At 42.5% G+C, this 1,153,433-nt stretch overlaps 3 protein-coding genes and 1 pseudogene across 3 annotated transcripts; 2 read left to right on the top strand and 2 right to left on the bottom strand.

The window, feature by feature from the left end:
* Positions 1–93,299: 93,299 nt before the first annotated feature.
* On the bottom strand, positions 93,300–580,748 carry LOC126094673 (ubiquitin-like protein 3). Its single transcript, XM_049909183.1, has 4 exons — positions 580,405–580,748; positions 182,068–182,176; positions 133,305–133,469; positions 93,300–95,367 (listed from the first exon to the last, which is right to left on the bottom strand). Exons 1-4 carry the CDS (start codon positions 580,432–580,434, stop codon positions 95,303–95,305), a joined length of 369 nt encoding a protein of 122 aa, XP_049765140.1. The 5' UTR covers positions 580,435–580,748; the 3' UTR covers positions 93,300–95,302.
* On the top strand, positions 157,653–157,822 carry LOC126096058 (U2 spliceosomal RNA; annotated as a pseudogene).
* Positions 580,749–581,003: 255 nt separating the features above from the next.
* Positions 581,004–715,884, top strand: LOC126094922 (tetratricopeptide repeat protein 5-like). The gene is made up of 9 exons (XM_049909569.1): positions 581,004–581,251; positions 608,229–608,361; positions 635,163–635,380; positions 650,801–651,043; positions 675,866–675,919; positions 707,981–708,166; positions 714,721–714,896; positions 714,978–715,122; positions 715,233–715,884. Exons 1-9 carry the CDS (start codon positions 581,186–581,188, stop codon positions 715,350–715,352), a joined length of 1,341 nt encoding a protein of 446 aa, XP_049765526.1. The 5' UTR covers positions 581,004–581,185; the 3' UTR covers positions 715,353–715,884.
* A 68,177-nt stretch (positions 715,885–784,061) lies between these two features.
* On the bottom strand, positions 784,062–1,059,685 carry LOC126094617 (E3 ubiquitin-protein ligase SHPRH). The gene is made up of 23 exons (XM_049909097.1): positions 1,059,467–1,059,685; positions 1,019,710–1,020,430; positions 991,296–991,457; positions 980,522–980,716; positions 978,137–979,074; positions 953,483–953,598; positions 944,687–944,806; positions 934,686–934,873; positions 900,341–900,504; positions 898,169–898,342; positions 894,702–894,873; positions 884,834–884,949; positions 871,109–871,246; positions 870,105–870,310; positions 868,045–868,218; positions 851,253–851,416; positions 841,516–841,628; positions 814,759–814,953; positions 814,493–814,639; positions 814,111–814,395; positions 804,814–804,921; positions 786,690–786,850; positions 784,062–786,557 (listed from the first exon to the last, which is right to left on the bottom strand). Exons 2-23 carry the CDS (start codon positions 1,020,422–1,020,424, stop codon positions 785,927–785,929), a joined length of 5,382 nt encoding a protein of 1,793 aa, XP_049765054.1. The 5' UTR covers positions 1,020,425–1,020,430; positions 1,059,467–1,059,685; the 3' UTR covers positions 784,062–785,926.
* Between the last annotated feature and the right edge of the window lie 93,748 nt (positions 1,059,686–1,153,433).

Below are 1,153,433 nucleotides of genomic sequence, written 5' to 3' on the forward strand. Positions count from 1 at the left end.
TTATCGGACTAGTCTCCTTTTTCCGACGTTTTGTGCCAAATCAACTGCTCAACAATGAAGCCTTGTTCACCTTATTGCGAAAGAATGTCACATGGAACTGGTCCGCAGAATGTCAGCAAGCTTATGAAGAGATCAAAGGAGCCTTAGTGAATGCACAAATGCTCTACCATCCGGATTTTTGTATAGCCACCGACTCTTCATCCTATGGTTTAGGAGCATGTCTGTTTCAAGTAGAAGAAACCAATGGGAACAGGGAAACAAGAGTTATAGCTTTTGCCAGCCGAGTGCTTACTCGATATGAAAGAGCATATTCGGTGACCGAAATGGAAGCACTCAGTGTTGTATGGGCTCTGCAAAAATTTCATTATTATGTTTATGGCAAATCAATTAAATTGTTCTGTGATCACCAAGCCTTAAGCTTCCTATTAACCTGCAAACTATTATATGCCAGACTAGCCTGTTGGGCATTAGTACTAAGAGAATACAATTTAAAAATGATGTACATAAAAGGGAAAGATAATGTCATTGCAGACGCTTTATCACGTCTACCAGTAGGCATGTCACAGCTAGGTGAAATGATCGAGCGCACGTCAGAATATAAAGTTTTATTAATGACGTCGCAACCATACCGTCGCGAATATTTGCACCTGTGCAAGAATGTAGAACAGCTGCAAGACGAAGATCATACCTGGACGAAAGTGAAACGATCACTAATATTAGAGCAAGCTAACAGCGAAAATTCGTGGTACAAAGTGGAGAACAACATATTGTACCACAGAAATGACACCGCCTCAGATAACTGGTGCATGTGTATCCCGTACAAATACATACAAAATTTTATCTGGTACACGCATTATGCATGGGGACATGTAGGAATACAGAAGTGTGTAGCAATAATACAAAGATATTGTTACATCCCGAATAGTAAATGTGTGGTCCAAAAGATATTACGAACGTGTGACATTTGTCAGAAAGCTAAAGCCAACAATAGAAGCAACAAAACAGATCTGCATCCAATTATTTCGATACAGCCACTTCAAATTGTGTCAATGGACATCGCAGAACCATTACCTATGGCTCGCGGTGGAATGAAATATATATTAGCTGTTTACGATACCTTTACTAAGTATGTGAAACTGTTTCCAATGAAAACCACTACTGCCAAACAGATGATACAACGCATATCAAAAGAATTCATACTGAAAACAGGAAAACCACTAAACGTCCTAACAGACAATGCTAGATATTTCACTGGTCAACTGTGGAAGGAGTTTCTACGTGACCAAAATTTAAAGCATGTATTAGTTGCACATTTCCACCCGGAAGCAAGTCCCGTAGAGAGAATTTTTCGGAAACTCAACAGAATTATCCGAACATATACTCATCAGCAACATACAAAGTGGCCGGAATTGTTACCTGTCTTTGAAAATATACACAACAATCTACCTCATCCAGCCACCGGATACACGCCCAATGAGTTATTATTTAGTACTGCAGAACTAAATGAATGGATCACGCTGCTACCAAAATTGCCGCGCACAGATAAAAGGCAAGAGGATAAAATACAGGACGCCATCAGCAACATGACGAGCTGCGCTAGTCAACGAAAGAGTTGATATGACAAGTCAATAAAACGGACAGTCCCATATCAGATAAACGACTTAGTTTTGATAAGAAACCATCCGAAGTCGTCACTCATAACAAAGAAGAACAAGAAATGGCAAATGCTGTATAATGGACCTTTTAAAATTATACAAATACCGCACGGTTGTAGCTACCTTATAGCTGATGTGATGAGCGGGAAGATCAAAGGATTGTATCCCTATAAGGACTTAAAGAAATTTGTGGTACCTGACAACAGGACATGAATGGTTTACTGTATTTTTGTGTAATATGTAGGTTTTTCACAGACTTCAATAGATATTTTTGTGTAGTTGTAAGAATTTGATGTTTTGTTTGTGCTTAATATGTAAGATGTTTGGTCTTTATGTCAAGGAATGATTTACATATCAGCCTTCAAAAATGAGTAAAAAGAAGCTAAAGGACCATCAGTCCAATGATAGAATTTGTTTAGAAACATAATTAGTAAGTGTAGATGTTTTTCAGTGGTTATTAGAGTTAGCAACTATAAATTTTATTATGCTGTGTGATAAAAGTTTATTTAAAGAATGCACTAAATATTCTAATCTGTCACATGAAAAATGAACAGAAAGGTGTGTGCAAAAGACTGTACACATACCATGTGACATCTGTGATGCTGTGCTTTGACCTTAAAAGAGAAAGTATAAGCATCTAGCCACAATATTTGAGATTAAATGAGAGCTCCACTTTAGAGCCTGTTTTTGACAGTTGCAAACCTTTTATAGGATACACGATTACGCTAACAGCTTATGGAGCAAGCTCATGTGCAGCGGTCCTAATCCCCAAATAAATATACCCTATGACAAATTTATTAAAGCTCAAATGTAAAAGTATTGCAAGTCAGGCAATAACAGAACAAAAGTACTTTTGATTTGTGAAATTTCATTGTAACATATTGTGTAAATGAACAGACATCTGTGTCACTATGTGATATTAAAAAAAACAGTAATCATGTAATACAATTGTATCAAAGTCATGCTGTAAGCAATATTAACAGGAACTATAATAGTGTGTTGGTATTCGTGGAGGAAGTGTAAACTTTGAGAACTGTATTAATGATCAACTTGGACAGTGAACACTTATGTGCTGTACAACTGAAAAAACGCGAGGTACAAACATTAACAAAACATATCTGTGTGCAGTGACCGAAAACACAAAACTGTGATCAGTATGTGTTCGAAACTGTACAGACAACATTTTTAGTTTGGACGCTACCTCCTGCGCGCCAACAATTAATATAACGCCACGAACCACGTAGTAGGACGTTCTGCAACGGCAACTACAGTGGAACGCTCTCAAACAAAGACTGTGAAACATAAATATTCCATACGAAGTGATGAAAACAGGGATGTGCAGTGCTTACTTCAGCATCATATCTCCTGCATCATTCAGCACCAGTACGTGCAAACGAACACGAAAATACCAAGTAACTGAGTCTGTGCCTCGATGATGCAATAATGTTCACTAATCAATTCTTACCCACAGACATAACATCTTATAATATCCGTTCTATAACATATGTGCATTTGTTTCATAATTTGCACGAGTCAACATCCTCTCCCGTGCTGAAAACTTCAACGAGCGGTGCGCAACAATGCAGACGCACCACGCAGACAAAATAACGTCGATCTGTACTCCACATCCTGTCCGCCGGCTACGGACAAGAAATAGGACAACAGTTTCCAGCCGACACTCCATGGCAACAGGCAGGAGGCATTGCGGTAGCGACATACAGCGTCATCCACACCACACGACGTGAAATGCGCCGACAAAAATAAAAAATAAAAACTCAAAATATTACCAACACAATATAAAAAATCTGATATACGTTTGTTTCTTTTTCAGAAAATTTTATATTTGATGTAAATACTTGTAATACCAAAATATGTAGAACCAACTTATGTAAGTAACACAAAGGGTTAAATCTATCAGATCTGCCGAGGTTTTTCTGGGGTTTCCCTGCGGCCCTCGTCCAAATGGAAGAGCTTGTTATATTGTAACAGTCCCCAGCCATGTTATGTAAAAAGACTCAAAATGAATGTGTACCCATGACCTAATACACGGTAAAGTGAACTGAAAGTGACCAACGAACAAAAGAAAAGTGACACTCGTGGTTACAAGGACCAAACATTAAGTAGTGTGTTCCTTGTAGCCCAGGGGGCTACCATTATCGAGATGAAACATAAATAAAAATGACTGTATGTGACTCAAAATGAATTGCAAACATCGATTTATCTGCGAAAGGTAAAACTGTAAAAATATACAATATAGATCGATAGATGCAGAAAAGACATTATTTTTATTGTATGAGATTATAATGTGTAAGTAATTAAAAGAAATATTATCTTTGTAAGAGTATAAAATATAATGCAATGCTCATTCTTCTGTCTAGTCTGTTTTGTTCTGTTCGTTCTGGTGTTAGCTGGAATAAGATACACAAGCTATTGTGCTACACTAGCATTTGTTTCTGTCGTAACGTAATTGCAAATATTTAATGGTGTAAACTGTATCCTAGTAAGAATATATTAGTATAAAGTGATCTCCGTGTGTTATTATTTACACATTTATCTTATGAAAAGAATATTTAATGAAAATTATTTAGCATGTTTCCTGCTGCTGCGGAGCGAGTAACAGTGATCTCTGTTAACAATGAGCCGCCATTACGCAGTACATTTAAAAATATTTTTTCACAGCACTATGTCTGATAGCCGGAGTGGAAGATATTATGTAAAAATATTCAGTGAGATTAATTGAAGGAATCCAGTGAAATGTTGTTGTTGTTGTGGTCTTCAGTCCTGAGACTGGTTTGATGCAGCTCTCCATCCTACTCTATCCTGTGCAAGCCTCTTCATGTCCCAGTACCTACCGCAACCTACATCCTTCTGAATCTGCTTAGTGTATTCATCTCTTGGTCTCCCTCTACGATTTTTAACCCTCCACACTCCCCTCCAATACTAAATTGGTGATCCCTCAATGTCTCAGAACATGTCCTACCAACCGATCCCTTCTTCTAGTCAAGTTGTGCCACAAACTTCTCTTCTCCCCAATCCTATTCAATACTTCCTTATTAGTTATGTGATCTACCCATCTAATCTTCAGCATTCTTCTGTAGCACCACATTTCAAAAGCTTCTATTCTCTTCTTGTCCAAACTATTTATTGTCCATGTTTCACTTCCATACATGGCTACACTCCATACAAATACTTTCAGAAACGACTTCCTGACACTTAAATCTATACTCGATGTTACCAAATTTCTCTTCTTCAGAAACGTTTTCCTTGCCGTTGCCAGTCTACATTTTATATCCTCTCTACTTCGACCATCATCAGTTATTTTGCTCCTGAAATAGCAAAACTCCTTTACTACTTTAAGTGTCTCAATTTCCTAATCTAATTTCCTCAGCATCTCTCGACTTAATTCGACTACATTCCGTTACTCTCGTTTTACTTTTGTTGATGTTCATCTTATATTCTCCTTTCAAGACACTGTCCATTCCGTTCAACTGCTCTTCCAAGTCCTTTGCCGTCTCTGACAGAATTACAATGTCATCGGCGAACTTCAAAGTTTTTATTTCTTCTCCATGGATTTTAATACCTACTCCGAATTTTTCTTTTGTTTCCTTCACTGCTTGCTCAATATACAGATTGAATAACATTGGGGATAGGCTACAGCCCTGTCTCACTCCCTTCCCAACCACTGCTTCCCTTTCATGCCCCTCGATTCTTATAACTGCCATCTGGTTTCTGTACAAATTGTAAATAGCCTTTCGCTCCCTGTATTTTACCCCTGCCACCTTCAGAATCTGAAAGAGAGTATTCCAATCAACATTGTCAAAAGCTTTCTCTAAGTCTACAAATGCTAGAAACGTAGGTTTGCCCTGCCTTAATCTAGCTTCTAAGATGAGTCGTAGGGTCAGTATTGCCTCACATGTTCCAATATTTCTACGGAATCCAAACTGATCTTCCCCGAGGTCGGCTTCTACTAGTTTCTCCATTCTTCTGTAAAGAATTCGCGTTAGTTTATTAAAACTTGTCTATTTTCTGTGATAGTGAACTGGAGCTGAGTAATACTACGCTATTGTATTTACAGTAATTTGTAGGGAGCCTGGCGCTCGATAAAACCAGATATAATACGTAATTGGCAACCTACGAAATACATTATTTTGCTTATTATATCTCTTTTGTATTTTTTTTGAAAGCTAAACGTAAAAACTAACTTCACTAAAATTCAGTAACATATCACGATAAATCAAAGGACAAAGAAATTTACTAGAAGAATGTTTCCTCTAAATAAATAGTATACATTATTTTTTAAGAGATATAATAACACCACTCAACATCCATGTATTATTGCCCCAATAGACAAACTGCAGAACACTATTAAACACAAGCCAGCAAGTATTCTGTAAGCTGTCAACTAGTTTACACCACATGGAAGCGAATAGTACAGCATACAGTGAGAACATTGCAAATTATGTTTATTCGTGTTTGCTACAGACAGAAAGTCTTTCATAGTGTTAAACACATCATCGATTTTGTAGTTATAAATTGTAGCTTCCAATCTGGTAATACCATGTTCTCTAGTCAAGAAGGACGTGAACTTTTCTCGTGAATGCATATCAGGCCTATTTATTAAACGATACTGATATCTTGTTCCCTCTGGAGCCTGTGCTGTGGCATACAAATACGTTTTATATCTTCACAAATGTAATTCATCCATGTTAAATATTCTATTCCAGCTGTCTTATCTTTGTTCACAATCACATTGCCGTTTCCTCAGTATCTTCCATGCACACACAAGTCGTCGTTTGATGTTAGCTAATCACACATTTCCATTTTGTTAATAACCCCAGCAAAATCTTGCATTACTTCCTGATCCACAAGGTAACAGTTATCTATACAGAGCTGCTGCAATCTTCAAGGCGCTTGGTCGATCTGAATAGCTATTTTGATGTCAGCCAATTCTACTTTATATATAATACAGTATCACGATTTTTATATCTCCTCAAAATGCTTTCCTGCACTTCCTTGCCCATTTTTTTCATTTTTACTCTTGCTGTCATATTGTCGTTCTCGTGTGGGAGATACGGTACTGTTGGATTGACACTGTCGTTTGCAGTGACGAACTTGAGAATTTACCATGTAGGTAACTGTTGAATGCACCACATACTTCCTTCTTTAACTTTACAGACCATCCAACCTCTAATTTTTTCCAGCAGACTACTTGATCACAGATTTTAAACACCAGAATACTGTCGCAAAAAGGCTCTGTAATCGGCGTAACCACATTTAAGTTCAGTTTGCTTACAAGGAAACCTCTCCATCGCACCCCCCTCAGATTTAGTTATAAGTTGGCACAGTGGATAGGCCTTGAAAAACTGAACACAGATCAATCGAGAAAACAGGAAGACGTTGCGTGGAACTATGAAAAAAATAAGTAAAATAAACAAACTGAGTAGTCCATGCGAAGATATGCAACATCAAGGACAATGAAAGTTAAGGAACGCCGTGGTTCCGCGGTTAGCGAGAGCAGCAACGGAGCGTGAGGTCCTAGGTTCAAGTCTTCCATCGCATGAAAAGTTTAATTTTTTATTTTCAGTTTATGTGACAAACTCTTATGTTTTCATCACTTTTTCGGATTGATTATCACATTCACAAGAAAACCTAAATCGGGCAAGGTAGAAGAATCTTTTTACCCATTCGTTAAGTGTACAAGTTAGGTGGGTCGACAACATATTCCTGTCATGTGACGCACATGCCGTCACCAGTGTCGTATAGAATATATCAGACGTGTTTTCCTGTGGAGGAATCGGTTGACCTATGACCTTGCGATCAAATGTTTTCGGTTCCCATTGGAGAGGCACGTCCTTTCGTCTACTAATCGTACAGTTTTGCGGTACGGTCGCAAAACACAGACACTAAACTTATTGCAGTGAACAGAGACATCAATGAAGGAATGGACAGATCATTACTTTGCGAAAATAAAGAAAGTAAACTTTTCAGTCGAGGGAAGACTTGAACCAAGTGTTTTTTTTTTTGTATCTCTAACAAAGTTGACGTATGTCCTCACCTCGGTGATGGTTAAAACGATTTCGCCCCCAGGTGGGCTCAAACCACCAACCTTACGGTTAACAGCCGAACGCGCTTTTTTTTCTATCCACTTTTTTTTCTTTTTTTGCCTTAACCACATTTTTTATTTTTTGTTATTTTTGTTTTTTATTTTTTTATTCTTTTTTTATTTTCCATAACCACTTTTTTTAACAAAAATTTTAACTTAATTTGTAGTCTTTTTTTCTTTTGGAACTACAAAAAAAATCCTAAGTGCCACCGCCACTTTTCATCCTAAAAAAAAAATCTGGTCCACTTCAGGCGTTGGCTCCTGACTAAACCTACTCCAGAGAGCTACCTATATACCAGGGGAAATATGGGAAATCAAGGTTAGGGCTATCCTTACAAACAAAACAAAATCTTCATTTTTCAGAATTTTATTTTTATTTTTATTGTTTTTATTTTTTTTCTCTCTTCCTTCCTTGGGTTTTGTGTGTGTGTGTGTGTGTGTGTGTGTGTGTGTGTGTGTGTGTGTGTAATCGATCAGAGGCCTTCTGCGCCCCGCTGGTAATATGTTGAGTCACGTCTTCTCAAAATTGATGTGTTTCGTTAAATTGTTCAGAAATGTTCATTGGTTCAAACAGGAAACCTTCTTCTCTCTTGGCTTAACACATTCCATCTGCGAGGCGGGTCGTGGAAAGCACTCCCAAGGAAGTTTGAGAAAAATTGTCTGTATTTTGGGTGACGGACAACGACATAATGACGGTCACTGAGGTATGTCCAAAAATCGAGTACAGAGTCTACAGTTTGTCCAAGTAGGTATTCACAGCATTGGTCTTTGTCCGAGGAAAATAAGTCACTTTCCGGAAATAATAATGAAAGGGGAGTAATCCGATCCGGAACGTCCCGTGTAAGAAAAGCCACAATACGACGAACCAAGTGCCAAACCTCCGCCGCCGGTCCGCAAACAAACCGATGTTCATTATTGTCTGGCACTCCACACGTGGAACATAGAGGTGATTGGGCGAGGTGGATACGACGAAGGCGAAGTTGGTTGATTTGCTTACCATTGACAGTTAGGTACCAGACAGATTGAACATTCGTGTCAAGGTAACAGGCGAACACCGCGCGCCATACATGACGCCAGTCAACCTGGGGAAACTTTGGTTCAATCGGGTTAGGTGGACGACCTAATCGGAGGACATTGTATACTGCCTTTGTCTTGAGTAAAAGTTGTCTTAGTAAGATGAGGCGTAGATAACTGAGTTCAAGAAAGAAGTATCGTGTATAATGGAACTGGGCCGGAACATCAGAGGTCATCACTGGGGCTGACAGTGAGACCGGCGAATATGCCGACAGAAGGAGACCAGTGAGGCTCGTTGGGCAACGTGTCCATACCGTCATCTGGGAGCTGACAAATAGAGCGCGAGCTCTATCCAGCACGTGAAACAGACCTATCCCACCTCGTTCACGGGGAAGAATAAGGGTTGCATAGTTAACCTTGAACAACAGCCCAGAGCTGACGAAAGATGCCATCGCTGCCAACATGCGACGTGCCACAGTAAGCGGAAAAGGTAGAATTTGCGCTACATGGGGAACTCGGGATGCGATATATATATTTACATATCGAGCTCGTTGGAGATATCTAGGGATCGAAGGCGATGGTCCATAAAACCTGCTCTGATCATTAAAAGGAGGCGTCGGCAGTTGGTGGTGGCTGAACGCCGGAGATTAGATGAAAAATCTATTCCCTAACAGCGAATGGTATCAACGGTGGTGAGAGGTGTAACGCACTCCACGGGAAGTCCCGTGCCAACGAACATAACTTGTGACTTACGCACGTTTAAAGAGCTACCCGACGCCTCACCATAAGTCGCTACCCACGTCAAAACTGCTCGAACCTCGTCGGCATTTCGTAAACAGATGACTACATCGTCAGCATAGGCCGTGCAACAGAATCGGTAGCGATCTATGGACAACCCTACCAAACGTTGTCTTAGTCCACATAGCAAGGATTCCAAGGAAAATGCGTACAAAATCGCTGAGAGAGGGCAACCTTGAGGTACGGATCGACCTATTTTTATCGAAGGAGTGAGTCTGCCATTGTACATAATCCTGGATGAGGCACCCCGCAGAAGGCGCATCACTACCGTGATAACGGCGACTGGGAAAGCCATATGGTGGAGAACGGCCGTAAGGAACGAATGATCAACCCTATCAAAAGCTTGACTAAAGTCCAAAGACGCAAGTGCCCCAGACAGGCGTTGTGCCTGGGTAACGGCGATCATATCCCTGTAGCGGCATAAAGCCGTGCGGATATTATTATCCCCTCCCAGAGATGCTTGGTCTGGTGACAACATATCGGGCAACGTTTTTAAGTCGTGCCGCCAAAAGGCGAGTGAAGATTTTCATATCACTGTTAAGGAGGGTGATGAGTCGATAATCACTGATATTGTTGCCACCATGCGGTTTATGTACAGGAATAATAATTCCTTCCATGAAAGCGTCCGGCACAGGTACTTCAGGAGACATCAGTTCCCGACAGATGGAGGTGAAGGTGGATTCTAACAAATCACGGAAGGTGCGATAAAATTCGAGGGGAAGACCGTCGGGTCCTGGGGAGCGATTGATGGTTCCTGCCCGGATCGTATCGCAGACTTCATCACCAGTCACATCAAGTCAATCGCCGCATCTCCTGGGATACCACCGAAGTTGAGCTGTAAGACTTCCTCGATCAACTCTGGGGAATGTGGAATTGCGGCGTAGAGCTGCTGGTAGTGGGCGTGAAGCATATTCCCTATTGCAGATTGGGTTACGTATCGACGCCCTTCTTGGTCTGTTAGGACGTGAATCAATTTTCGGCGTCGATTTTGGCGTTCTTGGATGATATGGTACATCTACGGATGTTCATGAGGCATGCGATCAGCAGTATGAGATCGTACTATCGCTCCTTCCAAATACCTCCGCATGAGATTGGAGATTTGTGCCTTAGCATGGTTCATCCTTGTATGGCGCTCAGGGGAGGCTGGCAGCGTGGAGCATTCTCGTAGGATCCTGTAGTAAAAATCCATAGTGCTCTTCCTCCAGGCTACAACATCTTTGCCATACCGGATCAAAGTTTTTCGAAGAGCATGTTTTGCACACTGGATCCACCAGGATATGGTAGACGGATACGTGGGACGGCGTCTATTACATGTGATCCAAGTGTCTTCTATTAGAAGTCGACAGTCAGGTGAATTAAGGAGTGCCGTGTTCAGTTTCCATAAACCACGTCCGTGCCATACTGCCTGTCTTGTGAGAACAACATCACAGAAGTAAGCCTCATGATCTGAGAAAGAAACAGGCCAGATTTCAGCCTGTCGAGTGTGTTGTATTAGGGATCGCGAGATGTAGATGCGATCCAGTCGGCTAGAGGAGTGCGCAGTGTAGTACGTAAAGCCCATAAGATCACCGTGAACATGTCTGCACGTGTCGACAAATTGTAGCCGCGTGACGACTGTTTCCAGAGCTGCGCATGGTGAGTGACGCGGCAATTGATCCTGAGGTCGCTGGCTGCAGTTGAAGTCTCCGCCCATGACCCAGTCATCGTGTGGTTCCATAAAAAGGGGTGTAACTTCATTCGCGAAGAAGGCATTACGTTCACGACGGTAGCTGGAGCCCGACGGCGCATAAATGTTGACGATGCGTACGCCAAAGAGAGTAAGGGCCATACCTCTGCCGTTGGGGAGGTATAGGACATCTTCGGCAGGAAGACCTTCTCGTTAGATGATGGCAACACCACTACCGGTGTCCGAAGCGGGAGAAAGATGCGCCGTGAAGCCATGTGGTGGTGAAAAATCGGCGACATGCACTTCCTGAAAAAGCGCAATATCTATGTCTGCATCATAAATCATATCGCGGAGCAGCGCTAGTTTGTGGGGCGCACGAATGGTCGCGAGGTTAATCGTTGCGACACGATAATGCTGGTGTTGTAGTCCCACAGGCACAGGTGGCGCTCCTTCTTCAGGAGCGAGAGGTCGTCGATCGTGCCGGTCCGCTGAAGAGATTGCTATTGTGGAGAGTTTGCGGGCGCGGGCGCAACCGATGGGGGCGCCCCGCCATCAGCACCGTCCACCCCAGTCCCTTCGATCTCCACGTCGTCTGCCCAGGAGACTGATACTGTGGTAGGGCATCGGTTGTGCACATCATCCACGCGGAGAGGAGATGTAGTTTTCGGCTCAGCGGATAGGCTCTCTTCAACGTCGACCTGTGGGGGCGACGGCGCCAGTAACGAGGGGTGTTCGTTGCCAGTGGTCGCCTGTGGTGGGTCGTTCGCATCAAACTTTTGGTCATCAAAGAGCGGTTTGTCGTCCATCTTCGGGTCAGCATCCCTGCTATCCATCCGTAGAATGGATTCATCAGGGGGTGTACGGCTACGTTTCTTTCTCTTTCGTGTCGAACCTTGTTTTCGAACATGTCGTTCAGAGTCTGATTGCGGGTGGCTTTCGTCTGACTCCGGACCAGTCTGAAGGAAAGCAGAAGTAGGTACCACTCCCGAATCAACGTCCATCTCAGTAGCAGTTTCAGTCACAGTGCCGCGAAGATTCGGCAGGTCAGGATCTGGCGTCTGTGGCACCTCAGAAGGAATCTCAGTAGCGGTTGCATCTAACTGATCAGACGACGTCAACGGAGCCGGAAGACCCTGTGTAGAGGTGCTACCTTCCTTGGCAACCTTGGCATATGTGACAGGGATCTGAGTGATCACCGCTGGACGCGCTTTCTCGCCAACCGGCGTCTGGATCAGGCGGCGTCGCATGCAGGCGGATCTGACGTGGCCTTCTTGTCCACAACCGGCACATGTTCGGGGTTGGCCGTCGTACATGACAATGGCTCGCACCCCGCCAATTGTCAGGTATGATGGTATATGTTTTTTCAGTTCAATTTTGACCTGACGCACACCATTAAGGACATGGTAGGTCGTGAAGGTTTGCCATTTTTGCTCTACGTAACCGATGACGTTACCGTATGGTTGTAAAGCAGAGACAACTTCGTCCTTCGGCACTTCAAACGGTAGTTCAAACACCCTAATCGTGCGTTGTCCGTACTCTGCGAGTTCAAGTGTTACAGCTCCGACGTGACCATCAGAGTATTTGAACTTAAGTCCATTGGCATGGCGGCGGACAACATTTTCACACACCTCGGTGTTTGTCATTTTAATATAAACGACACTACTCATGATCGAAAAATGGATTCCGATAACGTGGTTGGGATCTAAACGAACTTCTTCACGTATGAACGAGGTCTCGCATGTTCAGCTGGGAAGGAAACTTTAAGGGTCGCACGGCGGTAAGCGCTCGACATGTTGTTCACGGTGGACGGACACAAGCCTTAAAGCTACGGCGCGGAAGTAAACAACGCCTGCAGCGGAGCACTGGCCGGCGGCCGGGGCCGTCCGCACGCTGCCACGGCTGAGAGCCGACTGTTATGTTTCACTCCCTTAGGGGTGGAATTTCGGAAAGCCCCTTCTTAAACGATACCTGGAGTATAAGATCAACACCCACTCCAAATTTCAAGTTTCTGTCCTTTGCTATTTGGCCTGAATGATGGTAAATGTGGCAGTCAGTCAGTGAGTCTCAACATTTCCTTTATACAGGGTGAGCACATATCTTGCCCTGATTATAAAAAATTATAACAGAAAAACCGTTTGACATAATAATTTACAATTGATGCTGTTACATAGGTTAGCATTACTAGTTTTTCTGACCAATAGCTGGTGCTAGTGCTCCACAACACCGACGCGGTCTGTTTGGTCACGTTGGTTGTTGGCGAAATGGCGTCGAAGCAGGAGAAAGCGCAATGTGTGCTTTGGTTTCACGAAACGAAAGCGCCCATCAGTGTTCAGCGTAAACTTCGGGCTTCTCATGGACGCAGCCCTCCTGAGGTTAAATCAATAAAGCGATGGTGTGCAAAGTTTAACGAAACAGGCAGCGTTGAAGATCGTCCTCGAAGTGGCAGGCCTCGTGTGAATGATGCAACTGTTGATCGTGTTCGGCAATCGTTTCAACGGACTCCGTCTAAAACAACTCGTCAGGCATCACGTGAAGTTCAAATACGGCAAGCAAGTGTGGTGAAGATTCTTCAGGAAACGCTTAGGTTGCATGCTTGCAAAGTGCAAATCGTGCAGGCCTTGCAGCCCAATGATTTGCTGGCACGTGCTGAACTTGCAACTGAGATTCTCAACAGGATTGATGGCGCTAAGGATTACTTAAGTCACATATGCTTTACCGATGTATCCACCTTTCATGTCAGTGGAAAGGTAAATAGCCTTAATGTCTGTATATGGGGTTCAGAGTCTCAACATGCTACTGTACAGCTACAGCGAGACAGCGAGAAAGTGAATGTTTGGTGCGGCCTCATGCATAAAAAGGTTTTTGGACCGTTTTTCTTCACGGAAAAATCCATTACCGCTAACATTTACTTAGAAGTTGTGCAACAGTTCATTGCCCCACAGTTAGAAGAATATAACCATGAATAATTTTCCAGCAAGATGGAGTACCCCCCGACTGGGCTCTGATAGCGTGTGATTTCCTGGATGAAACATTTCCGAATCAGTGGATTGGAAGTAACCTGACCACCCCGCTCTGCAGACATTACGCTCTTTGACTTCTTTTTCTGGCGCTATATCAAGGACAGAGTCTTCGTCACACTAATTGCTGACGTCGACAAACTGAAGGCCAGGATACAAGCTGATGTGGGTACTGTGACAGAACACGTGTTACGAAACATCTGGCGCGAACTGGAATACCGCCTTGACATTCTCCGAGCTACCAAGGGAGCACACATTGAGGTTTACTAACGTAAGTGGTCTTAAAAAAACTAGTAACACTAACCTATGTAACAGCATCAAATGTAAATTATTATGTCAAATGGTTATTCTGTAATAAATTGTTATGATCAGGGCAAGACTTTGTGCTCACCCTTTATATATAAGAGACATCTCTATGCCCAATCACAAATCCCGAAGTGAAGAAAGATACCAGGGACCATCTTATCGATTTTATAAAGTGACCTCACAAGCATCTATGAGAAACGTTTACGTCTTCCTTCGCTAGAGCACATAATATTACCAGAGTGGAAGTTACAGTTTATAACTATAGAATCGGTAGTGTTTTTAACCCTATGGAAGACTGTGCGTATGTGTGTATGTGTGTGTGTGTGTGTGTGTGTGTGTGTGTGTGTGTGTGCGTGTGTGTGTGTTAAATAGGGTTTGCCGAGATGACATAGTTAGATTGCAAATCAGGTTCGAGAAAGCAGCCAGCGCTATGCATATATGTACTAACACTTGCATTTTCTATTTTAGCTATTGCAATTTCATTGTCATTTTTGTGTGAAAATTTTTTTCTTTCTCCTTTTGCAAAAAATATTCAATGTGAAGGTCTTTGTTACATAAGTAGATAACAGTACAGATCTTCTGAAACATTTCAGCATTACCTAGATTTTTTACAGATATTTCTGTCATGTAAAATAATTTATTACTTTCGGTTATTTAATTACGAATAGAAATTTTGTTTGTAATTCAGTTTTTACATATCAACATTATGGCCAGCAACACAGTATTTCGTCATGCTTCTAGATCACAAACTACATCACAAAGTAATTATTTAATTATTAATGAAAGAGAACAAGCACAACTGTTGGTATACATAAGTAATTCACTTGAGATTTCAGAGAACACAAGTAACTTTCCAGTACAGGACTGCAACAGAACAGATTTCTAACAGTGAACAAGAAATTTCAGGAAACGAATCGGCCGGCGATAAGTCGCCTGAGCCATTCTATGCAACCTTGATATTGAACAAAATAAATTAAAAACGACACAAGAGAACGACATGGAGAAATAATCGCAAAAACATATTGCTGTACTGAACGCAGTGGTCTTGCAACTCACAGAGCGCCACGACCAACTTAATATCACTGTTGTAAGAATTAGTGAACTGGTAAAAGCATTAAGACTGAACTCCGACAAACAAAAAGAACAACTTTGTATGTTAACAAAAAAAATTAGCCAACATGAGTTTAAATATGAAAGAAATCCGCCCAGTGACAAAATAGAACAAATATCTAAAGGAAACAGTGAAATATCCTGTACCATTACAATTCAACAACTCGAATATCTAGACATTCCGACTCGTGAAGAACACAAACAAACAACTATCATTTCGAGTAACACAAGCAGAAACTCAGATGACATTTTACCAGTTCGTTCAAAGAAACATAAAGGTTTCTAAACAGCATACTGACGATATCGTAAGAATAATGCAACAACAGCCTACATGTAGTGAAAAAACTGCAAGTGCGATGATTTTGGTTATTCTCGTTTATATTTTGGCACTTTCCGCGTTCGTATGTATTCAAGGCATTTAAGTGACTTTTTGTGAGAACAGAGTTTCACTTGCAGTCAAAACAATGAACAACAGCTTCGGAAGCATATTAATGAGGCTTTGTGGATACAGAAGCCTTACAGTGACGATTACAAACTATTCATAGAGTCAACTTCGGCGATTATTTTCTTGTACAAAAATGCACTTACACATAAGACAGTGGACTGTTGGCACACTGTTACACTGAGTATTTTTTGCAAAAGAAATACAAAAAGAAGGGGTAATCCGAATTTCACGCATTTTACAAAGTTCTAATGTTGGCAGGGAATCCATTATATCATTTTGGATACATCGATTGGCGAACGATTCTTCCATGAGCTGGGTGTTAACTATTTCTAGGCTCTTGGTACACTCGTCTTCTCCTCCTACCCCTTTAAGCGATAAGTACACGAAGTTTTCTTCTACTACCCTAATGTAAATCTGTTGAAAGTAATTTTAGTGACTTGTGAGCTGTGATTAATAATGTATCGTATTGGTAACAACGTACATTCCGATTCTAACAAAAATGAAACCTTCGATTACATGCATTTAATCACAGTAACAAAATCTGACTGTGTTAAAAACATCTTACTGATCGTCCCACCATAAAAAATAGAAAAAGGAATCGTACTCTCAGTAAAATTTTCCAACACGAAATTTTTGAAAGTGAAACAGATTGGTGATGCAGGTACATTGCTTTGAATACCACCATTTTTTGTATACAGTAGTAACAGTCATGAGTTATAAAATGCAAGATTTAGTACCAGTTCTGATGAGATATGCAGTTTATTGAGATCATAGTCGTGTTATGCAAATAGAAAATCAGTTTTGCTAATAGTAGTGGTAGTGATGAATTACAAGAATATGAAAAATTTTCTATGAGTTCAATGAATAATTACAGGTTGTTAAAGGTAAAATTGTGTCGTCTGAAGGAAATTATCAGTGCCCAAGGTAATATGTATTTTTATGGAGAGTTTATTTTTGTGTTCAGTTGTGCAGTAATGAAGGTTTGTTTGCTCAGTGATATCAATTATGAAGAGTGACTGTGGAATGTTTCTCTTGTATAGATTGATTAACAAAACAGAGATATGACGATATTATGAGATATGGGGGTATTATGATGACGATACATTAGAGATACATATGTTGTAGATATTTATGATTATTGATGATGATGATGATTATAATGATGACAGTATCACAGAATGATTCAATGGTTAGGAATTGATGTATTATGAGCAATGAGTAGGTAATGGTTAGGGCATATGTTAGGGTCCCTGTTTTTGTTGAAGTTGATTTTTTGTTTCCATGGATATATTTCACTGACTTGCATGTAGTAAAAGGAAAGTGATGAATCGTTATGTGGTTAGTAGCAAAACAGAGATCTCAAATGGTAAGTAACACCAGTGTGGTAAAAGGCAACACAATTATTTTTTTATGTGAAGTTTTTGGGATCCTCAGGTACAACCGGTGTGGCATACATTTTGACATAGTATGTTCTTTATGTTGTGATCATTATTTTGATTTTGATACATACAACTTACGAATGCATTCTCCTGTTGAAGTATGTATCTTTTTCTTTTGTATTAACTACACCCTTTCTTGTCTTCAGGCCAGATTACATATTAAAACGAATTTGCCTATGACACACATATTCTAGATTTATGAGATACAATTAAACAGGCGATGCACTGTTGAATGTCAAGTTTTTATGATGACACTTGGCAGAGATGGAAAATCTGTATGGCAAGACCATTAGTGAAAATATAAATGTATTTTGTGGCAAACTGTGTATTTTAGTGAACAATATGATACTAATCCATAATGCTTTTTTCCTATTTGCATTTTAGCACTTATTCATTAATTTGGCATGGTTTCGATTATTAATGTAAAATTATACAATCTTGTTGTATAATATGGCTACTGATTAACATAGCTATTGCCTTATGTCTCCTCACCTATTACACAATTATTGGAGCACCAGCATAGCTTTTGACACTGACTTCATGGGTGCATTTTGTGGTGACACTGATATCTTGCATTTTTGTTATACCATACTTGGCTGTAGTTACTGTATTGCTTCTATGACGAAAATTTGGATATGATGTGCCTTAACCTAAGAACATAAGGTTCATTTTGTTTATTAGTTTACCATATTGATTTTTTTGCTGCACATGTGTAGGATAAGATATTTTGCTGCATTGGCATTCTGGTCAGATATTTATCATGCTTATATCTGTATGATAATGAATTTGGCTGCATTGCTTTTCTGAAGAAATACTTCTGTGAATATATCTATATTGCAGCACTTATAGTTTTATGAGAGCTTTAGGATAAGCATTTACTGTCAGAGGCTATAAATGCGCTAGATGTAATGACATAACGGAATTATAAAAACGGGTATAGAAACAGAATAATTTGAGAATGTATCAGGAGCATCTATGAATGAGAATGATATGATTCAAAAAAATAAAAGTACTAAAACGTGTGATGAGGCAGGTCAAATACGATTGTGTATATACTATGGTTGAAGAAAGATGATGTTGAAAGTTACATGGAAATATAATTGAGTATAGGCAGGTTGAATGATGAGTATAATATATGATTATAATAATGAGATAACGAAATATTTGAAGGAAATTTGAATATGATGTTTTTTACAGGTTTGAATTGTTAAGGCCATACAAGAGGTAGTTTATAGGAATAAAATTACATATATATTAGAATTCTAAAATCTCTGTTTTTATTGCATTACTGGGTAAAGAATTATGAAACGATTGGGATGTAGATTTACTTGTAAGATAAAAATAAAGCTAGAAAAAAAAGTAAAGAAAGAGTTGTTGTCTCTATGTATTGCACATGCAAAAATTAATAAAGATTTTTTACAGTTTTCCTGTTTTCTTATTCATCACTCTACCAGAAATCCTAAAATAGTATCACATTTACAATTTGGTAGCCATCTTATCATTTTATTAAGTTCTGTGATAATTTTCTTCTCTATTAAAGAACATAGTGTTGCCAGACTGGGAGCTACAATTTATAATTTCAGTGATTGACCCTGCACATACAGCCAGTAGTTCCAATACACTGCACATTTCTATATGATATAAACAACAGAAGGCTTTAGAAATGTTTCTGTGTCCTAATGGGAAGTTGGGCTTAAATCTAAACTTAATGCACCAGAATTACTGCGGCTTTCTAATAGTTAAGTCTTAGCCACGCTTCCCACCTGATGTGCAGTGGCCAGGTGCCTGCTGTGGTGGAGCAGCCTCTCCTAATGGTAGCCTAGGCGACCACAGTTGATAGATAAATATGTAAAGTACCCTGGCTAAGGAATATAGTATTAAGCTCCTATTGGCTACTCTTTGATGCTATCAGGTATTTTTTTCACATTATGAAACAGTATTTATAATAAATCCTATGCTGTAGGCTTCTGTGTGATATAGACTGTGTAACAGTCTTATGAATGTGAGCACTGGTTTAAGGAAGACCTCATTACAAATCTAGAAGGTGTAAAGCATTTTGCTGAATTTTACCTGGAGGAATAACTCCATTTAATGACAGTTTGTTTTCTTTGGTAACTAACTTACATGTAGATTTCATGGAACTCGATTACACAGCCAGCTTACCGAATTTATGAAGTACCTGACTAAAGATGGAGGTGGTATTAAGAGTGTCATAAGAAACGACCAATTACAGATACAAAACCTACTATTGACTGACGAGGGATCAGGCACCAAGATTTTCTGATCCACGGAGTTGCACTTTCTTGCAGAGTTGTTGTCTGATGGTGCTACCTGCTCTGTTGTGGTAGGGGCTGTTAATAGCCCTGTATCATTGTGAGCGGTATGTTAGCGACATGGGCCTACTGTGATGCAGCCGTGCTCTGCCAGCTCTTGTTATAGTGTATACCCTTTAGTGTTTAACTTTTTCGCGTTGTAAAAATCACTACAGTTCCTTTTTCTTAAAAACTCATTTTGTTCTTGAACGTTTATTTTTAAGTCCCATAGGCATAAAATTTCTGTCTGATTGATCTTGCATGATCACATGACCTATAATTTTCAGTATCGTTTCCTGAGTGAAATTTCTGTATAATGTTCACATTGTTTTCTTCACAAGATGATGGTTGTATTACAACATGAGGCTCACTAGGCGTTTTTCTCTTAATTTTCAAGCATCATGTCTTTACATAGCTTTTTTTTCGTGATGTCAGTGTCGTAACTGTATATAATGTGCTTTGTCACATTTCGCAATTATTGCAGCTATAATTATTCTCTTGTTCTGCCTCCACCTTCATTTTAGACTGTGTGATATCAGGAGTAATTTCCAGCTGAAATTTTTGTGTGCTTTTATTGCTCTGTCATCGTTTATCTATAATGTTCACATTATAATTGTAATTATGCTTTACTCTTATTTCCAATATTGAACTAACACTCTTTCAATAGAGTAATGCACGAACTTTTTTAATATTCATATGTGGCACAATTGTCTGATTAAAATCGTCATCTTCTTTCTGCCCCATCTTGTGTGTCAACAGACTACAAGTGGGAGATTAGGGGAGATGTTGACCTCGACTTGTGGGGGAGGGAGGGGAGGTGTGGATGGGGGTGTCCTTGGATGGTGGGGAGGGAGGCAGTGACCTGACAATTAAAGTGTGGCAGTCATACTTTGATCCAATGCTAGAGTTTCCCCCTTTTACCTTCCTGTAAATAATTGTACAGCTTAATCATATGGTTAAAACAACAGTTTAAAAACAATAAAGTGCAGCTAACCTTTGTTGGGAATGTTGTATCTGAGTGTTACTATTAATTCAGCCCAGACATCCACAGTAGCAGAAAACTGCTTTGCAACTATAGTTCTTTATAAGTGATACTATAGCTATTAATATATACACTTGCTTGACAGGGCAGCACTAGAATAGAAAGGTAGCAACACAATAAGAAATAACCAGCAACGTTTATTAAGAGTAGGTACGATTTTATTTATGGCTCATGACGACCTACACCTAATACAATGATATCTAAATAACGGTGGTGTCCAGGCATTCTTGGTTAATTGTCCCGTTATTCGATGAATAGCGATTGCTAAATCGAAATGTAGTCTTTTCAGTGGAATCTGTGGAACTGTACTCACAATCAGTACCGTAATTGCTGCAGCTGTACTGAGCTGGTAGCAGGCACTGACTGAAAGATCGGAATTCTGAAAGTCTCGGCAGCGCGTCGTGTTTTGTGCCTGTCGGTGGAAGGATTTCCATCAAGTCGGAAGCAGTGTAGTGCATGGCTGAGAGTGCTCTCTTTGGGGGCTGGCAACACTACCAGCAGACGTATACGTTTTGCAGATGGACACGGCATGGAAGCATAAAGAAGTCCGAATTTATGATCGCCATCTGGAGGCTGCTACACAGAACTGATAGGCGCCTGGCGAGTGGCTGTGCCTGTGTGGTGCTGGCCTCTCGTGGTATTTGTTGTGTCCAGATAACTCTGGCACAATTATCTTAATTTGTAGTCACATAGGATTAACCATTGCACTAAAGAAAATAGTTATAGCTGAGCTTTTTCTAGCAGGAAGGTATCAAATAACCTTTTGTTATGGTTCTGTACACTACACTACGATGGAATAAAACAAAATTAGTACCGAGAGAAAACATCAAGTAATTTTAATACCGTACTTTCCAATCATTGTACGAGCCCGAAATACCATAGAACTTATTTAGATGTGGGAGAGCAGCAGATAAATAACGGCTCTGGCAGGAATTGTTATGTGAAGCTCAACTCTGATCCCAGAACAATTTATGTTCAGCAGAAACGGATCAGATATTTAGTTATGGCTATACTTTTTAATCCTACAGCATTTTTGTTAGTTATTCAAGGGCCAAGAACGCCTGCCGCAATCGGTATTTATTCATTTGTATAATTACATCTTGTTTCCACAGGATTAATGCTACTGTATAAGTATGTTCGATAATAATATGCTTACAGTGTATATGACTGAACCCACATTAACGTCGCGTTGTAGTGTTTGCTATAAAAATTAAATAAACAGGCAGAGTCACATCGCACTTGGGTTTTATGCTGCAGTTCTGCTGCAGGGAGTGCATGGGAACCACATTACATAGACATTGTCCTAATCGAGGTGATATGTCATTCCCTCCCTCCAAAACTCAACTGAATTACCCAGCCACTTGTAGAGGACGTATAGTTTAAAATGGACTTCGAGCTAAGGTGCAGCTTGGATTTTTCGAATGAATAAACATTGACTGAAGTGATTCTTTTTTTTTAAGTTAAAATGCTGCGAGTTATTGGAGACTGGGCCTGAGATCTTCGGATCCACAGTCTGCAGTTTACCACTGAGCCAACTCTTACAAAATTTCAAGGAACAGTATTACGCGAGGAATCTAGGAATATAGTACACCCCCTACGAATCGCTCCCATAGGTACCAGGTTAAAATATGGCTCAAATAAAATAAGTTCATGATTAACGAATTACAGTGGCATGTGGAATTCTTGTCGATGTGCAACCAGCAATATGTGTCCCTAAATATGTCAGCAAAACAGCCAACAAGCAGAGCGCATGGCGCTTGAGAAAAAAACTATGATTGCTGGAGTATGTGCTCTATGATTTGACTTGCTGAAACGTCAGTCACAAAGTTATATTCATCGCAGAATAATCGCTGCATTCACATACGCATTTAAGCAGTCATTCTTCCCTTACGGAAGAGGAGGGAGGTCGTAACTTGTGGTATAATGGGAAGTACCTGGTACCATAAATGTCAGAGTGATTTGCAGAGTTAGGGAGGTTATTTATTGGTTTAGTACAAAATCTAATTACACCACATACCGTTTTAGATTCCAGCACTTTTCATTTCACGATTCGCCTCTCAATTTTTCTTACAATCTATTCTCTTGAAAAGCCGAAGATATATGTCGTAACAAGCAGAGACCTTCATAAACATTTCCAAAGATGTATTAATAAACCCACCCACCCAATGAACCATGGGGAGGTTACACGCCTCAACATTACTGATAGCCATACCATAATTGCACCTACACCTGAAGTGTATGTGCAGATGTCTGTGAAGCTCTAGGCGTTCGGAATGGACAGAAATAAAACAGAGGTTTGATTGGTAAAAGACCGATATTCTCTCATTCGATCTTCTGAAATTGTATCGCCGCAGAAGATCGTAGCACGATTCCTCTTTTCGATCATTGTATGAACGTAGAAATGGCAGATATTGAGATAATCGATCACGGAATAGACAAGCAACTACAGAGTGGCGCAGATAAAAGAAGTGTGGGTAAGAAAAAAGGAGACGCAGTGAAACTACAGAAACGAAAAGCGGACTTATCGTTTATTTACACTGAAAAATAGATTTATATCCAACATCAATGCAAAGCTGTGCACGTCTAAGCGTAGTGAGAAACTCACGGCGTAGAGTTTGTACATCGATGGCGGCAACATCACCGCTGAAGTCGTCTTCCAGCATCTGTATAACGTGTGGATTTGTTTCATGGATCTTGCTCCTCAAGTGTCCCTATAGGAAAAAACACATCTTGTTAGATCTGGCGAACGTGGTGGTCATAAATGTTTGCTGATAGTTCGTTCCTCGGTGAAGACACCATGGACTCGTCCCAGGGATATCTTAGACGTGTGGCAAGTTGCCCCATCTTGCTGGAAGAAGCAGTACTGTCTTTCATATTTAGTGAGTTGAGCACAAAAGTATCAAACATTTCCATAGATGCAACCGTTTTGAGAATAATGTCAAAACATGCTAAGATCGTAACAGCAGTGAACAGACGAACAGTATGAGTCGCACGGAGGACAGGTGGCATGAGGTGCGGGTTTCTATGTGATTTGATATAAAGTCACTAGCACAGGGACACTTTTGCCCTGCAGTGAAAATACTGCCATTTTATTTGCAGTTCTGCCTGTTTAATTTTCTAATTGTTTGTTATTTACCATTACAATTGTACTTGGTTATGAGAGTGAATGAATGAGTGAATGTGAAATAATGTTTAGGTTAAGTTTTCATACTGTACATTGAAGTAACTGGTGTCTTGAAGAACGTTCGAGAGTGACTTGTATGTTAGTCATTCGTACCGGGCAATTTGTTATAAACAATTTCGCCAGTTTATGGTACGGGTAAAATTAGGTTATGATTTCGGTAAAGTAGTGTTGTTAAGAGGGAATTAATTATATATTTTTTGATTTTCATGATTTATTTATGTTAATTTACTCCTGTGATTCAGTAACAAATTTTGATTGGTTATGTATCTATGCGCGGGATTGAAGGGGTTTGATGTTTCTCTGCCAATCAGAAATTACTTCTTTTGTGCAGAGACATGAGGAGGGTCGGGGTGTGGATCTCATAGTGATCAGACCTTTTGATAGGTGCCCGATGAAATTTATTAACATTTGATATTTCGGTACAAAAATGTTTGTGAAGTGCCGTAAAGTGTGGAAGAGCGTTCGGTGTAATGCACGGTGTGAAATTCTGAAATTTTGGTGACATTTTAAATAACTACATTTCGTGTGGCGAGTTGCTTACTCGTGAATGTGAACGTTTTGTCACATGAGACTGTTTATAGCAACATTTGAGTGATTTATTCTAAAAGAAACAATCCGTTTGTAAACTTTCGGTGAATGAAATTAATAACTACCGTAAACTGGTTATGGCAATTAATGATCTGTGCGTGTGGACTTTTCAGACTTTGTACAATTTAGAGTAAGACTTGGAGGTAACCGGTACATGCAAACTTACCGCAATAGAGTGAAATTTTACTCACATAAATACTTTCATTCAACTATTATTAACCTTCCACAGACAAACCAAATGTAGTGTGGCTTGTGGTTACGAGGTTTACAGTTGTTTTTTCTATAGTTTTTTCTGGCTGAGACCTGAATTACAATAACCTCAAGGAGATATCATGTGAGAAGAGATTCACCACAAGGTGAGTGGAGTGTTATACGCAGCAGCAATGCGCCGCACCACCAGGAATGGTGCATCGGCCGAGAAGTATAAAAACTGAAGAGAAGAGGACCGCGGTCGGGAATAAATGTGAAAATGAACGGTGTCCAACAAAGATCAAAAGTTGGGATAGAATAGTATGTGACAAACTGGAAAAGCAGGGCACTGCAGCGAAAACTGTAATCCTAGGATGGGAAGAAAAAGAAGGACGTTGTAAGAAGCAGCATTGCATTAGCCGATAGAACAAAAGATGCAGCGGAAGCCACTATCTCAACATCCGCATTGACGGTGTTGGCAGTAGCTTAGGATCATGAACTGGGATAGCTCAAGGTGGAGGACGGACCCGCAGCTTCAGTCGACAAATAGAAATAACTTAAGTTTAGTTCATTTACTGTTTGCTTGTATCAAAACACTTTTTAAAGTGGGAGGCAATGATAATTCTCTAATTGTGAAGGAGGAGGATATGATTCAGTTTGATGGCAGTGGCAGTCAGACAAGCACTATAGGGCAGAGAAATGTGAATTATAAATTAATAAAGTTTCAGTTCGCAATTTGCAACAGTTATCTACAACTGTAGAGGAGAAACAGCAGAAAATGAAAAACAGCAGATTTATTCGACATAAGCCAGGGTGACCTAAATAACTAGGAGACAAGAGAGGCAGATACCAAACTTGATATGCTGCAGGTAAAGCAGACTGAACAGATAAGCGTAAAGGAGATATTAGGAGCATTAAGCTTAGCATCAATGAAGCAAATAAAAGTATTAAAAAGAAAATTGATCATCAGTCCAGTACTTTAAATGGTTTAGCTAGTGAGCTTAAGCAGCAGTCTGGTACTACTAGTGATTTAGCTGGTGAGCTTAAACAGTTCAAAGTTGAAACTGACGCTAAGTTAGAAAACCAGGCTTCCGATCTAAAGGAAATGTGGCGAAAAGAACTGAAGGCTTTCGATGAAAAGGTTGGAGTTAAAGTCTCTCAAGCTGAGGATAATTGTAAGAAATCCTCAAATACTATAAGAAAGAAATTAACATAGACTATAAAAAGGTAAACTAAACAAAGCAAGCAAAAAATGTGTCAGATCGAAGAAAATGTTAAGAAATTAGAGCATACAATAGGTAGGGTTCTAAGTGTATGTAAAAGTGAGCATACAATTTTGAATAACAAAATAAATGAAGAAAGTGAAAATTGTTTAAAAGCTGTGAAAGTTGTATCTGTCCAGGTGGAACAAGTAGAAACTAACATAGATCATTTGGCTAATCAGGTTGGGGTGGTAGCAAGTGAATTGCATGACATAACAACAGATTAATTGAAGTAGAACATAATATAAAAGTTGGTAGTAACAGTGGGGCTGGTAGTCTTATAACAGAATTGGCTGAAGCAGGTTATGTTAATAACAGATAGTTCTTACACTTTGATCCTGCTGGACACATGCATCCAAATTAATTTTGAAATGATTTTGAAAATGTGTTACCAATATTGTGGAATGATAGGCAAAAGATTGGTTTTATTTCACCATATTTATCGGGGAAACTAGGACCTGGAGTGTGAATGCTACTGAACGATATAACACTTTGGAAAAATTTAAAAATGTACTTTTCGCAGAATGTTGGGGTAAGCAAAAGCAGATGGAATACAAAACAATTTCTGGGATGTGAAAATAATCGCAGAAAGGAGAGTGTGAAATGATTTGCTTCAAACTAATTTATCATATCTCACTAACGAATTAAGAGCCAGAGTAGATTATAATGGGTTTAGATGGGAAGCAGCCTATTAACTGTCAAAAAAATTTAATTGCTGCTCGAAGGGACGATATTAATAAATTTATTAATTATTTCAACGGAGTAGAGCGACAAATGCAGGAGGAGAAGCAGGCTAAGAGAAACTTTACACCACGGAATAATGTGGAAGCTCGACAGAATGTGAATGTAAACAGAGTGGGTGTGTCACAAGCTAATAGTAGGGCCTGGGGGCAAGAGGCTGACGCCATGCTACGGCAGACAGGCACACTAACGCCAATCAAGGACGTGCTAAAAGATCGTGATCTGCAGTATCTGATGATAGTGATGTCCAAAACAGACAACAGAAGGGAGTGCAGAATTATTGAGTATGGGGAACTAGATCCCCTTCGTGAATATGCTGGCATTTGCACGACGGGAAATGGTAGTTTAAAATCACTAGCAACTGCTTGTGTGACATTTGATGAAGGAGTGATTGGACTAGGAAGTAATAATGTGGGTGATACGATTGAGGCAAATAACATCAAAATACGTGTATTTAAAGGTGGCTTAGGTGACTTTTCCCACAGGAATGGGCAGAGGGAACACTGCAATAATGAGCATTTGATAAATGTGTGTACAGATTATGGCACAGGTTCAAATCAACAGGGAAACGTGTGCAGTGTAACAGACAAGGAATCTTTCCATAAAGATGGGGAGAGCACAGATAGTAAATAACTGCAGGAGTTAGATGAGTGAAAGATTGTGGACGTGATTAATGAGAGTTTTTAGTAAGGGCAGAGGTGCATCCTAAGGATGACCCTAGTGGGGGTCTGTTAAGTAATGGATTAGAGGAGGTTCAGGAAGAAAAAGATAATGTGTCAAGGTGTTTCGATTTGTCATTAGCGGATAGATTGACTGCTACTAAGAGGGTAAATATTGAAAATAATCCTACAAATATCTGTACAATCTCTAGGAATTGGGAAGGTTTCGAGAGAAGGGAAGTTGTGCACGATTTGACAGATGAATCTGAAGTAGGTAGTAATAAGGAGAAAACAGGACAAACTGTAGTTAATGACACAAATAGAAGGAGTGCAGTGTTTAGCTGACAATGGCAGTGATCTTTGTGCTGTTAGTCATAAGATGTTATATTCTTTGCCAAACAAGGAGAATTAGTAATAATACCTTTTCTGAGGATTCAAATAATTGTAGCGACAGAAAAGGTTAAGAACCTTGTATATATGAAGTGTTGCTGTGTGTTAAACTAAATGGTATACAGTTGTGTCATAACTTCCTGCTAATTCAAAGAAGAAGTGTGGACATGTTGATAGGCGTGTACTTCGTCAATAAATACAAGGGGAGGCCATATTTCAATGAGGTTCTTATGGTGTTGGAAATATAGGAAAGAAATGTAATTATACCATTTTCTAGGAAAAAGAATCTATCTACTGAGGAGAGTGACAGTTTTCCCATTAGAAAATTGCAGAAAAAGGGAATATACAGAATGATATAATTAATACGGCACCGAGGATACGGTGTTTGATCCAGAAGAGTTGCTGTTTGTACAGGACAAGGTAGACTGAAAAATAGAAGAAATTAAATGAAAGTCGAAAGGAATATTTGAATGAGGTTTTGCTTAAGCATAAAAATGTTACCTCAGATCAGCCAGGATTAATAAGTAACTATAAATGTTATTTGTCTGTGAAAGAAGATGAATCATTTTTAAAAAATCGATACTAATTATGGGAAAGCATAGGGAAGCATTAAATGACTTAATCCAAAAAACGCTTAAGTGGGGAACTATTGAGAAAACGGTAAGGGAGTACAACAATCCATTAATTGTGGTTATTAATCAAGATGGATCTGTGACACTTGTGTTGGATGCTAGAGTTTTGAATAAAACAGCTATAACAGAAAGTGATAAGCCTGAAAACGTTACAAAAATTAAAAAGGCGCTAAATTCTTGGGTTCAATGAACGTGACATGATGCATTGGAATTCGCCACTAGCAAAGGAATGTTTAGAAATTAAAAACATTGAACATATTTAAGTATATTTCATCATATTTTCCTCAAGGTAATATGTTTGAGCATATTATGAAAGAGCTTAATAGGTCGTTAGAACATATTTCTATAGAAAGCATACTTCACAGGGGCAATATTTAGAGCATTTTGAGGATCTAATCAATCATCTAAAGCATGAAGCAATAGGTTTTGCCCCATGTCAGTTGATGCGTGGAATAAGACCCAATAATTTATTGTTTAGAATTGGTGGGATTTCCGGAGAATGCCGATCGATGTGGCACGAGGGAAAAAGGAAAAAATGGCTCGAGAAAATATTAAGAAAAAAGGCACTTAAGAAAAAGAGGTGACATGATGCTGGAGCACCTTCCTATAGTTTTTGCATAGGTGATTTGGTTTTAGCTAAAACTAGGGAAAAGTCGAAGAAGACGTCAGAAACAAAAAAGTTTACAAATGAGTACATGGATTCTTTTAGAGCAGTAGAAAAGTCGCTTCCAAGCTTACAGACTGGAATACTGCAAGTCTGGGAAACCTTTGGGATTAAGAAGCGTTCTGAACAGACATTTGTGATGACTGGGTGTTGTGTTATGTCCTTAGGTCAGTTAGGTTTAAGTAGTTCTACGTTCTAGGGGACTGATGACCATAGATGTTAAGTCCCATAGTGCTCAGAGCCATTTGAACCATTTGAACAGACATTTGCAGTAATAGTAGGAATGAAACGAGGTAGGGGGTCTGCTGACTTCTGTACGCGCACCACTGGGCAAGTGGTGTCTTCCCTAGCTGTGTGTGTCCTTTCTTATTTTTTGGCACACTCTCTCCTAAGTCTTTTCTATCTGGGTTTTATTCCCACCATGCTCTTCAATTTTTGTTTTACTCTTATCTATCTGGGGTCTATCCTGTTTGACGAGACCACAACTTCTGCGGATTAGGTGATTTGGAAAAGGAATATTTCGTATAGTTATACACTTGCAACACCTGCCAACGCTTGCACAAAAATTCTTGCAAAGTATGGCAAGAAATAATTTTTGTTGTAGCATAATGTTATATGCTGAGGGTTCAATATTCTGTATGGAAGTTAAATTTGGAAGTAATAAGGTTCTGGTGTCCATTCTGGATGATAAATTAGAGTCAGTTGTGGAGTTTGGTAAAATGAGTGTGTGCTGTAGTGATACAAGGTTAATGGTGGACAACAGTAACAGTATTGAAGGTAGTAAAGTGGAGTCTGCTTCACCCTGAAAGTCGTTATTGAGTACAGGCAGTAGACCATTAAGCTGGTGCTTTTGTAGATGGTAATGCAGAAAATGGGGTGCTTACTCCAATGAAGAAATGGAAGTTTAGAATGAATAGCCAATGATTCCTACCTGATATGATGTAGTTGAAATGATAATGCAAAAAGGGTGCTTCCTTTAAAGAAGTAAGAGCGGTTTATGTGGAGGAAAAAGGTGTTAATGTTGTGATAACTGAAGCTGGAAGCGATGAAATGTAGGTTAATGAGCGAAGTTTTGTTGCATGTGGTATGAATGTAGGTGTTGACCATACGCATTTGTTTTGTTAAACAATGTGAAAGTAAGATGGAGAGAGAACTGGATTCTAGTAATTGGATAGCCAGGCAAAAATAGATTCAGAAATGGGCCCTTGAAAGTTGTGAGTTCAGTAATGCTGAAGGTATCAGGCAGATTAAAAAACACAAGGAGTTGGGGTAAATACCTCAGAGGGCATTGCGCTCTTTGCAATGCTAGGTAACTGCCGATTGCCAGGTACTCAGGTTATTGACACTACTACTTCAATTTCTTTTCATGTTTTCAATCTTCCTCTTCTGTCATTCTGAACTCACGTCTATCATTTTTATCTTTTTTCATGTCTGTAGTAAAGTAGAAGCAGCAGCGGGCACTGTCGTGTTGAAGGTCATAAACAGATAGAACTGTTAGTTGTGGGACGAAGAGTTAATATAATCTCAAGTGATTAGTGGGTGTGGTTGCGAAAATGAAGTGATTAATGGTGATTTGAGGCAACTTGAGATAGTGAGAAGCTTAGTACTAACGAAAACTAGGCATTGGATTTTGAATTGGTTAGATAAAGTTTACTGAAGATGGCATGTGAAGTAAAATATTAGTAAATGGAGACTAATGAGGAATAAGGCGTTTTATTGCAACCAGAGGTGTGTTGTCATCATGAAAAACAGATAAAGAAGGAGTAAGATGACATGTTGCAAGGATGTGGCGTGTTGTTTTGATGGAAAATGTTTAACAGAGTTTTTTAACATGGAAAAATAACGGATGTAACCTGAGATTAACTGATTAGTATGGTGATGTAAAGAATCTAATGAAGTTTGGAAAGGAGAATACTAATATTGACATTATCTGAACTAATATGTAAGAGGCTGTACATCAGTTACAATGAAGGAACTAGTACAAGCAGCGGTAAATAAGTTATGTTATGTTGTGAATATTGTCAATGAATGATTTACTCTAGATGTAAGTCAGTTTTGAATGAACTTGAATCTGCTTTATGTAAATAGGCTATTTCAGTTAGCTAGTAAATAAGCAAAGTTCTTGCAATGGTTGCCACAGTTTGCTGAAGTTTTGAAATTATTTCGGTTTAATTACTTATGGTCTCAAGTAAATTTAATTGCATGCCACTTTAATGCACTAAATAGTGTAATAATAATGATTCGTTTCAGGAAGATATAATTGTTATTTGTAGGCTTAGGCGAAGCTGTTTTCAGAAACAACGGATTTCTAGCTAAAAATCTTGACTGTAGTTAAAGGTTATATGTTATGAACGCCACGTACCTGGGTGCTCTACATAATTAAGAAATGAATGTAAGAAAAATAGTAACACTAATCGAGTGCTAAAATTAAGGTAGGAGAGAATTTAATTGGAATAAAATTAAGAGACGCCGTCCATAGAAAAAAAGGAATTTTTTTTAAATATTGTAAAAATGCACAGTAAAAGTTTCATTGTTGTGTGAAAAAACTAATTTTGTATGAAAAACTATTTTGATGAGTTTGGAAGCAATATGATTCTGTCAAATCATATGCTAGGTTAGTTTTAGAACTACCAAGGCTGAAGTAAGGGAACTATAATATACTATACTTTGGTTTTGGAACTGTCCCGATGTTTGAGTGTAATTATTCAAAATTTTTACTTGAAAGAAAAAATTTTTCGTAATTAAAGGGCTGTGTGAGGCATAGCACCTTACATTGTGCCTATTGAGATCGTAACAGCAGTGAACAGACGTGCAATATGAGTCACGTGCAGGACAGATGGCGTGAGATACCTGAGAATATGTAGTTCCCATACAATTTGGTAGAAGTCACTAACTGACAGACACTGTTTGACCTGCAGTGAAAATACTGCCATTTTATTTGCAGTTCGGCCTGTTTAATTTTCTAATTGTTTATTAATTACTATTATAATTGTGCTTACTTATGAGAGTGAATGAAGGTGTGAATGTGAAATAACATTTTAGGTTAAGTTTTTATATTATAAATTGAAGTAACTGGTCTCGTGAGGAATGTTCGAGAATGATGTGTGTGTTAGTCATTCGTACCGGGGAATTTGTGATAAACTAGTCTATTGTTCTGATTCAGTGACGAATTTTGATTGGTTCCATGCAAATGCGCAGGACTGAACGGATATGATGCTGCTTTCGACTGGCTGTGATGTTCCTCCGCCAGGAAGAAATTAGCATATTCGCGCGTATTTCCTGTATAGGGATGAGAGTCGAGGTTTGTATCTCATAGTGATCAGAGCTATTGGTAGATTCTCCGAAGAAAATTATTAATATTGTGATATTTCGGTACAAAAATGTTTGTGAAATGCTGTAAAGTGTGGAAGAGTGTTCGATGTAATGCATGGTGTGAAATTCAGAACTTTTGGTGACATTTTTAATAACTAAATTTCCCGTGGCTTGTTGGCTACTCGCAAACGTGAACTCCTTGTTATGAGAGACTGATTATAGCAACATTTGAGTGAGCTATTCTAAAAGAAGCAATCCGGTTGTAAACTTATGGTGAAGGATAATATATAACTACGCTATGGTTATGAATGATGTGTGCTTGCGGACTTTTCAGACTTTGTACATCCATGAGTAAGGCTTGGTAGTAACTGGTGTGTGCAAGCTTACTGTAATGGAGTGAAATTTTACACGCATAGATGCTTTCATTTAACTGTTATTAAACTTTCACAGGCAAAATAAATTTCAGGGCGACTTGTGGTGGCGAAGTTTACAGTTTTTTTTATTCTTTTCTATAGCTTTTTCCGCCAGAGAACTGCATTTCAGTAACTTGAGACGTGCGTATGAGAAGAGATTCACCACAAGAGGAATGGACATTCATACGCAGCAGAAATGCTCCGCACCGCTGCACAATTATACGCGTTCCTGTAACAAGGCACCAAACGCCGATTTTTTCATCACGGAGTTGTTGCTGACACACAATGTTAGGGTTCTCGGCTGCCCAGTACCTTGTATTCTGTGAAATCACGTGACTAGAAAGATGAAACCACGCTTCATCACTAATTATGTAATAGAATGGGTTTAACAAACCAGCGATAATGTTATTCAAAAGCCACGTCTCTTACTGTCATACTTCCATTATTGCTGCAAACCGTCACACGATATGGTTTCAAATTAAGACTTTTTTAAATATCCGCTGGCAACTCCTCCTACCTACAGGCGCCTGTTGGGCAAGTTTACATGTAGGGCTCTGAGTAATTCTTCGGCAAATGTCTGCAATAACTTCTGGTATGTGTACTGAAGAAATTCTTTGTCGTTTCACATCTTGCACAGGTCCGTACGTGCGCCAGTATTTACACACATTCTGGTCCAAATGGCTCTGAGCACTATGCGGCTTAACTTCTGAGGTCATCAGTCGCCTAGAACTTATAACTAATTAAACCTAACTAACCTAAGGACATCACACACATCCATGCCCGAGGCAGGATTCGAACCTGCGACCGTAGCGGTCGCTCGGTTCCAGACTGTAGCGCCTAGAACCGCACGGCCACTCCGGCCGGCTACATACATTCTGTGTTACCCTCTTGCTAGTAGTCCTCTGTTCAGATACTTGACCCCAAAAATTTCACGAGTTTTCTTAATCGGATCTATTTTCACATATGCTTCCACAATTTCAATCATTTCTTTTATCGAGAAAGCCATTTTGCAGACCGGAAACAGAAACGTCTAACGGCACCGATGAAACAAATTGAAATGCCACACAAGAATGCCCAGCAATCGATTACTGCATAAAACTGTCCATTGTTGTAGCTGTTGACTATTCCAGAAGTCGAAATATTGCCATCACATTCAACGGGCTACTCTTAATGCGGCATCCTTTAAAATCGCTTAGTGGTGGAAAGGCATCAGTACCACATCAGATACCTGTAAGATTATACAAAGATTACGCGAAAGAACCCCACTCCCCTTCTAGCAGCAATTTATCGTAGACTGCTTTAGCAACGAATGGTACGGAGCATGATTTCAAGAAGGGCTGCAGGACAGATGCACGTAATGATAGGTCTATATCGTTAAAGTCAGTCTGTTGTAGAATTATGGCACATGTTTAAGTCAACAAGGATTCCACAAACAGATATCTTGTGAAACTCAGCTCGCTCTGTTCCTCCGTGACATCAGTAGCGCTGTGGACTATGGCGCTCAGATTGAAGCCGTGTTCTTTTACTTCAGGAAGGTATTTGACACGTCCTGCGCTGCTGGTTAGTTAAGAAAATATGAGCTTATCGAGTATAGGACCCGATTTGCGACTAGATCCAAGGCTTCCTTGCAGGCAGAACTCAAGTCGCCACGTTTAACGGAACCCAAGGAAGATTTTTTTAACTACTGCGACCAGCGTCATAAAATTTGTTGACTAATTTATTATTTATTTATTCTGCGACATGTTTCGAGGGTACACCTCATCCGCAGGCTATATGGCATTACAAAAACAATTTCACAATAGGCTCATGCAGATCTTACACAGTCATTTCATAAATGCTGAGTTTATTCTGTGGAAGAAGAGAAAGCTTAGTAAAAGGCGAAGTCACTTTGTAAGCTGGACTGATGATTGCATTAAAATGTTTTGTAACAGTCACTCACTTTGTTCTTATGGCGTGGCGGTCTCGTTGTGATGAACTGAAGTATTTCCATTTCTGTGGTTCTCTTGGCTTTCTTGATCACTGTTCACAAATTTTCACAAACGTACCAGTAACTTGGAAACACGATCACAAAAACAAACCTGTAGTCCAGTGGATAAGATGGTGGTCAAAATACATCTGGTTTCGATTTGACTATCGATCTGTGTGGTGTCAGAGGTTTGCATTGTCTTCTGAACTTGTTGTTATAGTATTAAAGATGTAAGTTGACGAAATACATTACACATTGAGCATCTGTTGCAATATTATTGTCCAAATGATGATATAAAAACTATTTATTTTACACATTTCTAAGCTATTGCTGGGGCTATAGTCACATGATTATGTAGTAAAACTGGAAAAGAAATGTGAATTTTTGAAGTCTGTCATTTCATTCAGGATCTCATTATTCCCCATGTGGCCATGGATGAATATTTCCATTTCTTCCAAGATGTCCATTTTCCAGCTATTTTCTAAATTATGTAGTACTTTGCGATCGTTGTCTATTGTAACACTGTGTCTTGTTTCATTTATATCGTTCGCTATAGCTAATTTATTCGGTTTGCCAATTCTGAAACAGCCAATATGTTCTTTAAAGCAGGTTTTAAAACATGATATTATATGTACACCAATGGCATGATATCAGAATCTGAAACAATGCAAATGATTTTTGCCTGGCAGAGTGCGAACTCAGCATAAAAAAAAAATAAAAATAAAAAAAAAAAAATTGGCCGGCCGCGGTGGTCTAGCGGTTCAGACGCTCAGTCCGGAACCGCGAGACTGCTACGGTCGCAGGTTCGAATCCTGCCTCGGGCATGGATGTGTATGATGTCCTTAGGTTAGTTAGGTTGAAGTAGTTCTAAGTTCTAGGGGACTGATGACCACAGACGTTAAGTCCCATAGTGCTCAGAGCCATTTGAACCATAAAAAACTTGTCCCGAAATTTGTCCAGCCCAGCACAGTTTCTTTAGGGATGGATTTCACGTAATTTATTTATTACACTGATACAAAATACTCGCTCTAACGTGCTTGGGGTCACGATACGCAGTATACAGACCAGCAAACTACTCGTAAATAACCGAAATAATGCAGTACACTGATGTACAGACACGCAAAGTATTCGTAAATTGTCAAAATAATGCATGTAAAAGGCTCTGCAAACACACTCACTAATTGTAAACTGTCGAAATAATGCATTGCACAGCTTATACACCAGTTCACATAACAATGCAATGGACCCGTCCGCTACCCGTGAAATCGTCAAAAAATAATGCGTATTTAACGCTCTGCCAGCACGCTCACAACGCTTCAACAGCAATCACTCATTGCACGTAAAATCGCTTTCAGACTATCGTCAACCTCGATGTATCAGCGAAGCGTCCCCTAGGGAGGTCCCCGGGCGCTCACGTCGGGACGGCGCGAGCACCACGAGCACGTCGGTTCAACCAGCGAGACAGCTGTGGGCCACATGCACGTGTTGTTGTTGTTGTTGTTGTTGTTGTCTTCAGTCCGGAGACTGGTTTGATGCAGCTCTCCATGCTACTCTATCCTGTGCAAGCTTCTTCATCTCCCAGTACCTACTGCAGTCTACATCCTTCTGAATCTGCTTAATGTATTCACCTCCTGGTCTCCCTCTACGATTTTTACCCTCCACGCTGCCCTCCAATACTAAATTGGTGATCCCTTGATGCCTCAGAACATGTCCTATCAACCGATCCCTTCTTCTGGTCAAGTTGTGCCACAAACTTCTCTTCTCCCCAATTCTATTCAATACCTCCTCATTAGTTATGTGACCTACCCATCTAATCTTCAGCGTTCTTCTGTAGCACCACATTTCGAAAGCTTCTATTCTCTTCTTGTCTAAACTATTTATCGTCCATGTTTCACTTCCATACATTGCTACACTCCATACAAATACTTTCAGAAACGACTTCCTGACACTTAAATCTATACTCGATGTTAACAAATTTCTCTTCTTCAGAAACGATTTCCTTGCCATTGCCAGTCTACATTTTATATCCTCTCTACATCGACCATAAACAGGTATTTTGCTCCCCAAATAGCAAAACCCCTTTACTACTTTACGTGTCTCATTTCCTAATCTAATTCCCTCAGCATCACCCGACTTAATTCGACTACATTCCATTATCCTCGTTTTGCTTTTGTTGATCTTCATCTTATATCCTCCTTTCAAGACACCTCAAAGTTTTTATTTCTTCTCCATGGACTTTAATACCTACTCCGAATTTTTATTTTGTTTCCTTTACTGCTTGCTCAATATAAAGATTGAATAACATCGGGGACAGGCTACAACCCTGTCTCCTCCCTTCCCAACCGCTGCTTCCCTTTCATGCCCTTTCGACTCTTACAACTGCCACCTGGTTTCTGTACAAATTGCAAATATCCTTTCGTTCCCTGTATTTTACTCCTGCCACGTTCAGAATTTGAAAGAGAGTATTCCAGTCAACATTGTCAAAAGCTTTCTCTAAGTTTACAAATGCTAGAAATGTAGGTTTGCCTTTCCTTAATATATTTTCTAAGATTAGTCGTAGTGTCAATATTGCCTCACGTGTTCCAACATTTCTGCGGAATCCAAACTGATCTTCGCCGAGGTCGGCTTCTACCAGTTTTTCCAATCGTCTGTAAAGAATACGCGTTAGTACTTTACAGCCGTGGCTTATTAAACTGATAGTTCGGTAATTTTCACATCTGTCAACACCTGCTTTCTTTGGGATTGGAATTATTATATTCTTCTTGAAGTCTGAGGGTATTTCGCCTGTCTCATACATCTTGCTCACCATATGGTAGAGTTTTGTCAGGACTGGCTCTCCCAAGGCCGTCAGTAGTTCTAATGGAATGTGGTCTACTCCCGGGGCCTTATTTCGACTCAGGTCTTTCAGTGCTCTGTCAAACTCTTCACGCAGTTTCATATCTCCCATTTCATCTTCATCTACATCCTCTTCCATAATATTGTCCTCAAGTACATTGCCCTTGTATAGACCCTCTATATACTCGCTCCACCTTTCTGCTTTCCCTTCTTTGCTTAGAACTGGGTTTCCATCTGAGTTCTTGATATTCATATAAGTGGCTCTCTTTTCTCCAAAGGTCTCTTTAATTTTCCTGTTGGCAGTATCTATCTTACCCCTAGTGAGATAAGCCTCTACATCCTTACATTTGTCCTCTAGCCATCCCTGCTTAGCCATTTTGCACTTCCTGTCGATCTCATTTTTGAGACGTTTGTATTCCCTTTTGCCTGCTTCATTTACTGCATTTTTATATTTTCTCCTTTCATCAATTAAATTCAATATTTCTTCTGTTACCCAAGGATTTCTACTAGCCCTCGTCTTTTTACCTACTTGATCCTCTGCTGCCTTCACTACTTCATCCCTCAGAGCTACCCATTCTTCTTCTACTGTATTTCTTTCCCCCATTCCTGTCAATTGTTCCCTTATGCTCTCCGTGAAACTCTGTACAACCTCTGGTTTAGTCAGTCCATCCAGGTCCCATCTCCTTAAATTCCCACCTTTTTGCAGTTTCTTCAGTTTTAATCTACAGTTCATAACCAATAGAGTGTGGTCAGAGTCCACATCTGCCCCTGGAAATGTCTTACAATTTAAAACCTGGTTCCTAAATCTCTCTCTTACCATTATATAATCTATCTGATACCTTCTAGTATCTCCAGGATTCTTCAACGTATACAACCTTCTTTTATGATTCTTGAACCAAGTGTTAGCTATAATTAAGTTATGTTCTGTGCAAAATTCTACCAGACGGCTTTCTCTTTCATTTCTCTCCCCCAATCCATATTCACCCACTATGTTTCCTTCTCTCCCTTTTCCTACTCTCGAATTCCAGTCACCCATGACTATTAAATTTTCGTCTCCCTTGACTACCTGAATAATTTCTTTTATCTCATCATACATTTCATCAATTTCTTCATCATCTGCAGAGCTAGTTGGCATATAAACTTGTACTACTGTAGTAGGAATGGGCTTCGTGTCTATCTTGGCCACAATAATGCGTTTACTATGCTGTTTGTAGTAGCTTACCCGTACTCCTATTTTCTTATTCATTATTAAACCTACTCCTGCATTACCCCTATTTGATTTTGTATTTATAACCCTGTTTTCACCTGACCAAAAGTCTTGTTCCTCCTGCCACCGAACTTCACTAATTCCCACTATATCTAACTTCAACCTATCCATTTCCCTTTTTAAATTTTCTAATCTATCTGCCAGATTAAGGGATCTGACATTCCACGCTCCGATCCGTAGAACACCAGTTTTCTTTCTCCTAATAACGACGTCCTCCTGAGTAGTCCCCGCCCGGAGATCCGAATGGGGGACTATTTTACCTCCGGAATATTTTACCCAAGAGGACGCCAGTATTTATAACGCATTCTGTCTCGATGCCACTTCAAAGGTCCTGCAATATATCCACTAGGTTAGAGGCGATGGTTGATTGAGAATGAACACAAACAGCAGATGGTATGCTGATTGAGGTCGTAAGAAATGTACACGGGCTTTACGGTAGAAATGTCATCTGTGATTTGGAATCAAGTCATCCCAATCGAGCACATACCTGCGTTGGATCCTATGGAGAAGTCTTTTTAATGAATACAGCCACTAGTGAGTCATATTTCTGGCACCCTCATATCTCGAAATGAATCACCTTTTTCGAATCTATCTGTTACAGTAAAATTCCAACGTAGTTTTAGGTAGTCCTTATGCATCTTGCAACTGCACCTCAGATTCTGCACTACCATCAAAAATGGTTCAAATGGCAATGCGCACTATGGGACTTAACTTCTCAGGTCATCATTCCCCTAGAACTTAGAACTACTTAAACGTAACTAACCTAAGGACATCACACACATCCATGCCCGAGGCAGGATTCGAACCTGCGATCGTAGCGGTCCCGCGGTTCCCCACTGTAGCGCCTAGAATGCACTACCATCCCTACAGCTTTGCACACGAGACCGCTCCAATTTAAGTCGGAACTGAGTAGACGTCGGAGAAAGCTATATCTACCACATTCTACGGTCCGTGTAGAAACAGGCTAAGCAGAGTTAGTTCGACAGGACTGTGTTTTGACCATTCGATGGAAATTGGAACGTTGTCATAGCTCCGCCAACTATGCATGATGTGTAAAGTCAGCACCAAATGAAGCTCACTCCTGCAACACGAGGTAGTATAAAAGACAGTACCAGAACTGGGAGAAGGACAATAATTGAAGGGCTTATTTCAATAGTGGTACAAGTCCATTTTTGTTAATTGTTATTGAAATAAGCCCTTCAATTTTGCTACTGCACTGTGTTGCGTCTCCAAACAGGTACTGCAGTCCAAAGCAATTCCGCATCCCTCGGCCCGTTCACGTCTATCACCCCAACATTCTATCATCTTTATTCAGAGCAAAATTACGAACTGTGAAAGCGCCACTGACTTCACCCGATAGAGAACTCGATAAGATTTTTACCGCATCTCTCTCCTCCCATACATGGAATTGCGCTTAAAATATGCAGCTTCTGACCTGTTAGTCATGTGGAATACAACACTGTTATTATTCCACAGTAAAAAATATATTCCCAACGCATGTCATACATTCTCCCTGCATGTTTCTCTACGAAAAACTATGGCGACAAACTGTAAAGTGAAAGAACTGCTACCTCGCACTTCAAAGAAAACATCGATTCTTTGTAACATAAATACTACATTGGTTTCCAGATGTGTATGACGCCTGCTGTTTACAAAGTGCAAGCCCGATTACGGTTCGGAAACTATGATATGTGCACAACAGTCCTATAAAATGATCGCCGGAAGCCGAAAATGCATACGAAAAAACTTTGATATCTACAGAGGAAATAGACACAGTAGCCAGAAGCGATGTAACAGTCTTACCACAGTTTACCACTGTACCTCGTAACCTTCCTCTTGCATACAGAAGTCACGGTCCAATGCTAGGCTGCATTACTCATGTGCAGAATTATATTGCCATTTCGCCTTGACGCCACGTCTCCAGAATGCCTCCTCCCCACACTATTAAGGTGTGTATATGTAGCGTCTACTCTCCTCCTCCAGAACACACAATTTTATTAATTTAGATCTGTACTCTATTCATGGTATTTGTCTCTAATTTTATGTATTCTTAGTCAGTTTCCATAATTTTACTAAGTTTTCGCGATTTTACGTATTTAATGGTACTTCCCTCAATTTTTACTTCTCTCAGTTCAATTTTTCGTGATCATACCAGATTTTCCTCAAATTTTGCCGATTTTATGCCATCTTCCATATTTTTTTCCACAATTTTCCATATGAGTATGATTATATTGCTGATATACCCATGTGCTGTTTGATTTTCTACGAGAATATTTGTGCACTTTACACACCAGCCAAATAAAAAGTCCTAAAACTTCCCCTCTCTCTGAAGATCGACTTGGGTGCATTTAGTGAGTGGACATGTGGCCGCTCCTTCAGCAAGGTCCGAGCAGGCACAAGGGGGGAGGGTTTTATTAATGATTGGGAGATCCAACGTTAGGCAGGTGATGGAGCTCCTTAGGGAAATTACGGAAAGGTCGGGGAAGTAGGCCAGTGTTCACTCTGTCTGCTTGCCGGAGGGTCTCATCCGCGATGTGAAGGAGGCCCTGTCGGCGGCGATAGAGAGCACTGGGTGCACCCGACTACAAATTATTGCTCATGTTGGCACCAATGACTTCTGCCGTCTGGGTTCAGAGGTTATCCTCATTTCATGCAGGCGGAGTTGGTGAAGGCGGAAAGCCTCGCTCGCGGGGTGGAATCTGAGCTAACGATTTGTAGTATCGTCCCCAGAACCGATCGCGGTCCTCTGGTTTGGAGCCGAGTGGAAGTCTTAAACCAGAAGCTCAGACGATTCTGCCGAGATCTGGGGTGCAAATTTCTCGACCTTCGCTTTCGGGTGGAGAAATGTAGGTTCCCCCTCAATAGGTCAGGCGTGCTCTACACACAGGAACCGGCTACAGGGGTATCGGAGTACGTGTGGAGTGTACATGCGGTTTTTTTAGGTTAGAGAATTCTCTCCCTAGGCACGACAAGACGCCTTCTGAGACGCGACAAGGTAGTAGTAGGCTAAACGCAACAGGGGATAACAATATTAATGTGGTAATAGTAAACTGCAGGAGCCTCTATAGAAAGGTCCCAGAACTGCTCTCATTAATAGACGGTCGCAATGCCCACATAGTACTAGGGACAGAAAGTTGGCTGAAACCAGATGTAAACAGTAATGAAATTCTAAACTCAGATTGGAATGTATACCGCAGAGACAGGCTGGACAGTGAAGGGGGAGGCGTGTTTATAGCGATAAAAAAATGCAATAGTATCGAAGGAAATTGACGGAGATCCGAAATGTGAAATAATTTGGGTGAAGGTCACGATTAAAGCAGGCTCAAACATGGTAATTGGATGTCTCTATAGGCCCCCTGGCTCAGCAGCTGTTGTGGCAGAGCACCTGAAGGAAAATTTGGAAAATATTTCGAGTAGATTTCCCGACCATTTTATAATTCTGGGTGGAGATTTTAATTTGCCGGATATAGACTGGGAGACTCAAACGTTTATAACGGGTAGCAGGGACATAACGGGTGGCAGGGACGAAGTATCCAGTGAAATTTTTTTAAGTGCATTATCTGAAAACTACCTTGAGCAGTTAAACAGAGAACCGACTAGTGACGATAAAATATTTGACCTTCTGGTGACAAACAGACCCGAACTATTTGAAACAGTTAACGCAGAACAGGGAATCAGCGATCATAAAGCGGTTACTGCATCGATGATTTCAGCCGTAAATAGAAATATTAAAAAAAGGTAGGAAGATTTTTCTGTTTAGCAAAGGTGACAAAAAGCAGATTTCAGAGTACTTGACGGCTTAACACAAAGGTTTTGTCTCACGTACAGATAGTGTTGAGGATCAGTGGACAAAGTTCAAAACCATCGTACAATATGCATTAGATGAGTATGTGCCAAGCAATATCGTAAGAGATGGAAAAGAGCCACCGTGGTACAACAACCGAGTTAGAAAACTGCTGCAGAAGCAAAGGGGGCTTCACAGCAAACATAAACATAGCCAAAGCCTTGCAGACAAACAAAAATTACGCGAAGCGAAATGTAGTGTGAGGAGGGCTATGCGAGAGGCGTTCAGTGAATTCGAAAGTAAAGTTCTGTGTACTGACTTGGCAGAAAATCCTAAGAAATTTTGGTCTTATGTCAAAGCGGTAGGTGGATCAAAACATTTTGGTACCGAAACAGAGGATGACAGACTAAAGGCCGAAATACTAAATGTCTTTTTCCACAGCTGTTTCACAGAGGAAGACTGCACTGTAGTTCCTTCTCTAGATTGTCGCACAGATGACAAAATGGTAGATATCGAAATAGATGACAGAGGGGCAGAAAAACAATTAAAATCGCTCAAAAGACGAAAGGCCGCTGGACCTGATGGGATACCAGTTCGATTTTACACAGAGTACGCGAAGGAACTTGCCCCCCTTCTTGCAGCGGTGTACAGTAGGTCTCTAGAATAGCGTAGCATTCCAGAGGATTGGAAAAGGGCACAGGTCATCCCCGTTTTTAAGAAGGGACGTCGAACATATGAGCAGAACTATAGACCTACATCTCCAGCGTCGATGAGTTGTAGAATTTTGGAACACGTATTATGTTCGAGTATAATGACTTTTCTGGAGACTAGAAATCTACTCTGTAGGAATCAGCATTGGTTTCGAAAAAGATGATCGTGTGAAACCCAGCTCGCGCTATTCGTCCACGAGACTCAGAGGGCTATAGAACATGTTCCCAGGTAGATGCCGTGTTTCTTGACTTCCGCAAGGCGTTCGATACAGTTCCCCACAGCCGTTTAATGAACAAAGTAAGAGCATATGGACTATCCGACCAATTGTGTGATTGGATTGAAGAGTTCCTAGATAACAGAACGCAGCATGTCATTCTCAATGGAGAGAAGTCTTCCGAAGTAAGAGTGAGTTCAGGTGTGCGGCAGGGGAGTGTCGTAGGACCGTTGCTATTCTCAATATACATAATTGAGCTTGTGGATAACATCGGAAGCTCACTGAGGCTCTTTGCGGATGATGCTGTAGTATATCGAGAGGTTGCAACAATTGAAAATTGTACTGAAATGCAGGAGGATTTGCAGCGAATTGACGCATGGTGCAGGGAATGGCAATTGAATCTCAATGTAGACAAGTGTAATGTGCTGCGAATACACAGAAAGAAAGATCCTTTATCATTTAGCTACAATATAGCAGGTCAGCAACTGGGAGCAGTTAATTCCATAAATTATCTTGGAGTAGGCATTAGGAGTGATTTAAAATGAAATGATCATATAAAGTTGATCGTCGGTAAAGTAGATGCCAGATAGAGATTCATTGGAAGAATCCTAAGGAAATGCAAAAAAAATGGTTCAAATGGTTCTGAGCACTATGGGACTTAACATCTATGGTCATCAGTCCCTAGAACTTAGAACTACTTAAACCTAACTAACCTAAGGACAGCACACAACACCCAGTCATCACGAGGCAGAGAAAATCACTGACCCCGCCGGGAATCGAACCCGGGAACCCGGGCGCGGGAAGCGAGAACGCTACCGCACGAGCTGCGGACTAAGGAAATGCAATCCGAAAACAAAGGAAGTATGCCTACGCAATTATATGTTACAGTACACTTTTCGCCCACTGCTTGAATATTGCTCACCAGTGTGGGATCCGTACCAGATAGGGTAGACAGAAGAGATAGAGAAGATCCAACGGAGAGCAGCGCGCTTCGTCACAGGATCATTTAGAAATCGCGAAAGCGTTACGGAGATAATAGATAAACTCCGGTGGAAGACTCTGCAGGAGAGACGCTCAGTAACTCGGTATGGGCTTTTGTTGAAGTTTCGAAAACATACCTTCACCGAGGAGTCAAGCAGTATATTGCTCCCTCCTGCGTATATCTCGCGAAGAGACCGTGAGGATAAAATCAGAGAGATTAGAGCCCACACAGAGGCATACCGACAATCTTTCTTTCCACGAACAATACGAGACTGGAATAGAAGGGAGAACCGATAGAGGTACTCAAAGTACCCTCCGCCACACACTGTCTGGTGGCTTGTGGAGTATGGATGTAGATGTTGATGTAGATGTAGGATATGACAAACATGTAAAGTATAGTAACAGTTGCTTCGTATATGTATGCAACTGAAGACTCGATTTACGTCCAAGATTTAGCAGAGAAATGGGCTACTTGGCATACATGTTAGCTCGTCTAGGTGCGAGTTCCGAAACAGGTTTCTCACGACACGTGAGTTGGAAGTCCTCTGAAGACTGGGGTTTGGAGAGGTTTGCTGTTAACGACCGCAGGTAGATAGTACTCTAAGTCACACACAGAACACCCAGTTTTATACCAGTCGATCACAGGTTGTACCACACAACTGATACACCCCGAGAGTACAACAGAGAAAAATGATTAAATGCGTGATAAATGACCTGCAATAACATCTCCCTCTCTCCATCTCAGCCGATTTCTGCATCTGCCTTTGTCGTCCTTTAACGCAGATCCATGTCAGCTTAGAGGCAGATGGCACTCTTTTTCTCCAGGAAAGCATCAAATACAGCAGTCAACTTGCATGTATCACTATTACCTCAATAGACACGTAGTACAGTGTTGTTAATAAAACCATACAGCAACTGTCTGTTAGCTGACACCTCAAGCGTGTGATTGGTGGAGAGTACAGAGAAGCACATTGTAAAAACTGTTTATTACGGTTTAAAACGCGTAAAGAGTCCTGCACAGGGTCAAACAAGCGATCCATTCTCTAGTTGTATATTGCAGTCACCCCAGCTGGTAATACAACGCTCTTTAGCTAAATGTATAACGCAATTACCGATAACTTTGGAGTCACACCTAGGCTTGTGATGCGACATACATAAATTTATTACTCTACATTTAGTGGTCATCCATGTTAAACATTCTGTTCCAACCGTCATATGGCTGTCGACTTAAAATGATTGTGTCTCTGGTTCCCAGTGCTTCGATGTCAACTTTTTCTCGTATTCCTCTTCCTGCCGCGTATTCGTCCCCACGTACAAGAATTTTCCTACATCACACAGAAAACATGCAAGAGCTCCCTCAGTTTCCCCGCTCTTTGGCGCACTTTTTCCCTCAATTTATACGTATTTTTCGTCATACTCCGTACTTTTATCGATTGTATGTCAGTTCTGCCCATGCGATCATTACATGACTTCTCGCTCGGTGTTCTAAAATTGCTTTTAAATGTAGTACAGTTCCCAAACCTAGCGCAAATGCACTATTTTTCTGGTTGGCCGGCATAGTATACCACTGTACTCAAATGCGTCCAGTCACCTCCAACCACAAATTCTATAGTTGCAGCGTGTTTTACATAAAATTAGAGACAAATACCATGAAAAGAGTACTGATCAAAATCAATCATGTGCTGGTGTTCAAAAATGGTTCAAATGGCACTGAGCACTATGAGACTTAACTGCTGAGGTCATCAGTCCCCTAGAACTTAGAACTACTTAAACCTAACTAACCTAAGGACATCACACACATCCATGCCCGAGGCAGAATTCGAACCTGCGACCGCAGCGGTCGCGCGGTTCCAGACTGAAGCGCCTAGAACCGCTTGGCCACCACTGTGCTGGTGTAAGATGTCACCTGCAAACCGGTCAGCGAAGAGGATGCAAGAAGATCGATAATAGGTGTTGAATGAAGCGCGCCTATTAGGAGAGCGTCCAAAGACAGACTTGCAATCAACGCTCCACCAACGCCCTCTCGACTGCCAGTAATTAGATCGCCGCCGTGGACCAGAGGGCCGAGTCAGTCACAGACAGTCAGCCCAGTTGCAGACAGTCAGTCGCAGTTTCAGTCTCAGTCACTATTCTGGTTGACATCTGTCAGTTCATGTCACCGGCTACGAGAGTGTAGTGTTTATAGCAGGACTTATACTTCTCCAGCAGTGTGGCAAACGTGGACTATTACGGAAGAACTTGTACCACAACAACTTGCTTAAAGGTAAGTAGCTTTTTGTTCTCATGAATATAGAATCCTGTTAAGAATACAATTCAGTTGTGTTGTAGAAAGAGGATACAGGCCTACAAATACACTCCTGGATATGGAAAAAAGAACACATTGACACCGGTGTGTCAGACCCACCATACTTGCTCCGGACACTGCGAGAGGGCTGTACAAGCAATGATCACACGCACGGCACAGCGGACACACCAGGAACCGCGGTGTTGGCCGTCGAATGGCGCTAGCTGCGCAGCATTTGTGCACCGCCGCCGTCAGTGTCAGCCAGTTTGCCGTGGCATGCGGAGCTCCATCGCAGTCTTTAACACTGGTAGCATGCCGCGACAGCGTGGACGTGAACCGTATGTGCAGTTGACGGACTTTGAGCGAGGGCGTATAGTGGGCATGCGGGAGGCCGGGTGGACGTACCGCCGAATTGCTCAACACGTGGGGCGTGAGGTCTCCACAGTACATCGATGTTGTCGCCAGTGGTCGGCGGAAGGTGCACGTGCCCGTCGACCTGGGACCGGACCGCAGCGACGCACGGATGCACGCCAAGACCGTAGGATCCTACGCAGTGCCGTAGGGGACCGCACCGCCACTTCCCAGCAAATTAGGGACACTGTTGCTCCTGGGGTATCGGCGAGGACCATTCGCAACCGTCTCCATGAAGCTGGGCTACGGTCCCGCACACCGTTAGGCCGTCTTCCGCTCACGCCCCAACATCGTGCAGCCCGCCTCCAGTGGTGTCGCGACAGGCGTGAATGGAGGGACGAATGGAGACGTGTCGTCTTCAGCGATGAGAGTCGCTTCTGCCTTGGTGCCAATGATGGTCGTATGTGTGTTTGGCGCCGTGCAGGTGAGCGCCACAATCAGGACTGCATACGACCGAGGCACACAGGGCCAACACCCGGCGTCATGGTGTGGGGAACGATCTCCTACACTGGCCGTACACCACTGGTGATCGTCGAGGGGACACTGAATAGTGCACGGTACATCCAAACCGTCATCGAACCCATCATTCTACCATTCCTAGACCGGCAAGGGAACTTGCTGTTCCAACAGGACAATGCACGTCCGCATGTATCCCGTGCCGCCCAACGTGCTCTAGAAGGTGTAAGTCAACTACCCTGGCCAGCAAGATCTCCGGATCTGTCCCCCATTGAGCATGTTTGGGACTGGATGAAGCGTCGTCTCACGCGGTCTGCACGTCCAGCACGAACGCTGGTCCAACTGAGGCGCCAGGTGGAAATGGCATGGCAAGCCGTTCCACAGGACTACATCCAGCATCTCTACGATCGTCTCCATGGGAGAATAGCAGCCTGCATTGCTGCGAAAGGTGGATATACACTGTACTAGTGCCGACATTGTGCATGCTCTGTTGCCTGTGTCTACGTGCCTGTGGTTCTGTCAGTGTGATCATGTGATGTATCTGACCCCAGGAATGTGTCAATAAAGTTTCCCCTTCCTGGGACAATGAATTCACGGTGTTCTTATTTCAATTTCCAGGAGTGTATTTGTCTCATTACAAATTGCTGGCCGTCGTGTGAACTTTCAGTTAGACACAGGTGCCTCAGTAACTTTGCTTAATTGTACGAACAGTTAGGCTCACCACGCCTTTCTGAATGTATCAAGCATCTCACTGCTTAAAACGGGCAGGAAATTCCAGTGCTTGGACAGTGCAGTTTGCCTGCCACTTACAAATCTCACACTAGGACTGTGAATTACACTGTGTTGAAATCCAGAGACAGTGAGAACATTCTCAGTTTAGATGCCTTTCATTTGTTTGGATTTGGCGTCCACGAGAACGTACTTTCCATATCAGCTTTTGCACCAAAAGAGAGTGTCGCTTGCTTGCTTTTAAGAGTTTCCTGAACTATTTTCAGAAGGAATGGGAAAACCTAATTAACTTCGTAGCGCATGTTACATCGAAACACAATGCATAGCCTCAGTTTTTCCGGGCCCGTTCCGTTCCAATTGCTTTAAGAGACAAAGTAGCCAGTGAACTGAAACAATTGCAAGATAATGGTATAATTGCTCCCGTTCAAGCTAGTCAATGGGCAAGTCCTTTAGTTTTATTGCCTAAGCTTTCTGGTCACATTCGCATTAGTATTCACTTCGAGTCTATAGTCAACCCACAGACAGTAGTTGACACTTATCCGTTTTCTCGCCCTGAGGAACTCATGGACAGACTTGGTGCGGGCGTTACTTTTCTAAGGCAGATTTATGTGATGCCTACTTGCAAATTCCACTGGATGAAGAATCACAGAAAGCGTTTGTTGTAAAGACACATTGCCAATTTTCGAACTCTTTTTAGAGTGTTGTCAGAAGCAGCACTCAAGTGTCGTCCAGAAAAGGGTGACTTCTTTCGAACAGAAGTACACTAGTTATGTCATGTGATAAACAGTCAGGGTGTGCACCCCCTCACATCTCATTTGCTTGCAATCCGTGACCTGCCTGTTCTTCGCAATGTATCTGAATTGTAGTCAACACTAGGCAAGATGACATACTACACTCGGTTCATACCGAACGCAGCTCCGATCGCTGCTCCCTTGCATCGACTGCGTCGCAAAAATGTACCTTTTGTGTGGGCTGAAGACTCTCAAGACGCGTTTCAGAAACTCAAAAATGCCGTGCTCGGTAACAGATGTTTATTGCATTCTGACCCTGCCAAGCCAGTAGTTTTGCAAGTCGACGTTTCTTCCTATGGAACCGGCGCTATGCTTTCGCACAGAATTGGTGCACAAGTCAAACCTCTTGCTTTTGCCTCAAAGTTGTTCACTCAAACTCATTGCAATTATTCTCAAATGGAAAAAGAAGTTCATTGAATAGTATCCAGAACTCATTCGTGCACCGATATTTTGCTCGTCGGCATAACGTTTCAGTTGAACAGGGTGTGGTTCTAATTCAGAATGCCAGTGGACAATAACGCGTGCTTATTCCCGAAGTGTTGCAAAAGGTGTCTTGCGATTGCTTCACCACGGACATCGGGGAACTGTTCGCACTAAAGAGTTAGCGCGACGCCGCTGTACTTGGCAGGGCACGGACATTCGCAGCTTGGACTAACACTTAGTTGCCACGGCAACGAGTGCACATTGACTTCGCAGGACCATTTTGGAACACTCGTTGGCTCATAGTGGTAGACTTTTTTTAACAAGTTCCCATCTGCTGTGCCTGTAGCTTCTACAACACGTAGCAACGTTTAAGCGTTGTCCTCCATATTTTGCATAGGTTTGCCGGAAGTACTTGTGTCAGACAATGGACCACAGTTAACTTTACGGGAATTTGAACAGTTTTATGAACAAAATGGCATTCGTCATCATCTAACAGGTGCTCCGTTCCACCTGCAGTCCAGCAGAGGAGCAAAACACTTCGTATGCACTTTCAAACAACAGATGGCCAAGCTTTCCCCCACCCTCTGCCGGGAACAGGCGCCAAGTCTCGCCTCCTATCGCTCCCACCAACGAGACAGACCGGAACGTATGCATGGCCGCCGTCATCGAACACTGCTACACTTGCTACGTCGACCGTAGCACCCAGCTCCGGAAGTATCGCACTGCGCCGCACGATCTTGCTCTTTTCAGGGTTTATGGCAATCGTGGGCGCTGGCAAAGAGGTGTAATCCAGGAACACATTGGCTAGTCTATGTATTTGATTGCTGGTCCCGATGGTTCTTAGCGCCGCCACCAGAACCAAATTCGCGCATATCTTACCCTCGTGATTCTGCTGCCTTTCTTCCCCCAGATTCACGGCTTGATTGGATCACGGGATCTTCACAGCCGCCAGCTGGTGCCACCAGGAGTAGTAGGGCAACCTATGCGTCAGGCCACTCTCCATTGTTGCCAAATTTATTCAAGATGGCGGCGATGACGTCATCCAACATGGCGGCATGTAGACTTGGCAACATCGCATGACGTCATCCAAGATGGCGGATTTTGGCTGGAAAATAGGCCAATTGTGCTATGTCCACTAACCTAACCTCCAGAAAAAATGGCAGCAATTTTGAATTTTGACGGGAAAATAGCCCAATTGGGCTATGTCCACTAACCCAAGCCTCCAGTAGAAAAAGTACTTAATTCCATTTCGATTTTAATCATATTAAATAATTCAATTTACAATTTCATATACATATGCAAAGGTGTTCAACTACCTAATTTCAACTACTTTTCGAGGACCAGACAGCCACCTCTTCCTAGGAACCAACGCCGAGTTTGAATTCTGGCAGTAAAGAAAGGGCACTTGTACCAACCTCAGCCGCCCAACCGCCACTTCGTCCTAGGAACCAACACCAAGTTTGATATTTGCCAGTAAACAAAGCTCACTTGCACTCCCGCCACCAACCTAAGAAAATTGTTGCAAACGAAGCTCATCACCACTAAACTAAGCCACCAGCACTCAACCTCTTCCTACACATTTTGGCTAAAAGGACTCACCCTGCACTAGGCCCATGGATGGAGGAACCAATTTACTTTTTTTAGGAATGGAGTGTATGTATCACACTGACATGTTCCACACCATACAGACCTGCAAAACACTCCTACATAATTCATTTATAATGATCTAGACACACGCCATTAATTGTAAACAGTTAAAAATAACTCACAGCACAGCCTACAGACATGCGAACAACTCGTAAATAATGCAAAACATTTACGTCCAAATAGCCAAACAACTGCTAATTTTCCGCAATAATTTCAGTGCATAGGCTGATGGAAGGAGGAACGAGTGTACTTTATTTATTTGTGACATATCTTTTTGAAATTTTTGCTTCTCATAGGTTTCGATATGTAAGGCTGACTTAAGACATGTTCTGAACTCTCGAAGTCCACTACACTTGGCAACACAACCACACCCATCAAGATATTCACGTGTTGAATGGACAAGGGGCCGCTGTGACGTCAAACTCAGGAAGTTCCAGCGTGTCCAGCGAAAATATGTTTATTAAGTGGGAGCGATCGCTGGGCTCGCCCCAGCGCAAGTGGCCTCCGCCTCACGTGACAGGCGTCGGCAGTGTCTCTGCGCGCTGGCCAGGGGGTGGTGAGGATTTGAACTAATTCAGTTGGAGCGCGGACGTCGTGGCGACTGCATTGCGATATCAAAGATGTGTGTGCTGAGTGTGTTGGAGAACACGTGGTGACCGTACTGCTTAAAATAAAGTCTACAGTCTCTTCCCTCCTGCAAAATCGAAGGACGTGACTTACATTACTATAAGTGCAGTTTATTATTTTACGCGATTATGACAGGCTACCAGTGAAAAAGGATAAGTGACGGAGAAAGTTCGTACGTGTGATCACTTATGGTGTTGGGATTTTAACTTGCATTAGATTTTTGTTATGGATGTAAGGGAAATGGCTTTCTCGCCAAGAAAATCGGACATCTTGAATAAATAACAAATGATAATAATAAATAGAAGTACAGTTTTCGAGACATTATCATGTTGCAATTTGAATTTGGCGCAATTTTCTAGTGGAGGTAGGCCTATAATAATAAATGATAATGAATGATAATAAATGATAATGAATGATAATAAATGACAATGAATGATAATGAATGTTAATAAATTATAATGAATAATAATGAATAATAATTAAAAAAAGTAAGGTTTTGCAGCAATTATCGTGTAGGAATTTGAATTTGGAGGGAATTTTCTGGTGGAGGCAGGTCAATAATAATAAATAATAATAAATGATAATAAATAATAATAAACGATAATGAATGTTAATCAATAATAATAAAGATAAGTACGATTTTTGCATGCATTATCGTGTTGGAATTCAAACTTTCCGCCATTTTTTCTTGTGGAGGCTTGGGTTAGTGGACATAATCCAATTGGGCTATTTTCCCACCAAAATTCAAAATTGCCGCCATTTTTTCTGGAGGTTAGGTTAGTGGACGTAGCACAATTGGCATATTTTCCCGCCAAAATCCGCCATCTTGGATGACGTCATGCGATGTTTCCAAGTCTGCATGCCACCATCTTGAATGACGTCATCGCCGCCATCTTGAATAAATTTGGCAAAAATGCAGAGTGGCCTGACGCATAGGTTGCCCTACTACTACCAGGGTACCCCTGGAGGAGCGGATGGACGATGTGCCCTGCCCCCCCCCCCCCAACCCTGCTTGCTGACCCGATGGACCTGGACCCGCTATCGCCGTCGCCGTCGCCATAAACGCCCCAGGACACGCCCTCACTCCTGGGCTTGTGGCATGGCAGCAGTTTGCTTTGTAAGCCACACAATTTCGAAGACGGTAAGAGCTGACAAGTGCGAGAATTATCGCACAATCAGCTTAACAGCTCATGCATCAAAGCTGCTTACAAGAATAATATACAGAAGAATGGAAAAGAAAATTGAGAATGCGCTAGGTGACGATCAGTTTAGCTTTAGGAAAAGTAAAGGGACGAGAGAGGCAATTGTGACGTTATGGCTAATAATGGAAGCAAGGCTAAAGAACAATCAAGACACTTTCATAGGATTTGTCGACCTGGAAAAAGCGTTCAACAATATAAAATGGTGCAACCTGTTTGAGATTCTGAAAAAAGTAGGGGTAAGCTATAGGGAGAGACGGGTCATATACAATATGTACAACAACCAAGAGGGAATAATAAGAGTGGACGATCAAGAACGAAGTGCTCGTATTAATCAGGGTGTAAGACAAGGCTGTAGCCTTTCGCCCCTACTCTTCAATCTGTACATCGAGGAAGCAATGATGGAAACAAAAGAAAAGTTCAGGAGTGGAATTAAAATACAAGGTAAAAGGATATCAATGATACGATTCGCTAATGACATTGCTATCCTGAGTGAAAGTGAAGAAGAATTAAATGATCTGCTGAACGGAATGAACAGTCTAATGAGTACACAGTATGGTTTGAGAGTAAATCGGAGAAAGACGAAGGTAATGAGAAGTAGTAGAAATGAGAACAGCGAGAAACTTAACATCAGGATTGATGGTCACGAAGTCAATGAAGTTAAGGAATTCTGCTACCTAGGCAGTAAAATAACCAATGACGGACGGAGCAAGGAGGACGTCAAAAGCAGACTCGCTATGGCAAAAAAGGCATTTCTGGCCAAGAGAAGTCTACTAATATCAAATACCGGCCTTAATCTGAGGAACAAATTTCTGAGGATGTACGTCTGGAGTACAGCATGAAACATGGACTGTGGGAAAATCGGAACAGAAGAGAATCGAAGCATTTGAGATGTGCTATAGACGAATGTTGAAAATTAGGTGGACTGATAAGGTAAGGAATGAGGAGGTTCTACGCAGAATCAGAGAGGAAAGGAATATGTGGAAAACACTGATAATGAGAAGGGACAGGATGATAGGACATCTGCTAAGACATGAGGGGATGACTTCCATGGTACTAGAGGGAGCTGTAGAGGGCAAAAACTGTAGAGGAAGACAGAGATTGGAATACGTCAAGCAAATAATTGAGGACGTAGGTTGCAAGTGCTACTCTGAGATGAAGAGGTTAGCACAGGAAAGGAATTCGTGGCGAGCCGCATCAAACCAGTCAGTAGACTGATGACCAAAAAAAAAAATGGTGGGGTACGGTCGGCGGTACGCTGTCGCCACATTCACGACTCCTGGTTCATCTCTATGTCCAGCATCCTGCCTGCTTGCCTGTTGTCGTTCACAGCCTCCCTATATGTCAACGGTGTGGCATTTCATGTGGAAGAATGTGCTTGCGTAAGCTGTCATCAGCAAACCAGTTGGCAAAGTGGTTGCAAGAAGATCGATAATAGGCTCTGAATAGAGCGGGCCTATCAGGATAGAGGCCAAAGCCAGACTCGCAAGCAACGTGCCGCCAACGCCCTCCTGGCCACCAGTATTCAGATTGCCACCGTAGACTGGAGGGCCAAGTCAGTCACAGACAGTGAGCCTAGCTGCAGGCAGTCAGTCGCAGTCTCAGTCACTATTCTGTTTGGCGTCTGTCAGTTCACGTCACTGCCTACTAGATGTAGTGTTGATTGATTGATTGATTTTATCAGGGAAACAGCTCAGGTCTGACCCGCCACTGCTAGCACCGAAAATATATTTATTGTGCGTTATCGCTCCCTGTATATCTAGTAAAGCAGACCAGTGCCCTTAAATAATGCAAGGAGTCCCTCTACCATTTTTTTGTTAGACACAATTCTTTTTCAGGTCTAGTTCTTCCGAAGATTCTGTATCTTTTACTCTCCAATGCCATGCATTCGAAGATTAGGTATGATGCAGTTTCTTCACCTTCATCACAGATCCTTCATTTAGGGTCGTCTTCCATTATACCCATTGTGTGTAGGTGTTTTTTGAAATTCCCATGGCCGGTCATCAGTCCAGTCATGAGTTTGATCTCTTTCTTGTTCCATCCCAGGATTACACAGCTTCTTTTAAAACATGGCTTGGGCATCATTACCTTATCATGTTTTTGTTTATGGACCTTGGTCCAATATCCTACATGCTGTATCCTAAGCCAGTTCTGTAGTTCTGATCTTAGCCTTGATGACTGTCAGCAGGTTCCAGTCCAATAAATGGAGTTGTTGCCCCCATCCTAGCCGATCTATCGGCTTGTTCATTGCCACAGATCCCTGACTGGCTATGGACCCACACTAGGTTCACCCTATTGCTTCCGCCTAGCTCCACCAGAGCCCTGTGGCAATCTGCAACAATCTTAGATCTTGTTGCAGGAGCTGCCAATGATTTTAGGGCCGCGTGGCTGTCTGAATAGATGTAGATGCTATGGTTATTCTAGCACCTACGCAAATTCTCCTCCACACATGCCCTGATTGCAGTAATGTCAGCTTGGAATACAGAGGCCAGTTTTCCTAGAGAGATGATGCTCTCCAGTCTTTGCTGAACCCCATACACCCCTGTCCCAATGCCATCGGTGATCCAAACGATGTCCCCCGTATGGTGTCGAACTGTTTTTCCCACTGCTCCTCACTTCCAAGTGTTATGTTGTAAGGCTTGTCGAAGCAGTTGGGAGTTATTATATAGCTGGCAGGCATTTCCCCAGCCATTCCTATATTTACCTCACTCACTATGTTAGTGTGTGATTCTGGATATCCGAATGAGACCCAGTTTTTGCCACTTTTAAGTCTGTGTGCCCCAGCTGCTGCCTCCATCTTCACCCAAAGGTGAAGTGGAGGCATATCCAGCATGGCTTCCATTCCAGCGGTTGGTGTGATGCTAACTCCGCCTGTTATGGCTAAGCAGGCCAATCTCTGCACCTTAGCAAGCTCCTTAGCAGCAACCCGCTGTTCTACTTCTTCCACCACACTATGGCCCCATAGGAAATCCTAGGTCTAACCACTGTGGTGTATATCCAGTGCATACCCCTGGGGCTTAGGCCCCAGTTTTTGCAACAAGCCCTCCTAGTACTTTTTGCCTTGGAGCAGATGCTCTTAATGTGAGGGGTCCAAGTTAGCTTCTCAATGTACTGTTTATAGTGGGACTTGTATTTCTCCAGCTGTGGGCTAACTTGGACTACTACAGAAGAGCCTGTACCACAATAACTTGCTTAAAGAAAAGTAGCTCCTTGTTCTTATGAATAAAGAACCCTGTTAATAATACAGTGCAGTTGTCTCTGCTGCCCCAGGTACAAGACTGTAGTAGAGATCGTCATCTCGTTTTTGTATGTCCATCATTTGGAGGTCTTGGAGACCACGACCATACACTATTGTAAGAAAATGAAACGCCTATAGCAGCCCTTATGATCTTATTTATTGCGTAGCTACTAGTTTCGGCGCTCCAGTGCATCATCTTTGGCCTTAGTTGATGTTGAAGAGGTTATCACAATCCGTATACATGCTGTATCAGAGGCCAACATAACTGGCTCATGCAGAATATCTGTAACTCTTATGTCACCACTCCAACCACCAACTGACAAAGTTGGTGGTTGTGGTGCTGACATCACAGTTTCAGATACTCTGCATGAGCCAGTTATGTTGGCCTCTGATACAGAATGTATACGGATTTTGATAACCTCTTCAACATCAACTAAGGCCTGAAGATGGCGCAATGAAGCGCTGAAACTGGTAGCTACACAATAAATGAGATAGTAAGGCGTTTTGTTTTCTTACAATAAAATTGCGTGTTCTGCAGGAGGAGAGTAGACTGATGCTACATATAGTGCAATGAGGAGTAATTCTAGAGATGTGACATCAAGGTGAAATGGCAATATTATTCAGCACATGGGCAATACAGCCTAACATTGGACAATGATTTCTGTATCAAGAGAGAGGTTACCAGCGGCATTGGTAAACTGTGGTAAGATTGTTGCATCTCCTCTGACTATTGATCATGGTGTTTAATTCCTAGCATAACGTCACTGTTTTTTCGTATGCATTTTTGGTTGCCATTGCTCACTTTATAGGACTGTTGTCAACATATCATAATTTCTGGACTGTAATGCGGCTTGAAATTCGTAAACAGCAGACGTCATACACATCTGGAAACCAATCTAGTGCTTGAGTTACAAAGAATCGATGTTTTCTTTGGTGTGCAATATAGTAGTTTTATCACTTTACAGTTTATCAACATAGTTTATCGTAGAGAAACATGCAGAGAGAATGTTGACTTGCTCCGGGAATACACTTTTTACAGTGAAATAATAACAGTGTTGCATTCTGCACGACTAATAGGTCAGAAGCCACACCACTCTAGCATTATAGCATATTTTAAGTGCAGTACCATGTAGATGTAGAAATTCATCTGTTGATGTTACATGATCATTTCTCTCTTAGCAACATTTTCTTGATTCTGACCTCAGACACTAGAGCAATACTTCTGAATTGATGGTGCAGTTGATTTACGTAAAATGCTTGAAACTACATTCATCTGGAGTTCCATCATGCATAAACTGCACATTTCTTCTTCAAAACTATTTGCTATATCATCACAACACTCTCATATCTACCATACACCGATAAGGGATGCTAACCTCCTCGACATGCACGCATCTGGATAGATCTTGTGCACTTGGACGGGCGCTGTGAGTAAGATTCGTGCAGAACAATCTTCCGGAAAGGCAGTTATGGTCTCGACTCGCTCTGTTTCTTCAAGAATCAAGGTATGTAGCAGTCTATTTCTGGTCAGCTGCAAATTAAATCGAGGACAGTGTTGCAGGAAGGGTCAGTCAAGGACAATGTGGTGAGATCTTTCAATCTCCAACCTTATCCTAAGAATGCAAGAGAGCTCTGTGACTCCCATATGCATAGGGGGATATAGGAAATCGCAACTGTAAATTATGCACTACGATCGAAGTGCTAGAAATGTGTAGATCAGTATAGGACGCTTTCTGGTATACTTTGGTATATATGTATGTTCGAGAATTAACAATGAATGGACGTACTGCACAGTCATCTATCTAAGTTCTGAATATAGTACATGGTAGTCGCAAAGTAGTGGAGGAGTGATTGAGTGATGATACAGAAACTGGGACACATGCTGTCATGTCACTTGTCATTGATATTTTGGAAAAACTGGTAAAATTGGTAAAAATTGATCGCACTGTCAACTGTGATGCTTGGTTGGTTTGGGGAAGGAGACCAGACAGCGTGGTCATCGGTCTATGGAAGGATTGGGAAGGAAGTCGGCCGTGCCCTTTCAGAGGAACCATCCCGGCATGTGCCTGGAGTGATTTAGGGAAATCACGTAAAACCTAAATCAGGATGGCCGGACGCGGGATTGAACCGTCGTCCTCCCGAATGCGAGTCCAGTGTCTAACCACTGCGCCACCCCGCTCGGTAACTGTGATGCTTATTACAGTACATCGATGGTGTCTTTTCCATCGCATCTATTCACTGGTATTCTGTTGATTACCACATAATGATTTACTGACATCACTTGTTTGAGATGGAGAAGGAGTCTTAGTGGGAGCCTGCACCAAACCAGTGATGGCGTACATGACTACAATGTGAGGAATCAGTTGAATCAGAACACCGTGACATTGGCTACCACGTCACTGTGAAGTATGACTTTAAAAGTACAGGTCATCAATCATCTTTGGACAGCTGTTTGAAAACGCCCCACAATACCGTAAAACCCTTCCGGTTTCCGTTTATAGCAATGTATTCCGCTTTTTTTTTTGGCAATAAGAAACACCACTTCTGTCTTTTATTTCAGTCATCCTGTAATTTTTTATGGAACCAGCAGCAGCAGTATAATTTACATCATGCAATGTCCAGTTTTCTGTGAGAGCTAATGGATCGAAATGTGTTAATGTTGGTTTAGAACCTGACACAGACCTCGAAGTCACGGTGTGCAAAGCTGTAGTCATACACTGCTTGGATTTGTCACAGCAGAATACAACAATGTATCAAACAACAACACAGGGACCCTCTCTTGCAACTGATAATCTGCATGACACGGCCCAGCTACAGCACAGGTGACGAAACTCTGCACTGATCTGCGGAGGTAACTTCTATCTCAAACGACATGCTCCAATGAACCAATAACTGTATATTTAATAGGATCACCACATATGATTGATACCATCATACAGACAGTATTTGTTTCCTGATGCATCAGAAGATTGAGATACAGTAAAAATCTTATCGAGTTCTGTATTGGATAATGTTAGAAGAGTTTTTGTAGTTTATAGTTTCTCTCTGTTAGATGGTACGAAGTTATGAAGATAGAGAGAATGTTTGGATGACGTTTGTGAATGCATCCTAAGGGACATCGATCTCCTTTGGACTGGAGTACCTGCACATAGTTTGGAAATGCATCACAATGCAATAACATAATCGTTGCACTTCTTCCATTTCCTGTATGATGGGAGTCTTCCTAATTTTCCCACTAAGAAACACCCCCATAGTTGATGCTATCTTTCCTACTACCTCATGTTGCAGGAGAGAGAAGGCTCCATTTGGTGCTGGCCTTACACACTGCACACAGTTGGCAGAGTTATGACAAAAAGCAAAGTGACTCTCATGATCAATTTAATTAATTAGCTTATCAAATTGATATCAGTGATGTCCCAACTAATGGACAGAAGTGATGGCTAGGATACAACAGATATCATTCTTGACTTGGAGTGGTAAACATGCAATCTTTTTCGTTGCAGCAATATCTTTTAGAGATATTTCAATCTCTCACCTACGCAGGGAGACACGACCAGTGTAATAAAATCAGATGTATTACCGAATTTATAAAGAGATACATAGTATAAACCTGAAATTTGCAACTTCTATATGCTGTTACCTTAAGTGTGTTCATATGTGGCGTGGTGTATGGCTATTTTAAGACACAGTTCGAAAGTAAGGAGGCGTCGTGTGACAGAAATGAGTTTAATATTCTAGTCCAGTGATGCATGACGTAAGTGATGAGAAAAGATTTTTTTCCTACTTGACAAGAGGTTACTTAGAGGAAATGTACCCAAGCCATACTGTTACAGGACGTTCACAACAAGTAACGATACTTCAGCGATGCAAAGAAGTGTGTATCCTCTCATTTCTTCTGTCTTCGAAAATGATTTATATAAGAGGAAGAAATTTACATTTCACGCGAGAAATTCGAGATGTATGGTCAACAACACTGCTGTCTCGGATTGGGTAATGCGGGTTTTTTAAACTGGTGAATCTATGTCAGGGTGTAATTGTTTGGAAAATGTATACATCCAAGCTGCAGCTGCTTGTTTTGCAGTGCACCACGGCTCGCTGCCAGGACGGTCAACAGGCTTTAGCGACCGGAAGTTGCGGATTAGCTCAGCCTGTGATGGGTACAAAGAATGTGCCGATCTGTCTGATGTCGGCCACGGTAGCGAGGTCTGGGAACGTGAGCTGAGCAGTGTGTTGGGTGAGCGCGATAGAAGCCGACGTGTTAGTGATGGGCTCGTTGATAACATCTGCATTCCTATGACCACAATCCCTTATCTGGGATACACGCATGTACAGTGGCTGTGGTAGCGGTGGTAGTTCTTACCGACCTTTGAGTGGCATTATACCAGAATTTTGGTGCACTGCGTGTGACATCAGGACATGAGCACGTGGGATTTGTGAGTGTTTCAGCGATCTCTGACATCTAGCTGCTACGGACTGTATAGTGGTTTAAGTGTGTTATGTTTAGTGTTTATCAATAAATCGCAGTAGACTATGTCTTGCTGTGGTATTTGCCATTGTCTCTACCCTACTATTCAGTAGGCCTTCCTCGATCCGAATGTACTGGAGAGGAACGACTTAGGAAGTCTATGGTGCTTTAAAAACCCAATAGCAACGTCAGATTCCCGATTGATAGCGATCTCTGACATCTAGCCATGACAATTATTACTACAGATAAGATCGCAGCTTCAGTATATGTGTTTAGTGCTTCTCAATACGTCGCAGCAGTATTTGTTGTTGTTGTTGTTGTTATCGTTACTACCCTATCACATGATAGATTCTTTCCTCCCTCCTTCTTCATCCTGGTGAATCTGAGAAAACCAGTTAATTTAGGAATTCTGTAGTACTTTAGAAAACCCAGTCACAACGCCAAAGGGTGTTCGAACTCTCAAACGTTGATGAATACAAGACTTTAGATATATTTAGTGCTATGATCTATTTGTGGCGGAAATTTGTTTTCCATAACTTTTGTGTGTGATACTCAAACGTTGCAAACATGTTTTATTACGGAGAAGGATCATCGTAAGGTTGAGGTGAGTGTTTTAAGCGATCTATTTGACTCCTGTAAATTGTTAAACAATTAATTTGATAGAGCTGTGCAAATGGATTGTTTCACTCTGTTTTTGATATTGAAATTGTGTCAGCTTCCCTTTGTCTCCAGCGTTAGCCAAGAGCACCATTGTATTCTGAGAAGAAATGAAAACCTCCATCTGCATGTTTCGAGACGTTGGTACACACAGACAAACAGGGAGTGGCCTCTTGAGAAAGACAGAAACAAGAAGCGAGTCTGAAATTTCCTGATCAAAAGAATGTTACCACTTGATGCTTTGCTTGGGGGCCGCAAGACTAAAGAAGGTTTATATGTGGTCTGTGCTCAGTGATATTTAGCAACATGATCTGTAATTAGGACACTGGTCGGATTTGATGTTCGTTGCGGTGCCCTGACGATAGACACACACGCGGGATACCCCAAACGGTGGCTACTATACCGCATTTCATGATTTGTGGACCCCTTTTGCATGGTTTAACTGTCAGTGCAATACGACTGTTGTGCCTCAATACGTACAGTATAGATAGACACTGAGATTATAGTAATTTGTCCGTCTGCAGAAAGTGGCGGTGTGTTGCGAAATATGACATGAACTTTTAGCTATGTAATTGTTGTGACGTTCCCGTCTATGCTCAGACACCAGTGTGCTTCGAAAAGTGAGGAAAATAAAAAATAAGAGCCTTAACATCCATGACTCGGCAGCATATATAAACTAAGCCCATTCAGCGTTTTCATATGTGATCAGAATAATAAAGTGACCTATTGTTTAAAGATTCCGTACTGCAATCGATTTCCTGATAAATTCCTTAAATAACGTATATTCCATAAACGACCTTGTATCTTATAAATTGTTTAAATAAACAGTATTCAATACACTCCAATCAATTTCCTGACAAATTCTTTAAATAAAAGAATAAACCAGATTCCAAACACCGCCTTTTACATGCTAAATTGTTTGACTAAACAATATTCCACACACTGTCTAAATTGTTTAAACATTATTCAGTACATTGCAATCGATTCCCACTAAATTATTTGAGTAAATAAATAAACTATGTTCTATACTCTCCCTTGTATCCTATAAATTGTTTAAATAAACATAATTCCACACAATGTCTAAGTTGTTTAAACAACATTCCATACACTGTAACCCATTTCCCGCCAAATGACTGATCAACTGAGTTTTTCCCACCAGTTTCCAAGTGAGGAGGAGAGGGAAGGGCTAGGGGGTTTCCCAGAGGGGGATGGGTTAATTAATTAATCGATTTAATTAATTAGTCAATCAAATTGATGTCAAAAGAGTGCTTGTATTGGCAAGAGGCATTCCTAGAGGGATGGGGAGGAGGAGGGGGAGGGGGAGGAGGAAGATGAGGGGAGGGGGATGAGTAGGGGTTTCTTGAAAAAAATCACTTAAATGAACAATGGGTTAAGGACCTGTCAATGAGAAGGGTGGATTATCCCCAAGGAATCATAACCCTCTTAGCAGAACACTAGGTTAATGATCTGTCAATCAAAAGAAAACAATAGGTTTGCCCCTGCATATATGCTTACCCCTTAATGTAGGCAACCTGCGCTAACAAAGTGTGTTGATACTCCTTTATTGCCCCACTACTAATATGATCCCATTTCCAAACGAAGTATAGAATCGTGTATGTTGTGCCAATTAACAGATACCTCCAGTTTTGGTTGGATGGAGTTCCTCTGTTTGTTTACTATTAGTTCACCAAACAGTGTGTATTCTCTGTTGGGTGATGCAAGTGATTTCATACAGCTTATTGCTTCCCAGATAACAGAAACATTATGTTTCTTAAACGTTGCTTTGAGAGGCTTCATGTTTAAAATAGGATGTGTCGATCGCAACTACTTGTGACTCCTCGTACTCAAGATTTACATACTCTGTGTTACAACTGTTCTGAAAACAGAAATTATTATCACTATCTGATGTGATCGTTCACTAATCGAAAGTGATCATCAGATACATGAACAGTGAACAGACAATACGCACTACCTTCATAATATAACCTATATGTACCAATACTAACTAGAATACTTGTTTTGTCACAACCGCGAAAAACAAATTGACTGGAGAGCTATTGCTAACCTATTTAATAAAATATGGAATTTCTCTCACTGCTTAGGTAGTGCCGACGGCGAACGTATACAAATTTTGGCTCCAGGACATAAGGGGAGGTTGTTTAATTACAAAAGGACATTCAGCACTGCTTGGAGTTGCAGACAGTAACTACAATTACATTCATGCTGACGTTGGATGTCAAGGGCGGATTTCGGATGGTGGAGTATTTAAGCACACCTAACTCCACAAAAAGACAGAACAACAATCCCTGAATGTGCCAGCTCGTGAAGCGTTACAGCAGGTCGAGTACCATTCCTTTTTCGTATCACATGGCGCATTTCCATTACTTACATGATGAAGTTATATGTAGGTCACAAGCCAGGATCATCGACATCGGAAAGGATTTACAACTACAAACAGTTTAGAGCACAAAGGGTAATTGAACATGTTTTTGGCATCAAATTATCAAAATTTAGAGTACTACTAAAACTGATTCCTCTAGCTCAGAAAATCAGAGGTCCAGGTTTTATGTTGCGTTTATCTGCTCATCTTTTTGTGCAGAAACAGTGTCTCCAGAAATAACTACACTGCAGCTAGATTCATATGACATATGGAAACTTGAGCCGGCCGAAGTGGCCGCGCGGTTCTGGCGCTGCAGTCTGGAACCACGAGACCGCTACGGTCGTAGGTTCGAATCCTGCCTCGGGCATGGATGTGTGTGATGTCCTTAGGTTAGTTAGGTTTAATTAGTTCTAAGTTCTAGGGGACTAATAACCTCAGCAGTTGAGTCCCATAGTGCTCAGAGCCATTTGAACCATTTGGAAACTTGATTGTGAGATATTAGAGAAAGAAAATGGATGATAATAGTTTCTTTTACGTATCTGCAAAACCTACGCTAAAGGTCAACAAAAAACTTGCACAAAATTCAGAATGAATTTAGAGATTATTTCCTTACTCTCGAGAAAGAGGTTCTACAGATTAAAACGACAAATCAGTTTGAAAAATTTTCACAAACACCGCTAATTTTTTCTAGTTATAAGAAATTAATATTAATAAAATTGTTTTCTACTCGATACTCACGTACAAAAATGAAATAAAAATGCGTTTGTAAAGTCAGTGGAGGATCGTGAGCACACATTCCGGGTGTTCACAAATTTTTAGCATTAGATAAATTTGAGAGTGTGAAGTTAATAGCATCTACTGTATAACAATTACGATTACAGAAGAAATAATCGTTTTGTGGAATTTTGTTGTTTTGTACATAATTAAGTACAGTTTAGGGCAATAACGAAATATAGTGTAAGCTTCCGCAATTCTCCATCTCGCTTTTTTTTATAAGTGGGAATTTTCGTGCTTTTCCAATTTTTCGGACAAATCTCCAAGATCACTGAGAGATGTATTAGTTCACAAATTTACTTCTGGGCTGAAAATCATATATTCTTACACTGCACCCATACAACAATTCGTGCTAACTGTACGCTTCTTAGCTAAAGTCACTCTTATTTAATTTCGTTACTCTCTCAGTCAAAGGACCTGTTCTCTGAGGCCGTAGTTCCTTTGCGGCTAACTTTTCCTCGTAATTTACTTTGAATGTTCCCAGAATGAGATTTTCACTCTGTAGCGGGGTGTGCGCTGCTATGAAACTTCCTGGCAGATTAATGTTGTGTGCCGGATCGAGACTCGAACTCGGGACCCTTGCCTATCGCGGGCAAGTGTTCTACCGACTGATGTACCCAAGCACAACTCACGACCCGTCCTCAAAGCTTTACTTTTCTGTTAGCATTTAAAATATTTTCAACATAGTTCATGTTTACATTGCACATGAAAGCCAATTCCCGCTCAGTAAACAACCAGCTCCAAATACAAAGTGCTGTTTGTGGAAATGATTAAACTCAAGTAGTAATGTCTACCAACATGGTCACTTGATTAGAATACAAATGAGGCGCTGAGATCCGTAAGGGCTAAAAGCACACCGCCGTCGATCCCTCGAGAAACCAGTGACACAGCTTTTCGTGATTTTCATACACTCCTGGAAATGGAAAAAAGAACACATTGACACCGGTGTGTCAGACCCACCATACTTGCTCCGGACACTGCGAGAGGGCTGTACAAGCAATGATCACACGCACGGCACAGCGGACACACCAGGAACCGCGGTGTTGGCCGTCGAATGGCGCTAGCTGCGCAGCATTTGTGCACCGCCGCCGTCAGTGTCAGCCAGTTTGCCGTGGCATACGGAGCTCCATCGCAGTCTTTAACACTGGTAGCATGCCGCGACAGCGTGGAAGTGAACCGCATGTGCAGTTGACGGACTTTGAGCGAGGGCGTATAGTGGGCATGCGGGAGGCCGGGTGGACGTACCGCCGAATTGCTCAACACGTGGGGCGTGAGGTCTCCACAGTACATCGATGTTATCGCCAGTGGTCGGCGGAAGGTGCACGTGCCCGTCGACCTGGGACCGGACCGCAGCGACGCACGGATGCACGCCAAGACCGTAGGATCCTACGCAGTGCCGTAGGGGACCGCACCGCCACTTCCCAGCAAATTAGGGTCACTGTTGCTCCTGGGGTATCGGCGAGGACCATTCGCAACCGTCTCCATGAAGCTGGGCTACGGTCCCGCACACCGTTAGGCCGTCTTCCGCTCACGCCCCAACATCGTGCAGCCCGCCTCCAGTGGTGTCGCGACAGGCGTGAATGGAGGGACGAATGGAGACGTGTCGTCTTCAGCGATGAGAGTCGCTTCTGCCTTGGTGCCAATGATGGTCGTATGTGTGTTTGGCGCCACAATCAGGACTGCATACGACCGAGGCACACAGGGCCAACACCCGGCATCATGGTGTGGGAAGCGATCTCCTACACTGGCCGTACACCACTGGTGATCGTCGAGGGGACACTGAATAGTGCACGGTACATCCAAACCGTCATCGAACCCATCGTTCTACCATTCCTAGACCGGCAAGGGAACTTGCTGTTCCAACAGGACAATGCACGTTCGCATGTATCCCGTGCCACCCAACGTGCTCTAGAAGGTGTGTCAACTACCCTGGCCAGCAAGATCTCCGGATCTGTCCCCCATTGAGCATGTTTGGGACTGGATGAAGCGTCGTCTCACGCGGTCTGCACGTCCAGCACGAACGCTGGTCCAACTGAGGCGCCAGGTGGAAATGGCATGGCAAGCCGTTCCACAGGACTACATCCAGCATCTCTACGATCATCTCCATGGGAGAATAGCAGCCTGCATTGCTGCGAAAGGTGGATATACACTGTACTAGTGCCGACATTGTGCATGCTCTGTTGCCTGTGTCTATGTGCCTGTGGTTCTGTCAGTGTGATCATGTGATGTATCTGACCCCAGGAATGTGTCAATAAAGTTTCCCCTTCCTGGGACAATGAATTCACGGTGTTCTTATTTCAATTTCCAGGAGTGTATATGCAATGTGGGCCTAACAGCACAGATAAGCCTGACTCACCATAAAATCACCAGATTTCAGAAGCATTAATAAGTTCTATAGGCTCACATTCGATGGTGATGTGTTTTAGGCCCTTATGATTCTCACAAGGGTAATTCCCCATCGTTCCCCTGTCAGATTTAGAGGTAAAACGGCCCATTGGATAGCCCGTCAAAAACTGAACACAGAGCAAGCTTGGAAACAGGAAGACGGTGTAATGAACTGTAGAAAAGAAAGCAAAATAGAAACAGTGAAAGGTCCAAGCTTAACAAGCGAATATTAAGCACACGTTCAGAGGCGCGGCGTCGTGATTAAGTGATCACGATATTGTAGTGTGAGGCAGACGAGCCGTGTTCAAAACTCTCTAATGCCATTTGTTTTTATTTTATTTTATTTTACTCACAACATTAAACTGTCCGTCCGGTCACTGAAATGTTTGTTCTCTTTATGTAGTCTTGGCAGTTGTCATACCATACATTGGTTATCGAATATGAGTCTTGTAGTAAGAATACATTACCGTCGCAAGTAAACCTGATGGGCAGGCGAGCAGGCGAGATATCACATAGACGTCTCACCGAAATGAAAACAAAAAAATAAACGGCTGTGAACTATAAGTATGTTACAACAAAGGAATTCAAGATTTGAAACTTCCAAAACGCAACGCAACTTCAAAAACGTTAAAACATATGTTTTGACAGAGCACAGAGAGACTGCGTGATTTTGAAACTGTTGCGTTCATTTTTTGCAGATTATGGGACAAACTATTGTTTTCATCGTTTCCTTGGGAGTGATTACCTTCACATCCATACGAACATCTACATCGGGCAAGGAGGCATATCTCACTCACTTACCAGGCGTACAAATTCAGTGCGTCGGTAAGAGATTCTCATCATACTGTGTGACACACGTATTACTGTCTTTCAGATACTAATATGATAGTTGTGTAGAATGAACTGTCATTAACCGTTTCGGTCATGAATTATTTTTTTCGTAAAAAAAATCATGGCTCTGCTATCTAGTTCTTCGAATTAAGTTATGGTTTTTCGGATGTATAAAATATCCCGAGGTGCCCCGTAAAGGGGGATACAACGCGTCCCCAAATGAGGACATTGTGTTCAAATGGGTGCAGTATAAGTCGAAAAGTCAAAGTATTTTATTTGATTTTATTTCCCCCAAATACATAAATTACACAAAGCTTACTTAATGATTAGATAAATAAACTATGATTTTACGCTTGTGAAGAAAGATAATCAAAGAAACAATTTTTTTCTATCCAGACATAAGTGAATGTTACATTTTACACAATAAAATGTTGTTTTCCCCCTGCAACCCGGTGTCTTGCAGCTGTCAAATGATTTTTTTTGTCACTGACCGCTGGATGATGCCCAACGTTGTCCAAACGAGAATCAGCTTCTGGACGAACTTCCGCATTGACTCGATTTGAAGTTCTTTGAGATGGTATTGGACTCTCACAAGTGGGACGCTCCCTTTTCCTGGCAGCTGGCTTATCTATTTTTGTCAGTACTTTGGCCACACTTGCCCTAAAGACAAGCAAATCACGGGTCTTATTTTTAGGAACTTTTTTTGTACTCAATCCATGCATTTACACGTGCGGTATCAATTCCATAAGCAAACGTGGGAAGCATCCACTTTCGCGATCTGATGAACGTGCGATAAACCGTGATCAGAAAATCCATCTTGTCGACCCCTCCCATATGTTGTTTGTAAACTTGAATAGCTTCTGGCCGGTTGATATTAACATACTTATCCAAATCCTATAATAAAAAATGCTATTACGAAAAGAAAAACTTATAAAAAAATGTAAATCTGAGTAACCCAGATGAAAAAGCCGCTAAATTCATTTTATGCCGATTTTGAGGTGGGCACACGGCCGTGTAGATTTTTTTCAGCGCCTAAATGATGGACTATGTTTCAGGTTGCAAAGCCGGCTATAAACAGTCGAAAATGGCCGTCGAAAATCGTGTTCGGTTTCAAAAGCAGCTAACTGCTGTCTTCGGGTTCATTGACACGTTCCTTCATCCTCCTCACGCTGCGCTATTCACAAAGTTAAACCGTGTAACATGGCTTTTTTTTGATAATGTTATTGGATCTGTTAATATTTGTAGTGGAAAATGACATATTTGAAAAAGCTTGGTCAGAGGAACAGTTGTCAGGCAACAGTAGCCGTGCCTACGATGATGAACTGTGGAGTTGTCGAATCTTTGACAGTCAGAAATGAAAAGCTGTGTGCAGCCAACGCCACCTAGGTGCAGCAGACGGATAAATGCCCAATAGGCGTGGCTGTCGCCCTGCCATGTCCGGATGCAAAGCACGAGAACAGACGTCAGACTCACCAATCTAGACATTCAAAGCTACCTTTCAGTCTGGTACTATTAGAATGGATATTTTTCTTATACATCTTTAGGTTGGCTGCGCTGTAACAAATTCGTACGCAACAATAACATTCCCGCTGCCAATGCATAGTCGTTTGGATGGGACGAGTGTTTCGTGATTATCGCAGTGTCACATATCATGCAGTTAGCGGGATTTGCGTCTATGCTACTCAGCTTACAATATACCGTATGATATAAAACGTCTAACATTACCTCCATCATTGTCCTCTTGTTCAAAATTATGGCCAGGATCATCGGATAGATCGTCAGTTTCAGATGAATTAAGGAGCTCTATAACTTCTTCTTCTCTAAGTGGCCTTCGTCTATCTTGGACTCCGGGCATTGTGAAATCACCGTAAGATAACTAAAAAGGCAGCCAAATAATGTCCTAAATTTCTATGCTATTACAACTTTTCAATCATAACGTCCTCATTTGGAGACATGTATAAGTTATAAATATGTCACTTACCTTTCGTTCTGAAAGACACCTTTAGTTTTCACCTTCTAGAGTGCACCGTTCTACGCACAAATAATTTTTTTTACCTAAACTCAGAAGATATTAACCGGGTGATGGGAGGTACAAAAATTACCAGGAAGCGCCCATGTGACTGTGTACATTCAGTTTTGTTTTGTTGTACCACAAATTGACAGGAGATGTCGACACTGTTCTCAAATAAACTCTCTGCTTGTGACAATATGAGGAGAACAATCACAAATGGTACAATTTTACGAATTTTAATAAACATTTATTTGGTATGTCCTTATATGAGGACGCCATGAACGAAAGGGTTAAAGGTCCCTTCTTTGCTTTTTCAAACGAACGTTACACCGCGACACAGACACAAATTTGACTACAGCGAGCAGCGGAAAAAAAATCGGCCCACTGGAGGTTTGAACACTGCTAGCCTGCATGGTAGACCAACATCGTGACCACTTTTTAATGGGGTCAGTTCATGGGCTGACGGAGGCACCGCGACGGCTAACCACGATGTCTCCTCCCTCCCGTTTCTGGCGATGTGGTCCAAGGTATGAAATGCATTTTTATTCTTTTATTTATTTATTTATTTAATTTTTATTTGCGGTCCTTTTTGTGGTTATTGATTTGTTACAAAACACAGCATGCAGATACTAAAGGTGCCATTCAACACACCCGAACGTAAAACGGCACTCAACGCCATCTAGATTTAAAGATTTCACTAAAAAAAATAAAACAAAATAAAATAAAACTTTAGGCATGTATCCAGGTCGGCTTCTCGCTAACTTAAATACGATATGTAGTCTCTTGAATACATCAGTCGTGAACGAAGTTCCTGAACGGTGAGCCGTCTTCTGATTTCACTTCTCATACCCGCCAGTTAGCCGGATGGTCCGTGAAGAACGAATCCAAGTAATTGGAAAAACATGTTCTATAATTCACGTGTCACCGCAAGATCACATGTTGCTCTTGCAGTATGAACCAGGAGTGGTGGTGGTTAGTGTTTAACGTCCCGTCGACAACGAGGTCATTAGAGACGGAGCGCAAGCTCCGGTGAGGGAAGGATTGGGAAGGAAAGCGGCCGTGCCCTTTCAAAGGAACCATCCCGGCATTTGCCTGAAACGATTTAAGGAAATCACGGAAAACCTAAATCAGGATGGCCGGAGACGGGATTGAACCGTCGTCCTCCCGAATGCGAGTCCAGTGTGCTAACCACTGCGGCACCTCGCTCGGTGAACCAGGAGTCTGTGACGTTCTTGTCATCAGTACGATACAGATAATACATTGCCATCGATTTATCCAGTTTGCGGCGTTTGTTCAAATGGTTCAAATGGCTCTGAGCACTACGGGACTTAACATCTGAGGTCATCAGTCCCCTAGAACTTAGAACTACTTAAACCTAACTAACCTAAGGACATTACACACATCCATGCCCGAGGCAGGATTCGAACCTGTGACAGTAGCGGTCTTGCGGTTCCAGACTGAAGCGCCTATAACCGCTCGGCCACACCGGCTGGGTACGGCGTTTATCCCGGCGGTGGAAAAGGATACTTTGTCCAGGAACAGTAGATTGTAAGCTTTGATCGCTGTGTGCGCCGTACACAGTAAGGCTAGGCGCAAATTGAGACGCATATAGCACGTGTTACGTGACACGACACTACAGCGCGACACGCACGAGTCGCGCGGATGCAGCACATATTGCGACGCGCACACCATACTTCGCACGCGCCGACTGGCGACGCTCTACGCCGACAGAACCCAAGCGCGCGCAACCTGTATCTTTCTCAAACGATTTTACAGAAACTGTTCACTGAAAATATTTGATTTTTGCCTTACTTGCAGCGTTGTATGTCAGCTTCGTAGCGAAGTACCCTTCATCTCGCTAATGGCCATTCTTCTTGTGATGTACACATTTTAGTAAGAGACTACGCAAAACTCAAAAAGATTGCAACGAAAATTAGGGGTCGCTATGATTTTGCGTTCGGTGCGTATTACACCATCTGTTGCTGCGTATGAAATTTAGCTAACATACTGAATTTGTACCTCTAAATCACTCTTGTTATGAAGGACAAAAAAATGGTTCAAATGGCTCTGAGCACTATGGGACTTAACATCTGAGGTCACCAGTCCCCTAGAACTTAGAACTACTTAAACCTAACTAACACACACATCCATGCCCGAGGCAGAATTCGAACCTGCGACCGTAGCGGTTGCGCGGTCCCAGACTGAAGCGCCTAGAAACGCTCGGCCACATCGGCCGGTTATGAAGAACATGTTAGGTAATTATCCTTATGTTCCTGAAAGCACTGTTTCAAGATCTTTCATTATAAGCTTGACACAGTATTCTGGGTCTACTCTTCTTCAGAACAAATAGGCCCACTTTAATTTTTGCTACACTGTCACGTAAGATATGGCATAGGACAACGCCAAATCACTTAGCTTTTTCCAAATCCCGTAGCTTCCGTTAGTTTCATTGACTCTTTGCAGTAAGCAGCCCACAACGAAAAATTTTATTTTATTACCGTCTCCCTGTCCGACGTGGTGTCAACTGCTTGTAATTTCTCTACTAAACCGTTATAAGTAGCTGCTTTCTTATCTCTATCGCTGCTGTATTCTCTGCTCTTAATTTTCCACGAATATGTATAACATCTATACATTTAGATAATTTTGACAATTAACTCTGTAGAGCACTGACGTGTATATGTCATTTTGAAATTCACGTTGCGCAAACAGATGAAAACACCTGACTGATCAAGCAGCTGATTCATGCACGGATCACGCTTCATATTTGTGGCGATCTCCTGTTCACACGCTTCAACTTTCTGTGCAGATGTGATTCGAACCTGCAGATTTTAGCAATGGCACTCAAACCTCCAGCTCCGACTTCCAGATTTGCCCATATCTCATATGTGCGCAAATCTGCTGATCACAGGCAACAAGATGCCTGATGGAAAGTGCACAGATATTTGCACAGGCACATTATTGCATGTGTATGGGCCATAAAAGTTCATACCACCTTTCTCAAAATATTGCTGATTCGCTCGGCAGAATGGCCAAGCAAACATTCAGAAGCTATAGATTCATTGACACAAGTGACAGATTATCCCATTATAAAACCAAAGGCTATCGTTCTTAATATTACGAGTATGTCAGTCAGTCGCCGTCGAGCTGTCATTCGATCCCGTAAATCTGTTCAATACATAGCGCTACAAGTCAGTAATCTTCGAGACCATGACGAGGAGTTGGCAGAGGGTTACTTTCGAGGGCCAGAAAACAGGCATTATTGCACATGCGCAGCTACGATGACGTAGGAACTCCGTGCTCGGTGTTGCTCTGCTCAAACGGATTTTGTCGCACTTCTGTTCAGGAGGACTGAGGCATCATGTTTCCATGTGCGCCACTGTGGCATGTTGTTCAGAGGAGACATAGTCCACGGGCGTAGTCGGAGGGGGTTGGGGGGTTCAATCCCCTACCGGAATGTTCATAAAGCTAAAAAAGAACAGCTAAGTGATCTTAAAATCGATTGCAAAGTGAGCTTTACTTCAAAATTACTGCGTTTTCAAACTGCGGCTATCGCCAGTGTAGCATAGTGTGCTTGGGTAATACGGGAGCGATGAGCCAGTATTGGCGACAATATTACATCAATGTGTGGACTGAGCCTCAATGGGATGCAGTTTCTCTGGAGTCCTGGAACGTACAGGTAGCGCTGTCCCCGTGTGTGGACTACCCTAACTGCCACACTTGCTGAGGCTGGAGGCCTGGGAAGACATTTGTTCAGGGGACAGCACAAAGAACTACCGTCGTCGTCAGCTTCCTGGAAATTCCAGAAATTGTCGTTATTATCGTGATATTTTTTAAAAGTTTATTTTAAGTAATGTTATATGAGAGAAAGGAATGGCTGGGTTGTGTGATATGGTAATATCAGTTTTTTTTACGTTTACCTTCTTACATTTATATGATAGTGAAATATCTGACAGTTCACCATTCTGGCGCAAAACTGTATCAGAGAAAATGTGTAGAGCATCAATGTGGGTTTTCAGAAAGTTTAAGAAAGTGGCGGAAACCATAGTTGGTAATTAAATATCACCATTTACCAATTTAATAGAAATCTCCTTCAGAATGTCTAAGAAAGTGGCGGAAAACATAGATGGTAATTAAATATCGCCATTTACCAATTTAATAGAACTCTCATGCATCAGCCGGCCGCAGTGGCCGAGCGGTTCTAGGCGCTGCAGTCCGGAACCGCGCGACTGCTACAGTCGCAGGTTCGAATCCTGCCTCGGGCATGGATGTGTGTGATGTCCTTAGATTAGGTAGGTTGAAGTAGTTCTAAGTTCTAGGGGACTGATGACCTCAGATGTTAAGTCCCATAGTGCTCAGAGCCATTTGAACCATCTCATGCATCAATCTAATACACAGATGTCCAAAACTAAGGATGAAATCAACTTTTTCGTGATATGTCACTGAGAAATAACATAGCTCGATGAAACTTTGACGTTACATAGAAAGAACAGCTACAGTAGAGTACATAGCGTAACAAAGTAATAAGCAATGAGATTAACAGAAATGACACCTCCATTGAAAGACTTGGTAACAATGAGGTCACCGCAATTCATTATAAAAGGCGAGGCTCGGTTCTTACTAGAGTGTGGCCCTCTCCGCAATGTGCTGGCACGATGGCTACGACGTCGGTACAGAGTTTTTGTAGTAGAGCGGTCCATTCCTCGACCAGTGTGATAGACAAAAGCTGGATGGTCGTTGATGCATGTGGATGCATTGCAGTATGCCTTCCCAACACATTCCACACATGCTCAGTGGGATTTAAGACGGGGCAATGAGCAGACCAGTCCATTCGCCGAATATCCCCCCACTCCACGAGCGGCTGCAGTTCGCTCACCAATTGTCATCAATAAAACTGAAATAAGGGACGAATGCACCATAGAAAAACTGCACATGAGGAAGGAGTACAATAGCCGGCCAGTGTGGCCGAGTGGTTCTAGGCGCTACAGTCTGAAACCGCGCGACCGCTACGGTCGCAGGTTCGAATCCTGCCTCGGGCATGGATGTGTGTGATGTCCTTAGGTTAGTTAGGTTTAATTAGTTCTAAGTTCTAGGGGACTGATGACCTTAGAAGTTAAGTCCCATAGTGCTCAGAGCCATTTGAACCAATTTTTGAAGGAGTACAATGTTACAATAACACTGACTAGTGAGTGTACAACGTTCATAAATTTGGAGAACAGTAAGCCTGTACAGCGTTCTGACTCCCCACACCATAACACAGAGACCAACAGAATGATCATTTCTACCATGCTGGCTGTACCTTCGTATGGCGAGAAGTGTGAACACGTAATGCGCCCAGAAACATCGTCTGATATGATTGTTTTGGTGGTCCAAGTGTTATGTTGTGGGGAGGCATAATGTTTCACAGGTGTACAGCCCACCAAAACATTCGACACCGTATACTAACCAGTCAACAATTTTTGCGACAATGCACTTCTTCCCCATGTGCAGCTTTTCAGGGGTGCATTCGGCTCTTACTTCATTTTTATGGATGACAATGCATGACCGCATTGAGCAGCACAGATGGAGCGGCTCTCGACACGAGAGAACATTCAGCCCGCCCGTTTCCCCGTCTAAACCGCATTGAGTACAGGTGGGATGCATTGGAGAGAAGTATTGAAACACGTTCAATCTGCAGCGACGACCATGAAGCCGTTGTCAACAGCGCTGATCGAGGAATGGAACGCCTCGAACTGCGTACTAAAGTCGCGGCCAGCACGGAGGCACGTTGTGGAGCATGCATTGTCGTCCCTGGTGATCACACACCCTATTGCATCTTATGAAGAAGCAAGTCTCGCCTTTTGTAATGTCCAGTGACTTCATTGTAATTACCGTCTTTGAATGACAAGTGTCACTTCTGTTACTCCTTGCGCATTTCTTTCAGTTACCTTATGTGCTACACTGTAGCAGTTCTTTCTATGTATTGTCCAAGTTTGATCGACCTATGTTACTTGGCAGTAACATATCATGCAAGAGCAACTTTCGACCTTAAGTTTCGTACACCAGTGTCGTTTTTGAAACAATAAAGTTGACAGAAAAACATTAAATATGGGACAAAAAGTTTGTTTATATGGATACTTATTATGTTTATTACTACTTTTATCAATATGAACGTCCACATTGTACTCTTTGAGTACTGGATACCTCAAACTCTCTGATGTCAATATAGGGTTAATTCAAAATCCGATAGCGCATCTATAAGATCTGTGTTATTGAGCTGCAGAATATGCCTGCCCTGTCCGGTGCAAATCTAGTCATCCTAAACAGGTGGATATTACCTTGAATAAAACCTGCAGACTCATTACGGGATGTTTGAGATCTACACCACTTGATAAAGTTTATTGTCTAGCGGGCATCCCACCTCCAGATATCCGTCGTGAATGTGCATCCAGACTGGAAAAGTCTAAGGCATTGAAGACCCACGCACCACACGGGTGTCAGCCAGGAGTACCAAGGCGCAAGTCAAGGAAAAGCTTTCTCCATTCAACTGAAAGCCTCACTGAACCACCTTCGAACTTCAGAGTCGACTCATGGCGTTCCAGATCCAGCCACCTTGCAGGGTGGATGATCCCGACCGAAAGCCCCCCATCAGGTCACGAAGAAAGCTGGTCAATATGGAAAAACCTCAACAGGCTGCGTTCTGGAGTTGGCAGAACGAAGACCAACTTGAAAAAGTGGGGATTTGCATGCGACTCCACAGCAAGTGAATGTGGCGAAGAACAGACAATGAGTCATCTTCTTGTCTGCAGCCTATGCCCAACGTCATGCAAGCCACAAAATGTCACCAGTGCCACCAAGGAAGTATGCGAAGTTGCTGCATACTGGTTATGCCGCAGTTAATTGTAATTGTAATGCTTATAGAGCCATGTTTTGGAACATTTTGTATAACTTGTAAGCTACAGTGTGTGTTTCTGACAAGATTAAATAAATAAATAAATAAAATACGTAGTTGTGCATTAGAAGCGAAGGAGCTCGGTTTTGCAGCTGAAATAGCATAAAGACAGTTGATTATCGTCTTTATGGAGTTCAGCGGTCTCATTTCTTTTTCGGACAAATGATCATTCTAAAAAGTAATTTTTGTGATTCTGGATGTCACTTTGAGCTTTATCCACGAACATTCCAGGAGGGTCGACTGCACTTCATAACATCGCGACCTAAAGTCCTCGAGGATTACAGTGCCATTTTCAACAATTAGATGCATTCCTGCTGGAATTAGCTTCTTGTCTCATAACACATGTCAGATACGATAGAATAGCTTGATCTTCATAGAACTTTCAGAACAGTCGTTTTTGAGTCGTCTCGATCTTTGGAAAGTATCCATCATGATTCTTTAGAATACCTCTAGAGTGCGAACTGCATTCATCTTCATTTGCTTCCAAACGCTCGCGAATGAAATTCACCCAGACAAGTACCTCATTATCTATTGGTCGTTCAACGCTACTCTGAACTGCATCAGATTTGAAAAACCTTTTCTCTCAATTACCATGGTATCTATTTTCAACAATAAGATCTTGGACGTGCCCTACACGAAATTTTACTTGTGTGCCCCTGTCATTATTCTGTTTTGTCGCAGTTTCCATTATTGATTTTGAAAATGTGTGTGAAACGTCACTACCAAATTGTTTAAAAAATAATTTTCGTCACTTCGTTTATCATGTAATCCTGTAATCCCCACAAAATATACAGCTTTTTTTAAGGTAAAATTTTTGAATGACGGTCGATAAATGTAATTTTCCACTGTAGCTGTTCTAGCATTACAATCCTTAGAATAAGATTTCCTGCACTTTTCATAAACATCAGCAGCGATACATGTTTCCAAAAAAGCATGTTTACCATCCTTACTCATCTTAATCCTCTTAATAAACGATTGCATGCCTTTTTCTTCAGTGTGTCAGATCTATCCCGTCTATAACATTTTCAACACAAATAAAACATTCTGACTTCGTGTTGTTTTCCTCTGACGAAAAAACTGATAACTGACCAGTAGTCAGTCGACGAATGATGCTTCCCCCGGTGCCAGATTTAGCAGCGCTCAATGAAAGACCCGGCATGAAGCACACGTTGACGACAGCGGAGCAACAAAATACTGAGAATGATTGTACTGATAAATAAATGAAAAATAACAATGAATACTGAAAAAGCCACTGAATGGAAAGTAAAAAATTGACGATCATTAATCTCGCGATTTCTAATAAACTCAAAAAAAAAAAAAAAAAAAAAAAAAAACGAGCCGCCGCTGACCTCGTCGGGACATATTGAAAAGGGGGAGTAGAAATGAAGTAAAAAATTAATTTAATACAATTCCTTTTTATTTAGAACACAATTACATGGATGTTGTTGCGGCAGAAGTAGTTAGTACACCAGATTTTTGGAAGATTTCACATTTTTTTGCAAGTCTTTTTTCCCTTTTACGTATTTATAAAACTCCATGAAAGCTTGTAGTAAAACTGGCACTGTAAGATTGATTCCACAATGTCTGGCAGCAGTAGATTTTTTTCGTAAGTCCACTGGATCGACATTAGTGAGAGTACTCTTCCCACACTGGGGTTGCGTGCGGGAATAAAACCAAATATTCGCGTAATTTTAACAGTTGGCTTTTGTCAGGATTTTTGGTTTCCGTAAGAAAGTAAACCCATCTTTCTTCCACGGGGTGTTTAGACTTACATTCTTCCAAGTCACAGTTAGTTTCTAAGAAACTCTTCAGATATTCCTGAGAACAATTGTCGCCTGAAATCTTCACACCATTTTTAGTCAGATATATAATCATCGCCGAATCTGGAGCTTCAGATAGCGTCATCCAATCAAATACTTGATACGGTACAGAAAGCTAATCACTCCTCCTCAGATTTCAAAATCAAATTAATTATTTGTTGGTTAGGATTCTCATTCTTTAATTTATTCAGATTCATCTGGTTTGCATGCCAATAATATCGCCTGTCTTCCTTTCATTCAGACATATTTGAGTGTCCATTAATATATTACTTATTTCAGTTATCGAGACTTTATTGTTCTCCACGCTTTTTATGTTATTTTCGAACAGAGTCAAGTTTGACTGCTGAAACATGAAGTAAATTTCACTGATCGGACTATGTTTTAATGGAATCCAAAGCTTAAGAATTCTCTCAACTGCATGCATTAACGACAGGCATCTTGTTTTTGAGTGAGATAGAAAAGTGTCTGATGATTGACATCGCCGTATAAGCAGAACTCTTACAACTTCTCTATTCTTACCGTGTGTATTAAAACAATATATATATATATATATATATATATATATATATATATATATATATATATTCGTGACGATTATTGCAATGTCGACAGTTTAGACTCCAGCAGCACTTGATATAGCTTGTGGGGAATACGGGCAGGGCATTCAATTCCTTCTACATTTTTTCCTAGTTATTCCTTAATTTAGTGAAACACATTCCGCTGCCCTTGTCGATAAAGCCCTCCCAAGCTGGTATTGGTAATGTCTTCACAAAAAGCGATTAATTTATCTAATGGAATTTGCAGTTGTAAAAGTGTCTAGACAAAACTTTGCTCTTGTCTCCGAATTTTCGTTATTCAGCGAATCAAACTTCAACAGCTTCTGTTGGATTCCGTCAGTTTCAGTAAATTATTGATCAACTAAAGGAAACTTTTCTTCAGCCTTGTGGTTCGATGCGTCAGTGCCTGTGGCGTAAAATGAAACTTCTTGCAATTGTTTTATGCACTCACATACGGAGGGTGGTGCGAGAATACTTTTAACAATCGATGTAGCTTTGGTTCTGGCTGTAGATTGCTTTGCGGCGACTTTGAAGTCAGGATACGAGCACATTGCAGCTTTCAGTGTTACGGCAGGGTCAAGAGGACTGAAGGGTTGATGATGCCTGACAATTTTATGAGCTGGCGTTGGTACAGCTGCAGCAACGAGCAATCCTTCCTGAGTATCTTCTTTAGTCACGAATATAGAAATAGGCTTTGATGTCGATGCTAACGTGACTATTTGCATGATTCTTCGTAGAAACGCGAAGCCTCGCATCTGCCTTATCTCCGAGAGTTACTGAGATGAAACAGCTACAAATCTCACACGACGCTTTCTGATCCGAACGTTCTTTCTTGACAAAAGACCCTCTCTCTCTCGGAACGAATGACCTCGCTGTTGGTCCCCTCCCTCAAATGATCTATACGGTCTTTCTTGACAAAAGATCACTCTTTTGGAACTGACGACCTCACTATTTTGTCGCCTCTCCCCAAATCAGTCAACCACTCTTTTGTGTAATCATCCGAAAAGTGAAACTTTCTCTTTCCATCCTTAGGAATTTTCGTATGCTATGGTAAGAGAAGTTTATTAGACTGCAAACAGTCGACAATACCACTTCAGTCGTCGAGTACACGTCCGCCCCGGGTAGCTGAGTGGTCAGCGTGACAGAACGTCAGTCCTAAGGGCCTGGGTTCAATTCCTAGATGGGTCGGAGATTTTCTCCGCTTAGGGACTGCGTGTTGTGTTGTCCTAATTATCATCATTTTCATCCCCAACGACGCGCAAGTCGTCGAAGTGGCGTCAAATCGAAAGACTTGCACCCGGCGAAGTCTATCCGACGGGAGGCCCTAGCCACGCGACATTTTATAAAATCAAGTACACGTCACTATACACTTCACGCTCTATATACCCGCAGTAAACACTTCAAAAATTACTAATTTGCACTCGTTGTTCGTATTACGCTTATTTAAGATCCGTCGTATCAGACCGCTATTCAAATGGGAACTTCCCATTTCTTCCGTGCGGCGCTGCTTCAGTATTACCAGCCGCGTTTTACTGGAGAAGGGTATTTCTCGAATGATGGCGCTAGACATAGGAAGGTGTTTGCATCGTCGATACAGGATACGCAACAAACAACGCCATCTGTAAAACGACCTTGTCGACATGAACTTGTTGGTATAAATAAAACTAAGTGAGGCTGCATTTACATGTTGCATTAACAGGTGGCGTTACTTCAGTACTTGAGCCAAGCTCTTAACAATATTTTACAAAATCGGAACGAAACTGGGTCTTGTCGGGACCAGTGGCGGATACAGAAAAACCTCAAGGAGGGGGAGGGGGGCCCTAAAGATATCTTGATTTTACGTTTACCGTAATAAAAATTATCAGGTCAAAATCAAAGTTTAAGAAAGTCTTACCTAAACTGATTACACATATACACAAGACAATGCCATCTTACGAAATAAACAAGTTACAACTGTGGCTCTCTTCCTTACATGATGAATTCTACACGCCTATTCCTCCTGGCAAATTGGTTAATTACATCGTCAATAGGCCAATCAATGTCGGGGTGAGTGTTCAACAGAGCTAAGCCATTAAGTCGATCCTCCTTCATTGTCGACCTCAGCCATGTCTTTGTATGCCGCTATGTTGAAAAAATTCTTTCTACTGTAACAATAGATGCAGGCAGATAAGTAAATATTTTGTCCAGCGTGCGCAAAGTAGGATAGTCAGATCCAGGACAAACAGCCAGCGCTTGCTTAACAGAATCACGATCATTAAGGACGTTTATGCTCCTTTGTTTGTATTGAAGAATCTCTCCCATTAGTCTCTTTTTAATCACAAAGAGTGATTCTTCTTCAAAGAACGGTAGTTCAGTTAAGCACTGATTCAGTTTATGTGCCAGATCATTATCGTCATGTTTCAGTTGTTGTGAGGGCAAAAGTACGTTGAATTTTAAATGATATATATTTTCTTCAGCGAAACGTTCTCTCATATCAGTCGTAACATGGTCCAGTGTTGCAATAAAAACAGTTCCTTTCCAGTATGCCATAGCGTCATCATTGTGATCGTAGTTTTCCCTGTGTCTTTGTCTGCCTGTAAGACGAGGAACACTCATCTCCACGTCTAAGCCTTCCGTAATTGCTTCGCCTCTTCAACAATACGAGCAAAGTGGCTGTCAGCATTAGCTCTCACACTGTCGTACAAGTTGAGCGTCTAATCTAATTTTGATTTTGCCATCGCGACGTCCAAGCTAGGATATTGTGAGATTTTGCTGACTGGATATGTTACGCTCATAATTTCATTCAGTGTAAACAGAGTGGTTATAAACTCGCAATCAGAGAGAGCTCGAAGAAGAATATTGGCTTTGGTAGCCGTTGTTCTATCCCTCCAACACTGTTAATTTCTTTAAAAACTTTGCAAAACTGTTCAGAGATCAGCTGAGAATTGAATAACAGCATCATGTCGCTCACCCCATCTCGTTTGACAAAGTGACTGCTGCGAGTGTTTTAGGTGACTCTTCAACGTTGTGAACCGCGTGCTAGACTCTGTAAAGAACGATACTACTTCAATAATACCAAGAGAGTTTCTCACACTTGAAACTTTCTGCGAGAGACAGCGAGGTTGAGTTGATGACTTCGACACGGTGCTACTTGCTTGTTGATAGCTTTCTTTTTTATTGTAGCCATAGTTCCTTTCAGTTCTGACGTATTAACTGAGCAACCATCACAGCTTATACTCACACAATTCTCCAGTGACAAGGAAAGGCTTTCCATTCTCCTTAGAATCGTAGTACCTAATACTTCACCAGTAACGCTACGCTCTTCATCTCCACTCTCTTGAGGTTCATCGTCAATGTTTCCACCACAATCATTGTCTTTACGGATGTCAACGAAGCCCATTCGAGTAATTTGCCGTCACCATCAACATATTTTGCAGCTAAACTCGGTCGGGCGATGTGCACTATCTCCATAGCCTCATCGAAGATTATGCTGTAATAACGAGAATCTTTGATTTCCTGCAGTATTCTCGATAACATCACTGTTTCACGGCATGAAATTAGTTCGTTACACGTTGTATTACTTATGAAAGTGGCGTTAGCTTTAGTAGTGGCAAGGTGGTTGCAAGTCTCCAGCGTCAGTTCTAAATCTTAGAAGAGCTCTAAGTTTCCCTCGTTACGCACTATACTTTCACGAACATTTTCGTTTTCTAATAGACTCCCATTATCTCTATGCCCCCGCAGAGGAATATTTTGCTTCCCATGAAATATGATTGTTTTTATCATAGGTTCAAGAAGGTCTCTGTTTTCCCTAATGCTTTCCATTCTCTGTCTTGACAATTGATTTATGACCTCAAGTTCGCGGTTGTCTCGTGCCGTCAAAAATAATTTTGCATCTGCTGACGCTTCAACGTGGTAGTTGAGCTGAGAGTGGTCTCAAGGTTTTGTTAGTGGTTCAGTCACAAGTTTCTTGGCGATAATGGATTTCCTATTCTCCAACCATTCTATTATTCACGATAATTGAATAGTTAATTCAAAGAAGTCTCTTTTTAACTTGTGAGAACACCAGCTATGGATACCGCTCAAAGTGATTATTGTGCACTTGTCTGCTTTCAATCCGTCTCCTCTTGTGCTCGGAAATAGGAAAGATATAACCTTTCTCAGGTTTCCTTGGAGCTGAGAAGTTTCTGTTATATCATCACTAATATTTACTGGCCATTAAAATTGCTACACCGAGAAGAAATGCAGATGATAAACGGGTATTCATTGGACAAATATATCATACTAGAACTGGCATGTGATTACATTTTCACGCAATTTGGGTGCATAGATCCTGAAAAATCAGTACCCAGAACAACCAACTCTGGTCGTTGCCTGGGCATTGAGTCAAACAGAGCTTGGATGGCGAGGACAGGTACAGCCGCCCATGCAGCTTCAGCACGATACCACAGTTCAGCTTCAACACGATACCACAGTTCATCAAGAGTAGTGACTGGCGTATTGTGACGAGCCAGTTGCTCGGCCGCCATTGACCAGACGTTTTCAATTGGTGAGAGATCTGGAGAATGTGCTGGCCAGGGTAGCAGTCGAACATTTTCTGTATCCAGAAAGGCCCGTACAGGACCTGCAACATGCGGTCGTGCATTATCCTGCTGAAATGTAGGGTTTCGCAGGGCTCAAATGAAGGGTAGAGCCACGGGTCGTAACACATCTGAAATGTAACATCCACTGTTCAAAGTGCCATCAATGCGAACAAGAGGTGACCGAGACGTCTAACAAATGGCACTCCCATACCATCACGCCATGTGATACGCTAGTATGACGATGACGAATACACGCTTTCAATGTGCTTTCACCGCGATGTCGCCAAACACGGATGCGACCATCATGATGCTGTAAACAGAACCTGGATTCATCCGAAAACATTACGTTTTGCCATTCGTGCACCCAGGTTCGTTGTTGAGTACACCATCGCAGCGCTCCTGTTTGTGATGCAGCGTCAAGGGTAACCGCAGCCATGGTCTCCGAGCTGATAGTCCATGCTGCAGCAAACGTCGTCGAGTTATTCGTGCAGATGGTTGTTGTCTTGCAAACGTCAGGAATCGAGACGTGGCTGCACGATCCGTTACAGCCATGTGGATAAGATGCCTGTCATCTCGACTGCTAGTGATACGAGGCCGTTGGGATCCAGCACGGCGTTCCGTATTACCTTCCTGAACCCACCTATTCCATATTCTGCTAACAGTCATTGGATCTCGACCAACGCGAGCAGCAATGTCGCGATACGATAAACCACAATCGCGATAGGCTACAATCCGACCGTTATCAACGTCGGAAACGTGATGGTACGCATTTCTCCTCCTCGCACGAGGCAGCACAACAACGTTTCACCAGGCAACGCCGGTCAACTGTTGTTTATGTATGAGAAAAGGGTTGGAAACTTTCCTCATGTCAGTACGTTATAGGTGTCGCCACTGGCGCCAACCTTGTGTGGAAGCTCTGAAAAGCTAATCATTTGCATATCACAGCCTCTTCTTCCTGTCTGTTAAATTTCGCGTCTGTAGCTCGTAATCTTCGTGGTGTAGCAATTTTAATGGCCAGTAGTGTATATCCAAATAATTGCCAATATCCGTGGGATTAAAAGAATCAGTCAATGAACTTTGTTGTGGAAGTTTAGACAAAGTGCTGGGCTCTACTTGTACATCTGGTGATGTTTTTGCTGCTGAATGGTGACCGGAATCTTCAGATGTTTCTACTTTTCTTTTTCTTATTACATAACGACCCATTTTTTATATTGTTCCGACGTAGGTAAATTAGATGCCAATTATTCTCGAATAAACACTTTATTCGCACTGAAAAATGCAACACTAATACACTTAGCACTAAATTCACACGGTCACACTCCGCGTATTTCTAGTATCACTAAGCACAACGCTGACTGAAGTCTGTGGTAATAGCCAATAATCGCAGTTGTCCACTTTTTATCACTTCCAATTTATCGCGACGACTGTAGCTTTCAAACCGACTACCCGGCAGCGACGCTGCTTCCCTTATATACGTGTCTCGATTGTTTATAGAGCATTCGCTGCCGGAATGTTCGCTTCCAGACTTTAATGCAGTGCGAACAAATACCTACAGTGGAAATTACTTTTCTCGTAGGTATGTGTTAGCTATCTACGTGCCAGACAGAAACGTTTAAAATACGACGACGCGGACGCGCGTACTACATAGGAAAGTACAACTACTCTAGAGGGGCGGCGCGCCCCCCGTATGTATCCGCCACTGGTCGGGACAAGAAGGTCCATAACGATAATGTTCCCGATACACACTATGTGATCAGAAGTATCCGGACACCTGGCTGAAAATGACTTACAAGTTCCTGGCGCCCTCCATCGGCAATGCTGGAGTTCAATATGGTGTTGGCCCACCCTTGTGCTTGACGGCAGCTTCCACTCTCGCAGGCATACGTTCAATCAGGTGCTGGAAGGTTTCTTGGGGAATGGCAGCCCATTCTTCACGGAGTGCTGCACTGAGGAGAGGTATCAATGTCGGTCGCTGAGGCCTGGCACGAAGTGGGCTTTCCAGAACATCCCAAAGGTGTTCTATGGGTACAGTTAAGGACTCTGTGTTGGCCAGTCCATTACAGGGATGTTGTTGTTGTTGCGTAACCACTCCGCCACAGGCCGTACATTAAGAACAGGTGCTCAATTGTGTTGAAAGTTGTAAACGCCATCCCCGAATTGATCTTCTACATTGGGAAGCAAGAACATGCTTAAAAGATCAATGTAGGCCTGCGCTGTGATAGTGCCACGCAAAATAACAAGGGGTGCAAGCCCTCTCCATAAAAAACACGACCACTTCATAACACCACCACCTCCGAATTTTACTGTTGGCACTACTCACGCTGGCGGATGACATCACCAGGCATTCGCCATACCCACACCCTGCCGTCGGATCGCCACATTGTGTACAGTGATTTGTCATTCCACACAACGTTTTTCCACTGTTCGATCATCCACTGTTTATACTCTTTACACCAAGTGAGGCGTCATTTGGCATTTACCGGTGTGATGCGTGGCTTACGAGCAGCCGCTCAATCATGAAATCCAAGTTTTCTCGCCTCCCACCTAACTGCCATAGTACTTGCAGTGGATCCTGATGCGGTATGGAATTCCTGTGTGATGGCCTGGATAGATGTGTGCCTATTACACATTACGACACTCTTCAACTGTCGGCAGTCTCTGTCAGTCAACAGATGAGATCGGCCTGTACGCTTTTGTGCTGTACATGTCCCTTTAGGTTTCCACTTCATCACATCAGAAACAGTGGGCCTAGCGATGTTTAGGAGTGTGGAAATCTTTCATACAGACATATGACACTAGTAACACCCAATCACCTGACCTCGTTTGAAGTACGTGAGTTCCGCGGAGCGCCCCATTCTGCTCTTGGGTTGTTTGGGGGAGGAGACCAAATAGTGAGGTCATCGGACTTATTGGATTAGGGAAGGGCGCGGAAGGAAGTCGGCCGTGTCCTTTCAAAGGAACCATCCCGGCATTTGCCTGGAGCGATTTATGGAAATCACAGAAAACCTAAATCAGGATGGCCGGACGCAGGATTGAACCATCGTCCTCCCAACATTCTGCTCTCTCACGATGTCTAATGACTACTGAGGTCGCGGATATGGAGTACCTGGCAGTAGGTGGCAGCACAATGCACCTAATACAAAAACGAATGTTTTTGGGGGTGTCCAGATACTTTTGCTCACATAGTGTATCAGGATGGATGGCAACCCTACGTGGAAGTAGCGTTGCTTCCTGAAACCATATAACAGATACGTCTGCATTCAAATGTGGTGCTTATTTCTAGTAATGGGATGAAATTAAATCAATCCTATTCTAACAAAATTACTCACTTGATTGGTAATTTTTGCAGGGATCTCAAACAGCATGACCATTGCTGATTTCTTTTGAGAAGTACCTATCAGGAAAAGGGTGCGAAACTGTCAATTAAACTTTTACATGCTATAGTTAAAATCAGAAGGCCTATGTGTCGGCAAATGTCGGTAATCTTCGTGCAGTCTGGAGACCCAGGTTGAACCCCAGAGCCAGTGAGCCATCCAGATTTGGGGTTTCCGTGTTTTCTAGTTCATTCTAGGCAAACATTAGGACAGTTCCTTAAAAAGTCTTTGCTGCTTCCTTCTCCTCCAATGTTAAAATCCGAGCAATGCTCCCTCTCTGATAACCTTTGCTGTCAACAAGACATAAAACACTTCACTTGCATCTTTACTTCTACCACAACGACTGGACGATGGGCCTACGAAGGGCATGTGTTATGTGCACTGAGCAACATGAAAATCCTTTTTCATGTAATTCTCTCTTTATGATGGTCATTGTGCTGATCCCATCATTCAGTATGTCACTATTGTTTGAAACTATACCACTTGAGAGATGTGGATTACTGACACGCATGTGCAAATGTTCCATTCCATCTCTAAACAGTGTTCACTATCACACAAGGAAAAATCTCCATAGAGTTACCGTCAACAAAAAGAATTCTAATGACCAATTTCTGCTTGATGATGAAGGCTATAATTTATTACCTAAATCATAAGTATTGATGTTTTGTGTCCGATTACAAATCCACTTTATTACAACATCCATTTGTTGAAAACTTACCCAGAAATCAAATCCATGGGAACACTTATGGGACAAACGGAGTTATTGTACGTAGAGCAATTGTTTCATTATATTCTATCTAGATAAGCAGGGCAAAATACAAAAGCAGGTCTTGGCATAATATTCATTTCAAAACTAGACTCCAGAGCTCAGAGTACTCTAATATTTTGCTATGTGGTAAAGAACACAGATTTTTTTTGTTCATACCCTGAAATACTGTAATGTAGCATTTCCAATCAGTTTTACAGGCTTTACATTATTTCTTAATTTGTGTCATTTATACCTTAAATTTACAGAATGTCTTTCTTTGATACTTTAAAGACTGACAGTATAATGTGTTTTATCATCATAACTCCCAATGTTTCTTTACACTAATTCCTAGTGTAGAACATTTATAGCCAATTGTACAGTTTCTTGGGTTCACTGAAAATCTTATTAATTCGTTATACTATCTGAAATAGTCATGAATTAACTTGTCCTTATTTCTGGTCTATACAAGCAACTGTTTTTTATTTTTGCAAGAAATTTGTATTCGTCCTTACTTCCAGTTTGCAGTGCTGTTTAGGCGTAAAACTGATAAAACTGATAGGAAATTGTACATAACAGTACTGCAGAGTAAAAATAAAAAAAATCTGTGTTAAAGTCACCACACAGCAAAATATTAGTGTACTTTGAATTTACAGTCTAGTTCTGAAATGAATATTATGCCAAGAACTGCTTCCTTTTTTTTTGCATTTTGTACCTGCATAGAATAAAATAAATAATTGCCCTAAGTACAATAATCCATATGCCCCCCTGAAAAATATTCTGAGTGCTGTACATCATCATGTGATGCCCCAGCACATACAAAATTCCAAACAAAAATGCACTGAAAAATGTTTGAGCAGAGCAAATGCCACACACAGGGTTCCTGCGGCACGGTAGCTGCGCATGTGCAGTAATGCCTGTTTTGTGGCACTTGAAAGTTGCTCTCTGCAACTGCTCAAACAAACCTTTGGACACAACAAGGTTTGCTGGAGACCCAGAATTGATAATCAATTCTAGTACGGGATATGGATGGATGTTCATACCACCACCACCACCACCACCACCACCACCACTCTCAGCAATTCTTGTAACTATAGAAAAAACCTACCAATTTAGTGTTTCAGTGAAATATGTTGCCCCCCCTGCCCCATGAACAATGATGTTCACAAACCAAATTCGCATCCTGACCATGAAACAGACAGGTATATCAAATCAGGATCAGTTTGAGGAAAGGAGCTGCAAAACTGATTTGAGCTATTTTAAAAAAAATTATAACAAGCTTTTTAACATAGAGCCTTAAGGGTGTAGCTTCTGTTCTGGTGACTCCAACAATGTAGCAAGTTAGCTAGCTACAAATAATGGTACAATGCACATGTCAGGTATGAAAACTGAGGTGGTATTGTGAATTTACTTGTATTTATTCTCAAGAGGGATGTTGTTGTTAGTCACTATGCACTGCTGGCCATTAAAACTGCCACAGAAGGAAGGATAAGAAATAATGACATTTTCCTTATTGCTGTTAAATGATACAGTAGGACGAGTACACAATTGAATTTGTGGTGCTATTTGACTAAATGAAGGGACTGATTGATAGGACACTCCCAAAGGTATCAAGGTCTTATCAGTTTGGTAAAGGAGTGAAGTGTCAGGGTAAAAATTATAGAATAACTATTTATTTACTGTATTCTTAAATTCATACCAAATACTTACACTTGAAAAAAGTTCTTTTATTAGAGGATTTTGAAGCTCTGGCAGCTTTCTCACCAGGAACATGCCATGACAATCAGATTGCTGTGCACCCACAAAGTATATATCTGCACAATTGAGGAACGCAATCATTTGTATAATTACCTTAACTGGCAACATAGACCAAAATGCCAAGTCGATTATCGTGGATAGTAATACCCAAAATATCAAAGTATACATTATTTGGAACGCAATCATTTGTATAATTACCTTAACTGACAACATAGACCAAAACGCCAAGTCGATTATCGTGGATAGTAATACCCAAAATATCAAAGTATACATTATTTGGAAATATGCTGGGTGCTCTATTTAGTACATGGACCTGCCACCTCTGGCTCTATCCCAGCTAAGCACAGTGTCAAAATGAGTTCAGATGACAGGTACAGATGTGTCCTCTGTACTGCTTCCGGTCTGTGTCAGCATCCAACAATCATATGGCTAAGGAGTGGTCATGTAAGACTCATGACCAGATGTTTTCAATGGAGAGACTGCTGCCTGAAGTGATATCCGAGGTAGGCCAGGACTGCCGGGACGACATGCAGTCTTGTGTTGTCCCTTTGGAAAGATAATATCAAGGAGACCGAAAAGGTAGACCACTAGTGCCAGTCTCAACACATCAGATATATAGTGGCTGCTGTCCAAATTACCTATTAGGTGAAGCAGAGTCATAGTGTCATATACTCCCTTTCAGCTGCAGTGCCTTTCTGCCAATGGCAAATCCAATCTTTGTCATCCTTGAAGCCTATGCACACTTGTATGTCTGTCTCAATGTTGTGCGTGGAACCATGCTTCACCTGAAATGACAATGTGGTGTCGCTTCTGTTGTCAGACTCACCACTTTTGGCATGCCTCTCTCTGGCTGCTGTGTCTAGGAAAGCTTCTGCATCGGTCAACACGTCGTAGTGTTCCTGACTCAAGGTACAACTGTTTGGTCCTGCACAGATAGCGAACGATAGGTCAGTAGTACTGAGCACAATTTCTAAATGAGGAATCCACCCTGTACCCTGTCCTCATATACAGAATGCAGACAGCGTCACTCCTGCCTGCTTTGTGCAACTGTGCCGAAATGCTGATCGTCTGTGTGTCAAAGCACATAGTACCCTTTGTGACAATTTCACAATCGTCAGATACCTCGTAATGTTGCAACTTTAATGGTCAGCAGCATACACATGGATTACAGTCTGGCACACCAACTGACTAAGTACATTTGATCTGTAGGACAAACAGTCACATCCTATTCTCATACTTTTTTAAAACTAACAAAGAAGTTATAAAATTTTAACCATTTGACTCCTCCAGCTGTTTGATCTGTGTTTTATTATGTAACTTCACACAGGCTGCATCACTGTACACTTTGTGCCTGTCAGTACAAATAATATGTGCATCAAAAATTACTTTTCACAAAAGACTTATTTGTCTAGCATTATTAGGACATTTTGACCAGAGTGAATATCTGTACATATTTGTTATAGTTAATAATATGACAGGTCTTTACACTATCACTTTATTTATTTATTAGAAAGCAATCACAGAAAGACTGTCAACCTCCAGTTTAATACTAAAATATTGTCTAATTATGAACAATGATATAATTAAGAGCCTTCATCTCTTGTGCTAAGTTTGAAATTACATCATAAGATTTGAAATGTGAGCTTAAATACATTTTTTGACACTAAAGAACATATTGTTCCAATTCCGCTACACAAGTCACAGGCACCGGTTAATATTTCCTTTGCTTGTATCAGCAGATGCATTTTATTCATAAGCTGCCCACCAGCCAACAGGGCCACACACTAGATGATGATCATGCAATTGTGAATGTTGTATGGGACCACAGTGTCAATCAATCTATTTGGTCAGATGTTTGAGCGGAGTGAAAACAAGATTTCCTATAACTTACCTAATCATATCTCTATGACTTTGCACAGCCAAATGAAGAATTGGAAAAGGACAAATGAGGTATCAAATTGATCAGTGTGATGTCCAGTTTTGTAAAAAAAATGGTTTATTTCTGGAAAGCTAACAGAGAAATTATGAAAAAATAATTTGTTTTTTGAGAGAAAACTGAATATTTCAGAGTAACTGCTGCTAACTATACAGTTATGTCTCAAGAAGTTCATGTCTTCACAGCTCAACTATTTTGCACATATAAATTTGCACGGTGTGATATTTAACTGTCAAAATGGCTTCCTTCAAATCAGGACTTTTGAGAACAGAAGACACTAGAAAAGCAAATGTGTCAAAAAGGTAATGTTTTGTGGAATAACACTTAAAATTTTTAAAAAAGTGAGGAAAAACAAGACAGTTAAATGTTTTGTGAAATCGATCTAAAAATAACAAATAAAATAGATCAGAGAAATACGATGCTTGAAGTCATGTACAGCAAATGAGGTGGTGATTGAGAATTTGAAGTTAAGTGTTTAACTCAGAATTTTAAAGAACACTAGAGAGTATATTTGTCTGATGGATTACACAGACCACGCAATTTGCGGTTGTGCGGTCTCAACAGTTTTCAATCCTCTATGCCTGAAAGTGTAAAAAAATTACAACAATTTTTCAGTCTCACAAATATTTCAATAGAGAATCCTTCAAATACCAAGAAAGGGAATGTGCATTCTGAATCAGCACCTCATCTGCTGTGCATGATTTTGAACACTATTCAAAGGGACATAAATTGTTTCTCTAATCTATTTTCTTTCTTAGCTTTTTTTTTTTGTATTACATGATGTAGAGGCAACATATAGTCTGACGCCTTACAATAAAGCAGTTCTGGTGGCTATCCAAAGCAAGGTTCTTCACATGTTCTTTGCGATTTGGCAGGAAATCTGAATGTTTACAGGAACAACAGAGAGGCACAGCCTCACTAAAGTAGTGACATTTAAATATATTGTTATAAAGGAAATATCTACTAATCTTTAATATCTGTAGTAAGACTAGCACAGCCATGAATAAATTTCATTTATCTGAAAGACACTTTCATAGAGGAAATCCACACTTGTGTGTTCATCAATATGCAACTTACTTAGATTTCAAACAATATTTCAGGACCTGTGTAGGATATAAAATGAAATTATTTGGCACTCCATTTTTAGTTACAAAATGCAAGTAGAGAGACTGTCTAAAAAAATTTTACTCCACAGGTATTAAAAAGAAGACACAAAAGTCAAAATATCCCAGTTTCCTGATCCTGTGCTGAAAGGAATTCTGCATCTTCTAACAGCTTTGGAGTTGAATAAAATAGTTTATCACTTGTAAATAAAAGCAAGAACCATGTTTTCAACATTAGTCTGAACTTTTTCTATTGAGCATGCACAGTGACAAGTACACTCCCTTAACAGCCAGTATGTAGTTCTTGCAGTGCTGTGTACACAGTTCAACTGCCGTATAATCTTCATTTGCCCGCAGGCATTTGATCCCAACCAGTGTGCTGCAGAATATACTTCTGGTTACAGGTAGAACCACAATGATGCCCACATTTGCAACTGTTCCATTCCTGCCTGGGGAAAATGCAATTTCTTAATATGTCATTAAGCAGGGTAAAATAACATTGAGCCAAGGAATGTGTTTGTGATCTCAACTTTATTCTATAATACTACTCCATCTCTGCAGAATAAAATCCCCTCACTGAGGAGTTATATGTCGTAATGTAACAAAAAATACATTAGTTACTATATTTACAATAGAAACTAGAGTACAACATACATCATATGAAACAAAGATGTTTGTAGTAATGTGCTGCTTCGTTGCTATATAGCATAAACATACAAAAAGCATGAGGAAATTGTACACACAGCCTCAACTATTAATGCAGAAGCTTTTAAATTACTCATGCTTTATATCTCCCAAATATCTTTTCTTGGTGTCTGTATTATGGCTTTTTCACTTAATGACAAGAGCGAAGAGTACTGGGCAATTACAAATCCAAAATGCAATTAAATTTCCAATACACAAATAGCAAGAAAGAAAGTGTGGTATCTTGGGTACCCGTACATAAGCTGAAGCCGCTACAGCCCAACAAAATAAACTCTGTATTATGAATTCTATAGAAAAATTACAATTTAATATAGTAAGAGGAAATATCATGCAGATAAAGATACAACTTTAACTGATAATATATCTGTGTTTCTTTATATATATATATATATGATATATCCACTCTCTTATATTTACGAACTGGTTTCTTTTTTTTTTTAAATATACTCATGGACCAATTCTCCATGTAACAGAATATCTATGTGAATTATGACGGATAATGTTAACAATGATTTAAACAAACTTTTTGTAACATAGGCCACTAGTTGCATTACCTTCAAAAGGTACTGAAATTTATATTCATTTTAAAAGTATTTTCATTCAACAAAAGTATAAACTACATAAAATTACTGTCACACTTAATTAACCATGTTTTATAATATACAGGTTAATGCATAAATATTTCCAATAAGTTCGATATATTTATTTGAAGTGCATTTCAAATGGAAATCGTGGGACACATTTTTTTCTTCCTTTCTCCCCTCATTACACAGTATGCTTCTTTTTCTTTAGCTTATCAGAGTAACATTCTTGCTTCTCACTTCTGTGCCCAAGTAACCACAAGAAGGATTTGGGATGTTAACATGCATTATGGGTAATGATAGTTCCTACACAATTTCCTAAATACAAATAAATCTTAGTATAACAAATGGTACTTATGTCATTTCTCTGGAAGCAAAACAAAAATATCAGCAGAAAATATATCTTCTGCATTTAGGAATGATGAGAAAAGTTTTCTTCCAATACCATTAAAATACTGATCCTTTCATACAAATTTAAATCAGTAGTTAAACAAAGCAGGAATCAACATAAGGAATTTGTGTGCCATTATTCTTCTGACAGCTACAGATTCTTATTAGAAGCTACGCTACACCGGTCATATTCATGAAGAAATTCAGCAGTATCGTATCCATATTCACATCAACAGCACATGATAAAATGTAAATGTCTGACACTCAAAGTCACTTGCTGGTAATAAGATGCTCTCTGTACAATTACCAGCAGTTTCTGTTGAGTTATTCTAACAATGAGTAGGAAACTATGTAGTGCAAAGAATTTTCTTCTTAGAATGAAAGAAAATCACATTCCTTCTATATATAAGTCCTGTAACATAGGTAATCTGTATAACATACATCTGATGAGTAAAATTATACCATAATATTTATGGTACATAAAAGAATAGGAATTGAGAAGATTAATATTAGAATTTTAATACAAAAATAAAGTAACACAGAAACTTAATTTCTTTCACTGTACATTTCACTGCGATGGGCAATCAGTCTCCACTATCACATATCCTCCCACTAAAAAAACTCTCGTCTTCATTTTTAAAATTTTTTGTTACGCTACTTGAATATCACAACAATATGAAATCTCACAAGATCTTTATCTTCTGTCAGGGGGAGCTGCTTTGCTTGTTTAAGTCAATAGTAATACTTGAGGTGCCTGACTATGTACGTAGGCATTTCTGTCCTAAACTGTCAATGCACCAATCCTTGGTAAAGTCATCACAATGTTATCTTGCAATACATTAGAGTATGCAACACGATGCCGAACAGCAACTGCTTCCACCACCCTTACTCTTCTGGCGTTGATCTGTCAATAATTAAAACAATTATATAAGAATACAAACTCGTGTAAATGCAGAGGCTGCAAATAAATACAAGTCGAAACATAAATAATAGTGACTGTACTGTAACACTTTAATCAGTTGTTTATCATATGAAAAAGGTCATAATTAATATTGTGACATTCCAGACACCTGGATTCTTGAAAGGTGTGTACAATAGACTCTCAGAAGGATGTGAAAAGTGTTTCTTTCGACTTCTTGCATTAGCACATAGTTAACTTGTTCAAAATTTTCTAGATGTTCTTTGTAAGCTTCTCACATTGCTCTACAGAAATACTAAACTTAATGTCACAATCTACATCACATATTTCGTTAGCAAAAAAGTGTGTGGCAAGACCGAACTTATGCACACAATTCAGCACATGCTGTCAGTTTAATATAATAATGGTGAGAGAGTTTGCTTAAATATGTGCACCAACAAGAGCTGATCCGTGACGAAAGATAAAATGATGGCACACCAAAAAATGGATAAACAGTTAACAGTGACAGGTGTATTACAAATAACAAACAACTTAGCAGGTTACACAAGATACTACTAGTACTGTGAGAGTAGCTGGTTGGATATTGGGATTGAGCAAGGTATAACAGTACTAGTGGCAGTCAGAAAGAAATGTCTCCCATTTTTTAATTTCTTTATTTTACTGGGAAACAACTGATTTACACTAAAGAGAGACAGATGGTTTAAAATGTCTTGTACCTCAGCCTAATCACCATCAATTTCACGAGTTTTTGTCCACTACTGGAACTAAACCATGTACCCTCACAGCATTAGTAATCTTGTCCTACTTTCACAACCAATAATTTGCTATCTTTCTCTGACCAAAATCCCAAGAGCATTATGCTGAGTGAAGATGGGCCAAACAATGGAAGTGAGAAAACCACAACCTGATTTCTTATTCTTTTTTCTGTTCAGCAAGAAATATTGCAGTGTCATACAAAAGAAGAATTCCACACATCGAGTCAGCCTGACAAAAATAACCCAAACAAATCTATGATACTCTCTCTCACCAACACCACAGCTTCTTATTTCTTGATGAATTTTCAGCAATGCCATCCCATACATTATGCTCAGTCCACATTCAAAGCAGTAAATTCAAATTACCTCACTTATCATTATGTCCCACAGAAGATTATCTCTTCCTTCTCAAAATGTTGCCTCAAATTTTCCTGTACTATCTACATCTACATATACAAGCCTACATACATACATACATACATACATACATACATACATACACATGTACATACAAATATACTCTGCAAATCACTGTGAAGTGCATGATGGGGTTATTAGTATCACACCACACATTAGGCTTCCTTCTCAGTCAAAAACATGTATCCAAATTGCATATTGCTGCCATCAGGAGCTCCTACTCTGTGTTAGCTGATGCTCTAGATTGCAAAAGGAAATAGCACCCTCCATGTCCAGCTTCTCCACAGTGCCATGGGTCTTGACCTACATCTCTCAAGTCTACTGTTGTCCCAATTAACATTCTGCAAACTTTTCTGAATGACAATGGACATTATGCCTTCCACATAGATAAATTCAGCCAAGGTAATTAGCAAGCCACACAGAAGAGACGGTTGTCCTGAGTAAACAAGATGCCTGTGGTTCCCCTATTATCTCAGACGTATCTCAATAGCAATATGGCATAGTTGTGCTGACAACTGTTACAAGGTTACATCATGCAATCCTTCAGACAGTTGCCTTTGCAAGTGCTGAAAAGACTTCTACCCCTTTTCAGGATCCTTATATTAGTCTATACTCTTCACAGATACCACTCAGAAATAGTTGCACATACAGTTTGTATATCAGTATTACTGAGACGCACAAGACACTTCACTGCTTTAATGTCTGTCATGTGTGCGAGGAGGAAGGGGATATGTTTCATACGATACCGAAAATTTTGTGTTGTTGACAGCATAGGAAGGAGGAGAGGAAAATCATAGGGGGTGAAGTTAGACATAATGAGAATAGTAAAACAAGGTGCACTGAAGAACGAGATTTATGTTCTGGTGATAACAGGGTTATCGACACAAAATTAAATACAGGTAATGCTGGAATAAGTCTGAAAGTGAATAGGACAATAGGAATTCAGGTGAATGACTAAGGTCTGCAAACCAAACGGATCACCACTGCTGAAATAGAGCCAAGTCCACCACAGTAATACAAGAATACATGCCTAGTAGCTTAGATCACAATTAGTTAAAAAAAAATGTGCATTCAAATAAAAGAAATTATTCATTATGTGAGAGAGACTACAATGTAACTGTAATGTGTGGCTGGACTTTGACAACGGAACAAGACTGAGAATATGGACTGATTAGAGGATGTAACTAATGTGGAAGCCTCTGAAGAATTTTGCACAGACCACAGCTCTGCCATCACAAACATTTGATCTGAGAATCGTGAAAGAGGAATGTACATGTGGAAACATGTGGAGGCACAGGAATTTCTCAGATGTATTATAAAGAGTGTAACAAAACACTATAGCCAAATGTTCAGGAAACATTACTCACACAAAGAAAAATTAAAAGCCCTACATAGACAGAGGTCTAGAAATGCTTTATTTCCTTGTTAAAGCTTATTTTCTACTTTTCTTTGTAATTCTATTATTTATAGAAAACACACAGAAACAGAACATACCAACACTATGTGAAATGCTTTCTTAGATGAAATGTTCAAAATACCATCATGGTTATGTACAGTAAGTTTTAACTCTCAGGTTCACTGTCAGTGTTTGTTGCTCCAATGCAACAGTGGTAATGTTGACATGTAACTCACTTCACTGCTCAGTAAAATCAACCAATGGAAACTCCATGTAGGAATATCAACAATGTAAGAAAGGACAGAGAGCTATTTACTGTAAAGAAGACATGTTCAGTTGCAGACAGGCACAATAAACAGACACTTACATAAAGCTTTTGGCCTTCATCAGTAAAACACACACACACACACACACACACACACACACACACACACACACACACACACACTGGCGCGCGCGCGTGCGCGCATGCGCACTTGCGTCCATTTTATTGATGAAGGCTATGACCAAAAGCTTTATGAAAGTGTATTTTACCTGTGCTTGTATGCAACTTAATGTGTCTTCTTTACAGTAAGTAGCAGTCTGTCTTTCCCTACATTGATCGCTTCACTGCTTATGCTGGCATGTTATTAACTTCACTGCTTTACTAACATCAAGGACATAGCATTAACTGTTTGGTGTCCATCAAAGACTTAGTTTCCGGTACAATGCAGTGGAAGTGTACTCAAATGCAGAAGAGTTGCCTGATGACCATTTGCTGCAAGGATTAGATGGTAATGACCATGGTGCTAAATATTTGCATCAGGAGGTGTTTCCAGAATGACAGTGCACCAACAGGATGAATCTTCAAGCAATTATTGATTGTTGCCTTAGCAAGCCTGGGATGTTTAGACCTGCTACTCACCCTGGGAGAGGCCTAGAAGGTGGAGGGTAGCTCAGTGGAGGAGGAACTTCTTTGTGCAGTTCATGACAACCCTAGTGTCAACATAAAACAATTAGCTGCAACAAGCAATGCTAACCACATGACTTTCTGGGAAGCGCTACACAAGAACTTGCTGTATCCGTACAAAGTACAGTGTGTGCAGGCACTGTCAACAGCTGCTTTTCCTACACAGGTATAATTTGGTGAATGGTTCATTCAACAATGTATCAATCCTGTCTTTAGTTTAAACATGGTGTTCATGAAGGATGAGGCTACATTTCAATGTGATTTTAAAATTTCACAATAAACATGTGTGGGCTGTCTAAAATCCTTACAAAATTGTGCAATCATGTTATGAACAAATATTTTATATTTTCAGTCAACATTTGGGCCAGCATTCTTGGTAATTGTCTGTCAGGGCCTCATACTCTCCCACCCAGGTTACATGCAGAAACTCACTGTGCCTTCTGACAGAATATATTACCCATTCTGTTAGAACACAGGTCTTTACAAATGCGACAAAATGTGTGCTTCATGCATGGTGGACCACCTCCTCATTTCATAGTTAGTGTTCATAGGCTTCTAAATGACAGATTCCATGGCATTTGGAGAGGTAGAGGTAGACCAATTCCTTGGTCTCTATGCTCTGTTGAACTAAACTCACTAAACCTTTATTTGTGGAGACATTTGAAAGTTCTTGGGCACAGATCTTCAGTACAAAATATGCAGAGTCTATATTCAGTACTATGGAAGGCCGTGAACAATACACAGTTCTCCAGGGATACTTCAGGGTATCGGGGATTCTATGGGGTGAAGGGTTGATGCACGTATCCTCGTTAATGGAAGGGCTTTTGAACATTTCATATAGGAAAGTGTTTCGTATTGTGCTGATATGTTCTTTTCTTATGTCTTTCCGATGATTAACGTGTTGAAGAGTTGTAGAGACTGAGGTCTAACATGGAAATAAAGTATTTCCAGATGCATGTCCATCTAACATATTTTCTTCCTCTATAAGTGAGGAATGTTCCCTATAAGTTCTGCCATAACTTCTTGTTAAACCCCCTGTATAATTGTAAAATAGAGATTTACAAAACAGATTCTAAATGGCAAAACATTCCCAGCAGCAGATGCAAACTATGACTACAATTTATTGGTTCTGAGTTGCAGACAAAAACGAAAGTGCAAAAGAGTGTAGGAAATCAAGAAGAAGGTACCTGGATATATTGATACATCACATCATTGAGAATGTCAAAGAGAGCATGATATGACAAAGAAAAGAGGAAAGAAACAGATCAGAAGTCGAACAAGTAGCTTTGAGAGAAAAAATAATGAAGGCAGCAGAGGAGAAACAAGGCAAAGAGGCAATATCCAGCAGAAATAGTTGTATCAAAAGAAACCTTACTTATGAAACCCAATGGCTGGGTTCTACCTGCCATCAAGAGTACTCCCAACAAAACACACAAAAAACTACAAAAACTATCCTAGTTTTTCCATGTAATAGTTCCCTACTCAGATAGATAGAAGGATCAGTTGGACAATATTAGAGATGAGAGACAGATCCCTTAGGTAGGGGGAAGGGGCCACATACGAAGCACACGAGACTACACAAATGGTTCTGATGCTTATAGGAAAATTAAACAAACCTTTGAAGCAAACATACACAGCCGTAAGAATGTAGAGAGCTCTGATGGCACTGAGCAGAGAAGAGCAAACCGAATGAGTGTATCTGAAGCCCACCCTTAAAATTTCAGAGATTGTAGAGTACTTTAATATAAGACACCTGCGGTCTCCAAAGGGTCACTGCACAGTAATAATGCAATTATGATTTATACGTTTGTTTAACACGTTACCTCTGTTTCTGAGAAAACACACTCACAACAGTGAAAAAGCCTGTAACATTCAGTTACCAAAACACATAGCACAAAAAACAGAACAATGCATCAACTGTCATATGGGAAGCTACTGCAACACAGTCACCATCATGCTACCTTTCAGTAGCACTCCACATACACTTATGCAAGATGCATATCACCTGGCTTCTTATCAGTAAACATATCTGTACTACCATTTACAACTGTTGACATATGACCAATACTCCCGGAAAAAAACATCCAAGATGTAACCAAGCAGTACTGGGTGCGAGCTTAAGGGCAAAGAGTAAATTCAGCATTACCCTTGTCAATTGGGAGTACCGTGAGTCATTAACTGTTGCTCATAACTGAACTGTCGCCTTTTAACCTGACTAATACCTTGGGCTATGCTACAGATTAGTCTGTCAGCAGAACTTACATTCCAAAAAGTAATACAGGCTAAAAAATTGTAATAATGGTAATGGTAATAATAATAATAATAATAATAATAATAATAATAATAATAATAATAATAACAATGTTGCTGTTCTATTCTCTTTCTGTTTGCACATGTAATGACATCACACACCATATCATCTTTAGATCATGAGATTACGCTGAATCTGGTATCAGTAGGTTCAGTTGACCCCAACAAGTTTGTTTTCAAACGTTATATACAGCAGAATTGCAGTGTAGACTTCTGCACTGTTGTTCAAATATTTTCAGTGCAATACACATACAAAGATACATAAGGGGGGGGGGGCTGTTGGTACGAAATTAAACAAAAAACAACTACTTTGTAAAAAGCCATTTGAGACCACAACAAATACCCACCAGTAGAATACTCAGAAAATATGCCTGACAAACTCTGAAATACTGTCAGCGGAGATTGGGTTCACCACGTATAAAAGCGAAAAAATTTGATGACAATGTTATGGAAAGAGGAGAAGAAATGGATGAAAATGTGATAAGATATTGTTAGAAGAGTTGGATAATCCACTAAAGTCTGAACATGGCACCTGGTGTAGACAACACTCCTTAAGAATCATTAATATCCTTGAGAGAACCAACATTAGTTTCATTAATCACAGTTGTAAATACTAACTTACATTAACTGAAGACAGGTGGAGCAACTGGTAGAAGTTGACTTCTTGGAAGACAGATCTATACTTACACCATTTGTAGATTTATAGTAAGTGTCTGACAATTTTGACTGCAACATGTTCTTTGAAATTACGAAGTTAGCAGCAATAAAAATACAAGGAATGAAAGGTTCTCTACAATTTTGTACAGAAGCCAGAGCAGCTAAAAGATCTGAAGGCAGCAGCAGCTGAGAAGACAGCGGGACAGAGTTACAGCGTATCTCCCTTGTTATTCAATCTATACACTGAACAAGCAGTGAAGGAAACGACAAATCTGAAAGGGAATGAACTTCAGCTAGGCCCCATATAAACTGTGATGTTTATTGATTATACAGTAATTCTCCCAGGGGTGGCATAGGACTTGGAATATCTGGTGAATAATATTTTTAGAAGGGATGATAAGTAACAGAAATCTTCTATGGCCTCACAAAGGCTTTCAACTCGGTAATCCATACCTTCTTAATCTACATCTACGTACAGATTCTGTAAGCCACTGTGATATGCATGGGAAGCTACATCCCTTACATTACACATTAGGATTTCTTCCCATTTCAGTCATGTATGAAAGATGACTACTAAAATGCCACTGCGTTCACATAATTACTTTAACCCTGTCCTCACAGTGCCTAAGGGAACAAAATGCAGAAACCTGATATTTTTTCCTAGATTAATTAGGTAATAACGATCTTCAAAATTTTGTAAGTAGGCTTTCAAGGGACTAATAGCACATGTCTTCAAGCATCTGCCAATTCAGAGGTCAAAGAAACTTGTGACCATTCATGCTTCCTGTCTTTGAATATGTACCCCATTAGTCCCACTTGGTGTGGATCTCATATTTGATTAATATTACACATCCGCATTCGTTTAGTGAGCAGTCTCATTTGTAAAATGACTGCATCTTTATCCTGCCAATGAATCGAAGACTTCCACCCGAAACTGAGCATATGTTGTCATCCCATTTCATATTCCTAGAAATTGTTACACTCAAGTATTTGTTGACCAAATCAAATTGTGATCAAGATCAGTGCCCAAATATTAGTTCAACTCTTCCCAAAATATGGACTGCAAATTTCAGATGTATAACAGGCCTGAAAGGGGGTATTGTTGTGGAAATACAGGTAACAACAATGGAAATTCCTAGGTGGAATAATATGTAAAGGAAAGGAAAGGCAACCACTCACCTATAGCTGATTGATGCATCGTGCATGGAAACACTCAGCAGAATATGGTATTTACACTAGTTAATGAGCTCATGATCTTCCTCTAGCAAATGCACACACACAGATTCACACACACAATGCAGACACCCAAACACTCACAACTGCAGTCGCGGTGAGACTTACTGTTAATTATCAATTACTGAGGGCAGTTGCCTGATAGATGGAGGTGGGTAGGAGTTAGGGAAGGATGCACGAGGCAAGGAGGGGGTAACAGAATGGTGTGGGGACATGTGTTTCAAAAGATGAATCAGTGGCTGTACAACAAACTGTAATGCATTCAGATGCTAGAGTACATAAGAGGAAGAGAGAGGGAGGGAAGAAGGGGAACAAAGACAATGAGGGTGGGCATGAAGGGAGAGATGGACAGAAAAGAGAAAGGGAGAAGGATGCGAGGGCGAGGGCGAGGGCGAGGGCGAGGGCGAGGGCGAGGGCGAGGGCGAGGGCGAGGGCGAGGGCGAGGGCGAGGGCGAGGGCGAGGGCGAGGGCGAGGGCGAGGGCGAGGGCGAGGGCGAGGGCGAGGGCGAGGGCGAGGGCGAGGGCGAGGGCGAGGGCGAGGGCGAGGGCGAGGGCGAGGGCGAGGGCGAGGGCGAGGGCGAGGGCGAGGGCGAGGGCGAGGGCGAGGGCGAGGGCGAGGGCGAGGGCGAGGGCGAGGGCGAGGGCGAGGGCGAGGGCGAGGGCGAGGGCGAGGGCGAGGGCGAGGGCGAGGGCGAGGGCGAGGGCGAGGGCGAGGGCGAGGGCGAGGGCGAGGGCGAGGGCGAGGGCGAGGGCGAGGGCGAGGGCGAGGGCGAGGGCGAGGGCGAGGGCGAGGGCGAGGGCGAGGGCGAGGGCGAGGGCGAGGGCGAGGGCGAGGGCGAGGGCGAGGGCGAGGGCGAGGGCGAGGGCGAGGGCGAGGGCGAGGGCGAGGGCGAGGGCGAGGGCGAGGGCGAGGGCGAGGGCGAGGGCGAGGGCGAGGGCGAGGGCGAGGGCGAGGGCGAGGGCGAGGGCGAGGGCGAGGGCGAGGGCGAGGGCGAGGGCGAGGGCGAGGGCGAGGGCGAGGGCGAGGGCGAGGGCGAGGGCGAGGGCGAGGGCGAGGGCGAGGGCGAGGGCGAGGGCGAGGGCGAGGGCGAGGGCGAGGGCGAGGGCGAGGGCGAGGGCGAGGGCGAGGGCGAGGGCGAGGGCGAGGGCGAGGGCGAGGGCGAGGGCGAGGGCGAGGGCGAGGGCGAGGGCGAGGGCGAGGGCGAGGGCGAGGGCGAGGGCGAGGGCGAGGGCGAGGGCGAGGGCGAGGGCGAGGGCGAGGGCGAGGGCGAGGGCGAGGGAGAGGGAGAGGGAGAGGGAGAGGGAGAGGGAGAGGGAGAGGGAGAGGGAGAGGGAGCACTCACATGGGGCAGGAAGGGGAGGGGGGCAGGAAGGAGGGGAGTTGTAAGGGAAGGCAGTACATGATCTTGATGGGAAACGAGTAGTGGTAAAGTGAGGCAATGGGAAACTGTTTGTGGAGGTTTAAGGCAGGAAAATTGTGAGAATGCAGGATATGCTGGAGAGAGAATTCCCACCTACATAGTTTAGAAAAACTAGTGCTGCAAGGCAGTATCCAAGTGGTTTGTGTAATGAAGCAGCTGCTGAAGTAATTTGTTTTGTGATGCGCAGCATATTTGGCAAGTGGATGATCAACTATCTGGTTCCCCACTGTTTAGTGTTGGGCTTTCACGTGAGTAGACAGCTGATTACTTGTCATACCCACATAGAATGCTGGACAGTAATTGCAGCACAACTATATATTTCGTGGCTACATTCACGTATGGCCATGCCTGTTATAGCGTAATGCTTGTGACTGGACTGTGGTAGGAGGTGATGGGAGGGTGTACAGGACAAGTATTGTGCCTGAGTTGGCTACAAGGCATGCAAGGTTGAGAGCAGGATTGGAGTAGGGATGGACAACGACATTCTGTAGGTCAGGTAGACAGTGGAACACAGCTTTGGGTTATGTGGGCTCTCATCTCAGGGCATGATGAGAACTAGTCAAAGCCCTGGTGAAGGATGTGATAGGATGGTGGGAGTGCTGGTCGGTGGCCAGTTAATACATTTACTGGTGTCAGAGGAGGAGCTGTCATAGCAGATCCATTAGTGGATGAATTGGATAGGATACTATTTGTCAATAAAGTCTCTGTTAAGGTTCTACTACAGATATGACATTCACGGGTGGTGAGGCTATGAGGCAAATACTTGTGGAGGTACTGTTGGTTGCTGATGCATTTGATATAAACAAATGTATTTATGGAGCCATCTGACTGGTGGAGATCAAAATTTAGTAAGGTGACCCATTGAGCTGAGAAGAACCAGGTGAAGTGGGTTTTGATAGTAGGTGTTGAGATTATGTAGGAAAGAACAAAGGTTGTCCCTGCCAGATCTTGAACTTGTAATAAATGAATATGAACCAGACAAGAGGTTTTAGGTGTTGACAGAATAGCAAGCATTCCTCCACATGGTCCATAAATAAATTGGCATAGAATGGTGCCATGTGAGTACCCTTGGCAGTACCACAGATTTGTTTACAGATTTAGCCTTTAAAAGTGAAATAATTGTGAGTCACGATGTGGTTGGTAACAAGGGTTAGGTGGTATGTTTAGTACTGGGAAGAAACTGGGAGAGGTAGTGTTCCATGGCCGTAAGGCCAAGGCATGGGGGAGGTTGGTGTACAAGAACGTCACATCCACAGTGACCAACAAGGAGTCTGGCAGTAAATGAGTCTGGCAGTAAATGAGTCTGGCAGTAAATGAGTCAGGCAGTAAATGAGTCAGGCAGTAAATGAGTCAGGCAGTAAATGAGTCAGGCAGTAAATGAGTCAGGCAGTAAATGAGTCAGGCAGTAAATGAGTCAGGCAGTAAATGAGTCAGGCAGTAAATGAGTCAGGCAGTAAATGAGTCAGGCAGTAAATGAGTCAGGCAGTAAATGAGTCAGGCAGTAAATGAGTCAGGCAGTAAATGAGTCAGGCAGTAAATGAGTCAGGCAGTAAATGAGTCAGGCAGTAAATGAGTCAGGCAGTAAATGAGTCAGGCAGTAAATGAGTCAGGCAGTAAATGAGTCAGGCAGTAAATGAGTCAGGCAGTAAATGAGTCAGGCAGTAAATGAGTCAGGCAGTAAATGAGTCAGGCAGTAAATGAGTCAGGCAGTAAATGAGTCAGGCAGTAAATGAGTCAGGCAGTAAATGAGTCAGGCAGTAAATGAGTCAGGCAGTAAATGAGTCAGGCAGTAAATGAGTCAGGCAGTAAATGAGTCAGGCAGTAAATGAGTCAGGCAGTAAATGAGTCAGGCAGTAAATGAGTCAGGCAGTAAATGAGTCAGGCAGTAAATGAGTCAGGCAGTAAATGAGTCAGGCAGTAAATGAGTCAGGCAGTAAATGAGTCAGGCAGTAAATGAGTCAGGCAGTAAATGAGTCAGGCAGTAAATGAGTCAGGCAGTAAATGAGTCAGGCAGTAAATGAGTCAGGCAGTAAATGAGTCAGGCAGTAAATGAGTCAGGCAGTAAATGAGTCAGGCAGTAAATGAGTCAGGCAGTAAATGAGTCAGGCAGTAAATGAGTCAGGCAGTAAATGAGTCAGGCAGTAAATGAGTCAGGCAGTAAATGAGTCAGGCAGTAAATGAGTCAGGCAGTAAATGAGTCAGGCAGTAAATGAGTCAGGCAGTAAATGAGTCAGGCAGTAAATGAGTCAGGCAGTAAATGAGTCAGGCAGTAAATGAGTCAGGCAGTAAATGAGTCAGGCAGTAAATGAGTCAGGCAGTAAATGAGTCAGGCAGTAAATGAGTCTGGCAGTAAATGAGTCTGGCAGTAAATGAGTCTGGCAGTAAATGAGTCTGGCAGTAAATGAGTCTGGCAGTAAATGAGTCTGGCAGTAAATGAGTCTGGCAGTAAATGAGTCTGGCAGTAAATGAGTCTGGCAGTAAATGAGTCTGGCAGTAAATGAGTCTGGCAGTAAATGAGTCTGGCAGTAAATGAGTCTGGCAGTAAATGAGTCTGGCAGTAAATGAGTCTGGCAGTAAATGAGTCTGGCAGTAAATGAGTCTGGCAGTAAATGAGTCTGGCAGTAAATGAGTCTGGCAGTAAATGAGTCTGGCAGTAAATGAGTCTGGCAGTAAATGAGTCTGGCAGTAAATGAGTCAGGCAGTAAATGAGTCAGGCAGTAAATGAGTCAGGCAGTAAATGAGTCAGGCAGTAAATGAGTCAGGCAGTAAATGAGTCAGGCAGTAAATGAGTCTGGCAGTAAATGAGTCTGGCAGTAAATGAGTCTGGCAGTAAATGAGTCTGGCAGTAAATGAGTCTGGCAGTAAATGAGTCTGGCAGTAAATGAGTCTGGCAGTAAATGAGTCTGGCAGTAAACGAGTCTGGCAGTAAACGAGTCTGGCAGTAAACGAGTCTGGCAGTAAACGAGTCTGGCAGTAAACGAGTCTGGCAGTAAACGAGTCTGGCAGTAAACGAGTCTGGCAGTAAACGAGTCTGGCAGTAAACGAGTCTGGCAGTAAACGAGTCTGGCAGTAAACGAGTCTGGCAGTAAACGAGTCTGGCAGTAAACGAGTCTGGCAGTAAACGAGTCTGGCAGTAAACGAGTCTGGCAGTAAACGAGTCTGGCAGTAAACGAGTCTGGCAGTAAACGAGTCTGGCAGTAAACGAGTCTGGCAGTAAACGAGTCTGGCAGTAAACGAGTCTGGCAGTAAACGAGTCTGGCAGTAAACGAGTCTGGCAGTAAACGAGTCTGGCAGTAAACGAGTCTGGCAGTAAACGAGTCTGGCAGTAAACGAGTCTGGCAGTAAACGAGTCTGGCAGTAAACGAGTCTGGCAGTAAACGAGTCTGGCAGTAAACGAGTCTGGCAGTAAACGAGTCTGGCAGTAAACGAGTCTGGCAGTAAACGAGTCTGGCAGTAAACGAGTCTGGCAGTAAACGAGTCTGGCAGTAAACGAGTCTGGCAGTAAACGAGTCTGGCAGTAAACGAGTCTGGCAGTAAACGAGTCTGGCAGTAAACGAGTCTGGCAGTAAACGAGTCTGGCAGTAAACGAGTCTGGCAGTAAACGAGTCTGGCAGTAAACGAGTCTGGCAGTAAACGAGTCTGGCAGTAAACGAGTCTGGCAGTAAACGAGTCTGGCAGTAAACGAGTCTGGCAGTAAACGAGTCTGGCAGTAAACGAGTCTGGCAGTAAACGAGTCTGGCAGTAAACGAGTCTGGCAGTAAACGAGTCTGGCAGTAAACGAGTCTGGCAGTAAACGAGTCTGGCAGTAAACGAGTCTGGCAGTAAACGAGTCTGGCAGTAAACGAGTCTGGCAGTAAACGAGTCTGGCAGTAAACGAGTCTGGCAGTAAACGAGTCTGGCAGTAAACGAGTCTGGCAGTAAACGAGTCTGGCAGTAAACGAGTCTGGCAGTAAACGAGTCTGGCAGTAAACGAGTCTGGCAGTAAACGAGTCTGGCAGTAAACGAGTCTGGCAGTAAACGAGTCTGGCAGTAAACGAGTCTGGCAGTAAACGAGTCTGGCAGTAAACGAGTCTGGCAGTAAACGAGTCTGGCAGTAAACGAGTCTGGCAGTAAACGAGTCTGGCAGTAAACGAGTCTGGCAGTAAACGAGTCTGGCAGTAAACGAGTCTGGCAGTAAACGAGTCTGGCAGTAAACGAGTCTGGCAGTAAACGAGTCTGGCAGTAAACGAGTCTGGCAGTAAACGAGTCTGGCAGTAAACGAGTCTGGCAGTAAACGAGTCTGGCAGTAAACGAGTCTGGCAGTAAACGAGTCTGGCAGTAAACGAGTCTGGCAGTAAACGAGTCTGGCAGTAAACGAGTCTGGCAGTAAACGAGTCTGGCAGTAAACGAGTCTGGCAGTAAACGAGTCTGGCAGTAAACGAGTCTGGCAGTAAACGAGTCTGGCAGTAAACGAGTCTGGCAGTAAACGAGTCTGGCAGTAAACGAGTCTGGCAGTAAACGAGTCTGGCAGTAAACGAGTCTGGCAGTAAACGAGTCTGGCAGTAAACGAGTCTGGCAGTAAACGAGTCTGGCAGTAAACGAGTCTGGCAGTAAACGAGTCTGGCAGTAAACGAGTCTGGCAGTAAACGAGTCTGGCAGTAAATGAGTCTGGCAGTAAATGAGTCTGGCAGTAAATGAGTCTGGCAGTAAATGAGTCTGGCAGTAAATGAGTCTGGCAGTAAATGAGTCTGGCAGTAAATGAGTCTGGCAGTAAATGAGTCTGGCAGTAAATGAGTCTGGCAGTAAATGAGTCTGGCAGTAAATGAGTCTGGCAGTAAATGAGTCTGGCAGTAAATGAGTCTGGCAGTAAATGAGTCTGGCAGTAAATGAGTCTGGCAGTAAATGAGTCTGGCAGTAAATGAGTCTGGCAGTAAATGAGTCTGGCAGTAAATGAGTCTGGCAGTAAATGAGTCTGGCAGTAAATGAGTCTGGCAGTAACAGACCAGAATTGCCGAAAGATGGTGAAGGGACTGAGCAGTGTCTTGAATGTAGGATAGGAGGTGATGGACAATAGTTTGGAGGTGTTGCTCAATAAAGGCACAGGTTCGTGCTGTGGGAGTATTGTACCCAGCCACAATAGGACAAGCAGTAGAGAGATGTGGTGTTGGGTTTGTAGAGTTTGGGGATTAGGTAAATGGTAGAAATGCAGGGGGGGCTGCTGGTGAGAGGAGGGAGAGGGATTCAGGTGTCCTGTTTTGGAGTGGACCTAAAGCATTGAGGAGCTCGGAATGGACCTAAAGCATTGAGGAGCTCTTGGAGGTCCTGTTGAACTTCTGGGTTGGGATGTGTAGGAAATTTGGTGGAGACCACATAGTCACTATGATCCATTACTGCTTTGGTGGAACCTTTGCCTGCAGAAAGAATGATAAGATCTGGACCAATTTATCAGTTACAAATTAGATGTGTGTTCCATAGAAGCAATGTTGGCCTCATTATAGAGAGGATGTTGCCAAGTTAGAAGTGAGGAATTTTTTAAATACTGCCCTCAGGTAATGATTGGGTTGAAGGGGAGGAAAGCTGGAACTGTTTACACAAAGTTCTAAGTGAGAGTGAATGGCAAAGAAATGATTCCTCTACAGAGAATGAGTAAATGAAAGGAGGTCCTTTGGAAGTCTAGCAGGGATGAACTTGTGTTTTGAGGTAAACATGGGGCCTTTAGAAAGCACTGAGACTTCTGCTGGGGTCAGACTTTTAGCAGAAATGTTGACAACAGTGTTACGGGATTGGTATTCTGGAGCAGTGTGTTTCATGGAGGATGGAGGTGGTTTATGGGGATGAGGAGGAGGAATAAGTCAGCAAGGCATTGTGGGGGACCTATAAGGGATTGACTGAAAGGGGGTGGGGGACACATCAACGTGGCAGCTCTTCTTAGCTATAGGTAATGCCACGAAGGCATAGGAGAGAGGAGCTGGGATAGCTTCCTCAGATGGTACTGGGAATGCTGTTCCAACTGTTTAAGGGCAAGGGTTTCTACCACAAAGATAACAATAAGTAAGTTATGCTCATAAGATAAAATGATTTTGGAAAATGAGTATAGAAGCTGGCAATTAAGGTTTCAGTTTAGAAAGACCAGACTGGTGAAGGTGAGAGAGTGATGGAATTGGAAAAGGTGAAGTTTCTTGAGGTAGGATGAGCAACAGCCCACTAGGTGACAAACCATGTGCCTGGCAAGATTTCAGAAAGAAGATGTGTGATTGGAGTCTTGCTAGGGCAAAAAGAGTTTTCAGAATTGGCAGGGATAGAATGGTTGAATGCTTGAGAGACAATAGGAGTGACAGGAAAATAGGTAACAAATGGTTAAAAATTTTGAAAATAAGAAGGCAAAAATTTGTGGTCAAAATGTTAAGATGGCTGCCAGTAAAGTTGAGCATCACTGGAATTAAATCAAATAGATATCCTGAGACATCTCCACTGACACCAGAAACCCTGTTAACTAGCCACCGAACAGCACTCTGCTAATCACCCAGCATTACTCTGGTCTTGGAAAGCTCAACCACTTCCTTCAACAGGACTTCGACTACCTCTTGTCTTGTCCTGAGGTAAGGTGTATTTTACCTACTCACATCATCCAAAGTAATGTTCCGCCACACACGTGACCTACAGAATGAGCTGCTATGTGTCATTCTCTTGTGATCAACTCTGAGGCAATACTTGTCCCTAACACCCATCCACTACATCCTACTGCATTCTACCCTCAGGAATTTCCTACATTATGGACGACAGGGTGATGTGTGTAGGCAGTCGTGTTACTACTGTGCAGCATTCTACATGGGCATGATGAGTAACCAGTTGTCTATCTACTCACACAAATGATCACTCCCAAACTGTCAGCATATCCTACACTCTCGCAAGTTCCTGCACTAATACTGCGCTAACATGTTTCCCACTGACCTACCGTATCTTTTTCCTTCTCTCTTCTGTCCCCACCACTCCCTCATTGTCCAGATCATGTAGTGTCTTTTCTTATCCATCCCCCCCCCCCCCCCCCGGCCATTCAAGCACATTCTGTTTCTCTCTCCCTTCCCCTTTCATCTCTGCCCTTATATCTCCTTTCCCCCTCTTCTTCCATCCCCCTCCTTCCCTCTACCTCTTATACTTGTATGCTCTACCCTTTTACAACTTGTTACACAGCTGCTGATTCATCTTTTGAAAGACATGACTCACACTATCCCACAACCCACTCCTTGTCTCGTGCATCCTGCCTACCTCCTTCCTGCCTCCATCTACCCAGGTAACTGCCCTCAGCAATTGATAATCAACATTCACTCTCACCACGGCCACAGGTGACAGCTTTTGGTTAGGTGTGTGTGTATGTTTGCTAAATATCACGAGCTCAAAAGCTAGTGTCAGTAACATAGTCTGCTGAGTGTTTCCTATGTGCAACACATCCATCAGTTGTACATGAGCGGTTGCCTTTCCTTTGTTTTACATAAAGGTCCAAAATAAATTAATGTACAACAATATTATAACAAACTCTGTTTCAGTACACAACACTATAACACTATCTTTCTCAGGAATATACAGGAAAAAATATATAAGGGAGTAGAGCTGGTTTGTGGATCCTGTTGGCCAGCAAGGAAGTACTGAATTCGCTTTGGTTATTTCCAGTATTACAATAAGAGGTGATGAGCTAGTCTGAGGCCCATTGGTGTATAAGGTGCGGAGGGTCATTTGACTGTAGCAAAGTTGAACTACAGATGCAGAGTTACCAAGTAACTTATGCTGAATAGGTAGTGGCAAATAAGTGAAAAAATTGTCAAGCTCACTGAATGAGGAAGAGTGAATGGACTTTCACAATGGGTGGCATGGCACACTTAACATTCCACATAGATAAACTCTTCCTCTGAGAATACTACTGTGTTTGTAATCAGGAAATACATTATGTTTAAAAAGACTGCAAATCCAAAAGTCTAGGGTTCAAGCAAACTGAACAAGGTGTCAATGTGCAAAATGCTGAGTTGGGCAACAATACAAGATCCACGTTAAATCGGAAAAGTCAGTCTTAAGATCAGAATAAGGTGAGGGTGTGCCTGAAGCAGCAACAGGAGCACACCTGATAGTAAATGGAAATGAGCGTTTGGCATCATTGGCCGGGAGGGCCCTTACAGGGCAGGTCCAGCCGCCTTGGTGCAAGTTTGATGATAGTAAAATGTTTTCTTTTAAAATTATTAGCCAGAGCTAATGACTAATTTCTGGTTACATATAGGGATGTGTTTCATTGTTCTTGATTTATTTTTCCTGCTCTCCAAAATAAAACTAACATTTTTCGGTTACTTTAGATTCAATTAAGATCTTCAGATTTTTCCATACCCTTCCAACAACTACATACTCTTCCAAAAACAAAATCTAAAATTATGACCTATGAAACACCCAAAATTCATTATTATGAATCTGGATGTTTTATTCCATTGCATTCAAAATATAGCAGTCACTTCTACCAATATTTTTCTTTTCTGCATTACTAATATTTCTGAAGCATAACAGAAGCTACTGATGAAAATGCAAGACAAATCAGTTCAATCCACCTGTCGTGTGATTATAATTAAACTGGCGGTGTTTAGAGTGCTGCAGTGAGGGCTGTATACATCACAGGATGCTGAAATATCATCAGTGTGTTCATTAATTGGTGCACTTGTGGAGTGCAATAATAGTTCCACTTTCTGCCACCAGGTGAAAATATGACACTGTAAACAGTCAGAATGTGGTGTGATTGCAGGAAAAGGGAAGGAATGATGAAACACAGGACAACAGTGGCTCTGGCATGTTTATTAGAATATGGTCACAAGTTACAACATGTATTCAATACAGTCTCCCAACTAAGCACCACGGCGTCCATAACACAGCACGGTCAAAAGTTGCTCATGGCTTATCCAGTGTAATCAGAGCAGTATGTTGTCGTATGCTATCCTTCAGACCAGGAAGAGTTCAAATACATTCCTGATAGACATGATCTTTCAGATACCCCCACAACCAGAAGCCACATGGATTTAGGTTGTAGATCTAGAAAGCCACACATGCTGAAACTGTCCAGAGATGTGTGCACATTACCTAAGGTTCCTCGAAGAACATCTTTCACCTGCAAGTAATATGTAGTGTCAACCCATCTTGCACGAAAATAGCAGTTGGGACACAGTTGCATTCTTAAAAAGCTGCAATCCCATACACATGTCACTATACACCTAACAGTCCCACGAAGTGTCTTCTGCTCGAGAAAAATGGAGCTTGTGAAACCACACCACATAACCACATAAGCTGAGTGGCTGAGTGCAGTGGACATTCCTGTATGACATATGGCACAGAAGAAACCCTATGCAACAGTTCTGTGCATTCACGGCACCGTGAAGAGTAAAATGTGCTTCATCCACCCAAAGAATATTCCACTGCCACATATCAAATATTTCCACACTAGCCAAAAAATGAAGGAAAAGCCACAGCATTGTAGCCTACCTTGGAGCTTTATTTGGTGCACATTCTGAAGCTTGTAGTGTAAAATCTGCCGCAAAATCTTTTTAACTGTTGACTAGAGGAGAGAGAATTCCCATGAAGACACAGCTCAAGCACTGCCTGCAGGGTTTGAGGCATGATCAGCTATAGCTATAGCAACTTCTTTAACAGCTGACATTGGAGTTGACAACCTCCCTCCCCCTGCTGCACCACCTAATTCACTTGTTTTTACAAGTTTATTGATCATATTATTTGGCCCACTTAGTGACATGGAAGCCTCTTCCTAGTTTTTCTGTCAGTGATATTCCTGCAATAAAGTGTTGCTATTCTGATAAAACAACTTTACCATCAGTGAACAGTGTTTCCCCACAACAGCAATTGCGTTTTGTATGGAAAATTTCAACCTTCTTAACACTTCACACCAACAATCACTTCACAAGAGAAATTAAAACGCTTCACCAACCAACAAACAGCATACTGATGTCAAAACAGGAAATATTTCACATTATGACTGTTTATAGCGCCACATTTTTATCCAGTGGCAGGAACTGAAACTCCCCCCCCCCCCCTTCCCAGTATACTCTGCCAGTGCACCAATTCATCAATGTACCTAAGATGTTTTAGCATCCTACAATGTATACAGCCCACACTGCAGCACTTGGAGCACCAGCAGTTTAATTATAACCACCTGGTATTTGAACTTCCAATGCTTCCTGCCTAACTGGAGTGAGAGTCTGCTAGTGGAATGGCACAAAACCTCCACCTCAAGAAAATGGCTTTATTAGTTACAGTATTTGTAGCAAATAAAGTAACATGTAACTGTATCCTGTTATTGCAGTGGAACACGACGCCAACCATCTGTGGGGGAAGAGACATTGAGTGTGTAATAGGGCATGCTATTCTTATCAAATATGTGTCCTCCAGAAATTCCACTACATACATTCACACAGACTTAATAAGTTTGACTGTGTGATTGTGCCTATGCAGATCAAATCCAGTGCATGGATGGCAAAACTGCATACGTGTTTGTACCTGTGCAGGTGACCAGAGCAAACATGTGAAATTATTCAATACAACTGTGCAGGTATTGATTGCAGTGACAGACTGGTACACTTACACAATGAGGGTCATTCAGGTAAATGTACGTAAATGAAGAAAATAGTGTAATGAAATGAGCTCTGTCTAAGCTGTTATTAGCACAGTTTTATCTTTACAGTCCCAACAAGAATGGTATACAAGGGACTGAAGCATCTATGTAGATAATGTCCTAGGATTTTGCTAAGTTTTCTCAAAATTGTACATGTCTTTCTTGAAGTTTCTGTAAGTTGAAATACCATTCAGGCTGCCCTTCTTTATCCAGGCTGCCTTTTTTTATCTACACTATGTGCATCACGGTGCATGTGAATCCCACCCTACACGGATTCCATATAACTGAGAGGTACAAGCATGCAATGTTTCCCAAATATCATCTCCACAAATCAAACCTTGCAGTCTGTGATACCCGTGACTAAACCTATGTGACTGTTTCATTTCATACCACTAATATTCAGTGATGATGATGGAAAATGATAACTTCAGTTGTGACTAATTTATTGCACATTCAAGGGTCACTAGATTTTCAGTTTTTTACTCATCGCACCAGATGGATCGAACATTAATAAAATATTCAACACATTTTCTTCTATACGAAAAACCAGACTGCAATTAACACACTAGCTTAATATGAACCATGAACATTAGTGGTCCTATTACATTTGTTTGTGGCCATAATTTAGCTCTTTCTCAGTAGATGACTGCTTAATCTCGCTTCCCGGGCTCAATTCCCGGCGGGGTCAGGGATTTTCTCTGCCTCGTGATGACTGGGTGTTGTGTGATATCCTTAGGTTAGTTAGGTTTAAGTAGTTCTAAGTTCTAGGGGAATGATGACCATAGATGTTAAGTCTCATAGTGCTCAGAGCCATTTGAAGCCATTTTTTGACTGCTTAATATAGGAAGCTTAATTCTGCTTGTAAAAAAGACAATAAATCAGCCACACAACTATCTAGATGCCCCCACACACAATATGTACATGGTCTAGTCACATTACTGAGACCACTGCCTACTGTCAACAGCAACATGTAGTAACCACTAACAGAAGCAGGTGGCAGCACTAATAGTGGAAGGTATGTAAAGTGTGTCAGGACAATGGAAAACATTTCAGTCTTTGTAGTAATGTGGAAATGGGACAATTTATGTGATGTCCAAAACGGCATGATCACTGGCTTTCAGGCCAAGGGTGGAAGCATTTCTGAAACAGCTATGTTTGTAAACTGTTCTCACTGCTGTGGCTAAAGCATAGCATGTACGACAACATGGCACTATCGAAAACCAGCACTGAGGCAGGAACTGTGGTGCACCCACGGGCCACAAATGACAAAGTGAACAACAGCTCTGCAGACGTGTATGGGTGAATAGATGTCAAGCAGCTGACTGTTGAGCAACTGATAGCTCAGCTGTACTAAGGCACTACCAACAGTGTCTCCTCAACAACTGTTCAGTGAACACTGCTGCTCAGGAGCCTCCGCAGCAGGTGCCTGCTTTACGTGCGCATGGTGACTACTGTTCATTAGCAACAAAGACTGGAATTTTCATGCTAATACCACAACTGGACGTCCGTAGAGCGGTGACAAGTAGTCTTTTCGTCTGAATCACCTATTACGCTCCACAAGACAAATGGTCATTGGCACGTATGGCGTGAAATGTCTGAAAGCAAAAGCCTTGCAACAAATGCCACAAGGGTCCAGGCCAGAAGAGGGAGCATTATGCTCTGGGGAATGTTTTCATGGTGTTCCCGGGGTGATACCATTACTCTGGAAAGCACAAGGGATCAACAGAGGTAGGCATCTATCCTTTGGGACCTGTTCACCCCTACATGCAGTTTGCGTTTCCTTGCCAGAATGGCATCTACCAGCAGACAAATGCAACGTGTCACACAGCTCACAGCCTATGTGCACGGTTTGATGAGCAGAACTGGCAGAATGAATAATGATTTACTAATAGATCAAGTTTTAAAACTGTAGTAATACAAAAAAATTACTTATGGCAAAAAAAACAAAAGCCTTTGTGCCAATAGCTAATTTTCTATACAGTTTTGTGTTCAGTTTCTCTGTAACTTTGACAATTACACAAAATATAGTGTGAAATTTTGATAGAACAGATATTAGCCTACTTAATGTTTTCAAAGGCAGGATAAAGCTACAAGCAGGATTCCAGGATGGGAACTATAAACAAAAAAATGAAAGACAATATTTCACTGGTCAGTAACTGATTTGTGACACATACAAACACATACAACAGCAGGAAAATCTGAGCAAACATTCGTAAACAGTCAGTGTCACCACAGCTGTGGGTGGGTGCATCTGAGCATTTCTACCTAAATCAGAAAAAATGCGACAGTTCACAAGCTAGTAGTTTGTCCACAGTGTTGCAAGTGTTTATGTGCCACACAGTACTGGGCCACACTGATTGGCTGTCTTTCGTCATATGTATTTAATATACCACCTCAGTTTGGCAAGGAATACAGACTGTTTAAATGTCTAACAAATGGAATAATTGTATCCAAGAAATCCAATTTCAACCTGAGTTACAAAGATCCATTGAGTTTTCACTGATAGGATAGGTTCTCGTGAAATCGCAGATGCATCTGTTTGCAGAAATAATGGCAGAATGATCTTCAGGAGAGTGTTGAGAAACTGTGCGACATCACAGGATGTATCACAGACAGAAGCCCAATTTGCTACTGAAATCCTGGTTTGCACTCTCTGCCACTTACACCCCGTCAATGCCACTGCAACATTCCTTGTTACATTTTCCTGTTGGTGCAGTGTTTCATTTGCTCCGTTTAACTGCATATACCCTTCTGTAATTGCAGCTAACTCCATGTTCAACAAATTACATCCATTCATTCATTCTATGACATTTTCCTCCCTCCGATCCATTTTCACCTTGTTTTATATTCCTTATGGTCTTGAAGTCCTTCCATATGTAATACATTTGTTGTAAAACTGTCCTTATCTGTTTTTTCATCCCCTTTTTTATCTCTCTAACCCAGCTTGCAGCTGACTCATTTTGCTAAAAGTATTTGAGGATCTGTTTTGTTAGTCTGTTGTTACCCATCCTATTTCTTTATGTGGCACGAATGGGTCTCAAATCCACATCTGGCCACAACAGTCTCAATCTTCTACAATTTCCTTAAATCACACTGTATTATAATATTTTACAACAACTGAGACCAATAAATATTATTTTTACACATAACTGTGTAGTTACTGAATATACAATTCACTGTATATGAGGGGTAATCAAAGTTTTAATCATCATCTCGACGAAATAAATTTACACGTTTCATGTTTAGTTTGTTTGCAGTATCACAGCAGACTGACAGAGGAGTAGGAACAAAACAACACAACCGGTCTCAGTTTCACCAATGGACTGTGCCATTTGGTTCTGGCTCCTCTAACTGCATGCTATGGTGTGGTGGTGAGGGGTGTTTAAATATGTACCAGGACCGCAGATATTTACCTGTAAATTACAAAAAAATAATTACACAACTTTATATTTTTGAGTGAGAGTTAAATCTTTATGACTAATCCCGATACATGAATAACTGGGGTGAAAGGAATTGAAAGGAAATGGGATGCGAAAGAGATAGGAAGGAAATAATGCCACAGGGTATGTGGCAATGAAATGGCAAGAGTTGAAAATTTGTGTTGGACCGGGATTTGAATCTGGATGCTCCACTTCTCTCCAGACATGCTTTCTGTCAGATCCAAACATCCAACTTCCTGCTCACCACACTGCGACAACTCCCACCCAGTAACTCCCTACTCGCAGAGTCCCAATTTGTGTAGGAGTCTGGACATTTGTTGTAAATCTACACTGAAACTTTTTCATCAAACAGCCATTGCACACATAGAATTATAGACATGGGTGATGTCTGTTCTGTTGGACATGTCCGACAGAACAGACTCCACTCCTGTATATAATCCTGATATGTTCTCATGTTTTTAAGGCACATGTACAAATTTTTGGGTTAATAAAATATTCAGTGTAAGAGCAACAGTAAAATGAGCATGTGTTAAGACACACACTTCTAACATGGCATAGGGGTTAAAATACTGTTCCTTATCCGGGACAAGTATGCTCCAAATCCCCATATGGCCAGAATAATTTCAGTTTTCCACAATTTCCCTACATCACAGAATGTTGTGATCACCTGAATTAAGTCATACCCAAATCCTTTCATCATGCTTCTGATCCTTCATTATCCTTCATATGTCAGTATTCTGTACAATCCCCTTCATACACTCCCATCCCCTTTCTTTAATGTTGCAAAAAGCAGTGTCGAATAATCAGATTTCGAAGTCTATTCTAGTTTTCTAAGCTATTGCGACACATGCTGCAACAAAAATTTTGAAATTTTCCAATGCTGAGATCAGAAAATGGGTAATATTAACAAGCTCATACATGTGACACATCTATGCAAGGCTAACTTGTTGAGCTTAACTTTCAAACCAAAAATGTTCTTACAATGCTTCATGTTTAATGCAACACAATTTATATGTTGAGAGTATGATTAATAGGTCCTGTGAGAGATGCTCAGACAAAACTTACAGAAACTGTTTTTTCTGTAAGATATATGAAATATAATTTAAGTGTTAAGAAATCTTTTCTGAGGGTGTAACATTACACAGCAGTGGAAAGTGGACAAAACAGTTCAGGCAAGAAGAGATAGAAGCTTAACTGTAGAGGGAGATCAGTAAGCATATTCAAATGGAAGTAAATTGCAGTACATGTGCATAGATGAAGAGGCTTGCACAGATCATAATGCAGGGCTACTTCAAGCCAGTCTTCAGACTAACGGCCACAACATACAGTTATATTCTTAAAAGTAAAGATAAACAGAATAAAAACACAAGAAGTGTGGATCATAGTTCTGCTAACTTAGTAAGAGTGTTAATATCATCCGATGACAATGAAGTCTTAGTGTGTTCTGAGTACGTAGGGCTGCCCCTTTGCTTATTTCAGCCATTATGTTTCGCAGGCCAGGTATGGCCCCTGCCTCACCTAGGAGGTTATTTGCAAACAGAAAAGTTGAAGTACTCTGTACGGCATCCAGTGGTACGTGTCTCACCACTACATGTCATGCAAACTGCAGCACACAGCACTGCTAATTTATGTCTTCACAGCCGTATGCTCACTCGATACCATGCACGTATCCTTTCACAAGTGTGTACTTAAGTCAGTGCTCTGCCCAAAGAGAGCCAGTTACGTCCCTAGCTATGAGCAACTGACAGCTGCCTCAAGTCTCCGCTACGGACACTGCACGCTGCTGCCACTTAGCTGCCTGCCGAGGTGCCGTGCAGCCCTCATCCTGTACCATGTCCGAAGCTGTACTTCCAACAACTGCTCCGAGAGCACCACTTCACACTATTTGTTGTGATTGCCCATGTGCTCATCACCTCTTAGGACTGCGCAGTAACCAGCAGACTGCTTATGAGTCTCATAGGGCCATGTCATCACAGCACCTGCTGCTAATCAGAAGACTGCCTATGAGTTACCAGCATCTTGGGACTGTGTCATCATTAATTTTCTCTGCTCTCAATACATTACTGTTCTCAAGTTTCATAGCCATTATTCTCAGGGGTTATATTTAGCTTAGTTCTTGTAATAAAAAGTTGTTACAGCAAAGTGTACATCTCACTTCAGTCAACCTCGCTACTGAAGAAGAGGACAGAACATTTGGTGACTAGGTAACAGGTTTGGCATTTGGTTCTTCAAGTCTTTTCTCGTGGTCGATGCATCTTAGTTTGCTTGCTGAAGCAAGATTTGTTTTCAAGTTTGTTTGTGTGGTTTTTCAACCTAGTGGATTTTTGACTGTGTGATAGTTTGTTTGTTAGGCCAGCACATGCTTCTTGTGTTGCTGTAGTCTACAGACAGTGGCATCCATCACATTTCAACTTCCTATAACAGAAAAGTTTCTCAGTCTATGCACATTTGTGCACCAAGTTTCACAGTAATTGATGTCTCTTCAGCAGAGTTCTGTGTTGTTCATGTGTTGTCTGAGTGTGAATTCTCTCAGCTGAAGCTGCTGGTCTGTGTTGTCTTCAGTACTTGACAGTTCAAGTTTCATTTGATGGCAGGCATATTTTTGCATGAAGTTTGTGTGTCCCTTTCAAGTATCATGTTTGTACTATAGTCAGAGCTGTGTTTGTCTCAAGCTGTTCGTTTACAGGAGCAGCAAGTTCAGAAACTGGTGCAAGACTTAACTCAGCTTGCTCACATTTTTGCTTTTACAACTGCCTCTTGGCACACAGCTCCCACATTTGCACGAACTTTTCATGTGTTTGACAGTCAGAAAGACGACTGGAACATGTACGATCAACAGCTCCACTTTATGGCTTACCGTACACAAGGTATGCAACACAACACTCACTTTCTTGCACATGGGGGTGTAGAAATGATTCGTTTGTCTTGCCTTTCCAGGCTCATGTCCTGTGACATGGATCGTGACTTGTTAGTGAAACATTTGGTTTACGTTTTTGTTGTGACAATCGCCTCCAGCTAAGCAGTGTGCATGCCATGGTCTCGATTAATGTTGGTCAGTTGTCACCACAGCGCTCTAGTGAGCTTCTTCAAGGAAAGTATCTGGACTCTGTGTCCACAAGTATTGTTATTGTGTGCAGCAAGCTGGTCCACCTTCGGCCAGGTTCTTCGCAGAGTTTTCGTTTGAAGCAGCCCTCGTGTTTCGGTTCACAGCGGCAGCCCCGCCGCCCTTCGCCCAACCCTTGCCTGTGACTAACACCACAGAATGCTGATTCTCTCGTCATTGGTGTCAGTCCTGTCAGCACTGACCTTGTTTCACCCTGCCACTCTTGGTCCAACCCTGGCCTGTGACGCCATCAGACACTGCTTCTCTCATGGTCGGTGTCAGTCCTGTCGGTGCCAGTGCTGTTACAGTTGGCCACCCTCTTGCTGTCAATCCTGTCAGCACCGATGTTAACTGTCTTATCAGTGAGTTCCTCTCCAGCACTGCCACGATTGGTTCTCTTACCACCACAACTGACTGCTTCCGTTGTTGCTGCTGGCTTTCCTGCCAGTCTCACTGTTCCTGCTAACACTGTAGATCCTGTCATGTGTTCTTCCGGGCCATGGGTTATGCCTTCGTGGAAGTTTTGCCACAAGCACTGCCGATGCCTGACTGGTGCAGCCATTGCATGCTGAAGCCATTTGCCATTCCCCTACAAGGACACAGTATGTTTGTTGTTTTGGGGATAACTTCCTTGTTTAGCAGTTTTATTCAGTATATTGAACTGCCTTGCACTGAGCTTTTGGAAGCTATTCTGCGATGTTTCTGTGGTTTTGATGTTGTTGTCTGTCTGTGGTCAAGGGTCCTACACCCCATTCTCAGACGTCTTGTTCATTGTTATGTTACATTCTACTGCAAATGTTCATGATCTGTCAGAGGTTAATTTTTTATTTAATGTTTTAGTTCTATTCAACACTTGTGGAATGCAAGGCTGTGTTAAATTTCCCATCCATAAGTTGATCATTTCTCCAGCACATGTTTACACATTGGCTGACTGGGCTATTATTTTGTTCCAGTTGTTTGTGAAGTCAGCACCGGTGGCTGTGGTGTGCCCCCTCCCTTGTGAGTGGTGCTCCCTTTGAATGGCTGCACCACCTCCTTTTAAGGAGGGAGGGATGCTGAATATGTAGGGCTGCCCCCTGCATATTTTGGCCACCACATTTATGCATATGTTTTGCAGGCCTGGAATCACATAGGAGGTTATTTGCACACAAAAGAGGCACGTACTGTGTACAGTCAAGCCATTATCAGTAGCCACAATGTCAGAGGGGTGCCAGTCTCACCACTATTTTGTGGCATGCAAGTTGCAGTGCACAGCACTGCAATTACAGGCACTAATTTTGTCATATGTTCACATGACACCACGCATGTATTCTTCTGCAGATGTGTACTTAAGTCGGCACTCTGCCCTGGAGAACTAGTTATGCTTGCAGCTCCAAGTAACCAACAGCCGCTTCACATTTCCACTATGTACACAGCCTGCTGCTGCCACTTTGCTGCACACCAAGGTGCCGTGCTGCCCTCATCCTGAGCCACGTCCAACACTTCACTTCCACCAGCTGCTCCTAGGACACCGCTTTGAAGTATTTGTTGTGACTGCCCACACACACACATCACCTTACAGGACTGCTTCATTACCAGTAGACTGCTTACGAGCTCACAGCCTCATAGGACCATGTCGTCATAGCACCTACCGCACATCAAGAGATTACCTCCGAATTGACAGCCTTTTAAGACTGTGTCATTATTAATCGTCCCTGCTTTTCAACACATTGCTGTTCTCAAATTTCATTATCATTATTCTCAGAGTCTATATTTAGCTTAATTCTTGTAATAAACAGTTATTGCAAAACATATGTCTCACTTCAGCAAGTCTTATTCCTACAGAAGAGTATATGTGACTATTCAAACCCATGCACACGTCAGCATATTACAGCACACTACAACAGTATTTGCTCCATTAAAACTTGGTTCAACACTTTTTCCCTTGAAAACTTCATGGCTATCAACGTCTACAGAATGTTATCTGTAAGAAGCTGAAACAAAAAGCAACTAAATGTGATGATACCAATTTCTGGGGCAAAGTGATAACAAAAATTTGTTGGTTATTTGTTCCTATAAATCAAATTTCCAGCTTGTCAGTTTTGTTTTCACATGTTATTCACCCCCCCCCCTCTCTCTTTCTCCACCCCCCCGCAACACACACACACACACACACACACACACACACACACACACACACACACACACACACACACACACACACACACACACACACAACTAACTAACACACGAGAAATTAAAATATCATTAAAACAAACATCATGTATGTGGTTTTGCACGTTTTATTTCAGTTGGTCTGCATACCAGCTGTACTGTGTGACAACTTTGAAATTAGAAACTTTAGAAACTGTTTCACTGTTATTTTCAAATCTGTCATCTTGACATGCTCTTTCTTGAGAGTCAGTTAATTCTGTACACTGAAAGCAAAAAGAGAAAGATATTCTTTAGACAGTCAGCAGCTACCATCATAATAAAAGCTATGCAGTCTTTATCATAAAGCCTGCTACAATGCAAAGAAAAGAAAAAGAAAAGTGTACCAGTTGATAGATAGAATCAAACAATGTAAATGATAGATTTAAATGAGATATCAAGTTACACACAAAAGGAGAGACAACGAAAGAGTTTATGATATAGATAATTACTAAGTTCACAACCTAAATTTGAACATACTTCTGCGAAATTATTAGTTAAAAGAAGTAGGGGGGTTAAATAGCAGTACGAGCACAGCACAGTACAGTGCTATGACCCAGCATCAGTATCATTATCTTGCCTTAAGTGGCCAAAGATGGCTGACCAGCACACCTGGTTCACATTCACTGATGACATAATTCTCTGGACTGAGGGTGAGGTCATCCCATCCACATTCCCCAGAACGTCAGCACCTTCTCCCCCATTCCCTTCACCTGGCCCCTCAACCCAACAAGCTGCCTTCCTCAATGTTGACATCCACCTCATCAGTACATCTGTCCATGTCAAACCTACCAACCACCAGCAATACCTGCAGCTTGACAGCTACCATCCATTCCATAGAGTCTATTTGTTTTGCTTTCTTTTGTTTTAGAGTGCAAAAGCAATGAGAATCGTATGTACCCATGTCAAAAGTGCAGAAAACACAGAAAAAAGTTAAAAATGACTACCAGTACACGTTAAGCCCAATTGACGGAAGGAAAGACTGCTAAAAACAGGCACTTGGAGAAACGTCCATAAAATGTGCCATAGAGAAACGGAAGTCTTGCACTAAAGATTAAATTACCTGTGCCATATTGCTACGATGGATAAAAAGTAAAACAAGGTCAACAGCCTGCGTGCCATTCACTAAAACGGTCCATAACTCAAGACGGCAAACACAAATGAGAACATAAATGGTTAAAAAATGGCATTCTGTCAGAAAATGGTGAAACCCAAAGGTTGAGAGCAATAAGCACAGAGTGGTGGGGGAGCACCACTTAACAAACAGTGATGGCTAAACGGACAGTGCCCAATACGCAGCTTAGCTAAAATGATCTTCCCACAGTAGAGGAGGTGGTCATCCGAGCCACTATGAGAGGCTTAATTCCTCAGAGCTTGTTCCCATGAAGGGAGGCCAGTGATGATGTCAAAGTGACACCACCTGTCGACAGATGACAACAGAGAGAACATCGGATGGAATAGAAGAACTAGTGGGCCGAGGTACAAGGACCGCAGTTGGCAGCAGCATCAGCAGCCTCATTTCCCGTCAGACCGACATGACTAGGAACCCACATAAACATCACAGTGGCTCCGTCAAGAGTGTGCAAGTGACAGCTTTCCTGGACCCATTGCACCAAGGGATGGACAGTGTACAGCCCAAACAGGCACTGAGAGAGCTGGAGCAGATGATGCAATTGAAAAGCCTGTGTCTCCGGATGTACTGCGTGGCCTGATACAGGGTAAAGAGCTCTGGTGTAAACACTGAGCAGTGTTCCAGAAGCCGAAAACAAAAATTGTCAGTGCCAATGTCGAAAAACTTACAGCAATAGATCAACGTTGGAGTAGTATCCTTAGGAAGTGAATGAAAGCCAATATGAACATGGGCCACCACACGAAGCCAAGATGGTGAAGGTGGCAGGTAACGTGAAGTTAAACTGACAGAGCAAGAGCCAAAAGTGAACTCCAGGAGATAAAACAGAAGAGGGATGCGCCCCATACACGTGATCAAAGGAGTCATCGGAGAAGGAGGCATAGGGTGGGTGGCTACGAATGGCAGACAAATGGCATGCATATCTGCTGAGGAGAAAATCACTGTGGTATGACAGTGGTAACTGGTAGAATGGCAGCTTCTGCATACAGACTCTCGACCGGGTTTTTGTAAAAGGCACCAGTGGCCAAACAGATCCCACAATGGTGGATTTTATTGAGATTGAATAAGACAGATGGCTATGCAAATGCATAAACGAAAGGCCCATAGTCTAGATTCGAACGAACAAGGGACCCGTACAAATTGAGGAGGGTGGTCCAATCCACTCCCCAGGAACTACCACTGAGGAAACGTAGGACACTGAGGGACCACGTACAGTGTGCGACCAGGTAAGACATACGGGAGGACCAAGAAAGTTTCCATGTGACCCAGGAATTATGTAGCTTCAACAAACGGAAGAGCAACAGGCCCAAGAAGGAAAGACAGTGGAAGAAACAAATTGTGCTCCTAGAAATTCATACAAACAGTTTTGTCAGTGGAAAAGCAAAAGCCATTGTCGATGCTTCATGAGTAAAGATTAACAAGACATCGCTGAAGATGCCGCTCAAGGAGACAAGTCTGTGGAGAAGTGCAATAGGTCGCAAAATGTTAATGAAAAGGGAGGCAGAGAGGCCCGATGGGAGACAGGCCATAATAGGGTTAATGGTGAGAGCAAACAAGGTGAGGCTCAGGATGGAACCCCGAGGCACAACGATTTTCTGGATAAAGGTGTCCTACAAGGTAGAACCCACATCACCAAAGGTCACCAGGGAGGAATAAAGCTTCCAGTCGGGCTTAGAAAGCAACCATTTCGGTGTGCATGTGGGTGCAGTAGGAGTCAGCAAATGAATAGCACATGGGAAATGGTAACCCTAGTATGTGTCAGAGAGAATGGACCACTTGAGATGATGGGCAAGCTGGGCAGTGCAGAAGGAGAGGTCCAAATGGGAATAGTCTAAGTCTGAAAGGAATGTGGGTGTTCCCGTGTTAAGACAAATGAGGTTAAGTTGATTGAGAAAAACAGCCAAGAGGGCACTTCTCGGACACACTCTGGATGAGTGTGCACATTAAAGCAGCAGAAAGGGTTGAGGGAGCTGCCCAATAAGCTGGAGGTTCTCTGCCCTGGTGACACCGAATGATGGAGGGATGTAAATGGTACAAAGGGAAAAGGTCAAGTGAGGAAGGAAAATGCAGACTGCAACAACTTGAAGCCAGATAGCCAGGCACCGACTCCATGGGGCCTGAGGGGGGCCAAGGCCCCTCAAAAATTCATTGTGGGGGGGGGGGGGGGGCAGCACCCACAATCATTTAAGAAAATTATTAGATTTATTATGCTTTGAAAACTCCCAAAATTATGTTGGAATTTTTTATTTTCCTTGTTTGATGATAGTTACCTTTTAAAAGACATTCAGTAATGAGTTAAAACAAATAATTATTATGGTAGTAAGCAGGTTAACTGAAAATGAGTGGTGTGAATCATGATAGTGTTACAGTGCTGTGGGAACTCTTAGAATTTGTCCCAGTGCACGAACCTTCGGGTAAAGTCTGGCACTGGTGGGCCAGTGCAGCGGCTGCTGCGACATCAAAAGGACTGCAGCAGAAGCGCCTGGAACTCTCTGCCTTGCGTCACCTCGACGATTCAAGACATTACAATGCCGCGGCTATATAAAGCCCACCCTGCTGTCGCAGTCATTCAGTGAGGATAGTTTCGTTCAGCGCATGCTGCAGACATGTTTAGTATTCCGACTTTAGTGTCTAGTGGACTATTTTATACGGCTACATTTTATTCATTTACTTTAGTCTCTTAGTGCATTGTGAATTAAGTTTGCAAAGGATAAATTTGTTACCAAAAAGGCACGCTTGGAAGTTGATGATACTGTAAGTTAACCTCCAACAATTATTGTGTCGTCAATTGCTTCGTCGTCTTCACGCGAGAACCACTCACGGCCAAAACCTGGACAATACAGTAAGGGAAGATCATTTCAGAAGTCTTGGTTGATCAAATACACATGGCTAGAATATGAAGCATCTACCAAAAAAGATTTTTGCAAAACCTGCAAAGAGGCAGATGCTAAAAATCTATTACAATTTTCTTAAAAAAAAAAAAGAATAAAAAAAAGTGATGCACTTACTTCCGTAGGGTTTTCTAACTGGAAAAAGGCTTTGGAAAGGTTCCATCTTCCTGAAAATATGTTTATGCATGAAGAAGGTGTTCTGAAACTAAATTCTATCACTAACCGAAGTTTGGCCTCCCAACTGAACGAACAGTTAGATAATGATATGAAGAAAGGCTGTGTAGCTCTCGAAACAATTTTTACTAACATGCAATTTTTATGCCGACAAGAACTAGCAATTAGAGAGTATGAAGATGTAAACTCAATTTTTTTTTTAATTGTTTGAACTCTGAAAGAATGACATACCTGAGTTTAAAGACTGGTTAGGCCGTTCGGGGTATAAGTGGATGTCCCACGATACTCAAAACGAGATCATTGATCTACTAGGAAAGTCTGTGTTGAGAAAGGTATTGGCCTCAGTCAATAAGACTGAACATTTTTCTATTATGGTTGATGAAACAAGTGATTCTTCGATTCACGAACAAGTGTCATTTTGTATTCGTACTGTTGATGATTCCTTAGTCATCAATGAAGACTTTATTGGCTTATACAAGACTCCTAACACGGAATCACATATTCTGTTTAATATTTTGTCAATGGATAACTTAAGAGGACAGTGTTATGATGGTGCATCGAATATGAGAGTTAAGTTCAAAGGACTAAAAAAGTTAGTTTTGGATATACAACCAAAAGCACGTTATGTGCACTGCACTGCTCACAGTTTAGACTTGGAAGTTGCAGACAGTCTCCACCATCTCATGTCTATTAGGGATATTATGGCTTTAGCGAAGACTTCATAAACACCGTAAGGGAATCCAACAAAAGGATGGGACTTTTCAGAAGCATACACCGTGAGAGTGTCAAAGACCAAGCTGGTCTACAATCCCTTTGCCCGACTCAATGGACTATGCGAGCTTCTGGTATCTTGAGAATACTGAAAAACTTTGAAGAACTTCTAGAGTTTCTTGAAACATTTTCTGCAGAGGACAAAACATAGGCAGGTTACAAATGTGCAGACTACCTTGAGACAATGTTACAATTCAAGACTTATTTCTTTTTACATCTTTATTGCCATGCAATGAACTCAGTAAAGGATGTCAAAGAAAAAATTAAATGCCCTCATCCAAGTGTTGCTGACCTGGAAAAAGTATATGAGGGCTCGATTTGTGTATTGAACGGAAGGCGTGATAGTTTTGAACACTTCTGTGAATTATGTTTAAAGAAAAACCTTCACACGCTGATCACACTTTCAAAACCCAAAAGGAATACTACAAAGCTGTTTACATTGAAGTTTGTGAAACAGCGCAATCTTGCATTACTGAACAGTTTGCTTCAACTGGACTCACACAGGTCATTGCAGTTGAACAAGAGTGCTTGCTTCTAGTAAACAGAGGTGAAACAATTTTGGAAAAATCAACTGAGTTTTTCAAAAATGACCTAGACATTGAGAGACCGCGCTTACACTTGAATATGCTAGCCGAAATTGCTAATAAAAAAAAACAACTGGTCTTAAAAAACATGTGTGATATAAGAAAGTACATTACACAAGAGCCTGCAGTTGGAGAAATGTTATGTGAAGTAGTGAAGTGCATTAAGCTTCTCCAAGTAGTTCCAATCACAACAGCAACAGCAGAACAGTCATTTAGCGCCCTTAGATGCCTGAAGTCATATCTCTGATCAAAAATGGGACAGAAGCGATTGAACAACTTGACTGTCCTTCATGCCCACCGAGATGATTTGGATGAAATGGATATCCGACCAGACGTCAACGACTTCATATTCAGTAATCCAGTCAGATTGTCGACATTTGCACCTTTCTAAAGACACTCTAGCCCTAATAATGGCACTTAGAGCAATATTAAAAATCTTTATAAAATAAAAATAGATAATTAAATACATAGCACTCCATCTTCAGGCCACAAGTGGCTTATCGGGACAATCCAACCGCCATGTCATCCTTAGCTGAGGATGCAGATAGGAGGGGCATGTGGTCAGCACACTGATCTTCCAGTTGTTATGACGGTTTTCTTTGACAGGAGCTGCTACTATTCGGTCGAGTAGCTCCTCAATTGGCATCACAAGGCTGAGTGCACCCCGTAAAATTGCAACAGCACATGATGGCCTGGATGGTCACCCATCCAAGTGCCGGCCACTCCCAACAGCGCTTAACTTTGGTGATCTGATGGGAACCAGTGTATCCACTGTGACAAGGCCATTGCCCAAATTAAATACATACATAATGTTAAATTTTCAGTTTTGAAATTTAGTACTAGTTCATTACTGCATTACTATAATACTGTATTAGTAATTTTCAAATACTTAAATATTTTTAATGTGTGAGACCCAATTAAAACCCACTATTTACATACTTTTTGACTGAAAGTATTAGGCATATTATACTAACTTTATTAACTGTATTAAAGCATTAACTTTGAGATATTGTTTTTATTTAATGAACCCTGAGCCTTATTCAAAGTAAGCTTAAATTAGCTACTTCATTTATTAATCAAAGTGCTATTATTGTGCGACAGCAATATTTTATGTTTTATTCTTTTAATGATAGTTTAGGATTTATTTAAATATAATTTCAGTCTTTTCAGAGCTAAATATTCACTACCCTGTAATAGTCTATAAACATGATTATTATTGTAAATTAAATTAGTTCTTTTACGAAAATACCATGCGTGTTTATGTTTCGTTTCTTTTTTCAAAGCCAAAAAATGTGTCAGACTTGTCGAGTTTCCCGGAGTGTCGAGTTATCGAGAGTTCAGTTTTCGGGGTTCTAATGTTGATCATATGACTCTATAATGCTTAAAAATACTTTAAAACTCACTATTTTTCCATCTAAAATTTATAACATTTCCCAGGCAAGTCCTCCAGTAGGCCCCCCCACCCCCCCAATATTTTTTATAAGTCGGCACCCCCGGCGGGAGATGGATTGACTATGAACGTCATTCTAGATGAGCAGCATTAGCCCCAACGAGATGGAATGCTGTCTTCTGAGGGAAGGTCAAAGCAGACTGGGAAGAAATGTGAGAGGTCAAGGCACGTGAGAGGTCAAAGCACGTGTGAGGATGCAATTTTGTTTCCTGGAGGCACAGAACAAGCAGATGCTGTGATTCCAAGAGCAGTCGCAAATCCTCTTTCTCGATCAAAGGCCATGAACATTCCATTAAAGGAGAGTTATACTGAGGAAAGGGGAGGAGCGAAAAAACAAAGGTGGGGTACCTTGGCGGCTGCCGAGTGCCAGCCTTCGAAGACTCACAAGACAGGGTGCAGAGGCTGGAGGATCCTGCTCCTTGAGATCCACAGAGGTGTCAACATTCTCTTCCTGTTAGTTTGCAGAGCCCAGGGCAGAAAAACAGTTCACGGTGCACACCGGTGACACGGAGGGTGGCCGGGTGAGGGTATCACATGGCGACACCATCGAAGAGGAACTCATATGGCCTAGCCACCTGCGGCCATCACTTCAGTAGTTCAAGCAGTCCCTTTCCAAATATCCTGTGGGTCTCACTGAGGACTTCACAGATCAAAATTAGCCTCCCAAACCTTGTACAGAAGCAGACCTTCTGTGCCTTGTCTATCTGGTCACATACCACCTTCCTCATACACACCATCCAACCACAAAGGAGGATTCACCTCATGACTCAGCACCACCCGGGATTGGAGCAAGTGAATCTCATTTTCCACAAAGGTTTTGAGTACTTCTCGTTGTGCCCTGAAATGAGGAATATCCTATCCATTTTCCTTCCCATGGCTCCCACAGTGATAATCCGCCACCCACCGAACCTAAGCAATATTCTTGTTAGTCCCTCCTCTACACTTGCTCACAGCATCTTGCCTCATAGCTCACATCCCTGCAATATACCTAGATGCAAGAGCTGTCCCATATAATCCTACCACCACCACCACCACCAACAACAACAACAACAACTCTACTCCCATCACAGGCATCTTATATCCCATCAAAGGCAGGGCTAACTGTGAAAGCAACTGTGTGATCTACTAATTAAGCTGCAACCAGTGAGCCGCCTCCTATGTGTGTATGACAACCAACAAACTGTCTGCATAAATGGCCACCATAACACTGTGGCTAAAAGACAGCTGGACCACTCAGTTGGTGAACATGCTGCCCAAAACAATGTGCTTCACTTCAATGACTGCTTCAGAGCCTGCACCATCTGGGCCCTTCCTACCAACACCAGTTTTTCTGAATCATTCAGATGGGAACTCTCCCTACTTTCCCATAATCCCCATGGCTTCAACCTTTACTAGTCCCTGTCCTCCACTTAAGTATCCCCTTCCCTGCTCCCACTGTAGCATCACACAGCCTTCTATTCTGCCAACATATCCACAGTCTTTTTCCCTTCTCTACTTCTCTCTTTTTCTGCATCCCTTTCCACCTCCCCCCCCCCCTCTCCCCCAATCCAAACATCATGACTTCACCTAGCAGCCTTACCTTGTCCCTCACCATGTCGCTGCATGCTCCCACAAGCAGCAAAACACTTTACCCCACACATCGCTACACACCTTCCCTCCCTGCCCACTCCTTACTCCCACCACCCATGCAAGACTGCTGCTCCCGCCAGGCACAGTTGCTGTCCACAGTCCGATGTGTGTGTGAGTTCTGCTTGTGTGAATGTGTGTTTTCTACTTCAGAAGAAGATGTTTTTAGTCTAAAGCTCTTATGTAAAGCAGTCTTTTCAACGTGCCTGTCTGTGTCTCAACATCTCATTTATAGAGTGAGCAGCAATCTGTAGCACTGTGGTCACAATTGTCCATTAAGTCAGATTGCTGAAAATTTAGTTTTTAGATTTGTAAGCCTTCAAGGATCAATTGTACTCAAATGTGAAGGTGTACAGATAAATTACCTTGATGGATGGCAGAATGATACATCTGCTTTTAAGAAAGGTGGTGTTGGTGTTGGTGGGGAGAGAGATGGAGATGGAGATGGAGATGGAGATGGAGAGAGAGAGAGAGAGAGAGAGAGAGAGAGAGAGAGAGAGAGAGAGAGAGAGAGAGAGAGAGAGAGAGAGAGAGCTGCGAAATACCTGATATTCAGTATACACATGTATACACATTATAAGACACTGCTTGGATGCTAGAGACAATGTAAGACACTGTTAACTTCTAACATTAACAATAGCAGAACTGTTTGTATTTGCTACGTATGTTTTTGGATTTTGATTTATTCGTGACTATAGATGGCATTAGTATCCAGGCAGTCACATACACTGTGTCTGGCAGTTGGCACCTGTCATGGTGAGAACATTGTTACTGTAAATAGCAAACTCAAATTTACCTTGTGAATTAGGTTCTGGTAGATTCTCCCTGGGAACGAGATGCATTACTGTCGTCTTGCCAAACGGCAGACCTAGAGCTCCAAGTGTCACGTTACTGTGCAGGAACCGTCCCTGGTATATTAGTCTAAGAATTTCTGCCTTGGCCACTGCTTCTTCTGCCCAATCTGTAAAATAAACCATAAATAAACACAGTGTTCTCATAATTTAAATACACCAATACTTTCTGTGCAATAATGAACAATGACAGCTATGTGACATTCCACAGCCCTTTTCCAGAATTAATTATAATATTAAAGTGAAATATTCAATATCATCAATCTTATAACTTCATAATAACACTTGTACAGAATGGAAAAGATATGGGCACATTCCATTCATTTTACTAAAAAAGTTTTAGTAAGAGTTTATATCATCACCGTCACCAACTTTTCCTTCCACTTGGACAAATGTCATAGAGTAGTTCTCTGTCAGTCATGTAATGTAAAGAAACGGTGAAGACACAAGTAAAGTTTTCTATTTTACCAAATACCTGATTTTTGTAATCAGCGTAAAATTAGGTTTTATAATGGGTCAACAGTTGTTATTTTTACAATTGTAGCTTTAAACACAACTTAGATTTTTTGTAAACAGATTCAGAAAGAAGTCTGATTCAGTCCAGCAGTTTTTCCTTGTTTCCTGCCAATATCTTTGCACCTATAGTGACATATTAGGACTGATATCTTGCTATATATTGTTGCTCCTTACACTGTTAACAACCCTGGCACAAAGTGTACGTGAACGCTTCATTAATACTAGGAAACTCTTATTTGTTTTCACAGCATAACAGCTTTGTAAATACTTTAGATACACCACTATTTCAACTCATTGTTATTTCACATATGTATGTGTTACAAACAATTACCTGTCAGTAAATTCTGATTTAGTTTCAGCCACCAGTTCCAGTATCAAAATGCTGCGGAAAGTGAAATGCTGCTCAGAAAGACGTCAAATTTAGACAGCATAAAATAAGGAGGAGAACCAATAGTTAAAGTGTCAGAACATGCACACCAACAAATTCATGGCACAAAATCGTTCAACAGTTTGCGTCAACGAAACTTAACATGACTGTCTCCACAAAGGATAGCAAGCTGCTGGTAAAGCTCTTTTACAAAATCAATGGCTGTGCACCAGTGGCCCTGCACAAATTCCGGACACTCAAGAATACGAAAAAAGGAATTGGTGTGATGTCTGCTAAGGGTTTGGAGTAAATTACTACAATATTCGAAAAGAAAGGTTCTTTTGAACTGCAACGTGGCAAAGGGAAGAAAGCAGTCGATCCGACATCTGTCGAAGGTGTAGCCACAGTATTGCAGGAAGGTTAAAGCAGTGGTGTGCAAACATGGAGCGCACAGGAATTTGTCCAAATGTTGGACACGTCTGTGAGCACAGCGCATAAAATCCTACAAAACATCACCCATGTTCAGCAGTGGTTTCCCGCTGACATGCCAGCAGGACAAAAAGTTCACTCTGGAATTTCTTGCTTGCATAGAAGTGGACAATGAATGGCCATGGAACATTTTGTTGGCAGAGTTAACCCATTTCCAGCTAAAAGGCCATATCAATATGCAGAACTGCAGAATATAGGCAACGGAAAATCCACATGCACATCAACCAGTACCAGTTCTGGCTTAGACTCTGTTTATCGTAGGGCCGTATTTTCTCAAGGAGACGAGTCCTATGGGTCGTATTACCTGTAGCATCTCTAGTAAACCCTATGATAGTCTTTTGGACACCAACGTCACTCCAACCCTTCAATGGTGTCGGTGTGCGGATAAGATCACTTTCATGTAAGATGCTTCGCGCATTGTACAGTCAGGGAAGTAACTGCTGCAAGGGGCATTGCCGAAATATTAGAATTATTAGCCATCGTTTCCCTACAGCCTGGCCATACATATCACCTGATCTTAATCCGTTTGACTTCTGGCTGTGGGGTTATTTGAAAGATGTTCTGTTCAGTGCCCAGTGCCCAGTGCCCAGTGCCACAACTATTGACTGCCGAACTTGTGCAGTCGTGCATATTGAACAGAACGAATGGTGTACTGTGTAACTCTACCCACAGCCGTCATATTGCGATTCACAGTAACTCTACCCACAGCCGTCATATTGCGATTCATCTATCATTTATAGCCCTTACGGTTAAGACGGTTAAAACTCCATCTACTGATAAAAATTTCCGTTACTTTTGTTCCCTGACGTTTCCACTGCGCCAATAATATGTTGTTCAAGTCTGGCATAATTCTAAGCAGTGGTTCTCTTTCTACAGTGTTTTAAAACTCGAACTTTAATTATGAACACCCTCTATGTGAGACAGAGAGAAATCGGGCCCTTTATCGAACAGTTTGGATTTTGAGCTATTGTAATTTTTACCTTCAGCGTTAAATTCTGAACAACTTGTAGAAAAAAATAGATATCTGTCTCCAAATTTGAATGACTTACGACACGTTGAAATGTCGGTGATGGAAAGCAGGTGTTTACCTTCAGCGTTAAATTCTGAGCAACTTGTAGAAAAAAATAGATATCTATCTCCAAATTTGAATGACTTACGACATGTTGAAATGTCGGTGATGGAAAGCAGGTGTTTGAGATAATGTATTTTAAAGTTTCACTTTATTACCAATGTTTAATTTTACATGTTTAAGAAACACATTCTGTATATTACACTCAAAAAGTCCTTTGTCAACTGGTATAGACTTTTTTTTTTTTTAAGTTAACATTATACATTGAATGGTTAAACCCTTCAGACCCACAGCACACTGCAAAAAATTCAAAACCAAATAAATTCGCCCTATCTGAAGAAAAATTGGCGTACTCTACACAGCTTTTCTGGGCAAAATGCTGGTATTTTTACTGTGTTACGGCACCTTTGGACCAAATTTTGATTTTGAAACCAAAATCGTCTAAAATTTTGAATTCACAAAACCCCAAAAAATAGATTACCGAAATCCCACAGTTTATTAGATTAGACCAGATTATACTATCGGATTTTCCACTTCTAAAATACCTGTGTCTCAATGTGTTCAAGATCGCTCACAAACAATGTTTCCGCCTCTTCTTCTTTGTTTTGGAATATCTGGTAGATCAGGTGCTTCCTAAGGACCCTCAGTGTCACTGAGTTGAGGTTCTGGTTTTACCTCAGGACAAATAATGTCTTTTATTCCTCTTTGCAATAGGACCTGATGTTTTAAAAATATAATTTTTTTTTCCATTGTCTTGCCAGTCCTGCTGGAATTACTGCACCAGACAGCCCAACGGTTCCATTTTATTCAGAAAAAAAAAAAATTCTGTACGCAAATTCATTTCCAGCAAAATCATTGTGCAATGTACACTACCTTTGTAGCTAACGATGAACTGAAACGGACTGTATTTGGTTATGTGAAGCACGTTATTAGCATTACCATTGTTCGAGACATTTAGCCAGTCATATGTATTCACAACAACTTCACCTTTTCCACTTCAGCAGCAACAGCAGAGTTAATGTGAAATGGAGGAGTAGGTTTTTGTTGCTGCAGTAACGTCATCAGGTGGCATTTCTGGGGTGCCAACTACATAATGGAAAACCTGTGGGCATTTATAACTCTCATGTAAAAAGGAATCGCGTGTGTTGTTTGGCATTATTGTTGTTTTTTACAGAGAGCTACTCTGAGCTCCTTAATTTGCCTAGAAATTTTGCAAATACTTTTCTGTGAAGCGCTGCATGGATAGCTGCAAGATTTATAAAGTGGGTCTCTTGTAATTTCCCCAAAACGAGAAGACATCCTTTCTCAGAAAACTGACATCGATTGCTTTTAGTGATATTGTTTACTCCTACTGGATTCAAACAACTTTCAAATCCATTTGTGTACAGAATGAAGTAAAATACAATATACAAAAAAACCGACTATCATATGTTTTTGCTAATATTGAAAATTTTACTTCTCCAACACAAGGTCCCTTTTCGCTTTCCATCTCACATATGTATGTTAATAACATCTCTACAATCAAGAGAGCCATGTTCACATGTAAGTTTAAAGATAGTGCAGTGACACACAACAATCTAGCTCCTCCTCAAATTGTAAAGTTTCACCTAGTTATTTCCCCTCTATTTTCACACTCTGAACTGCAAATGAATAAAATGGGGTACACAGAAAGAATAATACCAATTGTATTAAGGACAGCAAACTGCAAATGACTGATGTGCGTGCATATTGAACCTCCAATCTAAACAACATAAATGATACATCAAATATTTGATGCACTTTTCGTCCTGAAATAGCCACTAAATAAGACAATCAGTGTATTCACTCTCTTCCATTATCATTTCAACCCTTCAAAGTACACTGAAGCGCCAAAGAAACTGATACAGATATACAGGGTGTTTCAAAAAGACCGGTATATTTGAAACGGCAATAAAAACTAAACGAGCAGCGATAGAAATACACCGTTTGTTGCAATATGCTTGGGACAACAGTACACTTTCAGGTGGACAAACTTTCGAAATTACAGTAGTTACAATTTTCAACAACAGATGGCGCTGCAAGTGATGTGAAAGATATAGAAGACAACGCAATCTGTGGGTGCGTCATTCTGTACGTCATCTTTCTGCTGTAAGTGTGTGCTGTTCACAACATGCAAGTGTGCTGTAGACAACATGGTTTATTCCTTAGAACAGAGCATTTTTCTGGTGTTGGAATTCCACCGCCTAGAACACAGTGTTGTTGCAACAAGACGAAGTTTTCAACGGAGGTTTAATGTAACCAAAGGACCGAAAAGCGATACATTAAAGGATCTATTTGAAAAATTTCAACGGACTGGGAACGTGACGGATGAACGTGCTGGAAAGGTAGGGCGACCGCGTACGGCAACCACAGAGGGCAACGCGCAGCTAGTGCAGCAGGTGATCCGACAGCGGCCTCAGATTTCCGTTCGCCGTGTTGCAGCTGCGGTCCAAATGACGCCAACGTCCACGTATCGTCTCTTGCGCCAGAGTTTACACCTCCATCCATACAAAATTCGAACGCGGCAACCCCTCAGCGCCGCTACCATTGCTGCATGAGAGACATTCGCTAACGATATAGTGCACAGGATTGATGACGGCGATATGCATGTGGGCAGCATTTGGTTTACTGACGAAGCCTATTTTTACCTGGACGGCTTCGTCAATAAACAGAACTGGCGCATATGGGGAACCGAAAAGCCTCATGTTGCAGTCCCATCGTCCCTGCATCCTCAAAAAGTACTGGTCTGGGCCGCCATTTCTTCCAAAGGAATCATTGGCCCATTTTTCAGATCCGAAACGATTACTGCATCACGCTGTCTGGACATTCTTCGTGAATTTGTGGCGGTACAAACTGCCTTAGACGACACTGCGAACACCTCGTGGTTTATGCAAGATGGTGCCCGGCCACATCGCACGGCCGACGTCTTTAATTTCCTGAACGAATATTTCGATGATCGTGTGATTGCTTTGGGCTATCAGAAACATACAGGAGGCGGCGTGGATTGGCCTCCCTATTCGCCAGACATGAACCCCTGTGACTTCTTTTTGTGGGGACACTTGAAAGACCAGGTGTACCGCCAAAATCTAGAAACAATTGAACAGCTGAAGCAGTACATCTCATCTGCATGTGAAGCCATTCCGCCAGACACGTTGTCAAAGGTTTTGGGTAATTTCATTCAGAGACTACGCCATATTATTGCTACGCATGGTGGATATGTGGAAAATATCGTACTATAGTTTCCCAGACCGCAGCGCCATCTGTTGTTGAAAATTGTAACTACTGTAATTTCGAAAGTTTGTCTGCCTGAAAATGTACTGTTGTCCCAAGCATATTGCAACAAACGGTGTATTTCTATCGCTCCTCGTTTAGTTTTTATTGCCGTTTCAAATATACCGGTCATTTTTTAAACACCCTGTATGTAGGCAGGCAGAATACGGCGCTGCGGTCGACAACGCCTATATAAGAGAAGTGTTTTTTTTGTTTATTTTTTTTTTGTTTTGTTATGGTTTTAGGGCGCAAAACTGCTACGGTCATTAGCGCCCGACCTGTATAAGACAAGTGTGTGGCGTATTTGTTAGATCTGTTATTGCTGCTACAAAGGCAGGTTATCAAGATTAAGTGAGTTTGAACGTGGTATTATGGTAGGCGCAAGAGCGATTGCACACAGCATCTCTGAGGTAGCGATAAAGTGGGGATTTTCCCGTACGACCATTTCACAAATGTACCATGAACATCAGGAAACAGGTAAAACATCAAATCTCCGACATGGGTGCGGGCGGAAAAAGATCCTGCAAGAACGGGAGCAACGACGACTGAAAATCGTTCAACGTGACAGAAGTACAACCCTTCCGCAAATTGCTGCGGATTTCAATGCTGGGCCATCAACAAGTGTCATCGTGCGAACCATTCATTCAAGGAAACATCATCGATATGGGCTTTCGGAGTCAAAGATCCACTCGTGTACCCTTGATGACTGCACGACAACGACACAAAGTTTTACGCCTCGCCTGGGCCCATCAACACCAACACACTACTGTTGACGACTGGAAACATGTTGCCTGGTCGCATGAGTCTCGTTTCAAATTGTTTCGCGTGGATGGATGTGTACGGGTATAGAGAACCTCATGAATCCATGGACCCTGCATGTCAGCAGGGGACTGTTCAAGCCGGTGGAGACTGTAATGGTGCGGGGCGTGTGTAGTTGGGGTGATATGCGATCCCTGATATGTCTATATACGACTCTGACAGATGACACGTACCTAAGCACCCAGTCTGAACACCTGCATTCATTCACTTCCATTGGACATTCCGACGGATTTGGGCAATTCCAGCAGGACAATGCGATACCCCACACGTTCAGAATCGCTACAGAGAGGCTCCAGGGACACTCTTCTGAGTTAAAACACTTCCGCTGGCCCATCAAACTCCTCAGACATGAGCATTATTGAGTATCTGGGATGCCTTGCAATATGCTGTTCAGAAGATATCTCTACCCCCCTCGTACTCTTACGGATTTATGGACAGCCCTGCAGGATTCATGGTGTCAATTCCCTCCATCACTACTTCAGACATTAGTCAAGTCCATGCCACGTCGTTTTGCGGCACTTCTGCCTGCTCGCGGGGCCCCTACACGATATTAGACAGGTGTACCAGTTTCTTTGCCTCTTCAGAGAATAACAGTGGGCTCCTAGGAAGGTTCCGTATTGCTTCACTGCATAATCATTTTGTAGCAAAATGCACCAGCAGTCCAATACTTACCACCACACACATGCAAGTCTTGTCAAATTTATTCTCTTGCTGAATTATTGTTGTAGCAGCTCTCGAAACCAGTCAATCATGTGCAATTCTGTTCGTCATTACAAAATTACTTCAATGAATCTTCATTTTTATATGTTTACTTAATTCGAGGTTTGGGTTCTTCTCTGCTATTTTTAACTCCCACACTTCACATCTCAACCAAATTAATTAGCAAAGGCAATTCTGTTACTATAGATGTTAACGGCTTTAATCACTTCAAATATTTGGGGTAATTCAATAGTGCTCAAGTTCGCATTACGCCCGAGCACAGTCAGTTAACTAGCTTACTTGAAGTTACAGAACATGTTTTCACTTCATTCAGTAAACAGCACTCCATTACTTATAGTCAAGTGCTAGTGATACACACTGCCACTCAAGAAGCATCCCTGCCATGACAGCAATTCAACATGGTTAGCTGGATCTTTGCGAAAGGTAGATAATCTGGACTACATTTCCTGCTCTTGTGAACCCACTACAGTACTATACAACAGTCATTGACAGGAGCTCCTCAAGGCACACCAGCGGAAGTAGTATACAATATTTAACCACATAGGAAACACAATCACACAATGCGATCTGACAACTCCAGGAATTTGCCAAGTGACACAATGCAAAATCAAGAAACTCAGGTAAAAAAGGGCTCAGATATTTTCATCAGCCGTACTTTTCCTAATAGCACAACAGAATGGTGACGAGTGCATCTACACTATTGGCCATTAAAATTGCTACACCACGAAGATGACGTGCTACAGAAGCGAAATTTAACAAACAGGAAGAAGAGGCTGTGATGTGCAAATGATTAGCTTTTCAGAGCATTCACACAAGGTTGGCGCCGGTGGCGACACCTACAACGTGCTGACATGGGGAAGTTTCCAACCGATTTCTCATACACAAACAGCAGTTGACCAACGTTGCCTGGTGAAACGTTGTTGTGATGCCTCGTGTAAGGAGGAGAAATGCGTACCATCACGTTTCCGACATTGATAAAGGTCGGATTGCAGCCTATCGCGATTGCGGTTTATCGTATTGCGACAAAATATGGAATCGGTGGGTTCAGGAGGGTAATACGGAACGCCGTGCTCGATCCCAACGGCCTCGTATCACTAGCAGTCGAAATAACAGGCATCTTATCCGCATGGCTGTAACGAATAGTGCAGCCACGTCTCTATCCCTGAGACAACAGATGCGGACGTTTGCAAGACAACAACCATCTGCACGAACAGTTCGATGATGTTTGCAGCAGCATGAACTATCAGCATGGCTGCGGTTACCTTTGACGCTGCATCACAGACAGGAGCGCCTGCGATGGTGTTCTCAACGACGAACCTGGGTGCAGGAATGTCAAAACGTCATTTTGTCGGATGACTCCAGGTTCTGTTTACAGCACCATGATGGTCACATCCTTGTTTGGCGGCATCGCGGTGAACGCACATTGGAAGCGTGTATTCGTCATCGCCATACTGGCGTATCACCCGGCGCGATGGTATGAGGTGCCATTGGTTACACGTCTGTCACCTCTTGTTCGCATTGACGGCACTTTGAACAGTGGATGTTACATTTCAGATGTGTTACGACCCGTGGCTCTACCCTTCATTCGATCCCCGCGAAATCCTACATTTGAGCAGGATAATGCACGACCGCATGTTTCAGGTCCTGTACGGGCCTTTCTGGATACAGAAAATGTTCCGACTGCTGCCCTGACCAGCACATTTCCCAGATCTCTCACCAATTGAAAACGTCTGGTCAATGGTGGCCGAGCAACTGGCTCGTAACAATACGCCAGTCACTACTGTCAATTAACTGTGGTATCGTGTTGAAGCTGCATGGGCAGCTGTACCTGTACACGCCATACAAGCTGTTTGACACAATGCCCAGGCATATCAAGGCCGTTATTACGGCCAGAGGTGGTTGTTCTGGGTACTGATTTCTCAGGATCTATGCGCCCAAACTGCGTGAAAATGTAATCACATGTCAGTTCTAGTATAATATATTTGTTCAATGAATACCCGTTTATAATATGCATTTCTTCTTGGTGTAGCAATTTTAATGGCCAATAGTGTAGTCCTGGAGTACAAGCTGTTCCTGCAGAAGTGTTTCAGAGACAGCAGCACAGTCGCACCCATGGAGCTATTTAAGGTTTTGTCGAGAGTAAATGGGATCTTTATCCTATAATTGCTGGTAAAGAAATTTACTCCCCAAAATCCCATTTTCAGGAAATGATGTTAATATCTGCAATGCTGGCAACATGACTGAAATGCAACTGAAATCAGTTAAAACAGCCTACGTATTAATTAACGCATAGAAGGTAGTAAAAGCATTTGAATGTGTTATATTCCATGTACCAGCTCACAGCTGTAGAGTCATACGATACATTGTTAAAGCATAGCTGTTGACAACATTCAATTTGTTGTGTTGTTGGTTTTTCTGTTGACAGTGTCAAATGATCTAAATCAAAAATGTTCAAATGTGTGTGAAATCTTATGGGACTTAGCTGCTACGGTCATCAGTCCCTAAGCTTACACACTACTTAACCTAACTTATCCTAAGTATAAAGACACACACCCATGCCCGAGGGAGGACTCGACCCTCCGCCGGGATCAGCCGCACTGTCAAATGATCTATCAGAAAGGTGGTGCAAGATAACCAAATGTGTATTACTGGGCTTGAGAAGTACTAGCTAACACTCGGTTCTCCAGATTTAGCAACTTGTGTTATGTACAGGATTTTGATACCAGGGATAGCACCATTATACCGAACTTACAACTGGCTCTGCATTGGACATTTCAGCAAACAATGCAAGAGCCAAACCAGGAGCTCCATATGTGGCAGTTCAGCCTTGTAGTGATCGTTATATTGAAAGTGATGGAAATGTCGTGTTTTACATCCAGCTGTCATTGAGATGGAGCACAATCATGATACGGGGAACGATGAGAAAGCAAATTAGCTGTCCCCTTCTCAAAGGGACCATCCCAGCATTCACCCTAATCAGTTCACGGAAAATATACTGACAACCTAAATTACGATGGTTGGACAAGCTTCGAAACTTGTGGTAAGGTCTTATGGGACCAAACTGCTGAGGTCATCGGTCCCTAAGCTTACAGACTACTTAACCTAACTTAAACTAACTTACAACAAGGACAACACACACACACACACACACACACACACACACACACACACACACACACACATGCTCGAGGGAGGACTCGAGCCTCCGACGGGGGGAACCGCGAACCGTGACAAGGCGCATAGACAGCTCGGCTACCCCGCGCGGCGGCTTGACAAGTGTTTGAACCGCTGTTTCTCCATCGAATGCGCGTTCTGTATCTTCACCACTCTGCCACCTCACTTCATTCGGCGTTCCTTACAGCGGAGTGACAAGTCAAGGGCTAACTCCTAATATAATGTCTGACCACCTCCTTCCTGCCGTAGTGCAGCAACTTGACGTGGAAGGGACTAAAATGTCGCTGGAAGTCCCCACCAGAAATACAGAGCGATGCTGCCCCTATGACGATGAGGTCCCATACTCCGAGAAGCGTACGGGACGATGCGGGAGACCCGCACTGCGTACTAGGCAAGGTTCTAGCCACCCATAATTGCGAAAATGTTGCCAGTGCAGGATGTTGTGCAAGAATTGACCTCTCGATCATGTCGCATGTCGGGCAGTTTGGATGGCCAAATCATTCACTAGACTTTTTTTTAGAATCTTCTTCAAACCAATCGCAAACAACTGTGGGCTGGTGACATGCTGCATTGTCATCCATAAAAATCCCATTGTCGTTTGGGAACATAAACCATTTTCAGTCAATAATCCATGTGAATGCAGCCCATGCCATTAGCACCAGCGTGCAAGGTACTTGTTGAAAACTTGAGTCCAAGGTTTCGTTGGGTCTGCACCACATTCGAACCCTACAATCAGCTCTTACCAACTGAAGTCTGGGCTCATCCGACCGGTTCATAGTTTGCCAGTCGTCGAGAGTCCGACCGATATGGTCAGACCCAGGACAGGTGCTGTTGGTGATATCGTGCTGTTAGTACAGACAGTCGTGTTGGTCGTCTGCTGCCATAGCCCATTAATGCCAAATTTCGCCGCACTCTCCTAACGGATATGTTTGCCGTACGTCCGACACTGGTTTCTGCTGTTATTTCACACAGTCTTACTTCTCTGTTAGCACTTACAACTCTACGCAAACGCCGCCGCTCTCACTCGTTAAGCGAAGGCCGTCGGCCACTGCGTTGCCCTTGGTGAGAGGTAATGCACGAAATTTGGCATTCTCGGCACTCTCTTGACACTGTGGATCTCTAAATACTGAATTCCCTAACGACTTCCGAAATGGAATGTCCTATGCGTCTAGCTCCAACTGCTATTCCGCCTTCAAAGTCTGTTAATTCCCTTGTGTGGCCAAATCACGTCGAAAACCTTTTCACACGAATCACCTGAGCATGAACAACAGCTCCGCCAATCCACTGCCCTTTCATACCCTGTGTCTGAGATACGATCGCCATCTGTGTATGCGCATATTGCTATCCCACGACTTTGGTCAAGTATAGTGTACATTAAACGTCCCAACTGCAATGGTGAAGCAGATTAAGAATGCAGTATCGCAGAAGGAGAATGGCATAGGAATTTAGTATTATTAATAATGTCTCAGGGCAAGGAGATCTGTCTTTGATGGATTCTTAGTCGCATGCTAATGCAGTAATAAGTACAGGGCTATTACAAATGATTGAAGCGATTTCATAAATTCACTGTAGCTCCATTCATTGACATATGGTCAGATATGTAGAAAAACTCATAAAGTTTTGTTCGGCTGAAGCCGCACTTCAGGTTTCTGCCGTCAGAGCGCTCGAGAGCGCCGTGAGACAAAATGGCGACAGGAGCCGAGAAAGCGTATGTCGTGCTTCAAATGCACTCACATCAGTCAGTCATAACAGTGCAACGACACTTCAGGACGAAGTTCAACAAAGATCCACCAACTGCTAACTCCATTCGGCGATGGTATGCGCAGTTTAAAGCTTCTGGATGCCTCTGTAAGGCGAAATCAACGGATCGGCCTGCAGTGAGCGAAGAAACGGTTGAACACGTGTGGGCAAGTTTCACGCGTGGCTCATGCCACAACTGGAGACAGACAGCGCCGACTTCATCTTTCAACAGGATGGTGCCCCACCGCACTTCCATCATGATGTTCGGCATTTCTTAAACAGGAGATTGGAAAACCGATGGATCGGTCGTGGTGGAGATCATGATCAGCAATTCATGTCATGGTCTCCACGCTCTCGCGACTTAACCCCATGCGATTTCTTTCTGTGGGGTTATGTGAAAGATTCAGTGTTTAAACCTCCTCTACCAAGAAACGTAACAGAACTGCGAGCTCGCATCAACGATGCTTTCGAACTCATTGATGGGGACATGCTGCGCCGAGTGTGGGAGGAACTTGATTATCGGCTTGATGTCTGCCGAATCACTAAAGGGGCACAAATCGAACATGTGTGAATGCCTAAAAAACTTTTTGAGTTTTTGTATGTGTGTGCAAAGCATTGTGAAAATATCTCAAATAATAAAGTTATTGTAGAGCTGTGAAATTGCTTCAATCATTTGTAATAACCCTGTGCTCAACAATACTGAGCTCACGCCATTCCTCACGATCAGCAGCTAAATCTAACCTGTTGCACTCGGCATATTATGTCCACAACATTTACTGGCAATGCAGCACCACAGATTATTGTCAATATCGCCGCAGGTAATGGCGGGGATACGTCTTTCGGAGTGCCAAGAGCCAATGTCACGAAACAACTGTGGGAGAGGGAAGCAGGGCCGTGACAAGAATCCCTACAATAAAACAATAACTGAGGCTTTTTTCAAGCTCTTACATCGCTTGACACAATTTTTGATGCCACCAATTTTCAAAACCCATATGTGCCAGTCCCACAAGTTATGGTATAACATACTACAACTAACTCGCCAAGTTTGGAGTGTCAGGGACATTAATCTGGCTCAGAACACGAGGGTGGACCCAACTGTCAACATCTGCAAGCTTGTTATAGCTTTAAAACGTCAACTTTCCCTAGGCCACCTGGATCCAAATGCCGCTTATTACAGGCAGAATTGTGTGTATCTTGAAGTCTCCAAATGGGACTTAAAATCCTCTGATGGAATGCATGACCAGTGGTGTTTAACAGAACAAGCCTACTACACCTGATACATACCATTTACCCGTCAGACTTGGATATTGCAGACATGGTTGAAGCCCAACTCCCGGATTATTTTATCCAGAAATAATTTTTATTTCTGTTATTTATTTACTCACTCGTAGATCACTGTTTACACCAATACTGTTTATGCTAATTATATTTACAGATACAGGGTGAATTTCAATTCGAGCACTTAAAATATTTCTGCAGTTCCGCGCACTTAAGTAACGCACGTTATTTTTTACAGGCTTTTAAAACAGAAGTATATAATACAAACGGATATAAAATGAAATTTCGAAATTAGTTACCTTATAGACAAAGATAAACATCTATGTATAAATAAATGAAATACAGGCAAACAAAACTGTATTTTCAATTCAATTCAGTATATACAGGCACCCAGTATCACTTTCTGCTGCAACACTCAAGTCTTGATCAAACATGAAAATTGCCTGTGCGCAGCTGGCCAACATGGCATATATGAGATCAAAAGTATCTGGACACCCCCCCCCCCCAAAAAAAAATACGTTTTTCATATTAGGTGTATTGTGCCGCCACCTGCTGCTACGTACTTCATATCAGCGATCTTTGTAGTAATTAGACACCGTGATAGATCAGAATGGGGCGCTCCGCGGAACTCACGAACTTCGAACATGGTCGGATGATTGGGTGTCACTTGGGTCATACGTCTGTACGCGAGATTTCCACACTCATAAACATCCTTAAATCCACTGTTTCCGATGTGATAGTTTAGTGGAAACGTGAAGGGACACGTACAACACAAAAGCGTACAGGTCGACCTCGTCGGTTAATTGACGGAGACCGCCAACAAGTGAAGAGGGCCGTAATGTGTAATAGGCAGACGTCTATCCAGACCATCATACAAGAATTCCAAACTGCATCAGGATACACTGCAAGTACAATGACAGTTAGGCTGGAGGCGATAAAACTTGGATTTCATGGTCGAGCGGCTGCTCCTAAGCCAAACATCACGCTGGTAAATGTCAAACGACGCCTCGCTTGGTGTAAGGAGTGTAAACATTGGACGATTTAACAGTGGAAAAACGTTGTGTGGAATGACGAATCACGATACACAATGTGGCGATCCCATGGCAGGGTGAGGGTATGGCGAATGCTCAGTGAACGTCATCTACCAGTGTGTGTAGTGCAAACAGTACAATTCCGAGACCGTGATGTTATTGTGTGGTCGTGTTTTTCATGGAGGGGAGCTTCTACCCCTTGTCGTTTTGCGCGGCACTATCACAGTACAGGCTTACACTGATGTTTTAAGCACCTTCTTGCTTCGCACTGTTGACGAGCAATTCGGAGATGGCGATTGCATTTTTCAACACGATCGAACACCTGTTCATAATGCACGGTCTAATGGTATAATTGTGCAGTTCTCTGTTTACTGTAAGTGTACAATTTACTTTGAGAAACGCTGCTGTTTCATATTCATACACAGAGGGGACTGTCAATTTTTTAAATTCTTTAAATTAGAGTTGGCAGGACTGTCTTGCTGATAACCTTCCAATACGACTGATTGCTCTTTATTTTTGCAGCCTGGTAATACGTACATTTGTTGTCCTACCCCATATTATTATACGTGTACAATAAATGTTGATTTGTAAGTCCAAATTACATATTCAGTACCGTATTTGCATCAACCCTGTGAGACATTTTCTTCATCAAGAATGCATTGCTGCTTAGTTTTGAACAAGTGTTTTCTATATGCTTTTTCCAAGTCATAAATTTGTCTATTGTCAAACCAAAGAACTTATTAATCTCAACTTCTACTATTAATATATCCAGAAGTCATATGTTCTCTCTCTTCATTTGTGGTTCTCTTTGTAAGTATCTTCATGTACATTGTTTTGACTTATAAATAGTTTCTTTCCACTTAAATATTAATTTGCCCCTTCTCTGTCCACAATTCTTATTTCTAAATCATTTATTGACCAACTATGTACAATAAGTGATGCATCATCTGAATTAATGGTTAAATTTTGTTTTAGTGATGCCAACATATTTTTCACATGCAGTATTAGACTGAGTATAAAACTTTGCACTACCCCATACCTTGCCACTTGAAAATCAAAGTAAAAAGGTTGTACCAAACTGTTTATATTGTATCTTAATTCTACATTTTATTCTCTGTTTCCTACAAATAATTTTATTGGACTGACAGCACTCCCAATACTATATCTACGCAGTTGATCCAAGAGTGTAGTGCGGCATGAACAATCAAAAGCTTATGAGGGGGGGGGGGGGGGGGGGCGAACAATACACTACAGACCTCTCACATTCTTCTAATCCTTTTGATTGTGCGTGCCAAGAAGCTTGTTACTACTGTGTTGATAGACCTCCCTTGACTAAATCCATGTTGTGTCTCATCCAGGATATTTTGTTTTCCTATGAATTTTATAACACTGTGTCTTTATGGTCATTTCTACAGTTTTTAATTAGGTAGATGTAGTAATCATTACAGGTCTATAGTGTCCAGGAGCTCTCCCTGTCACCACCTTTACTCACTTTCACAAATGTTCGGAACAGAGCCTTCTACTAGGAATATCAGAGGCTTCACTCCGTGCTGTTGTAACAGAGGTAACTTGTTTTCATAACACTCCTGACCATTAAGATGATTTTTTCTCTTTATCTGATCTCGTTCTGCTAAGAGCATATATACCATAATTACACAAAATAGCTAATTTCCTATTTTTACTTAATTTAATTAAAACTACCCTTGGTAATTTTCACACCACTGATGAGAATACTACATTCACTCATTATGGAAATATTTTAGTTAAAGGAATATTCACAATTTACAATTCATATGAAACATGTGGAGGTGAAATTTTCAGTGAGAAGATAGCAGTTTATTTCTAAAAGTAATATGACTCATTTAAAGGCCATTATTCTCCTCTTTCCAACAAACGTTTTACTTTTTCCAAAAACTTGATATTTCAAAACTTATTTGTAATGATAATTTCACCAATCTAGGAAGTTCCGATCTTAAATGGCGATTATTTCCAAAACTCAGCACCATAGATTTGTAGGCTGAATTTTTCTGATTCCAAAAATGCCCACTTTCACTAAAATGGCTTGTCAGTTTGTTAATTATTCAATTCGGAAAATTTTATTTTCTCAAAGCTTTTTGCAAGGTCTTGGAAATTCTTGCATTTAAGAAATCAGCTTCATAAAACAGTGGTTATACATCTCATAGTTAACAGCCTTGCTCTTTTGTCTATTGTAATTTTGTGTCCTCTAATTTCGCTATCTTTTATATTGATATCAAAAAACGTAATAACATATTTTCTTCAACAGTATGCACATCTTTCAACAGGCATGACGTACAAAGATTCAGTCAACACATATCGATTGTCTCGCTCAGTTAGCCACTCAATATCAGTCATTTGCTTCGTGTTCTGATTGTGATTTAGCAATCTACAATGTATCGGGAGGTTACAATTAAAGTGCAGTTACTCACGAAGGTCCAGTGTGGGCTGTAATTATCGTGTTGTAGCGAAACTTGGTAGGCATGCTCTTACGTTAATGCGGAACCGATTTACAGTGAGAAAAATTTGTTCAAATTTTGGCCACCAGGTGCAAATCTGACGCTGTACAGCATTTCATTCACGTTTCTGATACATCGCGTAAGGTTAATAAAAAATCAATTTATGCCTTTCTCATTTGTTTAACCTTTTCTGTACACCACCTGTTCCTAATCCATCACATATGGAAACATTTCTATACATCTTTCTTGCATTCACAAAGCCAGATTTGCACCTGGTGCCAAAAACTGGAACCAGCATAAATCGATTCCGCATTAACGCATTAGAACATCTACCAAGTTTAGCTGCCATACAATAATTACAACCCGCACTGGATGTCTACGAGTAGCTGCACTTTAATGATAACCACTGGGTACACTTTGTGTCCAAATAGTGTGAGACTACATATTAGTAACTGTTCGCCAGGTTCATATGCTTAAAACACTTTTTTTTTTTACTTGTGACAAAGCTGATCATCAGACAAGAATCGCTGATTATAAATAAATGAAGAGACTGACAGTGTAAAGTACATTATGTGACACATATTCGCCATATCCTTCAACATTTTGAAGACAACTATCATCGGCAAACTTCGAAGCTACCGAAGGCAAAGTATCATGTGAAAAAAATTACGCTGTGAGCATTGTTAGATAAGTTTTGCAGGTATTCCATCTATGCACTCTGTATTTTTATTTTTCACTGATCTGATTACATGGATAACTCCTGTGCAACCTGTTGGAAAAAGTAACAGGCATTTTATCATTTCTGGTGACGTTTTACTCTTTTTAGCCAATGCGTCCATTTGTTTCATTCGTTATGAACTATATTTACATAATACCGATTTCAACTGTGAAACATAGTACACGGGTCAATCAGTTTTTTTCCTTTGACAGTAAGCATTATATTCCCACTCTGTCCTATTAGATACATTCCTCTTTGTATTTGAGTGTGACCCGCCGAACTGTCATACAAATATATGAATAGGTTCGAATTTAATATTTATAATATTTAGATTTTGCTAGCTGTGTCATCCTGCTATATATTCTTTCTCCATATGTCTGCTTCATTATTATACTTCGATATCTTTCAGATAAATGTTTTAAATCTTCCCAAACATACCTGATCTCTTTCGTGATCTATTTATTACAATATCTTAACAATCACCTTCCCGTGAACCTCTGGACAAGCCGAAGTTTAAGCTACGACAAAGCTGAAAGGAAACTTCCCCAGCTTTCCACATTATTGTTATATACAGCGTTCCAGTCTTCCCATCTGAGTCACATTTCCAATATGCTGAGACTCCCAGTATTTGGTAGCCTTATCTCTACAGTTGCATATCCAGTTTCCAGTTTCTTTTCCTGTAGTTCTATCATGTGTGAAAGATCCGCCGTTCTGGCCCCAGATGGACTAATTGGGACCGATCAACTGCCCCGTTATCTTCACCCATTGGCATGTAAAAACATGATTAACTGCTTACATGGAGCTTCATATTACACATTCTAAGGGGGGAAAACCAAACGAAACGGCGCACCAGGAAGTATTTATCTAAATGGAACAGAAATTGGTAGATGGGATGCACATGTACAGACAAACGAATGATTAGAATTTCAGGAAAACTGGACGATTTATTCAAGAGAAAGACCTTAACAAATTGAGCATGTCAATAACACGTTGGTCCACCTCTGACCCTTATACAAGCAGTTACTCGGCTTGGCATTGATTGCTAGATTTGTTATATGTCCTGAACAAGGTCAACTTCTGTCCAGTTCTCACATTAGATCGTCAAAATCCCGTGCTGGTTCGAGGGGCAGCTCCATAACGCTCTCTCAATTTGGAAGACATCCTTGTTGGCCAAGATAGGGTTTGCCAAGTACGAAGACACAGTGCAGGAACTCTTATCAAGTGCAGGCAGGCACTATCTTGTTGAAATGCAAGCCCAAGGTAGTTTGCCATAAAGGGCCAAAACTGTAGCATAGAAAATCGTTTACGTACCGCGGATGACAACCAAAGAAGTCCTCTTATGAAAACAAATGGCACCCTAGCCATCACTGTCCGTGGCATCTCCACACACGTCTTCGGCCTGGAAATTCATTGACTGGAGTAGAATTCCTTCAGTGATAAGTCTCGCTTTGAACTGATCGTCAATGAGCAGTGAAGACGTCTAGGGACACCCCAGACAGTGGCGGGATACCAACCTGACTGTCACCCACAATACGGCCCGACAACCAGGAGTGATGGTCTGTGGTGCTATTTTTTTCATAGCAAGACCCTCAGTTGTCATCTACAGCACCCTTATAGCACAGCGGGATGTTGACAATGTTCTATGCCCCATTTTGCTGCTCCTCACTGTAAACCACCATGGACCTACATTCCAGCAAGATAATGTCCACCTGCTTATGGCAAGTGATTGTACTGCTTGTCTTCGTGCTTGCCAAACCCTACCTTGACTAGCAAAGTCGCCCAGTTTCTCCCAAATAAAGAATGCATTATGGGCAGGGCAGTAGTGGGATAAATTATGTTCTGACGCGTTTTGTTAGTGCAGGTTGCACACATTCAGGGGAAAACTTGGTTGATTTATCACCCCTCCCCCACCCTTAACCAACTGTTTAGCTAAGTCATTTATGACCACCCTGGGGGTTGATTTACGACACCCTGGGAATAATCTGTCCTTCTGCAAAACCCTTCACCTCTTCACCTTCCCCTCTTCCTTGCCTGCCCGACTGGAAACCTCCAACCCTCCCCCACCCCTCTCACCAATACAAGCACACTTTTGAAATAAAATTAATTAACTAATTATTTAAACTAATCAATTAATTAACTCCTCCCTCCTCTACCAAAGCCCCCCCCCCTGCCGCCCTCTCCTCCCTCATCTGGAAATTGGCATCAAAAAGACTCACTCTTCTGGAGAGGAAGGATCTTGTGATATGAAATTCAAATCAATGTCAGTAATATATTGATGCATATTCTTTATTTAATCAGTTTGCTCGAGACAGGGCTCCTCCATCTAGGTATAGTTCACATCCCCCATCGCCACTTCCCCTGATATAATAACTGTAAGCACCGAGGAATGGAAAGTGCAATATAGTAGCAACTGCTTTGGGTCTCCTGCGAGTGTCTCTGTTGTCAGAACGCTGCAATGTAGGTCAAAAGCCGCCTGAGGTCCTAATTACATATCACAGTACTAAATACAACTGACCACGGACAGGATGGCGGCCCCTTTGATCTGGTGGCCCTAAACAAAGCATCAAGTAGCAGCATGATGTTGATTGGGAAATTCCAGACTTGCTCTCTTCTCTATCTCTTCCTGCTTGTGTGTGTGTGTGTGTGTGTGTGTGTGTGTGTGTGTGTGTGTGTGTGTGTTTGTGTGAACCAAAATCTCCAAACATGCAGACAAATGTTTTCATCTCTTCTCAGAATATTGTGCTCCTATTGGCTAATGCTGGTAGTGAAGGGAGAGCTGGCGCAATTTCGACATAAAAATTAGAGTGATGTAGTCCATTTCTACTACCCTATCAAATTAATTGATTAACAATTTACAGGAGTCAAATAGATCGCTTAAAACACTCACCCCCACCTTGTTAGGATCCTTCATAATAAAAACAGATTTTCAACATTTGAGTCTCATACGCGATCATTTTGCAAATCAAGCAATGAAATTTCCGCCACAAATAGATCATAGTGCTAAATATAGCCGAGAACTTGTGTACAATGACGTTTGACAATACGAACACCCTCCTCTACAACATTTCCACCAAACATATTAGGTGAAAAAATCCTACCAATCACACAAACTCGCGATCGCAAAGTATGTGGCATCCGACGATTGCTTGGTAGCCCTATCCACGCCGGCCAGAAGAAACACTCAGAGGTCAGAGAGACACTGTCACCAAGCAGTCAATCAATGAATTTAGATGGAAGGAATAGCGGTCCATCACAAACACCCATCATATTGAATCTTTTCACGGAACATACATGTCTGCTTCTGCCGCCACTTGCCCAGCACACCGTTCACTTCACCAGCCTGCCTGCCACACACAAGAGCAGGCAGATGCGCGTCCTTTGTACCTAACTGCACTTCACTTCACAGCCCAAGCTAATCCGAGACTTCCCGTTTCCGAAGCCTCTTGACCACTCATGCTGACGGCTGCCACGTATTGAAAGACAAACAGCTGCAGCTTGGATATATACAATAGTTTTAACCAATTCCACTCTGACATAGACCCCCTCCCCCTAGTTTAAAAATTCACTTTAACCATCCTAGACAGCGATGTTGATAATACACCTTGAATTTCCCACGCGAAATACACATATCAAAAAAAGTTTTTCATCATCCCGTTTCCCAGAACTCCTGAAGATAAACGTTGACTTTGGATATTGTATCATAGACACAGTCCCTCTGACTGTTCAGAGATGTCACTAAACCTGCCCAAAGATGGATAAACTTGCCCAAAGATGTAAACAACCATGCATGAGCAGCGCCTATTAGAGTTAGACGGATGGGGTCCGACAGCCGATCAGTTCCAGTCATTCCACCAGGAAGTAGCTGCACGACTAGTGTTGTCTGTAGTTAAACCATGCCCACACGGTCAATACCGCGGTTCTACCGCTATCATATTGTTACTTTGTGGTAGGAAGGGCTCTCAACAAGGGACATGTCCAGACATCTAGGAGTGAACCAAAGTGATTATGTTCGGACATGGAGGAGATACAGAGAGATAGGAACTGTCGATGACATACCTCGCTCAGGCCGCCCAAGGGCTACTACACTCCTGGAAATGGAAAAAAGAACACATTGACACCGGTGTGTCAGACCCACCATACTTGCTCCGGACACTGCGAGAGGGCTGTACAAGCAATGATCACACGCACGGCACAGCGGACACACCAGGAACCGCGGTGTTGGCCGTCGAATGGCGCTAGCTGCGCAGCATTTGTGCACCGCCGCCGTCAGTGTCAGCCAGTTTGCCGTGGCATACGGAGCTCCATCGCAGTCTTTAACACTGGTAGCATGCCGCGACAGCGTGGACGTGAACCGTATGTGAAGTTGACGGACTTTGAGCGAGGGCGTATAGTGGGCATGCGGGAGGCCGGGTGGACGTACCGCCGAATTGCTCAACACGTGGGGCGTGAGGTCTCCACAGTACATCGATGTTGTCGCCAGTGGTCGGCGGAAGGTGCACGTGCCCGTCGACCAGGGACCGGACCGCAGCGACGCACGGATGCACGCCAAGACCGTAGGATCCTACGCAGTGCCGTAGGGGACCACACCGCCACTTCCCAGCAAATTAGGGACACTGTTGCTCCTGGGGTATCGGCGAGGACCATTCGCAACCGTCTCCATGAAGCTGGGCTACGGTCCCGCACACCGTTAGGCCGTCTTCCGCTCACGCCCCAACATCGTGCAGCCCGCCTCCAGTGGTGTCGCGACAGGCGTGAATGGAGGGACGAATGGAGACGTGTCGTCTTCAGCGATGAGAGTCGCTTCTGCCTTGGTGCCAATGATGGTCGTATGCGTGTTTGGCGCCGTGCAGGTGAGCGCCACAATCAGGACTGCATACGACCGAGGCACACAGGGCCAACACCCGGCATCATGGTGTGGGGAGCGATCTCCTACACTGGCCGTACACCACTGGTGATCGTCGAGGGGACACTGAATAGTGCACGGTACATCCAAACCGTCATCGAACCCATCGTTCTACCATTCCTAGACCGGCAAGGGAACTTGCTGTTCCAACAGGACAATGCACGTCCGCATGTATCCCGTGCCACCCAACGTGCTCTAGAAGGTGTAAGTCAACTACCCTGGCCAACAAGATCTCCGGATCTGTCCCCCATTGAGCATGTTTGGGACTGGATGAAGCGTCGTCTCACGCGGTCTGCACGTCCAGCACGAACGCTGGTCCAACTGAGGCGCCAGGTGGAAATGGCATGGCAAGCCGTTCCACAGGACTACATCCAGCATCTCTACGATCGTCTCCATGGGAGAATAGCAGCCTGCATTGCTGCGAAAGGTGGATATACACTGTAATAGTGCCGACATTGTGCATGCTCTGTTGCCTGTGTCTATGTGCCTGTGGTTCTGTCAGTGTGATCATGTGATGTATCTGACCCCAGGAATGTGTCAATGAAGTTTCCCCTTCCTGGGACAATGAATTCACGGTGTTCTTATTTCAATTTCCAGGAGTGTACTACAGTGGATGACCGCTACCTACGGATTATGGCTCAGAGGAACCCTGACAGCAACGCCACCATGTCCAATAATACTTTTCGGGTTTCGTGCAGCCGCAGGACGTTGTGTTACGACTCAAACTGTGCGCAGTATGCTGCATGATGCGCAACTTCACTCCCGATGTCCAAGGTCCATCTTTGCAATCACGACACCATGCAGCGCAATACATATGGGCCCAACAACATGCCGAATGGGCCGCTCAGGAATGGCATCATGTTCTCTTCACCGATGAGTGTCACAAATGCCTTCAATCAGACAATCGTCGGAGACGTGTCTGGAGGCAACCTGGTCAGGCTGAACGCCTTAGACACTTTGTGCAGCGAGTGAAGCAAGGTGGAGGTCTCCTGCTGTTTTGGGGTGGCATCATATGGGGCCAACGTACACCGCTGGAGGTCATGGAAGGCGCCGAAACGGATGTACGATATGTGAATGCCATCCTCCGACCGATAGTGCCCACAGCATATTGGCGAGGCATTCGACTTAATGGACAACAATTCGCGCCCCCATCGTGCATATCTTGCAAATGACTTCCTTCAGGATAACGACATCGCTCGACTAGAGTGGCCAGCATGTTCTCCAGGCATGAACCCTATTGAACATGCCTGGGGACAGATTGAAAAGGGCTGTTTATGAACGACGTGACCCACTAACCACTCAGGGATCTACGCTGAATCGCCGATGAGGTGTGGGACAATCTGGACCAACAGTACCTTGATGAACTTGTCGATAGTATGCCACGACGAATACAGGCATGCATCAATGCAAGAGGACGTGCTATGGGGTGTCAGAGGTACCAGTGTGTACAGCAATCTGGACCACCACCTCTGAAGGTCTCACTGTATGGTAGTACAACATGCAATATGTGGTTTTCACGAGCAATAAAAAGGGGGGAACTCTAGGAATCAAGGTGATGGAGAACCTTTTTTATTTGTGTATATACTTCTCCCTTTTATTCAAGTTATTTTCGAAGACAGACGAAATCGGGGCATACATGCATTTTCATATCACTGACGTATCGTTACATGTTGTGAAAATGCTGTAATAGTATGGCATAGCTATATTTCCTCTTCTAAGTATTCTATCATCAGGTTAAAAAATCTGTTCTAATCAGCTTAATATCTGCTACGTCCTGCATCACAGGACCAGAATATTAAATTCATTTTTTACTCATGACGGAATGCTAAGATCTATCTCTGTCACAGGATTCCTCTTCACTTTTGAAGCTTCCTTAAAGTAACCAAATCGTTCGACACGTACCAAGTCTCTTAAGGTTGTAAATATCAGGTATATACCTGTAGCACTTTATAAATTCGGAAATACATCTGATTTTATTATGATGGTCCTCTCTCCCTGTGTAGGTGGGAGATTGAAATTTTGTTAAAAGATATCGCCACAACAAAAAAATGGCTCATTACCACTCCAACTCCTAAATCATATCCGTGACATCATGTCATAGATATCAAACTGATAGGTTAATTAATTAAACTGATCAAGAGAGTCACTTTGCATGGTGAGTAATTTGTTTTCTGCGGTCGGATAACACTCGACAGGTATTTCAAATGGGAATCCCTGAAGGAAATAAAATGTTCTTTTCGAGTAACACTATTGAGAACAGACATTTGAAACTGACCGCTGAAGGAATCTACTGCTGGCAACATACGATCGCGCTATTAAAAACACGACCACAGTGACTATGTTCTATCGCCCTTCATAAGAAGCAGTCTTGGTTGTACAGGCATAAATAAGAGTTGCTGACGATATCCATGTTAAAAACTATACATGCCTTATAAATCGAGATATGGTGTTACTTCCTAATGAAGTGGTTGTTCTACACAAATACCGCGACATTCAATATAGACGGTGTTCGCTGGGGTGTGTATTAACAGGTCAAAGTGTGGGTATACATCGCCAGTCGTGTAAGCTCGTAATAAAATCGTCCTTATCACCGAATTTAGAAAGTTATTCAAGTATGGAACGTGGTTTTAAGCGATATTTCCAACTCTGTCATGCCACTGCTAGATATTTACCGCACTAACAAACAGTATTTGTAGCGCCATCTATCTCGATGCCATGTAAACAGCAACAGAAGTCAACTCTGTACACATGTCAACTCCCCATTGCAGATCCCTACACAATGGACTGTAAGTCAAATGAATGTGTAGAACTACCTGTTTCCAGACTTTGCGTTTCCATCAAGTGCAGCACTACATGAATCTGTAGACAGGGTCTCTGATGGGTCAGGCCAATACATGTAATTGTTCCCCGATTTCGAGTTTCCATTACATTCATTATCTGCACCACTCGCTAAGCCTCATATAGGTACAAAGCGACTGTTACTATGCTTTTCATGATCATCGTATCCAAAAAGCATGCATGTGGATCATCAGGAGGAGGGGAGGTCTTGGTAGATTGGTATATAAGACGCGCAAATATTCTCATAGAAAATCAAACAACACATGGGTATTGTCAGTAATATGACCATATAAATATGGAAAACTGTCAAAAAATATGAAACATGATATAAAATGGGTAAAATTCGAAGTATAATGATGAAAAATTCTTTGGAAATACAATAAATTGGGAGGAATATGAAGAAATATGTAAAATCGTGCAAACCTAGCAGAATTACGGAAATTGACTGAGAATAGAGAAAATTGGAGAAAAAATACCATGAAATGAGAGCGACCTGTGTGATCTGGACTGATGCTATATATACACACCTTAATAGTGGAAGGAGGAGGCATTCCATAGACGATGTGAAGGCGAAACGGCCATATTATCCTGCACATGAACAATACAACCTAAAACTGGACCATAACTTCATTGTGCAAGAAGAATGTTACCAAGGGCAGTAGTAACCTGCGATAAGACTGTTACATCTCCTCTGGCTACTGATCGCGGTGTTCATTTCCTTGTAAGATGTTGTCATTTCCTTGCATGCATTTTAAGCTGCCGACGATCATTTTATAGGACTGTTGTTAACATATCATATTTTCTGAACCATAATAAAGTTTGAACCTTATAAACAGTAGGTGTTGTACATTTGATATCAAAAGTGTGCTTGTATTGATTGGCAAGGGGGTTCATAAATCAATCCCAAGGGGGTCATAAACCACTTGACAGAACAATACGTTAACGGAAAAGGGAGAAATCATAAATCAATCAAGTTTTCCCCTGAACGTATGCAGCCCACACTAACAACAAGCGCCAGAACATAGTCTATCCCCCTACTCACAGTCCTCCAACCACCTCAAGATTTTGACGATCTGACATGTCAACTGGACATGATTTGGCATGATATAACTCAGGAGGTCAACCAATTACTACCGAGCTGAACAACTGCTTGCATAAGAGCCAGAGATGGACCACCGCATTACTGACATTCTCAATTTGTGAAACTCTCTCTCTTGAATGAATCATCCAATTTTCCTAAAATTGTAATCATCAGTTTGTCTGTAGACATACTTAATATCTATTGATTACCAGCCCATTCAGATAATTTCTTCTTTGTGTTGCATCGTCGTTTCGTCGTTCTTGTCTTCGAGTGTGTGTAATTAAATCATCATGAAAACATTTTAAATCATAATGAAAACATTTCATACTGCTACTCTCTTGACAATTATGACCCTTTAGTGCCCACCAAGATAAATCATACTGAATGACCTATGGCAGTAAATTTTCTCACTGACCAATATGTGTCACTTGTGGTTACTCTTAATCATACAGCATGCAGCTGTAAACAGTCGAGTGAAACAGCGTGGCTATTCATTAATAAAAGGCCGAAACTTTGTACTGTTAAACAAAGTTGTTGAGTTTGATGAAAGCAGTCAAATCAATGTCTGTGGACTCTTTGAGCCATAAACTTTTGTCTGTTCAAATGGCTCTGAGCACTATGGGACTTAACATCTGAGGTCATCAGTCCCCTAGAACTTAGAACTACTTAAACCTAACTAACCTAAGGACATCACACACACCCATGCCCGAGGCAGGATTCGAACCTGCGACCGTAGCAGCAGTGCAGTTCCGGACTGAAGCACCTACAACCGCTTGGCCACTGCGGCCGGCCCTTTTGTCAGTCTTTTTTATACTGTTTCTTTGTCTTGCCTTATTGTGTCCTATGCGCCATGTGTATCTGGTGTCTGTCGTCATGTCCGTTCGTTGTGTATCGAGTAGTGTAATGTGTGAGCTGCTCTTAACATGAAGTCGTCAAATAAAGTGTTCAGTAGTATGCAAGGTTGTCAGCACAAGTAGGTATTCGGCGGAATTCACATGTGATAGAACTCTGAACAGATTATGGGCTCAAGTTCCAAGGTATCTAGATAACATTTCACCAAAACGGTTAAGAGATCTGGAATAAGGTGTCCTCACTTGAAGTCCAGGATATTGTTGTTGAAAAGAATCGTTTTACTCAACAAATATGGCAATGAATAATTTGCCGACAGAGGTAGTTGAAAAAGAGGATTCCAAGGCCAAAGTTTAAATAATTCTTATTACTGCTCCATCTTCATGCGGAGATGCAGAAGAAGAAAAAACGACAACGGACTTGTGGAAGAAACAGAAATTGTAGTTTGACAACTCTGGCAATAAAGAAGTTATTAACGAGCGAGGCGGCGCTGTGACTAGCACACTTGACTCGCATTCGGGAGGACGACGGTCCGGCTATCCTGATTTAGGTTTCCCGTGATTTCCCTAAATCACTTCAGGAAAATGCCAGGATGGCTCCTTTGAACGAGCGTGGCCGACTTCCTTCTCTATCCTTCCCTAACCAGATGGGACCGATGACCTCGCTGTTTGGTTCTCTCCCCCAAATCAACCCAACAACCAACCAAAGAAGTTATTTGCTGTTACTGTAAAAGCAAGGACTTTTAAAAAGTACGTGTCCTACAGTGAGGTTAATGATATCGAACAAAACAGAGCCTAAAATGTCTTGAGTGCAGTATTTTTAAGCGGATCTTTTAACCCCTTGACGTACCATTTAGTTCGACGAAGTCCGTGCGCAGGCGGTTTGAGACGACACGTGCGAAATGGGCCAGCGTGACGCGCGAAACAGTCGAAATACAAGCAGACATGCCGATACCTGTTATTCGGCTACACCTTTGTTTGTTTCGTGTGATGCTGCTCTGGGAGACATTTTAATTCCTGTTCCTTACCGTACTTCAAAATTTAAATTTTTACATATAAACAATACTTTAACAGGAATGTATTTTCGAGGGCCTCTTCAGGTGTGAGTTCTTCAGAAGGAATGTGATAACACATCTAAACGTAAATATTGTCAACAAAAAATGTAATTACAACAATAAATGCTCCACTTGAACGAATTCTAATAGGAAAATACCTGCAACTCTAAAAATTAATAGTCCTGCATTGCATAGTAGTTTCGGAATCACTGTGGTACATGTAACGCCATTTCATACTCAGTGCGTTTCCACGTCGTTCCGCTTCATGCAAACTTTTTTTTTTTCTTCTTTGCGTCGGACCGATATGTTTTGGATATGGGCCGAACACTGCGCTTAGAGTCGAGGTGGTTTTATGTTAATTACCGCGATTAAATATGTTTTCTTTCTCTCACGGTGTATTGTTTCTTGGATAATGTATGTATTGAATGGAGCCATACCAAACACACAAGAAATAAGTTTGCTCCTACTTTCGTTTTCCACTAATGTGAGCCGTGGAGTTTAAGCCTACGTTTGGAACGCATTTGTTTCCACAAGTTGGACCCATCAACATTTGGCAAGCGCTTAATAGACGGTATTGGTACTTTGATTCGGTTGCTAGTGTGCATTTCACGGCAAAATAAAAATTGGATGAAGAGTACAGTGAACGATGTTACAATGCTTAAAACTGAGGCAGCGAATCAGGCTGATATTCCACTGTTGTGATCTGGAGAAGTTGATTTAACATCCAGTAGTCGGAAAGACTTTCTATGACCAGCGTAAAAATGATTCTATCGGAGCACAAAATAGGCGAATATGCTCCTGTTTACAGGACTGACTGAAAAGTGGGGTATCTGCTGCCTCATTCTACCTTCCTCAGCGCCTTCAAAAATATTTCCAAAAATTTTGGCACGCGAACGTATTCGTGCCCTTTTATAAGATGCATCTCACCTCACTCCTACAAGCTCCCCTAACTGTACCTCGCTCAAGCTACTAGTCCAGTGGCCGCCAAACTTTTTTGCTGCAGACCAATACTGTCATTGTGGAATGGCACCTCAGGCCGCATTTGTTCCGATCTTGTTTATTAACCGCTACCCTACATAAATAAGATTCGATGGGGAAACAGCTGTGCCCAGTGACAGTATTTTAAGTAGTAAGGGGGACAGTAATCAGTCGCACAAATGTTCATTGCGTATCCAGATTTCGGCGACAGTGTGGCCATCTCCAGCGCAGTAAACATAAGTTAAAACATTAAAACCACATCTATACTATAAACGCACATTATCACAACTGGACTATTCGTGTCAAGGTTAGAGTACATACTCCCACTTAACCTTTGACAAGAGCAGTCCAGTTGGAACTATGTGCATATGTAAATGGTTTCAATGTTGTAACGCAAATTCAGTGCACTGAACACGGCCCACAGTGACCGAAATCTCGATGTGAAATTCACATTATTTACAAGTGATTGGAGTACCCCTTATTATTTGACATAAATTAATATGCTGTGATCTCCCCATACACTAACTATAGTAAAGAGACGATAAGTTTGCCGCCGGCCCCCATGTTTAAAGTCGGCTCCATTCGGAACACTTGGTGCAGACTGTTCTCTGTTCCAGATTGCTGCCAGCCTCAGCGACCCCAAAGCTATACCACTGTAATTGCCTGACCAAGTGTTATTGTGTGTCTTTGTGAGCGGATGACTTATTAATAACAGCAATTGTGTTTATATTTAAATGCTTTATGAAATATGACTCACGATCCCAAATGTGTACCAAATGTTTTGAATGCAATTTTCCTTCTACTCACGCACGTCCGTGACTTGCCAGGCAAACAATAAAACATTCTCCCTCTCACATCCTCTATCCCTGGAGCGGTTGCGCTGCTTACCCCTCTGCCCCTTGAGGTACCATCCAACGTGGCTAACCGCCGAATTCACAAACGTCAATTATAATTAAGCACGTTTTAAAATACTATTTTTGTTTGTTACTCAACAGGAAAACTACGCACTTAAGAAGCTCTCAGCGTTTTTTTTTAATTTTTTTAAAATCAGCTCTTAGCTGCACCCATCCACTCCCACTGCCCATTCTCACTCACTCATTCACATCAGTTCATTTCAATTCTCTCTTTGTGTCTGACTGTCATTGCCTCCTGCCTGACACCCCCAGCCTCCTTCGTTCTGTCCTCCTACTATTCCTCCCCTCTTCTCTCATTGTCACTGTCTAATGAGGCAGTTGGTACTACTCTTTCCAGACACTGTTTTTTTAAACAGGAGCACATTTGCCTTTCTTGTGCTTTGATGGGAGCATTTTCCGCTGGTTCCATTCTTTTCCCTGGTACAGCAGGGCACGTCACTCATCCCCGTTTTCAAGAAGGGACGTCGAACAGATGTGCAGAACTATAGACCTATATCTCTAACGTCGATCAGTTGTAGAATTTTGGAACACGTATTGTGTTCGAGTATAACGACTTTTCTGGAGACTAGAAATCTACTCTGTAGGAATCTGCATGGGTTTCGGAAAAGACGGTCATGTGAAACCCAGCTCGCGCTATTCGTCCACGAGACTCAGAGGGCCATAGACATGAGTTCACAGGTAGATGCCGTGTTTCTTGACTTCCGCAAGGCGTTCGATACAGTTCCCCACAGTCGTTTAATGAACAAAGTAACAGCATATGGACTATCAGACCAATTGTGTGATTGGATTGAGGAGTTCCTAGATAACAGGACGCAGCATGTCATTCTCAATGGAGAGAAGTCTTCCGAAGTAAGAGTGATTTCAGGTGTGCCGCAGGGGAGTGTCATAGAACCGTTGCTATTCACAATATACATAAATGACCTGGTGGATGACATCGGAAGTTCACTGAGGTTTTTTGCAGATGATGCTGTGGTGTATCGAGAGGTTGTAACAATGGAAAATTGTACTGAAATGCAGGAGGATCTGCAGCGAATTGACGCATGGTGCAGGGAATGACAATTGAATCTCAATGTTGACAAGTGTAATGTGCTGAGAATACACAGAAAGATAGATCCTTTATCATTTAGCTACAAAATAGCAGGTCAGCAACTGGAAGCAGTTAATACCATAAATTATCTGGGAGTACGCATTAGGAGTGATTTAAAATGGAATGATCATATAATGTTGATCTTCGGTAAAGCAGATGCCAGACTGAGATTCATTGGAAGAATGCTAAGGAAATGCAATCCGAAAACAAAGGAAGTAGGTTACAGTACGCTTGTTCGCCCACTGCTTGAATACTGCTCATCAGTGTGGGATCCGTACCAGATAGGGTTGATAGAAGATATAGAGAAGATTCAACGGAGAGCAGCGCGCTTCGTTACAGGATCATTCAGTAATCGCGAAAGCGTTACGGAGGTGATAGATAAACTCCAGTGGTAGACTCTGCAGGAGATACGCTCAGTAGCTCGGTACGGGCTTTTGTCAAAGTTTCGAGAACATACCTTCACCGAAGAGTCAAGCAGTATATTGCTCCCTCCATGAGGATAAAATCAGAGAGATTAGAGCCCACACAGAGGCATACCGACAATCCTTCTTTCCACGAACAATACGAGACTGGAATAGAAGGGAGAACCGATAGGGGTACTCAAGGTACCCTCCGCCACACACCGTCAGGTGGCTTGCGGAGTATGGATGTAGATGTAGATGAAAAGAACTTGATAAGTCAGTACAATTTTACTGATATGAAATTGAAATAAAGCGAAACTAAATTTACAACTCAGACAGGATTTTACGATCACAAAAAGTTTGCACGTTCTTCAGCACAATATGTGGTTCCCAGAGCCCTTCTGATGATAATGAAAACACTTTATAGACTATTTCTTCGCTTCAAGTCACTTTATAAACGTTTCCGCCTCTCACTGGATTTCACGTACGCATTTTACGTGTACAAGTAGGGTAACCTCGAACCTCTTTATCTCGGAAAGGGATAAAGATATGACGAAAATTTTCATCGTCCGTTAAGATCAGGATCTCATGAAGATATTACAAAAATTTCAGCCATTTGCTGCAAATATCCGTCTTGGAATCCGCGCCTCCGTTTTGATATCAAAAAATCATGTTTTTGGGATGTTTGTCGATAACGGATAAAATTTTTGAAAACGGGAAGATGACACTGCTAGGTATACCGCGAGAAATTTGATGTGGTTAGTTATTTGTAAATCCGCTGCTGACAGCGAAAAAATGGTGAAAAAAATTTTTTTCGTGTATTCTCAGCAACCCCCGATGAAAAAGGAGGCGAATATGAGTGACTCCTTGGTCGCATTTGTCCGTAACTGCTCCTTCACCGCAGATTACAAGTCGGTATACGAAGACATAAGCTTTGTGCTCTTGGAATACTCGACAGGTACCTACCATACTCGTTCGGTAGTCATGTTTTAACAAGGAATATCAAAATTTTGCTTATGTGTAAGATTAGTGGAAATGACCTTTAATAGCCGGCCGGAGTGGCCGAGCGGTTCTAGGCGCTACAGTCTGGAACCGCGCGACCGCTACGATCGCAGGTTCTAATCCTGCCTCGGGCATGGATGTGTGTGATGTCCTTAGGTTAGTTAGGTTTAAGTAGTTCTAAGTTCTAGGGGACTGATGACCTCAGAAGTTAAGTCCCATAGTGCTCAGAGCCATTTTTTTGACCTTTAAGACCCAGTGTGAGGGGCCTTCTTCCTTGCTTCCGTACGTATGTTCCTGTGCCCGACATCACTGGGAGCTTTCCTGTAAGCAGCAATTCATTGAAGATGTATGGCAGATCTAATGCTTCTGATGGTACACGTATAATCATGAGGTAAGAAATGTTTCAGTCTCGGGAGATTGCAGTGTTACGTGTAGGGAAATGTGTATGTGTCTGTTCAGACTTAGAATACTGTTATCTTCAACCCTGAGCGCTCGCACCTGTATGTCTGCGTGGCTGGCATTGTCAAAGCTTCACCCTCCATTGCTGGACCTAATCTTGGACGGAAGGCTCACACAGAATTCTTCAAGGTGCAGTCCTCATCCCAACGTAATATACTACATATAGTGAACTTTCTGAACTAACAGTTGCTAAACAATTACACTACGCAGATGTTATGTTTCTCGTAGTCAATGTCCACATCCCCCCAGGATATCTGACAGACTACTGGAACACTGCTTAACAGCTGTCTAGTAAAAGAGGGGCTAGCAATATAATCTCGGAAATCGGAAGTAGTGGTTGGCTGGTTTGTGGGATTAAAGGGACCAGACTGCTACGGTCATCGGTCCCGGAAGTAGTGGTATTTACTTGCTCTACAGATGATGTCGCATAGTTCCTGGAAACAACCCACAATTCACAACTGACGTGGTATTCTCATATCACACAGTTGGAAGTTCCTTTACTCAGTTTGTGCAACATTCATTGACCACAAATGTGAAATGTCAAATATTAACAACATAAGCATAAAAACTGTATACATTGCCGCAATTTGTGCTGCGCGCAATATGGTCTCGGGGTTATACCCACCGGCTGGCGTGATCCGGATTGCCAGCTCAAATCCGATCACCAACAATAATTTGCTATTTAGTATTTATCATTTTTTGCCGATGACATTGTAATTCTGTCGGAGACCGCAAAGGACTTGGAAGAGCAGTTGAACGGAATGAACAGTGTCATGAAAGGAGGGTATAAGATGAACATCAACAAAAGCAAAACGAGGATAATGGAATGTAGTCGAATTAAATCTGGTGATGCTGAGGGAATTAGATTAGGAAATGAGACACTTAAAGTAGTAAAGGAGTTATGCTATTTGGGGAGCAAAATAACTGATGATGGTCGAAGTAGAGAGGATATAAAATGTGGACTGGCAATGGCAAGGAAAGTGTTTCTGAAGAAGAGAAATTTGTTAACGTCGAGTATTGATTTAAATATCAGGAAGTCGTTTCTGAAAGTATTTGTATGGAGTGTAGCCATGTATGGAAGTGAAACATGGACGATAAATAGTTTAGACAAGAAGAGAAGAGAAGCTTTCGAAATGTGGTGCTACAGAAGAATGCTGACGATTAGATGGGTAGATCACATTAACTAATGAGGAGGTATTGAATAGAATTGGAGAGAAGAGAAATTTGTGGCACAACTTGACTAGAAGAAGGGATCCGGTTGGTAGGGCATATTCTGAGGCATCAAGGGATCACCAATTTAGTATTGGAGGGCAGCGTGGAGGGTGAAAATCGTAGAGGGAGACCAAGAGATGAATACACTAAAACAGATTCAGAAGGATGTAGGTTGCAGAAGGTACTGGGAGATGAAGAAGCTTGCACGGGATAGATTAGCATGGAGAGCTGCATCAAAGCAGTCTCAGAACTTTTTCTTTTTTTTGTGGTTTTAGGGCGCACAACTTCAATGGTCATTAGCGCCCTGACTACGTTAAGAATGCACCGCGAGGCACAAGTTTAAAACGACTAAAAGGGAAAACACGATAAAAGACAGACTGACAGGCATAGGATTAAAAAACAGCATCATCAAATGTCCTTTGAGAGGTTTGTCAAATTGATAAAACGAAAAACACGAGCAGCTGCTCGTGGGTCATCCGCTAAAATGGCATCGAAAGTACTTGGAAGGTTAAGATCTAGACGCAGTGTGTTAAAATCTGGACAGGACATTAAAATGTGTCGAACCGTCAGCGAGTGCCCACATGGGCAGAACGGCGCCGGCGCAGCCGTCAGCAGATGGCGATGGCTGAACCGGCAGTGTCCAATTCTTAACCGGGCCAAAACTACCTCCTCCCGCCGAGAAGGGCGTGAGGAGGACGTCCAAGCCACGGGAAGAGGTTTTAAGGCCCGAAGCTTGTTGTCTGTAAGTGCAGCCCAATCGGCATGCCACAGCGATAGAATGCGCTGACAAATGACCCTGCTAAAATCGGACGAAGGGACACAACAAGAAGCTGTCCGAGGCTGGAGGACCGCAGCCTTTGCCGCGGCATCTGCAGCTTCGTTCCCAGGGATACCGACATGGCCAGGAACCCACATAAAGCTAACCGGAGAACCGACGTCCACCAGCTGCTGAAGAGAGCGTTGGATCCGGTGTACGAAAGGGTGAACCGGGTACGGATCACTGAGGCTCTGGATGGCGCTCAGGGAGTCGGAGCAGATGACATAAGCAGAATGTCGGTGGCGGCAGATGTAAAGAACAGCCTGGTAGAGGGCAAAGAGCTCAGCTGTGAAGACCGAACAATGGCCATGGAGCCGGTATTTGAAACTTTGTGCCCCGACAATAAAGGAACACCCGACCCCGTCATTGGTCTTAGAGCCATCTGTATAAATGAAAGTCATATTAATGAACTTCGAACGAAGTTCCAAAAAACGGGAGTGGTAGACCGAACCGGGGGTAACCTCTTTTGGGAGCGAGCTGAGAAGATGAACGTGGACCTGAGCCTCGAGCCAAGGTGGCGTGTGGCTCTCGCCCACTCGAAAGGTTGCAGGGAGTGAAAAATTAAGGTGTTGAAGGAGGCGACGAAAGCGAACTCCAGGGGGTAGCAGGGCAGAGACATACAACCCGTATTGAAGGTCAAGAGAGTCGTCAAAAAAGGAACGATAAGACGGATGGTCGGGCATTGACAGTAGCCGACAGGCATACCGACAAAGCAGTATATCGCGCCGGTAGGTGAATGGCAATTCGCCAGTGTCAGCATGAAGACTCTCTACGGGACTAGTATAAAATGCTCCGATCGCAAGTCGTAAACCCCGATGTTGTATGGAGTTGAGGCGGCGTAAGATGGATGGCCGTGCAGAGGAGTATACGAAGCTCCCATAATCCAGCTTGGAGCGGACGATCGACCGATATAGACGAAGTAGGACGGTTCGATCCGCTCCCCACGACATACCACTAAGAACACGGAGGACATTTAAAGAACGGGTACAACGGGCGGCCAAATATGACACATGTGGAGACCAGCTAAGTTTCCTGTCAAAGGTAAGGCCTAAAAATTTGGTTGTCTCCACGATTGGGAGAGCAACGGGACCGAGTCGTAAGGACGGTGGGAGAAACTCGTTGTAGCGCCAGAAGTTAATACAGACCGTCTTCTCGGCAGAAAAACGGAAGCCATTGGCGACTCTCCAGGAGTAAAGACGGTCAAGAGAACGCTGAAGACAGCGCTCCAGGACACGTGTACACTGCGCGCTGCAATAGATGGTAAAATCGTCCACGAAAAGGGAGCCTGATACATCAGCTGGGAGGCAATCCATTATTGGATTGATCGCGATGGCGAAGAGAGCGACGCTCAAAACTGAGCCCTGTGGCACCCCATTCTCCTGGCGAAATGTGTCGGACAGGACAGAACCCACACGTACCCTGAACTGTCGATCCATTAAAAAGGAACGAATAAAAAGAGGGAGGCGACCGCGAAGGCCCCATGTATGCATGGTGCGGAGAATGCCCGCCCTCCAACAGGTGTCGTAAGCCTTCTCCAAATCAAAGAACACAGCCGCGGTCGGGCGCTTCCGCAAGAAGTTATTCATAATGAAGGTCGACAAGGTAACCAGATGGTCAACAGCAGAGCGGCGCCTACGAAATCCACATTGTACATTGGTAAGTAGGCGTCGAGACTCGAGCAGCCAAACCAATCGAGAGTTAACCATTCGCTCCATCACTTTACAGACACAGCTGGTAAGCGAGATAGGTCGATAACTGGAAGGCAAGTGCTTGTCCTTCCCTGGCTTAGGAATCGGGACAACAATAGACTCGCGCCAGCATGCGGGAACATGTCCCTCAATCCAGATGCGATTGTATGTACGAAGAAGAAAACCTTTACCCGCAGGAGAAAGGTTCTTCAGCATCTGAATATGAATAGAATCAGGCCCTGGAGCGGAGGACCGTGATCGGCCAAGTGCGTTTTCGAGTTCCCACATGGTGAATGGGGCATTATAACTTTCACAATTCGAGGAGCGGAAGGTAGGTGGCCTAGCCTCCTCTGCCTGTTTGCGGGGGAGGAAGGCAGGGTGGTAATGAGCGGAGCTCGAAACCTCTGCGAAAAAGCGGCCGAAGGCATTGGAGACAGCCTCAGGGGCCACAAGGACGTCATTCGCGACCTTCAAGCCAGAAACTGGTGAGTGGGCCTTAGTGCCAGATAGCCGGCGCAGGCTACCCCAGACAACAGAAGATGGAGTAAAACTGTTGAAGGTGCTTGTGAAAGCAGCCCAGCTGGCTTTCTTGCTTTCTTTAATAATACGACGACACTGAGCACGTAATCGTTTATAATTGATACAATTCGCCACTGTAGGGTGGCGTTTAAAGGTGCGTAAAGCACGTCGACGAGCACGTAAAGCGTCTCTACATGCTGCGGACCACCAGGGGACCGGTACGCGACGTGGAGAAGAAGTAGGGTGAGGGATGGAATATTCAGCAGCAGCGAGAATGACTTCCGTGAGGTGGGCGACCTGACGATCGCAGCTTGGGAAGGTTTGATCCTGAAAGGTCGCCCTGGAAGAGAAGAGCCCCCAGTCTGCCTTGGAGATGGTCCAACTAGAGGAGCACGGAGAGGGGGTATGCTGCAGGAGATGGATAACACACGGGAAGTGGTCGCTCGAATATGTATCAGAAAGTGCATACCACTCAAACCGGCGTGCAAGTTGGGGAGTACATATAGAGAAGTCTAAATGGGAATAGGTGTGAGATGTGTCCGAAAGAAAAGTAGGCAGACAAGATTGAGCTGGTTGAAAAGGTCTGCTAACAAGGAGCCCCTCGGGCAGGATGCTGGAGAGCCCCAAAGGGGATGGTGGGCATTGAAGTCTCCAGTTAACAAAAATGGTGTAGGTAGCTGAGAAATAAGTTGCATCATGTCTGCCCTGGTAACGGCAGATGACGATGGAGTGTAAATGGTACAAAAAGAAAACGTAAAAGTGGGGAGAGTAATGCGGATGGCAACTGCCTGCAGGCCGGTGTGCAACGTGATGGGATCGTAGTAAATATCATCCCGGACCAGCAACATAACCCCTCCATGAACTGGGATACCTACCACAGGGGGTAGGTCAAAACGCACAGAGGTGTAGTGTGCCAAGGCAATTTGATCGCATGGGCGTAGCTTCGTTTCCTGGAGGGCTACGACGAGCGGACGGTGCAAGCGGAGCAGCAACTTCAAGTCCTCTCGGTTGGAGCGAACGCTGCGAATATTCCAGTGAATAAGTGCCATCGTAAGAAAAGGAAGATGAAAGAAGGGGTCACTTCGAAGGCCGCTGAGGGCCTGGCTTCGAGCGAGCACTGCCGCCGCTATCAGTAGGCGGACAGTCATCGTCCATTGGGTCGATAGGTTCATCGGCCATCTCGGGAGGATGGCCGGGAGGGGGAGCTTCCTCCGCCGGTGAACGGCCAGATGTTCGGCTACCAGCGGTGCGGCCAGGCGAAACGGATGACGGCCTGGGGCGGCAACCGCTGGGTGGCGCAGGAGAAGAAATGCGCCGTGGCGGAGAAGGAGAACTGTGCTTCCTATGAGCCTTTTTGGAAGGACGTTTGGTGGAAGTACCGGTCGAAGGCTGGGAGGTCGAGGTACGTAGGAAGTCTGCACGGGATGGTTCCTTCTTGAAGGCCCGTGCATCTGACTTCGGGGTCTTCGTCTTAGCAGAAGCTGATGAAGGGGCTGGTGTCTGTGGGGTGATGGGAGGAAGAGGAGACGTCGACCGCGCGATCTTAGCACTGGCCGAACGGACGACCGTGGTGCTGAAGGTCAGATCGCATGTCTGGGTTGCTACCTCCCTGGTAGTCCGAGGAGAGGCGAGGACAGTACTGTATTTCCCCGCTGGGAGCAGCGCGGGCTTCCTACTAGCCAATAGCTTGCGAGCAGCCGAGGTGGACACTTTCTCTTTGACCCGAATTTCTTGGATACAGCGTTCTTCCTTATAGACAGGACAGTCGCGGGAGGATGCGGCATGGTCACCCTGACAGTTCACACAACGAGGAGACGGAGGTGGACAGTCACCCTCATTGGCATCCCTGCCACAAGTGACACATTTAGCCGCATTGGAACAAGACTGTCGAGTGTGATTGAAACGCTGACACTGGTAGCAGCGCGTAGGTGTCGGGACATAGGGGCGAACAGAAATAACCTCGTAGCCCGCCTTGATGCGCGGATGGCAGCTTAACACTATCGAAGGTCAAGAAACGTGTCCGGGTCGGTACAAGGTCATTGTTGACCTTTTTCATGACCCTATGGACAGCCGTCACGCCCTGCTCAGCGAGGAAAGATTGAATCTCCTCGTCAGTCAATCCGTCGAGGGAGCTAGTATAGACTACACCACGAGACGAATTCAAAGTTCGGTGGGCCTCCACCCGGACAGGGAACGTGTACAGGAGTGTGGCCCGAAGCAGTTTTTGTGCCTGAAAGGCACTCTCAGTTTCTAGTAATAAGGTACCGTTACGCAACCTGGTGCAAGATTTGACAGATCCGGCTATGGCATCTACGCCCTTCTGGATAACGAAAGGGTTGACAGAGGAAAAATCCTTTCCGTCCTCAGATCGAGAAACGACGAGGAACTGTGGGGCAGGCGGTAGTACTTTTGTCACTGGTGGCTGGTCACGTTTCCGTTTTTGGGCAGAAGTCGAAAGCGATGGAGTAGAATCCATTGCGGAGGAATCCCCCATGATTGCCAGCGTCTCCGATGGCGCGCTCCTTCCTTGTGGGGACCCTCTCAGAGGGCACTCCCGCCTTAGGTGAATGTTTACACCTCAGGTCACACCTCCCGAGAAACAGACGGAGGGACCAATCGGCATGGTCAGAGGGTATCAGCTCAGGCAATCACCCCTCCCCGGGCCTGGCCTTTACCAGGGGGTACGCGCGTGCCTTACATGTCTACCCAGGGCGGGGACTTACGCGTTACCCCGTCACCGGCTACGCGTGCGAACGCGTGGGTCGGCCTTCAGGCACGCACAGGGAGGAAGGAAGAAGAGGAAAAAGAAGAGAGAGAGGGAGAAAGAGGACAGACTGTCTCAAACGCCGAGGCGGAGACCAGAGAAGGCAAGGAGAAGAAGGCAAGGAGAAGAAGGCAAGGAGAAGGCAAGGAGAAGAAGGCAATGAGGAGGCAAGGAGAAGAAGGCAAGGAGGAGGCAAGGAGAAGAAGTCAAGGGAAAGAGTAAGGAAGACAGTGAGGTGGAGAAGACCAAAGAAAGGAACCAACCAAAGGAAGGAAGAAACGAGAAGTGAAAAACCAAAAAGACCACAATTATAGGTCGTGGAACCGTCCGTCTCCGGACGCAGGCGCTAACTACCCCCGTGAGGGGGATGGACTCCTTTTAGTCGCCTCTTACGACAGGCAGGAATACCTCGGGCCTATTCTAATCCCCGACCCGTAGGGGGGAGTCTCAGAACTGAAGACCACAACAACAACATTTATCATTTCTAGGAGGTTCTGGAAATGTTTTATGTTCGCGTTAATAGCAGGAGACGCTACTGTTCCACCTGTACATTATTGTAGAAAATGAACGTGCTTTTCAGTGCCAAGTGAGTACTTTATTGACAATGCTGCTTTCGGATTTGGACTCGGTGTTTACGACGCGCAAATACGTAGCGGCCTGAAGTGATTAACATACTCAGCGATGGATCAAAAATAAGTAATCGATCGTTAGTGGATAGTGTCTTCTTTTCCATATCTTTGTCACATTGTTGCTTCCACAGCGAAAAGCGAAGTCCCGGGAACAATGTTGAAAATTAGCCAAAGTGAAGACAGAGACTGGTGCAGCAGAAGCAGCCTGAGAGGCCATAAGGTCAGCTGACGGACGCAGCGAGTTAGGCGACAGAACTGAAGACAGAAGGTCTTCAGAAGATAAAGACGTATGCGATGTGACCGAATTAATGCAGCACTATCCTTTTACGTTGAAGTGTGAGTAAAGTGTCAGAATCAATACGGCAGGGTCCTTACAATGAGACAGAATTAATTAAGCAAATGCCTTTGGACTATACAGGTGTAAGAATTGGCACACGAAACAGGAGCTAAGGGAGAGAAAGTAGTCTGGCGATTGGGGGATAGCTACGTCACGATAAGCCAATGAAGGGCTTAGGACGTAGTTAGAGACCGTGCAGGGAAAGACTTCGTATTCCCTCCACTCGGACTCAAAGATATCTGAAGAGAAGGACAAGGGTAGTCAATTAGGGGTGAGAAGCCCTCGACATTGAGTAATGTCAGAGACAAGCGGGCTCGAAGGGGAAAAGGAGATAGCACTTTAGGACCGAGTGTCCACAGGCAGTCGGTGGTCGCGAAGACGGCGGCGGGCAGCAACGGTGTTAGCCGTGAGAAGCAGTCGCGGACGGTCGCAACCAGCGTTACGGGCTGGAAGCTCTGCTGCTCCTAAGATGTTATGCGAGGGTTCGAGTTAGCAGACAGAACGATGATGAACAGTCCAAGGCTCTGCGTAACGACTTCCCCTTCGAGGCAACTCAGCTAGGGAAGTCGTTTCTGTAACTAAGATTCGATATAAAAGGTTGAAGTAAAATTGTATCCGATCTTACATATCCACCTCAGTAATTCAAGTCACACAATCGAGTCTTCCTATCACTTCGGCCAACCGACTGAAATCCCTTTAGTACGGACGCGGTCACTCAGTACCTCGCAAAACCTACAGTCAGGACATGACAACATCTGACCCGTCTCGAGTACATTTTTGCAGTACGGAGAGACAACAATACTCATCTTTCGAAAATAATGTACAGCGTGACTGAGAAACTTATGGAACTTTTCTCAACTCTCCCTGCATTCCGACATAACAAAAGAAATACACATATCTTCCGGCAAAAGACACAAATGGCAAAAGGCACTTCCTTGTCCATAATTTCACTGCACCTTACCATCACACAAACTTCCCCAGTCGTCTCCACAAGATACAAGCTATGGGCTTCCCAATTTTTTTTTTATTTATGTGACTGGCTTGGTGGTTAAATTGTAACTTTGTGCAAGAGACAAAAACAACAGTTTGCTTTGCTTTGTTTTGTTTTGTTTGTTCCCAATTGACATAAGACAGATAAACCAGGATCGTGGAGAAAGGGCTACAATAGACACCATACAGAAACGGAGGCCCAAACTAAAAATTAAATGGCCTTTGCCATAGTGCTTTGACGGATAAAAAGTAAAACGCGGCCGAGCCCATATGTCATTTGCTAAAATGACCAATAACTTAGACGGCAAACCCAAGCGGGAACGTAAAAGGCTAAAAATGCTCATTCCGTCATGAATTGGCGGACAGTTAAAACTTGGGCGCAGTGTGTACAAAGTGGTGGGGGAGCGCCACTTATCACATGACGATGGCTAAAACAAAACGGCACTGTCCAATACGCAACCTAGTTAAAATCTCCTCGCGGCGGGAGGGCCAAGAGGAGGTCCTCCAAGCCGCTTGGAGAGGCTTAATAAGCCGGAGCTTATTCCCGTGAAGGGAGGACCATTGGCGATGCCAAAAGGACACCAACCCCTAACAGACGGCAACACAGAGATCAATGGAGGAAATTAGGAATTAGTGGGCTGAGGTACGAGGACTGCAGCCTTGGCAGCAGCCTCATTTCCTGACAAACCGACATGATCAGGAACCCACATAAACATCACAGTGGCTCCACCAAGAACGAGCAAGCGACAGTTTTCCTGGACCCGTTTCACTAAGGGATGGGCGGTGTACAGCGCACATAGACTTTGAAGGGTGCTGAGAGTGTCTGAGCAGAGGACACAATTGAAAAGGCTGTGTCGCCAAATGTACTCCGTGGCCTGATACAGGGCGAAGAGCTCGGTTGTAAATACTGAGGAGTGTGCCGCAAGCCGATATAGAAAGACACGGGTGCCACACTCAACCCCACGGTCAGTCCGAGAGCCATCAGTGTATACAAAGGTACTATCGCGAAATTCCATGCGAAGGTCTTGAAACTGAAGGCGATAGAGCGAGACTGGAGTAGTGTCCTTAGTAAGCGCATGAACGCCAGGATTAACACGGGCCGCTTCACGAAGCAAAGGTGGTGAGGGTTCACACCCACCGGGAAAGTTAAAGGTAGTGTGAAGTTAAGCCGCCATAGCAAGTGCCGAAAGTAGACTCGAGGTGGTAACAGAGAAGAGGGATGCGCCCCATACTGGCCATCAAAGGAATCATTGAAGAAGGAAGCATAGGATGAGTGGGCACGCATGGCAGTCAAACGATATGCAACCTGCTGAGGAGAAAGTCATGGCGGTAGGACAGTGGTAGTTCAGCAGTTTCCGCATACAGACTCTCAACCGGGCCAGTGTAAAAGGTGCCAGTGGCCGAATGGATACCACGATGGTGGATAGTGTTGAGACGGCGTAAGAGAGATGGACGTGCAGACGCATAAACAAAGCACTCATAGTCGAGTTTCGAACGGACAAGGGACCGCTAAAAACTAAGGAGGGTGGTTCGAACTGCACCCCAGAAAGTACCATTAAGGACGCGTAGGACATTGAGGGACCGTGTACAGCTGGCTGCCAAGTAAGACACATGCGAGGACAAAGAGTGTTTCCTATCGCGCAAGAGCCCCAGGAACTTCGTAGTTTCAACGAACGGAAGAGTAACAGGCCTAAGATGTAAAAATTGTGGGAGAAACCAATTGTGCCGCCCGAAATTCATACATAGGTTTTGTCAGTGGAAAAATGAAAGCCATTGTCGATGCTTCAGGAGTAAAGACGATCAAGACATCGCTGAAGACGCCACTCAGTGAGACAGGTCCGTCGAGAACTGCAATAGATGGCAAATTCGTCAATAAAAAGAAGCCGCAGATACCCAGCATGAGACAGGCCATTATACGGTTAATGGCGATAGCAAAGAGGATGACGCTCAGGACGGGACCCTGAGGCACACCGGTTTCCTGGATAAAGGTGTCCGACAAGACAGATCCCACATGTTTCCTGAAAACTCGATCTTTTAAAAATTCCTGAAGGAAACGGCATGCAGCCACGGAAGCCCGACGTGCACAGAGTAAGGAGGATTCCGGTTCTCCAACAGGTGTCGTAGACCTTCTCCAAATCGAAAAACACGGCCACAGGCTGGGATTTCCGGTGAAAACAATTCATGACGTCGGAGGACAAAATGACGAGATGGTCAACTGCAGAACGCCGCGCTCGAAATGCAGACTGTGCAGTCGTTAGTAAATTGCGAGACTCGAGCCACCATGCCAGCTGGGCATGGATCATACGTTGCATCACCTTGCAAACACAGCTGGTGAGAGAGATGGGGCGGTAGCTAGAAGGAAGGTTTTTGTCCTTACCGGGCTTAGGTATGGGTATGACAGTGGCGTCACGCCAACGTCCGGGAAATGTGCGCTCTGCCGAGATGTGGTTGTACGTATTAATCAGAAACTGCCTGCCTGCAAGAGAAAGGTCCTGCAACATCTAAATGTGGACTGCGTCTATCCCTGGGGTGAAGGATCGGGATAAACTGAGAGCATGATCAAGCTCCTTCATAATAAAGGCGGCATTGTAGCATCACGAGTATGAGAAGAGAAGGGTATCGTCCGAGCCGCCTCCGCTCGTTTCCGATGAAGGAAAGCAGGGTAATGGTGGGAACAGATCAAAATTTCCGCAAAATGGCGGCCCAAGGTGTTGGAGATAGCAACAGGGTCCACGATAACATCGGCTGCTACTGTCAGGCCGGAAATTGGCGAATGGATCTTGGTCCCAGAGAGCCGTCGGAGGTTGGCCCACACGACAGAGTAAGGGGTGGAACTGCTAAAAGAACTAGTGAATGAAATCCAGCTTTCTTTTTTGCTATCCCGAAGAAATCGACGACACTTTGCACGCATCTGTTTATAATGAATACAGTTGGATGACTGTTAAAAAAGCGGAGAGCGCGTATCCGTGCGCGAATTGCGTCGGCGCATGCCTCTGTCCACCAAGAGACTGGGACACAGCGTGGTAAAGATGAAGTGCGAGGAATGGAAGGTTCTGCAGCAGTAAGGATAACGTTTGCGAGACATTCCCGCTGGTCAATACAACTGGGGAAATCTTGTTCTTCGAAGATAGCCAGGGAGGAGTAAAGCCTCCAGTCAGCCTTAGTAAGCTGCCATATTTGTGTAAACGCAGGTGGGGTAGAAGTCAGCAAAAGGGTATTACATGGGAAATGGTCGCTCAAGTAGGTGTCAGAAAGAACGGACCACTCAAGGCAGTGGGCAAGCTAGGCAGTGCGGAAGAATAGGTCCAAATGGGAATAGGCGCGTGAGGAGTCAGAAATGAATGTAGGTGCTCCAGTATTAAGGAAGAAGTGGTGGAGTTGATTAAGATCAGCCAAGAGGGGCACTTCTCTGACAGGTTCTGGGAGAACCCCAAATGGGATAATGCGTAATAAAGTCACCGAGTAGCAGAAATGGGGGAGGTAACAGACCCATAAGCTGAAGGAAATCTCCCCTGGTGTCATCGAATGACAGAGGGACATAAATGGATAAATGGTACAAAGGGAAACCGTGCGTGGGGAAAGAAAAGGAGAACTGCAACAGCTTAAAGATGGGTAGTCAGGAAGATGGGTTGACTATGAACGTCATCCCGTATGAGCAGCATGACGCCTCCATGGATTGCCGACCTCAGGGAGAAGGTCAAAACGAACCCGGAAAAATGTGGAAGCTCAAAGTGGCCATAAGGACGCAATTTTGTTTCCTGAAGGCACAGTACAAGGGGACTCTGCGATGCTAAAAGCAGCCGTAAATCCTCTTTGTAGGACTGAAGGCCGCGAACGCTCCATTGGAGGAGAGTAATGACGAGGACGAAATGAAGGGGTGTCCCCTTGGCGGCTGCCGAATGACAGCCTGCGAAGACTCGCTGCTACAGGGCACAGAAGCAGGATGATTCTGCTCCATGAGGTCCACAGAAGCATCGGCTTGCTTGTGCTGTCAGTCTGTTGAGTCCAACTCAGCAAATCGGTTGGTGGTGCGCACCAGTGACATGGAGGCTGAGCGGGCTGAGGTATCATGTCGCAATAGCATCGATCTGCGAGTTGGTGAAGGACAAGACTGTTTGCCTTTGGTGACTTCTTCGAGCCTGTCCGGTTAGTAGAGGAAAACGTAGATGATGTTTGGCTGGAGGGACGTAGGAAGTCTTCATGGGACGACTACTACTACTGTCCTTTACGGTCTACCGGTTGCGTGAATGGTGGCTTCGCTTCTTGAGGCGAGAGTTCAACGGCTTGTTGTACACCTCGACGGCGGGATGGCGATGCTACCTTGACACTGGGCGATTTCACAAGCTCAGAGCTGAATTTGAGGTCGAATCTCTGTGTGACCATGTCCTTCATCGAGCGAGAGGTAACAAGACCAGAACTACAAGTGTCAGACGGGAGAACGCAGGATTTGCGCCTAGCCAATAACTTGTGAGCGAGTGGGTAAAGCACTTTTTCCTTTATCCGGATCTCCTGGACAGCCCGCTCATCAAGATACACGGGACAATCCAGAGAGGAGGCGGCATGGCCGCCATTGCATTTGATACAGCAGGGAGGAGGCGGCGGACAATCGCCCTCGTGTGCATCCCTACTACAGGTTACACATTTGGCTGGGTGTCGACTATACGTTCTAGTGTGGTTGAAACGATGACACTGGTAGCAGCACATCGGGTTCGGAATGTACGGCCGGACTGTGATAATTTCATAGCCTGATTTGAGCTTGGACGGCACCACCACCCTATCAAAGGTGAGGAAAAGAGTGCGGGTGGGCATTAAGGATGAATCTACGTTTTTCATTACACAATGGACGGCAATGACACCCTGATCAGAGTGGTAAGACTGGATTTCGGCTTTGGTTACACCGTCGAGCAGCCTGGTGTAAATTACACCACGGGAAGAATTCAAAGTTCTATGGGCCTTGACACGAACGGAGTAGCCGTGGAGAAGCGAGGCAGCAAGCAGTTGTTGAGAATCAGAAGTTGTCTCCAAATGCAAAGTGCCATTCTGTAAACGAGAGCAGGATTTCACGCGGCCACCTATGGCATCAACATATTTCTGAATAAGAAACGGATTTACCGTTGCAAAGAACTAACCGTCTTAAGTATGTGAAACCACGATGAACGGTGGTGCAACTGGAAGGGTCTTTGAATCGTTCGCCTCGTTCCATTCACGTTGATTGTGAAGGTGATTGGCTCATTGCGAGAAAATCCCCTATGATTATCAGTTATCTCCGATGGAGCGCTCCTTCCAACTGCGGGGCCCCCTTCACAAGGAGACGCACCTGCCTTCGATGATTGTTCACACCAAAGGTCACACCTCCCGAACACCTGACAGAGGGACTAATCGGCAACTTTGGAAGGTAGCAGCTCAGGCAATCAAGCGTCTGTGGGCCTGGCCTGGACCAAGAGGACAGACATGGAGCACGGAAGGGAAAAGATGCTGCAAAGGCTGGCGCCCCGTGGTAGCCAAGCTCGAACCCGCCATAGTATGGCGACCACCCTGGGGGATGAAGAAACAGTGATTCCAGTATCTTCGTACAATCAGTACCATCCTTACCCCCCCCCCTCCCAAAAAAAGAAACCTCACTAAATAATGACTGACTTCTTACAAGGCTGTGGCCTACACATACAGCTATCAGCCTCTTAAATTTCTCTGTATCCGCCGACACAAATTTGCTGTAATTACCCGATGCACTAGTAATATAGTATGGCGTCGGCAGGATAGAATATCAAATGACAATAAACTGAAAATAATACAAATTAACTATTTGTTGATGACTAAGGATGCAATATCACTTCCTTTAGCCACACTGTACTGTAAGTCACAATTGGTTTCAGTTCCCGCTTGTTAGTTATATGGCCGGCCGGGGTGGCCGAGCGGTTCTAGGCGCTACAGTCTGGAACCGCGCGACCGCTACGATCGCAGGTTCGAATATTGCCTCGGGCATGGATGTGTGTGATGTCCTTAGGTTAGTTACTTTTAAGTAGTTCTAGGCGACTGATGACCTCAGAAGTTAAGTCCCATAGTGCTCAGAGCCATTTGAACCATTTGATTTGTTAGTTATCTGCTTCATCCATCTAATCTCCATTATTCTTCAGTAACACTGCATTGTTACTTTTCTTCGGGCAGGTATCACAGTCTTTCAAACGTTAATATTTTCCATCTTCATATTTATTTGCAATATTGGCCAGTGCGCAAGCACGAGGCACCGAGCCATGCAGCCACGTTTGCACGGCATATGCCGAAGGCCACACAGCTTGGCCATTAGTGTAAAATGAATAATACTTACAGAGCGAGGTGGGAACGTTATCATTTAATTATGGGACGTTTTCACAACTTTTAATCCAAGTCACGCGATGAACTTACAATTGCAACACAATTAGTAAATTAATGCACGCAAAAGGCTTCCTCCATCAGTATGAATTCTGTACGCTTGCCGCTCGCTGTGTGCCGTATGTGTTGCCCACCTTCCGGCCAGTTGTCGAAGACGGTCTGCGCGATGTCGCCGGCCGAGTCGCTCGGGCTGAACAGGAACTCCTTCGTCTTGCCGCTGACCAGTATGAGCCGCAAGTTGATCTGCAACACGAGCGAGAAAACGAATGTGGAGCGCAAGTACGCAAGAGTGAATCGGCGAATCCAAAGAGTACACACATTTAAGGCTTCCATCAACTTTCAAACCGAGGACCCTTTTTCTCCTGAACTTGCCCACCTGCTCTTTTGACACTACAACTTAACTCTGTAGTTTAGTGGCAGTCACTGTTAAAATAACTGTTTGATATTTAAGAAAGCTCCAATACTTGCTACACGTAGTGCATTCTTTTTTGATTAAAAAACTACAGCAGGTTTTGGCCTATTATTAATGTTTGGATATCTTTAGACCAAATTTTGGCAATCCTGACAACGTCTTCAGTACGTACTAAGAATAACATTTTCAGATTAAAAGATATAAAATGTTGATATCAATATTTTACTCATCACATGAACGGATTCCCAAAAAATTGTCCAAGATGTGGTAAAAGTATTTTCCAATCTTTATCATTACATCCTTCCAATATGATGCACATATATAAATCACCTTGCATCACGTAAATGGACCTCATAGTACATTTGCAAAAAATCACTCATGTCGCTCCATAGGCTAAGTGTAAGTACAGACTACTCTGACATGACGTGGAAACACGTCACGTCAAGCACCGTGGGACCACGTCAGACATGAAGTGGTGTTTACAATGGCCTGACGTATAGCAACATGAAACAACTGCTTCGAGAGCATTTGTGCTGGTTGTTTTGAACCTGCAACCATGAATGTATTCCCTGTTTTTGACATGCTGGAAGAAGAAGAAGAAGAAATGGCCGCTCTATATATTGCATCCTATCAATATGGGGCAAGACGAATTCGGGGAGTTCCGAAATTAACTGCCTCAACTACACTCCTGGAAATGGAAAAAAGAACACATTGACACCGGTGTGTCAGACCCACCATACTTGCTCCGGACACTGCGAGAGGGCTGTACAAGCAATGACCACACGCACGGCACAGCGGACACACCAGGAACCGCGGTGTTGGCCGTCGAATGGCGCTAGCTGCGCAGCATTTGTGCACCGCCGCCGTCAGTGTCAGCCAGTTTGCCGTGGCATACGGAGCTCCATCGCAGTCTTTAACACTGGTAGCATGCCGCGACATCGTGGACGTGAACCGTATGTGCAGTTGACGGACTTTGAGCGAGGGCGTATAGTGGGCATGCGGGAGGCCGGGTGGACGTACCGCCGAATTGCTCAACACGTGGGGCGTGAGGTCTCCACAGTACATCGATGTTGTCGCCAGTGGTCGGCGGAAGGTGCACGTGCCCGTCGACCTGGGACCGGACCGCAGCGACGCACGGATGCACGCCAAGACCGTAGGATCCTACGCAGTGCCGTAGGGGACCGCACCGCCACTTCCCAGCAAATTAGGGACACTGTTGCTCCTGGGGTATCGGCGAGGACCATTCGCAACCGTCTCCATGAAGCTGGGCTACGGTCCCGCACACCGTTAGGCCGTCTTCCGCTCACGCCCCAACATCGTGCAGCCCGCCTTCAGTGGTGTCGCGACAGGCGTGAATGGAGGGACGAATGGAGACGTGTCGTCTTCAGCGATGAGAGTCGCTTCTGCCTTGGTGCCAATGATGGTCGTATGCGTGTTTGGCGCCGTGCAGGTGAGCGCCACAATCAGGACTGCATACGACCGAGGCACACAGGGCCAACACCCGGCATCATGGTGTGGGGAGCGATCTCCTACACTGGCCGTACACCACTGGTGATCGTCGAGGGGACACTGAATAGTGCACGGTACATCCAAACCGTCATCGAACCCATCGTTCTACCATTCCTAGACCGGCAAGGGAACTTGCTGTTCCAACAGGACAATGCACGTCCGCATGTATCCCGTGCCACCCAACGTGCTCTAGAAGGTGTAAGTCAACTACCCTGGCCAGCAAGATCTCCGGATCTGTCCCCCATTGAGCATGTTTGGGACTGGATGAAGCGTCGTCTCACGCGGTCTGCACGTCCAGCACGAACGCTGGTCCAACTGAGGCGCCAGGTGGAAATGGCATGGCAAGCCGTTCCACAGGACTACATCCAGCATCTCTACGATCGTCTTCATGGGAGAATAGCAGCCTGCATTGCTGCGAAAGGTGGATATACACTGTACTAGTGCCGACATTGTGCATGCTCTGTTGCCTGTGTCTATGTGCCTGTGGGTCTGTCAGTGTGATCATGTGATGTATCTGACCCCAGGAATGTGTCAATAAAGTTTCCCCTTCCTGGGACAATGAATTCACGGTGTTCTTATTTCAATTTCCAGGAGTGTAACAGAACACTAAGAGCGGTTTAAGTGGTATTCCAGAATGGCAAAAACTGACTTCTACCATCTCTTGAGCTTGGTTAGCCCGATAATAGAGAAACGCTCCACTCAACTCAGGGAAAGCATTCCGGCTGGGATGCGAAAGTTTGCTTGAGGAAAGAGCTAATACATTACTTTATTATATAGCACAGTGACATTTTGGAATTTTATTTGATTTTCTTTTCACAAAGTGTGTTTTGTTATACGTCAGAAAAGTAATAACAGATTAGTAATATTTTCTTGCTGCTTCTATTGCCAATTGTAGGAGAACCTTGAGTCCGTTGTGCAGTCCAAGATGTGTTCAGATTGCTGAGGAGATGGTCGGTCTTGAGGAGGACTGGTGGAATGATGATGGATTTGTATTAAGAGTGTTGTGGTAACCAGAGTTCACCTGAAATGAGCTCCCATGTGTAGCTTGCAACGCTGCCCCCAAAACAATGTTCCTCACTTCCATCTTCACTCCGATTTGCACATCAGGACGCCGTTTTTTCACATTTTTCGCCATGCCGAGGAATAGAAGTTCGCATTCATCGTCCACGTCGTTACTTGATGCAACGGGTGCACTTTGCAGAAGTACTTGGGAGCTCAAACGTTGGTTGTCTTTCATAAATGTAACCATTTCTTGTACGGATGACACTAAACGTTTTATTCCACGATACTACCTTACGGGCTTCGCTGAAGGTTGGGTAAAAGTTGTTGGACAATCTGACACATTGGTCGTGGGATTTTCGGTGGCCTCCGCCATTATAGGGACTGCACTTTGCAATAGGTATTTTCTTGGTGGGTTAGATTGGGAACTTTCTGACGAGACCACCTGTGAATCTGTTTCATCAATCGGACATAAGCCAATCTCTTCCCGTGTTCCATCATAATCTTCATTATTGGGGCTGTCTTCCGCATTTCCTCGAGTTTTTCTTGTTACGAGAGCTGGATCCGAAAAGGCCAAATCATCTTCAAATTTCCATTTGCTCAAACTCTTCGCTGCCCGACCTGATTTTATGGCTCCACGGTGTTTAGCCTGGATATACGCATTCCGTAGTTTATTCCAATTGTCTTTACATTCATTACCTAGAACAGAGAAATTAGTTTAGAATTCTAGGTTTATCTTTAGTCATCTATTAGTTATTCATTTATTCTCCTTTGGCGCCCAAAGACAATAAAAGGTCGCCTAGTTGCCAAAGGACAACGTTAAGAGCAATACTTCGATAATTGGGCTTTTTTCACTATTCACAGGTACTTAGCAACTGGGAATTCTTATAGAATTTTTGCTTTTTCTTTTCGGATTGGATTTTTATCTATTGGAGAAATAGTTAAAGAGTGTTGCGAGGTAATTTGGAAAACTCTACAACCGATATACATGCCAGAACCAAAGAAAGAGGAATGGAAAGAGATCGTCAAGGATTGTGATGAGAAGTGGAATTATCCACAATGCACAGGAAGGAACTTTGGACGGCAAGTACGTTCAAATCCGATGTCCAGCTGGTGCTCGTTCATTGTACTATAACTACAAAGTCACATATTCCATTGTTTTACTGGTTTTGGTAGATGCAAATTACAAATGCACGCTTGTTGACGGTGGAGCTTACGGCAAAAGTAGCGGGAGGAACTTCTGAGCGATCTGTGATGGGGATAAGATTTGAAAGCAACAAATACGGCGTTTCACAAGACAAAGAGCTACTGCCAGCAATGGAGAAGCAGCCATTAAAAGTGACGACGAGAAGGTATACAACTACCGCCTTTCAAGAGCTCGACGGACTGTAGAAAACGCGTTCGGAATTCTAGCAGGGCGCTGGAGCGTATTTCTAAAGCCTTTTGAAACTAAACCAGAAACTGCTGATATAATAGTTTTAGCTTCCACCTGTCTACACAACATGCTTCGGAATACATCAACCAATATTTCCCCTTTCAAGGAACAAATCCGAATGGAAAGTGAACACATTCATGGTGTAGCCAACCTCGAATCCATTCGTAGAAATTTCGTGAGAGAAGCGGCCTTCACCAAAGTTCAAAATGTACTTCGTTTCTGATTATGGTCCAGCAAGTTATTCTTGGCAATGGCACTCCATTCGAAAGGGTAGAGTTGCTCCGTGAAACGTCCAGCATTATTTATTTAATAGGTGCATTCATTATAACCAACCATTTTACGTTCAATATAACCAAGTTTCAATTTCAATTTTGGGTGTTATTTTTAGTTATAAAGTCAAATAACCTAATTTTTATTATAAATATCTGTTATATTCACATATGGTTTTATTTGATATCGACTGATACTTTTTCCCTAACAATATCAAATATAACGCATATTGAACCATTATAAATTGTAAAAAAAGAATTAATAAATATGTATGGAAAAAATAACTGTTTTCACTAACCTGGAATACCGAGTTTTTCTCCTATTTCGTCCCAAGCCCCTTTCTTTGAATGCTGGTTACGATATTCCCGGTTTTTAGGGTCATACAGCACCAGATTTGACCGAACGTACTCAATCAACATCTCCTCCATCTTCAAATAATAAATGGAAACGACAGAGGAAAAACCAATTGACTCTCCTGACGCCTTCCCACTACTGACGAAACACCTAGATCTTTTGATATTCTTCCCACGCATCGTAAGGCGTGTTGCGTCAGATGCCATCATCCAACGCATTCCCACGACACGTCAGCTCAATACAAACATATGCGCACAAAAACCTGTATTGCATTTTTATATCACGCGCATTATGACGTGTTCCCACGTCCATCAGAGTAGTCCTTAACATGGATGCTTCTAGGCACTGTCAGTTTTACGAAGAGGAAGAAATCAAATGTGGTCGTGTCTGGCCTCTAACCTGGTGTGTAAATGTGTCTGTTCGTGTCTTTTCAAAAATAATTTTTTGTACGCTATGTTAAAAGTTATATGGTACTGCATTCTTGCAGAATCTTCTGATCAGTGGCGGCCTGTGAGCACGTGCTAATGTGCTACAACACACAATAAATATTACACTAAAGTTATAGCAATCCCCTTCGAATGCGAGAAGGAAATCTCACCAAAATTACGCCAATTCTCTTCACATGTGTGCTGAAATGCTGTCTCCGCAAAAACTGGAAACCAGTGTCGAGTGCTGAAATGACAGTCAGCCGCACTATGATCAAATCAGAGAAGCGACGCAACTGTCAGTTTTCGATGCCACATGCCCTGATGTGACGTCATCCCTGCTAGTACTGAGGGTGCCACATTGCTTGTATCACCAGGTCAGCAGTTTTCGTTGAGCACTGCAGGCACAAAGTACGAGGCACTTTAGAGGTGCAACTGTTGTAACGGCACCGCGGCTGAGTCGTTTAGGGCACAGACTGGCAATTCGTCGGCTTGGGTTCGAGTCCCGCTGCTACCAACAACTTTTTTTCCTTTTTATTTATCTCAATGTTAAACTATTAATTATAAATTTAGATCCTTTGGCTGCTACAGACGTTCTCTCTGGATTCCGTGCTGAGAGTGGCTTTCTTGTCGCTGTACTGCTCGCCTTATGCTGCCTGTGATGGGAGACGATGGTCTGACCGTTATGAAATACTTATCATTCGATATTAAGAAAACTATTACGCAAAAAAATTGATTTTTGCACAGTTTACAGTTCGATATCTTTGCTCAATGTTGTTGTTGATGTGGTCTTCAGTCCGAACGTTGGTTTGATACAGCTCTGCATGCTACTCTATCCTGTGCAAGCCTCATCATCTCTGAATAATACTGCAACTTACATCCTTCTGAACCTCTTTACTGTATTCATCTCTTGGTCTCCCTCTATAATTTTTACCCTCCACACTTCCCTTCAATACTACACTTGTGATCCCTGTGTGTCTCAGAATGAGTCCTATCAACAGATCCCTTCCCCTAGTTAGGCTGTGTCGCAAATTTCTTGTCTCCCCAGTTAGCTTCAGTCCTTTCTTATTAGTTAGGTGATCTACCCATCTAAGCTTCAGAATTCTTCTGTATCACCACATTTCAAAATCTCCTATTCTCTTCTTATCCAAACTGTTTATTGTCCACGTTTCACTTCCATGCATGGATATACTCCATACAAATACTTCCTAAATCTATATTCGCTGTTAACAAATTTCTGTTGTTCAGACTATTTCAGCCATCATCAGCTATTTTGCTGCCCAAATAGCAAACCTCATCTGCTACTTTAAGCGTTTCCTAATCTAATTCCCTCAGCATCAGATGATTTAATTCAACTACATTCACCTGTCCTTGATTTGCTTTTGTTGATGTTCATGTTATATCGTCCTTTCATGACACCATCCATTCCGTTTAACTGCTCTTCCTAGTTATTTGCTGTGTCTGACAGAATGACAATGTCATCGACAAACAAAATAGCTTTTATTTCTTCTCCTTGAACTTTAAACCCTACTCCAAATTTTTCTTTTGTTTCCTTTACTGGTAGCTCAATGCACAGATTGAACAACATGGCAAATGTCTAACTCCTTTCTCAACCACTGCTCCCCTTTCATTTCCCTTAATTCTTGTACATGCCGTCTAGTTACTGTACAAGTTGTAAATAGCCTTTCGCTCATGTATTTTGCACCTGCTACCTTCAGAATTTCAAAGAGACTATTCTATTCAACATGGTCAAAAGCTTTGTCTAAGGATACAAATCCTACTTACGTAGGTTTGTCTTTCCTTAACCTATCTTCTAAGATAAATCATAGGGTCAGTACCGCCTCCCGTGTTCCTATATTTCGCCACAATCCAAACTGATCTTCCCCCGAGATCGGCTTCTACCAATTTTCCCATTATTCTATAGAGCCTGTTAGTATTTTGCAAACATGACTTATTAAACTGATAGTTCGGTAATATTCAAACCTGCCAGCACCTGCTTTCTTTGGAGTTTGGATTATTACATTCTTCTTGAAGTCTGAAGGTATTTCGCCTGTCTCATACATTTTGTACACAAGATGGAAGAGTTCTGTCATGGCTAGTTCTCCCAGGGTTGTCAGTAGTTCTAACGGAATTCTTTTCGCAGAATCATACCTCCTATCTCATGTTCATCTATGTCGTCTTGCATTTGTATAATACTGCCTTCAAGTCCATCTCCCTTGCATAGACCCTCTATATACGCATTCCACCTTTCAACTTTCCCTTCTTTGCCTAGGACTTGTTTTCCATTTGAGCTCTTAATATTCGTAGATCAGATTCTCTTTTCTCCATAGGTCTCTAATTTTCCTGTGTGCGCTATCAATCTTATCCCTAGCGAAGTATGCTTCTAAATCCTTACATACGTCCTCTAGCCATTCCTGCTTAGCTATTTTGCACTTATCATCACACTGATTTTTTAGACATTTGTATTCCCTATCATCTGCTTCATTTGCTGAGTTTTTATATTTTCTCCTTTCATTAATGAAACTTAGTATCTTCTGTGTTATCCAATACTTCTTACGTATTTGATCCTCTGCTACCTTCACTATTTCATCTCTCGAGGCTACCTATTCGTCTTCTACTGTATTGCTTTCCCATGTTCTAGTGAACTGCTGTAATGCTCCCTCTGAAACTCTCAACTTCTGGTTCGTTCAACTTATCCAGGTCCCATCTCCTTAATTTCCAACCTGTTTGCAATTTCTTCAGCTTCAATGTACAGTTCATAACCAATAAATTGTGGTCAGGGTGCACATCTGCCCTGGAAAACTCTCACAAATCTGGTTCTGAAATCTCTATCTTACCATTGTATAACAGGGTATGTCTAGGTCTCTCCCACGTACACAACTTTCTTTTATGATTCTCAAACCAAGTGTTAGCGATAATTTAATTATTCTCTATGCAAAATTCTACGAGGCAGCTTCCTCTTTCATTCTTTTCCTTCTCTTCCTACTACTGGATTCCAGTCCATCATCACAATCAAATTTTCGTCTCCCTTAACTATCTAAATAATTTCTTTCATCTCATCATACATTTCTTAAATATCTTCATCGTCTGTGAAGCCAGATGGCGTATGAACTTGTACTACTGTGGTGAGTGTTTGCCTTGTGTTAGTCTTGGCTACAACAATTCGTTCACTATGCTGTCCTTAGTAGTTAACCCGCATTCCTATTTTCTTATTCATTATTAAACCTACTCCTGCATTACCTCTATCTGATGTTGTGTTCATAGCCTTGTTTCACCTGATCGGAAGTCCTGTTGCTTCTGCCACAAAACGTCTTTAATTTCCACTGTATCTAACTTCAACCCACCCACTTCCCTTTTTAAATTTTCTAACCTATCTGTGCGATTAAGGATCTAGCATTGCACGCTGCGATCCATAGAATGCCAGTTTTGTTACTCCTGATGATATCCTCCTAAGTAATCCCCACCTGGAGATCCGAATGGGGGACTAATTTAGCTTCAGAATGTTTTGCCTAAGAGGATGCCATCATCGTTTAACAAAACAATAGAGCTGCATTCTCTCAGGGGAAATTACGGCCGTAGTTTCCCCTCGCTTTCAGCCGTTAAAGGACTGAATTTCTTTTCGTTATTCATCATAGTTACTGTTTTGCATCAAATGAGGTAAAGCATAGCACGAAATATGTACGGATAAAAGCCGGGCTGTGTGGCCGAACGGTTCTAGGCGCTACAGTCTTGAACCGCGCGACTGCTACGGTCGCAGGCTCGAATCCTGCCTCGGGCATGGATGTGTGTGATGTCCTTAGGTTAGTTAGGTTTAAGTAGTTCTAAGTTCTAGGGGACTGATGACCTCAGAAGTTAAGTCCCATCGTGCTCAGAGCCATTTGAACCAATTTTTTTACGGATAAAAACGAACTGCGTGAACTTTTGCGTGTGGACGAAATGTAGATAAGATATAGCAGTTTCATTAAAAACTGAGAGTAGAACGATGTCTTATTCCCTTCCGAGATACTTGTTTTCCATCCGTCTGATGGTCGTGTCCGACGCGCCCATTTCTGTCACTGCATACTGGTAATCATATGGTCTTAACAATTGTCGTATTACATAAATGGATCAAGTATCGAAACGTGAGTGTGAGTAAAGAGCTAGTTGTGTTTCACAAGAACAATGTTTTCTAAACCTGCGTCCACTGTGTGTCAACAGGCCGTTCTCTCCGAGGTAATTCATTATGTTCGAACACAAATAAAGGGTGATTCAAAAAGAATACCACAACTTTAAAAATGTGTATTTAATGAAAGAAACATAATATAACCTTCTGTTATACATCATTACAAAGAGTATTTAAAAAGGTTTTTTTTTTCACTCAAAAACAAGTTCAGAGATGTTCAATATGGCCCCCTCCAGACACTCGAGCAATATCAACCCGATACTCCAACTCGCTCCACACTCTCTGTAGCATATCAGGTGTAACAGTTTGGATAGCTGCTGTTATTTCTCGTTTCAAATCATCAATGGTGGCTGGGAGAGGTGGCCGAAACACCATATCCTTAACATACCCCCATAAGAAAAAATCGCAGGGGGTAAGATCAGGGCTTCTTGGAGGATGCGTGCTACATTTTCATCACTCGTTCTCGGCAGTCCAGAACTTTTCCCTTTGCACAAACACCCATTCTCTGTAAACTGTTTATACCAACGTTTAATACACCACCTATCAGGAGGTTTAACACCATACTTCGTTCGAAATGCACGCTGAACAACTGTCTTCGATTCACTTCTGCCGTACTCAATAACACAAAAAGCTTTCTGTTGAGCGGTCGCCATCTTAGCATCAACTGACGCTGATGCCTAGTCAACAGCGCCTCAAGCGAGCAAATGTACAACTAAATGAAACTTTATAGCTCCCTTAATTCGCCGACAGATAGTGCTTAGTTCTGCCTTTTGTCGTTGTAGAGTTTTAAATTCGTAAAGTTGTGGTATTCTTTTGAATCACCCTATATGTTCCAAAATCCTGCTGCATATCGATGTTAATAATATGGGCCTGTAATTTAGTGGATTACTCCTATTGCCTTTCTTGAACATGTGTAACTTTCCAGTCTTTGGACGAAAAGCGAGCGGTTGTAAATGATTATTAAGTATGGTGCTAATGCATCATCATACTCTGAAAGAAACCTAATTGGGATACAATTTGGACTGGAACATTTTCTTTTATTTTAGTGATTTAAGTTGCTTCACTATTCCGAGGTTGTCTACATTTAAATTACTGATGTTGGCAACTATTCTTGATTAGACTGCTGAAATATTTACTTAGTCTTCTCTGGTGATGGAAATTCGGAAGCCTTTGGTTTAGTAATTGAGCTTTAACAACACGGTCATAGATAACTTTCGCATAGAGAAGGCACTGATTGTGTCTTGCCGCTAACATACTTCACATACAACGAGAATAGCTTTGGATTTTCTGCCACGTTTCGACTTAAAGTAGTTGTAGAAAGTATGCCCCATCATGCCAATGTTGACTGGTGTTCTAGTGGCAGGCACCTCGTTTATGCATGACTGTCAGCTCTTGCTGGGCATAGTGAAAAATGTGGTCAGAATACAAACTTTGATCCTATTGGTGTTTTAGCAATAGCGCCATACCAACGAAAACTAAGGGTCAGAGAGGCAGTCTAGACTGCTAAATGCTCGAATAATTTTAATGATGTCGACAGCTTTTGGCTTCGGGTGGCACTGCTGCCTACACTCAGTGCTACGAGACCGCTACCGGTGTATCTAAAAGCCAACGCAAGGTACCATCCACGGCCCGTCCTCCATTCCATAGATGAATGGTGAACGTCTCCACCAACACAGCAACGTCATTCAACAGTCAATCATAATCATTATCTATGCTTATAAATGCAGAAATTATCGTTGTTAAATTAACGGGAGTCTGACATTTCATCACAGCATGTAGCCTGTTCCCAGAAGAAGGCCTCAGCAACACTTCCGATCGGACTATTCTGGAAGAATGATTTTATACTGAGTCACAAGATCATCATCATCATCATCGACAACAGCTGCGGAATGCTTTTGTAACTGGTGTCACGACAGCACACATGCTGCCACGATGGAACAAGTTCCGAACAGGTCCACGTTTGCCCACCTCGACCTTCAAAAGCCTCGTCCATTATTACTATCTTTCTTACGTCATTACCTCTGTTGAAGCAATCTATCCTCTTGCAATAAATAAGTGCGTATCATTCTTTCATCCACTCTCCTCGCGATCTTTAGTTTGTTCTACTTGCATTTTGTGTCTACATCTAGGTGTATGATCGATTCTCCATATGCGAGTCAAATTGGTCCAGTAGCATTTTGTCCCAATAGACAATGTTAAATATATAGGGTGTCCCAAGAGGTATGGTCAATATTCAGGGATGGGACAGAAATAATTATTCGTAACAAAAAAAGTCTAGTAAGCATGGGCTCCAAAAGGCATACTTGCAGAGTTACGAGTACTCGCACTTTTTCGGTACTGTGAAACACATCTATTCTACTGAACAAGCGCTTATAGCTTTTAAGGTGTGCATTTTAGAACTCGGTTTACTAGACTTTTTTTGCTTGCAACATACCTGAATACCGACCATTGCTCCTGGGACACGCTCCAGATTGTAATCTGCCGAATTTACGCTATCGACACATTTGCGACACGTTAAAATCCAATTCAAGAGCTCAATGGGCGTGCTAGTAAGTCGTAAAGACATCTTATTCCATCGTCCTTCATAAATGAAAACCAAAGCCAATTTACAGCTTCCTGAATCTGACCACGTGAATAGCAGAAAAAATTACCTTAGACATCCATGAGGGTATCAGTTTAAGAATAAAGCCACTCTATGACTAAGAGTCAACACTGTTGGTAGTACCAGAATCACTTCCGCCACTTCCAAACACTTCCGCCACGTATGATAGCTCCAAATCGTTGAAACGCTCAATAACATATTGTTGCTATCACATATATTTCAACAAAGCTTGGAAATTGAGCTGACACCAGTAATTATCAAACCTGTGAAGGCAGTCGTAGTCATAGAACACAAGCACAACCCACAAGAGTACAGTGGAACAGAAATGTACGGGACCTAGTCCCGAAAAGGCTGTTGCACTGATACTACAATACATTACTATGCTAGCTTGTACAGAGAGGCCATAGAAACTCAAAAGTGCGACCCCAAGAGCGAGATTACAGACCGGACAAGTTTTGAAACGCCAAATTACAATCTTGTTCACATTGTAGCGTAAACCACACAATATATGTTGTAATTGCTTTAAAAAGGCCGAACATGGGGCTAAGGTGAGCAAAACGAAGCCTAACCAACACAAGTCAAGACACTCAAGCATACTGCAATAGTTAAAAATAAAGTCAACTAATGTTCATAAGGAACATGTGCAAATTCAAAAACTTCCATGGACGAAACGTAACGTGATTGCTATCTTTTCTGTCAGCAACAAACCGTCATCTACGGCTCTTTTAACGAAATGCCAATCAATATTCAAATTGACAGGGTCTTCTCTTCCAAACAGCCTGCTAGAGTACCGAAATTTAGGGATTGCAAAGTTAACAGCAATTAGGAGATTCCAATGAAAGGGCAATGCTGCAAAAGATGTTATGTACAAACACGTTACGTAACAGGCTACATTCGTTGTTGTGAATCCCAATAATACAACGAATTCTACTGAATGCTTTGAGCTTTACGATTCATCACGAGAGGCAAATCAAATTAAAAGTGATATTCTGAATGGACAGTTGGTTCAGGTGTGGCAGAAATATAGTGATATTTTTTTCTAAAGCAAGAATCATGATCAACGGCGTTTTATATATAAAGGCATGTATCACAGTGAAGCAGAATGCGGTGTCAAAATTTTGCTGAATCCGAATGCAGTGAGAAACTTTGGAAAAGACGCAACATTTCGCTTATGTTTAAAGGATAAAGTAAATCAAGTAATCGACCGTCTTGAACAGAATGGCACCAATCAAAGTTGTACAGAAATCGAACAGCACATTACGCATATGCAGAGATTTCGAAGCGACAGTTAATGCAGAATATTACTGACTCAATCCTAGCCACAAGCCGGAAGTTAGCCGATGTGAGAATTTTGCCAAGTTGAAGCTTACATACACATATCTGCAAACCGTTTTTGACGACGCGCAGAGATTTATGATGATAAATACTCTATTTGGTCTCCACCGTTACCAAAGGTTACCTTTTGGGATTGCCAACACACTGTATTTGTTCCAGAGATATTTGAACACTTAGTCTGGAAAGATCCAAACGCTGTAAACTACCTTGAGCGAATCCGTTTTCTACAACCGATAAATTTGAAATACAACAAAGATAAGTGCAATACTTGCGACACATACCGTGCCCACAAGGCATCAAGCCAACATTGCAACCAAATGACGCCTTTAAAAATCTTCCCACTCCCAAGGGCGTCAAGCAGTTACGTTCCGTATTAACAAATAAATTGTTAGCGGAAGTTTTTCCCTCATCAGTGAATCATTGCAGAAGCTGTTACGTAAAGGCAGTAAATGGAACTGGAACAGTGAATACCAACACGCATTTAGCAAACGGTGTTTGCTTGACGCCAAATGTCTTACGAATTAAGATACGAACAAAATGCTCACAGTTGCTGCAGATAGTTCAGACTATAGCTGCCGCTGTGTCGTATCAGTATCATGGAAACTACTAATTACGTTCACTTGTAAGACTATGACAGTGGCACAAAGAAATTACAGTCTGATCGAGAAGGAGGGTCTTGAGTTTATATTTGCCCTCAAGAATTTTCATGATTACATCTACAGACGTTATTTTCTCCTCCTCACAGACGACAAGCCCTTCGTGGCTATCTTTGCAGCTGATGATACTGTTCCTACACGGAAAACTAAACGTCTGCAGCGCTGGGCGCTACTTCTGTCGAATGACGAAGAAGAAATTATCTTCTGCTCCACAGCACAACACGTGAACGCAGTTCTCACGTCTGTCAATAGGGCAAGACAAAAAGTTTGGCTCTCTAGCTGATGTTTGTTTTGCAGATATCAGTACTCAGGACAGAGTGGAAAATTTCCCAGTAAATTCAAATTTAATTGCAAATTCTTACCTGAGGACCCAGTTTTCTCTAAGACTAAACAGTATACTCAAACGAAATGACCCAATGGTAAGAAGTTACTCATTCAACCGGAGATTAAATCTTAGTGGAATATGAGGGATGCACTTACAGTGCATAAAGATGTCATTCTGATACAGTCAGAATCAAGCAAGAAACGAGGGGTTATTCCTACAGTGCCTAAATCTAAGGTAGTGCACATGCTACATCAATGCCATTCGGGGCACAGATCGTACCAAACGCATTGCCAGATAGCATTGCTACCGGAATAAGACACTGAAATGATGCCAGCTAAATGTCACTTATGTCAAAAATACCAGTCAGCTTGCATCGGCAATATTGTGCGTGGCCACAGGCATCAGAACCCTGGTGACGCCTGCATACTGATTTTGCAGGACCGTTTCTCGGAAGAAGCTACTGGCTCCTTTCTCCAAATTTCCATCTGAGAGACAGACGTCATCGATATCTTCAACAATATTCAGGCTTTGTCGAAGATATTCTCTATTTAAGGACTGCCGAAACCTATTGTCACTAACAACAGCACATAATTTTCTTCTAAAGAAATTGAACTGTTTTGTGAAACTAACGACATTTCACATTTTAGGGCTGCAAAGTTTTATCCCGAGGCCAACGGATTCACTAAAAGAGTCGTAAGAACTTTCGAGTCGCACATGACGAAGCTGGTTCAGCCATTCAATGAAGACAGTGCTTCACTGATCTTCCTCTCTCTCTACAGAGCCACACCACACGATGCACAATCTCTAGCTGAGGAACTCCACGGAAGATCCCAACGAACACCAATGTCAGTTTTAAAGCCACTCTTGCGTCCACAAGCCGAGCTTCCACAACAGACGTAACAAACATTTTTTGAACTGAATGATGCGGTATCATTTGAATGTACAAATTAGGCAAGAAGACATTAGCGCCAGGCAGAGTCATAGAGCAGTTCGGCAATGTCGCGAATAAAATTAAACATTCAAATGAAGTTTCAACGCGCCATAAAAATCAAATAGGACCACACCGCATTCATTGCATGGAGGAAGAAATCCAAGGCCGTTTTGTTCTACAGAACCAGAAGACACGTATGCAGCCAGCTTCCCCTCATCAGCCCACCAAGCCAGCGCTGGACGTCGAGCCTCCCACCTCAGACCAGCCAATGGGCGCTGGAATGGCATTTCCCACAGTTCCGCAGGCGAATGGCAGGGGGGAGCAACATATATGTAGCAGGAAGCAAGGAAGGTGGAGGCTAATGAAGACAGCCTGCTTCATCAACTGCACTTCCTCAAATTCCCCCCTCCCCCCCCCCACCCCCCCAACAGAAAGGATGTTGTGTACCAAGCTTAAGGGTTGTGAGACTGTTTGCTGTGCAGTTGTCATCTGAATGGCGAAAGTCAGGTTATCAAGTACCGTCCTTATTACTAAAAACTCTAAAGGCAGTAAAAACAGAATGAACAAGCAGTAACAACTGTGTTGGCATAAGCTGTCGCCAGCACACCGGTCGGCAAAGATGTAGCGCAAAGATCGATAGTAGGCGCTGGATGAAGCGCGCCCATCACGAGACAGTCCAGAGACACAGTGACAAGCAACACGCCGCCAATGCCCTCCCAACAGCATGTATTTAGGCCGCTGCCGCCGACCGCAGGGCCTCACTGACTCACTTCTAGTTTGGTGTCTGTCAGTTCGATCGCAGAGCGACCTTGCTTGGTAACAGGCTAAGATTGCACGTAGCGACCAGAATAGTATAATTGCAAGATTACTGATACTGTCTGCAAGAAGACTACTACTGACAAGTTTGCACCACAGCGCGTGGACTCTATTGAAGTTAAGTAGCAGCTATCTGTTCATGTAAATAAAGAACCGTGTTAATCCGTATGTGCATTTGTGTTGTCGAAAGAGGATACCGGCCACCCACAATAACATCCTCTCCCTTCCTTCCTACGGTACAAGACTCTACAATAACAAAATTTATTAACCACCGAAGCAGAATTCATAGTGGACAGTCTTATGAATGGTGGTGTGATGAATTCTTTATATACTTGAGAACTGAAAGAAAACGAAAAGTGTCCTCTGAAATTTTCAGAACATAACGCCTTTTTGCCTTATTCTTTGTACATCGTTTTCTGGCCAAGTGTCAAATAACACAGACTATTTTTATATACGAAGATGGTATCTGTTCTTTCAGACATGTCCGAAAGAACAGATACCATCTTCATATATACGTAGTTAAGACTCACCGGCCATTTGACCATCTTCTTCTTCTGTGCGAATGCACGAACAGTGCCCGAACTCTTAGGGGAATCGGCAACGCGACGCGAGTAATGAGTATAATGGGCGACGGCACAAGAATGTAGTGCGGGACAATACGTTGAGAATGAGGGTCTCGCGGGAGGCGTGCCAGAGATAAATCCCTGCAGTCGCACTATCGTCTGTGTCCTCGGTGGCTCAGATGGACAGCCGGCACGGTAGCTAAGCGTGTTCGGTCAGAGCGTTAGTTGCCCTCTGTAATAAAAAAAACTGAGTTAATCGATCAACAACGAACTTAAACGGATGTCACGACGTCCGCCTCGAGCAGACGCAACGAACAAAAGAACAAAATGAGATTTAAAAAAAATGGATAGAGCGTCTGTGATGTCAGCAAGAGATCCCGGGTTCGAGTCCCGGTCGGGGCACACATTTTCATCTGTCCCCGTTGACGTATGTCAACGCCTGTAAGCAGCTAAGGGTTTTCATTTCATTGTCATAATTTTCTCGTTTTTCACTGTTGAAACATTTTTCATTAGAACACGTTTATCTATAAACGTCCTTATTTAAGCACAACGTAAACGTCTTTTTGCTATAAGAGTTTTTTCCTCTTGTAGGAGGACAGAAGTAGGTAAAAAATACTAGGACCCTGTCTAACGTTTCAGTGAGTCACCAAAACAAAGCAAAGCATACAACACAATAAAGATTAAGACGAGACTAAAGCACAAAATACATTTCTATAACCAGAGTGAGCTCGGGGAAAATGGTTTACTTCCGACGCCAACAGACTCCGTCATAGTCACCTCTTTTTGCGCATGCGCGCTGTGCAGTACACTCGGCACAACCTATAGACGATTGACGGCATAGACACACTCGCATTGCGGTTCTTGCTGATTTACACGCAGGCACGAAAGGCGCACGCAGTTCGAGCAGTCAGTTTTGACCAGGAAGCTTCTCATGTAAAACGAGCTTTACGGAAGGAAAAGGTAGTAAGTACTTCATTACGTCTGGCAACACGCGATGGTACTCAGACCAAGCACAAGTTTGTCACTGAAGCGGCCCTGCCTGGAATTAATCTTGTGCACATCCAGAGACAAACGTACGCAAATCAACGTGTCAGTTACAGGTGTAGTAGCTTCAGCGTAGTAATGTTCCCTTGTGAAACAACTCACGAATTTTTTTGAGAGCAGCAACACAGACAGATAACAGAAATAAAATAATATTGTCGCATCACTGCGTAGCGGATCCTGTAAAACATACCAGCACTGCACTGCGACAACGCATTTTGCAACAGCGCGGTCATTCAGAAACGTGCTTACGTCCGGGTTAGGGAATGGCAAATGAAACATATCGACGATAGTTGCGAGTTAAGAAAACTGAAGGTTCACTATCGTGACAGCGCTAGTATTTAGGTAGCTTTAATTTACAATCCTTTCCACGAGGCACGTCGCAGTTCGCTGCATGTGAGCATAATTCCAGGATTTTATCATTCTGGTTCTCAGTGCTTCGCGAAAGTACCCTTGGTAGCGTCTTTTGAAACGTCCGCGCGTGACGCCTACCTGGTTTCCAGCAGCGTCCTGTCCTGTCCTGTCACCGTCTGTGGGTCGGCGGTGCGAGCGTCCGGCGGGCGTTGCGGCTTCCGGGCTGGCAACAGCGCGGCGCGGCAGACACCCGGCTGACCGGACACCGGCTGCCAGCCGACAACTGTTGCAGCCGTCTTCCAAAGGCCTACTCTCAACTCACAACGGCGAGTGACGTCACGTGATGTGACACTAATGGCGTGCCGCGGCGATTAAAAAGGAGCCGCGTATACTGAGAACTGCAGCTGCCGAAGTTTCCCGTAAACGGATATAACAGACCAACGATGTTCCGCCAGAAAGCAACGCGACGTCGGTTAGCGCGTTGCTTCATTCCTTACCCGCATTCTGTTCCTAACACGCTACGCGTCTTACACTAGGACCACTCCCGTCGTTCAGTGCAATATGAGAAAAACTAGCCGGTGGATAGGAAGATAAAAACTAAAACGCGAGAAAGATGAGCACCGAATGCGAGACGAAAAAGTAGGATTATGCAGGAGACGGGATAATATAGAGAAACTACTATTAATTAATGTTCTTTGGGAATTCGGAACACTGTCATAGCTATCTTATTTTACGAGGGTCCTTAAAACTTATAACGTAGCTGAACAGCAACTTTTCAGAAATGGAGTCATATGTTTTCCAAGTCGTACGAGCGATTCAGTCTCTCAAACTACTCAAATGAAGGCTCCACTACATGACTGGCTTCACGAATTCGTTCAGAAATGCTTCCTAGGCATCTGAGTTTAGATGCGATGCTCAAGAACGCATTTCGCTTTCGAGAAGGTAAACCTAACAGTGCTACGCTTTGATATTCTTCTCTACGTTAGGTCCAAAGACAGTACCAGCCAGGCCTACCCTCGATGCTTTCTAAATATTTAGTGGCTATGATCCCACACGCAACAGAAAAGTGCGTATTACTGTTTAGCTCGCCCTCATCAGCAAGACTGGAAGGAGGGACAAAAGACCACGGTTCGGCGGCCCGTCAGAGACGTGCCCATTAAGGCGCGTCCGCCTCCACACGCCAACGAACGAGATTTGCTTAGCGTACAGGCGGCAGATCGGAGCCAATGAAGTGGTTGGCATTCGTTGCGGTTCGGTCTCTGGCGGTAACATCAAAGCGTTGGCGGTTGGTTGGCCTTGGGACCCTGCCTCTAGTGTGGACGCAGTGTCGAATGTTTGTTGGTTCAGTAGACATCTGTTGTGTCCCAAGAACGGACGGGTATTTAAGTTTTCAGGACAGCCACAACTCGCACTTAATATGTTTTATTGACTGGTTTCGCTCGTTAATTTAACAAGAGCGTCATCAGAAATTCTGGAATTTTCAGTTTAACCCTTTGAACGGAACATCGGTCTGAGATACCGCCATAGTTGACATTAACAATGCTAACGGCGCTGCATTGTTCGTGAGGGTGGGGAGAAGCCCAGTAATCTTCAGTCGGGTCCCGAACCGCAGCTGGCCAACAACGTATTGTCGGCGCATGCATTGTTTTCAAGTAAGTAGAATTTTTGTTACGTATTGTCGGTCTGTGAGACCGTGTTCCGAAAAAATGCATTCCCCTCCCGGTCTGACAGACCGGGTGTTCCTAAAAGTGTCAAATTTTTGCCGGTCTCCCAGACCGGTGTTCCTAAAGTATCACGCATTTGTCGGTCTGTATGACCGATGTTCCACTCTTTGAACTCTTCTGTTTTCTGTGTAGCAACATTTCATCTATTTGATTGAAATTTTTGCCACCACACGATGCTTAATACTTTTGTGTTCATAGAAGAACGAGAAAAAAGTGTAACAACTCGTATTTAACGTTTTAATTTTTCCTCTTTCCGTTTTTCACACACATTCTCCAATTTACCGCGCAAACTTATTACAGCGATAGAATTATCCCCATTAAATTTCGTTAAAACTCATTTTTCCCTTTTTCCTTGCAGGTTTACAATGGAAGGTCCGAAATATGTTTCAAATCGGTCGAAAAGAATTGTAGCCCTTGCACGCTCTCAAAATTACCTTGAAGAATCAGACTCGGAAGTGGATTCAGATGAATCATGCATTCCAGATGAGGACCTTACTATCCAAGATCTTCGCAATGAAACAGATAATGACGATGACTCTCCCAATGATGATGATCGCGATGATGAAACTATTCGAGAAATATTTGAAGTCGAAAATACCGCAGTTCGCGAAGAAACTGGAGAGCAACCACAGTCTGACATAACTTCTGGTGGAAGCAGACTAATCACTCCACAGAAGCCTGCTGATGTTGCTAGCTCATCTACGCGTTCTGATGACACTCTAGATGAGAGTCGTCTTCCAGTTTCTTACTACGGAAGAAACAAGTGTTTCACATGGTCATCAACTCCTGTTCGCTCTAAGACGCGAACAGCAGCATCCAATATAATAAAGGTACGGCTATCAAAGATACAAGGGCCTGCTCTTACCGTGGGGAAAAACCCACTCCCAGGTGAAGTGTGGCGCCTTTTGTTTACTGACGACATGATTGAGACGATTGTAAAGCATACTAATGAAAAGTTGGCCAAAATTCGTTCTGTTATTGAACTAAAAGAAAGTGTAGCTTACAGAGACACTACTGTGCAGGAAGTGAACGCTGTGATTGGAGTCACAGTTCTTTGCAGCATATTCAAATCTGCGAGGGAGCCTATGACCTCGCTGTTTTCCACTTCGGCCTTGGGGAGGCCAATTTTTCGATCAATAATAACAGAAAAGCGATTAGGAATATTGCTTAGGGCATTTAGATTCGATGACTCGAGCACGAGGGAACAGAGGGAAAAATATGACCCAGCTGCTGCCATTACAGACATATTTAATAAGTTTATTTGGAACTGCCAACAAATTTATAGCCCTGGAGCGCATTTGACAGTTGATGAAACTTTGGTGCCTTTCAGAGGGAGGGTTAAATTTCGTATATATATGCCGAATAAACCGGCTAAATATGGCATTAAGGTCATGGGTCTGGCAGATGCACACAATGCATATATTTACAATGCCTACATCTACTCCGGCAAAGGCTGTGATGGAGCCACACTTTCTACAGCAGAAAAGAAAAAGAGCATTCCCACGCAGTCTGTAATCCGCCTATCTAAAGGGCTGTATGGCACAAACAGAAATATTAGTTGCGACAATTGGTTTTGTTCTGTGGAACTTGCCCAGGAGCTACTAGCTCACAATTTGACATTAGTTGGGACACTAAAAAGAAACAGACCCCAGATACCAGCAGAATTTCAAGCAAGAAGCGATCGTGAAATTGGGTCCAGCCTTTATGGCTTTACGAAAGAAATGACTCTGCTTTCTTATGTCCCAAAAAGGAATAAGGCAGTCCTACTTCTTTCGTCAATGCATCATTCCAATTACACTGACGTTTCAAATGATAAACCTGAAATCATATCTTTTTATAACGCCACAAAAAGTGGAATAGACACGCTAGATATGAAGTGCAGTGTTTATTCTACTAATCGCAAAACAAGAAGGTGGCCGTTGGCTATTTTTTACCACATGGTGGCCATGGCTGGATCAAACGCAAGTATACTTTATGGACTTTTTGGAGAGAAGAAAACCGTATCACGTTTTGATTTCCTGAAAAGAGTTTCTCTATATTTGGTCTACGATTTCGTAAAATCCCGACTGGCAATCTCCAATCTGCCTCAAGAGCTACAAAGTATTATTTCATCTTTAGAAGAAGAGGCAGCAAAAGAAAAGCAAATCGTTAGCCAACGGAATAAATTTGTTGTTCGAGTTGATGAGTGTCCGACGGACACACTTGGTAAAAGAAAAACCTGTCGATTTTGTCCATATCAAAAAAAGAGGAAAACTGCCTACAAGTGTATTTCTTGCGAAGAACCAACGTGCTTGGAGTGTTCACGAAAAGTGTGCAAGACTTGTGCAATTAAAAATAAAAGTTAAATTTTTTCTTTGCATTACATTTTAGTATTCATTTTCTTTGTGTTGTAACTATAATAATGTAAAAAAAAGTATTTCTAAAGGAGTAATGTGTAAACAACAAAACACTGCAAATTAAAGTTTTTCCTAGTAATAAACTTGAATTTACTGGTATTTTAACAAATATTATGGTTCAAAAACCTATTATTATGTTTAATTACACCTTAAAGAGAGAGAGAAGCAACGTAGAAGTGCGGAAAAGTCATAAAAATAGAGAAAAATACACTTTAAATGTCCTAGCGGTCTAGCAGACCGATGTTCCATCTTACCGCCGAGTAAACGATGTTCCGGTTAGAGGGTTAAATTATAGTGGTTGGCTGTTAAATTATAGAGCGAAACCGACCAATAAAACATACTGAGTGCGACTTGACGCTGTCCTCAACAACTTTCAACAGTCGATGTTCCCCCTGCACACAAAGCATGCTGTCGAAAAGGGTGTGTAATGGTTGTGTTTAAAAATACTGGAGTATGGAGTGTAATATGGAGAGAGCATTAAAGCTGATACATCGCGAACGGGAATATTTATGGGTCCCTTCGAACTGCGATTATAAAAACAAGCTGAAAAGACTAGACGTATGTAAGGTAATAATTTAGCTATTAGAAAGTGATATGCACGATGTGAAAAAGAAATTGTTGTATTTACTGACATCTTTTCGCCGTGAACGACAAAGAGGAACAAACAAAACTGGGAGTAACTTAATTTTCCGCTACAGGTACAGCTCACCTAAAAGAGGCGTTATCTTTGGAAATTTTAGAGCCTACACAATGCAAGAACAATTCGAAATCCGTAGCTTTCATTACGGAAAAAATTATGAAATAGCCCATATTACAATTCACCTTCAAGGTAGACATTAATCTTGTCTATCCACACGGCTCCCTAATTTTTGAATGACAGATCGTACAACGGCGTCGTTTCGTCTTTTTCTTTTTCTTTTGATCAGCCTCTTGACTAAAAATAAATACTGCCCTTCTTTCCTCATAATATCGGCCTAAGAAATTTTAGTTAAAATTCTACTTTATAACAATAACAAAACGGGAGCAACGTTGTCAAGTTGTCTCTTGGTCCCAAGCCCTTCGTTTGGTGTGGATGAGAAGCCGAGCGCCACTGCATCGGGGACCAACGTTCTACCGAATACAGTCTCTGGCCTAACTTGTATGCGGCTCAGCGCACCCGTCATCCCCCGTCCTTAGCAACTGCTGCAGCCGGGCCAGATGTCTGTACAGGCTACATTTTCCAGAGAATTTATTCCTTCTTTGAATTCACTGAACCACGCTGGCCATCGGGTATGTGCCCTAAAATACTAAATGTAACTATCCAGGACTCTTTTGGAATAGAAAAAGCGCATGGCAACACTAACATTCAGTTCAGCAGCTGACAGGCACTTAACACGATTTGCAACACGACTGGTGCTATTCTATTCCTTGTAACACTCATACGTTGTTGACGATTGCTGAAAGAGATTACACTGGTTTTCGCTAGCAAGCGCCTCGGACCCTGGATGTAGTCTTTCTAAAAAAATTTACTGCTATGTTTGTCTAGTTATGGCAAATACATCAATTTTTTTCTTTCGACACGCACTGTCGCGCAAAACATCGAGTACTGTAACACGATTGCGAAAAAAAACGCACTTTAAAATCGGCCCCATCGAAGATGACAAATAGTACAAAACCAACAGATTACATTTGCTCCCTATTAAATTTTGTGCAATTTGTGGAAATTCGCAGTAAATTTCAATTTGGCGACTTTGGGGCTCGATAATTACAGAGAAAACTCACCAGACCCATAGGTTTGCATGGGTGCTTTTTGTAACTTAACAAAGACTTTTCGCTATAGACACTACGCTTCACTGCTAAATAATTCACAATATTGCGAAATTAGGCGTAACGTAGTCAGTTAGATCGTTACTGTGAAGCAGGAGGCAAAAGATTGCTTTATATTTTCACATGGTAGGTCACGAGTAAGCAGTCGCCTGGATGCTGTGACTTGGCGTATGATGCAAGTATTACGGTTACAGATACTGATGTCACATAGGTAATATAGGTACTCGGAAGAGAAGAACTCCTGACGCACAACTAGCATCGGGTGCATTCAACACCTCTGATTTTTTTTGTCAGGACTGGAAAAGGGCAGAAAATGCGTTTAGTTTTGAAATGCAGGACTATCCATTGTTGAAGCCGGACACAGATGACAGCCGTACGACACACGCAACTATAGCGGCGAGACGGAGGACTTGTTTCATTCTAAAAATGGCGACGCTACACCACAAGAACAGCAGGTAATCGTTCTTTTCATTTGCGTGGTGTGACACCGACTGAAACTCATCATCAACCGAGTGAGACACGGGGCAACTGTGTCATGGCTGTGTTTAACGTGCAAGCAAGGCAGAACGTCGTGTGACGACAAACGGAGACAGTCACGGCCGCGCACCATCATGTCTGAGGACGATCGAGCGTGTGGAAAAAGTTGTGTTAGTGGATCGTCGAACAATTGTGGAACACGTCGCCTCCAAAGCTGGCGTTTCCGTGAGATGTGTGCACACGGTCCTACATTACCACCTGCCCTCCAGGTGGGTGCCAAGAATGTTGACGGTCGGCCACAAGGCTGCACGCGCGGCAAGTCGCCAGCCAATGCTGAGCCCCGACTACGGCACGAAGAGGGCTTTCTTGACATCCATTGTGGCGACGGGTGAGACAATGATGCCGTTTTCAAACCCTGACACTGCCACCAAAAAATTCCGGTAAGCGCCAGCGATGAAAAAATTATGTTGCCACGTTCTAGAACAGCGATGGTGTAATCCTTACTGCGTTTCGAAGAGCACTGCGGTGACAGGCGCGTCCTACCGAGATGTTTCGAATAACAAGCTCCTTCCAGCACTGCGTGAAAAACGAACCGGAAAGTCTGCAAGTGCGCTCTTTCACCATGACAACGCCTCAGCGCATCGGGGAACGTGACACTGCAGTTTCTTCGTGATAACTTTGAAGTGATTTCTCACCTGACCTGGTTCCTAGAGACATTTGGTTGTTCCCGACGACGAAAGACACTCTCCGTGGTCGCACACTCACTAGCCGTGACGCTATTGCATCAGCGATTCTCCAACGGTCACACCAAACTCTAATACACCTCATACGCAGTAGTGTGCGGTGACCGTTCTGATAGCCAAAGCACTGAATATTATAATTATATTAGTAATTATATTGTTATTGTACATTCATTATATTTCTTAAAATAACTAATTAATAACTTGCGTTAATATTATAATTTTTAGTAAACAATAGTATACCACGGGACAAGCTGATCTTGATGTCACTACTGGTAATATTTTAAATTAAAAGAATTAATATTAAAGACTGAAATCACAACTGGTACGGTTTAAACTGAAAGAACAGGCGTTGAAGTAATTTGTATTACTATAAGCACACTTTTCTAAAAATAACTAGTTTCTGGCTGTAATCTCTACCTTGATACTTTGGTAGACCATCATTGCATGATTAAGGGAACAGAAATTTCATTCTTCTGTCCTGGGAAGCAAATTTGGTAACCACTTCCTCAAATAAATGTTCCTTCTTTCTGAGTTCTCGTAGTGGGCGAGTTTCAATAGCAAGGTGAGAGTGTTTCTCTTCTCCAATAGAATTTCGAGATTAGCTTCTGATTATCTTCCAGATGAAAACAACTTTTTTGCTGATGAGGTACTCACAGAAATTTATACAGTAACAACACTAACAGATTAAACTGCGGAAAACTTTTGTTTGGTACTCAAATAGCGCTCTCGTGGTTTTAATTTTGAGCTCTTCAGTAGTGTACACTATAGTCCATAGTTTTTATGTGGCAATAAAGTAAAAAAATTCAATTTAATCTTGAAATCTTAAATCCAAGTGGGTATCAATCTCATCAAACACTTTGTAACAGATGCGTTTATAGTTCATATTTTTTGTGTTCCCCTATTTGAGACACGGTTACTAGGAAACGACGTTGATAGTCGTTACGTTGTGCGACTATGGAGCGGCGAGTTTCTTGCATTTCTTTTTTTTTTTTTTGTTTGTTTGTTTCTTGTTACTAGAAAATATCACTTGCTTGGTTCTGCAGGACGTTTTACAGCGCATCACTGAAGATAATGTAGTCAAATGTGTTCAAGAAAAAAACAAATTTGACATCTTCTAACATTGCCATAAAGCCCTTATGTGGTGCTAAAATATCTGAATAATTTTCCTGAGGATGTTCTAGCATGGCACTAAACACATTACAAAGTTTAGTTCTGTTCCTGCATACAGTTTTCACCTGCGACAGTGAGTAATTTCCCTCGCACTCGACAGGCGTGTGAAAGACAACGTCGCAAAAATGTATCCAAAAATTTAATATGTTTAGAAGATCTTGGAGAAAAAAAACTGCATATCCATCATGCGAGTTAAAAAATATTTTAGACTTCGGTATTTGGCTGGTGTTTTGAGACAAAATGAGGTTTAGTACATGAGCATAACAGCGAAAAATAAGACCTCACGATGTGTGAGTTTGAATATTTTTTTTTTTTTGTTAGCTCCATTCAGGTTTCCTACCATAGCTGCCGCACCGTCAAACATTTGTCATTTGTGCAATCAATTCTTCATTAGATTTGAATTTTGATGAGAAGTGCAGTGTAAGATCAGCAGTAGTCTGGGAACGTGTATTACTACTTACATCACAGAACGCCAAGAGTTTTTCCTTTATCTCTCCTTCATATACATAACGCTGGGAAATAGAAAACTGTTCTTTATTGGACACATCTGAGGTTTCGTCAGCCATGATGGCTACAAAAAGAACATCCACAATACCCCGCTCCGTAGCTGATAAAACGGTTGAACCTACGACTTGTATTAATCACTATGAATTTGGTTAGAAATTCCTTTAAACACAGCAGAGATTTTTATGTCTACGCTGAAAGAGGATCACACTCTTTAGTTTACTTCAACAATTTCATATAACTTCTCTGATTAACAGAATTACTTGTTCCATCGCGTCATCGAAAGGCAAACTTCTCTCTCTCTCTCTCTCTCTCTCTCTCTCTCTCTCTCTCTCTCTCTCCAGAAAACACAATAATCTAGCAAGTCTTTTATTGGTCTCCCTGTTCCACCTTAGAATTGGCTACGTAGAGATATTTCATTTTTCAGCTGGTCATCAAACGTAGTTTCTATTCTATTTCTTCGAGTTTCCAGTACCTGCACCATCGCAGCAGCATCACAAGTAGTCCACCTGGTATCTAAGATAAGGAGGTGCAGCCATTCGAGTTTCCACCGACTCCTCAACCTACCAGTGGATCCGAATGTGCAAATGGAGGTATACAACCAGACAGTGACTGCCATTAACTGGTAGAAATCCTAAGTGTTACAGTGCAGTTTGCAGGTGTGGAGTCACGTGATGTCGTACATCAATGCTCAAATGACAATGGAGAATTATCTGGCTCGTCCTCCCCAGCACATCTGCTACTTCCGTTTGCAGTAGCCATGGTTCAAATGGCTCTGAGCACTATGGGACTTAACATCTTAGGTCATCAGTCCCCTAGAACGTAGACCTACTTAAACCTAACTAACCTAAGGACATCACACACATCCATGCCCGAGGCAGGATTCGAACCTGCGACCGTTGCAGTCGCGCGGTTCCGGACTGAGCGCCTAGAACCGCTAGACCACCGCGGCCGGCTACTATAGCCCCCTTAAGCATTAAATCCCTAAACGCCGAGTTTAGCATACAAAAAATTCGTTGCAAAATACTGCACAACTGTTGATGTAGTTCGAAAAGCATCTGTGAATTCCTTTTAAAGATGGCTCTTTGGGTTCTATGATGCAGGTAGTGACACACGACCCAAGGGCTATTGCTGATCTTATCCCGCACTTGTTATCAAAATTCGAATGAAATATTGATCGCACAAATGTTTGACGGTGTGGTGACTATGGTGGGAAACCTGAATGGATCTCAAATGAAAGGAATCACTATTAAAATATGTAATAATCAATCATCTTTCCAGTCTCCCACCACCTCCCAAAGCTCCACCGTCTGGTCATAGAGGAGCATTCCCCTCGTACCTCAGTACCACCTAGGACTGGAGCAACTCAATTACATTCTCCACCAGGGTTTTGATTACCTCTCGTCATGCCCTGAAATAAGAAATGTCCCACCCACTACACTTCCCACCCCTCCCACATTGGTATTCCGCCGTCCACCAAACGTACACAATATACTCGTCCATCCTTACAAAACCCCTGCTCCCAATCCTTTACCTCATGGCTCATACCCCTATAATAGACCTACATGCAAGACCTGTCCTATACATCATCCTACCACCACCTACGCCAGTCTGGTCACTAACATCACCTATGCCATCAAAGGCAGGGTTATCTGAGAAACCAGTCATGCAGTGTACAAGCTAAGCTGCAACCACTGTGCTGCATTCTGTGTGGGCATGACAACCAACAAGCTGTCTGTCAGCATGAATGGCCACTGACAAACTGTGGCCAAGAAACAAGTGGACCACCCTGTTGCTGAACATGCTGCCAAACATGATACCCCTCATCTCAATGACTGCTTCACAGCCTGTGTCATATGGATCCTACCCACCAACTGCACAGGTGCGAACTTTCCCTGCAATACATCCTACGTTCTCATAACCCTCCTGGTCTCAACCTTCGTTAGTCGCTGTCCTCACCCATCCAGCTCCTTCCCTGCTCCCATTCCAGCACTACACAGCCAGTCTTTTTTATTTTATTCTTTATTTTTTTCTCTTTTTCTCTATTTTTCTCTATGTCTCTCCTTTTCCGCCATTCCCCCCCCCCCCTCCCCATCTCTCCCCTGCCCGACTCCCAACCTGCAGCAGTTCACTGTCCGCCACCCCCACCATACCATCCTTCCCCTTCCCTGCCCCAGCCTCCTCCATTCCCCCACCCAGTCGCCACTCCCATCATGCCCTGGTGCTGCTGCTCGCAGTGTGGTTTCAGTTGCCTGAGACTGCAGTTTGTGTGTGTGTGTGTGTGTGTGTGTGTGTGTGTTGTTGACAAAGCCCACTGGCCGAAAGCTTAAGTGTGAATTGTGCCTATCTGTGACTCAGTATCTCCGCTATATGGTGAGCAGTAACTTTCCTTCTCATAATATTGTTACATTCCATCCTGGATTTTCCATTGTTTGATTTAATAATAAATAATCCAGAAAACACTAACCAACACAACCTCAAAAGTGAAATTTAGAAGAGAAACATCAAAAGCTTTTGAAATAAAGACTGGAGTGAGGCAAGGAAATAGGCTCTCACCTCTCCTATTCAACTGTACCCTCGAGCAGGCAATTCGTGAGTGGCGCAAAAAACTGGAAAACCAAAGTATTAAAAATGGTGACAGGCAGGGCTGCAATAAACAAAATCCTGAAATCGAATGTCTCGCTTCTGCACATGATCTTGCAATTTTTTTATGATTACATGGGGACACCTGAGAGGCAGATTAATGAGCTTAACGTACAAGCACAGAAGACTGGCCTCTAAATTTCATTTGAGAAGACCGAGTTTATAACGGACATAAATTCACCATCAAGGGAGCCTGTAGTGGGTCAAGGCAAAATAAAGCGAGTTGAAAAGCTTAAATATCTAGGAGAATGGATAACAGCCACCTTTCGGAGAAAGAAGCCTTCATATCACACATGAACAAAATGGAAATGGCATTCCATTTAACCAGAAACATCTACAACAAAAGATCAGTATCGCTCAATGCAAAGTTAAGGCATTACTACAGTGTTATCTGTCTGGAGGTCTTGTACGCTTCTGAATGCCTAGTAATGAACAAAAAAGGCCTAATCGAAAACCTGCAGGCCAAGGAAAGGAAGATTTTGAGAAAGATGTTAGGTCCCACCAAAGAGAATGGGGAATATAGAAGACGTCAATCATGAACTGTATTCCCACTTATAGAAGATAACCGATACCATCAGGAAAAGAAGAATTATGTTTTATGGACATACGACCTGAATGAGTCCTGGAAGACTCACCAGTCATATGATCACCTACTTTCAGGAGAAGAAAACAAAATGGGCCTGGTTCACAGAGGCGGAGGAAGATCTTAAAGAGGTGGGGATCACCCATGATGACATCTTGGAATGTGTCCCACTCAAGGAGAAACTTATGGTGTGGCAGAGTTTCCAAGGAAAGCCAAAACTAAAAATACGAAAGGTTTGGACCCAGGAGAGGAAGGAGCAACTGGTCAAACGTAAGAACACGTAAAGCAAGACAGTTGAAATAACTTGGTCCAAAGATGGCCTATACGAAATGACTGAATGAATGCATATTTTCTTACAAAACTGATTTTGTTTCCAATTCTATCGTATCACTCAAATGTGAGTCAAGACTATATAAAGATAAGCAGTTACTGTAGCTCACTGTGTATGGAACAGAGGTTTATAGAGAAATAGTCATTACCATCCTCTCACCAGCTTCCTAAGCCAACGTGCCTGCACATTATTTAAGGGAAAAAAACAAAACCATGAAAAAATTATTCATTTTCTTGTTCTCTTTCCTAACCCTCAGAGTGTAATTTAATTGGAGGCGTTCCATGGATTTGACATCTTGAGTTCAGAATATATCGGGTATAGCAACATTAATACTTCAAAACAGACAAATCACTCAAACATATTTAAGCACAAACCTACGTCTCTGTTTATAAGGTTAATTGCTGATAAATCTCAAGGACAAAGCTTTTGACGATGCACTTTTATCCTTGCTAGCGAAAGGTTTAAACTTTGCACCAAAGCCCAACCGTCTGCCAGTGGTTAATTTTTTTAGTTCTGTTAAACAGGCTTTTTGAAAATAGCTCTTGACACTGGAGAGGGGGTTAGAAGAGAGAAATGTGTTGACTGGGCACGTCCACCCAAGAGTAAGAAAATAGCTGAGAAAGCTGCTTTATGTTCACTTAAAGAGTTGGTCTGGATATTGTTATTTTAGCCGCGGACAAGGGCAATAATACATTTGTTTTGGACAAGTAGGACTACATTCAAAAGATGCATTGTTTACTGTCTCATACAACGTATCACAAGATCGGTGCTGACCCTACAAAAAGTGCTGACAGAAAGACTTACGGCCTCCTGAAGAAAAGTTCCTTGCTACAGGAGATTATCAAGGAATGCGTTTTTGTGTGATTGATATTCTATTAAGTTTCCATGAGGTGTCTCTCGTTACTCACATCCCTCTGTCTGACTCTTTACAGTTAGTTAAGGTTACGTTTGGTGCACAATTAACGAACCTATTTCGACGTGTGTTGATTTCCATTTACTTTTTATTCAATGACCAGTATGACTATGGGCACATAGATGGAGTTGCGATGGGACTGCTGTTGTCATCTATTACTGACAATTTATTTCGGAAGACTTCGAGGAACGTGCATTGGACTCTATGGCTTGTTACCTACGCGTGTTTTCCAGATATGTAGACGATATTTTTGTTGTTTGGCCTCGTGGCAATGAGAATTTGAAAGACTTTTAGAAAACCTGAATTCAATCCCACGATGGACGTGGAAAAGGACGGCTGTCTTCCGTTCCTTGATGTGTTGATCAGAGGAAGGCTGATGGTTCGTTGGGGCATGCCTTTTGTAGGAAGCCTATTCACACTGACTTATCTACATGCTAACAGTTGTTACCATTCTGCTCAATTTGAAGGAGTACTTCGTGTCTTTGTTTATTGGGGCCACATTATGTGGGAGCCTGAGAGTTTGTCAGCTGGGTTCGCTCATCTCGAGGTCACCATTCGTCAGAATGATTATAGTGAAGGGCAGCTCAGATATGTAATGCACTATCGACCAACCGTGGACCGCGTGACCGACGATAAAACCGAGGTGGCACCAAAGCATACGGCCTTTTTTCCTTACGCAAGGAGCATTCCCAAGCAGGACTCGTCGCATTTTGCGGAAATATTATGTGAAACGTGTTTTTCGACTGACATCTAAGATCAGGGTACTTTTAGGTTTCGTAAAGAGTTTTTAGGTTTGCGTAAAGCAGGTAACTACCATATCCATATACCTTGCAGCTGTGGCATGTCATGTGTTGGTCAGACTATCAGGGCTGTGGAGGACCGCAGTACTGAGCTTCAGCACCACACATTTACAACCAAGTAAATTGCTGTTGCACAACACTGCTGTGGCACCATCCTTTGGAATATAACAACACAGAAGTCTGGAATGTGCTTCCAGCTACTAGGATAGTGTTATTAAAGAAACAGCTGAAATTAAATGTGGGAGGTAATCACATGAATAGAGACGGAAATTCCTACTTAAATTCTGCATAGATTCCTGCTCTCCCTATTCTCAAAAAATAGAGGGACAGAGTTATTGCTATCCCACCCATTGGTTATTAATTTCCACTATCGACCATCTTTCGTTGTGTACCGGCACTAGTGTTTACACTGTGTGTGTGTGGGGGGGGGGGGGGGGGGGGTGCATGTGTGTAGTATCAGGGCTTGCAGCAATCTAAATACTGGCGAGTGTCAACATTACCCAGCAGCGTTCCCATAAGTTGTTTGAATAGTCAGTTCTATTGAAACTACGACGCCTTTCTTAGAAATGTCTAGGAGCGGAGTAGCTCACACAAATTTGTAGATTTAAACCACTCAAACAGGTAATAAGCATCAACACTTTTTCTTCTTGCTGAATCCATAGCCCCTTCGTTGCAGCAGCATCATCATCACATATTGGGAAATAATTAATTCCAGAATATTTTGGACATCCGGACTTAGTAGGTTTCTTGAATACGTCAACGTCTCCTATAATAGTGAACTCATGGGCGTGTTCTAAATAGAAGCAGATGTTTCTGTGTTCAGAAATGTTACACGGTGAGGAGTAAACTTACAAAGCGACACTTACTAATTCACTCACACCCATCTCACTTGCACTGACCCAACAATTACTCTATCTTGCACACCGCACGATACCGTATAAAAGGTAAAGGTGCAATATCTGGGATTTAAAAATAAGTAAAATAACAGCTCAGAGGAATGTCACCGGCTGATCACTTACAAAAAGACAGTGTGAGCCAGTCACACTGTTAACACTTCAAGGATATCTCCCAAAAATTTTAGGAAAGAAGTTGGACTTATAACAACCTTCAAACTCTAACAATATTCGTTTGAATATTACTTGAAACAGAGGGTGGACCTGTCGGTAAATCTGCCACTGCCCTCTGGTCTGAAAATAAAACGCAATGTAGAGTGTAAGGGGACCAAACTCCAGGGTCATCAGTCCCTTTTTCCTCATGCTAACAAGTCTCAAGTTAAAACAATTCCCAAAAGGAGTCGGGGAAAGTAAAAGGGCATAAAGCTAACGGGGAACCACACGGAAAGAGAAAACGAAACAAGCTAACGAAAGGGGAAAACGTATACTAACATGAAAATTAGTGGAAGGTATTAAAATAATATAGCAGATCGCCTAGACTGGCTGATCACAAAAATAAAAAAGGGTGAACCATCCACTCTGCAACACACTAAAATCTCCAGCCTAAAAGAGAAGGCGAGACGAAGACCCATAGAGAAAAGACGAACACCAAGGCAAACAAACAGCAAAGAAAGAGTGGCTGTCAGATTGGTAGGTTTGGGGTATAAAGGGACCAAACCACACAGTCATCTTCCCTTTTTCCTGACGCAAACAAGGCTCAAGGTAAAACAACATCAAAATTTAGTGTTGGAAAGAAAAAGCAGTTATAAGGCGTGGGAAACCACAACGAAAGAGAAAACACAAGAAACGAACAAGAAAGGGGGAAAACTTACACCGCAAAAAAGTAGAGGATGACCCAGTCACTCCGCAACACACTAAACCGTCCAGCCCAAAAAGACAAGGCAAGATGAACACACATAGGGAAAAGACGAACAACAAGGCAAACAAAATCCAATGAAAGGGTGAAAGAGAGAGTGAAATCGGAAGGAGGGTGGAGGCCTCGGTGATAAGGCTAAACGCCCACCTTTAGGTGGTACGGTAACCCCCCTCCCCCCAAACGAACAAAACGTAAAACTAAATCTGCTGTTGAGGCATTGTCGCCCAACACCGTAGGTAGGGTGCTGGGAAGGTTAAAAGTCCGCCGCAGAGCGGCGGAAAGTGGGCAGTCCAACAAGATGTGGACGACAGTCAGAAGGGAGCCACAGCGACACCGAGGTGAGTCCTCGCGACGGAGGAGGTGACCATGTGTTAGCCACGTATGGCCGATGCGGAGCCGGCAAAGGACAACAGATTCCCCTGCGAGTGGCTCGCATAGATGACCGCCACTCATTTGTTGTCTCCTTGATAACATTGAGTTTATTTGGTGTACTGAGGGTGCGCCATTCAGTATCTCAGTTCGTGAAAACTTTGCGACGGAAGACCGATCGCAAATCGGTCTCCGGCAGGCCATTCACTGGTAGCCTGTTTGGCCAGGAGGTCAGCAAGTTCATTGCCCGGTATCCCGACATGTCCTGGGATCCAAATGAAGGTCATTGAACGTCCATTAGTACAGAGGGCATAAAGAGACTCCTGGATAGTCATTACCAAAGAGAAGCATTGGTCGAGAGCTTGTAGGCTGCTTAAGCAGTCACTACAGGTGACAAAGGACTCACCGGTGCAGGAGCGGATATGCTCAAGAGCGCGATACATGGCAACCAACTCTGCAGTGAAAACGCTGTGGCCATTTGGCAAGGAGCGCTGTCCAGTATGGCCAACGTGAGCGTAAAAGAAAGATTGAGGAAGAGTTAAAATGGAGGGAGGTCGGAGGGTTGGGAGGGACGGCCAAATATGGCGCACAGTGCTCTGTACGCCAGAAGCACACGGAGGATTCTCTCGCCCGAGTAAGAAGCATGCGTGTAAGATTTGTGTCCTAAACGAAGACTAGTGAGAAGAACCTCATCCCACCTGCATGGCTGGATGAAGGCACGTGGCCTTTACCAGACGCAGCTTATTGTCTGTCACTCCCACCCACTCTTCTTCCCGCCTAAACGTGACTGTACCTCAACAGCGAGGCAAGAAAGCATGTACACTGAAGATCGCGACAAGCCTCCTTGGCAGCAGCATCCATCCTTTCGTTCCCTACAAAACCCGTGTGCCCTGGCACCCAGCACAAAGAAACCTCCTCCCCAACCCCTGTAGCTGGAGGGGGGCGTCCTGGATATTCTGGACTATTTTATCTGCTGGAGAGTAAAGGGCATTCCGGAAATCTGAGCAAGGGAGAAATGTAGCGCTCTAAACAGGTCTCATCTGCTCCATTGCCGACAAGATCGCGTATAATTCCGCGCTGATGACAGTAATTTCTGAAGGCAGTCTGATTTTGAGGGCACAATCAGGGAAAACAACAGAGCAACCAACGGAGTCCCCCTCTTTATACCAATTCGTAACTACAGCTACAGAATTGTGGCGCACAGTTAAAATATTACAAAAGAATGCATTAAAACATATGCAGGAATGCAACCTCTCCTGTATTGCACCAAATCTAAAATTACTGTGAGCCTCTGCAGTAACCAGGGTTCCAGGGTTCCAGGCAGTTAAAATCCTGGACTGAGTGCCACGTGGTCCACACCAAGAGACTCCAGCACACACTTTTTCGTGGAACCCCAACTGCCTCGTTGCCCGTGGACAACTGTTACAGAGGTGATCCGTGGCTATAATTTTCTGCAGAAAATCCACTCCAACCGTAAGTTGCAACTGACAACTCGGTGCTGGGCGAAGTGCCGATGACCGCAAAATCGTCCACAAACAAGGAGCATTGGAAAGGACACCTTGTTGTGGATGTTATACTGTTAATAGATATCGTAAATACGTCGACACTTAAAACAGTGCCCCACGGAATACCATTCTCCTGCACAAAACTACCTGACAGCGCGTCATCAACTCTCTACCTAAAATGGCGTCTTGAGAGGAAGAACCGAATTAAGACGGAAGGAGGTGGCTATAAAAGTCCCATTGCTGTAGCTGTCAGAGAAAATTTTCCCTGCAAGTGGTGTCTAAAACTTACTGATGGCGAAAAATACCCCTACACAATGCTGTTTATGTAGGAAAGGTTGCTGGATATCCGCATCTAACACGGCCAGAATGTCGACATTGAACCAGGAGATGGTTTACAATGTGCTCTAGGTTCTTTCCGACACATCTCGTTAAGACAGCGCTTCAGTAACTATTGGGTCACGTTCAGACTCTTTCTCGTTTGAGGAGGGCTATCAAATTTGCCTCTTGCCATAAATTGGCCTTTCATACTGAAATAGCAACATGAAGTAAGATAACTCACGAAAAAGTCATGGGATTCCTCTCGAAGAAGTGTCAGACCACCTTTTGTTTAGAATAGTGTAGCAACTCAAAATATCATGAACTCAACAAGTCGTTGGAAGTCCCCTGAAGAAATACTGAGCCATGCTGCCTCTGTAGGCAGTGAAGGATTTAGTGGATAAAAAGAATTCCATCGTTGTTTGGGAACATGAAGTACATAATGGCTGCCAATGGTCTCGAAGTAGTTGAACATAACCATTTCCAGTCAATGATTGGTTCAGTTGGACCAAAGGACCCAGTCCATTTCATGTAAACACACCCCACACCATTGTGGAGCCACTACCTGCTTGCAACGTGCCTTGTTGACAACTTGGGTCCTCGGCTTCATGGGGTCTGTGCCACACTCACCTTACCATCAGCTCTTACCAAGTGAAATCAGGACTCATCTGATCCAGCCACAGTTTTTTCAGTCGCCTAGGGTCCAATTGATACGCTCATGAGTCCAAGAGAGGAGCTACAGGCAACGTCATGCATTTACGAAATACTCACATTGGTTGTCTGCTGCTATAGCCCATTAAAGTCAAATTTCACTGCACTGTCCTAACAGATATGTAAGTTGTATTTCACACAGCGTTGCTTGTCTGTTACCACTGACACCTCTGCGCAAATGCCGCTGCTCTCTGTCGTTAAGTGAAGCCGGTTAATCTCTGTGTTGTCCATGTTGAGAGGCAAATCCAATGACTTTTGTCATCTCAAGGTGGTGGTGGTGATGGTAGCAGTATTAAATAATAATAATAATAATAATAATGTTTATGCTTATACTAATCAAATGGATTGAGACTGCAGCAAACTAACTGGAACATGATAACGTTGTTTCATGGATAAAGACGACATGCTGATCGCCGTAGTAAGCACAATACCGACACTCAAAGCACTCGAATATGAGATGACATTGGTAACACTGGTACAGATGATGATGACAGAAGTACCAAAAAAATTATTTACGTTTGCTCTTTTTGGGATCGTTACACAAAATACTTATCTCTGTCGTTATTTTTTTTTTCTGCAGGAGCGCTTGAGCCATCCTGATGGGGACGCAGGCTACAGCAACACCTCCGCCATCGCATTCGGCATACCATGAACCGATGCGATCACCACGGCATCAGCCCCCTCCTCGTCCCCGGCCATCTTGCATACATTCTCCTGGACATAGTAATAGTAATCCTACAGCCAGCAGGAGCTCTGTTGCCCATCCTGTTAACGAGCACCAGGTTAGTCACATGCTAGCTTCAAATTACTCTGTGGCTGCAGACGCATTTAATGACAGGATCGCGTACACATGTATTGACAATAGCCCTTACCATTTTCCTACATGCATGTCTATCCATTTTGGCAACCAACTTCCTCAGAACAATCAACGATGCACTGTATCCTGCCACAAAGAGTAGTGCAGTTTTATGCTGTGAAATAACACCTCCAAAAGGAGGCGGTCATGGTGCCGAGGAGAAATCCATTACCTATATTAGGGGGAAAACTGTGTGATATTGTGGAGTACCTCAATTGCAGCATAATGGGCCAATTTCTCGAAATGTAAGAGAGAGAGAGAGAGAGAGAGAGAGAGAGAGAGAGAGAGAGAGTGGTAAGGCACTCTAACGTGTACTCCACATCGACATATACTTGTGTATCAGCACCACCATTTACGATAGGAAAGTTAAGTTTCGTGTGATATTCCGAGCACTAGTTACAGCCAGGTGCGGGCCGGATTGCAGTAAAGTTACGCATACCAGCGGTTGAGAAGGCAAATAGAGGCCACAGGGGCGTAGAACTGAAGGAGAGGGCACACACAGCAGTTTCCATGGCGCAAGTCACAGGCAGAAGAGTCACTGCCCAACCTAAGTTTTACACGTACGTGACGCGAATCGGCGTGCTTGGCAAAAACAGAGGCGCACAGCCGAGTATAAACAGGTGCCTTTTTCTAACGAGATCGATTCAGGTGTGGCAAGCTCTCCTGGACGGCGGCGCGTGTCACACCACCGGGCTACACGCAGCAACGGATGGGGCGCCAGCGTCCCAGTCGCGGGTCGTTGGTTCGGCCCTCTGGGGCCGACGCGGGGTCCGCAGCCAGCCAGCGGTGAGCCACTCTTCGGCTCGCTACCGCGGGCAGTCGTCTCGGCTCCCGACACACGCATGAGACTTCCGAGGTGAGGGTCGCAGATACGGACGCCGGATAGCGGGATTTGTTGGTCTCCGCGATCTCAGCCACGCCGGCTAGAAGAAGGTCGCAGCGACCGCCTGCAGCTCACACCGAGCGGCGCTGAGTCGGCAGGGACGCATACCGCCTAGTCAACCGCAGCATCCTGACGACGATGCACTCTGCTGGCGTACTAGGCCGGCTCGACACAGCGGGTTGCACTGGTTCAAATGGCTCTGAGCACTATGGGACTTAACTTCTGAGGTCATCAGTCCCCTAGAACTTAGGACTACTTAAACCTAACTAACCTAAGGACATCACACACATCCATGCCCGAGGCAGGATTCGAACCTGCGACCGTAGCGGTCGCGCGGTTCCAGATTACAGCGCCTAGAACCGCTCGGCCACTCCGGCCGGCGCACTGCACTGGGTCGCTGGTGCAGTGGCCTCAGCATTGCGGGACCCTGTGACGCGGACTGAGGTGAACGAAGCACTGTAGTGGAAACGAATAAATCATTTGGAAAGTTACCTCTGAGTTTTAATACGGCACCTCCTGGCACCCATCCAATACATTTGGTGTAAATACGCCACATTTGCCGTCTGATACAACAACACCTACATGTTTCTGACCCAGTAAATGGCGGTCCAGCTACATTCTACTTCCAGAGGATATTGATACTAAAAATGCACGTATTAATCTTTAAATAAAGCAGACGAATTTTAGTCTAAATGGTAAATTTTGGCTTTCGAATGAAATTACACGAAATATGTAGAATGTCTGGCTACATACTGAAATGTAATGCCGACGAAGAGAGGACTTCTTATGTGCCCACAAGACTTCTTACGTTTCAGAAGAAGTGTTACGTTTCAATGATCAGTCATCATGATGCTGCTTGTGAATTTCTTCCTTGATAGTTTGCTTCTGGTTGCCTTCTTGTAGTTTCTTGATACTGTGGACCTGCTATGCAGTGCAAGCAACTCTCGCTATGAGCCATCTACATCTATACTCCGCAAGCCACCCAGCGGTGTGTGGCGAAGGGTACTTTACGTGTCACTGTCATTACCTCCCTTTCTCCCTTTCCTGTTCCAGTCACGTATAGTTCGCGGGAAGAACGACTGCCGGAAAGCCTCCGTGCGCGCACGGATCTCTCTAATTTTACATTCGTGATCTCCTCGGGAGGCATAAGTAGGGGGAAGCAATATATTCGATACCGCATCCAGAAACGCACCCTCTCGAAACCTGGGCAGCAAGCTACACCGCGATGCAGAGCGCCTATCTTGCAGAGTCTGCCACTTGAGTTTGCTAAACATCTCCGTAACGCTATCACGCTTACTAAATAACCCTTCGTTCCACTTTGCAGAGGGTCAAAGGCTGTAAGACAGCTCTATAGTTTTCAAGCTACGAAATGACATAAGAAAGAACTCTTTTTGTGTTTTGTTGCTCTTATGTGGCATCCATATACACTGGATGAACAGATCTTATACTAACCAGAGCAAAATTTTCGAAGTGAATCTTACGTCACCCAATAGGGTGACATTTCTCTTTAGCTTCGTTCAACTGTTTCCGGGTGCCTACACTGTAGGCAGCTTGTCTTTCTATCTGCCTTCCAAAACACCACCAAGCCGCGACGCCAAAGCGTAATCGATCACTTCATAGCTTATGGAGACGCACGATTGCCTTCATGACGATTTGCCAGTGCCCTGTGCTGTCATCATCTCTGTACCTAAGTCAACACAAAGTACGCACAGTGAAGATTCTCTAGGTGACAGCTATCTAAACAATGTTTTTACACAAACATCTTTCAGCTGATTGCAAGGCAGAGCTGGAACAACTTCTTGCACCACAACAACAAATGTTTAATGTTTCCAGGCATTACTACTTTGACGGTATGGCTTTCCTCGTTAAACGTCAAGACATATCTACATTTGAGAGGCAGATTATGGGTCTATCAATTCACATTTATGGTCTAAAGGAAGAAGAAAGAAAGCCAGAAGATGAGCACAATCTGCAGGCTAACAAAATTAACCATAAAGTCATCAAGCCTCTCTCCTTTTCTAGAACGTCAGTACCACAAACATGAAAATCTGTTGTTCTCTGAGGAGGAGAAACAGCACTAAGTATGGATCAAAAGTTTTTACCAGTCTTCATAAGTCCAAATAACACAAATACTTTTCAGGAAAGCAGTCGCTCTGTACGAAACGATACGCTTCCAGCAGTCCAACCTTTCTGCTTCAGGACTGTTGAAAGCGCGGATGGCGGGATACCGAAAGTTCTGTCACACCCTTCTTTTTCGGCTCACATTCCATGGCCTCAACAATCTTCTTTTCTGCAAGACTCTAACACCTGTACAACTGATATGTGTACTGTACTAAGTCACGCACCGTTAAGCAAACAAAGGTGCGTCGCAAAGAGTTGAATGACGGAACCAATATAGAGACGACTAACGTAACAATTCGAATTAGTGAGTGTTAGACAGCCACTAAGTTGTAATTACACAAAACAGTGTCTGCGGGCGATCTGCCGCGACGATAATTTCCATTTATGGAGTGCACAGCGTCAAAACACATAATTTCATCGAATTTCGAGATTTTTCACGGGACTGGACAACCATTTCGATTTAAGGAGGAATTCGATTTATCGAGGTTCGGATTAGCAGGAGTGGACTTACACACAATTCCACATGGTTCTGGCTCTAGAATGCCCAACAACTACAGAGGTATAACCTGAAAGAACAGATGACACATCTCTTGCAATTGCGTCTGAGAAATATCGAAAGCTTCATAAAAATCACGGTGCCACGCCCCAATTTCCCAAAGAAGGAAAAAAAAAGGGAAACGAAGAAGCATGCGGTTTGCCTGGGGAGGCTGCAGCGAAAGCAGCCAGCAGAGAGAGAGAAAGCAGCCTGGCGCAGTTTTCTCTCGCCGACTCCTTGTGCGGGCGCATCCGACAGGGTCAAACACTGTACGGCCGCTGCAGTCGCTTCAAACTACGCGTCTCACTGGGTATCAATTACTGAACTGGAAGGCTGTGCTGTCACTGGACACAACGCACAAGCTTTCGCGGCAATCGAGACCACTCGTCGAGATGGCATGTGACCAAAACGGAGGAAACTATCATGTAATGCGCAACTGAATGAAGAAAACTTCAATAGCTCGTTCCTTAATAAACACAGTTTGACCAAATACAAATTCAGCCGTAGAAATAAATATCACGATTTAAAAAAGCAGACAACTGCGCGTAGGACTCTCTCTCTGAGAATTCCACACAAACTTAATACGTATACAGGGGTTGATGATGACAATGATAATTTCATCTGTCTCAGTGGCCTGGTGCAAGTCTTTCTATTGGACGCCACTTCGGCGATTTGAGTGTCCGTAGTCTACCGCAGCCATTCAACCAGGGAAATTGGACATTAACGTGGAATTCAGACCACATGTTGTTTCTGATAACTTCTCACTTCGTTGATAGGCTAGGTTAAAACGGAGTCTGTAGAAGAAGTAGTCTGATCGAGATTGGATCCTGCGACCTTTCTGAATCCAGGCACGCGCTTTACCGCTAGATCAACAGCTGCGATACGTACAGAGGCGGACAAAAGTATTCAAACACAGGTCACAAGCGTATCTCACGATCAATTACTACTGATGCATACACGGAATGTGTATCTGCGTATGTGCCATAATGCAGGTGATATTTCGAAAGACATCGACTATGCGAATGCACCGTATGCACTACCTGGAACGATTAGTTCTGTGTTACCATCTCAGGCGTGTGTTTCAGACAGTGTGTAATCAGACACCGCCCGCTTGATAAGGTAACCGCAGTTTGAAGGCACAGCTCGGCGGCAGCAAGCAGTCAGTGTACGCAAGGCAGCTGTCTCGTACTACAGGAAGGCACAGGTCACGTCAAAAAAGACCAACGTAGCGCCATACCCCGTAAAGGTAGGGAAACGACAGTTGGACGAGCGAAGGCTTATTGTGCGGATGCAAAGTGAGGGAAAACCATACGCAGAAGTAGGCAGGAGCGTCAACCGAAGCCGAAAAACTATATTTAGTACCGTCCAGAAATGGAAATAAAAAACTAGTCAACAGTCAGCGACAGGGGCGTCCTCAGAAACTCACGAACAGAGACAATAGGAACATATTTCGAATGGTGAAAAACGACCCGCGGACAACGTCCCCTGTTATAGCGACAGAACTGGCAGAAGGCGTTGGTACCGAAGTTAATGTTACAACAGTGCGCGGATCCCTGAACAGTGCTGGGTACAATGCCAGCATGCCAAGGCGCATACCTCCTCAGTAATTGTAACGCAAAAAAGCGGATGGTTTTCGCAGAAGAATTTGTCGGCAAGGATGTGACCTTTTGGAACAAGATCCTATGGAGTGATGAATGCAAATTTACTTTGAGCTACGTGGATGGCCACAGTTTAGTCTAGCGTCAAGCAAACAAGAGTTGGAGCCCAAAAACATGCAAGCAACCATCAAACATGGAGGCGGCAGTGTGATGGCGTGGGATGCATGTCTTCCAGAGGTGTTGGGGAGCTTGTCTTTATTGAAGGGCCCGTGGACAAATTTGTCTATCTCGATACACTGAAACAAAATCTGGCGAAAAGTGCTGCGAAGTTGGCTCTTGGAGGTGACTATTTCCGACAAGACAATTATCATATGCATAGAGCAGAAACTGTTAAACAGTGGATCCTATAATCCTATACAACACGCCTCATCGCCTCATTACCCCGGCGCTGTCTCCGGGCATGAGTCCCATTGAAAACATATGGAATGACTTGAAAATGAGACTACACAAACGACATGTGAGCAGTCTGACACATATGCGTGCACTGATAGAAGAATGGGTGAATATCGGTTCGGATATAACGAAGAAGATTGTTTACTCCATGCCACAAAGACTGAGGGTTGTAATACAGAGAAAGGGACGCATTACCAAATACCGACTGCTGACTCTCTGAATAATTTTGCCCATTGTAGAATTCGATTTTCTTTTCTTTTTTTTTACATAAGGCGTGTTTTGTTACTTGTTGTTCCGCATATGTTCAGATTGAAATATGTATAATACATCTGCAAAGAATGAAATATGTTTTGAAATAAAAACACATTTAAGGTTTACTTCTCTGATTACTCCCAGTGTCTGAGTAGTTTTGTCCGCCCCTGTATATAGATAGTTCCTCCACAGGTTTCGATGGCTGACTCTGCGAATATCAAAACGCGGCCGTATCTCTTGATTGCATTGACTTAGGAGTAATTTTTTTCACACCGCCAAGGGACTACAAAAATTTCAATCTGATAGCTCCACCTGCTCCTGAGAAAAATGGTACTTAACAGTCAGACAGACAGACAGGAAGACAATCGACAGTAGACAGTAAGTGATCCTATAAGCGACCAGTTTTTACCGAATGAGGTTAACTTACGAGTTCGTGATGCCTCGACACTGCCAAATCCACCGTCCTGGTCAGCAACAACAGCGTCACAACTAAGACAATTATTCTTACCAGGTCTTATCGAGCTTACGAGTATACAGTAGTAATATACCAAAAACAAGACAACTAACAACAAAAAATTGAGCACAACACGAATTTACGTTCGGCAGACATCACGTTTCAACAGTCAGGACCGCAGACTGTACAGTAACTAACAACAGAGGAAACTGCGGAAGTACTGAAGATTTCTTTAACTACTACTACTACTACTACTACTATACTACTACTACTACTACTACTACTAATCCCTAGAGGAGGCAGCATGGCCGCCAATGCAGTTTATACAGCGGGGAGAAGGAGGCGGATAATCGCCCTTTCGCGCGTTCCTACCACGGTTACACATTTGTCTGAGTGTCGTCAAGACGGTCTAGTGTGGTTGAAACGATGACACTGGTAGCAACACATCGGGTTCGGAATGTACAGCCGGACTTTAATAATTTCACAGCCTGCTTTGAGCTTTAACAGAAACACCACTCTATCAAAGGTGAGAAAGAAAATTTTGGAAATTTGTGGTAAGGACTATGGAAGCAAACTGCTGAGGTCATCGGTCCCTAGGCTTACGCACTACTTAAACTAACTTACGCTAAGGACAACACACATACCCATGCCCGAGGGAGGACTCGAACCTCCGACGGGAAGGGGGGGGGGCCTCGCGAACCGTGACAAGGCGCCCCAGACCGCACGGCTACCCCGCGCGGAGGGTGATCACTAAGGAGGAATCTACCTTTTTCATCACCCTATGGATGGCAATGACACCCTGATCAGAGAGATAAGATTGGATTTCGGCCTCGGTTGGACTGTCGAGCAGCCTAGAATTCAAAGTTCTATAAGCCTCGACACGAACAGGGTAGCCGTGGGGTAACGAGGAGACAAGCAGTTGCTGTGCTTGAAAATCGGAAGTAGTCTCCAAAATCAAAGTGCCATTCCGTAAACGAGAGCAGAATTTCACAGGGCCGGCAACTGCATCAACACCTTTCTGAATAATAAACGGATTCACTGTGGTGAAGCGGGAAGCGTCTTTGAATCGTTCGCCTCATTACGTTTACGTTTCGTAGACGTTGATTTTGATGACGATTGCCTCATTACGGGAAAATCCCCCATGGCTGCCAGCGTCTCCGATGGCACGCTGCTTCTACTTGGGGCCCCCCTTCACAAGGGGGCGGACCCGCCTTACGTGATTGTTCACACCTCAGGTCACACCAAGTTGCAGCTCAGGCAATCAGCCCTCCCTGGACCGGGCTTGTATCAGTACGTGCAAACCCTACCTATCGACATGGGACTGGGAATTATGCGTTACCAATCACCTGTTACGCGTCAGACGCGTAGGCCGGCCTTCAGGAGCGTACAGGGAGGAAGAAGAAAAGGAGAAACCTCAAACGCCGAAGCGGAGGAATGAGAGTAGAGGGGAAAGGAATGAGAAGGGAGGGAAAACAGTTGTGAGCCTGTTCTTACATCAGCGACAGACAATGCAGAACATTCCTAATAACACCCCAGCCATGTTCCCCAAGGGAGGGGAAAAAGAATAGCAAGAGGATAGACATGCAGCACGGAAAAGATGCTGTAATGGAGAGGGATGACCGACGCCGTTCGTTAAGACTGCTGGCGAGAAAGCCACACCGAAAAATGTGCAGCTCCTCCAGTCGGAAGAACGTGAAGCCACTTCTGGTGATCACCGCCAGTTTGAAATCAGGATAAGAACCGTATACGCGTATACACTTAGAAGGATTTCCATTGACACAAGTCAGTCTGATTGGTTACGTAAGGAGCTTGTTTAAATGAAAGGTGACCACCCCTTTAATGTCCTTGACAGCACTGAACGTAAATTCGTATGAATTGGTGTTTGAATTCTTGAAGGAGGTTGGTATTAAATTATACGCTATTAAAGTTTCTCTTTCAAACGCAGAGGTGTCGCCACTTGGGTCGTAGAGCCACCGATCTGCATGCGAGGATCTCCGTTTTCGAAATACCCAACTTGTTTAGTGCCAACTCCGAAGTATTTTTTTTACGTTATTCATACCTTTGTGATCTTTCAGTCATTTTACGGACACCAGTGAGTTACAATCATAGTAATTAAATTGAGTGAGCTGCTCTTCACACAGGGCTGCTGTGGTAGACCTTCTATTCCTATTTTCAAACTGGGTGTTATGTGATGTCCTTAGGTTAGTTAGGTTTAAGTAGTTCTAAGTTCTAGGGGACTGATGACCATAGAAGTCCCATAGTGCTCAGAGCCATTTGAACTTATTTTCAACAAGAACACGATGTCGCACTTGCTTGCCCCGGCGCGTTGGATTTGGTAGTGCGAGCCAGCCGCGCGATTAGAAACCGCAGGCAGCAGCCGGGGAGAAAGTGTGGCCGCCGTGAGAAAACAGCCGCAGAAAGCAGAGAAAGCAGCACTGCAGTAGCACCACTCCACTCTTTCCTTCGCACTTCTCCCAGCCTCTTGCTTGTTCAGCTACCTGCGATCTGTACTACGTAGAATTATACATACAAAAAGCATTTACGAGATGCTAAATCCTATGCCTGGTACGTTCGGTTGCAAGAAAAAATAAAACACGGGGCTCCAAGAACGTTACTTTTTCTTGATTACCTATGCAAATTGATTCAGTACGAGTGTTTTAATTAAACAGAGTAGCTAACGCTTGGTTTAAGAATCACGAAAGCAGATTGTATACGTGGAAGAGTCCTGGAGACACCAGAAGGTATCGAATTGATTATAAAATGGTAAGAAAGAAATGTTGGAACCAGATTTTAAATTGTAAGACAACTGCAAGGGCAGATTTGGGATCTGAAGGTAATTCACTGGTTATGAATTGTAATTTAAAACTAAAGAAATTTCAAAAAGATAGGAAATTAAGAAGATGGACCTGGACAGGTTGAAACAACCAGAGGCTGTTAAGAGTTTCAGAGAGAGAATTAGCGAATGATACACTAGAGTGGGGGAAACGAATACAGTAGAAGACAAGTGGGTACCCTTGAAAGCGAAAATAGTGAAAGAAGCAGAAGATCAAATACGTAAGGAGACAAGGCCCAATAAAAATCCTTGGATATTACAGGTGATACTGAATTTAATTGATGAAAGGAGAAAATATAAAAATACAGAAAATGATGCACGCGAAAGGTTTACAAACGTCTAAAAAATGGTACTGTCAGGAAGTGCAAAATGACTAAGCAGGATTGGCTTTTGGACAAAAGATACAGAAGCCTGAACAACTAGGGGAAAGATATTTACCGCCTACAGGAAAGTTAAGGTGGCTTTTGTATAAAAGAGAAGCATCTGCATGGATATCAAGGGCTCAGGTGTCAAGCCAATAACAAGCAAGGAAGGGAAAACTGCAAGCAATGTAAGTAGTAAAGGAGACGTATCAGTAAGGGATCAACGGGTCCATTATACAGGGTGTTACAAAAAGGTACGGCCAAACTTTCAGGAAACCTTCCTCACACACAAATAAAGAAAAGATGTTATGTGGACATGTGTCCCGAAACGCTTAATTTCCATGTTAGAGCTCATTTTAATACTTCTCTTCAAATCACATTAATCATGAAATGGAAACACACAGCAACGGAACGTACCAGCGTGACTTCAAACACTTTGTTACAGGGAATGTTCAAAATGTCCTCCGTTAGCGAGGATACACGCATCAATCCTCCATCGCATGGAATCCCTGATGCGCTGATGCAGCCCTGGAGAATGGCGTATTGTATCACAGCCGTCCACAATACGAGCACGAAGAGTCTCTACATTCGGTACCGGGGTTGCGTAGACAAGTGCTTTCAAATGCCCCCATAAATGAAAGTCAAGAGGGTTGAGGTCAGGAGAGTGTGGAGGCCATGTCATTGGTCAGCCTCTACCAATCCATCGGTCACCGAATCTGTTGTTGAGAAGCATACGAATACTTCGACTGAAATGTGCAGGAGCTCCATCGTGCATGAATCACATGTTGTGTCGTACTTGTAAAGGCACATGTTCTAGCAGCACAGGTAGAATATCCCGTATGAAATCATGATAACGTGCTCCATTGAGCGTAGGTGGAAGAACATGGGGCCCGATCAAGACATCACCAACAATGCCTGCCCAAACGATCACAGAAAACGTGTGTTGTTGACGTGATTGCACAATTGCGTGTGGATTCTCGTCAGCCCACACATGTTGATTGTGAAAATTTATAATTTGATCACGTTGGAATGAAGCCTCATCCGTAAAGAGAACATTTGCACTGAAATGAGGATTGACACATTGTTGGATGAACCATTCACAGAAGTGGAGGCCAATCAGCTGCTGACAGTGCCTGCACACGCTGTACATGGTGTGGAAACAACTGGTTCTCCCGTACCACTCTCCATACAGTGACGTGGTCAACGTTACCTTGTACAGCAGCAACTTCTCTGACGTTGACATTAGGGTTATCGTCGACTGCCTCGTCCATTGCAGGTGTCCTCGTCGTTCTAGATCTTCCCCAGTCGCGAGTCATAGGCTGGAATGTTCCGTGCTCCCTAAGACGCCGATCAATTGCTTCGAACGTCTTCCTGTCGCGACACCTTCGTTCTGTAAATCTGTCTCGATACAAACGTAACGCGCCACGGCTATTGCCCCGTGCTAATCCATACATCAAATGGGCATCTGCCAACTCCGTATTTGTAAACATTGCACTAACTGCAAAACCACGTTCGTGATGAACACTAACCTGTTGATGCTACGTACTGTAGAGTAATGAGTCGCATGTCAACACAAGCACCGAAGTCAACATTACCTTTCTTCAATTGGGCCAACTGGCGGTGAATCGAGGAAGTACAGTACATACTGACGAAACTAAAATGAGCTCTAACATGGAAATTAAGCGTTTACGGACACATGTCCACATAATATCTTTTCTTTATTTGTGTGTGAGGAATGTTTCCTGAAAGTTTGGCCGTACCTTTTTGTAACACCCTGTATAAGCAAACCGGCGATTTGACCTAGCCTAAATTAATGACTGTAATGTAAACAAACCATTCACTTGTACTCCGAGTTGCGTTTGTTTAGGATGTGATTAACGTGCATTTGCTTTTAACCTAACCTAATTTATGAGATGTAGCTGTCAATTAAATTACCATAATTTATAATCCAAAATGGACAGCTCCCCTTCTCCACAGCTCTAGGATGTACCTACTGGTGCGATATGATCCCTCCCTCCTTCCACCTCATCGGCGTACCCCACCATCACGAGATGGCCTTACCATTCGTGCTCTGTACAACGGTCAAATAAACATCATGAAGCAGCAACAAATTGAAGTGATATTTACAATTGCATTTTTGCAGCAGTGTCTTCCAACCCCCATCGTATTTTCTGCAAGCACACAAAACATGGCGCTATTCACAATCTTGCGGCAAGTCGTTTCAATTTCAGCAATTTTCTCCCAGTATTCCACAATTACCCATTTTTCAAGAAGATACAAATAAATATGGGTCTTTAAATGTTGAACAAATACCACCGCACTGTATTATTTAAACAAACACTCTGTTATAACAGTAGTTTAAAGTTTAACAGTTAGCGAAGTTCAACAAACACACTGTTGCAAGGTACCGAGCCTACATTTCCTGTAAGGAACTCGCCCGTTCATTATCAGTTTGTTAAAAACGATGACGCTACTATGAGGCTGCCTTAGAGTAGACTTGTAAATAACGGCGAGAAATCCAACTAGTAATGTTTCTACAGGCGTGTATGTACACACACAAAACATCGCTTAAGAGCACTGTAAACCATTTAGCACACTTGTGCCGCTACCACTGGGATAGCAAGGAGGGAAAGAATTAGAACCGGAGCAGAGCCACTCCTGCAACGTACGCCTAAACGCAGCCCGTACAGACCACACAACTCGTCACTGCTCACTGCCACCGCCAGCTCGACTGGAGCCTGCCACTGGCACCGCACGACGCGGATGAGCACAGACCTCGCACTGCCCTGTACCTCAGGGCAGGTAAGCGAGACGCCGTCCACGCCTCCAGCCGAGTCTACGAGATGCTTCCAAACATATTACCACGATTCAACGAGTAGTGGCGGCTTCGATGACTCTACTGCAATTCTCGTAAAAAAATTCATGTTTTCTCAACACATCTGATTTGCAATACATATTACACAAATATCTATTACAGAGCATTTACAGCACGCAATTTTGAGCTGCAGAGCAATTTTACCATTTTATCTCAGCGGAGCACACTCGATAGCAATTGGCTAAAATGTATATGCTACCCAACAGGTTAATACAGGCGTCATCCATTCCAGTACTTTTAACACTATATTGGTACACCATTTACACTGAACATAACATCAATTTCACATGACAAAAACCATTTACAAGTTTCCAGTGGTATATGGCTTCCAATTTTCACGATATTGTGGTCAGATTAAGGTTTGGAAGGTGTACTACTTTTCCTTCAGTCCGACACAACGATCGTCGACGAATGTATCGACTACGAACTGATGTTCCAATAACGGCAGATGCCTGCCCCTTCATTTAAGTTTCACTATCGTAGCAATCAGAGAAACACGAGTGTCACTCTTAAAAGCCGACAGCGGCGTTGTTCTCTATTTTACTTACGAAAGCAGCCTAGATCGCACAAATCCCTTATATTGGTGACCCGTTTCAGTCCAGAAGCGGGCCCTCTTCAAACCGTACTCTGAAATATATAGTCTTAATTACAAAGGGTCATACAGATAAAACATGAACAATTTAATAAAACTGAAACGAAGTTATACCCAAATTTTATGTATAGAGACATATCTGCGTAGCAGGAACTGCAGAAGTCTCCAGATGGTGGCAAATGCTGGAGAAACAACGATGTGGTACGGTCAAATAGCGAAAGCTCCGCCCCCTAGTCGTCTCCACGTGTCATTCGTAACCAATAGAATGAATGGTTATTGGATATACGATGAAAAACTTTAGTTACTAACTTAAAAAGGTATCTATTTTTGGTGTTGGCTGTAGGATTAACCACTGTTATATTTGCGCTTCAAACAATTAAAAAATAAAATGGCATACAATTAAAAAATGATACCTTACAAATAGTTCCACAGAAGGCAGTGTGTATATATATAATGTGCCACTGGTTACTTAGCAACGTGCAGCAGTAATAGCTAGCGAAGAAGTTACGATGTTATGACTTATATTTAGCTGGTTGCTCTGAAGTGTTGCTTGTAAGATAGCTGACACACACAAGTAATTGTAAAAGTCTATTTATTTGTTATGTAATGCTATTGACTTCATTACTCTGTGATGCGGTGCCCACTGCAATCCTGACAATATCGTTGGGTCAACGCAGCAGGAACACGTAGGGGTCATGTGAAGTGAAGCTCCATGTCCACCAGTGGCATCTGAACGGTGTGCTCCGAAACACTTGTGCCTGCACCAGCAGTGTACTCTGTCGCCGGAGCCGCCACAGATCGCTGCCTATCCTGGATTACACAATGGGGAATCCTCCGACCTCTGCGTTTCGTGGTGAGACGTCGTCGCCCATACGGCCTACTCGTTATTTCACCATCCTTCAGCCACATCACATAGGTGCTCACGACGGTAGTATGCCAACAGGCGAACAGCTTCGCCATTTCAGAGATTCTAGGTTCCAGCCGCAGCGCCACAACAATGTACCCTTTTTCAAAACGGCTTATATCAGTGGATTCCCTCATCTGTGGCCGGAAACTTCGCTATAATGACTGCCCACGCGTCTCTCTTCCGCTTCCATTTTTTTTCCTTACTGCGTCACGTGCCCGCACGTTGGGGTACCCAACCTCGCTGTGGGCAGTGGTCATAATGTTTTGACTCTTCAGTGCACATTTTAGCAACTTGCTATACACGATCTCTCTCCTAGGGAACGTCAGACACATTTTCTCTGGTGGGCCGACAGATATTTGCAACTTCTCTTTTGCATTGTGTAGCTGGAGTCAACGCAAACAAATAGTGCACATCACGTCTTTCATGCGATGCCCAATGTCGACGGCAAGGGTCGGTTTGTTTGCTACTACGGACAATTATTTTTAAAGCAGAATTTTACGTGCCTATGTGATAGAACCGGCGCAGATTAGTCAAGTTTTATGTTTGTTTTATCGAAATATATTAACAGGCCCAGTAAAACTCTTAAGAATAACCAGTACTCCAGCAGCAAAAGCACTGCCCTGTCCAGCGATGACTGCTACTGCCAAATGTGCAACGTTACTGAGTCGCTGATGGACTGCTGTTTATTCTTCCAGTTTCATCGTCGTTGACAATACATACAAATAAAACGTATATCGGACTAGACTAATTTCGGAGCGCTCTATCAAATGTACACGTAAAATTGTGATTTAAAATTATTTTCTTTGTAATGAGAAACAAAATGGCGCTTTACGTTGACACTGGGCATCGCATGAAAGAAGTGACGAATAGTAACTGTTAGGGTTGACTCCAGCTACACAATACAAAAACGAAATTGCCAATATCTACCGAAACACCAGACAAATTCACCTGACGACTCTTCGGAGAGACGCCCAGTACAGTGTGCTCCGCCGAGATAATCCGATAGAATTGTTCTGCAGCTGAAAATTGCGTGTCTGGTAAGTGCTCTGTAATATCTGTTTGTTACATATTGCACATTACGTGTGTTGAGAAAAGGTGAATCACGATGGCAGTGTTCGAAGCCACAGCGTCCCTGAGTATGTTCAGTGAATACCGCAATGACATTGCCATAGCCAGCACTAGATACTTAAATATAGTACAACGGAAGCATGGGTACTACTCGGGACGTGCTACGAAGATAGTAAGTCAGAGTGATGATAGGTTAATAACACTTCAGCTCAGGAGGAAGAGCCTGTATCTCAATCGCTACAGCAGTACCAGTATTTATTAGTAGGTGTCCAAATACTCTGGATCAAATAATTTATGATGATTGCACATCGTTAGGAGTGTAGAAAATTCCCACATGTACTCAAATATTTGTATCACTAAATATACACTGAAGAGCCAAAGAAACTGGTACAACTGCCTAATATCGTGTAGGGCCCCCGCGAGCACGCACAAGTGCCGCTAAACAACGTGGCATGGACTCGACTAATGTCTGAAGTAGTGCTGGAGGGTATGTGATAGAAAAACTTCGTTCTCACATTAGTGCTGTAACGAACTGCCATCACGAATCCTGCAGGACTGTCCATAAATCCGTGAAAGCACGAGGGAGTGGAGATCTCGTCTGACCAGCACGTTACAAGGCAATCCCAGATATGCTCAATAATGTTTATGTCTGGGGCATTTAGTGTCCAGCGGAAGTGTTTAAACCCAGAAAAGCGTTCCTGGAGCCACTCTGTAACAGTTCTAGACGTGTGAGGTGTCACGTTGTCCTGCTGCAATTTCCCAAGCCCGTCGGAAATCACAATAGACATGAATGGATGCAGGTGATCAGACAGGGTGCTGACGTTCTTGTCACCTGTCAGAGTCATATCTAGACGTATTAAGGGTCTCATATCACTCCAAGTGCACATGCCCCACACCATTACAGAGCCTCCACCAGCTTCAACAGTCCCCTGCTGACATGGAGGGTCCATGGATTCATGAGGTTCCATACCCGTACACATCCACCCACTCGATACAATTTGAAACGAACCTCGTCAGACCAGCCAACATGTTGGGCCCAGGCGAGGCGTAAAGCTTTGTGTCGTGCAGTCAGCAAAGGTACACGAGTGGGCCTTCGGCTCCGAAAGCCCATACTGATGATATTTCGTTGAATGGTCCGGACGCTGACACATGTTGATGGCTCAGCGATGAAATCTGCAGCAATGTGCCGAAGGGCTGCACTTCTGTCAAGTTAAACGATTCTTTTCAGTCGTCGTTGCTCCTGTTCTTGCAGGCTCTTTTGCCGGCCGCAGCGATGTCGGAGATTTGATGTTTTACCGGATTCCTGATACTCACTGTAAACTCGTGAGTTGGTCAAACGGGAAAAATCCCCACTTCATCGCTACCCCGGAGATGCTGTGTGCCATCGCTCGTGCGCCGACTATAACATCATATTCAGACTCACTTAAATCTTGATAACCTTCCACTGCAGCAGTAACCGATCCAACAACTGCGTCAGACACGTGTTGTCCTACACAGGCATTGCCGCTCGCAGCGCCGTATTCTACCTGTTTACATATCTCTGTATTCGAATACGCATGCGTATACCAGTTTCTTTGGCGCTTAGGTGTATAATTCTCTTATAAGATAATTACTGATAAATGAAACGTGCGTATGGCATTCGGGGTCGGGAGCCCCACTTACAGGGAGCCCGGCCGCCTGGTACAAATCTTTTTAGTTGACACCATTTCGGAGACTGACTGTTTAAGCCTGCTGGTCGCTCCGGCTGCCGGGGCAGCTTCTGGAACAAAGGGGTATCTGTTTGTGTCACCTCTTGTTTGTGCACGTGTGTGCAGTGCTCGCCTTCAACCAGTACCTTCCTCCCACCCTTGCCTCGCTGTTAAAATCATTCCACGCTTAATCTCCCAAGCGGCGGCTACGTCCGATGAACGCGCGGCCGGACACGCGCGTCGCATCAGCAGTAGTAGCAGCGGATGCGGCTGGGGCCTCGTGGTGGTGTGAGTGAGGCTAAGGGCAAAGTGAGACGCGTATAGCACGCGCGACGTGACGTGACACGACACTACAGCGCGACGCGCACGTTCCGCACGTATCGCGCGGGTCCAACGCATATTGAGACGCGTACACGTACTTCGCCGGTTGGCGACGCTCTGGCTGACAGCAACGAAGCGCGCGCACACTGTAATCTTTCTCAAAAAAATTTTACAGAAACTATTCATTGAACATATTTCATTTTTACCTTGCTTGTAGCATTGTATCTCAGTTTCGTGGCGAAATGCCCATAATCTCGCTAATGGATATACTTATTGTGGTATACACATTTTAGTAAGACGCTACGCAGAATTCGAAAAGTTTGCAATGAAAAATAGGGGTCGCTACGATTTTGCGTTTGGTGCGTATTACACCATACGTTGCTGCGTATGAAATTTAGGCAACATGTTGAATTTTTCTTTAGACTTGGGAGGAAGTCTCCATCTGCCTCCGATCTCGAGAAAATTGATCCCATGTAGCGTGCTCACTTGCGATCCGACGCCCGCGAGAATGAAATATTCACATCTCTCATATCTCCTAAACCGCTCGAGACATCGAAACGAGAGTTTCGCGTATGACAGTACAAAAGGAGAAGAGTATTTTGCCAATTCATAAACACACGGAACTTTCTTATCTATGGCGATATACTAGTAGTTATACTTCCCTTTTTATTTTTTTCACTCCAGTCACTGTAATTTTTTAAGAGTTATTGACAGCCAGTGAAACAAGAGTTTCCTAGTATGAAAACAAACATGAAATTTCTTCTCCTATGTTACTGCAAACTGACAGTATGAGGTTTTCCGTAAGCTATTGAGCTCTTTGATTGCCATTCACTTGTTTAATGAGGCACTCTGTTTCAGAATTCTGTCGCAACAGCTGCTATGAGATGAGTTTGTGCAATTTGCACTGTGTTTTGGTAGATGAAGTACAATTAAAACTGTCAACAAGATAAATGTGGCCGTTACTCATAAATGGTGATGCTTCTTCGAGTGAGAAACGGTTAGCAATTCACACAAAAATAAATTGCAAAATCTGTTGGAATTTTGGTTGAATCCCCGTAACCCATCGTCGTACTTTTAACACTGAATGACTGGAATGGAAACTTACCAGAAGATTTTATTCCCTCTCCTGACTTGAGCAGTATTAAAATAATGGCTACCAGAGTCCCTTCAGGTGGAATGATGTGCCAGATGCCGGTTACTCACCTACGGCTTGCCAAACTGACAGTGTATGATTCGCGAATGAAATAGTTATTACTGAGAAAAATAAACAATTGATCTGTCGCACAACACAATGGTGAGTGCATTGTCAGCAGCTGAGCAAAATGCGCCCGAAAGGAATGCGAAAGCAGGCCGTTTGCCTTGTGAGCGGGAGTTCTAAAAGCATTTACATAAAAGTAGAGCTGCCTTTGTCAGCAATACATTTCAACAAATTAAATATATCTAATCACCACACTATTTCAGGATACTCCTACTTTCGTAATAATACCGACCTTCTTTTTCATTTGAGTAGCCTACTGTATAATTAGTTTATTAATGCTGATAATGTGCATGCAACAATTGAAATGTTTTTCTCAACACACCGAGCCAAATAACACAATGTTATTTGTGACTGCTTTACGATTGTTTCTAGCTTGCAGTGGAAATGTGATGTCCATATGTCTCTTATCACATCCATATCCAAGTAACGGTAGTGAAACTTATGCACTTACTTCCTTGAACGATTTTTTCCAGATGCACAAAGGAGTCACATCTGTGGAAATTACTCTCTTTAGACTTTTTACATCAGATACGTCAACATAACAGGCAACAAGTAGATAACCTTGTTTTACTTTCCTGCCTTGCTTCTAAGCACGTGATTTTATAATATTCCTTACTTCCTTATTCACTACCTTCACTATGAATCGTCTGTCCCTTCTTACGATCTTAAAACATTGTGGAGGTAGAAGATATAATCCCGGTGGCTAATGGTTCAAAATAGTTCAAATGGCTCTGAGCACTATGCGACTTCTGAGGTCATCAGTCGCCTAGAACTTAGAACTACTTAAACCTAACTAACCTAAGGACATCCCACACATCCATGCCGAGGCAGAATTCGAACCTGCGACCGTAGCGGTCGCTCGGTTCCAGACTGTAGCGCCTAGAACCGCACGGCCACTCCGGCCGGCGGTGGCTAATGGCTCACCAGTTATTGAACTGTGCATTGTTCTGACAAAAGAATAAACAAAACAAAACGAACTGTACAGAGATATGTAACTGAAAACTATTATGTAATAACGAAAAGAGATAGAGCGCTTATACGGCGAAAAACGAAACATTACTCAGTGATAATAAAATTCAGTATACAGTAAGGCGTTATTTTTCGGATGGGCAATAATTTCCCTGCCCAATGTAGTCGAATTAAGTCGGGTGACGCATAGGTAATCAGATTAGGAAATGAGACACTTAAAGCAGTAAAGGAGTTTTGCTATTTGGGGAGCAAAATAACTGATGATGGTCGAAGTAGAGAGGATATAAAATGTAGACTGGTAATGGCAAGGAAAGCGTTTCTGAAGAAGAGAAATTTGTTAACATCGAGTTTAGATTTAAATGTCAGGAAGTCATTTCTGAAAGTATTTGTATGGAGTATAGCCATGTATGGAAGTGAAACGTGGACGATAAATAGTTTAGACAAGAAGAGAAGAGAAGCTTTCGAAATGTGGTGCTACAGAAGAATGCTGACGATTAGATGGGTAGATCACATTAACTAATGAGGAGGTATTGAATAGAATTGGAGAAAAGAGAAATTTGTGGCACAACTTCACTAGAAGAAGGGATCCGGTTGGTAGGGCATATTCTGAGGCATCAAGGGATCACCAATGTAGTATTGGAGCGTAAAAATCATAGAGGGAGACCAAGGTATGAGTACGCTACACAGATTCAGAAGGATGTAGGTTGCAGTAGGTAATGGGAGATAAAGAAGCTTCCACAGGATAGAGTAGCATGGACAGTTGCATCAAACCAGTCTCTGGACTGAAGACAACAACAACAACAACAACAACAACAACAACAACAAATGGTCATTGAGCTACAAATTTATGCCCGTTAATTAGTCTCAACATAAGAGCATATGTGTGCCGTTTGTTTACATTTGGGTCGCAATTTACAGCAGCTTACTTACATATGGAGTCTAGGCAAAGTGGCCGGTTAGTTTATGTAAGAAGAACGATGGGCACACTTTCCAGGAACGGCACAGCTCCACTAGGTACCAGAAGGGTACGGTAGCGCGATCCCTAGGTCACAGCCTTGCTGAGTTGCAGACAGTGTGGGTTGCTGTGCATAATGGGTGTAAGGCAGGTTAAGGACACTGTATGAGCCTAGGGCTACACTTTCGGTTCAAGCATCTTGCCAAAACTGCTTCAGCGATGCAAGGTGAAACCTCAGGGTACAGTGTTCCAGTGCAGGGAACTGTCCCCTAACGTATTTCACTGAGACAAACTAGTTAATCGGCGGGCAAACCAATTAATGTCTTAATTGGTATGATATAGTGACACAAGGCACGAGAAAGTTACTTTGGGTAAGCGAGGGAATAAGACTGGTTGGTTGGTTTAAATGGGGGGGGGAGGAGCAATTAAACCGCGATGTCATCGGTCCCTTGTTCCCAGAAGAAAAATTACCCAAGGGAAAGAAGTAAACAAAGAAGACGTGCGGCACAATAACAGGGGAAAGGAAGAACCAGAAGAACGACAGAAACACACAAACACTACAATGGACAAAAAAGGACAAGAAAACCACAGAGACACGCAAGAAACAGGGAGAAAAGATTAAAAACAACAATAAAGCAGATTACCATAGCTGGCTGACCATCAAAATAAAAAAGGAGAAGCCAGCCATTCTGCAACACATTAAAACCCCCAAACTAAAGGTCCTAGGGTGGAGGACACAGACGGACAAGGGCATACGCCAGAACACAGATCAAATGATAACACCCCCCCCCCCACCCACGAATAAAACGTAAAAGTAAAGCTGCTGTTGAGGCACTGTCGCCCAACACCGAAGGTAGGGTGCTGGGAAAGTTAAAAGCCCGCCGCAGAGCGGTTAAAAGTGGGCAGTCCTGCAAGAGGTGAACGACAGTCACTTGGGAGCCACAGGCCACAGCGACAACGAGGTGGGACCTCGCGACGGAGGAGGTAACCATTTGTCAGCCACGAATGGCCAATGCGGAGCCGACAAAGGACAACTGATTCCCCGCGAGAAGCCCGCAGGGAAGACTTCCACACATTCGCAGTCTCCTTAAAGACACGCAGTTAGTTGTGCATACTGATATGCCACTCCGTCTCCCAAAGCCGAAAAACCTTGCGGCGTAAGACAGAACGCAGATCAGTTTCAGAGATGCCCATCTCCAGGAGCGGTCTATGCGTAGCCTGTCAGTAAATTCGTTGCCAGGGATTCCGATGTGTTCTGGGGTCCACACAAACACCACTGAACGACTGGATCGTCCTGAATGGACGCTACCAATGGATGGCGAGGGTAGCGCTGATCGATAGCTTGTAAGCTGCTCAGGGAGTCAGAACAGAGACGAAACGACTCACCAGAACAGGAACGGATGTACTGAAGTGCACGATATATGGCCACAAGCTCTACAGTGAATATACTGCAGCCAGCGGCCAAGGAATGCTGTTCAATATGGACTCTGTGGGCATAGGCGAAGCCAACATTACCATCAGCCATCAGGCCGTCGGTATAAACAACTTCAGAGCCCCGGAACACAAGAATCGAGAGAAAGTGACAGCAGCGAGTGGCCGGATTAACGGAGTACTTAGGGCCACGCAAAAGGTCCAGACGAAGCTTCGGCTGAGGTGTACACCATGGAGGAGTACGTGAATGAACTTCAAGTAGAGGTGGTAAAGAGAAGGACTCCAGTTTGGATAGAAGGGATCGCACTCTAACTGCAATCGTGAGGCCTGACCTGGACCGCCGATGCGGGAGATAACTGCCGCGGGTGGATAAAGGAGACAGTAATTCGGATGCTCAGAAGAACTAGGAATATGTGCAAAATAACTGGCGAGCGGTTGCGCACGTCGGATCCGCACAAAGGCTCTGTAGAGCTGCAGCAGCGTAGAGCGACCTGCACCCCAGCTGGTGTTACTCAGGCAGCGGAGTGCAATGAGGTGCTGCCAGCACTTCCGCTTAAGCTGACGAAGATGAGGTAGCCAAGTCAATCGGGCGGCGAAAACCAGTCCAAAGAATCTATATGTCTCCACTACAGTGAGTGCATCGTCATTAAGGTAAAGTTCTGGTTCCGGATGAACGGTACGACGCCGACAGAAATGCATGAAACACGACTTCGAGGCTGCAAACTGTAAGTCGTAGGCTAGAGCCCATGACTGCGCCTTGTGAATGACTCCCTATAGGCGCCGCTCAGCAACACAAGTACTGGAGAAGCAATACGAAATGTAGAAGTCATCCGCATACAGAGAGGGTGAGACCGACGGCCCTACAACTGCTGCTAGGCCGTTAATGGCCACTAAAAATAGAGATATACAGGGTTATTACAAATGATTGAAGCGATTTCACAGCTCTACAATAACTTTATTATTTGAGATATTTTCACAATGCTTTGGACACACATACAAAAACTCAAAAAGTTTTTTTAGGCATTCACAAATGTTTGCTATGTGCCCCTTTAGTGATTCGGCAGACATCAAGCCGATAATCAAGTTCCCCCCACACTCGGCGCAGCATGTCCCCATCAATGAGTTCGAAAGCATCGTTGATGCGAGCTCGCAGTTCTGGCACGTTTCTTGGTAGAGAAGGTTTAAACACTCAATCTTTCACATAACCCCACAGAAAGAAATCGCATGGGGTTAAGTCGGGAGAGTGTGGAGGCCATGACATGAATTGCTGATCATGATCTCCACCACGACCGATCCATCGGTTTTCCAATCTTCTGTTTAAGAAATGCCGAACATCATGATGGAAGTGCGGTGGAGCACCGTCCTGTTGAAAGATGAAGTCGGCGCTGTCGGTCTCCAGTTGTGGCATAAGCCAATTTTCCGCGGGCTACGCGTGAAACTTGCCCGCACGCGTTCAACCGTTTCTTCGCTCACTGCAGGCCGACCCGTTGATTTCCCCTTACAGAGGCATCCAGAAGCTTTAAACTGCGCATACCATCGCCGAATGAAGTTAGCAGTTGGTGGATCTTTGTTGAACTTCGTCCTGAAGTGTCGTTGCACTGTTATGACTGACTGATGTGAGTGCATTTCAAGCACGACATGCGCTTTCTCGGCTCCTGTCGCCATTTTGCCTCACTGCGCTCTCGAGCGCTCTGGCGGCAGAAACCTGAAGTGCGGCTTCAGCCGAACAAAACTTTATGAGTTTTTCTACGTATATGTAGTGTGTCGTGATCATATGTCAATGAATGGAGCTACAGTGAATTTATGAAATCGCTTTAATCATTTGTAATAGCCCTGTACTTAATATGGAGCCCTGCGGAACGCCATTCTGCTGAATACGGAGGGAACTATGTAAGGCACCAACTTGGACACGGAAAGTACGGAACGACAGGAAGTTTTGGATAAAAACCGGGAGCGGGCCCTGGAGATCCCACTCATCCAATGTGGCAAGGATATGATCTCGCCAGGTCGTGTCGCATGCTTTACGTAAGTCAAAATACACGGAAACCAGGTGTTTGCGTCTGGAAAGGGCTGTTCGGATGGCAGACTCGAGGGACACAAGATTATCAGTGGTAGAACGACCTTGGCGGGAGCCGCCCTGACATGGAGCCAGTAGGCCACGTGACTCCAGGAACCAACCCAACCGCCGACACACCATACGTTCCAGCAGCTTACAGAGAACGCTGGTAAGGATGATGGGCCGATAGCTATCCACATCAAACGGATTTTTACCGGGTTTTAGCACCGGAATGATGGTGCTCTCCCGCCATTGCTATGGTCAGATGCCATCGCACCATATCCGGTTGAAGATGACGAGGAGATATCGCTTGCAGTCATATGAGATATCTGACTGTGGATCCGATCTGGCCCAGGAGCTGTGTCGGGGCAATGTGCAAGGTCACTGAGGAGCTCCCACTCTGTAATGGGGGCGTTGTAGGGTTCACTGCGGCGTGTAGTTAACGTGAGGACATTCCTCTCCATACGCCGTTTGAGGGTGCGAAAGGCTGGGGATAGTTCTCTGACGCAGAGGCTCGAGCATAGTTCTCGGCAATCACTTCTGCGTCGGTAAGAGAGCACGCCATTGACGTTAACGCCAGGGACACCTGTTGGGGGTCTGATACCCAAAAAGACGTCTGATCTTCGTCCAGGCTTGGGAAGGTGACGTATGGCACCCAATGGTCGACACATCCCTCTCCCAGCACTCTTGTTTCCGTTGTTTTAAAAGCAGGTGAACACGAGCACGGAGCCGCTTAAGGGCTATTAGTAGCTCAAGGGTGCCACTTATGTCGCTGTAGAGCTCGCCGACGCTCTGTCATTTCCTCAGCGACTTCCGGCGACCACCAAGGGGCTGTCTTTCGCCGGGGCACCCTAAAAAACGAGGGATCGCGTTTTCCGCCGCAGAAACGATCGTTGTAGTGACCTGCTCAAGCACAACATCGATGGCACCATGTGGGGGAGATTCAACGGTTACAACAGAGGTGAAGGCTACCCAGTCTGCGTTGTTTAAAGCCCATCTGGGTAGGCATCCCTGGGCATGACGCCGGGGGAGTGACAGGAAGATGGGGAAGTGGTCACTACCACACAGGTCGTCATGTGTTCTCCAGTGGATAGATGGGAGAAGTCCTGGGCTGCAAATCGATAAATCAATGACCGACTAACTACCATGAGCCACACCGAAATGCGTGGCGGCCCCAGTACTTAAGAGGCAAAGGTCGAGTTGGGTCAGTAAATGTTAGAAATTTCCGCCACGACCAGTAAGCACGGTGCTACAAGGGGTTGTTGTGGTCTTCAGTCCTGAGACTGGTTTGATGCAGCTCTCCATGCTAATCCATCCTGTGCAAGCTTCTTCATCTCCCAGTGCCTACCGCAACCTACATCCTTCTGAATCTGCTTAGTGTATTCATCTCTTGGTTTCCCTCTACGATTTTTACCCTCCACGCTGCCCTCCAATACTACATTGGTGATCCCTTGATGCCTCAGGACACGTCCTACCAACCGATCCCTTCTTCTAGTCAAGTCGTGCCACATACTCCTCTTCTCCCCAATCCTATTCAATACCTCCTCATTAGTTACGTGATCTACCCACCTAATCTTCAACATTCTTCTGTAGCACCACATTTCGAAAGCTTCTATTCTCTTCTTGTCCAAACTATTTATTGCCCATGTTTCACTTCCATACATGGCTACACTCCATACAAATACTTTCAGAAACGACTTCCTGACACTTAAATCTATACTCGATGTTAACAAATTTCTCTTCTTCAGAAATGCTTTCCTTGTCATTACCAGTCTACATTTTATATCCTCTCTACTTCGAACATCATCAGTTATTTTGCTCCCCAAATAGCAAAACTCCTTTACTACTTTAAGTGTCTCATTTCCTAATCTAATTCCCTCAGCATCACCCGACTTAATTCGACTACATTCCATTATCCTCGTTTTGCTTTTGTTGATGTTCATCTTATATCCTCCTTTCAAGACACTGTCCATTCCGTTCAACTGCTCTTCCAAGTCCTTTGCTGTTTCTGACAGAATTACAATGTCATCAGCGAACCTCAAAGTTTTTATTTCTTCTCCCTGGATTTTAATACCTACTCCAAATTTTTCTGTTTCCTTTACTGCTTGCTCAATATACAGATTGAATAACATCGGGCACAGGCTACAACCCTGTCTCACTCCATTTCCAACCACTGCTTCCCTTTCATGTCCCTCGACTCTTACAACTGCCATCTGGTTTCTGTACAAATTGTAAATAGCCTTTCGCTCCCTGTATTTTACCCCTGCCACCTTTAAATTTGAAGGAGTATTCCAGTCAACATTGTCAAAAGCTTTCTCTAAGTCTACAAATGCTAGAAACGTAGGTTTGCCTTTCCTTAATCTTTCTTCTAAGATAAGTCGTAAGGTCAGTATTGCTTCACGTGTTCCAACATTTCTACGGAATCCAAACTGATCTTCCCCGAGGTCGGCTTCTACCAGTTTTTCCATTCGTCTGTAAAGAATTCGCGTTAGTATTTTGCAGCCGTGACTTATTAAACTGATAGTTCGGTAATTTTCACATCTGTCAACACCTGCTTTCTTTGGGATTGGAATTATTATATTCTTCTTGAAGTCTGAGAGTATTTGACCTGTCTCATACATCTTGCTCACCAGATGGTAGAGTTTTGTCAGGACTGGCTCTCCCAAGGCTGTCAGTAGTTCTAATGGAATGTTGTCTACTCCGGGGGCCTTGTTTCGACTCAGGTCTTTCAGTGCCCTGTCAAACTCTTCACGCAGTATCATATCTCTCATTTCATCTACATCCTCTTCCATTTCCATAATACTGTCCTCAAGAACATCGCCCTTGTATAGACCCTCGATATACTCCTTCCACCTTTCTGCTTTCCCGTCTTTGCTTAGCACTGGGTTTCCATCTGAGCTCTTGATATTCATACAAGTGGCTCTCCTTTCTCCAAAGGTCTCTTTAATTTTCCTGTAGGCTGTATCTATCTTACCCCTAGTGAGATAAGCCTCTACATCCTTACATTTGTCCTCTAGCCATCCCTGCTTAGCCATTTTGCACTTTCTGTCGATCTCATTTTTGAGACGTTTGTATTCCTTCTTGCCTGCTTCATTTACTGCATTTTTCTATTTTCTCCTTTCATCAATCAAATTCAATATTTCTTCTGTTACCCAAGGATTTCTAATAGCCCTCGTCTTTTTACTTTCTTGATCCTCTGCTGCCTTCACTACTACATCCCTCAGAGCTTCGTCATCTGCAGAGCAAGTTGGCATATAAACTTGTACTACTGTAGTAGGCATGGGCTTCGTGTCTATCTTGGCCACTCCTATTTTTTTATTCATTATTAAACCGACTCCTGCATTACCCCTATTTGATTTTGTATTTATAACCCTGTATTCGCCTGACCAAAAGTCTTGTTCCTCCTGCCACCGAACTTCACTAATTCCTGCTATATCTAACTTTAACCTATCCATTTCCCTTTTAAAATTTTCTAACCTACCTGCTAGACTAAGGGATCTGATATTCCACGTTCCAATCCGTAGAATGCCAGTTTTCTTTCTCCTGATAAGGACGTCCTCCTGAGTAGTCCCCGCCCGGAGATCCGAATGGGGGACTATTTTACCTCCGGAATATTTTACCCAAGAGGACGCCATCATCATTTAACCATACAGTAAAGCTGCATGCCATCGGGAAAAATTACCGCTGTAGTTTCCCCTTGCTTTCAGCCGTTCGCAGTACCACAACAGCAAGAGCGTTTTGATTAATGTTACAAGGCCAGATCAGTCAATCATCCAGACTGTTGCCCCTGCAACTACTGAAAATACTGCTGCACCTCTCCAGGAACCACACGTTTGTCTGGCCTCTCAACAGATAATCCTCCGTTGTGGTTGCACCTACGGTACGGCTATCTGTATCGTTGAGGCACGCAAGCCTCCCCACCAACGGCAAGGTCCATGGCTCATGGGGGGAGGGGGGGGGGGTTTATAAGCGTTAAAACATCCCAAAAGTAGGAAAGGTTTAGGGAGTTGATAAATCTGTGCAGCCAATATGTCCACGGGTACCACACAATCTGAAGGGAGATACACGTTTCGGACAGTTATTTCCTGCAACGTCCGCATCCCGACAGCCACAGCTTCAAGAGGAGTTTGAAGGGGCACAGGTTCACTACATACTTAGTTTAGGACATAGACGCAAACTGCACCTGTCACTATTATAATCGCTACGGTTCCTGAATATCCCTTATAGCCGCAGAAGGCTGGGGTACGCATTGCCGGGAACCAGGTTAACTGGAGGGCAATGCTGAAAGAAGGTGTAAACCTTAACAACTGCCGTAGCTCAGCCAGGTGGTGGAAAAAACCGTGAGACTGAGAAGGCATGAAACACTCAATGAGGCAGTCTACGCCTCAAGGTTACCTGCTGCCACTGCGTATTTCCTGAACCGGCTATATCCATTGTGTGTCACGCTCTGGCGAGAACTAGGTCCTCAGCGGGTGCCAGAATCTTCACATTATCCTGAGACCCAGATCTTGTAGGCAGCGGTGGTGTGGGTGCCCCACAATTCCCTTGGTTTTGCCTAGTACCAGCTGCTTTTGGGCACTTCAGCCACTGGCGGATGTCACCTTTCCCACTAGCCGAAACCTGGGAAGGGAGTGACCCAAGGGACCCCTTCTTAGCGAGAGGAGCGAAGGAAGACTTACGCTTCTCCGGCGCAGAAGTGAGGACTGATATCCCTGATGGTTGGCGGGAGGGGGGATTGTTGCTCCCGAAGGAGGTGGTGCAGGAGCAACAGGGAGGGAAGTGCCCCGCACCATAAAGGGGGCAGGTGTAGTCTTCCGGCTCTAAGAGGTCACTGGGTTTGGTGGAGCTGATGGGACTAGAACTGTTGTAGCGGCGGCATAAGACGATGTCATACGTACAGGATGTAGGCGTTTAAATTTCCTCTCAGCCTCAGTGTAGGTCAGTGAGTCCAGGGTCTTGTACTCCACGATTTTCCTCTCTTTCTGGAGAATACTGCTGTCAGGCGAGCAAGGCGAATGGTGTTCTGCGCAGTTGACACAGATGGGAGGCGTGGCACATGAGTATTGGGATGTGATGGGTGTCCGCGATCTCGACATGTGATGCTGGAAGTACAGCGGGAAGACGTATGGCCAAACTTCCAGCACTTTAAGCACCGCAATGGGGGAGGGATATATGGCTCCCATCACAGGTGTAGACCATCACCTTGACATTCTTGGATAATGTGTCACCCTCGAAAGACAAGATGAAGGCAATTACCCCTCGGACCCCAATGGACGTGCCGGACGAAATGAACTCCTCTTCGCTCTAAGGTGGCTCGCAGCTCGTTGTCAGACTGCAAAAGAAGGTCCCTGTGGAATATAATACCCTGAGGCTCTTATAAGGCGTCATGGTAACGGTAACATCTCCCAGCTTGTCACAAGCGAGTAATGCCCGTCAGTGGGCAGAGGTTGCCGTTTTTATAAAGACTGATCCTGACCACATTTTGGACAAGCCCTCAACCACCCCAAACTTATCCTGTAAATGTACCACAAAAAAGTGAGGCTTCATCGTCATGAAAGATTCCCCCTCAGCTCTCGTACATACAAGTTACCAGGGCGAATACGGCTCACTGTCATCCTTAGCCTGGCGTTCCTCCCTTGGTGTGGCCACGGAGGCGAACGATTTGGCGTCATACTTCTGTGCGATGAATTGTGCCTGTGAACGCTTAAGAGACTGCTGGTGTCTGACCACCAGCAAGAGATGATGTACTACGCTTCATCGCATGTCATCCACCCTGATGCCACACACTCCGACCAGGGGTCCTTCGTCCTTTCCATGGGCGCCACCCAGCCGCACATGCCATCTGGCAGGATGGCCATTGCTGCGAGTCTCGATGCCCCAGGATGATGGGCATCTACTCCTCGGCGTATGTGGGGAGTTAACTGCGCAGGCATCAGCAGAGTGATCCCTGTGTTGTCAGGGGGCTACAACCATCAGGGTAAATGGCGGCCCCACCACAACTGACTGGCTACCGTGCTGGATATCCATTATCGTAGACAGCGCAGAAAGCGATACTGCACAGAGGATGGAGGAAAACGCACACAGGAGGGTGGCCTCGCTCGCTCAACAGCTGGAGAATGAGCGGAAGTGCAGATCCACGTCGACGAAGGATGCGAGACGTCTCAGCACATGATGGACACTATGCACCTTGTAAAGCGCCCTTCCCCAATTGGCTCGCTCTTCGGGAAAATTTTGAAAAATGGAGGTCAAACCCTACAGGGGATCATCACATAAAGGCCGAAAGGTGTGAGGCTACTAAAAGCCTCTTACGACTGGCAGGAACACCTCGGGCCTATTCTAACCCCCGGGCCCGCAGGGAATAAGAAATCCTGGCACTGCGAGAAGAGTTCACTCTATGATTAGCAGTACAGTGGGGGAATAAGTGGAACCACCTGTCAACACATCGTACGTGGTAGTACCGTAGTACCGAGTCTTCGCAGAGTTAGACGGAGCTAAGATACAGAGACTGGATCTATCTGGGGAAGAACTTACTGAAGTGCTGCCACTACTTTTTCTATTTTTTGGTGCTACCAACATGGTGAACACAAACCACTAGTACTTTTATAAGTTTCATGTATTTATAGTACGTGAAGTTCAGAGCTCAAATATGCCCATGACAAAGCAGTTCGGGACAACTCAAAAATCCTCGAGAAATTCGGCTTTGAAGTTTTACTCACTAAAATTGCAACACTTTTACGATGGACCGTGTGGTTCTATGGTATAATGAATGCCGGTCATGCGGGCAGCCTGGGTTCGATTCCTGGCTAGTGCACCCTTTTAAACAAAGGTACATGTCCAACGAGCATTATTGTGAAGCGTAAAGTACATAGAGAATATAACCCGGTAGCGTTCGTCACGTATTCGGTGTTCTTTCATTTTATTTTCCTGTCAACAGAATACTTATATAATTTTAATATAAAAATCTTCAATATATGCTAATAACACGCAGCTAAAAAAATGTTCAAATGTGTGTGAAATCTGCTAAGGTTATCAGTCCCTAAGCTTACACACTACTTAACCTAAATTATTCTAAGGACAAACACACACACCCATGCCCGAGGGAGGACTCGAACCTCCGCCGAGACCAGCCCCACAGTCCATGACTGCAGCGCCTCAGACCGCTCGTCTAATCACGCGCGGCAACACGTATCTAATTACCGTTTTATAAACATTGAATAAGAGTCGAGGGGAAACACAATAACAATGCAACATTTTTGCAGTGTGCTCGATGCTACGAACATTATTTTTTCCATGCTCTTATGACGCTTACCACTCTAACTGATCGAAAAAATGACCCGAAACGAGAATCTTACTAGAGGTTACCAGTCTCGAAAGCTGCCAGTCTTTTTCATTTATATATATTCTGCGCTACACAGAAATGCTTGCAGAACGTGAACCTTTGTTAAAAATTTGTGTTGACCAGGAATCGAACCCAGGCAGATTGCATGAGAGGCAAGCTCTCTACCATAGAACCACGCGCTCCATCGAACATGGTTGAAATTGTAATGAATGAAACTTGGTCGGAAAACTTCAAAATCAATTTTCTCGATAATTTTTGAGAGTTGCATCGAACTGCTTTGGAGAATGATACTTGAGTTCAGAACTTCACGTGACACAAATACAAAAAAATTACAAAGTTCGGTTGGTTCGTGGTACCCTTGTACGTAAAATAGTATCACTGCCACAGCTGTCGCAACCTGACCGGGAGCGGATCAATACTGTTCAATATGGAAATGTAATGGACATCAAAGAGCTGAGCATGGGAGCCAGTACTAATGGACAGAACCAATGACAGGAAGATACAACAGAAACTACTTCGACTGTGGTTTATGATAGACTTGAACAATGTAGCTACGTGATTAACAAGGTTGCAGGGAACTACCTAGGATAAAAGAAGCAGGGATAGGGCACGAAGAACAGCGGCGGAGTCTTTTTTTTTTTGGGGGGGGGGGGGAGTTGTTGGAGGTGGAGAACGGCAGTAACCGAAGAAAATGGAAGCAATGCTGACGACAGACCGGAAAGCACGGGATTGAGAGGAGTAGTGAGTGGAAGAGAACAGAGTTAACACTTGAAGGCAAAATACTTCATAAAAATGAAATTATAAAAACCACTGTACTCTTACTTCTGTGTTAATATTAAGCAATTGCACTTGTTTCGTCAAAGCACCAGTATTGTATAACGATTAGGAAACCACACAGCGTATCATACAATCTAAAATTAGAAAATAAAAAAAATAATTGAATTAGACCCGGACTCGAACTCAAATACTATAAAACAAAACTCAATCCAGTTCACAACCCGAGCAGCACAGCTAGGAGTAACTGAATGACAACACTTCTCGTGAATGTGATTACAGTATTATCAAAATACCTCGGACATCCATTTCCTACCGAAAATATGCAAGGGACGAAATTTTGTTACACACATATGTTTGTACTGTTAACAAGCAAGGGACTGCACTGTGGCGTCCAAGCGCCGAATTTACACTCACTCTGTTATATTTTCCAAGGGCCCGCTGAAACGTAATGCCTTCGAATCGTTTACGCGAAAATATTTAAACCATTTTAAATAAAGCAAACTTTATTAATATTCTACATATCTATTTCTCGCCAAGCGACGAACAAACATCTCCCCACAAGAGATCAGTTTGTTGATACCGTCTCTGTAGAATGTTTAAACCGGATGGGACCAAGTCGCAACTGTGTGGAGGGCGATCGATGACAGTGCACCCAAGGCGTCTTATTGTTGTAGATGTCGCAGCGCTTGTGTGTGTCTGGCATTGTCTTGTTGAAGGAAAGGCTGCTCCATGTGTGGACGAACTGTGCAGTGGTTATAAACTTGATCACGCCATGCTGTTTCTCACGCGCCGACGAAGTTACACACTACAATTCGGAGCTCTGTAGCAGCAGAGCGTTGCAACTTGCGTCAGCGAAGCGGCAAAGTCGATCGACTAACATGCAGGGCTTGTTATACCTCAACCGTTATTAAGAACAGAAAAAAATTAAGCATTACTTTTCAGCACGCCCACGTATGTTTTCTGCAACTAAATGATAATTTTGCTTTTAATCACCATGTTTCACTTGTCCATATTAGGCATCGTCTGTTGTCTATAAAACATAAGATAGTGCACTGATCAGCCAGAACATTAAGACTACCGACCTGGTATCGACGTGAATCCGTTCAGGCGATAGTAGCGTCATCTCGAGAGGAATGATTGCTAGTCAGACACACGCAAGGTGCATGTAGTATCAGTGACCGTGCTGTCCGTGAACAGAATGGGGAAGGCGCCCGATCTATATGAGTTTGACCGAGGGCAGACTGTGATGACCCAGAGGCTCGGCACGAGGATTTCGGAAACTGCACGACTTTTCCGGTGTTCGAGGAGTGCCGAGTTGAGAGGTGAATGGTGAATGTCTTCAACATGTGGTGAAACCACATCCAGACGTCGTGGGGTTGGGCCGTCACTTATCATTACAGATGTCGGACGTCGTAGGATCGCCGAATGGTAAAACAGGACCGGCGGCGAACTGTTGCGGAAATAACATCAGTCTTTAGTGCTAGGCAGAATATAAGTGTGTCTGAATAGCCGCTGCGCCCAAAACTCCTGATGATGGGCTTCCGCAGCCGACGACCCTGCATGCGCTAATGTTAACACCGCGATATCGGAAACTACGGATGAAATGGACACGTGAACATCGGCACTAGACGTCGGCGCAGTGGCAGAACATTGTATGGGCTGATGAATTCCGATACCTTCTTCATCATGCCAATGGGAGGGAGCGAATCCGTCTTTTTCCTGGGGAACAGCTCCTTGAAACCTGTACCGCGCGTCGGAGACAAGCTGGCGACGGCTCCATTATGCTCCAGGCAACGTACGCGTCGGCATTCATTGGTCCAGTGGAGATCCTGCAAGGCACCATGACGGCCAAGGAGTATCGTACACTGGTTGCAGACCACGCATAACCCCTTCATGACGATCGTGTTTCCCGACGGCAGTAGCGTTTTTCACCAAAATAAAGCGCTGTATCACAAGGCCAAGAATGTGATGCAGTGGTTCGAGGAACACAGCTGCGAGTTCCAACTAATGTGCTAGCCCTCCAACTACTCAGATCTGAACCCAACAGAACACATCTGGGGTGTGATTGAACGGAGCGTCATCGCCTCCCTCCCCGAAATATACGAGAATTAGGTGACTTGTGTGTGCAGATGTGGCGCCAGCTCCATCCGGCGGCCTACCGAGGCATCACTGCTTCCATGCCACGACGCGTCACCACTATTATTCGTGCCAAAGGTTGGCATACCGGCTATTAATAGGTGGTCATAACGTTCTGGTTGCTGAGTTATACATACACATATTAGCAGACAGAAAATGTCTTTTAGTAGTACATTTAGGTTACCCTACTATTAAGAACTAAACGGCTGTGGTTTATCACTTTTATGTTTCCTATTCTTTTCGTCGGTATATTGGTTCTTGTTTAGTATCCGAGAGTGAAACGGATTCCCCTATCAGTCTGAGTACTGGCCTGGTAGTACGGTCGCAGGTCAGATGCAGCTCGAGGCAACCAGGGTAACGTTCATGATATCATAAAAAATGCAACTTAAGTTTTGTACGAAACGATGGATGTCTCTGCTGTAATTATCATGAACCAACAGCAGCTCGCTATCTTCAGGTGGCACTTTCATTGCAGTTTTCGAAGCCTCTGCTGCCTTTTCTTACCTAGTGAATGAGAAACTGTCAACTACTACTCGTTTGGAGTTTTACAGGTCGTCCTAAGCTCTCCAATATATGCTCTTCAATGAAAGAGATTGTATCATTACGTATGTGTATCATTCTTCAGTAAGTTCGGTAGCTCAGGAATAAAATACTCTACTATTGTTCGGTTGCTATAATTTTAATTCTTTAATTTATCGCTGCTTTCGCCTCTGGCAGAGATTTACTAAAGTGAAATATGTGAAGTTGCCCTGGGGCACTAAGTCACCTGTATAAGTCAGTTATATGGTTAGGTCTGTGTATCCTCTTGGCCCGTTTCATATGAATACCACAGGCTTAAAAAATATTAAAAAACGAGACACAAGAATGTATTTGTATGCAGTTCCTTTTCATATGCTTTCTTTAATTATTGCCGAAGCATGTCGCTTTACCAAGCTGGAATACTTTCCGCGCACGCTTGCATTTACCGGGGCTTCCACGGGAGCTATGGTAGTTATCTACGGCACAATGACATCTATGGGCAACGTGAACTTTATTGCGTTACCTGTGAGCATGATGTCTTCCCCAAAGGCGAAGTCATCTTGATCAGGGCAACAGTCCGTCTCACAAGGTCAGAATGGTGCTGCAGCAATTTTAGGAGCATGATACCGAACTCAAGTTGATCTCTTTGCGATCAAATTTGCCCTATCTGAGCCCGACGGAACACATCTGGGCGCCAGGTCGGCTCCCACAAATCGCCTGTCAGAGGTTTACGGGAACTGCACGATTTGTTTGTAGGCTGCACGATTTGTTTGTAGGCATCTCCAGAAACTACCACGGACTTGTCCAATCCGTGACACGCACAATCACTACCGTACTGCGTTCCGTACATGGACTAAGATGCTTAACATGTCGCCATCATTGTCAGTCGTTCTCCAGCAACAGTTGCTGCAGCGCCACTATTCTTGGAACGGTTCCCATCGACTGTCGTTGTCGTAAGTTACTGACCGCGTACTCACAATTGATAACAGAAGAGCGGAAAGCTGCACAAGGGATATTGTTATTTGCTAATTGGAGGCATGCTGCTGCGGGATGGCAGGTCAGCAACATCGTATTGAGGAAACTTGATAATTTATTTTGTCCGCCTCAGTTGCATGGATGTACAACTTTTTGCTGCAATGGTTACCGGTTTTCGGCTGATGAGCCCTTCCTCAAACCACATACCTCGTTGTTAACCCAACTAGTCATACAACATGGTCCCAAAAGGCACGAATAGCTTTACTACAAAGAGTCGAAGTGTGAGGAACACGTAGTCTCATTGATAATGTAGCATATGCGTTTACTGTTACACCTGAACGACAAAGCCAATCTGAGAAACGTTTTTGTTAGGCCCTTTCATTTATGTATATTTTGTTTTTGATTGTTGACGCGAATTATTTCAATCTTGGCACTTTCTGAGTGAAAAACAAGTTCCCCAGCCGTATATGCGACGCTCTATTCCCCTCATGTGGTTTAGTAACTCCAGACGAGGGGTTATTCATTCAGAGATATCTACATCTGCATCTACATCGTTACTCTGCAATTCACACTTAAGTGCCTGGCAGAGGGTTCATCGAACCATTTTCATCCTACTTCTCTACCATTAAACTCTCGAATGCGCGTGGGAAAAAGAAACACCTAAATCTTTCCGTTTGAGCTCTAATTTCTCTTATTTTATTATTACGATCATTTCTCCCTACGTAGCTGGGTGTCAACAAAATATTTCCGCATTCGGAAGAGAAAGTTGGTGATTGAAAATCGCAAACAGATATCGCCGCAAAGAAAACCGCCTTTGTTACAGTCACTGCCACCCCAACTCGCGATCATATCAGTGACACACTCACCACTATTGAGCGATAACACGAAATGAGCTGCCCTTCTCTGGACTTTTTCGATGTCCTCCCTCAATCCTACCTGGTAAGGATCCCATACCGCGCATCAATATTCCAGCAGAGGACGGAGAAGTGTAATGTAGGCTGTCTCTTTAGACAGTTTGTCGCATCTTCTACATGTTCCTGCCAACAAAGTGCAGTCTTCGTTTCGCCTTCCCCACAATATTATCTGTGTGGTCTTCCCAATTTAAGTTGCTCGTAATTGTAATTCCTAGGTATTTAGTCGAATTGACAGTCCTTAGATTTGTGCGATTTGTGGTATACCCAAAATTTATCGGATTTCTTTTAGTACCTATGTGGATGACCTCGCACTTTTCTTTGGGGAAGGACATGGGGTTTGGGGAAAGAGGGGGAGACACATTTTACCCGCTATTTCTCCACTGTATGCCGAAGGTTACTGTATTGCAATGTGCTATTTCCTAGAGGAGAGAAGTATATGGGAAACAGCCTTTTGATAGCTGGTCCGCCGGATGCCCGCGGGGGTGTACTCGCTCTCTCCCACCGCCTCGTTACAAGAATTTTTCGATTATCGCTTCGCTCCGGTCGAAGGCGGGTCCGTGCGCCAACTAAGCCGCTGGAAGGAAGTGAAGGCTGGTTCGTTAGCGTCAACCGCCATGAGGTCTGCCGGGCGACACCTAAGTATTTGTCAGTGCAAACTTGCCTACTGGAATGACAGCGTCCCCTATGAACACAAGGAAAAGGCGTGAATTGCTTAGACGTTAAGGCATCATGCCTAAATTTCTGTCATTTTCCCGTGTACCTGAGAAATCTATACGGGAAGGCAATGTCTTCGCTCAGTTCTACTTTTTCAGAATTGCACGCATACTTGCGGTTTAATGAACTTACCGTCCTGCTTGTAAAGCATACACGTTCTGAAACGTGAAGTCGAGAGGATGGAGTGGTGGTAAGACGCCGCCAGCCCTGGAACGTGGACCACTGACTAGTGTCGCCATCTGAAGGAAATTAAGATGCACTTCTGAGGGAACAATTGGTTGTATAAGGAGTAATTCCTCCACATGTAGTTACCAGCATTGACATTACACGTCCGTAGTTTGTTGCAAGATGACCGACAGGCTTGGTGTTTCATAGTTATAACGCGGCCCTCACAATAATATGGTGTGAGGACAATGCGAGGCCAAACAAGGCGTAATATTTTCGATCGCGACGCCTTCATAGCGAAACTGTCGGCGCTCGACGATGTGGAACTCGCACGTACTGCGACTATATTGTTTGCCTTGCAAAACACGAGCAGACATTGTGCAGAAACGGCGAAACAAGTCGCAGAAGCTTTCTGTGAATATTTCAACAGGTCGTTGGCACAGATTCGTAAACCGCAACAACTAAATACAAATTAAACAAGTAAAGCGTGCAGTTTATCACGTACATATGATTTATTTTTTTATGTATTCCTCTACTGCAACTAGCACAATGTTATGCTGATGAAAGATTACATTGTCTTGCTTGTGTACAGTGACAACTTTGCAAGAAAAACAAACAGCTGCTCTGATGCTATTTGTTAACCTGCGGGCTTTTCCTCTGGTACCGCAGACTGCGAGTCCAGCCAGGCAGCTACACGGCAGGGACAGTCTCCAGAGACGCGCCACACAGCTGCGGTCAGAAGCGCACAACACGGGCTGCGTTACGCTTCCGCCTTACCCCACCTAAACAGATCCCAGGTGGACATCCATCCGCCAAACGCGCATACAAGCAGACGCACGGCTCCACTCAGCTTTTATCCGAAAATACCAACATCGTGCCTCGAGGCAGTACAGTCGCCACCAAAAGAGCCCAACTGGAAATTCTTGTATTCAGGACTACACCAAGTGTTCAAATGAAATTCATAATCAGCGCAAGTGGATACTGCGCTACACTGCCACGCTTTCAAAGTGTGTAATCTGTAATTGCTCATAATAAATTATTGGAAACTGTTGCTAGTTGCTGTTGTTCAGTTTTCCAGTGATTTATCTAAACCATTCTTTGACCTTGCGACGAACGTATGTAGCTGCTGCGTGCGTGTAGGCCATATCGACAGAAGTAGGTACGTTCGGTGGTAGGGGGTTCTCTTCCTGCCACATTTATGTTGGGCGGCACGTACATTTGGTAAATACAAGACTGACACTTCTTCATCAAACAGAAAATTCATTTCTTTAAAGTACCACATAATGCTTTCATATACACCTTCGAGCCCATCTGCTGATCTTTCGCCATTCACTTTTTCGACGTCTTTACGGGGCTTCATTCGGACAGAACTGAATTTTTCTCGATCTTCACAGGAACTGGCGTGCATTGCACAATATCACCCTTACACGTTACACCATATTGGATAATATACTTAACGATCGTCAACATTTTTAAATCTTTGCAATCTCTAGTTGCGCAAACCGTCAATATCGATCTCTGTCGTTCGATATGACTGCACAATACTCATCACTGTGTAATAAATATTCAGCGGTTGAGGCGCCCATAACAAGAAAGTCACCTTTATCCGTTCCAGTACACAGATTTGTTCAAATGGCTCTGAGCACTATGGGACTTAACATCTGAGGTCATCAGTCCCCTAGAACTTAGAACTACTTAAACCTAACTAACCGAAGGACATCACACACATCCATGCCTGAGGCAGGATTCGAACCTGCGACCGTAGCGGTCGCGCGGTTCCAGACTGAAGCGCCTACAACCGCTCGGCCACACCGGCCGGCACGCAGATTTGTCGCAAACACTTCTAGCACGTGGTAGCAAGGCGAAGTACATTTACGGTAGTGTCGTCGTCAACACCGTGGAGAGCATGAAGAATTGAATGACTTTTTGTATATTTACTTGATGGAAACCACCTTTTCTTCGGTCACCAACGTTTCATTTTGTCACACATTGATTTCAGTTTCGGTGTCTCCTTACATTCATGCCATACTCAGCAGCTGTTCCTACTTTTTTGTTGTTCTTTCATTCACGTTATTAATCTTCACTTCTCGTCTGATACTCAGTTTTATTGCTGGTTAACAGTGAACATCCAGACGCTAAGAAAACGCCAGGCCAGAAGAATGGAACGCAGAGGGATAAATTAAAGTTACACTTTGATTACTTCAGGGAATTTAAACATTGTTGGTTTGTTTGGGGGGGGGGGGGGGGACCAAACTGCGACGTGATCGGTCCCTTCTTCCAGGTAAAAGAATTATACTAGGGAAAGAAGAAAAAGAGACGTACAGCACATTGTGCGCTGTTTCCACAGGTTATGTCACACACGTAAAGGATTTTTTCGGACTTCGTAATGACGTCAAGAATCTAAAAAGAAATTGGACTTCAGACACATCGTGCTGAGCAACCTGCTGCAATGTCGAGAAACGCAATTCCACTTGCAAACATAAAACGCTTTGGAGCTAGGGGAAAAGTGCTGTCTGCACGTCTTTGTACGAGAGCCTTGACTGCTTCCATCTTATTCTCACGTTTATTGTACGAGATGTAGCGGCCTAAAGTTCCCAAAAGGACTAGTTGCCAACCGTGCAGCCTACCGTACTAGACTCTTGCCCGGACTGCACTTTCCAAGAATTCTGCCAAAAAATGTCAGTTCCCCGTTCACTCTCATTTCCTGACTCGACGTGTTCCTTACATTTCATGTCGCTTCGTGTTGCTCCCTCCACGTATTTAAACGATGAAAAAGCTCTAGAAATTTACCTCTAATATTGTAATATGTTTCTATTCGGCCTTCTCTCTGGTTTACGAGACGCCATTTGGCACGGCAAGCTGTTTGAAGTTGGGTGAAGTCGCCCAGTGAATGATAATTTTTAGACGACAGGCAGGGTCGCCGGCGCGGATGTGACCCGAATGATCAGTGCCAGAGACAGTAGCCACGAAGCGAACGACATTTGCGTGCCAAGAAAACACGCACGGCTGCTACTCCTCTGACAGTGAATAAGAGCTCATACTTCTGACAAATATGTAAGCCGTTTGCAACACTGGCATCAACAGGTAGAAGTACAGCGATCGAATAATCCGTTGGGCAAGTTTATGAACAATTTTAGCTGAATTCAATAGTAACTGTAAATCTTTGTTAGCACGAATATGTATTTGCTTGCCTGCATTACCACGTTTAAATAAAATATCGTATTTTCCGGAAAATCTTTCGCCGCACTAACTTAATGTGTTGCTATCAATTACGACTATCATCGATTTAAAGGGAACATTGGTCTCGAATGCGTAGCAGGCAGCGGCAGGGGATTACCGCAGTTGAGAGCAAGCTTTTGTGATCTGACACCGCGCAGTTAAGATAAGAAGCTTGAGGTCAGGCGCCTATGTTCCACTGCGGTCTGCACATGGCTCGAGTTAGGGAACAGCAGTCGCCAAAACTTCTCAACTAACTACGCAGACAAGTTTGGAAGGCACATTTTAGCGAGGACAACAAATTTATTTTACGGTAAACATTAAGCAGTGTCATATCAATTAGGCCCCCATATATCGGCATTAAGAAAGGCGAGTCCGTCGTCACCGACCTCAGACTGGCACCCGATTCTCCCTCGTACGCAGATGAAGTGCAAATGAAACTTCGAAACACTTTACAAAACGAATTACCCCGAAGACTATCTAAGGCCTTGCAACGAGCAGCAGATGCTCCAAATTGGAAACAAGCGGATCTCTCTGCAGGAGCATACACTAGAACAAATCTCTCATTAAATACTGCTGTATTGTAGTAAGAACTTTCCACACTGCATGCCTCAGAAACCCTAAAATGGGACTTGAGGAAAATGTACCTGTGACGTTGAGGAAAACGACGGGTGCAATTACGGAAGAGAAAGGAGCATACGGTAAGATGGCTCAAAATGGTTCAAATGGCTCTGAGCACTATGGGACTCAACATCTTAGGTCATAAGTCCCCTAGAACTTAGAACTACTTAAACCTAATTAACCTAAGGACATCACACACACCCATGCCCGAGGCAGGATTCGAACCTGCGACCGTAGTAGTCCCGCGGTTCCCGACTGCAGCGCCAGAACCGCTAGACCACCGCGGCCGGCCTTACGGTAAGAGCGAGCAACGAGAAAGAGGAGATCACGTTCTATGGTTACTGAGCGGACAGCCCCAGACTCATATAGAGAACGATCAGCCTGTTTCGATAGGGAAAGCAATCTACGGTAGCTCTAAACTAGGGAAAATACTGAACATCGACTCCCCCACCGATAACAACAACAGAAATAACCACAGAACTGTGATCAGAACTTCTCACTCTGTTTTTCCTGACAACTAGAACGCTGTGCCTTAGATCGGCAGTGGGGTGTATCCGGGAAGGAAGAGACACTGAACTGCCCAGAAGTAAGAACCAAATCATGACCAAGTGTCGTCGTGTAGAAATGCCGCCAGTACGAGCGCTTCAGACAGAGACTCGCGACGCAGTTGTGAGATGACACGACGCAGTACACACGTGTATAGAGCAGACACACGGCCACGGCTGCTCCAGTGGCGGGCGCTTCCGGCACTGGTAGACGGTCTTACAAGCCGATCTCACGGAGTGGCGCTCTCCCATTTTCTCCGTGCTTAAACGCGAGCATTTGGAATAAATTACAATTTCGTAGAAAAAAATCGTAACATCGAACAGAGAATTAAATAAGTTATTTTACCCATGCTGGATCTTGTGTATTCCGCGGTCGTTATGATAGCTCGTGAAGGACGCCAAGTACTTTTTAAATATTTTATTTTAGTGCCATACCTGGTTTCGGGCTACCATGACTATCTTTAGATGTCTAATATTTTTTAAGTACACACATTTTTCTGACCAACAGCATGCCGTCTGCTCCCACACAGCACTAGAATCTTTAAGTATTTGGTGGTACTTCATAAGTTGTTTCATTAAGGAAATATGCTATAGTGGTTGCATTTATTTATATATGATGCAAAATAGTTGTGTTCACTTACATACGTTCCAATAGATGGCAGTTTGTTTTCTTGTGGTCCAAGTTGTTTTCCCGCTGGACATGGACCACAACAAAACAAATCGCCATCTACTGAAATTTATACAAGTGAACACAACTATTTTGCACCATATATAAATGCAATCACTGTAGCATATTTTTGCTAACGAAACAACTTACAAAGTGGCACTAAATACTCAAATATTCTTGTGCAATGTGGGGGAAAACAACATACTGTTGCTCAAACCTTTAACAAGTATTTGTGGCTCGTTGCATCCTTCACCGCAAATAAAATACTTCTTCATTCCCACAGATTGAATAGTAGAAATGAGGTATATAATTTTTTCATGCAACAAAAATGCACCTCGCAGGTCTGTATCAAATTATAATTTACTTTTATACAGACACTGCGCTCCTGTGTGTCTCGTACTACTTTTTGATACTGATATCGGGGCACTGACCTTGAAATCAGCCGCCGAGCCGTGCGGTCCCTCGTCAGCCGAGTGTAACAACACACACACACACACACACACACACACACACACACACACTAACTGGGGAATGAGATCGGCCGAGCCCTTTGTAAGGGATTAACGCGGTACCCGCCTTCAGTACCGCAACCCAGAAGCTTAATTTGGGTGCTCGGACGGGGATTGGAATAACCGTCCTCTCGGATAAGAGAGTCCATCCACGCAGCCGGCTGGCTCGGTGCTCTACTGGACCGAGGCGCACCTCACACTCGATGTGGCGACGCAGCGGCGCCACGTGAAGCAGGCAGCTGTCGGCAGTCGCGAGACGCTCAGCGCGCTTGCGCTGTGCCGGCAGACGGCAGGCAGCTTGGGGGCGCTCACCTTCTCGTCGAAGAGGTGGCCGATCGAGTAACGCGGCCAGAGCTCCAGCCGAGGCCCGAACAGCATCTTGGCGAAGCAGCACTGCTGCGCCATGTCGGCTCCCTACTGGCTACTGGCGCCGGCCCTCCTCACGCACATTTATACATACACCGGCGCGTCCTCCGCCCGCTTCCGGATGCCCTCGCACAAGCTGGAATACCAACGCCGACCGGCCGCCGCCTCTGGCCGTGGCTACGGCAGTAATACGAGGGCAGACGACGCTCGCTAGAATACGCAATGGCAGATGCCATGAGAGGACGACTGAAACATCGTGCGAGGACTACCCGGCTCTAATTCCGACCACTGACAGCTGGTAACAAACCCCTTAGGAGAAGTTAAAATTTCCAACCTCCACGTTTCAGAACACATACAAAGCTCGTTGACTAACCTCGCAACCTAGCTCGGCTATATACGCTCGGAGCCGCGCACTGGTAACGTCTGTTAATACAGCTAGTCAGTACAGCTCCAGTACTGTAGCACCAGCAGTTGTCGAGTGCATTCTTTCTCGAGCAGTTTATTGAAAATATTACGTGAAAATTTTTTTATTCTTTTCGTTAACGATCGTAGCTATTCTGACACTTTCAATTTAAGTAAACCACAGCACCAGCTAACCTGGCCACCAAGGTCAGACATCCACCACATCTGATATTCGCTATGTGGGTACATAAAGGACATCGTTTCACAAAAGCGTTACGATACCGTTCACTACCCGAAACATGCTGTGACATACGCTTTTACCCAAGCTACACCAGCAATACACAAAAACATGTCGCACAGAACCTGGCGGGGTATTATTCTTTCTCATGAGACTAATGGTGCACAGAATGATCCTTTGGACAAGGAATGGTTCGTATCTCAAGAAAACTCCACTTAAGAGGTCTTCTTTATCTTACTGATGTAAGTGTAGGGGCCTACCATACTTTGCGGGTACCCAGTAGAAGTAACTTCATATCTGTGTACTGCGACAGTGCAATTTTCCATGGGCTATTTATAGCTATCGAAAGTAGAATTTATGTGCGCTTGCAACATCGGAAGTACAGACGTTCGATTTCTTTACACTGACAACGAGCTTTTTACAAGCTACTGACTTTTCTTGGCTTTTGTTGTTGTCAATAATAGACAATGATCAAGATTCTGTTGCAGTTGTAGCTGCATCAGCATATTAATGAAGTTGAATTGTGTGAGCCCTTCTATACTGTCGTAAAATAACCCAAATTTTACGAAGTATTATTCGCAACTCGTCATTTACGACAGTTCTGTGAAAAATCAATCTTGTTATCGATAGACAAAAAAGAGTTGTTCTTTCTTTAAAAAAATTGAACTACGCCGAGTTTTTAACTACAGAAAAGTAATTCTCATTCAGACAACGTAACTGTTTCATGGATCTTAAGTTATGAACACATCGATTACTAGTAGAACCCAGGTAACTGAGGTAACTGCTTGTTCAGTTGAAAAAAGTTACTGAATATCTTTGCCGAATTATTATATATTGATATTTGCAATGAAAAAGGTCAGTCCTTCACCATGCACTGGTTAAAATGGCTCTGAGCACTATGGGACTTAACTTCTAAGGTCATCAGTCCCCTAGAACTTAGAACTAATGAAACCTAACTAACCTAAGGACATCACACACATCCATGCCCGAGGCAGGATTCGAACCTGCGACTGTAGCGGTCGCGCGGTTCCAGACTGTAGCGCGTAGAACCGCTCGGCCACCCCGGCCGGCCCATGCACAGGGGCAGCAACAAAAAAAAAAAGCTGGTACACTATTTGCTACAAATTCTTTTATTCGTATTTCACAGATCGTTGAGACGTAAAAAAAAAAATCCTTTCTTAAGTTTCATTTCCAGATGTTCATTACTAAGAAATGAGACTTGCAAGGAACAGTATATTCGGCAACACGTCGAGTATCGAATAATTTGCCCACTTCCCAGCCGATCAACCGAATATTAGGCAAACGTATTCGGCCTGCACGTGGCTGGAAAACTGGTATCGACGTGTTTGTTTCTCGCTCGTTTGTTTGGATGTAATTACCTCCCTTCTCCGCAGAGCCGTCTCGTGCGCTCAACTGTTACCTTGCTGCGTGATCTGTTCATAACTTTAGTACGATTCACATCGTCAACACGTAAACACAGTTTATCGTACTCTACGTTTTGATTTGTTTAAAAGTGAAACTGTGCAAGATCTAACCAACAATAATCGATAAAGGTTTCTAAAAAACTAATCCAAAAAGTGTTGTGTGTAAATTTTGCAAAACAAACATTTCTCGTGGTGGCGTTGAAAAGAAGGCGACTACATCAGAAATGATAAATCATTTGAAAAATAAATACAGCGACGAATATCGTTCAGTTACAGCCTAAGCTTCCCAAGGGGCAAGAAATAACGGATCAGGATACACATGTAAGTAAGCCTTCGACATCAACTGAGTATTGAAGAATGTGCTGAAATACGTAAACCATGCGATATTAATGACCCCAAGGCCAAAAAACACCATCTCTTACTGCTGAAATTATAGCACTTGACAATGAGGCAGTAAATATAGTAGAAAAGGGCTCGTTTTAGAAGACTGACTAATAGCTCTTTGCCGCGCTATAAAGTACCACGCCGCCCTTTCTTTTCAGAAAAAGTAATTCCAGAAATATATCATCAGGTAATTGAGACAACTGAAAGATTACTTTCAGAGACTGATTATATTTCCGTGGCATGCGACTTGTGGACGTGCCTGCATAATAAAAACAGAAAAACTGCGCATTTTATTGATCGTGAATTCCACGTCAAACATGTAGTATTGAGCATCAAGCATTTTGAGTGACATCATACAGCAGTAAATATAGCGAATAGTACACAGGAAATTTCAAGTTTATGGAACATCCAGCTCGCAAAAATTCACGTCCTTATTCACAATAACAGACGAAACATAGTAAAAGCTGTTAGTAATGCAGAAGTGGGCTCAGTCCGTTGTTTAATTTTACTCTTCAAGTATTGGTTAACGACTGTCTGAAGGTTCAGTCAAATGTCACTCAAATGATAACAGCACGGAGGAGGATCGTAGCTCATTTTAATCATTCTGGCACTACACAGAAAAAACTGCATTCCATCCGAAACGATTTGGATCTCCTTCAGACAGCCCCGGATCTACGCTATTTAAGAACCAGGGAGAAAACTTAATGGTGGCGCTCTCCCACCCCCCCACCCCCACCCCACCCCCTCCCTTCCTCTCGAGAGTTTGAGATAAGACGTCAAAAATCATAAAAAATCGATTTTTCAAAAATGTGTTTATTTTGTAGCACACAAAACATGAGTGGTTGATACATAAAACATTATGTTCGAGGAAATGTAAGAAGTGTTATTTGGTATTAAATGTGCCAAAAGTACAATGTCAGGCCTCTTCACACAGCATTATTCCATCGCACATCCCTGTAATTCACTCTGTGGAATTCAAACTTGTGTATTTTGTAATGGAAGCCATCAAACCTACATTCAAGACAGTGGAAATTAAAATGTCCTGTGGTGCCTTTCCTGCCTCCAGTCGGCCATTTGGACACCCTATCCCTCTTTAGAAAAACTCACAATACAAATAATATTTGTGACCGGGAGAATACGATCACTTCAGAAAATTTGCTATCTTTGTTGCCTATTAGCTAATAACTTTCTTTTTTGTGTGACATAAAATTAATTATAGAAAACATAAACCCAGTAAAGAAGAGAGACAAGCACGATAGTACACATTTCTTCAATCCTTAGGTCCGAGCATTCTTTTCTCTCTAATCTTGCTACAGCTTTACAAGGCGTACTTTCCTTTCTTCGAAAGAACCTGTTACCTCATCAAAGTTCCTCAAACGTTTTGCTATATGAAAAATCAGAATGTCGTTGTCTAATAGTTACTGAGAAAGGTGTTAATAAGGATAGTACACAAGCCTGATGTGGTATCTCGATTTCATTACGTCTATTTTGTCACTGCTAGATAAAGCCGGCCGCTGTGGCCGAGCGATTCTAGGTGCTTCAGTCCAGAACCGCGTTGATGCTACGGTCTCAGGTTCGAATCCTGCCTCGGGCTTGGATGTGTGTGATGTCCTTAGGTTAGTTAGGTTTAAGTAGTTCTAATTCTAGGGGATTGATGACCTCAGATGTTAAGTCCGACAGTGGTTAGAGCCATTTGAAAAATTTTTTGTTAGATAAAACGAAATAGGGCTTCCCAATATTGCAGCAGTAGTAACAGCCGCCAAATGGGCGAGACTGTTTTGGCACAAATGGTCATTGTTATGTTCCTCATGTACATAAATAACATGACAGAATATAATTCACGAAGTACCAATATCAAATGCCTATTAGGCCTACTAAAATGAAGAAGTAGTATGTTAGGAAATCGTTTCACATTTCATTCATATGCTCAAGTTTCTCAAGCATGAGATCGAAAATTAATAGCAGTAGTAGTACGAAATGTTTGTACAAATTTGGAGTCGTCATATTCTTCCATATAATGTATGTGATGTGTCTGTTTCTTCTCTTTCTAACGAACAACCTTATCATCATTAATTCTGTAACTATTCCTGCCATTGTCAAAACTTATTCTCCAGTTACCTTCACTAGCCTTGCCAGAATCACCGTTTTAGTTATCCAGGGTTTATTCTCCCATTAGGCGTTATTACGTGTTCGTACAGTATGTTTTCCGCGTTATTAAGAGAACAGAACTTAAGCGGCCGTTAACCGGGGACTGCACAACTGGCCGTTAATAAAGTAGCGACCTGGCAAAAATTTTCTGTCAAAATTTCATTTTCTTGGATACACCGAGAAGATAATATCTTAATCTTTCTTACCTGTTATTCCTGTCAGTCGTTTAACTCTGAATTCATAGATTTCGCTAATAATTACAACAACGCAGATCATTCGCACACCCAGTCATGCACATAAACCGTGCGATTGGCATTCACCCGTTCGGGTTTATTCGGCTCAGCTTCCCTTTTGTCTACGAGAAAGTTTATTATACCTAGATGAGACGGGGATTCCGCTGGCATAGGTATCACGTACACTAAGCACACATTCAAAAATCAACTTATGATTCGCTCAGAAATTAACTTAGAACGTGTTCAAAAACCCGTGACGCGTTTCAAAATCATGTGAATAATCGACAGACCAACGTGTATTTATTCTAGGCGCTTAGACTGCCCTCAGCACGAGTTGGTGCAAGATGTCAGTACGTCGTGGAATTCCACCTATTTTATGCATGCAAGGCAAACGGAACTCACTCGTCTCTCAGACTGTGATATTGCGTCTGTCTGCTGCACAATGGGAGCTTATAGGGGACCTTTTGAAATTATTATAACCGTTTTAGGAAATAAAGAAAAAACTTACAAGTTCCGGAAACGCATTTCTGAAATTATTCCGCACGCTGCAACATTAATGCAATAAAACAAGCACACCAGAGCTACCACTCACATTAAGCCAGGTGAGGCTTGTCACGCAAGTGTTACACGAACGATGTTAAGATATCACAAAAAGTAAAACTTCTTTTGTGGCTACCGCTTTAGACTCACGATTTAAAATGAATACTTCACAAGTCAACTGCAAAGAGGAAAAGTAAGGCAGTATATTTTTGTGGATAGCCTAAAGATGAAGTGAGAAAGATGCAGCGACGATAGCACGAATTCGTCGCATATTCGGGCCAAGAGGATGGGAACCAAAGAGCAGAGTCTAAGGCAGACTGTTCACTTTTATGGATTGCTTCGAAGAAGTGGCTGCAGAAAAAAAAGAGCTAATACCGGGACATCAAAAGGAAAAAATGCAGTTATAACTGGAACAGACCTTTATATAAGTATTAAGAATATGTCACGTCGTGACAATCCATGCACATAGTGGCAACAAGGAAAAATTAATTTCAGTGTTTGGTAAATCTTGCAGCAAAATATTTGACGGCGCCAGAAATACTGTTCATTCAGAGCGTCTTTTCTCTAAAGCTGGGAATGTCTACGAGAAGTAGAGGAGTTAACTAATGCCTAAAAATGCAGAAAAAAATAGTCCTTCTGCACCATAATCTTTCACTTCTAAATTTTAATTACGAGAATTCAAGTGCAAAGACATTTACTAACTTAATAAATGTGCTCGTAAAATACGTAATTTTGACACCTAGTTTTTTGTTAATTTTTATAGTGCGTAGGTTTGTGTATCTATGCCTAATGATTACAAGAAAAATACATTATTATTATAAAATAAATCTACATTTTCATCAATTATCTGACTACAATAAAACATCTTACTTAGGTGTTCGGTATTCGGCCGAATAGTACACAGATATTCAATATTCGGAAGAACAGGATGAAAGTAGCCGAACAAGCCGAATACCGAATAATAACCGAATATGCATTGCAAGTTTAGTAAAAATACGCTAGGTTGCACGATTCCCCGGTAATTGCACCTAAAATGGAGACTTATTTTTGTCTGACCAGTTAATCTTTTTATTTCCTGCAGAGAAGTGTCATCAGTAGGGAGTTCACAGTAACGCATTTCTCTTCTTATCTTAATAGATTCTGCTTCTTTTCCCGAAACACAGCGAAGATCCCACATTTAACTTCACTAACATGCCAATTTAATTACGACAGAACGCTAAATCAGAGTCTCTTATTAAACAAGCGGGGGCAAGAAAGATCAATAGCTTATGAAATAGGTCGTTGTCGTTTAAAAATAAAGGTGTAATCTCTTCACGTAAGTTGTTACATACCCACACAATTTCTCCTTTCTTAAATATCGATAGTTGTTAAATTACTCGCTTAAAAACCCAAAGTTCGGTCTATTCGATATATACGAATATTTTTCGTACTAATCATACGCCAAAATACCTTTTTTTGTGTACTACCATTTGCCACGAACTGTCTTCGATATACTCATCTGTTTATCAAATACGACGGACGTTACGAACAATTCAGTACAGACAACTATATTGTTTGCACGGGCACGCGGAAGTTAGGGCACTACATAAAGTATATTTTTTCGAGATTGGAGATGGACTTTCTCTGAAGTCTGAAAAAAGTTCAATATATCGGCCATATTTGATATACAGCAATGCACGACATAGCATGCGCCAAATGCACGTTCATAGTAACCGCCATTTCTCATTGTTGGGAACCGAACTGAAAGTATCACAATTACCGTGGCCATTAACGAAAAGATGGGCAGCGCGCCATGAAACTGACAAAGTGCTGTACGTAACGAAAGAATGGAAATTTGTCACGGAATATTTTTTGTTATAAAGTCGTTTGAGAGAGACTGTAGGGCAGCTGGTGGGCGCGTGCTGCGCTTCCCGCAGTGTAGCCGTATCGCACCGGCCGGCCGCGGCGGCGGTGTACTGCGGGCGGCCCCCACTGGATGATACGGGGACACACCTCGAGCCGGCCTCTGCTACACGGGCAACCTGCGTTCTTTGCTTGCGCACACTTACAACAGTCCTAAGAGCTTCACTATCCGGTCTCCATTCTGTGGCAGTTTTTATTTTCCTCCTAATATCTCCTCCTTATAATTCCAAACATGTAAAACGCTGACGTCTCCTGTCGATTACATCTGTAACTCCTATAAAGCATTTCATTAGCGGTCACAGTTAACCTTCACTGTAAGCGGAGGGACGGAGGGGGAGGGGGGGGGGGGAGTCGGAAAATCAGCATAATAATCTGTCGCAGATTATTCACTTCAAAAAAAAATCATCTACCTTATGTTATTTTAACGTGCCCCTTCTTTTGGAATCAGTTCTGTATTCAGGTTGTCGATGAGTGCGAAAATTCTAAGTAACGCAAATTTATGCTCGATTACTCGGTTAGGACACCACTGGGGGCATTCCATGCGACACGTGCAGTACTTACATGTATTCCGAAGCAAACCTTAACACCGACGTTGCTTGCAACTGCGACTCACCTGAAAAGTAAAATGAATGTTGTAATGAAGCCAAAAGTTAACAGACAGTAGAACAGATTGCGTCTTAATGAACAAATAAAATAAGCAAACGAGAGTATATACTACAGAATTAAAGGTTAGCATTACACTCAGTTCCCACGAATTCAACAAAATCTACAGTCAAAGGCAAAGAAAATTAAACTCATTGTTTGGAGTATAACTCTTCCGTGTCTAAGAAGCAAGCTTGCTGCTACGCCCACAAAATCCAACACCAATAGCAGAACAATTTTGGACGTATGCCTAAATATTTCTATCGCCATATTACTTGCCCCCTCAATTTCTAACTCATCGCGTAGAAAGCAAATACATTACGTTGAGTTTACTTGTTAAGAGCAGCAACGGACTGCACGGTTCGTTATCAAACAACTGCAATGAGTGGTCTGCGGTCTACTTAATGACGTGGTCAGCTTATCACTTGTTCTGTCAATAGCACCTGCAGCAAAGCTTGTTTGTACACAGCTCGCGCGACTGCAACAAAACAAATACGCAGACTAAAAATTTTCGTACTGTCACGCTAATAACTCTGACACTCTTTTTGCAAATAAGCAGCACGTAATCCAATATCGCAAAAAAGATATCCGCGACGCTTCGCAGCTGTTGTCGAATGCATCGTCTCACATAAAGGATCATTACACTATGTATATAATACACAGTCCGTGTATCTACACTCCTGGAAATGGAAAAAAGAACACATTGACACCGGTGTGTCAGACCCACCATACTTGCTCCGGACACTGCGAGAGGGCTGTACAAGCAATGATCACACGCACGGCACAGCAGACACACCAGGAACCGCGGTGTTGGCCGTCGAATGGCGCTAGCTGCGCAGCATTTGTGCACCGCCGCCGTCAGTGTCAGCCAGTTTGCCGTGGCATACGGAGCTCCATCGCAGTCTTTAACACTGGTAGCATGCCGCGACAGCGTGGACGTGAACCGTATGTGCAGTTGACGGACTTTGAGCGAGGGCGTATAGTGGGCATGCGGGAGGCCGGGTGGACGTACCGCCGAATTGCTCAACACGTGGGGCGTGAGGTCTCCACAGTACATCGATGTTGTCGCCAGTGGTCGGCGGAAGGTGCACGTGCCCGTCGACCTGGGACCGGACCGCAGCGACGCACGGATACACGCCAAGACCGTAGGATCCTACGCAGTGCCGTAGGGGACCGCACCGCCACTTCCCAGCAAATTAGGGACACTGTTGCTCCTGGGGTATCGGCGAGGACCATTCGCAACCGTCTCCATGAAGCTGGGCTACGGTCCCGCACACCGTTAGGCCGTCTTCCGCTCACGCCCCAACATCGTGCAGCCCGCCTCCAGTGGTGTCGCGACAGGCGTGAATGGAGGGACGAATGGAGACGTGTCGTCTTCAGCGATGAGAGTCGCTTCTGCCTTGGTGCCAATGATGGTCGTATGCGTGTTTGGCGCCGTGCAGGTGAGCGCCACAATCAGGACTGCATACGACCTACGACCGAGGCACACAGGGCCAACATCCGGCATCATGGTGTGGGGAGCGATCTCCTACACTGGCCGTACACCACTGGTGATCGTCGAGGGGACACTGAATAGGGCACGGTACATCCAAACCGTCATCGAACCCATCGTTCTACCATTCCTAGACCGGCAAGGGAACTTGCTGTTCCAACAGGACAATGCACGTCCGCATGTATCCCGTGCCACCCAACGTGCTCTAGAAGGTGTACGTCAACTACCCTGGCCAGCAAGATCTCCGGATCTGTCCCCCATTGAGCATGTTTGGGACAGGATGAAGCGTCGTCTCACGCGGTCTGCACGTCCAGCACGAACGCTGGTCCAACTGAGGCGCCAAGTGGAAATGGCATGGCAAGCCGTTCCACAGGACTACATCCAGCATCTCTACGATCGTCTCCATGGGAGAATAGCAGCCTGCATTGCTGCGAAAGGTGGATATACACTGTACTAGTGCCGACATTGTGCATGCTCTGTTGCCTGTGTCTATGTGCCTGTGGTTCTGTCAGTGTGATCATGTGATGTATCTGACCCCAGGAATGTGTCAATAAAGTTTCCCCTTCCTGGGACAATGAATTCACGGTGTTCTTATTTCAATTTCCAGGAGTGTAGTTTAGTCTAGTCGTATGCCATTTCTATTCGCCTTCTCACCGTTTAAAAAGAGCTAAAACTCCACCTTCAACCATTTTCGTACAACTACGTATTATCTGTTAAGGCTCAATATAGATTCTGCAACTGCAATAGCATCATCTGTGTTCGTAATCTGCGATACGAAACCACAAGCGAGTTTATTGTTACGTGCAAATGATTAGTCAAAACTACGGAGAAAACAGGGAGAAACATATTTCGCACTGATTTACGTACCACCATTCGTTGTTGGGTGCTATGAGATTCATTTTTACAGCAATTCAAATGCATTAAACAATAATAAATAATAGAGACAAGTTAATAAGAACAGCGTACAGAACGCCACATATCGAACTTGTCCGTTATGGTATCAGTTTTTTTTTTTTTTTTTTTTTTTGTGAAGCTTAATCAGAATGGCCGAAAGGACACTAAGAGACTTCATCCTCCAGAATACAAGGTCAGTCTGTTTAAAACAATCCAACCTCATTTAGCGTATGCCTAGTGTACAATAGTGTACGTTATTAAACAATGTAGAAAACTAGTGCTACATTGTTTACTTCTCACTACCGATCAGAGCACGCATTACACACACATTATTTCATAACATAACACTATACACAGTCAATAGCTTGTGGAGTATGTGTATGTGGACGCACATTACGTTAGCTCTGCTTTTAAAGTTCTTGCAGTTGCTGTTCAAGTTGACCTGCGACAGAAGTTGAAAGAACCCTGAGAGCAGCAGATTCCACGTCACCAAAAATACTCGCAGCAGTTCAACAAGTCTTGGGAAGACGAAGGAGAAACAGGTGCTAGTGGTACATGTGAGGATCACCGTCGTGTGCTAATGGTGTAGTGAACACCATCAGCACAGGACGCTGATCCTCACATGTACCACTAGTACCTGTTTCTCCTTCGTCTTCCCAAGACTTGTTGAACTGCTGCGAGTATTTTTGGTGACGTGGAATCTGCTGCTCTCAGGGTTCTTTCAATTTCCCGCTGTCCTGATGAGGTCTAAGGAAAGCCGTAGAAAAGACACGCTTCTTCTCCAATCAACTAACATTTGTTGATCTAATACCGTTTCCCAACGGCTGGGCTGGTGAGAATCCACACTCACCGGCCACCACACAGCACGAGAATTCCTCTGTATGATGAACATGTCACATTATGGTGTGGCTTCACAGCTACGTTCATCATTGGCCCATTCTTTTTTGAACAGGTTGGTAATCAAGGACCAAAGATGCGCAGTGTGACGCCATCGTTACTGCGATATGCTTCGGCAGCATGTCATACAAGCCCTGCAGGAGAGAGACGCATTGAACTCAACAGTTTTCATGCAAGATGGGGCCCCACCGCACATCGCTCGTGAAGTTCACCTGTTTCTCCGGAACAAGTTTGAAAACGATAGAACTATCAGCCGATCGTTTCCAAATGCTTAGCCAGCACGATCACCTGACCTCATTCCCTGTGATATCCGCCTGTGGGCTACCTGAAGGACAGGGTTTACTAGGGGAACATTCACACATCTGTTCATCTGAACCGCAGCATATCAAGAGAGGCAGCCAGCATATGTACGGACATTCTTCGTTATGCTGTGCAGAATTCAATCCTTCGCTTTCAGACTCTTCTGGACACTGATGGTTGCAATACTGAGCCCCTTTTGTAGCAGTAATGGTACCGGTATGTAATGATACGATGCACCGTAGCAGCACATTAAAAGCATTTCAAATGAATTGATTCTGCATTATTTCTCTTCCCCATATCATTGACATTAATACCAACAAGCTTGGAACTCATATGGTAATTGGTTTTCGATTAATAACGTGCTCAATAGATAAAGTTTAATTATAACCACCCAGTATAATATGGGGAGATGCCGTGACGTCACAAACCTGAAGCCAGTGTTTATCATGTTAGTGGCGTTCTTCCGAAGCTCCATCCATGAATGGAAAAGGAACATACAGGGAGTAGTCAAAATAATGTGAACACCTGTACTTACTTGGGAAAGGTTTATTAATAAGGGGGTTGGACCCCCATTTGCCCATAATACAGCTGCGATTTTTCTCGGAATACTGGCGTATAATGACTATAGACTCCAGTGGAATGTTACGCCACTCTTCGATCAGAACCTCTTCTGACTCCTGTAGTGACGAAGGAGGCGGAAATTTGCTCCGGAGTCTGCGCTCACAAGAATTCCATAATGTTCAACACCAGAGTCTCTGCTGGTCAGGGAAGACGCTGCAGTTCAGTTGCATGCTCCTCATACCACGATTGTGATGTCCTGGCTGTATGTATGGGTGCATTATCGTCCTGAAATATGGCATCGTTGTTGGAGAACAACATTTGAATCATGGGGTGCACCTGATCACCTAAATTGTTCACATAATTGTTGGCTATAACATGGTGCTTGAGAGTAATGGTGGGACCAGCAGAATACTATGATATGGCTGCCCAAGCCATCACACTTCCAACTCCATGCTCAACTGTTGGAATCAAGAAATCAGGACTGTAGGCTTCTTTTGGCATTCTCCAAACGTTGACCCGACCCGATGTCGGAAATAACAAAAGCGTCGGACCATATGACGTGTTTCCACTGATCAGCCGTCCAGGATTTGTAGTACTGACACCATGTTTTACGTTTCCTTGCGTTGGTCACTAATGTTTTATATACAGCAGCTCGGCGATGAATATTCGCTTTATGGAGTTCTCGGCGGACAGTGTCGACAGATACGGGGTCTCGAAGATAAGTATTGAATTCTGCAGTCACTTTAGCCGCCGTAGTTTTGTGTTGTTTTGAACAATTCGTGTTAGCATACGACGATCTCTGTCATATAGTTTTGATTTGCACCCACTATTATATTTACACGATGATGTCTTTCCATGTTTTGTGTAGGCTGTCGTGACTGTTGAAACAGTAGCTCTTGAAACATTCAATAAGTTGTCTGTCTTGGTTGCCGATGCTCCCGATAATCGGGCCTCCCCAATCTGCCGTATTTGTAACTCTGTTAAGTCTTTCATTGCACATCGACCTCGGCCTCTCAATGCAAAAACGAAGTGTGCACTACTCGTGAACAACCTGCACTGATTCCTCGTCCATACTGAACACGCACAGTCCAGCGCGACACGTGCTTAACTGCGTTGTTGAGCGTCAAACTCAACCATCCCATTGCTTACAGTGTCTATTCCCTGTACATAGCGCGCCTATGGAGTATCATCCGAGTTGTGCGACTCGACTGGATTCGTGACTTTCCTGTGACAAAAAACACAGTTCGTAGTAATTGACGGGATTCATCGAGTGAAACAAAAAGCATTTCAGCCCTCTTGTTTCTCGTTTATATAAACGATTTGGGAAGCAATGTGCACAGCCCTCTTTCATTGTTTGCAGATGTTGCTGTCGTTTACTGTCACATAAAGTCATCACAATATCAATACGATTGCAGAAGGATTCATACAAGATATCTGTACGGTGTCAAAAGTGGCAATTACCCCGAGGAATGAAAAGTTGTCATACGCATGATTGCTAAAAGGATCTACGGTCTTAAATTTCCTTTACACCCTGAATCACACAAAATTAAAGGGTGACATTCAACTAAATACCTAGGGATTACAGCTACGAACAACTTAAACTGGAATCAACGCATAGGAAACGCTGTGAGGAAGGGGAACCAAAGACTGTGTCTTATTGACAGAACACTTAGAATAATGAGACTGCCTAGACTATGCTCGTCGTCTTCTCGAGAATTGCTGCGCGGCATGGGATCCTCACTTGAGATAGGGCTGACGGAGAATATCGAGAAAGATCAAAGAACGGCAGCACTTTTTGTGTTATCGCGAATTAAGGGAGAGTATAAAGTGTCCGCCCGATACGAACGTGTGATTCTCGAACAAAGCCACGGTTGTCGTGAGCGGTGCACTGTACATACACCGAAAACGCTAGCCAGAAAGTGAACTTCCAAAGCAGGGTCGAAAAACGAACAGCAGCTAGGCGAGCTTTAATTGAGCTAATTCGGCGTACTACCCGCGGGACATTTACACTGCCTTGCTGGGAAACAGGTCGACCTTCCAGCTGATCCGTATTTAGGTCGATTCAGACTGTGACGGTACGTTAACGTCAAAACATTCCACGATGGGTTTCAAATGGTGGCATTCATTCAGACGGGACAGAGTAAACGATTCTCCCTGAAGGCAGTACTGATGTTGACTTTGTGAGGAGGAGTCGGCGCCATCATCTGCCAACTTCGGAAGTCAACCCGCGTTGACTCATCTTACAGCAGTCGAGCTGGTGCTTTTGCATCTTATTAGTCTTTAGTTTATTATTTTGCTTCGTTTTTGTGACATATTGCAAATATTATACGACGGATTTGACTGTTGTTCCTAGAGATATGCAAACTTTGTGAATGCGAATAATGATTTATGTCTCACTATAGCTGGACAGAGAAGCAGCCTGCGTTGTGCACAAATGAGATAGGTTGATAGGCCACACTGTGAGATCAAGGAATCGTCAATTTAGTATTGGAGGGAATCGGGGCAGTTAGAAGTGTAGCTGCAAACCAACTGACGAATATTGTTAGCAGGTTCAAATGGATGTAGCTTGTAGCAATTATTCGGAGATGAAGAGGGTTGGACACAATATAGTAGAGTGGAGAGTTGCAACAAACAAGTCATCCGAACTGTTTATTTGTCAATGTTTTCAAACTTCTGGACGACATTTTTGTTATTGTTTAGCTGCTCAACAGTGCACCATGCAAACTTACGAACAACCATTGTGAAATTTGATTTGATCGTTAATGAAATCATTGGGTATAAGAATAATAACCACTAACAGTCGGAATAGAAGATTTTATTAAACACATGACGGCTTTGGGTTTGTAGCCATCTTCACGTGATTTACATTCTTTTACACTTTTTTGCATTTCATGTTGGAGTTCACTGTTAAATTAAAAACCAAATAATGTGGCGATGACTACAAAGTTACAACTGAAACAAATGGAAGTGGGGTAAGTGACAACGTATTTCCAACACATGTCGCTTAGCTACTTCCAATTGTTTCAGTTGTGATAAAGATTCAATATATACATTATTTTTACTTAAACAATGAATTCCAACACTGAGTGTGGGAAAATGTAAATGAATGTAAACCATCTGAAGACGGGCATAAGCCCGAAACCAGACGTCTGCTAAATAACGTGACCTCCAATCGTGACTCATAGCGGTTATTATACTATACGTAACACGGAGTTCAGCTGCATCCATTAGGGATAAAATTCAATTAAAGAAATTAGCTCGTTGATTGTGACAGTAAATTCCGACTTTGTGTACGAGGGACATAACTTTCGCCGTTAAGTACTTGAATGGCCGGAGTGCGGAAGTGTCGCCTAGTGCGAACAGGCCTTTACCACTGAGACATAGGAGACAGCGAGTTCGTACAGGCAGGCAGGAGCTTCCGCCGGCGCGGCGCGGGCAGCAGGCGAGAGGAAAGCAGGTCAGCGCGCCAGTGTTGCCAACGTGGCGGCCGCATCTTCCGGCCCGCGCGCCCAGAAACCGCGCCCACTACCAATTAGCAGCGCGACAACGCCGCCACTGCTAATGGGCCCTACTACACGTGGCGCCACGCACCCAGGCAGCACAAATACCTCATCGTAGGTCTAAATGCATAAAAAAAGGCCACACATTTTATCACACGATAACTACCAAACCAAAGATAAGTGATCGGTTTACGTAGGTGCAATATGTGAGCAAGGGCATGTATTATGGATATCTATTATTACAAATAAAACTTGTTGCTTGCACACTAATGGCGCTTTGAAGATTTATTTTTTTTAACTTTTTGCCAGACGGAACCAATCAGTTTCCTATTATGGCGATTTCGTCTTTTACGAATAATTTATTTTCGTATTCTAATCTCTCTTTCTCTGCGCTTTGTAGGAGCAAGCAGCCTGCAAAAGCGGCGTGTGACGGGCAGGAAGATGACAGTCTTTAAGCCGAACTGCATTTCTCACCAAGTGACCGGCGAACCTATTTTGTTGGTTTCGGTTCGTACCGAACACCGATACAATTGATTGCTGCTAGTGGGCATTGATTTGCACCAATGGGGAAAGTTGAAAATTTGTGTCGGACCACGATTAGATGACGGGTCTCTTGCTTACTAGGCAGATGCTCTAACCATTGAGCCATTCGGAGACAGTGGTCATAGCAACTGCATGGGCTACCCTAACACGCCTATTGTGCTGCCCATTATTCTCATTACTTGCGGCGTTTCGCCGATTCCCAATTCGGCCATGGTGTGCAACTACACTGAAGGGATCACTGGCCACTCTCGCCTTGATTATACACTGAAGAAACTCGTACATGCATGCGTATACAAATACAGAGATATGTAAACAGGCAGACTACGGCGCTGCGGTCGACAACGCCTGTATGAGACATCTGTGTGGCGCAGTTGATAGATCGGTTACTGTTGCTACAATGGCAGGTTATCAACATTTAAGTGAGTTTGAACGTGGTGTTTTAGTCGGCGCACGAGCGATGGGACACAGCCTCTCCGGCGTAGCGATATAGCTGGGCTTTTCCCGTACGACCATTTCATTTCACGAATGTACCGTACGCATCAGAAATCCAGTAAAACATCAAATCTCCGACATCACTGCGGCCGGAAAAAAATCCTGCAAGAATGGGACCAACGACAACTGAAGATAATCGTTCAACCCTTCCGCAAGTTGCCGCAGATTTCAATGTTGGGCCATCAACAATTGTCAGGGTGCGAACCATTCAACGGAACATCATCTATATGGCCTTCCGGAGCTGAAGTACCACTCGTGTACCCTTGATGACTGCACAACACGAAGCCCGTCAACACGGACATTGGACTGCTGATGACTGGAAACATGTTGCCGGTCGGATGAGTCTCGTTTCAAAATGCGTCGAGCGGATGGACGTATACCGGTATGGAGACAACCTCATGAATCCATCGCCCCTGCACGTCAGCAGGGGACTGTTCAGGTGAAGGCTGTTTAATGGTGCGGGTCGTAAGCAGTTGGAGTGATATGGGACCTCTGAAACTTCTAAGCTACTGGCCATTAAAATTGCTTCACCAAGAAGAAATGCAGATGATAAACGGGTATTCATTGGACAAATATATTATACTAAAATTGACATTTGATTACATTTTCACGCAATTTGGGTGCATTGAGCCTGAGAAATCAGTACCCACAACAACCACCTCTGGTCGTTGCCTGGGCACTGAGTCAAACAGGGCATGGATGGCGAGGACAGGTACAGCCGCCCATGCAGCTTCAACACGATACCACATTCAGCTTCAACACGATACCACAGTTCATCAAGAGTAGTGACTGGCGTATTGTGACGTGCCAGTTGCTCGGCCTCCATTGACCAGACGTTTTCAATTGGTGAGAGATCTGGATAATGTGCTGGCCAGGGCAGCAGTCGAACAGTTTTGTATCCAGAAAGGCCAGTACAGAACCTGCAACATGCGGTCGTGCATTATCCTGCTGAAATGTATGGTTTCGCAGGGATCGAATGAAGCCAAGGGTCGTAACACATCTGACATGTAACGTCCACTGTTCGAAGTGCCGTCAATGCGAACAAGAGGTGACCGAGACGTGTAACCAATGGCAATCCAAACAATCACGCCGACTGATACGCCAGTATGGCGATTACGAATACACGCTTTCAATGTGCTTTCACCGCGATGTCGCCAAACACGGATGGGACCATCATGATGCCGTAAACAGAACCTGGATTCATCCGAAAAATATGACGTTTTGCCATTCGTGCATCCAGGTTCGTCGTTGAGTACACCATCGCAGGCGCTCCTGTCTGTGGTGCAGCGTCAAGGGTAACCGCTGCCATGGTCTCCGAGCTGATAGTCCATGCTGCTGCAAACGTCGTCGAACTGTTCGTGCAGATGGTTGTTGTCTTGCAAACGTCCCCATCTGTTGACTCAGGGATCGAGACGTGGCTGCACGATCCGTTACAGCCTTGCCGATAAGATGCCTGTCACCTCGACTGCTAGTGATACGAGGCCGTTGGGATCCAGCACGGCGTTCCTCATGAACCCACCGATTCCATATTCTGCCAACAGTAAACCGCAATCCCGATAGGCTACAATCCGACCTTTATCAAAGTCGGAAACGTGATGGTACGCACTTCTCCTCCTTACACGAGGCATTACAACAACGTTTCACCAGGCAACGCCGATCAACTGTTTGTGTATGAGAAATCGGTTGGAAACTTTCCTCATGTCAGCACGATGTAGGTGTCGCCACAGGCGCCAACCTTGGTTGAATGCTCCGAAAAGCTAATCATTTGCATATTACAGCATCTTCTTCCTGTCGGTTAAATTTCGCGTAGCACGTCGTCATCGTGGTGTAGCAATTTTAATGGCCAGTAATGTATAAGATGTCCCAAGCCGCATGCACATGCAGCGTCACTCGACTTACCAAACAGCTCCATACGGTAGTTTGCACTCACTGTCAGCAGTCAGCAGCGTAGCTTCTCTGTTTACGACATTACAGTCTCTTGTTTTCCCGTTCGAGTCGATAGAGTGTGAGAAGGGGCACATCTATTCTTTTATAGACTCTTCATGCGTGGTCATCGTACAAAAAGGGCAACCCATCTTTCTTTTGTATCCCGTCCTGAACTATAGTGTCTTGTACAATGCATTTAGCAACACGATAAACTTTTCAGGCGACCGCTGTGTTTTTCTGAATTGTGTGAGGGACGTACACTTAGGTAGCACAGCAAGGTGAAATCAACCACAGACCAACTACAACAAGCGATGTATTTGATATGATAACTTACACCAAAAAGAGTTTGTAGCTTATTATTTGGTACCAGGCCACAGCAAATGCCAATGCTGCCGCCGCCGTCATTGTTGTTGTTGCCTTCAGTCCGAAGACTGATTTGCTGCAACTCTCCAAGTCAGTTACTCGCGTGTAAGTCTCTCCATCAGTGTGTATCTACAGCACCCTACAGCTATTTCAATCTGCTTACTATCCTTACTGTCTTAAAGCCGCTGTCTTCCTCTACAATCCTTTCTTTTCTCTACATCTCCTCTCTTCTCTAGATATATAAATTGAAGTCCCCTGATCGCTTCCCTCAGCACCTTTGGGCTAACCTCAGGAACTACTATAGGGATTTTGATATGGTTTTCACTAATAGGTTGACTGACTGACCAAGAAGATTCGTGTGTATATTTAATAAATATTTTGCGAAAATCGGTTGAATTATGACAGATTAAAATCAACCTCCGCTGTGAAAACAGAGTCGGTGCCACCTTATCGGTACCTGGCACAACTCGCAATCTGTACTGTTGCTGCGCGATCGAGAGCGTGTTTTCCGTTCTACGGTTTGTACATTCTTGCTCTCCGCGCATCTTAATTGTGTAAGTCAATGTTGTCAAGTACCGACACGAAGAGCTATCTAGGTGAAAGAGCAACTCCAAACTATTATTAGAATCTATGTATCTACACATGTCTACTTCTTCAAGACATTTTATAAATCACAGTTTCCCCCTCCCTCTACCACGTTTTTCTATCTATATATAACGCCAAATCTCAGAAACTACTGTAGGGCTTTTGATGCAGTTTTCACTAATAGATATACTAATTCAGAGCTGACCGGGAGGCGCGGTAGCCAGCGGCTTTTGTCATTGCCAGAAGGTGTCCCCGGAACGTCCATTAAACGTGCAACACACAACATTCACGCCTTCTGAGAACTTTCCTGTCGCGCGCTGCTTAAATTGTTTAAGTTATATGAAAGTGATGTTACGCAGTTGGCTAACGTTGTTCTCAGAACTTTAATCATAAAACTACGCTGTGGTCCGTAAATAAAACGACATCTACGCCAGACAAGTCGTCCTACCGTAGGTACTTATAACTACCAGCACGAAACCGGAGTGGGTCGCTACCTTTTTACGTTCCATAGTTCCCTTCAGTATCAATTTCACAACTTCTTGATGCCTTAGCATCTCATTCCTACAATATCATTTGATTTAATTCGACAAGATTCCCTTGCCAATGGTTCATTTTTGTTCATGGTCAGCTTATGTTTTCTTCTCAAGACACAATCCATTCCCTTCAGCTCCTATTGTAGGTCCTGTACTGCCTCTGACAGAATTACAATGTCATCGACTAACCTCAAAGTATCTCTCTTCTCCTTAAAATGGCTCAAATGGCTCTGAGCACAATGGGACTTAACTTCTGAGGTCAATAGTCCCCTAGAACTTAGAACTACTTAAAACCTAACTAACCTAAGGACATCAGACACATCCATACCCGAGGCAGGATTCTAACTTGCGACCGTAGCGGTCGCGCGGTTCCAGACTGAAGCGCCTAGAACCGCTCGGCCATTCCGGCCGGCTCACCAACAACAATTTTTGGTGTTGAGCAAGATGGCGGTCACCGTTGGATAAGTTCCTTGGTTTGTAGAAAGACGCTTGGAGCATAGGACACATTCCTCGGAGATACTTGGCGGCTACGACTAGCCAGGTCTCCATCTACGTGTATGTGATTACCCCGCAATTCACAATTAAGTGCTGGCAGAGAGTTCACCGAACCACCTTCAAGCTGTTTCTCCACCGTTCCACTCTCTAACAGCACGCAGAAAAAAAAGAACACTTAAATCTTTCTGTGTGAGCTCTGATTTCCCTTATTTTATTATGATGATCATTCCTCCCTTTGTAGGTGGGTGACCCACAACGTTACCTATGCGATCGTTCCAACTTGAGTTATTCGTAATTGTATTCCGTAAGTATTTAGTTGAATTTACAGCCTTTGGATTTGTAAGATTTATCGTGTAACCGAAATTTAGTGGATTTCTTTTAGTACTCATGTGGATTACTTTATTCAGGGTCAATTGCCACTTTTCACACCATACAGATATCTTGTCTAAATCGTTTTGCAATTTGTTTTGATCATCTGATGACTTCATAATGCGGTAAATGACAACATCATCTGCAAACACTAAGAGTTCTACTCAGATCCCTTGGGGAACTTGACATATTACTTCCGTTTTACGCGACGCAGTGCTTTCCGTCTACGAACAGGACCTCCTGACAGGAAATCACGAGCCCACTCGCAGAAGTGAGACGACAGTACATAGGCACACAACTTAATTAGAAGACGCTTGTGAGACGGTGTCGAAAGCTCATGGAAATCCATGAATATGGAATCTATGACAACCTAAGAAATCTGGAGAGTTCCTCTCAAGTGGGTGGAAAGATTTTTTCTAGGAAATGCCTTTTAAGTGGTGGTCATACAACACAGTGTCTACGCTGACAGTTTCGGCGGTGTCCTGGAGCAGTCAACGCTTAGCGTCCGGGTCCATCATAGAGCACTCAGTGGGCGACAGCCAGCGGCCGTCGGCCAACACGGAGAGGCGACATGCTACGTACGGCCTACAGGTTAAGCTTTAGCTCCTCCTCATCAGCATTTCTCTTCATACCGTTCGTCTAAATCCTCCGCGGGCTTCACTGATTGTATTTTTTAAAACTTTTTTAAACTCATCCTTAGTGACGTGTGAGCTCAACTCTAAACACTACTGAGTCTTTTCTTCAGATTTCAGTGCTTCGTTTTCTGTTACTTTGCAAACCTTGAATGCTGAAAGTATCACAATTAAGGAGACGAATTTGTGCTCTTCCCATTGTCTCGACTGCGTCACTGCTCTTCCCGCTGATCTGCATTGCCATGACTATCTTCAATTAATCAATGTTCAAACTTTTGTTTTAAAAAGCCTGGCTGTACCGTAACGGAACGCCTGTCGCACTCAAGGCCCCATTATATGTCAGCACGTTGTAGGAGTCGGCACCGGCGCCAACCTTGTGTGAATGCTCTGAAAAGCTAATCATTTGCATATCACAGCATCTTCTTCCTGTCGGTTAAAATTCGCGTCTGTAGCACGTCATCTTCGTGGTGCAGCAATTTTAATGGCCAGTAGTGTAGTTCCCGAAAGACGTTCAACTGCATTTAGTCTAGATTACGGAATTCCACAAGAAAGATCGCTTCAAACCTCACGGCAGATGATTAGAGCCGTGCCTGTTAGCAGAACTTCTTAGTCTAGCATTAAGAAGAATGCATAAACCAGACGCAGTGCCTACTGTAAACGGAACAGGAAGTGTTGCCAGTGTACGCGATAATACGAGTGGAGACGACGTAGCTCTTAGTTTACCTACTGTGTCTCAGAATAGAGCAGGCAGGTTGCCGGCAAGGAAAACAAAGCAAAGCGCACTTGAGCAGCTGGCTAACGCGCCTAGAAAGAAGAACCACACAAGAACTACAGACGAATGTGACACTGATAGTAAACAAATTCGCGAACTTAGTAAAGACAAAGACAAAATATCTGTGCTGCATCAAGGAAGTAGTATAGTTTTTAAGAAACAACTTTTGTTTCCCACTTCCACATAACTAACCTAACGACATCACACACATCCATGCCCGATGCAGGATTCGAACCTGCGACCGTAGCGGTCGCGCGGTTCCAGACTGAAGCGCCTAGAACCGCTCGGCCACCCCTGCCGGCCTGGCTATATTGTTACTGCGCTGGTGTGAGACTACAAAACGGAAAATATATTTGTTTAGAATGGTCTTAATATGACAGGAACGAATTTCTGCTTTCCTGACAAGTCTTCCTGGTGTGAAAAAGTTTACAAAATCTATTACGGAAATGCTGCTCTCCGTAGATAGCAGTGAACTGAAATTGTATCCTAAGCTGTTACACATTTACCTCAATGCCAAGAGTGGAAAACGTGAAAGTGTTCATTTAGTCATGCAAGCTCTTTCGAGCACGGTGGCTGAACTTGCGAATGACGAAATTGACATCCTGAATTCCGGAAGATGATATGTTAAGAATAGGTTAACATGTAATTATGTGATGCTAGAGTGAAGTTCAGAAAAGAATTTTAAGGGAACTGCGCCTCGGCAGGCACAACAAATCGCCTGCCCCCATCTCGCAGAGGCTCTGCTACAACAATTCGCTCATTGATCGAACCGTTTCTAGATATTCGGCCACTATCTTAAGCCACAGCTTGCACAGGATAGGGTAGCATGGAGAGCTGCATCAAACCAGTCTCAGGACTGAAGACCACAACAACAACAAAGGCCCCTACTCTTGGGGCACAACGCTGCTGACATTCCTGTACCGAATTAAGCATCGGTGGAGGCAGAAGACAGTGGGAAATTTTTGACATATGAAGTATTCTGTCTGACATGGGCGAAGCACCGGAAATGATAGCGAAAGAGAACTGCAAGATATCAACTTTCCTATCAGAGGAATCTGTAGTCAAAGATGGAGCCCACTGTTCCGCAGAAAGATTCCGCTGCATCGCGGACTACAAAGAACTATGACAACCCACTGAGAACACCGCGCACTGATAACTTACGTTGCCCTGCTACACGTTTGGAACATTTAAGCTAGATCACAGTCCTACCTCGCAGTGGGCTTACGGCTCCGAGAGATGACTGCTTGCGTGAGGTATCTCAGTTATAAGTATTTCTAACGCATTTAACCAGTTGGAGACTGTTTCCACAAAAAATATTTACATTAACAAGTAAAATGCAAACAATCTGCACTGCTATCGAAACAAAATGTTAATTTTCCACCAGAAATTAGAAAACTATAGAATTAGATTATTTCATTCGCATATGGTTCCTGAATCAGAAACTGAAAATACGAACAGCAACGCTAGCAGCAGCACAAGAGAGAAAATCCTATCAGTGGCTATCTTCTCTCAACACCTGAACAGGTGAATAACTGCCTTACGTAATATTCTGAAAACGTATTGCAGTTATAGGTAGTTATGTTGTGCTAACGAACTGCTTGAACTGCTCACTGCGTGAGAGACTGACTCGCTCTGTCCCTACAATGACGTCATCTCAATGCCGCAGCCAGTCGCAATACGCTTCGCTTTGGGCCCAACCTTCCTTTTAATGACCTTGCGCAGTTATAAACGCTGCTCTGTACCCAGTTACGTAAATAAAACCGTGTGCCACTACATATCGTCGAAGTTTATTTGCCCCTCGCAACTGGATTCCGCGAAGCGAGGAAGCCAACTTGGCGAACACACGGCGCCGCACCGCCAGAGGCGAATTTGGAGCGGCTGAGGACACAGCTACGACAGTCACAAGACTAGTAGCAACTACTGTCCAAGCAGCAAGGATTCCTCCAGCAAGATGCCGCCATAGCACTACCAACAAAGAAATCACCTATCTGTTACAAATCGCAAGTGACTGCGAAATGAAATTTATCACAGTAACAAGGTGTAAGTATCTGGCTGCGATTTCAGTCACAACTAGATTGCGCAACATCCGTTTTAGAGCTGTCACACTACCACGGAAGCCCACGTTATTTGAGATATATATGACAAGCAACAACTGAAACTACCATTATAATTTTCAACGGTATGTGCGATGTGTCACCCGACATTCGTACTTCGTTTTAAGAACATTGTTCTGACACTATCAATGTCTAACCTATCTATGGTCCAAAAAATTATCCACGTATTTTAAACACCAACTCGTACTGTACTGTGTGGTAATTTATGTTATGATGCACTACATCACACTATTAATATTTTTGCACGTGTTTCATTACTACAAAAATTTCTGGGCAAAGGAAGAACAAATGTAAACCACACTTACTACAGACGGTTTTGTTGTGATGAAATTTTCTGTGCACAACCGAATACACTAGTCCTTTAACTTTTGTTTGCCATGTGGTAAAAGCTAAGTAGCGAAGGCCCCCTCGAGTTTTTTGTATGTTACGAGGGTTGCCCCGAAGGTAATTAAGCGCATTTTGTTCTTCAACAATTCTTTATTGGACATAATGAGAATTACACACACCAAAGAATGGTGCTTTAGCGACGCGGGGTAAGGGCGCGGTCTCGGGTGTCCTGTCACGGTTCACGCGGCTCCCTCCCCTCGGAGGTTCGAGTCCTCCCTCGGGCATGAGTGTGTGTGTGTTGTCGTTAGTTTAAGTTCGTTTAAGTTAGATTAAGTAGTGTGTAAGCTTAGGGACCGATTACCTCAGCAGTTTGGTCCCATAAGATCTTACCACAAATTGCCAAAAAATGGTGCTTTATCTACACACCCTACTGTTCCACGTAATCTCCATCCCGTTCTATGACCTTCCTCCAGCGCGAAACAATGGCGTGTATGCCCTGTCTGTATCAGTCCTTGTTCTAGTGGCGGAGCCAGAGCTTCACTGTGTGAGTCACATCCTCATCGTCCTCAAAATGTCTCGCACGGATGGCATCTTTAATGGCCCAAACAAATGGAAGTCCGAAAGGACTAGGTCACGGCTGCAGGGTGGATGGGGTTGTCCAACCCAGTTTTCCAGTTTTGCGATATGTTCAGCAGTCCTCAGACTTGTGGCCGGGGGGGGGGGGGGGGGGGGGGGCACAGCGTTATCGTGTTGCACGAAAACATCTGGGTTGATGTGAGACCGAAGTCGCCGGAAGCGCGTCTTGAGTTTTGGTAATGTATTGACTTATTCTTCTGAATTAATGGTACCGCCTCTTGGCATCACATCAATGAGAATCATACCTTCACAGTCCCTGAACACGGTGATCATGACCTTACCAGCGGAAGCAGTTGCTTTGAATTTTTTCTTCTATGGAGAGTGGGAATGGCGCAATTCCATCAACTGTCGTTTTGTTTCGGGCTCAAAATTTTGAACCCTGGTTTCATCACCTGTCACATTCCAGGACAAGAAGGCCTCCCCCTCAGCTTCAAAGCGCTGCAACAAATCAAGACAAATGTTTTTTTCTGTGCGATTTGTGATCCACCGTTAGACACCGCGGGACCCATGTTGCACAGCTCGCTGCAACATGTCAGGTGTGACCCCCGACCACTGCAAATCATGGAGCTCCGCCTAACCGCCTTCTGATGACCTCACCCTCCGTGCCTTGCGAGTAACCGCACTTTTGTCGACAGCAGATGCTCCATAGACACTTTGCACAAGCGTTTGTGAATATTCCCCACAGTTTCTTTCTCTGGAGTGAGAAATTCAATCTCGGAACGTTGCTTGTATCATATATCACCTACAGACGCCATTTTGAAACTGTCCTGCAGCCAAGCTATCTATCGGAAGCGACGGAAACTTGGCGCGCTCACTCAGGAGACTTCAAATAATACATACGTAACGCCTCGCATTCGTATCATTGTTTTCGGCTGAGAAAAAAAACATGCAGTACATTACTTTCTGGGCAATCCTCGTATGTACGATGTATATACATAGTATTCCTCAGAGACTTGCCCACTATCCAAGTTACGTTTTCTGAATTTACCTCGACGTTTTAGGTTTTGTAGTGAAATGAGCATTTAAATATGGCAGGAACGTAAACACTAGGCTACGTTGCGGGGCGCCCTTTACTCGGCATTCAGATTCGTTGGCTTCGCCACCTCACAACCGAATTGTCACCTTCCAGTCTAGCCTCGATCTCAGGTTACGCTACACATCAGTCTCCCACCACAACTAAGATCTCATTGGGAGTATAATACCACGTTCTAGGCTACCAAGTAACAACTGAGAAGAATAGTTGCAAATATTAATTACGGCTGGCATTAAGTTTTTGTCAGTTGGTACAGTGATAAAGCTAGCCTTAGGTGTTGACGAATATCGCCTTTACTGGCGAAAACATGTCAGGTGTGTTTCACTGACACAGTTCACGTACCGAGATATAGCCGTTAGCAAATACGTGTACATGCCAGTGCTTATTACTTATTTCTCATGACCAATTACAGTGTAACAGCTACAGTGATGAATGGCAGCAGGAACATATTGACGTTCGCGGAGTGCGAAGGGATACAGGTTGTGAATTCCTACAGCCTGATTTAAAGCTTGGACGAAACACATGTAAAAACACCAGTTATGGAAAAGTAACGTTAAAAAGAGACCAGCGTTCTAGGAAAGTCACGGTTTAGCCCATCCCTGTGGTCACCAAAATGGCATTTGTTTACGGCACAGGCATGCAGGTTTGTGCTCGATGCAAGACCTGTCGCCATGACGACGTGGTTGAGTGTGCCGCTACCCGCGTGCAGCGGTAAGGCTGCGCTGTGCGTGAGCAGGCAGATTTCGGTGGTGTTTTCAAAGCATGTAGTCGACACAGCGTGCTCCGAGCGAGGTGGCGCAGTGGTTAGAATACTGGACTCGCATTCGGGAGGACGACGGTTCAATCCCCCGTCCGGCCATCCTGATTTAGGTTTTCCGTGGTCTCCCTAAATCGCTACCGGTAAATGCCGGGGTGGTTCCTTTGAAAGGGCACGGCCGACTTCCTTCCATAATGCGATGAGACCGATGACCTCGCTGTTTGGTCTCTTCCCCCAAAACAACCCAACTTGACACAGTGCACTGTGCGCCCGAATGTAATTACACCGTACCATTTACACACACACACACACACACACACACACACACACACAAACTAAATACTGAGGGACCAGCTGCTGTTCTAGGAGGAGCAACAGAAAACTATCTTGGTGCACCAGCTCTGCTTGCTGGCGACTTCAGGAACGTCCCAGGAACGCTAGAGGAATTTCTGCGCTCCATACGGACACCATGCTCGTCAGAAATAGACCGCACATTAAGTGGAGTTGAACAAGCTTGCAGAAACATTGGACAGAAACAGCATAGCACGTGCGTCGTGGCGCGGCTTTGAGTTCGTAAAGGGTATAAGAGTCTAACGACAGGAATGAGGAAGACGCCGTCTCTCGTGGGACTGGCAGCGCATCGTTCTGGCCGACGCCGGACTGCGGGGGAAGCTTCTGTCATAGACGTTTCATGCTGCTTCTGCTGCTCCTAGGGAAAAAAGAGAGTGGCAGCCGCCTGTAGGCTGCGCCCGAAGCACGAGCCTGCCTGTCAGACACACAAAGTAGGCGCCAGCAAGCTGCAGTTGGAGCTCACGCTGGCCAATACGCGTGTGCATTCCCAGCGGCACTCCCATTGGCAGCGGAAGCCACGCAATAAAACCGATCTTTCAGATGATGTGTAAGTATTCTGCGCCATTCTTATGACGCAATCAATGCCTTCACTGCACGATAACAATGTTTATGTTACTGATGACAGTGCCACTAAGGCAGAATTACTAAACACCGTTTTCTGAATCTCGTTCACCAAAGCGGACGAAGTAAATAGTCCAGAATTCTAATCTACAACAACTCCCAACACGAGTAATTTAGAAGTAGATATCCTTGGTGCAGTGAAGCAATTTAAACCACTTAACAAAGGCCAAGCTTCCGGTCCAGAGTACGTACAAGTCAGGTTCCTTTCAGAGTATGCTGATGCAGTAACTCCATATCTAACAATGATATACAATCGCTCACTCATCGAAAGATCTGTACCTAAAGACTGGAAAGTTGCACAAGGCACACCAATACCCAATAAAGGAAATATACCCATAAAGCTAGCGTCGATTTGCAGGTGGCTTTTGGAACATATACTGGACAACGTTATGAATTATCTCGAAGAAAACGGTTTATTGACTGACAGCACGGATTCAGAAAAATCGTTCTTGTGAAACACAGTTCTTTATTCTCATGAAGTAGTGAGTGCTGTCGACAGGGGTTCTCAAACTGATTCCGTATTTTTATATTTCCAGAAGGCTTTCGAGACCGTTCGGCACAAGAGTCTTCTAATCAAATGGCCTGCCTATGCAGTATCGCCTCGATTTGTGATTTCCTGTCAGAAAAGTCAAGGTTCGTATTAACCGAAGGCAAGTCATCCAGTAGAACAATAGTAATATCTGGCGTTCCCGAAGGAAGTGATACAGGCCATCTGCTGTTCCTGATCCACATAAACGACGCAAGAGACAATCTGAACAGCCCTCTTAGATTGTTTGCAGATGATGCTGTCCTTTGTCGTCTTGTCAAGTCGTCAGATGATCAAAACCAACTGCAAAATGATGTGGACGAGATATCTGTATGGTGAAAAAAGTGGCAGTTGATACTAAATACCAAAGTGTAACGTAATCCACATGACTACTAAAAGAAATCCAGTAAATTTCAGTTACACGATATCGCACAAGTCTAAAGGCTGTAAATTCAATTAAATACTTAGGGATTACAATTTCGAATAACTTCAACTGGAACGATAACGTAGAAAATGTTGTGGGTAAAGAAAATCGAAGACTGCTATTTATTGGTAGAACACTTAGAAAACGCAACACATCGACTAAAGAGACTGCGTACACCACGCTTGTCTGCCCTATTCTGGAGTGTTGTTTGTGTGGCGAGGGATCGGCATTAGATGGGACTGACGGAGACCATGGAGAAAGTTCAAAGAAGAGCAGCTCGTTTTGTACTACCGCGAAATAGAGGAGAGAATGCAACGGACATGATCCGTAAATTAGGATGGCAATCATTAAAAGAAAAGCGTTTTTCGTGGTGGCAGAAACTTCTCGTGAAATTTCAGTAATCAATTTTCACCTCCGAAAACGAAAATATTCTTTTGGCTCCCACCTACATAGAGAGAAAGGTTCATCATGATAAAATGAGATAAATCAGAGCTCGCACGAAAAGATCTAAGTGCTTGTTTTTCCCGGGCGCTGTTACGAGTGTGGAACCGTGGAGAAACCGTTTGAAGGTGGTTCGATGAACCCTCTGCCAAGCACTTAATCGTGGATTGCAGAGTAATGATACACAGGGTGGTCCATTGATCGTGACCGGGGCAAATATCTCACGAAATAAGCATCAAACGAAAAAACTACAAAGAACGAAACTCGTCTAGCTTGAAGGAGGAAACCAGATGGTGCTATGGTAGGCCCGCTAGATGGCGCTGCCATAGGTCAAACGGATATCAACTGCGTTTCTTTTTTTTTTTAATAAGGACCCCCATTTTTTATTACATATTCGTGTAGTACGTAAAGAAATATGAAGGTTTTAGTTGGACCACTTTTTTCGCTTTGTGATAGATGGCGCTGTAATAGTCACAAACGTGTAAGTACGTCGTATCACGTAACATTCCGCCAGTGCGGACGGTATTTGCTTCGTGATTCATTACCCGTGTTAAAATGGACCGTTTACCAATTGCGGAAAAGGTCGATATCGTGTTGATGTATGGCTATTGTGATCAAAATGCCCAACGGGCGTGTGCCATGTATGCTCTTCGGTATCTTGGACGACATCATCCAAGGGTCCGGACCGTTTGCCGGATAGTTGCGTTATTTAAGGAAACAGGAAGTGTCCAGCCACATGCGAAACGTCAACCACGACCTGCAACACATGATGATGCCCAAGCAGGTGTTTCAGCTGCTGTTGCGGCTAATCCGCACATCAGTAGCAGACAAACTGCACAAGACTCGGGAATCTCAAAAACGTCGGTGTTGAGAATACTGCATCAACATCTACTGCACCCGTACCATATTTCTATGCACCAGGAATTGCATAGCGACGACTTTGAACGTCGTGTACAGTTCTGCCACTGGCCACAAGAGAAATTACGGGACGATGACAGATTTTTTTTGCACGCGTTCTATTTAGCGACGAAGCGTAATTCACCAACAGCGGTAACGTCAACCGGCATAATATGCACTATTGGGCAACGGAAAATCCACGACGGCTGCGACAAGTGGAACATCAGCGACCTTGGCGGGTTAATGTATGGTGCGGCATTATGGGAGGAAGGATAATTGGCCCCCCTTTTTTCGATGGCAATCTAAATGGTGCAATGTATGCTGATTTCCTACGTAATGTTCTGCCGATGTTACTACAAGATGTTTCAATGCATGACAGAAAGGCGATGTACTTCCAACATGATGGATGTTCGGCGCAAAGCTCGCGTGCGGTTGAAGCGGTATTGAATAGCATATTTCATGACAGGTGGATTGGTCGCACGTTCACCGGATCTGACGTCCCCGGATTTCTTTCTGTGGGGAAAGTTGAAGGGTATTTGCTATCGTGATCCACCGACAACGCCTGGCAACATGCGTCAGCGCATTGTCAATGCATGTGCGAACATTACGGAAGGCGAACTACTCGCTGTTGAGAGGAATGTCGTTACACCCATTGACAAATGCATTGAGGTTGACGGACACCATTTTGAGCATTTATTGCATTAATGTGGTATTTACAGGTAATCACGCTGTAACAGCATGCGTTCTCAGAAATGGTAAGTTCACAAAGGTACATGTATCACAGAGGAACAACTGAAATAAAATGTTCAACGGTACCTACGTTCTGTTTTTTAATTTAAAAAACCTATCTGTTACCAACTATTCGTGTATAATTGTGAGCCATATGTTTGTGACTATTACAGCGCCAACTATCACAAAGCGAAAAAAGTGGCCCAACTAAAACATTCATATTTCTTTACGTACTACACGAATATGTAATAAAAAATGAAGTTCCTCTTTAAAAAAACGCAGTTGATATCCGTTTGACCTATGGCAGCGCCATCTAGCGGGTCAACCATAGCGCCATCTGGTTTCCCCTTTCAAACTAGACAAGTTTCGTTCTTCGTAGTTTTTTTCGTTTCACGCTTATTTCGAGAGGTATTTGGCCCGGTCACGATCAATGGACCACCCTGTTGATGTAGACCTTATACCGTATGCTCGTAATGGGTGCGCAGCAATAACGACTGGCTAACTCGGGGCAGCGATCCGACTGTGCATTTCGTTACAGGGCTGCAGGCAGTGTCGCACCTCTTGACGACATTTCCGTGGATTGCACACCACGCGGAGCGTGCCGGACCCCCTCCCACGCGATCCAGCAGTGGTCGCACGTATCTACTGCAGCCGGTCCGGGTCTCCTACCTTCTCTCGACGGCGCCGTCTTCCTGCCGACAAACTTGGGATCGCCATAGCGAGATCCGGTGGAGCGGCCGTAGGAAAGCACGTGGCGTCGGCGCTGCACTGCCTCGAGGAGACGCCAGCTGTTTGGCGGCCTTGTGTGTCTTTGTAACACTGCACGCCGGGCCACAATCCAGATTAATCATGTCGTCGTCCCAGTTATACGGAGCCGCGCGGGATTAGCCGAACGGTCTAAGGCGCTGCAGTCATGGACTTTGCGACTGGTCCCGGCGGAGGTTCGAGTCCTCCCTCGGGCATGGTTGTGTGTGTTTGTCCTTAGGATAATTTAGGTTAAGTAGTGTGTAAGTTTAGGGACTGATGACCTTAGCAGTTAAGTCCCATAAGATTTCACACATCTGAACAGTTATACGGTTTTCTTCGCCATATTGGGTGCTCGTCTACGCCTAAGATCAGATACCAGTGCCCCAGAGGATTCGGAAAAACTATGTTTAACACCACCGTGGGAATCTACGTGTCGTACGGTCTGTGCAGCACTTCACAGACTTTCCAACGGTTTACTTGTGCGATGGTAATGGCCTAGACTCGCGTTCTGCCTACATTGACGATGTGCTGGTGACATCTTCACCAGCAGAAGAGGAACGTCCTCTTGGAAAAATTTTCGTCCACTTCGCCGACTATGGAATACTACTGAATTCCACCAAAGGCGTCATCTGCGCTAAGGATTGAGCTTCGTCGGGTTCGGGGTACCTGCTGCTGTCACATACCACCTGCCGAGAGTGAGAATTGTGTCAATATAAACTCGATAAACTTGTATGGCCACTCCACGAGGTTCTAGCCGGACAGTCTAAAGTGCGTGGTCGGATACCACTGACGTGAAGTAACCGTGTAACTATCTACTGACTGGGGGACAGGGGTGGCAGGGAGCAGGAGAGGGAGAGGGAGAGGGAGGCTTCCAACCATGCCGAACCTCACGCGGGTTGCATTGCTCACAAATTCAGTTACTGGAACTATGTTTTCAGATGCTTCCGGCTGTTCTGTGGGTGTGCTTCTGAGACTGAGTACCTTTGCGTTTCTCCTATAAAATGAACCATACAGAGATCGTGGCTGCCTACGAGGTCGTAATACATTTGATGTTTAAGGCGGAAGGCGATGGCTTCACTCTATGCAGGCGACATTGGTATTTTCGCAATCTCGGGACAAGTACCGCCCAGTCCAAGTGAAATCGTCTGAATTTCGTTACCGAGTTCCCGGAACACGACTGGCAACTACAATGTGTCTGTTGACACTGCGTCCGGAGTGGACTTCATGTTTCAGCCAACAGGTCTAAACGAGCTGTCAGCGGCTGCGCAGCGAGTGGCGCTGGGCGCGCGCCACCGCCAGGCTTCGAAGCCAAAGCCACGGGTCGGCCCCGCAGCTCTGCGCCGTCGCACACATTAGTGCGCATCATTTACGACGGCGGCCGAGTTTAGGTTCGTTCTGCGGATCTGACATCACAAAACACCGTCAGCCAATGAACAGAGAACGACGTTGCCAGAGCTCGACTGCAGTGCAGAGCACGGGCGAGTGTCTTCAGTTTTAGGAACGTTCAGTCATAAATAAAGTAATTGAACAAAAGCAATGTCTTGATAGCAGACTTTTATAGAAAGTTTGGAAGACGCATTCCTTATACCAATTGCCTCATATTTTATTAATTAATTAAACCAAACAAGCAATAAGCCTCCTAATTCAGGCAATAGCAATTAAAGGTGTTTGTATCATTCTCACGAACCGCTTTTTCGCAATAAAGAACAGCGGTAATTGTTTATTTCCTATTGTACTTCGACGAAACGTGAGTAATTCATAATCATACCAACAGTGTTTGTCGGTATTTTGCGTCATGTGTTAGAGACCTCCAGTTCTCTTAAATTACGAGCTGCGTTGCGTGATGGTTAAGGTGTTTGGCTGATAAGTGAAAGGTTCAGAGTTCAAACCGGTGCTCAATATTTTCTTTATTTAAAAAGAATATCGAAGTGTCTTACTTCATGAATTTTATTCGTTTCAATGTAAGTTTTTGAAATTTCTAGTGTTTTGTCTCTTCATTATAATCATAAGTTTTCGGTTTTTCTAATTTTGTCCTCCAATATTTCTTTTCACAGCAATTAAAAACAATGAAAAGGCAGACATACAATACTCATGTTATCTGTTTTGTTTGTATATCTTCTCTTCCGCAGTCGCTGTTTTACTATTCATATTGAGATATATTCTTTTGCGACAGTATTAAAAGTATTATTTAGAGCAGAATTTCGGCTCGTACGTTGCCGAGCTACTTGATTGTCTGGCCCAATTCTTCGCTTCGCTGCTTTGGAAACATCATATTCAATGTTTTCGTCAACTGATGTATGTTTTGGCAAGTATTTGCTTCACGTTGTGACAAATACAAATTGTTTACGCACTGCGCCTCACTGACAATATATTTTAGTTTCTATGTTTTATTACGTCCACTATTCAGTTTTGTGTACTTCGCCAACTTTGTTTTAATCAGAACGGTTTAGGAAATAGCGAAATGACTCTGGTATAAATAAAAGTTTTATTACAGTCGCGAAAAATGGAACATTTGTCAATGTTACATACGACACCTATCTGGTACTTAAATTAAATGAGATATTGTTATACATTAAATTTTATATGAAATTTAGGTATCTTGTCCACATTTCATTCTCAACATCGTGGTAACTAAAATCGACCATACGGAAAGTATACGCTATGGACTTTTACCTCTGCAAACTCTTCAAAATTTCGTGCAACGGTTTATTCCATTTAATGCTGCACAATAACTGCGTTAAACATCGAAACAAAATTAAGTCATTTATGGGGCGGGAGGTATCAGTCAAGAAGATGCGTAAAAAATCAAATTTTTGGGCCAAATAGTTTTTGTGAAATCGAATGATGAATGTGTCAAAATAGTCGTAACACCATGTGTCTGCACAGGAGAGCACTGCAGTGATGACAAAATCTCGCACAGCGGGGAGCACATTCTCTGTAGCAGCGAAAGGATTAATGCGGCCGCGGTGGATTGACTTCATAAACTGCGCGCTCCCCCCTAAACGTAAGTTTGCGAACTGTACTATACCACAGCGCTGCTTCTCTTGGCGCGTGCGTCGTTTGGAACTGGCAACGCAGCAACTCCCGCGTCTGGGCGGGCATGCGCGAGCCGCCAAGATAAAAGAATTGAACTATATAAGTTAGTGACTATCTCGTCCGGGCATAGGCGCTGCGAAGGCACTGTCTGCAGACCGATTTGTGGGTCTTGCTGTGCAGAGTGACTGCCGCTCGTGGAGCCAGCAGTGGCCAGTGTCACGCCGTGGTGCCGACGCACGTTTCGCACACCTGCCTCGCTGAGTGCCTGCCTGCTCGCCTGGAAGCCGCCTCTCGCGCTCCTGCCCGACAGCGGCAGGCAGGCTCAGCAGGTGGCCACAACTGCCGCCTTTACCTCCGACCGGACAGAGGCAGACACCGGCCGCCTGGCGCTACTGCTGCTGCACGGCTGGGGCTGCGGCAGAGCAGTGCCCTCCTCCCCGGTCAGTCGCGCACGCCTAATATTGCAGCTGAAGTCGTTAAACGGAGCACGCCTGCCTCGCGCCACTACAAGGGTTTACCAGCTACTGCCGTAAGGACACCAGTCTACATCTAGCCGACGACACGTGTAGCAGCTTTCCTGACGTAAACAAAACACCGTCTAACAAGGCCACCTCACCAGTGGTTCTCTCTTATTTCCTTCACAATTATAAAATTTATGAATCAGTGACGAGACATCAATTTCCCGAAACTATGACGAACTTCTGGAAATGGCTCTAAGCACTATGGGACTTAACATCTGAGGTCATCCAGTCCCCTAGACATAGAACTACTTAAACCTAACTAACCTAAGGACATCACACACATCCATGCCCGAAGCAGGATTCGAACCTGTGACCGTAGCAGCAGCGCGGCTCCGGACTGAAGCGGCCGGCGAACTTCTGGAAAAATCGACTTTCAAGAACTGAACGCACTGAAGTATAAACGATTTCCAGCACTCTTTAAAAGAGAGCCTCCGGTAGCTGCGTAAGCGGTTCTCTAGTCTCCTAGTGCTGAAATTCTCTCCAGACGCAATATTTTTCCTTATACTTGAATTTTACATCGTGTTCTAGAGTAATGCCCCAGAATTTCTATGTGAAAACTTTAAGTTTTTAAATAAAACAAACGTTACTTTTTTCTTCGTAACTACATATTTATTTATCAACATAGTAACCTGACGACGAACACGTCTTTCCCAATGAGAGAGCGGTTTGTTGGTACCGTCCCTGCACAATATTTGACTTTGTTGACAGTGCCATAACCCTACCTCAGCTTGCACTGCACTTGCACTATCAGCAAAGTCCTTGAAGCTGTTCTTTAACTTTTGGAAACACACGAAAATCGGATGGAGCCAAGTCGTATATGGAGAACGACCGATGACACTGAACCCAACGCGTCGGATTCTCGCAGATGTCGCGGCGCTCACGAGTGGTCTGTCATTGTCATGCTGGAAGTGAGTCTCATCCATGTGTGGACGAACTCGTCGAATTCGAATCTCGATTAAAACGCGCGCTGACGCAGTTACGTTTACACATCGCCAACACTACATTCGGTGTCCTCTAACGGCAGTGTGTTGCAACTTGCGTCGGCGAAGCGGGAAAGTCGACCGAGTAATATGCATCATATGCAAAAGCTCCACACATATTGAAAACAGAATTAAAAAATTCAGGCATTACGTATATTTACCATCAGTCTGAAAAGTTAAGTCAACACAAATCGAACCAGATTTTAATAAAAATAATAGACTTTTAGTTTTAATTACTAATCGCACGAGGGTGAGTATTAATAATGCACTAAAACTGGCTACAAAAAGGATATGAAATATTTTCTTCTTAAATTTAAAAAATTATAGGCTCGAAATGTCAAACGTTACAATCGACATTACTTCACAGAAAGAGTTTTCATTAGTACTGGGTTCTCGGTACTATGAGTTCTAAAACATTCCATTCTTGCGGTAAGTTAGGCGGAGTATCAAGTTACACATCGGGTGTCAGTTTATCCACTTGGCCGACTTATAATCATCCCCCCCCCGCCCCCGCCCTCCGCCCCCACCCCGGGAAACAATCCGCAATTGATCAAGGTCAACCACGTGAACCCCTTCCACAAGCGTAATACAAAATTGGCGGGAAACCCCCCCCCCCACCACCACCACCACCACCACCACCGCCGCCGCCGCCGCCGCCGCCGCCGGACCACTGAGGATCGAACACCCCTCCTCAACACTTGGGCCAGTGAGGATCAAGCATCCCTCCCAACACAATCTTTTATAACGGGGGCACATGAGTGGGTGGAATTCACAGTGGAGCTGGGTCGCATGGGGAGAAGATACAGACTTTGCCTATTTGTTAATAAAAATTACATTAAGTCACATCTCTGAAGCCTAGGCTATAACTATTTATTAATAACAATTTAAGATTATGTATATAAGCACTTCACTGTCAGTAAAATGGAAGTAGTTCTCATGATAGTTATAGCCCATAAGCATTAATCCAAACTGCAAGTGTCCCAAACTGTCGATCAAATCCCGTATTTTGTCGTAACACACCACGGAAAACCTAAAGAAGTTACTAATGTGATAGATAATTATAGATTCGAGGGCTAATAGCACTGACAGATGGAAGAGTGACACATGTGGAAACACTATGTTTCTGCCAGTCATAGCTATGAGTGTATAATGAAGCGTACTTCCCAGTCTTGGTTCCACAGCAAGTAACGGGGCAGACGATAATTCCAACATTGGATCAGCTACAAAACAGATATCAGTATGCTGTATTGTCTAATCGATTTTCACGTTAAAACTGCTAAAACATATATATTTATATATTTGAGTTTTAGGAACCAGGACTGATAACATCTAAGCTAGTATTATACCTCAATAAAGAAAAATGCAGACAGATCTTGGGATTAGATACATACCAAAACTTTAAAAGGTAATGGTCTAAGTCTGTTCCACACACGATACCTCCTTTACATGTCATGAGGGTATAATTTTAATTTGTTCTATATTTGTGTCAGTGAACCAGTCAGACCCTCTAGAGATCCACCAACATATGACTGAGGGGCTAGTCCCCCCCGCCCCCAACGTAAACTTGGATCATCCTACATGTCGGTGGAGGGCGTGAGTGGTGACTCCCCGCGAGAAGCAAGTAATTTATCTTCGAACACGGGTGGATAAAGACAGTGGGACCTTAATTGATAATGTTTTCTTTGCTGAAGCTCAAAGTAAGAAATTTGGAAATTTGTGGTAAGGACTATGTGACCAAACTGCTGAGGTCATCGGTCCCTAGGCTTACCCATTAATTAAAGTAACTTTAAATTACGCTAAGGACAACACACAAACCCATGCCCGAGGGAGGACTCGAACCTCCGACGGCGGGGGGGGGGGGGGGGGGGGGGGGGGGACCAGCGCGAACCGTGACAAGACGCCCTATACCGTACGGCTACCCCGCGCGCCTTCAAAGTAAGAAAATAACAGTTTACCTGCTACGGTCGCAGGTTCGATTCCTGCCTCGGGCATGGATGTGTGTGATGTTCTTAGGTTGGTTATGTTCAAATGGCTCTGAGCACTATGGGACTTAACATCTGAGGTCATTAGTCCCCTTGACTTAGAACTACTTAAACCTAACTAACCAGCCGACCGGTGTGACCGAGCGGTTCTAGGCGCTTCAGTCTGGAACCGTGCGACTGCTACGGTCGCCGGTTCGAAGCCTGCCTCGGGCATGGATGTGTGTGATGTCCTTAGGTTAGTTAGGTTTAACGAGTTCTAAGTTCTAGGGGACTGATGACCTCTGATGTCAAGTCCCACAGTGCTCAGAGCCATTTGAACCTAACCAACCTAAAAACATCACACACATCCATGACCGAGGCAGGATTCGAACCTGCGACCGTAGCAGCAGCGCGATTCCGGACTGAAGCGCCTAGGACCGCTCGGCCACAGCGGCCGGCTTTACCCAGTAACAAATTCCCTCTTTGATTGTGACGTACATTTACTTAGGATAAATAACATAGCGCCTCACAGCATGGAAATCAGAATTAGTAATGACTTTAGGACAACTGTTTTTGAGAATTGTTAGTAGATGACATGGAATGTAATTTATAATGAACCAAACGCTAACATGAAATTTAATCTATTTCATGATAAATTAATACTATAATTTGAAAATAGTTTTCCGCGTAAGCTAATAGAGAGGACACTATAAACAGCCAAGCAAAAAACCATGGATCACTAGAGGGATTAAAGTATCTTGTGAAAGGAAAAGCGAGACGTATCTCTTGGCAAGAACAAATAGACCCTGCACACCACAAAAACTACTGAAAATTTAAAAAATTTAAGAAGTCGAAGAACATGCACATAATGTCAGAAATCAGTACTTCCGACAACATACTTACGGCCACAGGGAATATTGTGGAACGAGAGAGAGGACAGCCCGCCACAGAACAACACATCACTACTGAACTTGAATGGGAGGGCTACAAACGATAAGTCACAGGCAGCACATCCCTTTTATAATCATTTCTTAAACGTAGTAGAAAGCAAAGAGACAAACATTTCAGGAGCAAAATCACAGCAGTACGTTGGAACGGCAACTTTCATAAAATTCAATCACATGATTGTATCATCAGCTTCTCCGCCTGAAATAAAGTTACACATTTTCTCAAAAATAAAAGCTCATCTGTTGTTGATGGTGTTTCCAATAAGTTTCTAATAGAGTAATAAAGATTTGTTCCCACGTAATAAGCCCAGTCTTATCACAAATATATAATGCATCACTAATTCAAGGCATTTTTCCATACAGACTGAAATACCTACTGTTAAGTCCCTGTTTAGAAAGGTGAGAAGAGAGCTGTCAATTTTAACTACCGGCCTGTTTCAGTGCTGACATTATTCCCCAAAATTTTTGAGATGACGATGTATTCTACAATACTATCTCACCTTAACAACAATAGTATCCTTAGCAAATCACAGTATGAACTTCAGAGCGGCTGCTCTACTGAGAATACAATTTACACGTTCACTAACCCGATTTTACATGCATTACATAATAAAACAGCGTCAGTTGGTATTTTCTGCGACCTCTGTACGGCATTTGACACTGTGAATCACAGTATTTTCCTAGATAAACTGACTTTTTACGGGGTTGATGGTAAAGCCAAGCAATGTATATCGTAGCTAGCCAAAAGAATGCTGAAAGTTGTACTTGGTAAATCAAACAATACAGTCCAGGACATAATGTTGAGTGGAGAGAAATCACGTATAGTTTCCAAAGGTTCAATCTTAGATCCACAACTGTTCCTCATATACAGCGTGTTCATTTTAACTGAAGACATTGAAATATTTCGAAAACTACACATCGGATCAAAATAGTTCTAATTCCAATCTGTTTGTCTCGGAGGGGTACATCCAATGATACCACACTCGACCGCCCACCCCACCCTGTGCGTGGGTGGCAACTTTGAAATCTTCAAATGGAGCCCCCACTTTCTATTGCAGATTACGATTCTACGGCAAATCGATGTACATTTTGTTTGAAGCACTTTCTAAAGCATTTTCTTCGTTTCGCCACAGATGGCACTGTAATGAGAGGAATATAAATGGATACTCTATCGTAATTTACGACATACTACTTAATGGCCCTTGAATAGCCAATAGCAAGTGGGACCACACCTCGATGCTACGAGAGTAGAACAGGCCAGTGTTTTGTAACTACTAACTGGAAACCCCGTTCGCAACGTTGTATTCCGCCGCGTATCGAACAGGATAAGAACTCGGTTTTTAAGCCGCGTCAACTCCAATAAAATCCTCGAGCTTTCGATGGCTAGCTCCACCATTGTCGTCACGAGTAAAACTATGAACGCTGGGACTGGCATTTATTTCCCGCTTATATACCTACGATTACACCCGCTGGCACCACTAAGAGAGGTCCGAAACGACGGTTGCGCATTAAGCGAGTTGGGCAGCTCATAGCAGCTCAGGTCCGCCGCGGGACCGAATGACGTCAGGTGCCGTAAGGTGGCCGGCGCTACGTTTGAAACTGTCGCTCCCGTACCCCTACAAGCGCTAAGCATCCGCCGTTGCTTCCTTTCGACGTCCAAAGCCGGCCCCACGCCCTACTCGTGTGTAGCCCTGGTCTCTGTTGAAATTGTTGCTGTTCATTCTAATCTCGGCTGCCTCTTTTATAACTGAGTCTCACAAGGGGAAGGCCTCAGACACGGCCAACGGATTCGGCCCAAATTTGGCAGGTCGCTTGTGTACAACCTAAAACGAAGAAATCTAAGTTATTTTGGGTCAACACCCCCTCGTTTTTGAGAAAATCACCCCTAAAGGTTGTAAAGAGCAATCCTCAAAATTGGGGGGGATCGATAGATAATTGTAAATAGAGCATTTTTCATCATCGGGTATGGTGTCCGCAAACGCAAACTTTTCCAGAAATCGAGGAAAGAAACGTATACAACTGCTGCTTCTCTACCCCTATGGTAAACGCTATTCGGCGACAGCGCTGATAGCGCACCGGTTCTAATGGCTCTCAGCATTATGGGACTTAACATCTAAGGTCATCAGTCCCCTAGGACTTAGAACTACTTAAACCTAACTAACCTAAGGCCATCACACACATCCACGCCCGAGGCAGGATTCGAACCTGCGACCGTTGCAGCAGCGCGTTCCGGACTGAAGCGCCTAGAACCGCACGGCCACATCGGCCGGCATAGCGCACCGGCCCAGATAACTGGCTGGGTCTCGAAGAACCCGGGTTCGAATCTCGAAAGATATGACACAACAAACAATAACTAGTTACTACAGCATAAAAAGACGAGCTAATTACTACAAACTACATACAGTACTCGTCATATGTTACTTACGAAAGGACACTGTCTTCATTCACAAAACGTATTTCATTCGGCGTATTAACGATGGAAAAATCACTACATGTATCCGCGTGGTTCGCGGCAGCCTAATGACGGAAAACAACTCTTTCCGATTGACTTCTATAAGGCTCGTGCTGGACACCTTCACTCTGCCAGGTTCACAACTATGATATGACGAAGAGGCAACCGGGACAACTTAACTCTCCGCGCGTGCATTCTGTCTCGTGCCTCGCTATAAACAAGCGTCGCGCGGTTGGCTATCTGTGATCCCTTGTGAGGAATTCGCAGCACCCTTACTCGGAGTTGTTTTCATGTGACAAGGCTTAAAAGTTTAATACTTTACTAACCCACGGCGTTTGGGAAATTAGTTTGCCTACCTTATTATTATCATTCCTTATTGATTTACTTACCTTATTAACCCCCCCTATACCTATCAATTGAGATACGGAAAAATACAGACGAAAGGAATAACATCCGCTAGGTTTCTTCGAGATTCGTACCCGGGTTCTCCCATGCCGAGCCAATTACCTTGGCCATTGCGCTATCGGCGCTGCCGGCGAAAAGCGTTTTGCATGTCGGTACAGAAGCGGCAGTTGTATAAAAAAGTTTCTTATCCCAATTTCTGGAAAAGTATGCATTTTCGGACCCCATGCCTGATGATGAAAAATGCTCTACTTACAATTATCTATCGATGCCGCTAATTTTGATTTTATTGCTCGTCATAACTTTTAGGGGTGATTTTCTCAAAAACGAGGTGGTGTTGACCCAAAATACCTTAGATTCCTTTTGTAGGTTGTACACAAGCGACCTGACAAATTTGAGCCGAATCTGTTGGCCGTGTCTGATGCCTTCCCCTTGTCAGTATGTTGATGCATGAGCCCAGACTCTTGTGTTCTCAGACCGTATTGTGTGTCCGTTTTCGAGGCAATCCCCAGCTATGGCCGACTTGTCTAACTCCCTTTGCTTAACATGTCTCTTGTGCTCGGTACAAAGCTTCGCAACTGTGTGAATTGTCTGGCCTATATAGATGCTGCCGCACTCGCAAGGGACACCATACACACCGGGCATACGAACAGCTATATCGTCTTTAACAGGGCGCAACATATCTCGTATCTTGTAGCTGCTATGAACTGCCCAACTCGCCTTACCGCGCACGCGTCGTTTCGGCCTTCTCTGATTGGTGCCATAGGGCGTAATCGTACGTATATAAGCGAGAAATAATGCCAGTCCCGGTAGTCAGTACGATAGTGGAGCTAGCCATCGAAAGCTCGAGTATTTTATTGGAATTGGCGCGGCTTGAAAACCGAGATTTTATCCAGTCATGCCGCCGCGAAAGACTACACACATCGAACAGGAGACTACGCGACGCGCCACTGTGGACATGATGCCACATTATACGTTAACAGACCAATGGTGTTGATGGTCAATTTGCCGGAACCAGTGGGGATTACCTACACTCCAGTAATGCATGTTATGCCGGTTAATGCTATGATGGTTTGAGAGTGTAGACTCACCGGAAAATAGTACCTCGGCAAAGAATGTGGGTGTGGTTTGCATTTGTTGACGTGCCCATTCACAAAACAATACCCGGTAATGGAAATCGGCGCCATGAAGTTCTTGATGCAGTGACACGTGGTGTGGATATGATGATGATGTTTTGGTTTGTGAGGCGCTCAACTGCGTGGTTATCAGCGCCCGTACAATTACCCAATCTTTGCTCAGTCCAATTTCGCTACTTTCCTGGATGATGATGAAATGATGAGGACAACACAAATACCCAGTCATCTCGAGGCAGGTGAAAATCCCTGACCCCGCCGGGAATCGAACCCGGGACCCCGTGCTCGGGAAGCGAGAACGCTACCGCGAGACCACGAGCGGCTTGTGGTGTGGATATGGTTGCCCTGTCTACCTGGTCGGGACACTCTGAGATGGTGGTGTAAAAATGATGTAAAAAATTTATTTAATATAATTACTTTTTATTTGTTCACCTTACTTAGTACTTTATTTTCTCGAATGATGGCGTTTCATATAAAAGGTGATTGCACCGTTGATACAGGACGCGCAAAATGCAACGCCATCGGTGAGACGACATTGTCAACATAAACTTGTTGACATAAATAAAACGAACTGACGCTGTATTTACATGTTGCGCTAACAGATGGCGTCACTTCAGTACTTGAGCCAAGCTTGTAACAGCATTTTGTAAAATCGAGACAAAATTGGGTCTTTTGGGGATGTTGCGACAAGATGATCCGTAACGGTGACGGTCACGAAGGGACGGGTGGCAACTCTAGGTATGGACGATACTTACGACGATGCAGTGTTTTAACAATACTACCTACGGGCATACTAGAATCGCGGTGTAATTGCTGGGCGCTCATCCGTGGGTTGTGGTGCACTGCCGCTATTGCAGCTATTTGATTAGTTTTTTCTGTAACACGTTTTATTCGTTTCTTTCTGCCGATATGTACGTTACCATCAGACATAAAAGCCTTCACCATCTAGTAAAAAAACGAAGGAGAGCGAGCTTTCTCTGGAAAACGCTCGCCATACAAGGCAACGGCAGCCTCAACATTTCACCTACATTCTCCGTAAATCACGATCATTTCAGTTTTTTCTTCTGTGGTTGCACCATTCGTCGTCCACGTGCATCTCTGTTCTCCAAATGATAGGTGGGTATGCAGGCAATAAACACTGTGCAAGTACTGTAGTGTTTATAGCCGTTATCTGTTCTACGCCTGGTCGTGAATTACGATTGTGTACAGATTTCTATTCCTCCGATTACAGCGTCACCTGTGGCGAAATGAAGAAAATGCTTCAGACAAAACGTATATAGATTCTGCCATAGAATAGTAAAGGGGGTTCCTGGGGAGTGATCTCACTGAATGTCCCCCCTTTGAGCCAAACAAATTGGAATTATAACTTTATTTGATCCGATGTGTAGTTTCCGATATACACTCATGGAAATTGAAATAAGAACACCGTGAATTCATTGTCCCAGGAAGGGGAAACTTTATTGACACATTCCTGGGGTCAGATACATCACATGATCACACTGACAGAACCACAGGCACATAGACACAGGCAACAGAGCATGCACAATGTCGGCACTAGTACAGTGTATATCCACCTTTCGCAGCAATGCAGGCTGCTATTCTCCCATGGAGACGATCGTAGAGATGCTGGATGTAGTCCTGTGGAACGGCTTGCCATGCCATTTCCACCTGGCGCCTCAGTTGGACCAGCGTTCGTGCTGGACGTGCAGACCGCGTGAGACGACGCTTCATCCAGTCCCAAACATGCTCAATGGGGGACAGATCCGGAGATCTTGCTGGCCAGGGTAGTTGACTTACACCTTCTAGAGCACGTTGGGTGGCACGGGATACATGCGGACGTGCATTGTCCCGTTGGAACAGCAAGTTCCCTTGCCGGTCTAGGAATGGTAGAACGATGGGTTCGATGACGGTTTGGATGTACCGTGCACTATTCAGTGTCCCCTCGACGATCACCAGTGGTGTACGGCCAGTGTAGGAGATCGCTCCCCACACCATGATGCCGGGTGTTGGCCCTGTGTGCCTCGGTCGTATGCAGTCCTGATTGTGGCGCTCACCTGCACGGCGCCAAACACGCACACGACCATCATTGGCACCAAGGCAGAAGCGACTCTCATCGCTGAAGACGACACGTCTCCATTCGTCCCTCCATTCACGCCTGTCGCGACACCACTGGAGGCGGGCTGCACGATGTTGGGGCGTGAGCGGAAGACGGCCTAACGGAGTGCGGGACCGTAGCCCAGCTTCATGGAGACGGTTGCGAATGGTCCTCGCCGATACCCCAGGAGCAACAGTGTCCCTAATTTGCTGGGAAGTGGCGGTGCGGTCCCCTACGGCACTGCGTAGGATCCTACGGTCTTGGCGTGCATCCGTGCGTCGCTGCGGTCCGGTCCCAGGTCGACGGGGACGTGCACCTTCCGCCGACCACTGGCGACAACATCGATGTACTGTGGAGACCTCACGCCCCACGTGTTGAGCAATTCGGCGGTACGTCCACCCGGCCTCCCGCATGCCCACTATACGCCCTCGCTCAAAGTCCGTCAACTGCACATACGGTTCACGTCCACGCTGTCGCGGCATGCTACCAGTGTTAAAGACTGCGATGGAGCTCCGTATGCCATGGCAAACTGACTGACACTGACGGCGGCGGTGCACAAATGCTGCGCAGCTAGCGCCATTCGACGGCCAACACCGCGGTTCCTGGTGTGTCCGCTGTGCCGTGCGTGTGATCATTGCTTGTACAGCCCTCTCGCAGTGTCCGGAGCAAGTATGGTGGGTCTGACACACCGGTGTCAATGTGTTCTTTTTTCCATTTCCAGGAGTGTATTTCAATGTCTTCAGTTAAAATGAACATGCTGTACGTAAAGGATCTTCCGTCTAGCATAAAACAAGTAAAATTGGTTATTGTTGCAGATGACAAGTATTATAATCGATCAGAGCATACGCACAGAAACATAAGAAATGGTAAAGTTCTTAAAAGAATCATTGACTGGTTTCCTTCGAATGGTCTCACTCTCAATTTTAAAAAGACACAACATATTCAGTTCCGAACTTCTAGAGGTACTACAACAGTTGTAAGTGTAGCACATGGTGAGGAAATAATAAATAGGAGGGGAACTTCAAAATTCTTAGGGTCCATACAGATGAGAATTTAAACTGAAAAAGAAAGCACATTTTGGAACTTCTAAAACAACTTAGTTCAAGCACATTTGCGCTTAGAATCACTGCAAATCTTTGGGAGTGTCAAATCAGTAAGTTGACATATTTTCATTCCTCAAAAACCTGCTGTAAGAATAATATGTGATTCCCAGCCACGATCATGTGGTTAAGGAGTTGGGCATTCTGACTACTACTTCACGGTATATTTATTCCCTCAGGAAGTCCGTTGTAAATAATCCACTACAGCTCAAAAGGAAGAATGAGGTACGTAATTACAATAGCAGGAGGAAAAATGACATTTATTACTCCACATAAAGATTGTCTTTAGCACAAAAAGGAGTGTACAACGCTGCAACAAAAATTTTTGATCAGTTATGCAGTGGTATAAAATGTCTGACAGACAGGAAAGTAACATTTGGTAACAAACTGAGAAAGTTTCTCCTTGACAATTCTTATTTCGTAGAATAATTTCCATTACTGTAATGTGCAGACGTGGTGGGTAGGAATTCCTAACTCTCATCTGCATCTGTTTTTTTTGTAAATAATCTGAGAAGTGTTCAGAATGTAACTGTATGTACAAATTAATTTGCGATGTGACTTTAAAATGACTCGTTCCACATCATTACGATCCATCGTGAAAAATGATCCATGGGACATGCAACTAAGTAACTAGCCTACATGCGAAACAGCGCAACTTTGCTGTGTATGCTCACAACGGAATAACGTCAACGGCAATCCTTACATGTGCGTGTGAATTTTAGCGATGGCTTGTGGGTAATCTGGTTGCGTTGGGACTCTAGATGAAAGTTAGATGGTATTAAAAAACACCAAGCCACACCTGGTGATGCAAGTAATAAGAGCATATATATATACACTTTTACATTAACATGTGGAATATAGAAGAAATATTGAGAAATTCCTTAAAATCAGGATATGATATGGTCGTACAGGATATCTGTATTTATACTTAAGAGTTTAGCCAAAATTTATGACATAAGCAGACGATCAAAGTGCCGGCAGATCACTCTGACAGTTTTCTAGAAAACCTCTCGGCTGCCTGGGGTCTAGTGAGCAGTGTGTGTGTGTGTGTGTGTGTGTGTGTGTGTGTGTGTGTGTGTCGCTCGCAGTTCGAATCACGTTGATGGTAGTTTAACTGAAATAACTAGTCTTTGGAGAATATACTTACCGACAGACGATGCGTGAACTCTGCAACTCTTTAAGATTGCATATTAACGTATAGCGACAGAGGTGTTGTGGCGTCTGTGAATCTATGTTTGTATAAGTAGAATTAGCTTAATTCAGCTGCACAGTGTCCATTGCTCAGTCTTTCATGTGTGTGACGAGGACGTGTGTGACGAGATACTTCACGTTTTTCGCCTCTATTTACGAGTCGTATAATGACGTCGCATACTAATACTGTAACAATTACGTCTCTCTTCATTCTTCCTGGGAGCCCTGGCAGATCTCGTCCGGGATCAGTGTTCTTGTAGGATTGCATTTACGACTCTTACAACATCGCCCAAACTAATAATATTGCATGCTTTATTTGCATAAATATCGTATTGTGGAAGGTTAGTGGTAATGCCTTGGCTTTCCACTATTAAGATCGTTCATACACACTGGGGCGACCAAAATCACGGGATATCGCCTATTATCGTGTCGGACCTCCTTATAACCAGTGTGGTTCAGTTGCTCTACGTGACATGGACTCAACATTTCGTAGGGAGTCGTCTGCTGAAATACTGAGCCATGCTGTCTCTATAGTCGTCTATACCTGCGAAAGTGTTGCTCGTTCAGGATATTGTTCACGAACTGAACTCTCTTCAGCCCAGAGACTGGTTTGATGCAGCTCTCCATGCTACTCTATCCTGTGCAAGCTTCTTCATCCCCCAGTACCCACTGCAGCCTACATCCTTCTGAATCTGCTTAGTGTATTGATCTCTTGGTCTCCCTCTACGATTTTTACCCTCCACGCTGCCCTCCAATACTAAATTGGTGATTCCTTGATGCCTTAGAACATGTCCTACCAACCGATCCCTTCTTCTAGTCAAGTTGTGCCACAAACTGCTCTTCTCCCCAATCCTATTAGACACCCCCTCATTAGTTATGTGATCTATCCATCTAATCTTCAGAATTCTTCTGTAGCACAACATTTCAAAAGCTTCTACTCTCTTCTTGTCCAAACTATTTATCATCCACGTTTCACTTCCATAAATGGCTGGCTATACTCCATACAAATACTTTCAGAAACGACTTCCTGACATTTAAATCTATACTCGATGTTACAAATTTCTCTTCCTCAGAAACGCTTTCCTTGTCATTGCCAGTCTACATTTTATATCCTCTCTAGTTCGACCATCATCAGTTATTTTGCTCCCCAAATAGCAAAACTCCTCTACTACTTTAAGTGTCTCATTTCCTAATCTAGTTCCCTCAGCATCACCCGATTTAATTCGACTACATTCCATTATCCTCGCTTTGCTTCTGTTGATGTTCATCTTATATTCTCCTTTAAAGTCACTGTCCATTCTGTTCAGCTGCTCTTCCAGATCCTTTGCTGTCTCTGACAGAATTACAATGTCGTCGGCGAACCTCAAAGTTTTTATTTTTTCTCCATGGAATTTAATTCCAGCTCCGAATTTTTCTTTTGTTTCCTTTACTGCTTGCTCAATATACAGATTGAATAAAATCGGGGTAGACTACAACCCTGTCTCACTCCCTTCCCAACCACTGCTTCCCTTTCATGTCCCTCGACTCTTATAACTGCCATCTGGTTTCTCTACAAATTGTAAATGGCCTTTCGCTCCCTGTATTTTACCCCTGCCACCTTTAGAATTGGAAAGAGATTATTCTAGTCAACATTGTCAAAAGCTTTCTCGGAGTCTAAATGCTAGAAACGTAGGTTTGCCTTTCCGCAATCTATTTTCCAAGATAAGTCGTAGGGTCAGTATTGCCTCACGTGTTCCAACATTTCTACGGAATCCAAACTGATCTTCCCCGATGTCGGATTCTACCAGTTTTTCCATTCGTCTGTAAAGAATTCTTGTCAGTATTTTGCAGCCGTGGCTGATAGTTCGGTAATTTTCACATCTGTCAACACCTGCTTTCTTTGGGTTTGAAATTATTATATTCTTCTTGAAGTCTGAGGGTACTTCGCCTGTCTCATACATCTTGCTCACCAGATGGTACAGTTCTGTTAGGGCTGGCTCTCCCAAAGCTATCAGTAGTTCTAATGGAATGTTGTCTACTCCAGGGGCCTTGTTTCGACTTAGGTCTTTCAGTGCTCTGTCAAACTCTTCACACAGTATCGTATCTCCCATTTCATCTTCATTCTCTTCCGTTTCCATAATATTGTCCTCAAGAACGCCGCCCTTGTATCGACCCTCTATATAATCCTTCCACCTTTCTGCTTTCTCTTCTTTGCTTGGAACTGGTTTTCCATCTGAGCTATAGATATTCGTAAAAGTGGTTCTCTTTTCTCCAAAAGTCTCTTTAATTTTCCTGTAGGCAGTATCTATCTTACCCCTAGTGAGATATGCCTCTACATCCTTACATTTCTTCTGTAGCCATCCCTGCTTAGCCATTTTGCACTGAATGTCGATCTCTTTGATTACGTCCCAGAAATGTTCGATGGTGATGTCTTGCGATCTGAGTGCCCAGATAATTCGCTGGAACTGTCCTGAATGTTCTTCAAACAAATCGCGAACAATTGTGGCCCGTGACATGGAGCATCGCCATTCATAAAAATTCCATTGTTGTTTAGGAGCATGTAGTCCATGAATGGCTGGCCATTGTCGCCCCCATTTCACTACACTGTCGTAACGGATACATTCGTCGCAGGTCCCACACTGATTTCTGCGGTTATTTCACGCAATGTTGCTTTTCTGTTAGGCACTGACAGCTCTACACAAACGCCGCTCCTCTCGGCCCTGTGTTGTCCGTGGGGAGATGTAATGTCTGAAATCTGGAATTCTCGGCACTCTCTTGACACTGTGAATTTCAGAATAATGAGTTCCTTAACAATTTCCGAAATGGAGTGTCCCACGCGTCTAGCTCCAATTACCTTTCCGCGTTCAAAGTCTTAAATGCCTTAGTCTGCCATAATCACGTCGGAAACCTTTTCAGACGGATCACTTGCACTTTTATACCTGCTGTACGCGATACTACCGCCATCTGTATATTTGCATATCGCTATCCCATGACTTTTCTCACCTCAGTGTATATGTGATACAAATCATTATGAACGCACAGGTAAGTTTTCATAGTGATATTTTTTTTAAAAATACTATAGTGCACTAGTTGTGCAGCGTATGTCTTTGGACTTCTATGCATCAGTCGGAATTACGTTAATAACTATGGCTACACTGCGATTTTGCTGTATTTAAAATACGAGACATATAGTAATGTTGCACCTACTAACAACACTGCAGGATTTATTTTGCTTGGACACTGTAATTATAATTGTGTTTCTTCTTTCCACTTAGGAATTTTACCTGGCTGAAAAGCTGTGAGGACGGGGCGTGAGTCGTGCTTGGGTATCTCAGTTGGTAGAGCACTTGCCCGCGAAAGGCAAAGGTCCCGACTTCGAGTCTCGGCCCGACACACAGTTTTAAGCTGCCAGTAAGTTTCATATCAGCCCACACTCCGCTGCAGAGTGAAAATCTCAATCTGGAAACATCCCCCTGGCAGTGGCTAAGCCATGTCTCCGCAATATCCTTTCTTTCAGGAGTGCTAGTTCTGCAAGGTTCGCAGGAGAGCTTCTGTAAAGTTTAGAAGGTAGGAGACGAGGTACTGGTAGAAGTAAAGCTGTGAGGACGGGGCGTGCGTGAGTCGTGCTTGGGTAGCTAAGTTGGTAGAGCACTTGCCCGCGAAAGGCAAAGGTCCCGAGTCCGAGTCTCGGCCCGACACACAGTTTTAATCTGCCAGGAAGTTTCAGAATAGAAGTACTTAAAAGACGGATAGTTAGAAAAATAATGGGTGCAATACAAACGACAGATGGCTGGAACATGAGAAGTATTGAAGAGAAAATATCAGAAGTAATGGTCACAAGAAGATTAATCTTTTCCGGGCACCTCTATCGAACGAATGAAGACAGGCTCAGGAAACAAATATTCCTGTACTTCTGAAAGAAGAAGTGGACAATAGCATGGATTACAAAAACAACAAAAGATCTAAAAAGAACCATCGTCAAAGAATCAGAAGTAGCAGATGGAAATCTTTTCGAGAACAAGGTATTAAATTTAGAAGGCTTTCAATGTAGAAGAAATAAATCGGTAACATGAAGAACAGAAAAAAAGAAAAGACAACAGAAGATGAAGGATTAATGGAAAAATAGAAAACAACAAGGAAAGAGAAGGAATTGAAGTCGTTACGTGATCCCAGTTGGTGAATCTGAAGATAAAAAAATAGCCATAGCCCAGCCCTCAGTGAAGTGACTTAACGTAATTTGGTATTAACAAATGGACACAGCCTATAACCTCTCCCTATGGCCTATGCTACCCAGCTCCAGAGTACCGTAATTACCAGGTGGTGATAATTAACGTGCAGCTATTTAAAGAGGCCTACTGTGGGCTGCAATTACCGAATGGCAACGAAATTTGGTAGATTTTCTAAAGGGGAACCGATTTATGGTGGGAAAGAACATTACTTACAGTTTTGACCTCCATGTGAAAATACGACGCTGTGAATGCAAGAGAAATAAATGTATGTACGGAAATGTTTCCATATGTTATGGATTAGGTACGGGATGTGAGCACACAAGGTCAAACAAGCGAGAAGGATATAATGATGATTTTATTATTTACCACCGCCTACACAATTTGTTCAATATGAGCATCGGAGACATCGACGAGATGCTGTATCTGTGAAACGGCGTAATAAAGAGCTGCTATCAGCAGTTCCGGAGGATCCTGGGAATGTGTTCCTGTATACTGATCTTCAGATCGAGCAGAGACTGCAAGTGCTCCTGGTAAATGCGTACTTTTAAATATAGCCAGAGCGAGAAATTACATGGATTCAGATCAGGTGATCTTGCAGGCCGTGCATCTGGAAAACCTCTACAGATAACACGTATGTGGAATGTTGTAGTAAGGAGATATTTCACTGGGCGAGTGACATGTGGTGTTGCCCATCTTGCGCGGAAACAGCGTTTTCCACACGGTTGCGCCCTTGCAAAGTAGGAATCACATTCTGTACAAGGATGTCTCTAAAATGTGCATACGTCACGGTACACCTGACAGGCAATCTGGGTGTATTCTCTTCAGAGAAGAACAGAGGGAATATGAAGGTGCCTGTGAATACACATACGTCATATACGTGAAGGGCAATGGCTCTTTGTGCACACCACAGGATTTAACAGTACGCCTAATTCGGCAATTCTGCGTGTATTCACTGCATCCTATAGCGTAAAATGTATTTTTCCACTCTATAAAATATTACCGCGTCACATGTAACCAATTACGATTTCTGCCAGAAACTGAAGCGCAAATACAGAACATTGCTGCGGATGATGAGGTTTCAGCCGCTGATCCGTCTGAATCTTGGACGGCTATCAGAGTAAAACAGATGGCAAAAACTTTCTGTACTGTTAACAATGGGATGAACCATTGTCCTAAGACTGCATGTGTACTAGGACTAGCAGTAACTTCCACTGGGATAGGACTCTTCCTCTTTCATATACCACGTCGAGCTCACCGGTGTTTTCGAGTTTCATTATCAGGTTCTTTAAACCATTTAATGACATCAGTCGGCAATTATCTCTCAATGCAGCACTGCAATTGCTGCCATTCGCATAAAACAGTTTCACAAGCAGTGCACTGTCTGTCTTCTCGGTAGCCATACTGCTCACTCACGTTATGACTCGTCGAATGACAATGTGTATCTCTCACAAACAGTGAACAGTGGTAGGATCTCCCCTGGCGGCCACAACTGGAACTAATTTTTCCTGCGTAAATCGATTCCGAGTTGTGGAATTAGCATATCTGCCAAGTTTCGGAGCCACACGATGATTACAACCCATGCTGGACCTCCGTGAGAAGCTGCAGTATAAAAAGAGGAAAAATGTGGGAAAATGCTGAAAAATTTACGAAAATGTTTGGCAAATACGTAAAACTGGGGAAAACACGAAATAATGTGGAAGAATGAAAGTACTTACATATTTGCCAGGATGTGGTCTCTGCTAGTGCTTCGAATGACATAATATTAACTTGTTATTAACAAATAGAACTCGAGTTATGTTGCTTCTTAGCATAATTTGTTATTAACAAATAGATACAGCCTATATATTCTTCCTGCTGCCCAGCTCCATAGTGGACCCCAGTCACTCAAATGTCTCACTTATAAAAGACGGAGATGGGGAGGTGTGCTTGATCCTTACTGGTCCAGGTTGGGAGGGGAGGGGAAGGATTTCGCACCAGTTTTGTATCACGTGACCAATATCAAATTATTTCATGCCCTTCAATATAACTCGCACAACTGCTACAGCTTCTTCGGGAGAGGGGGGGGGGGGGGGGTTGTGATCCTGCAGGAACCTTGATCTATTCTCGGTGGTTCCCACGAGGCGAGGGGGTTGACCTTGACTATAAATCGGCCAAGAGAGTAACTGGCACCTATGTATAACCTGATTTCCCCCCCCCCCCCCAATCTCATCATGGGTACGAATGGAATCCATCCCACCCAGCTATACTACTAAATCCTACTGCAACATCTTCACAGAACGTTACCCACCCATCCTTTAGCGACCGGCGTCTTGCAGTGCCACGGTCTCCTAGACTGGTGACTTTCGCTGCGATTTTTGAATCGTATTCTTTGTCACAAAGTAAAGATTGCACCGTAATCCAATGGTTAACGCGTCTTACATTACAACAAAGTGACGCTCAAAAAAATATAACACCGTACAGTAATACATAATCCTAGAGTTTAACAATTTTAATACACGAGATAGTTAAACTATGGAAATGGAAACGACCGTTTGGCGTCATTGGCCGGGAGGCCCCTTGCGGGGCAAATCCGGCCGCCTTGGTGCAGGTCTTATTACATTCGACGCCACATCGGGCGACCTGGGCGCCGGATGGGGATGAAATGATGAAGACAGCACAACAACACCCAGTCCTGGAGAGGGAAAATCCCCGACCCAGCCGGGAATCGAACCCGGGCCCGTAGGACGGCAATCCGTCACGCTCACCACTCAGCTATCGTGGCGGACAGTTACACTATTAAAACGACACACTAAACTGCATTATTAGTACAAAGCGATTACTTACAGACGACAGCCCGAACTCTTACCGTAAGAATCCCTATTTGCTACCTCACAACTTGCTTCGGTCTTCGTCCACACTTCACTCCAGTCATAGAACTGGAGATTGGGGGTGTCCTGTTTCTCAGTAGCTTCTTTCCCATATGTTCAGTCTGCGATATCATAGACCAACAGTCATGCGGTGGAGTTGTAAGTGAAGCATGGTTCTATAAAAATAGTTTTGTAGCTCAGGCAATATGTGATAAACCACGGAACACAAAAGCGGCGGCCAGGTTGACGTAGTGTTCCCTGACTTCTGGAAGGCGTTCAGTACAGTTCCCAATTGACGCCTAATGCACAAAAAATGACAGTACAGAATATGGGCGGAGCTGTGTGACAGGGCTGAAGAGAAAAAGCAATCACGCCGTGTTATTCTCAACGGATGGAAAACTTGTGGCGTAAAAGGAACTTCGGCGTAGCGCAAGCGAATGTTATTGTGCCTTCGCTTCCCACAATATACATAGGGGTACAAAAAAATGTATCCGCTGTTTAAAAGTCCATAACTTGCAAACTAATTGGCGGACGTGTCTCATTTTTGGTTAAAGTGTAGCTTAAAGTTCAACTTAAAGATATCACTGTAGGTGTTCGAAATGGTCACCATTGACAACCACGCACAAACGATGCCGCCGAACTGCAGCACGAACTATTGACTGCAACGTGTTCAGTTGCATATTTGCACATGAATGTACGATAAATTCTCGAAGTTCATCCAATGTGCGTGGCTTTTGTCGATAAACGACTTCGTTTACTGTTCCCCACAGGTAAAAGTCCAGAGGAGTTAGGTCTGGGAAACGTGGTGGATACTCCACAGCACATTTACGGCCTATCCATCTTTCTGGTAGATTTTCGTCGAGATACGCCCTGACACGATTTTAGTAGTGGGTTGTGGCACCATCTTGTTGAAAGTAAGCTCTTCCGTCTCCATACAAGTCTCGGATGGCAGGTACAATGGATGTCTGAAGCTTCTGAAGGTACACCTCACCGGTAACTGTGCCGTCAAAGAAGAATGGCCCAATCAAGTCCCGGTAAGACAACGCACACCACACATTTACTCCTGGCAAATTCACGGCTTTGTCTACATGGACTTTCGGATTATCGGCGGCCCAGGAGATGCAACTGTGGCGATTTACTGTACCATTGAGTTTGAACTGTGTCTCATCACACCACACAATCATTTCTGCAAACTCTTCATCGTTGCGCACCATGTTAGTAAACCACTCGCAGTACTCCATTCTACGATCTGGGTCGTCCTCGTTCATTGCGTGTAGCAATCGTGAGATGTAGCACTTCCACTTTGCTGTCTTCAAAATTTGCCAAACACTTGAGCGACTCACTTCAGTTTCATGGGCACACTATCTCACAGACATCTGTGGTGAGCGAGTGAATTGTTGTAACACACGACGGGAGTTAGCTCGATTTGTTACTGTTACAGGTCGTCCAGATCGTTGTTCGTGTACATCTTTAACAAAGCCTTCAGCTTCAAATTTGTCTCGAATACGACGAATCGTTAAACGTGTCGGTGGCTCTGTTTGATACTCATTTCACCATTGCCGTTGAACCTCATTAATGTTTTCGTACTTAAAATACCACTTCAAAACAGACTTCCTTTCATCGAATGTAAGCCTTGCGCCAGCCATGTTTACTCGAGTAACTACGTGCAACTAAGAACAAAACACTTAACTATCTGGTGTCATCTGACAAAACAAAACAACGCAATACAACGCTTGTGTGGCGATTGCCGGAACTACAAACTATTACACTACCAAAGATGAGACAACTCCGTCAATTAGTTTGCCAGTTATGGACTTTTAAACAGTGGATAGCTTTTTTTGGACCCCTCTGTATATAAATGCACAAGTGGACAACGTAGTGTAGCAGAATGCAGAAAGACCTCCAGAGGATCGACACTTGGTGCAGGGGCAGACAGTTGACCACCAGCATAAACAAATGTTACACATTGCGCAAATTACGCAGAAAGACCCATTATTGTACGGTCACGCGACTGCAGAACAGTCACTGCAAGCAGTCACATCCGTAAAATATCTAGGAATATGCGTTTGGAGCGATTTAATGTGGAATTAATAAATATAACCAATTGCAGATAAGGCAGAAGCCAGATAGGTTCATAGGAAGAATCATCACTAAGTGTATTCCACCCACAAAGGCAGTAGCTCACAAAACCCTCGTTCATCCAATACTTTCACATAGCTCGTTAGTCAGATATCTGTATCAGACAGGATTCACAAAGGAAATACAGAAGATGCGAAGAAGAGCAGTGCGTTGCGTTACAGGTTCACTCAGTAAGCACGAAATAGTGTCGAAGATGCTCGGCCAATTTTAGTGGCACGCGCTGGAAGAGAGGCGTTCTCTATCGCGATGTAGTTTATTGTTAAAATTACGAGAGCGTTCGTCCCTTGATGAGTCAACAGACATATTCTTTCCTGCTACCTATATCTCGACAGATTCGAGCTCACACGGATTCTAACAATCGTTTTTCACGCGAACCATTCGCGACTGCAACAGGAAAGGAGGGTAATGATAGTCTTACATGAAGTACGCTCCGTTGCGGCGTATAGATGTAAATTACTCGAGGATTGAGCTGGAACACTGGTGTACGACTTTCCACAGTTTTCAGGATGCAGTGGACATCCGCCACTTGTAAAATTCGAGGAACGCACTCTCCCCCTTATCCCAATTCTTTAAGGGATTCAACAGTAGTAGGGTACTGGCGGCACGAGCCCACTTTTGATATCAAATGAATTAAATTGATCAATCAATCCCCCCCGACCACGCCCACCCCCAAATGACGTCATATGTTTTTGTCAGCCTGAACGTGGGTCCCAGCCCGTGTCCTACACTGCTGAGGGAATTTCGAATTTTCGCGGGAATTTCTTTGTCCCAAGGCTGTTGATGACGTCCCTCAGCCTCTTCAAATTGAAAGCTCTTCTTCCCAGGCGTTAAGCCATAAAACTGTTTTGACATGGTGTGTGGCCTTCAGCCGAGTTTTAATCTCTCTTAAACTAAAAATTTAAAATCTTGGTCTTGGTTTAAGTCATAACATTGTTATTCTTTAGTATGAGGCCTTCAGCCGAGTTTGCATGAAATGTTTAAGCTAAGGCCCTCAGCCTGTTAAATTGGAAGCCCTTTTCCTAGGTTTTAAGCCGTTAAATCGTTTGGTTGATATACGGCCTAGAGCCAGGTTTCAGCCTATTTAGAATTAACACTGAAAAATCTTTGTTTTGGCCTTAAGCCGTAACACTGTTCCTGCTTAAAGTGCCTTCAATTCTACTACAGGTCCCACAAAAGCGCAAGAGAATGTCTTCCACAGCGTAATACTGTTCCTACCAGGCTACGTGCGTGGGACGCTGCATGTTTCCAGCCACCGTTCACCTCGATGACGGCGTTTTTGGGGACCACCATCGACCTAGTGTAGCAAAAATGTGATTAACCCGCAGAGCCGACACGTTTACACTGATCAACGGTCGAATCCCGACGGTCCCGTGCCCATTGCAATCGTAAATGACGATGTAGTCGTGTCAACACGTGAACACGTACGCGTGGTCTACCGTGGAGCTCCATGTTCAACATCGTACGATTAACGGTGTGCTCCGGAACACTTTGGGTGCATCAGCAGTGTGCTCTTTCGGCAGAGATGCCACCGGTCACTCAGTATCTATCCTACTTTACAGAGCAGGCAAACCTCCAAACCGCACGTTCTGTAAAGAGTTGTGGAAGTCCATTTATCGCCTAGTGGTAGTTCACTGTCCTACCTATTTCCGTAGTTGCTCACGACAGCAGCACGCGAACATTCGACCAGCTTCGCCATTTTCGAGATACTCGTTGACAGGCTCCGCGCATTAACAATCTGCCCTTCTTCAGAGTCTCTTATCTCAATGGATTTCCCCATTTGCAGCCCATATAGTCCGTGTCTGCTCCACTTGAATATTTTTGTTACCGCGTCACGTGCCCGCAACGCCACCAGGTACATCCAACGCCGCGGTGGGCCGTGGTCAATGTTTTGGCTGACCAGTGTATACCTTTAAGTTTCGTTGCAGTTATCATATATACCAAGCAAAATAGTGAATTTCTGTCCAGTGCTTCTTTACGTCAGGATGGCAAGGCCAATAATGAGGCTGTCCTTTCTACCGCAGTCACCCTCGTCGAACAGCTTCACTAGTACAAAGTGGAGGGATGTAAAAACGGGGAAGTAAATTATGACGAAGCCTGCTGTGAGGATGCAGTATCGTTGGATACAACTTGTCCCATCCCGTAACAAAGGACTGTATGAAATCAGCTGTTCCTTCTGGAAAAGAGGAAAGAAAGAAAATCTTTCTTTCAGGACTGTCGAGAGGAAGTGAGCAGAAGCCACTGCAGTTTCTGTATTGCTAATACCACTGCCAACCGCTGGATGTTTTGGCTTCCGCGTATTCAGATATTCAGAACAGATACCTTCGGCTCATCGACCATTTGACCATCTTCTTCTGTGCAAATACACAGACAGTACCCGAACTCTTACGGGAATCGGCAGTAGAGCCGCGGGTAATGAGTATAATGGGTAGTGGCATTACGAACATAGTGCGGGACAATACGTTGCGAATGTGGGTCTCACGGGGGGCGTGCCAGAGATAAGTCCCTGCAGTCGCAATATCCTCTGTGTCCTCGGTGGCTCAGATGGATAGAGCATCTGCCATGTAAGAAGGATACCCGCGTTCGAGTCCTGGTCGGGGCCACATTTTCAACAGTCCCTGTTCAGCTAGGGGTGTTCATTTCATTATAATTTCATTTAACGAGCTCCTTGGTCACCGATGCCCGAAAGAACAGATAACTACTTCATATATATATATATAAAATCGACAGTACCACACACACACAATACTGGCGAATACTGCTGCTAGTGAAATAACGGCTTATTAATGTGTCTAAAAAATCTACGTGTTCCATCCGCTTTTGCTGGTACAGTAGCCCTCTGAAAAAATCCACGTACCTCACGTTTAAAACGATGGGAATTCTGCTGGTTGTCAAAAGGACAGAGCGCTCGTCCTAAGTTTAAAACTGAATAGCCCAGTGATGCAGCCTGTACGGTTGTGAAATACTGATCACTGTCGTGTGTAGTTGGGGGGAAAGTAATACACGAAGTGTTTACATGCACCTTTATTTAAACACCGCTGACCCAGACCGCTCCGCACCTAACGGAGGTCTAGTCGCGGACGCCATCTAGCGTCAACTGCCGCCGCACCACCGCGCCGTGCTGAAGGCACACACCCAGGCTACAGGCCGCATGTAGCTGAGCAACAGAACTACTCCGGGCGCAGCGCATGACGTCACAAGGCCGTACGCGGGGCCAACGTGTCAACGAGACATACGGGCCCTGCAACGGACTTGCGTCGTCACACTTGCAGGCTTGTCCGCCACACTTCGGGAACGTTCTGCTCTGTGCAGAGCACACGGGAAATCAATATTTAACAGAAAAGGTATATGCTACAGGTCTTAATCTTTGTCGTCTGCTATCGAGAACTTGCATGCATTAAACTCCTCTGACACAGCTACTCGCTCCCCGCCCGACACGGCTGCTAGCACTAGGAAGACCTGCAGTGTCGCGTACGCGCCACGGCCCTTCTCTCTCGTGGGTCTCGGCGTACGTCAGCGATAGCTTTCACCTGCAGTAGGTACGTATCTGAACTGGACGGCGCTACGTCATACAATTGGAAATGGAGGCCGATACCCGCCAACAGTTCTGTCCTTTCATAAATGGTAAACTCCACAGCTTCACTAGTGTTACGAGCCGCAGGCTACCACCGCTAGCTTCAGACCTCCGCCCTCCCATCTCTGCTCGCTTTCATCAACAACAATGTCCTCACACTGTATCCATCTCCTCCTCTCGAGCATTTGGGGACATGCAGTACACTGCAACTGAGGACGTCACTTAGCAAGTGCTTACACAGAGCTCTTAATCGGGTCTCAATTTGGAAATTGCGCAGCGGCTTATTATGTAGGTGAAATCTAGACTGAGCACTGAGACACGAGCCGACATCATGTACACTGCACCAGACACCACCGATGTCAGAAGCTGTAATGATACTCCGTAAAGGAAGGCATGTAACTACTTTTTAAGCAGGAGCTTTCCTCCGTGTGAAGAACAACGCGCTATTTGTTAGTAACTCTCCAACCCAACCGCCAATCTAGTTTGATATTCCGTATTTTCTTCATATGACGACAGAATTGTATCGAAAAAATAGACACATGTATCTAACGCCATCGTGGGTCGTGCACGAACAGTGTTTCCCCACCGTTAAGACAACACGCTGTTTGTTAGGAACTGTTGAATTTAATTATAAATCCCGCGTGATATCCGTATTTATGGAAAATACAGCTGTGTCAGGTACCAGAACGATTCACATCTCAAATAAGAACCTCGAAAATGGGAGAACTCACTACTCCTACAGAAGAAGACTTCCGTTTTCCCATCGACAAAGTATTCTTACTTGATGGTTTGATATGTTTTTACGCCAAGTGCAAATACACAACTATGTTAGATACCGACTGTACTAGCAGCAGGCACGAAACCTAAGACAATGGGTGAATATGTTGTAGGACAGAACAGAGCACGAACGTTTATTTATCTAAACAAACACCCCAAGCCGAGTCGCGGTTGAAGATGGCTAACACCAGCCACGGTGAGCGCCGCAGAATCCAACAATGTAGTCGAGACTGTTTTGTCATGTGTGTAGTAGGGTAGGAACGCTTTTCTTTGTATATTTAAACAAATGCAAGGGGCGTCAGCAGATCGCAACACACATCGATATCCAGACGCGAGACCGCTACGACCGCCGAACGCTTGTCGCAATGGCAGAGGTGACTTGGAATGACGGACGTTGCCGGCTAGCAAACTCCGTTAGTGCACGAGACAGAGGCAGACGTCATTTGTGGAATTGCATACGTCAGCAGCAATCCAATTAAGGAGAATTCTTGACGGAAACAGACGCGTGTAGGACAGCAGCGTTTCAGCGTTTGACGGCCGAAATTAAAACAGTATTAAAATTAAAAGGAAGGTCAAGGTTGGCCGTAATATTGATGTTTTATTGATAGCAGATCTTCAGTGCATACAAATTAAACTCAGACACTGGTATCAAGTTATCAATAATCAAAATGAGAAGCGATCACAACGACATTGTGATCGCTTCTCATTTTGGTTATTGATAACTTGATACCAGTGTCTGAGTTTAATTTGTATGCACTGAAGATGATCAGTATGTAATCAACAATCGATTCTGCTATCAATAAAACATAATATTAGGGCCAACGCTGACCTTCCTTTTAATTTAACATATATGGTCGTTGTGCATACAGCACTCCATGGAGTCGCCAATCAATTAAAACAGAATGTTTTACTAATGTCGACAATAAAAACAGAATAGAAAACTAGATCACCATAGTCTCTCTCTCTCTCTCTCTCTCTCTCTCTCTCTCTCTCTCTCTCTCTCTCTCTCTCTCTCTCTCGCGAGGTGGCGCAGTGGTTAGCACACTGGACTCGCATTCGGGAGGACGACGGTTCAATCCCGCGTCCAGCCATCCTGATTTAGGTTTTCCGTGATTTCCCTAGATCACTCCAGGCAAATGCCGGGATGGTTCATTTGGAAGGGTACGGCCGACTTTCTTCCCCATCCTTCCCTAATCCGAGCTTGTGCTCCGTCTCTAATGACCTTGTTGTAGACGGGACGTTAAACACCAATACCCTTCTCTCTCTCTCTCTCTCTCTCTCTCTCTCACACACACACACACACACACACACACACACACACACACAATAATTATCAAGCAAATGGCTAGAGAAACATGTGCACATAGCCGACAGAACTTCATCAAAGCTGTAAGTGTTTTACATTGTACATAGAAGTTCCAACATACGCAGCGGATTTCTTGTAGTACTTTGTTCTCAGTGCAAACGTGCTGTTGCTGATTTAATGCCATCCAACAGACGTTTGGTCCATATGTTAAAGTTAAATCAATAGAGCAGTACTGCCTTGGTGTGCAGAACACACAAAACTGCAGTTGTGCCTCCTACGCAGAAGTTTGATACAGCTTTTCACATAGAGCAGCTCCTGCAAGCAGACCGCGATCGCATCACGCTGTATCTCGCCCGGAGATCCGAATGGAGGACTATTTTATCTCTGGAATATGCCATCACCATTTAGCCGTATAGTAGAGCTGCATGCCCTCGGGAAAAATTACGGCTGCAGCCTCCCCTCGCTTTCAGCCGTTCGCAATACCAGATCAGTGAGTCCATACCGGCTGACGCCACAAAGACAGATCAATCGATCGTGCAGACTGTTGGCCCCACAACTACTGAAAAGGCGGGAACCACATGTTTATCTCGCCTCTCCACAGATTACCTGCTGTCGGACCTACGGTACGGCTAAGTGTATCGCTGAAGCACGCAAACCACCCCACCTCGACTAGGGCCACGGCTCCTGGTGGGTTAAGAGACGTACCAGCAGAAAAGTAAGTAGGGAAGGTAAGAGAAGATAGTGGTGGTAGTGAGGGTCACGCTGGAATGTGGTTAGGAGACACCGGTAAAGTTTGGGAATTGAAGGAGTTGGAAGTGAAGGGAAGGGGACGAACGGCCAGAGCCCAGGCCTGCCGCAGAGTGGGCGGCAATCGATAGCGGCAGAGGCGGCAGCGGCGGCACAGCACAGGAGAATGCAGCTCAGCTCAGCGCCGCTGCTGCTTCTCCGTGCCCCGCCACTATAGCACAACGGCGAACTGCAGAGAAACACGTGAAGCTCACACCTGAGACGGAGCAACACCTCAAACTGCCGAAAGATGACTTAACACACGCCATTTCCGGGTCGTGACACCTGTGTGGCTACTGTTTAGGTCAGAGACAATATCTCAGGGCAACGAGGTGATGGGCCGAGCTTTCCCTAATCCTCCTAAATGGGTTGTGGCCGGAGCCTCCCCAGGTCCCCAATTTCCTAAGATGGTCGGTGTATTCCGACGTCAGCTACAGAGAAAAATCTGTAAATGGCCTGCCACAAAGAAGCTCTTCACGGAAGCTTTACTAGCGGGAGCAGGAAAATGGTTACATTCTGTTCCTGATTCTATTTGTTGGCTCGATGGACTCAATGTTAAATAATTTCCTGGAGTGGTTTAAAGAGCTCGTGAGATCGATTGGCTGTTTGCGTTGCTCATTTTGGAACACTGCAGTCGGATGTAGGAGGATTTTGAAGGCTGCCGGATCGCTAATGATGGTAAAGCAGCAGTGACGATTTTAACCCTTTGCATTCCGTCATGCAGTCACAGGGCGTCTCCGCGCCCTTATTTAAATCGTCGCCACTTGCACGGCGAACACGCCGCAGAGAATTTCTCCAGTCTATTTGTGGAACCAAAAGCACACTGACCAACTACTAGGGAGTACATTAAAACAGAAACTGCGCGTTCATTGAAATATATCTACATAACCATTACAATCCAACACTTCCCATTGTGTAAAATTTTCAACTTCACTCGAATTGGTAGAGCACTTGCCCGCGAAAGGCAAAGGTCCCGAGTTCGAGTCTCGGTCGGGCACACAGTTTTAATCTGCCAGGAAGTTTCATATCAGCGCACACTCCGCTGCAGAGTGAAAATCTCATTCTGGAAACATCCCCCAGGCTGTGGCTAAGCCATGTCTCCGCAATATCCTTTCTTTCAGGAGTGCTAGTTCTGCAAGGTTCGCAGGAGAGCTTCTGTAAAGTTTGGAAGGTAGGAGACGAGATACTGGCAGAAGTAAAGCTGTGAGACAGGGCGTGAGTCGTGCTTCGGTAGCCCAGATGGTAGAGCACTTGCCCGCGAAAGGGAAAGGTCTCGAGTTCGAGTCTCGGTCGGGCACACAGTTTTAATCTGCCAGGAAGTTTCATATCAACGCACACTCCGCTGCAGAGTGAAAATCTCATTCTGTTCACTCGAATTGTTTGCAAATGAACCACCGTCGTCATCAAAATCGTTGTCACTATCGTTTTCAGTAAGACATTCCTCTGAATCTCTTCGTCACAAAGGACTGGGCGTGAAGAACTAGCCATTTCGCGCCTACTAACTCGAACGTAGTAATTACAATCTTTCTCCCAACGCAACTACTGCAATCAGAGTTAATACAACCTTCCCTAGATGGCACCAGCATACAGCATTGATGCCTAATACACTCAGATTCAACAGTGGAGCATGTGAGAGCTACAAAAGTCGGACTGGAAGGGGCTCGACAGCGGGGTGGGAAACAAAATTCGCATGAGTAGAGCGCCACACGCCGTTGAAGTGGAACGTGTTAAATCTGTCTCTGGACTCAAAGTGGGGCTGGAGATCCCTGTTAAAACGATAGTACATGAGTAACACGGCTGAGAATTAATCCGGCTTCGTCACGAGACGTTACCAACGAAGTGGACGCAGCAATTCGCCTCGTTAGCGGCGGCGAGCTGCGCGGTGCTGAGAATGCTCAGTGCACGGACGAGACACGATAGTGAAGTCTCAGCGGTAAAGGAGCAGACTGCTCGAGTATCCTGTAGCGACGGTCGGCAGCAAGCAGTTCACAGCTGGCCGACGCTCGTGTGTAGGAGTCGACGCCGGAAGCGGCTGGCAGTGTGTCTAGGGCAGCGAAGTGCTCGGCTAGGATGGCATCGGGTTCGCTCCTCGTAGCACTTTCTGGTGGCACACTGCGAAAGCTTACGATAGTCTTACGTGATGTGGCTATTGTGCGTTCCTATACGTTAATACATCTCTCATTTGAAATGGAAAAAATACAGTTGCAACTTGTGCACTGCAACATATGGCAGTAATATAGGTTATATCGCCCAATTGACCAAGATAAAGGCATGATAACCAAAAATTTCCTAAAACTTAACACTTCTCAGAAATTGCTGCAACTTTTTTGTTCGCTTCAGCAGAGATGAAATCAGTTTACTAGCTAAGGAATGCGTGTTTCTATTTAAACTGCATACCTATACCACAGATTACATTTCAAGGTTATTACTCAGTTCTGTAACTCTCCTTGTCACTCACAGAGCCATCTTGCAACATGGACAGGTCAGCTTGTCCAGTACAAGCTGTTCCCTGTCGAGAACTTTGCAACTGTTTTTTTTTGTGGTTTTAGGGCGCACAACTTCAATGGTCATTAGCGCCCTGACGACGTTAAGAATGCACCGCGAGGCACAAGTTGACAACAACAACTAAAAGGGAAAACACGATAAAAGACAGACTGACAGGCATAGGATTAAAAAACAGCATCATCAAATGTCCTTAGAGAGGTTTGTCAAATTGATAAAACGAAGAACACGAGCAGCTGCTCGTGGGTCATCCGCTAAAATGGCATCGAAAGTACTTGGCAGGTTAAGATCTAGACGCAGTGTGTTAAAATCTGGACAGGACATTAAAATGTGCCGAACGGTCAGCAAGTGCCCACATGGGCAGAACGGCGCCGGCGCAGCCGTCAGCAGATGGCGATGGCTGAACCGGCAGTGCCCAATTCTTAACCGGGCCAAAACTACCTCCTCCCGCCGAGAAGGGCGTGAGGAGGACGTCCAAGCCACGGGAAGAGGTTTTAAGGCCCGAAGCTTGTTGTCTGTAAGTGCAGCCCAATCGGCATGCCACAGCGAAAAGATGCGCCGACAAATGACCCTGCTAAAATCGGACGAAGGGACACAACAAGAAGCTGTCCGAGGCTGGAGGACCGCAGCCTTGGCCCCCAGGGATACCGACATGGCCAGGAACCCACATAAAGCTAACCGGAGAACCGACGTCCACCAGCTGCTGAAGAGAGCGTTGGATCCGGTGTACGAAAGGGTGAACCGGGTACGGATCACTGAGGCTCTGGATGGCGCTCAGGGAGTCGGAGCAGATGACATAAGCAGAATGTCGGTGGCGGCAGATGTAAAGAACAGCCTGGTAGAGGGCAAAGAGCTCAGCTGTGAAGACCGAACAATGGCCATGGAGCCGGTATTTGAAACTTTGTGCCCCAACAATAAAGGAACACCCGACCCCGTCATTGGTCTTAGAGCCATCTGTATAAATGAAAGTCATGTTGATGAACTTCGAACGAAGTTCCAAAAAACGGGAGTGGTAGACCGAACCGGGGGTAACCTCTTTTGGTAGCGAGCTGAGGTCAAGGTGAACGCGGACCTGAGCCTGGAGCCAAGGTGGTGTGTGGCTCTCGCCCACTCGAAAGGTTGCAGGGAGTGAAAAATTAAGGTGTTGAAGGAGGCGACGAAAGCGAACTCCAGGGGGTAGCAGGGCAGAGACATACAATCCGTATTGACGGTCGAGAGAGTCGTCAAAAAAGGAACGATAAGACGGATGGTCGGGCATTGACAGTAGCCGACAGGCATACCGACAAAGCAGTATATCGCGCCGGTAGGTGAGTGGCAATTCGCCAGCGTCAGCATGAAGACTCTCTACGGGACTAGTATAAAATGCTCCGATCGCAAGTCGTACCCCGATGTTGTATGGAGTTGAGGCGGCGTAAGATGGATGGCAGTGCAGAGGAGTATACGAAGCTCCCATAATCCAACTTGGAGCGGACGATCGACCGATGTAGACGAAGTAGGACGGTTCGATCCGCTCCCCACGACATACCACTGAGAACACGGAGGACATTTAAAGAACGGGTACAACGGGCGGCCAAATATGACACATGTGGAGACCAGCTAAGTTTCCTGTCAAATGTAAGGCCTAAAAATTTGGTTGTCTCCACGATTGGGAGAGCAACGGGACCGAGTCGTAAGGACGGTGGGAGAAACTCTTTGTAGCGCCAGAAGTTAATACAGACCGTCTTCTCGGCAGAAAAACGGAAACCATTGCCGACACTCCAGGAGTAAAGACGGTCAAGAGAACGCTGAAGACAGCGCTCCAGGACACGTGTACACTGCGCGCTGCAATAGATGGTAAAATCGTCCACGAAAAGGGAGCCTGATACATCAGCTGGGAGGCAATCCATTATTGGATTGATCGCGATGGCGAAGAGAGCGACGCTCAAAACTGAGCCCTGTGGCACCCCATTCTCCTGGCGAAAGGTGTCGGACAGGACAGAACCCACACGTACCCTGAACTGTCGATCCATTAAAAAGGAACGAATAAAAAGAGGGAGGCGACCGCGAAGGCCCATTGTATGCATGGTGCGGAGAATGCCCGCCCTCCAACAGGTGTCGTAAGCCTTCTCCAAATCAAAGAACACAGCCGCGGTCGGGCGCTTCCGCAAGAAGTTACTCATAATGAAGGTCGACAAGGTAACCAGATGGTCAACAGCAGAGCGGCGCCTACGAAATCCACATTGTACATTGGTAAGTAGGCGTCGAGACTCGAGCAGCCAAACCAATCGAGAGTTAACCATTCGCTCCATCACTTTACAGACACAGCTGGTAAGCGAGATAGGTCGATAACTGGAAGGCAAGTGCTTGTCCTTCCCCGGCTTAGGAATCGGGACAACAATAGACTCGCGCCAGCATGCGGGAACATGTCCCTCAATCCAGATGCGATTGTATGTACGAAGAAGAAAACCTTTACCCGCAGGAGAAAGGTTCTTCAGCATCTGAATATGAATAGAATCAGGCCCTGGAGCGGAGGACCGTGATCGGCCAAGTGCGTTTTCGAGTTCCCGCATGGTGAATGGGGCATTATAACTTTCACAATTCGAGGAGCGGAAGTTAGGTGGCCTAGCCTCCTCTGCCTGTTTGCGGGGGAGGAAGGCAGGGTGGTAATGAGCGGAGCTCGAAACCTCTGCGAAAAAGCGGCCGAAGGCATTGGAGACAGCCTCAGGGGCCACAAGGACGTCATTCGCGACCTTCAAGCCAGAAACTGGTGAGTGGACCTTAGTGCCAGATAGCCGGCGCAGGCTACCCCAGACAACAGAAGGAGTAAAACTGTTGAAGGTGCTTGTGAAAGCAGCCCAGCTGGCTTTCTTGCTTTCTCTGATAATACGACGACACTGAGCACGTAATCGTTTATAATTGATACAATTCGCCACTGTAGGGTGGCGTTTAAATGTGCGTAAAGCACGTCGACGAGCACGTAAAGCGTCTCTACATGCTGCGGTCCACCAGGGGACCGGTACGCGACGTGGAGAAGAAGGAGGGTGAGGGATGGAATATTCAGCAGCAGCGAGAATGACTTCCGTGAGGTGTGCGACCTGACGATCGCAGCTTGTGAAGGTTTGATCCTGAAAGGTCGCCCTGGAAGAGAAGAGCCCCCAGTCTGCCTTGGAGATGGTCCAATTAGAGGAGCACGGAGAGGGGGTATGCTGCAGGAGATGGATAACACACGGGAAGTGGTCGCTCGAATATGTATCAGAAAGTGCATACCACTCAAACCGGCGTGCAAGTTGGGGAGTACATATAGAGAGGTCTAAATGGGAATAGGTGTGAGATGTGTCCGAAAGAAAAGTAGGGGCGCCAGTATTGAGGCAGACAAGATTGAGCTGGTTGAAAAGGTCTGCTAACAAGGAGCCCCTCGGGCAGGATGCTGGAGAGCCCCAAAGGGGATGGTGGGCATTGAAGTCTCCAGTTAACAAAAATGGTGCAGGTAGCTGAGCAATAAGTTGCATCATGTCTGCCCTGGTAACGGCAGATGACGATGGAGTGTAAACGGTACAAAAGGAAAACGTGTAAGTGGGGAGAGTAATGCGGATGGCAACTGCCTGCAGGCCGGTGTGCAACGTGATGGGATCGTAGTAAATATCATCCCGGACCAGCAACATAACCCCTCCATGAGCTGGGATACCTACCACAGGGGGTAGGTCAAAACGCACAGAGGTGTAGTGTGCCAAGGCAATTTGATCGCATGGGCGTAGCTTCGTTTCCTGGAGGGCTACGACGAGCGGACGGTGCAAGCGGAGCAGCAACTTCAAGTCCTCTCGGTTGGAGCGAATGCTGCGAATATTCCAGTGAATAAGTGCCATCGTAAGAAAAGGAAGATGATACAAGGGGTCACCTCGAAGGCCGCTTAGGGCCTGGCTTCGAGCGAGCACTGCCGCCGCTATCAGTAGGCGGACAATCATCACCATTGTGTCTATAGGGTCATCGGCCATCTCGGGAGGATGGCCGGGAGGGGGAGCTTCCTCCGCCGGTGAACGGCCAGATGTACGGCTACCAGCGGTGCGGCCAGGCGAAACGGATGACGGCCTGGGGCGGCAACCTCTGGGTGGCGCAGGAGAAGAAATGCGCCGTGGCGGAGAAGGAGAACTGTGCTTCCTATGAGCCTTTTTGGAAGGACGTGTGGTGGAAGTACCGGTCGAAGGCTGGGAGGTCGAGGTACGGAGGAAGTCTGCACGGGATGGTTCCTTCTTGAAGGCCCGTCCATCTGACTTCTGGGTCTTCGTCTTAGCAGAAGCTGATGAAGGGGCTGGTGTCTGTGGGGTGATGGGAGGAAGAGGAGACGTCGACCGCGCGATCTTAGCACTGGCCGAACGGACGACCGTGGTGCTGAAGGTCAGATCGCATGTCTGGGTTGCCACCTCCTTGGTAGTCCGAGGAGAGGCGAGGACAGTACTGTATTTCCCCGCTGGGAGCAGCGTGGGCTTCCTACTAGCCAATAGCTTGCGAGCAGCCGAGGTGGACACTCTCTCTTCGACCCGAATTTCTTGGATACAGCGTTCTTCCTTATAGACAGGACAGTCGCGGGAGGATGCGGCATGGTCACCCTGACAGTTCACACAACGAGAAGACGGAGGTGGACAGTCACCCTCATGGGCATCCCTGCCACAAGTGACACATTTAGCCGCATTGGAACAAGACTGTCGAGTGTGATTGAAACGCTGACACTGGTTGCAGCGCGTAGGTGTCGGGACATAGGGGCGAACAGAAATAACCTCGTAGCCCGCCTTGATGCGCGATGGCAGCTTAACACTATCGAAGGCCAAGAAAAGTGTCCGGGTCAGTACAAGGTCATTGTTGACCTTTTTCATGACCCTATGGACAGCCGTCACGCTCTGCTCAGCGAGGAAAGATTGAATCTCCTCGTCAGTCAATCCGTCGAGGGAGCCAGTATAGACTACACCACGAGACGAATTCAAAGTTCGGTGGGCCTCCACCCGGACAGGGAACGTGTACAGGAGTGTGGCCCGAAGCAGTTTTTGTGCCTGAAAGGCACTCTCAGTTTCTAGTAATAAGGTACCGTTACGCAACCTGGTACAAGATTTGACAGATCCGGCTATGGCATCTACGCCCTTCTGGATAACGAAAGGGTTGACAGAGGAAAAATCCTTTCCGTCCTCAGATCGAGAAACTACGAGGAACTGTGGGGCAGGCGGTAGTACTTTTGTCACTGTTGGCTGGTCACATTTCCGTTTTTGGGTCGAAGTCGAGAGAGATGGATTAGAATCCATTGCGGAGGAATCCCCCATGATTGCCAGCGTCTCCGATGGCGCGCTCCTTCCTTGTGGGGACCCTCTCAGAGGGCACTCCCGCCTTAGGTGAATGTTTACACCTCAGGTCACACCTCCCGAAAAACAGACGGAGGGACCAATCGGCATGGTCAGAAGGTATCAGCTCAGGCAATCACCCCTCCCCGGGCCTGGCCTTTACCAGGGGGTACGCGCGTGCCTTACATGTCTACCCAGGGCGGGGAATTACGCGTTACCCGGTCACTGGCTACGCGTGCGAACGCGTGGGTCGGCCTTCAGGCACGCACAGGGAGGAAGGAAGAAGAGGAAAAAGAAGAGAGAGAGGGAGAAAGAGGACAGACTGTCTCAAACGCCGAGGCGGAGACCAGAGAAGGCAAGGAGAAGAAGGCAATGAGAAGAAGGCAATGAGAAGAAGGCAATGAGAAGAAGGCAATGAGAAGAAGGCAATGAGAAGAAGGCAATGAGAAGAAGGCAATGAGAAGAAGGCAATGAGAAGAAGGCAATGAGAAGAAGGCAATGAGAAGAAGGCAATGAGAAGAAGGCAATGAGAAGAAGGCAATGAGAAGAAGGCAATGAGAAGAAGGCAAGGAGAAGGCAAGGAGAAGAAGGCAATGAGAAGGCAAGGAGAAGTCAAGGGAAAGAGTAAGGAAGACAGTGAGGTGGAGAAGAGCAAAGAAAGGAACCAACAAAAGGAAGGAAGAAACGAGAAGTGAAAAACCAAAAAGACCACAATTATAGGTCGTGGAACCGTCCGTCTCCGGACGCAGGCGCTAACTACCCCCGTGAGGGGGATGGACTCCTTTTAGTCGCCTCGTACGACAGGCAGGAATACCTCGGGCCTATTCTAATCCCCGGACCCGCAGGTTTGCAACTGTTTGTCAGCACCTACCTGTCCCTTTGTTGAGGACAGGAAGAATTACATGGGACAATCTGCAGCGAGCGGTTATGTCTCGGCCACGCAAGCTGTGCAGTAAATCTAATGCATTGTACAGTGTGAGTCAGAAAGGACTTTACAACTTTCGAATGGTGCAGAAATTTATTGAGATAACTGATAGAATCGTAGATGCGTCATTTTGTAGCAAACAACCTGAAGTTCGATTCGCGTAGTGCATCCGTACCACATTCCGCCACCAGGAGCGCCAGCATAGTGCACAGTTAAAATGCCTACTTTCACTGGTGCGGAGCGTGCCCGCTGTGTGTTTTGTCTCATGAAACCAACTCTACTACACCTGCTCGGCGTAAATTTCGCACCGAATACGCTAAACAACCTGCAAGCAGCCTACCATTTACTCTTGGCACAAGAACTTCGTTGAGACGGGTTGTTCACTGCGATATGATGAATCCCGAGGTCGCCTTCGTGTTGTTCATCATGTCGAACATCTTCGGGAGAGCTTGGCCCGCAGTCATCAGATCGACGAAGTTAACCGGGGCGGGATGGTTTACTACCAGCAAGACGCAGCGCCACGTCATTTCCTAACGGATTCCAGATTTCCTTGATGGTCGCTTCCCGCGTCAGTGGAATGGCTCAAATGGCTCTGAGCACTATGGGACTTAACATCTGAGGTCATCAGTCCCCCTAGAACTAAGAACTACTTAAACCTACCTAACCTAAGGACATCGCACACATCCATGCCCGAGGCAGGATTCGAACCTGCGACCGTAGTGGTCGCACGGATCCAGATTGAAGCGCCTAGAACCGCTCGGCCACACGGGCCGGCTCTGTGGAATGGCCGTGAACGATTGCGCACGGCCACTTCGCTCCCCAGACTTGACACACTGGATCTGGGAGTATGCGTGCGGAACGATTTGAAGTGGAATGATCATACAAAATTAATTGTTGGTAAGGCGGGTACCAGGTTGAGATTCATTGAGAGAGTCCTTAGAAAATGTAGTCCATCAACAAAGGAGGTGGCTTACAAAACACTCGTTCGACCTATACTTGAGTATTGCTCATCAGTGTGGGACCCGTACCAGATCGGGTTGACGGAGGAGATAGAGAAGATCCAAAGAAAAGCGGCGCGTTTCGTCACAGGGTTATTTGGTAACCGTGATAGCGTTACGGAGATGTTTAACAAACTCAATTGGCAGACTCTGCAAGAGAGGCGCTCTGCATCGCGGTGTAGCTTGCTCGCCAGGTTTCGAGAGGGTGCGTTTCTGGATGAGGTATCGAATATATTGCTTCCCCCTACTTATACCTCCCGAGGAGATCACGAATGTAAAATTAGAGAGATTAGAGCGCGCACGGAGGCTTTCAGACAGTCGTTTTTCCCGCGAACCATACGCGACTGGAACAGGAAAGGGAGGTAATGACAGTGGCACGTAAAGTGCCCTCCGCCACACACCGTTGGGTGGCTTGCGGAGTATAAATGTAGATGTAGATTTATTTCTCTGACGTTTCATTACAGACCATGTCTATGTTCCTCCCCTACCAAACAATTTAGCCGAAAAATTAAATCTGCGCTGGCGTTGCATAAGTTACGCCCGATTTGCTGCGACAAGTGTGAGAAGAAATTGATTACCGGTACGATGTTTGCCGCATCGAACCGTAATGACACTTTTCTGTGAAAATTGAAGTGGTTCGCTGTAAAATGACACCTACCGATGTTGCAAGTTAAGTGAATAAATTTCTTTATCATTCCAAAGTTGTAACGTCCTTTTTGACTCACCCTGTATCTTGCTACGTGTTTAACTGGCAGCGTGGACACTTCGTAGCCAGCAGATGAATGTCTCGACCAGACAAGGACCGTAGCTCGCGGGCACCGTGTGCACTTTCTTAAGTGTTACGGAATAAAAGTTTTTTTATAGAACGAGTTGTGCTCCACTTCATCAATGGAGTGGACATTATGGACAGGGCAAAGAGTCTTCTCGCACTGTATGCTCAAAGGTAACTGTACCAATGCACGACCACAGGCCAGCAAATGAACTGCATGCAGTCATTCTCCCCGACTATTAAGCCTCGATGTCTCAAATCTCACTATTCCAGAAAATTACGGAACGAAAGGTGTTGCCACAGCAGACTTCTCCCCACGTCCTCAATATTAGGCTTCCGATGATGTAGTTTACATCAAATTTGGACAAAATCGAAACTGATGAAACAAATTATTTATTTCAACAATCTGACACAGAATGTCATTTGCTGCACATGCTATTTCCATATTTCATTTCTGAGACATTTCTAAGTTTACAAATTGTATCAAAGAAACATACTGTCACCTACTTTACCATGGCCCTCACCACGAAAAAAACGTGCCTCGACAATTAGTTTTACTTTTTAACTCATTATCAATAGCAGTAATAATTTTCATTTGACTTCTATTTATCAGCAAAAACACTAATGGCAATTAGACAGCATAGGCAGTTTTTGTTTTAAACTCACACTGTTGCACTAAAGGACACTCAATAGCCAAGGAAACTGATACACCTGTTTAATATCGTGTAGCGCTCCCGCGAGCATGCTGAAGTGCCGCGACACGACTTGGCATGGACTCTACTACCTACATCCTTCTGAATCTCCTTAGTGTATTCATCTCTTGGTCTCCCTCTACGATTTTTACCCTCCACGCTCCTCTCCAATACTAAATTAGTGATCCCTTGATGTCTCAGAACATGTCCTATCAACCGATCCCTTCTTCTAGTCAAGTTGTGCCACAAACTTCTCTTCTCCCCAATCCTATTCAATACTTCCTCATTAGTTATGTGATCTACCCATCTAATCTTCAGCATTCTTCTGTAGCACCACATTTCGAAAGCTTCTATTCTCATCTTGTCCAAACTATTTATCGTCCATGTTTCACTTCCATACATGGCTACACTCCATACAAATACTTTCAGAAACGACTTCCTGACACTTAAATCTATACTCGATGTTAACAAATTTCTCTTCTTCAGAAACGCTTTCCTTGCCATTACCAGTCTACATTTTATATCCTCTCTAGTTCGACCATCATCAGTTATTTTGCACCCCAAATAGCAAAACTCCTTTACTACTTTAAGTGTCTCATTTCCTAATCTAGTTCCCTCAGCATCACCTGACGTAATTCGACTACATTCCATTATCCTCGTTTTGCTTTTGTTGATGTTCATCTTATATCCTCCTTTCAAGACACTGTCCATTCCGTTGAACTGTTCTTCCAAGTCCTTTGCTGTCTCTGACAGAATTACAATGTCATCGGCGAACCTCAACGTTTTTATTCCTTCTCCATGGATTTTAATACCTACTCCGAATTTTTGTTTTGTTTCCTTCACTGTTTGCTCAACATACAGATTGAATAACATCGGGGAGAGGCTACAGCCCTGTCTCACTCCCTTCCCAACCACTGCTTCCCTTTCATGTCCCTCGACTCTTGCAACTGCCATCTGCTTTCTGTACAAATTGTAAATAGCCTTTCGCTCCCTGTATTTTACCCCTGACACCTTCAGAATTTGAAAGAGTATTCCAGTCAACATTATCAAAAGCTAACTCTAAGTCTAGAAATGCTAGAAACGTAGGTTTGCCTTTCCTTAATCTAGCTTCTAAGGTAAGTCGTAGGGTCAGTATTGCCTCACGTGTTCCAATATTTCTACGGAATCCAAACTGAACTTCCCCGAGGTCGGCTTCGACTAGTTATTCCATTCGCCTGTAAAGAATTCGCGTTAGTATTTTGCAGCCATGACTTATTAAACTGATAGTTCGGTAATTTTCGCATCTGTCAACACCTGCTTTCTTTGGGATTGGAATTATTATATTCTTCTTGAAGTCTGAGGGTATTTCGCCTGTTTCATACATCTTGCTCACCAGATGGTAGAGTTTTGTCAGGACTGGCTCTCCCAAGGCCGGCAGTAGTTCCAATGGAATGTTGTCTACTCCCGGTGCCTTGTTTCGGCTCAGGTCTTTCAGGGCTTTGTTAAACTCTTCGCACAGTATCATATCTCCCATTTCGTCTTCATCTACATCCTCTTCCATTTCCATAATATTGTCCTCAAGAACATCGCCCTTGTATAGACCCTCGATATACTCCTTCCACCTTTCCGCTTTCCCTTCTTTGCTTAGAACTGGGTTTCCATCTCAGCTCTTGATATTCATACAAGTGGTTCTCTTTTCTCCAAAGGTCTCTTTAATTTTCCTGTAGGCTGTATCTATCTTACCCCTAGTGAGATAAGCCTCTACATCCTTACATTTGTCGTCTAGCCATCCCTGCTTAGCCATTTTGCACCTCCTGTCGATCTCATTTTTGAGACGTTTGTATTCCTTTTTGCCTGCTTCATTTACTGCATTTTTATATTTTCTCGTTTCATCAATTAAATTCAATATTTCTTCTGTTACCCAAGGATTTCTAGTAGCCCTCGTCTTTTTACCTACTTTATCCTCTGCTCCCCTCACTATTTCATCCCTCAAAGCTACCCATTCTTCTTCTACTGTATTTCTTTCCCCCATTCGTGTCAACTGTTCCCTGATGCTCTCTCTGAAACTCTATACAACCTCTGGTTTAGTCAGTTTATCCAGATCCCATCTCCTTAAATTCCCACCTTTTGGCAGTTTCGTCAGTTTTAATCTACAGTTCATAACCAATAGATTGTGGTCAGAGTACACATCTGCTCCTGGAAATGTCTTACAATTTAAAACCTGGTTCCTAAATCTCTGTCTTACCATTATATAATGTATCTGAAACCTGTCAGTATCTCCAGGCTTCTTCCATGTATACAACCTTCTTTTATGATTCTTGAACCAAGTGTTAGCTATGATTAAGTTGTGCTCTGTGCAAAATTCTACCAGGCGGCTTCCTCTTTCATTTCTTCTCCCCAATCCAAATGCACCTACTACGTTTGCTTCTCTCCCTTTTCTTACTACCGAATTCCAGTCACCCATGAGTACTAAATTTTCGTCTCCCTTCACTATCTGAATAATTTCTTTTATTTCATCATACATTTCTTTAATTTCTTCGTCATCAGCAGAGCTAGTTGACATATAAACTTGTACTACTGCAGTAGGCATGGGCTTCGTGTCTATCTTGGCCACAATAATGCGTTCACAATGCTGTTTGTAGTAGCTTACCCGCACTCCTATTCTTTTATTCATTATTAAACCGACTCCTGCATTACCCCTATCTGATTTTATATTTATAACCCTTTATTCGCCTGTCCAAAAGTCTTGGTCCTCCTGCCACCGAACTTCACTAATTCCTACTATATCTAACTTTAACCTATCCATTTCCCTTTTTAAATTTTCTAGCCTACCTACCCGATTAAGGGATCTGATATTCCACGCAAGTCAAAACTATGGAACACGAAGAGAGAGGAGTTAAAAAACGACTATACGTCAGTCCCAATCGACATAATAGAAGATAGCTAAAAACAGGCACGTGAAAAGGGGTTAAAAAACACACCATACAGGAACGGAGGTCCAAAACTAAAAATTAAATGGCCTTTGCCATATTGCTTTGGCGGATGAAAAGTAGGACGCGGTCGACAGCCCGCGCGTTATTTGCTAAAACACTCGATACCTCAGACGGTAAACCTAAGCGGGAACGTAACAGCTAAAAAATGGGCATTCCGTCAGGATGTGGCGGACAGTTAAAACTTATGCGCAATGCGTACAACGTGGTGGGGGAGCGCCACTTATCAAATGACGATGGCTAAAACGGCAGTGTTCAATACGCAACCTATTTAAAATGACCTCCTCCCGGCGCGAGGGCCAAGAGGAGGTCGTCCAAGCCGCTGGGAGAGGCTTAATAATCCGGAGCTTATTCCCATGAAGGGAGGACCAATGGCGATGCCAAAGGGACACCAACTTCTAACAGACGGCAACACAGAGATAAATGGGGGGTATTAGGAATTAGTGGGCTGAGATACGGGCACTGCAGCCTTGTCAGCAGCCTCGTTTCGTGGCAGACCGACATGACCAGGAACCCACATAAACATCACAGTGGCTCCACCAAGAACGAGCAAGCGACAGCTTTCCCTTGACCCGTAGCACTAAGGGATGGGCGGTGTACAGCGTAGATAGACTTTGAAGGGCGCTGAGAGTCTGAGCAGAGGACACAAATGAAAATGCTGTGTCGCCGGATGTACTCCGTGACCTGATACAGGGCGAAGAGTTCGGCTGTAAATACTGAGGAGTGTGCTGGAAGCCAATATCGAAAGACGCGGGTGCCAATGACGAATACACACCCGAACCCACGATCAGTCCGAGATCCATTAGTGTATACAAAGGTACTATTGCGAAGTTCCATGCGAAATTCGTGAAACTGAAGGCGATAGACCGCGGCTAGAGTAGTGTGCTTAGGAAGCGAAGGAAGGCCAAGGTTAAAATGGGCCGCTTCACGAAGCCAAGGTGGTGAAGGGTTCACACTCACCGGGAAAGTTGCCGGTAGTGTGAAGTTAAGCCACCGTAGCGAGTGCCGAAAGCGGACTCCAGGAGGTAACAGAGAAGAAGGACGAGCCCCATACCGACGATCAAAGGAATCATCAAAGGAGGAGGCATAGGAGGGGTGGCCACGCATGGCAGACAAACGGCATGCATACCTGGACAGGGGTAGTTCAGCAGCTTCAGCATACAGATTCCCAACTGGGCTGGTGTAAAAGGCGCCCGTGGCCGAACGGATACTACGACGGTTGATAGTGTTGACACTGCGTACGAGAGACGGACGCCAGACGCATAAACAATGCACCCATGGTCTATTTTCGACAGACAAGGGACCGGTAGAAACGAAGGAGGGTGGTTCGGTCGGCACCCCAGGAAGAGTCATTGAGGACACGCAGAACATTTAGGAACCACGTACAGCGGGCTGCCAGGTAAGACACATGGGAGGACCAAGAATGTTTCCTATCGACCGTGAGCCCCAGGAATTTCAATCAAATTTAGTAGACATATTAGTTACAATCTAGAAAAGAAATCCTATGGGGCTAAGAACTACCAGTCTCCTATTCGGTTGGGAGTGATAACATGGCGAGAGATGGGGGGTGGGGGTGGGAGAGGAGGAGATGGACCGACAGAGAGAGGGACTGAGGTGACTGACAGAGAGGGCGGGAATGAGGAGATGGACAGAGAGAGAGAGAGAAGAGGAGGAAGCGGACAAAGAGAGGAAAGAGGACGAAACGGACGTAGAGGGGTGGGGAGGAGGAGGTGGTGGACAGGGAGGAGAAAGCAGTATGGCTCTGTTTTGTTTTAAGGCGCAAAATCAACAGAGGTCATAAGCATAAGCGCACTTGTTAGTCTTAGAACACTAATACGAAAAAATTAAAAGCTACTACACGTTAAGCCCAACAGAGGGAAGGAAGACAGGTAAGAACAAGGACTTTCTCATGGAGAAATCCACTAAATACGCAACAGAGACAGCAGAGGTCCCGAACAAAAGATTAAATGTCGTTCGCCATACTGCCACGGCGGATAAAAAGTAAACGCAGTCGACAGCCCGAATGGTGTTTGCTAAAAACGGCCGATAATTCAGATAACAGACAGACACTAGAACGTAAGTGATTAAGGGAAGGGCAATTGGTCAGAAAATGGCGAACCATCAAAGGTTGCCGAGAACGAGCACATAGTGGTGAGGGTTCACCACTTAACAAATGACGACTGCTATAACGATAGAGCCCAATACACAACATAGCTAAAATTATCTCCTCGTGGCGAGAGAGCCGAAAGCAGGTAGTCCAAGTCGCTGGGAGAAGCTTAATTCCCCGGAGGCTGTTTCCATGAAGGAAGGGCAATGGTGATGCCAAACTGACAACGCCTGCTGACAGACGGCAACACAGAAATGAATGAAGAACTAGCGTGTCGAGGTACGAGGACTGCAGCCTTGTAAGCAGCGTCAGAGGCCTCGTTTAACGTCAAACCTACGTGATCAGGAACCCATATAAACATCACAGTTGCTCCATCACGAGCGAGCAAGTGACAGCCTTTCTGGACTCGTTGTCTAAGGGATGCATAGGGTACAGCACACAGAGGCTCTGAACGGGGCAAAGTGTGGGTGACGCATTTCGCAAAATAAAACCATGGGTCAGCCTGGTATGGTCGATGCGGAGACGACACAGGGTGGCCGAGTCCTTTCGGGAGAGGCGGAAGGAAGAACGCCACAGGACAGGTGTCGCCTTAATCGCACGAAGTTTATTAGACAAGGAGGTAGCCTTCAAAGAGCTAGCCCATGATTAAGCGAAGTGGGATTTGATATGAAGCCGTAAATCCTCCGCATGAGAGGTTACAGAGAAGAGGGGGTAAGTGATTGTTCCCCCAGCCAAACGTTCAGCAAGCTCATTACCTGGGATACCACATGGCCAGGGACCCAAAGGAAATCAACGGAACAAGCAGCATGATGAAGATCAGCTAGACGGTCATGGATGGCCGAGACCAAGGGATGGCGGGAAAAATACCGGTCAATAGCCTGAAGGCCACTCATTGAGTCCATACATAACAAAACGCGATTGAGTTGGGGCTGTCTAATAAAGGTAAGGGCCTGGGAAACTGCCATCAATTCCGCCGTAAACACCCCACATGCAGTTGGCAGGAGATTTTCCATGCCAAAAAAGGACGTGAAGGCATATCCCACACGATCAGCAGATTTAGAGCCATCGGTGTAAAAAACAACAGCATCCCGAAACTCCCATAAAATTCGGCGGATAAAACAACGGAACACCATCGGGGGAACGGATTCTTTCAGACTTCGGCAGAGATCCATCCGAATCCGGGACCGAGGAACTAACCAAGGGAGAAGGGGTGTTGGGGAGGGAACGTGGGAGACAGGACAAAGAACTAAGCTGAAAATCACAGTGAAGAGACGCAAGGCGGAGCCCAACCGGTAAACCCGCCCGAGGACGGGAATCAGGTGGGCGACGTCCTTGGTCTGGGAACAGGAAGGATGAGTGGGAGAGGAACGGACAGCGATTGCAAAAGAAACCGTAAGCTGGTACCGCTGAACAGAAAAGGGAGGGGGGGGGGGGAGATCACAGCTTCAACCAGGAGACTAACAACAGGGCTAGTAGGGAAGGCACTAGTGGCCAAACGGATACCACGATGGTGGACTGAATCCAGGAGGTGCAATGTGGAAGGATCAGCCGAACCATAAACTTGACAATCATAGTCCAAGCGAGACAGCACTAATGCCCGATAAAGGCGGAGAAGAGTGGAACGATCTGCACCCCAAGAGGTGTGGGCAAGGATGCGAAGGACATTGAGTTTACGGAAATATCCTACCTTCAGAAGTCTGATATGGGGCAGCCAAGTGAGCTTGTTGTCGAAAAGAAGACCCAGGAAACGAAACTGTGGGACCACAGGCAATCGTTGTGCATCGTGATAGAGCTCTGGATCAGGGTGGATCGTAGTAGGGCGACAGAAGTGGACCACCCACGATTTTAATGGAGAGAACTGAAACCTGTGTGAGAGGGTCGCCGTACAGCACCCTGGAGCTGACGGTCTGCAGAGGCCATCGAAAAGGAACTAACCCAAATGCAGAAATCATCCACATACAGACATACAGAGCATACGTGACCAAACGACTGACGGAAGCCACAGGCAATGAGGAAAAGAAGTACACTCAAGATGGAACCCTGTGGGGTGCCTTTCTTCTGGGTCCGTGGAGAACTGAAAACAGTACCAACCCGAACACTGAACGATCGATAGAACAGGAACTGGCGGATAAAAATCGGGAGTGGGCCCCGAAGACCCCACTCATTAAGTATAAGAAAGATATGATGGTGCCAAGCCGTGTCACAGGCCTTGCGAAGGTCGAAAAATACTGCAAACCAAATGACGGCGCTGGGAAAAAGCCTGCCGAACTGCGGATTCTAAGCGAAGTAAATGATCGATCAGAGACCGTCCCTCTCGGAAGCCACACTTGTAAGCAGACAACGGATCCCGAGATACGAGGACCCAATTGAGCCAACAGGCTAGCATCCGTTCAAGTAACTTGCAAACAACGTTTGTCATACTAATTAGCCGATAGCTTTCGACAAACGGGGGGTTCTTACCAGGCTTAAGGACGGGAACCACGATGCTATCCCTCCATTGAGAAGGGAAGTCACCCTGGAGCCAAATACGGTTAAGCACCCGGAGAAGTTGTCGTCGTTGTGGAGCACTGAGATGTCGAAGCTTTTGGTTATGAATGGAGTCTGGGCCAGGGACCGTATCATGAGAAGAAGAAAGTGCGGAAAGAAGTTCCCATTCAGTAAAAGGTTCGTTGTAAGATTCTAACTGACAAGGGTAAAACATAAGGCGAAAGCTTCGGCCCACTGTTTCTGGTGCAGGAAAGCAGCCGGATAGGAGGTTCACGCTGATGCTGTTGCAAAATGGATCACAAAATGTTCCGCGAGAATCAACGGGTCAGTGCAAAGGCCATCCGGGAGGGTAGACTGCCGATGGCAACCTTGGAGAGAGCGAAGTGTAACCCATACCAGTGACATAGGGACAGTAGGACCGAGGGAAGAAACATAGCGTTCCCAACACATCCGTTTGCTCCGTTTCAGTAATGGGCTTTGGCGCGAAGGCGTTTAAAGAATAAGATTGGCAGCGGAAGGGTGCCTCTTAAGGTGTTGCAAAGCTCGACGGCGATCACAGATGGCAATGGCAATGGCCGTACTCCACCACAGGACTTGCCGGCGGTGAAATTGTCCAGATGAGCGGGGAATAACAAGGCTTGCAGCGCGAACAATCGCATCAGACACGTCACGTATGAAACAACCCGACAAAAAGGGAGAAAAACCGATCTGTGCAGTAGATAAAGGACAATCGGCGCATTGGAAGACCAACGAGGTAACCTGTCCATCGGGGAGCGGGAAGGGAGCGATAGAATCAACACGAAGTGGTCACTAACGCAAAGGTCGTCGTGTGGCGACCAGTGTAATGGATGAAGGAGGGAGGGAGGTAGGGAGAAGAAAGAGTAAGATCAACGGCAGAAAAGATACCATGACCGGCACTTAAATGGGTAGGGGAACGATCATTAAGAAGGCACAAGTCGTGGTCTACAAGAAACCGGTCTATGAGAAGATCCCAACTAGATGGAAATGCACTGCCCCCACAAGGGATGATAAGCATTAAAATCCTCGAGGAGGAGGAAGGGAGGAGGAACTTGATGATGATGATGATGATGATGTTTGGTTTGTGGGGCGCTCAACTGCGTGGTTATCAGCGCCCGTACAATTTCCCAACCTTTGCTCAGTCCAATTTCGCCACTTTCCTGGATGATGATGAAATTATGAGGACAACACAAACACCCAGTCATCTCGAGGCAGGTGAAAATCCCTGACCCCGCCGGGAATCGAACCCGGGACCCCGTGCTCGGGAAGCGAGAACGCTACCGCGAGACCACGAGCGGCGGACAAGGAGGAGGAACTTGGTGAAGAAGGGCAGTTAAGGTAGCAGGTATAAGAGTCCTGACAGGATGGAGATAAGGATGCAAACTGTGACCCCAGAGTCCAGGTGGACCCTAACAGCAACCGCCTCTAATGTAGTTTGAAGAGGAATTCATGTGCTAGCAACGTCCGTACGGACCAACGTACAAACGCCACCAGAGACCCGCAGGGGTCAAACCGATTTCGACAGAAAACACGGAACCCACGGAGGGTCGATGAGTGATCATCAGTAAAATGAGATTACTGTAGAACCACACAAGCTGTAGAGTAAAACGAAATAAAGTATTTCAACTCCAGAAGGTAGCGGTAATATCCATTACAATTCCTTTGGATAACCACAGAAAAACGACTCAAATGGGGGGTGAACAGGCTAAAGCCAGTCATGCCGCCGGGTCACCACCCGTCACCGAAAAAGAGGGGGCGACATCCACGAACAGCAGGTCAGAGTCAGGTTGCGTAGGTGGGGACGGGACCCCTTGTGACACCAAAGGCTCCTTGTCTCGGGACTTACGTTTTTTTGTTCTTTTCTGTTTGAGAACGAGGAGGGCTGTGCTGCAGAAAGGAGCCAGCTCCTGCAAGATCTGGAACAGAACGAGAGCGGGCGACCTGGAGGCCCACAGACTGGTTCTCGTGGTGTGGCAGCAGACCTGTGCCGTGGAAGGTGCCAGGAAGGGAGGTCCCAGGAGGGGCGCCCTTGACCGGCAGACGCCGAAGAAGTGGGGCACTTCTCCAGATTGGGAGCGGGAGCGGCGTCCGGAGAGGATGATGGGAATCGCAGGGGAAGGGGAAGGAGAGGGGTTCGGGACTAAGGTACGGAAGGAGGAGGAAGGGGTGAAGATGTAACTAAAGCACAGCTAGACATCATTGACACAGGAACTCCCCTCATGGAGTGCATGTGTGTTTTCAGGGGCCTCAACCAAAAGGGTACACAGTGACAGCTCCACATAGGCTGGCTACCGTACTGGCTATGTGCCCTAGCATCAGACAACTACGTGAAGGAAAAGATGGAAGGAGCTAGGAGGGCACACGTCGGAGACACTAGGTAAGGTGCTCTTCCCCAAATGGCTCACACTATGGAATAGAAATTTAGTAATGGAGGTCAAACCCCAGAGGGGGACCAGAGAATACCAAAAGGGTGAGATAATTACTCAACAAAACCAAATCGCAAAGCCAACATAACCAGGACGATAGCGGGGCCAACATAAACAAGGACACCAAGAGAGTGAGAGGAGAGGGCAGAGGGGAAGGAACAAGGACAGGAAAGGCAGGGAAGGGAAGGGAAGGGAAATGCAGCACGGGAAAGAAGGAAGGCTGCAATAGCTCGGGGCTCCGTGCTCGCCACGCACGTACTCACGAAAGGATTGTGAGCTCCCCTGGGGGGCATACAGCGGACGACCATGTAAGGCACGTGGGAGGACCACGAAAGTTTCCTATCTAGCGTGAGCCCCAGGCATTTCGTAGTTTCAACGAACGGAAGAGCAACAGGCTCAAAATGCAAAGACTCTGGAAGAAACAAATTGCGCCGCCAGAAATTCATACAGACGGTTTTGTCAGTGGAAAAGCGAAAGCCAATGTCGATACTCCAGGAGAAAAGACGATCAAGACACCGCTGAAGACGCCGATCTATCAGAAAAGTCCGTGGAGACCTGCAGTAAATCGCAAAATCGTCAAGGGAGCCGGAGATGCCCGGCGGGTGACAGGCCATTATAGGGTTGATGGCGATAGGAAAGAGGTTGGCGCTCAGGTCGGAACCCCCAGGCACACTGTTTTCCTGGATAAAGGTGTTCGACGAGGCAAGACCCAAACGCACCACGCACCTTGAAAACTATCTTGTAAAAATCCCTGAAGGAAACAGGGCACGCGGTCATGGAAGCCTCGCGTGTAAAGAGTATGGAGGATACCAGTTCTCCAGCAGGTGTCGTAGGCTTTCTTCAAATCGAAAAACACAGCCACCGTCTGGTATTGCCGCAGAAAACCATTCATGACGTGGGTTGACAAAGTGACGAGATGGTCAACCGCAGAACGCCGCGCTCGAAATCCACGCTGTGCAGTGTTTAATAAATTGCGAAACTCGAGCCACAATACCAGCCGGCCATGAACCGTACGATCTAGAATCTAGCAAAAACAGGTGATGAGAGGAACGGGAGATAACTAGAAGGAAAGTGTCTGTCCTTATCGAGCTTGGGTATGGATATGACAGTGGCTTCACGCCAGCGTCTGTGAAACGTGCCTTCCGGCCAGATGCGAGTGTACGTATGAAGGAGAAAGTGCCAGCTCGCAAGAGAGAGGTGCTGCAACACCTGAATGTGAACATCGTCCGGCCCTGGAGCGGATGGTCGGGATGAAGTGCGATCTTGGTCTAGCTCCTCATAGTAAAGCCGGTACTGTAGCACATACGATTCTGAGAAGAGAAGGGTATACGCCCGAGCCGCCTCCACTCGTTTCCGATGAAGGAAGGTGGGGTGATAGAGGGCGGAGATCGAAATCTCCGCAAAAAAGCGGTCCAAGGTGTTGGAGATAGCTACTAAGACGTCATCTGCTGCGGAATGGACCTGGTCCCAGAGAGCCGTCGGAGGTTGGCCCACATGACGGAAGAGGAAGTGGAACTCTTAAAAGAACTAGTAAGGGAAATCCAACTAGCTTTCTTGCTATCCCGAAGAACGCGACAACACGGCACACCAATTATCGCCTGCATTGTTGTAATTTGAATGCCTCAAGCAGAAGACAGAGGCACGTAATTTTCCACCTAGAATATGTGCCCAGATTCGTGTAACCGCAAAACTACATGTTAAGTTAATTAATACTTTCCGTCTGTGACTTCTGGTCCACTCTGTATATGTGTGCACAGGTGAAAATGTATGTAAACGTTTACAACGAAGGTATTTAACCTAATGTTAAACACACTAAGAAGAATTGTCTAGTTTTCTCGAACGTAAAAATTTTTAAAGGTTACATTGTTTGAAGACTATGGTTTGAAAATGAACAATGTATTCCGAAGAGGGTCATCACGAGGTTAGGTTAGGTTACGCAACAGTGACAAGAGATGGGTAAACTAAAACATACACTGTAACGTCAAAGTGTCTCACATCATTTTTGGATCATAAATCATGGTAATCAAATGGTTCAAATGCCTCTGAGCACTACGCGACTTAACATCTGAAGTTACCAGTCCCCTAGACTTAGAACTACTTAAACCTAACTAACCTAAAGACATCACACACATCCATGCCCGAGCCAGGATTCGAACCTGCGACCTAGCAGCAGCGCGGTTCCGGACTGAAGCGCCTAGAACCGCTCGGCCACAACGGCCGGCATGGTAATCCAGCCCACCCAATTGGACTACAGATGTGGGGGAGGGGGAGGGGGAGGAGAGACAATGGTCACCATTCAAAGATAAGGGAGATTAGAGCTCGTACTGAGGCGTTCAGACAGTCGTTTTTCCATCGCGGGATCCTCGAGTGGAACAGACGAGGGGAAAGGAGAGCGGGATATGACTTTGGCGCGAATAGTGTCTTCCGCCACACACCGCTTGGTGGCTAACGGAGTATGTATGTATGTATGTATGTTTCTACATTAAGAGCACAAGAGAACTGTTTTTTTGGATAAAGAGGCTAGGTCAAGTGGCTGGTTTGCTTACCGTTTAGTAGCTAGCTGCACGGTAGTGTTTCAGTGATGAATGCATTTCCGAAGGAACAGACACTGTGCACTACCTACAGCTCCATTAGATGTAAGAAATGCATTCACAAATTGCCAAAATGATTACACACCAGCTGTACAAGTGATTAGTGACATATTTTTACAAGTTGTGTCGGAGTCGGTTTAACAACTCTGGCTATTCGTGCACGATTCCAGAAACGACACGAACTTTCACATGCCACGATTTCCATGCGCCACGCTCGCATGTATCCCTGCGATTCCCGCACAGGGACAGTCATTGTTATTCTCGTCGTTTTGCCTTGCTGTGGCATTAAATACAGGTTGCCAATGTCTGTATTGTTCAGTGTCTGTATAGCCTAATATAACGTCTGATGAGACAGACAGAAACAATTCACAGCTGTTGTAAATATTACGAAATGTTTTCACGACACGGGTCTATTTATTTCGTGATTCATGAATTCGTTTCGTAATATCTACAACGGCTTTGACTCGTCAAACAATGTCTGTTCGTTCAGACGTACACTCACGTCTGAAGGCCATTTTAACGTAATATGCAGACACTATGTATGCAGAGATTGTGTAAGTCATTGGTATACATGCCTCGACGGGCTAAAATGTCGATAATAAAGATTAAAAAGGGAGTGTGGTGTCACCGCCAGACACCACACTTGCTAGGTGGTAGCCTTTAAATCGTCCGCGGTCCGTTAGTATACGTCGGACCCGCGTGTCGCCACTATCAGTGATTGCAGACCGAGCGCCGCCACACGGCAGGCCTACAGAGAGTTCCTAGCACACGCCCCAGTTGTACAACCGACTTTGCTAGCGATGGTTCACTGACAAAATACACTCTCATTTGCCGAGACGATAATTAGCATAGCCTTCAGCTACGTCATTTGCTACGACCTAGCAAGGCGTCATTACCAGTTACTATTGTTATTATGAATAATGTACCGTCAAGAGCGACGTTCACCATTTATGGATTAAAGTTAAGTATTCCACCAGCTACGTCCGTTTTTCTAAATTCTAATTTCCTTATCCTGTTCCAGACCTCACGCCAGCCTGCGTGAGCTAAAACGCGTGCCTTTCGGCTTCCTCTAATAACACGGTGTTGGCTCTCCTGCCAACCCACAACAGAGAGCATAGATGACATGGGCAATATTCGACATATGGTAGTTTGGGTCTGTCCAGGAGGCGTGCACGGATAGCCGAAGTTGTTAACGTGACCGTTCACGGTAAGCGGGAAGTCCGGATTCGAGTGGCGGTCTGGCATAAATCTTCATATGTCAGTAATTATTTGTAAAGCTGGTATATAATCATATTCGTAATTTGCGAATACATTCCTTCGTTCCTCTGGTTCTCATACATTCTAATCAATATGTCCAGCATATCAGTGTACACACTGAGTTCGTTCAATAATTCAGCCAACAAATGCGTGATTTACATTTGGTGCACACGGCTACCCAAATCTTAACACGTCCACCACCAAAATTTCTACTCATTCTTACCTGGTGCTCCGCTCTCAGATCGTGCCAATAGTACTTAAATCCATTCGGCCCATCTAAATTATTTTCATCACTGAAGATCACTTTGTCCCATTCTGAATTCCATGACGTGTGTTTCTCAGAAAACACTGATCTAACTAACCTGTTTACGTTTGGGTGTCAGAGCAGGTTTCTGCAGTCGGTTCTTAAATGTACGAGGTTTGTCATTTAACAAAATTTGTCGGTTTGTGGCCTTGCTTTGCGCAAAAGTAGCCGTTTAGATGACACAAATAATTTTTTTTTTTTTACGAATCCCATATCTTCCGTTCTGTCTATATCCCGTGTCCAGTCTAATAAAATTATCAATCACTGTACTTGACCAGTTCTACCTTGTCGATTTAAGGATCAAAATCTCATTTCCTTGTATGCACAATTTTTACTTTTTATGTTATGATAACTGTTTTCCGCATGCCATTGTGACAATCGTTGTTTATGTACACAATATGCACTGTCACTTATAGTGTGCGTTTCGTATCTGCAGTAAAGGCACATGTGCTCACACTAACACCACACAAAGCCGATTGCCTTTATACTGAGATCCATCCTCTATCACCTGAATTGTTGATGTCTTATTATATACTGTACTACTGACATCGAATACGATACCATTTGACTGCAAATGTCAGTATACTGGATATCCTACTATTGCATATACACTGCGCACAGTTATTCCGGACAACAATGTTAATTTTACAATAAATATACATGCCTTTATAATTATTTGTACTACTGTATTGTACTTGTTTCCGTGGAAATTTGGGGTTGAAGTTGTGTATGATCATTTACGAAGTATGAAGTGACGACGTTTGTTTATTTATGTGAGCTGTGCACTTCAAAAGTAATATGGACAATTATTGCACAAACAGCGCTGTTCGTGACCACGGAACAAGAGCTAGACTGAAGTTAGATGTTCTCATATAGAATTATCAAGACCTGTGCAACATCGTTATGGAACTGACGTACGGTAGTACCGTGGACTGTGTGTAGCCTGTCTCCGCAGGCGGTAGCGAGGGGCAGTCGCCAACTGGCCAGTGTGGTGGGGAGCGCCGTGGCCGCTATGATGTGACGTCACGCCACGCCACGCCACGCGCCATTCACGCGTAGAGCGACTCTTGACACGCGGGCCGTACACACAGCGTACTACACGGGCGGCGGCGGAGACCTCGAGGCCGATTGTGGTCCACCTTCCAGAGGCGTCAGCAACTCACACGAGCCTGATTAACTGTCCAAGGTGTGTCTATAATAACCCACGAGATTACTGCACAGACTGGCTAGTGAAACTGGAATGCCTCGTAAGGAAAACAAAAAACTTCGCCAAAGGTTGCTCGCAAGGCATATTTGTAGACCAGAGTTCTGGGATATTGCCATAGAAGCATTACTGAACCCGTTTCAGGGTATAAGAAACAACAGAGACTGCATCGCCTACCTAGAGGATCTGCTAATTACAGTATCTGTCAATCCAAGAGCTAAACTAGAGAAAAATAGTAGGGAAGTTCGTGAAAAACTAAGCAATTAGTACGTAGAAAACAAATTTTGATAGCTGCACATAACGCAGCAAAATTGAGAAACTGGACAACCAGACAAGCACAATAAATGACCAACCTGTGATGAGAAAATACAGGGTGAGTCATGTAATAAGTCTTTAATAAGCCTTTAATAAGCCTTTTATTTCGTCAACGGTTACACATATGGAAACGATTTTCGACAAATGTTAGAGCGTCGAGGGACACATATATTTTTGTTTGATAAATGTTTTTAGCGATGGTATCAACGAGGAGATGTTACAGCAAGCAAGTTTTCTTAAATGGAAGCGTATACTTTTTATAACTGCATTCGATAGCTCTTGAGAAGAGCATTACAGTGATATAAGGTTTGTTAATTTTTACGCTGAAATCTGTGGTAGAAAAAAACAAGAAATGTCCTAGAATGTGAGAGCACGGTGGAAAAATAGTCAAGCAGGTGTCTCCGACCAGGATGCGTAGTTGTATACCGTGAGGTAGGCCTGCGCTACGAGAATAAAACTTTATTTCCCCTTCAATCAACTTACGACCTAGATGCAGTATCACCTACGGATGTTGTATACGGAAATACGACATATGCTACAACCTAGCGCATCACAAAGGGCTTAGGAAAACTATTTCACATTTGTTTTTCCTCCCATATTTACGTGAGCTGAAACAGAGGAATCAGCAATTCATTCATCAAAAATAAAAAGGTCTTTTACGCTACAAAAAGCAACTGCTGTACGAAATACCTAAATGCTAGAAGGAAGACTTGACCTATCCTTTCCTGTACGTGGCTGACGCTTCTTAGAGGTAAAACACATGCTATCGGACAACTATCTCTACCTACATTGTACTAAATTATATCATACGAAATTCACTTGTTGAACTAAATATTTTATTAAAATACTTTGATGACCACCTGTACACCGCAGAATAAATATTGTTCTTAACGAAACGTCGTTTCATGCTGAACGTAAGCACGTAATGACAGTGTTGCTAGCTCTCGTACGCGCAATACAATCTGTCGACTTATTTGAGATTGCAATGCAATTTCGCTCACACGTAAATGAAACAAGCAATTTTCTAACAATAATTTGGTAACCACCCAAATCAAATAACATAATCTTCCAAAAAATAACTTTCTCCTTTATTTAACCATGTGACTGAAAGGCACATTTGCAGTCGCCGTTGGAAAGAACGATGAACAGATGTAATTACAGTGTATGATATAGTTGAGCATGCACTGCGGATCCGACGACATATATCGTCTGGCGTAGTTGGCGATTCGTCATAGACTGCATCTTCGAGTGCTCCCCAAAGAAAAAAATCAAGGGAAGTCAAACCTCGCAGGCCATTTGAACAACGTCCAGGGAAGTTCTCATTCAGTATCTGCATTACAACACCGGACGAGTGAGCTGGACAACCGTCGTGTTGCACCCACATACACTGCCGAATATCCAGTGGTACCTCTTCTAGAAGAAGCGGCAGAATATTCGTCACAAAGTGTGCGTACAACAGTTTATTTAGAGAGCCTGCGATGAAATAAGGACCCACAAAGTAATGTCCTACGATGCCGTACCATACGTTTACGCTCCACGGCCGTTAATGTTGAACCTAAAGAAGCCAGTGTGAATTTTGAGCTGCCCAAAAGTGATGTTACGCAACTTTACATTAGCCTGGTTAGTAAACGTTGCTTCATCGGTAAAGAGCACACGACGGAAACACGTAGAATCGTCTCTCAGTTGCTGAAGGGCAAACCGACAAAATTCTGTACGACGCCCGAAATCACGGTCGTCGAGTGCCTAACGTGACAAGTGATAGGGATGGAAATTTTGTCGATGCAGGATGCGTATCACACTCATCTGGCTGATTCCACTTTCCTTGGCAATATGACTCCAACCACTGCGCGAATTCATTAGCGCCGCAGCCAGAACAGCTTCCTCGTGTTGTCTGTCAGTTGAGTCTTCTTTCTTGTCCTCTTTCTGACGTTCAAGCAGCCTATCCGCACTAACGTCTTAATAACTCGCACAACTGCCTGGCGCGTCGGACTCGGGCGATCCGGATAGAGAGCCCTATACCGCTGTACTGATTTAAGGCATTTCTTTTACATTCGCCATATAAAAGTAGTATATCCAATTCTCCTCATTGGTATACATGCCTGCACGCAACGGATGTTGAAATAGAACTGAACGGCCTGCAGTACAGACAAGTAAACAGAAGAATGTGCTGCCATTCTGACACAGCGTTAAACAAAAAAGACATACCGTACTTGCTTCAATATCTCCGTTGATACCAGCGCTAAACACATTAACAAAAACACGCACCCCTCGGCGTTCTAGCGTAAATAGGGTGAGTCGCGTAAAACGTAACATCCCCTTTATTCCGGGGGCGATTGCACGTATCGGCAAGCGGTGTTCGGTAAATCATAGCCGACTATGGGGCACATACATTGGTACATGTACAACACAACGTTTATATTGACCGAGATAATGAGGCAAGTACATGTTTTTTAAATGAGACGGCTATACTTTTTTTTACCATCATTCGAACGCTCTGGAAAAGACGCGTATAGTGATGTAACGCATGTTGCTATTGTGATTCAATCTTTGCTTAAAAGACGCTGGGAAATATTGTACGATTGAAGGTCGAGACAGTCAGAAGCGGCTGCAGATTGTAAAGACACCTCGCGCGAACCGGAAAGCAGGCAGCGTCGTACAACTAGTAGGTCGTGCGACGTTGAACCAGTAGGACGTGCGTCTCCTATCCAGCAGCAACTACGTCTGGATACTGTCTGTAGCAAGGTCCCCGAGTTACTCTCCGAAATAAACAGTAGTAATGCCAATATTGTATTAGGTATTGAAACCAGACATAAATAGCAGTGAAATTCTGAAGTCTGATTTGACAATGTTTAGGAAGGATAGGATTGATGATCTGGGAGGTGGTGTGTTGCAGTTAAAACCTATTTAAACGCAGGTGAGATCGATACTGGGTCGGACTGTGAAATAGTCTGGATAAAGCTGTCAATCAGACAAGGAGTGACCATTGTATCAGAATGTTTTTATAGACCACCAGCATCCGCAACAAACGTCGCAGAACGTTTCAGGAAAAGTCCTGAGTACATAGGAAATACATATCCAAATTATCCATTAGTTATAGGTGGAGACAATATGGCGTCCGTTGACTGGGAAAATTATACGTTAATCACAGGGGGCAGGAGAAAAGACTCGTGTGAAGTTATTCTAGGAGCGCTCTCAACATACAACCTTCAGCAATTGGTTAGAAAATCAACTCGAGATGGGAACATATTAGATATCTTGGCGACAAACAGACCCGATCTTTTTGAGGAAGTTAATCTAGAAGAAGGTATTAGCGACCATAATGACGTTGTGGCTTCTATGTCAGTGGAAGCTGGAAAAAACAGTGTGGAGTATTCTTGTTTGGGAAAGTAAAAAAAAAGCGTCATTAATGAATATCTTCATTGTCAGCTCCAAGCATTCACCGCGGGACACAAAGATATTGAGCATCTTTGGTCGGAATTTAAAGGTACTGTCCACCACATGCTAGAGAAATATGTGCGTAGCAAAAATGTAAGGGAGGGAAAGGATCCACCTTCGTTCAACAAACGTATTACGAAGTTGCTGAAAAAGCACAGAATTTTGAACAGTCGTTTTAAACGTAGTCACTGCCCCCCTGACAAACAGAAATTATGTGAAATGAAAGCAGCTGTCAAAAGGTCAATGAGAGTCTTTTAACGAATCTGAAAGCATTATTTTATCTGCTGATTCTAAAAATAACCCCAGAAAAGTTTGGTCGTACGTAAAATCTATGAACGCTACAAATAATTCAGAACCTTCTCTTGCTGACAGTACGGGTAATGCATCTGACGATGATAAACAGAAGGCCGAAATTCTAAACCTATATTTCAAAAACTCGTTTACGGTAGAGGACTGCAGCACCATTCCCCCTTCCAATTATTGAACAAACGCAAGGATGGCTGTCATAGTGTTTAGTGTGTCTAGGATAGTAAAACAGTTAAGATCCTTAGACGCTATGAAGGCATCTGGCCTAGACGGTAACCCCTTAAGATTTTATGATATGCTAAAAATATAGCACCATTCTTATCCGTCATCTATCAGAGATCATTGGAACAGCGGAAAGTTCCACGGGACTGGAAGAAGGCCCAGGTCATAGCAATCTACAAAAAGGGTAGAAAATCGAATGTACATAATTACCGGCCAATTTCACTGACATCGATTTGTTACAGAATCATGGAACATATTGTGTGTTCAGACACAATGACCTTTCTAGACTCTGAGAAGCTCATCTGCAGAAACCAGCACGGTTTTAGGAAACAGCGGTCATGCGAGACACAGCTGGCCCCCTTTGTGCATGATATACAACAGGCTCTAGATACCGGCTCCCAGGTTGATGTCATATTCCTCGACTTTCGAAAGGCGTTCGACTCAGTTCCGCACTGTCGCTTGCTCCAAGAAGTGCGCGCTTACGGTCTATCCAATGACATATGCGGTTGGTTTTCTAACAGGCAGGGAACAGCATGTCGTCCTGAATGGGGAGACTTCAATAGAAACAAGTGTAACATCAGGTGTGCCCCAGGGCAGCGTAATAGGTCCGCTGCTTTTTACGATTTACATAAACGATCTGGTTGATGGTATTGACAGCGGCATTACACTGTTTGCCAATGCTGCTGTAGTCTACAGGAAAGAAGAACACACGAAAGTTGTGAACAAATCAATGACGATTTGCAGAAAATAAGTGCGTGGTGCAATGACTAGCAGTTATCTCTCAATTAAAAAAATGGTTCAAATGGCTCTAAGCACTGTGGGGCTTAACATCTGAGGTTATCAGTCCCCTAGACTTAGAACTAAATAAACCTAACCAACCTAAGGACATCACACACATCCATGCCCGAGGCAGGATTCGAACCTGCGACCGTAGCAGCAGCGCGGTTCCGGACTGAAGCGCCTAGAACCGCTCGGCCACAGCGGCCAGCTATCTCAATATTGGTAAGTGTAACCTAACAAAGCGAAAATCCCCATTAATGTACGAGTACAAAATAAATGCCCAATCTTTGGAAGCGCTAACATCCGTCAAGTATCTGGGTGTGACTATTCGAAATTATCTCAAATGGAATGATCAGATTACAAAAGTAACGGGTAAGGCGAGCTCTAGATTGCGGTTTATTGGTACAATCCTGAAGCGATGCAATCCTTCAACAAAGGAAATTGCTTACAATACTTTAGTTCGTCCAGTCTTAGAAAATTGTTCGTCTCTATGGGACCCTTACCAGTTGCGTCTGATTCAAGAGACTGAGAAGGTCCAAAGAAGAGCGGCAAGATTCGTGACTGGTACATTTAGCTATTGCGAGAGTGTTACAAATTTCACAGAAAGTTTGAAGTGGGACACACTTGCAGATAGACGACGCGCTAAACAGAAGGGGCTGCTCACTAAATTCCGAAATCCAATCTTCGCCGAGGATGTAGAGCATATATTATAGCCACCAACTTTCAAATCGCGTAATGATCATCATTCAAAGATAAGGGGAATAAGAGCTCGTACTGAGGCGCTCAGACAGTCGTTTTTCCCTCGCGCGATCCGCGAGTGGAACAGAGGGGGAGAAATATGACATTGGTGCGAATTGTGCCCTCCGCTGCACACCTCTTGGTGGCTAGCGGAGTACATATGTTGATGTAGATTTTTATTTCACATGTCTTCACTTGATTGATATTACGCTTCGATCTATGAGGTAGGCGACCATGCAGAATTGGCACTAAATGAACTGTGGAAAGTCTTGGTTGCAACTTAATTTATTTACATGTTTTGGTACAGTCAGACCATAGCTCTGTCACACTATGAAATGCCACAGATCCATTATATGCAGAATGGTCAGATGTTGCATCAGTACCTACAAAGAAGTACAACAACGACCCCTACAGCCACACAGCATTTACGAAATCTAGTGCGACAATGAAAATACACAGAGACCAGACACAGATTATGTACCATACAATTTGGAAATCAGAGAGGAACCATGCAGGCGTAGAATTTAAAAAAATTACGTTCTGCACAAAATAACAATAACAAAATACACTTATTGCATGTGGAATGTTAGCTGTTAATAGAGCAGGTATCAATAATACGTAAATGATAACAATGTGCAAGATATAAAATACAGAAATAATGTGACTTATGTTCATAACTGATTAGATTGTGAGCGTAGAATGTGACACAGCTTCTTACAAATTACCTGATCATTGATATTTGCTCTGCGTTTAGTAATTGTAGCAGTTATCATTACACATTAAATCTGCACGTTGTGGTGCATTATTTGTTATCCTGTGCTATCTGTAATTTTTTCAAATAGTGTGCCTGTGTGGATTCTCCATAGTGTATGATCCCCCGTCGCTTACATTTTTCGTTAGTCGTTTACGCGCTGTATTAATTGCTAACACCATCTGGTGATGGCAGTAGTCTTCCTCACTATTACTGGTCTCTATGTATAGGCTGTTTTCAATAGCTTATGTGCCCAGTGCTGCGTCGCTGAGTGGTTTGTTCTTTTATTTCTTTGTAAGAACTGATGCAATGGCTGATAATTGTGCATATAATTCTTCTGTGGCATTTCGCTTCATGTGGCTATTCTTACTTTTCTTTTAAACAACTATCAATTTTATTTCTCTTGTCCTACAATATACACGTCATTGAATAGCTCTGATCAAAATTTCAGACACTGTCCACTGTGCACGAAAATATCAAACCAAGTGATGGCGTACGCTTCGCCGCATCGCCCGTCGCACGAAGTCCCCGCATGAGTGCTCTTGTAGGACAACTCGACCGTTAGCCACTGTTTGATATTTTCGCGCGGGCGACCGCCGCGTTCGCAACAGGTTGCCCACGTAGGGCACCGCCTAAACACGCAGCCTCCCAGCGGCAACAAGGAGCAGTCACGTGTCAGCTTACCAGTACGTGAGCGTAGGTCTAAGGCAGCTTATTTCTTATGAGTGGCAGTTTATCACCTAAGGCCTAAGACTGCGTCACGTGATCATTAATTCGACAAGCCCGTTTGCGTGACTGATGTAGTTATTAGTATATCGCAGTTTAATTCCTCTAGTACGCAGCAAAAGTTTGGGGCAAGCAAACGAAATAATTCCGCACTTAAGCACAAACGTGATTCTTTTATAACTGTTCCGTGCCTGTTTCGGTCTTTAATGACTTTGTTTTTATGAAACAGATCTGATGGTGGTCATTAAAGACCGAAATCGGTAATCTGTTATCAAAAAGTTTGTGACCATAGACGTAAATTAAAGGAAACTTTTATTTAATTTTTTTTTCTAAATTAAATCTTATACAATAGTAATTACAAAACCAATGTACAGTTTGTAAAATATATTTTATTACCAGCATTATGGCTCTGAGCACTATGGGACTTAACATCTGTGGTCATCAGTCCCCTAGAACTTAGAACTACTTAAACACACATCCACGCCCGAGGCAGGATTCGAACCTGAGACCGTAGCGGTCACGCGGTTCCAGACTGAAACGCCTAGAACCGCACGGCCACACCGGCCGGCTATTATTAGCAGCATTAACTTGGTACTTCTGATAAACAGTCGTCCTGGGTCACTTTTAATTGTTCACATGATAAACTTTGAACACATGTTTAAATTTCGGTACTATTATCCGTCACATCACGCATGTAATATCATTCAGAGTGTGTCACGCCTCTCTCAACATACATAGAATTATCTTATGCCTCAAATATTGTAATCTGAACTACGTCTAAGTACTTAAAAACTGTTTCACCAAATAATCGTTTTCTTTAAGAATGATCATGAACAATGATGTGTACTTTACGCCAAACTATACAAAGTGACGCAGAACATCAGTTATATGAATACTGAGAGAAGAATGACACAATTTGAGTGATATCACTCGTAGACGCCTGTTGTTCGAGATAATGGTACCAAAAACCAAATGTGTATTCAAAAAACCTCGCGTGAACAAATTATTGTTAAAATTAAACTAGTACATATAAATAAATATAATTTATACTACTGCTTAACCAAATACTGTTCAGCGTTGTCATAAAACAGCAATATCCGAAGTGTTATAGATCACGGGTAATACACTCAAAGTGTGGGATGAAAAAAACTACATTTCACGAGCAAGTCCCCTTAATGTCGATTTAGATGAAGTAACATGTTCACTACTCAACAGACACAAATGAATGTGCGAAAGCATATTGCCAGAGGTCCCCCAGCCGTGCCAGAAAGTTGGAGATCACATGGCGTAAGATCAGGGTGGGTACAGACAGCTGAAGGAAAGGGAAAAGAAATTGTGCGTCAATCAGCGAGCAATTACCGTGGACTGTGGTAGTGGGGATGGTGTGGGTGGTGTGGGTGGTGTGGGTGGTGGTGGTGGTGGTGGTGGTGGTGGTGGTGGTGGTATTCATTACAACATGGTCCAGAGACAACACCTGGCTGACTTCGCAGGGTAGGTACAGACAGCTGAAGGAAAGGGAAAAGAAACTGTGCATCAATCAGCGAGCAGTTACCGTGGAGTGTTGTGGTGGTGGTGGTGGTGGTATTCATTACAACACGGTCCAGAGACAACAACTTGCGGACTCCGCATGGGGGAAGAATCATCAGGAAATTGGAAGAAGGACGAAGTGTAATGAGTCTAGCCCAGCAGTCTGGTATTGCTCGCAAGCATTGTTTCACGTGGTTGGGAGCGTTCCGAACCAGTGGCCCTGCTGCCAGAAGAAAGGGGGGGGGGGGGGAGGGGTCGAGCAAGGTCGATTACAACAGATGACCTCTGCATTGGGCAACAGGCAAGAAGGAACGCTCGTCAAACAGCGAGCGCTGTTGAAACCACATTTAACAGGACTGCAACGCACGCGATATCGCGCTCTACAGTGACTTCATGTGGTGATCTCTTTGCCCGACGAATAGTACTTTGTACTCCGTCAACAGACGCACATGCATGGCACCGTTCCCAACGGTGACAGGGGCGTAGCGACTGGACCAACGTGGAGTGGGGTCGCGTGCTCTTCTCGGATGAGAGCAGGTTCACTCTGAGCAGTGTCTCTTCTGGGGGTACCCTCAGATGGCGAGAACACGTAATGCACCAGGAAACAACAAGCGCGGTGGCGTAGTGGTAAGCACACTGGACTCGTATTCGGGAGGAGGGTTCAAACCCACGTCCAGTCATCCTGAGTTAGGTTTTCCGTGATTTCACCAAATCGCTTCAGACTAATGTCGGGATGATTCCATTGCGAGGGCATGGCCGAATTCCTTCCCATTCTTCCATAATCCGATGGGACCGATGACCTCGCTGTTTGGTGCCCTCCCCCACATCAACCAACCACCAGGAAACATTGACGAACATGATCGTTTTGATAGTCAAGTCGTTACGGTGTGAGGAGCCATAGTGTTGCATTGGCATACTGACCTCCAAATTTCAGACTATCAGTCAACGTGACTCCTTGCCCATGTGCACCTTTTCTGTGATGCATTCGGCCCTGAATTAATTTTTAGGGATGCCAATGCGCGAATCCGCATAGAACAGCGCAGCTGAAGCAGCTATTGGAACGAGAGGATATTCGGCGAATGGACAAGCCTATCCGTTACGCCGGCTTAAATCCCTTCGAGCACGTGTGAGATGCGTTGGGGAGACGTACTGCACAAAGTCCACATGCTCCACGGACCATCCAGCAGATGGCAACTACACTGATGATGGAATGGGACGCCCTAAAACAAGAACTCCATATCAGTCTTGTGGTCGGGATGGGAACATGCTGCAGAGTATACACTGTAGTCCGCGGTGATCACACCCAATTAAGATCAATGCCCCACCTTTTGTAACGTGTAGGCGACAGTCACAAAACGCGGTGTAATTATTGTCTGCAGTGTAATTATTGTCTTAAAATAAAAGAGTCATTTCTGTTCGTCTCATTCCTTATTTCTTTCACTTGCCTTCTGTACTGTACTGTAATAGTTCTTTTTATGTACGATTAAAGTTTCTTTGAGCTCTGTTAAGAAGTGGGAACTCACGGACTTCGAACGTGGTCAGGTGTTGGGTGTCACTTGTGTCATACGTCTGTACGCGAAATTTCCACTCTCCTAAACATCCATAGGTTCACTGTTTCCGATGTGATAGTGAAGTGGAAATGTGAAGGGACACTTACAGCACGAAAGCGTACAGGTCTACTTCATCTGTTGACTAACAGAGACCGCCGACGGTTGAAGAGGGTCGTAATGTGTAATAGGCAGACATCTATCCAGACCATCACACAGGAATTCCAAACTGCATCAGGATACACTCCAAGTACAATGACAGTTATGTGGGAGGTGAGAAAACAACTTGGATTTCATGATCGAGCGGCTGCTCGTAAGCCGCACATCACGCTGGTAAATGCCAAACGATGCCTCGCTTGGTGTAAGGAATGTAAACATTGGATGATTGAATAGTGGAAAAACGTTGTGTGGAGTGATGAATCACGGTACATAACGTGGCGATCCGATGCAGGATGTGGGTATGGCGAATGGCCGGTAAACGTCACCTGCCAGCGTGTATAATGCCAACAGCAAAATTCGGAGGCGGTGGTGTTACAGTGCGGTCGCGTTTTACATGGAGGGGCTTGCACCCGCTGTTGTTTTACGTAGCACTATCACGGCACAGACCTACATTGATGTTTTAAGCACCTACTTGCTTCCCATTCTTGAAGAGAAATTCGGGGATGGCGACTGCATCTTTCAACACGATCGAGCATGTGGCGGAGTGGTACACGATAATAACATTCCCGTAATAGGCTGGCCTGCACGGAGTCATGACCTGAACCCTATAGAACACCTTTCGGATGTTTTGGAACGCCGACTTCGTGCCAGGCCTCACCGACCGACATCGATACCTCTGCTCAGTGCAGCACGCCGTGAAGAATGGGCTGCCATTCCCCAAGAAACCTTCCAGTAGCTGACTGAACGTATGCCTGCGAGAGTGGAAGCTGTCATCAAGCGTGGGCCAACACAATGTTGAATTCCAGCATTACCGATGGAGGACGCCACGAACTTTTAAGTCATTTTCAGCCAGATGTCCGGATACTTTTGATCACATAGTGTATTTTTGTTCTTAAGTTTTGCGCGCCTATAGGCGTACAACGACGTTGGCGTACAACGACGCGTTTAGAGTGCTTAAAACACTCGGCAGTACCTAAGCTCATATATACAGTACCAACGTACTACTCACTAATACTGTACTACTCACTATTTTACACAGATGAAGCAAGGGGAAAAAGTCGCTTCCTTTGGAAGAACTCGACAACAAACCTGCCGAACGAAAAAAATTCAAGAGTACTTTTAGGATACTATAATGAAAATGATTTTGGATATGCTATTGATACCTGTGTTTTTGGCTATTTTCAAAATATCACCGAAATTAAGAGTAAACACATCAATTAGGTATTTTCACATCACAATTCATGAAACATGAGAGGCACGGCAAAGGTGTATTTTCCCTGTTACCGTTATTTGAAGATATTCGGGCAAGGTTCAAACTCAATCGCAAAGTAATAAACAATGTATATATGTACGTCGATGCCGCATTTGCTTAAGACCAATTTGATCTAGAAGTGCTCTCCGCAGTCTTCCTAACGGGTCAGATTTCACTAACTTGCAAGATGTAAAACCAACAAGAAACACTCCCGAAACTCACAAAACATGAATGATGGCGATTCTGCGGATGTTGGATAGTTTTAGATTTAGCACCGTCTCCTCAGGTTTCAGACAAAGTTGTTCTGCCCAAATTGACAACGCAATGGAAGCCGCTTGCAGCATGTGCCTCTAGTTCGAAGACGTCCATTGGCTGGTCGACATCGGTTACGGCAGTGTGAACTGCTCATGTCCTTGTGTTGTAGCATCTACTTCAGAAATGTTCTATGATGGAACTTTTTAAAGATGTTGAGTGCAATAAGAAGTAGCACTGCTCGTGCTAGAGAGAGAGAGAGAGAGAGAGAGAGAGAGAGAGATCGCTATTTGTGATTATACTCAGTACGCCACTAGCATGAAGCACTACTGCTACTGCTAGATACGGGAAATGGAAATACAGACGACGGAGTGTTCGATAGTAACCGAAGGGAGAGGCTGAGACGAGATACCCCGAATAAGATAAAAGTGAAGTCGACCACAATGTAGCGCCGAGAGCGGAAGCAAGTGTCGTGAGAATCTCTTAAAAGGCTTCCCCAAACAGCCACTTGCTGACAATTAGCCTGCAATGTCCCGGAAGAAACGGGAAACAGCTCACCCTATTTTTCTTAATGAATCCTGTGGAGAGCGAAGTATGGCTGCACCAACACGCATCCGGCTTGCGTGTCGGCCTCGAACGTCCAAGGTCGTGGCTTCAAATCCGGCCGATGCGGAGGGAGACTTTTCTCACTTGTAAACATTCACAGTGCACTTAAGTTCTGAAACATGACCTAAATTATGTCCGTTTTTTTGTCGTAAAATATGGGTTTATGTTTTTCCCTAGTTCACTGATTAAGGAAGGAAGAGGTTGAGTGAATAATGAAACGATGAACATAACCTTGCACACACTACTAACCTATCATTCCATTACAGATACTATTGCGCTTACCATAAGCGAGTTCCAGAGCGGAAACATTTGAAGTATGAATTGTATTCCACGTTAATCTAGAGGTCTCTTATACCTGGCAACGTCCTATCAATTCCTATGGGATCGGGTTAGCAAGAATTGTGTATCGGCTCTCGAGTTGGTGATAGTTTTACTTATCGCATCGTGTATGAAGCACGAGAGGCAGTATTAGAAGAATGGTGAGGTTCACGCAAGTGGTGATAGTAAACTTCTTTGAACATTATCAAAACAGCCGACTGACTAAATAGGGCATGATCCCAGCTGGTGAATGAATATGGCATGATCTACATCTACATTTATACTCCGCAAGCCACCCAACGGTGTGTGGCGGAGGGCACTTTACGTGCCACTGTCATTATCTCCCTTTCCTGTTCCAGTCGCGTATGGTTCGCGGGAAGAACGACTGTCTGAAAGCCTCTGTGCGCGCTCTAATCTCTCTAATTTTACATTCGTGATCTCTTCGGGAGGTATAAGTAGGGGGAAGCAATATATTCGATACCTCATCCAGAAACGCACCCTCTCGAAACCTGGCGAGCAAGCTACACCGCGATGCAGAGCGCCTCTCTTGCAGAGTCTGCCACTTGAGTTTGTTAAACATCTCCGTAACGCTATCACGGTTACCAAATAACCCTGTGACGAAACGCGCCGCTCTTCTTTGGATCTTCCCTATCTCCTCCGTCAACCCGATCTGGTACGGATCCCACACTGATGAGCAATACTCAAGTATAGGTCGAACGAGTGTTTTGTAAGCCACCTCCTTTGTTGATGGACTACATTTTCTAAGGACTCTCCCAATGAATCTCAACCTGGTACCCGCCTTACCAACAATTAATTTTATATGATCATTCCACATCAAATCGTTCCGCACGCATACTCCCAGATATTTTACGGAAGTAACTGCTACCAGTGTTTGTTCCGCTATCATATAATCATACAATAAAGGATCCTTCTTTCTATGTATTCGCAATACATTACATTTGTCTATGTTAAGGGTCAGTTGCCACTCCCTGCACCAAGTGCCTATCCGCTGCAGATCTTCCTGCATTTCGCTCCAATTTTCTAATGCTGCAAATTCTCTGTATACTACAGCATCATCCGCGAAAAGCCGCATGGAACTTCCGACACTATCTACTAGGTCATTTATATATATTGTGAAAAGCAATGGTCCCATAACACTCCCCTGTGGCACGCCAGAGGTTACTTTAATGTCTGTAGACTTCTCTCCGTTGATAACAACATGCTGTGTTCTGTTTGCTAAAAACTCTTCAATCCAGCCACACAGCTGGTCTGATATTCCGTAGGCTCTTACTTTGTTTATCAGGCGACAGTGCGGAACTGTATCGAACGCCTTCCGGAAGTCAAGAAAAATAGCATCTACCTGGGAGCCCGTATCTAATATTTTCTGGGTCTCATGAACAAATAAAGCGAGTTGGGTTTCACACGATCGCTGTTTCCGGAATCCATGTTGATTTCTACATAGTAGATTCTGAGTTTCCAAAAACGACATGATCCCAAGTGGAAAACAGAGAATACAAAAGCACTAAACTAAAAGAAAGATAAGGTGTTTCAGACTGTGCAACATGACTATAACAAAATTTAAAAAAAGGCCATGCTGGTTAAAGCGATTACGTCCCCCGTTAATGAGCGTGTTGTATGTGAGTGCGACACCGTGACGTGGCGCCGCAGTGTAGCGCAGGAGCCGTTATGTCGGGTCACATGGGCGGCGCTTGTGCAGAACACGGAACAGTGTGCGGGGGAGGGGGAGCGGGAGGGGGCCCGCTCCAGGCTCGATTCAACGCCACACAAAGGAAAGGCGGCACTTTGTACTCACTCATTTAGTGATTCGACCGCATCTCTCACAACTGTTGCAACAGCATTCCGCACAGTGTGTTACGGAATAGAAATGTTGCACGCCAAATACCTGGTCTCTAGATCAAACATAAAACACCTGCTGACGCTAGTACCCGTGTTAGACCACTCGTGCAATGGTGATCGCAAAACAGATATTCATATCCGATACGTATATTACGGGAATCTTCAAGCAGTCATGCATATTCTCCTTACGTTAGGCAATACTCATTCCAAGGAACAGTCAAAACAGTAGCGGGTGTTTCAACGCAAAAGTGGTATTAAACCTTTGTTTATTACCGTATTGTCGATGTCCCGGCAGGATGGGCTAAAGTAACGAAATTAAGTACCGGGTAGTTACAATTGAAGAGCAGCTACTCAGAGGGTCCAGTATCGGATATAACTGTCCTATGGCAGGGAAGCTTGCCAGATATACTAATGCATTAATGCGGAACAGATTTACGCTGGAAAACGTTAGCTTCAATTTTGACCACAACGTGCAAATATAGCGTTGTACACTGTTTTTATGACGGTATGACATCCACACTGTCACTTGACACGCCATAACGTGACTGAAGAGTATGGCTACCGCGCAGACCGTGCGCTGTTAGTAAGACTGACATAAAACAGCAACACCGACATGCTGCATTGGGAGAATCGCCGATTGACAGGTCTGAGGAGAGGCCCGGCGTCATTAAATGGTTTAAAGATGATGATGAATTTGGAAAACAGAGGTGAGCTTGGTGTGGCATCTGGAAGAGGAAGGCGTCCTATCCCGGTGGAAATCATCGACGAGGCCGCTGTTGCTGTAATTGACTATGCAGCGCATGTTCCCAGATAGTGCTGGTGCTCGTGCAGTGCCATGAGAGTTGTCCCCCCACGGTCTACAGTACGGAAAGTTTTCCGGTCGATTTTACACTGGTATCCGTACAACACCTAGACGTTGAGGTAACTGAAACCTCATGATCCGCAACTATTATATTAATTTTCTCTTCGGTTTGTGGCACAGATCGAACTTGATGACATGTAGCTTGAGAATATTCTATGGAGTAATGTGCCACATTTTGCACTTCATGGTGAAGCAAATTCACGCAGAATTGCCGAATCAGAGGTACTGTTAAACCGCTTGTTGTGCACGAAGAGCCATTGCGCCGCGAACAACTGTTGCGTTTTACAGATGCAGCATATCATTGACGTCTCCGGTGCTCATTTTGAATAAAATGTGTATGCGGTGGTTAGTAATAAAATAAAAATTATGCCTTTTTCCACTTATTTCACCTTTTCTGTCCACGTCCCGTTCCTCATCCATTACATATGCAAACTTTCTTGCATCTACAGCGCCAGATTTGCAGCTGGTGGTCAAAATTAAAACAGTTTTTTCCAGCGTAAATCGGTTTCGCATTAACGTATTATCATGTCTAACAAGTTTCGCTGCCATACGATAATCACATCCGTCACTGGACCTCTGTTAGCAGCTGCACATTAGTTACGACCACCCACTACAGGTACCTCTTACCTCATCCATCAGTTTAGTCATTTTCACCTCCCTACTCTATAACAAACCGACTTTCCTTTCACAATACGATTTACCAGTCTGACGCCACGCCACCTGTGTCCCGTACTCTCACTTCCGGTGGCGGCGGACGCGAGTGCACGGAGTGCCGTTTATCGTGGACTCCCTAAGGATTTCAAAAACGGTTCTCAATAAACGGAAATATTGTTTCCGGCAAATCATAATACCTAGAGAGCATGCGTCGAAAGCTTAAAAATATAGCATATTCACGTGACGTTTGTTCAGAACACGCAGTGAGGGTTTTAGCGAAAAAGGACTGCAAATTATTGTAAACGGAACGGAAATACTGTCAGTAAAGAATCGATCTAGCTCCTTTATCCGGTGTTTACGTGACAAAGAGAAACAACTTCCATATTCTCAATAGCTCCGTGGTGGCGCTTTGTCTTCGTTGACTGACCTTAACTTATACAGGGTTGGCAGCTGAGGCGGCGCGCAGCAAATATATCGACAACGAGTGACCGCACCGACTACATTCTGTCACGTGAGCGAGTAATTTTCACCTTCGATAGCTGCCGAATTATGACGCAGATTTTTTTTGTTTTACTTCGACTTCATAACGTAGTTGGAAACTACTCAAACAGCAACAAGATAACAGCGCTGCTAACCACAGTTTCGCTGTCAAGACGTGGACCCAGAAACGTGTCTCCTACTGTACCAAATATAAGGAAATACGAAACTCGGCCACACTCTGGGTGTTCGTTATTTTCACATGAACTTAACAAAATCTTTAATACTAATATACGCTACAAAGCGATTTCAGAATGACAATTCTGCGAATTTCACTTGGACTTACCAAAGCGTAAACCGCATTATACGGCGTTTCACGTTTTCTGTACTGGTCGGTGTTTCTTTGGAGATCTTTCGTGTTAATAACAGCCGCAGGTAATAGTCCACAGCTCTTAAGGCAGGCGAGAGTACATGCCGTTTCGTTTTTGCCGAACCAACGCTCCAACCATCTCCATATCATTTGTAATTATCTGAGCTGAACGGGCGTTCCTTACGTCCAGTATAATGTATTAAGGTAAGTATGGCAGCATATCTGTTAGGAACTGTAGATATTTGCAGCTGTTTATAGATTCCCATTAAAAAACCGGCACCAATGGTGCGATTCGTGAAAAGCCAGCAATACACGTTGACATTTCGAGTTTGTATAAAATACACGCTGGCACAGAGAAGTGCAGAAACAACTTACTAGCAGAGGATAGTGGGAAGATCCGTTTAGCCGTGGTTTCTAAACTATGCTTCACGTAGACAAAGTGTTGAATATAAACGTGATATCATTTTCTACTTTTCGTGGACAGCTTACTGTAGCCACAACATGAAGCTCCACTCGCTGCCCAACTCTCACGATCTAGCAGCCTCATGGACTTCGTGTGGCCTACCGCAGGCACATCACTGAAAATCAGTCGCTGTTATTTTTCGCTGGCTACTCTGTTGCTCACATCTCCAGATTCTTATCTTTTTATGTACAGAATGACAGACCTCTAAGGCTAAGCGAGTTCGCGAGACTTTTCATATTAGAACCGCATCGTTTTCTAACACTTTGGCCACATTTGCTATACATAAAAAAATAGACAGAAAAAAATCGAAACACCAAGAAATAATTAATGTAGAGAATGAAATTTCCGGAATACATCTGTCCAGGTAACGTATTTAACTGATTAATACTGCAAGATCACAGGTTAATCCAAGTGCGAGATAAGCCATTGCAAATCTGAAATGCCGACACATTATTAACTGGTGTAACCGCCAGAGTGTTGAACGCAAGCATGCAAACGTGCATGTAATATGTTGCACAGGTGCCGAATGTCAGTTTGTGGGGGTTGAGTTCTATGCTTGTTGCACTTGGTCGGTTAGTACAGGGACGATTAATGCTGTTTGTGGATGACGCTGGAGTTGTCCGATGATGTCCCGTATGTGCTCGACTGGAAACAGATCTGGTGATCGAGCAGGACAGGGCGAGGCGTAGACTCTCGCAGAACACGTTGGGTTACAATAGCGGTACGTGGGCGAGCGTTATCCTGTTGGAAAACACTCCCTGGAAAGCTCTTCATGAATGGCAGCACAACAGGTCTAATCATCAGACTGACGCACAGTTTTGCTGTCAGGGTGTGTGGGATAACCGTGACAGTGCTCCTACTGTCGCACGAAATCGCACTACGGACCAAACTAGGCGTACCTCCAATAGGTCTTTAATGCAGACAGGTTGGTTGCACGTCGTCAACGGGCCCCCTTCTAATCAACACACGGCCATCCCTGGCACCGAGTCAGAACCAGCTTCCATCAGAAAAACACAACAGACCTCCACCCTGCCCTCCAATGTGCTTTTGCTTGACACCACCAAAGTCGCAAATGGCGGTGGTTTGTGGTACGGGAAATGCGCGCATCAGGTAATCTGGCTCAGAGCTGTGCCTGAAGTAACCAATTTGTAACAGTTCGTTTAATCACTGTGGAGCCAACTGCTACTCAAGTTGCTGCTGCATATGCGGTGCGATGCGCCAGAGCCATATGCCAAACATGTTGGTCTTCACTCACGGTAGTGTGACGTGGCCGACCGGAGCTCTATCTTCTTGCAATCGTACATTCCCCTGACCACCGCTGCAAGCAATCATGTACAGTGGCTACTTTCTTGCCAAATCTTTCTACAATATCGCAGAAGGGCCATCCAGCTTCTCGTAGCCTCGTTCGAGCTCAGTGAGGCGTTGATAAAGGCATCTTTGTCACCATGAAGGCATTCTACACTAACATCAACTCACCACGTCCAACCTCAAAGGCAACTACCGCTCACGATCGTTGCAGTGTGTATTTAAAGCAAACCTGATTTGCATCCTCATAGTGGTGCTACTAGAGCCATTACTAAGCGCGATGTGAAATTTAAATATCATCAGATACACGCCTACGAACTTTCAATTATGACGCACAATCCCTTCTCGATGCTGTTATTTTTTCCCTGTCAGTATATACGAACACAAGGACCGTGGTATACACGATACAAGGCGAAAGTCTCGGCAGTTGGAAGAGCAAGCTGCTGATCGCAGCACCAGCACGGCCAAGCGCAAAGCTTGTCTTGTTAGTACTTGATAGTGTTCCGCACAAGCTATGTCGGTCAAGGTTCTTTCCAGTGTCCCGGACAATAGTACACACAGTGAAAACGATATCCACTCAAATACTTTCAGCGGTCGGTCAGTCATATTTTCAGAATATTTTGGTGCAAGGGCGTTACAGCGTAACTACACTTCAGTCTGATTTACTACCCTCATTGTGCTGAAAATATCCGCACAACACTGCAAAAGTCAACGGTATGCGCTGCGTCTTTTTCCACTCACGCGCTGTAATTGTTGTTGACAACAGTAAGGTATAGTTAACACTTCGTCCCCAAGCTTGCATTAAGATCTGCACTGTCATCCCTCCAGTTTGTACACTACTGGCCATTAAAATTGCTACACTACGAAGATGACGTGCTACAGACGCGAAATTTAACCGACAGGAAGAAGATGCCGTTATATGCAAATGATTAGCTTCTCAGAGCATTCACACAAGGCTGGCGCCGGTGACGACACCTACAACGTGCTGACATGAGGAATGTTTCCAACCGATTTATCATACACAAATAGCAGTTGACCGGCGTTGATTGGTGAAACGCTGTTGTGATGCCTCTTGTAAGGAGGAGAAATGCGTACCATCACGTTTCCCACTTTGATAAAGGTCGGATTGTAGCCTAACGCGATTGCGGTTTATCGTGTCGCGACATTGCTGCTCGCATTTGTCGAGATCCAATAACTGTTAGCAGAATATGGAATCGGTGGGTTCAGAAGGGTAATACGGAACGCCGTGCTGGATCCCAACGGCCTCGTATCACTAGCAGTCGGGATGACAGGTATCTTATCCGCATGGCTGTAACGGATCGTGCAGCCACGTCTCGATCATTGAGTCAACAGATGGGGACGGTTGCAAGACAACAACCATCTGCACGAACAGTTCGACGACATTTGCAGCAGCATGGACTATCAGCTCTGAGACCATGGCTGTGGTTACCCTTGACGCTGCATCACAGACAGGAGCGCCTGCGATGGTGTACTCAACGACGAACCTAGGAGCACGAATGGCAAAACGTCATATTTTCGGATGAATCCAGGTTCTGTTTACAGCATCATGATGGTCGCATTCGTGTTTGGCGACATCGCGGTGAACGCACATAGGAAGCATGTATTCGTCATCGCCAAACTGGCGTATCACCCGGCGTGATGGTATGGAGTGCCATTGGTTACACGTCTCGGTCACCTCTTGTTTGCATTGACGGCACTTCGAACAGTGGGCGTTACATTTCAGATGTGTTACGACCCGTGGCTCTACCCTTCATTCGATCCCTGCTAAACCCTACATTTCAGCAGGATAATGCACGACCGCATGTTGCAGGTCCTGTACGGGCCTTTCTGGGTACAGAAAATGTTCGACTGCTGCCCTGGCCAGCACATTCTCCAGATCTCTCACCAATTGAAAACGTCTGGTCAATGGTGACAACTGGCTCATCACAATACGCCAGTCACTACTCTTGATGAACTGTGGTATCGTGTTGAAGCTGCATGGGCAGCTGTACCTGTACACGCCATCCAAGCTCTGTTTGACTCAATGCCCAGGCATATCAAGGCCGTTATTACGGCCAGAGGTGGTTGTTCTGGGTACTGATTTCTCAGGATCTATGCACCCAAATTTCGTAAAATGTAATCACATGTCTGTTCTAGTATAATATATTTGTCCAATGAATACCCGTTTATCATCTGCATTTCTTCCTAGTGTAGCAATTTGAATGGCCAGTAGTGTATTACTGGCAGTTTTAGTTGTAGGTCTACAGCCGCAGACTCTACACCCTGCCGTGATTAGGGTTTCGACATTTTGACCAGTATTTGTAAGGCGACGCCTGTACATTTGTTACATACGGTACTGTATACTGGCAGAACAGATAGTGCAGACTGTGGTGAATGTGTTCGTCCTTCATCGGAGAGTTGTTGCAGTGCACCGTCTTTTGTCTTTTACGTTTGGGGGATAGTATAGTCTAGGCTTTTTCACTGCTGTAAATGTTTTCAGATAAACAAAGGTAGTTGGAATAAAAAACCGAATAAATCATACCAAAATTATTATTCTGTAACAAGCCACCACAAACGGCTGCTTCCTTATTCCAACATACTCATCAAGTATCCCCAATAACGTGTGAAATTTTGTCGGTTTAGTTACGGTTCAACTTGTATAGCCCCACAAAAAATAATAAAAAAATTGAAGTCACGATTCCGCGGCTGTAAGTGTTAATGATTACTTGCATGCCTCAGAAAAATTCCCCATGTAACATACGGATACACTTCCTCGCTTTCTTGCTAGCATTTGTGACTATTTTGTCACGATGTGTCATGGAGACTGCAGCCACGCACCCTGAGGAAAGATGGATGAGTGGATGAATGTTTAGGACGTACATATGCACCGTTAACAAGACCTACGCAGATTTCCTATCATGCGATATGGCTAAAAAATCTGATAGTAGACGCATAAGCGGAGCTACACATGTAGGTGCTACATAAAGTACGTTTTAATTAAAACTCTACCAAAGAAAACAAGAAATTGTCCAAAGCGTAAAAGATATGACTTTAAAACTTTCTGAGCATTCGACTCACTGTCCGTAGTGTAGTTCAGTATCCAGACCAATTTGTGCTCTTTCTCTTGCACACACAACGCAATCTGTCAGGATGTGGCCACAAGCGCTACAACTGGGTCGTCTTATCTCTGCACGTGATAGCTGTGCGCCCTAGCGCCAGTGTCGTTGTCAGTGCCACTTGTTGTTGCTCTGTGCAGCCAACCACTCGTCTCCTCACTGACTCAACTGGTGTCGGGCAGTGAGTGTAGTGTAGTGTAGTGTAGTGTAGTGTAGAGTCTTTAAATAGCTCTCACGCTGCGTCACCACACGGCTGAACTCTCATCTCACTCATTCTCACGGATTCGTCCGTGCCCTGGGATTGAGATCTGAGAAGAGAATCTGTCAGCAGCTGTTCATATGGAAGCTTTTGTGACGAACCAATGTTTGGATGTTTGCAACTGAAGCTGGGGGGGTGAGGATTGTGGCACCAATGCTTGCCGGTCTTCCAGTGAAGTGTTTACCGTCTTTCGAAGCACAGCTGCTCTGTTGGCCAGCAGTGATTGGCAAAGAGCAGGGGATGACAATTTATAACCTTGACGTCTGTTGTCTTCGGCCGAGGTCACCAGCAAAGGACGCTCATCCCCTGACACTGCCAGACACTCGTGCTGGCGAAAAATCACAATCATCACTGATCAGCCAGCCAAAAATCCGGAGAGCAAAGCCGAAGGGCTTTTTCGAGTGGTCACCAAACCCTCTACAATTTTGTATTTATAACGTTGCTCGCGCTTCATTTTTGCAGCCAGTCTTGCAATCTCGACAGCCTCTCTTATCTTTCTCTTCGCGATATGAACCATCCCCTCCCCCTACCCTAAGTACTACCGTGGGGTTTCTCTAAACCGTAATGACCTTACGGAACTATATGTTGGTGTTCTGCCACGGCTGATTTGTCCGACACGTGCAAGCATATTTAATCCCATTCAAATAGACGATCATACCATAAACGGTGCCCAGCTGGCAACCGAGATGCTACGTAGCCTGACGCAGTTGTATTTACAATCAACCGTACAGCGATGTGCGGCGCCACTCACCAGTTCGTGCTTCCAGGTTCATCGGCGATTCTGGGTCCACGTGCCAAAGTCTGCGACCAGTAACAACAGTGAACAGAATCTCATCAGTGCTGCTCTTTCCAGTGCTTTCTCTGTCACAAAGGGGAAATCTTGTGCAGCGTTTGGTTCCACCGAAAGATATATGAAAGGAAGTAATATCTGGCGTTGTTTTAAAAATACAGGAAAGTTTGTAAATTTACAGTCTCGAGTGCGGTGACATCGTTACGAAGCAAATACGAATCGTCGAATCGTCTTCTATTTGAGAGTATTTATTTGTGTCCAAATATTACAGATTAAGTCGTAGGGGTCACTATGTATCTGTCTCTCTTAAAAATATGTCGGTCCTCAGACGTGAAAGTCGATTAATGACGGAGATTTTAAGACAAAAAGTTGATATCTATTTCACTGGAACAGTTTTATCTACAATCAAAGTTTTGTGGTATATTACGCATCTTATGCTGATACTGTAGCGGTATCTTAGGCCTGCCACAATGGGCGGAACTCCTAAAGCAAACGCTTATTTTCTGTAAACACGGCCTATTACATCTTCATCTACATCCATAATCTGCGAACCACTCTGAAATGCATGGCAGGGTTAGTCTCTCTTACCAGTTATTTGTTTTTTTTTGTTGTTTTTCCTTTCGTTCCATTCACGTATGGAGCACGGGAAGAATGACTGTTTACAATTCTCTGTACGTGCTGTAATTATTCGAATCTTGTCCGCATGATTCCTATGAGAGCGATAAGCAGGGGATTGTAGTCTAGCCCTAGAGTAACAATTCGAAGCCGATTCTTGAAACTCTGTCAGTACTTTTTCTCGGAATAGTTTACATTTGTCTTCAACAGTCTCCCAGCTTAGTCTCTGCAGCATCCCTGCGACACCCTCTCGTGGGTCAAACAAACGTGTGACCATTCGTGCTGCTCTTCTCTGTATACGTTCAATATCCCATTTGGTACGCGTCCCACATACTTGCGCAACATTCTAGAATGACACACTAACGGATGTAATCTACAGTATATGTAGTAAGGCAATGTCCTCACTGACTGACGACTGACACTTCACCGTCCAGCCCAACCCGCCGTGGGCAGAGACTTAAAATTTGGAGAGGGTGTTGACCTTATACTGTAGGCGTCGCTTAAGAAGAGATTTTTCGAAATTCAATTCCTACAGGAGGGGGGAGGACAATAGGGGATGAATGGTTCAAATGGCTGTAAGCACTATGGGACTTAACATCTGAGGTCATCAGTCCCCTAGACTTAAAACTACCTACCTAAGGACATCACATACATCTTTACCCGAGACATGATTCGAACCTGCGACCGTAGCAGCGGCGCGGTTCCGGACTGAAGTGCCTAGAACCGCTGGGGCACAGTGGCCGACAATAGGGGGATAAAAGATTTCTTGAAAATAATGAGCTATTAAAGCAATTTTGACGCTAGAGCTACAGAAACTGGTACTTGGTTAGAAATAAAGAAATACCATTTTAGCATTTTTGGGTCTGTATCCCCTATGAGGGTGAAAGCTTTTTCTGAAAATAAAAATGCTTCAGTCGTTCTTTAATAATGGTTTAAATCTATATCTACGAAAATTGGTATTTGCTTTCTCTGTTTGAAATGAAGAAATACGTGTTTCAGTGTTTCTGCAAATTCGGCCCCTTAAGGGGGGTAAAATAGAGATGAAAGATTTTATGGGAGCATTTCATTACGAATGCATTTCGGATACTAAATGTCTGATAATTAGTATTTGGAATCTCAGTTAGAAATTAAAAAACATGTGTTCCACTGTTTTTTGGAAATTCAACCCCTGAAAAGGTGAAATATGGGATGAAATTTTGTACGAATTTGTTTATATTAAAACGTATTTAAAGTTAGATCTATGAAAATTGGTATTTGACTTCTACAGAAATATGAGCTAACGGAAGGAAGTTTTTATGGAAGTATCACCAAAACAACTCAAAAAGTCAGGATTAAGAAAGACGACCGACTCCCGTCACCAGGATCGCTTTTTTGTTGTAAGTACATTCGGTATAGATCATGCTTGTATGAACTTATTTTGCGTGAAAAGTTTGGAAGCTGTTGCAATTTCTGAACAACATAAAAAATCGAAAACAAAATCTGTGCAGATCATACAGTCTACGCGAGCGAAGCACCGCGTTAAGCCAGTTTCGTATACAAGCATAAGAAAACATCTTATACTTATTGTTGAGGGGTAGTCAGAAAAATATATATGCTCCTTGCCAAACTAAATATTTTGTCTTCTACTACGATGCTTGCGCTGGACTAAATGACTCACAGTGCGTCAAATATAGAAATTCATCGAAGATTGTCATTATGTCACTCTTAGAAACTAGAACTGTTAATACAACGTTTCAAACTGTTAACTTACTGCTTCGCGGGGCTAAATTGAAAATCGATGACCATCGGATTAACATTGGGAAATTCGGAAAAATGATCTTGACTGTACTAGTACCAATACAACGAGGCGTTCAGCTGTTAAAATCAAGGCTCGATTTTAGTTATAAATGGGAAAAACTAGGTGTCGGCTCCAGTTCAGCACAGCACGTACCGACTGACGGCCAGTCGGCTGTTTGGCTGCCGCTCTGCCCTGGACTAGCCGCGCCGCGCCACGCCACGCCACAGCGTCCGGTGACTCCGCGGCCAGGGCCCACACCGACCGCGCCCACCGCCTGTCGCAGTCGCTGCGCAGCGCACACACCACCCACCCATACTGCAATCGCAGTTCTATTGCCCGCGGGTGTAAGCCATCGAGTGGCATAGTCGTCACGCTAAATACTTCATCGACAAAGTAACGGCACTCGAAAAACAAATACTTGCAAAACCGCAATTCCTGCAGCAGGCGACCAATTTTTAATGTTCATCCACTACGGATTTGGTCGAATGCTACGAGTGCTCAAGTAATCTTGTAATTATCACTTCATCTTCATATCATATCGTGCTTAAAGTTCACAAGTACACGCAGCCACTAGTATTGAGTCTTCAACGCGTGCTCAGGCGTTTCTGTTCACTGACATATACGTTCCAGTAACATGATGGCGGCAGTCGCTAATGTGGGTGTAACTTAGCTGCTCGCCGCCGGCATGTCGAGCAATAGTTTGGGAGCACGTGCTCTGATACACCCATCGGTGAGGCCATCGTTTTGAGGATCCTCAATCACACTCCCGTTCAGGCCAATACCGACACGGTTCACTACCTCCGGCTAACACAGGAATATGAAACAGTACAACTGGCACAACGAAGTGCACTATCCAGTCAAAGGCTTCCTAGACGCTCTTTCCATTTAATCACTTTGGCGCTGTAACATCAAAAGGGATTCAGGCCCAAAGAAACAAATGCAGTATCTATGGCGATCCAGATATTTTGACGAAAAACCAGACTATGAAAGCGAGGAACAATCTTAGTTGTTCCATATATCACATTGACCATAATCGTTATGATGATTCGAAAATGTGTCAACAGAACGAACGTAGAAAAAATATACAGTGAATCACCTAAAACTTGCACTGCAAATATTGCGGAAATGGAAAATACTATTGCTATACGATTTTCACAGAATGAACTGGTAGTCAGGGGCTCATATTCTTAACCGATCAACAGAGTGTAATAATACTTAAAATGTGTATTTTTGTGCAAACATCAGGTTTTTAAATGTAACAATGACTATTGGCATTAACTAACTAAAGTTAGGGTAAAACAGAATTTCAGTCGTGTCTGTTGCAGGATTCCAGTGCGCGTTGTTTACCGGATTTCGTATTTTGAAACGTGTACCTCTCGTAGCATGTATTCAAGAACAACGTAAGTGCATACGCTAGTTATATGGCTTCTGACGAGTAACGACAGACCACCATAAGTTGTGTTCAAAATAACCACCAGCAGCTGCTACACACGTTTCCAGTCTAGTATGGAACGCCAGTCTAGTATGGAACGCCTGTCTAGTATGGAACGCCTGTCTAGTATGGAACGCCTGCTGCACGCGTTTTAGCGGAGATGTCCGAGCAGGCTGCAGTGATACGTCGTTGCATATCATCGGGTATAGCTGGTACGCCCTTGTAGACAAAGTCTTTCAGCTTTCCCCACTGAAAAAGTTTACGCCTGGACGATGGTCTGTTCGGAGGCTGCGACACTGTGCGCATTCAGTGTTGCGTGTATGAAAGACGGGCCTATGTGATAATGGTTCACTATCCCACAACAAACGTTTACACTGCATGGACTCTGACGTTCCACCTGACGAAGCCAATGGGAATTGTCAACACACCAATAGTTACCTGGTCATGATTGGTAAACGTGGCTTCATCACTAAACAAGATACATGGTACATCTGGAGTACCCTGTCTGAATGTCCATGTACAGGAGTTAACACTCTTCTCATAATCGTGTCCATGCAGCTCTTTATGTAAAGACAGAATACACAGAACACTTGCCTGACCATGCCACTCCCGCGCGCGATTGCGCGGGAACTAACGTGTGGATCAACACCAACATTAACATCTCACAGTCCTGTCGTCGCCTTTTTCCTTCTGTTACGTTGTCTAGGTGTTGGCTGAAGATGCTGATAAATAACTACCGAGATGGTTGACGCGTATTGGGATATCTTTCTGCATACACCGTTCAATAACCGACTGCATTCTTCCTAAGCTTTTCCTCACAACTAATGGCATATTGGAGACGGAATAGGACCGACCCATGTACCGGTTGTTCAAATGTGCTATAAGCAATTATACCTCAGCTGTTAAAGGCCTCCAGTCGTAAAATTCCACTCACAGTACTTCCTGCGAAAAAATTAAAATGGTTACTGATATCACATTTTATTATAGAAACAGAAAAAAACTACCTATCCTTTTCTTATTTCCAGTTGTTTTTTAAAACAAAAAACTACACACTGATTTTTCCAAACTCTGAGAAGCGATTCTTCTTGGTGTCGTAGCTCTCAGAGGCACCCTGGGATGATCTCTGTGAGTGTGGCTGCCGCGTCGCGGCCATGCTTTTTCTGCATTTGTAAATCCTACCGTCCACTCACGACCAACTGCTTGGACTGTCACACACCAACTGGCTAGCAAGTCGCAGTGCACTCACAAAACACACTATAAGCAGACATAACAACAAGGTACTTACCAATTACGCAGGTGGAACAGCACGAACAGGTGTCGGAGTGGAAACTTTTCGAAATATGGTATCTCGTAAACGACTCGCACTAGATCCTGCCACAACCGCCACTCACATTCTAATTTTCCCTACTTAGTTTGTTAATGTCAATAGGTACTTTCAATTTAAAAATTGTATGTTTGCACAAAAATAAACGGTATAAATACTGTTACAATCTGTTGATTGGCTAACAATACGAGCCACTGACTATCAATTCATTCTTTGAAACTGCACATCAATAGCCCCTTTCATTTCCGCGATATTTATGGTGCAAGTTTTGGGTGTTTCACCCCTTTATATATATATATATATATATATATATATATATATATATATATATATATATATATATATATATATATACACAGTCAAATGAAAATAAGACAGATGGATAGAAAGTAAATAAGCTGTTTATTATTTCAAAAAAAAATCTCCAACTGTGTTCATGCATTTTTCTCACTGTGAGATAAGACGATCAGTTTCTTCATGGAAAAATGTTAACGGCAACCTACAGAACCATTATTGAACCCAGCCGTGCACCTCTTCATTAGACGCAAGTCGACCACGACCAAAATCTTTCTTCGGCGCACCAAAAATATTGGAAACAGAGGTCGCGACTGTGTGGACGATGTGTTCAAAGTGCTTCCCAACAAAATTTACGCAGCTCAGTCGAAACAACAGCCACACCAGCTCTAGAAAAGTCATGATGAAGTTTTTCTTTCATTGTAAGGGCCCGCTGCTCATTGACTTTCTGGAACACGGCGCCACAATTAGCGCAGAGCGGTATGTGGACACTGTGCAAAAACTGAAGCGTAGCATCAAGCCCAAACACCAAGTAATGTTGACGGACAGCATCATTCTATCGCACGATAATGCCCGCCCTGAAGTTGCTAATGTTGTTTCCAGTATGCTGCAATAGTTTCGCTGGGAACGCCTTACATGCTCTACACACAGCCCCAATCTGCCCCCCCCCCCCCCCCCCCCACGATTTCCAATTTTTGGAGTCCTGGAAACAGATCGTGGCCGTCTATTTGCTTCGGACGGAGTGGTGTACGCCGTAAGCAAACGATTTCCTGTGAAGAAACTGACCGTCCTGTCTCACAGTGGAATAAATGCATTAACAATTATGGCGATAATTTTTGAAATAATAAACGGTTTACGTACTTTTTGTCCATCTGTCTAGTTTTCATTTGACTGCCCCTTACACATAGTACATGAAAAAAATATTTGTATGGCTACATGCTGATCATTAAAATGTTTTTTTCCTGTAAAAACTTATTAATTATTTCTATTGAAGAATTCATCTGCGGTATACACGGAGTTCTTAAAAGAAAGTTGCTACCTGTCATATATTTTATTTCCGTTGGTGGATTGTCGAGGACCTCTTACAGCTGTATATTTCACCGTTTTCTGTGCCAAAGTGACAATTCAATGATATTACAGATCGTTTTTACTTCTAGTACTGTACCTGCGATTATCTTTGTTACTTTCAAATAGGTTGTTACCAAGCATTTCATAAATGAATACTTTTTCTCCTGAGTGAACAGTTACTCCAGAATATTTCTTAAGACGTGAGTGAATGAAAATATGCCAAATACGTTAACTTACTGACCTCTATATCCTCAGAGGTGTTCTTAAGGCGAAGTAGTGGAACCTAACTGGTTTGGAACCTAACTGGTTTAAGTTTTCATCAAATATGTATACACTCAGAATTTTCTACTCTATTATTTCTTGTTGGTATACTACATTAATAACAGATGGCATATTTTTGAGAGTAAAAAATATAATAACCTGTGTTTTTCCGAAGTTTGAAGCTCGCCCATTTGTGCGAACGAAGTTAGTAACTTTCACAAAAACATTCGCTTAATATTTTCTATGTTGATAGTTCGTTGCTTCGTTTAGGAACAATGCTAGTAACATCAGCAAACAGGAGTAATTCTGCCTCCTGATTTAAAGAAAACGGCAGAGCAAAGTAATAGCATGTCTACGAAATAGTCTGAAGTATTTGGATTTGTAGTAGCGATACGCCCAGCCAGCGTCGCCGCACACACTGGATAGGTGAGCCGACACAGCGGGGCCTGCCGATAGTAACATAAAAGTCAACCAGATGAAAATGCATCAGCGAGAGGGCTAAAATTAACTAGTTTGGCGCCATCAACCTTATCATTATTTTGAGGCAATTTCATCCCGAGAGCACAGAAATCTGAACAGCGTGTACAGCTTCATGAATAAGTAATTCATTATTGATCTTCGGAGCCCCGCAGGGTCGCTCAGGTACGTGGTTTAAATATGGGACAGAGTTCCTGTATGCACCTCAGCTCACTGCTTAATCAATGCGGAATATTCAGTTTTTCCGGCGACCCGCCCCCATCAATATGCAGCGGTCGACATGGCCTAATTAGCGTCAACGTCGGAAGTCCAACCACGCCCATCAATTTCCGGAGGAGACTACCGCACAGCACTGCAGCAGGTAGAAACTACACGCTACAGATGTACACGCAGTCGAGGAAACAGCTAGAGTACTTACGTCCTGCCTCAATCTCCACTCACCTGCAAGCACAAAAAAACAAATGTCAGTCGGATGCAAGAGTTAAATAAAAAAAAAAAAAAACACAGACATTTATTACGAGCCAACAAACACTTTTCCGTAATTCGTACGAACTAGAAATATCCAAAAGCTTGCGAAATCTAATATGCACATCAAATGTTCTAGTAGTACAGGGAAGGTAACCGTTTGAGTATACTAACGAAAGAGAGCCAGTATTTTTTAAATTCTCGTGATAGGTTATAATTAAAAAATAGTGTCAAGGTTCAAAGAGCTAATTAATTTGTGTATCGCTGATAACTTCCCATCTGCAGTTTTGAACTGTTCGGACGAACTGAACCTTCGTTTGTCAGTTAAACAATTAGAGTTAACATCGTCAACTGTTACGTATCGGCCAAATTCAACAAGTTGTTGCGGGAGCAGCTTACCGAACCACGACTCCTTTTATTTTCATGGCGTTTTTGAAAGTTTCTACGTTTTCAAGTAATGGCCACGACAGTGAGTAAGAAGACCACTACTTTTTACATATCACCAGTGCTGTAGTACACAAGCAAGCCCTCTTCCAGAAGCTAGAGTATTTTCTTTCTTGGAAAAGTTTCACTGATGTTGCGGTTGTCTTCAGTCTGAAGACTTTCCACGCCAATCTGTTCTGTGTAAGCCTCTTCATCTCGGCGTGACTAACTACAGCCTACAACCCTTGGAAGCTGCTTACGGTATTCATTCAATTTTGTCCCTCAGACTTACCTCCACTACGGCACTGGCGCGTGCTTCATGCTTGCGGATTGACTTGTCAAACTGGTTCTTTTATTCAAGTCGTGCCATAAATTGCTATTTTCCCACATTCGATTCAGTACATCAATATCATCGTCTTCAATTATTCGAGCCATTCATAGTACAGCTAAGTTCGAAATGCTTCCATTCTCTCCTTGTCTGAATTGTTTATCGTTCACATTTCATTTGAGTACAAGTCTACACTCCACTTAAATTTATCAGACGTTAAAAAATTCCTCCTTTGCAGGAATACGTTTCTTGCTATTGTCAGTCTGCATTTTAAACCATCTTTACTTCGGCCATCATCAGTTATTTTGTTGCGCAGATAGTAAAACTCATCTACTACTTTTAGTGTCTCGTCTCCTAATCTAATTCTCTCAGAATCGCCCGACTATATTAAATTACCCTTGTTTTGCTTCTGTGCATATTCATCTTACAGTCTCTTTTCATAACACTGTCCATTCCGTTCAACTAGCCTTCCCAGTTCTTAGCCGCCTTTGACAAAAACTACAATGCCGTCTGCAAACATCAAACTTGTTACTTCTCCCCAAACTTTAATCCCCTTTCCAAATTTTTCTTTGGTGTATCTCACTGCTAGCTCAATGTAAAGACTGAATAACATCTGGGATAGGCTACAACCCTGTCTCATTCCCTTCTCAACCGCTGCTTCTCCTTCGTGTAGTTCTCGACTCTTATAACTGCCGTCGGGTTTCTGTACACGTTGTACATAGCCTTTCGCTGCCTCTATTGTACCCCCGATACGTTCAAAATTTCGGATTGTACTAACGTGATCACTGTTAATTTTTATTTCCTTGCTTTGTGTCCCTGTTAGTAAAGTAGCTGTACACCGCCTGTGGAGCCAATGCCTTTTAGTTTGGTGTCTTGTGGCGATCTCACCGTCAGTCTCTGTTTGTTCCGTGTCGCTATAAGCTTGTGTGGGACTGTACACCGCTCTGCACGTTTCACACGCCACTGATGACAGGCTTCGCGATGCTGTGGCGTGTGCAATCGCCTGTCAAACTTGACGGTGTACCTTTGCCCTCAAATCTCGTACATACACTACTCGACATTAAAATTGCTACACCACGAAGATGACGTGCTACAGACGTGAAATTTAACAGACAGAAAGAATATGCTGTGATATGCAAATGATTAGCTTTTCAGAGCATTCACACAAGGTTGGCACCGGTGGCGACACCGACAACGTGCTGACATGAGGAAAGTTTCCAACCGATTTCTCATACACTAACAGCAGCTGACCGGCGTTGCCTGGAGAAACGTTGTTGCGATGCCTCGTGTAAGGAGGAGAAATGCGTACCATCACGTTTCCGACTTTGATAAAGGTCGGATGGTAGCCTATCGCGATTGCGGTTTATCGTATCGCGACATTGCTGCTCGCGTTGGTCGAGATCCAATGACTGTTAGCAGAATATGGAATCGGTGGGTTCAGGAGGGTAATACGGAACGCCGTGCTGGATCCCAACGGCCTCGTATCATTAGCAGTCGAGATGACAGGCGTCTTATCCGCATGGCTGTAACGGATCGTGCAGCCACGTCTCGATCCCTGAGTCAACAGATGGGGACGTTTGCAAGACAACAACCGTCTGCACGAACAGTTCGACGACGTTTGCAGCAGCATGGACTATCAGGTCGGAGACCATGGCTGCGGTTACCCTTGACGCTGCATCACAGACAGGAGCGTCTGAGATGGCGTACTCAACGACGAACCTGGGTGCACGAATGGCAAAACGTCATTTTTTTCGGATGAATCCAGGTTCTGTTTACAGAATCATGATGGTCGCATCCGTGTTTGGCGACATCGCGGTAAACGCACATTCTTGATGAACTGTGGTATCGTGTTGAAGCTGCATGGGCAGCTGTACCTGTACGCGCCATCCAAGCTCTGTTTGACTCAATGCCCAGGCGTATCAAGTCCGTTATTACGGCCAGAAGTGGTTGTTCTGGGTACTGATTTCTCAGGGTCTATGCACCCAAATTGCGTGCAAATGTAATCACATGTGAGTTCTAGTATAATATATTTGTCCAATGAATACCCGTTTATCATCTGCATTTCTTCTTGGTGTAGTAATTTTAATGGCCAGTAATGTATTATGCGGGCCGCTGTACAATACGTGGCGGAAGGTACTTCATATATTTATATTGCTTAATGAGAGACCTTGTGTCCTATTCCACTCGCATACTGAACGAGGGGAAGTGACCGCCTATACGCCTCCGTAAGCGACCCCCCCCCCCCTTACTCTCTCTCTCTCTCTCTCTCTCTCTCTCTCTCTCTCTCTCTCTCTCTCTCTCTCTCTCCCCTCCAAACGCCAGATAAACGATTTTGGCAGCCTGAAGACCACAACAACAACAATTGTCGCACTGCCTTCCTCTAAATTCACCCGAGACGTTTTGACTAGAACACCGTCCGCTTTTGTTCCGATGATTTCCATCAGAGATGCCTGGACGACTCTGTTACATTTTGGCATTTGCTCTTCCGACGTCTGACGATCCTAAAATCGTCGGTTATCTGTTAGCACGTTTCCTGGTTAAGGACTCTAAACTCTGGAACAACACTCTTGCATCCAGCGTGATTTTTTCTACAGATGTTCTACGTTTTCCCCGAACGTTTCCAGTAAATGTAAATCTTACAGTGCAGCTTTTAAGGATTCATCCTCCTTTATATGGGCTTTTAGTATTACCCCTAAGTAATTAAACGAATGCCGTGGACAAAGTATTTTGATCGAGGACTTTCGGGATCTTTCTACTGTAGTGATAAATCCATCACATGAAGTGTAAATTTCGTCCAAGCGTTTCTGCGTAGAGCCTGACAGTGCTGCTGCCACTGTCTGATGGATGGTTTATGTACAACGAAAACACTGGCTTTCTCTGCTACACATCACACGCTACTTTCACTGAATTAATTTTTGTCGCTGCCGTACTTTACTTTATTGAAGACCAGCGATTTGGGAAGATTAATCTCCCATATTCTACATCTACATTTACATCTGAACTCCGCAAGGCAACTTATGATGTGTGGCGGAGGATACTGTGTGTACCACAACTACTCCCCCCCCCCCTTTCTTTCTGTTCCAGTCGCGAATGGTTCGCGGGAGAAACGATTGTTGGTAAGCCTCCTTATGGGCTGGAACCTCTCTAAAACTACCTTCATGGTATGTTCGCGAGATGTACGTAGGAGGAAGCAATATATCGGTTGACTCTTCTAGAAAACTACGCTCTGGGACCTAAACAGTAAACCCCACCGTGATGGACAAAGGCTGTCTTCCAACGTCTGCCCCTGGAAACGGATGAGCATTTCCATCATTCTTTCGCACTTACTAAATGAACCTGCGACGAAACACACTGCTCTTTTTACATGTTGTCTGTTTCGTCCATAAATGCTACTTGGTACAGATCCCAGAATGAAGAGCAATACTGTTATATGGGTTGACTTCCTACGTGGATGGAGTAAACTTTTTAAGTCTCCCTCCAGTCAGTCACAACTGCCGTACCTATGGTCGCTCCCACTTTAAATCGCTCTTTACTCATATTCTAGATATTTAACGGACGCCAACACTTCCAGCGATGAGCATTCATGTGGTCGTGCAATGATGGTTTTTCCTAACTGTTTACGCGTACGTTAATATGTTTACGTTCGAGCATCTCTGACAATTATGTTGCAAGCCTGCAGTTCTTTGCGCCGTTGTACTAACAAGAACAGCAGCGGATCACACTGTACATTTCACCTTTATATGTCAAACACCGGACGTCAGATTAAATGCTTACATAAAAGAGACGAACAGAGGCCTAGATGCAACTGACAGGGGCAAATATTAACCCGGTCCGCTGTCGTGTGTGTTTTTACGTTTCATTAAACATAACAACCGTGTGCAAATGTATTTTCAGTATCCTACCGCAGATTAATGCACGAAGTTTCAAATCCAAAAGTTTGGTTATCCATACGTCGTTTGTGAGACAGAAGTATCACATGTTTACTCACAAATAACTGATGTGACGTTGAGCAGCTTGAAAGGACATTTAAGTGTGAAGCAAATCCCTATGTAATGGAAAACGTCCGTTACTATTCGCGGCAGCTGTCGTTGGCGTTCCTGCCGCAACGCGACTGACCTTATCGCTAGACGTTCATCAACCACGATCTGTATTGCACTCTGCTTCGTCCGTGTGGAGTAGTGTCTGAGAACTGTGTTGTGGATGTCCTCTCAGTGAATCATTTACACAGCTAACAAATAATAGACATTTTTTGTTTTCCAGCAGAACGATCACCTAATTTAGTTTCTCTATTCTGGAAGTTAGTTTTAATGTACGGCAATAGTACGTCGAAAGATGCTGCAAACGTACGGTAATAATCAACAAATTTTCCGGAATAAGCACTAAGCTGCTTGTGTAACAACACATATTTTCCTTCAACTGGACGATATTCGACGATTCATAATAAAACCACCATTTACGTAGGTGGTTACTTCCTGTGCGACGATAAATAACATACACTACAGGTCATTAAAACTGCTACACCACGAGGATGACGTGCTACAGACACGAAATTTACAGACAGGAAGAACATGCTGTGATATGCAAATGATTAGGTTTTCAGAGCATTCACACAAGGTTGGCGCCGGTGGCGACACCTACAACGTGCTGACATGACGAAAGTTTCCAACCGATTTCTCATGCACACACAGCAGCTGACCGACGTTGCCTGGTGAAATGATATTGTGATGCCTCGTGTAAGGAGGAGAAATGCGTACCATCACGTTTCCGACTTTGATAAAGGTCGAACTGTAGCCTATCGCGATTGCGGTTTATCGTATCACGACATTGCTGCCTGCGTTGGTCGATATCCAATGACTGTTAGCAGAATATGGAATCGGTGGGTTCAGAAGGGTAATACTGAACGCCGTGCTGGATCCCAACGGCCTCTTATCACTAGCAGTCGAGATGACAGGCATCTTATCCGCATGACTGTAACGGATCGTGCAGCCACGTCTCGATCCCTGAGTCAACAGGTAAGGACGTTTGCAAGACAACAACCATCTGCACGAACAGTTCGACGTCGTTTGCAGCAGCATGGACTATCAGCATGGCTGCGGTTACCCTTGACGCTGCATCACAGACAGGAGCGCCTAAGATGGCGTACTCAACGACGAACCTGGGTACACGAATGACAAAACGTCCTTTTCTCGGATGAATCCAGGTTCTGTTTACAGCATCATGATGGTCGCATCCGTGTTTGGCGACATCGCGGTGAACGCACATAGGAAGCATGTATTCGTCATCGCCAAACTGGCGTATCACCCGGCGTGATGGTATGGGGTGCCATTGGTTACACGTCTCGGTCACCTCTTGTTTGCATTGACGGCACTTTGAACAGTGGACGTTACATTTCAGATGTGTTCCGACCCGTGGCTCTACCCTTCATTCGATCCCTGCGAAACCCTACATTTCAGCAGGATAATGCACCACCGCATGTTGCAGGTCCTGTACGGGCCTTTCTGGATACAGAAAATGTTCGACTGCTGCCCTGGCCAGCACATTCTCCAGATCTCTCAGCAACTGAAAACGTCTGGTCAATGGTGGCGAGCAACAGGCTCGTCACAATACGCCAGTCAGTACTCTTGATGAACTGTGGTATCGTGTTGAAGCTGCATGGACAGCTGTACCTGTACACGCCATCCAAGATCTGTCTGACTCAATGCTCAGGCGTATCAAGGCCGTTATTACGGCCAGAGGTGATTGTTCTGGGTACTGATTTCTCAGGATCTATGCACCCAAATTGCGTGCAAATGTAATCACATGTCATTTCTAGTATAACATATTTGTCCAATGAATACCCGTTTATCATCTGCATTTCTTCTTGGTGTAGCAATTCGAATGGCGAGTAGTGCATAACGCCACTGCACCTGAAAACTGAAGTTTAGAATGACATCTAATCTTGGAAGGTATGTCTCGTTAGTCGGCTGCAAAGCGACTGCAAAAGCCACAGTTTTTTTTCGCAAACTTGGAAGCCAGTTTTTATTTCGGAGAGAATCCATTCGCCGCCTGTCGCGATTACCATCGATTTAAGAGTGGCACCCATTGGGGACCGTATCAACCGCAAGTAGTATCGAACAGAGACAACCGCCCAGTGTGCCACAGAGGGCGAGTGAGAAAGTGCAGTTCCAGCGAGCTGCTGCAGAGACGGCGGAGCGTCGGAAAGAAAGAGCTGGGGCGGTCGCTTTCTCGGCGCGGCCGCCAGTTGGAACACACTACGACCGCCAAGCACCAGCTGCTGCTGCTCGACAGCAAACACAATTGGCGCTTAGTGCACGACACACTCGGCAGAGCTGCATAAACACGCGTGTTTTGCGATAACACGTAAGCTTTGACACTGTGGCTAACTTACTTAACGTTCCTTTGTAAAACACCGAATATTCGCAGCTCGTCCTCTAAAAGCTAACAGCAATGTTTGCTCATCTATAGTTATCAACCCTTCTCGGTTCTTCCAGGCGTGAAAATCTACACGCAACCCACATGCTGTAAGACGAGAAATGAACCTCGAACAATTGTCAAAACAAAACTTTCTTTTTAAAAAAAATTGATGCAACATATACACCGACAAAAAGTTGTTTCGTACTTATTTACTTGAAAATTTCTTTCATTGCCTATGAAAATACTCTATTACACCATTTTCGAGTTCTTTTTAGTTAATTATTCCAGAAATTCAGTAATTGTATGGAGATAGTAGCGTCCGGAGAGATTTGAATCAAACGATTACAATGGGATAAATTTAAGAGAAATTTTCCCTTTAAGAACGAACATGCTCGACTAATATGTACGTTATTTATTAAAAGTCACAGTCCAGTACGCAACATACTGACACGCAGTAAATGGTTTCGCATAAAATTCTTAGAAACGACACCTTAGTCAGTAGGAAAAAATATCAGGTAATAACGATATAGAATAATTAAACGTTTGGATTCAAATGCAAAAAGTTCGTTTTACTTATGAGAACAACGAAAGAGGAGGAAACGAAGAATAAGAACAGGAAGCAGCTTAATGTCATGGCAATCGACTAGAGGTAAAAGTGAGAAAGTTATCTAAGAAAAGTCCTTGGGAACGTTTCCTGTACTGCCAAAATCCACATACCAAGTACGGAAGGAAAGAGAAACACCAGATAAATCATCGTCATGCCTGCTACCTGGGCACGAATAACTGTGGTCTGTATGGACATCACTGAGCAGGATATGCACAAATGTTGGCAGGTTGAAGGGCAATACGTGAAAAAGTGATTTCGCTCCAAAACCGACCCTCTTGTACCGCTTGTATAAATAATGTTTAAGATGAGCCAGACGTGGAAAGCCTTGGAAGGAATTATATCGTTGACTTATCAACATTCGTGACGAAATTAATTAAACCTAAAGGTGGGGTACGGTTGACCAGAACGTAGATGCAACTTCGTCACTCCTTACCTGCAACACTGATTAGTTGGAGTGAAAGGGACTAAACTGCGAGGCCATCAGTCCCTTCATCCGGTAAGAGGCAAACTGGGAGTAGTCAACAGAAGACGGAGGCGAAAAGCAAATTCTGAAGTGTAACTAACACGGTAAAATAAAAAAATAAAACAGATAAAAGTCTAGAAAAAAAGATAGCACACACAAGACAAAGCATTAAAACCGAGAAATGAAAAAGAAGAAAGACATTAACAAGGTGCAAAGGGCAGAGGCCAGGCTGGGTCATTCAGCAAGGGCCGCCAAGGGACCCTTTGAGGGTCGGGAGGGGAATGGTAGAGGGTTGCCACACAAACCACATACGCAGCCAATGACGCCAAAAAGCCCTACCTTACAGCGATGAGTAGAAACCACCTTCGTCGGCAAAACTTAATACCACGTCAGCCGACTTGCCGTCGTCTACTGGCACCACACGGAGCGTGTCATGAAGATTAAGATGGTACCTCAGAGCAGCCAAATTAGGGTAGTCTAGGAGTAAATGGTCCACCGCCAGGCGCCTCCGAATCGGCGTTGAAGGGGATCCTCACGTCTGAGAATGGGGCCATGGGTCAGCCGAGTGCGAGTCTACAGAGAACGGTGGATTCCCTGCGAGAAGCACGCAGGGAACACTGCCACGTGTTCAGTTCATGGAATAAGAATAAACACAGATAGTTCGTTCAACTTTCAGGGCAAATACCTGGCATATTGAGAGACAACTAATCAAGGGGAAATACGGAAACAGTTAACAAGCGATGAGATATACTGGGACGAAGTACTAAGGGAGCGAGTGCGTCGCTTACCAGAAACGCAATGAAGAGCAGTCGGCGGACCGCTCGCAGAACCGGAAGAGTGTGTCGTCACAGCGATCGCGACACTAGTGTGCATCATCTTAGAATGCAAACACGTTCTAACAGCGTATTTACTGTACATGTCTGGCATCGAAGTAATGAACTGCAGGGCGTGCAGCAAATTAGAAGGTGGCTGATTTTCATGGCCATCTTCCGACGTACCCGGAGCGATTGTCCCATTACGTAGGTGGAGACACAGTGCTGTGGCGACGCTATGTGTGTCGTTTATGTGGCGCAGGCTGTAGCTGCTGCACACCTGAACGGCCAGGCAGTGTTGTGCCTCCTGCAGCAGGTTCGGTGGAGAGGTGTGACACGCTACCGTCGCTTCACAGTCCTCTCTCCTAGGCGGCGCCCCACACAGAACAATGCCTAATTCCTGTATATGGACACAAATAGAGTTGGTCACTCTACGCTCATAGCTCCAGGCGGTGCTGGCTTCGATCATGCAGCTGGAGGCTGTTGCCTACGAGTATCACTGTGTGTGTGTGTGTGTGTGTGTGTGTGTGTGTAGAAAAGTCTACGAGTATTTGCATTGTTTCGAAAAACAGTACCCGCTCGATACACTACAACTTACGTCGTCTCTAACGTAGGCCAGCAAACGGAACCTCTTGTCTGATTAGTTTAATTAGGGCTGTGATTTTCTCGATATCATCAAAAATTATTTCTTTTTGTGACATCCGGGCCTTTTGCTCTCTTTTACCTACTTTCATTTAACAAGAATGACATGTACCGAACCTTTGCTTCAGACATGTTCATAAAAAAAAAAGATCGCGAATGTTGGTTCACTTTGCTATTAGCGTGAGTAGCAAAACGGGAGTACGTAGCAATTGTTGGCGTGGAGTGAGTGAGTGGGAGCAGGCAGGCAGGCAGGTAGGTAGGTGTGTAGCGGGAGGCGGCGCGCCAGACGGCAGGCGCCCGCGCCGAAGCAGACACAATGGCGGCGCTCCATTAGCATAACCTGTCCGGGCGGCTAGCGGACAGCGGCTCGACCCAAGCCTACTCTACGGTGTGGCTGCAGCCTCTGGCGGCTGACCGGTAGCCCGTGTGACGTCACCGAGCTAGTGCCGAGGATCACAAGTCTGCATCCCGCAACCAACTCACGATAACGTTAGTCATCTCGGTCGGACCTCCATTCCTCAGTGCTTGAAGCTACCGCGCACAAGCCAGGTGTGTCAAGTGTTCGCTGTTTGTCATTACTCCTGTTTCAAGAAGCACCTACGTAACTCGCAAGTTAGTTTTGTAGCACTTACTCTACTCCAATGTACGTATCACTGTTCCTTAATGCTACATTTCCGTTCTGAACTGTGTAAAAGCATCGCCTGTGAACAAATATGTAGATTCTGAAATCTCTTTTTGGGATGGTTTTCCAGCTATAGTGCACTTTCTGCAATAAAATACAGGCTTCACTGTCTGCGATGAATTCTCCAAGAAACGTGTTAAATTCATTTTATTCCATAGAATTTGTGAAAGGACAAAATGCCATACAGACGCACTGTAGTGTTTTTGGATGACTTTCAAATTAAACGTCACAATCTGAAAGAAAATCGGCATTTTTATTGCTAACTGATGTCCGTCGACGAAATTTCCGACGGACTCGTCACATCCCGACGGACTTTTGCGATACACACCGACACGATACGTGAAAAGATCGTTCAGATGATACGATATTAGAAATGTCAGTTGCAGAAAACGGAGAACTGAAAGAAATTCCTAGATTAAGGCCCGAAACTGACTGAAAATGCTGTGCCAAGAATCTTCCTGGATACACAAGCCGAAAGTTCAAAATCAGCTTCTACAGTAAAACGTCTTTTTGATGACGAAAAAGACAACCTGGCGAAAGCTATTTAAAATCGTATCGCTTCCCATAAGAACCACAGTGTACTTGACTCGCGCAGGTGGCAAAATGACATTTTAGTGGCCCAGGCCTAATCTCTGGGGCTTCCGGTGCGGGCTTCATTCTTTTAGGTAGTTTTTAACGACCCGACGAGTTCCATCGCCTGCATTTCCGCAAGACCAGACGCTAGGAATGTTTTTCACTGGGAGCTCCAACGTTATGAGAGTGGTCGAGAAAATTATTGAAAAAGCGAGCACGCTGGGAAGTAGGTCAGTGTCCACACCGTCTGTCTGCCACATCCCAGGTGGGGAGGAGGCTCTGCCGGCAGCTACTGAGAACACTGGATGCAAATTGTGGCTGTCGGCACGAATTACGCCTGTTTCCTGCGTTCACAGGCCATTCTCGATCGTTAGAGGCGGCTTGCTGATTTGGTGACGTCAACTAGCCTTGCTCGTGGAGTGGAAGCACAGTTTAGTGTTTCGCAACACCATTCCCAGAATACATGGTGGTCCTCTGGTTTGGAGCCGAGTGCAAGGCTCAGACGATTCTATGAGGACGACCTTGGATGCAGATTTCTCGACTTCCCATGTCGGGTGGATAACTGTAGCACCTCTCTTAGAAGGCCAGGCTTGCACTACATGGATGAAGTGGCTATTGACTACCCGGGTACATGTAGCATGCACTTTTTTTTTATTAAGAATACAAAATTGTCTCCACAGCCTGATAACAAACATGCTAATCCCAGACAAGGAAGAATACTATCCCCATTAATTAAAGGCATTTCTCATGGCTGATCGGTGGGAGAGAGTGTTAACGTAGTATTAATTAACAGCAGGGGCATTTTGGGAACGTTCCTGAAGTAATCCCGCTTATAAATAGTGTCACGAACCCTAGATGGTGCTGCAGGCGATGAAGTGATCTTAACGATGGCACTCGCGTCGTTCGTCTGCTGCCACGCCTGTTGACCACAAATATTGCCGTACTGTCCTAGCAGCTACGTCCGACGTTCGTCCCACATTCATTTCTACAGTTATTTAAGGACTGTTGCTTGTCTGTTAGCACAGACAACTGCTCTCGGTCGTTAAATGAAAACCGCCGGCCAGTGGGTTGTCCGTAGTGAGAGGTAATGCCTGAAATTTGGTATTCTCGGCACACTCTTGAAACTGTGGCAATCGGAATACTGAGTTCACTAACAATTTGCGAATTGGAATGTCCCATGCTTCTAGCTCTAACTATCATTCTGCTTTCAGTCTATTAATTCCGTTGCCCGGCATCTTTTCACATGAGTACAAATGAGAGCTCCGCCGATGCACTGCCCTTTTACATCTTGTGCATACGATACTACCGCCATCTGTATGTGTGCACGTCGCTGTCCTACGACTTTTGTCACCTCAGAGCACACAGATACATTCAATTACAATCCAAAGTAACAATATCAATTTACATGACAATTTCGTATCATTATTCGTATACATAAGACCGCAAAATGACTACAGAAAATTTAAAAGAGATAAAACAAAGAAAATGTACATGCTTTTATAATGCTTCCTACTGGATGTCAGCTTAGTGGGAGGGTCCGTTACATAAACATCAGAGGGGAGTGAAATAGGCCGTCTCAGGTGTCTGAAGCTCGGCGAGTTAACGACTGAAGGGAAGTTTTGCACGTCTGCGATAGTGAGCTTTTTTTTCTCTAAGATGAGAATATTTGTCCACGTGAGAAATGAGAGTGCGCAGCTGCTTTAGCGTGTCCCTTCAGCTCGCGCAGTGTGACACACCGAGCGAACCACACCAGGCTGCCTGCGTCGCCGCCTCTCCCCCCCCCCCCCCTTTTCCCTACCTCTGACGCCGCGCACTTCCCTGGCCGCTAGCTAGCTTCCCGCACCGCAATCCCTGTAGCGTTCTACGAGGCAGCCGCCACCAGCCGGTGTCGCTGACCGCTGCCCAATGTTTTCTGTCTCACCATGTCGGTTTGTAACGAGACTCCACGATATAATGTAACACCGAGTTACAACTACGCTTTTACTGGATTTATGACCGTGATTGGCTATTGTATTTCACGCTATTCGTTTCGTCTCGTCTAGAAAACGCTATTTCGTACGGGATATTATAGATTCGAATGCTGCATTCTTAGAAAAATTCGTTCAGCAGTAGTAATTATCAGTAGCCAGGTACAAATACGGTCGCCAGTCTGACATAACTACATGACATAAGAGTTAGTAATTTTGAACTGCGCACATTCATTAGGTAAAATGGAACCTTCTAGGATATATCACAGTGAGGTGGAAATTCAATCACAATCAACAGCTTCTATATAGCTCTCTAGAATGTGATATTAACACCTCACCTCGCCCTCACAATAACCTTCGCTAATGGAACATTCTAACCTGATTATGGTAACACTTTTGTCCATTATGGATGAGGAACACTGAGACTGTGACAAAGGTTTCTTCGAATTACGGCAACATAATGAATGTTTTCCAGTGACGTTTATTTTACTGCACTGTACACTCTTAGCCACAGGTAACACGTTCCATACGCTTTACAAAAATTAAGTAAACCAAAGAGTAAGGCTAAAGTTGTGTCAAAGAGTTTGTGTTAGGGCAGTGTGTCTCTCTCTTCAGGTGTTGATACACACTCGCGTCAGTATGTATGTATATTTCTCTATTGCAAAATGACATGTAGTAATATGGCAAAATTGATATGTGCTATTTATAAAATCTATTAAACAATGAGTTGAAGATAATTGGCATTTCATTTGTCTTTTGTTTAACGTTGATCAACAATTACGAAATGAACAATAAACACCACAGTGTTACTTTTTTAAAAATAATGTTAAGCCAGGTGGTACGCGCGCGCGCGCTTCATTATTTTAAAAAAGTAATGCATGTTTATTGTTAATTTCGTAATTGTTGATCAACGTTACACAAAAGACAAATGAAATGTCAATCGAAATTTCAGTGCTAAAATTTTAGTTGTATTATCTTCCAACTCATTGTTTAATACATTTTATAAATAGCACATGTCAATTTTGCCATGGTGCTGCCTGTTATTTTACAACAGAGAAATATATACATACTTACTGACGCCAGTGTGTATTCAAGAGCTGAAGAAAGAGAGACACTGCACTAGCACAAACTATTTGACATAACTTTAGCCGTACTCTTTGGTTTACTTACGGTTTGTAAAGCATATGGAACGTGTTACCTGTGTCTAAGTGTGTAAAGTGCAGTAAAATTAACGTCACTGGAAAACATTCATTATGTTTCCCAGAATACTGTGGACACCAACATCCAACCAACGAATACTAGTCACTGTACGTAAAGCAACACAATCTGTCTCGTAATGTGAATAATTCTCGCCATACTCGCTGCTTACATGTTCCGTTTATAAGTCTTGCAGCATCTGCATGACTCCCACACTGCTGCAGACAATTAATAAATGTGTACCATCTGATGATGAATCGCTACGCAGTTCGAAACCGGTAACTGAATAATATAAAAAACTGAAGAGCAAAACAAAAGGCGACTGGTTGCAGTAATTTCAAGAAACTTGTAGACAATAACACTATTCGACATGTCTGCGGATGCACTCACATTGCCCGAACTCTTACAGGAATCGGTAGATCGACTGCCGCGAGTAATGAGTATCGTGGGCAGGGGCACTACAAATGTAGAGTGTGGACAGTTAAGTTGGGAATGTGGGCCTCACGGGGAGCGTGCAAGGAATAAATCCCAGTAGTCGCACTATCCTCTGTGCCCTCGGTGGCTCAGATGGATAGAGCGTCTGTCATGAAAGCAGGAGATCTCGGGTTTGAGTCCCGATCGGGGCATACATATCCTCGTTGATATTTATCAACGCCTGTAAGCATCTAAAGGTCTGGATTTCATTATAATTTCACATTTCAAAAGCTTCTATTCTCTTCTTGTCTACACTGTTTATTGTCCATGCTGCACTTCCATACATGGCTACACTCCATACGAATACTTTCTGAAAATACTTCCTGACACTTAAATCTATACTCGATGTTAACAAATTTCTCTTCTTCAGAAACGCTTTCCTTGCCACTGCCAGTCTAAATTTTATAGCCCCTCTACTTCGACCATCATCAGTTATTTTGCTCCCCAAATAGCAAAACTGTTCAAATGGCTCTGAGCACTATGGGACTTAACATCTGTGGTCATCAGTCCCCTAGAACTTAGAACTACTTAAACCTAACTAACCTAAGGACATCACACACATCCATGCCCGTGGCAGGATTCGAACCTGCGACCGTAGCAGTCGCGCGGTTCCGGACTGAGCGCCTAGAACCGCTAGACCACCGCGGCCGGCAATCCCCAAATAGCAAAACTCATCTAAGGTAGTGATGGAAAAAACCGACCGATTAAAAGTGGCACCGGTATTTATTTCTCAATAATCGAGACTTTTTTGGTATTTGTTTGGTCCCGCTTGTAACATGTATTTATTTTATTTTCTAGTAATAGCGGAGCAAAAGTCACGAAATATCACTAGCTATAGTAACAGTGATAATTTTTTTTTCATTTTTATACACCTTTTTAAGAAAAGGAGTGCTTTATATTAGTAAAATTTGCGTTGGTTTGAAATATTGTGTTGTTATAGGAAATGGGAAAGGCATTCTATTTTAGTAAGAATGCAGCAAGCACATGGCATAAGAATTGGTACAGCATTGCTCAGACAATAATGTCCCTGTTGCCGTACGTCGTCGCTTAAGGCACATGTGTGTTCGTGCTGTGTGCACGATCTGCCCGCACATGGTCTATACGGCAGTTTCTCGCTGTCGTCGACGGACGTCTGTTGTATTTCAGAAAGACAGGAACAACAGCCACGAAATATTTTTTCGAAGCGACGTAGCAATTAAGTTCAGTGCTTCATTTTCTTTAAGACACTAAAGATTTGTGTGCCATTTCTATGGATTAATGACACGGGATGGCAATTACGACAACAGTAATAAATTAAAAAACTTAATTTATAGTATGCAATAAAACTGGTAGTAGCTGATCTGCTGCCTGTGTCTACGAATACGCCTTTATCTGCTTGCAGCCCATGAAAACGGACAAATTAACACGAAAACCAGGGTTCTTCAACCTTTAGCACTGACTATTCCTAATTCCCAAATAGTCGTATGGCTCCTGATTAAAACATGATTTTTGAACAGTTTCATATTGTATCAAGTACTTGTAACTTTTCGAGAAAAACTGCGAACAGTCGACGATCTAAGTTTTCTTTTATTTGTCTATTTAATTTAATATTTTGATTCTTTTTATCTTGAAACTGAGTTGAAGTTTTCAATCTTCCTTCGATTTCTATGGTTTTTGTGGGAAATAATAGGGATAAAAAACCGAAAATCGGTTATTTCAGGAAACCGTTTACTTTGAGCGGTTTTAAGACAGGTTAAACTAGCATGGAAAAACCGACGTAACCGAAAACCAGTTGCTTCGGCGATAACTAATGTAGGCCGACGAGTTACTACTTGCAGCTGATATGTTGGCGCCATTTACTTTGGCGCGCTAACCACACTTTTTTCGTACACAAAGCAGACACAAAAACGTTCATTATAAGAGTGAAGAAATATACATGCAGAGTTATGATCGAACAATAAAGGGAAAGCAATAGTTGCATTCAAGTCACAAAGTGCTGACGTTACGGGTTTACGCCAAATGCACTCCTCGTGGCGCACACCCAGCCCAGGACCACCGTTCTTGGTATGCTGGGCGGGTGGAACACTGTGGCGTAGCCGCATTGTCCTGTTCACGACTGCGGACACAAAGCGGCCTACTGGTCTGCGCTGAGAACGCGAGCTCATCTCGTCACTCTGCGTCCCTCGCAGAGCTGGCTGCTCGTCACGAGAGTCGTAAGAAAGAGGTGTACGATCGAAAAGAACACAAACGATGCAAGTAAGTTAGGGGAGGAGTTTATATCTCAATGAAAAACTTCAACGGAAGCACGAATAGACAACAATTTAACGAACAAACCACCTATTATGAACTACAGTAAGCTCAATCTCTGGATGAGATGTAAAATGTCGACATTACCAGACAGTGATCCAACCCGAAGCCTCGATTGCCGCGGAAAGTCTGTACCTTCTAAGAACTAAATTACTGGAAGCAACAGAGGATCCTCAGCAAGATAGTGGGACCTCGAGCAGAAGATGTCTAAACCGAAAAGAAGAAGACGAAGAAAGATGTTTACACGGCGCCACTCGTAACCGCTGTTGCGATGTGGCCGGCAGCGGCGCCCGCCCGGCAAAGCAGAGCAGGGAACCCCGCGTAACTACCGCTGTTGCTGGCGGCCACGTATGTTAAGAAGGCTGGCCAGAACTGCGCCAGCCCCGCATCCAATGTGGCGCCAACACGAGGCTGCCGTATTTGGAGCAGGCCGGTGTGGCCGAGTGGTTCTAGGCGCTTCAGTCTGGAACCGCGCGACCGCTACGGTCGCAGGTTCGAATCCTGCCTAGGGCACGGATGTGTGTGATGTCCTAAGGTTAGTTAGGTTTAAGTAGTTCTAAGTTCTAGGGGATTGATGACCTCAGATGTTAAGTTCCATAGTGCTCAGAGCCATTTGAACCGTATTTCGTAACTCGTGTGATGTCGTGTTTACTCCAGTATTTATTCGCTTAGAGACGCGTTTCCCTAGAGCCAAATCCCACGGTGCCGTTCGTACTGCAGTAACTCGAACAGTTATCTACCAAACAAGCATTAGCATCTCTCACGAAAGTTCCAATAAGATTTGCGACATCGATCTGTCTTAAACTAACTGGAAGACACTATGTAGAACAGAGGCTTGTTAGCTTAACGAGATAGTCTCCTAACATATTTCTCAGAGTGATCAAAGAAAGATAACTGAGCTTTAGAAAAAAATCCTCTAAGTGACGTAGATGATGCTGAGACAAGTAATTTCAATAGAAGACATATGGGGTCGCAAATGTAGGGAAATACCCCAAAAGTGGATGGTAAATATTTAACATGTGACATCACGTAACGTACTTCGCCGTCCGTGCAGCGGCTGAGACAATCGGTCTGTCGCACCTGATTATCCCAACGCAGTCTCTGGGCCTAGGCGCGCGACTTAAGCGCGTGGGACTCAGGGTTCCAGCTTGCATCTGGCAGGCAGTATTTTTTACATTTCGTCACAGAACTGTGTGTTTGCATTGAGGAAAGATTTATCATTTCATTTACCGGTCTCTATGGTCTCCGCTGGTTTACTGGCAAGTACAGTACAACAAAAATCTACCGTACTGCGTCACAAGTAAATGAGTATAAGCTTCCGAACCACGTCGTTACTAGTAAATGACAGACGTTTTCTTTACTAAGTAACGTCTGTAAGTAAGAAAAAGAAGGGACAAAAGGAAAAAAAAACGCAATATAAGAACAGCTTTTACTAGGTTACAGCGACGACAATTTTGTAACTTCTACGTTTACAACAGACCACATCTACAACAGGCATTCGAAATTTGCACCATTTGGTCGAATTGCATCGCTCAATCATCCTTTCAAGGCCAAGCCCATCCACTTGACGTGCGGCGAGGTATATAGGGTGAGTCACGAGGTTTCCCCCCCCCCCCCCCCGTTTCTTGAAAAACTCAGGAAAATGGCAGAAAAAACGATTATTGTAGGATTTCACTATCAAACATGCACATAATTAATTTAAACGATTTTGTAGCAGTTTCTTGCATTCAGAGTTGATTTAAAACAAGTTTTCAAAATTTCCTCCCCGCATTTGAAGGCAGAGATTCGCACGGGAGTGAACCGCGCGAGTAACATTTCGTAGTTTCACATGCTCATTGCTTACTGAAGTTGCGGCATCGAAAATGCGTTGTATCGATTCTTCTCGTGTTTCTACCTTAACTTCGTACACGATGTCTTTCATCCAACCCCAGATGCAGTAGTGTAGGGTTGTTAAATCTGGGGACCTGGCGGCAGCCCAGTTGATGGGACCCCCGCGACCTATTCATCGATGTGGGAATCGCTCATTAAGATAAGCTGTTACACATGGTGGAAGTGTGCAGGTGCCCCTTCATGGATTCCGGAAACAGCGATCGTGTGAGACCCAACTCGCTCTATTTGTTCATGAGACCCAGAAAATATTAGATACAGGCTCCCAGGTAGATGCTATTTTTCTTGACTTCCGGAAGGCGTTCGATACAATTCCGCACTGTCGCCTGATAAACAAAGTAAGAGCCTATGGAATATCAGACCAGCTGTGTGGCTGGATTGAAGAGTTTTTAGCAAACAGAACACAGCATGTTGTTATCAACGGAGAGACGTCTACAGACGTTAAAGTAACCTCTGGCGTGCCACAGGGGAGTGTTATGGGACCATTGCTTTTCACAATATATATAAATGATGTAGTAGATAGTGTCGGAAGTTCCATGCGGCTTTTCGCGGATGATGCTGTAGTATACAGAGAAGTTGCAGCATTAGAAAATTGTAGCGAAATGCAGGAAGATCTGCAGCGGATAGGCACTTGGTGCAGGGAGTGGCAACTGACCCTTAACATAGACAAATGTAATGTATTGAGAATACATAGAAAGAAGGATCCTTGATTATATGATAGCGGAACAAACACTGGTAGCAGTTACTTCTGTAAAATATCTGGGAGTATGCCTGCGGAACGATTTGAAGTGGAATGATCATATAAAATTAATTGTTGGTAAGGCGGGTACCAGGTTGAGATTCATTGGGAGAGTCCTTAGAAGATGTGGTCCATCAACAAAGGAGGTGGCTTACAAAACACTCGTTCGACCTATACTTGAGTATTGCTCATCAGTGTGGGATCCGCACCAGATCGGGTTGACGGAGGAGATAGAGAAGATCCAAAGAAGAGCGGCGCGTTTCGTCACAGGGTTATTTGGTAACCGTGATAGCGTTACGGAGATGTTTAACAAACTCAAGTGGCAGACTCTGCAAGAGAGGCGCTCTGCATCGCGGTGTAGCTTGCTCGCCAGGTTTCGAGAGGGTGCGTTTCTGGATGATGTATCGAATATATTGCTTCCCCCTACTTATACCTCCCGAGGAGATCACGAACGTAAAATTAGAGAGATTAGAGCACGCACAGAGGCTTTCAGACAGTCGTTCTTCCCGCGAACCATACGCGACTGGAACAGGAAAGGGAGGTAATGACAGTGGCACGTAAAGTGCCCTCCGCCACACACCGTTGGGTGGCTTGCGGAGTATGAATGTAGATGTAGATGTAGATGTTGAACGTACATGTGGCGTCTTGTTTCGAGAGGAACATCTTCAAGAAGTTGCGGTAAGTCTTCTTGTAAAAAGTTATCGTGCATCTGACCATTTAAATTTCCTGGGGAAATAAACGACCCCAGTAACTGGTCACACACAACACCACACCAGACACTGAGACTGAATCTGCGTTGAAATAGAGATATTACCGTGGCATGGGGATTTCCGTCTGCCCAGACATGAATGTTATGCATGTTGTTGACGTCATCTCTTGTAAAGGTTGCCTCATCACTGAACATTATGAAGCGATAGAGCTGCCGATTCCATTTAACCAGTTACAAAAGTACAAACGGTTGGCACAATCATGTGGCTCTAAATGGTAAACTTTCTGCACATGAAAAGGATCAGTCCATTCTCATGAAGAATTCTACGTAGCTTAGAGTATGAAACGTTCGACCGGGTAGCTAGGCGTCTTGTACCTGAACGAGGACTGCGCTCTACTGAATTAAGAACGTTTTCCTTTTCTTGAATATCACGTCTTTCGGAGCGAATACGAATACTGGGAAGAGTACCAGTTTCTAGCAATGTTCGATGTGTTCCACTAAATGTTTTGGCACTCTGAATCTTACGATTAGGATACTGACGGAGATATTCAGCAACAGCAGCTTTCGTATCACCACCAAAGGCGCCCAAAATGTACACCATCTCTCCGTACTCCTGCGATGAAAACTTGTACGGCATCGCGAAGTGTACTGTACACAGGAGGCAATAACAGTAAACAGCGACTGCAGTATCAACAACGCGGTTGTTATGGAAACATACCACTCGCTGCACTTGGCTACGTAAGACTGATGGTGTGACCTAAGAACACAAGTGTAGCGCTACATACACCGTGACTCGTTTCGGAACTCTGTTGTAGCTCCTTAAATCATCGATTTGATCACATTACTGTATTTACATTTTTTTGTTCCAAATAACCTCAGGAATAACCTCCAGCAACCGGGAGGGGGGGGGGGGGGGGGGAGGGACCTCGTGAGTCACACTATAGAATCTGATGACGTCATGTTCAACATTTCTCATCCATCTATGGGGTATTTCCCGGAGTAGTGAAGCAAGTTAAATCACTTAATAAAAGCAAGTCTTCTGGTTCAGACTGTATACCAATTAGGTTCCTTTCGGAGTATGCTAATGCATTAGCTCCATACTTAACAAACATAAACAACCGGTCGCCTGACGAAAGATACGTACCCGAAGACTGGAAAGTTGCACAGGTCACACCAATATTCAAGAAAGGTAGTAGGAGTAATCCACTGAGTTACAGGTCCCTTATCGTTAACGTCGATATGCAGCAGGATTTTAGACCATATATTGTGTTCGAACATTATGAATTACCTCGAAGGAAACGGTCTATTGACAGTCAACATGGGTTTAGAAAACATCGTTCCTGTGAAACACAACTAGTTCTTTATTCACATGAAGTGCTGAGTGCTATTGACAAGGGATTTCAGATCGATTCCGTATTCCTGGATTTCCGGAAGGCTTTTGACACTTAACACACAAGCGGCTAGTAGTTAAATTGCGTGCTTATGGAATATCGTCTCAGTTATGCGACTGGATTTGCGATTTCATGTCAGAGAGGTCACAGTTCAAAGCAACTGATGGAAAGCCGTCGAGTGAAACAGAAGTAATTTCTGGCGTTCCCCAAGGTAGTGTTATAGGCCCTATGCTGTTCCTTATATAAACGATTTGGGAGACAATCTGAGCAGCCGTCTTCGGTTGTTTGCAGATGACGCTGTCGTTTATCGACTAATAAAGTCATCACAAGATCAAAACAAATTGAAAAACGATTTAGAAAAAATATCTGAATGGTGCAAAAAATGGCAGTTGACCCTAAATAACGAAAAGTGTAAGGTCATCCCCATGAGTGCTAAAAGGAACTCAAACTTCGGTTACACGTTAAATCAGTCTAATCTAAAAGCCGTAAATTCAACTAAATACCTAGGTATTACAATTACGAACAACTTAAATTGGAAAGAACACACAGAAAACGTTGTGGGGGAAGGCTAACCAAAGGCTGCGTTTTATTGGCAGGACACTTAGAAAATGTAACAGACCTACTAAGGAGACTGCCTACACTACGCTTGTCCGTTCTCTTTTAGAATACCGCTGCGCGGTGTGGGATCCTTACCAGGTAGGACTCACGGAGAACATCGAAAAAGTTCAAAGAAAGGCACCACGTTTTGTATTGTCGCGAAATATGGGAGAGAGTGTCACAGAAATGATACAGGATTTGGGCTGGAAATCATTAAAAGAAAGGCGTTTTTCGTTGCGACAGAATCTTCTCACGAAATTCCAATCACCAATTTTCTCCTTCGAATGCAAAAATATTTTGTTGACACCGACCTACATAGGGCGGAACGATCACTACGATAAAATAAGGGAAATCAGAGCTCGTACGGAAAGATATAGGTGTTCATTCTTTCCGCGCGCTATACGAGATTGGAATAATAAAGAGTTGTGAAGGTGGTTCGATGAACCCTCTGCCAGGCACTTGAATGTGATTTTCAGAGTATCCCTGTAGATTTAGATATTTTCGACTGCATGTGTCTCCTATTAAATTACTTGTCTCAGTGTCAACTACGTCGCATCGGGGGTTTTTAAACGTTAATAAGCATTATCCCTGTATATGCAGAGGAGAAGCAACTAATGGCAAATATCTGCGGCAAAAGGTCAAAACTCAGACGCTTGCCTCTGCTTGACTCATTATGGCAACTCACAGAGGGCGATACAACAAATCAATTCAACTTCTTGAACAGTTAGATACTGACAAGAAGGATCTCAGCTGCACAGAAAATATGCACTGCCGCCAGATATTTTGGATTGTAATGTTGAGCCACCAAGGGTATCAGGGAAGATGTACGAGACGGCTTAAAGCTGCTAATCTTGCAACATGAAATATATACATAACTATCTAAATAAATGAACTAAGTAATTAACCACGAAAAAAACTTAAAACCCAAAAAAGAGTTAAAGAGTTCGAAAGGCTGCAATCCAACACCTCTCCCGTTCATACTTATTTAGAGAATTTCTTTTATGAAGCACTGAAAAGACACTGAAGTTCGGATGTAAGTCACCAGGGTCTCTATAAATAATTCCGATACCCTAATACTTACGTATTCGAGGCGATTAATGTACATCATACTTTAAAAAATTCTCAATATTTGCGGTGAATACAGCAAGTACACAGTACAACAAATATTTTAGATAATAAGAACAGGATCGCAGATACATGTCGTCTTGTTTTTCGACTGTTCGGAATAGAAGAGTATTGAAATTTTAATGACTTGACACATCGGTCTCGTAAGACAAGCCAAAGTACAGATTTATATTGTCGAATACAACACTCTCGTACTGTTTTTATAAAGTGTTAGGGCGTTCTGAGTAATGCACACTTCAAGCTAGATCTCCTAGCCCGATTTATAAAATGCACTCACTCCTACGAAAGGCTGCAAGTTCCCACAATAAAAATTTTAGCAACATTTCAAATATCTGTCAAGCATCGTCTCCTCGAAATCCTATCGACACCGGAAGTAACAAATGAACTTTTCCGGCTATTAAAAACGATAGGATGAATGAAAGAAAAATTAGTTATTTGTATCATCTGCTTGCAAACACCCCATGGTGCATACACATCTGAAGAAACGAAAAGAAAATGTTTCACTTTGTTTTATGATCTCCCACTAGATGCGTACAGCCACCAATCCACACTTATTTACGTGGTCATATATATACCGTTCCAGCCTGGAACAACGCATGGGGAAAATTAACAGTTACATCTTTCTGTACGAGCTCTGATTTATTTTATTACGCTGATTATTCCTCCCTATGTACGTGGGCTTCAGCAAAATATTTTCGCATTCTGAGGAGAAATGAGGTGTTTGAAATTTCGCGAAAAGATCTCGCCGCAACGAAAAACGCCTTTGCTTTAATAATATTGCCACTCCAACTTGTGTATCATATCCGAGACACTGTCTTCCCTATTTCGCGATAGTACATAACGAACTGCTGCTATTAAATTTTTGTATGTCTTCCGGCAATTTTATCTGATGTGGATCCCATACCGCACAGCAATACTCTAACAGAGGGCGAACAAGTCGTCTCTTTTAGTAGACTCGGTGCATTTTTTAAATGTTCTCCCAACAAAACGCAGTCTTTGGTTCGCCTCCCCCGTAACATTATCTGTATGAGCGGTAAAAATTTAAGTTATTCGTAATAATATTCCCTATGTATTTAGTCGAACTGACAGCCCTTAGATTTGAGTGATTTATCGTGTAACGAAATTAACCGATTTCCTTCTAGTACCCATTTGTATGCTCTCATTCTTTTCTTTATTTAGGGCCAACAGCCGCTTTTTGCATCTTACAGGTACATTGTTCAAATTATTTTGCAATTTGTTTTTATCTTCCGGTGACTTTACCAGGTGGCAAGCGACAGATCACCTGCAAACGATCTAAGAGGGCTCCTCAGATTCTCTCTTAAGTCTTTTATATGGATTACAAATAGCAGATGGCCTGTAACACCACCTTAGGGAGCGCCAGTTATCATTTCTTTTACTCGATGAGTTTTCGTCACTTACTACAACTGTGACCTTTCTCAAAGGAAATCACGAATCCAGTCTCATAACTGAGACAATATGCCATCGGGATGCAATTCGATTAGAAGCCGCTTGTGAAGAACTGTGCAGAAAGCCTTCCGGAAATCTAGAAATATGGAATTAACTTGAGATCTCCTGTAGATAGCACTCATTATTTTGTGAGAGTAGAGAGACGGTGTCTTGCACAAGAACGATGTTTTGTGAATCCGTGCTGTGTGTCAAGAGATCGTTGTCTTCGAGGTGATTCATAATTTTCGAAAACAGCACATTGATGTCAGTGATACGGATCTACAATTCAGCGCATTCCTTCTCTTTCCTTTCTTGTACACCCGCGCCCCACGTGCACCTCTCCCCCTGTTAGGTGCGGATCTTTCGTTGTGCAAGCGGCTGTGCGTTTTTTAAAATTTGAGTTATTTAATCAGCATGCCCGGACAGAAACCTGGAACACGGCGGTGGGTAAAGAGTGTGGTGAGTTATTGCGTAGGCGTGTAGCGGACCTGACTTGGGAGGTCGCACCATTGCTTAAGCGACTAGCAATTGGAAGCTGTTCACCATGTGCCGCACTGTGGAAGTCCGTTACGAATGCGGGAGCTTATCACTTCGTTTCTATGAACGACAAAGAAAAAATGTCTCAAAAGCTAGCTAATCTTTAATCCACTAATCCAACAAGGGGCTGTACACTACAAACATAGGCTACCTGAAAATAGTCGTAGTGTGTCACGCGTAACTTTCATTCCACTTTGTGACATCTGAGATTTCACTAGCTGAAACATTTTTACTTAATGGCAGTATGGAGCAATGAGGAAATTTTTCATCAAATTACGTAAACTCAGTTGTTATGAAAATCCTATAAGTTGTCACTTTTTCCTCATCACCTGACATTGTTTGGACTTGAAAATCCTGCTCAAGTTCCATTAACAGTAGTTTGTATTTAACATTGGGCAGTCGAGTCAGTGATAGCTTTCCTCGAACATGAGGCAGAGAGAGTAACGCTCCAATCGCGATGCAGATTTCGGATACACGAAAGATCAAATTCGTGAAATGAAATCTGAAAACACAGTCCCACTCGCAAAATGTGCATTCGATATACAGGCATCCGAGCCGTGTGATCACCAGCGTACAGACTTGGCCACTGTTTCTATGTTTCGATACAGTGTATCGATACGTGGAACTGTTTCGGTGTTTCGGAACGGCTGTGGTTCACTGTTTCGAGACAGTGGTGTTTAATTCCGCCCCTGTATCGGATAACCGGACCAGATTCGATCTCGAGTCAGACACTGAAACTGTATCGTTGTTTCAAAATAAGGCTGTTTCAGTCCACCTGTCCTTGGAACGGACTAATTGTATCGAAACAGTGATGTTTCATTCCGCTCTGTGCCGGACGAGATTCGGGCTCGGCACAGGTATTGACACACAACATACCACTTCGTGAAACACTTTCAAGAGTGTCGAAATCTTTTTGACAAGCAATAGCATGAAGCTTAAGATATCCGAAAATAAAGCTTCGTTTTTAGCTGACTGTCCTATTCCGAAATGGCGTAACATCTGCTTTATAAACACCAATCAAACAATAAAACAACGCATACTATTCACATTAAAAATAATAAATATGTGAAAATCATTCAGTTAAATTACACTTTTTTTTATAAAATACGCTTCTCTGTTCATGTACAGTAATCATGTTAAGAAACGCAAGTAAGCCTACAACATTTTGAATAAAAAAAGGCGTAGAGTGGCAGTTATTAGACATATCCATAAATTTGATGTAGGTATTATTGCAAGCAATCTGTTTGACTTATCACTGATAGTTGAATGGTGAACGGGAAGGGCTGGGAAGCATGATGAATTTATAGTAATGGTTCGAAACACCTTGAAAGACAAAATTTTTTTGTTATATTTTATTTATTCGAATTATTTGGCATTATTTGTGAGTCTATAGTCACTGTACCTATTATCCACAATGATTCCCTTTGTGTGCATGGAAATTAGCAGGATGGGTATATTACCCATACTAACGGAATCCGTTGTTTCTGCAGCTTGCTCCCACCTCCAGTTCCGTCCGTGGTGGTGGTTCTGTCTTCAGCTATCGCTGTCCTCAGCCAACTGAAAAGTATGAAAGTCACACGACACGAAAGCAGCGCATTTGCTGTATGAAATAAGAAATGTGCCGAGACGCCTAAGTGATAGTTTCATACTTTCTGCGATATGATTAGCGCTCTCGCACCTCATTTGTGTTTATATGGACATACTTATACAGTAGACATTCAAGATGATAAAATGTGTAGGTTTATTAAATTACAAAACACGAACTGTTTCGAAACAGCGTATCGAATCATTACATTGTACTGTTTCATTTGTTTCGAAACAGTTACGTGTTTGTTTGCCCATCGCTACCAGCGTATAATTACTGATGCCGTTACGCACTCACTCAAAGCTTTCGTCACGAATAGATGACTTGTCGCAGCTCCTTCCAACTGATCCCTCTGCCTTTAGCGGTGTTCTTTTCTCCCTCAGTGCGGATGGCGAGATGTAAACACTATTAGATATCTTTGTGATGGCGCACCCATCTGTGCGTTCAAAAAGCATCTTCGTACAATAACAAATATCTTTGCCAGTTGGGATTCTATTTCCATATTTTTTTTTTCTATATTAGGTAATTGTTTCTAAAATGTAGTGTCGAAATATGGAGTCTAGTGAATTACGTCCTGTACTTTTTTTTTTATTGCAACTGTTACGAGCTCGTCTCCGCTGAAGTTGCCATTTTCTCATATCTGTACCAAACTGCATTACATCTGTTATCGTGGAAAGTCGAACATCTTCATTACTTCCTAAAAAAAACATGGTGATGCAATTTTTACTTTCTGCCTTATATCTAACCGGCAGAACACTTTTGCATATTCTGGGTTAAAATTTACATTTTCATGAAAAATTCGAAAAGCAGAAACAGTAATGCGACAAAACTTAAGGGTTATGATTTATGAAATAATATATGTACTATCGAAATTTCAAGTTTGTAACTTCATTACGCCATGTATCTACAAGTTACTAAAAGCATTTTTAGAAAAACTGGGTCCGAAAGAACAGATATCACATATTCATATAATTTATTCGCCTCGATGGGCAATGAATCCACCACCTTCACTGCGGCCGCACAATTACGTTCGACCTCTTGAGGGAACCTCAAAAGTGGCGAGCATGGAAGACATGGACTGCGGATAGGTGGCAATGTGGATCGGCCAGGGAGCGTGCAGACATAGTCAGTGCATTTGCGATAAACATTGTGCCCGGATGGCGGAGTGGTTAACGCTGCTGCCCAGTACGTAGGAAATTCAGGGTTCGAATTCCAATCTATCACACCTTTCCACTCGTCGCCGCTGATTCCGCAAAAAGTCCCTTCCGGTTCCTCAATCACCCCTCCATCTTACATAGAAACTACAAAGTATTACAGTGATTACTGCAAAACTCGGGATATGGTAGTCATGTGTACCTAAACCGTGTAACTATCTGCATCTGCGAGAGATGCTCCGAGCAAACTCCGGCTGCGGTGTAGACGATTTGCTTGAGCACGTGCATAGGCGGGTGCTGCACGGTGAGCCCCTGCCGCCAGCTCCCAGCTGTTTGCCCGCAGTGCCGGACCCGCCGCTCACACGTTGGCGACACGAATCGCGCATGCGCAGCACGCACGCTCCCCTCCCTCGTGCGGCGTTAGTTCAGGAGACGCGACGCGCAGCAGCCGCACAGAGCCCAGGGACTCGCCTCGGGCGCCACAGAACTATTGGCGCGTGAAACGTCAGCGGCCGTGTGCACACCGTTACATTCCACAAGTTAACGAATTTTATAAACTTCAAGATCAGGCTGTACGAAGACTAACAAGTAAAAAAAGAACAAATAAAAACTCAATTAAAATACACACAATGTGAAATTCATAAAAACGAGCACGAGAAAAGAGAGAATACTGCTTTCCACCCGCGTCAATAAGAACACACAAAAAACGCTATAGCGTAAGACGACGCGAAGTAGCGTCATGCCTGAAGCGGGCGCCGCTCGTGCGAGAGTGCGCGCGCCGGACGCCAAGAAGACGCGATAGAAGCCGAGAGCCTCGGACCACACGTGCGCACGTTGCCGTGCGTCGAAGAACCCTGCCGCAACGGATTCTCGTCGTTCAGCAGGCAAAGAAATACGGACCAACAGTTTGGTAAAAACGAATCTTATTTTACGTTTTGCAACATTGCGCGACTGTGATACGGGCACGTAATAACTAACATGCCGGCATTCCTACCTTTCCGACGTACATGCGGTGAGTGCGGAAACGTGAACTGTGGCGACGTTATTACCAAATCCGTCAAAACAGATCCAAAGTGCTTTAACTTTTGTATAGCCGCCGAAGGAGAAACACCGGTAGACATCTAACGGACTCAGAATGTATATGGGGCAGCACGTCTGTCGAAAGGTGCTGCTGTGGAATGGAGTGCCAAATTCCGTGCTGGTGGCGATTCGGCAAAAAGACGCCGGTAAATCCGGAGGACCGCCTCATCCATTACGCCAATTCAAGTGGTAGACACTCTAAAACCCATCCCATAGTCCTAATCTCTCCCCATGCGATTATCACGCCTTTGGTCCCTTAAAAAAGGCATTGAAGAGTCGACAATTCCAGTCGTACGAGGATGTAGTTGCTGACTACTTTACGCTGCGGGACACCGTGATTTACCAAACGGTTGTCTTCAACCTGGTGCGTCGGTGGGGTATTGCCTCAATGCTCACTGCGATTTTGCCTGATTGGCATACAGATTCTACGCTGTACGTACGACCTTCGAACGGATTTTTTTTTATCGCCACTTAAACAAATTAAAAAATGCGTAATACTGTGCTCACTGTAATAATGTTATTTTGCTACCACTTTCGGTTCTGGACCTTCATCAACAGCAGCTGTACTACATACAACAGAGGACAATGTGACAATGCCACACGAAATTAGAAAAACAGAAGAAGTGTAAAATCGATCAAAGTACCCACGAAAATTATCACAGATGTATCACATATCATACATGTTTTAAAAATAGGCAACCATCATTGCCAAGATAATATAAAGTCGAAAATTGTAACAAGTTAAAAATACGACGGTACACCGACACAACGACAGCAAGTGATGTACAGCAATACAAGCCACATCCGACGAAAATACATATTAAATTGAAATGAGAAGAAGAAAATACAATTTTGGGAGTGAAGGGAAATATATAGTAAATGTAGGATAGGTACATGCAAAACATCTGAAATTTTATACTTATGACAAAATCTAACCAAACATTTTTATGGAGAAACAGGGTATGAATTTTAATTTTATTAATCAACAGCCTCAGTTGCACTGTCTACCTAGAATTTACGTAGGTTTCAGTCCGGATAACCCAACCTTCTTCAGATTAACAGTAACTACCGTTTGTCCAAGTCTGACGATAATTTATGGATTTGTAGTTTTAGCTTGACGATGTCCACTATGGACAAATGGTAGTTACTGTGATTCTGAAGAAGGTTGGGTTATCCCGAATGAAACCTTGCTAAATTCTGGGTAAACGGTGCAACTGAGCCTGTTGATTAATAAAATTAAAATTAATATTTATACAGTTGCTGAAAGGGGGCGCGAAATGTTGAAGATACTTAAACATTGTATGCATCTCAACTTTAACACACTGGTTTGAAAAATAGTTCACCGGAATGACTGCACCTACACTTCAATACATTGGTTAAAAATATTTCATCAGAATTACTACATAGTTATAACACAGAATAAAAATAGAACATTTAGCATACAGATGAAAATTAATAAAGAAAGATAATACTCTATTATAAAATCAAAATACAGAGAAATTATATCGCATGACTTTTTTATTTTGACAAAATCAACCTAAAATGGGAACAAATAGGAGGGGGCTTTGAACTCTGACAAACATATTATAAAAGCAGTATAACTGTCAAAAAGGGTGGGGCGGCGTATAGGAAGGGGGGGGGGGGAGGTAAGTGAAAGGAATTAAATACATGATAGAACTCACAAAGTAATCATTTCAAAAATGAACACAGTCATAAAAAGTTACAAAAGTACAGAACTAAGGGACGTTGCCCTACAAAGCTACGGAACTTACAGACATGTTAAAAAAGGGATCATAATAATTATGGCCACTCTATTATGCAATGGTGTTTCCTGTGCGACAACGTCGAGGTCAGCGACGCAACGACGACGTTCTCTGTCGCTGAGCCGCCGTGCACTGATGACCCTGGGCCCGTGGGCGTCTATGAGCCCGTTTCCAAATTAACAGCACTAGCGCCCCTCCTACGTCACACGGCTCGCTGGTGTCGGGACTGAACCCGCCTCGCCGCACCAGATGATAAACAAGTGAGCAAACCGAGCTGAACATTGTAGCTGTACTGGAGCAGTAGCCAAAATAAACTACATACTTTCAGTTGCACGGATTCTTCCCCTTATTCTAGGGATAATCATCAAAATTATTTGCATATTACGTACGAACAGAGCAGCCAAGCGCTCTCTGTTTTTGTAGCACCTTCAGCAATTACACAGGACAGAGAACCGTGGTTCTTCTACCAGTAAAACAAAGGCAAACGAGCTGAGCTTAAACCCCGCGAGGCCACTTTCCACTACACTTACCATGTTATTTTTTTAATTACTGTGGCTCCCATATCCTAAGTCACCTACAAATAAGAAGCTCTCTCAGTGGTCTATCAATATTCAATGTTATCTGCGATTTACTAGTTTTATAATTTATATTAAGCTAATAGCATATTGGCAAACGAGCAAAAACCTCTATATAAATGTTATAGCGAACCTGCACACACCAACTTAATACTGCAAATTACCACGATCTGTTTTAGTTCTTTTGTCTTCTGGTATGAAGTAAAAAATAAATTTCGCCTTTCATGTTAAATAGGAAATCATGTATCTCATAGTTAATTTCGTGCCACTTCAGCTTCCCTCTGCACCTGCTCTGCCTCTGTGAAACCTCCAAATCCTTTAAATGACAAAAAGATATGAGACAATTGTATATCCACGGAAAGGTTACACATTAGAACGAAATTTTCACTCTACAGCGGAGTGTGCGCTGATATGAAACTTCCTGGCAGATTAAAACTGTGTGCCGGACCGAGACTCGAACTCGGGACGTTTGCCTTTCGCGGTCCGGCACACAGTTTTAATCTGCCAAGAAGTTTCATATCAGCGCACACTCCGCTGTAGAGGGAAAATTTCATTCTAGAAACATCCCCCAGGCTGTGGCTAAGCCACGTCTCCGCAATATCGTTTCTTTCAGGAGTGCTAGTTCTGCAAGGTTCGCACGAGAGCTTCTGTAAAGTTTGGAAGGTAGGAGACGAGGTACTGGCAGAAGTAAAGCTGTGGGGACGGGGCGTGAGTCGTGCTTGGGTAGCTCAGTTGGTAGAGCACTTGCCCGCAAAGGCAAAGGTCCAGAGTTCGAGTCTCGGTCCGGCACACAGTTTTAATCGGCCAGGAAGTTTCAGGTTACGCATTACTTTGCGCGTTGCCCCTTTCCGAACACAGCCCAACATCTAGCAATATTCAACAAACTAATTTCCGATTTCTTGCTTCCTACGCTACAAAAATGTCAAACTGGAGACCAACTTCACCTTCGCAACAGCTGTAAAAATTGGTCTCGAAGTGGGCAAAACAACCAAACCAATTGGAGAGGACCACCAGCAACCTTTGGCGACGAGGTTACCGGAAAGTGAGCACGAGCTCGGAATCGACAAGGGTGGGACAGGGAAAAAGCATTTTTTCTTTCAAAGGAATGGGCCCAGCATACACCCCGATCGATCAAAGGAAAATAAAGAAAAATCTCAGCAGCTGCATGGCAACCAGAATCCACTGCCCCCTAACGCCCCAGTTGGTTCGCTCATCCCTGTGCGAGTAGCAACAATACCCATTAAGAGACTTGTAAAGAAACCGCAAAATATATTCTATAGTTAAGCTTTAGCAAAGTGTGAGCTGAGTCTAAAATCATACTTCTTACAGTTCTTGCACCTGATGCAACTTATGCTCCTAAGTATCTACACATTGCGATCTAAAATACAGCGCTTCAGCGGCAGAACTACTAGGTCATCGCTTTCGTGTTAGCAGCTAAATAACTAACTTCATACTCTGTACTGCACTATTTCCCCAAGAGACAATTCACGATTCACTCTTTCCAGTTTCAGCTCCCACAGCTGATCATACAGTACAGGAAATCAAATGGTTCAAATGGGTCTGAGCACTATGGGACTTAACTTCTACAGTCATCAGTCCCCTAGAACTTCGAACTACGTAAACCTAACTAACCTAAGGACATCACACACATTCATGCCCGAGGCAGGATTCGAACCTGCGATACAGGAAATCTCTCAATGCTATGCCACCTTGTATTACCGAGCCCTTCACATTAGTAGTGGGAATGACTACATCCTGGTGCATTCTGAATTGATGCCAGATCTCTGCTAAGGTCAAGGTCACTTCTCCTCCATTTCATCTAGGCCAAGAAACTGAATATCTTAAGTTTTTGAAACTTCCTGACACATTAAAACTGTGTGTTGAAGCAAGGATCGCGGGTAAGTGCTCTACGGACTGAACACCCACGCAAGACTCGTGAGCCGTTCTCACAGCTTTACTTCCGCCAGTACCTCGTCTCCAACCTTCCAAACTTCTCCTGAGAAACTTGTAAGACTAGAACCCCTAAAAAAAAGGATACACGCAGTTTTAATCTGCCAGGAAGTTTCATATCAGTTCACGCTCCGATGCAGAGTGAAAATTTCATTCTGGAACATAATTTTCGTCCAAACAATCTGCAAGTATACTGGATGAACCATGAAATATTATTGTAGGTGCATGATATAGCTTTTTACAGTAGGGTATTCCTTGCAGTTAATCTATACGAAACTGCAACATCCTACACCCAAATACAGTAGTGGGAAGAGGAGTGTCATGACTTTATGAATTAGACTGCTGTAACAGTGAATTATATACATCCTCAAACCAACATACCACGACTCGGCCCTTGTACTCTAGATATCCATTTTGATGGAAGACAGAACACACTTCACTATACTGGACTGCGTATGTCCCACAGCTCGATATACACTCCTGGAAATTGAAATAAGAACACCGTGAATTCATTGTCCCAGGAAGGGGAAACTTTATTGACACATTCCTGGGGTCAGATACATCACATGATCACACTGACAGAACCACAGGCACATAGACACAGGCAACAGAGCATGCACGATGTCGGCACTAGTACAGTGTATATCCACCTTTCGCAGCAATGCAGGCTGCTATTCTCCCATGGAGACGATCGTAGAGATGCTGGATGTAGTCCTGTGGAACGGCTTGCCATGCCATTTCCACCTGGCGCCTCAGTTGGACCAGCGTTCGTGCTGGACGTGCAGACCGCGTGAGACGACGCTTCATCCAGTCCCAAACATGCTCAATGGGGGACACATCCGGAGATCTTGCTGGCCGGGGTAGTTGACTTACACCTTCTAGAGCACGTTGGGTGGCACGGGATACATGCGGACGTGCATTGTCCTGTTGGAACAGCAAGTTCCCTTGCCGGTCTAGGAATGGTAGAACGATGGGTTCGATGACGGTTTGGATGTACCGTGCACTATTCAGTGTCCCCTCGACGATCACCAGTGGTGTACGGCCAGTGTAGGAGATCGCTCCCCACACCATGATGCCGGGTGTAGGCCCTGTGTGCCTCGGTCATATGCAGTCCTGATTGTGGCGCTCACCTGCACGGCGCCAAACACGCATACGACCATCATTGGCACCAAGGCAGAAGCGACTCTCATCGCTGAAGACGACACGTCTCCATTCGTCCCTCCATTCACGCCTGTCGCGACACCACTGGAGGCGGGCTGCACGATGTTGGGGCGTGAGCGGAAGACGGCCTAACGGTGTGCGGGACCGTAGCCCAGCTTCATGGAGACGGTTGCGAATGGTCCTCGCCGATACCCCAGGAGCAACAGTGTCCCTAATTTGCTGGGAAGTGGCGGTGCGGTCCCCTACGGCACTGCGTAGGATCCTACGGTCTTGGCGTGCATCCGTGCGTCGCTGCGGTCCGGTCCCAGGTCGACGGGCACGTGCACCTTCCGCCGACCACTGGCGACAACATCGATGTACTGTGGAGACCTCACGCCCCACGTGTTGAGCAATTCGGCGGTACGTCCACCCGGCCTCCCGCATGCCCACTATACGCCCTCGCTCAAAGTCCGTCAACTGCACATACGGTTCACGTCCACGCTGTCGCGGCATGCTACCAGTGTTAAAGACTGCGATGGAGCTCCGTATGCCACGGCAAACTGGCTGACACTGACGGCGGCGGTGCACAAATGCTGCGCAGCTAGCGCCATTCGACGGCCAACACCGCGGTTCCTGGTGTGTCCGCTGTGCCGTGCGTGTGATCATTGCTTGTACAGCCCTCTCGCAGTGTCCGGAAAGTATGGTGGGTCTGACACACCGGTGTCAATGTGTTCTTTTTTCCATTTCCAGGAGTGTACATAAACGACAGACATAGATATAAAACGTTTCCATAGGTTTTCCCAATCATTCCCAGACAGGAGTGTTAGTTGCATTGGTTTGCTGGGTACAAATACGGGGTGCTCAAAAAGTCTCTCCGCTGTGAATATACCGAAATGAAACTCGGTGAAATGCAAGTTACTAATTTCTTTAACATTCATTTTTACTTTAAAGTTTTCACATTAAATGTTGAAAGTGTCCCACCTGTTGTTGAATACACAATTCAGTTCATCTAATCATGTTTCCAAACACAAGCGGTAACATTACTTCTGTAACAGAAGCAGTGAAACTGGATTTGCAGGTTTCAATTCATCGGTGGATTTTGGACGGTTTTTATAGACAATGGCTTTCGCTGCATCCCAGAAGAAAAAAATCAGGTGGTGTTAGGTCAGGCGACCGCGGAGACCAAAGTCCCTGTGAAATTATGCGATCACCAAAAACATTAGCAAGCAGAGACATTGAAACGCGAGCTGTATGCGCGGTTGCACCATCTTGTTGAAAATAACCGTTCAGTATTTCACTTACAAGTTCTATGAATGGGTACAGAATATCACTGCAGTATCGTTGTGCGTTTACTGTTTCGTTGAAAAATCCAGGCAGGCGAACAATCATAAGACACTGCGGCGAGCCTTTTTGAACACCCCGTGTATACTTCTGCTCATCTCACACAGCACCCCATAGTGAAATCTCACTTGTGATTGGTTATTACATCAGTCTACAACCAAAGTTCCTTGCTAGGTTGTGCAGACGTGGTCTTGCAATCTCTGCACAGGCGTCCGATGTATTGTGTGCGTTACAAGCATGCCTGTTTGTTGAAATATGTAAAAGTGTTCACGTCTCATGTTTAACAACATCAGACGTTCCTCCTTCAGTGTCTATACACCATGCAGTCCGTATATAGAATTCTCAAGCACATCTGGGATACCTTCAAAGGCACAATGTGTTACATTAGCGTCTCTACTGTTGTCTTTCGTGTAAGCGGTGTAACTGCTGTGTGATTAGAGTGACCCATGCAGTGCAAATCTGTCTAAGTGGCCTTGTAAAGTCGTCGTAATTGTCTCACTTATTTCTTCCAATTGCATGCAGTAATTGCTAAAATGAGTCACCGTATATTTGTGTAAGTGATCTTTTAGACCATGCCAGAAGTGTATTCACTATAGGCCACGTAATAAAACATCATGTGCACGAGCTGTATCCAGAGGCGGTTGTGATGCCATCTTTTGACCAGTCACAATTTTGGTAGCTATATGTGACTTACACTATATAGCAAACATCTTTCAACCCACTATGATGTTTGACCTTGAGGGATATTTCCATCAGGTTTGTAACGAGATAGTTCCGCCATATTGGATCCGTAAGGTCTAATAATGATGTCACAGTGTCGGGCATCTTGGATACATTTGGCAACCATGCAGGCTGGGCTCATATCCCCAAACTATTGGGCAATGCGCCTTTGAATTTTTGGAAGCAATCCCTAGACTGGTGGTTAAACGCTCCACTGTACATACTTGCACTTACAGAACTACAAGTCCAGAAAGACAGTACAGACACAGTGACTCTGTTGAAGTAGGACAGAGATCCCACTAAACTGTATTTGTGAATTGAGCCTTGGGGGCATTCTCCGATTACTCACTGGCCAAGCAGTGCCTGGAAAATAGACAAATTCGGATTATAGTAATAGTCCTGCAAGCAGTTCATTGCATCAGTCTTTTTCATGATGTACAACAATTTTGCTGCCCTTCCATTGGAGTCTTGGTGCACAGAAAAGCTGCATAATCTGGCACAGGCGTGTTGGTCACAACACTGTGATACTCTCGCTCTGACATAACCCAAGTCAGTACTATGTACCCTAACGTACAGTTTACCATGAAACCGAAGAAGGAAAGAATATCGATTTCTTAGGGTTAAAAATAAAGAAGAGATACCACAGACACCAGTTCACCACAGACCGTAAACCCACAACAATGGAAATTGTTGGAGTCGCACATAAACCGCTTCTTCCCCTCTATCTTAGATAAAATACTTAGGATACCAGTAACCGAAAAGAATTAGGTGAATAGCCGTCAGCCATTCAAGATATAGCCAGGAGCAACAGGAATGGTAGGCAAAAAAATGCAAATAAAAATCAAAGTTTCAGATGATGAAATAACTTTAGAGAAGGAACCTGTATGAGGAAAGTCTAGCCATGCAGTGATAACCTACACAGGACTACATTAAAGTAGCAGATATGTTCAAGAACACAGATATTCAGATAGGCTTCTGAACCGATATTTATTTGAGAAAAATATCCAGCGTATTACCAATACTTTCCTAACATTTTCACAATAAGGTATTAATAAAATTAACTGTGATAAATTTTACGTAGTAAAAACTGGACGGAAGATTAAAATACAGCATAGAGAACACACAGTGCTAATGGAGAACAACAAATTTGTCTTTACCTACGCACTGAAAATCATACCTCGTGGTATACTGATAGGACGCTTCAGGTTCTACACAAAATCGACGGAGGCAGAGTGATGAACATACTTCAAGACATTGTGATATCCAGCCATTTGCGTAAGTATCACCACAGTTTTCCACATGCAATGATCGTTTTTAAATCTTGTCCACTGTGCATGGCACTAATGACACGTTTAGAACTAACTGATTTAACCTCAGAGAAGTACACTGCACTATTACGCTAACTTGGTTTTACATATATCACACTTTATATTCTTCCCTGGTGAATAATTTGAACATTTAAGTGTTACTTTACGTTTTTAATTTTATCCTGCCAACTATATCTCATCATTTCACTTTTATACCACCCTGTTTGTATTATGCTGAACAAAATAACATTTGATTCCTTGACTCAAATATATATATTTAACACTGCTTTACCCACAATTTCTCATACTCCTGCTCAATACAACGATGTACTTTGCTGCTATAGAACAGATGTGTGTATAAGTTCAGTTATACTTCAACATTATGTACCAAGTTATTAGTTTCGAGACAAGGCACTATAAACGTCTCTTATCAAAACTGTAACGAATATATATGTTACAAGTCTGATATTCTGTTTTTTAATTACGTCGTGATATTTGTATAAAACATTATCAACGCGATGTTTACTATGGGTGCAGCAACTCGTAAATAATAATATGTCTTCCGTGTAATTGTGATTATAAGAAACGAGAAGTACTTTGAAATTGTGTATCGACAGTGCTGCACGGTCTTGCATTTACACTCTGACTTATAGTTACAATCCTCCACGCTAACTTGTACGTAACTGTTGGTAGCATAGAAAGCTGCGTGTTCTCTAGCTATGCATCACAAAGTTCGTCTTCTTCTTGTTATTGGGTACATGCGGCGTTTTAGCGGTGTGTTCCCTGCAACTATTATCATTCCGTGCACTTTATATTTTAAATCATGCACTTAAAGGACCGTGCCATGCTTAATTATGCATGATAAGAGATTTTTGTATGACGAGACGAGGATTATGTATCCAGATCTGTTACAGGCAATTACTATGTTTGCGTAAACAACACATCCAGTTTAGTTGTGCGGTATTTATGTTATGAGTTTCTTTTCATTATGGTGTGTGGCGTTTTTACATGCGCTCGAAAATAAGACATGCCCGAAACGAGGAGTACTGTATAAAGTATAATTTTAAAACACAGCCCACTGGAATGAACTCGTTCCTCGAGCACGAAGTGTATTAGAATGGTACAAGGTGCACGAACCAACAACGTTATTGGCTTTAGGCTGAATCGTTCCCTTGTTGTTTCTACTTGATGCAGTGCCACACCAGGGTCAAGATGCATTATGAACATAGACCTGCAAATTGTCTGAAAATGGATGATATCACTACCGTGACTTACGAGACGCTACACAGCACATTTATTATCCAGGGCACAGGTGTTCAGTTGACAAATCCTTCTTAAGCAGGTTCCGAAGAAGTGAAAGGCGAAAATCGTGTGAGAAGTCTTTCAACATCAATAGCGACAATGTGGAAAGTGAAGACTGATCAATTTTTGAGTTAAATCTGAACACGTATAGTCTTCATCAAATTAAGCACACGGTTTGAATAAGTGAAATATGCTCACGATCGAGTCGAAGAATAATTAGATGGTTGTATATGTCTAGATTTCCTGGACCGTCTTCAGAGGGATCCACAATTATTCTGTCGGTTTTTTGCTTTATCACACGTTATGATTTTTCCATACGATTCCGAGACGAAAAGCTAAAATTGGGAGCGGCACACTGCAAGTTACCTTCGTTCTCAGAAAGTGACGAGGAGGAAACGCAAAATCAAATGAACACTACCTTTTTTTTTTTTACGTGTGGGACTAGGCATTGCACGTAATTTTATGCTGCAACGTGATAATGTGCCGTGACAAACGACAACCTCCAGGAATGAATTTTTGGTGAGGAATGCATTCCTGTGGTTTCTCAGCCCTCTACTCGTCGGATCTCAGTCCACGTGAACACACTTTATTTCCCCCGGCTTAAAGATCTCTCGAAAGAGCTTCACTGTCGCACTCTGGATGATACCCAGAAGAGTGTAGACGACGACCTCAACAGTGTGCCAGCAGAGGCCTATCAGAACTCCCACGAAAACTGGAAACAACCCCTCCGTCGCTGTGTAACTACCGAAAGGGAGTATTCAGAATAGAAAAACCTTGAGGTGTAAAACGAAAGTAAATTCACAGTACCTACTCACAGTACCTACAGAAAATGTTTTACCTAAGACGTATCGGTACGAATGGAAACTGGATGGGGACGGCAGTGAGCTCTGCCCTCGGCCCTGGGGCGCGCACCCCGCTGACGGCGGCGAGGCGATGCGTCAGCCCGGTCGATGCCGCCGCCGCCGCCGCCGCCGCCGCCGCCCTCTGTGACGTCTTGGCGGCTCGGCTACGTCACCCTCCACATTCAGCTTTGTTACGGCGAAATGCGACAGTGCGGCTTCATTAAGACTCGTGCTTCCGCGCCACCAACGCTTATCCCTTTACGCTCAACATGCTGTGAGACTCTCAACCTAGCATGTTGTCCCACTAATAGGTCACTGACTTCAGACACTACAGGGCGAGTCAAAAGGACTTTACAACTTTGGAATGATGTAGAAGTTTACTGTGATAACTTGCAGAATCTATAGATGTCATTTTGTAGCAAATATCCTCAAGTTTCACATAAAAGTGTCAAGTATAATTTTGGTTCGTGTGACTCCCACTGGTGATGCGGCGAACATCCCACCGTTAATCAAGTTCTTCCACATTCGGGGGTAACTGCGTAACTTGTGCAACGGCAGCGTATATTCGATTTTCCAGGTCGACTAAATTGTTTGGTAGGGTGCTTTAATAAAACGCCAAAAGAAAGATATCGAGAGATGTCAAGTCTAGGGATCGAGAAGGCCATGCAATTGGCCCTTCACGGCCAGTCCACCGATACCTCGAACTGCCCTGAGGAAATGAGGTAGTGGTGGTGGTGGTGGTGGTGGTGGTGGTGGTTGTGGTGGTGGTGGCGGTGGCTCCTTGGAGGTTCTTTGGCGTATTCGGTTGTTGCAGAGTTCGTTTCATAAAACCGAAGCACAATGCGAGCACGCTCCGCATCAGTAAAAAGTAGCCATTTTAACCGTGCACTACGCTGGCTCTCCTGGTGGCGGGCCGGCCCCGGTGGCCGAGCTGTTTTAGGCGCTCAGTCCGGAACCTCGCGACTGCTACGGTCGCAGGTTCGAATCCTGCCTCGGGCATGGATGTGTGTGATGTCCTTAGGTTAGTTAGGTTTAAGTAGTTCTAAGTTGTAGGGGACTGATGACCTCAGATGTTTAGTCCCATAGTGCTCAGAGCCATTTGAACCATTTTTGAACCTGGTGGCGGAATGGGTTACTGATACACCACGTAAATCTAACTTGATGTTTGCTACGAATGACACATCTATCGGCTCTGTAAGGTATCTCAATAAATTTCTTTATTACTGAAACGTTGTGAAGTCCTTTTTGACTCACCCTGTATATCCCCGTATTCTGAACACTTCTGTTACGTCACCAACGAGTCTGTATCGTACCACATGTTTTAGGGTGGATGTAGCACACCTAACAAAAGAATTTAGTTCCCTACAATTTTAAAGACTTACATGAACGACCTCTTCAAGTAGTGAAAGAACACAAATTCAACTATTTTTCATATCAATCACGACAGATCTCAAACACTATTTTATACACCGATGATATAGTAACTATAAAAACAACTGTACACTAATTTCCAAAAAGCAATACTCTAATTCTACGCAATATATTATTAATAATATCTAAAAATAAAAGTCTCCACCTTAAAGAGTACAGAAATAGTAAGATTCGAAACAGTGCTCAAAGTCCACAAATCAAACAAGATTAATGTAACTGTAAATTATTAAACATCATCGAACTAGAAAGGTTTGCATGAATCGGAAAAATACCATCCGCATACGTAAGTCTTTTATTCACACCTACATTTACAGACTCACTTTGCAAGTAACCACACGGCGCATGGTACCTTGTCCCTGTTCCACACGCAAACGGAGCGCACGGGGAAGTACTGTCTATACGCCTCCGCACTAGCCGCAATTTCATTCGGTCCGTATGCGAAATGTACTTTAACAGCAGTAAAATCCTTTTCCAGCCAGCAACAAATCTCGACTGTCTAAATTTTCTCAACTGAGCTTCGCGAAAAGAGCGTCGTCTTCCCTCCAGTTACTTCCGTTTGAGTTTACGAAGCATCTCCGTAATACTCGCGTGCTGATCGATGCTACGGGTAACAAATCTAGCAGCACGCCTCTGAATTGCTTCGAAGTCTTTCTTTAACCCGGTTTGGTACAGATCCCAAATACTCAACAGTACTAAACAATGGGCTGCTCTAGTGCTGTCTCCCTGGCACAAATTTAGACGCGTATAGCGCGTGTGGCGTGGCGCAGGACAGCACGCATTTCAATAACTTCACAGGTTCAAATGGGACGCGACACGCGCCAGGTCGCGCGGCTTTGTAGTTGTGACACAATTTCTCGCGACGCGCGACACGCTAGCACTGCGGGAGGGGTTAGGCGGGGAGTGGGAAAGCAGTCCTGCTATATGCTCACTTCGGCATTGCGCGCACGGGCAGTGGAAGTATTGTCCATCCGAAGAATACAGCCTTACAATTTACTGAATTTTATTGTCACTGAGTAGTATTTCGTTTTTCGCCGTTTAAGAGCTCCTGCTCTTTTTGTCAATACACTATAGTTTTCATTTACTTTATGTGTAGTTTTTTTGTTTTGTTTATTCTTTTGTCAAGAACAATGCACAGTTCAATAACTTCAGAGCCATTAGTGAATGCGATTATGTCTTCTGCTTACACAATGTTTTCAGATCGTAGGAAGAGACAGACGATTCACTGTGGGGTTAATGAATAAGGAAGTAATGAATATTACAAAATCATGTGATCAAGAAGCAAGGCACAAAAGTAAAACATTATTATGCTAGCGTATCTCTACAATCCGTCACAAAAATTCGAAAAGGGGTAATTTGCAGAGGTATGACCCCTTTGTGCTCCTGGTAAAAAGCGTCCAAGATCTGGAGTACGTAAGCTTCATTCAGATCACTTTCCAATTGATGTAACAAGAGAGAATACACCACGTACATGTGGACATCAGATTTCCACTGCAGGCTAGAAACAATCGAGAAACGCTCACGAATGACCATGTCTTAACTGACTCGTCGTAACTAGGAAAAGCATTTCAGTGGTTGCGTACAAACAACTTTTTAATTCGTGAGTCACACATTGTGAGTTTGACAAGCCGTAGGTGAGTAACCTGCATCTGTCATGTGCGTGTCATTCCTCTTTAAGAGTATGCTCGTCACCATCTTAATACTGCTCAGATGGAGAAAAGGAATAAAATTCTTTGGTTAATTTCCATTCCAGTCGCTCAGTGTTAAAAATACTATGGGTTACGGGGACTCAACCAAAATTGCAACAGAATTGGCGATTTATTTTTGTGTGAATTGTTAACATTTTCTCATTCGAAGAGGATCGTCATTTATGAGTAACGGCCACATTTCTCTTGTTAACAGGTTTAATTGTGCTTCTCTTCCAAACACAGTATAATTTGCACAAACCCATCTTGCAGCAGCAATTGCGACAGAATTCTGAAGCTGAGTGTCTCCATAAACAAGCAATTGGCGACCAGAGATGTCAATAACTTACGGGAAACGTCTTGCCGTCGGTTTGCAGTAACTAAGAGAAGAAATTTCATGTTTACTTTCATGCTAGGAAATTCTCGTTTCAACAGCTGCCGATGACTCTTAAAAAATTACAATCACTAGAGTGAAAAATAAAAAGAATAATTTCTGATACACACCGCCACATGTAAGAAAGTTCCGTGTGTTTACGAACTGGCAAAATACACTCCTCTTTATGTGCCATCATTCGCCAGAATATCGTTTCGATGTCTGTGTAGGAGATAGGAGGGATGTTGTGCATATTTCATTTCGCGAGCGTGCGATCGGGCGTGAAAACATTACATACGATCCATTTTCTCGAGATCGGAGACAAAGACCTCCTCCCCAAGTCTAAAGAAAAATTCAATATGTTTGCTAAATTTCGTATGCAGCAATATATGGTGTAATACGCACCAAAAAAAATCACAGCGACCCCTATTTTTCATTGGACACTTTTCGAATTTTGTGCAGTGTCTTACGTAATTGCGTATATCACAATAAGTACGACCATTAGTGAGACGTGGGCACTTCACGACGAAGCTGACATGTAACGCTACACGTAACGCAAAAATATTTTTAACGAATAGTTTCTGTAAATTCGTTTGAAGAAATTTAAAGTGTGCGGACATGCTCGTTCCATTTCATATTGCTCTGCAACGTTATGCCTAGATATTTAATCGATGCCATTGTTTCCAGCAGCATACTACTAATGCTGTATTCGAACATTACAGGTTTGTTTCTCCCACTCATCTGCATTAACTTACTTTTCCTAAATTTAGCGCTAGCTGCTATTCATCACACCAACAGCAAATTTTATCTAAGTCCTTTTGTATCCTCCTGCAGCCACTCAACGATGACAGCATCCCGTACATCACAGCGTCATCAGCAAACAGCCGTTGACTGTTGTTCACCTCGTCCGCCAGATCATTAATGTAGATAGAGAATAATAGCGGTCCTATAACACTTCCCTGGGATATTCCTGACAATACTCTTGTCTCTGATGAACACTCGTCGTCCACGGCAACGTACTGGGTTCTGCCACTTAAGAAAGCTCTTAGCCATTCAAATACCTGTGAACCTACACGTATGATCATAATTTCGTTAACAACATTCAGTGGGGCACCGTGTCAAACGCTTTCCGGAAATCTAGGAGTATGGAAACTACTTGCTGCCGTTCACCCATGATTCGCACGATATAACGTGAGAAAAGGGCTAGCTGAGATTCGCTCGAGCGATGCTTTTTAAATCCGTGCTGATTTTTAGTCAGAAGGTTCTATGTCTCAAGTAGATTTATTATATCCGAAATTAGATTATGTTGAATACAGTAGCAAACCGAAGTTAAGGATATTGATCTGTAATTTTGCGGGTCCCTTCTTTTACCCTGCGCTTTTTCCAGTCGGTTGTGCCACTGCGCTGGGCGAGAGATTCGCGACAAACGCAGGCTGAGTAGAACACTCTTTGTAGGTCCGAAATGGTATTCGATCGGAACCTAGTGATTTATTTATTTTCAACTCTTTCATTTGTTTCTCTACGCCAAGGGTGCTTACTACTATGTCGTCCATACCGGACCGTGTGCAATGGTCAATCGCCGATATGCTTGTACGATGCGGCTGCGTGAACGATTTCTATAAACCGAAATTTAAAATTTCTTGTTTCTTTTTGCTGTTCTCTAATGCCACTCCAGATTGTCCAATGAGAGTGGATATAAGCCTTCGATCTGCTTGGTGATTTTCCGTTTTTTTTTTTTTGGTCAACAGTCTACTGACTGGTTTGATGCGGCCCGCCACGAATTCCTTTCCTGGGCTAACGTCTTCATCTCAGAGTAGCACTTGCAACCTACGTCCTCAATTATTTGCTTGACGTATTCCAATCTCTGTCTTCCTCTACAGTTTTTGCCCTCTACAGCTCCCTCTAGTACCATGGAAGTCATTCCCTCGTGTCTTAGCAGATGTCCTATCATCCTGTCCCTTCTCCTTATCAGTGTCTTCCACATATTCCTTTCCTCTCCGATTCTGCGTAGAGCCTCCTCATTCCTTACCTTATCAGTCCACCTAATTTTCAACATTCGTCTATAGCACCACATCTCAAATGCTTCGATTCTCTTCTGTTCCGGTTTTCCCACAGTCCATGTTTCACTGCCATACAATGCTGTACTCCAGACGTACATCCCCAGAAATTTATTCCTCAAATTAAGGCCGGTATTTGATATTAGTAGACTTCTCTTGGCCAGAAATGCCTTTTTTGCCATAGCGAGTCTGCTTTTGATGTCCTCCTTGCTCCGTCCGTCACTGTCACTGGTTATTTTACTGCCTAGGTAGCAGAATTCCTTAACTTCATTGACTTCGTGACCATCAATCCTGATGTTAAGTTTCTCGCTGTTCTCATTTCTACTACTTCTCATTACCTTCGTCTTTCTCCGATTTACTCTCAAACCATACTGTGTACTGATTTTAGACTGTTCATTCCGTTCAGCAGATCATTAACTCTTCTTCACTGTCACTCAGGATAGCAATGTCGTCAGCGAATCGTATCATTGATATCCTTTCACCTTTTATTTTAATTCCACTCCTGAACCTTTCTTTTATTTCCATCATTGCTTCCTCGATGTACAGATTGAAGAGTAGGGGCGAAAGGCTGCAGCCTTGTCTTACACCCTTCGTAATACGAGCACTTCGTTCTTGATCGTCCACTCTTATTATTCCCTCTTGGTTGTTGTACATGTTGTATATGACCCGTCTCTCCCTATAGCTTACCCCTACTTTTTTTCAGAATCTCGAACAGCTTGCACCATTTTATATTGTCGAACGCTTTTTCCAGGTCGACAAATCCTATGAAAGTGTCTTGATTTTTCTGTAGCCTTGCTTCCATTATTAGCCGTAACGTAAGAATTGCCTCTCTCGTCCCTTTACTTTTCCTTAAGCTAAACTGATCGTCACCTAGCGCATTCTCAATTTTCTTTTCCATTCTTCTGTATATTATTCTTGTAAGCAGCTTCGATGCATGAGCTGTTAAGCTGATTGTGCGATAATTCTCGCACTTGTCAGCTCTTGCCGTCTTCGGAATTGTGTGGATGATTCTTTTCCGAAAGTCAGATGGTATATCGCCAGATTCATATATTCTACACACCAACGTGAATAGTCGTTTTGTTGCCACTTCCCCCAATGATTTTAGAAATTCTGATGGAATGTTATCTATCCCTTCTGCCTTATTTGACCGTAAGTCCTCCAAAGCTCTTTTAAATTCCGATTCTAATACTGGATCCACTATATCTTCTAAATCGACTCCTGTTTCTTCTTCTATCACATCAGACAAATCTTCACCCTCATAGAGGCTTTCAATGTATTCTTTCCACCTATCAGCTCTCTCCTCTGCATTTAACAGTGGAATTCCCGTTGCACTCTTAATGTTACCACCGTTGCTTTTAATGTCACCAAAGGTTGTTTTGACTTTCCTGTATGCTGAGTCTGTCCTTCCGACAATCATATCTTTTTCGATGTCTTCACATTTTTCCTGCAGCCATTTTGTCTTAGTTTCGCTGCACTTCCAATTTATTTCATTCCTCAGCGACTTGTATTTCTGTATTCCTGATTTTCCCGGAACATGTTTGTACTTCCTCCTTTCACCAATCAACTGAAGTATTTCTTCTGTTACCCATGGTTTTTTCGCAGCTACCTTCTTTGTACCTATGTTTTCCTTCCCAACTTCTGTGATGGCCCTTTTTAGAGATGTCCATTCCTCTTCAACTGTACTGCCTACTGCGCTATTCCTTATTGCTGTATCTATAGCGTTAGAGAACTTCAAATGTATCTCGTCATTCCTTAGTACTTCCGTATCCCACTTCTTTGCGTATTGATTCTTCCTGACTAATGTCTTGAACTTCAGCCTACTCTTCATCACTACTATATTGTGATCTGAGTCTATATCTGCTCCTGGGTACGCCTTACAATCCAGTATCTGATTTCGGAATTTCTGTCTGACCATGATGTAATCTAATTGAAATCTTCCTGTGTCTCCAGACCTTTTCCAAGTATACCTCCTCCTCTTGTGATTCTTGAACAGGGTATTCGCTATTACTAGCTGAAACTTGTTACAGAACTCAATTAGTCTTTCTCCTCTTTCATTCCTTGTGCCAAGCTCATATTCTCCTGTAACCTTTTCTTCTACTCCTTCCCCTACAACTGCATTCCAGTCGCCCATGACTATTAGATTTTCGTCCCCCTTTGCATACTACATTACCCTTTCAATATCCTCATACACTTTCTCTATCTGTTCATTATCAGCTTGCGACGTCGGCATGTATACCTGAACTATCGTTGTCGGTGTTGGTCTGCTGTTGATTCGGATTAGAACAACCCGGTCACTGAACTGTTCACAGTAACACACCCTCTGCCCTACCCTCCTATTCATAACGAATCCTACACCTGTTATACCATTTTCTGCTGCTGTTGATATTACCCGATACTCATCTGACAAGAAATCCTTGTCTTCCTTCCACTTCACTTCACTGACCCCTACTATATCTAGATTGAGCCTTTGCTTTTCCCTTTTCAGATTTTCTAGTTTCCCTACCACGTTCAAGCTTCTGACATTCCACGCCCCGACTCTTAGAACGTTATCCTTTCGTAGATTATTCAATCTTTTTCTCATGGTAACCTCCCCCTTGGCAGTCCCCTCCCGGAGACCCGAATGGGGGACTATTCCGGAATCTTTTGCCAATGGAGAGATCATCATGACACTTCAATTACAGGCCACATGTCCTGTGGATACACGTTACGTGTCTTTAATGCAGTGGTTTCCATTGCCTTCTGCATCCTCTTGTCGTTGATCATTGCTGATTCTTCCGGCTTTAGGGGCAATTTCCCACCCCTAGGATAAGAGAGTGCCCTGAACCTCTATCCGCTCCTCCGCCCTCTTTGACAAGGCCGTTGGCAGAATGAGGCTGACTCCTTATGCCGGAAGTCTTCGGCCGCCAATGCTGATTATTTATCAAAATTTAGGCAGTGGCGGAGATCGAACCCGGGACCGAAGACGTTTTGATTATGAATCAAAGACGCTACCCCTCGACCACGGGTACCCCTTCATCACTACCCGTAGGACCACAATTTTCTCGTCTTCTAAGCAAGATCTTTCGCTCCAGTATGACTGTGGAAGTAGTTGGACGGTTCGTGCATCGATCTTTTTATTTACGCACGGATTTCTAATTTTACCTTATTGGCAAGTCTGTATTCTTTGGCCTGCGAGTGCAACCATCTCTGTTTCCTCAGAATTTTTCGAATTTTGTTATTTAATGACGGTGGGTCTTTCCATCCTTAATCCACTTGCTCGAGAAATACTTCACTGGAGCGCGATTTTACAATCTGATTCACTCTGCCCGTAATTCGTCTACGTCCATCATACTGGACCCTAATGATGTCCATTCATGGTGTAAGCAAGAGACTAACAACTATTTATCTGCCCTTTGGACCATACCGAGCGAGGTGGCGCAGTGGTTAGCACGCTGGACTCACATTCGGGAGGACGACGGTTCAATCCCCGTCCGGCCATCCTGATTTAGGTTTTCCGTGATTTCCCTAAATCGCTCCAGGCAAATGCCGGGATGGTTCCTTTGAAAGGGCACGGCCGGCTTCCTTCCCCATCCTTCCCTAATCCGATGACCTCGCAGTTCGGTCTCTTTTGCCCCAAAACAACCCCCCAACCCAACCCTTTGCACCATCCATCGCCAACCTCCCCGTATGTCAGAACATTGGTTGGTTGGTTGGTTGAAGAGAGAGAGAGAGAGAGAGAGAGAGAGAGAGAGAGAGAGGGAGAGGGAGAGGGGGGGTGGGACCAAACTCATAGGTCATCGGTCCCTCGTTCCGATTAAAATAATTCTACAAGGTTGAGAGTACAATAATCGAGACATACAAAACACAGCTGTAAGAAAGGAGAAAACAAGAAGGATGACAGAATGACATAAAGCACTAAAATGGAAAAAATCGGACAAGAAAAAAATAAAGACGCGCAAGAAACATGTAGAAGAGATCAAAACATGATAGCAGATTACCACGGCTAGCTGAACAAGAGCGGAGAGAGGAGAAAGGAGAAAGGAGAAGGCAGCCACTATGCAACACATTAAAACCTCCACCCTAAAAGCACTAGGGAGGTGCACCTAAGAGGGACAAAGGACATACGCTAAAACTTAGATCAAATGATAAAACCCTCCCTCAAGAATAAAAAGTAAAACTAAAGCTGCTGTTGAGGCACTGTCGCCCAACATCGAAGGTAGGGTGATAGGAAAGTTAAAAGTCCCCCGCAGAGCGGCTAAAAGTCCAGCAAGAGGTGCACGACCGTCATTTGTGAGCCACAGCGACACCGAGGTGGGTCCTCGCGACAGAGGAGGTAATCAAGCGTTAGCCACATATGGCCGGCGGAGGACAACTAATTCCCTGCGAGAGGACCGCATGGAAGAATTTCACAGATTCGTAGTCTCCTTAGTGAACGCAGTTTGTTGTGCGTACTGTTATGCCATTCCATCTCCCTAAGCCGAAAAACCCTGCGGCGTAAGACAGAACGCAGGTCAGTTTCGGAGATGCCCATCTCCAGAAGAGGTTTCCGCATTCCTGTTTGGCCAGCCTATCTGCAAGTTCGTTGCCTGGGATTCCGACGTGACCTGGGGTCCACACAAACACCACTGAACGACGGGACTGTTCCAGGGCAAAGATGGACTCCTGAATGGACGCTACCAAAGGATGGCGAGGGTAGCACTGGTCGATAGCTTGTAGGCTGCTCAAGGAGTCAGTACACAGGAGAAATGATTCGCCAGGGCATGAGCGGATGTGCTCAAGAGCACGAGATATGGCCGCCAGCTCTGCGGCCATCTGGCAAGGAGTGTTTTCAAAATGTCCTCCATGAACATACGCAAAGTCTACGTGACCATCAGCCATCGAGCAGTCGGTGTAAACCACTTCATGGCACCGGTACATGTCGAGAATCGAAAGGAAGTGATAGCGGAGAGACGCAGGGTTAACGGAATCCTTACGGCCATACGAAAGGTCCAGGAGATTCTGCGGTCTAGGTGTACACCATGGAGGTGTACGTGAATGGACCTCGAGGAGAGGTGGTAACGAGAAGCACTGCCGCGGGCGGGAAAAGGAGACGGTAATTCGGATGCTCAGGGGAACTACGAATGTGTGCTGCGTGACTGGTGAGCAGTTGCGCACGTCTGATCTGCAAAGGAGGGACACCAGCCTCCACCAGTACGCTGATCACTGGACTCGTCCTAAAAGCTCCTGACGCTAGGTGAACGCCACAGTGGTGCACTGGGTCGAGTAAATGCAACGCTGAGGGCGCCGCCGAACAGTAAACCAGACTCCTATAGTCAAGGCGGGACTGAAAAAGGGCTCCGTACAGCTGCAGCAGCGTAGAGCGACCTGCACCCCAGTTGGTGCTGCTCAGGTAGCGGAGGGCATTGAGGTGCTCCGAACACTTCTGCTTAAGCTGACCAAGGTGAGGTAGCCAAGTCAATCGGGTGTCGAAAACCAGTCCTAAGAATCGATATGTCTCCACTACAGTGAGTGGGTCGTCATTAAGGTGAAGTTCTTGTTCCGGTTGAACGGTACGACTCCGCGGCTTAAAACTGGAAGCCTTGGACTAGAACCCATGACTGTGCCTTGTGAATGGCTCCCTGTAAGCGCCACTCAGCAACACCAGTGCTCGAGGAGCAGTACGAAATGCAGAAGTCATCCGCTACAGAGAAGGTGAGACCGACGGCCCTACAGCTGCTGCTAGACCGTTAATGGCCACTAAACATAGAGAGACACTCAATACGGAGCCCTGCGGAAAGCCATTCTCCTGAATACGGAGCGAATAATAGGAGGCACCGACTTGGATACGGAAAGTAAGAAGTGTCACGAAGTTATGGATAAAAATTGGGAGTGGGCCCTGGAGACCCCACTCATACAATGTGGCAAGAATATGATGTCGCCAGGTCGTGTCGTCAAAAAAGACGGCAACCAGATGTGGCGTCTGGAAAAGCCTGTTCGGAAGGCATACTCGAGGGACACAAGATTATCAGTGGTAGAGCGACCCTGACGGAAGCCGCCCTGACATGGAGCCAGTAGGCCACGTGACTCCAGGACCCAACCCAACCGCCAACACACCATACGTTCCAGCAGCTTGCAAAGAAAGTTGGCGAGGCTGACGGGCCACATCAAGCGGGTTCTGATCGGGTTTGAGCACCGGAATGATGGTGCTCTCCCGCCATTGCGATGGAAAGACGCCATCGCTTGCAGATCACGAGGAGATATCGCTTGTAGTCAGACGAGAGGTGTTTCATCATCAGACTGTGGATCGGAACCGACCCAGGAGCTGTGTCAGGGAAATTAATGTACAAGGGCGCTGAGGAACTCTCTCTGTAAATGGACGTTATAGGGTTCTCTGTGCCGTGTAGTGAACGAGAGGACTTTATTTTCCATCCGCCGTTTGAGGGTGCGAACGACTGGGGAGTAGTTCTCCGACGCAGAGGCCTCCAGCATAGTGCTCAGAAAAGTGCTCAGCAATTGCGTTTGCGTCGGTAGAGAGCACGCCATTTATGTTAGCACCACGGATACCTGTTGGGGTCTGGTACCCAAAAACGACGTCTGATCTTCGTCCAGACTTGGGAAGGTGACGTATGGCACCTAATGGTCGACACCTACCTCTCCCAACACTCCTGTTTCCGTTGTTTGATAAGCTGGCGAACGTGCGCACGGAGCCGCTTAAGGGCTATCAGGTGCTCTAGAAAAGGGTGCCGCTCATGTCGCTGTAGAACTCGCCGACGCTCTTTAATTGCCTCAGCGACTTCCCGCGACCACCAAGGGACTGTCTTTTGCCGGGGGCACCTTGAAAAAACGGGGGATCTCGTTTTCTGCCGCAGAAACGATCGTTGTAGTGACCTGCTCGACTGCAACATCGATGGCACCATGTGGGGGAGATTCAGCGGTGAAAGCAGAGGTGAAGGCTTCCCAGTCTGCCTTGTTTAAAGCCTATGTGGGTAGGTGTCCTGGGGCATGACGCCGGGGGGAGTGACAGGAAGACCACACAAGTCGTCATGTGCTCTCCAGTGGATAGATGAGAGAAGGCCAGGAATGCAAACCGAGATATCAATGGCCGAATATGTGCCACACTGAAATGTGTGGGGCACCTGTATTTAAGAAGCACAGGTCGAGCTGTAACAGTAAATTTTCAATCTCTCCTCCCTCGGCCAGCAAGCATGGCGCCACCCCCCAAGGGGTTATGCGCGTTAAAATTTCCCAGAAGTTTAGGGAGTTGATCAGTGCGTGCAGCCAATACATTCAGGGGTGCTGCACGATTTGGAGGAAGATATACACTGCAGACAGTTATTTCCTGCGTCGTCCTTATCCTGACAGTCACAGTTTCAAGAGGGATGTCAAGGCCACAGGTTCACTACATACTGAATTCAGAACATAGACGCAAACTCCACCTGACACACTATTATACTCGCTACGGTTCCTACAATATCCCTTATAGCCGCGGAGGGCAGGGGTCCGCATTACTGGGAACCAGGTTTCCTGGAGGGAATGCAGAAAGCAGGTGTAAAGCGTAACAGTTGCCGTAGCTCAGTCAGGTGGTGGAAAAACCCGCCGCAGTTCCACTGGAGGATTTAAGCTCTTATGGGGCGTGATGGGAACAGAAACATCCTCCAGCTCGTCACAGGCGAGTAGTGCCCGTGACTGGGCAGAGGATGCTGTTTTTATCAAGATCGACCCTGACCGCATTTGGGCAAGCCCTCACCTCCACAAAAAACTGAGGTTTCATTGACAAGAAAGATTCCCCATCAACTCTCGTACATACGAGGTACCGGGGTGCATAAGCTTCACTGCCATCCTTAGCCTGGCGTTCCCCCCATGGTGTGGCGGGAGGGGGGGGGGGGGAATTTGGGGTCTTTTTTTAGCACTGAAGTTAGACCTTGACCGCTTAGAGACGGCTGGTGTTTGACCACCACCAAGAGATGATGTACTAAACTTCACGGCGCGTCATCCACCCAAATGCCACCCATTCCGACCAGAGGCCTTCCCCACAAGCGCCAGCCAGCCGCAGCAAAGGCCACCTGCCAGGATGCCCATTGCTGGGAGTCCCGATGGACCAGGGTGACGAGCATCTGCTCCTTGGCATACGTGGGGAGTTAACGGCGCATTCATCAGCAGAGCGATCCCTGTGTGGTCAGGGGGCAACAACCAACAGGTTACATGGCGGCCCCACCACAACGGACTGGCTATCGTGCTGGATATCAGGCGCAAACGAGCTAAGAAGTCCATTATCGTCTACAGCACAGAAAGCGATACCGCACAGAGGATGGAGTAAAATGCACCCAGGAGGGCGACCTCGCCCAACAGCTGGAGAATGAGCCAAAGTGCAGATCCACGTCGACGAAGGATGCGAGAGGTCTCAGCGCATGATAAGACACTATGCGCCAGGTAATGCGCCCTTCCCCAATTGGCTCGCTCTGCGGGAAAATTTTGAAAAATGGAGGTCAAACCCTACAGGGGACCGTCACATGAATGCCAAAACGTGTGAGACTCCTTTTAGTCGCCTCTTACGACAGGAAGGAACACTTTGTGCCTATTCTACCTCCCGGTCCCGCAGGGGGTATGTCAGAACATTGAGGATCCTTTTAATGCGTTCTGTACACTGGAGCTATAACGCTGATATTGATTTGTATCTACTGGAGAGGGACTTCGTAATTCAGATTCCTTATCAACACACACATTTTATAGCGAACATTAGTTAGGACGTATATCATAGAAACATGAAACGTACATTGAAATAGATGAAGTGTCCTAAAACAATCTTCAGCTCACTTTTTAACAGCTCTCTGGTAATGTAAACGAAACAGTGGTAACTCCGCCGTGAGGGAGTTCCTTTACGACAGAAAGTACGTGTACAAATTACGGAAATGCAGGAAGGTCGTCGTGTCTCCATCTTCAGCCCTTGGCAGACGTCAACAACGCATCTACCGTCTCCAGGGTACTAGATAATAACAATGACTTTAACGATAATAATCACTAACCCCTTCCGCTCGCTTGTAATGCGTCGTAACACTGACACAGTGTTTCGTTATTGTGGATATCCGCATCGGCGCAGGCTTTTAGCCGGAAGTCGATGCTACTGTGAAGTTGGGAGAAAGGCTGGACGCCATCACGTGGATGACTTACGGAGAACAGATAACATACAGAAAAAGTTGGAGGACGCAGAAATGAAGCTAGAGCAGTGGAGACAAGTACTGCGGCGGAAGGTGTCCCTCCACTGCGGTGCACGGATATATTAAAGCTGCGCCCAGCGAAATTTGTTCGCAGAATTCCTGGAAATGACTTGTCACGTCCTAGCTGCAATAGAGATGGGTCGTTCGCGAACTAACGGGTCCAAAGGAACGGTTCACAGAGATGAAAGGAAGGAGCGAGGAACGAATTCTAAGGAACGGTCTTCGATAGTTCACTTCGGTCGCGGCTTTCTGCTTATCGTTCCCGGGATGGGAAACGGTCGGTCTCGTTCCAGCTTCGGTCCCGTTCCCGTCTCTCTCTCTCGGTCTCCGTCTCCCTCGGCCGGACTCGTCCTTCGCGTGGCCACTAGTCGCAGTTCCACTGCCGACTTCTCCTATTTAGTTCTGCATCGAGTTGTTCGTTTCGTTCGCTACGCACGCCCATTCTATATCTGTTTCAAACCCTTCTTGAACTCTGGACTTCTGGTTCTTTTCGTATTCTCTTCAGCGTCCACGACCGGTAATTGAAATGTATTTTATAATTACGTAAATTGCATAAAAATTACGTTGTATGTAATGCATACATCTTTCCAGGTAACAAAGGGGCATATCAGCGTACTTCATTATTTCGATAAACGGTAGAAAACATACTTATAAAAAGGCAAGCTTTTTTTGTTATTACACATGCAAAGAAAGTCGGCACGGCGCACACGAGTGGCCATTTTCGGTCTTTTTGTGATTCAAGGTAAAAAAGCATGTTCATTTGTGGAAGGCAGACCGACTTACAACCGAATGAAGCCCGCGCTCCATAATCGAGTGTCTGGTCTCATATTTTGTAAAGAGAATATGATTACTTTCATAATACTATTTCTGTGGTACAGGGTGGAGCACGAAAAATCGGCCCGAGTACTAGACTCCTCACTGTCGCCCAACAATCGTCATCTATTATTTCGAAGTAGTTGTTTGCATTAGCTTATTTGCTATTTCTTTAATGCCTAATTATTACATGTTCATCTATTCTGCTCGCAGCGGTTACGAAATCGTGCATAATTGGCGAGCAGTCTGTACTCGGGGCCGGTTTTTAGTGCGCCACCTTGTATTATTTCACTGCGATCGGCCACATAACGCTACAGTTGGCTCCAGGAGGGAGGCAAGTGCCCCCTCTTGGCGTCTTCCACCCTTCTGCCACCTATGCTACTAATTTTAAATTTTTTATAAGAACCATATACCACGCACAAATGAACGGTGAACGAGTAACAATTAACGGTTCCCAAAAAAAGAGCGATCACTAGTGAACCAGTTCCCAAGAATGAACGAATTTGCCCATCTCTAAGCTGCACCTCTACAGTCTTCGTCCAGCGGAAACGCTGCCCGCGGTGAGACGCTGGGCTGTGCCGCCCTGCCAGAGCCGCGCCGACGAATGGCCGATAAATGCGGACAACAGGGTCTGTCGAAGATTTGCGGACACCACCTTTGACAGGTAGTTTGCACCCCTATCCTTTAGGACAACGGAAGGCCTCGCCTCGAGGAAGCGGCGTGCAAATCTCAGTTTTTAAGCCGCCGAGTCTGTATCTTTCCCCTCACCGCCAGATCATAAGGCGGCGTGCAGACGCTCATTATTTATTAACAATACCGTATTGACAGTCCTCCAATAAATTAAACCCACCATCATGCCATCAACAGTTATGTCAGTGTTTTCATTTTGCAACGTAGTTTCAAGACGCTAAGACGTTTCAGGCCGATTAAGCGTTTTTTGCTATCTTATTAACTATGACTGTCAAGAAAATCAATAACAAAAGAATAAATGGATACGCGAATGGTTAGAGAAAATAAAGACGAACTCCATGTTAATTTGCTCACAGAAACCTGCATGTTAATTTGCTCACTGAAACGAAGTCTTTTGCAGCTTATGGAACATTTCTACTCGTGCAATTGGGAAGAAGAAGAAGAAGAAGAAGAAGAAAAAAAAAAAAAACCACGTGGTAGAGAACAAATTACAGTTGATAAAAGGTTACGAATAACTGAAATTTCTGGAGACTGGAGGTCATTTGAATTACGTTTAGCGTGGTAATACCAGCAATCACCAGCAGTAAAACTGTCATGAAGACCTGCAAAGCAATTGTATCTGTCGTGCAATAATGTTTTTCGCTAACCAAAGAAAAATAGAGAATTTTTTTGTGTTTTGTGAATATTATTTCCTATCGCATGGAGATAAATGAAAACACCCAAATATGAACAAATATGGATACAAGTCTTAAATATACACATATTTAGATTTCAATCAGCACGTAACTTAGAATTACTACAGCTAGATAACCAGGTTCCTTAATCATTTCTGATAATATACGAGTAGTAGGGCTGACTGCCATTTTACAGCGTACCAGGTATCATACAAATATATCCCGAGAATGTTGTCCTGCTGCATTGTGACCACACGAACTACAGCGACACGTACTACATACCAGCCACAAACGCTCTGTAAAGTTTGCGGCAATGTATTACCTGGCCAATAGCAGGAACACAACTACCATAAAATAGAGGAACGCCAGCCAGTGTGGCTCTACTGCTTTTACGTCACACAACGAAGTACGTTTTTAGCTAGTGGTGATTCGTTCAGAAGTTTAATGTGCCTCTTTAATGAAACTATGTATCAATAAGAGTCATGGTGCTCGAAGAATGCAATGCTTCCGTAGAAGAACTGAAAGATTTCATTATGAGAAGTCTGAATTACGACTAGAATTTTTATTTTTGTTTTATTGTTGTTCACCAGCACACGGCGCTGTTTACACTATCAATTCCAGTTTCGCGTACTTCTCGAGATATAGTATGAAACTCATGACATTCCTATGTTAACTATGTACTCCAGTCAACAAACGAAAATTAGGGGAGAAGATTCATGTAGTCGCAAATTTTTTTATACGAGTATTCGTAGAAAGCAATGCCAGGAACAACATAGTAAAAATCCTGACCCATAGGGATGTGAGTGCTGGGCTTTTAAGGATAACTTTACTTTTTTCTCGAACGACTCGAAAACTGCTGCTTCTATCGACAACGATTCCTAGAAAAAAAAGTTTAATTTCCTACAAAAAAGGTCCTACTCATTTTTCTCTGCAACTAATAGTTTCCTCATACAAGGGATGGGAAAATCGCAGATTATTAAAAACATCTTTTTAATGATATAAAAGTAATGTTTATCTTTAAATGAAGTCGGTTAAAAAACAAGTATTAAATGTGTACCACCTATAACGTGCAGTAGTAGAGCCATATTAAGGGATAAATTGTGTTTCGGAGGTGTTAGAGGGTGGAAGGGAGAGCCGGGTTCTGCTCACACACTCCCCTCCTTCCACGTCTGCAAGCTGAAAAGCGAGCAGGTGACTTCCCACTCTTATCTACCCCACTACGTGTCACAAGAACCAACTACACGGTGTTTCATACACTTGCGCCGACCCCCCAAAGCGCGCCTTTACGACGCAGTGCACATACATGTCCGTTTATTTTCCATAAAATGTGTTGAGACTACTTGGAAAGCAGATATGACTTTCTAACAACGCTGACCAAAGTAATGCATACGGAGAGAATCCACGTAAATCTCTACACTCTGTTCTACACTGCTACAGGGGAAATTCATTATTACTCCTGTACGGCAACTGTAATGTTCTTGCGGGAGATGTTACCTCTTCCACCACGAGCGCCACTCGATTTTGAGTTTACAGACAGACTATACCTCCCAAGCATTTCCTGTTCAGTTCTCTTATTTGAATAGACAAAACAACTTCACTGGGCAGGTATTTATCCATTGGAGTTATTTTCAAATTATTAAGCGAATACTTATTTGCAGTTATGAGCTTTATTTGATGTACTTAGTGTTTTTAGTACTGACTGGCACACCACCCGTAACTCCTGAAAAGTAGCAGCTTGAAATGTGTATTGACGTATATGTGAAGCTAGAGTATAGTACAATCTACTGACACCAAATGGTGTTGCCGTTTCCCATAGCTGTCGCACTGCAGCAGCACTTGTTCGGCTTGTGAATACGCTGGTGGATATCGATAACACAACACGGAAACACGGGCGACGGTGGACAGTGTGGTTTGTCTGGAGGGAAGGAGTGACTGCTTCAGGAAACCCCAAGACTAAGTCGTAGGTCCGTGTTTCGTTAGGTATCAGAGTTGAGACGGCAAGAACTGTGCTGAAGCCCACAAAAGCATTCCGTCCAGAAACTGCACGCAAACCAAACAATGCCCAGCGTGGCAATGACTTGATAATGGGACACAGGACAATCATGTTTGGTGAACTAGAGAAGGCAGTACCCTCCACATAATCCATGAGGATCTGACGACGCAGACAGTGCGTGCACAATCTGTGCCCCATTCACTCCTCATTGTGCAGAGACAGAAGTATGTGGAGATATGTTAAAATTCGGGGCAACAGTACAGTGCAAATCCAGAGGAGTTCTATGAGCGTCAGGTCACCGTCGACGAGTAATGTTTCTTTCGCGCGACTAAGGAAAAGAAACGCCTGTCTATGGTGTTCAAACATACTGGAAGCCCTCGTCCCCAGATGTCACGGCCCGGGCTATGCGTGCAGAAACAAATGGCGACCGTGACTGTGTTCTGGAATCAAGGAAGGGATACTGCTGATGGATTGGTTCCCTGCCAATACGATCTTGAAGAGTGATCTGCAGCGCCGCCGATGCTTTCAACAGTGCCGCCACTGAAAATGGGACCGTGACGTTCTGCTCCAAGACGACAATGCGCGGCCACATGTCAATCGTAAGACCACTGTCACCGTGCGTTAAATAAGGTTTATTGTGCTGCCACATCATCAGCTGGCTCCTAGCGACTATGCCCTACTCGGCACAATGAAAGAGGTCATGCGGTGTCAGACGTTCACTACCAATGACATGTCATGAAGTAACGCCGCGAAACCAACAAAAAATGGTTTGCTATGCAAGTACGGATGCTACGTGAACAACGGTAAAAGTACATAGATATTGGCGGACAATACCTGTAATATAATCCGTATTCCTTTGTTTAGTAAATGGTTGCTGTGAACACAAAAAAGTATAGTGCCAATCGTTTTTGAACGCTCCAAGTAAAATACGTTCTTGTAAATAGTGAGCCGGCCGCTGTGGTTCTACGCGCTTCAGTCCGGAAGCGCGCTGCTGCTACGGTCGCAGGTTCGAATCCTGCCTCGGGCATGGATGTGTGTGATGTCCTTAGGTTGGTTAGGTTTAAGTAGTTCTGAATCTAGGGGATTGATGACCTCAGATGTTAAGTCCCATAGTGCTCAAAGCCATTTTTGTAAATAATGGCTGAGAAGTGTCTGCTTTGCGTGATGTTGTCAGTGACTTACGCAATATAGGTGGAAAAGGGGCTGGATTCGTAAATGTGGCACCTTGCTGCTGTCTGTCGTTGAGGGAGTATTACAAAGCCATGTGAGTGTGTTGTTATCACTTGGTGGTAAAATGATGATTGACCAGAAAGTAACTGCACTTCTCTCACTATTAATTGTGTTACTGGTAGGCTGCATCAATATTTTCCCTTCAGGAATTGCTGGAAATTGTAGAGTGGGCTCCACTGAGTGGAGACACTTAGCACACATCAACAGTATATCATCTTTCAAGGTGGGTGTAAACATATATGACGGAATGGGACTGATCATGCTTAAGTCTAGAACAGTAACCTGCTTAATGCCGTGCTTGACTTAAATTGAAATATCTGACGTTCTGTAACAGCCTTGTGACCTATATCTGTTCCAGAGGGGGAAATATATTTTCTGAGCCTCTCACATGTTGGGAGAGCTGCCCTGCAAAACGAAATATTCTCCGCCCTTGGCGGACTACACCAGCAACACCTCGGCAATATGTAGGCAAGTAACTGTAACATCAGTAATATGGGCAGGCATACCATAAAACTGTCGTCTATTGCAGCGACGTTTACAGCAATGCTACTGCGGCCAAATACTGCCCCATCTAAACGCACCTTTTTTAGTTAGTCGTGAAAACGTAACGAAAACAGTAAAACAGTTACTTTCGCATCTGTGCTCTGAATAACTAAAATGACAACTCCAATAATTCAAAGAATTCTATATTGTACCTTCGAAAAAGCTACAACTCCCCCTTCCCCTAGCGCCCCTCCTTGAAGATGTCCTCAGCAGTCGGAGACTAAATATCGGCGTTCAACAAGAATTACATCCCATCACGCAATAATAAACCGGAATATTTTAATAAGTGCCACATTTGCGTCCGTGAATGTTTACACATTAATAGTTGTAGGTTTGCAAAGTATATGTATGGAATACACATTCGAAAACAATATCATGATTTTACTTGGAGGCCTTGGAAAACGAGAAAATGTCGCTTTGAATAGTACCTCTATACGCCTGTAAGTAACGAATTTAACAGTTTTACGGAAGTTTGTGGCTCAGATCGGCGGACAAGGTTCCGCCATGGCTGAAGGGGCAGGGGCCTGGCCGTGTTAAGGAGGCATAGAGCTGCAATCGATAAGAGGATCTCTCGAAACTCGCCGCCGCCGTCGCCGCCGCCGGTGCTGAAGGAACGGAGACGAGAAGCACGGAACAACAGGGACGTGGGTGGAATGGGGGGAGTGGGAGGAGGCAGGCGTCGCGCGTGGGCGGCTGCCGCGAGGTAAGGGGTAGGGGTAGGCAAATAGCTGACGTCACGGCTCACAGCTAGGAGGGTACTCCGCTGGCCTTGACCTGCAGATGGTAGCCACGGCATTGATTCCAGCTAGCGAGGCGCAGTAACTACCTCTCCCCCCCCCCCCCCCCCCGCCCCACACACACACACGAGCCTATCGACATAAGGGTAAACTTTACTAACACGAACGTCTCGTCTATATCTCAATGGGTATTTGCTGGAACATATGCTTAATTAAACCGACTGTGGGCTGCCAATCACAAAAGTCATTCAATTACAGACCTCAAAATTAACCTATATATATCCTACAAACTGTAGACAAAGGAATAAAGGTTGACCACCTGGAACAATTAGAAATTTCCACTCATAACAATAAATCTACCCACGCCATCTTAAACGAACTGACTTAGCAAAAATCAATTTTTTCAAAGATTTAAAGAATCTTTGCGTTTGAAAAACCAAACAACCAAGGAAAAAAAAATAACTTCATGCAGCCCTCTAATGTTTATTTCATCAGTAAAGATGAATGTCTATTAAACACCAAGGTAAATGTCAAACGTAATTTCAGCGCTAAAATTACACATGAAATATTATCCAAAGCCATTGTTTAATAGATTCTGTAAACAGAAAACGTCCAAGTTTGCAATGTAAATATATGTTATTTCTGCAATAATGAATATAACATAAATATACACTTATTGTCACCAATGTACAATGCAAGTGCTGAACAAAGAAACACACTGCCTGGACACAAACTCTCAGAACATAACTTTAATCATGCTGTTTGGTTTATTTACGTTCAGTAAAGCATGTGGAAGTTGTTACCTGTGACTAAGTTTGTGAAGTGATGTAAAATTAACGTCACTGGAAAACATACGGTATGTTTTCAAAAACAACTTACGCACCAAGAAGAAAGCAACAGACACTATTAACTGTAAGTAACGCAACTAAATCGATATCGTAACGTAATTCCCTCCAAGTACAGTGCTTACAAGTTTCTTTTATACATTTTGCCACAACTACATTGCAAACGTCCAATGAATACGTACTATCTAATGATCAATCGCTAGGCGATTCTAAACCTGTAATGGAAAATTAAAAAATCGAATAATAAGACAAAAGGCGACTGGTTGCACTAATTCGTGGAGACCTTTAGACTTACGAATGGTACCGCAGATCGGTAATGAGGGACAAACCGTGTTTCCAGCCTCCCAAGGAGCTTGTCATCTGTCCTTACTCGGTATACCCGGTACTGTATTGAACATTTTCTATTTACAATCATACGAAACACAAATAGTGTAAAAATCTGCTGGAATTTGTTCACTTCTCCAATGAAAGAGGTACTGCGAACACGTGTTCCCACGGGAGCACTCGACTCATTACTTCCAAGCGTGGTTGTTAGAACTGATAATACTAATGCAGCGGCTTCTGGGTGGCGTAGCTGCTCGACCAAAAGTCTTTGACGCCCCCAAGACCAACTACAGACACACTGGCACAAACGTGCACCTGCATCTACGTCACACATCGCAAGGTACCAAACAGTGTACGGCGGAGAGTACTTCTCATACCACTAACTGACTCCTACTGCCCTGTTCCACTCGCTAAAACGCACACCGCCTCCCCTGCACCTTCTGCTACTGGAGTTTGTTGAGCATCTCCGTGACGTTCTCGCGCTGACTACACGATCCCGTGACGAAACGCGTCGCTCTTCGTTGGATCTTCTCTCTCTCTCTCTCTCTCTCTCTCTCTCTCCCCCCAATCAGTCCTGTCTGGTAAGTAACCAATACTGGTGAACAATACTAGAGAATCGGTCGAACTTGACGGTACATACAGTATCCAGCAGTCTGCCGTCAATACTGCAGCTGTACAGCGGCGGCTTTCTTTTCCTATGTATGCGCAATATTTTACATTTATTTAAGTCCAGAGTCAATTGTCAGAGCCTGCACCATTCGTCAATCCTTTGGAGGTCATTTTGCAAATCGATACTGTCTTCTGGTGATGCTACTTTTTTTTTTTACAGACAATCGTATTATCTGTGAACAGTCTTTAAGAGGAGCTGACACTTTCTGCCATGTCCGCCGCTCGTGGTCTCGCGGTAGCGTTCTCACTTCCCGAGCACGGGGTCCCGGGTTCGATTCCCGGCGGGGTCAGGGATTTTCACCTGCCTCGAGATGACTGGGTGTTTGTGTTGTCCTCATCATTTCATCATCATCCAGGAAAGTGGCGAAATTGGACTGAGCAAAGGTTGGGCAATTGTACGGGCGCTGATAACCACGCAGTTGAGCGCCCCACAAAACCAAACATCATCATCACTTTCTGCCATATCATTTATATGCATTGTAAACAGTAATGGACCCATCACACTTCCTTGGGGTATTCCAGAAATTCCCTGTACATCTGTTGATTTAGTGCCATTAAAGGTGACGTGTCCAGTTCTGTCCGCAAGAATGTCTTGAATTCAGTCACAAATCTGGTCCGATACTCGGTAAGCTCCTGAAGTCAAGGGACACTGCATCAGCCTGAGCACAGTTTTCTACAGAGCGTATGAAACTTGTGGAGTAACTGAGTGACCTGAGTTTCACAAGATCTCTGTTTGAGGAACCCATGTAGATTTTTATAGGGTACATTTTCGTACTCCAAAAATACCATAATTCTTGAGCATAAAACGTGTTTGATAATTCTTCAGTCTTATAGAGTTTCCGACGCTTTCTACTATATTATTTATATACATTTAAATAGTAACTGTCCTATTACACTTCCTTGGAGTACTCTGGAAACTACATTTGTCGACTTTGTTCCTTTAAGAACGACAAGTCGAGTTCTTTCTGCAAGGAAGCCTTCAATCCAGACGTCAATCTGGTCCGATGCTCGATAAGCTCATATTTTTTTCACGGTGTTAAATGCCTTCCTGAAGTCGGGGAACAGGGCGACGACTTGAGTGCCGTTGTCTACAGCGCTGTGGATCTGTGAGGAGCAGAGCGTGCTGAATTTCGCAAGATGTGTTTGCAGAATACAAGTTGATTTTTACAGAGCAGGTTTTCATTCTCCAAAACTCATATTTATTGAGCATAAAATATGTCCTATAATTCTACTACAGATTGACGTCAACGATATAGGCCTATAATTATGTGCGTCTGTCTCATCACCCTTCTTGAAAACGGGAATGACCTGCGATTTATTCGAGTCGCTAGCTACCTTTCGCTCTTCCTGCGATCTACGATAAACTGCTGCTAGAAGGGGAGTAACGATGGTTTTGAATTTTTTTCCATTTGTACTCCACATCTTCGTCCTCAGCGCTGAACATCTGATGTGGACTACTCAGATACTTTGCAATTTGTATCCTGTCACTTCAGCTAAGCAAAAATATTTACCTGGCTTTCTCAAGATTCCATTTAATAACAGCAGTCATAGTGTACCAGAAGGTAATATGGTGCGAGGACTGCCTGTTAGAAAGGCGGTGTGACACTTTAAATTTTTATGAACACTCGTACAAATTGTTAAATCATTAATCACAATCTTCCTTCTTCGATACACCTTCCTTCTGTGACTTGTGTGCCCCAGAGGATATTTAGCAAGTAACTTTCAATTAAATATCTCTGAACTAAAATTTTTTCTTTTCTTTTAAAATTTTAATTTACTTGAAATTACTTAACCGAGAAACTGTAAAAGCATAATGACCATTTATACAATTCAGTAAAACAGACACAATTTTCTAATTACCATGAAACAGTAAGTAAGGTTTTTTTTTTTATTTCCACACTTCGCACACCAGGAAATGAAAGCATCTAACGTAACGTAACGTCACAATCAGGTAAGCTTTAACAACCCTAAAGGTTAAACTCTTTACTAACACTTCACAAGTATTAGTTAATTTCTTTTACCGCAGCTTCGTTGTGACAACCCAGCACCCCAGTAGTTTCAGCCCTGCTACGTACACAACCACCACGCTGCATACAGTTCAAACATTTACTGGAAGTCCACGAACGTTATATCATACATTTCAACAGGTAATCTCAAAACAACCACCATTAGTTCCTGGAAACCAGTGTCACTAAGGGCAGATAACCTACAGGATTTTAATAAGTAGCGAGAGAATTACAGTGACACCACCGAGAGACTAGTTTCTTCCAGTTTTTTTTTTACTACAACACCGTCGATCACAGGTTATAATTTTGTCAAGAACTTTGCACAAGTCTGAGATATTCGTGAAACATAGTTAGTCTAAAGATTTTGTGGTAACAGCATGACACCAACGCCTTTTTTAATAGGATGATTCCCCTTTCACCATACCTAAATACCAGATTTTACATACATCTATATTTGAATGTTTGTCACTGCAATGCGAGCCTTTGAAATCATTCCGCTTATCATATACGTCTGCTCAGGTATGGTATATGACATACACATCTCAGAATGGTCATGACGAAGTGAGAAACAGCTCTAACATATGAATTACAAGCTGCTCCTAAAAGAGTCAATACTGTGATATAAAAACCACCGTTAGCAGCAAAATGATAACAGAATGCTGATTTATCACCACTAGTACCACGTAGGCTGCGTCACTAGAAATGTGGGAATGCATTATACAGCAAATGTAGCGGCAGAACACACGCTTAGGAGTACCGCCTTAATCCTTTGCTGTCCATAGGTCACACAGCATACTGCTGTTGTACAAAATCCACCAATTTCCCCCACAGGCCATAGTAGTACGACATCTCCATACGCATACCCGACCTTAAAATATGGACAGACAACGATCTCTCCCAAAACCCCCCGAGTGCCTTTAGGCAGACAATTCGCACACTATCCTACCGAACGTGCCCAGAGGAACTTGCCGTCTCCTCGTGACAACTTACACCCACTCTGCGCCTCTAGCTCCGAAGGAAGCAAGGAAGACGAGATTTAACGTCCCGTCGACACTGAGGTCATTAGAGACGGACAAGAAGCTCCGATTGTTTCAAAAATGGGGAAGGAAGTCGGCGGTGCCCTTTCAAAGAAACCATCCCAGCATTCGCCTGGACCTATTTCGGGAAATCACGGAAAACCTAAATCTGCATGGCCGAACGCGGGTTTGAATCGTCGTCCTCCCGAATGCGACTCCAGCGTGCCGAGCACTGCGTCTCTAGCTCCGGTATCCGGCCTCAGAAGGCGCCACCGCCAAGCGCCAAAGACGCTTGCCATCAGCAATGTGCCACTCCACGACACAATAGTTGCTACAAAAGCGCATAACAACTGGTATCTTGTTCTACGTTAACTGACTCGGGAAGATCACGTCTGTTTGTAGCTAGGATGTCTATAACGTCACCTTCACTACTTGGTTCTCTAATTATCTGCTCCCAGTAATTTTCGATCAAGACATTTACAATAATCTCCTGTATTTAGCACCAGTTTTGATAGCGTAACTCTCCCAATCTATACTCTCCCCCTATGACAACAGCACTATCAGGAATATTACTAACGATGTTCTGCAAATTCTGTCTGAAGCACTCAACCACTGCAGCTCCTGACCTCAGCTTTCTATGAAAGCATCCGATTACCATTTTTGGCTGATCTTTGATGCTTAACTGCCACTGACTCTCCAGTGCTAGGACACAGAACAGTTATCCGGGGCAAAATAACTCGTCCACTAGGTAGAACTGGCAGTAAACAAATGTGAGCACCAGGTAAATGCACAGGAATCATTCAGTCATCGGCCTTTAGTTGAACGTTTGTGAGAACACAGTTTACAACAAGGAAAAGGAAGTACTCGTTCATGGAAAATTTAAGTTGAAGGAACAGTAACGACCGGCGTGCATTTTGCTTGTTTTTCAGATTGTGCACTGACAAACTTCAGACAGCGAGCGAGTTACGTTACCCTGGATAGCTGCACTGTCTGACAGTACAGGAGAGTTAGTCAGTTTGGTAGTAAGCTATTTTTGAAAATACCAGATTTAACTGAAAGGTACGCTGTAATGCGTTTTCGGACAGGTCTTTAAGAGAGAAAATGGGTTACTGAGTAAGAATTAAAGGAGGGGCTATTTAAATGTTCAAATGTGTGTGAATTCCTAAGGGAGCAAACTGTTGAGGTCATCGGTCCCTAGATTTAAACACTACTTAAACTAACTTAACGCTAAGGACAACACTCACACCCATGCCCGAGGGAGGACTCTAAGCTCCGGCGGGAGGGGCCGCACGATTAGTGACACGGCGCGTCTAACCGCGCGGCCATTCCGCGCGATGGGTTATTTAAAAATACGTGCTGCTGTTTGAATCTTCGTAAGGTTGGTTCGTTTGTTATATACTGAAACGAACCAAGAAAGGAGGTCATCAGTCCCTCCTAACTGTAACAGTCTAGTCAACGAAACAACACACCACAGAAAGGACTACGGCGCGAAACCAAAGAAAAGAAAACCCAATGTCTACGAATGGTCAAATAAGCCTAGGGAAAGCAACAAGGGAGAATATGAGGAGGAAAGGAAGAAAGGCGGCCGGGGGGCCCTGACCAGGGACAGCCGTAGGCTCTCAAAGGCAGAAACTGTGACGGGGGACATACCCTCCGCCACTTACCAGAGGCACCCCTCTACCCCGCCCATAATACACAGAAAAGGCTTGCAAGGTGGACAGAACGAGAGAAGCTAGGAAAACAGAGTAAGGAAACCACGTCAAAACAAAATACGCGACAAGGGGGAAGAAGAACAAAACAACTGGTAGAGCGAGGGCTAGGGTGGGCTACCAAGCCCAGACAGCCACCGCTCGGTCGGAGCAGAGGAGGCAACAGGGCGTCCTGGCAAATCCTAAACAGGCCGACAACGCTGAGGCGCACTCCCTTGGAGGGAATGATGAAAACTCCCCTTGACGAATAACCTATAAAACCAGGGCAGCCGCTGAGGCACCGTCCGCCAACACAAGGAGTAGTGAAAATGTCGAAATGTGTGTGAAATCTTATGGGACTTAACTGCTAAGGACATCAGTCCCTAAGCTTGCACACTACTTAACCTAAGTTATCCTAAGGACAAACACACACACACACACCCATGCCCGAGGGAGGACTCGAACCTCCGACGGGATCAGCCGCACAGTCCATGACTGCAGCGCCTTGACCGCTCGGCCAATCTCGCGCGGCAAAGAGTAGCGAGTCAGGAACATTTAGAGTATACCGCAGGGCGACTAGGTTAGGATATTCCAGCAAAATGTGGACCACCGTCAGAAGAGCACCACAACGACAGTGGAGTGGATCTTCGCGACGGAGGAGATGACTGAGTTAGCCAAGTATGGCCGATGCTTAGCTGGCGATGGACGATGGAGACCTTCGGGAGTCTCGCATGGTGGACTTCCACAAATTTGTGGTCTCCTTTATCGCCCATAATTTATTCGGCGAAGTGAGAGTATGCCATTCCGTATTTCAAACCCTTCAAACTTGAGGATATAATATCGATCGAAGGTCGAGTTCCGGAATACCAATCTTAAGAGGCAGCTTGCCGGCAGCCAATATGGCCAGCTTGTTAGCTAATTCGTCCCCCAGTATCCCAACCTGACACGTGATCCAGACAAAGAACACCAGCGCCCACACTATTTCAGGGCAAAAAGGGAATTCTGGATAGCCAGGACTATGGAATGACGAGGGTAACACTGGTCAAGAGCTTGTAAACTGTTCGAAAGAGTCGCTACAGATGAGGAAGCACTCACCAGTGTAGGAAGGAATATATTCAAGAGCACGAGAGAAGGCTACCAATTTCACAGTGAAAACATGCCATCCGGCAAGGAGTGAAGATCATTAGATCGCGCATGAACGTAAGGAAAGCCAGCGTGACCGGCAACCATCGAGCCATCGGTATAGACTACTTCTGAATCTCGAAACCCACCGAGAATGGAGAGGAATTGGTGGCGGAGGGCCTCAGGCGGAGCCGAGTCGTCCAGACTTTGTGATATGTCAAGATAGAGCTTTGGACGGAGGGCGCACCACAGAAGTATAAGCAAGTGGATGCGGATGGCGGTCGTAGCCCAGACCAGGGCCACCGCTGCGGGTGGTGGATCTCCGTGTCTGCAAAGAGGAGACAGTAGTTCGGGAGCTGCGGATACGTAACGCATAAGCGATCTACTGTTGTTGGCGTAGAACCCGCTAGGAGGCTTATCGCGGAGCTAGTCCAAAAGGCGCCATTTGCCAGACATACCTCACGATGGTGTATCGGGTCCAGCATCTGTAACGTGGAAAGTTGCACCGAGTCGTAGGCGAGACCCTGTAATTTTACTGGACATATCTTCATAGGGAAAAAAATTACAATAAATACCAATAAGACTTTAAACAAAATAAGAAAAGGCAGCCAATTGCCGGATTCGAAGCCTTTCATTACGTACTCAGCCACCGGTGACTAACAATGTTTTTACTCTTTACAAAGCTCGGAAATTAAATCTTCAAAAGGGAATTAAAAAAAAAAAATTGCGTCGTACTGATTTAGGAACTTGTAAGGTGCCTCTTACGTGAGGAAGACATTTTTACCAGTTTTATTAAATTGTCGTTTCTTATTGATGTATTCACGATATTTAGGAAGTGCTGTAATCCGTAGCCGGCCTGAAGCGGAGAGCATTTCCCACGCTGGTGACGAAGCGACTATATGTCGCGGGTAGTGGGGTGGGGCTCGGCGCTGGACCTTAGCAACAAGCTTCAGCCTCGGAAATATACATGACGGGAAGTACCGCCATCTTGGCGCCAAAGTCAACGATTTTGTTTATTTATATTTAATAATTAAAGTCATTTATGACAACATGAATACTAGGAGGAGCCTCTGGATGTTTAAAGCTATTTATCATAATTTTGCCTCGTTAAAATTCACACCCGTTCATTAACAAATGCATATCTTAGTAAGTACGAACTTGATCGGAAATCCACGAACTGCGACGAAACTAGTAACGGATACGGACTGCGCGCCGAAGTCGGCAGTCGGCGTTAAAAGCTCTTCCTGTCTTGTTCGATGATAGCCACGCTCTCGGTTACGAGTAGTTTGTGACATGAGTATTTCATTATTGATCTAATAGGAATAAAACTGATATTACGGCATTCTGAATGTTAATTTCGAGTAAATAAATACCCCAAAGTTGATCGACAGCAATTTCAAATAATTAGCTTCCACCGACAATGCGCCAATGAAGAATCTGCACGGGACGACATTTACGAGAGCTGCACCGCACACAGGTAGAAGGAAATCCGACGAGACGACCCACCAGGGCGGATCAAGGAAGGTCCGATTTACACTCGCAAATTCCGGGTAGAAATGCTGACCAGTTATACTTGACGTCACATATACCACCCTCTACAGACTCGCGGCTGAGTAATAACAGTGTTAGTTTAGAAGCGAGGGGATCTTGCAAACTTGATGTTCGCGCACTGAGCTTCAAGTCCTCTAGGTGCAAAGTAAGTGGAAGAAGGAACGGTAGTCTAGTGATGGGGAGCTCGTGAATGAGTCGTTCAAATGAACGCTTCACTCCAGTGAAGTATGAACTAACCACTCAATTTCAATGAACTGGTACTTCAAACTCTTCACAGATAGCACACTCCACACTTTTTTCTAGTTCACTCACTCTCTTCCCCTCTTCCTCCCCCACTACATCGGCGTTACGTCACTCATCCTCCCCTCACTTCAGTCCTCCCTCTACTGCCTGTCGACGAATCGCGCGGTGTTTGTGGGGAACGATAGGTTTACGATGGGTTGGGTTGGGAAGGTGAGGGGGCGGGGGAAAGCAGCGTCAGTTGCTTCCTGCAGTGCTGACATCATTACCCGTGACTATTTGTGCAGTTAAACTTCGCGTCTACGGGTAGCCTATCGTTGGCAGCGCTTGCAGACAAATGAATATTAAAGATACAAATTAAGAGGCTGGCTGTTCGAGCACGCACAGCCAACATGAAAATAAAAGGTTTGTTAATAACACTGAAAGAGGGATTTTACCTGAAATCGTACCAATGACTACATGTGACAGTTTACGTTTTGAATCTGGAGGGTTATTATTCTCAACAAAAATAAAATCTACAGGAAAACTTCTGAATAATTACTTAACGTAGGTATATAGACTTTGTGACAGTGGTAAACATACTCATTCTATTTTGGATTAAATTTTAAAAGGAACATAAAATTGGACTGCATTTCGTTGGTAGCCCTAGTTTTCAGTCCATGAATACAACAAATAATGTTTCATTTGGCAGATAAAGACTTTTTTGGGCGCTTCATGAGAAAATGTCGAGCAAGATTAAATGTAATACCTTCTTTATACGTGACAGGCTTCTCTGTTTATATTTCCTTTGTCCCCTTCGACCATGCTCTATTTAACTCAGACGCTGTAAGAGCGTAAAACGTTGCGTGCACGTTACTGCATAGTTCGGCCATCTGTTGGTAAAATTATGAAGTATTACGAAGCGTTATTGTACGAGCGAGGAGAAGCGAGCGTAGCCGCGGCTGAGCGGCGAACTGGGCAACTTCGCCAGGCTTCCGTACTTCGTGAATGAACTACTTCATTTGAACGCTTCACGGCAAAGAGTGAAATGAATGAAGTAATTCACGGGAATGAACGAGTTCGACCCATCTCTACGGTAGTACAGTGACAGTGCAGCTGGTGGCGCGGGGAGGGGCTGGCACACAGGTGTGGTCTGCTGCACGGCGCGTCGCTCCGCCTCACTCGCCTGTCACGAAACGGGGCCGACCGGCTGTCGCGGGACGCGGCCGACCCGCCGAGACAAAAGAAGCGAGGACGCGCCCGTGCCCGCGCCTGCGCCGTATGCCAGCATTCCTGCCGTGCTCTTGTTCACACGACGTCGGTGCACTCCGCCAGGCGCCGCCAACCACGTCCATTACCGAGCTCGGCTGCAACTGCGCAACATCACTCTTTCTCTAAATTCCGTATCTGCGCTGATTCAAAGTTCCAGGCTAAGCTCCTACATCTCCATAAGAGAGTAGGGATAGCGGTTAACGCTGAAACAACCGGCTTCCTGTCACCGTTTTTTTTTCCCAACTCCACTTTAACCTAATAAAACCGTTGAAAATATCCGGTTTCTGAAATAACCGGTTGTCGGTCTTCTTACTCCTATTATTTCATATAATAAACGTAGGCATCGAACAAAGAGTGAACAACCGTGGCTCCCTCGGTTTCAAGATACAATGATAATAGATTAGATAGAGACGTAAAGGAAAACTTAGTCCGTCCATCGTTCGCTACTTTTCTCGAAACGTGATAACTGTTTGACTGCTACAAAAATAAACAGTATTCTCCGATTCTAATTTTATGAAAGTTTACTGAAAAATCATGTTGTAATCGGGGATCATAACAATTTGGGCATTAAGAGTAGCCAGTGCTAAAGGATGAAAACTGACGCTGAAAATCTATTTTTCGTATTAATTTGTCCGTTTTCAAGAGCTACAAGCAGAAAAGGCATGTTATTTACACACAGGTAGCAGATCAGCTGCTTTCTATTTTTATTGTACCTGAGAATAAATCGTAAAGTTTTAAGCTTTCTCCTTATATTACATCACAAGTTAGTTTGTTGTGGCTCTTCCCGTTTTTAATCTTTTAAAGCAAATGCAACATTGTACTTCACCGATACCTCACTACGTAAAACAGTTCCAGACAGTGCCATCCTGTAACACAATCGATGCCCGGTGACGACACAGACAAACCACCATATAGACTAGATGGGAAAGTCTTTCACATCGCATGTATCTGCGTACCATCTAGTAGGCCACACCACATGGTAAATGGTACATTTTTTTCTCAGCAAAGCCGTATCAACTCTTATGCTGTGTGTTTGTTGTTCGTTTCTGTCGGCATTATTATTAAAATAGCAATGATACCTTTTCCCATTTTCTGTAATAACACAATATTTCAATGAAATGCAAATTTTACGAATGAAAATTACTATTTTAAAAAAAAAAGCTTTATTCAAAAACGAAAAATTGTAGCACTGATGCTAAGATTGCCGGCCGAAGTGGCCGCGCGGTTCTGGCGCTGCAGTCTGGAACCGCGAGGCCGCTACGGTCGCAGGTTCGAATCCTGCCTCGGGCATGGATGTGTGTGATGTCCTTAGGTTAGTTAGGTTTAACTAGTTCTAAGTTCTAGGGGACTAATGACCTCAGCAGTTGAGTCCCATAGTGCTCAGAGCCATTTTTTTGATGCTAAGATTGATACTTCGTTTTCTTTACCCAGTTATTAATAGAAAAGTAAAAATACCTTCTATAACAGAGACCAAACAAATAACGAAAAATACATGTTATTCAGAACTAAAATTCCGATATCGGTACTAACCGGTAGGTTTTTCCCATCCCTATCACAGAGTATAATTTAAGTCTCGTACCGAGGCTACTCCAAAACTCAGCACATTACGAAACTATGCAAAAGCTCTTGTGAGTAATGCAGAATATGTAGTACTACCTGAAGGAATTAATGTCTCTTTTCAATGTTACCTACGGCATCTATTAGAGGTTGGCGCGAAAGTTCGTAGCGCTTTTGCATAACATTAATAAACACAAAGGATACACATAAGAGAAACTTTATGTCATCACTAACATATTTTCCTTCTCTATTTACTACAGTGTGCCAACGTTGGAGTAACTTTTCTATTACACGACTGCAGAAATCACGTGGTTTTGAGAGGAAGAACTCATCGGGCCATGTTCGGTGCGTATTTTCGTCCGAAAAGGTAGTTCCCTGAAGAATTTCTTGGCACTAGTAACGATACAGAATAGGAATGATCGTTGTCGTTCACGAGCCAATTGCCGACGAGGAAGCCTAGACGCATTTTTGTGGCGTTTGGTTTTTACCACGCAGTACCCATACATCCGGTTTTTGAATCTTCCCCGCTGTACGCAAATGCCGCAAACGGTGGAATGATCACAGTTCATCACGTTCGCCAGCCGAGTGGACTGACGTGGCTCACTGTGATTAAAGCGCTTAAACGATATTCAGCAAACCCCGAAAGTCTTCCTGAACGTATAGAGTTACCAATGTCAAACGATCCTCCTTAAAACGAAAAGACATTATCTTGTCATGCTGTGTTCAGTGGCGTTATCCCCATACGCAACGCAAATATTTTTGGCTGCCTCAGCTGCTGTCACTCCTCTACTGAACTCAAATACACTCCTGGAAATTGAAATAAGAACACCGTGAATTCATTGTCCCAGGAAGGGGAAACTTTATTGACACATTCCTGGGGTCAGATACATCACATGATCACACTGACAGAACCAAAGGCACATAGACACAGGCAACAGAGCATGCACAATGTCGGCACTAGTACAGTGTATATCCACCTTTCGCAGCAATGCAGGCTGCTATTCTCCCATGGAGACGATCGTAGAGATGCTGGATGTAGTCCTGTGGAACGGCTTGCCATGCCATTTCCACCTGGCGCCTCAGTTGGACCAGCGTTCGTGCTGGACGTGCAGACCGCGTGAGACGACGCTTCATCCAGTCCCAAACATGCTCAATGGGGGACAGATCCGGAGATCTTGCTGGTCAGGGTAGTTGACTTACACCTTCTAGAGCACGTTGGGTGGCACGGGATACATGCGGACGTGCATTGTCCTGTTGGAACAGCAAGTTCCCTTGCCGGTCTAGGAATGGTAGAACGATGGGTTCGATGACGGTTTGGATGTACCGTGCACTATTCAGTGTCCCCTCGACGATCACCAGTGGTGTACGGCCAGTGTAGGAGATCGCTCCCCACACCATGATGCCGGGTGTTGGCCCTGTGTGCCTCGGTCGTATGCAGTCCTGATTGTGGCGCTCACCTGCACGGCGCCAAACACGCATACGACCATCATTGGCACCAAGGCAGAAGCGACTCTCATCGCTGAAGACGACACGTCTCCATTCGTCCCTCCATTCACGCCTGTCGCGACACCACTGGAGGCGGGCTGCACGATGTTGGGGCGTGAGCGGAAGACGGCCTAACGGTGTGCGGGACCGTAGCCCAGCTTCATGGAGACGGTTGCGAATGGTCCTCGCCGATACCCCAGGAGCAACAGTGTCCCTAATTTGCTGGGAAGTGGCGGTGCGGTCCCCTACGGCACTGCGTAGGATCCTACGGTCTTGGCGTGCATCCGTGCGTCGCTGCGGCCCGGTCCCAGGTCGACGGGCACGTGCACCTTCCGCCGACCACTGGCGACAACATCGATGTACTGTGGAGACCTCACGCCCCACGTGTTGAGCAATTCGGCGGTACGTCCACCCGGCCTCCCGCATGCCCACTATACGCCCTCGCTCAAAGTCCGTCAACTGCACATACGGTTCACGTCCACGCTGTCGCGGCATGCTACCAGTGTTAAAGACTGCGATGGAGCTCCGTATGCCACGGCAAACTGGCTGACACTGACGGCGGCGGTGCACAAATGCTGCGCAGCTAGCGCCATTCGACGGCCAACACCGCGGTTCCTGGTGTGTCCGCTGTGCCGTGCGTGTGATCATTGCTTGTACAGCCCTCTCGCAGTGTCCGGAGCAAGTATGGTGGGTCTGACACACCGGTGTCAATGTGTTCTTTTTTCCATTTCCAGGAGTGTATTCCTATTTCTCCACTTGGCACTATACTCTAGCATCCACACCTCCACTCATTATCCCCAAAATGACACAACGACAATATGTAAACTCAAACACCAGCAGTGGACTATAAATAAAAATGACAATCGATAAATAAACCGATAACAACTGGAACAACAAAATCAAAAACAAAAACGCTACGAAGTTGCGCACTAACCTAATACAATGAGACCTTTTCTTAACTGACGGAAGATGGTAAGAATTTTCTTCACTTATTGTCTACATAATATCGGCAATGTTTCGTACAGTGTGTTAAGGGGAGTTAGAATGGATTTTTTTTTACATTTTCGTATTTTTATCTCATTATGAAATTTGGAACTTTCCAAATAAAATGATGTATCACATGGATAGTGTTTTATTTTTTTAAATATAATCTACACCGGTTGAAAATGTTTAAATTTTTATGTTCGTTATTTCAAGATCTAATAAAAGTAATTTTTTTATTCAGAAGGCTGTGAATTGCTGTGTTATAAAGGTTAAATTACGTGTTTGCATTGGTAGCACCGTCAAAAATAGTGTCGCATCGTTTCATAGTACAAACACGCGTTGTACGTCTAAATGATAACTTGTTTCCGAGGAAAAGTGACAAATAGATTGGTAAATCTCTCAAAGAGTAAAGTCTGACGCCAAAACGAATTGTTTTTAAGAAACGTGGGTTTCATGGTAATAAATTTTCGAATAAGGGGAAACATTGTGTTCAACATGTGGCGTGGTGAAGTTACAGACAATGAAATACAAGCAAACTCGTCAGTATCTAGAGAAACACCCGTAAGTGTTTCGAAGATTAAAATAAAACGTTGTGCTACACAATTTTCTCAAAACGAAAGTGATGCAAATGGTAGGTTAGGTTATATTCTGATAGATTTACACTTCCTAACAAGGGTGTTAGGTGAATGTGTGTGTTGTAAAATATGTGATGGGCCAGTTAGTTTACATGAAGACAGTGAGATATCAAATAGACTAGCCAGGAAACTTTTAGATACACTCATTCATTTTGGAATTCTGGTAAGTGTAAAGATAATTATTTTGAAGTAAATGTTAGGCGGTTTACTGCATTAAGAGCTACTGGCAAAGGACAGCAGCAACAGTGTGTGCCGTGATGAATATGCCACGCCCACCTTGTAAAATCGACAGGTATGCAGGACCTATTGGAGCTGCTGTGGAATGTGTTGCATGTGAGTCAATGAAGGGTGCTGCAAACGAAGCTGTTGAAATAAATGTTTGTATGACTGACATACCAGTTGATGGCACTTTGCAGAAGCGCAGCTACAGTTCTAAGAATTCTGTTGCTACGATGACCAGTGTGGATACTGGAACGGTAACAGATTTCCAGATTTTAACCAAACATTGTTACAAGTGTAAATCAGGGAACGAAGAAGGGCATATTGTGACAGGAATTATGAAGGAACAAGTGGTGGTATAGAGGCATCTGCAGCTACTGAAATTTTTAGTCGATCTGCGAACGAAAATGGTTCAAATGGCCCTGACCTCTATGGGACTTACATCTGAGGTCATCAGTCACCTAGAACTTAGAACTACTTAAACCTAACTAACCTAAGGACATCACACACATCCATGCCCGAGGCAGGATTCGAACCTGCGACCGTAGCGGTCGCGCGGTTCCAGACTGAAGCGCCTAGAACCGCTCGGCCACTATCGGCCGGCCTCTGTGAACGAAAGGAAAGTGTGTTACACTAAGTTCTTATGTGATGGAGACTCAAAAAGCATATAACAGTGTAGTAGCCGCTCAGCCTTATAGTGCGAAGATTATCACAAAACTGAAATGTGTTTGTCATGTTCAGAAGAGGATGGGCACCAGGTTGAGGAAGTTTAAACAAAGATCGAGCGACAAGAAACTTTCTGATGGTAAAATCGTAAGAGGCAGGTCGACAGACAAAATGATTGATGAACTACAGCAGTATTATGGCAATTAGAAATCATGGGGTAACGTAACTCGTCCACTTGCTGGAATAGACAGTAAACAAACGGAAACGCAATACCTCCTTAGAAAATGTAAGTTAGCAGGTCAATAGTTGCAATAATCTTATCGTATTTACAATAAAGGGTATATGAAGTACAGTATTATATAACTTTTAAATGATACGTTCTGTAACAGTGAGCTACATTTCCATCTTCTCTTTGTTGGGCGGATTGCACTCATAGAAATTTTCTACTGACGGCCGTCAACTGAATGATCTGTGTGCATTTTGCTTTTGTTTCTATTTGTTTACTATCAACTCCAGCAAGCGACCTAATTATGTTTGCCTCGGGTACCTACAGTCTGCTCTAGTACAGAGTCAATGTCAGTTCAGTGTTACGCTTTTAATAACATCAGGTTTTCACGAATGGCACACTGTGATAAGCTTTTGAACAGTCTTGAGGAGAGGAAGTGGATTACCCGATAAAAATAATAGGGTGCTACTTAAAAAGGTCGAAAGTTCACATCTTCGTAACGAACGAACTTACATGCAAGGTAATCATACTGGCTAAATGTCTCCTGGTACCTAAATAAAATTTGCTTCATACCATTTTATTTTGGTTCTAGAAAGAAGTTATTTCGGGTGGTCAAGGTATATGGGAACCCTGTAAATATCCTCTGCCACAGGTTCCGGTAGACAATGTATACAAGTTCATGTACCATAATAATTCATTTACAGCCACAGGGAGGATCAACGACCAGAAGCTACTGGACGCTTACTACATGTCATTAATCAAGGACAAAGCTGAAAATATAACTGAACAGAGCGGTGGAGCTGGAACAAGAAACGAGTACGCACCTAAAAAAGAACGAAACGAATAAGCCAGAGGCGAGGAGAAAGTACTGTGGAACTTGGACCACGCACGAGATCGACATGAAGAGTGCGGTGAACGACCGTTCTTTAGAGGTCACTCCTCGCTCTGTCCGTTCAATTCAGCGAACGCTTTCTGTCCGCGTTTTTACCCGTAAACGAACCCCTTGTACAGACCACCACGAGGCGTTTTCCTCCTTTCCTGTCCACCCGTGAATGAAGCGCGTCCGCGTTAGCTCGATTTTTCCGTTGTAATCATTTTGCTACAGTTATGTGGGAGGTAGTAATGAACTATCAGATTCTTCTTGGGACGTATGCCCTCGGAATTTCGACGGTAAACTTCTGTATGGGATGTAATACACTTTCTCGCAGCGTGTGCCATAGGAGCTGGGTGTTTCATGTCTTTATTGCGCATACTAAACGAATCACCACGAAAGACGTTAGACTTGGGCTCCTCTATTAATCCTAGCTATAAGAGCACCAGACTTACGAGGAAATTTCAAGAATGAGTGGAATGAGGATTTTGTTTCGCTCGCTAATGTTATTCCAGGCGTTATCTGGTCAGAGGAAATTAAGTCTCTTTGTAAACATCATAATGCCTCTCACCTTGTTCTTACTCTCCTACAGCAAGATGTGTAATGGTAGTTAGAGAATCGTTCTGTATCTACCTTCAGTATTGCTACAACAGACTTTTCCAATACCGTTCCATAGTCCTAGTTCCACAAAACGTTTCTCGTTCAACCTCTCCCAACGGATTAGCGAAACGTTTTTAGTATCTACATGAAAGACCAGTAACAAATGCGGCACCGGTAATTCCAACTACTGAAGATCTCACACATTAAAGGATCGCACAAGAAAGTTGGTTGCAGCAGGGATGGCTACATGAGAAACGTAAGGATGTAGAGGCATATCTCACTAGAGGTAAGATAGATACTGCCTACAGGAAAATTAAAGAGACTTTTGGAGAAAAGAGAACCACTTGTATGAATATCAAGAGCTCAGATGGAAAACCAGTTCTAAACAAAGAAGAGAAAGGTGGAAGGAGTATAGAGAGGGTCTATACAAGGGCGATGTACTTGAGGGCAATATTATGGAAATGGAAGAGGACGTAGGTGAAGATGAAATGGGAGATACGATACTGCGTGAAGAGTTTGACAGAGCACTGAAAGACCTGAGTCGAAACAAGGCCCCGGGATTCCATAGTTTGGACAAGAAGAGAATAGAAGCTTTCGAAATGTGGTGCTACAGAAGAATGCTGAAGATTAGATAGGTAGATCACATAACTAATGAGGAGGTATTGAACAGGATTGGGGAGAAGAGAATTTTGTAGTACAACTTGACTAGAAGAAAGGATCGGTTGGTGGGACATGTTCTGAGGCATCAAGGGATCACCAATTTAGTAACGGGGGGGGGGGGGGGGGGGCAGCGTGGTGGGTAAAAATCTTAGAGGGAGACCAAGAGATGAATACACTAAGCAGATTCAGAAGGATGTAGGTTGCAGTAGTACTGGGAGATGAAGAAGCTTGCACAGGATAGAGTAGCATGGAGAGCTGCATCAAACTAGTCAACAACAACAACAACAACAAATCTAAGTAGTCCGTTCGCTCTCCATTATATCTGATCGTCCCGCTATATTGCTTCGCAAGGTTATTCATAGGTATTTAAACTAGGAGATCGAATTCAGAAGCAAGCCTCACGATTATGAACTGGCTGTTTCCCTGTTGTGCTCATTAACTGCAATTATGTTTAAGGCAACCGGCCTCTCTCAACACCAGGAGGATATTTTGTCTTTTTAGTTCCGAATCTCGTTGTTACTGAAAGAGGGAGATTTTGGTGCACACAACTGCGTAGTAATAAAATGATGTCGGTGCCATATGACATTTTTATTGTGTTATTTCCCCGTCGGTTCGTACAGGCTGTCATTTCTTGGCAAGGCATGCTGTCGCACTGACGTGCCGCTTACCTTTCATGGGCGTGTCCCAAGCAACTTGTTATTAGTCAACCTGTTCCTGTCGTGAATTTGTTCATTTGTTCACCTGTTCTGAACTACGCGGACAGTTAAATCGGTATGTATCAGCGTATTTTACGCCAGATTAATTTCTTCCTTAAACCTTTCATCATCAGGTGGCAGATAATGACGGCAGATATCGCCGCATCCAGCGTTACAAGTCGTTTCCTAGGTGGTGATCTACAGTAACTTAAACAGGTAATCAGTTACGTGGTAGTTTGTCGTCGAGAAAAAAAGTAAGTGCCCTAAAATGTTTATAACATTTGTTTCACTGATCAGCCCGATAGTCCTTTACTTCAAAGTTTAGTGTATTTCAATAATTGTGATACTATTGTAGGTAGAATTGAAAGTTGAAAAGAAAAACGTCGCCAAGAAAAACGACCAGAGGACATTACGCTTAGGTGAACTTATGTCTGTTCGCTCAAAGACCTGATCACCCTACTAATATCTATGGGTACATGCCAGTAAAACAAACAGTGTCATATCTCATTCTTCCCGAATGCGACTCCACTGTTTGTAACAAGCTTCAGACGTGGACTGGCTAAACAACCCTCTGAGCAAGTACAAGTGTCCGCATGAAGACACCGTATTCTTGCTAGAAGCGAAGAAAAAAATAAAATAAACAGATAAAGTGGACTGATCTCCTGCTCTAATAAATTGAGAAACAGCCTCACCCTAGCAGACACTTGAAGTTTCTTTCCTCTGTCCCCTGACGTTTTGTTCAGACATCCTATAGGTGCCAAATAGAATAATCTTCGTTGATAATCAGGTTTAGCCGCGTTTTGTAAGTGATCGCGTCTGTGGATGAATCACACTCCCATACGATTCTTATAAACAGTGAATGAAATCGTCAATCTATCATCTGTCTTTGTCACGTAGATTTATGTTGGCATTCCACTTCAGATAGCTACTTTTGGTTACGACTGATTTCTGTGATGCATTGTTGACATTTTACAGAAACCATATAGAGTATATGCCCGTTTTACGGGTATTATGTGGCATTTGGACACATTGAGCGTCAGTGTCCTGTCGTTGCGCCAAACGGTATTGCGTAGACATCTTTTGCCATACTGAAACTGATTTTCCATTACATAACGTCGAAGCTACTACGCTTCCTACTACTTATCTCCATTGATAACGCGTAACTGAGTTCCTATTACTGTGAAGTATACCACTTAATCCCACGTCTGTAACCGTTTAAGGAAATTACGGAAACCATCGAGCTCGTAGGAATGACAAGGACTTGAAGTGCCGTCCTCTTGAATACAAGTGCAGTGTCTTAGCACTGTGAAAAAACTCCATCACACATGCCTGGGGGTTTTGGTCAGCTTTGTTGCATTTGGATGGCCAGTAGTATAAGACAGAAGGAAGACAATCGAAGCATAGCAAATACTGGGACAGAGTTTCCTCAGCACGACAGGAACTCGGAGGATCATTGCTTGAAGTTGTCCCCAAACTCAGTAGACTGTGAGATAAAAATACAGTCTTTGTTCCAGAGGTTTTTATATTCAAATTTCAGTGACGCGTTTCGCCTGTGGTAGGCATCTTCATATTATCTACAATGTAAAAAGTTACAAAAACGGGTACAGGAATCGTCCTGATGACCCCATCTTGTGCAAGAATGTACTCCAAGGAAAAAAAAAGTTTTATGTAAACTTACAGGAACTGGATCGTCGCACGCTATCCATAAAGATGGTTACACGATGTGAATACATTTGCAAACTGCAACTAGAACATCAAAAAGTGAAATATCCCAATGCCTGTCAAGTGGGTTCCTGAAAAGAACCGGAACGACGAAAGACTCCAGCGAAAAAATTCTAAGGTTTGATAAACTGGAATTAATTACATTTGAAAGGGCAGCTAAGTAAACCGTGAAAATAAATACCTAAAAATCCCTTAATTATCTTACTCGCTGTCATGAGTAAAGGACGCCGCACAAGTTAGGAACAGGTGCACAGCAGAGCTTCATGGAGCGGGAGCAAAATATGTATGAGCGGGACGCGCTGACAAATATAGAATGCGAAAAAGTAGTCTTCGGGCCTAGAGTGCAAGCAGTGCAGTACGACCAGACAGATGGTGTTGGCTAGTCGATACTTTATCCACTGCGCAGCATCGTATTCATACACAAAACATGAAATGGCCTGGTAAATCAAAAAGTATATAATTTCTAAAATAACAGACCTAGAAATAAGAGTAAAGGTAACTGGCATCTATCCGATAATCATACCTTATGGTGTCATCTACATCTACATCTATACTCCGCGAGCCACCTTACGGTGTGTGGCGGAGGGTACTTATTGTACCACTATCTGATCCCCCCTTCCCTGTTCCATTCACGAATTGTGCGTGGGAAGAACGACTGCTTGTAAGTCTCCGTATTTGCTCTAATTTCTCGGATCTTTTCGTTGTGATCATTACGCGAGATATATGTGGGCGGTAGTAATATGTTGCCCATCTCTTCCCGGAATGTGCTCTCTCGTAATTTCGATAATAAACCTCTCCGTATTGCGTAACGCCTTTCTTGAAGTGTCCGCCACTGGAGCTTGTTCAGCATCTCCGTAACGCTCTCGCGCTGACTAAATGTCCCCATGACGAATCGCGCTGCTTTTCGCTGGATCATGTCTATCTCTTCTATTAATCCAACCTGGTAAGGGTCCCATACTGATGAGCAATACTCAAGAATCGGACGAACAAGCGTTTTGTAAGCTACTTCTTTCGTCGATGAGTCACATTTTCTTAGAATTCTTCCTATGAATCTCAACCTGGCGCCTGCTTTTCCCACTATTTGTTTTATGTGATCATTCCACTTCAGATCGCTCCGGATAGTAACTCCTCAGTATTTTACGGTCGTTACCGCTTCCAATGATTTACCACCTATGGCATAATCGTACTGGAATGGATTTCTGCCCCTATGTATGCGCATTATATTACATTTATCTACGTTTAGGGAAAGCTGCCAGCTGTCGCACCATGCATTAATCCTCTGCAGGTCTTCCTGGAGTACGTACGAGTCTTCTGATGTTGCTACTTTCTTGTAGACCACCGTGTCATCTGCAAATAGCCTCACGGAGCTACCGATGTTGTCAACTAAGTCATTTATGTATATTGTAAACAATAAAGGTCCTATCACGCTTCCTTGCGGTACTCCCGAAATTACCTCTACATCTGCAGATTTTGAACCGTTAAGAATGACATGTTGTGTTCTTTCTTCTAGGAAATCCTGAATCCAATCACAAACCTGGTCCGATATTCCGTAAGCTCGTATTTTTTTCACTAAACGTAAGTGCGGAACCGTATCAAATGCCTTCCTGAAGTCCAGGAATACGGCATCAATCTGCTCGCCAGTGTCTACGGCACTGTGAATTTCTTGGGCAAATAGGGCGAGCTGAGTTTCACATGATCTCTGTTTGCGGAATCCATGTTGGTTATGATGAAGGAGATTTGTATTATCTAAGAACGTCATAATACGAGAACACAAAACATGTTCCATTATTCTACAACAGATTGACGTAAGCGAAATAGGCCTATAATTATTCGCATCTGATTTATGACCCTTCTTGAAAATGGGAACGACCTGCGCTTTCTTCCAGTCGCTAGGTACTTTACGTTCTTCCAGCGATCTACGATAAATTGCTGATAGAAAGGGGGCAAGTTCTTTAGCATAATCACTGTAGAATCTTAAGGGTATCTCGTCTGGTCCGGATGCTTTTCCGCTACTAAGTGATAGCAGTTGTTTTTCAATTCCGATATCGTTTATTTCAATATTTTCCATTTTGGCGTCCGTGCGACGGCTGAAGTCAGGGACCGTGTTACGATTTTCCGCAGTGAAACAGTTTCGGAACACTGAATTCAGTATTTCTGCCTTTCTTCGGTCGTCCTCTGTTTCGGTGCCATCGTGGTCAACGAGTGACTGAATAGGGGATTTAGATCCGCTTACCGATTTTACATATGACCAAAACTTTTTAGGGTTCTTGTTTAGATTGTTTGCCAATGTTTTATGTTCGAATTCGTTGAATGCTTCTCTCATTGCTCTCTTTACGCTCTTTTTCGCTTCGTTCAGCTTTTCCTTATCAGCTATGATTCGACTACTCTTAAACCTATGATGAAGCTTTCTTTGTTTCCGTAGTACCTTTCGTACATGATTGTTATACCACGGTGGATCTTTCCCCTCGCTTTGGACCTTAGTCGGTACGAACTTATCTAAGGCGTACTGGACGATGTTTCTGAATTTTTTCCATTTTTGTTCCACATCCTCTTCCTCAGAAATGAACGTTTGATGGTGGTCACTCAGATATTCTGCGATTTGTGCCCTATCACTCTTGTTAAGCAAATATATTTTCCTTCCTTTCTTGGCATTTCTTATTACACTTGTAGTCATTGATGCAACCACTGACTTATGATCACTGATACCCTCTTCTACATTCACGGAGTCGAAAAGTTCCGGTCTATTTGTTGCTATGAGGTCTAAAACGTTAGCTTCACGAGTTGGTTCTCTAACTATCTGCTCGAAGTAATTCTCGGACAAGGCAGTCAGGATAATGTCACAAGAGTCTCTGTCCCTGGCTCCAGTTCTGATTGTGTGACTATCCCATTCTATACCTGGTAGATTGAAGTCTCCCCCTATTACAATAGTATGATCACGAAACTTCTTCACGACGTTCTGCAGGTTCTCTCTGAGGCGCTCAACTACTACGGTTGCTGATGCAGGTGGTCTATAGAAGCATCCGACTATCATATCTGACCCACCTTTGATACTTAGCTTAACCCAGATTATTTCACATTCGCATTCGCTAATAACTTCACTGGATATTATTGAATTCTTTACTGCTATAAATACTCCTCCACCATTGGCGTTTATCCTATCCTTGCGGTATATATTCCAATCTGTGTCTAGGATTTCGTTACTGTTCACTTCCGGTTTTAACCAACTTTCCGTTCCTAATACTATATGCGCACTATTTCCTTCAATAAGAGATACTAATTCAGGAACCTTGCCCTGTATACTCCTGCAGTTTACCAATATTACGTTAATATATAAAAGAACAAGAACTAAACTAAGCCTTACAGATCAGGTAAGGAAAGGAAAGGACAGAGATATCTGCATACTTCACAACAACGAGGCTAAACTTACTTTAAAAAGAATATCATTATATAAAAAAAATACTGAGTTTTACTGACCAGGTGATCACTGAGGAGGCCATCGACTAATAACAATAACAAAATATCGTGCGTTTAGCGATCTCAAATTCCTCAAGTAAATTGAGTTTCGTTTCCTTAAGAGCAAAACGCAAACTTTTCATATTATTGACGATAGGCGGGCAACGGCCAGATGTCTTTAGATGTTCTGCAAACAGAGAGTGTTGTTTTATCTGGCCTCTATTTGAGAGCAGGGGTTCTTGAAACCTCGGTTTTAACATTCTTCCCGTCTGTCCAACATATTCAGCGCTCCACTGGGTACAGTCTAATCGCGCGCCCCGCTCATACTGTTTTACTCCTGCTCCACGGAACTCTGCTGTGCATCTGTTGCTAACTTGAGTGGAGTCCGTTACGCATGGCATCAAGTACGGTAATTACGATTTTTTCGGTATTTGCTTTCGCGGTTTTTAAACTAATTACAGTTCATCAAACTTTAAAATTTTTTCGTTATAATCCTTCATTATTCAGGTTCTTTTCAGGACCATACTTGATCGGCTTTGAGGATTTTCAAAATTTTAGGTATCCTAATCGCATTTTGCCAATGTATTCGCATCGTGTAATCACTTTTATGGAAAGCGTGCGCCGTGGCCAGCTTCTGCAAATTTGCATAAAAACTTGTCTCGTAGAGAATGTTCTTGGAAAAGATGGGATCAGGACGTTTCCTCAAACCTATTTTCTTAATTTTTTGCACTGTAGATAATCTAAAGACGCCTACCCCAGGCGAAACGCGGCATTGACATTTGAAAATAAAAACGTCAGCAGGCAAGACTGTATTTTTATCTCATATTTTATTATGGTTGCTGCATGAACCCCAACGATGGAATGGAAGAAATCAATAGACTGTCTTTGACACTACCAAGATCATCACGCAACCACTTTAATTCTTCCGGTGGGCCAAGGATTTTGGTGGGCATAGGACGGAGTTCATTCGGAGTATAAACTGTTGCTAAGCAAGTTTGTACGTCGGGTTTATCACATGCTTGGGACTCATGGTTGTTGGTCACTGGTGAAGCTCATCAGCTGCAACATGGCTCACGTGTCAGTGCGAGTTTCAGTAGTGTCGGCTGGTGGAATGCAGCGACTACGAGGAGGTGTGCATGTGACACAATGGGTCGCGTGCCGTGCCGCACTGATCGCGCCTGCAGTATGCAGCTGCCTAGACAGAGCACACGCTCGCCGTCCCGCGATCTCGCATGCTCACTGAACGCCACGCTACGGTCGAAGACTACGCCCCCGGAAGTGAGCGCTTTTTCTGCGAGTAGCTTCTGGCAACTTTTATCCGCTTTATGAGCTGCGCAAACTTGGGTCGGTTTACAATAGTCGAGTCTGTGGCACACACAATCACTGAGATGCAGGCACTTCTGTCAGCTTGTTCTGGAATTGTTGGTTGGTTGGTTGGTACGGGGAAGGGGAACAGTGAGGTCATCGGTCCCATCGGATTAGGGAAGGATGGGGAAGGGAGTCGGCCGTGTCCTTTCGAAGGAACCATCCCGGCATTTTCTCTTCTGGAATTGTTATAGAGACTGAGAGCCGTAGCAGTGTGCAAGTGACAAGGGCATGTGTGATGCGCAGACAAGATGTCAGCGTCGCCAGTGGCCCTTCCCCCTCCCACCCTCCCGCTTCTCACCCCTCCCACTTCTCCCCCGCCCCTCTCTCTTTCTGTCCCCGCCACAGGCTCTAGCAGTGCCTTGTTCAGCGTTATTCGACAGTGCTGGGGTAGGTGATAATTGGACCACTTTTTCAGCTTCCGACTCTCCTAAAGACAATTTATATGGTCGGGAAACTATCGTTGTCGCTTCTTAACGTAATGCTTGCTCCTTTTTTTTATCACCACGAAGCCGGACGTGTAAGACCTAAGACAAATATATACACACATTAAATTGTCAACCATCTGAGCGGGGGAACCGCAGATGTGCCTCTTGGTCGCGTATTGGGAGGAAGTGTGTCTATGCCGCTTCTTGGATCAGGAAGATGAAGCGAAACTGTTAAGTTCAAACTCAACAAATAGGACACAAATATGGTCAGTCTCAGGCCTAGTGCAAAATCGACCTCCCCACGAAACTCAAGAGGCAAATTTTTCTGTCGTTCCTATGAGTGGAGTGTGCCTAGGACAATTCGTTCCGTAACATCGGAGGAGTCGAGCAGGAGATTCTAGCCACAGAAGAAATGGCGACACTGGGCTACTGAAGGCAACAAATGTCTCTGTTGACACGGTATCGAGACTATAAACTGCGACAGCCATTCTAGCAGAAGAAGCAGGAGCGCATATCATACACGGTCCAGTCACATAAGTGTGACAATAGCGTACTTTCGACGTCAAAGTGCAATACCCACTCACAGACGGCCGCTGCAGCTTCAGCAGGGTAGGGTATACAAACCGTGTACTTGGCGGCGTAGAAAACACTGCTGTCGTTGTTGCATGATCATTGACTTTCGAGCCAAGGGTGGAAGAATTTCCTAAACGGCCAAGTTTGTCAACTGTTGGCGTGCCACTGTGGTAAAAGTATACTGTGCAAGGCAAAACAACGCCATCCAAAACCGTCGCTGAGGCGTTTGTGGTGCACTGCAGGCCATATACGACAAGGGTCAACGATTGTTGCAGAGATGTGTATAAGCGTGTAGATGAGCAACTAATCACTCCGGTGAATCTAGTGGCTACCAACACTGACTTCTCAGCGCACGTTGCTCCGAATGGGCCTCCCCAGTAGGTGCCTGGTTCACGCACTCGTGCTGACTGCTGTTAATCGGCGATGAAGGCTGGAATCTGCACATCAATATTGCAACTGGATGTTCACTGAGTGGCGGCAGGTGACCTTGGAGAGTTATGGTCTGGGCAATGTCTTCGTGGAATTCCCTGGGTGGCCTCGTCATTCTGGAAAGCACAATGGATCAAAATAAATATGCATCTATCCTTGGGTACCATGTCCAACCTTACACGCAGTTTGTTCTTCGTCGGCACGATGGCATCTATAAGCAGGACAATGCAACGTATCACACAGCTCACAGTTTATACGCGTGGTTCGTAAAGCAGGACGACGAATTTACCGCACTCCCCTGGTCACTAAACGCGGCGTATCTAAACCCAATAGAGAATCCCTGGGACCACCTCGATCGGGCCGTCGCGCCATGTATCCTCAACCGACGAACGTAGCGCAGTTCCGTCACGGCACAGGGGTCGGCATGGCTCCACGTTCCTGTCGGGAACACTCTTCCTGCAAGTCTCGCAGCGATTCAAGCTGCAAGTGGTGGCTATTCAGATTTCTGACACGCGGTCACATTAATGTGACTGGAGAGTGTATCTTCAGTTGATACATTCCTTTAAGTTTTGGGAGCTATTTCTCACTTTCCTTTCTTTGAAAGTGAGGACCTTTCAACATCTTACTTCGCTGTTTACATGTGTATATCGCGAAAAGTAACAAGAAGAACAGCCAATAATTGTAAATGCGAGCCTTATTATTTTAATTCATTGTATTTGGATGGTGCACAGTGGCGTGGCTCTGTCAGTTGTGTGCTACTGCTGTGAACTCACTACATTACTAGAACTTTTTTTTCTTTACGTTGAAAATTTTACCGATTTACGCGATGGTACGGAGTCCGAAATAAAGTCTGTAAGTTAGTTGTAAGACCAGAAAAATGAGGCAAGCGCATACGAGAGGTAACAGGACGATCCCAGTGGCAGCGGTATTCGTTTATTTCGGTATCATCTACATGTACATCCTTACCCTGAAAAACCACTGAAGTGCACAGCAAAGGGTACTTGCGTTGTAGCGTGAAAATGTTTTCACCCGTACGGAGTACAGGAAGAATTGCCGGAAAGCGTTTTGCTCGCTGCAATTAGTCTAATCTTCTCTTCACCGTCTCTGTGGGAAAGTTGCATATTGGGCTGAAAAACATCTGTAGACCCTTCACTCAGTATTGGCCCTTGAGCCTTGGTAAGGAGGACATCGCTGGGTAACTGGCTTCTCTGAGTGTCTGACAATTCGTGTTTTCCACCTTTTTTGTGACGCTCTTCCACAAGTCAAACAAAGGTGACCGTTCGCGATGCGTATACAGTCAACAGCGTCCGTTAGTAGCATCTGACATAGATACGACACATCGGAGCAACATTCTAAAATGGGCGTCGTCTCTTTTGTTGACGCCACCTTCCATTGTTTCTGGAGCACGCGACTTTTCAAATCTAAAATTAGTTTCCTTTTTGATTTGAGCCTTTACTTTTCAAAGGCAACACTGCCTAATCTCAAACTCTATATTACATAGGAAACCAGTGCTATTGGAAACGTTCTGGAGTGCTTCCTTCATCGAATTTGTATATGCAAAAGGGGCGGAATTTAATTCTTTCACAGATTTGGCCTCTAATGCATGGAAAGAAACTGTCACTTCAACATGTCCGTTCTCCAATACTTCTCACACTTAGCTACGAAATCCATTATTCAATATTAACGCTAGCTACGAGGGATTGTAGTACCTTGCCTCCTCCTTCCGATCTTAGAGAAAACTTGTCGAGTATAACGAGGACACCATATCACGACGTAGCTTGTCATTTCTCACATTAGGAAATAAAAGTCTAGAATCACAGTAGGTTTGAACACAGCACCACGATCACTGTAGAAGCTGAACCCCAGTGCCGTAACATTAGCCACCACGAATTTGCTATTGAGGAAGCTTACTGTTAGGTACTTTTCGTACCGTTGGCAGGTTCTCACTTTCAGACAAAGGAAAGGCAGCAACAGTTCGTAATATCGGAGTGAATGAAGCAGTTCAGTATGTAGCGAACTGCTGCACATCTGCTGAAGCTAGGCGCCTGACCAACCGCCTTAGAAAGGTAAACGCTTTTCGGGGTGGACCAAGATGATTTGGGCGCCCAGTGTACGGATACGAGTTGTGCAGAGCGGCGGCCTCCACGTAAGGGGCTTGCCTTTGCTTCCGCCTCCAGACGGGTCTGTGTCTTCTCCGGCGATTGCGGTCTGCAGGTAAACAGTCCGTGCGCCGCAAAAACCTGGCGCAATTCTTCCTCTCTTTCCTCCCACGCTGATGCTATTTCTATGCCGTTTGATATTTACGGCCTCTGAACTGAGATGGGTTAATCATATATCTAGCTTTTACTAAGATTACTACGTTCATATATTGTTTTGCACGATCAACCAGCCCCGGGTCAGTGATATTTCCGCACAGGGGCAAAACCTTTATAGTGGTGCGTCCCCTTCCACTAGATCGTCTGAGATAGGAAGCCAAAATTTAAAAAAAAATCGATTTTTCAAAAACATGTTCATTTTGTAGCGTACATCTTTCTAAAGAGGTATAAAACATATCTGTTCGAGGAAAAGTAAGACATGTTATTTGTCTTAAGTGCGTCAAAGTGGAGTGCCACGCCTCTTCACACAGTATTCCTGAAACGCACGTCATTGTACTTCGCTCTGTGGGATTCAAATATGTATATTTTGTAATGGAAGCCACGAAACCTATATTCGGACAGCTGAAATTAAAATGTCCTGCGGTGCCTCTTCCGCTCCCAGTCAGCCGGTTTGACATCCTACCCAGCTTAAAAAACGTTAAATTAATATTGGGTAAAATTTTTTTGACAGGTCGAATAAGAACTCTTCAGGAAATATGCACTCTTTATTGCCTATTAGCCAATAACTTTCTCTTTGGTATGACATAAAATTAAATATAGGAAACAAAAAACCAGTAAAGACAAGAGACAAATAAGACACTACACTTTTCTTCAATCCTTAGGTCCCAGAATCTTGCTACAGCTTTACATGGCGTTTTTTCCTTTCTGCGAAAGAATCTATTACCTGATCAAAGTTCGTCAAACGTTTTGCTACATTAAAAATCAAAATGTCATTGTCTGATACTGAAAAGGCTGTTAATACAAATAGTACCCAAGACTAGTGTGGTTTCTCAATCTCATTACGACTATTTTGTCACCGCCTGCTAGATAAAACGAAATAGCCTTTATAATATTGCAGCAATTTTAACACGCGGCAAATAAGCGAGATTGTTTTGGCACAAATGGTAATTTTTGTCTACCTCATTTACATAAATAACAAGGCGAGGGTATAACTAAGTACCAATTTCAAATGCCTATTACGCCTACGTCTTGTGTAAAGAAATAGTTACACATTTCGTTGATATGCTACAGTTTCTCAAGCATTAGATCGAAGACTAGGTAGTAGTAGTAGTAGTAGTAGTAGTACGAAATTTTTATATATATTCTTCCACATAATGTGTGTTATCTCTGTTTCTTTTCCTTTCTCGTTCCAACAATCTTGTCATGACTAATTCTGTAACTATTCTTCGTACTGTCAAAGCTTATTCTCCAGTTAATTTCACTAACCCTGCCAGAATGACTGGTTAGTTATCCCGCATTTCTTCTTAGGTTGGGCGTTATCACGTCTTCGTAAAACGCGTTTTCCGCGCTATACCGATAAAAAACAACCACCCTTAGTGGTATACCGATATGGCAAAAATTTATCAAAATTTCATTTTCTCGGATGCACCGAGAAGATAATATGTAATCTTTCTTACCTGTTATTCCTATTAACCGCTTATTTCCATTCTGGTAGTCTCAATCTATGGATTTCGCTAACAATTATAACAACGCTGATCACTCGCACACCCAATCAAGTACATAAACAATTAGCGATTGGTATTCACCCGTTCGGATTTATTCGGCTCCGCTCTTAGAGCCACGTCCTTTTTTGTCTGCGGTAAAGCTTTTTATTTCTTGATGCGACGGGGATTCTCCTGGCAGAGATATCAAGTACACTATACAGGCATTCAAAAATAAAATTGTAATTCGTTCAGAAATCAACTTAGAATGAGTTGAAAAATGTTCAAAAACCAGCAGGGGTGCGTTTCAAAATCATGTCAATGATCGATAGAGCGACATGCTCTGTATGCAAGGCGCTTTGTGAAACAAGGTTTTTTTTCTTCAAGAATATGACTTTGGCGCCCCCTGAAGTTGCCGCCCGGGGCAGATACCCGGATTGTCCCCCCATCCCCACCCCCGCGCGCCCTAGATCCGGGGCTGTGACCAACCCACGTAACAGATTGGTACTGCTACCGCCAGGAATATCACAGCTCTTGGTCACAACATTCATTTCATTTCAGTGCAAGTAGGATCCACGTGACGCCGTTTGATCGCGCTGTTACTCTTTCAGAGTAGTCGTAGAGTTACGTCAGTATTTTACGCATCTATTTCAACTAGCCGAAGAGGCGCAGTCGGTGTGACTCATCTGCTGTGATGACGGACAGGTAGCAGTACCACACTTTACGGCAGCCACGGTCGATCCTACTGAGGCCGAGTACGCTGAGTGGGTGCGGGCGGCGGGCGGCGGCCGGAGCGTCCCTTTGGCGGCGCTGGCGCTCCCCGCCCGTGCAGGTGGGTGTGCCGGCCTGCGCCCCCAGCCCGGGCCCCACGAGGCGAGGCCTACCAGAGCCGGCGCGGCGCCCGGCGATCGATGCCCCGCGGCCGCGGCCGCTGCCCCATCCACGTGCGCAGCCGGCAGCTGCCTGCCCCGGCACCCCGTCACTTCCTGCTCGTCGCCACCCGCTTCCTCCCGGCCTACACCGACGCTGCACTAATTCGTCACCACTGTGACCTAAGAATTACAGTCACGACACTCCCGTAAGCTGTTACCGTTTGACAGCTGGAGCTACACCGGAGTTCCAATCGGTGAGAAAACAGAAAGGCACGTGCGTTGTAGGATATTTGAATTAAATTATTTTCTACTTAACTAACGGAATAGCTGTTTTATTTTTGCGCTCCATGCGGTAGCAGGTTACCAAGGGACACGAATTATCGTGAATTACGAATACAAACAGACTAATCACACTGAGGTAAATGAAGTCGTTCGAATAAGTCTCCAACTCTGGTAAAAGAAAATTCTCAAGCATATCGGGGTGTGTGCTTCCTATAACAGTGTTCTCGGCTAAGAACAATGGACCATACACCTTTTCCCGTGAAACTGCACAAAACACATTACATTTTTGTATTGGTTAAAAACAAACTTGGTTGCAATTTTAGTTTTTTTAATTTTTCAACTACTCGTTTCGCCTTATTTAGGCATCTTCAGGTTATCTTAATTTGGTATTTCTTAAATGGATCCTTTAGTCAGTGTAGCCAGAGGGCATCGTCGAACATATCAGGCCAATATCGCCTTCGTTAAACGCAGTAAAAACTTTTCTAGATGGACGCGAGAAAATACCAAATTAAGATAACCTGAAGATGCCTAAATAAGGCGAAACGCGTAGTTGAAAAATAAAAAATAAAAACTAAAATTGCAAACAAGATGTTTTTAACAAATACTGTTAAGCACTGGTTTGCTGTATGCCACATAAGGGTTGGGTTGTTTGGGGGGAACAGACCAAACAGCGAGGTCATCGGTCTCATCGGATTTGGGAAGGATGGGAAAGGAAGTCGGCCGTGCCCTTTCAAAGGAACCATCCCGGCATTTGCCTGGAGCGATTTAGGGAAATCAGGGAAAACCTAAATCAGGATGGCCGGACGCGGGATTGAACCGTCGTCCTCCCGAATGCGAGTCCAGTGTACTAACCACTGCGCCACCTCGCTCGGTATGTCATATATGGATTGGAAGAATTTCCACATTACATTTTGCAGAGTCCCACCCACGTTGCACAACTTCATGTAGTTGTTCCGTATCTCGTATTTTCACATTGTGAAGGTTCACCTTTCCATTTAAATGGAATGTTGCCTCGTCCCTAAACACTAAGTGTGGAACGAAGTTGTCGTCCTCCATCTAGCCAAGAACGAAATTATATAACCCCACACGTTGTTGTTTGTCACCTTCACGAAGGGCTGGCAGTAGCTGAATTTTGTGTGGTTTCATATGTAAACGTCGACGCAACACAGATCAGATGGACATCGGGAGCATTTTCAGCTGCACGGCGAGCGGATTTCCGCGGACTCCTTGTGAAACTATGACGGATGCTTTCTACGTCTGTGTGAGACACCCGCGGATGGCCCGGCGATTACTTTTACGCAAATAACCTCTTCTCGGAATTGTTCATGCCATCGTCTAATGGTTTGTGGTGTAGTAGGATCCATATCATACCTAGTATGAAAGTCAGGTGAACAGTTATCACTGAAGCGCACTGCGCAAAACATAGGACACAAAACGCTTTTTGTTGTCCAGACACAATTTTTACTAGAACTTAAGTGGGTGAACTCTGCTGCTACCTAGCGGAAACCATGTAAAACTCGAGAGGTTCCTCTTTCCAACAGTAAGTTGTTCACATTCGTATCTCAAAAAACGTAATAGTTATGATTTTTTTAAATCGATGATTCTTTTTAACACATTTTGTATTTCTGTTGCTGTCTGTCGTTATCGTAGGCACTTTCCTTGACACTTAAAAATGTTTTATGGAGTCCAATGATTTGCTGTTTCTTACACTTCACTCGACTTTCTAATACACGAATTTGTAAATGTAATCACTTTTGCTTCAAAACCGAATGTGTTTAAGATTCTTCCCGTTTGTGGCTCTTATTTAGCATCAATTGTGGAAGTGATTTCTACTGTATTGCGAAACAATTTTATTGTTTTTGGTGATTTATCATCACATGCGTGTGGTTTTCCCTTAAGCTACATTTGCGGTGGTATTATTGCTACGTTAAATAATGTAGATATTACATTCCATACACTTTTACTACGTTCCACATTCACTGATTTGGCTCTAAGTGTAGCGAAGTGTGTTGGCTGATACACGACGTCTTTCTGTAAAAGGTACGGCGTTAATTCAAAAATGGTTCAAATGGCTCTGAGCACTATGGGACTAAACATCTATGGTCATCAGTCCCCAAGAACTTAGAACTACTTAAACCTAACTAACCTAAGGACATCACACAACACACAGTCATCACGAAGCAGAGAATTCGGCGTTAATTACCAATTTTTTGTTACTAAAGGACAACGTCATTATTCAGTAACTGTCTGTACGTAACTATAGAATCGTAAAAAAAAAACTGTACTGTAATGCACCGTTTCGTATCTCCCAGGGTCTTTCGGGAACTACAAATGTGACGTAATTTTTTAGTTATTGTCGATTGTTATGGCAGTATATACACTACCCATCGTAAAAACTATGTTACAGACCAAAATTAACGTAAGTATTCGTACTCAACCGATTTCCTATTCATACGTGTCGCCTGTTGGCTGCTTGGGGTGCTGCTACCGCTGGGGATAACAAAAACGAGACGGAGTGTCGCGACTGTTAGCTCGTGTCCCCACACTACAGCTGGGCCGTCCCCGAGAGAACGGTTGACCAAAGTGCACGGATGGACCGAGCAACAACCTCAAAGGAACGCCCGTCCACTGCTCACTGCGGTTGCGGTCGATCTAGGCCCCGGAACGGCCGTTTACCACTTACTTCGACCGTTCTCATTCGGCTGGCCTCTGGCCTTTTTTTTTCAGTAGTCACTCGTTCCCTAGTTCAAATTCAACTTTTTTATAGTTATGTAACTTACATAAAGGAAGATGTATGTAATATATACGCTTGTTCACGCAACGAAAAGAGAAATCCGCTTCTCTCTTCATACATACGCTCTACATACACTGGGCTGACGAAAGTCATGGGATAGCTATACGCACATGTACAGATGGCGCTAGTATCGCGTACGAAAGCTATAAAAGGGCGGTGCGTTGGCGGAGGTGTCACATGTACTCAGGTGATTCACGTGTAAAGGTTATCGACCTCTTACCACGTACAAAACAGTGGCCGACGGCCTTCACTTAACGGCCGAGAGCAGCGACAATTGTGTAGAGTTGAGAGTGCCAACAGACTAGCAACAGTGCGCGAAAAAACCGCAGAAATCAACGTGGGATGTACGATGGATGTATCCGTTAGGACAGTGGGGCGAATTTGCCGCCAATGGCCTGTGGCAGCAGATAACCGACGCGAGTGCCTTTGCTAACTGGTCCAATTGATCGCTGACGAGAAATGGTTAAGTTCAGTTACTTGGAGACCATTTGCAGGCATTCATGAACGTCACGTTCCCAAACAACGACGGAATTTTTATGGATGACCAAGCGCCAAGTCAGCGGGCCACAACTGTCCGTGATTGGTTTGATGAACGTTCTGGACAGTTCGATCGAGCGATTTGGCCACCAAGATCGCCCGAAATGAATCCCATCGAACATTTGTGGGGCATAATTCCTGCACAAAATCCTGTACCGGCAACAATTTCGCAATTACGGACGGCTTTTGAGGCAACATGACTCAATATTTCTGCAGGAGACTTGCAACGACTTGGTGACCCCATGCTACGTAGAGTTCTGCATTACGCTGGGTAAAAGGAGGTCCGATACGATATTAGGAGGTAGCCGCTGACTTCTGGCACCTCAGTGTACTTATTACAAAGCAAATTATTTTTTCAATCATAGATTTTTTAGGTATCATCTGCTTGCGTTAAAGAATAGTTTTTAAGGTAATTTTAATAATATTTTTAAAATATTAGTGTACGAAAGTTAACGTAAATTCTGCATTTACGCATTTCTTCTGACAATGAAGTGTGACAGAGAGAGGCTCTTCTATTTTTGAAGTTCGTTTGCTTCTCTGTGCTACCCGCTACAGTGGTTTCTTTGCACAAAATTATCAGCATTTTATTAGTAGTCAATTTTTCTCTTACTTTCAAATACATTTGCGTGTAAATCCTTGATTAGAAGCTCGTTAATACGTAATTACTGAATTCCATATTCGTTTCACTCTAGTAGCCTTGGCTCCCCTTCACCTGGAGAGTGGTCAAATACTGGTGATTTTTTTTCTTTTGTATAGAGCTTCACAGAAATGGCGTGTGCTATGTCGTTAAGAGGTTGAAAAACCAAAAAGATCTTTTCTTTGATGAGTTTCCAGCACATTTATGTAGTTGCCGCTCTTGCTAATAAAAACTGCTGATTTTAGTATGCAGTTTCTCACGTCGTGTGTTGTAAGTCGTAATTTTTCCAAATAGATCTTCGCTTCAAAGACAGCTAGTATGGGCCGGCCGAGGTGGCCGAACGGTTCTAGGCTCTTCAGTCTGGAACCGCGCGACCGCAACGGTCGCAGGTTCGAATCCTGCCGCGGGCATGGATGTGTGTGATGTCCATAGGTTAGTTAGGTTTAAGTAGGTATAAGGCTACAAGGCTAATGATCTCAGATGATAAGTCCCATAGTGCTCAAAGCCATTTGGACCATTTTGAACAGCTAGTATGACACTTTGATGCATAGTTAATTTACACATCCGAAAATTGTAAAAGAAAACTATTAACTTTGGTCTAAGAGATGACAGTTTACTTATAGTTATTTCACTCTAGTAACCGCCGCGTAAATATATATTATTTTCTGTCAACGAATTGAAACTAAGATACTGTTCTTCTTCGACTACGAGCTTCCCTCGAAAGTAATTAACGACTCGGTCGTACACAGGTTCCGTAATCCGTACTTCCGTTCAGCACGCTCTGGCCTCTATGTGGCTTGGGTTACTGGCCGTCACGTCGCTCGGCTAATGTGACGCTTAGTGATAAGTTCTATTCCCCCTTCGCACCAGTCCAGTTGAGCTCCATTCCATGCAGAAACGAGCTGTGTAAAATTCATACAGCAAGCACAATTACACAAATAAGGGACGCTGAACGAGTGAAAATGAACGGTCCCCAAAAAGGAATGATCACAACCAGTGAACTAGTTACCGAACATTTTCAGGTCTCTAGACGGCACCTCTACTCTGTCCAAGTCCGTACCTAACAGCGACAGCATGTCAAACCCATTCCACTCCGTTCGTCCAAGAGATCCAGAAAGCAGTAAATACCGGCGCCCTGGTTAATGCCATGTTCCTTAGCTTCCCGAAAGCGTTCAATAGACTACACGATTGCCGAACAAGCACTGGAAGCAGGCAAAATCTACTGAACATCTGGAAGTAGACGTCCGGAACGACTTAAAGCAGAAAGACCACATAAAACAGCACATAAGGCAGAAACGCGCGAGATTCATTGGAAGACTTCTCGGGAAATGTAGTCCACCCGCAGAGGTCACAAAACATTCGTTCGATCAAGATTAGAGTACGGCCCGTCAGTCTGAGATCCGTACCAGACACGACTGCTAAAGCAAATCGAGAAAATCCAGGAGAGCAGCGCGTTTCGTTACAGGTGCATTTAGAACGCGCGAAAGACAATTCTGGCGGCAGACGCTGGTTCAAATGGCTCTGAGCACTACGGGACTTAACTTCTGAGGTCATCAGTCCCCTATAACTTAGAACGACTTAAACCTAACTAACCTAAGGACATCACACACATCCATGCCCGAGGCTGGATTCGAACCTGCGACCGTAGCGGTCGCGCGGTTCCAGACTGTAGCGCCTAGAACCGCTCGGCCAACCTGGCCGCCGGCGGCAGACGCTGCAAGATTGGCGTTCTGTTTACTGTTAAAATTCCGAGAGTGTACGTTCCCCGAAACGTCAACCAATATATTATTTCCTCTTACGTGCATCTCGAGAAAAGGGAAAAAACTTAAAATCAGGGATATTCGGGCTCACACAGAAGCTTACTAACAATCTTTCTTCCAGCGAAAAACTCGTGACTCCAACGGGGAAAAAGGAAGGGGCGGGGGTCAGAAGAGGGGAAAGTGGAAGGTTATTACACTTGGTACGTTCCGCCACACACCATAAGAGTATAGATTTCGATGTAGCATCCGCTGTATCAACGGTTACCATTCACATTGGTTTCTCTCGATAGTGAACCTCAACCATTCTGGTGAAGGTTAAAATTCTTCTGTGAATTATACCGCGTCATTGTATAAAATACTTTCATTCATAATTAATTTTACACAATGACGCTGTATAATATCCAGAAGAATATTAATCATCATCACACCGGCTGCAGAAGCCTACTTAGTTGCATCTACCATTCAGCACTTCATCGAGCACTTTCTTATCCACCTGACCTTGCTCTTGCCCAAAAAGATTTCATCTTTGAACTAGTTTTTTTCTCCAGCTCACTCAGTCTCATCTTCGTTACTGAAAAATCCCAAGACTTGTCGATAGCAGTTCTGCACTCTTCTCATTTTTATATTCCCTCTTCATTTCATCATAGCTCTGTCATTCAACTTTTCATGTTCACGTGTCTCATTATTTTACGCAACCGCATCTCGTATCTAACCAATGAGCCATCAAGTCCCATATTTCAACCTTGTTCCATTATCATTGCGAAATCTTTCGCCCTACAACTGACAAGTTTCTACTATCATAGCACGTAGCGAATGAAGACACGACTGGCTCGGTTGTCAGTCTATGATGGTGCCGGGCGGCGGCGATATTCACCAATACCCACCCTCCCGCGCGGCGCCGCCCGTCTGTGTTTGCCTCCGTCTGTTTTACATTCTGCTATTTGTTTATTATCCATCTTACTTTCTTTCTACAAGTTTGTGTTTAACATTTTCGTTAATCTGCTAACGCGTTTAAATGCATTGCAACGCGTATTAACAATACTGAAAGGATTTTTAGTTAAGTTCTTCATTGTCACTCTAGTTTAAAACTTCGTTCATGGTTTTGTGAGAACTTCTGAGTGTTGAACGTGTTATGCTTGTGAATTATTTCTAAAACTATAGACAAAATGAGCGATTTAGGGGACATTGACACAGATAATTCGTCTAGAAGTGGTGGAATACCTTCGAAGAAAGCCAAAGCCTTACTAAGTATAAATCTAACTGGGAAAATAGTTATCCCTAGTTAATACAAGTAAAAGAAAACTCTAACAAGGGGTACTGCGCCCACGCAATAAAGATTTCTCGTGTGCTCATGGTGACGTTGCTGATGTAAAACAACATGCATCTACTAAATCTCACATGGCTGTTAGCAATGGAGCATCAAGAACCTAATCCAAATACACTGGCGTCCAAACTTAAAGCAACAAACGGAAATTTTGCAAGGTTGCATTAATTTTGCCACAAAACAATATAAATGAGTGACAGTAAAGTAGAAAGAATGTAAAGAATAAAGAACGTAAACAACTGCAACATGCATAATGTTAGACAAAAAAATTTTTTTTCAACTTAACGGATTTGCATACACATTCCGACGACTGGTTAATGTGCTCAGCATGGGGTATGACCACCTCTGGTAGCAGTACAGGCCTAACAACAACGACGGGACATGCTGTGGATGGTGTCATTAATCTCGTGTTGGCGCAATAATGCCCATTCTTCCCACAGAGCTGCTCACAAGTCTTGGACAGTGGTTGGCGGATGCTGACGTGATGCAACCAATCTCCCTAGTGCATACCAGACGTGCTCTATGGGATTCAAATCGGGAGAGCGAGCAGGCCAGCCATGGGTGTAATATCTTCAGTTTCCAAAAAAACATCAACCACCTGTGCTCTCTTAGCTCGAGAATTATCGTCCATCAATACGAAGTCTGGGCCCACATCACCTCTCAACAACTGCGCATGAGATTCCAAGATCTCCTCACGGCACCTAACAGCAATCAAATCTTGCTGATTCAGCTGTGCAATTTCATGGAGTGTTCGAGTGGTCAACATAATCCCTGCCCACAACATTAGGGATCCTCCTCGGTATCCGTCTCCTTCCACAATGTTTGGGTCCCGAAAACGTGCACCACGTGCCCTCCAGAAGCGAATACGTCGAGAATCACTCTCCAGACCCAACTGGGACTCATCTATGAAAATGACATTGTTCCCAGTTCGATCGTCCAGGTGTTCCTATTCTGGAACATAGAACAAGTACGTTTGTTCGGAAGTCACACGAAGCAAAACCTATGGCAGTGAAATTTGGGTCTAGTGGTTAGTTAAGGCGACCGTTTCGGTCTGACGACATATCCATTGCTCGCTCCACACTCACTGTCTAATTAGTTCCTTTTGTTTTCGTTAATGAGGAAGTTACACCTACTGCATCAGTTGACATATGCCCACAGTATGTAGTTGCTTTTCCTCATTACTATTCCGAAAATTCTGCATCACAGTCGAGCAGTGTAATGTATCTAGTAACATGAGAATAGGGAAAACACACCAGAGCTTCTGTGAACGAAATACAACAGCGAGGGGCGTTTTCTGCACAAAACGGTAGAATTCCTCAACATAGTGCGATTACGCCATTAGGAACGCAGAAAGGAGGCGCCTAGTGTGCATCTGTGGAGGTACAGTCGCAGCCTCCGCTAACACGCCATACTTCCAGACTGCAGTATCCTCTGTTGCGAAAAGTAGAGCAACGAAACCAGGACGCGTGACACTCATGAAGGGGAAAGCGAACAAAGCTGCGTGTGTAAGTGAATCACTAAGTGCTGTTACGTAAGGATATGTTGACTGTGCAGCAGATCTCGAACAAATAGCGCGCGGGTCATCACACACACACACACACACACACACACACACACACACACACACACACACAGAGAGAGAGAGAGAGAGAGAGAGAGAGAGAACACCGCGAATGAACAACCACTTGTATATTGTGTCAATCTCCTAGTCATCTTCCGACAACTTATCGCGACTAACTGTACTGTAGTCTATTCTCACCGTTCGAGTCCGTTGTAGTGGCTTCAGGATCGCATAGATGTGAATTTCATTTAAATTATTCATAAAATCAGTAATTATTCAATATGCTATCACTATTTGTACATTGTCATGGTTTGAAGTTGCTAACTATTCTGTCATGGCGTGTTACGGTAGATACAAGCTCAAGTTGGGCGCAACTGATGGAGAAATGGATAACGATCAGACTATGATAAATGGAAAAAAATGTACAGATGGAAATTACAGTTCCTTCACATATTCTTCCTACTTAGTGTTCAGCCTAGAGGTTGATTTGTAGCAGTACGTCATTCCATTCGTCTGCCTGCTTCCACCATTTCCGCATCTTACATCACTGCATATACACTGAGGTGACAAGTCATGGGACACTTTCTAACTACGTGTCGTATCTCCTTTTGCCTAGCGTAAGGCAGTAACTCGATGTGGCATGGAGCCAACAAGCCGTTGGAAGTCCCTGCAGAAATACTGGGTCATGCGGCCTCTACAGCCGTCCATAATTGCGAAAATGTTGGTGGTGCAGGATTTTGTGCACTAACTGACCGTAAATATTCGATAGTACTTATGTCGGGCGATCTGAGTAGCCAAATCATTCGCTCGAATTGGCCACATATACTTGAAGCCAATCGCGAACAACTGTGGCCCATTGGCATGGCGCACTGGAATCCATAAAAGTCCTTGAATTGCTGAAAATGGTCTCCAAGTAGTTCAGTTGGAACAGAGGACCAAGTCCATTCCATGTAAACACAGACCACACCATTATGGAGGCGTCATCAGCTTGCTAAGCGCCTTGTTGGCTACTTGTGTCCATGGCTCCGCGGGGTTTGCGCCACACACCAACGCCAACAGCGGCTTTTACTAACTGAAATTGGGGCTCGTCTGATCAGGCCACGGTTATCCACTCGTCTAGGGTCCAACCGATGTGATTAAGCGCCCAGGAGGGGCGGCGCTACAGGCGATATCGTGCTGTTAGCAAACGCCGCACTGTCCTAATAGGTGGATCGTCGTACATTCCAGAGTGATTTCTGTGGCTGTTTCACGCAGCGTTGCTTGTGTGTTAGCACTAACAACTCGACGCAAACGCCGCTGCTTTTAGTCGTTAAGTGAACACCGTCGGCCACTGCGTTATCCGTGTTGGGATCATGCCTGAAATTTGGTATTCTCGGCACTCTCTTTGAAACTGTGGATCTCTGAATATTGAGTTTCCTATCCGAAGTACTCGTAAAATGTTCCATGCGTCTATCTCGAAGTACCATTCCGCGTCGTAAGTCTTGTTTCCCGCCGTGCGGCCATAATAACATCGGAAACATTCACGCATGAATCATCTGAATACACATGACAGCTCCGCCCTTTTAATATCTTGCGTACGCGATACTATCGCCATCTGTATATGCGCATATCACTATCCCATGCCTTTTGTCATCTCTGTGTATTACATCTTTGGTCGTCCTCCGCGAGTCCAGCGCTAAACGGCTGCATCTGTTATTGTTCAATGACGTTATTGTGTCTTAAAATGTAGTCACATCAAAAAAAGTTTTGCATCCCTTCGGTTCCGAGAGTTCCGGAAGCTGTACAGAAAATTGGAATAGAAGTCAACGTAAACATAATTTCCGCCCTTTTTATTGCTCACGAAAACCGCAAATTGCATGTTGTACCACCATACAGCGAGACTTTCAGAGGTGGTGGTCCGGAGTGCTGGATGATGATGATGTTTGGTTTGTGGGGCGCTCAACTGCGTGGTTATCAGCGCCCGTACAATTACCCAATCTTTGCTCAGTCCAAATTCGCCACTTTCCTGGATGATGATGAAATGATGAGGACAACACAAACACCCAGTCATCTCGAGGCAGGTGAAAATCCCTGACCCCGCCGGGAATCGAACCCGGGACCCCGTGCTCGGGAAGCGAGAACGCTACCGCGAGACCACGAGCGGCGGACAAAGGTCCGGAGTGCTGTACACACCGCTACCTCTAACACCCAGTAGCACGTCCTCTTGCACTGATGCATGCCTGTATTCGTCGTGGCATACTACCAACAAGTTCATCAAGGCACTGTTGGTCCAGATTGTCCAATCCTCAATGGCGGTTCGGCGTAGATCCCTCAGAGTAGTTGGTGGGTCACGTCGTCCATAAACAGCCATTTTCAATCTATCCCAGGCATCTTCGATAGGGTTCATGTCTCTAGAGAACATGCTGGCCACTCTAGTCGAGGGATGTCGTTATCCTGAAGGAAGTCATTCACAAGATGTGAACGATGGGGGCGCGAATTGTCGCGCATGAATACGAATGCCTCGCCAATATGCTGCCGATATGGTTGCACTATTGGTCGGAGGATGGCATTCAAGTATCGTACAGCGCCTTCCATGACCACCAGCGGTTTAAATCGGCCCCACATAATGCCACCCCAAAACAGCAGGGAACGTCCACCTTGCTGCACTCGCTGGACGGTGTGTCTAAGGCGTATGCGACATTCACCGGTGAAGAGGACGTGATGTCAATCGTGAACAGTCCATTCGGCATGTTGCTGGGTCCATCTGCACCGCGTTGCATGGTGTCGGTATTGCAAAGATGAACCTCGCCATGGACGTCAGGAGTGAAGCTACGCATCATGCAGCCTACTGCACACAGTTCGAGTCTTAACACAGCGTCTGTGGCTACACGAAGAGCATTATTCAACATGGTAGCGTTGTTGTCAGGGTTCTTCAAATGTTCAAATGTGTGTGAAATCTTATGGGACTTAACTGCTGAGTTCATCAGTCCCTAAGCTTACACATTACTTAACCTAAATATCCTAAGGTGAAACACACACACACCCATGCCCGAGGGAGGACTCGAACCTCCGCCGGGACCAGCCGCACAGCCCATGACTGCAGCGCCGAAGACCGCTCGGCTAATCCCGCGCGGCCAGGGTTCTTCCGAGGCATAATCTGTAGGTAGAGGTCATCCACTTCAGTAGTAGCCCTTGGGCGACCTGAACAAGGCATGTCATCGACCGTTCCTGTCTCTTTGTATTTCCTCCACATCCGAACAACATCGCTTTGGTTCACTCCGAGACGCCTCGACACTTCTCTTGTTGAGAGCCCTTCCTGGCACAAAGTAACAATGCGGACGCAATCGAACCGCGGTATTGATCGTCTAGGCATGGTTTAACTACAGACAACACGAGCCGTGTACCTCCTTCCTGGTGGAATGACTGGAACTGATCGGCTGTCGAACCCCCTCCATCTAATAGGCGCTGCTCGTGCAGGGTTGTTTACATCTTTGGGCAGGTTTAGTGACATCTCTGAACAGTCAGAGAGACTGTGTCTGTGATACAATATCGACAGTCAACGTCTATCTTCAGGAGTTCTGGCAACCGGGTTGACGCAAAACTTTTTTTTTATATGTGTATATCGCAAGTTAGTCTCTTCTTGTTTGGATGTGCATCCAGGAATATCTGGCTCCCTGTATTATAGTCAGCATACCTTCATTGTTAACTAACTCTCCAGCTCATCTTCAAAATCCTGCAAGTTTAACCTACTGTATCCTGCCACCATTTCGTGCCGGCCTCTACCATCCCTTGTGATCTTGCCTCCAAAACAGGTAAAGTCCTCACATATAATTCATCTCGTTCATACAATGACATGGTAACACTGACATTTTCCTCGTGTTTCCATCATGCAGATAAAAACATTACCTTTGTCATCGCAGAAATTTACGTATAATATCTAGTCCCACTGTTACAATGGCCTGCAAGCACGTAAGACCGTCAGGCGCTTGCAGCGAACACACAGCACCTAGATGGCTTGGAACGGTTCCATGTCCACCATCATGTCAAGCCGTTTAAAATGCATACCGAACGATTCACACATGGAACGGGGCAATGTCAATTATCCCACAGCTGTGCAGCTGCGGTGAGGTTCCGCGAATTTGGAAAGCACGGAAGTACCGTTCAAATCTCGATCGAGTTACTTCACTAATGTGCGGACTCTGCTAACTCTGTGGCGTGGTGCATTATCTCAGTGAAAAATCTGTTCTTGCGCAGGGATGCCTTTACCGGCAATAATGACTTCGAGTGATCCGTAGATAGAAGGAGACCAAGGCTGTAATACAAATGAGCAGATTTGTACACTGACGTCGAGGCTTGCGCAGGATAGACTAGCATGGAGAGCTTTATCAAACCAGACTTCGGACTGAAAACAACGACAAAAATATAGCACAGAGGCATGGGTCTAGTTTGAAGCGCTGGGCCCAGTGTGACAGCTCAGTTGATGGTCCTCCAGCATCTACTGTCTATGACAGGGTCGCTTTCTGCAGGGAAGCCCTGCATCTGACAGTTCGGTCTTTCCCTAACCCTCCTTCACGTAGTGGTCTGGGCACAAGGGGCCGGCTGGTGATCCGCTATTTCCAGCACCACGTCCCAGAGTCACGGCAGCAACCACCACCTCGCAGAAGTGCTACAAGCAGAAACACGAAACGGTTAATGAAAATGTCCTGATTCGGATTGGGTGCAAATAATTTCAGGTCGTAGATGGACAGCCCTCCCGGGCGTCGTCGTCATGAAATCCCTAGGGTGCAGGAGCTGATCCCAGAGTAGTAGTCCAGTGATTTTTGTCTTCGGAGACGTCAGTACGCTGACTAAAAAAAATCGCAACACCATAAAATAACGAAGAGTAATGAGATTTCGGAAATACATTTATCTACGTAACGTGTGTCTGTTGAATTCGGTAGGTTAATACAACGGTTAATGCTGCTTGTGGATATTGCTGGGGTTGTCGTCCGATGAAGTCCCATACGTGCTCAATTGGAGACAGACTTGGTGACTGAGCAGGCCGAGGCAATATGTCGCCACTCTCTATAGAGCACGTTTGGTTACAACAGCGGTATGTGGGAAAACTTACTTTGGGATGCTGTTCATGAATGGCAGCACAACAGGTCGAATCACCAGACTGACTACAAATTTGTAGTCAGGATGCTTGGGGTAGCTACTAGAGTCGTACGAAATCACACCCCATACCATAACTGCAGGTTTAGATCGAGTATGTCCAACATGCAGACAGGTTGGTTGCAGGCCCTCAACTGGCCTCCTCTTAATCAACACATGGCCATCACCGGCACGCGGGCAGAATACCTTTCATCAGAAAACACGCCAGACATTCACCGTGCAAACCAATGAGCTCTCAGTTGACGTCATTGAAATTGCAAGTGGCGACGGTTTGGTCAGTGGAATACATACAATAGGGCGTCTAGCTCGGAGGTGTCCTTGAAGTAACCGATTTGTAACAGTTCCTTGTGACACTGTGGTTCCAGCTGCCGCTCAAATTGCTCCTGCAGGTGCAGTATGATGCGCCAAAGCCAGGGCCGGCGCAAGCCCAAGTGCCGCCCCGTGCGAGCTGCTAAATCGTCGCATCACCCTTTCTTTTATAAACGGTTGTGGAATTTTATTTAAACAAATCTGTAGGAAATGTCAGCAATCAATCGCAATTTTTGTTTTTACTTTTCAGATTAACTAGGTTTCGGCCACTGAGTGGCCATTTTCAAAGCTTTTAATATGTGGTTAGATCTAGTGTGCGAGTAATATTGTCAAACGAAAGTGCTGGTCAGATTTTAATTATTGTTCATGCAGGAGGAGACGGGTGTTTAACAGTTCAAAACCCAAAACGTCTGACTGTCACTCAGAAACAGATAGCAAAAATTTTAAAAAATACGTCGAAACCCAACTTATGCCAGGTCTTATTAGCAATGTCTTTATCCCTTGTAATTACTCGCAGCATATTTACCCATTCGGAATACTTCTAGCCATTGTAGGTATTGGACATGTTTGACTGTAGTACTGTTCAACCTTTTTTCCATAATGCGGGAAGAATAAAACACTCGGAAACTGCCATTGAAGGGCTTAGCAAAATTGCTTCAGGCTTAACCTGTAACAGCAGTATCAAACATTGCATTCGAATTTCCAAAATTATATTTCGTCTTCTGCAAAATAAGTTGTGAGTAAACGCACGGCGCCTAACAGGCTGGCAGCGCTCCACTCATAAGAATACTAGCGTATACGCCAGACTGCTTCTCCCTCTCTGTTCCTCCGGCGTAAACAAGACGGTGCTGCCACAATGGCGAGGAAGAAATTAGTCCTCCTCCCTCCCCTTGTTCAACAGGGGCGGCGGGCAGGTAGTCGAGGCGTCATGCCACAATTCCCGAAGCCGCTACCTCCGACGTTTGGTTTCGAATCCCCTCTTGGGCATGAATGTTGTGTTTGTCCTAAGAAAGAAAGGGGGGGGGGGCAGATTTGCCGCCCCTCGTAATGTGCCGCCCCGTGAGGCCGCACGTTTCGCACGTGCCTTGCGCCGGCCCTGGTCAAAGTCATACACCGAACACGATGGTCTTCCTTCTCAGCAGTGCCCCGTAGCCGTCCAGAGCTCTGTGTTCTTGCAACCGTACATTCCCGTGACCACCGCTGCCAGCAATCATGTACAGTGGCTACACTCTTACCAATTCTTTCTGCAATACCGCAGAACGAACATCCAGCTTCTCGTTGCCCTATTACACGGCCTCGTTAAAACTCAGTGAGTTGCTGATAATGACATCTATGTCGCCTTAAAGGCATTCATGACTGTCAACTCACCACGACCTATCTCAAAGGTAACTACCGCACACGACCGTTACAGCTGCATTTAAAGCAAACCAGATTTGCATCCTCATAGTGATGCTACTACCGGCACTGTTATGTGATTGGTGCGAAATCTTAGGGAGACAACAGCTTTCAGGTGTAGAAACATGACTACCAACTTTCGTTTATGTCGCACTCTTCCTTTTGGTATGTGATTTCTTTTGCCGTCAGTGTATTTCTTCCCGCATAGAAACTGTGAGAAATGGTGAGCGCGTTTCACATGCGTGGGTGCGGAGGGCTCCACGGATCCGGCAGGAGGATGTTGCAATTTAGCGAGGGTGCACACGTCCAATAGGCAGAATCTTCAAACAAAGTTGTGGGGGGGGCCAAAAAGGCAGCTGGACACGGTCCGTGTTTTAGTGAACGAGACGGACTTTGAGAGGTCTTCGCTGAGTCCAACAAACTATATTCGTTTAGGTGGCAATATGAGCGACTTTGTTGGAGCAAGCAGTGCTGGGGACTACAGGAATGCGGGCGATTGTTACCGTTTGGTTGGGGGTATTTTCAAATAAACAGCCCTGGGAGTTTTACGTGCTGCTGTTTCCGTAGACTTTAGGGCAGAGTGAATCAAGGGTTACGGTCGAAAGCCAATTAAGTACCCATGAAAAGGAAACGGAGGAATCAGAATGTGAAAGGGTAAATTTGAATCCATTTTTGTTTCAAAACCTAGGTTGCTAAGGCAGATTCGTGATGGTGTGATGAACGATATGCTGAATGACACGCAGCGTAAGTTGGACAAATAGTAGGGCAACTAATGCATATGACGGGTGATGCGTTGAATGATATGGTGGACAGCATCAGAGTTAAATGTATAGCAGGAAGAAGAGGTAAAAAAAAAGAATCTAAACTATCTTCTGTACAGATGAGTGGGAATTTAAAGGAAAATCCCAGAATCGAAGACATAAATAAGAGAATGATGTAGGAAAGTCTTATCTGCCCACGAGTTTTGAGAAAGCTCAGACAGTAATGAGGTACCGAAGCACTGTCAGTGGTTACTGAAGTTCTGAGTGTTCCTGATAATAAGGATCTGTCAGAAATAAACTTAGAAGAAACACATTCAGTATCATTAACAGGGCAAGTATGTGTTACGCACGCAAGAGTTTTATGTTGTCTCGTCTCGGGCGAGTTCAGAAGTTAGAAAACAGGAAAAGGCAACTTCAGCAGAATGAGACGGAAAACCGGGCAAGTATGGTGAAATGGCTGTCACCCTGTTTTATAGCGTGGGAGGGATTTGTGAGAATGTTACAAGAAGACCAGTTACGCCCCGTTTATCTAGACGCTGACAGCGCCCGACCACATTCACCACTGTAAGCAAAGTTCATTTCACTTTAGAGATCAATGGCAGATGGAACACATTCAACAGTTGGAAGTGATCTGTTCGTGATACGCATATGTCACAGAGGAGCGACAATACTTTACAAACTATGTCTTCTTTCCGTTTTCGCAACTCAGCCAAATCGATTCCTTTTGCAATGACAACAGTGAGCGAAACGCAGTATAGAGGCCCCCTCCCTCCTGCACAGTGACATATTGCACGAGGTAGGTGCGTAAAAAAATTTTTAGGGCCTTGGCGACACGGTGCGCAAATACAGTGGGGTCCGAAATACAAGAGCCGGGAAGAGTCGGTGATAACCGCAGTCGCCAGCTGTGCCGAGTGCGGGCAGAGGACAGACAGGGGCTCGGGCCTGTGTGTACTGTCGTCGTGCCGTCGCTTCTGTCCCTGATGCTGCGCGCTGGCTCTTGTTCAGTGTGGCCCCCCAAGCGCCCACACCGACCCTGCTTTGGGCGTTATCTCCACTTTTTAACTCTTTAACTCATATGTTTGCGGCGCTGCTGATGTCAAACTCATTGGCAAAGGAGCCACGTTCAAGACACGGACTCATTTCTCCAAACGGGGTCAATTAGGACACACCCGGAACGTAAGAAACGGACCTTACATCTCTTTTCATTCGCATTTGTCAGTTACCGCAAACAATAATCCCAGCTATTTGCGTTACCGCTAGTAACAACTATCACTGTATGGAGGGGGTGTCTACAGACACTTAATACGAAAAATATGCAGGAAAATCCTGAGAACCATGGCAGTTTCCAAATATTACTATCAACTTAAGAATATCAAATCCGAAAATGTTCTACAGGGATATATTATACTGCATATTCTATAAGTAACTTGAGTTTTATGATTACGAGCATAATGTAATAATGTAAGAGCACAACAGCCTTTAGCGCCCCTACTTAAATTTTATGAGACGAATATGCATAAAGGTCACAAAATCGTAAAAATTTTAAGTATAAAAAAGTAAAAACTTCCTAAAAACCTTTTACGTGTCTGGCTAACCGTTGGTATAAAAAGATGAGCCAACCCAAAAGTTTAGGCTGGAGTCTAGACAACTCACAAAATTTTATACGCCTCGCCACGCTCGTCTCGTCACCAGCAGATCCCAAACAAACGGCGACTTCATACACATCGGTAAACGATCAAACGTTTTGTCAAACGTAACTATTCTTGCCAAATACTTGACCGTGTACGGTGCTGTTTTACGTGTTTGCCAAGCACTGATCGTATTTGACGTGTTTTCCAGAAATTTTGATTGACGGGAAATTTGACAAAAAGGCAGACGTTATTTGTGTCAATGTTTCGCAGCTTATGTTTCATAGAAATTGTTTTATTACAATGCATCGTGAATTTCCACAACCACAGAAACTGCTGTCAGACGTAAAAACAAAATAGCACTGACAATTACCAAAATGGTAGAGGCGTAGCATCTTTCCCAGCCATATGTTACGAACGAAGAGATTACGAACAAAATCAATATTTAGCCATGCAGTCACGTACAAGAGGAAGTAGAACGAAATAAAAGAAAGTTCTCCTCCGTTTCTTCCACGGACGATGTGGGCTATGTGTTTCAACGTTGTGGTATTTTAGTGAACTGTCATTAGAGGAATAAGCAGAAGAGAATAAATTTTAGCATACTTGCGTCTTTTTTTCAGGGTGAAGACGAAGTAACGATAAACAAGTTATTGAAAGTTTCATAGTCTGTCCGCAGGAAGTTGATGTAATCATCAGGTTCCGAACGTAACATTTCCGTTAACAGGTTTTCAGTTGTTTATTTCTCTCTCATTTTAGACCATTCACTGGACCAGCGTCTCGTTTTCTTCTTTAAACACAGTACCCTAGGCAGTGGTGCTGTTTTTGCTGCCTTCAGTCCGAAGAGAGGTTCGATGCAGCTTTCCATGCTACTAAAAATGCTTCATCTGAATTTGTAGCCATTCCCTATAGTCACACACGAAAAGCTTCTGCTTCAAAAGTTACGTTAAACTGACAAACTTTCTTGGTACGTGTAGGGGCTGTTTTACACATCAGTGGCTAGATACGAGAGAACTCCTGTGACAAGTTTGTTCCTTTAGGAGGGCCGTCACAAGTTTTAAAAGTTTCATTATCCATTCGAAGAAAGTTGATGTAATTATTGGGTTCTGAGAGCAATATTTCCTTTAGCAGGAGTTCATGGGAAAATCTCTCACTTTAAGCCACTCTCTGGCCCAGAGTATTGTTTTCTTCATCTTCTTTTTCTTTAAACACAGTCCAAAGTCAATGCCAGAATTTTGTCTGCATTTGTGCCCGTTCTCACTACAGTCAAAATACCTACAAAGACGAACAGCGTCTGCTTAAAAGTGAGGTTAAAACAAACGGTGTTTGAACTCGTAGGGGCTTCCATGGCAAATCCTTGGCTAGATAAGAGCAATTTCGTCAAACACGTTTGATCGTTTCCGGGGGCCTGAAAGCGGTAGGGCCGCGGGGTTTCAAGGTCTGTTCTGGGAGCTTTAAATGGCCGTGTTCACAGTCACCCGTGTCCTGACCGTGACACTGCGGACACCGTACCGTGATCGCCGTATTTCGTGCCACCAATATTTTCTCTCTGCAGGGCCGCAGCGCGGTCAGGTTATTGTGTTGTCGCGTAGTAGTTTTCTGATCATAAACGTGAACGACTAAAAACTTTCTGAATTAGTGTGCAACTATCTTGTGCTGTATGGTTGTTCTAATATCGAATACGTCTACGCAGAACAGAGGAATACACTCCGGAACAAAATATGAGCAGAAATAAAAAGTAACTGATGCGTACATAATGTATACATTATTTCTTATTTTACATCAATGAATACCACCATCCAGGTAAAAGATTACTTTTTGAGAGAGTTTTTCTTTCCATGTTCCCTGACATCAATAGCAATATAATTGCACTGAGCGTCTACAAGTTCCAACGAACTTATGGGGAATGTCTTTCTCCAACTAAAGAATAGTGGCCTCGCGTTCGAAGAAGCTTGAATAGAAACGTGTTTCCCGTCCAAAATTCCTATGAAGTTTGAAAAAGATGCCACATTTCATAAAAACGCTTAGCGATATTCTTCCTCATTTCTTCTGTCAGAATAGGCATCAATTCATCCATCGATTTTCTGTAATTATCTTGCAGATTTCTTGTACAACACCGCACCATGTCCCATGCGACAACTAAATGAAACCGTGGCTAGTGCATCTCCAGTGGCTAAATACCTGAAACAAGGTAGACAGCAGAGAGATAAAAACGAAAATTTCATAGGTGTTCAGATATTGCGCGAAAAAGACGACACTCTAGACTATACAACGGAAGCCAATAACGATGCATGCTGATTTCATATTATAAATTACCAATAAACCGTGAAAGAGTCTGTTAATCGTATTATATACTAATTAACCTTCAGCAAAAGCCATTCATTCTATTTGTGTGATGTCTTTCTCTAGTGTGTTTCACTTTCCTCATGAACGTGCTTCCGTTTATTCACTTGCTTTTCTTCTTCATCCAAAATCACGGTAACCAGTATGTGACGGTCGTACGAGAACTACTCCATCTCAAGTGCACTGTCACATGCCAGAAGAAACACTGACCACTGCGAATGGGCGTCACTCTGGCACCACGCCCGGTGCAATCACGGGCCGGTCACGGCAATGAAGTGACCTTAAATTAGCTTCCGCCCTCTCATCACAAAATGAAACGCACTCAGAACGCGGCGCGCTCTCGCAGTCGCCTCGGGGTCTGCTGATGGCGCTGCAGCGACCTGCGCACAGCTGGGTGCAGCTTCTCCCACCACCCTGCCTACCCTATCCCCTCCCCTTTCCCCCTCACATCACAGCACACTGCGTCACGTCGCGGACCGCGTTGGCTCGGCCCGCTTGTTTTGTTTTGGTGCAGCGTGTTTCCGCGTGGCTCTAGCACTGCAATACGTCAGCTTGTTTAAAGTTCTCACACTCAGCAACTCACATTTCTTCTCGTTCGCCTATAGTTGCCATTACATATGGGAAACTCTACGACATGTTGAACCCCCTCTTTAATTCTGTTTTTATTGCCAAAACCATTCCTCGCAAAATTTTTCAGCTACTCTATGCCTTTAAAAGCACAAGAAATGCGACGATTTTCAACAATCGCACGACAGCCCTTATTATCACCTCTTCTTCACGCTCAGCTACCACCAACTGCGGCCGTTGATAAAATATCGATGTACCGATATTTTTTCGAAAAATAACGACATATATCGGCAATACACTTGGTTCAAATGGCTCTGAGCACTATGGGACTTAACAGCTGTGGTCATCAGTCCCCTAGAACTTAGAACTACTTAAACCTAACTAACTGGAAAACTTAAGGACATCACACACATACATGCCCGAGGCAGGATTCGAACCTGCGACCGTAGCAGTCGCGCGGTTCCGGATTGCTCGCCTAGAACCGCGAGACCACCGCGGCCGGCGGCAATAGACTCTCATACTATATATCAATATCCAAATGGCAATATCATGTGCTGATATTTTTATTTTATATTTTGTTCGATACTTTCGGTAAATATTTGAAATTGTTCTTTTGAAATTGTCGTAGAAAATAATCTTACTGTCACTGTGTGAAGGAGTCTTACTACTTTTTGAGCTTTCATCACATCCAGTGTGAAGCAAGTATAGGTGGCACAAATAAGCTACACTGTAGGGGGTGGGGTTTACGAATGAACTAACAAGATTTCCGATGCGAAGGAACAGCACACCCGTTGCGTTAGATGGCAATTTTTAACGCAACTAGTGTACTATTTCTTCACATCGGCAGTCTTAAAAAACAGTTGCTGAAAATGAACAAAAATCTAAATGACAAGACTGTTTTCCGGTGGACGGAGCCGTGTGAGAGGAAATGCTGACGTAATCGGCGCTACCAACAGAAACTGCAATGTTTAACTTCACCACATAATTTTGATACTGCTAGATCGCTGCCGTTGGCAGAAATGAAACAAACAGGGAAGTCAACATGAAGTGTTCCGGACAAATCTGATATGTGATGAAACAGAACTACGGGCCCATCGGACACCTTTTATTGTGACCCTTACACGCAGTTATCATTGTTACCAAAGTGGTTAGGCATCGTTCTCTTTTCAGTTCTTGCTCTAAAGGGGATGGCAGGCTGCTAGCTTGTTCGTGTACAGCAACTCTAACAATAAATCAGTATGTAAATAGCTCTAAAACTAGCAGTATATTTACAAGGTGCTGCAATTTTTATTTGTCCGGTACATCGTTATTTCTCCGTCGATATGTCGATACACTTCTCGATATATTTAGAGCCGATAATGATATCGATGTATCTGATTCCCGATATTTTTAGAAATATCAACTAACTTTGACTCCGAATAAGTACTTAGAGAGGCTGTCACGACGTGTCTTTAATTCCAGCGTAGTTTTATGCAGAGACACGTTGTCAATTCGTTACGACAGTACGTCCGACGTACGACTGTCGACATCCAAAAGGTCTTTTGTGTAACCGTGACGTTCTGAGACCTACATCATCTTTCACAGGCCTCACGAGTTGTCGTATTCTGTCGGAGGTTTGAAGACTGACTCGACTTCATGCCTTTTTAGCAGCCAGTTACAGGGCCACAGGACAGCAAAAACGTAGGTATCACCGGGAGTCTTTTCGTCAAGGGTCTTCGGTGAAAGGGGTACCGAACATTTGATACTGATGTAGTCGTTTTCTTTGAATAATGGGAACCACAGAACAGTTTCATGTTGCACAGACTGTGCGTACCAAGAACGGTGCGCACTGAATAATCATAGCAGTCGGCAGCTAAGCGTAGCTTGCGACACGACCACTGGAAGGTCTAATTGGGCACGGCACTCTTACAGCCAAAACATTACCTTATAAGTCTTCAGTGATGTGACTGGCGTTAGCGCTGCTGTATAAGGACGGCAGCAGGGACCACAGGACACCTGACAGTGGTCGGAAAGCACTCGGCCCAAAAATCGTGGTTTTTCTACCATTTGACGCGGCTCGAATATCGGGATTTTATTTTCTAGTGTATCCTCTCCGGATGGACCTGCTACAGCAGAAAAAATGTGTAGCTATCACCGTGTCACACACGATAGCGTTCCGTCATCGGCAGGTTAAAGGCATGGGGGTTTTTTTTTTTTGTGTTAACATATGTTATGTGCCCAAGCTAGCGTACTGAAGTCCGCAGATGATTATCGAAAACATGCAAACAACTGTGCACAAGTGATCTGTACGGTGTCGGACCACAGTTAAATTACGGAAAAAATTGCATACCACAAAATAACAAATATACACTAATGAATATCGGGAATACATTTATCTAGGCAATATATTTAAGTGATTAACATTGCAAGATCACACGTTAACGTAAGCGTGAGATAAGATATTGCAAATGTGAAATGCTGGTACATTAGTAACCGATGTAACCGCCATTATCTTGAATGCAGGCATGTAAACGTGCGTGCATTGTTTTGTACTGATGACGGATGTTAGTTTGTGGGATGGAGTTCTTTTCCTGCAGCACTTGGTCAGTCAGAGTAAGGACGGTTAATGCTGTTTGTGCAAGACGCCGAGTTGTCGTCCAATGATGTCTCATACGTGCTCAACTGGAGACAGATCTTGTGATTGAGCAGGCCAAGGCAACATGCCGATACTGTACAGCATGTTGGGTTACACCAGCGTTATATGTGGGCGAGAGTTATGGTGTTGAAAAACACCCCCTGGAATATTGTTCGTGGCAGAATGTTCCTGCTACCATACGAAATCGCATCCCAGACCATTCCTCCAGGTGTAGGTCCAGTGCATGGCACGCAGACGGGTTGGTTGCAGACCCTCAAATGGTCTCCTAACCAACACAGGCCCATACTGCCACCGAGGCAGAACCACCTTTCATCAGAAAACATCCGGCTCTGCAGTGAGCTCTCGCTTGACATCAATGAAGTCGCAAACAGCAGTGGTTTGGGGTCAGTGGGATGCACGCTACAGGGCGTCTGGCTCGGAGCTGTCCGTGAAGTAACCTATTTGTAATAGTTGTGTAACTGTGATGCCAACAGCTGCTCCAAAAGCTGCTGAAGATGCTGTATGAGGCGCCACCAGGACCATACACCGAACATGATGGTTTTCCCTCTCTGTAGTGCCACGTGGCCGTCCGGAGCCTGGTCTTCTTGCGATCGTAGATTTCTGTGACCACCGCTGACAGCAACCGTGTACAGTGGCGATATTCCTGCAAGGTCTTTCTACAATATCGCAGAAGGGCCATCCAGCTTTTCGTAGCACCATTACATGACCTCGTTCAAACTCTGTGAGGTGTTGATAATGGCATCTTTGAAACTTCCTGGCAGATAACCGTGTGCCGGACCGAGACTCGAACTCGGGACCTTTGCCTTTCGCGGGCAAGTGCTCTACCAACTTAGCTACCCAAGCACGACTCACGCCCCGTCCTCACAGCTTTACTTCTGCCAGTACCTCGTCTCCTACCTTCCAAACTTAACAGAAGCTCTTCTGCGAACCCTGCAGAACTAGCACTCCTGAAAGAGAGGATATTGCGGAGACATGGCTTAGCCACAGCCTGGGGGACGTTTCCAAAAAGAGATTTTCACTCTGCAACGGAGTGTGCGCTGATATGAAACTTCCTGGCAGATTAAAACCGTGTGCCGGACCGAGACTCGAACTCGGGACCTTTGCCTTTCGCGGGCAAGTGCTCTACCAACTCCGCTGCAGAGTGAAAATCTCATTCTGGAAACGTCCCCCAGGCTGTGGCTAAGCCATGTCTCCGCAATATCCTTTCTTTCAGGAGTGCTAGTTCTACAGGGTTCGCAGAAGAGCTTCTGTTAGTTTGGAAGGTAGGAGACGAGGTACTGGCAGAGGTAAAGCTGTGAGGACGGGGCGTGAGTCGTGCTTGGGTAGCTCAGTTGGTAGAGCACTTGCCCGCGAAAGGCAAAGGTCCCGAGTTCGAGTCTCGGTCCGGCACACGGTTTTAATCTGCCAGGAAGTTTCATATCAGCACATACTCCGCTGCAGAGTGAAAATCTCATTCTGGTAATGGCATCTTTGTCGACATAGAGGCATTCTACACTAACCAACTCACCACGTCCTCTCTCTAAGGTAACTACCGAACCGACCGTTAAAACGTGTATTTAAAGAAAACCTGACTGGCATCCTCATAGTGGCGTTACTATCACCGCTCTTATGCGAGTATGCGAAATTTTAAGACACGTCATGTTTCAGATATAGAAACACACCCACCAACTTTCTTTTATGTCGCACAATTCCTCCTCGGTGTTGTGATTTTTTTCCGTCGTGTATTCTGCCTAGGGCATACCACAGCTCCAACTTGTCATGGCGTCGTCCGCAATCACTATGGAATGCTTTCGCAGATATCGGGCCCTCACTCGTATTGTGTCGCAGTTGGGGCCGACAACTGTTACGGTGGAGACAGCTTTCTTTTCATAACATGTAAGCTTTCACGACCGGCGTCTTCATTAATTAAAACTTCCGGGCTGAATTGCCGTGGTCAATGTATAAAACTGCTTCTCCTTCCTGACAGCTCTCTTTTATTAGCTTCAGAGTCAACTTCAGACGGTCTGTAATGCTCAAATACACTGATTTTGTGTGACGGAGGAAATGATCAAGTTGGTTAGCGCAGTCAACAAATTATGCACAAAGAAAATGAGCCGAGTCAACCAGTAAATTGATCTTCAGACCGTCTTCTCGTTAAAAAACAGCATTTGTAACTGAAAAACACGTTCCGTCGTCTAATGAGGCAGCAAAGTCTTCGACCATAGCGCGCCCTTTGAGAGTAACATTTCAACAACCGGGATGTGACGGAACTAGTAAAGAATTCTGAGGAAACTGCGTGTCAGAACCACCCTTATTCGAGCTATCCGATCCGAACCCATTCATTTTAACACACTGCCACCGTCCGCGTGAGCAACGGCCTTCTTCCTCCGACTACGTCCACAACGGACAGAAATTAATAATAATAAAATAAAATTTCCTCACTTTGGAGTATGGTACTGGCTCACGTTAACCCGAAACAAATCCTCTGTCATGGCGCTCGATCTCTCTTTCACGGTGGTAGTGGTGTGAACTGCGGCCTGAAGGAGCAGCGTGCGGCCTACGCAAAAACGTGTATCTCGTATAACGTGTCAGCCACAGCTGGCGAGTGTGCAAACGATCGTATTATAATGTTATGACAGTAAGACCAATAATTCGACAAATACAGTCCTTCCAAGTCAATAGTTTCTCACCACAGTATGGAAACGAAATAGTCGCACAAACAGTCTATCAAATCGTAACAAGTCCGTGCACGTCATGCCAAAAGTAAATATCAAAAAGGGGTAAAATGTAGCGTAGAAGGCAATGTAGCTTACTGCGATACTACCAATGCAAAATAATGAGCAAAGATCATGTGGAAATTGTGCGAGTGTCTCCTCACAATCTGTTCCGTTATGCTACCCAAAAACAAAATTTTCTTCTTCTTCTCGTACATCTTTGGAAAGTGCTTGCAGGTATGTTTTCCTCTCCTTTTTTTATTCTCTTTGAGCGAGAGAAGTAGCTAGCGGTCGTCAGAAAGCTGTCGAGCACAGTTATAATAGATTTTGGCTTTATCATCTGCCTCTTCCCACATACATTTAATGGCACTAAATATAATCACGCGAGACTTTCCTTGCCGCTACTGCTGCACGAAGGCTGGGGTGACGTGGATACGCAGTGAGACAGCAGCGAGGATGCACGAAGTGTGCGGCGCCCGCCCGTTGGGGACACAGGGGTGGACTCTGCCAGCGCTGGGGACGAGAACGCGGTTTGCGTGTAGCGCCGTATCTACTTTCTAGTGATACCCGGCCTAGCAGCTCAGCGTGGTACAAATCGGAGGGTAGCTCGGTGTGGACTGCTCGCAGAATCCGACGAATACCTGTTTGCCTGTCGTCGGTATACGGTCACGAAAAACAGAATCGTCAATCCAACTGTTTATCAAAACCGTGTCTTTTAAGAACATCCCAGTTGAGCAAATGCTTGGAGAAATTCGGTAAAATATAGTGCGTCTCTCTCCGTGAAAGGGGGAGGCGGAGATAGGGGGCAGAGAAGAAGAGGGGAGAGAGGGAGAGAGGGAGAGAGGCAGGGAGGCAGGGAGAGAGACTGAATACGACCGTCTACTACGCGTAGCTGCTGGGAAGTGGGCGAACGCGCGCTCCGTCTCGGTCGCACCACGTTCTCTGCTCGCCATCCCCTGAACGTAGGCTGGACCGCGACGTGACCACCTTACCAACACCATTTCCACTTCGCCGCAACGCGCTCGGCCGTAATTTTGAGGGACAAGTTTAGGACCCTGTTGCCTCACCAGTCTCCCAACTCTCATACTTCAGCCAACACGTTGACTACGCAAATTCGTTGCCCTATTCCCTTCTGCCCTTCCCTCATTCGCATTAATGGCCGGCTCCTGGTGCGTTCTCTCTCTCTCTGCCCCCCCTCCCTCCTACACACACACACACACACACACACACACACACACACACACACACACACTGAAGTAATTGCGAAAGCGTGGGAAATTTACGACATGGGTCTTTGATAAGTCGAAAGAATCAGAGGTGGCTGAGAGTTTCAAAGGAAGCACTTGGCAACAATTCACAAACTTTAAAGACGAAATAGTGAAGGCAGGAGGTTATCAAATAGCCGAAACGCCAAGCCTAGTAAAAAACCTCTATAATGGGAGATACTGAATCCGATTGACGAAAGAAGGAAATAAAAAAACTCAGCAAATGAAGCAACTTGGGCGATGAACGGTTCAGGCAAGTGAATAGATGAATTTGAAATGCGGTTCTGCAGGACAATCTCGAAGTTTAGATGGGTAGATCGAGTAAGTAATGAGGTGGTACTTAATGAAACTGTTGAGAAACGATATATGTTGCTTGAGCTGAGTAAAACAAGCGGTGGGTGAGCAAGATATATCCTGAGGCTTCAAGCAGTACTGAGCTTGGTAATGTAAGCAAGTATACAGAGTAAAAATTGTGAACAGTGGCAGAGTCTTGATTACAGTAAACAGGTTCAAACGGCCTTAGGTCGCAGTACTCAACCAGAGATGAAGAGGCATCCACAGGATATACTACTAGTATGGAGAGCTGCACCAAGTCAGTCTTTGGACTGTCCACCAAAACAACAACGACAACAACAAATTAAATGGTCCTGTTCACATTCAGAGGATCTATGGTCTGGTTTGTGCCAGCAGTAGTCTAGTTCTCAAGGGATTTGCGAGACAAGTTGGAGCCTCAAGTCGTTAACAAAAATGGTTCAAATGACTCTGAGCACTATGAGACTTAAACCTAATTAAACTAAGGACAGCACACACACACCAATGCCCGAGGCAGGATTCGAACCTCCGACCGTAGCGGTCGCGCGGTTCCAGACTGAAACGCCTAGAACCGCTCGGCCACACAAGCCGGCAAGTCGTTAACAGAAAAGTTCAACATGCACAGATATGTTTCCCTTTTGAAGACAGAAGGAATGTTTGTGAGGAACTCACCGAACCCTCACACTCACGGCGAGGAAACACTCGTGCAAAGAATCATTAAAGTACGTCAGGTCTGTTCAAAGACATCCCTTCCCCCTCCTCCATACAATGGCGCACTCTGACGCTACATCACTGTACCTCGTAAACTAGGAGTACAAAAACGCGTCTGGCAAAGTACACTATGTGATCAAAAGCATCCCGACACCCCCCAAAACACATACGTTGTTTTAAAAAAATATTAGGTGCATTGTGCTGCCACCTACTGCTAGGTACTCCACATCAGCGACCTCAGTAGGCCTTAGACATCGTGAGAGAGCAGAATGGGGCGCTCCGCAGAACTCACGGGCTTCGAACGCGCTCAGGTGATTGGGTGTCACTTGTGTCATACGTCTGTACGCGAGATTTTCACACTCCTGAACATCCTTAGGTCCACTGTTTCCGATGAGATGGTTAAGTGGAAACGTGAAGGGACACGTACAGCACAAAAGCGTACACGCCGACGTCGTCTGTTGACTGACAGAGACCGCCGACAGTTGAAGAGGGTCGTAATGTGTAATAGGCAGACATCTATCCAGACCATCACACAGGAATTCCAAACTGCGTCACGATCCACTGCAGGTACCGTGACAGTTAGGGGGAGATGAGAGAACTTGGATTTCATGGTCGAGCGGCTGCTCATAAGCCACACATCACACCGGTAAATGCCAAACGACGACTCGCGTGGTGTAAGGAGCGTAAACATTGGACGATTTAACAGTGGAAACACGTTGTGTGGAATGACAAATCACGGTACACAATGCAACGATCCGATGGCAAAGTGTGGGTATGGCGAATGTAGGGTGAAAGTCATCTGCCAGCGTGTGTAGTGCCGACAGTAAAATTCGGAGGCAGTGGTGTTGTGGTGTGGTCGTGTTTTTAATGGAGGGGGCTTGCACCCCTTCTAGTTTTGCGTGGCACTATCACAGCACAGCCCTACATTGATGTTTTAAGCACCTTCTTGCTTCCCACTGCTGAAAAGCAATTCGGGGATGGCGATTCCATCTTTCAACATGATCGAGCACCTGCTCATAAGCACGGCCTGTGGCGCAGTGGTTACACGACAATAACATCCCTGTGATGGACTGGCCTGCACACAGTCCTTACCTGAATCCTATAGAACAACTTTGGGATGTTTTGGAACGCCGCCTTGGTGCCAGGCCTCACCGACCGACGCCGATACGTCTCCTCAGTGCAAGACTCCGTGAAGAATGGGCTGCCATTCCCCAAGAAACCTCCCAGCACCTGATTCAACGTACGCCTGCGATAGTGGAAGCTGTCATCAAGGCTAAGGGTGGGCCAACACCATACTGAATTCCGGCATTACCGATGGAGAGTGCCACGAACTTTTAAGTCATTTCCAGCCAAATACTTTTGATCACATAGTATATCCTCCCGTCCTTACTTTCGTGTCAAAAAGGACGGCAAAAAATGTTAATTTGGCAACAGTATAATGAAATTTACGACATGCATTTTGATTCAATACTGCTTAATTCCGCTTCCAAATTAATGCAGAGGGCATAATTTTGTGTTGGATTACTAGAGTTCGAGGATTCGATTCTGCGTCTAATTTTTTTTTCTTTCTTCTTTTGAGTCTAATCTGCCAAACAATCTGTGCATACTCTGCTTCTTAAACTATACATATACTACAAATATATGTTTTAACGTTGAACATAGCAATTACTGGTCGGATGCATTTAGTAAGAGCGGCTAGTTGTAATATTTGAAAGATACTTTCAGTGACAGCACGTCTTCCACAGAACTAAAGTCTTCAGACCCGGTTCTCGAAGCAACCTGCTAGCATCTCCAAACGTTTAGCGACTCGCTGGATCATGCTTCTCACAACTCTTTGCAGCATACATGCGTACACAATTACCAGAGAAGAACGGATGCAAGCAACTAGTTCTATTGGAAACGCACACGAGCAGGAAGACCTAAAAATGGCATCACAATTTCTTGTCTAGCTTTCGCAGATAATCTGGCAACACTAGCAGACGAGGAGACACAGGCGATTAAACAGACACACTCAAGGACTCTGCAGAAAGAATTGGCATCCAAATGTATTTAAAAAATAAAAAACCAAATACATATGTTCAAAACATACGAGGACTTGTTCTACATGACCGAATGACCCAACATCGCATTGAATTAGCTACGCTCGCAATATACGTTACCCATTTAATACGATATCATAACGTAAATCGGACTTGTCGAGTCTCGCTGTGTGTTAGTCGAAGACATGGTATTGCAATACGACCAGAAATGGTACACCGCTGTGTTGTTCTGTTCTGAGGACAGCTGTACCAGGATTCACTGCAATTTATGCGGACGCGACTTTGGTCAATAAAATAAGAAAATTGAGCATAAAATAGTAGCAGTTGCTACAAATGACAGTATTCCTCCATGAACCGGAATAGTACTTCTGTATAAGATGGTCTTAGCAAAAAATAAAAAGCAGGGTCCCAGTCGTACTAGCACATCAGATAAAAAGCATCGTGCCCCTTGGTTGGCGAAACTTCCAAAGTAGTGTCGTAAAAGTACCATGCAGATCTTGGTTTTACAAGCTACAGTACTTTATAAAGAAAATATGCAAATTCAGTGACCGAGTGTTTGACGTCTGTGAAAAGCAAGAACAACCAAAGGTGTGAGAGTGATGTTGCAAGAGCAGAGGAGGGTCACTTCAGCTGATAAGCTCGCTTCCCGTCTCAGACACGAGGCGACGCTGTTGGTCATAAACGTATTATGTGCTGGCACGGCGACACCGGTGGAGTACCCGCTATCACACTACGTGTTTTACATATAGCTCTCGGTGGAGGTCTGAAACGCTACTAGGTGTTAACAGTGGTAGTTGCGAAAAAACTTTCGTGATTTTAGTTCTGTTATCTGTAAGTTGATTAGAAATACATTCCTCTAATTTGTAAATATATATTGTTTAAGGTGAAAATTAACTATTCGGCAATCTGTAAATAAAACAATGAAGGTATTTGATTCTGCACACGCAGTTTAAAATATCTACATAATTTCCAACTTGGCAGTTTTTTTTTCCACCATGACAACATAGTATCAAAACATTGAAAGATTAACGCACGCTATTATGGACATAGCAGACTGTCAGTCCATGAGCACTCCTGCTAAAAGTTAGCGACCTCGCATTGTTTCCATAGCAACAGACTCTACTTACTGAAGGAAGGTGAGCGACTGACAGTCGCCTGCGGCCAACAACTGATCTGATGGCGGACCGCCCGCCCTTCAGTATTCGTTCTTTTGATTTTTTATTCATCTTTCATTTCCTCTTCGAAAGCAGAGGACCGGTCCTTGTAGAATTTTGTACTTTTGGATCTCGTATCGATAGCAACAACTGTAAGTTATTAGCAGATAATGCATTAAAATGCGCTAGCGTTTTGCAGTTGACTTACAATGTTAACAAGTTTTTTCCATATTGAGAATTAAGAAGTCAAAAAATTGGAGCCACTTGACGAGTGTCAATTTAGAGTCAATTTTAAGCTTCTCTACGACAATACTTGAGGAAAGCATCAAGGTAATTGTGAAATCAATGGAGTATCATGTTTCAACTTAAATAGTGGAAATACTGTTAACCAAATATACATGGCTGTAATTATATATGTTAAATGCAATGAATATTTCTGAAATAAGTCATGTTAACTAATTAAGCGCATTTTTCAAAAAAAAAAAAAAAAAACGCTGCGGTGCTTATGTGGTAACGGACCGAGGCACTGCTGTAGATTGCCACTTCCAGGCGATGGACGATTGATGTGCTCCCAGGTCACGAGATACTTGGAGAAACTATTTCTACGAACAGTTTTTAACGGCGTAAAAAGCCATTAACGAATGTTTTGAAAAGAAACGTACTTTTAACTCTTCATACAAAATTTATACAAATTTTACTTTAGACGGCTGATCGAGACATCAGTACTTTTCGGTTGCCGACAGGTAGTGTGTGGGCAACATAAGTGTTTCCAAAAATATCACTCTTAAGAGGAAGGGAAGAGAAATACCCTCAAATCAAAATTTGGATTCTTTTCCGTAGTTTACCGTGTAATCGTGCTTTTAAAAGGTATATGACTGTGGTTAGTGTGTTTATTCGTCTCTCTATCCTCACAAGCAGTGAGTCAATAGTTCAGATTTGTGGGTCAAGGAAACAAGGGTCAAGGAAACAAACTAAGAGACCAGAAAAAGAAGTTCCAGATCACGTAAAGATCAGGTGAAGGCCCTCGGGACAACTGCGACGGCAGATGAACCCCATGATTCCCCAATCCCTTCCCCACACCGACTGTTAAAAGCGATAAAATAATTCAATGTATTATGGGTGATAAGGGGACACAGTGGATAGATGCGTTTCAAATGTGAGGTGATAACATTTGGACTTTATGTCGCGACAGGGGAAGGCCCCCCTGGGACTCTTCACGTTCAGAATTTGCCCCCCCCCCCTTTTTCTTTTTCAGAAACGCACACTGCTGAAACCACTGATGAGCTATTAATGTCAATCGCAAATGACTGAAAAAGTAGATGTGAAAAGCATATGAGAGTTCGTAGGAACTCCTCCAAACGAACCTCAGGAGGGTTAGAGAAAAGGGCGTTTATCTTTACACCTGCCTATAGCCTGTGCATACCTGACCAGCAACACGCGGCGGCGCGGGACAGCCGGAGCTGCCACGCCCCGCCTCGTCTTACATTTCACTCGAATCACTCCCTTTCGCTAAGTGTTCACCCTTCGAGTACGGAACTGGTAGCACTGACTTCTGCAAAGGCTGCACCACGTTTTCGTTTTAGTTTTTGTATACGAAATAGTTTATGAAAATGCGCTTCCTGACAGCGCTATCGAATTGTCGACACGAGTGAAACATTTTTGTTAGTTAATTTAGGTGAACACATTTGAGTGCATCGTAAGTTCACCTGTCTGATATGTCTAACGCGAGACAATGGGAGTTGAAAGTCCAGCTGCTGCTGCTGCCTCCGTCCAGGAGAAAGGAACGGCAGTTTTGTGTGTGTTCGTGCACAACGTTTAGTTTAGTGCTTTTCTGTCTGTCTTCTGTCAACAAGTGAGTCCTATTTGTGTTTTTATCTGGGGTGACTAGCGTTTATTTACATTTTCTAAGAGCTTTCGTATTTTTTGTTTTGTTTTTGTGCTTTAGCTTTTGTGTGAACTGACTTTCCAGTGGAAAGTAACTCTTGATAAATCTGTTTTCAATCGTTTAGTTTATTTCTATTTTAAGTGATTGTGGACTTTTGCAACCTCAGACAGAGTGGCAACTTTGCAGAGAAGATTTTTAGTGTTTGTTTACTCTTCTCGTTTATATTTCGTGTAGATACTACTTTAAAGATACAGACAGTGCACTTGTGAGCGAACACGAGGAAAATTGGTAACAGTCCGGAAAGAGCTCGAAGCTGCGTTGGCCAGGGCGACAGGCTTCAGACTACTGCTCAAATCAGCAGCAACATTGAGACTACAGAAGAGAAACCTGAGACACCGCCGGTGCCGCTGTAATCCCGTAGTAACCCCGCCCTCACAACGACTGCCGGGCTGTCTTCACACGAGAGTCCGTGGCGAACAGTAGTGGCAGGTTCGCGCATGTCTGGCTAAAAGTCCAATGTGGGAACCGGCCCCACGGCTGCCCCTTATGCATTAGTAACAGGTACGAGGTGGTCCCCAGTGTTAAGGACACGTCTCAAACAGCACGGGATGCCTCGTCTGTTGGAATTGTGGCCACTTTTCCAGCCCAGTCCGGACCACTGCAGGTGATGGGTATTCATGTCTGTGCGGTCTTCAACCTTAAACGCGTAATGGAGACTGTCAGAGAAGTAAGTCCCAAAAGAACGCCAGTGTCGGCAAGTTTGCCGGGTAGTCTCGTCCGCGGCTACGTGACCTTTCCGATCGTGGTAATTTCGACAGTTCTGCAGGTGCCACAGTTACCGAGCGACTTCCAGCCAACAATTTTTTGTAGCTTGAGTTCTCCGACCAGAACCTCCCCCACTGCTGATTTACGCCAGTTGTTCTCCGGCTGCGGACGTGTTGTCGTCGGCAGCCAGGCAGTGCTCTCAGAGACAATCTTGTTTCCATATAATTTCTTAGGTTTAAACGACTGGAGTTCTATACACCGTGAGTAATGACTATAACTGCAACGGCGAAAGGGAAGCTGTGTGTATTCGTCCTCACATCTTTACTTCTGCCAGTACTTCGTCTCCTACCTTCCAAACTTTACAGAAGCTCTCCTGCGAACCTTGCAGAACTAGCACTCCTGAAAGTAAGTATATTGCGGAGACATAGCTTAGCCACAGCCTTGGGGATGCTTCCAGAATGAGATTTTCACTCTGCAGCGGAGTGTGCGCTGATTTGAAAATTCCTGGCAGATTCGTGCTTGGGTAGCTCAGTTGGTAGAGCACTTGCCCGCGAAGGGCAAAGGTCCCGAGTTCGAGTCTCGGTCCAGCACACAGTTTAATCTGCCAGGAAGTTTCATACCAGCGCACACTCCGCTGCAGAGTGAAAATCTCATTCTGGGAACTCTGTTACACTTGGCGCCAACATACTACCGTAGTCAATAACGTATCAAAGATAACTTTCAAATATGTTTCACAAATATCAAATGTAAACTTTCGTAATTTTGCAATAAATAAACAAGCACCTTCTGGAGAGATCCAGGCCGGGTTTGTTTATTTATTATAAATTTATAACAAAAGAGATCACGGTTCCTAAAATATGCAATCAGTTATGAAATTTTTTGGTGCACTAAAAAGTAGAAATTCATGAGATACTGCAGATTATGATTTGTATTAATATTTATCATTATTACTATAAACAATTCTGTTTTAATTGAACGTGAGAATTCCCGGATGACTACCTTTTTCGGAGTACCGTAATAATGTCATCTGAGTATGTCCAAAATGCTCAAATAACCTTTCAATGGGGCAAAGGAATACAAATCACTGAAAATAATACGAATACAATGAGCTCCCCTGCAAAAACAGAGATACGTGCGGATTTACACAAAACGGTACTGGTAATTTCAGTTGAGAAAACGGGTATCGATGGTTTCAGTAAATAGTACAATACATCAACCTTAGGTTTTTTACATCTTGTAACAGCATTTCATCGCAGGTCACACGAGCAACGACGGGTACCTAGCGACTGGGATAAAAAGCGTTTTCACGAAGGGTCGCAGGGTAGATGTATATAATATAGGTCTACATCAGTGTATTGTACAATTATGGAATATGTTTTGTGCTCAGGGATTATGAGGTTTTTGTCGAACGAAAATTCCCTCTACAGAATTCAATATGGATTACGCTAACAGAGATTTCGCGAAACTCAGCTCGCTCTGTCCCTCCACGAGATCCACAGTGCTCCAGATATCGGGACTCAGGTAATGCCGTGTTCCTTGACTACAGGAAGGCATCTGACACTGTCCCGCACTGTCGTCTTGTGGAGAAAATGCGAGCTTACGGAGTATCGGATCTGATTTGCGACTTCCTTGAAGATTGAACTCAGAAGGTCGTTCTCAACGAAACAAAACAGACAGATAAAGTACTCTCTGGAAAACCCCAAGGAAGTGTGATAAAGACAGTTACTGTTTACAGTGTATATTAATGGTGTAGCGGATAACGTCGGAAGAACCGTGACGCTCTTTGCAGGAATTCGGTCGTCTATAAAAACAACAACGCCAGAAGATTAGCGAATTCCAAGAAGACGCAGAGGATCGATGACTGGGCAAAGACTGGTAGTTGGCCCAGAACGTAAATAAACACAACTTTTTGCGCAAGCATAGTTGAAGAAATTCATTACTCCAAGATTAAACAATTGGTGAGAAATTGCTGGAAACTGGAACTACCATAAAATATCTAGAAGTAACCACTGGGAGTGACTTATTAAGGTGGAATGACCACGTAAAACAAACAGTAGGAAAAATACAAACCAGTCAGATTCATTGGGAAGAATCTTAAGAAAATGTAATCCATTCACGATAGATGTGCTTTACACAGCAACTGCGCTGCGCTCACGTATCAAAGCCTCAGTAGTTGCTCGTGTGGCTTCACTGACAGAAACAAACCGTTAAGTTTATAGTAAGTTTGTTATTTTCGGATCAAATTTTCTACTCAGCTGAAGCATAACAAAAAGTTATGCTGTTAGTAGAGGTGCAGAAGCTTATCGGTTTGGAAGAAAGAAGAATAGTAGTAACTAAATACAGTACTTAAGAACTGCAATAATTATAAATGCAAACAGTGACAGGGTTTCCTTCCGTGCGATTGAGACTGACGTCCTGAGGTGAATATTTGAATTCAATTGCTGATAACAGTTTTGTTATTAAGAATCAAAAGTTACGAAAATATAATAGTGCAATGGAGGTACTTAAAGTGCACACTCCAAAAATTCAATTTAATCGGCCTGTGTGTGTGTTTTCTTTGATGACAATGGCTGAACTCTACTGCCTTATCACAGGTGCTCGAAGTGAGAGTCACTGTGTCACTGGTGTTATTTAATGATGTGTATTTTCTTAACAGCCTGATAGTACCATGTTCTCTTAAGAATGCGGTGCGTACGAGCTTTTTTTCCAGTCTTCAGAGGGGACTTTCGTTATCAGAATGAAAAATGCCCCATCATAGCACAAAAAAGGCGAATATGTCCTGGGCAGAGTTAGAGATTTAGAAGAAGGGAACTAGCTTTTCGTCTTATCTGGTAGCTTCAGAGAGATTTTAATCAAAATGTCTTGACACACTCGCACTTTTTTTTGCGAGCTAACCGTACTTCTCCAGATTAGTGAGCTCTCTTGGCTGCAAGGTGTTGGCACACCTACATCTGTCAATTTATAGCCTGGGCCCAAAATCGAGAAGATTCGCCAGCCATAGTGAGCAGTATATAATTCATATGGATGACGCACATACATGTAAACTCTAAAAAAAGTTTTTCTGGAGGGATAAAATTTCTGGGGGTGGATATGTTCCTGGGTGGACTCAAACTATTTTTCGGGGAAAGTAAGCGATCGCTTCCCCGGGAGGACCATTTCTCCCCCAAGATCACCCCCTATTCCACACATGAAAGGAAGAAAGATTGACTTTCACGTCCCGTTGACATCGAGGTCTTTAGAGACAGAGTACAAGGTAGGATTGTTTCAAGGTAGGGGAAGGAAATCTGCCGTGCCTTTCAAAGAAACCATCCCATCACTTGCCCGGAGCGATTTAGGGAAATCACGGAAAACCTACATCTGGATGGCCGGACGCGGGTTTGAACCGTCGTCCTTCCGAAGACTAGTCCAGTGTGCTAACCACTGCGCCATTTCGCTCGGTGTTACGTGTATGGTGAAGGATGTAAGAACAAATAAATACAAATTTAAGTGCTTCTACAATAGGAAGTATACGAGAGTGGGGATGTATCTACGAGGGCAGTTCAATAAGTAATGCAACACTTTTTTTTCTCGGCCAATTTTGGTTGAAAAAACAGGAAATTTCTTGTGGAGTATTTTCAAACATTCCCGCTTCGTCTCGTATAGTTTCATTGACTTCCGACAGGTGCCAGCGCTGTACGGAGCTGTTAAAATGGCGTCTGTAACGGATGTGCGTTGCAAACAACGGGCAGTGATCGAGTTTCTTTTGGCGGAAAACCAGGGCATCTCAGATATTCATAGGCGCTTGCAGAATGTCTACGGTGATCTGGCAGTGGACAAAAGCACGATGAGTCGTTGGGCAAAGCGTGTGTCATCATCGCCGCAAGGTCAAGCAAGACTGTCTGATCTCCCGCGTGCGGGCCGGCCGTGCACAGCTGTGACTCCTGCAATGGCGGAGCGTGCGAACACACTCGTTCGAGATGATCGACGGATCTCCATCAAACAACTCAGTGCTCAACTTGACATCTCTGTTGGTAGTGCTGTCACAATTGTTCACCAGTTGGGATATTCAAAGGTTTGTTCCCGCTGGGTCCCTCGCTGCCTAACCGAACACCATAAAGAGCAAAGGAGAACCATCTGTGCGGAATTGCTTGCTCGTCATGTGGCTGAGGGTGACAATTTCTTGTCAAAGATTGTTACAGGCGATGAAACATGGGTTCATCACTTCGAACCTGAAACAAAACGGCAATCAATGGAGTGGCGCCACACCCACTCCCCTACCAATAAAAAGTTTAAAGCCATACCCTCAGCCGGTAAAGTCATGGTTACAGTCTTCTGGGACGCTGAAGGGGTTATTCTGTTCGATGTCCTTCCCCATGGTCAAACGATCAACTCTGAAGTGTATTGTGCTACTCTTCAGAAATTGAAGAAACGACTTCAGCGTGTTCGTAGGCACAAAAATCTGAACGAACTTCTCCTTCTTCATGACAACGCAAGACCTCACACAAGTCTTCACACCCGAGAGGAGCTCACAAAACTTCAGTGGACTGTTCTTCCTCATGCACCCTACAGCCCCGATCTCGCACCGTCGGATTTCCATATGTTTGGCCCAATGAAGGACGCAATCCGTGGGAGGCACTACGCGGATGATGAAGAAGTTATTGATGCAGTACGACGTTGGCTCTGACATCGACCAGTGGAATGGTACCGTGCAGGGATACAGGCCCTCATTTCAAGGTGGCGTAAGGCCGTAGCATTGAATGGAGATTACGTTGAAAAATAGTGTTGTGTAGCTAAAAGATTGGGGAATAACCTGGTGTATTTCAATGCTGAATAAAACAACCCCTGTTACAGAAAAAAAAAGTGTTGCATTACTTATTGAACTGCCCTCGTATAATAGGAAGTACCTCAGATTGAAGATGCACGCATCCTTAATATTAATGACGCACTAATCATATTACTGACGCACTTATCATATTGAGCGACATGACATCAAGCACCATGACACGACGCAATACATTACATGTGAGAGTACTTTCAAGTAAAAAATTCCGAATATGTCAAGATGTTTTGAATCAAATGTCTTTGAAGCAGCCAGGGGAAAACCTAGATCCCTCCTTTGACATCCCTAACTCTGCCCAGGACACATTTGCATTATTTGTGCTATGATAGGAGAATTTTTCATTCTGATGGCTGTATGCCCGTGTGTTTTTGCCAGCTAGCCAATTTCGTGTATAGGGAACCGTCGTCGTCTTGTCAACAATAACGGAACAGGTATTGACGATGCAGACCAGGACTGGACATGGCTGCCAAACTACACGCGGGCCAAGGCTCTGCTTGTCTCAGCTTTGGTCGTTCCTGTCCGGAAGTAGTCGGTATAGCGCAACTTTTTGTTTAGTACTGTGGTGAGGCATTTTTCGGTCGGTACAATAGTGGTGTCGGTGCTGCTTGCCTTTTTTTTGTTTGAAGAACATTCACAGGTCCAGCAGCTGTTTGCACAAAAGAAGTAATCTAGCGATAAATCGGCACAAGCCTTTAGTAACGTATGGGAAAGACAGAAGAGAGGGATCTGAATTCTCAATAAATACTATACAGAAACATCACTGACAGATACTGCAAATCTGCTGTCACATCGTATTGCAATACCACAAAGAAAAAATTTAAAGATTTGGTTGACAATGAAAGAGAAAAATTACAACAATCGACAGATGGGATTCATTTATATCAAGAAGCACTTTCTGCTGAATTTGTAGGCATGCAGCACGTGGAGAAATTGGTGGTACGAATAGTAAAATTTCTGAGGTTGCACGCATTATTTCACTGTCAGTTGCAACAGGTTTCATTGGTACTGAACGAAGAGTACGGAGATTTTATACGTTACTGCACAGTACGTTGGTCAAGTCAAGGGGCATGCCTGGAACGATTTTTCCAATTAAAACCCAGTATTGTTGAATTTATGAAGGAAAAAGGGGCGCCGGAACGGAAACTGGAACATCCCGAATGGATTCCAGACCCCGCATTTTAGATGGAATTGATCCCACACTTCCCACACAAAAACAGTGCAAGACGAGAAAAAATTCTGATTTGATGGAGATGCATTTAAAAAGAAAATTGCATTGTAGAAGGGGCAAACTCTGGAAAAAAAATCCAGTTCCCTAAGCTCACTGCCATTGAAGAAAATGTGAGATCCGAAGAATTCATTGATGCTTTGAAGGAATTACAACGGCAGTTTCCTATACATTTTGAGGACAACGCCAATCTTACATCTGTTTTCGAACTGTTTCCGAGACCGTTGCCGTTTCAGTTTGAAGGTAATGCCCTTTTTAATGACAAATTCTCTTACGTTGAAACTGTCCAGGATGTCTAATTCGTTTCCACGTCTCCATATGAGGCTGCTAAGTGCTACAATACAGCGATCAACTTTTGAGTGAAAGACCTTTTTCGCTCTTATAATTAAATGTTTCTCTGAGACATTTAAGTCTCTTCATTATCTACGATAAAGATCGAAGCAGAAGAAATGAATTAAAATTTGTGCTACGGCCGGGACTCGAACCCGGGTCTTCTTGCTTGCTAGGCAGAAATGGGTAGTTTGAGCAGCAATGTTGACCACTGCACTGGGGTGATGTAATTTCTGCCTAGCAAGCAAGAAGACCCGGGTTCGAGTCCCGGCCGTAGCACAAATTTTAATTCATTTCTTCTGCTTCGATCTTTATCGTAGATAATGAAGAGACTTAATGTCTCAGAGAAACATTTGATTTTAAATTCTACACGATCTCCTATGGTACAGGACTTTCCCATTTAGTCCAATGTCGGAGAGCCCAGGCAGTAGTGACAATGTAAGGGAAAATAAGCAGAAAATATGAATTTTGTGTTGGGAAGGGCACTCAACTTGGGTAGTTCGTGCAGCAATACTGACCATTGTACTGCGGTGGCGTAATGGTTAGCATTTCTGCCTAGCACGCAATCTTGACCTAGTGCACAGTTAGTTGGATTGCGTGGCTCGACTGCGAAAGATGACCCGGGTTCGAGTCACGGCCGCAGCAGAAATTTTAATTCATTTCTTCTGCTTCGATCATTATCTTAGACCTTTTCTCGATTATTAAACTAAATAAGTCACGATTACGTGACAACCTGACTGCAAAGAATCTGTCTGCATACCGACAGTTTGCATATGATAAAAATTATGTCTTTAGTGGTCCGAACATAATGAAGTAATACTGAAAACTTGTTTTGTTTGTGATCTATGGTGTCACGAAATATGAAACATAAAACCTAGTAGTATGTAGCGCTACTGCTCTGCCATTAAAATGTATTTGCAGTTTCCCTATATTCCCCTTCCTCACGTCAGACAGCGTGGCGAGGCGGTGGGCGAAGTGTGCAGCAAGACTGATCCCTACGGCACTCGTGCCAGGGCAGTGCCCAAGGGCCGAATTCTTGGTCGCCTCTCGCGTAGACACACAACGCGCAAACAATCTCTCTCGACTGATTTCGTGCGGCAGTGCCCTGGCCAAGAGAGCAACGTTCATTTCCAATGAATAATATTTGACGAACTTGTTTCTGCAATTGACAACAATAGCAACACAAGAAAAAATATAGACCTTGCAACTGTAAGAAATGACAACAAACAAGATGTCGGTGCACAACAGACGGTTGCACAGAACGGCAGGCCGCAGGCGCAGGCAGTCCGGCAACGGCGGCTGAGTGCGTGCCTCGCATTCCCCGTGTGGCACACTGCTCCGTTCGTAGCGTTCAATGCTGAAGTATTTTTGAACGGACTACAGTTTAAAATTACTGTAAACTGCTGTCTGAACTGTGCACCTGGTCGTCATTTAAGTAGAGAGCTGGTAGAAACGCGGGCAGAAATGAACGAGACGTGTCGTTACACAGCCGCCGCTCGACTTCACGCGCCGCCTCGTCCACGCAGCAAGGACACGGGCAGTTGGCGAGTTCATGGCAGGCTTTCTCCTGCAGCCGCTGCCGAATGCAGGCAGACGGACAGGCACTGCGCAGGCGCGCGCACCCACCCGCTACATACGCCCAGCCGAACCGAGTCGCGGTCCAGACACCGCGAGTGCCGCCTCAGCAAGGCTAACGGAAAAATTAAAAAGGTGTCTCTAGAGGAAAGACGACACTGTTCTTGCAAATATTTGAGGACCGGCTGTGAGAATCGGCATTCGTGGAGAACTGTGTAACTTTCGCGCACGTAGGGACCCACATACAGGGTGTTTCACAAAAACACCGACAAACGGTAAGGGCAGATTCCTTATACGGAAATAAGTCTGAACTGTCTCGTAAAGATAGGCTCTAATACGCATACGTTAAGAGGTACGAGCACTTCATCTTCTATACTATGAAACAGATCTCTTCTGCTGCAATGTCTTTGCTTTCCATGTTTTGGGGGGAGGAAGTATTGGCCAAAACAAGAAAAACATGTCTAGTAAACATGGGGATCTAGAATGCATACTTTAAGGTCTATGAGCACTTCTTCATCTCCTCTAATGTGAAACGTCTCTTCTATTGAAGAAGTGCTCATAGCTCTTAAGGTATGCGTTTTAGAGCCCACGTTTACTAGACATATTTTATTTATTTCTGTATAAGGAACCTGGCAAAGCTTGTCGGTGTTTCTTTGCGACACCTTGTATACATTAGGTCCGTGCCGAGCTATGCTGGAGGTCCTTTTCTTCGATCTGTACGCGAACGCAGTAGGACAGGTTATCCCCACTACTGGTACCTACTTGGTGTCGCCAACAGATCTCCTGCGACGCAGTCCACGTTCTTTCGTTCTCATTTTCTTTGTCGTCGAAAACGGACTTACGATTTTCGTCCTATTCTCAAATTTATTTGTATTGCATGTTTCGCATCTGACTACTCTACCGGCTTAACCTCAGTATCGGCATACTTGCTTCAAGTCGACAGTGAACTCTTGAGCATTAATTGAAAGGTCTCCGAAAGCATACAAAATATACGCATGAGCAGAATGGCTGCAAACCAACTTAACCTGCCCTTCCTTATCATATCTTCTTTTTTGAACAATTTTCTCTCCAGCTACCTTCCTTTGCGTATCGCAACAATGTCATGTACTATGTCTTCTCACACGGGTTTCGTACCAGGCACAATTTCTTCTAGGTTCACTTATTTGTGCTTTACACTTGTACTGCAAAATTTTATTTATTTAACATGGCAAAATTAGGTCATCAGATCCGCTCTTGCTTATAACGAAGCATTCTAGATACTTTACATTACATTCAGAACGGTAATCATGTTACAACTTACATCTAATAAAGAACATAACATTTGGACATTACTGTGGAGCAGAAATAAAGCACAGCATACACTGATAAGCCAAAACATTATGACCACTGTCCACCGCGACGTTGGATGCCGCCTGGGGGTGTTGTGGGAACGTGACGTGGTAACAAAAGTATGTAAGTGGAGCAGACACGGAAAGGGTATCACCCTAGCGAAGATATGGCTGCAAATGGGGAAATCCACCGAGATAAGCGACCTTGACAAAGGGCAGATTGTTATTACGCAGAGGCCGTGATCGAGTATCTCGAAAATGGCGAAGCAGGTCGAACGTTCACGTGTTACCGTGGTGAGCAGATACGGTAGAAGGTAGGGCAGTGAAACCACCATTAGGCGATAAATGGTTGGAAGTCCGCGACTCTTCACAGAACATGCGGTTCGGGGGCCTGTCCGCTCTAAAGTACGTCAGATGGTGATCTATGAAATCTCTGCCGAAAGAGCACAATGCTGGTGCACGCACAAATGTTTCGGAGTATACCGTTCAGCGTACATTGTTGAACATGGAGCTCCGCAGCAGACTACCCCGGCAAGCACGGGACCATCGAAATTTGCCCGTCGATCAGTGGAAACGTGTCTGCTCTTCGGGAGAATCACAGTTTTTCTACACTAGGTCGCTGATCGTTTGCACAAACGCCGTCATCGAGATGAACGGCGGCTCGGAAAGTGCAGCACGCCACGGGCGCAAGTTGGTGGGCGCAGTATTCGGCTATTTTAGACATTTTCCTGCGCTTGCATGGGATCTGTGGTAGTAATCGAAGACACGCTGACAGCTACTAACCAAGTGCATCCTTTCATGTTTGAGGTCTTCCCCGACGGCGATGTCATCTTTCAGCAGTGTCTCTGAGCATTTTAGTGAACTTACGTTCATGTCTCAACGACCAAATTCGCCTAACAAAAACCCTATGATACCCATCTGGGTCGCTATCGGACACCATCACCGCGTACGCAAATCAGCGACTCTCTATTTACATGACTTAAATGAACTGTGCGTAGACATCTAATGCCAATACCTCCACAAAGTTATTAGTAAACTGTCGGATCCGTGACACGCGGAATCAGTGATGTATTTCGAACCAAAGACGGACAAACAAACTATAAATTAACAGGATGTTAGCTGTAATCTATGAGCAGTAGCAGCGATGGGCGTGAGGGAAGAGTGAAACAGGGAGACAAAGAGGAACGTGATAGAATAAGTAATGAAGATAGGGAAAAGAAAGTTACATGACAGAGAGATGAAAGAGAAAGAAACGTGGGAGCATTTGCTTTGCTCTCTGGCGGAAAGAAAAACTGGCCATGCAAGTTGGTTTTCAGGAAAACGTTACCAGGACGACGAAGGAAGTGTCTCAAATCTTTCTTAAAAGCAGCGAACGAGTTTGTGAGTCTTCTGGTTTTACAGGTGCGCAAAGCTAGGGTACCAGACGATGAAACCTCGTGTTTCGATTATGTTGAGGCGACAGGCACTTCATCCCTGAAGCGTGCGCGGCCAACCTAACTGCCTGTTTGAAGCGCTGGCGTGGTCGAGGAGACAGACGATGTAGGTTTAGCGCACACAAGCATTCACGCTCAGTTCTAAACTGGTCCTGTTCGTACTACTCGCACTGTGTCGGTGTACGTTGCAATAGTGCAGGTTCGATAGAATGAGTCATTGCACAAGTTTACGTTTCATACCCCTTGCAAATATGATCCGAAACTTTTTGTGGTGACAGAGCCAAGCGATAGTATTCGTGCGTTTGGTGACAGTATTTTGTGCCCAGTTGAGATGCTCACCCACAATTACAACAAACTTTTTCGCTGTTTTCTGATGTAGTATTGGAATACCGTCGAGAAGAATACAAGGTGGCAACTCAAACCTGAATTTAAAAAATCCCTGATAATTCCAGGTATGGGAAGCAAGACAGCTTTATAAAAAGAGGCTGATAAGGAACGATGAGCGTGGAGAGGGTAGGGGAGGAGGTAGCATCCCAGAATAACGACTTTTCTCTTTCGTTTCCTCACGGCTCAAAAACTGCAATGTTTTAATATCGATAATCTATAAGGAATAATATTAATATAATTAACTACTATGAAATAGTATTTTAAAATTCGTGATTTATAAGAGCCAATAAGATTAAGTCCCAATGCTAGGTTAAAAACACAGAATTCCCAGATTTCTCCACGTACTAGGAAGTAAAATTGTGAGGACGGGGCGTGAGTCGTGCTTGGGTAGCTCAGTTGATAGAGCACTTGCCCGCGAAAGGCAAAGGTCCCGAGTTCGAGTCTCGGTCCGGCATACAGTTTTAATCTGCCAGGAAGTTTCAAATCAGCGCACACTCCACTGCAGAGTGAAAATTTCATTCAGGAAAAATGTAGATCCGTAAGAATTCCAGGTTTTCCAGAAGAATCGCAACACTGGAATAAGAGGCAACTGTTCAAGGAATTCAGAGGGTTTTAAGTTCTGACAGGACAATAAAATAACTGGAAACTTTTTCGTATTTACTTAAAGTCCCAGGTTTTGTCTCTTACCACCGACGAGACGGCCTATGAGATGTCATTGACACGCACTTGAAACAACAGTGGGCCCCGTACTCACTGTGAAAGAACATGCTCCCAGGATGACTTTCCATTGTCACATGTTGCTGTAGGCTTTTAAGTAGCTTTCAATCCACTTTAAAGCACGCTCTGTAAATGTCAGCTGTCGTATTTTTCTGCGCAGTATATCATAGCCGAAGGAACAAAATGGTTAGCTGAAATATAGTAGTGTCAATACTGTGGCATCGCAGCTGTCGCTGTGATAGATTTGGGAATCCCTTACTTTAATTAGTGCAGAATTTGTGCTATAGTGTGTACGAAAGCCGGACTGATACTTTTTATCTAAGCTGGATTTGAATAAGTATTTAGTAATTTCGCCGTGAACGATGTATTCCAGCATTCTGGATGCAGTGGGTAGATGGTGATTCGTCGATAATCACATGGTGATATTTATTAAGATCGGTCAGACTACCATTGTTTTCCATGGCGATCAATGACGTTCTGCCCAAGAGAAAAAAAGTAAACATGTTGGTTAAGACCGGTACTAATCTATATGCAACACTTCTGGTGATCTTAATACTGATACCGTCAAATCAAATGGCTCTGAGCACTGTGGGACTTATGAGGTAATCAGTCCCCTAGAACTTAGAACTACTTTAAACCTAACTAACCTAAGGACATCACAGACATCCATGCCCGAGGCAGGATTCGAACCTGCGACCGTAGCGGTCGCGCGGTTCCAAACTGTAGCGCCTAGAATCGCTCGGCCACCCCTGCCGGCACTGATACCGTCATTGCCTATCACTTCCGAATAGGCTTATGGTGTACGAAGCCTGTAGCAATAGTGCACGCTCTTTCCTTGTATTAACGGATTTAACAATACAATCTCAAAATAATTTATGCATGAACCAGTCCTGAGCATTAGCCATAAAGCATTATATTGTTTAGCAGATACGAAGACGGGCGAATAGGTCTGAAACAGGTATTTGAAATTACAAGGGAAAAAGTGACCGAGCGACAGGAAATAAATTGTTTCCTACAAATAACGACCGCGGGTTCCTGTGAAAAGTATGCCCACGAACTTGACGGACGCGGCACAAGTAGGCCAATACAAAAATTTAAAAGAACATGAGACCTGCTAACCGCGGGTACAAGTGTGGCTGAGGTGATGACCGGTACGCTCGTATTTGTGAAGCACATTACCGGGGATGATACAAAGCCTTCTATACACGAGAGGAAGTACAACGTGGAATCGACGGCGGACACACACGGCGCTACGGTTGCAAGCGGAACAGTCGCTTATAGCGGCGTCGCCTCCACGCACGGCCGCCGCCTGCAGGCCCGGGGCTGCTGCAGTGCTATGGCCCATCGCCTACCCAGCTCCCGGAGCTACAGGCACCGGGCAGCGTCACTCCACTGCGCGCCTACGCTTCGTCGAGTCGGCACTCCTGCCAAACCGCCTCGCTACATATAGCTTCCACTGGCTGTCCCAAGCATTCCCATACTCACAACCTTTCGTCAGCACAACTACGTGGCATCCGCTAAGCAAACAGTGCGTATGTTTTCGGTCTCTGGGGAATATCTCATCTGCGAGGCGACTTGTTCAGTTGTTCATGAGCAGTAACAGCCAGAATCTTTATCCCTGAATTTCCGTAAAGCGTTTGCGACAGCGCTAATGCATACTGTCCGACCTTGCCCTGGCCTACTCCTGTACCACTACTCTGCAATTCACAGTTAAGTGCCTGACAGAGGGTTCATAGAAACTTTCAGACTATTTCATTACCATTCCAATCTCTAACAGAGCGCGGGAAATATACTTAATTCTTTCCGTACCATCTTGAACGATAATTATTTCTCCCGATGCAGATAATTAATATTTTCCATTCGGAGGAGAAAGATGTGCCTGAAATTTCGCCGCAACAAAAAACGCCTTTGTTTCAAATTATTGCCATCCCAACTCGCGCAACATATCCTTGACACATCTCCCCTACTTCGCGATAACACACAATAAGCTCCTCTTGTTTCGTCTTTTTCGTTGTCCTCCGTCAATCCTATTTGATAAGGATCGTACGTTGTGCAGCAATACCCTAGCAGAGGATCGGCCAAGTGTAGTGTAGGCAATCCCTTTAGTAGCCTTCTTGCATATTCTAAATGTTCTGCCAACGAAAGGTAGCTTTTGTTTCTATGAGACGGTACTAATTTAAGTTGTTTGTAGTTGCAATACCTGAGTGTTTCGATTCACAGCCTGTAGATCTATGTTCGCAGATATCTGAGTGACTAACTCTACGCAACAGAACCCGGTACTTTGTCCTGGACGGCGAAAGTTCGTGAGAGGCAATGGTTTCGCCAGAGTTCTCACGGAAGTGATACGACTGCTCTTCTTCCCGACGTGCATAAACGATCTCACGGATGGACTGAGCAACAGTCTGGGACTAGTTGCTAACAATTCCGGTTTATTGGGAGGATTTTAGGAAAGTGTGGTTCATCTGTAAAGGAGAGCGCGTGTCGAACACTAGTGCGATCAATTCTTGAGTACTGTCCAAGCGCTTGGGTTCGATTCCCGGCGGGGTCAGGGATTTTCTCTGCCTCGCGATGACTGGGTGTTGTGTGATGTCCTTAGGTTAGTTAGGTTTAAGTAGTTCTAAGTTCTAGGGGACTGATGACCATAGATGTTAAGTCCCATAGTGCTCAGAGCCATTTGAACCAAGCGTTTGGGATCCCCACATCATCAGATTAAAGGAAGACATCGAACCTATTGCGAGGCGTGCTGCTAGATTTGTTACCCACGAGTTCGATTAAAAAGCGAGTATGACGGACATGTTCCGTGAACTCAAGTGGGAATTCCTGGAGCGAAGACATTTTAGCGAAATACTGTTCAAAAGTTTAGAGAAATGGCATTTGTAATAGACTGCAGAAACATCCTACTTCCACCAAAATATATCACTTGTAAGGACCGCGAAGAGAAGAGAATCATGGTTCGTACAGAAACATATAGATAGCCACTTTTACCTCGCTACATTTTCCAATGAAACAAGGAACGAAATGAATATCGGTGGTAAAAGGTACCCTCCGGCTTGCACCGTGTGGTGGCTTGCGGAATCTGTATGTAGCTGCACTGCAGTTTTGTAGGCTGCGAACACTGCGGATCTGCAGAGTGCGCCTAACGGTACGAGCTGTTCAGAAACACCCTGCACATCGCTAGAAGACTTAATCCGTCTTCGAGCACGCTATGCAGACAAGTCAGCCTGTACAAATCGTAATATTTCGAATCAATTTCTTCCTGAGTTGCAATATTTACTTCAGTTCAGCGGCAGGACAGATACACAATGCGCTAGAGACATTTCTCATCAAGAACAGCAAGCTAAACACCCAAGGAAGCTCAAAAAACGACGTAAATGATAAAGAAGACAACATAAGATATTTCTACATGCATACCTATACTCAGCACGCCACGCCAATTGTGGGGCAGAGGGTAGTTTGTGTACCCCTGTGATCTGCCACATTTCTTCTTCCAGTAGCGAATAGTACGCGGCAAGACTTGTTGGTAACCCTCTGCGTGAGTTCGAACTTCTCTAATGTTACCTTGATGGTCTTTTCGCGAGATATATGTAGGAGGGAGCAATATATTGGTTGGCTCTTCTAGGAAAGTATGCCCACGCAATTATAACGGTAATCACACCGTCATTCGCAACGTCTCTCTAGCAACGTCCGCCACTGGAGTCGGGTGGTCGTTTCCGTGACGCTTTCGTGCCCTCTAAACGTTCTATTACGACCAGTACATAGGTATTGGTCGAACGACGGCTCTATCAGTCTTTGCACCCGAAAGTCAACCACCAAACGTAATTTATAGCAATAGCCTTAGAGTAAGTTACGTCCTACACAAATTAGACGAGTAATTGCACATTTCTTTCCAGTTCAGAAAAAAATGGAAAAAAGGTCAAGTGCGGCAGATGCTTTTCAGCTATTCGCAATTTCAATTTCTTGGGCCGACGTTTCTCTGATTTCGCTCGTTACAGAAACAGTTTGATGCAATCCTGTGACAAAACTGCAAATACAATTAGAGCACAATGTGTGAAGCTTACTCTAGAATGTCACCCAACATGTATAGAGCACCTGAAACCATGGATATTTCACACTGAAGTGACAAAAGTCATACGACAGCGATATGCAAATATAGAAATGGCGGTAGTATCACGTACTCATGGTGTAAAAGGGCATTGCATTGGCGGAGCTATTATTTACACTCAGATGATTCACGTGAAAAGATTCTTATGTGTTTACGGCCGCACCACGGGAATTAACTGACTCTGAAAACGGAATGGTAGTTGGGAGCTACAAGCATGGGACATTCCATTTCGGAATTCGTTATGGAATTCAATATTCCGAGCTCCATAGTGCCAAGAGTGTGCCGAGAATACCAAATTTGAAGCATTATCTCTCACCATGGACAACCGAGAGCAGCTGCATTTGCGTAGCAGAGTTGTCAGCGCTAACAGACAAGAAACACTGCGTGAAATAACTGCAGCAATCTATGTAGGACGTACGACGACCGAATCCGTTAGAACAGTATAGCGAAACGTGGCGTTAATGGGCTATAGCAGCAGACGACCCACGCGATTGCCTTTGCTAACAGGACATCGCCTGCAGCGCCTCTCCTGGGCTCGTGACGATGTCGGTTGGGCCGCAGACGACTGGGAAACCGTGGCTTTGTCAGTAGAGTCCCGATTTCAGTTGGTAGGAGCTGATGGTAGGATTCGAGGTTGGCGCAGACCCCATGAAGTTGTCAACAAGGCACAGAGCAAGCTGGTGGCGGCTCCACAAATGGTGTGGGCTGTCTTTACATAGAATGGACAGTGTAATTTGGTCCAACTGAACCGATTATCAACTGGAAATTGTGAAGTTCGTTTACTTTGACAATGACATTGCGCCATGTTACCGGGCACTTATTGTTCGCAAATGGTTTGAAGAACATTCCGGACAGGACGAGCGAATGGCTTAGCCACCCAGATCGCCCGACATGAATCCCACTGAACATTTATGGAACATAACCAAGAGGTTCACCTCAGTTAATATATGATAATGAAACGGAGAGCGGTTTAAACAAATCGGATAAATTACTGCCTCACGTTATCTTTAGGAACAATAAAAATCTACTCTTACGAGCGTTCACTTTGTAGCAGCATGCAACATCCCGTTTCGTCTAAGACAGCTAGTGGCAGATAATTATTATTTGAAGTCTCGATTGACGGAAATCCAGTAACCACACACTCATTCTCTACTGTGAGGAAAAATGTATTATAGTACTATCACCGGAGCCGTGTACTACAGTCTCAAATTATGGAATTATCTAAAAGTATAAATTATCATCAGGAAGACACTTCCAATTTATGAATGCGACTGTCCTGTCATTATGTACCATTTTCCTACAAGTCTGTGAACCTAGAGAAGGATCCAGTGAGTATTCAACCAAAACTGTATGGGTAGGCGCTCTATACATGGCCATATTTTTTCTTCGCCTACACTGATGAATAGGGGCGAATCTTAAAGTAAGAAGTACCTTTTACTGCCCATTCAACAAAGTACTGAAAATAATAATTAGCAAGAAACATTTCAATGTTAGTTCATAATCTCTCGTTCCACCTGAAAGACTGAAATACGCCAAGGATACAGCAGCGAGCAGTATTCTGATAGGCACTGATTCTACACTTGCATTAAAGTCAATGACGGCGGAAACTGGAGACAGTCTTCGTATAATAACACCATAAAGATAATAGACTAGTACACTGAATGTAATAGGAAAGGGAAACTCATGGAGATGATTTGAGTGAAAACAGGCAGCGGAATCCGCTATAACGAAGAAGTGCGTGTCCGTGAGAGGATATAAAATCACCCATACAGAATTCTGCAATTTCATGAAATCGCACATTAATTTTCTTTGAAAGAACAGCGGGACCCATCACGTAGCAGTTCAGAGCAATATCCCATCCAAACTGCGGCTGTACAGAAGTTAGCTGAAGTAGCACCTGCAGCTTAATAAGGCTGAGGCGGAAGCATGGGAATTTTCCGTGCCACATGTGCCGCCTCGCGCCTCGTAGGACATCCTACTGGCCTACTGTGAGCGTCAAAATGCTGTGCAACAAGACCCACCGAAGAACCCAATTAAATAAAAAAATTAAAAAAAATTAATAAATGCTTCTCCTCGTGTCCGGTAGCAATCTCTTGAGATCAAGAGTAGTTGCCCCCTGTAACTCAACTAATACACTGAGGCGACAAACGACATGGTATATCTCCTGAAGGACCTCCTTTTACCCGGTATAATGCAGCAACTCTACGTGGAATGGACTCAGCAAGTCGTTGGAAGTCCCCTGCAGAAATACTGAGCCATGCTGCCTCTTTAGCCGTCCATAACTGCGAAAGTGTTGCCTGTGTAAAATTTTGTACACGAACTGACCTCTCGATTATATCCCATAAATGTTCGACGGAATTCATGTCGGGCGATCAGGTGGTGAAATCATTAGCTATCATTGTCCAGAATGTTCATCGAACTAATCGCTAACAGTTGTTGACATCTGACATGGAGCACAGTGATCCATAAAAATTCCATCGTTGTTTGAGAAAGTGCATGAATGGCTGCAAATGTCATTTCCATTCAATGATCCATGTAAACACAGCTCACACTATTATCGGGCCACCGCCAGCTTGCACAGTGCGCTGTTGACAACTTGGGTCCATGGATTGCTTCGTGGGCTCTGCGCCACACTCTAACCCTGCCATCAGCTCTTACCAACCGAAATACTTCTAGGGTCCAACCGATACGTTTAGGTGGCCAGCAGAGGTGCTGTAGGCGATGTCGTGCTGTTAGCAAAGGCACTTTCTTCGATCGTCTGCTGCCATAGCCCATTGATGCCAAATTTCGCCGCACTGTCCTAACGAATACTATCATTGTACGTCCCACACTGATTTCTGCAGTTATTTCACGCAGTGCTGCTTGTTTGCTAGCACTGACAACTCTACCAAAACGCCGCTGCTCCTCAGTCGTAAGTAAAGGCCGTCGGCCACTGCGTTGTACGTGTTGAGAAGTAATGCCTGAAATTTGGTATTCTCAGCACACTCTTATCGCTGTGGTTCTCGGAATACTGAATTCCCTAACTATTTACGAAACTGAATGTCCCATGCGTCTAACTCCAACAACCATTTCGCATTCAAATGAAACAATGTTCCATGCGTTTAAATCCGACTACCATTCCGCATTCGAAGTCTGTCAATTCCCGTCGTGCGGCCACAATCACCTCGGAGACCTTCTCACGTGTATCACCTGAGTACAAATGTGTACGCGATACTACCGCCATCTGTAAATATACATATCGCTATCCCATTACTTTGTGACATCTGTGTCCTTACTGAATATTTACAGTACGAACAATACCTGTATACATCTCTAGTGAATAACGTAAAATCAATGATTGGAACATTATGCATGAATGTTTGTAATGTGATCGTTTTTAATTCGATGACGGCGATCAGAGAGCACGTTAAGTGAAAATTACTCATTACTGAAAGTCTCATTCTTCCTCTGGCGGACCGAGATTCGTTTAAACAACAACAATTTCAACGGAGACAAGGGATACACACTCAGCAGGGCATGGGGGCGGGCGTCGGACATCGAAATAAAGCAAAGACAGATGCGCGACGCGGGAGCGGCAGTTTCAAACGTGGCGCCTGCCCCTGGCGTCACCGGTGCTGCCACAGGCAATAGCTGTACTTTGTCAGGTCAGAGATGTCCCTTCACCATAACTGAGCGTGCTTAAGATCCTACCTCACCTTCCTGCGCCATTTGTCGGTCTTCTGGTAAGTACATTAAAAATCTCTTTTGTGTGCCTTTTCCCCATCCAACTTCAATAGACTGCCGTAAAATTTTAGTCTTATTTTTCTAACTGATTCAATTAACATTTCGTGTGGCTAGCACAATTTCTAGGCGTACGGCAGTGTAGCTGCGATGCCCACCTCAGATTCTAAGTATTGTCAGCGAGTCTTGCGTGAGCACTTGCCGTGGGTGGCGCACGTACATTCGAAGGCTTCGCCTACACAATGCCGGCTGTTGCGTTGCTAAAAAAAACTCCGGGACGATTACGGTATCAACAGTGGTGGATTTGAAACGGAATTCGGTGAGCCTTCTAGTTCAGTGGAGCTATTAAATGTGTTGGGTTTCGATGGTTTGGATTCACAAGTGACGATACTTTGATTCGTGCTCGGTGCCGCTAGATAAGGGGCCAACCACGTCGCGCGCACTCACGGAAGAGACCAGTGTGGTCAGTGCGAGACAGTGCTAATTAAGGCCAACTGTGCCAACTGGCAAAGGCACGACTGAATGTCCCGATAGTGACTTTCAGGTGATCGAGACGCTAGGAAATGACAAGAGTGACTGAACTGTACGAAGAAAGTCACAAGGTCTTGCAAACAGACCACTGTGACTGAAGTATAAGTTACAGTTTTGAGATTATTGCGTTACTAAAACAGTTTTTGAACGGTGCTACCCACATTTGCGTGTGTCCCGGTGGAATATACGTCGACCTTTACTACATACTTGGGGTCTTTATTATGTCTATGGTTCCCCAACCTACAGTTAATGAACTGTTACGGAATGGATACATGGTCGGTGGTTGCAGCAAGAAGAAGGAAAGTGCTAAGGGGAAAACATGCGCCTGTGATCCTGTACAGGGTCGTTAAATCATCTGTACGTGTGGCCGTATGTGAAAATGTGTGTTTTGCGAGACGTTATTTCTATCCCTAGACCGCTTACAATTTCTTCCGTTCCACATAATATGTACTATCCATGATTCAACTGCATTGTCTTACACTATTTGAGCTACTAAGTATATTAATTTCATTATTAGTTTTCTGTAAACATTTACACGGCACAAGGTTATATGGCCGAGGCCGGAAACCAAAAAAGAACAACAAATAAAAACGAATGGTCTCTGGAAATCAGTTGTTACGATTTAGTCAGGGCGATGGCAGCTTCAGTGTTTACAAGCAATGAGTATTTCCACTCAGTATTTAGCTTAATTACGGTTTCCTTACGAAAATCAGACAACTCCGGAAGATGAGCAGTGCTCAAGAAGAGATCTTTGGAAATCGTACCCACATCAAATACGCCAATCACCCATGCAGCGAGCAGGAGTGGTTACGTGTGGAAAACATTATTATACTTCAATACTGTAGAGATTCATAGGGACTAGAAAACTTCCGGATGGGAAGAGAGATATTGATATTCCAGTTAAATCAGCGAATGTTTTGTCCCCATCCATTCATTCAGTGTGTGCTTCTGCCAAATCGGCAAACGTATCAGCATTTCTGTATGTCTTTCCATTTGAGATCAAATGCGCTGGCTACTCTTTAATTAAATAAAGAGAACGAATAACTGCCTAGTCAGCCGAATATTCCTACCACTGCTTTTTCTTCAGCTCGTACAGTCACTGTGGCCATACATTAGGCAACATTTCGCAGTCGGTAACAATCCTGACAACCCAAGCACGACTCAAATGCAGTAGAGCGTCCAGACGAGACCCAAAACCGCATTTCCGGAAACTGTAGTCGAGTATTTGCACAGCCAACCAGAATAGGTACTGGGTAATCGACTTATGGAAAACCTGGCACGTGTTAACGTACCACCACCGGCCGAGGTAAAAAAAAATCATGAAACTCGGATTTGGACAGAGTCTTATCAACATTCGTCGTTCCTGCAATGACGCAGAAAAGCACTGACTACATGCTAGACAGGGTACACACCGTTCAGTCACTTACAGAGGACTGGCGTGGATTTTATGAGAGGTGTGACATAGCAAAGTATCAAGCGACGCGAGAGTTTTCTCTGACAACTGAGTGTAAGTTAACATTACATGTTCACCGCTTTCAACGTGTATGAAGTTTAAAAAAATAACAAAAACACCGATTTGTCCAAACGGGAGGATACGCAACGGCGTATGCTGCCCTAACAACATCGTTTCTGTTACTCGCCCAACAATATGCACAAGCAACACAATATGAAGTAGGTGCTACTGTCCCTGTATCAGGCATTACAACGGACTGTTATTCACAGTTGCTTTGTTTTCTTGTGTCGAACATCTACCGAGCAGAACAATCTGCGAGATAAGCTACCGCGGGAGGAAGCCGTCGAGGGACATTTACATCTACGCGAGTGGCTAGCGAAATTACCTAGGTAACTAATGTCGTTTATGTCCCGACTGAGGGTCGCGTAAGAAAGTTAGTACGGAAGCGAAATGGGGCCAGCGAGCCTTCAGAAAGCCCGCGAGTTCTGCCCCACGACAAAGAGACACTTTACGTGGGCAGCCACGTATAATTGTCTCCCTAAATACTTTTATTTGTTTATCCTGATCAAATTAGGACCTTTACGCCCTCTCCCGTATCGAACCAGGATTTTACACATACAATACTTAAGAAATTTTAATATAAGTAGTGATAAAATGCAATCAATAGATTTCATAGAGTTGCAAATAATTTTAAATACTATTCTAATGTATCCTATGACAATGTGAACAACAGTACTACTACTACTACTACTACTACTACTACTACCACTACTACTACTATTAATTGTAACTGGACATGCGTTGCGCACATCAGACAGTTTTCTTTTAGTAGGTATGCTACTGACTGATTCTGAAGCTGGAGAAGTTATTCAGTTCTCTGATGCAGATACGCTGAAGGAGAGTATTCTATACAGCCAGGTTCCTCCTACTGAAAAGGACGCAGAGAAAGAGGCGGTGGACTGATACAGACAGAACTTTGCGATAGTGGAAGAGAGAGTTTCTCCTGCACTGTTCAGACAAAAGCGACAGATACGAGGGATTGTATATGATGACAGGGCGGTAGAAGCGCTTGTCTGCAAATTACAGGATAGATGGACGTAAGATAGTCAAATATGATCAAAGTGTCGAACGTAACGGATACATCGTACATAAGACACCAGGAAGTACAAGCCCTTACATAAGTTTATTTTTCATGTCAATACTTTTGCAGGGCAATGAGAGATCCTGATGCCTTCTTGCTCAATGTAGCTATGTGCTCAGCCCAGTCCAGGTTTTCATCTATTGTAACTCCTGTAGTCCCAACTGCAATGGGCTCTGCGCAGTGGGTTCACGCGCCTACCTCCTCCAATCACGTAACGCGATTTTGTAAACGTTTCTATGACAACGGCTCAGTGTTGTCGCAATTCTATACACGGCTGTTTTCGTCTGCAGCTGTTTGTGCTTCGCAGTTGAAAGCTAGCAACAGCGCTGCTAGTTGTCAACGATCTTGTTAGCCTTTTTGCCGCGGGAGAGAAAATGTTGTCATATTCAAGATCGAAGATGGAAGGGATTGCTGATATTTTGGACTAACTAGGCTAAAATGACCCACCAGGTCCGCTTGGGTTTTGGATGGTTCGAGCTTTAACACAATAGTGTCCATTTTGATTCCAGGCAACTCTGAAATTCTCAACAGCTGTCTTTATGTTGATTGGTTTTGCATTTAGCTGGAACTGTAAATCATCATCTAAAATTATGTATTTGTTTTCTTTCCCGCACACAACACCACTGTTGAAAGTGTGTTTTCGCTGTCGGCCCAGTGGACTGACGAAAGAAATCGACTGCTGCCAGGGACCGAGGAATCAATCTTACAGCACCAGCTGACTTGTGTGGAGTTTTATAAATACATAAAAGGGAAAAAAGACTTGCGGAGAATGTTGAAAAGTATGATGTACAAAATGCTACTCCCGCAACAAGTTCCATGTAATTATATTCTAAATAAAAAGTAATAATATAAATTTTTTGCTTCATTTCTACACCCCCCCCCCCCTTTCAGTGTCCCGACGAGGTCCCAGGTACATACGGCAACTCTAGATGTGCTAGTGGTGGTGTGAAAGTTTGGCAACTTCGTGTGTTTGGTGCGGTTACAGGTATCGTGGGATTGGCGGAATGCAGTCCGTGGACCTACTTCTTCCCTCGTGGCAGTCAATCATGAACAGTCTTGAACGCAATCCCGGAGTGTGCTTCTTTTAAAATTTTACGACTTGATTATCAACTTATGGTTGAAAAGGACAGACAGATGATATCATTGACGGCGTCTCCAGTGTGGGCAATTAATAGCGTAGAGTTCAGTTCAGTTCAGTGATAGGGCGTGCAAACCGGCGCAGCCCCTCGGGAGTACATATTGTAGGATGGAGGCTGCCAGGGGCGACCTAGCTTACTTGGTTCCTCATCCTAGACGGGTTTTCCTTCGAGAGTAAGGCTCGACTGTACCCTTGCCTCGGTCCTAGTTCATTGGTGCCGAGAATCTGGATTTTCATCGTTGTTGCTTAAAAAAAATTACGAGTGATGAAAATACTGGATATCGCCGCAATACTACAGTACTACTGTTTTCGACACTATCCTCGCCGACAGTTGCCACCTGACATCCACCGGAGACAAACCTAAGCGTCGAAACCCAAAAAGTTTAACAGATTCTTGGGCTGCAAATGGTTGCACCCTTTTTAATTCCACACAGTCGTCCTTCGCAATGAAGCAAATAAAAAACCGCAGTACATACCAAAACGTAACATATGTTTTATAATCACAACTGCTCATCGTTTAAGAATTATCGTTTCCATTTTCTCTTTCCGTAAAAGAATTTAATTCTCAATTTTTTCTAGTTATGGTTTCCGAAGCTCTGTCGCACCGGATGTCTAAGCACAAATCGTGTAATTCCCGTAAATTTTTGGCCAACGGTTTGTGGGAGCGGATGCAGATGGTCCGCAAAAACGTTCACGTAATCCACTGCTATCATAGTGCCTTCGATTGCAACAAAATGAGACTAAAACAAAGGCTAGGCTGATACGACCACATTCTGAGCCATCAAGGAATAACGGCTTTGGTAATGGAGGAAAATGTATGTGATAGCGATGAAGACGCTTGGATCAGTGTGGAGAGCTGCATTTAGCCTTATTCGGACTGAATACCCCAAGAACAACAGCAACAAGACACTAAACCCGTAATGGACATTTTGGCCCCAGAAGTGACGATCTCTTTCGCAAGTCCCCCCCATGTGTCTAGGTCGACATCGGCGTTCTTCATTTAACAGTTTATGCTTTCATTTGTGACGCCCCAGAAAAGCTCCGTATGGTTTTTCCAACCGGTGCACAGTTTCCAGTAACGCCGCTGATTAACTGTGGCATCACTTATACATTAACTTATCTCAATCATCACATCTCACCTTGCAATCATATTGATGAGCGGTCGTGCTAGGGCTTGCTGGTTGGTGACGTAGTCTATGTTGAGAACGAGTCGAGTTTCTCTGATTCAAGCGGCAGAGCTTCCCGATATCTCGGTTGTAGAAAGTTTTTTCTTTTCTTTCCACAACGATACTATTAGGTTGGTGCATAAGTTCGTACCGGTTTTGTTTTGCACGTTAGTATTCCGATTGTTGTGGGTTTATTTATCGATGGTCATTTTTTATTTGTAGTTCACTGTTGTTATCTGAGTTTACATATTGTCATTTTGTCGTTTGGAAATAGTGGATCTGTGAACGCTTGAAAATGGAGTGCTAAGGGGAGAAATCAGAACATATCTGACATGTTCTTCTGTTTGAGTTTAATAGAGGGGTGAGGCAGCCAAAAACATCTGCGCCGTTTATGGGGATAATGCCATTGGGGAAAGTACAGAAAAAAATGCTTTTCTCGTTTTAAGGAGGATCGTGTTGACATTAACCACTCTCTACGTTTAGGAAGACGTGGGTTTCATGCTGATCGTTTAAACACATTAATCCACAATGCTACACGTCAGTGTAATCGAGAACTGGCAGATGTGGTGAACTGTGAAAATTCCACCGTCGTGGGACATTTGCATCCAAAAAGGAAAGTTCAGAAATTGGGTCTATGGGTACCACAGCCTCTAAGCCAAAATCATAAAACATCAATGGGTGGCATTATGTGAGACTCCACTTGCTCGTAATCAAATGGCTCGTGAACACCACCAGCCACGTTACTGGCTACGAGAAATGGTGTGTTTATGCTAGCATATGGATAAGAAAGGGATGGCTGAGCCCAAACAAAGCAGCAACTCCCCGTATGAAGACCTGTGCGCTTTCACAAAATGTAATGTCAACACCTGCTGGAACAGCGACGGTGTGGTTTACTACGAATTGCTTCCCCGAGGTGTAAGCATCACTGCTCATATTTAATGTCTATAACTCAGTAGTCTTGCACACTTAATCTAAGAACAACGACCAGGAAGGGGCACTCAACGATAACGCCCGCTCTCATTCTGCTAGACTGAAAAAAAAACAAAACAAAAAAGCAGTATACAGTAATTGGGTTGGAGAGTCATTCCGCACTCACCTTAATCAAATGATCTTGTGCCCTCAAATTTTCACCTTTTCCGTTCTCTATCGAACAACCTTCAAGGAACTTCCTTTATGGGTGAAAATGCGCTCCAGAAATGATACAAGGAGTTCTTCGCCCCAAAATCACGTGATTGGTACAGTCGCGCTATCGAAAAGTTATCCCCCGCTGGCAGACTTGTGAACAGTGAAGGAGAATATAGTACTGACGACTGAAGTCTCTATTATGTGTACCTCTTTTATTAAACTTGTGGAAAAACGCTACGAACGTACGCACCAACCTAATACATACTCTTAGTACGGATAAAATCATAACCGCCTTCCACACCATGAATTGTGCGTGCTCACAAGGGAACCTCCCCATCGCACCCCCCTCAGATTTAGTTATAAGTTGGCACAGTGGATAGGCCTTGAAAAACTGAACACAGATCAATCGAGAAAACAAGAAGAAGTTGTGTGGAACTATGAAAAAAATAAGCAAAATATACAAACTGGGTCGTCCATGCGTAAGATCAGCAACTACAAGAAGACTGAACTCGGGAGTGCCGTGGTCTCGTGGTTAGCGTGAGCAGCTGCGGAGCGAGAGGTCCTTGGTTCAAGTCTTCCCTTGAGCGAATAATATTTTTTTTATTTTCAGACAATTAACAAAGTTCAGGCATTCACACATAATCAACTTCGCTCTCCAAAATTCCAGTACATGTTCAGATTTGCTTGGACATATGCAGGATTTGACGGTCTACACACGGAAAAATTAGAAAACGTTAAAAACATATGTTTTGACAGAGCACAGGGAAAACTGTGCGACTTTGAAACTGTTGCATTCATTTGTTGCAGTTTATGTGACAAACTCTTATGTTTTCATCACTTTTTTGGGAGTGATTATCACATCCACAAGAAAACCTAAATCGGGCAAGGTAGAAGTTGGATGGGTCGACAACATATTCCTGTCATGTGACGCACATGCCGTCATCAGTGTCGTATAGAATATATCAGACGTGTTTTCCTGTGGAGGAATCGGTTGACCTATGACCTTATGATCAAATGTTTTCGGTTCCCATTGGAGAGACACGTCCTTTCGTCTACTAATCGCATGGTTTTGCGGTGCGGTCGCAAAACACAGACACTAAACTTATTACCGTGAACAAAGACGTCAATGAACGAACGGATAGATCATAACTTTGTGAAAATAAAGAAAGTAAACTTTTCACTCGAGTGAAGACTTGAACCAAGGACCTCTCGTTCCGCTGCTGCTCACGCTAACCACGAAACCACGGCGCTCCTGAGTTCGCAGTCTCCTTGTTGTTGTCAATCTTGCGCATGGACTACTCAGTTTGTATATTTTGCTTTTTTTTCATAGTTCCACACAACTTCTTCCTATTTTCTCGATTGATCTGTGTTCAGTTTTTCAAGGCCTATCCACTGTGCCAACTTATAACTAAATCTGAGGGGGGTGCGATGGGGAGGTTCCCTTGTCAGTCTGATCTTTTAATATAAAACTGCATTGCTCAGTTTTAAGTACGTTGTACGAGCTATGTAAATGTTCTTCTCCACTAGTACCATGCTTACAGAACATTCTCTGTCTATCTCCTCAAGTGCTGTATCTCAACTGTAGATGACGTAGTCGTAAACTGGGAGATGGTGCTAGAGACTAAGACCACCGAGCTCTCTTGTAATTTCATCGTTTACGATCATGCATTGTCTCCTTTTTTATGATTTAAAAGCTACAATATTTAGGAGCGCTTCTTTCGAGTACCATTGTACTCGGGCGTTTCACAACTTTGCTGAAGTTGTCTACAAGGCCTGCCCTGCAGAACTCTTGCAGCACTCCCCTGTCCACTGGACGCGCGGAGCGTGCAGGAGACCCGTTCCTTTCCGTTCCGCCTAAGCCACTTCCTCCCAATTATGGAGACGCAAGCCACATGATGTTACGCCTTGTGAAACGCACGGCTATTCAGAGAATCTAATATTCAAGAAACTAAGGTGAAAAAAGTTGAACTATAGTCGCACGCACAAGACTCCTGCATTTTCAACAAATAATAACCTGAAAAATTTTAGAATCAGTCCACAAATGCTGCTATATCAGTCAGATACTGAGTTGGACAAGATGCAGAGAATAAGGAGCTGCTTTTAATACACCACCCAACTCAAATGCTGATCACTTTCGCCGATTACTGGTGCGGTGTCATCCGCAAAATGTATCTTGCTGATTTTCTGTCTTCGAAACCCTCCCAAGTAACAGTTGATTAAGAGAAAAGCAAAGCTTTACATTTCATGAAACGTAAAAGCGAGGCAGTGTTTACCTACTATAGTAACGAGTCATGATTAGAAGAGATAATGGTGGTGATTTTAGGTGAGGGGCCCTCAACATCATGGTCATCAGTGTCCTGACGAATAGTCTGAACGCCAGTCTCATGGGTGGGGACGAAGGCTGTCCCCACATGCGGGGCAGTTTATAATGTGTTAGCCGACCTGAGTGGACGTGCGGTTCTAGGCGCTACAGTCTGGAACCGCCGAGACCGCTACGGTCGCAGGTTCGAATCCTGCCTCGGGCATGGGTGTGTGCGATGTCCTTAGATTAGTTAGGTTTAAGTAGTTCTACGTTCTAGGGGACTGATGACCACAGAAGTTTAGTCCCATAGTGCTCAGAGCCATTTTTATAATCTGTTAAAGTCCACCTCTCTTCCCCACCAATTTAGGGATGAGGACTGACAGTTCACAAAACTTCACCACTCTTAATACTGGAATCAGCATCGGTCAGCTTGGTGGGCAGATCTCCGTCGAGACTGAGGGCTACCCTGTATATAAGATAAGCACTGCCAAAATATGCTGAACTGAAAGTGGCAGAATACAAACCTCACAGAGTGGAGGAGCCTACCGCTGGAGGAGAAAGCCACGTGTTAAAGGACTAAGTCTGATGCACAGCCTGGTAAGCAGAACCATATTACAGCAGTGAGGCTGACATGAAGTCGCGCCATGCCTGTTTAGTCGATTTGAATGACTGCAGTTTGTTTTCTGTCACCTTTAACCATTCAGTCTCCCACTAATGCATAATAGTCTGTCAGAAAATCAGATGACTGCGTGATTATGACGGACAACACCATCCCAACTGGTTGCTTTGTTGGCCACGTTGTTTCAATGTATCCCGACGTAGCCAGGTATCCAGCAAAAGAGGACCTCTTTGCCACGGTGTTTAAGCCACTGTAAGGAGCTATGGATGAGCTGAATCAGCTCGTCAACTGGATACATCTGGTGAAGTGCTTGGAGTGCACTAGGCGAGTCGGAACAGACCAGCAACCTTTTACTGTGATGTCTGTGAATCCTTTCCAGTGCCACCATAATGCCATACAACTGTGCATCATAATTTGTAAATCGTTCCAGAAGAAAAACCGTATTAGGGAAAACAGTGGAACAACTGAGGACATCCTCTTGCTGGGATTCATTTTTATTAACGACGATAAAACTATGGCCGTACTTAAAATGGATGAAAACAATACCGCATCAAGCTTACAATCACTCTGAGCCTCTGAAGACATCAAGGCGGCAATGCATTCCGTCTCTGGCTGTGTATTCAGAAGTCTGATAGATCCTTGATACAGTCAGTAGCACGTATCCCGAATGGCTTGGTCGCATGGGCTGGTTCCTAAACAGCCATTCAAAGCTGGGTTTGACCACTGCATTAAATGCCAATGACTGAGGAGACGCTGAGATTTTCAGTGCATGTCGAGCCAAAAGGATAGGTTACTGAATTCAGAGTGATGGTCCACCAATCTCTGCACACAGACTCTGGACTGGGCTGGTCCAAAAGGCTCCAATCGATATCCAAATGCCTACATGGTGGAAGTGTCCCCACATCTTGAGGTAGGAAATACGGGCTGATCCACAGACCACACTGCCATAATATAAACGTGATCAAACTCCGCCATTGCCGGTCCCAAGCCCGGATCCTCATCCTACAAGTGATGAGGGAGGAGGAGGGGGAGGGGGAGGAGTAAGAACCTCGTAAAAAAACCTGGGTCCATCTGGCTCCGGATGGTAGCACCCTGTGAGGGCCCCTGCCTAGGGTTACGGGTGAAAACCGGTCAACGATCTCATAGGCGGATGAGGAATTTTTAACTCCCAACGGCTGAGAGAGCGGAGGAACCAAAAATCTATAACTGCAAGCGCCTGTACCCAGATTGGGCGGCTTGTGGGCAGCGTCTGTTCCTCATGTTAGAGGCGGCTGTTTTAAGAAAACCTTCTAACGCTAACAACGTTAGTCGTATTCCTGGTAGGTTACGCAAGTAATCTCCCCAACTTTGAAGAATTTCAACAGTTACAATCTTAACGCATGATGGAAATGTCTTTCAATAACGAAACTACCCCAGGTGGCCAATCCACCGTCGGCAACGACGCAAGCAGACCCATGGATTCAGGGGAGTCTGCAACACCATGCAAATCCAACAAGATTAAACCCAGAAAAATCTTCAACATAGCAACTCTCAACATAAACTCCCTTCTCAAAGTGGGAAAACTTAAGCACCTTACAGACCAGTTACACACGGAAGACATACAAATTGTGGCGCTACAAGAAACTCGCTTCACTGATGAAAACACATTTGAATCAAACAAATTCAGAATATTTAAAGGAAAACCTGGAAAAATTGTAATGAAGAAATGCCCTCAGCTTGGCACAGCTTTTGCTGTAAACACAAAAATTCTGAACTCTGTCGAACATTTTTGGTCAACATCATCGAGAACATCTTTCCTCACTTTTCGATGTGCAAATAAAAAATACACATTAATCAATGTTCACGCTCCCACAAATGACAAAAATAATGCTAAAAATAGGGAAGAAACAGATGAATTCTGGGAAAACCTTAAGGACCATATATCAGAAATCTCAGAAAACAATGCAAAAATACTTCTAGGAGATTTTAACGCTCAGATTGGAATAGAAAAGAAATTCCGCGATATTGTCGGCAACTTTCCCGCACACAAACGAACCAACAAAAATGGAGAAAGGTTAATTATGCTCTGTAAGCAGTTTAAACTCAAGCTAATGTCAACACGTTTTAAACATCTTCCCAGAAAACAAAAAACCTGGGTATCTCCGATAAAGAGTATCGGAGAATTTCAAATAGATCACGTTGCCATCTCCTCCAAATGTGAAAAAGAAATATTGAACACACGTGTCCGAAAATCTCTAAACCTCGACTCCGATCACTATCTCACGAAAATAAAAACTAAACTGATCCCACAAAACAAACAGAAAAGCAGAAACGGTGAATATAAAAACAGAAATAAAATAAATTTTGATCTTACAACCCTGAGAAATTACAACCTTAAGTCCAACTCTAACCTCAAGGATTTTCAGAAAAAACTAAAGACATTCTCCCCTTCACAAAACCTCCAAGAATATCAGAACAACTTGATTGAGGCAACAGAAATAACCTTTCCAAAAAAGAGCAAACCGAGACACCCGTGGTGGGACAGCAACTGTAATGAAGTTCTGCATGAAAGACTTAAAGCCTGGAAAAAGTGGAACTCACATAAAACTGAAAACAACTTTGATGAATTTAAGCAAGCCAGAAAGAATGCCTCGAAAACTATTCGCAACACCGAGAGACAATATGAAAAACAACAACTGGACTCAATCGAAGAGAATTTCAAGAAATGCAACACGGCAGCTTGGTACAAAACATTCAACCAGAAACTCCGAGGATACCAGTCCCCTTGCCTAAACCTTATGAGAAATAATAAGACTCTCGCCACCAGCAATACTGAAAACTGTGAAATCCTGGCTGAATATTTTGAGACACTCCTAAACTGCCAAACACCCATCCAGACTCTCAGTTTTACGCAACCAGAAACATTACCAACACATTCAACACCTCCGACACGAGAGGAAATCTCAAACATAATCAAAAATCTCAAAAACAGGAAAGCATGTGGAGAAGACACAATTACAGCAGAAATGCTCAAGCTTGGGGGAGAAACATCAGTAGAAGCACTACACAAAGAACTTGAACAAGTATGGGAAACCGAGAAAATCCCAAGTCACTGGAAAACTGCCCTAATTCACCCTTTGTTTAAAAAAGGTGACAAAAGGGATGTTAACAACTATCGTGGAATATCGCTTCTCCCAGTCCCATACAAAATTCTATCAAAAGCCCTGCTCAATCGTGTATCACCAATTATAGAGGGAAAACTTGGAGAATATCAAGCTGGCTTCAGACCAGGAAGATCCTGCGCCGAACAAATTTTTAACCTCAAAACAACAATGAACTATTTATCTACAAGGAGCAAGAAATATTTCATAACATTCATTGATTTCAAAAAAGCTTATGACTCAATCGATAGGGACACACTCATCAAAACACTTCGAGAATATGAAATAGATGAAACAACAATCACCATAATCAAAGAAACATTAACAAATACAACATCAAAAGTAAAATTCCAAGGAGAAATTTCACGGCATTTCGAGGTCAAAACCGGCGTCAGACAAGGAGATGCGCTGTCCCCGGTACTCTTCAACTGTGTTCTGGATAAAGTCATAGCAGAATGGAGAAAACTCACGCAAAAACATGGAGTTGAGAAAGTCCAAATTGGAGGGAAGTGCTACAAAGCCATTGAAACCAACTGTTTTGCCTTCGCTGACGATCTCGCCTGTTTAGCTTACACACAAAAAGACACAATAAAACAAATAGAATTACTTAAAGAAACTGCTGAAAAAGCAGGCTTGCAAATTTCATTTGAAAAGACAGAAATCATTACAAATATCAAAAATCCACCAAAGAAAATAACTACGAAATACGGGAAAATACAGGTATCTAAACATTTTAAATATCTTGGTGAACTAATTCAGCCTGTGGCAAAAGGTCATCCAGCCTGCAGGGCTAGAATACAAAAACTAGAGACAGCAACTCACTACTGCAGACAAATGTATTCAAAAAATGTATATCCAAAAACATTAAACTCAGACACTACCAGACTGTCATTAGACCGCAGATACTATATGCATCAGAAACACTGGCAAATTTTACATACGCGGAACAGATAGAAAATCGTGAAAGAAGAATTGTGAGGACAATTCTTGGACACAGGAAAATAACAGATGATCAAGGCAAGCCTGTACACAGACTAAAAAGCAACAAAGAAGTGTATACGAAGTGCAGCAAAATTACAGACGAAATTAGAAAAAGAAGATGCTCCTTTTATGCTCACATCATGAGGATGAACCCGAATAGGCTTACAAAACAAATATTTTCGTACATCGCAAATCTAAAAAATAAAAATTTATGGTTTATCAACACAGAAAGGGATCTAAAAGAAATGGACATAGATCAGGAAACAATATTTAACAGAAACCTTTTTAGAAAAAAACTGAATTCATTCACGGGTTTCGGTGTGAAAATTAAGAAGACTTGTGGAACTAAATGGTCTGAAGAGAGAAAAGCCGCCTTCAGCGCACGAATGAAAGAAGTGTGGATTGAGAGAAAGAAGACTTCCCAGAAGCGCAAGAAATACCTGTTTTCATGGTCTTTAACGGCCAAATTTGTATAATAATAATAATAATAATAATAATAATAATAATAAACGTGATCAAACAAATGCCCTATAAAACAGATTGAGACGGGCCTGTCAGCTCCTCATGCTTTTCCGCTAACACATTTAAAAATGTTCGATGACTGGAAGTCGTTTGTTCATACGTCTTTCAGGTTTGGAAGCCAAATTAATTTCGAGCCAAATAATAAACCCAAAAAGCGCGTATTTTCCTGAAAACGTAAAATACTGTCCCCCATCGTGTGCATTGGTCGGTTAAAACTTCGACTAGCATGGTTAAAATTGACACATGTAGTTTTCTCTGGTGAGAACCGAAAACTAGTTGCCTTGGTTCGGGTTTCCAGCCCCCTGATGGTCAGCTGTACCTGCCTCGTCGTCACTATAAGGTCGGAGGAGGAATAGACGATTTCGAAGTCATCCAAAAACAAAGCATTTAACTGGGCTTCTGACTGTGGATGAAATGCAATTTATAACAATGGCAAACGATGTGACACTGAGTAAATTGCCTTGAGTGACCCCATTCTCTTGAACATATCTGTCAGACACGGCATAACCAACGCGGTATTGAAAGTGCCGGTCCTCGAAGGAGGACTGGATAAGAAGTGGCAAACATTCACTTAATCCCCATTCATGAAGTAGCCGAATGATGATGTACCTCCAAGTAGTATCATCTGCTTTGAGGTCAAAAAACACAAACTAAATGGTTTCGGCGTAAGATGGACTCTTGTATCGCCGTCTCCAGTAGAATTCAGTTGTCCAAGGGTGGAACAGCAGCGCCTAAAACCGCACTGGGAGCGGCTCAGGTGAGCTCGGGATTCGAGCAGTTAGACGAGGCGGCGGCTGACGATGCTTTCAAGTGTGTTACCCATACAACTGGTAAGAGCTAAACTCCAGTAACTGTTAGGGGCGCTACGGTCCTTGTCTGGTTCCCATAATGGAATTAAGATTACCTCATTCGAAAGCGTCGGGTACTGCCCTTCAAACCGGATCTGACTGAAACAAAAGAGGAACTGTCCTTTTGCTTAAGGGCACAGATGACGGAGCATTGCAGTGACTGTAAAAATGTGTTCAGCTAAAACCTAAGCCATGTCCTTAGGAGCGTCCACCAAGATCCCATTTCTCGACAAGGCCGGATGGGGACGTGTACGGCCTTTGACAGAAATCCGCCTTATTGATTCCCAAACTTGGTGCATTTGGTGACTGTGCAGATGTTTGGGAGGAACAGCGGATACGAAGTCTATGCTGTAGGTGTAGCGAATGGGAGGTTTTGCCTGCAGTTCACTGGTAGGTCGCTGACACTGGGAAATTGTAGTTTATCTACACAAAAGATTGCACGTAAAATGATTTAATATTTTTAAATGTACTGGAGTCATATCAGCTCGGAACAACAGGAGACACCAAGGGTATATAATCAAGTGCAATGTGAATGGTTTATGGCCTGTTTACTGGCAAGAGTGTAACAGCAATGTTCAAATATCCGAACTGGTAGGTACTTGAAGACAGCTGCCATAATATTACTATAAGCTGCTTAGAAAAATCAAGACCTGGCTTTGAGGGCAGAAACCAGGAACATCCCTATGCCCCTTCGCATGTATCTAGTCAACAGACACCGAGCATACGAAATCTGGAAATGACAGCGCTCACAGAAACGAAAAAGCAGCCGTTCTTCTCAAAATCCATCCGGCTGCTAATAATAATAATAATAATAATAATAATAATAATAATAATAAAGCGGCACAGTAGACACGAACGTGCGACGTGCTGCACGAGAAGACAATGCGGTACAGCAGCTGTCACACACTGTTGATTATAGCCCAAAAAGACAAGAAAACTGCCCGTAGACCCAACGCCTCTGGGAAAAGCAGCATGGGGAGGGAACGGGGCGCAAGGAAGCATAAAATGTTATTAAGATTCTTTGCTTGCATCTGTATGTCGGCTTAAGAGTTCTGAGTCAACCCAAAAGACTAACGCCTCATGTTTAATTTTTGCGAAGACGCACTGTTGACAAAAATTCCAGGGGGTTCGTGAGGTTAGCGAGAATTTTCAGTTGTAAAAGTGTTGCTCGGACATGGCTTTGGGTCATGGTTCGTAACATCATTGTTTTACGGAGAGTACTCTACTGCATTGGCTCCTTACTTAGCTTGCATTTATCGCGAATCTCTTGCCCAACGTAAAGTCCCGAGCGACTGGATAAAAGCGCAGGTGACGCCTGTATATAAGAAAGGTAGAAGGACGGATCCTCAAAATTACAGACCATTATCCTTAACATCGGTTTGTTGCAGGATTCTCGAACATATTCTCAGTTCGAATATAATGAATTCTCTTGAGACAGAGAAGTTGCTGTCCATGCATCAGCACGGCTTTAGAAAGCATCGCTCCTGCGAAACGCAGCTCGCCCTTTTTTCACATGATATCTTGCGAACCAAGGATGAAGGGTATCAGACGGATGCCATATTTTTTGACTTCCGGAAAGCGTTTGACTCGGTGCCCCACTGCAGACTCCTAACTAAGGTACGAGCATATGGGATTGGTTCCCAAGTATGTGAGTGGCTCGAAGACTTCTTAAGTAATAGAACCCAGTACGTTGTCCTCGACGGTGAGTCTTCATCGGAGGTGAGGGTATCATCTGGAGTGCCCCAGGGAAGTGTGGTAGGTCCACTGCTGTTTTCTGTCTACATAAATGATCTTTTGGATAGGGTGGATAGCGATGTGTGGCTGTTTGCTGATGATGCTGTGGTATACGGGAAGGTGTCGTCGTTGAGTGACTGTAGGAGGATACAAGATGACTTGGACAGGATTTGTGATTAGTGTAAAGAATGGCAGCTAACTCTAAATACAGATAAATGTAAATTAATGCAGATGAATAGGAAAAAGAATCCCGTAATGTTTGAATACTCCATTAGTAGTGTAGCGCTTGACACAGTCACGTCGATTAAATATTTGGGCGTAACATTGTAGAGCGGTAGAGCGATATGAAGTGGGACAAGCACGTAATGGCAGTTGTGGGGAAGGCGGATAGTCGTCTTCGGTTCATTGGTAGAATTTTGGGAAGATGTGGTTCATCTGTAAAGAGACCGCTTATAAAACACTAATACGACCTATTCTTGAGTACTGCTCGAGGGTTTGGGATCCCTATCAGGTCGGATTGAGGGAGGACATAGAAGCAATTCAGAGGCGGGCTGCTAGATTTGTTACTGATAAGGTTTGATCATCACGCGAGTGTTACGGAAATGCTTCAGGAACTCGGGTGGGAGTCTCTAGAGGAAAGGAAGCGTTCTTTTCGTGAATCGCTACTGAGGAAATTTAGAGAACCAGCATTTGAGACTGACTGCAGTACAATTTTACTGCCGCCAACTTACATTTCGCGAAAAGACCACAAAGATAAGATAAGAGAGATTAGGGCTCGTACAGAGGCATATAGGCAGTCATTTATCCATCGTTCTGTTTGGGAGTGGAACAGGGAAAGAAGATGCTAGTTGTGGTACGAGGTACCCTCCGCCACGCACCGTATGGTGGATTGCGGAGTATGTATGTAGATGTAGATCATTGCCAGGGAAGATCGTTTCAGCAGACTCCGACGAATACCGAAATGTTACGCCTGAACGCTATGTGCCATGGTTGTTTTTGGTCACCTTCAATGCACCGTACATATCATGTCCAGCGATACGAAAAGTATGAAGTTCAGCAAATTATCATTCATTTTTATCGGGGCTACCTGTGAAAACCCGTTGCAAGGCATTAAGTTCATGACTGTATTTAATCAGAGCAAGAGAAGCCGGAGAAAGAAGGCAGCAACATCTGACTTGTACACACTGTGGTACGAAGCCTCGTAAGGTCAAACACTACGACTTATTTCAAGGCAACTTAACAGCGAGGTCTTTGGCGATTTGAATGAAGCCGTACGAGGTCTAAATCCTTATTAGCTTAAGCGGATATTGAACGGTTCACTTTACTGACGTGTCTATTCTTTTTATATGAGAATTACCAAGTTACGTCAGCCCCATTATGAATGATACTTTTTGTCGTATAAGTTCTTCCATGATTTTCACATAATTACATTTTTTATAAATTCCTTGTCTCGAAATGCAGGGTGAGGCACCTGACTTTTTCACATCACATGACTTTTTGACCCGTTAAAGACAACTGTGTTTTCATCCAGACGAACAATGACCACGGGTTCGTGAAATAAACAGCAATGCGAATTCGCAACTTTATTACTAACCGAGATACATGCATTTTTTTAATGAAAATATGCTATTTTGGCCGCCAGAGCTGCAGATATGGAGAAGTTCAGTGATGTAACTCTCACCGAAGCACGTTGAATACAGCTGTTTGGGCATCAGATCGGCCCCCCCGGCCTCTAGTCAAGAATTCTCGGCACTTTCCAGTGTCAGTGGAAACTCGCGCCAGCGGATTAGGACACAATGCCAAGCTTCCGCGTCACAGTTTATACGCTTAAATATGATTCAGACCAGAGAAAACACTATACCGCTAGAAAAGACGTTTAGCCAGCATTAAGATGAGACAATTAACTTTTACTTTCTCCCACAATGTTTAACAAATGGGTAGATATCCACGACATCTGACGCTCGCAAAGGAATGTTTGCTAGTGACAAAATTATTGGAAGGTGTACGATAAAAATTATTATTTCAGATGAATAAAATTTATTCAGCTTTTTTTTTTACATATTCTGTGTCATTTGCCTGTCAGTAAACAATCTTACATTAAAATAGTACACGAAAAGAAACCAAAGACTGTGAACCAAAAAACAATGAAGACTTTATTATGTGTCATGATATTTTTTTTAAGTGTGTGTTCAAAGTGAGAACCATATGCAACACTACACTTTCGTATGCGCTGTGTCACTGGTCAACTCACTGCTGTCCACAAACGTGGAGTAATTCTATCTCATGTCCTCCAGAATAATTCGAAACTCCTTATAGACCACGCTATGCATTAACACACAAGAAGGACGCTAACGGCATCATGTCAGACGGTCGGGCTCGGCACATGTGAATAGGATTGTCACTTCCCATCCAACTTTTCGCCAATAAGCAGCTTACTGCATCTCTTGATACTGAGGAATTATGGCCAGACCCTCAAACATGTTGGAACCACATAATTTGGCGAGTCCTCAAGTGCACATTTTGTAATAACTAGGATGCTGTGTTTATCAAAAAAAGTTTGTTTTTCCCCTGTTCTATGTATCAACGACGAAATAAGGGCCCAGCACGAGCTGTCCGATTACACGGCACTCAACTGTAGTTTATTGAACGCCTAACTACGCCAAGGCGGATTTTGCGTTGACTAGTAGTGCATGCTTCTCAGATTTACATTTCCGTGATGTTTAACTCTGGTGTCAACAGTACACAATACTTCTTCCTCTAAATTGTCTTGCTAGCGAACCCAATGACAGTATTCAAAACAATGTTGCAGAATCGCAGCTATGTAGTTCTTGATGCAAAGAAATACGGTACAGGTGTCAAAATAATGCCCAAATCTGACAACCAGCCCAGAGCGATCAGAGTCATTTTATGTAGAGTCCTTGGATCACCATAGACTGCTGATAGTGGGCGCTCCTTAACAATGTTATCTCTAGGTGTAACCACATCTCCCTTAGCCCAGCCTGGCTCAGCTTCAAGCAGGTTTGGTGCAGTAGTTGGAAGTCCTCAACCTCCTTTGCTGAATCTTGAACCAGGTGAGCATTGTCGTGTGGATGTTCGTTCCAGTGTTGTCGGCACTTTGAAGTCATATCGAAAGAATTGGTACTACAATGTACACTTTAGTTAACGCAGTGTGGTTTCTGTCATTTCAGACACGTTGTCGGTGGACCTTGTACGGCACTGTACAACGAAGAGTTCTTATGAGAAGCAACCATTTAAAGCAAGTTTACCTTGATTACTTTCCTGCCTACATCTTGCGGAGTATTATCAGTTAGGACCACTGAATGGGAGTTAATCTAATAGTTCCTTGGAACCCACATGGTTTCCTGAAACTGGATATCAGTCTTTGTTGTGAGAGTGCTGTTTCCACACAGTATGCAAAATTCGCAGCAGAATACACAAGAGCGAGTGCAGGAGAGCTTAGTGCACTAGCGTCCGCACAACTGCTTCCGGCAATCTCGCGAAGTAGCTTCACTACTGAGCCAAGTTTCTTACATACATTCGCTCGGCGCACTGCTGTTTCAATGTCAAGAACCGATGTCAAAAGTCACATGTAGCTTCCTTTGGACCTCCTTAGCATTTAGCTAGACTGCAGGAACCTCTGTTTCATTTTGGTTAAGCTGAAGTCTCCATTTACGGCCGCGTGGGATTAGCCGAGCGGTCTCAGGCGCTGCAGTCATGGACTGTGCGGCTGTTCCCGGCGGAGGTTCGAGTCCTCCCTCGGGCATGGGTGTGTGTGTGTGTGTGTGTGTTCGTCCTTAGGATAATTTAGGTTAAGTAGTGTGTAAGCTTAGGGACTGATGACCTTAGCAGTTAATCCCCAAAAGGTTTCACACAGATTTTTTTTCCATTTACGGAAGTAATCTATTTCGTCAGATCACTTCGCAGCATTTTTTGACCAAGCACGAAAATTTTACTCTGACACGCTAATGGCAGCTCGTCTGCATACTGGATTTTCATGGAGTCCGTGTCTGGCATGTATACTTTAGATAAAATTAATAATAACCTCTTAATGTTTGCAGATGATGCAGTTATCTACAATGAAGTACTGTCTGAAAGAGGCTGCATGAATATTCAGTCAGATCTTGATAAAATTTCAAAGTGGTACAAAGATTGGCAACTTGCTTTAAATGTTCAGAAACATAAAACTGTGCACTTAAAAAAAGAGGATGGAATCGGCCAACTCATACAAATACCTGGGTGTAACACTTTGTAGAGATATGAAATGGAATGATCACGTAGGCTCAGTTCTGGGGTAATGCAGGTTGCAAACTTCGGTTTATTGGTACAATACTGAGGAAGTCCTATCAATCTACAGAGGAGATCGCTTACAAACTACTCATGCGGCCAGTTCTAGAATACTGATCAAGTGTACGGGATACTCACCAAATAAGATTAACAGGGGATACTGAACGTATTCAGAGAAGGGCAACACGAATGCTAACAGGTTTGTTGGACCCTTGGGGACGTAGTACAGAGATACTGAAGAAGCTGAACTGGCAGGCTCTTGAAGATAGAAGTTATCCGTAGAAAATCTGTTAACAAAGTCTCAAAAACCGGCTTTGAATAACGTTTCTACGAATATACTACAGCTCACTATGTATCGCTCACATACGGATCGTGAGGACAAGATTATAATAATTACAGCAAGCACAGAGGCATTGAAACAATCATTCTTCCCACGCTCCGTACGTGAATGGAACGGGAAGAAACTTAATGACTGGTACAATGAGACGTACGCTCTGCCGTGCACTTCACTTCACGGTGGTTAGCAGAGTATGGATTTCGATGTAGAGTAATAGATATACAGGTTAAATAGACTTGGGACCACAATCGAACCCTACGAAGGCCAGCAGCATCGAAACGCCAGCCTGTGACATGGGATGATATAAACGTCAACACCAAACCCTCCCTCCAAAGAGGGTCAATAAATCGCCGTTAAGATCTGCAAAAATTGTAGCTGATTTGAGACTTGGTTGAAATCCAGCTTCTACAAGATTTGTCAACGGTAACCCCTGGTCGCATTAGCTCCGATGTTTCATAAAGCTACCTTGTTCGAATGATGATTTCACCTGTAGGTGACTTACCAGGGAACCTCCCCATCGCATCCCCCTCAGATTTAGTTATAAGTTGGCACAGTGGATAGGCCTTGAAAAACTGAACACAGATCAATCGAGAAAACAGGAAGAAGTTGTGTGGAACTATGAAAAAATAAGCAAAATATACAAACTGAATAGTCCATGTGCAAGATAGGCAACACCAAGGCCAATGTTAGCTCAGGAGCGCCGTGGTCCCGTGGTTAGCGTGAGCAGCTGCGGAGTGAGAGGTCCTTGGTTCAAGTCCCCCTTGGAGCGAAAAGTTTACTTTATTTTCGCAAAGTTATGATCTGTCCGTTCGTGCATTGACGTCTCTTTCCACTGTAATAAGTTTAGTGTCTGTGTTTTGCGACCGCACCGCAAAACCGTGCCATTAGTAGACGAAAGGACGCGCGTCCCCAATGGGAACCGAAAACATTTGATCGCAAGGTCATAGGTCAACCGATTCCTCCACAGGAAAACACGTCTGATATATTCTATACGACACTGGTGACGGCATGTGCGTCATATGACAGGAATATGTTGTCCACCCACCTACCTTGTACACTTGGCGAATGGGTAAAAAGATTCTTCTACTCTGCCCGAGTTAGGTTTTCTTGTGGATGTGATAATCACTCCCAAAAAAGTGATGAAAACATAAAAGTTTATCACATAAACTGAAAATAAAAAATTAAAATTTTCACACGAGGGAAGATTTGAACCAAGGACCTACCGCGCCGCAGCTGCTCACGCTAACCACGGGACCAGGGCTCTCCGGAGCTCATTTTATCCTTGTGTTGCCTATGATGCGCATGGACTACTCAGTTTGTATATTTTGCTTATTTTTTCATAGTTCCACACAACTTCTTTCTGTTTTCTCGATTGACCTGTGTTCAGTTTTTCAAGGTCTATCCACTGTGCCAACTTACAACTAAATCTGAGGGGGGTGCGATGGGGAGGTTCCCTTGTTAGAATAGGCCTGTCTAGTAGCTTAAAGATTATCATGCTGAGTAGAAATGCTGATGGCAGTCAGAAAGCAGCGGTCCCGTCTCTGTCTTGTTTCACGGTGGCAATTACCTCAGCCTGTTTCAAAAGCTCTGGTAATTTTCCAGTTCTCAGAATACCACTGAGTAATTCAGGGAGTCACAATTTTGGTTTAGGTCCCATGGCTTTAAGAAAATGGTACGGGTGATATTTATGAGTATGGATAATACGTAGAACGCTTCTTTGGCTGATACCAAACTGTCTTTATTTTTGACGAGAACTGGCATGCAGATTTAGTCCAGCAGCTACAAGAATCTCTGCTTCTGCAGCTTCGTTGATAGGAGTCTTCCTTTGCAAAAGTTGTCTTGGGGAAAAATTTCCAGTCTCGCCAAGTCCTTTGATGGTATTAACGAAGGTAGGGCGAGTTGGGCAGCGTGTAATTGGGAACAGTTATCCATAGAGTTACGGTGGTTTTGAAGCATTTTAGTGATATTGGGCTTAAATCATGACCATGCTGATCAATTCTTATTTTAATCCTGAAAACGGTTTCTATATTCCTAATTAATCGACTATGTGGATGTTTCGCAAGTTAGACATTGTAAATTAATTGCAGCATTCCTCATAAAAAAATCCAATATATGTGAAAAGCTGCCTTTGTGCAGAACACTAATGATGGAGGCAGTGGTTCCACTGCACTTCACGTAGTACCTCCGAAGGTCAATACGTAAATGACGTGTCTTTCCTCTGAACGACACAGATTTCCGACGAAAACAGCGTAAACATCACGTACCTGCAGTCACGGCGGCGAAAGTGTCCTTGACTTTTAGTCCGTGGTTTTTGATTTCTTGTTAGATATACAAAAGAGTTATATAACCGAATTTGTCTCATAGACATCTGCTATTCTGGCGGAAAAAATAGCATTCTACCAATCAAAGAAACAATGTTAAGTACTGTATCTTAGTTATTAATGAAGCTGCGAGAACATTGCTATTTGTTTCAAAATGAGCTCTTGGTCACTGTTCGTCTAGCTGAAAACAGATTACAAATGTATTTAACGTGTAAAAGTTATCTTAGGTAAAAATATGCTCCTCACTCTGTATATTACTTCATCTTCTGCCGTTAAAAGTCTACCATTACATTTCCGTAAATTTCAAGAATAACGGAACCAAATTATGAGGAAATAATAAATAAATTTAAGAAGACGTCTAGAATCTGTCCAAATTTTCAGATGACCGGTAAGGCAATCGAGCGGCTATCACTCTTAAAAACTACACCTCATCCAGGGCAGGCGCGAAGAGAAACAAGGTACCGAAGGCAAATTCAATTCTTAGTTCCTTCCACATTGGTAGACCCTAACAGCGAGCATTCCTCAACCCATACTGATTCCCGACGTCTCAACCGGTGCCTGCACCTCAAATTCTGGTTACTGGTTGGTCCAAGGCGTGTACACCCCCGCCCCCATTTAATTTAATAGCTGTAGTAACCTTGGAGATCGCATAGGTAACCTGTTGTGTGCGGAGTCTTGGACAGACTGTGCAGTCAGGATTATGTGAATATCATACTCCCCAAGGCAAATCTCCACCCCCCCCCCCTTTTCACCTTCCCTGACTCTTTCGCGAGTGGTGAAGCGAGAATAACGAACGTGGGTAGGCCTGTGCATGATTTAACTATTGTTACAAGTATGTACGTAATATAAAGCTTACCGCACTGCCAAAACGAACCAGTGTAGGAAAATTTGTTTTAAATACGTTTTTGCCTTTACATACTACCTTCGGGCGTTTTGTGGAAAACACACACACACACACACACACACACACACACACACACACACACACACACTAGATTCACGAAGTCGGCACACCGCCCGGTGCTCATTATTAGTGGCATTAGGCCTCGACATCTTCCTCACAACTCAAACTGGTCATACGCTGACGGTACAGTTCTAAAACCAGAATCTCTACTTGGTACACGGTTCTAGAACGAAAAAGATTTACAGTATGTAGGACCGAAACGAAGTGTATATATCGCAACTTCCCGAGAACGACCACCAGTTAGAAACGGCAACTACATCTAAACAATGTTCTTATAACACCAAACTTTTAATTCTAGTACCTCAGATCGGCAATACCATCCACTGTTTCCGCGGATGAAGACACTGAAGACCGTATAAAAATGGATGGTTGAAATGGAAGTCATTAACAGGAGCCATCTCTGATGCGAAAATGTCTATCGTGGTCAAAGGAAATTATACAAACGAGGGATAAGACCTGCTCTGACATACGGTTCAGAATGTCTAGCCATGTGCAAATCGAACGAAAGGAAGCTCGAAGTCAGAAAGACAAGGATACTACACTGCTCTGGAGGAGTGATCCTAAAAGGTAGAGTAAGATGCAGCAAGAGCTTCGAGAGACTCTCCTATACTGGTATTGAGAGATCACGCGTCGTGAACCCAACCATATGACAAGGACAGTACTTGACATAAAATAACGGAAAAGAAGCTCCGGACGCCAATCGAATAAGTGGATTAGGACCACAAAGAACGGCCTGAGCCGGCCGGGGTGGCCGAGCGGTTCTAGGCGCTACAGTCTGGAGCTGGGCGACCGCTACGGTCGCAGGTTCGAATCCTGCCTCGGGCATAGATGTGTGTAATGTCCTTAGGTTAGTTATGTTTAAGTAGTTCTAAGTTCTAGGGGACTGATGACCTCAGAAGTTAAGTCCCATAGTGCTCAGAGCCATTTGAACGGCTTGAAATGGGTAGGACTGCACCATGAGGCTCGATCTCAAGAGACGTGAGAAGAAGGACTTTCAGCACGAGCTATGGGTACGCTGCGCGACGTGACGTTTGGTGAGCGCAGTATGCGCGGTCGATTCAACGGCACTTGCATGGCGTCACTTCCAAACTACCACGCGAGCCGCACACTGGCTGATCTTCCACATGGACTAGTCGTGACAGGTGCGCGCGATATTCCAGCGTATATATCAACCGCCAATAACCTCGGGAGTGGATCGGTTGGTTGGTTGGTTTGGGGGGATTAAAGGGACCAGACTGCGACGGTCATCGGTCCCTTTTTCCAAAAAAAAAGGTAAAACCACCCAAAGAGAATAAAAAAAAAACGAACAACAGGAAAGACGTCAGACGACACAGGACAAGAAATACTCCTACAGAGATCAGACGAAACAAATTAAAATCACACAGAGTGTGACAGTGGTTGGCCGACCATAGAGATAAAAAGGAAAAGCCAACCACCGAGAACACATTAAAAACTCAGCGTAAAATCGTAGGCCAATGGCCAGAATCAACACAAAAGAACAGAACAAACACTCAGATGAAAGAATAAAAACTCCCTGCCCTAATAAAACGTAAAACTAAGGCAGCCATACCAGGGTCATCACATAAGAGGGCAGGGAGCGTATCAGGCAGCGCAAATGTCTGCCTGACCACAGCTAAAAGGGGGCAGGCCAACAAAATGTGGGCCACTGTCAAAGCCGCCCCGCAGCGACATACAGGAGGGTCCTCCCGGCGCAGTAAATAACTGTGTGTCAGGTGGGAGTGGCCAATGCGGAGCCGACAAAGGACGACAGAGTCCCTGCGGTTGGCTCGCATGGATGACTGCCACACAGTCGTCGTCTCCTTGATTGCACGGAGTTTATTGGGCATGATCCGATTGCGCCATTCAGCGTCCCAAAGCGCAAAAACTTTTCGGCGGAGGACTGCCCGCAAATCAGTCTCTGGGAGGCCAACGTCCAGAGACTGTTTACTCGTGGCCTCTTTCGCCAGGCGGTCAACATGTTCATTGCCCGGGATACCGACATGACCGGGGGTCCACACAAAGACCACAGAGCGGCCGCAACGCGCAAGAGTATGCAGGGACTCATGGATAGCCATCACCAGACGAGAATGAGGAAAACACTGGTCGAGAGCTCGTAAACCGCTCAGGGAATCGCTACAGATAACGAAGGACTCACCTGAGCAGGAGCGGATATACTCTAGGGCACGAAAGATGGCGACTAGCTCAGCAGTGTAAACGCTGCAGCCAGCCGCCAAGGACCGTTGTTCGGAATGGTCCCCTAGATCGGTGATGATCATTTTATCCTGAGTTTGAAAACGACTCCACATTCGCAGTAAAGTCTGAGTGGGTCATCGCCTCTCCCAGTAAAGTTCTCGTCCAGCTTCCTGGTCACCAGCAGAAGACGCACTTATTCTAATTACTATACATTTATAATGGTACGTATTTTACAAGTACGCAGTTTTTGTAGGTAAGTAGTGGACAAACAATGCCCGTCGGCCGCAATCGACGCATCGCGCGCCGCTTTCATCTCAGCAGAAGAAATATTTCCAGGGTGGCAATAATTGAACTATATGAAACAAAATAGTCATAACTTCTAAACGGTTCGCGTTAGGACGATCAAATTGTACGGGAATTAATATAATTTGTTTCAGCGACGAAGCCCATTTTCATTCGGATGGGTTCGTCAATAAACAAAATTGGCGCATTTGGGGGACGGAGAATCCGCATTTCGCGATCGAGAAGTCTCTGCAGCCTCAACGGATGACTGTGTGGTGTGCAATGTCCAGTCACGGAATAATCGGTGCGATATTGCTCGATGGCATGATGACTACTAAACGGTACGTTAAGGTTTTGGAAGAGGATTTGATCCCCATTATCTAAAGTAATGCTGATTTCGACAAGATGTCAAGCAAGACGGAGCTCGACCCCATCGAAGCAAGAGAAAGCGAGAGTAATGTCCTGGGGTACCCAAAGGCCACTGACATGGGGCTCGATTGGCCGCCGTATTCCCCGGATCTGAACACATACGACTCCTTTTTGTGGGGCTATATTAAAGACAAGGTGTACAGCAATAACACCAAAACAATTACTGAGCTGAAAACAGGAACTTAAGAGCTCATCGAAAGAATCTATGTCCATTCGTCTGCGCACATCATGCCAATGATGGCAGGCATATCGAACATTCAATACTTGTCACCCTGTAAGTCGTCCGCTGTGAGCCGCTGCTATGGAGGGCTCGCCCAAGCCGCAAGGTGGCGCTACACAGGACATCAAACGACGCCGAATTCACACCAACTCACTGCCAGCAATTGCGACTGGACCGCACGTCAAGTTAAACCGCGGCGCTCAGAACTCCGCCTTGGATTGTCAGATTATCTTCAGATCATCATCAGACGTGCTACTACAAATGCTAGTAAATATTGCAAATGTAGTACCAGTGGTGCAGAGGGACTACAAGATGCAAAGTTATGTACGCCTTATACCGAATGGCTTTTAAGTAGTTACGTTTTGATCATTCTTTAGCGTTTGGAGTGTTATGAATGTTTATCCACCTCGTTACACCGACGGTTGCAACAATAGGTTTACGTTGTAAACAGATGCATGCAAATGTAGAGAACTTACACTGAAAACATCATATACATTCTAGCACGTAAGAAAGAGAGATGTCGAATGAGGTGGCAAGGAACATCGGACCGGCCTCGCAGCTGTCATCGCCAAAGAGCGCAAAGGAAAACTAGCCATACTTCGGAACGGAACTAAGAAAAAGAATATGATACAATTAGATGATCTAAGATACGAAGGAATTACAGAACTGGCTATGAACGGACATTGATTGAAATCAATGTTCAAAATTTGTGCCGAACCGGAATTCGAAACCAGGTCTCCTACTTACTAGACAGATGCTCTGGCCACTAAGCCTTCCAGTCACGGCGGTCATTGCAACTGCACGGACTATCCTAACACGCCTCCCGCCAGACACAAATTCTCAACTTTCCACATACTTCTAATGTGGCGCCAAATTTTCAACTTTCCCCGTTGATTTTAATCATTGCCCGCTCGTAGCCAATGCCTGTAGTTCCTCTGTATCTTAATTCATAATGGCTGTTGGATTTTATATATATATATATATGGCATATACCACCTCCCTTCTCGTGCTTGCACCCAGCAACACAGACATAAACTTCTGTTTCTGCCTCTGCGGTTTTTTCCTGCAATACGGCACCGCCAATGGGCAGGAATACACTTATTACTACGTAAATAAATGCAACAACAAATAAAACGCTACAAATAAAATATTCCTGTCAGGTGTGGCTCCCTTCAATATCCAAACAAGGGCGCGATTCTAAACAACCGACTTCTCAACATAGAGATTTATGCTGGAAAGAACAGGTAAGTAGTTGCTATCACCCTAATTTGACAGTGAGTGGACATCGTTTGGACCCAATACGATGGACGTATAGCAATTATGGCTGGGGAAAACCCAGTAGCACAAGTGGCCATCTTGGATTTTACACTTTGGACAGTTGAACTAAATCCGACGTCTTGGATTTCACAATTTCCCGCCAATATACATACTACTAACGACAATTGGGATATTTTGAATTTACCGCCAATTTTTGAATTTCGAAAGATTTTATACGGAGCCCAAGTGACCTGTTACGTCAGAGATTTGGGAGGAGGAGGGGGGGGCGAGCAATCTGGCAACTTTGTATGAAATCTGGCAACAATGCAGACAGTCCTCTTAGTGGTACAGTCCTATCATTATCTGTCCCTCAGAAAAAAATGCAATGAACTGTTCCATGCTTCCCAACCATGTGAAATGAATCTGCTGCTATACCAGCACTAGCTAACTCTGTGCATTAGGTAGGAGAGACGCAAGATTTTGGTTTGTATATCAAGGTCATTACAGCAGAGCTTATGCTCTGATTGGGGAAGAATAATGGCACTGCCCTTTCTCAGAGGAACCATCCAGTACGTACATTTTAGACAACTGTATGTGACACGCGTGGAGAAAAATCATAAAGGAAATATGATGAGCTTTAAAAAGTTTTGCATCCTGAATTTGTGCACCAGAATATTGTATTCCGTCCTAAATGACTCTACAAAGCCACAAATAATATTGATTACTGAGCTGTGATCGTTTTGCTATTTAGTTTTAAGCTTGTACAGGAATTACTTTCTGTCCTCGGCACGCGCCTCGGGTTTCCGTGAAACTCAACATTCGCAGACAAGTCGCGAAGTTGTGGACTCATTTTACGTGTAGGATGGGTCGAATGTAAGCAAGCACTTTCAAGCCAACGCGAGTTACATGCAAAACATGCAGGTAAATGTCAGATGAAACAATTTCGTAATACATTAATCAGGGACGGATCCAAGGGGAGGAGAAGTCATGACAGAACCAATATACTTCGCAAACGTCGGTGGAAGATGACCTACGTTGCCTCTACGCGAGTGAGCGCATGCCAATGGCCATGCGGATACCACGCGCTCGCAAGAAAGCTACAATTTTGCATTATATGCGGACCCAATACATTTCTCTTACTAGAGTCGGGCAAAATTTATTTGAATAACGAATACAGACAAAATTATTATTCGTTTTTCCTGAACAACAAAAATACTTATTCGAAACATTGCTCATATACATTGATAAAAACTTTTATCAGTGAATAAAATGTTTTTAATAATAGATAAATATGAAATCCAATGACATTAATTGCTCCAGTTCATCAGTTATTAAAAGAGAAGGTACGTATTGTTTTCAGAACAACTCTTTTTTGAAGTATCTCTTCCGAAATTCTATTGGATTTTAGAAGACACTGAAGAAAATTGGTTCCACATCTTGAAGTAGGAATTTGTGTGTTGTACGGGGTGTTCAAAAAGTCACTCCGCAATGCCGTATGATCGTTAGTCGCGTGTGCCGCATGATTATTCGCCTGCCTGGGTTACTTCCCTTCAAGTAGACTCTTGAAACATTCCACTGTTTCGTTTATCTCAGTAAAAATGAATATTCAATAGATTAATAACTTGTATATCACAGAGTTTCATTTCGGTATATGGCACGCGCGGCTAACAATCATACGGCACTGCGGAGAGACTTTTTGAACACCCCGTATCCTCCGAAATTGTCTTCATTTCAGGATAGCTATACGCTACTTTCAAATAACGATCTTCTTACGCAAAAATTAATGAAGCAGCAATTGAGCTGTGGTTTTGACAAATAATTACATTAAGATTCCACGTTAGATTCAACTTCGAATAATGTTGAACATTACGTTTTCTTCGACACTGCTTTATAGTTTGTTGAAAGCCTTCCTTTTCCATCGACTGCAATGCGGGCGAGCTCCATTGCGGTGGCAGAAGTCGTGGGATACCTCCTAATATCGTGTGGACCTCGTTCTGCCTGGCGTAGCGCAGCAATTCGACGGCCCATAAACTCAGCAAGTCGTTGGAAGTCCCCTGCAGAAATACTGCGCAATGCTGCTTCTATAGCCGTCCATATTTGCGAAAGTGTTACCGGTGCAGTATTTTGTACACGATTATGTCCCATAAATGTTCGTTGGAATTCATACTGGGCAATCTGCGTGGTCGCTCGCATTCTACAGAATGTTCAAACTATCGCGAACGATTGTGGCCTGGTAACATGGCGCAGCGCCATCCATAAAAATTCCAATGTCGTTTGCGAACATGAAGTCCATCAATGGCTACTAATGGTTTCCAAGTAGCCGAACATAGCCGTTTCCAGTCAATTATTGCTTTAGTTGGCCCAGATGATACAGTTCGTTCCGTGTAAACACATCGCACACCACTATGAAGTCACCACCAACTTGCACAGTGCCGTTCTGACAACCCGGGTGCATGGTTTCGTGAGATTTGCGCCACACTCGAGCCCAACCATCAGCTCTTACCAAATGAAATCTGAGCTCGTCTGACAAGGCCACGGTTTTCTAGTCGTCTAGGTTCCGACCGATATGGTCACGACCCAGGAGAGGAGCTGGAAACGATGTTAGCAAAGGGACTAGCGCGGTCATTTGCCGCAATAACCCATTAATGCCAAATTTCGTCGCACTCTCCTAACAGACACGTTCGTAGTACGTCCACATTAATTTCTGCGGTTATTTCACGCAGTTCCGCTTGCCTGTTAGCACTGTCAACTCTATGCAAACGAAGCTGCTCTCGGTCGTTAGGTGAAGGCCATCGGCGACTGCGTTGTCCAGGGTGAGAGACAATAACTGAAATTTGGTATTCTCGGCGCACACTCTTGACACTGTGGATCTCGAAATATTGAATTCCCTAGCGCTTTCCTAAATGGAATGTCCTATGCGTCTAGTTCCAACTACCATTGCGCGTTCGAAGTCTTAATTCCCGACGTGTGGCCATAATCACGTCGGAAACCTTTTCACGTGAATCGCTTGAGTGCAAGTGACAGCTCCGCCAATGCACTGCCTTTTTATACCTTGTGCACGAGACACTTACGCCATCGTCATCCCGTGACCTTTGCCACATCAGTGTGTAGCGGATTTAAAAATTTTGTGCCCCTAGACACACACTATTATGCGCCCCCCCCCCACTCAAAAAAAAACATGTTTTAAATAATAACTATTACCTAATCAGTTCACAATTGCCATTTTGGGTGGTAGCGCTGTGAGCGGTTTCCGTTGTTCTGAAGGACGCGTCAGCGGTCTTGTCGCGCTCAATCAAAATGTTATATGATTCCTGAACTGTACTTCGTGTACGGCAGTGCTTAAAACAAACTTAAAACTGCATTGTGTCAACACATTCTTCTGTCGAAAGACAACAGAAACGAACACAAGAAAATATCTTTTCTTTCATGGTCTAAAAATTCAGCAGGTAGCTGAGGGGTTCCAGCTGGAACTCCGGAATAGATTCCAGGCGCTGGGACTGGAGATGGCTGAGGATAAGGACATTGAAGAAATGTGGATAGAAGTTAAGAATACTCTCGTGCAAGTGAGTGAGAGAACTTTGCTTCAAAAATCGTCTGCGGAGAGATTGGATGTCCGAACATACATGGAGGAAGATCACCCATAAAAAAAAATGGGTCAAATGGCTCTGAGAACTATGGGACTTAACATCTATAGTCATCAGTCCCCTAGAATTTAGAACTACTTAAACCTAACTAACCTAAGGACATCACACAACACCCAGTCATCAAGAAGGATCACCCATAGAAAGGAGGCTAAGGGAAAAGTAAACCAGAGCAGGAGCATACAACACAAAGCACAGGCACAAGCTGATTATAGGGCAGCAGATAAGGAAGTGAAAAGAAATGAGAGAAGAGATAGATGAACAGGCTGATAGAGCAGAACAGGCAGCGTGGGGGGGGGGGGGGGGGGGGATGTGAAACAAGTATATGGTATCACTAAGATGCTCTCAACGAAAAGCTTCCGGAGGAACCGACCTGTAAGGAATAAGAAAGGGGAGATACTAACAACACATGAAGAACGATCACATAGGTGGAAGGAACATTTTAACGAAGTTCTAAATAGAGACCTTGGCGGTGAGGTGGAAGAATAAGAACAAAGGGACCACATTGGTCCTAATCCTAGCATTGATGTAAATGCACCCACGAAAGCAGAAAATCGGATAACGCTGAAGCAGATCAAGAATGCGAAGGCACCAGGAACAGATAATATAAATCTGAAACGCTGAAAACAGACTCTGACACGACTGTCTAGTTATTTTACATCCTCTTAGGGAAGATATGGAGAGAGAAGAAACTGCCAACAGATTAGAAGCAAGGTATTCGTGAAAATACACAAAAATGGAGATGTTACTACCTGCAACAACTGGCGGGGCATTACCCTATTATCAGTACCGAGTAAGGTACTTTCGAGGATCATTTTACAGCGTATTAAGGATTCTGTGGAAGCACAACTGAGGAGAGAGCAGCTGGATTTTAGAAAACATGTAAACTGTGTGGACCTTATCAATACTCTCACAATTATTCTGGAACAAAGTGCGGAGTGGCAACACACCCTCTACCTTACCTTCATTGACTTTTAAAAGGCTTTCGACTCTGTCAATAGAAGAGTCATGTGGGTACACTTGCAAAATATGGCATTCCAACGAAGATTATCATTATCAAGGAAATGTATGAAGACTATGAATGCCAAGTACTATATAATGGAGAACTAACAAGGCCTTTCCAAGTTAATTCGGGAGTACGACAAGGGTGTATTCTTCCGCAAACACTATTTCTTTTGGTATTTAACCATGTGATGAAGAGAGTGATGGGGGGACGGAGCAGAGGTGTGCAATGGGTGAGGCGGGATAGGCTCGAAGATCTAGATTTCGGAGAAGACATCTGCTTAACGGCACAACGATATCGCGACATCGAAGAGAAACTGGCCAGGTTACAGAGAGAAGCGAAGTTGGTGGCCTCAAGATAAATGTTCGCAAAACCAAAGAAATGCGGATAAATTCGACCATCACGACTAGGCTGGCCATTAACGGAGAGGACATAGAACATGTCCAATCTTTCCTCTATCTCCAAAGTATAGTTACGACTGAGGAGGCGCTGAGGAGGACGTCCGTAGTAGCATCCGCAAAGCAAATGGTGCGTTTGTACAACTGTACCCTGTTTGGAGAAATAGGAACGTCTCAAAGACCAGACTCCGACTTTTCAATAGCAGTGTGAATGCTGTTCTGTTGCATGATTGCGAAACTGGGAAGGTGACTAACCACATCAAAAACCAGCTCCAAGTTTGTATCAACCGTTGTTTCCGGCGTATTTTAAATGTGAGATGGCCAGATACAATGACAAATGAAGATCTTTGGAGGAAGACAAATCAGCAACCAATCAATATACAAATCAAGGAAAGAAAATGGAACTGGATTGGGCATACATTGAGGAAACCAGATGGAGCTGTTGAAAGGGTGGCGTTGGACTGGAACCCTCAAGGAGTTAGAGAACGTCGTGCCAGACAACGTGGTCGTCCCAAACAGACCTGGAGAAGGACGATTGAGAGAGAAGCTCCAGAGAATGGGAAAACTTGGAGTGAAGTACACTGCGCCAGTACATTTTTTTTTGTCTCAACATATGACTCGAAATGTTTTCTATTGTTCCAAGTGAATTTTTTCTTGTTAAGAGTGATAACTCAGATTTTGTGTTCAAGTGAATTCTCACAACGAGATAAAATATTAGAAATATTTTTCCATTATGCAATACCATTAGTAGCAATCGCGGCCTTACCTCCGAACAATTTACTTGGTGCAAAAAAGCACCACCGGTGCTACAGGATTATACTAGAAATTCATGCAAAGTTGATTCACCATTTAAAAGTTTACGGTATAATACATGTTTTCAAATATCTGGTTTTATCGCTTATTGGTCTTCTTGAATTAGAAGAAAAATCAGCGTTACAATTTTGATTAATGCCACGTTGTAAGAGCATGTCTATTGTTGATTCATTGACACACCACTCTGCAGGATCATCACTAACGAGGTTATTTCTTTTTGTAATGTGTGACTCGACACTTAGTTTTTCGTGAAACTCGAAATCAGGAACAATTTGCGTTTGTTCATTTTTAACTTTTGTTTTTACTGCTTTAACAATAGCTGCAGTGCCAGAAATATCACCCGTACTACTTGAACTCTTAAGTCGAACCAGCAACATTTATTTGCGAAAAATTTATATACTCTGCCAAGAGTTTTTAGAACGCTGGCTACTCGTACTCGCCTTTCCTTCGATAATTTCCAAAATGCCGCCCCCACTTTCTTTTGCACCTTTGCTTTTTTCACTGTTATTCATGTTAAGGCACTTACAAAACTGTCAACCAAATAGTCAAAACAAAAGAAAAAAATTGTAAAAGGAAAGAAAGTTTCCAGTTCCAAGCGTACAACACCGCACATGATCACAAAGCTTTTTACTTTAAACAAGGCACACGAGCACAAAGATATTTCCTTTAAACACGGAGCGATGAACTGACCAACTCTGATTACTCAACGTAAATGTACTATGAAAGAACGACAATGCAGAATAATTTAATTTCATTGCCGCCTGTTTCTCTGTTGTCAGTTAACAGTAGAAGTACACCTGCCGGCTTTACTTCCGCCAGCACCTCGTCTCTACCATCCAAACTTCACAGAAGCTCTCCTCCAAAGGTTCGCAGGAGAGCTGTGAGGACGACTCGTGAGTCCTGCTTGGGTAGCTGAGATGGTAGAGCACTTGCCCGTGAAAGGCAAAGGTCCCGAGTTTGGGTCTCGGTCCGGCACACAGTTTTGATCTGGCAGGAAGTTTCATATCAGCGCACACTCCGCAGCAGAGTGAAAATTTCATGCTTTTAGTAGTCTTCTTGGCAGTTTATGTGGTGTGTTGTGATGTGTGTGAACACTGCTGTTATGTCTACACGCAAATGCACCTTTTGTTCCAACATAAAATAAAAATAACCTTTCCTCGAAGAAACAAAACTTAGTTAAGAAGTTTAATATAAAATTTGCAATGCCACGTACTATTCGATTACACAGAGTGGGAATTGTGATATCGTGCAGGCTGCAGCACAATAAATGAGACAAACGATAGTTGGTTTCTTCTTCTTTTTCGCCAAAAAAGTAACTAAGTAAATAAATATTTTAAACTGTTGTGAAGTGTATTTCACACATTATTAGATATTCTGCTTATGTTCTTTTCGTATAAATGTGTGTTTAAAAATGTAAAACATTCCCAGCATCAACATGTTTTGTTAAACGGGTATTATTTAATCAAAGCTCAGATACTGAAGACCACAGAGCTTTCACATTAATTACAGTAATGGAGGACTGGCTTGATACTTCGCCGTAATTTCTACAAGAAATTTAAGTAGAGTCGGGTTTTACATACTGAGGCCAACACAGGTTACAGTATTTCAGAAACTGCTGATTAGTTTATCGCAGCTTTTCAGGGGTCCCGGTATTTTCACGGCAAAAATATGGTACGGTTCAAGTAGAAGTCGACAACATTCTCGGAATAATAACGTTTCAAATATTGTATTGTAGATTGCGATACTGACAGCTTACTTCAAAATATTTTGAATAATCATGAACCCAATGCTAAATTTCCATTCAGTCGCCAAGTAAACTATGTATACAGTATATCGAAGCTTTTATTGTCGAAAATCGTTCTTAATGGTTATTTAAACCAGCAAGTTTTCTAACAATGTTAAAAATTTTTGTCGTTTGTAAGCGCAGTTATTTTAAAACTTAAGATGTTAAAATTAGTACATGCCGCCCCTAGGCCCGTGCCTAGTGGGAATATATGTAAATCCGTCACTGACCTTACTGTAATTGTTTTTAAATCGTGGGCAAAACGTTGCTGCAATAATTACAACTGGCGTAGAAACACGAAAAAAGTCTTCCTAACTTGTCTTCTTATTTTCCCCATAAAACAGTTGCCAGTGAGTTTAACTACTATTAACTCTTTTTTGTCCTCAAATCCGTTGTCTCAAATCTCTGTAAGTCGCTGCGTTGACGCATGTTGGATCTAAAAACTATTCAATATTCTAACGAAAAACTTACTCAGAATTAGTACTAAATAATTTCGGGTGACTTTGGACGCCACACAAGTTTTAGGAGACTTTAGATTCTAAGTGTTTTGATGTTACTCGTTACCAACTACTGTTCTTACTTGGTTCTTAGTACTACAAACACGAATGAGACGTCCATATCCGGCAATTTAGGAATCTTTGTACAATGGAGTTAGGTGTTTTAACAGTTTCTGCTGGCAGTACTCTCACCTTTGGCTACTAATATAAAGAACTTCTGCGAGTTGACGGGGGAGAGGGAAGTACGGGCAAGTGCAGAGTCAGCCAATCTGGGCCGCATCGGTAGTGATACTGCTAAGGCCTCCCGCCAATGGAATATTTTTATGCTGCATTTGTTACACTGTCAAGCAAGTAAAGCTATGCTCACAACCCGTAGGTTGGCTTGAACACTGCACTACTTTCCTACGCACGGTAGTGTGCCCTTCACTTCTTTCCTCCTCTGAACTGACTTTTACAGCCAGTCTGAGGTGGGTTCAACATGTAGGTTACTCAGAAAGACGGTATAACTTCACTTGACTCCTTCTCATTCTTATAGCTGATAGAAGCGATAAATAACGGGAGAAACCGTACACCCAATAGGGAACTGAACCCAAAACCCAAGGACTATACAGTCTGGAACTTCAACACTGAGCCACCGAGGTGCGTTTCTGAACAGAACTTCTATTAGTAGTTTATTGAACAGAGCAAACTAAAGAAACACTAGTTATTGATTTCTATCCAAGAAGTAGCCTACACGAAGAAAATACGGTGACATTCCAGACTGACGAGATCACTCTGCGAATGCCACGAAAACATTCCCTAGACCATAATGCTCCCTCCTGCTGCGTAATCCCTTCCGGTGACTGTTGCAGTGTGTTTGCTTTCAGACGTTTCACGCTGCGTCGTACATGTCAACGGCCATCTGTCATCCGAAAGCCCACCTGTCGCCGATCGGTGAACTTCCAGGCGCGGTGTTGGCTCGCAAATTTCAGCCTTAGTCGCGGGTGAACAGCAGTCAGTACGTGTGCATCAAACGGTGCCTGCTGCGGACGCCCATACACGGCAGCCTTCTCTTAGCGGTTACTGAGGAGACACTGTTGGCAGCCCCTTGGTTCATCTGGGCGGTCAGCAGCTCAACAGTTGCACATCGTTCATCCCTGTCATCTATGGTCCGTGGTGCACCACAGTTGTCTCTGCGTCGGTTTTATAGCACCGTTTTCCCATGCACGGTGCACTTTAACAACGATGGCACGCTAACAGTTCACTCGGATCTTCTTGGAGAACAAGTCCACCCCTACACACGTTTCTCCTCGGCACGATGGCATCTACCAGCAGGCCAGTGGAACGTGCCCCGCAGCCCGCAGTGTACGTGCGCAGTTCGAAAAGCATCTGGATGAGTTTACCCAACTCCGCTTCGCACCAACCTCCACGGATTTAAGGGGAGACCCGGGGCAAAAAATGGAAAAAAAAATGATTTTTATTTTTTTGTTTCATTAAACTCTACGGAATCTCCAGAACATTCTGATATATTATTTATTTGGTGGAAATATTATCTTGTTGGTATTATCGTCCTTTACTGTACATCTCCACTGTCAGTTTTCCTCCTCGCGACTTACATTGACTCATTTGAACGGTCATGTTTCCGAAACTATTCACTACAGAAGGCTGTGGTTTGTTGTTTTGTAGTTGACAGTCTGCTTTACGCAGTGTATTGTTTCCGTAGCTCTTGGTTTAAATGGAGCCAAGTGTTTCGTGAATAACTTTGTTTGGCGGGCTTTAGTTCGCTCAGCAAGCAGACATTGACAGCATTTTGCAGAAGAAAAATGACAAAACCACGCGGAATATTCAAGAAGCGAAGAAACAAAGGTAACAGGTTTTACGGAAAATGTGTAGATGAAGCTTGTTTGAGTATATCACAAGGAACTACAAGTGACAGCAGTGACAAGAGAAGTGCAGTCCCTACACCCTCTCCCCCCAGCGCTTCAAAAAGGGAAGTTGACTTTGGAGTTTATGAAGAGCTCAGTGTAGAAAAAGACATGGATACGAATATAATTGTGGAGTTCGGTATTTTGGCTCGTGTTCTAAGTGAAGCAGTGAATTGTTCTCTTTGTAGTGGTGCAGTAACACTGTCTGAAGACGAATCAGATACGAAAGGAATTGTTTGTCATTTACGTCTTTCCTGTCACAACTGCGAATTCTCTAAATTGTTTTGCACATCAAGCAAGTGCAAAAACAACTTGTGTACTAATAACGTAAGATTAGTATATGGACTGAGGTGCATTGGGAAGGGTCAGGCAGGTGGGAAAATGTTGTGCAGCATCATGAATTTGCCAGGTCCTCCTACAGAGTATGAACACTACACAAATGTCATTGATGATTGTGTAAAGGAAGTGGCTACAGATTCCATATCTGCAACAAAAGAAGCAGTGGGAGCAAATGATGGTTGCACTGATATCAGTATCGCCTTTGATGGTTCCTAGCAGAGACGAGGACGCAAATCTAAGAATGGAGTTGCAACAGCAACAAGTGTTGACACAGGAAAAGTCCTGGATCTTGAGATTTTGACAAAATATTGTCAAGGACGCACATGTGCTGGCGTGGACAAAGAGAGAGTAGAAGCCCATAAGCCAAACAGTGGAAAAAAATATGAGGGAACAAGTGGAGGGATGGAAGAAAGGGGAGTTAGGTACATTCAGTTCTTGGGAGATGGAGACAGCAAGTCTTTCAAAGCAGTAGTGGACAGCAAACCTTACAGTGTGCCCATAACTAAACAATGTAGGCCATGTAAAAAAGAGAATGGGTGCACGTCTCAGACAGTTGTAAATAAAACTTGGCGACGCAAAGCTATCAGATGGTAACACAATAAAAGGTCCTGGCAGACTGACTGACAAGGTGACAGATCAGTTTCAAGATTATTATGGCAGAGCTGTGTGGGCTATCTACTATCATAAAATTTCAACTGATAACCCCGAACATTGTTTGTGTCCTCCTCCTCCTCCTGAGACATGGTGCAAATATAGAAAATCTGAAGCTGAAGGATCTCTGACAGATTTTAAGCATAAAAACAGTGTGCCTCAAGCAGTAATGGGGGCTCTGAAGCCTATATTTAGAGATCTGGCCCATCCAGATCTATTGCATGGGACAACACAAAACGTCAACGAATCTTTCAATAATCTTCTCTGGACTCGCATACCAAAAAGTGTAACTGTTGGTGTGAAGACCCTACAGTTAGGAACGTATGACACTGAAATCACATTTAGTAATGGATGTAGTGGCAGACAGAGTACTTGAGAAGCTGAGAGTGATTTTGGGGAAGCATACAGTGGAAGGTCTTCACAAAGTGGGCATCAGAAGAGTGAAAAAGTGGGCACCAGAAGAGTGAAAAAGTGGGCACCAGAAGAGTGAAAAAGTGGGCACCAGAAGAGTGAAAAAGTGGGCACCAGAAGAGTGAAAAAGTGGGCACCAGAAGAGTGAAAAAGTGGGCACCAGAAGAGTGAAAAAGTGGGCACCAGAAGAGTGAAAAAGTGGGCACCAGAAGAGTGAAAAAGTGGGCACCAGAAGAGTGAAAAAGTGGGCACCAGAAGAGTGAAAAAGTGGGCACCAGAAGAGTGAAAAAGTGGGCACCAGAAGAGTGAAAAAGTGGGCACCAGAAGAGTGAAAAAGTGGGCACCAGAAGAGTGAAAAAGTGGGCCCGTGTCTAGTTCTCGCGTGGCTCACTCAATAGCAAAACATAAACAACTATTTACTGGCGTCGATTGTATGACTGCGACAGTTGAAGAAATGTGTCCAGAAAAAGCAAACACTGTAGCTGTAAGAGTAAATGATATTGCTGAGAATATACTGTCTGGAAAAACTCGACATTTAGATATTAAGATCACACGCTCTTAATCCTCGTCATCACGAGTTTACTAAAGAGATAGAAGAAAATAAGATTGAAGAAAAAAACGTACGCTGCCTTAGCTGTGGGAAAGCTCTGAACGGAAATTTTCTTGAGTACATTGGCTGACTTACAAAACAAAGAGTGGTTATGGAATTTATCATTTTATACAGATTTAACACACGTATGAACGACCTTAATTTAAAATTACAAAGAGAAAGACTGTTTTGTTTCAGTCTCAACCTAACAAAATATGTTTCGTGCATTTTAATACGTACCAATCAGTCAGCAATCAGAGTCTACATTTCCGGTAGATTTCGCAACTGAAACTTGTGAATGCTTCAAAAATAAAGTTTTAAGACGCGTTTTTCAGAATTTGATGCAACTGCAAACGATAGCAACATTTTTCAAAATCCTTTTAACGCCGATATATGAAGTCTTGTCCCAGGACTTCAAACGGAAATGGTTGATTGGCAATGTAGCGATTTTAAGGTATTTGTTTATGCCAGTGCTTCAAAATTTGTCGAAAAAGATACATAGCACAGTCGTTAACTAAATTCGTAGCGTGAATAGTTACTGCTTTACGGGCATCTTTAATGAATTCGTTATAGTAAACAACGAGAAATCAGAATTGGAAAGTGTTACCGAGTGCCGGCGAAGGAAAGATCTTGCAACATCGTCGAGGCCATGGAGGTAAAAAAAGATGGGAGTTATTACATCACAAACTTAAAGCCGACGTCCGCCATCTTAAATAGCCTAAAACATCAGGTTCACCGCATTCATACCTCCATGGTTCACCGCGGTGATACTTCCTCGTGACGTCACTCTGACGCGCGCGTGCCCAGTTGCGATCGTGTTGGGTGCTTTCATTGTGTGGGGGCGTAGTTGTTTCCTCAAAAATGCCAGGCTACATTGTTCACGGATTACTAATCCATTCGATAGTAAACTAAATCTTAAAGGTATCACATTTCATTCGTTAAGTGGAGTCGTTCAAGCAATATTTTCTTGAATTATGGTTGCGCTGTTTGCTTTTATCGTAGTTGTATTATTTCTGTCAGTTGACTTTAGATTTGTCTTACTATACTCAGTGTCCGTTCTTTCTCTTCTTTTCTGTGTTTTTCATTGTCTTCCAAAATCGCAAACGCTCCAAGGTCCGAGCCACACATTGTCAACGGTCTCGTCATCGCCCAACACACGGCTAGGTGACCGCGCTGATTGTTGTGGCAGCATCTCATGCCCTAAATTCCTCCCGCCGAAAATTATTCATTGTGTACATTACCCTCCGCGCGCGCGTGCGTGCGTGTGTGTGTGTGTGTGTGTGTGTGTGTGTGTGTGTGTGTGTGTGTGTGTAGGTATCACCTCATGAAACTAAGTAAATAATCCACTGGACTTCAATATGAACAACGTTGTACATAATTACAATACCAGAAGAAAAAAAAAGACATTCATTACGTCACATTAAGGTTGTCTATAGCACAAACAAGGTTTCACAATTCTGCAACCAAAAGTTTTGATCCGTTACCCATCGCTATAAAATGCCTGACAGGCAGCAAAGTAAAAAGTTGAAACTATACTGAAAACGTTTCTCTTTGACAACTCTTCTTATTCCACAGAAGATTATCTATTATTGCAATGTGTAACGGTGACGGGAATTACTAACATCCGCCTGTCTTTAATAAAAACGAAAACACTAATAAATGATCAGCATGGAGGCATATTTACAAAAAATTGATGTCAATATACAATGACTCGTTCCACATTATTACGATTTATCGTGCAAATAATACATGGAACGTGAAACTATTTAAGTAGCTATTGTTATATCACAAGCATGGTATAGACTTATATACTTTGAGAACCTCAAAATGAAATTCAAAAGTAAAATCAAGCAGATGATCAAAGTAGATGTACATTCCAATTGTGCTAAGCCTGGTTATTCCTGAAAAACTGACCGAGTTAATAGCGAGAAATATTCCGGGAAGAGAAGCAAACACGCTACTGTTGGAAAAGTAGGCCTACATCTTACATAGGTTAGGCAATCATCACTGAAAATATTACTTAAATACATGTTAAAGCAAAATATCCATTTTATGAGGTCTAAAGAGTTTAAAACAATTTTCCTTAATCACATTTATAGCATTCCACAATGCTGAAAGACACTTAAAAATTATATCTTTTTTTTTACCCAGTGAATTGCTATTATTGGCCCCACACTAAATGACAGATATGTAAGATTTCAAAGTGAGAAGATGCGTAAACTACAGTGAAACTAACGCACTGACAATCTCATAAAACCAGAACTCTATTCTGCATTGAGGTATACCTGTGTGCAGTTCTGTTTCTTTGGCATTTCAATAATCGTACACTTTGTTGACATGCACAAGATACGATAGCATGCCTTGCTTCTTTCCTCTTTGCACACGTTTATGGACTAACAGAACATGTACGCAAGTGTTTTTTTTTTTTTTTTTTTTTTTTTTTTTTTGCAAACGTGAACATTAAAAATGTTGTTCGTACGAGTTGAAAGCTGAAAATGTGACTAAGAAGAAGCAGTACCAGTAAGCAAACAAGCATTAGTTTCGGAGTTCCAGCTTCATTTTCTATCAATACAAACACAGTAAAAATGGAATAAAATGCATTACGAAAGCATCCTTTTCACATCACATTCCTCTCTTTCGTTATTCGAAATGCATCAACAAAACAAGTTACATTAACGAGGCCAAATGTGTCGTATTACTACAGCAAATACGCATTTAAGAATGCAAATACGGATTTAAGGAGAGAGAGAGAGAGATGACAATGAGTGGGTGAGAAAAGGCAACTGGGAGTTGACGGGTATGGGCAACTTTACAGCGATGGGCTAGTAGGTTACAGTTTAAAGGGAGCTGGCGGGAATGAGGGGTGAATGAATTACATGTTGAAAAGGGCGCGAATATGTTCGCATGCCAATTTTTTGGGAACATTTTTAAAGGTCTGAGAACGGTATAGAATTGAGGCAGTTAATACCACAGTTTTCTGTCAGATTCTTTTAAACAGGAGTATATTCGCCTTTTTGTGCCCCATAGGAGGATTTTTCACTGCTGATTATTATAATAAAACACAGCGCCAGTTACATTTTTTATGCGTACTGTCCACCTTTTCAGAAATTTACTCCTGTTTTCAAATGCAACTACTTAGATAGGTATTTTATGGGACACCTGTGTATTTGTTTTTCTGATTCTCTTGTCCTGTAGACATCTTTTTATGGTTGTATTGTACTCGGAAGATGTAAATCTTGTGACTGTATACATGTTAGTGTTGTAATATTTTGTGTATTCTTACAGCTACTTTGCTGCTCATTATTTAAAACTGTACTAATCACTGGCATAAACAAACCAATTTAAACATTTTAATTTTATTATTATTAATGATTTAAGCATCTGTTGCATAATTGTTAAGGCTTTCGTGGCCACTTGTTGACGAACTGCCTATGCGGAGGAGGAGACTGCACTGAAAGAAGCTGAAGATCTTCATTAGTAAATAAAATTTACTCCCATTAATTTACAAACGGAAACGCAAATTTAATCAACAAGCGATATCTCAAGACCGCAGACATTCTGTTTTAAGTATTAAAACACTTTTTCAGATGATAGATAATGTTACAGTTAAGCGGCACAGATAACTGTACTTTAATCATTATGTATCCAACTGTCAAATGCTTTACCGAGAAAGCTCGTGCGCCTTCAGGTTTGTTTCCCTTTTCTGCTCCACGATCACGTGCCTATAAACAGTCCTTCAGCGTATTCTGACAGCTAAACTTAATGCGAATATAACGAAATGGTGAACCAGCAAGGGGTTCTTTCTTTAGCACTTATCCCTTCGCAAGCGGTGCCCACTGTCTCTGAACGCAGTGCGCTAGAAAAATAATATTATGCGATTTTCTTGTGACGTCTCATGCTTTTTGCTGGCAGTAGCTTTCAGATTAACGTGTGTGGATGTACTTTCAAAACTATCCAAAAGAAAGCAAAATTAGTCCAAGTATCACAGTCTTCATCACACTGTGAGACGCGTTTCCTAACGCTGTGCTCAAAGCTTTGGAATGAGAGGACACTAGAAAGTGTATGATATAGTTTCTGAGAATGTATTTCACCTCTGCCGGAAAGTACAATTTATTATTATTGTTGTTGTTGCACTTAACGGCTTCCAGAAAGTCATAATTAGTCTTAGTTCTTACAGAAGTGAGCCCTTTTCAACAGGCCATCTACGGCGGCACAACTTCAATTAGTAATCACATGATTCCGTAAATCCCATTACGAAGAAAGGTTCAGGAATGTGTAATTAGTTAAGTTATAAATTAAAGTAAAAAACAATCGCTACTGGCTGCTTCTGTAAAACATACTGGCAACAAATCTAACTAATAACTAAGCTAATTCTTTCTGGACTGCTTTATATATTATCTATTTTGAAAAAGGCCACAACTTCTCCAACTCCTATACCATTCAGCTGCTGTCTTCACCTACCACTTCAAAAAGTTTTAGTTTGTTTTTATGGGTTTCTCAATCTCCTGCATTCAGATTTCCACTGGGGCAACCAGCTACCGATTTTCGCGCCAGAATATAAAACTAACGGACATGCTGCCAGCAACCAAGAGAGAGCTACATAGTCCACATGGAAATAACTCCAACTTCTAGTTTTGTGGTTGTCACTTGCTGAGTTTTCCTAAATTAAACGCTATTTTAATCACAAATACCATTAGGGAGTATGTAAGCTACCAGCATGTACGTATAAAATATCGTAGGTCCATTATCAACTTTGCTTAATCGTCTTATTGCACACTTCTGTAGAATAAACACTTTTTCAACTTAGCTATAATTTCCCAGAACACTGTGCTATAGGCTACAGCTGAGTGAAAGGAGGCAATGCCAAATGAAATCATGGATGAGGGCAGGTAATTTGAAACTGCAACTATCACTGGGCGCACACAGTACATAGTGAAAAATGGAAAATTATATAGCATGGCTAGAAGTACGGTGTATTGTGCTAATTTTAGTAGCAAAGTCATTTCATGCAAGGCTTGAAGATCAAAAATTAACTTTTCCTTCACATAACAAAAATACAGCATAAAGGGATGAAGGTATACCTGTATTTTCTGAAATACAAAATTATTGAAAAGGCAGTGAATTGGTTAAATTTGTCTGCCTGCAAACTAATGATGTGAAGTGTGCGCACACATTAGAAAAATTTATTATCAAATATTGCTATAATTACTTTTCCCCCAGCTGAATACTGTATTGTTATTTTATGTGTAATATTCTCTGAATAATCAAGCTCAACTGTCTACTACCACATTTGGGCTCAACAGATGCTTCCGACTGTATCGCTAGTTGCGGTTGAGCTATATAGGTCAGGAAAACGTCCGATTCCTGTGGTTTTGTTCGTGTAGCGGAATGTTGTAATTTAATTTTTTTTCATTATTTATTTTAGGATGGTGAAGTATTTTTTTACTGTCGTGTATTTAACTTGTCCCCGAAGCAAACCCCTAATTTTCCAGGGTTGTCCCGATAGTTTCATTTTAATTTTGGAGTGAGACGGTACTGTGTATTTTTGTTCCCGTTTGTTGGCCTGTGTACGTCATTGCCGCCATATTGTATACGCTGAAACTAGCCGTTTACGCCATATCCATGACGTCATGTGTTGTAAAGCATAGTGGAATCGGATGCTTCTGTAATGCCACTTCCTAAAAGTAAAGTGAAAGCTATTCTTGACATGGAACAGATATATTTGCTCACTTTAAATTATTTGTGTGTCAGTTTAATGCAATGAACATGTCAAACCGTACGACTGAAATAATGACCTGTTATGATCTCTTACAAAAATGACTATCGTATTTAGAAGAACATCACTGTTACTGATAAAACCTATAAAATAACCAAATGCCAACGCAAATAACTTGTACCAGGAACATTATAAAATGATTTCACGTATCCTAATGCAGCTTAACTGAACATGATGGACACATTGCCTGAATACTAAATTTCACCTATACAAAAGTAGATCATATAACATACAGAAACTCTAATGTGCAGGTAAGCATATTAAAAGAAATAACACTCCTGTTTGCACTAAGCTATCTTTTCAAAAAGGTGAAACAATGCAAGTAAGTCAAGGGAAAAAGTTCTTTGGGAGGTTACATATTTACGTTTAAATTGAAAGTTTTGTAGTTTTAGGGTCAAAATTATCCACGTAAACAAAAAGATGGCTAAAATACAGCATTTCCTGATGTAGACTATGATTTTCAATCCTCATTTATTAATATCAATACCTCCAATTACTGAAAGTGACGTTCAAGAAGGCATGTATCTGCTGGTAAAGGCATAGAGCAGCTGAAAGGGATGAGGTTCAGAACAAATATTGTGCTTCCTTCCTGAGCTAACGATGAAAATTTTAGGTGATAGACATTTTCTATTTATGAAACGAGATGATATTTACGAAAAATGTATAAATGACTCAAATCATCTACATTAATACTCGTACCTCTATTCATTTATATTTTTGCATGCAAACTGTCAAACTATTAATAATTAGGGTGCTTGTCACACACATATTATTATGTAATTGGATAAATGTTTATTTTGATTAAACTATTTTCAGTGATACCTAAAATTATTAAAATATTATGTAGTTTATATTGAAAATCATTATTTCTACGTTGTTTGCACAGGTTGTGCACACTTTTTAGTACGTTATGAACTAAGTGCAATTACCTCTACTACTCGAGTTTCACAATTTAAAGTTGTCTTCAACAACTGGCAAAGAATGATTTTGGTCACACGCGTAATTATGGTAATTTCTAAGTATCTCTCTACCCATTACACATACCTGCGTCTGAGTTCCATAATGAGAAGAACTGATTAATGTTCACCTGTTCTGATTTACTATTGAAATAACATCATTGGAAACCTGTCACCATGTCAGAGACCCAGTAGCAGGGGGTGTCATAGTAGTGGCACATGTACATAAGTTCGACAAATGTTTCTTTTTTGCAGAAGACATACCGATACCAACTGAGCTATATAATATGCAAGTCATATATTTGGCACGGTTTATATATGACGGAAATTCTCTACCCATTAGCGTGACGCTACAAACAAAACATGTGGAGTGCGTTCTTTTCTTTTTTGTATAAGATACGCAGATAACCTTTTCAATTTATGAACTGGGTAAATAAACCTAGTTACATCTCCATCTGTCAAGTAACTACGCATCTGAATTTATATTTCGCTTCGTTAGTTATTTATGGTACTTCATATGCTGCTTGTCTAGCGAATCTTGTTATATGACGCAAATTTATTTGCACTAGGGATTTTAATTACAGCAGATCAAATATCATTAGGAAATTTGGTTGTTTGAGAGACTGCTGATCACAAACAATACGATAGGCCTAAGTGTACACTGCAGCAGATGCCCTGCAATGCAAACTGGACGTCACCACAACTGCATATTCCGTTTCAGTTTCCATGCTCTTGAACTATTTGGAACACACCAATGTCAGCAGTGCAGAGCAAGGTGATACGAAGTGCGCCTATACGAGGTGGGTCAATACAGCTTTGAAGAGAAGATACAGCGCTGACGACGATGCTCCACAAGACAATGGGAATTTCACGTACTTAAATCGTTTACTCTCTACCCCCCGCCCCCCTTTAAGAATTTATTTCGCATGAAGATTAAAACATTTTAAACATAACTTATAATATCCATGACGATAATATCACGCATATGCTTTTACTGGTACTGATAGACTGTCTCGTTTAGGCTTCCAAATAGAAAAGACTTATCAAATAAACGATCGATTTAAAAACATTTGTCTATCTGAGCAGATGAAATTCTTGTGCGGTACCCCAAAAAGTAACAATTATGCCATGTTTAGGACGATATTCACAGAAACAGCTTTGCAGAGAAACTGGTAATCTATTAAAACCATGTCCCACCATCCCTTTAGACTAAATAATGCAACCATTTTCTCTGGCAAAATCAAGCGGATGACATTTCATCATGTCTCGTAATTAATCGTCGGTACTGCTCTTGATTTCTAAGGATCTTGTAAATTTGTTAATTTCAGAATAATCTAGTAACAAAACGTATGCATATAACGCCAGTATCAGCGGAATCATTGACACTGCATAAAATGACAGATATCAGCAATCCCCAGACTGACAATCGCACAGACACAATGTAAACAAGCTTTGCATCGATGCACGTAATTAAAAGGCCTACCAGGATTTCTCGTTCATTATGAACTGGATATTCTGTCATACATGGAGGACTCAATAAGAGAGATTTATAGTGACAGCATCCGTCACAACTCTGCAGTTCATTACTGGTTAAACCGAGGTCTTACCTTGTCCGCTGGTATGTTTCTGGAGCTCATCTTAGAAATTGCGTCGTTTAAACCAATAAGCGTAGAAGTGGATGGTTAATTTCCCAGGGAGTTGATTTTTTTCGTAGCACCAAGCAGCTGGTGGCAGCAGACGAAAATGAGCAACATTAACACACAACACTAAACTTCTTATTACGCCATAATGACGCACAGTTTAGCGAAGTGACGAGAATAATATCGAACCACGTTATCTATCCATTCTTCTACGGATGCGAAACTTGCATTTTTTATACGAAACCAAATAATTTTACACTTTTCCTGGGCACACGGGCAAGAAGCAGTGGCTCCAACCAACGAAAATGGCGAACTCCATCTACTTCTAAGGTCTCTGGATGTTATGCTGCATTCTGGGATAACCACTGCCTTCCCGATTTGGAGCGGCGATGAAGACGAAGCATTTAAAGAAGTATTTACTCGAGTTTGTCTTTTATTCCAAAAAGAATTTCAGCTGTAATTACTTTTTAACGAATTTAAAGTAGGTGGAAAATTTCTTAATCTGTGTAAAAGAAGGCGTATCGTTGCCATGAAAATTTATCGAAACATCATAACATCTCTGGTGACTCCAGGTGTAAATATTTTGGTGTGGGAGTTGACAGTGGGTGGTGGAGGTATATGATGGAGAGGTGATAGTTTCGCCCAGCGTGGGTGAAAGGATTTTTTTTGTAGTTATGTGTAATTCATTTTCTAGATTAGGGGTGTGTTGTGTAATGCAAATCTTGTGATAGACACGTTCTGTTTACCAATGAAGATGACATCCATGGACGAAAATAATTGTGCTCCCACGGAAGTATCAATCGAGGCGTTAAGTGTAAGAATTTAGTTATTTACATTACATAAATGGCTTTTTTTTGTAAATTTCCTGTATCTCTGATTGTAATTCTTTACTCTTACGTCAGCGCATCAGTCATTTGGAAGAAATCATAGAAAATAATCTTGAAGAGGAATACTGGTCCGTAAAAAACAGTTAATATGTAGGAACTCACAAGAACAAACGCAGCTTCGTAAATGATATTTGAAATTTGCTGGAAGAGCCGTTTATATTTCTTCAAGTAATAAGGCCATGTCATTGTTGTCTACATGTTTGCATCATACTTAACATTACATTTTGGAAACCAATTCCTATTTTAAAATTTTTGTTTGTTGTGTGCCTTACTTACATTATAAAAGTCCGTGCACTATTTGTAAAGATTTTACAGTTTCATACTTCTCAGCTTGTTTGTGGAAGTTCAAATGGTTCAAATGGCTCTGAGCACTATGGGACTTCACATCTATGGTCATCAGTCCCCTAGAACTTAGAACTACTTAAACCTAACTAACCTAAGGACAGCACACAACACCCAGCCATCACGAGGCAGAGAAAATCCCTGACCCCGCCGGGAATCGAACCCGGGAACCCTGTGGAAGTTCTTTGAGTAGATTTATTTATGTGGCTTCATTTCTTCAAGAGAAGAAAAACTAAGTCGTCTGAATCTATTTCACATTAAATTTGCTGACTGCAACAAGTGTTCTGCCGCAAGCATTGACTTTCAGACCTACTTCAAATGTCGGCTGCATACAATTTTCGTTACCCAATAATGCTCCTCGAATAGCATTTTTCTCCATAATTAAACTTTTACATTCCTGGTTCAACATCGAATTCTGTATGACAGTTTCGTATATAGGCAAAATATTGGAAATTTTGTTATGAATACCGTTATTGTTAATGCAAATATTGTCTCATATAGTTTGTTTCAGAAAGGAGAAACTAAAGATATATGGAAATCACTTCAGTGATATCTATAGAGAGAGATAGGTGTTAGAAAGAGTTCTGAAGGCTACAGTAACAAACACAAGCTAGTGTATATTATTGTGTCTGGTACTTCTGTTCTCTGTATCTGCCAAAAGGCTTGCAAATAAACATGCTAATTTTCAGATCCTTGATGGAACCAGTGATTATTGACTTGAGTTGCGTTTTATCCAAAATTCATATCAACATTTTTGCAGGATACATCTCATCCTATGTTGCCTCAAGATTTCATGGTATGAGACACATTAGGTTTGTTAGACCAGGTAGTATCATTCACACAAATATTAAAGTATTTTGATAATGCAGATATATTTAAATTATTTCTGTATTTGAAAAGACCTGTAATTGATAGAGAATGAGTATCAAAAACAGAAATACATTAAATATCAAATCATAAGTATGGCCTGTGGCAAGATTTGTGTTACTCTACATCAACTTATTCATTCTGAGTAGGCCTTCCTCATGACCACCTGGCTGTAGGGTTGGTCCTGTAGTCACCTGTGGCCAGCCTAATTGCCTTATGATGAACAATGCCAATGAGCTTTAGTAGGTTTGCTGTGCTGATTCATAAACTTAAACATCCAGTGAGCATCACACATAATCTGCAAATGCACCATGTCTGTTGACAAAGGTCTTTTCCTTAAGGCACTTGAGTGTATTATGTACCATCAGACCTTTGGTTTTTAAATCTTTTAGGTATCACAACCATATCAACAAGTCATCAAAAATGAGTCTGCAAGTGTCACTGTTTTCATGTATCTCACAACTGTATTTCCCATTTTAGGTATGGAAGGGTCACAAGAACTGACCTTTAAAATACTTACACACTGACCATTCCGAGGATAATTTGAACACAATACTATCTGCCCAATCCTCCAAACACATTTTGTCAGTTATAGTCAACATGAAGTCATTCTAAGGTGCAGTGAGTAGCAGAAACTTGTGAAGTTGTTGACAAACAATAACCATTGTACCAGTGTTCCTGTCATTGCTCTGTGAACATTATCTCTTTGTCACAATTGTGCATGGTACCTGAAAAACAGTCATGAAAAGAAGGACCGTTGAAATGCAAGAAAATGTCCCAAACGCCCTACTTGCAGAGCTGCCTGAGAATATTGTCTCTTCTAGTAGTATTATTGGCCTCATCCAAGATTGAAAAATAGCATGTTGTTAAAATAGTAATACTTTGTGAATTGTTTCCTCCAGCAGTGTTTAGTTATCAAGAGTAGAATTGTGTCTTCTGAACCAACATTGGATGTGAGTAAGCTTTCTTTATCTTAGAACTCAGGTAAGTTGCTAGTTGACCATGTATTCCAGGATCTTTCTTACTTAGGTAGTGAGAGCTACACTACCACAAATACTGAGGAATGCACAGTCCTTCCTTGGTTTTATTAGGAGATAAAATATGCCAGTCGCCCCCCCCCCCCCCTCCCTCCATGACGCAGCTTTTTTTAAATTTTTTATTTTAAATGCCGTGTTTCCGAGGAGGTACATCATGTCAAACTTTAGTAATATTTGGCTGCATTGGGAAGCATTTCCTGAGTCTCGACCGGCTCCCATACAAAGAAATTGATATGTCCTGTGCTGATGGAGGTATAATAAGAACAGCCCAGATAACCAATGCAGACCAAATTTTTTAAAAGCACATAAACAACAGCTCCTTCTTAGGGAAAGTTATTTGTAAGAAATGTTGGTGATAGCTCATGGTAATCATTGATTTACCCAAGTTCATTAGTGGGTAGATGGCTCCAGTAATGCACAAAGTCAAAGTCTGGGTTCACTCAGGAGTTGAACAGTTACAGCATAAAGTAATGTTGATGGCCAGTACCCAAGTCCTTTGCAGTCTCTGGTGTAGAAATCAGTTCCTGGCAATGTTAGAGATAGTCACTGCCACTTCACATATACGCCAGTGAGTGGTGGTGGCACAGTGTCGGATGTCCCGACTGTTTCCTTAGTGAGATGTCTAATTTATGGTCCACTACTGTGGTTGGTGCCTGACTCAGAGGACTTGAAGGAAATTACCTGACACAGCTTGGTGCCTGCCTAAATACTGTGGCAGCCACATGTGGCTGCACTATGTAGGCCTCTAATGTGGTGTTTGTGTAGTTTAGATTAGATTTACTTTCATTCCAATTGATCCATTGTAAGGAGGTCCTTCAGGATGTAGAACATGTCAAACATACATGACAGATATTTACAACTAAAACAAATTAGGTAATGTACCTTCTACAGGTCCCAAGGGGAATGATTTTTTAAAAAATACACTATATAGGAGGATCATTTTACAACACTCATTTACTAATATCACATTAATGCACTGAATTTAAAATTGAAAAAAAGTTTTTTTTTATTTGTAAGGTAATAAACATATGATACAACTGCTACACTACTTATTTGTGATGAACCCATTACTGCACTGAAATGAAGTTAGATTGTACTTCAGACACACACATGCGCGTGCGCGCACACACACACACACACACACACACACACACACACAAAATCAGTTGATTCTACTGAGAAATTCATCAGTGGAGTAGGAGTTGGCCACCAATAAATCCTGTAGGCTTCTCTTAAACTTAATTTCATTGGTTGTTAAGCTTTTTATGACTGCTGGAAAAAGTTATTGAAAATGTTTGTTCCTGAATAATGCACACTTTTTTGTACAAGAGTTTTTGTTGTTGTTGTGGTCTTCAGTCCTGAGACTAGTTTGATGCAGCTTTCCATGCTACTCTATGCTGTGCAAGCCTTTTCATCTCCCAGTACCTACTGCAGCCTACATCCTTCTGAATCTGTTTAGTGTATTCATCTCTTGATCTCCCTCTATGAGTTTTACCCTCCACACTGCCCTCCAGTACTAAATTGGCGATCCCTTGATGCCTCAGAACATGTCCTACCAACCAATCCCTTCTTCTAGTCAAGTTGTGCCACAAACTCCTCCCCAATTCTATACAATACCTCCTCATTAGTTATGTGATCTACCCATCTAATCTTCAGCATTCTTCCATAGCACATTTCGAAAGCTTCTATTCTCTTCTTGTCTAAACTATTTATCATCCATGTTTCACTTCCATACATGGCTACACTCCATAAAAAATACTTTCAGAAATGACTTCCTGACACTTAAATCAATACTTGATGTTAACGAATTTCTCTTCTTCAGAAACGTTTTCCTTGCCATTGCCAGTCTACATTTTATATCCTCTCTACTTCGACCATCATCAGTTATTTTGCTCCCCAAATAGCAAAACTCCTTTCCTACTTTAACTGTCTCATTTCCTAATCTAATTCCCACAGCATCACCCGACTTAATTTGAATACATTCCATTATCCTCGTTTTGCTTTTGTAAGTGCCTTTAAATCCTTGTGAAAATTATTCTTATTTCTGGTATAGATTCTATGAACTGAGCTGTTGGTTTGAAAAAGTGATATATTTTTAATGACAAATTTCATTAATGAATAAATAAATTGGGAAGCAGTAGTTAGTATCCCTAGTTCCCGTAACAGGCCTCTACAGGATGTTCTTGAGTTCACATCACACATAACTCTTATTTCACATTTTTGTGTCAGGAAAACTTTAGCTTGGCTTGATGAATTACCCCAAAAAATAACCCCATATGACATTATGGATTGAAAGTAAGCATAGTATGCCAGCTTTTTCATTTTTATATACCCTATGTCTGACAGAATTCACATTGCAAATAAAGATTTATTTGGACGCTTCAGCAGTTCGGTGGTGTGGTCCTCCCAGTTGAATTTATTATCAAGCTGTAATCCCAAGAATTTAACACTGTCCACTTCTTCAGTCTGCTTGTCATCATATGTTAGGCATATACTCGTTGGGCACTCCTTACAAGTTCTGAACTGCAAGTAGTGTGTTTTTTCAAAGTTTAGTGACAAAGAATTGGCTAGGAGCCAGTGATTAATTTCCACAAATATTTTATTAGCTGATATTTCTAAGAATGCACTTGATTTGCTATTTATTGCAATGTTTGTATCATCGGCAAACAAAACAAACTTGGCATCTGGTAATGTTACTAATAAAAGGTCATTCATATACACAAGAAAAAATAAAGGCCCTAAGATGGAACCTTGTGGGGGCCCCCCATGTAATTCGTTCCCAGTTGGATGATGCCTGATAGCTTAATACTTATCTTTTTCCTTAATAACACCCTTTGTTTCCTGCCAGAGATATAAGATTTGAACCATTTTGCAGCCTTTCCTGTTACACTACAATATTCTTATTTACTTAAAAGGATATTGTGATTTACACAGTCAAATGCCTTTGACAGTTCACAGAATATACCAGTTGCCAGCAATTTTTTGTCTCTTGAATTAAATACATTTTCACTGTAAGTGTAGACAGCCTTCTCAATATCAGAACCCTTTAGAAATCCAAACTCTGACTTCGACAGTATTCGAGATAAGATGGTTATAAAGCCAATTACCTTTTCTAAAATTTTTGAGAATGCTGGCAAAATTGAAATTGGATGGAAATTTGACACTATTTTGTTGTGCCCCTTAAACAGTGGCTTAACTTCAGCATATTTCAACCATTCAGGAAATCTTCCATTGCTAAACGACTAGCTTAATATGTTACTTAACTCAGAATTACATTCTTTAATTAACTTTGTTGATATTTCATCATACCCACTAGATGTTTTTGATTTTATAGATTTTATGATGGACATTATTTCTGCTGGGGTAGTGAGGGTCAAATTCATATTATGGAAGTTACTTGAAATGTCTGGTCTGAGGTATCCCATGGCAGCATCTGCAGAACCTGAGAACCCCATCTTTTCAGTAACTGTTATAAAATGTTTGTTAAAAAGTTCTGCAACACTATACACATTTGTCACCAATGTATCATTTACTTTTAATGCTATTTGTCCCTCTTCATGTCTTGTTCTACCAATCTCCTCCTTCACTATATCCCATATTGTCTTTATTTTGCTATCTGATATGACTATCTTTTCCTTGTAATATACTTGCTTTGATGTCCGTATCACAGTCTTTAATATTTTGCGATATTTCTTGTAATGTGCTATAGCATCGACATCAGAACTGTTTCGGATTGACAGATACAGTTTTCTTTTTGTTTTACAAGGTACCTCTATTCCTTGAGTAATTCATGGCTTCTTTGTAGACTTTGCTCTAACCTTGGTTAGTTTTCTGGGAAAACAGTGTTCAACTAAGGTAGGCACTTTATTAGCAAAAGAGTTATATTTTTAATTCATGCCATGAGCACTGTAAACATCACTCCAGTGAATGTCTCTGAGTAGTGTCCTAAAATAATCAATTTTTGGCATGTTGATTACCTTTTGAGTTCAGATTTAACAGATGTTATATCCTGCTCAGTATTAACATTTAACAGAAGGAATTGCATGTCATGGTCTGAGAGGCCATTGACTATTGGTTTTGTAATATAATTTTGTTTTATTGGACTTTTCTATAAAGATATTATCAATGGATGTTTGTGAGCAATTGGCTACCCTAGTTGGGAACTTTACAGTGGGAATTAAGTTGAATGATAGTGTTACTAACTCAAATAAGTTTGTATTGGGAGAGTCTTTACGGAAATCTACATTGAAGTCACCAGCAACCACTATTTCTTTGTTTTTGGTTGTTAAATGGGCCAGTACAGCTCCAAGGTGGTTTATGAACAGATTAAATATACCTGCAGGTGCTCGATATACTCTTAATATTATGAAGGATTTTTTGTGAAATTCTACTTCTGTTGCACATGCTTCCATATGCTGTTCTAGGCAAAGTTTATGAATGTCTGTGTTCTTAAATTTATGGCAGATCCTGATGTGGACCATCCTCTATCAATGCTCATTGATGATACAAAGTTGGATTTTGTGCTTCTGTGGCTGAAACTGAAAAGAAACATTCATTTGATGACTGGGAGATGTCTTTGGAGTTTAAAGATTTCCCTCTTCAAAGTACAGCAGTCGTCAGTAACCTGGTATGCTTGTCAGAAATCTTTCCATTGGTTTCCCATAGTTTTGTGGCAGAGATGTTTTATGGAGTCCCAAAACAATGCTAACAGAGTCTTTTTGCCTTGTTGGTTTCTTCTTGGTGTACTTGCCCTTGTGACATAGAAGGCTGTGATGATTTGTCATTCTGCCAAGGGTCAGGCTAACTGAAGTACTTCTGAATGAATGCATCAGTGGCATAATGCATTATTGTTTTAAATTGATATATCAGAGCTCGAATGCTATGTTAGAAACCAATTTTGTGCACAGTGTACAAATTTCTCCATGGAGCATAATTCTCAACCATATCTGTTAAATGATGGGGAAGGGAGTCACTGGAGTGAAAGTAGTCACCCACTTCCTACAGGACAGTGCCTTGATTTTGTACATAAGTTCCACCCATTCGTCTAGCTGCTCATTTCAGGAAAACTGTGTGAGGTGACTACCTATAGAAGTGAGGCAGCCACATATGAAAATTCTCCTTGGACAACAGTTACCAAGATGTTAGAAAATCTCATCAACATCACCATGAGTGGCCAACCTGCCCAGGTGCTATTCGACTCAGGAGCTTCTTTTTCTGTAATGTCAAATGCTTAGTGTCACCAGGTGAAGAAGACTATGTTGTGTGATAATGAAAGCATTTATGCTGAAAATCGCAAATACGAGGGGTATTCGGAAAGTAAGTTCTGATCGGTCAAGAAATGGAAACCACTGTGAAAATGTAATAAGCTTTGCACATATGTGTTAGACAGTGCCTGTCAGTTGCATCACTTCGCTCTTTTCTGTTCTGAGCACATGATGAGCACATAAAGATGCGTAGAAAATAGTGTCTCCCGCCAAGTATGAGGTCGTGGTGAGAGATTTCTCCTGATGTTATGCAGCCCACATTACAAAACTGTCATACAGTTCCTGCTTCATGACAATTCTCAGTTGCAATCTGCAGGGGAAATGAAAATGCTCCTGCAGTGTTTTCGATGGGAAGTGTTTGATCACCCACACTACAGCCCATAATTGGCTCCCTCTGTGTGTCATCTGTCCTCACAGTATCTACTGGCTATGAAGACAACATTTTCGCATAGACAACGAGCTATAGATGAGCGTAGAGAATTGGCAGGATGCACAGGTGGCTGTCTTCTATGATGAGGGTATTGGAAAATTGGTACAATGCTACGACCAATGTCTAAGTCAGAGTGGTGACTATGTAGAGCAGTGGCTGGAAACTGTAGCCAACTGTTGCAGATAAAATATTTCTGATTATCACAGTGGTTTCCATTTCATGATCAGTCGGAACTTACTTCCTGAATAGCCCTAGTATTTACACTGTGCAGGATCATGTATTTCAAGAATAACTGTCAATGACTGAACACAGCCATACAAATTTGCCATTTTATCAGAATGTAGTTTTAATGTTATTCCTGGATGGGACGTCTTGCAGGCATTACAGTCACAGATTGTGGAAAATGAGAGCTCCAGATTGACAAAACTGTTGCGACAAGCCCACATAAAGAGATTGCTCTGGGTGGTTGTTGGCTGCTGAAGATGTTACCCCACCATTGTTAACAAGACAAGTTCAGGTCATTAGTATAGAAGCTCATGACTGTGAGGTTTTTATCTGTTTGTAAATAGTGTTTACACAACACTTGTGCATTATACGGCTTATTCTATCCATCACCCTGGAAATATATGGCAGAATTCCATATCCTACATCTCTTCTCCTGAACTGTTATTTTTCTATGTTTCATGACACTTCTTGTGCAACTAGTGAAGGACCCATTGCTTTTTAGAACACTTTCCAGTTGTCCATGGTGTAGGTCACATCCTCATCTTGCTTGTGTTACTGATGTATTAAGCATTCCCCTTTTCTGTTTCGGGTATGATTTGAAAGTTGGTGCAAGTATCAGACTGTGTGAATTGGTTTTCAGTACACGTTGTGGGCCAGATTCTCACCATTCATCATAATCAGTACATGTAGAAATGGTAGTTGTTGATCCTATTCTACCTCTATAGTGATTTTAATGTTTGCATGTAGACTGTTCTAAAGTAGTCACTGAGCTGATCGTCACCGTGGCTCCAAATAATGGAGGTATCATTGACATACATATTCCATATCTTAGGTCTACAAGTTGTCAAATTCAGCACCTGTCTTTCAAAATGCTCACAACTAATGGACTAAGTGAATTATCATGGTGATACTTTCCAGGTGTTCATAGAAATATCCATTCCAGATAAAGTAACTTTTAGTAAGAGAGATATAGACAACAGTTTGGTGATATCCTATGGGAAATTGGAATCAAGTCACTGAATTGCACCCTGATAAACAAAGAACCAACAGCTAGACTGACTAGGATGTCATTTGGTCCAAGTTTTAGTTTCTTCAACTTCTCAGACCTTTATGTACATGCCAGTCCTTCCCATGTGCAGCTGAAGCAGAGAGACCAAGTGCTTTGACACTTTATATGTCAGTGTGCCAGGAGCGCTTACGATCAATTTGGTACACCATCTGTAAGGATTTGGTAACCCATATGTTAGAGGTGGTGTAGGGCTTTTGCGTTTCACAGATTATTCTGTGCATACAGCAAGAGAGAAGACACTTTGATTAACTGAATCATATTCTGGGTAATCTATTGCATTGGAATCACACTTACTTTTTGGTACTTTGCTGGATCTAGTAGGTCACATATCTTCAGCTCATAATCTTCAGCCATCATTACAACAGTCATATTTCCCTTGTTGGCAGGAAGTACCAACAACTCTTGTCAGCATTAAGGCTCTTACTAGCTTACAATTCTTTTCTTTTCAGGTTGTAAACTGGTGGTTTTACTTGTTGCAGTATCTTGCAGTTTCAGTAGGGATTTCTTCAGCTTTTTCACAAGGAAGAGTTCAGATGGCTGCTTTGGAGTTTGCAGTGTTGTCCTCCGTAGGTAATGTTCTGGGGATAATAGGGAAACTCCCTCCATTTTGAAAGTCAGTGGTCATTTGCATAGGTTGTTCATCATGTGCGACATGTTAGGAATCAACTTGCCCATCTGTCTTACACAACTTTCAAACTTTTTCTTCTGTCACTTGGTTCAGTAGTCCAATTTATTCTGCATTCTCCTATGAGCGATGCTGTCAGTCATATCCAAACCACCTTGATGCACGCTGCCATTGAGTTAACAGAAAATGTCCAGAAGTTACTGATCAGTTCTTGTCAGGTTTCTCCTAGGTGCATGAATTCACTCATAAAGAAAAGCTCAGTCCATTCTGTCATAGATATGACACACATCTGTGCAGTGGTGAATAGGCACTTAAATTTCAAGAACTTTGGTCTGGTCCCTTCGTCCTGGCACCATGTTGGAAAGGTAAGAAAGGACAGAAAATGGGCTTTCTTGTTGGTCAAAGTGATGGTTCAACCTTGTAAATTCCTCTTGGTTGAGGTGTAGTGCAAATCTGTTGAGGCCTTTGTGGCCTCTTGTTGATGTATTGGCTGTCTGCTTTTCTCTTGAGGTCTTTGGCCAGCATTCTTTTAGTGATTTTTCTAATGTCTCATCAGGATGAGAGGCTGGCATTGTCAAAGCTTCACCCTCTATTGATCATGGTAGAGGACAATATTAAATTAATTGCAGCACACACAGAGGCATTTGAACAATCAACTTTCCTGTACTCCATACATGAATGGAACAAGAAAGAGCCCTAATGACTGGTACTATGGAAAGTTCCCTATTCCATGCACTCCACTGTACTTTGCTTAGTATCAGCAACAGTCATTCACTGCAGCATGGGAACCCAGGGTCTGTTTCCCTTGAAGCTTTCTTCTTGTTAAAACTGTTGTCGTGTTTGTGAATTTCTATGGCTCCATGAACTAATGGGCATGATAGCTGTACTCCAGAGTGAGAACCTGCTCAACGGCAAATTTTATTATATGGTCTGTTGTACCCTTGCTTCAGGCCGCAAATCTTTATCGAATACCAACTTCTGTAACAATAACATAAATTATCAGATAGTCGCTGAATCAAATAATAATACTTCCTGGCAAAGTAATCATCTGAACCACAAACAGAAGTTACTCCCAGACCATTGAGAGTGGAAGAATGAAGTCCAAGCATGACTTCGCTGGATAAACAGGTGTTTCGTTATCAAAGTTCCAGGCAAAACTTGGGGAAACCACAGATTCATGACTCATCACACAGAGCACACAGTAAACAGTTGCAGCATTGTGAAATCCAAATGTAGAGGCAAGTCAGGTAACAGGAACTGAGACACAGATCAGCCCTGCAATATTGGCTTTGTTACTGCTGCAGGCGCCGCTCCTTGACATAGTAGTGATGTTACTCATATCACTCGTCTGTACATTCACTGAATCTCTCCCTCTAAGCACCACCTCCATTGTCAGTGCAGGTGAGGAAGAGGAGCAGAAGTGATGTGGAGTTGGGCACTGACATGGCCGTGTGCTCTGGGGAGAGTCTTGGGCTGCTGACGGTGACTGACCTGCTTTCCAGAACTTCTTGCACAGGTGATGTCACCTTTATCGAAAGGAATGTCTGAGTGGTCAACATCTGAGAGTGGAGAGAGCTCCAGTGTGGCTGTGACAGTGGAGTTGGCAGATTCTCTGATGGCGGAGGCTGCTGACCAGGGTGCTACAACTAGAGTTGTGTGCTTTTCTGGGCTAGGATTCACACAGTATAGGCACCAGCACCACTTGGGACCCCTGTTGTTCTTCAAAGAACCCCAAATCAGTTCCAGACTGCACTCAAATGAGCATCCCCACACTGGTGCACACAACGCGGATCAGTGCGGCTGCATCTACATCTACATCTACATTTATACTCCGCAAGCCACCCACCGGTGTTTGGCAGAGGGCACTTTACGTGCCACTGTCATTACCTCCCTTTCCTGTTCCAGTCGCGTATGGTTCGCGGGAAGAACGACTGTCTGAAAGCCTCTGTGCGCGCTCTAATCTCTCTAATTTTACATTCGTGATCTCCTCGGGAGGTATAAGTAGGGGGAAGCAATATATTCGATACCTCATCCAAAAACGCACCCTCTCGAAACCTGGACAGCAGCCTACACCGCGATACAGAGCGCCTCTCTTGCAGAGTCTGCCACTTGAGTTTGTTAAACATCTCCGTAACGCTATCACGGTTACCAAATAACCCTGTGACGAAACGCGCCGCTCTTCTTTGGATCTTCTCTATCTCCTCCGTCAACCCGATCTGGTACGGATCCCACACTGATGAGTAATACTCAAGTATAGGTCGAACGAGTGTTTTGTAAGCCACCTCCTTTGTTGATGGACTACATTTTCTAAGGACTCTCCCAATGAATCTCAACCTGGTACCCGCCTTACCAACAATTAATTTTATATGATCATTCCACTTCAAATCGTTCCGCACGCATACTCCCAGATATTTTACAGAAGTAACTGCTACCAGTGTTTGTTCCACTATCATATAATCATACAATAAAGGATCCTTCTTTCTATGTATTCGCAATACATTACATTTGTCTATGTTAAGGGTCAGTTGCCACTCCCTGCACCAAGTGCCTATCCGCCGCAGATCTTCCTGCATTTCGCTACAATTTTCTAATGCTGCAACTTCTCTGTGTTCTGTGCTTCGTGTTCTGATGGTGAACACAGCAGATCCAGAAGTACCCTTTTATGGTGCTTGTAAAGGAGCTCCACCAACTTTGACTATTGATGGCTATGGACCTTTAAGAAGCTAGGAAGGTGTTTAGTGCTGAAGCCAAATTAGTAGATCCTAAGGGTTTCAGCATTTGTACCTTAAAGACATGAACCATTCTGCCAGCTCACTTGGTGGGAAAATTGCATGCAGACAACCTTCTCATTCCTTATCATAACAATCCACCTTATTTTCAGCATTCCTCTACAGCACCACACCTGATATGCTTTGATTTTCTTCTTTTCCAGTTTTCCCACAGTCCATGATTAACTACCATACAACGCTGTGCTCCAAACATATTTCCAGAAATGTCTTCCTCAAACCAAGGACTATGTTTGACATATGCAGACTTCTTTTATTTAGAAATGTCCTCATTGCATGTGCTAGTCTGCTTTTTAAGTTTTCATTGCTTCATTCATCATGTGTTATTTTGATTCCAAGCTAGCAGAATTAACTTCATGTACTTAGTAGTCACCAATTTCGATATTAAATTTGTTGTTAATCTCTTTTCTGCCACTCCTCATTATTTTCAGCTTTCTTCATTTTAGTCTGTATTCCTTAGACTATTCAGTCCATTTTAAGAAGTCCATAATTATTCTTCACATTCACTCAGGATAGCAATGTCACCAGTGAATCTTTTCATTGATATCCTTTCATCATGAATTTTAATCCCACTCTTGGATCTTTCTTTTATTTCCATCATACCTGCTTCAATGTACAAGTGGAATAGTAGAGGCAAAAACTACATCACTGCCTTGCACCCTTTTTTAATCCAAGCACTTCATTCTTGGTCTTTCATTCTTATTGTTTTCTCATGGTTCTTATGCATATTGTACGTTGTCTGTCTCCCCAGAATTTTGAACATGTTGCACCATTTTGCAGTGCTGAACTGTTTTTCCAGGTTGACAAATAGTATGAATGTGTCTTTAGTTTTTTTTTTAAGTCTTGCTTCTGTTATCAAAAACAGTGTCAGAACTGCTTCTCTGGTACCTTACAGGTTTGAAAGTCAAATTGATTATCATCTAACAGATTCTCTTTTCTTATCCAGTCTTCTGTGTACTATTCTTGTCAGCAACTTGGATGCACGGTCTGTTGAGTTGATTGTGTGATAGTTCCTGCACTTATGTGGCCTTCCTGTTATCGGGATTATGTGAATGATATTTTTCCAAATGTCTGATAACATGTCTCCAGTCTCATAAGATTCTACATGCCAACTGAGATTGTAGGTTACTTGCCACTTCCCCTTTAGAAATTCTGAAGGAACATTATCTATGCCTTCAGCTTTATTTGATAGCAAATCTTCCAAAGGTCTATTAAATTCTGACTCTAATCCTGGATCCCCTCTGTCTTCTATATTGACTCCTGTTTCTTCATCAGTCACATCCTCAGAAAGTGCTCCCTCTCTTAGAGGTATTGAGCTTACTCTTTACACCTGTCTATTCTCTCCTTTCCACTTAATGGTGAAATTCGCATTGCATTTTTAATGTTGATGCCTGAGCTTTTAATTTCACCAAAGGTTGTTTTAACTTTTCTTTTATGCTGAATTAATCCTTCTGACTACCGTTTCGTTTTCAATTTTTTCACGTTGCTTGCATACCATCGTTCAGCTCAACACTGCATTGTGGCTAGGACCAGACCACCAAAAAAGAGGTTTAGGTAAGGACACGTCATGCCTTTCTGCGAGTTGAGAGGAAACGGGGGTTGGTTATGCTGGGAAGCTAATAACCTGCTCCAACTGGCCTGATCTGGTAGACCGTGCTCAAATCTAAAGGAGAATCTGGATACAACTGGTAACATTACGAAACCTTGAATTGCAGGGCCTGCTGAGGAAGCAGTTTGCACTGAGACAATTTCAAATGATTATAAGACTCTCATCGAACGATTGGTCTAGTTGGCTGTTTAACTGAGAAAAGACTGTTTCCTGATGATCAAATTCAGGATCCAGGCTTTCTGAAAGGCAAATAATTCATCCACATTAGAATGCTGAGGAGAAGTGTTATAATAAGTGAAATATTGAAAATTGACCAAATAGAAAGTCCATTTATTGAGGCAATATGCTGTATGCTCTGAGGTAATTTATCCTTAGGTCCAAAAACTGACACAAGCAATTATGGTCAGTGATGAGATAAAATGTGTGACCATACAAAAAAATGTTAAATTTATGGACATAAGAATGCTGGCCAACACTTCTTTTTTGATCTGTAAGTACTGGGATTGGCCAGGTCTTGCATCTGGGTCTTCCATAGGGATATGATCCCTGTAACAAGTAGTTGGGATGGACTAGCACACTGTGGATGTTGGGTGGGCAATAGAACACCCTTTAGGTGGGGTGGGAAGGATCTTGGATAGACAGGCAGATGAAGGCTGTGTTTTAGTTGTTGCAACCAGGATGGTACTGAGTGACAAACTGGATACTCCTTTGTCGCTGTTTCTTGAGTGTCATGGGAGGATTGGGCATGTGAGGGGAAATGCGATGAGAGATCTGCTCATGGACCATGGTTGGGGGGTAGTGCCTGTCTGTGAAGGCCCTGTGAGACCCTCAGCATACTGGTCATGGGAGTTATTGTCATTGCAGATACACTGTCCCCAAGTGGCCAGGCTGTATGAGTGATTTTTTGGTGTGTAAGGGATGACAGCTGTCAGAATTCAGGTTCTATTGGTGGTTAGTGGCTTTAATGTGGCTAGAGATCTACTCTCCTTCTCCCAATTCCTGCAGTGGAAACACCTCTTTTGTATCAATCCCTCAAATCAAAGCTAATCTAATCCCAACATTAAACCCTGTGTCTCCCAGTTCATATCGCCATCCATCTGTGATTCTCTCCCCTGCAGCCTAACTATACCCTGGCCATCTTTCAGGAATTCCTTATCTCCAACTTGGCCTCACCATCCTTCCTCAGATTCCTTCCTAAGAACACCAACCTTTAGCAGAAGAAGGACAGCCACACACAATCTTCAAACAAATCCTGGCCTAATTATCCTACCTGTAGACCAAGTTTCCACCATTGTCATTATGAATTGCAGTGAGTACCTAATGGAAGGCTTCTACTAACTGTATGACTCCACCTCTATACTTTGCCAGAGTGATCCCATCCCAGAAGTCCAGCATAATCTCTTATTCCTGCTTAATGCCTTAGACCCTTCCCAGAAGCTGTTCCCTGAATCTATTTCCCTCCTCACCCCTTGAGACCCCACACACCCACTCTCTACATGTTTCCCAAAATCTGGAAAACCAACAATCCTGGACATCCCATTGTAGCTGGCTATTGTGCCCCCACTGAAAGAATTTCAAACCTCATTGACCAAAACCTCCAATCAGTTGCCGGTAATCTAGTCTCCCATATAAAAAATACCAACCATATCTTTCACCGACTCTCCACCATCCCCATCCCCTTACCTCCTGGATCCCTACTCGGCACTTTTGAAGCCACTTCACTATACACCAACATCCCTTGTGCGAGTGGTCTTGCCACTATCGCACAATACCTTCCCCAACGTATTTCCGACTCCAAACTTACTACTTCATTCTCATACACCTTACTAAATTGTCCCTCACTTACAGCCACTTCTCATTTGAATGTAAGGTATACAAACAAATCTACAGCACAGTGGTGGGCACCTGCATGGCACCCTCCTGTGTCAACCTATTTATGGGCCATCTAGAGGAGACCTTCCTGGCCTCCAAAATGCCAGACCCCTAGTCTGGTTCATTGATGATATTTTCATGATGTGGACTCAGGGCCAAGAAACCCTATCCACATTCCTTCACAATCACAACACCTTCTCTCCCATCCACTCACCTGGTCCTTCTCAACCCAGTATGCCGTCTTCCTGGACCTTGACTTTCTCCTCTCTGATGCCTCCATCACACCTCTGTCCACATTAAACCCACCAAGCAACAAGAGACAGCTGCCACCCCTTCCACACCAAAAAATTCCTCCCATACCTCTTGGTTACCTGGGGACAGTGTATCTGCAGTGACAAGGACTCTTATGCTCACTATGCTAAGGTTCTCACAGGGTCTTCACCGACAGGCACTATCCCACAAACTTAGCCCACAAGCAGATTGGCTGAGCCATTTCCCCACACACGCCCACTCCTCCCATGACTCTCAAGAAACAGCTATAGTGTCCCTTCCATTACCCAATACCACCCTGGATTGCAACAACTGAAACACATCCTCTGCCTGGGCTTTGCCTACCTGCCCAAGATCCCTCCCACTCCTCCTAAAGGGTGTTCCATCACTCACCTAATGTCCACAGCATCTTAGTCCATCCAAACCCTTTGCCACAGGGATCATGTCCCTATGGGAGACCCAGGTGCAAGGGCTGCCCAGTCCACTATCCCAGCACTTCCTATTCCAGTCCTGTCGCAGGTCGGGCCACCTATGAAAGCAGGCATGTCATACATCAGCTCTACTGATATCATTGTACAGCTTTTTATATTGGTATAATTACCAACCAACTGTTAATCAGGATGAGCGGCCACCACCAAACTGTTGTGAAGACCAATGGAAACCAACATGCAGCTGAACATAACATGCTTATTTCAATGGCTGTTACACAACACAAGTCACCTGCATCCTCCCTCTACCATCAGTTTTTCTGAACTGTACAGATGAGAGTTATCCTTACAACAAATTTTCTGCTTCCGAAACTATACACCTGCAGATTCAGGGGTTAGAATAGGCCCGTGATATTCCTGCCCGTCGTAAGAGGCGACTAAAAGGAGTCTCAAACGTTTTGACCTATATGTGATGGTCCCCTCTCGGGTTTGACCTCCATATTTCCAGATTCTTCCGAAGAGCAAGCCAATTGGGGAAGGGCACCTTACATGGTGCTTTGTGTCCATCGTGCATTGAGTCCTCCAGCCAACTTTCTCATCGTTGCTTTGCCGTTCCGCCCGTTCTCCATCTCTTGGGCAAGGATACATTCCTGGGTGCGATTTCCACCATGCACTGTGCAATGTTACTTTTTGCAGAGACCACGGCCATGGACTTCCTTACACCTAATATACAGCACGGTAGCCAGTCCGTTGTGGTGGGGCCACCATGTACCCTGTTGGTTGTAGCCCCCTGACAACACAGGGATTGCTCTGCTGATACCTGCGCCGTTAACTCCGCACAGATACCAAGGAGTAGATGCCTATCTCTCTGGGGCATCGGGACTCCCGCAATGGCCATCCTGCCAGGTGGCCCTTGCTGAGGCTGGGTGGTGCCTGTGGGGAGGGCCCTTGGTCAGAGTAGGTGGCATCAGGGCAGATGACCCGCAGTGAAGCATGGTACATCATCTCTTGCTGGTGGCCAGCCGCCAGCAGTCTCTAAGCGTTCTCAGGCTCAATTCAGCACTCAGAAATACAATCCCAAATTGTTCCCCTCCCTGGCCACACCGTGGGGGGAACATAAGGCTCAGGATGGCAGTGACACTTATTCACCCCAGTTCCTGGTTTGTAAGACAGCTGATGGGGAGTGTTTCATGTCAACAAAGCCTCACTTCTTCATTGAGCATTTAGACTACGAGTTTGGGGAGGTGGAGGGCTTGTCAAAAATACATTCTGGGTCAGTATTGATAAAAACGGCATCCTCTGTCCAGTCACGAAGGTTACTTGCTTGTGACAAGTTGGGCGATGTTTCAGTTACCATCACACTCATAATAGTTTAAATATGGTCCAGGGTATTATTTTCCATAGGGACCTTCTTTTGCAGTCTGATGATGAGCTGCATACCAATTTAAAGCATCAAGGTGTTCATTTCATCCGGCACGTTCATTGGGATTCAAAGGATAATCAGATTGCTAGCGGTGCCTTCATTTTGGCCTTCAAGGGTGATACATTACTGGAGATGGTCAAGGTGATGGTCTACCGCTGCGATGCCAAGCCCTATATCCCTCCCCCGATGCGGTGCTTTAAGTGCTGGAAGTTCGGCCATATGTCTTCCCGCTGTACTTCCAGCCTCACATGTCGAGATTGCGGATGCCCATCACATTCCAATACTCCATGTGCCCCGCCTCCCATCTGTGTCAACTGCGGAGAGCATCGTTCAGCTTGCTCGCCAGACTTCAGGATCTTACAGAAAGACCAGAAAATCATGGAATATAATACTCTGGACCGACTGACCTATACTGAGGCTAAGAGGAAATCTGAATGACTCCATCCTGTGCGAATGACTTCCTCATATGCCACCGCTACGACAACCGTGATAGCCCCATCAGTTCAGCGAATTACAGTCAGCTCACCGAGCCGTACAACTCCACATGCCCCCTTGCCCATGGGGGGCACTACCCACCCTGCTGCTCCTGCGCCATCTACCTCAGGAGCAACACGCCCCCACCCATTGAGGACGTCTGTCCCCACTTCTAAGCCGGAGAAGTGTCCAACTTCTTCGACTCCTCTTGCTCGCAAGGGGTCCCTTGGGACCCTCCCTTCCCAGGTTTCCACAAGTGGGAAGGATGATGCCTGGCAGTGGCATAAGTGCCCACAAGCAGCTGGTCGTAGGGCTTCGCGATCCTCCTCCGTCCCGGAGACTGAACAAACTCTGCATCTGAGGGCGAGGTAGAGATTCTGGCGTCCACTGAGGATCTAGATCTCACCGGATTCTCAGGCACAATGGATGTCACTCACACAGGTACTCTATCGGCGGCAGCAGGTGACCCAGCAGCATAATCTACCTCCTCAGTCCCTTCTCGCCTCTCTCGGCCATGGACAATGTCATCTTCCAGTGGAACTACAGTGATTTTTTCCACCATCTTTCTGAGCTCCGACAGCTTCTCAGCCTTCATGCTTTCCTCTGCATTTCTCTTCAGGAAACTTGGTTTCTGCCGATGCGAACCCCCGCCCTCCATGGCTGTCAGGGTTACTATAGGAACTGGGTAGCTTATGAGAGGGTATTTGGTGGTGTCTGCATCGACGTCCTTCACTCCCTTTGCAGCGAGTATGTCCCTCTACAAACACCGTTAGAGGCTGTCGCTGTTCGGGTGTGGACACCTCAGGCTGTTACTGTCTGCAGTCTCTATCTTCCACAGGATGGTGATGTCCCGCAGCATGACCTGGCTGTGCTGATAGCCCAGTTGCTGCCACCTTTTCTGTTACTGGGCGACTTCAATGCCCATAACCCTCTGTGGGATGGACCAGTGGCAACAGGCCAAGGCAACATCGTTGAGCAACAATTGGCACAGCTCGACCTTTCTCTTTTAAATAATGGTGCTTTCACACATTTTAGTGTGGTGCATGGCACGTACTAGGTCATCGACCTTTCGATCTGCAGCCCTAGCCTGTTACCATCTGTCCAATGCAGTGTGCATGATGACTTGTGCGGTAGTGCCCACTTTCCGATCTTTCTGTCACTGCCACAGCGTCACTCTTCTGGGCACCCCTGCAGATGGGCTATGAATAAGGCTGACTGAGACTTGTTCACCTCCATTGCCACTATTGAGCCTCTTTCCAATGATGCCATTGATGTGGTGGTTCACTCAGTCACCACTGGCGTCGTTACTGCCGCAGAATCTGCCATTCCCTGTTCTTCTGGGTTCCCTCGGTGGAGGGCTGTGCCTTGGTGGTTGCTCGAGATCGCTGAGGTGATTAAAGATCGCAGGCGGGCACTCCAGCGTCACAAGCGGCATCCATCATTGGAACACCTCATTGCCTTTAAATGGCTCTGTGCATGAGCCCGCTGCCTTATTTGCCTACGCAAGCAGGACTATCCTGGTCCCACTTTAATCCTTTCCTTTTCCACTCCCAAATTCTGCCCTGCTCCCCCCCCCCCCCTCCCCACCTCCCTGGCCCACAACCTCCTTACACTGCACCTGGTGGCAGTCACATCACGACTCCTAGTCCCTGCACGTTCTGCCAGACAGCATTCTTCTCTCCCCCCACCCGTTCCCTGCTATCCCTTCCCCTTCCCTATTCTCTCCAGATTGCTGCTTCTGTTGTGCATGATAGTTGCATTTTGATCCGAGCTGCTGGAGATGGCAGTCATGTGGAAATGTGAGGTGTGCTTGCTTGAGTGAACGAATGTGTGTGTGTTTCCTTTTCTGAAGAAGGCTTTGGCCAAAAGCTAAATGTGTTACAGTCTTTTTGTTGTGTTTGTCTGCAACTCAATGTGCCGTCATTACTGTGGGGAGCACTCTAGCTTTTTCATTATATTGTACATATGAGTATAGCCTATGTCCATCCAAATATTTATGGGAGTAATGTGTAAAAATTGGAAGTAAAACAGTGAAAAACTTTTTCCACTTTTTTGGTAATATATAGATTTTGCACGTTTAGTAGAGTATCATCTAAAAATTTGAAGTAAATTTGTCAAGAACTTTTCAAAGTTTTTGGTAGCATTTACCCTTGTATAAAGTGCATTCTGTAGAAATTTGAAGCAGATTAGGCAAAAAATTTTTGAGATTTTTGGTGAACAATGTCTTATCTTTATATGGTAATAGAGATTGAAATAAATTTCACTTATTTGTATTGTCTTACTTTTCACTCTATTATATTTAATCCAGTGCTTAATTTTTCACAATCACTTTATACTTTTATTGAATACTCTTTTTAGTTGTAATACTACTGTTTTGAGGAAATCAAATGAAATCAAGCTTCAGCATTTACATATTGGTTGATGGTGAGAAGTCAATGGGTGATCTTTAGACACTTGTGAACAACAACAACAGCATGAAGAAAATGAAATATGCTCTTTTGTTGTTTTAGTGTCTATTGCCTAAGATACTGGGTGTTACAATTAATAAAACGTTCCAGACTATTATGCCACGGTGAAACTGATTTCACAATTAAACCCAACATTTCATTGCCATCTGTGGAGTACATTTTCGAGGGGCATCATAGCTTCTTTTAGTGTCGAATTCACACCCTGGCTTGCTACTGACTGCAGCAAAATTCCATTTACCCATGCTCCTACACAGTGGTGTGACATCACACGTTTTGAATACCCAAAGGCAAATGGCCATTGTCGACTGCCGTTGTCCGCTGTTGCTATCACCAGATAGTGGAAGACTGATACATATCTTCTACAGCACCAGAATCCAGATGTCATTCAGTTTGATGCCCTCCTCCTTCTTGTTGGAATCCCTGTGATATTTTACAATTCTATTGTCTCTCTGTGTAGCCTTTTATGGTATTAGCTTGTGGCTCCCAGTACTGGAGTCCTATCAGAATGTATGTGTGGTGGTCTCTTGGCTGCAAAGCATGTTCCGCAGTTGCTGATCTGTGAATCTCCCCTCTTCTGCAATTACCCTTGTGCTCTTCTAGTTAGTGTTTGACCATTCTTTGTAATGTCTTCGTACACTTTCCCACAACTACGCAGAAACGTATAAATTCCTGCTTCTTCCAGAGGTTGTCTAACATCATTGGCTAATTTTAGGTGAGCTTGTGTCTTCCTGGTGGATTTGTAGATTATTGCGATGTTTCATTTTTTCGAGATTTTTTTCTGTGCAGTCAGTTATGTCCTTAATGAAAGGCAGGAAAACTTTAGATTTCACCAGCACTTGTGCAACACTATGATTTCGGTGCGGTCTTAACACTCCTTTTTACCTTAAGGGATGAATAACCACTCTTGAGCAATGCATTGCTGAGACGTTTTAATTCTGCATCAAGCAGCTCTGGTTCGCAGATGTTCCTTGCTCTAACTGCCAATGTTTTTTCGATGCCTTGCTTTTGTTATGGGTGGTGGTTCAAATCTTAGTGTATGTAATGCTCTGTGTAAGTGGGTTTTCAGTAAATGGTGTGGCCATCTTCTTTCTTGAAAACTAGCACATGAAGAAAATTTAATTTTCCACCTACTTCCTCCCCCATGGTAGACTGAATCTTTGCATTGATCACACTGAGATGTTTGTGAAAACAGCTTAGTTCATCTCTGCCATGCTCCCACAAAACAAATGTATCATCCATGTACTGGAACAAAATATCTTGTTTCTTGTTGGCAGTTTCCAATACCAGTCTCAAATTTTTCCATGAACAAATTCAATGTGATTGGGCTTAAGGGGCTTCCCACAGCCACACCATCTGTCTGTTTATAGAACTCATTGCTCCATTTGAAAGACATTGTTGTGAGACAATATTACACATTTCAGAAATATTGTGAGGAAAAATTCAGTTCAGCTGTTGCAATGCCTCATTGAGTGGAACCACAGTAAATAGGGATACCACATTAATACTATCTAACATGTCCTTGGCTGAACCACTATGCTATTTAATTTGCTGATCAAATGTGCTGAATTCTTGATATATGAGTGTTATATGAGTGTCATCAGCCTAGATATGGTCATAATAATGTCAAGAACTGGCACTCGGATAGCTGAGTGAAACAGCACTCACTGTAGGTATTAGAGAAACATGTTATTTGTGTAGATGTGGCAACCCATAAAGTCTTGGTGGTAGTGCACGTGAATTGAACAGCTTTTCTGAACACTTTTCTATACATGACTTTTTATGAACTGTGTAACAGTTCAAAGAACTTTGTCATTGGGCTCTTTACTTTGTTTCCTGCATCCGGATTAATGAATCTTACTATGACAGTTGCTCACATATAAACAACAGTCACTTTTCCCTGGCAGTGGGAAGAATTATAATACTATTGTCCACATTCCAGCATTTTATGACATTCCTCTCACTCACAATTAAATTACTTTTTGGAGGCTTTGTACAAGCCAATATACTAACAGCATCTATATGAATTTCTTCAGCTGTAATTGTGTCCTCACTACAACTCAACTCATGGGCTAATGGCAAAATTTCAACCCCTGGTAAGTGCAGAGTCCTCATCATCAGATAGTGAATGTCCAGATAAATTGAGGATTAAGTGATTATGCAGCTCGAATAGGGCAAAGTGGATTGTCAGACGGATGGAAGAGGCCTTGTGTAGTGGTGACTGGGAATGAATTAACAGACGGTTGCACGATACTGTTATGAAGCATCTGTTGACAAAGTCTAATACAGAGAAGAGGATATTTGATAATTTGCAGCCTAAGCAAACAATCTGCCATTTAGATGCTTCACACACGGTTATAAATTTATACAGACATTCAGTATCTGATGCCGAGCCATCTGTTTTTCCAGGGGTGGAAATTTTGCCGTTAGTCCATGAGTTGTGCCCACAGAAGAAATGATAGCCAGTGTAGAAGCAGGCATTTCGTAGTTTGTGGGCATGGTTACAACTAAAGAAATCTGTGTAGAAGTCTAAGAGTATTGGCTCATACAAAGCCTCCAAAAAGTAATTTAACTGTGGTTGTGAGGAATGCCATAAAGCATCTGAATGAGGACAATAGTATTATTTTCTATGCTGGCAAGGAAGATGAGATGGTTGTTTTGAATGTGATCAACTATCATAGTAAGATCCACAAACATATAGGAAAGTGAGTAAAGACTCTATTGACAAAGTTCTTAGAACTGTTATGTGGTTGATAAAAAAATTCCCCTATTGAACAGAGTGTTAAGAAAAGTCAGTTTGTTTCAGTTGCACTACCACCAAGACTTCATGGGTTGCTGAAGGTGCACAAAGAACATGTTCCTCTAAGACCAATAATGTTGCAACAGCTGAATCGGATTTTTCCTCCCAATATTCCTAAACCATCTAAATATTGCCTCACAACCTCGTATTTCAAGTAGAACAATGAGTTTTGTGAGCAGACAGATGGTGCGGCTATGGGGAGCCCCTTAATCCCGATCATAGTTAATTTCTTTACGGAAAAATTTGAGAAGCTGGCATTGGAAACTGCCAACAAAAAACTAGATATTTTGTTCCGGTACATGGATGATACATTTGTTTTGTGGAGGCATGGCAGAGAGGAACTAAGCTGTTTTCACGAACATCTCAGTGGGATCAATGCAAAGATTCAGTTTATCATGGTGGAGGAAGCAGCTGGAAGATTAAATTTTCTTGATGTGCTAGTTTTCAAGAAAGAAGATGGTAGCTTAGGCCACACAGTCTACCAAAAACTCACTTACACAGACCGTTACATACACTGGGATTCGAACCACCACCCACAGCAAAAGCAAGGCATTAAGAAAACATTGGTGGTCAGAGCAAGGAACATTTGCAAACCAGAGCTGCTTGATTGCTCAAGAATGGTTATTCGTCTGCTGAGGTGAAAGGAGCGTTAAGACCACCGTGCAGAAATCATAGTGATGCACAAGCGCCTCTGAAAGCGAAAGTTTTCCTGCCTTTTCATTAAGGATGTTAGTGACTGCACAGTAAAAATCTTGAAGAAGTAGAACATTGTGGTAATCTACAAACCCATCCATAAGATAAAATATCACCTAAAATTGGCCAAGGAAGCTCACTAGCTCCTGGAAAAATCAGAAGTTTATAGGTTTCCATGTAGTTGTGGGAAGATGTACATAGGTACTAAAAGAATGACTAGAAGAGCACAGGGGCAATTGCAGAAGAGGGGAGACTGACAGATCAGTTGTTGTGGATGATGCTTTGCAGCCAGGAGACCACCACAGTCATTCTGATGGGACTCAAGTACTGGGAGCCACAACCGGCTACAGTGATTGGCTATACAGAGAGGCCAGAGAGATTGTGAAGCACTTCAGGAATTTCAGTAGGAAGGAGGATAGCATGATACTGTATAACATCTGGATTCCGGTGATGTAGACGTTGTGTACCAGTCTTCAACCATGGGGTGATAGCAACAGCCGACAATGACAGTCAACAATGCCCAGTTGCTTGTGGGTATTCAAAATGTGTGATGTCACGCTACTGTGTGAAGCACGCAGGAACAGAATTTTGCTGCAGTCAGTAGCGAGTCAGGGTGTGAATCAGATACTAAAAGAAACTACAATGCCTCTTGGAAGTGTCCACCACAGATGAGGATGAAACTTTGGGTTTACTGTGAAAATCACTCGACCACGACATAATAGCCCAGAACATCTTAGTACTTGTGATATTTCCTGGTGTATAAGTGTACATAGTAAATGTTGTTGTAGGAGCCAATGAAGAGGCCATTCTGAAGGTGTTTAACTATGTATTTAAAACTGTTTGTAGTCTACCAAATGAAACAAGTGTGTAAATAAGGAATTGGAGAACAAACAAATTTATGACAATGGAAAGTCCAGGTAGCAATATCAACAATATTATGAAAAGGATAGATTGGTACTCACCCTAAAGATGATGCGCTGAGTTGAAGACAGGCAGAACAAAAAGGCTGTTATACATTTAGCTTTTGGCCAAAGCCTTCTTCTGCCCGGAGCAGGTGGAGATGGCTGTCCTGTGTGTGTTCCTTTTCTGAAGAAGGATTTGGCAGAAAGCTAAATGTGTAATAGCTTTTTTGTTGTACCTATCTGCAACTCAACATGTCGTCTTTACTGTGAGTAGCATTTTATCCTTTTCATAACATTGTAAATAAATTTTTGAGAGCACTTTCAGATGAAATGTATTTTGGCACAAACAAAATCATGATCTTGGTAATTGCAATGCTTCTACTGCTTTTCTGTGGAATTCAAATGAAAAGGAAGCTACTAGACATAAAAATAAGATGTTTATATATCTTATTTTTACTCTTGTTTGTGAAGTAAATTGCACTGCATTGAAACAAGCATTCAGTTCATAGAGCTGTGGAATGTGGGGGAAAAAAACTGCAAATTGGCATTCCTAAGAAGAAGAACAACACCAAAAATGCAGCAGGAGCGTAATATGTAAGAAATTGTCCACGCAACCTGCCACTGATGATGCCTTGCAGAAAATAAAGGCGAAATGCGTATGGCACTAAAATTGTGTTTTATTCAGTTGCTGTCAGACGGTCCATAAGTAAAAATTATCAATAAATTGTAACAGTAGAAAATTTTTCATACAGTCTCCACAGTAGCTTCTTTTCCTTTTATACGTGCCTGAAACTGTATTGTTCTGATTACCTTATATGCCTGAGTTATTCATGTGTTATTGTTTTAAAATCAATGCAATGTAAGATATAGCAAATCTAGTGGTTTCCCTCTACATACAACACTGTATGCTGTAAAAAATGTCACGTCGCACCACGGCCTGGTGCGTATCTTTCATTGGGTGCCACTTTGGTGACTTGTGTGTCCTTAAAACAATTGGCACTCAGTTTTCCCCAGAATGGTCACCCATCCAAATACTAGCCAACCCAATGTTGCTTACCTTTGGTGGCTGGGCAGGAACTGGTGTTACCAACATGGCAAGGCCACTGGCTTTTTACTCGCTTAAGTCCCCTTCCCCTTCTTTTACTCCTATCTCTTTCTCCCTTACATCTTTTTATAGGTTGACGTATTTTATCTTCATCTTGCAGATTATACTGTCTAACTCCCATTTTGTGAGAATTAATATTGTGTACCAATTAGTTATTTTTTACTGTTAATTTTTATATTTAAACTTTCATTTACATGTCTTCTTTTCTTTTTTTAAAGGACAAAGTGAAACAACTCTTTACATTCAGAGACCATTATTTTGAGAACCATTCTATAGATGATGCATCACGGAAGAATAAAGATGTAACTGACAAAATGAAAGAAACAGTAAATATACTTGAAAGGTTGAAAGGTATGTTTAAGAAATATCTCATATACTGACATTCACTCATTTATTTTTGCATCAGAAGAACCAGATAAAAGACATAGACAGGTGGTTACTGATGACCATACTCTGCAATACTGAACACAAAAAATAACAAAAACTAAGGACAGTATCGATTAAAAACAGGAACTATAGAGCAATCTGCCTCCACTTCATGTTTAACTTTTCATTTTTTCCTTTCCAATTTAGGATAATTTTTCTTTGTCTGTGCTCTCTCTCTTTTCTTTTCTTTTTCATTGCATTTTTCTGCCTTTTTCTTATTTTTTTCTTTTTCTCGAAATATGCTTTTGAGTTTGCTTGACACAACGAAGGTATTGTCTCATTGTTTCTCTTAAATTTTATTTTTGGTGCACTTGGCTATTCTAGAATTTATTTCTGTGGAGAACCATGCATTTACAGTTTCTTATCCACGTCGGATTTACGAGAATATGAGTCCACATTTGTTCACTTCACCTGTGGGCTTTCATTTATTTCTGTCCGGCAATGGATGGGAGCAGCCTCATCATCATCATCATCATTTATCGCTTTGTTATCCTTCCCACCAATAGTTGTTCTTCATTGTTGGTATGTATGGGAGATGATCTCATTGAAGATTCCCTAGACAAAATTTCTAAGTAAAATAAAAAGAAAATAGTATTGTGCATTGGCACAACCAGTAACTAGTATATAAATATGACAATGATTGGCACCATATGTGGCTGTTAGGTCCTCCATGTTAACAACTGTTAAATATAATATCAGGTTTACCAAAAAAGGATCATCGGTAATTAATTAGTAGTGAAGTCATGTATCACTTAATTGAAGGTAGGAGATAACGTAAAAAATTTACGCAGCTACTGAAAATGCTTTATTTTGAAACCCAGCTGTTGGCACCCCACAGTTATGTGACACTTGTATTTCTGAAGCTTTTTTTCCTGCAGGTTACATTCCAAAGTCTTCAGAAACACCGCTGCAAAGAGTAACAAAATTTATATAAAGAGGATAAAAGAGAAAGGAAAAGTTTAGAACTAAGTTCCTTCAGTCTCATCTAACAAAAAGCCTTGTTCAATTTGAGACTGTAATGTGTTGTACCAAGCAGCTGTGACATTAAATGTAGGCTTCATAGTGAACAGCTCCAGAAATGTAACAAGTGCACATATCACACATATCAGCAATTCCACACGTGGTTCAAAGATTTCTCTGATGTTCCCCAAATTCTTACTATATGGCTATGTGATTGCCAACAATCATGTGCAACCAAGCGAGGTGGTGCAGTGGTTAGCACACTGGACTTGCATTTGGGAGGACGATGGTTCAACCCCACATCTGGCTATCCTGATTTAGGTTTTCTGTGATTTCCCTAAATCGCTTCAGGCAAATGCCGGGATGGTTCCTTCAAAAGGGTACGGGTGACTTCCGTCCCCATCTTTCCCTAGTCCGATGAGACCGATGACCTCGCAGTTTGGTCTCTTCCCCCAAATAACCCAATCCAAACCCCCCAACAATCATGTAGTTAAACCTTGTAGCCCTTCGTGTTACAAGTAAAATACAACGTAACAATATTTTTCTACTATACTTTACAGGTTGTTATGGTTAAATATAGTTAAATGTTCATATGTGGGACAGAAGGAGTTGTCTGGAAGAAAAGATTTCAGATTAAATTTAAAATTTATTGTGTACCTTTCAGACATTTTAAGTTATTGGGCGAATGATCAAAGAGTTTTATGAGTATATAGTGAGGTCCTTTGTGAGCCACTGACAGCTTTAGTAATGCGTACTGAAGGTATGTTTTTCATATTATGTTATTGGCTGGTGGTGTTACTAGTCTTCTCCTGAAATCAAAATTGATGTGACATTTAGAGCCAAGAGCTATTACCGTATCACATGAGAGTTACTGATTGCTAGACAGAAAGATGTGTAAGAGGTTCATGTTAGTTATGATAAGTTTTGTATGCCACAACCCAGTCTTTGGTCAGAAAATTATTAGTCATTAATGAAAGTAAGGAGAAGTAGCATGGAAGCGCCATAGATTATTATGTTGACAGCTGTGGGCTGGTAACAGCCATCCTGGTGACATGTGAATCACAACAACAGACATGACAGTGGATTGCAAAGCAAGGATAGCCGAACTCAGTGGTAAATGGCACCGCACAGTGGTAACTGTGTAGCAATTGTGGTAGTATTATCAAACCGGAGTGAGTTTCTTGTGATGGTGACAGGACTGGGCACCAGGTTTTAGTGAAACAAATGGAAACCAGAGGCATATAAATAAGTCTGGATTTTGAGGAAGGAATGATTTGGTATCACCGGAAGTCAGAATGATTTGGCATTGCCGGAAGTCAGCAGCACTGCTACAATACCACAGCTACACTGGATAGCGAGATGACTGGGCACCACCAGCAGCTACCGTGTTTGAGACCAGGCTTCGCCTACCACCAGCACGAAGTCCTTTGTGGGACTTACTGCACAACCCAGCTGACGTACCACCTGTGCCTGCTGCCACTGACGCTGAGTTCCTGGTGAGACATGGCGCCACAGCACAGGCCGCTGCCCGTCTCCTGTCCCGGGGCACCGAGTCGAGTCCCGCGCCCTGCAGTCTCCACACACCACCACCGCGGCTGCAGACAGAGCCGAGGGGCCATTCCCCGAGTGGAATGGCACAGCGACACAATGTTAGTGCCACTGACATCGACAGCTGTGGCCTCCAAAGGCTGCCAGTCTCAACAGTGCAGGATGCTAGCTCAGCAGCTACGAGTGGAGGCTGCTGCCTGTTCATCAGCACCAGCCAGGGGCAACAGGGAGACGCATGCCTGCCTCTCTGTATCATGTGTCAAAATCAATAGAAGTTTGTCTTAACTGTTAACAGTGTTTGCCCTGGCCCCCACAACCTGTCACTACCACTCTGACATCCCCCAGCATGCTACAGAGTGGAGTTAGAAGTTGGATTTTCAAGCCCGTCTCCACACTGTTTGCTGATAGCAAGCGTAGCAAACAACGCCTGCAACTGCCACCCGTGGGTGAAGAAGATGACTCGACTGTGGCATGGAAACAGTTTGTCGAACATGTTCATGTGAATGAGGCTGTTTTATTCTTTTGTGGTGACGATTGAGACAAGTCAGGAGTTTTCTCACGGGTTGTGTTGTTCTTTTAAGTTCAGTGGGTGACAGGTGAATGCAAGTGATATTTTTGAGGAGGCACAAATATAAATCTTATTTTTCACCTGGTCAGTATCTGAAATATGGGTGTCATGAGGAAGAGATATGGAACATTGTATAGTAGTATATAAGCTGTTAACCTGGAGTAAGGATTCAGTAGCTGATGCTAAGTCATTGTTTCGGTGTACAAGTATAACAATAATGAGTGTAAGCAGCCACTCATGTGAGAATGATTAAGTTGTGTGAGGAGTAATATGTAAGTGTTACAGTTATATGTTGTCATAATATTGTTTGTTTTTTGTGGAGAATGTAGTATGACTTGGCATTTTATCATGAGGAGTGTTAGGATAGGGGTATGTTGTAGTGTTTTTGTTCCCTCTTGTTTATGATTGTGTAACTGACTGGATGTAATTATATCATCATCAGTACCTCATGTAGCAGGGATGGCAATATGCAAGGAGCTACCAGGGTGGAGGAATTGAGAATTTTAAGAGGTGATGTAGATAAATTGCAAGCAGAAAAGATGGAGAAGAATGAGAGATTAGAAGCACTTGACACTGAGGTGAAGGAAATGACTTATCACAGATCTCTGGAGAGACTGAGAGGAATTAATAATGGAATACATTGATTTTGGAAAGGGTAGAAAGGAAGCAGAGAGGAAGGAGAAGAAGGTAGCTGAAAGAGAGGAGCACACTTGTGGATAATTTTACCAGTTCCCATGGAACATCTGCCTATCATTGATGAATTTAAACTTGTCAAGGCACGGAATAATGACATTGTGGAAGTTAACGAAACTAATGTAGAAGTACCAATATCCAGTTGAAATGTGGAGCCTGGGGTAAATGTAGTGCCGGACACATGAGAGTGGGCTGTACTGAAGTGATTAAGTACGAGGATAGCAACATGGGTGAGTTAAGTGCAGTAGTATCTCCCCCCTTGATAGATAATGGATGTTGTGTTGAGGCCAGGGAGACTGAGCCAGATGCATGGGGAGGTGCACATGCCGAGGGTTTTTGCATCATGCAGAGTGTAACTGCAGACAGTTTCGTCATTTTATATACTACAGGGAATGCACAAGAAGTTGTTGGTAGTTGTGGTGTAGTTGGTGTGACTGTGATGGTACAGGCACAGATATTTCCTGACTAGCAGGATGAATGGATGAAAAGAATGAGATGGTGAGTTTGTAGAGTGTATAATCAAGTAGACAAGGCTCAATCTTTTGAAGAGGTATGCTAGAGGTTCAGAATGTGACGTGAGCACAAGTTCTGAGTCACAGCATTACATGGCAAGCAGCTGACATGCACAGTGAACTGTTCTGACTGAATATCAGGCCAAAGTTAATCTTCAGCAACAGAAAGCTGTTGCCAATATAGAGCCATTACGAGGTGCACCTGGTATATAAGACAAACCAGTTAAACCATGTAGAAATACATTAAGGAGTAATTTGCATGATACAGTACTATTAGGCTCCATGAAGTTGTTTTGAGTGAGCAGGAGTGCCAGAAAGCCAAGCATTTTGAGGGGAATTCAGTCCGTAACAAGTGCTACAGTGTGATGAGTCAGTGGGACCATATTTTTAAGTTTTGGAAATGTGAGTACTGTATGTGGTTTTCTCGTATTTTTGGGAGTATGTTGTATTGAGAAGCATAAGGAGAGCTGTTGTCAAAAGGACAAAGTTCTCAAAGCTGTTCCAAAGCAAAAGGTTAAGACACCACTGGATAGACGTATGAGATGCCAAATGTAAAAGTTGAACGAAGCCAGACCATATTTTTTTGATGTTGATAGGTTAAGGATAATTGATTAAGAAAGAAATCATTTTAGTTTGTTAGTGTGGAACAGGGAGTTAGAAGTTTTTTGTGCATGAGCATGGCAAGAGGCCTAGCAGTGAAGTATGTTTTATAGCACTGAGTTAATGAACAGGGCAGGGGACCCTTGAGAGATGATATGAGATTAAGCAGTATGAGCAAGGGATGAAACATAGATTTACAAAGTCAGAGATTAATACAGTAATTTGCATAGTAGTTAACAGTAGCCAATTTAGTATTGTGTATTTTGTCGTCTCTGTGGGGGAGGGCAGTGTAGTCTTTAACAAACGTAAGGAGGAGTAGCATGGAAATGCACAGATCATTGCACTAACTGCTGCTGGTTGGTAGTCGCCAGTGTGGCAATGTGTGGGTCACAGTTAATAGACACACCAGTGGATTCCGAAGGGTGGTCAGTAGAGCTCATTGGTAAATGGCGCCGCTCAGCGGTAACCGTGTAGCGAGTGGGACAATGTCACCGCTCCAGGGAAAATCTCTCATTTTGGCAATGTGACTAGGTGCCAGGTTTTAGTGAAACAAGTGGGCACTGGTGTATATAAATAAGTCTGGACTTTGAAGCAGGAGAGAGCCGTACCTGACAAGCCTGCTACCAACACTAAGTCCTTCACAGAAGCAGGTGCCACAGCCCTGTTGACCTGCTGCTTGTGCCTGCCTCCACTTACACTGAATTCCTCGTGGATATTGGTGCCAGAGTGCCAGCCACCATCTAACTCCTATCCGAGGAGTTGAGTCCCAAACACAGCGGACTCTGCACAGTGCCAGTGTGGCTGCATGCGGAGCCGAGGGGCTGTTCTCCGAGTGCAACAGTGTCGCAGCACAATGTGTGGTATTGCTGACATCGAAGGCCATGGTCTCTAAAAGCTGACGGTTCCAGCAATGCAGGGCACCAGCTTGGCAGCTACAGGCGGAATCCACTGCCCACTTGGGCAATGGGGAGTGACGTACCAGCCTCACTACATCACACATCAAAATCAGAGTTCTTTGTGTAACTGTTAACATTGTTTGTCCTGGTGCTGTCACCACCACTCACTCATCTCCCAGTGTGCGCATCACACTACTGTTCCTTGTGGCTCCTCATTTCATTTTTTAAATTCACAAAGAGACAGACTAACTGGCTGTTACTTAGCTACAGGAGCTGAACTCACGGTACAACGAGTAGACCAAAAGAAAAGAATACTTACAGCATTTCTGGTCCAATTAGTATAATGATCCTTCTCCTGGAGAGAAAAGTGGAAATGGTTGGTGGGGAGTTGGAAGGGTGGGGCAGGAAGAGAGGGGAGGGTGAGTTACTCAAAACTCTTATTAATTGGGATCCATCTTGTATGCCAAAAAGACAGGAGAAAATGAAGGAAAATACATCAGAGAGAGTATATTAATAAGTACTGTACCAGATATAGTTCAGCACTGATAAAGAGTTAAAAACGGAGAAAAAGGAAGAAAATTTGAGGGAACAGATTGTGGTACAAAGCTAGGAGAGTTGCTTTTATTTATTTATACCTATATCCACATACAAACACAGCAAATTACAGCAAAGTTAGATGCAAACAGTACGTCAGGATTCCTTAGCAAATTACAGCAAAGTTAGATGCAAACAGTACGTCAGGATTCCTTTCAGTTCCGCCTGCACAAGAAATGTGGGAAGAATGACTACTCTGTGTACACTGTAATTAGTCTGATGTCATCATCAGTCCCTGCTGGAGCGATATGTAGGGGTTAGAAATAAATGAACCATGGACCTTGCTGTTGGTGGGGAGGCTTGCGTGCCTCAGCGATACAGAGAGCCGTACCGTAGGTGCAACCACAACGGAGGGGTATCTGTTGCGAGCCCAGACAAACATGTGGTTCCTGAAGAGGGGCAGTAGCCTTTTCAGTAGTTGCAGGGGCAACAGTCTGGATGATTGACTTATATGGCCTTGTAAAACTAACCTAAATGGCCTTGCTGAGCTGGTACTGCGAACAGCTGAAAGCAAGGGGAAACTACAGCCGTAATTTTTCCCGAGGGCATGCAGCTTTACTGTATGGTTAAAAAATGATGGCGTCCTCTTGGATAAAATATTCCGGAGGTAAAATAGTCCTCCATTCGGATCTCCGGGTGGGGACTACTCAAGAGGACGTCGTTATCAGGAGAGAGAAAACTGGCGTTCTACGGATCGGAGCGTGGAATGTCAGATCTCTTAATCGGGCAGGTAGGTTAGAAAATTTAAAAAGGGAATTGGATATGTTAAAGTTAGATATAGTGGGAATTACTGAAGTTTGGTGGCAGGAGGAACAAGACTTTTGGTCAGGTGAATACAGGGTTATAAATACAAAATGAAATAGGGGTAATGCAGGAGTAAGTTTAATAATGAATAAGAAAATAGGAATGTGGGTAAGCTACTACAAACAGCATAGTGAACACATTATTATGGCCAAGACAGACATGGAGCCCATGCCTACTACAGTAGTACAAGTTTATATGCCAACTAGCTCTGCAGATGATGAAGAAATTGATGAAATGTATGATGAGATAAAAGAAATTATTCAGATAGTGAAGGGAGATGAAAATTTAATAGTCATGGGTGACTGGAATTCAGTAGTAGGAAAAGGAAGAGAAGGAAACGTAGTAGGCGAACAGAGCATAACTCAATCATAGCTAACACTTGTTTCAAGAATCATAAAAGAAGGTTGTATACAGGGAAGAAGCCTGGAGATACTAGAAGGTATCAGATAGATTATATAATGGTAAGACAGAGGTTTAAGAACCAGGTTTTAAATTGTAAGACATTTCCAGGGGCAGATGTGGACTCTGACCACAATCTATTGGTAATGAACTGTAGATTAAAACTGAAGAAACTGCAAAAAGGTGGGAATTTAAGGAGATGGGACCTGAATAAACTGACTAAACTAGAGGTTGTACAGAGTTTCAGGGAGAGCATAAGAGAATGATTGACAGGAATGGTGGAAAGAAATACAATAGAAGAAGAATGGGTAGCTTTGAGGGATGAAGTAGTGAAGGCAGCAGAGGATCAAGTTGGTAAAAAGACAAGGGCTAGTAGAAATCCTCGTGTAACAGAAGAAATATTGAATTTAATTGATGAAAGGAGAAAATAGAAAAATGCAGTTAATGAAGCCGACAATAAAGAATACAAATGTCTCAAAAATGAGATCAACAGGAAGTGCAAAATGGCTAAGCAGGGATGGCTAGAGGACAAATGTAATGCTGTAGAGGTGCATATCACTAAGGGTAAGATAGATACTGCCTACAGGAAAATTAAAGAGACCTTTGGAGAAAAGAGAACTACTTGTATGAATATCAAAAGCTCAGATGGAAACCCAGTTCTAAGCAAAGAGGGGAAAGCAGAAGGTTGGAAGGGGTATATAGAGAGTCTGAACAAGGGCGATGTATTTGAGGACAATATTATGGAAATGGAAGAGGATGTAGATGAAGATGAAATGGGAGGTATGATACTGCGTGAAGAGTTTGACAGAGCACTGAAAGACCTGAGTCGAAACAAGGCCCTGGGAGTAGACAACATTCCATTAGAACTACTGACAGCCTTGGGAGAGCCAGTCCTGACAAAACTCTACCATGTGGTGAGCAACATGTATGAGACAGGCGAAATACCCTCAGATTTCAAGAAGAATATAATAATTCCAATCCCAAAGAAAGCAGGTATTGCAGGTGTGAAAATTGCTAGACTATCAGTTTAATAAATCATGCTGCAAAATACTAATGCGAATTCTCTACAGACAAATGGAAAAACTGGTAGAATCTGACCTCGGAGAAGATCAGTTTGGATTCCGTAGAAATATTGGAACATGTGAGGCAATACTGACACTACAACTTATCTTAGAAGATAGATTAAGAAAAGACAAACCTACATTTCTAGCATTTGTAGATGTAGAGAAAGCTTTTGACAATGTTGACTGGAATTCTGTCTTTCAAATTCTGAAGGTGGCAGGGGTAAAATACAGGGAGCGAAAGGCTATTTACAATTTGTACAGAAACCAGATGGCAGTTATAAGAGTCGAGGGACATGAAAGGGAAGCAGTGGTTGGAAAGGGAGTGAGACAGGGTTGTAGCCTATCCCTGATGTTATTCAATATGTATATTGAGCAAGCAGTAAAGGAAACAAAAGAAAAATTCGGAGTAGGCATTAAAATCCAAGGAGAAGAAATAAAAACTTTGAGGTTCACCGATGACATTGTAATTCTGTCAGAGACAGCAAAGGACCTGGAAGAGCAGTTGAACCGAATGGACAGTGTCTTGAAAGGAGGATATAAGATGAACATCAACAAAAGCAAAACGAGGATAATGGAATGTAGTCAAATTAAGTCGGGTGATGCTGAGGGAATTAGATTAGGTAATGAGACACTTAAAGTAGTAAATTAGTTTTGCTGTTTGGGGAGCAAAATAACTGATGATGGTTGAAGTAGAGAGGATATAAAATGTAGACTGGCAATGGCAAGGAAAGCGTTTCTGAAGAAGAGAAATTTGTTAACATTGAGTATAGACTTAAGTGTCAGGAAGTCGTTTCTGAAAGTATTTGTATGGAGTGTAGCCATGTATGGAAGTGAAACATTGACGATAAATAATTTGGACAAGAAGAGAATAGAAGCTTTCGAAATGTGGTGCTACAGAAGAATGCTGAAGATTGGATGAGTAGATCACATAACTAATGAGGAGGTATTGAATAGAATTGTGGAGAAGAGAAATTTGGGGCACAACTTGACTAGAAGAAGGGATTGGTTGGTAGGACATGTTCTGAGGCACCAAGGGATCACTAATTTAGTATTGGAGGGCAGCGTGGAGGGTAAAAATCGTAGAGGGAGACCAAGAGATGAATACACTAAGCAGATTCAGAAGGATGTGCGTTGCAGTAGTTACTGGGAGATGAAGAAGCTCGCACAGGATAGAGTAGCATGGAGAGCTGCATCAGACCAGTCTCTGGACTGAAGACCACAACAACAACAACAACAACAGAAGTAAATTTCTACATTCTACACTTAATATTGATTCTCACAGTTTTATAAGCAGCCTTGCAAAGAATAAGTGTCTGAAAATTCAGGTTTTTCAGCACTTCTGTGTTGCTCTCCCACAAATCAAACAAACATGTTTAACAAGAGCAGGCACTGTCTGTAGGGAAGTGACTGTTAAAAACTAAGATTTTGAAAACAACCACAAATTGCACTTTGTATTTTTTATTGACTGATTTTGCTCTTCAAATAGACTAGAGCAACGTCAGAATATACGCTGTAAAAGGTACAAATTGAGATAATATGGAAAACTTCCATTGACATTACATAAAGTACATATTCTTCTTCCAGTATGGTAACTTATGTATAATGTTGGCTGACAACATTAAAGATTGCCTTTAAAGTTGGCTGACAGCGGTAAAGATTAATCTGGCTGTACTGTAGTACTTAATCTTATGTTTAAAGCACATTAGTAAATGATGACATTGATAGTGGCAAAGATGAAATTGACTGTACAAGAGTATTTGTAATGTCCGTGGTATAATCTGTCCAAATATAATTTACAACTCTAGGAAATGAAAGTTATATTTTAATTGCCTCTTTTTTGGGCGTGTATGTAGACATCTCATATCTGTACATTTCTGCTTATTGTTCAACAACATTAGTACCTCTGTATAAATAAAAATATCTTTCAAAATACATTATAAAAAATATATATTTAAAAATGTCTATAAATAAATGCATTCAAAACTACCGTTTTTAAAAATATTTCTGTTAGGATGGTGCGACTGGTATTATATTTTCGTTGCTTATCTACAGCACTTCAGCAAATAACTGGAAGAACAGATGTAAATTAAATTCATTTTGTTTGTTTAGTAAATTTTGTGGGTTTTTCTTCATTTCTAAGAAAATTTCGTATGCTTCCAAAACATTTAACAAAGGACCTTTATCTGTAGTGTGGATGATTTTCATACTTTCTTGTATCTTACCTACAGTATGTTTAGTTGTTTTCAAATGTGCACCTTCTTTTAAACACTCTTCCAGTTTGGCCAATGTATGTGCTCTGGCAATTTTGGCCCTTCATCTTATATAGTCCTGAATTACTGTATTTGTCCTTATGAACATTCTACTTGTGTAATGCATGTCTAAGGGAGTTGCTAGATCAAAATGCCACCTTTATTTATTTATTCCATGTGATCTGATGGTACATAGTGTGTTGCAGATGTCAGAAAACATAATTTAGCATTGTTAACATATATTAACATAGGCCTATTGTATCCTAATGTATTATATTGCTCAATGTTTTCAATTTAACACAAATAGCAAGATACTGTTCTAAGTATTTATTTACAGAGTAAAAACAGTGCCACAACAAATATGACTTCACGGCTTTGCTAAATCTTATGTTGTCTTCAGTGGACTTAATACTAGTGGGAAGATTGTTGAACAGTTGGAGGCCCATGAGGAAAGCTCCCTTTTTACACAGTTGAGTGTTTGTATGTAAAACATGCAGATTTGTGTTTTTCCTGGTGTTGTGTTCATGTATTTCACTATTTTTTACGACTCTGGTGTCAGTTGGCACTATGTGGTTTCTGAAAAATTTTAGAGTCTCGAGAATGTATAGGCAAGGTAGTGTAAGGATTTCCAACTTTCTGAAGATGGGTTTGCAAGAGTCTCTGGGTTTGCTCCCAGTAATAATCCTCATTGCTCTTTTATGGATTCTGAATGTTCTCAGAGCAGTTAAAGAATTTCCCCAGAATATTACACCATATTTTATGTGGGCTTGTATGTAAGCGTAGTAAGCACTGGTTAATGTTTTCAGGCTAGCACATGTTTTCAGTACACTCAATGCATAACAGCCAGTACAAATCCTGGCATTTACCTTTCCTGTATGTGTATTCCATTTCAGGTTATCTTGAACCCACAGACCCAGGAATTTGAAAACAGTGTCGGTATCTATTGACTGGTTATTTACAGTGACAGATGGTTGAGAGGAATTTGCATTTTGTGTTGTGTGAAAGTTCATGGAAGCTGTCTTTTTGGTGCTGATAGTTAATCTGTTGATTTTAGCCCAGTTGCTGAGTTGTTCAGTGGCCAAGTTCACAGCTTTTTGCACAGCCTCTGTATTCTCCCCTTTGAGGAGTACAGTTTTGTCATCAGCAAATATTATTGTTTTGTGTGCATCAACATTCAGGCTCAAGTCATTAATATACAGGAGGAAAAGTAGGGGTCCCAATACTGAGCCCTGTGGAACACCTTGCTTTACTGTTTTATTACTTGATAGTATTTCGGTTATTGAGTTGCTTCACTCTCTGTCTTGCAATACAGCTGTTATAGGACCTTTGTACACAGAAACGGCAAAGAAACTGGTATAGACATGCATATTCAAATACAGGGATGTGTAAACAGGCAGAATATGGCGCTATGGTCGGCAACACCTGTATAAGACAATAAATCTCTGGCACAATTGTTAGATAAGTTACTGCTGCTACAATTGTAGGTTATCAAGATGTAAGTCAGTTCGAATGTGTTGTTACAGTGGATGCACAAGCGATGGGACGCATCATCTCTGAGGTAGCAATGAAGTGAGGATTTTCCAATATGACCATTTCATGAGTGTACTGTGAATGTCAGGAATCTGGTAAAACATCAAATCTCTGACATCACTGCGGTGGCAAAAAGATGCTGCAAGAACGTGACCATGACAACTGAAGAGAATCGTTCAACGTGACAGAAGTGCAACCCTTCTGCAAATTACTGCAGATTTCAATGCTGGTCCTTCAACAAGTGTCAGCATATGAACCATTCATTGAAACGTCTTTAACATGGGCTCTCGGAGCCACACTCATCGTCACTTGTGTTGTAACTTGTACACGCAACAGAACCAAGAATGTTAGTATAACTTTATTAGACTGTGGCATGCACACCAATCACCATAAAATGCACTGAGCACAATAAGATAAGGCAAATGTATGCAAGCAGCAATAACATGATAACAGAATGCGAGCTTAGCATGGCAGGGTTTAAATAGGCACTTGCCCACGGCGGGCTCTATTGGAAGTTTGCAGTGTTGCTTTTTTGCGGTGCACTCTTGCGAATGACAACACACTGCTAATGCATGCAGCTTTCAAGTGTGTGCATTACTCCAATAACCATGTTGGTTCTGTGTTTCTCTGGAAAGAATCTTGGCTCTCGTTCACCAACACATATACCTACCGTCCACAGCCTATTTTTCCATATCAAGGCACAGATCATTTCTTTCACCATCTGTCAACCTTCCCCACCCCAATACCACTTTAATCCCTACTCCTCATTGTTGACACCACCTCCCCACCCCAATACCACTTTAATCCCTACGCATCACTGTTAACACCACCTCCCTATGCTCCAACATCTTACAAACATTGCAACTATCTAAAATCACCTCTCCCTACATTCAACCAACTTCATACTCATCACATTACTCCTACTAGACCGGACAAACTAAATCATTATGCATAACAACTTCTCCTTTAAGGGGAGCATACATATACAAATCCACAATACACAGCCACAAGTAGCTGCAGGATAACATCTTGTGCCAACCGATTCACAGATCATCTAGTGATAACCTTGCAAGCCAGCCGAAATTGCAAACCCATCATCTGCTTCTGGTTCATTGATAGTATATTCATGACCTGATCCGAGAGCCAAAACATGTCATCCTCATTCTTCCTCAGCCTCAACACTTTCTCTCTTATCAGCGTCAACTGGTCCTCTCAGCCAAGCATCCTGGATGTCGACCTCTGCCTCTCTGATGGATCCCTACAAAACTCTCCCATATCACACACACTAATGATCAACATTATCTGCATTTTGATAGCTGTCATCTCTTTCTCACCATAAAATCTCTCCCATATAGTCCAGCCACTGTGGTCAGCGCATCTGCAGTGATGAGCAGTCCCTCACTCACTATGCTGAAGTTCTTAATAAGGTGTCACAAATTGGTATTATGCCCCAAACTTAGTCTGTAAACAGATCTGCTGAGCCATATCCACACACTCCCCTAATATCCCAACCACCCCTCCAGAAACCAGGTGCAAAGGAGCACACCCCTATGTCCCTCAGTATCATCCTGGAATGGAACAACTGATATTTATCCTTGAAAAGGGCTTAAACTTCTTATCACGGTGCCTGAAAATGAGCAACACCCAATACAAAATCCTTTCCACTCCTGCCGAAGTGGTGTCCCACTGCTCACTCAGTCTACACAATATACTCATTCGTCCTCATGTCATGACCCTTTGCCATAGGGGTCATACTCCTGTGGAAAGCGATATGCCCACTTGGTACATCTTGTCCTGTTCCTATCACAGGCTTACCCAGTCCTATCAGAAGCAGGACCAACCGCAGAAGCAGTTGTATCACGTATACCAGATTTGTTATAACTTGTATACAGCATTTTTTCAGGGTATGACCACCAACCAACTGTCTACCCGACTTAATGGCAACCGCCAAACTGCATTTTAAAGCGGAGTCGACAACCCAGTGGTGGAACACTCAGCTGACCACAACATGCTCAATTTCAGTGGCTGCTTCACAATCTTTGCAATTCAGAGCCTTGTCTCTAACACCAGCTCCTCCAAATTGTGTTGACAAAAACTGCCCTCACAGTACATTCTTTGACCTTGTAACCCTCCTGGCATCAGTTCCCACCAGCTCCTGCCATCACGTACCCCCACCCTCTTACCTCAGCTCCACTCGTCCTGCTCTCACTCACTTACTCATTCCTCTCCACAGTCTCGCTCTTCCCGTGTTCTGACTACCTTTCGCCATCCACTTGATCGTGTCACTGTGCACTGTACACAACTTCTCATCTCCAGCTAGAAAGAGCTCACCAGTGCCACAATTCTACCTCCCTGTGAGCCATCAGCTGCCCTACCCCAATTCTCTCTCTCACTTCCTGCTTCCCTCTTATTTCCCATTGCCCACTCTGACAACATGAGCCTCCACTGTAGTTAAGTCGGCTGGGACAGTGTTGCTGTACAGGTGTACATGTACTCTACAGCTTTGAAGAAGGATTTGTCTAAAATCTAGCGATGTTCTCAGTTCTGTTTATGTGACTATCAATGACTTGGCACCTTGAGTGTTTGGCAAGTCATTACCTTCACATGATGTTCATCAAGAATATCACAGCTGTTCTCCAATCACAAAGTGTTTGAGTCATGAGTATTTACTTGAAATATTAATAACTACTGAGGGACCAATGGGGCTTCTAGTACGTTATCAGAATTATGACCGTGACAACAGAATTATGACAATGACAACCACCAGCAGCAGCAGCAGCAACAACCTCATATGTTTTCTCCTCCCTACATGCTCCTTTCCATTCTCTATAGTCCCCAATTTGTCAGATACTGGAAATTGGAGTATACCACAACTCTAATAATAAAGAAATAAGGCGTAACACAAACCTTGAGTATTCTGACATTCGAATAAAGTAGAACACAACATTTACGTGATGGCAGACTTCCCTAACATTATGAACAACACAAAGCACACATACCTAAACTGTAGTAAAGTACACAGAAGCCTGAGACAGAGTACTGAACCTCAGAGAGCAGATCAAGGTGACATAAGGGGAGACTGTGATGAATCTTATCACATGGCTTGTTCTATTGATTTGTGCTTGTACCAGTAGCACTAGATACTCATGCTCGCCAAGCGATCGACATGGTGAGCATTCATGAACAATATTTCCGCATTCTGTTCGAGATGATGAGCAGATAAACTGCTGCTAACTGCAAGGTGGTAAATGGCTGTAGAGAGATGTGTCACGACTGTGCTAAGCTGCAGCTGCTGGTCCATCTCAAAGAACTTAACGGGGCAGAAAGCAGTGATGACCAGGCCTTTTATGGCGACACTGGTGCCACAATCGTGTAAACTTTTGACTTCAAAAAACAGAGCTGTTGCCAACTACACGGCAGGCCAAAGGACCATGGTCCACCTGCTGAGACACTGGAGCTGAACACGTCTTTTTGTCGAGAGAACTTTCCTAATCTGCCTTAGTCCCAACTGTTGGGAAGGCAGTTCTCATTTTGTCCCTGCACCTCTGCGAGAAAAGAAAAGACTGTTTAAAACTTGAGTAGCTTAGAGTAATTTATCTCTCAAAATGATGGCAGCTGAAATCTGATTTGTTTTTTCAGAATGTGAGGAATCATTATCATGAAGTTTATTTTCTCTCAAAAGTCTTGTTAATGGTTAAGATCATGACTGAATTTTTAAGGCACTTGAAATAAAAATGGTTCAGAGTAATTCTCCAATGATTTCTACTGGTGATGAGACACATGTGGAGGTTGAAAAACAGGAGATATCTGGGTTCTTCAAAAATTAAGTTACACATGCTGTCCGAAGCTAGGACCATCATGTAATAAAAGTGATGCACTGTCAGAAGAGAGTAGACGTTCTGGGTTTCCTGTAAAGACAGATCTGCTGCAGTATGGGTAACAGGTGCATCACAGTGTGAAAGGAAAATGACAAAGCAACTGGAAACATACTACAAAATCAAAGAGGCAGGACCTTATGATTCACTTAGGCAAAGTATCTATATTGTACACAGATTCTCCACGAAATTTTGGCCACATGCAATGTCATGTCCAACCACGGCCAAACGGTGACAATAATTTGACCGAGACTACACAGAAGCAATCGTCAAGTTAGGCCTTTGGTGTCCACCACAGATGAAAATGTTTATACAATGGAGGAACCAATATGCAGTCATCACAATTTTCCAATGAAGAGAACATTCATGTGATGGTTCTCAAACAGTTCTGTGTCAGGAACAAATCGCTACCTTTGAGGAACCCAGCAGTCAGCAGAATGTTGCGCCAATGATGACTGATGGTGCTGCTGATGAGTTTCTATGCCAACTGGTTGATCAGCAACGGGTTCTTACTGCAGCGTTGCAGCACCTCAGCCAACAGCGGGAGGCGTTTGGCACAATGTGACACAATCAAACCCAGGTATTGCAAACACTTGCCTCTGTTTTTGGCTAGTTTGGGTCCATCTCAATCTACGTCACCTGCTGCGTCACCCTTTGCACCTCCTGTTTTGCCTGTTGCTACCCTGGTTGTTTATCCCCTGCCATTCCCGACTTATGACGAGACTTTTGAACAATGGGAAGTGTATAAGAAACAGCTGCGGCAGCATTTACATGCATTTTGATTGGCAGTTATCGGCTCACATGTATCAACTCCTTTGATAACTGGTCCCCTGCTAGATCTGTCTTCACTCTCCTTTGATAACACGTGCGACCTTAGTTCAAAATACTACTGTGAATGGTCGCATGTCATTGCCACTCGAGTTGAGTTCTATCGGCATTGCAAGAAACCAGAACATTCCTATAAGACCTGTGCAGCTGAGCTTCACAGTTTCAGCTGTCATTGTCAGTTTGACATGGATATATATAAGGAGTTGTATGCCGACTAAATAGTTTGTGATGCAGTAATTCAGTTGGCTCCCAATTATGAGGTTCATGAGTGGGCCCTTCAATGTAAAAACCCATCCCTCTCCGATGTTCTGACTATTGCACAATCATTTGTGGTTTTGAGGGCCATGGGTACTCAAACTGAATTGTGGTGTGAGGTGGCAGAAGTTCAACCCCCCTCGCCCCTCCCCGGTGTTTGTCGAACAGTTCACAGGGGGACGATATGGTGACAGTGGTCTGCGCATGAACAAAACACGATGGCGGCTGGCCCAACTCGCTGCAGCAGCCACAGCTGCAGCAACAGCACAACAAGCCTGGTAATGAAAAACAGCACAAGCTTTCCACACTTCCCTCTTGTCCATTGTGTTTTGTCACTTATGATGGGCTGGATTATCTTAAGTGGTGGGCCATTTGCTGCCAGAGCAACAAAATGGGCCACATTGCTCCTGTTTGTAATGTAAAATCCCAACAGCCTATTGGAGACACTGTCATGGATGTCAATTGTGTATCAGCAATCTCTGTTGCACCCAATAATCTTTTTATTGATGTCAAGGTTTATCAGAAGGTTCTACACGTGCAAGTTGACACTTGTGCTGCTGTGTCGTTACTCAACTTGCAGACATACATCAACTTGGGTTCTCCCTCTTTAGCGCCAGTGTCACATACATTAGTCACCTAAAATCAACAAGTGTTCCGAAATTAGGTAATTTCACGGCCCCAGTCACATGTAAATCTGTTGTTAATCCGCTGACTTTTCTAGCGGTGAACAGTGCACGCAGTGAAAACTTGTTTGGCTTGAATGCCTTTAACCTTCTCAGATTTACTATTTCCGATGAAGTTAATCTCATCTCTGATCAAGTGACTTACACACAATTTGACTCTTTATGCTCTGGATTTTTCGTCCTGTTTTCTGTGGGTTCGGGTTGTGCCAATAATTTCAAAGTCCACATCACCATGAAACTTTCAGCCAGACTCCATTTCGACTGAGCGAGGTGGCGCAGTGTTTAGCACATTGGACTCGCATTTGGGAGGATGACCGTTCAATCCCATGTCCGGCCATCCTGATTTAGGTTTTCCGTGAATTCCCTAAATCACCCCAGGCAAATGCCTGGATGGTTCCTCTGAAAGGGCACGGCTGACTTCCTTCCCCTTCAAAGCTTCTATCAATGCTCAGTCTATCATTGACACGTATCCCTTTCTGTGCCCTGATGAACTTTTTGCTAAGCTCACTGGTGGTCAGTATTTTTCCAAGATCGACTTCTCTGATGCGTATCTGCAGCTTTCCATTGATGCTGACTCTCAACGACTTTTGACCATTAACACGCCTTTTGCCTTGTAGCAATACTTGCAGTTACCATTTAGCGTGGCTAGCGCTCCAGTGATTTTTCAACGGATTCTTGAACAATTCACGAGGTCTGTGCCTGGCTGTCCCAACTATCTTCATGATATTTGGGTCCTGGCTCCTCCACTGTTGAACATCTCAACAACTTATGTACGCTCTTTTCAGTGTTACAGGCCACCGGGTTAAAATGCAATTTGGAAAAGTACCGCATCTTTCAGCCTTCTATTGTTTATTTTGGTTTCGAGGTCTCTAGTGTTGGTGTCAGACACCTTCATCAGATTGTCTCTGCTGTTGTGGCTCTTCCCAGTCCTATATTAGTTAAGGAGCTTCAGGTTTTTTTTTAAGTAAGACTGCTTATTATCATCAGTTTTTGCTGGGGGCGGTGCTTGTTGCACAACCGTTACATGCCTTGATGCATAAGGGAACATAGTTCCACAGGTAACAAGCATGTGAAATGGTGTTTCCCAAACTGAAGTCTATGTTACAATCTGCATCTTGCCTCGTAACACATCAACTAGGTCAACATTTAGTGTTAGCAACAGATGCATCCCAACATGGGCTAGGGGCTTGTTACATCATAAATATTCTGATGGCTCCAAGAGGCCTATTGCATATGCATAGAAGATATTTAATTTGGCTCCAACGAGATATTTACAAATATTCACTAGATATTCACAAATATTCACAAATTCACTGTTGTTTATGCCATAAAGAAGTTTTATGTTTTCCTGTTTTGGTGTAAAATTCCATCTCATCATGGATCACACGCTGTTAGTTTCACTGTTTAATACGTCAGTGTCATTGCCAGACAAAGCAGCACATTGCTTTCATTGTTAGGCGCTGTTCCTTTCTCAGTAAAACTACGTAATTCACTTCTGCCCCATGGCTAAACATGCGAATGCTGACATGCTTTCCCGTCTTCTGGCTGGTTGGGACCCAGTGTTTGATCAGAAGGAGTTACTATGTTTCCATGTTGATGAATGCACTCAACAAACTGTTGATAGTCTTCCAATCACTAGCACTCAGGTCGTGCAAGCTGGTGCTATCGATCTGATTTTACAGAAAGTGATACAAGTGAATACAACTTGGCTGGCCTGAGGCACCTCAGTTGTGGGTATCTGATGCCCTCTGTAACTACTGTGTGTTTCAGAATTATTTCTTTGTCGTTGATTGTGTTCTACTCCTTGATACAGACTGCTCAGCTCCTCCCTCAGGTCTCTGTTTGGAGATCGTACAATTGCTGCATGCTGATTACAGAGAGGTGTCACATGCCAATGTGTTAGCCTGCCATCATTTTTTTGGCCTGGGTTGGATGATGACAGCACTCATTCGGTTATGGCATATTCTCAATGTGTATTGCAACAAGCTGCCCTGTAGGCAATGTTGCCTCTGTGGCCACAACCTTTGCATGCCTGGGACCATCTCCATATTGATTCAATGGCACATTCCTTAATTCCTTAATTGATGCTTTCTCTCGGTTTTCATATGTTGTTCATTGCCCGTCAATTTCGGCCTGTGCTATTTTGGCAGCCCTGTTGAAAATTTGTTTCATCAAAGGACTTGCAGCAATGTTGGTCTGTGATAATGGCTCTCAGTTTGTGTTGCAGGAGTTTGCCACCTTCTGCAATACCCACGGGCTTTGCCACATTTTCAGCGGTGAGGCTGAAAGGTTAGTTAGAACATTCAAAACACAAATGAAAATGTATGTACTTGGTTCCTGTCTGATGTTGCCTTGGATCAATTTCGGTCTTCCGATCAGTTCACACCATTTGGTGACAAAAGCCCCACTGAACTGCTCCACAATGCCATCCCTGGATGCTACTGCATCTCCTGTGGCCCGGCCAGGGACACCAACATACGCAGCCATCGTCCCATTTCTGGCCCAGGGTGGCTGTCTGGGCATGCGGATTTGATTGTTACTCATTGCCGTGGCTGCCGTCTCTGCAGTGTCTGTGGCCTGATGTGGCTGGTTCCCTGCCACGACATACGAGGGGTCCCCCGTCAACCGAAGGATGAACCTGGCGCACTTCTCCAGTACCACTACCTGTACCAATGCAGCTGCCATCCACACCAGAGCCCGCTGTAGGGATACTGCCACCATCAGCTCCTGGACCTGATGTGGACATGGAGCCTGCACCGACATCGCCCATCCTATCATATAAGTTGACACAAGAAGGCAGACTGTGACACTGCCTGCACCCCAGGTACTTCCAACCTAAGCCTCAGCGCCTCATCTCGGTCAGAGCCTTGTGGAAGAAGACACCATTGACATCTTACGAATCCAAGATGTTCCTGAAGGAAAGAGGAATGAAGTAATACCCACACACGTTAAAGCCACACACATTAGCAGTGTGCTGTCATCTGCAAGAGTGTACCACAAAAGAGCAGCACTGTGAATTTCCAATAGAGCTCTATTGGCGAGTGCTTATTTAAACCCTGACATGCTATGCTCATACCCAGTTATCATGCGATTACTGCTTGCATGCATTTGCCTTATCTTATTGTGTTATGGTGATTGGCATACATGCCATAATCTAATAAAGTTATACTAACATTCTTGGTTGTGTTGTGTATCCAAGTTACAACAGTTACGTTTGTGGATTTTGTGATGTGTGTAGAAGGAGGGTGCCCTTCCACCGACACCAGATATTTAGCAGCCCATTTTGAGTGGCTCAAATATAAAGTATTTGAAATAGGGAGGAAAACTACCTAACTGGGTGGTGCTGTTGAAGAAATATCAGAATCAAGCCTTTGCTTAACACTGTCATTTCTTTGCGGTGTGCCCATCCTGTAAGTTGGTTCACTGTGGATATTCAGATTTGCAGGCAATTTGTTACTGTATTCTTTGTAACAAGTATACAATTTGAGGTTGTAAAAAGTATACAATTTGAGGTGATAGATCTTTTTTCTGGCGTGGAATGTGTCGTAACGGATGAATGCAGAAGATTAGTTTTGGAGAGGCAAAAGTAAACTCCATTATTTGTTACAAATTAAATTCAAAATAATGGAGAGATGATGGCTTTCAGTGTTGTCGGAAAGAGCATCACATAGCAAAATTTATTTAAAATTACCAAGAAAGAGCTGACAGAAATTGGTTGGCTGTAACAAATGCACATCACAATTCAAAAAGACCATCTCTGTCACTTTTATGGCTAGAGGTAAAAGTACACTGAGCATAGAAATGTTAACATTTCCAAACTAATTGTGGTAGATTTTATGTGCATGTAAACCACACCTATGTGAAGATGTTTTTTATCGTCGAAGAAATTTATAATTCAGAAAGACTCCAACTAGGTACGACAGATACACTGAAACATTGTGAGAAGTTTATGTTCATTTTTACAATAGCATCAAAATTCAGATGTAGGACAAAGTTGAGAGTAAATTATAGTAACTACACTCCATGTGGTGTTGACATTAAGCAGTAGATATGCACATAAATCATAAATTGGAATAGGCATCAAAGAAGGCTCAGTATCGTGTAAGTAGTGATATGACTAGCCAAGCTACTAGAGCAGAATGAATGTTGTTGGAAGGAAAACAAAGAGAGGACTGTGTGGCTGAGAATTCACAGATTCATTGAAATACAGAGAGAATTAAAAAGAGGTGACCATAGTGAAGTACTGGCGAGTAAGAAGCTGATGAGGGGGCAGGGGGTGGGGTTATGATGTTGGGAATGAATCTGACACCTGTGCATCGCCAGCCACTTAAATGACTACATCACACAGCCTATGCCTCTTTCCATAAACCGTATACACTTTTTACATTTAACTTTACACTGTGCTACATATTTATTCCACTAGCGCCCATAATCTGCTTCGTATTCATTTCCCATTTGCTTCCCACCTTCAAACAATTGCTTTTCTATCTTTTTGTCCCATGATTTGTCAGATTTGTAATGGTCTGTGCATTTATAATTAAACTTATTCTGACTAATATGTGAAAAATTGAGGGAGTCTTAAGTTCTCTTCTCGTACCTTCATGTAAATGTTTTGGTATGACTGATCTTTCTCTCGTTGTGTTCCACCAAATGTTTATTTTTTGCCATCTCAAGAACCAACAATAATAGTACAAAAAATACACTCAAAATTGCTTTCCTGTAATTTCACTTGTTTGCATTTATTATGTTTACAACTTGAAATTTTTCATTGTTACAAATTAATTAATTAATTTATTTTTGAGAGGGGCATTCAATACGTAATGCAACACATTTCTTTCTCAGTCAGTTTTGGTTGAAAAAATGCAGAATGTGTTGTCAAACATTACGGTATATTCCAGCTTCATCCTCTATAGTCTCATGTAGTTTCAATAGGTGGCAGCACTATATGTAGCCTTCAAAATGGTGTCTGTAATGGAGGTGTGTTCCAAGCAGAGAGCTACCATTGAGTTTCTTTTAGCAGAAAACCAGAGCATCACAAATATTCAATGGTGCTTCCAGAATGTATATGGAGACCTGGCTGTGAATAAAAGAATGGTGAGACGCAAAGGAATTAGACATTTGCTAGTGCTGACACACTAGTCCACCAGTAGAGCTACTCAGAGTTGTGTGCCCACAGGGTCCCTTGCCACCTAACAGAAAACCATAAAAAGCAATAAAAGACCATCTGTGCGGAATTGTCTGCATGTGATGAGGCTGATCGTGAAAATTCTTTGTTGAATGTTGTCACAGGCAATGAAATGCGTTCATCACTTTGAACCAGAAACAAAATGCCAATCCATGGAGTGGTGCCACACCACCTCTCCTCTGAAGAAAAAGTTCAAAACCACACCCTCAGGTGGTAAAGTCATGACGTTGAACTTGTGAGACTCTGAAAGGGTTATTCTGTTTGACATCCTCCCTCATGGTGCTACGATCAACTGTGAAGTCTATTGTGATATCCTCAGGAAATTGAACAAACGACCTCAGTGTTTTGTCACGACAAGAATGCAAATGAACGTCCCCTTCTCCATGACAGTGCAAGGCCTCCCACAAGTCTACCCAACCGACAGGAGTTCACAAAACCTCATTGAACTGTTCTTCCTCATCCACCCTATAGCCCGGATGTCACACCTTCCGACTTGCACTTTGTGGGAAGCAGTACATGGATAATGGGGAGGTTATTGATGCAGTGTGATGTTGAGGTTATTGATGCAACAAGATGTAGGCTCTGATATTGACCAGTAGAGTGGTACCACGTGGCATACAATCCCTCCCAGTAGGGTGGTGTAAGGCCATCACATTGAATGGGGACTATGTTGAAAAATAGGATTTCATGGCCAAAGGAATGGAGAATAATGTGGTGAACTGGAATTCTGAATAAAACAAATCTGCTATCAGAAAAAAATGGGTTGTATTACTTATAGAAATCCCCTCGTAATTGCATATTTATGTACATTTGGATCACTGATAGCATGTGTGTTCTAGTTTTAGCCTTTTCTTGGGTTATTATGCCCCATTTGAACTATTACTAGCATATATTTTCTTTTCTGAGGCATTTCCAGTGCAGTACTTGTTGATAGCTCTTTGGGACATTGTGTGAGGTGCATTGCATCACAGTTTTTCTATGACATTACTGCCTCTTTGGTGTCATGCAAAATTACAGTCTGTCACTCTTTGAAAGCTTGCATACTTACAGATTGTGGTAAAAGGTTTTGACAGATATTTGTTGGAGTATTAATATGTAGTAAAGACTTCAAACAAACCACCTGATAAACATCATTGAACTTATATACATGAAGCATGGAGGCAAATTAATAAAAGAACCAGCAATACGAGGCAGTTATTAAAAGTAAGGTGTGATTGGCAATTAAATATAAGTGTCTTTAATGGTCAGCTTTCATTTGAGCAGTAGCACACACAGATTTTCAACCCATGAATAGCCAAAGCTTCCAGGTGGCTGGAGAAATAAATGACCATGCTGTAAGTGTATTACAGTTGGTGGTTTCTTGTTGAAAACAGACTGACTGCCTCTGAAATTCTCCATAAACTCTGTGACTCCATGAAGCATGGAGGCAAATTAATAAAAGAACCAGCCATACGAGGCAGTTCTTAAAAGTAAGGTGTGATTGGCAATTAAATATAAGTGTCTTTAATGGTCAGCTTTCATTTGAGCAGTAGCACACACAGATTTTCAACCCATGAATAGCCAAAGCTTCCAGGTGGCTGGAGAAATAAATGACCATGCTGTAAGTGTATTACAGTTGGTGGTTTCTTGTTGAAAACGGACTGACTGCCTCTGAAATTCTCCATAAACTCTGTGACTTTTATGGGTCTTGAGCAACGCGTTAAGTCTAAATAACCCGATGGTGGTGGGATTTAGGGAAGTCCATAAAAAATGTTAATGATAAAGTTGATGAGAAGCAGGTCATCCATACAGATAGAGGACCTTCTTTATCGTGTGTTATAAAAAATATCAGTTCACAGTTGCTTATGTTCATGTGAAATGTCCATTGGTGTGCACTGGGAAACACTGCACAAAATTATTACTGAGAAACTTAAAATAGAAAATTTTATGCATTATGGGTAAAATGTTAATTAAATCCTTACAAAACACAAAAGATGGCATCTGAACATGGTTTTGCCACTGATAAGAACTTTTCCCTTCACAATGTGTCCGTGGATCAAACAAGGGCTAATAGTCTCAATACAGAGTATAAAGAAGGAATGTCGATAAGACCTCGTCCAGGTTGCCAATAACTGAAAAAAAAAAAAGTATAAACTCAAGCTGCATGGAAAATTTTGGCAGCTTGTCAGATTTTGTGGAGAAGGTAAATAACATCTAAGAAGTAGTGTCAAACATGCTTGAAGCCTAGATACATAATTCAGAAACAGTGATTGCCTGGCTTCATGATAATATATATATATTTAAAAAGAAAGATGATGAGACTTACCAAACAAAAGCGCTGGCAGGTCGATTATCCTTTTGTCTTTCCTTCTCCTTCCCTCTTTCCTGACGAGGCAACCGTTGGTTGCGAAAGCTAGAATTTTGTGTGTATATTTGTGTTTGTTTGTGTGTCTATCGACCTGCCAGCTCTTTTGTTTGGTAAGTCTCATCATCTTTCTTTTTAAATATATTTTTCCCACGTGGAATGTTTCCCTCTATTATATTCATATTGATAATATATATATTTAAAAAACAAAGATGATGTGACTTACCAAACGAAAGTGCTGGCAGGTCGACAGACACACAAACAAACACAAACATACACACAAAATCCAAGCTTTCGCAACCAACGGTTGCCTCGTCAGGAAAGAGGGAAGGAGAAGGAAAGACAAAAGGATATGGGTTTTAAGGGAGAGGGTAAGGAGTCATTCCAATCCCGGGAGCGGAAAGACTTACCTTAGGGGGAAAAAAGGACAGGTATACACTCGCACACACACACATATCCATCCACACATACACAGACACAAGCAGACATTTGTAAAGGCAACTTTACAAATGTCTGCTTGTGTCTGTGTATGTGTGGATGGATATGTGTGTGTGTGCGAGTGTATACCTGTCCTTTTTTCCCCCTAAGGTAAGTCTTTCCGCTCCCGGGATTGGAATGACTCCTTACCCTCTCCCTTAAAACCCATATCCTTTTGTCTTTCCTTCTCCTTCCCTCTTTCCTGACGAGGCAACCGTTGGTTGCGAAAGCTTGGATTTTGTGTGTATGTTTGTGTTTGTTTGTGTGTCTGTCGACCTGCCAGCACTTTCGTTTGGTAAGTCACATCATCTTTGTTTTTTAAATATATTTTTCCTTCGTGGAATGTTTCCTTCTATTATAACTGATAATATATATATGTACACAAGCACTAGTTAAACAACTAGGAAATTCACATGAAAATTTTCAGATGCTAACTGTTGTTTTCATATGATACCATTTTATTCAGCACTTTATTGTTTGAGTAGTTAATACCTGTGAGGAATGTTTTGCATAATTTATTTTTAATACCAGAGGCAAACAAGGACAAAAATTGTTAATAGAGCATGAAACTGAAGGACCATTTTTCAGTCTATGGATACATGTAAAACTATGTTCTGATAATTCATTACACTATATTTTATTGACCATGTGTTCTTTTGCAGATCCTGCATCAAAAGCTAACAAAGCAATGTACTGTTACCTCAGGGGGAGGGCTCTGAATGTCACACCTCAGTTTAATGCTGAGGCTGAGGAAATGTTGTCGAAAGCACTGAAACTCGACCCAAAATTTGTAGATGCGTGGAACGAACTGGGAGAGTGTTACTGGAAGAAAGATGATATTACAGCTGCCAAAAATTGTTTTACTACAGCTCTTTCACATGTAAATATTCTTTCATTTTTATATGTTTTATCCACATGCATTTGAATTTTGAGACAGGATGTTAAAAAGTATATACAAATTACAGTATAATGTGGTCTCAGTATAATGTTTGTGTTTATCTTTATGAGGCGTAAACAGTTGTTTGCTTGATATCATAGCAGATGTCATATTTTACATTGAAAAAAGGAAGGAAGATTATAGTTTAAATGTCCTCTTGACAGTGATGTCATTAGAGTCAGAGCCCAAGCTCAGATAATAAAAGGAAGGGGAAGAAAGTTGGCTGTATCCTTTGGAAAAACCAAAATCTGGATGGTCGGATGAGGGATTTGAACAGTCTCTCTCCCAGATGTGAGTCCAGTGTGGAATACACTGTGCCTTTTCACTTGGTTTTTATGTTGAAGTAGTTTTTTAAAAAAGTGTTCACAATTGTTGAACACAAAACAACTAAATTGACATTATAGATACCTTTATGGTTAACATGTGTTATGACAATGTGAATGAAATAAGACAGTAATGAAAGAATACTTTAGAGGACTTTTCATTTAGTAAAGGTGACGAAAACTTGAATCGTGGGTGTAGACATTTCAGAGAGATATTTTAGTGTTTCATAAGCACGTTACAGAGTTCACATATTGATATAAAATCTGCTTCAGTGACAATGTAAGTTTAGTGGTGTGCGATTGCAGACCAAAACCATAGGAGCATATAAAACAAGTGTTTGCTTGATTTGGATAACTCAGACTTGGAATTACCTAATATAAGTAGGAAAGTTTGTACCATTCCGAAGATTAGTTGCTAATTCCCAAGATGGTGAGAAAAACTGGAATTTGGTAAGAGGTAGTTTCTGAAACAAAGAGGAACAAGATAGGAAAACTGTAACAGCAAGAAAATGTCACCTTACTATTTGTTGTTCATTTAAAATGTAAGTAATTGCAGTGGCATACATCAAAGAGGGAAACAAAAGCCAAGAAACAACCATTCAAGTTAGAGAATGATATGGCAGTTTCACGGTTTGGAACTGAATCAAAATGAAGCGGGAATGACTAGTATGTAGTTAATTAAAATGCTAGCATGGGGGAAATAGGGCAGAGAGTTGCAGTTTGAAAGATCTCCAAATGTAATCTCCAGATGATGAGTTAAAGGGGCGGGGGTGGCCACACAATGCACTATAACTAAAACTCTGATGTTTGGAATTAAAAAGTGTTTTGTCTTAGTATTTATATATTCCAACACAGTTTGGCGTACATACATTTTCATATATTGACCACATTCTTTTGTCAGCTTGTCCTAGTTACTGTGTCACTGTTTTAAAGAACTAGTGTCACCTAATTTCATTGAATTTAAGAGGCAAAGGACCACCAATTTCAAATGTGCTTAAGGTGTGTTGTCAAAACTGTGCCCAAGCTGGTTGTTGTCAGTCAGATTTATGCTGAACTTGCCCATCCAGGTGGTCTTTCCTAGTTCCAATTTTCAGCTAAATTGTGGGTGAATTGGATCTAAAAAAAGGGGGGGGGGAAGCGAATAACACTGTAGTATTATTGTGGCACTCCAGTATCAGGAAAACAGAGAAGGATACTACTGTGATTCCAAATAATTGCTTGATGTGATTGGTTGGTTGATGATATATTCTAGTCAAGTTGGTGATTACACTTTATGCACAGTACTTGGACAGTTGACATAGTCATCTTCTTCAGGTGCTTGGAGCATTGGTCTTATGTGTGCTTGCTGCATGGACACATGCTTTCAAATGGTAACTGATACATTTACCATTGCATTCTATCATATCTACCATATTTCTCTGTTTAAGTGGAGGCAGTGAAATATGTGTATGACAGCTGTTTATTGTTGCCTTAGTATACACAGTGCACCAAGTAAGTAAGAGACAGTATTACATCCAAGCTAAGGAATTCATTAAATAAAACAATGGAAAATCCAGCTTGAATGTAAAAATATTATGAAAAAGAAAGTTGCTACTCATCATATAGTGGAGATGTTGAGTCACAAATAGACGCAACAAAAAGACTGTCACATTATAATCTTTCGACCAGCAGGGCCTTTGTCGAAAATAGTCAACACACACACACACACACACACACACACACACACACAGGCATGTATCCATACAAATGCACCTCATACACACATGACTGCAACCTCTGTCAACTGATGCCACACTGTGAGTGTGTGTGTGTGTGTGTGTGTGTGTGTGTGTGTGTGTGTGATCTATTTTCGACAAAAGCCTTGTTGACTGAAAGTTCATAATGTGATAGTCTTTTAGTTGTGCCTATCTGTGACTCTGCATCTCCGCTATATAATGAGAAGCAACTTTCCTTTGCATAATATTGCTAAGGAATTTATTGCAATTTCACAGCTACAAGGATTCAAAATTATCCCCTTGCACCTCCATACAATGTTTAGATTGATCGTGCAAGTTATTCAGAGAACACTTGAAATCCTGGTTGTGTGCCTCTTTCAGTCTGTTGGTCACAGCACATTGGTTGTTCTCAATGTCACTGAAGTATTTTCCCTCTAAAGTGCCTGTTGTTTCAACAGAGTATGATCTTCATTAACTACAGTGATGAAACCGGTGCAGCATGCAACTCAGTGCTCTCTCTGCTCATCTGCCAGTGAATGTGGTGTAAACTGGGACCAGATCTTTCTCATGTGCAACTCTTTCTCTAAAATCAACCTGGCCAGCTTCTTATTGATACCAAGTTTCACTGCGAGTTTTCTGATAGTAATTCATGTATCACTGGCAACGATTTCGGTGGTTTTTTTCACATTTTCATCCACCCAAGCATATACAGGATGTCTGATGGGTAGTACATTTTCTAAAAATTATTTTCCATTATTAAGTGGTGGAAAGCAGCAGCAGAACACTTGACTATGGCCAAGACAGTTGTCCCTGTGAACACACTGCATATATTTGTAAACTTCTGATGATGTTTTCCACATTTATAGCAAAATTTTGTCCCTTCTTTTTGATCCAAGATGCTACATTTCATTGTCGCTACTTGCACAGTGTTACTTTCATGACGGCTGTGCATGCACTGGCCAAATCATCAACACGACTGAAGTGTCTGTATGTTCAGCACAATCTAGTGTGTGAAATGGTAACCACATTTGATGATGTTTCTGAAAGTGTACCTGGAAAAAAAATCTACCTTGTTACTCATTTGCAACACTGTGTCTATTTTAAGGTGCTAATTGACTTCTGAACAATATCTTCATCTTCTACGGCTATAACTCCTGATGAGTCTTGGCCTCTTCAACCATCTCCTTCAACTTATCCCAGTCCCTTGCCAGCATTTGACAGTTCCTGTAGCCCATCTTTCGAAGGTCTTCTATGACTCTGACCTCCCACATAGTTTTCAGTCGACCACATTCTCTCTGTCCACCTGGCTGTCCCTGTAATATCTTAATTGGTATTTTTGTATTCAACCATGCCACGTGTCAGCCCACCTGGGCCTAGACGACTTCACAATTTTTTTAACAGGCTGGTCTTTGCAGATGGCATACAACTCATGGTTGTATCTCCTCCTCCATCTTTTCCTGTCACAAATTGAACCAGTGAGTCTCCTGAGTATTCTTGAATGCATCCAGTGATTCAGAATTCTTTGCTGTCAGAGCCCAAGTTTCAGAGGCATACTTTGTTCCCTCGGTGTCCGCCATATCTGGTGAACATTCCCCGATCCGCCACCTGGGGAGGTGACCGATGGGACACTAGCAATTCTAAAGGGGTCTGAACAGTATACAAAGTAAAATAATATGATTATTGTTTCATTTTGTATGAATATGTTAAAAGCATCACATTCCTAATGTCACATTTTTCAAATAATATCGATCACTTCTGCTGAAATTTGGTGGTGCTGACACATGTTAGGACAGCTTACTTGCAGTGGGAAATTTTGCAACTTGTCATTTTCATTTTGTAGTTCTGTCACCAAATTGCATTTTATCTTTTTATTTAAAAGCTAGGAGAAATAAAATTTTGCATTGCAAAAGATAGAGTAACTCTGATTTTCAGGTATGTTCTATGTATACTTCTCTCTTGAAAAATCCAAGTTTTAGACCTTTTCCCCCTTGTGTGCTGCCCATCATCTTGAAAAAAGCGCTAAGAAATAACGCTTTTTTCAGATTTTCCTCAGTAACTCGCTTCCAGTGCATTTTAGGCAAAAATACCCTGTTATCAGTTTTAAAGAGTGTTAAATTTGCTGCACATGTCATATGTAACATGTTGGCAAATTCGGAACATCTGCAGAAATAATAGGCTCTGAAAATCTGCAAAAAGTTTAGAAATCGCAAAAAGTTTGATGTATCAGTCATTTCACCATAATACTTTTTTTAGTGCAGTTTTGTGTACAGTGTATAATAACAAATGTTGAAGAGCATTCAATAATTTCCTTCAATATTCATACAAAATATTTGCAATTACTCCCTATACACGCTGAAAAATGTTGGATTAATAATTTTAGTGAAAGTGGACTCGAAATTGAAAATCCCGTTCTCAGCCAAAAATGGGATTCTTGAATGAAATGTCATCTTTAAGCCTTTATGTGTGCAATATATTCATGTATTTCATGCCATTCATCTAATTTCTGGGGAATACATATTTTTGAAAATGAAAAACAGAAATTTACAGCACTTGTACATGTATTTGTATTTCAACAAAATACAATTTAAAAATAGATCTTAAATTTTATTTTAATGATATACACAAAATTTCAAGTTAGAAAGTCATAAATTTTTGTTGTTTTGGTTCAGACTCTTTACACTGACCGATAAGCCGCACATCATCTAACTCGTCTTCTTCAATGTTAATTCATCCTCTGGTGCATTACTGCATAATTTGAATCAATAGTTAAACAGTGGAAATTCCAGATAGGAATATCAGCAATGTAGGAAAGGATAGATTGATACTTACCATAAAGAAGACTCGTCAGGTTCCAGACAGGCACGATTAAACGGCACTCACTTATAGCTTTCAGCCACAGCCTTTGTCAGTAAAGAGAGACACACACAATATTCACAGGAAGATGAAGGGGAAGGGGTAGGGATAGTAGTGTACCTGGGGAGACATCAAATGCTGTCTGGTGGAATGTGCCGGGACTAGACTGCCAACAAGTGCAGTATCAGGAGGTTGTGGGGCAGGGAGGTGGGGATAAAAGGAACAAAATTAAAGGAGCAGGAAAGACAGGCATACGTTAGTGGAGGCCTGTAAACACGGGGCTATTACAAATGATTGAAGCGATTTCGTAAATTCACTGTAGCTCCATTCATTGACATATGGTCACGACACACTGCAGATACGTAGAAAAACTCATAAAGTTTTGTTCGGCTGAAGCCGCACTTCAGGTTTCTGCCGCCAGAGCGCTCGGGAGCGCAGTGAGGCAAAATGGCGACAGGAGCCGAGAAAGCGTATGTCGTGCTTGAAATTCACTCACATCAGTCAGTCATAACAGTGCAACGACCCTTCAGGACGAAGTTCAACAAAGATCCACCAACTGCTAACTCCAGTCGGCGATGGTATGCGCAGTTTAAAGCTTCTGGATGCCTCTGTAAGGGGAAATCAACGGGTCGGCCTCCAGTGAGCGAAGAAACGGTTGAACGCGTGCAGGCAAGTTTCACGCGTAGCCCGCGGAAGTCAATGAATAAAGCAAGCAGGGAGCTAAACGTACCACAGCTGACGGTTTGGAAAATCTTACGGAAAAGGCTAAAGCAGAAGCCTTACCGTTTACAATTGCTACAAGCCCTGACACCCGATGACAAAGTCAAAGCTTTGAATTTTCGGCGCGGTATGCAACAGCTCATGGAAGAGGATGTGTTCAGTGCAAAACTTGTTTTCAGTGATGAAGCAACATTTTTTCTTAATGGTGAAGTGAACAGACACAATGTGCGAATCTGGGCGGTAGAGAATCCTCACGCATTCGTGCAGCAAATTCGCAATTCACCAAAAGTTAACGTGTTTTGTGCAATCTCATGGTTTAAAGTTTACGGCCCCTTTTTCTTCTGCGAAAAAAAGTTACAGGACACGTGTATCTGGACATGCTGGAAAATTGGATCATGCCACAACTGGAGACCGACAGCGCCAACTTCATCTTTCAACAGGATGGTGCTCCACCGCACTTCCATCATTATGTTCCGCATTTCTTAAACAGGAGATTGGAAAACCGATGGATCGTTCGTGGTGGAGATCATGATCAGCAATTCATGTCATGGCCTCCACGCTCTCCCGACTTAACCCCATGTGATTTCTTTCTGTGGGGTTATGTGAAAGATTCAGTGTTTAAACCTCCTCTGCCAAGAAACGTAACAGAACTGCGAGCTCGCATCAACGATGCTTTCGAACTCATTGATGGGGACATGCTGCGCCGAGTGTGGGAGGAACTTATCAGCTTGATGTCTTCCGAATCACTGAAGGGGCACATATCGGACATTTGTGAATGCCTAAAAAAACTTTTTGAGTTTTTGTACTTGTGCGCAAAGCATTGTGAAAATATCTCAAATAATAAAGTTATTGTAGAGCTGTGAAATCGCTTCAATCATTTGTAATAACCCTGTAGAAAGGGGGAGACGAGAATAGGGAGGAGATGATAGGACAGAGGGGGTGGAAACAGTTGGATGCAGGGTGTGGGGACAGTATTTTACTGTAGTTTGAGGCCAGGATCATTACGGGAGCAGAGAATGTGCTGTAAGGATAACTTTCATCTGTGCAGTTCAGAAACGCTGGTGGTGGAGGGAAGGCTCTAGATGGCTTGGATAGTGAAGCAGCCATTGAAATCAAGTGTGTTGTGTTCAGTTGCATGTTGTGCCACATGGTGGTCTACCTTGCTCGTGGCCATAGTTTGGTGGTAACCGTTCATCCTGGTGGACAGCTAGTAGGTAGTCTTACCAATATGAAAAGCTGTGCAGTGATTGCAGCAGAGCTAGTAAATGACGTGGCTGCTTTCACAGGTGGCCCTGTCCCTTATGGGGTAGGATAAACCTGTGACAGGGCTGGAATAGGAATTGCTGGGTTGGTGGATTGGGCAGGTTTTGCACCTGGATCTTCCACAGGGATATGATCCTTGTGACAAGAGATTGGGATTGGGAGTGGCATAGGGTTCCACTAGGATGCTTTGGAGGTTGGTTGGGTGACAGATCACCACTTAAGGAAGGTTGGGAAGCATCTCAGGTAGGATGTCCCTCATTTCAGGGCATGATGATATGTAATCAGAGCGCTGGCAAAGGATGTTCCAGTCCAGGGTAGTACTGGGTGATGAAGGAGACACTTCTTTTTGGGTGACAAAGGGGGCACTCCTTTGTGGCTGGTTTTTAGGGGTGGCGGGAGAATTGGGGTTGTGAGGGGAAATGGCTGGGGAGATCTGTTTGTGGACTAGTTCTGGGGAATAATGCCTGTATGTGAAGGCCTTGGTGAGACACCCAGCATACTTAGCAAGGGATTTTTTGTCACTGCAGATACACCATCCCCAGGTAGCCAGGCTGTATAGGAGGGATTTTTTGGTGTGAAAGGCATGACAGCTGTCAAAATGCACGTACTGTTGGTCGTTGGTAGGTTTAATTTGGACAGAGATGCAGGTGGAGCCATCAGAAAATAGGAGGTCAACATCTAAGAATGTGGCACACTGGGTCAAGGAGGACCATGTGAAATGGATGGGAGAGATGATGTTGAGGTTGGCAAGGAACGAAGATAGGCTGTCTCGGCCCTGGGTCCAGATCATGAAGATATCACCAATGAACCTGAACCAGACTAGGGGTTTGATGTTTAGGGAGGTTAGGAAATTATCCTCTAGATGGCCCAAAAAAATTTTGGCATAGGACGGTGCCATGCGAGTGCCTATGGCTGTGCCGCGGATTTGTTTATATCCTTCCCTTCAGATGAGAAGTAGTTGTGGGTTAGGATAAAGTCAGTAAGGTGTGTGAGGAATGAGATAGTGGATTTGGAGCCTAAAGGACATTGGGAAAGGTAGTGTTCAATTATGGTAAGACCATGGGTATGAGTGATGTTGGTGTATAGGGAGGTGGCGTCAACAGGAACGAGCAGGGATCCAGAAGGTAAAGGACTGGGGATGGTGGAGAGTCAGTGAAGGGAGTGGTTGGTGTGTTTGACGTGAGAGGCTAGATTACTAGCAATTGGTTGGAGATGTTGGTCAATGGGTGCTGAAATTTTTTCAGTGGAGACACCCAACTTCCACAACATCCTAGTGCATCCCTATGCCATCCTGATGCCAACCTCTTGCCACGAGGATCATATCCCTGTGGAAGATCCAGGTGCAAAACCTGACCAATCCATACACTCAGCACTTCCTATTCCAGTCATGTGACAGGTTTATTCTGCAGCATCAGGGGCTGGGCCATCTGTTAAAGCAGCCATGGCATTTACCAGCTCTTCTGCAACCATTGTACAGCATTTTATATTGGTATGACTAGTGATCAGCTGTCCACCTGGATGAATGGCCACCGCCAAATTGTGGCCAAGAGCCTGGTAGACCACCCTGTGGCACAACATGCAGCTGAAGATAAAGACTTGATTTCGATAGCTGCTTCACCACACGAGCCATCTGGATCCTTCCCTCCACCACCAGCTTTTCTGAACTGCACAGATGGGAGTTACCCTTACAGCACATTCTCTGCTCCCATAATGATACTGGCCTCAGCCTCCAGTCACATACTGTCTCTACACCCTCCACCCAACAGTTTCCACCCCCTCTGTCCTATCACCTCCTCTGCATTCTTGTCTCCCACCTGTTTATCTGCAGGCCTCTGCCAAGCATCTGCCCATCTTTCCCTGCTCTTCTCCTATTTTGTTCCTTTTTTCCCCACCTCCCTGCCCTACAACCTTCTAATGCTGCACCTGTTGGCAGTCTAGTCCCTGCACAATCTACTAGACATCGTTCATCTCTCTCCCCACCCATACACTACTATGCCTATCCCTTCCCCTTCCCCTTCCCCTTCCCCTTCCCCTTCCCCTTCCCCTTCCCCTTCCCCTCCCCCTCCCCCTCCCCTTCCCCTCACCCTTCCTCTTCCCCTTCCCCTACCCCAACCCCTGCAGAATGCTGCTAGCATCCCACGTGATGTTGCATTCTGGTCCAAGATGCTGGTGCTGGCCGCTGTGTGTGTGTGTGTGTGTGTGTGTGTGTGTGTGTGTGTGGTTACTGACAAAGGCTGTGGCTGAAAACTATATGTGAGTGTCTTTTAATCATGCCTGTCTGCAACTTGACGTGTCTTCATTACAGTAATCTGCCTTCTCCTACATTGTTGAATCCTCAATTAATACATACACTCCTAGAAATTGAAATAAGAACACCGTGAATTCATTGTCCCAGGAAGGGGAAACTTTATTGACACATTCCTGGGGTCAGATACATCACATGATCACACTGACAGAACCACAGGCACATAGACACAGGCAACAGAGCATGCACAATGTCGGCACTTGTACAGTGTATATCCACCTTTCGCAGCAATGCAGGCTGCTATTCTCCCATGGAGACGATCGTAGAGATGCTGGATGTAGTCCTGTGGAACGGCTTGCCATGCCATTTCCACCTGGCACCTCAGTTGGACCAGCGTTCGTGCTGGACGTGCAGACTGCATGAGACGACGCTTCATCCAGTCCCAAACATGCTCAATGGGGGACAGATCTGGAGATCTTGCTGGCCAGGGTAGTTGACTTACACCTTCTAGAGCACGTTGGGTGGCACGGGATACATGCGGACGTGCATTGTCCTGTTGGAACAGCAAGTTCCCTTGCCGGTCTAGGAATGGTAGAACGATGGGTTCGATGACGGTTTGGATGTACCGTGCACTATTCAGTGTCCCCTCGACGATCACCAGTGGTGTACGGCCAGTGTAGGAGATCGCTCCCCAGACCATGATGCCGGGTGTTGGCCCTGTGTGCCTCGGTCGTATGCAGTCCTGATTGTGGTGCTCACCTGCACGGCGCCAAACACGCATACGACCATCATTGGCACCAAGGCAGAAGCGACTCTCATCGCTGAAGACGACACGTCTCCATTCGTCCCTCCATTCACGCCTGTCGCGACACCACTGGAGGCGAGCTGCACGATGTTGGGGCGTGAGCGGAAGACGGCCTAACGGTGTGCGGGACCGTAGCCCAGCTTCATGGAGATGGTTGCGAATGGTCCTCGCCAATACCCCAGGAGCAACAGTGTCCCTAATTTGCTGGGAAGTGGCGGTGCGGTCCCCTACGGCACTGCGTAGGATCCTACGGTCTTGGCGTGCATCCGTGCGTCGCTGCGGTCCGGTCCCAGGTCGACGGGCACGTGCACCTTCCGCCGACCACTGGCGACAACATCGATGTACTGTGGAGACCTCACGCCCCACGTGTTGAGCAATTCGGCGGTACGTCCACCCGGCCTCCCGCATGCCCACTATACGCCCTAGCTCAAAGTCCGTCAACTGCACATACGGTTCACGTCCACGCTGTCGCGGCATGCTACCAGTGTTAAAGACTGCGATGGAGCTCCGTATGCCACGGCAAACTGGCTGACACTGACGGCGGCGGTGCACAAATGCTGCGCAGCTAGCGCCATTCGACGGCCAACACCGCGGTTCCTGGTGTGTCCGCTGTGCCGTGCGTGTGATCATTGCTTGTACAGCCCTCTCGCAGTGTCCGGAGCAAGTATGGTGGGTCTGACACACCGATGTCAATGTGTTCTTTTTTCCATTTCCAGGAGTGTACAATGGAGCTTCAAAGTCTACTTTGCTGCAGCTACATTTGTTGCCACAAGTATGTTTGCATTGGCATGAAATCATGTTTAGCCTGTAGAGCTGCCTCTTGATTCATTGGCATTGGAGTTAGACCCCCAAATATCCTTGTTCCAGCCCAACTTTGTTCTATATGCATGATATAGAACTGCAGCCCTTGTTGGAGGTAGGCAAGCCAGGTCGGATTTGATGTTTTTAGCAGCTTTAGAAAAGTTAAGATATTGCAACTCAACTATAGAAATGTTTGAAACACCTCCACAAAAGTGTCAAAATGAAATTTTCAGTTGCTTCCACGATCTTCTCCTTTTCTGCAGTTGGATCTTTGAAAATTGGAACATTTTTACTGTGAAAAGCATTGCTCTCTAGTGTGGTGCAAAATTTAGTTTTCCCTTGTCCAAACACAATGGAGGTGTTATCACAACTATTTATCGCGGAGAAAAAGAATGTTTTCCACTGTATCCTTTTACCTGAAAGGTGTTGTGGAATACAGTGCCTCTCCTATGTTATCTTTCCAGACTTGCATAAGAAAATATTGTCTGGCACTTAAGCTGTCATCAAAACCAAAAGATCAGTGTCTTCTCCAATAACAGAATCGTGTTTAGAAGATGACGACACAGCGGTTTTCATAATTAATACATTTTCATCTTCTGTTGCCTGCTTGGTGACCATTTGTACTTATCAAAATTCTCTTTGAAGCCATGAGATGAAGCAGGTCTCATTTTTTTCTTGTTTGATAACAATTTATCCTCTAGCATCTGCAGAAACACAGTATCATCAAAGAGAACTTCTTATGAAGGTTTTAGTCTTGAATGATGCTTTTAGTGCACCTTTTATTTTCTCTCTTGGGGTACCCATATATATATATATATATATATATAGGCCTGGCAATCTCCGCTAATTTCTAATTTCAATTTGCCGCCGCTCATACCTCACCTGTCTTTCAACATCATCTTTGCCTCTGTATTTCCGCCCCGACTGACATCTCTGCCAAAACTCTTTGCCTTTACAAATGTCTGCTTGTGTCTGTGTATATGCGGATGGGTATGTGTGTGTGTGTGCGAGTGTATACCCGTCCTTTTTTCCCCCTAAGGTAAGTCTTTCCGCTCCCGGGATTGGAATGACTCCTTACCCTCTCCCTTAAAACCCAAACCCTTTTGTCTTTCCCTCTCCTTCCCTCTTTCCTGACGAGGCAACCGTTGGTTGCGAAAGCTAGAATTTTGTGTGTATGTTTGTGTTTGTTTATATATATATATAGAGAGAAACAGAACGGGCGACAAATCATCGAACTCCGGATCCTGTTCCACCTCGGGAGGGGCAAGACCCCTTGGCGGGGACGATGGGGAAGGGACGACCACAGGTGAACCAGCCTCCTGAGAAACCGGGCCTGCGAGGGGGGTCGGCTCTCGCTGGGGCATCTTGAACGATGGCGAAGCTGTCCGGTAGAGCGAAAATGAATGTCATAATGGTACTTAGAGAGGAACAAGACCCAGCGCTGTAGTCTGTGGGCCGCCCTATCCGGAATCTGAGAGGCAGGGCCAAATAACGATATTAATGGCTTATGGTCAGTGATTAACTGAAACTTCGTGCCATACAAGAAAGGGTGAAACTTGGTAACGGCGTAGACAATGGCCAAAGCCTCTTTTTCCACCTGGGAGTAATGGGCTTGCATAGGACTAAGAGTTTTAGATGCAAACACCAGTGGTTGCTCGGAACCGTCTGCGTTGCGATGGGCCAGGACCGGCCCCACCCCATACTGACAAGCATCTGTAGCCAGGACCAACGGCTTATGGGGGTCAGAAGTAGCCAAACAAGGCGCTGACGTGAGGAGGCCCTTCAATGAGGTGAACACTTGCTCGCATGCAGGCGACCAATCAAAAGGAACACCCTTGCGCAGAAGGCAGTACAGGGGGCAGGCTACGGTGGAAGCCCTGGGAATGAACCGGTGGTAATAGGCTATCTTGCCTAAAAAAGCTTGTAACTCTTTCAGTGAAGTGGGCCGAGGAAGGTCGACGATACCTTGGACCAAACTTCCTAGTGGCTGGATGCCGTGTTGAGAGATGGTGTAGCCCACATACTCAGTGGACGTTGGAAGAAGTTTGACTTATGCAGGTTGCAACGCAAGCCCACAGACCTGAATTTGAGAAAGAGGGTGCGAAGCTTGTGCAAATGTTCTTTCGTGCTGCGGCCTGTGACAATTATGTCATCCAGGTAACTAATACAATGAGGGATTGTCGACGTGACTTGCTCAAGATAATGCTGGAATATCGCCGGGGCACTGGATATTCCGAAGGCCAACTACTGGTATTGGTAAAGGCCAAACGGGGTGATGATGACCGCCAGCCGTTTGGAGTCCTCATCAAGTGGTATCTGATGATAAGCCTCCGAAAGATCGATTTTCGAAAAATATTGGCCTCCCGCCACGGCAGAGAACAATTCATCAGCACGAGGCAAAGGATAGGTGTCCACCACCAATTGGGAATTAATGGTGGCCTTGAAATCGCCACAAAGACGTAAATTTCCCGAGGGCTTCCTTACAATAACGAGGGGCGAAGCCCACTCACTAGAAGAAATGGGAAGAACGACCCCTAGGGCTGTCAGCCGGTCTAACTCTTCCTTTACCTGAGGGCGGAGAGCCAAGGGGATCTGCCTCGCGCGTAGAAAACGCGGGTGAGCCGACAGCTTCAACGTTAAGTGAGCTTCAAAATCTGAAACACGCCCCAGGCCCTCCTCGAAGATATCTGGAAAGCCTGAGATCAAAGATTCCAATGAGTGATAGGGAACGTCTTCGGAGACCAACTGTATGGTGTCAGCGATAGGAAAACAGAAAGCTTGAAAGGCATCCAGGCCAAAAAGGTTAGCGGAGCTCGCATCACTGTCAATAATAAAAGTAATAGGCCAAGTGACTGATTTGTAAGTCACGTCGGTAGTGAATTGACCCAGTAGGGGAATGAGCTGTTTACCATAACTGCGTAGACGCCGGTAAACTGGCGCCAACGGGGGCGATCCAAGGTCGGAATAAGTTTGTGCATTCAACAACGAAACTGCCGCGCCCGTATCTACGAGCAGTTGTAACTGGCGCGACCGAACCGACACCTCAATAAAGAGTTTGTGTGCCAGTGCGTCGGGAGCCTGGCCCGATGAAACTTCCTGAATGTCAACGTCTATGTCCTCTGTACCTGCTTCCTTCGATTCTTTGGAGGCTGAGCGGCAAACTTAAGCAATGTGACCTTTTTTATTACATTTGTGACAAACGGCCCAACGCTGGGGGCACTCTGACCGATCGTGATGTATATAGCACGACGCACAGGACGGCAACAGGGGCCGGCGGCCGGAATTCTGTTTACGCGCCGTGCAGGAGCGGCCGTAATGGCCCGATTGTACCGCTCGCACGTCGTCCGCCCCGGACACGGTGGACGCGGACGCGCCACCCTGAACCGCTGCGACATCACACCATGCTTCCAGCTGTTGACCTGCGGCGTGAGAGACTTCATATGATTGAGCAATGGACAGGACTTCCTCAAGGGAAAGGTCTTCCAACTGCAGGGCCCGTTGCCGGACCTCCCTATCAGGGGCAGAACGAACAATGATGTCGCGTACCATAACGTGGGCATACGACTCTCGCGACTGCTCCGTGACAAAATGACATTTGCGACTAAGACCGTGCAGGGTAGCGGCCCACGCCCGGTAAGACTGATGGGGCTGTTTCTTGCATTGATAGAACTCGACCCTAGCCGCCACAACATGCGTGCGGCGGTGATAATATGAAGACAGCAATGAACACAATGCGTCAAAAGACAAGGACGAGGGTTCCTGCAACGGCACTAGCTGCCGCAGAACTCGATACAGTGAGGGAGATATCCAAGACAAGAAGAGAGCACGACATACCTCCGCATCGGCAACATGAAACGCCTGGAAATGCTGCCGAAGGCGATGTTCATATGCGTCCCAATCCTCCGCCGTCTCGTCATACGGGGGAAAGGGAGGAGGGAACGGCGCTGGAGCAGACTGCGTGGAGAGCAACGCCGGAAGCACTTGTTTCATGGTGGCCATGAGCTCCGTCTGCTGTTCAACCAAAACCCGCACTAAATCCTCCATGCTGTGGAGAAGCTGCGAAACCGGAACAACGACGCAACACGCGAAAGAATGACCCTACTCGTCACCAATTGTGTAGTAACACTGTTCACGTTTACGTAGCACTTCACTTAGCATAGACCAGGACTGAGTCCTAGGCAGGCCCGATGTTAACTGACTGGGTGCGGCCCGTGCTGCCTGAGTTGTTGTTGTTGTTGTTGTTGTTGTTGTTGTTACGCCGGCAGAGGTCGCGTCCGAATTCTCGCGTGCCCTCTGGTGGACGGGACTCTACTTGCGGCAACTACCGTCCGTGACGCGCCGTGCCGATGTGCACCTCCTGTGATCTGTCTGGTGGCTACTGCAGTACACCAAATTGTGTGCAAAATATTAAATGGTGAAACAATCATTAGACAGACAGACATGATGTTTTTTACACTTAATGTCTTTGGGTATGAACAATGTTAGCACTAAATATGAGACATTCTATAACATGTAAGTCAGTTATAATTTCTTTTGTGTGTATACTGTTTATTGCAACATGTCTAATCTTTGTGTAAGATATCATTTACTTGTAATAGAAAATCTGCACGTTCATAGTATGAATTATCTTTGTTTCAGAAAAAGAACAAAATATCCCTTAGAAATTTGTCCATGGTTTTGCGTCAGGAGCCTTCCAAGACACCCCAGGAGAGAATTAAGAATATTGAGGAGGGTCTAAACAAAGCAAGAGAAGCTGTACAGCTGGATCCGAATGATGGGCAGTCTTGGGCAATTCTTGGAAATTCTTATCTTTCATCGTATTTTACTATTTCACAGAATCCAAAAATTTTAAAGCAATGCATGTCAGCATACTTTCAAGCAGTAAGTTTCAACAATTGTATCATTCCTGTCAGAAATTGAGTTATTTATCTTATGAACTGTAAAATGGAGTTATTTATCTTATGAACTGTAATTTTTAATGTGAAATCTGGAACACTCTGGTTACCATCTAAAACGCCTTGGAAAACCACAGAGGAAATGGTAGAACTCAAGTATTTTATTATCCCAATAGCACTCCACAAAACTGTCATATGAAAACAATTGGTTACACTATAAATTTGTGTTGTTCCCATGTAATAGACAACAAGACTGCAAATGGTTGTGGTGTTGCTGGTGTGTGTGTGTGTGTGTGTGTGTGTGTGTGTGTGTGTGTGTGTGTGAGAGAGAGAGAGAGAGAGAGAGAGAGAGAGAGAGAGAGAGAGAGATTGGAAGCAGATAAAATGCAGACAGAGGAGGACATGTGTTTAAGTGATCGCCTTTCTGTTATTCCCAGGGTATGACAAATATGTTTATACTTATTTTCTGCATCAAGTAGGTTCAGCTAAGGGCCATGCTGGTTTGTAGGACCATTACCTCATCATAACTGTGTAGTCTGCACTTGCTGTAGTTACTAGAAGAGCGATGTCATTGAGAATTGAGAACCAAATTCTTCATAAAGAGGCTACATATGTATGGTGACCAACAGTATATGTATCATCAGGACAAGTTACAGGAAGAAATGTTTATATTGGGCATTCCTGCATAAACACTGAATACATTGAACTGCAGATCCATGTATGAATGTTCTCTTTGTAGATAAGTGTTCACTTCATGGATAAATCTTGTTTTAGCCTCCAAATGACAACAGGCGATCTGATCAGGCAAAAAGCTGAAAATGTTTATCAAGCAATATTCAAAAATTGGTTTTAGAAATCTTTTAGGTGTTATCTTCCTTTTTTTAACTAAATATTCTGACTATCACTATGGAAAAGTGCACAAATTTTACAGAATTGCCAAGAATAACAATAAGTGTGAAGAACGGCAGTGTTTGTTTCATGTGGAATGTTCTGATACAACCTACATGTCAGTCACTCCTAGAAATGGAATCATTGTCACTACAACTGCACATACTGGAAATACACCTGTTTATCTTGAAACTTTGTTTGGTGATAGACTGTTGGATTTTTGCCAATGGAATGGTTTGTTGATCAGGAACTCCTGTTTTGTTTAGCTACAAGATTATCTGCTTCATTAATGACTTGAGTAGAAAGTTGGTAATTGACTATATCCTCTACAGTAGTGAAATGAATAGGAAAGTCGCAGATATTGTCATAATACCATCAGATGCCTTAAGCAGCAATTGTCAACTGCTAGTAAAGTCCCTAGAGAAGCTAAGGATACTAAAAGAACTTGGCTTAGAGTACCTCATAATAGTGAAGGAAACCTCCCAATGGATGATCCAAAAACGGTGGAAAAGGAATGGGACAGATTTAAGAGGACATCAGTATGTGCGTCAGAAGCAGTGTGTGGGAGGACAAGCTACCAAAAAAGATGGAAGAAAACACTATGATGGAATGAAGAAATGAAAGATACAGTGCAGAATAAGTGTAGATCCTTTCAGGCATGGTTCCAGAATAGAACAATGGAAACAAGAGTTTCAAAGAAGAGAGAAAGAAGCAAAAATAGTATGATACGGAAGTCCCCAAAATACAGAGGGCTAGAAAAGAAGACTAAATTGAGGATGAGAGAAATGTACAACGGGAGTAAGAGCTGTTTGAAAGTGTGAGGGGAGAGATCAGATTGGCTGGAACAGAAAAATGGCTTGAGACAGGGAGCTGCTCTCTCACCATTGCTCTTCATTGTGGTGATGTATGAGCTAATGACCAAAGTGGCACCAGTGGTGAAGGAAAGACGAAACCAATGATGTTTGCAGATGATTTGAAGACCTGGGGAAATACGGAGGAAGAAGTGTTGGAGCAGTTGGACATATTCTAATGAATAATACAAGGATATGGGATGAAATTTAGCGTAAGTAAGTGTGAAATCAGGATCACAAACCAAGAAGAAAGAGTGAATCACAACTGGAATAACAATTGGTGGGGGATAACTGAAGAAGAGTTACAAATACCTCAAAAACTTAGTGTATGAGAATGGAAGAAACAATAGAGAAATAAATGAGCGGAGAGACAAGCAGCATTCTGGAAGAGTGTTTGAAACCTGATATGAAGCAAGGATGACCCTCAAAACACTGAAATGGTTATATATTCGGCTTATTATTTCCCAATCCTGATGTATGACCCAGAGACCTGGGTAATGAAAGAAACGGGGAGAAGCAAAGTAAAAGCTGGTGAAATGAAATTCTTGGGAAATAGTATTGGAGTGACAAAGATGGACTGGTTACATAATAGAAGGATCAGGGAATGAGGATATCCAGAGATACACAAGATGAAAGGGAAGGGAAAAAGATGAAGATGAAGATAAAGACCAGGAGACAGGTGGCTGAAAAAGAGGAAGAGACTGGATTGAGGGGGAGATGGAGAAATGGTGGGAAGACAGAAGACCACGGAGAGACCTATGTTCCAAATGGCCCTAGCCAGTGACTGGAAACTGGAAAAGATGATGATGATGATGGGGTAAGAAGAGTTAGCAGTGATGTGTACTGCAGTTTGTAGTGGTACTGTTAGGCCTATACGTGAATACTGGAGTGCAATCAAGCCTTCAAATCAGTGAAAAGATCCAGGTGGCATTGGAAGTCTGACTGCTTCAGTGTAGCCGTCACCATTGTCTTCAATACTTTAGATACTGGAGAAAAAAGCATTCAAACATCACAAGAAATTCCAATGTAGTCTTACAGTGAAGGCCATAATTTGCAAGCTAAGCACAGAAAGAAATGTTTTAAGAAGACCAAGAATGTTTTATTGCTAGGTAGTAGTCTTGGGAGGAGAATGTTATAACATGTTCTGATCTCTTTGGGAAGTGATTATCAAGTATATAGTATTTTTAAGCCAAATGCAGGACTTTGTGATGCCACCAGCGGTTTAGGCTCTTATCATGTAATAAAAGCACAATTTGGACTGTACCCTCAGTAATACAATTGAGGATAACATCAGGCACATTGCTGACAATCCTCCTCACACTGGTGTGTCACTCTTATGAGCACTATGGTAAGCCCTGGATGAAGTGCTCTGTGGAATGTGTTAAGGCAGAGCTTTGCAAATCACTCATGGCAAAGGGACATATGTGTAATTCATGCGTTTCCTGTCCATTGGTCGCATCATATGCAGTGAGGTTTGCATTTGAATGCCTCTGTTAAAAATATATTTGCACAGGTACTTATGTGAAGCATTTAGTCTGATCAACCTATCACAGTACTTTTCATTGTGTTAATTTGAACTTTCTATGGTAAATTCATCTGAAAGACTGCTGGAGAAAAAATATAAGTACAGTTGAAAGAATGATTTGTGAAAATCTGCCACCAGTTGTATGTATAAATGTTTATCAACAAACCTAGATCATGGTTTCAATGATTATAGTATTGCCTTCTTCAGAAGTACAGGGACACACAAAATCACACATTGGTACAAAAAATTTGAGACCAGAGATGCTCATGTCAAGTAATGTGGTAGTATGAACATCAGTAAAACCAAATGAAGTCTAATAAAAAACATTCCCATTGGAACTGGGCTAAACATAAAAGTATTCACATTAAAATGTACATGGAATTACAGGGCAGGTGACTCGCCACATGGCACGAGCCGCATACAGGTCATTTCACTACCTTTTAATTCCATGTTCATTTTAATGTGAAGATTTTTATGCGTAGCCCAGCTCCACTAAGAATGTTTTTTAATGGATTTTATTTGGTTTTACTGATGGTCGCACATAACGTGTTACCTGTCATGAGTTTCTTTGCTCTGAAATTTGTCGTCACCAATATGTGATTTTATGTGTCCGTCTCTGAAGAAGACAATTTTGGAATTGTTGAAACTATAGCCAAGGGATGTTAATAAACTTTTATCCTGCAACTGCTGTCTGATTTTCTCAAATCGTTCATTTACTTTCACCATTGCTGAACAGCAATTATGTTAAAAATTTTACAGTTGAAAGAGCTACTAGTACATGTCCGAAAGAACGGGCACCACATATACATAATTAAGGTGAGGACAACCAGTGTTCTCTTCAGTGCTGATGCACATCATGTTCGAACTCTTACAGGAATTGGCAAAATGCCACAAGTAATGAGAATAATCGGCAAAGGGCTCTGCATTAGTAGTATGTGGATAAGTTGAGAATCTTTGTCTGATGGGAGACATGCTAGGGTAGTTCATTCAGTTGCAATGACTGCTGTGTTCAGATGGTTTAGTGGTCAGAGCATCTGCCTAGTAAGCAAGAGACCCAGGTTTGAATCCTGGTCTGGCACAAATTTTTTAATTTCACCATTAATTTCAGTCAATGCCCACTCACTACCTATGTCTGTAACTCCTTTGTGTCTTAATTCATAGCGGCTGCTGGATCAAAATGGTGTCTGTTCTTATGTACCAAGAATTAATTAGCTGCAAAGCAATAGTAATGGTTTATCTGATGTTAACAATAAAATTTTGTGGCCTGTTATATACAGATAGTAGAAGACAAGTATCATATTGTATAATCAGAAACAAAGACTCGGTCACAGTGTTTAGAGGAAAATTAAATGAAGAACAATGGGTAGAAATTTATAAAGCAGACGTTATTGATGAAAAATTTAGCTCCTTGTTGAACATATTTCTGCAGCGAATACAACCTTTTCAGCAAATTTCAATGATGACGTCTTCTCATGTTATCAGCTAGGTCAAGGCATCATTGTGCAGCAATGTTTTGACAAGTTTCCTACTTGCCATCTTCAGACGATGAGTTTGTGTGAAGATGGCAAGTAGGAAACTTGTCAAAACATTGCTGCAGTTGACGCTTTGACTCGGCTGTAATTTGAGAAGACTTCATCATCATATTTCTGCAGCACTCAGAGTCTTGTTTTCTGTTAAAGTAAATTTGTAGCTGAACAAAAGCAATGATGAGCGGTGGATAACTCCTGTCATTAAAGTATCTTGTGCTATGAAGAAAAGCTCTGTGTATTTGAGAGAACAAGCAGTAGTCAAGATTTGGAACTCCATTACCACCAATATTTCAAAACCCTCTTGTCCGTCATTCAAAACCAGACATGTATGAACAGTGCTCAAAAACTAAAACACATGAAGAATAAGGCAACAACTGTTTGTAATGTTATTAAGCAAGAAACAATGATAGTGACTCAGCTGAAATGTAGCCCATGGCAGAAATGGCAACACCTTCACATCACTTGCCACCAGATTCAGTCATGACTTCCTCACAATGGCAGCAAGAACTGCACCCAATAATAAACGATCAAATACAAATGCATTAAATTTACTTGTGCACACATGGAATGCTCCCCAAATGACTTTAATTTCAAAACTGCAACCCCTAAGGGGATTACAGATTTCATTAGGGCACTAAAACTTAGTAACTGTGCTGGCTACGATGGTGTCTCTAGCAGAATATTAAAATTTGGTACAGACTTAATTATTTTTGTTGCTGATAATAAAAAGCATTTTCAGCTGAGCTGTGGTGTACAAAGTGGGAACACAAGGGACAAAAATAATTTTCATGTAGACTTTGCCTCCATGTCTATGTCTCATGGTGTACGCTTCCATGTTTCTGTTCAGTTTGACTTTTGTGAGTATGTACATGACTTCACTCTTCCATTTTGGAGTAAAAATCATTGAGGCTAACAGAGTACTTTGTGGCAAGTGCTGGTTGTGGTCGAGGTCAGTGAAGCTATCGCACTCATCACTTGTCATCCTCAGGCAACAAAGTTCGGAATGGAGTTATGTGGTCCAGTGATTAAGATATGCAACACATTCCTTTCTAATACAGTGGCACCACCTTTTAAAATGGGAGAAGGTTAGCTTCAGTGCAATATTTCTGAGCGCACAAGTTACAGCCAGTCGTGGGCCTGTTGACAGTAAGTTATGCTACCAGCAGTTGCTGAGTAGAATGGAGGCCACAGGGCCGTAGACCTGCTGAAAAGAGTAAACATAGCGGTTTGCATGGCACAAGTTACAGGCAGAAGGGGCCCACTGGCCCAACCCAGATGTTACGAGGTTAGCGGCGCTTTAGCAAAACAGAGGCGCACAGCCGCCTGTAAATAGGTGCCGGTTCACTAACAAGGCATTCAAGTGTGACAGCTCTCCTGGACGGTGAGGCGTGTCACGCCACCGGCTACATGCAGCAGCAGAGGGGCACCAGCATTCCAGACTACAGCAGATCACTGGTTCGACCCTCTGAGGCCACAGCGGGGTCTGCAGCCAGCCAGCGGCGGGCCACGCCAGGGCTCACTACTGCAGGCAGTCTTTTGCAGCTCCTAGAGGGTGGCACTGAGGTGGCGGGAACGGAGACTGCTGAGTCAACTGCCAGCACATCCTGACATCATTACAACTCCACAGCTGTACAAGGCCGACACACAGCAGTGCACTGCACGGCTCGCTGAGGTAGCCATTCCGTGCCAAGATGTTTCGCAGACAGTGAAGTGGTGTCCTCGGCATTGCAGGACCTGGTGATGCAGGCCGAGAGGAACGGGGGCACTGTAGCTAGAAATAATAAATCACTCGGTTACTTGGGGAACTCGGGTGAGTTTTAATACGGTGCATCCTGACAGTTTCCATCCTCATCCAACATCCCTCTACATTTGGTGTCAGAATAGCGGGCCTCATCTGTACTGTACGACATTTGAGACCTCCACCTGCATTATGGTCACAAAATGTGCTGAGTGTTGAGGTCAATTTTTCGTTTTGAGTATAGGACGTTTTCTTTCTTTTTTTGTTTGTGTTTTGAGTATGGCTCCTGCAGGCCATTTTAGATGTTTTGCATAGGCATATTATTATTATTTTTTTGTCAGAATAAGTGTTAGTGTGTTTGTGGTAGTAAGATGTTGTTTTTCATGGCATTTGATTACTTTTGTATTGGTGTATGATGATACTGAGTATGATGATACAGAGCTGTAGGAAGTCAGGTTATTCTTGTACTTAAATGTTTTGTTTCGGGACTAACTGAGAACGAAAGCAACATGATGGCAAGGGACACAAGGTGTGTCGGAACCAAAAGCTGTAAAGATTTTGTTGGAAAAGGTGGCACAATTGACAGCAGACAATATGCAGTTGAGAAGTGAATTAACATCTAGAAATGAGTGGGAAACCGCTTCGGATCAGTTGTTTTTGCCTAGGGTGCCGCAGCAGGAGATTGATCCAGCTGCCGTGAGATTGATTATTCCGTTTTCTGGCAAGGCATCTGAGGATGTGTGTCTGTTTGTGGAGGACGTGGAAACTTCAGCTGTGATGAATGGTTGGTCTGATGAACAGTTGTTACATGTAGCCAAGATTAGATTAACAGGTGAAGGGAAGACATGTGTAAAGTGTTCTGAAGCCTTAAGGAAGACGGGACAGTTTAAGCAGTTGAAGGAGGGGCTTTTACAGAAGTACAAGAAACAGAATAGCTCTTGGTACTTCAGGGAGAGGTTGGGTACAATGATGAAGAGGCAGGGGGAGACAGTAGAGAAATTTGCGGACAGGATAAGAGAAATTAACGAGTATACTTACGAGTTGGGTCAGAGCGATGAGGTGAATGATGTTCTGCTGCAGGAGGGTGAGCAAAGAGCACTTGATGTATTTTTGAGGGGATTACTGGCTCATATGTTGTGGAAAGTGCGTGAAGGGACTCAGAAAGATTTGTATTTGGCCATTCAGCTGGCAATTCAACGTGAGGAAATAGACGTGGCAACGGGGATATGTGATAGACAAGCAGTGTTTATAGCTTGTATAAAATGTTATAAGTGTGCTCACTGGATAATAGAGAAAGGGGTGGAAATCAGCAGCGTGGAGGATGGAGAAATGGAGTTAGTAGAGGTGGACAATCGTTAAACAGCAGAGGGGACCCAAGACCCACCTGAAGGAGCTCCTGTTTAATTTCAATGCTACAAATACATATGCAGAGGTGGAATGTTCAGTGGTAGGATCCGTAGGAACTAAAAAGTCTAAGATTTTGTTGGACACAGGGGCGCAAGTGTCAGTAGTTACTAAGAGTTTAATGGGACGAAGGAATTTAGACCCACCGCGTTATAGGTTGCGTGGAGTGGGGGATAAGGAGGTCACACCTTTGGGGTCAGTGACAGTTGACTTTCTCATAGGGAAAGTCCGATTTGATGCATGCATGGAGGTAATACCATGGATAAGCGAGAGCTACCACATGATCCTAGGAGTAGATTTCTTGCATCAACATCATGCCAAAACTGACCTTGGGCGATGAACTGTGGAACTTGGTGGAATGTTATTTCAGCTAGGGGAAACTGTTGTCGATGCAGAGCTGTCATGAGGGGTGTTCAACATAATGAGCAAACCAATTGAGCCACACACATTAGCATTAAGACTTAATTCGCATGAGTGTGTGTCTAGTGGCACCAGGAAGTTGCTTCGAGTAAGTGTAGAGTGTGGTTATGTTATGTGTTACTGAACTGTTGGAGGATGATGAATTTTTGGATCCATTAGGTTGTTTTGTGAAACATAGTATCGTAAGCCTACAAGAGGGAAACAACGGGCAAGTAGTCCCCGTGAATATGGATAATTTTAGGGCTGTAGATGCGAATTTGAGAAAAGGAGTTTTAGTAGTGAATTTAGATGTACCAGAGATGGAGATTGGTGTTCGAGACATAGGGGAAGCGATCAACCACTAACTGCTGATAGAACTGCATTGCATGGCAAAATTAAGCATTTGAAAGGAGGAGAAAGATAGCATATGGAAGAATTATTGTGGGAATTTAAGGATTTGTTTTTTCTGCAAGGTCTGTTGCCAGTAACTCCATTAGCTTAACATAGGATACCAACAGGGGATGAAGCACCTGTTTACCATAAACCATACACAATACCGAGGTATTTGCAGGTGATTGTGGAGGATTTTATTGATCAGCAGCTTGCGAATGGTATTACCAGGTGTACCGGTATGAAATGAGCGTTTTTTTTAAAATGAAAAACTAATTTTGAATTGAAAAGTAAAAACATTTTATTCAAAGTACTGACCATTGCTTTCTATACATTTAGACCACCTTTCTGGCAATTTGTGGACACCACACCAATAGAAATGTTCGTCTTTTGAAGCAAACCAATCAGACACCCAATTTTCGACTTCTTCATAGGAATCGAAGTGTTCCTCAGCCAATGCGTGTCCCATTGATGAAAACAAATTGTAGTCAGAAGGGGCCAAGTCTGGTGAATACGGCATCGTATTTTCATGTGTTGTGTGTGTTTTTGAGTATTGTGGACCTGCTAGGGTCAGCAGTCTTTTGAAGAGGGAGGAAGGGTGATGGTGATCACTGTCCTCAGGTCACTGAAAAAGGGGAGCATTGAGCAAGTTTGTAGAAGTAAAAACTGAAGAGGTATTGCTGATCTTTGCAGTTAACAGCCAGTACGCCAAGATGACAAGGGAGGAATTACTGAGGTGCCGTAGAGGGAAGGTATGTCCAGCCAGGGTGATAACCACCAATCCGGACACATGCATGGTGCAGTTATTTTTAGCCAGGAGGAAAGAAATAGACTGTCCAAGGGACATCATGGAGCCAAAATTGAGCTTGCGACAGGTCGGGATACATTGGATCTTCTCCACCTACGAAAAATTAATAGTAGTAGCAAATTGTTTTGAGCAGGGAGTATTTGCCGAATCGAAACGTATAGAGCTCGAAGGGAGTGAATTTTAATCAGTGGAACTGCGTGTAACATAATAAGACCAACCTTCCATCTGCCAGTGTCAATTTCAGGAGTAACACAATTGAATGTTACACAGCCACAGCTGTACTGGCCAGAAGCAACTTTAGAGTTATTGCCAAGGCAGGATGTGACCTTGTTAAATCAAAGTCTGGAGACAGATCTGTTGAGGTCCGTAAACCAGTTCATTACAGAGCAAGCTTGTGCAGCATGTCGCTCAATATAGGAAAGGGCAACGACAAGTAAAGACCGTTTTGAGCTCCTCTGGGCCAAGTGCCATCACAGCCTCAACTTTGTTGTGTGTTGTTTTCATCCTGATCAGCCGGAGAGCCAACTCCAAGAGGGAACCGACAGTAGTCCAAATCCCAGTGAATTGGATACCGAAGGCATAAGACAGGTATGTAAGTTGATTATCGAGCATTAAGTGGAGTGGTTATCCAGTAAGGAATTTTTGTGTTTTGTCCCATGTCATGTGTTTTAGGAGGACTAGACCACATCTAAGGCTCCTAATAGTAGTAGTAAGTATGTCAGAAGTACGTGCCGACGCAATCAAGTTTAAGAGTAGTTAGTCTTTCCAAAGGGGGGAATAATGTAGCAGCACCACTGTTTGAGATGGGAAAAGGTTAGCTTCGGTACAGTGTTTCTGAGCGCACAAATACAGCCAGGCGCAAGCCTGTTAACAGTAAGTTACACTACCAATGGTTGCGAAGTAGAATGGAGGCCACAGGGCCGTAGGCCCGCTGAAAAGAGTAAACACAGCGGTTTGCATGGTGCAAGTTACAGGCAGAAGTGGCCCCCTGGCCCAACCCAGGTGTTATGAGTACATGACTCAGAGTGGCTTATTAGCAAAACAGAGGTGCACAGCCACATATAAATAGGCGCTGGTTCACTAACAAGGCATTCAAGTGTGACAGCTTTCCTGGACAGCAGGGCGTGTCACACCACCAGCTACACACAGCAGCAGATGGGGCGCCAGCGTTCCAGTCCGTGGCAGGATGCTGGTTCAACCCTCTGAGGCCAACACAGCATCCCCAGCCAGCCAGTGATGGGTCACGCTAAAGCTCGCTACTGCGGGCAGTCTTGTTGGCTCCCAACACACACCGGAGGCATCCCGAGGTGAGGGCCGCAGATTCGGACGCCGGTTGGCAGGTGCTCGTTGTTGCCGCGATCTTAGCCACGCCGGCAAGGAAGCACGCTGCGGCCCGCCTTGCAGCTCTCAGTGGGTGGTGCTGAGGCGGCAGAGACAGAGACTGCTGAGTTGACTGCCAGAGCATCTTGACATCGTCACAACTCCACGGCCATACGAGGCCGACACACAGCAGTGCACTGCATTGGTTGCTGAGGCAGCCATTCCGCACCAAGCCGTTTCGCAGACAGCAAAGTGGTCTCCTCAGCATTGCGGGACCCGGTGACGCAGACCGAGAGGAATGGGGGCACTGTAGCTGGAAAATAATAAATCACTTGGGAAACTCAGTCGAGTTTTAGTACGCAGCATCCTGACAGTTTCTATCCTCTTCCAACATTCCTCTACACTAACATGAAACAAGAAATTGAGAATCCCTACACATTCAACATAAATTAAAAGCATACTGAATGGCCCACTCTTTCTACAAATTATTTGAAGATCTGGATTCAGGAATCGAATAGTCCTATTAGATACATGGCATATAGGAGTATTGTTGTCAAGCTGTATGGCAAATGATGGTATACTGTGAATACGACACATTTTTGTTGAAAAATACCATTGTAATCAAGTAATCCTCAACTATATTATATAACTAAGGAGGCAGCAGATGTTTTGCAAAATAGCAGCTTTCTTTCTAGTTTATTTAATTAAATCTAGCTTCATAAACACCAATAGTGTTGAGAACTATAGTGCTAGTTTGTTGTTAATAGGTTTTACAGAGTATTTCTCTTTGTCTTTTGTTAATGTATACCTTGACGCATTCCACCTCCCTGAAGATTATCCTTCTTATTTGGATCCACTGAACATGGTGAATGGATGAATGAGTAAAAATTTTGCCATCTGTCAATTGCCAATGACAGAAACACATTAAGATGAGGCAGGTGGTTTCTGTGTTGGTTGCTGTATCATTAGGTCAGTGTATGGACTTTTATACCTTTTCATGTTGAACTATGGAAATGACATTCTTGAGGTTTATATACATCACAATGCTGGCAAAATAGGTGATGGTTTCACAACTTTTTACTCTTTGTAAGTGTGGTGGTGTTCACATTTCTTCTTTCCAAATCCTCTCTGCCCTGAAATGAAGAATAGTATTCTTTTTTCTGTGGTGTTCATGAAGCAGTATTAACAGAATTATGTATTGATAGACCGAGCGGGGTGGCGCAGTGGTTAGACACTGGACTCGCATTCGGGAGGACGACGGTTCAATCCCGCGTCCGGCCATCCTGATTTAGGTTTTCCGTGATTTCCCTAAATCACTCCAGGCAAATGCCGGGATGGTTCCTCTGACAGTGCACGGCTGACTTCCTTCCCAATCCTTCCCTAATCCGATGAGACCGATGACCACGCTGTCTGGTCTCCTTCCCCAAACCAACCAACCAATGTATTGATAGATTTGCTCCGCTTGTTGTTGGTTAGGGCAGTCACACTCCATGTTGAAATTACTTGTGCTACAACAAACTGATGTTTTTAGGCAGTGACCAGTGACCATGAATTCTAGCCCTTTAAAGAAATAATGGATACCATCATCATTTATTTACTTTTCAAATATGTCTTAACTTTGATCTTAATGTTTTTATTAATACTGTTACATGTGTTCTTCAGTTTGGCTAAATTCCATCATTTCCAACACATGAGTTTTTGAGTTACCACTGTTTTGCTGCTATATCCTAGGTTTACATGGCAGCTAACATGTCTTATGTAGATGCTGCAAACTTCAAATCAGTTACAATGCACACTATGTAGATATTATAGAAAGGTGAATAATATGTAGCAGTATTGATGTAAAAGATGTTTTCCATCCAGTGAGGAGTAAATTAAATTTAAGATGTCAAATACTCGTACACATGAATGGAATCAAGACTTACATATGGATTGTGTCAGTTTATACTTGAAAGCAGTATATATTGTAGTGCAGACTGTTTTTCTTACAGCCTTAAGTCCAAAGACTGTTTCATGAAGTTCTGTGCACTCCTCTATCCTATGCAAGCCTCTTCATCTTTACGTAGCTACTGAAACCTATATCAATAAGAATTTACTTCCTGAAGCTGAGCTTCGGTTTGCTTAAGTTTTTACCTGCTACAATTCCTTCCATTACGAACAGATGATTCCTTGATGACTCAAGATGTGCCCTATCAACTGCAGTCTTCTTTTAGTCAAGTTGTGCCATAAATTTCTTTTCTCCTTTAATTCAGTACTTTCTCATTCTTTATCCAATCTACTCATGTAATTTTAATCATTCTTGCATAACACCACATTTCAAAAACTACTATTATCTCCTCATCTGAACTGTTTATTGTCCACATTTCACTTCAGAAACAGGCTACGCTCCATACAAGTATCTTCAGACAAGACTTCCTAATACTTAATTTATATTAAATATAAACAAATTACTTTTTCTATTCAAAAATACTTTTCTTGCTTTGCCAGCTTGAATTTCATATCCTTTGTACTAGTCATCATCAGTTATTTTGTGGCTGAAACAGTGAAACTCATCTACTTCCTTTAGTGTCTCATTTCGTAATGCAATTCTTTCAGTATCACCTGATTTTATTTGACTACATTCCATTATCTGCGTTTTGATTTTGTAGATGCTCATTTTATTTCCTCCTTTCAAGATAGTGTCCATTCCATTCAACTGCTCTTTTGAGTCCTTTGATGTCTCTGACAGAATTACAGTGCTGTTGACAAAACTCACAAGTTTTTTTTTTTTTCTCCCTGAATTTTAATTCCCTTCCTCCTTGTTTCCTGAAGAGCTCTCTCAATTAGATAGAGTAGTATCACTCCATTCTGGACTACTGCTTCCCTGTGATGTCATTTGATTCTTAAAATGGCAGTCTGGCTCTTGTACAAGTTCTAGATAACATTTTGCTGCTTGTATTTGATCCCTGTTGCCTTTAGAATTTCAAAGCACATATTCCAGTCAGCACTGCCATAAGCTTTCTCTAACTCTAAAAATGCTGTGATTGTAGGTTTGCTTATCTTTAACCTATGTTCTTAGAGAAGTCATAGACAAATGTAATGTATTGCGAATACATAGAAAGAAGGATCCTTTACTGTATGATTATATGATAGTGGAACAAACACTGGTAGCAGTTACTTCTGTACAATATTTGGGAGTATGCATGCGGAACGATTTGAAGTGGAATGATAATATAAAATTAATTGTTGGTAAGGCGGGTACCAGGTTGAGATTCATTGGGAGAGTCCTTAGAAAATGTAGTCCATCAACAAAGGAGGTGGCTTACAAAACACTCGTCCGACCTATGCTTGAGTATAGCTCATCAGTGTGGGATCCGTACCAGATCGGGTTGACGGGGGAGATACAGAAGATCCAAAGAAGAGCGGTGCGTTTCATCACAGGGTTATTTGGTAAGTGTGATAGCGTTACGGAGATGTTTGGCAGACTCAGGTGGCAGACTCTGCGAGAGGGGTGCTCTGCATCGCGGTGTGGCTTGCTGTCCAGGTTTCGAGAGGGTGCGTTTCTGGATGAGGTATCGAATATATTGCTTCCCCCTACTTATACCTCCCGAGGAGATCACGAATGTAAAATTAGAGAGATTCGAGCACGCACGGAGGCTTTCTGACAGTCGTTCTTTCCGTGAACCATACGCGACTGGAACAGGAAAGGGAGGTAATGACAGTGGCACGTAAGGTGCCCTCCGCCGCACACCGTTGGGTGGCTTGCGGAGTATAAATGTAGATGTAGATGTATAGAAAGAACTATGCTGATAGTTACACAGGAACTGGGAAGTGTCAAACTTAGTCAGTTGTTTGAGAACATGAAGCAAATGATCCATGTTATGACAACTGTGCAAGAAAAAAACAATGAATTAAGTCATCACGTGAAATGGGAATTAAATTAGAACAAAGAAAGACTCCACAAGCTACAAACCCAACTGAAGAAGAGAAAAATGGCCAAGAGCTTACAAAAACATTCGTAATAAAACATTGGAATTTACATAGCAAATTTCGTGCTGAGTAGAACAAAATTAAATTCAGTGCAGAGATAGGGGACATAAACAGGAGCTCTGCAAGAAACCAGCAGTCACTTCTGAAGCTCGAAACTTGGGTACAAGAACAACATGCAGGTTTTAAAATAGAGTTAGATGAAGTACAGCAGGCCATTACAGAAAGGTGTGTTCTTTTGAATTAGATAAACACTTGCTAGAAGATAAAATTAATAGTTCAGTATAAGAAAGATGTTGAGAAATAATTAGTGCTGGTATGAGAAAACTTCCGGAGTTCAAACTGAAGCAAGGGCTGCATCCAGTCACATTCATGCAACAATTTAAGCGTGAATTCTCTCCATTGCAACCTGAGTAACAGAAAATTAATGTATGTGTTACTCATTTGGATGAAGGCACATAACTTTTGAATATATATTGGCCTTCATAATGACAGTGGACACTGAAATCGAGGTTATTGATACCACCAAATTACAGGCACAATGACAGCACAACCTACAAATTTCTGCAAAAATAGTAAAGTGTACACCTTGATGAGTCAGTCAAGGATGCTGAGTTGACAGACATTTTAATACAGAAATTGTAAATGAAATGTGAGCTCTCAGAAGACTGAATATGTGTCCCTCATTATTGATTGTACTGAAGCACTCAACAGTTAATGGCGGCATACACCTTGTTCAAGAACTCCAATTTAATAAACATTTTAATACAGAGATTGCCATTACCAGTAAATGAGATGTTTGTCCTCAGGACAATGAAGACATGTCCCTCATTATTGATTGTACTGAAGCACTCAATACTGAATGGTGGCATAGAGAAAGTGGTAACACAGATGCACGGCATGGTGATGTGGAATCATCATGTGATGATAACTAAAGCGAACAGAATTTCAGAGTGGTGTATAGTGGGAACAAGCACAATGATGCAAGAAGAACTGATGAACATAGGCCATGTTATAATTATCAGCAAGGATGTCGATGCGATTTTCAAAGGAACTACAATTGGAAACTGCATGACAGATCACTACAAAAGACAAGAAGTGAGGATAATGTTTTGCCATGAATATTGCAGAAAAACCAAATTTAGTGCTGCTGTTGCTGGCATTAGCTGACGTTTACAGGCCCCATGATATGACTACAACTTATCAGTATTCCTCTACCAGCTGGCTTTCTAAGACGTCACCAATCATCTTGCCAGTCAGTCCATGAGTGTGCACCTTCCAGTTCAAGTCTGCATGTTCGACATCTACATTCGACGAGCTCTATCCGTCAAAGAGCAGTGCATGTCAGTTGGAACCGAGATGTTGATAGCGTAGCAGATGATACCTACTTTGCCTACAGCATTGTTTCCATAGTGTGACAGACTGTCTCATCAAACTGTAACTTCAAGAGCTGTTATTGAGTAGTCCACTTTCTCATGAAATCTGGGTGATGTTTCATTTGCATTCATTCAGAAGCTGTTCATTTGCTATTCAGAACCTACTGTTAGGATGTGTTTTCTGTGTCAAAAATAAAATTTATTGTTCTTGTATACCTGGGCACACCTCTCTTCTTGTAGTGTGCTTAGTCCCCATCATGCAATACTGAAGTGGTGATACAGGTTTATGACTGTTTTGTCTGCGGAACTGCATTCCTAGTATCTTGTGCTCAACCAGGTAGCCTTCCTCTCTGCGTTCGTGTGTCCTCCACAAGGCATTTCCATGGTTTCTGCACCACACTCAAGCATTCACCAGATGTTGTCAGATTGTTTTCCTTTGTCAGTGTAGACTTTTTGATCTTCCACATTATGGATCATGTGCTTTTTTTTAAATTATTTTCCTTGTTTTACTAGTGCGGCTTCATTTCTCTGTTTCAGCATTCTTGCTCGTGCTGTTTCACTGTGCCAGTTCACTTCTGTTGCTCCCTGTCCATATTGGTCACTAGTCTTGTTTGCCCCTGCCATGGCTTCTTCCAAGCCAGAACAATCATTTTTGCAGCTTCTGGGTCTCATGAACAAATAAAGCGAGTTGGGTCTCACACGATCGCTGTTTCCGGAATCCATGTTGCATGATTTTGTTCACAACTTCACTTGTTTTATTCAGAAATGCTTGGTAACAACACCCCTACATATTATGGACAGGACAGCACAGCTTCTCCATTACGGATGGCACTTCCTGCACACCACCGAACTTCTTCGACAGTGCCTCACACATATCAATGCCTTCCCCTACCCAGGATTCATCTCTTCTGCCTCCATGCTTTATAAGACACTTGGTAATAATGGAGGAGAGCTCACTGCACGCCGCACAAACCAAGTCACGAGCCACCATAATATGAGAAGTGGCATCAGTGGTGGTGGGCAGTTGTGAACAGTTCTGGAGACTGGCCACTTAACGAGGCCAGTAATTCTGACAATTCTATTTTATTAAGTAGCATGCTGGCAACAATGACTACATCTGCTGAAAGTGGAGAAAGATGGGACCATTTTTGTAATGAACAATGATTAGCACACATAACTACTTGTTCATTGGTTGTAAATTTAAAATCACACTAAACTCACAATAAGGGCAAGTACCTGCACCAAGTGCCTATCCACTTCAGATCTTCCTGCATTTCGCTACAATTTTCTAATGCTGCAACTTCTCTGTATACTACAGCATCATCCACGAAAAGCCGCATGGAAATTCCGACACTATCTACTAGGTCATTTATATATAATGTGAAAAGCAATGGTCCCATAACACTCCCCTGTGGCACGCCAGAGGTTACTTTAACATGTGTAGACGTTTCTCCATTGAGAACAACATGCTGTGTTCTGTTTGCTAAAACCTCTTCAATCCAGCCACACAGCTGGTCTGATATTCCGTAGGCTCTTACTTTGTTTATCAGGCGACAGTGCGGAACTGTATCGAACGCCTTCCGGATGTCAAGGAAAATAGCATCTACCTGGGAGCCTGTATCTAATATTTCTACCTGGGAGCCTGTATCTAATATTTTCTGGGTCTCATGAACAAATAAAGCGAGTTGGGTCTCACACGATCGCTGTTTCCGGAATCCATGTTGATTCCTACAGAGTAGATTCTAGGTTTCCAGAAATCACATGATACAGAAGCAAAAAACATGTTCTAAAATTCTACAACAGATCGACGTCAGAGATATAGGTCTATAGTTTTGCACATCTGCTCGACGACCCTTCTTGAAGACTGGGACTACCTGTGCTCTTTTTCAATCATTTGGAACCTTCCGTTCCTCTAGAGACTTGCAGTACACCGCTGTTAGAAGGGGGCAAGTTCTTTCGCGTACTCTGTGTAGAATCAAATTGGTATCCCATCAGGTCCAGTGGACTTTCCTCTGTTGAGTGATTCCAGTTGCTTTTATATTCCTTGGACACTTATTTTGATGTCAGCCATTTTTTCGTTTGTGCGAGGATTTAGAGAAGGAACTGCAGTGCGGTCTTTCTCCATGAAACAGCTTTGGGAAAAGGTGTTTAGTATTTCAGCTTTACGCGTGTAATCCTCTGTTTCAATGCCATCATCATCCCGGAGTGTTTGGATATGCTGTTTTGAGCCACTTACTGATTTAACGTAAGACCAGAACTTCCTAGGATTTTCTGTCAAGTCGGTACATAGAATTTTACTTTTGAATTCACTGAATGCTTCACGCATAGCCCTCCTTACACTAACTTTGACATCGTTTCATGGTTGAGCTTAATACTGTTTCCCTGATTTCTTGACTATCATGCATTATATTTTCATTATGTACATAAACTCCAGAAATCTTGCACAATTATTCATGAACTACTAAATTGTTGTACATATTTACTGATGTGTCCTACATGGTAGTGCACATAGAAAAATGATTATTCCCAAGTAGTAAGATAGTAACACTTTATTTTAACACACATGAAAGGGATAGATTTAAAACAAAGCTCTTAGTGACTCAAAGTAAGTAATGACCTCCTTTATCTGATATTGTTGTTATGGTCTCCAGTCCAAAGATTGGTCTGATGCAGCTCTTCATGCTACTCTGTCCTGTGCAAGCCTCTTCATCTCTGAGTACCTACTGCAACCTCCACCCATCTGAATTTGCTTAGTATATTCATCTCTTGGTCCCCCTCTATGATTTTTACCCTCCACACTTCCCTCCAGTACTAAATTGGTGATCCCTTGATGCTTCAGAATGTGTGATCCCTTCTCCTAGTCAAGTTGTACCACAAATTCCTCTTCTCCCCAATTCTGTTCAGTACCTCCTCAGTAGTTATTTGATCTACCCATCTAATCTTCAGCATTCTTTTGCAGCACCACATTTAAAAAGCCTCTATTCTCTTCTTGTCTAAACTGTTTATCGGCCATGTTTCACATCCATACATGGCTACACTCCATACAAATACTTTCAGAAAAGACTTCCTGACACTTAAATCTATACTCGATATAAACAAATTTCTCTTCTTCAGGAACTCATCTACTACTTTAAGTGTCTCATTTCCTAATCTAATTCCCTCAACATCACCTGATGTAATTCGACTACATTCCATTATCCTCGTCTTGCTTTTGTTGATGTTTGTCTTATAGCTTCCTTTCAAGACTCTGTCTGTTCTGTTCGTCTGTTCTTCCAAGTCCTTTGCTGTCTCTGACAGAATTACAGTGTCATTGGCAAACTTCAAGGTTTTTATTCCTTGTCCTTGGACTTCAATTCCTACTCCAAATTTTTCATTGGTTTCTTTTACTGCTTGTTCTATGTACAGATTGAATAACACTGGGGATAGGCTACAACCCTGTCTCACTCCCTTCTGGTTTCTGTACAAATTATAAATAGCCTTTGATTTCCTGTATTTTACCCCTGCCACACACAGAATTTGAAAAAGAGTGTTGCCTACTCCCAGGGATTTATTTCTACTTTGCTCTTTCAGTGCTCTGTAAAATTCTTCATGCAGTACCATATCGCTCATCTCATCTTCATCTACGTCCTCTTCCATTCCTATAATATTGCCCTCAAGTACATTGCTCTTGTATAGACCCTATATATACTCCTTCCACTTTTCTGATTTCCCTTCTTTGCTTAGGACTGGTTTACCATCTGAGATCTTGATATTCATACAGGTCGTTCTCTTTTCTTTAAAGGTTTCCTTAATTTTTCTGATATAAATAATGGATAATCATCCCAGTTTAGTTCCTTAGCAAATTACAAACAATGCTTGAAGATGAATATGTTCAAGAAGAGGATTTTGAATCCCGAGTTCGTGAATCATGAGTCTAAATCGATTGAATATGATGGAGTAAGTCCATTGGTATGCAGTTAATAACAGAAACTACTAGGCACAAATTCACAGTACATGTACCACAGTAGAATACCGGTCCTGGAATACAAAGTCCACTGGAGGTCATTGTCAGAGAGGTGAAGGCTTACTCGGTGAGAGCTTGCTGCTCATTGTGGCTGCTGCAGTCTATCACCCAGGTCAGACTGCAGCCAGAAAGACGAGGTGTAGATCCAGAAATAGTTCTGGGATGGAGCTGCTTGCAGTAGCTCTGTGAACTGAACTGCCTGTAACAGCTGGGTGCCTTATTAAATACACCCACAGGAGTGGTGGATGTGAAGTTGTGTTCACGGATGTCGTGACCCCATTGATGGTACAGGTGCCATATGCGGTGAAGCAGACACCACTTGTTTGCTTGAGTTCCTTGTGACAATAACGATCGTGTTTGGTTGGCCATGTGATTGACATGATATGCAGCAGACGCATGCTAGTATTCTGTCTGATAATGTTGCCTGCCAGCTTGTGTGGTGACTCTGTCAGTAGCCACCACCATTACTGGAGTTCAGCAACCCATGGATCTCAGGTGTTTGCTGGGCAGCTATTGTTGTGGAACCCACTGATCATGTGGAGGCCTCGGAAGTCCACAAGACAGGCAGCTTCAGCTTCCTCAAACAATGGTGTGGCATGTTCTGAAACGACACTTGCATGTGAAGCCTTAAAAGTTGCAGTTACTGCAGCAATTGTTACCTGGTGACTGTAAAGGTGCCATTTCTTTTCACAAAGTTTATGGACCTTTCTTTTTTGCGGAGGCCACTGTGTCAAGAATGTCATACCTGGACGTGCTGCAAAATTGGTTGTGTGCTCAACCTTATGACGATTCCAACAATTTCATTTTTATGCATGATGGCGTGGCACCTCACTTTCACTTTGAGGTGCGGTGTTGTCGTAGCAACACCATTCCACAATGTTGGATTGGAGGAGGTGAACAACAAGATTTTGTTCATTGCTTTTGGCCTCCTAGGTCACCAGACCTCACATTGTGTGAGTTTGTTCTGTGGGAGTACATAAAAGACAGAGTCTTTGTCCCACCTATGGCAGCTACTCTTCAAAAACTGAGAATTCGAATTGTTGAAGCTGTCAATTCAATAAATGTGGACCTGTTGATTCGTGTGTGGAATGAAATGAATTACCATTTCAGTGTTTCTCTAGCAACACTTGGTGCTTATGTTGACAGTATGGTATAGTAACTATGCAAACATAAAACTTTGAACCTTCCTCCATCCATTTACACTTGCAGTGTGTTTTTGTCTTTCATAGATTGTCTGTAATAAATGACTGAAATCTGTTGATTTGATCTTTCTTTTTGAATTGCCCTGTATAAATTAAACGTCAGTGGTGACAGTGAGCAATGCTTCCATACATCTTTCCTTGCTTTGGCCTCCTGTACCATTTCATCAATGTACTGGCTGCTACTGTCTGCTTCACATAAGGTGATCAGATTAGCCTTTTATCTCTGTAATGGATGTCCTGCTGTCTAATAATGGTGAACATAAATTGAAGAAGAGTGGTAATGTAATATATACACCACTCACAGATCTCACTCGCAGACCTCAATCCTATTCCAGTTGCCTATGAGGGACTACAAGAAGTGATCTGTGATAGTGCGACTTGTTATTAAGATGGCACCAATCCTTCCAACCGTTATTACCAGTAGGTGAATCCTGATGGTGCTGATGCTTATTTATTTAAGAAGGTCCTCATTTGGCATCACAGGACTGGGTGGACCCATTAACAGACCTCCCTAACTCAGAAAAAATCTAAGGGATACTAGGAATTGAACCCAAATTCTTCTGCACCAATGGAAGTGACCCTAACTGTTCAGCTATGGAGACAGTCGTCTGAGACTGGAATCCATATTATAAGAAGCATTCTGAAAATATATTAATGCAATGCATGGTTTTTTTTAACTTAAGTGTGCGCCCTCTTATTAGTCACAGTATTAAAATAGCTTCTCCAGTGCCCCTAGCTCTCCAAAAATCAAACGAGTTCTCTCATAATTTACTTTCTGTTCTCCCTTCTTTTTTTCAAAGAAGTTCTCTTGTGAGTTTTTATTGCTTAATTGATAGACTAATCATATGGTAATTTTCATAACTTCCTTTGGAAGTGTAATAGTTACATTCTTTTCAGAATCAAATGGAACTTATGCAGTTTTGTAAATTTTATTCATAGACTTGTATAGTTTTACCTCAGTTCTTTGGTCACATGCTGGTAAGAATACATCTGGTACTTAATGAATATCTCGCTGCTGGACGTTTATTCCTCCAGTGTATGTGCTAGGCATTTTTTTTCCAGAGATAAGGATTGAATATCTTGACTCTGTTTACATCTTCTTACCATAATTTCTGCTTCAGCTACTCAGTTACCTTTTGACGTATAATCACTGTGCTGTGTGCAGCTTGTGGATTTCCCTATCTCATGTATCTGTCTTATGTAATTTATCCACCATTCACTCTTCTTTAGTTTTTGCACATTTCTAATTAATTTCATTACTGAGTGACCAGTTTTACTGTTGTTCACCTTCAGTAGTTTTATCTTTTTGTTATTATAAGGGTTGATCAAAAAGTTCCCGTTCAAAGACTGTACAGTCCAAAATCAGTACGCTACCCAGGCAGAATTTCTGTGAGCATTGAGGCAGCCATACCCTTTGACATAAAAGGTTGATGGTACTTGTTCGGTAAAATACTGTACGCTGCTGCATGAAGTAGTCCTCAACTGCCTAGTGTAAATCCTCGTCCAACAGGGATCATTGACTGTTTAAGGCCTTTTTTAAGTGACTGAAGGTGCAATAATTACATGGGGAGAGATCAGGAATATAGAGCAGGTGCTGGAGTGTCTCCTACTAGAGTTAGCGTAACTTCTGCATTGTGACATTTGCAATATGGGGACTTGCATTATCATAAAGCAGCAGCACTACTTGTCGAACCATTCCACAATGATGATTTTTGATAAACATACTGCCCCATACACATTCTTCATTCTCTGGTGGATGTCTACCCGTGTTTGTCCTTCAGCAACCAAGAAAAAGAATAACAGCACATTGCTCCTATTTGGATGCATTTGGTAATAATGTAGTACATGTTCCTGCATTTACCACATACACATCAGAGAGACACAGATGCCACACTAATCTCTTGCGTATGTGTCTTTTACATCTTCAAATTTAACACATATTTCGGACAACAACACATATAAGTCACTGAGTAAGTTGACCTGTGTACAAGTCGGCATTCGATTAAACACTGAGTCTCAGTCTAGCGGCCGCTGCTCGGCTGGCCGCTTAGGTGGCGCAGCTGCTGCGTGGCTGGCAGACAGCGCCGCACGTAGAGGACGTGCGTAATTGCGCGGCGGCACTTTGAATAATCGGCGAGTCACAACAGTGTCAAAGTGCATACACCTGAATCAGAGTCATTTTACAGGGCATATTCTGCAGCTCAAATGGAGAATTTTTTATCACCCCTTATACTTTATTGATTTCAGTGTAATCCAAGGCTGCCTCTTTTTTGCCTTTTTCGCTACTAGTACCTACTGTGTTGCATTTGCTATACTTCTTGTAGGAGGTAACAGTAACTCTTTGAAGCATCCTTATTTCTTTTATTAAATGCAGTTGAAGACAGTCTAAAATTTTAGTTCCTTCAACTTTGCAGTGTTTCAGTTGCTTCGTCTTGAATTTCAATTAGTGTTGTATTAGCACTAGGTTATGAGCACTGTTATATGAGCATTCAGACATTCTGTGTGCTATCCATAATTAGCGTTCCTTTTGTCTCTTAGCTCATCCTGAGTAGACCCTGCCCAAAGGTCAAAGTAGGAGACCATTTTACAACATCTGTAATATTCTATCCAGGAAGAGAGCATTTTGTCATTTTCAGAATAGTGCTATGAGAAACAGGGGATATGCGTGGTGGTTTCCTGTTGTCTTCTTCATAACTGTACTGCAACTGTTAAGCCAGTACTGGTACACTGGCTTAAAGTTGTTCAATTACCTGTGGAACTTCTGCCTTCCTCCAGGAAGTGCACCATCTCCAGCAGAGAGAGCTCCTACATATTGGTGACCACCTTGTCCCATTTGCTTCACAGACAATTGCTCTTTTCGCCATAGCTCTGGTAGGAGGTCATTTCAGTATACTGTACCAACAGCCAGCCAGTTGTAGTGTACAGGGGGAAAACAGAGAAGTTTGAATAAAAGACATGCAAGTTAAGTGGGAAGGTAACAGGTCCGGGGAGGAAGGCTCCATAAAATGAGTCCTTTTTGCCTTTTTCAGTAATTGCTCTTTCAGGCGTTTAGGCTGATGTTGTCTTCATCTCAAAATTTTTGCTTATTCTTAATCTGTAATTTTTGGCTTTACATATATGGAGCTTTGGCTTAAGCAATAATATATGGGCATGAAACTGACAAATCTTTGTTTCATGAAATTTTGGGTGAACTTCCAGATGCTGGTATCTTCCTGCCACAATATTTTGGCCCAGTCTTCTTACACTGAACTTTTTTGCCAATATATATCATACAACTGAAGACTGCATCCAAATATCACAGCAGGAAGTTACCAACATCTGGCAGTTCACCCAAAATTTTGCAGAACAATCTGCACTCTAAAAATGTTTTAGATCTGTGAAATCACTGTTTATTACATTTCATTTGCAGGAGAAGGACATCACTGCCAGTAGCAGTCCAGAACTACACTACAACAAAGCCATTGTGAGTATTAAATGAGACATATTTTGTAGGGCTTTTACTGGAACTGTGAAAATTATCTTATTGCTAATAGCTTACAACAAACTATTGTTGTCCTTGTTGGGCCTTGTTTTATTTCTGTAAAACACTGTACAAACTTTTGCTTGATTCTCTATTTTATGCCTAAAAACTATAGTATATGCACTTTTATCTTGTTGTGAATTCTCACCTGAAAGCACATTAATCTTAAAGATGGAATTGTACAGGGTGGCCTACTTTTATGTATTTTATTGCTTGATGGCATGTAATTTGTAAAGTAGGGGGAAAATTGTTTCATTGTACAACGAGTACAGGTTTGTTAACACTTCCCTGAAGACAAACAGTAGTGAATGCTTTACATTGTGTAACTGATAGTTATTAACTGAACTGATAATTGCAGATCATGACTTAGGCTCAAACTCAGAATCAAGATTATTTAAAACTGTACTAGTTCTTCTTCTCACCCATATTTCTTACTTCTTCTGTTCTTCTTCTCCATTTGTTGTTGTTGTTGTTGTTGTTGTTTTTGTTGTTGTTGTTGTTGTTCTTCTTCTTCTTCTTCTTCTTCTTCTTCCTCTTCCTTTCCCCCGCTTCCTTTCCTTATATGCACATAAAATTTTGGATAGCTGCTAACGGCATCTAATGTATGACATTGTAAAAGTTGTTATTACGCTTTTTTGATGTAGAGCTTTGGATTGGGGTTACTGAAATGCTTTCACAATTTTCTAAACTTCCAGAATGTTTATTCTGTGACTGCATTGTTTGACACAGCTGTGATATTTTAACTGTTAGTCTCAATAAATAATTTCATATTCAGTGTGTAACTGCCGCTATATTGCCTTAGCATTAAAGGAGAGCACTCACCGAAAAGCAGAAGATAGGCAACACACAAAAGACAGAAAACTTGCTAGGTTTTTGGAATTATCCTTTGATGAACTAGAGTAAGATAAAACACACACACACACACACACACACACACACACACACACACACACACACTTGTGTCCCTACATGATGCTGGCATAGGTGTGTGTGTGTGTGTGTGTTTTAAAGAATAACTCCAAAACCCAGATTTTTTTTTTCTTTTGAGCCTGTCAGCTACTCAACGCTCTTGTTTTTCATTGAGTGGTCTTTCATAATCCTAAAGTATTTACATTCTGCAGGAACTTTCTTACAACATTTATGCCACTGTATTAATTTACACAAAGAGATTACGATAGTATTCTACCTGCTGGGTTTCTGAAGTCCTTGTTGTTGCCAGTTGTCACAGGTACATATAAGTTGTAAGTGGCTGATATTATGTTAACATTGTAGTCATCGTGATTCTTTACCTATGCTTGTGCATGTAGTAAAATGCTTTTGTATAATCAGAGAAACTAGTGCAGCTTAGAATTTTCTACAAGTTTCAACAGTTTTATGAACGAGCAAAATCTACATATGCATGTCTCCCCTCAATTGAGATTCGAACTACTCACAAGTTATTTTTATTTCCTCTCACCGCTCCTTTCCTTCCATGCTCTTATTTGACCATACGATTATTCATCCTTGTATATAATGATGAACCAACCTGCATAACTTACTATCCCCTTTGGAAAGTACAGGATGAAATAACATCAGTATTGTGAAAAGGATAGATTGTTAGCTACCATACAGAGAAGATGTTGAGCCACAGACAGACACTGCTGTAGCAGTCTTTGCATTGTGTCTGTCTGTGACTCAGTGTCTTGTCCATATGGTGAGTTGCAATCTGTCCTTTTCATAATATTGTTACTGTTCCCTTTGCCAGACATTTAGTGCACATGTCTTTTTTTAAATTTCTTTTGACTGTTCTCTCTTTTCCTTTTCTGTTTTTCAGCACACTTATTGAAATGTATTTCAGACATTTCTCCTTTCGGATCCTTGTTTCTTATTCATTTCATATTATTATTACTGTTAGAGCAGGGTCTATGCAAGATTAAAAGATAGTACCAGTAAGCTTATCTGGAAATTCCTGACAAATTTGATTTCTTTGCACAATCTGTGGGCTGAGGATTATTACCTGTAGTATCTGAGCATACATCACATGCTGACTCAGTGTCAGTACGATTTTGCACCTAATATTTTCAAATTTTATAGTTGCTGTTAGGGTTAGTAAAACCTTTTAGTGGGTACTTTGGAAGACTATCAAAAACTTGTATTATCTGAAATGTAGAGATTAATGAGACCAAGAATTTTTCTTTGAAGTTATTTTATTCTCGGAGATCTTGGACCTCCCACTGTCTGTATGCCTCCCCCTTTGTCCCTGTGTGCCCTTGTCCCTACTGAAGGTGTCTCCCCCTCCATTAATGCTGATGCCTGTGTGGTCTACCCTTGCCCTTGACCTTCTCCGACCTATCCATGTCTCCTGCTGGAGGATCGAACCAATAGTTTTGAGAGTTAGCACAGTTTGAGTGCTTTTATATATGTTTGTCGGCAGTATTAAGTAATTCGTCTCATGATACCAAGTACTGGCCAGCAGTTCCATCTCACTATTTTGTAATTTTGTGGGGGAACTTTTATTTTGTAAGAAATCAACAAAGTTTCATAAACTTTGCAAAAATGCTATTTGCAGCTCAGAACGTTGAATGGTTTTGCTCCTGAAATGGTTGGAATCTGTGGACATGTTTGCGCAAGAAATTGGCAATTTTAAATTCTCGGGGTTTCAGCTATATCTAATATGATAAATTTACAGACACATAGCACATAAATTACTGTTGTCATACTAGCAGAATTGAGTGAAGAAAATCCAGGACAGAATAACGACAATATGAAGTAAGATAAATTGCTATTCAGCATGTAAAGGTGTTGAGTGGCAGATGGGCATATGGAAACAATGCTGTTAGATATTGTAAGCCATCAGACAGTCCTTCTTTAGCTGCAGAAACAGACACACACATTCCTACATGGACAACTCATACAGTGTGCCCACTGTCGTTTCTGGACATCGAGACCTGACTGTGCTGAGTGACAATCTTGAGTGGAGTGGGTAGTGGGGACAAGGTAGTGGGGAGGTAGAAGTGTAGTGGAGTAGGGGTGGAAGAAGGTGCTGTAGTGCTTCCTGTGGGAGTGTGTGGGGTGTGATGAGGACAGTATGGGGAGAGGAGAGGAGCAGAGAAGGGGGAAGCACTGTGCAGGTGTGCTGTGGGGAGTGGGGAATGAGACACTGAAGTGTGAGCAGGAAAGTGGATACAAGCAAGTGGGGGGCAGGGAATAGTGAAGATTGAGGCTAGTGCAGTTACAGGAATGAAGTATGTATTGCAGGGAGAGTTCCCGCATCATAATTCAGAAAAGCTGGTTTCAGTGGAACAATCCACATGGGACAGGCAGTGAAGCAGTTGTCGAAGTCAAGCAAACAAGGGAGTGTCAAAAAGTGAGGAGACTGACTCTACCTACGAGAAAATGCTTTACCTGCGTGTCTACATTTACAAATTATCACCTTCAGAATAGTCAGCTTGTACAGCAATAAAGTGCTCCCAGCATTTCTGCCACTGCTGAAATGTGTCCTGGAAGTTCCCTTTTTGGATCATTCTACCAACATCTGCAGTTTGCACTGAATCTCTGCAGTGATGATGAAACAGCAGCCTTTGAGCTGGATATCTAGCTCTATGAAGATGGTGAAGTCCATAGGAGCCAAATCTGGCAAGTAGGGTCAGTGTGCAAGTACAATAATCTTGAACCCTCTTGCTGGTGAAAAATTCACATGTGAAGAAAATGACGTGATGGGGTATGTCATCAACATGGAGCAGCCAGTTTTTCATGCCCCAGAGATGTGGTCACTTTCGCCGAATGTTATACCATGGGTACCTTAAAATTTGGCCGTAGAACTCGCTGTTGATGGTCTGACCGCTGGCGACTAATTCATGATGCACAATGTCACAAATGTCAAAATGATGAACATGCTCTTGGTCAAGCTGCAGACCTGCCTTGCCTTTTTCAGTTGTGGATATGAGAAGCTCTTCTGGTATGGAGACTGTTGCTTTTTGGCAGGCTTCGACATGGTGTTCCTACTGCTCCTGGGCCAGCAGCCTGGGGTCACACTTGGCAGCAACATGACACATGTTGAAACACGGATAAGGCTTGCCTACACTGTTCCGTATGACACGCAGACAATGGCAGCAACATTGTAGATTGTTCTCTTATGATCCTCCTGCACAAGTTGTCGAATGGCTTCAACATTTTGGGATGTCTTGCTTGTGAAAGATGATCTTCATCTCTCATTGTTTTCTGGTGATGTATTCTGCTCTTGAAGCACAGGTCAAACCCAAAACATTGTGCATGACTCATTGCAGCATCACTGTACACTTGAATCACATCAAACATCTCTGCAGGTGATTTCCACAGCATCGCATAGAATTTCATGTTCGCTCATTGTTCTTATTTACTGTTCATGTTCAAATTGTGGATGTGGTAATAAATGTGGTCAGCATAGTCCCAGATGCACAGCTCCCTTTGTAAATAGGATGTTGGTTCTCGGTACACTGACTCGCGAAGGCTGGCACTGCCCATGCCTGTGTGTGCAGTCTTGTGCTGCCTTCGGTTTTTGTGTTATAGAGATAATCTTGAAACTTTTTGATACCTGCTTATATCATGTTGCACAACATACTCGGCAGCTAGGTAGTTTAGCGGTGTCTTGGCCACAGTTTAGTAGTGGCAATTCCTGTGGACAGACAGCTTGTTAGTGGTTATGCCCACATAGAATGCAGTAGGGTGGTGCAGCTGATTTGCTGGACCAAATGGTTGCTTTCACAGGTGGTCCTGTCTTTGATGGGGCAGGAGATGCCCATGACAGAACTGGAGTAGGTAGTAATGGGATTAGGTATGGGGCAAGTCTTGCATCTAGCTCTCATGCAGGGATGTAGGGCATGGGACCAGGGTTGGGAGCAGGGGTTGAATATGGCTAGACAAGGATATTGCATGGGTTGAATGGATGATGAAATGCAACTGTGGGAGGGTACCGAGGGTATTTCTGACTCCAGGACACTAGGAGAAATAGTCAAAATACTGATGGAGAATGTGATTCTGTTGCTCCAGTTGTGGGTGGTACTGAGTTAGTTAGTTACATGTTCCATAAATCATTTGGACAATTCTTTTATTGAAGTGATATGTAACAAGGCAGTTCACAGTTTAGTGTTAACATTAATGAACACATTATTTTTTAGTCGTACTCATGCAGGTACACTTAAAAATGAGATGTTCTCTTTTTTTACAGACCACCAGTTTTTATATAGAAATTCGTCCTTGAAATAGACAGACTTGTCAGGAAGAAATGATTTTAAGTTAGATTTAAATCTTGCTTTGTTACCTGTTTTGTGGTATTGGACAAATGATCAAAATTTTTGTTGCTTTATATGGAACTTCTTTCAAGGCCATTGGAAACTTTAATAATGGGTATAAAAAGTTTTTTTTTTTGTGTAGTGTTGGACATATGGACATCACTGTTCTTGTGATGGATTGTTTATGATCATTTCCATTAGCTAATACACGTATTGTGGCAGTGCACTTAATATACTTAACTCCTGTACATGACGACCATGGGTGAACACCACATATTTATTCTTACTGCTCACTTCTGTGCAATCAGTATTTTTTTGTAAGTGATGGGTTACCCCGGAAAAACATTCCATGATATATTACTAAGTGGAAATATGCAAATTGTGTCAGGAGGTTAATTCATTTGTTTCCAAGATTGGTAATTGTATGAAGACCACAAGTAGTTGAATGGAATTGTTTCAGTAGTTCGGTTTAGCTCCTTCCACTTCAGTTTTTCATTAGTATGTGCTCCCAAAAATTTGGAGCATTCTACATGATTTACTGACTCCTCTTCATAAGCTACATCAATAGTTGGTACTACTCTATTTGTTGTACAAAAGTAAATATAGTGTGTTTTTTCAAAATTAATGGAGAGTCCATTTTTAGAGAACTAGTTGACAATTGAAAGTTCCTGGCAGATTAAAACTGCATGCCAAATCAAAGCTCAAACTCGGGGTCAGTGCCTTTCACAGACAAGTAGCTTTGCCAACTGAGCTACTCAAGCACGACTCACGACCCACCCTCACAGCTTCAGTTCTGCAAGTACCTTGTCTCCTACCTTCCAAACTTCACAGAAGCTCTTCTGGAAACCTTACAGAACTAGCACTCTTGGAAGAAAGGATATTGCGGGGACGTGGCTTAGCCACAGCCTGAGAGATGTTTCCAGAATGAGATTTTTCACTCTAACTCGGAACCTTTGCCTTTCACGGGCAGGATGTTTCGAAGGTACGAGATGAGGCACTTGCAGAATTGAAGCTGTGAGGATGGGCCATGAGTTGTTCTTGGGTAGCTCAATTGTTAGAGCACTTGCCCGCGAAAGACAAAGGTCCCAAATTCGAGTCTCAGTCCAGCACACAGTTTTAATCTGCCAGGACCTTTCATACCAGTGCGCACTCCGCTGAAGAGTGAAAAATCTCATTCAGGATACTTTACAATTCTTTGAAAAATAATAATTCATTGCAAACATTGTTAACAATCTTTGCCATTGCTTTCTCAGTAATAGGATAAATTATAACACTAGTATTGTGTGCAAAAACTACCAATTCTGCTTGTTGAATGTTAAGTGATGGGTCATTCATATGTTTAAGGAATAGGGGTGGACCCAAAATTGAGCCCTGTGGGACACCTTTTGTGATTTCTCACCAGTCTAAAATTTTCTACCCTTCCAACATTGTTTGAATTATTCAGCACAACTTTTACATTCTATTTGTTAAGTATGATACAAACTTGAGTTTTTGTGAGAGTGTAACACGATGTATGCAGTGAAATGCCTCAGAAATATAACAAAACATACCAACTGGTGATGTTTTATTATTATTTAAGGCTTATAATATTTGATGAGTGAATGTATAAATAGCATTCTCAGTTGAGCAACCCTTCTGAATTGCTAACTCTTGATATGCTAATTAAATTGTTTGTACTTAAGTGTGGCTCTACTCTCAAGTACATTACATTTGTTTTAATATTTTGAGAAAAGATATTGTAAAGAAAATTGGATGAGAATTATTTAATTCCTTCTTGATACCTTTCTTATGGACAGGTTTAACAGTTGCACATTTTAATCTATCTCAAGGAAGTTGCTCCTTTGTAGCAGGTTAGTGGGTATGTGGGGCAGGATAGGTGACAGGAAAGGTAAGGTATGAGAGATCTGTTTCTGGGCAATGTTAGTGAAGGTCTGTGAAGGTGCAGTGAGATTTTTGGCATGTTTGGAGAGCGGCTCCTCATCACTGCAGATGCAACAACCATGGATAGTAAGGGTGTATCGTAGGGGCTTCTTGGTGTGGAATGTGTATCAACTGTTAAAATGGATGTGTTGCCAGTGGTTAAATAGGTTTGGCGTGGATGCAGGAACTGACAGAGTCACCCTCATTGTGGAGGTCGATGTTGAGGAGGGTGGCTCGTGAGACTGAAGAGGACCAGGAGAAGCGAATGGAGGAGAAGTTGTTGATGCCATGAAGGAATGTGAGAGGGTGCCCTCGCCCTCAGTCTATGTCATGAAGATGTCGTCAATGAATTTGAACTGCTCCCTACCCCTTCTGTACCCCACTACACACCCCAGCCAAGGTCACTGTGCACTGCAGTCAGGCCTCAGTGCCCAGAGACCGTAACCGTGTGTGTGTGCTTTTGTGTTTTTCTACATCTAAAGAAGATTCAATAGCTTATAATATCATAACAGTCTTCTTTCAATATGTTTGTCTGTCACTCAGTGCCTCATCCGCATGATGAGTAGCAATCTATGCTGTCTTATATTGTTTTTTTGTGCTACTATTTATGTATTATCAACTGGCGTCTGTCTTATTATATCTTTGTTAGGTAACATCTGTGTAGGATCGACAATGGCGATAGTGGAAGTAAACCAAACCTTGAAAACCAAAGACATTACTAACTATAAAATACAGAAAACAACATCTCAATAGAACTTAGGTTATATTGAACGGCATAACAACTACCCATCACATAATAATTATTGATTAATGCTTTACTCATTACAATAATGTAAAAAATTCTATAAAATGCATAATTTACAAGTGGATATCAAACCACACTTTTGAGCTTAGGGCTGGGCTCTTTTTCATAGTAGTGCAAAATATTGGCTCTGATATCTGGTCTAGGCATCCAATGTTGTGGAAGCACTATTTTTATCAGTTTCCGTAGTACATTTCTCCATCTGATCTGTAATTGTTTATGCATGTCTATACAGTATGTCTCCTAAAAATAATCACACTGTTGATTAAACTGTAGAGAGCTTTATGAGAAGATGCCACTGGAAGTTTCAAGTTCACACAGAGGTTGAAAGTTTAAACACAATCTCATTTTGACAAACTGCCTATTGGCTTCTGTCTCGGGTTCTTCGGCCGACGTTCATCTAATGATTTTTCTGACGTTTCGCCAGCACGAGTGGCTGGCATTGTCAAAGCTTCACCCTCCATTGCCGGTGGTGAAGCTTTGACAATGCCAGCCACTTGTGCTGGCGAAACGTCAGAAAAATCATTAGATGAATGTTGGCCGAAGAACCTGAGACAGAAGCCAATAGGCAGTTTGTCGACAAGTGGCCACGAAAGCCTTAACAATTTTGTACAATCTCATTTTATTTGTCAGGAACAAAAGCAAAATTATCTGGCGCATTTACTGATCACTGCATATGCTTATATTCAGAGAACCAGCACAAAATTGTGAACCTCTATACTCAGATATAGTCATATCTGCAAACAATAAATATTCATGTGGCGTGTAGTAATACAACTTACACGAGGTATGATTCTGGTCACTTTTTGAGGTGTCGTGATTGCTGCTATAGTGGAACAGTATCAGAAAAAGAGCAGCTTATTTTGAAACTTTGAAGTGATTTAGCTGTGGTGCAAAAAGAGTTAGCAGTGGAGTGTACTGCAGTCTGCAGTATAGTACTGTTAGGCCAATACCAAAAGACTGGACTCCTGTCAGGCATTCCAAATCAGCGAAAAAATGCAGGAGACAATGGAAGTCTGACTGCTTCAATCCAGCTGTCTCCAGTATCTTCAGTGCTTTAGATACTGGATACAAAAGCACCAAGACAGCCCAAGAAGTTCCAAAATAGACTGACAGTACAGGACATAAGGTGCAAACTAAGTGTAGGAAGAAAAGCTGTAAAAGGCAAAGAATGTCTTAATGCTGGTTAGTAGCAGTGGACGGAGAATGTCAGAACAGATTCAGAACTCTTTGGAAAGTGGTTACCAAGTAACTACTGTTTTTCAGCCACATGCAGGGCTTGGCGAAGTCACCAACGATTTAGGTTCTTTGTGGTAGGACCTTGGAAACAAAGGTCATGTAATAATAGTAATGGGTGCAGGTAACAGTTTACAGAGTAATCCCAATTATACAGTCGATGATAACATCAGGCTCATTGCTGAGAATCCTCCTCACACTGGTGTGAAGACCATGTTACTTTTATGGGCAACTATGGAAAATGGAAATGAGTGTTTGGCATCATTGGCCGGGAGGCCCCTTGCAGGGCAGGTCCGGCCGCCTTGGTGCAGGTCTTATTACATTCGATGCCACATTGGGTGACCTGCATGCCGGATGGTGATGAAATGATGATGAAGACAACATAACACCCAGTCCCTGAGTGGAGAAAATCCCCGACCCAGCAGGGAATTGAACCTGGGCCCATAGGACGGCAATCCGTCATGCTGACCACTCAGCTATTGGGGCGGACATGGGCAACTATGATAAGCCCAGATGAAGTTTTCAGTGGAATGTGTTAATGCAGAGCTTCGAAAATCTCTCATGGCAGAGGGACATTGGTGTGATTCGTGCATTGCCTGTCCATCTGTTAACATCGTACACAGCATAGTTTGCTTGTGAATGCTTCTGTTAAAAGGACAGTTGCATAAATGATTGCCAGAAGCATCTAGTTTGATCAAAGCAGTATCCAATCTATGCCATTATGTTCGCTAGGCTTTCTGCAGTAAATTCATCTGAAAGACAGAGCTGGAGAAAAAATATAATTATAGTTGATACAGCTACTAATATAACAAAATACAGCAAGTTGGACAAAGCCAAAGATATTCAAGAAAATGCATTTAGTGTCTTCACAACACCTGTCTCATTTACATGCAGAAAAATGAAGGGATAAATGAACTTAAGCAGACCTTTCGTACACGTCAGAACATCTCATCGAAATCACTGAAACTGAACAGAATCATCTGGCTAGACAGGAGCTAATATCTTAATGCTGCATAACAAATAGGAAGAAAGGGGAAATGGCTATATATGCAAAAAAAGGAGTGAAGTCACAGGTCAATCAGGTTGACGACTGTTGTGTGGAATAGATTTTTGACTGATGTTCCACAATATTGTACCAGGAGGCATACAAGCTTGTAGTACTGACAGTACTGTAGGCCGCCAGTAAAAAGTATCTTGTGCTTCATAAAGCAGCTAGAAACAGTTCTGATAGTATTATGCATATTTAATGCAAAATAATTGTCTGTGAAGACTTTAATATTGATTATTTATCACATGGTACTGACCCATGGCACCTAGAGTTGATGATGTGCAGCTTTTGTTTATTTTCCACAGTAGAATTCCTTACAAGGACATATTGCAACAGCTATTGACAGTCTGTCTTTAGACCCAACAGGCTACAGTTGCGATGTTTGCCTGCTTTATTTCCTCATTGATTGTCTGCAGTGTCGATGTACTGTGTTGTTACACTGGCTGAAAAAATTGGGGGTGGAAGTGCAGTACTGACTACAGCAAATGATGTAGCCGATGGGTGCACAGTTGCGTTTCACAGTTATTTACGGTTTATCTGATGATGATGGTGAAATGTTAACAAAAGAATGTCTCTCGCCTCACTGGCCAGAGAGAGTGGCCGTGTGTGTGTGTGTGTGTGTGTGTGTGTGTTGGCTACTTTAGAAGAAGCCCTTGTGGGAGAAAGATCACATGTTTAGCAGTCTTTTTGTTGTGAGTAGAAATCTATCCTTTCCATAATATTATTCTTTCATTATATTGTTGCTATTCCATCCTGAACTTTCCAGAGACTCATTTTATGCTATTTCCAACCAGCACTAATGATCTGTTAGCATCAGTAGTAGAAATTAAAGGTCATACCCTGGATGATACACGTCATGTTAAGTTCTTGTGTGACCAGCTGAATAATAAGTTAAAATTGAGTAACTGCATACATAAATGAATCGGGAAGCTGTGTTGACTCAAAAATAAGAGCGATGACTTATTTGTATATTTTCACTCCCTGTTGTTTGATGGAATTATCTTCTGGGACAGTGCAGCTAAACTAAAGAAAGCCTTTGTTCAGCAGAAGCGAGCAATAGGAGTATTTTGTAAAGTTCTTAACTGTACAGCCTGCAGCAGCTTTTTTTTATGTATCAAGGAGCTCTTACACTCACTTCCCAATGCATTTACTCCGTAATTATTTTTGTTGCTGATAATGAAAATCAGTTTCAGCTGATCTGTGATATACAGTGTCAGAACACAAGACACAAAAATACTTTTCATGCAGATTTTAGCACCACACTAGAATTCAGAATGGAGTTATGTACTCTGGTGGTAAGATATTCAATAAGCTCTTATCTAACATAAAGCAAGCAATTGGGAATAACTCATGTTTCAATATAAATTAAAAACATAGATAATTAACCACTTTTTCCTACATATTGTCTTAAGGAATTGATTCAGAAACTGAAAAGTTCTTGAGCTACATGGTAAACAGCATAGTTCACTGTAAAGCTGCATGACAATTAGCTGAAAATAGAACTCATTATTTACAGATGCAAACAATTATTCTCTTTGAAAAATGCCATTGTAATCAAGAAAATATTAAGATTCAAATAGCAGATAAGTAGCAGCTGTATCACAAAACTTTTTGAAAATACCATCTTTAGCACTAATTTAATTGTGTAGATTGAGATGGCTTAAGTAAAATTAGCACTAAGCAGTAAATGATGTTTTATTGTTACGGCTGTATAAAGATTAAATTCCTATGATTTTCTCGTCTTTTGTTAAGGTACATATTTACTCATTCCACATCTATAAACACTATTCTTCTTGGTGGGATCATTATTAGTAATCGAATACAGATAATGAAACAAAGAACACTTAGTGATCTTACATCATGAGAACTTTCTACTACATGTAAGTCCAATATTAACAATACACAAAAATTGTTCATATTTGCCATGTTGTTGGCAAAAAGCAACAGTGAGAATGTCTTTTTAAGTATTAAGTTTATTTCAGTCTATGTGCGAATAAATTGTTTAATGGCTGTGCTAGTGTGAACTGACCAGTGCTCTAGTAGGAGACTCATGGAAATGTTTACTGCTAGCACACTTTGCGAAGTTTTTGTGGGCTTTTGTTAGTGGCTAGTGAGTGACGTGTGTAGCCATTAAACAGTTTATTTGTGCATTGACTGATATAACCATCATGGTTGTAAATACAAAAAAAGCATTGCTGTACAACTTTTTATTTCCATGTGGGCACACAAATACAAAGTAATCACATTTACAAGTACAGAATAAATGGAAGATAATGTTTTCTGCACATTAAATTGAATTTGAAAAGATTTATCCAAATGCCTTGGGGTGTATAATATATTTAATCTTTCAGTCTTGTGGAAAAGTAAATAATTTCTTCGGCTGTTCCACTTGTGAGTATGCGATTTATATTGACTGTGTGAAAGCATGGATTTTTCAGATTTAATCCACACACACTTTAAGTGACTGATTTTATGCCTTTTTGGTGGTTATTGAGAATGTAAGGCAAACGGGGTACTGTAGCCACTTGAAATGAAGTGGCATGTTGGTGTGAGAGTTGGGAATCAGCGCATCATCTCCTTTTGACTTGACATCGGTTTATAACAGTGAACCTGTTCCTGTTGTACAATCATGATGGATTAGTGTTGCGCAAAAGGATTGTTAATGTACCAATTTTGAGTGACGATCCGTGTGGTGGCACACCATAAATGTCCAGGGAATTTTAAACTCAGCTGAATAGTTTAAAATCTTGTCCCCATTTGTGATGCTGCCAGTCAATTTGCAGCTGACAAACTCATCTGCAATTTTTTCATGGGTTGCAGTGCTGATTTCACTATGTTGGTGTTTTTTGTTGCCAGAATAGCATGTTCCCAAAGCCAGTGTTGATTTTTGTAATGATTGCCCATTTATTGGAAAACTTTCTGAATCAATTGTTTGATTGATTGAATAGTGAGACAGATGGAATTGAAATACAGGGTGATTATAATTGAAGTTAAACTTTAAAATCGCTGTAGAAATAACACCACTGGTCAAAATGATGTCAAATTGTGACGGAATATTATTGGAGAAGGGGGAAAACATATGGCAGAAAAACAAATAGTGTGAAAATTGATTAATAGATGGTTCTGTATATGTCAGAATACATAAATGAAAACACCTATCATGCGCACGACCCACTGAAGTTAGTATAAACACGCTGGGTACACGGCTTTTCCTCCTTTAGCGTCTGTGACTTTCGCCATGACTGTCTCGATGCAGGATTGCACTGTGCTTATAAAGCTGCATTAAAAGAATGATGACTGTGCACACGATGCTCTGCAGAAGTTCCAGACACTGAAGGTTTTGAAAAAGGCATTTGTCCGATGACTGCCGTGGGTCTGGAGAAAATGATTCAAAAATTCGAAAAGATGGGTTCTTTTGGTGTGCGACCTGGTAGAGGGAGGAAACGAATTGATTCGATGTCAGTGGAAGCAGTGGCCACACAGCAGTGCAGGAGAAGACGAGTGGTGGTGTACAAACATTTAGTGCATGGAGAATTGCTCGAACATTTGATACATGGTGCGTAAAATGCTATGAAAATCCTTCTTTGCTATGCATTTAAAATTACCCATGTGCATGAGTAGCTTCCTGTTGACCTGCTAGCCAGAAAGACCTTTGCTTTAGAATTCCTTGCTCACATGGAAGTGGACAATGATTTTCCGTGGAAGATTTTATGGACAGACAAAGCCCACTTCCATCTGACAGGACATGTCAATGGACAGAATTGTCGAATATGGGCAATGGAAAATCCACATGCAAATCAACCAGTACCACTTCATCTTGAAACAGTCATTGTGTGGTGCAGGTTTACTGCATTATTTATCATAGGGCCATATTTTTTCGAAGAGACGGGTGCTTCCGGTCCTGTTGCCTGTACAGTCACTGATAAGCTGTATGAGTGTCTTTTGCACAACCACGTCATTCTAGCTCTCCAACAGCATGGATGTGTGGATGGGATCATTTTTATGCAAGATGGCACACCTCTGCACATTGCAAATCCAGTTAAGCAGCTGCTGAAACGTCATTTCGGAAATGCTAGAATTATCAGCCACCATTTTCCTATAGCCTAGCCGTCCCGATCACCTGATCGTAATCTGTGTGACTCGTGGCTGTGGGGCTATCTGAAAGATTTTGTGTTCAGTGTTCCGATTGCAAAGTTGAAGGCACACATTGTGCAATACATTCTGAACGTGACCCTGGAAACACTTCGATCAGTTGTGGAACATACTGTTTCTCAGTTTCAACTTGTTGCAGAAAATGGTGGACAGCATATTGAACATGTTTTGCACCAGTCACATGGAAATTAATAATCTGATTTGATTTTGATTGATGCTTTTTATGCAGTTTTCGGCCTCAGGACAATTAAAAAAACAATGTGATTGATGCTTTTATGCAGTTTTTGGCCTCAGGACAATTAAAAACTGATGTGAGTGATGCTTTTTATGCAGTTTTTGACCTCAGGACAATTAAAAACCGATTTTTCCTCTCCAATGTGATATGACTTTGCACACTGAGTAGTACAGTTTGTTTAATGTGGAATTGTTCTATGATCATTTGTCGTTTGTAGTCGACCACTATTAAATTATGATGCTTACAGCGCCATCTATTGCTACATTTTGTAACTATTTATTTTTCCTCTGCCATACACTTTCCCCCTTCTCCAATAATATTACATTGCAATTTGACATCATTCTGACCAGTGGTGTTATTTCTACAGTGGTTTGAAAGTTTAACTTTAATTATAATCACCCTGTATATAGTGTGTCGGCATCAACTGGTACTTTACCATTACCAGTGTCCAAAAGCTGTTTTGAAAATGTGGTTGGCACATTGTGCAGCAGGTGTACACAATTAATGGTCTTTAATATGAGTTCCTGTTCACGTCTCCACAGATGCAATGCTTTGAGGTGATCGTTGCCTTCTTCGGCTGATGCTGATTTTGGTGTGACTCGTGGTGTCTGTGGGAAGTCACCTGCTAATAAAATGAGAGCTCCACTGTATGGATTTGCGTATGCTCATAAGAGTTTGAGCAAGCACTTCAAGTGATTTCTTATGTGCCATGGTGCATTCATCCCAGCCAGTCAGTATGAAAATTTGCAGCATTTTCGCCATGCCAGAACCTTTGGAAATATGACATATTTGTGCTGCAGCAAATTGTATATTCAGTGGGAATTTGAGTTCTGAATGCACTGTTAGTTTGATACGCAAAAATGTAGCCACAGTATCTGACAGTGCAAGTGTCAAAGCAATTCAGTTTTGAGAGCAGATTTGAGCTAACACAAACTCAGGAGGACTGTTCCTCCTATGTCACTGGACACACCATTGAGAAACAAACCCTTTCTACCATTAACTGATACACCTGTAATTGTGTGATTTATCTGCAACTAAGGATTGTGTATTTTCTCTGACAGATGCTTACATGTCACTAGCTTTGAATTCTTGGTCTCTCAAGAAATCTGGATCATAAAGATCATATATGGAATGTTGTGTTGCAACTGTGCCATGTTGAATGAGTGTTGTGATGTTGATGACTAAGTTTTGGCAAGCTCCACTGTATGTTTGGCACCTACACCAGTGGTCATTCTCAGATTTGCAAATGAAGTTGGACATTTGACATTACTTAGCAGCATTCTCAAATAATAGCATTCAGCATTATGTGAATATACTGTGTAAGAACAGAATGATGCATCAGATGAATACAGATTTTGATAACCTTCAACTTGCGTGCCTTGTTTTTGTTCTTGAAATTTTTTTGGTATAGTATCCCATGTATAGTACATTGGTACCTCTGTGCACACTTATGTTTTGGCAAATACATCTTCTTCACACAGCACAAAAAATGCTGTCAATTATGTGTGTTCTGTGGAAAAAAAACAGCATTCCATGTGTTCTCTTCTGTGAAATAGACTGTTTCTCCTTTTTCAAGGTGAACATTATGATGAACAGTATTGGAATGCAGACTGTGAATAGGACAACTCAAAATGCGCCACACAGCCTTACTCCTGCTGATATATTGATCTGTCTGAAATTGGTAACTTCATCCGTGTGCCCATGAGGTCTATCAATACTGAATATTGCCACATCGCTTCCCTTGTTGACATGTTTGCATATGTACTTTATTAATTTGACAGAATTAAAATAGTCCACATTAATATGTGTTTAAAATGTTTTTGATAACAGAACAGAATATGGCACAATCCATCCATTGTAAGTTTAAATATAGGCATTTCTCATTCTGATTGTTGCTGTGTGATATCCGTCATTGAGTTTACAATATCTGTATTGAGGAGAACTTAAACCAACAGTACTAATTTCATGAATGAATTCTCTGGGATACTTTTGTGTGCATTTGTTACTGTCATGCATGTTGATTGTGTGTTCATAGTAGTGTATATAAGAATGTGTCCATGATGGAATACATCGAGCATCGAGTCTTACCATAAGTGTGATGCATCACAATCAAATCCATCAGTTTTGTGAGGTTTTGCTTGAAAATTCATATAGTGATATGCTAATTAAAGTTAATTACGGATACTGTTGGTCTGTTTGCAGTTGTCGTTACTTTCTCCATCAAAATAATTGTGCCTCCACAAATGTGCATCAGTTGTTAGATCTACCAGCAGAACACACAACACAAAGTGGTTACAAGCTTCTCAAACATACAAGGAACAACAATCAAGCAATGTAGCAGCCAAGCAGTAGAAGCTGTTTCAACTTGTCCCATACTAGATAGCATGTGAATGCAATAAAAGAAGTCAGGACGTCCATAGGAACATACACATCATGGCGTCTTGTGCGTATTTGTACATGTTTTGTAGACTGACAATAAACGTTGCTGGAATTTGACCATTTTGACAATGTTACTGGTGTGTCCATTGTTCAGAATGAATTGGTTACCTGTAAGAAGTAATAAAATGAAAGGAGCAATAAGATAAATGTAAATTTGATTTACAAATTTATGAAGGGTGATTATTTTATATGATATATTGTGCAGAAGTAATAGCAAATCAAAAATTAGATGTATCTGGATTAGTCTGCATAATATTGGTGTGATATCTTTCCTCCTCTCCCTAAAAATGATGAAATAGTGCAACACATCATAACACTGATGTGTCTCATTAATTTATACAACTGTGTTCTTCTGTTCTTCTCCAACTATAACAATCGCTACTTCATTGATGGTAGGTGCATTCTGGCATCTGGTGTGCTGTCTGACTAGTATTTTTTCTGCTCTTATATGGATTACCTGCTGTCAAGTTATAAACTGATATTTTGAACAATTTTATCAGACCATTATGCTGTTGCAACAAAGTTTACAAAGCTGATATATTATTATGTTTGATACCTAGGATTTTATTGAATTTCTGATCAGCTTGCTTATTATCATTGCCCATGAATCAGATTTATAAAAATCACTGTAAGAAAAGATAGATTGCTACTTACCACTAAGAAGACATGCCAAGTTGCAGAGAGGCACAATTAAAAGACACTTACACAAAGCTTTCAGCCAGAGCCCTCATCAGAAAAAGAGAAATACACACCATTCAACACAGGGCAAGCACGCCTGACACACACATGACTGTTGACTCTGGTAGCTCAGGTCAGGAATTGTGGCATGAGCCGCTGGAGGTGTGCTTGCATGTGTGAATGGATGGTGTGTGTTTCTCGTTTTCTGATGAAGGTTGTGGCCAAAAGCTTTGTGTTAGTGTCTTTTCATTGTGCCTGTCTGCAACTTAATGTGTCTTCGTTATGGTAAGTAGCAATCTATTTTTTCCTTCATTGTTGATATTCCTACATGGAGTTTCTATTGTTTGATTATGTTCAGTTTCAGGAACTGGTGGAAGTGATCCTACACAATGTTACATGTACCCATGAATTTTGAAAGTTGGCATATGTTGGTCCTGGAATACTTTATTGGCTCCAGAGGTGTCATATGAAATACAGAATTATTTTTGCAAATGTTTTGTAAAAACTGATTCAAATCTGCTGAGTTACCTGAAAGCAGTGATACCAGAGGCCAAGGTGGTGGATGCAAAGTCAGAAGTTTAACTTCGCCACTTGCACAGCATATTCCTGGTGTTTCATTGCTGAACTTCCATGTATCACAGTGCCCATACACCTAACCCAATTTACCGATTTTTGCAGTTGGATGCAAACTATAGTCGTAATTGACACTATATTGGAATGCACCAAGAATCAAGTCAACATGCACAGTTTGTTGAGGTTGAGTGACTTGTGAATGTTATGCTTGAATTCTTACTGTTCATTGGTCTTCTGATTCTGATGCACACAACTGAGAAACTTGTAGACAGTCTGTTTCATTGCTTGATTGTTGTTCCTTGTATGTTTGAGAAGCTTTTAACCACTTTGTGTTTGCGTTCTGCTGGTAGATCTACCAACTGATGCACATTTGTGGAGGCACAATTATTTTGATGGAGAAAGTAACGACTGCTGCAAACAGACCAATAGTATTCGTAATTAACTTAGAATTTAGAAGAGCACATTTTAACAGTTTTTAACAAACAACATCATTTGTCCACTTTAAAATACAATGTTTATAAACTTTAAACTAATGAATGACTACCAGTGGTGTGGGCCACCAATACAAAATGACACTTTTTTAAGATATGATACAAATTATGCCTCACTGATATTCTGAGAGTGGTTAAAATGCCAGAGTGGGCCAAAGTAAGTCACAGCAGGTTTCACTGAGTGTAAGAATAGCTTAAGACACATAGAAGACAAACAAACAAATGTTTACCTCAGTGTATTAGACTAGGTATTTGTTCACAATTTTGTTCTTGTATGCATATACCACAAATGTTTCTCTCACATGTATATATTTTATTTGCATTCAACATAATTCACACATATTTGTAAGTATATTTCATCTGTACCTCTAGTGAATTTTTACCTAAATTCTGAGGAAAGTTGTAATTTCTCCATAACTGATTGACATTCTGAGAAAAAGGGCTGTTTTACACCATGCGACTGTAGAGAGGACGTTAATTGTGTCTGTGGTATTGAGCCATATAATACAATCTGTGGCACTGAAACATGCTGGCAAAATTATCTTGCTACGGTTCTTGTTCTCATGATGTTGACGATGCATTCAATCATACAAATACTTGCAACTAATTACAGGAAAGAAATATCAACAGGACATTATCAGATATTTTACATGTCACCCCTACTCATTGTGCCCCCCAAACCTCAATCCCTAGCAGTAGTATGGGCACCTTACTGCCACAGTATCTTTATACAAATAATGAATTATGTATGTACAAAATTTGGTTGAAATTGCTACAGGTGTTCCTGAGTTACGAATTTATGTCACACCTCGTACTCTAAATCCTCAGCTGTAGGGTGCTAGTGGTGCCTTCAGTCACAGTAAATTTTTACAGATGGCAAGTGATACGTGTACCAATTTCACTAGAAATTCCTTCAGGCATTACACAGATATGCTGATATGCCACTGTCTTTGCCCCCCCCCCCCCACTTCTGTTTCTAGAGGTAACATGTCATTGTGAGTATCACCAAGAAGATAGCTACCCTGAAAACTGTGGATTTTATACTAATATGGGTCATTATCTACAGGTGTTTGAGGTATATTACCCCCACAATGTTTGTATACAAATAATATGTGGAGCATAGAAACACATAACAGAAAACAGTAATCACACTATCTTTCGGACTCTTTCTCTTTTTCTAGTCAAAGTATACATATTCCAACTCACAACCATAGAGACATCTAAGCATAACACCCATGGCATGACTGATTATGGATTATCGATTATTGAAAACAGTTGCCTGGGCTGATAGAGGTGGGAGAGGATAGAGAAGAATGCACGAAACAAGGAGGTGGTAGTAGGGGGCAATTGCTGGGGGACGGGGGGTTGAAGAAAAGGAAGGAGAAGATGAAAAAGGAGACTGGTAGGAGAAGACGGTATATGGTCTGGACAGGGAAGGAGTGAAGTGGACAGAAGAGAGAAGGGAAGATGTAAAATAAGTCAATGAGAAACAGGCTAGTGAAGTTCCAAGCCAGGAGTATTGTGAGAGAACAATTCCACTTGTGTAGATCAGAGAAACTTGTGCTGGGAGAGAGTATCCAGATGGCCCACATGGTGAAGCAACAAGTTGTTTATTTTGGATGTGCAATATGTTCGGTTACTGGATGGTCAAGTTAGTGGTTTTCCACAGTTTAGTGGTGGCTATTCGTGCGAGTGGTTACTTGTCATAACTCCATAGAATGCTGAATGGTAATTGCAGGAAAGCTGATATGTAAGAGAGCTCTTTGAGGCCAATTTGATACAGGGTGATCAGAAATGTGTTGACCAGTGACTGATTAATAGGTTTTCTGGTATCAGATGAGGAGATGGCACAGGAGATATGTTTATGGATGAGCAGGATAGGATATTGTCTGTGATTAAAAGCTCTGGTAATGTTATTGGTATATTTTGACAACTCCTGGTATCCACTACATGTGTGGCATGCACAAGTAGTGAAACTGAAAGGAAGAGACTTTTTGCCATGTACCAGGTGACAGCTGTCAAAGTGGAGGTACTGCTGACAGTTGGTGCACTTGAACAAACACATTTATGGAACCATCTGAGAGGTGGAGATCAGCATATAAAAAGGTGGCTCTCATTGAGTTGGGAAGGACCAGGTGAAATGGATTTGGGAGTTGGTGTTGATGTTATGATGGAAAGAGCACAGGTTGTCCTTGCCGTGAGTCGAGATCATGAAATTGACATCACTGAGTCTGAACCAGAAAAGGGGTTTTAGTTTTTGACTGGATAGAAAGGATTCCTCTAGATGGCCAATACATAATGTGGCATAGTTGCGCGAAGCAAGTGAAAGAGGTGGTGGTTTCAGTATCCTAAGGACGTTCGGTAAGGTAGTGTTCCATGACAGCAAATTCATGGTCATGGGGGAGGTTGGTGTACAAGGACATTGCATCCATAGTGACCAACAAGGAGTCTAGTAGTAATTGGACAGGAACTGTGGAAAGGTAGTGAAGGGGCTGAGCAGGTCTTGAATGTAGAATGGGAGGTGATGGAAAATAGTTTGGAGGTGTTGGTCAATAAAGGCATAAGCTTGTTCTTTGGGAGAATTGCTAAAAATAAGATGTACGGAATAACAAATAAACTTATGGGCACCAGCCCACAAATTATATTTATTTTTTTATTAATAAAAAAATGCCAGCTAATAACTATGGGGTCTACTGCACTGCAGCAATTACTCTCTGTTAAACAACATATGCTGAATATTAAACACTATAACATACTGAAATATTAAGACTTTCCTCAAGATGCAATTCATGGGCACTAGCCCACAGCAGCAATTACTCTTTCTTGAAAAGATTGTATTGAACTTCCAGCGATCTTAAAGGCAGCAGTTCACTGGAACAGTTACCTTCAAAGAATGAACTGGTGTACACAACTCGTGCGAACTGCCCAACCATTAACAATGTATGACATACTTGGACAAGACGCTAAATTCAATTTCATTTATGAATGCTACAGCCTTGGGCAGTTACCACCAAAGCAGTAACAGGTTTATACCATGCTTACCAAATGAATTAATCTCTGCTAACCTATAGCAGCACATATTCTCTAACTAGAGACACACATCCAAGTGCTTTTATGAGCACTAACACCCGGTGACAACTACTGCAACTAGAACCAGTTTGTGCTAGCCATTTCAATGAACTTTACCACCATTAACATGCTGCAACATTTATACTTTATCTTGAAGCAAATGTTAAAATGTATTGATGTGCGTTAATACATTGTGGCAGCTACTCTCAGAACAGACACAGTTTTACACTGGCTATTCAAATGATATCTTCGGCCACTAACACACTGTGACATCCATTCTTTAAATTGTAAGAAATGTTCAAATACATTTACGTATACTAACACATCGTGGCAGTTACTCTCAAAATAGATGCAGTCTTATGCCGGCTATTCAAATGAAATTTTCAGTGACATCTATTCCTTAACTTGCAAGAAATGTTCAAATAGATTTAGGTCCACAAACACACTGTGGCAGTTACTCTTAAAACAGATACAACCTTATGCTGTCTATTCAAATGAAATTTTCAGCAACTAACACTCTGTGACATGTACTACTTAACTAACAAGAATTGTTCAAATACATTTACATGGGCTAACACACTGTGGCGGTTAGTCTCAAAATGATGCAGTTTTGTGCTGGCTGTTAAAATAAAATTTTTGGTCATTAAACACTGTGACAGTTACTAAACCATAAACAAGGAGACAAATCAACAAAGAACCATGCAAAACCTTCAATCCTTTTAACCAGCTTTCAGCTTTCCTTTGCTCATAGCAGGTTGCGCCAGGATCCTGCCACATCAGACCAATTACACTTGCTGGCTGTAATTGCCACCGCCGCTTCCTGTCTGTCACTTTGCACACCAGTCTGCAGTTGACAGTGTGTTGTACTTCAAAACATCGGACCCGTCAGCTCATCGCTCACACGTGCAACTGCTTCCATTGCCCATTGCCAAGCAACTAAGGCTAACGTGTCTCGCGGATCTTATCACCACGGCCTGTTTCCTAGTCAGTGTGGGCAAACCTTCCTGATGTACATCAATACTACTGATGTGTTGACAGATGAGCGTCGAGCTCCCCTTCCTAAGGTTGAACACCCAGGGATGTGGGTGGGGAAATAGCGGGAAATACTAGAGAAACAGAAACACAGCTTTGATTGTCTCCTTGACTGGCCCATTTCAGCCGGCTCAGATGGACTTGTTCATGGTTCTGGGAACAGATGTGCTTCACCAAAAAACTTACGGGCATCAAGTTTTCGATAAACTGGTAAGCACCCACATACCTCGGCAGAATTTTATAGGTAATCCCTTGTATCCCTTTAATCTGTCCCCAGACACTCCTTATAAACCTCATGAACACTCGGTCTCCTATTTTCAATGTTGTGTCGTGTCATCCTCGATTATAGGGCTGAGCCTGCTGCTTGCGAGCACACATCGTGTTACACCATGCAGCTCCCCACCTGATTGTCAAGTTATCAGGATTCCCCTGCTCTGTAGAAGATAGCTCAACAATCACAAATCATAGGTGAACATCAGTCAGACTGGGGTGCTCTTGCAAGCTTCATGGCAAGTTGTGTTAAAGGCCAGATTCAACCATTATAAGAAAATATCGTCTTTTCTCTGCGATTTAGCGTGGTAAATTATGAGCACCACCTTTAAATTACGGTTAATACGCTTGGCAATGGATGTTTGGGAGCAATATGGTGTCATCGTCATGTGTTGAATGCCTCTGCTAAAACAAAATCCCTTGAACTTGTGTGATTTGAAGGCTGTCGCATTATCACTGACTGTCTGCTGCGATGGACCAAAACTCGCAAACGTGAAGCCCAAATGATTAGTCATGATTCCTGCTGTGGTGCCCTGGCTTGGTACTAACCATACAATATAAGTAAAGGCATCAACCATCACGAACATGAAATGGTTTCCATCTTCAGTGCATGGAACTAAATAATCAATGAAAATTATATCAAGGGGACTGAATTCCTGGGTTGGCTGTAAAAATCCTTTTTTCATGTTATCAGGCTTCCCCTATTTACAATCTTCACATTGTCCTACCAACTTTTGAATGTCATGTTTCATTCCTCTCCAGGTGACTTATTTGCTTATCTTAGTAAAGGTTTTATTAATCTTAAACCCCGCCCCCCACACACGCAAGGATTTGTGAAAATAGGTGAACACGGCTAGGACTAGACTACTGGGTAAACAGATCTTCTTTTTTACTGTTCTGCTTTGTTCTATAGCAGAGAATTCCTCTCTCCATGGCGTAGCATTTGTCACAGCTGCCTCCTTTAAGATCTGTGCGAAGCCTGCGCAACTCAGGTTTTTTCTCTTGTTCAGACTCTCCTCCTCATTGTCACTTGCTATAGGCACAGCCTGTTCTTTGTTCATCTCAGTGTTTTCCTTGTCGTTAATTTGAAATATCCTACTCAAAACATCGGCTATCGTGTTTTCACCTCCCCCAATATGAGTTACCAAAATGACTTTCACTTCAGGAGCTTGTCTTCTAGCTTACCAGTTGTAATGTACTTCCGTCTTTCCTCCATGTGTGGAAAGGTGGTATCAAATGGTAGCAGAGTGTGGTTTTGAGCCACCGACCTCTGGATTATGAGCCAAAGATGCTTCCACTCTGTCACTTTGCGCACCAGATCCCAATCAACAGCGTGTTGTACTCCAAAACAGTGAGTCCATCAGCTTATCACTCGCACACACAACTGCTTCTGCTGCTCATTGCCAACCAACTAATGCTCACCACTCATAGACCGTATCACCACAGCCTGTTTCCTAGCTGGTGTGGGCAAACTTCTCTGCTGCACATCAATACCAGCGATGTATCGACAGACATGCATCAATCAGTGAAGTCAAAAAAAGATCTGCCATTGTATTGAAAGTAAAAATAAAGAGGTTAAGAAGTTCATATTTAACTGGCGTTAATGGAAACGATAAAAAGAGGATCAAATGCAGTTAGTTAATTTACATGTAAAAACCCAGGACTTGATTATTCAACATCAAAAAGTTAAATATTTTAATAAAATTAAAATTATTTTCTACATTACTATTTGATAAAATTATCTCTCGATCAAAATATCTCTCAGTGATAATCTTTGGTTTACTGTTTCAGTTAAATCACCTGGAAATCAGGACCTTAATTTCTGCTAATGTAAAATAATGATTATTACTACTTGGAACTGTCAGAGGATTACACTATGAGTGGCAAGCAGCAAACAGATGCTTGTGGGTTTTCCAATTGGTGGGGTCAGTTAACAAGAGAACATTGGTTTACTAACAAATAAAAATAAGTATTTGTTTGTTTGTTCATCTTGTATGTGCTGCTGACTATTTATCCAATAACAATGAAACATTCGTGAGCTGATGCACATATGCTCGCAAGGATTTCTGTAGGAGCATGAACCACCTACTGCGATTATGGGCAGGGTTGAAATGGGTCTGATGTAGAAGCTTAACCAAAGAACATCTGAAGTGTGATGTAGAAGCTTAACTGAAGCACATCTGAATTCCAATCAAATTTTGTATATACGTAACTTATTAGTTGTATAACAATAATGGAAATTCCTTGCTGGGACAATATGTAAAGTAAGGGAAAGGAACCAGTCTCTACATGTAACAGAAAACAGTAATGACACTAGCTTTCAAGCTCTGTTCTTTTTCTAGTAAAAGTACACACATTCACACACACAACCACACAGACACTCCAATGTACAACCCTGATTATTGATTATGGAAAGCAGATGCCTGTGGCGGAAGAGGGTAGGGAAGGACACACCAAGGCAAGGAGGCAGTAGTAGCATCATCGAGCGAGGCAGGACTTTCAACAGTTGGTTCAGTCAGTGCCCAACAAGATGAAAAGAATAGAACATGTAAGAGATGTAGAGGGATAGAGGAAAGGCAAGTACAGGATTTTTGTGGGAGGGGGTAGGGGGAAGAAGGAGGAGATGAAGAGGGAGACATGTAGCAGAGAAAGCAAGGGAGAGTGGATGGAGAAAGGGGGGGGGAAGAGAAGAGGGGAGGGATGGAGGAAGAGAGAGAGAGAGAGAGAGAGAGAGAGAGCATGCATTGGGAGGGGGGAGGGCAGGTAGTGGTGGGAGAAGGTGCTATAAGATCTGGACGGGGAAGGTGTGGTGTGGCCAGAACAGAAGGGAAAAGCTAAAGTGAGGCAGTGGGACATAGGTCAGTGGAGGTTTACACCATTGGGATTTCAAGATATTCTGGAGAGAGAATTCCCACCTGTGTGGAGCAGAGAAACTTACACTGGAAAGGAGTATCAAAATGGCCCACACAGTGAAGCAGCTGTTAAAGTCATTTGTGATGTGATGTGCAGCATGTTCAGCTACTGGATGGTCAAGTTAGTGGTTTGCCACAGTTTGGCAGTGGCCGTTCTTGTGAGTAGAGAGATGATTACTTATCATACCCACATAGAATGCTGAAAGTAATCACAGCATAGCTGACATATAACATGGCTCCTTTCACAGATGGTACTGCATTTTATTGGATAGGAAATACCGGTGACTGGACCGCAGTAGGAAGTAGCGGGTGGTTGTGTGGTACAGCTCTTGCACTTGAGGCAAATACAAGGGAATGGCTCATGAGGTAAAACCTTGCAAGCAGGGTTGGAATTGGGATGGACAAGTATAGCCTGTAGGTTGGGTGGGCAGTGGAACACTGCCTTGGCTGATGTGCTTAGGATTTTGGGTAGCATATCCCTCATCTAATGCACAAAGAGATGTAGTTGAAGCTGTGGTGAAGGCTGTGGTTGAGCTTTTCGAGGCCAGGGTGATATTGAATGATCGGAAGCATGCTGATCAGTGGCTGGTTCACAGGTTTACTGGTGTCAGAGGAGGCAATGGCAAACAAGATATGTTTATGGATGAGAGGGATAGGATATTTCTTGCCAATAAAGGCTCAGGTATCATTACTGATATATTTTGACAACACCTTTTATCCACTACGGGTGGGACGTGCACAGATGGTGAAGCTGTAAGGAAGAGACTTTTTGACATATAATAGGTGACAACTGTCAAAGTGGAGGTACTGCTGAAGGTTGATGCACATGATATGAACAGACATATTTATGGAGCCATCTGAGAGGTGGAGATCAACATCTAGGAAGATAACTTTCATTCAGTTGAGAAAGACGAGGTGAAATGGATTTGGGAGTAAGTGTTGAAGTTATGGAGGAAAGAGCAAAAGTTGTCGTTGCCATGTGTCCAGATCATGAAATTGACATCAATGAGTCTGAACCATAAAATGGGTTTTAGGTGTTGGCTGGATATAAAGGACTCCTCCAGATGGCCTATAAATAATTTGGCATAGTGGTGCCAAGGAAGTGTCCATGGCAATACCAAACATTTCTTTATAGATTTGGCCCTCAAAAGTGAAATAATTATAGGTCAGCATGTGGTTGGCTAGAAGGATTAGGAAAAGGGTGGTGGTTTTGGGATCATAAGGCTATTGAGTAAGGTAGTGTTTCATGGCAACAAAGTCATGGTTATGGGATAAGTTGGTGTACAAACACATCACATCCATAGTGACTGACAAGGAATCTTGTAGTAACTGGACAGGCACTGTGGGAAGGCAATGAAGGGGCTGAGCAGTGTCTTGAATATAGGATGGAGATGATGGACTATTGGAGGTGTTAGTCAACAAAATGGAGGTTCATTCTGTGGGAGCATTGTTCCCAGCCACACTGAGATGACCAGCAGGGAGACCTGTGGGGTTGGGTTTGTGGAGTAGGTAAAAGACAGGTATACATAGAGGACAGGGGTGGGGGGGAAGGGGGGGGGGGGAGTTGCTGGTCTGATGCTGCAGCTGCCATGCTGTAAATAAATACACAACAATACAATTTTACAAAACTGTTATTTAAACACTAGTGTTAATAAAGTTGTAATTTAAAATTACTAGTTCACAAATGTTTGAGTACGACTTAAAGCTGTACAATAAACTCAGATATGTCAAACATAATTACAATGTTGGTTGGTGTGTGTTTTCAGTATGTAAATTTGCCAATTATGTTCTGTTAACAGTTGCATTTTTTGATTAATCTTGAATAACACTTTAATTTTATAATGAATGTGATTTCTAACATTTTCACAGAATCTCGTTTGAATATTTAACAGTTTACAGTAATTGCTCTCGAAATACACAGTTTGAATGTACTATTAAACATAATCATTATGTTATCAATTTTCCATAAAGAAGAATTCGTATAACAAACTTAAAATAATAACATACATTCATGTTTGGTAGCATTTACACTTACTGAAGAGATTAAATAATGAAGTATATTTTGAGCATTACACTAGTTCGTTACATTACACCACCTACTGAACTTCTGCTGGGACTTTTGGGCAACTGCATCAAATCCTACCATTCTTCAAGCTGTCTGTCAAAATTTGACATACAGCAGTGTCATCTGCTGCAGCCAATGGCTAAGTGGCAACTTCCATTTGACAACTGCCTGTTGCTGTCATTTTGTAACAGTGTAAATAATAGATGTCTTAACTCTTAGCTTCTGTATTTTCTGTACATTTCTACACAGTCATTTTTAAGTTGCCACGTATTAGTAAGTGAAGATTTGTTGGGATGCAGTTTGACACATAACAGTAGCTAGAGCTTTTCATATGACATTCCACAAGATCTGTCCTGCTCAAAAATTCTGAGCACTTAAATAATGTCTTTAGTTTCCAAGTTGACATTAACACATTTGTGGACTTAAGTTTGTTGTTACATGCTGATAACCTAATGGATCAAATAAAAGTTCATTATAAGTAAGTGCTATTAGAACAATTACAATATGTTTGCTGTCATCCTAAAATAAGAAATTGTTTTTGCCATGAAGTGATGAAGAATCCATTAACAATACAACAAAATTTTTCTGCAATGAAATGCAACAAGGATAGCTGCAGTGATGAGCCAAAACCTTATGACCACTGCCCACCACGAGATTGAATGTTCGTTTGACTTAAGTAACTTTGACGAAGGGCAAATCGATATGGCCTGGTGCCTGGGGACAAGCATCTTGGGAACAGCAAAGCATGCATGAAAAATTGTTGAAGAATGGTGAAACCGCAAGTAGATGACAAGGTGTTGGACATCCATGTGTTGTGCAGAAGGTTGAACTCTGGATTGCTCTGTAAAGCGGGATAGGTGGTGACCCATGTCTTTTGAAGCACATATTTTGGTGCACATTTTTAAACATTGGCCTCTGCAGCAGATGATCCCTATGTGTTACCACAATCACCCATTACATCATCAGTTATGATTTCAGTGGGAAATGGATCATCAAGATTGGATCGTGATACAAGATCATCAAGATTGGATCGTGATACAATGGAAACATCTCACCTGGTGGGACAAATCACATTTCTCATTACACTGTGTCAAGGGTCACATCCGCATATTCCGTCAACTGGGCGAATGGCTACTTAAAACGGGCACTTTACCGCGGACCCAGGGTGGGAGTAGAGTTATGCTATGTGGGGACAGCTACCTGGGCTTCCATGGGATGTTTAGTAGTAATCAAAGGGAGGAAGGTAGGAAGATTTTTCTGTTTAGCAAAAGTGACAAAAAGTAGATTTCACAGTACCTGACAGCTCAACACAAAAGTTTTGTCTCAAGTACAGATAGTGTTGAAAGAGCCACCGTGATACAACAACCGAGTTAGAAAACTGCTGCGGAAGCAAAGGGAACTTCACAACAAACATAAACATAGCCAAAGCGTTGCACACAAACAAAAATTACGCGAAGCAAAATGTAGTGTGAGGAGGGCTATGCGAGAGGCATTCAATGAATTCGAAAGTAAAGTTCTATGCACTGACTTGGCAGAAAGTCCTAAGTAATTTTGGTCTAATGTCAAAGCGGTAGGTGGATCAAAACAAAATGTCCAGACACTCTGTGACCAAAATGGTACTGAAACAGAGGATGACAGACTAGAGGCCGAAATACTAAATGTCTTTTTCCAAAGCTGTTTCACAGAGGAAGACTGCACTGTAGTTCCTTCTCTAGATTGTCGCACAGATAACAAAATGGTAGATATCGAAATAGACGACAGAGGGATAGAGAAACAATTAAAATCGCTCAAAAGAGGAAAGGCCGCTGGACCTGATGGGATACCAGTTCGATTTTACACAGAGTATGGAAAGGAACTTGCCCCCTTCTTGCAGCAGTGTACCATAGGTCTCTAGAAGAGCATAGCGTTCCAAAGGATTGGAAAAGGGCACAGGTCATCCCCGTTTTCAAGAAAGGACGTCAAACAGATGTGCAGAACTATAGACCTATATCTCTAACGTCGATCAGTTGTAGAATTTTGGAACACGTATTATGTTCGAGTATAATGACTTTCTGGAGACTAGAAATCTACTCTGTAGGAATCAACATGGGTTTCGAAAAAGACAATCGTGTGAAACCCAGCTCGCGCTATTTGTCCACGAGACACGGGTTCCCAGGTAGATGCCGTGTTTCTTGACTTATGCAAGGCGTTCGATACAGTTCCCCATAGTCGTTTAATGAACAAAGTAAGAGCATATGGACTATCAGACCAATTGTGTGATTGGGTTGAAGAGTTCCTAGATAACAGAACACAGCATGTCATTCTCAATGGAGAGAAGTCTTTCGAAGTAAGAGTGATTTCAGGTTTGCCACAGGGGAGTGTCGTAGGACCATTGCTATTCACAATATACATAAATGACCTTGTGGATGACATTGGAAGTTCACTGAGGCTTTTTGCGGTTGATGCTGTGGTATATCGAGAGGTTGTAACAGTGGAAAATCGTACTGAAATGCAGGAGGATCTGCAGCGAATTGACGCATGGTGCAGGGAATGGCAATTGAATCTGAATGTAGACAAGTGTAATGTGCTGCGAATACATAGAAAGAAAGATCCCTTATCATTTAGCTACAATATACCAGGTCAGCAACTGGAAGCAGTTAATTCCATAAATTATCTGGGAGTACAAATTAGGAGTGATTTAAAATGGAATGATCATATAAAGTTGATCTTCGCTAAAGCAGATTCATTGGAAGAATCCTAAGGAAATGCAATCCGAAAACAAAGGAAGTAGAATACAGTACGCTTGTTCACCCACTGCTTGAATACTGCTCAGCAGTGTGGGATCTGTACCAGATTGGGGTTGATAGAAGAGATAGAGAAGATCCAACGGAGAGTAGCGCACTTCGTTACAGGATCATTTAGTAATCGCGAAAGCGTTACGGAGATGATAGATAAACTCCAGTGGAAGACTCTGCAGGAGAGACCCTCAGTAGCTCAGTACGAGCTTTAGTTGAAGTTTCGAGAACATACCTTCACCGAGGAGTCAAGCAGTATATTGCTCCCTCCTACGTATATCTCACAAAGAGACCATGAGGATAAAATCAGAGAGATTAGAGCCCACACAGAGGCATACCGACAATCCTTCTTTCCACGAAAAATACGAGACTGGATTAGATGGGAGAACCGATAGAGGTACTCAAGGTACCCTCCGCCACACACCATCAGGTGGCTTGCGGAGTATGGATGTAGATGTAGATGTTGACCATGACGAGTGTAGATTATGTGAACAGGATTACTGAACAACTGCGTCCCTTCACGGTCATCATCTTCCCCGATTACTACGGCAGTTCCCAGCAGGATAACTATATATTTCTGAAGGTGATAATCATGCTAGAGTGGTTTGAGGAGGATGATAGTAAACTCACATTGATGTCTTGTCCACCAGATTTGCCTTACATGAACCCAGTGAAACACATCAGGGATGCTATTGGGCTCCAGCTCCACACCCAGAAAACACGGGCTATAATTTACAGGAATCACATAAGCTACACATAGACATCTCGTACCAAATATCCCCAGAAACCTACTGAGCATGTGTCAAAACTGTGATATGTGGAATCATTGCTGCATTGCATTCCAAAGGTTGGGCTGAAATAGTATTCAGCAGGTGCACAAATCTTTTGGCTCATCAATGTATTTCCAATTATAGCATTGTACTTTGATGTTTTGAGAGATATTGATTGACAAAGAAAATGAATAGCATAGTTTAAGAAGACATTTTAAAATATTTAAAGAATGTAGTAAAAGTTAATATCTGATGTACCTCTTTAATTATATATTACTTCATTTCACAGGCATATAAATATGAAGAAGAATACAATTTAGCCTTGGAATCATTCTCTAAAGCACAGTCTTTAGAGCCCACCTGGGATGACCCTAGACTGAAAGAAAGACAGCTGTTAAAATATTTGGAGAATGTCCAAGATTTGGTAAAACATAAAGGGAAGCTGAAGGGCAAGAAATACTCACAATTAGTGCAAGTAAGTGTCAGAAGATTCTAAGAAGACAAAATACGTAAAGAATTAATCCGTGATGTTTGTCTTAAAGTTTTCCTGATGAAATGATTTCTGATATTATTGAAACATTGTTCTTCACATTCAGTCAGTCAGTATACATCAGTATCACAGTATACATTTCCTTATGGACTGAAATATGCTGCTTAGACCCCTTCACAAGGAAGGCAGGCAGGCAGGCAGGCATCAGGAGCCACCAGTCAGTCTCATTGCTTGCCTCCTCCTCATAGACAGCTGAGAAGATTTTGTACATGAGAACAGTAAACCACCTATCCCAAAATGAAATACATATTGTCAGGGTTGGGTCAAACAGGCCTGTCTAAAGCACATGCAGTTTTTCATTTCATGAATGATTTTAAAGAAAATTTAAATGCTGAAATACTGCCAACTGGTATGATTTGTGACATGTCAAAAGCATTTCCTGTGCAGTTCACAGTATTGTGGTAAAAAAACTCAAATATTAGTATATTAGAGATCTTGCTGGTGACTGGTTTTCCTCCATCCAACTAACAGGATGCAGAGTGTCACATGAAGAAGCGCCGTGAATGTGCACGGCAAAATTGTATTATCAGAATGAGTAATAAGTACTGAAGGAGTTCTTGAGGGATAAATACACTCTAACTCCTGGTTGTCAGTCCATACGGTAGGCTACAGTCAGCCTGGTATCCCCCCACTGTCTGGGGCCTCTCCAGACATGTCTTTGGCCTACAATCACATTGACTGGAGAAGAATGCCCTCATCGATGAGTCCCACTTCAAACTAAGCCCTGATGACCAGTGAAGACATGTCTGGAGATGCCCCTAATTTACAGTGGGATACCAACCTATCACCCATGGGTAGTGGTCTGGGGTCCCTTTGGTTGTCATCTGCATCACCCTTACAGCACAATGGTATGCTGGAAATATTCTACACCCCATTTTGTTGCCCTTCTTGGCAAGCCAACCTGGGCTTATGTTTCAGCATGATAATGCCTGCCAGTAAACGGTGAGAGTTTCTACTATTTGTCTTCATGCTTGCCAAACCCCACCTTGGGCAGAAATGGTGGAAGATTTCTCCCCAACTGAGAATGTTTGGAACATTACTGGCAAGCCCTCCAACAAGATTGGGATTTTGATGATCTAATGAGTCAGTTGGGCAAAATTTGACATGATATTCTCCAGGAGGATATCCCACAACTCTCTCAATCAGTGCCAAACTGAATAACTACTTCCATAAGGGCCATAGGTGGAACAACTTGTTATTGACTTGATCAGTTGAAGCTCTTTCTCTTGAATAAATCATCCAGTGTTTCTGAAATTGTGTACATTTGTTTGCCTGTACACATATGTCACATCTACTGATATCTGTCCCATTTGGATAATTCCTTCATGGTGTGTAATTCTTTTTGACTTAGAGTGTATTTCGTCAATTTCTGTTCTTGTTATATATAAATGATCTTCGATCATATATCTGAGAAGCAAAAATAGTTCTCTTTGCTGATGACACAAGTATTATAATCAAACCTAATGGAGGATCTACAACACTTGAAAAAGGAAATAACATTTTCTTCAAAATTAATAACTGGTTCTCTGAAAATGGACTGTCACTGGATTTAGATAAAATGCAATATATTAAATTTTGTGGTTCTGGTGGTCTAACGGGTGGAGCACTAGAGTCCATTCCTGGAGCTCGCAGGTTCAATCCAGACAGCAGTGGGGATTTTTCCATTGTTCCAGCTCCTCCAGCGAGACCCCAGGTTAAGTTGGCCTGCTATCGAGTGAGGACCGGAGATCTTTCCAGGGGGTAAAAGGCAATGAGGTCAGTGGGTTTGTTACCCTACCTCTCCTAGTGCTGTGATGAAGAAAGGCTGGGCTCTGCCTACAAGTGGGTCAATACCCCAGTTATGGGCCTGTGTCACAGACTTTAACAAACTTTTATATTAAGTTTTGTGCTGTACATGACCTGACCACACCATTGCAAAAAATGCTTGAGGATAAATCAATGAATGAAACAAAATATACTAAATTCTTAGATCTTTATATTGATAAGAGCATGAACTAGAATCACATATTACAGGTCTTCTTAAATAATTTAGTAATAAAGGAAACTGCTCACTGAGTAGCGGAAGCGTTGGGACATCTACAGATACACACAGAAAAGAAAGAAAAGTTGATAGCTTTCGCAATAAATCATTTGCTGAGGTAGAGGGCTCTCTCTCTTTCTTTCTTTCTCTCTCTCTCTCTCTCTCTCTCTGTCTCTCTCTCTGTTCCTCCACATTGTGTCTGCAGGACACACAATATTGTGGTCTCCTTAAATCCTATATTATTTACTTTCTGCCAGAATTTTCCTGCATACTAATCTCCGCAACTTTTGTGTTACAAGTAGTATCAAATTTTTTAGATGAAGATGTTAAAAAGTTCACATACTTTTCCTACTTTTGTAAGCAAATGTCTTACATATCATATTTGGGGTTATGTATTATTGAGAAAGAATGTATCTGTTGCGTGAAGGCATATGATGCTGATAACTCCCTCATGCAACATTACTACCTTATGAAGTTTGTAGTCAGCTATCAAACAGAATATGAAAACAAGAGTAATATTCATACCTACAGTACTAGAAGGAGAAATGATTTCCACTAATCTTCAGTGTGATGCAGAAAGAATATGAGCATTCAGCCATAAAACTCTTTGAACACATATTCATTCATATAAAGAATTTAATAGGTAATAAAATTAGCTTCAAACACAGCTAAATCTACATCTACAAGCCACTGTGAAGTATTTGGCAGAGTGTATATCCCATTGTATCAGTTATTAGTGCGTCTTTCTGTTCCACTCACTGTTCCAGTGATTGCTGAAGTGGTGTAATTAGTCTGATCTTATCCTCACAATCCATATGGGAGCAATATTTGGGAAGGGGGTTTGTGGTATTCCTAGAATAATCATTCAAAGCTGGTTCTTGAATCTTTCAAAGTAGACTTTCTTGAGATTGTTTACGTTTATTTTCAAGAGCCTGCCAGTTCAGTTCCTTAACAATCTCTGTGAAACTCTCCCACCCGCCAAACAAACCTTTGATCTTTTGTGCCGCCCTTCTTTGTATAGGTTCAATATTCTCTCTCAATTCTATCTGGTACCAGTCCCACACACTTGAGCAAACATCAAGGATATATCATATGAGTAATTTTTAAGCAGTCTCCTTTGTAGATTGATGGCATTTTCCTAGTATTCTACCAATAAACCAAAGTCTGCTGCTTGCTCTATAAACAACTGAGCCTATTTGATCGCGCAATTTCCTTTCCCAACATTTGCATGAGTTCACTGATTCCATTTGTGACACACTGATATGATAGTCACAGGATACTACTTTTTTTCATTTTGTGAGTATTTAAAGCAAGTTGTCAATCTTTGCACCACTCTGAACTCTTATCCAGATCTGACTGAATATTAATGCCACTTCTTTCACACAATAGTTCATTATGGATAACTGTATCATCTAAAAGTCTGACGTTACTATTAACATTGCCCACAAGGACATTAATATACAGCATGAACAGCAAGAGTCGCAGCACACTTCACTGGGGAACACCCAAAGTTACTTCTACATCTGACTATGACATTCCATCCAAGATAACTTGCTGCATCCTCTGTACACACACACACACACACACACACACACACACACACACACACACACACACAAAATAAAAAAAATCTCAAACCAGTCACAAATTTTGCTTCATACTCCATACTACTGTACTTTCAATAATAAGCAAAGATGTGATACAGAGTTAAATGCTTTTCGAAAATTGAGAAATACAGCACCCACCAGACTGCCTTGATCTTTGCCTTTCAGTGTGTCATATGATTGATCTTTTTGAAATTCATGCTTGTTTGTACTAAATCTGTTTAAGATACCTCATTACATTTGAGTTCAGAATATGTTCTAAGATTCTGTGATGAATGGATGTTAAGGTTGTGGGACATTAGTTTTGAGGATCACTGCTGCTACCCTTCATGTAGATGGTTGTGACCTATCCTTTCTTTCAACCACTGAGCATGATTTTTTGCTCATGGATGCACCAGATATTATAGCTAAAGCAGAGATAACTAAGCCATAAATTCAGTGTGAATCTGATAGGTGTTGCATCATGCCCTGGACCTTTGTTCATTTTTAATGATTTCAGCTGCTTCTCAATACTGACACTACAGTTTATTTCATTTGCCTTCTCAGTAGTGTGAGAATTAAGTTGGCAATACTACTCTATTTTCCTTTGTAAAGGAACACTTAGAAACGGAGTTGAGCAGCTCTGCTTTTGTGTAGCTACTTTCAGTTTCAGTTCCTCTCTCATCGATGAGTGCGTGGACACTATCCATTGGGACCACAAACAGCCTTTACTTGCCTTGGGTTCTGTGAGAGATTGTTTGATAATATTCCTTTACAGTAGTTGTTGAAGGCTACATGCATTGTGTTCATGAAGGCCAAACACAGATCATTCAGCTTTTTTCTATCTATAAGCCTTGTGCTGTGTTTTACACATATTGTGCAGCAGTCTCAGCTTCTTTATAAATTTATTTACAGTGGCTTTAGAAGTTTCTTTACAGTGGACACGCATGTATGTCCGAAGAATCTTTGCATCGTCATCAGAGTAACACAGGCAGTGCAATATCGTACTTATCTGCTGATAACAGGCAAGCGACTTTAGAATACAGCATCTGACCTGTACAGAATATACGTATTGGATGTATGAGTACAGGTCGTAGACGCATGGTTGATGACATATGGAAGTTTGCGTCTGACTGTGAGTCATGAATGGATAGCCAAATGGCAAGGCAACCACTTGTGATAAGTGGGAAATTTAGGTTTGAGTCCTGGTCCAGCACAGAATTTCAGTGTTGTCATTCCATTCTACTGCTGATGGTTGTCCTTATTTACAACTGCGAGTTCAATTAAAGCTGTCAGATTTGTACACCTTCAAACCCTGCTGCAGTGACCCCATTTCAGAAACACAACAGGACCTCCAGTCACTCCTCAAATCCTTAGGTTCATGCCAGAACCTCTCCCTGGAGTCCATCTCCTCACCCCTACCACTCCCTGCATTCCAACCTTCTACATGCTTCCTAAAGTTTGTTTACCCAACCACCCAGGATGCCCCATTGTTGTCAGTTACTGTGCCTCTACTGAAAGAACATCTGATTTTGATGACCAACACCTTCAGCCTATTACCAGTAATATTTCCGTCTATATTAAAAAGCCAAACCATTTCCTTCACTGAATCTGCACAGTTCCTGTTTCTTTACCACACAACACCCACCCCGCTTGTCACTACTGATGCCACCTCCCTTTACACTTACATCTCTAATGCCCATGGCCTTGCTTCTATTGATCACTACCTCCATCATCTGACTGATTCCAAATCTACGACCTTCTTCCTGCTCACCATGACCGACTACATCCTCACCCACAGTTACTTCACCTTTGAAAGAATCACCTCCAAAAACAAATCTGTGGTACAGAAATGGACACCCACATGACACCCTCCTGTGCCAACCTATTCGTCTAGAGGAATCCTTCGTGACCACCTAGAAACCCATAGCCCTCACCTGGTTCAGATTCATTGATGACATTGTGATCTGGATTGTGGGTGAAGACACACTATCCACGTTCCTCCAAAACCTCAACAACTCCTCCCTCATTTGCTTCACCTTGTCCTCTTCAACCTAACAATTCACCTTCCTCGAGTTGATCTCCACCTCAAAGATGGCTACATCAGTACCTCCTTCCATATAAAATGTAACAACCACAAGCAATACCCCCACTGCGACAACTGTCATCCATTCCATACCAGGAAGTCCCTTTCATATGGCATAGCCATCTGTGGCCATCACATCCTTAGTGATGAGGAGTCCCTCTCAAAATATACCAAATATTTCACTGAGAGTTTCACAGACCATAATTTACCTCCCAACCTTGCATACAAATAGATCTCCTATGCCTCATCTCCCCAGCCACCTACCACATCCCACATTCCCACCAACTGGCCACAAAGAAGCACTTCCGTCATGACTCAGTTTCACACCGGGCTGGAGCAACTGACCTACATTCTCTGCCAGGGTTTCAACTACCTCTCATTGTGCCCTGAAGTGAGGAATATCCTTCCCACTACCCTTCCCACCCCTCCCTCAGTGGTATTCTGCCACCCACATGAACCTTTGCAGGAGATGAAATATTTAGCATTATTAATAAACTCACATAAAAATACATGACAGTATACAGCTTTCATTGCATCATAGCTTTACGTGTATCTCTCGGTGGTACTATATAGTTTGCCTCCTAAGGTGAGAACTGGACAGCAAGTCTTTGTTACAATTTTATATTTTCTGCAGGAAACTAACTTAGAACAGATTGAAAAGAGTTGAGTGGTGGATGTTAGTGACACACCAAAGTTGTTTGCTGTGTACAAATCACTTCGCTCCTCAAGCCCCCATAAGTTGGTTTTGTGCTAATGATGCTTGTGATTTTCTTTTTCTGCTATTTCACAGTCAATTGATGAGAAACAGCTGGGTCCATATTATGGAGGCAGTTATACGTCTTCCAAAGGGGAATCCATTGTGCTAGAATGTATACCATTTAGTAATCTGCAAGAAGGTCTGAATGAAAATAAAGTAATTTTTGGAAAAGTGGTCTGCAGTATACAAGATGAAGATGCAGTGCCATTGTAAGTGTGGATATGTTCCTATATCATTTTAATGTTTTCTTTTGGCACGTGAAAGTAAATGTGTTTTATCATAATTTCCAGCACATTTTGTATGGTTGACAAAGTGGAGACTTGCATTGCTGTAACTGTTTACAACTTTGCTAAGGGAAAAGGAGTTATAATTGGAGATTCAGTTGCTATACCTGAACCCTACCTGACAAAAGTCAGTGTTGAAACTAAAGATGCAGTAAGTTTATAATTTATCTAGTTCTTGTGCCACTTTGTCTTAATTGATTATAATGTTGCTGTATACTTATTTTGTGTCTTTTTCATGTTTTTTTCTTTTCTTTTGATTAGAAATACTTTTATAATTCTGTGAGAGTAAACAGTCCCCTCGTACTGGTTGTGAACAGCAAGAAGATGGGAATTAACCAACAAGCGAGTGCTCAACTTTCGACATATAAGAAGAAAGACTAAATTATGTTGTTGTGAAGACTGTGATAACACATTCCTACAGCTGCAGTTGTAGTTCTTTAATTTATTAACAGTGTTTATTGGTTAAAACATTAATACTGCAAACTGCAGATGTTTGAGATGAAATGTTTTATGATCCTTCTTTCATATTGTGAGTGACTGGAAACTAACTTTGGAATAAGTATTTGTTAACAATCCCTTTTTAATATCAATAGAAGCAATAACTAGCAGAAAACATAGACCTGAACAGAGTGATATCCAATCATACAACTTTCCTTCCATCTTTTCCCCTATGATGAATCTGATCTCATATTTGCAACCACATGAATCAGCACAGGAAAAAAAACAGATTCTTCTTTTACAAAATGATGTTATGTGCTATTGAACAGTTTTATAATTGTATTTCCTTTCATGTTGTAAGATGTGTAATATGGAGATGTAATTTAATACTAAGTAAATCTTCAGTATTTTTATTTATGTACAACCACAGACTTAAATCAGAGGAACTGGTATAGTGAAATTATTTTTTCAGACATGTGATGTTATATTAATTATTCTGTTTACCATATTTCCTTTCAAAGTTATAAAAATAGCAGACATGGAAAACGTGTCAAATGCAATATAAAATGTTACAAGCAATTAAAAAGGAGAATAAGAAATAGCTAATATGGGTTAATTAATAAGTGAATTGCTCTCTGCTTTGAGGCTCCTCATCCTATCTTGTTTGATCATTATGTTTTCACATTGTTCCCTACTTCCTCCCCAACCTCAGTCTATTTTCTCTTCTCATTCTTCTTACTTTTCACTGAATGACTGCGTGGTGTCAGTTTATTATTTCCTAGCTTTTATTTCCCTTTTGCCCCTCTCCGTCATCCCCCAATCTCATGTCATTGCCCACATTTTAAAGTTTCATCTTGCTGTGTCCAGTAAATTAGTGATAATCCAAAAGGGTTATCCTCCTGTCGATAGTTTTAAATTTTTTATCGTTCTTGAACAAACTGAGAAGGAAACCAAGGAGTAATTTGGAAAAGGAATTAAAGTTCAGGGAAAATAAATATAATCTTTGAGGTCTGCTGATGACACTGTAATGTTGTCAGGGACAGAAAATGATTTGGATTAATAGTTGAATAGAATGGATAGTGTCTTGAAAAGAGATTATGAGATGAATATCAACACAAGTAAAAGAAGGGTAATGGAATGTAGTTGAAATAAATCAGTTGATTGTGAATTAACTAAATTGGCTGATGAGTGTAGTTCTTCGGTAGCACTGTACTCTTGGTGTTTCTCTCTGAAACAGGTAGGATGTGTAACCACATTTTTCAGTAACTAACAGAACACCATTGGATTAATCTTGAATTATTTGCACATTTATTATTTCCAGAACACATGAAATTCAGCTTTTTGTATTAATAACTTTGTATGTAATTTCGATAACTCAGGCTAGTAACCACAACAGGTGAACATTGACAGTTAAGAAACAGTTCTGTACCAGTCTCAGCTCTGATGTCTTTACACACATTAGCTCTCCACCAATCACAATTTAAAAAATTTCAGTTACTAATTGTTCTCAAATGAGTCACAAACATTTAACGCCTTGACTGCCATGAGACTGTTTGTGGTCACAGCACAATCTTATACCTGATGCTGTGTGTGCACTGGCGGCCACAGCAGAGAAATGCTCCTTGTGCCATGGCCTAGCTTGGCCTGGTGGTGAAACATCCATCACTGTGCATGTGGCAGTTTTCTTGTTAATCCAGCAGTGGTAATAACACAAATATTACATGCAGACTGGTTGACACAGTTCATATGTTTATGTATGAGGGTTGGAACTTTAATAGTAGCAACTGTTTATTTACAGCTCGTACAAAATAGATACGTGTTTCAATGTTTCACTGACCTTCAAAGTAGTAGTCACCAGCATTGTGTATAACCCATTACCAGTGATGTGGAAGTCGTAGGGCACTCTTAGCAGTGCCAGTTGTGTTGATAGTTTGAGTGTCACGGTCTATTGCCCGATGAATTTGTAGCAGTTCTGAAGAGAATGCCGTGAAGTGATTCCTCGAGTTTAGAAATCGGGTTTCACTTATGAGGGCTTAAGTCAGGGGAGTGCAGTAGGTGGTATAGCACTTCGCAGCCCCATCAGTCAAACAAATCAGTAACAGCTTGCACTGTACGTGCTTGAGCATTGTCCAGCAAAATGATGATCAGGTCCTGCAGAAAGTGTCATCACTTCTTTCTCTATGCTGTTCATTTTTGGAACACAACCTATGACCAGCTTAGAAACAGAAGTGATGACACTTTCTGCAGGACCTGACCATCATTTTGCAGGACAATGCTCAAGCACATACAGTGCAAGCTGTTACTGATTTGTTTGACTGATGGTGCTTGTAAGTGCTACACCATCTACTGTACTCCCCTGACTTAAGCCCTTGTGAGTTCAACTCAATTTCTGAACTGAAGGAAACACTTCAGAACTGCTACAAATTCGTCGGGCAATACACCGAGCCGCATGAACTGTCAACACAACTGGCACTGCTAAGAGTATCCTACGACTTCCACATTGCTGGAAATGGGTTATACACAATGCTGGCGACTCCTTTGAAGGTCAGTAATACTTTGAAACACGTATCTCTTTTGTACGAGCTGTAAATAAATAGTTGCCGCTATTAAAGTTCCAACCTTCATAATTTTATAAAGATGAACAAAGAAAACTAGTTGCCACACAAATCAGTTATACGTTTTGACTTGTAATAACCATAAGATGTTAACTTTAACATTTAGATCTTTTTTAAAAAAAGAAAAAGGTTGTTAGGGCACATCGTGAGGCATCAAGAAATCAGCAGGATGGATGTAGGTTATAATTAGACCACGGATTTTAGGGTCGTAATAAAGCGTGTTTTAGGCACCTAAAATAGGCTCCTTCAGTAGTTCATTTAGGCTATATAAAACCTAAAATAGGCTCTAATAAAAATGATGCAGAGAAAATAAAAATAAATTAAAATACACAGTGTTGACAGTATGAACAACTTGTTAGTCATTAAAACAAGGAGGATGAATATCTACACAGTTACAGAGCACAGCAATCTACAACATTAATGTCGAACAGAACTCCAAATGTTTTTGAGTTCCTGCAAGATAAAGATCTCCGTAAAAAAGATGTGGCAATGGTTTAATTAATACATTCGTAGTTTCACGTATTCTGACCATAGTTGGCTTCACAATAAATAACCAAGATCTTTTCTAGGTTTTCTAGTGAAAAACTGTGGCGCTTGTCAGTCAGAATCAATCTATACGCTGAAAAAGAACGTTCTACATCAACAGATGTGACAGGGGCGTACTTCATTTTTGGCACATGTTGGACAGGAATACTGCAGTCAGGAGTGCTGGATTTTCCACTAAGTATGTCGGCAGCTGCACACAACTCCTTCAGGCCAGTGTTCTTCTGCAAAACCGTTTGCATTTTTGCCCGTACTTTTTCCCCTAGTTCACTTGGCGCTTCATTAATTTTAATTTTGACTTCTTCAAGCAAAGAAATATTGTCGTAGATAGGTCTCCTTGAGCCTTCTAATTGTGAAATTATTCTTGCCATAAATGTGTAGATACGTCCCGTTTTAAAGAAGAATCTTTGAGTAACTCCATTGCTGCAGTTACGGATGCAGCATCCTCCAGTATATTTTCAACCACCTTCCGGACAGCTGAGAGATGCGTACTATAGTATTCTGCTGCTATCGACCACGTGCCCCAGCAGGTGACAACAGGCTCTGGCGGCAATGGGACATCTGGAAGCTGTTCTTTGAATGCGTGTATTCTTGAAGGTGCTTTAACAAAAATTTTCTTCACCATAGATATTACTTTATTTACTTTAGGAAATTGTAGACTACTTGCTCAGCTATGCGGTTGATCCCATGCACTAAACAAGTTACGTGCAGCATCAATGGGTAGAATACTTTTAATAGTTGAAACGCTGCTATCATATATGCAGCAGCATCAGTGACGGCCAGAGGCACCTTATTCTCATCCACTACGTTTGGGTATAGCACCTCAAACCCATTGATCACAAACTGTGCTATAGTTTGTTGGTTAGTTTTTGTAAGCTGTTTTGAGTAAATCAAATGAGCCCTGGATGGAGCATCTGGATCTTACTTGCCAATAATCAGGTTTGCAATGTAACGGCCAAGACTGTCAGTAGTTTCATCCACAAAAATCCATATACAAGATTCTCCAACATCTTCTCGGATTCTGTGCAATGCAGCATTGTAAGCTGAATCCACATAATTCTTACGTGAAGTTGACTCTGCAGGAATAGACTGACGGCAGTACTTCTCAAGAAAACCTCTGAAAATAGGGTCTTCTAGTTTCCGAAGGGGGATGTTTGCCGCCACAAGTGCATGACACAAATCACTGCAGAACTTGTTTTTTTCGGAGGATTCACCAGATGTATTGGTTAAAAGAGTTTGCTTCAATTTTGACTTTCGCTCAACATTAGCTTTATCTGCGATTCCATCTGCATGCTGAGTTAAGTGAGATTTCTTAACACTCGAAAACTAATAAGAGAGAAAAGGAAATGCAGTTTAGAATCGCATATAAAGTGTATTTCGTATTACTAAAGGATAGCGATAAAAAAGAATCCTAAGTGACAGGAAAATAAGAAGTCTAAGAAAAATATCAACGAACTTCCATGTTGCATGCTTGGCAGAAAATAATTTTCCCATCTGTTGTACAATGCGGAAAATCTTGCAGCCACTGCCTTATATGAGTAGACTTTGCACTAGCTGTTTTCGACATGGCGTATTATTCTCACACAGAAACTAGAATTTATTTTGCACTTAGAACGTCAGTAACACTTAACACGTCGGTCGCTACACAATGTACTGATTTGTTTTCGCTGGGAACAAGTGACCGATGACCTGTTTTCTTTTTTTCCTTTTACTGCGGTGCATGGCAGCGGTAGGGGAAGTACCGTACTCGTTGCTGGACATATGGCACCTGACAGCTGGCCGCCCCTTCTGAACAAGCGAATGGAATCTACCGGTGCTTCAGATGAAAACATCTCACTACTGGCAAATTATTTTTCGAACCGGAAAATTCACGTATAATACGTTTCACGAAACAGAGTCGTTTGCTCGGACTGCCTGTAGACAGCAGCGAGAAAATGCGCGAAGGGCAGTAATTTAGCTACAGAGGGCGTCTACGATTAACATTGTGATTTTTTAATCCGTGCTCAGCTTAAGGCCTATGAAACCGTTTCTTTGCGAAAATACACAGCTGGCCAGAAGTCTACGAACGAAATATTTTTCAAATGTAACATTTAGTACTCCCACGTTCGATTCTAATGTGTAACTCAAAACTTTGACCGGTTCCCAATCGCTCACGGAAGTTAAGCACTGTCGCGCTCGGCGCGTGCTTGGATGGATGACCATTCAACCGTGCCGAGTGCTGTTGGTAGTATGGCAAGCAAAGGAATTGTAAAGTTTCTAACGACCTTCGCTTTCGACGAGACGTAAAGCCCTAAGTTTACTTCCTTTTTCTAATCTTTGAAAACACAGGAACTCTATGTCAGATTAACGAAATAGGTACTTTTTAGGATTTTGATGCCGAAATAGGCAAAATTAGGCGTCAACGTCGAAATACGCAATTTTAGGTCCTCTAGAACTAACGGTATTCAGTTTAGTTAGTCATGAAACGCATAAGTACAAACTTGCATGCAGATTGGAGCTTAGGAAAACAAATAGATTTTAACTTAAAGATCCGTGATCTATTTTTTACATATGAATAATAAAACACCTATAAAGAGTATATGGTATTAACAGGGATAGCGATATAAAGAAATTAAAAAGACCGAAGTGTTAGGCAAATACGAAGCACTAGCGCATATCAACTAGCCACCTTGCCGCACACTGGGCAGAAAATATTTTTTTCCATCTGTCGTATAGTGTGGAAAAACTTGGAGCCACTGTCTTATATGATGAAATAGGCACTTTTTAGGATATTAAAGCCGAAACAGGCAAAAATAGGCACTAACGTCGAAATAGGCTTTTTTAGGTCCTACAGAATTAACGCTATTAAGTGTAGTCATGAAACGCATAAGTATAAATTTTTATGCAAATAGGAGCTCAGGAACAAAATAGGTTTTTACCTAAAATCCGCGGTCTAGTTATAATTGTGTAGGATAGGCTAGTGTGGAAAACTGCATAAAGCCAGTCTTTGGACTAAATATGAAAGAACAATAATTCACGTGGTGTTTATGATCAGGTATTCTCTTGTTCTGCTGTCAGGACTAGAATCAAGTGAAGTTTATGGGAAAGTATATGCACCTGTTAGACCAAACAAATTTATTCCCTGATAGAAACAGTCAGGAAATAATTTTTTCTAGAGTAGGTTATCTGTTTTACACTGAAGCACCAAAGAAACTGGTATAGACATGTCTATTCGAATACAGAGATATGTAAACAGGCAGAATATGGTGCAGTAGTCGGCAATAAAACCATTTCACATAAATTTTCTCAGCATGTTATGGTCTTAGGTGGAGATTTCAATTTACCGGATATAGACTGGGACACTCAGATGTTTAGGACGGGTGGTAGGGACAGAGCATCGAGTGACATTATACTGAGTGCACTATCCGAAAATTACCTCGAGCAATTAAATAGAGAACCGACTCGTGGAGATAACATCTTGGACCTACTGATAACAAACAGACCCGAACTTTTCGACTCTGTAAGAGCAGAACAGGGAATCAGTGATCATAAGGCCGTTGCAGCATCCCTGAATATGGAAGTTAATAGGAATATAAAAAAAGGGAGGAAGGTTTATCTGTTTAGCAAGAGTAATAGAAGGCAGATTTCAGACTACCTAACAGATCAAAACGAAAATTTCTGTTCAGACACTGACAATGTTGAGTGTTTATGGAAAAAGTTCAAGGCAATCGTAAAATGCGTTTTAGACAGGTACGTGCCGAGCAAAACTGTGAGGGACGGGAAAAACCCACCGTGGTACAACAACAAAGTTAGGAAACTACTGCGAAAGCAAAGAGAGCTTCACTCCAAGTTTAAACGCAGCCAAAACCTCTCAGACAAACAGAAGCTAAACGATGTCAAAGTTATCGTAAGGAGGGCTATGCGTGAAGCCTTCAGTGAATTCGAAAGTAAAATACTAGGTACCGACTTGACAGAAAATCCTAGGAAGTTCTGGTCTTACGTTAAATCAGTAAGTGGCTCGAAACATCATGTCCAGACACTCCGGGATGATGATGGCATTGAAACAGAGGATGACAAGCGTAAAGCTGAAATACTAAACACCTTTTTCCAAAGCTGTTTCACAGAGGAAGACCGCACTGCAGTTCCTTCTCTAAATCCTCGCACCAACGAAAAAATGGCTGACATTGAAATAAGTGTCCAAGGAATAGAAAAGCAACTGGAATCACTCAACAGAGGAAAGTCCACTGGACCTGACGGGATACCAATTCGATTCTACACAGAGTACGCGAAAGAACTTGCCCCCCCTTCTAACAGCCGTGTACCGCAAGTCTCTAGAGGAACGGAAGGTTCCAAATGATTGGAAAAGAGCACAGGTAGTCCCAGTCTTCAAGAAGGGTCGTCGAGCAGATGCGCAAAACTATAGACCTATCTCTCTGACGTCGATCTGTTGTAGAATTTTAGAACATGTCTTTTGCTCGAGTATCATGTCGTTTTTGGAAACTCAGAATCTACTATGTAGGAATCAACATGGATTCCGGAAACAGCGATCGTGTGAAACCCAACTCGCTTTATTTGTTCATGAGACCCAGAAAATATTAGATACAGGCTCCCAGGTAGATGCCATTTTCCTTGACTTCCGGAAGGCGTTCGATACAGTTCCGCACTGTCGCCTGATAAACAAAGTAAGAGCCTACGGAATATCAGACCAGCTGTGTGGCTGGATTGAAGAGTTTTTAGCAAACAGAACACAGCATGTTGTTCTCAATGGAGAGACATCTACAGACGTTAAAGTAACCTCTGGCGTGCCACAGGGGAGTGTTATGGGACCATTGCTTTTCACAATATATATAAATGACCTAGTAGATAGTGTCGGAAGTTCCATGCGGCTTTTCGCGGATGATGCTGTAGTATACAGAGAAGTTGCAGCATTAGAAAATTGTAGCGAAATGCAGGAAGATCTGCAGCGGATAGGCATTTGGTGCAGGGAGTGGCAACTGACCCTTAACATAGACAAATGTAATGTATTGCGAATACATAGAAAGAAGGATCCTTTATTGTATGATTATATGATAGCGGAACAAACACTGGTAGCAGTTACTTCTGTAAAATATCTGGGAGTATGCGTGCGGAACGATTTGAAGTGGAATGATCATATAAAATTAATTGTTGGTAAGGCGGGTACCAGGTTGAGATTCATTGGGAGAGTCCTTAGAAAATGTAGTCCATCAACAAAGGAGGTGGCTTACAAAACACTCGTTCGACCTATACTTGAGTATTGCTCATCAGTGTGGGATCCGTACCAGATCGGGTTGACGGAGGAGATAGAGAAGATCCAAAGAAGAGCGGCGCGTTTCGTCACAGGGTTATTTGGTAACCGTGATAGCGTTACGGAGATGTTTAACAAACTCAAGTGGCAGACTCTGCAAGAGAGGCGCTCTGCATCGCGGTGTAGCTTGCTCGCCAGGTTTCGAGAGGGTGCGTTTCTGGATGAGGTATCGAATATATTGCTTCCCCCTACTTATACCTCCCGAGGAGATCACGAATGTAAAATTAGAGAGATTAGAGCGCGCACAGAGGCTTTCAGACAGTCGTTCTTCCCGCGAACCATACGCGACTGGAACAGGAAAGGGAGATAATGACAGTGGCACGTAAAGTGCCCTCCGCCACACACCGTTGGGTGGCTTGCGGAGTATAAATGTAAATGTAAATGTAAATGTAAAGACAACAAGTGTCTGGCACAGTTGTTAGATTGATTATTGCTGTTAAAATGGCACGTTATCAAGATTTAAGTGAGTTTGAACACAGTGCTATAGTCAGTGCATGAACGATGGGACACAGTGTCTCTGAGGTAGTGGTGAAATGGGGATTTTCCTGTACAACCATTTCATGAATGTACCATGAATATCAGGTATTCTGTAAAACATCAAATCTCCAACATCACTGCATTTGGAAATAGATGCTGCCAGAACAGGACCAATGATAACTGAAGAGAATCATTCAATGTGACAGAAGTGCAACCCTTCTGCAAGTTGCTACAGATTTCAATGCTGGGCCATCAACAAGTGTCAGTGGTGAACAATTCAATGAAACTTCATCGATATGGGCTTTCGCAACAAAAGGCCTACTCGTGTACCCTTGATGACTGAACACAAAGCTTTATGCCTCACCTGGGCCCATCAGCATCGACATTGGACTGTTGATGAATGGAAACATGTTGCCTGGTTGGACAAGTCTCGTTTCAAACTGTATCAAGTAGATGGACATGTGCAGGTATGAAGACAACCTCATGAATCCACAGACTCTGCATATCAGCAAGGGACTCTTCAAGCTGGTGGAGGCTCTGTTATCATGTGGAGCATATGCAGTTGTAGGGATATGATGATGATGATGATGATGATTATGATTGGTTTGTGGGGCGATCAACCGCGCAGACATCAAGGCCTGAGCAAAGACCCAATTTTTACACAGTCCAGTCTAGCCACTGTCTTGAAAGATGATGGTGATGACGAAATGATGAGAACAACACAAACACCCAGTTCCCTGGGTAATGAACCCGGGACCCCGTGATCGAGAGGCAGGTGGGGATATGGGACCCCCGATACATCTAGATACAACTCTGACAGGTGACATGTATGTAAACATCTTGTATGATCACTTGCATCCATTCATCTCCATTGTGCATTCTGACAGACTTGGACAATTCCAGTAGGACAATGCACCATCCCACATGTCCAAAATTGATACAGAGTGGCTCCAGGAACACTATTTTTAGTTTAAACACTTCTGCTGGCCACCAACCTCCCCAGACATGACATTATTGAGCATATTTGGGATGCCTTGCAACATGCTGTTCAGAAGAGATCTCCATCCCATTGTACTCATATGGATTTATGGACAGTCCTGCTGGATTCATGGTATCAGTTCCCTCCAGCACTACTTCAGACATTAGTTGAGTCTATGCCATGTTGTGTTGTGGCACTTATGTGTACTCGCAGGGGCCCTGCACGATATTAGGCAGGTACCAGTTTCTTTGGCTCTTCAGTGTATTTTGGAGTATTTGCCCAGCTTATATATATTATATGGGAGATTCAGAGTAACAGGAGTATAGGTCAATCACTGTTACAGTAGAGATATTTGGTGTTTTGCATTTTGTAACGTTAAACAATCTGGATGGATAGGGAAAAATTATTATTAATTTTACATGATAAAGAAAGAAGCATACATTCTGAAGCATTAAAGCACTTGGATGGGTGACCGTCCGGTCTGCGCACTCAGCCCTTGTGAGGCAAACTGTGGAGCTACTTGACTGAGAAGTAGTGGCTCCATCACGAAAACTGGCAACAGCTGGGAGAGTGGAGTGCTGACCACATGCCCCTCCATATCTGCATCCAGTGATGCCCCTGGGCTAAGAAGATGACACGACAGCTGGTTGGTACCGTTCGGACAGAGTTTCAACATATTTATTTTTAAGAGTCAGAAAATGGTGGCAATAACAGTCAAAATTTCCTTTGCATGTACTACTGCTGGTAAAAGCTCTTGTCCTGTGCTCGTAGCCATGTTTTCACTGCATGAATTACACTCTTGCCATCTCTTGGAGCATCTGTAAGTGCCCAAGCACATGGAATTACGAGGGGACGAGTATGATGGCTGTGAGAAATAGGGACATCCTGAAAGTGTCTGACCGTGCTCCTCCCTCCCGCCTTCTCCCCATGAGACTATCACTTCGCATGGCTACCGAGGAGTCTCAGCCCTCATAACACTATTTGCCTTTCCATGTTGCAAGTCTATCCTTGCACTACTCTTTGTTATTCTCTACCTTTCCATGGGATGATCTTCTTGGTACCAATTGTGCTTGGACCTGGATTGTGATTTTCGACATTTGTTTCTTCCCTTCTAGCATTCTATTACTTTTCATTAACTATATGGTCTCTTTGTTAGGTTGGAATTGCTATTCATTGCCAAAATTTTACAGAAGTGCAAGTTGCACAGGGAAGGTCACTCAGTGTCGCATATATTCCATGTTTTGTGCCTTTCTCTCTTAGTACCCTTCCTTTCTTGTAATGATCCTATGCCCAAAATCCACCTTGACAGTCATTCTGATGCAGGGGGAGGGGGGGGGGGTTGTCGTCAACTGTACAGGACTTCACCCTCTACGCTTGCCAGTTTGCCCAACTTTTAACAAAGAACAGAAGATCCAAGAATACAAATCTACTGATCGTCTGTCACATACTGAGGCACAGAAGAAATATCACTGCCTACATCTTGTGGATATGACCACCAATTACACTAACATCACAATGCCTCAGCATTACCAAACCAGATTTCCTACTACCCTCCTCTCCTGTGGTTCCTTTTTCACGGACCATGTGCAAATTTATATAAAAAAGTATATATATGATATAATTAATTGGACAAATTGATTTTTTTCTCACTTTTATAATTTTGATTCCTTATAGATTTTTAAGCGAATGCAATGTCTTTCACTTTTGTTGTTGTTGTTGTGGTCTTCAGTCCTGAAACTGGTTTGATGCAGCTCTCCATGCTTCATTTGTAACTTACATCAATTTCTGTATTCGCTTTGCTGTTGAGATTTGCACAGGTTGATTAAATGGTTCTTCTTCCGTCATAATTAGATTTTATTCTTGATCGCGTGTACAATTTGATTCTTAATCGAACTTCCTCTTCTGATGCAGGCAGCTAAAGCGACATGATATTGGGCTAATGCGCTGAAGAAAAGAAAACTTTCGTCGTTTTACACAAAAACGAACTCTCAGACTTCATATTTTCATAAAATTATTATTCAGACAACATACCGTATCACAAGAAGGCCGGGCTAGTGTTTATTGTCATTGGTAATAACTTTTATCGTAGCGTGTCCGAGCTTTTCCTTATGTACCCATAAAATTGCCCCCACACTGTGCGGTGGGGGTGGCACACAGTGTTTTGTATACACCCGTACAGCTAAAATCTAAATGTTTGCCGAAAGGGGTACAATGACCTTTATTTGTCGGCGTATTTTTCTTTGTATTTTGGGTTGGAGATGTCAGCTTGTCTTGCTTACACATTATCTTACAGGAAATATACAACTTACATACGGAATGATAATTCACTAAGTACTTTACATGAGACCGCTGCGAGAGCGGGTACTTGTCCTTTTGGCAACATTGCCAGTCTCTGTGTGCATGCGCACGAAATATGTTTGTTGGTTGTGCAAGAGCCGTTAATACTCCACGCATTATTGTGTACGGTCGTTCGCGCTTCCACTCCCACTTTAGTGTCACTTCCACACTGAGTGCCATACTATCCATCGAACAATTTGCTGTGGTGTGGCCTTGCATTGTGAGTGCGGTGCATGTACGTTTACTATCCAAGAACTGATGCTGTGGCAGATAATTCACCTTTGATACGGCTCGGGAATGATCTCCGTCGTATCCATATTTTCAGTGGGGTGAATTCTGCACATCAACACCTGACGTCAAGGTAAGTGATGCTTGCACAGTTGTAGTTTGCTGATTAATATATCAGACGTTGCGTAGCATGACATTACCACAATTGATTCTTTGCAATATTGCACATGCATTTGGATACCACCATCTATTTCGTCGTTCACTTTGTCGTGAGAATCGTTTTTAGCCCTTTATTATTTTCTTCTTTTTTGTTAGTTTTTCAAGTTCATATTTTACATATGGCTCGATGTACACTTAAACTCACATAAACATTTTGACATAACAATGTATATTACAGTGGCTTACATCTATGGTTGACATTCCAGCCATTATTTGTATCAAATGTAGAAAATTCATAAATACTAAAACATAAAATTCCTTTTTCAGTTACATTTGCGGCTTAGTAAAGCCTGTTTGTTAGCTTCAAATAAAATTCCTTTTTACATAAATACAAATGACTTATTTACATTCCATTATATTGTGTTACTATGTGCATCCACATTTTATTTTCCAGTCATGCATACATCAGTTATGAGAGTTTAATATTTTCCTATGGGGAAACAGAGAAAAACATTTAGCCTACATCAGGATTCTACATTACGTCTTGCTGGCTTAACTACGCTTTGGCACCGCCTTCGGCGTTGGGAAGGATATAAGGAATGCTATTCTACTGGTTTATGGATTACTATGGTTGACATTCCAGCCATTATTTGTATCAAATGTAGAAAATTCATAAATACTAAAACATAAAATTCCTTTTTCAGTTACATTTGCGGCTTAGTAAAGCCTGTTTGTTAGCTTCAAATAAAATTCCTTTTTACATAAATACAAATGACTTATTTACATTCCATTATATTGTGTTACTATGTGCATCCACATTTTATTTTCCAGTCATGCATACATCAGTTATGAGAGTTTAATATTTTCCTATGGGGAAACAGAGAAAAACATTTAGCCTACATCAGGATTCTACATTACGTCTTGCTGGCTTAACTACGCTTTGGCACCGCCTTCGGCGTTGGGAAGGATATAAGGAATGCTATTCTACTGGTTTATGGATTACTAAGGAAATGCTATTCGTCCTTTCTTAAATCACTTGTCAGGGAACTCCGTTTTCATGGAGCCGAGCGTATTAACGACTCATGTACTATATACCATTGTATTACTCATAATTGTTTACGAGTAGCTTTGTGTTCGTAACGCAAAAGTTTTTGCATTATCTCGTGCTTACTTCTTTACAATTATGTAGATATGTCGTCGTTTATATTCACATGTGACGCGATATGAATTGATTAGTTTTATTTGAGCTCACATGCCTCTGTGTGTGTACTTTATAGTCAATAGGTACGGGTAGATGTTTTGTAGTTTCAATGTGACGATGTATATTCTTATTCTTCATTTGTCTAATGACCAAAATATGCACATTGACATGCTAATAACTAAATCATTTCTTTGAGGTGCGGCCCGTTTTTCTCATTTGGTACCTATAACACCCGTCGTAAATCTCTTCTTCTGCGCCATGTCGAAGCACTGGTCACTGCAATATAAAAAACTTATATCTAACTTAAAAACTAATTGTGTTTCGTAGCTCACAGGCCACGCATATACTCGGTCATCACATTCGTTCGTAGACGTTTTTCATATTTCATTCTTATTTGTTTATATATTTATTTACTTGCATTTGTATTCCTTTTATTCATTTACTGCAAATGAAGTTACTTTGACATCTCCTACGGTATCTTATCATTTTGATAGCTAACACGTCCTGTATGTTCCGTTGTAATGATTTCTTTTAAATCTAGCTACAATGTATGCATCTTAGTACTGACGCAACTTCGCATGTTGATATAAATGTAATATTATATTCTTTCGTTCCCTAATAGGAAATATAGTTGTTACGTGTTATTGTTTATTTTGAAATTGGGTTTGATACTTCTGTAGTTTCGCCTTTCTATTTGGATGTGCCACGAGTTAGCCTGTTGCGCATGCGCAACGTCAATGTCTTCCCTAGTACTGACGTAAGCGTGCATTGTTGAGTGCACACAGTTGAGTTGTACGCTGCTCCAGTTTGCATTTCGCTTCGCGTGAAGCTGGTTTTTACACTTCCTTCTAGTCAAATGTTTGTCTTTGCCTACAAAGCAAGAAATTACTTGAGTTTATACACATTTCCTTTAAAAATACACACAATAAAAATGTTTACTTGTGAAACTATTTTACTTATAAGACTATTTTATACACATCTCTACAGGATGGAAGACCCCAAAAACAGCAAGGAAACTTTTTAATATTATAACAAAGAGTAAATGCGGCATAGAATGGCGGAGAGAGGTCCAGAGGGATATGCAACAGATCAACATAAAAATCTCTAAGACCGCAATGAGTGCCGTAATAAGATCGCAAATGTGAAATTCGAGGAAAAAACATCGCGCTCGCCTGGTAAAATAAATGGACAGAGGAACGGAAGAAGAAACATTCCGAGAGGATGAAGAGATTTTGTGAAGCAAAGAAGAAAAAAGCCTGGAGATGAAATTATGAATTCCAGTTCAATCACTCTCCTAAAGCGGAACAATCGCTATAGTAATAATAAAAACTATGACATTACTTATATTTTATGACCAAAAAAACTGCTGTGATACTGTGTCACTACTCGCTAAAAGCCTTTAAGTCTTTGAGAGGGTAGAGATCTTTGTCTCTCCCTGCTCTTTCATATACCAACCTATAAGTTCCAGGATAAGGTACTTTTGCAATAATATAGGGCCCTGAGTTTATAACTGCCATTTTTTATTTAGCTTACCGACCTTTGTCGATTTGGGATGTGTTCTCAAGAGGACTCGTTGCCCTTCAAAAAAATGTGTAACTCGTTTCAACTTTTTGTTGTATATCCTCTTTCTGTATTCTGCTCTATTCTCTAGTGTAATTACTGTTTGTTTCATTTTATCCTTTATAGTTAACTCTTTAGTAGGTAATTTTGGTACGGGTGATTCCCATTCGTCAGTTTGGTTCATCTAATCTTCTGACTGCCTATTATGTATATTATTTCAAAATTGAATTCCTGCATGTACAAACACCACCTCGTTAGTCTTTGGTGTAACAGTTTACATGTTAAGAGAAAAGATAATGATTGGTGATAAAAATAGACCTTAGTGGTTTTACCCCAAAGAAAATACTCGAATTTCTTAAACGCCCAAGTTACTGCTAAACTTTCCAGTTCTGATACGGAATATGAACTCTCTGTCTCTGATAAAGTTCTGCTGGCAAAGCTGATGACTTTGAGTACTGTTTTTCCTTCTTCTTCTTGTATCTGGAACAAATGTGCCCCCAGCTTAAACAGAAGTCCTTAGACATAGCAGGATGACTCAAAATGTTTGCTGATATTAATGCATTTTTAATTTTGGTAAAGTCCTCCTGGCATCTCTCATCCCATAGCCAAGGTTTATTCTTTCTCAATAGGGTAAGTAGGGCATTGCTTTTCATAAGCTGTTGTGATATAAATTTTTGAAAAAAGGAGGTTAGTCCTAGATATGCTTTCAATTGTTTTTTGTTTCTTCGGGGTGGGCAATTACGTATGGCATCTAGTTTCTTTGGGTCCGGTAATATACCCTGTTCTGATACGATATGTCCTAAAATTTTTACTTGCTCTTTCACTACCTTTTCCACTGCGGTACTGGTTTTGTCCCAAGTACCTGCTTCAGCTTTTGAAATTACATCAATAAATTTTCATTAATTTTGTCTCTTTGGGCTCAAATGGTTCAAATGGCTCTGAGCACTATGGGACTTAACATCTGAGGTCATCAGTCCCCTAGAACTTAGAACTACTTAAACCTAACTAACCTAAGGACATCACACACATCCATGCCCGAGGCAGGATTCGAACCTGCGACCGTAGCGGTCGCACGGTTCCAGACTGAAGCGCCTAGAACTGCTCGGCCACAATCCGGCCGGCCTGTCTCTTTCCTTTTTGGCACAGACTGATCGGATTTCAAGTGATGCTACTTTTAAAGTGAGTTCATCAATAGCTATTGGTATATTTTCATAATCCTTATGCAGTTTTGTAGGAGCGCGAGTGAGACCGACCTCGTAATAAAATTCTCCGACATGGAAGTTCGGGCTGTAGAGAAGCACTATCACACCCGCTTGTTCAGAGAAGTTGTAGAAATACACGAACACGGGAACAGCTTCAACAAGATAGAGGAAAGCCTTAAGGTAAACAGATCCTGGCTTCCCAACTGCAGTGAACGATCGTCGCAGGTAGCAAGAAAAGAACCTCACCGGAAATGACTGTGGAGAAGACCTCGGACGTTGGCGCACCAGATACATATAGTCTGCGGCCGTGAGCTCGGCTCCAGTTCACCACTGGCAATGGAGGGTGAAGTTTTGACAATGCCAGCCACTCGTGCTGGCGAAATGTCAGTAAAATCATCAGATGAACGTCGGCCGAAGAACCCAAGACAGAAGCAAATAGGCAGTTTGTCTTATGCAGTTTGTTCACTACGGTAGAGATGTTCTTTACTATGGAAGTTAACTGTGTTTGTATAGCTTCAAAGTTCTGTGTATGTCTTTAATCGCTTTTATTTGTTGCTCTACTGTATCATTCTGCTCGTTAAAAGTGTCTAATTTCTGATTTAATTCCGTAATGTCATTGTTTACTTCGGAAAGTACATCTCGCTTTAGCTGTTTTTCCGTGTGTGTAAATTTTACATTCATTTCCTCGTAAAAATTCTTTGTCAAATCACTGATCTGTTGTGTGACTGTATCCTGAAAATCTTTTAAAACTTGTTTTTGCTCTTGTTTTGTGTTGTTTATGTCTTGTGTGACTATGTTGAGGTTTTGTGACAAACTGTCAAATTTTGTATTTATGTCTGTTCGTAAATTGGTGTTTTGTCCCAAGTAACTGCTTCAGCTTTTGAAATTACATCAGATAAATTTTCATTAATTTTGTGTCATTCCTTTTGGCACAGACTGATTCACAAGGATTTAAAGTCATTCAGTCTTGTACAAAAAGGTGTGAATTATTCAGGAACACACATTTTCAATAACTTGCCAGCATGTAGGGAAGCAGCCTACTCATGCCGTATAACATTCTCATCAGTCTTTCCATTGTGTGCCAGCCTAGTCCGCTGTAACTAGCTCTGACGTTATAAATGTTGCGCAATTCTTTAAAAATCAAGTAAATAACCTGAAACATTTCTAGCATGTCAGGAATAATACTAAATCAATATGTGTTGAATGTCAGTTCAATAACTTTAACCATTTTCAAAATTTGGACGTTTTTCTGTAAAAATAATTGGCGCGACAGAAAAGAGCTAGAGACTTAAAAATTTATATGTAGATTCCTTTTTCATAATAATTTAATAGAAACAGTACTCACAAATTAAAATTTTGTTGAAATTCATAATTTTCTGGTTTTTGTCTTAAAAATTAAGGAAGCAAGCTAGATTAAGTAGGCTAATAAATAAGGCTAGGATGTTTAAATTTAAGTAGAATGGAGATCCGCTATAATCATAAAGATGTGAGAAGTTTCAATTGAATAACTATAAAACTATAGCGATAGCGTATCTCCAAAGGGCAAGTTCAGAGCTCGTCTACTGCCGTGTAGTGTAATTAAATTCATTCTCTCGCCCAAAATATCTTACTTAGCCACGTCAGATTTTTATTATGATTACTTACCTGTGTGCTGAATGCACATTTAAATTGAGAGCTTCATCGGCCATCAGCAAAGGAAGCGATGATTTATTCAGTAACTTAAAGTGGTGCATTACTAGCCCAGCGACTAGTTGGGAGAGCCGATTTGATCAGGCGTTCCCTTAGCCGTCCGCACTGCGGCTTTATATTATAATAATAATAATAATAAGAAGAAGAAGAAGAACGCTGTGCGAGAGAAAAAGGCTCCAGTTCTCTCCAGATGCTGAATAGTACACCACCTGTGCCAGGAGTCATGTCGCGTCAGTATCATTGCTATAAACAGCCTCGGATTCCGTATTAAGTTACTCGTGATACGCGTAACCTTGAAATCATTTTCGAGTGAAGTGTTAATTCTGGGATGACTTTAATGATCTATCTTCAGTTTGCGTATGTCATAGTTTCACGTGCCGCCGTGGGACAAACGTTCTACCATTATTTAGTGTGGCGTTTGATGAGCATATTCATCAAATTATGGCGAGCATTCACTTAAACATTTAATTTGGACCGTTATAGTTTCATCAGCGCATTAGACTCTGAACTGCTCTGTTAGTTGAATTGTGTGGTTCCTTTTTTTTTATCTGTGACTTTCAGAATATAGCGAACGTTTTTACACGATCGTTTTTGAATATGAATCCCAGACAATCTCCTAATTCCTCAGAGCTATAAGCTGTAGCTATAAGTGTATTTCTCAGATGAAGTGGCCACTAGGAATTCTAATTACAGGCTTCACGTTTTGCTAATCACTTTCTGGTTGCCAAACTTGTAGGTATAGAGCCAGTGTTGAGAACGGCAAAAGACAGCATAAATAATAGGAACATTTATATAACAATTAATCCCACCCGCCGCCCCACATATGGTTAAACGGCAGGGAAATGCATCTTTTCTGCAGTGTTTCTACAAACCAAACATTATATAACAACAATAAATTACAACCAGCCGCCCTACAAGCAGCCATAAAAAGCTCAACAACCAATGAGATTCAGTTTACGAGAAGTCTAAAGGATTTATTGGTGGCCAACTCCTTCTACTCCATTGATGAATTTCTCAGTAGAACCAACTGATTTTTTGTGTGTGTGTGTGTGTGTGTGTGTGTGTGTGTGTGTGTGTAAAAGTACAATCTAACTTCTGCACCATTTCAGTGCAGTAATATGTTCATTGTAAATAAGTATTATAGTAGTTCTATTACATGTTTATTACCTTATAAATAAATAAAAAACCTTTTTTGTTTTAAATTCAGTGCATTAGTGTTTGTAAAATGATTCTTTCATAAAGTGTTCATTAAAAAAATGGCGATCATTCCACTTGGGACCTGTGGAATGGTACATTAGCTTATTTGTTTGAGTTGTAAATATTTGTGGTGTATTATTGTTTTTCTGACATGTTCTACATCCTCATTACGGATCAATTGGAATGAAAGTAAATCAAATCTAATCTAATGTCTGCACACAACTTGGTGTTTGGTGTTTATATTTTTTATTTTGGTGCTCAAGCTATCAAGTTTTTGAAGTATCGCGGCAGGTGCACTATTTTGGTTGCTATCTAATGTACTTTGGTTGTTAACAACTGTACTTTGTAAATCAACATTTGGATTCGTGTAATGAGTGACAGTAAAATAATAATAATAATATAACAACAATAATAATAATAATAATAATAATAATGAAGAACAAAAAGGCTGTTGCAAAGGAGAACGAGGATGTAAAGAGCAACTGATAATAGATGCATAGGTGACATATCAAGCTAAAACTAAACAAAGGTCGCTACACTATGCATACATTGATTACCAAAAAGCTTTTGATAGTGTACCCCACTCATGGTTACTACAAATATTGGAAATATACAAAGTAGATCCTAAATTGATACAGTTCCTAAACATAGTAATGAAAAACTGGAAAACCACACTTAGTATCCAAACAAATTCTAATAATATCACATCACAGCCAATACAGATTAAGTGTGGAATATACCAAGGAGACTCATTAAGTCCTTTCTGGTTCTGCCTTGCTCTGAACCCACTATCCAACATGCTAAATAATACAAATTATGGATACAATATTACTGGAACATACCCACACAAAATCACACATTTGCTATACATGGATGATCTAAAACTACTGGCAGCAACAAATCAACAACTCAACCAATTACTAAAGATAACAGAAGTATTCAGCAATGATATAAATATGGCTTTTGGAACAGACAAATGTAAGAAAAATAGCATAGTCAAGGGAAAACACACTAAACAAGAAGATTACATATTGTATCACCACAGCAACTGCATAGAAGCAATGGAAAAAACAGATGCCTATAAATATCTAGGATACAGAAAAAAAATAGGAATAGATAATACAAATATTAAAGAAGAACTAAAAGAAAAATATAGACAAAGACTAACAAAAATACTGAAAACAGAATTGACAGCAAGAAACAAGACAAACGCTATAAATACTTATGCTATATCAATATTGACCTATTCATTTGGAGTAGTGAAATGGAGTAACACAGACCTAGAAGTACTCAATACACTTACACGATCACAATGTCACAAATATAGAATACATCACATACATTCAGCAACAGAAAGATTCACATTAAGCAGAAAGGAAGGAGGAAGGGTATTTATCGACATAAAAAACCTACATTCTGGACAGGTAGACAATTTTAGAAAATTTTTTCTAGGACGAGCAGAAACTAGCAAAATACACAAAGCAATCACGCATATAAATACATCGGCTACACCACTGCAATTTCGTAACCACTTCTACAACCCTCTAGATCACATAACATCAACAGATACAAAGAAAGTAAATTGGAAAAAGAAAACACTACATGGCAAGCACCCGTATCATCTAACACAGCCACACATCGATCAAGACGCATCCAACACATGGCTAAGAAAAGGCAATATATACAGTGAGACGGAAGGATTCATAATTGCAATACAGGATTAAACAATAAACACCAGATATTACAGCAAGCATATTATTAAAGATCCAAATACCACAACAGATAAATGCAGACTTTGCAAACAACAAATAGAAACAGTAGATCACATCACAAGCGGATGTACAATACTAGCAAATACAGAATACCCCAGAAGACATGACAATGCAGCAAAAATAATACATCAACAGCTTGCCTTACAACATAAACTTATAAAACAACACGTTCCCACATACAAGTATGCACCACAAAATGTACTGGAGAATGATGAATACAAACAGAACCATTATAACAGATAAAACACCACCACATAACAAACTTGACATCATACTCACCAATAAAAAGAAGAAATTAACACAACTAATCGAAATATCCATACCCAATACAACAAATATACAAAAGAGAACAGGAGAAAAAATTGAAAAATACGTCCAACTGGCTGAGGAAGTCAAGGACATGTGGCATCAGGATAAAGTTGACATTATACCAATTATACTATCAACAACAGGAGTCATACCACACAATATCCACCAGTACATCAATGCAATACAGCTACATCCAAACTTATATATACAACTACAGAAATCCGTAATTATTGATACATGTTCAATCACCCGAAAGTTCCTAAATGCAGTATAACATATACCGTACAGTTAAAAGGAAGTCATGCTTGGTCAAGGTCCGCGTCACTTTCCATTTTTAACCAGACCTAAGGTCTGAGAAAGGAAAGAAAATAATAATAATAATTCACACTTATTCTCTGGGCTTACAGGTAACTCACCTTTACTGTTTGGATCATTACTCTGCATGACATTAATGAAAAACCAGAAGGCAGTCATAAGAGTTGAGGGACAGGAAAGGAAACCAGTGGTTGAGAAGGGTGTGAGATGGGACTGTAGCCTACCCATGATGTTATTTGCTCTGTATATTGGAGTAGGATATAAAGACCAGAGAGAACAAATAAAAACTGATGTTTGCCGATGACATTGTAATTCCATCAGAGACAACAGAAGATTTTGGAAAGCAGTTAAATGGACTTACAGTATCATGAAAGGAGGATATAAAATGAGCATCAACAAATCAAAACAAGGATAATCGAATGTTGTCAAGTTAAATCAGGTGATGCTGAGGGAGTTAGATTACGAAATGAGACACTTAAAGTAGTACCGGGTGATCAAAAGGTCAGTATAAATTTGAAAACTTAATAACACGGAATAATGTAGATAGAGAGGTAAAGATTGACACACATGCTTGGAATGACATGGGGTTTTATTAGAACAAAAAAAAAAGAGTTCACAAAATGTCCGACAGATGGCGGTGGACAGCAAAACGTCAGTAACTGCTACCATGACAGGTGAGAGGTACACCGATATGTTACAGAATTGCATCATCCCGAGCCTGGCTGACAAACATCTGCTGGAACGTACGGTGTTTATGCAGGATGGCGCTCCACCCCATATTGCTAGACGTGTGAATGATCTCTTGCGCGCATCGTTTGGTGATGATTGTGTGCTCAGCCGCCTCTTTCGTCATGCTTGGCCTCCCGGGTCCCCAGACCTCAGTCCGTGAGATTATTGGCTTTAGGGTTACCTGAAGTCGCAAGTGTATCATGATCGACCTACATCCCTAGGAATGCTGTAAGACAACATCCGACGCCAATGCCTCACCATAACTCCAGACATGCTTTACAGTGCTGTTCACAACATTATTCCTCGACTACAGGCATTGTTGAGGAATGATGGTGGACATATTGAGCATTTCCTGTAAAGAACATCATCTTTGCTTTGTCTTACTTTGTTGTGCTAATTATTGATATTCTGATCAGATGAAGCGGACATTTTTGAACGTTTGTATTTTTTTTGGTTCTAATAAAACCCCATGTCATTCCAAGCATGTGTGTCAATTTGTACCTCTCTACCTACATTATTCCATGATTTATTCAGTTTTCAAATTTATACTGACTTTTTGATCACCTGGTATATGAGTTTTGCTATTTGGGCAGCAAAATAACTGATTATGGTCAAACTAGAGAGGATATAAAATGTAGACTGTGTAACCTATCCCTCCCTCCTTTGTTGTCACAACTGTCTTTATGGTTAAGTCTTTTAATAATATTCAAGAGGAGTAAGATTTACAATAAACTTTTTACTTATTTTCTTTTCTCATGCAGTTGGCTCCAGTTTTTCATGTCTAGGCATCTGATTCTTGAAGCTGAAATTTGCACATTTTGGCTTCTCATGGTCCAATTGATCTAAATAAATTTGAGGAATATCTGTGAAGAATTTTTGTTTTTCTAATGTTCATTTGCATCACATTTTACTGTATCACACTGGCTTTTGAATTTTCACATTAACAAAGCTGAAATTACATTGTTTGTCTAAAATACAAAAACACGTCAGATCACATCAGAGGCATGCTCACTCTGCGATATAACAGTATTCCAAAGGGTTTATAATCTTTCTTGACAAATGAATTTGTACTAGTTTATTATTATTTTATAAATGAATCCAGAAATAAATATAATGAACTGTCCTAGATTGTGTAATTAATAAAGTAAATTTTAAATGTGCCAAATATTTCGCAATTTCAGATGTTTTGGCAAAAAAAAAGATTTTAACTGTACATTCAGAACTACTACATATCGACTGCAACAACAAAAAAAGGTACTTCCTTTTCATAGATTTTAACGTGAAATATAACACATTGTGTACAAAAACGGCTGAGATAATATTGACCTGAGCAAAATTCGGAAAAAAAAAAAAAAAAAATATTCTGGTATCAACTACTTCTGTTCAGGAAAAGGGATGATAGAGGATGATGTCTTTTTACAACTGGCAATGGCAAGAAAAGTATTTCTGAAGAAGAGAACTCTGTTAACCGTGAATATAGTTTTGAGTGTCAGGAAGCCTTTTCTGGAAGTATTTGTATGGAGTGTAGCCACATGTAGAAGTGAAAGACGGACGGTAAACAGTTTAGACAAGAAGAGAATAGAAGCTTTTGAAATGTAATGTTACAGAAGACAGCTGAAGGTTATATGGGTAGATCACATGGCTAGTGAGGAGGTCCTGAATGGGATTGGGGAGAAAAGAAATTTGTGGCATAAGCTGACTAGAAGAAGGAACTGGTTGGTGGGACACATTGTGAGACATCAAGGGATCACCAATTTAGTACTGACAGGAAGTGTGGGCGGGGGGGGGGGGGGGGGGGTAAAAATAAGAGAGTGAGACGAAGAGATGAACACAGTAAGCAGATTCAGAAGGATGTAGGTTGCAGTAGTTACTCAGAATGACGAGGCTTGCACAGAAAAGATTAGAATGGAGAGCTGCATCAAACCAGTCTTCAGACTGAAGACCACAACAACAACAACAACAGTACAAACATAAGCTGTGTCTTTCGGCAGTACTCCACATTTTACTTATTGAAGGCAAGCGATGGCCGATAATTTTGTCTTGTAATTGAATAGTTTTTTGGTTGAATTTTCCTTTGGCAAAATAATGTAAAAGCATAAGAGTAGCATTAGTGATGGCAGTATTCAGTCAAATGAACTATAAAATACAGAAGGTATTCAACTGCACGATGATTTACAAAAGGAAAAATAATGAAAAATTTTACATCGAGCATTCAGCATAATGGCATAAAGGAACTAGATGTGCAAATGAATATTATATGTATTAATGAGTATGTGTTACATTAAGGGAACTCTTTAACCTTTGAGTTAAATATCAGCCTGTGCAAAGAAAAACAGAAAGTGAAAGCAGTGCGCACAACCCCCCTCCCCCTCCCCCAACAGTGATGATCATTGAAATCAAAATCCAGGAATATTGCTGGTAACTACAAGAGAAAGCTAGCCAGCTGAAAGACATAAAATGTGAAACAAATATAAATGCTGGCCACTTATAACAATTCATAATGTTCCAGACACATACACTCCACAACAATGGAAACAATGGAAAATCCAGGATGGAATAATGACAATATTATGAAAACGATAGTTGATACTCACCAGAGACACTGACTCATAGACAGGCAAACCAAAAAGACTGTCCTTCACCTTTGCAGCAAGAGACTATCTTCGTGTGTGTGTGTGTGTGTGTGTTGTGTTTTCGTTCGTGAGTGACTCTGTGTGTGTGTGTGTGTGTGTGTGTGTGTGTGTGTGTGTGTGTGTGTGTGTGTGTGCGCGCGAGCGCGCGCGCTTGCGTGCGTGTGTGTGTGCATGCATGCGTACGTTGTCTCATTCTGATGAAGGCCTGTTTTGGTGTTGCTGAGTAGTTATTGGTAACTGTATTGGAGTTCAGGGTAAAAAATGTGTATTAATAAATAATAAGACACCCATTGTAAGTTAAATGATATTTATTGGTTTGGATTGTAAGTTATTTGCCACTATTATTCTTTTGTTAAAATGTGTTTGAAATACATTGCAACCTATATTGCTACATAATTATAAAAAAAAGAAGGATTGAATCTGTTAGAGTAATTTATTCGCTGATTTCTGAAGTAATTTTATCCAGCGTAATATGATATTCCAGTGGGGGTGGGGGTGGGGGGGGGGTTATAGCCCCCATAGCCTCCTCCCCCCCCTCCCTTGCCACTGCCCCTGGTACCAATTATCCTTTTCATAATATTGACACACAATAGGCATACACAATAGACATCAATATGCACAAGAAGCCAAATTCAGATTCAAGACTGGCCCAAAGGGAAAAGGATTTTCAAAGAAGATACGCTAAGTCAGCCCTCATGTGAGACCTTTCTACTTGGTCAAGGCAGGATTGCCCTTGGTTTCCAATGACTATATGTAAAACGATTTACAGCCATACCCTACTGCTTCAAGTGCTGTGATCTTGACCACACCACAAAACACTGCCCAAGAAAGCAAATAGTTTATGCCAGCTGTGGGAAAGAAGAATATAAAAAGTCAGACTGTCAGAAAAGAAAAAAAAGCACCACTGGATGCATCACAAATAAATTTCCACGAGAATGAGAAGCTGGTGAAGAGTGATCTCCTGGCACCGCCAGAATGGCCTATCTCTAGAAATGGCAAATATTGAAGACGGCGTAATTCCTTCACTAGTCTTTCAAGAGATCATTCTATCTAGCTTCATCACAACTACAGACTTTAAAGAAGACATATGCTATGAAGGATTCATAAAACACAGGATAGCATTCAGTTAAGAAATGACCTGCGAGCATATCATTGGGCTATTCTGCAGACTACAGTTATGTTAAGGATAAGAACTACAGTGATAACAGCTGGTAAATGAGTACAACAGAGTAAGTCTAGGGGAACAGAGAAGTCCTGACAGAAAATCAGAGACCATCAACATGGCATAAAACACCACATCACATAATACGACCACAAATCCCAACAAACAAAATGCAGACCAAATATAAGGTATATCATACGACAAAAAGCCAAATGTACATTAAACCAGTGAGCTTCGTTTGTAGGGGGTATCTGAACTTGGACATAACCATCATAGCCAATAAATGACAGATAATGCACAATGAAACTTATGCTTATGTCAAAATGTATGTAGACGTATACTCTGCAGAAGGGTTAGTGACGTGTGTGATGGCAAAGCATTTGTCAGACATGAAAAGTTAAACAATGATAATCTGAATGGTAAGAGTGGTAACAAAGCATGTGGCAAAAATAATCACGCTATAAGCAAATATGAGACAAACAAAATTCAACTGTGAAAAAAAATATATATATATATAATTGATAGTACTGGAGTGATGAACTACATGATAATCAAGATGAAAAAGAAGAACACACACACATACACACACACACACACACACACAAAACATATGCATGCAAACCAACTCAACAAAGAGGATGGCACATTGGGATATGAATCATCCTAAAATTAAGCAGTGTGGAACACAGGAAAGTGTTTCTAACTGTGCTCCAATTATTGATCCATCAGTCCAACCCAAACAGAGACTCAGTCTGCTTCCCAATGACAGAAAAAAATGGTCTGAATGATGATACACATCAAAAACTTACCACCAGATTTGCTCGAACTTCACGAACTGCCTCTACGTTCATGGAGATGAAGATAAGAGGAGCTTAACATTGACAAAGTGTAAAAAGGCATAGTCAGAGCGTACAGCAGGGTCTTCTATTACTCCCACACAAATAGGAACAAAGTGCTTGACGTACACAAAACTGCACTGAGGATCCTGCAGCTAAATGGAATGAGAAACACTCTAGTGACTGCAAAACTATCGAGGCTCATCAATGAATTCAAACCTGATGTCCTATATTTGCAGGAGCTGTATGTTAAAAAGTGGACAGCTTACCTGTATCCACTTGCACACAGTGAAAATACTAAAAGACTGCAGTGCTGTGGCAGCAGTCATTGTTCTCAATAGGAACATAACATCATTAAGATTACACAATTCTCTAATAGGCATCTTGTCACAATTGAGGTAGACAGTGCTGGACAAACCTGGGTCATATGATCACTGTACACTCAATTTCTGCACTCCATCAAACCATGCACAGAAATGGTGGGAGATGTAGCTCATTACACCAGAAATAAGAGATTACTAATATCAGCAGACACCAACGCCAAATCAATGCTCTGGAATGAAGACAGAATTTATGACATATGACCAACTGTTAATGAGGTTAGTGTTTCGGGAGTTTGGAAACAACCAAACACACCATTGGAAAGCCATTGACAAGAGATGTTCATGAGTATATTGAATAAGAATAAATGTAGTGGGAAAGGTAAACTGTGTGTTTTCCTTTCTCGTATGCAGTGAATGTGGAGCAGTGGTGGAGCCAGTGAGAAAGGGACCAGGAAAAATGGTGTTACAACCACTGGTCGTCCGGGAATCATTTGTGCCATGGTGCAGCAAGTGCCTGAATCCGAGAGCCATGGAGTGAACGACACACCAACAAGAGCGTAATGAACAATTGAAGAGTGGTAGTTGTGCTTCTGGTTTTTCTCTCAGGTCCTACAGTATACATGTACGGACATTTGAAAGTACTCAAGAGAGTGGTAATACTGTAGGAATTGTTAGTTGTGTTGTGAAAAGTAATAGCGAAAATGTTGGGCAAAACATATCCCTGTTTGTGAGAAGTGTGACTATTTATTTAGTAGGGTAATAGAGAGAACTTGCAGAAGCATTCCAGGAAGCTTCACCACAGTTGGATTGACAGGGAGGTGGCACGGAAGGATCCTGATCACCAAAAAACTACTGTGAGAAGAGAGGATAAAGGTAATACTTCTTTCATCTGTCGGTGTATTGGAGTCGGCAAAATATTGCCCTGTTATATTGGCCAGGGATGCAACTTTAAAAAAAAAAAAAAATTACACCCCAGAGGCCACACAGGAAAATAGCTTATTTGTGTTAAATAAAGGAGACCAACCACGCACATGTGAGATATGCTCACAAAACTAGCAACATTGACATCACATTAGCCAATGCCACCAGCATTAGTATGAATGTCACTTGGCTGGTCATACCACATGCCACAACCAGTGAACACATCGTTATAGATGTTCCACAGAATACAATGGACCGTGCCACATACTAGGTCTGTTCAAGAAATTCCAGCACATTTGTAATTTTGCACCAATGGTGTGTTACAGCAAAATGGGGTTGGCATCCCTGCACATGCCTGGGTTTAATGTGTAGCTGTGGGAAGTTTCAATGTTCAGTGCTGTATTGAGTAGAACATTGTGTCACACAGTTTGCAAATTTTGAGATGGCAGAGTTAGAGGAGCAATTAAATTTTGTGTGAAACTCAAGAAAACTTTTACAGAGATACACAAAATGATGCAAGAAGCCTACGGTGATGAGTACTTAAGCCGTACTTGGTGTTACAAATGGCTCACACACCAGATAGGATTTAAAGATGACCCTCATACAGGATGCCCTTCAATGAATGGCTCACACACCAGATGTTAGTTAAAGTGACCCTCGTTCAGGATGTCCTTCAACAATACTGAAGACACTCCTGTCAGGAATGACAACAAAATTGAGCAGGCCGATCAAGGATTAATCTGTAGCCTCAGCTGTGTAGCATGAGCTGTGTGGTGGGGGTTGTTGGTCCAGCTAAATGGACTAAGTAGAGCATTACAGCCCAAACAAAACTTATAGGATGGTGGGCTGCAGCCTTTCTGTGTGTATTGAAATGGCAGAAAGTTCCAGCTACCTTCAATTTGACAAGAACAACTCTCTCTCTCTCTCTCTCTCTCTCTTTTGAGACACATTTGTTAACCCTTAACCACTACCATAACGCCAATCTGATCCAAATGTTTTTTATTTATGTTTCCAATTTCTCATGGTGAAGTTGTGAGATGACTGAGTCCATGGACGAGTCCACGGAAATTCCTTTACTGTCAGCCTGCGCATGTGCTGTATTTAAAACCATCATCAGTTTCACTGTATCCTGTTTTCAGCTGATATGAGTGGCTACATTGCTGAGTGGTTTGGTGAAGTAACCTGAGTTGAGCATCTAAGTGTCATTACACTGAAGTGACAAAAGTCATGGAATACCTCCTTTTGCCTGGCTTAATGCAGCCACTCAATGTGGCATGGACTCAACAAGTCATTGGGAGTCCCCTGCAGTATTATTGAGTGTATTGCCTCTATAACTGTCCATAATTGCAAAATTGTTGATGGTGCAGGATGTTGCACAAGAACTGACCTCTCAATTACATCCCAAGTTGGGCAATCCGGGTGGCCAAACCATTTGCTGGAATTGTTCAGCATGTTCTTCAAACCAGTCGTGAACAATTGTGGACTGGTGACATGCCACATTGTCATCCATAGAAATTCCATTGTTGTTTGGGCACATGAGGTCCATGAATATCTGCAAATGGTCTCCAAGTAGCTGAACATAACCATTTCCAGTCAATGATTGATTCAGCTGGACTAGAGGACCCAGTCTATTCCATGTAAACACAGCCCACACCATTATGGAACCACCACCAACTTGCACAGTGCCTTGTTGACAACTTGGGTCCATGGCTTCGTGGGATCTGTGCTACACTCAACCCCTATTATCAGATCTTTCCAAATGAACTCTGGACTCATCTGACCAGGCCACAATTCTCCATTTGCTTATGGTCCATCCAAATGATCGTGAGCCCAGGAGAGGTGTTGCAGGCAATGTCATGCTGTTAATGAAAGCACTCTTGTCAGTCATATGCTGCCATAGGCCTTTAACACCAAATTTCACCTCACTGTCCTAATAGATAAATTCGTTGTACATCCCATATTGATTTCTGTGGTTGTTTCATGCAGTGTTGCTTGTCTGTTAACACTGACAACTCTACATAAATATTACTGCTCTCAGTCATTAAGTGAAGGCCGTCGGTGAAGGGATTGTCTGTGGTGAGAGGTAATGCCTCAAATTTGGTATTTTCAGCACAGTCGTGACACTGTGGATATAAGCATACTGAATTCTCTAATGATTTCGTTAATGGAATGTCCCATGTTGTCCAACAACCATTCCCTGTTCAGATTCTGTCAATTCCTGCTGGGGTGGTCATAATCAGGTCAGAAACCATTTCTCATGAGTCATCTGAGTACAAATGACAGCTCTGCCAAAGCACAGCCCTTTTATACCTTGTGTATGCGATACTACCACCATCTGTATATGTGCGTATCACTAGCCCACGGCTATTGTCACCTCAGTCTATATGCTGTTAAGATGGTACGCATTGACAGTCTGAACGTTATTTCTCATGTCCTTTCAGAAGATGTCTAAGTTTTTCATAGATGAGGAAATTGTGGCACATCTGCTAGGAACTGATGAACAGTCTGTCTGAGGAATGTCTCGGGGGATGGAGACAAAAATGTACAAAAGCATTAACTGTCAGATTCAGAAGTTATTGTCTCTTCAAGTGACAATCCTGAGTATTTCTAACAATTGCTTCCTGAGTAAGTATGGGCTGAGTAAGAAATAGTAGATAAAATCAGTCATAGAGGAAGATCGTAATGTCATTACTCATACGCAGAAATCTTCAATGGAATTATTTACTCTTGATTTTGATGATAAATTAATGGATGACAGTATACATAACAATAAGAGACATGTACATAAATTCATAGACAGTTTGATGCCTCTCTTAATGGACAAGGTACAGAGTGTATATAGAGATGAACATTTCTGTGCGCCTTTACAGAATAACAGAGTTACAAGATGCTTATATTTACTTTATTACAATAGTTTGATGGTAAAAACAATAGATATGAGAGGAAATAAATTGAAGCTGGCTGCTATGCATGAACTTGCTCCACTATTGTGAAGTACACTATGTGATAAAAAGTATCTGTACAACCCCAGAAACATACTTTTTCATATTAGGTGCAATGTGCTGCCACCTACTGCCAGGTACTCCATATCAGCAACTTCAGTAGTCATTAGACATCATGAGAGAGCAGAATGGGACACTCCACATAACTCACGGACTTCAAACATGGTCAGGTGATTGGGCCACACTTCTAAACATCCCTAGGTCCACTGTTTGCGATGTGATAGTGAAGAGGAAATGTGAAGGGACATGTATAGCACAAAAGTGTACCTCGTCTGTTGACTGGCAGAGACTGCCGACAGTTGAAGAGGGTCATAATGTGTAATAGGCAGACATCTATCCAGACCATCACACAGGAATTCCAAACTGCATTAAGATCCACTGCAAGTACTATGACAGTTAGGTGGGAGGTGAGAAAACTTGGATTTCATGATTGAGCACCTGCTCATAAGCCACACATCACTCCAGTAAATGCCATACGACCCCTCACTTGATGTAAGGAGCGTAAACATTGGATGCTTGAACAATGGAAAAACATTGTGTGGAGTGACTAATCACAGTACACAATGTGGCGAACTGATGGCAGGGTGAGAGTATGGCGAATGCCTGGTGAACGTCATCTGCCAGCATGTGAAGTGCCAACAGTAAAATTCGGAAGCGGTGGTGTTATGTTGTGGTCATGTTTTTCATGGAGGGGGCTTGCAAACCTTGTTGTTTTGTGTGGCACTATCACAGCACAGCCCTACATTGATGTTTTAAGCACCTTCTTGCTTCCCACTGTTGAAGAGCAACTTGGGAATGGTGATTCCATCTTTCAACACCATCAAGTACCTGTTCATAATGCATGGCCTGTGGCGGAGTGGTTACATGACAATTACATCCATGTAATGGACTAGCCTGCACAGAGTCCTGACCTGAATCCTATAGAACAGCTTTGAGATGTTTTGGAATGTCGACTTCCTGCCAGGCCTCACTGACCGACATCAATGCCTCTCCTCAGTGCAGCACTCCATGAAGAATGGGGTGCCATTCCCCAAGAAACCTTCCAGCACCTGATTGAACGTATGCCTGCGAGAGTGGAAGCTGTCGTCAAGGCTAAGGGTGAGCCATCACCATATTGAATTCAAGCATTATTGATAGAGGGTGCCACAAACTTGTAAGTCATTTTCAGCCAGGTGTCCTGATACTTTTGATCACATAGTGTAGCAGTAGCACATAAACCTGGAGAATATTTAACACTGCTTCTAGGGTATCAAAACGTTCAGCATCAGTTTCAGTTCACATACTTACAGATATTGGCATGGAAAATTGTAAATTATTTAGAAGAAATCTTGGCCTCTCTGATCATTGCTGCAGATAATAAAGCTAAAGAAACACTTGGTAAAACCCACAAAATTGCAGTTCTAGAAAAGCATCTGCTCGGAATGTCAAATACATACTTTTTCTAGAGCACTGGCAAATCAAACCTGGAGTGAAGCGTAAACAAAAAACATTGTAGATAGTAAGATCTCCAAGTTCTGCACATTGTTTAACATGCTGACTGCCACACAAATACTGATCAAGTTTTTGCCTGTCCAGCCACATGGTGTTGGGTGCAAGGCTATGATGTGGTGGCAGGCAGCCTTGTGGCAGTCAATGTGTTGAATTAAATTTTTGTGGACATTTTCAAAAATAAGTCACTTCAACAGCAACAGCTAAGGGAAGTAGACTGAGAACTTCAAGTACTAGAAAGTTCTCCCACACACATAAATTTCTAAGTTCTGTACAAAAACACTATACTAATCCAAAGTTCCTAGATTAATAGCACAGGTACAAAAAGAACAACAGAATGTACTGCTTGCTGGAGAGGGAAAAAAAGTTGTCTGGAATGTCATAAGACATGAAACTGGAAAAGGCAGACACAAGTATACTAAGACACAAATCAAAGAAGGGGGTAGAACAATAGAGAGCTACAGGAATTGGCAAATTTTGTAAATGGCTATTTCTATGATACTGCAGAGAAGTTGTGACAAAAACTTCCTAACATATGTGTAGTACTGACAGTGACTTACACAGGAATCATAATGATGATTTTTCCCACAACAGAGAATTTGTAGAGTATTGAAAACTACAGGCCAGTTTCATTACTGCCTGTATTCTCAAAAATAACTGAATCAATCATGAAAGATAGACTAATGACCTGTTGACTTATCATAGTGGATTCTTCGTTCGCACCTGTATGTTTTTCTACTCTCATAATTAACCATATTTTTTACATATTTTTAACTGATTCCCTTACATTAATCTATTGGCACGTAACATTAGAAATATCTCAAGTACTTATTTAGACTAAATTTAATTTGAATTAATTATTTAGATTTTGAGTGTAATATTACTGATTCTGTTGATTTCATAAGTTTGGCTAAAGAGTATGTTAATTAAAGTTACAGTTAATTAAAATTAACGCTGTAGTTTATTATGTGAAAAACTTTGTGAGCTAATCAGCATGATTCCATATAATGACCCAGACTAACCTAAAGCAAAGCATTCTGACTTCCCTGTAAGGTTATTTAAATAATCAGAAACTAACTAATTGAAGAGATAATTAGTATTAAAGTTCATACGCAGACCCATTTTGCATCACAGATTTTGTCATATCCACGGTAAGATTCTGACCTTTGACTACATATATTTGTCACTTAGTTTTTTTGTACAAATTTATATACAGCACTAATTAATTAACTTATTAATTAAGAATTCATGCAATTTACTGTAATCTGCAATATGGCATTTGTTCGTGGAAACAAGGGGATTCACACTACATAAGGAGATATTGCCCATGTATTTTTCTACATTTCTGACCAACAATACTTTTATAACTCAAAATCACAATACTTCTTGTAAACTCCAGCTTATCTGATTTTCAAAGCATAATACAGTTTACAAAATAACAGTTTATTCTTAAGCCTCTCTTTAAGCAGTCGAATGTCACCCAAAACTGCCTGTTTATTGTCTGTAAGCTCACAAGTAAGGTCTGTGTTTGGTGTAACTTTTGAGTGATTTCTGTAACCCAGATTAAGGAACAAGTAAACTTTGTTGCATTTAACAAGAATGTGAAACGTTATTGTCTCCATGACTAATGATTGTTGGATATTATGTTGTGGACTGTCAAGGCAGCCAGTCCACAGTGACGGGTAGCCGATAGAAAGGCACGCGTACACACACGCCGACTGGTGTGATTTCTGGAACGGGATAATTAGTGCATGCGATAAAGAAAAGAACGTAGCTACTAGAACACTTAACTTTTATGCATCCTTTGGTATACAGCAATCTTGATGATACAAGTGAGACTCATTAAGATACATGCAATGTTACAAATGGCGCCTTGCTAGGTCGTAGTCATGGACTTAGCTGAAGGCTATTCTAACTATCTCTCGGCAAATGAGAGGAAGGCTTCGTACGTCTAGTCGCTAGCAATGTCGTCCGTACAACTGGGGCGAGTGCTAGTCCGTCTTTCTAGACCTGCCATGTGGTGGCGCTAGGTCTGCAAGTACTGACAGTGGCGACACGCGGGTCCGACATGTACTAATGGACCGCGGCCGATTTAAGCTACCACCTAGCAAGTGTGGTGTCTGGCGGTGACACCACATTCCTCCCCCGCAAATCGGCGAACGGTCGTGTTATAAGGCTTCCGCCCGCCGTGGGGAGGGCCCCATGTTGACGTATGCGATGAGGTGGGGAGCCTAACAACAGGCGAGGCTGTGCCACCCGCACCCGGCCATTCGGTCCGAGGGGAGCTAGGAAACGCCTGGAAACCTACTCCAGGGTGCACGTCAACATGCGGCGTATGCGCCCGTAAAGAGACAGGAGTGGCCGAAGGGTCGATCTCCATTGCGTCGGGGTATCCGACGCGCGATGACGCCATGTGGTCCGGAGCGGGCAAGAGGTCCAGGGCGGACGACAGCTGGTCACGGGAAGCGATCGGCGGCACGTGACCCAGGGAGGCGGTTGGCGGCTGCAGCGAAGCGTCCTCTGCAGGCTGCGCCGGCGGCGGCGGCGGCGCGACGCCATGGGGCAAAACGAAAGGCATCGTCGGTAACACCTGGGGATGAGGCGAGCCAGTAGATGGGTCCCCAGGGCGCTGACCGGACGGCTCCGTCGCTGAAAGCAGACGGGGAGCGGCAGAACCCAGGCGACGACAGAGGCGCAGCTGATTGAGATGCCGACGCACCTCACCAGAGGCCCCCAAGACCAAATACATCGCGCGGCCGAGGCAGCGAAGAATGCGCCCTGCAAGCCAACGCCGTGAACCGCGATAGTTGCGATAGAATACAACGTCGCCAGGAGCAAAAGCAGGAGTCTGCCGCTGCACAGGAACCTGATGCGGCGGATGCAGCAAAGACATCAAGGTTCGATGAGGACGACCGTGAAGCAACTCAGCCGGCGAGCGACCATCGCGGGGCTGAGAGCGATACGAAGACAAAAAGAGCAACAACGCATCCTCCTGAGAATGCGACTCTTTCAATTTCAACATCTGTGACTTGAAAGTCCGGACCAATCGTTCAGCGGCACCGTTTGACTGAGGCGAAAACGGCGCGGACGTCAGATGTTGAATACCATTGGCCTTGCAGAATGACTGAAATTCTGCGGACATGAATTGTGGGCCATTGTCGGAAACAATAGTCTGTGGAAGACCTTCAATGCAAAAGATAGCAGACAACGCTTGGATGGTGGCAGAAGACGTCGTGGAAGACATCCGGACAACAAAAGGAAAAGTACTGAAGGAATCGACAACAACCAACCATTGAGCATTCCAGAATGGACCAGCAAAATCTATGTGTAAGCGTTGCCAAGGGGAAGTGGCTTTTGGCCATGCAAAGAATTTCCGCGGCGGTGCGGATTGTTGTTCGGCACACGCCATGCAAGAAGAGCACATATTCGTAATCGCAGCATCGATTCCGAACCAAGTACAGTGCTGACGAGCAAGTTGTTTCGTACGCACTATACCCCAATGTCCTTGGTGGAGAAGCTTTAAGACAGAGGACTGTAACGAACGTGGGACCACGACCCTAGACTGATCATTAACAGAACGCAACAACAAAACACCACGTCGTACAAAAAGTCTCCTTGTGAGCAAAAAATCGGCGAACCATCGGATCCTCGATCCGCGACTTCGACAAGGGCCATTGCGTAGCAACAAAACGCAAAACGGTAGCAAGGACAGGGTCAGCAGCTGTTGCTGTAGCTACACGACGAAAATCAATCGGAAACGATTCGACCACATCATCAGTTTCCGCATCAATGAACATGCAAGCAAGTTCGGAAGAATCGAATGCTTTATCCTCAGCAACTGGCAAACGAGGCAACGCATCTGCGTTTCCGTGCTTAGCAGTGGACCGATACAAGATATCGTAGCGGTACTGCGAGAGGAAAATAGGCCAGCGAATGAATTTCTGCGCTGTACGTGGAGGTACAGGCTCGTTCGGATGAAAAAGCGATGTCAAAGGTTTGTGGTCTGTGATGATGGTAAAGTGACGACCATACAAGAAATCGTGAAACTTTGTAACACCAAACACGAGAGCCAAAGCTTCTTTCTCTATCTGGGAATAATTGCGTTGCGCTGACTACAGCAATTTGGACGCAAAGGCAATAGGGCGATCATGCGAACCATCTTTGTGCGCAAGCACAGCACCGATCCCGAAATCCGATGCATCTACCATCAACAAAAGGGGTTTCTGGGGATCGAATGGCGTAAGGCAAGTATTTGAAAGCAACGCCGATTTCAATTGGCGAAAGGCGCGTTCGCATTCCGTCGACCAGACGAACGGAACACCTTTACGGCGTAAGCGATGAAGCGGAGCTGAAATGGAAGAGGCATGCGGAATAAAGTTATGGTAGTAATTTATTTTTCCCAACACACTCTGTAGCTGCTTCAAATTCTGCGGCGAAGGCAAGTCCTGTATGGCACGGAGGTGCTCCGGACTCGGATGTATGCCTTGGGCATTAATTACATGGCCCAGATATGGCAAGTCACGAGCAAAAAACACACATTTGTCCTTCCGCAAGCGAAGACCATTTTGTCGCAATACCTGAAATAATGTTAGGAGATTTTGTAAGTGTTCCGCTTCTGTCTTTCTGGAGATCACTATATCGTCCAGATAGTTTGCTGCAGTAGGGACCGACGCACAAATAGTTTGTAAATATTGCTGAAACAATGCAGGGGCGGAGGCACACCCGAATGGCAGTCTTTTGAATCGGTACAATCCAAGATGCGTGTTAACCACCAATACGCGCTGGGAGTCTTCGTCCACCGGTATATGCAAGTACGCATCTGCTAGGTCCAACTTTGAAAAATATTTTCCCGGGCACAGTTTGTCAAAAAGATCTTCCGGGCGGGGCAAAGGAAAAGTAGCAGTCACTAGTTGTGGATTCACTGTTGCCTTGAAGTCCACACAAAGTCTCAATTTTCCGGAAGGTTTTTGCAAAATAACTAAGGGTGAGGCCCAGAGAGAAGCCTGCACACGTTCAATGACACCTTGTGATTCTAAATCGTTTAATGTTCTTGCGACCTCATCACGCAATGCGTGGGGAACATTGCGCGCTCTGAAAAATTTCGGTTGCGCGTTGACTGAGTTCCAAATGTGCTTCATAGTTCGTAGCGCAACCAAGGCCCGGTGCAAAAATGTCTGCAAATTCCTCACATAGACGAGAAACACTGGCTGAATGCACAGTCTGGTTCACTGATAGGACCTGATTTACGATAGACAAGTTAAACAATTGAAATAAATCTAAACCAAACAAGTTCACTGCAGCAGAAGAACGAATAACGTAAAATGACATAAGTTTTGTTTGTCCCTTGTATGTTGCAAGAAGGCTGCACTGTCCTAACACAGGGATATGCTGTCCTGAATAACTAGTGAGCTGAACATTTGCGGCACGCAACGGCGGGGCGCCCAGTTGTTTGTACGTGGCGTGATTGAGCAATGAAACTGCAGCTCCGGTATCGAGCTGGAACGGTATCACTTGTCCGGCAAAGTCCAAATCGACAAAAAGTTTATTGTCCTGCTGACGACAAGAGCGACTGTTTTGTGCAACTTGAACAGACACTGGTACAGAATCACTTGCGACGTGACGGGATGGCCGTCGACGTCGACGCACACTTTTTGTGGGACAAACACAGTCACAGTTAGAGAGAGGAACACTGGGCGGAGTGGCATTAACTACATGAATGTCCATGGGCGAAGGTTCCTGAGCCTGAGTGTCCTTGGTTCGATTCCGGCGCGAAGCAAAGGGCCTGGAATGATTGGTAGTGTCCGATCTAAGCTTTTTCTGGCAAACACTTTGAACATGTCCTTTCTTATTACAGAAAAAGCAAATAGCTTGGCGTGACGGGCAATTCTCACGCAAATGTCGAGTTGCACACCGCGGGCATGATTTCAGCACTGCATTTGCTTGCTTTCGCGGGACACGTAGCGTTGCGGACGGGCGCGAAAGCTGTTTACAGTTCCTTGCAGCGCGCCCGGCGGGCCGGTTAATGCGACACACAGCTGGCGAAGTTGCAAATGATTCCTGAGCAAAGTCAAGTGTGTCTTGCCTATCCAATATGTCGATCACTTGTTGAAGGGAGGGATTAACTAGTCTCAAAATCTGTTCCCTTATGCGAACATCAGAAACGTTCTGTGCTATTGCATCACGCACCATTGTATCTGAATAAGGAAGGCCACAGTCACATTCAAATGTGCAATCCCTAGTAAGGCCTTGCAAAGGTGCAACCCACTCCCTATTAGTTTGACCGGCCGTACGTTTTGTACGAAAGAACGTATACCTTGTTGCAACTACATTAACTGTTTCTTTGAAATAGGCATCTAAAGCAGACAAAATTTCGTCGTAGGACAGAGTTGCTACGTCGCGTCGGGGAAACAATTTCACTATCACACGGTACGGTTGCACGCCGACACAAGACAATAAGTGAGGCTGCCGCTCGTTACCTTGAATTCTGTAGGCGGCGAGATGAAATCCAAACTGGCGGGACCACTCGGTCCACGTTTCCTGATTTTGGTCAAACTGGCGAAACTGCGGTGCAACTGCATGTTGTGGCTGCGGTAGCTGTGAGGAAGCGGCGGCGGCCGCATCGTTTTGCAGCGCACGTTGACCCTGGACGAGCTGTCCAAGGGCATCCAATAACGCCTGCGTCTGCTGATTCTGCAAGCGACAAAATTCGGACAGTACATCTGGAGAATGTGGCGAAGCCATGACACAAGCAATTAATACAATACAAACGCTAAAGTCTCTTTTAAGACTCGTCGCCAATGTTGTGGACTGTCAAGGCAGCCAGTCCACAGTGACGGGTAGCCGATAGAAAGGCACGCGTACACACACACCGACTGGCGTGATTTCTGGAACGGGATAATTAGTGCATGCGATAAAGAAAAGAACGTAGCTACTAGAACACTTAACTTTTATGCATCCTTTGGTATACAGCAATCTTGATGATACAAGTGAGACTCATTAAGATACATGCAATGTTACAAATGGCGCCTTGCTAGGTCGTAGTCATGGACTTAGCTGAAGGCTATTCTAACTATCTCTCGGCAAATGAGAGGAAGGCTTCGTACGTCTAGTCGCTAGCAATGTCGTCCGTACAACTGGGGCGAGTGCTAGTCCGTCTTTCTAGACCTGCCATGTGGTGGCGCTAGGTCTGCAAGTACTGACAGTGGCGACACGCGGGTCCGACATGTACTAATGGACCGCGGCCGATTTAAGCTACCACCTAGCAAGTGTGGTGTCTGGCGGTGACACCACATATTATGTTTCTCATTATGGACATTATAACAGTGCTAAGTGTAAACAATGACTTTTTCAGTAAATGTGAACTGTGTTTTATGCCACAATAGCACAATTAACTTTGCCACTGTAATTCTAGGGCTATCTGGTTCAATACACTAACTACATTACTGTGTTCTACTTATCCATGTAGCTTGTGGCAGTACTGACATGGTTTTAGTAATCTCTTTTTAGAATCACCACTCTTGATCACCACAAAGCCGAAAAGTCTAAATGAGTGCAGAACGCTCTCTGCCTAAATATGTGGAGGAAGGTGGTGCACAGTGTAACAGAAAAGCTATTTTCTTAAATTAAAAAAATATTGCTCTCAAAATGATGTTCTTTCATATTGTTTTATTTAAGGATCCTTTGACAATCATTTAAAGCTCACAGACTCAGTGTGGCTTCGAAATTGGTGTATTTTTGTAAATATTATACACTAATGTAAACAGTTACACTCTGCCCCAGACTGCAACAAGAACAAGGAACTGCATTCATAGTGGTACAACTTGTATTATTCAATACAATACAGGCATGATTTAAATGTCAGACAGAATTAATATCTAGATTAAATATTTTTTGTTTGACATCAAATTTAAGGCACTCTTGTTGTGTTTTGGTTTTACTGAAGGAAACAGGTTTTTTTATAGTCACCATCATCATCATCATCATCATCATAATCATCATCCTTATTCTTGCTCACTTTACTAATATAATGAACTAGGTTCTTACTCTGGAACTCTACTAAAATATAATCATCCTGTACAGCTTGTCAGTTTTCTCCTTCTTTGTCATCAGTTTGGCCTTTGATATCTCCATTGTCTGAGTAATCTAAAGGACCACACATTTTATCTTTGACCTTTCCATGTATGAGGGTTGAATGGAAAGTAATGCCTCCACCTTCGTTAATTGGGTTTGGATGGGAATATTTTAATAAATCAAACACAGAAATAATCCTTAGAGTGTGATCTTTAATTGCCAATATTCACTTTTCCACATAATCACCAGCCAGTTGGATAAATTTCTGCCAACGATGAAAAAGTTTCCTGAAGCCGTCACGAAAGAAGTCGACACTGTTTCTGCAACCACAGTCTCACAGTTTTCTCAATGTCTTCATCAGAAGCATAATGATGTCCCACAGATTGTCTTTCATTATCAGGAGCAGATGGAAGTCAGATGGTGCTAAAACTGACCTGTGTTGAGAATGCCTTAAGGCAAATTTCAAGTCTGTGTGCTTTCATTTCAGGAGTGAGCATCCATGGTACCCATCGTGCACAGATCTTCCGATAGCCAAGCAAAGCAATAATGTGATCCACACGTTCTTGTGAAATGCTGATTGTGCTTGCAATTTCTCTCTGAGTGATATGACAATCATCCTGAATCAATCTGTCAACATTTTGCTTGTGAAACTCGGTGGTTGTGTTTGTCATACAGGTCAGATGTTCCTGCCTCAGCATCTTTAAACTTACTCGCCCACGATACACAGTACTCACATCACCACAATCTCCATAAACTGCTTTCATTCCTTGATGAATTTCCTCTGGGTGACACTTGTTGTAAGGAATTCAATGACCGCACATTGCTTAAATCGCATTGACCGACTGTCTGCGCAGGGTTCCATACTTTACACTGTAACAACACAACTGTTCAACGCTAAGGCTTCCCACCAACTGGAGCTGTAGAGAAGAGACTACAGAACAAGCCAGTACCTGCCGCATACCAATGCTGCCAACTGTTGAAGAGTTACGAAGGTGGAAGCATTACTTTTCAGTCGACCCTTGTAAGTCAGATTCTTTTAAAAATAGACTTCTCGTGTGATTTCCATTGATTTTCCTGTTTTATCTTCTCTTGCCTTGAACATTCTTCAAACACTCCTTTAACAGGGGTATCTGTTGCAATGCAACTCATTTCCCTCTTTCTATTCTTTCTGTTGGTCATTTTATCATTGGCTTTATGGAAACCTCTGAATATATCAGCGCCAGCCAAACTCTGGCATGGTGGGTCTTTCTCTGAAGGTATATTATAAGGGTCTTTCTGTGACACATTGATCCTCAAGGCTCCTAGAGCAGGGATTGCACTGTTGCGTCACCATATGTCACAGGAACAATAACTAAAGTTTAATTTGATGAGACTTCAAGATCACTGCCAGTTAGTGCATTATCAGTTTCTTCGCCAGCACATACTTTTCTTGGAATCTGTACCAGTCTAATCCAAATTGAAAATCCTTATTCCATCATCAAATGTTGAATTACAATTGAAAATATTCTTCAGGTTACTGAAAAGCACTCCAACATTAGTTTCATTGAATGAGGTGGCCCTTGATAAACTGCAAGCATCTGGATGTCGGATGCTAAGGCTTGGATGATGATCTCTAAAAGCACAGAGCCAATCTATGCCAGTCAATTTTTTTCCTTCCCACTTTCTTGGGACTTTTAGCTTGCTGTGCTGAGTCATTTAGAATGCACAATGCTTTACTTCTACACTAGCGAGACCATAGCACATTTCAACAACTAGTAAACCAAAGAATGTTCTTGTTGGTCAGAGAAAATTCACCAACAATCATATTCTGAACACATGTGGATATATATCTTTTATTTTTTGTTACTTGTCTTGAATTTCCTAGAATATATTGAAATATATATGTTTTTTTTTATATGGTGCTCATTTTGTACAACAAATGCTGAAAGGAAGTTTTACCTGGAAAGAGTTCTGTAATTGACGTTCTTAACAGTAGCTGCCTTGTGAAGACTAGTTACTGAAAACACCAATTCCACAACAGTCCTCATAACATCCTCATTAAAGAGAGCAATGTCAGTTTTTCATGGTCTTTTATGAAACCCGTTGACAATTTGTAACAGAACATCCTTACTGAAAGTGATAATTTATACTCTTTTTCTTATGTGTTTTTATATATATCATTTTAGAGGCAAATTACTACTTTTCATTAGCATACAAAGTAATGGGGTGCACTGAGATGGTATCACACTATGCCCCACATCAAATTGTTACACTGTGCCCCATAAGGCAACTTTATACAATTTTGTAAGTTTTGAAAAAAGTGCAACACATTAAGAATTTTTCTAAATGCAGTATGATACACAGCTATATGCTGTGTGAATCATACTCAGAATTATAGGAATGCTTCATTATTCTATACCATAGAAAGAGTGTTATATAATATTAAAAATTTACTTAACATACCTCAAAACACATTTTCTTGACTGTACACCAAAGTTGGATTTAATTATTTCCAAAGTTCACTGGGAAGACGTGGTCACAAATGACAATTGTAAACAGGTCAAACAAAAGGCTACCAACTTCATAACTTTCACACAAATACAAATGTTACACTGTGCCACATGTTATACTGTACCCCACCTTCCCCTACATGAGGCCACTATTTAAACTGCACTAAAAACATTTATTCTGCACTCAGTTTACTTATTTATAACAATGAAGCACAGTTCAGTTTCTGAAATGAGAGATGCAGAATATCGGCTATTACACAGTTCACATAAGCGATACTTGGAAGTTCGTGACAAGGATGACTGTGTTACAGGCACAGTCTTAGGTCTGCCCAAGGCTTTTGACACTGTTGACCATAAAATACTGCTAAATAGGGATGGGCGAACTTGTTCACCCTTGGACTGTGTTACAGGCATAGTCTTAGGTCTGCCCAAGGCTTTTGACACTGTTGACCATAAAATACTGCTAAATAGAAATGGGCAAACTTCTTCACCCTTGGGAACTAGTTCACTAGTGAAAGCTCTTTTTTGGGAACCGTTCATTTTTACACATTTGTGCTTGGTATATGGTTCTTATGGAAAAATTGAAAATTAGTAGCATAGGTGACTGAAGTTGGAAGGCGCCAAGAGGGGGCACTTGCCTCTGCCATGGAGTACAGAGTTTTTATTCATGACAGAATTCTCACACACTTGTAATTTTCGTGATTCTGCAAAACCTCTCATTTAGGCAACTGTAGCATTATGTGGCTGATCAGAGTGAAATAATATAAAGTGGTGCATGAAAAACCGGCCCCAAGTACAGACTACTCACCAATTATGCAGGATTTGTTGACCGCTATGAGCAGAATAGATAAACATGTAGTAATTAGGCAGTGAAGAAATAACAAATAAGCTAATGCAAATAACTTCTTTGACACAATAGATGTCAATTGGTAGGCGACAATGAGCAGTCTCGTACTCGGGGCTGATTTTTCCTGGACCACCCTGTACCACTGAAATAATATTGTATAAGTTATCATATTCTTTTTACAAAATGTGACACAGACACTCAGTGATGGACCGCGGACTTCATTCGGTTGTAAGTCGGTCTGCCTTCCATAACAATGAACTGCTCTTTTACCTGGGATCAAAAAAAAGACAGAAAATGGCCACTCGTGTGCCATGCCGACTTCCTTTGCATGTGTAATAACAAAAAATCTTACCTTTTTACAAGTATTTCTTCTGCTGTTTATCAAAATAGTGAAGTAAGCTGATATGCCATTTTGTTACCTGAAAAGATGTATGTATCACATACCATATAATTTTATGTAATTATAAAATACATTTTAATTACCGGTCATGGACAATGAATAGAATATGAAAGGAACCAGAAGTTCAGAGTTCAAAAAAAGGTTTGAAACAGATCTAGAATGAGTGTGCGCAGCGAATGAAACGAACAACTCTATACTGAACTAACTATGAGCAGTTGGCAGTGGACTTGCGATGAGTGGCCATGCGAAGAAGGATGAGTCCGGCTGAGCTAGACCGAGACAGATGGGAACGAGTCCGAGGCTGGAATGAGACCGACCGTTTCCAGTTCCCGGGAACTATAAGTAGAAAGCCATGACTGAGACCTACAGGAATGGGACCGAGGCTGGAACAAGACTGCCCAATGTTTCGTTGCGGGAACAAGACTGACCGTTTCCCATTCCTGGGAACTACAAGTAGAAAGCCGTGACCAAATTGAACTATGAAAGACCGTTCTTTGGAATTTGTTCGTTGCTCATTCTGTACATCTTGATGAACTATTCCTTTGGACCCGATAGTTCACGAATGACCCATCTCTACTGCTAAATGAGCCAGAAGCACTAGGTGTAAGAGGAATAGCAAGTGAGTGATTCCTGTCTTACTGGAAATCAGGGTAGAAAAGGTAAAGATATATTTTTCATAAGACAATTGTCAGACAAGAAACATATAAACATAGGTGTTCCTCAGAGTAGTTTATTGGTTGCAGTTTTGTTCTTAATATGTATCAATTACTTTCCAGGTAGTATAAGACATGGAGAACAAGTTCTCTTTGTTGATGACAGCAACATCATATTCACTGATCAAACACCAGAACTCCTGTAGGAGAAAGCAAATGAAACCCTGAAGGACATTTAAGATTGGGCAGTATGTAATAAATTAACACTGAACATAGATGGGGGCAAACAGTATGCTTTTCAGCATATAAAGGGGGAGCACACTGAGTTTTTGGCCAAAGCCTTCTTCAGAAAAGAAAACACACACACATTCACACAAGCAAGCACATCTCATGCACACAGAATGCATTCTGGCCTTAGTGGCCAGAGATAGCAGCCATATGTGCATGATGTGTACTTACTTCTACATCTACATCTGTACCAGTGTGAGATGCATGGCAGAGGTACACTAGTTATTAAGAGTTTGTCCTATTCCATTCATGTATGGAGTGCAGGAAGAATGATTGTTTAAATGCCTCTATGCTTGCTGTAATTATTCTAATCTTATCTTCATGATCCCTATGTGAGCAATATGTAGGGAGTTATAGTATATTCCTAGAGTAATCATTTAAAGCCAGTTCTTGAAACTTTGTTAATAGACTTTCTTGGGGTAGTTTATGTCTATCTTCAAGAGTCTTACAGTTCAGTTCCTTCAGTATCTCTGTGATACTCTCCCACAGATTAAACAAACCTGTGACCATTCATGCTGCAGTTTTCTGTATATGTTTAATATCCCCTATTAATCCTATCTGGTACAGGTCCTACACACTTGAGCAGTTTTCTAGAACCAGTTGCATGAGTGATTTGTAAGCAATCTCCTTTGTAGACTGATTGCACTTTCCCAGTATCCTACAAATAAACTGAAGTCTATCACTTGCTTTACCAACGACTGAAACTATGTGACCATTCCATTTCATACCCTTACAAAGTGCTATGCTCAGGTGTTTGTATGAGTTAATATGTTTGTGTGAATATGTGTGTGCTGCTATTTCCTGAAGAAGACTTGTCGAAAGCTCTATGTGCAACAGTCTTTTCCTTGTGCGTACATGCAACATGTTATCTTTATGAAGAGTATTGATCTACCCTTTTTGTAATATCGTTGGTATACTTGAAATAAACTGAAGATCCAAAGAAACTAGTACACATGCCTAATATTGTGTAGGGCCCCCGTGATCACGCAGAAGTGCCGCAACACAACATGGCATGGACTGAACTAATGTCTGAAGTAGTGCTGGAGAGAACTGACACCATGAATCCTGCAGGGCTGTCCATAAATCTGTAAAACTACAAGGATGTGGAGATCTCCTCTGAACAGCACATTGCAAGGCATCCCAGATATGCTTAATAATGTTCAGGACCAGTGGAAGTGCTTAAACTCAGAAGTGTGTTCCTGGAGCTACTCTGTAGCAATTCTGGATTTGTGGGGTGTTGCACTGTCCTGTTGGAGTTGACTAGGACATGAATGGATGCAGGTGATGAGACAAGATGCTTATGTACGTGTCACCTATCAGAGTCGTATCTAGACATATCAGGGTTCCCTTATTACTCCAACTGCACACACCCCACATCATTACAGAGCCTCCACCAGCTTGAACAGTCCCCTGCTGACATTCATCCGCTTGATGCAATTTGAAATGAGACTCGTCCAACCAGGCAACACGTTTCCAGTCATCAACAGTCCAATGTCAGTGTTGATGGGCCCAGGCAAGGCAAGCTTTGTGTTGCGCATTCATAAAGGGTACATGAGTGGGCTTTTGGCTTCAGAAGCCCATATCGATGATGTTTTTGAATGGTTTGCACGCTGCACTTGTTGATGGCCCAGCATTGAAATCTACAGCAATTTGCAGAAGGGTTACACTTCTGTCACAGTGAACAATTTTCTTGTCATCGTTGATGTCGTTCTTGCAGGATCTTTCTTCCGGCCACAGCGATACCTGAGATTTGATGTTTCATTGGATTCCTGAAATTCACAGTACACATGTGAAATGGTCATACAGGAAAATCCACATTTCATTGCTACCTCAGAGATGCCGTGTCCCATCACTCATTAACCGACTGTAACACCACGTACAAATTCACTTAAATCTTGATAACCTGCAATTGTAGCAGCAGTAACTGATCTAACAACTGTGTCATACACTTGTTGTCATATATAGGTGTTGCCGACCACAGGGCCATAGTCTGCCTGTTTACATATCTCTGTATTTGAATACACATGTCTATCCCAGTTTCTTTGTGTATTTTAGTTTGCAAAGTCCTCCTCCAGAAGCAGAAAAAACACACACTCTCACTCTGCCAATACCCAACTGATGCGAGTGTGTAATGGGACAGCAATCTAGCTGGTAGCTGGTGGTAGGGGAGATAGCAGGGTAAGGGTGGCGAAAGACGTTAGTAGTACTGCATGTGGGAGTGTGCAAGGACATGGTGGGGATTTGGAGAGGGATGGCTGTACTGGTGGGGGTAGAGAAAGGGAGCGGAAGAAAGAGAAAAGTACTTGTACCCAGGCCCAGTGAGCCTGAAGGTCTGCCGGTAGGTATGGTTTTTGATGACAGCTGCTAGACGGTACTGCTAAATCTTCAGGTGTTGGGGTCACTGCTGTCAGCACCACTGCAATGACAAACATGCCTGGCCGGCCTATTGGTGCTTGCGGCAGCCCTTTAAACCTAGTAGCAAAGGAACTTGTAGTCAGTCTTGATTTCTCTGTGTTACTATATTAATCTCACTACACTTCGTTGTCTCAGTTCGGAATTCGCTTCGTCTTAATTAATTTCTATATTCGGTTCGAGTACACTCTAGAAGTAGCCACAAACGTCAAGCATCATTGTACTGGAATGTTCTGTAGCTGTATACAGGGTGTTACAAAAAGGTACGGCCAAACTTTCAGGAAACATTCTTCACACACAAAGAAAGAAAATATGTTATGTGGACATGTGTCCAGAAACGCTTACTTTCCATGTTAGAGCTCATTTTATTACTTCTCTTCAAACCACATTAATCATGGAATGGAAACACACACCATTTACGTGGCGAGAAACCCGAGTTCAAGCCATATTCAACCGATCGCAATCTATCAGAGACAGAAGAAGAAGAGAATGTTACGATGACAGCAACTGTGTGTCACCACATTAGACATCCTTCTGGGTTCTCTGGTGACGAAGGCCAAGATCCAAACAAGTGGCTGAAGGTACATGAGCGTATAGCCAAATTTAACAAATGGGATGACACGTGTGTTTGGTTAACGTATTTTTCTACTTGGATGGCACTGCCAACCAATGGTATGAGAACAACGAGGAGAAGTTCACAAGTTGGGAAGTATTCCGGGCAGAACTGTGCAAGTATTTTGGCGACACACAATGACAGAAGTGCATGGCTTAAGATAAATTAAAGTGCAGGGCACAACGTACAGGAGAAACTACATATCCTACATTCAAGACGTCTTGGAGCTGTGTAAAATAGTGGATTCTAGAATGAAGAAGGAAGATAAGGTTGCACATCTCATGAAGGGTGTTGTGGAGGACATGTATCAAGCCCTACTCCTGAAGGAGGTTTCGACAGCAGACGACTTCATAAAATGGTGCCAGTACATCGAGACAATGCATCAAAAAAGAATTACACGCAAGTTGTTTGAATGGCTTCCAAATGTCATATCGATGTCTGTGATGGAGAAAGCAACTGATTTCACAAGTGTTCTTTGTCAGATAGTGAGAGAGGAACGGAACTTGTATTGCATGGCAAGCAAAAAACCGAGACACTACAAGAGGTCATAAAGGAGGAAGTGGAACAGACATTGAACATAATCTCTCATCCTTCATTTCTCTTTAAAACGGTGAAAAAGTCGAGATGCAGGTGAAGTTACGTACCTACAATGCTGCATGAGGAACCTGTTTGGGCACCAAGGACGACTGACGTCTGGAGGACACAGGATAACCAACTAGTGTGTTTCCACTGCGGATGACCGGGACATGCGGTGCGCTATTGTTGAGAAAGGTGGTGGATATTTGATGATGCCCACGCCAGAAGACGGCAGACCGATCTTAGCCAACACCAACTCCGGGACAACGAAGATGAACAAGAAGATGTGGGTGCAGGACGACATAGGTCACCATCGCCACAAGCTAGCCGCTGGAGAGGACACCCACCAACATGCCGATCAAGGTCTCCATCACCGTTTAGAAGCTCCAGCTGATCACCTAGCTGCCACAACCTGGAAAACTAAAGGGTGCAATCTTCCTTGGAGGTGAGGCCGTCGAAGAGAAAAATCCTCCACCGTCGATCACTATAAAAATGATAGGAAACTATGTCGATATCCTCATGGGTGGCTGACAAGCCCAAGCTCTTGTGGACTCTGGAGCATCATATTCAGTCATTTTGGAGAAGTACCGTCGCCAGTTGGAGAAAACCGTATTTGTCAACAGCAAAACATCTCTGCGAGAGGTAGCTAATGAGAAATATGTAAAACCTACAGGAAGATGTGTCATTCATATGGGTATAAGTGGCCATAGAATTTATCGTCTTACAAGAGTGTAGTCATGACGTCATTCTCGGATGGGATTTTTTGAAAGCTTCTCAGGCAATTATAGGTTGTGGTCGCTCAAAGATTATGCTAGACGAGATGAGATTCTGTGGACAGGAAGATGCACATCCGAGTGTGTGGAGATTGTGTGCGGGATGAAGTGATCATTCCTGCAGTCTGCACTAGAAAGGTAACTGTCACGTGTCATGCCATCCATCAATCCATGGACCTTGTAGTGGAATGTAAGAGAAGCATACCACTGAAGAATAACTTTTGAAGAACAGCTGAGCATCATAGAAACCTCCTATGCTGAGTCTGTGGCCGAAATTAGCGCTACCACTACGAGACAAGATCTTCTCACTCGACTATCTCCATATCTCACTAAGGAACAACAGAAGAAGCTACTTGTCATTTTTCAAGAGTTCTCTGAATGCTTCAATCCACAGGTGAAGAGCAAATTAGACAAATCAACAGTGAAGAACTGGATTAGCACTGGAGACCATCAACCAATAAGCCAGAGAGAATACCGTGTGTCATCATTGAAACGTTGAATAATTCGCGACGAGATAGAGGAAATGATGAAGAATGACATCATTCAGCCTTCATGAAGCCCATGGTCGTCACCAATGATCCTCATCAGGAAGAAGGGTGGCAGTTGGCACTTTTGTGTTGATTACAGGAAGCTTAATAAGGTAACTAAAAAGGACGTTTACTCCCTTCCACGAATTGACAATACACTAGATTGTCTGAAGCAGACTAAGTTTTTCTCAACCATGGACATGTACTTGACATATTAACAAATCGAAGTAGATGAGGCAGATCGTGAGAAAACTGCATTCATCACTCCTGAGGGCCTGTATGAGTTTAACGTAATGCCATTTGGTTTGTGTAATGCACTAGCAACTTTTGAACGGATGATGGATTATCTTCTACGTCACCTGAAGTGGACAATGTGTCTTTGTATTTAGATGACATAGTGTTCTCAGAGACATTTGATGAACATATAAAAAGACTGAGCGCTGTTCTTAAGTGTCTCCAACAAGGCAGACTGAAACTTAATCCAAGAAAGTGTCTCTTTGGAGCAAAATAAATCAATATACTTGGACACCTTGTATCAAACGAAGATGTGCGGCCAGACCCAGAAAAGGTGAGATCTTTATAGATATAGGAATTTCCTATTCCTATAGGTATTAGAGATGTGAGAAGCTTTCTCGGATTATGTTCTTATTACCGTCGTTTTATCAAAGACTTTTGTATCAAAGCTGATGGTAAATTTATCTGGGGTGGAGCTCAACAAGATTCTTTCGATGTGCTGCGGAAAGCTCTGACAACTGACCCTGTAATTGGTCTGTATGATGAGAGAGCAACTTCAGAACTACACACAGATGCCAGTGGATATGGGATCGGTGCTGTTCTGATGCAAATTTTGGATGGAAAAGAGAAGGTTATAGTCTATGCTTCTAGGACACTTACAAAAGCCGAGAGAAACTACTCAACTACAGAAAGAAAATGTCTTGCTGTGATCTGGGCCATGTGCAAATTTCGACAGAATCTCTATGGAAGGCCATTCACAGTTGTTACAGACCATCATTCACTTTGTTGGCTAACAGGTCTTAAGGATCCTACAGGACGACTCGCCAGGTGGGCACTATGTCTTCAAGAGTATGACATTACCATAGTATACAAAAGTGGAAGAAAAGACTAAGATGCTGACTTTCTCTCAAGAAACCCTGTGCAAGACCATTAAGACTTTGATGAAGATAGTGACTGTCTCGCTGTACTCCAGGATCTCTCTGCTGAGCAGAAGAAGGACGCCAAGATATCTCAAATTATGCTTGCATTAAATCGGTCAGAGGGTGTGAAAGGACAATTTAAGATAGTTAATGGATTACTTTGCAAGAAATAATTTGATCCGTTTGGAAAGAGGTGGATACCAGTGATTGCTAAACACATGCGCTTAGATGTTCTACAGAAATTCCATGACACACCTGAGGCCAGACATTGAGGATTTATTAAGACATACGATAGAATCAGCAAGATATTTTTCTAGCCAGGTTCATTTAGGAGTGTCTGTCACTATGTGTCGCATGGGTCGAGTGAAAATTTTTCAATTGAATCTTGTGACAGAGATAAACCGTCAGTGCAACATTACTCATCACATGACAACTGGCTACCATCCGCAAACTAACGGGCTTACTGAACACCTTAATAAGACCTTGGCCGACATGCTATTAATGTTTGTCAATGTTGAGCAGAGCAACTGGGATGAGGTTCTACCTTTCGTGATGTTTGCCTACAACACTGCCAAACAAGACACCATGGGATTTATGCCCTTTTTCCTGGTGCATGGGCATGAGGCGACTACGACAATGGACACTGTCTTTCTGTTACATCCTGATGACGTGGACGATGACTACATCGGCCAGGTGTTAACCAGAACTGAGGAAGTTTGGCAGTTACCTCGACTCTGCATGCTGCAGGCTCAAGAAAACGATCGACGAAGATATGACGCAAGCCACTGCCCTGTTGTTGACCAGTCTGGTGACCTTGTCTAGATCTTCATTCCTGTTTGGAAGATTGGTCTCTCTGAGAAGCTCCTCAGGCGCTACTTTGGACCTTATAAGGTTGTAGGACAGTTGTCTGATGTTACTTATGAAGTTGAAGATTTTGATCCCAACACAAGACGACAAAAGATCGGAGTCCACATCTTTCAAATGAAGCCCTAAAAGGATCCTGCAACCCAGGGCAAATTCAAAGCTCCAGTGACAGGCAACAAGCGGAAAGGTGACGAAGAGCATAGCCGCAAAAGAAGTTCTAAGAAGATCACCACCAGGGCGAGCATCAGTCATTGGGAGTCGAAGTATGCAGGACCGATGACTCGTTCCCAGACTAGGAGGACGTAACACCGAGACACTGTTCTCTTAAGGAGGCAGCAATGTTGCAGAAGAAGCTGAGTAGCACCGTGGTGTAGTGGTTATGATACTAAGCTGTTGCATGGAGGGTTGTGAGTTCAAAACTCACCTGGCCTGTACAATATTAATTTCTATATTCGGTTCGAGTACACTCTAGAAGTAGCCACAAACGTCAAGCATCATTGTACTGGAATGTTCTGTAGCTGTATACAGGGTGTTACAAAAAGGTACGGCCAAACTTTCAGGAAACATTCTTCACACACAAAGAAAGAAAATATGTTATGTGGACATGTGTCCAGAAACGCTTACTTTCCATGTTAGAGCTCATTTTATTACTTCTCTTCAAATCACATTAATCATGGAATGGAAACACACACAGCAACAGAACGTACCAGCGTGACTTCAAACACTTTGTTACAGGAAATGTTCAAAATGTCCTCCGTTAGTGAGGATACAGGCATCCACCCTCCATCACATGGAATCCCTGATGAGCTGATGCAGCCCTGGAGAATGGCGTATTGTATCACAGCCGTCCACAATACGATCACAAAGAGTCTCTACATTTGGTACCGGGGTTGCGTAGACAAGAGCTTTCAAATGCCCCCATAAATGAAAGTCAAGAGGGTTGAGGGCAGGAGAGCGTGGAGGCCATGGAATTGGTCCACCTCTACCAATCCATCGGTCACTGAATCTGTTGTTGAGAAACATACGAACACTTCGACTGAAATGTGCAGGAGCTCCATCGTGCATGAACCACATGTTGTGTCGTACTTGTAAAGGCACATATTCTAGCAGCACAGGTAGAGTATCCCGTATGAAATCATGATAACGTGCTCCATTGAGCATAGGTGGAAGAACATGGGGCCCAATCAAGACATCACCAACAATGCCTGCCCAAACGTTCACAGAAAATCTGTGTTGATGACGAAAGTTCACAGAAAATCTATGTTGATGACGAAAGTTCACAGAAAATCTGTGTTGATGATGTGATTGCACAACTGCGTGCGGATTCTCGTCAGCCCACACATGTTGATTGTGAAAATTTACAATTTGATCACGTTGGAATGAAGCCTCATCCATAAAGAGAACATTTGCACTGAAATGAGGATTGACACATTGTTGGATGAACCATTCGCAGAAGTGTACCCTTGGAGGCCAATCGGCTGCTGATAGTGCCTGCACACGCTGTACATGGTACGGAAACAACTGGTTCTCCCGTAGCACTCTCCATACAGTGACGTAGTCAACGTTACCTTGTACAGCAGCAACTTCTCTGACGCCGACATTGGGGTTATCGTCAACTGCACGAAGAATAGCCTCGTCCATTGCAGGTGTCCTCGTCTTTCTAGGTCTTCCCCAGTCACGAGTCATAGGCTGGAATGTTCCGTGCTCCCTAAGACGCCGATCAATTGCATCGAACGTCTTCCTGTCGGAACACCTTCGTTCTGGAAATCTGTCTCGATACAAACGTACCGCGCCACGGCTATTGCCCCGTGCTAATCCATACATCAAATGGGCACCTGCCAACTCTGCATTTGTAAACATTGCGCTGACTGCAAAACCACGTTCGTGATGAAAACTAACCTGTTGATGCTACAGACTGATGTGCTTGATTCTAGTACTGTAGAGCAATGAGTCGCATGTCAATACAAGCATTGAAGTCAACATTACCTTCCTTCAATTGGGCCAACTGGCAGTGAATAGAGGAAGTACTGTACATACTGACGAAACTAAAATGAGATCTAACATGGAAATTAAGCGTTTCCGAACACATGTCCTCATAACATCTTTTCTTTATTTGTGTGTGAGGAATGTTTCCTGAAAGTTTGGCCGTACCTTTTTGTAACACCCTGTATATACTGTATGTGTTCTGGCTGGAGGCAGTTCGTTCTGTGCTCTTGTATGGGCAATTGCTGAATAAATCTTCGTTAAGTGAAATTAGTGTTCACCATTCATCTAAGTACACCTTCTTCTATGTGACTTTATTGTACAGAAGACCACGCCATGACTACAGTGACCAGGTTCAAATGGATATAGGTTGCAGTAATTATACTGAGATCTGTTTCAGGACTGAAGACGAAAACAAAACACAATAGTGTGATGGAGCAAGTACGCAAAATGGAAAGTAGTTTATACATCACCAAGATCCATTTAAATTAACGTGGACCTTCAATAAAACCTCTTTTGTGTTCGTCTCGATTCCTATACGGAAATCACGCATAAAAGCGAGAGCTGAACTAGACAGGTGCTCGATCGGCCATTCTACTGAGAACATCTCAGTGTCAACGTGCCTGCTTCACCTTTACAAACTGTGCTCCATTTAAATTTAAAGTGTCCACAACTTGTTTAAAGAATCCACGTGAAAAATGCAGAAAGGCAGCAAGAGAATCGATGTTCCGTTTGGTAGCTGTATCTTTTCTTTCTGCATCTGGATATTTTGAGCTTTGTAGTTAAATGGACATCTTGTGGAAAAAGCAGGAATTCAAATTTTACAATGCCAGCTACAAAAAGCTGTTTCTCTGTTCTTTGTGTAAACTGACATTGATAAATTGACATATGCCACAACTTGCAGAAGAATCTGTTCACTAGCATCACAACAGTAAGTGTTAGTCTTAACTGCGCCTTTTCAATAGTTATAACAGGGATATATGCAATGTTCTGACTGCATCACATCTATGTTCCTAAATATCTCTCACCATCACTGGTTTCAGCCATTAGGTCATACTCCAGCATTCATTCACCAAGGGTTTTACATGTCGGGTATCTTGTTAGAAGACAGACTTGCCAGAGGATGAACTAGTGATAGGAACTGTCTGTAATGAGAAATACACTCATCGTCATAAAAGAGGTGCACCAGGAAGACAAGGCGGGCTGCTATCATTGTTGGCATGGAGGCAGGCAGTATCACATATATGAAATGATTTCAGTTTCAACCCGGAAGGACTTACATGTATTGTGCCACAAAGCACAAGATAAAATTTGCACTAGTCTGCTGTCAGGTCTGCACAGTTGCATAGACACATTCTGCATGGAGTTGTACAGGTCTCAGATATAGTCCTGTGATGCTGCACCCCATGCCGCTTGGACCTGAGTGTGCAGATACTACAGACTGGTGGGTGACAGTCGAACCCTTATGCCACAATTCAAGGCACACATTCTCGTTCAGGGAGAGATTGGGCAGTGTGGGAGGCCATGGCTGAGTATCCAATAACAGCTGTCCTGCTCAAATAGGGTGTTCACAAACAGCAGACACATTGCTTGCAGGACCTCATCCATGTACTGTGCAGCTGTCATGGAGCCCATTAAGAACACAAATCATATGTGGCACTCCGTACTGTGCCTCCAGTGAAAAACCTGGTGGCTGTCATCTCCTAGACAGAAGTGGGAATCGCCACTAAAGATGACCTGCTGCCAGATGTACAACTTTGCTTCCACTGCTTTTTGCCCAACATTTGAGGCTTTAATGAAACAAATTGGTTACACATGTATCATTCAAAGTATTTTCCATTGCTGGCCACTACTTTCTCCTATTTTTGGGCAGTGTACAAATCCCTCGTTGAAAAAACTGTTGTGGTTGAGCATTGTCGTGCTACAAAATCACTTTATCATGCCTCTCGTGTATTGCGGCCATTTGTCTTATAATGCTATGTTCAAATGCATTAACTGTGTTCGATAATGAGCACCTGTGATTGTTTCACTTGGTTTTAACACCTCATAGTATGCGACACTGAGCTGGTCCCACCAAATGCAGAGCATGATCTTAAGAGCCGTGAATATTTGGTTTGGCCGTCGACATGGAAGCATGGCCGGGATATCCCCATTATTTTTTGCATTTAGGGTTATCGTAATGAACCCATTTTTCGTTCCCACTCACAATGCGATGCAGAAACCCCTTCCGTTTTTGCCTCTGAAGCAACTGTTCACAAACACATAAATGCTGTTCAATGTCTCTTGGTTTCAGCTCACACGGGACCCAAGTTCCTTTTTTTTTTAATCATGCCCATAGCCATAAGGCATTTAGAAATGGCTTGCTGTGTCACTCCCACTAATCGTGCCAATTCTTCCTGAGTTTGACACGAGTCTTCACTTAGCAATGTCTCCAGTTCTGCATCTTCGAAAACATTCTCTCTTCCATCACCACACAGGTCTACGATTCACTAATAGCATCCTTACCATACGTAGTTGAGAGAATTCGATGAGACTCAGCCGTTGTTTTCTTCATATTGAAACAAAACAGTAACACCTCCCGGAAATGATGAGAATTAGGCTCATAAACTGACATTTTCAATCAACAACAACTTTATGATGCAGACACAAATCGACTAATGTTTGAATGAGGTTATGTTGACTGAGGTCCAAGCTAACTGCCTGATGTCTGTGATCTGTTTCTTTCGACCACTACTTACCACCATCTATCGGCAAATGGCAGAAGCAAAGCCGTACACCTTGTATTTCAATAATTGCTGACAGCAAGCGAGCTGGGGCGGCACTGTGGGCAGGTGTCATAATGTTTGGCGTGCAGCGAACCCTACTTCACTTAGTCACTTGCCAATGGTATAAGCACTTACAGTGCTGTGTCATCCAGAGAGCAAGGTACCAGAGGAAGGTTGTTACCTCGCAACAAAACCACAAGAAGCAATAGTAACTGCAAGCTACATTGATGAATAAGTGACACTGGCATAGCCAAGCTCACAAACGTTTCACTATGCCACTGCAGTGGCTCTTTTACTTACGGCCGAGTCCAGCACTGCTCAGCCCAGTCTGCGATCATCGAATAAGTTGACAGTGTCATCTGTAGTAGGTCAGGTGTGTGATCAATGTATTAGGAAAAACACTTTGTGAAGGTTACTGTTAAATGTTCTCTGGGTGAAAGACTTGCAACTTGCCAGTATCAAGTGATATGTTAATGTTCAGAGACAGTTGCACTTGCTCATGACCACTGTTATCTTCTATATACATACATGATCTGGCGGACAGGGTAAGCAGCAAACTGCGACAGTTTGCTGACGATGCAGTGGTGTATGGGAAAGTGTCATTGTTGAGTGACGGTAGGAGGATACCAGATGACTTAGACAAAATTTCTAGTTGGTATGACGAATGTCAGCTAGCTCTAAATGTAGGAAAATTTAAGTTAATGCAGATCAATACAAGTAGTGTGCTGCTTGACACAGTCACATTGATTAAATATCTGGGTATATGAAATGCAATGAGCATAAACGGACTGTTGCAGGGAAGGTGACTGGCTGACTTCAGCTTATTGGGAGAATTTTAGGACAGTGTGGTTCATCTGTCAAGGAGACTGCATATAGTATATTAGTGCGGCCCATTGTTGAGTACTGTTTGAGTGTTTGGATTAAAGGAAGAGTTCAAAGCAATTCACAGGCAGGCTGCTAGATTTGTTACTGGCATGGAGATGTTTTGGGAACTCGAATGGGAATCATTGGAGGGCAGGTGACATTCTTTTTGAGGAGCACTATTGACAAAATTTGAGGCTGACTGCCAAATGATTCTACTGCCATCAATGTACATTTTGCGTAAGGACCATAAACGTAAGATCAGGGAGGTTAGGGCTCATATAGAGACATACAGGCAATCACTTTTCTTTCACTCTTTTTGCAAGTGGAACAGGAAAGAAAATAACTAGTAGTGGTACAAGATTACCTCCGCCATGTGCCAGCCATATGCTGGCTTGCCGATTGTGTCTGTAGATGTAGACGTAAAAATCATTGGCATAGCTGACAGTGTGCAACATAACCACTCAGCTGCAGTGGGTCAGTTGGGTCCTTTTGGGTGCAGTTCTCTTTATAACAATGAGTGAAAATTTCTAAATAAGAGCTATGTTTATTCATAGTATTATCTACAAGTGTGGATAACGTGTGCAGTATGAATAGAATAGTTGGTAAAATGACAAATGATAATACACTTGAAACAAAACTATTGTCTGGAACTGCTGTGTTTAGAAGCAAGAGGTGATACCAGACATGACCTTTTCTGCACAAGGGATTTTACAACACAGTAAATTAAACTGGTGAAATTAGAGTCCACAACTAAAGGTGTAACGCAAAGTTGATCCTAGGATGTTTCTGGAATAATGTGTGACTTTCATTTGTGACGTCATAATTATTTGAGAACTACCAGCCATTGTGGTCTGCACTACATTGTAAGGTGCTGGCACTACCTCATAAATACACTATATGATCAAAAGTATCCGGACACCTGGCTGAAAATGACTTACAAGTTCGTGGAACCCTCCATCGTTAATGCTGGAATTCAATATGGGTGTTGGCCCACCCTTAGCCTTGATGACAGCTTCCACTCTCGCAGGCATACATTCAACCAGGTGCTGGAAGGTTTCTTGGGGAATGGCACCCCTTTCTTCACGGAATGCTGCATTGAGGAGAGGGATTGATCTTGGTCGGTGAGGCCTGGCACGATGTCGGCATTCAAAAATGTCCCAAAGGCGTCCTATAGGATTCAGGTCAGGACTCTGTGCAGGCCAGTCCATTACAGAGATGTTACTATCATGTAACCATTCTGCCACAGGTCGTGCATTATCAACAGGTGCTCGATCGTGTTAAAAGATTCAATCGCCATCACTGAATTGTTCTTCACCAGTGCAAAGCAAGAAGGTGCTTAAAACATCAATGGAGGCCTGTGCTGTGATGTCACACAAAAAAAAAAAAACCAAGGGTGTTTTTGTGACCACACCATAACACCACTGTCTCCGAATTTTCCTGCTGGCACTTCACACGCTGGAAGGTAACATTCACTGGGCATTCGCCATACCCATACCCTGCCATTGGATCACCACACTGTGTACCATGATTTGTCACTCCATACAACTTTTTCCACTGTTCAATCGTCCAATGATTACGCTGCTTACACCAAACGAAGCATCGTTTGGCATTTACCGGTGTGATATCCTTCAAATCCAAGTTTTCTCGTCTCCCGCCTAAGTGTCACAGTACTTGCAGTGGATCTTGATGCAGTTGAAATTCCTGTGTGATGGTATGGATGCCTGCCTATTCAACTGTCGGCAGTCTCTATTAGTCAACAGACCAGGTCAGCCTGTACGCTTTTGTGCTGTACGTGTCTCTTCACGTTTCCACGTCACTATCACATCGGAAACAGTGGACCTAGGGATGTTTAGGAGTGTGGAAATCGCACTTATAGACAGGACACATGTGACATCCTATCACCTGACCATATTTGAAGTCCGCGAGTTCCACAGAGCACCGCATTCTGCTCTCTCACAGTATCTAATGGCTACTGAGGTCGCTAATATGGGGTACCTGGCAGTAGATGGCAGCACAATGCACCTAATATGAAAAACATATATTTTTGGGGTGTCCGTATACTTTTGATCACATACTCTAGCTGGGTTGGTGGTTCACTCATTCTAAAATGGAACGAAAACACCTATCTTTAGCAAATGAATGCTTACTAAAACTCTTCAAACTATAAACACTGGTGAGCATTTTATTAATGAAATGACATTAGGAATAAACGTATTACATATAAAATTGAAGTTCTCTATTTCAAGCATACACACTTAAAAAAAAAAATTATATATATATATATATATATATATATATATATATATATATATATATATATATATATATATAAGGAAACATTCCACGTGGGAAAAAAAAAATATATCTGAAAACAAAGATGATGTGACTTACCAAACAAAAGCGCTAGCATGCCGATAGACACACAAACAAACACAAACATACACACAAAATTCTAGCTTTCGCAACCAACGGTTGCCCGTCAGGAAAGAGGGAAGGAAAGGGAAAGACGAAAGGATTTGGGTTTTAAGGGAGAGGGTAAGCAGTCATTCCAATCCCGGGAGCGGAAAGACTTACCTTAGGGGGAAAAAAGCGCGGGTATACACTCGCACACACACACATATCCATCCACACATATACAGACACAAGCAGACATATACAGAGGCAAAGAGTTTGGGCAGAGATGTCAGTCGAGGCGGAAGTGCAGAGGCAAAGATGTTGTTGAATGACAGGTGAGGTATGAGTGGCGGCAACTTGAAATTAGCGGAGATTGAGGCCTGGTGGATAACGGGAAGAGAAGATATATTGAAGAGCAAGTTCCCATCTCCGGAGTACGGATAGGTTGGTGTTAGTGGCAAATATCCAGATAACCCGGACGGTGTAACACTGTGCCAAGATGTGCTGGCCGTGCACCAAGGCATGTTTAGCCACAGGGTGATCCTCATTACCAACAAACACTGTCTGCCTGTGTCCATTCATGCGAATGGACAGTTTGTTGCTGGTCATTCCCACATAGAACGCTTCACAGTGTAGGCAGGTCAGTTGGTAAATCACATGGGTGCTTTCACACGTGGCTCTGCTTTTGATCGTGTACACCTTCTGGGTTACAGGACTGGAGTAGGTGGTGGTGGTGGGAGGGTGCATGGGACAGGTTTTACACCGGGGGCGGTTACAAGGGTAGGAGCCAGAGTGTAGGGAAGATGGTTTGGGGATTTCATAGGGATGAACCAAGAGGTTATGAAGGTTAGGTGGACGGCGGAAAGACACTCTTGGTGGAGTGGGGAGAATTTCATGAAGGATGGATCTCATTTCGGGGCAGGATTTGAGGTAGTCGTATCCCTGCTGGAGAGCCACATTCAGAGTCTGATCCAGTCCCGGGAAGTATCCTGTCACAAATGGGGCACTTTTGGGGTTCTTCTGTGAGAGGTTCTGGGTTTGAGGGGGATGAGGAAGTGGCTCTGGTTATTTGCTTCTGTATCAGGTCTGGAAGGTAGTCGCGGGATGTGAAAGTTATTTTCAGGTTGTTGGTGTAATGGTTCAGGGATTCAGGACTGGAGCAGATTCGTTTGCCACGAAGGCCTAGGCTGTAGGGAAGGGACCGTTTGATACGGAATGTGTGGCAGCTGTCATAATGGAGGTACTGTTGGTTGTTGGTGGGTTTGATGTGGACGGATATGTGAACCTGGCCATTGGACAGATGGAGGTCAACGTCAAGGAAAGTGGCATGGTATTTGGAGTAGGACCAGGTGAATCTGATGGAACCAAAGGAGTTGAGGTTGGAGAGGAAATTCTGGAGTTTTTCTTCACTGTGAGTCCAGATCATGAAGATGTCATCAATAAATCTGTACCAAACTTTGGGTTGGCAGGCCTGGGTAACCAAGAAGGTTTCCTCTAAGGGACCCGTAAATAGGTTGACATACGAGGGGTCCATCCTGGTACCCATGGCTGTTCCCTTTAATTGTTAGTATGTCTGGCCTTCAAAAGTGAAGAAGTTGTGACTCAGGATGAAACTGGTTAAGGTAATGAGGAAAGAGGTTTTAGGTAGGGTGGCAGGTGATCAGCATGAAAGGAAGTGCTCCATTGCAGCGAGGCCCTGGATGTGCGGGATATTTGTGTATAGGGAAGTGGCATCAATGGTTACAAGGATGGTGTCTGGGGGTGACAGACTGGGTAAGGATTCCAGGCATTCGAGAAAGTGGTTGGTGTCTTTGAAGAAGGATGGGAGAGTGCATGTAATGGGTTGAAGGTGTTGATCTATGTAGGCAGAGATACGTTCTGTGGGGGCTTGGTAACCAACTACAATGGGGCGGCCGGGATGTTTGGGTTTGTGAATTTTAGGAAGTAGGTAGAAGGTAGGAGTGCGAGGTGTCGGTGGGGTCTGGAGGTTGAAGAAGTCAGGTGAAAGGTTTTGTAGGGAGCCTAAGGTTCTGAGGATTCCTTGAAGCTCCGCCTGGACATCAGGAATGGGATTACCTTGGCAAACTTTGTATGTAGTGTTGTCTGAAAGCTGACGCAGTCCCTCAGCCACATACTCCTGACAATCAAGTACCATGCTCGTGGAACCCTTGTCAGCGGTAAGAATGATGATGGGTTGGTCAGCTTTCAGATCACGGATAGCCTGGGCTTTGGCTGTGGTGATCTCGGGAGTAGGATCAAGAAAGACTGAGAGGCAAGGCTGGAAGTGAGAAATTCCTGAAAATCTTCAACCCCACTCCCAGATTCAACCAAACTGCCCTTGTCAAACATTTACTGTCCTACACTCGTGGTCTCTGCTCGAAATATCACTTTGCCATGAAGAAAAATAATCCTGATCCTATTCCTAATAATCCAACTCCCCAAGACACTATCCAAATTGAACCCTGCCTGGAACAGTTCTGTCCTCCATCACAGTGGGACCCACCTCCTCTTCCTCAAAATCACCCTCTCCAAACCTTCCAGGAATTTCTCACTTCAAGCCTTGCCTCTCAATCTTTCTTGAAAGACCTTAATCCTACTCCCAACATCACCACAGATGAAGCCCACGCTATCCGTGATCTGAAAGCTGATCGATCCTTATCATTCTTCCCGCTGACAAGGGTTCCACGACCGTGGTTCTTGATCGTCGGGAGTATGTGGCTGAGGGACTGCGTCAGCTTTTAGACAACACTACATACAAAGTTTGCCAAGGTAATCCCATTCCTGATGTCCAGGCGGAGCTTCAAGGAATCCTCAGAACCTTAGGCCCCCAAAAAACCTTTCACCTGACTTCTTCAACCTCCAGACCCCACCGACACCTCGCACTCCTACCTTCTACCTACTTCATAAAATTCACAAACCCAAACATCCCGGCCGCCCCATTGTAGCTGGTTACCAAGCCCCCACAGAACGTATCTCTGCCTACATAGATCAACACCTTCAACCCATTACATGCACTCTCCCATCCTTCTTCAAAGACACCAACCACTTTCTCGAACGCCTGGAATCCTTACCCAGTCTGTCACCCCCAGACACCATCCTTGTAACCATTGATGCCACTTCCTTGTACACAAATATCCCGCACATCCAGGGCCTCGCTGCAATGGAGCACTTCCTTTCATGCCGATCACCTGCCACCCTACCTAAAACCTCTTTCCTCATTACCTTAACCAGTTTCATCCTGAGTCACAACTTCTTCACTTTTGAAGGCCAGACATACTAACAATTAAAGGGAACAGCCATGGGTACCAGGATGGGCCCCTCGTATGCCAACCTATTTAGGGGTCGCTTAGAGGAAGCCTTCTTGGTTACCCAGGCCTGCCAACCCAAAGTTTGGTACAGATTTATTGATGACATCTTCATGATCTGGCCTCACAGTGAAGAAGAACTCCAGAATTTCCTCAACAACCTCAACTCCTTTGGTTCCATCAAATTCACCTGGTCCTACTCCAGATCCCATGCCACTTTCCTTGACGTTGACCTGCATCTGTCCAATGGCCAGCTTCACACATCCGTCCACATCAAACCCACCAACAAGCAACAGTACCTACATTATGACAGCTGCCACCCATTCCATATCAAAAGGTCTCTTCCCTACAGCCTAGGCCTTCATGGCAAACGAATCTGCTCCAGTCCTGAATCCCTGAACCATTACACCAACAACCTGAAAATAACTTTCACATCCCACAACTACCCTCCCGACCTGGTACAGAAGCAAATAACCAGAGCCACTTCCTCATCCCCTCAAACGCAGAACCTCTCACAGAAGAACCCCAAAAGTGCCCCACTTGTGACAGGATACTTTCCGGGACTGGATCAGACTCTGAATGTGGCTCTCCAGCAGGGACACGACTTCCTCAATCCTGCCCTGAAATGAGATCCATCCTTCAAGAAATCCTCCACACTCCACCCAGAGTGTCTTTCCATCGTCCACCTGACCTTCGTAACCTCTTGGTTCATTCCTATGAAAACCCCAAACCACCTACCCTACCCTCTGGCTCCTACCCTTGTAACCACCCCCAGTGTGAAACCTGTCCCATGCACCCTCCCAACACCACCTACTCCAGCCCTGTAACCCGGAAGGTGTACACGATCAAAGGCAGAGCCACGTGTGGAAGCACCCATGGATTTACCAACTGACCTGCCTACACTGTGAAGCTTTCTATGTGGGAATGACCAGCAACAAACTTTCCATTCGCATGAATGGACACAGGCAGACAGTGTTTGCTGGTACTGAGGATCACCCTGTGGCTAAACATGCCTTGGTGCCTTTGCCTTTACAAATGTCTGCTTGTGTCTGTGTATGTGCGGATGGATGAGTGTGTGTGTGTGTGTGTGTGTGTGTGTGTGTGTGTGTGTGTGCGCGCGCGCGCGCGCGCGCGCGAGCGAGTGTATACCTGTCCTTTTTTTCCCTTAAAACCCACATCCTTTCATCTTTCCCTCTCCTTCCCTCTTTCCTGACGAAGCAACCGGTGGTTGCGAAAGCTCTAAATTTTGTGTGTGTGTTTTTTATTGTGCCTATCTACCAGCGCTTTCCCATTTGGTAAGTCATGGAATCTTTGTTTTTAATATATTTTTCCCATGTGGAATATTTCATACATATATATATATATGGCCTTTACAAATGTCTGCTTGTGTCTGTGTATATGCGGATGGATATGTGTGTGTGTGTGCGCGCGAGTGTATACCTGTCCTTTTTTCCCCCTAAGGTAAGTCTTTCCGCTCCCGGGATTGGAATGACTCCTTACCCTCTCCCTTAAAACCCATATCCTTTTGTCTTTCCCTCTTTCCTGTCGAGGCAACCGTTGGTTGCGAAAGCTAGAATTTTGTGTGTATGTCTGTTTTTTTGTGTGTCTATCGACCTGCCAGCGCTTTTGTTTGGTAAGTCTCATCATCTTTCTTTTTAGATATATTTTTCCCACGTGGAATGTTTCCCTCTATTATATATATATATATATATATATATATATATATATATATATATATATATATATATATATGGTTATAATAGAAGGAAACATTCCACGAAGGAAAAATATATCTAAAGACAAAGATGATGTGACTTACCAAATGAAAGTGCTGGCAGGTCGAGAGACACACAAATGAACACAAACATACACACAAAATTCAAGCTTTCGCAACAAACTGTTGCCTCATCAGGAAAGAGGGAAGGAGAGGGAAAGACGAAAGGATGTGGGTTTTAAGGGAGAGGGTAAGGAGTCATTCCAGTCCCGGGAGCGGAAAGACTTACCTTAGGGGGAAAAAAGGACGGGTACACACTCGCACACACACACATATCCATCCACACATATACAGACACAAGCAGACATATTTAAAGACAAAGAGTTTGGGCAGAGATGTCAGTCGAGGCAGAAGTGCAGAGGCAAAGATGTTGTTGAATGACAGGTGAGGTATGAGTGGCGCAACTTGAAATTAGCGGAGATTGAGGCCTGGTGGATAACGGGAAGAGAAGATATATTGAAGAGCAAGTTCCCATCTCCGGAGTACGGATAGGTTGGTGTTAGTGGCAAATATCCAGATAACCCGGACGGTGTAACACTGCGCCAAGATGTGCTGGTCGTGCACCAAGGCATGTTTAGCCACAGGGAGATCCTCATTACCAACAAACACTGTCTGCCTGTGTCCATTCATGCGAATGGACAGTTTGTTGCTGGTCATTCCCACATAGAATGCATCACAGTGTAGGCTGGTCAGTTGGTAGATCACGTGGGTGCTTTCACACGTGGCTCTGCCTTTGATTGTGTACGCCTTCCGGGTTACAGGTCTGGAGTAGGTGGTGGTGGGAGGGTGCATGGGACAGGTTTTACACCGGGGGCGGTTACAAGGGTAGGAGCCAGAGGGTAGGGAAGGTGGTTTGGGGATTTCATAGGGATGAACTAAGAGGTTACGAAGGTTAGGTGGACGGCGGAAAGACACTCTTGGTGGAGTGGGGAGGATTTCATGAAGGATGGATCTCATTTCAGGGCAGGATTTGAGGAAGTCGTATCCCTGCTGGAGAGCCACATTCAGAATCTGACAGGATACTTTCCGGGACTGGATCAGATTCTGAATGTGGCTCTCCAGCAGGGATACGACTTCCTCAAATCCTGCCCTGAAATGAGATCCATCCTTCATGAAATCCTCCCCACTCCACCAAGAGTGTCTTTCCGCCGTCCACCTAACCTTCGTAACCTCTTAGTTCATCCCTATGAAATCCCCAAACCACCTTCCCTACCCTCTGGCTCCTACCCTTGTAACCGCCCCCGGTGTAAAACCTGTCCCATGCACCCTCCCACCACCACCTACTCGAGTCCTGTAACCCGGAAGGCGTACACAATCAAAGGCAGAGCCACGTGTGAAAGCACCCACGTGATCTACCAACTGACCAGCCTACACTGTGATGCATTCTATGTGGGAATGACCAGCAACAAACTGTCCATTCGCATGAATGGACACAGGCAGACAGTGTTTGTTGGTAATGAGGATCACCCTGTGGCTAAACATGCCTTGGTGCACGACCAGCACATCTTGGCGCAGTGTTACACCGTCCGGGTTATCTGGATACTTCCTACTAATACCAACCTATCGGAACTCCGGAGATGGGAACTTGCTCTTCAATATATCCTCTCTTCCCGTTATCCACCAGGCCTCAATCTCCGCTAATTTCAAGTTGCCGCCACTCATACCTCACCTGTCATTCAACAACATCTTTGCCTCTGCACTTCTGCCTCGACTGACATCTCTGCCCAAACTCTTTGTCTTTAAATATGTCTGCTTGTGTCTGTATATGTGTGGATGGATATGTGTGTGTGTGCGCGCGAGTGTGTACCCGTCCTTTTTTCCCCCTAAGGTAAGTCTTTCCGCTCCCGGGACTGGAATGACTCCTTACCCTCTCCCTTAAAACCCACATCCTTTCGTCTTTCCCTCTCCTTCCCTCTTTCCTGATGAGGCAACAGTTTGTTGCGAAAGCTTGGATTTTGTGTGTATGTTTGTGTTCGTTTGTGTGTCTGTCGACCTGCCAGCACTTTCATTTGGTAAGTCACATCATCTTTGTTTTTATATATATATATATATATATATATATATATATATATATATATATATATATATATATATATATATATATATATATATATGGTTATAATAGAAGGAAACATTCCACGAAGGAAAAATATATATATATTTGGACAACTGCCAGTCTGAAAAGATTAGGGTGAATGGAACTTACATTGAATTTAAATGTGGACCCAGAAATTATAATGCCATGTCTATTCCAACATAAAACATATTTTAATCAAAGTGAATATCAATGATTACATGAGATTCCTTGTATAATGCATACTACAGTCAGCTACTTTTCATTCACCAACTTCTATGACTTCAGACTTGTTTGGTTGTTTACTTCGCACTCCTTAAAGTCATAATATTGAATTTAGAAATTTTTGTATACAAGAAACATGTGACATTCTACAACCTCTACTAAAGGCAGCCCCACATTTTCTTGTAAAATTGCAATTGCATGGCAACAGTAATGGAGATTAAAATATGACAACAATTATAGGAAGGACAAACTATAGTTTTCATTTTTGTGAAACTAATAATTGTACAGGATGATAAAAAAGTCTTTCGAAGGAAACTTAAGTACAGTAAACTCTCGATTATCTGCAGTAATTGGGGACTTGAAAACTGCAGACAAAAATTAATTACAATGTCATATTTAAATTAACTTAACTAATGTTTATAATAAATTCTACTTTAATTATCATAGTACATGTGAAAATTCAGTACTTACAAAAAATACATTACAAAATAATTTCATGTTACATAACACTGCTTTGAAACAAAATACTGTCCTGAACTTGCAATGTTTGTGTTTACTCCACTCATGCCGTAACACGAGATTATTGCTCGACTGTGACTACTCCTGGGTTTTTTAAAAATTCATCAGCAAAAATCAGTGGTAGGAATACGCCACGGATAATCTGCAAAGTGGATGATCAGCTCACTGACAATCAGAAATTTATTGTATCAAGAGTTTACTGTACTTGTTCATCAAGACGAACTGTGGCAAATAAACTGTTAAAATGAGACAACAACCTGTAAAAAATAATTTCTGTGGAAATGAAGGGGAAAACATAATTTTTATTTTAACATTTCTGAAGGCATTTTATGATTTCTTTTACACAATTTATCACAACTGACCAATAAATGAACTTTTTTCTCCTTAAAAAATAAAAAAAAACTACTGCATGATATATGCCAGATAACACAGTGTGCACATATTGGATACATTGTCACATTTTAACTTGCTACAGTTATATAAAATGCTTTCAGTCTTTACAAAAATTACTCTTGTGACATGAGTGAGAGACTTGTGCCAGTGCAAAAGTTGCCAGTAGATGATTCTATCACATACACAAATGCCGATTATTATCCATTTTTCCTGCCGATTTATGTCAGCTATAACATCCAAATTTATAATTTATAAAGAAAAAATTAAAAGTTCATTCTACTATGTGTCAAACCAGTTTTTGCAACTTACATTTTTAATGACCATTTTATGCAAATTTACATGTACTTCTAAAAAACCATTGAAACTGCTCTCACATACTGATTGTACAATAAGGTATCACCATTATTTATACAGATTTTCTTAACTCGATACAAAGACTGCTTTACATTAAACATTACAAAGTACTGGCAGTGAACATTGGCAGTGGATGCAGTAAGACTGATTATTATACATGTCTTCTCCCATTTATAACTGAATTTTTCCTCAATAAATACATGGCAATAGAAATTCATTTTCAGAATAAAATGTTTATTTTTTTCAAAATGATGCTGGAACACACTAAACAAAGAAATAATGAGTTGAAAACTGTAACAATAATAGTGATGCAACTTTATGAAAGATCATCTGCTTGAATCTATAAAATTTTAAATATTGCTTCCAATACTTAAAAGGCTCCATACTGATACAACATTGTTAACATGCTGCTGTTTTCTGTACCAATGCAAAACTTCATCACTTCTTTACATTCTTGCGCGAAGCCTTTATAGGTATCAATTTGCACATCAAGAGTGAGCAAAATGCAACTCTTTGTATCAATAACTAGTCGAAAATATGTCATCAGGGTATTAAACCTGAATAAGAAGCTGTTACGAGAGGACTGTTAAATTATATAGAATATATGGAGCACTGATAAATTCCTGTCAAACTGATCAACATGCTCTAACTGATACAGGCAATAGAAATGTCTGCAATTGATAACAGTTTGAAGGTAAAAATTTGAAGATTTTTATATGTTAGACATAACATTTCCAAAAATGTTACCTGTGCTTTGTGGTATAATTCCTAAGTTTGTTTTGGACAATACAGTGTTTTACACATCTTAATCTCTCTTGCTTTGGAGAGGTGACAGTCAATAAAATTCTGACAATATCACATTAATCTTTCCACCTACATCAACACTGGCTTGTGCATGTACATAGTCTCTCTCTCTCTCTCTCTCTCTCTCTCTCTCTCTCTCTCTCTCTCTCTCTCTCTCTCTCTCCCCCCCCCCCCTCCCTCCCCATACACACAACATTTTTGAGCCAGAGTTCAAAAGGTTATTGATAAATTATATAAAAATGCATGTGTTACTAATCAAAAGTAAGTAGCAATGTAAGAAATTCCTGACACTCAGTTCCAAATTGCTTCTTACACTCTAACACATATCTCAGACACAACCGCAAGTTACAAAATGATTGTAGAAAGATTGTTCAACAATCATTCACTAAAGGAACAAAGTGCTTTCTGCTGCACTTCAAATGCCATCAACAAGACCTTGCAAAGCACTACCTTCCTCTTCCATTGATGAGTCATTTGTTGATGGCACACTTCCAACTGGCATTACAATGTCCACTGTACTTTGCACTAAATGGTGACCTGTGTCACGGGAGGTTCCAGGTATAGGATTATAACTGTTTATCTCATCAACATCCAACATAGTTCCAGTATCAACATTTACACCAGCACTATTGTTACTGCTACCTGCACACTGTAAATCAGTGACATGTTCTTGAACAACATCCTGAAACATTTCTGCCGACTGTGACAAAGCACTTGTTGACGGTGTATCCCGTAGTGAAGAAGCTACTTGTTCAGTCTCCCGTTCATGCTCATACCTTTCGTGTGAAAATCCATGGGCAGAGTTAGGAGCATTATTGTTCATTTGAACTATGTTTGACTGACTATCATTACCATCATCTAAAGTGACAACAGATGGAGCAGCTGCAGATGTAGCAGCTGCAGCACCTTCAGCATCAGTGAAAAGCCCCATAAGATGATTCAAAGTAATACTGTCATCACTCCAGTCTTTGGCACCACTATGCATAGCTTCATATATCCTCTCTTCAACGGTTCCTCGTATCAAAAACCGATGAACCGTAGTTTTCCTGTGATGCAATACAACACAATAATTACTTTTGTTACATCTTTACAATTACACAGTCTGTTCAGTTTAATGTATGCTGTTCTTATAAACATGAAATTGTAAGTGTTGATTAACATAAAGACAACTAACTCACTTTTTTTGCCCGATACGATGCACGCGACCAATAGCTTGCAACTCGTCTGCAGGGTTTAGAATTGGTTCCACCAATAAAACGTGTGTGGCCTCTGTAAGATTAAGACCTTTGGCACCGGAACGGACAGGGAGGAGGAGTGCATCCACTCGTAAATCCTTGTTCTAAATTAAAATAAGTATATTAACTTTTGAATGTACCACAATAATAATAGTTTTGTTTATATATTCTTACCTAACGTATATAGCACATTGGCAGGGAGAAAAAAAGTCAGAGCTACAAGAGAAGATTTTTGAAAGAGTTACATCTTAATATTTGACCATTCTGGAAAATGAAAATTTTGAATAAAAATAACTCTGAAAAATACTACATTTCCAGAAAAAGGACAGTGCTTGCTTTTTTTTTTTTTTAGTAATAATAATAATAATAATAATAATAATAATAATAATAATAATAATAATATGAATGAACGATTTCAAAAATGTTTAGTGAGGTGAAATTTTGATGATCATATGGCTACAGGCACTGTAAAGTATGAATATTTCTTTAAATAAAATGTTTCCATACGAAACATTTACACTAATGTCATCAGCAGATTGTAAATAATAAAATTTAGTGGAATACTGCATGAGTAAGTTGTTGGTAATTTCATGTACACACAATATAATCATTACTAATGAGGAGAGGTCAGGAAAAATATCCACCAAAGAGACAATATAACGTGATATGTAGTTGTGAGGCAGAGCTATGTTTAAGATGGAACAAATTAAAAACAAGGCACTGAGTGTTAGGGTCATTGGACCTGAGAGCTGTAAAACTATAAACCGTCAACAACGTCTTTCCTGTACAAAAGTTCATCACCAGACCCACTATACATTATTATTAACATAATTTCCATTATTCCACGAGTTTCAGAGTTTCCACTGAGTTACAGGTCAGCGGTGCAGATCCAGAGGCAGTCACCTGCCACGTTTGGACATGGGTGTGTGTTGTGGGTGCCAACCATTGTTGAGTGCCTGGACTGTGGCTTTCAAAGAATAAGTAGAGAGAAAATGATTTTGAGTGCAATGATATAACAATGACTTTTACTGAAATGAATTTTAATGTGACAGATTTTCAATTAGCTTTCTTTACATCTTGTACTGGTAGAGGTTATGTATTTTCATGATGATATTAATAAATGGGCAATGAATGTTACTTATAGAACTATCAATAAACTGCTGGTACATCAAAGAGAGATATTAACTCTGCTTGCAATAAAAGCTCAAGTAATCGAGCAAGGTTTGAGAATGGATGCATTGAATGGCTTTAATTTGGAAATGTAGTGCATAACAAGAGTTGAGTAGTAAATCTCTCAACTGGGAATTACAGCTAAAAAGTAATAGGTAGAACTGGACTTTCACAGAGCGACACATGCTGTGAAAGTTCCAGATTTCATCACTGAAGCACTCTTACATATGTACAGTATACCACTGAAAAACTTCCTCATCTCTTACAGCAACTGAAGAATGTATATATTGCACACTAAGCAATAACCCTATTAACTACAGGTCAGTGCTAGAGGAATATTCTATTGGCTGCAGGAATGTGCAGCGAGTGTCATAATGTAATGATGATGGTAAGAGTAAGATTTTCAGGGCCAACAACAGCAAGGTCTTTAGTGCCCATATGGAAACATAATAAGATGAGTGTGGAGAAATATCATAAAATTATTAACTTGAGAACTGTGAAGAGAAATGTAAAGGAAGCTATGAAAAACTTACACACACAGACACACACACACACACACACACACACACACACACAAAGGCAACAATACTCAAAGTGTCGAATCCAGCACTTGGTAAAAGAGGGAAAAAACCGGTAAAAGAATTGAAAGAAGGCAGCAGATACCTGCGGCTGGCTAATCGCTGGAAGAAAAATGTGTGAACCAGCTAGTCTGCAACACGCTAAAATCTCCAGCCAAAACATTTGGGCCAGAGTGCAGACATATCACAAAATTTTAAAAGCTTCACCACATTCGCCTTGTCATGTGATAAAATAGAGGGGTGATCCCCACCTAAATTTGCTTCTGCCCATTTAGCATGAAATAAAATCCACTTAGTTAAAATGTGGCATACTCTGACTTCTACGCCACAGGCATCATAGACAACAGGTTTCTCTCACCGGAGTAAAAAGCCATGTGTCGTGGGACAGTACCCAATGCGGAAGCAGGTCAGAGTGCTCATCTACATCTACATTTATACTCTGCAAACCACAGTGAGGTGCATAGCAGAGGATACGGCCCATTGTACCAGTTATTAGGGTTTATTTCTGTCCCATTCACGTATGGAGAGTGGGAACAATGATTGTTTGAATCATCATTTAAAGATGATTTTTGAAAATTTGTTAATACACTTTCTCGCGACAGTTTACGTCTATCTTCAAGAGTCTTCCAGTTCAGTTCCTTCAGTATCTCTGTGACATTTTCCCATGGATTAAACAAACCTGTGACTATTAGTGCTGCCTTCTCTGTATATGTTCAATATACCCTGGCAGTCCTATCTCGTACAGGTCCCACCCACTTGAGCAAAATTATAGAACCGGCTGCATGAGTTATATATAAGCAATCTCCTTTGTAGATTGATTGCACTTCTCCAGTATTCTACCAATGGTCCGAAGTCTACCACCTGCTTTACCCACAACTGAACCTATGTGATCATTCCATTTCATATCCCTACACCCGGGTATTCGTGTGAGGTGGCCGATTCCAACAGTGAGTCATTGATATTATAGTCATAGGATACTATGTTTTTTCATTTTGTGAAGTGCACAATTTTACATTTCTGAGCATTTAAAGCAAGTTGTCAATCTCTGCACCTCTTGGCAATCTTATCAAGATTTGACTGAATATTTATGCTGCTTCTTTCAGACAGTACTTCATTATAGATAACTGTATCATCTGTAGAAAGCCTAGTCTACTATTAATATTGTCTGCACAGTCATTAATATACAGGGTGATTCAAAAAGAATACCACAACTTTAAAAATGTGTATTTAATGAAAGAAACATAATATAACCTTCTGTTATACATCATTACAAAGAGTATTTAAAAAGGTTTTTTTTTTCACTCAAAAACAAGTTCAGAGATGTTCAATATGGCCCCCTCCAGACACTCGAGCAATATCAACCCGATACTCCAACTCGTTCCACACTCTCTGTAGCATATCAGGCGTAACAGTTTGGATAGCTGCTGTTATTTCTCGTTTCAAATCATCAATGGTGGCTGGGAGAGGTGGCCGAAACACCATATCCTTAACATACCCCCATAAGAAAAAATCGCAGGGGGTAAGATCAGGGCTTCTTGGAGGCCAGTGATGAAGTGCTCTGTCATGGGCTGCCTGGCGGCCGATCCATCGCCTCGGGTAGTTGACGTTCAGGTAGTTACGGACAGATAAGTGCCAATGTGGTGGCGCTCCATCCTGCTGAAATATGAATTGTTGTGCTTCTTGTTCGAGCTGAGGGAACAGCCAATTCTCTAACATCTCCAGATACTGTAGTCCAGTTACAGTAGCACCTTCTCGGCCGTCCAGAACTTTTCCCTTTGCATAAACACCCATTCTCTGTAAACTGTTTATACCAATGTTTAATACACCACCTATCAGGAGGTTTAACACCATACTTCGTTCGAAATGCACGCTGAACAACTGTCGTCGATTCACTTCTGCCGTACTCAATAACACAAAAAGCTTTCTGTTGAGCGGTCGCCATCTTAGCATCAACTGACGCTGACGCCTAGTCAACAGCGCCTCAAGCGAACAAATGTACAACTAAATGAAACTTTATAGCTCCCTTAATTCGCCGACAGATAGTGCTTAGCTCTGCCTTTTGTCGTTGCAGAGTTTTAAATTAAAGTTGTGGTATTCTTTTTGAATCACCCTGTACAACATAAACAGCAAGGGTCTCAACCTACTACCCTGGGGCACACCCAAATTTACTTCTACATCTGATGATGACTCTCCATCCAAGACAACATGATGCAGCCTCCCTACCAAAAAGTCCTTAATCTGGTCACAAATTTCACTTGGTAACCCATATGACGTTACTTTTGACAATAAGTGTAGGTGTGGCTCTGAGTCAAATGCTTTTCAGAAATCAAGAAATATAGCATCTACCTGGATTGCCTTGATCCAAGCCTTTCAGTATGTCATGTGAGAAAAGTGAGAGTTGGGTTTCATATGATCGATGTTTTCGAAATACATGCTGGTTGGTATTGAGGAGGTCATTCTGTTCAAGGTCTGAGTTCAGAGTATGTTCTAAGATTCTACAACAAATTGATGTCACAGGTATTTGATGGTAGTTTTGTGGCTCACTACTACTACCACCTTTCTCGTAGATGGGTGTGAGCTATGCCTTTTTCCAAGAACTGTGTATGGTTTTTTGTTCCTGTCTCATTCACTAGGTACTTGACACTAACATTGGAGCCACTAAAGGCCGATTCCCACTAGGGTTGCCGCGCGTCAAAACCGCGCGTCAGCGGCGTGGTTGCCATGGAAACGGCATCAGCGGCAAGGCGTGGCGGGCTCTGCGTCACGGTTTGCCCATGTCGAACCGCTTCCGCTGCCGCGTGACGAGCTCCAGGTGCGCGCCGCCAATCACAGAACGCGCTGAGCGTGACGTCAGGTACGGCACCCCGGGCCTCACGAACTTCCGCCGAAGCGCTGGCGCGGACGCGACGGCAACTATGAAAAACATATCATCCGATTCCAAGGAAACTATTCGGTAGAAAAATTTGATTCTTGGGCATGTTATAGCCTGATATCTTCTCTCGATGAAGGACCGAATTTCTTTTCGTTATTCGTCGTGGTTACTTGCTGTATCGCATTTACGTAAACCTTTACATGAAATTTTAATGAATGTGCAGAGGTGAAAACGCATTGCGTGGACTTTGCGTACAGTTCATTTTAGGTTATACATTATTGCGTATGAAATTTAGTCAACATATCGAAATTGTTTTTAAAGCTGAGAGCAGATCGATAGCTATCACCGTTCTCGAGATATTGAATGATATGTCGGCGGACGGGCTGTGCCGTGACCGCAGGCGGCTCGCTCGCGACGCGACCGATACTTCGTCCTGCTCGTCATAAACCATGTGGTTGTATCAACCGCAAATTTCGTAAACGTTTCAAGAAATCGAAACGTGTTTTTTTGCAAACGATAACTTGTGAGAAGTCATGTATTTCGTCGCATGATAAATATCCTAAATCTGTTTATCTACCGAGATATGAAAGTAACTACAATTTTTCAGAAGGGATAGATGAATTTTTTTTAAACGGCATTAATAGCATGTCGAATGAGAAGTTAAACCGAAACTAATTTGCTGGTATCTCATAAGATGTAATTTACTAAATATGTAGAGCTATTGATTATTTCCTTTCTTTTTTCTTTATCCAGTGTACTTTACTGATTCAAGACGCGTTTCGCCTTTTACTTTAAGGCATCTTCGGTGGAATCTAGAATGATTCAGTTTTGTTTTGATATGTGATACTTGCAGATTATAAAACAGTTCACATCTTTTTTTACGTGAATGACTGACTACTTACAGTGAATCGAGTTTTTGGCGGACATATACGTTTCCCCTCACCTGGTCACATGCTGGAGGTTGAACTAAAACTTAGATTATGGAACATAAGCACATTTTCATGTTCGCTCTTTTTTCTTCTGTCACTCTAGCAGTAGACGTTTTACTGAAAACTCTGATTTGAAGTCGTAACTACAGTGTGTTCGCCTCATGTCCCTTCCTGTCTGGTTTGTTTATGTACATGTTGCCAAACTGCAGAATTATATGCTGAAAACTAATGTTTGTTTATTTTTGTTCTCCTTATATCTGTATGTGTGTGTGGCTAGCCGGTGATAGTTATAGAAAGTTGAAAGTGAATCCAGTAGTTGTCAGACAGTGGTTGAAAGATTTGGTGTTCAGCTGATTTCAGTTTCGGTTTAAATGTTTTGTGGAGGAGTGCATGGAAGAGTAAATTCACTGCTTACATTAATAGATAAAATAGTAGAATAGTATTTCAACAGATGATTATTATCAGAATAGTATCACCCAACCCCTTTGTCCTCACTCTTTGATGCCCCATAATACGTCCTGTCAACTAACCCCTATTGTGGTCAAAGTTGTGCCGTATTTTCCTCTTCCTCCTCTATTTAATTCCGTACCTCTTCTTTAGTCACACGATCCTCGTATCTAATGTTCAGCATTCTTATGAATCACCACGTTTTGAAAGCGTCTATTGTCTTTTTGACAGAACTGTTCATCATCCACGTTTCACTTATATACAAGGCTGCACTCCACACACATACCTTTGTAAAATAGTATCCAACCATTAGAATTTATATTCGGCATGAACAAATTTTCTTTTTCAGCACGCTTTTCTTGCTATTGACAGTCTTCAGTCAGGTTTGCGTCTGCACCAGGAAATGCCTTACAATTTAAAATCTGGTTTCGAAAACTGTTCCAAATATATATTATTCTTTCGTGATTCTTAAGCAAGGTGCTGGCGATGATTAAATTATGCTCTTTGCGAAATTCTATCAGGTGGCTTCCACTTTCATCCCTTCCACCTAGCCTTTGTGTTCTTACTGTTTCGTGTACCTGCTACCGTATCACATTTTAAATTTTTGTCTCGCTTAACTATCTGAATAATTTCTTTTGTCGTACATTGTTTCAATGTGTTAGGAGATAGTGGACAATCGTGAACGGTAGTCATGAAATCTGTTCATGGTGAAATGAGAAAACATGAATAATGAAATATGTGAAAGAGTACATTGTACAGAAAATGAAAAATTGGTATGTCTTCATCCAACTTCGTCTTTCCTTCATGTAGGTGTAAGATATAGTTAATCAAACGCAGCGCGCATTTCAGTGGGTCCTGCCCCGTACCTCAGTGGCTGTCCGTCATTGGCTACTGCTAACGCCTGCCGCTTCCAGATGGGAACGCCAATTCCGCGAGCCGCCGCGTCAACGCGGAAAACGCTTACCGCTGCCGTTGCCGCACGCCGCGCTGCCGCGCTCTAGTGGGAACCGGCCTTAACAGCCTTTACATACAGCCACAATTTCTTTGGGTTCTGTGAAAGATCACAATATTCTGCTACAGAGGCATCATGCATTGCTTCTTGACAGCCATCAAGTTTCATTCAACATCTCTCTTATCTACAGCCCTATGCTTTGTTTTACACCTATAATGCAGTAATCTTTTTCTTTAGAAGTTTCTTTACAGTGACTGTATACCATGGAGGTTCCCTCCCATTATGAACTTTTCTACTGGGTACATATCTATCCAGTGCATCATCAACTATTCTTTTTAACTTGAGCCAGAGTTCCTTTACATGCTCCTGACCTGTGCTGAAAGTTTCAAATTCCTCATTTATATATTACATTACTGATAATTTATCTAGTTTACTGAACATACATATCTTTCTGCTTATTTTGGTTGTCCTTTGTACTTTGGTAATCATTGTTGCAACAACTGTGTCATGTTCACATCCTCAAAGAGGTCAGGTCTATTTGTTGCCATTAGATCCAATTTATTTCCATAATGAGTGGGGTTCCTAACTAATGGTTCCAGGTAGTTTTCAGAGAAAGCATTTAGCGAAGTTTAACAGGATGTCTTATGATGTCCACTATTAACAAAACCATAGCTTTCCCAATTAATTGTTGGATGATTAAAGTCTCCACTGATGATTACAATATCACGCCTGAACCGTTCTACATTGCGTAACTGCTGCAACAACTGGCCAGCTCACTTCGAATTCCTTGTCTGCCATTCTTTCTTGATGTGTTTGGATCCTGTTTCATGGGTCTGGCTGCAATTCATCATTGCAACTGCAGCACCACAGTCACGATTATAACTGCTGCACCCAGCATTGTGGCATAGCGCCAGGGGTTAGCATGTAAACCTGACCTGTAGAAGGACGTAGGTTAGAATCATGTCAAAAGCAGCAATTGTTTTGTTTCTAAACCTAATCAAATGATTTTAATTATTATTTTTATTCAATTAAATGGTTTCAATGAAACGTTTTTAGTTCTAAATTCTTTGACATGTCATTTTCATTATTCTATTGACTGTATTTGCTATTGTTTTTCTTACTTTTTTTCCCTAATCTGCCTGAGTCGCTTATAACCAAGTGCCAACAAGGATTCTCATCGGCTGTGTAGTCATTGCGAAGATAGTTTCAAGTAACCAATGATAGTGAGAAATTACAGTTTGCATTTAGCACTGAAACTGAATTTCTCTGTCTTCAGTTTGCTCATAGAGGTTACCTTTAACTGCAGTCAACAAAGCCATCATGGTTTTAGTCCTACTGCAGATTGCTGATTGTCATTTTCTCAGATACATCACACATCACGAGATTGTGGTTGGCTTAGGACACAAATTTAAACTCACGGCTACAAAACTAGTAGTCTGCTGCAGTTCAATATTTGGTCACTTAAAATCAGCTGTCGACAGAGCATCTCACATTTCCGACATACCTTTTGGCAGCCAGTTCCAACAATGCTCTGTGTTACACATGAACAGCACTTGTGATTGTGAAGTGGCCCACTGTGTGTGTGTGAGACCTATAATGCAGTGGTAGCCGGCAGCCAATGTGGCCGCAAGTGACACACATCAACCATGAAGTAATTAAGACTATATTCAGATATAAAAAGAATGTGGTGGTGGACCTGAAGTCGGAAGGACTTCACGAGAGAACGGCAATCCCTTGGGCACAGGAAATGTCAGTCTATAGGGAGGTGGTGTCAACAGCAGTAAATAGGAATCCACATGGTAATGGCATCCAGATGGCTGAGAGTGGGTGAAGGAACTGGTTACTTTAATAAGGAGGCTACACACCACTACAACTAACTCCTTGGAACTGCTTAGGTGGGAGTTTTCTTAAAACACATCTTTCACTCCCAAAACCATCCTAGCTCCCAATCTCTACTAGCAACCTGCCCCAGCATCCTAACCGCACTCAGCTTGCACCCAAAGCCTCTTCCTTGCTGTCTTCTCTTTCTTTGTTCCGTCCTTCCCTCCCAATTTGTTTCTCCTCTCACTGTCATTGCATGCTGCACGAAATCACTCCTGCTGGTATCTGCATCGCATTCTCGTCTCACGTGCCTGTTACCTCCACCCCATCCACCATTCTTGAAACCTCTCTCCTGCTGCCCACTTTGCTCTTCCCCTTGCCCACTCCATTGATATGACCCCTCATCCCAGTCCAGCTGCAGAACAGCAGCCCCTTCACTGCCTACTAAGCCAGCATGGTGTAGCTCTGTGTGTGTGTGTGTGTGTGTGTGTGTGTGTGTGTGTGTGTGAGTGAGAGAGAGAGAGAGAGAGAGAGAGAGAGAGAGAGAGAGGGGGGGGGGGGGGAAGGGGCGGCATGGGCACACATGCACACTCCGGCACAAAAAAGGATTCATCCCGAAGTAACAAGCTTTTCAGCCCCATTGATGGGCCTGTCGATGACTCAGTGCCTCTACTGTTTGGCTTGTTACTTTTACTGTTAAAATGTGACCAGTATTTGCGTACTGCAGGACCCTGTCACTAAGCACCATCTTTGTGAAGTGTGTGCCTTTTTCTGAAGGTATGTTATGGTTCCCTGTTGTAAATGCATTATAGGATTCTGGGTTCAATTGGATATTGAGGGCAAAGCGAAGCGAGATATTAATTCTTAAGCATGTCGCGTACTCGATTATAGGGCTCAAAATTAGGAAGATGTACTTTTGAGAGTAAAGAAGAGAGGAATTTTTTCAGCCACAGGATGGGGTAACCCTCATGCAAGAGAGTGGAACTGATTCATACCACAGTAGCAGATTCAAATAAATAAATTAATGAAACTCTCAGGATGAGCCACACAGAGGAATACATAATGAACAAAACTGGTCCACAGGAATTATGGGTGATTTTCAGAACAATGAAACTTATTACTAGAAGCAGAAACAGATGAAAAGGAATACCTAGCTGCAGAAGTACAGAACAGTATATTCTGTAACTGTGTCAATTAATTCATGCAGCACACTGAATAAAGTACGAAGTACTCCTATAGCTGGAGTAATAATTGCAGAAGTACACTGGTTCCTATAGCAACATTGATGATGAGCTGCTTTAGCAGTCCAGCTTGCTGATCTCACTGAATCTGGGAGTTGTGCCACACAGAATTATTTGAAACTAAAATGAATTATGAAAAAAAGGTTTTATAGTTGTAATAAGATGACTTTACTTGAAGTGAGTGTCACATACATACACACGTTGATTTTTTTATGCCGATTGATCCTTTATAATATTTCTTGAAAAGAGGAATAATAGAATGTTGACTTTTTGTTGTACAGCCTTTGTAAATTGTAGAAAATTACTGCATACTATATGACTACGGTTCATCCGATTTGATGTTTTGAAAAAGTTTTTAAAAATGTTTAAGTAAATGTGTTAATAGGATAGAGCACACTGGTCCCTTCTGCCAGCTCCACAGCTCCTATAGTCTCCCCATCCCCTCACACATGGAAAGTAAATAAATATAGGAGACAATAAATGTCAATAATTGCTCGCATAAATTCAGTATGGGCACTGACAATCTGGACATCCTCAAAGAGGTCAGGCCTACATGTTGCCATTAGATCTAATATAATTTCTTCATGAACAGGCTTCTGAACTATCTGTTCCAGGAAGTTTTCAGAGAAAGCATTTACTAATGTTTTTCAGGATGTCTTGCCAAGCCCACCACTTACAAAACTGTAATAGCTCAGCTGATTGTTGGACAATTAAAGTTTCCTCTGATGCTGACAATACGATTGCGTAACTTAATTGTAACTTAGGTACTTGTGAAAGTTTTTGGTAACATGTAGGAGTAAGTCTTGTGATCAACAGAAACATCCAATTACAAGTTCATGCTCAAACTGATACCAAGTCTTGGCCAAACAATCTTGCATGCAGCTTCAATTTCTATCTTGGCAGATTTGAGTTTATTGTTTACTGTGATAAGTACATCATCTCCATTTCCCACTAGCCTATCCTTTCGATATAGGTACACTTAACATCTGTTATTATAGGTTATCTGTCTTGAGCTGACTGCAATGTAATTAAAAAGAGTTACACCAGGCACATTTCACTTTTATTTACAAAGCATCTTCTGTGGCAGTGGTGTTTATTTACATAGTCTGCACCTTCCCCTCTTGCAAGCAGTGGTTGATGTCGACAGGCTTCATTTTACATCTGCAGTTTTTGCAGGAAATGCTCAACAGGTCCACCATCACTCCTCAACAATAGCTGTAGTCGAGGAATAGTGTTGTGAACAGCACTGTAAAGCATGTCCGGAGTTATGGTGAGGCACTGGCGTCGGATGTTGTCTTTCAGCATCCCTAGAGATGTCGGTCGATCACAATACACTTGTGACTTCAGGTAACCCCAAAGCCAATAATCACATGGACTGAGGTCTGGGGACCTGGGAGGCCAAGCATGACGAAAGTGGTGGCTGAGCACACGCACGATCATCACCAAACGACGCGCGCAAGAAGGTAAGATTACACTAATTACAGTGTGAATAGATGCATTTAACTAACAATTCTTGCAGCACACTCAACCTAAATGGAATTGGAATAAGTCCTTACAACAGGTGCTAATAACTGGTATGATGGGACATATCCTCTGCCGTGCTCTTCACTGTGGTTTGCTGAGTATCAATGTACATGTAGGTGACAGGAAAAAAGAAGAATGGTCTGCTCCTGGGTTTATGGCTCTGTTATTGTGGCTAAAATTTTCATCAGAGTGCTTCAAAACCCATGTAACTGTGAACAAAGGGCGAGTTAAAGGTGAGGAAAGAAAGGGAGCTGGAGGGAGGCACTGCAGAAGAGAATCCAATGATCCAGTGTTCAGTGGATGCCCTGTGGAACAAATGATTGTTTCGGGAGTCAGACCCTCTGCATCCACGACGTTCCAAAATTAATGAAAGATGTGCTAACAAGTGTTATCACATTCATTTTATCCAAAATGGCATGAGAAAATGAAGAATTTTGTGAACTAGAGGGATATTAGCTTAAATTGTTAAAAAATGTACATGGACAGAACTCAGCTGGAGGCCTTCTGGGACACAGATTTCATGTCTACCTCTGGGACTGACACGGACAGTTTGCAATGGCACAGTAAACTGTAGATACAAACACAAAACTTGTTTTTGTTCTAGGCTTTGACACAATTTGCTTTTGTTCTACTCTTTCTCAATTCTTTTATACAATTCTTTTGAGACACCTCCGTATATATGCCAATGTGTCACAAGAGGAACAACCGGTGCCACCTGTTAGCAGAGTGAGAAAATTTTTCAAGTGTTGCATCGTCCACGCAATATTGTAAATTTTGTTTTATTTTTCAATGATTATATTTTAGTGGTTATGGTAAATATTTAAATGATATGTGAATAACAAAATATACAAGATGAAAGACTATATTTATTTGTACACATTTTGTTAATAAAAAAGAGTTGCATGCAGTAGGGCAAAGGCATTGTTGTTGAGCAAAGGGTCACACAGTTAATTAGCGTCTGACAGTGTGTATGATCTGCAGTTGTGTGTAATGGCTTTGCTCTGTGAAAGAAATTCGGGTCGTCATAATTAAAGTGGCAATATATGGAGAGGCTGGAGGAAGCCACGCAATGTAACTATAATGCACACTTAGCCCTTGAGTGGGCGTGCCTATGTATCAACAAATAACATTTTCTTGTACCATTTCATTGTTGTTTTATAATTCTGAGCCCATACCTATTCTTTCTTTATTACTTCAGTTAACACACTGATAGTCTGTTCTGTCATACATCCAAGTGAGCAGCAGTAATCTAAAATAAACAGTGAACTAGGTGGGAAAAAATTATGATCCGTGCAGGAAAATAACTCAGTTACGAGCTAGCAGCAAACTACCACAATGAGGCAATTGTCTATAATATAATTAATGATATAATAAGTGGTTGGGTGGGATCCCATGGAACTGCACTGTGTAATGCTTAGAGTGGCTCATTAGTGTGGGGTAATGCCTGTACATGGGAACAGAGTGATATGACGAACGTGGCTCATTAGTGTGGGGTAATGCCTGTACATGGGAACAGAGTGATATGACGAACGTATATTTTGTTATTGTTTAATTAAACAGTGCTTCAGCTCATGTAATGTAAGTTTTAAATAAACTCTGATTTTGCTCACACATGTTTACCTTTGTGGTATAAAGACTTCTGTTCTTTACAAGTGTACAAAATATGCCGCGCACCTGCTCTTGTTATGAGAAATGGTGGACCTGCTTGAGTATTAATATTAATGTAGTGTGCATGAATGAGTGTGTGAATGTTTTTCTGTGGGTCAAAGCAAAGTTCTTATACTAGGTGTGCTGGTAGGTTTTTGTCATCATATGAATCATTCCCAGCATTCTTGCTTCCATCATTTTATTAAGTGGTGGACCCGGGCACAGATCTGATTAAAGGCAATGAGGTGTTCAATTGAGGGATTCTGCTTATGGTGTGGGGAGCCCACCTGTTTTCCCTAATGGCCTCGACAATTTCTGAGGTCCACCAAGGTAATACATTCAGACATGGGGAATCCTGAAGAATAGGGGATCACTAGTCTCAATGATGTTTCCTGTTATGTCTCTCTTTGCTCCACGCATTTGTCTGCTACAGGTGAGTGGTTTCCTTTCCCTTACTGTAAAATAATTGCTCCGTCCAGGAATTTCTATTACAGCCATAATTTATTAGTTGACTTAATTGAATTTTCCTCTGATACAACTAACTAGTTCATTTAATTTTACCCTTAATCTTGAGATATTATGCTGTGAGGATAGCAGATACTTAAAACTGATCAAACTATAACCAAGTGAAAAAAAAGGAAAAAAAATAAGAATTCTGATGATAGGTCAAAATTTTCATGATAACTTCATTATTTCATTGTGATGCCTTCATTAGCTTTAATTTTTTTCAATCTTAGCCTCTTAACTTTTTTATTTTTTTATACTCTACCTATCAAAATGGATGCCACTCTGGCAATTGTGGCAAATGGTACTTAATCATCTTCCTCAGGCCAGATTCTCGTCACCTAATAACTTCCATTCCGAATAATACCCCTATTATGTTACTCATCCCCGACATGAACCATGGACCTTGCTGTTGGTGGGGTGGCTTGTGCACCTCAGCTATAGAGATAGTTGTACCACAGGTTCAACCACAATGGTGGGTTATCTGTTGAGAGGCCAGAAAAACATGTGGTTGCTGTAGAGGAAAAGCAGACTTCAGTAGCTGCAGGGTCAACTGTCTGGATGATTGACTGATCTGGCCTTGTAACATCAACCAAAATGGTCTTGCTGTTCTGGTACTGCTGACAGCTCAAAGCAAGGGGAAACTACACCCATAATTTTTCCTGAGAGTATGCAGCTCTACTGTTTGGGTAAATTATGATAGCATACTCTTGGGTGAAATATTCTGGAGGTAAAATGGTCCCCCATTCGGACCTCTGGGCAGGGATTACTCAGGAGGATGTTGTTATCAGAAGAAACTAAACTGGTGTTCTGTGGATTGGGCATGGAATGTTAGATCCCTTATTTGCACAGGTAGATTAGAAAATTTAAAAAGGGAAATGGAGAGACTGAAGCTAGATATAGTGGGAATCAGTGACAGAAGGGAAAAGTTTTCTGCTCAGGTAAATACAGGGTTATAAATACAAAATCAAATAGGATACTGCAAGTTTAATAATGAAAAAGAAAATAGGAACGTGGGTAGGCAACTATGAACAGCATAGTGAATGCATTACTGTAGCCAAGACAGACAGAAAGCCAACACCTACTACATAAGTACAAGTTTATATGTCAACTAATTCCACAGATGATGAAGAGATTGAAGAAATGTATGACGAGATAAAAGAAATTATTAATATAGTTAAGGGAGACGAAAAATTAACTATGATGGTGGACTGGAATTCAATAATAGGAAACAGAAGGAAAAATAGTAGGTGAATATAGACTGGGGGGAAAGGAATGGAAGACGAAGTCGTTGGGTAGAATTTTGCTCAGAGCCTAATTTAATCATTGCAAACACTGGGTTTAAGAATCATGAAAGATGGTTGTATACATGGGAGAGACCTGGAGTCACCGGAACATTATATAATGGCAACACAGAGATTTTGGGACCAGATTTTAAACTGCAAGACATTTCCAGGGGCAGATGTCGACTCTGACCACAATTTATTTGTTACTGTCAATTAAAGCTGAGGAAATTGCTACAAGGTACGAAATTAATGAGATGGAACCTGGGTAGGTTGAAAGAATCAGAGTTTGCTGAAACCGAGCGAGGTGGCACACTGGTTAGCACACTAGACTCGCATTTGGGAGGACAATGCTTCAATCCTGCATCTGGCCATCCGGATTTAGATTTTCTGTGATTGCCCTAAATCACTCCAGGCAAATTCAGGGATGGTCCCTTTGAAAGGGCATGGCATGGCTGACTTCCTTCCCCATCCTTCCTTAACCCAGTGAGACCGATGACCTCACTGTCTGGTCTCCTCCCCCAAACAACCCACTCCAACCTCCAGAGTTTGCTGACAGTTTCAAAGGGAGTATCAGGAGAAGGCACCAGAGGATCAAATAGATAAAAAGACCTGGCCTAGTATAAATCCTTGCATAACACAGAAGATATTGAATTTAACCAATAAAATGAGAAAATTTAAAAATGCAGCAAACTAAGCAGGTGAAAGGGAATATGAACGTCTAAAAAATGAGACTGACAGGAAGTGCAAAACTGCTAAGCAGGTATGGCTAGAGGACAAATGTACCGATTTAGAAGCATATTTCACTATGGGAAATGTAGATACCGCCTACAGGAAATTTAAAGAGAACTTCGGAGAAAAGAGAAGCAGCTGTATGAATATCAAGAGCTCAGATGGAAAACCAATCCGAAGCAAAGATGGGAAAGTTGAAAGATGGAAGGAATATATGGAGGGTCTATACAAGGGAAATGCAATGTTGTAGAAATGAAAGAGGACGTAGATGAGAATGAGATGAATTTGACAGAGCACTGAAAGACCTAAGGTGAAACAACGCCCTGGAAACAGACAACATTCCATGAGAACTACTGATAGCCTTGGCAGAGTCAGCCATGACAAATTTATTCTATCTGGTGTGCAAGGTGTAGGAGGCAGGCAAAATACCCTCAGACTTTGAGAAGAATGTAATAATTACAATTACAAAGAAAGCAAGTAGTGACAAGTGTGAAAATTACGAAAATACCAGTTTAATAAGTCATGGCTGCAAAACATTAACACAAATTTTTTATGGAAAAATGGAAAAGCTGGTAGAAGCTGTCCTCAGGAAAGATCAGTTGGGGTTTTGGAGAAATGTTGGAAAATGAGACACAATACTGACCCTACAACTTACCTTAGAAGATAGGTTAAGTAAAGGAAAACCTACATTTATAGCATTGTGGACTTAGAGAAAGTTTGTGACAATGTTGACTGACTCTCTTTGAAATGTTGAAGGTAGCAGGGACAAAATATGGGGAACAAAAGGCTATTTACAAATTGTATAGAAATGAGATGGCAGTTATAAGTGTGGTGTCACCGCCAGACACCACACTTGCTAGGTGGTAGCTTTAAATCGGCCGCGGTCCATTAGTACATGTCGGACCCGCGTGTCGCCACTGTCAGTAATTGCAGACCGAGCGCCACCACACGGCAGGTCTAGAGAGACGTACTAGGACTCGCCCCAGTTGTACGACGACTTTGCTAGCGACTACACTGACGAAGCCTTTCTCTCATTTGCCGAGAGACAGTTAGAGTAGCCTTCAGCTAAGTCCATGGCTACGACCTAGCAAGGCACCATTAGCCTTACAGTGCTTGTATCTAAAGAGTCTCATTTGTATCGTCAAGAGCGATGTACCACAATGATGGATTAAAGTTAAGTATTACAGCAGCTACGTACTTTTCTTTATAGCATTCATTATGTATCCTGTTTCAGACCTCACGCCAGCCGGCGTGTGTAACGCGTGCATTTCGGCTACTTCCGAGTGGCGTGGCTGTCTTGATACGCCACAACAATAAGAGTTGAGGGAAACAAATGGGAAGTAGTGGTTGAGAAGGGAGTGAGACAGCACTGTAGCCTATCCCCCACATTATTCAATCTTTACACTGAGCAAACAGTACAGGGAATGAAAGACAGATTTCTAGTACGGCACGAATTACAGTACAGGGAAAAGAAATAAAAACTCTTGAGTTTTGCCTATGACATTGTAATTCTGTCAGAGACAGCAAAGAACTTGGACAGGTAGTTAAATGGCATAGACAGTGTCTTGAAAGGAGGACATAAGATAAACAACAACAAAAGCAAGACAAGAATAATGGAATGTTGTAGAATTAAATCAGATGATGCTGAGGGAATTAGACTAGGAAATTAGACTCTGAAAGTAATAGACAAGTTTTGCTATTTGGGTAGCAAAATAACTAATGATGGCCAAAGTAGAGAGGACATAAAATGCAGACTGGCAATGACAAGAAAATTGTTTTTAAAGGAGAGAAATTTGTTAACAGTGAATATAGATTTAAGTATTAGGTAGATTTTTCTGAAGGTATTTGTATGGAGTGTAGCAATGTGGATATTAAATAGTTTAGACAAGAAGAGAATAAAAGTTTTTGAAATGTGGTGCTGCAAGAGAATACAGAAGATTAGGTGGGTATATCACATAACGAATGAGGAGATACTGAATTAAATTAATGAGAATAGAAATTTCTGGCACAACCTAATTAGATGGGATCTGCTGGTAAGACACATTCTGAGACATTAAGGAATCATGAATTTAGTACTGTAGGGAAGTGTGGGGAGGTAAAAATTATAGAAGGAGATCATGAGATGAATACAGTAAGCTGATTCAGAAGGATTAGGCTCTCACAGGACAGAGGAGCGAAGAGAGCTGCAGTAAACCAGTCTTTGGACTAAGGACAACAGCAACAGCGGCAGCAGCCGCAGCAACAACAACAACAACAACAACACAAACAACAACACTAACATGTTACTCACTAAAATTACAATGTATCTGTGGATTTAAAACAATAAAAATAATAATGGATATAAGATACTAGGGCCAGTGTTAATACCTTGAAATCTGCTAGGCACTGCTGAAATCGGTTTCCTGATTGTAACTGTCGGACACTTATTCCATTCATGACTAGTGCTGTTCTCAATATCTCCAGTAGCTTCTCCCACTAAAAAACAAGAAAAAAACACTGATAATAACAAGGAACACAAAGGTTGTTCATGAGGTAATTCAGACACTTGAGCAAAACAGAGTAATGCACTACATCCTGCACTAAAGTTAGTAAGGAATGAAAAGCTTTGAGGATGTTGTATGTACTGAAGCATTTGTTATGAATGACTGATTTATGAAACAAAGAACTTTACATATATCAGGGCAACACATCATAAATTTAACACTCTCTTTACTGAGAGGAGTACAGCATCAATTCTTCTTGAGACATGCAGTGTTTTTCAGACTATGGCATGCACACCACCTTAAACATAATAAGCAGTTCCTGTTATCTGAAAGAATGAATTCACATAAGCATATATGCCACTGTTGAAGCTCAGATTATTTACTTGTACCACTATACACTGTGCGCCCACAATAGCTTTATCATGGAATGTAGCGACATTTGTGTGTGTCCAGTACAGAAGAAGAGCCTGCATCCCAGTCAAGCTTGACACAGAAAGCAAGTCATCTATGACAGGCATTCTTCTGCAGTTTTTTTAACTGAATTTATTGGCCTCTATCTTACACTATTTAGCCAGCTCATACTTACATAAAATATACCAGTATTGAACACTTGCCTGCAGTCCATTGTAAGTGATATGTCACTTGTAGGTCTCCTTTCCACTGAAGCAAACACAAGTGTATGTGCAACAGTGAATGAGGAACTCTCTGGTGTCAATGCCAGGCACATGGCATTCAGCTGATTGTGGGTTGCATTTGCAGATATTTTACTTTGATCCACTGGTTGTTGGTTTTAGAGTAAAATATCAAAGGAAGTCTGTGTTCTCCCCACTTCAGCACTAGCTTTCTTATGATAAACAAAGTGCACTCACTTTAGTGCAGTACACTGTTTTTTGCACGTGAACTATTTGTTGTTGTTATTGAAAGTGATTTTTGTGGTGATGGAGTGGCTGGATGATAGTGTACTTCTATTGACAGAAAAGTCAAGACGGTGCTTGTGGGATCCCGTATATGGACTACATAAAATACTTAACAAAAAATTATGCTTGGCAAGAAACTGCCAAAATGCTGAAAATGCCAACATAGGAAGTGAAGATCAAAATGAACTCCCTACAATCTTCTTTAAAGCGAGAAAGGCTTAAATAACATACAACCTCAGGAATGAGTGCATCAGAAAAGTATAATTCCAAGTGTTTTGCCCTCAAATCACTGTCATTCCTCCTTGATAAATATAAAATGAGGAAAGGTAGAGGTTTACAGCTTAATAAAATCATAATCATGTAATAACATTATTTTGCATTTATTTGGTTTAATGGGAGCCGTACAGACAGATTGCTCATACAGCTTCATCATGCCATTTGACCCACATGTTATCTGATTTAAAATATTGTGCAAATTCATTTCATATTTCTGCAAGAAATCTTGTTCCAGGCCGATGGGCAATTTCAACTGCTCTTCTGAAGAACTCCTGTCCTCTGACATAATACACCACTCTTCCCCCACCACATTTACATGTACTGCATAACTGACATTTAAAGTGGCTGTTCTGCTTTTTTGTTTACGTTTGGTTTGTTTCATGTAACTGCTAGCAGAAAAATAAACAGGTAATGTAAATTAATGTAAAATAAAAATATATGAAAGACCTGATCATTCTTGGGGCTTACATCCAAGGTATTTGTGTTAATGTCACGCTTTTGCTACTACTTTATGAAATTTAAATACAGAAACAAAATAAGTGAAAATTGTTTTTCCTATTTTTCTTACAATAATGATGTGTTTATCTAACAAACTATAAAACACAAGTAATCAAGGCTGGTCTATCACATATTTTTACATTACATCACTCATTTTAATGAATAGTATTCCCCTCACTTTTAGGCACACCTCAATAAAATACATGATTATTTTGCATACAGCATCACATACTTCATTAATTACTTTGGTGTTAGGTATACAAAATAGATATTTAAGGCTATCATAACCGTTGCTTATTGTTAAGTATTACAGTTTTAAGGCAAGCCTCTCTTCTGCTGATACGGCTCTTTGATAATTTGTGTCTTGCTTTGGAATCTTCAGCTCAATTGCAGATAAAAGAATGCAAAAATCATCTATCGATGTGCGAGTGAATTTCTGGAATAAAGCAAGCGATGGCAGCAGTTGCAAATCAATAATAAGAGACAAACCACCAACTCTCTCACTCCTGTGCAAAAATTCAGACATACACATTTCCCTTTGTCCACGCCATTTTGCTTTCATGAGCAACAGTGTGCTCACCATACAAAATAAACCAAATTGAATATTTCTGTCCTCCATCATGCTGTATGGGTCACTTCTGTGTACAGAGAGCTTTAGATGTGGGTACCTGTGTCATCAGTGAATCTGTGCTACCCAAAATATTGGGGAATTTCATTGTAAATATCAGAAAACTTTACTTATGCCCTAATGTCCTTGATCACTTTCAAATTAATCAACTTGTACATGTATGCAAAAATCCCAGCATTGTTTCCATTTTTGGAAGCACTCCTGCAAGTTCCCAACGTGAAGGTGTTCAGGACACACTCCAGTTCTACTTGGATGCCTTCAATACGGTCAGAATGTTGCCCTTTCAATGCTATTTTCATCTTTGGGTCCACTGGACTAGGTGTGGTGAGATGGGAGAGTGGGGGCCATTGCAATGTTGTTTTCGGCCAGGAAATCTTTCACAATGAGAGAGGTTTTTGCGGGTGTGTTGTCATGGTGCAACAACTAGTCTTTCTTTCTCTACAACTGTTGCCATATGTGTCAAACATTTTCCCTCAGTTGCCTCAAAACCTTGAAGTAAAATTGCCTGTTGACAGTTTGACCATGTGGAACAAACTCCTTATGCACTATTCCCCGAATTTCGGAAAAAAAATGATTGGCGCTGACTTCATGACGCAAACTTATCTAGTTTTTTTCAGCCTTGGAGAAGATTGTGTTTTCCATTGTGATGACTGCTGCTTTGTTTCAGTCTTGTAACCATACACCCAACATTCATCACCTGTTATGACTCTGGATAAGAATTTTGGACACACTCAATCTCTTTGCACATCTGAATCCTGAGGTTCTGTTGTTTGATGCTGGGAAGTGAAGGACAAACTTTGCTGCAATTCCTCTCTAGTTCAGTTCATCGGCTAGAATTCATTGACGTGTGCCATACGATAGTCCATCTCTGTTACAAAACTGTCTGCCTTCAGTTTTTGTGAATCATGTCATCCACTTTCATTATCATTTCCAGTGTCATGCATGCTGATGGTTGAGCACACTGTTTGTCACCTTCCACAGATTCTCGGCTTTCCTTAAAACACTTGTACCACTCAAACATTCTTTCTTGACTCAGTGACTCGCAATCTCACCAAATGCCTCTGTAAGCATGTGGTGGGTTTCAACTGCAGTTTTCTTCAACTTCAAACACATTCTGATGCAAATCTGTTGCCCTTTCACATTATCCATTTCACAATTTGCAGTGCTGAAACATGTCCTGACAAGCAAATCTACAACTTTCATCTGCACCCACCAAAGATGATGCACCTTTGTGCTGCAGTAGCTGAGACGTCTAGCACCAGAATGTCTTACTGCTAATGGTTTGACCAGTACAATGAAATTATTGGATATCTTGGGTAGCACCAGATATGGAACATCTATGATTGCGTGAAGTTAAAAAAGCTGATGAAGCCATCATAGAGATTGGCAACGGATGACCAAGCTTCTCAAGTTCTTGTACAAGGATTTTTGTACTTCCATTTAATCTGGGGCATCCAAAGAAAAGATCATTTGCATTCTATTCTTCTCCATAAAATTTCTGCAGTTGAGAACTGGAGAGCTTGCAGGCAATGATGGGCAACACTTATCATCCACACTAGTCCAGTCTATGCGAGCCTCTTCATCTCCGAATAACTACTGCAACTCACATCTATCTGAGCTTGCTTACTGTATTCAGGACTATCTTTATCCCCCACAATTACCTCCAGCACCAAACAGATGAGTCTCGGAAGCCTCAGAATGTGTCCTCTCAATCAAACCCTTCTTTTAGTCAGGTTGTGACATAAATTTCTTTTTTCCCAAGTTCAGTTCAGTACCTCACTAGTTATCCGACCTGTCCATCTAATGTTCAGCATTCTTCAGCAACACTTTTTTTTTCACACGCTACTATTCTTTTCTTGTCTGAACTGCTAAGCATCCGAGTTTCACTTCAGTACAAGACTTACAGTCCAGACAAATACCTTCAGAAAAGACATCCTAATATTTAAACTTTTATTCATTGTTAATGAATTTCTCTACTTTGTCTGATACCTTTTATTTCACCGCCTGAATAGCAAATCTCACCTGCTACCAATGGTGTGCTTTCTGGTGTTCAGCCAAGTAGTTGTTTCCATTAACACACAACAATTCAATGACTGACCCACTCTTTGAGTGCCACGAGTGGTGGTCCGACCAGTGAGCACGTATAACAACACAGCTAACAGCACCCAATGAAGGCAACCGAGTTAGTTGTTGAAATATTGTGCATAAAATGGAAACAACTCAGCTGAATGCCTGGAAGCTCACCATTAATCAGTCACACTGACAAAACATGAGAGGCCACAAAACTTTTCTATCACTTTTAATGTCGCATTTCCTAATCTAGTTCCCTCATGACCTATTTTCAAGATGCTATCCAATCCACTGAACTAGTCTTCAAAGTTATTTACGTCTCTGTCAGAATTGCAATGTCACCAATGAAATATGTTTTCACTTCTTTTCCTTTCCAAATTTCTCCTTGATTTTCTTCACAGCTTAATATAGATATTCATGTCACAATATTCCAACTGAGACTTTAAGCTGATGATTCTACAATACTCACACCAGTCATCAACTGCTTTCTTTAGAAGTGGGGTTCTTACTTTCTTCTTGTCTCAGCAAACTTTGCCCAACTCTTGTATCTTCCATACCAGGTGGAATGGTTTGGTCACAGTACCTTTCTCCCAGGGTCTCAAATCTCTAAGAGAATGTGGTCTAGAAAAGGTGCCTTGTTTCGACTTATTCTTCTCGTAGTATCGTATCTCCCATCTTAAATTAATCTATTTCCATTTCCATTTGCATAATACTGTTTCCTTTGCACGGCCCTTCTTTATATGCCATCCACCTTTCACAACCTTCCCTTCTTTGACAATACTCATTTGACAGCTAACCTCTTAATATTCATCCAAGTGCTCCTGTTGCCTCCAATGGTCTCTTCAAACGCCCATCCCCCTGTGTGTGCATATATATCTGGATGATGTAACTTACCAAATGAAAGCGTTGGTATGTTGATGGTGATGTGACTTACCAAAAGAAAGTGCTGGCAAGTCAATAGACACACAAACAAACATACACACAAAATTCTAGCTTTCGCAACCAACGGCTGCTTCGTCAGGAAAGAGGGACGGAGAGAGAAAGACAAAAGGATGTGGGTTTTAAGGGAGAGAGTAAGGAGTCATTCCAATCCCGGGAGCGGAAAGACTTACCTTAGGGGGAAAAAAGGACGGATATACACTCGCACACACACACATATCCATCCACACATATACAGACACAAGCAGACATATTCAAAGGCAAAGAGTTTGGGCAGAGACGTCACTCGAGGCGGAAGTACAGAGGCAAAGATGTTGTTGAAAGACAGGTGAGGTATGAGCGGCGGCAAATTGAAATTAGAAATTAGCGGAGATTAAGGCACGGCGGATAACGAGAAGAGAGGATATACTGAAGGGCAAGTTCCCATCTCTGGAGTTCTGACAGGTTGGTGTTAGTGGGAAGTATCCAGATAACCCGGACGGTGTAACACTGTGCCAAGATGTGCCTTCGTGCCACGATCAAAGGCAGAGCCACGTGTGAAAGCACCCACGTGATTTACCAACTGACTGTGGCTAAACATGCCTTGGTGCACGGCCAGCACATCTTGGCGCAGTGTTACACCGTCTGGGTTATCTAGATACTTCCCACTAACACCAACCTATCCGAACTCCGGAGATGGGAACTTGCTCTTCAATATATCCTCTCTTCCCGTTATCCACCAGGCCTCAATCTCCACTAATTTCAAGTTGCCGCCACTCATACCTCACCTGTCATTCAACAACATCTTTGCCTCTGCACTTCCACCTTGACTGACATCTCTGCCCAAACTCTTTGCCTTTAAATATGTCTGCTTGTATCTGTATGTGTGTGGACGGATATGTGTGTGTGTGTGCGCGCGCGAGTGTATACCTGTCCTTTTTTCCCCCTAAGGTAAGAGTTTCTGCTCCCGGGATTGGAATGACTCCTTATCCTCTCCCTTAAAACCCACATCCTTTCATCTTTCCCTCTTTCCTGACGAAGCAACCGTGGGTTGTGAAAGCTTGAAATTTTGTGTGTGTGTGTTTGTGTGTTTTTTTATTGTGCCTATCTACCAGCGCTTTCCCATTAGAGGGGGAGAGAGAGAGAGAGAGAGAGAGAGAGAGAGAGAGAGAGAGAGAGAGAAAGGGGAAACATTTCACATGGGAAAAATATATCTACAAAGATGATGTAACTTACCAAACGAAAGCGTTGGTATGTTGATAAACACACAAAGAAACAGAAACACACACACAAAATTCCAAATTTGGGCAGAGATGTCAGTCGAGGCGGAAGTATACAGAGGCAAAGATGATGTTGAATGACAGGTGAGGTATGAGCGGATGAGCGGCGGCAACTTGAAATTAGCGGAGGTTGAGGCCTGGTGGGTAACGGGAAGAGAGGATATCCTGAAGGGCAAGTTCCCATCTCCGGAGTTCTGACAGGTTGGTGTTAGTGGGAAGTATCCAGATAATCCGGACGGTGTAACACAGTGCCAAGATGTGCTGGCCGTGCACCAAAGCATGTTTAGCCACAGGGTGATCCTTCATTACCAACAAACACTTGTCTGCCTGTGTCCATTCATGCGAATGGACAGTTTGTTGCTGGTCATTCCCACATAGAAAGCTTCACAGTGTAGGCAGGTCAGTTGGTAAATCACGTGTACGCTTTCACACGTGGCTCTGCATTTGATCATGTACACCTTCCGGGTTACAGGGGTCTGCTTGTGTCTGTGTACGTGTGTGTGCGCGCGCGCGCGATTGTATACCTGTCCTTTTTTCCCCCTAAGGTAAGTCTTTCCGCTCCCGGGACTGGAATGACTCCTTACCCTCTCCCTTAAAACCCACATCCTTTTGTCTTTCCCTCTCCTTCCCTCTTTCCTGATGATGCAACTGTGGGTTGCGAAAGCTTGAATTTTGTGTGTATGTTTGTGTGTCTATCAACATCCCAGTGCTTTCATTTGGTAAGTTACATCATCTTTGTTTTTATATATATACTCCTAGATTCAATATTTAAAATTTCATACAACAAATTCTACTGGACCTTGTGATTCTGCCTACTTTGATCCTCTGCTGCATACGCAGTTCCATCTCTCAATTCCAGGGAAACTCTCAATGACCTCTGGTCTTTGAGCTTATCCCAGCTCCTTAATTTTCTTCTATTCTGCAATTTCTTCAGTTTAATCTGCATTTCATTTCATAACCAATAAATTGTGCCAGAGTCCACATATGACCCTAAAATTTTGCAGCTTAAGATCTGCTTTGAAAATCTCTGTAATGTTATTACGTAATCTATCTGAAATCTTTCGGTGTCTCCAGGTCTTTTTAATGAATACACTCTACGTTCACAATTCTTAAAACAGGTATAATCCGTATCACTTCAGGCAGGAGGGTTACCTTCATAGTCTCGGATGTTTTGAATTTAGATGTTAAAATTCAGGAGTAAGTAAGAACCACATATTTTTTTGTTTTCTCCAAAAAAATTCCTGCCCCGAGACACAGGCCTCCAAAGATGACACTGCGAACACCATTTTGAAGATGAGAATTTCGGAAATTTTTTTAAATGTGCTCTGTAACAGTTCTAGATATTTTGTTAGAGTTTTTTTTTTTTATTCGAAAGATAATTGCTGTATGATAACAATGGTATCCTCCGTTTGGACATATCTGTCGAAGTTCTTTTACTGTCGCCTTTTGATTTTTTTTATAATTTACAGATTTTTATCTTTTTGCTTTTTTAATTTTTTTTTCAAAAATGCCAATCCAGAAAAGACAGATTTTTTCTGTTGATTAGTACCATTTAGTACTCTCTGTAAAGGAGAGGTACCACTTTTAAGTTGGACAGCTTTTATTTTAAAAAAATATATATATTTTTTCAACTTTCAAGGGTAATGTATGCCTTCACTGAAGTTGTTTTTTTACCAATTTCTATGTTACAATGTTTAGTTCTACTGTCTTTGTTACAGTTATTTCTTTTCACTTTCATTGTTGCAGATATTTCTTACATTTTGTTGTAGTTTCTTGTCAGTCTCGTCATGGTTGTTCATTGCAGGTTTCTGTATTGTAGTTTTTCAGCGCTAATTTGTTTACTGAAGAGGTTGGAAGCTCTGCTTTTATTCATTATTAGACCTACTCCTGGATTAGCCATATTTGATATCGTGTAGATAACCCACCACTCACTTGTCATCATAATATTTTTTATTTTATTTTATTTTATTTTTTTTTTTTTTTTTTTGCAGATGTGATACTGCTAGGAAGGGTTCTCAAATTTGGTGGTCACTGGAGGTTCTAAAACTGGCTTATATTGGACACGAGTAGTATAATGCCGTGCATAAAAAATATGACATGGGATTTAAAATTGACTTCTTATTTCTGGACATAACATGATAATCACCACAGAACAAAAGAAGAGTTATGGGAATTTCCCTTCTATGACCCATAGCTCATATAGTTTTGCTGTATGATGACAAAGAGGTGAAGGAGGCTAGTGTTCTGACCATGTACTGAACATCTTTGTCCTACCCTCTAGTTTCAAGATTTCATCCCAGAAAGTTGCTAACAAAAAATGATAGTGAGCTGGTACCTTTAAATGTGCCATAACACAGAAGAGGCTGCAGTGGTGGGTCACATCAAACCAGTCACAACTCTGATGACCATATAGGCCCACACTGCCAATTAAAACTAAGGGCAGATGGCCACTGAATATCATACCTACTTGCTAAAAATATGAAACCCATTTAAATATGTTTCCAAAAGGTATAATCCCCTAAAACATGTAGTAGAAAGATTGATGGAAGTGAGTTACTTAGTACTACAAGTGAAAAAAAGTGTCTCATACATACCCCAGAGAATATGAGAGCCTTTGCTTCTGGGTCTTCCTTCTTTATGATAAGCATTGTTTTTACAATTGCTTCTACCTTCTTTGAATGGGAGCCTAAAATTTTGACATCTGCATCATAGCCAGTTATGTCCTCAGTTTCCAGATTAACAAAGGAAATATCAATGCACCGTGTTGTTTCTCTGCAAACGGCACATTTTACTGTTGTCGTGACAGAGGTTACGCTGATCTTCAACATCGTTTGTATACAGTCCATACAATAGTAATGGCCACAGAGAAGTACACTCCACTGTAAAGAATACACATGTACAATAAAAACAAGCAATACAACCTATCAGTGAAATAGCTAATTTTCCTGTGGCTAGTCTAAGATTTCTCTTACTCACCTTTTTCTCAAGCTTGCAGTGGCAAATAGGACATGGGTCAGGATCTTTGTTAAGATTTTCCAAATACTGAAGCATTCCAAATTTCTTTCGAAGCCCGGCTGAAGCTATTGCACGATCTGCCTCTAGGCGGACAGCATGTGACTGCACCTGTTTTCAAATGAACACCATGATACATAGGAATACTGGAATTATAAATGTAGGAGTAACAGAGAGCACTCTTTAAACAACATCAGAGAATGTTTCCATTTTTTGTCGGAAGGTATTACCTCATACTCTTCAATGATGTGAATTGTTTCTACTTTGTTAACAATGTTAGAGCTCAGCTGCCCGACCAGATTTCGCTTCTGAGGGGCTGGTAGGGGCTCTGCAGGATAACGCACTCTCAGCCGCAGCCTCGCCATGTTAGTTTCATCTTGCACAGCAACAATATCAAATAAACGCATCCATGCTACTCTCAGTTGCTGTAATTAATATTATACCACAAGATCAAAACAATGAATACTACCAACTGACACACATACATGTTTTAATTTCAACTAGAAAAATATATGAACAGACATGTGAATTACACAGAGTTTAGGAGTTTGCCTTGTGTGCAGTGGTGTGACAGCTATATATTTATTTATTTACATTTCTTTTTGTGTGTAGTGATCAAATGATGACTTTTGCAAATGTCACCTTGTTTAAAAAGGTACAGTGCATATCATATTTATGTAAAAGGTTTAATACGTAACAGGTTCATCTACCAAGGGTAATATGTAATACCTACAAGTCAGAAATCTTTCAGTTAATACAGACATATATTTACACACACACACACACACACACACACACACACACACACACACACACACACAAAAAAAAAAAAAAAAAAAAATTGTTTTAAATGAATCCCCAGTATGTGACTTGTCTGTTACTTCTAATTTTGTTCTTCATCTGTAATAACTGTGCTTATTTCTTGTAGCACAACTGCAACACAAAGTCGTGTAAGTGGCAGGCGACCGTGTTGAAAATTAAAGTAGTACTGTATGAAGGCTGGATTGGTTGCTAATCAAAAAGTCATGCTTCAAAAATAGAATTATTTTATTGCTCATAACATGCACATTTAGGACTTAGCCCTCTTCAGATACAAGGTCTGTTAGAAAAGTATCCGACCTATGGCCTGGGAAAAAAAATTGGCTTACCTGGAGTGCTGGACACCTAACCACCCTCAAAGTAGTTCACTTGGGACTCCACACATTTCTCCAAGTGGTGCCGCTATTGCTGGAAGCGTGCTGAAAATGTCTCTTTCGGAATGGAGTTTAGCTTTACTGTCATTGCTACCATAATGTCATCTCTTGTCTGAACTCGCATTCCTTTCAATGACCTCTTCAGCCAGAAGTCACAGAGCGCCGTATCGGGAGAGTGAGGAGCCTGCTGAAGCACACAATCTGGTTTTTCACCAAAAACGTCTGAATCAAGTGTGAGGAATCTGCTGGAGCACTGTCATGATGGAGGCGCCAATTTCCTATTCACCATAAATCTGGTCTCTTGCACCACATAGCATCACATAGGCAATGGAGGACATCCATGTAGTACTCTTTGATGACTATTTGACCCTGTGGTGCATTTTTGTGGTTTACCACACCATGGGGGGTCAAAGAAAGCTGTTGGCATCACTTTGACATTGGTGCGCACTTGGCGGGCCGTCTCTGGTCTTGGTGACGAGGAACATTTCCACTGTGACGACTGGGATTTGGTTTCTGGTTCGTAGCTGTACACCCAGGACTTGTCACCAGTGATTATGGTGTTCATGAAGTCAGGGTCACTGTTTGTGGAGTCCAGCATGTCCTGTGTGAGACTTCGACACAAAGTTGCTTTTACTCTGCCGTCAGCAGCTTCAGCACAAATTTGCCGAGACTATCTTCATGGTCAAATCTTCGGTCACAACGGAATGTGCCAAAAAGGTGCTGATGCCCACCTCTTCTACAATTTCTCTGATAGTCCGGCAGACATCTATGGTCTGAAGATGATCTTATAATAAGATCGAAATCGGTCGCCACATCAAAAAATTTATGCAGTGAAGACTGCTTCCAGTATATTTATAATAATTATAGATCACTGTTACCTATAATAAGAACTATGTGTTGGTAGAGCACTTCCCCGCGAAAGGCAAAGGTCCCGAGTTCGAGTTTCGGTCCAGCAAACACAGTTTTAATCTGCCAGGAAGTTTCAAGAACTATGTTCTTTACAATGTTTAACATCAGATTGTGTCCAGAAGGCTTACAAAAAATGTGATAACACACACACACACACACACACACGTAAAGCGATATATTTATTTTTGGTACGAGCATCATGGCAGGTCTCCCTGTATCACAGACCATGAATCACACTAACTGTTCTCCTTTGTAGCACTACGATTCTGTTCAAATGAACATCTGTGGCACACACCACAATTATTTTCCGTAGCTTATGAATGGGAGAATTGTCCTATAGTGTACTGTTATCAGCATTGTATTACATTCAATTTTGTACATTTGGCTAAGCAAGTACAATGCACTGCTGATTTCCCTGCATATAAAGTTGACAGTGTTTTTTCATCAAAGATTGCTATTTGAGTGCAGATCAAAGAAATTACAATCTTCACTGTCTGTGTACGAAATTCCACAAATATTTCCTATACACCTGTGTCATGAGCTGCCTGCTTTGAACTCCAGTAACTACAGTTTTGTAGCACCGGGTTTTAGGCCCTGGTTACTAAAACATTTAGTCACTTCTGATTTCTCATGTGTTAAAAATCCTCCTCATTGTCACCACAAAACAATTGAGAGGTGTCATCAACATAAGTAATTATAAGGGAATAAGAAGGTAGTACAATATCAGTTTTGAACACGAAAAAAAGAAATGCTCCCAGTGTAGACGCCTGTGGCATGGCCTGCATTACTGTTTGTCACAGATTGAATGTTGATCTTTCTCATGCCATTTTGATAATATGGTTTAACCGCAATGTACCCTCTGCCATGCATTTCACATTAGTTTTCAGAGTACAGATGTGCATGAACATTTGTGTGCTTTGCTGGAAACACCATCCCAAGTGCCTGAGTGTGTTTTTTAACTTAGAATTATTTTGCTTGTCTTTTGTTGCTCTACTTCCTCAAATTCAAATCCCTTTACCTGTTGTGCTGACTTGTTGAGTGAAAGGGTGTCCGGAATTATGACGACAGTTGTGGAAGTAAAAGGCTTTCTAAGAATGTCACATACCATTTTTTGCTCTTTTATTAGTTGACTTCATCTGTCTATTTTCTATATATGTACAAACTGAAGTACCATGCCACGCTTTCTGTCTGTATGTTCAGGCTAATCACTGGAACTGTAGGGATTTTGATCTGTTTTTGACTAAATAAACCGAGTCATAAGGAAGGTTTGTGTATATAATTAATATGTACCACGTGACAAGTAGCTAACTATGATGAATTAAGTACTCAGCCACTGTGAAAACAATGCCATTTCTACCTAGTGATACAGTCGCTACAACTTCACAGAGCAGTGAAGCTAGACCAAAATCTGTGCTGGGCCTTGTGGTCTAGTGGTGAAGCAAGTGCATTGAAACTGAAAGGTTGTGGGATAGAATCCCGGTAAGATCACTTATTTTTCATTCTGCCTTTTAAACCTGCATTCACCTGTCAGTGACATAAAGATCTATCAGAAATGAAACATGGTTTGGATTCTACATTAAACTGTACATCCCTTTTTCCCAGGTGTATAACCGGTTAGGGAAACTTAAGTTTCGTAAGTGATGTCCTACTGACACTTGTTCCAAGAGCTTCAGTCACACAAAATTATCATTACCAGTGTCTACAAATGCATTCCTCCCTCCATGCTCACTATAAATTAAAGCCCCTCGCTGCCTTTCTCTGCTCGTACATGAAGGCTAATCTCAGGAAGTACTGTAGGGATTTCGATACTTGCTCTGGACTGGCATTGAAGTGCCTAAGTTCTCAGGAGGGAAGAATATTATCTCTTCCCTATCCATCTAATCTTCATCATTCTTCTGTAGCACCACATTTCGAAAGCTTCTATTCTCTTCTTGTCCAAACTATTTATCGTCCATGTTTCACTTCCATACATGGCTACACTCCATACAAACACTTTCAGAAATGACTTCCTGACACTTAAATCTATACTCGATGTTAATAAATTTCTCTTCTTCAGAAACACTTTCCTTGCCATTGCCAGTCTACATTTTATATCCTCTCTACTTCGACCATCATCAGTCATTTTGCTCCCCAAATAACAAAACTCCTTTACTACTTTAAGTGTCTCATTTCCTAATCTATTTCCCTCAGCATCACCTGACTTAATTCGACTACATTCCATTATCCTCGTTTTGCTTTTGTTGATGTTCATCTTATATCCTCTTTTCAAGACGCTATCCCTTCCATTGAACTGCTCTTCCAAGTCCTTTGCTGTCTCTGACAGAATTACAATGTCATTGGCGAACCTCAAAGTTTTTATTTCTTCTCCGTGGATTTTAATACCTACTCCGAATTTTTCTTTTGTTTCCTTTACTGCTTGCTCAATATACAGATTGAATAACATCGGGGAGAGGCTACAACCCTGTCTTAGTCCCTTCCCAACCACTGCTTCCCTTTCATGTCCCTCGACTCTTATAACTGCCATCTGGTTTCTGTACAAATTGTACATAGCCTTTCGCTCCCTGTATTTTACCCCTGCCACCTTCAGAATTTGAAAGAGAGTATTCCAGTCAACATTGTCAAAAGCTTTCTCTAAGTCTACAAATGCTAGAAATGTAGGTTTGCCTTTCCTTAATCTTTCTTCTAAGATAAGTCGTAAGGTCAGTATTGCCTCACGTGTTCCAGTATTTCTATGGAATCCAAACTGATCTTCCCCGAGGTCGGCTTCTACTGGTTTTTCCATTCGTCTGTAAAGAATTCGTGTTAGTATTTTGCAGCTGTGGCTTATTAAACTGACTGTTCGGTAATTTTCACATCTGTCAACACCTGCTTTCTTTGGGATTGGAATTATTATATTCTTCTTGAAGTCTGAGGGTATTTCGCCTGTTTCATACATCTTGCTCACCAGATGGTAGAGTTTTGTCAGGACTGGCTCTCCCAAGGCCGTCAGTAGTTCCAATGGAATGTTGTCTACTCCGGGGGCCTTGTTTTGACTCAGGTCTTTCAGTGCTCTGTCAAACTCTTCACGCAGTATCGTATCTCCCACTTCATCTTCATCTACATCCTCTTCCATTTCCATAATATTGTCCTCAAGTACATCGCCCTTGTATAGACCCTCTATATACTCCTTCCACCTTTCTGCTTTCCCTTCTTTGCTTAGAACTGGGTTTCCATCTGAGCTCTTGATGTTCATACAAGTGGTTCTCTTATCTCCAAAGGTCTCTTTAATTTTCCTGTAGGCAGTATCTATCTTACCCCTCGTGAGATAAGCCTCTAAATCCTTACATTTGCCCTCTAGCCATCCCTGCTTAGCCATTTTGCACTTCCTGTCGATCTCATTTTTGAGACCTTTGTATTCCTTTTTGCCTGCTTCATTTACTGCATTTTTATATTTTCTCCTTTCATCAATTAAATTCAATATTTCTTCTGTTACCCAAGGATTTCTACTAGCCCTCGTCTTTTTACCTACTTGATCCTCTGCTGCCTTCACTACTTCATCCCTCAAAGCTACCCATTCTTCTTCTACTGTATTTCTTTCCCCCATTTCTGTTAATTGTTCCCTTATGCTCTCCCTGAAACTCTGTACAACCTCTGGTTTAGTCAGTTTATCCAGGTCCCATCTCCTTAGATTCCCACCTTTTTGCAGTTTCTTCAGTTTTAATTTACAGTTCATAACCAATAGATTGTGGTCAGAGTCCACATCTGCCCCTGGAAATGTCTTACAATTTAAAACCTGGTTCCTAAATCTCTGTCTTACCATTATATAATCTATCTGATGCCTTCTAGTATCTCCAGGGTTCTTCCATGTATACAACCTTCTTTCATGATTCTTAAACCAAGTGTTAGCTATGATTAAGTTATGCTCTGTGCAAAATTCTACCAGATGGCTTCCTCTTTCATTTCTCATTTTCTTGTTACATTCCCATAATTATCCTCAAAATCATTGCAATTATTGAAGAAAATGCCCCACAATTTTGTACAAAATAATCGGAAAATTGTCAACGTTTCAAGGTTTCACTGGTATTTAGACTGACATCTCAAGGCAACAGTAGGAGCTGTGAGCTACAGTGGTGGGTGCAGTAGTGACTGCAAGCTAATAGGTGGCTCTTATAGCCAGTATAGTGTAGTGCACAAAGCAGGTCAGTGACTGAATTACCAACCGCCAACCCCCCCCCCCCCCCCCCCCCATCCCTGCCGCCCCGATAAAACCACCCATCCCTGCCGCCCCGATAAAACCACCCTTTAAGTCTCCAAACACTAAGGCTTCTGAACACAAAGGCTATCAGGGTGCGCATGGGAGCTGGTCCCTCAAAATATGATTGGTTTTCTCTAATCCTTTAGTCTTTTTTCAGCTGTCTAAAAATTTCTGAAAGTTATATATTAACCATATGGTTTCCTGATTTTTCTTCCGTTTTCTTTTTTGCAATAGACCAATTAGTTTTGCACTGATTGTTACTATTCTTGCACACAATATTTGGTGCCACATAGTGTTTATTTTCACTTGTGACTTAATTGTTTTTGGCTTACTGACATAAGCACCTATCTATTTAGCTTTGTAGGCATGTTTCCTTACCTAACTTACAAGCTGATAACCAAATGGTAGAGCAAGGCGTGGTAGACGCTGCACAATGAACAATGTTCACAAGTAGTCAAGGAACACACCTAATTATGAATTACACAACTACAATCAAACACACAGAATAGGTTCGAAGTTAGTAAGTTCTGAACAAATTCACTCACCCCTGTGGTGGTGCTGGAAAGAGGTGCGGCACGGTAGAAAAGGTGGACACTGAGCAAGGTGGCAGTCTCGTTCCCAACACAATGACATTCGGATGTGATGCGTGAAATTAACAGTCTTTGGCAGAAGACATGGCGCGGAACACCATTGATATGCCCAGCTGTGTAGAGATGGCTCAGCACAGGTGTCTCCTCAGTCGTACGAGTGCGCAGAGCAGGAACTGATGTTGACACCGTGAGGAGAAAATGAAGACTGATCAAGGCTAGGTCGGCAGAGGTCTCACTATGGTTGGCAGAGGTCTCACTATGGACTGAGCTATTGTTCTATACCTGTAGCAAGGACTGTAGTGTGCAAGAATCTGGTGACATGGCAGGATCAACAGATTGGGATGGAAGTAACATGCAAAGGGAAAAACTTGCTGCCTCGGCAGACAGCTGTTGTGAGCATGAGTCTTGTCAATCCGTTGGTCCATTCCGTGACAGGAAGTCTTTCACCCGCCTTCCATCCTGTCCAGATTTTTTCCGGACTCGCCAACGGTTGGAGTGACCCCACTGGCGAGCAAGATATTGCTGCAGTGTGTCAGGCTTTGCAGAAACATGGCGTAGTTGCCATGCTTCCTGCAGATGCAAAGGCTCATCACGAATTGTCACTTCAGGACCTGGACGCCTCGCATTCCTTGGATGGCCTAGTATTCTCCATTATTCCCCAGTCCGATGTCCATTTTCTCTTTACCTTGGAGTTCACGCATATTCTGGGTGGTCTTCCAAATTGATATGGCATCATCTGTTTCTATTGTGGATGCTGCCCAATGCTTGGGCTCGCTGGCTTTATTCCCGTACACTGCACCTTGCGCATTTTCAGTCAATGGCATTTTTCCCACACAAATCTCTTACAACGGTAATTCCTTCACTGCTCAGTTTTTGGTGGCCGTATCCCCCGGCACTACCAACTTTCTGGGTGAGGACATATTTGGTCATCTGGGTTTATCAGTGGAGGACGTGGTACAGGCGGTGTCGATTCCCTCATCGTATACCCTCTTTCTTCCCTCTGCTGTTCCTCATTTTTTTAAGGCCCGCCCTTTGCTCTCCGAGACAGGTTGCAGGTGGAACTTCGCTGCTTACAAGACAAAGGTATCCTTTCTCCCATTGTGCACAGTCGCTGGGCGACACCTATCATGATAGTTAAAAAGCCGAACGGTGCTTTACGCATCTGTGGCGATTTTAAGGTCACGGTCAATTCTCAGTCCGTCATTGATACATATCTTGTCCATCGGTAGATGACATACTCACGTCTTTTGGGCTCAACTGTTTTCACCAAAATTGATATGCATGATGTTTATTTGCAGCTGCTGTTGGACGAGGAATCGCAGCAGATTCTAGTCATCAATATCCCATGTGGCCTTTTCTGGTACAACTGCCTCCCATTTGGCATTGCCAGCGCCCCCACCATTTTCCAACGCTATTTGGAACACCTCACAAGCCAGGTGCCTGTTGTACCCAATTATCTGGACGATGTCACCATCGGTGGCTCATCCGTGGTGAACCTCGCAGACAAGCTGGATTGGCTGTTTCACGTTTTTTCCGAGGCTAAGCTGCATTGCTGGAGGGAAAATCAAGATTTTTTTGTGTGAGAGATCAGTTATCTTGGGTTCATGATTGATGCCCATGGCCTACACGCCTCTAAGGAGTATGTTGAGGTGATTCAGTACCTGTATGTTGAGGTGATTCAGTACCTGCCTCTTCCCACCAATGTGAAGCAACAACAATCTGTCCTTGTTCAAATCAACTATTATCGGCATTGTATAACCCACGCCAAGATTTTGGCGCAGCTGACCGGGTTATGGAACACGGCGTGAGAGCTGGCTTTCACACGCCTCAAGGTCTCTCTCCCCCTCCCTCCTTGTCTGGCTGCTTATGATCCTTCCCTACCCCTCATTGTCGCTGCCAATGCCTCGGACTATGGCCTGGGTGTGGTCCGACAGCGTTTAAAGGCTGGTGGCTTTTGAAACTGACTGACGCTCAAACCAAATATAGTCAAATTGAAAAGGATCACAAGCCTTTGGTTTCTTTGTTACACCTGGAGGGTGCAGTGCCCACCCGGATGGCACACTGCCTCCAGCATTGGGCGCTCTTCCTGGTAACGTCTGACTTTGATATTGTCTATCGCACCTCTGAAAAGCATGCAAATGCCAATTTGCTGTTCCAGCTGCCTGCCGGGCAGACTGTGAGTTTGACGCCTTCCCCTTAGTTTTTTTCCATGTGGAACCGGACCTGGACGCAGTCCGGCGGGCAACCGCTCAGGATCAGACACTGCAAGCTCTCCATCGCCAAATTGCTGTGGGTTAGCCGACCAGCCGCCGTAGCGACCGCGATGCGCAGATCCAGCATTTTCAAGATCATTGGCACAGTCTTTTTTTCTGCAGTGGCGTCATCCCTTTGCATAGTGATTCCAATGTTCGCCAGGTGGTCATACTGCATATGTAGCGAAGCCATGTCCTTGACCTCATCCACACTGGCCATCGGGGCATTGTCCTCACCAGACAGCGGACCTGCCAACACATTTATTGGAGTGGTTTGGATGAAGACATTGCCCATGTCAGCCAGCACCACGTGCCAAACAGTCAGGCAGCGTCCCCGTGCCAGTATTTTTCGTGGCCAGCTGCAGCTGCTCCGTGGGAACGTCTCCATTTCGATTTCGCAGGACCGTTTCATGATTCCCAATGGCTCATACTGATCGACCCTGGGTCAGGATACCCTTATGTCTCCCTCATGATGAACACCACTTCTGCTGAGACTATCAAAATTCTCCAGTGTCTCTTTGCTGTCAAGGGACTCCCCAAAACGACTGTTGTGGATAACGGTCCACAGTTTACTTTGACCGAGTTGAAGCAATTCTGTATTGCCAATGGAATTTTCCTCATCCAGACGGGCCCTTTACAACCTGTGTCAAACGGCCAGGGCAGAACGTTTTGTGCAGATGTTCAAGATCCAGCTCGATAAGCTGATGTGCTGTCACCCACTGGAGGAAGCCGTGCTTATTTTTTTTTGGTGACGTACCACACCGCCAAGGGCGGTGGAGATACTTCACGGTCAACGATTCCGCTCTCCCTTATCTGTCCTGCTTCCTGAGGCTTCTCACCCTCTCACTGCACGCCGGTGAACTACTTTTGCATTGGCCAGGTGGTCTGGGCACAAATCTTGTCTCATCCAAGGGCACATTGGGCACCTGCGGTCATCACCAAACTCTGCGGCTGAGCGATGGCATCTCTCCGGCGAGCCGACAGTTCTGTCGTCTGCTGGCACCCCAACCAGCTCTGCCCTCATCTGGTTGACCACGATGCCCCGGGGAAGCTGCCAGTGTCTATCACCATCCGCCCTGTGGCTTCTGTCTCTGCTTCAGCCGCCGTCTCCTTCTGTCTCTGCCTCAGCCGCTGTCTCCGCTGCCAGCTGCCAGTGCCACGTCACCGCCTCCCGCCTCTGCCGGCCACGAGCTCATGGACGTTGACCTGGACGCCCCTACTAATATGGATGTTTGTGGTGCTCTGCATTTTTTTTTTCCCAGGGGGAGTAATGTTGTAGTGGCCCCTTATTAATTAGAGGGCCCACACAACCGACACGCAAAATGGGCTGCCGACCTCCTTCCAGGAGTGCAAAGAGAAACATCGCCAGCAAATATAAACAATACTGGCTTTCCAAATAAACACAGAACTACTTCTGTCAGACAACATGTGAGAATGTTTACCTACTGCTAGGAACAGCTCTGGCCAGTACTTACGCTGGCCCTAGCATTGTATACACTAGCCGTAACGTTGTAGTAGCACACTGTATTTTGTAATTGGTGTGTTTACTGTGGCGGTGGGGTGGGGTGAGTCGCATACAAGCCACGCAGTCCTGCAAGATGATGTCATCAATGGGCAGGTGGACGGGCTCCAGGAAGTTGCCAAGGACAGTGAGAAGCTGGCGGTAAACCAAGGCGTCGGCAGACATCTCAAGGTTGGTCTTCTGAGTAATGTGGAGGCCAAGGAATACAAGGGGCAGGGCAGCAGTCAACCTCTTGCTGTAGCAGATGAGAGCAGCCGTCCGGGTACGGTGGACCCATTTCACCGTATCGTTGGCAACCATTTCACCACTTCATTGGCAACCATTTCACCACACCGTTGGCAACCATTTAACCACATCGTTGGCAACCATTTAACCACATCGTTGGCAACCATTTAACCACATCGTTGGCAACCATTTCACCACATCGTTGGCAACCGGATGGTAGCTCAATGTCAGATGGATGTCAGTGATGCAGAGATCTGTTAGTGTGCGAAAAAGGGCAGACGTAACCCGGCATCTGAAGTACTTTAATGATGTGGTGCAGAGAGCCAAAATAAGTGGTCCACGTGGACACGGACACGGTGGCTACTATGGAGGTGGTGACATTGAGTATTGGTGTTTCCTTCGGCCAGCAGGTGAACCTGTCCACTGCAGTGAGGTGGTAGCAGCTGCAGTCAGAGGAAGGTAGAGGGCTGACAGGGTCCACATGAATGTTGGTAAAGCAATGTATGATGTCTGGGAAGGCGGTGACAGGGGTGTGCACATGATGGCCGACCTTCAAGCACTTACAGGTGAGGCAGGTGCGGGTCCAAGTCCTACTGTCCCTCTGAATACCTCACCACACTGCAATCATGGGGGGATTTTCTCGCAATGAGCCAATCATCTTCACAGTCAGTGGCTACGAAACATAAATGGAATGAGGCTAACAATTCAAAGACACTCCCTGCTGCACGACGGTTTGTCATGGTTTCATGTACTGAAGATGGTCAGTCTTCGCTACAGTAAATCTGTTTATTATTCAGAAAGGTGTTGATGCAATTGCTGGCCCTGTGAAATCTTGCTCTCATTTACGCAATGGCATTTGCTTTTGGAGACTGGCCACACTGTCCCTCTTCAATGTTGCCCCAGATATGTTCTCTCTGCCCGACGTCAGATTTCACCAAATTCTTGGACGTCTTCTTGCTCTTTTATCTCTGAGTTTTAAATCTTACATTACTCTTGGCATCCATGTGTATCATACATTGCAAACTATCTCAGCTACTGTGCGGTTATTTTGTCTTAAAATCTTACAACTTGAACCCGTTTTTAGATTTTCACATCACCTCAATGTCTTTCCAACCACGCTACAGACAAACCTCATCTCAGCTGCCAGAATTCTGCTGATGCCTTGATTTCTCACCATATGTCAAAATTAACACCTTTAAAATTAAGCTACCTGAGGAGAAACAGAATACTGTTTACCATATGAAAGCATCTGACAGTAAATTGAATGAGATCCTTTTGGCACTTTTGAGACATTATCATTATCATTACTGCAGCTTTCTCTGGGAAATATAAGAGGGTATTAAAACATTGCTGAGCTGGAAATAATGGTAGACTGATTTCCCACACAGGCTCATTAGAGTAGACAGAATATACATTACATGAAACACATTTATAAAGCAGCTCCTCTGCAGAATGTTCAGGAAAAATATGAACAAGCTAAGAAAGCATTTAGAACAGAACTTAGGAAACAGACGAAGAGCAAAGAAACAAAGCAGACTGCATCCTGGGAATTAAATGACAATTACTGTAAGACTGCCAACATGAAGATACAATTATTAAGAATTACACATGCAGCTCACATAATGAAAAACCAAAATGCTGTAAGTAGTATTTGTAATAAATATTTTATTTCACCTACTGACCAGTCAAGTTATGTCAGAGACAGATGTGTCTCCATGCCCGATCAATTTACACAATGTGCTGATTTTGAATTGAGGTCAATGAGCAAGAAGTACATATTATGTATGCATTTATGTGTTATGAAGGTAATATGCAAACTGAAGAATAAATATTCATCTGAGTTGGTTGGCATGTCCATTGTGTTTACTAAGAGGTGGTTAAAAGGAACATCTAAGTCCTTATTAACAGCAGTATTACGGGACAACATTTTTGTAACTGTGCCAAAAATGAATGCAGTAAGCCTTGTATCGATAAGCTAGCAATGCCAATATGTTCAAAACTGTTACGCAAAAGAACAGAATTCTTCTGGGGCTCACACCTCAGATTCTATGATAAGGTAACGTGTTCTGGACAGCTCTTGGGCTGGGGACCGTTTGAATACCCAAGAGAAGGATCAACTTATTGTAGCTGTCCTGCACTATGATGTCAAAGTTTGAATATTACACATTTCCTTCAGCATAGGCAAATAGAGCAAATCAACTGATTCTTTTTGCATTAGATGCAGTCTATGATGAGTGTTAAAGTTCTTACAGAAGCACCGTTTAGTTCATGGGCAATTCCTGAGAAAACCCAAGAAAAGCATTTATCACAAATTTTCACTGTCAGTAGCAGATATTTAACTAACCAACCATTGTAAATTTTTCAAATTTTAACAGTATGTTCTTTATGCATTTATATCGGAATACCATCTTCCTCTTTTCAAGAATCTTTAATGGTGGTCAAGAAACATGCCAAAAAGATGATTTTTGAGTACTGATAGCGAGCTGCAGATTCAGAGACGGTTATGCATGGCAAATGACCAAAATTACTATATATTTCTAAGATCCCAATCTCTACAAACCTTGAAAATTTTCTTGATGTTGTAGGAGAAACAGTTAAGCCTTTTGTAAAGAACTATTTATTAATCTCCTAGTTACAAACTTTAGTGCTGAACTGTCAAAAGAAATTAATCAACAAATTCAACAATGGAAAATCCGAGATGGAATGTAACAATATTAGAAAAAGATAATTGCTACTCAGCATATAGCGGAGATGCTGAGTCACAGATCGGCACAACAAATAGACTGTCAGAAAATGAGCTTTCGGCCACCCAACAAGACATCTATGCTGTCGCGAAAGACCCCGAAGACACAAGACCTTTGTCAGAGATACAAAACACACACACACACACACACACACACACACACACACACACACACACCACACACACAAAAAAACTGCAATCTCTGGCTGCTGAAGCCTCAGCAGCTAGAAACTGTGTGTGTGTGTGTGTGTGTGTGTGTGTGAGTGTGTGTGTGAGTGTGGGCGCGTGCGCGCGCTATCTTCAACGAAAGCCTTGTTGGCCAAAAGCCCATTTTCTGACAGTCTTTTTGTTGTGCCTATCTGTGGGACCAGCATCTCCACTATATGGTGAGTAACAACTATCCTTTTCTAATACAGTCACAAAACTAATATTTTTCTGTGAATATGGTTTCTCCATTTATACGTAAAACTACTCTCCAGTATTCAGATTCTCTAGCGTGTCACCAGTCTCATCAGCAGGGAACCCTTAAACCTCTCATCTGAATCCCACCTTCAGTCATCTGACAATCATCTGACTCAGATGATGAGTAGCCATTTGGCCAGATTGCATAAATTCAGCACATGATGTTGCAAGTCCTGCGACCCTCATGGTTATCAACTTCTCAGCACACATCGCAGGTACACACATCGCAGGTATCATCAGTTTTAACTTTTGTAACTCGATAAGGACCTAAATTCTCGGCATATTTGACCATCATCCGCGTTTTTATTTAAAATCTAAATATTGATCGCTTTCAGTCACAGACCATCTCACGGATTCTATCCGCATAGTATACTGGAAATGTTAGAAATTGTTTTCTATGGAATTGCTAAATATACATGAATACTTACAGGGTTAAACAGTTTAAGTCACATCATCACATCAGTCATTACTTAAATAGTGGCCACGTCTCTTATGTAGAGCATGTCGTGAATTCCAGTATACCACACGGTACTTTTAAAGGGAAACATAATGTGCTTAAACAGGGCAGTACTGAAGAGAAAATGAGAGGTACAAATGTTACAATTGTACAAAATATTGAGAAGGTTGTGAAAGATCTTTAGAAAGTATTTTCATCATATGGTACAAAAATATCTTGATAAGTTTCTTGCTAAATTCCGGGGACTGGTCTATTTTTGGCGAACCTCTTTGGTATAGTTTCACACGTAAACTGAAAAACAAAGTTGCTATCCCCAAACATAGAATCTTACAAAATAAGGTAGAAATCATTGTAAAAACCTAATTCACTGTGTATATTTGATGAAATGTATATAAACAAATGTCAAATATATCACAAACTTAAAGAAAATAATATCCATAACATAAAACAAGCTAAAATACAGTATTCAGAAATCGGTTGAAATGTCACCCAGCATTCATATGCATCTAAGTTACGGTAACGAACAATTATTGTAAAATATCGACTAGATTGAGAGCAAAACTTCGCATGTAGATTAAGTTTAGTTAGCGTGCTTAATTAGATCCCTAGTACATCAGTAACACTAATACCATTGATAAAGGGAGGGGGGGGGGGGGTAAATAGCCACAGCATAACCAACCATATTCCCAAATTTGGCTTTAAGGAATGTTGATAACACATGCATATAATAGTGGTAATGGTGAATAACTTTGTTTACAAAACTAAAACTTTAGCTAAAAGGCATTAGAGGCTCAGCCACAAAGGATGTATTTTTAGGAGCAAATAGAAAATTTTTCACCTAATCCAGGCAATTGATTACTAAAGAAAATGTGTACTTGCACATATAAAGATTAAAAAAATTAAACATAATGCAGACCTCTGGCTACAGATGACTTATTTAATACATAAATACATGAAGGTTATGCACATACTAGCATTTGACACTAACAGTTTTAATTAATTAAAAAAGAAACACAGGACCTATTGCTCATTAAAGTGAGAACTACTTGTTGTGAGTCAGAACATACTTCACACAAAAGCCAACTTAGTGACCATAAGTCCATGCCAAATACAATAAAAGTTAAAGACAGAATTGATGAGTGTTTATCATACTAAATGTAAAACAACAGGAGGGAAATTACAAACATTGTATAAGACCTCATCTAATCAAATAGAAGATACTGAAGATTTGTACCTTTAATGAAAGGTCACAGGACCACGAGGTATTTTATAACTCTTGGAATAGCAGAATGCTATACAACAAATTCATAATGACATCTAACTTCTTCTGAATATATCACAGTGAAAGCAAGAAATTAATACCATATTGCTATTTAACACCAGAGACCTATATAATAATACTAAGAGGGTACACATATATACACATATTTAATAAACTACAAGGGGGAAGATAATCTATAGTATTTATGTCATTAAAAAAAAATCACAATGAAGAAGTAGACAGGATTCATTAATAGATTAGGTTTCAAATAAAAAAAGCAGCTGATGATCAAACATGAATTTTATACATTACTTGATGGCTATTAATAGTCACCTTCCAAAAATGTTTAAATTCTTGGTCTTCAGCTTTAGTGTTGGTCCAGTTTGTGCTCATTTTATTGCCACCAGGTCACCAACTTTGTACTTTGAGGCTTTCTTCTGACACAGTTTGAAGCTAGCATGATTTTTTTGTTGCCCCTTGTTTTCTGAAGCTTAGCATCTTCCTTCAGTTTACTGCGTCTCTGTTCCAATGAATTAATAATTTCTTCTTCTAATATTTCAAGCAGTATATTGCTCCCTCCTACGTATATCTCGCGAAGAGACCATGAGGATAAAATCAGAGAGATTAGAGCCCACACAGAGGCATACCGATAATCCTTCTTTCCACGAACAATATGAGACTGGAATAGAAGGGAGAACCGATAGAGGTACTCAAGGTACCCTCCGCCACACACCGTCAGGTGGCTTGCGGAGTATGGATGTAGATGTAGATATGTTTTTGATGTGAAGATCAGTCTGTGTGTGCATCACAACCCTTATCAAAAGCTCAAATGGTGTTTTCCCAATACTTCTGTTGTATGTTGAATTCATGGCAAGTTGAACTGATGATATCATTAGATGTATCAATACTAAGCGTAGCAATGATTTCAGCCGAAGTACAATTGATTCTCTCAAGCTATTTATTGGCTCTAGAGGGTCCTTTTGTTAATAAAATGTGTTCAGTTCGTTCTGTAGCGCAGTGCTCCTTGAATTCTTAAGAAGTAAAGCAAGTCCCTCTATCAATAATTACTTGGACTGGATTTCCAAAATTAATTCTCTGTAAGTCCTTCTTACTAATTGCTTCTTTTGGGTTTGTAGTCTTTAAGAATACAGCCACGTAAACTTGGTAAATGCGTCAATATTACTTAGAATGTGGCTGTATGCTTTGTGCTTTGATTGAAGTGTTCCAATATGAGCAATGTGATAAGTATATAGTGGCTCAGTTTCTTTGAATAAAGAATCCAGATCTTCCCCCTTTTCTGATTTTTTATTCACAATTAAACATTTTACCCATCAGAGATACTCTTTTCTCCTTCCCAGTCAAATTTGGTATATAATAATCTTGTTTTACTTCCTCCTCAGTTCACTTATCTGCTTAATGACCTTTCTCATGAACCAGTTTGATGATTTAATGTTGCATAGTGTGTGGAACCACCAATATTGCTCTCCCATCATAGAGTTTGAAAAGAATTCCATCACTCATCAAAACGTTTTCATCTCACCATTCTTAGACATGCTCTCAACTGCTGTTAAACCATTATCCTTCTCTTGAGTTTTAACTCATTAACAATAGCTAAAACTTTAAGCTCATAAGTAATGTATTTTTCCACTTAAGGTGTTACTTTTTACTCATAAATGGGACTGGATGGAACTTATCATCTGGAGATTTTTGTAATAACATGGCTCCAAAACTTTTTTTTTTTTTGCTTGTGTCTATGTGTAGTTCAGTTTCGTGTTTTGGGCTACAGATTTTTAATACTGGATCCAATGAAAGTATACATCTGAGCATCTTCAATGCTTGTCTCTGCTCTTCTTCAAACTTCTATTTTTGATTATTCTTCAGTAAATCACTCAGAAGTTTGGCAGTTGCACAGTAATTTGAGAAACCTAAGAAATTATGTTAGATCTAGGAAACTTTGAATTGCTGCAATAGATTTTGGTTCTGGAGAGTTTTGACTAGCTATTGTCTTCTCAGAAGGATGTTGGATTTGTCCACACTGAATGACATACCAAAGAAACTACACAGTTTTCTTCAAAAACTGGCATTTTGCAAAATTAACTTCCAAACCATATTCTGCTGCAGTTTTTAACACTAAACCAAGCCACTGAAATGCCTCATCACCACCCTTTGTAGGTATTACAATATCAACCATGTAAATAAATATATTATGTTCTCTTTAGCCAATGCCCAAAAAAGTGTGTTTATAAAACAATGGAACACTGCAGGTGAATTTGATACACTAAATGGAACTTTCCTGAACTAAAACTGCCCTGAGTGTACAACAAACGAGGTATATTTTTGGCTTTTTTCTTCAACATCAATGGGTGTAGGGAAATATATATAACACACAAGCGTATTGTAGTTTATCTAAAAAATCTACTATGAGGGGGCAATGGGTAATGATCTTTTACTGTGATCTTGTTTAATTTTCTGTAGCCTATACAGTCATAATAATCACCTTTTTCCAACTACAACCTGGCTGGCATATTCAAATGAACTTGGTTCTATTACTCCTTGATCAAGCCACTACTGGACTTGGTTGTCAACAATTTCTTTCTCTCCTAGTGACAATCTTCTGAGTCTACTATATATTGGTTGTTGTTCTCTCATAACAACATTCATTCTGGGCTTTGTTTTTGTTAAGGTATAATTAGTCACTATACCTTCAATGTGTTCCTCAGTTTCATCATTAACAAAGCTTTAAATATCTAATTCTGGTTTGTCTGCTATATGGATACACATAATATGAGCTTTCCCTTCTGGTTTCCTAATAGTAACTCCACCCTTGTTTATTAAAACTGCAGTTTGATCTAGAAAATTGTTTTACCATATCTACATTGAGTGCATCTCAAGAAACCACATAAATACCTGTTTCAATTTTCACATCATTAATCTCGGCAATGCCTGTAAAATATCCCAAATCCTGTCAAGATTAAATCTTGTTTCTTGCAAACTTGGAGCACCCACAATCTCACAAAGACCTTGTCATAATTTGTTAAGTTGACTGCCAGTCACTTAGGCGCCTTTATCAGTCAGTCACTCATTCGTACATTTTTGAATTTACAGTTGTTAATATTCTTGTTAACAGTCTTCACATTCATAGTCTTCTTTTGATTATTCTTCCCCTTCACGTATTCTGATGGGATGCTCTTGTGGTTGCAATCACTTGAACAGTTATGACTTGCACTACAACTGAAACATTTTTTGTTTGGACCCCAAACTGCGCTTTTAGTATTACTGTTACTAGAGTCTTTAGCATTGTTACTGGAGTTTAATTTTTCATTGCTGTAACATTTGTTATTTCTTTTCAGAAATAACTCCAAATTCCTTTCATAATGCCTCATTTTTTTTTCTTCAACTCTTTCACATATCCAGCTCCATAAAGTAGAAGTTTCATGTCTGAATCATCTTCTGTCCTACCCATCACAAGCTGAAATAGTGAGCTGTTATCAGTCCCAGCACGGCTGGCAATTTCCTACATTGCAAGAAAATATTCTTGAAGAAACTCTTCGTTTCTTCTTTCATTGAGACAGCAGTTGGTGGATCTCCGCAGCACTTGTTTTCATCCCGAATTCTTCCTGCAAAGCTTTCTTTAGTGTTGCCCACAGTGTAAGGCTTTTCTCACCCTAAACAGAAAGCTTAGCCACACCTTCAAGTGATAATCTTTTTCCATTTTCTTTTCAAGAAAACTCGATCTTTTATTGTTAACCATTTGGGAGGCATCCTCTTCTTTATCACTGGCACCATCACCTTCCTCTTGTCATTCTATGTCAGCATTAATTTTCAGTGCAAGTTCATCAATGTTAGATAAACAATAGCAAATCTTACTCCTAACTTTGCTTCTGAAAATAATGTTTCAATGAGTAACTTCTTAGCTTTAAGTTTACCAGATGTTGATTGAAAAGTAAAAGCACAAAATCCTCTCAAGCATTTCTGATTTCTGTCATCCAGAACTGTCTCAAAAATTAACTTATGTAAGGATTTGAAGTTTTTAAATGGCGGAGAGTTTATATTTTTATTTACTTTTCCGATTCCACCTAACTTTGCCATTTTTAGATTTTCCCTTTTTTTTTTTTTTTTTTATTTACTGGCTATTTCTCCTTTCTTCATGTTTAAAATTTCTAATTGCGTTGGTCTGCTATTGCTGACTGTCATTAAAATATGAATCCTTGTTGCAGATCCAAAATAACCACAACTACAGGGTTATTACAAATGACTGAAGCGATTTCACAGCTCTACAATAACTTTATTATTTGAGATATTTTCACAATGCTTTGCACACACATACAAAAACTCAAAAAGTTTTTTTAGGCATTCACAAATGTTCGATATGTGCCCCTTTAGTGATTCGACAGACAAGCCGATAATCAAGTTCCTCCCACACTCAGCGCAGCATGTCCCAATCAATGACTTCAAAAGCATCGTTGATGCGAGCTCGCAGTTCTGGCACGTTTCTTGGTAGATGAGGTTTAAACACTGAATCTTTCACATAACCCCACAGAAAGAAATCGCATGGGGTTAAGTCGGGAGAGCGTGGAGGCCATGACATGAATTGCTGATCATGATCTCCACCACGACCAATCCATCGGTTTTCCAATCTCCTGTTTAAGAAATGCCGAACATCATGATGAAAGTGTGGTGGAGCACCATCCTGTTGAAAGATGAAGTCAGCGCTGTCGGTCTCCAGTTGTGGCATGAGCCAATTTTCCAGCATGTCCAGATACACATGTCCTGTAACGTTTTTTTCGCAGAAGAAAAAGGGGCCATAAACCTTAAACCGTGAGATTGCACAAAACTTTTGGTGAATTGCGAATTTGCTGCACGAATGCGTGAGGATTCTCTACCGCCCAGATTCGCACATTGTGTCTGTTCACTTCACTATTAAGAAAAAATGTTGCTTCATCACTGAAAACAAGTTTCGCACTGAACGCATCCTCTTCCATGAGCTGTTGCAACTGCGCCGAAATTTCAAAGCATTTGACTTTGTCATCGGGTGTCAGGGCTTGTAGCAATTGTAAACGGTAAGGCTTCTGCTTTAGCCTTTTCCGTAAGATTTTCCAAACCGTCGGCTGTGGTACGTTTAGCTCCCTGCTTGCTTTATTCGTCGACTTCCGCGGGCTACGCGTGAAACTTGCCCGCACGCTTTCAACCGTTTCTTCGTTCACTGCAGGCCGACCCGTTGATTTCCCCTTACAGAGGCATCCAGAAGCTTTAAACTGCGCATACCATCGCCGAATGGAGTTAGCAGTTGGTGGATCTTTGTTGAACTTCGTCCTGAAGTGTCGTTGCACTGTTATGACTGACTGATGTGAGTGCATTTCAAGCACGACATACGCTTCCTCGGCTCCTGTCGCCATTTTGTCTCACTGCGCTCTCGAGCGCTCTGGCGGCAGAAACCTGAAGTGCGGCTTCAGCCGAACAAAACTTTGAGTTTTTCTACATATCTGTAGTGTGTCGTGACCATATGTCAATGAATGGAGCTACAGTGAATTTATGAAACCGCTTCAATCATTTGTAATAGCCCTGTACATGTTGCTACGATGTTGCAGCCAAACTGACGGTGATAGTTGTAGATTATGCGGCATAACTGCGTCATTTGTTCAGTTGATTTTGGGCAGAGTTCCCAAAATTTGTAGAAAAGATGGTTCTGACTTTCATGCAGAACTATAATCTCACAGTTAGTACCGAACTGCCAAAAGAAACAAAACAACTTAATCAACAAACTCATGTTTTTTCTATGAATGCTGTTTCTCCATGAACACACAAAACTACTGTCCAATATTCAATTTCTTTGGCATGTCATCAGTCTCACCAGCAGGGAAACTCTTAGACCCCCCATCTGAATTCCACAACTCTTTATCCATTTCTGAGATACAGAGGTTCAAAGTTGCTCTACTTGTACACGTAAAATACATATATAAAATTTGGAATGAGGTGATAATGAAGTTTATAAAATGATGTAGCATGGAGAAGTACGATGTTAAGTGTCTCTGTTGTCATCAGAAGACTTACGGGATCCCCATGTTGTAGTACTTATGTAGATGTAAAATTCTTTTGCACGTAAAATCCGATCTGAGGTGTATACTTAGTTTTGCATTATTTCATTTTCACATAAGTAAGCTTTTCATTTGAGTTACAATCCCCTGCTGAAGCAGGGAAAAGAAGGGAACTAGCGGAAAAATGCTCCTACCAAAGCACAAAAAAAGGCGAGGATGTTCCCATTTGTTTAAGACTGATTGAAAAGTGTGATAGCAGCTGCCTGATTCTACTTTTTCAGCAGCTATAAACATGTTCCACAAAATTAGTGCTTCTTTATGCTGAGGGAGGAGGAGACAGTGGTAGTGGGAAAGAGACTGGAAAACAATAAATATTGGAAGACAGTAGCAGTGGTGGTGGTAGCGAAGGAGACAATGGAAGTGTGAGAGAAAGAGAGGGACACTGTGGGAAGTGGAACATAGTTGACAGTGACAGAGCAGTGACAGGGAAGTCAGGGAGACAGTGCCAGTAAGAGAAGAATAAAGAGAAAGTGGAAATGGGTGAAAGCCAGAGTCTAAGACAATGACAATGAGGAAAAGAGAGAGAGAGAGAGAGAGAGAGAGAGAGAGAGAGAGAGAGAGAGAGAGAGAGAGAACAGCCAGCAGCAGTGGGAAGGAATGAATGAGACAGTAGTAGCAGTTACACTACTTATCAGTCAGTACTTACCAATCAGAGTCTTTCAAAGCATAGCACACACACTTTTTGGTGCACTGATAGGAGCATTTTTCCATTCGTATAAAATAAATGATGCAAGGATAAAAGGATGTAAGGTACATAAGTATCATGGGAACTTACAACAATGGACTAGTGCACATGGGCGAGTCACAGCTGAGCTTGTGGGAGCGAGAGGTGAGCTACATGTTGCAGAGAGCAAGAGACATGCATGCGAAAATGGCAAAAATTTTAAAGGTGCTGAGAAAGGTAGAATGAGGCAGCTGTCACACTACTTCTTAGTCAGAGTCTTTTAAAGTGTAGTACATTCACATTTTTGTGCTCTGATAGGAGCATTTTTCACTCGTATAAAAAGAATGATGTAAGAAAAAAGGATATAAGGCATAAAAGTATCATTAATTCCTTGCTTCACTAAGATATTTGATAGTGTTATCCTGTCTCAGCATAGTGACTCCTTCATGAGACTCAAACTGATTATGAACCACAGTATGTTCTTAAAAAGGAGCTAAGTGTAACCACAGCAGATACATAGTTTTTGCATGAAGTATGCTGGTATCATCAGAAGAAACAAAACTAGTGTGGAATGTTAGATCCTTTAACCAAGTAGGTAGGTTAGAAAATTTCAAAAGGGAAATGGATAGGTTGAAGCTTCATACATTGGCAATTAGAGAAGTGCAATGGCAAGAAGAACAGTAGTTCTGGTCAGGTGATTACAGGGCTTTAAATACAAAACCAAATAGGGGTATTGCAGGAATAGGGTTACTAATGACTCAAGAAATTAAGAATATAGGTAAGCTACTATGAATAGCACAATGAACACATTATTGTACTCAAGATAGACATGGAGCCAACATCCATCACAGAAGCACATGCTTAGATGCCAATTAGCTACTTGGATGAATAGCTTGTAAGAATGTATGATAAGATAAAATAAATTATTCAGGTAGTTATGGAGGACAAATACTAATTGCAATGGGTGACAGGGATTTGATAGTAGGAAAATGAAGAGAAGGAAAAATAGTAAGAGAATATGGACTGGGAGAAAGGAATTAAAGAGGAAACTTCCTGATGGAATTTTGTGCAGAGTGCTATTTTATTATTACCAAAACTTGGTTTAATAATCATGTTACCAACACTTGGTTTAATGATCATGTCAGAAAGGAGAAGCAACGTGGAGACACTGGAAGGCTTAAATAGATTATATGATGGTAATACAGAGATTTCGAGATTACTTAATGATGCGACAGAGGTTACAAAACAAGATTTTAAACTAAGACATTTTCAGGGGCAGATGTGGATTCTGAGCATAATATATAGTTTATGGACAGCATATCAGAAGTGGTGAAACTTCAAAATGATAGGAAATTTACGAACTGGAACTTTGAGATGCGGAAAGAATGAGAAGCTGTTAAGAGTTTCAAATGGAGCATTAGGCAACGATTGGCTAAAACAGGGAAAGGAATACAGCAGAAGATGAATGGGTAACCTTGATACATGAAACAGTGAAGACTGTTGAGAATCAAATAGATAACAGTGGCTATGTGTGTCCGGGTTGTTCTTGTGCGAGTGTTCTGCTTCTGTAAAAGGACTTTGTCTAAAGCCTGTAACATTTTTAGTATTCTTTTTGATTCTGACTGTCTGTCTCTCAATGCCCTCCTCTCTTTGCTAAATAGCAATCTGTCCTTCCCATATTATTGTTACACCACAGCGGACTTTCCATTGTTTAATTATGAGTCTGTGCTACATATGTTCACTTAAACAGAATATTTCGATTATAAGTAAGGCAACAAGACTTATACACGAGTATATCACAGAAAATCTTGCCACAAGGAGTTTTCCCAGAACACAATTTAACAACATATTATTTATACATACTTAAATTAATTTATTTTTATGTACTAACAAACTGGAGCAAATGAATGCACCAATGTACACGATTGAACAAATATGGTAAAATTTAACTGATTTTGACAAAGGAAAAAATTTAAAATAGTAGATACATTTATTTAAACAAACTGAAAAAGTCACTGACAATATTTAAGGGGACGCTAAATTAAAATTTTATAGAAAAATGAATGTATTGATTCAAAGACTTTAAAGTGGAAGCCTAACATTCTTACAAGTTATACGAGTACAAGAGCGCTTGTGTTATACACAGTTTAAATACGATGCAGTGTCATGCAATATGTGTAAGATATATTCATGGTTAGTGTAGCGCCTATTTAAAAGTAAAATTACTGCAGTAGCATTACTTATAACATTTGCAAAAGTCAGCAATTTGAACTCCAAGGAAACTTAATAATAATAATAATAATAATAATAATAATGAGAGCAATCTACTGTTGTACACAATACTGACATGTGTAATAATCTGTGAACTCAGAAAAGAAGTACTTATAAATTCAGAATATATGGCACAGAAGAGAGAACTGATTACGCATATTCCATATTAAAATCACTTAGGAGTAAAGGTAACAACGTATTATAAAAGTAAATGTTTCATGCTACTTCTGATAACCGGTAGCTTTTCAGTCACCATCAGATCTTATAATTACTGACTACATGCCTAATGCTGCTGCTGTAATTTTTAGATATGACGACAGCTGAAAAGCAAAAGCCAGTTATCAATTTCAATAAAGTAGTAAGTGACCAAGACATTGCCTTTTATAATATAATCTGATACAAATGTCATTGGTTTCTTCAGCAAGTCCAGCTAGTCTCAAATCATGACACTCGCCAGAAATGGCAACACCATGTGTTGGCTGTGTGCTGGATTCAGTAACGTTTACATGCCTGCCAATAACTCTAAGCCTCTACTATTCAATGAGTAGTTACCTTTACTCCTAAATTATTTACATTCTGCAGGACTTTCCCTGTTGTATCAACATCACATATCTACATTTGTACAAGGATCTTGACATGTCATACCACTGAGGATACTTAGTTGGCTCTAAACTCTGAGGAGGGAAAAAACTGCCAATAATGGTTCACATACCAAGAGAGACTATTTTATGTGATGCTGAAAAAATTAAAATAAACTTGATCTGCCACAACAGCTGTATGTAATTCCATAAAAATCACCAATCTCAGTCAAACAATATACCATCCTCAGGCATTTAAAAGAAAGAAAGAAAGAATACACGACACATATTTAGTCTGGAATATTTGTACCTAGATAAATTTTAAGTGCTTCTAAACTACAGAATGCAGCAAAGTATCTGACTTGTACAGGAGGCAGCACCAGTGAAACCACAATTCTCTAACGGATCGAACTCCTATGTATAAAAGAGCTTCAAAGTTCTGATTACTTTACCAATGGTTTAATGTGTTAAATCTTTGACGTTAAGCATGTAAGCAAGAAAAAGTAAAGACAAGCTTTGATATTATACTTAAAAATCTGTTGGTACTACCAGCAAAATGTGTAGCAAATAGAGTAAATACTAAAGAAACAAATTACAATGCCACGCTTGATGCAGCACTTTTATTGGACAAACAGTGAAAGTGTAGTAAGTGATAAACTTTTTTTGTCTCATCATTCTGTGAAGGATGTGAGCAAGAAAATGTTTCATAAAGGTTTGAAATCATATGTTAAGTTTTTTTTAAGGCACTAAATGCTTTGATTCTCAAACACTGGAGAAATACAATCTGGATATTTGGATGTCATGTATTATGTAGCCTCATGATATACACATAGTTTCTAACTGTAATACTTGTCTAACTATGTTAAGCATTTAGTGGAAGATTATATGCCTTAATGAGTAGATTATGTCGGCATTTTAAATTTGGTAAATAATTATAAGAAATATTGAAAATGAAATTTTTGTTGCCCCTGGTAGCTGTTAGTCACACAATGTGCATCTGGGATCATACACCACGAACTGTGTTAGCTGTTTATTAATATGGATGTTAACAGGCTGACTAAACTGGTATTTTCAGCTGGAGATACAATACTCCAGTCTGGCTCTGCATTTCACCTTGTTAACATATTGCTTCGTGTATAGATCAGGTACTTTCCTGGATTTTATGTAGTTTCGATGCCTTTAATGTATAATGTTTATATAGATGCAAATAATGAAGACTGTCTGCATGACTGGTAACTAACTGTTTCTCTCTCTCTCTCTCTCTCTCTCTCTCTCTCTCTCTCTTCTTCTCCTTTATTTATTTTAAATACCTGAGCATGGTCAGTTGTTTGACTGAAATTGGTGGTTTTTATGGTGTGATGTATAGCTATTGTGCCACATCATAATTTTTTAAAAATGTTCAAAAGCTGTCAATCCTCACTTCCCTAAAGCAATATTTTATATGATCTGGGTAAAATCTACCTCGACGTCTCCCCAACACAAAACTGAAACAACTAAAAATGTTTTGACAACTACAGACGATAGAGCTTACTCTGAATTCTTTCTTCATAGCATCTAACAGTCTTAGATGCTTGTTTGCTTCTTTGAACAATGACTTCTTCTCTGGAACATTAAATCTGTCTGCTCGAATGTGTGTCAGTATAGCTAAAAAAAAGAAAAAAATAATAGTTGAATACAAAAGCATTTGCAATCTGCTCCATTTTTCTTATCACATTAACTGAAGGAGTACAACAAACATCAACAAGTTTAGATGTTCTTTCCCAAGATGACTTTCAAGATTTTGCTCTTCTTCATATGGTTAAACTTGGTTACATTCTTAGTGTCCTAAAAGCTGCAGCATCTGAATTACTGTGCAAAAAAGTGACTCACTGGTTTATTTCTTTAATTAACTGAATCAACCATCATGGTGTTTCACCACTGGTGTTATGAATAAAATAATTTTAAAAAGAACTGTAGGTGGGAGCAGGTGGTAGGGGTTTATTATAGCTCTGCCTGCTTCTCTGGCACACAGAAGTTATAAGCTTACAATACAGCTACTACGAACACAAGTATGCAGGGGCATACAGAAAATTATTGGCAGTGTTTTTCAGGAATTCTTCACATATGTGTACAGTTCACAAATGATTGCACAAAACACGAATGACAAAGCAAGAAGTAAAAATTTGCTGATCGCTTGTGAGTTCTGTGCAGTTGAACTACTGGGTCATTAGGGTCATCACATAAATAAATAAAGACAAGTTTGGTTAATAGTGATTAAAAAGACAGTAAGTTCAAAGACCAAAGAGGCTAGGTTACAACTTAAATAATAAATAGCAAGCTGAAGCCACCTCACTAACTATTATTGCTCTCCTACTAATAGCTACATTATTGTTCTTAATTTCCATACAACTTTAGTTTGTACACATAGTGCATACACGGTGTTCATTTTAACTGAAGACAATGAATGTCTTGAAAACTACACACCAGTTCAAAAAAAGTTATAGTTCCAATTTGTTTGTCTCAGAGGAGTACATCCAATGACAACACACTTGACCCCCCACCTCATCTCATGCGTGGGTGGTGGGGAGGAGGGCAGGGGCAGCTTTGAAGTCTTCACTGGGAACCCCTGTTTTTATTGCAAATTATGATTCTACAGCAAAATCCGCATGTGTTTTGTCTGAAGCATTTTCTTCATTTCACCACAGATGGCACTGTAATCAGAGGAATAGAAATGGGTACATGATCGTAATTCATGACATGCTATTCCACGGCCCTTAAATATCCAATAGCACGTGGGTCCGCACCTACATGCTATGAGGGTAGGATAGGTCAGTGTTTCATTATTTCTAATTGGAAACTCCCATTGCGATATTGTATTCCTCCAACATATCAAACAGGGGACTACTCGACGCGCCACTGTTACTATGGCTTATCGCAAATGCTACTCTACTCTTCCAATTAGAACAAGTGTTCAAATGTAGTACCAGCAACTTCAATACACTTATAGTGATTCACTTTTCAAATGATCATACAAATGACAGAAGCACATATGCAGGAATGTCAGCACAGGCCTTTCCAATGCAGTTAACCATGTCTTCACAGCCAGTTGGCACCTACTGGTACACCTTATCTTTCAAATATCCCCACAGAAAGAAATCCGGCGATGTCAAATCTGGCGACCTAGTGGGCTAATTTATAGGACCTCCTCTGCTCATCCCCAACCAGTGTAAACACGGCCTAATACCTCCCATGCTTCAATTGGTTAATGCACTGGACAAGTGTCACGATGAAACCACAGGCACTGTTGAATGTCCAGGGCAACATCCTGCAGTAGTACTGGTAGTTCCTGTTCCAAAAATGTTCAATATTTCCAACCATTCAGTGTGCGGTCGATAAAATATGGAGCAATGAGTTTGTTCCCCATGAAGCCACACCATACATTAACCCGACAAGGACGGTGATGGTCACCTTGCCATAACCAGTGGGGACTGTCTACATTCCAGTAAAGCCAGTTAACAATACTATGGTTTGTGAATGTAGACTCACTGGAAAATAGAACCTTGGTTAATTATGGGGGGTCATTTGCATTTGTTGATGTGCCCATTCATGAAACACTGCCTGATTATGCAAATCATTGCCGTGGAGTTCTTGATGCAGTGGCACATGGTATGAATGATATTTATGACGACGCAGTATTGTGACAAGACTATCTATGGACATACCGGAATCACAGTATAACTGCTGGATGCTTTTCCATGGTTTGTGGTGCACTGATACTAGTACAACTATTTTATTACTTCCCCTGTAACTCATTTGCTTCGTTTCCTTTTGCCGGTAGCTGCCATCAGACAAAGACATTCACAACCTTGTAAAAGAACGAACAAGAGCGAGCTTTCTCTGGAAAACCTACAAGGCAACAGCAGCCTCAACATTTCTACCACATTCTCCATAAATAAGTATCTTTTCAATTTCTTCTTGCGTGGCTGCAACATTCATCGTCCACTTGCACCTCTGTTATCCAGATGACAGGTGGGTGTGCAGGCAATAAATACTGCGTGTGTACTGTAATGTTTAGAGCCGCTATATGTTCTATGTCTGCACGAAATATGTACTGCCTGTTATGACACATCATAGTTTGTTATATGGTCATGATGGCGCGTCAAGTAGTCATCCATTTGACATGTTCAAGGAACACAGTGTTCCAATCAGAAGTTACGAAATATTGGCCTGTCCTACGGTCACAGCATGGAGGTGGGGTCCCACATGCCATTGGGTAGTCAAGAGCCATTGAGTAGCATATTGTAAACTACGATTGAATATCCATTTCTACTCATCTGACTACAGCACCATCTGTGCAAATGAAGAAAATTCTCCAGACTAAACATATGTAGATTTTACTGTAGAATTGTAATCTGCAATCCTCCCACCACCTATGCATGAGGTGCGTTGGCTGGTCGAGTGTGGTACCATTGGATGTCCCACTCTGAGACAAACAATTTGGAATTATAACTTTTTTTGATCCGATGTGTAGTTTTTGAGATATTTCAATGTCTTCAGTTAAAATGAACATCGTGTATATAGTGCATGCACAAATGGTAAAAATGTTATTCAGACCATCTCTCATGCAACTTCATTATTCAGGTGTTAATTGTCAATATGCTGATTATAATAATATGTTTAGTTCTTCTTGAAACCATGTAAATTAAAAGTAACAATTAAATGAAATTTTTACTACAGCACATAACAATGAATTTTGGACAAGTTAATCAGTCATTTTTGGCATTTTGACACATACTGTTAGAAAGACTTTAAGCAACACATTTCAATTTTCCTGAAACTAATTAAATTAGCAGAAAATCATAACTAGTTCGGACATACTCAAAATTAATTTTGCCTTTTGAGATACTATACCTATTAGATTCCCAAGATTGACATTATACTTTCAAAAAAAATGTGTGTGAAATCTTATGGGACTTAACTGCTAAGGTCATCAGTCCCTAAGCTTACACCCAACTTCTTGTGACTCGCCGATCATTCAAAGTGCCGCCGCGCAATTACGTGCGTCCTCTACGTGCGGCGCTGTCTGCCAGCCATGCAGCAGCTGTGCCACCTAAGCGGCCAGCCGAGCAGCGGCCGCTAGACTGGGACTCAGTGCTCATTCGAATGCTAATGTGTACACATGTCTTGCTTGTCAACTTACTCTGTGACTTATATGTGTTGTGTCGTTCTGAAATATATTTGTTAAACTTGACGTTATAACAATTGGCAACGAGGATGGGATTTTTCCTTTTCACCCACAGGGTTCCATGGCTACTGTCGAGCAACTATTGCAAAATCTCCTTGAAGAGCAAACGCTTCTGACAGCGGCGATTCGCGATTTCGTCGCGGCGTCAAATGCGGGGCATTTCTCGTCGTTGGCTGTACCTCCTTTTGATGAGACGGCGGAAGACTGGTCTGATTATGAAAAACGTCTTCGACAGCACTTCTTGGCATTTCAGGTCACGGACGAACAACCGTGTAAGTCTCTGCTCCTTTCCTGGATTTCACCTCAAATGTACCGGTTGTTGTCGCAATTGGCTCCTTTGAAGGATCCTGCATCTTTGTCCTTTGCTGAAATGTGCTCACTTCTGTCTGTCTATTTTCAAAAGCAAACACATGTGGTAGCCTCTCGTGTTGCCTTTTATCGTAGTCAAAAACAGCCACATCAATCCTATCGCGCTTGGGCTGCTGAACTTCACGGCCTCAGTCGAAAGTGTCAATTTGTTACTGACGTTCACAAAGAATCCTATGCCGATTCCATGGTACGGATGCTATTATCCGATCGGCGCCCGACAAAGAAGTTCGGCAACGTACCCTTCAGTTGGCGAATCCAACTCTGGATGAAGTTCTCTCCATTGCGCAGTCTTTTGAAATTTCTTGTGCCGCTGGGGCGCAAATAGAGGCGTGGGGTGATGTCGGGGAAATACAACCTCTGTGCGCTGTTGACGACGCGTGCAGCAGGTCCACGCCGGCCGACGTGGCCGCAGTGCGCTCCCACGCGCAGCCTCGGCCTAGCCGTGAACAACCCGCTAAGAAACTGCAGCAAAACCCCCGGCAACTTCCTTCATGTCCGCGGTGTTTTACTAAACATTCACGCGAGGATTGTCCCCAATGCTGGGCTGTGTGTCACAATTGCAAAAAGAAAGGTCATGTGTCTTCCGTTTGCAAATCCGACCGCATACATGATGTTCATGAACATGACGCTGATTCTGATTCTGTGTTGTCTGTCAATTGCACTTCTTCCCTTTCAGGGAAGTTATTCCTCACTGTCCAAATCCTTGGTCGAGATGTTCGCATGCAAGTGGATACCAGTTCTGCTGCCACTATAATTAATTCTCAGACGTATCTTCAGTTGGGTTCTCCACTCCTGTCACCTGTCACTCGGCAATAACGGACGTACAATAAACAGAAGATTTCTCTCTTGGGACAGTTTAATGCTGAGGTATCTTACAAATCCGTCGTTTGCACTGTTCCCATATTTGTGGTCGACCAGAGCAACGCAGAAAATCTTTTTGGTTTCGATGCCTTTCGCGTTTTTGGGTTCTCCATAGATGACTCTGTCAATATTGTCTCTGATGCTATTCCTTACACACACTTAGTACACAACCACTTTGTAACATGCTAAATGCTACCTTCCACTGTATTAGGGAGAAGGCTAGAAAAAATGCTAAATCCTAAAACCTGTACCACACTCTTCTCATTGCCTTGTAAAATAGAGGGCAGGTCCTGTTGAAGACGCAGACCAATCCTCAGTTCAGAAAACAAAACACACAAAATTAAATTATGCTACTTGGATACCTGTGTTTCACACATTTCACATAATGATTGGTCCTCCTGCCATAGGAGAAAACCGTGTACGAGCTGACAATGTGGAACACAATTTCACAATTTCTGCTACAGTGCTGTGCAACTTAGGTGGCAGCTTCCTGATCCCTTCTACTCAGAGAATGCTCTGTGGTGTCACTAGCATGCTCCCTGTCTCTCTCCCACACCTCACACTACATCTGTTGCCTGTCCTGCAATTGGCAAAGCTGTGGTAAGCGCCACACTGGGTCAACACACACAGGTTTGTCAGAATGACGCAACTGGCTGGAGTGTAACGTGCAACAATTGACACTGTGCATCCCCACACACCACCTGCCTCCTTATCTGCACATTACTATACAGATGTGAGATATCCCTTTCCAAGGCATTGTGACACAACTACATTGTCACTCGAGTTGGGAAAGTTGTGTGTTTCAACTCTTACATCGAACTCACCCCATTTTTCTAATGTTCTTTTTTGTTCCAGCTGATTTGATCTATTAGTCTCAACTCACAGGGTTCCATTTATATGTTTTACATATTTTAGGCTACGAGCAAGCCCTTCTAAAACTTTATGATTACTAGAGGGTAAACTTTTTCAGATACACGTTCTTTCATTTTTTTGCATCAATGACAACATTTAGCCCAGTCACTAATTTTACTCAGACCGTCAGGAGGATAAGCCTCCACAGTGTCTTCAACAACCTCTGTGGTCCACCCGAGCAGCTAGTGTTGTTTGCAGCAGTTGCATGATCCACAGTCATCTCACAAGTAGCTAGTGAAATAATTGTCTCTCCAGGCAGAGCCCCTTTTGCCTTGGTAAGCCTTATATAACAAGACTGTATCAGATGCCCAGAGGTTGACCGTAAACACTATTTTGTCTCAACAGTGAACTCCCCTCACCTCACTATTAAGTTGTTTTTTATTTATTTTTAATGAAGATTTTTACTGTGCTTATGATCTGGGCAGTTAAATCAAGAATCCTGTTCCTCATTACACAACAATCCACTGCCACACTATGCTGTGCACAGATTTTGCATGTGTGGCAGGCTTGTGGTGCTCACCAGACCAGATCCCAACTTGACTCCAGAACTCTGTGTTCGCCAGACCCGTACCTGGCCAGCAAAGACTGCACCCCCCGAGATGTGGAACATTTGGCACTAGCTGGGAGGCACATTTGGCTTATTGAATATCACATACAAGGTGGGCAGTATATCTCTGGACTGGAAAGGAAATACTCAGCTAATGTGATATCTCTGCCTTCTTCCTCCCCAAAAAGGTGAATCCCTCTTAATTAGGATTTTGAGTTATTAACAATGAAGGGGACTACATTTTATCAAACAGCAGAAAATGTACAGAATGTCATGGTCCTAAAATAAAATAGAATTTCTAGTGACTAAACTAATAAAGTGGAATTACAAAGGAATAGACTGATCTGACAGGAAGTCAGAAATGCAGATCATGAGGGTTTATTTAAGTCTTGGGAGATATGTCGGATTAAATTAAGTAACATATGCAACATACCCAGAAAATGAAGGTCATATGGACACAGACGAAAAAGGCAGTTATTTAACAGATACGTTGCACATTCGAAAATGCTAACAAAAATATAGATACCAAATGGAGCAAGATAATATTTAAAGAGAAGGCAAAAGTTTCAAGTGAACAACAATGAGTACAAAACAGAATATCTGAATCAAAAAAAAAATATTCAGAATTGTATTCTTATGGACAATAGTGGTTTCAAAGAAAATTTTGTAAAAAATGAAAACAATTAGAATGAAGAAAGCAAAATGGAAATTTATACCAGACAGACAACACATCCAAAAGATATCATAGGTGTACAAAAACTCTCTTCAACTGTTTGTAAAGAGCAATAGCTCACTCTGAAACAGATACTCGATAACGAAAATATCCAAATGAGGTATACAAGTTGGATGTCATTCCGCTTAAGAAGAAGAAGAAGAAGAAGAAGAAGAGGAAAGGCACCCGGAGAGGATGGTGTTTTCCCCCACCCCTTTTTTTAGTCAGTTGTTGACCCTGACTGATGTGGGAAAATTTAGTTCTAATGCTGCTCTGGAATGTTAAGGTAAAGTAATTGTTCAGTTTTTGTGAGCAGCAAAGAACATTTCAATTTTGCCTATTCTGCTTAGCATTGCTAAAAGGAGTGAACAAACAAACACAAAATTTTTTGGAAACAAAATTCTGATTTTGTTTTGTTTCGAAATACAAGAAAAATACACTGGAATTCATTTGGACTTCTGGAATTACTGTCATACTTTGCACTATCCATATTTACAAATTTTTTCCCCTTTCAAAGCCCAGTCTAAAAAGGTGCTTTACAAATAAGATCTTTCCTATTGCGAAGAGACATCCTTTCAATTATTTTTAATAGGCTGTACACCAGCCAATACCATATTCTTGTGACCCAACAGCATATATTTCTGAGTAGCTTATTTACCACCAGATTACCCCGCCACATATCTGATAATACTCTTACATTCCTTATTAAATATAACATAGAATTCACTTAATTCTAAAGAACCCCTTTAAAAATGACAAAATGTATTGCATTATAACTATACCACGCAAAAGACTAGATTTGTTAAGCTCCTCATGGAGCACAAATTCTTGTATCAACAAGTTTTTTAATTCATTTTGATTTTGCTGCTTATTCTATCCAATTTAGGTAACTGCTGTGTTAACCTAGCACTGATATTCAGTATATAGTGTACTGCAATTAAGATATTGGACATTTTTAATTTGTTTTAGTAAAAAAGATGTAGGTTCAGAGATATATAAATTCCTTTTGTAGATACCACTGATGAAAACAGAATTTACCACCCCTCTGGCACAGACGATTCTTTAGGATCAGATGACAGTCATTAGCACAGTCCACAAAGAATGTTTGTTCACACTCCTGCACATGAATCCAGACAAAACTTACAGTGTTCAAGTGAAGTGGCTAAAATGCATTAAAGATGGAAGAGAATGACAGCAAATATTAGAAGAAACAGAGGAGAATTATGCATTTTTCATACAGAGAACTGGGTAAACATATAATCAGTAGTAGACAAAAATGCCAGAAAAATATTAGTGAGGGGAAAGGAATGGAATTGTTTGTGGACTTTTGGAAGCTAGGAGACTGTTGTCTTCATATCTCTTTCATTTACAATGTGGGAAGACTGGGGATATGGTTAGAAACAATAAAGATGGAATTATTTCTAACGTTTCTGTACAGAGCTTTATGCTGGGAAACATAGTATTTGTCAGTAATTCTTTATTAAAAACCCCGATATACTCACATCAAATAAATGAGTAGACACTGATCTGAAGAAAAAGGACTGACTATGGTACTGATATTTCCCCCTAATATAAGAGAGGTAACACAATGCCATATATTACAACACATTAAATTATGACCATACTACACTAGCCATCAACAGGAAGAATAATGAATACACCAAATACTAGGACTTGAATTTCACTTTGGCAAAGATATTTCAGCACTACAAAAAGTTTAAGCAATGACACTGTTTCCTAATGGCAAAAGAAAGCTACTATTAGCATCTTTTTATACAGAATTTAATGTAAGGTTCACAATACCACACACATCTTCACATGAAGATAATGCATGTAGATCCACCAACTTCTGAGGAAGCAGATGCAAGACTTGTTGCATCCCTGAAAAGCTCAGGTAATGCAGAGAGCTCAGAACAACGCACACGAGAAGGGCGAAAAAAATCATCAGACAACTATTTTGATTGTTTTCAATCTCAAGAAACTTCACCAATGTCAGTATTGAAGTGTGAGAAAATATATTACCCATGGAAACACTGACTTGACAGCCTCTGAAGCCACACTCTAGGTAAAGGGGCTGCAGTTCTGACATAACTGAAAAAGAAATGGCTGTGGATATGAAATGTACCTTAATATGGACCAAAGAAATCACTTGCTGGATTCCAAGAAATAAGGAAAGTATAAGGCAATGAGCTAATGATGGTGGGTAAATGACATGAGGAGAGACAGCTGGACACCACAAATGATGGAGGGAGCCTGGATGAGGCTTTTACCCGGGTAAATGACATGAGGAGAGACAGCTGGACACCACAAATGATGGAGGGAGCCTGGGGGAGGCTTTTACCCAGCAGTGGATGACAAGTGGACTCTGCAGCTGTTGCTGATGTGGCAGTCAGCTGTACTTCATGTCGCATTACTTAAAAATCAACAATCTGTCTCCTTTTAATTTTATATATTTCTCAATGAAATTTGCCTTCTTATACTGCTACTCACAAGGAAATCTGATAACTTAGCAGTGATCTAACAGTCTATTAAATGTTACATAGTAATCATGCATATTCCAACACCATTAGAACATGAAATACAACTTATACACTGATGCTTGAATATGGTGGCATGCTGGTGAATAATTCTTAGATGCCTTACATCTCAATACTTGCTCCATTTGAGACCACTGCCATGAAGTTTGTACTGCCTTGCCAAGAACAAGGCATTGTCCAACCAATGAGTGTCTTTCATCTTTTGTATGGACAGCAAATAATTTAGTCTCATATGTTTTTATAAGATTTTCACAAACACAAAGAGAACACCTGGAAAAAATAGAATAGCAAACAGAACTTTTAACTAGCAAAATTTGAGAGGAATATAATTTTATGTATGCTTAACAGTATATAGGAAGCATCAATGACAAGTCAAACTATTATTTCATTGTTTACACAGACACATCTAACACTCTTGAACCAATCAAGTAAGTCATATTTGTTTACACATCATCCATATGAAACATGTTTCGTATACAGGGACTGCAATCTCACAATGAAATCACAAACAGGTCTCCTGAACTTCAGATCATTGAAATACAGAAAATCAGCTGACAGGTGTCTGCAATTTATAAAACCAGTGCTAAATAAAAGATTTATGACTGCATACAAGAAGATAAATTTAACATCACACACTGATGAAGTGCTATCTGCTAATAAGACAGATATTGTGACAAACATCTGAAGCAGCTGCTCTTAAACACCCCAAGATAACGCTTGATAGGCATAAATGAAAATCAAGATATTATACGGAATATTAGCTGATTTCATCATTACATGTCACACTTCTTAAAAGATTTATCAAGACTCAGTCCATGTGAATACAGAAAGTGCTATTTCAGTGTCTGCCTCTACTGTGGCAACTGTAATAACATCAGCATTCATATGGGCAGTACAAATGAATTCTCAATAACATTAAATGACTTTTCACATGGAATTTTGCCAAAATCTTATTTCTGATGTGAAAAATAGTATTTGGAAAATGACATGTGTTTAGTTTGGCTCACAAATTTTTTTCTCATATGAAAGATGTTTCCTAGAGTGTCATTATTTAGTACAAGTTGATCTTGTGTCAACAGTAGTGTCCTTTGTGATAGTGCTATTTTTTTGTGTTCCACCGATACTTCCATTGGTAGAAATGGTAAACCACTAGGCTAACAATAATGCATATAGTAGTGGTCCAGCCCCTGGAGGAAGATGAGATTACAGTTCCGAGTACATTGGAACTGGTCCACTCTGACATAAATGCCATGCTCCACAAAAAAGGTACTCTTAACCACAGAGGATGCACAAATGGCAGCAATCTTACATAAAATTTGTAAAACTCTTCAAGCACTACTGAAGAAATTAACAAAAAAAAAAAAAAAAGTTCTAAAAAGGTGTGTGAGTGTGTGTGTGTGTGTGTGTGTGTGTGTGTGTGTGTGTGTGTGTGTGTGTGTGTTGGGGGTGGGGGGGGACACACTTTTGATATGACTTGTGAACAGTATCAAAAGTGAAACAGACTTACAATCCCTCATTTGCCTGTAATAAAAGGTCAGTGGTTATTGTACTTCTCCTTTTCTGCTTTACAAATACATCTTCTTGGTTATGTCCTAATTAGAAAAGAACAATCATCATCATTGCATTTTTTTAAATTTATTTATGTCTTCAAATGACAGTCTCATAGTTAATATGTTTATTTTTTTTTTGTTGGGGTTATCAGCCCAGCAAATCATCCCTTTCCTCTTACTGCTCTCAACTGTATGATCTTCCAATGTTACATTTTATACTTTCCACTCTCTCGCTATAATCATTTCAGAATAAGGGGTAAACTGTTTCAAACTCATCACTATCTCAGCCCTATTTCTCTCTACTACCAAATGTATGTAATCTCAGAAAACTAAAACTCTGTGATGTACTCTCCTTCAGTGTCCATGTGCAGGTACCTCCTCAGATGCAGAAAATTCCGGTTGTTCGTGAGTTATACTGCTTATGGTTGGTTGGTTGGTTGGTTGTTTGAGGTTTAAGGGACCAAACAGCAAGGTCATCAGTCCCTTGTTTCAAATAGGCTCCATTCCGCTAATGGGACTTCGCAGTAAAGTCAGAAAAATAAAACGGAAAAAGGTAAAAACATGAAAGGGCAGTCATGTTGTCATTGGTAAAAAACAAAATGAGGGAAGTCGGCAAGAGAACGAACCCAACACTATGCTGAAGCAGCATAGGCAAGACCACCTGTGATGTAAAAGGTACAACTGCTAGAATGTAGAAAGTACGTATGGGAATAGAAAGACTAACCAAGCCTTAAAAAAAAAAGGGGTAAAAACAAGAGTAAAAGGGGAAGAAAAGAGGATTTCGGTAAGGGAGGGGAATCGGGAATCTCCGAACACTGCTTACAATGGGAGACACCCAAACACTCACCGCCCTGCCCCAACACCAGAGAGAGATTAAAAACCTTAAAACTGAGAATAAAAACCACTTTCCCAGAGGAACGCGAGAACCAGAGAGACCATCCGGGAATCGTCAGCCAACATCAAAGGTAAAGTGTTGGGGAGCCTATACTTAGCACGCAGAGCCAAAAGAAGGGGGCATTCAACCAAAATGTGGGCTACTGACTGGAAGGCTCCACAACCACATAGTGGCGGTGGCTCATCAGGCAAAAGAATACCATGGGTCAGCCTGGTATGGCCAATGCGGAGACGACACAGTGTGGTCGAGTCCTTTCGGGAGAGGTGAAAGGAAGAACGCCACGGGCCTGGTGTCACCTTAATTGCACGAAGTTTATTAGACAGGGGAGTAGCCTCCCAAGAAGTGGCCCATGACTGTGCGAAGTGGGATTTGATGTGAAGCCGTAAATCCGATGCAGGAGGGGTTACAGAAAACGGGGGTAAGTGACTGCTCCCCCAGCCAAACGATCAGTGAGCTCATTACCCGGGATACCCACATGGCCAGGGACCCAAAGGAAGTCAATGGAACAAGCAGCATGGTGAATATCAGCGAGATGGTCATGGATGGCAGAGACCAAGGGATGGCGCGAAAAACACCGGTCAGTAGCAAGAAGGCCACTCATCGAGTCCGTACATAACAAAACGTGGTTGTGTTGGGACTGTTTAATAAAGGTAAGGGCCTGGGAAATTGCCATCAATTCCGCAGTAAACACCCCATATGTAGGTGGCAGCAGATGATTTTCCGTTCCGACAGAGGACATGAAGGCATACCCCACATGATCAGCAGATTTAGAGCCATCAGTGTAGAAAACAACAGCATCCCGAAACTCCCATAAAATTTGGTGGAAAAAGGAACGGAACACCACCGGGGGGATGGAATCTTTTGGACCTCGTCGGAGATCCATCCGAATTCGAGGCCGAGGAACTAACCAAAGAGGGATAGAGGGGAGGGAGCGAGGAAGACAGTACAAAGAAGGAAGCTGAAAATCACGACAATGAGACGCAAGGCGCAGCCCAACTGGTAAACCCGCCCGAGGGCGGGAGTCGGGTGGGTGACGTCCATGGTCTGGGAACTGGATAGAATAGGAAGGATGAGTGGGAGAGGAACGGATACTGAGTGCGTAAGACACCAGAAGCTGGGACCGCCGAACAGAAAGAGGGGGCATCCCAGCTTCAACCAGGAGACTATCAACAGGGCTAGTAGGGAAGGCACCGGTGGCCAAACGGATACCACGATGGTGGACTGGATCCAGCACGTGCAGTGTGGAAGGAGCAGCTGAACCATAAACTTGACAACCATAGTCCAAGCGAGACAGAACTAGAGCACGATAAAGACTGAGGAGGAGGGAACGGTCCGCACCCCAAGAGGAGTGGGCAAGGAAGCGAAGGACATTGAGTTTACGGAAACATCCTACCTTCAGTAGTCTGATATGGGGCAGCCAGGTGAGCTTGTTGTCGAAAAGAAGACCCAAGAAACGAAACTGTGGGACCACAGGCAATCTTTGTGCAGTGAGATAGAGCTCTGGATCAGGGTGGATCGTAGTACGGAGACAGAAGTGGACCACTCGCGATTTTAAAGGAGAGAATTGAAACCCGTGTGAGAGGGTCCATGCAGAGGCACGCCGTATAGCTACCTGGAGCTGCCGTTCTGCAGATGCCATCGAGGAGGAACTAACCCAAATGCAGAAATCATCCACATACAGGGCAGGGGCGACCAAAGGACCGACAGAGGCCACAAGTCCATCGATAGCAATGAGGAAAAGGACACTCAAGGCAGAACCCTGTGGGATGCCCGTCTCCTGGGTCCGTGGAGAACTAAAAGCAGTACCAACTAGGACTCTGAATGACCAATGGATCAGGAAATGGCGGATAAAAATCGGGAGTGGGCCCCGAAGACCCCACTGATGAAGGGTAAGTAAGATGTGATGGCGCCAGGCCGTGTCATAGGCCTTGCGAAGGTCAAAAAACACCGCAACCAAATGGCGGCGCTGGGAAAAAGCCTGCCGGACTGCGGATTCCAAGCGGAGTAAATGATCGTTTGGAGACCGTCCCTCTCGAAAGCAACAGTGGTAAGGGGACAATAGATCCCGAGATTCGAGGACCCAATTGAGCCGACGGGCTACCGTCCGTTCAAGTAACTTACAAACAACATTGGTCAAACTAATTGGCCAATAGCTGTCAACAGATAGGGGCTTATTACCAGGCTTAAGGACAGGAACCACAATGCTATCCCTCCACTGAGAAGGGAAGTCACCCTGGAGCCAGATACGGTTAAACACCCGAAGAAGATGTTGCCGTTGTGGAGCACTGAGATGTTGAAGCAGTTGGTTATGAATGGAATCTGGGCCAGGGGCCGTATCATGAGAAGAAGATAGCGCAGAAAGAAATTCCCATTCAGTAAAAGGTTCATTGTAAGATTATGACGCACAAGGGGTGAAACATAAGGTGGAAGCTTCAGCCCGCTGTTTTTGATGAAGGAAAGCAGCTGGATAGGAGGCTGACGCTGATACCACTGCAAAATGGGTCGCCAGATGTTCTGCAAGAACTAATGGGTCCGCACAAATGCCATCTGGGAGGTGAAGGCCTGCGAGAGTGGACTGCCAATGGCAACCTTGGAGAGAGCAAAGTGTAGCCCATACCCGTGACAGGGGGACAGTAGAACCAAGGGAAGAAACGAATTGTTCCCAACATATCCGCTTGATCTGTTTGATTAAATAATGGGCTTTAGCGCGAAGGCGTTTAAAGGTAGTAAGGCTGGCTACGGATGGGTGCCTCTTAAAGTGTTGCAAAGCTCGACGGCGATCACGGATGGCAATGGCAATAGCCGTACTCCACCATGGGACTTGCCGGCGACGAAATAGTCCAGATGAGCGCGGGACAGCAAGGCTAGCAGCACGAACAATCATGTCAGACATGTCACGTAGGACGTCATCAATACAACCCGACAAAGAGGGAGAAAACGTGACCTGTGCAGTGTATAGAGGCCAATCGGCGCGTTGGAAAGACCAACGAGGCAACCTGTCCATCGGGGAGCGGGAAGGGAGCGTGATAATCAATGGGAAATGGTCACTATCACAAAGGTCGTCGTGTGGTGACCAGTGTAATGAAGGGAGGAGAGACGGAGAAGAAAGAGAAAGATCAATGGCAGAAAAGGTACCATGACCGGCACTGAAATGAGTAGGGGAGCCATCATTAAGAAGGCACAGGTCGTGGTCTGCAATAAACTGGTCTATAAGAAGACCTCGTCTAGATGGAAAGGCACTGCCCCACAAAGGATGATGAGCATTAAAATCCCCGAGGAGGAGGAAGGGAGGAGGGAGTTGCTGAAGAAGGGCGGTTAAGGTAGCAGGTGTAAGAGTCCTGTCAGCAGGGAGATAAAGATTGCAAACTGTGATTGCAGAGTCAAAGTGGACCGTAACAGCAACCGCTTCCAATGTAGTTTGAAGAGGAATCCACGTGCTAGCAATGTCTGTACGGACCAATGTACAAACGCCACCAGAAGCCCGCAGGGGTCCGACCCGATTTCGACAGAAAACACGGAAACCATGGAGGGTTGGTGAGTGAGCATCAGTAAAATGAGATTCCTGGAGAACCACACAAGCTGCAGAGTAGGACGAAAGAAGGGATTTCAATTCCGGAAGGTGGTGATAGTATCCATTACAATTCCATTGGAGAACCACAGAACGATGGTTTAAATGGGGGCTGAACACTTTAAATCCAGTCATACCGCCGGGTCCCCACCCGTCACCGACAAGGAGGGGGTGACATCCATGAACGACAGGTCAGAATCCGGTTGTGAAGTCGGGGAAGGGACCTCTGGTGACACCAGAGGCTCTTTGTCCCGGGACTTATGTTTCTTCTTCCGTTCAGGCTGCGATCGAGGAGGGCTGTGTGGCATGAAGGAGCCAGCTGCAGAAAGATCAGGAACAGAAAGAGACCGGGCGACCTGGGGGCCGACAGACCGTGGCTCTCGCGGTCGTCGCGCGGCAGCAGACCTTTGGCCTGGAAGGTGCCGGGAAGGGGCATCCCGGGAGAGGCGCCCTTGACCGGCAGACGCCGAAGGAGTGGGACACTTCTCCGGCTGGGGAGGGGGAGCAGCGCCCATAGGAGAAAGTGTGGGAGCCGCAGGGGTGGGGGGAAGGAGAGGGGTCCGGGATGGGGGTAAGGAAGGGGGAGGAAGGGGTGAAGATGTAACCAAGGCGTAACTAGATGTCATGGACACAGGGTGGAGTCTTGCATATTTCTTACGGGCCTCTGTGTAGGTTAAACGATCGAGGGACTTATACTCCTGTATCTTTTTTTCCTTCTTATATACTGGGCAATCTGGTGAACGTGGAGAACGATTACCATGACAATTTACACAGACAGGAGGGGGAACACAGGGACTCCCCTCATGGAGTGGACGTCCACAGTCACCACAGAGAGGGGCCTGTGAACAGCGGGAAGACATGTGTCAAAAACGCAAGCACTTAAAAAACCTCATAGGAGGTGGGATGTATGGCTTCACATCACAGCAATAGACCATAATCTTAACTTTCTCAGGGAGGGTATCCCCTTCAAAGGCCAGGATAAAGGCACCAGTATCAATACGATTGTCTTTAGGACCCTTCTGAACACGCCGAACAAAGTGAACACCCCGCCGTCCGAGATTGTCCCGAAGTTCCTCATCAGTTTGAAGGATGAGGTCCCTGTGAAAAATCACACCTTGTACCATATTTAGAGACTAGTGGGGGGTAATGGACACAGGAATGGTGCCAAGATGGGTACAGGCACGAAGGGCCGCAGATTGGACAGCTGAAGCAGTTTTTATCAGCAACGAACCCGACCGCATCTTGCTCAGGGAGTCCACTTCGCCAAACTTGTCTTCAATGTGTTCCACAAAGAATAAAGGTTTGGTATTGGTGAAAGTATCTCCATCAGTCCTGGTGCAAACTAGGTAACGGGGGAAAGGTTTTGCCCCTAGCCGACGGGCCTGACCCTCTTCCCAGGGGGTAGCCATGGAATGGAAGGCCGAAGGGGCAAGAGAAGGAGCACTTGAGGAATCAGTTCCACACAGAGAGACGGCCGCAGAAGAACGGCCAGAGTTCTGGACCCGTATGCGTTTTATTTGCATAGCGTCCGCCCTGATACCACCCACTCCGATCAGGGGCTCTCCTCACGGGCACCACCCAGCCACAGTAAGGGCCGTCTGGCATGGCGGCCATTGCCGGGAGTTCCGATGCTCCAGGAGGACGAGCAACCACTCCAAGGCATGCATGAGGACGTCACAGCTCAGGTATCAGAAGTGTGATCCCTGTGTGTTCAGGGGGCTCAACCAAACGGGTATATAGCGACCCCACCACACGGGCTGGCTACCATGCTGGCTATGCACCCTAGCATAGCAGACAACGACGAGAAAGAAAAGATGGAATGTACTAGGAGGGCGCGTGTTGGAGACACTAGGTAAGGTGCTCTTCCCCAAATGGCTCACACTACGGAGGAGAAATTTTGTAATGGAGGTCAAACCCCAGAGGGGGACCAAGGAATGCCAAAAGGAGGAGATGATTATGGAACAAAGCCGAATTAGAAAACCAACAGAACCAGGAGGATAGCGGGGCCAACATTAACAAGGACACCAAGAGAGGGAGAGGAGAGGGCGAGGGGAAAGGAGCAAGGAGGGGAAGGGAAAGGAAAGGCAGCCCTGGAGAGAAAGAAGGCTGCAATGGCTCGGGGCCCCGTGCTCGCCACGCACGTATCCACAAAAGAGTTGTGGACCCCCTGGGGGGTACACTGCTTATGAGAAATATGGGTCAGTGACCTTCACCACAGGTGCAAGTTTGTCAAACTGCCTGCTGTGACCAGCTCATACGTTCTCATCTCAAAGAATGTTGAACCACAATGAAAAAAGATGGTCAGAAATCATGTTCATCAAAAATGTCTGCAGAGCCAGAAGCATTTGTTGTGCAAAAGCCTCTAAAAATCAGCACGATGACTTCCTTCTAGTCAGAATTACATTCACTTCAGTGTCAATATGAGTATGTCACAGTGATGGGAGGATGAACAGACTTGTTGAGACACACTTCCCCCACAATAAACTTAAGAAAATTGTTTATTTTAGAAACATTAGTATTCTTCCATTCCAACCCTAATGGCACATTTACACTCTTATAAATGTAGCTACAATGAAAAAGATGGTGAAGTAAAAAACATCTGTCATACTTTGGCTCTGAGCCTCTCACTACATCGTGTAATGTTCGTAGTCTAGTCTTACATCTTCCAGAGCTCAAATTGCGTCACATAGCTAGCTGAAACATTGATGATATAGATTGTGATGCTCCAAAGGTGGACTGTTGAGAAATTCAATTGCATCAAACAATCAGAGAGCTCACAATAGATGGCAAAATGCATGAACTTACTGTTAAACACTCTGTGACAAACGTGTTCCCGTACATGTAACAGAAGTAACAAAAACCCCTACTCTTGATCGACACCTGTATTATGGCAAATGATGAACAACAGGGATGCTGGTCACAGATGTTACATTCAAATTCAAAGATCAAATGCTATGAAGAATACTGGAAGCTGCAAAATAGGGTAAAGCAATACATTCAAAACGCCAAAATTAGGCAAGCTCAATTTATTGTGAGCAGGGAAAGAGCCCTACGATTCTGCCGAAAAATCTCCATAGAAAAGACTAAATCAGGAACTGTTATTCAGGTCCCATTTGACACATTATATGACTTTTTTTCTGCTCAAGTCACCCCCCATGTTGCAAAGAATTATCACACACAAGAATCACAGAACACTGAACTAACCCTGACATTTTCTACCTAAGGCATATTAAAATAAACACAATAAGAAAAACAATAATAAAACTCTCTTCTAAAGCAACAGGCAACAACTTGATCAGCATGGAAAACACTCAATGGGAAAGAATGAAAGTCCATGATCAGCTTTCGATTTCCAGAAAATTAGCATACTAACTGTCAAATCCAGAGACCCCAGAATATATTTTTCATAGTTGACTGAATAGTTACACAAATCCAACTTCTCTGACAATTATTAGTCTGGTTTTTGTCAACACCAATATATCATAGTACAGACTCTGCATTTATTATCGTAACTAATGACACGAAATATGTCACAAACAACCTCGAAGTCAAAGTATTGACTCTGCCAGATTTTAGCAAAGCACATAAACTCATTAACTTTACTATACAGCTCAGATCAATGTAACATCTGAAATTATCAGACAATGTGTTGAAGTGATTTGAAAGCTACCTGAGTAAAGAGACAGTAGTATGTTGCTTGTAGGAATAAAATCACTTGTTAAAAGCACTTTCTCACGAAGTGGTGTAACTTTGGGTGGTCACTTCAACTGGGCAGGAAGTACTGCAGGAAGACTTCCACTTACCTCTACTTCTCCATTAGTTGTGGAATGTATTCTAATAACATTTGAAATATAAACTTGTGCAAACACTCATTCTGGCAAATCTCCAGTATTGACATGATAACCCGACATGGCATGAGCAGTGGAAACTGCAGACGGTTAGAATTAATCATGAATACTTGAGGGTGTTACACTTGTAACACTTTTCTATCTGATCGTGTCAGTGCTTCACACACTCAGTGGGGACAGATGTGGCCAGAAGAGTAGTGATACTATTGCGCAATATGTCTACTTCGTCAGCTCCTCAGTACACATGCATCCCAGTATCTCGCATCAGAGGTTGAGTACCTGTCATCTCTTCCTGTTGTTGCTGTTCGCCTCTTCCAAAAAGCTGCCCTGCAGTCTGAGCTAAATCTATGCTTTTAAGGAAAAAACTGTAGTGCTTCATCTTCGCAACCTCGAACTTTTTCCCTGTAGAAATACGGCCAGTTTTTCTTTCTGTCAAAATGTGAAAACACTGTTAACATCTTCATATATTCCACTCTTCATTTCTCATCCAGTTGTGGCACTCTCTTCATTACTCATGCTGTGTATTATCACCACATTTCTCTTCCCCTATCCCTCCCTCTTCTCTCACATTCATTGCTGGAAATTCACTGGGTCACACAAACCTACTGATACCAAATGTCACATTTGTCCCATAACATAACTGGCATATGGTGAGTGACTTATGTCCACAAAAAGTATATGAATGGAACAGTTATAGTATTCATTTTGTGGCCTGTATTAGTTTTTGGAATGTAGGTTGTACTTATGCACCTGTCTTTAGTGGAGGATGGGAGCTGACAGTACGATCATGAGTTAGCAAAACCAACAAGTACGAATATGTAATCATAGATGCACACTGATCTGTATTGTATCCCAAGGACTGGGTTGTGTAGAAAAGTAACAAGTTCGTTGAGTGTTGACAATGTTGTGTCAAACACTTCATTTAATCCAATTCACTCAGTTTAATTGTACATGTCTGTAATTTGTCTTTGATGGTTTACTTTTTTCAATTATAGCTACTACTGTTTCCACTATTTGTGTTACACGCTGCTGCTCATTAAGAGTGTAACATTGGGAAGGATGGTAAATAAGGAAATTTTACTTACAATATTAGAGAAGGAAACTAACCTAACCTAACCTAACCTAACCTAACCGCTGCTCACCATATAGCAGAGATGCTGAGTCGCGATAGGGACAACGAAAAGATTCATACACTTATAGCTTTGGCCATTAAGGCGTTCGTGAGCAATAGACACACACACACACACACACACACACACACACACACACACACACACACACAAATCCACCTTGCACACACGTGTTGTGCCACTTTCTGTTGTGCCTATCGTGACTCAGTATCTCCACTATATGGTGAGTAGCAACTTTCCTTCTCTAATATTGTCACATTCCATGCTGGATTTTCCATTGTTTGAAATTTTACTTAATGTGCATATAGAGTACAGCAGGGCCAGTACATGACCCATGTGGTAAATGATTTGGGCACACAATAGATGCACAATTCAGTGCACAGAGCAGCCTCCCTGACAGCAGCAGTGGTTCTAATCCAGACAGGCATAGAGTCAAATTGACCTCAGGTGACACGTATGGGTATACTCTTAGCATGTCTTATATGACTGCCTTATTAGGCCACTATAATCAACAGGTGACTTGGTAATTTTTGAAAAGTGGTATGTCAATTTTGGCGCCCTGATAAAGTGGTGATATAAAACTTGAAACTTCCTGGCAGATTAAAACTGTGTGCCCGACCGAGACTCGAACTCGGGACCTTTGCCTTTCGCAGGCAAGTGCTGCAGATACTGGCAGAAGTAAAGCTGTGAGTACCGGGCGTGAGTCGTGCTTCGGTAGCTCAGTTGGTGGAGCACTTGCCCGCGAAAGGCAAAGGTCCCGAGTTCGAGTCTCGGTCGGGCACACAGTTTTAATCTGCCAGGAAGTTTCATATCAGCGCACACTCCGCTGCAGAGTGAAAATCTCATTCGGGATATAAAACTTAATCAGAGGCTACATAACGGTCACTGGCCTCAGACTGATTTATGTCACAGCTGGAGCAGGTACTTCAGTATTGTTTTGTATCACTTCAGCTCTATGTCAATATTCGTCAACTGTATTATCCCATCATCTTTCGGGTATATTCATGGGACAGCAATAACCATAACAGCAGGTGACTGGTGTTATGCCAGTCTCTGGGCAATCCACAACCAGATGTTTTCAAATAGCATAAGTGTTTGACACAAATATTTACGTGTAAACTGTCAGAGAAGTGAGAGCTGTGGAGAGTGCAGAGAGATCATTCCAGATAGTCTATTGTACAATGGTGTCAAGAATACATTTTACTGGTCGAGGTGAGTGACTGAAAATGGAGAATTGAAGACTATAAGTGAATCCATTGCGCAGAAATAAATGGACAGTAGGCAAAGAATCTTACTGAGCAATCCAATTAAAGCAACAGTAGCATGGAATATAACTGGTAAAAAGTCACATACAGTCTCAGAGGAACTACAGTATGTATGGTGCAATTATTCATCTGTAGAAGAAATCGTCAGTAGCGAATTAGTTTGCCAAAACGGATTTGTTTCAAACTACAATTTTTCTCTACAATAATTTTGTAACGTACCTCTGAAAGTGTATTAAAAGTAATAAATGCCGTTACAGTGCATCAGACATCATTATGTTATCTGTCAGATAGTAACTGGAAATATTTCCACTTCACCTACCTACATTTAAGCATTCCTATTAAATGTGATATACAGGAGGAAAATAATTGCTGTAATGAAGAGAAAGAGAAACAGAGAGAGTGGAACATGCTCATATCACAACTACAGGTCATGTGCCATGTACTTTTAATAGCTGTGTAAAAAGTACAGAGTATAAAAACTGTCTTCTGAAGCAACAGGCAACAACTTGATCAGCATGGAAAACACTCAATGGGAAAGAATGAAAATCCATGATCAGCTTTCGATTACCAGCAAATTAGCATACTAACTGTCACATCCAGAGACCCAAGAATATATTTTTCATGGTTGACTTAAAATCAGGAGAATGTCTATCACAAAGTTGTTGCAATTAGTTGGTTAAGACAGTTGTGAATTTCAGAACTTGTTCCTGTGTACATGACAAGAGTAAATGTTTTTGGTTGACTTCACATTTAGAAATAAAGCTGTGAATATAAGGTACACTTCTATCACTCACTTTACAAAATGTAATACTGTTGTTGGTTCTAACAGTGGAGCAGATGTGATTAAGAAAAGACAGTTAGTCAATATTTTGTATTTTGTTCATTAAATGGAACAATTAATCTTTGTATTGTTTATCCAAGCTCTTTTGCTTCCTCATTATGGTGTAATATAGGATTGTGGTATTAGGGAAACATGATTGATTAGTAATTTACAGAGAGACTTAGAACTAATTGTAGTCAGTGTAATTCTAAAGTTAAGCATTAGTACAAGTTACATACTGTAGACAGCTTTGCAAGCAAAAGGGGAACTTGTACTTTAGCTTTGGACTTTGTGGAACATGAAAGAGACAACATTATGGCTGCACATTACCAATGAGTAGTTATCTTCAATATTAAAATATAATTTCTGCTGTTATTGAAGTTATGTGTAGCAAAGTAACACACAAGTCACTGAATAGATGTTTCACATCTTAACAATATTATGAAAAGGATAGTTGGTACTCACCATATAACAAGATGCTGAGTCGCAGATAGATACAACAAAAAGACCATCAGAATATGAGCTTTTGGCCAACAATGCCTTCGTTGAAAATAGACAAAACACGTGCGCACGCGCGCGCGCACACACACACACACACACACACACACACACACAAAAGAAGTCTTTGGCTGCTGTGGCCCAAAGTGAGACTGCACAAGGATTGCAATGAAACAGAAGAGACAAAGGTCACAAATGAATGTATCATAGAATTAATTGAAATATGGAAAAGTTTGAAGGAAAATACAGTGGAAGTGTTTACAAATGGGGAAGGTGAGGACAAAGTAGAAAGCAAGGTAGACAAGGCAGGGAAAGAAAGAGAGACTATGAGAAATGACAAAGAGAGCAGTGGTGAAAGATGGGAAGGAGAGTTTGAATAGTGTGTTTAGAATGAGTCTATGATGCAAGAGGTTGTGGCTGAAGATGAGACAGCCAATGAAGAACCAGATGACAGCTTGGGTATTGCATAACTATTTAGCACCTTTCATGATAACTGTGCACAAACAGAAGAGGAAGTTCGTATATTTGTGGTTTATAAGAGGGATGATATGATATGCGAACAAGAAATAAGGCAAGACGTGAAGTGTAAGTAAAAGATCTGAATGCTATAATGAAAAGGACTGAAGATTTATTACCATGAAAGAAAGTTGTGCAAAAATTGGAAAAGTGAACTGCTTGATATGGAGGCAGGATTTTTGAAATATCAGGAGAGTGGTGAACGGAAAAAAAGCAGATATGAAAGAACAAAAGAATGAGATGGGTTAAGGAGCAAAAAAGATGAGGATGAAGATAAAATTTTAGGGAAGCCAGATGAAAATATCAAGTGATGTACAGAATGAAAATTCCAGTGAATATGAGGAGGATGAAATTACTACACATTGGTCATACTCGACAAATAGCAACACTGTCAACTGAAGGAACTATGAAAAATGATCTATTGCAGGATGAAATGAATGAAGGAAATGATAAGATGTCTGCCATCTCGTTACTTATAAATTCCTTTAAAGTTACTCCACAAATTCATAGCTATGTATAGATGTTTGTAAACATGCTCATGTAGGCATGTCCATGATATGTCCAAGCAAAGCTAATGCACTCCATTCCACAGTTCCCTGGTGCTTTAACTTCCACACACAATGGGATGTAACTTTACACTCTAATTAGATGATGCATCGACAGCAACAATTCTTTTTATGCTTTCACTAAGTATAAAAATTATTTTCAGTCTTTTATTAATAAAACATGCAATATGCCATTTTCAAACATGCCAGGAAGTGAATCTTACTAGAGATACAGCATTCCGATACTTTTAATGTATTGAACTGTACAGTTTTTATAATCTTGACAAGCCAATTTTTCTCACAATGTTATTGGGCACATAAATTTTTAAATCTATCTGACTTTTACTTTTTTTTATCATTTGACATTGTTTCCCTGTGTCACAACATAAACTTTATATACTGTCTGTATTCATATTGTACGTATGTAAGCCTTGATTTGTCATCTTTTATTACGTACAGCTGTCACTTTTAACACACTAGCAGAGCAGCAAGTTACATATTTAGCTTTTTCAGCATTTTCCCATAGTTTAAGTCTTAAATTCCATGTTTGATTTTGTATTTAAGGAGTGTAACTCGGGGTTTTAGTCAATGTAAAGCATAGATTGGCACAGTCTGTTGCACAGTTGTCATTTCTTTTGAAGGTGAGCTATAAAGCTCAGTAAGGAGTCAGCCCTGTCGCTGATACTTCAGGACAGAAGCAAGTTGCATATTTAGTTTTCTGTGTGTGCTTTTATAGTTAATACTTCTTAAGTGAGTAATACTAGGATGGATAGGATGTATGCTTGATGCATGTGGATGCAGTAGGGGCTGACTGAACTTCAGCAACAGCTGAAGCAACCTTTTTTTTAGCCACAGTCAGCCATCTTCAGGCTGGTGCCTTGGGGTGCGGCACTGGCAGATTATCTGATGTGTTGCATGGGATTCCTCAGGTGTCACCCATTTTACCCACGGGCTCTACTGCCAAGGAACCTAACAATGTATCAAACGTGGGGTCTGCCATCACTGTGGAGGGACTGGTGGGTCATAATGCATCTACATCTCTCAAGGCAGAGAGACTACATGGATCCCATCTGGCATCACACGAGAGTGTATACCTGTCCCTTTTTCCCCCTAAGGTAAGTCTTTCCGCTCCCGGCATTGGAATGACTCCTTACCCTCTCCCTTAAAACCCACATCCTTTCGTCTTTCCCTCTCCTTCCTTCTTTCCTGATGAAGCAACCTTGGGTTGCGAAAGCTTGAAATTTGTGTGTGTGTTTGTGTGGTGTTTATTGTGTCTATCAACAGACTGGTCTGTATATGTGTGGATGGATATGTGTGTGTGTGCGAGTGTATACCCGTCCTTTTTTCCCCATAAGGTAAGTCTTTCCGCTCCCGGGACTGGAATGACTCCTTACCCTCTCCCTTAAAACCCACATCCTTTCGTCTTTCCCTCTCCTTCCCTCTTTCCTGACGAGGCAACAGTTTGTTGCGAAAGCTTGAATTTTGTGTGTATGTTTGTGTTCGTTTGTGTGTCTGTCGACCTGCCAGCACTTTCATTTGGTAAGTCACATCATCTTTGTTTTTAGGTATATATATATATATATATATATATATATATATATATATATATATATATATAATAGAGGGAAACATTCCACGTGGGAAAAATATATTTAAAAAGAAAGATGATGAGACTTACCCAACAAAAGCGCTGGCAGGTCGATAGACACACAAATAAACACAAACATACACACAAAACTCAAGCTTTCGCAACAAACTGTTGCCTCATCAGGAAAGAGGGAAGGAGAGGGAAAGACGAAAGGATATGGGTTTTAAGGGAGAGGGTAAGGAGTCATTCCAATCCCGGGAGCGGAAAGACTTACCTTAGGGGGAAAAAAGGACAGGTATACACTCGCACACACACACATATCCATCCATACATACAAGACACAAGCAGCTGCTTGTGTCTTGTATGTATGGATGGATATGTGTGTGTGTGCGAGTGTATACCTGTCCTTTTTTCCCCCTAAGGTAAGTCTTTCCGCTCCCGGGATTGGAATGACTCCTTACCCTCTCCCTTAAAACCCATATCCTTTCGTCTTTCCCTCTCCTTCCCTCTTTCCTGATGAGGCAACAGTTTGTTGCGAAAGCTTGAGTTTTGTGTGTATGTTTGTGTTTATTTGTGTGTCTATCGACCTGCCAGCGCTTTTGTTGGGTAAGTCTCATCATCTTTCTTTTTAAATATATATATATATATATATATATCAGTGCATTTATAACTTACTTCTTCTTGTTGGCTGAATAACTGCGTAAATGACATTCAACACTTTCATTCACTAGTTTTGGTACTGGAGATACTTTCAGTGATTCTAGCCTCTTAAGACAATTCTTCCTAAGATCATTTAGTTCTTCATCCCATCTGCACAGTTGATATTCAATGCTTTTTAATGTCTTCAGCCTGTAACAAAAGGTGAAATGAGATTACTACAAATACTATTTTGTGCACATTCAGAGTGTTTTCATGAATTTAATAATAATAATAATAATAATAACAAAGGTTACACTTCTATGTTTCTTGTGTTCCAGTGAGGTTAAGAGCTCCAAAAATATCAGTATTTATCTGATCTATAGCTTACAAACTGCTTTTATTTATAGCAGATGGACTGTAAGTACAGTCCACACTCTGCCACAGAAATTATGGATATAATTAACTACGAATACCAACAGCTTCTGCAGAATATTAATAGCTCAACAAAATTATAGGTACTGGAAAGATACACATGCATGAACAATCATACATTTATCACATAATAACATACTTAGTTATCCTTAACTCACGTTTTGGAAAGTTCTCTTGACAGAATGTACCATTTTTTTAACGCATCAATCATATTACAGAAAACAGAAATATCAAAATATTGTTAACTGCTATTTCCGGTATCCGAATCAGTGTGATTTTGCAGTTCACCTTAGTTCTCTTTGTGGATGATTCAACTATTTTAATGAAGCTCATATCTTCGAATTAATAAGATGCCTTAGCTCCGATTTGAAGTACACAATTTCGGCTGTATGAGAATTTACTTTGCATACTTCCATTCATGCCAGAGCTCACTAAGCACCTAATGTGGCAAAGTTTTCAGATTGACTCATGTAAATTTCTGTGGGGCAGTTCCTCCTAGCCTGCTGAAGTTGATCATGACACGAAATTTAAAATTATTGTTTTATATTTATTTACATATCATTAGCAGTGTAACATAATAATTTTTTATAATGTTTAGTGATTAAGTTGTATTCCACTCAAATAAAATGTATAGCTTTGTCTTCTTTCCACATCCCAAGAGATGCTTCTTCACAGGATCCACATAATGCAACTTATTAATGTAACAGATAAACTTTAAACACACAAAAATGTAAACAATTTTGTTTAACTTTGTTGCAATTATGTACTGTACAGAGCTGATCACAGTATGAAGGGGTGCTCAAAAAGTTTCTGTTCGAAGGCCATACGGTCTAGAATTGTTATACCAATACGGCAAAATTCCTGTGAGCACTGAGGCAATCATTCCACCAATGCACCAAGTTGAAGATACCTGTTTGGTAAAATACCATGTCCTGCTGCATGATGAAGTCCGTAACTGCTTGATGCACATCCTCAGCTGACACGAATCTTCAACTCTTCAAGGTCTTTTTAAGGGACCAAAGGACAGATAATCGCATGGCGAGAGATCAGGACAGGATGGCACATGCTTGAGTGTCTCCCACTTGAATTGGCATAACTTCTGCATTACAACATTTGTGATACAGAAGCGCCGTGTCGAATGCAACCAGCACCATGCCACAACAGCATTTTTTGACAGGCATGTTGCCCCATACATAGTCTTCTATTCCGATGGCTGTCTGCTGATGTTTGTCCTTTGGCAGCCCAAGAAAAGAATAACAGTATGTTGGTCCTGTTTGGACATAACGTCACCATACGAGGTCCGTTCAAAAATTCCGGAACGTTCATAATTTTGCGCATATGGTGTGTTGGAATGAAATGCGGCTGGCATGCCACACCTGCATTTGCATGCATGCATGAGTGTGTGTGTGTGTGTGTGTGTGTGTGTGTGTGTGTGTGTGTGTGTGTGTGTGTATGTGTGTGTGTGTGGTCTACTGTTGACAAAGGCCTTCTCTCTCTCTCTCTCTCTCTCGTATAGAAGAAACTGCTTATTAGGAATGGCTAGTATCTGAGTATGTTTTCCAAACCTATATCATAAAATCTGTAGACACAATTAACGAAACTGCAGACTATCAGAGAAGTAATTAAAAAAAAATCTTATCATGCAGAGAGGATATCCATTTTACCTTTCCAGCACTGATTTTGCTTCAAATTTGGTCATTTTATCAACAAGATCATTCCTCACACGACTAACAAACTCATCTTCATGCCCTTCTACAATAACGTATTGTATAAGAACTTCCCACCATTCACCCCTGGCCATTGATAAATCCTTGGCACATTCCTCCACGTCTTTAGACAGTGAATCAAGCTGTTCATAAGCTGCCTCACCCTGAAACAATTTTTCTTAAATTCACTTTTTATTGCAACAGGAAGACTTACCTCTATAGGCTAAATATAACTGTAGAAAATATGATAGTCTGTGCCACAGACAATGTAATCATATTGTATGTAACACCTCTAAACAAACAGTAATAGCACCCATTAGCATGCGATTATCATTATTAGCCTGAACTATTGAAATAACTATGGTACAGATTGAACGAGTTCTCAGGAATGCATGTGAAATAGATACATATTACTGTGATAAAAACAAAGAAACTGTCACACTGAAAGAGGCAAATTAAATTTTTTAAAGGTCAGTGACAGTTACAGAACAGTTTATTTACAAAAAGCATACAAAGTGCAGAATTTTCTATGAACGTAGGGAATGGGACAATAGGCATAGTTTCCTATTTCTAAGTACTGACATTTAAGAGTACGGAAGAAATTTGCCAATATATTTTGTTCCTTGTTTTAAGATAAGGATGCAAATAACAGATTTATGGCACACAGTAAATAATGTAATAAGAAGCAACAAAAGAGTGAAATGGATGAGACTGAACTAAACACCTTGATACAGAAATAAAATCCAGTGAAAAAGGATTACAAGAAAAAAAAGAGAGCAAAGGACAACTAAATCAAAAGAACATCTGCTTCAAAATGTATAGGAATAAAAAAATAATTTAGTAATTTTACATAAGGTGGAAAACAGAAATTTAATTTCAATAGGGTAAATGGTATGAGACTGCAGAAATGTAAGGCACAGTAAAAACTTATTCTTTATTAATGATGAATTTAACTGCCAAACCTGAGAGTCTCTTTTACTTATGTATTCCTCTTCAACAGTCTTGCACTGAGCACGTAAATCTTCACATGTCAGATTGAGAGAGCTAACATGCTGATGCTGTTCCAAAATTTCTGCGAAGTTATGTAATGTGTGGATCATCTGAAACAGTTCACAAAACATTAATGTATTAATAGAATGAAATTTTCACTCTACAGCGGAGTGTGCGCTGATATGAAACTTCCTGGCAGATTAAAACTGTGTACTGGACCGAGACTCAAACTCCCGAGTTCGAGTCTCGGTCCGGCACACAGTTTTAATCTGCCAGGAAGTTTCATTAATGTATTTACAAAATTAAATAAATGTATTACCTGACAAATTTAACACAAAAAGAAATAAAACTCAGCTGCTTTATATTACGATTACGAGTACCCACTTTTAAGATAATTTTGTTACTCCATTCATCACGTTTATTCTCGGTTCTGTTTATTTCAGGTCAATCAATAGACTATTTTTATACTAGTTATCTACACTATTTATATTTGAAATGATAGAAACAATGGAAAATCCAAGATGGAATGCAACAATGTAACTCATCCATCCCTACACAACCCCTGCTCCCAACCCCTTACCTCATGGCTCGTATCCCTGTGATAAACCTAGATGCAAGACCTGTCCATACATCCTCCTCTGGTCACAAACATCACCTATCCCAACAAAGGCAGGGCTACCTGTGAAACCAGTAATGTGAACTACAAGCTAAGCTGCAACCACTGTGCTGCATTCTATGTGGGCATGACAACCAACAAGCTCTCTGTCTGCATGAATGGTCACTGACAAACTGTGGCCAAGAAGCAACTGGACCACCCCATTGCTGAGCATGCCACCCAACACAACATTCTTCATTTTAATGACTGTTTCACAGCCTGTGTCATATGGATCCTTCCCACCAACACCAGCTTTTCTAAACTCCTCAAGTGGGAACTCTCCCTGCAATACATCCTACATTCCTGTAGCCCTCCTGACCAACCTCCGTTAGTATTGTCCCCACCCATCTAGCCCCTTCCCTGTTCCCATTCCAGCACTAAACAGCCCTCTATTCCACCAACACATCCAAGCTTTTTTCTTCTCTCCTTCTCTGCTACCCCTTCCCCTCCCAACTGCATCTAGCTGCCCTACCCTCTCTCCACCTCGTCCCTACATGCTCCCAAGCAACATTTCACCACCCCCTACCCCTAGCCTGCCATCCCTCCCCCTCCCCGCCCCACCCCAGCCTCCTCCTTATCTCCACCCAGTTGCCTCTCCCATTATGCACTACTGCTGCTGCTGCTGCTGCTTGTAGTTGGATTCAGCTGCCAGAGATTGTGGTCATGTGTGTGTGAGTATCGTTTGCGTGAGTGTGAGTGTGTGTGTGTGTGTGTGTGTGTGTGTGTGTGTGTGTCATCTATTTTTGACAAAGGCCTTGTTGGCCGAACCTAATTTTGTGACAGTCTTTTGGTTGTGTCTATCTGCGACTCAGCATCTCCACTATATGGTGAGTTGCAACTATACTTTTCATAATATTGCTAATTATACAATAATCACAAAATTTTAACTAAAAAGTAAAATATTGACAAGCAGTCCTTTAATAAAATCTTCCCAGGTTTAAAGCTGCACCAAGTGGTTAACTGCCCACGAGCTTTCAGCAGAGATCTCATCTGCCACTGTCAATAGGCTGTCTGTCATCTGAATTCTGCTGCCATATTTAAACAGCCGTGCCACCGTCAGTGATGCAATTGGTGCCTGGTCCTGCACCATATGTGGCAATGTTTTCGTGGCACAAACCCGGCACCTGTTTCAACACCCCAATCACAGTATCCCAGGCCATACTCAGATGCAATCCACTGTCTTTATTGAGAATGTTATCTGATATTTTGATGTCTATTGCTACATGTACTACTCTATGCCAATCCATTGGTCCATTTAATAACAGAAGTATTGTCAAATGCAATTTGGTGTCCATTTTCCAATGCATGCTCCGCTAAAACTGGTTTTTCAGGATAGTGTAAGCAGAAACATCTTCCATGTTCTATACGAACCTGTTCAATAGGGCAGAAACTCTAACAGACATGAAACTGCCCTTAACCACACAGTATTTTGAATATTCACAGGCTTCATTAGTTGCTGGATCTTTGCTGAAGACATGAACTCATTGTTAAATATCTTTCAATTCAGCAGCTATCAGATGTTTGAGTGGTTGCAACTGAGTGATACAGGTCAATAAAAAACAAACAAGATTTCTTACACCACTGTTTCTTTCCCACCTTTTTGAGAGTCATCTGAGAAGGAAAAATTATTACATTACGTATATTCTACTAAAAGCTTGCTGGGTACACAGTAAGTCTTTAGCACTTTTTTCTTAAGCTTCTGGGATGATGAAAAATGACGGCAAATAATGTATGGTGACCTTGGCCTTTCGCTGCACACTTCTCTTAGCAGTTTGGATATTTCTAGCTCGCTACCACCATCTGCTACGGCAGTGAGTTTCTTAATTCATGTGTTTCCTTCTGCCCCAAGGTGTTGATTCTGCCATGTGATGAGATGCCTGCCTTCTATGGTTGCTGCCTACCAGTGCATGTCGAACATCACCATCGGCTTAAGCCCCATGCTGCAATGGATGCACCATGCGGCAACATGCTTCATTTCAAGATGCTTCTCATTAAGTTGTAAGACTCAACCATGCTGTGTCTACATCTGCTACATGGCCTGGCATGTAAATCGACGTTTCACACCAAAAGACATTTTGACTGGCAAGTGTTAATGCCAAAGTGACTGTTATGTGAAATCCACCCATCACTATAGGCATGTTTGTGTGCTAACCACATGCCTTTGGCTGTGATCTTGTCCAGACCATTTCTTCTACAAGGGATGATTAATTCCGTGCCTCACATCACTAAAATTTGGAGTTGTGCTGGTGATACTTGGGGTGAGGTTCGGTTTCTGCTATTCCTACCGTGCTGCACCTTTATATGGTGCCACCACATTGGCTAGTGACTCTCTCTGATAGCTGTACTTTCTAAGACAGTTTCATGTTTCTCTTTTGTAGTAGTTTAGTCATTTAATAAATGTACTGTTTCTCAACAATGTGTGGAAATTACCTTTTGTGCAGTACCCATTATGTATTATTTCACAATTTTGTAAATAATTTCGTAAGTTAGCTAGGGAGACATTCCTAAACTGGTGTCCCAACAAAAACCTCAGTCAACTTAATTTTCTATTACAACATGTTGGCCACCTCATCCCATTAGTGTGCTTTTTGGCTCATGCATCCCACCAGCAACTTCCATTTCCGTGCTACAGACACTAGCATAATGAGCTATTTCTCTTGCATGTGTTTTCCCAGCCCCTTGTGCATCCAAGCGACCATGCCTTCTGCCACCGGTCCAACAGATGCCACTTCGTGAGTAGTTGCCACTCCAGTGCCACACAACATAATTGCTGAGCCGACTGTGCACCTTGTGGAATGACAATGCTGCAACACTGACTGGCACGCACAACTTGTGGTGGTGGAACCACCAGCACCCCAACACCCCATGCCAGACTCCATGCCAACACCCACATCTGTCCCTATGTATATCGCTGCCACCGTTTATACTGGCCTCGACGTCAGGACTCCAGCTACTGCCACCACTCTGTACGGCATACTACAGCTCACCTACTGCCCTTCAATCAGCAGGTCTGCACCTGTGGTTTTCATTGGTGAACCTCATCCTTGCTGGCTATGGCATCACTCACGATGCCACCAAGTTCGTTATGGCGATGAGCCAGGCTCGAGTTGACATATGTGATAAGAGGTCGATGATATCATCTTGTCATCCAAAGCCAGAGACTGCTACGAGAAACTGGCACTGTCTTGTAACACAACATAAATCGTCTGAAATGCAGTGTGTTGGGGTCCTTCTTTCCTTTGAGCAGTGTGGGGATCGGCAACCCTCGCAATTCCTACACCAACTTCGATGCCTGATGGAGCCACTTATGGTCTCCGACCATTTCCTATACAATATCTGGCTAACTCTCCTCCCAGCCCCAATAAGATCCCTTGCTCACTGACACTGCCAGACTCACTGACTGACAGTTTGAAGGAGTTGCTGGTCTCCCTGTCTGTCACTGCGCCAACCTCAACCCCAATGGTCACAGTCAGCTGGCCATCATTCTGCCAGCCACCCTGCCGCGAACTCTTCCTCGCCACTTAAGCACCACTAATGATGTCATTGGCTGCTCCCCCCCCCCCTCCCCGTGCTGGGCTGCAGCATAATGCCCAGCATCTGGGAGTAAATGACAGCCTTGACTGCCTCAGCAACATTGTGACAACTCTGCACGTGACCATGACCTATTTCGATTCCAACTGTTGCCGTCTGTGCAGCCGCAGCCATCAGCACAACAACAGCTACTGCCACCACAACTCTAGCCACCCTACCGACACCTCTCATGACACAGCCAGCCTCTGCTGGTACCACTAGCACTTCACCCTGATACTAAGAACTGTAAGGAGCCTTACTCTTGGCACAAAAACAGGAATGGCCACTGGGATTAGGTGTGCCCAGCTATTGCTCAGTCTCCAAGCACTAGTTCATCCGTGACACCTGCTTTGCAATGCCAATCCTGATCAACAATGGCTCCAAGTTGTCTGTCTTCCCAAGATGGGACCATGGCACAGCCTCTGTCATCCTCCTGATTGCACTGAATAACCTACAGTATACACCATTGCAGCCTCAACATTTGCCTACATTGATACCTGCCATGGCCATTCACCATAGCTGACATCCCAATGTTAGAGCAAACTTAAGCAGGTACTACTGCCTGCTCCAACATGGCCGGCCGATGGTTCACAAACAATGGTACAGGGAGGTCAATGAAATGCACCACTTGTTTTGCTGTTTTCTTCAATGTGAAGCAGGCATAAGCATCATTTTGCTCATATTCACGTGGACATCGTCAGCCCTCTACCTTCCTCTGATGGTTGCCGCTACCTCTTCACTATGATGGACAAATTCACCTGTTGGCTTGAGGAAATACAAATACCTAACTTCAATACTATCACAGCAGTCACTGCCTGCCTCTCTAAGAGGATAGCTCATTTCGGCTGCCCTTTCTCGTGCACTGACAGACATCTACGGGGCCATCCAGCTACAATCGGCATGGTGGAATGGCTCCACCATACCTCTGAGGCTGGCTTCGCCTGCCACAACAGCAAGTGAACTGCTGCCCTGCTGCTGGTAATTCTTGGTCTCTGCATCACTCGCAAGACTGGCCTTCAAACGTCTGCCACTGATCTTGTTTATGGCCAGTCCCTAGCAGTGCCAAGTGACTTCCTACAGACTGCCGACGTGCCTGTGGATGTCGTTATCCCTGAGTTCGTCACCAGCTTGCAGGACTGCATGACTTGCCTGTGGTCCACCTTACCATGCTGAACACAGAGCAATCATTCACAGCAACTTTGCTTCATGAACTCACATTATGCTAAGTATCAACGCTCACCAGAACCTCCCCACCACCTTCGTATGCATTACTACGGCCCCTACTGGTTCCTGATGGGGGCTCCAATATGTTTATCCTGCATCTTCACTGCATCCCTACCAGTGTTTCAGTCGATACACTGAAGCCTGTCTATACACTTCCTGATCTCACAATACACGGCCAGATTACCATCTTTGTTAAAACACCATAAGCCCATACCACTGCCGACATCGGCACCTCCATCGGCACAGTTGCCACTGCCGCTGACACCACCACCACTGGGCCAAGCACTCACATTACAGTCCCAAAGACACCGACCTATCACACTATGGCTCAGAACACCCTCCATACCATGCAGACACCACCATTGACCTACTGGCCGTAGACAACACAAGCACTAGGCTCCCCTGTGGCAGGACGGTCAAGCATCTAGCCCTCTACCTTTCCTGCAGCCTATGCCCGATACAGCAATTTCATCTCTGCCACTGTAAACAGCTGGTTAAACCCCTGACGCTGCATCACAGCCTCCGCAACTTCCATAACAGTGTTATTTCAAGTGTTCCCACTGCTGTACCCAGAACCTACCTTTACCCATTCTCATTCCAGAGGCAACAGTGATTCACGTCCACAGTGCCTGGCATGTGCGCTTTTAACTGTCAAATATGGCCAGCAGGTTGTCAACCCCTTCTCGCAATCAGCTGGCAGTGCCACTGTGCCCTAGCCTCTGCAGCTCTGTGCTGACAACTGTGTCCAGTGCCTGCCCACTCCCGTGTGTCTAGCTTTGGAATCAGAATGAGGCCGATCCGGCTGGCACTACTACCCCATGCGTAACCAGCTTACTTGCTGCTTGCACCCATTGCCGATACTCTGCTGCCACTCACTGCCGCACTACTGACAACCTGTTGACCTGTCCACATCACACATGTGGTCCTGCCATCCAGTATCTGCCTTCGTAGCATGACTGGCACCTGCAGTGTCGAGCCACAAACTGTGGCCTGACTGCTGATACAACACGACCCTCCACTAGCATCAGCCTTCACCTTAGCCACCATCCGAGCTTTGTTCTAGAGGGAGAAGGGGCAGACTGTGTGACGGACTTTCACAGAACATCTGTCTAAGCAGTTTCACACATTCCTCATTCGCTACAACCATCTGCTAAAACAACGAGTTTCTGACTTCGCGTGTTTACTTTCGCCCAAATCTGTCAGTTCTGTTGTATGAATGGATACCTGGCTTCTACGGTGACTAGCTGTGGGTACAGGACTATAGCTCAGTTCCTAGCGTTCCTTCTGCCGACATATCCTCACTCTCAGTCTTGATCTTCTCCTTGCAGCATCAACATCAAGTTAGGCCCCAGGCCACAGTGGACATGCCACACGGTGACATGCTTGTACCGAGATGCTTATCATGAAGTTTTAAGACTCATCCACATCACTCCATCTCTACACCACCTATTCAACCTGACTTGTAAATCAGTGTTTCGTGCCAAAAGACATTCCGACCGGTGAGTGTTAGTGCCTAAGCAAATGCTGTCTGAGGTCTGCCCGTCACTGCTGGTACACTCGTGTGCTAACCACTGAAATGAATCTGTACTTTTTTGATACCTGTGCAAAAGCAGACAAAATATAACTGTGTTAATTGAACCTCTCAATATTATTTTCAAACTACTGATATTTCTTGCCATTTGATAAACATATTTTCACCGTTAATTTGTGGACCCCTTTGGGTTATTTACTGACTCTGTTTTGGAATTTCATATATGCTTAGTAGTGCTTTTTTATAATGTCAGCCGTAACTGAAAATGCTGCCATGTGTGAAATCAGATTTATGATTCGTTTTCTAAATGCAAAGAAAGTTAAACCAACGGAAATTCATCAGCAAATCTGTGAGGTTTACGGACAAAATGCTACGAGTGATTTAATGGTTAGAAGATGGGTCAGACTGGTCAACGAAGGATGTGATCAAGTGCAAGATGAAGAACGAAGTGGATGCCCGTCTGTGGTTACTGAAGAACTGGTTCACACAACTGAAGGGAAGATTAAGCACAACCATAAGTTTACACTTAGTGCCCTTGCTATGGAAGTTCCGCAAATCTCGTGATCACTAATTCATGAAATTGTTACCGAAAAATGGAAATTTCGAAAACTTTGCTCACATTGGGTACCCAAAATTCTTACTGAACAACACAAGAAACAACAGATGGGCAGTGCACTTCAGTTTTTGACATGCTACAATGAAGATGGCTACGGTTTTCTTTCTCGGATAGTCACAGGGGATGACTCTTGGGTATCGTACAACCCCCCTGAAACCAAATGGCAATCAATGGAATGGAGGCACACTTCATCCCCAACAAAGGTTCAGCCTAAGCAAATCTTGACACCTCAAAAAGTCATATGCACTATATTTTAGGACAGAAAAGGCATTTTGATGATTGCTTTCTTACCACAAGGCCAACCAATCAACGCACACGGTTACTGCGAGACTATTAAGAAATTGCGACGCGCAATACAGAACAAGTGCTGAGGATTACTGTCAAAAGGTGTTGTTTTTTTCCATGACAATGGCCGACCTCACACGGCAAATGTGACCAAACAACTCTTACGGGAATTTCACTGAGACGCGTTTCATCATTCTCCGTAAAGCCTGGACCTCGCTCCTAGTCACCTTCAGCTCTTCTTAAACCTAAAATCTGTCCTCGGTGGTCAACACTTCAACGATGATGACAAGCTGAAAGAACATGTTACCACACGGTTGAATATACAGGCGGCAACCATCTATGAAGAAGGCATACAAAAACTTGTGCCCCGCTATGACAAGTGCCTACAAAATTTCGGAAGCTATGTAGAAAAGTAGTTTAACAGTTGTAGATTTTTGTACAGTAAATATTTTTTCTGTATATGTACACGTTTGTTTTATATAACCAAACGGATCTTACTTTGTGGACAAACCTCGTATTTGGCACGGTGCCCCACTATAGACTGTTAAAGGTACAAGCATATGGAATAGTTTCCCAGATATGTGAGTGGCTCCAAGACTTCTAAAGTAATAGAATTCAGTACATTGTCCTGGACAGTGAGTGTTACTCAGGGACAAAGGTGTCATCAGGAGTGCCGCAGGGGAGTGTTACTCAGGATGTAGGATGGGGTGAGTAAATGTCTGCAACTTTTTGCTGATGGCACTGTAGTACGCGGTAAAATATCGCCGTTGAGGGAGTGTAGAAGGATATCGGATGACTAAGACAGAATTTCTAGTTGGTGTGATGACTGGCAGCTTGCTCTAAATGTAGAAGAATATAAGTTAATACAGATGAGTAGGGAGAACAATGCTGTAACTTTTGGACATGGTATTAGTGGTATGCTGCTTGACACAGTGACACTGATTAAATGTATAAGCATAATGTTGCACAGTGATGTGAAGTTGTATGAGAATGTAAGGACAGTAGAAAGGAAAGCAAATAGTCAAACATTGTTGAGAAAATTTAGAGAACCGGCATTTCCAGGTGACTGCAGACTGATCCTACTACTTCCAACACACATTTCACGTGAGGACCATGAGACAAAACAGAGAAATTAGAGCTCATGCAGAGGCAAATAGCCTGTCATTTTTTCCCTTGTACTGTTTGCAAATGGAACAGGACAGGAAATTACTAACAGTGGTACGAGGTACCCCCTGCCATGTGCCCATATAGGGGCTGGCAGGATATGTATGTAGATGTAGATTTATATGGGGTGTAAATTTTACATTATTTAGAACATATTACATTATTTGAATATAATAGAGGGAAATATTCCACGTGGGAAAAATATATCTAAAAACAAAGATGATGTAACTTACCAAACGAAAGCGCTGGCATGTTGATAGACACACAAACAAACACAAACACACACACAAAATTCAAGCTTTCGCAACCAACGGTTGCTTCATCAGGAAAGAGGGAAGGAGAGGGAAAGACGAAAGGATGTAGGTTTTAAGGGAGAGGGTAAGGAGTCATTCCAATCCTGGGAGCGGAAAGACTTACCTGGTGGGTAACGGGAAGAGAGGATATACTGAAAGGCAAGTTCCAGTATATCCCTTCAGTATATCCTCTCTTCCCATTACCCACCAGGCCTCAACCTCTGCTAATTTCAAGTTGCCGCCACTCATACCTCACCTGTCATTCAACAACATCTTTGCCTCTGTACTTCCGCCTCAACTGACATCTTTGCCCAAACTCTTTGCCTTTACAAATGTCTGCTTGTATCTGAGGATGGATGTGTGTGTGTGTGTGTGTGTGTGTGTGTGTGTGTGTGTGTGTGTGTGTAAGTTGCCGCCACTCGTGTGTGTGTGTGTGTGTGTGTGTGTGTGTGTGTGTGTAAGTTGCCGCCACTCATACCTCACCTGTCATTCAACAACATCTTTGCCTCTGTACTTCCGCCTCAACTGACATCTCTGCCCAAACTCTTTGCCTTTACAAATGTCTGCTTGTATCTGTGTGTGTGTGTGTGTGTGTGTGTGTGTGTGTGTGTGTATATATATACTGTCCTTTTTTCCCCCTAAGGTCAGTCTTTCCGCTCCCAGGACTGGAATGACTCCTTACCCTCTCCCTTAAAACCCACATCCTTTCGTCTTTCCCTCTCCTTCCCTCTTTCCTGGAAGCAACTGTTGGTTGCGAAAGCTTGAATTTTGTGTGTATGTTTGTATGTCATCAACATGCCAGCGCTTTCGTTTGGTAAGTTACATCATCTTTGTTTTTAGATATATTGTATTATTTTTTATTCATATGATAAAAATTATTCTGGTTATTATCTAGAATATTTAAGTTCTACACTAATTTCTGTAAATGGTTTTCTGTACATAGTACATGCACCTTCGGTTCCTAGAAGCCGAGTTCATCAGGCTCCCTTATACTATAGAAGCAAACACAGTACGTTTGCCTTACAAGATAGTGTGTATACAGTACTATACAGCTGGTACTACAGTGTTTCCTGACAAACTTCTATTTAAGAAAAAAGTGGTTTATGTCAACTTGAGCACAGATGTTATGCATTATGTGGTTGTCTTTGTTGATATTTAGATGTTTTCAATTTGTGCAGCTCATTAACACTCTCTTCACCCGAAGAGGGTGATGAACTGAAAATAGTTGTCAACTATGGCAATTTGTGATCCGAGGCTGGGATAATGAACTTTTTGAAGACTTCTTAGATTGGTGTCGTCTACCAGTGACAATGTCACATGCAATTTAATTGCATCCCTAACTAACAATATATGGTCAGTTATTATCAAGTATGCAAAGGAAAATAATTTATACTGCGGCATACTTTTCTTTGCACTTAGTAGTTAGAAGAAAACATGGTCGTAAAAACCAAAACAAAGCCACTGCTCTCTCATATTTAAATTACTGATGTTTGCGAAAATTTAAGTATTCACGTGAGCACATTTCATTATATTCTTAAAAAGAAATGACTGCAGACAAAAGAACATTTCCTATATTAATAGTGAAATTTATAAACATTGCCTAAAAATGAAGTCCATCGAAGAGACCAGAAAATTACTTGTAGTAAAAAAGACAGTCAGGGAAGAGCACAGTTTGTTCCCATTTCCTTATAACTGTTTTCCATACAAAATCAATACAGAAAGGGAAAACTCTTTCAGTAAAAGGCATTAAGGACCAATACAAAACAGTTAACAAAAAAAGGGAACATCACTGTAACATGATTAGCATTTTCTGATACTCTTAAGTTATTATCGGAGGACATTGCACTGCCTATCACACAAATTAATACAGCTTTCAAGCAGCCACCACTAAAAACTGACCACCAGATATTGTTTGGGAAGAGACAGAATGAAAATTAATAATGAAACAGAAGCAGTATACTGCTGCTCTTACTTACCAAAGTAAACTTAGCTTGGCATACAATGAGGTGGTGTATCTTTTAATAGTAATTTTTTTAAAATCATGCATCCAAATTTGTCATATTTACTCAAGGAAAACTCATTCAATTATGATCAAACTACTGCATATAAAAAGGGACGTGAAGACTGATTCTACTTGCTCCACTTTTACCACCAGTGAAGATGAATGGCATACATTCAAAAAGCTAGAATGTAAACTCAAACTTGGCACATTTACAACACCATGGATTTCGTTCATTACTTTGTAAACAGTTTGTTTTCCTACTTTACATACACAAAAATGACAAGAAATACAATCTACAAGCCACAGTACATTGTGGAATACATAATGAGAGAGGGAAAGACAACTGCCCACATGCCCATGTATGCATCTTAGTGTCACTCGTCGTATTTTCATTACATCTACATCAGGTGGTTGCAAAACTGCTGCACAGTCTTCCTTGAATAAAAGTTCTATGTTTATCAGACAAGGTTTTATGAGAACATCACCACCCTTCTCCCACAGTTCACCTAGCATCTGTATTACTCTTTCATACGGGTTATATACAACTTTTGCACTCCTAAAAGCACACCTTCCAGCGTGTCTGCTTGCTCACATGCTTGATGAGGACTCCAAATACTAGTGCAGTGCTCTAAAGAGGTGGTCACACTGGTGCCATCTGCACAGTCTCCTTTCCAGATGTACCGCACTTTGCCAGACTCCTTCCAATCAAATCGAGTCTTTCATTCACCTTCGCTAATACCGACTTTACATGTTCATTCCACTTTGTATCACTTCCTAGCAAATTACCCTCAATTATTTGAACAAAGGGGCTAGTGTAGATGAGTTCTGGTACTGCGGCAGTGAAATAATTGTTTATTGCCATTTGCAGAGAGAGATGAAATGCAGACTGGCAATAGCAAGAAAAGTATTTCTGAAAAAGAGAAATTTGATATCGTCTAATATAAATGTAAGTGTTAGACAGTCTTTTATGAAGGCATTTAGTTTTCAGTGTAGCCCCATTGAAAAGTGAAAGGAAACAAAAATTGGTTCAGATGAGGACAGAATGTAAGCTTTTGAAATGCAGGGCTACAAGGAATGTTGAAGATCAGATGGGTGGACCGAACAACTGATGATGAAGTACTGAATAAAACTGAGTAAAAAAGAAATCTGTGGTACTACCTGACTGAGTATGCCCAGCTAACCGATCTGTTTTTTTAGAGGCATCGAGGTACTGCCGATTTGGTAATGACAGGAAGGATGCGGGGGTAACAATTGTAGAGAGACCCCAAGGCTTAAATAGATGTAGCTTGCAATTGTTCTGCATGCATCAAGAGGCTTGCACAGGATACTCTGGTGTGGAGAGCTGAATCAAACCAATCTTTGGATTGAAGACCAGAATGACGGTGATGACAACAATGTGATGTGTGGTGTCCTCCAGTTCTTTGCAACTAATCTAGTAATAAGGTACTAACAGATTCTCTCTGTTTGTTATAGGCATTATCTTACATTTAGATACTTTTGGATTATAGGAGACCTCTCACTGAAAAACAGAAGCATTGAGTTGTCGATAGCACACACAAAAAAGAAATCTTACCAGCATATGGTGGTGCTGGCACCACGTAGGGACAAGTGTGAGTGTGTGTGTGTGTGTGTGTGTGTGTGTGTGTGTGTGTTTGTGTGGGTGTGTCACTTCTGACTTTCGATGAGTGCTCTCCTTTTATCCAAAAGTATCTACATTCTGCTAGAACTTTTCTACAAAGAGATCTATCATTCATTACACCAAGTCTTTCTGCATTCCCTTACAACTGACCAACAACAATACCTTTCTGTAACCAACGCATCATCAGCAAAGTGCTGCTGATTTGATGTGATAAACTGTTTACGAATATTAACACATCCTCTTCTATTACTCTTCCTCAAGGACACTTGACATGACTTTCATGGAACAATACTTGTCCATTGTAATGTGCTGGGCTTTTTAATAAAATATTCATTGAGGCAATCACATGCCTGCAAAGAGATTCTGTGTGGCTGGATCTCGGCTGTTAGTTGATAGTGCAGTATGGTGTCAAATGGCGGGAATCCAGTAATGTGGAACCTATCTAATCAGCCACACATACTGGTTGTAGGACACTGTGTGTGAGAAAAGTGGGCTGTACCTTTTCTAACGCTCTGGCAGTTCCTTATATGTAACCTATCTTTGAAAGCAGAGGACACATTGATCATGGGTTGCATTACAGTTTAATTTTAAGCACTTTCTGTACAGTCGCAAAAAGTAAGGCGGAACATGCAGAATTTTACAATAGATTCATATAAAAGACCATACAATTTTATAAGTAAACTGGTCCAAACAATTAAAAATTTATTTTGTCCCTTACCTGAAGAGAATCAACACTCAGCTTTCCCTTAAATTCATCATTCAACTTCAGAACGCGGTCATAGACATCCACAGCTTTCAGCCATGTATTACAAATTATGAATATGGCAGCCAGGCCTGTAAAAAACTTTAAATCATTAAAAGTACAGTTCTTAAACAAGAACATTTAAATTGAAAATGAACTATACTACAAAACAGGAAATAAAATATGCCACAGTACAATGTTCCAACAAAGTTGACATTGAAACTTCCTGGCAGATTAAAACTGTTTGCCATATCAGGACTCTAACGTGGGACCTTTGCCTTCCACAGGCAAGTGTTCTACCATCTGAGCTACCTGAGCATGACTCATGATCCATCCTCACAGTGTTACTTTCAACAGTACTTCACCCTCTGTCTTCCAAACTTCACCTTCCAGTAGTGTTAGTCCTACAAGTCACACAGGAGAACTGTGAAGTTCACAAGGCATGAGATGAAAAACTTGCAGATGTAAAACAGTGAGGATGGGTCACAAGTTGTGCTCGGGTACCTCAGGCAATAGAGCACGTGTGTGTGAAAGGCAGAAGTCCTAGATCTGAGTCCTGGTCCAGCATGCAATTTTAATGTACCAGGAAGTTTCATTGCAGTGCAGACTGAAAAATTCATTCTGGAAGACTGACACCTTTAGAGATAAAAAGCACAAACTTGGATGGGGAAAGGGGGGAAGAAAATCGCCCAGACTACTTGTTCCAACTGATTTCGGAAACTATGTAAAACAAATCAGGTTGGCAAAACTGAAATTCTGAAACCTGCTACTCTGAAATATGAGCTCAGTGCCATAACATTTTACTATCACCTTTCTGACTGGTAGGTGTTGAAAGAAATAAGGCAAATATAACTTTCTTCACAACACAGAAATGGAATTAGATGGACCATTTTCATACAGCATGGTATCATTCAACAAATTCATAGTAACGGTCGATCTAGGTACAAAGAAAAGTGTGTAATACTTAAAAGTACAAAGCAGATGCCACACGAAAGACAGCAGGATTAAAAAGAACAAACTAACATGATCAAAAAAGACACACAGTGTATAAACTGGGAGGGGGAAACTCTGACCCTCAGTCGGTGTGTGGAGGAACTACAGAGCATATGGTTAGAGATATTGTGAAAGGTTGAATAGAAAAGATATTGTGCCATGGAGGGTGGGTTATGGGAGACATCACATCACCTTTTGACACTCTCCTAATAGATGGCAGACTCAGGTGTGTCACAAATGACGCAATCTGAGCCAGTGTTCAAGAGTCGCACTGACTCTGTGCAGTGTACGCTAATAGAGGCTCACAGAGCTTCCATCAGGAAGCGGAGGGTGCAGGGTTTTATTACAGTGGGAGCTCTGTATGCAGTAGTTGCCCACATTTCAGTGTGAAACACTGCATCATCCACTGCCTTAGCAGCCAGGGTAAATATATCTGTCCTGACACCTGCTTCCTGCATTCATAAACATTAATCTTCAGAGCTGTCTCCACTTTTTGCAATTAGTTAATTAACTATGTTCACCTGCAGACTGCCCCTGCCATCCTAACATCTAATACCCAAGAATCACTTTCAAATAAATAGGGCTGTAATTATCATTTCACAAAACTAGTCCAATCAGAAATAAATAAACTGACACTGTGTCAGGAGTATGGCCTGAAGTAATGGAACTGTTGAATATTATCAGCTACATACAAACTACAATATCTTTACAGAACTATATATGCCTCTGCAAAATTCTGATGGGCTCATATTTCCATCAACTATTCACTATATGGTATAAATGGCAATGGAAATAAATGATAGAATGTTAAAAATTTTGAAGTGAAAGTAATGACTCACCGAATAGTAGAGACAGGCATGTAAACAAGATTAAAATCTTTGTAGACTTGATTGCGTGTGTGCGAATGTGTGTGACAGAGAGAGAGAGAGAGAGAGAGAGAGAGAGAGAGAGAGAGAGAGAGAGAGAGAGCTCACGCATATGCCAATTTACAGTCTTGTTTAATATTCAGTGAGTTACAAACCATTGAGCCATTAATTACACCAGCAGTTGGGCATATTCCGTTTGAGAGCTGCAGGTGCTCTGCAAAAAAGCACTGTTCGAATAAGTCAAGGTCACTATTAAAGACCGTGCTTGAGAACTCTCTGGGGCAATCAAGACTGTGGTTATTAGCACTTTCATTGAAACATTGTGAGATAAATATGGTTAAAATATTTAAAACAGGAACACTGGTACAATGAAATCTTGTAACTAATGGTATAAATGTTACCATTAAAATGCAAGTGTATTAACACAACAAATACTATCAATTTAGGGTGCAAACAGCACACACATCCTTAAAAAGCAGAGCATAATCTTCATACTGTAAGATAATACGTAAAATAAGGGAAGGTACACACACACACACACACACACACACACACACACACACACACACACACACACACACTTCTGCAGCCGAGATGAGACTGATTACTGATTATTGTTTATTGAGACTATTGAAATCAATATCCTGGCCTGATGAAGGACGGGAGACAGTAGAGAAGAATGCACAAGACAAGGAGGGGGTATGGGGGTAGAGTGAGCTAGATCTTTTGACAGATGACTCAGTGGCTGGACAACAAGATGAAGCGATAGGGCACATAAGAGGAATAGCGATGTGGAAATAGGAGAAGGTAAGGGAGAAAATAGGAGAGGAAGGTGAAGAGGGAGAGGGAGGGGAGGAAAAGGGGGGGGGGAGAATGTTGACATGGAGAGGAGGGGGGGAGGTAGGGGAGAGAAAGAGTGATGGAAGAAGGCAGTTCAAGTACATGATCTGGATGGGGAAGCGATGGCGAGCACGGAAGAGGTGTGGCAGTGGGGAACAGGTTAGCAGACGTTTAGGCCAATGGGATTGTGAAACTGTATGCAACGCTGGAGAGACAATTCCAGCCTGCGTAGTTCAGATATAGCTATGCTGGAATGAAGTATCCACATGGACTGTGAAGTAAAGCGGTTGTTGAAGTCATTTATGTTGTGGTGTGCAGCTTGTTCGGCAACTGCATGGTCTAGTTAGTGGTTTGCCACAGTTAGATGGCTGCCATTCGTATGAATAGAAACTTTGTTACATGTCATGCCTACAGAAAATTCTATACAGTAATTGCAGCAGAGCCGATAGATAGCTTGGCCCCATTTTTTATTGGGTCGGAAATGCAGTAGGAGCTGGTGAGTGAGTGGTTGTATGGGGCACATCTTACACCTGGGCCAATCACAAGGGCACCCATGGGGTGCAGGATGGGGAACAGGGCTATCATAAGGATGGACTAGGATATTCTGTAGTTTGTGTGGGCAGTGGAACACTATTTTGGATGATTTGGGTAGGAGTTCGTCATATCCCAGGGCACAATGAGAGGCAGTCAAGGCCCTGGTGAAGGATGTGGTTGACATTTTCAAGGCCAGGTTGATACTGGGTGATCAGAGGAGTGCTGGTCGGTGGCTGGTTAACAGGTTTACTGGTGTCAGAGGAAGAAATAGATATGTTTATGGATGATCTGGACAGGATACTATTCGTCAATAAAGGATCTGGTACGGTTATCAGTATATTTCAGCAACTCCTGCTTTCCACTGCAGATGCAATGTCCATGGGTGGCAAGGTGATGGGCTTGATATGAACAGAGATATTTGTCAAGCCATCTGACTGGCATTTAGGAAGGTGGCTTTTTGAGTTGAGTGGGATCAGATGAATTGGATTTGTGAGTACATATTGAGATTATGGAGGAAAGAACAAGGCCACATCACGAAAATGTCATCAGTGGATCTGAAACAAACAAGGGGTTTTAGGTGTTGACCGAAAAGGAAGGATTTCTCCAGATGGACCAATAGTAAGTTGGCATAGGATGGTGCCATCCAAGTGCCCATGGCAGTACCACAAATTTGTTTACAGATCTGACCTTCAAAAGTGAAATAATTGTGGCCAGAATGTGGCTGGCTTAGAAGATTAGGAAAGAGGTGTGGTATCAGGAGGACACTGGAAAAGGTAGTGTTCTATGGCTGCAAGGCCACGAGCATAGGAGATGTAGGTGTACAACGACGTTGCTTCAATGTGATCAACAAGTAGGTATAAGGTAGCAGTGCAAGGGGTTTGCTGGTGTGAGGAGTGAGATGGATTCGGGTGTCAAGTTTTGGAAGGGACCTAAGCCTTGCGGAGTTGCTGGAGATTAGGTTTGACGTCTGGGATGCGACACTGTCATAATGTTTATACGGAGTGGTGTCAGAAAGTTGGCAGAGACTGTCAGCTACATAGTAACTATGATTCCTGACCACTATGGTGGAATCATTGTTTGCACCATGTACCCCACTGACAATAGGCAACCAAAACTCCATATAGCACTTTTTAAAACAACATTCCAACCTCCTTTGAACAGTGATTCTTCTCCTGTCACCCAGTAATTCCCTGGTAATCATTCACGAATTCTTCACTTAACCATGTTTCACCTTTCATTCCTAAATTCCTCTCTAGTGAGTCCAACACCACTCCTATGAAACACAAAGCTACATGTAATTAGAAAACAAATCCAGACCTTATTGTCCTTATCGCAGACAAAGGCTCCACCACTGTGGTCATGAATTGTAATGACTATGTAGCTTAGGGTCTCTTCCTACTTTCTGACTTCTCTGAATACAAATCTTACGACCATGATTCCATCCCAGAAGTGCAATATCACCTTTGTCTAGTCCTTAGATCCACCTCAAAACTCAAAATCATACCCACATCACCAAAAGTAGTGTTCTGCCGCCCACCCAACTTGCAGAAATCCTCATCCATCTCTATCCAATTCCTGCTCCCAATCCTACAGCCATCGGTCACTCCCTTGAGGTTGGCCTGGGTGCAAGTCCTGACCCATAAATCCACCCACCACCACCTATAGCAGTTTAGTCACCAGCATTATTTAGCCAATAAAAGGTAGGGCCATGTGTGAAAGCAGCCATGTTATATATCAGCTATGCTGCAATTACTGTACAACATTCTATTTGGACAAGTCTACCATCTACTAACATGAATGGCTACAGCCAAACTGTGGCAAATTGCAAATGTGAGCATATAGTTGCCTAACATGCTGCATGCCACAACACTAATGACTAACAGCTGCTTCACCACACAGACCATTTGGATACTACCTTCCAGCACAAGTTCCTCTATCTACACGAGTGGGAATTCTCTCTGCAGCATATCCTGTTTCCCTTTGCCTCACTTTGTCTTTTAACTTTGCTCTTCTGCCCACACCACTCCTTCCCTGTCCAGACTGTATACTGCCTTCCTCCACCACTCTCTCTTAACCCCATATGAGCATTCATTCTCTCTCTCCCATCCCCCATTTTTTCCTTCCCTCCCAGTCTCCCTCTCACATCCACCTTCCTCTCTTTTCCTATCCTCCCACTCTCTACCTCTTGTAAGCTCTATCCTCTCGTCTTGTATAGCTGCTGAGTCAACTGTCAGAATATCTGTCTCACTCAATCCTGCTACCTCCTCCTTGTCTCGTGTATCCTTCCCTATAGCCTCCCCTTCTCCACAAGCTCAGGAAACTGCTTTCAATAACCAGACTCATTACAACTGTAGAAAAAGAGCAAGAGCTCGAAGGCTAGAGTGAATATTTTTCTGTTACATGTTTTTATGCTCCACACATCAGTCCACTAAAGTGCATGGTTCTCTTTCCCTTATTTCACATATTGTTCCATCCAGGAATTTCCAATTGTTATATTCTAAGATAAAACAGAAGGCAGATCCACTGAAACAGAACTTACGAAAATACACATCACATTGCCTTAAAGTGTAGCATTCAGCCATCAGTGTGAAATGCATACCCCACATTGGTGGCTAGAGATAGAACCTCTCTTTGGAGTGGTTAAAAACAATAATATCAAGGCTGGGTTGTCGGTTTCACAAATTGCAGTCCTCTGTTCCTCCAACAATTGTTATTCCTACTGATGCAGAGTCTGCAGTCACCTTTCCCTAGACATTCACCTCATCCATGGACGACTATATTTTCGATGCAGAACCTGTTTCAGATTCATATGATGAGTTTGTGGATACTGTGAAATACTGTTCATACATTTCAATTCCCTGAGGTTGTAGAACACAGTATACAGGGTGTTACAAAAAGGTACGGCCAAACTTTCAGGCAACATTCCTCACACACAAAATATGAAAAGATGTTATGTGGACATGTGTCTGGAAACGCTTAATTTCCATGTTAGAGCTCATTTTAGTTTCTTCCACCTACGTTCATTGGAGCACGTTATCATGATTTCATATGGGATACTCTACCTGTGCCGCTAGAACATGTGCCTTTACAAGTACGACACAACATTGTCATACACGATGGAGCTCCTGCACATTTCAGTCGAAGTGTTGGTACGCTTCTCAACAACAGATTCGGTGACCGATGGATTGGTAGAGGCGGACCAATTCTATGGCCTCCACGCTCTCCTGACCTCAACCCTGTTGACTTTCATTTATGGGGGCATTTGAAAGCTCTTGTCTACACAACCCTGGTACCAAATGTAGAGACTCTTCGTGCTCGTATTGTGGACGGCTGTGATACAATATGCCATTCTCCAGGGCTGCATCAGCGCATCAGGGATTCCATGCGACGGAGGGTAGATGCATGTATCCTCGCTAACGGAGGACATTTTGAACATTTCCTGTAACAAAGTGTTTGAAGTCATGCTGGTACGTTCTGTTGCTGTGTGTTTCCATTTCATGATTACTGTAATTTGAAGAGAAGTAATAAAATGAGCTCTAACATGGAAAGTAAGCATTTCCGGACACATGTCCACATAACATATTTTCTTTCTTTGTGTGTGAGGAATGTTTCCTGAACGGTTTGGCCGTACCTTTTTGTAAAACCCTGTATAAAAGCCTATCATCAGACTTTGAGGTGCTACTGAGGGACTATCTCAATCGTCATAATGAAAACCCTTTCAGTGATGTAACACTGCAAGCTGTACATAAATAGCCAACAGCATTATCTGAAGACAAACAAGATGTGTGGATAATAATGAGGGGAAAAGTGGATCTTAGCAAGAATAGCTAGAAATCCTAGAGACTTGTTAAGAGATTCGGTAGCAATTTAACAACTTTTATAGAGCCTGCAAATGTTCAAATGTTCCTGCCAATCAGCAAGCCCACTAGCTCCGAATGAATGCCAACCAGAAAATAAGAACTGAAAAGATAAAATGTTTTGGAAAGAACATGAGAGAATAGATCCTTGAACTCTGCAACAGCCTCAGAACATGTCATATTCCCATAATCTGGTGGAAATTACATGTGATATCCATTCTGAAGCCTTGTATGCCACCAACAGATGTTCAAAACTATAGACCATTGTCTCATGTACATAAAATCTTTTAGAGAATCTCTTACAGCACATGATGAAACCAGCATTAATTCATGAACAATCTGATTTCACACGTGGAAAGATTTTTATACCTCAGATTCTTAATGTAAGGCAATACATAGAGGGGGGGTTGAAACAAACAATATTACAGGCATAGCTTTCATCTGAAGACATTACTATCCTCAGTGAATGTACAGAAGATTTACAGACTCTGCTAGTTGCAATGGACAGTCTTGGATCGAGAGTGAATTGGAAAAAAACAAAGGTAATGAGAAATATTAGAACTGAGAATAACATGAAACTTAAAATCAATTTGATGATCACAAAGTAGACTAAGTTAAGGAATTCTGCTACCATGGAAGCAAAATAACACATGACGGATGAAGCAAGGAGAACATAAAAAGCAGACTAGCACAGGCAAAAAGAGCACTCCCAGCCAAGAAAATTCACTATTATCAAACATAGGCCTTAATTTGAGATAGAAATTTCTGAGCATGTTGTGCGTTTGGAGCACAGCACTGTATGGCAGTGAATCATGGACTGCGAGAATACTGGAACAGAAGAGAGATGTGGCGCTATAGAAGAGTGTTGAAAATTGGGTGGACTGATAAGGTAAGGAATGAGGTGGTTCTCCGCAGCATTTGTGAAGAAAGGAACATACGGGAAACATTTACAAGAAGAAGGTATAGGATGATAGGACACCTGTTAAGACAGCAGGGAATGAATTCCATGGTACTAGAGGGAGTTTTAGAGGGTAAAAACTGTAAAGAAAGACAGATATTTAAATAAATGCAATGAATAATTGAGGACGTACATTACAAGTGCTACTCTGAGATGAAGAGGTTGGCAAAGGGAAGGAATTCAGGGCATGTCGCATCAAACCAATCAGAAGACTGATTTGGGGGGAGAGGAAGAAAAGCAAAACATCTAGCTTTCATCAACCAGACAACTGCTTATGTCAGTCACCATATATACTGATAAAATATCTGGCTTAAGGATTATGTTATCACCAAATTCATTCCATAATTACTTGGAAACAGAATGTTCTATGTAAATTTTTAGGTACAATGCAGCTGCTCTTTTTAACAGCCATTTCCAGAGCACACCAGGAGTTCTCTTTATGTAGATGTTCTGGCCCTAGCAGCTCTGGCCAAGTTCTTTGAAGAAGTGGAAGTTCACTTAGTATACACCCTGAGGATGATCAGTATTTATTACAATAACAATTAAGTTTACCGAAACCCAGTTAAAACACAACTCTTTGCTTTCCTTCTTAAACACAGGCAGGCACATCATAAATCCAGTCTCTCATCACAAGGAGTACAATTGGATGCTACATCACATCTAAAATATTATTGTGTCACATTCGATCCACCCTCAACTTATAAGTTGCTTTGCCATAACACGAGGCTGAATGTAAAAGCAGGAATTAACATCCAATGGAAAATAATTGGGAGCACATGGGATTTTCAGCCTCAAAGTTCAAGAATGATGCATTATAAGGCAGTTACTCTGTGGAGAATACGCATGTACTCTCTACTACAGGTCTGTCCATGTCAAAGATGTCAGTGAGGCACTAAATAAACATACAGGCTTATTTCTAGATTTTTGAGGCCTGCACTACATGTCAAAGTATATCCTCTAGCAGGTATTACTCCCTCCGACATTGGACAGGTGGTTGCTTCCAGTATGGAAAGAACAAACCTGGCAACCAAGTCTAGCCACCATTCAGAGACCAAGGTCCAGGAAAACCTTTATGAAAACAAGCAAAACCTTGCAAATGACTACATCCAAAGTAAGAATACAAATGCAAAAAGCACAAGCTGTAAACAATCTCCACGACCTGAACTGCCTTAAAATCTCCCTTGTAGCCACCGAGAGAAGCGGACTACATGGCGTAATCTCGGCTGCCTGAACTGTGGACTAGAAAGATTGAGATGTAATTTCCAAAACTGGGGATTTCCGGTCTGTACCAACTGCAACAGCAGAGAAGTGCAAATTGTTGACCACTTGCTATTGTGTCAGCTTTGTCCTGCAACCTACACTGAGCAAGATCTATTTCAAGTATCTCTAAATCACCTTGAGGTTGCTCACTTTGGTCATCCACACTACAATCCTCCATGCACTTACACCTGAGCAAGTTAATTGTGTTGTATAGGTTGTAATTTCTCTTTTCTTTATTTGTATTCAACCTTATGACAAAAGATACTTTCAAGGGAAAAACCCCAAAGAACAGAAGGAAACGAGTCCGAGTCCTCGCACAGTTCAAACCTGGAAATGCAACTTCATAACAACTGGATACCTCATATTGAACAGATAAGCAGCGACTGTTTGCCAAAATTGGTCAACAGGTTCAGTGGAGTGAGAAGATAAATGATGGAAAGATCAAATCTGAAGCTTGAAACAGATCGAAAAACTCCGTGACAGTGCAATTAACTAATTTTTTTGGTGGTCTGAAATCTGTGAAACTTGATACTCACCATTTAATGCAGCAATATACTGACGAAGAAATTCTTCACATTCATTCTTCGTCTTTTTAATTAGTGCTGTCTGTAATTCTTCCAGGGACATTGTTTTCTTGTCTGGTGCAAAATCTTTCACAACTAGGTGATGTGTACAAGCTTTTCTAAGTGAAAGAAGAGGTGATAATAACTGAAAGAAAAGAAATGTAAGTAGACATTTTACATGGAGGGACAAAGAAATTATTAAAAATATGAGTAAGCTTATCTACAAATAAACCTTTTTGTTAATGACTTGTCGTGCACAATACAGTCAGTGCACTTCAAAATAATCACGGGCAACATCAAAAGGAAAGTTCGCCATGGGTTAACAGCAGACGATATGAAAGTCATAGCGCGTGTAGGCAATGTGATGATGTGGGAGGGTAGTGCTCAGAAACTGGAAGAACAGTTACACGCTCGGTAGAGCATACCTGAAGAAGGTGGCATAGAAATAAGCCAAACAAAAAGTGAGGTACTGAAAAAAATCCACCAGGGTCGGGGTAGGGTGGGGGGGATATAAGTTCTAATGGAAAAATTATTGAAGAAGTAGATGCTTTCAAATATCTATGAAGTAAGCTAACCACAAAAGGGTATATATCAAGGAAAAAATTACAGAGAGGAAAGAATTGCTCAAAATTTTATTACTGTGTATGAGACATAATTAGGAATTGGAAAATACCTGCTACAACATAGACCATGATTTACAAATTGTATCATCTATCAATTTTGAACTACGGAGCACAATGTTAGACCTAGACAAAGAAAGATTTGACTAGAGTACAAGTATTGTGAAATGCCCATGTGATTTTTAAAAACCGTACGGAGAGAAATATGCTGAAATGGTTTGGCCATATTAAGACAATGGGAAAAGGAAGACTACTAAGAAGAGCTCTGGAATGGACAGACTGTAGAAGAAGATTAACTGGAAGACAACAAACAAGATGGAGAGACCAGGTGAAGGACAATGTGAATCAAAGAGGACTGCAGTGGGAAGAACTGCTGGGAGAAAATAGCTGATTGGAAGAAGCTTTGTGAATGATCTGCACAAGGAGAAGTTGAAAAATAATGTTATATTTATTGGCATCATATTTATTTACATAATTTGGAAAAAATTAAATAAGCCCAATTAAAACCAACCAATCAATAAAAGAAAAAGTAACACTGTAATCTTGCACTGATGAAAGTTTTTTTTCATCCAGTAACTCTAAAGTTCTCTTCTGAGATATTATTCTGCTGATCCGTTGCTTTATCTATATCCCTTCAGAATTTCTGCATTTCTGAGATCTGTAATTTTAGTTATACATAACAGGCTTTTTGCCATGTTAGCGTTAATTGAGTTCACTATTATCATTCTCGATTAAAAAAAAAAAAAAAAAAAAGAACAACTTAGGATTGTGAAGACAGGCTTACACAGATCTATGTCCACAAGAGCTGTTAGCCTTGTTTGAAAGTATAACCCACTTCATTTCAGTGTTTCATTCACCTCTTCAAGGGTTTCAGAATTTTACCAGTTTCACCATCAAAAGTTTCTTTTCACACAATAATGAAGCCATTTGCAAATTCTTTTAACTAGAGATAAAAATAATAGTTTTATATGCCACTACCATATTTCCAGATACTTTTGCAGGACATATTGTGCCAAAAATGATGCATTTTATAGAGATCTTTGATGGGGTTGCACTGCATTTTTTCACAGCACGTATACAGAATACAAAAGCCACAGGTACAGCATTATAACTATTCCTTAATTATTTACTTTTATGACTCTCTCACAAGGGAATTTCACAATGCCATGCCTGGTTTGGAGTGGTCTGTGGTCATCTTCAGACTGGAGGCATACTCTGCACCTTTGTTTAGTAGATAACAGAACCATAACTGCTCATAGCACGTGACTAGTCTGAAGATGAGTATAGGCTGCTTGAAACTGGTTATGGGATTGTGAAATGCCTGTGTGATTGTGTTGCAAAAGTTATAAAAAATACAACATCATCACTGGTTAATCACAAATTCCACAGACAATGTTAGTTAGCTGCTGCCCTCACATTTACAATATTTTTACACTGGGAAGTATCAAATTTCAATATTTCATAAAACTGCCAATTCAGTGTTATTCCGTTCAAAACCACTAATTTTGCACTATCTTTTACACAAAATTTTTGTGTTTAGTTATAAATGATGAAAATGAGAGGAGTTTACCATTATTCTTAAATAATTTAAATGAATACAAAAAATCCAATTACAGAAGCAACTGGAACAAGAATTTCTTGTTTAGGATATATTTTCTGGTCTAGATGAAGTATAGTAATTGGCAGATATCATCACATGTGGTGCCAACTGTGGGGGGCATACCTTGTCTATAGAGTAATGGATACTGCCTTTTCTAGAGATGTAATCTATTCTAAAAACTTTTCCAATTCTGACAATAACTTTTGCTATTATAAATAAAACTGTGTATTTCTAGGTATTTGTTTGAAAAGTGTGTTGCATATTTTTAAAATTATTTATTCGTTACTTATTCGTTACCTTTCAATTATCTGTTCTGACAGATACATACGTGAACATTAACCCAATCACATCAAATGACGAGTTATAGTCACAGAGTGAAAAGAAGAGAAATTCCTTGACAGTTTTAAAAGTGTGCTGTTGCTCTACATTTAGAAGGCTGTTGAGAGATCTACAATACCCAATGATCACACTAGCAATATGTATTAAATCTGATTTCACAACAACTATATTAAATCTGATTTCACAACAACTAATGGAATATTTAAATACAATGTCACTGAGTTAATAATTTTTTTATGTGATGGGAATTCAGGTACAACCACTCATATACTAATTAGCACGAACTGTGGAAATGGCAATAATTTTCCAGTGGTGTTCTAGCAACATATATTACTCAATTCTATTATGTTTGTAACATCTTTATTCTTTACCATGATGTGAGAGCTTTGTCTGAATTGCAAATCAATCATCTGCCCAAACAATCTGCTGTGTTTCTCCCATACTGGAGTGGATTTTGTTTTGCCCAATTTCTTCATAATTGGCATCTTTTACATCTCTATGACAAAGCACTTTTACTAAAATTAAATGTTGTTGGTAATATAATAGAGGATTTTCCAAATACAATAACTCAACAAAACAAAGTAGTTCATGAATGTTTTTGATTGTTAATGATTAACAAGTGACTGAATATATGGATATGAGATGAAATAAGTGAGTAATGCTTTATTTTCTTTTTTCTTCGTGTTACTACATGTATACGAGCAAAACTGGTAGCTGTATGGACCAAACACAAGAGAGTATTTTGAAGTGCACACTGTAATCAGGCATTTTCCGAAGCTTTCAGAAAGTATGTCTTTCACACTATGAACAACAAGCTTGTTGACCTACCTTAAAATAATTATAACATCTGTCTTTCAAAACACCCATTATAAGAAACTTACCCTGGACAACCTGTGCCTGTCAATGTCTTTTAACTTGATGTTTTTGTCTGCAAATTGATGAACTTTATTCAGGAACTGATGTGAACAGAGAATGTGCTGTATTCTATAGAAATGCTCTTCAATGGGTGCGAAGTGTAGCCAATGAATCTTTTCTGTCTGCTCTGGCACACCAAGCTAGTTTAGGAAGAGGAAATACAATTTAAATGTGTACAATGAAAATTCAATCAAGAAATTTTCAAAATTAAGAGAGGCCGTTACTTACCTCTAGGAGGCACACCTTTCGATACAGCGGACAGAAACATTTCAAATAGAAACTGATACTCCTATCTTTCACAACTACAAAAAATGGAGAAAAATGAACGAGGCAACAGGGAATACAGTTGTACAAAAGATGAGTTGACAGGCATTGCAAAAAGAGCTAAAGAAACCTTCAAAAAAGAGACACGGTTATCTGAATATGAAGATCTCAAATAGCAAGCTAATATTATGCAAAGAAGGGCTAAACATATGAAATAAATTTTCAGACAACATTGTGTAAAGGGAAGAGAAAGTAGATGAAGATGAGAGGGACGATATGGCACTGAAAGCACCGGGAGAAGAAGACATTTCCTCAGAATTATTGAGATCCTTGGGAAAATCAATTGTGACAAAAGTTATTCCACCTACTATGCAAGAAGATAGACGAAATACTCTCTGATTTTATGTAACAAGTAATAATACCATATCCAAAGAAGGCAGTTGCTGAAAGCTTTGGATACTACTGAATCACCAGTTCAATAAGTCGTATTTGTAAAATACATTGTACTAACAAATATTATTTACAGAAGAATGGAAAGTCTGGTAGAATCTGACCTTGTGGAAGATCAATTTGGGTTCCAGAGACAAGTAGGAATATGTCAGGGAATACACTGATTTTACATCTAAAGCATCTATAGATTTACACAAATCTTTTGACAATGTTGACAAGAATACATTCTTTGCAATTCTGAAGGTATCAGGGATACAACACTGGGAGTGAACCGTTATCTGCAACTTGTACGGAAACAAGACTGCAGATATAGCTGTACACTAACATGAAAGGGAAGCAGCAGTTGAGAAGGAAGTGACACAGGGTTGCAGCCTATCTCCGATGTTATTCAATGTGTACACAGAGAAAGCTGTGAAGTAAACCAAGGGGAAATTTGGAAAGGCAATAAATGTCGAGGGAGAGGAAATAAAATTTTTGAGTTTTGCCAATGGTTGTGTAATTGTGTCAGACTCAGCAAAGACACTAGAAGAGCAACTGAATGGAATATATAGTCTCTTGAAAAGAGGTTATAAGATCAACATTAAGAAAGTAAAACAATTGTAATGAAAATAACACATTAAAAGTAGTAGACGAGTTTGCTTCTCAGACAGCCAAATGCCTGACAGTGGCGAAAGTAGACATAATATAAAATGAGGACTAATAATTGAAAGAAGTATTTCTGGAAAAGAGAAATTTGTTAACATCGAATATAAATTTACAATTTAGGAAGTCATTTTAAAGGTATTTGTCTGGAGTGTAGCCTTGTATCGGACTGAAACAAGGATGGTAACGTTATTCAGACAATAAGAAAATAGATGCTTCTGAAATGTGTGGTGCTACGGAGAATGTTGAAGATCTGATAAATAGATTATGTAACCAAAGTGACTAAAAGAAGGGATTGATTGATAGACCAAATCCTGTGGCATTACAGAGTTGTAAATTTGGTAATGGAGGGAAGTTTGTGGAATAAAAATTGTAGTGTGATGGATGAAAATTGTAGAGGGACAACAAGAGAATGAGTACAGTAAGCAGGTCGAGATGACTGCAGGTTGCAGTAATTATTCGGAGATGATGAGGCTGCCACAGGACAGACCAGTGTGAAAAGCTGCATCGCACCAGTCTTCAGAGTGAAGACCACCACAACAACAACAACAATAACAACAACACATATCACATAATACCTCCATCTGTCCACTGATTATTTACTTTGCACTTTTAAGTCAGGTAACACTTGAGGATGGTCTACGAAATGGTTTACAGTAAAATAGTAAAGTTTTACTGATTATCATGAAGCGTTACTTATTTTGTAATCAGGTTTATGTTCTTCCACAAGTAAATGTTTAATTTACATTTCCACATATCTACAAACAAAATGAAAAAATTACCTGAGTCAATACATCCCATTTCATAGTGCGCCACATTATTTTACACATCAGTTTATGAAGTGGTTCATAGTCACCAAGACAATATGGCTTGTACAGAGCATACATCCAATTTGATAGAACAGTAAATGGCTCAACTTCCAAAAACTGCAGAAGACCAAACAAGTCTATAACAAATAAAGAAAATAATTATAGGCTCTTGTAATTAAATAATAGGCAGCTTTTAAATAAATAGAAAACTGTCATTACTATTAAAATGCATTGATTACCATCTTAAGAACTGCATTAGATGCTGTATCAACAGCAAGACAATACCAAGCTGACACATTAAGGAACCCTAACTCAGTCTCCAAATACTAATAACAAACTCTGCTTTAATGCCCTGTCACAACGTTGAACCGTACCAGAAAAAGATATCTGTAATTCTGTAAGTGGCGGATGAATCGAACTATTACTATCTGTAGTTTTAAGTTCTTATTTGAGCCTATGGAGAATTATTGGCAAATAAATTCCACTGTGTTAGCGATCCTTCATTTTCTTTTGAAAATCATTTGTCCTGAGTTATTTTAATAACTTACTAAGAAATATACCTTTAAATTTTATTCATTTGTTAAATAAAATATTTCAGAAATAAAATAACTCCCAAATCTTCTAAATTTCTTCTCCCCTTACTTTTGGAGTAAATAGGTAACACCTTCCAGAATGAGATTTTCACTCTGCAGCGGAGTGTTCGCTGATATGAAACTTCCTGGCAGATTAAAACTGTGTGCCCGACCGAGACTCGAACTCGGGACCTTTGCCTTTCGCGGGCAAATGCTCTACCAACTGAGCTACTGAAGCACGACTCACGTCCGGTACTCACAGCTGTACTTCTGCCAGTACCTCGTCTCCTACCTTCCAAACTTTACAGAAGCTCTCCTGCGAAACTTGCAGAACTAGCACTCCTGAAAGAAAGCACTAGCACTCCTTTCTTTCAGGAGTGCTAGTCCTGCAAGTTTCGCACGAGAGCTTCTGTAAAGTTTGGAAGGTAGGAGACGAGGTACTGGCAGAATAAAGCTGTGAGTACCGGACGTGAGTCGTGCTTCGGTAGCTCAGTTGGTAGAGCACTTGCCCACGAAAGGCAAAGGTCCCGAGTTCGAGTCTCGGTCGGGCACACAGTTTTAATCTGCCAGGAAGTTTCAGGTAACACCTTGCAGAATCCTTCCAAATCCATATCTGCTGATCAGTAGTGTAAAAATAATAAAGTACTATAAAAAGACCCAAGATTCTACTACTGTATTATTGTATTTTTATGTACATTTTGCATGAGGAATAAGAAGATACAATGTGACACATTAGGGCTTGTCTGGACAGGGTTGCCACAAGTTTCCCTAAGTGAAATTCCCTGATATTTCCCTGATTTACAGTCAAGTTTTAGTATTTTTCCCTGAGATTGATTGAGATGGTTTATGGGACCAAATGGTGAGATCATTAGACCCGCGATTCCAAAGTTACTCACAGAAGAAAGAGGGCCTGCTAAAAGTGGATATACCTAGTCAGGGGAGTCAAACTATAAAACAAAGAATTTAAAACACATAAAGTACAAGGCATAAAAGGTTAGATCAAATCTAAAAATAGGGAAAAAAAGATTGGACCTTCCACAGGGGAGTAGTCATGGGGTCCCAGACCAAGAGAACGTAAAGAGAGGCCCCACCCACAACCACCCTGCTCTGCTCCAGGAGTAAGTATAACCTCATATCTGGTAATAACCAATTTCACGGAGGAAACTGAGGACCAGTTCAACCATCTGTGAATTGTCTTCTAATATTAAAATTAGGGAAGACTATACTTAGTACTAAGGGCCAAAAGACGGGGACATTCCACCAACATGCGGGATACCGTCAGTCTGGCTCTACAACGATAGTGTGAGGGTGGTTCGTTACACAGGAGAAACAATGGATGAGCATGGTACGACCAATGCACAGATGGCGTAAAGCAGTGGACTCCATCCAAGAGGAGCAGAAGGAAGAGCATCAAAGCACAGTCATCTCCTTGACTGTGCAGAGTTTATTACTGAGAGCAATAGCATGCCAGATGTCATTTCACTTTTGGGCAGAGAGATTTGACATGCATCTGCATATCAACAGCTGTAGTCATGAAAAGGAATTGAGGGTGAGTATCAGCTTATCTAGCCAAATGATCGTTCAGTTCATTCCCTGGGATACTCACATGACTTGGGAGCCAGAGAAAGACAACTGAGCAGGCCGCACGGCCAAGATAGGAGAGATGGTCATGGATAGCAGAAACCAAAGGATGACAAGAGTAGCAGGCTCCTCATTGAGTCTGTACATATTAAAACACTGTGGAGGGAGTCCTGAGTAACAAAATGGAGGGCGCTGGTAATGACTAGCAGCCTTGCTGTGAACACAGTAAATCATTCCAGCAATAAATGGTGTTCTAAGCCAGTAGGAAATGTGAAAGTGTCTCCCGCTTTATCTACCACCTTTGTACAATCAGTTTAGAAGAAGATAGCACCCAGAAACTCTGCAAGGATGGAATGTACAAGATGCTGGAAGACCTTAGGACCCTGGAATAGGTCGATCCTAATCCGCGATCTATGCTCCACCCAAGAGGGTGTGTGAGAGGAAATACATGAGGCGCATTTCAGTGAACAGAGATGGAGATCCTGACGGCGGGAAGTGAGATGCATTCTAACTGGCAATCCCACCTGTGATCAGGATGGAGACGGCCCTCAATTACAAAGAGGACAGAGTACAAAGGATTGTCGGGGAATCTGTGAATGGGGAGTGCGTAAGAAACCAGGAGTTGGCTTCATCGCATTTGTGGAGGGGGAATCCCCGCTTCTATGAGGAGACTGTCCACGGGTCTATTGCGGAAGGCACCAAAAGCCAGAAAGGATCAAGTATTTTCAGAGTGTAAGGAGCCGCTGAGCAGCAAATATGGGGCAACAACATCAGCTTTTCATATTAAAAAAAGGCCCAAGAAACAGGACTGTGCTGCAACATCTAGGAGTTGGTTGCCTAAATAAAGTTATGGGATGTACTACGAATTGATGACAAAAATGCGTAACCTGCGTTTTGGAGGGAGAAAACTGAAAGCCTTGGGAGACAGGCCACGCAGAGGTCTGTCCGATGGCACCTTGGAGCCGCCACTTAGCAGACACACTACCGAGTGGCAGCTGCATCAGATGCAAAAATTGTCAACATACAACAGAGGTTACAAGTCCATTGATGGCTATGTGGAAGAGTGTGACACTTAATACAGAACACTGTGGGATACTGTTCTCCTGAATCTGAGGGGTCCTGAGTGAAGTGCCAACTGGAACCCAGAAGAGCCGGTGGGATAAAAATTGATGAATAAAAATCGGAAGGGGACTGTGAAATCCTCAGTCACGGAGGGTAACTTAAATGCAATGGCGCCAAGTTGTGTCGTATCCCTTATGTAGGTCAAAGAAGACTGTGACAAGCTCCTAACAGTTAGTAAAATCCTGTCAGACTGCAGTTTCAATCTGAGTAAATGATCAGTTGGAGATCGTTCTTTCTAGAAGCCACACTGATACAGGGACAAAAGGCCCCGAGATTTGAATACCCAACATAATTAGAAGCTAACCATCCTCTCAAGCAGTTTACAACACACATTTGTCATGCTAATTGGGTAGCATGCTGTCGAGACACATTGGGTGCTTCCCAGGCTTAAGGACAAGGATACAAGGATACTTTACTATACTGTCTCACCAATGTGAGGTGAAGGCACTCGTGAGCCAAATGGGGTTGAAGACCCTAAGTAGACATTGCCTCTGTGTAATGTCCAAGTGTTGAATCATCTGGTTGTGGATGGAATCTGGGCCTGTGTCATGAGAAGAATAATTCCAATTCACTAAAAAGTTCATTACAGGGTTCAGCTTGTTGAGGGTTGAAACAGAAGGGAGGTCTGTTCAACTCTATGATTCTGCAGCAGAAAGGTGGCAGGATAGGAAGAGGATGCTGATAGTGTTGCAAAGTGTGTCGTGAGGTGTTCTGCAAGGACCAATGGATCAGTAGACAGAGCACCTTGGAGGATATGCCCCTGGACAGTTGACTGCCACTGGCGGCCCACAAGGCTACAGAGCTCGGACCAAACCTGCGATGAAGAGCGATACATTCCCAAGGAGGAAATATAGTGTTCCCAGCATTCCTTTTTTACTCCGCATATAAGGTAATGAGCCTTAGCATGGAGACAGTTAAAAGCGAGGAAGTTGGTCTGTGACGTTTAATTCACTGCAGCACCCGTCACCATTCCTGGACAACGACTGCTACATCCTCGGTCCACCACGGTACTGGTCCATGATAAGGGGGACCTGCGGATAGGGGGACAGCAGTGCTAACAGCATGAAGAATATGGCATAGACGTCCTGCGCGACTGCATAAATGCAATTCGAGAAAGATGTGATGAAGTGCACAGCAGACATACATAAAGGCCAATTGGCCCTGCGGAGTGCCCAATATGAGGGCCTGTCTCCCTGGCGGTGGCAGGGGAATGACAGAATCACCTGAAAGTGGTCACTGTCACAGAGACCATTACGGGGAGACCAATGTAGCCAAGCCACGAGAGCAGGGGAGGAGATTGAGAGATCGATAGCAGTAAAGGTGCCATGATCGGCACTGAAGGGGCTAGGGGTACCACCATTGAGGAGACAAATCAAATTCTGTAGTAAGTTGATCAAGTAGAAACCGCACGAAGTGGCACTCCTCCACAGGCGTTGGTGTGCATTGAAGTCCCCAAGGAGGAGATAAGGGGGTAGGAGTTGCTGTATTAGGGCAGACAGTTCAACATAAGGAAGTGGCCTACTACTTGGAGGGAGGGTAGACATTGCAAACGGTGGTTGCCAGAGATGTACACACACACACACACACACACACACACACACACACAACGGCAGCATTTTTCTTAACACACAAAAAATTTCTTTCAGTCGTTGTCAAACTTTATTATTTCTGATTTAGATTACGTGTTTCAGGTAACTGCAGTCATCAGATCTGTCATGAGACAAAAAGTACAAACATGGAATATATAATTCACTGCACATATACAAAAAAATTTTAATAAGAAAACAGAATAACATGGAATGCACGTTACTTTAATAGATCACAAAATGAGAAGTGCTCACAACTAATAGAGTATAAATACAGTAATATACATGAATAATACAGACAAAATGGGTCATAACACCAATATAATGTATGTCATCTAATAGCACATACTTGTACTGAATGTACATATGTACGGGCAGTGACAGTCACCAGTAACAAGGTTTGCTTTTTTGACATTTGACATCCTCATTATTTTTTTTCAATGATTTCTTGATTCTTTCAGCTTCATTTTTATTAGCTCCACATGGATTAAGCGTTGATTGCTATGGAGTTATTTTAGCTAAGATTTTGTCATTGCTTCCAGACTGATGTGAAGGGGGATCCAGTAACTAATGACATCGGTGCGAACTGAAGTGCAGAACCCTCCATGACGCTATACTGGGGCTGGCACAGTTCCAACAGAAAGCACAATTACACGGAACATTAGAGAGTGGTCATCACGAAAGCGAGTTTCTTGAAGAGCAAGACAGAACGAAGAGTGAGAGGAAACAAGGTGTTTTATTTCAGGGAGGTGGTGATAATATCCATTGCAATTCCACTGGATTATCGTGTGATGAGAGTCCAGGTGAGACATAAAGAAGCCACGTTACTTGGTCGGTGGTCGTCACCAGTGAGGATAGGGTGACCTCCATAAAAACTGTCTGATTCGGTATGAGGTGGAGGGGGCGAAGCCCTCTGGGAAGACAGGGAAGCCTCATCCTTTGACTTGTGCTGTTGCTTCTTCTCCCTCGGAGGGAGGGAGGAGGCATTATCAGTAAGGGAATAGGTGGCAGTGATGTCAGGATTGGACAAAGAGCGAGTGGCTTTGGGGCCCTCAGAGCACAGGTCTCTCCTCTGGGCCAAGGATGCAAGCTTCCTATCCAGTGAATGCAGGGGAGGGGTGTTTTGATATGGAGTCCCATCCCAAGCAGGAGCCAGAGAAGATGTTTTCCATTGAGGAGGAGGAGGAGGAGGAGGAGGAGGAGGAGCGGTTCGTGGAGAGGAAGGGACAGGAGCCGCCGAGGGTGAGGAAAGGGATGGGGGGCAGGCTGGGGTTAAGAGGGAGGAGCGATGAGGGGAAGGCGTAACTGAGGCAAAGGTACAGGAGAGATTTGCAGGCTGAAGTCCATCAAATTTCTTCCGGGCCTCACGGTAGCTGACACAGTCAAGGTTCTTTACTTCCTGAATTCTTTTTTCCTTCATGTGCACTGGTCACTCCTGTGAGTGGGGAGACTGGGGCGCAGAGCAGTTTACACAATTAGGCAGTGGGGTTCAAGGGGGGTCCCCACATGAAGAGGGCGGCCACAGTCACCACAGATGGGAGTGACATAGTATCATGAGGACATGTGGCAAAACTTGAGGCAATGGAAGCAACGCATCAGAAGTGGAATGTACGGTTTCACGTCACATCTGTACACCGTTACCTTAACCTTCTCAGGCAGGTTATCCTTCTTAAATGCCACCATGAAAGTGCCAGTGTCTACACGATGGTCCTTAGGGCCTTTTTGGACATGTCCGGTGAAATGAATGCCACGTCATTCCAGATTAGCTGTAAGCTCATTATCAAATTCGAGGAGAAGGTTCCTATGGAAAATGACATCCTATGTCATACTGAGTGACTTGTGAGGAGCGATAGCCATGGGGTTTTCTCCTAAATGGTCGCGGGCACAGTGGGATGCTGGCTGACTGGCATAAGTTGTCTTTATAAGGAGACAGCCAGATCTCATCTTGCTTAATGACTCAACTTCGCCAAACTTGTCTTCAGTATGTTCCACAAAGAAAAGGGGTTTGGTGGCAGCAAAAGTTCCCCTGTCGATCCTGGTACAGACCAAGAACTGTGGACAGGGTTTCGCCCCAAGCCGGCACATCTGGCCCTCCTCCCCGGGTGTATCCAACGGGGGTAAGGCTGGAAAGGCAGAAAAAGGAACTGCGACAGAACTACGTTAAGGAAGAGACGTGGACACAGTAGAGTTGCCAGAGAGTTCAACACATTTCATGATCCAAATGTCCGCCCTGGTACCATGCACTCCGAACAGGGGCTCAGTTGCCGACTTTCCCATTTGACGAAGGCATGTATGACGCTGATGTTCATCAAAGTGTTCCTGTACTTGATGAAGATGACCTTGGACTGAGGAAATGTAGTGTGTATAAGATTCATTGTCAGTGTGGGGCAGCGTTTATAGGCCAGACATGCCGCACAGTACAAGAATGCTGCGATGAACATCAGCATCATACATGCCTTAGTCAACTGGAAAAGTCGGCAATTGCGGAATACTGCCTGAATACAGAACATTGTATGATTTATGAAAAGACGGAAGTTTTATCCCCGGCATCATCTATCTGTGACTGCGTCATTAAAGAAGCAAAACATATCCGTACACCTGATAATCTCATCAACAAGGATACAGGGTTTCAACTGAGCACAGCCTGGAACCCTGCATTGGCTGCTATTAAATCATGATGTGAAAATCAAGGTTCTTCAATAACAGGCCCGTCATAACACTGGTCTAGTACAGCCGTTGGTGAGTAACGTGTGGCCGCACTGCTGACAAACGCAGTGTACAGTGCACGCGTGCGAGAGCCGCTCTGCGATTTTCGGCAGAGGGACTTAGAATATGATAAATCACTGCGCATGCGCGATTTCCGCAGCTGTGCATTCTTCGCGCATGTGTTCTAAAAATGGGGTGTCGGTATGTGGGTACCGTCAGTCATACCTAGCCATGAGCAAGGTTGAACCACCTGCAGATGTCGGACAGTTGCTCTGAGGAAATATTATGGAATTTGCACAACGTGATCCGGCGGCAAACCTGTGAAGACTATTTACTTAATCACTGCTCGAATCTCTATTTTTTTCCATCTTCGCAAAACACTACGTGGGAACAACAACAGAGCCACGTCACGGCCACAGCTCTCTTCCAAGAGCTTAGACGTGGCATGTGTTTACAGGCAACAGTCAAATGAATATCACATGAACAACTCGTTGCACTAGCACTAGTGGTGATTCTGAGACCTTTTCAAACAACCCTCGTATTATATTGGCTGAGAGGAGCAAGGATTTGGGGAGAGTAGACTGCACGTGATGGGACAAGTAATCTGTTGGTGATTGGGATAATGAGGCTGGGGTGGAGAGAGGGGAGGGACAGCAGTGTCGGGTACAGTGCTGTTAGTGGGAATGTGCAGGCACGTCATGGGTAAAGGGTATGGCTGCTAGGTGCAATCAGTAGATCTGGGGAAAAAAGTGAGTGCATAGGTGGAATAGAAGGCTGTGTAGTACCAGAGTGGGAGCAGGTAAGGGGATAGGTGGGTGTAGGACACAGACTAATGAAGGTGGGAGGCCAAGGGGATTATGGGAATGTAGGATATACTGCAGGGAGAGTTTCCACCTGTGAAATTCAGGAAAGCTGGTATTGGTAAGAGGATCCAGATGGCGCAGGCTGTGAAGCTGTCATTGAAATGAAGCATGCTGTGTCGGGCAGCATGTTCAGCAATTGGGTTGTCCAGTTGCCTTGTTGACCACAGTTTGTTGGTGGTCATTCATGCAACAAGACAGTTTTTTGGTTGTCACATCCACATAAAAAGCAGCACAGTTGTTCCAGCTTGTTAGTTTGTAGATCGAATGACTGCTTTCACAGGTAGCCATACCTTTGATGGGAAACGAGATGTCTGTGACAGGAATAGAATGTGGTGGGAGGTCTATTACTGGGATGTGAGCCATGAGTCAAACGACTGTGAGCAGAGCTCGAGTAAAGATGGACAAGGATACTGCATAGGTCTGGTGTGGTGGAATATCTCTGTGGGAGGGGTGGGAAGGATAGTGGGTAGGATATTCTTCATTTCAGGCCATGCTGAGATGTAATCAAAATGCTGATGGGCAGGTGAGTGGAGAGATAAGGTATGGGAAAACTGTTTCTGTACAAGATTGGGAGGGTAATTATGGTCTGTGAAGGCCTCCGTAAGAACCTCAGCATACATGGAGGAGTACTTGTCACTACAGATGCTGCAGCCACGAGTGGCTAGGCTGTATGGGAGGGACTTCTTCATATGATTTATGTGGCAGCTGTCATAGTGGAGGTATTGTTGGTGGTTGGTATGTTTAATATGGAGGGAGTTGCCTACGTAGCCATCTTTGAGGAGGCAGCAACATTGACGAAAGTGGATTATTGTGTTGAGGAGGACCATGTGAAGTGAATGGAAGAGAAGGTGTTGAGATTCTGGATGAATATGGATAGGGCATCCTCACCTTCAGTCCAGATTAAGAAGATGATATCAATGAATCTGGGTGATTAGAAAGGATTCCTCTAGATGGCCCAGGGCAAGATGGGTATAGGATGGTGCAATGAAGGGGTCCATTGCTGTATAATGGATTTAATTATAGGTGATGCCTTCAGAGGTGGAGTTGGTGAGGGTATAATTGGCCATGGTAACCAGGAAGGAAGTTGTAGGTCTGGTCAGTCAGGGATTGGGAAAGGTACTGTTCAATGGTGGCACGACCATGGACATTGGGTACATGTAGTGGGAGGTGGCATCAATAGTGACAAGCAGGGTGCCCTGTGGTAAAAAAACCAGGAACAGGGTAGATTATGGGTTATAGAATGAATATGTACCCCTCCATATCTGAATCCAGTGACGCCTGTGGGAATAGGATGACACAGCGGCCAGTCAGTACCGTTGAGCCTTCAGGGTCAGTTCAGGTGGAGTTCAGTTTTAGAATGAATGTAGTGGTCCATGAAAGCAGAGAAATTCTCAGTGGATGCACAGTAATTGGCAACAATGAGGTATTCTGGGTGGTTGGGTTTAAGGACTTCTGCAAGCACGTAGAAGGTAGGACTGCAGGGTGTGACAGGGATAAGAAGACAGAGAGAGACTCGGAAGAGGTTCTGAGATGGGCCTACAAAATTTGAGGAGAGATTGGAAATCCTAATGGAATTCTGCAATGGGGTCACTGTGGGGTTGTAGCTGCACAAATCTGGCAGCTGATCGAGTCCCATCATCAGATAATCCCCACAACTCAAAAATACAGTGGTGGAGCCTTTGTCGGCAGGTAAGGTTGTAAAGTCTGGATCAGTTTTTAGGTGGTGAATTGCAGTTCCTTCTGCAGATGTAAGGTTCATTTGCATATTGATGGATTTGGGGAATGATGGTGGGGCAAGGTTTGAGGTTAAGAAATTCTGGAATGTTAACAGGGGATGAGCTGGGGAGAGTGTGGGTGGATCATGACTGGATGGAGGAGTGAGCTGAGTTAGGCAGGTTTCAACATTGGCTTTGGCTTGAGTCTGATTGGTAGGTTTGGTGACGAGAAAGTGTTTCCACTTTTGTGTCCGGATGAAGGAAAGAAGATCTTTAACAAGTCTCAGTGAGACCTTCACAGACCGAAATTTCCCTCCCAACATTGTACAGATACACATCTCTCACGCCTTGCCTCTCCAGTTACCTACCACCTCCCACATTTCTGCCATCTGGTACAAAGGACACGCACCTCACTACTCAGTTCCACCTATGAGTGGAGTAACTGAATCACATTCTCAGCCAGGGTTTTGACTACATCTTATCATGTCCCAAAATGAGGAATCCTACCCACTATCATTCCCACAGTCATATTTAACCACCCACCAAACCTACGCAATATCCCTGTCCACCTCTACTCCACCCTGTTGCCAGCCACTTGTCCCATGGCTCATATCCCTGCAACAGACTTAGATGTAAGAGCTGTCTCACACATCCTCCCACCACCCCAATTACTCCAACCCAGTCATAGGCGTCACCTATCCCACTGAAGGCAAGGCTATCTGCGAAAGCAGTAATGTGATCTACAAACTAAGTTGCAATCGCTGTGCTGCTTTGTACATGGGTATGACAATCAACAAGCTCTCTGTCCGGATGAATGGCCACTGACGTCCAACACACAGCTGGACCACCCAGATGCTGAACATGTTGCCCAACACAATATGCTTCTCTTCAATGACTGCTTAACAGCTTGCACTATCTAGATTGCTCCTACTGACACCAGTTTTCTGAATTGCATAGGTGAGAGCTCTCTCTCTCTGCAGTATATCCTACATTCCAGTAGCAACCCTGGTCTCAATTTTCACTAGTCCCTGTTCTTCACCAACCTGTCCTGTTCTCTGCTCCCACTCCAACACTACACAGCTTTATATTCCATAAATGCACCCACTAGAATTTATTCCCTTCCTATACTCATCTCCTTTTTTGCTCCCCTTCCCCACCTCAAACCTCGCGACTGCATCTAGTAGCTCTATCCTGTCCCCACCTCGTCCCTACACACTGCCACAACCAGCACTACACCTTCCCCTACCCCTACCTTCTTGTACTTCCTCCCTCCTCCTCCTCCCCACCACCCAACTATTGCTTCTTGCATCAGGTGCAGTTGCCATATGTTGCAGTAAGAGATGGTGTGCTTGTGTGAACATGTGCATGTTTTATACTTTAGAAGAAGGTCTTTTGGCTGAAAGCTCCACTGTGTAAGTCTTTTCGTTGTGCCTGACTGTCACTCAACATCTCCTCTTTATGGTGAGAACTAATTAACTTCTGAAATAATTAAACTTGAAGTTCAGAGCCATTGTCATTATACAGTGCTGATTTTCTCACAACTATTGTTAGATTCCAAACTCTGACTACATACTTTTGTTACCTTAATTTTTCTGTACAAAGTGATACACAGTATTAATTAATTAACTCATTAATAATTTCATATGATTTACTATAATTTGCAATATGCTTTCACATTTAAATGAGGAAATTCATATGCATAAGTAAAATATAGTTCACATATTTTTCCAAATTTCTGGTCGGCAACATTTTTTCTTTGTAAGAAAAATCACATTAGTTCCTGTAGTTCATCCAAAACAGCAGTATCCAACCAAACCAATTTTGGAAGCATAATCGCATTTACAAAACAACAGTTTATTCTTACACCCATCTATGAGTAGTCTGACGTCACCCAAAACTTAAAGTTTGTGGTCTGAGTGCTGATGAGTAAGATGTATGTCAGACACTCGGTGTTGACTGAAATCAAAAATATACATGCACTGTATGCGAAATTATGGATATCGACAACTGAAAAAGTTAGTAATATGAATATTTCAAGACATTTGGGTAATTTCAGTGTGTGAAATTAAAGGTGCATTTACATCTACGTGCCTTGCAGCTCATCGCCATGGCTCTGTAGCTTACCCAAGACAGAATTAGAGGCAGTGACAGGTGTGAATGAAATAACTAGCATGCACATGTTGAGGAAGAGCATGCACGTATGGGTAGGGGTTGAGCAAATCATATCACTTTAATAACAGGACAAATTATATTTTGTCGTTCAGTCAACTTTATCCAGTCACTATTCCACTAAGTACATAACCACTATAACCACTTATATTAATTGCCAATGTAGTCATTTCACATCTTATAAGAGTTTCGTTGATCAAAACACATTTTACATTGAGCGATTTTAAATCATATAGACATGTTTATCTATTTTAAGGACAGTAATATTAAGTCTAAAAACATAACTGACTTCGCAACTGGTTTTGGCATGTATAAGAAAACTGTAACTTGACTTTAGAAGTAACATCAGATATAAACAAAAACATTAGTCAGCCACTTGGCAACAGCTGCACAGCATCAGTGAGCTTGAAAGTATTAGGGCTATGTGTATAAAGGCGGTAGAAGATGTCACAAATTACAGAAAAAAGTAAGTGCACCCAACCATTAACTAAATGTACATAGACAATTCCAGAATGTGGTACCTAAACAAATTTTTATTTTCCACAGGATGGCTGCTGTCAATAAAAATTTACACTGATAAATGTATTATTCCCGTTGAAGATGTGTGAAAACCAGGAATCCTTCTTGGCATAAAATAAAGCTATACAAGGAGTTCTGTTTTGTTGTTTTCTTTTGTTTTAGGGTGCAAAAGGAACTAGAGTTATACGCGCCCATGTCAGAACCGTAGAACGCGAAGACAAAAAAGGAATTAAAAACAACTAGCCGTTAAACCCAATCGATGGAAGGAAAGGCAGCTAAAAACAGGGATTTGGAGAACTCCATAGAGAAACAGAGGTCCTGAGCTAAACATAAAATGTTCTTTGCCATACTGGTATGATGGATAGAAGATAAAACAAGGTTGATAGCCTGCACATCATTCACTAAAACAGTCGACAACTCAGACGGCAAACATAAATGAGAATGTAAGAGGTTAAAAAAAAGGTAATTCCATCACGAAGACGACAACACAGAGATCATCAGATGGAATGCAAGAACTAGCGGGCAGAGGTACAAAGACTGCAGTTGGAGCAGCATCAGCAGCCTCATTCCCCGTCAGACCAACATGGCTAGGAACTCATACAAACATCACAGTGGCGCCATCAAGAGTGAGCAAGTGACTGCTTTCCTGGAACTGTTGCACTAAGAGATGAATGGTGTACAGCACACAGAGGCTCTGAAGGGCACTGAGAGAATCGGAGCAGGTGACACATTTGAAAAGTCTGTGTCGCCGGATGTACTGGGTGGCCTAACACAGGGCAAAGAGCTCCGCTGTAAACACTGAGCAGTGTTGGGGAAGCCGATACCGAGCAATGTCGCAATGTCGGTGCCAATGACGAAGGCACACCTGATCCCACAGCCAGTCCAAGAGCCATCAGTGTTCACAAAAGTACTATTGCAAAGTTCTGTGAGAAGGTCAAGAAACGTATGACGATACAGCGAGGCTGGAGTAGTGTCCTTGGGAAGGAAACGAAGGCCAAGGTGAACAAGGCTGCAGCACGAAGCCAAGGTGGTGCAGGGTTCATACCCATAGGGAAAAGTGGCAGGTAGGGTGAAGTTAAGGTGCCGGAGCAATAGCCCAAAGTGAACTCCTGGAGGCAACAGAGAAGAGGGATGTGCTCCATACTGGCAATCAAAGGAGCCGTTGAAGGAGGCGGCATTGGATGGGTAGCCAGGCATGGCAGACAAATGGCAAGCGTTATCTGCTGAGGAGAAAATCACGGCGGTATGACATCAGTAGTTCGGCAGCTTTTGCTTACAGGTTATCAACCAGACTAGTGTAACAGGCACCAGTGGCCAAACGGATTCCATGATGGTGGATAACATTGAGACGGAATAAGAGGGACAGACATGCCGATGCATAAATGTAACATACATAGTCTAGTTTCAAATGGACAAGGGACCGTGACAAACAAAGGAGGGAGGTCTGAGCCGCTTGCCAGGAAGTACTGCTGAAGACATGTAGAACACTGAGGCTGCCAGGTAAGACATGTGGCAGGACCAAGAACATTTCCTATTGAGTATGACCAACAAAATTACTCAGTTTCAATGAATGGAAGAGCAAGAGGCCCAAGATGTAAATATGGTGGAAGAAGGAAACTGTGCCACCAGAAATTCAAACAAACACTTTTGTCTGTGGAAAATCAAAAGCCACTGTCAATGCTCTATGAGTAAAGACGATCGAGACAACACTGAAGATGCCATTCAAGGACACAAGTCTGTGGAGAACTGTAACAGATGGTAAAATCGTCAATGAAAAGGGAGGTGGTGATGCCCATCAGAAGACATATCATAATAGGGTTAATGGTGACAGCAAAGAGGACAACACTCAGAATGGAACCCTGAGCTACACTGTTTATCTGGATGAAGGTGTCCAACAAGGCAGAATGCATATGTACCGTGAAATTTCGGTCTTTTGAAAATTCCTGAAGGGAACTGGGCATGCGACCACAGAAGTCCCAAGTGTAGAGAATGTGGAGTCCTCCAGCAGGTGTCATATGCTTTCTCAAAATCGAAAAATAGGCTAAAGTCTGGTATTTCCGCAGAAAACCATTCATGAAATGGGTTGGCATAGTGGCGAGATGGTCAACTGCAAAAAGTGGCGCTCGAAATCCACTCTGTGCAGTGTAATGGATCTGGGAGATGTGTTATTTTCTACCGGATTTGTCGATACCAAATTGTAAATGTTTTCTTATATTTTTGTCAGAATTTTTTTTATTGTAATTTGCCTTATTATATGCTAATTTACTTATATTTTTGAGAGTGAAAGCATATTGATTACTATTAGTAAATGTGACGAAGAATATCAAAGAGACTGATTACAAGTGGAAGCTTGTGTGTTGTGTAAAATGTCTCTGACGCTGGAGTCGTCTTTGACTGTAATCAGTCGGCAGTTTCCTCTTGGTGTGTGTTGACAGTAAAACAATGTGCAGGTCACCGTTATAAATATTTGTCACTGAACAGAAAAAATGAATTATGTTACACTTGTTTTATATAAACTTTAAGAAGAAACCACATTCGAAGAAATGGTATTTGAAGCACCAAAAATGAGGCAAACGCATTGGACCAGGTCATGTCTGCAGCCAACGAAACTGCATAGTGGAATCATACTTCCACTAGACAACGGAAGCCAAGACAAATATCGCCTTGTAAACATTTTACGGAAAAGGTACTGCCAAATTTAAGTAAATAAAAAATAGTGAGCATATTTCAACTGGGGGCTCAGCCGGGATACCATATTTCAACTGGGGACTGTAGCTGGGATATTGTGTTCACGAGATCTTCAACAGTGCTACGAGGAAGAAAATTTTTGTGTGTTAATACCAGTTTTTTCAGAATGTGTGTTACAGTATTTGCGTTCATCGGGAAGTAAAAATTTTGGAGAAGAAATGTTTTGGCAAAAAATATAATTTTTGACAGAAGAAGTAATTTCAAGAATTTTGGTCAACAATCACATGGATGGAAAACGTGGATTTGCAACAGTAGAAGAGTGTTCCAGATAAGTCACGAAACCCTCATATTTTGTTAAAACAATCTATTTATCTTGTTTTGTATTGTTGTGTATAAATTTTTTTTCTTCACAATGACTTATGAGATTTTCGAGAGTATTGTGCCTAAAGTAGAAAGTAGTAATTTAATAGATTTCGATTATCAGGACAGGTCAAATGAAACAGAAAGAACCGATCAATTTGATTTAAAAAGCTTTCTTGTAAATTTCACGAAAGAAATTAAACAATCAGTTGACGACAGTAAGACTTACTGGGATGAAAAAATTGATAACATTTTGTTGCAAGTCCAAGCAGCCAATACCCAAGTGGGTGATCTTTCGAACAGAGTTGGCAGTGTTGAGGAAAAAATTGAATCTGTGGAAGCAAAAGTAAATGAAATTGATGCTAAATTGAGCGATGAAATTAATACTGTAAAAAATGAGTTACTGGCAGATAGGGAAAGAAATGTAATTGATTTTAATGAGATAAAGGGGAAATTAAAAATTTGGATGAGAACACAAAAGTTTTAGTAAAAAATGTAGAACAAGAAACTGACAATCGTTTGGTTACCCTAGAAAAAAAAGGTAGAATGCAATGATTTAGAAAACAAAAAATCTGTCAAAGAACTTAGCGAAAATGAAACGAAAGCTGCAGAGTGAAAATCTCATTCTGGAAACTTAGCGAAAAAATTGAAAGTTTTGACATTGAATTTCGAAGCAAAAATCACAATGACAACACATGCAATCTTGTATCTAATATTCCAGTGAAGCACTTTTCGGTAGATGGACCCTTACATCCCATTGATTTTATACAGTATTGTAAGGATTGTTTTTTACCTCAATCACCAGATGATATGAAAATTAAATTTGTGAAAAAATTCTTGGAAGGGGAAGCTTCGACTTGTGCAAACCAGAATGTAACTGTGGGGATGACCTTTTCAGAATCTGAATCAAGGTGTGTGTGTGTGTGTGTGTGTGTGTGTGTGTGTGTGTGTGTGTGTGTTTGAAGTTTACGGGCGCTAAACAGCATGGTCATCAGCACCCAAACGCATAAAAACAGGAACACAATCAGTGAAGGGACTAAGACAAACAGCGAACAAGGAGAACAGCTAAAACACACAGACCTGACGCAGTTCCAGATCCTCACACACAGAGGCAAAACGAGAGGAGAAGGGACACACTAAAAAGGAAAGGAAACACAAGGAAAAGAGAACAGAATCCGAAGGGAAACAAGGAGGTAATCGTGACTGGCTGACCTCTTACCTAAAACCTGGGTGAGCCAGTCACCCAGCAGCACATTAAAACCCTCTCCCTAAAATCCGAGGCAACAAATTGGTCAGGACACAAAACCGTAAGACCTTAACGACAGTCGTCGCGTCATCTTGCAAAATAGAGGGCAAATCCGGTGGCAAAGAAACCACCGCCCTCTGGTCAGAGAATAAAGGACAGTCAAGTAAAATGTGGCGGACAGTAATCTGGACGCCACAAGAACTGCAGATTGGGGGGTCCTCCCGCCGAAGTAAAAAACCATGCGTTAAGGGACTGTGCCCGATGCGGAAGCGAGTGAGGAGAACCTCATCCCACCTGCATGACTGGTAGGACGTACGCCATGGCCGCGTAGTAGCCTTGACCAGACGCAGCTTATTTTCACCGACTGCTAGCCACTCCTCTTCCCACTGACGCATAACGCGAAAACGCAGGAGGGAGGTAACAGCATGGAGGGGGACGGCACATTCAGCAACGTGAGGGAGGGAACATGCATCTTTGGCAGCCACATCCGCCAGTTCGTTTCCCCTAATACCCACGTGCCCCGGCACCCAGCAGAAGGCAACCCCCTTCCCCTGCCGTTGCAGGTGGAGGAGGGCATCATGGATGTTTTGGACGACCGTATCCGCTGGGTACAAGTGTTGCATGGTCTGAAGGGCACTCAGGGAGTCAGAACAGATGAGGAACTTAAGACTGGGAACACACCTCATCTGTTCCAATGCCCGCAAGATCGCAAACAATTCGGCATCAAAGATGGTAAACGCCGCAGGAAGCCGTAACTTGACGACTCGATCAGGGAAAACAACAGCACAACCAACAGAGTCCCCCTGTTTAGAGCCATCCGTAAATACTGGTACATGGTCGGGATGCTGGTTTAAAATATCATAAAATAAGGAGGTAAAAACAAACGCAGGAGTGCAGCTCCTCCGGTACTCCGACAAGTCTAAAAGGACGCTGGGCCTCTGGAGCAACCAGGGAGGCAGGCGAGTAAAACCTTGTCGTTGGGGGGCCATACGCTCCACACCAAAGGACTCAAGCAAATGCTTGGCACGAATCCCAAATGGTCTCGTTGCCCTGGGACGACTGGAAAAAGAGACGTTCCATAGGTGGTCGGGCAACGGTAGGGTATGCAGGGGAGGTAGGACAGGCAAGGAATTGACACACCCGTCGCACCATGAGAAGTTTCCGCCAGATGGCGAGCGGAGGTTCCCCTGCCTCAGCACACAGGCTGGGGATGGGACTGGTACGGAAGGCACCAGTGGCCAGCCTGATACCCTCATGGTGTACTGCATCAAGAAGCTTCAGATACGAAGGCCTTGCTGACCCATACACGGTGCAACCATAGTCAAGACGCGATCGGACGAAAGCCCTATAGAAGTGCAGCAGACGCGCCCGATCGGCTCCCCAGGACCGATGGCTCAGTCACTTCAAAATATTCAGTGCCTTCAGGGCCCGCACCTTGAGGTCTTTAAGGTGAGGCAACCACGACAACTTGGAATCAAAAGTGAGGCCCAGGAACCGCACAGTGTCGCTAAAAGGAAGAATGGTGTCCCTCAGACGCAAGTCAGGGGAGGTAAAAAGACGTCGAGAACGATTAAAATGAACACACACACATTTGTCTGCAGAAAATGTAAAACCTGTCTTCGCAGTCCATGCCTCTAATCGCTGTATCGTAAGCTGCAACTGCCGACTAGCAGTGACAAGACTGGAGGAAGAACAGAAAACAGCAAAATCGTCCACAAACAAGGAGCATTGGACAGGACTCCGGATAGTGGACGTGATACTGTTAATGGCGACGGCAAAGAGGGTGACACTTAAAACGCTTCCCTGAGGAACACCATTCTCCTGCACATACAAATCAGAGAGCACATTACCAGCCCTATAACGAAAGAGGCGGTGAGAAAGAAAGGACCGAATGAAGACGGGGAGACAGCCACGAAAACCCCACTCATGGAGTTGATTGAGAATATGGCGGCGCCAAGTAGTGTCATACGCCTTATGAATGTCAAAGAAGACACCGAGACAATGCTGGTTACGTAGGAAGGCCTGCTGGATGGCTGCCTCAAGCAGGGTCAAGTTGTCTATAGTTGAACGACATCTCCGAAAGCCACACTGCGAGGGGCTAAGGAGCTGCCTGGTTTCCAGCAGCCAAACCAGGCGACGGTTGACCATGCGTTCTAACGTCTTCCCAACACAGCTCGTCAAAGCAATACTTCGATAACTACTGGGATGCGTTCGGTCCTTCCCCGGTTTGAGGAGGGGGATCAAAATCGCCTCCCTCCACGAGTCAGGGTACGTGCCAGATAACCATATCGTATTAAAAAAAATTCAGGAGAACTTCCTTGGAAGGCAGTAACAAGTGCTGCAGCATGCTGTACCGGATTCGATCATGGCCAGGCGCAGTATCATGAGCCACAGACAGCGCCGAATCCAGTTCCTACATTGTGAAGGGGCAGTTGTAGGGTTCAGAATTTGGAGATCGGAAGTCCAAGTGACCCCTCTCGATGGCAGTGCGGTAGCGGCAGAAAACTGGATCACAGTTAGCAGTAGCGGTAGATTCCGCAAAATGCATGGCCAGTGTCTGGGCAATGTCTCTCAGCGCCGTGAGGAGACTTCCCTGATGCAGCAATGCCGTGACAGGGAGCTGGCCGAGTTTCCCGGAAATCCTCCTGATGGCTTCCCATACTTTCGTAGAATTAGTGGAACGGGAGATGGAGTTCAAGAATGATTGCCATGACTGTCGTTTGCTCTCTCGCCGCGCTTTGGCCCTTGCCACCCGAAAGGCCGCAAGATTGTCAGCTGAGGGACGGCACTTGAAGCGGCGCAGAGCTGCACGGCGGGCTCGGATGGCTGAGCGGCACTCAGTGGTCCACCAAGGGACAGGACGCCTCTTGGGATGACCGGATGACCGTGGGATTGACAATTCAGCAGCATGGGAGATCACGGCTGTAACATTGTCTACCCATTCGTGGACGCTGGCACGGTGTTCCAAAACAGCCAGGTGGCTGAAAAGTGTCCAGTCAGCTCTGCAGAGGTGCCACCAGGGCGGCACTGGTAATGCCATAGCCTCAGGCAGGAGGCGAATCCAAAGGGGGAAGTGGTCACTAGAATGGAGGTCTGCAGCAACCTCCCACAGAGCAGAATCCACGAGTGCTGGAGAGCAAAAGGAAAGGTCAATAGCTGATGACGACCCAGAAGCAGTACAGAAATGAGTGGGAGCACCAGAGTTGAGGATGCACAGTTCTTCAGACATCATGAGGTTTTTCAGAATGCGACCCCTGGGGCAAGTAGTCGAAGAGCCCCATAAGACATTATGAGCATTGAAGTCCCCCAGAAGAAGAAATGGGCGGGGGAGTTGGCTAATAAGGTCTGTGAGAGCCTCAGAGTCTATCGCATCCCGAGGTGGTAAGTAAAGTGAACAGACTGTGAGCCTCCGACTCACAAGAAGGTCAACTGCAACTGCTTGCAAGTCTGTAACGAGAGGGAGCTCACATGAGGGGTGCATGTAACGGACAAAAACCGCAACACCACCCTTTGCCCTTTCCCCCGTCAGATAATCTTTCCGATATACGGTATAGCCCCGTAAAGAAGGAGCATCAGTGGCCTGAAAATGTGTCTCTTGGAGACATAAGCACAAAGGGCAATCTTGTACAAGGAGTTGTAATTCGGCCACATGCGTCCTGAACCCATTCAGGTTCCACTGTAATATGGGAGCCAGTGATCAGGGTGGCTGAACTTTCACCCTGCCTCTGTGTTTTGGAGGAGAGCCCGTACTGGCCGGAGATTTATTCCTGGGGCGAGAAGATCGCCCCCGGTCGATATCAATGTCCATCAGCTCCGATGACGACCCACGGGAGATGTCAGACAGTACGATGGCCTCGTCATCGGACCGACCCTGACTAGTCTCCTCAGGTGTCAAAACCTTCACCTTCGGCGTCTTTGAGGGCTTAGAATGCAGAGCCTTGTCAACAGGTGGAGCTTTACTCGCCTGGGCAGAAGGCGCCATAGGGGGAGAGGCAGGAAGTACCCCAATGTCAGCAACCATAGCCTTGTCCGACGTTGCAGGGAGAGCCGCAGGTTGCAAAACAACCGCAGAAGCACAAGTGCACTGTCAAACGCAGGTATTAGTGCTAACACTAGCAACCTCTGTTTGCGTTGTACAGTTTTTTTCAGAGCGGAAGCGAAAGATGTTGTAAACACAGGAGGTTGCATGGCCTTAAAGAGCTTCTTGGCCTCACCATAGGGGATGCGCTTAGATGTTTTAATCTCCTGGATCTTCTGTTCGTCGAGATAGATGGGGCAGACCCGGCTCCAGACAGGGTGACTCACAGAGCAATTCACGCACTTCACAGGCGATGAACAATCGGCTCCTTCATGGGCAGGCTGACCACATTTACCACAAGTGGCTATCCCATTGCACCCCAACGTAGTATGCCCAAAGCGCTGACATTTAAAACAGCGCATTGGGTTGGGGAAATATGGCCTTACTGGCAAACGTAAGAACCCCGCGTTAACATGCTCTGGGAGTCGTGGGCAACTGAACGTGAGAATAAACGAGTCGGATTTGACTAGGTTCCCATCGACTCGTTTCATAATATGCAATACCTTCATCAGCCCATTCAGATTTTAACTCGTCTGTGGGGATATCCGCCAAGTTCCTACATGTCACAACACCCTTACTGTAGTTCAGAGTGGAGTGGAGTTCGGTCTCGATAGTGTACTCACCGAGACAGGTCGCTTTCCGAAGAGAAGTGACTTGACGGGAACTAGATGTCTCAACTAATAGAGTCCCATTGCGCAGTCGCTTCACAGATTCAAGTGTTCCTGCAATTCCCTCAAGACCCTTGTGGATGTAAAAGGAAGAAACTCTCTCAAAGCTACCCTCCTTCCGTTTAATAATCAAAAACACATTCTGATTATCAGCATGTGCTCTGTTACGACAGTCTGATAAATCTCGATCAACACTAGGCGCTGGAGGACTCGCAGCACGAAGACGCTTCTTCGATGGGGTGTGTTTTCCTACCAGTGGCCCACCCAAGTCACTGGTAGGGGGAAATGTAGAGGTCGAAGGCTCCATTGCGGTCCCACGAGCAGCTAGGGAACTAAAGGTCCGCTCAGACAGAGCCCCGCGTGCCTGAGTAAGCCTTATACAACTGGAGTGTGGCAGGTGCCCCAGAGGTTGCCCGCTTGCGACTGTTCCACCTCAACAGCCATGCATCTCATAGGTGCGGAGCACACCTGAAGATTGAGGGGTTTTTATAGAGGTTGGCCTTCCTTGCAATCCAGGCGGTCAAGCCAAGATTACCATTCCCCGCAGCACACAACATTCCACCGGCGCGCCATACGGTGGTCGCTTAAGCATGTCCGGGGGTTACGGTGACAGGAGACTGGCGGCGCTGACCAGTCCCCAGCTCAGGACCCCGGGGTCGCCAAGCCCGTACCCAGCAAATGAATGCTGGGCCCCTGGGGGGAATTTGAATCAAAACTTCTGGAAAATTTTTGGGATGATCTTAAACAAACTACAATCAAAAGTGAATTTTTGAATGGGAGAAACTATAGAGAATCAGATGGGAGCATGAAACAATTTTGCAAAAGTGAACTTCAAAAACTTATTCTTTTAACAAAACCTTTGGATGACTTGATCAAAATTGATACCTTAAAGAGAAGATTGCCATCAGCAATGCAGTTGAGTTTAGTTCATTGTCCTGATAGTAATGTTGAGCAGTTTCTCAATTATATTGAAAAGTTGGATAGGGTAAAAACAAGAACACACAGTGGGTTTACTCAAAAAGGTAATGGTCAAAATTGGGGAAATGATAACTTTCAAATAAGGGAACAAAACAATTATCATGGTGTCAGTCAAAATTCAGGGGGATATAACAATTTTCAAAAGAAGGACCATAATTTTCATCCAAAACAAGAACAACATTTTCATAGAAATAATCAACAAAATAGAGAACACTTTAGGGATCAAAATCACAGAAATTTTGCTAGAGATCAGTACAACAGAAACTACCAACAACCAGGTAATGTTTGGCATAGGAATGGGAACAGAAATGTTGATCAGAGACATTAGCAGAACCACAATCAACAGTGCAAACAGGAACCAGTTGTAATTCAGGAAATAAAAAACGAGTAGATGCCCCCTTGAAGGTCCGCAAGGTTGAGGCAGAAGGTGAGCATGATGAAAGGACCAATGGATGCGACTATCATAAACCCAAACATAACAGTTCCAAACCTAAGCTATCACATGAGGTTATTAGTTGTTACTTACTGAAAAAATTTCAAGAGGAAAATAATGATGATATTGATAAAGATAAAATTTTCAGTAAACAAGAACATACAGTAGATAAAAGTAATTGTGATTCATTTAATTTGACAGAGTTTTACTCTTGGGCAGAAAAGAACAACATTTTGTCAGATGATGTAATTTGTAGTAGTTCAGAGACGTGTGTGAATGAAAGAGAGAATGCATGCTGTGAGAATGAAAATATTGGTGAAAGGGATCTGGTAACCTTAGAAAGGGGAAATAATATTTTAGGGGATAATTTTAATGTGTATGACCTGAATATGTATAATGATGATGATAAAGTTGATAATGATGGTAATGGTATTGATGATGATGTTGAGGAAAGGTGTTTCATTAGTTTAAATAGGGAGTTGGGTATACACATGGTTGAAAATGGATTAAATAGTGAGAATATTATAGAGATTCCCAGGGATGTTACCAGGATGAATAAGGCTCGCAAGCAGGGTGTATGTAAAAGTGTGAATTTTGATGTTGTTGGTAAAGAATCTGACTACACAAATAATGATGTCACATGTATAACTTCTAGCCTAAGTGAAATTTTTGCAGATATTAATGACACACACACATTTCTTATGAATCTATGGCTGAACAGTGAAACTATTTCTTTTGACAAGAACTTTAGGAAGATCCTTATTAATGTATGTGAAACTATATGTCCTGAGTGGTGGAAAAAGATGAGATATTTTATTTTTGAAAAGCTGAAGGATAAGTACTTCAATAGTATACAATGTGATTTGGATGAAAATTCTTGGCTATTTGAGATAATAGAGAGTATTAATGACAATTTTGTATCTTGTGCAAATTTTATAACTGTGACAAATAATACATGTAATGATATACCATATGATTCTGATAAGTATAGGTTTGGGGAAATTGAAAGTGATTTATTACATGAGGATACAGGTTCTGAGAAAAGTGATCAATTTTGCAGTCCTTATATAAAAGTTCAAATTGGGTCATGGATTGGTAAATGTTTAATTGATACAGGAAGTAAGATCTCCGGAATATCTGAAAGGTTAAGCAAGAAATTGAAAGTGGGGAAAGATTATGTTGAAATGCCAGTTGTTGGGGTAAAGATAAAAGGTGCTACTGGGAAGAGCAGTAAATTGGTAAAAAGCAAGGCTTTAGTGACATTTTTAATTGAAGGCAAGTTGTTCACACATGGATGTTTTGTAATTCAGGAATTTAATGAGGATTTTCTTTTGGGTATGAACTGGATAGTAAAAGTAAATACAGCATTTGATTGGGTTGGAAGAAAACTTTTGACAGAAACTAGTGAAAGGGAATACATTCAAACAAATTTTGTGAACACACTTGGTGATCAGAGTAATGGAAATTTTGACAGTATCAATTTAGTAAAAGAAAATAGATTGGAGAATATTGAAATTCATAGGTTTGATACTGATGAAGTTGAATTTGGGAATTTAGTAAATTTGAAAATTTCAGAAACACAAAATTTATCTGGGGAGCAAAAACAACAGTTAGAAACCTCATGAACTATTTTTCATAAAACCATACAGTACTGCAATATCAAAAAGACCTGCTGCTGAGAAAGAGCTGAAAAAGATGGAAGGATGTAATATAATAGAAAGGAGTATCAGTGCATATAATAATCCTCTAGTAGTAGTTTCGAAAAAAGATGGTGGAGTAAGATTGGTTTTGGACTCTAGACACTTAAACAAAATTTTGTTCAGACAGACATACCATCCCAAAAATATTGATGAGTTACTCTATAAATTTACAGATATAAAATATATGTCAAGTTTGGATCTAACCTCGGGTTTTCATCAGGTACCACTTTCGGTTAATTCTAGAAAATATACTGCTTTCTTGTACAATGGTAAGAGTTACCAATATTGTGTTGTGCCATTTGGGTTAAATTCTTCTATTTCCAAATTTATAAGAGCTTTGGATCATGTACTGGGGCAAGAACTTGCATCTAAACTGATAATTTATGTAGATGACATTTTGGTTACAGGGCAAAATTGGGAGGAACATTTTTCGATTTTGAAGTCAGTTTGTAAAAAACTTAAAAAAGGGGAATGACACTGAAATTAGAGAAATGTAAATTTGCAGTTTCTGAATTAAAATTGTTGGGTCATGTTGTCACCGACAAGGGAATTTTGGCAGATCCAGAAAAAATTAAAGCAATTTCAGAAATTCCTATTCCTAAGACTGAAAAACAATTAAAGTCATTCTTTGGGTTATGCGGTTATTACCGAAAACATATAAGTCATCAGAGTCTGACTGCACCATGTTTAAGTCAGTTACTTAAGAAAAACACTGTTTGGGTTTGGGATAAAAGTTGTCAGGAAGAGTTTGATAAAATTAAGCAAGAGTTGAGGAAGCAACACTTATTACACAGACCTGATTTTAATTTACCATTTTGTTTGAATACTGATAGCAGTAATTATGGGCTTGGAGCAGAGTTATTACAAGAAAGAGTAGAGAATGGAGTTAAGATACATTGTACCATAGCATTTGCAAGCAGAATGTTGCTCAAGCATGAGAAAAATTATACAGTCATAGAGAAGGAACTTTTGGCAATTCATTGGGCTTTTACAAAATTTAGAATTTACATTATTGGACATAAAACCATAGTATTTTCGGATCACAAAGCTTTGAGTTACTTACAAGAGTGCAAATTATACCACAGTAGATTGACCAGATGGGTAATATTTCTGCAACAGTTTGACTTTGAAATCAAGCACATAAAAGGTTCTTGGAATGTAGTAGCTGATTCACTTTCAAGGTTACCAATTGGGGGAGAAAAGGAGATTTTTGAAAAAGAGGAGGAAAAGCAATTTAAAATTAAGATACCTGAAAGGGGTGGAAAATGAGAAAACAATTAGAGCTATGTGTAACAAAATTAGGAAGAATCAAAATTTAGATCAAAGTTGGAAATTAATCAAAGAATGTTTAGGCAAGAAGGGGTATGAGAAACTTGATAAAATTTTACAAATTACATAAGGGGATTTTATTTCGGAGAACAGATGTAGATTCTGATAATTGGAAACTGTGTTGGCCAGAGGCAGATGCTGAAAAGCTGATCATTTACATACATCAAAGTTTTGGTCATTGTGGGGTACAGAAGTGCATTCAAAAGATACAAGAAAACATTTATTTTTACAATATTGGAAAGAAGGTAAGAAAAGAATTGGCAACCTGCGACAAATGTCAGAGAGTTAAAGTGAGCAATCAAAAACGTGGTGGAGAGATGCAAAACATTATTCCAGAAAAAACCTTTAGATCTTATCGCAGTGGACTTATATGGAATGTTACGAAAGAGTAAAGGTGGTCACTGTTACATATTTGTTATGGTAGAAGTATTTTCAAAATTAATTAAACTATATCCAGTGAAAAAAGCTACTAGCCATAAAATTATAATAAAAATTGAAAGAGATTATTTCGCACAGGTGGGTAAACCAAAAGCTATATCATCAGATAATGGTTCACAGTTCACCTCTAAAATTTGGAAAAAGTTTATTGAAAGATCAAAATTGAAGCATATACTTATATCTGTTTATTCTCCATCCACCAATCCTGCAGAAAGACATATGAGGGAAATTGGGAGGCTTTGCAGAACCTATTGTAGCCATACACATCCAACCTGGTTTGAGCACATTCGAAATTTTGAAGATATTATGAATAGCCCACAACATAGTTCCACAGAATTTTCACCGCATGAGATTATGTTTAATATTTGACCTCCAAATCTTATATCAGAACTTACTGAATTTCCTAAATGTACACCTTTAACCATGCAAGAGAGAGAAGATATTGTCAGGGAAACTATGAGGAAAGAAGAGGAAAAGAGTAATAAAAGACATAACAATAGGGTAAAATTAACCACTTTCGAAATTGGGGATCTTGTTCTGGTCAAATCTCATGAAAAATCAAAAATGTTAACTTCAGAAATTAAATTCTTTGTATCTATATTGGGCCTTTTGAAGTCATAGAAAATCCACACCCTAATGCTTATCGTTTGGTAAACCCTAAGTCAAGGAAATTATTTGGTCTCACGAATGTTGTCTCTTTGAAACTATATAAACAGAAATCATAATTTCAAAAATTTAAATAACCTATTATCATCTAAAACAAAAGTCCTCCACTGGAATATGCTTGCTGGAACAAAAACTACCTGTACAACCAAGTATTTTTCTAATTTTTGGAAGATAAGTCTTCGCTGTGGGTGAAGGCATGCATGTGAGGACATGCGACGAAAGATATAAGTTTCAAAACCAATTTTAGATAAAGCCTCATGATATATGAGCAATTTATTGTTCTTTATACTGATGATGTGGGGAGCGAAAGTACTCTTCACAAGAATGTGACTTGTAGTAATATTGTAGTAGAGAGGCAAGTGCACATAAATAATTGTAAAAAAAAAAAAAAAATAAAAAAAAAAAAAAATTAGATAATACTGATGTATCTTTAGCTGTACTAAAAGAAAGAAAAAAAATAATAAAAAATTTAAAAAGAAAATCATAAGCAAAAACATATACAAAACAAAAAAACATGAGGAAAAAAATTCGAAAAGAACATTAGAAGTAAAAATACATAAAAGGCAAATATATATAAAACAACACTACACTATATATGTTCAAGAGCCAGTTGGCACAGTGTGACCAAAGAAGTGGTTGTAGATATCTTACTCTAGCAAAGGAGTTTTATCTTACTATTACTTTCAATCTGTATGCTGTATGTTAGAATATTTCTCACGTATGTTTTATACCATGTATATTTGTCATGTTAAATAATTTCTTTACTTGAATTTTTGTGTATGAGATTGATGGGGAAGGAGCATTGCAACAACAGCCAGTAACATGTCCACAGATTCAAAGAGTGCAAGTTTGGAAGAGGTTATCAGACTGCATCATTAATGTACTAATTGTGTAATACAAATCCATTACTGAGTGTGGTCGGGATTTTGTTGTATATGTTCATAACAACAAAAGCCCTGGGGAGCAGTTGTAATGGATCTTGGAGATGTGTTATTTTCTACCGGATTTGTTGATACCAAATTGTAAATGTTTTCTTATATTTTTGTCAGAATTTTTTTAATTGTAATTTGCCTTATTATATGCTAATTTACTTATATTTTTGAGAGTGAAAGCATATTGATTACTATTAGTAAATGTGACGAAGAATATCAAAGAGACTGATTACAAGTGGAAGCTTGTGTGTTGTGTAAAATGTCTTTGATGCTGGAGTCGTCTTTGACTGTAATCAGTTGGCAGTTAACTCTTGGTGTGTGTTGACGGTAAAACAATGTGCAGGTTGCCGTTATAAATATTTGTTAGTGAACAGAAAAAATGAATTATGTTACTACTTGTCTTATATAAACTTTAAGAAGAAACCACATTCGAAGAAATGGTATTTGAAGCACCAAAAATGAGGCAAATGCATTGGACTCTGCAGCCAATGAAACTGCATAGTGGAATCATACTTCCACTAGACAACTGAAGCCAAGACAAATATTGCCTTGTAAACATTTTATGGAAAAGGTACTGTCACGAAATATGCCAAACTTAAGTAAATAAAAAATAGTGAGCATATTTCAAGTGGTTAGTAAATTGCAGGACTCGTGCTACCAAACCAGATGGGCATGAATCATATGTTCCATCACCTTGCAAACACAACTGATGAGAAAATGGGGTGATAACTAGAAGGAAGGTGTTTGGCCTTACCGAGCTTAGGTATGGGTATGGGTATGGGTATGACAGTGGTTTCACACCAGTGTATGGGAAACGTGCCCTCTGCCCAGATGATGTTATACGTATACAGGAGAAAGTTCTTGCCCACAGGAGAAAAGTTCTGTGTCTGAATAAGAACATCATTGGGATGAAGTGAGAGCACGATCTAGTTCCCTCATAGAAAAGGCAGCATTAGAGCATGACCTACTTCTCTCATAGCACAGGCAGCATTGTAGCACTCACAATTCTGAGAAAAGAATGGTACTGCCTGAGCCTCCTCTACTCGTTTACAATAGAGGAAGGGAGGGTGATGGTGAGTGGAGCTCGAAATATCTGCAAAAAAGCAGCCCAAGGTGTTGGAGATAGCAACAGGGTCCACTATGACATCATCTGCTGTGGTCAGGCCAGAAATTGGGGGATGGACGGTATCAGAAAGCTGTCGGATGTTGGCCCACATGATGAAAGAGGGTGTGGAACTGTTAAAAAAACTAGTAAATGAAATCCAGCTAGGTTTTCTTGCTAGCCCTAAGAACGCGATGACACAGTGCACACAACTGTTTATAACAAATGCAGTTGCCTTTGTAGGGCGACAGCTAAAAATGTGGGGAGCATGTCTCGGAATGCAAATTGCATCACGGCACGCCTTAGTCCATCTAGGGACCAAGAAACAGCACATCTAAGATAAAATGCGAGGAATGGAATGTTCTGAGGTGGAAAGAATAGTGTTTGTAAGATATTCTACTTCGTCATCACAACTGGGGAAATGTTGTTCATCCAAGTTTGCCAGGGAGGAGTAAAGCCTCCGGTCGGCCTTAGAAAGCTGCCATTTGGGTGTGCACATAGGTGGGGTAAGAGTCAGCAAACTAATAGCACACAAAATAAGAGCCGTTCAAGTACGGGCCAGGAAGAATGGACCACTCAAGATGACAGGCAAGTTGGGCAGTGCAGAAGGAGGTACCCAACTGGGAACAGGTCTGCGTGGAGTCTGAAAGGAATATGAGTGCTCCCGTGTTAAGGCAGATGAGGTAAAAGTGATTGAGAAGGTCAGCCAAGAGGGCGCCTCCTCTCGAACAGCTTCTGAGAGAACCCCAAAGGGGATTGTGTACATTAAAGTCACCGAGCAGCGAAAAGGGGTGAGGGAGTTGCCCAATAAGCTGGAGGAAGTCTGCCCTAATGATGGAGAGATGTAAACAGTGGGTGAAGCAAGGAAGGAAAATGTGGACTGCAACAGCTTGAACCCAGATAATCAGGGAGATGGTCTGACTATGGATGTCATCCCGGATGAGCAGCACGACTCCTCCACGAGAGAGTTCAAAGTGGTCATGAAGATAAAATTTTGTTTCCTGCAGGCAGAGAACAAGCAGACACTACGATTCCAAGAGCAACCATAAGTTCTCTTTGTGGGATCTAAGACCAGTAATGTTCCTTTGGAGGTGAGTCTTGACTTGGATAGGGGAGGAGAGAAAAAATGAAGCAGTGACACCCCAGCAGTTGCCGAGTGCCAGCCTTCAAAGACTCATTGCTACTGGGCGCAGAGGCTGGTGAATCATGCTCCATGAGCTCAACAGAGGTATCGGTATTCTTCCTCTGTCGATCTCCTGAGTCCAGAGCAAAAAAATGGTCGGTGATGTGCACTGGTGATACGGAGGTTGGCCGGGTGAGAATATCATGTGGCGACATCGTCAAAGAGGATCACCGTGTCAGTGACGGAGAAGACTGCTTGCCTTTGTTTGATTACCTGGAGCTTTTCATGTTGGCAGAGGAAGACTCAGATGTTTGTTGGCTGGAGGGACATAAAAAGTCTCCTTCTGGCTGGAAAGGACCTGCCTGTTGTGTAGCAGGTGACTTTCGCTCCATCAGGCAAAAGTCTGGTGGCCTGTTGCATACCTGGAGGAGGAGACAGAGATGCTACTATGACACTGGGTGATTTTACAACAGCGGTGCTGAATTTGAAGTCTCATGTCTGCGTGGCCATGTCCTTCATGGAGTGAGATGTAGCAAGAACACTACTGTAAGTGCTGGACGGCAGAAAGCAGGGTTTCCGATTAGCCAACAACCTGCGAGCAACCAGGTAAGACACTTTTCCCTCCACCTGGATCTCCTGGGCATAGTTGCCATTGCAATTGATAAAATGGAGAGAAGGAGGCAGACAATCACCCTCATGAGCACACCTACTACAGGTTATTCATTTGGCTGGGTGTCAACAGGACATCTGAGTGTGGTTATAATGATGACATTTGTAGCAGTGCATCGGGTTTGGAATGTAGGGTCTGACTGTGATAACTTCATAGTCTGCTTTGATCTTTGACGGAAGCACCCCTCTATCAAAAGTGAGAAAAAGATTGCGTGTGGGTACTAAGGATGTATCTACCTTACTCATCACCCAATGGATTGCAAAGACATCCTGACCATGGAGGTATGTTTGGATTTCTGCCTTGGTCAGACCATCAAGCAGCCTAGTGTAAATAACACCACAGGAAGAATTTAGTGGTTTATGGGCCTCAATAGAACATGATAGCCAAGGAGGAGTGAAGCTGCAAGCAATTGTTGTGCTTGAGAATCAGAAGTAGTCTCCAAAAGCAAAGTGCCATTCCATAAACATGAGCAGGACTTCACAGGGCTAGCAACTGCATCAACACCTTTCTAAATGATACATGAATTTACTGTAGTGAAAACTGACCATCTTCAATAGGTAAAACCACGAGGAACTGTGGTGCTGCTGGGAGAGTCTTTGAATTGTTAGCCTAATTCCATTTATCTTTCATAGCTGCTGACTGTGAAGATGATTGGCTCATTGTGAGAAAATCTCCCATGATTGCCAGTATCTCTGATGGCATGCTCCTTTCAAGGGCGGGGCGGGGGGGGTATCCCCTAAGAGGAGGGTGCATCTGCCTTAGGTGATTGTTCACACCTCCCAAACATCTGACAGAGGGACCGTTTGGCAATCCATGAAGGTAGCAGCTCAGGCAATCATCCCTCCCCGGGCCTGGCCTGCATCAAGCGGTACGTGCAAATTCTACCTGTCAACCTGGGGCTGGTAGTTACATGTTACCCAGTCACCTCTTATGCATCAGATGTGTGGGCCGACCTTCAGGGCCGCACAGGGAGGAGGAGGAGGAGGAGGAGGAGGAGGAGGAGGAAGAAGAAGAAGAAGAAGAAGTTGGTTGGTTGATTTGGCGGAGGGGACCAAATGGTGAAATCATCAGTCCTGTCAGATTAGGGGAGGATGGGGATGGAAGCTGGCCATGCTCTTTCAAAGGAACCATCCTGGCATTTGCCTGAAGCAATTTAGGGAATTCATGGAAAACCTAAATCAGGATGGCTAGATGCAGGTACGAACCTTCATTCTCCCGAACGTGAGTCCAGTGTGCTAAACACCGCACCACCTCACTCGGTGAGGAAGAAAATGAGGAACCTCAAATGCTGAAGTGGAGGAAGGACAGGAGAATGGGAACGAAGAAAGAAAAAAGGAATGAAAAACAGTGGAGAGACTGTTCTGATATCGGCTACTGAAAATGCAGAACACATTTCCAAAAACATCCCAGGCATGTTCTCCAAGAGTGAGGAAAAAGAATAGAAAGAGGATAGATGTGCAGCACATAAGAGAAAAGATGTTGCAAAGGCTGGAGCCCTGTGGTAGCCAGGCACAAACCCACCAAAGACAGGCGATCCCCCTGTGGGGATATAGGGAGTGGATGGTTGCTGTTATTTCACCAAGTAATTCACTCCACAGTCACAGAAACCATTAACAAGGACAAATCAGATGCCAATTATTCTACCAAAGCCTGTCAACAAAGCTTCAAGAACCAGCTGTAAGTGATGAATCTAGGGACACACTTCAGACCTCTACATATTACTCCTGCATGAAGTGCGAAGACGAGGCTAGACTCTTCACAGCATGCACAGAGGCATCAAAGCAATCAGTTTTCTGTATTCGTATGTGAATGAAATAGGAAGAACCTTTAATAAGTCATGATAAATGAGATGTATTCTCTACCATATACTTCTTGGTGGTTTGCATAGTATAGCTGTAGATTATGCATGTGCATAGGGCATAGAAGGGGAAACACTTAACACTGTATGTTCAAAAATCTATTTTGTAGAATGGTGCCCATAGATGTCAATCATTTAAACATACAGCCACGTTTGAACTTTTGTTTATGTGAAAACGCCACCCTACATGCAGTGATAGACTATTATACGCACATTCCTCTATGTCTCATTGTTAGGTAAGACATTTGATAATAAGACTGTAGATCAAAACTAATTGTGTGTGAACAAATAGTAATAAAGAAAGCTTATATGAATGCATGCAGTATGTTCTTTTGGACATGTCTGAAAGAACAGACACCATGCATTTATATAACTGATTCACCTCAATGAGCAATGGATCCACAACCTTCAATGCAGATGCACATTTATATTCAACCTCCTGTGGGCATCTAAAATTGGTTAGCATGGAGGACATGGATGGGGACTATGGATATGTGACTCTAGGTGGGAATGTGAGTCGGCTAGTGAGTGTGACGAGATAGTCTGTATAATTACATTACAACTGTGTCTGGGTGGTTAATGCAAATCCCTAGTAAGTAGGGGATCCTGTGTTTGAATTGTGATCTATCACAAATTTTCACATGCCACTGCTGATTCCGCATATCATCAGTTTCTCTCTCCCCCATCCCCCACCCTCCTACCTTCAATTTACTTAATTAAAAAAAGATATTGCAACTGGTATTCCAACTGTGTATTTTATGCTTTTGTATAACTTTACTATAAGTTAATGACCTTTTAATTGACAAGGAGTGTCCAAAATGTTGTCTGTCTCTGAAGGCACTGAGAAGAGGACAAACTTTCCTTTGCTTAGGTCTGATGCAATATTTTAAGAGTACACATGCCTGTTTTTCTGACTTTCACACAAAACTTTCAGCACACTATGCTGAATTTATGCTGCTAGACTCAAACAACATCTTTCCTAACTAGCAATCTACATTCTGTGGCAGTTTATGATATGATTGACTTTGATCTAACTTTATAATGGCATGGAGTATGAAAATTTTTCTTTCAAAATAAAGCACAGACAGCCTATAAAAAGACACAGGAAGCTAAGAATGAGAGCAGTACTCTAACTGAAAAGGAAACTGGGTAATTGTCTTGTAGAAAGTACACTAACTTCAGATCGAATTTCACAAACAAACAGCCAAATACTTGCCTTGCACTGACTTCTGTATAGGGGTTCCCGTTATTGCCCATCGATGAACGGCCAAAAGGTGGCGTGCTGTTTCTGCAGTCTTACTCGAGTGAGATTCCACCATCTGGGCTTCATCCAAACATATTCTCCACCATTCAATGCACGTGAGAGGAGATGGCGGAGCATAAAACCGCTTGGCATGCCGCAATCTAAAAAAAGTCCACAGTGTCTAAAAATTACCACAAATGAATATTTTTAAGGATTTGTTAATTTTTGTATCTTTGAGCAATTTTGTGGAACACCATAATTTTCTACTCATTAATGTATTTTCACTGAAGTGCTCCCAATTTATTTGTGCCAATATGATACATTATCCCTAATGGGACAAACAGACGTCACCTGTCTGAGGACGTACATATGGAAACTGGCTTTAATGACTATGAGGCAGTTATAGAAACAATGATTACCAAAGTACAATACACAGCTAAAACATGTAGGAAGATCCATATGTATGGCGAACTGGATAAGGGGCAGTACTGTCATATTTCAATGAGGAACATGGAAACATTGGCTCTGGGTAGTAGCATGTGGAAGAACTACAGCTCATGTTTAGAAGAACAGCAGACCAAGCACTCGTTACAGATACCCCTAACAGAACAGTTTAAGAAATGCTGAATTAAATGTGTATGGCTGTCAAGGGGGCAATGAGTAAAGTCTTCAGCGACTACCACAGCAAAATCTTATCGAAAGACTTCTTACAAAACTCAAAGAAATTCTGGTCATATACAAAAGCTGTCAGTGGAATCAAAGTTCGCGTCCAGACACTCATGAATGTTGTATTGCCTGTAACCTTTTCTCTCTGAACCTACAACTGATATTTGTTTTATAGTTTTTATGATGCTTTACCAGTATGAGTGGTTGGCCTTGTCAAAGGTTCATCCTCCATTGCAACTGGAGGACTGGAATCGAGCCCATGATCTGTGATTATATGTACCCCAACACATCAATGTCTTAGTGCTTATCCCCGGTCATTACTGCTACAGTTCTCCCATTGTTACCTGTAATGGTTGTTTGCTGCAGTGTTGGAATCTAGTGTACATATACGTTGAGGCTTTCTTCTTTGTTATTATAACTATTACTATATTTTTTAAATTCAATGGCCTTTTTGAATAAGTGGACACGGGAACTCTTCTCCACAGTGAGAACTTTCATGTCTGCGCATTTTATTATACGGTCAGTCTCGCACAGTGTGTATTCTGCCACAGAAAATTTGTCCATGTGTCCCAGCCGGTAATGTTGCTTATATTCAATTACGTTGGCACTGATGGCTTGTCCAATCATTCTGACCGAGACTTTCCCTCACATACACAATATGTGGATATAGTCTTGACACTGCTAGAGGGACTTTTTATACTCTGCTGATATCGAGACACTTTTTGATCTTAAAGACCAGTATGTAAACGATCCTTGTGCCACAATAGCTCAATATATGGCTGAGTCAGTTTGTCATCCTGTGAATGTATGGCAGGAAGTGACTGTCTTTCTAAACTCTCCGTGAAGAAATTGGAAACTGCTTGGCTAACTGGACTACGCATCCAACTCCTTCCAGCTGATCCACATAAAGGAACTAGTGGCAAGACATGCTCAAAACAGCTTTGTCATGTCACTTGGGAAAATGGAACTGATATGATCCAGAGAGCCACTGCACATTCTATTCTTGTCCTGCCACAGTTTTATCCTACCCTACCAGGGGTACTGCCACCTGTAAAAGCAGCTATGTAATGCACCAGCTCTGCTGAAATTTCTGCACAGTATTTTATAAGGGCATGACCACCAATGAACTATTCTCCAGTATGAATGACTGACAGCAGTGTTGATCACCCAGTGGCAGAACATGATGCTGAGCATGACATGCTCAAGTTCAGTGGTTGTTTGACAACCTGTGCCATCTGGATTCCTCCCCCTGCACCAGCTTTCCTGAACTACATAGACGGAAGTTATCCTTGCAACAACCCCTCCCTCTCACACCGCTGTCCTCGCACCTGCTACCTCTCTCAGAACCATCAGCTACCCTTCCCTAATCCTTCCTATTTCTTCCTGCCTCTTCTCTCCCTCTGTCTACACTACCTAACTCAACCTCTAACCCCAGCCTAGGCTACCACACTGCACCTATGTGTGTGTACTCTAGCTCACCTGGGGATTCATCTAAAAGCTATCAAAGCTTTCATTCTTTTTGTTTGTTGATGACTTGGCACTTTTATTATTCACTGAGCTGATCACTTTACTGCTAAATTAGTCAGGAAGGGTATATGCTATGAGCACAACATCGAGTCACAACAGGAATCAGTCAACTTGTACGAATGCCTGAGTGTAACGATTTATAGGGATTCACAATGGAACTATCACATAGGTAGAGTACGTGGCAGACTTCGGTTCATTGGCAGGGTACTAGAAAAATTTAGCCAGTCTACAAAGGAGATTACTTACAAAACACTTTTACATTCCATCTAAGAATACTGCTAAAATGTTGAGTTCCATACGAAATGTATCTAACAGAGAACATTTAATGTATACAAATAGTGGTGGCTCAAATAGGTCAAAGGTTTGTTTGACTCGCAGAAGAGTGTTACAGAAATTTTGAAAAATCTGTATTAGTAGGTCCTTGAAGATATATGCCAACTGTACCACAAAAGCATACTTAGGAAGATTTGGGACCCACCATTAAATGAAGACTTTAGAGAAATTCTTGATCCTTTTTTGTATCCCTCCCATACAAACCACAAAGACAAGATTAAACTAATTACAGCATGCACAGCAGTCAGTCTTTGCATACTCCTTACACAAATGGAACATGAAGAAAACCTAACAACTGGCACTGTGTCGATTACGCTGTCATGCAATTCAAAGTGCTTGCAGAGATTTTATGTAGTTGTACATGTAAAAATTTGGTGGTATGCCCACAATGCAATAAATTTTCAAAATCATGTTACTATAGATCTTATCACATGGCCCTGAATAATTTATGTAGTATGTGTACAAGGGTTGGAATTTTAATAGTGGCAACTATTTATTTACAGCTCTTACAAAATAGATACGAGTTTCAAAGTTTTACTGACCTTCACAGTAGTCACCAGCATTGTGTACAAGTCATTGCCAGCGATGTGGAAGTCATAGGATACTCTTAGCAGTGCCAGTTGTGTTGACAGTTTGAGTGGCGCAGTCTACTGCCCGATGAATTTGTAGCAGTTCTGAAGTGAATGCCATGAAGTGTTTCCTTCAGTTTAGAAATCGAGTTGAACTCATGAGGGCTTAAGTCAGGGGAATGCAGTAGGTGGTATAGCATTTAGCAGCCCCATCAGTCAAACAAATCAGTAACAGCTTGCACTGTATGTGCTTGAGCATTGTCCTGCAAAATGATCTACATCTACATCTACATCTATACTCCGCGAGCCACCTTACGGTGTGTGGCGGAGGGTACTTATTGTACCACTATCTGATCCCCCCTTCCCTGTTCCATTCACGAATTGTGCGTGGGAAGAACGACTGCTTGTAAGTCTCCGTATTTGCTCTAATTTCTCGGATCTTTTCGTTGTGATCATTACGCGAGATACATGTGGGCGGTAGTAATATGTTGCCCATCTCTTCCCGGAATGCGCTCTCTTGTAATTTTGATAATAAACCTCTCCGTATTGCGTAACGCCTTTCTTGAAGTGTCCGCCACTGGAGCTTGTTCAGCATCTCCGTAACGCTCTCGCGCTGACTAAATGTCCCCATGACGAATCGCGCTGCTTTTCGCTGGATCATGTCTACCTCTTCTATTAATCCAACCTGGTAAGGGTCCCATACTGATGAGCAATACTCAAGAATCGGACGAACAAGCGTTTTGTAAGCTACTTCTTTCGTCGATGAGTCACATTTTCTTAGAATTCTTCCTATGAATCTCAACCTGGCGCCTGCTTTTCCCACTATTTGTTTTATGTGATCATTCCACTTCAGATCGCTCCGGATAGTAACTCCTAAGGATTTTACGGTCGTTACCGCTTCCAATGATTTACCACCTATGGCATAATCGTACTGGAATGGATTTCTGCCCCTATGTATGCGCATTATATTACATTTATCTACGTTTAGGGAAAGCTGCCAGCTGTCGCACCATGCATTAATCCTCTGCAGGTCTTCCTGGAGTACGTACGAGTCTTCTGATGTTGCTACTTTCTTGTAGACAACCGTGTCATCTGCAAATAGCCTCACGGAGCTACCGATGTTGTCAACTAAGTCATTTATGTATATTGTAAACAATAAAGGTCCTATCACGCTTCCTTGCGGTACTCCCGAAATTACCTCTACATCTGCAGATTTTGAACCGTTTGACATGTTGTGTTCTTTCTTCTAGGAAATCCTGAATCCAATCACAAACCTGGTCCGATATTCCATAAGCTCGTATTTTTTTCACTAAACGTAAGTGCGGAACCGTATCAAATGCCTTCCTGAAGTCCAGGAATACGGCATCAATCTGCTCGCCAGTGTCTACGGCACTGTGAATTTCTTGGGCAAATAGGGCGAGCTGAGTTTCACATGATCTCTGTTTGCGGAATCCATGTTGGTTATGATGAAGGAGATTTGTATTATCTAAGAACGTCATAATACGAGAACACAAAACATGTTCCATTATTCTACAACAGATTGACGTAAGCGAAATAGGCCTATAATTATTCGCATCTGATTTATGACCCTTCTTGAAAATGGGAACGACCTGCGCTTTCTTCCAGTCGCTAGGTACTTTACGTTCTTCCAGCGATCTACGATGATGGCCAGGTCCTGCAGAAAGTGTCATCACTTCTGTCTCTAAGCTGATTGTAGGTTGTGTTCCAAAAATGGACAGCACAGAGACAAAAGTGATGACACTTTCTGCAGGACCTGACCATCATTTTGCAGAACAATGCTCAAACACATAACAGAGCAAGCTGTCACTGATTTGTCTGATTGATGGGGCTGCTAAATGCTATACCACCTACTGCACTCCCTTGACATAAGCCCTCATAAATTCAACTCGATTTCTAAACCGAAGGAAACACTTCATGGCATTCACTTCAGAACTGCTACAAATTCGTTGGGCAATAGACTGCGCTGCTCAAACTGTCAACACAACTGGCACTGCTAAGAGTATCCTACGACTTCCACATTGCTGGCAATGGGTTGTACGCAATGCTGGTGACTACTTTGAAGGTCAGTAAAACTTTGAAACCCGTATCTATTTTGTATGAGCTGTAAATAAATAGTTGCTACTATTGAAGTTCCATCCCTTGTATTAAACATTTAAAAAACATGCAGTAATGGGGAATTCCAGAATGGAATGTTTGCATATTATGTATAAGGGGACAGGAAAATAGTGAAGGCACTGATGTATCCAAAACCTAACAATTTTCTACTTTTTCTTGTAGGTATGTTGTTTGCTCAGCAGTCATAAAACAAGCATTTCAGATAAAAATTACAAAAGAATCAATGATTTGTTAGGAATCATAAGGCCAGTTGGCGATAACAAGCTTGGCTGTGAACTTGGCAAAGATTTGAACTACGTGTCTCAATTTGGAAACCACACACTTGAAAAACTACTTATTTCAGCAGCATATCTTTTATCATCATCTGTGTCACAAAATGTCTACTACTTTAATTTTTTAGTACATCAGAATTAACAGACTATGAATAATAGTTTGCAGTCAAATATAGGTTACATGGAAGTTTACAGTCCTCTCTTAACTAAGTAGTATCAATAAAAATCTCATCCTGAAGTAATTATGGCATTCCGTCATTGCTCCACAATTTGCTTGTAGGAAATGAGAACTGCAATTTACCACCTCTCTCCAAAAAGGCAAAATAGAATTTGGAACTTTTCCAGTGCAATTTCCATTTGGACACACACACACACACACACACACACACACACACACACACACACACACACACACACACACACACAAAATTAGTAAGCCATAAGATTCAACTTATTAAAGAGAACTTCATTTCTAAATAACATATTATGATATTCAATTTCTAATGGATTTTTCCTCTAAATTAATATCATAACCTTTCCAGGTATTTTTATATTTATAATATTTTTCAATGTCAATTTAACAGCCATTTAAAATAATTCTGTAATTCAGTAATCCAAGCTACAGTTTTACTTGAGTAAACATAAATAAAGAGAAATATATATTAAGTTGAACAGAGACAATTATGAGACATGTGAGAAGTACCAATACCTGGGAGTGCTGGTTATGGAGGATAACGAGAAGAAATAAAATTTATAATTGCTGCAGGAAATAGAGCTTACTGGGCCCTGATCAAGACCCTTCAGTCACATAGCCTGAATAGAAAATCAAAGGTGACGGTCTATCGAACAGTCATAAGAACTGTGGTAATGTATGGCTCAGAAACATGAACAATGATTGTAGCAGAAGAAGAACTCTTGAGAAGACAGGAGAGGAAAATATTAAGAAAGATTTTTGGAGCCATGTATGAGGCGGGGCAACGGAGGATAAGGAGAAACAAGGAACTGGAAGAACTGTATAGAAATCCTGACTTCGTGACTGAAATTTAGTGTAACGGATTGAGATGGCTGGGCCATGTAGAATGAATTTCGGACAATTGAGTTGTCAAAAAGGTTTACACAGGAAATCCAGGTGGCAAAAGGAGCAAAGGGAGACCCCAGAAATGATGGCTGCAGGATGTGGAAAATGATTTGAGAAATATTGAGTCAAGAGATGGAGGAAATGAGCAGAAAATCGTCAGGATTGGGCTGTGATCATCAGAGAGGCCACGGCCCTACATGGGCTGTAGCGCCAAGGATTAAGTAAGTAAGTCAACACAAATAAAATTTATATTTCTCTGGAATTTTATTTTACTCTATAGTAAAAGGTATTTCAGTGTCCTAAAAACATGCCTTATTAATAATACACTTTATATAAAATGTACAAAAGAACAAAAATCAGATAAATACTGAACAGTTCTAGATGGATATAATAGAAAAAGGAAAATAGTATAGGTGGCAAGAAGTGGTTACATGGCAGGCAGTAACACAACTGTTACTGAAAGTAGTATAATAAATTAGTGTAGAGAAAATGATGAGACTGTAATGAAAATAAAAGTAATAATTTAAAAATAAAAAAACACAAGTGGAACAATTTAACTATGAAAAATGTGTTAAAATGAAAAATGTGTTAAAATGAAGGTGAGATAGGATTAAAACCAGAGGTTAGAGGTGCCAGATGAGTGACAAATTCACGGGCTTTTAATAGTTAGTGCGTCTTATTTTTGTGAAGGCTGTTTACACAACGAACATTCCTCTCTGCAGGGAGAACATGTACTATTTTGTTGCACGTGCTCACCTGTGTATAAAAGCATTGCACACAAACAGTATGTTTATAGTTTCTTTTCTGGCCTGGTCTGGCAGACAGCTTTAATTTGTGAGGGAATTCAAATTTATGGTATAATTTAACTTGGACACAATGAACTTTGGAAAAGTCTACAGCATAAATTCACTAGGTATTAATAGTAAAAATTTACTTAAAATGATGGAAGGAGTAAAGGTAATCACTCTACATCTACATCCATACTCCGCAGGCCACCTGATGGTGTGTGGCGGAGGGTACCTTGAGTACCTCTTATAGGTTCTCCCTTCTATTCCAGTCTCGTATTGTTCGTGGAAAGAAAGATTGTCAGTATGCCTCTGTGTGGGCTCTAATCTCTCTGATTTTATCCTCATGGTCTCTTTGTGAGATATACGTAGGAGGGAGCAATACACTGCTTGACTCCTCGGTGAAGGTATGTTCTCGAAACTTCAACAAAAGCCTGTACCGAGCTACTGAGTTCAGGAACTGCATAGTCAGTGGGTACATGAATGAAACTGAAGAAGTTGGTAAGCTTTGTGGTGATGTTCCTCTTTCATATGGATATCTGAAGCCTTCACTATCTCCCAACTATCTCCACTCTTCTGGCACCTGGATCTTTAATTGTCACCATTGATTCACTTCTGTAAACACAGACATCCCCCATGCACACTGCCTCATGGATGTCAAATGCTAGATCTCCTAATGGCTTAATGACCTCATTCGCAATATGACTCCGGATCTGTATCCTTACCCTCAATTTTTTCTCTTTTGTGGGAAAGATATAAAAAGAAATAGCAGCACAGCTATGGGTACCAACATGGGACCCTCCTGTGCTAACCTGTTTATGGGCATCTAGAGGATACCAGTACCCCAAACCCCTAGGCCAGTTCACATTTGTCAACAACACCTTCGTGATCGGCAGCTGTGGCAGAGGCACTCTACCATCATTTCTCAGAAATCTCAACATGTCCTCTCCCACTTGCTTCACTTAGAGCTCCTCACCATACCACATTCCTGTACACCTCTGTGACTGCTCAGAAATGTCTATCTCCATACCAAACAAGTCTTTTAAATTTTAAAGCTGCCATCTCTTTCACACAAGTAATCTCTTCTGTATAATCTGGCTACTCACAAATTGTGCATTTGCAGTAACAAGCAATCCCATATTCAGTGTGCTGAAAGCGATACTGATGTCTTCACATACAGGTATTACCCCCGAACTTAGTTCACAAACAGGTCTCCCGTGTTGTATCTGCATGTGTCCCTAACTCTCTGACCATCGTTGCAAAGAAGCATCCTCCTTGTTATAAAATATTATTGAGATAACTTAACTGCATTCTTTACCACTGCTCCAATTATTTACCATTGTGTCTGAAATAAGGAACAATGTATCCACAACCCTTTTCACCTCTTCTGAAAAAGTATTCTTTGCATACATCATTGACACAATATTCCAGTCCATCCTTATGCCACAGCTACCACTGACCCCTCACCACATGGGTCACAACCCCACGCAAGATGCAGGTGCAAAACTTGTCCCGTCTATCCACCTGGCACATCCTACTCCTGTCCTCTCACAAGGATATCCTATCCTATGCTATCAGAGAATGGGCCACCTGAGAAAGGAGTAATGCCACATCCACTCTGTCATAACTACTGCACAGCTTTGATCACAAGCATAGCCATGTCTCCAGTGGCTGAACATGCTGCTGAGCAGCATGATCAACTTCGGTGGCTGCTTCATGACCCCTGCCACCTGGATTCTTGCTGCTGACACTGGCTTCCCTGTATTACATAGACGGGGACTGTCCTTACAACACGTACTTCAGTCTTGCTATCCCCCTCACAGCGACCTCTGCCCCTCTCCCCTTCTCACATATCCCAACACTTTGTTCATTAAATAGTTGCGCCCTACTCTCTGCAGACTCCTACTTCCTCTGTTCCACTTTTCCCTTCCGGTCCTCTCCTTCAGGCCACTGTGTGTCATGCACGACTCCTCCTCCTGACACGAGAGTGTGCTCACTGCTGCAATACTTTTTCCTCATGTGTTTGCTGCTTCTCCCTCCCAGCTGTCAGCCGCCCTTCCCTTCTATCATTCCTGCCTCTTTTTCCACCTGAGTCAATCCCTCACACCAGTTGAGCTAGACAATATATGCTGGTTGAGACAAATTAGCTGTGCAGGTGTACATGTACTCATATTCTGTATTAGTCAGGTTCAAAAGCTTGGCATTTTTAGTCTTATCTATGCACCTATGGTCATTTGATGTCTCAATTAAATGGTGAGCTGCTACCTCTAACCCTTCCATTTCCACTGATGAGTTTCCATTTGTATATTTATTGTAGTCCTCAGTATTGAGATACCAGAAAAAGGTTTGACCAATATATAGAGGACTTCATGATCAGCAGGCCAGGAATAGGCATTCACATTATAATGTGACATAACTCACAGAATACTTAAAATAAAGTAGAGCGTCAGGTTTAAATTTTGTTGACTCCCGATATATTCTTTGTTTTAGCAAGCGTGAAAGAGAGAGACCTTTTGGGCAGCTTATAAATATATATGTTTAATTCCTCTACACCAATATGAGAATGATGAACATGTGTTGCAAATAAATACTGATGAATAATATCTACCTGGCCGAGTCATTATTCATTTCCACATATACAAGTTCACGCCTCAAAGTTTCATACGTTGTCAGAACAACTTTACTCCGAGCTAAAATGTATGGCTGGACAAATCCCTTGGTAACTCCTCTGTAAAAAAAACACACAATTAGTTGGAATTGTACAAGTGAATCACTACAATACACTTAAGAGAAAGACGTAAAATGGTCCATCCAATGACAAAAGAAATATATCAAAATTGGCTACGAAATAACTTACTGTGTTGGTAGTAAGTTTGTACCATAAATCTCCAGTAACACAAACAGATCATTATTTTATTCAAATTTACTAATTGTTATTACATATATAAGGCACTGGTATGCAAAGAGTACATTGGATGAGGAGGTGGATGGGGGAACGGTGAGGAGAGCCAGAAAGAGAGAGAGAGAGAGAGAGAGAGAGAGAGAGAGAGAGAGAGATGAAAGTGCACAATAGACAACAACAGAATAACAGATGATGTGACATAAGCAAAATGGAGAAGAGCACAATTAGCAAAATTAATACTGATTGTAATGGTTTCATGATTCCACCACAGAAAAATAAAATAAAAAAAGGAAAACACTAACTACTATCACCAACTTTTCTTCCATATAATAGCTGCTTCCTCTCCAAGCATTTCAAATGCACTGCCACATACATCTTGCGTTCACTGTATGCTCAAAATAGTATATCTCTGAAAGTTCTTCGCCAATTGCTTTGAAATTTGACACAACGTTGCATTTGAATATGAGCATGTTTTTATAGACCTACCAAAGCACAGATGTATGCTGTTAACAAAAACCTCATGTTCGTTTGTTCAATTCATATCTCTGAAAGTTCTTCACCAATTGCTTTCAAATGTTGATACAAAAATTTTTAACTCTGCGTAAAACAAAAGTCAAAAACTTGTGTTCTTCTCAATTTGTGGCTGATTGCAGTTATCAGTCATTTCCAGACATGTTTGACAAATCCTGACTCAAGACGCAAAGCTAGCATTCAAAAAACGGCTCCGTAAGCCATATTAAACAATGCACTTAAGGAGGCTTGGATGAAGTTTGTGGAAGAATATATTGTGTCATGGACCATAGAATGGAACAAAGTAATTGTCAGTGATGGGAAGAGGTTTAATTTGGATGGGCCAGATTGTTTTCAGTACTACTGGCATAACCTCTGCACAAGAGAACTAGTTCAGACATGTAGAAACTTCGGTGGTGGCCAAATTTCCAGCCCTAAAGTTCTCTTGTTTCTTTAATTCCTTAAGTACCATCAATGCTAACAGAAAGATGAGAACATATTTTGTTTTATTTTGTTGTAAACTGTGAGGGAAAAGGGTGTGCAATAACAAATACATACATAAATATGTTTTATCCACAAATAACCATGTGCCATTACACTAATTTCCACTGCTGTACTTAGTTAGTATCTCAGGTTCAGAGACAGAAATATAGATGGAGATACTTTGTCATCCACAACAGGTTTTCTTGATGCAATAATTTACCAAAAGCTGTATGTATTATAGAAATTTATTTTATGAACTTCTTATGTGCTACCAGTTTCAGCATTACCGTATTTACTTGAATCTAAGCCGCACTCGAATCTAAGCCGCACCTGAAAAATGAGACTCGAAATCAAGGAAAAAAAAATTTCCCGAATCTAAGCCGCACCTGAAATCTGAGACTCGAAATTCAAGGGGAGAGAAAAGTTTTAGGCCGCACCTCCAAATCGAAACAAAGTTGGTCAATTTTAATATGAGACACAATTTAGGTCGAATGAATGACGATACAGCTGCAGTAGTTTGGTTCGAGTCGTAAGCTTAGCAGTTACGTTTTACCAGGTAGCCACTGCTATGCGTCAGGCGCTCTGTCCGTATTTATATGGGTACCCTTCCTTTTTCACGTGCTTCATCTGGTTTGAATTGATTGCTTATTTTTCTTTGATCTGATAAGTGCAGTTTTCTTTGTTATAGGTGTTTACATCACTCTAAGCTGAAAATGCATTACTGTACTGTGTCATGCATTGTTTGCCGCATTCTGATAATGAGTGTTTACGGCCTGTCGCCGCTCGCGGCATGGCTTGCTTTTGTGCGCACTAACGCCGCTTACAATTTAAAAAAAAAAAAAAAGAGAGGAATCGTCTCATTGGCGAAACAATGGCAAGAGACTGCTATTTGTTGTTACTTACACTGCTGCTTTCTTTGATAATGATCAACAAGAACCTATTAGACTGTGTATGGTAGAAGATGTTCTGAACAAGAGTTTAGCGAAAATGTTTCTCCATTTGAAAATCTTTGCAGACGCCTCTTTAGTACATTACATTCTGCACAGAAATTAGAGTCATCTTAGATTTAAAAATCTGGTCAATTTCCGTGCTTCATTTCTGAATGTATCACTATTAGGCATAAGAATAATACCAATATAAACATGACATGATACGTATATCCTTCTGCGTTTGCTGTTGTCTCACTCTAGTTTCGTAGTTTATTAGGCAGACAGGATTTAAATGAGATAGCAGCAAACACGAAAGAATACATGGCAAAATGTTTATATTCATATTATTCTTATGGTGAAGAGAATACTGCATGTGATTCATATTTCATCAGGTTCCTATTAGCAACCATCTCTTCTCACAGGTAGGAAAAAATCCAGAACGTAGAGTTGGCCATATTGACAAAAACCCCAAACAGTCTTCCCAGTCGGATTTTAGTAGTACATTGAAATGCTGCTACATTCGAAGATGAACAATACGGAATTTGTATTTACTTCGTTGGATAATGTATGAAAATGCAGTGGTTGAAACTCGGGGCGGAGAAAAAGAGCTCGTCTTCCACCTTTTTTTTTTAAATTTATTTACTGACGCAGAGGTTTTGGCACCAGTATTTGTCTTTGTGCCTGCAAAGCAAGCATGTGTAGCGCTACATGTATTCGACGGCAGAAGTTAGTTGTGGCGGCACCTACCATTTTTCAGAACTTCCACTTACTTTGCACTCGATTCTAAGCCGCAGGCGGTTTTTTGGATTGCAAAAACTGGAAAAAAAGTGCGGCTTAGATTCGAGTAAATACGGTACATTGATGCCATCTTCAGGTCCCACACTTCATAGTTGTAAAATCGCTATACACGGAAGGAGCCATATAACTGGATCTGTGAATCAAATCGCTATGCAACAGCTTTTGATGGCCAGGCGACACATACGGCTGTTGGTAAATTATTGCATCAAGAAATACATGCCAGCCATTGTCCCACAGTCCATAATGGTTCAACAAAGACAACAGGCTCTGGTGCGAATGATGAATCAGGTGGTGCCTCAGGGTTAGATCGACGGTGACAGGCCTGTCGTCTCATCTTCATTCCTCAGCTGACATACAATGGTGTCTTCTTTAAATTTCGTCTTAATATACACTCCATTGTAGGAAGTGTAGCACATGGCTTACAGGTGTTTTGTCAGCCACTAGAATATCTGATAGATGAGGTCTTAGGTTAATTTGTCCTCACAGGATTGTCGTGCAATATTTGAGGGTGTGGTCAATCATTAACATTCATTCACAGATGGATTCTGAGGCTTATTACCACCACAGCAAAAATTCATGACCTTTTTTTGGTATGTACAGCGTTCTGAGACTGTATAGCACAATACATTCCCTCTTCAAGCTTTGCAGTGAAGCCTGCTACACCTTGGTTGTGTGGTTAATTTATTGGATCATGTACTGTCTTACCATTTCCTCTCCCATTTCTTCAGGATGTCGCACTGAATGTGTGTCCTTAAGTCGGCACTTGGAATAACTTGTATGAGTTCTCCATCAGTGGATGTTAGATAACCCCTATACACACTACGAAACAATGGAAAAATGTTAACCTCAGCAGCAATAGTTTTATCTGTGAATGTATGAAGACACTTTTTTTTTTTCAAATGGTGAATTTGGGGAAAAACTTCATCTTATAATCAGGCAAATACAGTAAAACAAAGATGACATAATGCTCGTGTGACTGTATGTTCCATTGCAGCTACAATGCCATTTGCTGGAATTCCAAAAAGTGTGGTACTTAAAACTGATCCCTGTAGGACTCTATTATCTTGCATATACTGGTTACTAAGGGTCACGCCCAACCTACCCTAAATAATCCAAGTGATAAAAAAAATTGTGTAAAGACAGGTAAATTTCCCCAAAAACACCGTTCATGCTGAGTTGATAAAACATGATCCTGCCACATTGTATCATATCACTTGTGTAAATCAAAAAATACTGTGACTGTGTGTCAGTGGTGCACAGAGGCCCCTCTATCTACGAACTCCAATGACGATTAGTCATATTTCAAGATCTTCGAAATCTGCATTAGAATCAGAAAAGGACATTTCCAGATTCCAGGCACCAAAAAAGCCATGCTTTAACCATCCTTTCTAACAATATATCCAAGTTGCTTGTTAGACTCATGAGCCTGTAGTTATTTCCATTTTTGGGTCTCGTTCTGGTTTCAGTATGGTTAAAATTTTTTAGAACAGTTTTTGCTATTTTGCACCAAGATATTTTAGCATTTGACTATGGACATTTTGTGGTCCTGGCGACATGTTTTAAAACATTATTTAGTTCTCATACTGCAAAGAGTTTATTATAGATCTGGTAAGATGAAAGACACAGTATTACATTTTGTGAAAAGGCGATCGTGAGCGTAAGTAGGATGGTAATTCTTAGATGCGACATTTCTGCATAATATATTGATAAAAATTCTGCAATGTCATGGGAACTGGTATTAATTTCTTGTTCGTCAAGGATTCCCTACATTCCATTAATGACCTGAAATCCACTAATCCATCACAATTTGGACCACACTTGTGAAACTGTGGTTTATACCATCATTGACGAAACAGAGTTCCTAACACTCTTCCTTTTCTTGTTTCATTAAGTAAAATGCTTTTGCTCGATCTTTTGAATAAAATAAAATTTTCACCGGTGGCATTTGCAATCTCACTGCACCTTCACAGAAAAGATTTACATCTACGAGGACCCAAAGACAATGGTGTTGTAGTGTTAACAGCTTGTATGATCATTTCTGTTGTGTCTTGTGCTACTACATCAACCGTCTTCTCTGTATTTATTGTTATTATTTATTGTTATCTGTACTTTAGCAGTTAAATCATTCCAATTAGCTTTTTGCAGTAGCCAACATAATAAACAATCAGTGTGGTGTAAATTTAAGACGGTTGCAGTCACTGCGTAATGGCCAGTATCGGAAAAGCAATCAACAATGTACCCTTGGACCACAGGTGCAAGGTTAGGACTGCAGATTGTCAAATCTACTGCACAGTATGAGCCATAGGAGATGTTTGAATACGATCAGGCTTGTGAATTTACTAGGCAGATGTCAAAGTGTGTGAATAATCTCCCTAGCAGATGCTCTCACAAGTCATCGTCTTGCTGCCCCATACGTGATGGTGTGCACTGAAATCTCCCAATGAAATGAAACACAGGGTAATTGTTTAATTATGTCTTCCATTTCTCTGTAAGTAATATCTCGGTCATGGGGAATGTAGGTATTGTTATGCTCAATTGTACTCTAATGTCTTTTGTTTTGAGTGCACTGTTCATAGTTATTTGTCCAGTGAAGGTGTTCGATTTGACTATTGTGCTCATATTTGTTTCATGTTTATCCCTTTTTTGCCGATATATGTTTCATCCTCTATGAGTAGGAAGATGATCTTCCAAAAATCTTTATTCTTGTATTGTTATACACACTGTGGGATAGTGCGTGATTAACGGTCACATTTCTTCCAGGTGGTGATATTAGCCATTGCAATACCATTGTAAAACCAGTGAAAAGGTGCCGCCATGGTGTTCAGCAAAGATGTAGGTGATATGTGTTGATCTGAAGAGCATTCCAGTGCTTCCTGTGCAACTGGCATTGTGTCCAGAGATTCATCTGCTGCCAACGAGAGTTCCAGTTTTATCTGAAGTGAAAAATTAGTTCTTTGTTTTGTTTGTTTCTTGTCATTTTTCCCTTTTTGTCACTTAGATGTTTTCCTTCGTGTAATTTTTCCGGTTGTAGGTCTGAGTAAGAAAATGGTCAAACATGTTATCGGCTCTGTGTCTTAGTCTCTTCTATCCACTGATCAGTATCTGACTGTACATCAGTCATGTTTGGAGGAAGAAGGTGTGGGGGTGGGTCTTCCTCTCTTGTGCAGTTGGCGGGATATGAAGTGCCTCCTGCTGGCTCTGCAAGAATGGAAGTGAAGAGGGGGCAGATATACCTCTTGCACATAATTTGTCATTATGATTGTATCCTCTCGGTTTATAGCAGGAGGTAAATTTTGTTCTGAAAAAGTTGAGGTATGTGGGGTGACAGCTCAAATTTTGCATAATCTGTCATGTCGATTGGATGCTTGCATTCACATTTTTCCTTATCTCGGGATATGAGAGGTGGTCCATCATTTTATATTCTTGTTTTTTCTTTTATAATTACTGGGCAAATTGGTGATTGTAGGGGGAAGACATTCCATACAGTTTACACAGAAAGGTGATTGTCTACAAGGATGACCTTCAGGAAGTGATCTACGACTGTCTCTGCAGTTTGGGTCTGCTGTCTAGCAGGATGAGCTGTGACCAAAATGTAAGCACCGAAAACATCTCATGGGCGGTGGGAAATAAGGTTTCATATCACACTTTTACATCATAACTAACTATTTCTTGGAAGGCATGTCCTTCATAAACTAAGATTAAAGCACCTTTACATACTTGCTGATCTTTTGAACCTTTCTGTACATATCTTACAAAATGTATGCCTCCTCATCCTATATTAGCTCGTAGTTCTTCATCTGTCTGGGGTGCAATATCTCTGTGAATGATAACTTCTTGTGCCACATTCAAAGTTTTATGTGGAGTAACAGTCACTGGTGTGTGTGACATGCTCAAGATTGTGCAGCAGAGATGGTTTCAATCAATAGTGGCCTAATTCAGTTTTTTTCCAGTGTGTCTACTTTTCCATATTTACTTTCTATTTATTCAATAAAAACACTGGTTTCGTCGATGTGGAAGTATCTCCTTCATTTCTAATGTACACCAGATATTGAATAAACAGTTTAATTCCCAGTGTTTTGACCTGACCGTCTTCCCATGGGGAAGCCAGGGGACGAAGAGCAGATGAATAGTAAATGTCCTTACTGAAATATCAATACTTATCTGTTGAAACAGCCAGATCAGTAAGGCCATTGTGTGGATTTAGTTTGATTTGAATTCTCCACCCTCATGTCACTTGCCTGGGCTTCCCCCACCGGTGCATTCAGCTTTTGCAAAGGCCATCTGGCATGAGGCTGTTGTCGGGAGTCACGATATCCCAAGGAGATGGGAACCTACCCTTTGGCACCCTTGGGGAGCTGGTAGCTCAGGCATCAGAAGTATAATCCATATATGGTCAGTGGGCTCTACGAAAAGGTTCATAATGACCCCACTATGTCAGGTTGGCTACAGTGTTTTTGAGATGCCTGATCTTGCACAGAGAGTAGACACTGCTTAAGCCAATCTTAACCAATTGTTCCACAGCACAGAAAAACTTTCATAAAGATTTGAAATTATGGTGTAACGGTGTTCTCATTCTCAAATGCCAAATGAATATAATCTGAATATTTTCATGGGTTTGGTTACACTGCCTTGAGACATACACACAATTTCTAACTGTATTATCTTACTGTGTTAAACATTTTTAAATTTGGTCAATACATTAATTAGATCAAGTAAATAGGCAATCTGCAACTATAACCACACACCATGAACCAGGTAAGTCATTTAGTAATACAGATGTCCGAGTGGCGATGTTTTTATGACTGTAGATAGTTCTGGCCTGGCATCACAGATTTATACTTCAAGCTCTTATTCATCACACTACTTGCGAAACTTGATGCATAAATCAGTTACAGCATTTGCAATCTCTCTCTCTCTCTCTCTCTCTCTCTCTCTCTCTCTCTCTCTCTCTCTCTCTCTCTCCCTCCCTCTCTTCCCGCACCCCCCCCCCCCCCCCAACCCCCAATCCATTTTCCCCTTGTCTAATTCATGGATGGAATAGGGTGGGGATCATGCTTGATCTGAACAAATGTAGATGCAGTGTGGGAATTGATACACGGAAGAAAATTTAATAAAATGATATATCGGTGTTTGGTATTGGAACAAAGTATTCTGTAGAAGCATCTGTAAGTCAAGGGAGAAGCTCCGGTATGGATGTATGAAAGAACAACGTGAACAAAGCTCTGCACATCTATCCACACTCACAGCATTAGACAATTAAGAAATAAGGTTGGAAACAATTCAAGAAGACAAAGGACTCTGTACTACAAGCTGAGTATCTATGGGATATTATACTTAACCAGCAGCAGATTGGTAAAAACTATTTTTTTTTTTTTTTTTTTTGGCAACCTTCTGTTTGTCTTTTTGCTGACCAAGATTCATTTTGGAGATAACTTACACCTAGAATATTATTATTATTGAAACTTCCTGGCAGATTAAAACTGTGTGCCCGACCAAGACTCGAACTCGGGACCTTTGCCTTTCACGGGCAAGTGCTCTACCAACTGAGCTACCGAAGCACGACTCACGCCCGGTACTCACAGCTTTACTTCTGCCAGTATCTCGTCTCCTACCTTCCAAACTTTACAGAAGCTCTCTCGGGCACACAGTTTTAATCTGCCAGGAAGTTTCATATCAGCGCACACTCCGCTGCAGAGTGAAAATCTCATTCTGGATTATTATTATTGTTATCTGACTTCAGATGAAAACTACTCAATTTTTAGAACAATAACAACTGAATTACCTGTAAACCAGAACACTGAAACTTTTGTCACTGATGTGTTTACCAACTTCTTCAACCCACTGGCAGCTAATAGAGGCTGGTGCTACAATCAATGTAGCTCCTGATTTAAGTGGTTCCTGGAAAAAAAATAATAAATAAATAAAAAATAAATAAATAAATAAATAAATAAAATATAGCAAGAAACATCAACCTTCAAAACTCTTCCATTAACATTTTTTTTCCTATTTTTACCAGAGATAGGTTATCTGCACCAATGTAGCGAACACTGAGTTTCTTGATAAATACTCTATCTATTATGCAAAAAATGAGTTGTAAAAAGAACTACAGTTAATTAACAGAAAATGATGGCCATATTGTCCTCCACATAACAGACTATTACATAAATTGAAGCAAATATTTTAATCTGATATTATTCAAAATAAGTCATAAATTATATTTTCTGCTACATTTACTATGTTGGTGCACAACATTGTAGCATTCAAACATTTGTGCTGCATATGGGGATAATGCCATTGGACGCAGCACAGCAAGAAAATTGTTTTCCCGCTTTAAGGAGGATCATTTTTACATTAGTGACTCTCCACATTCAGGAAGACCATTATTTAAGTGCTTTAATCCACATTGCATGCTCTAAGCCAAAATAAAAAAAATTATCAGCTGGCCATATGTGCATCCCTGCTTGCTTGTCATATACTGGATTGTGAACAACACTGACCATTCCTATCTTGTATCATTATTGATGACAAGAAATGATGTCTTTATGCTGACATTAGGAAAAGAAAGGAATGGCTGAGCCCAAACAAAGCAGCAACTCTCTGTACAAAGACCTGCACACATCCACAAAAGATGTTTTTCATCTGGTGGAACAGTGATGGTGGGGTGTACTACGAATTGTTTCCACGAGGTGTAACCATCACTGCTGACATTTATTGTCAACAACTGAGATGCTGAGATGTCTTGCAGACAAAATCCAAGAACAACGACCAGGAAGACTGTGTGAAGTGATTCTACTCCACCATAACGCCCGTCTAAATTCTGCTAGACTGACAAAAAACAATATATAGAAGTTGGCTTGGGAAGTCATTTCACACCCATGTTATTCACCCAATCTTGGGGCCTCAGATTTTCACCTTTTCCACACACTATCGAACAACCTTCATGTAACTTTCTTTATGGATGAAAATGCGCTTCGAATGTGTCTCAATGAGTTCATTGCCTCAAAACCACGATTCCTACAGTTGCAGAATCAAAAAGTTACCCCAGTACTGGCAGACGGTTGTAAACAATGATGGAGAAAATATTACTGATGACTAAACTTATGGGAAAATGCTACAAACTCCCGCACCAGCTCGATACAAGGAACACAATGCACGGGAATAAAAGTATCTGTTACTGTTACTGTTCATTTTGTCATTAAGACTATCATCTACAAGGGTAATCCCAAAAGTAAGGTCTCCTATTTTTTTTATAAGTACATAGACCTGTTTATTTCTACAATGGTTTACATCAGTTTACAGCTTGAACATTTAGCTATTTTTTGACATAATCACCATTTCTGTCGATGCATTTTTGTAGATGCTGTCGCAGTTTTTATATGCCCATGTCATACCAGCTTGCCGCTCAGAAAGTTATGAATCTCTTCTTTCACCTCATCGTTGGAGCTGAATCGCTTTCTGGCCAAATGTTCTTTTAACTTAGCGAACAGGTGATAGTCACTGGGCACCCAGTCAGGACTATAGGGTGGGTGGGTGATTATGTTCCACTGAAACTGTTGCAGGAGAGCAACGGTTTGCCAAGTGATGTGTGGGCGAGTTGTCATGGAGAATGTTAACACCCTTGCTCAACATTCCTCTTCTCCGGTTCTGAATTGCCCGTTTGAGTTTTTTCAGAGTCTCACAGTACCTGTAAGCGTTAATTGTGGTCCCAGTGGGCATAAAGTCAACCAACAATACCCCTTTCTGATCCCAAAACATGGTTGTCATGACTTTCCCGGCAGACTGTGTTTGTTTGAATTACCGCGGCTTTGGCGAAGAAGAATGCCGCCACTGGCGTGATTGTTGCTTGGGCTCAGGCGTAAAGTTGTATGCCCAAGTTTTGTCACCCATGACAATAGAGTCCAGAAAGATGTCCTGTTCGGCTGCAAGGCGATGAAAAAATGGGCGGGAAGCATCAACTCGTTGCCGCATGTGGTCCTCAGTCAGGATGCGTGGCACCCATCTTGTGCACACCTTCCGGTAGTTCAATGTTTCCGTTAAAATTCTGCGACCTGTGATTCGGGAAACCTCAGGAGCTAATATGCAGAGATCATCCAGGGTGGTCTGCCGGTCTTCACGCATGCTTTGCTCAACCTTCAACACTGTATCCTCAGAAATTGACGGTTTCCCGCTCCTTTGTTTGTCGTGAATTTCGGTCCGACCAGCTGCAAACTTTCTACACCACTTACGAACATTTTTGACATCCATGCATGACTCACCATACACAGGGTGTATACGTGGACAAGGAATAAAAAAAATTCCCGAATTTTTCCAGGATTTCCTGGTTAAAAATACATTTTCTCCCGGGTGAAAATACACTTTTTCTTTGTTAAGTGACAGTATACTCTTCTTCGGCACTGTAAAACTCATCAATTCTTTGAATGTTTATGGTTTTATACACCGACATAGAATTTTCCGGCACTTTAGAACACGAAACTCAGGGGGGGAAAAACACGTTTGAAAGACCTTTGATGTGCAGCAACATGTACGCAGGTATAAATTTGAATTTCACCAAACACCGCATGTCACTTTCCGAAGCACTGAAATCTAGACTGCGATGCACTTTTGTAAGCCAGTCATAGTTCATGTCACGTGATCTCGTCAGCTGATGACATCATAGGACACTTGATGTAGTCAGCCAATAGCATGATCAAGTAGCATGAACACACAAATAAGAAAAGTTACTGGTTTAAATTAATATACATAGCATTCACATATAATATTGGTCTCGAAGATTAATAAGCTGGAGGAGAAGCTAAGTGTCCACATATAATGTTGATCTTTTTTGCGCGTGTTACATTTTAAGATACATCACACAAATGTGCTAGTAAAATTTTTAATAACGACGTAAATGTCTGATTTTCTAAATAGTCGTCCGAGTTAATTTTTAAATGAGAGTCAAACGCTTTGTGATTTAAGAAATTCATCGTACATTCTCGCACATAGTTCATCTTGCGTAAAAGGATATTTGGTTTGAATGTAACGCTTTTCAAACCACCATTTGCAATATTTTCTTGCGACCTGTTAGAAATAGGTTCATTTCAGCAGTTGGAAGAGAGCACCAGATAATAGGCGTCACCGCGCTTACGCAGCTACAATGACGCAGGAAGCCCATATGTTCGTACACGTAAAACATTAAAAGATATTACATTATGTCATAAAAGAAACAAGACATCAGAGAATACTTCAAGAGCATCGGAATTTCATGTACCACACTAAAATGCATAATTCGGCTTAAAATGCACATTCATATGCCCAGATTCGTATGTAAATTTTCTTGGAGTACCAGGACTGTATTATCTCATGTTTGGTTCTTTATTGTAGCATAATGCCATATGTGCACTTGAAATGCAGCGAACAGTTGAAACTAGTCAATAGTGTGAAATTAAACATTTCGTTTCAAATAAAGCAGGAAAGATTAATGAAATCCAAATCTCTTTAGCAAACCGACAAAAATAACGTCATTGTTCTGCAAGGCGATTAATGCTTGACTGTGAACAAGGCGCAAATAAAATCTAAAACTAATACCATATTTTAGCCTTCCGTAATTATGCGAACGTATTTTTATTCATTTGATAATTCCCGGCCGCAAAAATCCGTTTGTTATCATTTAATGTGAGAGCAATAACCGGAGAGGAAACAACCAAATCACTGAACGTAAACACAGGTCACGTGGAGACGACCCATCTCCCCACCACAACTCAGACTGCTCTGGGCATCAGCGCCAGATTTACTATATTTCCGAACCGGGGCAATATTAAGTAGTGGTGTCCATCCATACTTCTGTAACCAGAAGCGAAAGAAGGTACTACTCATACGCGACTCAACTGCGCATGCGCAAGAACCCGGCCACAGCTGCTCAAACGAATCTAATTTAAACAGTTGTCATGTCACGCTCATCGGAGGCAATTTGTTGTTGTGAAGCATTGCATTGTCTTCCTAAAGCCTTTAACACACTTTGCTGTTGGCAGACACTTGTATGAGCACTGTGTTTTGTTGTTGTATACAGCGCATTTCCTTTGCAATTTCTATTCTCATTTTTTTCCCCCTCTCGTTCATGTTTTGTTGCTGCAGTATTATTCTGCAATAGCGGGATACAGTAATATCCTTTGTTAGAGTATTGGTTCTTACCAGTCAAAATCACAAAAATGTAACTGAAAACTAAAACAATGAAAAATTCCCGGAATTCTAAACAATTCCCGGGTTTTTCCCGGTTTTCTCCCGGATCGTATACACCCTGCATACACTTACGTCAACTGGCGACGGATTTCAGTCAGCGCAGTGCCCTTTGCCCTAGTTTTATTTCCTTCTCAAATCAGTTAGCAAGTACACACACACACATAAACATATCAAAATGTTAAGTGCATGTTACCATGAGAGACCAAAGTCAGAGAAGGTCGACTTTCTTTGATGAATGTCTACACACACCAAATATGACAGTGAAAGACAGAATATCTGGTTATATCTTTATAGATCGTTCATGGAAAGCCTCGTCACAGTTAAATATGAAGCTCAGCTGAAAGGGCATATATGTGTGTGTGTGTGTGTTGGTTATATCTTTATAGATCGTTCATGGAAAGCCTCGTCACAGTTAAATATGAAGCTCAGCTGAAAGGGCATATATACGTGTGTGTGTGTGTGTGTGTGTGTGTGTGTGTGTGTGTGTGTGTGTGTGTGTGTGGGTGGGTGGGTGGTAGCGGTTGGCAGTGTGCATGTGTGTGGGTGCGTGCATTACTTCCTGTACAGTTGACAACATGTAGCTGTCCAAGTGCATATACACTAGCTCAAAAAAGGATTCATCAGAATATATCAAAAATCTACCTCAGTTGCGAAATGTTGCTGGTCTTTACCCAGGCTTCAGCTAGAGTAATCTAGCCTTCCTCAGAAGCATGAAATAAACTACTAGATGCCAAAATAAGGCACGGTCAAACATAAAAAGCTAAAGCACCATGGCACCATGTCAAGCTACATTACTTAGCAGAGGAACAGCCCCAGCCCCACTTTGTGGAAAGCAGTCAGTTAGCCATGGATGCTACATTGGAACTGACTGTGGCACACGGATGTATACCGAGCAAGACGGAGGATCACGTGCACGTGCGCACACAAAGCTAAAGGCGCCTACCATCGGCTGTCTTTATGTTATGTACTGGGAACTTACCTATAATGTTAAACCGTAAATTTGTGAGAGAACAAGGCACTACGTAGATAGAATCCCCACGAGCGTTGACTGTAAACCGAGACCTTATTAACTGATAAGAAATTTACTCAGTCATTAAGTTCAGCTTGTTAGAATAAAACAACATATGATCATCGCAATGTTGTACAGTTCCGCACGTTCTCATGTGGGGGATGAACAAGGTTATAGGTTCTTTAACGCGAGGACTTCTCAGGGTTAGAAGAATGTGGGAATCTACATCTACATCTATACTCCGCGAGCCACCTTACGGTGTGTGGCGGAGGGTACTTATTGTACCACTATCTGATCCCCCCTTCCCTGTTCCATTCACGAATTGTGCGTGGGAAGAACGACTGCTTGTAAGTCTCCGTATTTGCTCTAATTTCTCGGATCTTTTCGTTGTGATCATTACGCGAGATATATGTGGGCGGTAGTAATATGTTGCCCATCTCTTCCCGGAATGTGCTCTCTTGTAATTTCGATAATAAACCTCTCCGTATTGCGTAACGCCTTTCTTGAAGTGTCCGCCACTGGAGCTTGTTCAGCATCTCCGTAACGCTCTCGCGCTGACTAAATGTCCCCATGACGAATCGCGCTGCTTTTCGCTGGATCATGTCTACCTCTTCTATTAATCCAATCTGGTAAGGGTCCCATACTGATGAGCAATACTCAAGAATCGGACGAACAAGCGTTTTGTAAGCTACTTCTTTCGTCGATGAGTCACATTTTCTTAGAATTCTTCCTATGAATCTCAACCTGGCGCCTGCTTTCCCCACTATTTGTTTTATGTGATCATTCCACTTCAGATCGCTCCGGATAGTAACTCCTAAGTATTTTACGGTCGTTACCGCTTCCAATGATTTACCACCTATGGCATAATCGTACTGGAATGGATTTCTGCCCCTATGTATGCACATTATATTACATTTATCTACGTTTAGGGAAAGCTGCCAGCTGTCGCACCATGCATTAATCCTCTGCAGGTCCTCCTGGAGTACGTACGAGTCTTCTGATGTTGCTACTTTCTTGTAGACAACCGTGTCATCTGCAAATAGCCTCACGGAGCTACCGATGTTGTCAACTAAGTCATTTATGTATATTGTAAACAATAAAGGTCCTATCACGCTTTCTTGCGGTACTCCCGAAATTACCTCTACATCTGCAGATTTTGAACCGTTAAGAATGACATGTTGTGTTCTTTCTTCTAGGAAATCCTGAATCCAATCACAAACCTGGTCCGATATTCCATAAGCTCGTATTTTTTTCACTAAACGTAAGTGCGGAACCGTATCAAATGCCTTCCTGAAGTCCAGGAATACGGCATCAATCTGCTCGCCAGTGTCTACGGCACTGTGAATTTCTTGGGCAAATAGGGCGAGCTGAGTTTCACATGATCTCTGTTTGCGGAATCCATGTTGGTTATGCTGAAGGAGATTTGTATTATCTAAGAACGTCATAATACAAGAACACAAAACATGTTCCATTATTCTACAACAGATTGACGTAAGCGAAATAGGCCTATAATTATTCGCATCTGATTTATGACCCTTCTTGAAAATGGGAACGACCTGCGCTTTCTTCCAGTCGCTAGGTACTTTACGTTCTTCCAGCGATCTACGATAAATTGCTGATAGAAAGGGGGCAAGTTCTTTAGCATAATCACTGTAGAATCTTAAGGGTATCTCGTCTGGTCCGGATGCTTTTCCACTACTAAGTGATAGCAGTTGTTTTTCAATTCCGATATCGTTTATTTCAATATTTTCCATTTTGGCGTCCGTGCGACGGCTGAAGTCAGGGACCGTGTTACGATTTTCCGCAGTGAAACAGTTTCGGAACACTGAATTCAGTATTTCTGCCTTTCTTCGGTTGTCCTCTGTTTCGGTGCCATCGTGGTCAACGAGTGACTGAATAGGGGATTTAGATCCGCTTACCGATTTTACATATGACCAAAACTTTTTAGGGTTCTTGTTTAGATTGTTTGCCAATGTTTTATGTTCGAATTCGTTGAATGCTTCTCTCATTGCTCTCTTTATGCTCTTTTTCGCTTCGTTCAGCTTTTCCTTATCAGCTATGATTCGACTACTCTTAAACCTATGATGAAGCTTTCTTTGTTTCCGTAGTACCTTTCGTACATGATTGTTATACCACGGTGGATGTTTCCCCTCGCTTTGGACCTTAGTCGGTACGAACTTATCTAAGGCGTACTGGACGATGTTTCTGAATTTTTTCCATTTTTGTTCCACAGCCTCTTCCTCAGAAATGAACGTTTGATGGTGGTCACTCAGATATTCTGCGATTTGTGCCCTATCACTCTTGTTAAGCAAATATATTTTCCTTCCTTTCTTGGCATTTCTTATTACACTTGTAGTCATTGATGCAACCACTGACTTATGATCACTGATACCCTCTTCTACATTCACGGAGTCGAAAAGTTCCGGTCTATTTGTTGCTATGAGGTCTAAAACGTTAGCTTCACGAGTTGGTTCTCTAACTATCTGCTCGAAGTAATTCTCGGACAAGGCAGTCAGGATAATGTCACAAGAGTCTCTGTCCCTGGCTCCAGTTCTGATTGTGTGACTGTCCCATTCTATACCTGGTAGATTGAAGTCTCCCCCTATTACAATAGTATGATCACGAAACTTCTTCACGACGTTCTGCAGGTTCTCTCTGAGGCGCTCAACTACTACGGTTGCTGATGCAGGTGGTCTATAGAAGCATCCGACTATCATATCTGACCCACCTTTGATACTTAGCTTAACCCAGATTATTTCACATTCGCATTCGCTAATAACTTCACTGGATATTATTGAATTCTTTACTGCTATAAATACTCCTCCACCATTGGCATTTATCCTATCCTTGCGGTATATATTCCATTCTGTGTCTAGGATTTCGTTACTGTTCACTTCCGGTTTTAACCAACTTTCCGTTCCTAATACTATATGCGCACTATTTCCTTCAGTAAGAGATACTAATTCAGGAACCTTGCCCTGGATACTCCTGCAGTTTACCAATATTACGTTAACTTTTCCTGTTTTTGGTCTCTGAGGACGGACGTTCTTTATCAACGATGATAATGCCCTCTCTGGTAAGCCGTCAGGTATTTTATCGTTTCGCCCAAGGGGGGGTCCCTCTAACCTAAAAAACCCCCGTGTGCACGCCACACGTACTCTGCTACCCTAGTAGCTGCTTCCGGTGTGTAGTGCACGCCTGACCTGTCTAGGGGGGCCCTACAGTTCTCCACCCAATAACGGAGGTCGATGAATTTGCAACCATTATAGTCGCAGAGTCGTCTGAGCCTCTGGTTTAGACCCTCCACACGGCTCCAAACCAGAGGACCGCGATCGACTCTGGGCACTATGCTGCAGATATTAAGCTCAGCTTGCACTCCGCGTGCGATGCTGGTTGTCTTCACCAAATCAGCCAGCCGCCGGAAGGAACCAAGGATAGCCTCAGAACCCAAGCGGCAGGCGTCATTCGTTCCGACATGTGCTACTATCTGCAGCCGGTCACACCCAGTGCGTTCAATAGCTGCCGGAAGGGCCTCCTCCACATTACGGACGAGACCCCCCGGCAGGCACACCGAGTGCACACTGGCATTCTTCCCCGACCTACCCGCTATTTTCCTGAGGGGCTCCATAACCCGCCTAACGTTGGAGCTCCCTATAACTAATAGGCCCGCCCTCTGTGACTGTCGGGACCTTGCCGGAGAATCGGCCACTGGCCCAACAGGCGAGGCATCCTGTGGTGGCTCGGAAACGATGTCGTCACCACTAGGAAGCACCCCGTACCTGTTGGAAAGGGGTAAGGCAGCCGCCACCCGGCCAGATCCCACCTTCGCCTTTCGGCCAGGCACGCGCGAGCCCACCACTGTCCGCCATTCACCCTGGAGTGATGGCTGACCGGTAAGATGCTCACTGCCGGAAGACGCAGCGACATCAGGGGTTCCATGTGATTCCAAGGCCACCGAAGTAGGCATAGGTCTCACCACAGTTGCCCCAACGCCACTACGAGCCGACGCCTGCGCCTCGAGCTCGATGAGCCTAACAGACAAAGCCTCCACCTGCCCCCGAAGAGTGGCCAATTCTCCTTGCGTCCGCTCACAACAACCACAGTCCCTACACATGACTATGTTTACCCTACCCTATACAGTGACAAATTCCCAAGATAATCTTCTGATGAGCTACTCTGATAATCAAGAAACACTCACTGAAATACGAGACGCGAAAACTACGCTAGGTTTTCCCAGAAAAACTATTTAAAAGCTAAGCGCAGCAAATAAGTACAAAAACGCTTTATACAAACAGTACTCGCTGCTGCTGGTGCTCTCGCTCTGGCTGTCACAAGACAACTGCTGATTCAAGTGACTAGTGGCTAACGGCCGCGAAACAAACAAAAGACGGTTTTAGGGCACTTTCTGTTCTAAACGATCAAGAAAACACTAAGAAATCTAACACGAAAACTACGTAAAGTTTTATCAAGAACTGTTAGTTACTATGCAGAGCAGATAAACACAAATAGAATCCCTTCCTTAGTGGAAGGTCGTAAACAAAATGCAAAATAAACGCTTTATACAAACAGTACTCGCTGCTGCTGGTGCTCTCGCTCTGGCTGTCACAAGACAACTGCTGATTCAAGTGACTAGTGGCTAACGGCCGCGAAACAAACAAAAGACGGTTTTAGGGCGCTTTTTGTTCTAAACGATCAAGAAAACACTAAGAAATCTAACACGAAAACTACGTAAAGTTTTATCAAGAACTGTTAGTTACTATGCAGAGCAGATAAACACAAATAGAATCCCTTCCTTAGTGGAAGGTCGTAAACAAAATGCAAAATAAACGCTTTATACAAACAGTACTCGCTGCTGCTGGTGCTCTCGCTCTGGCTGTCACAAGACAACTGCTGATTCAAGTGACTAGTGGCTAACGGCCGCGAAACAAACAAAAGACGGTTTTAGGGAGCTTTCTGTTCTAAACGATCAAGAAAACACTAAGAAATCTAACACGAAAACTACGTAAAGTTTTATCAAGAACTGTTAGTTACTATGCAGAGCAGATAAACACAAATAGAATCCCTTCCTTAGTGGAAGGTCGTAAACAAAATGCAAAATAAACGCTTTATACAAACAGTACTCGCTGCTGCTGGTGCTCTCGCTCTGGCTGTCACAATAAAATAATTTCCATTATACATGGAGTAATAAGTCAATTTGTTAATGCGAAATTTGACTAATGTTGTTATGTTATGCCACTACATTACTACGCATTTATGATTGACTGGGTGTGTAAAGCTTAGGGCATCATTTAGGACTTTATGCACAGATGGTCAACATTCTGTTTACAAAACCTGTAATAACTGAACTAAACATACACTAACTATAAATATAACACGTATGACCATCCACTATATGTAGTCACAAGGGTGATGTGGAAAAAAAAAAAAAAAAAACTCTTAAGTGAAAAGGTTAATTATTAGTTAGTTGGTTCAAGACCTCTATGCATTTAAATAGGATATGCCACCCTAATTGTTGAAATATACACTCTAGTGTATCAGATATTACCTATTTAGGATATTGCCTATACAGCTATTAACGATTGAGGATGAGGATTATTGCAAGTGTGGTGGAATTCTCAAATAGACTACCAAGGAATAAGGACCTAATATTTAAAGTAGAGTGCGTCAGGGCGTACAACGCCACTGCCAACACACTTATATACTATTGACCGACAAAGGCCAAGCTAATAATATGAACATGAGCTGTATTCTTCCCTTCTGAATAGGAACATAAATTAAGGATATGGTCTAATAGTGAGCAAAGAATAAGTGTCTCACATAGTTTAATAGCATAAATCAGAACCTAATATTTAAAGTAGGGTGTGACTGGGCATACAACGCCCTCATCATCACACTTATGTGACCAACATAGGTCAAGCATTTACAAAATATAGTCTGCAAACTAACCTTTCATAGGAAAATCTCTTAAAGGTTACATTGTATGCAGCGTGACTACACGGATAACGTTATAGTTTTCATTAAAAAAGATGCTTTAGAGCAACACGGTCAAAGTTATCTGCCTATGGAAGAATACTTTAAACCATATTGCATAAATATTAAACTTAGCTTAAATTGGCGTCAAAAGGTATTGTCCAGGTTGAATTAAAGGCGGGCATAAGGCTTAATGCCTATGGGTAGAAACAAAAGGCAATGTGTGCCAGCATCGTTAGTAGGTTTGACTACCATATTGTCAGTTATGTTGGAACTAGAACTATATTTACCGTAAGGAATGATAATTAAACCGTAGTATTGAATGTTACCAAAAGTCGTGGTGAATTTCTAAGTCTTAAGCATCGATGTTTCAGGAATGGATATGCAGTGACAAGGTTCAAAAGTTTGTGTGATGCTCTAGCTACTGCTGTTCTTAACTGTTAGTAGTATACTAATCATTCACAGAATGGGTTAACGTCTACATTCAAGTTGCATATAGTGATTTGGAAACTTAAAATGTATGTAACAGTACTAAATATCATAGTAGCATCACAAGCTAGTGTATTATGTAGAGGACTATGAGTTCAAAGTTATGGTAGCAAAAGGTCTTTAACAAAATCAAAGTAATAGCTTATACATTCTGGGCAAATAAGCGGGCATTCATAGGATGTAAGTACGTGGTGACCAAAAAAGAATACGGTGGACAAAACAATGGATGGCACCTTTGAAAAAGTTCTTATTTCTCAACAGCACCTGGTCATTTAGAAGGTTATCTTTATCGAATAGTATATGTTTGAAAATTCGCATCTCCTCTAGAATATCTAGTCTAGAGCCTTTTATCTCGCAGTGTAACAGCTCAGTACTAGTTGGAGGATTGGGTGCGTGGGCCATTTGGACGAGGTGCTTGGCAAAAATCAAAAGCCTTATTTTGGCATGTATTAGTTTATTTCATGCTTCTGAAGAAGGCTAGATTACTCTAGCTGAAACCTAGGTAAAGACCAATAACATTTCGCAACTGAGGCAGATTTTTGACATATTAATTTATCACAGTTGCTGACGGGGCTGCAACATGTTAAAAATTCTTAGATTCATCAGAAACCTAGCAAAGTTTTCATTCTTTTTTGTGTGCCTGTTGGTGACCCAATACTTCTTCTATCGAGTGATCTGTTACCTTTAGTCCTACAAGGTTTTTCTTTGCAAGACAAATCATCATCTTCACAACAAAATGTTTGTCTGGCCTAATATGAGTGAAAACTTGAGCATAAAGAAGCTCCCTGGTTATCTTACCAAAACTACTTCAGCATCATGATCAGGAATTTCACTTTCATTGCTGGATAAAGGCTGCCTCTAGAGTTTACCATGTGTTTACAGTCTTCTTCTAAATGCATGCAAGCTGCTTCTGCATATTCTCTAACGCCATCTACCCACATTCCATTAGGTTGCCGTTTTGACCTTTCCTTATCTCTTGGAACTACGGTAACCAGCTACCGTCCATTCATCTGCCTACACATCTCATCCAACAGTTTCATTTCCACTACAACAAAACAAAGTTATCCAACTTCAGCTTGTTTACCGATCAGTTTGCTTCCTGTCTCTCCTACGAATTTTCAATACACATCTCTCAGTTGGTAGTTCAGAAGCCATTAGTTTCTGAATGGTTTTCATAATTAAAGCCCATATCGGAGTGCCGTAACAGAAAACTAGCAATACAAATTGATTGTAAGGTTCCCTCACACACAGAGTGGGAGCTTTGCTTTGAAAATTATTTTTATCTTAAATCTTACTAAAAACAGCCCAGACTATCTTTATTTCTGCATCCCCCCCTTTTCTGTCCACACAGAGGCAGTAAACTGTTCAGCATTCATACACCCTTATCAGCCCAGTTTTGGAAACCACGAGGAAATCTCATCAGATGATGTTCCTGGTCCTCAACACCCACACAAATGAATATAAACTAATAATGACATGACTTAAATACCCTACATACAAAAACTCTTCAACTGGCTAGAACTCTGCTGTTAACTTGAATTTCCTTCTCTTCAGTCTTTGATTGTACACATGCAAATGGTCCACTATCATCAGTAAAATGAAGATATTTCAGTTAGTTCTGTAACAGGCATTTATTATTTATTTCCTCAGTTTGAGGATCTGTAAACCTCTTCTAGGCTACTGAGAATAGAATAAAATACTTAAACAATATATAGTACATCAGAGTTAAAATCTCTCTTCTAACTTTACAAGTGAAATAGTACCACTCTCACCACATGTTAATTGTAGGAGGTGCTGCTGTGGACAGTGCACTGGACTCCCATTCAGGAGAATCAAGATTGAAATCATTATCTGGCCATCCCGATCCAAGTTATCACAAGGAGGCACACAGACAGCCATTTTTTCCTCACTTTATTAGTGACAGGAACAGGAATCGAAATGACAAGTATTGGTACAGAATATCCTCCGCCATCCACTGTACGGTGGCTTGCGGAGTATATATGTAGAGGTAGATGTAGCTGTAGATCTGTCATTTCCCTATGTCTCTTACGGCAAACACCATCCTGGTATACTCAAAAATGACACAGCCTTGCACATCTCTGATGACTTCATTATTGATTCGATGTTAAACCATAATCTTCCTTCCTTCAGTTGCAGTGACCAGCAAGAAACAGATTTATACACGTGATGAGGTATCCACAAGTCACTGAACATATTATGTTTTTTAACTTATTAATTCAAATTTTAAGCAAAAATCTCCAATCCTCTTCAAAGTACTCTCCACTCATGCCAATACACTTCTCTGATCTTTTATTCCATTTGCAAAACATTGTTTAAATCCATCTTTTATGATGCTTGACAGCGCCTCCATCGTTTTTCTCCTTCAACTCAGCAATATCAGCAAACACTTTCCTTTTATGTCTTTATATTCTAGGGGGAAAAAAAGGGTCACACGGTGCAAGATCGTAGGACTATGGGGGGGTGAGGAACATGGATCGTACCATTTTTGATGAAGAACTGTTATACAGACAGAGCTGCGTGAACCGGCGCATTGTCACTACCTTGAATCAGGTGGCTTCTGCTGCATACTGTTGTGCAATCTTTTCAAAACTTCCAAGTAGAGTGTCTGGTTAACTGTCTGATACTGCAGAACAAACTCCAAAAGGACAACTTGATGTCTTCCACTGGCTTGACTGCTGCTTTGAGTCAGGGCGATAAGCACAGCATCAACTTTTGTCACTTGTGATAATTTTTAAGAAAACATTTGCTAAGCATACCACCAAGTTTTGTCATATGGTTATTTCTGAAAAAAAGTCTGCATAATTTCAGATCTCTTCTTTCAAAGCACAGTTTTTGTTCAGTAGTCAGCAGTCATGGTACGAATTTTGCAGCCATGCCTTTCATTCTCAAAGCTTCTGTCACAATTCCCTGCACTGAACTCCAAGTCACTCCCAACAGTTCCACAATTTTTTTCAATTGTCCATCGACAATCTTCATTTATGACTGCGCGAATGTTTTCAACATTCTTGTGTGTTCGGCCCGTCAAAGTTAGCATCGTCCTTGTACTAGGGTTTAACATTCCAGAGTACCTATTCCGCTTTCTCTGAAAATCAACCATTGCAAAAACAACAGTCACACAAAACTGTTGTAACTATAAACACTGTTGAAACTAGTCCCGACCTGGTTTTCGAACCGAGTTCTTGATACTCTTACAAGTGGTTCTCTTTTCTCTAGAGGTGTCTTTAATTTTCCTGTAGGCAGTATCTATGTTACCACTAGTGATATATACGTCTACATCCTTACATCTGTCCTCTAGCCATCCCTGCTTAGCTATTTTGCACTTCCTGTTAATCACGTTTTTGAGACGTTTGTGTTCCTTTTCATCTGCTTCATTTACAGTGTTTTTATATTTTCTCCTATCATTAATTAAATTCTATATCTTTTCTGTTACCCAAGGATTTCTACTAGCCCTCGTCTTTTTACCTACTTAGGCCTCAGCTACCTTCACTATGTCACCTCTCAAAGTCACCCATTATTCTTCTACTGTACTTCTTTCCCCCGTTCTTGTCAATTGCTCCCTAATGCTCTCTCTTAAACTATCTACAACCTCTGATTCTTTCAGTTTATCCAGGTCCCATCTCCTTAAATTCCCACCTTTTTGCAGTTTCTTCAGTTTTAATCTACCGTTCATAACCAAGAGATTGTGGTCAGAGTCCACATCTGACAATGGAAATGTCTTACAGTTTAAAACCTGAATCCTAAATTTCTGTATTACCATTATATAATCTATCTAAAAACTTCCAGTGTCTCCAGGCCTCTTCCATGTATACAACCTCCTTTCACGATTCTTACACCAAATGTTAGCTATGTTTAAATTATGCTCTGTGGAAAATTCTACCAGGCGGGTTCCACGCTCTTTAAAACATCGCATATCAGCACTATTCCTACAGACAATGATTTCAATTTAACTGCACCAAATTTTTGGTAACTATTTTTTTAATTGCTTGCTCTTTTTAAATCAATCATGCTTATTTTCTTTCATAACTGGTGCACAAAAAATTATTTATGTGTACTACACTTTTCTAAAACTTCATGAGCCATAAACTGATTTAATAAAGCAATGTAGTATTCAACTTTTAATTAAAAAAATTTGTTTTTACAGAAAAGTAATACATTCTTTTAATTTTTTTAATACTGTCATTTCTCCTGTTCAGTTCGATAAATAAATAACTCATTTTTGAACTTTAAAACTGTAGGGCTTTGCTTATATCCCCTTTTTTACAAGATTTTTAAAGAGACCTTTATAATCTACCATATTTGATAATTCAGCATTGACAGATCCCCGAGCCTACCACATTATTGAGGCCCTACTGTATATGCCATCATCATAAATTAATTCTATATCTGTCTAATAACCAGCATTCACAATTAGAATACTGTGTTTTGCTGTACCAGTATACAAAATTAAGTTGAAGTAGCTTCCAATCATATCATTTTACCATGTTAAATATCACATCACTAAAACCTTCAGAAGTCTTCACCTGTAGCCCTGTCTTCAATTGACTTTTAGACTGCTTAAATAGCTACTCAATAAGGTAACAAACAGCAGGACATTTTTATAATTATTTATGATAGTAAGTTTTGTAAGTGCTACCACAATTTTCTGCCTACTCATGAAAACGTTGCAGTCACCGTAATAAATCTGACTGATTTGACAATCTTGAAAAGATTTCCGGAACATTAATACTCTATGTTGACACTACATACATATTTTCTCACTCTAGTCTGCCATGAGAAAGCCTTTAGAATTTCACAAAATGTCAGTGATACATTTTAGTTTTCAGTTGTTCAGATGACATATCATGTGGATGGTGATACAAAATTCAAATTAAATGAACATTAAAACAGATACAAAGAATATTGGGGACACAATGGTAGCATCCTATTACATGCGTGGTGAGGGGAAGGAGAAAAGAAAGCACTCAGTAATAAGTTGACCCTCTTCTGTCAAAAATTTATTCCTTCATTTCAATACTAGCATTGCCAAAGTGAGAGTGAAATCAATTTTAAAAAAATAATTCTGACTGACTGATTGCAACACAACATGACGCAAATGATGGCGACATATTTGCTAGTTTTTGCAAGCTGGTGAAGGACATGCACTACAGGTTAGGACAAAACAAAAATCTGTAATGGAATCCCAGTCAGTGAAAACCATGGTCAGCAAAAAATACTATTTGCAGTAGCACCGTATAGCAGCATTTTACGATTTTTAAGAACAAGATTTAATTTTTGACTACACAAATTATTGACATGATTTTCACCTACATATCACTTCTGCATTTGTAAAAATGAGAAACATGGGTACACGTTTGTTTCTTTTATAAGCTATATGCCTTGTGATATTACCCCATGTTGGTCCTGTGGAGTGCCAAGTTCTTGTACAAGCATAGTACAGTTACAAAACAATGAAACAATTTTATCACATCTGAATATCATCTGCTTGAGAATCCAAGAATTTTTTAAAACCTTTCCTTCCACCCTCTCTGGTAAGTCTCCCCTGACCTGGACATCTGGGCAACTTTTCCAAACTCTCTCCATTTCGTAAAGCTCGCCAGTCCTCTTCCTTCCTCTTTGCCCTTTCTGCCAGAAGAAAGAGCCGTTGGCTCTGAAAGCTTGCACCTTTCTTTGACCTTTATATATATTCTTACTTGCCACTTCTTGGTGCGTAGATTTTCTAAACTATATTACATCTTCAAAAACTTATTAATTTCATTTATATAAAATGACAAATAAATTACCAATACTTACTGTCTGTCTTAAACAATATTCAAATAGCATATTTGTTATTCCCTCTCCTTTAAACAGTCTCAATTGTAATAATTTCCTTTTGTAACATACACATTTGTATAATGGCTAAGACTTATGTCTAACATTAATGAGCAAGTCATAGTCTGAGAGACATTCTATGTGCAAATTTAAGAATCTTTTATGCAGATACATAAATTTTAAAATGAATTTTAAGACGTCAATATCTGCGGGAGATAGCCCTTTAACACATGGCTTCCTCCTCCAGTGGGAGGATCCACCACTCTGTGAAGTTTGTGGTGTACCGCTTTCAGTTCAGCATATTAGGGCAGGATAGTTTGGAGGTGACAGTTCAAAGCAGGTTCCATGCAGGAAGTCTACCTAATATTTAATACATTGCTACCAGGAGCTTAACTGTTCTTTTCAAGTAATCTAGACATAATGTCAAAACCAGGTGTGCTAAATGCTGGAACAAATTTAATAGCCGAGATTGTACTCAATATTTTTTTTCTTTATGACCTGTTTCAACAGTTAAGTCTTTCATCTTCTGGTCTTTAAAAAAGCTTTTTCTTATATGTCTCATTCCATTACAACTGTATAACATGTGCCATGCTGACATTACAAGGACTGTTCAAAAAGTAAGATGACTTTTCAAATTGTGTGGGCAATGTACATTTGATTATCGATCTTTTTTTTATGTTAGTATACATGTCCCGAACATATGTTCACAGTTTCAAGTGTACAGCATACTTTGTTTGTTTTTGACAGATAGAAAGATTAGATGTGTTTTAGTGTGCTCGGTGATTTTTGATTATTATAAAAATGGAGCAAAGAATTTGCATCAAATTTTGTGTGAAAAATGGAATCAAGTGCTCTAAAACACTTGAAATGTTGACAGTGGCATACGGTGAGTCCATTCTAAGTGAAAAGAAATGTTTACAAGTGATACAAGCTCTTCCAAGATGGCCGACAAGATGCCAATGACAAACCTCATTCTGGATGCCCCGGAACAACAACAAATGATAACATGAAAGCTGTGAAGAAAATTGTTTTGGAAAATCTTCGAAATTCCATAAGAGAAGTTGCTGAAGATGTTGACATGTCAGTTGGCTTATGTCATGCAATTCTTTCGGATGCTTTGGGCACGCGATGTGGGTCAGCGAAGTTTGTTCTAAAACTTCTCAATTTTGATCAGAAGAACCATAGCATGAGCATCATTCAGGAGCTCTTGAATGATGTCAATGATGATCCTGATTTGCTCAAAAGGGTCATAACTGGCGACAAGACATGGGTTTATGGTTATGACGTCAAAACCAAAGCCCAATCATCCCAATGGAAGCACCCCAGAGAGCCAAAATAGAAAAAAAGCACAGTTCAATCAAATGTCAGAGTTTTGTTTGACCGTTTTTTTTTTTTTTTTTTTTTTAATTACCATGGTGTAGTGCATCATGAAGTTTTTGCCTTAAGGTCGTAAGGTCAATAAGGAGTATTATCTTGACGTTATGTGCTGTCTGCGAGAAGCAATATACAAAAAATGTCCAGAATTATGGAAAAACAATTCATGGCTTTTGAATCACGACAATGCACCTGCTAATTTATCATTGCTTGTGAGAGACTTTTTGGCCAAAAACAACATGACAATCATGCCTCAGCCACATATTCAATGGATTTGGCCCCTGCAACTTTTTCCTGTTTCCAAAACTGAAGAGACCTATGAAAGGACGAAGAATTTCAATGATTTGTAACACCACAGTTTAATACTGTAAATAATTTGTATTGATTTATTGTGAGTAATGTGAAGCATATATTCTTTAATATGTAATATCTATGATCTACTTTAAAGAAATATAAAGGTTTTGTGACATGTTTATTCTTTGCAAGTCAAGTTCTTTGTATTATTTGGAGGAGAGTAGCATTTAATTACGTTTATTTGTGTTGACTTCTTAACATGCTTAAATGATGAGATTTTTTAAAATATGTTTGATGGTAACTACATTGTAACTGGTTCATACATAGGGACTTTACATAATATAAAGAAAAACCCAATGCAGTTCCCTCTGCAACAGAAGTGAGATGGTGCGCTAGGAAAAGGTGGATGTGGTGCTCATCTGGGTGGCAAACGAGAGAATACAGTAGGTAGGCAGTCGACAGTAAGTAACTGACAAGCAAACAGTGCAGGTGCTGAGTGAGGCTTTATAGTATTACAAGTGGAATGGAATGGCCTCGGATTTAATATGCGCTGTAAAATGGTGCTCTCAATTTGGTTGGTTCAAATAGCTCTGAGTACTATGGGACTTAACATCTGAGGCCATCAGTCCCCTAGAACTTAGAAGTACTTTAACCTAACTAACACATCTGAGGCCATCAGTCCCCTAGAACTTAGAAGTACTTTAACCTAAATAACCTAAGGACATCACACACATCCAAGCCCGAGGCAGGATTCAAACCTGTGACCGTAGCAGTTGTGCAGCTCCGGACTGAAGCGCCTAGAACCGCTTGGCCTCTGTGACCGGTGCTCTCGATTTGGGAAAAGCTCAAATTATTATTAACAGCACCAAGAAGAGGTAAACAGAGCTTATTATTGCCAATGGAAAGACCACCTAGCTGCCACATACTCGCCACCTTTATTGCGCAACCACTTCGTCACGAAATGTCAGAAATGTATTAATGTGTGAACCAGTAATGTTGTGTTTGGTCCTATGGAAATACAATCCTAATGTTCAAAAATGTGTTTGAACAAAGTGTCCATCCTATGCACTTTTCCAAGTAGGATCCTCTCCATTTAGTAATGAAATCCGAGAATGTCCTCTGCATAAAAAGCATTAGCAATTCTATGGTGCATTTTTTTTTTATGTGTGGCAAACTTTTACGCCAGTACACTTAATGTGCTCGGCAAAAATTACTTGTTTCTCATACATATAACAGTGCCTGTCCATGTTTGAATGTTCTGAAACTTAACTAGCAAATGAACTTAAAAATTAGTTTAGGAAGGAGTATTACTTGGAAAAGAAAGTGCTAATGTTTACTGATTTAAAATTGTTTTCAAAACTTAATTGTTTCACAAGTGGTACTATAAGCGTTTTGTCTAGAGGTGGTTTGAAGTAAAATTTTACTGGAAATTGACTCTGTTTTGTAGAGGTTATTGTCTGGGTAAAGAGTGTTAAAATAGTACAAACTTAATGATCTCAAATTGAAAGAGTAATCCAATCCTCCCTTAATGATATATAAATTTGAAAGGGTAAAAAATTTTGTTGTTACAATGAAAGGGCTAGTTTGTGGGATCACATTTCTTTTCCACCATAACAAAAAGAATAAATCAGCTTAGTAGGTTTCAAGCTAATAATTCTTGAAGTAATCACTGAGAAACAAAGATAGAAGGTTTGTATACTGTGTGTCCTACTCGCTTCTGTATAGTGAAAGTGTGTATTAATTGTACTTGACTATTATTATGTGCTATCTGGTCTTGTGTGGTTAGTGAGGGGCAGGTTTAAGCAATATTAGTTAAAGACAAAAATAATGATTAAAGTAAACAAGAGAACAGCTCATTTGCAAATCTAGTGACTACTAAAGTGACAACTAAAGCTACCAACTGTGTAATTTGTCAATTTGGGTGTGTTCATTGCACTTCATAGAACAGTATTTAATGAAAGTTCGCTTTGAAGTAGTAAAAACAGGTTCTTGATGAATGATGCTTTACATTATTATGTCCAATTAGGCAGGCGACTGTATAACTATTTCATTTAACAGTAATCAGTTACTGTTACTTGTCATCTACCTACAGCTATTCTTCCGAAATTAAGGTTCAATTCCAATTTTCCGTTAGGTAAACTGGGTCAGGTTTCTAAATTCCTCTCAGAAGGTAACATTTACTGCAGGTTTAGGCCATATTTGACAAATTTACTACTGCTGTAGAGTTATAGGTGGCTGCGTTGTGACAAAAATAAACCTTGTCGGCACTAGGTAAATTGCATGTCAGTGCAACGAGTGGAGCAGTAGTGTTATAGACTGAGGGAATAAAGACTGCATTGCTGGAAGTACTCAAGGCTGTACCTAAATGTGCTTATGAGAAGTGCTTTGGGGCTGGTCGAAGGGTTGGCATAAGTGTATTGTACAGGGTGGTGATTATTAAACTTTCAAACTGCTGTAGACGTAACGCCACTGGTCACAATGATGTCAAATTGCAAAAGAATATTACGAGAGAAGGGGGAAAATGTATGGCAGAAGAAAAGTAAATAATTGTAAAATGTAGAAATAGATGGTGCTGTAAACAACATAATTTAATAGGGGTCGACTACACATGACAAACGAATCATACAACAATGCCTAAGGTGTACGTTTGACGTTGGAAATGGAAATGTCGTGTGGCTAGGGCCTCCCGTCGGGTAAACCTGTTGCCTGGTGCAAGTCTTTCGAGGTGACGCTACTTCGGCGACTTGTGTGTCGATCGGGATGAGATGATACAATTAGTTATGTAAGCCCATCCACCATGGCAAGGTCATATCACATCTGATGGGAAAAATCAGTTTTTAACTGTCCTGATGCCAAAAACCGCATAAAAAGCATCAACCACATCAGTATTTGGTTGTCTCGAGGCCAAAAACTGCACATAAAGCATAAACTGAAATCACATCAGATCATAATTTCTGTATGACTGGCACAAAACATGTTCAATATGCTGTCCACTGTTTCCTGCAACAAGTTGAAATCGAGAAACAGCATGTTCCACAATTGATCGAAGTGTTTCTGGGGAATTGTTAAGAATGTGTTGTGTGATGCATGCCTTCATGCAGCTGTTTGCAATTGGACCACTAAACACAACATCTTTCAGATAGCCCCACAGCGAGAAGTCACATGGATTAAGATCAGGTGATGGGGATGACCAGGCTATAGGGAAATGGGGCCTGATAATTCTAGCATTTCCGAAATGGCGTTTCAGCAGCTGCTTAACTGGATTTGCAATGTGCGGAGGTGTTCCATCTTGCATAAAAATGATCCCATCCACACTGTTGGAGAGCTGGAATGACGTGGTTGTGCAAGACACTCATAGCACTTACCAGTGATGGTACAGGTAACAGGACTGGAAGCACCTGCCTCTTTGAAAAAATATGGCCCTATGATAAATGATGCCGTAAATCCTCACCACACAGTGACCTTTTCAGGATGAAGTGGTACTGGTCGATTTGTGTGTGGATTTTCCGTTGCTCATATTTGACAATTCTGTGTATTGACATATCCTGTCAGATGGAAGTGGGCTTCATCTGTCCACAAAATCTTCCACGGCCAATCATTATCCATTCCACGCGAGCAAGAAATTCTAAAGCAAAGGTCTCTCTTGTTAGCAGGTCAACAAGAAGCATTTCATGCATATGGTTAATTTTGAATGGATAGCAAAGAAGGATGCCTTGTAGGATTTTAAGCACCGTGCTCACGGTGCCCAATGATCGGGCAATTCTCCGTGCATTACACGTTTGCACACTACCACTTGTCTCCTCCTGCACTGCTGTGACCACCGCTTCCACTGATATCAAATTAATTCGTTTTCTCCCTCTACCAGGTTGCACACCAAAAGAACCTATCTTTTTTAATCATTTTCTCCAGACCCAAGGCAGTTATTGGACCAATGCCTTTTTTCATACCCTTCAGTGTCCGGAACTTCTGCAGAGATGTGTGCACAGTCATCATTCTTGTAATACAGCTTTATAAGCAGAGTGCAATCCTGCATTGAGCTAGTCATGGCGAACGTCGCACATGCAAAAGGAGGAAAAGCCGTGTACTTGGCGTGTTTATACTAACTTCAATGGGCCGTGTGCATGACAGATGTTTTCATTTACATATTCTGACACATACAGCACCATCCTTTGATCATTTTTCACACTAGTTTTTTTTCTTCTGCCATATGTTTTTACTCTTCTCCGATAATATCCCATTGCAATTTGATGTCATTCTGACCAGTGGTGTTATTTCTACAGTGGTTTGATAGATTAAATTTAATTATAATCACCCTGTATATGAGGGGGAATACTTTGAAGGGGACAACACAAATATTGATGAATAAATCAATATATTTTTCATAAAAATATAAAGTGACCTTACTTTTTGAATGCACTTGGTATGGTGGGTAGCTAGCACATTCCACACAGGGTTCTTCGGTACTTCAAAGACTGTGGATCCATGAAGTATTTAACTCATATTGTGAACATAAAGAAGTGCACAAATGTGCACTGTTATTCAATTCAACATCTAACAAACAACAGTGGAATGTTAAGTGAGTGGACATCACCAGTTGCATAAGGTGCTTTTTAACTTCACTGTTTTTATTTGTGACAAACCTGTTTTTGCTTTTAACAAACCTGTGTCGAATGTGCTACACTAAATGCCAACATGCCATGTGTGATGCAGTCATAATGGAACAGCCTTATACTGACAAGTTTTTTTTTAAAAGATCAGAAGATGACAGTCTTCACTGTTGAAATTGGTCATCAGAAATAATTCGCGTAGAATGCAATCTTGCTATTAAAGTTTCTTCAAAACAATTAAAGATCACTCATTTGTATAAAAACTAGCAAAAAGTATAATGGATTGCCTGTTAACATGTCCCTATGCAGAATAATACATCATTTTTGTTCCTCTCTGGAATTCACAATGAATCAATACCTATCCACACTATTTAACCTCATATGAAGCACTAAGCATTGTACCTTTTTCAGTAATGGTTAACAGAATTATTTAATTACAGAAACTTAACAACAAAAATGTCAAACAAATTGAATGCTCACTACAGCATAGCTTTACAACCAATGCAAAACATTATCAGATTTACTTTTTAATAGAAAGCACTGTAATATTTTGATTTTACTGTCAGCAATATGACACCGCAACAAAAGCATCTTTTAACACAAACTGGAAAACAAACATACACATTAAAGACATAAAACTGGCTCATACCTTTAACTGCCAGCACTGTGGACAATGGTAGAGACCCTTCTCCTTTGCAGACAGACCAACGCATTTCATATGCTGCCACTGTCCACAACGTGAGCAGCACACCTTTGCCTTGTTCGGTGATTCTGCACCGCATACACACTGAACAGTGAGCCGTGCCAGAGGCACAAACTGTGGACGTCTAGTCATTTCTGCCAGTTTCTGTTCATAGAGTCTTTGCAGAGATAACCTTAAGAGATTCTTTGGCCTAGGTTTTCGAAGTTTTCTGTCAGTGCCATGACAGTAGAATGAGATAACATGTTCAATTGTCTCCCAAATGTGGTCTTCCACTGTACCACTGTCACGCGATTCATTCTGTGTGTTTCTATCTCTGTATGTTTTTTTAGTCTGTGCCTTAGACTTTCTAGAGTTTTCTTTCCTTTTCCTTACTTTGCCCTCATGCTTACTGAAAATTTCTGCCTGAAGTTTAATATCTACTTCAACATCCATTTCATAGCTTGATTCTTGCTTCACTTTCCCACTGAGCTCATACGTGCTATCTGTAGGCACCTCAGACTTAATCTCAGTCTTTGTGGGAACTTCCATAGTTTCTGTTTTTTCTGTCACAATTTCGACGGTCTCTTGGACACAGTCCACAGTTAGCTGTGGAGACTGGGGACCACCAGAACTAGTGCTTATGATGGTTTCAGTGTTTTCAATCGGTTCAACTGTAGCCTTGAAATCAGTTTCCAGTTTTATGTCTTCCAAAGGCCGCACATTTGCAAGAATACAGGCGAGGACTTCAACTGTCTTTCCTAACCCCATTTCATCAGCCAGTATGCCCCCTGTAGGAAGAACATCTGCCAAAGGTTTTTCCTTTCTTATTTCACCACTAAATCTGTTATAAAATAATTCTTCTCCAATCGAGTTCTTAATTTCTGTGTACAAACAATGCAGATCATCTGAAAGAAAAATAAATGAATGTTAGTTTCATTTAAATAGATATAAATATAAAATTAATAATACAATTTTATTTCTGTCAATATGATATGGATATATGAGGGGGGACCCAAAAGAAACCGGATTGCTGCCATAAAAAATTTATTGATGAACCTTTTTACAAAATTACTTCAGTCGCCTTCAAAATACTCTCCATTACATGCGATGCACTTGTCAAGTCTCTTTTTCCCACTGTTGGAAGCATGTTTGGAACTCTTCAAGTTTGATATCGTCCAGTGCCCTTTGCGAAGCTGTTTTTACCGCCTCCACATTGTCATAACACTCCCATTTTAGCGTTTTTTTCATTTGTGGAAATAGGAAAAAGTCGCACGGGGCTAGGTCCGGTGAATACGGAGCATGGGGAACGGCAGACCACCTATGAGATGCCACATAGTGGGCCACTCGTAAGGCCGTGTGAGCTGGGGCATTGTGGAGATGCAGAAACCAGTCACCTGATCGCCAAAGTTCCAGGCGTTTCCTCCTCACATCCCCTCTCAGACGCCTTAAAACATCCAAGTAAAAGTGCTGGTTAACAGTCTGGCCAGGGGGTACAAATTCCCGATGCACAATTCCACGAACATCAAAAAAGACAATGATCATCATCTTCACATTTGACCTCACTTGCCTTGCTTTTTTTGGTCTGGGAGAGTTGGGAGTCCTCCACTGGCTTGACGCTTGCTTGGTTTCTGGGTCATACTCGTAACACCAACTCTCATCCCCTGTAATGACTTTGTTCAAGAAGTTTGGATCACGTGCAATCTCTGTTTTCAAGTCCTGACACACATTCATGCGGATGGTTTTTTGCTCCTGTGTGAGAAGCCGTGAAACAAATTTAGCAGCAACACGCCTCGTGAAAATCCTCACTCACAATCCACTGGCACGAGCTCCAACTGATTCCTGTCTCTGCTGAAATTTGGTCGATCGTTTGGCAAAGATCCTTGTTGAGCTTTTGGAGGACCTCTTCAATGTTCTCCTCATTTCGCGATGTTGAAGGGCGTCCAGAACGAGCTTGGTCTCCAACACACATCTCACCACGTTTAAAGCAGCCAAACCACTCAAAAACCTGTGTGCAGCTCATAGCGTCCTCCTGGAAAGCTTCCTGAAGCATTTGGTGTGTCTCCGTTGCAGTTTTTTTAAGCAGGAAACAAAATTTCACACACACTCTTTGTTCTTTTAAAGTTGCCATAACGACTTTGCAGAGGCAGCCCGCCAAAGGTCAGAGAAACACAATACCACACTTGCACATTCAGCTCTACACTGACGCCGTCTGCACAGCTGTTTCATGAAGGTCTCTACTAACACCATCTAGAGTGAGAACCCTGCACTACGTCTACGAGTGGCAGCGCCCTCGGAGTCTGGTTTCTTTTGGGTCCTCCCTCGTATCCGAAAAAGCAGCACAACCGCACTCACCTTCTACTTGTTGTTGGTTTTCTCTAGCTAACATCCATTTCACGGCATCCTGTTGGTAAGAACGAAGTTGTGGCACTAACGACGGGTGCTGAACATCGACCGAACTAGTAACAGAGCCTGCAGCCTGGTGATATTTCTTAATAGCGTTGAAAAGTATTTGTGGATCATTTGCTTCAGTTTCCACATCTTCGTACACTATAAACAGAAAGGCACTGTCACATTGGTTTACAGAACAAATACAATAGAAGATATTTCTTTTTCAAGATGAAATGTATAGAGTTACTAATTATTTTCATCACTTATTCATTTACGTACTCTGTGTAGCAGATGTATAAAAAGAATCTTTTATGTCTATGACAAATTCGTGGAATACATTTGTAAGGAAAAGCAGTTACGGTAAAATGGTGCAATATGCTACAGGAATTGCTGTAATTATGCTGGCCAGCTTATGCAATATTAAGTATTTCTCTGAAGGCAACTGCCAACAGTTGTTATGTATTTTATGAAAAGTAAGACACATAGGTGTCTGTCTGTATGTCCTTCATTGTCACCACCGATGGTCCTTACAATTTTGGTTTTTACACTGTGATGATGTTTAGTAACCAAAGCTGGTAGTGATAATAAAGGACATATAGGAAACTATCTGTCTTGCATTACATAAAAAGTGAGTTTATTCAAAGTACTTCTCTTTAGTCGTTTTTCCATTACAATGGCTGCAAATAAATATGTAAGTAGTCATCAATAAGACATGCTTAAAATTTACATTTGAATTTTTGGGGATCCCCCAAGGTATGTGAAAAACTAGTTTAGGAGTTTTGGTATTTCACTCTGGATGTTAGATAATGATGCATAACAATGCGATTATTTTTCCATTTTGAAGCAGAACGCAAATTTCATTCTGTAAGCATTGGCTCTGATGTGACTGATCCATTTATGCCATATCTTAAATGGCTGATGGCATTTGTCCAGCAAGGTGAGCTACTGGGTGCATTTGAGTTAGGTCTGTGGAATACTTGGACAGCTCTGCCTGTTCAGTATTATCTATAGACTGTACCTATCTGGATTTGAACTCTCATCTAGAAATTATCAGGACAAGTCATTACAGTGTAAGATTTATTACTAAATGAAAGTTTCATTCAGCATTTTTGCACCATGTCTTGTGAAATTTTATATAATAGATCATTTGAAACTAACTTCTGTACTTCTGTTATTTGGTGCAAATAAAATAAAAGATTAATGCAATAGCAATTGTGTGTATAGTGGCCAAGGTCCATGTGGAGATTGCATAGTATTTAACTATCAATTTTATTAATATTCATATTTCTCAATTCCAAAGAATACTTTAGTTTCACTCTTCTCAGAAGATCAGTCAATTACAAAACACAGAGTGATATAATAGAAAATATTATTAGTAGTTTGCAGTGGAACTATTATAAGCCCTGGTCTTTGTTTTTAAAATAAAAACATTTGCTGCTTCCAGTTATAATTCTGTTATTGATAGTGATCCTGGCAAGATAACGGAATATGTTACATAAATGGTGGTATATTTCAATTGCATTGGCATAGAACCTAAAATTATTAACACTGCCAACTTGATACAGGTACCTGTTACGGAGAAAGAGACAGACAGTCAGACAACAAAGTGATCTTATTAGTGTTCCTTGTTTACCAACTGAAGTATGGAACCCTAAAAACAAGCACAGACAAGGATTATAAAGGCTCTGCAAATGGCTTCTGAAGATATATGGAAAACTGAAATGTTTTACAAGAATTGGAAGTCACCCCAACATGTGCTCCTCATGAAAAGACACTGCAGAGGGATATCTCTCCCACTAATTTCTTACTAATTATTTTCAAGAATTCTACTAAATAGAACTGAGAAAATTCTCACTCTACAACCAAATGAATATCAAGGCAACTTTATAAAAGACAGATTCCACTTAGGATGATATTCTATTCCAATCTACAAACATCAAAAGAAGTTTTGAATCACCCCAATTCCCTGAACTCCTGAAGATAGATGTTGACTGTGGATATTGTATCACAGACATAATCCCTTTGACTGTTCAGAGATGCTCTAAACCCACCCATAGCTGTAAACAACCATGCATGAGCAGCGCCTATTAGGCGGAGGGAGTCTGACAGCCAATCAGTTCAGTCATTCCACCAGGAAGGAGGTACACAGCTCGTGTTGTCTGTAGTTCACCCAAGCCTAGACGGTCAGTACTGCGGTTCGATCGTGTCTGCATTGTTACTTTGTGCCAGGAAGGGCTCTCAACAAGGAAAGTGTCCAGGCATCTCAGAGTGAACCAAGCAATGTTGTTCGAACATGGAAAAGATACAGAGAGACAGGAACTGTTGATGACATGCCTCGCTCAGGATGCCCGAGTGCTACTACTGCAGTGACTGCTACCTACGGATTATAGCTCGGAGGCACCCTGACAGCAACCCCACCGTGTTGAAAAAAGCTTTTCGTGCAGCCACAGGATGTCATATTACGATTCAAACTGTGCACAATAGGCTGCACGATGCGCAACTTCAACCTCGACGTCCATCTTTGCAACCACGACACCATGCAGTGCGGTACAGATGGGCCCATCGGCAGCATATTGGCAAGACATTCGTCTTCACGGACTACACTTCGCGCCCCCATCGTGCACATCTTGTCAGTGTCTTCCTTCAGGATAACGACATTGCTTGACTAGAGTGGCCAGCATGTTCTCCAGACATGCACCCTATCAAACATGCCTGCTATACTCTCTGAAAAATTTAGCAGATGTAGATATACAAGTCACTCTTTCAGAACAAATAGAAGTAGAGAAGGTTTATGAATACCTGCAGAGAAAACAAAATTTACCACTATCTTCAAAACTGCACCAAAAATTTTACAATCAATCACGGGTCAAATAGAAAAAGTGGACTAGACTATGTATCTCAAAGAAATAATTAATGTCTGCTGTGAATGAAAGGATTTTTTTTAAAAAAGAAAGAAGCATACATAATAACAAAAAATTTACAAATACAGCGTACATCGATAAATAACACATTATGACATGGTAGTGAAACTTGAAAGCCTCAGACATACTAGAAATATTACAGAGAAAAATTTTAGAACCAATAAGTACAGAAGCCTGGAAATAAAGAAGCACAGTGAAATATATCAAAACGTATGAAAAAAATAAAGAAACAATACTGAGAAAAAGAATGATGTTTTTTGGATACTTATATACTACAAACTGATAACAAACATTTTCAAATATCTCCAGGAACAGAAATAATCAAGCTGGAGAAGTTAAAAAAGATTTACAAATCCAAAGCATAAAATCAGAAGGTCCAGTAGAAAAATATTTTCAGAAGTGTTGAATGTACAAGGATTCCAAGACAGCATCAATAAGGAAACTGATGTGAAATGGTTGAAAAGAAACAATCAAAAAAGACATGACAAAATGGTAAAAGAAGACTGTGGGAAGAGAAAGATAAGAGCAAATGTAAAGGAGATGAAACTGCCGCTGTCATCATTAGCTCATGCAGTCCCCAACTGACAAAACAAGTTCTGTAGAGCCAGTATCAGACAATACTTTCATGATAAAAACAAAACCATATTTTTAAAGCTGCAAACTTTCACAGACATTTTATAACGGATAAAATACAATTACAAATACTAACAAAGAGATAGAGGGGCTGGCCAGTACTTACCTCAGCTCAGTACAGCCGATAGATGCACACAAAACAAAACAAAACCGAAAATTTATGTTCCTAGCTTTCGGAACAAATGTTCCTTCATCAGGGAGGAGAGAGGGGAAAGAAAGGGAAGAAGGGAAAGGAGATTCAGTTACTCACAACCCAGGTTATGAAGCAACAGGGAAAGGAAAATAGGGAGGGTAGCAAGGATGGAGGCATGGTTGTCAGAGGGAAGCCAAAGATATTCTACTGTAAGTACTGTGCCAGCTTCAAACCAAAGAGGATGCATACAGAAGTAAAGAGGTATATAGTATAAAGATAAACACAACTATGCAGGATGAAAAGATGCGTGAATGGCTAAGAGGAAAGGGAAAGAGGAGAAGACTGAAGAGTAAATGAGAGTGAGGTTGTTTAACGTAGGTTCAGTCCAGGGGGATGGCGGGATGAAAGGATGTGTTGGAGTGCAAGTTCCCATCTCCGCAGTTCAGAGGGACTGGTGTTGGGTGGGAGAAGCCAAATGGCACATACGGTGTAGCAGGTTCCTAGGTCCCTAGAATTATGCTGCAGGGCATGCTCCGCTACTGGGTATTGGGCATCTCCTAGGCGGACAGTTCGTCTGTGTCCGTTCATGCGCTCAGCTAGTTTAGTTGTTGTCATGCCGATGTAAAAGGCTGTGCAGTGCAGGCATGTCAGTTGATAAATGACATGTGTAGTTTCACATGTGGCCCTGCCTTGAATTGTGTACGTTTTACCAGTAGCGGGGCTGGAGTAAGTGGTTGTGGGGGGATGCATGGGGCAGGTTTTGCAGCGGGGTCGGTTACAGGGGTAGGAACCGCTGGGTAGAGAAGGTAGTCTGGGAATATTGTAGGGTTTAACAAGGATGTTACGGAGGTTAGGGGGTCGACGAAAGGAAACTCTGGGTGGTGTGGGGAGAATTTTGTCAAGGGATGACCTCATTTCAGGGGTTGACTTGAGAAAATCATATTCCTGGCGGAGTAATTTGTTGATGTTTTCGAGGCCAGGATAATATTGGGTGACAAGGGGGATGCTTCTGTGTGGTCTGGGGGTAGGAACATTGTTGTTGGACGGGGAGGAATGTATTGCTCGAGAGATCTGTTTGTGGACAAGGTCTGCAGGATAGTTGCGGGAGAGGAAAGCACTGGTCAGGTTATTGGTGTAATTGTTGAGGGATTCGTCACTGGAGCAGATACGTTTGCCACGAATACCTAGGCTGTAGGGAAGGGAGCGTTTGATGTGGAATGGATGGCAGCTATCAAAGTGAAGGTACTGTTGTTTGTTTGTGGGTTTGATATGGACAGAGGTGTGGATGTGAGCTTCAACAAGATGAAGGTCAACATCCAGGAAGGTGGCTTGGGTTTTGGAGAAGGACCAGGTGAAATTCAGATTCGAAAAGGAGTTGAGGTTATGGAGGAAATTAAGAAGTGTTTCTTCACCATGAGTCCAGACCACAAAGATGTCATCTATAAACCTATACCAGGCCAGGGGAAGCAGCTGTTGGGTCTTCAGGAAAGCCTCCTCCATGCGGCCCATGAAGAGGTTGGCATAGGACGGAGCCATCCTGGTTCCCATGGCCGTTCCCCTGATTTGTTTGTAGGTCTGGCCTTCAAAAGTGAAGTAATTATGGGTGAGGATGAAGTTGGTAAGTGTGATGAGGAACGAGGTTTTTGGAAGATCTTCGGGTGGGCGTTGGGAGAGGTAGTGCTCAAGGGCAGAGAGACCATGGGTATGTGGGATGTTTGTGTAAAGGGATGTAGCATCTATGGTGACAAGAAAGGTTTCAGGTGGGAGAGGAGTGGGAATGGATTTGAGGCGTTCTAGGAAATGGTTTGTGTCTTTGATGTAGGATGGGAGTCTGCGGGTGATAGGTTGGAGGTGCTGGTCTACCAGAGCTGAGATACATTCGGTTGGGGCTTTGAAGCCTGCTACAATGGGACGGCCAGGATGGTTCTCTTTGTGGATTTTGGGTAATAGGTAGAAGGTAGGGGTACGTGGCTCAGGTGGAGTGAGTAATTCTATGGAAGCCGTTGCGAGGCCTTGTGAGGGACCTTGGATTCTTAGGATTTTTTGCAGCTCAGTCTGGATGGAGGGAATGGGATCCTGGGTAACAGCTTTGTAGGTTGAGGTGTCGGAGAGTTGACGCAGTCCTTCTGCCACATACTCCACACGGTCAAGTACGACAGTTGTGGAGCCTTTGTCCGCCGGGAGGATGACAATAGAGCGGTCTATTTTCAGCTCCTTAATGGCACGGGATTCAGCTGGGGTGATGTTGGGGGTTGTTGGGATGTTCTTCAAGAAGGACTGGGAGGCAACACAGGATGTGAGGAATTCCTGAAATGTCTGCAAGGGATGGTTTTGGGGGAGGGGAGGAGGATCCCTTTGAGAAGGCAGTCGGAACTGTTCTAGACAGGGTTCAACACTGGGTCTAGTATTTGGGGGCTGTGTTTGGGTAGTGAAGTGGTATTTCCAGTTGAGGTTCCGGGTGAATGAGAGGAGATCTTTAACCAGGGCAGTGTGGTTGAATTTAGGCGTGGGGCTAAAGGTTAAGCCTTTTGACAGAACAGATGTCTCTGGAGGAGAGAGGGATCTGGATGAGAGGTTTAGGACTGAATTGGGACTGGCGATATTTTTGTGCCATTGGCTATCTTTCTCTGCCACAAGAAAAAAATTTTTTTGGGACATTTTTGCGGCACGCGCGATCTTTTTTGCGACACGCGCGATCTTTTTTGCGGCACGCGCGATTTTTTTGCGGCACGCGCGATTTTTTTGCGGCACGCGCGATCTTTTTTGCGGCACGCGCGATCTTTTTTGCGGCACGCGCGATCGGTTTTGCGGTACGCGCGATCTTTTTTGCGGTACGCGCGATATCTTTTGCAGCACGCGCGATCCTTTTTTCGCCACTTGCTATCTCTGTTTTTGAGCAACGTGTGTTCTTTTCCCCTGATCTGGACATACTTGCTTGGTCTGGTCAACTTTTTCCGTATTTTTCTTATTTAGTGGTCTTCCTTTGGTATTGAACATTACCAACACAATTTCTTTCTTTCTCGTCCTTCCCTCCGCATTTTATTCCTTCTTATGATTACTATTTCAATTTTAGTTATTTAATTTCCCTACCCACCAGTTACCCACTATGTACCCTAATCCTATACCACATTATTTACATTTATTCCGGAAACATGCATTCACCGTAGCCAAATTGCAATCCCACATACTTTTCCTCCGGTCCTGCTTAACCTTTGGAATTACCCCTAAAGGGCTTACCTTAAAAGTCCCCATCTCCGGGTGCAATTCCTCCTTCCACCAGTCTCTCCTGGACTTCCAGAACCTTCAATCCTTAGCCCTTACCCAACTTGTCCTGAATCTCTACACTACTTCATGTAACCACCACTCCCAACAGCTCCTATCTCTCTTCAAAGTCCTCCACCTCTCAAACCCTTGCTTGGAGAACACACTCAAGAACATCATCCTAGAAGCCAGCTGCAAACTTGAGTTCCATGCCACACAACACCTGAAAAAACTATCCACAGTGCTAGTGCAACATCTAAGAAGTGGGGTCCCTCTCCCTATCCCTCACAAACACCAACCACAACAGAACCTTCAACAAACCCCCCTCATAGCCAACAAACCTAGCCTAGCCACCCTACTCAATCTCCCCATCCCAGCACATACCCCACACAGACCAAATCTCAACTATAACCACAGTCAAATGCCACATATCGCCAGTCCCAATTCAGTCCTAAACCTCTCATCCAGATCCCTCTCTCCTCCAGAGACATCTGTTCTGTCAAAAGGCTTAACCTTTAGCCCCACGCCTAAATTCAACCACACTGCCCTGGTTAAAGATCTCCTCTCATTCACCCGGAACCTCAACTGGAAATACCACTTCACTACCCAAACACAGCCCCCAAATACTAGACCCAGTGTTGAACCCTGTCTAGAACAGTTCCGACTGCCTTCTCAAAGGGATCCTCCTCCCCTCCCCCAAAACCATCCCTTGCAGACATTTCAGGAATTCCTCACATCCTGTGTTGCCTCCCAGTCCTTCTTGAAGAACATCCCAACAACCCCCAACATCACCCCAGCTGAATCCCGTGCCATTAAGGAGCTGAAAATAGACCGCTCTATTGTCATCCTCCCGGCGGACAAAGGCTCCACAACTGTCGTACTTGACCGTGTGGAGTATGTGGCAGAAGGACTGCGTCAACTCTCCGACACCTCAACCTACAAAGCTGTTACCCAGGATCCCATTCCCTCCATCCAGACTGAGCTGCAAAAAATCCTAAGAATCCAAGGTCCCTCACAAGGCCTCACAACGGCTTCCATAGAATTACTCACTCCACCTGAGCCACGTACTCCTACCTTCTACCTATTACCCAAAATCCACAAAGAGAACCATCCTGGCCGTCCCATTGTAGCAGGCTTCAAAGCCCCAACCGAATGTATCTCAGCTCTGGTAGACCAGCACCTCCAACCTATCACCCGCAGACTCCCATCCTACATCAAAGACACAAACCATTTCCTAGAACGCCTCAAATCCATTCCCACTCCTCTCCCACCTGAAACCTTTCTTGTCACCATAGATGCTACATCCCTTTACACAAACATCCCACATACCCATGGTCTCTCTGCCCTTGAGCACTACCTCTCCCAACGCCCACCCGAAGATCTTCCAAAAACCTCGTTCCTCATCACACTTACCAACTTCATCCTCACCCATAATTACTTCACTTTTGAAGGCCAGACCTACAAACAAATCAGGGGAACGGCCATGGGAACCAGGATGGCTCCGTCCTATGCCAACCTCTTCATGGGCCGCATGGAGGAGGCTTTCCTGAAGACCCAACAGCTGCTTCCCCTGGCCTGGTATAGGTTTATAGATGACATCTTTGTGGTCTGGACTCATGGTGAAGAAACACTTCTTAATTTCCTCCATAACCTCAACTCCTTTTCGAATCTGAATTTCACCTGGTCCTTCTCCAAAACCCAAGCCACCTTCCTGGATGTTGACCTTCATCTTGTTGAAGCTCACATCCACACCTCTGTCCATATCAAACCCACAAACAAACAACAGTACCTTCACTTTGATAGCTGCCATCCATTCCACATCAAACGCTCCCTTCCCTACAGCCTAGGTATTCGTGGCAAACGTATCTGCTCCAGTGACGAATCCCTCAACAATTACACCAATAACCTGACCAGTGCTTTCCTCTCCCGCAACTATCCTGCAGACCTTGTCCACAAACAGATCTCTCGAGCAATACATTCCTCCCCGTCCAACAACAATGTTCCTACCCCCAGACCACACAGAAGCATCCCCCTTGTCACCCAATATTATCCTGGCCTCGAAAACATCAACAAATTACTCCGCCAGGGATATGATTTTCTCAAGTCAACCCCTGAAATGAGGTCATCCCTTGACAAAATTCTCCCCACACCACCCAGAGTTTCCTTTCGTCGACCCCCTAACCTCCGTAACATCCTTGTTAAACCCTACAATATTCCCAGACTACCTTCTCTACCCAGCGGTTCCTACCCCTGTAACCGACCCCGCTGCAAAACCTGCCCCATGCATCCCCCCACAACCACTTACTCCAGCCCCGCTACTGGTAAAACGTACACAATTCAAGGCAGGGCCACATGTGAAACTACACATGTCATTTATCAACTGACATGCCTGCACTGCACAGCCTTTTACATCGGCATGACAACAACTAAACTAGCTGAGCGCATGAACGGACACAGACGAACTGTCCGCCTAGGAGATGCCCAATACCCAGTAGCGGAGCATGCCCTGCAGCATAATTCTAGGGACCTAGGAACCTGCTACACCGTATGTGCCATTTGGCTTCTCCCACCCAACACCAGTCCCTCTGAACTGCGGAGATGGGAACTTGCACTCCAACACATCCTTTCATCCCGCCATCCCCCTGGACTGAACCTACGTTAAACAACCTCACTCCCATTTACTCTTCAGTCTTCTCCTCTTTCCCTTTCCTCTTAGCCATTCACGCATCTTTTCATCCTGCATAGTTGTGTTTATCTTTATACTATATACCTCTTTACTTCTGTATGCATCCTCTTTGGTTTGAAGCTGGCACAGTACTTACAGTAGAATATCTTTGGCTTCCCTCTGACAACCATGCCTCCATCCTTGCTACCCTCCCTATTTTCCTTTCCCTGTTGCTTCATAACCTGGGTTGTGAGTAACTGAATCTCCTTTCCCTTCTTCCCTTTCTTTCCCCTCTCTCCTCCCTGATGAAGGAACATTTGTTCCGAAAGCTAGGAACATAAATTTTCGGTTTTGTTTTGTTTTGTGTGCATCTATCGGCTGTACTGAGCTGAGGTAAGTACTGGCCAGCCCCTCTATCTCTTTGTTAGTATTTGTTTCACATCTCTATATGAGATTTTCCATTAATCATCAAAATACAATTACAAACCTTTTCAACTACCATCTGCACTGCACCTCTGATACAGCTGAATTATGCCCCTCTAAATTGTGTGGTACCATCACCAACATTTTTTTTTTTTTTTTTTTGAAGCAATACGAATTTGCAGATAGCCACAAAACTGTTTCAAATGGCTCTGAGCACTATGAGACTTAACATCTGAGGTCATCAGTCCCCTAGAACTTAGAACTACCAAAACCTAACTAACCTAAGGACATCACACACACCCATGCCTGATGCAGGATTCGAACCTGCAACCGTAGTGCTCGTGCGCTTCCAGACTGAAGCGCCTAGAACTGCTCGGCCACACCGGCCAGCCAAATTACTGTTTTTAATGCCCCATGTCCTAATGGTGTTTTCAATCTATTTCAGCCAAATTGCTGTTTTTAATGCCCTGTGCCCTAATGGTTTTTCCAATCTATTTCACAACTGTACCTTCAAGCATCAGATGCCTGCATAAGTCTAATTCACCTGTATCCAATTGTTTATTTCTCGTATCCACACTTTGAGAGGAAGTGATTTAATTTAGTTACAGAATGATTTAATTTAATTACAGAACAAAAGCTGCTGTAAAAAGAAAATTAAAGGAAGTACTAAACAATAGTTTGACAAGTAATATTGCACAATACCTGGATGCTCAACACCATAAAAATACTGAAGAACAGAATTTCTATTGCGTAATTCTACTTTGGAGCTAGATGGTGCATTTGTGTTCATGAACACACGTACAAGCATGTGCTTATGTTCTGGAGCACACTCTGCTACAAGATGAAATACTCGGCTCCTCAGACCTGAAACATATCGCAAGTCACAAATTCAAAAAGAGAAATAAAGTTAGTTTTCAACAATTTTATGTGATTACCTCAAATCTAGTGCATGAAAGAATGTCAGCACACTGAACAATGTGGAGATGAAAGAAAAAAAGACTAACCTTGATGTCCACTAGCATACAAATACTGTATAATCAATACTGACACTTGGAAAGCTCTGGTAGAATGTAAATTCTTTAGGAGTAAAGGAGACGACTCACTAAAAAGCACAAGTGTTTGTCACCGAAAGGCGCACCCAAAAAAGAAAGAAAACTTGCTAGCTCTAAGAACGAATACTTTCTCTAGCTAGAGTGCACGCGCGCGAGTGTGTGTGTGTGTGTGTGTGTGTGTGGGGGGGGGGGGGGGGGGGGTGCGTGTGTAAGGGGTGTGAGTGTGTGTGTGTGTGTGGGGGGGGGGGGGGCGTGTGTAAGGGGTGTGCATGTGTGTGGAAGGGGATGGTAATTTTTCTTTTTGTACTCTAACTTGAGAAAGCATTCATTCCAAAAGTTAGAAAGTTATCTTTCACTTTTATGTATGCCTGTTGACGACTCAATGCTTCTGCTTTTTGGCAGGTGGTCTCCTTTACTCCTAAAGTATTCAGAATCAATCTCAAGGCTATTAAGACAGTGAAAGTGGGAGGTTGTATGCATAGTTTGTTGAACATATAAAATGGTTAACTTATATGCAAAACACATACATGTATAAGGGGCATTGAAATGAAACCTAATCACTACTGTGAACGGTAAATATTTTATTAACTCAAAAATGCAGTTATACACAGTACACATACTAAAAAATAGTCATAAAAACTGTTGGGACATTTATCCCATTGCGACACTCGCCAGTCAATTGAATCCTTGAAGAAGCTGGTAGACTGCTGTCAGATCCAGGTCTGGACCCAGTCACACACTTCGTCATCCGTTGCGAATCGATGTCCACAAATCACTTGTTTTAGAGGTCCAAACACATGAAAGTCACACGGTGAAAGGTCGAGACTGTATGATGGATGTTGCAGCATTTCCCACCAAAACTACTGCAATGTTGTCTTCACCACATTGGCTGTCTGTGGGCAGGCATTATCATGGCCAATGGACAACGAGCCTCGGCGTTTCGACTTGATGGCACGTCTAAGGTTCTGTAAAGTGGCTTGATAAAGCTGGGCATTGATGGTGGTTCCCCATTCCAGGAACTTGACAAGCAGTGAGCCCTTGTGGTCAAAAAAGGACATCATGACCCTACCAGAAATGCTGTGCAAGGCCTTTGATTTCTTGGAGGTGGTGAAGTCACATGTTTCCACTGGCTGCTCTGACACTTGCTTTCTGGTTCAAAATGGTGATACCATGTTTCGTCACCTGTGACAATATGTGACAGAAAGCCGTATTCCTCCTCAATTGGTAGGGAACCCACTGCGCACAGATTTTTCAAAAATTCAAGTGTTGATGCATTACAGTGTGAGTGGTGTCTACACTAATACACAATAACCAATGGATCTCGTTCACGGTGATTCTGCAGTTGTCCAAGACTAAAGCATTCACTTCCGCAACCAATTCCGGTGTGATGACACAATGAGCCTGTCCAGGACAAGCATAGTCTTCCAGTGACTCGCGCCCATCAAGGGATTGTTTGCGCCATTCCACAACACTTGAATGACTCTGACTGTACTCACCGTACACAGCCTTCATTTGCTGATACATTTCGCAGCCTCCAACTCCCTCCACCACCAAAAATCGAATCACTCATTGTTGCTGCTTACTCGCCTGCATGTTTGGTAGTGGACGATAACTTGGATGGCGTGAAACCATACTGGCGCTATGCGACATCAAACGGTGGGCACGTGTCAGTCCCTATACCAATAGATGGCGCCACTATACCCGCAGTTATGTGGTGCCACCTTACATGTAAGGCAAAGGTAGATGCACTGACCAGGTTTCATTTGGATGAACCTTATATTTCATTTATACATTTTTCCAGACAGTAATTTGTTAGATTACAGAGTTAAACTGACTGATTATTTTGCGTTATTACTTAAAATTACCTGACTTTAAGAAAGACAAGATTACCTGGATCTTTGAGGGTATTTTGTGATCTGTGTAGTTGAAATACTTTATTAACATAGTTAAGTAAAGTGATATTTAATGCATTTTCGTACATTACTGTTTTGTTGCATAAGAGATGATTATTATTTGAGGTGAGGGGCACTCAACATCATGGTCATCAGCAACCTGACGAAAGGTCAGCATGCCAATCTCACGGGTGGGGACGAAGGTTGTCCCCACATGTGGAGCAGTTGATAATGCATTACAATCTGCCTCCCTTCCCCACCAATTTAGGGATCCTCCAGATGATGTTCACCATGCCTGTGGTTGATCTGAGCAACTCCAGTTTGTTTACCATCACCTGAAACTATTCAGTGTCGCACTGACGCATGATGCGTCTGTCAGAGAATGAGATGATGGCATGCAACGGGATCGGACAACACCATCCCGACATGCATCCTTGGCTGCTTTGTCGGCCATGTCATTTCCCAGTATCCTGATGTGGCCAGGTACCCATCCTTGCCACAGTGTTGGAGCTGCTGTAAGGAGTCACGGATGAGCTGAATCAACTAATCTACTGGATACATTTGGTGAAATGCTGTAGTGCAGTAAGCATGTCAGAACAGGCAAGAAACCTTGTATAGTGATGTCTGTGAATCCTCTCCAGTGCCGTATAATTCCACAACATAATTTGTAAATTGTTCTGGAAGACACACTTTGAAAACTCTATCAGGGAAAACAGCAGAACAACTGAACACATTCTCTTGCTGGGCTCCATCTGTACAAACGATGACAAAACTGTGGTATGTATTTAAAATGGACGAAACAAAGTTGTAGAAACGTAAACTGGAGTAAACTTTTCTTGTACCACGTCAAGCTTAAAATCACTTTGGGCCTCTGAAGACACCAATGCGGCAGCAACATGTTCCATGCCTGGCTGTGTATTTTGAGGTCTGATAGTTCCAAATCCTTGAGACAGTCAGTAGTTCGTGTCCCAAATGGCTTGGTCACATGCGTCCGATTACTGAATACCCGTGCTAAGTTGGGTTGGAACGATGCACTAAATGCCAGTGACTGAAGTGATGCCGAGATTTTCAGTGCTTGTAGAGCCAAATTGATATGTCGCCAAATTCAGAGCGGTGATCCACCAGCCTCTGCACACAGACTCTGAACTTGGCTGGTCCGAAAGGCACCCGGTTATATATGGATGCTCTCATGGTGGACGTCTCCTAACATCTTGAAGTAGGAAACTGGGATGGTCGATTGACCATGCTGCCCTATAAAACTGCAGGAGGCAGGACCTGTCAGCTCCCCATGCTTTTCTGCTAAGGCATTTCAAAATAATCAATGACTGGACACCCTCTGTTCAGTCTTTCAGGTATGGCAGCCAAGTTAATTCGGAATCAAATAATAAACCCAAAAGCACACCGTTTCCTAAAAACAATGGGTAAAACATCAAAGAGCTCAGTTAAAATTGACATGTGTAGTCTTCTCTGATGAGAATTGAAAACTATTTGCCCTGGCTCAAGTCTACAGTTGTAGCTGCCTCATAATCATTGTAAGATCAAAGTACGAGTAGAGGTTTGTGAAGTTGTCCACAAACAAAGAGCATTTGCCAGAGCTCCTGGCTGTGAAGGAAATGCTATTGATAGCAATGGCAAACAATGTGACACTGAGTACACTGTCTTGGTGGAGCCCATTCACTTGAACATAGCAAACATAGCAGTCAGACAAGGCATTGCCAACATGGTATCGAAATCACTGGTCCTTGAGAAAGTATTGGATAAGTGGCAGATGCCCATTTAGACACCTTTCATGAAGTTGGCAAAGAACATTGTACCTCCAAGTAGTGTCATATGCCTTTTTGAGGTCAAAAAACCACACAAACCAAATCGTTTCAGCCTAAGAAGAACTCCTGTATCGCCATCTCCAGCAGTAGAATTCAGTTATCAAGTATGGAACAATAGTGCCTGAAACTGCACTGGGAGAGGCTCAGGTGAGCTTGGGATTCAAGCAGCCAGACGAAGTGGCAGCTGGCCATGGGTTCAAGAGTCTTACCCATATAACTGGTAAGGACTACACTCAGTTAACTGTTAGGGCACTATGGTCCTAGTCTGCTTTCCATCAATGAATTAACCCTTTCAGTCAGGGCGTCCTCATATAAGGACATACTAAATAAATGCTTAGTACATTAAAATTCGTTAAATTTTACCATTTGTGATTACTGTCCCCATATTGTCACAAGCAGACAGTTTATTTGAGAACAGTGTCAACATCTCCTGGCAATCTGTGGTACCACAAAACCAAACTGAATGTGCACAGTCATATGGACACTTCCCAGTAAACTTTGTACCATCCATCAGCCAGTTAATATCTTCTGAGTTTAGGTAAAAAAATTTATTTGAGCATAGAAAGGTGAAAATTAAAGGTGTCTTTCAGAACGAAACTTAAGTGAAATATTTATAACTTTATACGTGCCTCCAAATGAGGACACTGTGATTGAAAGGTTGTAATAGTATAGAAATTTAGGACATTATTTTACTGTCATTTTAGTCATCTTACAGTGATTTCCAAATGTCCCAGGTCCAAGATAGATGAAGGCCACTTAAAAAATAAGTTATAGAGCTTCTTAATTCATCTGAGACTGACGATCTATCCAATGATCCGGGCGATAATTTTGAACAAGAGGACAACAAAGGAGGTAATGTTAGATGTTTTATATCATATGACATATTGTAAGCTGAGTAGCCAAGACATAAAGCCCACTAACTGCATGATAAATAAGACCGAGATAATCACAAAACCTTCGTCCCATCCAAACGACAATACACTGGCAGCTAGAATGTTATTGTTGCATGAGAATTTGTTACAGCACAGCCAACCTAAAGCTGAATAACAAAAATATCCATTTTAATCATAGCAGACTGAAAGGTAGCTTTGAATATGCAGATTGGTAAGTCTGATGTCTGTTCACGTATGCTGCATCCGGAAATGGCAGGGCGACAGCCATGCCTATTGAGCATTTAATGGGCTATGCACCCGAAGCCAACATGCCGTTAGGTGCTTTTGAAACGGAACACGATTTTCAACAGCCATTTTCGATGGTTCATAGCCAGTTTTGCAACCTGAAACATAATCCATCATTTATGCACTGGAAAAATCTATGTGACTGTGTGCCCACCTCAAAATTGACATAAAATGAATTTAGCAGCTTTTTCATCTGTGCTACTCAAATGTACTTTTTTATAAAGTTTTCTTTCTGTATTATCATTTTTATTATAAGTTCTAAAGATCCCCTTATCAGCAGAATGCAAAACAATGATGACAATGAACAAGACCATCCTGAAACAGATATTGTGCCTGAAACTGATGTGATGGACGTTGTTGATCTAGAGTGGCATCATCATAATTTTGGACAATTAACACCTAAAAAAGATATATGGTGGAGGAAAAGAGGACTCACTCATATCCCCGTTTATCAAATAGTACAAATGTTACTCTGAGACAGTGGATAACCTTGAGAGTCCCTACCAATCTTTAAAAAAAATTGTCACTGGTGTTCTTGTGCAGAAATGCGTGGAATACACAAATATTTATGCAGCTGACAGAAGTTTAGGTAATTTTGCTCCTATGAAAGCAAAAGAAATACTTTCACTTATAGGAATTGACATTCTGACACGAAATTTGAAGTGTCCCACGATTAGATGTTACAGGGAGCTGCAGCTATGTATTTCCCAAATAGGAGACACTGTGTCAGTTAATCTTTTCCTAATACCGAGACAGAACTTCCACTGAGATGACATAACAAGTGATCCTGATAAAAATGATCGATTTTGGATAGTCAGACCAATATACAATTCAAACCGATATACAATTCCATAAGAGAATGGTTGCTGAGTTTACCAACAGAAGAACATCTTAGTGACGATGAGCAAATGGTGCCTTTCAAGGGGTCATTGAATGTAAAACAGTATGTTAAGAGCAAACCGAAACCATGGACAAGAAAAATAGTTGCACTCTGTGGAACAAGCAGTCAAATGTTTAATTTTATAATATATGAAGGCTCGACGACAGAACTTGATCCAGCAATGTTAAAACCATTTTGGTCTTGGTGCATCACTAGTGGTGAAATTCGCAGAAACAATCAAACAAATGTGCTTTTCATTTTTGATGATTATTTCTCAAATTATAGTCTCCTGCAGTACTTGAGAAATAAGAATATGTACACAATATGTACGGTGTGCCAAAATTGCTTCAAGAACCCACCATTTTCGAGTGAAAAGACTTGAAGAAACATGGTAGAGGCTCTGCTGAGGAACTTGTAACGACGACGCTGTACTATTGTACAATAAGTAAAATTTTTTTTCCATCTGATTTTTCGATAAATTAGTGTAATTGATGTTCTGATTTCATTTCTTTTTTGTTTCATGCCATTGTGTTAAGAAAACTGTAAACAATTTTCAATGTGAATATTAATGTTTATGTCAAATGTCAAGCAATACTGTAATAGAATTGAAATATAACAAATGTTGAGACTGTTGTAAGATGTTTAAAATTGTAACTGTGCGTCTGGTCCATACGTAGGCAATGTGTTAGGATATGTAGAATGCAAAACCTCGGGTGAATACCCTGTCTGTAAGGGTGCAGTAAAAGGTGGATGGCAGGCGAGCGCGGGAAAATGCGCACGGCACTGTACGGCACAATGGGCTCAGCAGTAGTAGTTGGAGTTTGGCATTGGTCTGAGCAACACCTTCTGGAGCGAGAAGGCTCTCCTGGAAGACGTAGTTTCACTGAGCCTCGGGTATGCCATTCCAAATCTCACATAGCATGGCAAAATTCCATAGGCACTAAATGGAAAAGCATTGCGACGCTAAGAAGAATTAAAGTGCCGATACATCAAGAGCCATAGCTGTGGTTGTATGTGTGCTCTGTGCCTCGCCATCTCGCCGCTCGCTAACTGCCGCATCAATACAAGCAGGTTGAAACTTTCAGTACTGTATTCGTATGGACCACAGAGTGAACTGTTTAATAATAACCTAAATTTTACCAGAACTTTCCCCTCACTTAATTAATCCTCCCAACTAACCTAGACAGGGTCCTTTCCAAATGTTGTGCAATCCGAGTGTCCCGAAATGAAAAATTGAATTTTGTGTTAAGAATAATTACTTGTAGACCTAGCTATGTTAGAATGGTGTTTAAAGAACTGTTTTGTTAATGAACCAGCAAATGAATAACGAAGGTCTAATGAAGTTGAAAGATAACTTTAATATTGATATAGTAATGAAGCTTAATTATTTCGAGACAGGTATAAAGGTATTTAAATGAGCAGTAAATAAGATAAAAAGAGAAGTAACTCATATACTGGAAATCTTGAACGCATAATAATTTCAGTAATCAATTTTTTAAATACAGTGATCATAACAGTTTCAGGGTCCCCCCCCTTTTTTTATTCATTTGAATTCTGAAGTATTCTAAATTGCTTTGACCAGCAAAAGTTAAAATAAATATAAAAGTCAAAATTTATCAGTGTTTTATCTTTATCAAAACTGACATTTTGTGTGCGTCACGAAAGTGCTATTGCTAGGGTAACCTATGCCCGATTTTAATCAGATTAATAGACAGTAGAAAGTTTGGTAGTATACATTATAGTGTAGTGTTATGTATTCATGGTTTTTCCATATCAGTACAGAACGTGAAACTATCAGTTCAATAGATTTTCTGGTTCTAAAATTCTACTATATTATGCAGTGTTACTACGTGTTGTTTTGCACAAATACATACCAACTTGTACAGGGAAGAAACACAGTTAATGCCTAATTAGGCTGGCGACCGTATTATTATCAAATTGGTAGCATTTTCAGTGTAGCTTTTGGTCCATCCTGACGTGTAATTGCATTTTGAACTTACTTGACGCACCATTGTTATTACAGAGTGGATGTAAGTCTGATTTGCCACCATTCAGGTACACGCGGTCGATATCTATATAAAAATCCTTTCTCATAAGGTGAACCCCGCTCACTTACCATAGTACAGGCTTTAATGAGTATTGTGTGCCCCACGCGTGCGCGTTACAAACTGACAAGTAAAGATGGAGAAGTTATAGTAACAAAATGGTATGACAATAAGCCAGAGGTAAAGGCTTCAAATTTTCTGGGAACTGGAAACAAAAATGTGTGTAAAAGGTGGGATGAAACTGAAAAGAAATGTATCAAAATCGACCAGCCAGAAGTTTTTCAAGTTTATGGTCAATATATGGGAGGGGTCGCAAGATGGATTTTCTGATCACAATTTATCGCACATTCATCAGATCGCAAAAGTGGTTGCTTTGCGTGTTTGCTCATGCAACTGATATTGCATGTGTAAATTCATGGATTGAGTACAAGAAAAAAAGCATCAGACTTAAGTGTTCCTAAAAATAAGACCCTTGATTTGCTTCACTTTGAGGCAACTGTGGCCAAAGTACTGACAAAAATAGATAAGCCGGCTGTCAGGAAAAGAGGGCGCCCTGCTAGTGAGTGTCTGGTGCCATCTCCAAGCACTTCAAAATGAGCCAATGCAGTAGCTCGTCCAGAAGCTGATGTTCATTTGGACAACATTGGGCATCTTCCAGTGGCCAGTGACAAAAAATCATTTGACAGCTGCAAGAAATGGGTTGCAAAGGCAAAACCAAATTTTATTGTGTAAAATGTAACATTCACTTATGTCTGGACAGAAAAAAAAGTTTCTTTGATTGTCATTCTTCATAAGTGTCAAACCATAGTTTATGTATATAATCACTAAGTAAGCTTTGTGTAATTTATGTATTTTGCTGAAATAAAATAAAATACTTTCACTTTTCAAATTATACTGCACCCACTTGAACACAACGTCCTCATTTGGGGAAGCGTTAAGCGTGTTGCTCAGGCAGCGGAGGGTATTGAGGTGCTGCCAGCACTTCCACTTAAGCTGACGAAGTTGAGGAAGCCAAGTCAATCGGGTGTTGAAAACCTGTCCTAAGAATCAATATGTCTCCACTACAGTGAGTGGGCCGTCATTGAGGTAAAGTTCTGGTTCCGAATGAGCGGTACAATGCTGACAGAAGTGCATGACGCACGATTTTGTTGCCGAAAACAGGATGCCATGATCTAGAGCCCATGACTGTGCCTTGTGGATAGCTCCCTGGAGGTGCCGCTCTGCAACACCAGTACTGAAGCAGCAGTACGAAATGCAAAAGTTGTCTGCATACAGAGAAGGTGAGATGGACAGCCCTACAGGTGTTGCTCGGCCGTTAATGACCAATAAAAATAGAGATACACTCAATACAGAGCCCTGCGGGACCCCATTCTCTTGGATATGAGGGTAACTATGGGAGGCACCAACCTGGACATGGAAAGTACAGTGAGACAGGAAATTCTGGATAAAAATCGGGACCAGGCCCCAGAGACCCCACTCACATAATGTCGCAAGGATATGATGTTGCCAGGTCGTGTCTTAAGCTTTTCATAAATCAAAAAAGATGGCAACAAGGTGTTGGCGTCTGGAAAAGGCTGTTCGGATTGCAGACTTGTGGGGCACAAGATTATCAGTGGTAGAGCGACCCTGGCGGAAACTGCCCTGGCATGGAGCCAGTAGGCCACGTGACTCCAGGACCCGATCCAACTGCCAACAAACCATACGTTCTAGCAGCTTACAAATAAAGTTGGTGAGGCTGATGGGCTGATAGCTATCCACATCAAGCATGTTTTTACCAGGTTTGAGCACTGGAATGATTGTGCTCTCCCGCCATTGCGATGAAAAGACACCATCGCTCCAGATCCAGTTGAAGATGATAAGGAGATGTCACTTGTAGTCGGACGAGAGATGTTTAATCATCTGACTGTGGATCCGATCTGGTTCAGGAGCTCTGTTAGGGCAATGTGCTGAAGAGCTCCCGCTCTGTAAATGGGCATTATAGGGTTCACTGTGGCGTGTAGTGAATGAGAGGACTTTCCCTACCAGTCGCCATTTGAGAGTGCGAAAGGTAGGAGGTAATTCTCCGACACAGAGGCTTGAGAATAGTGCCCACCAAAGTGCTCAGCAATCACGTTTGTGTCAGTAGATAACACGGCATCAATGGTACCACCAGGGACACTTGTTTGGGTCTGGTACCCAACAACATACCTTATTTTCATCCAGACTTGGAAAGGTGATGTATGGCATCCAATCGTCGAGACGTACCTCTCCCAACACTTCTGACATTATGTTAGAGAAATTACAATTCTATGGTATAAATGGAACAGCATATGAGTGGTTTAAGTCATATCTACAGAACAGGAAGCAAAAAGTCTCTTTATATGGCTCAAGTGATTCAAAGGAGTTTGCCACTTAATCTAACTGGGGTGAAATTACATTAGATGTTCCACAAGGTTCGATCATGGGTCCCCTCCTGTTCTTGATATATGTGAATGACCTCCCTTCTTATGTGAAACAAGATGCTGAACTGACACTGTTTGCTGATGATACAAGCATAATTATTAATCCAGTAAAAGAAAGTCTGACAGAAAATGTTACAAATAAGGTCTTTGGAAAAGTTATTAATTGGTTCTCTGCGAATGGGCTTGCTCTGAACTTTGGAAAAACACAGTACATCCAATTTTCTGCAGCAAAAAGTATAATTCCTTCAATAAACATAACACATCAAAAGAAGTCAGTAGCCAGGGTAGAGCATACTAAGTTTTTGGGTGTACATATTACATATAGATGAGAATATTAGTTGGAAAATTCATATTTTGGATCTCCTAGATTCAGCAATTTTTGCAATCAGAATAATTGCCAATTTTGAGGATGTAGAAATTAGTAAGCTAACATACTTTGCATACTTACACTCTCTGATGTCATACAGAATAATATTCTGGGGCAACTCAACACTTAGGCGAAAGGTATTCACTGCTCAAAAGAAAGTAGTTAGAATAATGTGTGGAGATCATAGTCGCACATCTTGTAGGCATCTGTTTAAAAGGTTAGGAATTCTTACAACTGCTTCACAGCATTTACTCAGTAATGAAATTTTTTCTAAACAACATGGATCAGTTTAAAATCAACAGCGACATTCATGATTACAAAACCAGAAAAAAGAAAGACCTACACTATCCTTTACTTAACATACCTTGGGCACAGAAAGGGGTAAAACATGCTGCTATAAAACTTTCTGATAAATTACCAGATGAAATAAAATGTCTGACAGACAGCAGTAATAGTTTCAAAAACAAATTGAAATCATACCTCCCTGACATCTCCTTCTATACCATAGATGAATTCTTGAATATGAGTAAATAAATCTGGAGATATATGCATTTTGTGCCATTCAAGGGAATGGGATACAAGATAGAAATATTTAGGTATAACACTATAATGTAAAAAGAAAAAAAAACTTGTTTCCTGTGCGGATTTCTTGTGCATTTGACATGTTCCTCATCATAACGGTTTTCCGTGCTATTGATCAATGGAACACGTAACTAACTACCTAACTATAAGCTGGCAAACATGGGCATGGAGCCATTTAAAAGCTGTTAGGTATTCCACAGATGGGTGCCGCTTATGCCACTGTAGAGTTCACCTACGCTCTTTAATGGCCTCAGCAATTTCTGGTGACCACCAAGGTATTGTCTTTCACCTGGGGCACTCTAAGGAATAAGGGATCGCGTTTTCCGCTGCAGAAACCATTGTTCTAGTGAACCGCTCAACCACCACATTGATGGTACCACGTGGGGGAGAGTCAACGGTGACAGCAGAGGTGAAAGCTTCCCAGTCTGCCTTGTTTAGAGCCCATCTGGGGAGGCATCTGTGGGCAAGATGCCGGGGGAGTGACAGGAAGATGGGGAAGTGTTCACTATCATACAAGTCATCGAGGACTCTCCACTGAACAGATGGGAGAAGTCCTGGTCTGCAGAGGAATAAATCAATGGCTGAATAAGTGCCATGAACCACATTGAAATGTGTGGGACCCCAGTGTTTATTTAGGAGGCAGAGGTCGAGCTGAGACAGTAAATTTTCGACCTCTCTACCTCAGCCATTAAGCATGGTGCCACCCCACAAGGGATTATGGATGTTAAAATCTCCCAAAAGTAGGACAGTTTTAGGGAGTCGATGAATCAGTGTAGCCAAGATGTTCAGAGGTTCTACACCATCTGGAGGAAGATATACTTTGCAGATAGTTATTTCCTGCGTTGCCCTTATCCTGACAGCCACAGCTTCAAGAGGAGTGTGAAGGGGCACAGGTTCACTACATACCAAGTTCAGGACATAGAGACAAACTCCACCTGACACTATATTATATTCACTATGGTTCTTGTAATATCCCCTATAGCCGCAGAGGTCCACATTGCCGGGAACCAGGTCTCCTGGAGGGCAATACAGAATGCAGGTGTAAAGCTTAATAGTTGTCATAGCTCAGAAGGTGGTGGAAAAAACCGCAAATGTTATTGTGAGACAGAGAAGGCACGAAATGGTCAATGAGGCAGTTTATGCCTCAGGGTCACCTGCTGCCACCGACTCAGTTCCTGAGCAGTCTACATCCATTGTGTTTGAGGGTCCAGTGAGTCTAGGCCCTCAGCGAATGCCAGGATCTCCACCTCATCCTCAGACGCGGAGCTTGTAGGTAACGATGGTGTGGGTGTCACCACAATTTCCTATTTCTTGGGGGTCTTCTTTTTGGATTTCTCTCTCTGCTGCTTGGGTTTCTCTGGCTGGGAGGACTTCCTAGATTCAGTCTCCAGGACTGAGGAGGATCGTGAAGCCCTACAACCAGCTGCTTTTGGGCACTTCAGCCACTGGCGGGTGTCATCTTTCCCAAGAGATCCCTTTCTAGTGAGAGGAGCCGAAGAAGACTTGGGTGTAGCGCCCCCTAGGTAGGTGGTGCAGGAACAACAGGGAGGGATGTGCCCCCCACCATCAAGGGGGCAGGTGTAGTCTTACGGGTCTGAGATTCAACCGGAATTGACTGAATGGATGGGGCTAGAACTGTTCCCATAGCGGCGGCGTAAAAAGATGTCATACGTACAGGATGTAGGAAGTCACGTTTCCTCTTAGCCTCAGTGTAGGTCAATCGGTCCAGGGTCTTGTATTCCATGATTTTCCATTCTACTGGAGAATCCTTTAGTCTGTTGAACAAGGGGAATGGTGCTCTCTCTTCAGTCGACACAGATGGGAGGCAGGGTACATGATGTATTGGGATGTGATGGACGTCCACAGTCATGACATATGACACAAAGTACAGCGGGAAGACATATGTCTGAACTTCCAGCACTTAAAGCACATCGGGGGAGGGATATATGGCTTGACATCACACCGATATGCTGTCATCTTGACCATCTCGGGTAATGTGTCACCCTCGAAGGCCAAGATGAAGGCACCGGTGGCTACCAGGTTATCCTTTGAACCCCAATGTATGCGCTGGACGAAATGAACTCCTCATTGCTCTAAGTTGGCGCGCAGCTCGTCATCAGACTGCAAAAGACGATCCCTGTGAAATACAATATCCTGGACCACATTTAAGCTCTTATGGGGCATGATGGAAACACAAGGATGCTCCATCAGCTCTCGTACATACGAGGTATCGGGGGAGGGGGAGTGAGATTCACTGCCATCCTTATCCTGGCATTCCTCCCATTATGTGGCCAGGGAAGGAAACGATTTGGGGTCATACTTCTTCGCATTGTAGTTAGACCTCGACCACTTAGAGGCTGCTGGTGCTGGACCACCAGCAGAGATGGCGTAGTATGCTTCATTGCATGTCATCCACCCTGATGCCACCCACTCCGGCCAGGGGCCCTCCCCACGGGCAGCACCCAGCCCCAGCAAAGGCCACCTGGCAGGATGGCCATTGCCGGGAGTCCTGATGCCCCAGGGTGATGGGCATCTACTCCTTAGGATACTTGGGGAGTTAACAGCACAGGCATCAGCAGAGCGATCCCTGTGTACTCGGGCTACAACCAACAGAGTAAGTGGCGGCCCCACCACAACGGACTGGCTACCTGCTGGATATCAGGTGCAAACAAGCCATTAAGTCCACTATCATTGTCAATGCTGAAAATGATACTGCACATTGGATGGAGGAAAATGCACCCAGGAGGGTGACCTCACCCAACAGCTGGAGAAATAGCGGAACTGCAGATCCACGTCAATGAAGGATATGAGAGGTGTCAGTGCATGATGGACACGATGTACCATGTAAGGCGCCCTTCCCCAACTGGCTTGCTCTTCGGGAAAATTTAGAAGAATAGAGGTCAAAACCTACTGGGGACCATCACATAAAGGCCAAAACATTTGAGACTCCTTTCAGTCGCCTCTTACGACAGGCAGGAATACCTCAGGCCTATTCTAACCCCGGGACCCACAGGGGGAGATTATTCTGTATATTTAAGACAGTATTAACCCATTAAGTACGAGTGTCCTATTTTGAGGACAGAGCACATATTTATATATAAATACACAATAAATTATTAATTTGCAACTATTACTTTTCTACATCATTTGTTGATGTTTTTTATAACAAATGTATGCTTACAGGAAATTAAAAGCAATAAACCCTACCATTAATTGATTATTGAATACTAAGTCACACTTTTCGTTATTACAGGTATTTAGTTTATCGACAATTTAGTAATATTTGAAATATGTGGCAAAGATCTTTTTGCGATTATTTATAGTCAACAATGTGTCTTTTAAACTACTTGCATTGTTAGCTTAATTGGAGCTATATTCATTGTTTTCCATTGTTATAAAATTTGGTGTACTCGAAATAGGACACTGGGACTTGGTGTTATCATTTCAGTTATTTGTATTGCTGCACGTTCGAATATGAATCTGTGCTACTGCTGATGTATTTTCTTTTTAGAACGTGGTAATTTTACCGATAGACACACAAACAAACACAAACATACACACAAAATTCTAGCTTTCGCAACCAACGGTTGCCTTGTCAGGAAAGAGGGAAGGAGAGGGAAAGACGAAAGGATATGGGTTTTAAGGGAGAGGGTAAGGAGTCATTCCAATCCCGGGAGCGGAAAGACTTACCTTAGGGGGAAAAAAGGACAGGTATACACTCGCACACACACACATATCCATCCGCATATACACAGACACAAGCACACATTTGTCAATGTATGTTTGTGTGTCTATCGACCTGCCAGCGCTTTTGTTTGGTAAGTCTCATCATCTTTCTTTTTATATATATATAAAATAGAGGGAAACATTCCACGTGGAAAAAATATATCTAAAAAGAAGATGATGAGACTTAACGAACAAAAGCGCTGGCAGGTCGATAGACACACAAACAAACACACAAAATTCTAGCTTTCGCAACCAACGGTTGCCTTGTCAGGAAAGAGGGAAGGAGAGGGAAAGACGAAAGGATTTGGGTTTTAAGGGAGAGGGTAAGGAGTCATTCCAATCCCGGCAGCGGAAAGACTTACCTTAGGGGGAAAAAAGGACAGGTATACACTCGCACACACACACATACCCATCCGCATATACACAGACACAAGCAGACATTTGTAAAGGACAAATGTCTGCTTGTGTCTGTGTATATGCGGATGGATATGTGTGTGTGTGTGTGTGTGTGTGTGTGTGTGTGTGTGTGTGTGCGCGCGCGCGCGCGCGCGCGCGCGCGAGTGTATACCTGTCCTTTTTTCCCCCTAAGGTAAGTCTTTCCGCTCCCGGGATTGGAATGACTCCTTACCCTCTCCCTTAAAACCCATATCCTTTTGTCTTTCCCTCTCCTTCCCTCTTTCCTGACGAGGCAACCGTTGGTTGCGAAAGCTAGAATTTTGTGTGTTTGTTTGTGTGTCTATCGACCTGCCAGCGCTTTTGTTTGGTAAGTCTCATCATATATATATATAATAGAGGGAAACATTCCACGTGGGAAAAATATATTACTGCAATAACAAAATTAGTTAATGTACTTCTATAGCACTGAACATGATCCTACACAGTGGAGACTGCTAGACTGGTCAATGCGGAGCCTGAAAGGTGTGTTACTGCATAATGGAAACCTGTATGAGTCCATTCTTGTGGCCCATTCAGTTCAAATGAAGGTGATGTATGATAACATGAAGATATTATTAACAAGTATTCAGTAAGGGGAACACACTTGGATTATCTGTACCAACTTAAAAATTATCAGAATACTATTAGGACAACAAGCTGGGTTCACAAAAGCCTTGCTTTCTATGTGAAAGACTTTGGACTGTGTGAGTTTGGCCAGAGTGGAGAAATTTTGTGCCAAATCTACAGATAAAGCTGGGGTTGATGAAGTAATTTGTAAAGGCTCTACCACAGGATGGACCCTGCATCAAGTACCTTACCAAGAAATTTCTCCTTACCACACAAGATAAATTGAAAGCTGGAATCCTTTTTTAGTTCTCAAATAAAGAAACTGATGAAGGATGAAGATTCTGAGAAGACAATGAAGAGGATCATTACTGAGAACTTTCTATAGAATAACAAAGATCTTAATTAAGGGGCCAAAAAAGTTGCAAAATTTAAAGATGATGAGTTCTTAAATGAGTGTGAAAGCCCACTTTTTATACTCACATATCGACTACTTTCCAGAAATTTGGGACATTATATTGAAGAGCAGAGTGAACGTTTTCAACGAGATATTACGAGGAGGTACCAGTGGCGTTGGACAGCAACTATGTTGGCAGATTATTGTTTGATGTTCAAGTGGGATAGTCATCATATGAAAGGATCTACAAGGAAGTCAAAGAAGAGAAATTTTAAAAATTTATGGAACACTTCTGACTTCTTGTTATTATACTAGGTAGTCACGAAACAAATTAGAGGAGTTCTGAGGAGTATTTTTAAATGTATTTCATTTTTTAAATGTGTTTTGATTAAAACTCACCTTGTATGAAATGGTGTGAGAATATATATTTATGGACTCAGAAATGAAAATCATCAAAATATTACTTCTTACTTTGTGTAAAAACCTGACATGATAAACAAAAACGGTAGTTATTTCTAAAATCGGCATAAAAATTAATTTAAGAACACCAACGTTCAACAAACCGTTGGACAAAAAGTTTTAAAATGCAGACTAGTGTAATAGTTAAATAAATAGCCACAGGCATTTTTATGACGACTCTTTTTAGTGATGTATTTAAAAAATATCATGATCAGATTCAATTAAGGGAACACATAAGTATACCATATTAAATAGGAACCAAAATCCTATTTAATATGGCACATTTAAGTTGACTCGGCACATTGTATGATGCCTGTTCCCTTAACTGAACCTGATGATGATATTTTTGAAATGCATAATTAAAAATAGTTATTTTTTTAAGGGCACAAAAAAACCAGAGGCATACGCGCCCATGTCAAAACTGTAAAACACGAAGATGAAGAGAGGAGTTAAAAATGATTACATGTCAATGTCAACTGACAGAAGAAAAGAGAGCTAAAAATGGGAATGTGGAGAAAGGTCTATAAAATACACCAGAGAGAAACAGAGGTCCAGAACTAAAAATTAAATCCCCTTCTTCATATTGCTACAATGGATAAAAAGTAAAAAAGCTGTGCATCTTTTGATAAAACAGCCAATAACTCAGACGGCAAACACAAACGGGAATGTCAGTGGTTAAAAAAAAAGGGCATTCCGTCAGGAAATGACAGACAGTTAAAAATTGGGCACAATGTGCACAAAGAGGTGGGGAAGCACCACTTAACAAACAGCGATGCTTAAAAATGCAGTGCCCAATATACAACCTAGTTCAAATGACCACCTTGCAGCGAGAGGCACTGGGAGAGGCTTTATCATCTGGAGCTTGTTCCCATGAAGTGAGGACCAGAGATGATACCAATGTGACACCACCTGCTAACAGACGGTAACACAGAGATCATCGGAGGGAATGTAAGAACTTGTAAGAACTAGCGGGCTCAGAACTTCATAGTTTCAACGAACGGAAGAGTATCAGGCCTATGATCTAAGGACGGTGGAAGAAACAAATTGCCTTGGCAGCAGCATCAGCAGCCTCGTTCCCGGTCAGACCGACATGACCAGGAACCCACATAAACATCACAGTGGCTCCATCAAGAGTGAGCAAGTGACGGCTTTCCTGGACCTGTTGCCGTAAGGCACGGCCGGCCAGAAATTCTACACACGTGCGGTGCTCCTGCACATGTGCAACTTCAGTGTCACAGCGTGCACGCCGTAGCCGTCAGCGTTCATGTACCGTATGTTTCTATGCACAGATGTTGCTTTATCCACTTGCTGGGATACTTTGTACCGGCGCATTCTAGTGCTCTTTCCACAGCTTGCAAGCCAACCATGGGAAGGTATTTCGCGTATTAAACATTTAAAATACTGTCACAGTCTACTCATTGAGACATCTACTTTTATGTTAACAGTTTAACCCAGTAAGACAAGTAATACAGTTAACAACCATGGGTTTTTATTAAGGCAGCTTGACTGACAGCATGTAAATATGCGTAATGTTTTTGATCTAGTATTTAAGAAAGAGAGCACTTAGAGACTTCCAATGAACCTTATTAATGATTTCAAATAACATTAAACTAATGCAAGGTTTCCTATAATTAATTCTCGGTGCCCTCAGTTACACCCACATAATTTCTGTCTCACTGACCTCTGAACAGAACGATAACTGCAGACCTCTCGATGATCACCTGTTATTTCAATACAATCATTGCTATATCTTTCATCAGTTCCGTCTGAAATCTGCATAATAACCGACAATTAGATGAATGTTATGTTTTATCGAATTCAGCTGAGCGTAGCCCTTCACACATTAAAAAAAAAAAAAACCCTAAATGTAAGTATAGATTGGAACAATAGGTTTAATGAGCAATTTTCCTGATAATAATGTAACATGGAGCAGAATGAGGCAATAATGCACAGTTAGTAAACAATAATTTTTAATTACGAAAGAAATAAATCCAAACACGTTTATCACTCGTCATGAGAAATGATATAGTTAATATCAGGCACAAAAGCACGGCTCATTGACAAACGCAAGCAGTTGCGAAGATTTTCATCACTTACGCTTGATTGAAACCTTGATTTATTCATTTTAATTACCAAGAAAAAATCTTTCACAAACATATTTTGACCCGAACATGGACATAACTCTCACGGCTTCTCTGTGCAGGCGTGAAAATTCTTGTTGTGAAAATTTTTCGTAGAATTCTTTTGTACCTCGCACTGCAAAGAACTTCTCCTTCAGTCTTGCATTGCACTGTATATCATTTGGAGCATCTTCAACTGATGACGAGAACGGTCGAGCAAAGAGGCGAATGACAGGAGACAAACTCGTAACATCTGCAAATCATGCTCGAAATTGTTCCTTAATTTTTACAATTACTGACGTGTATTCTTGAAATCTAGCACTTTCATGGACCAGTCCAAGAGTCGGGAAATGTGCTGTGTTTTCTGCCAATAGCTGGCTCTCCCAAAGCACAAGCTTCATTTCAAAGGCATTTACTTTTTCCAACATGTCAGAAATTAAATTATTTTCACCTTGCAAACTGACGTTCAGGCTGTTCATGTGAGACGTAATGTCCACGAGAAATGCGAGGTCTGGTATCCAACAAGGGTCTTCCAACATAGGTTCACTTTTTCCCTTCTCATGCAAGAATGTTACTATGACCAAATGTAAATAAAAAATATTTTCAGCATTTTACTGTTTGTTTGGATAGACCGATTTCTTGAAACCTGCTATCGTTCGTGGCACACACAAGTTCTGCAGCATCAATCAGACACCCTTTCACAATCTCCCCTTCAGAAAAGGGTTTCTCAGATTGTGCAATTCTTAATGTGATTTTAAAACTTGCTCGCAGTCAAGATTTAGTGTGGTTGTCATTCTGCAAAATTGAAAACAGTACATTGTACAGCGTACAGTAAAATAGACATAAATGTAACACAAGAAACTAAGAGTTCAAGAAGTATCAATTACTTTGACGTACAGTAAAATCGAGTTGATGTGTCTCATCCATTTTCTTAAGGACATTTAATTTTGCTTGCATTTCTTCACTGTTGAGTACACTACATTCATCTTTGTGATATGTATTGTAGTGTCTTTCAATTGAAACTTACGCTGGCCGCCTATTATTCGGCGGCACAGCAAACACAGAATTGCAGTTCCCAGTCATTTTTAAACGACTGAGAACATAGATCTTCCATCCTTTGCTTTTTCACAGTACCTGCCATTTCTCAATACTTCTCTGTTAAGGTTATGGTCACCAGGGGTAAACGAGACTGGGTATGTTGTGCTCTTGCTTGTGCCACATAAACAGGGAAGTGGCACCGCCGCTGTTCATTTAGGACACGTCTAACAACAGATGTCGCTGTCGCATATGTGCAGCACTTCCACACGTCTGCACACTGTGCAGCGTTTGGCTGGCCCTGCCCTAAGGGATGGTCGGTGTACAGCATACACAGGCTTTGAAGGGCACTGAGAGAGTCTGAACAGATGACGCAATTGAAAAGCCTGTGTCACTTGATGTACTGTGTGGCCTGAAACAGGGTGACGAGCTCTCCTGAAAATACTGTGCAGTGTTCTGGAATTTGATACTGAAAAATGTCTGTGCCAATGACAAAGGAACACCCGACACCACAGTCAGTCAGAGTGTACACAAAGGTACTATGGTGAGGGTCCATAGGAAGGTCATGAAACTCAAGGCGATAGAGTGAGGCTGGAGTAGTGTCCTTAGGAAGCAAATGAATGCCAAGGTGAACACGGGGCACCGCACAGAGGTGAAGGGTACACACCTACTGGGAAAGTTGCTGGGAGTTGAGATGTTAAGCTGCCACAACAAGAGCCGAAAGCAAACTCCAGGAGGTAAGAGAGAAGAGGGATGCGCCCCATACTGGTGATCAAACGAGTCATCGAAGGAGGCAGCTTAGGATGGGTGGTCACGCACGGCAGCTAAATGGCAAGTATATCTGCTGAGAAGAAAGTCACGGTGGTAGGACAGAAGTAGTTCAGCAGCTTCTGCGTACAGACCCTCAACCGGGCTAGTGCAAAGGCAGCAGTGGCCAAATGGGTGCCACGATGGTGGATAGCATTGAGACGGCATAAGAGGGGTGGATGTACAGATGCATAGTCTAGTTTTGAATGGACAAGGGACCAGCAAATGAAGGAGGGTGGTTTGAGCTGCACCACAGGAAGTACCACTGAGGACACATAGGACATTCGAGGGACTGCATGCAGGAGCTGCCATGTGGGAGGACCAAGAAAGTTTCCTATTGAGCATGAGCTCCAAGAATTTCATAGTTTCAATGAACAGAAGAGCAACAGGTCCAAGATGTAAGGATGGTGGAAGAAATCAATTGCACTGCCAAAAATTCATACAAACAAGTTTTGTCGGAAAAACGAAAGCCACTGTCGATTCTCCATGAGTAAAGATGATCGAGACACCACTGAAGATGTCACTCAAAGGGACGAGCCCATGGAGAACTGCAATAGATGACAAAATTGTCAACGAATAGGGAGCCGGAGATGCCCGGTGGGAGACAGGCCATGATAGGCTTCATGGTGATAGCAAAGAGGATGAACCTCAGGACAGAACCATGAGGCACACTGTTTTCCTGATTAAAGGTGTCCGACAACCCACATGTACCTTGAAAACTTGGATTTTTGAAAATTCCTGAAGGAAACGGGGCAGGCAGCCAGGGAAGTGCCACACGCAGAGAGTACGGAGGATACCAGTCCTCCAGCAGGTGTTGCAGGCTTACTCTAAATCGAAAAACATGGCCACTGTCTGGGATTTCTGCAGAAAACCATTCATGATATAGGTGGACAAAGTGGTGAGATGGACAACTGCAGAATGGGGTGCTTGAAATCCACAATGTGCTGTGGTTAGTAAATTGTGAGAGTTGAGCCACAATACCAGCCTTGTGCGAATCATACATTCCATCACTTTGCAAACACAGCTGGCGAGAGAAATAGGGTGATAACTAGAGGGAAGGTGTTTGTCCTTACCGCACTTAGGTATGTGTATGACAGTGGCTTCACGCCAGAGTCTGGGAAACCTGCCCACTGCCCAGATGCGAATGTACATATATGAAGCAGAAAATGCTTGCCCGCAAGAGAAAGGTGTCGCAACATCTGAATGTGAACAGCATCTGGCCATGGGGTAGAGGATCGGGCTGAAGTGAGAGCATGATCTAGCTCCCTCATGGCAAAGGTGGCATTGTAGCACTCACGATACTGAGAAGAGAAGGGTATTGCTCGATCCTCCTCCGCTCGTTTCCGATGGAGGAAGGTAGGGTGATAGTGGGAGGAACTCAAAATCTCCCCAAAATGGCAGCCCAAGGTGTTGGCTATAGCAATAACGTCCATGATGGCATCATCTGCTATGGTGAGGCAGGAAATTGAGGAATGGATCTTGGTCCCAGAGAGCCGTTGGAGGGTGACCCACACAACGGAAGAGCGGGTGGAACTGTTAAAAGAACTAGTGAATGAAGTTCAGTTAGCTTTTTTGCTATCCCGAAGAATGTGACAACACTGTGCATGCATCTGTTTATAATTAATGCAGTTTGCCATGGTAGGACAACAGTTAAAAACGTGTAGAGCACGTCTCCCTGCACAAATTGTGTCGCAGTATGCCTCAGTCCACCAAGGGATCAGGACATGGCATAGTAAAGAGGAAATGCGAGGAATGGAATGTCCAGCAGCGATAAGGATAATGTTTGTAAGACATTCCATTCATTTATCACAACTAGGGGAATCTTGTTCGTCGAAGGTCACAAAGGAGGACTAAAGCCTTCAGTCGGCCTTAGTTAGATGCCATTTGGCTGTGCACAGAAGCGGAGTAGGAGTGAGCAAACAGACAGCACACAAGAAATGGTCACTTGAGCATGTGTCAGAGAGAACGAACCATTTGAGATGATGGGCCAGGTGGGCAGTGTAGAAGGATACATCCAAATAGGAATAGGTATGAGTGGAGTCTGAAAGGAATGTGGGGGCTCCTGCATTAAGGCAGAAGAGGTTAAGCTGATTGAGGTGGTCAGGCAAGAGGGCACCTCTTGGACAGGTTCTGGGAGAATCCCAAAGGGGATGGGGTACAATAAAGTCACTGAGCAGCATCAAAGGGTGAGGTAGCTACCCAATAAGCTGGAGGAAGTCTGCCCTAGTGACATCAAATGTTGGAGGGACATAAATGGTACAGAGGGAAAAAGTCAGGTGAGAAAGAAAAGGCGAACTGCAACAGCTTGAAGATGGGTAGTCAGTGAGGTGGGTTGACTATGAGCGTCATCCTGTATGAGCAGCGTGACTGCCCCATGAAATGGAATGCCGACCTCAGGGGGGGGAGGTCAAAAAACGGACCGGGAAGAAAAACAAAAGCTCAATGTGGTCGTAAGGATGCAATTTTCTTTCCTGAAGGCAGAGAACAAGTGGACGCTGCAATTCTAAAAGCAGCCATAAATCCTCTTTGGTGGGATTGAAGGCCACGAGCGTCCTATTGGAGGAGAGTCATGATGAGGAAAAAATGAAGGGGTGTCACATCAGTGGCTGCCGAGTGTCAGCCCACAAAGACTATGCTACATGGCACAGAGGCAGGAAGATCCATAAAAGCATCGGCTTTCTTCTGCTGTCGGCTTGTGGAGTCCAACGCACCGGCAACACAGAGGCTGGCCGGGCAAGGAAAGCACGTGGCAATGCCGTCAAAGAGGATCTTTTGAGTCAGCAAAGGAGAAGACCACTTGCCTTTGTTGGACTTGTTTGAGTCTTTCCAATTGGCAGAGGAAGATTTAGATGCTGGTTGGCTGGAGGTACATAGAAAATCTTCATAGGAGTATTCTTTCTGTCCTTTGCGGCCTGCTGGTTGTGTAGCTGGCGACTTCACCCCATGAAGCAAGAATTTGACGGCTTAATGCACGCTGGACGAGGAGACGGCAATGCTACCACAATACTGGACGATTTCACAACCTCAGATCTGAATCTGAGGTCGTATGTCTGCGTGGCCATGTCCTTCAAGGAGCGAGATGTAGCAAGAACAGTATGGTACGTGCCAGACAGTAGAACTCAGGGTTTGCGACAAACCAATAATGAGCAAGCGACCGGATAAGGTACTTTTTCCTTTAGCCAGATCTCCTCGACAGGCCGCTGATCGAGATACAGGGGACAATCCCAAGAGGTGATGGCATGATACAGTGGGGAGAAGGAGTCGCACAATTGCCCTTGTGTGCATCGCTACCACCAGTTACACATTTGGCTGGGAGTTGACGATTCGAGTGTGGCTGAAATGATGACACTGGTAGCATCACATCAGGTTCAGAATGTACGGTCGGACTGTGATAACTTCATAGCCTGCTTTGATCTTGTACGGAAGCACCACTCTACCAAAGGTGAGAAAAAAAGTGCGGGTGGGCATCAAGGAGGCTTTTACCATTTTCATCACCCGATGGATGGCAGTGACACCCTGATCAGAGAGCTACGTTTGGATTTCAGTCTCAGTCAGACCGAGTAGCCTAGTGTAAATAACACCATGGTAAGAATTCAGAATTCTATGGGCTTCGACACGAACAGGATAGCCACGGAGAAGTGAAGCGGCAAGCAGTTGTTGTGCTTGAGAATCAGAAGTAGTTTCCAAAAGCAAAGTGCCATTGCATAAAAGAGAGCAGGATTTTACAGTGCATCAACACCTGTCTGAAACACAAACAGATTGATCGCTGCAAAGTACTGACCGTCTTAAGTAAGTGAAATCACAAGGAACTGTGGTGTAAATGGGATGATCTCCCATGATTTCCACTGTCTCTGATGGCGCGCACCTTCCAGCTGGGTGTCCCGTATCACCTTCCGAACATCTGATAGAGGGAACAATCGGCAATTTGGGAAGTTAGCAGCTCAGGCAATCACCCCTCCCTGGGCCTGGCCTGTATCAGGGGGTACATGCCAATCCTACCTGTCGGCCTGGGGCTATGGCTGTTACCCAATCACCTGTTAAACGTCAGATGCATGGGCCGGCCTTCAGAAGTCCACAGGGAGAAAGAAGAGAAAAGAAGAGCCTCAAATGCTGAAGCAGTGAAAGGAGAGGAGAAGGTGAATGAAGAAATGAAATAGGAACAAGAAACAATGGTGAGACTGTTCTTATGTCAGCTATGGACAATGTGGAAAATTCCCACAAATGCCCCAGACATGTTCCCCAAGGGAGGGGAAAAAAGAGTAGCAAGAGGATAGACAAGGGAAAAGATGCTGCAAAGGCTGGGGCTCTGTGGTAGCCTAACATGAACCGCCAAAGAGCGGTGAGCCTCCTGGGGGGTTAAAAAGAATGGTCACAAAAATACCTGTGGCTATTTTACTATCACAGCATCCAGAACAGCTGTTCCCGTACTCCTATCCATTATGGTCTCATGGTAAATTTGAAATTTGTGTCAGCTGTGAGAAAGATTTTAGGCATGACTTTCATACATGTGTTTGCTGTTTCACATGGCTGTGTCTTGATTAATTCAGTTTTAAAATGGAAGCTGAAACCCAGTCAGGTCTGGTTACATGCAGTGACCAGTGTTCCTACATCAAAATGAAATCCCTACATGAAAAAAACTCAACAGAAATTTACAATGCTTCGAGAGAGGGGTGCAGGTATAGTGCAGTGAACTGTAGGACAGCATCATGGTGATCTGCTCGTTCCTACGAAAGTAGAACAAGCGCTGAATACAACCTAAGAATTGGAAGGCCATCATCCGCAACAGACCACATCTCTCAGTTTATTGTTGATGACATCTTGAGAGGGGATCGACAAAAAACATGTAAGAAATTATACATGAGGCTACTTTACTTTACAGAATCATAACTGGAAAATTAAAGATGAGGAAAATTGTTGGTAGATGGGTTTCACATGATCCAAGTGAAGAGCAGAAAGCAGGTCGCAAAAGAAACACAGAAGAATTGCTTTGATATTATCAAACAGAAGGAGAACACTTTCTGAAAAGGACTGTTGCACTTGATGAAACCCGGATATGAGATTTTGAGCTACAACTAAAGTCTCAGTTGTCACAATGGAGAAGTTCACACTCTCTATGCCTGAAAAAATTCTGCCACCAACAATCAAACGTCAAATTGATGAAGATCTTTAGGTATGACACGAATGGAGTCATAGCTACAAGTGTCCTTGGGATATCTGTAACAGGTGCATACTACAAGCTGCATCCGCAAAATGTTTTGCACCCGAAAATTCATCAAAGAAGGCCCAACATGCTTGCAGCTGGTGTCCTCATTTCACACAATATTGCAAGACCACATATAGGCCTACCAGTGAGAATAGTGCTTGACAAATATGGATAGGAAATACTTCATCATCCACCATACAGTCCTGATATGAGCCCTAGAGACTTTGATTTGTTTCCCAAATTGAAGGAACAACTCCATGGAAAACATTCCAGTGAGGTGACCTGAGTAATCAGACAGCTCAACAATGAAGGTAGTCTATCCAGAATACAAAAGTTGCCAAAAAGTTAGAAAGCTGTCAAATGCAAGAATAGAAATTATATTGAAGGCCTGTAAAATTATTTTGTAAAATAAATTATTTTCTTTAATTCTATCTTAAAGTGTGCAGAACTTTCGAAATGATGATCATAACTAACCCTTTTACTGCTCTGGACGTGTTAACGCATGTGCCTTTGTACCTGTCCCTGTGTGCTCTGAACGTGTTTACGCGTGCCACCAGTCCTTCTACCTGGTACTCTGAACGTCTCTATGTGTAGACACGTTCAGAGTACCAGGTAGAAGGACTAGTCCACGCGTCAACACGTTCGGAGCACACAGGGACAGGTACAAAGGCACATGCGTTAACACGTCCAAAGCAGTTGGAGGGTTTTTTCCCCAGTGTTATGCTTCACTATTTTTGTGAGTATTTTTCATGAGGGCTCAATTACCTGGATGTTTCGGGTGACTGTGTTACCAATAGGTGCTGGTCAACCAGAACCAATATGCAGCTGATAGTACAATTAGCAGGTTTCATTTTGCGAGACTAGGTATTTAGGGGGTGAGGCCCAAGGTTCAAATCAGGCTGAGATCTATTACACACACAACTTAACTTGGCCCTTTTGTAAGGGATGCAGGGACCGTGGGACCATACGGATGTCATCACCACCACCTACTTTTATGCTTGCTGTGGGGGAGGAGAGGCATAGAGGACATGAGCGCCCCACTGTTTTCTTGCAGGCCAGGCAGCATACTGGAATTGACTCCGCAGTTGCAGTGTTTATCCATGTTACAGTGTATTGTATCATTTAGTAGCTAAGGTTGGCAACAGGCTGAAACATTCTGTATGGACTCAAAGCCATTCAACTTCTGCTGATTCCTTTGTTCCCATGAAAGAGTCATGTTATATGCAGCATACAATGTGGCTGAGCTTTGTGTTCTTACTGCCACCACCATGCTCCAAGCTGTTAGCCCAAACTGCTGTTGTGCTATGATCCACCATCACACCTATCGACTGGAGCACAGAGACCTTATGTTAACAGAGTAGTGGCAGCAATGAACAGACTTCAGTTCAGTGTCTTGTACTCACAAAACCCAAAGTTAGACATTGCTGGCGGAATTCCCCAAACTGTTCATCAAACGGCACCACACAGAACACACTTGTAGCTTGAGGAATAACATGGCTGTAGAAAGAACCGCATCAGCCCCAAGGGCACCCATACAACAGTTGGTTGGTTGGTGGGGGAGGGGGGGGGGTGAGGGACTACTAGACTTGGAAGTGTGGAATAATTTTTTTAATGTTTTGGGAGATGTAGGCGATATGTAAGTAGCCATAAGAAGTTCCAGTTCTGACCTTGTTAAAAAGTTATGTAATACGGACATTTAAATAATTTTCTTGAAAGAAAAATCCCTGACTACACACTATTTTTTCCTTTCCCTAGGACATGGGGGGTGTGGGGGGCGGGGGGGGGGGGGGAGAGGTCGTGGACCTACTTGCCTCCACCCCCTCTCCTGCATGGGTTGACCAGCCCCACCTGTTACTTGTCTTAAACTTTTTTTTGTGCTTATATCTCTTGTACAGCTCTTATAATTGTTGCATGAAATACATGAAGGTTCAGTTACAAATAAACAGTACACAAATAAATACTACATGTGCTTTTAGCGACATTAATTTAATACATGTAATGATTCACCAATGTTCCACAATTGCAGCTTAAAGCCTTACAAAACCAGAAAAATGACTTGATTTATTATGGTTGCAGTGGCATAAACTACATCAAAAAGACTCTAACTTACCTGAAAAAAGAGTGATATCCAAAATTTGAGTAATTATGCAATAATCTTCTGAAACCTTATTTTTAATATACAAAAAGCTTCTACCAGGAAATTCACTTATATACAGTCTTATGAAAGAAGCCTTCTCCACTTTTTCAAATGTAACTCCTTCAATCACAACACTACCTATGAATGCTGCTTCTGTGGGTGGCTCAGTTTTTAACGTTAAATAAAAAGAACAGTCAGATGCATACTCATTCAGAACTGAAAAGGGACCCTTGGAGAAACGTGACTTTTCACGCACTCTTCTTCTCTTATGAGATGGATAGTCGTCTATGACAATCAGTTCTGGAGGAGTTCGACCTGGTGGAGGAGTTCCACCTGATTCATCCTCAATAACTATCACATCAAGTTCGGCATTACTGGAAGAGTTAATTTCATCAATTATCACAGTGTCTGAATCAGTCGAGTTGTTATCTCGACTGGATCTCTGAGCCCTACTTTCTCTCTCTTCAACAATAGACAATTCCGAGTCACTATCATGCTCATTACTGCCTTCTTCACCAGAAGAGTCATCGGTATCACTAATGTCACTGTTAACAAGCTGTTCCCTCCGTGCCTGTGAAGTGCCAGCTCCTCTGAATGGATCTGGGCTGTAAACAACTGTTTTATTCCACAGTAACTGGACTTGTGAGTCAGCTGCATTTTTCTTGGGCTGAGACTTCCGCTTAGGCATCTTCCTCTGAAAAAAGAAAAAAATATCTTAATGCTCAAATATTGTAGAAAATGACATTATATAAGTACAAAGCAATTTATACCAATGGGTAAAAACATCTTTATTTTTGTGATCCTGCTGATTTTGTTCATGGAATTGGTGGTTTATAACCATTTTCATTTCAGGTGGGCTGCCATTTCTCTTCCTTTATATTTTGACAATTTCTCTAGTAGTTTTCATCAGGTGTTGAGCACAGATTTCTTTCCTCCAAATAATGAGCTTCTACTAGAGACGTTGTCAAAATATCATGAAAGGGAAAAATAAGATAATTACAATTTTGTTGGTGGTGGGCATGACAAGACATCCTTTGAAACATTACTATATGTCTTCTTTGAAAATTTACCTACAACAGATGGTTCAGAAGCCCACTCACAATGGAAATATATTTGATATAATGGTAATAAATAGACGTGACCTCCCTGAGGATGTCTACATCAAAACTGGTACCAGTTATTGTGAAACACTTGGTGCACAATGATTACAGATATACAAAGGGCAAATAAAACAAGAAGAAAGATTTATAAATTCGATAAACTAGATAAAGAAGCAGTAGTATCAAATCTTAATGGGGAATTTGAAGCATTTAGTTCAGGAGAAGAGTATTATGGGAACTATAGCTCAAGTGAAGAATTGTGTCAATAATGACAAGTGAAGAATATTTGATCGTGCACTTGGATACATATGTATGCAGCAGAACAGTTTATAATGAGAGGGGTGTTCCACAGTATACACTCACTGTAAATCAACTTCTACAGAAACAGAGACTACTACATAACAGATGTAAAACAAGGCTTTAAGCTATAGAGGGATGCTGGATGACTCATGTTCGGCTGTCAAGAGAGCACTGCATGAAGCCTTCAGTAACTACCATAGTAGAATACTGCTGGAAGATCTTTCACAAAAGCCAAAGAAATTCTGGCTGTCTGTCAAGGCTGCTAGTGGCATCAAAGTTAGTGTCCAGTCACTGAAATAGATGACAGCAAAGCAAAAGCAGAAATGTTTCACTCCATTTTAAAATATTCCTTTGGAAAGGAAAACCTCAGAGTATTTCCTCAATTTAATTCTCCTAACACTGAAAAAAATGAGTGAAAGTGATACTAGTTTCAGTGGCACTGATGAAGAACTCTTAATTATCATAGATTCCTCGAACAAAAACCATGCCCAGCAGCTGGAAGAAGGCATAGATCTCACCCATTTCCAAGAAGGGTAGTAGCAGTGATCCACAAAACTACTATTATCCTTGACATCCATTCATTGTACAATCCCAGAACATATTCTGAGCTCAAAAATAATGAGGTATTTTCCTTGATGCCACCTAGCATGAACGTCAAAAACATTAATCATGTTAAACCTAACTGTCATTTTTCTCACATGACATTCGAAAGCTTTGGGTCGTGGCAATCAGATAAATGTAGAATCTCAATTTCTGTAAAGCATTTGACCGAGTACCACAGCTATGCTTTTGTCAAAGTACAGTCGATGTATCTGGTACAATTTGTGACAGGACTGAGGATTTTTCGGTAGGGAGAATGCAGTAAGTTATCTCAGATGGAGAGTCATTGACAGATGCAGAAGTATCCTTGGGTGTATCCTATGGAAGTGAGCAGGATCCCCTGCGTCCATGCTGTGTATTAATGTAATGATCTTAAGGACAATATTAACAGTAACCTCAGACTTTTTTGCAGATGATGCAGTTATCTGTAATGAAATACTGTCTCAAAGAAGCTGAACACAAATATTCAGTCAGATCTTGATAAGATTTCAAAATGGTGTACAGTGACGTAAAATTGTGGACATCACAGAATGAAAAAATGTAGTATCTTAAGACTATGATATCAGTGACTTACAGCTGAAATCGGTCAGTTCATACCAACATCTGAATGTAAAAATTTGCAGGAACATGACACGGAACAATCGCATAGTATCTGCCGTAAGTAAACAGGTGGCAGACTTCAGTTTATTGGTAGCATACTAGGGTCATGCAATCAGTCTACACAGGAGACAGCATACATAACCCACAATAGAATATTGCTCAAATGTGTGGAACTTGGACCAAATAGGACCACCATGAGATATTGAATATATAGAGAGAATGGCAGCACGAATGGTCACAGGTTTATTGGACCCACAGGAGAATGTCACAGAGATGCTGCAAGATCTGAACTGAGAGACACTCGAAGAAATTTTGCCAAGTGGTCTAACTAAAAATCCTAAGAGATTCTGGTCTTATGTAAGATCAGTAAGCAGTTTGAAATCCTCTACTCATTCACTCAGTGACCATAATGGCACTGAAACAGAAGATAACAGAGAGTTAGCCAATATACTGAACTCGACGATCTTTCGAAATTGTTTCACCGTGGAAGATTGTAGCACGACCCCTCCTTTCAATCATTACACAAATGTCGAGATGGCAGATATTGAGATAACTGAATGTGGAACAGAAAAGCAACAACAGTCACTTAGTACTGCAAAGGCCCAAGAGCCAGATGAGATACCTATAAGGTGCTACTAAATTATGCGAAAGAACTTGCTTTCTTCCTAGCAGCAGTTTATTGTAGATTGCTGAAGTAATTAAGGGTACCTAGTGACTGGAAAAAAGTGCAGGACACTCCCATTTTCAAGAAGGGCCATAGGACAGATACACATAATTACAGACCCGTATTGTTGATGTCAATTTGTTGAAGAATTGCCGAACATGTTTTATGCTCAAGAATTATGATATTTTTGGAAAACGAAAGTCTCCTATATAAAAATCAACATGGATTCCACAAACAGAGATCTTGTGGAACTCATCTCCCTCAGTTCCTCCACGAGTTTCATAGCACTGTAGATAATGGGGGTCAAGCTGATGCCATGTCCCTTGACTTCAGGAAGGCATTTGGCACCATTACATACTGCCGATTTGTGTGTGTGTGTGTGTGTGTGTGTGTGTGTGTGTGTGTGGGGGGGGGGGGGGGGGGGGAAGCTTACCAAGTACTGGACCAGATTTCTGACTGGATTCAAAACATTCTTGTGGACAGAACTTGACCCATGACTCTTAACAGAAAAAAATCAACAGATGTACAGGGAATTTCTGGAATACCCCAAGCAAGTGTGATAGGACTGTTACTGTTTACGACGTATATAAATGATATAGCATAAAGTGTCAGAAGCTCTTCAGATGACGTGGTTGTCTATACGAAAGTAGTAATGCTGGAAGACAGTATTTTGCAGAACGGCCTGCAGAGGATTGATGTATGGTGCTGACTCAAGCACTTGACCCCAAACGTGAATAAATGTAATATACTGTGCATACATAGGAAAAGAAATTCACCACTATACAACTACAGACCGATAACAAACTGTTAGAAACAGTATCTACTGTAAAATGTCTAGGAGTAGCCTAATTATTCAGAGTGACCTTAACACTACGCTGTCCGGCGACACCACAGTGGTGTCATGCGCGAAATAGCAGTCAACGGCCGGCGACACTGCAGCGGTGTCGGAGCATAGTATCGCGCAGTGGCTGGTGACAGCACTTTAGTATCTTTTGCATTCTGTTGGTGTTTTGTTTAGGTAACAATAAGTTACACACGTCAACAAGTTTTTTCGTTTTTATAAGTACTTGTGCCCTTTCATCGTGGCAGACGAAAGAGACGATACGATTATTTACGATGAATAAGTGGACGTCTTGTCTGACGTTTCGGACTATCGTAGAATTATATATTGGGAACGATCTGTTTGAATATATTAGCAACGAAACCAATGAGTACTACAGTCAAAATTGCAATAGAAGGAAACAGGATTTTAAAAAAAAAAAAATTGTCGATTTTTAGGGGACCCGAACTTAGAAAATGATTTCAGCTTGCTATCCTTATGGTAACTGTAAAACAAGCAAGGATCAATGATATTGGGCAATGAATCCATTGATACACACACTGATATATCGCAAAATGATGTCCAGCAACCGATTCTGACAAATATTACCGTTTTTACATTTTTCTGACAACAACAATACACTGGATAATGCTGAGCGGCTTTACAAAGTTCAATTCATAATTGATTATTTTTCCAAAAAATTTTCAAGAAACCTTTAATCTAAGTCAAAACATCTCAACTGACGACGGAATGATACCATGGCGTGGACAGTTAAAGTTTAAAGTTTACAATCTGTTGAAAATTACAAAACATAGCATACTCTTTCAGATGCTGTGCGATTCGAGTACGGGATACATATCCTCAATTCAAGATATATTCTGGCGCTGCACAGCCTTTAGCAAAAACAGTGATGGAACTATTGATACCTTCTTATGGAAAGTGGCATCAGCTCTACATGGATAACTACTATAACAGTGCAGAACTTGCAAGAAGTTACTTGAAAATGAAATTCAAGTTTGTGGAATGATATGGCAAAATAGAGGATTTCTGGAAAAATTAAAGCACGCAAAAGTCAATGTGTTTGCAACTAGTCATACGAAAAGGTGAAGTACTCGCACAGGTATGGACAGCTTCGAAAACTAAAACGATAAGAATGATCTCTACAATATATAATTCCACTCTGACTGACACTCACAGGAAATGTAGAAAAACCAATTACATAACTTAAAAAGCGGAAAGTGTATTAGACTACAACAAATACATGTACGGAGTGAATCGGGCAGACCAATATTTGAGTTATTACCCTATATACAGAAAAACGATAAAATTGTAAAAAAAAGATTTGCATTACCTCCATCATTGCACATTATTTAATGCATTCTGTACATGTCAATATTTCAATACAGAACACAAGCGTCTCCGATTTCACAATTTTTTATTGAAAGTGTCTGATTCGCGGATAAAAGACCATGTACCTGCTTCTGAGCAAAACTTGGAGGTGGCCACTACATCGCGTACGTCTCATCATGTTCTGGTTGACAGAATTTCTGGTCACATAAACCAACACCAACTAATACTTATTTCCAAAAAGAATAAACGAAAACGAAGAAACTGTCATGTATGTTCCAAAAACAAAAAAAAAAAAGAAGAACAACAAACTTAATGTGTAAGTCTTGTGGAGTTGTGTTACATCTTGGAGACTGTTTAGCTGCATATCATATGAAAGAGAAACGCTAAGTACCAAAGACAATGCAAATAAACAAATATATGAAACAAACAAATTTTGTATTTATTTATGTATGTATATCTTTGACATTTCATGAAAGTAGGGGAAGAAGGTTGACAACTGATGAGAACTAAAGGAAATGTAACTTATCCATGAGGGAATTGACTTACAAGGTGCTTGTTCGGCTGATTCTCGATTATTCTTCACTGATATGGGATCCTTACCAGGTAGGACTGATATAAGAGACAGAGAATATCTGACAAAGAGCAGCTAGTTTCATCATGGGATCATTTCGTTGGCACATGAGCATTACAGAGATGCTCAATAAACTCCAGTGGCAGACACTACAAGAGAGGAGTTATGCATCACAGAGAGGTTTACTATTGAAATTTTGAGAGAATACTTTCCGGGGAGAGTCAGACAACATATTACTTCCTCCCAAATACATCTTGTGAAATGACTACAACGAGAAAATTTGGGAAAATAGAGCTATTACAGATGATTACCAGTAATTATTCTTTCCACATGCCATTCACAAGTGGAACAGGAGAGAGGGGGATCAGTTATTGGCACCAGAAACACCCTCTGCCATATACCACTAGCTGCCTTGCATAGTAGGATGTAGATGTTTATGTAGATGGAGACAGATGCAAACTATCCCGTTAAAGCCTACTTGGGAAGTTTCTAGAACCAGCTGTGAGTGACGAATCTAGGAATACATTGCAACCCCTACGTATCACTCTCTTAAGTATAGTGAAGGAAAGATCTGTATAATTACAGCATACACAACAGCATTTCAGCAATTCTTTTCCTTGCTCTCTCTACATGAATGGAATGGTTGTAAACCCTTATAACTGGTACAATGGAAGTACCCTTTGTCAGGCACTTTAAAGTGGTTTGAAGAGTATAACTTTATTGAAAAGGTATGTAGAGTACTGGATCAGAGGAGTAAAGTAGCAGGTATCTTCTGTTACCTTACAAAAGCATTTGACTCCACAAATCATGGCCTGCTTCTCTTATAAATCAGATAAATATGGTATTAAGGGCAATGCTCTGAAACAGCTTACACCATGCCTGCTGATCAGAAAACAAAAGGTAATTATCAGTTCAAATTCTGTAAATTATTATTCTAAATTAAGTTCAGTATCACAAGGTATGCCTCGAGGCTCCATTTCAGGGCCAATCACGCTCCTATTCTACTTAAATGACTTACCTGTAAATACTTCCCCCCTCAGTTCTGCTTGCAGATGATATTTCTATTTTACTTAAAGATGATGTGTAAAAAAATTCTGAACACTAATGCGAGCACAATGGATACCTTAGAAAACTGGTTCCAGTTAAATGTGTTGAAACTGAACATTGCAAAAACTCATACGGTACAGTTCAAAACCAAATGTTTGAAATGTGTGGTACTTAAAATACAACATAACAACCTACCTATGGAAGACTTGGACATGATCAAATTCGTTGGAGTAAATGTGGACAAGAACTTGAGCTGGAATACACATACTGACTTTCTATCAAATAAGTTACGCAGTTTTGCACTTTTAATACAAATACTGGCAAATTCTACTGACACAAAACACAGAAAATAGTCTTATCATAGTTGTTTTGGATCTGTCATTGTCTACGGTATAATTTTGTGGGGAAATTCAAACAGCGTATCTCTAATAGTGGAACTGCAGAAGAAAATTATCAGATACATGTGTACTGCCAGGAAAACAAATTTTACCACCCATTACTTCAGAAGCTACAAATCCTAGCTGTTCCCTCCATATACATTTATGAAATTATAATCTTCCTTCGCAGCAGAACAAAATTATTTGACAATAATCATTTTAATCACACCTACAACATGTGAAATAATAAGAATTTTATGTTACCCACTCACCAATTGAAATTACGTGTACCAAATTCACAGTATATGGGGATTATAATACACAATAAATTAAGTGGGGGTGGGGGGGGGAGAAGTATTAAATAGGAAGCCAGAGATTATAAAAATAAGGCTACAACAGATTCTGTGGGAGAAATGCTACTAGTCAGTGGAAGAATTCATAGAGGATGAAATAATAATTTGAGCAAGGAATAACTTAATGTTTGATTATTTTTTTTTATTTGTGTGTGTGTGTGTGTGTGTGTGTGTGTGTGTGTGTGTGTAATAGTGTTATTATTAGGCTGTTGCTGTTATCATAAGTCGTTCTATGTTTATGGCGAAGTTTTAATGCAATTTTGACAAGTCTCCTGTATCTGAATAAAATGATTTAGATTACATATGTTATGAGGCTAATAAACCACAATTTACAGTGTAGGTGCATTGGACAACTTGGCTGCAAATCCAAAAACTTGAAAACCATAGTTTTTTTGGTATGCTGTAAACCTACGTTTTATTTACAGTTTGTCCAACTTAGAGAAAAAAATTATGAAAACATATTCAACATGTGACAGACATGCTCCTGCCTTGTAAGGAGATTTCATGCTGTTGGAGAGGTTGTGATGTGGCATGCTCTTGCTCAGCAGCAGCCGGCAGCTCTTCCTGCACTACACCTGGCAGTTGTGGCCGGGGCCTGGGCCAGAGGCACGCAGCAGCTGAATTACATCACGTAATCTGTCTGCGTAATACACTTACCTCGGACAGATGGCAATCTATGTTACGAAGGGTGTTCAATGAGTAAGCCAGCAGATTTTTTTTCCTCAGCCAATTTCAGCTGAAAGAAATGCAGAATTTGTTGTGGGACATTTTGGAATATTCCTGCTTCAGCTCCTACAGTTTCATATAGTTGTGATAGGTGGCAGCACTGTATTTAGCCTTCAATGTGTGTTCGAAGCACAGAGCCGTCACTGAGTTTCTTTCGGTGGAAAACCAGTGCACGACATACGTTCACAGATGTTCGCAGAATGTCTACGGAGATCTGGCAGTGAACAAAAACTCGGTGAACCATCGTGTCAGGCACGTGTCACCATTGCAACAAGGTCACACAAATCTGTCCTATCTCCCATGTGAAAGCCGGCTGCACACAGCTGTGACTCTCGGAATGCTGGATTCTGCAGACACATTCATTCGAGGTGATAGATGGATCACAATTACATACCTCACTACTCAAATCGACGTCTCCATCGGTAGTACTGACACACACATTAACCACTTGGGGTATTCAAAGGTGTGCGCTCGCTGGGTTCCTCACTAACAGAAGACCATAAAGAGCAACAAAAGACAATCTGTGCAGAATTGCTTGTGCACTACGAGACTGATCGTGACAACTTTTTGTCAATTGTCATCACAGTGGATGAAATGTGGGTTCGTCACTTTGAACCGGAAACAAAACGCAATCCGTGGGGTGACCCCTCAGCACCTCTCCTCCAAAGAAAAAGCTCAAAAAGTCACACCCTCAGCTGGTAAAGTCACGGTGACAGTCTTCTGGAACTCTGAAGGAGTTATTCTGTCTGATGTCCTTCCTAAAAGTGCAACAATCAGCTCTGAAATGCATTGTGGTACACTCGAGAAACTGAAGGAACAACTTCAGTGTGTTTGCTGTTACAAAAATGTAAACCAAATTCTCCTTCTCGATGACGACGCAAAACATCACACGACTGTGTGCACCTAAGAGGAACTCACTCACATATCTACCTATATTGAGAGGGGTGTTCCACAGTATACACTCACTGTAAAGCAACTTCTACAGAAACAGACACTACTGCATAACAGTACATCCACTCTAGAGCCAGGATCTCATACATTCCGACTTCCATCTGTTTGGCCCAACGGAGGATGCACTCTGCAGCGAGCAGTATGTGGACGATGGGGACGTTATTGATGCGCAGAGATATTGTCGACAAGCAGAGTGGTATCGTGTGGGCAGACAGGCCCCCCCAGTAAGGTGGCATAAGGCTGTTGCATTGAATGGAGATTATGCTGAAAAATAAAGTTTTGTACCCAAAGGAGTGGGGAATAAAGTAGTGTATTGGAATCCTGAATACAACCAACTTGCTTTGAGAAAAAAATAAGTCGCATTACTTATTGAATGCCCCCTCGAAGTTTACACGTACGTTCCAACTGTTCCTCATCATATGGTTATTAAGCCACCAGACTGATGTTCTAGGCTGTTAATTTTACATCTACATTTACATCCACATAAATGCTCTGCATACCAATGTGAAGCACATGGCAAAGGGTACTTACCATCGTACCAGTTATTAGGTGTTTTTCCCATTCCATTCACATACGGAGTGTGAGAAAAATGATTCTTTAAACGCTTCTTTGTGTGCTTTAATTAATCTAATCTTGTTCTAATGATACCTCATGAGTAACACATAGGGTTTTATAGTATATTCTTAAATTTGTCATTTAATTTGGTTCTTGAAACTTTGTAAGTATGCTTTCTTGGGATAGTTTGCATCTCCATAACACACTCCCTTGGGTCAAACAAACCTGCGACCATTCGTGCTGCCCTTCTCTGTATACACTCATTATCCCCTGTTAATCCTATTTGGTACAGACTCTACATATACTTGAGCAATATTCTAGGATGGCTTGCACAAATGTTTTGAAAGCAATCTCCTTTGTAGACTGGTTGTACTTTCCTAGTATTCTACCAATGAACTGAAGCCTACCACCTGCTTTACCTACAGCTGGCAATATGTGATATTTCATTTTGTATCCCTAAAAACTGTTACACTCAAGTTCTGTGCTAGTTGACCAATTCCATTTGTGACTTCTTGATATTGTACTCTTGTTGTTGTTGTGGTCTTCAGTCCAAAGACTGGTTTGATGCAGCTATCCATGCTGCTCTATTCTGTGCAAGCCTCTTCAAATCTGACAAACTACTGCAGCTTACATCCTTCTGAATCTTCTTACTTAATTCATTTCTTGGTCTCCCTCTACAATTTTTACCCCCCCCCCCCCCCCCCCCCACTTCACTCCATTACTAAATTGGTGATTCCTTGATGCCTCAGAATGTGCCCTACCAACCAATCCCTTCTTCTAATCAGCTTGTGCCACAAATTTCTTTTCTTTCCAATCATCTTCAGTACCTCCTTATTAGTTATGTGATCTACCCATCTAATTTTTAGCATTCTTCTGTGGCCCCACATTTTAAAAGCTGCAATATTCTTGTCTAAACCGCTTATCAACCATATTTTACTTCCATACACAGCTACCGTCTCATACAAATACTTTCAGAAAGGACTCCCTGACACTTAAATCTATACTTGATGTTAACAAATTTCTCTTCTTCAGAGACACTTTTATTGCCAATGCCAGTCTAAATTTTATATCCTCCCTACTTCTACCATCATCAATTATCTTGCTTCCCAAATAGCAAAACTCATCTACTACTTTAAGTGTCTCATTTCCTAATCTAACTTCCTCAGCACCATCTGATTTAATTCGACTACATTCCATTATCCTCATTTTGCTTTTGTTGATGTTCATGTTACATCCTCCTTTCAAGACACTGTCCACTCTATTCAACCGCTCTTCCAAGTGCTTTGCTGTTCCTGACAGAATTACAATGTCACTGGCAAAACTCACGAGTTTTTATTTCTTCTCCAACTCCAAATTTTTCTTTTGTTTCCTTTACTGCTTGCTCAATAAACAGGTTGAATAACATCGGGGATAGGTTACAACCTTGTCTCACCCCCTTCTCAACCACTGTTTCCCTTTCATGCCACTTGACTCTTATAACTGCCATCTGTTTTCTGTACAAAATTTAAATAAACTTTCACTCCCTGCATTTTACCCCTGCCACCTTTAGAACTTGAAAGAGATTATTCCACTCAACATTGTCAAAAGCTTCCTCTAAGTCTAAAATGCTATAAACATAGGTTTGCCTTTCCTCAACCTATCTTCTACGAGGAGTCGTAGGGTCATTATTGCCTCACACAACCCTACATTTCTCTGGATTTCAAACTGCTCTTCACAGAGGTTGGCTTCTACCAGTTTTTCCATTCCTCAGCAAAGGATTCATGTTAGTATTTTGCAACAGTGACGTATTAAACTGATAATTCGGCAATTTTTTGTACGCATAGGATACCATATTTTATCATCTTGTGAAGTGCACAATTTTACAATTCTGATCATTTAAAGCAAACTGCCAACCTTTGAACCACTGAGCCAAATAAATATTTGTAAAGTTTTTTTCAGACAGCATTTTTTACAGATATCTACATTAACTGCAAGAAGTCTGAGATTGCTAACAACACTGTCTGCAGGTTATCAGTACACAATATGAAGGGTCTCAAGTCATTTCCCTGGAGCACACCTGAAGTTACTTCTACATCTGTCGACGACTCTCCGTCTGAAGTAAAGTGCTGCACCCTCCCAACAAAGAAAGACCAAATCCAGTTCAAAAAATGCTTGATACCCCATACTAGCATACTTTTGATAACAAGTGTAGATGTCGTACTGAGTCAAATGGTTTTTGGAAATCATGAAATATATTTCATCTAGCTGACTGCCTTTATCCATGCCTTTCAGCATGTAATGTGAGAACTGGGTTGAGCAAATTCATAATAAATTTTACATGCGAGTCCGAGGTAACTGTCTTTGGACTCAATTTATTCAACTGTCTTACTGTATAGGAGTACAGTACTATAAAGCATTGTCTGCGCAAAAGTTCAGTCATTGTGATTATTGTCAAGTACTTGTGTGAACTCACTAAATTTGAGTATGGATTCTGTTGCTCTCAAGCTGTAAGGAAAAACTATACATAACTATCAACAAGAGTCACAACAGAAACAGGCAGCGAAAAATTCTGTGGTAATATCGGTAATGAATTCAGCACGAAAATACTTACAACTTTCTCAGCAACAAATACAGAAATAAAGATTTGTGTCATGAATAGTGTTTGCTGTGGCATAATCAAGCAATGGAAATAATTTTGTTATGGCATTAGAGACAGTTGCAGCAACTGTAACACTAGGCTGAGCACATCAGTAGACCCTCTGCCTGTATTTTTGCTGTCCGAAGAAGCCTGGGAGGAGAGGGAAACGTCATCCTCAACAGTATTTGAGGCATTTTGGTACACTGTTTATATTTACAGAAACTAATTTCACTGCTGTGTTCTGAAACAAAAACGGTCTAGTGGCAAAGTGCGTGCTTCGTGATCCAGATAGTGTGGGTTTAAATCCTGTTCAGACCACAACTTTTTCACTATGATTTTTAACCAAGTATTGACTTCTCACAGATGTTGGAATGGCCACGAAAGACGTGGTTCATATTCCACATTAAACTGCAGGTCTCCATTTTCCAATCAGGCAGGACACATAAGTAGCTGCAGTGGTGTCCAGGTAAAAGACCTGCAAGAGGCCTACCGGGTACACCACACAGAATTCTCTTTTGCTTGTGCTTGTTTGCTCTGGTGAAAACCTGGCTTAAACTATATAAACATTTTTTAAATAACTTCATATCAACAGTTCAGTTATTGTACATGTAATTCTGATAAAAATGGCTAGCAGAGAAAATAAAATCATGGCAGTGTTTGATGTCACAAATGACTTCCATCAATGACGACTTGTAATTTGTTGAAATGAAATGTCTCTTGCAGTACTACATTTTATAACGATTCCTGTAGGTCATTCCTTATAATAATGTTTGAATGTCATACATGTGACTATCAGTGAAACAGTTCTTTGTTTATTCCCTGTAGTCGTCACAAAAATGCGAAGTGTCTATTGAACGACCAAAACAAACATTTTTCTTGCACCAGGCACACCGGAAAAATGAAAAATTGATGCAGTCAGGCACTTCACAGTAACCGCTAGTTTTATTTAAACTGAACTGGGATGGAGTCAGAAATGGTCCTGGCCATTGCTCTGCATATTGCACTACATACCACGCATACTTGGTCACATTCGTAAAGTGTGGCGAAGAAAACTAGTAATGCACAAATGACTGGAGCTTAAGAATACTGTTCTGCTGATAAACCTGAAATGAGAGAGAGGTGTCGAAAAGTATGCTGTCTGATAATTTCCTGAAAAATGCTTTCCACTGTCGAAAAAATTCTTTATCGAAAGGTTGAATCGCACTAGTAGTTCCAGGCGGAATCCACATTACATCTACAGATTTTTCGTCGTCCTCCACGAAAACAGAGCAGTCATTATGTCCAGACCATGAATCCCACAAAAGCAATGAATTAATTTCTGCAGCTGGTAGGAATACATTTTGAACAAAATGTTGAAAATTATTCTTTCCCATTTTTCCAGATTTTGATACATCGATTGCAAGATTTCTGCAACTAAACAGTCACACTTTTATTTTTGCTCCTAATTTGCCTTGCGGCTCTGGAAGACAGACATACAGCTGCGGAAACAGTAAACCACTCATACTTATCACTGGAATTATCGTATATGAATGTGTCATTGCATTCATTGATTGAGCAACTGGCTCTGTCTTTTTCTCGCCCCGAAATGATAAAGTGCAGTGTGCATGCAGTTCTTTCACGAAACCTGACTGATCAGCTCTATAAACAGCAGTTGCGGGGACAACAGCAAGTTTCGTCTTTACGTCAGCTATGAATTTCTTTACAGAACTGTCTATCATTGGTAGCTGCTCTACATGTTTACATGACATAAACTTGGTAATTTTGTGACTTCCTATTCTGTACAATTTCTTGTATCATTCAGATGGTTTTGGGTTTACATTTTGTGCATATTTCTCACGTCATGTAATTCATTCTTCCATTTTTACAGTTCACACTCCAATTTTGTGAAACAAAAATGCATTTGCACAGTACGTAACTTCAAGCATTTTTCCCTCCTTCGTTTAACCAATATTTCACTGTCTTCTCTTTTTCACTGAAAGCTGTTGCACTGTGTGTCTTTTTTTTTTTTAGGCCTGGAAAGTATTCTTCTTCAGAACTGTTACTGGCACAATTGACGTCATCTGAACCACAATTCATGGAATCATCACAGTTACTTCCTATTTCTTCTAACATATCCACAATTCCAAACGAAATGTCGAAATCATTTGAATGAATGTCAAGGAAATTAACTAAATGTACATCCTCAGAAGTAGGTCTTCATATTTAATCATTGCTAAATTGAGAACGTTAATTGAATTCCACATTACTGTGAAACTGGAAGGAAAAAAAAGGTACTTTGGCAGGTACGCATTACGAAAGCACAATAAATATTAATTCAGCTTTACCTGTATTGTCAATACTTACCATTAATGCAAAAAGCAACTGATAATTTGTAATAGCCTAGATGTTACTTAAGTGGCTAATCTGAGAGAATAGTAACTGTGTTCTGTAGTGTCAGAGAACTATCAATGAACAGTAACCTGACACGTCCTTTAAAAATTACGATTGCATTGTGTCGTGTTTCCTGTTCGCAAATGCACCGCCGACCTTGGCTGTGTGTGTGTGTGTGTGTGTGTGTGTGTGTGTGTGCGCGCGCGCGCGCGCTACAAATTGGCAATTTTCAGCTATTCTTTTTTAATACTTGCAGTGTCTCTTAGCAGCTAACATTTTGACAGAGCATCTTTTTGTTGTCTTCTTCCAGTGTAAAAAATTTCAGGGTAGGTTTCGACATGTCTTATTGGACCATTCCCTTGTGAGAGCAATAGATTGCCTGTCAGGAGAAGCACAAAGAAAAGAGTGCCACACAGCCATGGTTCTCTTTATGATTCACAGTTTATTCAGAGAAATCAGGGCATACCAATCCATGTTCCAAGCCTCCAACAATTGATGGCACACAGTCAACCGAAAGTCCAGTTCCAGTATCCCCATTTCCTAAGACGGCATCCTGGTAGCCAATTTGGCCAACTGATCAGAATGTTCGTTCCCGATGTGACTTGGACTTCGCACAAAAACAACCGATCGTCCACCCAACATTGTGGAGATCACAAAAGAAAAGAGACCCTGGATATTCACAACCAATAAATGTCAAGGACAGCCTAATGACTACTCAGGGAGACCCTGCTGATTAAGAACATCTTGCTCATGGAGTGCAAGAACAAACGTGGCTGAGGACTCAAGTGATGGCCACCAATTCTACTTTGTTTTAGGGCACAAAAAGAGCTCAATCCATAACCTTACAACACTAATATGAAAAGGAGGTTAAAAGTGACTACACATTAACCGTCATCGACGGAAGGAAAGAGCTGAGAACAAGGACTTCCTCTTGGAGGAAGGTCCATAAAATATGGTGTAGAGACAGCAGAGGTCCTGAACTAAAGATTAAATGTCCTTCGACATATTGCTACAATGGATAAAAAGTATAATGCCGTTGACAGCCCATGTGTTGTTCGCTAAAACGGCTGAGAACTCAGACTGCAAACATACACTAGAAGGCAAGCAGTTAAAAACGGGCATTCGGTCAGGACATGCTGAAATGCCACAGGTTGATGACAATGAGTACTTAGTGGCAGGGCATGACCACCTAACAAATGACGATGGCTAAAAATGACAGTGCCCAAAACACTACTATCTAAAATGGTCTCCTCATAGTGAGAGGGCCAAGAGGAAGTTGGCCAAGCCACTGGGAGAGGTTTAATTCCCTGGAGCTTCTCCCATGAAGGGAAGACCAGTGATGATGCCAAACTGACACCACCTGCTGACGGACAGCAATGTGGAGATCATCCGAAGAAATGGAAGAGCTAGCAGGCACGAGGACTGCAGTCTCGGCGGCAACTCCAGCAGCCTCATTTCCCATTGGAGCGATATGACCAGGAATCCACATAAACATTAGAGTAGCTCCATCAAGAGCGAGCAAGTGGAAGATTTCTTGGATCTGTTGCGCTAAGGGATGGACTGCATATAGCATACAGGGCACTGAGGAAACTGGAGTATATGACACAATTCAAAAGCCTGTGTCACTGGGTGTACTGCATGGCCTGATAGAGGGCAAAGAACTTGAGCAGTGTTCTGGAAGCTGATACAGAAGGTAGTTGGTGCCAATGACAAGGGCATACCCAATATCACACTCAGTCTTAGAGTCATCCGTGTACATGAAGGTGCTGTCGCTAAGTTGTGTGTGAAGGTTGAGAAAGTTACAGCAATAGATCGAATACGGAGTAGTTGCCTTAGGAAGCGAATGAAGTCCAAGATGAACATGAGCTGCTGCATGAAGCCAAGGTGGTGAAGAATTCACACTCATCAGGAATGTGGCAGGTAGCGTGAAGCTAAGCTGCCGGAGCAAGAGCCAAAAGCGCTCTGGGATGTAACTGCCCCACATTGGCAGTCGAGGAAGTCATCAACAGATACTGCATAGAGACTCTCAACTAGTATAGTGTAGAAGGCGCCAGTGGCCAAACGGATTCCACAATGGTGGATTGCATTGAGATGACATAAGATGGATGGATGTGCAGACAAATGAATGAAACACCCATAGTCTAGTTTTGAACGGACAACGGATCAGTACAAATGGAGATGGGTGATCCGATCTGCTCTCCAGGAAGTACTGCATAGGACACTGAGGCACCAGGTACAGAAGGGAAGAGGTAAGACATGTGGGAGGACCAAGAAAGTTTTCTATCAAGCACGAGTCCCATGAATTTCATAGTTTCTGCTAATGGAAGAGCAACAGGCCCCAGAAGTAAAAACGGTGGAAGAACCCCACTATGCCACCAGAAATTCATACAAATGGTTTTGTCAGAGGAAAAGCAAAAGCACTGTCAATGCTCCACGAGTAAAGACGATCGAGACGTCACTGAAGACGCCATTCAAGGAGATAAGACTGTGGAGAACTGCAATAGACGGTCAAGTTTTTCACGGTAAATGATGACAGCCAAAACAGTTGCAGGATAAAGATTTATTAAAATTCTTGACCAAGGTTTCCGTATATATAAATATACCTTCATCAGAAGTAAAAAATCTAAAATTACATCCTGCAATGGAGATTAATAAAACAATTGTGCCAATCTCCATTGCAGAATGTAATTTTAGATTTTTTACTTCTGATGAAGGTATATTTATATATATGGAAAATTTGGTCAAGAATTTTAATAAATCTTTATCCTGCAACTGTTTTGGCTGTCATCATTTACCGTGAAGAATTTCAACTGCTGCTGTTTCAGCCATGTTTAAAATCTTGAGATAGCAAAGTCCTCGATGAAAAGGGGGCTGGAGATGCCCGGTGAAAGACAGGCCACAATAGAGTCAATGACTATAGCAAAGATGATGACACTCAGGATGAAGCCTTGAGGGATCCCATTCTCCTGGATAAAGATGTCTGGAAGGCTGAACCCGCATGTACCTTAAAAACTTGGTCTTTTAAAAAATTCCTGAAGGAAATGGGGCAGGTGCCCTCGGAAGCCCTACATGTATAAAATACGGAAGATACCAGTCCTCACAAGCAGGTGTCATAAGCTTTCTTTAAATAAAAAAAATGTAGCCACAATTTGGTATTTGCGTAGAAAACCATTCATGACTTGGATTGACAAAGTGATGAGATGGACAATTGCATAATGGCGCACTCGAAATCCACACTGAGCAATGGTTAGTAGATACCAACCGGCCAAGAATCATACGATACATCACCTTGCAAACACAGCTGTTGAGAGAAATGGGATGGTAGCTAGAAAGAAGGTGTTGGTTCTCACTGGGCTTAGGAATGGGTATGATAGTAGCTTCACGCCAGTGTCTGGGAAGCGTGCTATCAGCCCAAATGTGATTGTACATATGAAGGAGAAAGTGATTACCCTCAAGAGAAAGGTGCTGCAACATCTGAATGTTAACATCGTCCAGCCCTGGGGCAGAAGACTGAGATTAAGTGAGAGCATGATCTAGCTCCCTCAAAGTAAAGGCAGCATTGTAACATTGATTCTGAGGGAAGAAGGGTATCACCTGAGCTGCCTGCACTTGTTTCTGAGGAAGGACAGGGGATGATGGTGGGTCAGCTTGAAATCTCTGAAAAATAGTGGCCTAAGGTGTTGGAGATAGCAATAAGGTCCACAATGACATCATCTGCTACGGTCAGGCTGGAAACTGCGGAATAGACCTTGGTCCCAGAGAGTCAACAGAGGTTGCCCCATAATGACAAAAGAGGGAGTGAAACTGTTAAAAGAATTAATAAATGAAATCCAGATAGCTTTATTGCTATCCCAAAGAATGAGACAACACTGTGCACTGTTTATAACAAATACAGTTCACCCTTGAAGTATGACGGTTAAGCACACAGAGAGAACGTCTCTGTGCATGAATTGCATTGTGGCATGACTCAGTCCACTAAGGGACTGGCACATGGCGTGGTACAGATGAAGTGTGCGGTATGAAATGTTCTGCAGTGGTAAGGATAATGTTTGTATTGTACTCTATGTGGGAATCACAACTAGGGAAATGGTGTTAATTGAAGGTTGCCACGGAGGAGTAAAGCCTCCACTTGGCCTTCGAAAGCTGCCAATTGGGTTTACATACAGGTAGGGTAGAAGTTTGCAAACAGATAGGACATGGGAAATGTTTGGTGAAGTATGTGTCAAGGAGAGCGGACCACTTGAGATAGGGGCAAGATGGACAATGCAGAACGAGAAGTCCAAATGGATATAAGTGTGCGTGGAGTCTGCAAGGAATGAGGGTGCTCCAGTGGTAAGACAAACGATAGGTTAAGGAAAAGCTCCAAAGGGGACAGTGTGTATTAAGGTCAGTGAGCAGCAAAAAGGGGTGAGGAAGTTGACCTTAAAGCTGGAAGAAGTCTGCCCTAGTGACACTAAATGATGCAGACGTTGCAAACAGAAAAGGTGAAGCGAGTAAGGATAATGTGGACTGCAACAGCTTGCAGTCGAGTGTTCAGTGAGATGATTTGTCTACGAATGTCATGCCAAGTGAGCAGCCTGACTCCCACTTGAGATGGAATGCCATCCTTGTGTGGAAGGTCAAAGCAGACTGGAAGGAAATGTGAGAGGTCAAAACGGTCGTGAGGACACAATTTTGTTTCTAGGAGACAGAAAACAAGCAGAACTGCAATTCTGAGAGCAGATGCAATTCCTCCTTGTTGGATCTAATGCTGTGAACATTCCACTGGAGGAGAGTCATAACAGGGAAAGGAGAGGAAGGAATAAATAAAGGGTTGTCATCCCGGTAGCTGCCAAGTGCCAGCCTTCGAAGACTCACTGCCATAGAGCGCAGAGGTTGGAGGATTCTGTTCCATGAGATCTATAGAGATGACACAGATGTTTGTTCACTGGAGGGATGTAAGAAGCCTTCACAGGAGTCTTCCGTTTGTGAAGCAGGTGATTTCACCACCGGGGACGAAGATTTTGTGACCTGTTGTGCAGCTGGAGAAGAAGGAGGTGGGGATCCTACCATGAAACTGGCCAGGTTTGCAACTGCAGTGCTGAATTTGAAGTCGCAAGTCTGCATGGCCATGTCCTTTATGGAGCGAGGCATAGCAAGAGTTGTACTGTAAGTGCCTGATGGTAAAATGCAGAGGTTTCGACTAACCAACAACTTGTGAGTGACAGGATAAGATACTTTTTCCTTCAACTGGATCTCCTGGATGGCCCACTCACCGAGATCCATGAGACATTCTCAGGATGGGACTGCACGGTCACAATCGCAATTGATACAGCAGGGAGGAGGGGGTGGACAATTGCTGTAGTGAGCACCCCTACCACAAGTAACACATTTGATCACGTTTTGATGGGACATGTGGGTGTGGTTGTAACATTGACACTGGGAGCAACACATCAGGTTTGGAATGTACGGTCAGATTGTGATAACTTCATAGCCTTCTTTGATCTTGGATGTGCGCACTACTCAATCAAACATAAGAAAAAGAATGTGCGTAGGCACTAAGTTACATCAAACTTTTACATTACTGCAGTGTCCGCCCTTGGTAGCTGAGTGGTCAGTGCGACATACTGTCAATCCTAAGGACCCGGGTTCAATTCCCGGCTGGGTCGGAGATTTTCTCTGCCCTTGGATTGGGTGTTGTGTTGTCCTAATCATCATCATTTCATCCACATCAACGCGCAAGTCGCCGCAGTGGCGTCAAATCTTAAGACTTGCACCAGGCGAGCGGTCTACCCGACAGGAGGCCCTCGTCACACGACATTTCATTTCATTTCATTACTGCAGTGATGGCCTGATCAGAAAGGTAAGTTTGGATTTCTCCCTCAGTCAGATCACCAAGCAGCTGACTGTAAATAACACTACACAAAGAATTCAACATTCAATGGCCTTGACATGAACAGGGTAACTGTGGGGGAGTGATGCTGTAAGCAGTTGTGCTGGAAAATCACCATTAGTTTCCAGAAGCAAAATTCCATTACATAAATGAGAGCAGGATTTCACAGGGCCTGCGACTGCATGAACACCTTTCTGAATAAAAACAGATTAACCGTAGCAAAGTACTGAGCTCCTTCAGTACGTGAGACCACAAGAAACCAAGGTGCAGCTGCAAGATTCTTAGAATTTTTAGCCTCATTTTGTTTATATAGACTGAGATGGTGATTGACTCATTACAAAAAATCACCCATCATCTCTGATGACAAGCTCCTTCCAACTGGGGAGGGACCAATTGGCAATTTGGGAAGGTAACAGCTCAGGCAATCATCACTCCGTGGACTGGGCCTGTACCGGGGGTATGTGTGAACACTACCTGTTGATCTGGAGCTGGGAATTACGTGTTACCAAGTCACCTGTTACACGTCAAATGTTTGGACTGGCCTTCAGGGGTGCACAGGGAGGAAGAACAGGGGTGCACAGGGCGGAAGAAGAAGCAGCATAGAGGTACCTGAAACGCCGGAGCAAGGGGAGGGTAGGAGATGGTGATGGTGGTGGTGGTGGTGGTGGTGGTGGTGGTGGTGGTGGTGGTGGGGGGGGGGGGGAGGGGGGGTGAAGAGAAAGAAAAGAAAAGAAAAAAAGAAAGAAAGAAAGCTGATGAGGTGCCATTCTGATGTCTGGTTATTAAAACCTCAGAACACATTCTCAAAAATATTCCAGACATGTTCCCCAAAGGATGGGAAAAAGAACAGCAGAAGGATACACATGTAGCACAGAGAAGGAAGAAGTGCTACAAAGGCTGGTGAACCAAGCACGAACTCACCAAAGGGGTGGTGAGTCCCGGAGGAGGAGGAGGAGGAGGGGGGGGGGGTGAGGCATTCTGCATTCTGCAGCAAATACACTGCCTCTGTTTTGCAGTGAGCATAATTCACTGCACTGCATATGTGTGAAGGCAAAATCTGTTTGTCTGTCGACCTTAGAGCCATAAGTATACACTACTACCAAACTCAAAAATGCATAAAGGACAACCAGTAACAGGTGGCGAAAAACAGCAGGATCAACAGAGTCATTCGGTCCAGACAGGGTACACACTAAGGGGACGTATATGACTGCTGCCTAATAAGAAGTGACCACGAGAGGATAGGTGGAGTAGAGATTCTTTATGCAAACTGCGACCTTGATTCCAGTCCTCAACCTCTCTCATGGGAAGTGGGCCTGTCAGCCTAAAAAAAAAGGACACGGTAGTTTGGATACTCATGGGAGCAACGATTGTGTATCATATATGTGAGCAGCAGTTGTTGGCATTTCATCTGTAGGAGAGTGGGATGGGGAACGGGACCCCAGCGAATAGGCTGTTCACAAGGCTGGTCCAAAGAGGTGCCTGTTTTAAGTCAGACCCCACAGTGGTGTATTGTGTCCAGCATCTGCAATGCTAAAGGCAATGCCAAGCCACAGACCAGACTCCCATAGTCAAGATAGGACAGGATCTGAGCTTTGTAGAGCACTTTGCACTCCTAGCTGGTGTTACCGAGGGAATAAAGATTATTAAGGTGTGACCAGCATGTTCACTTAAGTTTGTGAACAGGGGGAAGCTACGTCAACTGGGCATCAAGGACCTGTTGCAAAAAGTAAAAAGACTTTGCCACATTGAGCAATTCTGGATGGGGATGGATGGTACAACAGTGACAGATGTGTATGATACTTGCCTGGGTGGCTGAAAACTGGATGCCATTGGTGAGAGCCCAGGCCTGCACCTTTCATATGGCATCCTGCAGTCGGCATCCAGAAACATCCACAGCTGAGGAACAATAGTAGGCCCCTAACACAAAAATTGACAGCATACACAAAGGGCGACACTGTAATCCCTACAGCTGCAGCTAGACCAAGGATGGCCACTACAAAAAGGAGCTCACACAATACAGAGCCCTTGTGAGACTCTGTTCTTTTGTGTATGTGGGGTACTGTGGCAAACTACAACTTGAACCAGAATGTATGGTGTGACAAGAAGTACCAGACAAAAATCACAAGCAGGCTCTGGAGACCCCACTTATTTAGGGTAACAAGAATGTGACGCTATGTGGTATCACAAGCCTTTTTCAAGTCAAAGAAAACAGTGATAAGGTGTTGATGCCAGGCAAAAGCTAACAGGATAGCAGAATCCAGGCAGACCAAATTTTCAGTAGTAGACCTCTCTTGGTGAAAACCACCCTGGGATGGAGCCAAAAGACCCTGAGACTAAAGGTACCAACACTGCTGCTGATCACCATACATTCGAGCACCATGCAGAGGACATCAGTGAGACTAATTGGGTGATAGCTGTCCCTCTCAAGGGAACATTTATCCAATTTCAGTACCGGGACAATCATGCTTTCTCATCACTGACATAGGAACTTTCACTGACATAGGAACTTATCCTTGCTCCGGATACAGTTGAAAAAGGCAAGGGCGTGGTGTTTGCAATCTTAGAAGGGCTGGGACACTAAGGAAGTCCCAATTACTGAACTGACCATTATACAGTTCCAGCTAATGTGTACTGAAAGGTAAGTGAATGAACTCTAACTGCTGTTTGAGGGTATGAAAGGCAAGCTGATAATTCTCAGACACAGAGGGTCAAGCATAATGCAAAGCAAAATGTTCGGTGACAGTGATGGGTCAGAGAAGATAACGCCATTCTGAGAGATACTAGGTACACCTGTGGGGGGACTGGTGTCCATTGAAGAGTTGAATCTTAGCCCAAACCTTCGATGGAGTGGTACACAGTCAAATGATAGCAATACAACATTCTCAGTTTCTGTCATTTTACTCCCTGAAGTGGCAGACATGGGCATGGAGCCATTTAATGGTGTTTCATCAAAGAATATCACTTATAGTGTTGGAGAGTCTCTAATGGTAACAGCAGTGTCAGTGGTTCACCAAGTTACTGTCTTCCAACAGGGAGGTCTAAGAAATAGCAGATCACTAAGTCAGCTGCCAATAGAACAACTGCAATTTTGCTCTGGAAAGCTACATTGACATCACCATGTGGTGGGGTGCTAAGGGTGACAGCAGAGGCAAAGGCATCCCAAGCAGATTGTTAAGAGCCCATGTGGGTGGACACCCAGGTGGGTGACAGTGAGGGAAGGTCAAAGACAATCAGAAAATTATCACTGTCACAAAGGTCATCGTGGACTCTCCAATGGAAGGAAGGGAGAAGACCTGGGCTGTAGACGGAAGGATGAATGGCGGAATAACACCTACATGCTACCCTGTATTGTGTGGGAACACCATTATTCCAGAGGCAAAGATGGAGCTCCATCAGCAAGTTTTCACCAGTTTTATTATGGCCAGTAGTCATAGTTCCACCCCACAAAGGTTTGGGGGCATTTAAGTAACCTGGTATTTGGAAAGATGGGGAGCTGGGAAAACAGTGCAGACAATGCATTCTGGGACACTTCATCCCTGTGTGGGGGTCAGGTGGCTATCACAACTCAAGTACTGGATGAACCTCTCCCCCCCCCTCCCCCCCCCCCCCCCCCCAACAGAGTGGCTACTGGGCTAGGAACTGGGCACAGTATCTCTGCAAGAAGGGAAGGGTGAAAAATAAAATAGGAACAAAAGGTGGGATATACACCATACTGGGTGATCTTCCCTACACTAACTGCACTTCTGTGAAATTTGGAAATGAGATAGCACGTCAAATCCAAAAACGGACAACACAAAGTTAACAATAAAAAGTTGTATAAGGCTGGAAATGAAGAAATTGAGCCTTCAAAATCATAAACCAAATCCATGCACAACTGGTATCAAGAAGACCATCAAGTGGAAAGGGAAAAAAGAATGACTTGTAGCACAGACAGAGAAGTAGCATAGCCAGAACCAGGGCCCTGTGATCTGTGATGGCCAAGCATGTACTCATAGGTGTGTGTGTGTGTGTGTGTGTGTGTGTGTGTGTGTGCGCGCGCGTTTTTGAGCTCATGGCCACTCAACGCCGAGGTTATCGATGCAAAAGAAACAAATGTGGATAAACTGACTTAAGCTGTTGCCACACAGTGGGGAGGAAAGCAACAAAATGACTCATTCACTCACTCCTACTTCATTTGCACTGAACTATACTCTATCTCACAGGCCTTAATACAATGGAGAAGGGTGTAAGGTGTAAGACATGGGATTAAGACAGAAGTAAAACCACAGAAGAGCTAAAAGAAAGACACTAGGAAATGTGACTGACCACTTACAAAAAACATAGGTGTGCCAGTCACCCTGTTAACATATTAAGAACATCACTCTAAAATTTTTGGAAAAAAGTTGGACAGATCACAAAACCTTAAAACTATTATCACATCTGTTTCAAAGCCACTTAAAAGAGGGTGCACATCTGCCGGTAAAACTGCTACTGCCCTCTGGTCCAAAAATAAAACACACACTAGACAAAGTGTGGCACATATAGGCCTGTATGCCATGAGCACCACACATTGGAGGGTTGTCGTACCAGAGCAAGAAGCCGTGTGTCTGAGGATTGTGGCCTATGTGAAGACAAGTGAGGAAGATCTCATCACATCTTTGTGGCTGGAAAGATGTATGCCACAGCCGCATAGTGGGCGTTACTGGATGCAGCTTATTATCAGTCACTTACAGCCATTTGTCTTCCCACTGACGTATGAGCCTGTATCTCAACAACTAGGCAATAGCATGCAGGGGGATGGCACAATTAAATAACTGAGAATCATGACACAGATCCTTGGCTGCTACATCTGCCCTTTTGTTTCTCACAATACGCATATGCCAAGGTACCCAGCAGAAAAACACCTTCTTTTCTACCCATTGTAGTTGGAGGAGGGTGTCCTGGATATTCAGGACTATTTTATCTACTGTGTACAAGTGTTGCTTTAGCACTTGAACGACGTCTCAGCTCCTCTAGTGCACGCAAGATCACATATAATTCTGTGTCAAAGACAGTTTCAACACATTTGTAAAGACACCTAGTTAAAATGTCATAAAATAATGAATTAAAAACATATGCAGTAGTGAAATCCCTCCTGTACTGCATCAAATCTAAAACTACTCTGGGCCTCTGCAGTCACCATGGTGACAGGCAGTTAAAACCCTGGATTTGGGGTTGTACGTGTTTCACACCAAGTGACTGCTGCATATGCTGCACACAGAACCCAAATCACATTGTTGCCCATGGACAATTAGAGAAAAGGTGTTCCACAGGTGGACAAACAATAGTATGGTATGCAGGTGAAGTCGGTGCTGTGAGGAATTTACATGCCTCACGCACCATGAGGAGCTGCCGCCAGATGGTGAATGGTGGTTCCCCATCCTCGACACACAAACTGATGGGGCTGGTCCTGTACACATCTGTATCCAGCCTAATCCTCTCATGGCGGATTGCGTCAATAATCTTCGGCAGAAAGGCCTCGCTGGCCTGTGTACTGTGCACCCATGGTCTAGATACAAATGCATGAAAGGTCTCTCAGGTATGGTAATCATGACAGTTCAGAGCAAAAAATTAAGGCCCGGAAACCTCAATGAGTCTGAAATGTAGAACGGTATCCCTCAAATGCAAGTCAGGTAAATTAAAAATATGACAAGAATGATTAAAAAGAACATTTACACACTTATCTGCAGAAAACTGAAAACTTGTCTTTGCAGCCCACTCCTCCAAAATCCGCACAGCAAGTTGCAACTGATGAGACACTATTGCAACAGTGGAGGACGAACAAAAAGCAGCAAAATCATCCACAAATAAGGAGCATTGTATGCGACTCCTTACAGTAGAAACGAAATTGTTAATGGCTATGGGACAGCAAGTGACATTTAAAACACTGCTCTGAGAGACACTATTCTCCTGCTCAAAACGATCTGACAGCATGTCACCAACTTGTGACGTAAAAAACTGTTGAAACAGAAAAGACCATACGAAGAAGGGGAGGTGGCCATGAAAGCCCCACTTATGGAGTTGCACGAGAATACTGTATCTATAAGCAGTATCGTATGCCTTACTGACATCAAAGAATATGCTGAGACAGTGATGTTTACATAGGAAATGCTGCTCAATAGCCGCCTCTAGCAGGGACAGGTTGTCGACAATGGACCGAAATCTATGGAATCCACACTGAGAGCAGCTAAGGAGTTGTCTGGTCTTCTAATAAGCAGATCAGACAATGGTTAACCATTTGGACCAGGGTCTTTCCCACACAGCTCGTTAAGGTGATACTCCGGTAACTACTATAACATATACAGCCCTTTCATGGTTTGAGGAGAGGTATCCAAAATTGCCTCTCTTCATGAGCTGGAGAAGTGGCATGTCTGCCATATTAAATTAAAACATTCAAGTACGATTTCCTTTGATGCTGTAGGCAAATATTGAAGCATCCAATAGTGGATTTGTTCGTGACTGGGTGCAGTATCACAAGTCTCTGACAGAGCCAATTCTAGCTCTCACATGAAGAAAGTGTAGTTGTAAGACTCAGAACTGTTGGATCTGAAGTCCAACTTGCCCCTCTCTACAGTTGCACTGTAATGGTGAAACGCTGGATTCTGGCTGTAACTGGCAAATTTTTTTCAAAATGCTCTGCCATCGTCTGAGCATTGTCTCTGGGCATTGTTTGGAGATACCCCTGATTCAGTAGTGGTGCTATTGGTAAGCAACTGTGTTTACCAGAAATCCACCTGATGTCTTCCCATACTTTTGTAGAACAAGTGGAACGGTAAATGGAGTCCAGAAACACTTGTCATGAGCTTTCCTTGCTCTCCTTAATTATGCATTGAGCCCTGTCTCTTGCAACCCAAAAATGTTGCGTGGTACTTAAACTGTTAAAGAGCCACATGTCCATCCCAGATTGCTGAGGAGCACTCACCATCCACCAAGGTACAGGTTGCCTCTTAAGATGACCCTAGAACTTTGATACGGGTAAGTCTGGCATGATGATCCACCCATTCCTGGACACAGTCGCAGTGTTCAGACACAGCCCACTGGCTGAAGAGCATCCAGTTATCCTAGTTGACCAATTGTATTGGTGCTCTCTCTTCATGTAATGCTCCATCCAGCAGGTGAATTCGAAGTGGGAAGCGGTCAGTGGAATGAAAGTCATCAGTGACTTCCCACTGAACATAGTCAATGAGGGCTAGATAAAAGAAAAAGAAGTTGATGCTGAGAATGACCTTGTAGCAGCACAGAAATGAGTGGGAGGAGCTATGCTGAGGATGTGCAGCTCGTGAGACGTCAAGAGGCTCCTCAAAACCAGACCTTGAGGGCAAGTAGAGGTCAAGCCCAAAAGACATGATGGGCATTGAAATCCCCAGTAGGAGTAATTGTCGGGGGAGCTGGTCCATACACATGAATTTCAACGGCAACTGCTTGCAGGTCAGTAGCCAGGGGAAGAGCAGAGGAGTGGTGCGCTTTATTGACAAACGCAGCGGCCCCTTTCTTAGTCGTTTCCTCAGTCAGGTCATCCTTGTAACAGAGTATAGAGCCCCATAGTGCAGGGGTGTCAGACACTTTAAAATGTGTTTCCTGCAAACACAAGCACAGGGGCATTCCTGTGCTAGGTGTTTCAGTTCCTCCACACGTCTCAGGAACCCACTAATGTTCCACTGTAGGATGGGGGACATCTACTACGGGGGTAGCACTTTCCTCCTGACTTTCTGCTGGAGAGGTGAGCCCGCAATGAGTGAAGGCTCAGTTTTGGGGTGAGATGATTGCCCCAATCCAACATCAAGGGCTACAGCCTATGAAGAAGATTCAAGCGAGACATCAGAGAGGGTGATGTCAACCTTGTCAAACTATGTACTTCCCATTTCCGTCAGTGGATGATCTTCGCCTCGACTTCGATTTTTTTGTCTGAAGAAACTTTGGAGCCACAACCGCAGAAGTGGTAGTGGCAGTGGATGGCGAACAAGACTGGATCTTTGGAGGGGCAGGGAATTCTACAACGTCAGCAACCACAGCCTTTTCAGAAGTTCTGTGGGGAGGGTCAGGCTTAAAAATAACTGCAGCAGCACAAGTGCACTGACAAACACAGGTACTAGTGCTGACACTAGCAACCTCCATTTGTGCAGCAGCATCGGTTTTCAGGACTGGTTGTTTGAGAACAGAAGCAAAGGAGGCAGTGAACGTGGGCAAGTGCATGGCCTTGTATATCCTTTTGGCTTCACTGTATGGTATGTGTTTTGTCATTTTTATCTCCTGGATCTTCCGTTCTTCAAGGAATATACAGCAGTCCCTACTCCAGACAAGGTGATCAATGGAGCAGTTAACACACTTTGGAGGGGAGGAACAACCAATTCTATTATGGGAGGCTTTCCACATTTGCAACAAGTGGCTTCTTCCTTACAAGAGTAGTGTGCCAAAAGTGCTGGCATTTAAAACAACGCATTTTGTTTGGGAGATAAGACCTTATGATTGGGCAAAGGAAACCTGCCTTGACATGCTCTGGAAGTTCAGTGATGTTAAATGCAAGTATAAAAGAGTCTGATTTTGCAAGATCACCATCCATTCTTTTCATAATGCTTTGCATATCAACAATGCTTTACTGGAACCACTCAGCTTTCAGTTCTTCTTAGGGAATGCCATCACATAGCTGCAAGTCACAACACCTTTGCTGTAGTTCAAGATGTGAAATTTACTTTCTACTGTATACTCCCGAAGGGACTGAGCTTCCCGGCTGTTCTTCACTTGTTGGGAAATAGAAGTTCCTACCAACAGCATCCTGTTTCACAAGTGCTTGGCAGATTTTAAAGTTCCAGTGATGTCCTCTAAACCTTTTTGTACATAGAATGGTGAAACATTCTCAAATATGCCGTCTTTCTGTATAACTATAAGAAACAGGTTCTGGCCATCAGCATGTGTTCTGTTACCTGTGACTGAAAGACTGTGTAATCCCCAAGTCTAGAGGACTGGCTAAACAAGCCCTCTTATTTGACTGAACATTAGTACCTACTAGTGGCCCACCCTTTCCACTGGAGGAGAAGGTGATAATTTCGAGGGTTCCATCCCAGTCCCATGAGCAGCTAGGAAGTACAAGTTCACACAGACAGAGCCCCACGTGCCTAGGTAAGCCTTACACAGCTGAGGTGTTGCATGATCCCTAGAGGTTATCTAATGACTGATCCCCTCAACATCCATGCATCTCATTGGCGTACTGTACACATTGAGACTGAGGTTTTTTCTTAAACAGAGGTTTTACCATCTTTGCAATCCAGCCAAGATCCCTGTGCAACACAATGTTCCAAAGCTGCACCACATGGTGGTTGCTAAGCATGTCCAGAACTTATGGTGACAGAGAAGTGGTGGCGCTAACCACTCCTCAGCTCAGAAACCCGGGATTTCCAAGCTCATTATTTTTACCCAGCAAATTAATGCCGAGTCCCTGAGGGGCACAAAAGACGTGAACCTCTGAGGAAATGATTTTTATATGACAAAGATGATAGTGCTCTGCCTGCAAAAAGCAGGGATCCAGGTTCCTATCCTCATCCACCACACATTTTTAAACTTCCACTGATGCACAAGGAAAGGTGAATGGAGGGTTGCTCTCAAAAGAACTATGAAGTTCAACAAACCCCTGAAAAGTTTCTGATTGAGGAGATACTTATACAACTCCAGTGGAAGATTCTACGAGAAAGGTGATGCATCACAGAAAGGCTCCTTATTTCATTTTGAAGACTGCTTCCACAAAGAATGAAACAACATATTACTTGCTTCCAAATAAATCTTAATCAGAGCAAAAAAGAAAAAAAAAAAAAAAGAAAAGAAAAGAAAAGAAAATTGTTCAGTGCACACCATTCACATATTGCAGCAGGAGGGCAGTGAAGTGATGGTGGTATGCAATGTGTCATGTAAAGGATACTGCACAGTGGCTGATGGAATACAAATATTGACATACATGTAGCCCCTGCAGGACAATATGCAAGAAAGGCTTTACAAAGTGTTATGTTACGTAACTTTCCTATCATCAATTCAACAGGGTAGCAAAATGGTGGGACAGCACTTTTACAAACAACATTTAGCGCACTGGATTGATCAATAGAAGCTGCATCAGATATATTCCTGAGCAGGAGGTGGCACTGATTGTTAGGAGAAGACCCACTGAAATCCTCTATTTACATCATCCTAGACCTGTCAAGCTCAACATGGCAGATCCCTACGTATGCTCAGCCAAACTGCTCCATCATTTGTAGGTAACTGTCTGAGTATGAGTATTTGAATGCAGACCAGAGCAGTCAATGGCAATGATGGCTGCACTCTGTGCTGCTGAATGTCTGCATTTGTTGCTGAAGATGCTTAGCTGTATAGACGTAATGACCAACAATATCTGCAACGATCAGACAAGTCATAGCAGCAGCACAGTCTGAGGTCCAGCATTCTTCAATACTGCTGCCACCATTGTTATGCAACTGGGTGTGTTACAGCTGTTACTAATCTCCTGATGACCTCCAGTCTCTTTCACCTCATTTTAGTAACAGCATGAGACCTGTCTCTTAAGGTGAATCTACCCCATTGGGCTCTTTTTGAGCTATCTGACACTGAGATGCAGCTCAGGGGCATTTTGAGGGCACTATCACCATCCTTCATTGATGTTCCAGGCACATTGTCACCACAAGTGCACCTACAGAGGCAGGAGCAGGAATATTGGCTGGCCTACACTTAACCAAAGAGTGACTGCTCAGAGCAGGTAATGCAGAGCTGACAGCTTCCAACTATATGTGCCAACAGCAGAAGGGAGAGAACTCATGTTTTCGTGAGAGGAAGGAGACAAAACCAACACTCCACCTGAGCCCACCACAGCTAGTTGTAGCCAGACATCACACCAGGTACCCCCGTAAGTCAAGTTTTCTGCAGAGACCCATTGCAGTTTTCACATACAACCTCACTTCCTTAAAGCCTCAGTGATAAGGCCACCAACTTTTTGAATTTGTCAAGGGGGAGAGGGATATGGCAATTCTTTGACACACTGCTACCTCGTAAGGTTATTTCAGACTACCGAGTGCATTATTTTGAGCAGGCACTCTTGGTACCAGATGGGAATTTATGCCATGGAGTAGCCTGCACCTTGGGAGGTAGTCATAACTAAGGCATTCATTCAGATTGTTGCTTGTTTTACTGTCACTCAGCAGTGTTACCAACTGGATATTATTGACGAAAATTGCATGCAATCGTAGAATCTCTGTATAGGCTCACCTTCTGAAAATGTGTTCTTATTTATAAGAACAATGTAATAAAGTTTTGTGAGCATAACGAGAGGAAAAAATCCACTTACTAGGTCACTGCATATACATTCACCAATATCAACCTAGAACCAACTGAACCTGCTACTCTAGTCAACCCTCAGTCTTACACAGACCAGGTATACTGCCTTAGGGAAACACAGTGACTCTGTAACAAATGTTTTGTATTTCAGCCTCATTTCACACAAGTGGCATTATCAGGTTTGATTTATAACAGAATCACCATCAGATGATCTGTTAAAAAGAAAGAAAAGGGAATAATACAACACTAGGAAATAAAATAACAGACAAAATAAACTTCCATAAACAACGGTATGTACTTGAACACTTATGCAAGTTACTGTGTAATGTATTCGAGTATTGTGTACAGAAGTTATTTGGTTTGTAATTTAGTTTCTTATTATTTTGCTATTCCCCTTGACTTCTGTAAAGCATTAATTCAGTACCACCCCAACACCTATTAACCAAAGTACGATTACACGGCATATAAAACAAAACTTGTGACCAAGCTGACGATTCCTTCGTAGACATTATCTCTGAGGGAATCTATTGTTGACATGAGAAGAAGTAACTTCCGGTGTTTCTCAGGGAAGTGTTCTGAGACTGTTGCTGTTTCTGTCACATATTACAATATTAATAGTTACCTCAGAATTTTCACAGATAAAGCAGTTGTCTATGATGAGGCACTGTCTTAAAAAACCCGGCGAAATATTCAATCAGATCTTGATAAGATCTGAAAGTTGTGCAAAGACAAGCAACTTGCTATCAATGTATGCCAACATAAAACTGTCCACTTCACAAAACGAAAAAACATAGCATCTTATGACTACAACATCAATGATTCACAATTAATTTCAGCTAACTCATACAAATACTTGGGTATTACAATTCAAACAATGCAAAATCCAGGATGGAATGTAACAGAATAATAAAAAGGACAGTTGCTACAACCATATAGCAGAGATGCTGAGTCACAGAACGGCACAACAAAACGACTGTCATACAATTAGCTTTCGGCCAACAAGGCCCTTGTCAAAATTAGACAACATACACATACACACACACTCGCGCAAATGAAGTTCATACACATGACCACAGTCTCTGGCAGCTGGAGCCACAGTTCACGGGGATATGAAAAAGAATAATTCTACAGACTCAACTTTTGGTAAGACAGGCATCAGACTTTGGTTCACTGGCAGGATACCGGGAAAATGTGCCTAATCTACAAAGGAGACCACCTACAAATCACTTCTGAATCTCACTTACAAATATTGCTCAAGTGTGTGGGACGCATACCGTATAGACACAACAGGGAATACTGGATGTATACACACTAGAGATGGGGGATCCGCTCTTGAACTAATTCATAGAGTTGAATCTTTCAAAGGAGTGAACAATCAGTGATTCAGAAAAAAAGAACGGTAGCTCCAAACATTTCCCACGGCAGAGAGAGAGAGAGAGAGAGAGAGAGAGACAGAGCATATCAGCAGCGCCTCTGCTGGTCACAGCACAGTGCACGCCACACAACACAGCCAGTGCCGGCCTCTGCCCTGCTTCTATCTTGGCTGCCTGCATTGTGCAGTGCCCCATTGGATTTTGTGTTTCACATATGCCGTGCCGTCTCTGTGCGTCGTCTGCCGCGTGCAGTGAGTGTCTGGCGCAGCTTAACTTCGCATCGCACTCTGTCGGCGATTGTTTCAGTCGCACGTCCTGCCCTCTGGGCAGTTGATGCGAGCAACAGGACAGAGAGCCACCTAGCCGATAACATAGGAACTACTTTCAACAACCTGCTCGCAAGGGAACGGAAGATTTGTCTCGGAGCGGGTGAGTTCACCGCTCCCCCCACCCTCGGAACTCGCCCGCTCAACGCTCACCCCACCGTCTCGACTCTAGCCAGAGCGTTGAGCAAAGCGACTCAGGTGTCACTCTGGTCTCTGCGGTCTCAGCTCACGCAGTAATACAGCTCGCGGCTCGACCTGCTCGACTCAGCGCCTCTGCATTGGAGTTCGTCCCTACTGGATATTGTTCTTCGTAATAATACCGCTATGTATATTACATTATTATGTTATGTATACATCAATTGTTTTTATTTTATTTTTATTTGTTTAAACGGATTAGATTAGGTTCCTGATGACTCCTCTTACTATAGGATTTTTATTATGGACACTCGAATTTACGCTTTAATTACGAGCGAACCGATAAACGTATCGCAAAATGTGATACACCAATAGTTTCCTTGTTTTATTCTGCGTGAGGCTATATGCAGCACTTTCGTTTTACAGTCAAATTTATATTTTTTTTTCTTATTCTGGTACGGATTTTGCGATTTTAGGCGTCTTCAGAAGGAAACGTTCACTTTAAAAATATATGGCTTGCGATATATTTGTATGAGGTTAATGAAATTTTAATACATTATAACCAAATATATTGTTAATGTAAATCTCAAGTTACAACATTTTCCGATCACCCAAAAAACCACAATAGTGCAAAATAAATCAATAATCAAAAACTTTGTCATATCGTGGAAATTTCAATAAACAATACAAAATTCTTACTCATTATCTGTGTTACTTCAAAATAGGATCAAATAAGATCAAAATACAGGTATAGTACTGGACTAAACCAAGTTTAAAGGGCAATGTGCCTTCCATTTATTTTCTATTGTAAATGAGTGGTGAGTCATGAAAAAGAGCTAATTCATTTCAGGGAGTGAACAGTTCTGATCCAATCTCTGAAAAGAACAGTTTTGCCCATCTCTAATACACACAGGAGAGAGTGTCACGGAAATGTTGAAATACCTGAATGGGCGACTCTTTAAGACAGGTTCCACTTATCCTATGAAAGCTTGCTTACAAATTTTCTAGGACCAACGTTAAGTGAAAAATTTACAAATATTCACCACACTTAATATTATAATGTAATGGGGCACCTTAAATAAATAAACAATAATACAGATATTCTTCATAGCCCTACATATAACTCATGAAGGAACTGTGAACACAAAATTATAGCACACACACAGACACTTTAATGCAGTCACTCTTCCTACAGTGCAGACATGACTGGACCAGGACAAAACCGTGAGAAGTGACCCCGTGCACTTCAGAGTGATTAGCAGTGTGTGTGTGTGTGTGTGTGTGTGTGTGTGTGTGTGTGTGTGTGTGCGCGCGCACGCGCGTGCGGCCGTGCACGCACATGCTGATCTGTGACTGAAATGTATAAAAAGAAACTTGGTCTCCCTCTACAATTCTTCCCTCACACATTCTCTATTACCAGATTAACCATTTGATGAACCCTGAACACCAGTCATTAGTTACTAGGTACCAATCCAATTTTCGGCATTCTTCCATAATGTTACAAAGGGTCTATTCTCTCCTTACCTGCGCAGTTTATTGTTCACCTTTCATTCCAGAAAAAACTTTCGGAAAAGACTCCCTAACAAATTGTTTTAGATGTCAACAAATTTGTCTTTTTCAAAAAAGTGTTTGTCACTGTTGCCAGTCTGATATTATATCCTCTTCATGTTTGTCTTCACTGTCATTCTGCGACTGCAGATTGACCTCAGTACATCTAGATGCACTGGTCCCAGATACCTCATAGCCTCTGATAATCACAGATACAGAGACGGCACCATCTACTGAAGGGTCTATGTCAACTGACACAGAGATTCCCCCACACCAGCACTGGTGTGAGCCGAGCAATTACTGATTTGATGTAACAATTTGAAGGGAATGTTGCATCAATATCACTAGCTATGAGACTGTCCAATGTCATACACCCCAGGCAGTGTCTCACGTGACTGTGCCTCCCAGGAGAATTGCCACATGTGCTAATTCCCCCAATCCCCGTGATGACTCACGACATTGCATGGAGTGACTCTGCAACAGACAAGTACCCAATCGTGTGCAGTGGAAATGCTTTTCTTAGCAAACGTTCTTCAAAAGCTCTGGTTATGGACCTGTACCATGTTTGGCATTTGATCTTACCATACCGGTACTTTGCATTCTGTTGTCGATTACCTTCTATGGAGTGGTTTTGTGATGCACTTATTGCAATAATTGTGCTATATGTTGTTCAGTGGTAATATAAAACAGAGTTCATATATGGCGGGAGGTATAGAGTGCTTAAGGTAATGACAATAGTAGTCCTACTTAGAATGGGCACTGCTTCTAAAGAAGAAATTCGCTTTCTGAAGGGTTCCGAGTGCATAAAACCCTGAAACGAGATTTGTAATAACAGTTTCTGACTGTAGGTTGTTGGTTGTCCAAAAACCATTTCTTGTTTAGGAACACATACTTTATGGTAGATAGGCAACAGTCATCTGAGCGCAGCGTGACAATGACAGTGTGCAACAAATTTCAAATGGAATTACATATGACACACAGTTGATGCTTGATGAACCCATCACAGTTCCAACTGCATCAAAGAAATGGAGCAGAGTGGCCTGGTTCAAGTGGCATGTTTAACAGCATGACTGGGGCGATGTGTTGGGAAAGTCTGTAGTCTAGTGTCTTTATTTCAGACATAAGTTCTGCTACAGTATTGCAAAATGTACTGAAAGATGTAATTACTCATACTTTTTCATAGTGTCATAACATAATAGTGATAAGAGTGTTTTATATTCTTCAATATTTTTTTTAAGTACAGGACATATTTGTGAATGAGAAAAGCACTGCCTATATTTACATACATCCGGTCTTTTTCAGCATTAAACTGGTCTTCCACAGTCATCACAAGAAAGATCATGCACAGGTGCACTGAGAGGAATTGGTTAGGGCAGCATACAGTTTAATGTCACATCACTAAATATATTTCTTTTGAAAGTCAATAAAAAGGCCCCAGTATCTACTCCATTTTCTTTATCACCCTTCAGGGTGTGGACAAATTCTAAATTAGCATGTAATTCTACAACAGTTTGTTACACAGGACCTTAGCAAAGGATAAGACTCTGTGTCATATTTAATCTTTCATGGAAAATAACGGATGCAGTTATATGTCATAGCAAAGAATGTGATGAAGTGGCATTCATTATATCACACAAAAGGGGTCCATTTCTCATTTTCTCTACTACTTCTACTTTCCTGAATTTATCAACAAAGAATAGGGGTCTGTTATTGTGAATAATTCACAAGCAGTTTCAGAACACAACAAATACTGGATGAACTGGTTTTGCATCTCTCCCTGCTTCTCTCTGGGCACAGGGTGGCCAGGGAACAAAATGTTATGGGGTTTTACTTTTCTGGATTAAAACGTCACCAACAAGACACATGTGATCATTTTCAATGTGGATCTTATTCACTGAAAAATCCAATATGGGATATAACCTGACAGATGTCCTAAAGGCAAGCAGATTATTTCCTATTCAATGGGTATCTCCACTGTCCCAGTAACCACTCAATTTGGTAAATAGTGATGTATCCCAAAAGACATATTTCACTCTCACTGGCAAATGTAGCTTCAATAAACCTACAGTGCTTTTCACCTGAGTATGAAGATACGTGTTAATAGACATTTTACTGTTTGGAGGCAAATCACAGTGATGCCATAGCTGAATAGCTGGCTTCAGCAACTGCAGCTTACTGTCCCCTCCTAGCAGCCACCAGTTACATGGAGCTCTGATACAATAGTGAGAGGACAGACCACAGGGAAATAACACAAAAGTCACCTGGGTCAAAGTAACTCTTCTGAAATCCAAACTGTGATCTGCTGCGTATATTATTATTGCTCAGGTGAGACACTATTCTGACATCCAGTATTGGTGGATAAATTGATCCTGTTATGTCTGCTTATGACTGGTTACATCATAACTGTAAATATGTCCTTACTATAGTAGGTAAATGTTCTCATGAAAGCCAACATAGGCATGGATGGTATAGAAGAAGCAAGCTCTACCCATACCATAATTGCTACAGAAAGAACAAGAGGACCAGTCCCCCCTCAGGCAAAGCTGCTTCACTACAGTAAGCAGTTTTAGGAGGATCAAGGTTGCAGTAGTTATGCAGGGGCTAGCCCAGGATAAACTGGCATGGAGAGGTACATCAAACCATAGAAGACCAAAACAATAAAGGAGTACGTCCACGTAACCAAAATAAATGTTGTGGTTTAAGAAGAATGTGTAACAATTAAACCTGCTTATAGCTTCACCATCTCTGGATAAGGTAAAATTCCACTTCTGGGATTAGTTCTGTCCTGTTATAACGAATTCTGAATAAGGCACTTGTGAGTTCGGGTTATACTTACTGAGTGCTTGTCCATATAAGTCTAAGGACTACATTTCAATCAAAGCTTCATGTGGTCAATGTTTGGCAGGACTAAACATGTGGGGGTGGGACGTAAGTTGTGCCTGGGTAGCACAACCACTAAGAACACAGCCCATGAAAGGCAATGTTCTCAGTTCAAGTTCTGGTTGAGGACATGGTTTTAATTTCACAGTTTTCAAAAATGAGCATACTCCACTGCAGCATGAAACATTCATTCGGGAAAAAGCCTAATCATTAAAACAGTCTAAGAACTCCGATAATCTTGGAACAATGTACACTTGTCGGCAAAGGTGCATGTCTCTGTACCCAAGTGCTGAACTGATGCACAGCACTTGTTAATACATATTTAATATTCCGATTTTTATTTATTTTACTAATTTCAATTAGTACTTAGAAGTTTTCTTTGAAGACTTGAGACGACTGCTAGCTGCTGAAAAAGTTCTTAAAAACGAGTTGCTTATTGTACAGTAGTTTGTGCCTTTAACTGTAGGTACAGATTTACAGTTGGTTTACCTGCATCTGCTATGATTATTTCGTGTGGTAATATTCATTTACAGAAATAAGAAGTCAACCCATGGTCCAAATAACATATTAAGTAAAAGGTTTTTCAATAACTCAATACAGTGGAAGTGGTGTACTGTAACACTGTAAGCAACTGTTCACAGCACTGCAAGTATACCATCCACAGTATAGCCATGACTAGCAAACAAACAATCGTTGAATTACGGGAAATTGTTTTTTCAACAAATGAATGAAATACTTTGATCGTTTCGGTTCTAAATGCGTGGAAATCTTATGCAAATTACCAGGCAAGCAGCAGACCAACAAACTAACTACAGAGCTTAGTGCTGTGGGTGGAATCACGATTGACAGTTCACACCAAGAATAATTTTTTATCAGCAGATTCTCATGGACTGTTAAACTGTCAACAGAAATTAATCACACTTAACTATTCACAGTGATCTCTAAGGATCGAGGCCTTGATTAACTTTTCTGTTTTGTATTATACTCTGCGTATATAACTGGCTGGATGTTGGCAGGACATAGTTTAAAAGTCTTCGAACAATTGCTACTGCTACAACTGTGACTCGCTGAATTCTGTGGAATGATAGGTACTGAACTGCACCTCCTTGCACTGACAGAATACTCACGATATAAGAAACAGCTTCAAACTTTTACCCAGTAAACTTGCAAAGTTATTAAACAACTACAATGTTTGATAACCACATTTATTTGGCTTAACTAAACATTAAATCCACAATATTGCTGCGGCTGTCTGCCGACTACTTACGAAAACTTATAACGTGACGCCACTCCACATTACACACACTTGTCACTTCACTAAAAACAAAACAGACGTCGCACTTTTTTACGACGGCGATTTTCTGAGAAATTTTCTCCTATTACAGTGAGGAATAATCGTGTACACAAAAATACTGAATTTACAAATAACGTAAACAGAATCCTCGAACTTTCTTATGCAACACCTACACAAATTCTGCCGGTGGTATTGTTATCTTGGATATAAGAAAATGACAGATCCGTATCGATATCGTGAGTGCAATCGCAATCGCTTGGCACTGACGACAAAACGAGGCTGGTAGAAATTTCCTCTCATTTATTAGCAATGATTCGAATTCCTTTTATTTATTTGATTCCGTGAAACACAAGAACTTGAAACGTATCAACAGTACAATTAAAGACACACAACAAACACTATAAACGAATAAATGTCGATTCGCATTTGACGGAACAGAACAAAACGTGAAAACCCACAATACATTTCATCTGGCGGCATTCACACAGGTCGTCATCGCAAAGGAACAGGATGGGACAGGACATCGAGATCAAGGTGAGAGGTTTGAAGTTGTAGGGTGAAAGGTGTCGTCATCTACTAAGATCGGAAGTTAACCGGTATTCGCCAAGCTCACTTATGGTATACTGGCGGTCATTGTGCTTTTGCATCTTCTTTCTTTATTTTATTATGTTGCTTTGTTTTCGTGAGAGCTGCAGTATAGATCTTCCAAATGAATTCTTTTTCCAGATGGCAACTATGTGACATTTTTTGTTCTGTCGTTGATATGTGGTTGCCAAGTGTTGCAGTTCCTTGACCTTATGTAGAAGCCATAAATTTTATCATAATTTACTTAGTTAATTTCATCTTCCATGTATCATTTTGCATGATAAACAGTAATGATGTGGAACGAAACATTTTACATTCACAACGTAATTAATTTGTAAATATGACTACATGCTGAGCATTTATAATATTTTTAAAAATATTTTGTTATTACTATTTTTATTATTATTTGCGTGGAGGCCCTCTAGGTTCAAGCAAAGCATTCTGCCTCGTTTGAGGGTTAAAATAAATGTATTATTATAGTTATTGTATTTATTTTTCAATATCCAGATGTAGGTAAGTAATTCCTACCCACCACTTTTTGCACATTGGAATAACAGAAATTCTTCTATAGAATAGAAGCAGCTTGTCAAGGAGAAACTTTTTCAGTTTGCTTTGAAATTTTACTTTACTGTCTGTTACACATTTTGTATCGCTGGGTAAGTGTGAGAAATTTTAGTTGCAGCTTTGTGCACCTCTCTCTGTGCTTAAGACAACCTTAGTGTGGAATAATAAGTGTTAGTTATCCTTCTGCTGTTGTAGTTATGTACATCATTCTTTCCTTAGAACTGCAGTGAATTATTGACAACAAAGAATTATTGACAAGAAACGTCAAGCGGGTATAAATATGCTGTGAAGCAGTAGTCAGAATGCCCAACTCCTTAAAGAGATATCTACAAAATGATTGTGGGTGAGCACCATATATTATTCTTACAGCACTTTTTGAGCAATGAAGATTTTCTTTCTTAAAGGTTAATTACCCATAACAATATTCCATTCTGTGACGTTATTGAATAAAAATATGCAAAATATAACATTTTAATGATATGTCTCTTCTCGAGATTCTAGTTGCAATTGTGGTTGAATAAATTGTTTTAGGAGTTCCAAAATGTGCTTTTTTTAGTTTAAATTCTCATCAGTATCGACAAATAAGAATTATGAATTTTCCACCCTATTTATTATTTCCTCACCATGTGTTACATTAATCATTTATGTAATACCTGTAGATGAACAGAACTGAATAGATTGTATCCTTCTAATACTGAGGGTGAGACCATTATCAGAAAACCAGTCAATGATGCTTCTAAGAACATTGTTTACCATTTGTTCTGTTTCTTTATGTATACTTGGATTGATTACAATACTAGTTCCATTTGAAAAAAGAACTAATTCATCTTGTTGTGTATTAGAGTTTACATGTGTGAGGAACAATAGTGGACCTAAGATTGAGCCTTGGGGAACCCCATAGTCATTTCTTCCCAGTCAGAATAACATCACCAGACTAAATTGTATGAATTAGTAGGTACAGCTTTCGACATTCTTTTGCTTAGATATTACATTATCCATTGGTTGGCTATACCATTATTCCCATAAACCTTCAATGTATCTAGGAGAATACTGTTATTCGCACAGTCAAATGCCTTAGAAAGTGCACAGAAAATACCATCTAGCAGTATTTTGTTGTTTAATGCTTGCAAAATTTGGTAAGTGGACATGTAAGTGGCAGTCTCAGTAGAGCAACTCTTCTGAAATCCAAACTGTCATCTGATGAGGATATTATTCTTGCTCAGCTGAGATGCTATTCTAGAATACAAGAACTTCTCAAAAATATTGGAAAATGATTTCAGCAGTGAAACAGGTCCATAGCTATTGATATTTCTCCTATCATCCTTCTTAAATATGGGGTTGACGCTGGTATATATCAGTCTCTCTGGAAAAATGTCTTGAATTGGTGATGCATTACAGATTTCAGGTAAGACTAGGCTTACTATAAGGAACAGACGTATAGTATTACATTGTAAACATCACCACACCCATATGGTCTTTTATTTTTGATATAATGTAAATTTTCCTCGTTTTAGAATAAGTTTGTGATACATTCATATGACTGAATTTTATGAGAGTTGATTCTTCAGTATACTGCTGTGATTCATTTTCTTGAACTGCTTATCCCCAAAGACAAACCTACCTTATTTGATCTGTAGTTTTCGCTGTGCAATGTTTTCAATTGAAGAAGAATGAAAAGCTACATTATTAATTTGGAAAACTTTCTAATTACCAACTGATAATGATTTATTGTTAAATTACATTATGTACAAAAGGTTGTACTGTATTGTAGGAGAAGTCAGTTAATACAAATTATATAGACAAGAAGAACAAACAATATTGTAAACAATGTAAACATCAGTACTGCTGACAATATACATACAAGAGCTACAATATTACATACATTGGCATATAAATTAAATAATTTATAAAATAGTACACCTCTCATGAATCTTTTGATGTGATGAAATCTGACTGAAAAAAATCACTTGCTTACTGATAATTTCCTACAGCTCGACAAATTAATTCCAGAAGTGTGATTGTTTGGAGTAAGATTAGAAGAAAACGACACTGTTTGCCATCCGTTGTTGACACTGACACCGGATTATGGAAATCTAGTCACAGTGCTAGAAACATTGTCACCAGATAATTAACTCTTGATTTCGTGAAGAATCGACTTTAGGATGAAGAGACAAAGAGGAAACAAACTGACAAGAAAAACCACATTAAGTCATCTACTGTTTTTTTGTCACAATAAGGACAGAAATTGAAATCTGGTAATAATGTCAAATCAGATAACAGAGAAACTAATCAATTTATTTTTCGATGTTGTAATTGTGGACTGAATGGATACAAAACATCAGATTGTCGAAAACAAAGGAAAAACGAAATACAGAAACCAAAACAAAAGTCTGTAGGGGCAGCCTCTGATGATTAAGATGGAAAGGAAAATAATTACCGTTTTCCTGCAAGAAGGTATGAAAATTCGGCAACATTAATTCAAATTATATAGTATTTAATAAATGGTAGTATATAGTTTAAAATATGAAAAGGTTTAAAGTCCCAATTAAAATTAATGTTGCACAGTCTGGAATGTCTACATATTAAAAGTGTTTGTGAAACTGAAGTTATGAGATATGTAAATGGCAAGAAAATTCTGATTTTAATTAGAAATATTCAGTCGATTCTAGCCTTGAGCGTGTAACTCTCCCCACCCCACATTACATATCTGGTCTTTTTTAAAACTAAAATTTGTTGTAGCTGGCCATGAACAATTTTCATATTTCTTACAAAATCACAAATTCTTGTTTTAAAGCAGAAAAATTAAATAAAAGAATAATAAGAGCCAATGGAATAGAGAATTACATGCAAAGTAGCAAGGGGCTTCATTCAAAGAGTTTCTAACTAACATCCCTTTGTTTCATAACTATGATATAAACCCAACACACATATTGTCAACGTTTATCACGTCTGCTAGTCTCTAGGGTTTGTGAGTCTTTAGTGTCTGGGACTCTTTGTGTTCGAGATTTTAGCATTGTAGTTCTGAATATTCATGACTCGTAAGTTCATGTGCCACTGTGTGAAATAGTTAGCCCCACTGGATGCTGAGTTAATTAAAAGTAAATTTCTTTGACTTTCAATTACAGACATTTATTGTTGGGCCTAAGTATGACATCCCATCTTAGCGACTCATATCAAATAAACTGTGTAAAATGAACCCTGTGACTTTTGAAGGAATTAATTCGGTGTACATGTGCCATGCAAAATCAAACATATTAATTCGTTTTGAAACACGAGTCAGCCATATAGTAATTGCTAATGAGCATCTTTGATGGCAAACCCTAAACAAGGCAGCTAGCTGATGGTAATAATTTGAATTTAAATTTATTGATCAACAGATATTGACTACAATGACAGATAGTGTTGTGTCGCCTCACTTTCACATATATCGATGAGGCGAAGAATACTGGCTGAGCATAGAAAAAGGACATTACACCTTCACTGATCTTGGAAGTGCTAGTAGGCAGGGGTCAATTCTAGTGTCCGATTCACTCATTGGATTTAAGCAATGCCATCATACCTAAGGCAGAGACGCTACACAGAGACAGTTTTTGAAAGCAGCTGATCATATTCGTAAACAAACGAATGTAACATTTGATAAAATTACAAACACAGTTCATTTGCTTAATTACTTAGCCACAAATTATACCGACAAGAATTAAAGATAACAAAAATAAATAAGAACAGAAAAAGAGAAGTATATATGTCTGAAATAAATTATCATCATAATTTATGCGAGTAAGAAAAACACAGATAACTTTTAAATCCGTTAAAGTATAGTATTATGAAATAGTGTTAAATTTTAATACTAGTTATTAAAACTAACAGGACTAGTGCACAAGTAACGAAAATTGACAGAAAGTAGGGTCTAAAAATACTGGAATTGGTAACTGGAGTTGATGTATATAGGTTAATTCTAGTTACCGTTTTCAACCATTTCAAGGTTCATTATTTAGACTGTTTCAACAACAAATGTGTGCACTAAAGTGTTACAGGATTTTTACACATGTTATTATTCTCTTCACTAGTATGTAAAAGAGAAAAAATGGTAGCTGTACCTACAATATTTATTAGTTTTTTGCAGCAGTTCTGAGATCAATAAGAAATCAAGTAATCCTACAAAAACAGTCCACCGATTTACTGCAAATATGTCCCAAATTATGAACCATCGAATAGCTGGAATCAGTAACTAGAATTAACCTCATATACAGGTCAATTCTAGTTACCAGTTCCAGCCATTTGATGATTCATTAATTAGATCGTTTTTTCAGCACATATGTGCACTAAAATGTAGGCTAATATGATTTCTGGGCTTGTTATTTTTCTCTGAAGTACTGAAAAAAATTACTAATTTTGGAATCAGTAACTAGGTCAGTTCTAGTTACTGGTCCTAAGTTTTCTTATACACCGCAGTAGTTTTAGAGAGCAATTACAAATGTGGAAATGCTATTAGATTCAGAACATACAACTGCAGAAATAATTTACATATGAATCATGGAGCAGTTGGAATCTGTAACTGGAATTTACCTACATAGGTTAATTCTAGTTATCGATTCCAAGATTCTTTATTTTTACAGATACTCGTCAGTCATGTACTGGCTTTTCTTTTAGAATTTAGTGTGTCAGTTTCTCCACATTTCATGCTACTGTTTGTCATTTGTTGTCATTCATTTCATTTTCTCGTTTTTCTGTTAAGTTTCTCCCCGCCGAAAACCCCAGCTTTCCTGCAGTTCTCCCGTTAGATTCAACAATTAATAGTAAAAGTAATGCTATTTTATAATAGTGTGACTACATCATGAGCTTTACTGCAATGCAATTTGAAGGTTTTCTGTGCTTTTCTACTCGCATAAATTACGAGACTGCTTCTTTTCAGACCTGAAAATTTGGTTTTAAGTCTTGCTCTTAATTATTTTCGTTATCTTCAGTTCGTTTGGATATAATTCATGACTAAGTAAATAACTGCATGAATGTGACTGTAATTTTATTGTATGTTACATTCGTTTGTTTACGAGTATGCTCCATTTCTTTCATAGATTGCCTATATGTAGCGTCTTTACCTTAGGTATGACGTCATTCCTCAAAGCTGACGAGTGGAATCGGACACTAGAACTTATCCATAGGCACCAATGGGAGGCATCACAAGCTGTAACGTGCTATCAGCACACGAACTAGTATTGAAGGGTTTGCACGTAATTTTGAGAACTGTAAAGGGATTATTCAAATGGTTCATATGGCTCTGAGCACTACGGGACTTAACTGCTGTGGTCATCAGTCCCCTAGAACTTAGAACTACTTAAACCTAACTAACATAAGGACATCACACACATCCATGCCCAAGGCAGGATTCGAACCTGCAACCGTAGCGGATGCGCGGTTAAAGAGATTATTCTAAAGAGCAACATCACTCTTGCTGTTGTACAAAGAAGTGAGTCAGACATGTACAAACTAAATTTTATGGATAAGGAACTACAGTGTCAAGTAGATTCAACAACAGATATAATTCAGTTGTGGCACAATTCATCTTAGTTATGATAATATGTGGTGGAGATCGAGAACGCTGTGGTTTCTACAGTCGCAGGATGCTGAGCTTGGAATGTAGAGTGTGAAGAATTTGAGGGAGTCAGTGATATGGTGCTGGTCGTAAATCATTTTTCAGGATTCATATAATGCATATAGCTTTTCTGTGGCAATGACCGAAGGCAGCAGAGCAGTGAATGTGGTTGGGAGTTGCTGACTTGTCCAGCTCAGAGTTGTATCTCAGAGGTCGAAAACAGCGCCTTCAGTAGGGGCATCGTCATGCAGGATGTAGACCTGGTGGTCAGCAGGAGTTGCCCACCCTGTTGGGACGATGGCAGCTTGGTGCACTGTTTATCCAAGACGATTTCGAAGCAGTGGGGATTTCGCCACCCAGTCAGCAGCCAACAGCTCCGCATGTGATAATGGTAGCCATGTAGAAGTATGCCCTTTCCTCCTAACAAAGGTGGCCAAGACTGGTAGCTGCCCACAGGTATAGCCATCAGAGAGCACAAATGCACCTCTCTGGGACAGTGTGTATGGCTGGCAGCTAACAGGTCACCCTCGACTAACCCCCAGTGGGATGCTGGTCGAAGATGCTCCAGTTTTGCATCAGTGGCAGCAAGGAAGGCCGTAGCAGCATTCCATGGCAATGGAATCCACCGGGCTGGCTGGTGTCTCGTAGCTACCAGATAAATATTAGGCAGCACATCATGGGACAGCCTCGATGTGGATTCACTGTAATTCACAAGACAGTCACACTGACTCACGAATGACTGCTGACAGCTGAATAGAAATAGAGTGTGTGCTTCAGAAGTCCCAGTATTTATGCTGGATGGGACTTGCTGACGACTTAATGGAGCTGTGACGATGAGCAAATTTGGCTCCTTTTTCTAAGTTTGTCAGCACTTTACACATTACTGCAGTGTCCCAACTGTGGCTTTTAGTTCTTCAGATTGGCGCTTTCTGCCATGATTAATATGTTTTTATGTCACCTTGCAATGCTGACAGAATGACATTATGATGTGGTCATTCTACTAATGGTTGCACACACTACTCTCTGCACAAGTGAGGTGGGGCAATGCCACAGTTGCGTGTCTCGCTATTTGATACACTGGCTTCCCTACTAATTGAATTCTGATTGTGACACTGTGTTAACGCCTATGTTGGCTGGGTTCTGCACTTGTCAGAAAAAATTTAAGAATTTCACCTTCATCCAGAATTTCTTTCTGACATGTGGCATTCTCCTCCACTTTAAAAAATTCGGCCCGAATTTATCTCATATTTCTGAAACAATCCAATAACATAGATTTTACTTTGGAAATAATTGTTATTTAAATGTTCATGAAAGCTGGTTCATAATGAGCTTGTTTCGCTTCTCAATTCTCATTATTTCCGGTGACTCTTACATTCTAATAGAAATTCACGACTTTATTATGTCACACTTTCTGTGCCACATTTATACTACAAAGCCACTCAACAGGAGTCTGATGCACTGATGTCTGATGTTTAACGCAAAAGTAGAATACTTAAACTGCTAGTAGAACCATAGCAACACTGATAGATACAATGGTTATAGTCGTGATGTTATAATGTTATTTGTTTTGGTATTTGTCGATGTGCTGGAATATTTGTTCCATGGAAATCCGCGATACTGTAAGTTCATCTCATGAATATAATATGTTGGGGCCCAAGGTGTTGTTTAGGAAAGTCATTTTTTGTCCTGGTAACACTTGTGATGGTTTTTCTGGCCAATACAATGCAAGTTGTGATAACTTGATTGCAGTCATGCCGATGATGATAGTATGAAGGTGACTCTGTGCTCCTGTTATATCACAATTTGTAATATTTATCAAGATGCCACTGATCTGTTGTTTTACTTTGTCATAGCTTTGAGCTCCCCATTTTTGTAACAATTCATGATTACGATTTCTGGTGGGAAAACTGAATAAATCCAATGTGCTCCCACTCTCTGGAAATGAAATTGTGGGGTTAGCACTTCTCTTTGACAATATGTTACTTACGTTTTCCCGAAAACAGCTGCATTTCACATGTGTACGCAAGTCTCCACTATTCTGGCTGGACAATTTGTGACACTTTCTCTCAGACATTCTCTTAAATCTACTGTGACATTATAATGTAAGTTTCACTCTGCCCAGATTTTACCAGCTATTTATCATTGTTTATGATACTGTGTTAACTTATGGGCCTGGACTTACCATCAATGCTATGTACCACAAAAATTGTCTATTATTGCTAGTATATACTCATTTCCTGTTTGTGTTTCATTAAATGGTCCTTAAATATCTAGCCCAACCACTTCAAAAGGGTTAGATGCCTCTGGAGATATTTTCAACAGAATTCTGTGATGACCAAAGTCAGACCCCTGCACACAATGTGCGCTGCAGTATTTCAGATATATTTTTCATATGAAATTTTTGCAAAACCTCACCCTGAACGCTGCCAGAACTACCATGTGTGGTTCACATTTTGTTGGTCTGTAGAGTAAACCAACATGCATCACAAACTGCAACTGTGGCCTGAATGCCTGACAGTCCACATCAGATGCTTGTACCTTTTGCCATTCAGCGATGCTTTTGCCTAGTGCTTGCAGCGCTCCAATTTTATTGCTTAACATTTCTACATTTATGTGCTTTCTATGTTGTTTCTGAATAACTTCATAGTCGCATTCACTCAGTTTGAGCACCCAACTTGTCAGTATACTAAAATGGACTTTTTTAGGTTTTCGTATGTCCATCCTTTTGATAAGAGGCCTCGCAGGTGAGGGCCATTTACTGTCGTGAGAAAATAGAACACGTACAGCTGTCCTTACGATTTTATTCATTTTGTAGCTACCAATTTCAGAGTTTCAGCGCTTCAATGTGCCATCTTCTTTTAATTCCAACATCCATTTTAGCGATGCATCATCTGTTACTACCTCAAAATTTTTTATTATCCAAATATGAGCGAAAGTAGATGATTCCATAAATAACCACTAACATCTCCTTTCCTGTAGTGCAGGAGCTCTGCTCCACACTGTTTAGTTTTCTAAGTGGATAAGCCACTGGATGTTCTTTAACATGTGTGTTTTGACTGAGAACACAACCAGCCACACCATTGCTGTCATCACACAATAAGTTGAACTCTTTATTGATGTCAGGAAATATCAGTACTGGATCTGATGTTACTTTTTTCAGTGCTGAAATGCTGTTTGAGGGTGTCCGCTGCTCAGATTTTACACCTTTTCTCTATAAACGATTCAGTGGCTCAGTGATTTCCACAAAATTCTTGACAAATTTTCGTTAGTAATTACATAAGTCTAGGAAAGATTGTAGTTGCTTTGTTGCTTATGGTGTTAATCAGGGATTGATTTTTACACCTTCTCCATTAATTACATTTTGGAGGTAGTTAACTTCTGTTTGTGCAAAATGGGATTTGTCCAGGCTAAGCATCAGATGCGATATTTGTAGTCTGTTGAATACTTCTTCTATACTTCTCATGTGTTCTTCCACAGATTTCGAGAATACTGTGATGTCATCCAAGTGTACTGTACACTTCTTAGGCTTTATTCCATTAAGCACTCCTAAGAGTCTCTGAAACATAGCTGGAGCATTCTTGAATCCAAATGGTATTCTATGATACTGATGATGGCCCCGTGGTATTGTGAAGGCAGTTTTTGGTCTAACTTCTGGGAATACTTTTAACTGGTGATATACACTTCTTAGGCCGACTGTTGAAAAATATTTGCCATCGACTTAAGTTGCCCAACATCTCTATAATACTGGGGATGTATTCAAGTTCAGTAATCCCAACAGAATCAGTATCGTCTAGTACAATATGGTGATTTTTTCAGAACAATGACCACTCTCACACCCCATGGATTAGCACCATGTTTCATTATTTCTTCTGCCAGTGCTTGATCATTGAATTCTTCCACCAAAGCCTGGAGATGATCTGGTACGCAGTATGGCGTACTGTAGACTGGAGTATTATTGATGTTGTGTAACAGGTGTTGCTGGTAACAGACAATTTGCATTAAATAAATCCATGTATCACAGCAGCAAAGTTTCCATCAGATGGCATTAGTCATTACATGACCTGTCTATATCTTCTTCATCCAAAACAGATAAAGTGGTAATCATTAAACCATTTAGCAGACTAACTTCATCCATCCCAAAATTACACAGGCTAAAGGGAACCACAGACTCACTGTTTTTATTATTAATGTGTGCCACACCTCTGTGCACAAAACAATGAATTTCATCCACATCTTCATTACTTTCTAGTGGTCTGTCAAACACAATACTTCCTGTGGTAAATTGTTACCTATGGTAATCCAAAGTAACTTCCCTGTACCTGACAGTACATTGCCATGGGAACCAATTATTATCATACATCATCACAGTTCAGTTGGCAACACCTTCATGATTGGTATGCCTTGTGACATTGCCCCACTTACAGTTGTTGCTCCCAGTTGAAACAAAGTTCCTCTGAGTTCAATTGCATACCACAAAATATCTATTGTAGCATGATGTTTATCAAGGAAGTCCAGTCTGAGAATTGCTGAATACCCTTCACCAACACTTCCATGGGCTCATCAAAACTTTTAGCCCCAGTGCAGTGTTGTTCCTAATGACATTATGTCATTGACACACCACATAACCTATGATGTGGAAACCCAAGTCTCCTCCTGCTTAAGAGGCCCAGATTAACAAATGAGACATATGCTCTTGTGTCTACAAGAAATTTCTATGCCTTGCCCTGTAATAAGTCTAAAAATAGCATTCTATCTTTGCATATGTCTGTGCATTATTATGTCCTACCAGGAATGCTTACCGATGGGCGACACATTCCTGTTTGAGTTTGATGGACACTTCTGCCAATGCTGTTTTCCCTGTATCTTATTTCTAGGCTCCCATGCTTTATGTCGTACTCATTCACAAATGTAGCACTCTGAATCATGACATTACTTCTGCAGATGGCCCTTATGTCTGCACCTGTAACATTTTATTTCGGAGTTGAAGACCTAATGGTCGCTTCACCCTTTTGTGGTAATGTCAGCTTCTTCAAAGTGATGATTCTAATGGCCTCAGAGAGATCTGACAGACTCTCCACCCAACTCTATATAACATGTCAATGAGAATATCCCACAAAAGACAATGAGAGCCCTATTTTCAGTTCCACACAGAACGATTCTATCAGCCTCTGCATTCCATCTAAAAAAATGGCTCTTAGCACTATGGGACTTAACTTCTTAGACCTTAACTTCTTAGACCAGTTCCCTAGAACTTAGAACTACTTAAACCTAACTAACCTAAGGACATCACACACATCCATTCCCGAGGCAGGATTCGAACCTGCTACCGTAGGGGTCGCGCGGTTCCAAATTTTAGCGCCTAGAACCGCTCGGCCATTGAGGCTGGCGCACTCCATCTCACTTCTTATGTTCATGCATTTATCTTTCAGATACAATCTGCAGAGGATTCCACTGATTCGTTTTGTTTCTGTGTCAGACTACTAAGCTTTTCCATGGAGAATCTTGTCATGTGTCTAGCAGTGCTGGTGCAGGCCAATAGCTAGCTGCTCGAACGTCTCTGCCTTATTAACTGCTCAATGATACATAACATGTTTTAGCATCGCCCACTAACGATAAATTAGCCATACATGTGCATGTGTCGCCTGTCAAATTACCCATTTTGTTGGTAGCTAAAGTATCATTAATGTACACACTACCAGCCTCCGTTTTTTTCCCAGAAAAAGGCTTTATCAGACTGGTTGCTAATGGATCCACAGAAGGAAGGGGTACACTCAGTACTGATTTAACTTCACCCAATCCCAATTGTAAATACTGTTGAATAACTTGCAATATTTCTACTTGTCTACATAATTCCTCAATGTAATCTTCGTGTTGAGAATTAACTGCCAATAACTCATTAACTGTTCTCATAACACAGGAACAAACAAACTCACTTGTAGTAGTTGTGTATTCTACAACTGCAAATGGGAAAACAGCACTTACAATATAAACCAAAAATACAGTAAATTAGTTTTTATGCTGTATTGTGGCCTGACAAGACTCAAAACAGTGCTGTGCTTTGTCTACAAATTTCGTATGCCTTACTGAATCACAACTTGTGACTTCATATATTACAGAATTAATACCTCACTGGCGCTAAATATGTTTCCTTGCAATTTCTTCTAAATTGTGACAAGTCAGCAGGCTGCTGCAGCTTAAGAAAGACACTTCCAAAGTGTTATTGATGTCTCTATGACTCGTCAAGGCCACGCAAAATGAATACAAAAAGAAGGCCATCATAGAAACTCATTACACTACATTGCGACAGCCTGAAAGTACAAGCAGGTGATGGCAGGTGATTCTGCGGACGTGGTTCGACTGCCACTGTAGTCCTGAGGTGACAGCAATTGTGGCTACCCAGGAAGCGATGGTCTTTACACTGGCAGGATGCCGAGCTCAGAGGGTGGAACTGTGGTTCGGTAAACGCCCGAGGGCGTCAGTGATACAGTACTGGCTGTAAATACATTTATTTTCAAGATTTATGCAATGGAAATAGCTTATCCATGGCAACAGAGCAGTACAGGCGGCTGGGAGTCGCTGAAATGCCCTGCTCGGTGGCGTCTATGTGCACGTTCGAGGTAAGAAACTGCACCTTCAACAGGAGCAGCGTCATGCAGGGTGCCAACCCAGAGGTCTGCAGGCATTTCCAAAACAGCCAGGCCGCCAGCGGCGTGGAACATTGCTTAACCATTGCGCTCTCGAAGAAATCATGAGTTCGCGTCCTGGTCAGCAGCTAACAGCTCCCCCAGCTCCACACAGGACGATTGTAGCCATGCAGAAATGTGCCCTGGCCTCTCACAAGAGACAGCCAAAGCTCTGATAGCTACTCAGAGGTACAAATGTTGCAGATGCAAGCTGACAGAATGAACTTCAACTCTGACAAGTCAGATTATATTTTCGTCATATATGTATTGAAGGAAACAGACATTGCAGTCCCATAAAACGCAAAGAGTAAAAACAACTGTACCACTAGAACTTATCCACAGAAATCTTACTGGACCAATTACTCCAAGTTCACATGATAATGGAAGGCTTGTTTTAAAATATTATTTACGACTTTACTTATTTTTCTTGTGTATATTTTCTAGAAACAAAGTCATAAGTGCAAAAGTTTTTAAAAATTTTTAAAACAATGCTTCCAGCTCATTTTAATTTGAAAATAAATTGTCTTCATTATGATAATGGGTGAGAGTATATATCAAATGAGCTGAGGACATCCTGTGAAGACTTGGGATTACAATTTGAATTAACAATACGATACACACTGCAGCAGAATGGGGTATCTTAATGTCTAAGTAGGACTATTTTGGATAATGCAAGTCCTATGATTCTCAGATCAAAACTTGACAAGTGTAAGCAGTGATGGATGCAGTCTATGTTACATATGGGAGTCCAGGTACATCCTTGCAAGGAAAAGTACCAGTGACTCTATGGTATAGGAGAAAACCCACCTTCGAGAAGTTGAAGGCTTTTGGTTGTCTAGTTTTTTTAAAATTTACAAGGGAACTTGTAGTTAGAAAATTTTATTTCCTTCACTTCAAACCAATTTTATTGACTACTGTGCAAATCCATACTGAAGAAAGTAATTTTAGATATCGATGAAATTTTTCGTAAAACGAAATTCAGTTTCGTCAGGAGAACCGGTGATTAGTAGCTTTCGGAAGAAGAAGAAGAAAACAGGAAAGAATAACGTCTGATATACGAAAAGAAGGAAAGAAGATTGCAAATTCAAGAAAACTGGTCAAGATGCCTGAAAAGGATTCCTGCACGTTTTGATGATAATGCAGTACTGGCCTTGTGGCATGACTCATTTGTTGACGATTTTCTTGAATGCTATGAATGGAGGGAAATGATGAATGGAGAAATGATTTTGACTGAATGCTGCCCAGAGAAGGAACCAATTGATAGCAAAAAGGTCTTAAAAATTAAACGTTATCAAGATGGAGAAACTGAAAGAGGTAAAGAGAGGATTGTAATCAATGGCTGTACTCAGAGGAATGGTTGTACGAGGGTGAGTCAAATGAAAACCTTAAATATTTTTTTCCAATATTATTTATTGTGCAGAAGTGATACAAAGCTGTATCACTTTTCAACATAATCTCCCACACGCTCAATGCAAGTCCTCCAGCGCTTACAAAGTGCCTAAATTCCTTTAGAAAAAAGTTCTTTTGGTAGGCCGTACAACCACTCATGCACCGTGTGGCGTACCTCTTCATCAGAACGGAACTTCTTTCCTCCCATTGCGTCTTTGAGTGGTCCAAACATATGGAACTCACTTGGGGCAAGGTCTGGTGAGTATGGTGGATGAGGAAGACACTAAAAATGCCGATCTATGATTGTTGCAACTGTTGTATGGGCAGTGTGGGGCCTTGCATTGTCTTGTTGCAAAAGGACACCTGCTGACGGCAATCCACGTCGGTTTGATTTGATTGCAGACCGCAGACGATTTTTTAGGAGATCTGTGTATGATTCATTATTCATTTTGTAGCTACCAATTTCAGAGTTTCAGCGCTTCAATGTGCCATCTTCTTTTAATCCCAACATCCATTTTAGTGATGCATCATCTGTTACTACCTCAAAATTTTTTATTATCCAAATATGAGCGAAAGTAGATGATTCCATAAATAACCACTAACATCTCCTTTCCTGTAGTGCAGGAGCTCTGCTCCACACTGTTTAGTTTTCTAAGTGGATAAGCCACTGGATGTTCTTTAACATGTGTGTTTTGACTGAGAACACAACCAGCCACACTATTGCTGTCATCACACAATAAGTTGAACTCTTTATTGAAGTCAGGAAATATCAGTACTGGATCTGATGTTACTTTTTTCAGTGCTGAAATGCTGTTTGAGGGTGTCGGCTGCTCAGATTTTACACCTTTTCTCTATAAAAGATTCAGTGGCTCAGTGATTTCCACAAAATTCTTGACAAATTTTCGTTAGTAATTACATAAGTCTAGGAAAGATTGTAGTTGCTTTGTTGCTTATGGTGTTAATCAGGGATTGATTTTTACACCTTCTCCATTAATTACATTTTGGAGGTAGTTAACTTCTGTTTGTGCAAAATGGGATTTGTCCAGGCTAAGCATCAGATGCGATATTTGTAGTCTGTTGAATACTTCTTCTATACTTCTCATGTGTTCTTCCACAGATTTCGAGAATACTGTGATGTCATCCAAGTGTACTGTACACTTCTTAGGCTTTATTCCATTAAGCACTCCTAAGAGTCTCTGAAACATAGCTGGAGCATTCTTGAATCCAAATGGTATTCTATGATACTGATGATGGCCCCGTGGTATTGTGAAGGCAGTTTTTGGTCTAACTTCTGGGAATACTTTAGCTGGTGATATACACTTCTTAGGTCGATTGTTGAAAAATATTTGCCATCGACTTAAGTTGCCCAACATCTCTATAATACTGGGGATGTATTCAAGTTCAGTAATCCCAACAGAATCAGTATCGTTTAGTACAATATGTTGATTTTTTCGGAACAATGACCACTCTCACACCCCACGGATTAGCACCATGTTTCATTATTTCTTCTGCCAGTGCTTGATCATTGAATTCTTCCACAAAAGCCTGGAGATGCTCTGGTACGCAGTATGGCGTACTGTGGACTGGAGTATTATTGATGTTGTGTAACAGGTGTTGCTGGTAACAGACAATTTGCATTAAATAAATCCATGTATCATAGCAGCAAAGTTTCCATCAGATGGCATTAGTCATTACATGACCTGTCTATATCTTCTTCATCCAAAACAGATAAAGTGGTAATCATTAAACCATTTAGCAGACTAACTTCATCCATCCCAAAATTACACAGGCTAAAGGGAACCACAGACTCACTGTTTTTATTATTAATGTGTGCCACACCTCTGTGCACAAAACAATGAATTTTATCCACATCTTCATTACTTTCTAGTGGTCTGTCAAACACAATACTCCCTGTGGTAAATTGTTACCTACGGTAATCCAAAGTAACTTCCCTGTACCTGACAGTACATTGCCATGGGAACCAATTATTATCATACATCATCACAGTTCAGTTGGCAACACCTTCATGATTGGTATGCCTTGTGACATTGCCTCACTTACAGTTGTTGCTCCCAGTTGAAACAAAGTTCCTCTGAGTTCAATTGCATACCACAAAATATCTATTGTAGCATGATGTTTATCAAGGAAGTCCAGTCTGAGAATTGCTGAATACCCTTCACCAACACTTCCATGGGCTCATCAAAACTTTTAGCCCCAGTGCAGTGTTGTTCCTAATGACTTTATGTCATTGACACACCACATAACCTATGATGTGGAAACCCAAGTCTCCTCCTGCTTAAGAGGCCCAGATTAACAAATGAGACATATGCTCTTGTGTCTACAAGAAATTTCTATGCCTTGCCCTGTAATAAGTCTAAAAATAGCATTCTATCTTTGCATATGTCTGTGCATTATTATGTCCTACCAGGAATGCTTACCGATGCGCGACACATTCCTGTTTGAGTTTAATGGACACTTCTGCCAATGCTGTTTTCCCTGTATCTTATTTCTAGACTCCCATGCTTTATGTCGTACTCATTCACAAATGTGGCACTCTGAATCATGACATTACTTCTGCAGATGGCCCTTATGTCTGCACCTGTAACATTTTATTTCGGAGTTGAAGACCTAATGGTCGCTTCACCCTTTTGTGGTAATGTCAGCTTCTTCAAAGTGATGATTCTAATGGCCTCAGAGAGATCTGACAGAATCTCCACCCAACTCTATATAACATGTCAATGAGAATACCCCACAAAAGACAAAGAGAGCTCTATTTTCAGTTCCACACAGAACGATTCTATCAGCCTCTGCATTCCATCTAAAAAAATGGCTCTTAGCACTATGGGACTTAACTTCTTAGACCTTAACTTCTTAGACCAGTCCCCTAGAACTTAGAACTACTTAAACCTAAATAACCTAAGGACATCACACACATCCATGCCCGAGGCAGGATTCGAACCTGCTACCGTAGGGGTCGCGCGGTTCCAAATTTTAGCGCCTAGAACTGCTCGGCCATTGAGGCTGGCGCACTCCATCTCACTTCTTAAGTTCATGCATTTATCTTTCAGATACAATCTGCAGAGGATTCCACCGATTCGTTTTGTTTCTGTGTCAGACTACTAAGCTTTTCCATGGAGAATCTTGTCTCGTGTCTAGCAGTGCTGGTGCAGGCCAATAGCTAGCTGCTCGAACGTCTCTGCCTTATTAACTGCTCAATGATACATAACATGTTTTAGCATCGCCCACTAACGATAAATTAGCCATACATGTGCATGTGTCGCCTGTCAAATTACCCATTTTGTTGGTAGCTAAAGTGTCATTAATGTACACACTACCAGCCTCCGTTTTTTCCCCAGAAAAAGGCTTTATCAGACTGGTTGCTAATGGATCCACAGAAGGAAGGGGTACACTCAGTACTGATTTAACTTCACCCAATCCCAATTGTAAATACTGTTGAATAACTTGCAATATTTCTACTTGTCTACATAATTCCTCAATGTAATCCTCGTGTTGAGAATTAACTGCCAATAACTCATTAACTGTTCTCATAACACAGGAACAAACAAACTCACTTGTAGTAGGTGTGTATTCTACAACTGCAAATGGGAAAACAGCACTTACAATATACACCAAAAATACAGTAAATTAGTTTTTATGCTGTATTGTGGCCCGACAAGACTCAAAACAGTCCTGTGCTTTGTCTACAAATTTCGTATGCCTTACTGAATCACAACTTGTGACTTCATATATTACAGAATTAATACCTCACTGGCGCTAAATATGTTTCCTTGCAATTTCTTCTAAATTGTGACAAGTCAGCAGGCTGCTGCAACTTAAAAAAGGCACTTCCAAAGTGTTATTGATGTCTCTATGACTCGTCAAGGCCACGCAAAATGAATACAAAAAGAAGGCCATCATAGAAACTCATTACACTACTTTGCGACAGCCTGAAAGTACAAGCAGGTGATGGCAGGTGATTCTGCGGATGTGGTTCGACTGCCACTGTAGTCCTGAGGTGACAGCAAATTCTGACAGCAATTGTGGCTACCCAGGAAGCGATGGTCTTTACACTGGCAGGATGCCGAGCTCAGAGGGTGGAACTGTGGTTCGGTAAACGCCCGTAAAATACATTTATTTTCAAGATTTATGCAATGGAAATAGCTTATCCATGGCAACAGAGCAGTACAGGCGGCTGGGAGTCGCTGAAATGCCCTGCTCGGTGGCGTCTATGTGCACGTTCGAGGTAAGAAACTGCACCTTCAACAGGAGCAGCGTCATGCAGGGTGCCAACCCAGAGGTCTGCAGGCATTTCCCAAACAGCCAGGCTGCATCGGGCTGTGGCTATGAGCGAATTTGGCTCTGTTTTCTAAGCTTGTCAATGTTGTACACCTTATTGTAGTATCCCAGCTATGACTTTCAGTTCTTCAATTTGAGCCTTTCTGCCATATCAGTGGGTTGACAGTCGTTCTTGTGTATAATTTACAAGTTGTTGTGGCAACTCGCAGTGCCATAAGAATGGTGTTATGATGCTGTCATTCTGCTGTGGTCGCACTCTGTGGTCTCTGAAAGAAAGTAGAGTGACAATGCCTCTTCCTTCTTAAATCCTAATTGTGACATAGCACTTGGGCCTGTCTTGGTTCAGCTTTTCACTTGCCAGGGAAAAAACTTTAAAAATTTTGCATTCACCCACAATTTATTTCTGTGGTACAATAATTCATAAGTTGCAGATGCAAGCTGACAGAATAAACTTCAACTCTGACAAGTCAGATTATATTTTCGTCATATATGTATTGAAGGAAACAGACATTGCAGTCCCATAAAACGCAATGAGTAAAAACAACTGGACCACTAGAACTTATCCACAGAAATCTTACTGGACCAATTACTCCAAGTTCACATGATAATGGAAGGCTTGTTTTAAAATATTATTTACGACTTTACTTATTTTTCTTGTGTATATTTTCTAGAAACAAAGTCATAAGTGCAAAAGTTTTTAAAATTTTTTAAAACAATGCTTCCAGCTCATTTTAATTTGAAAATAAATTGTCTTCATTATGATAATGGGTGAGAGTATATATCAAATGAGCTGAGGACATCCTGTGAAGACTTGGGATTACAATTTGAATTAACAGTACGATACACACTGCAGCAGAATAGGGTATCTTAATGTCTAAGTAGGACTATTTTGGATAATGCAAGTCCTATGATTCTCAGATCAAAACTTGACAAGTGTAAGCAGTGATGGATGCAGTCTATGTTACATATGGGAGTCCAGGTACATCTTTGCAAGGAAAAGTACCAGTGACTATGGTATAGGAGAAAACCCACCTTCGAGAAGTTGAAGGCTTTTGGTTGTCTAGTTTTTTTAAAATTTACAAGGGAACTCGTAGTTAGAAAATTTTATTTGCTTCACTTCAAACCAATTTTATTGACTACTGTGCGAATCCATACTGAAGAAAGTAATTTTAGATATCGAGGAAATTTTTCGTAAAACGAAATTCAGTTTCGTTAGGAGAACTGGTGATTAGTAGCTTTCGGAAGAAGAAGAAGAAGAAGAAAACAGGATAGAATAACGTCTGATATACGAAAAGAAGGAAAGAAGATTGCAAATTCAAGAAAACTGGTCAAGATGCCTGAAAAGGATTCCTGCACGTTTTGATGATAATGCAGTACTGGCCTTGTGGCATGACTCATTTGTTGACGATTTTCTTGAATGCTATGAATGGAGGGAAATGATGAATGGAGAAATGATTTTGACTGAATGCTGCCCAGAGAAGGAACCAATTGATAGCAAAAAGGTCTTAAAAATTAAACGTTATCAAGATGGAGAAACTGAAAGAGGTAAAGAGAGGATTGTAATCAATGGCTGTACTCAGAGGAATGGTTGTACGAGGGTGAGTCAAATGAAAACCTTAAATATTTTTTTCCAATATTATTTATTGTGCAGAAGTGATACAAAGCTGTATCACTTTTCAACATAATCTCCCACACGCTCAATGCAAGTCCTCCAGCGCTTACAAAGTGCCTAAATTCCTTTAGAAAAAAGTTCTTTTGGTAGGCCGTACAACCACTCATGCACCGTGTGGCGTACCTCTTCATCAGAACGGAACTTCTTTCCTCCCATTGCGTCTTTGAGTGGTCCAAACATATGGAACTCACTTGGGGCAAGGTCTGGTGAGTATGGTGGATGAGGAAGACACTAAAAATGCCGATCTATGATTGTTGCAACTGTTGTATGGGCAGTGTGGGGCCTTGCATTGTCTTGTTGCAAAAGGACACCTGCTGACGGCAATCCACGTCGGTTTGATTTGATTGCAGACCGCAGACGATTTTTTAGGAGATCTGTGTATGATTCATTATTCATTTTGTAGCTACCAATTTCAGAGTTTCAGCGCTTCAATGTGCCATCTTCTTTTAATCCCAACATCCATTTTAGTGATGCATCATCTGTTACTACCTCAAAATTTTTTATTATCCAAATATGAGCGAAAGTAGATGATTCCATAAATAACCACTAACATCTCCTTTCCTATAGTGCAGGAGCTCTGCTCCACACTGTTTAGTTTTCTAAGTGGATAAGCCACTGGATGTTCTTTAACATGTGTGTTTTGACTGAGAACACAACCAGCCACACCATTGCTGTCATCACACAATAAGTTGAACTCTTTATTGATGTCAGGAAATATCAGTACTGGATCTGATGTTACTTTTTTCAGTGCTGAAATGCTGTTTGAGGGTGTCGGCTGCTCAGATTTTACACCTTTTCTCTATAAAAGATTCAGTGGCTCAGTGATTTCCACAAAATTCTTGACAAATTTTCGTTAGTAATTACATAAGTCTAGGAAAGATTGTAGTTGCTTTGTTGCTTATGGTGTTAATCAGGGATTGATTTTTACACCTTCTCCATTAATTACATTTTGGAGGTAGTTAACTTCTGTTTGTGCAAAATGGGATTTGTCCAGGCTAAGCATCAGATGCGATATTTGTAGTCTGTTGAATACTTCTTCTATACTTCTCATGTGTTCTTCCACAGATTTCGAGAATACTGTGACGTCATCCAAGTGTACTGTACACTTCTTAGGCTTTATTCCATTAAGCACTCCTAAGAGTCTCTGAAACATAGCTGGAGCATTCTTGAATCCAAATGGTATTCTATGATACTGATGATGGCCCCGTGGTATTGTGAAGGCAGTTTTTGGTCTAACTTCTGGGAATACTTTAGCTGGTGATATACACTTCTTAGGTCGATTGTTGAAAAATATTTGCCATCGACTTAAGTTGCCCAACATCTCTATAATACTGGGGATGTATTCAAGTTCAGTAATCCCAACAGAATCAGTATCGTTTAGTACAATATGTTGATTTTTTCGGAACAATGACCACTCTCACACCCCACGGATTAGCACCATGTTTCATTATTTCTTCTGCCAGTGCTTGATCATTGAATTCTTCCACAAAAGCCTGGAGATGCTCTGGTACGCAGTATGGCGTACTGTAGACTGGAGTATTATTGATGTTGTGTAACAGGTGTTGCTGGTAACAGACAATTTGCATTAAATAAATCCATGTATCATAGCAGCAAAGTTTCCATCAGATGGCATTAGTCATTACATGACCTGTCTATATCTTCTTCATCCAAAACAGATAAAGTGGTAATCATTAAACCATTTAGCAGACTAACTTCATCCATCCCAAAATTACACAGGCTAAAGGGAACCACAGACTCACTGTTTTTATTATTAATGTGTGCCACACCTCTGTGCACAAAACAATGAATTTTATCCACATCTTCATTACTTTCTAGTGGTCTGTCAAACACAATACTCCCTGTGGTAAATTGTTACCTACGGTAATCCAAAGTAACTTCCCTGTACCTGACAGTACATTGCCATGGGAACCAATTATTATCATACATCATCACAGTTCAGTTGGCAACACCTTCATGATTGGTATGCCTTGTGACATTGCCTCACTTACAGTTGTTGCTCCCAGTTGAAACAAAGTTCCTCTGAGTTCAATTGCATACCACAAAATATCTATTGTAGCATGATGTTTATCAAGGAAGTCCAGTCTGAGAATTGCTGAATACCCTTCACCAACACTTCCATGGGCTCATCAAAACTTTTAGCCCCAGTGCAGTGTTGTTCCTAATGACTTTATGTCATTGACACACCACATAACCTATGATGTGGAAACCCAAGTCTCCTCCTGCTTAAGAGGCCCAGATTAACAAATGAGACATATGCTCTTGTGTCTACAAGAAATTTCTATGCCTTGCCCTGTAATAAGTCTAAAAATAGCATTCTATCTTTGCATATGTCTGTGCATTATTATGTCCTACCAGGAATGCTTACCGATGCGCGACACATTCCTGTTTGAGTTTAATGGACACTTCTGCCAATGCTGTTTTCCCTGTATCTTATTTCTAGACTCCCATGCTTTATGTCGTACTCATTCACAAATGTGGCACTCTGAATCATGACATTACTTCTGCAGATGGCCCTTATGTCTGCACCTGTAACATTTTATTTCGGAGTTGAAGACCTAATGGTCGCTTCACCCTTTTGTGGTAATGTCAGCTTCTTCAAAGTGATGATTCTAATGGCCTCAGAGAGATCTGACAGACTCTCCACCCAACTCTATATAACATGTCAATGAGAATACCCCACAAAAGACAAAGAGAGCTCTATTTTCAGTTCCACACAGAACGATTCTATCAGCCTCTGCATTCCATCTAAAAAAATGGCTCTTAGCACTATGGGACTTAACTTCTTAGACCCTAACTTCTTAGACCAGTCCCCTAGAACTTAGAACTACTTAAACCTAAATAACCTAAGGACATCACACACATCCATGCCCGAGGCAGGATTCGAACCTGCTACCGTAGGGGTCGCGCGGTTCCAAATTTTAGCGCCTAGAACCGCTCGGCTATTGAGGCTGGCGCACTCCATCTCACTTCTTAAGTTCATGCATTTATCTTTCAGATACAATCTGCAGAGGATTCCACCGATTCGTTTTGTTTCTGTGTCAGACTACTAAGCTTTTCCATGGAGAATCTTGTCTCGTGTCTAGCAGTGCTGGTGCAGGCCAATAGCTAGCTGCTCGAACGTCTCCGCCTTATTAACTGCTCAATGATACATAACATGTTTTAGCATCGCCCACTAACGATAAATTAGCCATACATGTGCATGTGTCGCCTGTCCAATTACCCATTTTGTTGGTAGCTAAAGTGTCATTAATGTACACACTACCAGCCTCCGTTTTTTTCCAGAAAAAGGCTTTATCAGACTGGTTGCTAATGGATCCACAGAAGGAAGGGGTACACTCAGTACTGATTTAACTTCACCCAATCCCAATTGTAAATACTGTTGAATAACTTGCAATATTTCTACTTGTCTACATAATTCCTCAATGTAATCCTCGTGTTGAGAATTAACTGCCAATAACTCATTAACTGTTCTCATAACACAGGAACAAACAAACTCACTTGTAGTAGGTGTGTATTCTACAACTGCAAATGGGAAAACAGCACTTACAATATACACCAAAAATACAGTAAATTAGTTTTTATGCTGTATTGTGGCCCGACAAGACTCAAAACAGTCCTGTGCTTTGTCTACAAATTTCGTATGCCTTACTGAATCACAACTTGTGACTTCATATACTACAGAATTAATACCTCACTGGCGCTAAATATGTTTCCTTGCAATTTCTTCTAAATTGTGACAAGTCAGCAGGCTGCTGCAACTTAAGAAAGGCACTTCCAAAGTGTTATTGATGTCTCTATGACTCGTCAAGGCCACGCAAAATGAATACAAAAAGAAGGCCATCATAGAAACTCATTACACTACTTTGCGACAGCCTGAAAGTACAAGCAGGTGATGGCAGATGATTCTGCGGATGTGGTTCGACTGCCACTGTAGTCCTGAGGTGACAGCAAATTCTGACAGCAATTGTGGCTACCCAGGAAGCGATGGTCTTTACACTGGCAGGATGCCGAGCTCAGAGGGTGGAACTGTGATTCGGTAAACGCCCGAGGGCGTCAGTGATACAGTTCTGGCAGTAAATACATTTATTTTCAAGATTTATGCAATGGAAATAGCTTATCCATGGCAACAGAGCAGTACAGGCGGCTGGGAGTCGCTGAAATGCCCTGCTCGGTGGCGTCGATGTGCACGTTCGAGGTAAGAAACTGCACCTTCAACAGGAGCAGCGTCATGCAGGGTGCCAACCCAGAGGTCTGCAGGCATTTCCCAAACAGCCAGGTCGCCAGCGGCGTGGAACATTGCTTAACCATTGCGCTCTCGAAGAAATCATGAGTTCGCGTCCTGGTCAGCAGCTAACAGCTCCCCCAGCTCCACACAGGACGATTGTAGCCATGCAGAAATGTGCCCTGGCCTCTCACAAGAGACAGCCAAAGCTCTGATAGCTACTCAGAGGTACAAATAGGGGGGGGGGGAGGTAGCAAAATGCATCTCTCCAGAAAATTGTAATATATGGCCAGCAGCTAGCAGGTCACCTTCATTGACACCCAGTGGAATGCTGCTCGAAGAAGCTCAAGTCTTCTCATCATTGGTAGCAAGGTAGACAGCAGCAGCATTCCATGGCAATGGACTGCATCGGGCTGTGGCTATGAGCGAATTTGGCTCTGTTTTCTAAGCTTGTCAATGTTGTACACCTTATTGTAGTATCCCAGCTATGACTTTCAGTTCTTCAATTTGAGCCTTTCTGCCATATCTGTGGGTTGACAGTCGTTCTTGTGTATAATTTACAAGTTGTTGTGGCAACTCGCAGTGCCATAAGAATGGTGTTATGATGCTGTCATTCTGCTGTGGTCGCACTCTGTGGTCTCTGAAAGAAAGTAGAGTGACAATGCCTCTTCCTTCTTAAATCCTAATTGTGACATAGCACTTGGGCCTGTCTTGGTTCAGCTTTTCACTTGCCAGGGAAAAAACTTTAAAAATTTTGCATTCACCCACAATTTATTTCTGTGGTACAATAATTCATAAGTTGCAGATGCAAGCTGACAGAATAAACTTCAACTCTGACAAGTCAGATTATATTTTCGTCATATATGTATTGAAGGAAACAGACATTGCAGTCCCATAAAACGCAATGAGTAAAAACAACTGGACCACTAGAACTTATCCACAGAAATCTTACTGGACCAATTACTCCAAGTTCACATGATAATGGAAGGCTTGTTTTAAAATATTATTTACGACTTTACTTATTTTTCTTGTGTATATTTTCTAGAAACAAAGTCAGAAGCGCAAAAGTTTTTAAAATTTTTTAAAACAATGCTTCCAGCTCATTTTAATTTGAAAATAAATTGTCTTCATTATGATAATGGGTGAGAGTATATATCAAATGAGCTGAGGACATCCTGTGAAGACTTGGGATTACAATTTGAATTAACAGTACGATACACACTGCAGCAGAATAGGGTATCTTAATGTCTAAGTAGGACTATTTTGGATAATGCAAGTCCTATGATTCTCAGATCAAAACTTGACAAGTGTAAGCAGTGATGGATGCAGTCTATGTTACATATGGGAGTCCAGGTACATCCTTGCAAGGAAAAGTACCAGTGACTCTATGGTATAGGAGAAAACCCACCTTCGAGAAGTTGAAGGCTTTTGGTTGTCTAGTTTTTTTAAAATTTACAAGGGAACTTGTAGTTAGAAAATTTTATTTCCTTCACTTCAAACCAATTTTATTGACTACTGTGCGAATCCATACTGAAGAAAGTAATTTTAGATATCGATGAAATTTTTCGTAAAACGAAATTCAGTTTCGTCAGGAGAACTGGTGATTAGTAGCTTTCGGAAGAAGAAGAAGAAGAAGAAGAAGAAGAAGAAGAAGAAAACAGGAAAGAATAACGTCTGATATACGAAAAGAAGGAAAGAAGATTGCAGATTCAAGAAAACTGGTCAAGATGCCTGAAAAGGATTCCTGCACGTTTTGACGATAATGCAGTACTGGCCTTGTGGCATGACTCATTTGTTGACGATTTTCTTGAATGCTATGAATGGAGGGAAATGATGAATGGAGAAATGATTTTGACTGAATGCTGCCCAGAGAAGGAACCAATTGATAGCAAAAAGGTCTTAAAAATTAAACGTTATCAAGATGGAGAAACTGAAAGAGGTAAAGAGAGGATTGTAATCAATGGCTGTACTCAGAGGAATGGTTGTACGAGGGTGAGTCAAATGAAAACCTTAAATATTTTTTTCCAATATTATTTATTGTGCAGAAGTGATACAAAGCTGTATCACTTTTCAACATAATCTCCCACACGCTCAATGCAAGTCCTCCAGCGCTTACAAAGTGCCTAAATTCCTTTAGAAAAAAGTTCTTTTGGTAGGCCGTACAACCACTCATGCACCGTGTGGCGTACCTCTTCATCAGAACGGAACTTCTTTCCTCCCATTGCGTCTTTGAGTGGTCCAAACATATGGAACTCACTTGGGGCAAGGTCTGGTGAGTATGGTGGATGAGGAAGACACTAAAAATGCCGATCTATGATTGTTGCAACTGTTGTACGGGCAGTGTGGGGCCTTGCATTGTCTTGTTGCAAAAGGACACCTGCTGACGGCAATCCACGTCGCTTTGATTTGATTGCAGACCGCAGTCGATTTTTTAGGAGATCTGTGTATGATGCACTGATGACAGTGGTCCCTCTAGGCATGTAATGTTCCAAAATGACGCCTTTCTAGTGCCAAAAGAGTCAACATAGCCTTCCCTGCTGATGTTTCTGTTTGAAACTTCTTTGGTTTTGGTGATGAGGAATGGCCCCATTCCTTGCTCGCTCTCTTCGTTTCCGGTTGATGGAAGTGAACCCAGGTTTCGTCCTTAGTAAAGATTCTGCAAGGAAGCCGTCACCTTCTCGTTCAAAGCGCCGAAGAAGTTCTTCACAAGCATCAACACGTCGTTCTCTCACTTCAGGAATCAGCTGCCATGGCACCCATCTTGCAGACACTTCGTGAAACTGGAGCTCATCACACACAGTGTGGTGTGCTGATCCATTCTGTAAACATGCTGCAATGTCATTTAGTGTCACTCGGAGGTTTTCCTTCACTATGGCTTCAACTGCTGCAATGTTCTGTGGAGTCACAACTCGTTGTGCCTGACCTGGACGAGGAGCATCTTCCACTGAAGTCACACCATTTACAAACTTCCTACTCCATTTGTAGACTTGCCGCTGTGACAAGCATACATCATCGTACTGAACCTTCATTGGGTGATGAATTTCAATAGGTTTCACTTCTTCACTACGCAAAAACCTAATAACAGAACGCTGTTCTTCCCTGGTGCAAGTCGCAAGTGGGGCGGCCATCTTTATACTGATACTGCGGCGGTACGTGTGCATCTGCACTATGCTGCCACCTACAGGCCATTCTGCACGCTGTTTGTAGCACGCTTACCAACTTATAGGATAACGGCGCGAAATTTCGATTTGTTATTACAAATTTAAGGTTTTCATTTGACTCATCCTCGTACTTCTAGCTATCTAGAGAACACTGTTGTCAACCATCACTGAAGAGGATCTATATACATACCAAATGGTTGTCAACTGTGCCTTGCTACATGGGGAACTACGTGCAGATCTCTCAAGGTGCCACAGGTCAAAAGAATCAAATCTTCAGTCTAAATGAGTGAAATGTGCTCCTCATACGTGGAATGCAACATTTGCTATTTTTGCCAGAAGTATTGGACTTACATAGTCAAACATCGACAAAGGTTTCTACATAGCAACTTGTAAGCTATCAGAGTGTATAGTACGTAATATATAAATGATATTATAATTTCTCCAACAAAATTAAAAGAGCTTTGGAAAATCGATTTTTCGTGCGAGATATGGGAAACTTAAATGTTCTCTTAGCATGGATTTCAAAACATCAGATGATGGAATGATTATAAGTCAGCATATATACTTGCGAAAACTGCTGGAACGTTTTGACATGAAAAATTGTACCCTGGGTACAAGAAAGAAGCCTCCCAGAAGATCATGCTTGAAATATGAAACCTCAAATGATCGGGCATACTCTGGGCAACGTTAGGAGGCATCCTAGTGGCAGATCCTTCCACCACCAGGACCAAGACGAAGATGAACATCAATCTCAATCACAACAGCTTTTCTAAAAGGCAGCTCTCATAGTAGTATCACTGAATGTTGAAGAAATATTACCTCATAAACAAGTTTTATTGTCTGACGTCTGCATTTCATACAGCTTGCGACATTTTATTGATACAGGATACCCACAGACGACCACAAGACCAATGGCCAAAAATAAATGGAATGGAACTTGTCATTGAAAGACCACATACAAAGTACGGTGGCGCTCTGTTGGTCAAATCTGGCCTAAACACCCTGTCCAAAGGCTTAACAACAGAAAACGACGAAGATATCTTTACTGTTGAGATCTGGTCATGCACAGTGACATCAGTGTATAAACCTCCAAATGCTGAATTCAGGTTCATGGAACCCCATGGTTTTCAACCTTAGTTAATAAAGCTGGCCATCAGTGACTTCAGCTGTTACAGCACATCTTGGTGTTACCGGGACATTGATAAGAATGGTCTGAAGAGATGGGGCTGACTAATACATGATCGAAAGCTGCCATCCTCCTTCAGTAGTGGGAGATGGTGTAGTCAGTACAGTCCAGACAACATCTTTGTCAGAAAACATTATCCAGTAGTCTCTTTCACATACTCAGCTCCGAACCAGTAATCTGCACTGTTGCAACTGCAGTGAAGCCAGAAACTGTCCAATTTAAAAGACAATTTAATTTTAAGCGAGCACAATGGAGAAAGTTCCACCTAGAACTCGATACAGAGCTCATAAAGCTTGAGCCAAGCCCAAAGATGTACGATTGGTTTATCGAATTAGTCAGCGTCATCTCCCATAGATGTATACCCTGATGCTGCAGAACATCTTACATCCCTGGACTCGATAACGATTTAAGCTCTCTCCTTCGGAAATACGGGCACGTATTTGAAGTGGACCCATTTTCTGCAGAAACATTTCAGACAGGTGAGGACCTATTGAATGCTGGATCCGCAACCAGAAGAGGGAAATGGTGTGGTGTAGTGTCACAAACAGACACGAAACGAACAGTCGGTAGGCATGGAAGTTGCTGAAGTAGCTAAACAGTGATGCAGCAACAGCTCCTCCAAGTATGCTTAATACAGCTTCTGATCAGACTACATATCAACTACTGTTGAATGAGAAAACTAAAAGAAGAATGGTGAACAACATGTTTCAAAGAAATAGTAATGAGGAAGACTACCATGGTACTCCTTTGATCATAGAAGAACTAGAAGTAACTTCTCAATCTACGAAGACTCATAAAGCTGTAGGCTTGGATGATCCAACACTAGAGTAAATTAAAATGTCTGGACCACTAGCAAAACAATGGATCTTAAACTTAATGAACATTTGTTTCAAAATTACATATTTCTAAGATATGGTGCAAAGTCCAAGTTGTAGCATTTCTGAAGCCTGGAAAGGAACAAACGGATCCTAAACACTTATGACTGTTTCTCTTCTTTCCCAACTGTATAAAGGTTTGAAAAGGATAATCCTCAATCAAATTTCACAGAAGTTGATGAATCGTTATAAATGAGCAATTAGGTTTTCTCCCAGGGAACTCATGCTGTGGTCAAATGCTTAATATGACTCAGTACATAGAAGATGGATACGAAAGAGGACAAGTTACAGGAGAGGCATTCATATATCTGTCAACAGCGTGTGACACCGTCAACTACAAGAAGTTAATAAGAAGGGTATATTCAGTCACAAAACACTACCATTTCACACAGTTTACCCACTGTTTGTTGCAAAACAGGAGATTTTTTTATGACTGAATAATAAAATGAGCCGATGGAGGACCTTGAAGAATGGTCTCTCTCAGGATGTGTATTGACACCCCTGTTATATAACATCTGCACAAGCTATCAACTAATCAACCCTGGAACAAGAACGCTTACGTATGCTGATGACACAGCGACTGCAGTTCATGGCAGAACCTTTGAGGAAGTGGAGATTAAACTGACAGCAGCTCTTGAAGGTCCCAGAAAGTGTTATGATGATAACCACCCAAAGCCAAACCTCAGAAAGAGGCAGGTCTGTGCCTTTCATCTGAGAAATCGGGAAGCCAGGAGGAATTAAAACATTATCTGGAGAGGGCAACAACTACGGTATGCCACTGTGATATTCCAAAATACCTGGGAACAAAGCTGGATCATAGTCTCATAATCAAAGATCACTGCCAAGAAACAAAGCTAAAGTATCTGCGAGGAACAACATCATCCATAAAGGTACTAGCGCCGTAGATCTGCACTGGCACCATGCTTCTCTGCTGCAGAGTGCATAGCACCAGTTTGATGAAGTTACACACGTCAAACAGGTGGCTACAGTGTTGAATGAGACTGGACGCATTGTGACTGCCTGCCTACAACTTAAAATTTATCAAGTTGTGTCACAAGACATTTACAGGAAAACAGTCACAGAAATGAGAAAAAAAGAAGCAGAAAATCGATCCCATACACCCCCTGTTTAGATATGAACCACAAAAACCTTTGGCGAGGTCAAGGAGGAGTTTCATGTGCACAACAGCCAGAAATTAGATCGGCACCTGAAACTTGCCAAACAGAGCTATGGTGAAATTCGTTAACTGGAAGGGTTGGCGAGAATATCAAAGAGGAACCTGCTGTGGGCTTTCATCTTCCATATGTGACACGAGCACTAAACTGATGGAGGACAGGAGTGCCAGATGGAATGCGGAACACAGGAACTGAGACTTCATGACTGAAGATGAGACCTGTGAGTGTGGTGACCTGCAGGTCCTACAACATTTTCCAGTCTGCAGAAACTTGCCCGAGGCTTGCAGTGCAGAATATCTATATGGAGCAAGTGATAAGGCCTAAAACAACAGAATTCTGGTGCTTACGGTCTGTCTAACCGAAAATCAGCAGTGCTTGGAAGAAGTTTGTTATTATTCTTAGTATTTTGTGTTGTGTAAGCCCTGGACACATAAAATAAATAAATAAATTGTAACCGTTAAGAGTCCAATAGGAACCAAACCCACAATAGAAAGCAATACAGAGCTTTATAATGATCAAAATTACATAGGCGAATCTAAACCATTGTGTCGTTTAATGTTTGCTGTGCTTACAACAAGACTAGATCTGAGTGTAGCAGTAAATTATTTCAGCAGATGCAAAAGCAAGTCAATCGACTGTTGTTGGAATGGATTTAAAATATGCATTAAAGGAAAGTTGAATTTTGATTTGCACTATAGAAGAAGAGTAGTGGAGATGGTTCTCTGCTTTACAGTTGTAGATTTTGGTAGTGGAGAAGACAGAAAGTCTACATCCAGATTTCTTTTGCAAGTGCATGGAAATAATGGACCACACATTATCAAAGACTTGAAAGAACAGAAGAAAGTCTGTAGCACATATCTTGATCTCTCAAAAGCCTTCAACTATGTTAGCCACACTACTCTGTTAGATAACCAGCAAAGAAATGTGAACCATGCGCTGGGTCTGACAGATATCTGATGAGTGTGGTCAAAGATCATCTTGCTGCTCCATGGTACCAAGATCTTTGCTGCGGACTGAGGCTGTTGTGGTTAGTTTTCGGAAGACTACTAACATAAAATACAAACCAGTTAGGCACTGATATTCCATAAGCGGATGACATTTGTGCCTGTGGATTATTAAGTCAGGTGTACTGCCAAGCACAGCTGAACTTGTAATTGTTCTTGGCACTCATTTAATGTTTTAATGTCTGTTGAGTGGTTATACTTCTTATGTATTCAAGAGTATGGCATGTGTGTAACTTCCCTTTCTGTAGATTGTAGTCAAGTGGACCACTAGTATCCATAACTTGTAAGGCACACACACCACCTGTATGATGCCGACCTTCTTTGGTGTGTCGGTTGGGTGACCTTGCTACCGAGGAGCTGATTAGGAATTGTTATTTTTTTGAAACCTGTCTATCAGTCTTGCTAGTAAACAAGTATTTAAAGCTGTGATTAAAGTGTGTTACTTTGCACTTTTATTGGTATTAAAACTGCTTTGATAATTGTAATTGCTTATTTCAAGCTGTAATGTTCCTGATCAAGGTTTTTAAAAGAATTTTTTATTTATGATACGGATAGAAGTTGAAGCAAAGAATTACAGTTTATGCCACAGTTAGGACTTGCATCCAGGTTTCCTGCTTACTAACCAGATGTGCTAACCGCTACAACTCTGTATCATTGTGGCCACCAGAGATGCATGGACTACCCTAGTTCAATGCCCTCCCTAACAAGAATTTCTCGTCACACTTACACCCTATTTTAAGCTGAAGCAATGAATTAAAATTTGTACCATGGTACAGAATTGAAGCTGAGTCCTCTCATTACTAGGCAGATATGCTAACCACTACACCTGTGCAGCTCAGCCCATCTTACCCTTATTAACTGTCAGTATTGTTGAGGCTCTCTGACATCAGAAGAGCACCCAAGCTTTTACATAATAGGGAAGTCCTGTCTTTACCTCAAGCATAGATAATCTACTGATCTGATGGAATTATATTTTCCTGGAGGCATACAAGTCTCAACTTTATCTTCAATAAGGATAGGAGCTAAAGCAATGAGTTAAGATTCATACCACAGCGGAGACTTGAACCCATGTCACCTGCTTACTAGGCACATGGGCTAACCACTATACCATCGTGGCACTGTGGCTACCACACCTGCACAGACTTTCCTAGTCCAGTGCCCTCCCTAACACAAACTCCACACCTTCAGCCAATTTTCCCCGTCTTAAATCGTTAGTATTCCCTCCCAGGAGACACTGCCTTATCTTAGCCACCTTCAGTGCTGGGTGGAAGGGTTTGTGTGCTCCAATGAAGCCGAGAGCTGTGCCGGTGGTAGTGTAGCTACCGGCAGGGTTGCCCAATCCGGATTGGTCTCGACAGAGGAGACAGGCGAAGTGTGTCTCGCAACATAGGGCAGGGGGCGCTCTATAGGCGTAGGGAATCCAACCCTCCTAGGGGAGTGGACCCTAAAAAAATCCAGGTCCTCCAAGATGGGAGTTGGGTGTGAGGCTAACAACCTCAACCCGGATAAAAGAACTTGTTATGGAGCCAAAGGACAAAGAAAGCTGGATGGGTGTAATAGATAAATGGCTTTGGCAACTGAAACGGCACACGAATTGGTATTTAGCGACATGGAGTGTGGGAACACTGAACAAGCCTGGAGGACTACAGAACCTGAAAAAGGAAATGAAGAAATATAATGGTGGTGGCAGTAGAAGAAGTGAAATGGAAAGAAAGTGGAATATTAGCATCTGGACAAGAAGTGAAATGGAAAGAAAGTGGAATATTAGCATCTGGGACACACACACTGTTTTACAGCTGTGGAAGCGTATTACAAATGAAACCCCATTTCTCCAATATATCCTTCATATGTACAGTCTTAGACATAAAAACTGACCGCCGGCGGCCGCCACAGAAACTAAGTCCGAGTCGTTCACTTAAGGTGGCCAATAAAACTGACCGCCCCTGACAACTCTTAAGTCCGGCCATCTGCACAATCTGGCAACACTGTAAGATGCGGAAGTGTTGGGAGGAAGTGTTGTATACTTCCGAGATATTGCAGAGTTCTGTGAGCCCGTGGTCTAGTGGTATTCACCGTGCATTTTAATCGTATAGTCGCCTGTTCGCATCCAACTATTTTTTTTTAATTACATTTCGGCCCTCGTCTAAAGTTATGAGTCTGATTGATAATCGAAGATAATTCGCTTCACATTCTACCCGCCAGCAATAACAAGTACTTCCAGAAACAATTCCGCAGGACAGCTCGTGGCTGCGTCGCGATCATAACAGCTTACGCTCGAGCGTTTCTTCGCGCTGCAGCGGCTACCGGCCACCGGCCAGACGCCACCCGCCGCCTGAAATCCGGCGCCGCCCATGTGAAAGCAGCGCGACGCTGTCAGTGTCATTTTGGAATTTGAAGTTCTAGTTATCATCTCATATGTCATTTTCGAATTTGAAGTTCTAGTTATCATCTTGCAGTTAAGCATTGGATTTTGCATACTTGAAAATCATGAACTATGGATAAGCATTGTAAAATTGAGTCGCAAGTGGAAATAGGTGCAACATCTGCAACACAATAGTTACTTTTGGTATAACAGAGGGGTGAATGCAGAGGATGCAGCTAGAAAGATTTGAAGTGTGTGTGGATTGAGTACTTTTGGCTAGATCGTTCTGGCATGAATGATTTTCCACATTAAGGAAGTCTCGACTACTGACGTATGTGATGGATTACCATTTAACCATCATGCAACATTTGTATTCAACAGGTGAAGTGCAGAAGTCTGGTGTAGGAGTACTGCATGCTCTAATTCGAAACAACAAAAATCAACGGAGTGACTATTATTGAACGCCATCAGGTCGCTCATTGAGCATTCCTATGCAGTACTGTTACTGGTGACGTGCTATGACACCTTTATCGTTAACTTCCTAAGAAGAAATGAAAGGCTGAGCCCCACCAAAAGACGTAGACTCGAGCAAAGAGTAGCGTGAACATAATATTTTACACCTTATAGCTCCAAAAGTGTGTTTCGGGCTACGAATTCTGTCTCAAAGGGTGTGTGCATCACAGCTGGAATTTGTTGCCAACAGCTGAGACACCTTCCGGTCGCAGTGTAAGAAAATCGAGCATCAAAACTACATCACCTATGCTACCGCATGATAACGCACTCTGTTGATCTGAGAAACAAAACTACCCAGTAGATTGATAGGAAAGTCGTCTCTCAGGCACTTGTATTGATAGGGAAGTCCACTCTCAAGCGCTTGTCCCTCTCGTCATATACTCGTAAAATTTTACCTTTCCCGCTCTTCATCGATCAATCGTTAAGGCAATTCATTTCTAGATGAAAATACTCTTAAAACTACATTGGTTTAATGACATCGTTAGAAGTAGTAGGTTTCTACGGGCGTAGAATTTGTAAACTACTTTAGCATTATCAGATTGTTTTAGATATCGTGCAAGAAAATTCTGCTGCTGATTAATTTCTCATTGACGATTACTGTTGCGTTCAGTAAAGTAATGGGCAACGCAATTAAAATATTCACTATACTAATACAAATTAAATTCAGCTTACTGCAGAAACATCACGACGGCAGTCTATCTTAATAAAGCATTTGTAAGACGATTGAGCCTATTTTAACACGAATTAGTAGGATATTACCGACTTTTGACTTCGAAAAGATCTGTATTTACTTCAATTCCTGTATCATTCCAAGTATTGTGAAAATGTGGCAGTTCATAGATAAAATTATGTATTCACCATAACAAAAATTATGTCGGCAGAAAACAAAAGTGGCATTATGAATTTGGCAGTACTGTAAGGTTTTCGCTCTGACACTAAGGGTTACTGAAAGTAACAAGACGAATATTGAATTTGTATCTGCCTGCTTGTAGCTCTGCTCCAAAAGAATTAAAAATCTAGCTTTCAGCGAGCCTCGAAAGCAGCTTGCACTTGGCAGGCTAGAACGTTACCTAGGAGCTAGCGAGCAGGTGCGGCGTTTTGACGTACTTATTGACCCAGTAGCCCTATGGCAGATAATTCGGAACATGAGAGACGAGAGTATTTGCATTTCTCGCGTGGATCGAATTTCGTTGACTTAAAAGCATTAACTGATATCTTTATGTCACGTCTCAAGATAAAACCACTCACAGTATTCAATCGAAATGACATGATAATATCAAGTGAATTTAGCAGAATAGTTCTGTGTCATCAAGGAAGTAACTCGTCGGTCACAGAGTTGCCAAACATATTCTGCACTGTTGCCAAGTTTCAGTTATACTGCCAGGAAGGATACCAGCTGATGTGTTCTGTGAGTGACCTCGGAAGTGACTAGCTGCATCTCAAAGTTGCGGGTGGCAAGGGCCGCAAGATCCTCATTATATTTGAATGAGTCTTATTCGCATTTCTGTAACTAGGTTTAGGGGCTAGAATGCAATTACTTGTAATACATCGATGCACTGAATGCAAACTAAATGTCATAAATTAATCACTGCGACAATTCACAATTTTGGAGCCTCTCCAGTATTTGAGTTAGCATTGTATCTTTGCTGTACAATATTGTTATTTTGATCACTGTCATTGGCACATCCGCCAGAAGACAGACACGGCCTGGCTTATTGCTGTCAGATTTTCTGACGGATATTCTACCTTTGCTCGAAACGTGAAGACTTAAGGTTGTAACCTCCCCACAGAAATAATAATTAAATGAATTTTAAATATTGTAACTTCTGAACAAAATTGCTTCCCATTCATAATCTCTGTGCAGAAAGGCATTCACATTTAATGTACCCACAAAATTCTTTTCTCATTTAATGTTAAGTTCGAAATAGAAAAATTCCTAAACACCAAAATAAAAAAGGAAAATTCAGTAACCTGGTAACATTTATGACGACAGCAGCGCTACGCCACGGCCCTGTACTCTGAATAAAAAAATAAAAATTCTTACCTCAATAAAAACTGCGAATATATCTGCTCTTACCTAAAAATTTTTCGGCACAGATTCGTGCAATGCTGGCCTATGCTTTGTGATTCGTGAAAGGAATAATTATGCACTGGATAAAATCTTTAAATTGAAATGAATGCTTTTTTTAAAAAAAATACATTATATTATAAAAATTATTATTAGGGCATTTTTTAAAAGAAATTGATGACAGTTAACATACATTACTAGATATGCGCAAGGCTGCTTCTTTACCTTCTACAATAATACTCATCCTCCAGAGTCCCGACCAGAGCAGACTGCACACAAGTGCAGACACGTGCCCACTACTGCCGACTCACGCAGACTACTAAAGACTAACAACAAGCAACAACTAACTACATACTGTTCTCTGCTCAGAGACTCTCCTAAGTCTTGCCGATTGCAGGCAGCGCATACATCGCATACCTCTTACATAACCCTCCACTGGGGGGGGGGGGGGGGGGGAAATTTGGCAGCGATGGTGAGTCAATTGGACTTGCCATGAGCAACAAATTGTTCCTAATTAACTAAGTTTACAATCACAGAATATATATATATATATATATATATATATATATATATATATATATAAGTGCAGAACATGAAATAAAATATAGTGCACATGCACTGAGTACAGAACATATCAAGCGAAGACAAAATGTGTACACAATGAGTACAAAACATATTAAAATGGCAAAAGTGCACACGCACTGCAGTACAGAACATATCAGGAAATCACAAAATGTACACGCAATGAGTACAAATCATATTAACAAATGACAAAAGTGCACACGCACTGTAGTACAGAACATATCAGGAAATCACAAAATGTATACGCAATGAGTACAAATCATATTAACAAATGGCAAAAGTGCACATGCATTGTAGTGCAGAACATATCAGGAAATCACAAAATGTATACGCAATGAGTACAAATCATATTAACAAATGACAAAAGTGCACACACACTGTAGTACAGAACATATCAGGAAATCACAAAATGTATACGCAATGAGTAAAAATCATATTAACAAATGACATAAAGCACACACACACTGTAGTACATGCGTAATGAGTACAAATCATATTAACAAATGACATGAAGTGCACACGCACTGTAGTACGGAACATATCAGGAAATCACAAAATGTATACAGAATGAGTACAAATCATATTAACCAATGACATAAAGTACACACACACTGTAGTTTTTTTTTACTATTTTACAAGAACTAGGATAGGAAAGGGAAGGATTGCATCATCATTGTAGCACATTAGGTTGCACGCAGCTGCACTGAAAGTCCATATCTTTCTACAAAAGTACAACACCAAGTGAGACAATCTGAAGTTCTTTTCCCTGAAGTATTAATCAGTGTAGCCAAGACACTGAAATGTCGTATTAATATTCCATATTATCATTTTGGTAGTACATTAGGTACACCAAACAGTGGGACCATAATAACATCTCCATCGCTCAAGGTGGTGGACAGCATGTCGTGTCAACACAACATTCTTGTAAGGTACACCAACGTAGAATTAGTGCAAAAACCAAATATAGTGCTCCATGAGCATGAGGATAAACGGGACAAACGGATATTGTAGTAATTTCTGGTAATTAGGTCAGAAGGTGAAGGACATTAAGTCTTATGCCAGTCATCATTGATAATTACTAGTCTATCAACTGATTTGATTAATTGGAGGCACTCATCACCCAGTTACTGAACATTTCTGTACCATGTATGAAGTATTACAGAATAATGTTCATAAGTTATCCATTTACAGAGAACATTGGCACTCATTGACCAGTTACAAACCATCAGAAGTCATCATTCAAAACAGGAGTTAATGAGTGTAGCATCAAGCTACTAGTATTCATATATATAGCATAAAAGTGACATAATACAAATTTAAAATATAAGAAAAGTGGCATTCGTTGGCCAGCAAGTATTGAGTATTACAAAACATTTTTCATCATTCAAGTGACATATGACATATTTAAAAATAATTATTGGCACTCAGTGGCCAGTTACAAATCATCAGAAGTCATCATTCAAAACAGGAGTTAAAGAGTGTAGCATCAAGCTACTGGTATTCATATATATAGCATGAGAGTGACATAATATAAATTTAAAATATAAGAAACAGTGGCATTCATTGGTCAGCAAGTATTGAATATTACAAAACACTAAACATCAGAAGTCATTATTCAAAACAGGAGCTAATGAGTGTAGAGCATGCATGCATTATTACAAAATATCATTCACTATTACTCAGAACTCATCATTCAAGTGACATAAGACATAATTAAAATGTAACACTCTGTAACTATTACTCAAAGTCTGTGATTAGAAAACATCATTCAGTATTACTCATAACTCTTTTAAATTGGTAGCATTATTTGGGAATGGTAATACTTTTTTTTGTGCTAGCAATGCATTGCGTTGGGATCGATAATTAATTGCTGGGGCATAATAATGTTTGCATTTGACTTATTGCTGCAAATGAAGATGTGTAACGTCATTCGTCATGAGTAAGCTGTAGCAAGGTTATGAAACAAATAGAGTATATGTGATCACATTCATGAATGACACAGGTTTAATGACCAACTGCTTATAGCACATTAATTTCATGAATCATTTCTCATGCAAAATGGATTATTAAACTGAAAGAAGAAACGCATATTATGCTGAGAAGTAGTGAACTTCGAATTAACAGGTAATGAAATGTGTATTAAATATATATATGTTCTCTAGCTGTCCTTTCCAAAACCTTCAGTCATCATACAATGCGACATAAGACATACTGTCAAAACAAACTGCAACAAATACCTAAATAACTACATAGCATTTCTTAACTAACAGTAAATATATAAACTTCATCATTATTTTCATCTGCAAAGAAAAACTTCATGATCATTACTATCATCACCTGCAAAGAAAAACTTCATTATCCATATCACCATAATTCCATTATTATCATCACCTGTAAAGAAAAACTTCATTATCCATATTAGCATATTCTGTATCACTATTAATCTGCAAAGTCACTTCATTATACAACTATTCATAGTATAGAGTTCCTTATTTCTAGCATATTTCATCACAAAAACTAAGATGTGTAGTTCTATCTGATAGGCTGCATCAATCGCCTCGTATTCTGAAAGAAAAAATTAGTTAAGACTGCTATCATACGATGTGTATAGTATATTCTTGTTAATGCTTGTTATTTCTGATCCATTTACTCTTCGTGACGAGGTATTGCATCTTCTTTCGTTCATTCTGAAGTTGAAATTCCCATTTCTGTTTAATTTATTTCTTTTACACGTTATTTCTTTCTGAAAATGATGAACAATGATTAATGTCTTGCATTTAAATCATATACCCATTAAATAAAATCTGGTTTCTAGTGATATAATTGAGCATGCAGCATAGCATGACAGAAAATGTAATATGTCAAAAACATAGACAGTGTGCAGGTGCAAAAAATGTACACAGAGTATCACAATGTAGCAGCAAAAAAAAAAAAAAAAAAATGTAAAATACTCACGATGTTGAGATATCATAAGGCAAAATGTCAAAGTTAACTGGTGTTTGTTATATCTTAAATATTTCATAGTGCATATAAACAAAACAGGAAAACAATCATATATACATGAAGAATGGAAAATGTGCACGGTCTGATGTGTAACGATAAGAAATGCCTCTCTTTGTTCAGCTTGTGTGTTGTGTAGTTGATAGAGGCGAGAGTCGAAGACTTTAATGGAGAAAGAATTTGATAAAATTAATATGTCACTAGATAGAATCGCATAATTGGTCATAAAAAATGTAAGTTTATCTGGAAAAATGTGCACGGTCTGATGTGTAACGAGAAGAAAAGCGACCTACTAACCTTATCTTGCCGGGCACTTGCCAAGAAAAAATACGTACAATAATCATCAGTAAGTAGCCACATAAATATAATTGCATAAGTGGTCATAAAAAGTGTAAGTTTATCTGGAAAAATGTGCACGGTCTGATGTGTAACGACAAGAAAAGCGACCTGCTAACCTTACCTTGCTGGGCACTTGCCAAGAAAATATACGATAATCATCAGTAAGTGTTCATGTGAATATAATTGCATAAGTGGTCATAAAAAAATCAGGAAATGGCATTACAGTGTGATAAATCATAAAGTATGTTCATTCAATAAAGGGTTTGATGTTGGAGACATGGTGATTCCCTTTGGTTTTTCTGGTTCTCAGAGTTTCCACGTGTACTACATTGGGGTGAGGAATGCTACGAATTCAATATGGACCTGCGTATAGAAGCTCAAATTTACTACATCTACTTTTTCCTCTATTAGATAAATACTGTGTGCGTACTAATATCTTCTGGCCAATGTGAAAGTCACGGCGTGTACAAACCTGTTTTTGCTGTCTTCTCCGGCGCTCTGCGGCACGTTTGATGTTGTTCAGCACAATGTCAATTATTTCATGGTGTCGTAGTCAACGAGATGTAGGAAAGGTTACTAATTCTTTAATTTTGTTAGGTGGTTCAACATTTTTCAGTATAACAGACGGAGATAGCATAGTAGATTCATTTGGTATGGAATTCATTACATCCTGGAATGAGAGTATGTGTGTGTCCCAATCAATATGTTTTTTATGGCAGTATATTCTGCACAGTTTACCAATTTCTTTCATTAATCGTTCACAAGGGTTCGAAGAAGCATGGTATCTGGATATATAGATCGGAGAAATGTTTCTAGCTCGTAACATACATGTCCATATAGCATATCGAAACTGTGGTCCATTGTCGGAAATTACTTTCAATACATGCCCTACATGAAATAGAAAACGTTTTACAAATGCTTTCGAAACAGTTTTAGCAGTAGCTTTGCGTAACGTAGTGAAGGTAACAAAGTTTGAAGTGAGTTCAACAGCGACAAAGATATAGCAAAAACCTTTTAGTTCTGGGAATCGGACCAAAAATGTCTACAGCGGCCATGTGTCTCAATTTAACAGGTACAATGGGATGTAATGGAGGAATATGTGAAGTCGTATCTGACTTAGCTTTGTGGCAGATTTTACATGACGCTAAAACTCGCCGAATACGTTTCTCCATGTTGGTAAAATAACAGTTCTGTCTCAGTATAAGAAAACATTTTTTGGCTCCGTAATGTGCATAACTTAAATGAGTATACCAGATTAATTTGTTAACAAGCTCGTCAGGAATACATAATAACCAATTGTTGCTGTCAGGGTGAGAGCGGCGAAACAGAATGTTATTGCGTACAGTGTAATGGTTTCTAATGGTAACATTATTCCTATCTTGCCAAAGGTGTTTAATTTCTTTCCATACGTTGTCTTTACTCTGCTCTTGTGCTATGTCTTGTAATGACGACGAAATGAAATTTTCAAATGCAACTTGTTGAATGTACATGACGCTGAAATTTGCTTTGCAGACGTTGGTTGCGATGTCTTGCTGATTGTTGCTGAGAGAACGGGATAGTGCGTCTGCTACAATATTTTGTGTACCGGGAATATGGACAATTGTAAAATTAAATTCCTGTAAATAAAGTATCCATCTACTTAATCTGTCGTGTGTAAATTTTGCGGAAAGTAAAAACTGTATAGCTCTATGATCTGTGTAAACGGTCGTATGTCTTCCATAAAGAAAATGCCGAAATCTCGTGAATGCCCATACAACACATAATGTTTCAAGTTCTGTAACAGAATAATTGCGTTCAGCAGGTGATAGAATGCGACTCGCAAAGGCTATGTTTTTAATTACTGTAGTGACATCTTCTTCAATTTCCTGAAAAATGTGTACGCCTAAAGCGGTGTTAGAACTGTCGGTGGCAATGGAAAAATTTCTAGTAAGATCTGGATGTGATAAAAGTGGTGCATTCAACAAGGCATGTTTCAAATAACATTTTCGTGAACAAGATTCTGTGTATCTGAAGTATTGCTTACGTTGCTGGAAGATGCAACCTGTACTGTATCTAGTCAAATTCTATCTGACGTGCTATTATTTGCGGGAGGATGCTGTGGCATTTCGACTATTTGAACTGTTCTTTTATTTCTTCCTGACGTATTTCGTTCGGGATGATATCTACTGTCTGGTTCATTCATGATAATGTGTTGTTGCGGATGATTTTGCTGCTGATAAGACCGACTGTTATTAAACGTACGCTGAAAATTGTGCTCATTACTTTTACGTCTGTCATGATTGTCATTTCTATACGGTGCATTGCGATTGGAATTGAAATGGTGTGTTTTCTGTACGTACTGATTTCCTTGTTGCTGTGCGTTACTATTTGTTGGAGCTGACGCTATACGTGTAGGCGGCGAAACATTAAAGCTTTGTTGACCTTGTACATTACATTGTTGGTTAGGTATGCTAACCGGCTGGTTTTGTTGCTATTGCGGTGAAAAACGTCTATTGTTACCAAAATGCGTTCGCGATTGCTGAAAATTTATACATACTGATGATTAAGTTTTTGTCTGGTATTAAAGTTGTCGTGGTTGTCATTTCTGAAGCGTCTAATGAAAAATGTCACTTTCGGTAAAACTTGTCTTATCGGGTTTTCTTTACTGATTCTTAATCCTAGATAGAGCGATAGTTAAAGAGCTATTCTGATAGATATAAAGTATAGTAGAAGAGAAGGCAGCAGTGCAGAAAACTAAAGATGAAATAGCACTACTACGGCTCGGGGCCCTGTGCACGCTACGGCACATATTCATTAAAGCGTAATGAAGCCCCTGAGGTCTATTACGCGCTGCAAATAAATTTTAGCTTTTGCGTTACAGGCAATACCGGAGAAAATTCAAAAGCAAATCGCTGTATCCAAGCCAATGCTAGTTTCTGCGTTACAGGTAATGGCGGTGAAAGTACACAAATAAATCGACGTATGCAGTTCAAAGCGTGTACCTGTGCTCTGTCATTTTTAAATACCTTAGATTTTCTTACGGATAAAAATTGCTTATAATCAACGTTATCGTCACTGAATTTGCGAACAGGTTCAGGTTTGTGTGAGAATCTGTTTGTCTGTGTCGCTTCGTATTCTAAGTCACGTAGTCTCTGTAAATTATCTAAGTTACACTGGCTGTGTGAGTGTGACATATGTTCGGAATGTGGCGTATGCTGTGACGTGTTAGCGACTGAAACATTTTTCATCTCTGTCACTTCTTGCTGTAAAGTTGACAATATTCTACGTAATGTATTATTGGACGAATCTATCTCACTGATCGTCTGCCATAAATTTTGGAATTCAGGTGAAGTATCGTCTGATTTGCTGTCATTATTACTTTCGATAACATCAATACGACTGGCCAATTCATCATATTTTTCAGTCAGTATTTTTACCTGATCATCGTTTTTAGTGCCATAAGCATTAATTTGTTTTTGTATTTTACGTGTGGTTTCGTTCAATTTTTTAACGTCTGCTTTGATGACATCGGAATCCTGTATTAGTTCTAATTGTTCAAGTCTGTCGGTCACTGTCTGAAAGTCTACTGTGTGTGTATCTGTTTTTGATTTAAAATCGGAAATTTCATCACGCAATTCGGTGTTCAACTGTTTGATAGTATTAATTTCGTCTGATACTGTAGCAATATTGTTGTCTACGTATGTTTTTGCTTTCGTAAACAATTTACGTTTATCTTCCTATCTCTGTGCGGTAATTGTTTCCATGACTTGTCGCTTTACTTTATTCTGTTCCTGTATGAATTTACGGTAACGCGTTTCACTGTTTTGTAGGTGGTGATTAAAACGTTCGTCAATTTGACTGTTCTGTTGGTCAAATTTCGCGTCTACTTTTGCATCCAGTGTGCGTGAAAGTTCTGCTGACGTTAATTTAAACTCGTCGCGTAACTGTATTGCGTTTTCAGAGCATTGTTTACCGACTGCACCAATTTCGTCTCTAAGTAATTTAGTTGTAGCTGCATGTCTATTATTTAATTCTTGTGCCACAGATCTAATTTCTTCACTACTGTTCTTAGCACAAGCCTTAATTTCCTCACGCAATAGTTCCTTACTATCATGACATTGCACGGCAACGGCTGTAATCTGTTCACTATGCTGTTTGGAATTGTTATCTAATTTTTCATTAAGTTGTTTGTTCCGTTCACTAAGTTGTTTGAAATTTTCATTAAGGTTGTCTTGTTTTTCATTAAGTTGTTTGAAATTGTTGTCTTGCCTTTCATTGTTTCCATTAATTTGTCGTTTGAGATTTTCATTAAGTTGTAGCATTAATGCTATAACTCGATCCATGCCAAAATTAGCTACTGTATCCTCGGTGCTGTATGATGGTGTATCTGCATGTGTCACGCTTTGTGTAACCATTTGGTTATTCTGTGATTCTTGAAAATGTTTGCTAATCGAATGTGCACTGTTGGTCACTAAATCGGAATCAAATAAATCTGTCGTACTTTGAGTACACTGTTCATTTTCGTTAGAAAAATTTATCTGTTCACAATTCTAATTTTGCAAATCGGGTGTGTTAAACTGGGCAGCGTTCATTGTAACAGAACGTCCCGCGTCATCAATTGTCGTTAAATTAACAGAGGACACAATTGAATTTATTTGTTCATCACTAGGATCAAAATCATTACTAGCGGTCGGTACGCACTGATTGTCTGTAAATGGAGGATTGTCATCATTACACTGAGTGCCGCAAATATTATCGGTCAAATTATTCGAGTCGGCTATTTCACTCATTGCACATCGCGATGTACTATTAACAGTTATTCGCGGCATTTTCACTAATCAAAATTAAGCACAAATGAAACAAGGACAATGCAAAAATGCAACAAACACAATTACAACAAAGAGCAACAAATTGCCGATGATCTGTGAAAGAAAGAGTGACAAATTAGTAAATGCGTTGCGCCAGATGCAAACTACGTTTAAGTAAATAAGAGCAGATATATGACTACTTCTCAGAAGATTCACAAAGAAATACGATCCTAGCCGGATGTCTCCAAGTGTAACCTCCCCACAGAAATAATAATTAAATGAATTTTAAATATTGTAACCTCTGAACAAAATTGGTTCCCATTCATAATCTCTGTGCAGAAATGCATTCACATTTAATGTACCCACAAAATTCTTTTCTCATTTAATGTTAAGTTCGAAATAGAAAAATTCCTAAACACCAAAATAAAAAAGGAAGATTCAGTAACCTGGTAAATTTTATGACGACAGCAGCGCTGCGCCTCGGCCCTGTACTCTGAATAAAAAAACAAAAATTCTTACCTCAATAAAAACTGCGAGTATGTCTGCTCTTACCTAAAACATTTTCGGCACAGCTTCGTGCAATGCTGGCCTATGCTTTGTGATTCGTGAAAGGAATAATTATGCATTGGATAAAATCTTTAAATTGAAATGAATGCTTTTTTTTAAAAAAATTACTTTATATTATAAAAATTATTATTAGGGCATTTTTTAAAAGAAATTGATGACAGTTAACATACATTACCAGATATGCGCAAGGCTGCTTCTTTATCTTCTACAATAATACTCATCCTCCAGAGTCCCGACCAGAGCAGACTGCACACAAGCGCAAACACGCGCCGACTACTGCCGACTCACGCAGACTACTCAAGACTAACGACAAGCAACAACTAACTACATACTGTTCTCTGGTCACAGACTCTCCTAGTCTTGCCTGTTGCAGGCAGCGCATACATCGCATACCTCTTACAAGGTGAATTCGAACATTCCAAAGGGCGAAAATTTGATGTTTCTATTCTTCCAGCTCTAACATTCAAAAAATAGTTGCAATAAGCGGCAGAAAAGCGCCTGTGAATCAACAATTAATAATGCAGTCATAATTAATGGTATCTGACAAATTCCATCTGTCATCTGATAATTGTGAAAAACTACTTTTTTCATCTGCACAGCACCGCAGTATGAACTCAACGGTTTCATAGTATTCCTATACTTAATTTCGCTGTGATCGGTTTCAATGAGAGTAGGGGAGGACCAAAACTACCTGACTTGAAACATACTTTTGCAGCGGGATTTGAATGTTTGGCTACAGTTGCAGTAGCACGTCTAGTGTGAGCAATCACTCATTGCTGTAGCATAGGCTAGGGCAGAAAGAAGCAGGTTTCCAACAAAGTAAACGGTGAGAGACACTGTCGCTGTCACTTATTAAACAGGAATTGTTCAGAAAATTACAACTATATCTAGTGAAATGAGTAGGTTGATGCAGCTCCAGTCCGGCACTATCACTGAATTGCCAAACATTTTCCGAATAGCACTTAAGATAAAAATGTGTGTGTGTGTGTGTGTGTGTGTGTGTGTGTGTGTATGTATGTATGTATGTGTCTGTGTGTGTGTGTGTCTTTTTTACGAAAGAACAGACACTACGAATCGAAATAGACAGCCTTGTTAATCAATTAAATATCGAAGGACAGATGTCCAGGCTGTCATGGCCGTTAAAATAGAATAACGGCATCAGATGAAAATTTGTACCTGACCTGGTTAGAACCCGGATTCATGGTGACTTTTCTTTCGGACATGTTGAGAGAACAGACACCAAACATATATCCATATTCAGGGTGTTTCAGGAGGAATAGTACATATTTTATCAGGTGGTAGTACAGACGAATTACATAACAAATTCCATATAGATGCGTCTACTTTTTATTGATACAGATACAGCTGTTAGTACGTAACCCTAAAAAACTCAAAGCAAAGGCAAATGAGGACGTTCAAAGTTGATTTTCAAAAATTTCCCACCAACTACAATGCACATTTGACTTCTCTTGATAAAACCATGCGTAGCTCTTCTGAGGTCGTCTTTGCGTTCTTTTATGACGGCTGCATTATTCATAATCTGAACGATCGAATCGGCTCTTGGGTTTACGTTTTCTTTGTAGACTTCGCCTTTAACCATCCGCGCAGGCAAAAATCCAAAGAGATAACGTCTGGGGACCTTGAAGGCTAAGAAAAGTGCCCTTATCTACTGATCCATCTTCAAGGAAATGTTAGTTTTGGCTAATGTGTCACCTGACGACAAGAATGTGCAGGAGCCCCGTCATGCTGGAGGAACATACACATTCTCGTAGCCAAATGAACCTCTTCCAATAACGCTGGAAGCTCATTTTCAAGGAAGTGTAGACAACTTGGTTCTGTAAGGACCAACATACGAAACGAAAATGCCTTGAACCCAGCTATTTTATGTACGCCATAAAAATTGGACATATGTTATATGGCATTTTTTCTGAAATTTGTCTATACTGCTACCTCCTACAATATTTACTATTCTTCCTGAAACATCCTGTATAATTATTCGGGTCTCGACGGGTCATCGAAAGTTTTCAGTGCTAGACGCACGTCATCGTCCGAATCCTCGCGGGAATTCAGTGTGCAGTGTGGCCGCGAGCGAGTGGAATAATGGACGCGACGGGCACTGGTGGTGGGGGGGATAGGTACCGCGCATGTAGTATGCGTCAAAGATGGGAATTCGCGTCTGACGAAGAGTGTGTGTAGATAGGTGCTACAGAGAGGTTGGCTGCTGTGTCCCGACAGTGCCCAACGTCGAAGGTTCGAGTCCTCTCTCCGGCATGGGTATGTGTGTTGTCCATAGCGTAAGTTAGTTTAAGTTAGATTAAGTAGTGTGTAAGCTTGGTCACACAAGATCTTACCACAAATTTACAAAATTTTAAATCCGAAATACTGCATTTTGGTTCTTACAATAGTGCAATAGGTGCGCACTGGTTAGATGTAACTGAAGAGAGACTCCAGCTCGGGTTGTGGTTACGGGTGAAACCTAGGCGCATGGCTACGAAAAATTGGGAGCGGAAACTTAATGCCATCGGAACCTTGTTGAAGGACCACGACATGCGATTGTTGTGATTATATTGCCAGACATAGTCTTCACAACCCAATTCCGGTAAATTAACCTACTAAAAACTGGATGAACGTCTAAAACTATCAACAATAAAATTCTACCAACTAGAGTCAGTGCCGTAGGGTATGACGACTAAATGAAACCATACCCACAGCGGAACGATTATGGAAAATTAAACTGAGACCATCATACTGCGACGAATGTCGGCTTGTAGAAACTGTAGCGCACATCTTTTTATGTGAAAATAGAATCAATTTGGAACTGGACAAGGAAGAAATTAGCACTATCAACAGAACCGCAGAAAGTCATATACCGATAACTGAAGCTTTACAACCTGACTGGAAATGTTAACCGTCCGCAAAAAATAACAGCTATTCGTGGCTTCTGGGACAGTTTGTGTTTTACGTCTTAACAAAGAAAACTTCAAACTTAGAAGAGTACATGTTTTATATTGCAGGAGAACATTTTAAGCTGAAGAAGAATAAAAAATACACGGAATGGTTTCAAAATTTTTTATCTATTGCTATATGTGGGCTACAAAGAGGTGGACAGTTTTATTGACTAGAAGCAGAATACTATTCATTCACTTTTATTATTCCTGGAATCTTTTTTTATATTGTCTCTAAAATCAGAACTGATCTAATTTGGCAAAACCCCTCCGGCTCCGAAATTTCTTTCATTTGTTGAAAAATATATGGATTCCTTACAGACCTCATATGCATCCAGTGCATAATAACTTAAATTGTGAACATATTTCTGAATGAATGTTTGTTATGTATTTTTCCGTCACCCTTTTCACTGTTATAAGTTACGTTCTACAAGGAACGCACGCCATTGGAGGCGGCAATCTGTAATTTATTTTACCTTAATTACTACTTCAACTTTGTCCTACAATTTAAGTCGTATATGGGAACAAACATGGAATACATGGGAATAATGCAGCTACTCAGTGACAGGCATGGGGGAGGCATTGTGGCCAGGCCTCGGTTCTTCGACTCCTGCCCTCTTTGCCTCCGCCTACCTGGTGCTGAAATTCTCAAACTTGAAAAAAAAAAAAAAATACTGCAGTGGTCAGCACGTCTGTCTAGTAAGCAGGAGGTCCAGGTTCGAAGCCCAGTCAGTCACAAATTTTCATCTGCCGTCGCTGCTGTGTTTCAACTTGCTGTGACAGTGTGGACGTCAATCCTTCAATATTTAAGATGCAATTGATTTTTGAGGTGCTTTGCGAACATTTGTCTTGCCATCAATGTAACGGGAATTCAATGGCATACAGTCCTTAGTCATTGCTTTGTGACGTCACTAACCCATGTCATATACATGCGAATCAGATTGTAGTGCACATTTAGTCAAATAACGAATTTTCAGTAACAAGTATTTACGAACAGTAGAAGCAGGATTGCAGCGAACTGATCACTTAACCAAGTGCGACATAGAGTACCTGTGTAATGAGTCATTCCAGCTGCATAGCTGAGGGTAATATTTGTTAATCAATTCATTCCTGATTAACGTAAATTATCATCACACAGTTGTAACTCGAAGGGATTACAAGTTGCTGCTGTTTGTCAAAAATAGCGGAAAGCGCCTCATGAATGTGAAGTTCCATTTGTATTACGCCTATGACGGAGAGAATCCTAAATAACAGAAATAGGTCACCCAGCGAAGAGAAGAGTCCACGTATTGTCTCAAGTTCTTGAGGTTTGATATTAATGCAGTTCCCGATGGTTTCACACTAACGGGTTCTTTTGGCTATCAGAATACTCATTTGAGAATTATTAAAGCGTAATTGCTAGAACGCTCAACTACCTTAATAACACCTCATTCTGGATTGAATACGACTCGGAAAGCGACGTTAATTTGACGTTTCCGTCATCTCCTGACGTCTTACTGAATGAAGTCTGAAGTACACGCACAGTTGTGTTGCCTGCCGCATGGATTCTGTAAGTGTTGTGGCAGCTGGCAGTCATTGCTGAATACAGACATGTGCAAATATCCTCACTGCTCTATGGGAACTCGTTTTTGTTGCATTTTTTCCATACCGTAATTAGCACAATAACATAAGGCTTATTCTGCTGAAGAACTTGATGCCAACAAGTCCTTAAATAAGAATCTCCGAGCAGGAGTAATGCATGAAAGAAAACAGACTGTTGGACAAAAGAATGGACAGCTCCCTGCTTTTTGCGTTTCCGATAGCGCCTACGATAAGAATCTGGTGTCATATTATGCTTCAGAACCCCCAAACTGTTTATTTTTTTACTTCATACTAAAACAAAAGCTACGATATGAGAAGAGGAAATAACATATGCTTCTCAGGAACTTTAGTTTTTCGTGTTTATTTTCTCACTTCATACTAAAACATGGACGTTGACATGAGAAGAGGAAATGAAATATACGCTTTCAAGATATAATATTTCCTTGTGTGCTACTACAGCGTACATGAAAGCCCTGCAGTTAATTTTTGTGTTGGATAAAGTTCGATATCACCTCATATTCCTTTGTGAGAAGGTTCCTATTTCCTTGGGATTCAAATAGAGTGGACATTTCATCACTGGTTAATATTCTGATGACTAATGACATGAACCCCTTGCAATTGCTCCATGGCACCTGTGAGTAGAGTCTCACGCTGGTTACTATAAGAACACGCAGGCAGTGATATCCGCTCACTGCAGTCAGAGCAAAGGTGATTTCTTTCTGTTTATGGCGAAGCGTCTGCTGCAGTGTCCACGCCCAGCCAACATAAACAAATCGCGGCGGCATTGGGCACTGCTAATCGCTGCACTCGTCGCGAGCCGCGACAAGAGCGCACTGTCTCTGCTAACGATACTATGGAGTTAATACATCTTACTTAACGTAACGTATATATGCAGGACGTGGGTTGGGTAAAAACTCAGTTTGTAACTTCCCATCGCATTAAAATACTTCACAGTCATATTAGATGCAATATTTATTGTTGGTTGTCTCTCTAATGTTAATAGTAGCCGGCCGGTGTGGCCGTGCGGTTAAAGGCGCTTCAGTCTGGAACCGCGTGACCGCTACGACAGGTTCAAATCCTGCCTCGGGCATGGATGTGTGTGATGTCCTTAGGTTAGTTAGGTTTAAGTAGTTCTAAGTTCTAGGCGACTGATGACCTCAGAAGTTAAGTCGCATAGTGCTCAGAGCCATTTGAACCATTTTTGTTAATAGTATTGATTCAGATTGTGCGTGAACACGATAACACACACACACACACACACACACACACACACACACACACATACACACACAAAGGCGCGCGCGCGCCCGAAAGCACACACAATCATTGATTCCAGCGAGGGTGACGACTACTGTATGTTGAACAACACATGCCCCAATCAATTCCTCAGATGGCGTCAAGTGGATGAGATTTTTCAATACTTGGCATTGCAAGAATTGTAAGGTGGAGACTGAAGGCAAATTGACTTGTATGCTAAAGAGCTGCGACAAAGTAAAGCTTGACCGAGTATCAGATAATGGTCCACATGGGTTTTGTGGACGAGTATACTTTTAGTAACCAAACCATCCACCACCATTACGTAAGCTTTCACGAAGGCGTAGGGGCATTGGTTTCATTAAGTCGTCGATGGTGTAGCGTGATGTCTTAATTCCCACTATACGTTTTCTATATTCGTCCAAAGGTCGCTTGCATTTGTAGGTCCACACGGCAATGACCTTTGTACCTCTGTTCACATATTCTCTATCTGGTTAATGTTCGGTGATCGTGGAACAAACGGCAACAGCTTTATCCTCTCTTGGCCCTGAAACCAATCCTGCACTGCTCTGCTACGATGGATGGGGCTCTGCTTCTGTAAATAAACTGTTATCTCCTTACTTCATATATTTATATTTAAATAACGTGTTTGTAATAAGCACATTGTATAATTATTTTCCATAGTGATTAAGAATTCTGGCGCTGTAATAGTTAAATGATCTAGATTCAACAGTCCGATTAAGAATGTGGTATACTCAGTCTATAATATGATGAGAGCCGTAGTCGGATATCCACATTAATACTGACTGGCTGAATCAATTATAACGATCTGGTATCGAAATGAAATTACAGAAATCGGATAATTTGAACGTCTGTATTCATAAATTCCTTTGATGGAGTAACAGGTAGCAACTGTCTAAGAAAAAGTGAGAAATATGTCTAGTAGCAGCAATGTAACGTAATTATAACCCATATTTATGTGATGGAAAGATTGAATCGAACAATACACATCTATTTCAGTGGTGGGAAGATACACCATATCGGATTTGCTGATGACAGAATGATAATGATAATAATAATAATAATAATAATAATAATAATAATAATAATAACAGACAAATGTAAGAAAAATAGCATAGTCAAGGGAAAACACACTAAACAAGAAGATTACATATTGGATAACCACAGCGACTGCATAGAAGCGATGGAAGAAACAGATGCTTATAAATATCTAGGATACAGACAAAAAATAGGAATAGATAATACAAATATTAAAGAAGAACTAAAAGAAAAATATAGACAAAGATTAACAAAAATACTGAAAACAGAACTGACAGCAAGAAACAAGACAAAAGCTATAAATACTTATGCTATACCAGTATTGACCTACTCATATGGAGTAGTGAAATGGAGGACACAGACCTAGAAGCACTCAATACACTTACACGATCACAATGCCACAAATATAGAATTCATCACATACATTCAGCAACAGAAAGATTCACATTAAGCAGAAAGAAAGGTGGAAGGGGATTTATAGATATTAAAAACCTACATTATGGACAGGTAGACAATTTAAGAAAATTCTTTCTAGAACGAGCAGAAACTAGCAAAATACACAAAGCAATCACTCATATAAATACATCAGCTACACCATTGCAATTTCATAACCACTTCTACAACCCTTTAGATCACATAAGATCAACAGATACAAAGAAAGTAAATTGGAAAAAGAAAACACTACATGGAAAGCACCCGTATCATCTAACACAGCCACACATAGATCAAGACGCATCCAACACATGGCTAAGAAAAGGCAATATACACAGTGAGACGGAAGGATTCATGATTGCAATACAGGATCAAACAATAAACACTAGATATTACAGCAAGCATATTATTAAAGATCACAATACCACAACAGATAAATGCAGACTTTGCAAACAACAAATAGAAACAGTAGATCACATCACAAGCGGATGTACAATACTAGCAAATACAGAATACCCCAGAAGACATGACAATGTAGCAAAAATAATACATCAACAACTTGCCATAAAACGTAAACTAATAAAACAACACGTTCCCACATACAAGCACACACCACAAAATGTACTGGAGAATGATGAATACAAATTATACTGGAACAGAACGATTATAACAGATAAAACAACACCACATAACAAACCTGACATCATACTCACCAATAAAAAGAAGAAATTAACACAACTAATTGAAATATCCATACCCAACACAACAAATATACATAAGAAAACAGGAGAAAAAATTGAAAAATACATCCAACTGGCTGAGGAAGTCAAGGACATGTGGCATCAGGATAAAGTTGACATTATGCCAATTATACTATCAACTACAGGAGTCATACCTTACAATATCCACCAGTACATCAATGCAATACAGCTACATCCAAACATATATATACAACTACAAAAATCTATAATTATTGATACATGTTCAATGACCCGAAAGTTCCTAAATGCAATATAACATATACCGTACAGTTAAAAGGAAGTCACGCTTGATCAAGGTCCGCGTCACTGTCCATTTTTGACCAGACATAACGTCTGAGAATAGAAAGAAATAATAATAATAATAAATATCCCATGGGGCCGATAGGGGAAACCCTCCCCCATATGGGTGGTACCGAGGAAATCAAATACTTGGGATGAACCAAATACTAACACAATCCTGAACGGCTACTCAATCCGTTGAACCCAAAATCCAGACACGTCTGAGTGAAAATCACCGTTACTCTGGTCACCGTCTGTTAGCTCAATGAACTTGGCTGAAAATATTTGCTTCCAAAGGCTTCAACAACCTCTGGTCCAGTCCGGTCCTGGTATCACCCAGGCCAAACCAATGAAACACAAGCAAACATGAACTGTGCAAGCGAAGTCAACTTTACCCCAGGTGGTACACAACCCGCCCGTCGACAGGCGGCAGCTGGATTTTCGGATTCTGGGGAGTCCAGGCTAGCACGCCAGAGAATATCGAATCTCTGGTAAATTTCCCTACAAGCAGAAAACATGCATTTGAAAACTAAACATCGATACATTGATTAAAACACGAAAACTAAATAATCTCACATAAGAAATCGACCATCAAAAAATTCTCATCCTTGCTCTTCAAGAACCACGACTAACTGACAATGAAACCTTGCATTACGGAAACCATTGCATCTTCAAGAGCAAAATACAACAAAAGGTAGTGAAAGGCGCAACAATCTTCGACATGGCATTTCTCGAACACAGATCTATCATCAACTCTGTCAAAGACATCACACCCATCAACAATCGACATATATGCTCATTCAGAGCCTCAGTAAAAAATATACCCTCATCAATGCACATGCCCCCACCGACATCAAAAATAAGAAAAACACCGAAAATGTCGAAAAACTCTTAAACACATTCGAAAAAACTATGGGCAAAATTCACCAAGATGACGTGAAAATACTAATGGGAGACTTCAACTCTCTATTTGGGACAGAAAAAAACCTCTAGAAAAATCATTGGTACAAATTCAACACACCGAAACACTTACACCAACGGCACACGTCTGACTGACATTTGCCAACAATTCAACCTCAAAAGGATGTCTACCCACTTTAGGAAAAAAACAGTTCCCAGGTAACATGCTTGGATACCAGGTGCAAGCTGCTTTCGTTCGCCTTTCGAGGCTCGCTGAAAGCTAGATTTTTAATTCTTTTCGAACAGAACTACAAGCAGGCAGATACAAACTCAATATTCGTCTTGTTACTTTCAGTAACCCTTAGTGTCAAAGCGAAGACCTTACGGTACTGCCAAATTCATAATGCCGCTTTCGTTTTCTGCCGACATAATTTTTGTTATTGTAAATACATAATTTTATCTATGAACTGCCACATTTTCACAATACTTGCGAATGATACAGGAAATGAAGTAAATACAGATCTTTTCGAAGTCAAAAGTCGGTAATATCCTACTAATTCGTGTTGAAATAGGCTCAATCGTCTTACAGATGCTTAATGCTTTATTAAGATAGACTGCCGTCGTGATGTTTCTGTAGTAAGCTGAATTTAATTTGTATTAGTATAGTGAATATTTTAATCGCGTTCTCCATTAGTTTACTGAACGCAACAGTAATCATAAAGGAGAAATTAATCAGAAGCAGAATTTTCTTTCACGATATCTAAAACAACCTGATAATGCTAAAGTAGTTTACAAATTCTACGCCCGTAGAAACCTACTGGTTCTAATGTCATTAAACCAGTGTAGTTTTAAGAGTATTTTCATCTAGAAATGAATTGCCTTGATGATTGATCGATGAAGAGCGGGAAAGGTAAAATTTTACGAGTATATGACGAGAGGGACAAGTGCTTGAGAGTGGACTTCCCTATCAATACAAGTGCCTGAGAGACGACTTTCCTATCAATCTACTGGGTAGTTTTGTTTCTCAGATCAACAGAGTGCGTTTTCATGCGGTAGCATAGGTGATGTAGTTTTGTTGCTCGATTTTCATACACTGCGACCGGAAGGTGTCTCAGCTGTTGGCAACAAATTCCAGCTGTGATGCACACACCCTTTGAGACAGAATTCGTAGCCCATAACACACTTTTGGAGCTATAAGGTGTAAAATATTATGTTCACACTACTCTTTGCTCGAGTCTACGTCTTTTGGTGGGGCTCAGCCTTTCATTTCTTCTTAGGAAGTTAACGATAAAGGTGTCATAGCACGTCACCAGTAACAGTCCTGCATAGGAATGCTCAATGAGCGACCTGATGGCGTTCAATAATAGTCACTCCGTTGATTTTTGTTGTTTCGAATTAGAGCATGCAGTACTCCTACACCAGACTTCTGCAGTTCGCCTGTTGAATACAAATGTTGCATGGTGGTTAAATGGTAATCCATCACATACGTCAGTAGTCGAGACTTCCTTAATGTGGAAAATCATTCATGCCAGAACGATCCAGCCAAAAGTACTCACTCCACACACAGTTCAAATCTTTCTAGCTGCATCCTCTGCATTCACCCCTCTGTTATACCAAAAGTAACTATTGTGTTGCAGATGTTGCACCTATTTCCACTTGCGACTCAATTTTACAATGCTTTAACGTAGTTCATGATTTTCAAGAATGCAAAATCCAATGCTTAACTGCAAGATGATAACTAGAACTTCAAATTCGAAAATGACTAAAAAAAAAGGATACAGTTGGACGGGAACAGGCAACTATAATATTACAATGCATGGCCATTACCACTAGACCACGGGCTCACACAAATCTACAACATTTCGGAAGTAGACAACACTTCCTCCTAACACATCTGCGTCTTACAGTGTTGACAGATTGTGCAGATGGCCGGACTTAGAGTTGTCAGGGGTGGTCAGTTTTATTGGCCACCTTAAGTGAACGACTCGGACTTAGTCTCTGTGGCGGCCAGCCGGCGGTCAGTTTTTATGTCTAAGACTGTACATATGCACCAACAGAAGATGCAGAGTCGATGGAAAAAAAGATGTAATGTATGAGCAACTGGAGGAGGAAATAGCAATGGTGGCAAAGCATGATGTTAAGGTGGTTGTGGGGGACTTCAGTGCTCAAGTAGGGTAAGAAATCGCATACAGGAAAACAGCTGGCAAGGAGAGTCTGCATGAAGTTTCTAATGATAATGGTATCAGACTAACTGATTTTGCCATGAGCAATAACATGATTATTAAAAGCACATGGATGCAAAGGAAGGATACAAGGAACGTTACATGGAGCTCCCCTGATGGGACCACAAGAAATCAGATTGATCACATACTCACAGACAGACAACATGCATCAGTTACGTTAGAGGTGGATAGGCGTCGTGGTACAGATGGGGATAGTGGTCATTATTTGGTAAGAATCAAATAGAGGCAGAGGGTAGCCAATTATAGACAGACCAAAAAAGCTACCACGCCAAGGTTTGATGATACCAACTTCAAAAATGATGAAAATACAGTACAACAGTATAAATCTATCTTGACATATAGACGTAAAAGAAGCCGAAGGGCGGGCAGGAGAGGATATTGAAGAAAGACGGGAAACGGTTAAAAGAATAATACCTGAGACAGCTGAAACTGTACTGGGCAGAAAGAAGCAATTGAGAACCCAGAGTTGGTTTGATGAAGATTGTAGGAGGAAGATAGCAGAAAGAAATGAGTCAAGAAAAATAATGCTGCAGAGGAGAACTAGAGGTACTGTAGAAGAATACAAGGAGAAGAGAAGGGAAGCAGATAAGGAATGTAGGAGGAAAAAGAGAGAATTTTACAAACGGTGGATTGATGAGTTAGAAGAAAGAAATACTGCTCAATAAACAAGGAAATTCTATATGAGGGTTAAGTATATAAGGAAAGGTTCCAAACCCAGAGCAGTTTTCTGTAAATATAAGGAGGGAAATCTGATTGGAAGAAAAGAGCAGATTTTAGACAGATGGGTGGAGAATTTTAGTGAACTACTGAATGCTGAATCGGAAAATGAAGGTGGGGTAGATGCCGATATGGCAGGGGAGGTGGAGCAGGAAGTAAACAGAGATGAAGAGCACCAGAAGAGCACCAGGGATCAGTAGCGGAACCCACACTGGAAGAAGTTAAAATTAGTATCAAGTCTCTTACAAACAATAAAGCTCTAGGCAATATTACAGCAGAAATGATAAAATATGGTGGAGAGAAACTAGTAAGGGTTTTGCATGAGATTATAGTGGAAATACGTCGGAAAGAAAATATGCCGAAACAGTGGAGTACAGCAATATTCTGCCCTATACATAAGAAACATGACAAAGCTGACTGTGGGAATTATAGAGGAATTGCACTACTCTGTATAGTGTATAAAGTATTAGCAAAACTCATGGCTGGGCGGTTAAGAACATACGTAGAAGAGTATCTAGGAGACTACCGGTGTGGTTTCAGATCTAATAGATCCACTACAGACCAGATTTTCACTATCAGACAGATGCTTAAAAAATGTTATGAGTACAACATCGATGTCCACCAGCCGTTCATTGACTTCAAACAAGCTTATGTTAGTATCAAAGGGATCAACTTTGCAAGGCAATGAAAGAGGCAGGAGTCCCTAACAAACTGATAAGATTGGTTCACATGACTTTGAGAAGAACAGTATGCAAAGTAAAGATCGAGGGCACTTTTATCAAAGGTACTTGAAGTTAACCAAGGACTGTGACAGGGTGATGTGCTCTCCACTATTCTGTGTAATGTCGCCTCGGAGAGTGTAATGCGAAAGACACAAAGCAACAACCCTGAGGGAACACTGTTTAATAGAGTGACTCGGGAGCTTGCATATGCGGATGATATTGATTTGTTATCCAGGAGGAAACAGGACCTCGAAAAAAAGCTTGAAAAAGTATTAAGATATGGTCCAGAGATAGGGCTGACTATTAATTAATCAAAGACCAAGTATATGTTAACATCTAGGAAAAGATATAGTGAAGGAGAAAGAAGCATAACTTTAAACGGAAAAGAATATGAACGCTGTGAGAGCTTTAAATATCTTGGGACACTGGTAACTGAGAATAATGATATGAGAGAATAAATACATGCAAGGAATGCAGCTGGTAACAGGAGCTACTTTGCACTGGTTAAAGTGTTTAAAGCAAGGAGCCTTAGTAGGAATCTGAAGCTGACGGTGTATCGTAGACCTGTGGTGATGTATGGTTCGGAGACCTGGACTATGACACAAAACGATGAGGAGCTGTTGCTGAGATGGGAAAGGAAGATACTTAGGAAAATCTAAGGGCCAGTGAATGATAGGGATTTTTGGAGAATCAGAAATAATAAGGAGATCAGAGAGTTGTACAACAAACCAGATATCGTGACTGAAATAAAGAGTAATAGACTACGTTGGTTGGGACACGTAAAAGAATGGTGGAGAATAGCACAGTCAAAAACGTTTTCAAAGGAAAACCCAGTGGGCGTCGTTTAAGGGACAGATCAAGGACCGGATGGCCAGACAATGTGGAAGAGGTCTTGAGAAGGATAGGAGTGAGAAGATGGAGAGCCAAGGCAGCCAACAGAGAAGAGTGAGCGGAGGTTGTCTGGGAGGCCAAGGCCCTACAAGGGCTGTAGCGCCAACGAGCAGTAAATCGTCAGTATTGACGCACAAGCAGGATTTTCCATTACGTGCAAAGATGGAGTGCTAGCCTAATTTCAGATAGCCTCACCAATAATGACGATTTAAGAAGGAGGAAATGGGGTGCATGCGTGAAGTTTATGTTAGGGAGGTCATTAAACTATGGCAGTCCAGGCAGCTGTGATAGCCCAATACTACAGTGATGTAGTGATAACACATCTAAGCGGGAGACCTGTCGTCAAGTCCCAGCCATGGCAGAAATTTTATGTCATTGTTTCAGCTTTTATCCTTATCGAAGATAAAGTTTAGACTCATATGTCTTCAGGAAAATGTAATTGTATCAGATTAATAGATCACCCGTGCATGAGGTGCGGCAACAGCCTTGCCGCAGTGGGTACACCGGTTACCGTAGAGGCCACCTAGGTAGGGCCGCTGGCGGGCTCTGGTGAGCCGCCAAAGGAACATTATTTAACCCATCGCAAAAGAGTGCTCGGCCTATTCTGTAATTTGTGTTACTGTTGTCCAGTCAGTCTTCTGATGTAAGGAAATATTATTATTATTAAGCGTCAGATTGAGGAGGGGAAGCAACATATACTTGTGTGGCTCCCTTTCCCATTTAGAAAGTGTCGCGTACTATTGTGGAACAGTGAGGCTTCGTGCAAGAGATGTGCTAAGAAATTCCCGGACGTCACTCGCACTGAAAATGTACGTAAGGACCAGTTGAAACTTCCCCTTTGAATGTAAAGAACGACAGTACTGGAAAAAATCTTACGTTATTAGATTTTCAAACAGATGAGCAAAACTCAACGTACTCAGACAGTTTTCTCTTTACTTATTCTGATCATCACTAAACTGACACACAATATTTTTTTGCGCAAAGCAATCTGACTTTCAATAATCCCTACAAAAGAATGGCCCTGACTAACAATAACCTATACCTTTCATGAATCACTTACCTCACAAAAATCTTCGTTACTCGAACTACTGCAATACAGCGAGCGCCAATACTGCCAGCTAAATAAAAGATTCTAACTACTGAATGCACTAACTACTGAGAGGCATAGTTAGCATCCATCTTTACAAATTTCCTTTTTCTGGCGGACACACGTCCAGATCGTCCGTTCTCAAAACTCTGACATCTCTCTCTCCACATCCACCACTGCTGGCGGCTCACATCCAACTGCCCAAGGTTACAACTGCCCAACACTACAATAGCGAATATTCCAACAATGCCAACCACCCACAGATTGCACACAGCATAGTCAGTGATTTTCATACAGAGCGCTACGTGGCGTTACCAAAATAGAAACCTAAACACCTACTTACACAGTTTAAAACTGAGTTTCAAGAATGTTACAAGGGGGGAGGGGGGGAATATAAGTACTATGTTAACGTCGGCCTCGACTGTTCTGTCCGCACAATGACACGTCGGACACGGTTGGCTCTGTAAAAAAATCTTGGCACATAGAAAATAAATTATTAAGAAAACACAAATTTAGAGTAATTGACACTATAATTACGAACTTGGACGTTAAGTCTATATAACATGTTAACACTTACGTCAATAACAATGAGAGGGCTTGAGTGGTTTGAAAAGTTTAGAAATCACGTAGAAATGTCCATTCATTAACCACTCTGCGTTTTTCACACATACTAGTCCCACATGCAACAAAATGACAGTATTTATCTGTAGGGTTTAACAAATTACAAGTCTAATAATGACGCCTATGTAATGTTGCGTCCGTATTATACAGGAGATAAAAAGAGAGTGATATCGTCCGGCAGTGGACGATGTTTCCAGAATGAGATTTTCACTATGCAGCGGAGTGTGCGCTGATATGAAACTTTTTTGTAAACATATATATTTATTTAAACATATTAACAACGATACTTAAAAAACATTTCATTATGTTAACCTATTATATTCCTAGTTTGGTTAACATTACTGTCATTTTATGTTTTCGTTTGTGTATTCTTTTCTTTTTCGTTGTTCTCTTATTGCTGTTCCTTGAACCCTTCGGGACCTTTGCCTTTCGCGGGCAAGTGCTCTACCAAATGAGCAACCGAAGCACGACTCTCGCCCCGTCCTCACAGCTTTAGTTTCAGAGGACGATGTGTTGCGCGCTTGTTTTTTGTAATATACAAATGTCTTCAGAGTCTGTCATTAATACCGATCTTTGCGCTTTGAATAAAAAAAAAAATGGCTCTGTGCACAATGGGGCTTAACATCTGAGGTCATCAGTCCCCTAGAACTTAACAACTACTTAAACCTAACTAACCTAAGGACATCACACACATCCACGCCCGAGGCAGGATTCGAACCTGCGACCGTAGCGGTCGCTCCGTTCCAGACTGTAGCGCCTAAAACCGCTCGGTCACTCTGGCCGGCCGCTTTGAATTAGTCTACAGTTTCTTAGGCGCGTCAGTGGCGCTGGATTCATTTCTCCTTGTAAATCATTACAATGCGTAGTTAAATATTATCCATTGGCAAATAAATGGCTCTTTGCCTCTTTCATTACCCAAATCAGTGTTTTATGTGACGAGACGTGGCGGTGTGAATATACAACATCTCAATATGTTCAGTGCTACGCACAACCTCTACTTCATTGTGCCCCTTACGTGATGCTCTATAAAGTACTATGTTCCAAACATCCTGTTTATTCTTGCTGTAGCAAACTTGGCGACGTGTGACCGTTATGTTTCTCCGCGTGTTGGAACCGAGCGACCGCTACGGTCGCAGGTTCGAATCCTGCCTCGTGCATGGATGTGTGTGATGTCCTTAGGTTAGTTAGGTTTAATTAGTTCTCAGTTCTAGGCGACTGATGACCTCAAAAGTTAAGTCGCATAGTGCTCAGAGCCATTTGAACCATTTCTCCGCGTGTTAGTGCGATGCTCAGTCACCTGACATACACCCCGTTGGCAGAATTACTCCAACGCCTCATTGCCCAGGAGCACGCTTTCACAGAACAACAGCAGGCTCTCGCTACCACTCTGAATCAAGTGGCATCTGTGTATTCGCGGCAGGTTACTCTTCCGTCAGTGCAATCGTTGCCCTTTACGGCATATGATGAATCGGCTGAAGATTGGGACTCATACGAGACACGGTTACGCCAACAGTTCCACGTTTTCCGTGTGGGCGATGCAAACCTGTGTAACGTTTTCTGTCTTTCCTGGTTTTCGCCACCCATTTATCAGTTGTTGTGCCAACTTGCACCTTTGCAAGAACCCGCCAGTTTATCATCTGATGAAATGTGCAAGCTTCTCTCAACCCATTACTGTGACAGAAGCTGCGGCGCGTGTGGAATTTTACTATCGTCAGAAACGCCCAAATCAATCTTACAAAGTCTGAGCTGCAGAATTACACGGGTTGAGCAACCATCGTAAATTTGTCATTAGCACCCACCACGTATCCTATGCTGATCTAATGTTGAATGATGTTATCATTCGTCTGGACCTGGATAGGAAAGACCCGTGAAAAGCTCTTCAATGTGAGAATCCGACGCTTACGGATCTGCTCAATATAGCACAGTCGTTTGAAGTGTCACGGAGCTCAGACGATCAGATTGCTGCGCGATGGGAGGTATCGGAAGTTGTTGCTCAGTCAACCCCTGTTAGGCAAGCTGCAAGTGTTGACGGGAAAGCCGTTGCAGCAGCACACCGTTTGACTGTGTCGCATGGGGCAGCGTCGGTTACAGCCACAGCAGCAACAGGCTGCGTCACAACAGTGGCCAGATGCCCCCCTTCCGTTTTGCTGTACTGCTTCGTCTAAAGGCCCCCACACACGCTACTGCATGCTTGGCAACCACGCTTGCGCAAGCGTGCTTGCTCAAGCGTGCACAAATTCCTTGCGCCTCCACATGACTCAAGCACGCAAGCATCAGTTTGTTTACATTGAAAATGTCGAGCACAGACGACGATGCGCTTGTTGTTGCAGCCTTTTGCTTGTTTTACGAAAAAAAGCAAGGGGAAACGCGATATGTGGAGTAAAGAGTGGTTTAGAAAACGAAAATCGTATTCTCGTACAAATTTACTGAGTGAATTGAAGCTATATCCTCGTGATTGGCTTAATTACCTCAGGATGAATGAGGAAACGTATTTGAATCTTTTATCCCTCGTGACGCCTTATGGCTTAACAACGGAGGATTCTAATATTCTACCATTGCAAAGATCTACTGCAGGAAACATTCCACTTGATGCTAAACATGTGAGAGAGGATTTTATGAACTACTTTGTGAATGAAGGACAAGTTGCTCGGCAACATAATTTTGTGCATAGCAATAAAGAAAAATGTAAAAGAAAACAATGTGTATTGCAGTATAGTATAAACAAATAAAAGCATAGGCATATATCTTAATTGTAACAGTGCTACTGTAACTAAATACCACTACCAACCTATCTCACTTACCTCTATTCCTTGTAAATTACTCGAAGATCATCTTGGTGTCTCCTGTTCATTTAAAAAGCTGCAAAGATCAAAATACCACAGAACAGGTCTGTAAACTTCGTCTGCTGCAGCCCCTCATTTGTAAGTGCTGTCACGTTTCCTTTTTCCTCGTCTGTAATTCGTTCGTAATTAATTAATTTTCTTAATAACAGTATCTTAAATTGCTGATGGCTCTGTTTCTTTATACATTGTGAGAAGCACCTCATATGTTGCGTCTCTTTTCATTTTATTGTGATATTCTTTACTTTTAATATTCCATAAACAAGGGTGTCTTTCGTAGCACCTAATAAATTCCTCCAACACTTCCCGGTCCAACATAAGAACGAAGAAGAAAACGACACAAAATCTAAAAAAACGAGCGCTCTCCACAGTCTGTGTCCGAAAAATGTGTGCTTGTTCAAGCCTCCCTACTCTAGGCACACACCAGCAAGCATGGGCACGCTTGGAGGCTTTCACAAGCACGCATACTCGAAATTCGGTCAAGCATCAAGCTACTTGTGCATGCCTGATACTTGCGCTAATTATCCCTACACACGGTCCAGCAAGCTTGCACAAGCACGCTTGGGCAAGCGTGATTATCAAACATGCAGTAGCTTGTGTGGGGGCCTTAATATGAGCGTGCTGCGTGACCTAAGCATTGGACTGTTTGCAACAAGTGTTGAAAGAAAGTGCACAATGCATCGATACGTAACTCCTCTTGAAACATGGCGAGCACAATAATACCGATGAACATAAACTGTACCTCTTTAATGACTGTCTTCCCGAACAAATTGTTTATTCACTTGCGTGTGTCCAATCAACCGTTAAATATGCAAATGGACTCAGGTGCTGCTCTGACTTTAGTAGGTGCACAAACGTAAGTGGACTTGGGCTCCCCTCCCTTTCCACAGGTTTTGCGGAAATTGGTTAGCTACAATAAACAGCAGATTCTGATCCTATGTCAGTTCTCCGCTCCTGTCTCTTACAAATCTGTTGTTCGTCCTCTCACCTTTCTTATTGTGCATCATTCCCATTCCGCAGACCTGTTCGAGTTAAATGCGGTTAACGCGTTCAGTTTCTCCACTGCCGATGAGGTAAATTTAGTGTCAGATCAAGTTACGTGTCAGCAACTGGAGTCCCTCTACCCTGAGTTTTCGTCGACGTTTTCCCCTGGGCTCGGTTGTGCTACTGGTTTTCAGGCTCACAGTACCATGAAAGAGTCTGTCCACTCTTGGTTTTTTTCAGGAGTGGCAAGTGCCTGCAACATTGTGCGACTCTGTCAAGGCCGAATTAGGCAGTTTGACATGGTTCAGAGTCATTCGGCCTCGTGTCTTCCAGTGAATGGGCTTCACCACTGGTCATGGTTAAGAAGCCGACGACTAAGCTTCGCCTCTGCGGCGACTTCAATGTCACGATTAATGCGTAATCCTGACGAGTTGCTCGCAAAATTTTCAGGCGGCCACTACTTTTCTAAGATTGGTTTGTCAGAGGCGTACCTCCAGCTCCTCTTGGATAGGGCCACTGGGCAACTTCCCGTTGTCAATACACCTTTCGGCCTATACCACTATCAACGCTTGCCGTTTGGCGTCTTTAGTGTGCCTGCAATTCTTCAGCGTTTCTTAGAACAGCTGGCAGCCTCTGTGCACAGCTGGATGAATTACCTCGATGATGTTGTTGTTTTGGTTTCTTCCACATTAGTAATCTCCAATCATTGTTTTATGCTTTTCAGTCTGAGGGTCTCAAGTGCAATCTTGCCAAATCTCAATTTTTTCAGACGTCAGTTGAGTACCTAGCTTTCGAGGTCTCTCACATAGGGGCCAATCAGTTGTGTCACCATGTTGACGCAGTTTTTGCCGGCCGCATGCCTTGTTGCGAGTCCCTGCACGCGCTTTTGCATCAAAATGTGCCATTCTTCTCGTCTCTACCTTGTGACCGAGTGTTTGCTTTGCTTAAATCTAAGATTCAATCTGCCCCGTGTCTCATCATTTTTCAGCCCGGTCAGTGTCTCGTGTTGGGTACAGATGGCTCTCGGCACGTTTTTGGGACGGGGCTGGCGCACAAATACGCGGGCAGGTCTGAACGACACATTGTTTACGCTTCTAAGACTTCAACTCGGTAGACGTATTCTCAGATTGGAGAGGAGGCCTTGGCGATTGAGTTTACCCTCGAGAAATTCCACATCTTCTTGTATGGTTCTAAATTCCATTTAATCACAGATGACAAGCCGTTGGTTGCTCTTTTTAACCCTTTGGCTTCTGTGCCGGACAATGAGATTAGATTTACTTTCATTCCAGTTGATCCGTAGTGAGGAGGTCCTCCAGGATGTGGAACATGTCAGAAAACAACAATACATGACAAATATTTACAACTAAAACAAATAAGCTAATGTACCATTCCACGGGTCCCAAGTGGAATGATCGTCATTTTTTAATGAACACTAAGAGTCATTTTACAAATACTAATGCACTGAATTTAAAATAAAAAAGTTTTTTATTTATTTATAAGGTAATAAACATGTAATACAACTACTGTAATACTTATTTACAATGAACACATTACTGCACTGAAATGGTGCAGAAGTTAGATTATACTTACACACACACACACACACACACACACACACACACACACACACACAGCCACACAAATTTTCAATGAACACATTACTCCACTGAAATTGTGCAGAAGTTATGTTGTACTTATATACAAATCAGTTGGTTCTACTAAGAAATTCATCAATGGAGTAGAAGGAGTTGGCCACCTATAAATCCTTTAGGCTTCTCTTAAACTGAATTTCAATGGTTGTTAAGCTTTTTACAGCTGCTGGCAAGTTTTGGAAAATGTGTGTTCCTGAATAATGCACACCTTTTTGTACAAGACTAAGTGACTTTAAATCCTTGTGAAGATTGTTCTTATTTCTAGTATTGATTCCATGAATTGAGCTGTTGGTTTGAAAAAGTGATACATTTTTAATGACAAATTTCATTAAGGAATAAATATATTGGGAAGCGGTAGTTAGTATCCCTAGTTCCCTAAACAGGCTTCTGCAGGATGTTCTTGAGTTCACATCACATATAACTCTTGAAACGTCCCCTTAGAACAATTTATACACGACTGTGCTTAACCTGACACACAATATTATTTAGCGCAACGCAATCTGACTATCAAAGATCCCCTGCAAAAGAATGGCCCTGACTAACATTAACCTATACCTTTCACAAATCACTTACCTCACAAAAATCTCCGTTACTCGAACTACTGCAATACGGCGAGCGCCACTACTGCCAGCTAAATAAAAGATTCAAACTACGGAAGGCACTAACTACTGATAGGCATAGTTAGCAAATGAAAGATTTTAATAGAGAACAAACAATGTATTTACCTTAATAGTCATAATATATATAGCAGTTCATGACAAATTACAAAACTCCGCCATCTCTCTCCCCACATCCACCACTGCTGGCGGCTCACCTCCAACTGCGCAATGCTACGCGCTGTTCACATCCAGCTGCCACTGCCCAACACTACAATGGCAGACAACAATGCAAACTAGCCACAGGCTGCACACAGCACAGCCAGTGATTTTCATACAGAGCGCTACGTAACGTTGCCAATAAGAAAACATAAACAGCCTACTTACATAAAGAAAACATAAACAGCCTACTTACATAGCCCCCATGCTCCCCAAAAAAAATTTTACAAATTTGTTTGGGCACTGGCCAATACATATTTGTGAAAATTTTTTTTCACAATTACAATAACAAAGAAATCAAATGCACACACTTATTAATACAATGGTGGTCAAAAGCTAAAATTTTCTCACAGTCCATAAAGACAGTCCTGATCATTCATCACAGTAAAATTGTAGTGTTTTTCTCTTTTGTACTGTGTATTGATTTGATTTTGATTTTGTTTGAATTTTCTTATTTGTTCATACTCTTCTGTGTCAGTGAAGGCTACGGGTCTTGTGTCATTCAGATCATCATCTACCTTTGTAGATAAGTTAGTGACCTGATCCGAAAGTTCGGCTACTTTCTCCGATAGTGTACTTATTTCCTCCATGTGTCTTTCTGAACCAATTTTCAGAGTGTCCATTTGTGTTGAAATCGAATCTACTGTGTCCTTTAAGTTTTCCTGAGTTTTTGCAAGTTGCGTAACCGAATCGGTAGATGCAACTGAGTCAATTTTAGCTTGCAAGGTCTTATGATTTTCATGAACAATAGTTTGCAGTTCTTTTATGGCTGCTTCGTGATTCTGTAATGCATTTTCATGACGCGAAAAAATAGGTTAGAAATGCTCACAAATTTGTGTTTTTACGTCATTACAGACCTTTTGACATTTCGATTCGATGTTATGTAACTCAGTAGTTAAATCTTCACGTGTTTGTTCAAGTGTGGTGTCTAACTTTTGAAGATTTTGTTCCATTGTGTCTAACTTTTTAAGATTTTGTTCCACTGTGTCTAACTTTTTAAGATTTTGTTCCACTGTGTCTAACTTTTTAAGATTTTGTCCCATTTGTTGCATTAATTGTAATAACAATGCATTAGTGTCTGGAATCTGTTCCTCTACGCTTTTCGGCAGTGCATTTGCACCAGCAACATTCACATTTTGACAAGCAGAAAATGTGTCTTGACTTATTTGAGAAAACGGTGAGGACCCAAACCCTAAGTCTACAGTTTTTGCAATATTGTGTTCTGTCATTTCGGATTCCTGAGGCGAGCTGTTGCCGACCGATCGATCGATAATGCTTCCCTGTTCACTACCTGTTTGACTGTGTACACCATTATTTGCCGCCCGCTCCATATCCCTATGCACAATTACCAAATTACTACTTTGAACATTAGTTAATTCATTACTCGGTGGCGCTAACACACTGCTTTCGTCTTCACTGTCATTTCTCAGTTTACTTTGGAGCACAGTATTACGTTTTTCACACGCCATTATTGTCACAATATTTCACACGACAACACAAAAAAAACACAATTTGAAGAGCAAAAATAAGAGAACACATTAACATAGAACTGAAAATAATATCTAGTTAATTGCAAGCGCAGCTGCGAAATACTTGGTGCAAATCTACATGCATGCCACAACTGTTTTACTGTGCAACAATGAAAAACCACAACTACCAAGGAAATTCTCTCTATAATTACGCGCTAGCAATAAACAAAAGCTACACTAAATACACAAACTACAAGAAAAAAATCAGAAGATTCCAGTGAGGTATCCTGGCAGGGTCGACATATGGAACGTCCCCTTAGAACATTTGTACACGACTGTGCTTAACCTGACACACAATATTATTTAGCGCAACGCAATCTGACTATCAAAGATCCCTGCAAAAGAATGGCCCTGACTAACATTAACCTATACCTTTCACAAATCACTTACCTCACAAAAATCCCCGTTAGTCGAACTACTGCAATACGGCGAGCGCCACTACTGCCAGCTAAATAAAAGATTCAAACTACGGAAGGCACTAACTACTGATAGGCATAGTTAGCAAATGAAAGATTTTAATAGAGAACAAACAATGTATTTACCTTAATAGTCATAATATATATAGCAGTTCATGACAAATTACAAAACTCCGCCATCTCTCTCCCCACATCCATCACTGCTGGCGGCTCACCTCCAACTGCGCAACGCTACGCGCTGTTCACATCCAGCTGCCGCTGCCCAACACTACAATGGCAGACAACAATGCAAACTAGCCACAGGCTGCACGCAGCACAGCCAGTGATTTTCATACAGAGCGCTACGTAACGTTGCCAATAAGAAAACATAAACAGCCTACTTACATAAAGAAAACATAAACAGCCTACTTACACTCTTACTACACGTTTGTGTGCCCGGAAAACTTCACCTTGGCTTGATGAATTACCCCAAAAAATAATCCCATATGACATTATGGAATGAAAGTAAGCATAGTATGCCAGCTTTTTCATTTTTATATCCCCTAGGTCTAACAAAATTCGCATTGCAAACAGAGATTTGTTAAGACGCTTCAGCAGTTCCGTGGTGTGCTCCTCCCAGCTGAGTTTATTATCAAGCTGTAATCCCAAGAATTTAACACTGTCCACTTCTTCTATCTTCTTGTCATCGTATGTTAGACATATACTCTTGGGACACCCCTTACAAGTTCTGAACTGCATGTAGTGTGTTTTTTCAAAGTTTAGTGACAAAGAATTGGCTAGGAACCAGTGATTAATGTCCAAAAATATTTTATTGGCTGATCTTTCTAAGACTACACTTGATTTGCTATTTATTGCAATGTTTGTATCATCGGCAAACAAAACAAACTTGGCATCTGGTAATGTTACTGATGAAAGGTCATTGATATACACAAGAAAAAGTAAGGGCCCCAAAATGGAACCTTGTGGGACCCCACATGTAATTAGTTCCCAGTTTGATGATGCCTGATAGCTTGATACATGTCTCTTTCCTAATAACACCCTTTGTTTCCTGCCAGAGATATAAGATTTGAACCATTTTGCAGCATTTCCTGTTACACTATAATATTCTAGTTTACTTAAAAGGATATTGTGATTTACACAGTCAAATGCCTTTGACAGATCACAAAATATACCAGTTGCCTGCAATTTTTTGTCTTATGAATTAAGCACATTTTCACTGTAAGTGTAGATACCTTCTCAATATCAGAACCTTTTAGAAATCCAAACTGTGACTTTGACAGTATGTTATTTGAGATAAGATGGTTATAAAGACGACTGTACATTACTTTTTCGAATATTTTTGAGAATGATGGCAACAGTGAAATTGGACGGAAATTTGATGCTATTTCTTTATCTCCCTTCTTAAACAGTGGCTTAACTTCAGCATATTTCAGCCATTCAGGAAATATTCCACTGATAAACGACTGGTTACACATACCCACTAGATGTTTTTGATTTTAAAGATTTTATGATGGAAATTATTTCTGTTGGGGTAGTGAGGGTCAAATTCATATTATGGAAGTTACTTGAAATGTCTGGTCTAAGGTAATCCATAGCAGCATCTACCGAACCTGACAACCCCATCTTTTCAGTAACAGTTCTGCAACACTATACACATCTGTCACCAACGTATCATTTACTCTTAATGCTATTTGTTCCTCTTCATGTCTGGTTCTACCGGTCTCCTCCTTCACTATATCCCATATTGTCTTTATTTTGTTATCTTATATGACTATCTTTTCCTTGTAATATATTTGCTTTGACATCCGTATTACAGTCTTTAATATTTTGCAGTATTTCTTATAATGTGCTATAGCATCAACATTGGAAATGTTTCGGATTGACAGATACAGTTTTCTTTTTGTTTTACAAGATACCCCTATTCCTCGAGTAATCCATGGCTTCTTTGTAGACTTTGCTCTAACCTTGGTAAGTTTTGGGGGAAAGCAGTGTTCGAATAAGGTAAGCACTTTATTTGCAAAAATGTTATACTTTTAATTCATGCCATGAGCACTGTAAACATCAGTCGAGTGGATGTCTCTGACGAGTGTCCTAAAATAATCAATTTTTGGCTTACTGATTACCCTCTTGAGCTCAGATTTAACAGATTTTATATCCTGTTCAGTATTAACATTTAACAGAAGGAACTGCATGTCATGGTCTGAGAGGCCATTGACTATTGGTTTTGTAATATAATTTTGTTCATTGGACTTTTCTATAAAGATATTATCAATGGCTGTTTGTGAGCAAGTGGCTATCCTAGTGGGGAACTTTACAGTGTGAATTAAGTTGAATGATAGTGTTACTAACTCAAATAAATTCAGCATATCGTTTGCAGCGGTGAGCCCTCTTTCTCTCATTATCAAATCCATTACCGGCTGTTGGCGGAACACCCATACCTCGATGCTTAATCACGACTTCCTGTCAGTCTGGATCCGGCGTTCTACTTAGCTATTGTGAACCAGATCGCGGTCGATGGTTTTCCCATCACTAGCGCCGTTATAACTTCGACTGTCGCCGCGCATCCTGTACTTAGCTGGGTCCTCTCTTTTGTGCAGCACGGCTGGCTGTAAAAAGCCAGATCCCTTACGTAATTACTTCTATCTCCAGCACCGCCTCTTTGTCTTTCACGGGGTTCTTTCGTTAATTATGAAGGACGCCGCTCCTCGAGTTGTGATTCCCGCTTCCTTACACTGTAATGTACTGCGGATGTTGGTAACTGGGGAATCTCTCACACCAAAGTTTTGGCCAGCCAGCATGTGTACTGGCTGGGCATAGATGGGTACATTACACGACTTATCGACACTTGTACTCACTGTTCATCAACGGGCGGTCCCGCTGTTGTCTTTTTCCCCCTGGCCAACACCGCAGAGACTGTGGGAGCGTTTGCATGTCGATTTTGCTGGGTCCTTCCTAAATCAATATTAGCTCATGTAGTGGACGCCTATTCCAAGTTTCTGTAAGTGGCGTATTGTCCATCCATGTCTGCGGCGGCCACTGTTTTGGCCCTGTCTAAGATTTTTGCAATTGAGGGACTTCCATGTACCTGTGGTTACCGATAGTGGCCCCCAGTTTGTTTCTCGATAATTTGCATCTTTTTGTCAGGCTAGTGGTGTTCACCATCTCACAGCTGCTTCGTTTGATCCTGAATTTAACGGTGAAGCCAAAAGCATGGTTCAGATATTTAAAGCTCAGATAAAGAAGTATGCATTCAGCGGGTCCCCTGAAGCTGCTTAGACCCTCTTTTGAGTTCGTACCATTTTGCTCCAGCTGGGGACAAGAGACCAGTGGAGCTGGTGCATGGACACCAACTACTGACCCTCCTTCACCTGCTGCTGGTGAAGGAGGGTCACTGGCTCTGCAACAGTTCTGACCAGGTGCACCTGTCAGGGCTCGTGGTTTTGGCCACAGACCGAACTGGGTTCCTGCCATCATCGAGCACTGCCGAGGCCGGCGCCTGTCCTTTGTCTGGTCTCCTAAAGGGCGGACATCCCGTCACTTCGACCAGCTGTGGCTCTGCACAGCGGGGTCTGTTACAGAGAGCCCATTGGCTTTCCCACTGCCGTCGATGTCCGTTCCCTTAATGGTACATTTTGCACCACAGTGGCAGCTGCTGCCTGGCAAATCGGTTTCTGCGTTTTCTGACTCCACCCCCACTCCTTGACTGCTGTCGCCAGAGCATCCCCAGCTGCAGCTGACGCTGCAGCCTCCACTGCCACCATTGCTGGGTCCCGTGCAGCCGTCTTCTCAGACGCCTCCGCTGACGCCTCCGATGCCGAACACTGACCTCGATGAGGACGTTGCTATGGAGATTCCATCCCCGGTCCTGCCCTACAGTCTCTCTCAAGAAGGTGGGTACGGTGCGCCAACTTGCCCCCTCGTGACTTCTGCCACTACTCGCCAGCGACTACCCACCACATGCTGCAGAAGCTGCTGTTGTCGGCTGATGAAATGGATGTCACCAAGAGAGTCCTGTAAAATAAAATTCGAAGGATATGAAATTTTGATAGTGATTTAGTGCACCAAACATATCTGGTCATAAATGCACGAAGATGGAACTGAATTTCAGCAGCACCAGCTGCAGATAGTCGTGCTTTGCAAAGTATAACACAGCCGTCTCAATGCTGCAAAGCGAGCTGGCCTGGCAGGATGTGGAAACAGTTGACACAGCAGTACCCAAGCGGTAGATACTGTAAGACTTTTCACACCAGTAGACGCCAAAATGTTTAGAATGTGTACCACAAGGTATAACAAAGCCCAAACAAATGCAACTCAAAAGCAAATGAACACCTAGTCATTTGTAATGAAGTGGTTCAAATGGCTCTGAGGTCATCAGTCCCCTAGAACTTAGAACTACTTAAACCTAACTAACCTGAGGACATCACACACATCCACGCCAGAGGCAGGATTCGAACCTGCGACCGTAGCGGTCGCGCGGCTCCAGACTGTAGCGCCTAGAACCGCTCGGCCACCCCGGCCGGCTGTAATAAAGTCATTTATATTGGTATTTCAGGTCTATAACCACAGTGTTGTGTTGGTTGGCTGCTGTCTAGAATGCTGTTCGACTCTGCATTAGGGCAGTCCGTTCTGAGACTGTGGGACCTGGATCCACTACCAGAACGGTCCAGCAGCGCCACAGAAAGCAGCCCACTGGCCATCGACTCGGGAACAGCGTGTTACTGACATTGTGTAACCAGCCCACTACCTCCTGGACAGTGTGGGGTGCGTGAGCCATGTCACAACAAACGTGGTCACACTAGCTGAGGTCACCTGGAGCTGGAGTCGCCACTGCGCTGCACTCTGTCAGCATTGCGGGGTAGTAACACACAAGAAACTATTGTTGCCGTCAAGCTACTGCTTCCTATACTGAGCTATGGCAGGATGACTTAATAAAGCATTTGGAATTACAGGTGAGCCAGTTGCAACTGGTCAACTTGTAACAACAACGACTCTGTAATATTGTACATATAAGTAATTCTTCCCATCTGATTTTTCGATAAACTTGTGTAATTGATGTTATGATTTCAATTTTTTTTGTTTCATGCCATTGTGTTAAGAAAACTGTAAACAAGTTTCAATGTGAATATTAATGTTTACGTCAAATGTCAAGTAATATTGTAATAGAATTGAAATGTAACAAATGTTGAGACTGTTGTAAGATGTTTAAAATTGTAACTGTGCGTCTGGTCCATACAGAGGCAATGTGTTAGGATATGTAGAATGTTAAACCTCGGGTGAATACCCGGTCTGTCAGGGAGCGGTAAAAGGTGGATGGCAGGCGAGCGCGGGAAAATGCGCGCGGGCACTGCACGGCACAACGGGCACAGTAGTAGTTGGAGTTTGGCATTGGTTTGAGCAACACCTTCTGGAGCGAGGAGGCTCTCCTGCAAGACATAGCTTCACTGAGCCTCGGGTATGCTGTTCCAACGCCCACACTGCATGGCAAAATTCCATAGGCACTAAATGGAAAAGTATTGCGACGCTAAGAAGAATTAAAGTGCCGATACTTCAAGAACCATAGCTGTGGTTGTATGTGTGCTCTGTGCCTCGCCATCTCGCCGCCCGCATCGATACTAGCAGGTTGAAACTTTTAGTACTGTATTCGTGTGGACCAGAGAGTGTGTGTTTGTTTGTTGCAATAATAGCCTAAATTTTACCAGAACTTTTCCATCATTTAATTATCCTCACAACTAACCTAGACAGGGTCCTCTCCAAATGTTGTGCAATCCGAGTGTCCCGAAATGAAAATTAGAATTTGTGTTAATAATAATTATTTGCAGAACTAGCTACATTAGAATGATGTTAAAAGAAATGTTTTGTTAATGAACCAGTAAATGAATAGCGAAGGTCTAACGAAGTCAAAAGATAACTTTAGTATTGACATAGTAATGAAGTTTATTATTTCGAGACGGATTTAAAGGCATTTAAATGAGCAGTAAATAAGACGAAAAGAGTAATAACTTATATACTGGAAATCTTTAACGCATAATAAAGTCAGTAATCATTTTTTTTAAATACAGCGATCTTAACAGTTTCGGCCCCCCCCCCCCCCCCCCCTCATTCATTTGAATTCTGAAGTGTTCTAAATTGGTTTGACCAGCAAAAAGTAAAGTCAATATAAAAGTCAAAATTTATCAGTGTTTTATCTTTATCAAAATTGACATTTTGTGTGTAACACGAAAGTGCAATTTCTAGGGTAACCTATGCCCGATTTTAATCAGATCAATAGACAGTATAGAGTTTTGTAGTATACATTATAGTGTAATGTTATGTATTCATGGGTTTCCATATCAGTACAATAGATTTTCTGGTTCTAAAATTCTACTATATTATGAAGTGTTACAACTGGTTGTTTTGCATGAATATATACCAACTTGTACAGGGAAGAAACTCAGTTAACGCCTAATTAGGCTGGCGACCGTATAATTATCTAATTGGTAGCATCTTCTGGGTTGCTTTTGATCCATTCTGACATGTAATTGCATTTCGAACTTACTTGACGGATCATTGTTATTACAGAGTGGATGTAAGTCTGATTTGCCACCATTCAGGTACACGCGGTCGATATCTATGCGAAAATCCTTTCTCATAAGGTGAATCCCGCTCACTTACCACAGCACAAGCTTTAACGAGTGCTGTGTCAGGGATTACAAACTGGTGTCAGAGTACTGACGTCAACTGAACCTAAGGCCTCTGGTACTCTGAGTCAAGAAATTTGTGATGGAGATCGTAAGAGATGGAAAAGAGCCACTGTGGTACAACAACCAAGTTAGAAAACTGTTACGGAAGCAAAGGGAACTTCACAGCAAACATAAACATAGCCAAAGCCTTGCAGACAAACAAAAATTACCCGAAGCGAAATGTAGTGTGCGGAGGGCTATGCGAGAGGCGTTCAACGAATTCTAAAGTCAAGTTCTGTGTACTGTCTTGGCAGAAAATTCTAAGAAAGTTTGGTCTTATGTCACAGCGGTAGGTGAATCAAAACAAAACGTCCAGATTCTCTGTGACCAAAATGGTACTGAAACAGATGATGACAGACTAAACGCCGAAATACTAAATGACTTTTTCCAAAGCTGTTTCACAGAGGAAGACTGCACTGTAGTTCCTTCTCTAGATTGTCGCACAGATGACAGAATGGTAAATATCGAAACAGATGACAGAGGGATAGAAAAACAATTAAAATTGCTCAAAGGAGGAAAGGCCGCTGGACCTGATGGGATACCAGTTCGATTTTACACAGAGTACGTGAAGGAACTTGCCCCCCTTCTTGCAGCGCTGTACCGTAGGTCTCTAGAAGAGCGTAGCGTTCCAAAAGATTGGAAAAGGGCACAGGTCATCCCCGTTTTCGTCGAACAGATGTGCAGAACTATAGACCTATATCTCTAACGTTGATCAGTTGTAGAATTTTGGAACATGTATTATGTTCGAGTGTAATGACTTTTCTGGAGACTAGAAATCTACTCTGTAGGAATCAGCATGGGTTTCGAAAAAAACGTTCGTGTGAAACCCAGCTCGCGCTATTCGTCCACGAGGCTCAGAGGGCCATAGAGACGGGTTCCCAGGTAGATGCCGTGTTTCTTGACTTCCGCAAGGCATTTAATACAGTTCCCCACAGTCGTTTAATGAAAAAAGTAAGAGAATATGGACTGTCAGATCAATTGTGTGATTGGATTGAAAAGTTCCTAGATAACAGAACGCAGCATGTCATTCTCAATGGAGAGAAGTCTTCCGAAGTAAGAGTGATTTCAGGTGTGCCGCAGGGGAGTGTCGTAGGACCGCTGCTATTCACGATATATAAATGACCTTGTGGACAACACTGGAAGTTCACGGAGGCTTTTTGAGGATGATGCTGTAGTATATCGAGAGGTTGTAACAATGGAAAATTGTACTGAAATGCAGGATAATCTGCAACGAATTGACGCATGGTGCAGGGGAATGGCAATTGAATCTCAATGTAGACAAGTGTAATGTGCTGCGAATACATAGAAAGAAAGATCCCTTATCATTTAGCTACAATATAGCAGGTCAGCAACTGGAAGCAGTTAATTCCATAAATAATCTCGGAGTAAGCATTAGGGGTGATTTAAAATGGAATGGCCATATAAAATTAATCGTCGGTAAAGCAGATGCCAGACTGAGATTCATTGGAAGAATCCTAAGGAAATGCAGTCCGAAAACAAAGGAAGTAGGTTACGGTACACTTGTTTGCCACTGACTGAATACTGCTCACCAGTGTGGGATCCGTACCAGATGGGGTTGATGGAAGAGACAGAGAAGATCCAACGGAGAGCAGCGCGCTTCGTTACAGGATCATTTAGTAATCGCGAAAGCGTTACGGAGATGGTAGATAGACTCCAGTGGAAGACTCTGCAAGAGAGACGCTCAGCAGCTCGGTGCGGGCTTCCGTTGACGTTTCGAGAACGTACCTTCACCGAGGAGTCAAGCAGTGTATTGCTCCCTCCTACGTATATCTCGCGAAGAGATCATAAGGTTAAAATCAGAGAGATTAGAGCCCACACAGAGGCAGACCGACAATCTTTCTTTCCACGAACAATGCGAGACTGGAATAGAAGGGAGAACCGATAGAGGTACTCAAAGTGCCCTCCGCCACACACCGTCAGGTGGCTTGCGGAGTATGGATGTAGATGTAGATGTAGAAACTTGACTAATGTGCCTTTTGTATGGTGAATTTTGTGAAAAGTACTGAGTCCGCAGATTTTCACGCCTTAGAGGTAATAGGGGACATGATTGACTAGCACCTGTCAGATGTATGCAGTGTAATTTAAAAGGTCATTCAGCGATGTGTACTGCTGAATCAGTAACAATAATGGGTTTCTCATGGCTACATGGCTAGACAGAACCGGCAGTAAAAATGGCTGATAATTAGATGTAAGAATGAAGTTGATGTATTTTGTTTAGTGACTTGCGTAATTGTTTATGTGCCAGAATCAGTATAGAGAAGGGCAAGGCTTTGGCAGAGCCAGGTACGCAGGGACCAGAGGCAAAGCATATCTTATTGGAAAGGACAGCACAATCGACAGCAGACAATACGGTGTTACATGGCTCACTGGGAGTACAGCGAGATATAGATTTGTCAGCTACGAGCCTAGGTGCTACTTTCTATGGTAAGTCAGCTGAGATGTGCAAGCATATGTGGAGGATATAGAAATTTGGCTTATTGGAAGAATGCCCTGACATGGAACTTTTGAGGGTAATAAAATTAAGATTAACTGGATGAGCAAAAATATATGCGGATCTTACGGAAGCTCTCAAAGGAGCTGAACCATCTGAAGAATTTAAACATGGGTTAGTTCAAATATATAGGAAACAGAACAGCACCAGACGTTATAGAGAACAGTTAGGCACGATAACAGAGAGGCATAGGGAATCAGCAGAAGAATTTGGGGGTCGGATAAGGAAGATCAGTGGTTGTACATACAAGTCGGGGCGGGATGCTGTGGTGAAAGAAGTAATTTTATGGGAGGTTGAGCAAAGGGCACTTGACGCATTTTTAAAAGGATTGCCTTTGAAATGTAGAGGAGAGTGCAAGCAGAACTTCCGTTTGATTTTCGAGCAGCTATTACACTACCGGCCATGAAAATTGCTACACCACGAAGATGTGCTACAGATGCGAAATTTGACCGACAGGAAGAAGATGCTATGATATGCAATTGATTAGCTTCTCAGAGCATTCACACAAGGTTGGCGCCGGTGGCGACACCTACAACGTGCTGACATGAGGAAAGTTTCCAACCGATTTCTCATACACAAACAGCAGTTGACCGGCGTTGCCTGGTGAAACGGTGTTGTGTTGCCTCGTGTAAGGAGGAGAAATGCGTACCATCACGTTTCCGACTTTGATAAAGGTCGGATTGTAACCTATCGCGATTGCGGTTTATCGTATCGCCACATTTCTGCTCGCGTTGGTCGAGATCCAATGACTGTTAGCAGAATATGGAGTCGGTGGGTTCAGGAGGGTAATATGGAACGCCGTGCTGGATCCCAACGGCCTCGTATCACTAGCAGTCGAGATGACAGGCATCTTATCCGCACGGATGTAACGGATCGTGCAGCCACGTCTCGATCCCTGAGTCAACAGATGGGGACGTTTGTAAGACAACAACAATCTGCACGAACAGCTCGACGATGTTTGCAGCAGCATGGACTATCAGCTCGGAGACCATGGCTGCGGTTACCCTTGACGCTGCATCACAGACAGGAGCACCTGCGATGGTGTACTCAACGACGAACCTGGGTGCACGAATGGCAAAACGTGTTTGGCGACATCGCGGTGAATGCACAATGGAAGCGTGTATTCGTCATGGCCATACTGGCGTATCACCCGGCGTGATGGTATAGGGTGCCATTGGTTACACGTCTCGGTCACCTCTTGTTCGCATTGACGGCACTTTCAACAGTGGACGTTACATTTCACATGTGTTACGACCCTTGGCTCTACCCTTCATTCGATCCCTGCGAAACCTTACATTTCAGCAGGATAATGCACGACCGCATGTTGCAGGTCCTGTACGGGCCTTTCTGGATACAGAAAATGTTCGACTGCTGCCCTGGCCAGCACATTCTCACCAATTGAAAACGTCTGGTCAATGGTTGCCGAGCAACAGGCTCGTCACAATACGCCAGTCACTACTCTTGATGAACTGTGGTGAAGCTGCATGGGCAGCTGTAGCTGAACACGCCATCCAAGCTCTGTTTGACTCAATGCCCAGGCGTATCAAGGCCGTTATTACGGCCAGAGGTGGTTGTTCTGGGTACTGATTTCTCAGGATCTATGCACCCAAATTGCGTGAAAATGTAATCACATATCAGTTCTAGTATAATATATTTGTCCAATGAATACCCGTTTATCATCCGCATTTCTTCTTGGTGTAGCAATTTTAATGGCCAGTATTGTAGATTGGTCGCGGAATGTAAGGAAATTGATATGTCGACCAGATTGTAGGGCAGATGGGCAGTGTTTTTGGTCAATATAAGGTGTTATGGTTGTGGACAAATGGGGCATGTATGGTAGTTTCAGAGGTAGGGGACCAGGGAAGAAACAGGTGTTTAAGGCCAAAGAGAAGCCAAAGTCCACCTAAAGGTATTCCCAGGAAAATTAGATGCTACAAAGTCGAATGAAGGGGTGGGCTGTGCGGAGGAAGGAGTAGTGGGGAAGAAGAATTGCAGGAAGCTGTTGGTCATAGGGGCACATCTGTAGGTTGCCAATGAGGACCTGGCGAAACATAAGCAGTGGAACCAACCATGGTATAGATTGCATGGAGTGGGGGACAAAGATATCACACTCTTGGGATCAGTAGACATAGATTTTTGCCTGGGTAGAGTTTAGGTCAGACAATGTGTAGAAACTTCCTGGCAGATTAAAACTGTGTGCCCGACCGAGACTCGAACTCGGGACCTTTGCCTTTCGCCGGCAAGTGCTCTACCATCTGAGCTACCGAAGCACGACTCACGCCCGGTCCTCACAGCTTTACTTCCGCCAGTTTGGAAGGTAGGAGACGAGATACTTCGGTAGCTCAGATGGTAGAGCACTTGCCCGCGAAAGGCAAAGGTCCCGAGTTCGAGTCTCGGTCGGGCACACAGTTTTAATCTGCCAGGAAGTTTCATATCAGCGCACACTCCGCTGCAGAGTGAAAATCTCATTCTGGAAATGTGTAGAAAGTGTGACACATGTAAGTAAAGGCTATGATACGATTCTGGGAGTGAATTTCTTGCCTTAGAATTGTGCCAAAATCGACCTCTAGCAACACATGGTGGAGCTTGACAGAAAAATACTTCAGTCGTGTGAAACTGTTGCCAGTGTAGCGATTCCACGAGGGATGACCAACCGTGAACAGGGGCAATAAAGCTCGATTGGCCTGTGTGCCTGAGGGTACTGGGGAACTCCTAAGAGTTGATGCTAAGTCTGACTTACCAGTAGGGATACTGTGTGTGGTAGAACCATCGGAAGCAAAGTACTGGACTGGGCAGGCTGTTTAGTGAAAAGAAGCGTTGCGTTGTATGTGTACAAGAGGCAAATGTGGAAAAACGGTACCTGTGTTTGTGGATAATTTCAGTCTGAGGGTTTAAGGTTAACAATAAAGTTGTTAATCGCTAATGTGGATATCCTGTCGGAGGAAGTGGGGCACGAGGGGTATTGGCCACAAATAACTGGGAAATACCACTGAAACTGCATTATGAGTGATAGTAAAGCACCTAAAGGGTAGAGATAGGGAATAGATGGAAGAATTATTACTGGAATTTAAGGATTTTTCTTTCCCAAATGGGTTCTTGCCAGGAATGCATATTATGCAGCACCGAAGAACCTACAGGGACTGAATTACCACTTTACTACAGATAATATCAAGGTACTCGCAGCCAATTCTGGAAGAATTCATCGATCATTAGCTGAAGGATGGGATTGCAGCCAGTTCTGAAGGAATTCATCAATCAGCAGTTGAAGGATGGGATTAGTGAGAAAAGTAATAGCCCCTGGCGGACCAGAACTGTCACCATGCCCAAAAACTCAATGAATTGGTCAAGGAAACAAAGATGTTGTTGTGATTTCGGCACCTGAATACCAAGACTGTGACGGATGCCTACTGTACGTTGAACATTATGGAAACTATAGACTATTTCGGCCAGTGCAAATATTTTTCATCGATGGGCTTGAAGTCAGCTAGAAGTGGCCCTGGAGGTCTGACTAGAAACAGAATTTTCTTCGTTGTGGGTATTATCAATCCAAAAGGATGCTTTTTGGATTTAAAAACGCACCTGCGATGTTTCGTAGATTGTTTGGATAGGATTCTCAGAGTTTTAGAACCATGACAGTGCATGGTGTACATTGACGATGCATTTGTCTTTGTGAGTGAAATGGAGCAGCATATACGCCGCCTGAGTGAGGTGTTTTTGAGATTAAAGGCTACATGTTTAACTTTGAGTACAGAGAAATGTAATTTTTCGTTAGAAGATGTGGCATACAATGGACGCCTAATTACTAAGTATAGCGTTAAGATTGATCCGAGGTTAGTTAAAACCATACCTGAATTTCCTGTAGCTTAATTGGTGATGGAATTGGAATCATTCCTTGGCGTTGTGAATTATTATAGAAGGTTCGTAAAAGGATTTGTGGACATTTCCAGACGTTTAGTACAATGGATGAAAAACAATTCAAAGTTTGTACGGTCAGAGTATTGTCATCGTACTTTTGAGAGACTGAAAGAAGCTTCAACGGCGAATCCAGTATTAGTGTTTTCAAATTTCAATAATGAATTCATTCTGTAGTACAATGCAACCAAATGTCACTCAGTTGTGTGCCGAATCAGGAGGCTGAGGGTGTGGAACATCCAATGCCCTATTCATCAAAGAAGTTGAACTCAGCAGAGAAGAATTACTTCACGATGGAAAAGTAAATGTTTAGACTTACCTATTGTAAGTAGGCTGTTTAGGTTTTTATGTTGGTAACGCCACATAGTGCTCTGTATGAAAATCACTGACTGCGCTGTGTGCAGCGTGTGGCTGGTTGGATTCGTTGTTGGTATATTCGCTATTGTAGTGTTGGGCAGTTGGATGTGAACAGCGCGTAGCGTTGGGCAGTTGGCGGTGAGCCGCCAGCAGTGGTGGATGTGGGGAGAGAGATGCCAGAGTTTTGAGCGGACGATCTGGAGGTGTGTCCGTCAGAAAAAGGAAATTTGTTTAACTGGATGTCACAAAATTATATATATATAATGACTTTTGAAAGCTATTAAGGTAATTACATTGTTCGTTCTCTATCAAAATCTTTCATTTGCTAACTACGCCTATCAGTAGTTAGTGCCTTCAGTAGTTAGAATCTTTTATTTAGCTGCCAGTATTGGCGCTAGCTGTATTGCAGTAGTTCGAGTAACGAAGATGTTTGTAAGGTAAGTGATTCATGAAAGGTGTAGGTTATTGTTAGTCAGGGCCATTCTTTTGTAGGGATTATTGAAAGGCAGATTGCGTTGCGCTAAACATATTGTGTGTCAGTTTAGGGATGATCAGAATAAGTAAAGAGAAAACTGTCTGAGTACGTTGTGTTTTACTTAGTTGTTTCTGTATCAAATAACGTACAAGTTTACCAGCACAGTCTTTCATAATTTTTCAAAGGGGACGTTTCATACTATTGAATCATATACTTCAAATGCTGTCTATATGGAAAGAAGTTTCGAGTGTTACAGATCATGCAGCGTTGAAATGGTTGCTGGGGTTGAAGGATCCATGTAGTAGGTTTACGCAATGGACAGTATGAGTAACTGAATAGAGTTTGAGTTCATACATAAACTCAGAAAGAAACATAGAAACGCAGATGGATTGAGCTACAAAGTATCGAAATTTCAAACAGGAGGCAACGAGCTTTGGGAATGGCAGACAGCACAGAAAACAGATGATGAATGTAAACACTTTGTCGCAGTTTTGTGTGTGGGAAGGGTTTCGTGCAGAGAAACTAAGTTGGGACCGTGAAGGGTGGCACCACAAAAATTTGAGAGCTATAGTATTATAGGACGAACATGATTACATGTTAGCAGGTCATGGGGGATCTAGGTTCACCACAGGAGAGTAGAGGAGAGGTACTGATGGATAAACAGGATGTGTGAAATTCCATACAGCCTGCACAGAGAGCAGATTTGTGTCATACAAGAGTACCACTGTGAATGGTGGCTAGTCCTCTGGGCTAACCTCTCTTTCCCCTAACGGACTGTATACAGTTTACGGCACTCATGTCACGTTAATGAGACACAGTGACCAATTCAATGAACAGCACTGGTACAGACACCTTAAATAACGTAACACATCGTGCAGAAACCGCAAACCAACACACACACAAAAGATTATTACAATTATCGTGGAATTATTGGCTCACAGTCCTGTAGTATGAAACTGGCCGTTAATAAAATGAAAATTATCAAACTGCAAATTAAATTTATTAAGGAAAACCCGATCCTGCCAGGCAGTGACTTCGACGCAACATTAATTCATGAATAATGGTCTGATTACATCACAAAATTACCGAAAAATTCTAAACCCTTGTAGGGAACGCCAATTTATACAATATGTCCTGTTTGGTGGGTGGGTATGTTGGTACCTGTGATAGACTTCTACATCCGAATAAGAGGACCACCCTTCAGTTGCACTACTGTAAAATTTAGATGCATTGGAAACTAAATGCGAATGAAAAGATTTGGCTCTGTGTAGTGAAACTGAAGATGGCATAATGTATTTTATTCCGAAGGTACTCCTATTACTCCCCCCATAATAAAAGTGATCAGGGAATCTCGTGTACGTGAATAACAAATAGAATTCAGTATCACGACGTATTTATTTCCAAAAGACATGAATGACATGGAACGTAGCTCAACGTAACACATCAGTTATATTTATGCTCATGTTCATGACGAAGTTGAAATGAGGGTGACAAATTGACTCTATTGTGGCTTTAAAGATGGATAACGCGATCTGGCTATAATTGATACGATTGACAGTGACTGTGAACTGTTGAGTGGAACAAACTACCAAAATGTGCTTATATTGCACAGCGATTGCTGCTCTTGTGAGTGCGCAGTCCAACGAAAGAAATTCACTCAAAAGGTTCCCAGTGCTGTTGCTGCGAAATGCTCACCATGTGCATGTAGAAATCCCAAAAGCTGTGGCCAGTGCCTCTGCGTCTGTTTGGACAGTGGATCTCTGTCTCCTGCTTTCATTTGGATCCACCTTCATGCCAGAGTCCACGGTCCAAGTTCAAATCTCTCTGATGCAAGAACTTCACGAGGAGTACACACCAAAAAGCTTAGGGCTACCAATCGAAAATGGCAGAGCTCTCCTGCACCAGTCCTTCTATAAGACAAGAAAAAACTATTCCACCGGTCCTAACACATCTCGAGGTATCGAACAGGCGACCACTCTTATGTTATCTGACGTCACTGTCAGCGTCCCAGTCGCCACATTGTTGTTTTACCAGCATGGGGGACAGCGTGGCCTGTGTACTTATGTGACCTCGAAAGAAAAAAAAGCAACAGCCCTCCAAATGACAAAGAGTCAGACATCCTGAAGAGCTGCTCCACTTCGGTTGCTTCAGCGAAATGTTTTCAAAGACCTACCGATGTTACAGGAAGATTCCCAGGATAAACGCGAGGGCCTCTGCATAAACAGCAGAATGCACTTCTTCTCATCCGACAACAATTTTCAATGTTTGGTACAACGCAGCTCGGAGAAACAAGTCGTAAAAAGTTCTGATTATGGCCTCTGAGACAATACGCTATGTTCCGCTCCGAGCTTGCGTATTCCCATGTCCAGTGGACCTCTTGCAGGGTAAAAAGGAAAGAACAGGCATAACGAAGGATGCCGCCTCGTATGATATCATTGTGGACGTCATTAATGATAATCTTGATGATGTCATCGATGAATCTTAATATTTACCCACCCTCACACCCTCCCCCTCTGACAAAGAATGATTGCCCTATATATAAAATCGTAGAAAATTGTAATTTTGGCGAGAAATTAAGAAAAAAACGGTGTAGTTGCGCTAGCGTGTTTCCTATGTATGAAATTAAAAAAATTCAAAATGCTGTATTTTCGTGCTGTTTGGCTTGGAATATTGGAATGGGCTCTATGATATCACCATCTGAGACTTGGAATGCGAGCGACGTCAGACGCCAAGATGGGTATCATGGAATGCAAATGGCGGTCGAACGTGATGACTGAAGTCTACTCCACAGCTCCGTGACATGACAACCCAGTTCATCCCTGTCGGGCTATTTGTAACAGTGTGGAATTCCTGCATTCTATCCCAGAACTCAAATACTGCCCTTATCTCTGCAACGTCACCATCCAGCACAAACCTGTTAAGTTATTTACGACAGTGTAGAATTCTGGCGTACTGGCCAGGTCCTGGGATAATGGGAGAGGCTCTGTGACGTCACAACCTGAGACCTGTAATACTGGTGCATCCTCAGTTTGACATTAGGTTTCAGGTCAGACCTGTTGGGCTATTCGTAACAGTGTAGAATTCCGATATACTGGCCAGATCCGAGATGCTGGGACAAGTTCTATGAAGTCAGAATCAAAGTTTTCGAATACTGGCACTACGATGTCTGAGACAAAGGATGTTTGTGCAGGTCCAGTTCGCCACCTACGGACAGTACGCTATCATCCGCAAACACTCAAGAGACTGCCACGGCTGCACGCTACCACAGACAACAGACAAGGCCAGGTATGTTGCTGCCACAGCCTCCGTGCCAGTGCTGTACCAAGCTCCTTGCCACCGAGAGATGGCAGTCGCTACCAGAAAACTCGAAAGTTACACTGCAACTAATCGCTAGATGCTCTAACAGATTGTTTGGTTTTGTGCACTTGGTCGCTTGTACCTGTAGAGGAGGTACGTATCTGAACTGGCCAGCATCATGTCATACCGTTAGTAATGAGGGCAGTAAGACACACACACTCACACACCCTGGAGTCGCATCACTCTGCACCGGTGACAGCTCCATGCAGAGAAAACACCTAACGCAAAATGAGAGTGTAATAGCACTGCAATCTCAGTCTGCATGGCTTGAGCTAGGCTCTAAAGCCGAAAAGACAGATAGAGCTACTATGCTTTTAAAACTAACCACAAATTTGTGCATTGAGCGGACGACAGTAGCATAAATAACATCAACGAGCTGTACATGCGGCTATGCCCACACCTCCTAAGGTAAAGTCCAAAGTGTACACTCAAACACCAGGAGGGTAAAAGTCTTCCAGGCACGCCCCCATGCCACCATCCCGAATTATTCACTTGCCTCACCGTAACTGAATAGGGTCGGGACATAGAGTTAACCACAGCACACGAGGTTATGAGCCTCTGGCGCCGGACACGCTCCACGTGCAGTCCGCGAGCACAGGTCATGTAACAGATGGTCACGCTAAAAGGGCAGGAGAGAGGAAGCTACATGCATCTATAAATACAATGGGGCAGTATGATTCACACGACGTAACACGCCTCTGCGTGCCTCTCATTTACGTGCCTACACTATCCGGCACAGTTGAGGTCACCGCCACCGGTCGAGGTCCCGGTGCTGACACAGGTATGTCCGCTACCATTTTCACGTAGGTTTGTGAGATGAAGTACGCCACCTGTGGTCCATGTACTATTGTCTGCAAACATGGAACTGCCACAGCTGCATGCCGCCACTGATTTTTCACATCAGTTTGTGGAGAAATCAATGAATACGTATCGAAATCTATGAAATTTCAATCTAAAGGTGTAGTCTTATTCTGTTATAACGAATATTGTGCCGGCAACACAGAATTTTACTTTGAGGAGTAACTACCCACTGAGTTACCACGTTCAGATATAGCTGTGGGGGGAGGACATAATGGAGTACAGGTGAGTTTGGTGCTCTGTTTAGAATCATGCTGCATGTACTGGGGAAAAAATTTCCCAAGATGGTGTGTGGAAGCTTATTTTTGTGAAATATTAATGCTAAACTTTACAGAAACTATCGCGAAAAGGCAGCAAGTTCAATATAATGTGTAGCTCTTGCCCGTCAAATTTTAGAAATCAGAGTCTAGAATTGATGATACTAGTCTTCTATACTACACTACTGGCCATTAAAATTGCTACACCAAGAAGAAATGCAGATCATAAACGGGTATTCATTGGACAAATATATTATACTAGAACTGATATGTGATTACATTTTCACGCAATTTGGGTGCATAGATCCTGAGAAATCAGTACCAAGAACAACCACCTCTGGCCGTATTAAAGGCCTTGATACGCCTGGGCATTGTGTCAAACAGAGCTTGGATGGCGTGTATAGGTACAGCTACCCATGCAGCTTCAACACGACACCACTGTTCGAGTAGTGACTGGCGTATTGTGACGAGCCAGTTGCTCGGCCACCATTGACCAGACGTTTACAGTTGGTGAGAGATTCGGATAATGTGTTGGCTGGGGCAGCAGTCGAACATGTTCTGTATCCAGAAAGGCCCGTACAGGACTTGCAACATGCTGTCGTGCACTATCCTGCTGAAATGTAGGGTTTCTCAGGGATGGAATGAAGGGTAGAGCCACGGGTCGTAGCACATCTCAAATGTAACGTCCACTGTTCAAAGTTCCGACAATGCGAACAAGAGGTGATCGAGACGTGTAACCAATGGCACCCCATACCGTCATATCGGGTGATACGCCAGTATGGCGATGACTAACACACGCTTCCAACGTGCGTTCACCGCGATGTCGCTAAACGCGGATGCGACATTCATGATGCTGAAAACAGAACCTGGATTCATCCGAAAAAACGAAGTTTTGCCATTTGTGCACCCAAGTTCGTCGTTGAGTACACCATCGCAAGTGCTCCTGTCTGTGATACAGCGTCAAGGGTAACCGCAGCCATGGTCTCCGAGCTGATAGTCCATGCTGCTGCAAACGTCGTCGAACTGCTCGTGCAGATGGTTGTTGTCTTGCAAACGTCCCTATCTATTGACTCAGGGATCGAGACGTGGCTGCACGATCCGTTACATCCGTGCGGATAAGATGCCTGTCATCTCGACTGCTAGTGATACGAGGCCGTTGGGATCCAGCACGGCGTTCCGTATTACCCTCCTGAAACCACCGATTCCATATTTTGCTAACAGTCATTGGATCTCGACCAACGCGAGCAGCAATGTCGCGATACGATAAACCGCAATCCTGATAGGCTACAATCTGACCTTTATCAAAGTCGGAAACGTGATGGTACGCACTTCTCCTCCTTACACGAGGCATCACAACAACGTTTCACCAGGCAACGCCGGTCAACTGCTGTTTGCGTAAGAGAAATCGGTTGGAAACTTTCCTCATGTCAGCGCGTTGTAGGTATCGTCACCGGCGTCAACCTTGTGTGAATGCTCTGAAAAGCTAATCATTTGCATATCACAGCATCTTCTTCCCGTCGGTTAAATTTCGCGTCTGTAGCCTGTGATCTTCGTGGTGTAGCAATTTTAATGGCCAGTAGTGTAGTAAAGAACAGTGGCCCACCACCTGTCAGCTGGGAAGAGATCGAAACAATTTTTTTGGGTATGTGTGGAGGTGTTAATTCCAACAGACGTTATTGAGAACGTTTGGATATTAAATTGACACAATTAACGACTGCACACAGGTAATGCTACCTAACATTTGCCATGATTACAAATTCACAAATAACTTCGACACAGGAAGCAAGAGCACAGGCGCCAACAAACCTCCTTCGCTCATCCAACACATATCCAAGCTAAGTCACCAATTTTGTGCTTAAATCTATGAAAATTTTAGCGAAAGAAGTGAATTTCGTCTGTGCTGTACATAATGTTATGATCCTAACAGGATGTCTATGATTTCGTTCGATATCTGTTTGTTATGCACTCTAAAATTGATTGTGCTAGTGCATACCTGCACAGAACATGTCATTATCGATGTGTGTGTGTGTGTGTGTGTGTGTGTGTGTGTGTGTCTTTGTTGCCGCATAGAATAGGGCAGGATCCGAATTCCGTTCAAGTAACTAGGAGATGCTACTCTCAGGCATTGACAGTTTTACTGAATTACGGTGTGTAAGATCCATCCAAAGACGGTGAAAATATACATCAATTACGAGAATATCGTGCAGTGAGCAATTCATCTGTCATGCAAGGACCTCGATAAAGTATCGTTACTCCATGATTTGGCATGCTTTACCCAAGAAATGATGCATCAACCGTTGTTTCCACTGAATCTGTGACGTCAGAATCGAAAATGGTGATTTAAGATGGCTGACCTGGAATATTGGCTCCATGATGTTGGAATCCAAGACTTGGAATACTGAGACAGGCTCTATGACAAAATGGCTATCGAACATGGAGACTAAGGTCGTACTGGCGCAGCTCTAAGACGCCGAGATCCTAGACCTGGAATACTGGCACTGGCTCTATGAGGTCAAAATCCAGCTCAGACCTATTGGGCTAATTATGACACTGTGAAATTCCAGCATGCAGACCGCCCAGAGGTGTGTGGTCACTGCATACTGCTTCTCATAACTCTAAGTTTGGATCTATCCGCTTTGTATTTTAAACAACCAACACTCCCTTTGACGTTACAGTTTAAACAGTTTACCCCTCCACACAAGCTACCAAAAGTTTAAATGGCGAGAAAAACCACACTTTCCCGCAACTTTAAAATAATGGGAAGTCTACTGGCTGGCATGATGTAGAGCACTTTGCCCATACTTTAAAACTGAATAGCCCACTCATGGAATCTGCATAGTTGTCAAACATTCATGGCTGTCATATGTAGGCGGTGGAAAGGAATAGGAGAGGCATTCAGTTTCATCTTTATTTAAACTCCACTACGTCCATAGTGCATTGACCGTCAGATGCATTGCATTGTCAACTGGTGTCACCTCTGCCACACCTCACTATGCAAGCCGAGTCAGAGGCCAACAGTATGATATGTCTTTATGCAATAACACAAAGATGTTAGATACTGACTGTACTAGGAAGAAGCGTAACAACTAAGCCCAGCGATCAGTATATTGTAGGACAGAAGAGGATAGGAACGTTTATTTATCTAAATAAACACTGCATGTTGAGATAGCCACACATAACACCCAGGATTTAACGCAGACCAGAAGTCACGAACGGTAACTTCGTTTCCAAAAAATACTTGATAAAATAATCGAAGAGTAGTTAAGACATGTCCGCCATAGACAGTCTCTCCATTTCGATCCATATTGCAGAGTGCAAAGCACACTGGTTCATCACACTCGAATGCTTAAAGTTTTCTGACACAGACACATATTCTTTCTCACATTGTTTCATATGCAAGTGGAATAGCAAAAGTGGTCGACTAGCAAAGATATGACATTCTCCACGATGTGTTGTAAGCAAACTTAGAGAGTATACACAGCCTTCCTTCCAAAGTTTGAGGAATAGCAGAAGCAGCATCGATGCCTTTGCCTGTAACCACCTCACACACAACACACATATCTCATTTCTGATTAATAGTGAGGATGTTTGTACAGCAAAATGTGCTGTAATAGTTCATACAGACCTGGGGGTCGCTTTGTCTGAGTTAGTGTAGTACCATACTAATAGTTGTGGTAGTGTAAGTAGTAGTAGTAGTGGTAGATTCAATAGATTCAAATAGTAGGCGAATACAGATTCCCAACTAACTGTAGGATTCTCTGCTAGCTGTACCAGAGCCACCCACATACTGTTTTGTGGGTGGCAGTATAGTTTTAAATAACACCGATTTTTGCTGTGTTTTACGTTGTACATATTACATCCATGATTTCCAGCAGATTTCTATTCACTACTCACCTGTAGCTTCCAGGCTTGCTAAACATCAAAAATGAATCCCTGCCATGAATTTCTATCACATTATTCACATCTGATACTCCAACACGGTAAATGTTGACGCTATTTCTGTGAAGTCACCTTGCAGGTACTAATCTGCAAGGATATAATTTTAGAATCCATGACGCCTCTGCTGATATCAGAATCCAAGATGGCTGACCTTGGGATATGAATGCAGTCCAAACTAATTGTTCCAATTCTTGCGGCGCTGCAGTCATCTACCCCCACCATTCATCCTCAGTGCCGGCTTACTAGTTATCAAGTGATCCCACCATTTGCACTCTGTACTCCATAGTGAAAGGCTGATCATTATCATGAAGCATCCTCAGAGATCTACCACAACAGAGCAGAACACACTTACAAGTACACTCAATTGTAAGAATTAAACAATTCCTCTCTCTCAGTGTTTATTATTCGTTATGTGTGTACATGTGTCTGTGCGTGTGTGTTTTTCATGATCTTTTATTTCTCCTTCAGTTCAACATCTTCCGTTGTACACGATGCAGTGCCTGACACATCTGTGAAGTGGCAGCAGCAGCAGCAGGCGATATCAAGCCAGCATGTAGACACGCCCCCTGATGCAGCTCCCGACATGTTGGAGCGGAAATCAAGTACATTTCAGCAGCAGAAAGAAGTAGAAATCTGGTCAGTGTGCAGACAAGCTCCCTTATGTAGATTCCAACACACTAGAGTGAAAATCAAACCAAGTCAACATGGAGAACTGTTTCCAGGCGTTGAGTTTCTTCTATACCCATCACCAACACCACTAAGTCTGTGTGCAGGCAAGCTCTTTGACGCAGTACCTGTTGTATCGAGGGAAGACATGGAACTGTTTCCGGACTCTAGCTCTCCATATATCCAACCCTACACCACTCAACAAGAGGAAATAAAGAAAGACTGGCAGCATACAAAGGTGCAGTTCGGTGATATGAAGTGGGATCTACTATGTTGCAAGCTGAACTACATTGAGGACTGCATGACAACCGAGTAAAAACCATTCACTCGATACATCAATACCTTCAGCAGCAACAACACCTCCATCGTCAACATATTTCAGGGTGATAGAATAAAATTAACATCTCAAGACCCAGGACAATGTGTATATTTACGGGGTCCAAATGCGTGAACCTGTATGGCCTGTATATGTATCACCATTGAGAGACTAAGTCTCTTTCTCTGGTAAAGGTATGTTAA

This window comes from Schistocerca cancellata, chromosome 8, assembly GCF_023864275.1.
Source record: "Schistocerca cancellata isolate TAMUIC-IGC-003103 chromosome 8, iqSchCanc2.1, whole genome shotgun sequence".
Classification (NCBI taxonomy): Eukaryota; Metazoa; Arthropoda; class Insecta; order Orthoptera; family Acrididae; genus Schistocerca; species Schistocerca cancellata.

Bases quoted from the DNA above. Each gene is read 5' to 3' on its own strand.
- LOC126094673 (XM_049909183.1), bottom strand. From the start codon at position 580,434: ATGAGCTCCAGAAACATACCAGCGGACAAG. The intron at 133,470-182,067 runs GTGGGCAACACA...TTTATTTTACAG, and splicing joins CTTCGACAACTGGCCGGAAG to ATTGGGCAGAAGAAGCAGTG. The intron at 95,368-133,304 runs GTAAATTTGAGT...AATTATTGACAG, and splicing joins ACCAGAACCTAATTCACAAG to ATCAACGCCAGAAGAGTAAG.
- LOC126094922 (XM_049909569.1), top strand. From the start codon at position 581,186: ATGAAGATGACATCCATGGACGAAAATAATTGTGCTCCCACGGAAGTA. The intron at 651,044-675,865 runs GTAAGTTTCAAC...TTTCATTTGCAG, and splicing joins TGTCAGCATACTTTCAAGCA to GAGAAGGACATCACTGCCAG. The intron at 715,123-715,232 runs GTAAGTTTATAA...TCTTTTGATTAG, and splicing joins GTGTTGAAACTAAAGATGCA to AAATACTTTTATAATTCTGT.
- LOC126094617 (XM_049909097.1), bottom strand. From the start codon at position 1,020,424: ATGCCTAAGCGGAAGTCTCAGCCCAAGAAAAATGCAGCTGACTCACAA. The intron at 944,807-953,482 runs GTAATTCAGTTG...TTTTTTTTACAG, and splicing joins TTCAGTGTTCTGGTTTACAG to AGGAGTTACCAAGGGATTTG. The intron at 841,629-851,252 runs GTAAGGCATCTA...TCTTTTTTTTAG, and splicing joins AATGGAGCAAGTATTGAGAT to CTATACTGACACACATTCGA.